This window comes from Dasypus novemcinctus, chromosome 25 (genome assembly GCF_030445035.2).
Source record: "Dasypus novemcinctus isolate mDasNov1 chromosome 25, mDasNov1.1.hap2, whole genome shotgun sequence".
Lineage (NCBI taxonomy): Eukaryota > Metazoa > Chordata > Mammalia > Cingulata > Dasypodidae > Dasypus > Dasypus novemcinctus.
Genome location: NC_080697.1, coordinates 42,944,469 through 44,014,908, shown reverse-complemented (window position 1 = coordinate 44,014,908; position 1,070,440 = coordinate 42,944,469). Strand labels below are relative to the sequence as shown.

The following is a 1,070,440-nucleotide window of genomic DNA, read 5'->3' as shown; positions in this document are numbered from 1 at the left end:
GCCAGGATCCCCCTGGGATACTAGGAGAGCTTCTGAAGAGCCCTCAGCACGGTGCAGGGCCAGGTGGGTGCTCAGGGGCCCCAGATCCCGCCTTGGTCGGGCGGGGTGGGGGATGGGAAACCCCTGGCCTACCCCAAGTTGGGTTTCTACAGAGGTAGTTAGGAGACGTGGAAGGGAGGGGGAAACCTGAAAGTGGCGCATCCTGATCGGCGTCTTCTAACACTTGACACACACTTTCTCCGTGAATTTTCCCCATGACCCTTTCTCTCGGTTTGTCCGTTCTTTCAATTTTAAGTAAAGAATTTGAGGCTAAGCAGTTGGCCTGAAGTCACACAGTTAATAAGTGATAGATTCAGAATTGGAGCCCAAAGTCAGTTTCAACCCCCAAACCTGTGGTGTTTGCGCTGTGCTATCACGCTGGGCCCTCCAGGACCTTGGCACGGAAAGCCAGAAGCTCCCTAACGCCTTCCAGGCTCGGCTTGGGGAGCGCAGCACCTGTGGCTCAAGCAGTTGAGCGCCTGCTTCTCACCTGGGAGATTCCCAGTTCGGGTGCCTCCTAAAGAAAATGGAAACAAGCTACTCAGGGGAGATGATGTGGCTCAGGGGTTGAGTGCCGGCTTCCCACATAGGAGGTGCCAGGTTAAATACCTGGCCCCGGGTACCTCGGGGGGGGGGGAAAAAAAAGTTGGCTTGGAGCGGCAAGAAGAAATATGCATATGAAGCATATGACAACATGGATGAACCTGGAGGACATTATGTTGAGTGAAGCAAGCCAGGCACAAAAGGACAAATACTGTATTATTGGGCTATCATGAAATAAATATATTGTGTAAACTCATGGAGTTAAGAATTAGAATACAGGTTGCCAGAAAATAGAAGGAATGTAGAGAATGGAAAGCTGAGGGTTAATCTGTGTAGAAAAAAAAAAGTTGTTGTAAATCTTTGGAAATGAATAGAAGTGGTGAAAGCATATCATGTTTGTAACCAGCAGAGCATTATATGAGTATGACAGTGGTTGAAAGGGAAAGTCTAAGGTCACCTATATTACTAGAAGAAAAGCTAAAAACTAACATGGGACAGTATAAGATAGTGAAGCCTCAAGTAAAACAAGAATATGGGTGATATTGCAGATATAAGACTTTTTACAAAATGTAAATACAAATTTACTAGAGAGAAGGCAGCTATGTGTGGCAGGAGAAACAGATTGAGAAGGATGAGTTTTGGTTTTTGGAGGGTATTATTATTTTTGGAATAATGAAAGTGATCTAAGAATGATTGAAATGATGAATGCACAAATATGTGACACTGAATACCATTGATTGTACACTTTGGGTGGATTTATGCCTTATTCCTATGTCAATAAAATTGATTTGTTAAAAAATGCTGACTTGGAAGTCATACACATCAGTTCCACTCACACTGGCAAAAACTGGCGCCATGACCCCCTTAGAGTGCAAGTGGGGATGGGAAATGTTGTCTCTGGCAAGGCAGCCACTCCCCAGAGAAAGTTGGTGCTGTGAAGCAGGGACCATGAGTTTCCATGGAAAGGGCTCAAGGTGCGTTTTGAAAATGGACAGTCTGACCCTGGATCCTATGCTCGTAACCTTTATATACCATGCCCCACCCTGAGGGCAAGCCACAACCCCCTCCACACCCCTGATTCCACAGGGGTGTGAAAAGCTTGCTAGGCTGGGTGGTCAGAAGGTTCCTTTTAATATTAAATTCTGAGATTCCTTGAATGAGCGGGGAGAACATGCTTTAAAAGTAATTAAAACTGCTTCCTCATCTGTAATATTCTGGGTGAGTTCCTGGTTCAGGGCTTGACATACCCAGGGACTCTTCCCATTTCCTTGCCAGGGAAACACAAGCTTCGCAAAGATGTTCACATTTATGCAAGCGCCGCTCTATGCCACATCTGCCACTGATGCTAAAATTCCTTCTGAGTCACCGAGAGACCCCAACAAGCCATGGAGGTGTCCTATACACCAGCAATTCACAAATCTCACAGGGCGCTCCTGGGTTCCCCACTCTTGTCCAGTTGTCCTCTGGACCGCTCACCTGGGTCCACAAGGTTGTTAACCGTATCGTGTCAAAAGCCCAAATCATTGTTCTACACACAAAAATATTCTTTTTTTCCTCATGAATCCCTGATTCGATCCTCCAAGCCACCTTCTCATAATAAGCAACCGGGAAAACTGAAAGAAGACTCACCCCACATTTACTTAGTTACAATGTCCTATTTGCTTGAGTCTGACGGACTGCTGAAAGCAGTATCCCAGAAATGGTTTGGCTTTCACAATGGGGATTTATAATCTTACAAGCTTGCAGTTTGCAGACTTAGAAAAATGTCCACCTCATTAAAAGATTTTACCTAACAGGTTTCCATCCACAGAACGGATCTGCTTTAAGAGCACGCGTTTCTCCAATAGATAGCTCCAAACCACTGCACTGTTAATTCCAGTTGCTCATCACCACTCAATCCATTTCCATCCTTCCTAGCCTCACTCCCCATTACCACTGCCTGGGTTCTGGCCTTACCATCTCCCCTGGACCAACACTGCAGACTCATTACTAGCCTTCCTGCCTCTGGGATCCGCCCCACCCCACCCTCCACCAGCTGACGAAGAAATATGTCACAGCTTTGACCCTGCCATGTCCCTGTTCAAACACCTCTACTGACCCTTCACTTTCAAGCGTGCAGGTCAGATTTGACCCTGGGTGCTGATTCAGCTATTCCTGCATACGAGATCACTAGTCAGAATCGCCTCAGGAAAGGTTTGTTTTTGTGACTTTGTTTTGTTTATTGCCGTGCTTGTTTATCTATTTTAGTAGATGCCGGGTCTTCATCCTAGGGATTCTGATGAAATCTGCCTGCAGAGTGACCTAGGTTGCTGGGTTTTCTTAGCCCCCTGCCTCGCATATGGCCAATTAGGACCTCAGGCCTCTGTCTGCAGCCTCTGGATCTGCTGTCCCTTCCACCTACCTCTCTCCTTCTACCTGGCACCATGTCCTCTCAACTCTTCTACCCGGCAAACTCCTACTCAGCCTCTCGCCCCAGCCTAGCATGGGTGTAACGTGAATCATTACAGAACCCATTTCCTACCTTTCTCCACAGCCTTCATTTCTTCCTAGTCCTATGTCACTCTCTCTCCATAATGCCCCAGGAGTATCTTCCTGTGCATGGGTCCTCTTCATGGGTGTGATCTCTGTAGGAGACACAGTGGGCGTTCATCATTTCATCGCCTTCCTGGCCAAAGAGTAAGTGTTTAAAAAATGTTTGTTGTGTTCAGAGTGGTCATCATCATCCCCAAATCCTCAAGATTGGGGAATGAACAATGAACTAAAGTAGACTTATTATTATTGTATTATTATTCTATTATAGACTTATTATTAATGTAGCAATGGAAGAACTTGTATCAATGATGTAAAGACAGGTGCCACCAGAGGGTCTGAGGGGAGAGAAAGGGAAGAATGGATATGACATGGGGACATTTTTGGAAGAGATTGTCCTGCAAGACACTGCAATGTCGAATACAGGCCATTTTGTCAAAACCAATAAAATTGTGGGGGGCAAAGTGTAAACTGTAATGTGAACTCTGGTCCCGTGGTTAGTAGTAGCAATGCTTCAATATGTGTCTATCAATTGTAACAAATGTACCACACTAATGAAAGATGTTGTTAATGTGGGAAAGTGTGGGTGGGGTGGGAGAAGGGGTGGGGTATATGGGAATCCCCTATATTTTTTATGTAACATTTATATAATCTAACACTTATTTTCTTAAATGTTTGTTGAATAAAAATACCTAGCCTGCCTTGTGTGCAATGCTGCCGCTTCCCCGGTGACCTAAGTGGCTTTGGGGCAGTCTTGTGCTTCCAAGTTGGGCCAGATGATGCCCAGGAATCAGCCCGACAATCCCTCCCCCTTGGCTGCTTTAGGTTTGTTTGGGTTTATGAATCATCATGCTTATCATAAAAATGGTCACCGTGCTTTACATCATTTCACCTTCCCAACAACGCTGTTAGGGAAGGCTTGAGCACGGGTGTCTCGTCTGAGATGGGGGAGACTGTAGACACTGTATAACTAGTTAAATGCCCCAGCACCCCCTGGAGAGAGGCACTGCTTAGAGGGAGGCCGAGGTCTTCCAAGCCTGCGTTACTGGTCACCTAGTCCAGCCTTGCTCAAAGACAAATCCTCCTGTGCATCCCACACCTCACTTCCCTAAACACCCCCAACTTTCTGCACCCTCAGGAGACAGGCGCATTTTAGATCAACACTAATTGTCAACTTTCCTTTCCTGGTCAATGGCTGTCTTCTAGACCAGCCACTTGCATGGCACTGGACTAGGAGGTATGGTGGGGAGTTGGAAGGCAAGTGGGATGATGAAGTGGACCAGAAAGAATTTATATTTTAGTAATGAAGCTTCTACTTATCTTGAGCTAAATGCGTTTCCTCCTAACTTTTGTTATCAGTTCCTGCTTCTGCCTTCTAGAGGTTCACAGAAGCCTAACGCATCCATGATCTTGACCTCCAAATAGACACTTTGAAAATTATCCCTGCTGCTAAGTTTTCTGTTCCCTGGCATCCAGGTAAAGTATTTCCATTTATCTGAATGACCACTTTCCAAATCATTTTACGTGACCCAAATATTGTTATTTGTCCAGCATTAAACTTACTTTTTAGGGGCCGATATGCATACAAAGAACCAAAAGTTAGTAAGCTAAAAGACACCATTTTAGCACCAATTGTCAATCTCAGGTTCAGTGCTACAATTGGGCACTACGGTAAATCAGGCCCTGTGTTAGGCACTGGTGATAAAATGAAAATAACAGCTACCACCATTTGAATACCTGCTCAGTGGCAGGAACTATGCTAGCTAGTAATGATCACTTTATGGTTTGATCCCCAAAACAACCTGTAAATAACCATTTTGCGATTTGATCCTCACAATAGCCTGTGAAACAGGTATTATTATCCCTTTTTTGCAGATGAGAACACTCTCATCTTAAGTAAGGATTTGTAGCTAGCAAATGGAAGAAAGAAGGAAAGAAGGAATAGAAAAGAAAAAGGAGGAAAAGGAAAAATAGCATCGACGCAGCATTTACAGTGCTTCTCCCATTAGATGAAGCACTCTTCAAGCAGCTGTAGGAAAAAGAATGTGGACTTCGAAAGGAGACAAAACTGGCAGGTAGGCTGGTGGCCCCTGCTTCCAATTGTGTGACTTTGGGCAGTTCTCTTATTTTCTCTGGGTCTCAGTTTCTTCAGAAAGGAGAGCAGCAGCTCCTATTCACAGAGTGGTGAAGGCGAATGAGATAAGGTGCTCAGGGCATCTGCGCATCCTAACATTCCCTAACCGTGGGCTGAGTGAGTCAGAGAATCGATGAACTCGCCTGTGAACCTACCGGTGTCTGAGTAAACCCTGGTATCTGGGAGGCATTTGAGCCCTTTCCAGACAATGAGTCAAGCTCCCTCTCAGAACTGCCTGAGAGGCCCGAAGGTCTCCATTCTGCGTTCATTCACCCACTTATTCAGAGACAGTTTTGCGTGCCTACTGTGTGCACCTATCTGCTCAGCCTCCTTCAGCCCTACTCCAGGGATTGTGGAGGCCAGGTCAGTAGGGCCCCCGGGACAGGATTCAGGCCTGAAAGCTAGGAAGGTAAGTGATAAGACTACGGGGTTAACAAAAGGGAGGCAAAATTCCAGGGGTGAGTATGAGCTATCAAACTGTGGCCTGATGTGAGATTCAAACCTCACAGAATATTAGGAGGCTCAACTGATTAAAGAGGCTGGAAGAATTCATGGTAACTTCTCTATTAGCTTGGGGTGGGAGAGGAGGGGTTGACTACAAGGATGAGCTGTTGAGCTTAATGTAGGGAGGTGATGAGAGGGAGATGCCTTTGGTGTGCAGAAAACTGCTTGTCATTGCAATCTAGTCACATAAACTCCTTGAAATTCTAGAGAAGTCTGTCCCCCCCTGAGATGGATCCCTCGCCTGGCAGCTTATTATTCCCACTCATTGTCTGCTCATTGTGTCAGCTCGTTGCAGCTGCTTGTTGCATCAACTCATTGTACCTGCTCGTCTTCTTTAGGAGGCACTGGGAACCAAACCCAGAAACTCCCTTGTGGGAAGCAGGTGCCCAACTGCTTGAACCACATCTGCTCCCCTAGAGAATTTTAAATGCTCTCAAGAGTCATGCATCTTTCCATCCTCCCTTCTAGCCAACCATCCACACATCCACACGTTGGTTCCTCCTACCCCGTACTGACCAATGGATTAGGCATTCAATGCATTCTTAATAGTGGTGAAGAAAAGAGAAATCCTAAAAGCCCTTCTCTGTTAAAGAGCCTTATCCGTATTGCTTTTCTACCTGCTAAACTTTGGGACATATATATAAATTCATCTGTAAACTTAGGTTCACTGAGATTTATTTTTTTCAGTGGTTTTCTCAGGTCAATACAAGAGCTTCTCTTGTACTAGGGTGACCAAGACAGGCCGTGTAAAGCAAGTGTCTGGGAGCAGATTCCAGGCGGGGCAATGCTGTTCCCAATAGTGGAACCCGGGGGCCAAGACTGTGCCGTTTCCCATTCCCACCCTGACAGAAATCTGTGCCAGGAGCAGGGCCTCACCTCAGACCTTAGTGGAGGCTTCAGGGAGAGACAGACCGTGTTAGAGTTTCTATGCATGACCATTTGTATCAGTCAGGGTACCAACAAGTACTGGATGGCACCCTCCAAGGGGTGACTTGTGCAGCGTTTCCTCAAGGGAGGCTTTGTGGAGGTGGGGTACAGTTAAGGGAGGCTAACAGGAATATCGAAGCACCAGAGAATTAGCTCCACCTCCACGTCTCCAGACCTCCGAGATCTTGGAAGGGTCACTGGAGGAACGGCGTAACCTGTTGACGGGAGCTGTGACTTGTAGAGGACTGTAGCTGCTGCACAAATCCTGGCCCAGTGAGGAGGGTGTGCAGGGAAGCCCCTCCTGCAGCCGCCTCCCATTGGCCTACCCAACAGGAAACTTCATCCCAACAGGATAAGGAGACCTTGGTGTTCATTAGAGATCAGACCCCTGGACTCCAAACCAGTCAGAAAGGGCAGAGATTGGATATGGAAGGGCCAACAAGAATAAGAGCATGCCATTCATTCAGCTTACTCAGAAGGGAATAACAAGCATGTGCTCCTGATTACAAAAACCTAGAATCCAGGTCCTAGCCCATGAGAGAGTCACAATTTGGTGGACACACAACCTTATAAGGAAGTCATTTGGATACAAAGTTATCATTTAAGCAGATGGCCCAACCAAGGTAACTTATGTAACCTGTGCTCCTGGCAGTAATAACAACAGTAGTGGTAATATCATGACTACCACTACTACTGCTATTACTACTGCTAGTATATAATGAGTGCTCACCATGTGTCAGGCACTATTCTAAGAACTTTGAAAAGCCTTATTTATATGTAGTGTAGGTCTGTAGCTCTTACCACTGGAGGAAGCTGGATGAAGGGTATGGAGGACTTTCTGCACTACTTTTACAACTTTTTGTAAGTTTCTAATTATCTCGATCTAAAAAAAATTCCCAAACTTTAAAAAATAAAAAGGAAATATATACAGGGAAGCAGATGTGACTCAAGCGATTGGGCTCCCATCTACCATATAGGAGGTCCAGGGTTCGATTCCCAGGGCTTCCTGGTGAAGGCAAGCTGGCCCACGTGGTGAGCTGGCCCAGGTGGCGAGCTGACCCACACCAAGTGTTGACCCACATGGAGAGTTGGTGCAGCAAGATGATGCAACAAAAAGAGACACGGAGGAGAGACAATAAGAGATGCAGCAGACCAGGGAGCTGAGGTGGTGCAAGAGATTGAGTGCCTCTCTCCCACTCCAGAAGGTCCCAGGATGATTCCTGGTGCTGCCTAAAGAGAAGGCAAGCAGACTTGGAAGAACACACAGTGAATGGACACAGAGAGCAGACAATGAGGGGTGGGGGAAGAAATCTTTTTTAAAAAAGATGTCATTCCATTTAAAAAAAAAAAAAAGGAAATAAATACACAGCATTATCTGAATTAATCTACTCAACAGCCCTATGGGATTTGAAGCTATATGTACCCCAGAAAAACATTTTCTTAAAGGTCATCCATTCCTGTGGGTGAGGACCCTTTGTAAGTAGGCTCTTTTGATGAGGATCCTTCAGTTGAGATGTGGTCCACCCAATCGGCTTGGGTCTTAATCCCATCACTGGTGTCCTTTACAGGAGAATGAAATTCAGACACAGATAAAAAGTACCACAGTTGGAGCAGCCAGAAGGTGAATATCAGTGGGATCCAGAGATGCCGCTATGTGACTTGCCATGTGACAAACTAAGGACCAAGGATCCTCAGCAGCCAGCCCCAGCTGCCCCAGAAGCCAGTCTCTGGGGAGAAAGCATTGCTTTGATGAAGCCTTGATTTGGACTTTCTCTTAGTTTCAAAGCTGTAAGCTAATAAATTCCCATCACCTAAGCGAACCCATTTCATGGTATTTAGCAGCCTAGGGGAGGTTCCCAGTGCCTCCTACAGGAGGACAAATAAGACCGTGAGCTGGAGACCTGGGCAGGCACAGCAAGCTGATGCAACAAGATGACGCAACAAGAGACACAAGAAGAAAAACACAATGGGAGATGCAGCAAAGCAGAGAACAGGGGTGGCTTGGGCGATTGGGTGCCTCCCTCCCATATCAGAGGTCCCGGGTTCAGTTTCCAGTGCCTCCTATAGAAACAAGGAAGGTGAACAGACACAGCAGGTGCTAACAAAGGGGTGGAGAGAAATAAATAAAATAAATCTTTTAAAAAATTGTAATTACTGGGAGTGGATGTGTCTCGAGCAGTTGAGCTCCTGCCTCCCACATGGGAGGTCCCAGGTTTGGTTCCCGGTGCCTCCTGAAACAGCAAAACAACAACAAAAAAGGTAGCTACTTTTATTATTTCTTCTTTGTTTATAGATAAGGAACATGAGGCATAAATACGTTAAGTGGTTCACCCAAGACCAGGAAGGTAGGATAAAATGGAACCATGCTTCAGACCCAGGCAGTCCCCTTAGCCACTCTGCTGAGACTAAGCTATGCATCTTCTCCTCAGGATGCTTAATTTCTCTGAGCGTCAATTCTTTTCATCTAGAAAATGAAATAGTATCCATTTTCTTTAGTCCCTAAAATAAAGTAGTATCTATTTTATGTGGTTACTCTAAGGATTGAGCAAGATGTTGTTTTGTTGTTAGTGATTTCTTATATTGTGGTGAAATATAAATATCAAAATCTGCCATTTTAACTTTTTATTTTCCAGGTACCAGGGATTGAACCGGGGACCTTGTATACGGGAAGCAGGTCCTCAAACCACTGATCTATGGAAGCAGACTTGGCCCAGTGGTTAGGGCGTCCGTCTACCACATGGGAGGTCCACAGTTCAAACCCCAGGCCTCCTTGACCCGTGTGCAGCTGGCCCACGCACAGTGCTGATGTGCACAAGGAGTGCCGTGCCACACAGGGGTGTCCCCCGTGTAGGGGAGCCCCACACGCAAGGAGTGCTCCCCGTAAGGAGAGCCGCCCAGAGTGAAAGAAAGTGCAGCCTGCCCAGGAATGGTGCCACACACACGGAGAGCTGACACAACAAGATGACGCAACAAAAAGAGACACAGATTCCTGTGCCGCTGACAACAGAAGGGGATAGAGAACACGCAGCAAATGGACACAGAGAACAGACAACTGGGGTGGGGTGGGGGGGAAGGAGAGAGAAATAAATAAAATAAATCTTTAAAAAAACAACAACAAAAACCACTGATCTACACCCACTCCCCAATTTTAACCATTTTAAAGTGCGCAATCCGTGACATAAATTACCTTTACAATGGTGTGTGGCCATCACCACTACCTAGTTCCAAGAAGTCTTTCGAAATTCTTTGCATAGTAGCTGCCTGGGATGCACATGCTCACTGACCGCTCCTCTGACTTTGGGACCCCTCCTCCCCTCAGGCCTCTGCACTCCTGGAAATGCTCCTCCCAGAGCACACTACTTGCTCTTCCCCCCAAACGCCCAGCTCTTCCGCTTTCCTGCTTCACTGCTCCTCCTCCTCCCCGACTCACCTCCAGCATCCCTTCCTTTGACAAACGCCTCTGGACCTGAGCCACCTGGAGGAACAGTTGGACTTTTTCTTCAGTGCCCCCAAAGCCTTTTTCTCTGTTCCACCATTACAGCCTCCAACATCTCAAATTGCCAGTTATTTTTATCCCTCCCTGGACTGTGAAGGGGTAGGTGCTAATGACTGCTAGTTAATGAGCAGGCAAGGGACTGATGATGGAGGAAATGGGAGGAGGCGCAAGGCGCCCCCCACCCCCCCCCACCCCCGTGGCCTCGGCTTCCTCTCCAGCCTAACCTCCCCGGGAGCAGGGGTTCTGTCTTATTCGCCATCGTAGCGGCCTGCCCAGCACATTGCTGGAACTGCAGCTCTGAGAAACTGTTCAGTAAATAAATGAGGCAATGAGCAGATCTGTGAAGCAGATACATTCAATTCAACATGTCCTTGAATTGAATCCATTCTTGTGGACGTGGACCCAATGGCAAATCGGACGTTTTGATTTAAGGTGTGACCCACCTCATGCCGGATGGGTCTTAATTTGACTACTAAAGGGAAGCAGGTTTGGCTCAACTGAGAGAGCACCCGCCTACCATATGGGAGGCCCTCCTGACCCATGTGGTAAGCTGGCCCACGTGCAGTGCTGATGTGCACAAGGAGTGCCGTGCCACGCAGGGGTGTCCCCCATGTGGGGGAGCCCCACATGCAAGAAGTGCACCCCATAAGGAGAGCCGCCCTGCATGAAAAAAGCGCAGCTTGCCAAGGAGTGGCGCCGCACACATGGAGAGTTGACACAGCAAGATGATGCAACAAAAAAAGAGACACAGATTCCCAGTGGCGTTGACAAGAATATAAGCTGACACAGAAGAACACACAGCAGCAAATGGACAGAGAGAGCAGACAACTGGGGGAGAAGGGGAGAGAAATAAATAAAAAATAAATCTTAAAAAATTTGATGACTAAAATCCTTTAAAAGAGAATGAAATTCAGGCAAAGAGAAAGAAAGCCAGGGAAGCAAGCAGCTGCCAGCTTCTTCAGGGAGGGCCCAGCAGACCGGGCTGTGGGCCTTGCCGAGGGGCGGAGGAGCCGAGACCCCCCGGCAGCCAGGGAAGAAGGCATCGCCTCGGTGATGCTCCTTTAGACATTTTCCCAGACTTTAATCATAAGCGAATAAATTCCCATTGTTGAAGCCAAACCATTTCATGGCATTTGCTGTGAGTCGCCTAGGACACTAAAACGCTGACCGAAGAGCTCAGTGGTTGAGCATCTGCTTCATATATACAAGGTCCCAGGTTCAATCCCCTGTACCTCTTAAAAAACAAAAAACATCCTTTGCAACATACTAGGATAAAAACAAGTTACTTAAAACGCTGACCGAGATGGGAATGCTTCGCCATCAGGTGTCCTGCCTTGGAAGTGAGGACACAGGAAGGGTTAAGAGAATAGACTCTGGAGCCAGCTCTGCCACTTACCAATGGCATGACCTTGGGCAAGTTATTTTCTTTTTCTGTGCTTTGGTTTCCCCACCTGGGAACTAGTACCTACCACCGAGGATATTGTGAGCATTAAACGAGTTCACATAGAGAGCGCATTTCAAATAGTGCCGGGGCACAAAGACCATGTTAGCTCTTTCTCCACCATACGTCAAATCCCATTATGGAAAAGATTCCTTTGCATGGGGGCATCCTTGCTAGTACTGCCACATCCCCAAGTCTCCCAGCTTCTGGGATCACCCCTCCCTATAGTATCCAAATCAAAGGGCACCCCCAATTCTACCGTGCACCCTCCCCAGTATTTCCAAGTGATCCTGGGATGGAGTCAGGCTGGGTTCTCCTGGTCTCCCCCACCCAGTCCTCTCTCTGCTCCCCTGCTGTCTTGCTTCCCATGACTGCCCTCCAGACTCAGCTCCACGTTCACCACGTGACCTCAGCCTCATTTCCCAGAGCACCTCTGACACAGGCTGCTGAATGTGACAGATCTTTACTAGGGTGCGGGGCTAACAGAAAGGCATTATGCCGAACATTCAGAATAACTAAAAATCACAGGTTAATTATTTCTGCCCATCCCCACCTCAAGGAACTTCTCTCCCCTCAGCCTTCATCCCCACGGCCCCCCCCCCCATCCTCTCTGGGGTCTGCTCCAACACTGCCATCCTGACCTACTGCTCCCAGTACTCTTCCATCCCCTGGGCCCTTACAAAACGTTTTGCCATCAGGCAAACAGAAATTTTATGTTTATTCGGCAGAGCTATTTAGCTCTGCTTTATCTCAACGACTGTCATAACAGTCTAGGTGCTTTGCATAAATAAAAAGGCTAGCCCCCCTGTATTATTAGTCAGGGTTCTCTAGGGAAACAGAATCAACAGGAGATATCTGTCAATAGCATGTGATTTTATAAGCGGCTCTCACATGACCGTGGGGCTGCACAAGTCCAGGTTCCGCAGGCAGGCTGCAACCAGGGGCTCTGATGAAAGTCCAGTGAAAGTCCTTGATGAGTTCCTGGGAGACATCGGCTGTCCAAAGACGAGCTGGTAAATTCTCTCTGAACGCTGAAATCACTTCCACTTTTAAGGCATTCAACTGATTGGAAAGAATATCACTCACTGCTGATGGTAATCTCTCTAGTTGACTGTAGATGTCATCTATGATGTAAACTCACTGATGACTAAAGTCCATAAATGCCCTCGTATTGCAATTAGCCCAGTGCTTATTTGACCAAACAACTGGGCACAATTACTTGGCCAAGTAGACACATTAGCCTAACCATCATACACACCCCTATTTTTTTTCCTTAAAGAAGACCCATCTACTCTCATTTCTTCCCAAAAGAGCAGAGGAGCAGCTCTGTTAACAGGTCCCAAACCACATATTTGGCCAGGGATCCCTGATTCTCTCTGCTCAAGTTGCTCCTGCTTTTCCTGCCCCTTCTTCTCTTGGTTCCTTTTTATTCCACTAAAAGGAATACAAATCAACAAATATCTTTGAAGGGCTATTTGGTACTCAGCCAAATACTAATGGGGAGATAAATGTATTCCTGGGTTGTGGATAACCAATAAGAGAAGTAAGACAAGTATGCATAGGTATCCTACTTTGAGTCTTTTATGGACCCTGACAATTATGTTCTCAAGCTAACCTGTTCCTGAGCATATAAGCCTATTGTGTGTGGGACCTTTTGCTTAGAGTCAGTTAAGGGCCTTTGATTAGATTGTAGGACCCAGGGTGGAGTCTTATATATAAAGGAAGGACTGAATGGAGAGCACAGAGAAAGAGAGCTGCCATTTTTACCCTGCCATGGGAGAGAGGACTTCGGGATCACCTATAGTCACAGAAGGACAGAGAAATGCCAAAAGGCTGAGAGAGAGGCTGGAGGCTGGAATCAGAGGAGCAGCCTGAGTTGGAAGAGATGAGGACTGGGACAGATAAGCCATATGCCTGACTACCCACAGCTGAGCTCCAGGAGAAAGCGAGCCTAAAAGAGAAGGCAGAGTCTAGCCGCCATTTTCCCTTGCCAAGTGGCAGGAGTCCAGGATCTGCCAGCAGCCAACTTTTGGTGAGACAGCATCTCTGATGATGCCTTGATTTAGACATTTTCAAAGCTTTGGAAATGTAAGCTTTTACCCCCAATGAATTCCCATTATAAAAGCCAATCCATTTCTGGTTTTTGCATTGGCAGCCATTAACAAACTAAAACAATGTGTATGCACCTATATATACAATTCAAAACAGAGTAGCATCTCAGCGAAAAGAAATTACCTTAAAATACTAGGCAAGGGAGAATAGGAGAGATTACATGCAGCTGGATAAATAAGAGATGATTTCTTGAGTTGGGACAAGAAATTGAGGTAGGATTTTTGCAATTAGAAAGGCTAAAAATGTGTGGCCCTGGGCTGGTCCCTCTTAGGCCTCTAAGAAATATTTCTTGAGTAAATGAATAACAAAGCAAACCTTCTCCCTGGAGAGAAAAGCTTACCGCTTTGGAATGTTTTAAGCAGATATTTTCGTTCTCAGTATTTTTGCTTTTTTTTAAAGATCTTAAAAGCACTTATTCAAATTCCATAGCATATAGTCAATAACCATTCCCCCAAATGTATTATATTTTCTACATAAAATGTCATGTCAGTTACCGGACATTGTATGTCCTCCCATGGCCCACTGGGTGGACTGTGGGAGAGTGTGGGGTATGATGTGGACCATTGACCATGAGGTGCAGCGGTGCTCAGAGATGTATTCACCAAATGCAATAATGTCTCATGATGATTGAGGAGGTTGTTGTTATGGGGGGAGGAGTGATGAGGGGGGTGGGGTATATGGGGACCTCATATTTTTTAATGTAACATTAAAAAAATAAATAAAGACAAAAAAATAAAAAATAAAATGTCATCTCTTCCAACATTCACTGACCTACTACTACCATACTTCTGCCACTGTGCTAAGGGGTGGGGTTGGTTGGAGAGATGAAACATGATTTCATTTGGTGAGGAAGACAGACCACTCAACAGAAGACCACACAAACCTGCGCTTGATAGACCAGCGCTTTTTCAAACATTAGCATGCATCAAAATCGTCTGCAGGACTTGTTAAATCATAGACTGAGGGGCCCTACCCCCAGGTTTTGATTCAGGAGATCTGGGTGAAGCGCAATAATTTGCGTTACTAACAAGTTCCCAGATGATGTGCCTATTTCTGGTCCCAGGAACATAGTTTGAGGACCACCGTTTGAGATGGCCTTAGAGGAAACACACTCCTGCAACCACACACATACGTTGTAAATCAGTAACTGAATCCCAGGGGAATCTTTAAAAGCTACTCTTGCCCACCCTTTCCACCAGGTGGCAGCAGTGAGCCACTGATTTGGATGGGTGGGTGAAATTGGAAAACAAGCTATCACCGGTAAACAGTTCATGTGTAACATTTTTAAAAAGGCAATGTGTAGCAATCGCTAACAACCACCAAGTGCTTACTACATGGTCAAGCAATTCTGAGTGTTTTATGTGCAATAGCTCATTTAATTCACATACGGTCCCACTTTATAGATGAGGAAGACAAGGAAGAGGTAGGTCAAGGGACTTGCCTGAAGGCACTCAGTAAAACTGCGGGGGGAGGGGAGCATGGTGGTGCAACTATTTGAACCCAGGTAGTCAGATTTGAAAGTTGTCCTTCTAAACTCCGGTACACTACAGGAATATGTATGGAATTTCAAAGCAAGAATGAGTTGCCTTTCTGTAAGAAACAAAGATTGTTTAGTTTTCACATAAAGGAAGAAAATATTGATTAATGTAACCTGGCAGCCTACTGTCTCCCACTCCCGGGTTAAACAGCAACAAAGGAAACCAGCTTAAATTGGATAGGTTTGAGGTCGAGTAGAGGAAACAGCGAAATCATGCCAATACCTGAGAGTTTTTCCAGTCCTTTCTCTTTAGCATAACATTCTTCACCTACTTGACTGCAGTGAAGCCCAACGCCCAAGTCAAACATGACAGCAAGGTCATGGTGGGAAAAAATGTCCTCCACATTAGGCTGACATTTCCCCAACATCACGACACACCGCAGCTCAAGGGAAAATCGAAGATCACCAAAGAAAGCATCACCTTCATGGACAAAGGGGCAAGGAAAGTGGAATGAGCTCATGAAAAAAGCAATGAATGCCCACATCTCCTCAAAAAAGGAATTATTGTCATAAAATACAGAACTTCCTCAGGCAGATGTCTCAAATGAACAGCTTCCAGTAGACTGCTACAGAGTGCTCTTATATGTGTCCAGGGTGGAAATGAATTAGAGCATTTAATAAGCGCCCAACTTCCACTTTGGCAAATGCACTTACTCTCCAGCCAAAAGTATACAGTATAACACTGAGCACACTTCTGGCTAACAGGACTGAAATCATTTAGGTCCTGCCTAAAATGCCCCTCTAATCCTTTGCAAGAAGTTGATCGCTTCAAGGACAGTAAATGTGGGTACATAGGCCAATTCCGACTGCAGCCAACGTCATCGCGGCTATGGTGAATGCAGTCACAGTCCTGCAGTCCCTTGATGAATGTTTTCTAATTTGTCAGGCACTTTTGCACGTAATCACTGTAAATATGTATCGCATTACCTAGCAGCCAAAGAATGTCCACCATAACACCACAGCCGCTGAACTTGAGCTGTGGATATGTTTTCCATCCCCGTCTATTGAACTAATGAGTTTGTTTTATGAGAAAATTCCAGAACCCTCCTTTATAACTCAGTACAACCTCAAAAGAGTCTCTCCATCCACATAGTACAAAGTTGTTCGTGTATTTGAGTCCTAGTTTCAGAGGCACAGCTCCAGCCTAGAGTCGAATCCCCCAGTTTCTCATCCCATAACTGCCAGGCACGGACCCAACGTGGTGGGAGAACTCCACGTTCTCCTTCATTTAGAGCCGAATACCTGTTCAGGATTTGTTCCCACATCACAGACCCAGGTGAGCTGGCAGGGTCTGAGCCCCTGCCCTTGCTTCCAGGCTTGTATCTGCTGTGTGAAATGATGTCCGACCCTACTGGCTTCCTGGATTTTAGTGTAGGCAGTACTGTTCCATAGGAAGAGGAGCATAAAATCCGGAACCAGACAAATGTGTTTTCAAATCCAGCTCCAATTGCCACCAAGCACCCAACTTTGGACAATGTAACCACTCAGAACCTCAGATCTTCATTTGTGAATGGAGAACATAACCCCTCTGAACTGATGTAAGGTCTAAAAATGACTATGCATGTCATTTTGTTGAAACTAAAGAAAGCAAAGGCCAGTATTACTAATGCTCCTCTCTACCAGTGTGGACTTTCATAGGAACTTACACTTTCCTTCTCAAATAAGGAGCAAGGACTACGCACTCTTCTTGAAAAAAGTGAGGCTTAGGTCTCATGTGTGCAAAGTGACTTCAGCTTCACATTTCTGAACTCTTGATCTATGAATCACTTTACCCAAATCATCTTGATCAACCAGTAATCACCCATTAGGATTTTGAATGACATTACCTTCTTTGGCAAAAAAATAGTTTTTATACATATGGAAACTCTACTTGATTTTGTACCCAAACCACACTCCATACCACAAGCCAATAAAACTACGTGTAGGAGAGGCATAAATACTATTACGGGCACTTAATTTCTTTCCAGTTGAAGGGATCACAGCTAATATAATGATACTGGTTAGGCCTCCTTCCCCAGTAGAACCCGTGGATCAACCTGGACTAGGATTCAAACAGATCATGGAAAACCCAGGGGCCCATGTTCGATTTCTCTCACATTTAGAAAACAAAATGACCAGATGCTTATCGAGGTTCTTCCAAGGCAATATGAGTATGAAGGTGTCCAGTGCATTAATTAAACTGTTTAGCCTTGTATGTTCTTCTTTTTGCTTTTGTCTTTGATGCTATCTGGATTGGAGACTAGATTTTGACATGCTTTATAGAAAAGAGTAGAAATAGAGACATGAATTTTTAAAAATTCTTTGCCAAGTGTCTCAGTTTGCAGGGGTGTCTATGACAAACAGCACCAAATGGGTGGATTAACAACAGGAATTTATTGTCTCAGGGTTTGGGAGGCTAGCAGCCCAACATCAAGGTATTGGCAAAACTGACTTTCTTCTCATGTCTGTGGCACTCCAGTAGTCCATCACATGGCAATGTCTCTCTCCTTCTGTCTGATCAGCTGGTTTCGCTGACTTCTGGCTTCTGCTTCCACGTCCATTTTCCTTGACTTATGAGAACTGCAGCTATATTGCATTAAGGCCATCCCTCACTTTAACTCACGGCATCATCAAAGATCCCATTTACAAATGGATTTACACCACAAGAACGTGGATCGAGATTTGAGCATGTCTTTTGTGGGGTTCATGATTGAATTCCTAACACCAAGACTGAGCATTCTTCAACCTATAAATTCCTGACTTTCATACCTACAGCACAAATAAAAAGTTCAAGGTAATTTTTTTGTTTGTTTTTATTTTTGCTTCAATTAGAGAGCCAAGATCTCAGAGTAATAGTTACTTCAGTTTAACTTCTCATATCAGTTATTGTGGTTATTAGCAATGGCTTATTTGAAACTATTTTTGCAGCCAGTGTTAATGATGTAAAATTATTGGTAATTAAACAAATGCTTGTAGATAAACCTAGAATTCCTCAATAATTTACAAAGTTTTCTAGGAAAGTGCTCTCATGGGATTAAAGAACCGTGAGTCCGTGAAGACAATGATTCTTCTCATGGGATTATTTAAGGTCTGGAAAAAAATTCCAAGCCCTTGTGACATGTTTCCCAGGAAGGAACTGTGCGTAGAGTATCTCCAAACAGGGTGAGAGTGGGATTCCAACTCATCAAGCCTCAGATCATTGACCGCATTTTTTACCAGAGGTCTCCACTCAAACACCACTTCTATCACATTTCATATATTTTTTAATATATTGTTTTTAGAGAAGTTGTGAGCTTACAAAGCAATCATGCATAATATGCAGAATTCCCATACAACTCCCCTCCATCAACACCTTACATTGTTGTGGAACATTTGTTACACTTATGAAAGACCATAATCAGACTATTACCACTAACTATGGTCCATAGTGTACTTTTGGTGTAATTTTTCCATGCGCCATATGATTAACACCACATTTTAGTACTAGATATTTGTCGTAATTCAGGGAAAACACTCTCACATTTGTACTGTTAACTACAGGCCATCTCCCACCACATGGGTCACTATGTTATACAGTCTCTTGCGTGCATAATCATCAAAAGTTTACACTCAGTGGCTCTCACTTTCATCAGAATTGTGCACTCAACATTTCCCATATCTTTATTTAATTTTTTAAGATTTATTTTATTTCTCTCCCCTTTCCCTGTCTGCTCTCTGTGTCCATTCACTGTGTGTTCTTCTGCCTCTGCCTGCATTGTCAGCGGCACTGGGAATCCGTGTCTCTTTGTTGTTGCGTCATCTTGCTGCATCGACTCTCTGACTCTCCGTGTGTGTGGCACCACTCCTGGGTGGGCTGTGCTTTTATCACACGGGGCAGCTCCCCTTGAGTGGCGCACTCCTTGTGCGGGGGGCTCCCCTATGCGGGGGGCGCCCCTGATTGGCAGGGCATTCCTTGCCTGCATCAGTACTGCACGTGGGCCAGCTCACCACACCGGCCAGGAGGCCCTGGAGACTGAACCCTGGACCCTCCAGGTGGATGACGGAGGCTCTATCAGTTGAGCTGCGTCCGCTTCCCTCCCCTATCTTTATTTTATGTTTTTTTCCTCCCCTATCTTTAGACACTCTTGGTTTCTTAGTTTTACTCCTTCTCCACCCCATTTTCCTCTTTTTGGTCCTTTTACCCACCCCATGAGCCAGGCTGCCCTACTTGGGGACAGTGGCTTGGTCAGTCCCCTCCCCCTGGTGACCTCGCTCTCGATTACCTTGTTCAGACCTGGTTACTGTGGGATGAAGTCCTGGCTTGGGGGCAGCCAGAGGCTCCTCGGGGGTCTCTCAGTTGTGAGTCTACTCTGCTAGCAACAGCCATTGGTCACGTGACCAGACTGAAGGGCCCGCTCAGGACACGCTCACGTGCCCGTGCCCAGCTGCGCTGGGGGAGTCGGGTCCCTCCTGCCTCTCCCCTGGCTGCCTTCCCACCTCGCTCACCCCCAGGCCCCACTCCCCTCTCTGAGACAGCAGTGCATTGTGGGAGGAAGGCTGGGGGACCCAGGCAGTCAGTGCTATAACTCAGGGGGGCTGTCTCCTCTGTTTTGTTCTTCTTTCCTGCCTCTCTGTCCCCAGACTTTCCACATTCCCCATTCTATCCCCAGAATCATCACTTGCTTCATGCTGTTGGAAGGGTCCCAGGGGGTTAAGTTACTGCGAGAAAGAGTTGGACTCCCTCACCTCCCTGCCAGCTCGGCTGCAACTGCTGACTTAGTGTGATGAATAACTAGTAACTACAACAACAGCATCGTTGTTCTGAGTCTGTGTATCAAGCACTGCGCTGTTTGCTTCACATGCATTTTTTTTTTCATTGCACCCGGTAGGACCAATGATTACACCCATTTTACAGTTGAGAAAACAGAGTCAGAGAAATCAGGTGATTGACTCAAGATCCCATAACAAATAGGTGTCAGAATCTGGGTTTAAGCCAGTGTCTATCTGACACAAAAGCCTGAGTGTAAATCCCTCATCATGGGGAAGGGGGAGGAGGGTCCCGGGCTGACTTACTTGATAGTGCTCCCCTGCCTTCCCCTAGCAGCTTCTCAGTCCACAGCCAGCTCTGAAGGAGGACAGCTGCGAAGGAGGAAACCACCCCAGAAATCACCAAAGTTGGCCGTGCCTCCTGCAGCCTCTCCCTGTTCTAGACGGCTCAGACATGTCGGCGTGCCTGGTTGTTTGAGAGCAAAAGCGATTCCTTATTCCTCTCCAAGGACTCTTCCAAAGATGCACAGTCAGGTGCCCAGGAATCATTCGTTACGGAAATGCCAATTCATAATCGTGCAGCCCCCACCGCTGGGGGAGGCATGCGCAGTCCTGGCCGGGGCAGAGATGGGCGTTGTGACATCAGGTGTGTGTTTCTGTGATGCTCTTACTGTTTTCATAGGAATATACTCCTTTAGATAGGGCAGATTTTGCTCGTTTGGCTTCCCTTTCCCTGCGCTTTCCGCCCGGCGCTGAGTTGTTTCGCCCTGGCCGCCACCCTCATCTCCAGCACACCCCTCTGCTGCATCTCAGAGGCCCCCACATGTGCAGACAGGCCCAGAACCCACGGCCCACTCCCACGCGAGCAGCTCTCCCGGGTGTGTGGGTCCTGACAGTGTAAGGAGGGGGTCAGGGGGAGTGTGCAAACTTCTCTCCAGACTGTGGGCCAGTAAACCTGATTTCCCTTCCTTGTGCCTAATTGGATAAGAACTGCCAATAAACCCGAAGCCCTGGCTGGGAGAGTAAAGGGACATAGGAAGTTATCCTTGCAAAAGGTCACCTGTGAAAAGGGGAAATTGGTCATCATGAACTTGGTGTTGCCTGAAAATTGTCCAGGTAGGATAAATCCTCATGGAAGGACCTGACTTTTGTCAACAGATCCACGAGGAGGACAGACTCTGAGGCCACCCTAGGGGCAGGCTGACTTCTAACACTCGTTGGCCTAGAGCAGGAGCACAAACACGACAGTGGCCTGTGGCCTTCTCCTTCCTCGCTGGCTTGGGACACCTGGTGATGTCCTCTGGGCACAAGGGTGTCCTCCTCAGCCCATCACCAAGGAACACCAAGAACTGTCCCCACCAGCTACCAGCTGTCCCTTGGGTCTAGGGGCACAGGCTCAGGCCCCAGAAGTGGGCTTAGGGTCTTTCAGGGAGGGAATCCCAGGGTTCTTAGCACATGGGGGTGAAAGTGGTTCCCAGCTGGGCACATCCCCTTGACCCTGTGGTCAACTCACCTCTTGAAGAATGATGCAGCCTGGGGTGAGCCAGGGTATTGGCCTATAAAGGGCAGGCGCCGAGCCCAGTTGCCCAGTGTGCGGCAGTGTCTGGAGAGAGGATGTGAGAGCACAGATCACCCAGGTCCTGACTGCCTTCCTTTACTGGGCATTACAAGTCAAAAGCCAAAGAGTGAGAGCCAACCCCTTACCAAATTACTCACATGTATCTATTCTATATGGATGGGCGTGCCTGGGTTAATTCAAAGACTAGTCCATTTTTTTTAAGGTCAAGTCCTTATTTATCCAGTAATAGATCCATTCATTTATTAGGTATACTTTCAAAATTGCAAGCCAGTTTCCTGCTTGATAAACTGTGGGATGCATAAATTGCAAGCTTTTTATGCCCCCTAGAGTACAGGTTGGTGAGTTACATTTTAGGAACAGCCATTCCTAAATCACGTGCTCTATATTGTTAGGAATATAAAAGCATACAAAGCTTATGTATGTTTTATATTGACTTTGGCTCTGTAACCAGAATTTGATTATGTGTATGCTATATGATGTTTATGATAGGAAGTAGTTCATGAAGATGCACACAAATTCATGTACTTGAGTTCTGTTTTTCATTTCTAGAAAAATAGAACAGGTATACATTCGAATTTCTTCCTCTTAAAACCTTGATGCTATTCCAGGATTATCTGAAACTGCCCCCACTCTAAAAAATAGAAATATAATTATAGGCAGATTGCTTAATTTCATTATCATGAACTAGAAGACAACAGATAAATTAATTAGTTCTTCTAAAGTCAAAGCCAGGAAGTGGATTTGGCTCAACTGATAGGGCATCCACCTACCACATGGGAGGTCCATGGTTCCAACCCCAGGCCTCCTTGACCCGTGTGAAGCTGGCCCACACGCAGTCCTGATGTGCTATGAGTGCCCTGCCATGCAGGGGTGTGCCCCGCGTAGAGGAGCCCCACGCGCAAGGAGTGCCCCCCATAAGGAGAGCTGCCCCACATGAAAAAAAAAAAGTGCAGCCCACCCAGGAGTGGTGCCGCACACAGAGAGCTGATGCAGCAAGATGATGCAACAAAAAGAAACACAGATTCCCGGTGCCACTGACAAGACCACAAGCAGACACAGAGGACACACAGTGAATGGACACAGAGAGTAGACAACTGGAGGGTGGAGGGGAAAGGGGAGAGAAATAAATTTTTTTAAAAATCTTAAAAAAAAAAATACGGATTCCTAATCCCCATACCCTGATTTGGCAGCCCAAGGAGGGGTGGCAGGAGGCTGGACATTTGCCTTTATACCGTGCTTCCTAGATGATGCTCTTGTAGGGAGTGTGGGGGTATCCATTAGAATCATAGATGAGGCCCACGACGGTTGGGGAGTTGCCCAAGGTCACGTGGTTTATGGCAGGTCTAGGATTGGAGCCCAGGTGCCTTCCCACTCCATCCAGTGTTCTCATCACTATTCATGTTGTCAGAGCCAAACATGAAGTACTAGAACATTTTTTTTAATTAATTTATTTATTCCCCCCCCCTCCCTTCTCTTCCTCCTGCCCTGCTGTTTTTGCTATCTGCCTTGTCTTCTCATTTTCCCTCCTCTAGGATTCACTGGGATTTGATCCTGCAGACTGCTGATGTGGAGAGAGGTTCCCTGTCAATTGCGCCACCTCAGCTCCTGGTTTCTCTTGTGCTTCACCTTGACTCTCCCCTTGTCTCTCTTTTGATGCGTCATCATCTTGCTGCATGACTCATTTGTGCAGGCACTGGCTCACCATGCAGGCACTCGCATGGGCACTGGCTGGCCGTGCAGGCATGGTTTCTCTTCTTCCTTTTCACCAGGAGGCCCAGGGATCAAACCCAGGTCTTCCTGTATGGTAGGCAGAGGCCTTATCATTTGAGCTACTTCCACTTCCCTAAAACATTACTTTTAACAATAGAATAGCGTATGTCACTAGAAGAAAAGCTAAAGGATGATACATGGGATTGTACAGTATAGACGATGAGTGTGGTTAATAGTGAAAATATAAGAATGTTCTTCCATGAGTCAGAACAGGTTTACATTACTATTACAAGATGTTAATACTCAGGTGGTATTTGAGCTAAAATGCACGGAAAGCAAACTATGGACTGTAGTGAATAGCAATATATGAATATTTTTTCATCAGTTGTAGAAATAAAGAGAGACTTATCCTAAGTGACAGAAACCAGACACAAAATACTACATACTCTTTGGCTCCATTTGTATAAATTGTAAATACAAATAAAGTTATAGAGATGGAATTAAATTCATGGGTACATATGGTAAGGGGAGGATAAAAAGATTGAGAGGAGACTGCTAAGGGTTGGAGGGGGTTCTTTTTTGGAGTAATGAAAATTCTCTAATATTGATTGTAGTGATGAATGCACAACTCTATTATTATATCAAAAGCCATTGAATGTACACTTTAGATGGATTGTATGGTATGTGAACATAGCTCAATAAAATTGCTTTAAAAAAAAGAATATTGGAAAGCAAGACAATTTGGGTTGTACAGTTCTACACTACCATACTAAGCACATGACTTTTTTTTATTAGAGAAGTTGTGGATTTACTCAAAGCTTATGCACAAAATACAGAGTTTCCATTTACCTGCCCCCATTTTTAACATTGTACATTAATGTGGTAACTTTGTTACAACTGATGAGAGAATATTATAATATGCTATTAGCTATAGTTCATAGTTTACATTCGGCTTCAGGGTACTGTGTTCAGTACATTAGGCTTCATAGTACTGTGTTCGGTACTATAATTTTTTATTAATTTTTTTTTTTTTGAGGTACCAGGGCCAGGGATTGAATCCAAGACCTCCTATGTGGGAAGCCAGGGCTCAACCACTGAACTACACCACCTCCCCTGACTGGTTTTTCATTTGTCATTTTGTTTTGTTTTTAGGAGGTACTAGGGCTTGAACTTGGGACCTCGTACATGGAAAGCAAGCACTCAACCACTTGATCTATATCCACTCCCCCTCAGCACCTTCTTAACTGCGTATCCTCCTATGCAATATTTTTCAAATATACCCAATGGTAAAAGTCTTTTACCATTAGTTAAAAATATGGTTTGTAAACTTTGGATGAACTGTATGCTTTATTAATATGTATCAATAAAATTGTTTTGTTTAAAAAATAAAACTAAATGCCCACCAATAAGGAGCAACTTACATAAATTATAGTGTACATTTGCAATTGAACTATGTCTGCAACATACTGCAATTGAACTATATCTATTACATATTGCTGAATAAAGAAATTTACCAAAAATAAAAATAAAAAAGTTTTCCAAGTGTCTCCACTGGAGCATTGGACTCAGTAGTGTTGGGATTGGGCCAGGTGATTCTTACCTACAGGGAAGTTGAAAAACACTTCTATAATGACAAACAGCCTCTTCGTTGACCTCTCTGCCTCTACTCCCTTCCCTGATCCACCTGGCACTCGGCATGCCAGCTTTTCCAAAACCTCAGCTCTAGTGGCATCATTAATACTTTCAATGGTTGCATGGTTTGCAGCGCCTACTCCCTACCTTGGTGTATTAGCTTCTTGGGGTTCCCATAACACGACCACAGACTCAACCTGGGTGGCTTAAAACAACAGGAATTGGTTCTCCCATGGTTCTGGAGGCCAGAAGCCTGGAACTAAGATGGCGGCAGGTTGGTTCCTTCCAGAGTCTCTGAGAGGAACTGGTTCCGCTTTCCAGTCAGTGCTGGCAATCCTTGCTGACTTGGCTTGTCGACTATACCACTCAGCCTCCACTGCCACCTCACCTGCTCTATGTATCTCTTTCTTCTCTTCTATCCTATAAGGAAATTGGTCCTTGGATGAGGGACCCACACACGCTATCCAGGATGATCTCATCTCAAGTGCCTTACCCAATTACATCTGGAAAGAAACTTGTTTTCCGCACTGAGGTCACGTTCACAGGTCCCGAATGTGAGGATTGGACATAACCCTATTGGGGCCACTACCGAATCCACCACACCTGGCATTCAGCACCTCCAGTTCCTCACACCAGCCTGCCTTCAAACCTCTTCTCCTAGGTTTCCCCTTCAGAACACTGTTTACAGCTCCCATGTATGAGCAGCTCTTCCATCTCAGGTCCTGAAGAACTGTGCCAAACTCCCTACACATTTATTTGCCCATCTTTTTTTTTCATTTTTTTCTTTATTTTTTTAAATATTATATTCAAAAAATATGAGGTCCCCATATAACCCCCACCCCACCCACCACCCCTCCCACATCAACAAACTCTTCCATCATTGTGGCACATCCACTGCACCCGGTGAATACGTTCTGGAGAACTGCTGCAGCACATCGACAGTGGTCCACCTTTGTAGTCCACACATTCTCCCAGTCCAGCCAGTGGTTATTTGCCCATCTTTGGGAAAATCCTTGTGTGTGTCTACTTACCCCTATTTGATCCATGAGGATGTGGCAATCCAGAGAAACTAAGTACCTTTCAAAGGTCACACAGCTGACAAATGGTGACATTTGGTTTTGAATCCAGTTTTTCCTGACCCCCAAATGTTCATGATTTTCCTCTCCCAGACAAGCCTAGGTGCTTGTGATCTTCCTGGCATCCCCTCCACTTTTCTGTCTCATACTATTCCCTCTGCTTTTTGACCCAACTCTACTCATCCTTCAAGATCCAAGCTATCTTCCCAATGAACCCTCACTTCCCACCCAGCTCCCAGAGAGCTAGCTCTCCTTTGGGCTCTCAAAGTGGATTTTCTCTGCTTCCCGTAACTGCCTTTTCCCCGAGCTCTTTTGGGGGTTTGGATGCATGTTATATTTCCCCTACTGGACTTTGAGGGCAAGGACTGGCCCATCTTTCTTTGACTTCCCCCGAGGACCCATCCTCTCTTCAGAACGTCAAGAGTTCTCCAAATGGAGTTGAAAATTGGTAGCAGTACATGGAATACTAAACTATGTTAAAGGTTTTTGATTTGGGGGGGCAGGAAAAAAATTTATACCTATATTAAATTACTTTGAGGCACAGCCCCTGCCTGCATGAATTCTCACTTGGTCTTGGCCTATGTTTCACAACGCAATTCTTAAATAACGTGGTTGGCTTTAGCTAACCTTGCAATTGAGATGCCCAATAAAATTTAATTTTTCCTCCGAAAATCCTGGTGGCAAACTTGTGGAACTCGTTCTGTTTCTCACTGGTGAGAAACTGAGCTACCAACACTGGCCTGGAAGCATGCAAAGCAGTCGCCTTTCCTTCCTGCCATGGCCTGTTGACACCCTCGCTTCGTTAAATGCTGCCCCCTGCTGGCTAGATTCTTACTCGTCGCCCATTGTGCTCAGTGGACATGATCCAACTCCCCCAGGTCAAGTATTTTACTTAAGGTTAGTTCGCAGGTGCTTCAGGTGAACCCACATAGAACCACATCAGTCAGGTATGCTTCCGTCTAGTGGCTGGGATTCGAAGCAATGGACGAGACTTTGTATTTGTGATTGAGAGAGAAGACACTCAGCCACTCAGCTTCTGACCTTAAACTAACATACCGGCCTATTAAAGATTAACCCACACTCTTAAAAACATCCTTGGCAATGGTTAAGAATAACAAGAAAAAATAATTCCAGATGAAATCCTAAAATACTGGAGTGCAAGGGCTTTTCCGGAACCTCTGCTACATTGGACGGCTTCGACCTCCTCCGCTAAGTGGCATGAGGCAGGCAAAGAGCAAAGCAGGACCGTGGATTGTAAATCCCTGTCCGTGAATGACCTCTTTTGATACATCCACCCTGTCATCTGTGATAAGGAAACAACGATCGAAGACAGAAATTGGCTTCCCTAAGTCTCACAGCAGGTGCTAGAAAATGCTGAGCAAAGAGAATCTTCTCACTATCCAGCCTTTCTTCTCATTTCTGCTGCCTAGTAACTGTCATTTTTAAAGGGTGTGATACAGGGGTGACAGTTCTTCCCATCCAGAAAGATCCAAAATTGACCAGGAAAGCTGCAGACCTCAGGAACTCTGTTCCTGAGACCTTATGGAAATCACTGCCAGCAGACATGCACCACGTAGGACAAGCTTGCCATCCTTCAAAATGAAGGTTTATGGATATTTTCTTAGAATAGGAATGTTAGGTTCAATGTAGAATTGGTAAATTCCAGCAAAATTTTTAAAAATTTACACAAGATAACCACCAGTGTTCTTTCGGTATTTTTCTAGATATGATACTATATACTTTTTTCTATTCAGTTTACTAGGGTTGCTGTAACAAAGTGCCACAAACTGGGTGGCTTTCAACAGAAACGTGTCTGACGTTCTAGAGGATAGACACTTGAAACCTCCCTGTCCACAGATCTTCTCCATTTGTCTCCTGGTGGCATCTTGCCAGCAATCCGTGGTATTCTCCCACCTGTGTCTAGTCTTATATTGGCACCAATCACTAGGTTCAAAGCCCACCCTGCTCCACTGTAACCTCATTCTTCCTCACCAAATTCCACCTCTAAAGATCCTTTAAGAAAGAGGGTCCCATTTTGAGCTGCTGGGGATTAGGACTTGATGTTTTTTCAGGGTGGGCTATCTTTAGTTCATCAGATATCCTTTAAGTACCAGACTAGTTGACTCAAGAATTTCTCATCCCACCAGTTTAAGTTCAAAATCAGGGTGCCAGCAGTCTATCACATTTCAGGGAAAGGTAAACCACCTGTCTTATCTCCTAATTTCTTCGGTTCTTAAAGGACCCAGTCATATGGGATTAAGGCCACTCAGGCCTAAGCTCACATCCACAGGACCACATCCGCCCAACACCCCTAATGAGTCCGGGAGGTATCAGTCCTGCCCTCAGCCTCCCCAAGAAGTGTTTGGAAACCACTGGAACTAAGTGATGGGGCCTTCCAGTTAGAAAGTAGGTAGAAAACGGGCATATCTTGGGGCCAGACAGAAGGTAAAAGCCTTCCACGTTGTTCATTCTACACTAAGCCAGGTTTTTAGGAAAAGGAACATCATCTCTTAGTACTAAAAGTGAGGCTACACTAGTAAGGGAGAATATTTGTTTGGAAGTTATGAAGATGTTAACTGGCCACTCTAAACTTTTTAAGATTTGTTTCTCCCCACCCCCACCCTGCAGTTTTTGCTACCTCCTGATGTGTATCCATCTTTTCTTCTCTTCTTAGGATTCAGAGATTTGATCCTGGGGATCTCTGATAGGGAGTGTCAGCTGCACCACTTCAGTTCCTGGTCTCTGCTGCGCTCACCTCCTTGTCTCCCCTTTTGTATCATTTGCTGCAACTCCTGCACGGTACTGCTTAGTGCACGGACACTGAAGCGCTTTCCCTTTTTCACCAGGAGGCACCCCATGGATGGAACCCGGGTCCTCCCGCCCTATCCCTTGAGCCACATCTGCTTCCCAATAACAACTCTTATGAACAGTTAAATAATATATTAAACTAGCTCATTTATCAGTGAATGAGTTAATAAGACTCAAATTCAGACTAAGAGGTAAACTTTCTACGTCTGGAAAAAGTGAGGGTGATTTCCCTCTTGTTCCACAGGAATAAAAATAACTCTAAAAACATGGCCAGATTCACCTTTCATCCTTTTCACCGGACATTATCCCAAAGCATTTGAAACTGTTTTTGAATTGCTGGATTTCTTCAAGTATTTTTTGCCAGTACAGCAAAATGGTATGTAATAATTCAGTGGGCAAAGCAAACAGAGCCTCAGAACTGAACCTCAAAACTTATTACTCAAGATTGGAAGAAACCAGTCATGAAGCAAGAAATCTGTTTTATTATATTATACTCCTTGTACTTAATAAGGAGTATTGTACTTGATAAGGAGGTTTGTAATTATCAGTGGTTAAAAATAAAAGGTAGAAACAAATAAGAGTGAGATGCTCTTGGGAGGATGTTAACAACTGGCACCAGCAGATGAAGCTCTTAGATGACAGCTAACTCGTAAAACGAAAATTGCCTTATTTTCTCTATTTTCTAGCTCCTTCTGTGGCCAATCTATGAGCAGCTTCATTGCCTTCGATGCCACTATGACCAGGAACATGATCCTGTTGGAAAAAAGGGAAAACAACAAAAACAACTTGTTTATTTATCCCAAGTCTTTTCCCATATTCCAAGCTCACAAAGAAAATTAATAAGAAATTCCATCACCTAAGCGATGTTACACGTAAGTTGTGTGTAGTCCAATCAAGTTGAATGGGAACACTGTTCATTACTGCAAAAGGTCTGTGGGTTTTGCAGTAAGTTTTGGTTTTCCAAGAACTCTGGATACTTTTCTCACACATACTTATATGTGAAATCACTATCAACTCTCAAGAGGCCATTATGTAACAGGAGGAAGTCCAATTTATTTTTTAACTTTTGGCATTAATACTTTAAGGGAAACTGGGGGAAAATGGAGGCACACCTCAGAATGCCCCAAGTTGCTTTAGGGCAACTTGCCAGGTTCCCCAAACCTTCATGTCTGCCAAATTTCTTAGGATGCCATTTGATCATTGCTCATTCTTCTCATGTAACACTTCCTCCTATTCCCTTGTTTTCAATTATTCTCAAAATGTTAAGATTCACTATGTACTAGAAATGAAAATTTCTAGTAAAGTAAATCTGTCATAGAGGGTAATATATAGAAAGACTGGTACACCAAAATTTTATTTTGAAATGACAATTTTCCTTAAACATCTTTTTAATTTGCTAAATTCATTTATTTTTACCATCTGAGCCAAATTTCCTTCCATAGAGAAGCTGAAAACCTAATGAGCAAATAATGAGTTGTCAAATCAAGTGCATCAATTTTAAAAGACATACTATCACCTTTATAAATTTTGATTTTCATATACCCATATTAAGGTAATGTAATAATTTTTTATAGCAACTGCAGTTTGAACTAGGTCTACTATGCCTAATATGAGCTAGAACTCTCATTGGTTTACTAAGGAAAACATTTTACTCCAACTTGCCATTTTAGGTATAAATTCTTAACTGCATTCTCCAATATCTGAATAGACCGATGTAACCCTAACCTACTTGGTTAACTTTAGTTATTAATAGGGACAAGCAGGGACCTCACCCATTGAATATCCATTCCTCGGGAAGCTTGATCAATTCTTTCAAAATGACTTCTATTGACAACATCTCTTCCAGAGGCTGTTTTCCATCCGTTTTCTTTCCAGGCAGGCATCCATTTTGTAACACCTATATGCAGTTAAAAACAGCACCTCTGAGAATAAAATGATTTCTAAAGACGCTCATCCTTAGTTTTCCAAAAATGTGTCTATTCACTCAAAAACTATTTAGCATCTCTTCTAAAGGGACAACCATGGTGGCTTTTAGAATTTTGCCAAGATACAGTCTCTATAGAAAAAGCACCAAGGTAGTAGATGAAATCAAAAGGGGGTAGAATCTCCTGCAAAGTGGGAAGGCAACTAATATTTGAGTTCTTTTGCTCTTGATTTTGCTTTCAACTTCTGTTGACATAATGCTTAAATTTTAAACCTGACCTCATAGAGTATCAGTCAAGTGATACTCTGAGGTCAAAACTCTGGAGTTTTAGCCATTTCTCTTCTCTTACTTTTTCTGGGGTGCTGAAGGGGAGGTGCATTGGGGAGATGGTGGTGGTAGTGGAGGGTTAGTGAATAATTCACGAAGGAAAAGGCATTAAAGGATGCATAGTGTGGGTTGTAGGAATGGAAAATTAACCTAAGAGTCGACAAAGTTAAAAATGTGGAGATGGAGGGACACCACAATCTACACTATCCCAAAGTAAGTGTATGTATGAATTACATAGAACTGAAAAGTCTCTAAAAGTCTAGAATGAGAATTACTTTCCTCCAACCTGGTGTATTTATCTGTGAAGTGTCATGTGTTAAGTTTTCTTATAATCCAAACCTCCTGAAGTTATTTTTTAATCCCTTTACACAAGAGGATCATAGGCGGAGAGATTTCCTATGGCTGAAAAGACATTTAAAAATATCAGCTAGAGTATAAAAATTGCTTAACACTTTCAGGAGAATAAGATGGAAATTTGCATCAACATGTATTGTTCTCTTGGCACAGGAAAACCACTTCTGGAATTTACCAAGATAGTAATTATACAAGAATACAAATAAATAGGCATATCTTACTGAATAATTATACTTCAATTATTCCCATTTTAAACAATGAAACATTGTATAAAAGGATTGGAAAACAGTTATTCAATGAAGAGAAAATGGTTCTGGTTCATCAACACAGTGGAAATACATTTCACCGAAGACTTATGCAAGTTAAGTCAGGAAACAATATGTCACTGGGGAAACAATCTCACTAACAGGAAGAGAATCCATATACTGTATACGAGTTACAAAAATAAATAATGTCTACGTTACTCTGGAAATATTACCAAAATTTCAGTGGTGAACAGGAGATACAGGATGAATAGCATCTTCATCTTATTTAGAATACAGATTCTTTACTTCCTTACTCATATGGGGTATGCCAAGGGCAGAGCCAAACTCTGGAATTAAGGATGTGGGTCCCTTCACACACACAAGCCACAAATCTTTGTCGTACTTATCTACTTATGCTAATTTGTGGCTTTCCTGAACAGTACATTCCTATCTAGCTGAATAAAACACCCCCTTATTTATAAACCGTAACTCGACTATTTTCAAGGAAACAGTTGTGAGAAACCAGAGCTATCCTCTGCCCTCCAGGACTCCTGTTAACCCCTCATTTCATCTTAGGAGCTCAAAGAATTAGATACAAGGCAAGACTAAAAAGCTCAAGAATCCTACGCTCTGGGTGTCTTCTCAGAGCTCCATCTGAGAGCTCTATCTGAGGCTGGAGTCTTTTTGGCTTAGGGATCAGACAATGGACTAAGTATGTAAGAACTTTTTTCAGCTTCCTTTCAAAGCAGCCCATGTGTCACCCATCCACACATTTCCTGAATGAAATCAGTCAACAAACCAAGTAGGTCTCAACCCCAGATCTTACCTGGCAACCTACAAACCAATCAGTCCCCTCAAGTGAAAAAGGTTACCTTCTTTGAGAAGCCTGCTGTCCGTTTTAATGATGAGTTTGTCCAGGTTTTGGCTCCTTGCTTGTTCAATTGCTCTACAGGCTGCCTATAAGAAAGGTTCCCCACATTCAAACAAAAAATTTCAATTTAATAAGATACACAGTGAGATCTGGATCTTCCCAGGCTACATACATGTAACTAACTCTGAAGATCTCATGTTTCCCATCTGTCTCCCAAATGTAGAAAGGGTGGGAAGCCTGTCAGATTTATCCCAGAATCCAGGATGTCCCTTTAAATACTGATGCCCTTAAGTGACCTCTTGTTTTCAGATCCTCAGGTGGTACGGGCTTCAGATTATGGCAAGACGTTGGGAGGCTGAGAGGAGAGATTCTGTGGTTTGGGAGGACAGGCCATGGGGTAAGATGAGAAGGCCTGTCAGCACGTAGGACTTCCTGAAGGAATTCTGTATCTTTGGAAAATATCTTCAGTCTCTCTGTGGGAGGATTATTTTACTGCTGCCCCTTTGTTATACTTTTATGGTGGAATGGATAGGTCAATCAACGATTCCTTTCATTCATTAACTTAAGAATAAGAGTGAGAACTTTTTTTTAAATATTTATTTATTATTATTATTTTTTAAAATTACATTAAAAAAAATATATGAGGTCCCATTCAACCCCACCGCCCCCGCCCCCCACTCCCCCCACAGCAACACTCTCTCCCATCATCGTGATACATCCATTGCACCTGGTAAGTTCATCTCTGAGCATCACTGCACCCCATAGTCAATGGTCCACATCATAGCCCAGACTCTCTCACGTTCCATCCAGTGGGCCCTGGGGGGATCTACAGTGTCCCGTAATTGTCCGTGAAGCACTATCCAGAACAACTCCACGTCCCGAAAACGCCTCCACATCTCATCTCTTCCTCCCGTTCCCCACACCCAGCAGCCCCCATGGCTACCGTTCCCACACCCATTCCACATTTTAAGAGTGAGAACTTCTAAAATGACAAAAATTGCTGACAGCCTATGTCGATAGCCTAAAGACAAGGTCTGGGACCTTAGGACATTATCCTGTTAATGTGGCTCAAATATAAAATCTAGAGGGAGCCCAAAGGCAAACAACATCTCAGGATGGGGATGGCAGTGTGTTGAAAGAAAATAGAAGGCTCTAGAGTGGACCAGGCTCCTGCTGCCCCTCTAAAGAAGTTCAATATTAGGAACTTAATGTAGTTTCTTAAAATGGTAGTCACAGTCTACGTCCCCTCTCAACTCTTTTGCAACCTTCCCCTAGAAACGCTAGGGCATTAATATAATCATTCTGATTTTTCCCTTTCCCAAGTACTCTGTAGGAAGAAAGTAAAATGTCAAGGGCTGTGTGTTATTAATAGGACAACTTACCTCCAGTTCAGCAGTTTGATTTGTCTGCCGTCCAGAAACTCTCTCACTGAGATTTCTGTTTGGACATTCAGCAAAAGTTGGTTAAAACTGAACTGTCTAAAAAAATTCCCATTTTGCTAATAATGTACTTCCTAAAATATCAGAACCATTTACATTTCCAGTTGTTAGCCAAATCTTTTATCATTAAATTGCCAAGAATATCATTTCCGGCATATGAAAATACAAATCGCCCTCACTATCTGCTGTTCCTCAACCCTCCAAATATATTTGGCTGGAATTTTACACCAGGGGCAATGAGATTTCCCAGGGATTATCTGAAGGAGTATGTTCTTAGATTGGGATGGCAAATTTTCAGGGAGGGGGCAGTTATTTGTAGACATTGAAATCGTTCCATCACTTTTCATGTAACTCATTTGGGAGGTAATGCCATCCATTTGTAAAGCCCACCACCAATAAGCTCTTTAGAACAGCAGAAAATTTCCTATCTATCTTTTTTCTCCATGAACTTTATTATGTATGCTCCACAGAATTCTATTAATATTTTACACTCAAAAATTTACTGACCTATCCTTATTAACTCATCAGAAATAAGTAGATAATTAACAATTTCCATAAAGCCCTTAAGTGGTATTTCTTAAGTTGAATTACCATAGATATTAGCATACAATATATTACAAATTTTGATAATTAAAAGTACAACTGTGTTGAAAAATGGTTGCCTTAATGTGCCAGAGGAAACATTTAAAAATTTTATCTGTTAAAGAGTAACATTCATTGCTGGCAAAAGAGAGGATTTAATATCAATTTTATGATCTGAATATTTTCTTTAAACTATCCATGCCCATGTTATTACGTTGGCAATCATGGATCTCCTTTAGTCTTTGGTGCCCTTCTATGATAAAAGTAGATAAAAAGGAAAAAAAAAAAATGGCAAGATCTAGCCAGTGGTGGTCACCTCAGGTGAGAGCAAACGGCAGTGGGATGGGGGAGGCATGCACAGATGACCTGGTCGAGGTTTTCTTATATGGTGGTGGGTCCATTATTAAAATAAATATATATCCGTGCGTGAATGAGGCCCTTGGATGACATGATAAGTGTGATGAATCAAGGATTTTCATCTATTAATCTACTTTAAAAACACCTATTTGTGCCTTTACTTACAGAGGATGGCCAGGTCCCCAGTGAACTCCAAGTCCTGCTCTTGCACCATCTCTTCCATTATTTCTGCAGCTGCCATCTATATAAACAGTTGGGGTGTGTTCTGCAAAACATCAATGCTTGAGAATTACATATGCTTTGGACAACAGGAGGTTGGGTTTATTGACTGGCGGGTGAAGTGGGCTGATCATGTCAGCCATTCTCATTAACACCTCCAGTGCCAGTTTAGACGGGTATTTGAGGTAGAACCCTGTTCAAGTGTGCTGTGAGATCTGAAGAGACCTTCAGAGCTGCCTGGCTCTTCCCCCAATAACGGCCACTGAGGACTGCCAGACAAGAGTTCCATGCACCCGGACAGTTCTCTTAGTACAGACGCCACTTTCTACCACCAGTCCTGTCTCCCAAACTCCTCTGGTCCCAGTTGGAGTCCGGCCTAATTTGTCTTTCCTACAGGCTGGCACAGGGGCTGTACTATGGAGAAATGGCTGGAGGTGAAAATATTTTCATGATGTAATTGAGGGTACAGGCCTTAGAACATTGGGTCCTGTCAAGACAGAACACTGCCCTGGACAACCTGTGACTGACTGGAGAACGAAACACTTCAACCTTGTGCGGCCTACATGGGGAAAATGTGGACAAGTTACTCTGGCAAAATGTTACCACTTTAAGAACAAAAAAAGTAACTCTACTCCCATCACATTCAATAAATACGATGTGGAAGCTGGCGTCGAGGCTCTCTCTGAATCCTTGAGACTGAGGCCCCTGTTCCCATCTTTTCCTACTAAAGTTCTGGGACGCCTTTTGTTCCAGCATTCCTTATGTAGAGCTGGTCTCAACACAGTACAGTGTTCTTTAGAATATACAATAAATTTAATGTCCGTGCTGTTTTACACACTCAACCCTCAAACCCTGGGGGGTATAATTATTGGCTCTTCACACACATATATTCCCCCTGGATAAAAGGTTGTTAAGGAATCCATTCTTCTGACCCCTTTTTATCAACACCGCCCCCCCCCCCCAAAGTGGTGGCTTTTGAATTTATTCTGTTGATGGGTGAGAAAAAAAAAGAGATAAAACAAAGTTACTATACTGAAGATACTAAAATGGCATTGAAAGGTCTTTCAAGCAGTTACCTTAATGCACCTCAGCCAGATAGGGGAAAGTGCCAGCAACAAGGTTCTTCTCAAAACTGAGTTTATCTGAGTGCCACACACCAACCACAAAAGATACAGCAATCAGTAAAATGTCTAACTTAAAGGACATTTAGGAAGACCCAAATACCCACCCATGCATGGTTCTTTACGAACAACTTATGTCATCTTTTAACGCTAGTTTCTAAGTCCCAAGATGGGACCCAGCTCTGGTTGCCGGCTGAATCTGTGCTTCCCAATCAAATGCTTTTGTTGCATTCTAGCTCAGTCTGTAATTTTTCGATCAGCAAAGGGTATTTGTTCACTTTAGTATTTACAGTGCAACCCCTGCATACAGGAGAGGTTGGCCTTCGATCTCTTGCATTAAGGATTGACCCACATACTTGTGTGCACAAAAGACTATTTTCCTACACTGCACTGTGTGGTTCAAAGCTTAACCTCTTCCGTGGTCCTCAATACAATTAACCCAAAAATATCTCCAATAAATTAATAGGAATGGGGACACTGCCTTTCCCTCCAAGCTGCTCTAGCCCCATCTCCAAACTTCTTTATCAGGTGGCACAAAGTCCCAGGATTTCAGACACCTCGCACCCGCAGCCACGGGAGCGTCAGCGGGGGAGGCCACCTTCTAATCCTCTTTCAGGCCAGGTTTCTAGGCTCTGTATACCAAGGGCGCCTTACGTGAAACCCTAAGGTACAGTAGTTGGATCCGTTTCGCAGTCCTGACACTCTCCTCCCCCTACTCCCATCTATAGGACTCGTAAGTCGCGACGAGACGACGGGCTCCACTGGGGGCACCTGAAGGGAAGAGGAGGGGCCCGGCAGGCTCCGGGCAGGAGCGCGCTAGTCCAGCGGGGCCACTTTACATCCCAAACCCGCCCCCTCGGCCCGCCATCCCCGCACCCGACCACGGCCAGCGGGGACGGGGTCGCGGAGGCGCGCGCCCAGGCCCGGGAAGGCGCGAGGAGCCGGGGCCCGGGGCGCAGCCCCGCTCGGTCCAGTTCCCGGACAGGTTCAGGTCCACGTGCTTCCTCCGCGGCGCCCCGAGCTCCCTGCACACCGCGTCGCTCGGCGCGTGCCGGCGGACTTGGCCCCACTACGCCACGCGCACTCCCACCCACTGCTCGGCGGTCAAATCGCTGGGGAAAACTTAACGCCCCTTGACTTCCTTTTCCTAACTGCTCGAGGTTGCGCGCGAGGCCACCTCGTGGGAGGATCTGTTGCCAGTTAAGTTTCTTTCCGGAAAACAGAAAAAGTGCGTGCAGGGGACCGTGGGCCCCTCCGGACCCGTCTGCGTAAACCCGGGGCTTCCGAGAAGCCTTACGAAAGTTCTGAGCCAGGACGTGGCGGCCCGGCTCCCCAGGCAGCGCCCGCACCCTCCGGGGGACTCGCCCCGACCCTACGAGGATGGCGCGCCCTCCCGCCCGGCCTGCGCGAGGACTTCCTGGGAGGTGGCTCTCGGCCCTCCGCGTCCCATCCAGAGCCAGGGTGTCCCCGGGCCGCCCCGCCGAGGCCGGCTCACCCCCGTGCCAGCCGGAAGCCTGTCCCCGCCATCCGGAGCTCATCCTGTCCTTCTCCAGGGATCGCTGGCGCAGTCCGAAGTTCGCGGTCGGAGTCGGAGCTTTTCCCAACGCACTGGGTCCAGCCACCCCCGCACGTCCCATTTAAGGGAGGCCCGGGCTCGGGGGAGGGGCTCGCTGGGACCGCCCAGCCCTCCCCATCCGCCGGAGGGGACTCAGGGCAGCCCCCCTTCCCCTCCTCTCCCCGTCTCCGGTTCCGGCTGGTTTCCCGCCGCCCTGCTCTCGATCTCCACACCCCACGCCCGGGGCCCCGGCTAGCGCCCCCCATCCCCACCCCGCTGGGGGCTGCTGAGATGCCCCGGAGCCGCCTCCTTCCGAGAGGAGGCAGGACTTGAGCCCTTCGATGCTGTATTCCCAGAATTGAAACGGGACTGACGCAGGCAGTCTTGACCAGGGGTCCGTGATCTCGAATTGAAATTCATGAAAACATCATTCTTGCGGGGCCGTGTTGCTGCAGGTGTGATATATTTATTAAATACTGTACAGTCTAGTGCGGACTGAGCAAGGGGTCCCTGATTTTCACCTGACTGGCACAGGCGTCTATGGAACCAAAAAAGTTAAGAGCCCTGCGCTAGGGCACTCACTAGAATCTCACAGAGTACGTGCGGAACGAATGAATACGTGAAAGCGCTAAGGCCGAGGCTTTAACCATGGATAAGGCAGAACGAGGGGCCCCGGGAAGGGGAGTTCCAGGGGCGGGTGGGGCCATGCCAGGGAGAAGAAAGATCCGGTCCACGCACCAGTATCGCAGGCCGGAGGTGCTCTCCGAGCCACACCACTCTTTGCAGGAGAGCAGTGGTGACGAGCGTTACCTGGTATGTGTGGAATAAGAACGTATTGAATCAACTCAGGAGGAAAAATCAGGTTCTTCATTGTAAGGTGTTTTCTGCATTTGAGAATATTCAATTCTGCTACAGGGAGCAAGGAAAGGGAGGAATGAAACTTAACGTGTATGTGAGATGGGAATGACAAACGAAACTGACCATCTCGAGTTGCCTTAACTTCCATTTTATCCAGGGAATTATAAAGAAGAAACAGAGGCTAACTGAAGCAGGCTGACATACCACTAATTCTTTGTGGTACGGATAAACAAAACAAAACCCTGCCTCGGCCTGCGAGGAAGAACTGCAGTGAAAAATTCAAGCTTAATAAAGCATACAATTCATCCAAAGTGAAAAAAAAAAGTCCCAGATTGTCAACTAATGGCCACAGTCTTACAACAAAGGCCGTAATCTAACATCCACATGCTGGTTGCTAATTAACTAACTGGACCATCCCGCCCAGACACCATACACCCGCTGCCGCTGCCGTAGTTCACCTAGCTCCAGTACCCCTTGTCCTCACCCCATTTCCTCCCACCGAGCCCTGTAAGCTGCTCCCCTGGCTCAGTCTTTTGAGCAGAAACCTCCTGGTGCTGTCCCTGCATTAATGCAACTTTAGCTCAATAAACTTCCTCTGCAGCCCTTTTTAAAGTCTTTTTTTTTCAGTACAACATGTTTAAGCCTAGACAGACAAGTTAGTAAACTGTGAAATTCCTTAGACAAAAGAGCGTGCATATGCTTCTCTCCTTCCTGTGTGGGAAAATAGCTTGAATTTGAATATGGGACCCTGGCTTGAAGTTAAAATGTTTCCGCAATGCAGATAAGAAGTGTAGGCTTAGGAACTCCGGGCCTTGACTAGACCCAACACTGTCTTGTTAGCATGCAAATTGTTGGCAAGAGGAAGTATTTGAACTTTGTATGGCCTGTTCCCTATTATTGCAAATGTTGCAGTTCTAATAAAAAAGCAGCCTTGAAAGTAAACCTAGATAGCTACTGTTTTGTAATTTCTAACAAATAAAGTGTGGAAAGTAGGATGGAGGCTCTCAGTTCCAGAAGCTGTGAGTCCCCTGGTCCCATCTTTATTTTCTCTCTTGTATCTTTCTGTCTCTTTATTTCTGATGCTCTGCATCGCCTTCCATTCAAGCCAACCTGTTGCTGAGCCGGTCTGGGCATACCTGCTCTTCAGTGTTTTCCAAAGCATCTTTATTACTAATCCAGACCAAGATTTATCTTACTCTTAACCTGCTGTGTAAGACAACCTTACACCTATTAGGAACATTTTATTTCTATAACTATCTGTTATATACATAATCTTGTATCATATTATCAGTGATGGAGTCATAAAAGGAGTTATCAATGTGCAACCTTTTGATTTCTAAATTTAATTTGATACCATTTGTCACTAGCCAATTTAGCAAGACTGTAGGATATAAAGGTGCGTCTCAGAACTGACAGGAGGAGATCCCATCCCTAGCTGGGACGGGAATAACAGGGAGATAATAGAAGTTGCAAGTTTATTATTAGCCTGCCCTATTGTTAAAGTGTAACCAGCCGTATACTCAGAAGGAGCCACGTCCCGGGACATAGAACAGCCCCCATGACACAGAACAGCCCCCCATCCTGAGCCTACGTGTCCAGATACAGCTCATTTCCTCACAAGAATAGACCAAGGGGCCACGTGATCCCACCAACTCCTCCCGCACCCCTAGAATTCACTGCCCCTAGCCCACTGCCCCCTCGCCATCCCTATAGGTCCTTGGGTCTTACCCAAGCCCCAACCCCCTCCCACTGACAGGGCATGGTCTACCTATAGATATACTGTACAAATTCATGACCGCCTCTGCCAGGGCGGGCTGAAGTTCAGACCCCCTTCCCTTTGGATTTTCTCAATAAATCCTTGCCTGCAGTTTCAGGGGTCCACGTCCCAATTGTCACACTCCGACATCTAATGAGAACTATATTATAAAATAAACTAAAAAACCAGAAGAGTAGACCAACCCATTGCATAACTGAGAACTTTAAATATGCTGGAAAAGTTTTAATTTATATTTTTGACAGTTGTCCTTTTCTTATGAACCTGCTGGGTCAGTTGAAACTTAGACTTACCGATTGATAGGAAAAAATGAGTATCTTACAAATCGCATTTACTTAATAAGCATGCATTAAGTGTGCCTGTTTTAACCAGTTTCAGTCTTAGGAAAGGAAAAGTAACTAGGTCTAAAACTCCTGGGTATAAAAAATAAAGTTAAATATATTATATGAGTTAATTTTGCCTGTATTTCCTTTTTCAATAAAATATTTTTTCACCTGAAAAAAGGAGCATGTGTGTAAATATAGAAAGAGATGGTAAGACCAAGTAAACATTAAATTTTCATGATATGCTAAATATACTTGAGATACGAGACTTTTGTGGATTATGCTAATTATCTGCTTATTTTTCTGTCTTCCCTTTGAGCTCCTTGAAGGCCAGAGAGCCTGTTTCAATCACTTTTGCATCCCCAGTGACTTTTTTCCCCCCTGATCATTTCTTTATTTTTGGCTGTCCCAGTGACTTTTAAGAGTGTCTCAAACAAAGAATTGATGAAAACTGGTGGAATAAACATACGAGTGAACTATTACATGGCACTTCTTGAGATGATAAACCAAATAAGGGAAGAGGGGAAAGGAGAAAAGTCCATTTTGGGGTGTGAGACCTGGCCTCTTGTTAAAAGTATTAGAATCACAGATTTTCCAAATCCTTGAGGGCACTTCTCAGAAAGTCTCCAGTCAGCTTTATTCAAATGGAAAGCACCTTTCCCGGTGACAGGCCTGGCTGGAGAAGCAACTCCAGCAGACTGAATTGCATTATGGTAGATAATTTCCGTGGTTGATAAATTGCAGTCTTTTATTTCAATGCAAATTTATTTAAACAAATGGAGCTATTTGTATATAAACACTAGTTCTTTAAATAATGGTCACCTATATAATAAGGTTAGTCACCTTCCAAATAAAAGTAGAAAACATTTGCAACTCTTCCTGTGGCCCCAGGCACAGAAGTGGGGCTTTGAGCCTTTTAGTGCTAGGTTTAAAATAGATGAGGGCAGTGGTTCTCAACAGAGGGTTATTTTGCTCCCTAGGGATTATTTGGCAAGGTCTGAAGACTTCCGTGGTCTCACAGACCTGAGTGTGGGGGTACAGGAGTCTGCTTCTGGCATCTAGGGAGTTCAGACGAAATATATGTCTACAATGCTTATCCCAATTTAAATGTCAATAGTGCCAAGGGTGAGAAACCCAGATTACACCTTTATTTTTTTTTTTAATGATTTATTTATTTATTTCCTGCCCCTCCCCTGCCTTGCTGTATTTGCTGTCTGCCTTGTCTTCTCATTTCCTCTTGTAAGAAATAAATCTTCTTCTAGAAGAAAATAAGGCTCACCCGATTGTGGGGAAGAAAAGAATTTATTCTCAATCTTGCAAGAAGGGGCGCACAACCAGAAAACATGGCTGGCCCCCCGAACAAAGAAAAATGACACAATTTACACCCCTAAGCCTAGCACGCAAGCCCTTCCTCTGTTTCTCCATAGATTGGAACTTCAGAGCTTACAGCCTATCCGAGAAGATCTAACTTTCCCGCGCAAAAGTTTGTGATTAACTGCTTTCCCCATCACATGCCAACCATTTTAGTTTTTACCTGCTCCCCTTTGCCAAATAAGGAATGGAATTTAGTGCTGAACTGGTATTAGCTCTTTCTTGGGCATCTTTTTAATTGCCTATACGACTGGCTTAATCTGGTTTCCTTTGTTCCTGACTAACCTGGGAGTGGGAGACTGAGGCAGTAGGCTGCCAGGTTACATTAATTAATATTTTCTTCTTTTATGTGAAAACTAAATTAATCTTTGTTTCTTACACTCTCCTCTAGGATTTACCAGGATTTGATCCCAGAAACCCCTGATGTGGAGAGAGGTTCCCTGTCAACTGCACTACCTCAGTTCCTGGTCTCTGCTGACCATCATGCCTCACCTTGACTCTCCCCTTGTCTCTCATTTGTTGCATCATCATCTTGCTGCGTGACTCACTTGTGCGGGCACTGACTCACCATACAGGCACACTTTCTCTTCTTTTTCACCAGGGGGCCCCAGGGATCCAAGCCAGGTCCTCCCGTTTGGTAGGCAGAAGCCCTATTACTTGAGCCACATCTGCTTCCCAACCTTTCTGAAATTTCTTTTAAACCTCTTGAAACTGAATATTGAGAATTAATAAATAACTAGGGTCAATGAAGTATTAACATGGAGGCTTTCTTACTTTTAGTAGAATGTAGGATGACTCATCGCTGTATTGTGTGTTATCTTGGAATTCAAGAACCTCTGGATCATGAACTACATCATGAGGTAGAGCCCATATTGAGGCGAGAGATCTAGCATTTTGGGCCCTAGGGCCAGTCATTGGCTATAGGCTAGAAGACATGGAGCTAAGCTCTCAGAGGCTTCGGTTTGCTCTGGAGAATGGGGTGGGGGTGGGAATAGGGGTGCCAGTTTTGAATTGCTAGCAGCCAACACTCAAAGCAACAGAATGAGGGATAAACCAGCCTGGTAAAGGGTCATATTTTTTGCCTTCCTCCATTCCACTCTGAGACCCTCGATGTGCACCCTTAATTCAAATATACCAACTGACAGGCCCAGATCAGCTACCTACTAAGCGGTTACCTCACCTCTCCCCAGGCCACAGATTTTTGTGGGTTTTTTTTTTCTTATATGATAGCATTAACATCACCTGCTGTATTTGTCACTGCATAACATATTATCCCCAACCTTTGCAACTTAAAACAAGAAACATGTATTCCATCATAGTATCTGTGCCTAAAGGTCTGGTTCAAGGTCTCTCATGAAGTCAAATCCTCTGGCAGGTTTTTGGTTCCATTTGAAGACTCCCCTGGCAGGCAGGATCTGCTTCCCAGCCTGTATACCTTGCCATGTCCCATGTCCCTCTCTCCAGAGAGCTGCCTCTCCATATGGCTGCTGATTTCTCCCAGGGCAAGCCATCTTTTCATAACCTATTTTCCTAATCTCGGAAGTGGCAAACCGTCACCACGGCAGACTTACTGTTGAGTATTTTACTCCTCAGTAAACCCATGCACATGGAAGGGAGAGGTTTCCAGAAGGATCTGAACACCCAGAGGGGAGCTTCTGGGGGCTGGGGCATCTCAGTGGCTACTCACCACACCTACCCCAGGGAGGTGTATGGTTTAAACCCAAGGACGTGACCACTAAACCTTCTGGAAAAGCTTCTTAGAAGGGATGTTTACAGGAGCCTTTCTTTAAGAGAAGCAAGCACTTGCCAGATAGTGTTGTAGAATTTGAGAGAGGTTCAATAATTTGCGTATAGAAAGGCCAGGACTGAGGAATGATTTTGAGAAGTTTATTGATGGCCAGCCAGACTCGGGAGCTTTCTGTTGCAAACCCGAACCCAGAACAAGATTTTTGAGTCCCTTTTATACAAAGAGAAAAGGCCAGATGGTCCTTTTGTTTCAGTTCTCAATAGGCTTGAATTAGCATATATCTTCCACATCCTAGGTAAGCTTTTAGCATGGACGTCATACATTCTAGATAAGCTTATAGCACATTTGGTTTGCATTTCCCCTGAATATTTAAAGTTTATAGAGTTTGCATTGTTAAACTGTTTCCTGGGACTGGAGTTATTGCCACAGTCACCAGGAGCAGGACTGCAGCCTCTTACATTCCACACCCACAAGTCACAGACAGCTTAGGTTATCTCTGAAGAGACAAAGAGCTTCCCACCCATAGCCCACATCAATAGGAGGAAGCAGAGAGACAAGCACATGCCAAAAGGGGCATGCAGGCTTACAGGACAAGCCACTTTGGAAAACAGAACGTCCAAACAGGGTACAGAATACAACCACCAGGGACACAGCAAGAGGCACAGACCTGGAGGGAAAACTGATCTCGAGTAATGAAGCTTTACGGTTTCTGTGCCTTTGTCCCAGGGCACACTTGTCCAGCCACCCGAGAACTTTGTTTGCAAGGTAGATGTTTCTATAGCTGGTACAGCAGTCCTACCAGTCACACTCCTTCAAGTGACAGACACACAGATGTATATATATAATATTTAGAGATAGAATTTTTAGATATATAAAATTTTTTAACGTCTAGACATATATGGGAGCAAATTAGTTTGTGTGACTCTGAGTATGCTTATGTCAAAAAGAGAGAGAGAGAGCTGTGATCTAACTGGATAAAGCTGTCTATTTTAGAGACTCCTGTACAAAGATACCTGTGCTGAGTTTTGCAGAGCTGCCCAAGACACATAAGATTCTGCTGTCTCTGCCCTCTAATGGCCAGTGTAGTGAACCAAGTGTAACAGTCAAGTTCAGGTCTTTCCCTAGCCCAGCACCCCTCTACTATACTGTCTTCCATTTTATGAGTCATATCATCCTAATAATCTAACAAACCCTCTCTTGCTTAACTTTGTTGGTCTGCATGGTTGTAACCAAAGAAATCCTAAATGATTTTAAAAAAGAGAAATTTACCCAAACTCTGCAACAAGTAGCAAAACTGGTATTCCATCTGTCTGCATTTCAATCAAAGATACAAGGAGATTGGTCTAGTCCTTGGCCTCATGCTTCCTGAGGGTTTCTTTCTTTTTTTTTTTTTTAAGATTTATTTTTTATTTATTTCTCTCCCCCCCCCACTTGTCTACTCTCTATGTCCATTAGCTGTGTGCTCTTCTGTGACCACTTCTGTGTTTCTTTTTGTTGTGTCATCTTGTTTTGTCAGCTCTCCATGTGTGCTGTGCCATTCCAGGGCAGGCTGCACTTTCTTTCACACTGGGTGGCTCTCCTTACGGGGTGCACTCCTTGCGTGTGGGACACCCTTGCGTGGCACGGTACTCCTTGCGCACATCAGCACTGTGCATGGGCCAGCTCCACACGGGTCACACGGGGTTTGAACCATGGACCTCCCATGTGGTAGGTGGATGCCCTAACCACTGGGCCAAGTCCGCTTTCCCTGAGGGTTCCTTTCCCTTCTGGCTTTGAGATGTGGAGGTGATCTGCCCCTGCTAGCTGTGTCATTATCTCTCCTTTCACATTATGGTTTTCCGTTATTCTTCCCATGTTAGCCTTACAGGTACCCAGTGATTAAAGAGTGTATTAGACTACTATGAGCTAGTGTGACAAATAGATGCCAATAAGTATAGCGCCTCAGACATAATAGAAGTTTATTTCTCTTTCATATGATGGTCCAAGATGAGCTCAGTTTTTCTCTGCATGTTAATTTAGTAATTCAGGTGGACAGAGACTGTGGTATTTTTGAACATGATTTCTGAGATAACTAACAATAAAATTGTGTAGAGAAAGTCCTGGGGACCCCTCAGAGTCAAAAAGCCCAAAGCCCCACTTCATCTCTGAATTCCCTCTGAATTTCCTCTTCATATCTTTTGAATTTTGAGTGAATCCCCACCAAGGCAGCCTACACTGAGGACCAGTCAAGGCTCTAGTTCATGACACTTGACCCAATACAAAATAAAGCCCTTCTGCCCCAAAGCTGTGCCTGTAAGATGGACAAACACTTGTCCAATCAGTGAGTCAAGCTAACTTCCTTTTTATGTCTTTAAAAATCACTTTCCCTCACTAGAACCCCAAAGCTACCTCCATTCTTGCAAGTTATCTGGCTTCCTTTGCTGCAAAAAAACCTTGGTGTCCTGAAGAAAGTGCTGTGGTCTGCAAACTTGATTCTAATTTGTCTTTTGACATACGGTTGTCTTCATTTTGTCATGGGGGAAAAACTTGGAGAAGCGCATCAGACATTAGATAAACCAGATTTGGAATTGATAATACAATCATGCCTACTCAGATTCCATTGCCTAGGAATCAGTTGTGGATTATACCTGCCTGGAAGAGAGACTGGAAATGTAATCTAACTCTAGAACTAGAAAGAAGGGCAGCACACAGGTTTTGGTGAACAGCTATGGTGGTTACAGATACCTGTAAAACTTTGCCAGGTGCACACACTGGGATCTCAGGCTCCATACCTGCTTCCCACACATGGAGAGGTGCATTTGGCTTTGTTTCTCCCCAGGAGGCTCTGCATGACTGCTTGACCCTGGTGCTGTGATGTCGAGATCCCTGGAGCCTTTGTTCCCACCCGCACCACTTTCTAGCTCCTCCTTCAACTCTAACATTCCCTCCTTCCCTCCCTTCCTCCCTTCTTTCTTCTTCCTTTTTTAGAAGTGTAATCTTTATTACTTCTCCTTCTATGAATCACCTGTAAGCTCTACTACCTCCCATCTTTTCTCGTGCTCATGAGAAGAAAAGTACATTGGAGGGAGTCTCAGACTGGGATACTGGGATCTGGTCCAGGCTGGGGAAAGGGGAGCTATGATGACACTGTAATGAGAAGGAGAGGTGGGCTCAGTCCAGGGCTTGAGCCTAGCTCTGCCACACATTAGACATATGACTGGGAACAAAGCCTTGAGCTTTTTAAGCCACAGTTTCCTCATCGGTACAATATGGACAATGATGTCTATCTTTACAGGGTTTTAGGAGAATAGATGACTTCTTTGATTTTGTCTGTCCAATATCCCTTCTTCTGGTAACAGAACACAAATTTTCCTTTTGGGGAACCACCCACTGTTGACTATTGGACATGCTCTCAAAAGGCTCAAACCGGAAGCTCAAAACAGATTAACTGCTTCTGGTCACTTTGAGACAGTCTGCCTTAAAATGAAACCTAGAGAAAATTAGATTAAAGTGAAAAGAGGGTGTCTGTTGACATTATGCAACATCTGGAGCTATCAAAACCTACATTAATTTCTACACTTGAACTTTTCCATTACATAAACCAATAAATTTTTCTTGGTTTTTTATCTATCTATCTATCTATCTATCTATCTATCTATCTATCTATCTATCCATCCATGCATCCATCTATTCATCCATCCATCCATCAATCAGAACCCTGACTGATATTACTAGGTTAAAACAGAATAAAAATAACAATAATAAAATGTTTTTATTTGTTTGGCTCCTCTTCAGTCTTCTGTTGAGAAATGTGACCTTCCTGTATCTTATACTAAACTACCCAAGCTTTGGAGCAGGAATAATGAGTTCTCACATAGTTGTCAAAAAAGCAGCTCCTGTGAATGTTCTCATTGTTTATTGTAGCCCTGTTTATTTTCCTTGGCTGCTCAAGCAAATGCCATGATTTGGGTTGACATAAATTATCAATATTATTTTTTTTTAAAGAAAAAAAAAACATTTTATTGACAAAACTAGATTGCTTTCCATAGACTGAAGTGGCCTCAAGGGCCATCAAGAAGACCAAATAAAGCAACCCCATATAAGTCTTCGTAGCAGGAGTGAATTGTTCCAGAAGGATCTGGGAGTCTCCAAATGGACAGGCAAGGTGAGAGCAGTGGTACCTGCGCCTCCTCCGGTGTCAGAAAGGACGGCGCACCGGGCGTCTCGCGATGCCGTCTGAATCAGCGGCATCTCCAGCCGGGCTTGGTGGTCCCACCTGCCGGGCTAACGCAACTGCGCGCGTCCTCGAGTGCCACGGTCACCAGGCATCCGTCCTTCTGACGTTTGTCCATCTCCAGAGAGATATCCTGAATGCCGTGTAGCCTCCTGGACACTCCCGTTGTAACGTAATAAATTGTCATTTGGAGGTTCTGAACACGGGGACCTGGGAAGCACAGCATCTGGGAGAACTGAACTCTGGAGCCTTTTCGAACCTTCTAGAAGCAGCACTGCCCAGGGAGACTTCTAAATGGATCCCGTGTACTTCCCGAGTTTGTCCAGGTGGCAGGAACTACAAGCAGGTGGTTGTGCAATCACTGTTGATGGAAACTGTCCCGAGTCCACTGTCCCTCACCAGCCTCCCCACAAGGCCTTTTCTGCTCCTTCAAACTCAACAACTGTTCCTTGTTCCTGGAGGTCCTTTTTCCTATTTACCCAAAGAGCAATGCCCCCAGGTCACTCTGTCACCCCTCCGCAGGACCCATTCCCGTCCCCCTCCTCAAGGCCCTCACACGCCCCGCAACATGGCTTGAGGGGAATGAACCCCACCCCCAGACCCAGCGTGGTCCCGCTGCCTGACGCCATCCGGACCACCCCGCCTGTAGATCCCCCACCCGCAAATACCAGCTCTGGGACCGGGGGCTGCCCCTGCAGGGAGCCAGCCTTCCTCTTTGGGCTGGACCGGAACCGGGGAGCCTTGGAAGGTGCTGGCAGTGACAGCCTGCCAAGAATGCGAAGCGGAGAGGGGCGGGCACCGGCCCCCCGCATCTGGGCTGCAGAGCCACGCCCTGAGCACGTCCTCCTCCAGGCTCTTTTTTTTTTTTTTAATTTTTTATTGATTTTGTAAAAATATTACATTAAAAAAAAATTATATGAGGTCCCATTCAACCCCACCACCCCCACCCCACCACTCCCCCCCAGCAACACTCACTCCCTTCATCATGACACATCCATTGCATTTGGTAAGTACATCTCTGGGCATCTCTGCACCTTATGGTCAATGGTCCACATCATGACCCATACTCTCCCACATTCCATCCAGTGGTCCCTGGGAGGATTTACAATGTCCGGTGATTGCCCTTGAAGCACCATCCAGGGCAACTCCAAGTCCCAAAGGCGCCTCCACATCTCATCTCTTCCTGCCATTCCCCATATCCATCAGCCACCATGTCCACTTTTCCCATTCCAATGCCACCTTTTCTCTGTGGGCCTTGAATTGGTTGTCTCTGTTGTACCTCTATGTCAGGAGGAGGCTCAGATTCCACATGGATACTGGATGCAATCCTCCTGCTTTCAGTTGTAGGCACTCTAGGCTCCATGGTGTGGTGGTTGTCCTTCTTCAACTCCATCTTAGCTGAGTGAGGTGAGTCCAATAAATCAGATTGTAGGAGCTGGAGTCTGTTGACGCTCAGGGCCTGGCTATCCTATTGTCAGTTCAGAGATTCAAATCCCTTAAATATATCTTGAACCCCAACACCAACTACAATTCCAGTAAAGTAGGATTGATATAGCCTGTACATTAAATCAAAATTATTTCCAAGAGTACCTAGTCTCCAAGATGGCCAAATAAGTAAGATAGGCCCTACAGTCTTTGAATGTTCAGAAGGGATGTGAGACTGTGTATTCAGGGCTGCCTCCAGACGATGTGGAAGATATGCTAATCCAAACTGGCTTGGATGTGGAGAATATGTAACTCACCTGGAGGAAATAACCTATCTAATACTAAGATCAAACACTGAAGAACCTAACCAAAGGTCTGTTTACCATCACTGTTAGTCTTCCTAATCCTATATCCTCTGTATAAAAGGGTCTGGAAAAGGCTGTTCGGGGCTCGGTTTTTATTAGGACAAGAGTCCGCCGAGCCCGGCCGGTCAAAATAAACCAACTTCCTTCTCGGTATTCTCGTGTCCTGGCCTTCGAAACCGCGCATATCCGAATTTCTCCACTACATTTCTGGTGAGCCAGCCAGGAGGCGCTGAGAAGGTCAGAGGCGGCAACAGTTGTTTGCCCCTACCGGACGTCTCCGGGGAGGCCGGGAGGGCCCGGGCGAAACCCAGCCCTGGGTGCCCCTGGACACCCCATTTGAGTCCAGAAAGAGGATGCGGTTTTCGCTGGAGCCCTTCCGGAGGAGCCGGGGACACCGGGAGGTTTGAGAGACCCTGAGAACGAAGCAAGGAGCTCCACACATCGGATTGGTAAGACCCCCGGGGGCATAGTGCAGGGAAGGCCTAATTCTGAAATTAGGAGGGAGTCTGATCAACTCTCAAAGAGGAGGCCCTAGTACTCCTGAGAATACAGGAGGAAGCCGTCTCCTCTCCAGGTCCGAGGAAAGGAAAGGGGGGTGGTTGTGTGCGTGTGCTTGTGGCGACTGAGTGAGAGGCGGAAAATTGCTTCTGCGGCGCGAGTGCGGAGTCCCCATCCGCGGTTCCGTGGTGACCTCATACGATCAAGGGCGGTCTGGGGGGTCCCTGCAAAGGGACCCTCTTCCATATTGGGGGCTTATACCGATCCGCTAAGGTTAAGAGGTGCCTGAAAGTTCCCGCGAGGGACGCGGCCGGAGACGGACGAAGCGAAAGGCTTGAGTGACTGTTGTACACCGCCGGCACAGGGTGGAAATGGGAAACACACACAGTAAAACCCCGTTAGGATGTATGCTGGAAAACTTCCCCCGTGCATTCCAGGGAGAGATGTACAGCATAAGGTTTCAGCCAGGAAAGCTTAGGATGCTTTGTGAGTTAGAATGGCCAACTTTCGGCGTGGGCTGGCCCCAGGAGGGCACTTTGGATCCCCGGATCATCCGTAAAGTCCACAACGCTGTGACTGGAAATCCAGGGCATCCAAACCAATTCCCCTACATTGATGCTTGGGAAAATGCTGTGAGCCAAAACCCGCCTTGGTTAAGGAAGTACATGGCTAAGGAAGCTAGAATTTGCTTAATACAGAAACCGAGGAGTGCCGTCCCAGGAACCAAACCAAACAATCACCATGCAAAGGGCACAGAGAAAGTGCGTCCCAAGTCCAGTGCTAATCCGCCCGTTTTGAAAGGGCCAGATGAATTTGAATTTCCACTGCCTTATGCGATGACTCCCGCCCCAGCGGTACTAAGGAATGAAAATGAGCTAGTCTCCCTAAACAGTGACCCACAGTCGTCATCTGCACAGGGAAGTGCGATATCCACACCATCCCCGCCGCTGCTTTTATCACCACCCCCGCCTCTGCTTTTGTCACCATCAGAGAGGGCACCTATACTATACCCGCAGTTGCCTTTATCGCCATCTGCACCTGAGAACCCTACGCCATCCCCACAGCAGCTTTTACCGTCTCCGCAGCGGTCTTTGGCATCTTCGGCAGGGAAAAATGCAGACCAGCTGCTTTTACAGCCGGTTGCCCCTGGCAACGCCGCTGCAGCGCTGTGGGTCAGTCAGGGAGGAGACGCTAAGAGATTACAGCTCAAACCACAGGGAGCCCCAGGGGCAGAGGGAGCAATGGAAAAGGCTGCTTTCCAGTTATCACTCTGTGAAACCCGGGCCCCAATCTTTTATGATGCAGATGGCCAGGTTCAGGGGGGAAGCCCGACATTTATCTATCAGCCCTTTACAACAACAGATCTCTTTAACTGGAAAAGCCACACCCCACCATTTTTGGAGAAGCCTCAGGCCATAACAGACCTTTTCCAGTCCATCATACAGACCCACAGACCCACCTGGGCTGATTGTAAACAACTTATAATGACTTTATTGAACTTTGAGGAGAGAATGCCGGTCACACAGGGAGCGCTAGCCTGGCTTAGAGAGCACCCACCTGAGGGAACTTTGGACAGTGATCAATATGCCCGCATGCAGTTCCCAGAAGAGGACCCCCTGTGGGATCCAAATAGCGCCGTAGGGCTCAACCGACTAGAGACATTCCATAGGGCATTAGTTGAAGGATTCAAGGCGGGGAGCTGCAAGGCAGTGAATATGGCAAAGACCAGTCACATTCTACAGGCTCTAGATGAGAGTCCTGCTCAATTCTATGAGAGACTGTGTGAGGCGTTCCGTGTATACACGCCCTTTAACCCAGATGCTCCTGAGAGCCAAGCAATGGTAAATGCAGCATTTGTTGCTCAGTCACAGGCTGACATTCGGAGAAAGCTGCAGAAATTAGATGGGTTTGCTGGAATGAATATCTCTCAGCTCATGGAAGTAGCTACTAAGGTTTATGTCAACCGTGATGAAGAAACAAAAAGGGAGGAAATTAGGAAGATGAGGAAAAAGGCAGATTTTCTGGCCACAGCCATAGTGGAAAAGTCCATTCCTGTAACAAGGAAGGTAACTTGGCAAGCCCCAGCCCCAAAGAGAGGGAAAGGCCCACGTCTAGGGCGAAATCAGTGTGCATACTGCAAGGAGGATGGACATTGGAAGCGAGAGTGTCTTAGCTGGCCACTTGACCCGGCCTCTGCAGCCAAAGCATTAGCCAGAAAGGCCAGTGGGGTATCACAACCCAAACGCTGGGACCGTAAAGGTTCAGAGAAGAAACCTGCAGATCAGATCATTGGGCTGGCAGGAATGGAGGACTCTGATAGAGATTATTAGGACAGACCGGGCTCCTATTCCCTTGGCCCCGAGGAGCCTATGGTCGGAGTTCAAATTGGGGGCCGCACCATACAGATGATGGTTGACCCTGGGGCTCGACATTCTGTAATGACCAAGCCAGTTGGGCCTCTATCAAAAAGGCAAGCCAATATCGTAGGGGCAACTGGCAAAAGTGCCCAACGGCCTTTCCTTCAAGCCAGGACCTGCAACATTGGGGGAAGGGAAGTCACTCACGAATTCCTCTATCTTCCGGAGTGCCCAGTCCCCCTCCTGGGCCGAGACCTGCTGTCAAAACTACAGGCTCAAATTACCTTTAGTGCCACAGGGCAATCCACACTGATCTTGAGGCCACAAGACCCTCCGAAGGTAGCGCTAACCCTTCCTCTGCAAGAGGAATGGAGACTATTTTGCCTCAGTGAAACTGGCCAATCCATGGCCACACAGCTCCCCTTTGAAGATGTGCCTAAAGTATGGGCAGAGGGGAACCCGATGGGGATGGCACATAACATTCCTCCAGTTATTATTGAAATAAAGCCTACAGCCAGTCCAGTAAGCATAAGGCAGTATCCAGTTCCATGCGAAGCGCAAGAAAGGGTCCAGCTACATATTCAGAGATTGCTGAGTGAGGGAATATTAAAGCCGTGCCAGTCTCCATGGAACACCCCTCTCTTCCCAGTTAAAAAGCCAGATGGAGATTACCGCCCAGTCCAGGACTTACAAGCAGTTAATTTGGCAGTAGTAGCCCTTCATTCTGCAGTTTCAAATCCTTATACTCTGCTCAGCTTAATACCAGCATCGGCAATCTATTTTTCATGCCTAGATCTTAAGGATGCTTTCTTCTGCATTAGGGTAGCACCAAGGAGTCAGCCGATTTTTGCCTTTACATGGGAAAATCCAAATTCAGGTGAAAGGCAGCAGCTGACATGGACGCGATTGCCTCAGGAATTTAAAAATGCACCCACTATTTTTGGACAGGCCCTGGCCAGTAATCTCAAATCCTTTAAGGCAGAAAGCCATAACTGTTTTCTTCTCCAGTATGTAGATGACCTCATTCTCGGAAGTTCCACCTATCAAGACTGTGCTGGTGGAACCCATGCTCTTTTAAAACATCTACAGCAGAAGGGCTATCGGGTGTCTAAGAAAAAGGCCCAGATCTGCCTACCTCAGGTCAAATACCTAGGTTACAAAATAACACAGGGGCGCCGTGAATTAGGACTTAAGAGAAAGGAAGCGATCTGTAGTCTGCCTGAGCCCAATTCTCGCCAGAAGCTGCAAGAGTTCCTTGGGGCAGCTGGATTCTGCCGCAATTGGATCCCCAATTTTGGGGTTCTCACGCACCCTTTATATGAAGCCACAAAGGGGGGAGATAGGGATCCCCTGCTCTGGGAAAGCCCACAAAAAAAATGCTTTCACTGCTCTCAAACAAGCTCTAATGGAAGCACCGAGTCTCGGACTTCCGGACCTCAGTAAGCCGTTCTACCTCTATGTTCACAACCGCCAAAGCATAGCAGTAGGAGTACTCACTCAATACCTCGGTTCCTGGCAAAGACCTGTAGCGTATTTATCTAAACAACTGGACACTGTAGCCCAGGGATGGCCTTCATGTTTGCAAGCTGTAGCGGCTGCAGCCGTGCTTACAGTAGAAGCTATAAAATTGACTCTTGGGCAGCCTATTATTGTCCGGGTTCCACATGCAGTAATCACAATCTTAGAAGCCAAAAGAACACATTGGCTTACTAACAGCCGCCTGGTTAAATATCAGACCCTATTATGTGAAAACCCATCCATCCAGCTGGAACTTGTAAAAACCCTAAATCCAGCCACCCTGCTACCCATAGAGCCAGGGGTTCCAGCCCATAACTGCCTGGAAACATTGCAAGAAGTATATTCCAGCAGGCCAAACCTTCAAAGCCAGCCATTGGCAAATCCTGACATGGAGTTTTTTACAAATGGGAGTAGCTTTATGCAGGGCAGCAATCGACGAGCAGGATATGCTGTAGTAACATCTAAGACCATAGTAGAGGCACAGCGCCTCCCAAATAACACATCAGCACAAAGAGCTGAACTCATTGCCCTCACCCGAGCCTTGCAACTTGCAGCCGGAGCCAAGGTTAACATCTACACAGACTCCAAATATGCCTTTCTTACCCTGCATGCGCATGGAGCCTTATATAAACAAAAGGGACTCATTAACTCAGGAGGCAAGAGCATTAAATATGGCACACAGATTCTGGAGCTACTAGATGCAGTTTGGGAGCCTGCCAAAGTAGCTGTAATGCACTGTAAGGGACACCAGACAAGCCACAGCCTCATTGCCCAGAGAAATCAGAGGGCAAACGCTAAAGCAAAAAGAGTGGGACGGGAGAGATCCCTATCTAAAAACCTGGCCGCTGCTCTCATTCCTCAACCCTTTAATTATCAGAACATCCAGTATACACTGCCTGTTCTTGCCCCGCAGCCTCTAAATCACCGAGAGCCACAATATACTCAAGCTAAGAAAAAATAAACACTCTCTAAAGGCAAAACACAAGGGGAAAATAGATGGTGAACATTGCCTAATCACAAAATAGTTGTGCCACAAATATTAGCAGCAACCATAGTTCAAGACTACCATGAAAACACACACTTAAAAAAAACTCATCTTAAGAAAGTGTTAGAAAGATTCTTTTACATCCCAAGACTAGTCACTATCACCCATGCTGTATGCCAACAATGTGTAACATGTGCAAAGAATAACCCTCGCCAGGGGCCCACAACAGCCCCAGGGGTCCAGAGAATTGGTAGTATGCCCCTCAAAGATCTAGTAGTTGATTTCACTGAAATGCCACGATCTGGAGGCTATAAATATCTCCTAGTCCTTGTTTGCACGTTTTCTGGCTGGGTGGAAGCCTTCCCCACTCAAACAGAAAAAGCTAAAGAAGTAGCCAAGGTTCTCCTTAGGGAAATTATTCCTCGCTATGGGCTACCGCTCTCAAATGGCTCTAACAATGGACCAGCCTTTGTCTCTAAAATCACTCAAAAGATTGCAAAGGCACTGCGCATCCAATGGAAACTGCACACCACTTACCATCCTCAGAGCTCAAGAAAGGTAGAGCAAATAAATGGTACAATAAAAACTTATATTGCCAAGGTTTGCCAAGAAACTGGGCTAACATGGGTGCAAGTACTTCCAAGTGCTCTCCTCCAAATTCGAGCCAGCCCAAACTGAAAACTAAGCCTAACTCCTTATGAAATCCTCTTTGGGAGGCCTCCTCCCTTAATCAGAAATATAGAGGGGGATCTTAGAAAAAGAGGGAACTTATCAATAGCTCAGCAGATAATAAGCTTAGGAAAAACCCTACATAACCTGCATCGCTGGGTCCAAGAAAGGGCCCCCATTAGCTTAAGCAGCTCTGTACACCCGTACAAGCCAAGAAATGCAGTCTGGGTCAAGGACTGGAAGTCAGCTCCACTAACTCTTCGATGGCGAGGGCCCTATCTTGTCATTTTATCCACCCCCACTGCAGTTAAGGTAGCTGAAATCATCCCGTGGATACACCATAGCCGAGTCAAGCGAGCTGCCTCAGAGTCCTGGACCTGTGTTCCAGATACCCACAGCCCAACCAAACTCATCCTGCGAAAAAGGGGAACGCCGAGCCCTGCTCCAGTCACACCCCGGAAGCTGACTGGTCTACGCACGGCCGAAGATTAAAAATCCAGTTTAATCTGTTGCAATGCCCCTTTGCCTATTTTTCCTACTTCTAGCCCTAAACCTCCCCTGGTCCCAGGTCGACACCACAGAATGTGAGCCATGTATTCAAAAGTTGCGTACAGGGGCCCATGTCAACACCACATTAATATATCATAGTCATTACACCTGCAAGGGCCAGGTAACCACCTGTCAGTTTCAGGGAACCTCCTATAGTGTCTGTAATGCATCTGGCCAAATAACCTGCTATGATCCTAGACCCCCAACAGTCTCCCATAAATGGGAAATAAGAGTGCTTAATCGAAATGGGGAGTTGCTTTCCTCCACCCCAGTCATGAGCCAGAACGAACAAGTGTCCCTCCTATTTGACGCATGTCAAGTTATAAACTCTGGGACACCATGGAACACAGATTGTGGAGGGCTCAGCTGGGAGCGAACGTATACTCACAGCAATAAGTACATGTGCGCTCCAGAGATGAGAAGCGCAGCCCAAGGGGGGAGCTTTTGGTGCAAATACATAGGTGCATACTACTGCCCTTACTGGTCTTGTGTCACCTGGGCCACCTGGAAAACAAACATAGCTAAACAGACAGCTATCCTCACCAAGGGTATGGCCCCAGCTAACTGTCCACGTGGTCAATGTAACCCTTTAAATCTCACCATCCTTAAACCTGAATCCTGGCAGACTCAGGGAGTCCAAATGGGCCTCCACATTAAAAGTAAAGGAATAGACCCAGGAGCCTACATCTGGGTTGGGTATCGGGAATACCCACTCACAAGTAAAGCCCATTCTGTGTTCCACTCCTTTTATGAAAAAATGGAAAAGCCCTTTTCCATCCCACAAGCAGCAACAAACCTCTTTATAAGCCTAGCTGAAGTGGTGGGCGCAGCCTTAAATGTCTCCTCATGTTATGTATGTGGTGGTACTAATATGGGAGACCAATGACCATGGGAGACCAGGGAATATAATTACAGCCAACCATATAATGCAACTGGCCTCCCGGCTGTCCCCCGAGATAGTATGTAGCCCTTACAAACTTCTGTCATAGGAAAATATTGTGCTTCAAGGGCCTGCCTAAGCTCCTCTATAGCTGTTAGAAATCTAACATGTACAGGGGGAAAATTCCAAAATTATCCCACAAATACAACAGAACCTTGGGGAACATGGAAAGAACCAAACCTCGTTCTCATAAATCGTACTTTCCCCAATTTAATCACAGTGTGGAACTCCACTGCAAAGGGCCCCTTTACTGCCCCAAATAGTTTGTACTGGATTTGTGGGAAAGTTGCATTCCAAGAACTGCCACAAAACTGGTGTGGAACTTGTATGCTTGGTACAATAAAACCCTCCTTCTTCCTCATTCCCCTAACAGAAGGAAAAGAGCTAAGCCAGCCAGTGTATCAAAACATAAAGGAAAAAAGGGCTGTCATTACCTGGGGAGGTAAAGAATGGCCCCCTGAGCGTATAATCCAATACTATGGGCCGGCAACTTGGGCAGAGGATGGCATGTGGGGTTACCGAACCCCTATCTATATGCTAAACCAAATCATCCGCCTACAAGCGGTGGTAGAAATAATAACTAATAAAACTGCCCATGCACTGAACTTACTAGCCCAAGAGCAAACTAAATTCAGGAATGCCATCTATCAAAACCGTCTTGCCCTAAACTATCTCTTGGCAGCTGAAGGGGGAGTTTGTGGAAAATTCAATTTCTCTAACTGCTGCCTTGAATTAGATAACACTGGAAAGGTTATTGATGAAATTACAAGCAATATAGTAAAAATTGCTCATGTCCCAGTGCAAACCTGGAATGGCTGGAATGTAAATAACCCCTTTGGAAGCTGGCAGTCAATAGTAAACAATTTCAAGCTTCTATTGGGAATAGTTGCCCTCTTCATAGGAGCATGCACCATCCTTCCATGCCTCCTTCCTTTCATCATAAGCAGAATGCGCACCCTAATAAACGGTGTAGTAAAAAGGCAAACAGCTGCCCATCTCATGGCTCTATATACATACCAGCCAGTCCAGAGGAACTCAGACAATAGTGATGCCGAAGCTTAATAACTTAAGCTTGGCCTCAAAGGGGGGAATATGATATAGCCTGTGCATTAAATCAAAATTATTTCCAAGAGTACCTAGTCTCCAAGATGGCCAAATAAGTAATATAGGCCCTACAGTCTTTGAATGTTCAGAAGGGATGTGAGACTGAGTGTGTATTCAGGGCTGCCTCCAGACGATGTGGAAGATATACTAATCCAAACTGGCTTGGATGTGGAGAATATGTAACTCACCTGGAGGAAATAACCTATCTGATACTAAGATCAAACACTGAAGAACCTAACCAAAGGTCTGTTTACCATCACTGTTAGTCTTCCTAATCCTATATCCTCTGTATAAAAGGGTCTGGAAAAGGCTGTTCGGGGCTCGGTTTTTATTAGGACAAGAGTCCGCCGAGCCCAGCCGGTCAAAATAAACCAACTTCTTTCTCGGTATTCTCGTGTCCTGGCCTCCGAAACCGCGCATATCCGAATTTCTCCACTACAGGATGAAAGTCTTATGAAAAGGGATCCCATCTGAGTCCAGTTCCATCACGCAGAAACACCAGCTCCAAAGAAGGGCCATCTGATATGGCAGTGAACCCTGTCTGCCATGACCATAGAACCCATGAGACTCTTTAGCCCTCAAAGGAACCAACACCTGGGGATTGCATCCACTCCATCTGTCTCCCAGACTCTGCTCAGCTGTGCACAGGGGCAATCTTTCTGACAGCCTCTGGACTCTTTTTTAGAGACTCGTAGCCATATAAACTCATTTCTGCTTTCCATTTCCCCCTTACATTAGGTCAAACAGCATTTTAAAGTCACGTTATTATATGTAGACAGGGATATTCTGCTGATCCGCATTGAACCTTTAATTCAAGGTCATTTTCTAGTTCCATCTTCAGCTGGTATTTGGTAGTGATCCCTCGGTGCCAGGGAGGCTCATCCCCGGGTGTCATGTCCCATGCTGGGGGGAATGCACTGCATCTACATGCTGAATTTGGCTTCGAGACTGGCCACATTTGAGTAACATGAAGGCTGTCAGGAGGAAATTCCCAGGCACAGTGCTGCTCTAGGCCTTGTTCTTATTTCAGGCATATAGGCTCACAAGCATAGTCATTAGTATCATGCTCTCCCTGTTGGACCCTCATTCCTTCCTGGTCCTTACCGTTGCACCTGGGGGATTGCCACTGTTCCCCTAGGGACCACGACAGAGCACCTCGGGCGAGGAACTCAGTACTCCCCCAGCTGTAGTTTTCAATTGTTGCCACTATGAGTATATCCAAACATTACCATGCACCCTGGACATATGCCCTGTACAGCTCCCTGTCAGCCATATATCACCTGTTGATAGTATCCTATACCAGTATTCCTCCACTGCCAATGTTGAACCACTCTGTGATCCAAAACTTCCTGAAAACTGAAGCCCAATATAATGTCAGGTTCCCTTACTAGTAAAATGGTGTATAGCGATGGGTTTAAAGGTTAGATATTGAGTACGTGTTGACTTGGAAAATTCTACATCCTATCTTTTTCTTTTTCTTTTTCCCTAATTATTGAACTACTCTTCACAAGAGCCCTAGTCCACAGTAATTCATATATACAATATACAGTACTCCCCCACATCTACCATTAAACCTTTTCCCTTCCACAGCGATATTCTTATAACTTATTCATATCATATTTACTTAAAGTGATGTACAGACTCTGAGACAATAGCTTTCAAACAAGGTGACATCCATGCTTACATTGTGTTCCATACTTTAGGATATACAGTTTTCTAAATTTTTAGTTATCCTATGTTTTACATTGTGGTTTACTTTATTAGTCTGTCGTCCCCTATATGTTTATGGTGTAATTTTACATGTTTTATATCCATCCTTGTGTACTCTCATGAAACTCCTCCCTTACCCCACATTTACTTTGGTTCCACACATTTAACATCCATTTTCCCATCCCCTTGGTGCCCACAGCGACAGCCAACCTCCATTTCCCGAGGAGCCCCGTCCAGAGATACTTGCAACAGTGTTCAGGGCCTAACTTGCTCAACTACCCCAATGCCCTGGGAACCACCCTTTCTCTCGAGAGATACAGTTCCCTCTATCTGATGGCATTAGTCCTCCCCAGGATGTGGGTCCACCCCCACTCTCATTACTTGGGTTTCTACCCAATGGTACCACCCACTCTGGCAAAATGAGCATTCAGACATTCCCCAGGAGCCCATCTCGCATCTGACCATCCCCTCCAAGCATCCTAAACAGGCAACCCTCTTAATTATATTTTGATATGATTTTCTCAGCATTTTCCTCTCAACCAACACCTGACACTCTCCTATGTTCGTATGCTACCCCTCTCTCCCCCCACTTTTGGGCAATATTACCCATCCGCTCATCCCCAGCCCCCCTCAAACCCGCAAAGCCCCACCCAAAAGCAACCCCTTACCCCCATTTTATCTCTTCTTTGTGTTCATACTTACTGCCAGCTCATCATAAATTCCACCCCTGCAGACGTCGGCTCACATCCTTCCTCCACCCCCCGATTTTCTGTAAGCCTATCGTTCAGTCTCTAGCTCTCTGAGGCAGTTTTCTTATTTCATATCATTGAGTTCATGTAGTATTTGTCCTTCAATGCCTGGGTTGCTTCACTCAACATAAGGGTCTCAAGATTCATCCATGTTAACACGTGTGTTTGTAGTGTATTTGTTCTTACAGCCGAGTAGTATTCCATTGTGTGTATATACCACATTTTATTGATCCACTCATCTGTTGATGGGCATTTGGGTTGATTCCAACTTTTGGCGATAGTGAACAATGCTGCTATGAACATTGGTGTACATATATCGGTTTGTGTCCTTGTTTTCAGTTCTGCTGGGTATATACCCAGCAGTGGTATTGCTGGGTCATATGGCAAATCTATGGTTAGTTTTTTGAGAGACCGCCAAACTGTCCTCCAGAATGGTTGGATCCTTCTGCATTCTCACCAGCAGTGGATGAGTGTTCTCCTTTCTTCACGTCCTCTTCAGCATTTGTATTCTTCTGTTTTTTTCATAGCTGCCGATCTTATGGGAGTAAGATGGTATCTCATTGTAGCTTTGATTTGCATTTCCCTGACAGCTAGAGATTTGGAGCATTTTTTCATGTGCTTTTTAGCCATTTGTATTTCTTCTTTGGAGAAGTGTGGGTTTAAATCTTTTTCCCATTTTTTAAATGGGTTGTTTATCATTTTATTTTCAAGATATAGGAGTTCTTTATATATGCAAGTTATAAGTTTCTTATCAGATATATGGTTGCCAAATATTTTCTGCCATTGTGTTGGCTCCCTTTTTACTTTCTTGACAAACTCCTTTGAGGTGCAGAAGGATTTAATTTTGAGGAAGTCCCGTTTATCTATTAGTTCTTTTGCTGCTTGTGCTTTTGGTGTGATATTCATGAATCCATTTCCTATTACAAGGTCCTGTAGATGTTTCCCTACACTGCTTTCCAAGGTTTTTATGGTCTTGGCTCTTATATTTAGGTCTTTGACCCATCTTGAGTTGATCTTTGTATAAGGTGTGAGATGGTAGTCCTCTTTCATTCTTCTACATATGGCTATCCAGTTCTCCAGGCACCATTTGTTGAATAGGCCACTCTCTCCCAGTTGAGAGGGTTTGATGGCTTTATCGAATACTATATGGCTAGATATGTGAGGTTCTATATCTGAGCTTTCAATTTGATTCCATTGGTCTGTGTGTCGGCATAAATTATGGGAATTTATTAGCTTATGGTTTTGAGGCTGAAACTAAGTCCCAATCAAGGTGTCATCAAGGTGATGCTTTCTCCTTGAAGACTGTGGCATTTTGGAGCTGGCTGCTGGCAATCCTAGGCTTCTGTGTCACAGGGCAAGGCACATGGTGACATCCCCTGGGTCTCTCCCTTCTTTTGTGGGCTCTGCTGCTGCTCCCTCGGGGGCTCCCTCACTCCGTCCCTCCCTCCCTTCCTTCCCCCTGTCTAAATTTCATTCTCTTATCAAGAACTCCAGTAATTGGAATAAGACTCATTGTGATTGAGGTGTGCTACACCTTAACTGAAGTATCCTCATCAAAAGGCTCTACTGAGGGAAGCAGATGAGGCTCAACTGATAGAGTGTCCACCTACCATATGGGAGGTCCAGGGTTCAAAGTCAGGGCCTCCTGGCCCATGTGCTGAGCTGGCCCACATGCAGCATTGCCACGTGCAAGGAGTACCCTGTCACACAGGAGTGTGCCCCGTGTAGGGGTGCCCCACACGCAAGGAATGTGCCCCGCATTGAGACACCCCATGCAAAAAAAGTCCAGTCTGCCCAGAAGTGGCACCACACACACAGAGAGCTAACACAGCAAGATGACACAGCCAAGAGACACAGATTCCCAGTGCTGCCGAGAATGCAAGCAGACATAGAAGAACACACAGCAAATGGACATAGAGAACAGACAACTGGGGTCGGGGGAAGGGGAGAGAAATAAATAAAAATAAATCTTTTAAAAAGTAAAGTCCTACTGAAAATGGGTTCACACCAACAGGAATGGATTAACTTTAAGAACAAGCTTTTCTGGGGTACATACAGATCCAAACTACCACAGGCTCCTTCTCCAAAGGATTCAGATTGAGACCCCAAGGTCTGGAACAAGGGTCAGCAAACAACAGTAAGTGGACCAAATCTACCCTGCAGCCTGTTTTTGTAATAAAATTGTATTGGAGAGCTGATATAGCTGAAGCAGTTCAGCACCTGCCTCCTACATGGGAAGTCCTGGGTTTGATTCCCAGTGCCTCCAGAAAAAAACAAAAACAAACTACAAACAAAACAAATGAAAAACCCAACTCAGGGAAGTTGATGTGGCTCAGTGGCTGAGTGCCAGCTTCCCACATATGAGGTCCTGGGGTCATTCCCTGGTCCCCAGTACCTAAAAAAAATATATATATATATGTAGTATTGAAACATAGCTATGCTCATGAGCTTCTTTTGCTCTACAATGGCAATGTTGAGAAGTAAGCTCTAAAGTGTTTATGATGTGGGCTATGGGTGGAAGGCTCTTTGTCTCTTCAGAGATAACCTAAACTGTCTGTCCTGACTTGTGGGTGTGGAAAGGTAAGAGGCTGCAGTCCTGCCCTTGGTGACTATGGCAACGACTCCAGTCCGGGAGAAACAGTTTAGCAATGCAAACTCTATAAACTTTAAATATTCAGGGGAAATGCAAACCAAATGTGCTAAAAGCTTATCTAGAACATATGAAGTCCATGCTAAAAGCTTACCTAGGATGTGGAAGATATATGCTAATTCAAGCCTATTGAAAACTGAAACAAAAGGACCATTTGACTCCCCACCCTGTATAAAAGGAACTTGAAAGTCTTGTTTGGGGCTCGGATTTGAAACAAAACTCCCCAGTCCGGCCGTCCATCAATAAACCATTTTTCCTTCTCAAAATCATTCCTGAGTTCTGGCCTTTCTATACACAAATAATTGAACCTCTCTCAAATTCTACATTTACCCGACCCAGCACGGAAAATGTTTGAGTAGAAATACTCAAGGTTCCTCTGGCATTGAAACTTGACCCACATTGAAGGGCTGTTGGGGATTGAATCCTGTGTCCACAAAAAGCATGTTCAGGTCCCAATCCCTGGTTCTCTGGGTATAAATCCATTTATAAATAATACCTTTGAGGATGTTATTAGTTAAGATATTCCCAAACTGGATGAGTGGTTCTTAAGTCAATTTGACTGAATCATTATAAGCAAGGAAATTGGACAAAGAAGGAGGAGAGGCCACAGGAGCAGCCAGAAACTGGACTTCAACTGAACCTGGAAGTTCTTAGAAAGAAGACACACTATATCCATTGCCATGTGACCGAAAAGTCAAGGAACACCAAAGATTGTCAGGCAGCCAGAAGATATTGATCCCAGGACTAAGCAAGCCTTCTTGCCTCTGAAATGGTGAGCCAATAAATTCCCATGATTTAAGCCAACCCACTGAATAGTATTTATTTTAGCAGCTCAGAAACTAAGACAGAAATGACCAGTTAGGACTCTCCTCCTCATGGATTCTGAAGAAAAAAGAAGACTCTGTAGTCAACGAAGATCATAAAGAATAGGGTTCTCTGGCAAAACTAGATGGCAAATGTAAGTGGGACATATAGCACTGTGAGGGCTTTGTACCCCTTCAATCTCATACCCATCTAGAACTTGACATCTCCCTGAAGGAGAGCCGAGTCTGCCAAATAGACTTCAAGCGTAATTACCCACTGTTGGGTAAATCATGAAAAACAAAATACCCTGCCAACCCAAAAAACTTCTCTACAAAGGTAAAAGAGAAAAAAAGTTTTGTTATTGAATGAGAATGCCATGTTTTCCTAGGCAATCTGCCAAAGAGATTGCAAAGACAAAAAGGAATTCAAATTGGTCAAAACCCACAGAAATGTGCAACACAGTGAATGAACCCTAAGGTAAACTGTGGACTTTAGTTCATAATAATGAATCAATATTGATTCATGGGACATAACAAAGGTAGCATACAATGCAAGCTGCTAATTAATATTAGGGTAAATAGTGTGTGGAGTGGGGGAGGTGAGAAAGGGAGTATTTGGGAACTCTGTGCTTTATGCATGATTTTTCTATAAACATAAAACTGCTCTAAAAAGTAAGACTATTTAAAAAGGAAATTCTACCCTTTTATATGGTTAGGCAGATATATCAATTCTGTACATGAATTGTCTTTAGCCAACGGAAAATTAAAACTTTTAGCATCTTTTTGACAAGAAGTAACATCTTGGTGTAGTGCCTAAGCTTGATCTAGGACAAAGGATTGCATCCTCTTTGATGTTTGCATTTCAAAGAAGTGGTTCTAAGACAGACATTCCTGGGGCTGGAAACCGGCAAAAAACTTCTTTAGCTTGAGGCTCCTTTACCTGGGATACAGGAACTAGAAAAAGCCCTGGGGAACCCACCCCCAGAGCAAAAATCCTGTGCCCTACTTCTTTGAATTCCCTCTGTTTTTTAAATTTATTTTTTATTATTATCTTTTTTTACAGATCACACAAAATGTTACAATAAAAAATATAAGAGGTTTCCATATACCCCACTCCCCACTCTCCTACTCCTCCCACATCAACAAACTCTTTCATCAGTGTGGCCCATTTATTTCATTTGATGAATACATTTTGGAGTACTGCTACACAGCATGGATTATATTTTACATTGTATGAATTCCCTCTTGCTTGATACTTTTGAAATTTGAAATTCCCACCAAGAAGGCCTAGGCTAATAGCAGTCCAACCTCTAGTTCATTACGTTTGACCCAATACAAAATAAAGCCTGTTTACCCTAAACCTGGCCCTAGGAGACATCCGAACAATAGGAAGTAGGGTAATTTCCTTTTTATGTCTAACAATTGCTTGTCATCCCTAGAAGCTAGAAGGTACTTTCATTTTTATGAGTGATCTAGCTACTTCTTAGATGCAACAAAACTCTTGGTGTCCTGAATAAAATGCTATATTTTGCAAACTCATATTGAAAGATTTAGATTTGTCTTTCAAAAGATTTTAAAAAGATTTATATATACCTCAGAGACAGAGAACGCATTTACAAATTTGGAGTTTCCTAAAGGAAAGGATGTGGTGTGGGAGGGGAGTTGTCTTTCCTTTTTCCCAGTAGGTGAATTTTTAATTTTATTTAGTTTTAAGTATTTGTGCTGCCAGATTTTCTCTAGGTTCTTGGCTAAGCTACAAAAAAATGAATTTTAAGTACAAGCCAGTTTCGTTAGGCCAGTCATTTATTAAGGAACTGAGAGAAGAGAAATGGGAGAAAATAACAGATTATGGGTACCAGGTAGAGAGGAAAGGGGCAGAAAGAGATAAAGATGAAGCAGGCTAGTAAGGTGGGGAATTAACAGACAGATCTGGAAACTGGCAGAGAGTCCACGTGGACATCAGTAGCCCCCAAGATGGCTGCTGGAAGACTCCCACCCCCAGGATTCTGCTATCTAGAACAAAGACTTCTGGATGCAAAGAAAAGCCCTAGATGTTCCCTAGGGACTTTGTCATTGGGTCCTCACTAGGGGATTGATGGGTGGGGTAATCAATCAAATCAGCAAACAGCTGGAACCCTTCCCCTGCCATTAGCAAAAGGATGGAATAATTAATAGTTTACAAAGCAGACCACGAGGCCTGAGCTGTCTCTTGCCCTGCTCACTTGCCTCTGGACCCGTTCCTGTCCTCTGTGGGCCACCCTTACCATTTTTCCTCTGCCATGTGACCATATGAGTAAACCTGGGGATTTATAATCTATAATGGGGAAACGTAGCTTGCAAATCAGCCCTCTTCATCCCTCTTCGCCCCCTTCCTCTCTACCTGGGACCCCAGCTCTGTTATTTTTTTCCCATTTCTCCTCCCTCCCTACCTGAATAACTCACCGGGTGTACTCTTGAATAGTGACCTAACTCACCCGGCATGCTCTTGAAATTCAATTCTGTGGCATAGCCAAGAACCTAGATAAAATCTGATAACAAAGAGGGTTGATTTACAGGCTACAGTTCCCCATTACAGATTAGAGACGCCCAGGCTTACTTGTGTGCTGACCCAGGCAGGGGGAGAAAAAGGCATGAACAGGGCTGATTTGGCTTTCGAGCTTGTGTTTTAAGCCATTAACTTTCTGCCCCTCTGCTAACATAGGGGGGAAAATCCCAGTTGTTTGCTGTTTTGATTGATTATCAACCCCTCAGTCTCCGGGAAGGACCCAATTATAAGGCTCCTGGAGAATATTCGGGCTTCTCCTTTATTCTCATTCTGAACTGGGGTTCTTGCAAAGGTTTTCCAGCAGCCATCTTGTGGGGTATCTGTGGCCACATGTTTAATGGCGGCTGTTTTCTTGCCAGGTCACAGATTGATCTTTTTATTTTCTAACTAGCAGGCTTATTTATATTTACCCTTAAAACAGGCCTTGCAGGGGAAGGCCATTCTGCAGTACTTCTAGACTGGGAAAGATACTCTAATAAAGCCTGTATGTGTATATGAGTGTATTCAAAACTTATCTAGCTCTGTATCCAAGCTTGCCTAGTTTCCAGAAAGCCAATTAAGTCATATAGACTCTGTAGGCTTTGTGGATTCAGGAAGGATGTAAACTGAATGTGTATTTGAACTTACATCCAGATGGAATGTGGGCAGTACGTTAATTCAAGCTTACCTGGTATCCAATCACACACCTAAGCCCTAATAAACTAACAAAGAAAGTTCTTTTTGCAACAAAAGTGCCACTTGACCCCCACTCCTAAATCCTCTGCATAAAAGGGCCTGGAAATCTTGCGCAGGGCTCAGTTTTTTGGACAGGAGTCCTCTGGGCCCAGCCAGTCAAAATAAATCTTCCTTCTCAGAGAATTCTCAAGTCCTGGCCTTCAATACTGCAATCACCAACTTCTCTCTGTTGCCACAACATTTCTGGGGGCTCATCTGGGTTTGCTGACAAGGCCAGAGAAAGCAACAGTTGGTTGCCCCTCTCGGACGCCTCTGAGGAAGCCGGGAGGGCCCAGGTGAGCCCAGCCCAGGGTGCCCCTGGACCCCTCTCGTCCAGAAAGAGGTTGTGGATTCCACTGGAGCCCTCTTGGAAGAAACCAGAGGGAGGCACTGAAGGGTTTAAAAGGAGACCCTGAGAACAAAATAGAAAAGCTCCACATGCCAGATGGGTAAGTCCCCTGGGGGCATAGTGTAGGAAAAATCTAACTGTAAATGTTAGAAGGGGAGCCTGACCAATTCCCAAGAGGACCCTAGTACTTCCAGGAAGTTCGGGGGTAAGCCATCTTCTCTAGGTCTGAAAAGGAAAGAAAAGTGGGTGGCTGTGTGCGTGTGACTATGGAGACCAAGTGAGATATATGATGCAGAGACATACTTCTGCAGGACAGGAGCCGAGTCCTAATCTGTGATTCTGTGGTGACTTCATCTGGTCAAGGGCAGTGAAGGCACCCTCTGGGTGCTTCATTCATGCCAGGGGTCCATACCGACCTGCTGTTTGGTTTTAGCTAGCTGCAAGTTAAAGGTTTGATGGTAGTGAGAGAGTTTTCATGGATTAAAGTCCCACTCCTTCATCGATATCCCAGCACTTCCCACTAGGATGCATCCTGAAAAATTGGTCTAAATTTGGAAGATCTTTTTTTTAAAAAAAAAGATTTATTTTATTTATTTCTCTCCCCTTTCCGCCCCATTGTCTGCTCTATGTGTCGATTCACTGTGTGTTCTTCTGCATCCACTTTGTATTATCAGGTAGCACTGGGAAACTGCATCTCTTTTTTGTTGCATCATCTTGCTGCATCAGCTCTGTGTGTGTACAGCACCACTCCTTGGCAGGCTGCGTTTTTTGCACACAGCTCTCTGTGCGGGGCGCACTTCTTGCACGTGGGGCTTTCCTATGCGGGGGTACCACTGCATGGCACTATACTCCTTGCACACAGTAGCACTGCACATGGGCCAACTAACCACAGAGGTCAGGAGGCTCTGGGAATAATCCTGGACCCTCAATATGGTAGGCAGATGCTCTATCAGTTGAGCCATGTCTGCTTCCCTGGAAGATCTTAGTTACAGAAAAATGGATTGGCTTTTGTGATAAAGCTTGGTCTGAATATGAATTGAGCAATGGAGAAGTTTGACCAGAAATAGGCCTTTACATTTTAATGCTGGATTGCAATTGAACTTGTTTTGTAGACAAGTATAGGCAAAGATTCCTGTTAGAGTTTGCTTTCACTAAGTTTGCAATAATTAATAGGCTGTAATTCAGTTCCCTCTGATATGCATTAAAGAAAAATAAACCCCTTCCCATAGCTTATGTGTCTCAAAACATGACACTTCCCCAAAGATTGCGAATTAATGCTCTATGAGTCCCCTTAGCTCCAGTCAAAATCTTAAAAGCAATAAAAATAAAAAATGTGAAATGATGGAAAGCTTGGAAACAACAATACCAAAGGAGTAAGAATTATGAGTCAACTTAATGAACTTTATGTTTCTGTGTGCCGTAACTCTTTTTGTGTCCGTTTATTCAGTGCCAGTATATATTTTCATACCTCTGAATGGTAATATTAAATTATGTAAAATGGTGAACTTTGGTCAGGCTGCGACTCTGGGATGTCAGGTCGGTTGACTAAAAATTTGCTTCTTCATTCTTCCTAAAATAATAAGCATGGCTTCTGCATACCAGCAAACTCCCCATGAGAGTCTCTTCTCAGGAATCAAGAAATTCTGCCTACTGCTGGTCCACATAGCCACAGAGAAGCCTCTGTATAAAACCCTAAATTCCAGTTAAATCAGCATAAAAAAAAGAGAACAGATAGATCTGATACCCAGAAACCTTATATCGTGTCTCCTTAAAGAAATAAGAAAATACTCCTCGAACTTCCATTAGTGTAAACTTGCTTGTGCCTATAAAAGGTGTAAATAGTGATCAAGATAAAAAGAGCTCATATGCCATCAATTAAGATCAAAGAGTTCCTATAAATGCTAAAGGTATAGAATCGTCTCTTCTGTTTCAATCTGTGCTTAGCTCTGTGTTCAGCTTTTAAATTTTCATTTAACTTTGTCAGTTTGCGTATGCCTAGAAAATCAGACTTGGAGTTCACTTGTTAAAAATTAAATAACAGTGAAAGATAACCTAAAAATAAATCTTTAACTGTCAATACTGTCTTACTAGTAAATTTAATGAATAAATCACAAGTGAAAATTATTTAATTGCTGAAAAAACAGAGAAACTTCACAAAATTGTTACTAGTAAAATTGTTTATTTTTTAAAGATTTGTTTATTTCTCTCACCCCCCCCCCCATTGTCTGCTCTCTGTGTCCATTCTCTGTGTGTTCTTCTGTGTCCACTTGTATTCTCATCAGGTGGCATGGGCAATCTGTGCCTTTTTTTGTTGTTGCATCATCTTGCTGCATCAGCTCTCCATGTGTGTGGCACCACTCCTGGGTGGGCTGTGGTTTCGCACAGGGGTCACTTCTTGTGTGGTGGTCACCCTTATGCGGTGCATCCCTGCATGGGCCAGCACTCCTTGCACACAGCGGTACTGTGCGTGGGCCAGTTCACCACACGAGCCAGGAGGCCCTGGGTTTTGAAACCTTGGACCTCCTATATGGTAGGCAGATGCTCTATCTGTTGAGCCATATCTGCTTCTCTACTAATAAAATTGTTTTAATTGCTTAGTTAATAAATGAAGGTGCCCAAATTGATTTTTAAGTGAAAACTTTCTAGAAAGTTAAGAGTTAAGATCATTGTATAAATGCCTTCATATATAAAATAGCAGAAAAATAATAACTGAAATTATTACAATGGAGTAAATGTAGCCTAGATTTCAGCTATTGCAATGGTAATCTTAAATTAATTTACCTTTGTTTATGCCTACTTCAAGTCTATCTTGTCCTATAATGGTAATTATAACTTAAACTTACCTTTAATTATGGTTATTTTATACCTAGCTTCACCTAGCCCTTACACTTCAGCTATTGTAATGGTAATCTTAAACTAATTTACCTTTGTTTATAGTTACTTCAAGTCTATCTTATATTTACAATAGTAATGGTAATTTAACATAAAGTTACCTTTAATTACAGTTATCTTTTTTTTAAAGATTTATTTTTATTTATTTCTCTCCCCTTCCCTCCGCCCACCCAGTTGTCTATTCTCTGTGTCCATTTGCTGTGTGTTCTTCTTTGCCCCTTCTATCCTTATCAGTGGCATGGGAATCTGTGTCTCTTTTTGTTGCTGCATCAGTTCTCCCTGTGTGTGGCGCCATTCCTGGGCAGGCTGCACTTTCTTTCGTTCTGGGCGGCTCTCCTTATGGGGTGCACTCCTTGTGTGTGGGGCTCCCCTACACCAGGGCCACCCTTGCGTGGCACGGCACTCCTTGTGCGCATCAGCACTGTGCATGGGCCAGCTCCACACAGATGAAGGAGGCCCGGGGTTTGAACCGCGGATCTCCCATGTGGTAGACGGATGCCCTATCCATTGGGCCAAGTCCACTTCCCAACAGTTATCTTATAACTAGCCTCAGCTAGCCCAAAAACTTCAGTTTTTGTGGTGGTAATTATAAACTGAGGTTGCCTCTGTTTATGGTTAATGTAAGTCTGGCCCCACCCCTTATCTCTGCTTATGGTTATTTTTTGACAACATCTGCTCCTAAGGCTCAGGAAAGCAAATTTGAGACATCCCTGTCTCCTGTTCTACTGTTATTAGTGATCCTGCTCACTTGTGGCTCCAAGTGTAGACTAAACTGCTGCATGGTGAAATTCTAAACCCTCCAGGTTGACGTCCACTCTTCCAGGCCAGTGGCCACCAGAGTCCTGTTATCTCCAAGGAATGGAAAGTAAAAGAAACCTCCTGCCTTGACTGTCAGAGTTCCTAGAAGTAGCAATTCATAAGAGAAACCAGTTCTTCTGAGGTTTTAGTAGCCTCAGTGAATATACATATAATTAGTCTTGCTCATCCAAAGTCTGCTAAAAGTCAAAGTAAAATATAAAGTTCTAAAGCAAAAGAAAATTGTATTAGAGCATTGGGGACATTTTGGTTATAAGGCATTAATGAAGAAATAAAATTCTTGTGTAAAACTGCATGGTCATAGTGCAAATTAGAAAAAGCCTTCTAGGAAATCTTTCAAATGTTATTTTACAGTTAAACTTCTTTTGTAAAAGAATGAAAGTTTTAAGTAACTAAGCTTTGTTTCCGTGTCAAAGTATTCATGTCTGCCTTTTTGCTCAGTGTATATCTTCATACATTGGGATGATAATATCAAATTAACAAATAATTCTTAAAAGAGCTGTATTAAAATAGTTAAAAATTAAATACATAGTTATATATGTGATGAATATTCCTAGACCCCAAATTAGGCTTAAAAAAAAAGACAAAAAGTCATATAGAAACCTAAATATATCAACTATTAAAAATGGAAAAAGGATTTTCCTGAGCTCTTTAACTTACCCAGCCCCCAGGCCTTCTCTTTGCAAGAGCTCTGAGGGAGGGTTTAGGTGTAACAGATTAAAACTCTTCTAAGCAGAAGGAATTAAGAACCAGTTTGTATTAAAAAGGGGTTTAGCCCCCTGAAAAGAAATGAAAAAAACATTCTTTGTATAAACTATAACAATTTCAATTTACTTAGCTTGGGTGTTATCTCTTTGGTTTATAAAATACCAAGTTAATAAATTAACATTATATGTATTAAATCTTTAAAATGATAAAAATTCTAAGTTCAGGGAAGCAGACTTGGCTCAATAGATTGAGCATCTGCCTACCACATGGGAGGTTCATGGTTCAAACCCAGGGCCTCTTTGACCCATATGGAGCTGGCCCATGTACAGTGCTGATATGTGCAAGGAGTGCCATGCCACGCAGGGGTGTCCCCCACATAGGGGTGTCCCATGTGCAAGAAGTGGGCCCCATAAGGAGAGCTGCCCAGTGCAAAAGAAAGTTTGGCCTGCCCAGGAGTGGTGCCACATGCACGGAGAGCTGATGCAGCAAGATGATGCAACAAAAAGAGACACAGTTTCCTGGTGCCACCAACAAGAATATAAGTGGACACAGAAGAACACACAGTGAATGGACACAGAGAATGGACAACTGTGGTGGGGAGGGGGAAGGGGAGAGAAATAACCAAAAATAAATCTTTTAAAAAATTCTAAGTTCATATCTAATGAGATTAAGTTTAAAAATGTAGATCTGCCCTCTCTTAAATGCATAAAGTAAAATTCAACTGGTTGCTAATTGTAATCTAAGGTAAATTAACCAGTCTATGTGGTGTGGTTAGTTATAGAGTTTGTAAAAACATCTTCTAAACTGAAGTATTTAAATGGTAGTTCTAAGAAGCCATTATTAACTAAAATCCTAAATTGATGTTAATGGCAAAAAGTAACGTCAAAGCAATGAAACCTGTCTGGAAGTCAGCTCAATGTGTATAGTCAAATGGTGGTAAGTAAAGTTACCTTAATTCCTTTGGGAATCTTCAGTTTTCATTTTTAATATGAAAAAGTATTTTTTCCTCTACTGCTAAACTAAGAATACCTACTAATTAATGTCTTTAAAGTAAAAGTGTAAAAGTAAGAAGTACAAAAAATTAAGTTCATTTAATATGTTAAACATTGTATTAGAAATATTTAAAAGGTGTATAAAAATGAAGAGATAGACTTCAGCATTCTCAAACTCTCTTGTGCATTAAAACCAGGCCTTCAATACACTGCAGGTTGCCTCTCCATATGAGTTATTGACTAGGTTGGTCACTGACCCCTAAAACAATAAAGATAACTACTACATCTCTGGTTGTGTTCCTGAAGTCAATGAAAACTACATTGCAGTTTCAAACTCTTCCACCAGCCAACAATGGCTTGGTACAGCCAAATGTACAATAGATATCACCTCCAAACTGGCACTGTTTCATCATGCCAAAGAGCACTATGCATCAGGCCAGTGGAATACTGGAAACTACTTTACTAGTCTCTCTCTAGGGACAATGGTACTGTGGCTTGCTCACTGTATAAAGGACATACCAAGTGGAGCAATGATCATCAGAGTGCTGTGAGAAGAACTTAACCATAGTTGGCATTATGGCCTGCTCCCATGTAGAGGTAACATGCAAATCTGAAATGTAAATCTATTAGTTACAGCTCAAAGAAAAACTTATACATTAAATAGTACATTAATTAGTATTAAGTACTGTAGTTATATCCTATTCTAGATATATGTCTGATAATTATGGTGAAATTTTATTAGATCATATGCAGAAGTACAGTGAACATGTTAACAGTCCTGGTAAACGTCATTTTCTGTGTAGTTAATGAGCATATCTGTAAAATAAAATAATAGCCACCTTACCTGAGAGCAGTGAAGACAACAGCCCTTTTAATTAAAAAAAAAGCCATCAAATTAACCTGGGGGCAACATCTCACAATCTTCACCCAACGCCAGGTAAAGGATGTGCTTGAGGCCAGGGCCATCAGTGGCTTACAGGTAGCCCGTTAATTAATACCAGGCTCAATTACTAAAAACCCCAGATGTGCAAATAAAGGTGTGTCAAACTTTCAACCAAGCCACCCTACAGCTAGTAAAGGGCTCAAAGTCAGATCCTGAAAGGCCCCTTCCCCATTCCTGCCTTAAAACTCTTAACCAAAAGCGTTTTCCAAAAAACAGAGCCTGATAAAAACAGTAAAAAAAATTAATAGGAATTAATTAATGTCAAAAATGTAAAAAACTTTACTCTGTAGTTCTGATCACTCCCACAGCCGTTGAAGTTAAAAAAATGTCCAGCTTGGTGCACTAAATCCTGAATGAAACCAGCTGCCCAAGGAAGTGCAATTCACCAGAAGCACCTGATGAAATGTTTGAATGTCAGTCACTGGACAGCCTGAAATACCTCTTAAAAAAAAAAAAGGGCTAAGCATTGCCTACATCAAAGTCAGTTGTTCCTTCTAGCCCAAATGCCTATTGCTAAAGGGAAAACAAACCAAACATCCTTTAAAAAAAACTTTATCTGTTTTCATCTGTAGCTTAACTGAAAGAAGAAACGCTTGACAAATTATACCTAACTCCATTGTCTGTTACAATTTCTAGAGTTAACCAACAACATAAAGTAACTCAGGGAAAAATACTGTTTCCCATCAACTTTGGAAAAATGCAGCCTTTGCAAGCACCTAGTCTTTTCTACTTCTGTGATCCAGTGTCCTCTTAATAAAACCATATATTCTCTCAAAATTTGAATTAAGTTTTATTTCTTCCAGAGTTGACATCTTGTTAGCCCTATAAAAACTGCATCCAGCTTCACCCAGGATGCCAGATCCATCTTCCTCCAACCAAGATAAAATAGCAAGAAAAGTTTTACACTTTGTCAGGCAGAGCCTACTGACCCTAACCAGTAGGAAGTAGCTAGAGAAAACAAAGATCATCTCCCTTCAACCCCCCTTCAAAATTAAAGGAAGGAAATAAAGCAGGCTGTAAGACAGAAAATTGGTACATGGATCTGAAACCTGGCAAGGAGCCCATGCAGACATCAATGGCCCGCAAGATTCTGCTGCTTGGAAGGAGACTTCCTCCTGAGGCCAGAAGGGGCCCCAAATATTCCCCATGAACTTTATCATTGAACCCTCCTGGAAAATTAATGGGAGAAATAAGCAGTCAAAGCAGTGAGCAGCTGAAACTCCTCCTGTGCCCTCATCATACCTCCCTGCTTCCTCCCCTTAGTAATAGCTAGGGTATGCACTTTAATAAACAATGCAGTAAAAACAGAGACAGCCACCCACCTCAGAACTCCAAAAATAGTGATTCTAAAGCTTAACAAACTTAACCAGGCATCAAAGGGGGGAATAATATAGCCTGTACTTTTATATGCATGTATTCAAACTTATCTAATTTGGTACTGAAGTTTGCCTAGTTTCTGGAATGCCAATTAAGTGATATAGACTCTGTAGGCTTTGTGTATTCTGGAAAGATGTAAACTGAATGTGTATTTGAGCTTACATCCAGACGAAATGTGGGCAGTATGTTAATTCAAGCTTACCTGGTATCCAATCAAGCCCCTAAACCCTAAGAAACTAACAAAGAAAGTCCTTTTCACACCAAAAGCGCCCCTTGACCCCTGCTCCTAAATCCTCTGCATAAAAAGGACCTGGAAATCTTGCTCAGGGTTCCCTGTCTTCGATAGGAGTCTACTGGGCCTGGCCAGTCAAAATAAATCTTCCTTTTCAGAGAATTCTCATGTCCTGGCCTTCAATACTGTGACCACTAACTTCTCTCTGCAGCTGCAACAACTCTGATTGTCTTTTAATGAGCCTGGCTAATCAGATAAACCATTCCTTCTAGGAAAGAAGTAGCTCTGTTTATGGGAGTTCTTGGTTTCTGTGAGCCTCTGTTAATGTTTTATTTTTACAATGCCATATAGATTATTCTGAAGTTACCTTAGCTTCTAAATTACATTTAAAAACCTAGCTCTTTCTTAAGCTCTTAAAAGTTCAACTCTACTGTTTATATATGACAAGTTTTAACAGCCACTTTTTAGGAACCCTGTGATTTGTATTTGGTTCTGTCTATAAATTTGGTGACTTGAACATCATTAAGCCTACCATACTGCTTTTTCATAAATTTAGTGTTCATTTTTCCCTAAAAATACTTCTGTTTTCTGGTAAACAGTCTTTTATATTGATTTTATAAGTATAATAAATTAAAGTTATAAATAAGTGAGTCTAATTTCTTTTAATATCCTGACTGTTTATATATGTAAAGGGAATCGCAAGTCAAATCAATAACTTAGGTCCACTTTTTAAATTGTAATCACTAGGCTGATGTATCAATCTAATTGGCCAATTTCACTTAAATGTTTCAATTTCTAAAAACACCAGTTGAGGCAAGTTAGTTTAGGGGGAGGGAAAACTAGTCTCAGCTGAGACCTGCCAGAAAACATGGCCATGAGACACATGGCTATGAAACCCCACCTGGAAATCCCTGAGCGAATGACTGTGGCCAAGGACCCTCTGAAAGGGCCCCACAAGATCCCAGCCATGAGAACCCCATTTGCAACAAGACTGGAATGAAATCCCATTTGGGGTCAAGGGAAAGCCCCCTATACCCTCAAGAGACCTCACCATTGGCCCCCTGAGAACTGACAGGTGCGACAACCAATCAGAACAGCAAACAGCTGGGCCCCTCCCCAACATTATGAAGGGGGAGGAGAAATGGTTCTTAAAAACCTAACTTGTGTCCATACCCCACCACATGCACATCTCACTCTGCAGCCCATTGGCAGTCCACGCCTTGGACCATGTACTTTTCTCATTTTCTTGTTTCTTAATAAACTATTCTTTTTCCTATCCTATTGTAGCCAGGTTCCACTAGGTTCTTGGCTACATTACATAAAAGAATTAAGAATTTTAGTTAAGCCAGTAGTTTATTAAGTCAATGGGAGAAGAGAATGGAAATGGAAGAAAATAACAGATTATGGATCCTCAGGTGTAGGTGTGAGCTGCTTCAGGATGAGAAAGAGAGATTTGGCTTGTGTGATTACTTTTTAAACCATTAATTATTCCTCCCCTTGCCAATCTTTGGGGGAGGGGTCCCAGCTGTTTGCTGTTCTGATTGATGACCCCATCCATCAGTTCCCCAGGGGGGCCCAATGAGAAGGCCCTTGAGGGTATCTGGGGCTTTTCCTTGACCCCAGATGAAATTTCATTCCAAATGGAGGATTCTCATGGGGTTCTTCCAGCCACCTTCTGGTGGGTCTTTCCCTTACAGGGTTTCCAAGTGGTGTTCCATGGCCACGTGTTTCATGGCCATGTTTGTCTGCCAGGTTTTAGACTCATCTCCCCGTTCCCTAAACTAACCTGCCTCAATCCCTCCCCCCCCCCCCGAGGGTTTACACCCTTATTCAGAAGGGGGTGCTGAAGGATGATGGTCATTCTTCTGTAATTACTTCCTGCTGGTTAGGGGCAATAGACCCTACCTGACAAGGTGTAAAACCCTCTTGCTACTCTATCACAGTTGGGGGAAGATGAATCTGGCACCATGGGTGGAGCTGGATGAAATGTCCACATGGCTAGCAAAGTATTGATTCTGGAAGAAATAAACTTAATTAGAATTTTGAAGATATAAGGATCCACTAAAAGGATTTTGGAGCATGAGTATAGGAAAGGCCAAGTGCCTCCAAAGGCTGCATCCTCCTGAAGTTGTTGGGCTTCATCTTGCAGGTTTTGAAGGCTGTGTAAGAGTATTTCAGAATGATTTGCATAGAGATGGCATTCCTCCATAAGTAACAGAAATGTTCCTCCCTGGGCTGCTGTTAGCTTGTTAAGTGCCCTGCGATTTTGCAGCGCCACAGTGGCAAGAAAATCTATTTGGTGTTTTAGAGCTTCTAAGCCATTGCTAGTTTCTTTTATGCTTTTAATTAGGTCTAGGAAGAGATAGTAGTAGACCAGTGAGGTTTGGTAACCCTAGTTCCCACAGTGCTCTTTATGCCTAAGACAGCTAAGAAGAGGATGAGAAGAGGCACTGTCCTCTTAGCTATTGTATAGGGAGAAAATACAGGAAATGGAAACAGACAAGATTTCTTAAGTGGTATCTGTCTTGCCCTCCCCCTAACAATAGGCATTTGGGCTAGAGTTAGAGAAAAGAGCTGGCTTTCGCACAGACACTACTTAGCTTTGTCTCTTGAAGATGTATTTTAGACCGTCCAATGGCTGGCACTCGTGCATCCTGTCAGGTGCTTCTGGTGAGCTAGCACTTCCTAGGGCAGTTGGCTTCACAGGGACCAACTGACAATTCCTTTAACTTTGACAGCTGTGGGAGTGATTGGACCCACAAATAAGGTCCCTTCATTTTGGCTCTAATGGAGACTGAGGCCAGTTCTCCTGCCAGGTTTTAATCAGTTTCTTGATGAGGAAAGGTTGCCCATAGACCATCTCGAAGGGGCCAAGCTGAAGTGGGTCCTTAGCCACCTCATTTGCTATTTCCTTTCTGGTGGGAAAACTCTTAGCCCTGGCAGCATAATATGTGGGTCTGCCAGTCCTCCCCAGGGTATGAGTGGGACAGGTTCTGGAAGAAGGGCTAGGAGGGAGACCTGGGTTTGCTAGAAGCTCATCCTTTAAATCTGACCTGCTTGAGTAGTTTTGTTTAAGTCTCAAAGCAGGAGTGGTAGAGAGGCCCTCAGGATCTGACCTTGGGCCCTTGCCAGTAGTAAGATGGCTGGGTTGAGGGTCTGACACACCCTTAGCTGGACCTCAGGGGTCTCTAGTAATTGAGTGTGGCATTTAATCAACCAGTTACCCGCAAGCCATTGGTGGTCCCTGGTCTCAAGCATGTCCTTCACCTGGTGTGGGGTGAAGACTGGGAGAGGTTGCCCCCAAGTTAATTTTGTGGCTTGCTCAATTAAAAGAGCTATTGGGGAAGTGGATGTGGCTCAAGTGATAGGGCTTCTGCCTACCGTATGGGAGGACCCAGGTTTGATTCCTGGGGCCTCCTGGTAAAAAAGAAAGGAAAAAAGAGAAAGTGTACCCATGCGGTGCACCAAATGCCTGCACGGTGAGCCAAGTGCCTGTGTAAGTCCCCACATGGGGAGCTGAGTGCCCACAGGAGTGCCCACATAGTGAGCTAGTGCCTGCACAAGTGAGTCACACAGAAAGATGATGACACAGCAAAAGAGAGATGAAGGGGAGAAAAAGTACAGAAAAAAACAGGAACAGAGGTGGCACAACTGATAGGGAACCTTTCTCCACATCAGATGCCCCCATGATCAAATCCTTGTGAATCCTAGAGGAGAAAGATGAGAAGAGCAAAATGAGAAATAGCTACAGAAGATCACACAGTGAATGGACACAGACAGCAAAAAACAGCAGGGTGGGGGAAGGGCTATTGACCCTACTGCTCTCAGGTAAGATGGTCATTCCTTCATTGTGTTATAGAGAGGTTGGGAGAAATAAGCTACTTGTTGAGAAATTTTACCCAGTTTCTGTACTAACACCCCTAGAGCCACTCCCTTCTTCTCAGTTGCATTTAGAAAGAAAGGCTTGTTTAGGTTAGGAATTCCTAAGGCTGAAGGGCTAAATAAAGCCTGTTTTGAAAGCATGGAAGTCAATTTCCTGGTTTGCTCCCATTCCAAGGGATAGTTATCAGCCCCCACAATAGCACTGTACAGTGGCCAGACTATTTTGCCAAATCTGTTGATCCACAGTCTACAGTAAGCAGCCATTTCTAGGAAAGCCTGCAGTTGTTTCTTTGTTTGAGGCTGGGGATTGCCGGTGATAGTTTGAACTATTTCTGTGTAGGGAAACCTTTCCCCCGGGGTGAGAAGAAGCCCTAAATAGGAGACTTTCTGCTAAGAGATTTGTGCCTTAGATGCCGATACTCTGTTTCCCCATCAGCTAGGAAATTAAAGACAAAAATGGTATTGGCATTGGAAACTTCCTTTGTTGGACTACAAAGCAACAGATCATCCACATATTGTAGGAGCAAGCTCTGAGGTAAGTGAAGATCAGCTAGGTCTTTAGCTAAGGCATTCCCAATAACATGAGGGCTGTCTCAGAACCCTTGCAGCAACATAGTCCACATAAGCTAGACTGGAGGTTTAAATCTGGACTCCTGCCATCCAAAGGCAAAAAGGAATTGGGGGAAGCAGATGTGGCTCAATTTGGTGCCCACCGACCACATGGGAGGTCCCATGTTCGATTCCCAGTGCCAAGGAAGATAAGCAAGATGCAAGCTGATGTGAGAGGCTGGCACAGAGAGGTGATGCAACAAGATGACACAATGAGGAGGCACAACAAAAGGCACAACAAACAGGGAGTGTATGTGGCTCAAGTGATTGGGCTCTTCCCTCCCACATGGGAGGTCCCATGTTCAGTTTCCAGTGCCTTCTAAAAAGAAGACAAGCAGACACAGAGAGCACACAACAAACAGACACAGAGAGCAGACAGCAAGTGCAAACAATGGGGTGGAGGGAGAAATAAATAAAAAAAATAAATCTTTAAAACAAAAAGGAATTGGGACTCCAGTTAATATAGCCTGTGCATAAATTCAAAATCATCTAATTCTGTATCCAAGTGTACCTAGTCTCTAGAAATCCAAATAAGTAATATAGGCTCTATAGGCTTTGAATGTTCTGAAAGGATGTAAGACTGAATGTGTATTCAAAGTTGCATCCAGACAGAATGTGGGGGATATGCTAATTCAAGCCCACCTGAAATGTGGGGGATATGCTAATTCAAGCTCACCTGAAATGTGGGGATTACATTAATTCAAAACCTATCTGGTTCTCAGACAAACACTTAACTAACAAGGAAAGTTGTTTTCTTTCATAAAAGCACCATTTAACTCCCCACCTTTATATCTTTTCTGTATAAAAGGGAACCCAAAATTCTATTTGGGGCTTGGCTTTTATTAGGATGGGAGTCTGCTGAGTTTGGCCGGTCAAAATAAATGAACTTCCTTCTGTACTAACACCCCTAGAGCCACTCCCTGTGGGATCCAAGTAGTGTTCTTGTGTCCTGGCCTTCGATACCATGTACACCTGACTTCTCTACTGCATTCCTGGGGGCTCGTCCGGGATTACACTGAGAAGGTCAGAGGCGGCAATGTTGCTTGCCCCTCCTGGACATCTCCAAGGAGGTCAGGAGGTGCGGCGGCTTGCTCAGTCGGTAGAGGTGGGGTCTGGCTGCGGACGAGGGGTCGGTCCAGCTCTGGACGAGGGGTCAGTCCCGCTTGGGACGAGGGGTCAGTCCCACTTGGGACGAGGGGTCGGTCCGGCAGCAGACGAGGGATCGGTCTCACAAGGGGTTGCGCGGTTTGGCTGACGGGGTCGCCCGGCGAAGCCGGCGACGAAGGGGTCGCCCGGCGAAGCCGGCGACGAAGGGGTCGCCCGGAGAAGCAGGCGATGAACTGGGGACAAGGGAGGCCAGGCCCTTGTCGGGGGCTCTCAGGACTGGAGGGCGCACAGCAGAAGAACTACCGCGGAGACAAGGTAAACACGCAAGTCCTCTTTACTGAGGGAGAGGCAACAGTTTTATAGGGGCTGGGGAAGGCTGATTGGTTGAAGCCACGCCCTGTTCTGATTGGTTGCCGGCGAAAGGTCAGTGGGCGGTACTGGACGGGGGAGGGGTGGTGGTTAGGGATTGGCTGTCGCTGTTGCTGGGGGAAGGGGCAGGGTTTAGGGATTGGTGGCTGCTGTTGCTGGGGTGGAGGGCAGACTTGAGTTTCCCGCCCACGCCTGGCTGTTGCTGCTGTCGGGGGAAGGGAAAAGGGCGGGCTGGATTTTTCCGCCCACACCTGGCTGTGGCTGCTGTCGGGGGAGGGGAAAAGGGCAGACTGGATTTTTCCGCCCACACCTGGCTGTTGCTGCTGTCGGGGGAGGGGAAAAGGGCAGACTGGAATTTTCCGCCCTGCGCCTGCGCAGGGAGAAAGAAGAAGAAGGGTGCCACCCCACAAGGCATGGGGTGGCGCCATCTGGGAGGAGGGGCGGCCGTGGAAGCATGGCTGCCGAGAAGGGGAGACCCGAGGGCACTCTGCGCCCATGCCGAGCTTCCTTCAGGGGTGGCGGTGAGTCCGACCAGCCACCCTATTATGGGGGCAGCGGAATTAGGCCTACCGCGGCCGCTCCCCTGCCAGGCCAGCAAACCACACTTCAGCCCGACTGGTGACCGCATTTCCCCCTTCTTTTCAAATAAGGACCAGGATGGCAGCAGCAACAAGTAGCTGAGGCCCAAGAGGCAGTAAGCAATGAGGGAAGCGGGGCTGAAGAGGGAGGTGAGTATGCCGGGGATAAATGTACAATTTGGGGGCAGTATCTTGCCGTTGCAAGCAAGGGTGGCCAATGTCCAATTCTCGTTGATCTCGGTGGCTATAAGGTCTATCTGTTGTTAAAAGTCCCAAATGACAGCGCGTTACAGGTAGTTGATCTCTTCTTGGCGGCGAAGAGCGGTAGAGGCAGACTGTGTGATGGTCTGGAGGATCGCAGCGGTGAGGACAAGTCGCGTCAGGGCACCAGCGACGGTGGTGGCGGCAGCATCGGGAGTGGTGGAGACGTAGGCGAGGACAATAAGAAGGCCAAAGTCTTCACGGGTGCGAGAGAGGCCGATGTTAATGGGGCGGGCCAACATGGGGCGGCCCAATCTGCAACGCAGTAGGGGTTCAAGCGAAAAAAGGAGGGGGGCGGGGGACGAGAAAGGACGCTTTAGATGGCTGAGAAGAGGAGTGAGGTCGAGACAGGAGGAAGCTCCGCAGAAGTATGGGGAGCTGTTAAAAGCAGAAACATTATTAGATGCTAGAAAGCAGGCCGCAGGCCGGGGAAAGCAGGTTGCGGGCCGTTTCGTGGGGCTGGAGCTGCTTGAGAGCGATGGCGGCATGGGGGGCCGTGGTTACAATCTTCTGGGGTGGTAGCGGCTAGACAGATGGCGGAAAATATTATCAAGAAAGCAAAGGTTATGAGGAAGAAATAGAGTATTAAAGGCTGTGGGGGAAGTGAGAAGATCATTTAGAGGATAGGGTTGAGAATGGTATGTTTAAGACAGAAGCTTTGTGGTTTGTAGGAGACTGCTTTATAAACGAAGGAGAATGAGGGCAGTAAATATAGTAACGATAGATAGGAAGATGACAGTGAGGAGGAGTCTTTGTTTAAGGTTTCAATCGTCCAGCGCAACAGTGGCTAGGCCGATAGCGAGGGGTGTTGCTAAGTAGACAATGGCTGCAAAGACAAAATCATCTTCTGTTTCCTCAAAAATAACTTTTCTTTAAATACTTAGTAGCATGCAATATTAGAAACCGTTTCCTAAAAGCAAGTTGGCAGGGGAGCTTGGTTGCTGTTAATCTTTCCTGTTATAAAATTACCTTTTATTATTATTATCATCAATTCAGTTTTATATATATATGTTTAAGAATGACCTTTTGGAATTAGCCATTTAATACCTTAATGTAAACTATTGAAGATAAATTTTTTCTTTACAGAACACATTCCCTTACCTAAAGTTATCACAATACCTTTTACACTTGCTGCATGCAAATTAAATTTCAAGAGTTTATGAAAAATTAGCCATCTTACTTTAGGACAAAATACGTCTTTTTGCAAAACTTATTACATTTCTGTTAGCATTTTTACAAACTTTTAACCTTTTTAATATTCATATAAGTTTTACATTCTTTATATTATCCTGTGAAGAAAAATAAGTTATTCATTTTAATCTAGGCAAGAACAACTTTTTATGAAGACGTACAGTTAATTTTGTTAATTAAGACTTACAATTTTTTTTTTAAATTGTAGATATCTTATTAGCATTTAAACTTATGTATTAATATAATAAACTTAAGTATTAATATAAGCGCTTATTTAATCTTTGGCCATTTGAATAGAGCTCTTTTAAAGATTTCTAGTAATTTATATTTACCATCCGGAGGTATCACAATATACGTTGACATTGAACGAACAGACAGACAAACACAGAACAATTACAACACATTAACAGAAATATATAATTTATTTACAGTTGACTCATAACTCTTACTTTCTTGGTATAGCTGCTTTTAAATCCTTTTTTATATAGCATATCATAGATTATACCCTTCAAGATTTCTTCTGGACTTCATGTTGCCTGTAATAAGCCAGGAGGGAATCTTTTACCTTCCTGCTCCACAGCAAAAGTGACCCTATCTATAAGGCGAGTGTAGGTATCCGGGTCCCAGAGCTAACACGTGGTAAGCCATGGATTAAAGGGGAGAAGAAGGTCCCAATATACTTGAAGCTGTTTGAAAGAGATCTTACACCGGTGAGTGTCTAGGAGACCGGCAAGAGCCCGAACTTGTGGGGCTTGCTTAGCAGATAGGATGTTACCCATTGCTAATGGCCTTTTGGAGCCGATAAGAAAAGGGGCCCTTACCTTGAGAGCGCGGCGATGGGAGCCGAGGTGTGCGGTGAGACGAGGGGTCGGAGCCGGTGGGGCTCCGACGGTGGTCGCGGGCCAAGAGAAGGCCCCGACGAGGGGAGGGCGGGACGACGAGCAGTGGAGCAAGGCAAAGGGGAGCAAGCGTGAAGGGGAGGAGGCAGAGGTGAAGGCAGGGGTGGAGGTGCTCAGGCACGTGCTCCTGAGAGTTTTATTGGCGCCTCTTAATCATAGCGGGTCGGTATAAGCCCCCGACATGGAAGGAGAAAGCCATCCAGCGATTCTCCCAGACCGCCGTGGATCATATGAGGTCGCCAAGGTTCAGGAGCAGCAATGCAGAGTGAAAAGATAGGGGTGAGAAGAGAGGAGAGCGTAGGGCTATGGTAGGGTTACTTCAGACATGCAAGCGCGTGCTCCCGAGAAATCCAAGGCTCCTCTTAATCATAGCGGGTCGGTATAAGCCCCCGACATGGAAGGAGAAAGCCATCCAGCGATTCTCCCAGACCGCCGTGGATCGTATGAGGTAGCCAAGGCTCAGGTAGCAGCAATGTTGCACGAGAGAAGTCCCAAGGTGAGAAGAGAGGAGGGGGTAGGGCTGTGGTAGGATTACTTCAGACGTGCAAGCGCACGCTCCCGAGAAATCCAAGGCTCCTCTTAATCATAGCGGGTCGGTATAAGCCCCCGACATGGAAGGAGAAAGCCATCCAGCGATTCTCCCAGACCGCCGTGGATCATATGAGGTAGCCAAGGCTCAGGTAGCAGCAATGTTGCACGAGAGAAGTCCCACGGTGAGAAGAGAGGAGGGGGGGCCGCCAGGTTATGGAGTGAGGCTGTGGTGGGGTTGCCTTGCCCCACGTTGTGCTGTGGTGGGGTTGCTTTGCCCCACGTTGGGCGCCAGCTGCGGCGGCTTGCTCAGTCGGTAGAGGTGGGGTCTGGCTGCGGACGAGGGGTCGGTCCAGCTCTGGACGAGGGGTCAGTCCCGCTTGGGACGAGGGGTCAGTCCCACTTGGGACGAGGGGTCGGTCCGGCAGCAGACGAGGGATCGGTCTCACAAGGGGTTGCGCGGTTTGGCTGACGGGGTCGCCCGGCGAAGCCGGCGACGAAGGGGTCGCCCGGCGAAGCCGGCGACGAAGGGGTCGCCCGGAGAAGCAGGCGACGAACTGGGGACAAGGGAGGCCAGGCCCTTGTCGGGGGCTCTCAGGACTGGAGGGCGCACGGCAGAAGAACTACCGCGGAGACAAGGTAAACACGCAAGTCCTCTTTACTGAGGGAGAGGCAACAGTTTTATAGGGGCTGGGGAAGGCTGATTGGTTGAAGCCACGCCCTGTTCTGATTGGTTGCCGGCGAAAGGTCAGTGGGCGGTACTGGACGGGGGAGGGGTGGTGGTTAGGGATTGGCTGTCGCTGTTGCTGGGGGAAGGGGCAGGGTTTAGGGATTGGTGGCTGCTGTTGCTGGGGTGGAGGGCAGACTTGAGTTTCCCGCCCACGCCTGGCTGTTGCTGCTGTCGGGGGAAGGGAAAAGGGCGGGCTGGATTTTTCCGCCCACACCTGGCTGTGGCTGCTGTCGGGGGAGGGGAAAAGGGCAGACTGGATTTTTCCGCCCACACCTGGCTGTTGCTGCTGTCGGGGGAGGGGAAAAGGGCAGACTGGAATTTTCCGCCCTGCGCCTGCGCAGGGAGAAAGAAGAAGAAGGGTGCCACCCCACAAGGCATGGGGTGGCGCCATCTGGGAGGAGGGGCGGCCGTGGAAGCATGGCTGCCGAGAAGGGGAGACCCGAGGGCACTCTGCGCCCATGCCGAGCTTCCTTCAGGGGTGGCGGTGAGTCCGACCAGCCACCCTATTATGGGGGCAGCGGAATTAGGCCTACCGCGGCCGCTCCCCTGCCAGGCCAGCAAACCACACTTCAGCCCGACTGGTGACCGCAAGGAGGGCCCAGGCAAAACCCAGCCCTGGGTGCCCCTGGACACCCCATTTGGGTCCAGAAAGAGGTAGTGGACTTTGCTGGAGCCCTCCCAGACAAACTGGAGGCACCGGAGGGTTTGAGAGACCCTGAAAACAAAGCAAGGAGCTCCGCACATCAGATAGGTAAAACCCCCAGGGGCATAGTGCAGGAAAAGCTGAATTCTAAAACTAGGAGGGAGCCTGATCCGCTCTCTAAAGGAGGAGGCTCCAGTACTCCTGAGAATACAGGAGGAAGCTACCTCCTCTCTAGGTCCCAGAAAAGGAAAAGGGGGTTGTTGTGTTCATGTGATTGTGGCAACTGAGATGCAGAAAATTACTTCTGTGGAGCGAGTGCGGAATCCTGATCTGCAATTCCATGGCAACCTCATATGATCAAGGGCGGTCTGGGGGGTCCCTGCAAAGGGACCCTCTTCTGAGTTCGGGGCTTATACCAACTTCCTAATGTTAAGAGGCACCAAAAGCTCCTGTAAGGGATTCAGCCGAAGATGAATGAAGTGTAAGACTTGAGCACCATCGGCACAGGGTGGAAACATGGGAAATAAACAAAGTCGGACCCCGTTAGGTTGTATGCTGAAAAACTTACCCTGTGCATTCCATGAAAATATATATGGCATAAGGTCCCAGGCAGGAAAGCTTAGGATGCTTTGTGAATTAGAATGGATAACTTTCAGTGTGGGCTGGCCCCAGGAGGGTACTTTAGATCCCTGGATCATCCGTAAAGTCCACGATGCAGAAACTGGAAACCAAGGACACCCAGACCAGTTCCCCTACATCAGTACTTGGGAAAACACCGAGTCAAAATCCACCCTGGTTAGGGAATTGTGCCACTAAGGAAACCAGGATTTGCCTAATACAAAAATTGAGGAGTGCTGTCCCAGCGACCAGACCAAACAATCACCATGCAAAGGGCCCAGAGAAAGTGCGCCCCAAATCCAGTGCCAATCCACCTATTTTAGAAGGGCCATACAAGCATGAATTTCTGCTGCCTTATGCAATTGATCCTACCCCAGCAGTACTAAGGAATAAAAATGAGCTAGTCTCCCTAAACAGTGCCCCATTGTCGTCATCTGCAAGGGGAAGTGTGACGTCCACACCATCCCTGCTACTGCCTTTATCACCATCAGAGAGGGCACCTATGCCATCCCGCAGCAGCTTTTATCATCTCCGCAACAGTCTTTGGCACCTTCCCAATGGAAAATGCAGACTGGCTGCTTTTACAGCTGGTTGCGCAGATGCAGCACTGCCGGATCAGTCAGGAGGGAACAACTCAAACCATGGGAAGCCCCGGGGCAGAGGGAGCAGAGAGAAAGGCTGCCTTCTTGCTACCTCGCTGTGAAGCCCAGGCCCCAATTTTTTTTCTTCTTTTTTTAAAGATTTATTTTTTATTTATTTCTCTCTCCTTCCTGGCCGACCCAGTTGTCTGCTCTCTGTGTCCATTCACTGTGTGTTCTGTGTCTGCTTGTATTCTTGTTAGTGGCACCCAGAATCTGCATCTCGTTTTGTTGTGTCATCTTGCTGTGTCAGTTCTCCTTGTGTGCTGCGTCACTCCTGGGCAGGCTGCACTTTTTTTTGCGCTGGGCGGCTCTCCTTATGGGGCACACTCCTTGCATGCGGGACTCCCCTACACGGGGGACACCCCTGCGTGGCAGGGCACTCCTTGCGCGCATCAGCACTGCGCATGGGCCAGCTCCACATGGGTCAAGGAGGCCCGGGGTTTGAACCCTGGACCTCCCATGTGGTAGGTGGATGCTCTATCCATTGGGCCAAACCCACTTCTCCCCAAATTTTTTATGATGCAGATGACCAGGTTCAGGGGGGAACTGGACATTCATCTATCAGCCCTTTATCACAACGAACCTCTTTAACTAGAAAAGCCACACCCCACCATTCTCGGAGAAGGTCCGAGACGGATCTTTTCCAGTCCATCATACAAACCCACTAACCCATCTGGGCTGATTGTAAACAATTTATAATAACTTTATTAAACTATAAAAGAAAAAATGCATGTCATGCAGGGAGCTCTAACCTGGCTTACAGGGCACCCACCTGAGGGAACTTTGGATAGTGATCAATACGCCCGCTTGCAGTTCCCAGAGGAGGACCCCCTGTGGGATCTGAATAGCTAGAAACGTTCCATAGGGCCTTAGTTGAAGGATTCAGGGCGGGGAGACAGAAGGCAATACATATGGCAAAAACTACTCAGATTCTACAGGCTCTGGATGAGACTCCGGCTCAATTCTATAAAAAACTGTGAAGTGTTTCATGTATACACGCCCTTTAACCCAGATGCTCCTGAGAGCCAAACAATGGTCAATGCAGCTTTTGTTGCCCAATCACAGGCTGACATCTGAAAAAAGCTGCAGAAGTCGGATGGGTTTGCTGGAATGAACATCTCTCAGCTCATGGAAGTAGCTACTAAAGTCTACGTCAACCGTAATATAGAAACAAGGAAGAAAAAATCAAAAAACGAAAAAGAAGGCAGATCTGACAGTGGCAATCATGAAAATATCCATTCCTGTGTCAAGAAGAGTAAACTGGAAAGCCCCTGCCCCAAGGAGAGGCAAGGGCCCACCCCTAGGGCGACATCAGCGTGCGTACTGCAAAGAGGACAGGCATTGGAAGCAAGAGTGTCCCAGCTGGCCACTTGACCCCGCTGCTGCATCCACATTAGCCAGAAAAACTAGTGGGGTATTACATACCAAACCCTGGGTTCATAAAAGGTCAGGAAAAACCCCTGCAAATCAGATCATTGAGCTGGCAGGAATAGAGGACTCTGATAGAGATTATTAGGACAGACCGGGCTCCTATTCTCTTGCCCTGCGGAGTCCATGGTTGGAGTCCACATTGAAGGCCACAACATACATATGATGGTTGACACTGGGGCTCAACATTCTGTAATGACCAAGCCAGTTGGGCCTCTATACTCTTTCCAGTTAAAAAAGCTGATGGGGATTTCTGCCCAGTCCAGGATTTACGAGCAGTTAATTTGGCAGTTATAACCCTTCATTCTGTGGTTTCTAATCCATATGCTCGTCTTAGCTTAATACCCTCAATGGTTTACTTTTCATGCCTAGATCTTAAGGATGCCTTCTTCTGCATTTGGGTAGCGCCCCGGAGCCAGCCAATTTTGGCCTTTATGTGGGACAATTTGAACTCAGGCGAAAAACAGCAGCTAACATGGATGCGATTACCTCAGGGATTTTAAAATGTCCCCACTATTTTTGGACAAGCCCTGGCCAGCGATCTCAAATCCTTTAAACCAGAAAGCCATGACTGTTTTCTCCTCCAATATGTAGATGACCTTATCCTAGGAAGTCCCACCTACCAGGACTGCACTGGTGGAACCCATGCCCTTTTAAAGCATCTACAGCAAAAAGGCTATTGGGTGTCTAAGAAAAAAGCCCAAATCTGCCTGCCTCAGGTCAAATATCTAGGTTATAAAATAATGCAGGGGCACCGTGTACTAGAACTTGAAAGAAAAAAGCAATCTCTAGTCTCCCTTAGCCCAATACCCACTGAAAGCTACGAGAGTTCCCCAGGGCAGCTGGATTCTGCCACAATTGAATGCCCAAATTTGGTGTCCTCACGTGCCTTTTATATGAAGCCACAAAGGGGGTAGATCATGATCCCCTGCTCTGGGAAAGCCCACAGAAAAACGCTTTCACTGCTCTCAAACAAGCTCTAATGGAAGCACCAAGCCTCGGACTTCCAGATGTCAGTAAGATGTTCTACCTCTATGTTCACAACCGCCAAAGTATCACAGTAGGGGCACTCACTCAATACCTTGGTTCCTGGCAAAGACCTGTAGCATATCTATCCAAACAACTGGGCACCGTAGCGCAGGGATGGCCCTCATGTCTGCAAGCTGTAGCAGCTGCAGTCTTGCTTATAGTAGAAGCTATAAAATGAACTCTTGGGCAGCCTATAATTGTCCGGGTTCCACATGCAGTAGTCATAATCTTAGAAGCCAAAGGAACACATTGGCTTACTAACAGCCGCCTGGTTAAATACCAAACCCTATTATGTGAAAATCCATCCATCCAACTAAAACTTATAAAAACCCTAAATCCTGCCACCCTGCTACCCCTGGAGCCAGGGGTTCCAGTCCATAACTGCCTGGAAACATTGCAGGAAGTATATTCCAGCAGGCCAAACCTCTAAGACAAGCCACTGGCAAATCCTGACATGCAGTTCTTCACAGATGGGAGTAGCTTTATGCAGGGCAGCAATTGGCGAGTGGGATACATTGTAGCAACATCTAAAACCACAGTAAAGGCTCAGCACCTCCCAGATAACACAGCAGCACAAAAAGCCATACTCATTGTCCTCACCTGAGCCCTGCAACTTGTGGCTGGAGCCAAAGTTAACATCTACACAGACTCCAAATATGCCTTCCTTACCCTGCACGCACATGGAGCCTTATACAAACAACAAGAACTCATTAACTCAGGAGGGAAGAGCACTGAAAATGGCACACAGATTCTGCAATTACTAATAGTTTGGGAGCCTGTCAAAGTGGCTGTAATGCACTGTAAGGGACACCAGACAAGCCACAGCCCCATCACTCAGGGAAATCAGCAGGCAGATGCTGAAGCAAAAAGAGCGGCATGGGAAGGATCCCCATCTGAAAACCTGGGTGCTGCTCTCGTTTCTCAACCTCTTAAAGATCAGAACCTGCAGTATACACTGCCTGCTCTTGTCCCGCAGCCTCTGAATCACCAAGAGCTGCAACATACTCCAGCTGAGAGAGAGTGGATACTCTCCGAGGGCCGGACACAAGGAGAAAATGAATGGTGGACATTGTCTGATCACAAAATAATTGTGCCACAAATATTAGCTGCAACTGTAGTTCAAAACTACCATGAAAACACACACTTGGGAAAAAACCATCTTAAAAAGGTGTTTAAAAGATTCTTCTGCATCCTAAAACTAGCTGCTATCACCCATGCTGTATGCCAGTGGTGCATAATGTGCAAAAAATAACCATCACCAGGGGCCCATGGGAAACCCAGGAGTCCAAAAAATTGGCAGTATGCCTCTTGAAGATAAGTAGTTGATTTCACTGAAATGCCATGATCTGGAAGCTATAAATATCTCCTAGTCCTTGTTTGCACCTATTCTGGCTGGGTGAAAGCCTTTCCCACTCGAACAAAAAAAGCTTAAAAAATAGCCAAAGTTCTCCTTGGGGAAATTATTCCTCGATGGGTTACCCCTCTCAATTGGCTCTAACAACAAACTGTTATAGACTAGTGATATCGACCAGACCCAGACTCTGAATAAAGTTCCAATTGTAAGCTTTATTAGCCGCATGGCGACTGCCTCATCCTACGCAGAGGAGAGAGCAGCCTCAAGTCGCGGGGGGCGGGGGAGATAGCTTCTATAGGCCGTTAGGTTCAGGGCAGGGGGCAATAGCTCAGCAAGCAAGCATGTACAGAAGCAGGTGTTTGTGGTTAATCAAGTGCTGGGAATTCTATCAGGGGAGACAAGCGGTTGGGGAGGTTTTGTTATTTACAAGGGTCTGGGTCAGGTTGGTTTTTGGCAGGGGCTGACAAGACTTTCTTCAGGAGGAGGCCTTGAGATAAGGTTTTACAGTTGAGCAAGCTTGTTACAGAAGCGAGATATAGGCGGTTAGGGGGCTGTGGAATTTTCCTCTCGGGTGGAGGTGGTCACAGGCTCCTAGTCCACAAAACCCGCCTTCATCTCCAAAATCACTCAAAAAATTGCAAAGGCACTTTGCATCCAATGAAAACTGAACACTGCTTACCATCCCCAAAGCTCAAGGAAAATAGAGTGAATGAACTGTAAAATAAAGACTTATATTGCAAAGATTGGCCAAGAAACTGGGCTAACATGGGTGCAAGGACTTCCAAGCGCCCTCCTCCAAGTTCGAGCCAGCCCAAGCTGAAAGCTAAGCCTAACCCCTTATGAAATCCTCTTTGGGAACCTCCCCCCTTAATCAAAAATATAAAAGGGGATCTCAAAAAAAGAGGAAACTTATCAGTAGCTCAGCAAATGATCAGCTTAAAAAAAAACCTTTCAAAACCTGCATCACTGGGTCCAAGAAAGGGCCCCCATTAGCTTAAGCAGCTCCATACACCCGTGCAAGCCGCGAGATGCAGTCTGGGTCAAAAACTGGAAATCAGCTCCATTAACCCCTCAACGGCGAGGACACTATCTTGTCATTTTATTCACCCCTGCTGCTGGTAAAGTAACTGAAATCACCCCGTGAATACATCATAGCCAGGTCAAGCGAGCTGCCTGAGTCCTGAACCTGTATTCCAAATACCCACAACTCAACCAAACTCATCTTGCAAAAAAACAAAACTCCAAGCCCTGCTCCAGTCACACCCCGGAAGCTGATTGGTCTACACATACCCATAGATGGGTTTTTCCCAAGTGTGTGTTTTCATGGTAGTTTTGAATAAAAATCCGGTTTAATCCCAGTTACAATGCCCCTTTGGCTATTTTGCCTACTCCTAGCCCTTACCCTCCCCTGGTCCCAGGTCGACACCACAGAATGTGAGCCATGTATTCAAAAGGTGCATGCAGGGGCCCATGTCAAAACCACATTAATATTTCATAGTCATTACACCTGCAAGGGCCAAATAACCACCTATCAGTTTCAGGGAATCTCCTATAGTATCTGTAACACATCTGGCCAAATAACCTGCTATAACTCTAAACGCCCAACAGTTTCCCGTAAATGAGAAATAAAAGTGCTAGATCAAAATGAGGAGCTGCTTTCCTCCACCCCAGTCACTAGCCAGAACCAATGAGAGTCCCTCCTATTTAAAGCATGTCAAGTTATAGACTCTGGGATACCATGGACACTGATTGTAAAGGGCTCAGCTGGGAGCAAACGTATACTCATGACAATAAGTATATGTGTGCTGCAGAAATGAAAAGTGCAGCCCAAAGGGGAGGGGTTCTGGTGCAAATACATAGGTGCATACTACTGCCCCTACTGGTCCTGTGTCACCTGGGCCACCTGGAACACAGACACAGCTAAACAAACAGCCATCCTCACCAAGGGTACCACCCCTGCTAACTGTCCACGTGGTCAATGTAACCCCTAAACCTCACCATCCTTAACCCTGAATCCTGGCAGACTCAGGGAGTCGAAATGGGCCTCCACATTGATAGTAAAGAATAGACCCAGGAGCCTACATCTGGGTTGGGTATCGGGAACACCCACTCACAAGTAAAGCCCACTCTGTGTTCCACTCCTTCTATGAAGAAATGGAAAAGCTCTTTTCCATCCCACAAGCAACAAAAAACCACTTTATAAGCCTAGCGAAAGTGATAGGGATAACCTTATATGTCTCCTTGTGCTACATATGTAAAGGTACTAACATAGAAAGCCAATGGCCCTGAGAAACTGAAAAATACAATTACGCCAACCATATAATAAAACTGACCTCCTAGCTCTCCCCTGAAATAGTATGTGGCCCTTGCAAACTTCTGTCATTAGAAAATATTGTGCTTCAAGGACCTGCCTAAGCTCCTCTAGATCTGTTGAAAATCTAACATGTACAGGGAAAAAATTCCAAAATTGTACCACCAATACAACAGAGCCTTGGAAAACATAAAATGAATCTAACCTCGTTCTCATAAATCGTACTTTCCCCAAATTAATCACAGTGTGAAACTCCACCACAAAGGGCACCTTTACTGCCCCAAATGGTCTGTACTGGATTTGTGGGAAAGGCACATTCTAAGAACTTCCCCAAAACTGGTGTGGTACTTATATGTTTGAAACAATAAAACCCTCCTTCTTCCTCATTCCCTTAACAAAAGGAAAAGAACTACCCAGCCAGTATATTAAAACATTAAAAAAAAAAAGGGCTGTCATTACCTGGGGAGGTGAAGAATGGCCCCTTGAGGGTATAATCCAATACTACGGGCCTGCAACTTGGGCAGAGGATGGCATGTGGGTTTATCGAAACCCTATCTATTCTAAACCAAATCATCTGCCTCCAAGCTGTGGTAGAGATAATAACTAATAAAACTGCTCATGCACTAAACTTACCAGTCCAACAGCAAACTAAATTCAGGAACGCTATCTATCAAAACCGTCTTACCCTAAACTATCTCCTGACAGCTGAAGGGGAAGTTTGTGAAAAATTCAATCTCTCTAACTGCTGCCTTGAGTTAAATAGCACTAAAAAGGTTATTAATAAAATTACAAGCAAAATGGTAAGAATTGCTCATGTCCCAGTGCAAACCTGGAATGGTTAAAATTTAAGTAATCCCTTTAAAAACTGGCAGCCAATAGTTAACAATTTCAAGCTTCTACTGGGAATAATTGTCTTCCTCATAGGAGGATGCACCATACTTCCTTGCCTCCTCCCTTTCATCATAAACAAAATGTGCACCCTAATAAATAGTATAGTAAAAACGCAAAAAGCTGTCCATCTCATAACTCTATATACATACCAGTAAGTCCAGAAAACTCTAACAATAGTGATGCTGATGCTTAATAACTTAAGCTTGGCCTCAAAGGGGGAAATATAATATAGCCTGTGCATAAATTCAAAATTATCTAATTCTGTATCCAAGTGTACCTAGTCTCTAGAAATCCAAATAATATATAGGATCTACAGGCTTTGAATGTTCAGAAAGGATGTAAGACTGAATGTGTATTCAAAGTTGCATCCAGACAGAATGTGGGGGAGATTTTAATTCAAGCTCACCTGAAATGTGGGGGGTACATTAATTCAAAACCTATCTGGTACTCAGACAAACACTTAACTAACAAGGAAAGTCATTTTTTTTCATAAAAGCACCATTTAACTCCCCACCGTTATATCTTTTCTGTTTGGGGCTTTTCTATTTGGGGCTCAGTTTTTATTAGGATGGGAGTCCACCGAGTCGGTCAAAACAAATCAACTTACTTCTCAGAGTTCTTGTGTCCTGGCCTTTGATATTAGGTGCACCCAGCTTCTCTACTACACAGTAAGAGTGGAATGCAGAAAAAGGCATCCTTTAAGTCAAGAACAATAAATCAAGATGCAGTTTCTGGGACCTGCCATGGGGGCAGGGACCGGGGTGCTCCCTATGGGGTTGTGGTGATCTAGGGCAGCCTTTCTTCCAGTGGCCAAGCTCTCCGTGGTTGAAGCAGGATCTCAATGCTTTGGAACCTGAGTCGGGGTGACCCCAAGATGACAGGCCACTGTCCATGGTGACTGCCATAAGGTGAGCCTTTTCCCTGTCTCTCCTTACCTTCAACTCCTCAATGGCCTTGTTGCAATTGTCAGAGATGGAAAAGGCTGCTTCTAAAAGAGAATTAATTGGAGGTTGGGTCCTGGAGCTAGCTGTTGGAGCTTCCTTCTAATATCTGGGGCTGATTGACTGATAACATAGGTTTTAACATAATCAGTCCTTCCAGTGAGTCTGGATTAAACTTTGTATACTTCGTTATAGCTTCCACTAACCTCCCTTGAAACAGAGCAGGATTTTCTTCTTTTTTTCTGGGTGATTTCTTGCAGCTTATTATAGTTATCAGGCTTGATGACATGCTTTCTCATTTCCTTGAATAAACATGCTATCATACGCTCCTTTTCCCTTAGGTCCCTTTGGTAGTCCCAGGTTGGGTTGGTATTTGGGACTGCCATGACCCTATAGCACACTGGTGGGGCTGTTGGGCCACCATCTTATTGGCATGTCCCTGGGCCTCCTCCCAAATGTGGTATTTTTCTTTAGGGGTGCAGCACATGGCTAGGAAAACATGCATATCTCCCCACGTTGACTCAAAACTTAGGGTCAACTGCTGGAAGACCTCAGTAAATTTAGCTGGGTTCTCTGAAAATTATCTCAACTTTTTTTTTTTTTTTTTTAAAGATTGATTTATTTATTTAATCCCCCCCCCCTCCCCCGTCCCCTGGTTGTCTGTTCTCTGTGTCTTTTTGCTGCGTCTTGTTTCTTTGTCCGCTTCTGTTGTCGTCAGCGGCACGGGAAGTGTGGGCGGCGCCATTCCTGGGCAGGCTGCTCTTTCTTTTCACGCTGGGCGGCTCTCCTCACGGGCGCACTCCTTGCGCGTGGGGCTCCCCTACGCGGGGGACACCCTTGCGTGGCACGGCACTCCTTGCGCGCATCAGCACTGCGCATGGCCAGCTCCACACGGGTCAAGGAGGCCCGGGGTTTGAACCGCGGACCTCCCATATGGTAGACGGATGCCCTAACCACTGGGCCAAAGTCCGTTTCCCTCAACTTTTTTTAAATTGAGCTAAATCTGCCAGGGAGAAAGGAACATGGACTCTTAATTGTTCCCATATCTTTATTTGCTACTTCCTTTATTGAGTAGATGCTGTTCTTGGGTCCCCTGGTAGGGTGAAAAGATGCCCCACTCCTGGTGACTCTTGCTGCACTAGCTATGGGCATATGGGTGGGGATGTGGAGGCTGGAGGTGAGTCCAAGGGAACCTTATTCTCGAGAACTGGGTTACAGCGTGGGAGAGAACTGAGGAGGGGGTCATCTAAGCTATTACCTTCCTTCTCAGGTTTTCTTTTTGCTGGAGGTGGTTTCACTTCCCGAGCATAACACAAACTGCAAGATCCATTTAAATTTGTATTCTGAAATAGCACCATTAAGAGTTGGATATATGGAATCTCTAACTGTTACCCTTCCCTTTTACATAGGAGGTTTAACTGAAAAAATAGGGTTATAATTTAGAGAGTCATTAGCAGGCCATTGCTGCCCATTTGCAAGGCTGTACTGTGGCCATGCGGTGTTCATACGGTTAGTTTCTTCTTCCTCCACTCTTTGGTAGGCATGGTTGTTCAGTTCTTGAGAATACACCCCAGTGGGGAGTCTGCTGGTGTGCTAGAGGCCATGTCCATTATTCTAGGAGAAAATAAGAGTTTGCCAGCTGTCCTGGCATCCCAGAGTCCAAGTCTGACCAAACTTTTACTCTACAAACTGAAGTATCCAAAGTAGGTTTTGGGGGAAGCAGACTTGGCCCAATGGTTAGGGCGTCCACCTACCACATAGGAGGTCCGTGGTTCAAACCCCGGGCCTCCTTGACCCGTGTGGAGCTGGCCCACGCGCAGTGCTGATGCGCACAAGGAGTGCCCTGCCACGCAGGGGTGTCCCCTCATAGGGGAGCTCCACGCACAAGGAGTGCGCCCCTTAAGGAGAGCCACCCAGCGCGAAAGCAAGTGCAGCCTGCCAGGAATGGTGCCACCCACATGGAGAGCTGACACAACAAGATGATGCAACAAAAAGAAACACAGATTCCCGAGCTGCTGACAACAACAGAAGTGGACAAAGAAGAACATGCAGCAGATAGACACAAAGTAGGTTTTGGGGGTACATTTGACTCTGATCTCAGGTCTCTGAGCTCCGGAGAGCTCAGAACCATACCAATGGCCGTCCTTATGGTAAAACTAGGTCTTTGCAGATGCCCAATCTCAGGCTTTGGACTAAAGATGCCAAGCTGGGTTTGTGGGAGATATTGAAAGTTATTATTCTCCAACTGAAGCTCCCAAAATTCATGATTCTTCCTAGGAAAAGGGGCTGGCATGCCTAATAAGTGGTCTCATTTTATGGCCCTACACAGTTAAACCAGACATTATAGGTTCATGAAGGGAAGTGGATGTGGCTCAAGTGATAGGGCGTCTGCCTACCATATGGGAGGACCTGGGTTCGATCCTGGTGAAAAAGAAGAGAAAGTGTGCCTGCATGTGGTGAGCTGAGTGCCAGTATTGGGATCAGTCACACTGTGCCCTGGTTTCGGTCTCATTATAAGGGACTCTTTTTGTTTTTTAAAGACTTATTTATTTATTCCCTTCACCCCCGTTGTTTTGCACTCGCTGTTTGCTCTCTGAGTCCATTCACTGTATGTTCTTCTGTCCAACAGCTTGTCCAACAGCTTGAGCCACATCTGCTGCCCCTAAGGGACGCTTAAGTGAAGGGCTGTCACATAGCTCAGGGCAGTGGGTTAGAGTGAGTGTAGTAGAGAAGTCGGGTGTACATGGTATCAAAGGCCAGGACATGAGAACTCTGAGAAGGAAGTTGATTTATTTTGACGGGCCAGACTCGGCAGACTCACGTCCTAATAAAAACCGAGCCCCAAATAGAATTTTGGGTTTCCTTTTATACAGAAAAGATATAAGGGTGGGGAATTAAATGGTGCTTTTATGAAAGAAAGTGACTTTCCTTGTTAGTTTATTGTTTGTCTGAGTACCAGATAGGTTTTGAATGAACGTACCCCCCACATTTCAGGTGGGCTTGAATTAGCATATCCCCCACATTCCGTCTGGATGCAATTTTGAATACACATTCAGTCTTACACCCTTTCTGAACATTCAAAGCCTACAGAGGGAAGCGGACTTGGCCCAATGGATAAGGCGTCTGCCTACCACATGGGAGGTCCGCAGTTCAAACCCCGGGCCTCCTTGACCCATGTGGAGCTGGCCCACGCACAGTGCTGATGCGCACAAGGAGTGCCCTGCCATACTGGGGTGTCCCCGTGCAGGGGAGCCCCATGCACAAGGAGTGTGCCCCATAAGGAGAGCTGCCCAGCGTGAAAGCAAGTGCAGCCTGCCCAGGAATGGTGCCACACACACAGAGAGCTGACACAACAAGATAACACAACAAAAAGAAACACAGATTCCTGGTGCCACTGATAAGGATAGAAGCGGTCACAAAAGAACACACAATGAATGGACACAGAGAACAGACAACTGGGTTGGGGTAAGGGGAAGGGGAGAGAAATAAATAAAATAAATCTTAAAAAAACAAAAAAAACCAAAATATCACAAAGCCTACAGGGCCTATATTACTTATTTGGATTTCTAGAGACTAGGTATACTTGGATACAGAATTAGATAATTTTGAATTTATGTACAGGCTATATAATAGGAACATTACCTAAAATTTTCAGTTTACTTAGGGAGGTGAGTTAACCCCATCCAGACTGCTCATCATTTGGTTAATCTAGTATCATGATTAATATTGAATTTACCTGTAACTTTCTTAACATGTTAGAGTAGACATAGAATTTCTGTAAAAGAGCACGTAGCCCTGTCCAAGTTCATATTAACCAGAACTTTACTCCTTCCTTGACAGAATGTACGAGGCATATATGCAATACTTCACCCACTTGTTTTACCCTTTCATCCTTGCCACCATGAGACTATAAGGTACTGGGAACAATATGTATTGGGATGTTAACCAGATCAGAACACCAGTAAAGCTTCTCAGACACCTCACCTTTCCCAGATATCAATTTTATGATTTGTCTAAACCTCGTATAAAAATTCAAGAACTATCCTCAACTGGGAGGCAGATTTGAGACAGAATAATACCTATAACGTCATCTGTCCTCCTCCAGCAATAACGTCCATTTTTCCTTCCTAGCCAAGTTTGTTGTATCTGTCTATTCTGCCGTGTAGAGAAATGTATCCAAGAGCGACTCACTAGAAAGTGACTTCAGTCCCTCTTCAATTTTTGCATTAAATTGGTTCTAAATCTTTGACAAGCTCTGAAATTCTGAAGACCTTTGAAGATGAAGAAATGTTGCATTATTTTCTTAATCTTTTTTTTTTTTTTTTTTTTAGGAGGTACAAGGGATTGAACCCAGGACCTCATACATGGGAAGTGGGTGCTCAACCACTTGAAGTACATCCGCTCCCCTTAATCTTCTTTTCTTGGTAGACCATGTCTTAAATAATTATTTATTCCAATTGGATTCTAATTTCATAACTCTGTGTCCTCAAAGATCACAAAATCTAAGGGGGTAATTCCCATGGCAGGAGGGAGAGGGCCCAGTTTTCACAGCAGTGCTGCTCCTTCTGGGCTGGGGGAGCAAAAATCCTCTCCTCTCCAGGAAAATATGGGGAGAGAAAAAACGATTCCCCCACCCCCCAATCCAGGAGGCTTTTCTACGTTTTCTCTAAGTAGGAAGAGATAATACCCAGGAAATTCTCCATCTTTTAAGGTCCTTCAGCTGTGCCTAGACACAAGTGATTTCTGCTGTGGATTCCACTTAGGCCTCATGCAGGAACAATTCTATGGAGATAACTATGTGATTGAAGACTGATGCATATTAGATGTCAAAGAATGTTACTTCTTTAACTCCCACTCCCAAAGATCTTTGACAAAGTTTTCCCCCCACACACATATTAAATGAAGAAAAATAGTTTCATATATGTGGAGGGGAAATGATTTAAACCTGAGAAAACTAAAAAATTATGATTGCCAGTGACTGCTGATGCCTATTAGATGTTAATCAACTTAACTTCTCCAATTCCCTCCCCTAATGGTCTTGGGCAAGTGCCCCCCTCCCCATATTAAATGAAAATAAGTTTAATTCCTATTCTTTCTACCTCACATGTGAGGGGAAAGCAAAATTGTTCTAAACCCGAGAAAAGGCAAAAACCGTGATTACTCAGTAGTTTTTATAAGGGGCTAAACATTCTTCGTTGGCTGTTCTGAGGCAGGCTGGTGAAGGGAATGAGAAGACAAGTCTGGGACCTGCAGAGAAACATAGCCGCTAAACACGTGGCCATTTCCACCTGGAAATCCCGAGAGACCTCACAAGAGACTGCTGGGAGAACCCAGCGAAAATCCTCCACTCAGAACCAGATTTTGCCTGGGATCAAGGAAAAGCCCCAGATATTCTCAAGGGGCTTTACCATTGCCACCCCCCCACCTGGAGGGAATTGGCTGGTGCCATAATCAATCAAAGCAGTGAACAGCTGGGACCCCTCCCCGGAACGTTAGCAAGGGGAGGAATAATCAACGGTTAAAAAAGCCAGCTCAGAGGCCAAACCGCTCCTTCCCTTCTCTGCCTGGACCACTCTGCAAGAACACCTGGGTGCCCCTTACCTATTATTTTCTCCCATCCTATTCTCTTTTCTCATTTCCCTCATAAACTACCGGCCTAACTAAACCCGACATGGTCTTAAATTCTTTTATGTAGCATGGCCAAGAACCTAGAGGAAATCCCACTGCGGTTTTGATGTCGGCTATGAGTGGGGGCTGTTCATCTCTTCGTAGATAACCTGAGCTGTGTGTGTCCTGAGCTGTGCGTGTGGGGCAGTGTGAATGGCAGCCCTGCCCTTGGTAACCATGACAACAACTCCAATCCTGGAAAAACCGTTTAGCAATGCAAACTCTAGAAAATTTAAATATTCAGGGAAAATGCAAACCAAATGTGTTAAAAGCTTACATGGAATGTATGAAGTCCATGCTAAAAGCTTACCTACGATGTGGAAATGTTAATTCAAGCCTATTGAACACTGAAACAAAGAATCATTTGGCCCTTCCTCTGTATAAAAAGATTTGAACATAAAGCTCCCGAGTCTGGCAGGCCATAAGTAAATTACTTTTTCTTTCCCCAAATTATTCCTGAGTCCTGGCCTTTCTATACAGAGATAATTGAACCTCTCTCAACTTCTACAACAGTTTGAGATAAAGAACCTTGTTGTTTGGGGTCACTGCTAACTGGCTCAGGCTGGCAGAGGAAGGGGGAAACATGCTGTCTGCTCAGGCAGGCTGCAGATCTCTCGCTCAGCTCATTATTTCAGAATAATGGTGTGTGGATGGTCAAGACCCCAGATCTTATCCTCGCCCTTGATGAAGACAGGATGTGTTTACAGTCACGGGACTGGAACCTTGGCGCTCGCTCTCTTTGGCCTCCTTCCAGGTTCCCTTGTTAATGAGTACAAGAAACCTCTGCTGTATGCTCCAAATCTTTTGTTTTAAGAAGTTAGCTTTCGCTGAATGAGTGTTTTGAAAAAAACAATCAAGGCACAAGGGACGGATCCAGTTACTTAACTCCTAACCTTTCAACATCTACTGTGCAATGCATTTGACAGCTGCAGGAAGGAGCTCCGCTTTTGTGACTTTTCACCACCTCACCGGTGAAGATCAGTAAATAAAGCAGCAACACTGCAGAAGACCTGGGGGAGGGGGGGGTGGTGGTGGCTGCGGTTGGACGAGGAGAGTCTAAGTCCAAGTTTAGGGCCCAGGGAAGGGCTTCTCACTGTGAATGAACAGGCTGAGGGAGAGGCAGGGTCAAGGAAGGGGAGATGGTGAGGAAGACTGACCAGCTTCGGTGGGGGGAAGGAAGCAGAACCTCCAGGAAAGAAAGGCTCTTTACCAGACAAAATCATATGCACACAATGGTATCTTAGACATTTGCTAATTATAATTAGCTATGCTTTACCTAATATCAGATGTAATTCTAAGATGTAATGCTTTCACAACTCCATTATCTGCCTCTTCCCTCTTCTTTCCTTTTCTGTTTTGGTTTCCTCCCTTACCATGCCTTTTGCACACACACACACACACACACACACACTCATGTTTGTACATACCCATCCTTGTTTATTTTCATATCTTTCCTTGATTAGAAATTAATTTGAGGCAACTGTAAGAGTGCATACAATACTCTAGGAAGAAAAACCATGTAAATTTAAAGAAGAAAGAAGAAAGAAAAGAAAACGTGGAGGTAAAGTCAGGATCAGAGACTAGGCATGATTCTAGTCTTGCCTAAACACAAGATTCCAGCATCACCTTCCACATTTGGCCTATCACAAGTTGGATTTTATTAGGACTTGCTTGCATGCTCATTATAATCTTTTGAATTAGATGCACAAGTGTACCCAAGAGCAGGGATATGCCGGTCTTATTTTATAACTACGTTAATTCTAGTTGTGTTTATTGTGATGGGATTTGATCTTTATGTTATTTTTTCACTTAGCCTGGATGTCTATAGGCTCTTGGGCTAAGTGAAAAATTTTTTTTGTTATAGGTGTTGAAAAATAAAGTCAAAATCTAAAGGTTTGATTTTTTTCTTGACATATATTTTAAATTGCTTTTTGGTTAAGATGTTATTCTTTTCTGCTTTATTCTGTGTTGAAATGCCCTGACATTAATCAATTTTTACATTGTCTGGATTTAAAAAGTAGAAGTCTTCCTGTTGACATAGAAGAGTAACTGCATAGGAAACTTCCTTGACCAGAAATGGCCTCAAAAGAACTGTCAGCAGGTTATTTGGGAGGGGAAGAGGGCATTTGGTGAGAAGTCAGAGAAGCAATACACAAACTGTGCTAAAGCTAGAAAGGACTTCTTTTACGTAATTGGAGAAACTGAGATCTATTTACTGACAAGGAGCATGTGGAGAGAGCATGTGGCTCTCCCTTCCAGTGACAAAGGAATGGAATCCAGAGAGGGGCAAGCTATTTGCATCCAGAGTTGAGTCATCTGATGTATTAATCAGTTATTACTCTGCCTGTGACTTTAATGGGAAGTTGGCCTACAACTACCTTCACCCCTTAATGTATATTCTCTCCACCTTTCCACTGTAGTTTGTCCCTGTTTTTTTTGTTGTTGTTGTTTTTGTTTTGAATATCCAAGAGATTAAGTAATAAGGCCTTGGAGTATTTTCAAAGAATTGGGAAGCTATTCTTCGGCTGCACTTCCCACCTTACAGCTCAGCTCTAGAGCTTTCTTACTCTACACCCTCCACAATGTTCTTTTCTTTCTTCCTTTCTTCCTTCATTTCTTAATTCTTTCATCCTTCCTTCCTCCCTCCCTCTCTCCCTTTCTTTTTCTCTTTCTCTCTTTCTCTCTGTCTCTCTTTCTCTCCTTCTCTTCCTTCCTTCTGAGGTAGGTTAGTTTAGGGAGTGAGAAGACTAAACACAGGGCCAGGGGACCCTCCTGGAAACACCCTCCCCTTGAGGGAGAGACAGCCACCAAAAGGCAGCGGGAAGAACCTCGGGAAAAGTCCCCATTTGGAACAGGATTGCACCCAGAATCAAGGAAAAGCTCTGGATATTTTCAAGGGGACTTATCATTGGGTCCTTCCCCGGAGGAATTGATGTGTGGGGTAACCAATCAAAACAGCAAACGGGGAAACGGACTTTGGCCCAGTGGTTAGGGCGTCCGTCTACCACATGGGAGGTCCGCGGTTCAAGCCCCGGGCCTCCTTGACCCGTGTGGAGCTGGCCCATGCGCAGTGGCGATGCGCGCAAGGAGTGCCGCGCCCCGCAGGGGTGTCCCCCGCGTAGGGGAGCCCCACGCGCAAGGAGTGCACCCATAAGGAGAGCCGCCCAGCGCGAAGGAGGGAGCAGCCTGCCGAGGAATGGCGCCGCCCACACTTCCCGTGCCGCTGACGACAACAGAAGCGGACAAAGAAACAAGACGCAGCAAAAAGACACAGAAAACAGACAACCGGGGGAGGGGAGGGGAATTAAATAAATAAATATAATAAATCTTTAAAAAAAAAACAAAACATTAACAAGGGGAGGAGCAATTAATGGCTTAAAAAGCTCCGAGGCCAAATCTCGCTCTTTCCCTCCTCTGCCCGGAGCAGCTCGCAAGTATACCTGGGGACGTTTTCCCATTTCTATTCTTTACTCTCAGTTCCTTACTAAACTACTGGCCTAACTGAGCCAGCATGTTCTTAAATTCTTGTATGTAACATAGCCAAGATCCTAGAGGAATCTGGAAACACTTCCTTTTTTCCTTTTTCTTAATAAACCTATTTCTTAGCTCACGGTAAGAAAACGTGACCAAGGCCTTCAACTTTGATACTTGTAAGGCAAAATATGTAGAGACAGAGGAGTATGACAAAACCAGGAAAATTCCAGTGCTTGTGTTTTTACTATTTTCCTTTGCCTCAATATTCTTTTTTCTTTTCAAACATAGGGATGTTTGTTTTTGGATTTGGGTTTCCCTGACTCTCTTCCTTTTATGGCAGTTGACTTGACTTCCTTGAGGCCAATAATCTAGTGGATGTATCACTGTCTCTTGATATCTTATTTTCTACCTAGGAAAGCATTAATAGAACCCTTCTTAGCACCATTCTTGGGACTGCTTCTTAAAATATTCATGAAAACTATGACTTCTGGATTGCTTCTACTTTTTTTTTTTTTTTTGGTGCTTTTGCAATTGTTTGGTGAACACCTATAGATTAATATCTTTATAACAGACTGCTGGAATTGAATTATTGTGTCAAAAATTTGAATTTTATAAGATTTTTGACATTATTACCAAACTGCTTTTCAAATTGTTTATACCAATTCTTAGTCATATTGCACATAAAGGCGAAAAAAATTGCTTTTAATAATTAAGTTGACCGACTTAAGTCACTGATGATAGTCTCATTGACATTTACAGCCACCATCTGCATTAACTTTATTTGGTCCTGAAGACAGAGATTCCATCCTATGGGTCTAGAGAAATTAAAAGGAATGGAATGGATCCTATGACTAGAATGCATAATAATCCCCTTACTTTTATGAGCTCTAGTGAATCTGGTAAAGGATCTGGGTAGGGCTGAAATGTAATCACCAAAGCTTCTGGAAAGCACTGCAGTTATATATAAAATGCAGGCCACATTAACTTGCAAGAGTTACTTAGATAACCTTGAATCGGAGCAGCAGAAGATTTTGGAATTTAACAAAGAATATGAGAATTTCTTCCTCAAATTTTATATTTTGAGGGATTGCATATATTGCAGAGGGAGTTTTGAGTTTCAAATTTTTACTTCTAACAAAGGTGACATGAAAGTGGATAATTCATTGTTGAGTCATATTCAAAAGATAATTTAAATTTTATTATTGATTTAGATACTCAGATTCTTACTGATAATCTGTTGCCCAAATCATCTCCTCACAAATGGCATAGTAACCATGAATTATTTTAAAGCACCTAAGTAACCCCAATGGGACAAAATTGAAAATGTCATCAACATCTCCTATTTAAACTGCATCTAATCATTAGGAAGGACCAGACAAATCCAACTTGAGGGACATTTTGCCAAACAGCCTTGGACTTTTAAGTTGTCCATGTCATGGGAGACACAGCATAGCCAAGGAACTCTTCTAGAATGATGCGATGAAAGGCATGGCACATGGCAAGCAGTGTGTGATCATTGGTTGGACACTGGATAGGAAAATAATGTGTAAAGGATATTATGGGTTCAACTGCGAAATTTTAGTATGAAGGTATGTTAAATAACAGCAGTATCATCTTAAGTGTGATTATTGTTTCATGGTAGTGTAGGAAAATGTCCCTGTTCTTAGCTGGTGCATTTTGAAGTATTTAGAGCTGACTGGTTATCATATCTGCAACTAACTGCCAAATGATTCAGCAGGGAGAGAGGGAGAGGGAGAGAGGAAGAGAGGGAGAGAGGGAAAGAGGGAGGGAGGGAGGGAGGGAGGGCGAGAGAGGTGGAGGGGCAGAGAGAGGGAGAGAGAAAGAAAGAGATGAAGGGGCAGAAAAGGAGGGAGAAATCACAAATGTGGCAAAAAAATTTTAAAAGTAAGACAGTAAGGATAATAAACTATATAGCTTTAAAATATAATTTAATCTTATATGCCTTGGAGCAGAAACCTAGACTTCCCCTGAAACTTTTTTTTTTTTTTTTTTTTTTTTTTTAGAGTGAGAACTAATTTTGGAATGAAACATTCAAAGTGAAACCTGCTGGTTCCAGACATTATTTTTCCACAGCAAGTGAAAATGCAGACCAATTAGAGAGCTACCGTGCTACAAATGTGGCAACACCTTTTTTTATTTAGAGTAAGATGTGTTAACATCCAGCATGACAAAATTTGTACAAAGTTCACAATTTTTAAAATGAAGTATCACAGCAACTTGTGATTCCACACATTTATAGCAAAATTAAAATGTCAACAAATCCATGCCGTGTAGTACAAAAATAAATCAAACTTCAGTTCCACAGAGAGCACAATAAATAGTTTATACAAAATTCTGTCTTAATAAATGATTACTTAAATTAACTTAGAAATGAATATGAACAATAAGTTATAATAAATAAACTCTGATGACTCACAATAATTCCATATGAAAGGTCAGCATTCTAATATGTGACACTTTTGTGATCCCTATATAATAGTCACAGGTAACTTTTGATTGGATATTATGTACCAACATTAGATGAGCAGCAGATTTGTGCTTAAAATCCCTTTCCATTGTACATAGGTGATAACAATAAGAATCCAAAACTGATACTATCTATTACTCTACTAAAAGCATTACTATATTGGCAAAGAAGCTGCAGACACAATGCAGTGGGGAAATGCATATGCCATTATGAACAATGGGGGGCCCTAAAAGGAGGCTAGGGCCCTAGACGATATATATGGCATCAGGTGAACAACAAGCACCTTGCTTCAGCTCTCAAAAAGGCAATTCTGAGCATGGCAGCTACAACTAATAGCACAACAGAAAGAGGGCGCTGTACAGAGAAGATACTGCAGAGCCCCAAAGTAATTACATAATCTTTTTTTCCCAGCTAGTTATTAAAGTCCTCGTGGAAAACTGTAAGCTTTTGTACAGTGAACAGTATAAAGTGCCGCTGGGATATACATATATTTATACATATATATATATACCGAGGTTGAGTATTGTATCAGAATATTTGTTGTGAGATCCCTGTAGTCTCCCTTAGCAATATTATTGGATCAGCCGTGAGGGCTTCCTCTATAATTTGTCCAGGTTCAGTGTCACAAGGCTAATGACACAAGGAATTGCACACCTCCGTACGGATATATAGGACAAGGTAAGTGCAAATAGTCAACTGGCACATTGTGGGGACAATGACCCTGTAAGTCCTGTTCTGCTAAAAATATTTTTATTTTTATTTTTACAAAACCCATCTTTTTTCATAACAAAATTTTAAAGTACTTTTGTACTTTCTGCATAACATCAAGACATGGAAGGAAAAGCGATGCTATTAAATGTAAATCAAGTCAACATCAGAAAACACAATACATCATCAAAGGTACGACTCAAAAGGGGAAAATGCAGCAATAAAAAGTGGTCTTATGCATACATATAGTGCAGTCATTTGGAAGAAAACAAACAAATCTTGAAGGTATAAACAAGTCTAAAATGATCTAGTGTAAAGCAAAAAAAGTGCTGAAGTATATTTAGTTACTTTTAAAATCTGATTGCATTCATTCTTAGATCACAATAAATCAAACGACAAGGCTATGTAAATGCTGTATGGTCAACTGATGGCCCACCCAGGGTAAAACATAAACTCATTTTAAGAGTACTCTGAATAGGATCAAATGCTTATTCAAAGCCAAAGTTAGGGTGAGAGGGTGGAGAGGGAGAAATTTTACTGAATTGTATTTCCTACCCAAACCAGCAGAAAATTCAGTCCAGTAACAAATCATTTGCATTTATCCCCCAAATACACAATAATAATAATTTTTAAAATAAAAAGGGAAAATAAATGCTCTTAAAGTATCTTTTTTAACTTCAATTGAAAACACACAAATTCTGTGAGATAAACTACATTGCAATAACAGACAGTTCAGAGGGGCACAAAACTTAGGAGAGATAAGAGAAGGTTGTTTCAAAGTTTATTGAAAAGGAAAAAGGAAATCTTCATGTTGTCCACCTCTGATAAGTTCCTGTCTTAACTGAAGTTTCCATATTCATACCATGTAATGCTTAGGAGTTAATTTAAAAGTGCTGTTTTAGCTGCTTTGAATCTTCTGTCAAGTTTCCATGGCTTGATGTTGTCTTACAATAAATTACTTATTTCATTTCTTACAGTTAATCCATGCCATTTCCTTGGAATTCAAAAAAACTCATTTATTGCCCCCACCATCCACCATCCTCCTAAAACAAACAAACAAAAAGATCACATAATATTTCCAAGCATTGTTCAAAAATAAAGCATTTTTTTTGCAACCAATTCTTGCTATGAAACAATATGCACACAAAATGTATTTCTTAAATTCCATAAAATCCTCCAACATGAGGCAAAATGATAGTGTTTAAAAAGTGGTTGCAGGACTGCAACATTGTCATTCAAAGCTGTTTTTTTTTTTGTCCATTTCAGTTCAAAATACTAAAACATTTAATCACTAAAGCATTAAAAAGAATTTACACTCTATTTATTTTGATCAGCTTACCTCTTCAGAAATATATATACCCCAAAAATGTGCATACATTAGCAGCTATAAACATTACATGGCATATCACACTATGTCAGCTTATATGAAAACGTACAAAATGTGAATGTATTCCAAAACTATTCTGCAGTTACTATCTTTAAAGCAAGACATAAAATCATTATGAAGTCTTGTAAGCATAACACTGTTTCAAACAGAAATAAATATATAACACTTTCTGGTAAAGTACAGCAGCAAAAAACAAGAGGCATCCTTTTTTTTTTTTTTTTTTTAAGCAAGATTTTCATCACTAGAGCAGCTGTTCAGACCTGAATTCCTCTCACAGCCTGCTTTATATTTTCCAGTAGGGCTTTATTTTCTGGACTCTGATAACGATCTTGATTTGTATACATGTCCGTCAAAGTAGTCACGTAAGCATCAAAATTTTGTTCATTGATTGGATCCTACGAGATATTAAATAGTAGTTCATATACAACTTTTATTTACTTAATAGTATATTCACATAAGCATCAAATAGTATAATAGCATAGTGCCACTGTGTTATGATATTTAAAATGCCTATTTAGAACGTACTTAATTTTATGGGATACATTGGATCAGCCCCGCCGAGGTTTTTAGCAGTTAATTTTGTGGTTTTGGGGGTGGTGACCACAAATATCCAATGGTTGAAGAACCATAGAAATAATAATAATAAAAAAAGACATCTACTTTATGATGTGAACTGTGGAAGATCGCCAAATTCCTTATCTTGCACTCTCAATCACTTACCATATGTGGCAGCTGGATATTAGCTAGACTATGAATTAAAGACTGGCTTAAATTGGCCAGTTCATGAAGAAGAGACTCATTTTGCTGTTCAATTACTTTGTTCTCCTCTTCTATCGTCTTCAGGTTGCTCTCCATTGTGGTAATCTAAAATGCACAAATTTGTGTAACATGTAATATAAGGCAAGCCGTTAGGAAGCATGCGCTCTTGCAGTGAGTGACAACAGTCCTATCAGATGCAAAGAAATAACCTTTTTTTCTTGAATAAAAAGGCTTCAGAGTTAAGAATTTGTCATTTTAGGAGTTTTGATTTGTATGCTTTTGATTCATTACGCGTGAAAATTTGGTAACTTGACTATAACGGCTTGTCTTTCTGAGGTGGGATTAATGTAAGGCAGGTGATTGGGCTGTATCAACTAGTACTCAATCTTTGAAACATTTTGTTTGTTGTTGCACGTGAATTATCGTATGGCTGCTGCTTCCATCCACTCTCGTCTTCTCTATGCTGGCCTGATGGGATTGCCTTACTTATTTGGATTATTATTTTACTGATTTCCTGCTAAAAGTTATTCATTCTTTAGCCTGAATCTAATTCTGCCACAGATAAATTCTCAAATTAGTGATTCATTTGTGAGGTCTCAGATAAATACCATGTAGGTACTGTTTTTATCTACATGTTATGGTATTAATGCATTTACATTTCAGATAAAGGCCTATCATAGCTGCCTATGCCACTCCTTTCTCTAATAAGCCAGAGAATTTAATTCTTGCCAACCTCAAGAGGCCTTCAGTGTGGGTTCCTCCTTGGCCTCCACCTATGAGCCAGACACTCTAGTACTTACACAACTAATTTCCCAGATATGGCCCAACAGCTGCCCATATCTACACAAAGGTCACTGCAATTTTGCATTACACCATGTAGGATATAATGGTCCCCAAAGCCTGTCTCTACATGTGCTAGAGGTTAATCTCTTTGGACAAACCTATCCATGATGTCCAGGGGCTCTCTGACCAGTCCACCTCCTACCTTCTACTTGCTCTGCTTGTTATTCTTGAATTTATCTAATGAGCATTTCTTTTCTTCTGTCCCCTCTATTTCACCTCTAATTATCTTTCTATTGTATTTGGTTAACTATGACTTTTAAATCTAATTGTCTCTCCCTTTATTTGAGTACCTCCTGCCTGACATTCAGGAGACTCAATCTCAGACCTTTTGTTAGAAACCAGTTGTATAAGTCAGTCAAAAGGGGTGCTGATACAAAGTGCCAGAAATCTGTTGGCTTTTATAAAGGGTGTTTGTTTGGGTTGGAAGCTTATAGATACAAGGCCCTAAAGAGTCCAGCTCAGAGTTACTTCCTCACCAGACTCTGTTGCCAACTGTTGAAGCAAGATGGTGGGCAATGTCTGTGAATATTCAGCCATCGACTTCCTCTTAAGGCTCCATGGGCCCAGCTTCTTCTGATTTCAGCTGTAGGCTGTTATAAGGCTTGTCTCTCTTTCCACAGTTTGTTTCTTTCCACACTCAGCTGCTCTGGTCTCTTTACAAGGTCAGCTGTAGACTATCAGTCTCATCTCTCTTCCCTGGGCCGCAGGACCAAAGTTCATTCCTCTTCTGTGTCTACGGAACTGCCGCTCTTCCTCTGTGTTCTTCTTTTCTGTGTGAAAGTCTGTTTTATCAGCCCACAAGGGGGCTGGGACTCAATGAAGTGGTTGAATCAGAGCCCTAATCTTAACATAATTTAATCAGACTTCTCAGCTGAATCTAATGCAATCAAAGGGTTGTCACACCCAGAGGAACAGATTAGTTTACAAACATAATCTATATCTCTTTTTGGAATTCATAAATAATATCAAACTGCCACACCAGTGGTCCCACCAGTGGCCTCACCTTTGGCAGACACCCTTCAGGGTGATGGGTTAAGTGTGGGGTGTCTCCCTTTGAAAGGAATCAGCTGTTCTCTCAGAGATTGGGCTCTGTGGAAGACCCATCAATGTCATAAGGGTCCATTCAGTACATTTAGAAAGTACTCCTTTCTCATTTGTTTTTCTAGTAATTATTAATCAAATCACTCATTTTATGGTACTAACAAAGTCTTGAGTTGATGTAGAGGCCAGTCCACCAGGCTCTGAACCTAGGTCCCTGGAGGGCATCTTTTCCCTTCATTTGAAATTTCATAGTTAATTTTGTGACTCTCTGCAGGGCATTCTGGGTTATATGCAACTCAGAGCTAATGACAGTTGGCCCATTGGGTAAGCTACTGGAAATGAGAATATCAATTTGAGCAGATGTGTGTTTTCTACATATGAAGTATAGTTTAGGGAGGTTGCATAATTGTTACATGGCACATGGGTTTTAAATGAGGAGAATGAAGAGGAAACAAACAGGGACAGGTGCCAGAAGGAATGGGCATAGTAATTATTTATATATTTAGTAAGCAGAGAGAGTGTGTTCCTCACCTTTCCAGCCAGGGCAGTTCTCTGCATAACAACCATAGTTTGGTGGTACCTCCAGGTCCTCAGCGCCTCTGATTTGTGCTCCCAGTATCCCCTCAGCCTGCCCACAGTTCTCTGACTCCAGGAATCTTGTCAGAACTACTCTACACCTATTTGCTTTTTTGCTGTCCCTTGATCCTTTATTGTTTCCTGAGTGTCTGTGTGGTATGATTTCCATGGGAAGAGAGAAAGCCACTTAAGGAACACCCAGGACAGGGAACATGCCTTAGGCTATGTCTCCAGCTTCTTAGTAACCTCAGCTAATGAGATCAGTTTAAACTTTGGCGCTTGTGGGACAGTCTTCCACCAGTATTGTGGGGAAAGATGCCATATTAGATCAACTTCTCCTTTATCCTGTTTTCTGTACTGAAAATCTAGACCCTTCTGAGAAAGTTCAAGTATTTTCCTATGCTCAGGAATTTCCATAAATCCAAAAGTTATGTCTTAACTTCCCACATTGCTTGAGTTGTTAGCTAAGGCTCTACTCTGGGCTTGGTAAGCCTGCAATTCTTATAACTTCTTTTGCCTTGTGTAGCTGTTTGATATACTATTTATGAATTCCATAAAAGATATTGATTATGTTTGCAAACTGGTTTGCTCTTTTGGGTGTGATACCCTTTGAATGGTTTAAATTCAAAAGCTTTACATTTACCTGATTAAGTCAACATTAGAACTTTGATTTGACCATGTCCTTAGGGCATACAGGGTTGAGTCCTTGCCCCCTTTGTGGGCTGTATAAACAGATACTCAATTAAGGAGACCCACAGAAGTAGATACATGGGAAGAGAGCGAACTCCATCAACACAGCAGAGGAGAGAACTTGGTCCTGGGGCCTGGAGAGAGATGAACCATTTGCCTGATAATTTGCAGCTGAAGAAACCAGAGCCCTGCGCAGCTAAGAAGGCAGGGAAAGAAACAAGCCCCCCAGCTACAGCTGAGATTGGAAGAAGCTGAGCCCATGGAGCCTTGAGACAGAGAGAGAGGAAGGCTGAACCTTCGCAGACATCTTGTTTCAACACGTGGCAACAGACTTTGGTGAGAAAAGTAACCTTGAGTTGGACTCTTTAGGACCTTGCAATTGTAAACTTTTCCCCAAATAAATACACTTTATAGGGAAGCAGATTTGGCTCAATGGATAGAGCGTCCGCTGACCGCATGGGAGTTCCAGGATTCAAACCCAGGGTCTCCTGACTGGTGTGATAAGCTGGCCCACATGCAGTGCTGATGGACACAAAGAGTGCTGTGCTACATAGAGGTGCCCCCTGTGTAAGGGAGCCCCACACATAAGGAGTGTGCCCCGTAAGGAGAGCCACCTAGTGTGAAAAAGTGCAGCCTGCCCAGGAATGACACCGCATACATGGAGAGCTGACACAGCGAGATGATGCAACAAAAACAGACACAGATTCCTAGTGCCACTGACAAGAATATAAGTGGACACAGAAGAACACGCAGCGAATGGATGTAGAAAGCAGACCAGCTGGGGGGAGGGGGCAGGGAAGGGGAGAGAAATAAAATAAAAATAAATCTTAAAAAAAATACCCTTTATAAAAGCCAACAGATTTCTGGTACTTTGCATCAGCACCCCTTTGGCTGACTACTACACCTTGTCAAGAGTAAAACAAATCTCATTTTGTTGGCTCCACTCAGCAGTGGAGCACATGTAGTTTGAATGAATGCATATTCTATGCCTTGAGGACAAAGGTGCTCCCTGAAGGCCATGAGTGCTATGTCATGCCCTTCATGACGTTGGAAAATTATAATCTCTTGTATCGGAACAGGAGCCCAAGCTCATGCTAATTTTCAGAGGGGATATCTGAAAACATAGACTTCACTATTTTTAAAAATAGAACTGAAAGATACGAGTCAATCCTCACAGACACAGCTTCTTCAAATTGTACCCCTCTAACCCTTGAATTATCCGAATATCCAATTTATAAACGCTAAGCTCCAGGCTTCTTTTATATGGTCATTCCTGCTCATATTTACTTACCTTCTCTAGGATGGTAACAAAACTGGGAGTCTAAATGGTGCTATCGGCTTCAGCTGTACTAGACTAGTCAGGCAAATCTTGTTTGTTTTTCCCTGGAAAATAGGAATAATGATACTTGCCCAGTGGACATCTCATATGGAGATGTGTGGAGTGCTTTTCAGGAAGAAGACATCTGATATTTCTAGGGCTTCTGAGCCAATCCAAGGGCTTCACACTAAAGTAAAATACCCTAGAAACTACTTGGAATTGGCTAATACAGCATAGCACTAATCAAAACTAGAGCACTGCTGAGAAAGGAACAGCTGTTTAGCCCTTCCTCTAAAGGGGTCATCATCTGAGAATGCAACTGATCCACGCAAGTGAGGGGGCGTTGGAGAACAGAACACAAAGCAGGCCTCTACGGACGCCTCACCTTTCAATCTAGGGGTACCAGATTCTAGATGCTGCTGGAGTATGTGTTGCCCATATTGCCCTAGAATGGGTTTATACAAGGACAAGGCCTGGCATAGTATATAGAGCACTGGACGTGGGTGTAGGTGGCCTGGGTTAGACTCCAGAGAGTGTCTCTCAATAGCAATGTGTTCCTAGCTATCCTCCAGCCTGTCTCAGTCTCAGGGAAAAGGAGGAAATTGTCCTCCCTCATTGACATTGCTTTCCCTGTGCCATTATGAGTCTAAAATTTTGAGAAACATCTAGTTCCCCATGGTTAAAGGAGGAACTATCTTAGGAAGGGGAGCCCTGTTCTTGATTCTTTATTTAGGAAATTAAGCAGTCTGTGCAGGTTGCTAGAAAAGAGATCTAGGGCATATTCTGATCACTTCAGAGGAAGCAGAACGAGCAGTCTGGTCAGGGGTCAGACTGCAGCTTTAAACAGACAAGTTTATACCTTCTCTTTTTCTGTGCTGATGCATTTCTTAAGAAGGGTAGTCTTTGTCTAGACCAGCAATTGTCAGTACAGTCTGCAGTCAAATCCACCCCTCTGCCTGTTTTTTGTGTGGCTCACAAGCTAAGAATGGGGTTTATGTTTTAAATGGTTGAAAATAATTAAAAGAAAAATAACATTTAATGTCACATAAAATTTACATTAAATTCAAAGTTCTGGGCCCATATAAAGTTTTGTTGGAAATACAGCCAAGCTAATTCATTCATGTATTGTCTGTGGCTACCTTAATGCTACAAGGGGCAGAGTTTAGTCATTGTAACGATGATCAAATGGTCTGAAAGCCTTCAATATTTACCATCTGGTCTAGACTGCCTGCCTAGGATGGTGTGGTATGTTTTAAAAAACACTTTCAGAATAAGCATAGTATGTGGGAGAATTCCAAGAAGTGAATAGTGGGATGGTGGAAGGAAATAACCTCAAGGAATATATCCTTGTTTAGGGAAAATGCCTTTTATGTTAACTTTATGTATATGGACACAAATTCTTTGAGGAATGGATATACTTTGGAGAAGGAATGGAAATTGGTGTTTAGGAATTATAAGGATACTGGATTACATAGACACCTAAAGGACAAAGGTAAAACAATCTATAATCTTATAAATGGTGCAGAAATACTGTGGCCCAAGACTCTAGCCACAGGGTTAACTGGCCTGCCAAATTAGAAGACACAAAGCTAAATACAGGAAAGCTTGCTCTGGTCCAGTTAGCACAACCAAAAGAATCTATTTAATTTCTCATCCAGGAAGCAATCTATTAATAATCTCAACATAATACCTCTCTTTTATGTTCTAATATTTACTCCCATCTACTCTACCTCCCTAACAAAACAACCATGTGAACCTGACCAGGTCATCACAGCAGACTGCCTCAAAACATGTCCCCAACTCCTCCTGCCATTCTTTTTTCCCTACAATTCCGAACAGCTGGAGTGTTTTCCCCCCTTCATCATGTTGGTCTGGTGAAATCCCACAGCTGTCTTCGGGCCCACTCTTAAAGGCTCCATAGTAGACTTTGACAGCCAGGTGTTGTCCTTCCCCTCTAAAGCCCCTTAGTTCTTGCCTGGTTCGCCTACAACCTTACTTACCTCACTCTGCCAGGTATTACAGTAGCTCCCCTGGTTATTCTGATCTCATACTTGTGGGGATTAGTTCCACCACTTCGGCAAGGGCATGGTTAAGTGACTTATTAAATCTCCTCTGTTCTTGCTTCAGAGCAAAAATAGCTCTGTCCTAGCTACCTCTGCCCAAGCTCTCTCTTTTTGCTTAAAGTTTGAAAACAGCTTCTTCTTGCACTTCTGCCTCTAGATAGGATGAGTCTAGAGACAGGGTTTCTTGTTCCAAGACAAAACATCCTTGAGAAATTTAACTTTAACCTCAATCCTTGGCCGAATCCAAAAATACATGATACATAAGCAAGAGAAATAAAGCAGACGGGGCCCTCCCTGCCTATGAAATTTGGTGTGTGAGTCTTTCATTCCCATGGCAATTGGTGCCCAAACATGGGGGCAGCTGATTTTCCCCCTAGCAGGGGAATTTTTCAAGAGGGTTGCCGGGAGTAGCCCAGTGTAGCTACAATCTGGACATTCGTCGCTGCCAGTGGTCCCAGCCACCCTCTTGAGGTAAGCTGCTCACTGGGTTCAGACATAGAAACGTGTCTGTGTAGTGAGATTGGTCCAGACTACGCATCCTGCACAGACAGGACATCACTGCCCTGAGAGAGGCAAGCTGACCACAGAGGCCCGTATAACATGGGAAATACATTATGAGAGCTACAGGAGATCTATCTCCGCACTTTACGACAATTATTGAAAGCAGCTAGTTGTAAAGTGAAAGAAGAACAAATTATTACATTGCTTCAAACAGTAGAGACTTTTTGTCCATACTTCCCCAAGGAGGGAACCTTAGATTTTGAGTTATGGGAACTCTAAACCTAGAATTATGGGTCAAATTGTAAACTTTATGTTTCTGTTAGTGTGTTATAGTTGTTTTTGTGTTTGTCTGTTTGTTTAATGTCAGTGTATATTTTAATACCTCTGGATGGTAATATAAACTAATAAATAAAAATTCCTAAAAGAGATCTATTCAAATGGCCTAAATATAAATAAGCCATGGCCCACTGGGTGGACCGGGGGAGAACAACGTAGACTAGTTGTACGTTGTAGGCCACTGTCCATGTGGTGCAGCAGTGCTCCAAAATGTATTCACTGGGTGCAGTGAATGTGCCATGATGATGGAAGAGGTTGCTGATGTGGGAGGAGTGGGGCGAGGGGGGTGGGGGTATATGGGCACCTCGTATTTTTTTAATGTAACATTTAAAAGAAAATAAAAAAGAAAAAAATAAGCACTTATATTAATACATAAGTATAAATGTTAATAAGATCTCTACAATGAAAAAATTGTACATCTTGATTAATGAAATTGCTACAAGTATCTTCATAAAAACTAGTTCTTGCCTAAATTAAAATGAATAGTTATTTTTCTTCACAGGATAAAATGAAGGATGTAAACCTTAAATGAATATTTAAAAAGGTAAAAAGTTTGTGGAAATGTTAACTGGAATTTTATGTTTGTTCAAAAAGGTGTATTTTGTCCTAAAATAAAATGGCAAGTTTTCATAAAATCAAAATGGAAATATGCAGGACAAAACTTGAATGTATCTGGCAAGTTGTAAAAAGTATTGTGGTAGCATTCAGTAAAAAAATGTGTTCTGTGAAGGCAAGATTTGTCTTAAGATAAAGTAATTATAGTCTATGTAGTTATAAATAATTATAAGAAGTTTATGAGAGCATTGTTTGAATTGAAGTGTTTAAATAGCTAATTCCAAAAAGTCATTACTAAACAAACTGAATTGATAATAACAAAAAGTAACTCATAACAGGAAAACTTATTAGTAGCCTGTCTCCCCCTGTCAACATGTTTCTAAAAAACTGTTTCTAGTATTGCACTCTAAGTATTTGAAATTAAAACAAAGTTATATTTGCATATAACTGGATTGAATCATTATTTTAGCAAGTTTGTTTAGTGTTGATGGTAATTGAATGTTGTAACTTGTTTGCTTGGAAACATTTTCCAAAATCATTTTGGTAATATATATGTAGGGTATATAGAATGTGTTTTTATTATTAAGGCAACTGAAAATAATTTTGTCCTGAGATAAAATGAGTAGTTATTAAAAAAGAGCAAAATTTGGGACAAAATCTGAATGAATAAAGAAATTGCAGAAGGTGTGCAGAAAAGAAATTTTTGTGGATAAAGTTAAGTTAGATTTAATGGGTCTATCTATTAAGTTTAAAAAGCTTTGGTATCAAGTAATACACTGATGCAAAGTTAAATTTTGTTCTTTCTCAAAGTTTCTTAAGTCATTAGTCTGCTTTAAAAAATTTTTATAAAGAGTTTTTCTCATGAATAATCAGAATATCAAGAAAGTCTTTTTTTTTTTTTTTTTTTAATCAAAATAGCTTCTTGTACTTTAACCATGTCATGTCCTTGGCTGTTTAAGAAAAACAAGTCTTATCGCTTTTTTTTAATTAATTTTTTTAATGTTACATTCAAAATATATGAGGTCCTCATATACCCCGCACCTCCCTCCGTATCACTTTTAAGAGAACATAATATTCAAACATGCTTTCTCAAAGTCAGATCCTGAAAAGTATCTTTTATTTCAGGCTGTTGCAAAGGATTTGTTTTTTTACCTTGAAAGAAATGAAATAATAGTTAAGTTCATTTAACATGTTATAAGTTAAATGAACAATATTTAAAAGTATTATAAAATTAAAAGGGATTCTTTAACCCTCGGTAAAAGGTTCATATGAATACTTAAAGAGTATATAGAATTCCTGAAAATTTAATAATGTTCCAACATAATAGTAAATAAAAAGATACTGTTGTTAATCGTAGTTTTAATTATTAAAAATAATATATATCATAAAAATAACCTCTCTACCTAAAAATCAAAAAGCAAGTGCTTTAGCTCATACTGGTCTGATTTACCCTGAAAGCTGCTACTGGGCAGATGCTTTAACTTATTCACATTAAAAGCTACCACAGGGTGATATGTAACAGTAAGCTATCATAAACACCACTGCTGTGTGCAACAATCCTAAATATTGTTAATTTATTTAAGAAATTAATGCCCAATTATGTCACTATCACTTTATTTTAAAACTTACTAAAGCTTTCTTTAGTATCTCCTTAAACAAGTCAAGTCAGCCTACATTCATCGGTGAATAAGCCAACAGTAAATTTTATAGTGCTTTCCCAAAGATGTGTGCATAACCCAGCCATCTATCCTAGCCTAATAACAAAAGTCTAATTGTATAAAAAACCTGTAGTTTTAACCCTATTTCATTATACTAGTAATATTATGTTAACAAATAATTTTTCTTTTACAGAATAATCTCATGCCACCTTAAAACAATGCTTACAAAACAGAAAAGGGGGAATAGGGTGTTAGATCTAACCAGTCCAAAGGATGTCATACAAATAGCCTTATATACTTTAAATGTTTAAAATTGCAATGAGGATAATTATATAACAGCAAAATGACATTTTCAAATACCAATTATAAAAATTTATCCTAAAGTGTTATACAAACCCCTAGACGAACAAGAAGCTAATGTTAATTGGCATGGTCCAGTAAATTTACTAACATGGGGAAAAGGGTATGCATGTGTTCTCTTTGGCTTCCAGCAAAGCACATAAAAACATACCATGGCCTGGTAGAATCTGCAGCGCAACCCAGTAGTGAACCTGAAAGCACCTGCAATCCACCAACATCCCCTGAGGATTACCCAAGGAGCTGAACTGGTTACATGGGGGACGTCTTAAAAAACTGGGCAACCAATACAAGCTCTTATGGCATGAGCTAGGTGCCCTAAGTTGCCTAAAAATACTTTTTCAGCTTATTTTATAGTAGTCACTACTGTTTCTCCTAAAGTGGGAACAGGGAAAATGTACATATTGCCCATCCTTACGTCTTTTAACCCCTGCATTGCTAATCACACCTATTGGGCCTATAAAACAGATTCACTCCTTTTCTATTTACCCTCAACTCCTGGTGGGATCCTGAGCCCCGGTTATCCTTAAATGTTTCAACATGGACAGGAGGATATGGATTCTTCCTGCAGGGCCACTAATAAATGACATTGACTGGAGGCATTCTAGCATTTGTGTCACTCCTTTAAAATGGAATGACACCCGACATAATTGGAACCAAATAAAAAACACCTTCAAAGTACTTTCTCCACTCATATATTGGAGGAAGTGGAAACTTTCCATCTCCAATTAGAGCTGCAATTATGGAACTTAAAAAATCAAACTCAACAAACCATACTAAAAACCTTAGCCGATGAGTTACAATGGCAAAACCCTTTAACATGGTTTTCCAATGTAAATTTTAAATGGTAGACAACAATGAGAGGATTAATTTGTCTCTGTCTTGTTATATATATAGGATGTAGATGCTTCTTCCAACTATGGCAACGTACCACACAGTGCTATGAGTACCTGGTCGCCATCTATACAGCTACTCAAATAAAACCATCTGCCCTTAGAAGAAAGGGCAGAGATGTGAGGATTAGTCCTACCACCTCGGCAAGGGCATGGTTCAGTGATTTATTAAAGCTCATCTGTTCTTGCTTCAGAGCAAAAATAGCTCTGTCCTTGCTATCTCTGCACAAGCTCTCTCTTTTCGCTTAAAGTTTGAAAATGGCTTCTTCTTGCATTCTGCCGCTAGATAGGATGTGAATCTAGAGATAAGTTTTCCTTGAGAAATTTAACTTTAACCACTTGGCTGAATCCAAAAATACTTGATATATAAGCAAGAGAAATAAAGCAGACGGGGCCCTCCCTGCCTATGAATTTTGGTGTGTGGGTCTTTCATTCCTGTGGTACTTACTCTCTGTTCCTTAGTGGGTACTTTTTCTGGATTCTGATAACAATTTCTATACGTTCCATGAGGGCAGAACGTAAGTTTCACTCATCTTTGTATCTTTTCGCTTGAATCCATGGTAATGGGTTGTCAATACATATTTGTTGGTCCCTGGCATGGCATAAACACTGCAAAGAGTGCGATGCACTATATTCAGTTCAATGGTGACTGGAAAAACGGCCAAGCTCAGAAGCAACTTTGGCAATTCTGCTAGTGTCTGAATGCTATAAAGTCAAGGCTTAACGCAGAGACTCTGTATTGGGGTGGGAAAACGGTATTTCTGATTGCCTTAGGTGTCAAGGTAAAAGACCTGGAGAGAGAGCCAGCCCTTCTCATCGAGCCGCTGACCAGAAGTTTATCTGGATTTTGCAGTTCCATGGTTGCCTTGGTTGCATGAACTTAACCCAAAAGACGTGACCCACAGTACTGTTCAAACACATTGCAGCTTGGTGAGATCACCCATTCAATTAAACAAAGCAGTGTTTGTCCTAGAGTTGAACTCTTCCAGTAGGTAATGAATAAAATACATTTGACATTTTAAGAAGAGCTGCTCTTGGGGCTAGAAATGGTAATACTAACACCTTTCCACCACGAAGGGCAGGGGAGAGCTTCGCACTCTGGACAGATATTTGAAATTCATAAATGCTTTGAGTTCTCTTTTTCTCTCTCTGATAAGACTCTCTGTTCTCTGATTTAAAGTATATATGCATACAAATCTCAATAGGTGGAGCTCAGATTAAAATAAGACTTAAAATAGAAATAAACTTAGCCAAGTATCAGTTCCACAATATTGAAAATAGAAATAATTCTCTGTACTTTTGTAAGCATTACAAATGGAGAACCAGTTAAACTCTGCTGCTTTCAACTTCCAGGGTTTTGGTTTCAGGTTTGCTGCTGACTTGACCTGTGACCCTGCGAAGTCCCCTTGCTTTCCCTGGGCCTCAGATGCCTCACTTGTGAAGTGCTAGGTTTGGGTTAGATGCGCAATTTCTGAAACAGATGAAAGTGAAGCATGGTGGGGAGGGCCTGTGCCTCTCCCCGAGAAGGGTCCGTCGTCACCTCTGTGAAGCCAAAATTCTCCCGAACTGGTTCTGAGATCCTCGCCTCAGGTTTCAAGGGAAAACATTGTAGAAATCGTCGTTTGCCTCCCCTCACTGGTTCGTTTGTGCCCTTTATTTGTTTGGAGTCTGTGATCAAGCACGCGTTTCCTTTGTCACAGTGTGGTTTAAATTTTGTTAGGTGGCCCCTGAGAAAATGTTGCCTTATCTCAGGTGAGATTTGACAAAAATATACACTGCCGTGGACTCTCTCCCCCTCTCTGTGACTGAAGGAATGCGAGTGTGAGAGGCACTTTTAGCAAAGCTTAGGGACCTTTTAATGTGTCCGCGGTTTTGGACAGAAGTCGGGAGATAGTGATCACCAATACAAAGTGAAGCCACGGGGAGCACAGCTCATTTATAAACCTGGGAGGCGGAGACCGAAACTGGCTGCACACATTTGACTTTTCAAATGGGCATTTGGATGAGGCATATAAAGAGAGGGAGCTCTTAAATATATCCACACAAATTACTTTCCATTAAGCTTTGCACGAGGTCTAACCTGTTTAAGAAATACTAAGATTTTGTGTTGGCTGGGCGGGCATCTTTGTATTCAGGTGCGATCTGCCTACCCCAACAGTACACTGGCCCAGGCCTGCAAACTGCAATGCTTAGAAACTACGAGGGCTCAGCGTGAACACTATTTATGGGTTCTAAGATCACTTTTTTTTTTTTTAGGAGGTACCGGGGATTGAACCCGGGATCTCGTACATATGAAGCAGGCGCTCAACCACCAAGCTACACCCACACCCCTCTAAGCTCACTTTTAAGACATTGTTTTGCCTTTTAGAATATAAAAACATGAACTCTTGGGCACAAGTGGGGAAGTCACGTCTTTAATTAGTTAAGTCTGTGAAACTAAGAGTTAACCCTTAAAATTCGTTTTTGACATCAGATATAAATTGATGCAGTTAAGGGCAGATATTCACCGCAGATATCAAAAGGGAAAAAAACTCGTGATGAAGAACAAAGAAAAGATGATTCCTGAGAGGGGAAACCAAGTATGTGAAAAGATTTTACTGTTTACATCTAGTCTAAACGCCTCTCCAACCCAAGAGGATTCGCTAGGATTGCAAGCTCTCTAAATCTAGTTCTTGAGGAGCACGTTTCCTGGCTTGGCCGGTGGTTGAACTGCCTCCAGCAGTTGAAGCTTATTCACAGCTGGAGGGTGAGAGCTGTTTGTGGGAGGGAAGAGGACTAGAGAAGTTTCCATAAATCAATGAACAAAGACTTTGCAAAACAAGAATCTTAACCGCAGAGGAAGACCTTTAGTTAAGAGGGAAAAAAACACTTCCTGGATGTTTGAAATGCACCCCAGTAAACTTAACACCAGTGCATAGGCAAGAAAATTTAGAATCATCAGGAATTGCTTAGAAATGTGCTATCCAGAGGAGGAAATAAGTTAAACTTTTTCTAATTTTATACCTCTACGAATAGAATAAAATGGAGGATGGGTTTTTTTTTTTTTTTCTGACCCAATCAAACAAAATCTTTGCAGGTTTGGTAGAGGTTTTCTTAACCAGAAAAAATTCATCGAATATTCTTGTGGCTGTTGAGTCCTCAGAGGAGACCATGAACTTGGCTGCCCCAGGGGCTGAGAAAACCACACAGCGGCTACTCCATTCTCAAAAACTAGTTTCCGTAAATCTTAAGGAAAACTTCAACCCGTGTCAGGTAAGCCTGTGACCAGGGCAAACGTGCGGAATTTGGTTTCGGCTTCAGCACAATCCTTGGGGCTGAGACTAGGGGCCTGGTAAAACCAGTGGACTGATGCCCGCTCTGCAAGTAGACTGGTATCAAAACCCCTTAGCCTCCACGGCGAGAGAGATTTTCTACCTTTCACCTCGTCCTGTGTACCCTGCAAAGGAGCCATGGAAATTCCATTTGGTTACTGTGCTCCCGTCCCTGGAGAAGCTGTGCCCACTGCGGGCAGAGTCTGTTGCCTACTGCATGAAGAGGATCAAGAGGCAGCACAGTGGGGCCACTGGGCCAGTAATGGTCTGTGCTTATAAAACCATTGCACAAGTTACTTAACCTCTCTCGGCCTCAGTTTCTTTGTCTGTAAAATAGGGGTAATTAGAAGGCCTACCTCATGTGGTTAAGAAGGCCGCATTAATTAATCCATGTAAAGCACTTAGAATCGGCCTGCCAGGGAGTAAATACTTAATAAATGAGAGCTGCCAGTATTACCTTAATCACTGGTCCTCTGGATTCATTCCCAGTCAACTGAACTGACATTACAGAGGCTGGGGAAGCGACTCTTGGGAGGTATGGGGAGTGGGGCGATCCCTGTATTTTCTGTGTAATATTTATGTAATCTAAAAATGAAAAAATAAATAAAAAAATAAAAGTGGATTGACATCCGGAAAAAAAAATCTCAATAACACCATCTACTGCTGGAAAAGTGCCCTTGCTGTGGATGGACTGGTTCAACTCCACAGCAACAGATGAGAGGAAGGAAGAGCTCTAATTTCTAATGGAATAAAACACCTCACCTGTGTTAAGAAAGTGCAGGGAATCACATTGCCGGCAATGCACGTCCTTGCCCAGACTCCCAGGGCCTATACTGGGTGAGCTGAACTCTAATGCAATTCCTAGGAAGGCAGCAAGGCACATAAGGCAGTGCACATGGTTTGGAAGTCAGAAAGGCGTGAGTGCAAATTCCAACTCTGCCATTGACTGACTATGTGACCTTGGATTAGGTGAGCAACTTCATCTCTGAATCTTAGGTTCTTCATGTATAAAATGAGGCTCAGCAAACTTACCTTTTAGGCTACTGCTGATCAAATGAGTTCCATGACTTAAGCCACTCTGTTATCTGGCACTTTAGAGATGCTCAGTAATGTTTCTTCCCTCCCCCCTTCCTCAGTGCAGAGCTCTTTCAGCTGCTTGTCTCTGGACATCTCTGCAGCCCCACATCTCTGTGCCTGAGAATTTGCATACACATAGAAGACTCCTTCACAAGTAACAGACTCTGAGGAGTTAAGTCTTAAGTAATAGACCGTCCCTATTGGTAATCCCAATAATGTTGGCTGCCCAGAGAACCTGAGTAAGTAACGTTAAGGGCCTTAAGTAACAAATAATCTGCTGCAGGTACAGGTGATCCTGCGGAGATGACTGTTCACAAATAGTGTTTCATTAAAAATATAAAACAAAGAGAAAGGACAATGGATGGCCATTCTATTAAAGCAAATATTGCCACTGAAATTATTTCAGCAGGTGACCAAAACATAAGGTAAAAAAATACGGAAGGAAGAAAGGAAGGAAGGATGGAAGAAAGGGAGGGAGGGAGGAGGGAGAGAAAGAGAGAAAGAAAAAGAAGAAAGAAAAGAAGGAAGGAAGAAAGGAGGGAAGGAGGGAGGGAGAGGAAACAAGGAGTAAAGAACAAATGAAATGACAGCTCTTCTACAGACTGATTGTCATGTTGCTCTGGTGTAATTGTACTTAGAGCTAAAATTTAGGGCTTCGAAAAACTGTTACCTGAGTTCTGAGTTTAATCATATCAGCTTCCATTTGGGAATTGGATTCATTTAGCTCCTTAATTTCTTCATCTAACTGTTTGATCTCTTCATCGTTTTCTATACCTGTAATGATAAACATTAGCATATTAAAATTCCTTTATGTGAAAATATTAGAGTTGGAAATTTGAGGTTTGTTTGTTCTTTTTTTTTCCTAATTGGAATTAAATTCACTGGGAAAATATATCCCCTGAATTAAAGGATAAAAAGAGAGACACAACTTGTGTGGCCTTTTATTCCCAATCCACAACTTTTTACAACTAAGATTCCTGAAAATCAAAACTAAACATTCACCTGTGAACACATGGGGGACCCAAAGGCTGAAAGGTTAAAGCTCCCTAGGAATAATCAGCCTCAGGATTTGAACCTCTGACCTGGATATTTTTACCAATTCTGTATTTATTGTCTCCATTTATTCACTGTGCATGCATTCATTCACTCACTCACTTTCTCACTCTTTCACTCTGTGAATGTGCCAAGCTCTGTGCCAGATCCTGCTGGTACATCTGCAATCAGGACTGATGTGGTCCCTGGCCTCTGGGAGCTTACATTCAGATTATGGAAAAGAGACAACAGATATCTAACCAATGGATTTCAGTGGCTTTTAAGTACTATCTTGTTTACTAAAATAAAACAGTTTAATTTGGTCACAAAAGGGCTCTGAATATTTTACCTGGCTAAAAACAAAACAAAACCTCTCATTTTGAGTGAAAAAAAAAAAAAGCCTGTTAGTATAGCTTTGTTAGTACAACCATATCCCTCAGGAGGCATCTGACTCTACATGTGACCTTGAGAGGGAGAGAACAGTGATGTGACATAGGGAGTGCCAATGCGTGAGCTCTTGAATGTGGGTGTAGAAATTAATCTGTCTGGGTACATGGGCCAAATTACTATATTTACAAAGAATATTTTAAATGCTAGCTCAGTTGGCTGCTTCTGTTTAGTTGTGGCCAATATTACACAATAAAGATCCAAAGGATCCAGATTCTTTTCCATTTTTGGTCATTTGCTTGCACACAATTGAGTGTACTAGCAGAAAAAGGAGCAGAAAACTGGCAAGTGTAACTACCCTTGAAAATCCAGGCTATGTGATTGTTGTTCTTATTGGTCACATGGGACAACAAGGAATCCTAACTCAAAACCAAAGGAACAGGGAAGCGGATGAAGCTCAAGTGATTGAGTTTCCACCCACCACAAGGGAGGTCCCGGGTTTGGTTCCCAGTGCCTCCTAGAGAAGTCAAGCAAGACAGCAAGCTGGAGAGATGGGCATGCACCGTGAGCTGATGCACCAAGATGATGCAACAAGGAGACACAAAGAGGAAAGACCGTGAGAGACATAATAAAGCAGGGAGCGGAGGTGACTCAAGCAATTGAGTGCCTCTCTCCCACATGGCAGATCCCAGGTTCTGACCCTGGTACCTCCTAAAGAGAAGACAAGCAGACACAGAGAGCACACAGCAAACAGACACAGAGAGCAGACTGTGAGCTCAAACAATGGGGGGTGGGAGCAAATAAATAAATAAAATTAATCTTAAAAAAAAAAAAAACCCAACAGTGGAACATGCTTTCAGCCAAGGCCCCTGATGGGAGCTCAGAGGGGGTCAACACCATTTTGAAGCTCTGCAGACACAAAGGGATATAATCTATTGAGACTTACAGACTGGGACAATCCAAGAAATACTGCATAGCCTAGTTGAATAGAGATACATATTTTTCTAAAAGACACAGAAAAGCATGTCTATTTGGCCACATCCTGAGATCTAGCTGACCTTTACAATGTCTCTATCCTCACAAATTCAGGCTATTCTTCTAAAATGGCTGTTAGTCATTCTAACCTTCTTCTCTTTGAGCACGTACTGAGAAGGGAAACACTTCTCTTCCAAGTCCCTTTTATAATGAGTCTTAATCTCTCTGTAATGTATGGATACATTGTGCAAAACAAATGTAGTCAATAAATAGAAGAAAAACACCAGTCCCCTTTTAAAAATTAAATTGAAATTCTAATTTTTAATTTACAAATGATAGCAAAAGAAATTAAAGAGTAGAAACATTATTATATTTCAATGAAGATTAATAGTATTCATCTGTAAACAAGAAGGCAGGTATGCAGTTTCTTACCAAACCACCAAAAGTAGATCTCCAAAGCTATTTAAATATCCAGAGAGATTTAATTTTGGATAATTCTCTATAGGAAGAGTAAGAAAAATTCTATGGACCTGCCTAACTGTTACATCAAAATTCCCTGTTTCCATGATTTCCTTTGAAAGTCTATGAATGAAATAATAAGTAAAGCTATCTGGTAGCAGACTTGGCCCAGTAGTTAGGGCGTCCGTCTACCACATGGGAGGTCTACGGTTCAAACCCCGGGCCTCCTTGACCCGTGTGGAGCTGATCCATGCGCAGTGCTGATGCGCGCGAGTGCCCTGCCACGCAGGGGTGTCTCCCATGTAGGGGAGCCCCACACGCAAGGAGTGCGCCCCATAAGGAGAGCTGCCCAGCGTGAAAGAAAGTGCAGCCTGTCCAGGAAGGGCGCTGCACACACGGAGGGCTGACACAACAAGATGACGCAACAAAGAGAAACACAGATTCCCGTGCTGCTGACAACAACAGAAGTGGACAAAGACGACGACGCAGCAGAACAAAGAAGACGACGCAGCAAATAGATGCACAGAACAGACAACTGGGGCTGGGAGGGAAAGGGGAGAGAAATAAATAAATAAATAAATAAATCTTTAAAAAAAAAGTTCTTTGCAAAGGCTCTTTGAAGAGAGACCACTGATAAGTTCAAGTTCCACTTGGCTGATCATAGATAGCAGAGTACTAATTAATTGTATGAGGTCATTCCATGGGATAAGGAAAATAATGAAAATCATATGGAGGAGGGAGATGAGTGTAGGCTTGTCTCAAAAAAATATATATTTAAAAAAATACTTAGATAAAAATGTACTTCAGAGCTGGAAGGGAGTTTCAAGGACATTTCCAATAATTCTCTTCTTTCTCATATAAATGGTGGAGAGTAAAGGAAAAATCCAAATCCTGAACTGACCCACCCAAGCCAGCTTTAGCAGCTTAAGAGTGGAGGTGACTTTGTGCGTCACTTGGGTCTCCTTGCGGCTTTTTAATACCACTGTCACTTTAACCCAGGGTGGGGTGGGCCGGGGGTGAGGTGGGGAGCTGGCTGTGATTCTTCACTCGTTGGTTACACAGGAAAGCCTAACAGTGAGGTTGAATCAGGTTTTGCATTCATGATAGCCAGTGAAAGAGAGAGAACGTCTTTTCCACATACTCTATTGGAAAATTTAAAAATGCATCTTTTGATTTTTTGGATGGGTATAACTGCAGTGGAAAATATTTGTAGAAGTACAGTTTCTGCTGCCTGTGGCCTTTAATTACCTATAAAGATACAGAGATGATGCTTAATTCTCTGTTTCCTGCATCACAGCATTCTCATGAAAAGAAATACACTGTAGGGTTTGGTAAGAGACACCCCTAATCTTTGTACAAATGGTGTCAGGACAGACTAGGGAAAATCAGACAAGAGACCTCCGGGCTTCCAGCAGCGACTTTGGCTTTAGAAAGAAGTGGGCTGGAATCGCCCTCTGCCCCTTCCTGTCCAAATGACTTGGGCTGCTCAGTTTCTGTCTTTTATACATGGGGGCAATAGGTCTGTGGCAGAAAGAGTTCTTCCTTTTTTTTTGCTCTGAATCTTAGAATAAGCAAACTGTATTCAGAAACTTGATTTAATCCGAGAAATCGGTTGATAGTAGCCTACAGGAGCTGCACACAGCTGAGTAACCTTGTGATTCATTTAGCACCTGGATGCTAGTTGGTTCCTTGTCAGGGAATGAAACCTTGTTACTGATTCCTCTAGTTACTAGTTATAGACAAATTGCTTATTTCTGCTTCTCAAACACAGTACTTGTTCTTTCTGATTAATATTTCATGTTTGGCAATTACAAAAAAAAGATTTTGAATTTCTGACACCCTAAATGTTAACTCATGCCAACGGAAAACAAAAATGCAGTTCAGTGGCTCTGACAGATCTGCGTCTCTGTGGAATTTTGCACTATCTTCCTCTAGTATATATAAAACTGTTCTCTCCTCCCTCCCTCTCTTTCTCCCTCCCTCCTTCTCTTCCTTCCTTCCTTATGTTTCTTTTTTGAACTTGCACACCATCTGACTGCTGTTTCCTACACTGATCAGTAATGAACTTTGACACATAGATCAATTTGTTTAAGAATTTTGGCTTTCCTAACAGGTGTTTTGAGGGTGAAATATTAATATGGAGTGTTTTCCAAAGTGCCTGGCACCGAGCTGGCGCTCAGAAATGTTTTCTTTCTAGCAATGAACACTGCACCTTAACAACTGAGAGTGAAGGAGACATTGGTTGTCCCGACGTTTCAAAATTCGGTTCCTTAAGCTGGATGGGTGGTTCTCCAGGGAGAGAATACACAGGCCAAGCTGAGAACTCCTTCCAGCCAGGGACTCCACGAACTCTCCCTTTCTACAGTAACTAAATGTACCTGAGTAAACGGGTGGTGAGAAAGAATGCTGTGCTCACAGGAATCGGGGCCTTAGAGATAAAGATCATGAATCCGATCATTGTTCTGGTAAATTGATGGGGCATAATGTTAAGGAATGTTTGAAATTTACCAGCGGTAGAGAATACACTTTTGCAGTCAGGTGCATGTTGACCTGGGACAACTGTTGCCCCTCATTCTAACCACGAGGTCTCCAGTAAATGATTAAATGACAGAATGCTCTCCTGACTGGAGCCCCGAGATGCCATGCGTCTTTAAAGTAGGCTGCTACTCAGCTTCTGTTTCCTGGTCAGTTGACTTTTGGGGGGAAGAGCCGACTCTGAACAAGGCTATCGTGTAGGAGGTCAAGAGGTCTATCTGAATGAAGAGCAGCTTTGCAGGATGGATATATTTTTGATAGGTTGAACAGCCTTCAGTGTAGGAATGCCCTGGGTTTTGTGGGGCCTGTATAGACTTTTGGGGTTCCTCTTAAGAACAGAAAAGTAGGTATGGGCCTTGAAAGTGAGGTCCCTGAAGCTTCTGCTTCATTAGTTTCATGGTAAATCCAGTTTTGCTCATTCTTTACTTCAATTCTCCGAGATAGGGAGAATTGGAGGTTGGACTTATACTCTAAAGTGTGACAGGTGTGCTGAATGGTTACATGTTAAAATGTTTCTAAGGGACGCAGGATCAGCATGTAATGAAAGGAAGTTGTTTGACTTTCCTCACACCTTCATGCTTCTCCTGCGACCTCTGAATTTTTTTTTTCCTGTAGAACTTTACACGCCTTGATGCAGGTAGGTAGCAACAGAGACACTTAAGAGGAAGTTGCATTTGCAGATAGATTCAAGATTTAAGCAGCCAGACAAGCTGAGAATGACAGGACAGAGGAAGGAAAGAGAGGGTACAACGTCCCTGTGCTTTTACTAGCTTTTTAATAGCCCAGTAGTCCTTTTATTCTGCCCCTCTAGGTAAGGCACAAAGAGGAGGACCTGAGACCCTGAAGAGGGAAAGGGCAAAGAAAGTAGGGGCTGTCATGAGATTCTGGGGAAGCAGATCGCTAATGCTGGAAGCTCTTGACTTTTGCTTCATAATTCTGGGAGTAGTAGCGGAATCTGGGAGAAGACTTTTGGAAAGATTGCTTTCCACTTGAGTTGATTAGCTTCATAGATATGGCCAGAATTCCCGTTATTGCTTTCTAAAAAAAAATCAGCTCTACCTGTCCTGTTTATCAGAGTCCTGGATAAATCAAAGCATATAAGAGCTGGGGTTATATTGTATAATTGTCCCCTTGTTCCCGATCAGCAGGTGAAATGAAAAATGTGAGGAGACTGTGGTTACCGTTACTGGCCCGCTGTTTGATGGTGAGCATCTGTTCTCCAGACAACTTTGCTTTCTTCATTGCTGATGTGGCTCTGGGGCATCCTGACAAGCTGGGGACAAGAAAGGAAATGGCCCATTAGTCACAAGTCTCAGGAGAACCCCAAAGTCGAGCAGAGAAAATGGTCATAAACCAGAATTCCCATACACCCCACCCTCTCCACCTCCTACACTTTCCCCCATTGACAACATCTTTGATTAATGTGGTACATTTGTTATAATTGATGAACACATATTGAAGTATTGCTACTAACCGTGGTCAATGGTTTATATTTTAGTTTACACTTTCAACTGCACATTTTTGTAGGTTTTTACAAAATGTGTAATGGCCTGTATCCATCATTACAATGTTATTCAGAACAATTCCAATATCCCCCAAATGTCCCATATTATATCTCTTCTTCCTCTCCCTCCCCTCAGAACCTCTGGTGACCACTGCCTTTATATCAATGTTACAAGTTCTTCCATTGCTAGAATAATAATGTCTACTTTAGTCCATAGTTACATTCCCCCTTATGTTTTCTCACTCAATACTGAGGATTTTGGGATGGTGATGCCCACTCTGTTTCTGATTGAGAGGAGGCTTAGATCCCATGAGGCAGATGGATGGAACTGTCTTGCTTGCAGTTGCAGATGCTCTTTGATTTTTGGGATGGGCGTTGTCCATCATCACCCTTTTGTTATTTGTCCTGGGCATGTCTGATGAACTAGAGAGTGGGTGTTGAACTCTGCTGAGATTCAGGGCTCAACTGGCATATGAACATATCTTCATACAAGTCTCTTGTACATATACTTAATGATTATGATGTCAATTATAGGTTCATATAAAAGGGGCAGAAGAGCCACATATAGGGAAATTATAAGTGAGTCTAACTCTGTTACATTGGGGAAAAGATATCCTATTTATATAGGTGCCTAATTCCTGAGATTGTCTGCCCTGACTGTAATGTCTAGATGTCTCTAGAGCCCACAGGAGGCCCCCTGTGTGAGGCAGTGTCCACTGTGGCATTAAATGAGAGCCTCCTGAGACATGCATAAGTGTAACCTCTGGATTGACATCCTGGCTCACTTTGAAATCTCTTAGCCACACAAACTCATCTGTATTTAATATTTCCCATTTTGGGAAGACCTTATGTTGAAAGAAGTAACCCAGCCACTGAAGGACAAATATTACATTACCTCACTGATATGACCTAAGCAAACTGAGCAGACTCACAGAGCTAGAGACTGGAAGATAGGTTAACAAGAGACGTAAAAGGAGTAGAGTGTAGTGACCTGATGCTCAATACGGGCAAAACCTATGATAAGGTGAAGAGGGTGGTTGGGCAGTGGATGGGGGTCCTGCTGCTGCAGGGATATAATGGGGGTCAATGGTGCTAGAATGTAAGGGGGAGTAGGGTGGAGGGGTTGAGTTGGACTATCCATGGAACTGGGTGGGGAGGAAGGCTGGAGGGAGAAATAAGGTGAACTCTGGGGATTTATAGGTCTCTGGTTAAAAATACAAAGGTGGCAAATAGGCAGGGGAGGGTTACTGTGAAGGACGTCAGGTGTGGGGGAATATGTGGGATAGGGCACACCTGGGGCATGTGTCTTTGGAACATGAGAATGTTTATCTTGTCAAAAGGTAGAGACCCACACAACGAGAAAGAAAATATTAAACTCTCATCCTGGGAAGTCCAGCTATATTCTCAGCTAGAGGGTCAAGAATATCTCAAGAACATAGGCAGTGCCTAAGAAAAGAAAACACCAGTATGTCAAGCCCTCAGTATTAGTGCATGGAACTATGAACCTTATTCTTCAGTTAAGACTTAGTGGTAGGGATTAGGGGGATCCCTTATATTTTCTATGTGACATTTCTATAACCTAAAGCTTCTTTGAAAATAAAGAAAAAAAATAAGGCACTGGGGGAACATACAGAAGAACTTGTCACTGAACTTAAAAGATAAACTATCTGGGGATGAACTACACACAAATTTTTAAAAAGGTTTAAAATTTTAAAAGTATTTTTTAAATTTTTATTATTTTAATTTTTGCATTTTTTATTATTATTTTACTCTTATTATTTTTATTCATTTAATTTTTTTGGTTTTGTTTTTGGGGAGGTTTTTGACTGCAGAAGGTTCACAACTGTGGCAGAGGAGGATCACTGGTGCAGGGGTGTAGATGATGGGGGGATGTATGGGGTGGTGTGTACCTGGGACATGCCTTTATAGAATATGAATATGTTCAAGTGGTCATGGGTGTTGTCTCTGTGGGTGTAGACCTACACAATAATAGAAGGAATGTTGAATTCTCATCCTGGGAAGTCCTGCTACATTCTCTGATAGAGAGGCAAGAATGCCTACAGTACATGGGCAGTTCCTAGAGAAGAAGGACCGATCAATACACCAGGCCCTTGACATTGGTCATTGTACTCATGAACCTTGTTCTTGTGAAATTGAAACTTAACTTAGTATTATATATTGCCTAAGAGTTCCCTCCTGAAAGCCTCCTTGTTGCTCAAATATGGATAAGCCAAACTCAGCTGGTGTGGATGGAACATGACTTCCAGGGTTGAGCCTCCCTGGCATAGAGGATTATTACCAAGTGCCGACTTACTTTTCATTGTTTGCCTTTCAGAGCTGTTTGGAATCTTTATAGTTCAAATATATAGTTTAAAAATTATTTTGGAAAATATAAAACTTATGCAAATGTTGGATTTTAAACTCAATTTCAAATTTATACGTAAGTAGAGAGAACAGAAAAATAAACTCATCACCCCAATTCAGTAATTATCTCTCATAGCAAGTCTTGCTCTACCTGTACCCATTCCAGTTCCCCCAAGAGGTTATTTTGAAGTAAACCCAGATCTTAAAACAGAGCCACATGCCACTATATTGTATACTCAAAAGTGGCTGAAATGGGAAATTTTATGTTGTATATATATCTTCACAATAAAAATTTTAAAATACCACAATGTCATTATGTCACTTAAATTTTCAAAAACTAAGATCAAATATACAGTCATTTTCAAATTTCCTCAATTGTCTCTTAACTTTTTTTTTTTTTTGAGGTGCCAGGGGCCAGGGATTGAACTTGGGACATCATGTGTGGGAAGCCGGAAGTCAACCACTGAGCCACCTTGGCTTCCCTGAATTGGTTTTATTGTCTGTTTTGCTTGTTGTTTGTTTTTGTTTTTTTTAGGAGGCACCAGGAACCTAACCTAGGACCTCCCAAGTGGGAGATGGGTGCTCAACTACTTGAGCTACATCTATTCCCTCTTAACTTTTTAAAATAGTTGGTTGTTCAATGCAAGATCCAAAGAAGATCTTGTGTATGTTGATCTAATAATTCCTTTCTGTTTTCTTTCTTGCTATGCATTTGTTGATGACAATGGGCCAATTATCTAATGCACCTCTTTTATGGAGCCAAGTGCATGGGCTTTGTGACCACTCTCTCAGTATTTTAGAGGCCCTCCTTCCCTTTCATTTTGGTTTGTGGCTCAGTTTGGAATGAATGTGCTTGTCAGCAGCCCAGAATCCAGCTAGGTCGACTACTACTAGTTTTCATGGACAGGGGATAGCACTTAATATGTGGATGAAATAAAAAACTATATGTGCATATGTATGTATGTGTGTGTATGTGTATTACAGTGTGTTATAGATTCTTCTCTATAGCCATCTAACACTCAATAGTAGTATATACTCTTTAACATTTCTTTCTTTTCTACATTAATTTAATGTAGGGCTTCTAATATCCCTTCAGACAAAATTTTCCAGCACATTTTTTAACATTTTTTGCAGATGTTTTGGGTAAAACATATTTTGTTTAACAGGCATTTTCACTGTCCTTCACAATTTACGGTGGAGGCCCAAGTTGTTTTCTTACTGATGTGATATTTCTATTTATTAGCTATATTAGAAAATGCACAATAAACTAAATAATCACCAGATTTGTTGCTTTTCCCAAAATCCTGTGGTAGTGAGTAGAGAGTATTTTCTAAGGATCTTTATAGAGTAGAAACTGTGCAAAAACGAAAGCACCTGTAAAATACTTTTTAGGGGAAAGTAGCAAAATGGATTGTGTCTGTATAAAATTCTCCCTAGCTACCAGTACAGGTCCAGTTCCAGGGTCATCTCCATTCCCCTAGGTCCAGCCCTAAGGACCTACATGGTCAGGACCACTGGGAAAGAGGCACGCCCAGGAGGCCCTGGTGGCATGCTGAGGGCGGTGAAGCGGGGCAGGCGCTGTGGCCACGTGTCCCCGGGAACAAAGGCATTTTCCCATGGTGCTTTCTTGTTCACGGTTCCCATCGCTAATTTCCTTTTGTGTCTTCATGAGGCTAAATTAAACGCATATTCTCTGCTTTTGATGGACTCTGTAACCAGTATGTTGTTCTTATGAAATATCTGTGCACCTCAAATTCTATCTCTTTTGGCCTGAGAACGAGTTTCTCCCTGGGCTCCTCTTTCAGGCCATGCTGACGGGGGAGGCGGACCTCAGGGCAAGTCAGCCTCAAGCGGGGCTGGGGGTCACAGGAGGCCTGGCCACAGAATGTCACTGTCCCCCTTCACTCCTCCTCATGCCCCACCCCCATCTCCAGGTCCTTTCTCCGTCTGGGACCCTGAACAGCTCCCTTGAAACCTCAGCGCTGGCAGGAGCAAGGGAGGGTCCCGGATGCTTGGACTTCTTTAGCCTCTTCATCTGCCTCTGATGTGGGGCTCAAGAGGTTCATTTGTAAAATCAAGAGTTATCAAAAGAGCTGCCAAGGCCCTTCTAACTCTAAAATAGGACTGTTGGTTTTAATGTCACTTTCCCTCTTCCTGAATTTGAAAGCAGACTGAACACATCAACACAGAATTCATTTATCAGGGTTTTACCTCTGTTCAGTCCTCTCTACATTTATAGAGCAATTCAAGATGTAGGTAACCAAATTCAACATGTAATGGCCATAGTTAAGTCCAGAACTTGAATGATATGCCCATAATCTGTATTGCAGGGAGTATCCAGAAGACACCAAGCTATGTAAAAATTTAAAAAACTTCTTGTACTCACTTATAAAATGGGAATAAAAGAAAATATCCATTTTGCAGTGTTTAGGAGGTTTATAAAGAATGTATAGACATGAGGTCAAGGTTTTTAAAAGTATATTTTTGTTCACTGCTGTATCCCCATACTAGAACAATATGTGAAATAGAAGAGGTTCTCAATATTTTTGAAAGACTGAATATATACAAATCTACTCAGTGATGCAGATAATTAGACTGTGGTAGAGATCTATTTCTATGGACTGAACAGACTCCTTAGAGCCAATGGCATAACTTAGTGAAAGGCCCAGCTGCAAGTGAAGATAATGAGGATGGCATAGCATCAGAGCTCTTGGATGTGCCCGAGGTCTCGGAAGATGAAGGGGGTGTCCTGGAAAAGTGTAGCGGAAATAATTTCACCAGGTTCTCAAGTTAAAAGAAGGCTCTGGAGTGCTGCCAGTGAGAGAACAACGCGGCTGCAGCCTCTTGGCAGCCGGAAGGGAGAAAGTTCAGAAAAGAGCAGCAAAGTTAGAGGCCGGGGATGGGTGCTTTGGTGTGCAGGCTGCTAGCAGCCTGCACGATAGTTGTGATGGCCAAGGGAGGACGTGCTGCTTTCTGACTCAGTCTCGTTCAGCTCTGCACAGAGGTGGTCCCCCAGGAAATAAGGAGCAACACCTCCCTGCCCATTTTCCCTTGCACCTGCTTTGGGTTATTTTTTTTGCTTTTTTAAAAAAAAGATTTACTTTTTAAATTTTTTTTCTCTCCCTTCCACCGCTCCCCCCCTCGCCCCCGTTGTCTGCTCTCTGTGTCCATTCACTGTGTGTTCCTCTGCGTCCACCTGCATTGTTGTCAGTGGCAGCAGGAATCTGTGTTTCTTTTTGTTATGTCATCTTGCTGTGTCAGCTCTCTGTGTGTGTGGCGCCACTCCTGGGCAGGCTGCGCTTTTTTCGTACAGGGCGGCTCTCTTTGAGGGGCACAGTCCTTGCGTGTGGGGCTCCCCTATGTGGGGGACACCCCTGCGTGGCAGGGCATTCCTTGCGTGCATCAGCACTGCACATGGGCCAGCTCATCACATGGGTCAAGGAGGCCCTGGATTTGAACCCTGGACCTCCTATGTGGTAGGTGGATACTCTACCAGTTGAGCCAAATCTGCTTCCCTGCACCTGCTTTGAATGACATAAACTGCAGGGAGAGGTGGGCAGGGTGCAAAGACAGGGCTAGCCTTATAAGCTGGTTAGACTGGAATCCCCCCAAAGACTGTGGTCTTTCATGACCACTGCTCACATCGTGGTGTGCACAGCCAAGTGGAGAGGAGGACCTCAGCAGAGGCTGCCTCAGTAGCCTACCGACCCGAGACACTGTTTTCTTGTTTTTGTTTTTATGTAAGATTTATTTATTTTCCCCCTTTTCCCTTCTCCTGCCCTGTTGTTTTTGTTGTCGGTGTTGTCTTCCCTTCTCATTTTTTCTCCTCTAGGATTCACCCGGATTTGATCCTGGAGACCTCTGATGGGAGAGAGGTTCCCTGTCAATTGTGTCACCTCAGCTCCTGGTTTCTACTGCGCTTCACCTTGACTCTCCCCTTGTTTCTCTTTTGATGCGTCATCTTGCTGCTTGACTCACTTGTGCAGGGCACTGGCTTACCACACGGACACCCGTGCAGGCACTCATGCCAGCACTGGTGTGGGAAAATAGCTTGAATTTGAATGTGGGACCCTGGCTTGAAGTTAAAATGTTTCCATAATGCAGTAAGAAGAGTAGGCTTAGGAACACCGGGCCTTGAGTAGACGGAACACTGTCTTATCAGCACGAAAACTGTTGGCATGAGGAGGCATTTGAACTTTGTGTGGCCTGTTCCCTCTTATTGTAGATGTTGCAGTTCTAATAACAAACAGCCTTGAAAGTAAACATAGATAGTTACCGCTTTGTAATTTCTAATAAATATGACGTGAAAACTAGGGTCGAGTCTCTCGGTTCCAGAAGCTGTGAGTCCCCTGGTCCCATCTTTATTTTCTCTCTTGTGTCTTTCTGTCTTTTTATTTCTTATGTTCTGCATCGCCTTCCACTTGAGCCAACCTATTGCTGAGCAGGTCTCGGCACACTGGCTTGCTGTGCGGGCACGCTTTCTCTTCTTTTCCACCAGGAGACCCCAGAGTTTGAACCCAGGTCCTCCCATATGGTGGGCAGAAGCTCTATCACTTGAGCCACATGCGCTTCCCTGGAGACACTGTTTTTAGCATTCGTGTTGTTAAACACAGCAGCAACCTCTGAAATCCATCCCCTTTCCACTCCCATTTCTGTCATCCTCAACAAGCCCTTACTATCGACGTCAGCTCCTGTAATTCCCAGTAGCGGGGTTCCCTGACCTCAGTCTCTTTCCCTTCCCATTCACCCCACCGTACTGCTGCGGAATCATCCTAAGAAGGCTCGGCTCTGATCATCACTCCTCACCCCCCACCCCCAAACACGGGCAATGGCTTCTCCCAGGGCAGTGTCTACATGCATGGATTATTCCCTGACAGCCTCCACAATGGCCCTCCTGATGCCCTCTGCCCTCGCCCGCTGCTCTCTGCGCTAGTTCTTTACTGCACCAGCCAAACGGTCTTTGCCTGCAGTTTGGCACATGTGCCCGCTGCTCCTTGTTTGTGCTGGGCTCCATGTTTCTGCTCCGTCCAGCTCACCCACCGCCTCCTCCACACCCGTCCATACCCATTGCAATGTCTTCCTCCCAAATCCCAGGCTTTCCTGGGTGTAGCTCCCATCCGGCACCTACCCCTGGCTATCTTTTTGCGTACCTGAGCAACTAGATTCTAATCTTAAATCTCCTCCCTGAGAAGTCCTAGCACATCGCCAGGTAGATACAGGCATTCTGGGAATACTGGTAGCTTGAATTTTTAAAATAAAAGAACATGTAAATAGAAGATGGAAAATACTGACGCTATGTAATCTAGAAATCCTAGTTAAACGAACTTAAGCTTTCCTCAAGATTCTGCTTTTACAGGAACATCTCCTGAATCCTCACCCTTTCTATACCCTTATCATTTTCTGGGTTCTCTCTCTCTTTTTAAAAGATTTATTTATTTATTTATTTATTCATTCATTCATTTAAAACCCCTGCCCCCCCATTGTTTGTGCTCACTGTCTGCTCTCTGTGTCTGTTTGTTGTGTGCTCTGTGTCTGCTTGTCTTCTTTTTAGGAGGCACTGGGAACCGAACGCAGGACCTCCCATGTGGGAGGGAGGTGCCCAATTGCATGAGCCACATCTGCTCCCTGCTTGTTGTATCTCCTTGCTGCATCACCTAATTGTGTGTCATCTTGCTGCTTCAGCTCGCTGTCTTGCTCATCTTCTTTAGGAGGCACCGGTAACCAAACCTGGGACCTCCCATGTGGTAGGCAGGCATCCAACTGCTTGAGCCACATCTGCTTCCCTCTCTCTCTTTTATAAGTCTTGCTATAGAATTTCTGAGGGATCCATTCATATATGTCCCTATACCAGATTCAAAATCCTTTAGGGCAGGCTCCCAAATCTTTTTTTTTCTCCCCACAGTAGAGTTTAAATGTTTGTCAAATTATCGAATAAGCATGACAGAAATTATTAATCCTATTGACACCTAAAGAACAGAATAGAACCTCATTTTTCTGACTCCTCGTTTGGTTTTCTGTCCTCTTAGTGATTCAGTTCTCTTTACATAGAACATAGTAACATGAGATGAAGTCATTCCATCTCTGGTTACATTCTAGTTTTACTCTTTACTTATTGTGTGACTCTCCCTAAGCCTCGGTGTTTTCATTTGTAAAATGGGGTAACGGGAGTGCCAAGGGGTGTTTTGAAGATTGGCCATAAAATGGGATATTAAACAACAACAGCGCGGCATGTATCAAGACAGTCATGCAAACAATGATTCTTTACTGAATGAAATACCGAAGCCAGGGTGCAACTCAGAGGAAACCGAGGCACAGGTCCCAGAGCCCCAGGGCAATTCTGTCAGTGGAAGACTCTTCAGGCTCAGCTGAGCCCCCTCTAAAGAGCAGGAGGTCATAAGAAGGGGGAAGAGAAATCTTTCCAAGCACCGACCACCCTGCCTTTGTCTCCTGTTCTAGAGCTAAGTTGTGAAGGTGACTGGGGAGGAGTTGTTCTCCCAGGAAGGAGGTGCTGTTTGAGGAGCCAAGAAATTTCCCCACAGATCGTTTCACCGTTTGAAAGCAGCTGTCCAGAACAGCACTTCAGAGAGATGCCTAGGAGAAGGCCTTTGAAACAAGGGCCTTCACCGAGCCACAAGTGCTCCGTTAGTTTGACTCCAGGGGACATCTGCTCACCTAACTTTTCTTCTTGTCACGGAGACTTCCTTTCAATCGGAGGGCAGAGCTGCTGACTGGCGGCATGGAGAAAAAGCTGGAGATCTCAGTTCCAGTTTCACAACACCCCCCAGTGTGAGCGCAGGCACATCCCTGCCTGACTGGGGGCCTTGGGTTCTTCTAGAGAATGATGGCTCTGGTGACCCCGTAAGGTCCTTCCACGGGGGGGATTTTTTTTTTAAATTTTAATTTTAAAAATCAATTTTATTGAAACATAATCATATACCATACAATCAATCTAAAGTGTTCAATGAATGGCAATTGGTATAATCAGAGTTGTAATTTCATCACTTCAATCAATGGTAGAGCATTTTCCTTACTCCACACACACAAAAAAAACAAGCAACAATAACAAACAAAATCCCTACCACAGTGTAGTCACCCCTCAATCATTCTATCCTTCTCCTGCATAACTGCTAATCTATTTCCATCTCTAAAAATTTATTTGTATTTACATTTTGTATAGATGGAGTAAAATAATATGTACTACTTTTTAATCTAATTTCTTTCACTTAGTATACTTTTTTTTTACCATTGATAGATTATTAATATTTAACTGTATTCCTATAGCTACTGTCCATATTTAGCTTTGGTTGTATTTTTGTCCAAATATCAACCTGATACTAACATCTTGTAACATTAACGTACTTTTGTTCCTGCAGGGGGATTTTCTACTAAGAACCTCACCATGCCAGCCGCTGAGTCAAGAAGGGTGATTTCCTAAGAGACAGGGCACCAGCCCTCAGCCTGTTGACGATTTAATGCTAAAGAGGGGAACACTGAATAAATATTTGTTGTAGGCATATGAAAGTGAGGCAGGCTAATAAATTAGGGAATCAATAGATGGATCTGGAACCTGGCAGGAAACCCAGATGGCCAGAAATACCGCACAAGATGGCGGCCGCAAGAACCTGCGAGAACCCCCGCTTGGGACGAGATTTCCACTGGAATAAAGGAAAAGCCCCAGATGTTCTCCAGGGGATTTATCACTGGGCCCTCTGGGGGACTGAGGGGTGGGGTAATCAATCAAAACAGCGAACAACTGGGATTCCACCTCAGACAATAGCCAAGGGGCAGAATGATGAGTGGTTTAAAACACAAGCCCAAAAGCCAAATCAACCCTGTTCTTGCCATTTTTCTCCCTGCCTGGGTCAGCACGCAGGTAAACCTGGGCATCTGTAATCTCTAACGGGGAACTGTGGTCTGTAAATCAGCCCTCGTTATCTCTTTTCAGTCCCTTTTCTCTCTACCTGGGACCTATAATCTGTTATTTTCTCCCATTTCTCTTCTCTACCTTCCTTAATACATGACTGGCCTAACGATAAACTGGCTTGCCCTTAAAATTCATTTTTTTGTAGCTTAGTCAAGAACCTAGAGAAAATCCGGCAACATAAGTACATTGCCATTTTATCTTTCATTGCACACTGTGGCCTTCAGCCGTGGAAATCCCCAAAGATCTTGTCAGAAAGTGGTTTCTGGGGAGCGGATGTGGCTGCAGTTTTGAGTGAGTGCCTGCTTTCCACAGGGGAAGTCCGGGTTTCAGGTGCCTCCTACAGGCAAATGAAAAAGCCATCTCAAGGGAGCCGATGTGGCTCAGAGGTCGAGCGTCAGTACCTCAGAAAGGAAAAAGTGGTTCCTGTTGTGAGGTGGGCCTGTGGCACAGTGTGCTGGCCTCGTCATCACTGAAAAAGGCATGCGTCTTTCTGACTAGATTTTTAAAATCTTTCCTTAGTGAGTATATTGAAATGGTCCTATGCATTAGGTATTTCCTCACCAAATAGAATTAACTTATGAATCATTGCATGGACAGAAAATGATGAAGAGGAATCTTTCAATAAAGCAAAATCTAGCAGAAGTAATCAAATATATATCAAGACCAGTGGTTCCCAAACGTGAATGTGCAGTGAAATGACCTGTGAGCTGTTTAAAATATCAATTCCTGGAGCCTATGCTGGAATTCAGTACCAGATCTGATGACAGTCTTAGGCTACTTCTTTTAGTGTTCAACTAATAAAATTGCCCTCTAGGAATGACAAATAATAGAATTATGAAGTGAGTATTCGACTTAAGATAGAGTTTAGGAAACTAAATTAGGAAACAAAAACCGACCCAAAGAATCATGCATTTTAACATGAATTTTAACTTAATAAATATTATTGTCTTTAATTTCCTTCATTCTGATCCTGTGAGGAAATCACCAGTTTGGGGTCGAATCTGGAAGTAAATTTCGTTAGCAGGACCCAGCGTGGCGTGGTGGTTTAGGGGGCCCAACGTTCCTGCCGTGGAGAGGGCGCACTGCCATCTAGTGGTGGCTCCGGAGAACTTTACCTTTGCCGCCAGCACAGGCAGCTGCTGGGGTGGCTGGCGGTGGTGGCGGCGAGGGTAGGACAGAGCTGGTTGAAGTTTTTCAGGAGAAAAGTCTCCACATCAACCTCTTTTCTAATGAAATCAACCCCTGTGATTGTTTCAGAGTAGTGAGAGGGTGACGTTCTGAAGTTAAGTTTCAGCAGGCCATTACAGATAATCTTCTCTAATTAAAAGGAGGTGCTTTCTCGTTCCAACATTGACTGAGGCGATGACAGCACAGCTATGAGGAAAACGAGAGCCACTGAGTGTACTCTTTGGATGGACTGCTCAAAGCATGGGACTGTAGAACACAGGGAATCCTGGGGTGGAAGATGGACTGTGGTGAACAGTGCAAATACGAGTGGTCTCTCATGAACTGTAACAAATATATAATATTAATACAGTGTGTTAATAAGTGGTGGGTGGGCAGTAAAATACACCAAATGTACGATATGGTCTGTAGTTAGTAGTAGTATTTTGACGATGCTCTGTGAGAGTTTGTAACAAATGTTTCACAACAATGCAAGGTGCTGGTGGGAAGATGTGTGGGAGCCCCGTATGATGTCATGCGTATTTGTTTTGTAAGCTCACAACTTACTAGACACTGTTTCTGTATGTTCATGTATGAATGGTATATTTCACTAAAATTTTCTAGAAATGAAAACAAGGAAAACTAGGTTGTTTTAAGATTAGAGTAGAAAGTCACAGGTTCTCAGTGCTAGGAGTTCTGGGCAGCAAGAGTTAACCTATCTCTTCACCAGCTCGCCTCAGGCTCCAGACTTCTTGGCACCAGGTGCCAGCAAGTTGATTTCCAAATTAAGGTTCCAGGCAAATCCTTTAGAAGGGTTTCAAAAGGAGTTTTGGGCAGGCTCCAATTTATTAATCTGGACGTAAGCCTACAACAGACTTTCTTCTAGAGCCTATGACAACTGCAAATATCAAAATAAGGAAACATTTCCAGGGGGAGAATGGTTAAAAAGGCACTTCGAGGATGAATTTACATTATTTTCAGTGGGAAGGAAAATGAGCAATTTGAGAGAAGGTAGGTTTATTGAGTCGTTCAGCAGTTTTCGTTCAACGGCCCAGAAAAGGGGCAGTGAGAGAACTTAGTTGAAACAAGAAACCTGGACAATGCGAATCCAGTGGAAGTACCGTTCCTGCACCCAACAGGGACCCAAGTAGGTCTCAGGTTCAGGCCCATTAGTTCTGATGTGCAGAAAAGAAAGATGCCGCTTTGTGAGGTTCAGAAATCTCATCATGGTGAGGACTTCCACAAGAGAGCTCTCCCTCTGTGAAACACAGTTCAGCCCGTCGTGATGCAAAAGTTTCCTTTACACGAATCTTTACTAATATGTTATTTATTTTCCTACTTACTTTTTGCCATTACTCCTAAAATACCACTGCCACGTACTATATAATTTAAATGATCTGTGATATATTATATATATAGTCTCTTTACTAGTAGTCTTAATTCTATTGCTATATATTGCAGTACTCCTTATCGGACTATTTATCATTAATTTATTCATATCATTGAGAGCATTTTATCGACAGGCAAATATTGATGCAAGTAACTGGAAACAACCTCTCCTAAATTTCACATCAAACCATAAGATATTTTCCTTACTGGGGCAGGTGTCTCAACCTTTGCTTTTAGGGACCCTAGGGTTTCGGTCGTGGCACTCCAGGATGTGTGTGTGGGGAAGGGAGCAGCAGAGGGTCTTTCTGCAGAGATTATTTATCATATTCATTCCTATCTCAGGGCATAGGGATGCATTTCTCATCCTTTCTAAATCTGAGATACAGAGTTTGTAGTTTTTCCCCACAAAAGTATGCCTGTGCCAGAGTGTGCTCTCAAGCTCTGGAGAGAGAACAGTGTTTCCAGGACTCCCTGTTTCCATGCCAGGCAGACATCACTGCCTGCCCAGAGTCCAGCCTGGTATTTCACACCAGCAGGCGTTGAACTAGCCTTTGTGGAATGAATGGGAGGTCAAGTGAGAGGGAAAGTAGTGAAGCCGGCTAGTAAGATAGAGAATTAATAGATGGATCTGGAACCTGGCAAGAAGTCCTCGTGGGCATCAGTAGCCCCAAGAAGGCTGCTGGAAGACCCCCATAAGATTCTGCCACTATAAAAAGACTTCCTCTGGAAGCCAGGAGAAGCCTCAGATATTCCCCAAGGAATCACTGGCCCTCATGGGGAATTGATGGGTGGGGTAACCAATCAAAACAGCAAACAGCTAGAACTCCTCCCCTGCCGTTAGCAAAGGGGTGGAATAATTAACAGTTCAAAAAGCAGGCACAAGGCCTGAATGCGCTCTCTTGCCTGTGACCGCTGTTCCTGCCCTCTGCGCACTGCTCTCGCCATTTTTCTTCTGCCGTGATGGCCATCCAAGTAAAACCTGGGCATTTGTAGTCTGTAATGGGGAATTGTCATCTGTAAATTAGCCTGCTTGACCACTTTTCAGCCCCTTCCTTTCTACCTGGGACCCCTGATCTGTTATTTTCTCCCATTTCTCGTCCCTCCCTGCCTGAATAAATTACTGGCCTGACTCATCCGACGTGCTTTTGAAATTCATTTCTACAGCATAGTCAAAAACCTAGATAAAATCTGGTCACAGTAGAGGGCTTGACAGTAGCTTTGTTTCTATAACTTATTTCCCTCTGGAATCTACAGCACTTTGGGCTTATTAGGCTTTTGTGAGTGCCTTAGCTCCCTAACCCTGTTGCATTGCATTATTTATTTGTGAAATTTGTCTCCTGTGCAAGAAAAGGAGAGCATTCAAGGGTTCTTTCACCTACACCTCTGTAAAGGTGGTGTTGTGCCCTAGTCCTGCCTTCTGGAAGAGGCAACCTGTACTCAGGGCTCCCCAACAAGGGCAAACTGAGTAGAACTTGAAAGACACAATCCCACCTGACCCTCAGGTGACATGAGAGAACAAGGATAAAGCGGAGGAGCTCGCTGCTTGGGGGAGGGAAGTGTCTGTGACAGGAGGCTCCTCCCTGGTGATGCTATAGTTGTGACTATCCAAGGAGAAGGTGACACACTGATGACTGGCAGCTTCAGACTGGAGAGGCTTACTTCTCCACAGCCCAATCCCAGAGCAGCAGCTGCTGGGAAGAGACAGCAGAACACAGCGGGCTTGTCCTCCAAACCGCCCAAGTACGGCGTCTAGGGGGTAGGAGAGGCTCTATATCAGATATGAGAATGAAATTTTCAAAAACGCAGGATTGAGTCTTTTTTTTTTCAAGATTTATATATTTCTCTCCCCTTCCCCCCCACCCCACACCCCAGTTGTCTGTTCTCTGTCTGTTTGCTGCATCTTTTCTTTCTGTTCTCTGTCTATTTGCTGCATCTTTTCTTTGTCTGCCTCTGTTGTTGTCAGTGGCACGGGAATCTATGTTTCTTTTTGTTGTGTCATCTTGTGTCAGCTCTCCGTGTGTGCAGCGCTATTCCTGGGCAGGCTGCACTTTCTTTCACCCTGGGTGGCTCTCCTTATGGGGTGCACTCCTTTCGCGTGGGCTCCCCTACACAGGGGACACTCCTGTGTGGCACTCCTTGCACTCCTTGCATACATTAGCACTGCGTGTGGGCCAGCTTCACATGGGTCAAGGAGGCCCGGGGTTTGAACCATGGACCTCCCATGTGGTAGACGGATGCCCTAACCACTGGGCCAAGTCCGCTTCCCTAGGTGGAGTCTCACAGGTGGAAATACAACTATCTTAGTAACCCAAAAGACTGAAAAGTTATGGACTCAAAATGTCATCAAAGGAGTCCATTCCATAGAGGGAAGACAGGGCTGAAGGAGCATGGTTGGTGGTTAAGTATTAGAAAAACAAGACTATTCCAGGAAGCAGATGTGGCTCAATGGATAGAGCGTCTGCCTACTATATGGGAGATCCAGGGTTCAAACCCAGGGCCTCCTGGCCCATGTGGTGAGCTGGCCCACGCAAAGTGCTGATGTGCTCAAGGAATGCCGTGCCACGCAGGGGTGTCCCCCACGTCAGGGAGCCCTACATGCATGGAGCGTGCCCCTGCAAGGAGAGCTGCCCTGCACGAACAATGCGCAGCCCGCCCAGGAGTGGCGCTGCACACACAGAGAGCTGACGCAGCAAGATGATGCAACTAAAAAGAGACATAGATTCCCGTGCCACTGACAAGAATGCAAGCAGACACAGAAGAACACACAGGGAGTGGACATAGAGAGCAGACAATGGGAGGGTGGGGTAGGGAGAAAAATAAACAAAATAAATCTTAAAAAAAAAACAACATTCCATGTTTATACTCAAGTGAACTGAGACTGCTCAGAGGTGAAGATTACTAGCATTATTTGCAACTTTTATAGCAATGACACTTCCTAGAGATAAAACAATGGGCTCCTCTCCCCCTGAGATCTACCTTCCCGGCCACAGCCTGTGTTGGGGTGCAGCCGAGTACAGTAATGGATCTGCTGTTTGATTACACAGACTCCCACACAGGATCCTGTGACCCTCCCTGCAAAAATCTGTCTGGTCTTCTGAGTGGGCAAGTATGCAAGTCTGCCTGCCTCATTTTCATAAACAAATGTCAATCTAAAAGCCAGAGGGGATGTTGGGTAAATGCAGATCTCTTCTATCCAGTCCTGAAAATCTGGCCCTGGCTCAAGAGATCAATTTTAGAACAACTGCTATTCAGCTTCTGTTAAAAATGCTCTTAAGAAAAGAAAGCCTGGGGTGGGCGGGGACGGGGGAAACATTTTGAAGAGTCATTCTTATAGGTTGTCTCACTTCATATCTGCATTCCTTCCCATAACATTCATTGAGTGCAATAATTGCTATGAAAGAAAACATGATAAAATTAATAATAATGGCCAACCTTTATATAGTACTTTGCTTATTATGCCCCAGGCATGCTCTTAGGACTTGACGTATTATACAGCACTTACAATGACAAATACCCTAATGAGGCAACTATTATTGCTATCCCCCTTTTACAGAGGAGTAAACTGAGGTACAGAGAGGTTAACTTGTCCAATGCCACATTCCCAAGCAGTCTCAGAGGATTTTAGCTCTTTACCTTTGTTCTATGGCTTTCTATATTCATCTGTGAGGGGAAAATGATTTGATCTAGTCTCTACCCTTGAATAATTCATTGTCCAAGAATAAATCCATATGAAAAACTATCTCCATCAAGGGATACATGAGATCTGATGGTAATAAGAGGGAGAATGCAGGCAAGACTCCACGAACATGGTAAAGGTCCAGTGGGTATTTAAAAATGGATATTTGTTTGCAAGGCGTAAAGAGCAAGAAAAGGACAGGAAGAAGCATGAGCAGTTACGTGAGGCCATATGGCATATTTAGGCATGCCAAGCAGTTTAGAATATCTGGAGTCTTGAATTTGAGCATGGGGGAGACCAAGGGACAGAGTGACAAATGGGGCTGGAGAAATCAGTAGGAGCTATGTAAGGGCAACCTTATTTGCCTTGATAAGGAGACTGGATTTCTAGGCAATAACAAAAGATTAGAAGAGTTTAAGAGGGGAAAGAATACAGTAACATTTGCATTTTAGGAAGCTTTCTTTGGCAGCAGCGTGGAAGAGGAATGAACTGAGGGAGACCAGTTAAGAAGCTATTGAAAGGGTTGGTGAGGGAAGACAGGCCTTGAGTCTTAAGACAGCTGCAATGAGGATGCAGCGGAGAGCCCCTGCTGGGTGTCTGACTGGATGGGCATTTGACCTAAGGTGGATCATTTTAGAAATTCCTTCACTTCAATGCTAAGCCCAGCCCTCCAGCAAATTCCTATGATGAATCTACACAACAAAAGGCTACAGCACCCAACATCACTATATCTCTTGAACTGTCATTCAAGGTTTTGTCAGTTGTGCTACTCAAAGTTTTCTCATTTTTATTTTTAAATTCTTTTAAGATCAAAGATTCTGAAAGTTAAACAGCAAAACAGGCTTCAAGTGAAAAATCTGTAAAATGCTCCTTCATCTCCCTGCAACCCAGAGTCACTCCCTAGAGGCAACTCTGGTCCACGAGGATGGTTTCTTCTTGCATTTATTTCAATGTTTTTACTATGTCTTGATTTTCAATTGTAGACCTTATATTGATTTATTATTGTAGGTGACCGACTATTAATATTCTTACATCATCTGCACCTCTTCTTTTCTTGCCACCATCCCAGTACAACTATTGTTCGTAGCTCAAGCTTGCTAATTCCTCTGGTTACATTTTCTTTATTATTTTGGATTATTGTAAAAAATGGCCATAAATTATCCCCCTACCTTTTTTGTTTTGGCTAATTATCACATGTTAAGCACACAGAGGCTTGAAAAGCACTCACAATTTGGGGCTTGCTTTCTTGTAGTTCTTACCACTACATGTACAGCCTAACCCTGTGAATAATGGGGGACATTTGACCCAGTGACCTCTGATATCTCAGCTGACAGCCTACATCAGCCAAGAGCCAGCATCCGAGCCAGACAGGTGATTGAAACCATTCTAGATCAACCAATCCTGAGCCCAGCCTATTGGCTGCATGCCCAACCCCCTGTTGAAATGTAGACTTGTTAACAATAATACAACAGTAGTTGTTTAACGCCACGCAGTTTGAGGATGGTTCGTTATACAATAAAAATTAATTGACACCCTTGTATACTTGTCTCTGTCCTTGAGTTAATAATTATCTCAAGTTTTAGCTGACATTGTTTTTCTGTGTGTGTATTATTAACTTATTCCCAAGCTATTTGATATAACTATAAAGTGCCTATTATCACAGTCAAACAGATCAGATGACGGCAATTCCATTTTTTCCCTGTGGCTCTTCATCCTCCTCTTTTGATCTTACAGAGGTCTCACTGCCATCCTCACTGACATCCTTTGCTGTCCTCCTGTGTTGAAGTCTCTGTTTCCTGGATCCTACATGTGATGGCATGAAGCTGTTTGCACCCCAGAAAAGTATGTTCCTAAAGTTAATTCATTCGGGTGGGGATGGACCCATTGTAAGTAGGATCTCTTGGTGAGTTGGATCTTAAGATGTGATGCACTTCATTCAGGGTGTGTCTTAAACCCCATACTGGAGTCCTTTATAGAAGAATGAAATTCAGATGAAGAAGAGAAAAAGCTACTGAAGCAAGAAACTGGAAGCAGCGAAACCTGGAAGAGAAAGGAGACATCTGCAGATACCGCCATGCGCCTTGTCATGTGACCAAGAGGTCCAGGACTGCTGGCCGTGGTTCTTCAGGAAAAAGGCATCATCTTGATAATGCCCAGATTTGGACATCTTCATGGCCTCAGAACTGTAAGGTTGTAAGTTAATAAATCCCCATTGTAAACGCCAATACATTTCTGGCATATTGCTTGCAGCAGCCTAGTGAACTAGAACACATATTTCTCTTTCTTAGTTTACTCTATTTTGGAGGAGCATATTCTAAGTAGGGTTCTCATGGCATCCGTGAAGTAAATTTTTTTGAAATCTTGCCTGTTAGAAATTATCTTTATTCTCCTTTTGCAATTGTTTTTTTTTTTCTTTAAGATTTATTTATTCCCCCACCCCCGTTGTTTTTATGTTCGCTGTCTGCTTTCTGTGTCCGTTTCACTGTGTGTGCTTCTGCTTCTGCTTGTCTTCACTTTAGGTAGCACCAGGAGTCGATCATGGGACCTTCCAGAGTGGGAGAGAGGTGCTCAATCTCTGGAGCCACCTCAGCTCCCTGGTCTGCTGTGTCTCTTATTGTCTCTCCTTTTTGTCTCTTTTTGTTGTGTCAGCTTGCTGTGCCAGCTTTCCAGTCAGGCCAGCTTGCTGTGCAGGCCAGCACTCCTGCATGGGCCAGCCCTCCACTCAGGGCAGCTTGCCATGCGGACCAGCTTGCCTTCACCAGGAGGCCCTTGGAATCGAACCCTGGACCTCCCATATGGTAGACAGGAGCCCAATCACTTGAGCCACATCTGCTTCCCTGCAATGGTATCTTGGTTGGGTATAGAATTCCAGGTGGGTAATCATTTTCCTAAGGATGTTGTAGGCATGGTTCTATTCATTTCTAGTTTCTAGAGTTCTGTGAGAAGTAGAGCATCTCTGGGATTCTCTCTTTCTCCTCTCTGTGGAAGACTTTAGGGTTTTCATTTTCTTTTTATCTCCAGGCTTCCAAAATATGATGATGATATACGTTTTTTTGTGGGTATCTGCTATAGACAGTTTTATGTGTCAGTTTGGCTAGGCTGTAGTATGTAGTTACTCATTCAAACACTAGTTGTTCTTCGTTAGGTATTTTGTAGATGTGTTTAACATTTATGAGTTGACTTTAAGGAGATGATCTTTGAAAATCTAGGTGGGTTTGTTGTAATTAACTGATATGTCTTAAGAGTAGAACTGAGGTTTTCCTGAGTAAGAAGAAATTCCACTGGCGGCCAGCAGTTTCAGCCCCTGTCTTGGATTTTCTAACCTCTCCTTCCCAAAGTCCTGTGCTGTAGTTTTTAGACTTGCCTAGCCAAATCCCACAATTGTGTTAGCCAATTCCTTGGAATAAGTCTTTTCTCTCTCTCTTCTATCTTTATCTATCTATACTTAATCTATCATCTAACTACATGTATTTATATCTATAATCTAGCTTTATCTATCTATATCCATCTCTATATAATGTACATATCATACTTTCTATTTCTTTTCTCCTCTCTGGTGGAAATCTGACTGATAAAACTTTTGGTACTGGAAGGAGGATGTGTCAATATATCTTTTCTAAAGTGAAGGATAAGTTGTTGCATCTTCCCTTCCTACCACCAAAGATGGCCTCTTTGGATTTTGGAGCCACTGTCTTCCTCATTTAGGTGTTTTACTTCAGCCTATTTATCTAGTGACAGGAAAAGGTGTAGTTTTGTGTGGGGCTCAGATAAGAGGAGGCTCTGCAATAGGTCCAGGCTATTGTGCAAGCTGCTCTGCCACAGACTCGTATTATCAAAAGTGTCTGAAGGTGCTTGAAGTCTCAGTGGCAGAGAGAGATGCTCTTTTGAAGACTCTGTTACAGTGCTCGATAGGGATGGAGCAATGTCCTCCAGAAGACTGTATACACTCTAACTTAACATCCGATAGATGGTGCTGTTTCTCCAATAGCAGGTAGTCCCAGATTTAGGAATCAATGGGGTGAAGATGGGAATAGCACCACTCACTATCACCCCTAGTGATTCAGCAGCAAATTTTCTTTTTCTTTTTTTTTTGGTAAAGGTTCTTATTTTATTTTGAGGGATTTGGTGAAAGTGATGCAGAAAGATCAAAGGGAGGATTGTTCCAGTAATATACGAAAGAAGAGACAATGTAGATAGCATATCAATGAGCAAATTTAAATTAATATATTGATTTCTTATTACAGACATTTGCAGTATAGTTGAGCCAAACAGGACAATTTTTCACATTGCATATATGTATGGTAATGATAGCTGATTTATTTTACATATCTTCAAGCGGACATACCATTTAACTTCTGGATTGGTCTCTCAGCTCCAAAGAGGTCAGTTTCCTCCCATTAATCTTGTCACAATCAGTGGGATCCAATCACCCATTTTCAAATTGGGAAAGTCTTTTGAATTGTCAGAGTAACTTTTTCTGAGAAAGGGGCCATAATTTCAGGCCTAAATATTAGATACGAGGGTATGTTGTAGATGGTCTTTCATTCCGTCCACTTACAACTTTCTTTTCACTTGTAAGTCCACATAACATAGTCATGTATATGGGCACTACTGTAACAATGAATGACAACTGGTAACCCAAGTCTTTCTCTTCCATTCAAAATAGAATGTTAGAATGCATGTGAGCAAATAGTAAAATTATTCTAAAGATAAATATGAATCTAGCCTAATTTGTTAAAAAAATAGATTATTTACCAAGTTTCATATCTTACCTACTGTTCAAAACAAATTAACTCACTAACAAAATTTTTTCTCCCTGTCCCTGCTGATCTAGAAGTCTTAGTTTCAAAGGGAGGAGTGCTTCCATCAGGAGACACAGAAATGACTCCACTGAAGGGGATGTTAAGACCGCCTTCTGGCCACTTTGACCTCCCCATGCCTCTGAACCACCAAAGAAGGGAGTCACTCTACTGGCTGGGGTGATTGATCTTGATTACCAAATGGAAACTGGACCACTATTACACAAGGGAGGTAAGAAAAAGATCGTAAATATAGGAGATCCCTTAGGGCATCTCTTAATACAACCATGCCCTAAGATTAATCAATGGAAAACTACAATGACCTAATTATGGTAGGGTTATTAATGGCCAAGACTCTCCAGGAATGAGGGGTTGAGTTACCCTACCAGGCAAAGAACCATGACCAACTGAGATGCTTGCTGAGGGCAAAGGGAATATGGAATGCGTAGTGGGAGAAGTTACTTATAAAAACCAGCTACGACCACTTGACCAGTTGTAAAAATGAGGACTGTAATTGTTATGAATATTTCTTCTTTATTTGTTATGAATGTTCACATACTTATATATTAAGCAAATATTTTTTTTCTTTCCTCTCTTTTCCCTTTATCATTTAACATAAAATGTATGATAATAGTTAACTTTTTTATTTTTTATTTTTATTTCTTTCCCCTTCTCCACCCCAGTTGTCTGCTCTGTGTCCATTCATTGTGTGTGCTTCTGTGACCACTTTTATCCTTATCAGTGCCACCGGGAATCTGTGTTTCTTTTTCTTGCATCATCTTTTTGCATCAGCTCTCCATGTGTGCGGTGCCATTCTTGGGCAGGCTGTACTTTCTTTTGCGCTGGGTGGCTCTCCTTACGGGGCACACTCCCTGCGTATGGGGCTCCCCTTTGTGGGGGACACTCCTGAGTGGCAGGGCCCTCCTTGTGCACATCAGCACTGCACATGGGTCACCTCCACACGGGTCAAGGAGGCCTGGGGTTTGAACCGTGGACCTCCCATGTGGTGGGCGACGCCTATCCTTTGGGCCAAGTCCGCTTCCCAATAGTTAACTTTGCATCACAGTACTTTAGCTACAGAAAATTGAGGAGAAGGGTGAATATCACCCAAGCACTTTGCATTTTGGGGAAAGGGCTAGTGCATCTTCAGATGTATGCAGGATCGTTGTACTATGTTCGGCAAAAATGTAACTGCTGAATACAGTGGTTTTACTTGTAATTGTAGCTTTTATTTAAATTATTCCTTGTTATTTCCCTCAATTGTAGATGTTATTTTGTATTAGTGGAATGATTTATAATTGTGCACCCAGGCCCCTCCTTTATAGCCAGTTAGCGCAGGGACTTCTCAGGACCATGCTTGCTCCCCACTGATAGTAACCGAACAATATATCCAACCAATATAAGCTAACTTCAGTCTTTAATTTGAATGTATACATAACCAATCACAATATGCCAAATTAGATTTCATCACTAGCCCCACCTCCCTTTGTTTAATTCCATAAAAACCCTAAGCATTTCCAACTTGAGCATATCTGAGGCAGCTACTGTCTTCTTTACTTGGCACCTTGTAATACATTTTTTCTTTTTACAAACCCTGTGCACCTGAATTGGTTTCTCGTGTACATCGGGCAGGGAGGCCACTTCTTCTGCAACAGAAGGATGGCTTTGTTATTTGAGATTAAGTATGCTTTAAGGAGACATATATGGGAGCCAAACTGTGTCTAGGTAACAAGTGATGGATTGTGGACTGTGATGATAAGTTTTATGTGTCAACTTGGATAGTCTATATTGATCAATTATCCACTCGAACACTGATCTTGGTGTTGATGTGAAAGAGTTTTGTAGGTGTGAGTAACATCCACAGTCAATGACCTTTCAGTGTCTAGCTGGGCCTGACCCAGTCATTCGAAAGGCGGTAAGAGCAGAATTTAGGCATCCCTGCGATAGAAGAAATTTTGCTCATGGCCTGCAGCTTCAGCTTCTGCCAGAGTTTTGTTGACCCTTCCTGAGACCCTGCCCTTTGGATTTTGGATTTGCCAGCCTCCATTAGATCTCTCTCTCTCTGTATATGTATACATGTATGTATGCATGCATGATATGTACAGAATATATTTATATATATATGTATATACACATATATATACATACCCATATAAACATACATACAATAGTATAATGAAAAACTTGACTGGTTTTTATCCTCAGGCCCTGAGGAAGCAAACTCTCACTCTCTCCAATTCCCTGTGACAAGAGTATCTTTTGTTTTTTCTGATGGTCCAGGACAAACCTGAGAGCTCATATGCTAATGAGATGACAAGGAGAGACAGAGCACAACTGCAGGTTGGGTTTTGAGTGTCCTCAGGTCAGTCCACCTCCCTGACCAGTGGGAGGGGAGGGAGGCAGATTGACCTCAGCCACATGGGCACTGATTCTGCCAGTCCTGCCCAGGATTGGACCCAGGATAAATGCCAGACACTCAAAGTCATTGAAAAATACATCTCTGTGCCGGGAGGGTGATGCTCTGATTCCACGCGGAGAGGACACAGAAGCTTACATTTGAGACCCTCCTAGGCCTGAGCCTAGGCATCTCTCCTTTTGGCTTCTTATGTGTATCTTTTTTTATTTTAAAGATTTATTTTATTTATCTTTCCCCACCCCCTCATTGTTTGCCCTTGCTATGTCTGTTTCTTTAGGAGGCACTGGGAATGGAACCTGGGACCTCCAATGTGGGAGGGAGGTGCCTAATCACTTAAGCCACCTCCTTTCCTTGCCTTATTGTGTATCTTGTTATATTTTTCCTCGTGTCCTTCATTGTGCCATCTTGTTGCGTTAGCTTGTTGCACCTGCCCCTTGTGCCAGCACGCCATCCTGCTCATCCTCTTTTGGAGGCAATGGGAACCTCTGCTCCCTGCTTTGTGGTTGTCTTTCATTATGTTTTTTTTCTTGTGTCTCTTGTTGTGTCATCTTGTTGTGTCAGCTCATGGCTCTCTTCTTTAGGTGGGACCGGGAACTGAACCATGGACCTCCCATGTGGTAGGCAGGAGCCCAATGGCTTGAGCCACATCCACTTCCTACTCTTATTCATCTTTTTTATGTAATAAAACTATAATCCTAAGTGTGGGGCTTTCAGTGAGCTCTGTGTGTCATTCTAGTGAGTTGTTCAACCAAAGGTGGGGGTGGCGGGAACGCTCAGATTTGTACCCAGTTGGTAAGAAAGATGGGAGGCCTGGGTCCCCAAACTTGTGAGTGGTTCCTGAAGGACAATCTTGTAGAGGATGGCCCTTAACCTTTGGAGTCTGGCCTAATTCTAGGTAGTTGGAGTCAGAGTTGAATTGTGTAGGCTAATTGCAGAATTTGCAGGTGCCAATTGAATGTCTTATAAACAGTAGTTTGTGTTAGAAGCTTTTATAGTAGTAAAGAAATTTTTGGTAACCTACACACATACAGATACACATATATACTTACATACATGCATGCATAAACATTCATTCACATGCATATATGTCCTGGTTCTCTTTCTCTGGTGGAATCCTAACTGATAGTGTCTTGTCTTTTCATTTATTGGACTGGTACTCAAGGAGGCCTTTCTATCTGAGAACTTAGTACCTTCGCCCTGGAAATTTTTCTTGTATTTTCTCTGATAATTTTCTTTCTTCAATTTTCTTTTTTCTCTCTACTTTTGCAGAGACTCCTACTCATTGGTTATTAAATCTCTCAAATTGTTTCTCTCTTTAATGGAGATTTTCTCAATGTTATATTCTCACTTTCGAATTGGACTTTTAATTTTGCTTTGTTTAAATAAAAAGATCTTTCTTATTCTCTGAATGTTCTTAGATTATGAATACAACAGATTTTAATGTTCTTTTTATTCTCTTATGTTTGATGACAAATTATAGTTTTGTTTTTTAGAAAATTTCTTCTCTTTCTAGCAATGTATCTTTTCTGACCCTCCCTCCCTTCCTCCCATCCTCCCTTCCTTCCTCTCTCTTTCCCTCTCTCTCCTTTTCTTTCTTTTCCTCTTTTTGTTTATTGGTGTTTGTTTTGGCTTTGGTCATGTTTAGTGCTTTCCCTGAATGGCTAGCATTCCTTGGCTGTCCATTCAAGCTAATGACTTTCCCAAATACTAGTAACTGTAGGTCCTTTCTCTTGGATCTGTTGACCAGCGGGAGAAGAATCCTCTACTCTCTTGTCCAGGATGGGAGTGGGGATGGTAGGGAATGTGGGGAATGCAGTGTAAACAGATTGCCAAGGCTAGATTCTGTGAGCCAAGAAGGGAAGAGGGCTGGGGTTTGGTCTTCACTATTTTATTTAGTATTCCTAATATCATTAAAATAGTTCATTCTTGTTTTTTAAACAGCTTTACTTAGTATCTCAGTCCTGAACTTCTCTGGTTTAGCTGCTACTTCTGCTGGTGTGAAGGAGGAGCATTTACCTGGAAATGTAGAGTAGGACACCCAGGAGTTGAACTGCCTCCCATAAAGATTTTAAAACTTAATCCTCTGTTTTCAGACCTACTCTGAAGTCCTGCCTTCAGAAGGATCTGTTGCCTATTATTCATGGATTTTATGGTGATGTACAGTACGCATTAGCCCTTTTCTCCTTTTCTTGATTTTCTTGCTCTACTTCCATCTCTCTGCCTCCAACCCTTTCCCTCACTATTCAGGTATTAGCAGAGTAGAGAAAGCTGACATCTGAGTCACTTGTCCATCAACTTTGTAACTCCTAATCCTTTATAGAATTGTCTATCATATGCTATTCTCTTCTCTTTCTTACTTTTCATCTTGTGGGCTTATATAATGAGAGTAAGTCATTCTGGTAGAGTTTTGAGATTTAGTGAAGATAAAAGTGTATTCAGGAGGCAGATGTGGCTCAGGTGATTGGGTTCCCATCTACCATATGAGAGGCCCTGGATTTGATTCCCGGGGCCTCCTGTTGAAGGCAAGCTGGTCCAATGGCCCATGCCTCCATGAAGAGCTGATGGCAGACAGCGAGTGTAAACAACAAGGGGGGGGCATTAAATAAAACAAAGTAAAATAAATAAATACATCTTAAAAAAAAAGTGTGTTCAGTCTATGCAGTTTCCTACTAAAATTTAGTACTAGAGAATATGTTCATTGATAAAATCCCCAAGTGAGAGCAAGGCATGTGGCTATCCACACATTGTGCTAGGTGTGCCCAGGTAACTAACTGCTGGCTTAGGGAATGTCAGCTAACGTACAGCCTACAGTTCAGGTAAATGTCTTTAAAGAGGGACCTCCTCTCTATTCATGTCCTCTTTCCTGATGATTTGACTTTCCTGTTGCTAAGGTAGCAAAACAGACCCTGAGGTAGAAGTTCAAAGTGTGAAATAGCAGAGCAACAAGATAAAAAGTGCCTGTGGTCCTGGTGATGATGGACTTACCATATCCACCCTAAACTGCTTGTGTTTACATGATGAAAAAGAATTAAATTTTCATCATATTAAGTCACAATTCAGGATTTCTGTTGCTGACAACTGAACCTAATCCTGACAAATACATGCAATAAGAAAAATGTTTCTCCATCTCTCAGGGAGCTCAGGGCTAAATTTAGTGTTAATCATATACATGAATGAATTTTGGGTTAATATGGGTACAAATATATTCCCATTTTCCTGCAGGAGTTCTATATTCTCTTCCTTATATTTGAATTATAACCATTCTGTGAATACTTGTTTCTTCTACAAGCAACCTCAAATGACATTTACATGTGTGAGGGTATAAATTACAAATAAAGAGACAAACATGGCAATGAAGATGAGATTCTCTCAGGAAAGGGGGGTAACATCAGTGACCAGCAATCTTCTTGGCCAGGCAATTGTTTGTCATCTGCTCTCGGCTTTACTCTCTGGTTTAATTCTGTAGTTCTGCACTTGGCCTCTTTCACCAGTTGAGTTGTTGGAGGAGGGGTCAGTTGAGAAGGTGTTGCTGGATGGATGGAAATGCTAACTGCTGAAGCAGCTGGACCAGCAGGCATGCCCTGGGATACTGTGCAGTCCTGCCAATGCTACACTGCATGGTGTTTCCAAAAGTAGTCAGGAAATTTATTGAGTAGTGGTAAGAAGCTGCAGCTGGACTTTCTTGGTCTAGATCTATACAGTTTGTTTATTTGTTTGTTTGTTTATATTATGCAAAGTTACAGTTTATTACAGTAAAAGGATGTATATTAAAATCAGCGAAGGGAAAAGGCACATGGGTGAAGTCTAGGTGTAAGCTTTCAGGTATCCCCTCCCAGTGGAGTTGCACGGAACATGCTTAACTGTCTCGGCAACCGTGTGTGAAACACGTGCTAAGTACTGTCAACCAGGCGAGCTCACCCAAGCATTGGTGTCCAGGGTTTTTTTGGGGTCGGTCATTCAGACAAGTAGCACCCACATGATGACCTTAGCTATGAGCAGTTGTCAGCTCCTCCCAAAGGTCACACCAATACAGTGTGACTCAGGGCTTCAGGCCTATGGAAACAAGCTCATTGGTTCTAGTCTGCTCATATGCTGCTGATGGCTCTTTTCTGAGTCACAACCCCAAGAAGATTGACTAGGATGAGAGGGTAAGAAAAAGATGAGGAAAGACCTGAGAAAAGGGTGCTGGAGAACAGTAAGACTTAGGGACAGGTAAGTAAAAGAAGTCCACAAAGGAGACAGAGAAATTGTAGCTAAAGAGCTAAAAAAGAAAAAATTGGTGTGTCAGAAGTCAGGGATTGGTGTTTGGGAAACTATCCCTGATTACCTACTATTACGGATTGAATCAATCCCCCACAATGACATATGCAAGTCTGAACCCCCAGTCCTGTGGGTGTAAATTCTTTGATCTTCTAAGAATTAATATTTTAAGGTGGGCTTCAATTCAATATGACTGGAGTCCTTACAAGGAAAGGAAATTTGGAGTGAGCAGGAGATAGAAGGAGACAATGGCGCTTGGGACTGACTTATGGATTGCCTGCAAGCCACCACTGGAACACTTCAGACCTCCAAGAAAGCAGGGCCTGCTGATGCCTTGACTTGGGACATGTAACCTCCAAAACTGTGAGACAATAAATTCCTGTTGTTTAAGCAACCAGCCTGAGGTACTTGTGCTAGCAGCCCTGGCAAACTAGGATGCCTCCTTTCCATTTAGATCTGATGTTCCCCATCTAACTCCTTCAGAGCCTTCCCCTTGTCTCTACAGTAACACTAATTAGGCTATTTGCTTATCATTTACCCCAACTTTCTCTAAGTTCCTTGAAGGTAAAGAGTGCCCTAATCTTTGCATCCTCAGCATCTGCTTTAGTGCCTGACACACGATAGGTGTTTCCATGTTTGTAAAGTGAGATGAGAGAGGTTGTACTGATTTAAACCAGAGGCTCAGAAAACAGCTACTGTGACTTTTCCTGCAAATTAAGCAGGTGAACCTAACTTAGGTAAAGCCTTTGGGATGGAGAAGGGAATGGGATTGAAAAGAAAGTGCACCATGTCCATTCTGCCATGCCTTTCCCTTCTACTGCTAACACTCACAAAGAGACCAGTCACCAGCATTGGCCCAGATACTGTGGTTGATACCAAGATGAAAAAACAAAAGTCTTTACCCTCAAGGAGTTCTTGGCATGTGGTGGGGTAGGGGAGATACCACTCTTCCTCTAATCCCCAGAGGCTGCCCGCTGCAAGGCGCTGTGCCCCCAACCAGAAACCTTTGCTCCTTCCTCCTTTTGATTTTGGTGGAACTCAAGTGTCTTTGCCCTGGACCCCTAGGGACCCTCTTTGAACAAGATAAAGTAATACATGAGAGAGAGGAAAGCAGTCCCTGGCATCCAGGGGTTGGCCTGGTGTTATCAGGCTTTGCTACAGCTAGCCAGGTACAGCTAGAGGTTGGTGTTCTCCTGTTGAGCATAATTTCACAGAACTTTCACATCAGACGAGGTCACCAGAATGGAACAAGGCAAAACAAGACCACTTTGTAGTCACGTCTGAACATAGACAGGAGTGTTGTCTAAGCCCCCAAATACCAAACATACCCCTATCCTGGCTAAACTAAGTGACAGTTCTTGGCCAATTACAGCTTTAGACTCTCTCTAGTCTGCTCTCCTTATAGATAAGATTTATTCAAATATCCAATCATAGAATCACCCCAACTTCCTGATAGCATTCCATCCAGAGCAAAGCCTTGCTGCCTTAAATCCTCTCCAAAATTACCTAACCCAAGCCCAAATCCTACAATATGACCTTTCAAGCACTTCCCAAGTTTCTCTACCATCCATGGTTTTGAAGTAAACTCAGCTTGTTTAACTAGAGAGGGGTTCTTAATGGTCTTTGGCTGGAAGGCATTGGCAGACAAAAGTGTGGGATTAATATCTTCAAAATGACATAAGCAAGAACCTGAAAGCAATGAAACTTGGAAGAGAAGGGAGAGACCAGCAGATGCCGCCATGTGCCTTGCCTTGTGGAAGAGGAGCCCAGGATCATGGGCGGCCGGTCTCAGGAATAAAGCACAGCCTTGTCAATGTTTTGATTTGGACATTGTCTCAAACTGTCAAAGTTTGGATCCTCAGTCCATTCTCTGGAGAACCCCAAATGCAGCCACCATGTATCGGTGAAGCTCTAGAGCAACGGAGCAATAGAGCGAAAGAAGGCTCCCTGTGTGGCCATTTGTCGTAACTCCAGGATGCTGGTCACGTTTGGAGAGGGAAAAATGCCCTGGATGTAATTGAAGACACCAACAGAAAGGCTCCCATCGAGAGCTACTGGGGTCAGCAGCTTGTTGCCTTCAGCAAGGACATTGCAGCCGAGACAGGAAATGCTGCAGTGACAGCCATTGCCCATGATACTGGTGATGATGGTGGTCTGCTGGGTTGGGAACTGGCTCCTGCCAGTGCCCTGGTGGGGGATTCTGCGTATAACACTAAGGATGAGGTATCTGTCCAGAGACCAGATGTCAGGGTTGGAAGAGTCCAGGTCAAATTCTTGAAGGACTGCCCTTTTCTCCCAGAGAATAAGCCTGGGATGTGACTCATATTCAGACCCAACAGGCACTGGGTGTGGCCCGGCTCTTGCAGAGATGGACCTTCTGAGGGAGTGGGCTCATGGCCATGCTGATGGACTCTGAGGAGCCCAGCTTCCCCAGCAGGACCAGGGTCAAGAGTTTATGATGCCTCTTCATGCCAGTGCTGGATAAACCAGAGACAGATCTGTCCAGTCACCTGGACTGGTATGTGGCCTTTGTCCACCAAACCCATGCCCAGGGTTGTGGTGCACTGGTGGGTGGCCAGGTCTGTGGGGAGAACAGCCCTGTCTCACTCCCAGCCTGTGCCACTGTCCAGCTCCTCCGAGCCTTCAGGGGAGGACAGATGCAGTCAGAGCATGAGAACCTCCTCCCACTCCGCTCCCGCATGAGGCATGGGGTGGAGAGAGAGTTTGGAGCAGGAGGCAGGCCCCTGCTGGCATGCAAGCTCTCATTCCTTCTTGTGTTGGATGGTTCATTCTGCAGGTACCATGTGGTTTTGGGGGGGAATACGCAGATCAATGACAGTGTCCCTGCATCTAAGGAGTTGCAGGTCTGTAGGGAAAGCCAGATACCCATCCAGATCATTGCAATGTGCACTAGAATGTGAGGATTGTACTAAGTGCACAGTTTAATATGATAGGCACTAGCCCCATGTGGCTATTTACATTGAAATGTAAGTTAATTGAAATCAATAGTGTTACAAATTCAGGCCCTTTTTCATAGTAACCAAATTTCAAGGGCTCTCTAGCCTCATGTGTCTAGTGCCTACCACACTGGACAGTGCAGGTCTGGAAAATTCCTTATGTGCCAGCATAAGCCACGTGATAATGCATGTGAAGAGATGAAGTTATATTACCCATAAAGTAAGGCTGTTGGGGAGGAGAACATGAGGGGGCATATTTAATGGTATTTCAGAGTAAGGGCCAGGCCTCCTTTTTCGGGGGTTGGGGAACTGTTTATAGTTTGGATATATATAGAGAGAATTACATGAGCACAGGTTAGAAAAAACATTTCATAATCCTGGAGCCTACTATTCATTTAGGAGTTGAAGATGATGTGCTTATCAGATATGATTTGGAGAAGTCAAAATGCCTGAATTATAGTTTGAGCTCCAGACACTAATTATGGGGATGTCAAGGCTGTTGTTCATTTGTTTGTTTATTTAGATTAATTCCCATACTGGGACTTAATGGCTTCTAAGAGTTCAGATTCCGCATTTGTTTATTGGAGATAAAAATGATCTTGTTCGTTTTGTTAAATTTTTTTGCTTATACATTAGTCTTTGCTATAAAACTATAACAGGCTAGGTTTCCAGGGGACAGAGACTGTATTAAAATTTTTATTTCTCCAAAGATGCTAGCACAGTGGCCTAAAATAATGTGCTGTGGCAGGTAGGATCCTACAGTACCAGATAGGATTCTACAGTGAACTTCAAGATTCCTGCACAAGCCTTGAGTGTAGGTGGAAGCTGTGAGTATGACGGAATCATTGTTTTCCTGGTCAGGTTGGTTATAGAAGATTCCTTATAGCAGGCTGAAGAGAGATTGTCCTGCTGGCCTTGAAGAAGCAAGCTGTCATGTTGTGAAAGTGCCATGTTGTGGAAGACCCAAAGGTGGCCTCTGGGACCAAGGAGCCAGCAAGAAAATGGGGACCTCAGTCATACAACCATAAGCAACTGAATTCTTCCAAGAACCTGAATGAGCTTGGAAGTGGACCCTGAACTTCAGATAAGGCTGCACCTTGTTTTCCTTCTGGTGAGACTTTGAGCAGAGAACCCATGTATGCCAGGCTGAACTTCTTCCCTACAGAAATTGTGAGATAATAAATGGGTGTTGTTTTAAGCCACTAACTTTGTGGTATCTCAGAAAATGAACTGGAAAGCTAATTTTTAAAACTAATAGAGCGCACATGCAATAAACGATAGTTCAGTTTAACAGGCTGCTCTTCAAGGTTATTTTTAAGCTTAGATTTATTCATTCAACAGTTGTTGAATGCTTACCAGACCCTGGGGATATAAAGATGAGATGGTTTATGTGAAAGTGCTTTAGGAGGAAAAATTCCTGTAAAAATAAAATATGGCAGTGTTCCACCCCCAGGAAACGCTGCACAGAAATATTTTGTTGTTTCAGGCACAGGACATCTAACAGAGGTAGTTTTAGCTTTTAATGCTTCTTGGTGCCCTCTGGGATTTGCAGTTCAACAGATGTTGGACCTGAGGCTTTTCCTCCCAAATACTTTCTGTCAAATTCTAGACTATGGACATTTCAAATGAAAGACTCTGAACCTGTTAGGTGCTCTCAGGAAGCCGTACCATGAAGGTGGCAGACTCTGCATTGGAGAGCCGCCTGAAGGGACACCTGCTCAGGGGGACGTCCCAGACAAAGTCATACGTCTGGCCCAGGAACTGAGCAGTAAGCCAGATCCTACAGGGCAGTCAATTTAATTTAGTCGAAAGTCTTCTACAAATAACCACTGGACCAATAAAGCAAAATATCCAGAAGAAACTGCTCTGAGGAGAACCAGTGAAGCCATTTAAACTCTTTCAAAGGGGAGGCAGTGAAAGAAGGCGGCAGTTAAGGGAATTGTGTTTCCTACCATCTGCAGTTCATCCCAGGGGCACTAGTTGAGTCCTAACCTCTTCTGGGCCAGGTGTGGGAGGAGAGGAGTCTTAAAAGTACAAACTACAGGAGGTAAATGGAACTGCTCAGGTCAGAGGGCGTGAGGGCCACAGCCCGCATCCTGGCCCCACCCCCAAAGGAGTATAACAGTGTCCTCAGCCAACTCTCAGTTTGAAATCTTTCCTTCTCTCCTTACGACACCCTCATGGAGAACATTCCTTCTGCATGGCTCACCTCTTTACTGAAACCTCCAGGGCTAACGGTGGCTCCCGCCGGCCCAGCCTCCTTTGGCAGCGAAACAAATTCTAGGATCAGTGTTGGGGATTGAATCGTGTCCCCCACAAAGACATATCAAGTCCTATTCCCTGGTCCTGTGGGTGTGGATTCATTTGTGAACAGGATCATCAAAGGGTTGATAGAGATGAGGCAAGCCTGAAGCAGGGTGGGCCTGACGGCATGCCTGCAGTTCTCACGTGCAGAGGAAACTTGGTTTAGTCATCAGTAGCAGCCAGAGGCCAGAGAAGGGGAGAGAGGGGTGGTCATGTGATGGGGCCAAGTTGAGCCACCACCAAAATGCTACAGGCTTCGGTGGAGAGCATGGCCTGCCAAGACCTTGAAGCTGGTCTTCTAGCCTCCCAAACTAAGACAATACTTTTCTGCTGGTTAAGCCAACAGTTTGTGGTATATGCCATAGTAGCCCTGGGAAACTAAGAAAATCAGAGAAGCAGTCTTGAACAAAGCACATGGCCATTTTCTTTCCTTCCACCCAAATGTGGCAACCTGGTTAGACAATGAAAAGGTTGATACTGAAGGGTTGCCAGAAGTGAAATCCAGAAACTAGCGGCATCCCAGGAGGTAGAATACAATAAAACTACCAGTCCTGTACATGGATTGGACCCGAATAGAAATGTTCATTTACTCCTTCTAGTCCTTCAATTTGGACCATGCTGCTTTTTTTTCCTTAAGATTTATTTTTTTCATTCCTACCCCATTCCCCGTTCCTCCTGTTGTCTGCTCTCTGTGTCTATTTGCTGTGTGTTCTTCTGTGTCTGCTTGTATCTCATTAGGCAGTTCCAGGAACTGATCCTGGAACTTCCGGAGGGGGAGAGAGGCGATTACTCTCTTGTGCCACCTCAGCTCCCCTGTTCTGCTATGGCTTCCTATTTTCTCTCCTCTGTGTCTCTTGTTGCATCGTCTTATTGTGCCAGCTCTCTGTGTCAGCCGGCACTGCTGTGCTGGGCGGCTTAAAAGTGCAGGATGGCTTTCCCACGCAGGGTGGCACTCCTATGCGGGGCTGCATTCCTGCGTGGGCTGGTACTCCATGTGGGTCAGCTTGCCCTCAGCAGGAGGCCCTGGGCATCGAACCCTGGACCTCTTATATGGTAGACGGGTGCCCAGTTGGTTGAGCCACATCTGTTTCCCATGGACCACACTGCTTTTGACTCTCTCTCCCTTTCCTCATCTCTTGTGGCCCACAGAGAAGCCCAAAAATTGCAAAATGAAGTATGATTTATTTCAATATGCTTGGGTAAAATAATAATCTACCACCTGGTGTGTAGGAGCCCCTGGTCATCTCTTCTTCATCCCTGCACTTACTCTTCTGATCAGCAGCAGATGCAGGTACTTGGGGAACACAGAGAAAGTGCGGAAAGGAGCAAAAGCGATTAGCTTTAGGCAAGGTGGCAAGGTCCAGAGAGGACCTTTAAAAGAGAAGCCATGAGGCGCATTCCTGAGGCAGGCCCTAGACTTTTATCTACTACATGGATTGCAGGTGCCAGACCTGTGATATTAACTCACTGACTGTGGAATTTGGATTTATCATCAGAGAAAGTGTTGAGTAAAGAACAGCTTAAACCTCCTTCAGTGTTATCTGTTTCTTTGTGCGGGCTTTGGTAATGATGGCCAAGGTCTTAACCATAATAGGGAAAAGGAAGATTTCCCCCCTCATCCCTCTAAGCACATCGCCAACAATGGAAACATCTGCAATATGGGCCAAAGGCAGGAGGCTGTTAGACCTAGAGAGGACAACTTCGGAAGGGAGAGAGCTGCCCTTATTTTATTTCCCCTTCTAGTTCCAGAGACTAGCTAATGATATTTCCTATGAGACTAAAAAAAGAAATCTGCGAGACACGTTGTGAGCTCTTCATTTAATAATTATTTATTGAAAATTCCTGCACTGTGAAGTCCTGTGCTATGTCCTACAGATATGCCATTATCCCTGTGGATGAATTAGATGCAGTTGGCCCCATGGACAAGGTGGAGGCTTGTGGCTGGACCATACCTAGTGAAACCCCAGCTTTTGTACTTACTGGTAGTGTGCTGGTCGGAAAGTCACCTCTATGCATTGATTTCTTCATCTCTAAAACGGGGACTGGAGGGACCTCAGCTGTGATGGTTGAAAGTTTTTGTATGTTTTGGTATAAACTAGGGCTAGTCAGGGTCACAAAGGGGAGGATAGCAGGGAGGTTTCCTTTTCTCCTTGGGCTCCCAGGTAGACTACTTGTCTTGGCTCCCCCTCACGGTTGGGTGATTCTGCTCTCTGTGACTGGGTTCTGCTTATGGAATGTGAGTAGAAGTGATGTTTGATGCTTCCAAACCTGGCCCCTAAAAATCTCCTGCATATGATCCTCCATGTTTTTTCCTTCTCTCTGGAATGGAATGGAGACAATGTTTGGAAGCCATGTGTGAAGATGACAAGAGTTCTATTCTTATTTTCACCTGCCCCATTCTACTATGTTAGCAAGAAATAAACTTCTACTCTCTTTGAGTCATTTTTGGGTCTACTTGTTATAAGAGTTAGCCTATCCTAACTAATTTTTACATTAAATGGGACAATGTCTGATTGAAAAAAACCCACAAAACTTCACAAAGTATCAGACATGTAGTAAATACTGACTGCATGTTAATTTGTTTTTACTACGATTCTATTAGGAAATATCAAACAAAATACACATTCTAAAAAAGACTATGTTCTCATTTATAATAGACTATAGAGAGACTGAAAATAAATAGATTAACTCACATGGTCCAGGGACAAAAATTTTAAGAGGGCCTAGGGTGTGATTTTCTTCTATTATTCATTTGGTTAAGGTCCTATGAAAGATGATATGATTTTCTTTTAATAATCAATGAGTTATTTACTTAATTTATATTTCAGAGTTAGAATTAATGAACTTTAATTTTGGATAATCTTCCTAAACTTAAATGGAGTGAGAATTGAGGTGATGGCAAAAAATGTATGCTTAATATGTAAGTGCATCTGAAGAAGTAGGTTCAACAGTTAAAGAAAATCTCCCCCTTTCTCTCCTCATTTCTTCCCTTCTTTCAGTCTGTATCTATTTCCTGAAACTTCCTGGGCATATGATGTTCATTGTATTTGAGCTCAGTTCTCAAGATTCCCATCTTGTACTTGTTGAAATGTCTTTCCACTAAGAATCAATATGGAGAAGCGGATGTAGCTCAGTGGTTGAGCACCTGCTTCCCACATACAGGGTCCTGGGTTCAATCCCCGGTACCTCCTTAAAAAAACAATACAACCAATATAGTCAATATCTTCCTGAGTCTGTTCAGATCTGGGGAGAGCATTTTTCTAGCTTTTTTTCTATCCACTCTTTCTGCCTAACTCTTTTTGCTCCATTAGACCCAGAACTGACATTTTTATTTTCTCTACCCTTTCCACACACTTGACAATTTGTGCTTGATATTAGATCTCATTTCTCCTTCCTTCCTTCCTTCCTTCCTTCCTTCCTTGCTTCCTTCCTTCCTTCCTTGCTTCCTTCCTTCCTTCCTTCCCTCCCTCCCTCCCTCCCTCCCTCCCTTTCCCCCCCACCTCCCGTTGTCTGTTCTCCGTGTCTATTTTGCTGCATCTTCTTCTTTGTCTGCTTCTGTTGTTGTCAGCGGCACAGGAATCTGTGTTTCTTTTTGTTGTGTCATCTTGTTGCGTCACCTCTCTGTGTGGGCGGTGCCACTCCTGGGCAGGCTGCACTTTCTTTTGCCCTGGGCGGCTCTCCTTACAGGGCGCACTTCTTGCACGTGGGGCTCCCTATGGGGGGACCCCCTGCATGGCATGGCACTACTTGCGCGCATCAGTACTGCGCATGGGCCAGCTCCACACGGGTCAAGGAGGCCCGGGGTTTGAACCGCGGACCTCCCGTGTGGTAGACGGATGCCCTAACCACTGGGCCAAGTCTGCTTCCAACATTTCATTTTTAAAAAAGATTTATTTATTTATTTATTTCCCCCCTCCCTCTCCTCCCACCCTGCTGTTTTAGCTGTCTGTGTTGTCTTCTCTTCTCATTTTCTCTCCTCTAGGATTCACCAGTATTCAATCCTGGAGACCTCTGATAGGGAGAGAGGTTCCCTGTCAATTGTACCACCTCAGTTCCTGGTCTCTGCTGTGCTTCACCTTGACTTTCCCCTTGTCTTTCTTTTGAAGCATCATCATCTTGCTGCGTGACTCACTTGCACAGGGCACTGGCTCACCATGCGGCACTTGTGCGGGCACTTGCATGAGCACTGGCGCACCATACGGGCACTGGCATGCCACGTGGGCATGCTTTCTCTTCTTTTTCACCAGGAGGCCCCAGAGATCGAACCCAGGTCCTCTCATATGGTAGGTAGAAGCTCTATTACTTGAGCCACATCTCATTTCTTTAAATGGCCCTAGATCTTATTTCTTTAAATCTGCATCTATTAAATATACAGCTGATTTCTAGTTTTAATCACAGCTTTGAGAAAGCTTTCAAAATTTACTGAGTCACTGATATTTTAAACATTTTTTATAGGCTGATATATGCCAAACACTGAGCTAGTGACCATGGATATACACAAAAACAAGAAATGGTCTCTGCTTTCAAAAACTTCACAGTCTAGTGGGGCATAGTCAATGCAAAAAGATAGTTACAGTACAGAACAGTAAATATAATGGTTATTGAATAGTGGGACTTCAAGGGAAGGGAACACTGTCCTTAGAAAGAGGAAGTCAGGTGAGGTTTCACCAAGTTGATAAAAAAAGTGCAAAGTCCAAATACGCAGGAAAGGATAGAGGAGAAAAGCAATGACCAAAAGAAGTCAAACACGGGGAGCAGATCTGGCTCAAGCAGTTGAGCACCTGCTTTCCCACATGGGAGGTCTTGGTTGCAGTCCCTGGTGCCTCCTGAAAACAAAAACAAACAACAGACAAAGGAAAAAGCCAGCTCAGGGGAGCCGATGTGGCTCAGTGGTTGAGCACTGGCTTATCCCTGGTCCTGATATATAAAAAAAAAAAGGTCTAACGGCCTCCGCTTGATCCCTGCCCTGTAACTGACAGACTTCATTACCTTGGGCCAGTTATTTAATTTCTTCTTTGTCTCAAATTCTTAATCTTTAAAATCAGAAGGATTATAGTACCCATTTCATTGGGTTGTTTGAAGTTTAAAAGGGTTAATATACTAAAGTGCTTAGACTCTACTTCACACATAATTAGCCCGAAATAGCATCAATTAACATTTTTTTGAAGGATGAGGAGGCATTAATCAGGCATATGGAGAGAGGAAAGAAAGGGTGTCCTAGGTCATGGAAATGTACAGAGGCATGAAATATCATGATGCTTATGGAAACCTGCCAGGCCCTCCCTTCAGTAGCTCAGAAGGGCTAGCTAAGAGGGTAGCGGGAGATGCTAAGGTGGAAGAAGCAAGGCCGGGTCAAGGAGAACTGTGTGTGCATGTGATGAGTTTGGATTTTATTTCTCAGTCAGTTGACCCATCTGTTAGGAATTGAACCATGTCCACTACAAAAGACATGTTTAAATCCTAACTCCCTGTCCCATGAGTGTAAATTGGATCTTTGAAGAAGCTAAGGCCAAACTGAATCAGAGTGTGCCTTAATCCCATTGACTGAAGTCCTTATAAGCAGAGGAAATTCAGAGATGAACAGTCAGCAGAAGCCAGAGGAGAAAGAGAGAGATGGCCTGTGAAGGAGGCAGAAAAGCATCTACAAGCCAAGGAATGCTCAAGATTTCTGGCAAGCTATCACCAGAATGCTACAGACTCTGGGAGAAAGCGTGGCCTGGCAATACCTTGACACTGGACTTGAGGCCTCCCAGACTGTGAGACAATAAACTCCTTTTGTTTAAGTCAACCACTTTGTGGTATTTGTCATAGCAGTCTGGCAAACTAAGACACTACCCTAGATTCTCTATCCCTGTCTACCCATACTTGACTCTACTCAGGTTCTTTTGAATCACCCTATAGCCAACATTCTCAAGTTCCTCATCCCTTACCCTTAACACATGCATGCTGAACGTCTTCAACTTTGATGGCCGAATGTTATGGGGGAAATACTAGCCCTCCCTGTGAGGCTGATAAAACCACTATTTATAAATGGTCTTGGTTTCACCTGGGTCCTGCTCAGCATCACGATTATGCATTTTACTCTTTCGCATCCTCTCTCTTTCACTTTGCTCTTACAGACTATTCCAAACATTCACCACTCCCCTAAGGACACTTGCCCAGGAGCCCACCACACTCTCTGGTAGCTGTTAGCTGGTGCCATTGTTTCCTAGGATGAAATTACTCTCTCTCCATATGATTTGCATTAACTTCCAGCTGGCCTTCACCTACCAGTGTGTTTATACCCACGCTTACTCTGCTTGGTCCATACCTCTGTCTTGTCCTTGACTCTGTGGTTTTCTGATGTCTACCGAGATCTTGTTCTATTAACTCTTTCTGACCCTTTCTGTGTTTTTAATTTCTTCCTTTCTCCTGGTCTCTTCTCTTCAGACAATAAATATACTCAAGTTTTTCTCTTCCTATAAAATCGTCAGGACAAATATGGCACCCTGTGGGCCCCGTGACCCTGCCCCTCATCTCCTGCTCCAAAACTCACTGCTGCTATTGCTTCAGGTGTGGCCATTGGTGACAAAGTGGTGATAATAACTTGACCTTCAAAATTATTGATGAGAAGAAGCCTCCTGATGGGAATAATCTTTCTGTCTCAAATAAGAAAGAGCAGGCATGAATTTATCATGAAGGGCACGTGTTTTTAAAATGTGCCATCTATAATTAGGAAAAAAGGAACTTCAGTATTTTTATACTCATATGAGTATCGGTAGCATGTCTCAATAGAAACAATTGTCCAATTTATATGAGAGCATTTGGCTTTGAATGACCTATTTTTTCATTTTAAACACTGCTTTTCTAGAAAGGCCCAGTCAATCCCAAAAGATGCACTAAAACATTTTCTATTTCTTTTTATATTAGGTCTATTTTTATTAAGATATCACTGAGCTCCAGGGGAAAGGAACTGGGAAAGAAGTATTCCTTCCCAATCCCTTAAATATATATAAAATATTGGAAGATTTCAATTGTTCCAGGAGTTACTATGTAATGAAATGGAAATGATTTCACAACAGATAGGACATGCAGCTGTGTAGAAGCATGTGTCAGTTGTACACCTCATTATTTGGGAAAGTGGAATCCTGAAATCCCATGCGGTGAGTGTATCCTCACTGAAAAGGAAATCTGAGCAAGCAGGCTTGATGCACAAGAAGATGATGAAGCTAAAGGGAATTTGCCTCCTTCTTCATTTACTGTTTATATCTTGGCACCCCTAAAGAAAGCAATTCTTCAATCATCTAATTAGGCTGTCACAAATTGGGAAAAAAGAAGATGAAATAAAAGAAATTCTATTTCAGTCTAGTAGTGCCCTCTGATTCTAAAAGTTGCTTTGATTTCATTGCACATAGGCTGTGCAAATGGCCTCATGTCTACAAGGATATAGACTGATCTTTTGGCAGGATTATCTTAACCAATGCCTTATCTTAACCAATTATCATAACCAAGGTTGGAGAAAGTTACCTGTCTGCTCCAGACATCCTAGGCAAGGCCTTGTTCCTTTCCAAGAGAAAGGAACATTTTAGATTCTCTTTTATGCTTGCTTTTATGCATTTAGCTATGTTTGTGCTCAATACTGCTATTACTGTTATTAATGCTTTGCCTTCTTAATAAAATAAGTGAGAATTTGTCTAACAGATGAAAACCATAGGTCAAGTGTGCCTACAGGACCTGATAATCACTTTACCCAAGCTTCCCTTGCTCTCTCTTTTCACACACAGACATATACCCTACAAAAAGGGGTATTTGTTACTTTCTATCAAGGTATTCAGAAACACAAGCTTATACTCAAACCATTTTCCTTAGACCAAACTGAGGCTCTACCTTTCTCTCCTCAGTCAACAAATGCTAGCAGGTTCAGAATGTTTTCGATTAAATCTTTATAGTAAAGTAAGGTATCAAATTCTCCTTGTAGCTCTGCCAACAAAAGATATAGCACCTAATGTGAATTAAATCTGATGTAGTCTATGGTTTTTATCCTTTTAAGCTTCATTTTACATGTAGAATAATAATGTTCAGTGCCCTTTCCAGCATAAGCTGATGATCTGCTAGGCTATGGCTTGTGGTCATTTCCACCAAGCCCTGTGCTTTGATGGCATCTGCCAAGGAGCCTGGATACTGCAAGATGGAATCTGTCTAGAACTGTGGCAAAGGCAGTGTGACTAATAAGAATAAAGCAGAAGCCCATAGAGCTCTAAGAATGCATTATTTGCAGACGAGAAAGGGAAAACAACAGGAAATTTCTAGATAGGGGAGTTCCTTGATGTAGCAAATCATCTGAGAAATATGAGCCTGTAGCTTGTGATTGTCTTCACACATTATGATCTGAGCCCTGATTCCATCAGCTTTGTGAAGATGCGTTCTGTACATTTGAACAAACTCTCCATCTCTCTTTGTCTGAGTCCCTGGTGAGATGCATTGCTTTGGAGAAGAGAGAGCAAGGAAGAGCCCTAAACCCAAGAAGGTAGCCAGCTCAATCTTTAAGAAATCTCATTTTTGGTATCTGAGCATCAAGCAAGCGAGTTAACAGAAGCGTATGTGGGTGAGAACCCAATGGTAGAGACCATTTCTTGGCATCTGGGGAAAGGGTGTTTGCAGGGGTATGGCAGGGGAGAGGGAGGGTGAGGTACCATGTGAGTCTTTCTGACCCTAAAGCCTCACCTTTGTGATACCTCTGCTCATAGAACTCCTCCATCTTAAATAGTGTTTCGGATATACAAGAAATGCCCCTTAACAAACTACACTAGAGAATTTAGATGTTAGCCCACTACGGGAAAATGAGAGATATCCTTGTGAATCAATAGTTATTTTCTTGACCCTAATATGACAGTTCAATCAGAGGTTTTGAAATAGGAGTAAATGCCATCTCTAGCAGCTTACATCTACTTTGTAAAATTAAATGCACAAAAATTTAAGCAAGATGAATACTTGTCTTAAATGACGAGGCCTCTGCAAAGTGTTCAGCTTCAGATAGATGCCGATCTTCTTGAATAGTGAGTTTCTGGAACCCAAGGCATGCATGTATTTAATCAAATAAACAGTATTTAATTGTGTCAGATTAACAAAACACGTATGTGGATTTTTAAAGAAGTTGTATTGGTGTTTACTAAAAGATTTGGGAAGTAGGAACTTTTTGAATGTCACCATCTATCAAAATATATGGACAAGTATAGAGAGATGTACATATATAAGGGAGTTTATTGGAGAATTATTTGTAATGTTTAAATCTAGAAAGGAGACGTAATGGTATGCATTGTCTGATAGGCTACCCATTAGCACGAGAAAGAAAGAAGCAGCTCCCAGAGTGGTAATATGGAAAGGTTTATCCATCTAAGAACAAATGCTTCCAATTTGCTGAACCCAGGGTCAGTAATGGTGAGCTCACAGACAAGGTCCATGTACTTATGCATTTATCTAAGATATATTATGATCTATTTGTATAAAAAGAAAAAAAAATAAGGCGCATGTATGTACATAAGCGTCTATATCGATGTGTGTGCTTTAGATTCAAAGCTATAAACAACTGACTATGTTTGGAACATGAATTGAGAGATTAGGTCAGGAAAAGAAAATTCAATATTTCTCTTTAAAGCCATTTATATTGTTTGAATTTTCCACATGGGCAGGAATTTCTTTTATATTTAAGACGTATTCTTGAGCATGTCATTATTCTTTTTGGTTTGCTTATCAACTTTGGCTTTATTCTGCTTTTGATTCAGGACGCATGCAGATAGATTCAGGACGCATGCAGGCAATTTGTCATGCAAATAGCATGACAGACAAGCAGAAAGGAAATACTGTAAAATCTCCCCCAAAGGGGTTGACATTTCCATTGTGTATATGATACATGAATTTTCTCCTATATATCCTCCAGCCTGGTTTTCATGAAGCTGGGGAATACTAAGCCTCATCTATTCAATCAGCCAGTATTAATTTGTCTACACTGTACAAAACTTCTACACTGAGAGTATGCAGATCCATTTGACGCTATGAAGCAGGGCTCTTCTTCTAAAGCAGTTGATTGCATATATTTCTTTTTAAGTGAAGCAAATAAAAATTAATAGAATTCATGGAATCTTTTGGAAATTTCCAGTGATATCTTTAGCTCAGGCATTAAACACGTGGCCACTGGGCCAAACACCACCCTCTTGCCCTGAGTGTGTCTTGACTGAGATTTTAAATAAAGATACATAACTAAATATACACGTGTATTTATCTGTCTCTGAATATGCATGTGGGTGTAAAATTAAAATCTAGTTTTCTTTTTACTATGGGTCATGATTAAAACCATTTGAAAACTACTGTCCTCATATGTGGTTGGAGGAGCTTGGGCCTTTAAAAAAAAATTTAAGGATTTTTTCCCCACATTTTTTCACAAGAAGCTACAAGCATTTACATTATAACCAGCCATGTTAGAAAACTTCCAACAGGTACTTTGAAAGGAAACAACCAACGGCCACTACTCACCTTCGATGTGTGAGGAAGCTACCACTGACGTGTCCCGATCCATCACATCCTGGCGTGGGACATGACATACCTTCCGTCTTCACTGACTTCCAGGAGAACTGGGAGCCATTGAGGTACCCATCCTTTTGCCTTTTGGCTGCTAGGGGGCACCCCGACGCACTGCGGTGGGAGGCATACTTTCCAGTTATATGACCCTGACCATCACAACCAGGAACTGGACATCTGGATAGCAGATAGATGAGATAAACTTTATTGTCTTGCCATCATATACCTGGTAGCCTCTATAACAAAGTCAAAATAACCTGACATGAAGAAAAAAAAGAACAATCATGCTCTACTGGCTAAGAAAAAGGAAAAGAAAGAAAGAAAGAAAAAAAAATACACTAGAAAATGCCACCTAGTGGAGCAATTAAATATTTCATCCTTGCACGAATATTCCACAGAACGCTTTTCTGGAACAAAGTTTCTATGCTTTGTGAGGAATGACTGACTCCAGCACATAAAAAAGAAAAATTTAGTTGTTACAGCAAGTGAAATACAGGTGTCTATTTAAAAGACACCAATTTGGACAAAGTAATAGCTTTTATGATAGAAAAGTGCAAAATTGAAGAGTTGTAGATTTTTAAAAAGCCAATTTCATAAACCTGTGTTTTTCTGAAGAGCCAGAAAACATTTATTTGGTTAGCTGGGCTCCACAAAGGCTGTAAAATCTCCTTCCAGTTAGAAAAGATTTTAAGCATCAGAAATAATATTTAATTAAAGCTCCTAGTAAAAATAGGTTAATCAGTGCTTTCCAAACTTTTCTGCTATAGGTTATGTCTGGGCGCAGAGGATATAAAATGAAAAGCATAAAGCATATATCTCAAAGACTGTAGCAATGGGACAAGGTGCCACTCAGATGTTCCAAAGTTTCTGGATTTTGCCTGTACTTTTTTTTAAATGGCGAAGTTTACATTCTATAGAATTTGTTTTACTTATTTTAATACATTTTAATTTTAATTAAATTTCATTTTATTTTAATTAAGAATTTTCTCCAAAGACACTGAGTAAAATTCGAACTTCAGGTCTGGAGGGCACCTTGTTTATCTTAGGGTTCTTGGAGGCTCAGGCACACCAAGTCCAGTCCAGGCAAACAAATGCCCCAATTTGAGCAGCAGGGGGCGTTCGCCTGTGGATGCTTAGTGTAAGCCATCTGTCTCAAGTCCTTTTTTTAGAACAAGGCAGCATATAATTAAATGAATTATATAAGCCAACAATCAGTAAAATATTCATTTCCAACATCATATTTAAATACCTTCATATGATTTCATGAATCTGCTTTTCCTTCTGAATTAAACTGCTTATACCACCAAGGAGTAGAGGGAAGTTTCTTGTGATCCTGGTTACTCAGAACATTAGCTGATCCTTCAACCTATCGATGTTTACTAGCCTATTATTGGCCATCACTTGTAATTTAGACAGTTCCTTTTGGCTAATTATCAGATATGCTTTGGCATCAAATTGGTGGTGACCTTTATTTGACCTTCCGGTTTATGTAAATTTCAAAGAATGCTCACAAAAACTCGTTTTTTTCTTTACTCATGCTCACCAGCTTCATTTCAACATTTAAAATTGCCCCACATTAGAAGCCATGTCGTCTGTGTTTCTCAGTCCCATTGGGCACTCATACCTAATTGGCTCTTGATCTTCTTTGTCTTCTTTGCTTTGTGCTATCCTGATGCCACTTTTCTTTGCTCTTGGGCAACCTGAAAGACTAAAGAAGAAAAGTATTTTCAGAAAGCGATCGTGCACTGTTAAGTCTGACAAGCTTTCTTTGACAACTGATGTTGCTTTGACTTGATTCTCTACAAAAGCCTTTGTTTCTTGGCATAAAAAATATATATCTGAGGAAAAGGTGCTGTTGGATGCTGTGCCCCTGTGCCCTCTTAAAGCCTTTAGACACTGTCAATCTCCTTTCAAGAAGAATTAAGAAACTGGGTGAGCTGGGATGCTTGAGACTGAGAGAACACTGATCACCTTGTAGAAATAGAAGGGTTCAGAAAAGAAGGCTGGAAAACGTTTTGTTGTGTTTAGAGACATAGAGGGAGAAAACAATGAGAGTCCGAAAGGATAGACGTATCCGCACAAAAAAGGGTTAAAAATTAGAAAAGAAAATGTAAACCACCCTGCTTCTCTTAGCACTTGATTTCCTACAGCCAGTTTCCCAAGAGCTTCCTTCTCATAAATTCATGTCTTGGACAGGAGGGCTATCTTCCAGTTTAATTGAAGTACAGACCTCTGGTTGTATCTGCAGAAGGCACAGTGGACGTTGAACATGCTTATTTAATTTTCATGTTTTGGGGTATAGAGGCTCATATTTATTTAAGGAAAGTTTTGAGCTGGTACAGGGTAATACTCTTACTCAAAGATCAGTATATCATAAGGAGGATATACAGACTAAGCAGGACTCTTTGCAAAGAATTAAAGAACTGGAAATGAGACCAGAACCAGAAATTAGAAAATTTTCTATGATCCTATAGAAATTGAAGCCCTCACACTGACGTTATAGCTATGGCCCAGGTAGGATATAGGCTGTTTCTTCATATTTCTGAGCTTGCAGTATGTTTTTTTCTTATCAGGTCTGACTTCCTTTTATTTTTTTGTTTTTTAAATGAAAGAAAAAAAATTTTTAGGAGGTACCAGAGTTTGAATCCAGGACCTTGTACATGGGAAACAAATGCTCAACCCCTGAGCTCCATCTGCTCCTCTGGCCTCTTTATAAACATGCTGATTCTCAGGTAGAAGAGGGACTTATTTTCTCTAAAGGGAGGCTTCTTCCCTCTTTAATCAGCCCTTGATGATCCTCTTTTCCGTAGAATTCCAGCTCTCGGCTGGAAAGCAGCCATCTCCCAGGCAGAAAGGGGCTGCAGGGGCTGTGCCAAGGCTTTCCTGGGCTCGGCGCCGCCATGTCCCTAGGGCCAGGCATGCGATGCTTTGGGCATCAGGATGAATGCCAGGGCATCAGGATGAATGCCAGGGCATCACAGCTGGGCTCCTGCTTGTGCCACAGCTGACAGCCACTGAACTCTCCCTCTCGTGGAAACACAGTCCAACAGCCCCAAACTCTGTCGACTTTGTATCTTCCTCCTGCGACTTTACCCATCTCCTCCTTTAAGAAAAATACGAGAAAAGACAGTGTGCCTGAGCTGGCTGCTTCCTGCTACCTTTATTTCTTGCCTCCCTTGTCCAGTAAAAAACAATTTGAAAGCAGTGCCTGCACTTGTTGCCTCTACTTTTTACCTCCCGTTTACTCCTCTGGCCCTTGCACCCATGGCTGCTTCTAAGACAGACTTCCGCAAAAACTGCCCTTACCAGGGTCGCTATGACACTGAAATCAACAGACAGATGTTTGGTTTACTTTTTAACCTTTGTACCACTTGCCCATATGTAGCACCTCAGAATGCACCTTCTAGCGTGAGTCTGTAGTCTGGCCCCCTGCTTTTCCTTTGCACCACCTCTTATCCTGCCTCTTTCGTCACCCTTCAATTGCTCTGGGCGGAAGTGCATCAGCTTCCATGTCTTAAGCTATTTGTTGATGACTTTCAGACCTATTTTTGTAATCCAGACTGAAATGCAATGTCTGCATCTTGTTGACTGCTGGATATGTCTACTTGGATATCCCAAAGCCTCCCTCAACTTATCATATGAAAAACTAAGCTCATCATCTACTTCACCAACCCAGACTACCTTCAATTCTCATCTGTTCCCTCTTAGTGAATGGCACGATCATCTAATCATTCACCCAAGCCAGAAAATTGGGTTCATCGCATGTGTATTCAATTACCACGCCCCGTTTATGTTGGTCTAAGCATTTCTGAATCCATGTCCATTGACATTATATTAGAACTGGCTAGCATTAACCCTGAACTGCACTAATGTATTCTAAGTTTAAAGTCTTTCAGTAGCAACTTACTTCCCTTAGGATACGACTACATTTTTTTGTATGGTTTATAAGGCTCCTTAATGTCTGGTCCTGTCAACGAATCCCCATTGTTCTCCCTCCACCACCTTCTTACACCTTCTGTAATCACACTTTATGCTTTTTCTCATCTCCAAATCTTTACATATGCAGTTACCATCACCTACTCTTAGATCTCTCGTCTGCTTACCCATTTCCATCTGTTTGAACTCAACTTAGATCCAACTCTTTCTGGAAGACTTCTTTGACCACCCCACACCATTTTGAGAACTACTTCTGTGAGTTCTCACAGCAGTCTCGAGTTAGTCATTTGAGAATTACTCACACTGTAATATAAGAGTCCATTTACTTATCCCCTTGCCCTCTAATTGTCTGTTACATGAGCATATAAAACACGTAATCTAATGCCTTGCACAGAATAAGTAAGAGTTAAATATTTGTTGGGTGAATGAATAACAGGATTGGGCTGATATGGGAATTATAGAATCATGCCTCAGAATCCCTGCCTTTTCCACCTTTTCCCCATAACTAAGAACCTAATTCTAGGATAGGGAGAGAAGCCAAATTCCTATGAATCTGACCACAAAAAACCTGGTCTCCTTTTTTTCACTGCTTTCACTTCATCATGAATTTAGGAGTAAGGTGTAACACTGGCTCTTCACTAAGATCAGAGCTGGGAATGATGATAAAAACAAACAGAAACAACAGAACAACAACCATCAACATAAGTTTAGACCTGGCTCCAACAATAATTGTTACCTTAAAGAGGCCTTGACTTAGCAGAACAGAGATTCTTTACAGAACTATTCTGCTAAGAGAAGGTTCTGGGCAGCCACCTCAATCAAGGCAGCTCTGAGTGTTAGAAAGAATATGAAATTTGGTATCAGATGGGCACACTGAAATTTCAGTTCTGTCACTTATCAGCTTTGTAGTCTTCAAATTATTTACCTTCTCTAACCCTCCATTTCCTCACTGGAATTTATGGTGCATGAAACATTAAAAGCTTCATATAAAAACTACACGTGGCAAGATATATTTGTGATTATATTATCTATATTTGTGATTTCTTTAAGATTCAAATTTGAACACAGTGGAAAGTACTCAGGCCCAGTTTTCTTCTTCCAATTCTGAGCAATGTAGAAATTTCATTCTGTAGAATTGTCCCTGGCAGTGTGTGCTCTGCGAGTGTGGGAGAGGAATCACATCGTTTGTGGGGGTGTGAGCTGTGGTTCCAAGCATCTGCTCAGGGCTAACACTGAGCTTTTAGTTTTTTTAGTGTTTGGGCCCAATTTCCATTTTTAAAAAGTGTTATTCTCTTTTCACTCCAATCCCTTGAGGTTGGGAACATCTTAATTATCATTGTTCTAGGGATGTACTATGTGTTCAGTACTGTATTTACTAGAGTTCTAGAATTCTGGACTGACATTTTGGGTTATGCTTTAAATAATTAAAAATTGCGTAAATAGGAATTGTATTTGGCACAATTTGCTATAATTGATTCAGGGGCTCATTATATATCTGTACCTATATTTGAAATTTTATAAGTTTTGAGAACACAGTATGCACACTTACAGAATTCTTGCCTTTGGGTAAAAGGGAAGGCCAGAGGGCTGGAGTGCATGTGTAGCTCACAGGCAGGAGGGCAAGTTCTAGATTAAGGATGAACAGCAGGTACAATGGAGGATTTAAGAGAAACCGGAGACTTTGGGTTCTCAGGAAAAGGCGTGGTCAAAATGCCTTATCGACTCCAGAAAGATAGGGTCCTGGGCAGATTGTTAAACCAGAAGCCCAAGTTTCAAGCAGAAGCTGACCACATCACTGAACCTCTGGCTAAAGAGATCTGCAGCCTGAGTGAGGGCTGATTCCATTGAGGTTAAATCAGTGTCAAGTTAAACAGGCTTCTGGTAGCTCCTTTGGGGAGGAGAGACATCTTCTAATTTTGTGACTAGGACCCAAGACTTCCCAAAGGGAGCCTTGCTCCTTTAGTTTTGCCCTTGAGTTTCATTTATCCTGGCTGTGTCTTTGGCTTTTTCAGTAAATATCGATTTTTCCACTTCACAGCAGACAAAGCTTTTGGGGTCCTTGCTTTGACTCCCCAAATCACATTGGAATGGAGTAGGTAGACATAGTCAGACCCTTCAATTGGCATCCCAGAGACTTATATACTGCATATTATTAAAAAAGAGTGAAATGAAAGTGTCCCAAGGAGGACAAAGAAGTTCAAAGCATAGATTAAAATCTCTGTAGCCCAGTTTCCTCATTGCAAGTAAGATAAGAATAATAATCTCATAGGCTAGTGAGACTATGTGCTGAATGCTCAGGACAGTTCTTGGTCCACAATAGGCACTTGATACATTTTTGTGTTTTATTATTATTGAATATCATTCTACCTTTGAGACCATTCTGCAACCCTCCGAGGTAGAGCTGCGCTCTGGGGCTGTTAGGGCATCCCAGTGGGAAGCCAACTCATAAGCATAAACGTTTGTGGAAAATGCAGACTTGACTTCTACACTGGGCAACAGCTTTAGGACCTTTAAGGCTCTTGCTATTTGTATGACCGGTAACAAGGCAATAGGAAGAATAAATCAGAGACGACAAGAAGGACAGCTAGGTAAACCTTCCTGCTAAGACCGTGCTGGGGGTGGGGATGGGGCACTGTGGGGACATGTCCTCATGTCCTTGAAGATTTTAGAAGAGTAGGAAGGTCTTGGTGAAGCGTCAGAGAAAAGAAGTAAAGATGACTTTTGAAGGGAAATACGACCTTTGAAGGGAGGCTTAAGGAATGGATTTGTTGTTGCTTTTGAAGACAAGGGAACAAGATAAAATCTAATAATGACTATAAAACATACAAATAGCTTTACACAAAAGCTGGTAGACAGAAGGTCTCTATCTTCACGGAAGACAGAAAGGGAAGGGAAAAGCATTTGACAAAGGATATTGAGAGAACAGCACATACAGTCTATTTTTCAATTTGTTAAATTGGATTTAGGAAAGTTTCAGATATTACAGAGAGACTGAAAAACACTACCACTGTTAAAAGCAAACACAAATCAAGTCCATTTATGATAGTTCGGGAAAGTCCCACTTTTCCAGGAGGAAGCAGGCTGTATATGATATTGAAGGACCATTCTGGCCATGTAATTCTATGATGAGAAATGATCTTGAGTCAGAAAACCTGGGCTTGCATTTCATCTCTCTTCCTTAACTGCGCTGATTCTCAGTTTCCTCAAGTGCAAAAAGAAATGAAATTATCTAACTTCAGTGTGGCTGTGAGGATCACGTTGGAAAGCACACTTTCTTAAGTTCCTAGAATTGTGTTTAGTAGCAAGCTGATGCTACGCTACACCTTCCTCTATGACTGTAAAATTCAGGAGTAGTGAACATCCTGGAATTGTAAATAGAATTTGAATTGTGTGCATTTGACCTGGGGGTGGGAGATAGAAAATACATAAATATTCACAGATTCTCAGAGTGGATATTTGGCCATTTAAAATGTTAAGGATCATTGTTCCATGACTTGGCTTCTCATTGTAGCCTAGAAAGGGAGATGAAGACACTTTGGACTCATGTAACTGACTAATTGTGGCACAGGTAAAAAAAAAAATAGGTTAATCAACTATTGTCTAAGTAAAGTTTTCTCTAGAGCTTGCATTGACATAAGTCCCTTAATATCCTCAATTTTCCTGGGAAATGGACAATAGGAGACTAATACCAAAAGTAGTATTTCTACTTGTATTTATGGCCATTGAGAATCAATATCCCTCGAAAAATTTCTTTATTTAACTGTTGGCTTTGGTCTTTCTGCAGGGGCCAATTTACGGAAGAACTTTGCTTATTTATTTAACTGTTGGCCATTGTCATTCTTTAGTGGCCAGCTTACATAATAAATGTTCACTGAATGTAGCACTTTTGCTTAATAAAGTGTTAAACCCCATTCGAACTTCTATCTGAGAGAAATAATATCGTAACATACTCATAATATGCTAAAACCCACATAGGACTGTATATGGTAAAAATTTGCCATAAAATCAAATGTACTTTCCAGTTTATGGATTAACTCTGGTAGTATTTACTCCAGACAAAAACCATGACTTAATTTTAAGCTTAAATTATATTTTAAGCACAAGTTTATTCTATCTCAATGCTTAACATTCTAAAATATAAGTGAAATGAATAAGAATGTTTAAACAAAATTATGACTGAATTTACGTGATACCAACTTCCCTCCTCCCCTCAAAAAAAAAAAAAAATCAGTAGAAAAAGAGACATTGTGGATGGGAAATGACCAGTAAATGTTTGCTTTTAATTGTGCAGACATGATATGATATTAGAAGTTCCGGCGATGTGAGGATTGAGACATTTCCAAGATAAATTAAAATGAAGAGTAGTATGGAATATGCTTGACTTTTTATAACTAACTGGAGTTCTATTTTTTCTAAATTTTATTTAATATAAATCAGTAAGCTTACTGTGGCAATCCTTTTTGGAAGTAGTTGCTTACTCTACATTCTTATTCTACATTCAAAATCTAGTGGCCAGCTTTGGATTGTCTGGTGAAACCAGGAAAACATGAAGCTAATAGGACTTCTCTTGACTGTATGGTCTATGGCAGTGGCTGTATATTGGGGGCTTTTCCACTGCCCACTTTCTAATCTGAAATCTCCAAGAGAGGAAAGGAACAGATGTTTTATAATGGTTTCTTTAGTTGAGTGAGTTTGTTATTGTTAGCGACTTTAATTTAAAATGGGTCCTAATTCAGGAATGTTCTTGTCCTTACCTTGGCATTGATTAGTTGCTCATAACTGAACTTACATAGTTTATTACGTAGATTCATGTATCTAACCAAAGGTTTAGATCCACTTTTGTATAGACAGTGTACCAAAAGAGTCTTTCAGTCTACTTCTAACTTAGGGCCTGGCAGAAAATAAGAGTTCATAAAAGATTCATTGCATATCAAACAGCATAACTTAAAAAATCTCATATGACGGAATAGCTATGCTAAATTTTAGACTCTACCTTCTTTTAGGGAATGAAGTGTTTAAAATTTGTAGGATCGAGCTGTATTTTTTCTGTGGAGTCCAGCTCTGTTGATCGCTGCTCACGATAATTGTACAGCTTTGAGGCGCAAATCTTGATATTGAGAAATCAACTCTCAGTGGTATTAGAGTGTTTGCCTCTCTCTGACTGTTCTCAGGAATCTTATAATACACTGAAAGTATTTCTTTTCCCATTCTTTCCATTTAGAAAGCATACTACTGGATTACTTTAGAAAGGTTTCTCACAGATGGAACAACTTGTACCAGTGGAACCAGAGGAGCCACTGGTATTGGTGTAGTGAGTTTGCTTCCCAAGTAAGGCTGTGATTAAGACAGTGTTGCTCTATGTCTCCAAGCATCTCAGATTCTTAATTTCACCAATGAAGTCTAACTTCAGGCATGCCCCAAAGTGAGAAAATATTCCTGTGCATGGATGGTGCTGTTGTTTAAATAAGAAAAGAATGGTTTGGAAAAGAGTAAGAATATCAACATACCTTCGATGAGAAGCATAATTGCCAGTAATATGTCCAGAGCCATCACAACCAGGCGTGGGACACCTACAATTAAAAATGTAAATTGGGTAATTTATTTGAAGAAATAAAATGCCCCAAACAGTTAACTTCTTCATTTATTCAAAAAGCAAACTCTCTTTATTCCTTAACCTCTCTACTTGAAAGAACCTAAATTGAGCTGGAATTTCCCTAGCTCAGCTGGGATAGTGTCCCTTAATTACAACTATCAGATACAAACCTTTGACTACCTTCTTCCTTCTAAAACCAATGACACTCTCCAGAATGATCATGAATTTCAGCGACTGCTAGGAATCCAACATTCTCTAGGGTGTATGGCATTCCCGGTCACTAGGTACTTATTTTTAAATCTCTTTTCCCTTCAAACACCCCACATTTGCCTTCCCTTATTATTGCTTCAAATTTAATCAAGCTCAGTTATAACAGGGCTGTTATGCCAATCCACATATGAAGCATGATTTATACATTTAAAAATAATACGCAGTGGTCAATGAAAATGGCCTTTGTGTGAACTTTCAACAGCAGAATTAAAAAGGAATTCCATTGTACTGACTCTTTAGAACCTTGGTTAACCTGGTTGGCACCAGGCTTCACAGTATGCAACAAACCCATATCCTAACTGCAGGAAGGAAAAATAAATAATCTTAAATTCTCGCAGGCTGTCACTGTGTGTTCAGACAGGTTTGAGTTTCCTTAAAATCTTTATTACTTCTAACTGCCTTGAGTAGAAGATAAGAGACTTCGCTCAATTAAACAGGTCATGGCAGTCAAAATACTCAGAAGAGTTTATGCGCATCTACACTGCATCTGTTTAAAGACTTGTCTATGGAATTCCATCCACTTTCTTAATTACTACCCTGCCATTGCTTTAATGGGAGAGATTTTTTTTAAAAGAACTTTTTACTTATTGTCTTTTAAAATATACCATCTCATGAACAAGCATAGCTACTACAAAGACATTTTCACTTCAAACTATTTCAGTTGCATTTACACCCACCATGAATTAAAAAGTTAATGATAAAAGTTAAGAAAAAAAATTCTTCTTTCAATTAAATTTGTAACTCTCAAAAAATAACATGACCAAGTGATTTAGTAGGTAACATGACTACCTGGTAGTTAAACTCTAATCATGCTCCACCCTCCTCATTCTGATTCAATGGACACCTGACTTCTCAGCAAGAACAAAAATCACAGATTTAAATATTTAGTAAATACATACTACTGCAGAGAGATTTCAATTTTCAATTTACTTTCCACTCAAAATATCATCCTTAATATTGAATATTGAGACCAGGCCAGTACAATTATTTGCTTACAGATTGGCTTTCTCAAGATAAGATGAGAGTATCAATGAGTGGAATGGAAAATAGAGTGAAATTGGATTAATTTCAAGTGTATGAATGTCATATTTTGACACTGGATGTATAAACAATTTTTGGGTACTGAGAAAGATTCTAAATTTCTTTTAGTCCTCAGGAAGGGTTCATGATTCTAGATCTCAGGGTATTGAAACTGGTATTTGCCATGTTGTATTGACGGTTTAAGATTTTATAGCCTGTACCATTGAGAATTTAAAAAAAATAATAACCGAATGAAAAAATAATAGAGAAATAGTTGGTGTGCTCTTATCCATGCCCTTTAACTTAAGTGGAATGAGGATTTTAAAAACAGGAGTCTGAGGCAGAATAAAAATTAGGTAATTTATTTATTTTTTCAATTAGGTATTTTAAACAGAGTTTATCATTGCCTTGGTTTTGTTAAAGTAACAGCTGTCTATATACACTTCTAAGAAAAGTTTGATCATAAGACTGTCTTCAGTCAAATGCTAAGTAATTATTTCCTAAATAATAATGTATATGACAGAATTTACCTACTTTTCCAAATGACATCTTCAGTGGATAATCCCCAATCTCAGAACACTTTCATGGGGAGGAAAGTTTTTGAAAGTAATAAAAATCATTCTGCCCTAAGAGAAGCTAAACTTCAGGCAAGTTTCTGTTTTGTGAATTTATTAAGAAACATAAATGTTTTCTACCAGCCAATAATATACTCTGGGCATTACTTTTTCCTTAAAAAAAAAAAAAAAAAGACTTAACATCTTAATTTAAGTACTTAGTGCAAACTCACTTAAAATTTATTCATTTTAATATGAGAAAAATTTTCTCTTCTTTCTTTTTGGCAGGGGGAGGTTGGCATATTCTAATCAAATTTAAAGTGTGTTGTTATAATACAAATGGAAATCAGATTTTACTACCTATTTAAGAGAAGGATTTCAAAGTAGTTGTAATGTGTTTAAATACCATGTCTCCGTCATCTGATAGGAAAAAGACATTTAAAATGCCTTTCAACACCGTAAAAAGTTCTTTAAAAAGTATATTTATTTGGGAGCTGGTGCAGCTCAGTGATTGAGCACCTGACTCCCATGTATGAGGTCCTGGGTTCGATTTCCAGTACCTCTCAAAAAAAAAAAGTATATTGATTTGGCTCATTTTCAGAGCTTTCCCTGTGTTGGAAAAGAAAAAATATTACCAGAAAGAGGGCTTTCTTTCTTCAAAAGGTCCGTTTTTATTTTCAGGGTTCCAAATTAGGCAGATGGGTTTGAATTTCAGATCTGCCACTTGTCAACTTTGTGGGTTTGGGGAAATTGTTTAACCTGGTGACGCTTTGCACTCCACATTTGGGGCTAGAACTCCCTGTCTCCTTGGGTTATGAGGATGAAAATGTTGTAAGAGATGTCAGGGGCTTGCTCTGCTTGTCCATGTAGGTGCTTCCTCCCTTCTCGCCCTTCATTTTGCTAATGCTATGGTTTGGAGCTTAAACAGAATAGCCCAGTGCTGCAGTGAGCAACCTTCATTCTCATCAGTAGGTTCAGAGTTCTGAGTACATGCTTAAATATCCTGCTGCACTTTATTGTTGCTTGCCTTTGAAATAACGGACCCCTGGTTTTTTTGAGAGTAGTAATTCAGCTTTTCCGGCTTTAGGTGGTGCTTCTGGACCACATAGATAGCCGAGAATTCTTCAACTATGCTTTCTTCTAACATCTCTAGGTGTTCATTGTTATGTTACTGTTGAAGATTTTAAGGCTTTTTCAAACTCCTAGATTTACATACAAATTTCCTAGCTTTAAGAAATCTCAACATACAAAAATACAATTTTCTGAAGTTGATGACTGAGGAAGTGATTTTTCATCTCACAAAAGGAGTCTTTGCTCCTCGAATAGTCAGCTCCGGGATCCTTGATAATGTGAGCGGTTTAAAATCGATTTATAAAAATTCGATTTGCATCTACCCATCTAAGAGCACATCTTTTCCATAAAGGGAGGCCCACGTGGGATAATCAAAATCCCCCGTGGATAAAATCAGACAGTGGCATGTGCTGCACAGCTTGGGTTTTGAAATGGGAGAAGAGACTGACTGAGTTTCCATGGAAACTGCCCCCTCAACTCCTTTTAAAGAAGGCACAGGCTCTTAGCACTGAAGCAATCAGGCCGCCGTAGGGGAAGAATGAGGTTTTAAAAGAACACTACTAACTTAATGGTCCTCCTTGCCTTTCTAGTACTTATCATGAACAATAGTACCACATCTATATTAAGTCCCTGTGGTTAAGGATGTAAAGCAGCATTAAATAAAACTCTTGCTATATATATTTTTTTTTTTTTTTCTTCCCTCCCCCTCTTTTTTCAACTCCAAAGGTACTATTGGTAAAAAACACTTGGAAACAGCAGATGATGATTAGATAATCTCAAAATCTATACTTGCCACATCAAGGATAGACTCAAGATAAACATTTCTGGTCTCTGATTCTCTTGCCTTATCTATAGTCTAGTGTGTTGTCTTGGAATTAAAGTGATATGAAGAGAAGAAAAATTTTGGTAGTATATATTACTATATGGCTGGAAAAATTGGCCCTGTATAAACAGTTAAGAATGGCCAAGGAAAAATCATAATAGCATTTTAAACAGCATTTATAGTATGGGTTACATGCAGAATTCAGGCTGAATCTAAAAAAAAAAAAGTCAAGATCACTCACAAACTTTTGGGATTCCGATTTCAGGAAGGTCGTCCTTCTCAAGTAGGAACAACCTATGTTTCTGTTGCGTTTTGCAGACCTAAGTCATCAGAGCTCTCGAAACCTGAACCTCATAGAAGTCTGTGCTCATTATTTTCTTTTTCTTGTTTGTCATCAAAAGAACCCTGCTATTTATAATGCGAATAATGCTCTTTCCAATCATGTAGATGCTGTGTTTTGAATGGCCCTACATATTGCCCCAAACTTACGCAGGAATTGTCATTGATTACCCCTACTTTGAGGTCATAAGGTTTATCTCCCAATCTAAGAACATGGTATCTATGTATTAAAACACATTATGATAAAATCACGTGACTTTGCATTTTCACACATCACAAAGATGTGACAGCTGACCAACTCATGTCTCAAGTTTGCCTGTGATGTGTCTGTCAGCAAGACATCTAAGCTATTGAAGTTTTGTTTTCTCTCTCCATTTACAAAACCACAACATCAAAACTGGGTAGGGGAAATGCAAAGTGTTCATTCGACTGCCTTAACTTGTATTATTGTTTACTATCAGGATGTCTTAAATTGCTTCCTCCATGCTCTTTAACCCCACACTTTCTTTTTCTAAAGGAAATATTATGAAAACTATATGAATACTTAAAAACTGTATTACGAAGGGAGCCAATGTAGCTCAAATGCTTGAGTGCATGCTTCCTATGTACGAGGTCCCAGGTGCGATCCCTGGTACCTCCTAAAAACAAAACAAACCAACAAAAAAACCAACTCCCTCACTTGGGGAGCAGCTGTAGCTCAGTAGTTGGATGCCTGCTTCCCATGTACAAGGCCCTGAGTTCAACCCCTGGTACCTCTTAAAAACAGAAGACATTAGAAATGACATTTTCTTCATGAGGTGAATATCCTTTAGTTAGATGTATTTACACATTAAAGTACATTTGACCCCACATTATGAATTGAAATAGACGAGCCCATTTTATATCAAGGAGTTAGTAAACTCCTTGAGAAAGCAGCCCAAGCAGATCTAATATTTATGAAATTTGTTCTCCATGATCAGAACAAGCTGCCATTGTACTGTTACTGGATACGATACAGATTAAACATTGAGGATCAGGTTAGGTTCATCTTTCATACCAATGTCTATCTAGAGAGTAAGCTCATACTGATGGCAGAGATGGAAAAATGCTCATCAGAGTATAGAGGCTTTAAAGGCACTGCCGTGGAGGGCTTAACTCAATGTCTGAACTGAGGCATGCCGGCTAGGTGAGACTGAGCTAGTTCAAAGTTCAGGGTATTTTTCCCAAAATCATTTTCTAGGAAAAATTATTTTAAGGAGACTCATGATCTCTCGTCTTGATAGACTCAATTACTTATTTTTTCATCTTATAAATAAAGGTCAAAAGTACTGCCAGCATGTTTAAACTCTACCTGTTCTTGTCTATACAGGTGTCTTACCCTAGTATATGAAAGGTGCCTTTTTTATCCATTCATTTGTTTTATGGCTACTCTGTTGAGGAAATTCAACAAGTAAAACATGAAATTTGAAAGAAAATAGTATTTTTCTTAATGCTCTGCAATTGTCTTCAAAAGGGGAAAGAAATCATGCCACTAATAAGCACTATGCATCACTTCTGCCCAATTTCCCAAATGTACTACCTGAAATTCAAGGAAAGAAAAACCTTAAAAAATCAACTTTCAATTGGTAGGACACTCAAGAATTCTCCCTTTTATTTTCGAAAATCAATCTTAGGCATGCATATTTTGAACTTTATCCCACTCTAGAAAAAAGTCACAGACCATCCAAAATTGGGATGTGTTGCTTTCCAAATCCCCCTCTCTACTGTCTTTTCACTCAGTGCAGCCTCCCCTGCCTTTTCCCTCACACAGAAACCTCCACCACTCACGGATATGTTCTCTTCTCACTCTGCCTTTTCCAAGGTGTCCTATCAGGAAATGACAGGGCAGACATGGGTACTTATCTAGAAATACCAGATAACTCGGGAATACTGAAAACAAGCTCAGAAGTCGTGGGAGTAAAGCACTGGTAATAGGATTTTCGGTTTTGCGAAGTGTGGGATTGGGGAGGGGGTAGGCGGGACTTGGACGGCCATCATCTCTCCTTCAGATCAGGCTGGCTTGGGATTCCCCTTCCCACTTAGTGCTCTCCCAGCTCTGAGGTCCCACTCCCCTCGTAAGACTGCCCAGACTGCTCCAATTCTGGTGTGAGGATTTCCCTCCTTCCTTTATCCACAAGACACTGTTCAGAGTTTCTCCTATTCTGCTTTGTTCCTTGGGAGTCAAGTGAGGGGACTTTGAAAAGGTATTTTTTAGGATACTCCAGTATTATGGAAACCTATGCATTTGAAAATGCAAAGTATACTCATTTGTAACAGCAGAATTTAGAAGAGAGACATTCTTTCTGACGTATGTAAAATGCAAGAACGAAACACCTTTTTCTTCTGGCTCCAAGTACTTTTCATTTAAATTATACTCAAAACTAAACAAAATATACAAATTTAAAAGCAAACAATATTTAAAAATTACCCTTAGCATAGTTTTTAAAAATTTCTTTTTGATGATACAGCTAACATTTTGGAAGAGGTCAGGCCTCAGGTTACTAATAAAGCAGAGTTGTCATCAGGCAGAGAAAACTTGAAAGTGTTGGTTATAGTGACTTGTGATTTATACATGCCAGAGGAACAGTGCTGTTCAGGAGCAATAGGTAAAATTAGGTAGCAATTTGGTGAGTGGAGAAGCTTTATTAGTTCCATGATGACCAGTAAGTGGACTAACCAGCACATACATTACTTTCTGGAAAGTTCATTTGAATGATCCACTTATACAACCCACTGATGTACAGGGATGTTTACAAATATGTTTAAATTTTAACTCAGGATAACATGCCTACAATCGGCCATGGGTTTACCCGCTAATGTACATTATGAAGTCCCACCCTTCCACCCTTCCCACTGATTTGGGTGACCCCCATAATTCCCTTAGTAGAGCTTTAGGACGTGGTATGCTGGGTTGGCTTTAGCTTTGCATAATATATTATCAGGACCCTGGGATAACTGGACCCTGGACAGAACCAAGGAAGAATCTGGTCCTCCTCCTGGGTTCATTTCATACAGGGTATTTCAGGTTGCCGGTTTGACTGGAGGAAATGCCAAAAGGGGGCTGCTATAGCAGCTTTATCACTCATGCTGCATGCAGGTTCTTAAAAATCTTTTTAAAATTTTTTATTTTTTAAAATCATGCAGCCTATACATCTTAACATAGAAGTCATCTGTCTTAATAAAGCTACCCTCATTGTCCGGGGGTGGGGGCGGAAGCCTAACTTGGACCCCCTCATTGCCAACACTGTGAACTGCTGCACCGCTGAATGGCATCCCAGATACATCCAGCAAATAGGCTCCTGTCCAGTGTGGCAGAACGTACCTAGCACATCCTGATGTCCCATTCATTTAACGGGATGTGTCCATAGGAAACTGCTGCCAGAGCACATGCACGTCCCAGCAGCAGTGAAGGCAGCTAAACAAGAAGCTGGGACAGCTGGAGTCAGTATTGGAATTGGACTCGAAGGACCCATGCAAAAAAAAAAAATACAAAAGGTGACTAGTGCAGCTGACTCAAGGCAACAGAAACCACCATTTCTACTCTCTTGTCCTTAATTTGACAAGTGAATTACATAAAGGGGCCTTTCCGCATTCAACGATAACTCTCATAATGCAAATGGGGCTTCAGATTTGACATGCAAAGAAATTTTTACAGGACTTGAACTTTGGCAAGGAACTGGGGGACAAGAAAGAAGTACTCACCTTTAGTTGATAAAATTAACTCTAAGGCAGTTAAGATCATTTAAATGTAGGACAGAACAACATTTTCAAGGAGTTTTATGCATGCTGTTGTAGGGAATTTCTTTCTGGTGCTGGGAACATGATTGAGATGTCTAAGAACGAGTGCTTCTAGTTTATCCTTAAGGCTGTCATTAGATGGTCCAGGAATGTTTTCACAAACATTCCTTGCCTCTAAGAATGAGAAAGCATTTGTGACGGTATCCAATTGGCCTCTCATGGTAAGTAGTCAAATATTGAGTGATGAGGCATTTAGCGTTGAAGCTTATTGATGCAGAAGGGGTCAGGACCAAAGGGAGGAGAGAGGATTCTTCACAGGGACTATGAGGTTAACAATGCCCATTTTCTCACCACCACGAACCAATTGGATTGCATTTGAGACAGAGACCAACCGATCTACCACGACCACGAGGACTAGTCTTACTTCTACCACTACTACTACACAGGCATGCACAGACAAATTCACACTTCACGTGCCGAAAGGCAAAAAGGGAAAAGTTAGGTGTGGCTCCACAAATCAGTACAGTTCATACATTGTTGTTGTTGTTTTCAAGTCTAAACACGCTAAGGCCCAGAGAAATTAAAAGACTTTTTCCAGTAGTTCAGAAACACAAATGGTAGTGTGAGCCTACAACATTAAGCCCTGTTGGCTGGGGATTTTAAGGCTGTAAAAGCCCAGAATGACACAATGATATTCAGTTCCATTTCCCTGTCCACAGATGGCTTAAAAGTACTTTAAAAGGGAGCAAGGTAGCCCAGTGGTTTGAGTACCTTCTTCCCACATATGAGGTCCCAGGTTCAATCTCTGATACCTCCTTAGAAAATAAAACAAACCAAAAAGCAAAAAACTTCTTTTAAATTAAATGAAGGCAAGTGGTTTATATAATTTAAAAGCAGTTCAGCATCCTAAAGTTTATACATGTCAGCTAGTGTTAGGACTATCAGATTTTCTAGGATAGAAGAAAGGAAGGGTTCTAGAACCTCCGAGTAAGGGCAGAGTTGCCACAGGCTTTCCTTTTTAGCTTAAATATTTTTTCTCTCTCTCTCTTTTTTTAATAGGAGGTACCGAGGATTGAACTGGGACCTTGTAAATGGGAAGCAGGTACTTAACTACTGAGCTACATCCACTTGCCTCTCACTTTTTTCCCAACCTTGTGAGCATTGTGGACCTTTTCTTTTTAAGTTTCTATTTTATCTCATGGGGAAAGCATTTTTTTTTTTTTAAATTGCAATCAGGAGAAATGGAAAGACTCCATGCTCCATTTTGCAATCTGTATAATGCTGGCGTTCTCTGTGATTTTATGCAGTTTCTTCCTTTCTACAAAATCCTCACACCTACTCCTATTGTCTCATTTATATCTACCTGGTATCTAAAACTTTTTTTTTTTTTAGTTTATTTTTCCTCTTTCAGTCCTGCATTTAAAAATAAAGCTCTATTGTGTTCTCCCTTTGACCTGATGATATCTGCCTTTTCCCCTTGTTTTGCATCTTGCGTTTTGTCAAATTTCCAAATAATTGCACAGACTCTTAGTTTTGGAAGAGGTTTTAGAAATGAATTAAACAAATATCCTTATTTTACAGGCAAGAAAACTGTTCTGAATATGTTAAGTATCTTGTTTAAGGGCACTCTGTGAGTAACAAAGCTGAGAGATTTTGGGAAAATCACTCATCTGTTCTGGTGCTTTTATATTCTAACAGACTCTTTAAAGATACCCCTTATTCTCAATAACTCTCATTCCACAAATCTATTGTACTATCTGCCTCTCATCTGTGGTACAGCTTCACTTATTTTAAAAGCACAGAAGTTTGTTTGTTTTTCTATGCTTAAACCTTTATTTGTTTATTCAAATGACTTTCCCTGTATCTTATGAAATGGTGGAGAGTGAAGGAAATCTTAAGAAGAGTGAAATAACACTTTTTTGACTTCTCTTTTCAAGGCTACAGCCATAAGAGCTCTCTAAACATCAAAGTGTCCTTTGGTTTTCATTATTTCCTTTTGATTATTGGGGAGGCAAGCAAGAGAAGAGAAACAGCAGAGTTATAACATCTAAAACAAATGCTGTTTGGGATGCGCTGACCCCCTATGCTGGTTTTAGAATCAATAAGACATGTTCTACTGAGGAAAAGACTAGACTCAATCAGAGACTATTCATGAAGAAGAAGAAAATTAAGAAGGAGAGAGGTGAGGAAAGAAGAAAAGAGAAAGGGAGAAGTTAGGCCGAGTTGCTAGAAGCTGGTACTTTTGCTTTACAATTAACCCCGTAATTTTGAAGATGCTTGTGTCTAGTATGATCCTCACAATGATGTGATTTCCAGGAGGTAGGGAGCATGAAGGATGCTGGGATGGACTCTCCTCCACCAATGAGCCCGATGTCCACATGTGTCCTGGTGGGTGGAGACCTACCAATGGTGGTGCTTGCTTTTGGGGCTCCAGTCCCACTACTGTAACTTCTTGGAGAGAAAAGTATTGATTATTTCCTTGAAGGGTTTACAAACTTCTCATTAGAAGCCTTAATTAATTTTGGGGAACTAAGTATGGAATACTTACTTTGGTCAGCTAGGTTTGATATGGGAACACTGGTGGCCATTTTCACTTTTTCCCCCCAGTGCCTGTTGAAATTATGAGCAAAGGATGCAAACTAGCCTGCTACATCACTTTGGATGTCTGCTGGAGAAGTATGGAGGCTCCCCCATCTGGAATTTGTTTAAGGAGCAATGTAAGGGAAATACATTGAATGAAAAAGAGAAAGAGGTTCTCAAAAGAAACACAAAATGCAAGCTGTGAAAAACTGAACGGAAAAGAAAGACTCAAGTCAGATTTGCCTTTCTCAAGATCCTGATATTCGTTTTGACAGACTTCCTTTGATAGGACTAGGGTACACAATTCCAGCAAGGCTAAAAATTCACTGCATCTTAAATGCCCTCAACTCTGTGCCCCCACATCTAAAAGGGATAGAAATAGTATATTCCAATTACATTCCAAGAGTGACCAGGAGGGAAGAAATTGAGCTGTGTCATTTGAGAGAGGGAGAAAAAAGGTTCAAACATTTGGAGGTATTTAGCTCAGAGAAGGCTCAAGGGAAACAAAATCATTGCTTTAAAATATCCGAAAGGCTTTCATGAGGAGAAGGTAAATCTTCATGAAGGGCACGGGAATTGCTTTCAGAAGATCTTCCTGACAGTACAGCTGACCAAACAAGGAACAAAAGTGCCTGGCTTGGCAGTGCTGAGTTCTCCATCACTGGAGGCATTCAAGAATTGGTTGGATGACCCCTAAGAAGCATGGAGAATACCAGAAAGGGAGAGTTAGATTAGTGCCTGCTAGATGTCTTAAAGACCCTCCCAGGACTGAGGTTCCCAGACTTTGTTCACAGCCTAGGATATCCCAGGTTAGCCCAGCCCAAGCCTACACGTTTCCTTAGGGAAAATCATGACCCTTCTAAGGAACTTCCGGGCAGCTTCTATATCTTTCCAGGTGTTGTAACATGCATGGGAGGGGGACCTTTATTGGGGTCTTCCCCAATAAAGAGGTCTTTTTCCAGTAAGTGGAGAGAGCAAAGCACTAGCAATTTGAAGTGTCTAAAGGGCTCTCTGGAAACGCTTGTCTCAGTGGCCGCACATCATCACTGTGACTCTTGCACACGATCATCATCATTTCCTAGTGCGACAAATCTCATTCATATGAGGAGTCTGAAAATTGTGTTGGTCTCCCCTCTACAACTCATGCTCTGGGGTCTGGCTTTCTCCTCTCCCTGTTCCTGAACTCTTCTGAACTTCTTGCATTCCTTCATTGTGCCTCGCTCTTGTGCCTTGTGCTTTTGCTGCCCTGCTCTCCTACTACTTAAAAGATGAACCTCCGCCATGTAAGATTTTCCAAGCATTCCCTTCCCTCTTTCGGTCTGTTCTCTTCTGTTCCAATGTCCACCTGAGCACATGGAACACAGTGTGCCTTCCATGTTAATGTAATTGTTTACCTGTCTAAAACATAGGCTTCTTGAGGACAGGGAGCTATGCTGTGATGGTACCAGCAGCTGGCACCGTTCCTCATGCTAAGCTCACACTCATTTTCTTGCAGAACAAATTAATGTAGCATGATTATCATTTCTTCCTTACAACCTGGACCTCAGCAGTCACCGTGAGGAGCAGTTTCTTCTGCTTTCTACTTTCAGTAGTTATAGATCAACAAACCAAGTAGCCAAGGAGTATATAACTAACTGGTCTAAAATAAGAAGTAAAAGTAGATGAAATGCACTTAAAAGTGAAAAAAACCCACCAAAACCAAAAAAGTAGATCGATGCTTCAGGGTACGGACATTGAGGCTGTGATTTGGGCTTCCTCAGAGGCCTCTTCTAAATTTCCTTCTTTGTCCTCAGTGGGATTTCAGGTAGCTAAGATGATTGTTGCTCTAGATAGGTGAGGTTTTACCCAATTTAAGCTTTAGCCTCCTTTCTTTTTTTTTTTTTTAAAGATTTATTTTATTTATTTCTCTCCACTCCCCCCCCCCCCCCCGCCCCAGTTGTCTGTTCTCTGTGTCCATTTGCTGCGTGCTCTTCTTTTTGTCCGCTTCTGTTGTTGTCAGTGGCACGGGAATCTGTGTTTCTTTTTGTTGCGTCATCTTGTTGTGTCAGCTCTCCGTGTGTGTGATGCCATTCTTGGGCAGGCTGCACTTTCTTTTGTGTTGGGCGGCTCTCCTTATGGGGCGCCCTCCTGGATGTGCATGGGGCTCCCCTACGCGGGGGACACCCCTGCGTGGCACGGCACTCCTTGAGCGCATCAGCACTGTGTGTGGGCCAGTTCCACACGGGTCAAGGAGGCCCGGGGTTTGAACTGCGGACCTCCCATGTGGTAGACGGACGCCCTATCCACTGGGCCAAGTCCACTTCCCTAGCCTCCTTTCCAGCATGGGTTTGGTGAGCTACATTTTCTTCTCATTGGATTTCTGCCATTAGCAACTGTAGCCCCAGAGACCACTGTTGTATGGGCCCCATGGGCTGTCCCCACCAGATCTCTCTGGTTCAAGAGGCAGGAATGGAGGACATTTAGCCAACTAGGCTTCTGCATTTGATGTGACTGGACAAGGCTCAGGGTGTGACCTCCGGAGTTAGGTTATGAGGATTCCTTCGGTGTCTTTCTGTAGTGGGCTGGGTTTGCAGCTAGAGGACTTGCTTTGAGGAAGGTGCAGGCAAGGGTGAATCTGCAAGGAAGTGGGATGTGAAAGGCAAGGTTGCAGACATTCCCCTCCAAGGATAGCACCCAGGCTCGCTTGCTGAACATGCTTGTCTCCCACACCTGCCAGGAGGTTTGAGTTCTGAGGGCAGCAAGTGAGTGCAGTGAGAGAACCTAAGCTTCCAGTCAGCCAGACCTGGATTTGCCCCAAGGCTCTGCCATTTACTAAGCATATGACACACAACAAGTAACTTAGCCTTCCTGAGCCTTCTTTGAAAAAATAACACCTACCAGCACTCCTAGCATCCTTATTAGGAGGAAAGAACTATAGTAAGTACAATTTCAGTTCTGAGAGAGAAAGCAAGCAGGTTACGAAGTGTCTAGGCTTCTTGGAGGCTTTTAGCTCATTGCACATCAGCATAGGGGATTGCATAGAGCCCAGTTGAATGCCACTGGGGTAGTACAAAGGATGCCTGGCAGCTGTGCTGTTGTATTTAATAATTACAGCTAATGCTTGTATGCTTATGATGTATTAACCAACATTCTGATTGCTTTATACATCTTACATCACCACTCACAATTCCATAAAGTAGGTTCTAGGAAGTACCATAAAACCTATTTTATAGATGAATCAAGACACAGAGATGTTAAGTAACTGCCTAAGGCAATGAGCAGCAAAACTGGGATTTGAATGCAAACTGTTGAGCTCTGTAGTCTCTGTGTTTAACCACTGCTCTAGTGTTTCTCGCAGGGATACATTTATGAGAAGATTTAAGCAGGTGCAGAGCAATAAGCATAAAAGGAAAGCTTATGGGATGTAAATAGCTTGGGGTAAACTTCCAGGAGAGGGCAGCCTCGGTCACCTCAGTGGGGAGAAGACTGAGGATAACTGGAAGGAAATGAAGCAAATGTAGGTGAAGGACACTTTTCAAACAGTCAACAAGATGGACAAACTTTTTTTATGTTTTAGGTAAGAAAGATTACTTAAAATAGGGATCAGGAGGAGGGGAGAGAAGGATAAGAGGCATTACAAAGGGACAAGGAATAAGAGGGCACCCCAGACGAATCCGACCCAGGCCACCATGCCACCTAGAGCTTCCCTCGCTGTGGATGACAATGGTGGGCAGAAAAGAGCGGAGGAAGAATGGATGGGTCAGGATAAGAGGGTGAAGGGGATGGTGGAGTTCTCTCTATGGATTTTGTATTATTTTTGCCAATATCCTGTAGTTTGAAATTATTTCAAAATAAAAAGTTTTAAAAACATTTTAAAAAAAGGAGTGGAGAAGAATGATCCTGTTCACAGTAGGTACAGAGAAAAAGCACTAAAAGAGTCCACGCCACACAAACAAGAGTGATTTGAACAAAGAAGAAAGAAAGGTGAAGGTGCAGGATGTAGTCTGCTCTTCTCAAAACCCTGGGTGAAGTTATCAACGGAGTGCTTACATTTTTAAGAAGTGACGTTCTACTGTGTTCCATGGAGAAGACACAAAAACACACAGTTGATTACCACCTTCCTGAGCATGGGCTCACGATAGTCTCAGGGCTTGAAATGCATATTACCTTGCTTTCTCCTCTCTACTGGAAGTCCCATCGTTGGAGATTTGAGTGAAATGTCTGTAGGATTTCCTTGAACCACTCATCACCAATTTGAAAGCAAAGGATATTGAAATCTGATTGGGGAGAGAAAACATGTACTCTCAAAAGGAAAACCAGTAGAAAGTAGAAGTCAGTGAATGATAGTTGTCAAAATAGTGGTTCTGAGAGCCACCGCCACGGGAACTCCAAGTAGGGAGGCATCCTTGGATTGTGTCACTGGTTATCTTTGAGAGCAAGGACTTAGGTTTCATGTTACTTTGCCCACAGTTCCTTCCTTCTTACTCCCAAGACACGGCACAGAGTCTATGCAATGAAAGTTTGTTGATTAAATATAGATATGCTCATTAATTCAGATATGTAAATTCAGTCATTGTCACCACAGTACCATCATCCTATTAGTTATTCTCCTTTAACACGCATACTGAAAAATGTTCCAAATAAAAGAACATGTTATGGAATCTGCTGATTGTTGAAAATGTAAATATTAACAATGTTTACCTTTATTTATTGTACCTGTGGTGGAGGCTAACTTTGGCTCTAATTTTTAAGAAAGTAGGTTTAACATATGCTTTCTCAGCGTGTATTTTAGTAGAAACTTCACTTGCCTAACACCAAAAACGCATTTCTTTAGAAAAAGAATCAAACCACATTTTAAAAAATGGTTTTTGTTATGTAATCTGTAAAGGAAGACTGAGAATGATTTTCTGGAAAAAGAAAGGAAGAAAGGAAGAAAACCTTCTTTAATGGGAAATATTTTAGAGGCCAAGAAGCTTGCAGTCATTTTTAATTTTCATATCTTATTAGGAATTGCTTGGAACTAGTCTCTCAGAGCCACATTCTTTTCTCCCAGAAGGCAGGGCAGGTGTTACCAGTCCTGGGAAGAAGGCTCTTTAAAGGTTTCTGCAAGGCGTGGAGAGAATATTCTGCCTCCTCACTTTCTAAATTCATTCACCCTGTGGCACTAGTGGGGCTGCCCTGGGACTAAGAAGGGATGGGGGAGGGGGAAGGGGGTTGCTATGGTGACAGGATTGAGATGCTTCCCCTCTTCCCTCAGCTATCCCAGTGGTGCAGGCTGATTTTATAATGCACAGAAAAAAAAGGAAAAGAAAGAAAGAAACCTGGATATTAGCTGCTGAGCAGCCAGGAGCTAAGCTGGGAGAGCTGCTGGGAGACTCTTGGAACAGGCCTAATTTAAGCTGAGTGGGATGAGTGGCGGGGGTACTAAGGTGAGGCACAGGGACAGGGAAAAGGCCTTTCAGCGTGGCTTGGGGATTCAATATAACCATCTCTTCCCCAGGAGCTAACAATGTTTAGGTCTCCACACAAATCTTCCCAGGGCTTCTATTAAATCTTGAGCCAAGGAGCTTTGCCTTCAAGCCTGGCCTTTCTGTTGGCATGGGGTGCACCAGGAGAGCTTTTAAGTTATATTTATTCACAGCTAAACTGGCATTTTTGTGTGTGTCCTAAAATATAGATTGAAATCATGTGCTTGCTATAATCCTCTTTTCTACATGTTAATTTACCTCTACAAAGAATTATAAACTCCTATTTTTTTATGGCATGAGCCCATTAGACAACTGTCCTATACATTTTACCTTAAAAAAACAGGGTCTAATGGAAGATGGCACAGCCTATTGGAAAGAGCACTGAGTTTGGAACCGGGGACCTGGCAGCTAGCTGTTTAATTTAGGCGCATTTCTGAACTCTTCTGTGCTAGGATGTGTGTGTGTGTGTGTGTGTCTGTGTGTGTTCATGTGTGTATTTATGTGTGTTGTCTATGCAACAGAGATAAAACTATGTGCTTTCCGTATTTCACAGGCTCAAAGGTGAGAACTCTGTTAGGGGAAAAGCATTCTTCTTTGCAGATGGAAGGAGTAATGATGTGGTAGCCAATACTGACCACCATCATTTCTTTCTCCCTCTCATCATGCCTACACAGTGGTCAACTACAGTGTGCCAGACACAGTAGTAAGCATGTAAACGCTAACTTTAAATTAGTTCATACCTTCAACTTTGGAAATGGCTATTAGGATTCCAGTTTTAGAGATAAAAGACTGAAGTTCAAAAAAAGTCAAGCAACCAGCCCTGTGCTACCCAGCTATAGTAAGTGGCCAAATGAGGGAGCCTGTATTTGCCCCATTATATATAATGATTTGCACTTATTCTCTCAGGCAAAGAGCTATTTACCTAATAAGCTCTTTAATCTAATGTACATTTAAAATAAACATACTGCATCCTTTGAGTCATAAAATTGCCCACTTGAAGTGTGGGCCAGCTATTGTCACACCTTTTTTTTTTTTCAGGGATAAGGAGTCAAACATGGATGGCATTATTATTTTCTATTTGTTGCATGATGCTAGTTCATACAGTGGGTCATGGAAATACTCATTCCCAATAGTAAGAATTTCTTTGTTGAGGTCAGTCATTCAGATTATTTCATGGTCCAGAGAAGACTGGCTATGCTGGTCAGAAACATCAGATGTACTAAAGGAGCAGTGCATGTTGGGATATCATCAACTCTCTTTGTCATTTCATATCCATAGGAAGAAAGAGTCTTGGCTCACTAGCTGCTTGCTACTTGAGAATGGTCTTCTTAATGGCATTCTCATAGCTCAACTCTGTCTCTACTTTAAGTGGGTTTAGAATGGTCATGAAAGATTCTGCATCACTCTAACATTCTCCCAGCAAGTAAAGCTGCACATGCTTCTCACACCAGTGACCTACAAGATAACATTCCTCTTCTGTCTCCCACTGTAGAGATGGTTGTAGAGGGTCTACTTATGCTACAACCTTGAGGAGGTAACCCCAAAACTGGCCTTAGGGATCTGCATGTCTCGCTTCAGTTTTTATCTTTGGACCAAACAAATCCCCTCTTTTAGAAGAAAACTAAGGAGGGCCCTCTTCCTTGTGCATCTGACTGCTTTGCACGCTAGACAGACCAGGTCAGGCGAGATCCACCCTGAAGGGGTACTTGATTAGACTCCTGCATTTGTTTATGTGACTTATCATGGCCTAATGCAAACTGGAAATGTTAATATCTTTTCCTCTTCTCATTATCGGTGATTGGGTTGGAATAATGTCTTTGTGAAAAGCAGTCTTGAAATTTTAAAGGAAGGCCAATATTAATTTTTAACACAAGATCCTCAGAGCACTGGTATCATTTTGAAATAGTTTCCTCTTGTGCAAATAGTTTCTTTCTCTCTTTTTGTTTTTTTCACAAATAGTTTCCAATATACAGAAACTCATGGGCCTTATTGCTTTTTTTCATTCATCTTTTCCTCTGCTGTAGCTTCTTGCTGGTGAAATGGATAGCTTAAATCTTTTGAATACATCACAAAGTCTTCACAAAAAGATAAGGGGAAGGAAATGAAGATTAGACAGCAGCAACAGATGAGAAGACTCTATTTATTAATGCCACAATCCTTCTTGGTTTCTAGAATCTGTTAACAATTTTCCCAAGGTCTAAACTTAAACCTCAGAAAAATGTCATTCTTTGATTAATTGAAATACCTATGATTTAAGTATCTAAATGGAAACCTTCACTGTTCCTAGGCACTTTCTGTAATCCAAAGGCCAACTATTTAAAATAATATAGAAATCAAAGTTTGCTAATACCATATGCCTTCATGAGTGCTAGTAGAAAGGAAACTGGGCTAGGGTGTCAGATTTGCTTCTAGACCTAGTTTTACTACAAGTTGCTTTGTGATTCTGGGAAAGTCACTCAACATCTCTGTTCTTTAATTGCCTTTCTTGGAGAACTGACCTGTTCTCCTTCACTGAGCTCTAATCACAGGGCATCCACAGCTCTTCTCTGCACCCGTGGCCTCTACTGAGTTCTAGACAATGCATGTTCTCATTTGAGTCCCACAAAATCCTGCAAACTTGAGGGGGCAGATATAATTGTTACTGTTTTCCAGACAAGAAACCCAAAATATAGAATGCTGAATTGACTTGCTCAAGATCAGGTAACCAGAAAGCGTAAAAAGTCTAAACTGAGGTTCTCCGATCCTGAATCTTCATGTCTCTTTCTTACCGCACTAAGAGAGCAAACCTCTGGTCTAGTTACGTTGCTAAATGAGGGAACCCTGAACACATGTTCCCTTCATGGTTATCTCTATCTTGAGAGCCTGGCACAAAGTGATTGCTTAAAGAAGTACTTATCCAAAGAATCGATGGTGGGAAGAAAATGACAAAAGAGAGTTTCAAAAGACCTGGTAAGCGGGCAAGTATTAGATGTTCTGTTAGAAGAGAGCTATAGATTTCAACCAGAATGGTTACCACTGATAGAGAGAACCAAAGGCTCCCTGAAGTTGAAATTAAGGTTGTCCTGTGACAGGAGACTAGGAAGAATCCCAATGGATTTTTCATGAGATACAGTATTTGTAGAAATATTACAGCCCCACCCATTCTTCATACATTGCCATTGATAAATAATCAAGGTGAACTTGATAAAGCTTCCTGAAGGTATAACTAGCGTGTAACTAAGAAAGTTGAAATCGAATCTGTTATAGAATAGACTATAAAGAGGGCAGGGCCTGGTCTGGCTTGGAAACTACAAGGAAGGGAAATAAAAATGAAGAAGTTCTCCATGTCTTTAGCACTGTCTAGGAGAGGGGATGTTCTGACCCACAATAAACTACAAGGAACAAAAAAAATGGTCCCTTTCTATTATGCTTTAATCTGAAAAAGAAACTCATCCAAAAAAGGCAAAAGAACTCAAGCAAGAAGTCAAGGTAGTTTGAAAAGTAAAGAAATGACAGCATAAGACGATCAAAATATGCCAATTGGGAAAATGTTTGAGGATTCAGAAAGTGGGGAGAAGAGAGTGAAATTGGTAAATGTGGATTCAATCTGCTGTGAATTTGATGGGCTGATGGACATTTTTAGTTGATGATTTTAAACCTGATTTGCAATTCTGATAGAGAGGATTTAAAAATTGTACCATATTAGACAAGAGAGAGAAAAAGACATATTAGGAAAATGGAACCCTTTTATCTTTGAAATATTTTGATCTTAGTTGTTGGAATATCAAATATAGAAACGTTTATTTCATTCATTGCTGGAATTGGATTAAATGTTCAGTGTTGAGTTATCGGTTATCTTTGTCCTTTTCTTTTTTCTGACTTCCCCTCTCTCCCCAATCTTATCTTATACTAACCCTCCAACACACACACACACACACATACACACACAGTTAAACTCCTTTTGCCTTGCCCAACAGATGATCATGGTCAGTCTCTTGCTTCTCTGACTCATCTCAAATCTCATTCTTCCATTTAACAAATGCATATATAGTTTAAGCTGGGGCGCTTTTAAGCGCTTTACAAATATGAACTCATTTAATCTTTACAATGACCTATCAGGCAGGTACTACCATTATCCCCATTTTATAGATGGGGAAACTAGATAGGATAAGCAACTTGCTTAAGATCACACAGCTTGTGAGGTGGCTGTACTGGATCGAATAACACCCTAAGCAATCCCAGAACCTGTGACTGTGACCTTATTTGAAGATAGGGTGCTTGCAGACATAATCAAGTTAAAATGAGACCATACTGGATTAGGGTGGGCCCTCATCCAATATGACTGATTTTCCAATAAGAAGAGAGAAATATGGACACATGATGGAGAAGGCCAGGTGAGCACAGAAACAGACTGGATGATGCATCCACAGCGCAAGCAAAGCACCAGGTTGCTGGGAGCCACCAGAAGCCGGAAGAGGTGAGACAGGACTTCCCTAGAGCCTTTGGGGGAAGCCTGGCCCTGTCCACACGTCCACAATGTAGTTTCGGACTTCTGACTTCCAGAACTGTGAGGGAATCCAGTTTTCTTGGTTAAGCCCATCAGACTTGTTATGGGAAATTCAGACCCTGGTCAAGGTGGGATTTGAAGATAGGAAGTCTGGCTTCTCATTGTGCTCTTAGCCACTACTCACTGCTGTCTGCCTCTTATCTTGACCTTAAGAATACTGGGACGTTAGAAATAATCTGATCTTATTGAGAGGTTGGAAGAGGTTTCCCTCTTGATGCATTCTGTCTTACATCACATTTCCAAAAGCCCCAGGGTTCTTAAATGTTTCTAAGCTTTTGAGGAGTCTCTATTTATACCATTTAAATGTTCTACTAGATTTTTAAAAGAACATTTATCAAGAAAACAAATAATAGGCAGATCCCAAATATTTGAAATGAAAGAATAAATAAATTAAATGATTTTTACTTAGTCTGAATGCTTCCTTCATTTGATATCCCTAGGGAACTAAAAAACTTGAGACAGGCATTTTCAGTAGCAAAAAATCCTGTCACGAGATGAACAAGATTTTTTATAAAAACAGAAATATCTCAGTGAGCTGTCAGATTCTACAACACTATCTATAGAGAGAAGGTGATCAAATCACTATAGGATTATTCTGACAGTTGGATCTGAGTGAATCCAAACTGTAAATCACATATAGTGGCATAATTGGTAAAGAGCTCATCATGAAGGTTAATCAAAATGACTGAAACTGAAAGTTCAATTAAATTCACTAATTATATATTTGGAGCTTAGTATGTGTCAGGCACTGTTCTGGATAATGGAATATAATGGTGAATAAACAGATCAAAATCCTGACTCATGGAGCTTGTATTTTTTGGGTCCGAGGAGAATTCTTTTTTTTAAAATTTTTATTTTTATTTTTTAAAGATTTATTTATTTATTTAATTCCCCCCCCTCCCCTGGTTGTCTGTTCTCTGTGTCTATTTGCTGTGTCTTGTTTCTTTGTCCGCTTCTGTTGTCGTCAGCCGCACTGGAAGTGTGGGCGGCGCCGTTCCTGGACAGGCTGCACTTTCTTTTGCGCTGGGCGGCTCTCCTTACGGGGCGCACTCCTTGGGCGTGGGGCTCCCCTACGCGGGGGACACCCCTGCGTGGCAGGGCACTCTTTGTGCGCATCAGCACTGCGCATGGGCCAGCTCCACACGGGTCAAGGAGGCCCGGGGTTTGAACCGCGGACCTCCCATGTGGTAGACGGACACCCTAACCACTGGGCCAAGTCCATTTTCCCCGAGGAGAATTCTGGCCCGACATGTGTGAACCTAGCTGAAGTCATGAGAGCTAGGCTGAAAACACTACATATTTAATTTTAAACAAACAAAAACATCAATTCTAACAAAGTGACATATTCTTCAATGCGAGGTGATAAGCTTTGGAGAATAGCACGTACTGAAAGCTATTAGGCCTGAAAATTTATTGACTGAAAACTTTAGATGCCAAACTATGCAATATTTTCAGTCTAATAGATATCACCAGTGCCAGAGAAGGATGAGGTGATATTAAAGGGTTGGAAATCTAGTGGATGGGCTGGCAGGAAGAGAAGAAAATAAGTTTAGGTCAGTGGGGAAGGATATAAAAGAGAGAGAGATAAGAGAGCTGGGTGGACATGGATGAAGGGTTTACAAAACAAGGATTTGAATAATGGCAACAATTTCTGAAAAGCCAAGTCTGCTAAGGGATGGGTTCATGTTCCAAATAACTGAATTTCATCTCATTTCCTTTCACAAACAACTCTAGTTCTGAAAACAGGTAAAAGTCAGTTTTTCTTTTTCTTTTTTCTTTTTCCTATGATGAGTTTTAAATGTGGGGAAGTGGATATGAGTTTAAATTGAAGGACCTAAGCAGAAGTTTTGACGTGTTGTCACAGAGGAGCCCAGATGCAATAGCAGTGTCCCTCCGGGAACTTTTATGAATTTCTCTTTTCTAAGACTTCTTAATGTCAGTGGTCTCATATACATCTTCAAGGGGCAGCTGTTTTCATTGGCTTGGCTTATTTACATGATTGCATAAAATTGAGTCTGGAATTTCCAGGGGCTTAGGTTGACTCATACCTGAGGCTGAGGTGGGCATTGGTAGGAGGTCAAGAAAGAGAGATAAAATTAACATCTTTGAGTGGACATTTGTTACTGGCAATAATCTGATTATCACACAGTATCTGCTTCAACTCATTTCTATGAGGACGTCCATGCACATTTAAATCTGGTTACTGCTTACCACCATATTCGAGGACAAGGAAAGAAGGGCAATTAAGGTGGAATGTAAATTAAGCAACCATGCATTTTTATGAGAGAAATACTTTGATTTTACCTTTAACAGGAAGGATGGTGCACACATATATTTGCAGTTTATTTCACCTTGAGGATTGAAGACAGCTTAAGAAATCCTAAAATGTATACCCTCTAATTTGTACAAAAACCATTTAAAAGTGTGCACATATTTAACGGTATAAGAATTGTATGATTCCAATCCTCCCTTGGTCCCATGGTGCGTGCAAGAGCATTCCCTTGAGATGAGTTCCTTCTTTGACCTCTGTTTCTCAAAGGCCAAACTCTCAGTTTTGGTCATGGGTGGTGGTGATGTGGCACAACATTGTGAATGTCATCAGCGCCACTGAATTGCTTAATTGTGGATAAACAGGAAGTTTTAGGTTGTATATATGTTACGAGAATAAAAATCAGAAAAGAATCCTGTAGAATTGTACAATTATGGACAACAGTTGATAGCATAATTATAATATTGTTTCTTCAATTGAAACAAAGGTATGACACTAATGCAAATCAAACAAGGGAAAATACTGTGTGTGGAGGAATATATGGGAACGCTGTACTATATGCATGATTTTACTGTAAACCGACAATTGCTCTAATTATATATAATATAAAATATACATATATTCTACCAAAGTAAAGACCAAAACAAAAATGTAATTTGTCCACCTAAGTCCAACTATCACCCTATTTCCACAATTAACCGAGTTTCCCTCAACTGAAAACAGTATTTCACACTTAAAAAGTCCTATAATTCTCTGGTTTATTCTTGCTACCTTGGTCATTTCTGCCTTGCTCTTGTGATCAGGTGAAACCTTACGTCATGTACTAGAATGTGGGTTCCTGAGGGTAGAACCCAGTCTTAATCGTTTCACTCTCCCCTCTACAAAACTCACCAGAGTGTTTTGCACATTGCTGGAAATATACAACTTTGAGTCAATGAGTTACTGAATAAATGAGAATACATTTATTTTATTTTTACAATACAACCTTGTAAGGAACAGTGGACCAGGCCAGAGACAAATCAGCAGCTTGACTTTGGGCAAGTGAGGTCACTTGTCTGAGCTCCAGTTTCCTCCTCTGTGAAGTGAGGGAATTGGGCAAGATTATCTGAAAGGTTCATAGGAGTTTGAAAATTCTATCGTTGTAGGTTAAAAAGAGGCAATGATAATAGCAGAGCTTTACAGTGTCAACTTTTGTACACGTAAGACAGAACGGTACTGGCTGTCGCAGCTGCAAGTAAATGAGATGCGGTTGGTTTTTAACCTGCCAAGCATGAAGTCTCTTTTCTGCACTCCACATGGAGGAGACAGAAATAATAGAATATGGAAAGTGATAGATATCCAATCCAGTTTTTGGTGTCCAGCTCATGTGATCGTCACCTGAACTAGGACTGTCTGATTCCTTAGCAAATAATGGGTGGAAAACATACATTCTTTGCTATTGGACTAAAAGTTAGAATGGAAGCAATGTCATGGTCCAGCAAGAAACACTAGCTGTCCTTCAGCAGTGCCTGTTATCCCCATTTCTAGATTCACAGTGGTCTTTACGGCCGTGGAGGAAGAATACTAGCTAAGGAGAACAGAGCAACAGGGTTTGGCCAATGCCAATAGAAGTCAGCAGAGTTTGAAAGTTTTAATCAGTATGAATACAGCTATCAAAGGATGAAAAAGAAGCACTTTTCCTTACATTACCTCATTTGGCCCTCACACAGGAGGTAATCTTATTAGTTCTACTTTGCAGATGAGGAAACTCAGACTTATGGAGTAAATGACTTGTTCAAGGAATCCGGCTAAGAATCTACCCTCTGCTCAGGTGACCTCTATAATAATGTCCTTGTATAAGTGGAGTTCTCGTATCCTAAATAAGAGTGTTATATCTCTTTATTAATGTGTTAAAGAAAAAAATTAGTATAAAAATTTAAAAATAATCTCCAAATGCTTAGAGTATCTTAACAAGTCAGGTACAATTTTGATTTTTGAGATACATTTTTATCTATATACACACGTAAGGTGAGGTTTGAGGACTGACTGCTACCAGGTTTCATCCCTGACACATTGAAAACCTTTTATGCTATCTCATACTTACGTGTGTTCTTTAAAAGTATGCATAAAACTACTACCCTCTATGGTCAGTGGCAACATTTTGGAGGGAAAGTATCTGTGGCAGATTCCAAAATTTTGGAATTATTTTCATTTCAAGAATAGCATCAGACTATCCTGGGACCTTCCCACTGCCTGTTAAAACAGACAGAAACCCAGAGGGCTGAAGATTTAGTGGTACTTTCAGGTGGAATAAGAAAGGTCTGTCCTTGGACTTTTAATTATCTGCACTCACTCCCTGGTGATCCTGTTTAGCTACAAAACTTTAATGACCCTCTACATGCTGACAACTTCCACTGTTATATTTCTAGCCCAGACTGTCCCCCTGGAGCTCCACACTTGCATAGACAACTCTCTTCTGAACTCCTACATGTACATATAACTACTTGACATCTCCACATGGCTATCTAACAGGTGTCTCAAACTTACACATCCAACTCCAAACTCTTGATTGTCTCGCCCGAATCTCCTCCTGCGGTCTCCTTATTTCAGGAAATGGTAGCTGCTTGGGTTCCTGGCCCCCACGCCTGCTCTTTCACATGTCACATCCACTCTTTCAGCAAATGCTCTTTGTTCTATTCTCAACCTACCTCTAGAATCAGACCACTTCTCATCACTCCTGCTGCTATTAACCTGGTATAAATCTCCATCACCTCTAACCTGGATCATTGCCATAGCCTCCTAACTGGTCTTCCATTTACTTTTGCCATTTTACGATCTCTTCTCTACCCAGGAACCAGAGTAATTTGTAAAAATATGTGAGATGATGTCATCGTTCTGCTGAAAATCCATCTCACTCAAAATAGAATGCAAAGCCCTACCATGGTCTGCAAACCTTACCTGACCTGGCCTCCTGCTAACTCTGCTTCATGCCCTATAATTTTTCCTCCACTGCCCCCTGCAGTGACCTCCTTGCTGACCCTCTAAGCATGCTCTCTCTTCAGGGGTTTGTGCATTTCCTATTTCCTCTACCTGAATCTGCCCAGATATCTGCCTGACTTGCTGCCTTATTTCCTTCAGACAGAACTGTAGGGCCAGTGACAGTGATTTGTTCATTACACTATTCCCAGAGACTAGAAAAGTGTTTCCATACTTGCAGGGGCATCTTAAAGCATGGTGGTAGAGTTTTAAAGCTGATCCCATTTACAAATTTAAGACCTTTGCCTAATATTATTTTTAAAGCTTAGATAAAAGAACTTCAGTTATTAGTTTTACAAAATAAATTATATATGTGTATACACCAATAAAATCACACTTTATAAAGTACTTTCACCTCTGTGGTCATAATGTTGTAAGGAGGCTGAAATTTTCCTAATTGTACAGATGCAGAGTGTTCACTCGTAGATTATATATGTTTCAAAATGCCTGGATTCCTGGGACTGGAGGAATTTTGTTATTGTTTTGTTTGCTATAATGGACACTGAAAAAAAATTTTTTCCCCAGAAATATTATGCACTATTAAAATATCATTTTACAATCTATATGTAAAGTGAAAAAGTCAGCTTCAAAATTATAGACACATTAAAATAAGTCAAAATGCTACTATCTCTATTACGGTGGTAGGGCTGTAATTTTTTTCCCTTTTGCCTACTTTCTCAGTATTCTGAAATGGGAATTTTTAGTTGTATTACCAAAAAATACTTTAAAAATTCCTTGCCTGATTGATGATATATGTGATTTTATGTAGTATATATATTTTACATATTACTTTTACATAAAATAGTTTCATATTGATCAAATGAAAGTACCTAATAAGATAATATCAGTAGTTGACCACAGAAATATAAAATAAAGAACCAGAGGTGGGGAAATGAGAAATAGCCATCACACATCTGTGATGGAGATACAGGGACAGGGAAGCTGTGAGTGTGTGTGAGGGGGATGCTGCAAAAGAATAGGTAAAATATCTGTAAGCATTAAAGCTAAAACTGAGGTGCTGCTTCTTGGTCCTCAGGTTTAAAATGAGCTAAAACAAGCCACCTATTTATAATCTAAATTATTTTAAAAACGCATCATCGCTGCATCTTCATATGGGAAAAGGGAAGTTTCACCTTTACCTCTGTAGCAAGTGCTTTCCTATAGGTCGGCTAATAAATGGCATAAGCAAACTTGAAAAAAAAAATTTAAAATACTTCTGGGAAATCAGGCTTGCAAGAACTTTTTAACCTCAATGATTAATCATTTATATGCTAATTATAAATCAGGCTTATTTAGTCAGTAAAGTAGATGGCCCAAGGACCTCTATGTGATACATCTTGTTAACCAAATTTTGCATTTCTATACATGCCTGAAAGGAGTAAACCTGAATATATTTTAAACACAACAGAATTTAGACTTTTCACTATTATATATATATATTTTTGAAATTTTATTTTTAAATCTTTTTTTTTGCAGTATTCTGAAGCAATTAAGTGAGCTGCTTTTTCATTATTTCATCATAGTTTCTATGTCTTGCCTTTCCTTGCTAAAAGGAAAATTGTTATTCTTTTGTTTTTTTTTTTTCCTAGAAATGTTGTAGGTTTACAGAAAACCTTATACCACCCAGTTATTAACACATTACATTCGTGTGGTACATTTGTTAAAATTCTACTAATTTATATTTAATATTGCCCTATTTGCATTCAAGGATTCTATTCTGAAAATAGTAATACTGTGAAATTTATTTCCCATCCAGTTTTAATCTGCTTTCAAACTGCATTAAATGAAAGAAAAAGAATGTACAAATATACAACATGTTCATATGAAAGGATTAACTTATTCGTCAATAGCTTAATAATATAACACAAATTCTGAGAACCCAGATGCTAAAAAATAATAGTAAACTTTTCAGGAGCAGAAATAAAATATTTCTGAATATTCATCAGAATTTATTAGAATATATACATATGTAACTATAAATGAAGTCTAAGGTTCTATGTGGCACTGCCCAATATGGAAGCCATATGATACATGTGGCTCTTTACATTTAAATTGGAATTAATTAAATGAAATACATTTGAAAATTGATTTCCTCAGCTGCAGCAGCCACATTCCGAGTGCTCAGAAGCTACAGGTGGCCATTGGCTCCCGTACTGGACAGTGCACCTACAGAACATTTTCATCATCATGGAAGTCCATCCGTTTGCCAACCCTGTAGGTATTAATTCAGAAAGTCGAATTACATTTTTACTTTTTATGACTAGAAAGTATTTGCACTTCATATTTTTTTTCTTCCAGAAAAATCAGATAAGTACAGTATATCTTCTGTCTTCCTTTATTCTATTACAACATTCCCTCTTTGAAGGTAAATGGGATCTCTTGAACTCTCTATCATAAAGAGAAAAAACTAGTAAGCACCTGTGGAACCTAGGGGATTTAAAAATACAGACAATTAAAGGGAATGGTACTAGCGCCAGGATTTATCTCTTTCTATAAAAATGCAACAAAGTAATATAATAAATGAGATGTGATTTTCCTCAAATTGTCATGCCTGAAGGATCCCATAGTGTGTTGAGGAGTAAATACATAGGTTAAAACTACAGATGCTGTTCATGAGCTTTTCTTCCCCCCAGCCCTCTGCCGTGCACCCAAGAGCCCTTTAATCCATTCAAAGATGTTCCAGCCTAGGAAAAGCCTGGCCGCGCTGAGACCCACCATTGCTCCCACCGTCCACAGGAGCCCGACAGCACTTGGATAGGAGGAATGGCCTTTCTCCCGATACTGCCAGGGGAAAAAAGATGCCCTCCAAAATTCTTGTCAATAATTTCCCAAAGGGAACATCTGCTTCATTTTCAATTTCATTCATTTTGCTCCAGGGAACTATAAATTAGCTAAGTGTTTACTTGATTAAAACCTCAGATTGACAATTAAAAGGCGATGTAACCTAATCCTTACTGGTCAGACATGTCTGTTACAGAGGACTTGGTTTTCATCCAGCTTTGTGGACCAGGGATTTGATACGAACGTGGAGTTCCCTTGAAGTCGACAGGAGGTCATTTCTCAGAGTCACCCCAGACGAGCCAGGAATGAGAGAATGAGATGAAAATGGGGCCAGAATTCCCAGTAATTAAGGAGAGCCACATTTAATTAGATGTGATTCATGAAGAGGACTCAAAGACAATTTAAGAGGCTTTTTGGAAGGAAATGGGTCCCACCTTGGAATCCTAGCCTAGCAAAATGTATCTTTAAAACTGAAGTTCTTAAAGTCATAAAGAAAAGAAACTTTTCATTTTCTTCATTGATGTCACATATGCTGTAAACATCTTAAAAGAAAAGTAACAAATCCAGAGTTTAAAAAAAAAATTGATTCAAAGAATACTTTTCAAATAGTTTAAGGAGAGTATATTATTTTACATTTGTTTTGGTGGCAAATGATTGTGTTATTTGTTTCAGAATAAGTATCAGGGTAGTGGATATGGCTCAAGTGATTGAGCTTCCGCCTACTACACGGGAGGTCCTGGGTTTGGTTCCCCCTGCCTCCTGGAGAGGATGAGCAAGACAGTGAGCTGGCACAATGGCTTAGTGCGGTAAGCTGATGCAACAAGATGACACAATGAGGAGACACTCAGAGGAAACACAATGAGAAGCATAATAAAGCAGGGAGCTCAAGTGGCTCAAGCTATTGAGCACCTCTCTCCCACACGAGAGGTCCCAGGTTCAGTTCCTGGTGCCTCCTAAAGAGAAAACAAGTAGAAACAGAGAACACACAGCAAATGGACACAGAGAGCAGACAACAACTGCAAACCATGATGGGCGGAGGGAATAAATAAAAAAAAATAAACCTTACAAAAAAAGAAAAAGTATTGGCAATATCCTTCAGTATTTTTATGTCTATGTTAAATATTTCATAATTTGAAACCATGGGAATGGAAAGATAGATACTATTTTATAAGAAATATCTGCCTCATTGTCTTATTTTGAACTTAAAATGGTCTCCAAGTTTATTACAATTTAAAACAAAGAAACAAATACAAAGTGACCTTTGATTAAGATTTAGAGAAGAACTTTAACTTCCATTCCCTAGGAAGGATTCAAAGCTCCTCAGTCCTTAAGTTCAAACACTGAAGTCATTGTAAACCCCTCTTTAAATAACTTAACACATGAGTTGTTAAAGTGGTAAAACTAACTTAGCCAGAAAGCCAGTCAAGACTGCAGTTTAAGGTAATATAAGATATGAAGGGCAATGGAACCCCAAGCACTCTTCAATTAAAAAACGCTATAGTTTTCCTAGAGTGGGAGTTGTTAAGGTAAAATTCCTTGACCATAGCAACTAATACAGAAGATATTGATCTAGAAAGCCTTTTAATAGTTAAAGCCTTTTAACTATTTTGTTATGTAGCTGATTGTGAATAGAGGAATCTTGTTTACATTTATGTGGTAGACTATATGGTCTGAGTAAAGAAATAATTTTGAAAAGTTCACATATGACAGGCCTTATATGTAAAATTTATTCTGATAAGCCATTATTTTTTTTAACATTGGTACCTCAAAGGAATCCATGACAATCATAACAATCCAATCTGGCCAACTTGCTACCCCTTCCTACAGTAACCTTCACCACCCACCCAGGGATCCAGGAAAGGAACTTGATGTTTCTCTAGACTCCAGGCCTTCCCTCACCTCCTATTATCGATCAGAAATCAAGTGTTGCCCCTTCTACTTTCCATCTTTCTAAAATCTTCCCTTCATCCCTATCCCTGCCACAGGACCCTATTTCACAGACTCCCACATATTTCCCCTGTAAAATACCCCATCTCTAGCCTCCCGAGTCAGCCTATCCTCCAGATTGTGCCAAAGGCATCTGTCTAAAATAACCTGGTGATCTGACAATTTCTGGCTCCTGCTAAAAGCTCTCCTGACCACTCCTAAGCCTCAGGATAAAATCCACATTCCTTACTAGCATGGCAGATGAGACGTGTCTCAAGTCCCTGCTGTAGCCATGCCATGTGCTTACCATGCCATATGTAAGAAACCAAGCTCTCTCAGCCCTATATATATCTATGTACATTCCCCTGTTCCACAATTTGAACTCTCTTTCACCCATTTATCTGGTGCTATGCCAATCATCCTTCTAGATTTAGCTCAAGGGCTACTTTATAGGAGATTCCCTGATCAGAAATCTTCCCTGCCCAAATCCCAATTACCCTATGTGTGACTCCTCTTTACTCACTTATCATGTTGGAGATATCTGTATGCCATTTATTTATTCTGGTCTGCCTTAAACAATTGATCAGGAATTCTCTGAGGGTGGAGAAAGACTGTGTTTTACCTCTGAATATGCATTGGATATTTTTGAAATAAATGAATGAATGAAACTTTACTCATATTACCATTTCTTTAAATATCCTCTCATGGTTTGTGATTCAATCTTGGAAGTCAATGACTTTAATGAATTTCCAAACTGTCCCTTTTTTCACAAAAGAACAATGGGGTTATGAATACAAGATGCAGACACCATGTAGATATGAAAATACCAGGTGGATTTTGAGCAGCTTTTGATTTGTATATTAAATGATATAAATATAGCAAACTGTGACAATTAAAGCAAACTATTTTACTTTAAAACTCACACACAAGGCATACACACACTCTACAAAGATGTCAGGAAAAATCAGTAGACTACTCAACTACAGGTTTTAGAAAGATTTCCCAGTCATTCTAAAATATGCTGGTATGACAATGTCTTTTCTCTTTCTTTTTTTTAATCAAAGGACTTGATGTAAACTCTTCCAAAAGATTTTTGAGTGAATGCAAATCCCCTTATTTCAGTGACAGCATATTCAGTAAATGTTAAATTGGCTTTTATATTTTCCTTCTCTGAGTTCAGTTAATACTTTCACAAGGCACCACAAGTTAATAAGATATGAAAATTTTGTGCCATAGCACTGTTAGTAACATATATTGCATGTTTACTATGTGCCAAGTATTGTGGTAACTGCTTTATACGGAATTATTTTCCTTAATTCTCACAACAATTCTATGAGGTAGAAACCATTACTATTCCCATTTCACAGATAAGGATGCTAAGGCTAAAAATATTAAATAATGGCCCAAGTTCACAGCCCTAGGAGTCGACTTGAAACCCAACCCTCTGACCAGAAAGAATCCTTTGTGACAGTGTGACTTGATCATATAACTTAAATCCTTTCCTCTCCTGCCTTCCTTTTATTACTTGACTCTGATTTTTAACTCTGTGATTTGTTTACTCTGTGATGCAGGTAAACCATACCTTGCATCAAAACTTTGAAGGTGGTGGGGCATAAACAATCAGACAGACAGACAAACTGAAACTGCAATTCATACGTCAATAGAGAACTCTATGAGTGTTTTGTAAAGCAAAACATCCCTTCATAAAGTGAATTACTAAAGATGTTTTATTTGTTTTCAGTTTGCTTGAGTGTGGCTATACTTAGATAAAAGTAATTCAAATATAACCCCAAGCCCAAGCAACTAGAACTTTCACTTAATAATCTGGGGCTACCATCCTCTCTTTGAAGGAGAAAGAAATAGGAAGAATGGCTCATAGCAGAGATCTAGTTAAAAAATAAATAGCCAAACACCACTTGTCAGATAGGAGCAGTGGTCAGCACGTGTTCTGCTGCATCTTCATTTTCTCACCATCTGTAGACTCTTTTATCAAGACTCACTTGGCCCAGTGGTTAGGGCATCTGTCTACCACATGGGAGGTCCGCGGTTCAAACCCCAGGCCTCCTTGACTTGTGTGGAGCTGGCCCATGCACAGCGCTGATACGCGCAAGGAGTGCCGTGCCACGCAGGGGTGTCCCTGCGCAGGGGAGCCCCACGAGCAAGGAGTGCACCCCATAAGGAGAGCCACCCAGCACGAAAGAAAGGGCAGCCTGCCCAGGAATGGCACCGCACACACGGAGAGCTGACACACAAGATGACGCAACAAAAAAACACACAGATTCCCGTGCCGCTGACAACAACAGAAGCAGACAAAGAAGACTCAGCAAATAGACACAGAGAACAGACAACCAGGGCAGGGGGGAAGGGGAGAGAAATAAATAAAATAAATCTTAAAAAAAAAAAAAGACTCAGTGAGGCTCGCGTGAATGTGCTCACTATGGCAATATTAGTACATTTCAGAAACTGAAGGAAATTCGAAGGTTTTTTCTGGTGAACCCTCCTTTAATAAGAAATGTAGTGATCAAAGACATTCCATTCCCTGAGTATTCTAGCTTTGCTTTTCTTTATTTGTCATTTGTTTATATGTTCATTCATGTACATACAGGTATATGTGTGTGCATATAATTAAGTCATCCGCATACATTCTTATTTTAGAAGTTTTACTGCATTATGCTTACCTATACTTCCTACACCAAACTCATTTTAAATCAGGCCTATGGTGGGGGGGGGGGCTCTGTCGTGGTCCCTAGGGGAGCAGTGGCAGTCCCCCAAGTGCAACGGTAAGGACCAGGAAGGAATGAGGGTCCAACAGTGAGCCCCTGATACTAATGACTACGTTTGTGAGCCTATACACCTGAAATAAGAACAAGGCCTAGAGTAGCACTGTGCCTAAGAGTTCCCTCCTGACAGCCTCCATGTTACTCAAATGTGGCCAGTCTCAAAGCCAAACTCAGGTAAATGCAATGCTTTCTCCCCAGCTTGGGACATGACACCCAGGGATGAGCCTCCCTGGCACCGAGGGATCACTACCAAGTACCAGCTGACGACGTAACTAGAAAATGACCTTAAATTAAAGGTTCAATATGGACCAGCAGAATATCCCTGTCTACCTATAATAACAGGAGTTAAAAATGCGGTTTGACCTAAAGTAAGGGGGAAATGGAAAAGACAAATGAGTTCATATGGCTATGAGTTTCTAAAAAAAAGAGTCTGGAGGCTGTCAGAAGGATTGCCCTTATGCACAATTGAGCAGAGTCTCAGAGACAGATAAAGTAGATACAACCCCAGATATTGGTCCTTTTGAGGGCTAAAGAGACCCACAGGTTCTATGGTCATGACAGATGGGGTTCACTGCCATGCCAGTTGGCCCTTCTTTGGTGCTGGTGTTTCTGCGTAATGGAGCTGGACTTAGATGGGATCTCTTTTCACAAGACTTTCATGCTACTTTACTGGAATTGTAGTTGGTGCTGGGGCTTAAGATATATCTAGGGGATTTGAATCTCTGGACTGACAATATGATAGCCAGGCCCTGAGCCTCAACAGACTTCAGCTCCTACACTCTGATTTATTGGACTTACCCCACTCAGCTAACATGGAGTTGAAGAATGTCAACCACCACACCATGGAGCCTAGAGTGCCTACAACTGAAAGCAGGAGGATTGCATCCAATGTCCATGTGGAATCTAAACCCCCTCTTGACATAGATGTGGAATGGACTCAACCAAGCCAAGGTCCACAGGAAGGAGGAATACAGTAAGGATCAGAGTGGACTTAATGATATTCTATTCATGAACTATTGTGGTTAATAATCGAGAAAATGTGGCATTGATGTGGAAAAAGTGGCCATGGTGGCTGCTGGGTGCAGAGAATGGGAGGAAGAGAAGACATGTGGAGGCATTCTCGGGACTTGGAGTTGTCCTGGGTGGTGCCCCAGGGACAATTGCCGGAAGTTGTATGTCCTCCCATGGCCCACTGGATGGAAGTGGGAAAGTGTGGGCTATGGTGTGGAACACGGACATGGGGTGCAGTGATGCCCGGAGATGTACTCACCAGACGCAATGGATGTGACATGATGATGGGGGAGAGTGTTACTGTGGGGGGAGTGGTGGGGTGGGGGTGGTGGGGGCGAATGGGGACCTCATATTTTTTTTTAATGTAACATCTTTGAAAAAAATGAATAAATTGAGTAGAATTTGGAAAAAAATATATAATCTAGCATGCCTTTAAAAATAAAGAAAAAATGTGTAAATAAATAAAATCCAATATAAAATAGAAAAAAAAATCAGGCCTAATTAGTAAAATGTAATAAAATATATCTGCAACAAGCTGTGTTTCTTGGGGCATTTTAAAAATATATACTTTCTAAACCTTTCATAGCTGTGGATCTCTAAATGGTACAAGTAGGGTCTTGCCAGAGCAAAGACAAAATGCATTTGGCTGACTGAGAAATTGATGCAAAAGCTTTTTCCACAAGTGATGTTGATATCACTGATTGTGATATAGCCTCTGGAGTTTTAATATTACTGGACCTGATCACCAATTTACCACTCCGCGTGGGTTATAAGAAAATACTTTCAAATGCTGAGCATAAGAAAAAATATTGGTGGGTGTTTTTATTTGGTTATAGCCATATTTAAGTATAAACCTTTATGGCAAAACAACACATATGTAAAGCGCTATTAGTTTTGAAGTGGAAGCGTGATGTGAAAAAGGTCATTGATTCACGTTTTGCCTCTGCCACTTATTGTCTGTGATTCTTGACTAAGTCACTTAACTACTCTGTGCCTCAGTTTCCACCTCTGTAACATAAGTCTAAACATACCTGCCCATCTATTCTCACAAACTGATACATCAAGTTAGACAGTTTATGCAGAAGAACTTTGCAAATTGCCAAGCACCTTACAGATGGGAAGTATTTAATTATTTGTTGCTGATGTGAATTTGGGGTAGGTTCACTAGAATTCAGTCATCTCAGTTATCTGGGCAGTCCTCACTGAGAGTCCAGTGGCTCATCTACGTAAGAAGGACAGCCCTCTTGAGCTGCTATAGGCCCACCCTCTTCCTCTCGTCCAGACACTTTACATACTCACACACATAAATGATCTTCAAACACACTCAGGCACTTTCAGGCAAGTGGCTTCAGTTGCAGAATGAAATTACTTTTCTATCAGAAACAAGGATGTTGGAGGTAGGACGCTTTGAAGTGAAAGAGCATGTCTGTTTGTCTGTACTCTCCCCCCAACCCCCGGCTTTTGGAGGCCAGAGCTGCACAGTAACTTTCTGTCACGGAGGAGCTAAATTGACACAGAGGTCAACTCCTTCTTCTGATAAGAAAATACAGCTGTCTATTAAAGAAAGTAGACCCGAATCCAGGGCAGTTGTAATGGGCTAAGCTTCCGTGGATTTAACATTGTAAACCGTAAAGGTAAAAGATTATAAAAATGAGGATTATTTCTAAGAACCTGATGTGCAATGGAAGCGGATGAACCTCTTGCACCCTAAACAATGGAAACTGGAGGATGAGTTAAAGCTCTGTTGGATCCGGGTAAATAATCTTCCCTGCCGTGTGTATCAAAAATAAGCCTTCGCATATTCTGGAAATAGCCTTCAGCTAAAAGTAGTATCTTTTAACTAGGTTCAAAAATTTACTGCTTTTATTTGATGTTCATTTAAAAATAAATGGTATCTGGATAAAAAAAAAAGTGTTTTGGTATATGAAGTTACAATTCCTGTAAGTCTGATCTAAAAATACCTAGGACAGACGCCTAAGGACTCGCAGAACAGAAAGAGGACGTTTTAAAGGGCAGGGACCCAAAAAGTTGCTGACCTGTCTGTACCATTGATAACTAAAGTTCAAACATGAAGAAAAAAGACTAAATACTGACCTTAAATTCCTTTTCCTGCAAGCAGTTACACTAATGACTGGAATCATGATGTTATAAGATAAAGATATGAACAATAATGGGGTATATCAACTTCACCAACCAAAATATAAATGGAAGCCAGTTTGGGGCACATTTTAAGAGCTAGTCACCTCTGACTAAAACCAGTTTTGATTTGGTTTAAATTGGTTACCGAGATGGTTAAGACACTTCGATGATACTTGTGTCTGCAATTGAACAAATATCTGTAAGGAGGAATAATAATTCCTGGAGATGACAACGTGGTTCCTCCAAAAAACAGACTGACAATGATATGATATGATTTGCGAGTTCTTTCAAGTTGCTACTTTCAGGTGAATCTTAGCAATGAAGTTTTAAGAGAAGAAATTTCCCTTTAGAATCAGAGTTCACTTTAGGAAGAGTTCTCACCAAAAAAAAAAAATTCACTTTAATTGATGCATTTTTATTCTTTTTTTTTTTTTGACCTGGGGTCTCAAAGTTACAAGCAGTAATCCTCACAACACCCCTGTGAGGTAGGTTGGTGGAAGGTATGTACAATGTAATTATTGACTCTACCTCAAAGCATCAACTTGAAAGGGTCTGCAAGTCACAGGAGCTTTTGAACTGCAGTTATCCTTGTCTGCTACCTTGAATTATCAGTTTTACTCTGTGGTACTTCCTACCTTACTTTTGAGCAACTGAATTATGTTTTCTACATCAAATGGACTAGGGACCAGAAAAAACAATAGTTCCAGAGTTTGAATAATATTAATGTACACATTAAAATTTTAATACATTTTCAGTTTACATATTGTACATAAATAGACACAATTACTGATTTTTTTTTTTTTTTTTGAATATCCCCCATTTGTTGCTCTGGATGAGAACCAAGCAAAGTGTTGTCTTAGTAAGTTTAAATGGCTTGAGGCTTAAGTTTATTTGGCATAACTCATTGCCTGTCATGATCAATAAGGTCCGTCCGGTTCATGGCTAACTATCAAAATTCAGCATTAGAAATATCAAAAGGAAAGTTTGTAGGAAATTCCATTCACTAATTGGTACGTAATGGAGACTTTTTTTTTTTTTTTGAGGTAATTGGGACCCACTTTCTGTCTTTATGAAGAATTAGAGAGTGCTACATTCTAGATGTGGTAAGATGCTGCTGCTGTAGGAATTGATCAAAGGTCTTAAAAACTACATAAAGAATAATATATTGAAAAGGACACATGCATGAATTATTCTAGAGAAATCTACCATCAATCTTAAAGGGATTATTCCATGCTTCTAGATTATGGGAAAGCCAGCCAACAGACCTTTCTGACTCAGATGAAAAGGTAATTGATGGAGTAGTGTCATCTATGAAAAGGTTTAAAGGGAAAAATATTACTCTCTATCGTTTCCTCAAGTTAGACAGACATGTTATTAAGTAAAAATTGGTCATTTAAATATTAGACTTCAGAGTAGTCATTAAATTAAGATCCATTAATAGAAATGGACCATTCCAGAATATTGGTCGAGTTTTGATTTCTTAGAAAGAGCCGATCAAAATTTTGAAAAGACAGTTTTAGAAATGGGTGTGGCTTTTACGTTAGCAAAATTAAGGAAAAGCCACCTGCCCACTGGAAGACAAGGTCTTGCTTCCAGGAAGAGGCAAGGTGAGAAGTGACCAATCCTACACTGCACTAGAGGATACGAAGGACAAACCACCTCCCTCTGAAGGTGCTGATGGTGAAGAGGACCATTACATCCAACTTCCAAGATGAAATAAGATTAAGAAGAAAGGGCTGAAACTGTAGAAATAGGATTGGTGAGTTGTCAGGTCTGCTTGGAATTTCAGATCAACATAAACTTCCAAGCCCAGTGTCAAGGGATGCAAACCAATGAAAACTAGACGAGTCAGAAAAAATATTCTTGACCCTGGGGGTTCTGAGACGCTAACCAGTTGGAAGCAATGCTAGATACAAGTCGTACAAAGGCTATTTTCTTGTTTACAGCTGGACTGATGGAACTGGAGATATGCCAAACGTTTGCAAAGTATTCCTCATCAAGAAATTCAAAGGAATGTTGCCATGCTCTGATGTGTTGGCCAAGTTCCCACTGCAGTTAATCACGTTTTGACCATGAGGGAAAATATGGCGTCATGCCATGAAAAAGATGCCTTAACAAAGAGGGTTGAATTGTTCTTGCTAATGCTGTCCATTTTTGAGATTTTAAAAGCTATTTTGTCCATTAGGCACTGCTTTGGATGATGCTACAGACTTTAAAGTTGTTAAGTAAGAGGATACCCTCCAGGTGTTTAAATTCCATGAAGATAACTCCAAGAGTCTTGTGACGAAATTGCTAGTTCAGGAAGTCACTGAACATGAGCAGGTGATCTATGGCACTAGCGCCTTGAACAGGGATCCTGTAAAAAATGACATGGGTGTGAAACAAAATCCTACACTTTGTGATAACCCTGGTCTATCGTAAAGGGATTGGGGTGTGGGAGTGGGGGTAGGATAGTAGGGAAAGGAATCAAATATAGGTTTGAAAACTGCATTTTCTTTACATTGGTAATAAGGCTTTTCCCAAACAAAATGAAAACCAAGCAAATTGACATCATGATATTTATAATATGTCACGTGTGGGAAAAATCATTAGAAACAATGATAATTGAGACTCTTGGTTTTCATCATGCTGTGAACTGTCTTAGGAGTTCTGCCCTTCTTTCTTTACATATACTTGAATGTCGACTCCAACTTGAACACCTAAGGTTTTAAGATACTTTCTACAACCTGCTGTGACTTCTTCCAAAACATGTCTGGGAACCGAATATCAATGACCACAATATTAATTGTGGTGGTTTATCACACAAAGGAGAAAACCCACTATCCCTTAGTTTGGGTATAAATGGAGGTGACTTCACCATTTTGTTGTATTTACACTTGAAATATAGACAGAATTATAGGAATAGAGGAGAAGGAGGTAAACTATTGGAATTAGAAGTATGTCTATGTGTGTTGTTGAATACCATGACTACATAGATTAGTGAATTGCAAGTTATCACTATCCTAAAGAGTACTAAGAACTACAACCACAGTGTATTTAAGGAATTTGCTATGATAGTGGTAGGTTTTTTTGTTATTAGGTGCTATTTAAATACCCATATTTTAAATAACCGTATTAATTACTGACTTCTAAAAAATCCAGTTTTGACTTTTTAAAAATTGCAATCATTTCCTAAAATTTTGAGTAACTGGAAAATTTCCCTTCCATGCATGTGAATATCTGAAGAGAAAATAGTTATGCTTTAGGAAATCTGAAATAGAAAGGATATGATATGAAAGAACTAGAGAAAAATGAAAGGGAAAAAGGCAGAATGGATTGCCCTGAAAAGTGGCTAAAAACATGAGGACACGATTCCTGTGTGCTGAATAAAGGCACTGAAGTGCTGAGGTGATTTTTAAAGATATATATTTTTTTAAGTCACACATTGTTTTTGTGAACTATTAAATGCATAGATTTTTAAAAGAGAAAATGATTTTCATTAAATCTTACTTGAGTTCTTGAGAACTGGTGGCCAGCATACTTCGAATGCTTTTGTCAGCCAATGGGCAGCCAGACAGACTGTAAGACAGGTCAGGATATTCAAGTAAGTCAACCCTCTAATTAGCTTAAGCCTCCCGAACAAACACAACATAAAAATTGAAATTAAAAAGTTTAATGCAGAAAAGCGATGGGGCAAGTGCTGTATATTGAATTTTTGTATAATTAACTCTGAATACGTTTAGATATAAATTCCAGAGAACATTTCTGATAATCAACAATTGATAAAAGATAAAATATTTGTGCTCTTTGGTTTAAATGTTTCAAAAAGTAGTTTGCAAATTTAGGTAATTTCTTTTAAAATGAAAGACATTATACAACACATAAATTAGCATGCTTTTAAAAGGTCAACATATAGCACTTAAAGGGTTGACACATAATTCAACATTTTTACTTTGACAGCATTGTTGAGGTAAGCTGAAAACAATAAATTGAAAAGACAGAATCCACCATGAAAAAAATGAAGTCACACCTTCTATGTGAGGCGTAATTACCAGTCACATGACCACTCCCATCACACCCTGGAGTTGGACATCTGCCACCAAACAAAAACAAAAACAGCCAAAATAGTAAGTATGTTAAAAAAAAAAAAACTTAAAAAAAAGTTTCATTGTTTCCAGTTTAGCTGCAATGTCTGCAAGGGGACTTAAGCACCCTAAAGAAAAGCTGCAAAATGCACAGGATTAAATGAAAATGGCGTCTCCATACAATAGAGCATCGTTAAGAACAAGCAAATACACAGTTAGCTGCTCGCTTTACTGAACTAGCAGTCTGAAACATTTATATGCTGCGAATGTCGCATGCTCAAACGGCAAGGCGTATACAAATCCAATTTCTTAAGATAAACCAGTGAAAGGGAAAGTTAAGAAGAGGAATAATTTCACCTCACATTATGCTTACGTTATTAAATCCTTTTTGCTCTCCTTGCACTGAGGATACTTGGGCTTGGGACTTGGGATGGTCACTTCCCCCGGGTACCTTCTTTCTTCTAGAGCTTCCTGGAATGGATCCAAGTCTTCTGGCTGCAGGCAAAATACAGCTTCAGAGCCACACAGTTGATCGTATATTATAGAGACCAAAGAAGGAGGAATTGCCTGTTCCACATTTTCCACTGATTCCTACATACTTTTAAAAATGGCCACACATCTCTGTCATGAAGAAGACCCTTCTGAAAACACATACTGGGCTTTGTTTATGGAGTGTCACGTTTTATGTGGTGGGCCTTAATTTCTCCCCAAATGTTCTAAACTTCGAAGATTCTAATATTTGCTATTACAGTGGCAGTAATCATGACAGTGGGCAGATAACCTGACAACCAGAGAGACCGTTTCAAATTTGGTCTTTCTCATCCACTGTTCACTTTGTTGGTGAATTGTTGTCACTGGTGACACTTTTATCCAACAGTCCCTTGCAGAGCTGAAACTCTACATTTAAAAAATATCTGAGGTGTGTTTTACTAATCATTGGTAAGTACAGTGCATACATGTGTTTTTAAGATCTAAGGCAACGGGAAATGAATTTAGAGGAATGTCGTAATTTTAAATTATCCTTAAGTAGCCACTCATTTTTTTTTAATAGAAAGTGTCTACTTTTGAGACTTGTGTCCATTTGCAGTAACAGAGAAATTCCTATAGATGGCAATGCTCAGCAAATGTACTTCATAAATCCATGTACCTTACCCAATAAACTCCGTTACAGTCTATGTGATAAAAATGTTTCTATCTATTTAGGAGGGCTTAATTTTCATTAAAATCAATTTGGAGATTCAGCTACCATGACTTATTTGGTAGGAGAGTTCATTCTCTTTTACAAGGCCTCAATATGTCAATCAATGTGAAGAATAAAGGTTAACAGGCTCTAGGATGTCTTATAAATAGGAGCCTTCCCAACCTATTTCTACATATAGCCAGTTACCTTTCCTCCACCTCCTTGTTTCTGTAAGACACTATTGCTTTGATGGTGGTTTCCTTATTGTATTTAAAAGGAATTTTCATTTTCAGTGACTAAAGATGTCATCATTTTCAGAATTGCACACTGGAGTAAAAGTCAGTACAGTAAAGAACAAATTCTTCTTCATTCCTTTTCTTAGCCTAAAGAACTACTTTAATAAACTAAAACTGAAAGTTGTAACTACTTGAAAAATATGCATTTGACATACATGTTTTGGTAATACTGTAGTCATTAAAGATTTAGGTGACTGACTGAGGTAGCTTACTTAAGTGGTTGAGTGCCTGTTTCCCATGTATGAGGTCCCAGGTTCGATTCCCGGTCCCTCCTAAGAAATAAAACAAATAAAAAAACTCTCATTGGGGAGCAGTTGTAGCTCAGTGGTTGAGCACCTGGGCTTCCCATGTACAAGGTACTGGGTTCAATCCCCAGTACCTCCTTAAAAAAAATTAGGTGATTGTATTGAAATAATATATTGAAGGCTAAACTATCATGAATATTTTAAGTTTCTTAGGTAACAGATACTGCCTCTAGGTTCAAAGAGCCAGCTAATTAAGAGCAAATAGACATTAAAGTGTTCAAGACTTGCATTATATTTCTCTACCTGAAAGAATACTCCTATGTTATGCTTACACATTTTTAAAAATAAATCATTTATAACAAAATTCACTGCTAGAAAACGAAATTCATTCTTCAAAATACACACAATAATTTGTTTCATTCAAATCAATGTTAGTTGTGAATCTCTTCTGAGTCCACAAAAAAGGTTTTTTGTTTTTTTTTTTTAAGTCCTAATCAGCTAACGGTCATATTAAAAGAAAATACAATTTCTCTCTGGTGTGTGTAACAGTTAGGGTTCAATGAAAAGGACATACAGTAATTTCTTTGGAATCATCCTCATCTATCCTTCTGGGTTTCATTTTGGTGTAGTCTACTGGCAAATCCCAGCAGTCCCCCTCGTTCAGTTGGAAACACCGATTGTTCATCACCGCCTGTTGTTGGGGAGACATGGGCTCCAGGGGAGTCAAAATGGGGCAACAGCCGTCTCGCGGCCTCTGCTTATTCATGCTGAGGTCCAGAGTCCCGTTTTCATCCACCTCCATATCCGGATTCTGTCAAAATAGAAGTACATGGTCATTTGCCTGTTGCCTGACTCTCTTGCAACAACCATGGTTTTATCCCCTTAGACTGCAATCCTGTCTTCAGTCAATATAGAACTCAAACATGAAATCCCTCATTTGCAATCTCATTAAAGGTTACATAAACCCCCAAGGAAAGCAGAAGTGATCTGGTGGTAAATTTCCGTATTTTCCATGCTTAGCTGTTGAAATTGGTTGGAAAATATTTTCGCCTGACATCTATTTATCTGTCTGTCTGTCTCTTCTTTTTTCTAATGTGTCTCTGTTTTTAGAAACTAGCCTGGCCAGAAGAAAATCAAACAAGTCCTTAAATTCAGCTCTCTTCTCTTAAGAGGTCAGAAACATATTTATTTTTATCAACAATCTACCTATCATCTTTCTTTCTTTTATCAGTTTAAAAATTCTTCTGTAGGTTCACTGATGCTAACAGTTAGGAGGAACACAAAAGAATTAGAGATTAGAGGGATAAAGGGGTAAGGAAAAAGAACTGGAATTTATTTTTAAATACAAAATCCTATGATGAAGAGGATTTTCCATTTTAAGAGAAGGAAAAATGCACTCATGGTTAAACATCTCTACTACAGAGATTATGGTCTGACCCACTCTAAGTTTCAGCAAACCTGCAATTTACTCAACTGGCTAAAAAACCAAGGAAGTAAGAGAGGGAGATTTTTTTTTTTTTTAACTTTGAAACTAATAAAAATGCTTTAGTGGTTGCCTTTCATGAGAAGGAGAGAAGGAAGGACACAGGAGGACAGAGAGTAAGAAAAATCAAAATACCCCCAATAAGCCTCCATTTTCCCCTCCAAGAGTTATGACACTGGAGCAAAAATTTGATTTCTAAGCTGACGTGAAAGCTGCTGCCTACTGAAATGTCTAGCCGCCTCTTTCTTTCCTCTCCTTGCACTAGCAGAAGGAAGATGCCTGGAATGAAAATCCCATCCTTTAGGCTGCTACCTTGATAAATTATACAGTATTGAACTCTTTTTTTTTTTTTTGGTCAAAGTGCATTCTTGATCGCAGCTTCGATACTAATTTTAGGCATTTTAGTATTGGATATATTCCCTCAGTCTTAGTTTAATTTTAATAAAGTGAAAACAACTGGAAGGGGTTACTTTTATTTCCCTTGCCACAGAATCCATTCCATGCTAGTCTCACATTTTAGCAGCCCTGATCACATTGAAAAACTGCATGCCCTGGACGAGTCTCCAATATATAGGAATAAAAATATTAATAGAAAAGAAAGCATGTGCAAAACATAAAATTACTGACCTTTCTCCAGTCATACAAATTACAATTATTTATAAAAAAAACAAACCATCAAAAAACTACTGTCAGTGTTGTGAGCTCATGGTGCATAGCCAAGAAGCTTTAGATAATAGAGAAAGAAAACCTTTGTTTTGCTGGAGAAGAGGTGAACATGTCCGCTTGCTCAGCCTCTGCTCTGAGAACACAATACAACTGGCTCCCTGGCACTGCCCGACTCTCGGCGGCCATCTAGTGGCCCCGGCGAGGTAGCGCTCCCTGAGCTCTTCTGTGCATCTAAATAACTCTTTCTCTTCTGTTCTCAGCATAAGCAACGAGTGGAGTGTTAAGAAAATTAAAAAAATATAAAACCTCTATAAATATTCCATAACTTTTTAGCATATTTATATATTTTAAACGAATGAGTGCTGGCTAAGATTGCATGAATGATTAGTGTGAAAAAATCGGATTCTAACTTTTTTTCTCTAGTACTGGATAATACAATGGGAATGAAGGGGCATTGGCTGGCATTTTATTTGACAATGCTATTAAACATTTAACGTTCACATCCTATTGCTTCTTTAGCTTTGTATACTCTGTGCAATCATTTTAAACAACATGAAAATCGTGTGCTCTATATTGGTTAAGGAAATGATTTTTGATCCTAAAGAATAGAGAAGGGGTTCCATTTAAACATAATCTAAACAAGCTAATAATTTCTCCTAATTTGAAAAATGAGCACTGCTAAAACACTGGGGCTCTCTTACAGCTCCTGTAAGCAGCGTTGCACTATTTTTTCAAAGTAAAAAAAAAAAAAACAAACAAAAAACGCTTTTATGTAAGCATCGAATCTCCAAAAGAAAGCAGAATTGAATCAGAGGCTCCTATTAGCCCCGTCTTTTTAAGGTCGTCTGTTTGACTCGGATCTCAGTGACTCAGCACCAGGATTTTTTTTTTTTTCTTTCTTTGACTGCATTAAAGAGCTTTAGCTTTGTTTTCTGTTTTTTAACCTGGGTGGGGGGAAGCTGCCTTTCGGCCCCGGCGCGGGGAAGCCCGCCCCCCTCCCCGCGGGGCCTGGGCCCGGGCCGGGCGGGGGCGGCGGCGGCGGGGCCGCCCGCGGCGCGTTTACCCGGGCCGCGCACAGGTCCTGGGGCTTGGTGGACAGGTTCTGGGGCAGCTCGCGGCAGCGCGTGGACAGGTTGAGGATGGCCGTGGCGGCCATGTGCGCCGCCTCCATGTCGTGCGTGTAGTCGAAGCTGCTCTTGCTGCAGGTGCTGCTGGCGCTGCTGCCGCCCCCGCAGCTCAGGTTGCTGCTGCTGCTGGGGGCGTAGCTGCTCGTCGTGCTGCTCGTGGGGCTCGAGTTCTTGCAGTAGCGCTTGGCTGCGGGGAGAGGGGAGAGGCGGGAAAGCCGCGGTGACTCAGGAGCCCCAGCACCCCACGCCGGCCAAGCCCGGCCGCCCCCCCCCACCAGCGCCCGCCGCCCCCCGGCGCCCGCCGCGGGCCCCGACGCCCCCTCCGATCTACAGCCGACTTCCTACCAGCCCTAATTTTTTTTTTTTTTCCCAACACGCATTAATAGCGGGAGGGGAGGGTTTCTAATGATGGCAATAGGCTTATTCCTAAAAAAAAAAATAACCTCCAGGCTTTTTTTTTTTTTTAACGTTGTGCATATTTAAATGAGGAGAGACCTGGGTGCTGGGGGAGGAAGAGACCGTGTGTGTGCATAACGCATCCCTTAAAAGAGGCTGCTTATGGAGCAGAGGCCACCCCTGCCCTGTTAGGTCCTGTGTTTTAAGGCAGGCACCTGGTCAGCCAGGATTCGGGCTGGTTTTGTGATAAGGAGAAGGCCAGGTGACCAGGCCTCCCCGGCTGGTGCCTTCTCTGCACCCTGACTGCTCCTTAGCTCCTTTGAGGACTGGAAAAGTCAGCGCTCGCCGGCGCAACCATTGGCTGGCCCGTGGAGCTGGGAGTGGGCACGGAGGCCAATCCCAGCCCAGTGGTGGAGAGCGCTGGCCAGCCAGACTGACAAGGGAGCTGGACACCACCTCGGAGACCTGCCGGGGCTGTGTATTCTGGGAAGGGGATTTCTAGCCAGGTGTGCAGACCAGGCGATGTGACCGAAACACCCCTTTCCTCAAGAAAAGATTTATTCCGTAATTCTAATAAAGAGCAATGTGAGTGAGATACTAACGGCTGAGAGGAGGAAAATACCTTATACCTGTGGACATAAATAAGCTAAAGATTAATTTTAAAACAAGGCAGAATGGCTGTTTTGCCATACTCAGACACAAACCGCATATGGGACAATTGCCTTTTATATTTAATAGCCTCTCTATCTTTCTGTGTGCTACTTCACTTATAGGATTCTGGTTGTTTAGTATTCCTTTCTGAAAAACCATGTCACTATCAGCCAAACAGGCACTTAAGAGCAAGTGTGATTTTTTTTCACGGCTGTTTAAAAATCTCCATTAGTACATGGGTGAGAAAATGATCAACGATTTATTGTGGAGGTGGGTTCTTTTTCACTGACATATTGTCCTTACCGAGATGATTTAAAGTCACAGGCTGTTCATTTGCCACAAGGCCACGTGTTCTACCCTGAATAAGGTGAAGTAATTACAGATAGGTGAGCCTGGAGAGTGTACAAAGAATCTCCACTAAAATATCTCCCTCTATAATGTTCCTAAAAACCTCCCTTAGAGACAGACTCCTTTTATTAAGCATGGCCTCTTTGAGTGGTTTTCTGTTAAAAAATTAAAGCATGCCTGGGAGGGGAGCATGCTCCCTCTCTGGCACCTTATTCCAAGCCAGGATCAGTGTGCTTCCTCCTGGAGGGTGCAGCCCAGGAGAATTTGATGATGGGGACATGCGGGATGGGGGTGTCACCAAAAGAAAAAGAGAAAAAGGAGCTACTGAATATAAAACTTGGACTGGTTTCCAGTTTTGCTTGGGCAAAGCCTCAGCAAGATAATTTTGATGGAAAGTCTGGTTATGTCCATTGGCTAAAGGAGGGACTCTAACAACACCCCCTGGTCTCTTTGTTGTTTTCAGTATGGATGTTAACCAGTTCTAGAATTGGAAGCCTCCTATCCTGTAAGAGAACTTCCTAACGTTTTCCCTTTGAAATGGGAAGAAAGAAGCAAAAACAAAACAAAAAAGCTTCTAACATAGCTAACAAGATCATTATGGGAAATACCAAGAAATTACCAAAGCATTTTATAGAACACAAATTTTAAGAAAGGGCTTAGCGTTGGAGCACTGATAACTTTCAAGTGCAGCTTGAAGAACATGGCTTAATGACATTGATAATGTCATGTCCGCCTCCCAGAATGGTGACTGATCCTTCTAAACCCTAGGCTGCCACCAAGAAAGTAGGTAGCATGATGGCCCCAGCACCTGGAGTCGCCAGCCCCCATTCACATCTTATCTCCCTGCCTAAAACTAGCAAGCAAACCAGCAAGAACAGGAGCTACTTTATACCACTCGGGGTCAATTTAACAAGAAAACCTACGAAGCACAATGACTAACTTGTAGACGATATTACTTATATAGTGTTAAATCTAAATTAGCACTGCAATAGCAAATAATTATCACACTTGTTGGGGGGTACAAGCACTACTGAGACAAGTGCCCCACAATATATGTCCCTTTTCATTTATTTGTGAATACATCTTATATAAATAGCAAAACCATACAGTTAGGGGGTGGCAGTGGTCCCTCTATCGGAACACAGTCTAAGCCACTGTCTCTGAAACAACAGCACAGCATTCCTGAGTGGGCAGAGATGAGAATCAGGCGAACCAGAGGGACACAAAATAAACCCTTGTGAGGTAACTCTCCACCATCATATGGATTCCATTTGCACTTTCTGGTATTCTAAGATGGACTAACATTTGTGGTTTCACATCATTTAAAATATAGTTACTTAGAGAAGCTACACCTGCAGGTGCACTGGCAGGATGGCTCAGTAGTTGAGCACCCCCTCCCTATGTATGAGGTCCTGGGTTCAAACTCTGGTCCCTCTTAAAAGTGTTAGTTACATAAATAGGAGTGGAAAAATTGTAACGGAAATGAAAAATTGCTTATGGGGGGACATTTTTTCCCCCTTTTCCTTTTTGGTGGAGGACTAGTCAATGGTTCAGGGGCAAAAAGGTGGTCCACATAAATAAGAAAAATAGAAAAATAAATTTCCCTTTGAAATGAATGAATTTCAACCAAAGGAAAAACGTGTCTATAAAACAAATGGTAACAAATACAGGTAGTTGTGTATTAGGGCTGTTAAGAAAGCATTCCCCTAATCAGCTCCTATAAGGGATGATTTTGCTAGATGTGCGGTGGGAACAAAGAGGGAGAGAGAGATTGTGCTACTTAATTGGAGGGAAATTAGGTCCTTCAAACTATGAAATTCTCCCATTGTCCTTTACATTGATATAGCCCTTTACAGTTTACAGAATACTTTAAAAGTATTTCATTTAGCCTTCTCCACATCCCAGTGGGTTGCTAATGCTCATTTCACAGATGCAGAAACTAAGATTTAACAAGGTCAAAATCAAGGACTAGTCAGAAAAGCAGAATTGGAATCAAGGGGACTAGGCTTTATGATCTAGCCTGACATTTTATCTGTTCAAAATGCTTTCTCTAGGAGAAACTGTGTTACTAAAATGCATCTTAAATGTTATTGTATTTCTTATATCATTGCTTTAAATTATCTTAGTTACAAATCTATTAAAGAAAACAGACATAATGGTACATCTACTTTAAAAATACTTAAATTACAGGATTCTACTTCTGGATTATATCAAATAGATAGGAGTCTTCCAGAATTTTAGCAAATGACTGAACCATCAATTTGTTGCTGCACCTATGGGCATATATCATTCAAACAATCAGGTTCAACACTAATTGCTTTCAAACATATCCCTTTACTAAAGGTAAACACTCTTAAAAATTATTATTCAAAATTAAAGTAAGAGTTTCTATACTTTAATTCTTCTGGGCAATGAAGCCCTTTAGTTCTAATAATTATAGCTTAGTCATAAACTGTTGAGAAAACTTTTAGTCTCAGTAATCATAATTATGGCCACCTCTTAGCCTTTATGCTGGTTCATGACATTTCTCCTCGCCTCCTTGTTTGGCACGATTTCTCTGTGACACCAGGGGGCGCTGCGGAGGAGCCCAGCCTCAGGCGGAGAGGATGCTTTCCCCGCAATATTGCTCTTCTCCTCCTTCCTCCACTAACACTGACTGAGCCCCTGCTTTGTCAGGTCAGAGTCATTTCACAGTAACAAAATGTACCCTCCTTTCTTTCGACAAATAAAGCTATTTTTAATCAAGCAGCTGAACAAGAATTTGTTCATTTTCTTCCAGGTGCCCAGCCTATCACCGGATATTATGAAAAATATAATTGCTTTGGAGGGCCCCAGTTGCATTTGTAATGTCAGGAGTCCATTGGATCTTAAACCACACTGAGAAATACCTCCTCAAGTATTTTATCCCCTCTACTGCAGGAAAAAGGAAAACTGTATGGGATTTGTAGTGATTAAGTATGGCTGTATACTTAAAAAAAACCTACCTTCCAACGAGAACAATTTTTATTACCCTACTCTGCATGTAAGAATCTTGGTAAATATGCAGGTCTCATTCTCGAGAAACACTCACTTCCCTCAAGTAGCATTGCCCTTTATATTAATGTTTTCTTTAAGGAATAGATAAACGTGTCCTTACAATCCTGAATTTCTCTGAAAACTAGACAAAAGTGGATACAATCAAGAGATATAGATGATGAAGCTTTTGTTTTTTGGCCCTGAATAACTTCTAGGCTCACCTAATTTAATCCAGACCTTTACACTTTACAATTTATACCATGGATTGTGATAGTTTTTACATAGGCTCATATTTGTACTTCACCATAAATAAATTGAAACATGGATGCAAAATCCTACATGCACAAGCAAAGTGCTTTCTTCTAAAATTACGCTGTTAGATATCATCTGCCATGCGAGTAGTTTACTTAAATGATCTGAATTTATTTCAAATCCAAGCCAACATTCTTTATCTCAGTATCTTGCTCAATCAGTAAGTATTCTTTACCTGGCCTGCATGAAATTCAAAAGAACCTTAAGACAAGGCCCTCTTGCCCACAAGGAGCTTACAATCTAGTGGGAAGACAAGATAATCTATGCATGAAATTACTAAAGGACAAGGCACAGTGCTACATGGTAGGATATCAACAATTACCATGTCAAGGCAGGCTATTCTACACAGAATATTTGTAAAGTAAGTTAATAAGACAGGAGCAGCTGAGTGCAAGTAGAATATTGTCAGAGAGGACTTAACAAAGGAGACATTTCCATCAGATGTAAGAGAGCTTATGGTTAGGTACAGAGGGGCACTGATAGTCTTCCAGCTATAGAAGAGCAGTCAATCCTAGAGGCTGGCATTGAGCAGGGCAGGTGTTTGAAGGTCAAGGAAAGTCCTGTTCCAGAAAGACTAACAAGTGGAAGGTGCTGGGAGGCGAGAATGACGAGGGAGGCAATTAGTGTGACCATGACCCAGGGCCATGGCAGTAAGATGGGAGGTTGATAGTCAAAACAACAGACATTGCCCTTGAGGAGTGAAAAATGAGGAAATTCAAGGATGGTCAACATTTTTTTCCAAGTCCTAGAAATTTGGAATAAAGGGAGTCCATTGGGTGGGTGGGGAAGCTGGGAATGTAATGTGTTTTAAATAAACAAAGTGTGATACATTTTTTGGCAATATAAGTAGAGATGTCAGACCAAGTAGGCAAACTCTTCCTGGAAATGACCAGATAGTAAATATTTTAGGCTTTGTGGGCCATAGGTCTCTGTCAGAGTTACTCAGCCTCTGCCCTTGGAGTGTAAAACAGCCAAGATAATTCATAAATGAATGAGGGTGGTTTTCCAATAAAACTTTATCTATGGACATGGAAATTGGAATTTCATATAATTTTCACGTCACAAAATATTCTCATGTTTTCTCCACCTATTTTAAAATGTAAAAGCCATTCTCAGCTCACCATACAAAATAAGTTGCGGGATTGAATTTGGTTTGTGGGCTGTGGCTTGAGACCCCTGTCTTAGGCCACGGGGAAATGTGGGTTCAATGCTTACATGAGCGGACAGGGCCAGAGGTACAAAATTAGAAACCATCAGTTCTTTCTCATCCTTCTCCTTCTTATTAATTTCCTATGCATGGATTTCCAAACCCTACAGGAGAGAGTCTCAAACTCAGTGTGGCAAAGGATGTGATGCAGCTGGCTCCACCAGTCTCCACGTTTCTTCCTTCTCAGTTCTCTTCATCCTAGCCTTGCCAGACCATTGGCAGTTCCCACAAAACCATGTGTTTCTCTGTCTTCACACAATTTCTACTCAGATCTCACCACCGACTTTAAAATTTTCCACTTCAATAAAGCTTATGGCAAAGCCTCTGGGCAGAAGTGGCATGGTGTCTGGAAAAATACTGGTGGTTAAATAAACGTTGGTTGAGCGCCTTGATTACAGTTGGTGTGGTTTAAGAGATGGTATCCAGAAAACGAGGGAGATGGGTTGTACATTTTTCCTATCCTGTTCAGCATTTGCAGGTCCCTGGCTCCTTCTTCCCCAAGTCTTATGCCTTCCACCCCCAACTACAGACTCAGTTCACTGACTTTAAGACTATTGACTCAATTCTTTGGGCACCTGAAGTAAGGCTTTGAGGCAGCAAGCTCTTGGATGGTAGCTCTAGACTGCAGCAAGTCTGTGGCAAGGTACAGCAGTGCTCCTTCTCAGCTCATATCCCATCGGAAGCTCTCACCCAGCTAATCTAATTCTTAGGTGACACTTTTCCTTGATGTGTTTAAATTTTGTCAGATGAATTTAGTGGAATAGAATCAGTTGCCTATTTTCTTCTCAATGATTTTTGGTAAAAGGCTCTATTTCTTTTTTCTTCCTCCAGACCTGAGGTCTTCTTTCTGTGGTCTCAATGATTCTTCTTTACTGGTATTTCGACTGCAGAGCATGGCTCTCCCTAAGTTTCTGACAAGAGGTGTTTGGCCAGAATGTGGAAGAATTAATAATTAACATACATTTGTTTAGCTCTTTATAGTTGACAAAATATCCATACACACTAATCAATTTTCACAACCACCTTATGACATGAGCATGGTAGAAATTATTACTCCCACTTTACTCTGGAGGATTCTAAAGCACAAAATGTTTAATTTGTCTAATATCGTATGGCTCATAAATAGTAGACCTGAGAGTAGAATTGCCTTTGAGCACACTGCACTGGATTGTGACCCTAAAACCATGATCACAACTTTACTCAGAAGTTTCCTTTTATTATAGGGTTAGAGTCCAACTGTAAAATTAAGTTTAAAGAAATTAGGCCATATAGAAAAAAAATAGGTGTGTAAAACTAATATCTAATGAAAGTTTCATCATATTATTTTATCAATGGATTGAAAGTCAAATAAGCAAAATCCTCAATTATGGGGATTTAATTTCTTTTCATCCTTCATTTGCAATTAAATAAATGAAATTACAACCAAACCTGGAATTAGCAAGTTATTATCACAAAATAAACAAAATAAAACAACCAAAAGATAATTCCTCTCCGTTACCTCCTACAGCCACTCCTTTACTTCATTTTCATCTACATTCCTATTTATTAAGTTTTGGTAACACACAAGGATAATCAATGTATGATATATCAAAGAAATACCACATGCTATACAATAATTAATTGTTATTAAGGCAAGAATGACAACATAGCTTAGAAAGATATACAGCAACTGGCATTGAATTGGAAAAAGCTTTCACAACTCCCTAAGCATTCAATTTAAATAATATTTTTTGCGCCCTGTGATTTTAATTAAATATCATTTTAAAAAGATTAGCTCAAAAATCTTTTTAAAAAACTTATCTTCTTCCCTCTGCTAGGGAATACCAAGATAAGACTTTTAAATCATCAAAACTTTTACACTCCAAGTCCCAATTCATGAAATTTGCCAACTAAAAGTCCATATATCCTGGAATCTAAAGCAGAAACGTGGTTAGATTAAAAAAGTAAAATCAAAGACAGTCTTACCCTCTAGTTTTAAACTATTTACCAAATTGGCTCTATAATAAAACAGTACCTGGTTTATACCATTGACAGTAGGCTCAAATAAGAATGAGGGCAAAAACAAAACAAAACAAAAGATCTTTTCCTGGTGAAGCCTAAAATATTTTATTGGTTTCATCAATTCTGTTTTAGGGGTATATACCATTGTGGTGCAGCAAGTAACAAAGTTGTGTCATGACTTAGCAGCCCCCTAAGGGAGTCCCTGTCATTTTGTGTATCCTCAGAAAACCAGCACAGGATCCTTGAGTTGCTCTGAAGAGGATAGGTAAATCAGTAGTGGTCAACCCTTGGCTGCACATTAGAATCATCGATAAGCTTTTAGAAGGTGCCACTGCCCAAGGAATATCCACTGAGATTCTGATTTAGTTGGTGGAGGGTGTAGCCTGAACACCAGATTTTGAAAATCTCCCCAGGGGAATCTTCTGTGCATCCAAGGTTGGAAACACCAAGGCAATGCAAAGCTTTCTAAAAAAGCCAAGAACTCAAGGGTGTTGATACCAGCAGTCCTTGAATGATCTCTCTGTGACCATTTCTATAAAAATAATTTATAACCCTAATGACACTGCCTTACCGATACCTTCAAAAACAATGAGTCGATGACTTCTATCTACACTGTGCAAGCAGCAAGAACGTGTTTCTTTGGAATTACCAGGGGGCAGAATATCTCCTACCCCCAGGACCCCCCGCAACTCAGGTTCTTATTCGCCTACACTTGTGTGAACCTGGGAGGCTTTACGCTTACGATGCCATACGGTGAACAAAGTAATTTTTGGTACCCATCAAGTGACCACAAATGCCCGCCTTATTTTGTAGGAAATGGATATACACAACAACAACATTATTAACGGCAAATGTGTCTCTCATGTATAAGAGTGTGCACCTCCTACCATCATATCCTTTGGGGGATATATCCCTGGTTTGCACCTTGGGAGCTATGGCTCGCTTGCCATAAGTATGGTTGTCGTAACTGTTGTACTCAAATGAAGTCTTGGAATATTTCTCAAGTTCCTTGGCCAAGTTGGAACGAGGAGTAGTTGTGGGGACATTGTTTCTGTAGCCATACTGAGGAATCTCTAGTTGCTTTACAAAGCACATTGGCCTGTAAGTAAAACAAAACAACAAACAGTTGGCTTTTATTGTGGCAGTGTATACGATAAGATTAGAATCAAAGTAAGAACATCTTCTTTCTAAATTGAACTAAGAAATCCAAAGCTTCCTCTAAAATCATAGTTTAATTTTCCTGGGAAAAGACAGAGTGTATTTTAATCATTTAGCCCTAAATAACTTATCTGCCTAAAAGCAACTTGAACAATTAAAGGACAGGATTATGATATTAAAATTTTTTCTTGCTTGCTTGTGCTTTTTTTCTTTCAAAGAGAGCTGGTATGTGTGATGAAGATGTGTAATATAAGACTGGTCAAAGAGTTTCACATCCATGCTTTCTCTTTTGAATTTTTAAAAATAGTGGTAGAAGTTACACTTAATGTGAAATTCCTCTTAAAAATGAGAGGAAATGAAAGAAACACTCATAGGAACATAGACTAAGACAAAACTAGAAAAAAAATTATCTAGCTGGACAATACAATGGAATATGCAGCAATATATTTTGACAAATATTAGCATATACTTTCAATATTTTTATCTAGTGGCAATTTATTTTTCTAGACTTGAATAAAATATTCAAATGGAGGAGGATTCAAATACTATTTTTCATTCATTTCTTCATTCTACCTTGTTTTGTGTATGCATGCAAGTATACTTCACAGGTGGAATTTTAAAACTTTTTTTGGAAATAATTTTATACTCATAGAAAAGTTGCAGAAGTAGCACAGAGTTCCCATATACTTTTCATCCAACTTCTCCTAATATTAACATATTGCATAACCACAGTATAATGATGAAAGCCAGGAAATTAATATTGGTATAACATTATTAACCAAACTATAGACTTTCTTTGGATTTCAACATTTTTTTTCCCAATAATGATGTATTTTTTTTTGGTCTTGTCCAGGATCCATTCTAAGATCCACATTGCATATAATTGTCAGGTCCCCTGATTCTCCTCCAGTCAATGACTTCATCAGTCTTTCCTTGTCTTTCATGACCTTGACACTATTGAATTGTACTAGCCAGTTACTTTGTAAACTAGATACAGATACATATACATATATGTAAACATAGAATTGTACAGTTCATTAAACAATTTCCCTGTACTTTTTCAAGGTAAAATATTTATTAAAAAATACATATATATTTCACATAAGCACCATCTTTGCATACTACAACTGAACAAAATACTGAATTTTAAGTCAAAAAGTTTTCTGATGGTTCTTTATCTTTTCTAAATTAGTCAAAATGTGTTAAAAATAAAGACCCAGGGGTTGGGGAGTGGGGTATATGGGAACCTCATGATTTTTAACATAACGTTTTGTGTGATCTATTTATCTTAAAAAAAAAAAGACAATAAAAAAAAGCACAAATATTTAAAAAATAAAAAATAAAAAAATAAAGACCCAACAAAGGCTAATGCTTTAGGTGGGAGAGCTAAAGGTGGTGAATTCATGTATCAGTGTTAGGGTTATAGCCGATTTGTGAAGTATAATCACTTTTTGAGCAAGATCCCATTTCTTGATTTCTAGTATCAGATCTGCAAATACTGCCTGCACTCAAATACAAGTGTGAAATGTTAGCAGACTAATGATTTTAGGATACCAGCAGGTACAAAAGTCTACTGAGTAGTTTGAAAATATTCTTCAATAATCGATATGTAAAGGACATCCTGCTTGGTTCTCCCCGTGGAATAGTAACCTGTGTGGTTTGAGCCTCTTCCTTTCCTAACTTATTTTCCACAAGTATTGTTGGAGTGTTGAATAAATATGCTTTCTCTTGGGTCCTCTCTTTTTCTAAAGGTTGTATATATATGTACACACAAAAGACCGATAGTCAGTGTAGGGAAAAATACTTGAAAAATAATGTCTTGGCTTTTATGATTGTGAAAGTACTACATAATTCATTGCAAAAATATTTAGAAGATCCAAAAAATATTTTAAAAATCATCTATAATTCTCTCAGATAAAAATCATTAAAGTTTTGGTGTAATTTTTCTTATTTATTTTATATTTATTTAAATAGTTGGAATCTTACACTTTTATTTATTCTGCAATTAATTTTACTTGATGCTTCATTTTCCTCTCTTGTTTAGGTGCTAAAAAATAGTTAATACCTGCATGACATTAAAATCAATTATGCCATAATTATTAAGTTATTTCCAACTTTTAGATTGCTTTTTTTTTTTTTGCTATTACATATTGTAGTCTGATAAGAATTTTTGAGTATAAGTATTTCTGTTCTCCAGTTATTTCCTAAATTTAAATTGGTTTGGGGGCAGTTACATAGTTTTAATAACTGGATTTTTATAAAAAGAAAGTAAGTCAGCTTTTATATGTTGCTTAATAGCATATCTGTGCTATTTTATAGTGACCTAGTAATAGATTAATGTTCAATTTATTTACTAAATCATCAGCCAATCAATATATTTTTATTTCATTAATTTAGTGTATTTAACTCTTGTCAGATTAACAGAATGATAAAACAACTAATTGAACATGTAGTATTTTTGAGGAATTTTCAGGCAATGTGGGGGAGGGAGCGATACATGAAGGAAACCCTAGGACCACCCTTTAGAGATCATGTGGAAAGTAATAACAATTCGGCAGTCACAAATTGCTACGGAATTTCTGGGGAAGAAGAGCTTACTTCAGACTAAAGGATTCAGTTAAATTTTAATGGTTTACAACTGCAGCAGGGGAGGATCATTGATATGGGGTGTCAGAGATAGGGGATGCATGGGAGGAGGTTCACCTGGGACATACCTATAAGGCATATGAATGTGTTCAAGTGTTCATGGGGCATTGTCATGGTGGGTGGAGATCCACACAATAATCAAAAGAATATAGAATTCCCATCCTGAAGAGCTCTGCTACATTCTCTAATGACACATCAAGAATACCCTGAGTACAGGGGCAGTGACTAGTGAAGGAGAATGGACCATTGATGGGCCCTTGATATTGATGACTGTACTCATGAACCTTTACTTTTGAAATTGAAACTTAGCATAGTATTATAGGGTGCATATCACAGTTGCCTCCTGAGTGCTTCCTTGTTGCTCAAATGTGGCCTCTCTCTAAGCCAAACTCAGCATATAAATGCATTACCTTCTCCCTGGTGTGGGAAATGACTCCTGGGGATGAGCCTCCCTGGCACCAAGGGATTATTATAAAGCACCAACTAGCAATGCAACTGGAAAAAGACTTTGACCAAAAGGGGATAAGGGTAAAGACAAATGAGTTTATGTAGCTAAGAGACTTCAAAGTGAGTTGGGAGTTCATTCCAGAGGTTATGCTTTTGCACATCTCAGCAGGATCTCATTGACTGTCAAAGTAAATATTTTCTCAAATAGTGGGGTTCCTGAGGGCTCTAGAGATATATAGATACTAGTCCAGACACTGTATACAGCTCAGGAGTTTAGAGTCCATGCTCCCCTGTTTGACAGAGTTGGACTCAGTCATGGTTTACCTACACATGGCTCTTCTGCCCCCTCTATTTGAACCTATAGTTAGTACAAGAGTTGATAGGTATATGTCCAAGAAACTTCAGTCTTTGGACTCTCCATGCACCAGTTGGGCCCTGAATCTCAACAGAGTTGGAACACCTACTCTTCTGTTCATTGGACTCACCCAGGACAACTAACAAGGAGATGATGATGGACAATGATCATCTTAAGGAAAAGAGAGAGAGTCTGCAACTGCAAGCAAGATAGTCCCATCTGTCTGCCCCATGGGATCTAAACCCCTTTCAATTAGAGGTGGAGTGGATATCACCATCCTAGAATGCTCAGGACTGGGGAATAAAAGATAGACTAGAGTAGACTTATCGTTATTCTACTATAGACTTATTGTGATTCTAGCAATGGAAGAACTTTTATCATTGATGTGGAGGCAGTGGCCATTGGAGGTTCTGAGGGGAGGAAGAGGGAAAAATAGGTATAATTTCAGGGCATTCTTGGGATTTGGGAATTGTCCTGAATGGCACTGCAATGGCAGATACATGCCATTATATACCTTGTCATAACTTACAATTAAGTGTGGGAGAGAATATAAACTACAATGTAAACTATAATCCATGCTTAGTGGCAGTGCTCCAAAATATGTTCATCAATTGTAACAAATGTACCACACTAAGAAAAGATGTTGTTATTGTGGGAAAACGTGGGAGGGCTAGAGAGCAGGGCATATGGGAATTCCCTATATTTTTAATGAAACATTTATGTAATCTAAGGATTTTTTTTTTAAAAAAGCATATTTATTTTTTTTAATGGAGAAGGCAGTATTTAAATTAGGTTTTTCAGACAGAGTAAAATTGTGAAAGTGAAGATTCAGGGTGGGAATGAGAAACCATTCCAGGAAAAGAGTCTACCAAGTTTAAAGGTGAGGTGAGAAAAGTAAGAGCATCTTTAGAGAGCAGCAAGGGATGTGATAGTTTGGAGTTGGATTGGTAACCTGTTCATTCCTCTAGTAAGAAGGTCAAAGGATTTAGAGTCTGCAAGAAACATAATCCTTCACCTTTAAAAAGTTACTACCAGATCAAAGAGAGGAAAGACCGGAGGTAAATCATGAGCTGGAAGGCAATATTTCCGGTGACAAAATGGAGGTTCACTGCACCTCTCTACACCCCCCACCCCTTCCCAGAAGAGACACTAAAGAAAATTGTTTGCAGATGCACAATTTTTGGTCAATGGCTTCTGATTTGCTGGCATTCCATGTAGCTTTTTTTCCCCAAAGATTCAAATAATAATTTTCTTTTACTTATTTTTCTTTTTTCATAGTCTTTTTTTAATTGTATTTTTTTTGAAGATACATAGATCGCAAATTTGTTACATTAAAAAATATAAGAGGTTCCCCTATACCCCACACCTCACTCCACCCCACTGCTCACACATCAACAACCACTTTCATCATTGTGGCACATCCATTGCGTTTGGTGAATACAATTTGGAGTAGTGCAGCACCGCATGGATAATAGTTTACTCTACAGTTTTAACTCTCCCTCAGTACATTCAGTGGGTTGTGGCAGGATATATAATGTCCAGCATCTGTCCCTGCAGTATCATTTAGGACAACTCCAAGTCCCCAAAATGCCCCCACATCACATCTCTTTTTCCCTCTCCCTGCATGGCCACTTTCTCCACACCAGTGCTACAGTTTCTTCCATTGCTAGTCACAATAGTTTCCATGTAGATTTACACTGCATCAACCCAAAGAAAGGGATCTTTAAGTTATAATGCCACAGAAACAATATCAAAGGCTGTTGCTTTAGGCTTCCCTTTCAAAATAGAGGCTTCAGTGTGAACAAGGTGATATTTGCCATTAAGTACATTTCTTGTGAGTCTCAAGGTGACATAAATGAGAGGTGGAGCTTCTCGCTGAAATGTCTGCTAAATACAGACCCTTGGAAAGAGAACTTCACTTCAATGTGCAATGCTGGGCACCCTGGTGAATAGGATTCTTTTGAGCTTTCTGGGGTTCTGGCCAAAGTAGGCAGAGGACAGTGAAGAACCCTCAGCCCCCAAATCCTCTCTTCCATTTTCTAAAGCTTCCTTTGGTTTATCACCATCCCTCCTCAAGTGTGCACACCCCCAAGGTCTCTGAAGTGGGGAGGGGGTGAATTCTCAGGCTGACCCTGCCAATATACCGCGGTGGGAGGGGAAGAGGAGGCGCTTAGGCCAGCCTTATTTATTTGTTATTCTGTCTCATCTAAAAATCGAGCAACAGTGATGGAAAAACTGCCATGAAACAGGTGCATGGGGAGTATTTTAAATTGCTATCACATACAGAAAAATCTAGAAAAACATGCACCAAAATTAAAATTGAGGGATTATCATTGAGAGAAAATCTTCCTTATTTTTCATATTTAGATATGTCACCTTTTTTTCCTATAAAATTTTAACCTTTCTATTGAGGGAGAAAAGGGGAGTTTAATTACTGTGGTAAATCCTTTATGAAAGCTGTGAAATAATGCACCACAAGAAGCAAAGAGATATTCACATCGTTTGCCAAGCAACGTTCCTCTAGTGTCTGAGAGAAATAATTTAACAGAAGCAAGATACTGTACACCCCAAAATGATTATTATTGCTCTCTCTTTAAGAGTAAAAGTTGCAAACAACCTAAATTCCTCAGAGCGAGAACCTAGCTTCCACCAGGTTGGTACATCCGTGGGTAGAATACATGCGGCTGTTAAAATGAAAATTGCACTTATTATAGAGAAACCTGGAAGCACGTTTTTGCTCTGACACTAAGTAAAAAGGCAGACTATACAGTGGTTGGCACAGTTTTCACAGGATCAAGGATTTGAAGGGAACATGCAAAAATGAAAGTAGGATATAAGGGCTAGGGTAGAATGGATTTCTTCCTCCACCTCGTGCCCCATGCATCTTTTGTAAAACAAAATAAAAATGAAATGAAAGCAATGGGTTGAACTCAATGATCTTTAATGTCCTTTCTTTCTTTAACATTCAAGCATTAAGTGGTTTTAGGTAAGTCATTTAACCCCTCTGCACTTGGGATTTTCTTGCTTGTCAAGGGGGGATCATGACGCCTACTTCCACCTGCCTCTCAGGGGGGTATGAGGATAAAGGAGATGACAGCTTTCAAGGCTTTCGATGCATGTAACGTGGTATTACTATCCCTACATTTTCAGAAACATTAGCACCATCCTGTAGATTGGCGTTATGCCCTTCCCTCCAAATTAAGATAAAATTACACTTTGGACAATTCAATCATTTTTTAAAGGTTATCTTTTTTTCCTAGTCATGAACTACGAGGGTCAGAAAGAAAATCAGAAGTAACCGTGTCCAATTCCCTCACTGGGAAAATGAGAATGAGTAAACGGAGACCCACGGCGGTGAAGTGACTTCCTCACCCGCACACAACCACTGAGTGGCTGAGGTCCGGGCGGGACCCAGGTCACTTGCCTCCCAGCAGCCACGGTTTACTCCTGTCACTGAGTAAGAGAATCAGCCTCATCTAGCATCCAAAGCGAGCTGACGTCATTTTTGCTTCTTTTTAGATGAACTCTCATGAACACGATACATTCTGTGTTTGGGAAATACCTTAGGACTCGGTCTGATGCCTGATTGGATTTTGACACATCACAGCTCTGGTGTTTTTCTTGGGCCTTTGCCAGTTTCTCTGCTGCAGCAATAGGGCATCCAGAGAGGCTGCAATTACAGAAAGGGAATTTAATTGTCTTGTCTCAAGTAGTTTCACAACACACTGATCCAATTACTACCTTCTACCTTCTCTCCCTTAGTCAGCATAAGGCTCCTCGAAAGGGGGTGGGATAGGGGAATTTCTCGAACCTGTTGTGGGCATTCCTAATAGAATGAATTTGGAGAGGAAAGTGGGTTTTTTCTCCCCACACAAAAACAATGCTTCTGGTGTGTATGCTTTCTTTTTGGTTTCCAGTAGCCAATGCTGATGCCAAGACCCGGTAGAAAGAATATTAAATCCTTTTGCATTGTAGCAAGCCAAATTCCTGGCCATTCAAGAGGGAAGGAGCTAGTTAATGTTTTACAGGCAGATTCTGTTCGGTGATAGTCATCGCTTCTGGAGATGAGGCTATTAACAGCCTGTGTAGGATGAGTTTTTTTTAAGTCTCAAGAATGGCAAGTAAATAATTGGGACCAGAAGATGGAGCTCTAAGCTGATTCTCTAAAAGTTATTGCCTGATGGAGCTTTTGCTTGTCTGTCTGACTTTAGCTCTTTTGTGTTCATCATAGGAAGAGAAACGGGTGTGGAGAAGAAATCAGATGAAATCATTAAAAAATAAGACGTTCATTTGTAACTAAATATTTTGAGCTTGGTGTACATGCAGGAGACTACAGACTGAGTCTTGTGTTTAAGCGTATTCGTCATGAAATCTTGGTGTCTGCTGTATGTGTACCCATCTATATAGCTAGCTAGCTACCAGCTATTTGCACGTGTGTACAGATACTTACTCCATGTAAATGCAAAGCTCCATAAATATATGAGTGTGCTGAGGTTTGATGAAAGAACTGATATTGTAAACTCTACATTGAATGGTCCTCAACACAAACCTTACCAACTATTTACCAGTTTTTCCTCCTGCAAATTAAGCACAGGAAAATTTCGCAGGGCCACAAAGTGGTGATTTGCTTCATTATAAATTTAACACAAGTAAGTAAATTTACCAGTCAGAAAAATAAAAATTGAGGCAAGGCGAAACTTATAACAATTTCTTCCATTGAGATATAATTTTCCTTGAAATGGTGACAGCAAAATATAAACTATAAGACAAAATTTTAGCAGAATCACTTTTTTGGCTATGCAAAAAGGATATCTGATGTGAACTGAATCTTACAGGCAACAATAATTCTTATAAAGTGTGACTGGGACAGAAAAAGGTCGAGGATTTGTGAAGACTGAAACAGGCTTATTTATAGCATAGTCAGGTAAGCGTCTATGTACCTGGCATGCGATCATCCCACATGCTCCCCTAACCAGCACTTTTGGACTTCTACTAGTATTGTGAAGATGGCCTGGAGTTTCAGCAGAGTTAGAAGGGACAGGCAAATTAAGTGATACGCTATACCATCTGCCAGTACCTCTAACTCACAGTCCTGTGTGACGCCTAGTACTACAGCCCTTTCTTCATCTGTGCTAGGTAACTGATCCTTTACTGCATTGTTCCTAGTGATTGTAAATGTTCTTGGCTTTCATTTTAGATCTTATACCAAGTACGGCCACCTCCTGGGGGACTGTTTTCCCATCATGACAAGGGGAGTGAGACAACTGAAAAAATACAAACTGAGAAAAAAAAAAAAGAAACCTAAGCGTTTGTCTTCCCCATGCAATGTGTGACAGCACTCTTCATTCTTTAAAGAATGCTGCACCGAGGACCATCTGTCTCCTTAGGCAAGTAAGAGATGTGCACATGGAAGTAGACTCCCTCAGAAGGGTTTGCCAGAGATGCCACTGTCGGGAACTGCTTTCCCTCCAGCGCAGAATCCAGTGGTGCTTTGCTTACCTTCTGTGAGAGTTCCTGTTGCTATTTACATGCCCTCGCCCTGTGCAGCCCGGAGTAGGACACTTGAGAACATTTTCATGCATGGCAAGAACTTGACAAGGAGAGGCAAAGAAAACAGCCCAGTATTAAAACAGAGAAATGGTCAGAATACGTAATCATTTTACAAAGCTGGGTTAGTTTACAACCGACAGTCCTGCAAACATTTGTAATGGGCATGGTCGGGAAAACACGGGGAGGAACAAAGAGATCTATTTGCCCTTGCTCTCACTGGCATGCAAAGCAGGGTGTGCTGGAAGAGGGGGAGTTATGCAGGTTAGAGAATGTCATAATTAAATTGTTTCTGATGGGATAGTGAAGCAAGGGGCTCCCGATGTATTTTCCATACACAAGCACTGACTATTGATTAGCTGTATAACAAACTGCACGTAGATTGGTCATTTTAACCCATGCCTATTCTTCGGAGATGTACAGTATTATGAAAGCAGTGTGGTCAGATAGAAAACCCCAAATCTTATCTTTTTTTTTTTTTTTAAAGATAATAAGAACTTGTCCTTTAGGAATTATGCACTTTATTATTCTTTCAATAGATTGCACAAATATCATAAATGCTATGCACTTTACCATGTGAAATTAAGCAAATGGGAAAGACAGTGTGGGCATCATTTCATTTATTATCCAAAATGCTTCCAGCCTGCTGGTAGCAGAGAACTGTTTAAATTTACCCAGTGGTGGGAATGGCCCTGTACTTATTTCCTTATCCTCCTTATTCGGGTACTTCATGAATGCTTGGCTACCTTGAACTGCACAAGACGGCCGGTGGGGGCTACGAGGGAAGAGAATCGACCATAACACTGACTCCTGCAAAAGAAGCTTTGCTCATCTGAACTGTTTACAAACTCTAGGAAAATGATGTAGCAGGAATACTTGTTGGAGTTAGGTTTACCTAATAGAACATGGCAGAAATATCAAAAAAGAGTCTGCTCCAAATTGCTATGTCATTGTGTTTTCTACATTTTCTTCTTGCTCAAGACTATTCTCTCCATCTTCCTTGAAATGTGGAGACCTCACTGAGCATTGCATCCTATTTCCACATGATTTTGTTATTATTTGAGTCCATGCCTTATTGCCTCACTACTGTATAAGTTCCTGAAAAACAGAGTCCATTCTGGATTTCTCTTTGTAACTCCTGCCTACTCTTTAGATATGGTGGATGCTCAGTAAGAAGTGATTAGAAAAGTAAAGAGTTGATTTTTGATTTACAGTGGGTTTGGGGACATGTCTGGAGTGTTGCCATAGGGGATCCCCTTTCTGCTGGAATCTAGGCACAGTTCCCTGTCGCCTTACTCTCCTGTCTCCTCCCTGTGTTCTTACCTATCCTCTTTCAGGACCTTCTCTTTCAGGACCTTCATTGACTAAATCATTAATTCTTTTTTTTTTTTTTTTTTTTTTACTATTTTCCCATACCTTGTTGCAAATATTTTCTGAAAACTGCTTCCCTCTTAAGTGAACAGAATTCTCTCATTTTTCTTTCATGCTAAACTTTTCAAATATAACCTTTTCTTGGTGATAGCAAACACCTTGCATGCTTGCATATGGCAGAGCATTCCAACTGGTCTCTTTCCTGCTAAGGGGAGACGGGGACTCCTTGCTGACACCATCAGCTGGAATTCTTACTTGAGTTGAAAGCTCTTTGCTCTCTTTAGTCTATATTCCTTGCCTCTATTTCCTCAGTCCCACAAGCATTCTTCAAACTTTCTGCACTCTGTTGAGATCCTGTCATTCGTTCTTTTTTTAATACCTGTCTCTTACATGTCAATAGTAGGCTTTTAAACAATAAATCCATGGACCTCTTTCTAATCTTTATCTTCTGGATTTCTTTGAAACCCCAGGAAATTGCTAGAATTTGTTAAGAAACACTGTTCTCTCTTGATTATGTCTGCTTCCTCCCTGACTTCTTCACTGGCTTCTCTTCCTCCACTTCCCCTTTCTCGATATTTATGTCCGAATATTTTGACTCCTCTTTTGGTTCCTCTTTTGTTCTCAACCTCTGGGCAATTTCATTCTCAGTTTCTGCTACCACTACTGAAAGGAGGACATATGGATAGGTACCTCTGTACCAGACTCTCTCCAGATTTCCAAATGAGTTTTCCTAAAAGCCTGCTGGGAATATCTTACTGCACTTTAAATTCAAATTGGAAAAGTCCAAAGATATTATTTTTCCTATTAAATGTGATTCTATCCTTCAGTTCCTGATAGCTCTTAATGACATTTCATTCATACCCGTTACCGAGGCCAGAAGTCTTGGAATCACTTAAATTTCCTACCCTTTCTCTAGCCTCTCACAAACAATGATCTTCAAGACCCGGCAGCCCTATTTCTAGAATATTTCTTGAACCTGCCCCTGAGTTTCTCTTCTCTCTGCCACTGCCTTTTTCATGCCCTTATCTCTTGGGCAAACTATAATTACAATCTTTATAAAATGCCTTGGATTCATTCTCTCTCATGTAGGACCAGCTAAAGCATTACCTCAGTGAAGTCCAATGGATACCTCCAGAAATCATCAGTCCCTGATTTCCCATTTAAGTTTCTGAAGGATGCTGTTAAATCTCTATTATGCAATTACAGTCTACCTGTGCTCATTCCTCTTTTCTCCACTAGGCTGTGATCTCGTGGAGGACCTGAACCATGTCCTCTGTGATGCTATCATACTGCATTGCAAATTGAAGGCATAGAGTCCTTCATTGAATTAAATTTAACAGGAGTAAAAACTTAGACAAACTGGCCTAGAGAAAACTAAAAAATAGAAGTGCCCCCTTTGGAGTCCTTTACATTTTTGTTTACATGTTTATGATATTATAAAGAACCATATATGAACAAATATTTAGAAATGATTCTCTGTAGAGACTCCGGAATAGGTTGGCAAGATTGGTGTTAGAGCTGAGTTCCTACTTATTTATGGGTGAATGTCACAAGCGGACATGTTCTGACCCCATGGTATATATGAATAGGCATAATATCCAACTTGCCAGAACATAGTCCATATTTCTACTACATATTTCTACATATTTATTTATTCCTTTTTCCGGGAACATCTGGCGTTGATAGACTCTCTCAGGCACATGAAAGAAAGTAATGTTCTACTTTGAAGGGGAAATTTTATGTCTTAAAGGAAATAATTTTCAAGAAGCTCTTTCTTCTTAAAACATAGAGCTTGCTCCCAATGCCTTATTTTGTAGCTGAGGAAAATGAAGCACAGAAAACTTGGAACATGCCCAATGTTACTTAGCTCATCGGGAGTGAAATTGGAATATCAAACTCAGGTCTCAGCGGAAATAGGGTTGAGCTCTGAACTCTGTTATTTACATAGGCAAGTTAGGACCTGCTTAGATTAGCCTAAAAATGATTGAGTAGCTTCAGTATTATGCCAGGATCTCTGGAAAAGAGAAGGATCATGGAATGTCTGATTCTCATTTTCCTCATCCGAAAAATAGGAATAATGTTGTCCTGCAGGGTTTCTGTGGGGCTTCAATGAGTTAGTGTATGTTGAGTGCAAGCTGAATGTACACATAGTGTACGCTGAGTAAACAGAAGCTATTGTTAAACCATGCTGTCTCCCTATTCATGTAACACACGGGATCATATCCATTTACTCCAATTCTTTCATTTTCGCAGTAACTCTCCAAGTTTGTGAACAAGTCAGTGACAAGAAATAAATGTTGAATTTTTTTAGTAGCCCTTTGAAAACCTGGAGCCACAATATTTTCTAAAATATTCCAGCTGAACATGGTTTCTAAACCTCAAATTCTATTATTTTTTTTTCTTTGATCTTACAGATTTACTTCTCAGCTATTCCAAAGTGATCAAGTCTAATGGGACAATCCTCAAAATTTCCTCTAAAAGAGCAACTGTTTATCTCTATGTTTTCATGCTGGAAACTGTGCCTCAGATAATGAGAAAAATGCTCAATATACACCTTAGACTCAAAATCAGGATCCTAAATTTGTAAAATCATTTCTGAAAAAGTGTCTTTTTCCTAAGCAATCAATTCTAACTGTATTCAAATAGTTGGTGTACTTAATGTGATGAGCGAGAAATAAATCAGAAAGGTATACATCACCTTTCAGTACTAAAAGTAATTTAAATTAATTTTTCTCATAAATGTATTCCATATTATCAGAACCTAACTAACTAGAATGTATAAAATTAAAACCCACATGATTTAAACCTTATTATTTCCAATCTTACAGTGTAGAAATGTTGGGACAACTATACCATGAGATGGACTTTCCAAGTAAAATGCAATAAAATCTCTTATATAATAACTATTGATTCAGATGATACTTAGTCCAGATGAATGAGCAAGAGATTTCTCAGGGATCCCTTTTCCTCAGGGATTCACAGCAGTTTAGGGATGGAAGGGGTGCCTTAGAGATTATCTAATTCAATTCTAGAATTTTTTTAGAAGAGAACCAGAGAAGTGACTTGCTTGAGGTCACAGAAGCAGGTAGGGACTGAAATTGAGAATGCTAGGCCTTTCTACAAGGGAGCCACATTATAGGAAAAACACTTGATGGTGAGCTATTATACTCGAGTTCTTCTAGCAGGCTAAGAAAAACACCACATGCTGGAGGAGGAGGTTAAGGTCCCTTTGGCCCATTGATAAGTCAACTAATCCTGGACGAGATGAGAAGGAGCCTATTTCAGCAAGGTTTCAATGAGGTTGCCCTGAGCCAGAAGATGGAAATGACAAAAGGTAAAAGGGATGATAGAAACAGGCTGATAGATGTTTATATTCCCAAGGGTAGCGGGGAAACATGGACTTACTTTCTGGAGGGACCCTATCTTTGTGCGGGCATCCGGATAAACTGCGATGATGAGGATAAAGCCCAGTTACGTGGCCAGTTCCATCACACCCAGGGGTTGGACACTTGCTCTCTTTCTTTTCTGTTCTTGAGGGATCTAAAAGCGACAACAGGTGTCAAGAGAATGAAATTTTACCAACCGAAGACAAATGTGATAATAAAACAATCTGAAGAAACCTTTACTAAATAAAGAAATAAAGCAGGTGTCAGGGACAGGCTGTGACATCAAACTTTTGCTTGCTCAGAAAGTTTTCTGATGTGGGGAGTTTTGTTTTATTTTTTACCTTATACAGTATAATTATGAACCATAAAATATTTTTGGTTTCTCTCCTAAAGAAGAAAAAAAAGGAATATTCCTAACCTTACGTCTTAATTATTTTCCCGTGTGTTACATGATAAGCTGTGTTGTTCAAAGAAATCAACGTAAACAGTGATGAGACAGTGGCCTTCTTAGAGAACAAAACTTCGTGCTATTATCATTCATCAATTTCTCTGTGAAATTCAACCAGAGGGTAAAATGCGATTCAAGACCTCTTGCGGAATTTCTTTCTTATTGAGTGCTCTGATCATATACAATGTAAGCTGCAAGTTTTTTTCCTGGTGTTGGAAGTTACTCTCTTGAGGTTGAGCAACACAGGCCCTTAACATACCAATTCAGCACTTTTCTGAAAATAAACCGAACTCTTAGAAGGCACTGTAAGCAAATGACCAAAATGGTGGAAATCCCACCTGAGAGAGATGATGGGCAATCAAAAATGTTTCAGAAGCCGCTGGAACAATCATTTGTTTTGATTTCTTCATCTGTACTTGGAAACCAGAGGAAGCCTTTTTATAATGCTGTGCATGCATACACAAAATTAAGAGGTAATGGTTTTTTTTATAGCCCTGCTGGCTTCTCTGCAATACCAGTCAATGGAAGGATTAGGGCAAACGTTTTGTCCAAAATTTAATGCCAGATGCCAGAAATGTGGTGATAGCACTAATAAAGTTATTTACACATCCAGAATTGATCACAAATCATAAATGTGCGGTATAATTCCAGAAAATATTTCTAAGATAAAAATAATACAAAATAGTAAATATAAGTGTGTGAAACACTGTATTTCAAGCCAGTTTTTGAAAACCAGTTGCTAAGGTCTCCAATAGATTGTCCTTAGTATGGCTATTAAGATTTGGTCCAGAGAATGCTCTAGTTCAGTTAAAATTTCTTTAGGAATTTTATTATGATTGCTAGAAAACACATATTTTACTTTTAGTTAAGTATTCATATCAAGAAAAAGTTGGGTTTAAAAATTTCTGGTTCTTGTATATACTTTCTTCTTAAGTCATCCACGCTAATTTGAAATGACAAAGAATTTAAAAATATATAAAAATGATCTCATTTTCATACCCTTCCCCCTCTTTTTTTCCCCAAAGCTGCCATTTTATTCTGTTTAATGTGCCTTTCAGGTGCTGGAACATCTTAAACTGGTTCTGGTGTTGAAGAAAATATCCTTGATACAACTGCCATCTATTTTCCTGCCATTATTTATAGATAATCTTTGAGAACAAATCCAAAATTGTTACTGTGATTTCAAATACAGAAAACTTATTGAAGCTTCTCTTATACATACAAATTTAAAGGCTACAATGTTATTGCCTTTTGAATAATTTCAAAACATTTCTAATATAATTTAATTAATGTAAATATAAAATAGTAAGGGCACAGTAACAGTTTCAAAGGACAATGTTGATGATTTAAATTTATAAACAATAAATAAGTTTATAACTTGATATGAGTGACTTTTAAGGGTAAGAAAATTAAATTATAACTCTCTTGAATAATTATATATATATATTTTTTTCATCAGGACGCTTACAGTTTCCTAAAAAATTAAATTATTTCAAAGATTTCAAGTTTTCTGTCTAGATTTGTATAATAGCAACGTAGCTCAAAATTATTCCATTGTTTGAAAGACAATAAGGGTATAATCTCCTCTCGATGCATGGAATCCTACTTGAGATAGGATATGCTGTTTGCCTTCACTGTTACTTTTCCTTGGTTTCTTATTTGTAATCTCAATTTGTTTTAAAAGCAAATACAAAATAACCAAGTAAGCAAACAGACTAAGTCAACCAAAAGCCCTCCAACAACACACAGAAAAAAATTGTGCGCTAGATTTAGCTTGCTCCCCTCTTCCTCTCTTTAGAGTGGACAATGGAATAGAATAAAGATAGAGGAATTTTGTTGTTTCAGCCCAGGATTTTGGAAAGTTATTCATTCATAATTTCAAATCTATTTGAGAAGACTGTGTGTGAATGAGAATCAGTATGTGTGTTCTCTCCATCTTCAATAAAATAAGAGTAGTTGGAAATAGAGACTTTTGATATGCTAACTATGTTGCTGTAGGAATTGTTTCTTAGCCGTGTTGGTAAAATCTTATTACCACATAGTTAATTTTAAAAAATCAAAAATTAGTATTGATCTCTTTGTCCCACTACAACTGTAAATGTAATATTGGATACTTTAGTGGCCTTATCTGGTTTTATTTGTTTGGTTCTGAATATAACAGTAGACATCCTGAAAAGAAACTTGGGGACAATGTAAAACCTTTTGACACATAACTGAAATGAACTTTGGTCAGAGAAGGAAGAGCTGGAAGAATTGAGGGGCGGCAGATAGTCCAAATCTACAACTTCCCCCCATTTCAAGGAAAAAACACATTTCAGTTTTTACTCTTCATTCCCAACCCTGACCTCATTTATTTAAAGGAAGCAAGCTGTCTGAATTCCATTTCTTGTGGGAAAAAAAATGAGTCAACATTTGCATGAAGCCGCTAAGTTTAAAGGGCAACAAAGAAAACACAGAAACCAAAGTAACCAGAAATGAGAGCAAATTAGAATATGCTTTGCCAGATCAAACCACATGTTCATGGAGTATATCACTGCATTTCTCAAAGCCAAAGGCCATCATAAAAGCCACTCTACAGAATTCTAAAACAGACTCCTAATGTGCATTTGTCCAATTGAGCAGTTACATTAGAAGAGAACACTATTCATTCCTAAAAATATTTAGGTCCTGGATGATTCTAAAAAATCCAGCTAAAATTTTTAATACATAATTTTAGCACATCTTTATTTTCAATGATTGAGCTATAGCTTCAAACATATGTTAGGTTTCATAGTCTTTAAAAATCCAAAACAAAGCCCTGATACCATACTAAGCTAAAGACTTTACTCCCTTTTAAAAGCCAAACACGTCCATTCTATACCACATCTTATACCGGTCTAGTCTTCAACTTTATAACTGAAGCAACTCTCAGTGCCTAAGCACTTGCCAAATTTAAGAACCCAATGAGCCTTTGGTTAATGTTTGTCTCCAATTTGGATTTGAGTTAAAGCACCGCCCAACTTGTCATAGAAGTTATGTGCACACATTGAGAGGAGAATACACACCTATGTCACAATAGAAAGATATACGAGTTTTCTAATTCTTTGAAATTTATCCAGCAACTGATTTTCAAACCAAATTCATCATTGTCATATCCCCAGTAAGGAAACTCAGAATTCATAATGAATAGAAAAAAAACATAACACCAATAAGGAATCTTTTGGAAGAAATACTGGAGGATTTAGGGAATTACCAATTGCATACGTTAAGTGGATTCTTACTTAGTTCTAAAAGAATCTTGTAACTGAGGTATCCAGAATGCCAAGGTTCTAGGGGAGGTTAAATTGTAACCTGCCTTATAGTTAGTGAAGGTGGACACCATCGTTATTGCGAACATGAAGTCAATCCTTCAGGTTGGAAATATATATACAGATACATGCTCGAAGACATATGTAAATAGGTGCCCACATACTTATTTTATCTGGGTGTTTTATAATAAATCATATTGGAGAAAAGCACCATAACTGTTTCCACAATGGAATGGAATCAGTGAGGTGGAATGAATATGCCAAAGAAATTGCTATTGATCTTAGCCCAGGCCATACCATGCCTTGCATAGCAAATGGTTTCCATTACCTTACTATCTTAAGATAACGAATGTGCAGTCACTGCCCTTATCTTATGTTATCGGTCATTTGTTACTGTTCAATTTCTATCAGGGGTGTTTTAAGGGGGAGCTTTCATCAATGACTGTCTGATGATAATTTTATAAATCATGATGCCACCTACTCGATCCAGTTTATGAAATGTGTGCTTCATCTCTGATTAACTAATTGTGACATAGACCCTGGACATTCAATGTAGATTTTTGGTTCTTTTATAACAGCACCAGGCTTACCCTAATATTTTCTATCACATGGAGTGTTTTTGCTTTAACTCTGACTTCCCAGAGAATGGAATTTCCCACTGAAATAATATATTCTTCATCTGCTCTAATAATATGACATTGGGCTGCTTTATGTATTTATCAGAAAAATATTTTATTTGCTCTTCACAAACATATTCACAAAATAGAATACCGGAATCAGCTCTAAGAAATATGCAGGTGAGATATAATTTAGTATAATCCCATACTTCAATTGTAGACTAGACTCGACACACTTTATTCTAGCTCATGGTTTCATGAGGCAACTTACGTTAGGTAGAAATATTACCTTTACCATAGTATGGCTTTTTGACATGGCTGTCACTGGATTTAGGCTTTCTCTCCTCCCCGGAAAGTTGTCTTGGAGACTGCTCCTCATATGATCTCATATTGTCCCTCCTTCCAGCTTCCATTGCCATTTTTTCCCTCATGGCCTTTGCTCTTTCCGTTTCCAAAGCAATGGCTTTCTCAAGAAGGGTTAGATTACCCTTGGTCATGTCAAACACTTCTTCAGACCTGTCCGAGTTCACAGAGGTGGTGTCATCGTCTCTTTCGTGACACCCATCCTCTTTAGCACAGCTAGAAAAGGTCCTAGATCTGGGACTCAGCTGCTCTTCCAGCCTCATCAAGTTCATCATGTCGGAGTAGTTCCTGTCCGGTGTCCTTCCCGGGAAGTCGTCCTCTTGCCGGACGTGCTGTCGCAGGGTGACACTCTGCTGCTGACTCCGCTCCTGGGGGTTGGTCTCACTGAGCTTCCTGGCCAGGTCGAAGCACTGATTCCGCAGGCACTCCAAGCTGCTCAGGCACACCTCCTCGTCGCTCTCCTCCACCATCTTGTCCATGAGTCCATTGTTCATGGGCTTCCCCAGCATGACGTAATTCATGTTTCTAGTGTCTTGCTGTGACATGCTGTCCGCATAATTTCTGTCATTGATGCTTTCGGAAAGCACAACACCGTGGCCTTGCGCTAATAGTTTAAGGGAGTCCACTGTTTCTCTAACGACGTCGCTGTCTAAGTCTAAACTTAACTCGCTCTTCCGACCCAGGTTCTCGTTTTTGTCGCTGTCGTCTTCCAGGCTATTGGAGGTATTGCTGTTCATTTCCGACTCAGTCCTGGCCCGGTATGCTGCGTCCTCGGCAATTTTGCCAAGATTTAACAACGACTTGGCCACCAGTTCATCGTAATTATCATACTCATCATTATTGTTATCATCCTTTTCTGTGTCTTGCATTATTCGAGTACTGTGACAATTCATTTGATGGTCTTCTGCAAAGAAAAAAAAAAAAAGACAAAAAAGAAAAGAAAAGAAAAAAATGGCTAGAACTTGAAGTTTAGTTGCAACAGCATGGATAGCAAGTCAAACACTGAATATCATATACTAGAATCCTAAGTCCCATTTGCAGCTGGGTTTAACGTGCTGGCATAAAGAAATTGAATTGGTCTAAAAAAAAAAAAACAAGAGGCCATTTAAAAATATTTAATTTCCTTAACTAATCTGAAAATATATGGGTAAATATGGTAAATATAATTTAAAAAGTAGTGTTTATTATTTCTAAATCTTAAGAGAGCTTATTTTCTTCGTTGGTTTTATTTATAACCAGATGCATAACAAAGTATATTCATCATATTACTAGGCTTTCTACAAGTTCATGGACTTTACACGTTGCCAATTCTTAAAAGATGTTCGCAGCCATATCTTTAAATTGTTTACTTTTCACGGTGGTGCTTTTACAACAGGGAAGAAAGCCTCGGTTCCTGAGAAATCATGCAGTGATTCCACATCTATAGGGAGGTCAGTACCAGAAGCACGTGTTTGGGATGTACTCAAAGTTACTCTGACACTGCCCCGCCTGTGGGTGATGCCAGGGTTAAGGGTTAAGCTGCAGCGCCAGAGCACATGCCTGCGCGTAACTGGGGCTACCGGCCCCACGGGCAGGCCTCTGACCACCAGGGACAAGGCTGCGGAAAAGAGAAAGCTACTTTGAGGGGAGCAGAGATGGCGCAAGTGGTTGAGCGCCTGCTTCCCACATGGGAGGTCCCGGTTCAGTCCCAGTGCCTCCTAAAACAAAAACAAAACAAAACCCCAAACAAATGAAAAAAAAACAGCTCAGGGGAGCGCATGTGGCTCAGTGGTTGAGCGCCTGCTTCCCACATACTAGATCCCAGGTTCACTCCCTGGCCTGGTACCTCAAAAGAGAAAAAAACGTTACTTTGAATGGTATCCTTGAGACTTAATTTATCATTATCGACAGTGAAGCAACAGGAATTCTAGAGTAAAAGGTTAGTAAGTAAATCAGATTAACTCTGATTCCCATATGTGAATCTCAGCTGTTTTGAGATAGAGTGAGGGGAAAAGAGAACAGTGACAAATTCCTATAAAAACAGGATTAAGATGAGTTGGTACGACTGTAACACTTTCAGTACAGTATTTAATTTGACACACAGTGTTGTTATGTTTATCCATCTCACGGCCTCAGAAAAATTTAGGTGAGCTGGTGGAAACTTGAGTAAGTGTCATACTTAATCTCAAAAAGGTATTTAGAAAAACTCTTAAAAAAATAGACCATGCTAAAATTTACATAAAACCCCAGTATTTCATTTGACATGTATTGTGTTTCATATGCAAATAACATTTGGGGCATTTACTTTTATTCACCATGCTACATAATTACTATCATGGATATTGCAAGATGTAAGTAACAAATGGATTTTCTCAATGTATCTGATACTGTACCCCACTTTAGACTGTATTTGGTTAACTGTATGCCATTTTTACATCTTTTCTTTGCTTCTATGTTTTAAAAAAACAGTAAAATTCTTTTTAAGTTTATTAATGATTTGAAGAAATGAGATTTATTGACTAGTAAAACATTTCATTTAACTAAGAATTGAGTATATGATGCCTCCAGTGCTTTTTTTAAAAAGTGGATCTTAGGCTGACTTCTCAAAAAAGGCTTTTGTTGATGAAAAAGATTTGGACTTCCATATATCAATAACAGAAAATAACATCATTCTTAACGCACATATGTATAACAATTTTTAACATCTGACACATCTTTCTAGACATCAGCAAATCAAATTAATCATCTGTTAGTCAGAAAGCATCACTAAATATGTTACACAATTATGGTCTCTCTTCTGGATAATTCCCTTAAGTTATAAGGATGAAAATATTCCCAAAGAGCAGCAAGAGGACAGAAAACTGTGAATGTGATTACAAACATCGTGAAAGCAGTGATGTAAAACATGCACCTTGTCACTGGCTTACAGTTCAAACTTTGAGAAATTGAAGCCAATCCTATTCTGATTTTTTAAAAATATAAAGATCATATTCTCCTCTCAATTTATGCACTTTAATTTTTATATTCATGGGCCGTGATTAGAGAATTATCCGTAGGAGAATTAGGCTGTGCGACTTCTGTACAGTAAGGCTCGTGCTATTGGATAGCCAGCCCTACTGTTCCTCTGAAGAACCAACCGTGAAACAAATTTATGTCATGTTCCAAAACAAGAGAACACAGGCAAATTCTTGAGACATTCTGAGAAGAAACCATGGTAAGGTAATACTTATTATATTCATAAAATTTCTCCTAAAGTTCTCTTATGAAATTCATCCTGCCATCTGAAGAATGTGGAAAAACAAAGTGTTGAACAATAAAAAGAAAAATCTATATCATCTTCTCCATTGTAGCTAAACCCTCCAAAAAGCCTTCCCTTGGAATATGGCAGATGACTACCTTTTGAAGTATCTCTTGAGTCCTATTTCAAGAATTTCTTCCCCTTTATACCAAACCTGTTACCATACATAATTATTTGGTAATTCTCCACATTCTAAATCTCAGGATAATCTTCAAGTTATTTGCCCCAAATAAGAAATATTTTCTTATGAAGTTAATTCTGCGTTTCCCAACAGACTTCATAGCCTCCCCTTGGCAAACTCTCATTCCTGGAGGCATTACAGAGTTAATGATCACATCTCACTTTTTTGATAATCAGATATTTATTCGTATCACCGATTCAACTCATGGGTTAGCTTCTCCCAAGGAGATTAAAACAAAAATGAACAAGCTTCTTCACCGAGCCTCACAAACATGCAGAGGAGGGAGGCTGATACAATAGAAGGGGGGCATTTAGCCATCGGAAAACACGCATTCTAGCTTAAAATTCTAATAATAAAATACAGTAAGGGCAAATTTTGCACGATGCTTTTGTAGTCATATCTGAATGAACATGAAAGTATACGTTATATTACCTTGTTCCTCTCACTACTTTGCTGCTTACTAGCTATACGATTCTTTCAGATCCATAATTAGAGTGTCCCTAAAGTGGGGACAATAAAAACTGCCTGGCCTTCTTAGAGATTTGCCCCAAGGATCAAGTGGCTAGGCCGTGCCTCGTGAAAGAACTGCATGTGTCCTAAGTGCTTTGCCCAGGTGGTGACAAGTCTTATGCTGGCATCAGTGCACAGAGCCGAGGCCTGGGGACAAACCAGGCCATTCATGGCAGAAATCAGGAAACAGGCAAGAGCAAATATATTAGCATCTGAATATGCCGCCTTTTGCACTGGTTTGCCTCTTTCTCAAAGTTACTAATGCTCGGTGCCGCCCCATGTCATGACCGACAGCAGTAAATGTGTGAATGGCTGATGAAAATGGCATGAGTGGCTGAAAATCCTGGCAGGTTAATAGAATTTCTCAGGCTAGGAAGCTCCCAGTATTTAACTATTTCACAACACATTTGAAATAAAGTCAACTGGTAATTAGCTGGATGAATGGAGGGGAACAGTCAGCCAATTCATCAATAAGCAGATTTTAAATATGTAAAATGCGTAGGCCTTGTCTTGAATTCAGGAGTCATTTACATTTAGTTTTTAGTATGCCATCTCTGGTTTTATATATTCAGGTCATTTATCCTTCTAGCTATGCCTTTGCTGAGGTTAGTAATGAAGTGAGTCACATGGAGACTATGGGAGATGCACCAGAACTTTCTTTTGGGGTTAACAATGGGGTACAGATTAGTCCACAGATAAAATAATCCAACCACAAAAAACTCAGGAGTCAATTTTCCTAGTTCTTTATGTGATCAATGTTTTACCAAATAGGGGAAATGTGTTTATAATGGAAAAATGCATTTTATCAGGAAATTATTTTAAAGTATTTGCTGGTGTTCTCAATAAAAGAGCAAACTTATTTAGATAGAGGTTTAAAGTGAAGATCATAGCATTTCAGTTTTTTTTTTTTATAGTTTTCTTTTTAAATTCTGTTCTCTAGAAGAGCTGCACAGTTCCGCACAAATACTAACTCCATCCCCACCCTCCTACCTTCCCCAGAGTAATAGATTATGTTCATAAAATCCAGGACACATGTTCGACATTGGGGTAGAATCGCAGGATTGTAACTCTAGGATGGAAGTGAGAGATGGTCTAGTTCAACCAGTCCAGTCAAGGGAGCTGAGCCTCAGAAAGGAAAGTGAATCAGGGGCTAAGCTCTTGTACCATTGCTATGTGTCCATCAGCCAATTACGAACCTTATTTTTATTGCCTTCTAGTACATGTGTTTTCAGTTTCTATATAAACTTTGTGAAATGCTACAGGTCTGAATATTAATCTGTTTTAAGTCCAATTGTTCAAAACAATTCATATGCCACATGCAATGAGAAAATGAAATGATTTTCAACAAAAAAATGCCGTCGTCATAGTGTGTTTCTCTTCCGTCCTTGTGACTGGATGACTGTATGGCTAGAACTTTGTGGATTATATCTATGTTATATTTCTTTATAAATACAAGCACTGGCTTCTTAGTAGTTTGTCTTAAAAAAATGTCTAAGACCCAAGTCTTGAAGGTTTTCAGATTTTTAAAATATGTAGTCCTGATTCAGTTACCACTTTTCTTTCTAACCATTCAAGTAGGCCACAGGCCAGCAAATAAATATCTGATTTAAAAAACATGGCCTTTGATGGCAAGAAGACACATGATTTCAAAGGAGAATTTAATATAAACTTTACTAAATCAAAGAAGACATGGCCTGCTGGTATACGTGCATTTCAAATAATGAAAGATCACCATTTTATATGATATAAGATAGCATTTAAAAAAATATAGATGTAAATGAGTATCAAAAATATATTTTACTTGTAAATACAGAAATTTGATAATGTATTCTCATGAAAAGATGATATTTTAACAGCCATTGCAATGGAAAGAAAGAACAAAAAGTGACAATCATTATATACACCAAATCACCTGAATAGTAAAGCACAGTATGTTCTTGTGTTGAGTAAAAGAAATTATTGAGTACAAAAAAGTCAGATTTGCCACAGTCTCAGGGCATGTGGCCATTTGTCTGCTCCCAAAATGACCCAACGAAATATGCATTAGAATGCCTATTATTCCCTTTTTATAGATGATAATACTGAGCCACGGAGAGTATAACGATCCCCCAAGTCACTCTATTATTATGTGGCAGAGTCAGAATGCCATCCCAGGAATGACGGGTGCAGAGCTTGCCTTCCTCACTGCGCAACACAGCCTCTATTTCGACATCAGCCAGACCTGCACGATTCCCACAGACCTGGGAATCCACTAGGCTAATTCTAGACTAGTTCTAGCTAGACTTTTAGCTCCCATTTAATAAATGCCAGCATGATCCCATTTTGCCGAACCACTGAGGATTTTGTTGTTGCTGTTTTTGCTGTTTTGCTTAGCACTCATCTTCTGATTTTTTTCTCCTTTCAATGCTACCCCTTGGTTTGAAATGATCTGAGTATTTAGTTCCACCACCAGTCACTGAAACTTCCCCTGGAATTGTCAGTAAGTTAACCAGTCATCTATCAGGGTCCTGTCCACTGGGGCATAAGACCATTCTGATATGGAAAGGAAATTTTAAAAGTTAGGAAAATCCTGGACTATGGGGAGATATTAAAGAGAACAGTGGGGTCATAATGTCACGTGTCTAGAAAGCATGAAGGACCTGAACAGGTAGAGAGGCAGGGAGGCAGGATGAGGCTATGCAGAGCTGGGAATGAAAAGGGCCCTGGGACAGCTGGCCCACATCAATATTCTATTTACAAGGACCCTGATGTTAAATGTAGCATGCGCAGTCTGCTTATTAAGACCACAGACAACGTGAGGTCAATTACTGCTCTCCTCTGTCCTTCTTCCAATAACCCCGATACGCTTGGAGTCCAATGTGCATCTTTCCCTTTATAAGTAAGAGGGAAGTAATCCTACCAGCCCAGATGCTATTTAATACAGTAGCTACTGCTGGAGAGAGGTGGCTGGTCCCCAGAGGGGTAAGGCGCTGGCCTCTCCTACTATCCAGTCCAAGGTGAAGGCTACAGTGGCGGTAAGATAGCCTGGGTTCTTGTAACAGCTTTTCTCCAAAGTACTAGCACTGGGATCCTAGCATTCTTCGGCAAGCCTCAGTTTCCTCACCTGAACAATGATGGGGATTCACTCAAAGAACTCTAAGAGCCCTTCAGCCTCAAAAGTTTTCTAATTGTTCTTGGATGTAAAGGGTGTCTTCAAGATGAAAGTGGAGGTGGAATGTGCATGTCATATAGCCAGAAGAGATCAGATTTGGCAACTATCTAGACTTGAGACATTTCTAGTTAAAAATATTGTTTGTCTTAATTTAAGTTTAATGGCCAACTCTCAGACTATGTCTTTCTATATTCACAACTTAAACAATGATTTCCATATTGTTTGAAGTTAAAATTATCCTAGTAGACATTTGCTCCCATTCATTTATAAGCCCAAGAATGTTGAAATATTGCCATTTCCCCCTTAGAGTCAGCCACTATCATTTTCTTAGATGCATAGAATATTACTGTTGGAAAGAATTACAGAGATAATTCAGTCAAAATTCTTACATTTGAAGAAACTTAGGCCCAGAGAGTTGAGGCAACATGTTCACCATAAATATATGGCTTAAGAAATGGTTCAGGCTCGGCTTGATGACTTGCCCCAGGACCCCCAAATAAACCCTGTGCTCAGGAGTAGGCACGTTGGTCTGGCACTGGATGTGTCCAGCACCTTGGACAAATGATAACTGTGAGGCGACTCCCTTCTTGAGAGTGGCTTGAGGTAAAACAGGTCCCCTATCAGACAGTGGCCCGCTGGCACATTCCTTCCCCCTTGGCCCTGAGAAAATGTAAGCATTCACTTGGAGACTGCTTGGCTAAGCATGCACACTTTATGGTGCTTGGCCCATCCCTGCTGCTCTAGCTGCTCCTGGCAGGGGAGGAGTGGGTCCTTCACCTATGAAACAAGAGGGATGTGCATAGAGCATCTTTCTGTGTCAGACCCACTGGTCATAGGAAACTGTGGCCAACTGTTGAAGCTGACCTTGCTCCATCTCTTTTCTATGCAAGTAGAGCATTGTTTCATCCAGTGGCTGTGTGAGTCAAGCTCTTCTTGGCCACCCCGACACCTGCCAACCATGGGTTCCTGTTCTCCATGTGGTAGGACTCCTCTCCTGACAATGATCACAAGTTGTCTCTTTCCCTGACAATATATCTTTCATAGTGGTGAGCCTCAAATTGTCTCTCTGGTCTGATACCAATTCAAGTACCTTTCCATCACGCCACACTTTCTTTATTTTCCAAAACTTACAAATATCCTGGGATTATCTCAAGAAAAATTATCCAATAAATTAAAAATGATCCAGATTAAGGAAGCGTTTATCTGCTTCAAGCAGCAAAGGTGACTCTTGGCCTCATATCCTTTTTTATACTTCCTAAGCTTAAGAAAGGAGAGGCCAGAGAAGGACACGTGCAGGCCAGGCTAGCTAGGAGGCACATGCTACCCCAAGGAAACATTCCCCACCTGCTCCCTGATTGAAATGAGTACCGGAGAGGAGCACAGAACTGTAGGTTGAGCACTTTTGCATGAAGTTCTAAAGGACAAATTTCAGATAGTTTCTAAGTAAATGTTACCTAATCTAAGAATCTGTACCTGGGTGTCCCTGATACTTTAGCTTGAGTTGTTAGACCTGAGGGTTGTCTGAGAGCATAGTGAGGAAGATGACCCTGAAAATTACCCAAAGTGATCGCTAAAAGGGCCCTCTCTTCTTTAAGAATCCATTCACTTTTCAGTTTGCTTGACATATGCAGACATGATTTAATTCTAACTTGATCTATTTTTTCTTACTTTTCTAAACCACAGGGTGTTTTTCTACCATAACCATTCCCCTATAATACCAAAGCTCCAAATGCAAGTTCTACATTTGAACAATCACATCAGTGACTGTACACATCTACTAAACAGGTACCACATGTAAGTGTGGCGAGAAGTGCTAGGGGCACAGAGAGATTCTTATCGACTCTACTGTTGAGGGACCATCACGTAGGTGAGGTGTCTGAATTTTGTTTTTAGATGCTAGTCAAATACTCAAAATATCTCTTTTAAAAGTTGCTTAAAATGCATAATTGATATCTAGCACATGATTTCCCAATTGTTTGTAAAAATTTATTTAGAATTAGCTGGAATTTTTTTTAAACAAAGGAAACTGGAAACACTGCCCTACAGCAGTAATCTCCCTGAACTATGTAAACTGATAGACTGATCCCCATGCCCATGTGAGAATTTGTAGTTGATATCTTCTATTTTGGGACAGTTATTTCCACTTTCTAGAGGCAGCATTTTAATAAGCACTATGTCTACATGTCCTCTCCATGAACGAGAAATGCACATCATGTCCCACATGTCTTATTTGTGGAGTTTCCTAACTGAGGGTGCTAATAATTCTTAGAGGAGAGGAAGGTAAAGGGCGACTCAGTGATGAAGGGTTGGGTTCGTGATCTTCCTCCCACATTCAGCCTTTGTCCTCCATTTCTTGACTGATATTGTGGCAATGGCAAGGAAAAGAGGAGCTCTTTTAGTTGGAAAAGCAAGATGGACACCTGGAGAGATGAATACTAATGGCAGGCTGTGTCACTCTGCTGTCACTCTGGATTTAGAATTACTTACAGAGGCTGTTAAGGAATTTCCTCCACCTCCGATAATGTCCAAGTATTATCGGACTTTTCAGTCCCTCTTTTCTTACTTCTGACTGTAGTTTCTTTGTTCTAACTGGTGCTAATTGTTGTGGAGATGATTTTGTGCATTATATGCAATTATGCAAAAATATATTAGCAGCCCTTTGCCTGAACTGTATGTTGCTTCTTCTCTGATTACTGTTGGGTTTCAGTCTCATTACTTGAAATGTCTGTACATTGAAGAGTTTGACCTACTTATCCGCCAATAGAACTCATTTACTGGATTTGACTTTGTTTGCTCTGTCCCGTTGTATTTGCCACTGTCTTATGCTTAAATCTGTCTACTCTGTGGAACAGTAGCAAATGTTTCCCTCAAGAGAGGTTGTGTATATCGTTTCACCGTCGTCTACCAATTCAGTTCAGTGCTGGGGAACTCAAGCAAGGCATGAGTATGCCAGGCACAGACTTCTCTTTATAAATACATGGTGGCTTCTCACTAAATAATGTATTTCTAAAATGTTTAGTGACCTTGCCTTCTGTTGTCTCCTTAATGCCTTCCTCACAATTGAAATGAAGCACGCAGGCCTCACGTTTCTCACACTCCCAAGAATACTGATTGCCTAAAGTAATCGTTACTTTAGGGATATAAGCATTGGTTCAGACTTTGGAAGATTTGCCACAGCTGATTAAACTGCAGTAACTTATCTATCACAACAATGATCTTACACAAGAAACTGAGGCATTGAGAAAAATTTCTCTTGAGATGTGAGACATATGAAATTCTATTAGCCATTTGTTAACTTTGGCTAAACATTGTCCTTTCCAGTTTTCTATGTAAAACTGCGAAGTGCAAAAAGTTTGCAGAGGGCAATATACTGCAATTCTACCATTTTGTTGATCAGATCATTCACGTTTTATAATATCACTGTTTTGCATAGGTCAGCAAGCACTGGACAAAGGGGAAGTACTAACAGAATAATATTTATCCAGTTACAAATAATTATTGCTTTAGAGCTGAACAAGTGAACCAAAGAGACAAAGTTGTCTTTGCAGTCATGGAATTAACATTGTAGTTGGCAAAAGAGATAAAAAAGCAAAAAGCAAATAAATATATAAAGTCAGATACTGATATATGCTATGAAAAAGAGTGTGCTATGAAGAATAAGAGAACAGAGAGGGATAGGCATCGGGGTACTAACTTAGGCAGAGTTATCAGGCAGGAAGTCGTTTGAGACCTAGCTTATGGTCGACCCTGGAGAATGTTCCACGCGCACTTGAGTGGAAGGTGTATTCTGTGGTGGTTGGGTAGAGTGTCCTCTATGTGTCTGTTGGGTCTTCTTGTGTTATAGTGTTGTTCAAGTCCTCTAGTTCATTACTGATCTTCTCTCTAGATGTTCTATCCATTATTGAAAGTGGGGTATTGAAGTTTCCGACTGTTATTATAGTACTATTTCTCCTTTTAATTTTGTCAATGTTTGCTTCATTTATTTTGGAGCTCTGCTGCTTTAGTATGTATATGTTCATAATTGTTATGTATTCCAGATGAAGTGACACTTTTATCAATACATAATATCCTTCTTTACCTCTTCAAACAGTTTTTGCTTAAAGTCTTTTTTGTCTGATATTTGTATAGCCGCTTCAGCTCTTAGCCAAGATCTCTTTGAGAAGGTGACACCTGAGGAGGGGCTTGAAAAGATGAGGAAGTGGTTCATACTGGGGGAAGAGTATTCCTGGCAGAGGAAACAGCACGTTCAAAGGCTTCAATTTGGAACTGCAGTTCGTATAATCAAAGGATAGCAAAGGCCAGCTTGGATGCAGAGAGTATTAGAAGATTTGTGGGAAATGAGATTGGACTCATAGGCCAGATCATATTAATGATCCATGGAGAAGCCAACTCTAGATGTCACCAGGAGAGGTAGGAAATTGGCAGAGATACAATCTGAATAATTCTGATGAAAAGAGTAGAATTACCAGTCTTTAAAAAATGTCTTTTACATCAAGCCCTACTGGAGGCCAGCACTTTCCTAATGGTCACTATGTCCTGCAGGTTATATATTTTTCTCTTCCCTTTAAAGATGGAGAAATAGAACTCAAGGAGGTTAAGTGTTTTGTCCAAGGTTGTCTGACTAGGAAACAAGGCTAAGACTCTGACTCACATTTGTCTGAATCTGCTGGACCTGACTGCTTCCACCATCCCATCTTAGGAGAGCTGGGCCCACAGTCCCATGGGGAGTGAAGCTGGCCAGGTCAGCAGGAACAAATCAGCATAGTAGAGTCTATTTCTCTTCTCCCCATGGCTTCAACCATTTTGGAGGCGACCAGATCCCCTCAGTGTCTCTGTTTCTATGCTGATAAAGTTCAGGTTGCACAGATTACCACACTAAACAAAAAATTCTATTCTGAAACTTTCAGGAGACTGAAAAATTTTGGATTCAAAGAAGAAGAACCCAGTAGCTTAATATATAAAGGGAAAAAATTTTTAAAAATTATTTTCCTCATCCAAAGCTTGGGAACAGAAAAGACAAGACGATGACTTGTGTGTGTATAGGTACTTATGTATTTAGGTAGGAAGAATATAAGACTGATTTTTTAGGGTGCTAGGAAAAACTACTAAATTGAGTACCAGCTGGATTTAAGGTGTGGCAAGAGGTGTCCAGAGCATGGCTTCTCAACAGAGCTTCAGTGAGGACAGAGAAGCTCTACACTCTACACTATCCAATAGGGTAGACACTATTCATGTGTGTCTGGTCTGACTGAGGAATTGGGTTTTAAGTATTGTCTAATTTTAATTAATTTAAATTAAAGTGAAATTTAATTTATTTAAACTTAAGTCGTCATGTGTGACTAGGTGTTACCATATTGGTCAGCAATTGGTCAGAAATTGGAAGTTCAGTGAAAACTGATCTCTAATTTCGATTTTTATAGCCTATATAATATATAGGTATGCATTTATATATATAATTTATACATACATTTGTATAATATAATTTTCATATGAACCATTTGCCAGTAGGTCATTATTAATGCCTAAAATAATTTTCTTCATTTCATAGTTTCCTATAGTAGCTTCTTTAAGACCGATGGGCATTGGTTTTGGAGCATGATACTCTGGTCTTGATGACCTGATTTGAGAAGAGATATACTGTTTACTCATTTCACTCCTTGGGCGCTATAGTTGAGCTATAGTTGAGCTATAGTTGAGCCTACTTATTTCATGAATATATCTCTAGTAGAGTGCCTGGCATGGAGAAGGAGCTCAGTAAACATTTGTTGCTTCAATGACTAAATCAAGGAAAGCAGGTGGGCCAATATATATTCCTAAATCACAATCACCAAGAAAAGACAACTCGCCCTGTGGATTGTGGCAGGAGAGGAGAGTAGCTCATCCTTCCATGGAGTCCTTTATGAACCTGTTGTAATGTCTCTCTTCTTGCTTCTTATCATAGAAGTCAGAAGTCATATGTCCCATTTCATGTTTATAGTTAGAGCCTCTTGTTGTACAGTAAAACCTCCCTTTGTACTGTAAACCAGGTAAGATGGAAGATGTAGGGAGAACTCTGTCTCAGTCAAAAGCACGCATTAAAAATTATTACAACGCACTTTGAGAAGATAGCTGGCTTTTCGTGAGGGATCTAACTTGTATAATGTTTTTTAGTATATAAAATGTAAGCAATGTTTCTTGAAGTTTTATTCACTAGGGATCTAAAATAATGGAAATTAGTTTTGAGGACCTTTCTACTTAATGACATTTAGGTAGGTGGTTTACTTAAGTTTGGGGGATTTAAAAAATAGGATACTCATATCAGAATTATGGCTAATATTCTTGCTGAGTTTCTCTATTGCAGTCATCATCATTGAGTTAAATAGCTAAGATTGAGAATTATAAGGATAATTACCAGATTTGGGTGACTTTTTTTTCAGATACATACAAATTAATGTTACAATTTAAAAAATTGTGGTGGCTGCTGCATAATATGGCCATTATAAAAAACATACATACAGAAAACAATAAGTGCTGGAGAGGATGTGGAGAACTAGGAACACTCCTTCACTGTTGGTGGGATTGTAAAGTGGGTAGAGTGTCTGAGGAAGACAGTTTGGCGGTTCCTCAGGAAGCTAAATATAGAACCACCATCTGATCCAGCAATTCCTCTACTAGGAATATATCCAGAAACTAAAAACAGTCACACAAACAGACGTCTGCACACCAATGTTCATAGTGACATTATTCACAATTGCCAAAAGATGGAAACAAGCCAAGTGTCCATCAACCAATGAATGAATGAACAAAATGTGCTTTATACATATGATGGCATACTATGCTTCAGTAAGAAGAAACGAAATTGGGACACACATAATAACATGGATGAATCTTGGGGACATTATGCTGGGTGAGGCAAGCCAGACACAGAAGGACAGATATTGTAATGGTCTCATTAATATGAACTAGATACTAAGAATGAATGCATGGAGATAAAACCTAGAGCATAGGATATTAGGAGAAAAGAGGAGGGCTGAAAAGGACAACTGATGCTTAATATATGTAGAAATTTTAATTAACTTGACTGTAAAAATGTGGACATGAATAGAGTTTATGGTAACACATTATAGTGAGTAGCAGCTGGTTTATAAATAGGATTGTGGCTGAAAAGGGTAGTCTAGGGATGTAAATGTCAATTGAAAGAAAGCTAGAGAATAATCTAGGAACTGAATAAAACAGTGAACACAGAGGTGGATAAGAATTGTGGTTGATGGTAAAGATGCAAAAGTGACCTTCTGTGAACTAGAAAGGATGTACGTCACTATTGGTCACTATTGCAGGGTTGTGGGAATGTGGAGAAGCATGGGAAAAATACAACTGGAGTTAGCTATGGACTGTAGTTAACAGTAATAATGTAATATTCATGCATCTATGGCAAAGATATACTGTATTGATAATGGGGGAGTATGGAAAAAATGTGCCAAATGTATGGTATGGACCATGGTTGGTGGTATTAATCTGATGATATTATCTCATAATCTGTAAATGTTCTACCATGGTGTGGTGTGTTGGTTAAGGAGTGTAGCATGGGAACTCTACACATTTGCATGGCTGTTTTGTAAGGTCACAACTTCTGTAATAAAAATATATTAAAAAAATAATAAGGTGGGTTTGGGGAAAAATACACCAAATATAAGATATGGACTATAGTTAGTAGTAAGCTTTTGGTGATATTCTTTCATAATTTGTAGCAAATGTGTCACAACAAGGCAAGGTGTTGGTGGTGGGTCAATGTGTGGAACCCCTGTACGATGTTATGAGTATTTCGTAAGTTCACAACTTTTACTATACACTCATTGTTTACGTATTTTCTTGTATGAATGATATACTTCAATAAAATTTTTAAAAAATTGTGGTGGCTACATACTGTGGACCTGTTGGCTGACTTTCAATTATTTTAGAAAATAAAAATTAAAACAATAATTTTCAAAGCTCAGTACCGAGACAATGACACCAAAGAGTGAGAATTAGGGTCCTTGCTATAGTCTTGGGTTTTGAGTGTCACTCTGATAGTTTCACCTTCACCTTATTGATTACTTCCCCTTAAATGGCTTTCAATTCCTTTGGAGTAGAGTCAATAATAATGTTTCAATAAAGGCAAATAATCTTCTTCAGGGACAAGTGAAACTAGCTTTTGTCAAAGGCAAAGTTTTCTTAGTTTGAAACTGAAACTGAAATTACACTTATCCTCAACACAGATGTGATACATTTACGTCTGCACTAAGAGTTTGATGATCCAGTACACATTCCTGCTACAGCACATCTAATTCATATGGTTTTCACCATATCATCTTTTGGCTTAAACATTTACAATGCTTTTCCAGTGCTGTGTGAGTCAAATTCAAACTCTGCTTCCTGGCAGTACTTGTGTTACAAGGGGGGCATCAGCTATTTTTATATAGCATTATCTCCTCATCGCTGTCACTCCCATGTCCTCTCTATTAATTACAAAAGCTGTGGTGTCCAGCCTCTGATAGGCTGGCTTTTCCACTTGGCCAGAACACTTTTGCCACTAGTGTTATCCACCCTGAATCTGTGTGTACTTTAAGGCTCAAGATGCCCCACGTCTTCCTTGATGGCCCCAGACAACAACAGCCTTTATGGCCTTTGAATCCATAGTTTATAATTTAGCCACATTTTGCTGAATTATCTTCTAGCTAATTTACTTTACATATTTAGTCTCTAACCAATATTATATGTTTCAACCAGAGTTCATATTTTCTCCACCTTTTCCTCCACACAATAGGTCAATTTTTTTTTCTGGAAATCGCTCTACCCTCTCCATGTACCCTCTATCCAGGGAACAAGTTATATAAACCAATAGCTCAGATTGAGATGGACTGAAAAATCCTACGCAATAGCAGCATACACAAACACACACACAAGCAAGCATTTACACAAGCATGCACAGGGAGTCCCCACCAGAACAAATAGGTCAAAATGTTACTAAAATACTTGGACTAACTTGAGCCTTCCTTGCTGGGCTGGGCCAGATTGCTTTTGTTACTGTTGATACTGCTAAATCAGGTAGTAGAAAAAGGTCTTTGTAAAGATGCTGCTTCTGTTTTCCAGAACGGGGTTGGAACAATTGCGGTTGCTCATCTAAGACTGATTGGGAGGGAGCATGAGGAGGCATCAGGGTCCCTTTTCTTCTTTTACTAGTCAACCACAATTAATCCCCATCAGATAGAAAAAAAGCTTACCTGTTTTTAAAGACACCTCAGAGGCAACTCTACACCTTTCCTTGGTAATCTGATTTAAAATTTAACAATCCTCAGTATCAGAAAACTTTCTTATTTTCAGCTCAGATACTTAAAGCGTTCATTTCACCTCATGATTTCTAATTTTGTCCTTATAAAGAACCATCATTTATATTTTTCAGGAATACGTGTGCTTCTTTTGGGAAAGGGTGTGGTGTGCGTTTAGGTTTTGTGTTTTTTCCCCTGTGGAACCCAATGTACTGCTGGGTACATAGCAAGTACATAAACGAGTTGTTGCCATGCTTTGAGTCCCTTACATTTTTGCGATCTTAAGTTATGTGATATAGTTCCTATGTGTAGCAATGGATTGGGGGATTGGAATTCTGGAAAAGTAAATAAATGCATGAAAGAGTAGTATCATGCCAAAATCATCCTGGGTCACAATTGCTACATTACAGTTCTGAACTGCTTTTCTACTTTTCAAGCATTTTTATAAACTGCAACTTTTTAAAACTTTAAAACAAAACAGGGAGGTGAATGATGGGCAAGTAATACTATCTTAATTTTGAAGTCAAAATCAAGTCCAGTGAGGTCAAGTGACTCGCTCAGGAAGGGGAAGTACAATCTGAGCAAGAAAGCACACCTTAGCCCTAGGCTGTAGTCTATATTTAAGTGATAAACTAGCATTTGAAACAAAAATTAAAACCAAATAATTCCTGAAAGTGACCTTAAAAGCAATGGAATAAACCTATTAAGTTCTTTAAGTGGGCCTTAAAACAAAACGGAATAAAAATATGCTTAACTTACTAATGGGCATCTTCTGTTTTTCACCATTTTGTAAAAAAGATTTCTTTGGGTACCTTATGTGTGTTATTTGCATCTTCATTGCACATGACAGTAAATTCTCACCAAATTTTTTGGTTTGTGTTGAAGAACCTGAATGTTCATGAAATATAATATATAATTATGTATATTTTGTAATTCTGCAAACTTAGTTTGCATAGAGAAAGTTTGTTTTTTAATCAGACTGAGAAATGTCTGTTTCTTCCATTACTCATTTCCAAGTGACAGTGCCATAACAAACTACATACTGAACTTCCTAAAATGATGCTTTCATGGACATAGGGAAAGATTAATTTTTAAGATAATGAAAAATCATCACATTCTTTCTCTCAACTCTGTCCACAGTCATTCCCCAGTTGAAACCTTGCATACTAACCATATCATCTTTGTTTCTGTGTTGGTCTCAGAACTCCCTGGTTTTCTGCTGACTGCAGTAGAAAACCTGTCAGCTAATTCTGATTTCCACAGTCTGCCTGCATTTCAACTAACGCTTCCCTCATCAGGGTCATTTCCCTGAGAAAGTTATAAGGAGGATAATTGGCTAATCAATATGGAGAACAGCATCTTAAAGGGAAATTGGGGATTTCTGAGGCCACAATAGACACTCCTCATCATACTCAATCTGTCATTATCTTCTGAAAATTCAAGTCTATCTATTACTAATTATTGGAATGCTTAAGTAACTTAAGGTAAAGTGCAACATCCTGGTAGAAAGAGAAAATGCCTTGTAAACTTTTCATTTTTGTGCATGTTTATTTCTGTGAGAAGGAATTCACACACGGTGTGTTTTGTCTTGAATTCACTTTAAAGAAAACCAAGTTACTAGGAGGGAGGAAGTGACCCTGTTCGACAAAAATTTCTCTATTCTCACTCAATAGGGCGCAGAATTAGAATGTAATAGGCACTTACTACTAGCACATCAATGATTATTTCAATAGAACTACTGAGCAAAGTTCCATCACACTAACCGAACAAAGGCAAGACTGTTTTTGACTGTACCACGCATTTTTGCTCTGTCTCTGGTCAGCTAAAGTTGCCTTGCTTAGAGTAATCACAAGTTATATTTGAAAAGGTTCTCCTTGGATAAACTCCTACTTGGATGTGAACTTTCAGGAATGCCAATGCCCATTGTTAACTAATTGATATGGAGAACAACATGCATAAGATACAAACAATCCATTTAAAAAATGGGCAAGAGATATTTCTTTTCCAAAGAAGAAATACAAATGGTCAAAAAACACATGAAAATATGCTCAACATCACTAGCTATTAGGGAAATGCAAATCAAAACTACTATGAGGTATCATCTTACACCCATTAGACTAGTGGCTATTAAAAAAACAGAAGACTACAAGTATTGGAGAGGATGTGGAGGAAAGAGAACACTTATTTACTGCTAGTGGGAATGTAGAACGTAGAATGGAACAGCCATTGTGGAAGACAATTTGGCACTTCCTCAGGAAGTTAACTATAGAATTGCCATTTGATCCAGCAAGCCCACTGCTGGGTATATACCCAGCGAACTGAAAGTAGGGACAGGAACAGATACATGCACACCAGGGTTCATAGCAGTGTTATTCACTATTGCCAAAAGTTAGAAGCAACCCAAGTATCCATGTTTATTGTGTATAAGCAAATGATAAGCAAATTGCGCATACAATGGAATATTATTCAGCTATAAGAGGGAAAGCAGTATTAACACACAGGTTGACATTGGTGAATCTTGAAGACCTTATGTTGAGTGAAGTAAGCCAGTCACTGAAGGACAGATATTACGAGACCTCACTGATATGACTTAAGCAGGCTAAGCAGACCCACAGAGCTAGGTCTGGAAGATAGGTGTACAGGAGACAAGAAGGGAGTAGAATGTGGTGGGCCGATGCTCAATATGGGCAAAACCTACAAAAAGGTGGAAGGGGGTGGTTAGGCCGTGGTGAGGGGGGTCGATGGTGCTAGAATGTGAGGGGGAGTGGAGTGGGTGGGTTGGGTTGGACCATCTATGAAACTGGGGGGAGGGCTGGAGGAAGGAGCAGGTAAACTCTGGGGATTTGTATTCTGTGGTTAAAACCACAATGGTGGGAATGTTCTTCTGGCATATATGATGGGAGATTTACTGGTGAAGGGCATTGGGGGTGGGCATATGTGGGATAGGGCACACCTGTGGCATGCTACTACGGAATATGAAAATGTTCATCTTGTCATAGTGTGTTATCTCAGTGGGTGGAGACTGACACAATAGACAAGAAATTATTAAACTCTCATCCTGGGGAGTCCTGCTACATTCTTAATTAGAGGGGCAAGAATCTCTCAAGAACTTAGGCAGTGTCTAATAAAAGAAAACAGGCCAGTATGTCAGGTCTTTAATATTAATGTATGTAACTATGAACCTATTCTTCCAAAATTGAAACATAGTGTTTACCATAGATTTCAAGGGGGTTGGGGAGGAAATAGAATAGATGGAACATAGGGCATTGAAATTGTTCTGAATGATCTTATAATGACAGATATAGGCCATTATAAATTTTGTCAAAATCTATAAAAGTATATGGTGCAAAATGTCAACCATAATGTAATCTATTGACCATAGTTAGTAGAAATGCTTCAATATTCATCAATATTGAATATTCAATATTCAATATTCATTGTAAAAATGTACATACTCATATAAGATGCTATTAATAGCGGAAAATACAAGAAGAGCATGTGGGGTACAGGGAGACTGCATATATTTTCTACGTGACTTTTCTGTAACCTTAAATTTCTTTGAAAATGAAGTAAAAAAAAAGATACTGTGGAACACACAGAAGAAATTGTCACTGTACATAAAAGATAACATGTCTTACAGTGATGAAAGACACAATGAAAAAAATTAATTATTTTGTTTCTTATTTTTTATTTTTATATTTATTTGTTTTATTATTATTTATTTTTATTATTTTATTTTATTGTTTTTGTTTTTGTTTTTGGGGAGGATTTGGATTGCAGAACCTTCTCCACTGTGATGGGAGGATCACTAGGGCAGGATGTCAGTGAAGGAGAATGTGTGGGGAGGGGTGCAGCTGGGGTATGATTTTATGGAATATGAATATGTTCAAGTGGTCATGGAGTATTGTCTCAGTGGGTGGTGACCCACACAATAACCAGAAGAATATTGAATTCCCATCCTGGGAAGTCCTACTACATTTTCTAATAGAGCAGTAAGAATCCCTAGAGTACATGGTCAGTGCCTAGTGCCTAGTGAAGGAGGATAGACCAATATGCCAGACCCTTGACATTGGTGGCTGTACCTAGGAACTTGGTCCTGTGAAACTGAAACTTAACTTAGTATGATATATTGCCCAAGAATTACCTCCTGAGTGCTCAAATGTGACCTCTCTCAGCATATAAATGCACTACCTTTCCCCCAGTGTGAGACATGACTCCTGGGGATAAGCCTCCCTGGCACTGAGTGGGTTAATATCAAGTGCCAACTAATAATGCATTTGGAGAAAAACCTAGACTAGATGGGGGAAATATTGAATGCAATAGAGTTGTTATGGCTCAGAGATTTCAAAGTGAGTCGGGAGGTATTCCAGAGGTTACACTTATGCATGTCTCAGGAGGATTTCATTGACTGCCACTGTAAACAGTGCCTCAACCAGGAGTACTCTTGAGAGCTCTAGAGACAGCTGGACACTATAGGCAGGGCAGGCAACCTCAGGAATTTGGCACTCTGTTCAGTTGGCCTTAACCTGGAATATATGTTCCCCAATGTAATCGAATTAGATTCATTTATAGTTGCCCTCATGGCTCTTCTGCCCCTTTTATTTGAACCTCTATGTAGCACTATACTCATTAAATATATGTGGCAGAGACTTAAATTTTCAGTCTGTTCAAATGCCAGTTGAGCCCTGAATTTCAGCAGAGTGCAACAGCTACTTACCAGTTCTTCGGACTCATCCAGGAAAAGTAACAAAATGATGATGATGGACAAAGCCTATCCCCAAAAAACAGAGTAACTACAGCTGCAAGTAAGACAGTTCCATCCATCTATCCCATGGGATCTAAGCCCCCTCTCAATCAGAAATAGAATGGGCATCACCATCCCCAAAGCCTCAAGATTGAGGAATGAATAAACATAAGGGGGGAATGCAACTATGGACTAGCACAGACATTATTATTCTAGCAATGGAAGAACATGTTGCACTGATATAAAGGCAGTGGTCACCAGAGGTTCTGAGGGGAGGGAGAGGGAAGAATAGGTACAACATGGGGCATTTTGGGGACATTGGAATTGTTCTGAATGACATTACAATGACAGATACAGGCCATTATACATATTGTCAAAACCTATAAAAGATGTACAGTGCAAAATGTAAATGATGATGTAAACTGTAGACCATGGTTGGTAGCAATACTTCAATATGTGTTCATCAGTTGTAGCAAATACTTCACACTGGTGAAAAATGTTGGTGAGGAAAAATGTGGGAAGGGGAGGGGTGGTGTATATGGGAATCCCCCTATATTTTGGATATATCATTTATGTTATCTAAAGCTTCTTTAAAAATAAAATAAATTTAAAAAGAAAAAAAAGGGGAAGCCAGAAAGGAAAGCAGCTATAGTTTATCTAATTTAACCTCATGATAAAGTGAATCATCCTTTGAAGTCCAATTATCCAAGACTGTTCTCAAATTCAATAATGAGTAGCAAAGAAAGAACTTTACGTATTTACCAATACATTTCTAAACAGAATATTTTAAGAAACAAGTGTGTGTTAAAGGTGACTGTACCTATGAAAGTTTTCTTTAACCTCAATAGCAAATTGCTATCTTCTATTTCCTTCTGGAATTTTCATCACTGTCTACAGGGAGATGCAATATGTGGGCAGAAGTATATATATGTATATATATTATACAAACATATGTGCACATATATTTTATTTAAAGATTTATTTTTTAAATTGGCTGGATTATGAAAATAAATAATAAACTTACTAAGCATGATATAAATATATCTATATTTCTCAAATCATAAGAATCTGGAATGATACTGATCATTACAAATGCAAAATCTGCCATTAGAATAATCTATGACCACTGAATAAGAATTTCTTAACTATAGGAATATTTTAAAGGTTCCTTTAACCAAGGGAATATTATTTTTTAAATAAATGCAAACTAGACTGAATAACATATTTTGAAAGTACAGGGTCTTGTAATAGGTGGTGGTTTCTTGAACCTTACACCCAAAGCATGTGCAACAAAAGAAAAAATAGATAAATGGGATCTCCTCAAAATTAAACACTCTTGCACCTCCCAGGACTTTGTCAAAAGGGTAAAAAGGCAGCCCACTCAATGGGAGAAAATATTTGGAATCACATGTCAGATAAGGTTTTAATACCCAGGACGTATAAAGAGATGTTACAACTCAACAATAGAGAGACAAACGACCCAATTAAAAAATGGGCAAAAGACTTAAATATATTTTGAAAGTAAAATTCCGCATGCAAAAGGCCTACCTATGACAGGACACCTGAATAATAAATATAATTTTGATTAATTAAACATGAATTAATATACTCTAAAATGAACCATTCAGAGATTTTTCCCTGTTGTGCAAATAAGCAGAAAATGACAGAAAGAACATGATCTTTTTATTTAAAAAAAATGACTAAAAATCTCTCATCAGATTTGATCATATACCTACCACTTTCTGAAAGTAATCTTTCTGAACTTCAATTTCTAGTGAGGACAATGAGAGTAAAATAGTTTCTATACTCCCTATCTTATACAATTACTGTGAAGGTCAAATGCAAAACTATCTGTGAATATACCCATTGGAAATGTACTTTGGTTCATGCGTAGATACAGTGCTGGAGGATCTTTGGAATTAAAATAAATGCTTAATTCCCAAGTTATAAATAAAGGTCATCCTATAACCGCTGGGCTCTAGTGCTAATCTGGTGACTTGTATCACTTTGTTTTCTCTAAAACCAAAACCTCGCAATAAACTCCACATTTTAATTTATAATAGAGGTAGAAAATGCTATACCTGGTGAGCCAATAGAGTCATCCTATTTGTGTCTGAAACTTTATATCGCCTTGTCAAGCTGATGTCAGCTTAATTCTTGTCCTCGTGGCTCCTTCATGATGCCTTGATTTCTTCATAGTATAGCTTCTGATCATCTGCTACACACAGTTTGTGCACGTGTGAGCCAGATGCTTGTGTGAGAATGTTCTGCTCTTACTGTTTTCTGACTGCATTGCTTTTCTTTTAACTTTAGATTGATGCTGCTGCTTTTACTTGCTAAGAAAGATGCATAATCACCTCAGAAAGAATCTGCTGATGGCCCAGAAACAACATGGTCACTACCAGTGTAAACCAAGGAGAATGAAAGGCCGATTTCACTGTGACTACCCAGGACCCCGGTGGTGAAACATAAAAAAGGTACACTCTCCAGTTTTCAGAACTGTACAGTGGTGCCCAACCCACTCAAGGGAGAAGTCAGAGAACATTTCTCTTTTGCACTACGTGCAATATCTTCTCCTCTTACTGTATTTCTCACATTAAAGATGTTGCTATCAGGACAGAAACTTTCATTTGTTGATAATGATTTTTGCACTGAATTTAGCAGTACAGTGAAATGTGATGTGTTTGTTAAGTGAGGATAGGAAAATAGGTGATTGACAGATATATGCATTTCAAAGCCTTATTTTAATAAATTAAACATAACTAGGAATTTGATCATGTAAAACGACCATTTACTCAACCAAGCGATACATCTCCTTTGTCCTAGGATCTCCCTGAGGATTCCTGCGTCTGAGGGGTTATCAAGTACCTGCAGTATAATCCTCCTGGAATATCTTCATGTGATATTGGCTATCTGGGGTCTTGGAACACCTGTTCCTGGAGCTTCTCCAATGGAGACTTCTCTCTATAACAGAAAAGCTTTGTGAAATAGTCTCCAGGCAGCAGGTCTCTGAAGTGACTTCTTCTTGGGAGGAATACTTTTCATTTGCTGTGAAATCAAACAAGCCCATTTGGTGCCTCCTTCCCGAGAACTCACAGCGATCGAAAGCACAGTGAAGAGTCCTCCAAAAGGGCCATTATTTTCTATCTGAAAATAACTCCTTGGGACTTAGGGTTCACATGAGAGGCCATCTGATAGTGAATAAATTATTACACTTCCCTGCCAAGGATATTTAGTAAATTGGATAGCCTAATAATCTCATAGCCTTTTCACTTTTTTTAAAAGGAGTTCCATATGATTCCTTTAAAGTTCATGGATTAAATGATTATAGAAGGTGTTTCGTCAGGGAGCCAGATGTTTAATATGAATTCTAAAAGCAGCATACAACAACTGATGCTCGAAATTGTTGTTTGCTTTCTGGAATATATTTTCTTAGACTGCTTCAGATTCATATTCTTATCTAAATATCTAAGTGCTAGTTGCTATGCTAGATATGGTTATATAGTTAGAAATATTGGGACATACATTAATATTATATGATAATATTTGGTGGTATTAGTCATACATCTATTTATTATGCCCACTTTGTTTTGATTTGCTATATGACTTTTTAAAACAATTTTGCTCTATGTGTTCAAGTCAGAATAAACAAACCCTTCACAAATACTATACAGTCACATTCTAAAGCTACTTCAATAAGGTGTCTAACCACCTTTTCAGAATATATTGCTTGTACTTTTAAAGACATTATTTAGAAGATGACTTTAAATCAACTAAAAATGGCTTAATACTAGCAAATGGAAAACAGAACCTAAAATTTAGTTAAGGTCCTTAGTTAAATAATACAAACCTAAAAATCTCTACTATCCCAATCTAGCTCACACACAAACTCCCACAAGTTCAGACATTAATCTACTGCTTTTCAAACATAGAAGAAAAATAATAAGAGCAGTATTTTATACTATCTTTATAACAAGCCATAATCAAATTGCAAAATCATTAGTCAGCCTCAACAATTAATGATGTTGCTCTAACTACACACATTGAATACAGTGTCCAGAAATATATTGCTAAATTGGAATCACTCCAGCTTCCCACATATTTTATTACATAGAGCTACTGTTCTTAATTCTCAGCATGTAACTCCCCACCATCTCATTGATGACACTGGGGCTTTATGACCAATGTAGAGTTAGGAGAATTAGTGGGGGCTTTATTTGTATCCGTTCTCATATATCTGATTAGATTGTCTCCATACCATGCTCTATAGTATCAAGTCAGGAAAAAAAATCTTGGGAGACCGAATTTTAATTTATTAAATTTATATATGTAGGCATATATGTGTATACATGCATATGTATATGTGTGTGTGTCTAAGTGGTGAATTATTTTAATCAGAACTTTAAATCGCTCTAACAATCCAAGATTATTTCACAAGACTCAGTTTTCATGGAACAAAGCTATTATGAATTTTAAAGGAGGAATGGTTAATTTATGCTTGCCACATGGGATTAGCAACAACCAGCTCACACCTACCTGATCTAAAAGAGCTCTCTCCACTGGCTCAAACAACAAGTTTTTTGTTCATTTGTTTGTTTTTTAACAGAGAAACTAGCTCTTCTGGAATTCAGATTATTGAAGAGCTTTTTGAGCCCAAGGGGAAAACATAAGAAAAAATATTCTCTTCACTTTTTAACCATGCTTTGATGTTTCTATGTGGAGAATTCTAAGACAATGAAAAAAAAACAACTATATCTAGGCTCTCTGTAAAACACTCACTTCTCTTGAGAAAGGAAATAACTTTTATGAAATGATTAGTTTTGAAGTTATATTTTAGTCTGACACTAAGGTAAAATGGAAAATAAAGCCCAAAGCATCTTGACCTTAATGCCTAAAACACCAGCTACCCCCCCCCGCCCCCGCCACCCTCCCCACTGTGCAGCATGTTTTCTACTTGTATCTCTTATTCTCAGTATTAGACACCTCAAGTCAGAAACATGAAAGCAAATGACGGGTTGATTAATTTTTCATTTCAATAGTACTCTATTCCATTCCGATTACATGACAGTCACTAAAGTGAAGCTTTGGCAATAGACAGACAAAACCTGTTTTCCCAATTGAGATACCAGTCATCACATAGAGCTTCCACATTCCCCTAAAGAAGCACGTGGGTTAAAACTATTCCAACAACACTATTTTAGCTAATGATAGTATCTCCTGGAAGGAGCATTCAAGAAAATATAAAATTAAACTCTAAATATGCTAAATTAAACTTATAAATTGATAAGCTAATCAAATACGTATACCATTAATCTCAGCAAATTATTGTGGCAACCAATTTAAATATCAATTTGATTGAAACAAAATCAAAAGTCTTACAGATAATTTGAAAGAACTCTTTAAAGAAGTAGTTAAAGACATATAAAGGATTATTTTTTTCAGTACTGACCAGGCAGACTTACTAAGATGATAATCATTAAGATATTGTGAGTATTAACACCTGGCAATTAATATTGAAAAACAGATCCAAACCAAACCACCATTTGATGCTTTGCTAATATTTTAAAGATTACCATTTTCTTCTTCTTCCTCTTCTTCTTCCTCCTCTTCTTCCTCTTCCTCTTCTTCATCTTCCACATCTTCTCCATCATCATCATCATCATCCTCCTCTTCTTCAATTTCTTCCTCTTCTTCTCGATCTACTTCATCATCCTCTTCATCTTCATCCCCTTGCTCCTCATTGTCCTCTGAGTACTCCTCCTCTTCATCTTCCTCCTTCTCATCCATATCTTCAGTTCCATCACTCTCATAACATTCATCTACCGAGGAGCTGTCTGCTTTAACTGCAAATGGTTTTCGTTTAGGAGCAGGTTCTTGGGGCTGTTTATCTTGGGTTTTTCTTTTTTTAGCCAAGGGGCAACCATATACACTGTTTAAAAGAAAACAAAAAGAAGACGTGTATTACTATCATTGACGGTGAATGATGATGGCTGCTGTTTAAAAATGATAATCAAATATTATTGCTCTTATGGTTATTGCCTGGCTATCTAGCTATCCAGCAAATAAGTTGCCCCTTAGATCTTTGGAAGCTTACTATTGTCCTTTTTGGCACTTGCACTTGAAACCACAGCTCTTCTATTGTTCTGCTCCACATGCCCTGCTCTCATTTGCATGTTGCCTTTTCTTAAGACATGATACCTGGTGTGGTTCCAATTTTATCAGAATCCTTTAGGGATGGTGGAACAGTTAGGAAAGAGGGAACAAGAAAAAAGGAATAGTAGACAAAATAGCTGAGTAAAGAGATTTAAAGTACATGATTGTGGGTCTGGAGAGCAGTAATTGGTGTAGAAGCAGAGAGTCAGCAGAGAGGAAATGAAAAGAAAATTAATGAGTTAATTTGTGTTTCTGCCAGTCACAATCTGCGGAATGATCATAATCAAAGAGGTTTTGGGTTTTTATTATGTTAAAATTTTCACAAAAAAATGGTATAGTCAGCCTGTTGATGCTGAGAGAATACTGAGTGCAGTGCCTTGGATTCTAGGGTTCACTTTGTTGACCCTAATTGTGCTATCTTAATCTCTGGTTGGTCCTCCGTCTACCTGACTGCATAGTGAAAGTATTGCCAGTTCCTTTCCTGCTCTAAAATTTTAAATCATTTACATTTCCAAAAGGATTTCCTTCTTGTTGGAACAGGCTTAAATATCTTCTGGTATATATATATATTTTACATGGATTGCTTTACCTTCCCATGCTGCAGTTTGTAAATCATTTGGGTTCAATTTGTCAGCTGTAGGAATTAGCTGACTCTAAACTTAGTGTCCTACCCATTCGCATGCTCAAGATTTTCTCTATATTGATGCAAAGTGTAAAGAACATTGGCATCCCCAACTACAAATTCCCTTTTGTCACTTCTCTATTAATCCATTCTCATTTAATGCCAGTTCCTAGTATCTGCTTTTCATGCAACAACAAAATTCCAGCCCATGAGAGAGATTTCACCCTATCTATGTTAAACAGTATCTGTTTGGTCTAGGAGACTCAATAAGTTTGGAATATTTCAAAGCAATTCATGAAAAATAATTTTGGAGCATGAGTTTGGGTGGTGTGGATTCTCCTAAGTCTACATTTTGTGAGCAACATGTCTGCTGATGAGGTGAGCAGCAAACCTGGGAAGAAAGAAGTGTGCACATCTGAACATGAGTGGGCTATTGCTCCCTTCCTCCTCTCCACCTGGCGAGGGTGGCAGAGCCAGCTGCTGGATGACTGCTCAGGCTGCCTCGGGGGTGCAGTCACAGCCAGATTCAGTGAGGCTCCTGACGATCAACACATAGGAGTCTTTCTAAAAAGGCAACAACCAAACCAGCATCCTGGAATGTCCCCAGGTTAACAGAAACCAAGAGGAATAAATAGTAGGATCTCAGGAACAAGTTGGCTGCTGGAAGCCTAGTGAGAACGCCAGTGAAATGAAATGGGCAGACCTATGACTGGCCCTTAACTAACATCTTCCATGTGCAGAGAGGTTCAAGTTCAATTTATCACTTCGACTCATGTCCCTGTCTCATTCCTTAATTTTGCTTTTCAAAATTATAGTTAGGCATCCACAAGCCACATATTTCATGACTAATGGTGCCATGATTATGATAGCTACTCAGAGAATGAGTATTTGTTGAATGGACAAACCATAGTTTTCTCCATTTATTAAGAATGAAAGCACTTACTGTACTCTGTTATGATTATGGATCAACATCCTGTCTTCCTACACTGAGAAAACATCCTGTGTATAATTGATTCTTTTGTATTAGAGGTGCAGAATCAATAAAGTAGCCACTAGCCTTATGTAGCTATTTAATTAAAATGATTTAAAATGAAATAAAATAAAAAATGTAGTCCCTCAGTTGCACTAGTCACATTTAGAGCATTCACTTGTGGCCAGCGGCTACCATACTGGGCAGAACAGATATAGATCATTTCCATCATCGCAGGAAGTTCTCTTGGACAGTTCTGTGAGAGCTTGGTAAGTACCTGGAACATATTAAGTGCTCAATAAATATGCGTGGAATGAAGAAATGATGGAGAAGGCACTAGATACTGCAGGGAAGAAGAGAGTGGGACAAGGGTGGAAAGACTTGAGCTTAGGAGGGCAGCTCAGGATTCCAGAACTGTGACTTCAGGAAAGGTTTCCTTCTCTTCTTGCCCACATTGAGACTGGCAACCTGAGGGAATCTATCGCACATGGCTATAGCAAAAGCAGGTTTATCCATCCCAGAAGCACAAAGGTAATGCTCAGGACAAAGGCTTGAGATGATCTCTATAGAGGACTTGAAGCAGAGGAATTTCCGGTATGCTTCAAAAAATTGTAGCTGCCTGCCTCTCTATACCTCTGAGGCTTAACGAGAATCCTTATTGTCAAATACATTTTCTGCAATGTATTTACAGGCATTTAACATTCACTTTCATGTATCCCTTCCTATAGTCACATAATTTTACATAATATATAATATTTGAAGAATAAATAAGAATATTCTATATGTAATATAGAATTGAACACATCAAAGCATTAGTAAATAAAAAACTTATTTTGTTATTAGTAAATAACAATTTGCTAAATTTTATTATTAGTAAATAAAAATAATTTACTAAAAAAATTTTACTAAATTTTACTAGTAGTAAATAAATTAAAAAAAAAACCCTCATAAGTCATGTTAGCCATCTAGTCCACTGTTGACAAAAATCTTATCTTGTAACTTTTCCAGACTGTATCCCTAAAATAATTTCCAATGCCAACACAAGGAATGAAATTTAGTAGCTACTTATGTGACAGAAAATTATGCTAAATATTCTCCTCAGGTTTCATAGAATTTTCTGATGCTAGTAATAGAAAAGAAAGTTCTTTCTGCAGAGTGTAAAGGGAAATAAATGGCTAGACTAGAAATTAGAAGAGAAGATCTGAGTTTAAAAAATTTTAAACTTAAGTTACTTATCCTTCTCAAATACCAGTTTCCTCATATAAATGGAAAAATAGCATTTCAGATTATCTCCAAAATCCTCAAAACTTTAAAGAACATTACTATGTTTATTTGGATAGATCAAAATGGTTTTTCGTTGTTGCAACTTTTAAATTCCTTTTGCCATTAACTGGGTTTAAATGATTTTTATTTTTTTGCATTAAGTTATTTTTCTAGAAAATTGGTTACTTGTCATGGAGTTCTTATAGTGAACTTATATATTTAAAATATTATGTATTAAATGTTTTCAAGGCTAGTTTTCATGTTTTTTTAAATCATTCTTTTTTTTTTACTAGAGAAGTTTCAAGACCAATCTTGTATAAAATATAGAATTCCCATACACCAACCCACTTCCAACACTTGCAATGGTGTAAAACTTTTGTTACAATTGATTATAGCAATGTTTTTGTAATTGTACTGTTTCTTTTAAACAGTAGGTGTCTTTGTTACAATTGATAAAAAATTATTAAAATAGTACTTTAACTATTGTCTGTAGTTATTTTTAATGATCTTTTCCTGATTTTTTCATTTATCCAATTTTAATATAAATTGAGGGCAGGATTTCAAGAAGAGGAAAACAAATTTGGTAGACTATGATTTATTCCTAAATCTTTTGTCTGTAAACAAGAAGCAAAAAAGGACTGGTTTAAAAGCTGCTTTGTCTCCTGGACTCATGTAAGGGTGATGTTCAAAAAGTAGAGAATGGCCAAAGTCAATTCAGAGGCCTGGAAACTCAGTAAGTGGGGTCAATATCACCGAGTAACTCTGGGTTCATTATGATTTCATCTTTTAGGAATGATATTTTTCTTGAATTGTTTGGGTAGCCTTAATTGTGTCAAGGTTAAAATAATTATTTTATAATAATAGAATTTTTGAACATTATTCTAGAGTCCTGAGCTCTAATCTCAGCTTGGTTATACCAAGACTACTTCACACTTACTATCTATATGCCTTATGCTTTCTAAAAGTTTTATATATATTAATTATTAAACCCTCATGGCAACACAATTATGTGATATTATCATAATTCCCATAGTGAAGGAACAAGATTTTAAGTAACTTGCTTAAAGTCACACAGCTGAGTAACATGGAACTGGCTATTTCACAGCTGCTCCCATTCTCCTACCTCTTGATTTTATGATTTTCAAAGAGGACAGTCGTCCTGTCCTACTGTCTTATTGTGCTATTGAAAGGAACCAATAAAACAATAACAAATTGGTTTCTTTTTTATTGTTGAGGTTCCAGGGTTGGGGACCAAATGCAGGACCTCACATGTGGGAAGCCAGCTCTAAACCACTGAGTCACATTGGCTTCCCTGAGTTGGTCTCCCTTTTCATCTGTTTTGCTTGTTGTTCATTTCTGCCCTTTCAAGAGGCACCAAGAACCAAACCAGGGACCACCAAGTGGGAAGTGGGAGCTCAACCGCTTGAGCCATATCTGGGGTGCTCAATAAATGATGGCTAACTGAATAGATGGGGTGATTCTTTTGTTTGTTTGTTCAGGAAACCACTTGCTGAGCAAGGCAGAGACAGTCCTTGACTTCACGGGGCACATAGGAGAGAGAGCTACCCTAATCTAGGGAATTGGAAAATTTTTGCATAGGACCAATACAGGGAGATGAGTTGGGGAGAGGAGTGAGAAGGGGGTGAGCGACAGGGAAACCAAGAGCGAGTGCCAGCTGGAGAGAGAAGGAGAGGTATGAGAGAGGGTGGGGAAGATGAGTATGACTGCAGCAGTGGGGAGTGATGAGACATGCAGTTGGAGATTAGCTGAGGTCATCCAGAGCTTAGTGTGCCAGGATAAGGCATTTATTTTTTACTGTAATGGGAAACTCATGAAGAATGTAAAGCATGGAATAATATCATGATTCGGTTAGCATTTGAAAACTCATTACTCAGGCTGTTGTTTGGAGAATGGACTGGAGGAGAGCAATATTAGATCATGGAGGGTCACTGGGAAAAGAGATCAGGTAATAGGTTGGCCTGGACTGGAATAATGGCAGTGGGAATGGGGGAAAATGGACAAATTATCTAGGTGTTTAGGAAGTGAACTGATGGAAAGGGAGGATGCAGTGAGGCTACCTAGGTTTCTATCAATAGTTAAATGGATTGATGGTGGTGCCACTCACTGATACAGAGAATGCAGGGAAGGTACAAGGGTTTTTGTTTGTCTGCTTTTGTTTTTGGTGGAGGGAGAAGCAGAAAGACGAGACTGACTTGGATGTACAAAATTTGAGGTACCTCAGTTGAGATGAATGGCTAGAGACATCTGGGATCAGGAAAGAAGTCTTGGCTGGACATATGGTTTGGGAGCAGCCAGGGTTGCACCATAATAGAAAGAGGAGGGATGGATATGGCTTCCTGGGGAAAGGCTGGAGCAAGGAGAGGGTTTAGGACAGAACCCCTGAGAACATCCTGATTTTAGGATTAGGGAGGAAGAAAGGGACCAAAAGAAGGATCGAGGTGAAGAGGCTAGAAGAAGACACGCTGCTGCGTGCTGCAAGGGATTCCAGAACGGGCAAGGCTCGGGGTTCGTTCCAGGGAACTTTCAGGGGAGATGGGGGAAAGGACGAGAATCTATAAAATGTAACACAGTTCATATAATGCCAAGGAGCACAGAGAAGTGAGAGAGAAGAGTAAACAGGTGAAGAGGGATATCTCATTGTGAGGTAGAGCTGACCTCGGCCTGGGGAGGATTCACATAGAAGTAATCACCAGACATGTGTGAGAAGGCTGTGAAAAGTATGAAGAATTCTAAATACATACATAAAGGAATTGTACTAAATAAGTTACAATTAAATATATATGCTTATATATATATTTCTATATATATACAAATGCATACATATATACAGGATATATATTTAAGTAACTTGCCCAAGGTTACATAGCTATTTAACTTTGGACAATTAATTTAATTCCCTTCAGTTTTAGCCTCTTCATTTGTAAAATAGGCATAGCAGTATCTATAATATAGATTTTTTAAAGGAGATGAAGAAAAGAAAATAGATGTAAAATACTTGGTGACAAGCTTCATAAATCTTAGTTCTGTTTTTTTTTCTAATTTTCTCCTCATGGAAATATAAACACTTTAGTACAATTGATATATATTAATAAAACCAATTTTCATTTTAACCAAAAATTGACATATTTACTTAATTTTGTTCTATTATCCTCTGTACAACTTTATAGGCTAAGAGCTAGCTGTTTTGAAAATTACATAATATATTTTTCAGTTTAAACTTGATATGAACATTCTAGATATTATAGAACAATCAATGAATAATTGTTGAAAATATATACTTGACCTTCCCACTTAGAGAATTTTAAAAAAACCTGTTTCTGAAAGGCAAGGACTTGCTTTTTGTATCTTTTTGTCACTTTGAATGATATAGCTTATCATTAGATACCTATTGCCTTGAATGGTAATTCAAAGAGTCAAAGAACATGTGAAATGACCACTAACTTTCATCAATTTCAGCTTAAGAAAAATAGTTCCCCAAATAAAAGTGAACTATTGGGTGGCTGCCCATGTAGAAGTACACTGATGTACACCTCTAAGGGAGGATATAGCATATATATATAATGCTTGTACCAATTTTTCCAAACCAGTTTTCCAGGAAGTTTGTTTAACTGACCACTGAAATTGTTACGTGTATTTTTTTTTTAATCTTTGAATCCGTACAATATCCTCTTTCAATTTTCACCTGAAATAACTGTAGTGTGTCTCCCTTTAAAGCTGAAAGAGTTTAAGGGAATTCATTTACAACCCTTTCAGCATTCCCTACATATTTTCCTTTATTGGATATTTACAAAAAGTGTTGAGCATGAATAGGGTTATAATTAAAAACATAATTATTGAAATATTTGGATAGTTTATATGTGCATGGCAGAATTCTGGGGGAGTTTTTGTTTTTCTTTTTTGTACATTCTATATTTTCTATATTTGAAAAATTGAGCACAGGTGACTTTTATTTTAATACAAGGCTCTAAGACCAGGAACATGATTATGCACATAACACAAGGTTCCCTTCTGCATAAAAAATAAGCACAGAAAGAAGCTAATAGAAACCATCTCACATGATAGAATCATGAATTCCCATCCTTTGACTTTTCTTTATTTTCTATTTTTTTCCCTAAAAGCACAAATTGAAAGAATTTTTACTATTTAGAACAAACAAAAAACCAAGAGGACCAGATAGGAAACTTTATAAGAAGAGGGTGTTGCCTCTCTTCTTCTAACTGCCTTCGTTTGACTTTCTTCCACCTAAAGCTCTCAGCTCCCTGATGTCAACTACACACGCACTTAGTGTGCGTTGAGTCACTTTCCTGCTCTCATACCTTCCTTCAGCAGAAGTGTTTCCCTTCTCCATAAGTCCTTCAACTGATGACGTCAACCTCTGATTTACTCAGTAGTAACTCCAGCATTACTGGTCTGCCCATAATGTGGCTGTGCATAGATGTGATTATAGACATGATTTGAAACCTATTTCTCTTTCACCTATAAGATCTCAGAAGATGAGAACCAACTCTTTTTCACAATTGGCCTACAATTTGCCTGATACTTTACGTATATTTTTCTCTAATCATTATAATCCCCCTAAATGGCAGAACGTATTATCCCCATTTTGTAGATGAAGAAAATGAGGCCCAGTTTATCCCAAATTACAAAGTTAATGCGTAATGCATAAGCGGTTAGAACTCAGATCAGCCTGCCTTTGCACCCTGAATGTTTTCTGGGCAACCATGTTGCCACCATAGAAGAACACAGCCATCACCCAACAGAGGGTGGAATTTCAGTGGGAGCAGAGGGTCATTAGTCACAGTGACCAACGGCAGTGGCGTTTTTACTGATTTACCTTTATCAGGTTTATTCGGGGTTAAAAATTCCCACTGGACTTTTCATTTTGTTTTAGATTCTTTCTCAGTCTAGGTCACAATTTAATTTTAAGTCATAAAATCAAAATAAACTATATAAAGAAGTTTAGTATTACAGAACTTTAGGGTCAGAAAGAATTTTGGCCTACTGTCCAGGATTCTCTGTGGAAAGGATTAATCCATTTTTCCTATCTTTTTTTCCCTCCTTTCTTCCCTCCCTCCCTTCCTCTCTCCCTCTCTCCTTTGCTTTCATTTGTACTTCTCCCTTTCAACTGCACCTTATAGAAAACACTAAGTGGGGGATATTCCGAACTTCCGCAATCATGCTGCCTTCCAGAAGTCTCCATCGCACTTGTAAAGTGGATTCTCAGTTACAGCCTTCCTTGAAAGGCAACAAATCCACCAGACCAACACACAAGCGCACGGGACGGTTACTTAGAATTGGTGTTTTGGAGGTCCAACGGATACCATGAATCTTCCTTCATATTTAGTTGGCCTGATTGATGTTTTCTCTCAGAAGAAAGCCACCAGTAATGTGTGGAGAAGGCAAGTGTGCGTCTCGGGATGTCTGTCAGCCAGGGCTCCAAGGACGCCGAGTAGACCAGGCGTGCCTTCCCTTTCCCATCCTCTCTTCTTCTCTGGTTCTCAAGCTCTCATAGCTGGATGTCCCCCTGGCTGACATTTCTAAATCTTGTCTCCCCCTATTGCTGTCATCTTCCTTGAGATCAAACATGTTATCCTGAATTACAACTTTAATCAATCTCTCCTCTATTCAAATTCCTTCAATAGCTATTTCATACTGAATCTTTTTTATCCTCCTCTGTTTGACTTTTATTTATTTATTTTGAAGATTTATTTTATTTATTTCTCTCCCCTTTCCACCCTCCTGCCCCAGTTGCTGCGTGTTCTTCTTTTTGTCTGCTTTCTGCTGTTGTCAGGGGCACGGGAATCCGTGTCTCTTTTTTGTTGGGTCATCTTGTTGTGACAGCTCTCCGTGTGTGCGGCGCCATTCCTGGGCAGGCTGCACTTTTTTGCGTTGGGTGGCTTTCCTTATGGGGTGAACTCCTTGTGCATAGGGCTCCTCTACGCGGGGGCACCCCTGCGTGGCAGGGCACTCCTTGTGCATATCAGTACTGAGCGCGGGCCAGCTCCACACCGGCCAAGGAGGCCCGGGCTTTGAACCACAGACCTCCCATGTGGTCCCCTAACCACTGGGCCAGGTCCACTTCCTTCCGTTTGACTTTTAAATTAATTTTCATTTGTGCATCCTTTAAAGGGCCAACCAGTTTGAAAACCAATGATTTTCCACCATCCAGAAGTAACTGGTTTCAAAAATTTAACCAATTCTTTTTTTTAAGGATAATTTTTTTTTAGATTTATTTATTTCTCCCCCCTCCTTCCACTGTCTGTTCTTTGTGTCCACTCGCTGCATGTTCTTCTGTGTCTGACTGCATTCTCATTAGGTGGCTCCAGGAACCAATCCTGGCACCTTCCAGAGTGGGAGAGAGGCAATCACCCTCTTGCACTATCCCAGCTCCCTGGTCTGCCGTGTCTCTTATTTTCTCTTCTCTGTGTCTCTTCCTGATTTGTCATCCTGCTATGCCAGCTCTCCACGTGGGCCAGCTCACCACACAGGCCAGCTTGCCTTCACCAGGAGGCCCTGGGTATTGAACCCTGGACCTCCTATATGGTAGAAAGGGGGCCCAATTGCTTGAGCCACACCAGCTTCCCTAACCAATTCTTCTGGTTATATCATTTCTTCTCTAAAATATGCTGATGTTACTACTTGTTGGTTTTCCAGTTTTAGTCATTACCTATTGACTTTTTAGTTCGGAAAATGAAGATCACATATCATATCCTCCCCTACTTCAACCTCCTCCCCCAGCAAACAAACCCATTTTCAGTATTTCCCCAGTATACCTGTATTGTAATTTGGGTTAGATCTCTATGCAAGTACTACAAAATAGCAGAGACAGGTGATACACTGTGAGTACTTTTACTCTCATATTATCTCATTGACACATATTTTTGTATCAATATATTTTTAATTTCTTGGGGAACGGACTTGGCCCAGTGGTTAGGGCATCCGTCTACCACATGGGAGGTCCGCGGTTCAAACCCCACGCACAAGGAGTGCGCCCTTAAGGAGAGCCGCCCAGCGTGAAAGAAAGAGCAGCCTGCCCAGGAATGGCACCGTCCACACTTCCCGTGTTGCTGACGACAACAGAAGCGGACAAAGAAACAAGACGCAGCAAATAGACACAGAGAACAGACAACTGGAGGGGGGGTGGGTGGGGGGAGTTAAATAAATAAATAAATAAATAAATCTTAAAATATATATATATATATATACATGTAATTTCTTAATTTTCATTGTACTCCCCAGGTGTATAGAACTGCTGTCATCAAGTTCAAATCCATTAGGCATTCTATCTGTTTCATTTCTTGAGCAAGTCTCCATTTTGGTTATCTCACCTGCTCTAGTCTGGTCTAATTTAGTTAGGCCTTTGCACAGAAGTCATCTTGGAATACCCCTTTTCAATCTTCATGGGAATGTACTTCACTCCTGTGGTAAGTTCCTATTTCCTGAATCCCAAGACTTTCTCTTTCTTCATCTCTGTTAGTTTGGTGAAACATATCCTCCAGGAGTTTATTAAGGAAAGGCGCGTGGAACATAAAACTTTTGAAACCTTGCATATCTGAAAATGTCTTTTTTCTATCCTCACACTTAGTTGATGTTTTGACTGGGTATATAATTCTAAGTTGCAAAGAATTTCCCCTTGGCATTTAAACAATTTTTTTTCCCATTGTGTTCTAGTCTCTAGTGATAGTGTTGAAAAGTTCAATATTACAATGATTTTTGATCCCTTATATGAAACTTGGTCTTTTTGTTTTCTCTCATTGGAAGTTTTAGAATATTTGTCCCAGTGCTCTGAAATTTCATGACAAATTCTCTAGTAGGTATATAGGTTAATCTATCGTTCTGGGCATTTGGTGGGCTGTGTCCATCTGGAAAGTCAGTTCAGGGAAATTTTTAAAAATTACTTCTTGCATTATTTTCTCCTCATCCTTTTCTCTCTTCTCTTATTCCAGAAATCCTATTACTTATAAGTTGCATTTCCTGAACCAGTTCTTTAATTTTCTTATCTTTTATCATCTATTTGTCTTTCATCATTTTATCTTTTTTTAACTGAGACATGGCTCCAACATTATATTTAATCCTTCTCTTCAGTTTTCATTTCCTGCTATCTTTAATTTTCCTAAATTTCTTAGAGCTCTTAATTACTTTGTAAATAAGCTATTTTCTCATTTATTTGATGAATTACAATCATGATTTTTGAAAAATTTTCCCACTACAAAATAACTGTTTCCTCCAAGTTGATTTCATGTTTTTTTCTTCATCTTTAGATTTCATATCAAAAACTTTTTCAAATGTCATGTCTCTGGCTGAATATGCACATTTAAGGGTAGGACTCTACATTGAGGGTGAGTTTCATGAACACTGAAATGGTGAAGCTGTTTTGTCAAGTAATCCATCAAGGAAGCATAATTCTTTCCTTCTTGGCTTGGTCAGATTCCCCAGATAGAGCTCTTTGAATCTCCTACCTGGAGGATGCTACTTGGCAAACATTATTCTAGGCATCTAATGGGGTATTAGAAGCTTACAATATTCTCAACATTCAGGACACAAATGCCCACTAAATCCTTCTTCTAGAAAGGGTTCTCTTCCTTAACTCTCTTGGTGACATCAATGATAAACTCTTGGTTTATTCTCTCCAGAGTATAACTTTATAGATATTAAATTTCTAAGATGAAAGTTGGTTAGTTTATCAGACTACATGGAGCAGAGAATAGACTGAGGTGTCTGTTACTGAAACAACCATAAAGTCAGTTTTCCTGTCTTTAGCTCCATCTTCACATCCACTTCTTAAAGTCCATGGTGCTACCAGTTCCTGAGTTTTCGAGAATTCCACAGTAAAATCAGGTTGCCTCCTCCTCTCATTTTATTCCATTACTGTAATTTCATTGATTTTCTGGAAGGCATCTTTAAGTTAGAAATTGTTTACTTATTTTTCTAAGACCTCTAACATTTTGGCTAACCCTTTCCTATATAATTGGAGATTCCTCTACATGCCCACATTTGATCTTCCTAGTCAGTCCATCTTTCATCATTCTCATCCTACAATTCTACGTTCTATGTTCATTCACGAGTCCTTTTGCCTGGAAAGTAGTCTTCTATTCCTTGAAGATTCAACCCAAATCCTATTGATCCTTTAAGAGCCATTTTGAATTCTTCTTTCTCCATAAAGTCATTCCTGTTTAGTCTTGAATTCAGGATCATCTATCTTTATAAATTCTGTACTGCTGGATATTTAACATCTATACGTAAACAACTTGGTGTTGTTCTTGACTTTCACATGCAAGTCTACCTTATCTTCTCAATTTAACTGTCTTCTCCTTTATTTTAGGGGCCAAGCCATATAATTAATTTTTCTAAACTTCACTGTCCCAAATGAAGCAGTTGGTACTCAATACATTTGTTTCTATTGATTGACTTTATTGACATGTGTGGTACTAGCCTAATAGTCATTAGGCTTAGTTTTTACCAGAATTTAGCTTTCAATGAAATGTATGTTGTCTCCTTTCCCTCTTCAAACAGTATTTACTATATTTGCCATTTACAAGAAGAGAATGTGGAGAAAGTTATGACAAAATTATTTCTGCTGCCAATATACTTCTTGACAGCAGGGTAGGCAAATTAAGTTGCTATATAAACACATTTAAACTACTGGGGTGCTTTTAAGTGATTTTATATTTTAGTTGAAAACCTCAGTTGGTTAATGAACCTTCCTAAAGTGGCCCGTTTATTAAGAGATATTGACATATATACAAGGAGACACTACTTAACCAATGTGATTCCCTCAGCCCAAAATAAATTTTGAGGGGAAGGAACCTTAGAAATCACGTAGAAAGACTGTGATATGAATAAGGTCGAAGATTCAGTTAACATCGCATAACAGTTCCTGCCATCTAAACAAGTGCCTCTTCCACTATGCCAAAATAAAAGTTGAGATAAACATTAGTTAGGGGGAAAAATCACAAAACATTTATCAGGGACATATGCTATCCCCTGTATTTCTAGTAATCACGGCCTGTTAAACATCAGAGTTACGCTTCTTAAACGGATACATTCAGGGAGAAAATAGCTGAAAAGGAGCACTGCGCATGCAGTGAGACTGTCAACTTACATATCAATCTCAGCTTTCTGAATATTTAAAAGTTGACACTAAGAATCTAGGTCAGAAATGTGCTCGGTCATATTTAACAGTAACACAACAGCATAGACTATCTAGTCTGTATTTAGTAAAAAGATGAAGCTCTTGTACCCAGTACTTTATTGCTTGTGGCAGCAACTGTGACAATTTCATTAGCAAATGATTGTTCCACTTGAATACTGTTAGTTAGTTGATACTGTATTCAATACTGTTAGGGCTCTCCTTTCAAAGTCCTCATGAAGTTACAGCAGTAACACTGTCTTGAGTTATGGTAATTAAGATTGATACGAAGAACTGAGAAACAGTCTAGAGAAGAACTGATGATCCTACCATTCACATCTTTGGCCTGGGGGGTGGAAATTTATACGTGTAAAAAACAGACACCTATAGGAATATAGGAAAGAAAGAAGGGAGTGAGAAAGGAAGGAAGGAGAATGCTAAGAAGAAAAAGATATTTACTCAGGCTGCTATACTTGTTCTAACATGCAAGTATGAGTCTAACGAAAGTAACAATAGAGAAATATAAGAAAATAGAGAAAAATGAAAAGCTAAAGATTTCCTACTCTCTCTCAAAAACACACTAGATTTCCCTCATTTAGATGCCCCAGGAGATAATACTTTGTTTTTATATTATTGATTAGAAGTTATTCAACTGTCAAATATTTGAAATTTTGGAAGTTGAAGGGTTGAAAGGTTCTGGTATTAGAAGGATTGAGGTATTTACATTTTAAGCTTGGGGGTGGAGGCGAGACATTTGAACATTCCAAAGTAGAGAAAGTGTGATCCATCGCCTGACCATATATAAATATAAAAATTACGCATATGGGGAAGCGGCTGTAGCTCAATCGGTTGGGCTCCCGTCTACCATATGGGAGGTCCTGGGTTGCCCGCATGCCGTGGAGAGCCGCTGGCCCGCAAGCACCTCGGAGAGCTAATTCAGCAAGGTGACACAACGAAAAGGGAGACAAGTAAAAACACAGAAGAGTGCACAGTGAATGGACACAGAGAGCAGACAACAAGCAAGCGGCAAATAAAATAAAATACAGACACACAGAAGAATGCACAGCAAATGGACACAGAGAGCAGACAGCAAGCAAGATGCAAGGGAGGAGGAATGAAAAAAATTATGCATACAAACACTCCAGGGAAAGTATGCTTCTCTATAGAAGTTGTAAAGCTTCTTAAATATGGGTTTTCTATTGAGTTATTGCAGGCAGATAGATTGCTGCAAAGCTATTCCATAGTTTGAAGAGCAGCAGTCTACAAATAATGTGCCTTAAAAGTCTGGTTATTATAAAGAGAATTAAAAAATGTTTTCTCCATGATATCTCCTTGAGTTTAATTTCTATGGCAATGGTTAGTTACAAGCTGTTGTGCCTTTGCATTTTTGTTGAAGCATAACCTTATAACCAAATCCCATCTGCCTTTATGGCTTCCCACCCAGTGTTCAGATAATATCTCGGCTGGACAGTGCTATTTTCACTCTATTTACTTCAAAAATAATCATTGCAAATATTTTTCCAAAGAAAGCACATAATTGATTTCTTTACTGTGCATGGTGTTCCACTCCAAAACAGACCATGTGGAAATTGAACTTGGGTTGTATATTTAATAGAGCTTAATGTTACTGCATTTGTATATTATGTGGTAGAATTAAGTCCTCATAGCTATGAACCTACGTTCTTCATAGTACAATTTTCTCTCTCTTCTAAACTCAGATGACAAAAGGGGTTAGATTTTCTTGTAACAGACAACACTAGTTTTGAACAGGCGAGGTTCCTTTTCCACACAGTTAGTGAGTAAAAAGCAATGAAAAATTTCCTGTTTCCAATGGAAGTGAAGCCAGACTCTTATGGAAAGGTACTTTGAGGACAAGCTCAAAATATTTACTGCACTTCTTTTCAAATTCTCCCTTGCATTATTTCAATACATTATCTTTGTCCCATTTGTCACCAGCCTGTTCATCTTTGCGAACAGGGAGGATGCCATTCTGGGCTCAAGAGGTTTGCCCAGGGCAGTTGTGAAAACCCAGAAGGGAGGGACTAGGGCCATACTAGTGACTCTCTAGAACTTCTAGATCAAAGAGCACCAAGGCAGCAGTGCTTGACATGAGGAGGGGGTGTTGCAGTTCACAGCACAGTGATTTTACATAGATAACATTCTGCTGGATGTAGTGACTGGGTGTGAGGTCATGGAAGATATTCATGATAAAAAAAAAAAGAGAGAGAGTATGGGACCAGGTTTGTTTAACTTTTTTCATAATAACATAGTGTATCTGTGCCTATAAGACAATTCCACTTCTCTGATAGGGACCATCTGCTAATTATTTTGAAGCAGTCCAGGCGATTGTGCAACGTGGCACATAGTAGGTCCTGAGCATGCTTCTTATTTATTTTGTTTTAATAAACATATTGCTCATTTAAACTGAGTACTTGTTTCAGTGAAAAGGCCTTAGCCCATTTCTAACACACCTTTCCCTGGGACCGTGGTTTCATAGGCACACAGGGCTTATTCAGAAGTGCCAATTTATCCAGTGCCGCTCTTGTGGAAAAAGGACACACTTCAGAAAAAGCATCTTTAAATGTAGTTTACACCTTGTTAGTTCATCATACTCATGGGTAATATTTGTGTTGTAGATTTTTTTTTTTTAAGTGCTGTATTGCTTCTTTCATGTCCATGTAGGAAATTGCTGATAGGGCCTGAGGAAAAGGAGAAAGCTACTGTATACATTGAATTATTTTCTGCTTAAAATAAAATAATTCGAATCCAACTAACTAATTGGGTGAATACAAATGATAATGCAACAGTCTAAAACCATTTTCTCAGTCTCCATCTTTAACAATACTAGCTAAACATGACTTTCTTTAGGATTTGCCTACCCCCTCCTCCTGTAAGTAGGAAGATATATCTTCATCCTACAAATTGAAATGTTCTCAGACTTCTTAGAAAAAGAACATTGGTCCAGGAGACAGAAGATCTGAATTTGAAACCTCTTCACTTATTGTGTGACCTTGAGTGAATCACGTTGTCACTGTGGTTCCCAGTTTCCTCATTTACAAAAGGAAAGCAGGAAACAGATCATCAAAGGTTTTCAACTGCTTTCTGGAATTGAAGAGATGCTGGTCTTAGGGGCCTCTGGAAAGCAAGGAAGTAGCTACGGAACTCCTGCTGCCTTGAGCTTGAGCAGCTTCGCTTTCACCTCTTGTGTATATGGGAGTTCCATGTCCCATATGAGATTTTTATTTGATGGGGAAAGAGTTCAACATACTCACATGACTGCTTAAGCCCCTTCATTCCAGAGTTCTATAAGGTCTATAAGACCTTCTTTTTAAGAAGATCTTGCTGCACTGTGGTTTTTCATGTCCTTTTTTGGAAATAGGTTATAAATGTATGAAAAAATACACCAGCACACACCTATGTGAGAATTGATGGCATGACAATCAGTAGAGGTCATATCATCTTGCTGGAAAAAATACAGAACACTGAAACAAGAAGGTCAGATCCCAAAACGAAGTGAATGTACCTGTAAATCATTCAAAGACATTCTTTAAAAATGGGGTACACTTGGGCTTCTTGGGGCCACATGCCTCCTGATATGGCCCAGAAACTGACTTCGGACCTGCTTCAGAGAAGACCAAATGCAGACAGCACTGATTCACCCCCTTCCTGACTCACTGCCGTCTGTGCATCGAGGGCTTCGGGCCCCTAATGGCTGGGTTTGCAGCTCTGGGTCTGGCCAGCAGTTTGGAACTCCTGTTAGCTTGGTCACAGGAGGAGAACCTTCACCAGCTGGGAACCAGGGCCAAGGCTTTCTTAAGTGGGGGTTCCCTCAGACCACAAGTCCTCTGGGGCCACCCCACCAGCAGGGAGTGTCACCTATTAAATGAGGAGCTACAGACCATAAATAATTTTGTTTGTCTTAAATTGTATCTCATATAGAAACAATTTCTCACTACTGGCCTAAGAAATATGTATCAGTTTCCTTATTATTTCTAATCCTACCGTGGTAATGTAATAACTCTCTGAAGCTGAAAACATAAGCCAAAAGCAGTTAAAACAGTAAGGTTGGGCCTAGGCAAACTGGCTGAAATTCCCTTGCTGGAATCTAACCTGGGTTTTGACTGGTTAAATGGGGGTAATGTTACCAAAGAATGATTAGTTTGCTTTGGCCAAGTGTTGAGAGCAATGGTACACTTAAAGTTGGTATAGAGTACGGCTGCTGAGGTCCTGTGTGGCTACAACCTGTGCCAATTGGAAACTTATCCACACAGATATGTTCTTCTCCTATTCTTTCACTGAAAAACGGCTGGTAATTATTATATTGTTAGAAATTAGAAAAATAAACACCAAAAGAGGATTTGACCTCAGTTATCTAGCAGTAGATTAGGATATGCTGGAAAATTGGGAAATTTAGCATGGTAGTTCTCCAAATAGGTGGCAGCCTCATGATGCTTTTCCACTATGCATCGGTAAGGTTTGCCTACCTCGATTTTCCAAGTGAGAGAGGTCTTATAGCCAGATAATTGCTCAGCTTCATTTCATTCAAGTTTACTCAGTTTACTGTCTTGGTTCTGCAACTGGGTTCCATATTCCAACTACTGAAATAAAGAGCTATAAAACAGTGTCATAAATGGCAAACTGGATACAGGGTCAAAAATATGGTCTCATTCACAGGTCATATTTGGGGCAGCAAGATTCTTTTGTACGATACTACAATGATGGACACATGACTTTACACATTTATCAAGACCTATGGGGCTTTTTAGCACAAAATATAAATTGTAATGTAAACTGTAGACTTCTATTAGCAGTGCTTCAATATTGGTTCGTCAAGTGTAATATATCTACGACACTAATCTGAAATGTCAATAATAGGGGAAACTAGGGAAGCTCAACTGATAGAGTGTCCATCCACCACATGGAGGGTCTAGAGTTCGTTCCCCAGGACCTTCTGACCCATGTGGTGAGCTGGCCCAAGCACAGTGCTGCCGTGCACAAGGAGTGCTGTGCCATGCAGGGGTGCCACCACATAGGGGTGCCTCACATGTAAGGTGTGTGCCCCGCAAGGAGAGTTGCCCCACATGTAAAAAGTGCAGCCTGCCCAGGAGTGGTGCTGCACACATGGAGAGCTGATGCAGCAAGATGACACAACAAAAAAGAGACACAAATTCCCAGTGCTGCCTGATAAGAACACACAGCGAATAGACACAGAGAGCAGACAATATGGGGGAAGGGGAGAGAAATAAATAAATCTTTAAAAAAGAATAGGGGAAATTGTGTGTGGGTATGCATGAGTGAGGGTATAGTTATATGAGAATTCTCTATACTTTCAGTGTAATTTTTCTGTAAGTGTAAATCTAAAACTTCTCTAAAAATAAAGTAAAAAACCCCAAAAAACTGCATAGGATGTGGTGTGAGAAGGCTGAGCTGTAGACCCAACTTTACTAATTAACTCTCTGCTGGACCCTGAGCAAGTCATTCAGCCTCATTAAGTTTCAGTTCTCTCCACATAAAATGAAGATAATATAAATTTCTCAGGTAAATAAAAGAGCATGTAAGTTGTGAATGTACTGAGAGTCCCCCTTGTTCCACAAAGGATTGGAAGTTGATGTGAAAATGCCATGCAAAATGTAAATTGCATGAAAAAAAATCACATCAACCATGCTATACTTTCTTTACTTCCTGTGCTTTATACTGAATTACCTATCTGAAAGGGCCATAATCTGAATCAAAACTGTATTCCTTTCCTCCCTTCACTTATGAACAATGGGTTTTTGAGTCCTACTGCATGTGTTTCCTATGCAGTACATAGGTACATAGAAAAGATCTCTTGTATCTTTTCTCGTTTCTCTATGCCCTCTGCCACTGCCTCACTTCAGATCAGTTCCTCTTCACTAGGGTTCACTGCAACAGCTGCTTCTTCATCTCATAGTCCTCTGATTGACTGACCACAGAGCTGACAGGTTGGCTTTCTAAATCATCATTCCCCAAGTCACCATTCTTCAATGGTGCCCTCCCCTCCCCTCCCCTCTCCTCCTCACTTGGCTTACAAGGTCTTTCATGATCTGGCCCTCCCTTTACTATCACTTCCAGGCACTGATATCCAAATGTTTAAGCTTCGACCACTCCTTATTCTGACATAGGAGGACCTTCCACGACTGGGGACTCATGTTAACAGCCTCATTTCCCACCACACTATTCTCTTACACTCTAAAGATGAGCCATGCTGGTCTCTTGCAATTCCCCATGCTTTCTTTACTGTTTGCACTCCACTCTCCCTCCACCAACCCCTGTCATCACCCTGCCCCCATTTCTACTTCACAACTCCCCTCCGATGGCACCGCCATGGTCATGGGTAAGGTGCTCTTCTTTTGATTTGTCTGTGCTCAAATAGGAGAGCACGTGAGCTCCTCCTGGAGAGCAGGAGGTGTAATCTCTTACTGTAAACTCTGTGCTCAGCTGAGGACCTATTATATTTAGGTGCTTAATAGATTTTGATTATATGACTTAATGGAAGAGGGATATAGGAAGCTTTCTCATGCTTCCAAGCCTGATCATACGTTTCCCACCTCTTCTTGAAATGCCCTTGCTGGCAGATTTTACTTCTTCAAAAGTCAGTTTGAGATTTCTTCTCTTGTGAAGACTTTCTGACAATCCGGTGAACATGTAGACACTTTTCCTTCTGTATTCCATTGCATCTCACACCTAACACTTTCATAACACTTAGCACATTGTATTATATTTGCCTTTCAGCAGAGAGGTTGCAATTCCTCTAGGGGAGAAATTCTTTCTTTTAAGTTATATATTCCTCTGTGCATAGTCCAATTTCTGATTTGCAAGCAGCAGGTATTGGGGTCATCACTGGATCAAGAGAACTTATTCTAAGGAAAAGACATATAATGCTTTATTATAATGTATAAAGTTATATAGAATTAAACCTAACCCAGTCTGTTTAAAAGTAGAAAAAAAAAATCTACTCTTTAAGGGAAAGTTGTAAGAGATTCTTGAGTAAAATGAAGTGTCACATGGTAATTTAATTAGTCCAGAATGATAGACTAAATCTCAAAGGAAGCCAGTGTTTATCTGTAATTTACACATATGAAAACACTGTGGACAGAGAGGTAAAGGTACTTGGCCTTGCTCCTGTAGCTAGTTCAAACCAAAGTGGGGCAAACTTACAAGTTTCTTACTTCTGCTTTCCAAAATGTCCAAATTTTGAGTTTTTGCCTCCTAGACTTTTCCTTAATTACAGCTCACACGCGTAGTACCCATTACATTTATAAGGGGTGATGAAAGAAATAAAAATGGCATTGCCAACAATCTGTTGGCTATTTAACATCTTGTCTTCCCCTTTAGCATTCCGGATCATAATGGCAGAGGTAAAGAGCAACAAACAAACCAACCTTGGCCTTGGGCTCAAGAAGCCTTTTCATTGTATGTTAATTTCTCTGCTAGTTCTCTAATGTTTTGTTTTGTTTTTTACCTCATCTTTCCAGACACTTCACCCTGGCCTCTAAATCCTTGTCATGCTAGATCCATGTGGACATATGTTCCTGTCATATGTCTCACATGTCATACATTCTTCCACAGCCGGTGAATATCTCCTTGCATCTAAACATTGCCTCTGATAGAGAGCTGTGCATGCAGTTGGCACTAAATAGCTGATTATAGCAGAATATCTTTTCAGTGATCCATAGTGTCATGTAGTCCTCTTCCTGGTCAGAAAAGAGGGGATCATTTTAAACTTACACATAGTTTCCTAATAAGTATTGCAAATTTGGAACTCAAGCAATTGGGTGAGTTTCCAAATTGGCCAAATGAGGTACTTGACTTGGGAAGTCCAGCCCCTCCCCCCCCATCTGCTTACTCTTTCTTACTCTCATTCTAACACTTCCAAGATCATATGGGCCACATTACGCCATAACTGTCCTCTTGTCTTTCGTTTCATGAACCTGTGTGCTTCTGGAAGTCAAGGGGCTGTATTTTATGACGTTTTCAATCAGACCTAGCAGTACCTGGGGAATGGTAGGTGCTTAAGAAATGTTTGCTGAATTTCTATCATCTGACCTGCTCTGTTGATGCTGTCAGGTTGAATTTCTGACAGCTGCAGCAATGCAGTTGAAACATATCCTAAACAAACTTGCAAAGTCACACGAATAGAATTATGTAGGGAAAAAGCAAAGAGACTCACAGGGTTGGTTTGTACATGCTCTCTATCATTTTCAAATAGAAAGGCACTTTTATATAAGGTTCGAACCTAGAACTTCAGCAAAAATTGTTCTAAGAAAATGCTTCTGAAGTACTATAAATTGTGGTGGTGGTTTTTTTTTTTCCCACTCAAGAAAAGTGAGGGTAAAAACTTCTAATTAAAAAATAGGAACTACCTCAATTCATTCTGTATTATACATTTTAAGTGTTACAAGAATTTTTTAAAAAAACAGACCACATCAAGAACTTAAAAATGATCGTTTTTAAGGCATGAGTTACAGGCATTGATTATTTGAGTCCTCTATCTACAGCCTGTGGAGCTCACACACCTTACACTCACCAGTCAATAAACTGGTGTCTATGCTGTGTGCAAAGCCTTGTGCTTGGCACTTTGGAGGTGCCTTAGACAAGGTCCCTTCTCTTAAGAAGCTTCGAGTCAAGTACAATTAGAGTGACAGCCTCACAGTGTGCTATAATAATCATTAGGTGGCATTCACTAGACAATACTTGCTGTGTTGGCAAATTCAGCTTATACATTTATTCAGTTACAAGGATGGACACAACTAAATTAACCAGAATATTCTAGTTGCTTGTACTGTGACTTATGCAAAGAGATAGCTGACTATTCCCAAACCCCAAGGGATTGGGCAGAAAAGAGGAATAACACCAGGCTCTATATTATATACATAAGATAAGCTCTTGAGGTTTTGAAAGATCAGACATGACCCAGAGTTTATCCAAATGCATATTAATAGGGTAGGTCTTTTCCAGGGTGAACTGAACATTTGAGGGTAGAGTGTCCTCTGTACCAAGCTTCAAGGTTTGGGGTGGTAGGAGCAACAGGTCTATGACTTCCCTGTTCCGTCTCTTCTCCAAACATTTGAAGCCAAGGAGATTTAGATGGCTTCCCCTTGCAATCTTAAAGCATTATAGGTGCTGATGGGAAAGAAGAAGGCTCTGAAGTTAAATTATAAACAAACACAATAAGCTGAGAGGAAAAACAAAGGCATCTGGGCACTATTTACCAATGCGAAATTAAAATCTAATGAGCAGGGAAGTGGATTTGGCTCAACTGATGGAGCGTCTGCCTACCACATGGGAGGTCCAGGGTTCAGGCCTCCTGGCCCTTGTGGTGAGCAGGACCACGTACAGTGCTGATGCGCGCAAGGAGTGCCGTGCCACGCAGGAGTGTCCCCCATGTAGGGGAGCCCCGCATGCAAGAAGTACACCCCTCAAGGAGAGCTGCCCTGCCCAGGAGTGGTGCTGCACACATGGAGAGCTGATGCAGCAAGATGACCCAACAAAAAGAGACACAGATTCCTGGAACTGCTGACAAGAATGCAAGCAGACGAAGAACACACAGCAAATGGACACAGAGAGCAGACAATGGGGTGGGGGGAGAGGGGGAGGGGAGGAGAGAAGTTTTAAAAAAATCTTTAAAAAAAATCTAACGAGCATTTATTGAGCACCTAGAATACACTAGGTCAGTGGGAATATAGAGATGACTAAGGCATACTTAGCACTTGTTTTCAATGAGCTCAAATCTAGGGGTGATGGACAAATGTACTCAACACTCAACAGAAAGGCACTGTTGAGGCATACAGAGGTCAGGCTGGCTGAGGAGTCCCCAGACTGCCAAGTCCCATAACTACATGACCTTTACTTGTGTGGATGCTACATGAAGGATATGGTGACTTTCTACTTTATGATTTGCTCTGTCCCTCTGCTGATATAATTTAACTTCATGGATTTTGTGTTCAGCCATGTCTCCTCTACTCTCCAGTGCTTGTAACAAGAGGCTGGGCAGATGGCAGGGAAGGAGGGGTCTGTGCCAGGGGACCATAGAGAGGCAACATGATCAAGAATGTTTCATTTTCTGCCAGGCATGAAACAGCACTCTCTCTGCCTAAAAGTTTGTTCTTCTTTTCAGCTATGGAAAAAAAAATCCAATGTCATTGTGGGAGGGCGGGAGTTGCTAGGCAAGCTCACTCACAAACACTAAGTCAATGAATTAACAGCTCTAACAGGAAAAAGGCATGGTTTAACTGGTTAACCATTCCTTCTTTCAGAATTTTCTGGTATTAGCATTGTAGAAAAAATATTAAATCTTTAAATATTGATCTTTTTAGAAATAAGAAATAGATTTTTAAATTAAGAAGCAAGTATTTTAAAAATAATCACGTTCTTTGCAGTATATGGGAACTTTGTATTTTGTGCATGACTTTTCCATAGACCTACAATTTCTCTAATAAAAAAAATTACATTTCATATTGGCTATAGTAGGATGATATGGGCATCCTGATATGCTGCTGGTGAAATGTAAAGAAGTCCAATCTTGCTGGAAAGAAAGTGACACTAAATGCCATAAAATAGTTCATGTTCACATATCCTTTCACCTGCTAATTTTCTTTTCAGTAATCTACCAAAGAGTGATAAAAAAATTTACCTGCTAAGATAATTATCACACATTATTTATAACACTGGAAGAATTAAGGAATCTAAATAATTTCCATCAAGAAGAGGAGAGTTAGGTAAATTATAGAAGCTAGCCATTAAATTGAAAATTAAGGTATTTAATGACATAGGAAAAGGCTCATGTGATAGTGTTAAATAAAAAAAAAGGAAATACAAAATTACATCTATGGTATGTGCCTAATTAAAACAAGAAAGGTGAATTGCATAAAAAATGAATGAAAACTATCTAGCACTGATCCTGGGCCAGATGTGCAGCACACTGAGCCAATGGCCCATTACCATAGACCCCAACACAAGGGTGTGGGCATAACATTGTTTTTCTTCTTTCATAATTTCATTGTTAGTTAGTCCTCATTTAAGAAAACATGCATTTTCCAACCTTTAAGCTTAACTCACATCTGAGTGCATGTAGTGTTTTTATTGGCTTTTCCTGCGAATAATATCCCCTAGGAGAACCAACTGAGAAGAAAACGTCAAAGCAAACTCCTTTTTAGCTTTTCAGATTCTAAAGAATTCCAGAAGTGAAAATTGCCATCGGATTTCCCCCCTTTTGAACAGGAGGACAGGAAGGACTTGTTCCGTGGGGGGCGCTTTGGAGGGTCCTGCTTTGAGCAGCTCTCACCAAACCCCAGGCTGTGGCGCCGGCCCTTCCAAGGCGCAGAGCAGGTATTCAATTACGCTGACTCACTTCTGGGGTGGGAGGGGAAGCCTGGTGCTAGCCCCCATTCAGAAGGCATCTCCTTTCCTTTAGGCCTCCACCTCCGCCCCCCCCCCCTCCTTTTTTCACTTATTAGAAATCAATTTGAGTTAATTTAAGAAGCTTCTCTGACACCAACTATACGCGCCTCGGGGAAAGTTGAATTCATTAGTCACTGGAAGCACCGAGCGACTCATTTTAATAATCTGATTAGCACTTTCTGAGATTGGTAGTAGGGAAGTGGGAGGCTTGATTGGACCTGGAAGGAAGGAAAAGTCACTGGATGCGGGAGGGCAACCCGCGTTGGAGAGGGAGACTGTCACTACGGGAAGTGGCTGGGAAGGAGGAGAGAGGACATGTTGGTGGCCCAGGGACCACTGCTTCGAAAATTGTAACATTCCTCACTAGTATGAATTATTATTGTTGTTATTATTGTTATTTCAAGGGATGCTTAGGTAGTTCAAGGGGTCTCAAAAAAAAAAAAAAAGAGGATTAGGGACCAGTGACACAATTTTCCCACGTGACAGTCTTGCCAAGACTCCCCGGTGGCAGCTGCCGCGAAAATCATTGTACGCCACAAGGCACACCTGCCGGCGGTGGCTGGTGCCTGGCGTCAGGGGACAAGATGGTCCTGTTGACCGCAAACCTGCGTCCTCTCGCGGTTAAGCCCAGTCTGCTTAGGGCAGTCGGCCTCCTCCAGGCCCGTTCCCATTTCCTCCCTCGCCCCACCCTTACTACATCCCAGCAGGAAGGGAGAAGGGGAAGCGGAAGAGGAAGCAGGGGTGTGGTCACAGGTGCCCCCCTCCCTGGCCCGCCCTTGGTGGAGTTCTTTATTTTCAGACCCAGCGCTGACTAGCTGCGAAATGATGAACTTGACCTGCGTCTGAACGAGACTGAGGGGCAAATCCTGCACCGCGCTGCAGGAAGCACGAGCCCCAGCGGAGACCCGCGGCTCCCGGACGTGCACACCAGCAGTCTCTGCCCCGAGCCTCGCTGCCTCTTGCCCCCTGCCCTCCTAGCCCTCAGTGCTCGTCCCTGGTGTGGGCGAGCCAGACCGCGCAGGGCTCCTGGGCCCTCCCGACCGATCGATGCGGCCATTATCATTCCACTCGCCTCCCTCCCTCTCCTGCCTGCCCACTTCCCCTGCCCCGGCTCTCCCGGGAGCCCAGACAGTTCATTCAGAAGCCTAACAAGCCACCTGATTGGCTGAGGGGCAGAACGGAGCATCACTGAATCCTAATGCATCATTTATGAACAGGATTTCTTCCAAGATGTTCACTCCCCCACCTCCACCCCCATTCTCTCCTCCCTAGAGTTTTGGGAAATGCATCCACTTGTATATGAAGCATAGCTCCGTTGGTGTCAAACAGAGCATTAGATGATAGTCACGGCCCTGCAGGGCGGCTACTAAATTACAATGAGTGGATCTTTTAAAATCTGTTGAATTATACAGGTAGAGCTCAGAGCTCTCCCTGAAAAGGGAAGAGAAGCCTCTGTTTATCTTAATGATCCATTCAGAGGTATGGAGAGTTCCTTCTGAATAAGGGAACATAAGGGCCTCAAGGGGTTTTACAGTCTCCAGGACACGTTCAGATTATCCTGCAGCCGAGCTGCTTTTGTTCTTTATGACTTCAGTGTTCCTGACAACTGCGCTGGGTTTCGAGTTGAGGCTGCAGGGCAGACAATGGTCAGGTGACCACAGTGCCTTGCTCTTCTCAGACTACCTCCAGGTTCTAGGGGAGACGAAGGAGACAGGAGGGTGTGTCTTGACCACTCCGAGCAACCCAGAACCTCCAGGCCACTATACTGGGGAACAGGGCCATTGGCTGGGCCCCTCTTGGCTCTGGATGAACTACAGATGCACGACAGGGCTGAGCCTAGAGAAGCGGCTTCTTCCATGTTCCCGACACTGCGCCCAACAGGACGGTCCTTTACTTCCCCTGATAGCTAACTGCACTCTTGTAAAATATTTCCAAGGAAGGAAACAGTCCTTGATGATCAGTTTCACAATTCTATGGTGCGACTAGAAGGGAAATGGAAGATCATTCATTCCCAGTAGTCAACATACACTTACTTGCTCTTGGTTTTCCTGCCAATTGAAGGCATCAGAAGCAACATGGAATGACAATACAGCTGGGGACATTGGCTGAGAGGATGCGGGGGCAAGGACAGGAGGGTGTCTGTCTCCCACATTTCTTGCGGCATTGTGTAACATTACATGCAGGGCTGGTACAGCACAGTGCGAGGAGCTTAAGTCTATGAGGTGAAATGCCTGAGTGTGCCAAATGAGCAAAACGCACTCTGGTGATTTATAATTTTCTGCAATTAAATCTTACCTGTGGAGTGGGGGGGGGGGAGGGGTTTAGGGTAGATTTGTAAGGTAACTTTTGGCACTAAAATTCTTTGAGGCAAAGTTTTGTTGTTGTGTGTTGGTTTGTTTTTGCCTGCCTGTTTTTGTTTTCAGAATCATATAGGCTGTTGGCTTAGTTTGCTAGTTGCTTACTGGGAATAAATTCTCCTTTTGCTCATGACTGTGAAAAACAAAAACAAAAACAACCAAACCATTTGATCAGGTGTCCATCCTTTGTCCACACAATTCTGGTTCCTTTGGCAGTGGTTCTCAAACTCAGGGTACATCACAATCACCTCGAAGACTTGCTAAAACACAGATTGCTGGGTCCTGCCCCAGGGCTTCTTCCTCAGCAGATCTGGCCTGAGCCCAAGCATGTGCAGAGCAGCAAGTTTCCAGGGACTGCAATGCTGCTAGACTGGGGAAGACGACCCAGCCTACCCGCTCCAGGCAAAGCGTGATAGTTATGAGGATGAGCATACTTGCTCGTCAGTGGCTGGTTCAAGAATGGCCGTGTGACCCAGTTTGAGCTCTGGAGATGGCAGGAATGTTTGTTGGTGGATTTCAGTGGTTGGCTCAAGAAGGGCCATGTGACTCAGGTTGAGCTCTGGAGTTGCAGGGAATGTTTGCTGGTGGCTTTTTGGAAAGTTCTTCCCTTTCTCTTTTGAGAGAGCTCCTGGAGATAACTCCCCCTAAACTTCCTTTGGATGCTAGGGGCTGCTGTCAAGCCAGGAACTGCCACCTTTTCCCATGATAAAGGAGGACCACAGAGGAATCAAGGGAATTGCAAGAGAGCTGCAGGACAATGGATCATAAGTCAATGTATTACATTAACCATGCCGTTCACCTCTAAGTTTTCAGTTTGGACAAGACCATTAATTCTGTCTTGTTTAAGCCAGTTCAAGTTGGGTTTTCAATATATTGCAAAAGAAAACATCCTAAATCATGCAAAAATGTTTCAGATGAAAACACTAAGATCTCATCAAGTTCAAACAATGTTGTTGCTAAGGCAACACTTCTTCCCTCTCAATCTCTTATTAATTTTGGCAGAATTAATAAGATGTTTGGAAAAATACATTGATGTTTGGGGTCTCAATAATATTTCAGGGTTTGATATTTTCCTTTCAGGAGAGAAGCCAGCCAGTGAGAAATGGTGGTCTCAAAGGGAATAGAAGAGAAACAACTGCTGACCCAGCGTCAGTAACCTTGGCTATTCCTCAGTATCCTTAAAGCTTGAATACTATTATTAATAACAATAATGATAATATGAATGTCTCAAGTATGGATTTAAGAAACTAGATCTCAATATTGCTCAGAATGCCGCTTTATCCAAAAATCATTTCTGATTGCAGCTTTCATGTAGTTAAAATTGATAATTGAAATAGCCGTCTGAACTAACTCAAATAGATGTGATAAGGGGATTTGCGCACGCTCAGTCCCTACTCTGTCCACTCTCTATCATCCTCACTTCTCTAGTAAGTGGAGAGTGCTCGCCTCTAAATAGATATACCTGGTAGATCTGTCCAACCTTAATCAAATGTAGTCAGCAGTGTCTCTTTCAGTGAGAGTAAGAATTCCATCTTCAGCATAGATTCCATAAAAGCAAGATGGAGAACTAGCTCTTTGTACCTCTCCGGAGTCCAAAGCCAATCATTTGCAGGTGTGTTTTGTTGTTGTTGTTTGTAATTGCACAGCTGGGTCAATTCCCTCTGACATCTTGCCTTTAAATTTTTCATTGCCACATCAGGATTCTATCTCTTGGCACATCAAGATCTGAAAGTTGCTGCCACATATTTGATATAATCCCAACCCAGATGGTGGTAGCGGGAGCTGCACTGTGGGGTTTTGGGTGAGTAAACCCTAGACAATACTTGCACTATGCACCGACTTATGGTATAAAATCTGTTGATGTTTCAGAGCCACATTTATATATTTTTCATCAGTAAGCAAAAGATCAAAGATTATAATTGCTATATCTACACTTGACCAACACAGATTGTATATGTTATAGATTCTTTATCAGATTACTTATTATTTTTAATACTCTTTCTGAAAATACATATGCTCTGTCTCTTTGACTGTGGAATTATTTAAATATGTTTAATTTGGTCAAACATCAAAAATATGCCCTGCAAGGCATTACATGTTTTGTTTCTCAGTTAAATACACTGCCCATCACACTGTATTGTAAGGTGTCTGACAAAAGAGACAAAGCACAGAGCTCTGTCTATTTGGGCAGACACAGTGCAAAAGAGAGGATTTATTGTGACAATAAAGATTAACTTCCAACACAGTCTAAAAAGACCATGCCTGAGTTGTGTGTATTTGCACAAGTGTAATTAATGTTAAAGCATCAGAGCGATGATGAGTGCGGGAAATCCAGTTGCTCTGAATTGCCACTTCACACAAATGAGTCCCTCGATCTCAAAAATTTTGCTCCGTGTGCAACTGTGTCATGCTATCAAATTAATGTTAAAATATGTATACCCTAACTTCTGATTTATAATATCAGTGACAAATAGTAAAAAGGACAGGCATGCCATAAAGTTTATGGATGGAGTGATGGCATGCACAATGATGTCTCATAAAGAGGAAAGGGTGTTGGGGGGGGGGAGTTATTTATTCTTGTGGATTCATGAAGTAAAAGACAGAGAGACTGGCTCGGTGGCTGCGTGCACGGAATTTTTCATAAACATCCCACAGTGCCCCCTGTTGTACCACAGCCATACATTAATTAGAGCATTCAGCAGACACTGCAATGTGTTACACGCACCCAAGTGAATCTTCATTTTTCACATGCAGGGCCTCACTAATTAAAATCAGCTTTGCAATTAAATGTGGAAAATTGTGTTAAACTTTCAAGCATGGTTACCAAAAATGTAATTATTTTGAGGATATTTTGTTTTAATGCAAATGAAATTTTCATCAAAGTGAAACCAGTCTAAGGGAGGTAGAGGGATTTCTATTTCTCTCCCTCTCTCTGTTCTTTTTCTTCCTCTTCTTCTTTTTTTTTTTTTTGATTATAGATGCTACTCTCAGTTGCAAGTTGCAATGCTTCACTATTTCCCTGCCAGTACCTGGCTCTGTTCCAAAGCTTTTAGTGAGTGCTCTCTGTCAAGGCATGAATAATACAACCCCTAGGCTGCTGGAAGAATCCAAATGAGGCATACATCAGGAAGCGAGCACTCGACTTTAGCTCCCGAACATGCTCCTGTGAAGACAGTCAATTATTCACCCGAGGCTGCCACCATGGCAATCACACTGGTGGGTGAAAAGGTATATGAAATGAAAAAAAAAAAAAAAAAAAAAATCTGAATCAGAAATATGGCACAACCAGCCAGAGAAAATTCAATAGCTTTCTAATAAAAAAGGACAGCTACCATTGGAAGCTTTTAATTTTAAAGTTTCAAGATCAAGTGATTTGACTTAGTGTTTGCTAAATGGGGAATGATTGAAATATAAAACCAAAACCCATCACCTAACTTTCGGATGTTTGTTTAGAGTGCAAGGACTGTAAAACCAAATAATGGGTCAAATAGTTCACCAGAACCCTAAGTTCAATCAAGGCATAATTCTTAAAAATTGCAGCAAAAAGGAAATGTAACTGAAATTAAATTTTAGAAGTAAATTTAGGGAGTTCACAAAAGAGAACAGAAACAGATATATAAAGAATGAATCCACTGCTTGTAACTTCTTGTGTGTGTGTGTGTGGGGGGGGGGTACACTGGGGTTCACACAAAAACCTATTTAGGAATAAGTCAAGGAATCCAATTAATTTAATATGTTCCAATAGTATGTAATGCTTTAACCTCAAACTTCTCAACATTGTTTACTACTAATTTGTAATAGACATGAATAATTTTTGACTATTACTATTTCTCATTTTTGCTGGGAAAATTAAAAAAAAAAACTTTTAAGATCAAGAAACTGACTCCGACTTTGGCTACAAAATTAGTTTCTACAAATAAGGCCATACTAAACATTGTTGCACCTTATTTTTAACACTAACACCACATTATATCAACATGGAGAGAAAAAGAAACATTCACTCTGCATATAAGCCAGTAGAATTTTCAATCTTAGTCAAATGTTCAAAAAAATATTTTTGCAGAAATGTCTTAGACTTTTCAGCTAATTCCCTAATATCTGTTTTAGTAATATTTGGGATTAAAACAATATCTCTTTCTGTGAGCCATATTAAAACGATTATAGTGGTAAGTGTGGCTTCTTTCTCAACACACACCCCTCCTATAAAGGTGTTAGTCTTGGGTTTGGGTGTTGCCAACAGGAAATGCTGAGACCCCTGAGAATGGCCATGGGTCCACCTGCTCTTTCCAGGTGCTGGGCATTTGGGAATGAGCTCAGCAGCAGAATCTCCAGCCCACCCACATTTGATGTAGTGCTCACACTTAGTCATATGCTTTGTTTGGGTTTAGGTCAACTAACTTGACTCCTCTCCTGGAGGCTTCCCTGCCAACAAGACCTTGGGAGAAGGAAGGTCAGGATGAGAAACAGGACTGCAACTTCCTAAATTTCAAGTTTGATGGCTTCCAAGAACTGCATTTCCCCCCACCATTTAGCCACCAAAATACACCTGCAGGCACATGGTAAACTGACTTTTCTTTCATCTCAAGGGCATTTTGAATGCTTACAAGTCACAAGCCTGTTCACGCAATGGCGAAGGAAGAAACTCAGGGTTGAGAGAGCAAGGAAGCCCAGGAAATTCTCTTCCATGGACTTGCGAATCAAATGACTAAATTTTGGGAAACTCAAAGTTGATTAGGATTTAGTTTCTACATCTGTAAAATGAAGCTCTTTGACTGGATCACATGTTTGAGATATCGATGTCTCTATCACTAAATATCATTTTAAAAAGTCACACGCAAGCAGAGTAGAATATATTGAGCCATGTGCACAGCAATATAATAATATGAGAAAAATAAAAGGTCAACTCTGCTATATAGAGAAAAGCCTATGTTAATGTTTTTGGCTCATAATACAGGAGTTACTTCCAGCACTAATTGTAATTTTTATGGTATTCTGGTAATTATATGCTAATACAAAGTTTCGTTTGGGAAAAACAAAAGGCAAATTCATGTATCATGGTATTAAGGATATATCTTAAGATAAATATTTGTTTATATTTGCTAGTTTAGTAACAGGCTTGGCCTTGAAGACTGTGTCATGGCACAAAGATGCTAACTGAGCATGGATTCCTACTGTGGAATATATGGGAATTCAAACATATTTAGCTTTAGTGCCAAGAGAGTTTGTTTCTCCTTAGGAATGGGTATAACCTTTTAATCAAATAATTGGAAATCTATGGTTCCTTTTTTTTTTCATTTTTATCCTGGCTGCCAAGAGATTAGAACTAAAGATGAAAACTGCTGATAATGTCTTGGATTTCCAGTAAAATTATGTTTCCATTTCCCTTATGTTGCTCCTAATTCATCTCCTCAATTTAATTTTAGCTGTTCAGTTGTACATACATTTATTATCAGCAACCTCAGATTGTTTTTGAACTATTGTGCATTATTAACACAAACAAAATAGCTATGGGTTGATAAACATTTATTCAAGGGTACAGTTTTTGAATTAAGGTAGACTAGTCAAAGAAATAAGTAATATAATGTTAATGCCTACCCACCAAAAATTTAAACAAGATCTTTGTGATTTAAAAAAAATTAATGTCTCCTTTTACAAGTATTGTCCAGTGATTGATTTTCCTCTATTATCCCCATTTTCTTACAAACCCACAACCCTACCTCTACCACAATGAAAAAGAAAAAAGAAAATTAAGTGATCAGTTCCAGCAACTATCATAGATGGCTGAATAATTATTGAAAAAACATGACTAACCAGTCAGGGTAGTGTCTGTCCTACAAAGCAATAAAATGGGATACTAAAATTTTGATACACACTTGATTTTCTTAGAAATATTTAATGTGCTAAAAATAAAGAACTATATGGTGTGTATCATTTATCCCTCGTGATACATTATTTAAAACAAATTCTGATTTTTTACACTGTTGATTCCCCACATATGCTTGAAATTGTCTTTTGTATGTACCAATAAACTGATATGTCAACATACTAAAGTAAGTTTTATATTTGATTATGAACTGAGTCATGTATAAGTGAAATGAAATTGTGGCCTTTCCAAGGATACATTCATTGGAAAAGTTACAGTTAAAAGATGAAAAAGGCCAGAAAATTTCATAAAAGCCAAATCCATGGTTGCCACTGTTTTGCCTGGCTTTCCAGGAAAAGTAAATCTCAGAGCTGTGTTTGTGGAGTGTGTGCATGTGTTTATGTACATGAGTAGATGTCAGGATGGAGAAACTTCTGAATTCAGTAATCCTTTAAAAACCAGAAAAAAACAAAGCCAAAATAATTGAAATATTACAAACTTAAAACAGCAAGTCACAAAATGTCAGTGCATAGATGAGTCTGAGCCATTACAGCAAAGAGCACTTCTTCAGCTGAAGAAATTCAAATATCTTTAGTTTAAAATTTTTGATAATATGTGGATATCAAAAATAAAACTTGATCAACCTCTCAAGGGAAAGTTTATACAGCAACAAAATTTTAGAATGGTAATTAGTTTTCCATAACAAAGCCTGCAATATTCTCATTTCGAAATCAACAAACTAAAGTCCATAAGGGTTGAGTAACTTATCCAAAGCCCCTCAGCCAATTACAATTGGTGGTACAGGGGAAACTAGATCTCTCGACTGGAAAATAGTTCTTTTTGGCTATACTACATTATATCTTTCAACTATTTCTATTAAAATAATAGGAATTTGTAAGGAATTAATGGAATTATTACAGTCAAAGACTATGAAAGGGAAGTAAAAAGATCAAGAGAGAAGGTCATTAGTGATAAACATCTAGAGTTGTTAGATTGAAGTGATTTCATTGATCAAATGAATGCCTCAAGGTCAATTAAAGAAAAGATGGGATTTTCAAGATATTAAAAGATTCTGAAAATTCTAGTCCTGAATGCTTGTTTTAAATAGGAGCTAAAGAATGGCTTTTAAAAGTTCTTGTTTACATCTAGTGATTTACCTATATTGGTTTTGAAATCCAGATTGACCACTTTATTTTTTTATTATTTTTGTCACTTTATATAATGTGACAAAATTATGCACCATTGCATAGTTAATAGATGGTACTTTTCTGAGCCTTATTAAGGACAAATAAATATTCATATTAAGTTTAGGTTCCCAGTTGATTTTTGAGACTCGTTAGTATTCTTGGGTACTTAACCACTGCCAGGTTTATACAGTCCTCCTGTGGAAGTTTAGTAAATGGTTTTCTCCTTTCTTTTAGCAGTACAACTCATGGGTTTTTGGTACTTCAATTATGGAGTAGGCTCTTGATGGGGGAGATTGCGATTATGCGTTATGTTATTTAAATAAGAAATTGTGTGGTTCTTTTAGTCTTTCTGTAAGATACTTTACCAAATAAATGTTCGTTAAAAGGTGAAAAAAATAATAGGAATGCTAATAATTTCATACAGTATGATTCATGGGAAAAATGATGACAAATTATTTTAAAAGTTATAAAAATGTTGAATAATTTTCCAGTTTGAATGTTTCTGTGAATCCTCCTTAAAATATCACCTAATTACTCCTCTAAGATTTGGGTTATTCTATGCCTACACATTAGCATCATGTCTCAAAAGGAACATGAAGAGTGGCCAGCTTCAAATCATACCCAATCTATCTTTAAGTAACCCTACTTTTCTTTTCTAAAGCCAAGAAAGACACTTCATAAACAGATACGTATATCTATCACTTAGGGGCACATCAATAGATATCTTAGTGAAGTATAACTTGGTTAAGAATGTGAGTGCTTGAAATAATTCTTTGGAAATGTTATGATTTCCCTGCAAAACTGTGATTAAGAAATTATATCTAATTTATGTCTAATTAACACTTTTAGCCAAATTTATTAATTTATTTGGTAACATTTTGAATGAGAACATTTAACTATTGACTAATCAAGAGATGATTGGGTGAAAATTATATTTCACTCATGGTTTACTAACTTTTCATTGAAATCATAAAGAATGCATGTTTTTAGTTTTTCAGATTAAAGTGAAATATATACCTTCATAAAATAACATTTAAATGAACTAAATTATGCAATTTCATAATTTGCCTTTTTATACAATTAAAGTAATATAATACATTAAATTTAATAATTCAAATTATATAATTCCCTGAAAAATATATGACCATCTCTCCCTTGGTATGTCTGATATCATCATGGGTGCTCATTAAAAATTCCTTGTCTCCTTCAGTGCTAGAATGGGGATTTTTGGAGTAATTTGTAATTTTTCCTTTGATTTTGCTGAAGGACAATAGAAATAATTGCTTGATTTCACCCATAAATTAATATTCAGCTGAAAAGGATATAAAATATAAGACAGTAAAAAAAAAAGGTCACCCTGAGGCGTTGCAGTCACACCTGATTTGGAATCTGAGTTTTGACTACATATATATGGTTTTTGGTGGTTTCTTAGATTGGAATACATTAGTCTTAGCACTCTAATTTGTGAAACATTAGTTCAAATTTTATTATGGGCTATGAACATTTCCAACACATTATAATTGGAACCTTCTTATTGAAAGGTAAATTGTGTTTATTTTATAGAGAAGAAAATGCTCACCAGAAAAAGAAAAGGAAAAAAAAAAGTCTAAAGATTGCTCTCTGCATGACTTTTAGCCATAGTTATGTGAGACATCATTTTGCTGGGATGCATTTTTAGCAATAATTACCTAACAATGTTATTTTCTAGATGTCCTCTACACCCATCACTGTTAAAGACCTGAAATCACTGTCCTTAAGGGGATAAAATAATCATTTGAGTCCCCAAATCTCATTAGCGTGATCTGTCCTCCACTCTCCCCTCCAGATGTAACCTCATCTCGCAGCTGCCGAGGTGCCAAGTTTAGGCTTTGTCTCCCATGATGAACTCTGCTAAATTATAGAAACCACACTAGTACAAAAAGGTCAGTAAGCCTGCATTTTAATTCACCATCCATGATCCATCCTGCAGCTACCAGAATGAGAAAATTGGGAAGTAGAAATAGGGCTTCTCAGTGAAACAGCGGGAGGTTCTGAGAGAGTTGTCAGTGTACTGAGTATCCTATATGCATATGGGGAAAAATGAATGCAAGGCTACTCTTAATTTGTGTCATCGTAGGTATTATCATAATTCTACCCCACGAGATAGTCAGAATGGCTTATGTTTTGAGATTCTGCACAAGAGTCAAAAGGCTGGGTTTACATGAGAGAAAAACAAGCAAAGTAGAGCATGCCTTGTTGTCTAGGAGCACCTAACCACCCAGTTTCATCCCTTGGGGTGGGTCCCTAAATTTGATCCCTTGAGACAACGCGGTCACCAAGTCCTTTCAGTTACACTGTGAAAAAAAGCAGGCATTACCTTCTGTGTCTTGCATATTTGCCACTAACATGACCACTGCCGTCACAGCCAGGGGTGGGACAGCTGCAACAGGAAAGAATTAATTACACAGGTGTCAGTGTGCTGCTGACAGATTATACCGAAAGCTTCAGTGGGTATTGGAGAGAGGGAGGGCAACAAAGAAAGAGAAATCAAATAACTGGAAGGAGGGGGAGAAATTAGGGGATGCTTTTTATTAGCAAGTCTCAGGGGAATTAATTTCATCAGTGCAGCAGGGCATGAGCAAACCACCAATGAACTTGAAAGTGCATTATACCCATTAAAAGGCATGAATTTTCTAAATTGCTAATGGGGATACATTTTACCCGCAGAGCACTAACCTGAACAGCTCTTGTATGGCTGGTTCCACGGGAACTGCAGAGAGATGGAAAATAGATAAAAATTTATCATCTATTGCAAGGACCCCTCTCCTACAGAAAATTACAAAAAGGTTGTGTGAAAGCAGGGGTCAGCACGACGCGTGCAAAGAGCTCCTGAAGGATGAAGGTCACCCTGAGCTGGGCCTCCGGTGATTTAGTGAAGCAGCGACGTACCTCGAACACCTTTCGAGCGTGTGCGATGGCGCTTCTCCTCGGTATCCACCTCCATCTGGGAATAGATTAGCAGGCAGTCAACGCTCTTATCCTCCACACACAGACTATCAATGCACGGGACGCTACACTCGCTCTGGCATTTTATTGACAGTCTTTTAATTCTGTTTTCACTCGCTAAAGGGAAGCCCTCTGCAAGGGCGGGGGTGGGGGAGCGGCGTGGCTGGGGAAGCTGAGGGTCAGGCAATCCAAATGCATTATTTTAAAAATAACGAACCACGCCTTTACCGTGTGGGGAGCCTATAATCAGGAGACCCCTGCGCGTAACGTGATAGATTTTAATGTCCCTTGAAGTGCAAAGTATTTATGCGCTTTCAAAGGATTTGATTATAACGCATCTGGGGTGACTCTGAGTTGGACTTTACACCAAAAATATAATAGAGAGCTCAGTTTGCAAGAAGATTAAAAATATAGACATGATGCCTAAATTCTCCTTGTAACTCAAAGGTTTGATATGATTAGCAGTTAGGAGGATATGTATCTCGCCGTGACCTACAGAATTGTGTGGGAGAGGGTGTAAACTACAATGGAAACCCATGCTTAGGGGCACTGCCCCAGAATGTGTTCAGCAACTGCTACAAATGCACCACACTAATGAGGGATGTTGTTAATGTGAGCAAATGGGGGTGGCGTGGGGAGCAGGGCATATGGGAATCCCCTGTATTTTTAATGTAACATTTAAGTAATCTAAATATCGTTCCTAAAAAATTAAAAAGAAAAAAAATAGTTAATAGGAGAGGAGTTAGGTGTAGCAGAAGGAAACAATTTTTAGCATTGGGTGCTAAGTGTCCTTGTCAAAGCCCTGGATGGAAATTGCCATCCATATTTTTCCAAATTGTTTAGTTTTTTTTTTTTTCTGTTTTTTTTTCTTAAGAAGAAAGGAAAGGGATTGAACCTGGGACCTCCAACGAAGCAGTAGCTCAACCACTGAGTTACACCGCTCCTCATTAGGTTGTTCTCAGGGACTTGGACTCTTTACTCATGGTGACTGAAACGGGTTTCACACTTGAGAGATTCCAGAGTGTTTCCATATAGTACCTTGTTTAATCTTCACAACAATTTTGTGAAGGAGGTATTTTTATTATCTTAATTTGATAGAGGAGAAAGCTGAAATTCAGACCATTGGAATTGCCCCAGATCATCCTGGTGAAAGGTTTTGGTGTATGGACCTGAAATCAAGCCACCTGTTTCGAAATGTCATCTTTAAATGATAAGAACACACTGCCACAAGGATGGCTATGTACTCGTATACTCATGCACCAAATAGTTCTGCAATGTATGAATAATTTATACATGGCAAAACTGCGTAGTAGGAGAATTCTCCTCATTATAACAGAGGGGCTGATAAGAGATAAGCAGTAAAAATGACAGCTCATCTTGACCTGATTACAGGAATATAACTCTTCAGCCTCCATCTGTGATTGCTCTACCCTGTCCAATACAGCCACAGCTGAATTCCCAGGCAGAAGACAGGACACCACAAAAGGTTATCTGTGCACAGTTTACTGCATCCAAGACATCAAAGCCATTTTCCCCACGGGTTGTGAAGAGAAAGGTCAGAAAGGAGGAAAGAGGACTCGAGTTAGAGACATGTGGCTCTATTAGATGCATATTAGATGTATACTGTAGGAGAACAGGCTGGATCTGCTATTGAAATAAGTTAGTACTCACACACAATTTTCAACAGATAAAATACCAAGGCATCATAAAACCACATTGGCCGCTCCCGATTTAATGTTTAAATCAATTGGCCACCAAATATTGATTAATTAATGCTGTGTACTGAACATGCATCAGGGTATACAAAAAATACCTATGATAAAAACAGGCTCATTCAGTGGCCTAACATCTTTTTATGAGAGACATATGTGCCAGATGTACTGAAATAAGACTCTCAGAGAAGGAGGAGCATTGTGAACTGGAGTATTCGGGGCATCCTTTTCAGAGAAAGGTGTAATACTTAAGAATGATTTATTTAGGTGTGGAAGAAGAAAGGAAAGGAGACTTGCATATAAATCCTTAAAACCTATTTTTTAAATCAATCAATCAGTCAATTTCTGGGAAAATAACATGATCAAGGTAGAAAATTAAAAAGACAGGCTTGGGAATGGGTGTAGCTCAGTGGTTGAGCACCTGCTTCCCAGGTACAGGGGTCCTGGGTTCAATACTCAGTACCTCCTAAAAAAAAAAAAAAGACTGGCTTGATGGGCAGAGAGGAGGAGGGCTTGTCCTAAAGGCCACGTGGAGAGCTAAGTAGCGGGAGGAGTTTACAATTGGTCCAGCTGTATAGACAGCTACCGTAGTTTCCTGAGTATGGGAGTGCTAAGTCAATAGCATATTTTAGAAAAAAAAATTAACTTAGCAGTGGTTTGAGAGAAGAGACATGGGGGAACATGAAGGGAATCAGAAGGGTAAGTTAAGAGGATGGGATATGACAGTGGCCTGGATTAAATTTGTGGTGTAGCCTCATTGTTGTCTAATTTCTGGAATGGAATTCTCCAGCAAAGAAAGGAAAGGGAAGAAAAGAATTTAAGAAACATTTGGATGGAAGGATCAACATGGTATTGTGGTTTATTGGACCTCTTTTGTGTATTCTGCCCATTTTCCATGAGTTAAATATATGCTCAGGTCATTAAACGCCTGAATATAGACACATTTTATGCATATATAGTATAAAGAAATAGCACACTGGGTAACACATCAGCGCTCTGAGCTTGCTACTCCCAGAGGAAAACATTTTAAGACACTGTGAAGTCTTAGCAAAGCTAGAAAGAATCAATATGACATGAGGCAAAGGGTGTGCTAACATTTGAGAAGCCTGTGATAATGGAGGAAATATCATTTAACATTCTATGGAAATAGGGCATTTCCTGAAATACTCTGCACTTGTCATAGGATTGGGGATACAGATAAAATGAGATCATTAAATACCACTTTAAAAAATTTTTTTTAAATTTATAATTATTTTATTTATAAATCATTTTAGCCACCTCTGCTCACTGTTTTGTTGTCTCCCTCATTGTGTTTCCTCTTTGTGTCTTCTTGTTGCATCAGCTCACCACACCAGCCTGTCATGCCCCCTCACTATCTTGCTCGTTTTCTCCAGGAGGCACTGGGAACAGAACCTTCCATGTGGTAGGTGGGAGCTCAACCGCTAAAGCCATATCTGCATCCTGTTTATATCTTTAAGGAATTCCAAATTGATCCAGAACTATTTTATTAGGGGACATATATTGAGAAATGTTCTCAACGCATTATAACGGGAGCACGGCCCAGGGCATTTGACCCATACTTGGGGAAGTGGAAAGAGAGGCTATTTGGAGGAACTGAAATTTGAACTGAGGTTCAAAGGTTAATTAAAGGCTTCATGTTAAAAAAAAAAGAAAGGAAGTGGGGAGCATGTTCTGTGCAAAGCGTGTTTAACAGAGTGTGCAGAAACACAGAGGTTTGAAGGTACTGTAGTATGTTCCTGGGGGAGGCAAGGGTTGAGGCTCCAGGTAAGGAGAGGACAGGCTAGGGTGTGTGCTATGAAGCCTCTTTCAGCAGACCATGGGCAAGTCTTAGTTTCCTAGCTCGGACACCAGGCAATCACACTCGCCAATCCCCTTTGCTCGTATGCTTATACAGCATCTCAGGAATAAATCTGCCCTTCTATTGTCACTTGGTGTAGATTAAGTAATAATTCTTGATCCAAAGTGTAGAGAAAGTAGCTTTCCTCTATGGGTATCACAAAACAAACAAACAAACAACAACAAAAAAACTTGGCCTTATTAGACAATTGCTCACATGAAATTCTTAATCTGTTCGGAATTTATTTTTGGATCTAGGGGATAGCTTTATTGTCTTGTAGATGGACAGCTGATTCTGCCACAAATCACTTAAAAATCGTACTTTTCACTTCACACTAAAATACCATTCTTGCTGCATATTCAATTTTCACTATAATTGAGTCAATTTTTAGACTTTCTCCTATTCCACCTATCTTTTTGCTTATTCCAGTGCTAAGAGTTTGTAAACAAATATCATTTAGATTGCAGTGACTTTATAATAGGTTTTACTCTCTGATAAACTTCCCTTGGTGCAAAGGTTATACGAGGTAATATATACAAAATGCGTATACCACAGTGCCCAACATATGCTAGATATTAAATAAATGCTGGCTCCTTTTTTTTCTCCTTCAGCTAATGAAACTAAAACCTGAAGATCTTGAAAGGGTTTTAAATTTCATTTTCACACAGACTTTTAAAATGTGCAAAGTACCAGTGAGGTTCAGGTTAAACAGAAGCATAAAAATACATGGTCTGAAATGCCAGGAAGTTTTTCATTTTCCTTTTATACCTAAAAGTGTGTGGGCAAAGTTTACTCAACCCCTACGGACTTATTCACACATTTTGCTTCTTCATGAATTCCTATCTCGTTGCTACCCTCCCCCATTCCTACCTGCCATTTTGAAATTTTTGAAGAGGAAAAGCAGGCTGGTTTTCATCTGCAGTTTTCCCACCAACTGACTGTGGTCATTAGCAGCATGGGGAACACTATTTTTGAGTTAATTTTTCCAGTGCTTCTGAGACTGAAATTGCAGGAGTTTCATTTAGTGATGCTGTGGGAGGTTTAGTAGCAGTTTTCTAATGTATTAATTCTGAACTTCCCTAGAACTTGAGAAAGTTGACCTCTCTTATCCCTGTTTGGGTGTTCTGATTACATGTTTAGTAATTTGCATTTATAAGAATCATCCTTAATGTACTACTTTAGCATTAGCAGTTTTATTTATTTATTTTTTAAAGATGTATTTATTTATTTTCCCTTTTCCTCCTCCCTCCCCCATCCTGCTGTTTTTGTTGTCTGTGTCCATTTGGTGTGTGATCTTCTGTGTCTATTTCTCTTTTCTTGTCTTCCCTTCTCATTTTTCTCCTCTAGGATTCAGAGGGATTCGATCCTGGGGACCTCTGACATGGAGAGAGTTTCCCTGTCAATTGTGCCACCTCAGTTCCTGGTCTCTGCTGCTCTTTACTTTGACTCTCACCTTCATCTCTCTTTTGTTGCATCATCATCTTGCTGCATGACTCAATTGCATGGGCACTGGCTCACTGTGTGGGCATTCGGCTCACTACGCGAGCACTTAGCTCGTCGCTAGCATGGGCACTTGGCTCACCATGTGGGCACTGTATCGCCACATGGACACTTTCTCCCTGTGTGGGCACTGGCACACTGTGCAGGTGTGCTTTCTCTTCTTCACCAGGAGGTCCCAGGGATCGAACCCGGGTCCTCCCATGTGGTAGTCGGAGGCCTTACCACTTGAGCCACATCCATTTCCCAACAGTTTTATTTTCAAGCCCAGTGTGTGTTTGGAAAATGCAGATAGGTTTTCTAAGTTTTTTGTGTGCAAAATATAGTTTTGAACCCACCAAAGAGGTCAGAATGACTTTTTGAAGAAAGAGCAAGTGGATCGTTTTATATCTAAACTTAACATATAGAACCAGGATTTATTTCATTATATTTCATTTTTCCTTCCTCCCGGCCCCCCCCCCCCCCCCAGGGAAAACATACACTTTCCTCAAGTTGAAATTTATTAAAGATAATATACCATCGTAAATATATCAAAACCTCTAAAATTCAGTAAAAGTCCTTCAAACCCTTGGAAGCTGCTTTCTGATGTGGCTACTACTTCAGATCACCACAGTAAACCTTGGCGGAGAAACTGTACTTTGGATCACATGACAGCAAAAGCCCACCAACGTTTTCAATGTTCTCCAAACCTGTCTGCCCATCCCTTGGAAACTCTTACTCTCCCCTCCACTGGCAGCCTTTTCCAATAGGAATGGGGACGAGCAGGATGTCTGGACCACTCTCTAGATTGTTGACCACTCTTATGTATATACACAAAAGCAGCTCCATTTCCCCCTCCCTTCCCATAGTCACTTTTCAATTATTCAAGAAGCAATTATCCATTTTGTCAATTATCCAGATCCTCTCTTTCACCTCCTGCTGCTCAGCTTTGGTCATTTCACTGCTCATTAGCCCCATCAGAAGAGTGGATTGGAGACAGGACAAGAGCTGAGCCTCAATTTACTAAGTATGTGACTGGTAAGAAAGTCTGCAGAAAGGGATAATGAGAAGAAGATAGAATCTGCTGGCAAAATGAAGTGTGTAGATTAAACGGTATGCAAATTTCATCCTATGCACTTTCACTTCCATGACTTACTTTCTCCTAGGTACCTGAGAATTGACCCCACATATATAACTTCACATGATAGAAAATGGTTACACACCTCAGGGCAGACTCAAGAAAGTTTTAGCCCATGAAAATTCAACTTTAAAATTCAACAGAATCAGAAATGATATATTCTAAGCATGGAATATATCAATATATATACATAATAGTATATACCAAGTAGTGTTTAAACTAAGCACTCCAAGAACTAAAAGATGTTTTCCAAAGTATGACAAACTTATTGGTTTTTTATTGATCCAACTTTATACAAATACATTAAAAATTAAAAATTTAGAATCTCCACTCAATAGTCATATTAAAAGGATTCAAAGGACAGGATTATTGACAAGAGGTGGCAAAAGAGTTAGAAGAGGTAATGGATTTAAAGTTCATTGTGTCAGGATTTATAATTTTTCAGTTTCAGTTCTCTAACCGAATGGGATGGAAATAAGGAAAAACCAGACAAAGAAAACATAAGGAATAAAAGTCTTGTATTGTCTGTCTATACTTTTTCCTCTGCCTCCACCTCCCTAGACCTTTATCAATTAGGATGATAATCAGTGAAACTATCTTCTTAAGGAAAGAGATTGGTGTTCCTTGACTCCTTTACCCAGAGATCTGTACGTGGGGAGGAAGTAGGTTCCAACAGGGATAAGAGAAATGGAGTTGACGAAAGAAAAAATTCTTTTAGCAAAAAAAGTAAAAAGCAAATGAAGACACGGCTATTGTCCACTCCTTATCTGTGACTCTGGTATATGGTTTGAAGTTCTCTATCATGAACTAGAGAATAAAATGGCTTCCTCCACACTCAAGAATAAAGAGGAGAAATGGTCATATATATACCCTCATCCACAGATGATGATTTTCTGGTTAGCATGTTTTAGAAAATATAGGACAGTGTAAGAATGAGTATACTAATGAAGAGACTGGAAGGCTAATCGTTTCATGAACTGCTCAATAAGTGGTAAGCTTCAAATATGTGGGTTACAAAGGATGTAAAAATTCATTATTTAAATATGATGTTATATAACATGACCTGAGCCTAAACAAGGAACAGAGGACGCCTCCACTACCCAACCCCTCTTTTCTGGTTATGGATTCCTTGTCAAGTACTAAAAAGATGTGTGTGCTAGTCAAGTTAAATTTTGACTTTAAAATGTCACACTCTTCTTCAACTCCAGTTACCAGTCAAGGATCTCTGCTAATTATTCTCTAAATAGAAGTTCTGAAGAGCAAGAGTCAGGAACTAATATTCAGCTATAAGACCAGAAAACCTAGGAAACTTAGAGTAAGTCTTTAAATCTATATTTGCCTTTTATATATATATATTTTTTTCTTTAAGATTTATTTATTTGTTTCTCTCCCCTTCCCCCCCGACGCCTGTTGTCTGTTCTCTGTATCTATTTGCTGCATTTTCTTTGTCCGCTTCTGTTCTTGTCAGCGGCACGGGAATCTGTTTCTTTTTGTTGTGTCATCTTATTGTATCAGCTCTCCATTTGTGCGGGGCCATTCCTGGGCAGGCTGCACTTTCTTTCACACTGGGTGGCTCTCCTTACAGGGAGCAATCCTTGCGCGGGGGGCTCCCCTACGCGGGGTCACCCCTGCATGGCATGGCACTCCTTGCGCGCATCAGCACTGTGCATGGGCCAGCTCCACACGGATCAAGGAGGCCGGGGGTTTGAACCACGGACCTCCCATGTGGTAGACAGATGCCCTAACCACTGGGCCAAGTCCACTGCCATGCCTTTTATATTTTTGCTTTGCTTTAGCAAAAATTCTGGAAGACTGATTTCCTTACTATAATGCATGTGATATGACCTTTGCACAGGTATATGAAGCATTTGAGCCTGTGAGGAGAGTGGTCATATTTTTTCAAACAAAAATTAGAGATACATGGCCTGACAAATAAATACTTGTGCCTTTTCTTAGGCCAAGAAACAGTCTGCGAGATACAGCTTTAAAGCCAAATTACTGGAACTTGTAGGATATCTGAAAAATATGCTGGTATCTAGAAATAAGATAGGTAAAATCAAAACAGTCTTGGGAAATTTAGCCTGCATACTTGTTCTATGGATTCAAGACTGTGAAACTAAAGTGATACAGTAATACAAATATTATCACGTACTAGTAGTGTGGGATTTAGCCCTTTAAAAATAATGTTACAAATCCTAAGAAAATGGTAACCAAAAAGGATGGCAAGGAAGTGGACTTGTCCCAATGGGTAGGGCGTCCGCCTACCACATGGGAGGTCCGCGGTTCAAACCCCGGGCCTCCTTGACCCATGTTGCTGGCCCATGCGCAGTGCTGATGCGGGCAAGGAGTGCCCTGCCACGCAGGGGTGTCCCCCGCATAGGGGAGCCCCACGTGCAAGGAGTGCGCCCCGAAAGGAGAGCCGCCCAGTGTGAAAGAAAGTGCGGTTTGCCCAGGAGTGGTGCTGCACACATGAACTGACACAATAAGATGGTGCAAGAAAAAGAAATACAGATTCCTGGTGCCGCTGATAAGGATAGAAGCGGTCACAGAAGAACACACATCGAAAGGACACAGAGAGCAGACAACTGGGGGGGGGGAGGGGGAGAAAATAAATAAATGAAAAGGATGGCAGTTTGCAAAAAAATAAAAAAGTCCTATAATAGACACCCTAGAGAGGAAATCCATCATCTTGATGCAGTCAACTTGTGAGAGCAAGATAACTGAGTTATGTTACTAATTAAAGACCATGTACAAGAGGACACCATGCTGAATTTGGAACTCAGCGGGTGTCCCTGGGCCTCTTCACCCAAGTCCTGTGTATGCTATATGTACGTATGTATGTCCATATGTATGTACGTATGTATGTGTGTATGTATGTGTATGTACATATAGGGCAGGGAAGCAGGAGGGTGGCAGTTCGTTCCCAGAGGCAAGAGATCAACCGTAATGAAATTGTATTTTCTCTCCTATCATATCATCTTATCACATGGTTTGTCTCTGTCTCCATCTTATATCATCTTAAGCAAATAAAATAACCATACTACAAAAGGGAGACAGAGACACTTTTCCTTTATTTAAATAATAAATCAAAGTTACAGTCTTCTTTTTTGACTCAGAATTTAATTTTTCATTTAGAGCTCTCAAGTATATACTAAAATACTGCAAATAACCACACCTGTCAAAGACATGTCCCTAAGAGCTAAAAAATAGGCAAACAGTGAAGGATGAAAGGCCTGTGGGATTTGGGGGTGGGGGTGGGTTTGGGGTGCCAGGCTTTCTTTTTACCAGGACTTCTCACGTGGATCGCTCTCCTATTCCGCTCCACTTCAGGGTATCCTAAACGATCCTTAAGGGCCCAGACCAGTTCTAAGAGCCAGCTCTGACAGTTCCAGGGCATAGCTGGTCATGTGCTTCTCTAAAATCCCAAAGCCACAGGGCTGTGCCCCTCACTTAGCACTTTGCAAATAGAACAGTGCAGTAGGTCTGATATTTCATGTGTGTTTTTCCAGGCTCCCATTTAGATGATAAGTTAGTATTTTCCTATAATTCTAATCATTTATTTATAAATTTTTATTGAATTTGTCATTTATACATGAACATGCATAAACAATAAGTGTCTAGTAAAAGCTGTGAACTTACAAAACAAACACGCCTATCATCACACAGGGCTCCCATATTGCACCGGACCACCAACCCCTTGCATTGTTGTGAAATATTTGTTACAAATTACGAAAGAGCATCATCAAAATATTACTACTAACTCTAGCCCATATCTTACATTTGGTGTAATTTCCCCCCAACCCACCTGATTATTAACACTCTATATGAGCATCAAATATTTGTTAAGAGTTCACGAGGGAATGTTCTCATATTTGTTCTGCTAACCACAGTCCACCGATCGCCCCTGGGTTCCCTGTGTTATACATTTCTGTGCTTCATACAATCCATGTAATTCTTTGTTGATTCAAATGGATTTTAAGACAAAGTGCCAGGCTCTGTACCAGGTTTTGTGGGAAAAGAACAGAAAGACCCAGCACTGCTCTCTTGGTTGGATGAATAATCTCATGCAGAGACACATAACCATGCCATGAGGCACACAGAGAGGAGGGCTTCAATCCAGGTGGAGAGCAGGGAGAGAGAAACCTGCTCTTTTGTGGGGGGGTCTTGCATGAGACGGCCCTCAGCCTTGCTCCCCTCCCCATTCTGGGCCTCAGGCTCAATTCTGCTGGGGCAGGTTGTGTGGAAACCCGGCCACCTTCAGCTGCGGGGCTCCTCAAGGAGGTCCCTCTCGCTGCTCCTCTGGCCTCCACCTGGTGCTATGGCTGATTCTGTGGAATTCTGCCTTGTTTGTTATGTTCTCTCTCTCTACCTGGTGCCCCGGATCTCATATTTGGGTGTCTGCCTGGGTCCCTCTTACCTAGGTGCCCACTCGGCCCATTGAACTAGGGTTCTCACGCCAACCTTTGCTCTGGGACTGCAGTGGCACTCTTAAGTAGGCCCATGGATCACCCAGGTGCTCAAGTATCCCTCTCTGCTTCCTGCCAGTCAGGAGAAACTGGGTGCTGTCCAGCAATGGCCTGAGATGCAAATACTGAGTGGGGAGTGTGTTGGAAGCCATTTCCTTGCTCTGTGGTTAAAGCTTCGACAGGAAGAGCGGTGGTGAAGGGCGTTCTCTGTGGAAAACATCTGCTAGAGCCGGAGCAGGGTCTAAATTTCCTAGTCCAGTCTTGACAGCTCCCCATGGCAGGGCTCTTGCTCTTTTGTTTAATGCTTTGTTAGAAGAGTGCTGGCACATGGTAAGCATTCCATAAATATTTGTTGAACTCATGAATAAGTACAGATAAATTTCTCCTTCTATTCCTTAAGTGACAAGGGTAATCCCATAAGAAATTGCAGAAGCATGCATGCATTTAAAGCCTTAATTTGCTCTTTAGTCATGTATACCGATTGCTTTAAAGCAAAAGAACAATAGTATGGAATGGCATACTATTAAATCAGGATTTTACGAATAAAACCTCAAGTTTATAGCTATTAAAATATAAGACATGAAAGTAGATAAAAACGTCAGGATGTTGGATGGAAAAAAAGGGACTCTCACATTTTAAAATCCTTTTCTTCTTTCTTGAATGCCCTCTTCCCTTTTCTCTGTTTGATTGAATTCTACCTATTCTTTAAGAACAAGTTCAACCCCGTATATTCCAGAAAAGTCTTCACTATATCATTTTCTAAAGACCTTCCCTTTCTCTGACCTATACTGTGTGTACTCAGCAACTAAAATTAAGCCATTAATTGTTCTCTATGTAATTGATGTATTTATTTTAACTGATCTATTTATTTCGTAAATTCTTCGAGGACTGCAGTCCAAAACACATCCTTAATATCTCACAGCACCCAGCACAATATTGGCTTTTTAAAATATTGATGGATTAAGACAAATAAATGATGGGAAAGAGAAATTTCTGCTCAAGTGGGGACAATATTTTCTGCCTTTAGCCATCATGGTAATATTCTCAAAACTTCAAACTTTACTTTTAAATTAGTTACACACATATGCGTATAAACAAATGCACACTACTCATAGATGAAAAAGCCATAATACGATTTTTTCAGTTGTCCTTTGGTTTTCTGTGTTCCTTACCTCCTTAGTGGTACATTTCTGTGGCCACTTGAGACAGATAAGTGTGAGACATGCCTGACTTCATTTTCAACCTCACCACCTGCACGCCCCCCTTATCTATGTTCATTCTACTAGCAAGACCTCCCTAATATGCCTCCTGAGCATGCAGTGACTGTCCTACAGCCACCACCACAGCAGCCCTCATCTGTCTAAATAAGTCCTCTTGCTGGAATGATTTGAAAACCCTTGGAACTGTCTTGCACCTACTGGTTTGCTAGATTGAAATTTGTCCTCCATGCCATCACCTGGATGAGGAATCTGAAGCCATCTGAAGAATAAGTTACATTCAGTCCTCAATTAAAAACCCTTTAGTGGTTCCCCATATTTTATGGAGTAAAACGCATCCTCTTTCACAGGGTAAAGAAGCTTTGCCAGCCCCAGGCCTCAATGCTGGGTTTACTCCCTGGCTCACCCAGGCCCAAACACCTTCTCATACAATTCTCGTTGTGTTCCTACCTCCTTCCCTTCTGCTCTCACTCCTTCCTCAAAGCCCCGGGTAGACATCGCTCCTGCAGGCAGCCTTCTGTCTGGCTTCAAGAGCGGGTGACTCATGTTGTGTCCAGGCCATTCCCCTGCCACTTGGAAATCCTCCTTCATTTCCGCTGGCTCTAGGGTTCTCCAGAGCGGGAACATGATCTCACTTGTATGACAAATGCTTGGTACATAGAAAGCACCCAAAATATAGACTAAAATACAGTAATCTTTGAAAGTATGCTCAGACATCAATTCTGTTTGGATGTTTTTAAATCGATTCTGATATTGGACAGGAATAATTTGGTCATTTACATATGGGTGCACTTTTCTTTCTTTTGATGTGTAATTGACTTATTTCCACATAAGGACAACTTACAAAATGATTTCAAATAAATTAACTCATTTAATCTTTTTTTAAATATACTTTTTAACTTTAAAAAATATATACTTAGATTACACAAATATTACATGAAAAATGTAGGGGATCTCCATATGCCCCATTCCCACATTTTCCCACATTAACAACATCCTTCATTTGTGTGGTACATTTGTTACAATGAACACATATTGATGCACTGCCATTAAGTGTGGATTATAGTTTATATTATAGTTAAATCTCTCTCTTGCACCATTTTGTAAGTTATGACAAGATATATAATGGCCTGTATCTCTCATTGCAACGTCATTTAGAACAGTTCCAATGTCCCAAAAATGCCCCCATATTATAACTATTTTTCCCTCTCGCTCCCCTCAGAACCTCTGGTGGCCACTGCCTCTACATCAATGATAAAAATTCTTCCATTGCTAGAATAGCAGTAAGTACATAGTAAAAAACAGTAAGTCTACTCTAGTTCATCATTCCTTCCCCAATCTTGTGGATTCTGAGAAACTCATTAATCGTTACAACAACAATCTAAGGTACATATTATCTCCATTATTTTTCAGTAGAAACTGTGGTTTATTCATTCAATTAAGAAATATTTAGTTAGCATCTACATAATAATAATGGTAGTAAACACATATAGGGCTTGTCCTTCTAAGTGCTTTATATATTAACCCATTTGGTTCCCCCAAAACCTCAGTAAAGGAAACTGAGGCACAGAAAGTTTAATAACTTGGCTAGGTAAGGTAACATGCAGCTAGTATGTAGCAGAGCCAGAACTTGAACCTATAGCTCCAAAGTCCATACTCTTAACCCCAACTCTTTGTTGCCTGCTGTTATGGATTGAGTGCTGGGCTAGAGGTGTGGTTTTCAGGGCTGGTGTGCTCACAGTTCACAAGTGGCAGAGTTGGCACTTAGTCCTTATTCTTTTGAAAGTAGGAAAATAATGTTAAAAAAGCATCTTCTCTTTTTAGACACATACACACTGTAATAGAAAGGTGTCCGGTCTGTAGGGCCCTGCAAACTTTGTTTAATTGAGTGAATGAATGGATGAATGAGTGAACGAAAGAATTACAATGATGTAATGCTTCTCTTGGTTAGCTGCATTGTTATTTTGTTTTATTTATGTATTTATTTATTTTTTATTTCTCTTCCCTTCCCTTCCCCCCCAGTTGCTGCTTTCTGTGTCCATTCACTGTGTGTTCTTCTGTGTCTGCTTGTATTCTTATTAGAGGTGCCAGGAATCTGTGTCTCTTTTTGTTGTGATATCTTGCTGCATCAGCTCTCCGTGTGGGTGGTGCCACTCCTGGGTAGGCTGCACCTTTCTTCGCATGGAGCGGCTCTCCTTTTGGGGCTCACTCCTTGCACGTGGGGCTCCCCTACACAGGGGACACCACTGTGCGGCATGGCTCTCCTTGTGTGCATCAGCACTGCGCATGGGCCAGCTCCACATGGGCCAGGAGGCCCTGGGTTTGAACCCTGGACCTCTCATGTGGTAGCTGGATGCTCTATCAGTTGAGCCAAATCCACTTCCCTGCATTGTAAATTACTATTTATTAATAACTTTATTATAGTTTTTAAAAACTCATAATTAAAAAGATGCAAGAGACTATTCTCTTTACATGCAACCAAAGAGATAAATTTCTTCTTACAAGCATGATGGGTATGTCACAGTTAGGTCAGTATCCATGGAAGGTAAAGTTGAATGCTGTCATGCTGCATGCAATCATTTGATTTTAGACCAGAAGGGGAACTTAAACATTATGAAGAGACTTCACAATTTCCAAAGAAACCACAGAAATTTTGTTTTAATGAAATCTTGGGTTTCCTTCATCTGAGTGATTCTTTACAACTAAATTTTAGCTTGAGAATCTAATGGGAAATTTGAAAGCACTTTAAAACTAAAACAAAGTTTAAAAAGCTTCAGAAATAACTACAGGGTAATCAAGGCAGTGGTCATATTTTAACGAAAAAAATGCTCCATGATTTTATTCCAATAAGAGATGATCTAACCATTTCATATTCATTAAAGATGAGTTTCTCAGTTTTTCTTCTCTATCATTAAAGTTGATAAACACCAAAATACCTGTGAAAAAGAATTTTGGGATAAGTTTTATAAAAAAAAGAAAAGAGAGACTTTAATTTACTTTGGAATCTGTTTTTGTAGTTTGTCCCAGTTGGGTCAAGTAGCTGCTAACCAAGAGATTGTCAGTGGTGATCCATGGACAACTTGGAGCTATTTTGAAGCTTTATTGGTTGACAGTAAGAGTTAACAACCAAACAAATTGAAAGTTTATTTCATATTTTACCACTGTGTTTATAATCACAGTGTGGTAATTACTTTTAACTGTAGAAGAATAGTTGAGCTGGGAAAGCACCCATTTCCAGAACTTTCGCTGAAACACCAAATCAGATACCATCCAAATTCTAAGTTTTTTTTTTTTTGGTAAAACGGCTGTTACACTTCTGGCCCCAATTGCAAATGTAAGAATATAAACTTGTATTTGCATTTAAAAATCATATTTTCTGAACATGAATGTGGTTTTCAGAGCTTTTCCGTTGCTTTACTCTGACAGCAAGTTCTGGCAGGAAACACATATAATCATACAATTTTAGGACTAGGGAATGACCTACACAATCTCATTGGCAGGGAGCTAGGATCCAGTCCATGGATTGTTCTGTTGGGTCACAATATTTGAAAAACTGAACCATCATTTAAAAATCTAGAGGCTTTAAAAATATGGATTTCAGATTTTGGTGAAAAAATATGACAATCTGCAAACACTGGCACTGAATTTCTCTTGGTCACAGTTGGCAAGAGTTAAGTATAACACGTCCTTTGGGAACGATATGTGTTCTCTTGTACTGCAGACCCCACTCTTCTCTAAGGTCTTTTCTTTTTTAAAGATTATTTATTTATTTAATTCCCCCCCTCCCCCGGTTGTCTGTGCTTTGTGTCTATTTGCTGCATCTTGTTTCTTTGTCCGCTTCTGTTGTATCGTCAGCGGCACGGGAAGTGTGGGCGGCGCCATTCCTGGGCAGGCTGCACTTTCTTTCGCGCTGGGCGGCTCTCCTTACGGGGCACACTCCTTGCGCGTGGGGCTCCCCTACGCGGGGGACACCCCTGCGTGGCAGGGCACTCCTTGCGCGCACCAGCACTGCGCATGGGCCAGCTGCACATGGGTCAAGGAGGCCCGGGGTTTGAACCTTGGACCTCCCATGTGGTAGACGGACGCCCTAACCACTGGGCCAAGTCCGTTTCCCTCTAAGGTCTTAAATCTACTCCATTTCCCTAGTTTATAACAACGGCCCACTTTCTCTGGGTATTTGACATTGTTGCTCTTGATCTGGTCCAAGCCAAGTCAGAAGACTGGGGCCAGCCATGATTTCTGACTTATTTCAAGGCTGCAGACAGGGGTGAGTGTAGAATGAGTCCTACTCCCTGGATCTTCCTGCTCCTTGTCCAGTGCTTTTTAGCCTTGAGTATAACTGAGTCTAAGGAAAACAAAGCAGAGCATCTAAATCCTAAGGCCTTTAAATCATGAAGAAGCCAGATGTAAAATATGTGAACTCTAGCCACATTTTATATAATTTTCAAGGGAATAGCATTCTATCCTGGGTCTCAAGACTTAAGATCCATTAATCAAGACTTCGGGTGGTAGCAGAGTCCCCAGGTGGGTGACTTCAGAGAACTGAACTATACTATTGCCAAAAATGCCAACAGTTCAGAATATGCCAATTTCTCCCAGAAATCATTTATGTGTCTCTCATATGAACTTTTGTTCAGCGGTTTGATAAAAAGACTTTATACATGCCTTCAATAAATCATTGTAATCTATCTAAAACAATTATTTATGTAAAGTCTCTATGGTAGAGATCATGTCAACTCCTGCTCGTATCTCTGGTACTTCCCCGAGTGCCATACACAGAGCGGGCACTCAACAAATGTCAAATAGCTGCCTATCTGAGGGGGATGTATGGAAACGGAGCACGCAGTCTCATGGTATAGTGAGGTTTCTAAATGTCTCGGTTTGCCTATCACAGTTTTATAGGTGTGTTGCCATATCCCTAGAATCCTCTGGCTTTCCAGATTAAAATGTCTTGATATTTTTAGACTCCTCCATGTCAGCAAGTATTCCCATCATCTGATCACGTTAGATGCACATTTCCATGTGCACTCTGGTAAAAAGGAGTGTATTTTCAGAGGCAGATGGCCTACAGTTTGAATATTGGCTCCACATTTACTAACTGTGCAATGCTAGACAAATTAACCAATATAAATCTCAGCTCTCTCATGTATAAAATTCCTACTTATCTCACTGGTTAATTGAAGGAATTGAATGATATGATTTTCTTGAAGAACCTAGCACTATTTCTTATAAATAAGAAATTCTTAAATAGTTGGTAAATTAAGGAAGAAGATGGACACTCAACAACAAATTGTTACATGAGACAAGGTGAAATAAATGCTGAAATATAAAAATTATTGTAGGATATTATAAAAGGCAGTATAGAACAGTGGTTAAATACTTGGGCTCTGGAGCTAAACTCCCTAGGCCAATCCTTTATTTGTCTCTTCTTGACTGTATAATCTGAGACAATTTATCTAATCTCGATATGCCTCAGTTTTCTCAACTATAAAAATGTGGATATTAGTACCATGCACATCCCAGGGATGTTGGCAGAATCAAATGAAATAGCTCTGAAAGTGTTTGAAAGAATGATTTTAAACTCTAAATTTGAGTGATAGTACCTATTGATAGGCCTGGTCCTTTTGGTCCAAATATGCTTTGGTACAGATCCAGAAGTTTAGAACTTTTGACATCCAGTGCTATAGCTCAGGCTATGATAGAAGCAAGCAAAGAGGCAGAACCAATACTTTCCTTCGCACACACTGCACCGAGCATGTGTTGGAAGAAAGGGCACAGCTCTGTACATGTACCCTGATGTGTAGCCACCTGGTCCTTGGATGACCCTTAGACTTCCTCTGCAAACACTTGCCTATTTTACAGTCTAGGCCACAACCTCTTTAAAGGCTAATGGAGACATGCTCTCCTGGAGATCTGCACCATCTCCACTATTCTCCTCTCTCAGTAAATGGCCCTGCTATTATCTTTACAAAAACAGAGTGGAGCCATCTAACTGAGTCACTCATGCTTATCTGATGCATGTGCCTAATTGGATATCCCCTTCCAGCCAGTGTTGGTCTTTGAGTAAGATGCCTCCCTCTGTAACTCTTCCTCTCATCGGTAATCTCATAACTATCTATTCCTGAGTTCTTCCAGTTCCTGCTTGTTGTGTCTGTCCTTACTACATATTATCTCTCTTATGTCTTACAAAAACCCTGTGTGGGTGGATCTATTATTGTTTCTACATTACAGACAAGGAAACAGGCTTTAAAATGTTGGGCAACTTTGCCCAAGATTTCACAGGCTAGTAAAAACACCAGAGCTAGAATTCACACCCAGATTCCAAAGCTCTATTTTTTTAAGGCACTGGGGCTGGGGATTGAACCTGGGAGTTCGTATGTGGGAGGCGGCTGTGCTCAACCACTGAGCCACATCAGCTCCCCCTTTTTTATTTATTTTGCTTATTGTTTGTTTTTGTTTTTAGGAGACACCAGAACCGAACGCAGGACCTCCCATGTGGGAAGCGGTTGCTCAAATGCTTGAGCCACATCTGCTTCCCTCTGTTCATGGCCATTACAATAGTCTACCTCCCCAGTCCATTGAGGATTTTACTAATTTCCAAAAAAGGTGACTTTTGAGGGCTTGTCTTCATATCTAAGTTTTCTTTCCAACATATTCAATCTGCTCTTTACCCTTTTGCTTTTGGTTAAGTTCAGATCCCCTCCATTGTAAAAAACTTTTGTTTCTGTTGACCTTTTAGCAAATGTCATATTTCTCTTTTTCGTTTGCTGCCAAACTCTGTCTATTATGGAGTTTGCATACTGACCTGATATGACTTCTAAAATAATTTTTTCAGCAATCACCAGTGACCTATTTCCCAAATGCTCAAAGCCTATTCAGTTCTCATCCCTCAAACTCCCTCCTTCCCCACAAATTAGCATCTTCCTGATTTCATACACTGGTTTTAACAGTCAGTGTTCTATTCTGAGTCCACTGCTACCATGTTTATACTCACCTTTCTCTCTCCATTATTACCTCTACCGTGATGAATCTCAACCAGCATCTTTTACCCTAAATTCTCCCTTAAACCTCTGATTCTACATTTCTAGCTGCTTAGAGTGCCTATCTCAGATTTAATTTATTTTAAAACCATATTCACATTTCTTTCCAATATAGGCCCCTTGCTGAACCATATAATTTCTTTCTATCACACCATTACTAATTGTTCTCACTTCTATTCTCCCATAGCATCTGAAAAATTCTTTATTAATCATTTATTTCTCTGTATTATGGTAAAATTTCATTGCCTCCATCAGTTTGTAAGCATCTACTGAAGAGTGATCTTATAAAATCTCAGCTTCACTCCAGTAAATTTCAATACTCATTGTGGGAGGAAGGGCGCCCGGCTTGCCACAGTAGCAAACAGTGCAGCAAGAGGTGATACCGCCTCTGCCCACTGAGCCTAGATAAGGTGACTACGCCTGACTAGGCCTTTGCTGCTAGCGGCTGGCCGGCACCGCCCTCCCCCTTTCTGTCTCCCGCCTAGCCCAACATCCGGCCAGCTCTCACTTCCCCTTTCCCCTCCCCTATCCCAAACCTCTCAGCCAGCCCTCTGCCTAGCAACCGCTTACATTCACCTATCAGGAAGCAGTACCCGCCCACACCTATCAAATCCCTCCACGCAGTCCCTAACCCTATAAAGCTGTGTCCCCTTCCGCAATAAACCAGACTTGCGCATAGACCTGGTCTCCGCGGCATTCTTCCTCCCCTTGCCGTGCGTCCTCCACACCTGAGAGCCCCTCTGAGGCTGTCTGCCGCAGCCTCAGACGCCGCTGCGGTCTAGCCTGACCCCTCCAGACCCCCCCGTCAGCGTTGGGGTTAAACAAACCCCAGCCGCAACTCATTTTTGGAAGAAATGAAGTAATCATTCTTTCACTCTTAAATGTTAAAATAATATTTGATTTTTTGCCTTTTCTTCATTCCTGTATGAAATTATTTATCAGATTCTAAGTTTTATTGTTTTTTGTTTCTTTGTTTTTGTTTTGACTGTTCCTTCCTCTTCCCTGGGTACCACATTAGTTCAAATCCTTACTCTAGTAAGGCTGAATTATTGCAGTAGTTGTCTGACTACTCTTCCCATCCCTAGACTGCCTCCTTGTCAATCGATTACTGTTTATAGCTCTAATACTATCATCTCATTTCCATCATGGCATATTCTAGTTTAAGAATCCAGAATGACTCCCTGCTGATAACCTCAAGTCTTAACAATGCTTGCTTTTCTTTTCTTTCCTTCTTTTACATTATCAGATTGAAAAAAATTGGAGAGGAATGCACACAGTAGTATATCAAACTATGCTAAGGGGAAAATGCTAAAGCAATAATTGCCCTCTCCTTTCAGCCAATTTCATCACCCAGAGGTAACCAAGTGTATTAGTCAGCCAAAAGGGGGCTGATGCAAAGTGCCAGAAATCTGTTGGCTTTTATAAAGGGTATTTATTTGGGGTGGAAGCTGACAGTTACAACTGAAGACTTCCAGTACAGATAACCATATTGGTAATTATAAATGCTAATACTATTGTATTGCAATTTTTTTGTATGTACCTCAATTTCTTATTTCCTACAGGTGCTAAAATGCAAAAGCATAAAAAGCTATGATGAAGCTATGATTTTGGACATACAATGTGCAAAGATATAATTTGTAACAAGTACAAAATAAGGTGAGTGGATGGAGGGGTATAGGAAGAGTGTATGCATATGCTACTGAAGTGAAGTTAGTATTAGATAAAATATGATTATTATATATTTAGGATGTTAAATTTCAACCCCACGGTAGCCACAAGGAAGATACATGAAAAATATATCCAGAAAGAAATGAGAAGAGACACAGTATCATACAATACAAAAAATCAAATACATATGAAAATAAGCATTAATGGAATAACTGAGGCACAAAAAAGGTATAAGACTTACAGTGACTATAGAGGAAAATGGTAGAATAAAGTCCTGTGTTATCAGTAATTACTTTAAATGTAAATGAATTAAACTCTTCAGTCAAAAGTCAGAGATTGGCAAAATGTATAGAAAAGCATGACCAGTTGTTTATAAGAGACTCATCTTAAACTCAAAGATCTAAGTAGTTTGAAAGGGAAAGGATGGAAAAAATAAACTATGCAAGTAGTACTAAAAGAGAGCTTGGTTAGCTATATTAATAACAGATAAAAGAGACTTTAAGTCAAATTGTTACAAGGGACAAAGATGGTCATTATATACTGATAAAAGAGTCAATTCAACAAAACACATAACAATTAAATATATATATAATTATTTATAACCCCAAAGTCCCAAAATATATGAAGCAAATACTATCAGAATTGAAAGGAGAAATGAACAGTTCTACATTAATAGTAGTAGACTTAAATACTCCACTTTTAATAATGGATAGAACATCTAGACAGAAGATCACTAAGGAAATACAAGACTTGAATGATACTCAAACTAGACATCACAGACATATATAGGACATGTCACCCAATAGCAACAGAAACACATTCTTTTCTAGTGCAAATGGATCATCTCCAGTATAAAATATATCTTAGGTCACAAAAAAAGACTCAGTAAATGAAAAAAAATTAAAATCATACAATGTATTATCTCCAACCACAATGGAATAAAGCTAGAATTCAACAACAGGAGAAATGGAAAATTAAAAAATTTGTGGAAATTAAACAATGTACTTCTGACCAAGGAAGAAATGCAAAGGGAAATTAGAAATTGTAAGGGAAATCTTGAGGTGAATAAAAATGAAAATACTACATATCAAAACTTATAGGATTCAGCAAAAGAAGTTCTGTGAGAGCCATTTATGGCTCTAAATGCTTTCATTAAAAAAGAAAGATCTCAAATCAGAGATCTTATCTCAAAATTAGAGGATCTAGGAAAAGGAGAACAAATTAAACCCAAAGCAAGCAGAAGAACAAAAGGAAATCAGATTAGAGTGGAAATAAAAGAGAGAGGGAAAAAACAGACAAATAGAGCCAATAAAACTAAAAGTTGGTTCTTTGAAAAGAGCAATAAAATTGACAAGCCTTTAGATATACTGACAATGAAAAAAAGGAAAGGACACAAATAACTTAAATCAGAAATGAAAAGGGAGACATTACTATGTACATCACAGAAAGAAAAAGGACTCTAAGAGGATGCTATGAACAACCAGTTTTATGCCAACAAATTGGATAATCTAGATGAAATGAACAAACTCCTAGAAACACACAAACTACCTACACTGACTCATGAAGCAATAGAAGATCTCAACAAACCATTGATGAGTAAAGAGATTGAATCAGTAATCAAAAGCACCACCCCAACCAAGAAAAGCCCTGCACTTAATAGCTTCACAGGAGAATTCTACCAAACATTCCAGGAAGAATTAACATACCCTGCTTAAAGTCTTCCAAAAAATTGAAGGGGATGGAGCACTCTCTAATTCACTCTATGAGGCAAATATTGCCTTCACACCAAAGCCAGATAAAGATAACATGAGAAGGGAAGCAGATGTGGCTCAAATGACTGGGCTCCCGCCTATCACATGGGAGGTCCTGGTTCAGTTCCTGGTGCCTCCTAAAGAAGACAGTGAATGGTATGACAGGCAGGCATGGTAAGCTGACACCACAAGATGATGCAACTAGAGATACAGGAAGGAAAACATAATGAGAGGCAGAATAAAGCAGTGAAGGGAGGTGGCTCAAGCAATTAGGCACTTCCCTCCCACATTAGATGTCCTGAGTACAGTTCCTGGTGTTTCTTAAAGAAACAAAGAAGACAAACAGACACAGCCAGTATAAACAAAGGGGTTAGGAGAAATAAGCAAATAAAATAAATCTTAAAAAAAACATATGAGGAAATAAAATTACAGACCAATATCTCTCATGAACAGAGAAGCAAAAATCCTCAACAAAATATTAGCAAACTGAATCCAATAACACCTTAAAAGAATTATACATCACAATTACATGGGATTTATCCCACGTATGCAAGGGTGGCTCAACATAAGAAAATCAATTAATGTAATGCACCACATTGAAAGAATGAAAGCAAAAATGCCACATGATCATTGCAATTGATGCAGAAAAGGCATTTGACAAAATTCAGCACATCTTCTTGTTAAAAACACTTAGAGTACCAGGAGTATGTAATGGAAAAAAATTTAGTGAGTGTTATTCAAACCTAAAAGTGAAACATAATGCAGGATACTTTGTTAATCAGTAAACCAATCTTTTACTGTTCAGACTCTTCATATTTCAGGAGGAATGATGAGAACTAGAACAGTGGGCACACTGGGGGATATTTTGTAACAAATAAGAACAGATAGGATACATTCCAGGGAGTATTGCACTCCTCTCTGGGAAAGCTGGCCACTTTCTTGGGTACTGATGCATAAACCTTGAAATGTACTGCCTGGAGGATGTTGTGTTCCTTCCTGAGGAGGCTGGCTAATTCCTCAGGAATGGAGACAGTGTCCACAAGTTGGCATCTATAGTAACAAGTTCATTGATGATGAGCTCAATGAAAAGGACAGTCCCTGGGCAGGCCAGTTGAAGTTCCACCCTGGTAGAGGGTGCTCTGCACAGGTGTTTTCAATCAAGACTCTGGTATTGGGTGGTGATTTGGGGTTTTCCAGTCATGAGCTACGTGTTGGTGAGTTTGTATGTAAGACTGTTCTAGTTTTCTGTCATTTTGTGATTCTGTTCAATATTGATTTAATCTTTTGACTGATTATGTTATTCTTGTTTCTCACTCTAATGGTCAGTATAGACTATTAAAGTGGTAGGGCACAAGATCAATACCCCAAAATCAGTAGTGTGTCTATAAACTAGCAATGAACAATAGGAAGAAGGAATCAAGAAAAAATTATGTTTACAATAACCAGTGAAATAATTAAACATCTAAGAATAAATTGAGTCCAATATGTAAAGAATATAAAACTACAAGGCATTGCTAAAATAAATCAAAGAAGAATTAAATAAATGGATGGGCTTTCCATGTTCTTAGTTTGGAAGCTTAACTATTGTTACGATGTCAATTCTGCCCCCCAAAATTTACAGATTCAAGTCAACCCCAATCAAAGTTCCAGCAGCCTTCTTTGCAGGAATGGAAAGGCCAATCATCTAATTTGTATGGAAGGGAAACAGTCTTAAATAGGTAAAGGTGTCTTGATAAAGAAGAATGAGGTTGGAGGACTCATAGTTACAAATCTTAAAACTTACTACAAAGTGACAGTAATCCAAACAGTATGGTACCGGTACAAGGACAGACTTATAGACTAAGGGAATTGAATTGAGAATTCAGAAATTAATCATTATATTTATGACCAACTGATTTTGACAAGGGGGTAAAGACCAGTCAATTGGGAAAAAATAGTCTCTTCAACAAATGTTTCTGGCAAAACTGTATCTCCATATGCAAAAGAATGAAATAGGATCCCTATCTTATACCCATATACAAAAATCAACTCAAAATGAATCATAGGAGGAGAGAGAGTAAGATGGTGGCAGAGTAAGGAGTGCCTAGAGTCAGCTCCTGCTACATGGCAGTTAGCAAACACCCAGAACTCTCTGGAGCTAGCTGAAGCACCTGTTTGGGGGCTCCAGGAGGCCAGATGAGCATCCTGCAACATCCTTGGGCGAGTGAAAGGAGGAGACTGCCCGTCTGCAGAGAAGACTCATAAGTAGAGGCTCCACGCCCCAGAGGATAGTGCCCATCCTCCACTGGAGACACAAGCTGCCTCTGGAGCTGTTCCATGGCTCGAATTGAAAGTACCACTTCCCAAAAATGGGAACTCTGTGCCTGGCATGAGGGGAAGCAGGGTGGACTGAGGATCCCAGTGCTGGTGGGGACCGGCTTCTTTCCATCTGGGTCAGATTGCAGTTCTAGCCTAGGCCTCAGCCCCACCTCTGGCAGGGAGTAGGCTGGGGGGACCTGCACCAGCCTATCAGGGAAATTACCAGCCAAACCTCAAAGGCCAATGATTATTCTACTTTGGCAAAGCAAGCCAACCCAGGAGCTGTTCTGTGGCTGGATTTGAAAACACCACTTTCCAAAAATGGGGAGGAAGAGACAGTTGGGCACCAACTTCAGCTACTGATGAGTAAAATTCAGCGGGCTAAAGTATAATCCTGAGAACAGCTAAAGTTTGAGCCTGTCCAAGTCAGAAAGAGGCCGGGAGCCCTGGGGCAATGAAGGCAGCTTGAGCCTCCACAGTTTATAGCACCAATTACATCCTTGGCTCCTACTTCACAACAAGCAAGGGAAAAAGGGCAGGAAGTCCTAAACTAAAGAGAAAAACTGCACCCAGAATAAATACTCTAGTAATCCAGATGCCAAAACACCAACTAGAAATTACAATCTCTACCAAGAAACAGGAAGCTATGGCCCAGTTAAAGGAAAAAGATAAGCCTCCAGATGACATAAAGGAGTTGAGACAACTAATCAAAGATGTTCAAACAAATCTCCTTAATAAATTCAACGAGATGGCTAAAGAGATTAAGGATATTAAGAAGACATGGATGAGCACAAAGAAGAATTTGAAAGCATGCATAGAAAAAAAGCAGATCTTATGGGAACGAAAGGTGCTATAAATGAAATTAAAAAAACATTGGAATCATGTAATAGCAGACTTGAGGAAGGAGAAGAAAGGATTGGTGAGCTTGAAAAAATGGCCTCTGAAAGTGAACATACAAAAGAAGAGATGAAGAAAAGCATGGAAAAAATTGAACAAGGTCTCAGGGAATTAAACAACAGTCAGAGATGTGCAAACGTACATGTTATGGGTGTCCCAGAAAGAGAAGAGAAGGAAAAAGGGCAGAACAAATATTTAAAGAAATAATGTTAGAAAATTTCCCAACCCTATTGAAGGACATAGGTATTTCTGTCCAAGAAGCATAACGTACTCCCATCTGAAAAAATCAGAAGAGACCAACTCCAAGACACATATGAATCAGAATGTCGCATGTCAAAGACAAAGAGAGAATTTTGAGAACAGCAAGAGAAAAGTAATGCATAACATATAAGGGATACCCAATAAGTTTAAGTGCTGATTTCTCAGCAGAAACCATGGAGGCCAGAAGACAGTGGTCTGATATATGTAAGATACTACAAGAGAAAAACTTCCAGCCAAGAATTTTATATCCAGCAAGACTGTCTTTCAAAAATGAGGGCAAGATTAGAATATTCACAGATAAACAGAAAGTGAGAGAATGTCTAAGCAAGAGACCAGATTTTCAGGAAATACTAAAGGGTGTGCTAGAGCCTGAAAAGAAAAGACAGGAGAGAGCGGCCTGGAAGAGAGTCTAGAAATTAAGATTATATCAATAAAAGTAATTAAAAGTGTAAAAAGAATGGTGAAAATAAAAATATGACAGATAAAACTCAAGTAGTCAGGAATAAACTTAACCAATGATGTAAAGCACTTGTATTCAGAAAACTACAACCCAATGTTAAAAGAAATCAAAAAAGTCCTCAATAGCTGGAAGAACATTCCTTGGTCATTGATTAGAAGACTAAATATCATGAAGGTGTCAATTCTACTCAAATTGATATACAGATTCACTGCAACCATGATAAAAATTCCACCAGCATTAAAAAAAAACTGAAACCACAATTAGCAAATTTATTTGGAAGGGTAAGGGGTACTGAATAGCCAGAGACATCATAAAAGGAAAAGTGAACCCTCATCTCTGCACCTTATATCATACTACCAAGCTATAGTGGTAAAACAGCATGGTACTGGCATAAAGACAGATACATAGACCAAACTGATGGCTCAGAAATAGACCCTCACATGTATGGTCAAGTGATTTTTGACTAGCCTGTCAAACCCACACAGCTCAGGCAGAACAGTCCATTCAGCAAAATGGTGCTGAAAGAACTGGATATATATAGCCAAAAGGAAGAAAGAGAACCTCTATCTCACATCTTATCCAAAAATTAATTCAAAATGGATTAAAACCTTAAAATAAAAGCAAGAACCATAAAACTTCTAGAAGAAATTGTAGGAAAATATCATCAAGACCTGGTTGTAGGTGGTGGATTCTTAATGGAGATAAGAGAAGGACTGAGATGTACTACTGTTGTTTAATGTATGTAGAAGTTTTAATTAGCTTTCCTGTAAAGTGTGGAAATGTATAGAATGGATGGTAAAAATAGTAATAGCTAGTTTATAAATAGAGATGTGATTGAAAATCATAGTCTAGGGATGGAAATGCCAATTGACAGAATGGTAGAAAATAATCTAGGAACTGAATAGTACAGTAAACCAAGAGGTGGATGAGAATTGTGGTTGATGGTATAGATGCAAGAGTGTCCTTTGTGAGCTAGAGCAAATGTACATCACTACTGCGGAGTGGTGGAAATGCATGGGAAAAATACAACTCGAATGACCTATGGATTGTGGTTAGCAGTAAAAATATAATTTTCTTGTGCTGAAAAATGGGGCAGTATGGAAAATGTGAGCCAGATGTATACTATGGACATGATAACAATCAGATATTATGTTATCTGTAACAAATGTTCTACCACAGTGTGGTGTGTTGATAGAGGGGTGTTACTTGGAATTCTGCATATGTGCATGATTGTTTTATAAGTTTACAACTTCTGTCATAAAAAATATGTTTAAAAAAATAATAAGGCATGTTGGGGGAAAAACACACCAATATAAGATAAGAACTATAATTAGTTGTAAGATTTTGACAATATTCTTTTGTAATTTATAACAAACATCTCACAACAATGCAAGGTGTTGGTGGAGAGTTGATGTATGGGACCCCTATATGATGTTATGCATGTTTGCTTTGTAAGTTCACAACTTTTATTACACACTTAATCGTTTATGTATGTTCATATATAAATGGCATAAAGATAATAAAAATAGGGAGGGTTGGGGGAAAATACTTTGGTTCATAGTAATGCTTTGACAATGTTCTTTAGTCATTAGTTAAAAAGGGTGTAACAACAATGTAAAGTGTTGGTGGTAGGGTGAGTTATGAGAGTCCTGTATGATGTTATATATGTTTGTTTTATAAGTTCACAACTATTACTATACACTTGTTGTTTATATATGTTTGTGTGGGTGATGTTTCAATAAATTAATTTAAAAAAAAAAAGGATCAAAGACCTAAATATAAGAGCCAGGACTATAAAACTCTTAGAAGAAAACATAGGAGGCATCTTCATGTCATGTTATTCAATTGTTTCTTAGACTTTACACCCAAATCATAAACAACAACAACAAATAAATAGATAAGTGGGACCTTGTCAAATTAAAACCTTTGCTTATCATGAAAGTAAAATGACAACCTATACAATGAGAGAAAATATTTGGAAATCCCATATCTGATAAGGATTTAATACTCAGAATATATAAAGAAATCCTTCAATTCAACAACCAAAAGACAAACAACCAATTAAAAAATGGGCAAAAGACATGAAAAGACATTTCTTCCATGAAGATATACAAATGGCCAAAAGCACATGAAAAGATATTCAATATCATTAGCTATTAGGGAAATGCAAATCAAAACCCAATGAAATATCATTTCATACCACCAGAATGGATACTGTCTAAAAAATGGAAAATTACAAGTGTTGCAGAAGGTGTGGAGAAAAATGAACACTCTTTCATTGTTGATGGGAATGTGAAATTGAGCAGCTGCTGTGGAAAACACTTAGGTAGTTCCTCAGAAAGTTATGTAAATAATTACCATACGACCCAATAATCCCACTTCTAGGTATAAATTCCAGAAAATCAAAAGCATGGACTTGAACAGATATTTGCTCACTGATGTTCATAGTGGCATTATTCACAATTGGCAAAAAATAGAAGCAACCCAAGTGTCCCTTAACTGATGAATGAATGAACAAAATGTGTAAATACACAAAATGGAATATTATGCAGTCTTAAAAGGAAATAAGTTCTGGTACATGAGACAATATGGAATAACCTTGAAGACATCATGTTGAGTGAAGTAAGCCAGACTCAATAGGACAAATATTGTATGATCTCACTGATACGAAATAATTCACATACACAAACTATAGAGCTAAAATCTAGAATACACATGACCAGTGGCAGGGGTAGGGGTAAAAACTAGGAAGCTAAGGCTTCAAATGTACAAAGTTTCTATTTAAGATGATGGAAAAGTGTTGGTAATGGATGTTGGTGATGGTAGTACAACATTGTGAATGTAATTAATAGCACTGAATTATATACTTGCTTGTGTTCAGAAGGTGAAATTTTAGGTTATATCTATGTTACTGGAATAAAAATTTTAAAAAAATCCATGCAACTGTACAACATGGTGAACCCTCAGTTAAACATGGGCTATAGTTGAGAGTACAATTATAAAAATGTGCTTTCATGAATTGTAACAAATGTACCACATCAATACAAGGTGTTAATAATAGGGTGGTATATGGAAACCCCATATTTTATGCATGATTTTTCTGTAAACCCACAACTTCTCTATTTTAAAAAAAAGAAGAAAGAAACCACAGCTCTTTTTTGATGGCTATGAAATCCACAAATGTGAGTAAAGAACTGATTCAATAAGTTGTAAAAATGCTTTATATTCATGAATAAATCTGAAACTATATTTTGTCTATCATATGACCCAAATAAATATTAACAAAACTGTCCATTTAAACAGGTATTTGTAATTTTCATCATGATTCATATGTTTTAAAATTTCAGTTTTTTTAAAAATTAATTTTTAGTGGATGAAAATACTGGAAGAATAGAGAACAGAAAAATTAGAGAAGCTCATGCCTACAAGTAGATGCAAAATTTGTTAACTTTGCTTATAATCAGGGAAGGCAACTTACCGTCTTACACAGAAAAATTTCAGAAATTGAAATGTTTTGAAAACTATTAAGTGAGTATCATATGTGGATTTTAGGTTGAAAGGGCTTGACTGGGAATTATGAAAAATAACTGTTCAGGTATTTTTTCCCCACTTATTATACCCCTTTACCTTTTTGAACCTCAGTTTCATTATGTATCAAATAAGAATACTGTTTTTCTTCACAGGCTTAATATGAAGATCAGGTGGGTGGGAAAGCTCATAATATGTGGAAGCACTTTGTAAATTGTAAAGTACTCTGCATATGTGGGAGTGATTTTGTTAGTACTGAGTTGTACAATGACTTGATATCACACTTTGTGGTAACTATTCTTTCATTGTATAGATAATTATTGGTCATCTGTTCATAGTCAGGCATGTCCTTCTCAAAGAGAGAAATACACTCCTAAACAAGACAAGCTCCTCACCTCAAGGAGCTTTCAGAGGTCAGGAGGTAAAAAACAAAACAAAACAAAAAACTCAGACTATTGACAGAAGTGTTATTCAAATGATAGGAAGAGACTCTAAAGAAACCAAGTACAACAGAAGGCGAGAGAGGAGGAAAGTTCTAAAGGAGCTCTTAGGGGAAAAGGAAAGAGGTTGTAAGTTGTGATTACAAAACCATGAAGGCTGAGGATTCCACAAACTCTGCTGGTTTTCATATTCTGACTACCTCTGGGAAGTGGTAGAGCATAGGTAAAGTTGTTTTGTTATGGTGTTGATTTACAGATGCTTTATATCAGATGCCTGGAGGTGGAACTACTTGATATTTAAAATCCCTTCCACCTCTGACAGTTGTGAATTTTTTACTCTGGAGATAGATAGTGGATAGGAAAAAAGATGTTTAGGAGAAAGTTAGGCACAGCATCCAAATTTCCAGGGCAGTGTAGTGAAGAGAAGATGAAAAAGGCAAGTAGGTTGAGAATTCTCTGCCGAAAATTGGCTTTGAAACTTTGAAAGGACGGAGATCTGTTAAGAGATAGAGAAGGAATGAAAGAAACTCCTCTTTCTTCTTTTTTAAATCTCAGGATCAAGTTAATCTGACCATCAGAGAGCAAGAGGTGATAGGTATACAGGAATAGTAAAAATAAAATGGAGTAAGGGCTTAGAAGAGGAACAGCAGGAATACTCTGAGATGGGGATTAGTTTGCTGAGAATGGTGGTCTGGAAGAGACATTTACTCCATGTTGGGAAATGTGAGTACTGCTATTTGGTGTTTTGTATATACTCACTGTATATAAGTGAGGGGCAAGTCCTGCTTCAGTGTAGACTGCATAGAACCAAAGGGGGAGAAGTCACCATTTACCTTGCAGGAAGTCTTCTCTCCTAAGAACGGAGGCAGCGTGACTCAGCGGGCTAGACTCAGGCTTAAGAGTCAGGAGTCCTTTCTAAGTTCTAATCCTGGTCTCCTCCAGCTTGTGACGGTTGTGAAGTCACTTAATTTCTCTGTGCCTCGATTTCTCCATCTGCAAAATATGAAAAACAACAGGAAGCACTTAGTGTCTAAAACTGACCCATTTATGAAGAAAAATAAATGGAGAGCGTCCCTTCTGCTAGAGATCGAATGTCTTCTTTAGAGCTATAGACATGACATTCCTCTTTGGAATTTACCCTCCTAGAGCTGAGTCCTCTTCTTTTGCCTCTGAGAAGTGGACTTTCCTAGGACTTGCTCAGGTGGTCCTCTCTGGGCCCAGTTCACCCAGAAAGTCTCATTCCCTAGGAGCTTAGTCAGTTCTGCGAGAGTCAGTTCTAAGTCAGTTCTAAGTCAGGCTGCCAGAGAGTCAGTAACTTGAAAAGGTTCCCTGACTTCTTGGCTCAAGTCGACCTTTGGGGCATTCTTAAGTGGACTCTCTTTCCTGGGTCTAAGATGGAATCAGTGCACACATCAATATCCCAGGGGAGTCCCAGACTGGCACTTGCATTGCGATCTTTATTTGTTCTGTGATTTCTCCAGGGGCTTCAGGAGCTAGGCTAGACTAGACTAGGCTAGTCTCCTTAAAGTTTATAGAGCCAGAAGAGTTGGCAAAACATTTTGTTATCCGTCATTTCACTCAGCCATCAGCTAAATTTTATGCTAATTTTATGAAGAGATTGACACTCAGAGAGTTGAAATATTTGATCAAAGCTGCTCAGCTAGTTGCAATACAGCCATAATTGGAAATAAAATTGCTTGTCTGCAAATCTAGCGCTTCTTCCATTGCAATAAGCCCTGTTCAAACAAATTGCCAGAAAGAATCCTAAAGGGGTGAATTACAGGGCAGGACATTTAAGTCCTAGTTTCTTGGGAGAGACTGGGTGATGGAGGTGGTTCTGGGGTATAAGGAAGACAAATTTGCCACTCATAGTTTCTGAATATAGCTACAGCAAAGTTTACAGTTTCAAAGTTTTTAAGTACCTTTTACTTTTCTGGTTTACTAGAACAAAAATCTCTGGGCTTTTTTAAACTTGAAGTAAGAGCCTGGAAATGCTTATAGATGATGCCTTCTAGAATTTACAATATTGCCATTTGCGTTAACCAGCCTAAAATAGTTAACCAGTGTAACATTTATAACATTAAAGTATTATATGAACTTTCTCTGTAATGCCTTGTTAGAGCAACAAACAGCTAAATAATTAAGAAATAAAGGGATTCATTATCGGGTAATTTTTAAATTTTCATTCTTCAGAACTCAGCAATTCTTTCCTTTGAATATGAAATTGACACTTCTGATACTCTGTTGACCATTAGGGACTAGCTGTGATTCCTTTCCTTATGTACCTCACTTTTCTAAGGAATAATTTGGTCCGCACAAACAATAAATACTTGAATATATATGTGTTGTCAAGAACGTAAAGATACAGATCATAGAAGATTCATGCTCATTATTGATTCTCCAAAACAGAAAGGAACTAGACCAGGTTTTTCTTTTCCTTTTTGAATTCCTTGAAATAAGAATTTCTCCCCACTCCTTCCTTTTGATATATTCATTTTCCTTAAATTCTGCTATGAGCTTTTCATCCGTCCCATCTTTGGACTGTGAATGACTTGGAAGCAGGTGCTGTTTCTTATTTGGCATTGACTTTGGAGGCTCCAATCTGTCCTCTTAGGTTCCTTTTGGCTTTGTTTCCCAGACTTTCCTTATTTTTGATGACCTTGACAGGTTTGAGGGATGCCTGTCAGTTATTTTGTAGAATGTCCCTCAACTGGGATTGGTCTGATGATTAGATTGGGTTATGAGTTTTGGAGAGGAAGATCACAGAGGTAAAGTGCCATTCTTCTATGTCCTATCAAGGACGCATGCTGTCAACTTGACTTTTCCCATTTGATGTCGGCCTTGATCACTTGGCTAGATAGTTTTTGTCAGGTTTCTCCACTTCATGAAAACTTTTATTTTTCCATAGCAGTCTTTTTTTTTCAATTTGTCTTTATTTATTTATATCCATAGCAGTCTTTTTATGTTCTTTAGAGACAATATACTGAAGATAGTATGTAGAATTTTTTTTATTTGTTTGTGATTTGTGCTTTTGCATTTTAAGTAGCATTTTCTATAGTAACATTATTAGATTCCTTTGGCAAGAATTTAGAAGTTTTATTTTTTATATAATACTCTCTGCTCTAGGAGGAGTATATTTTGATAAATGGAGTAAGGAAAGGATATCTATTTATTTATTTTCATGTGGCTGTGCCTGGTTGTTCCAAAACTAATTCTTGAATAATCTCTTTTTTCTCGGGTGATTTGTAATGCAAGTTCTGTGACCATATATGGGAGCACGGGAGTCCCCTTCTGGATACTTTTTCTTTCATTAACTTATTTTTCTATCCCCGGGTAAACAAGATACTGTTTTAATTAATATAGCATAATATTTTGATATCTAGCAAACCAGGTCCCTTCTTTCTCCTCTTTTCCCCACTCTTTCTTGTCCTTCAACATTGTCTTGGTTATCCTGACATCTTTACTCTTTATGAGTTTTATAATTCCTGAGATTTTCACTGACATTTCATCACATTTGTAGATTAATTTGGGGGGAAAATAGACATCTCTGAGACATTTCTTATTTTGAGAATTTCTGCCAGCTTGAGAGATTGGAGATGTGAAATTGTTTTATTTTCCAATCTAGAATGTTCTGGTTCCTCTATGTTTCCTCTAAATCCTGTCTAAAAATTGTAGGCTTTTCTCTTTAGCTCATCCCTCTCCTGTTCTTTACATTCACAGCTAAAATACCTCTCTGCCTGGAAATCTCCTTAGCTAGATCTACAGTTTTGTTTTGTTTTTAATTTAATTCTTTTTCTTTCTTTATTTTTTAAAATGTTACACTTAAAAAAATGAGGTCCCCATATACCCTCAACCCCCCTTACCCCACTCCTCCCACAACAACAACCTCCTCCATCATCATGAGACATTCACTTCACTTGGTGAATACATCTCTGAGCACTGCTGCACTACATTGTCAATGGTCCACGTTATAGTTTACACTCTCCCCCAGTCCACCCATTGGGCCATGGGAGGACATACAATGTCTAGTAACTGTCCCTGTAGTACCACCCAGGACAACTCTAAGTCCTGAAAATGCCCCCACATCACATCTCTTCTTCTCACTCCCCACTCTCAGGAACTATTATGGCCACTTTCTTCATCTCAATACTACATTTACTTCCATTACTAATCACAATAGTTCAGAATAGAATATCAGTAAGTCCACTCTAATCCATACTCTATTCCTCCATTCTGTGGACCCTGGAATGGTATGTCCACTCCACCTCTTTATCAAGAGGGTTCTTAGATTCCACTTGGATGATGGATGCAATTCTCCTGTTTGACTCTCTGGTGTGGTGGTTGGACTTCTTCACCTCCCTGTTAGCTGGCTGGGGTAAGTCCAATAAACCAGAGAATAGGAGTTGCAAGTCTGTTGAGGCTCAGGATCTGGCTATCACATGGACAGTCCAGAGATTCAGGTCCCCTAAGTATACACTAAACCCCAGTGCCAACCACAGGTTCAGTAAGAGTGACAGGAGAGGCTTGTGAACAAAGATCATATCTAACTCCATCACACTCAGGAACACAAACTCCTAAGTAGGGCCAACTGACATGGCACTGAAGTCCCTCTGCCATGACCATAGAAACTGTGGGTCTCTGTAGCCCTGAGAAGAACCAATACCTGGGGTTGTATCTACTTTAGCTGTCTCTGGGACTCTGCTGAAATGTGCATAAGGGTGACCCCTCTGATGACCTCCCAGCTCTTTTTTGGAGACTCATAGCCATATAAATTCATTTGTCCTTTCCATTTCCTCCTTTTATTCAAAGTCAAAAAGCATTTTTAACTCCTGATATTAAATGTAGGCTGAGATATTCTGCTGGTCTGAGTTGACCCTTTTATTCAAGGTCATTCTCCAGCCACATCATCAGCTGGTACTTGGCAGTAATCTCTCGGTGCCAGGGAGGCTCATCCCTGGGAGTTATGTCCCATGCTGGGGGAAAGGCAATGCATTTGCATGCTGAGTTTGGCTTTGAGACTGGCCACATTTGAGCAACATGGAGGCTCCTAGGAGGTAATTCTTAGGCACCCTGCAGCTCTAGGTCTAGTTCTTATTTCAGGCACACAGGTTCACATGCATTGTCATTAGCATCAAGGGCTCATTGTTGAACCATCCTTCCTTGTTGGTCTTAGCCATTGCATTTGGGGGATTGTTGCTGTTCCATTAGGGAATGTGACAGAGCTCACCCGGCCAGGAACTCAGCACTACCCCAGCTGTCATTCCCAACTGTAACCACTATGAAAATATCCAAACATTTTTATGCACCCTGCACATATGTCCTGGAGTACTCCCTCCCAACCATGCACCCCCCACCAATAACACCTCATGCCAGTATTCCTCCCCGCCACCATCAAACCCCTCTGTTGTTCAAAACCTCCCCCAAAATGAAGCCCAATATATTGCCAGGCGTATGTAGAATTTTATCTAGATCTCTCTTATTTTCTATTTCTGCTGTTTCCATAGGCTAATGATAGTTTATTCATTTTACTCATTCTCTAGTGTTACTGGCTTTCTGCAGATGATGAGCTGATTTTTGATCCTATGTTCATGTTATTAAGGACTAAGTTGGGTATTACATGTGTTTCCCAATATTTCCTCTTCAACTGCCCCTGCCCTGAATGGACTCTTCCTTCTACCCTTGATCTATAGCTATCGTTCTTCCTTCAGATCACTTTTGGGGGAATCCTTTCCTGATATCCATAACTGAGTCACGTTTCCTTTTACAGATTCTCATGGCTTTGTGGAAATCTCCTTTATGATATTCGTCATTGTTCCACATTTACACTTATTTTGGTAATTGCTTGCCTTTACAAGAGGTTAAGACCACATCTCTCCATTCTATGATAAGTATCTCACAAAACACAGGGTACCCTGGAATCATGTGGTCAAAAATAATAATAGTGCAAGTGCAAGGGTTCTTTGTGCAGTCTTTTAGTGAGTATTGCCACTTGGCTAACAGCGGTTCAGCCAAGAAAAATACATGGGACCTAGCTTGATACTCCTAATGTTCTTGGTGCACATTTTTCCTTCATTGAAGGGGATACTTTTACCTTCCATTTCCCTTGTTCAGGAGTCTGACTTTATCTTCTTTTTATATTGGAGTTGGCTAGTGACTTTCCTGTTTTTAAAAACTGTGATCTATAAGAACATATATATTTGACATTTTGATCCATTGTGTGTATACTATGACTATGATATAAAAACTGAAACTACAACTGAAGCAAACATTTCATACATCAAAACTTTTTCTTACTTTGCATGATACCCTCTGATATTTTCCTTGTTTTTTTAAATTTATTTTTTATTGTTCTCAACTCCCCAAATTGATTTCATAACTTACTCATGAAATGTGAACAACCGTTGAAAAAATACTGGTCTAGACCAATGAAGGTGTGTTTTTTTTCCAGATCATTTGGCTTCATTAGATTTTTTCTATTTCAGTGGCTATTGATCCTCTGCTGCTAACATAATGCTGAAGGTTGCCACCAAGATAATGGCCTCCCTTGATTACTTTTGGCCTAATTCTTCATCACCATTTATGATAATCAGAGGCTGACAAAATCTTTCTTGAGATACTAGTTGTAAAGTAAAGAACACTTTTGAATTTCAGAGTTTACAGGAGGATTAAATACCAATAAAACTTTCCATATGATATTACATGCTTCAGTTGGTCTGTGGTTTGATATCACTTTTAAGTTTGGGTTTACCTTTGAGTTTCATGTCACCTATAAGAATATCTAGATGTATTTTAAGGGCTCCCAGAAGCAATACTCCACAATTTTATACTAATTGGAAAGCAGTCCAATGAGTTGGCACTTCTTCTAGCCACACATTTTTTTCAGGAGAAATATCGGGCACAAGCACTTCAGCCTTGGGAATTACTAAGAACCAACTTATGCCTCTATGTCACCCCAAATCGAAGCTTAGATCTTCTTCAAAATATGACGTTATTATCATTGAGTGCTACATCCACTGTTTTCCAGTTAAGCTTGATTTATTTTCACAACTTTATCTAAGTGCTGTGAACTCTTGCATCTTTACCTCTAGTTCATCTCTCTCAATTCAGCTCACTTTTAGTTCCAAATACCATTTAGACTTCTCTACTTAGCTATTTCAGAAATGCAATGAAAAAACCCCCAAACAAACAGGTTGAAGGGCAATTTATTTTAAAAAACCCTAAAAACTTCTAGGTTCCCTATGTTTGTGAATAGTAAGATGTCATCCAGGTCAGAAATTCCCTCTTTCCCTTACCTCCCATATCCAACTGTTTCTCAGATTATTCAAGTCTACCCTGTAAATGTTACTCAAATCCATTTTCTCCTTTTTCTCTTTCTTTTTCTTTATTGCCACAGTCAGAACCAACCATAGTTCATGGTCTTATTGCTTCTTTCTCAATGTCTGCAAAACTTCTTTTTTTGGGGGGACAGGGGGCCTTTTTTATTATTATCTTTTTTTCAAAAAAGATACATAAATCACAAAAATGTTGCATTAAAAATATATGAGGTTCCCATATACTCCAATCTCCACACCTCCCATTCCTCCCACATTGACAACTTCTTTCATTAGTGTAGTACATTCATTGCATTTGATCAATACATTTTGGAGCTCTGCTACACAGCCTGGAGTATACTTTATGTTGTAGTTTATACTCTCTCCCAGTTCATTCAGTGGGTTATGGCAGGATATATTATGTCCTGCGTCTGTCCCTGCAATATCATTGATGACAACTCCAAGTCCCAAAAATGCCCCAGTATCACACCTCTTTTTCCCTCTCCCTGCCTTCAGCAACTCCCATGGCCACTGTTTCCACATTAATGATACGATTTCTTCCATTGCTAGAGTCACAATAATTCTATAGTAGAATACCAGTAAGTCCACTAGACTTCTTTTTCTAGCATTCTTGACCTGGCTCTGTCTCTTCTCTACATATTTGTAATGCAAACCTCTGTGGAATACAAATCTGATCACATATTCTTCCTGTATGCTGTTTTTTAGTGTTTCTCCATCATCTTCAAGATAAGTCAACATCCTAGAGTAGATATCACAGAGCTTCATGATTTGGCTCCTGTCCACCTGCCCAGCCCCATTTGAAGCACTGCCACTCATAACCCCATGCTGAACTAGGTCTCTGTCCTTCCTATCCACACACCTCTGGAGTCTTTGAAAGCATTGCTCTGTGTGGATCATCTTTCTCTCTCTCTCTGTCTCTTTGGTTGGACCAGTCAATTGTCATCTTCTGGAAGAAGTGCTTGCTTAAGTGTCACCCCCCTTCCCCTTGTGCTTTGTTTTTGTAATAAAACATATCACATTCATTCATTCATTCATTTTGCTTCATTCATATCTTCTTTTTTCATATATTTTCTTATTTCAGGCAGAAAACTACATGGTTCTGTAATGGCTCACCTATCTATTTTCTCCATTGTATTTTGAAATTTATTCTGAAGGGATGTAAAACCTCTCATTTCACCTTTTGGGCATTTATAGGATAAAAGGAGAGTATGCCAAGGTAGTACCCTTACTGGCAGAACTCCTGGGTAGATTATCCTATTTTCCTACTTTTATAGATGTTTATCTATATAGAAGGTGCCAGCAGGTGAGAAGTGCAGTCAGCGGGAAATCAAGAAACACCATTTCTGTATATAACTCTTCAGGTCTAAGGGAAAAAACCCACTTAGTTTCAGAAGAATGAAATGGGATGCTTAGGATGAGCCAAGAAATCATAAGGTAGGAAGTTTGGAGGTTGACTTTCTATTTTAAAGTTTTGCTCGGTTATGTAAAAGTTATGTAGTATGTGGAAGTTAAACCTTATCAGGTTGCTACTTGTAAAGGCAGCATTTTAGGATGAAAGGTATGAAGGTGTGTTCCTCTGCTAGTGTCCTGCTATTCTACCAATAAATTCAAATGGTTTCGGATAAGTCTTGGTATGTTCTGGAATCTTTTGGGAAGGACAATGTGGAGTTGGTGGTCTTTGAGGTAATAAATTCCTCATTTCTGGAGCTCTCCAATAACAGCTTAATCGCCATTTGCCAAGAATGTTACCTAGTAGAAAGAGCAAGGATGGAATTCTAGCTCTGCTATTTATTAGCTTTGTTGCCTTAAGATTCGTAAGATACCTCAGGGAACACTCAGGAGGGAATTAACCAGGACGTCCTGAGCCACTATGGACCAAACCCATGCCTGCCTCTGATGCCTGAGGTAAAAGCCCCTTGAAGGCCAGGCTTCACTTTCTCCCTGATTTTAGGTGTTAGACTTCCCCTGGAATGATTTTTGGGAATCTCCATTACTGACTCTCAGACCTTTGCCAAAAAGAGGGCTTCTCAGCAATTGCATCTGAGAGTACATACACGTGTCACTTGCCGAGGAATGGAGTCTACCTCCATCCAGCCCTGCGAGAGTAGGTAAGCAGACGTGACAGCCTTTGAGTCCCAGAGAAGTAAAAGTGCCCAAGATCACAACTTGTTCTATCAGAACTAAGTCTCTTAGCAGGTGTGGATGGGTGTGTGAGGGCATCTGGGCATCAGGTACCTTTGCCAGAATCCTACTCTGGATATACCTTTGGCTGTCGATCAGGACACATCAAGATGAGCTCAATTTCAGGTCACGTGAGTGTTCTGCAGGTCTGGTGACCCTTTGGAGTCAGGTTGCCCTCCTGTTCAGTAATGTCAGTCCTAGATTGATTGAAATACTCAGAAAAAAAAGAGAGAGATGCAACTCTTACAACAAAGGTGAGAACCCTGTTGGCCTGGGTGGGTGCCAAGGAGAGTAATTAAATTCTGTCAACATAAAATGCTCCTGCAGTTTCTGCAAAGTGCACTCTGGTCAGGTGTCCGTCAGCTGCTGATGAACTGCTACCCTCCCTGTGGATGCTCGCATGTTTCGGATCACAGGTGAAGTTATTCCTACATAAATGGTTTAATACATATGCATGTTTAAGAAGTACTTGCTAAAGACGCTACCTTATTTGATCTTGTGGCGATTCAATCCATTAACTAGAGTGTTGGACACCTATACTCTATCTATCTATCTATCTATCTATCTATCTATCTATCTATCTATCTGTCTGTCTGTCTGTCTGTGTCTGTCTATCTAATGAACTATTAAAGAAGGGCCAGATCAATAATTGATATTCTCACTGCATTTTTAAAATGAAAATAACCATATCTGAGAGCAAGTAATGCATAAAAGTACATCATAACTGTTAATGTTTCATTTTTTTTTGCCCAGTTACAGGGTGTGTAGCAATTTTGCTTTTTTCTCCTGAGCAGCTGGGGAGAGTTCAGTTGTCTTCTCTCTCATGGTAAAGTCAGGATTTAATGTTTTAATAATCAGCCCCTGTACTTTTAAGCCCTTTCATTTGAGATCTCCAAGTTCCTTACAAGCAGTGACTTCATTCATCCTCTCAGCAGCCTCGTGCATTGTGTAAACACTACAACTCACCCTTCATAGTTGTTGGAACTCCAGGAAGGCAAATAATCTTGGAAGGAAGTGCCAAAAAATCTTGGAAGGAAAATGGTACCCTGGAAAGCTTCATAAACTGTGGATGAGAGGTTACAGGGAGTGGTGGTGGAATGGTTGTCCCTGGTCTTGAGGAAGGAGATTTTACCCTCTCCTTCATCCAGCTATGCCTCTTCATCAGGGCGAACAGGCTTCGAAGTGCTGCCAGCATCACAGCAGTGACGAAATCTGAGTCTGCCATCAAGGACAGGCACCTATCTTGTTTGTAACCTGGTGGCTGAATGCACAGCCTAGAGCTTGACAAAGTTAAGGAAGGAACGTAGATTAGGTGCAGATGGATAAAAAGATAAACAGAAATGCAGGGCAATCGGGTGTAAATGTCAGAGAGAATTATAAGTAGGGAAGGGTGAGACGCTGTAGTCAGAAGTTTCAGCAAGGAAAAAAGGAGATGGACTCTGAAGGGAAGGAGGAAAATAGGCACAGAAGATTCACCTGGAATTCCATTGGGAGAGAAGGGGTGGCAAAAGCAAAAACCCAGGGTGGTAGTGCTCAGCCCGGATGGGAAGCAGTATGTAGAGAATAAAGTTGGAGAGGAAGACTTGGGGGAGTCAGAGCACAAGAGTTTTGAATGTTAATTAAGGAATTTGGACATTCCCCCCCTTTAATTAGAAAGAGCTATTGAATACTTTGGAGTAAGACCGTCATATAATCAAAGTTATGTTTTAGGATGATAGTCCTGGTCCTAATTTAAAACCCAAGTTATTTCTTTATATACTTCGGAATCAAGAAAGGAGTTAAGCTCCTGGTCAAAACAGATGGCAGACATGACCATGGTGATTTTACAAAGGGGGAGGCATCATCCTAAAAACACTTGCAATGTTTAAGAGGGGGATGTAAATGCAGGGCAAACACTCAGCCTTCCAGCCTCTGGAGATTTAATTTAGAGCTTGATAATAGCAATGAAAAACTAAAAGGTATGTGTGACTCATGATGTTTACCAATGGCTTCCACATTACTTGTCTCACTTTACCCTCACAAGAAGCCCATGAAGTTGGAGGGTTGCTATTATTATGAACGTGTTTTAAAGGTAAGGAAACCAAGGCTCAGCTGGGTAACTGGGCAAGATATTAATCTCTGTGCCTGAATCTTCTCAACTATAAAACGGGATCATAACAGCACCTTACTCGGAGAGTTATACTATCATGAAGAGCATTCATTAGAGCACCTGGTACATAGTGAGTGCTGAAAACATATTAATTACCTTGTACTTTGCAAACTTTAGAGCCTCATAGTTGCTCTCCTTTCAAAATTATTTTTAGAAAATGGGAAAACAGCATAGTGAAAGGAAGAAAGCCAAAGGTGTGAAGGAAAGGGAAAGGAGGCAGAGGGAATTCCTACTTTTTGTTAGTCATCTATTATGCTCTGGATTCTAGCTAGGTTCTTTTTTTATGTCTTAACTTGTTTATTTCTTTCAACAATCCCATGAAGTAGGCACCCTTTTATCTATTTTGCAAATGATAAAACTGAGACTTCCAGCTATGCAACCCCTACAAAATTAGATGCTAGCCAGGAGCCAAACTGGGATTGGAATGAAGAGTTAAGACTATGGCTCCCATTTCCATGCCAGCCACTGAGGGCAGAACAAAAGAAAGCATTACAAAAAGTTGATAAGGGACTGGCAGATAACATCAAGGCTAGGGATCATAACTATTTTCTTTAATGAATTGTCAACCTTAGAAGGAGTATTTACATTTATTTTGGTTCAGTTAAAGCTTAGTAAAGATTAAGTTTGGTCATTCACTTAACAAAGAGGTATTGAGAACTTTGCCTCTATCAGGCATTGTTTTGGGTACTGAGAATATAATGACAAAAATAAAGTTATTGCTCTCATGGGCTTACTGTCTAGTCAGGGAAGAAACAAACTAAACAAATGAATAGATAATTGATATGTCAAATGAGATAGGTATTAGGAAGAAAAATTAAGAAAGTAGCTTAGAGAGAGAAGGACAGGGAGTTGCTGTTTTAGGTTCTTTGACTAGAACATTCGTCTGATAACACGGACATATGAGCAGCAAAATTCTTCTTCCTGCCTTAAAACCCCCCTAAAGAAAAACCCTTTGGGAATTTATGAGGGAGACGTATCTTGCACTCTAACTGTATAAGTTTCACAGATGCCACAGCACTGTTAGCTTTCTTAAATGTTGCTAAACTGGGTCAATTCCTTGGAGACATAGATTTCCATAGATTTCAATGGAAATTCCAGTGACATTCTCCAGTCAGATCTCTGAAACAGGTAATATATGGGGCAGCTTTCATGGGGGTTAGGAATATATATAAATACACGAAAGCAGAATTTAAAAGACAATAAAAACAAAAATAATATTTAGAAACAAGCTGACCTGCTTTGCAAGAAAGGCAAAAAAGTAACGGAGAACTATATTTATGCATACATATCTATATATCTGTATTTATTTAAATCATATGAAAATATGAAACCACCTAGGACCAATCATTATGTGCCTCTGAAGTGTTTGGACTCCCCCTCTTTTCAAACTCAGCTATGTTATTTCGACAATAAACCAACCAGGTTACATCTAATTAAAGAAAAGCCTAGTATTAAATCTACTACACATATGGCAATTAAAAAGCATCTACCTGCTTAAATTACAATTTAAAGGAGGTGATATTAAAATCTTGCTAAATAATTGCGTCCAAAAGCCCACCAACAGATGTGCTGTCTTCCCTACAAAGACAGCCACGACAGAGGGACGCAGTGTCATCAGGGAGTTCACGTTGAGTCAGTGTCACTGGCAGTGGAGAATGGCTTGGGCTATTGTTTTATTCATAGACTCCCAGGATTCAGAACTGAAAGTCACCTTAGCGATTATTCACTTCAACCTTTTCATTTTATAGATGAGGGCGATCAGGCTCCTTGAGCTTAAGTGACTTAGACAAAGCTCTTTCTCTCCACCACTCTCCACCTCAGCTTTGCAAAAGTTATGCAGGAGAAAGAAAAACTGAAGACAATCTAAATATTCAATAATATGGGAAGGCTACATGATTTATGATAAATCCACTTCCCAGCATGAATGGGAAGACCCGTCCGTTTTGACCCACAGACTTAGACTTGAGATTTTGATTGATCAGTTACTAGAACATTCCTTGGTCTGGAGACCTAGTGCTCTGAACTGCTGTTTCCTCCTATATATGGTGGGACTTATAATACTGTCTTCTCAGGTTGTAGGGTGTGTTAAGTGAGGTAATACAGAAACTACGTAGCCTATACACAGTTACACAGTGCCCAATAATTGTCTCTCTTTCCCACAGTAAAACATGTAAGTATGAAGACTTTGTAGCATGTTTTAAGTAATAATGATGTAATTTTAAAAAATATTATATTGAAAAATTATAAGTATAATATTATAACCATAAAAAGCACAGAGGATATGGATAATATCGGCAGTGAGGAGGTTGGTATAGTCAAAGAGGGAAGGCGGCTGAGACCCGGCAGAGAAAATGGCCGTGAGATGCCTCCCGGAAACTTCCAGAAGGGAAGGCTGCTACTAAAGAACAAAGCCATAAAGATCCCACAAGAGCCTGGCCCAGAGGTCCCATTGGGAACCCCATCTGGGGTCAAAGAAAAGCCCTGGATAACTCTCAAACGACAGGCTCCCCATTGGCCCCCTAAGAACTGACAGGTGGGGCAACTAATCAGAACAGCAGGCAGCTGGGGCCCTGCCCCAACATCATGAAGGGATTGGAGTAAAAGTCTTAGAAAGGCCCGCCTGGACCCCCATGCGTGTCTCACTCTGCTGCACGACCACAATCTAAGACTATATATTCTTTTCTTGTTGCTTTTTTTTTTTTTTAAGATTTATTTCTCCCCTCTCCCCCCATTGTCTGTGTCCATTTGCTGTGTGTTCTTCTGTGTCTGCTTGTATTCTCATTAGGTGGCTCCAGGAACGGATCCTGGGAACTTCCAGAGTGGGAGAGAGGCGATTACTCTCTTGCGCCATCTCAGTTCCCTGGTCTGCTGCATCTCTTATTGTCTCTCCTCTGTGTCTCTTTTTGTTGTGTCATCTTGCTGCATCAGCTCTCCACATGGGGCAGCACTCCTGCATGGGGCAGCGCTCCTGTGTGGGGCAGCACTCCTGCATGGGGCAGCACTCTATGTGGGCCAGCTCATCACACAGGCCAGCTTGCTTTCAGTAGGAGGCCCTGGGTATCAAACCCTGGACCTCCTATATGGTAGATGGGAGCCCAATTGCTTGAGCCACATCTGCTTCCCTCTTGTTTCTTTTTTTTTTTTAATTTAATTTTATTTATTCATTTTTAAAAAATATTACATTAAAAAAAATGAGGTCCCCATTCACTCCCACTGCCCCCACCTCTTGTTTCTTAATAAACTCTTTACTCCCTTGCCTACCCCATGACGTGTCCTTAAATTCTCTTATGTGACATAGCCAAGAACCTAGAAATCCAGAACCCAGAGTGTTCCACTAACAGCAGGAAATAAGTGCAAATGTTGATAACACCTGTAACATAGTGGTGGGAATTTGAAATACATGCTTTTTGGCTTGCACACTTTCTCTACCAATGCTATGCTACATTCCTAATCCAATGAAGATAATGAGGGACTGAAGTTATTATTCTTGAAATGTCCCAGAAGCATTACTATACATATTTTGACCAATATTAAATTTTAAGTCCAAAACAAGAACTATTATTAAATAGGTTGCAAGTAAATAAACTGTAATTTAATAACAATATTGGAGATTTTTGTTTTGTTTTATTCAATTTCTCATTAATTAGAACTTAATCTTGACAGGAGACAAAATTAGACCATAACCATTGTATGGCTTTTTTTTTTTTTTAAAGTAAAGCATATTCTTATATATTATATAAATCATTCAAAAGGAACTAATGCAGGAGACTTATTGATTAAAATAAGGGTAGATATCATTAATTATCTCCTTAATTTCTTATTGTCTCATTTTCTTGATTACTAAGTATTTTTATCACTGATTTCATGTTATCATTGACATTCCTCTTTCAACATGACCACAATTTCCTCCTCCATTATTATAGGTTAACTAAGTTTATATGTCTCTGAATATTTTCCAAAGTTTAATGATCAGTACATGCTATGCTATACGAATCCTACTACCCCAATTTCATAAATGTGATGCAATCTATTTTCTGTATTCTTGGGTAAGTTTCTCCTCTTTGTTTAAGATGGATTTTCAGTACAAATTAGAAACCCTTGAGAATCTCTATATGCATTTTCCAAAATTACTCTGCAGTACACTAGTGCCACAGGATAGGCTCATGAAAATAGTTTTGTGGTTAAGTATATGTGAAAAAGACAGCTTATTATTTTCCTCTTAGAGACAAATAATTCACGATAGTGTTTTAAAGGCTCTGAGAAATCCTTCACTAATAAAAAACAATTATCTTTGCTTAACTGATATTCCAAATATAACCAACTACTGAAAATTGTCTTATATGGAATACCAATTTTAACATCCCTGGGAATGAAGTTTCTACAAAGACCTATTTTGGGATATATTGAGTTTTACGTAAATAAAAGTTACCCAATGTTTCTTTGAAAATTATAGAAAATTATGTTTTATTTAAAATAAAGAAAAAATGCCTCAATCAATAATAGTAAGCGATTATGCAAAGACTAGTTAGGCCTTGAATGCAGTTTGTATTTTCATCCTTATTTATGACTTTTGTATGGCAAAGTAGAACAATGAACATGGATTGAGCCCAGGATAAAGATAGAAAGGATGTAAGGAAACTTCACTCAATACCCCCAGTGTTCTCACAACAAAAATGAGTCTGACTTACTTCCTAATATCTTATTTGAAACCAGTACCATACCTTGTTTATATACTTCCCACCAGCCACAGCCTTTGGCAGTTTTTAGCCAGGAAGGCAGTAGAAAGATGAATGAAATGGACCCACTTCTAAATTGATATCCACAAGTTCTGCTTTGGCCCAGTCTGGAAATTATAGAAAGGAAAACCTCCTTTTCCCCCTGTAAGTGTAGCAAGCCTACTATTGTATAGTAGGTGCTGAATAAAATTTGGGCGATTTAATTGGAGGCTGAGGAGCTGCTGTGTGAGAATGAAGTGTGAAGCCCCTACACTTTCAGATAGACCCCACATGAGGGCTTTCTAATGCCTTCCTGAACATACATGTAAGATTCCCAAGGCAGGGACTATGTTTCTATTTCTTTTATAGTCTTCAAAGTTTTGGATGTCAAGGATTTAATTTGTTAATTTGTTATTTTTGTGTAGGAGTCCCTATCTCCTGAAAGTACTGAGCACTTGCTAATCTAATGAAACCAGATATTTCTGTTTGTACACAAGCACTTCATTTGCAATTCATACCTTTACCAGACACATATATGCATACTTGCAAGCCCACGTTCGTATAATTTATTTTCCACACAGACTTCCAAAGGTTAACTCCTGCAAAATAAGACAAAATGGACTCCAAGTATGGAAACTCCGTATTTAAGTTTCAAAATGACACTAAGAAGTTCAATTTTTGTCTCTTTTCCCCAATCACAAATATTCTAGGGCATGACATAATAAAAAGCACTTGGTGTTATTTTTTTTTTTATGTTTGCCCCCCCCGCCCCCACCTCTCAGGCACCAAATAAGGTCTTTGTAGAAATGCAATGAATCAATTCCTTGAATCACAAATAGATTCTGATGTGTCCTAGGATTCTCTCACTGCCCGTCCACATGGTCATTAATCGGGGACAAAGGGACAGAAGGATGGAAGGGACTAAATTTGTCACTAGCATCTGGGACAGGGTGACACTTGGATATGGAGAAAATCTCTGGGGCAGAAAGATCCTGATCAGGTTTTATGCTGCAGTTTTAATTTTATATTTTTTAAAAAACTAAGCTTTCATCATTTGGACCAGATTCTGGCCTAGCAAGTTGGTTTATTCAATCTACATTTTCATACTTTGACCCACATATAGCAATGTGCACACTGTAAAGTCGTGTGGCGTCAACGACAAGAGGAGACCATGTAGGGTAGGCTCTGCTATGAAACTGGCTATATTTGCTCTGTGGTATTAATCTAATGCTGGGCTGAGCAGTTAATTTGTTGGTTAGACAGATGGAGAGAATGGGTTTTAAACTGGGTTAGAATCATCTGACTTTAATAAAATATTCAATGCTGACTTTCCTGTGAGGAAAGTTTTATTATCTTTGTTTCTTACACGAAGAAATTAATTTGGGGAACCCAGAAAGTTTATGTAACATGTTCAAGTTCACTGTTCAGTGATAACAGATTTGGTACCCAAACTAAGGGGTTATGACTCCAAGACCATTGCTTTTAAGTGATATATGAATACATTCTTATAAAGAATTCAGATATCAGTAAATTCAAATTCCTTTTGCCCATACCTGCTGTCTCATTTCTTTCACTGAAGTAAATGCTTATATTAGTTTTGTTTCTATCTGCAATCACTTTCATGTGTATTAGACATCTGCACATACAAATCTACACACAATCTTTCATAAATACCCCACACCCATTAACACATCCATGTGTATAAATACATAGAATTACTTTATTTTTAAAATAAATGTTACACTCTACACATTCTTCTGCAAATTATTTTTCAGTTATAGTTAGTGTCATTTATGCATCTGTCTACTTCAGTTTTTGCAATTGGTGGATATTATTCCATAATATGGTAATACATAGTTTATAAAACTATCAAATGTCTTAATAAACATTTAGGTTGTTTCCTATTTTTCAGTAAACAATCCTTTAATAAATATTCCTGTATGTATCTCCCTGAACACATGTCCTTATATTTCTCAAGGATAGATACACATTTAAAGTTTTCCTTACTCCTTTGCTAATACTTGGTGTTATCAAACTTCATTGCTAATTTTGTTTTTCAGCTTACTTGAGTCTGGCCATATCATTTGTATTAGTCATTTCTATAGCCCAGCCCCTTCTATAATTTAGCTACTTGTATCTTTGCCTTTTTATTACATTGATTATATATCTTCTGATTATTTATTCTTTTCATGTTACATATGTATCAAGTACTTCTCAGTGTGTCACTGCTATCTGAGCTTTGTTTACACTCTGGTTCTACACAAGTTTTAAATTTTGATAGAATTACATTGATCAGTCTTTTCTGACTTCTACTTTTCGAGTGGCAGATAAGACTTTTCCTATTCTAAGGTGAAAAATATACTCTAAGATTTTCTTCTAATACTTACATAATATATGCTTTCCAAACATAGGTCTTTAATTTAGCTAATGTTCTAACTGATGTAAAGTAGGAACCTAACTTCCAATTATTCTAGTTCTGGGGACCGCACTTGCCTCAGAACAGCCTCCCTTCCACAGCTGCGATTCATTCACTTAACGAGCACTTTTGAGCACCTACTGAATGCCATCCACGCCTAGTCCTGTGAACAAGAAAAGGCTGAGTCCTCATGGCTTTTCCCCTAGGAAGTGAGGACAGAAAAACACAAGCAAACAAATGAGCACATATGAAGGGAATAACCAGAGCGATGTGATGGAGAGCAGACGGGACTGATCGAGTTATCAGAAGCAGAAAGATTGTCTCAGGATGTGCTATTTGGGATCTGACCTTCAAGAAGAAATGGAATCAGCAAAGCCACAGTGACAGCTTTACAATCTGAGGAAGCAGTGAGTGCACAGGCACTCCTGAGGAAGAAAGTAATTTTTAAGTAAAATGGACAAAAAACTGGAGACGGCTGTAATTAGAATTCGGTGAGCGGGGGAATGAGTGATAGGTTGTGAAATTAGAGGCATAGGAGGGCTCAGATCATCACAGGCTTCTGATGCTAAAGAATGGGTCTAGTGTTTCCTCTGAGGGTAAAGGGAAGTCACTAAAGATTTTTTTTATTTAACAATTTTTTATTGTGGTAGCATCTATGCAGTTCAAAATTCCCACTTTATCCACTGTCAACTGTACAAGTCAGCGTTGGTAATTACACTCACACTATTAAAGAATTTTAAATAGGGGTGTGGTGTGTTCAGATCTATTTGTAAACAGATCTCTCTTCCCTGTCTTAAATCTATCTGGAGAACTGTTGGGGGGGGAGGACAGGACACTTCTGTAAGAGACTAGTGACACTCAAACACTTGGAGAGGGAAAAGGCACATGACTTTTATTTGCATTCATTAAACATGCAAGTATACTGGAATCCTACTATGTCCAAGACATGATGTTTTGTCAGAAGAGAGTCACTAAAAAGAATAGTAGTTCCAAAAATGTTGAGTCTAAGCAGGCCACAAAATGTGTTAAAAATCTCTGGGTGGGTTAATGATTTGTAATAAGACATCTCAGGCAAATATCTTAACTTTAGTTAAGTACTTTGGCATAGTGCCTTAGTTGGAAATGGAGTAACCTTTGAATATTGGTTAAATATGGTCTTAATTTGCCATGATAATCATACAGACATATATCTACTGATAATATGTAGGATTCCTTCCAATTTGGGAGTGGGTATTTACCAGGATATAAATTGGGATTCTCTTACTTTCAAATCAGTTAAAAGCTCTAATAACTAACTCCAAATGGTCTCATAAACTATAATTTAAGCTCTGAATTGGTCAATGTCTTCTTTATTTTATGGGATACTAGTTTGTTCTTATCAGCTTAAGACTCCCATTAGCATTAATTTTTAAATAATTTTTAAATAAAATGAGACACAAATTCAACCAATTAAAATATGACAGAACTCACATTGAGAGATTTTTCAATCTTTCCTTTCCTTCCTGTTTATTCTTCTCTGGTGTCAGAAAGATGCACAATATGTAGATGCATAAGGTCAATCTTCCATCCTTATTTAGTCACCTAAAAACAGTCATTTCCAGTCTGCGTGTTGATATGGTCAAATTGGCCAAATGTGCTGGAAGGCGGACCTCTAACCAAGGGTGGCCGACATACTGACAGGAACGTGCCATTGTCAAGTGTTACCACTGCCCGAGAAGTGAAAACGAGAACTCAGACGTTAGCACTTCAAATGCCAGTCACATCAGGGTTTGCTGATTCAGACTGGGTGATTTTCTACACCATCTAGAAAAGGAAACATCTTCCGTGATGAGTTTTGGATTAGCCTCCTACACTACAAAAGGACTGTTAACATTTCTGTAAATGTCATGTTGCTCTAAATCTGACCTTGTTTCTCCACCTTCTGAAAGGCTCTTCCCTGATTTTGCTCTTGTGGCTGAAGTACATAAATTGGGACTCATGTGAAGAAGGTTCCTGCCAACATTTGTGAGTCTCTTTAATCTGTTTTTGGGATCTGTTTTCAAAGCCCGATATCAAGTAGTCGGTGACCACAATCCTCTTTCTGAAGTTTTTCATTTTGGGCCAACTTGCTCATCAACTAAAGTCAATAGCCACATGCTGGCCACATGGCCTGTGGCCCTGGTACAGCCTCCCAAGCTGAAGGGCACTCACAGGAGGACTCAACCTGACCACTCCACTTCAGATGGGACCCCAGGATGGTGCAGTTGCTTCTGTGGTAGAATTGGAAGTGACATATAAATAGGAGATATCTTGGGATATCATTGTGTATGTTTTTCTCTTCCAGTTTTAGCCCTCCCCCTGGCCTGAAGGAGAATTATGATGGCTATAGCTGTAATCCACAATTAAAATAAATCAGAAAATATTCAGGATTTCTGATCTCTCTAATAATTCATGGAGTATCAGAATAGAAGGACAGGAGCAAACAGGGCCTGGCCTTAAAGCCATGATAAGAAATTTGGCAGAGCATAGACTATTCTACAATATGCCCCAGGGGGAGACTAGCCGAAGGTTCCCTGCTCTAGAAGAGAAAAGAAAGGAGAGATAGTGGCCTGCTAGGAAATCACAGGGCTGGAAGGACCTGAGGGAGGAGGACTAAGGCACTGTCACGGCCAGTGCTGGGAGCTCCTGGAAGCCAGCAGTCACCCCTAGAGCACACGCTAGATGGCACAGCATGTTATCCAAGGAGAGCCCTTAGCTGTTCATCTCAGCTGTGCGGCAAAATATTTTGAGGATGCTCTTTCATAATTTGTAACAAATGCTTCACAACAATGCAAGGTGGTGGTAGTGGGAAGATGTATGGAAGTCCTGTATGATGTTATTTAGGCACGTTTGCTTTGGAAGTTCACAACTTTTACTATATACTTATTTATGGATGTTCATGTTTAAATGATATACTTCAATAAAAAAAATTTTTTAAGTGAAAAAAATATAAAAGAAGCTGGGGAGGAGGATTTCCCCAAAAGCTGCTTGAATATTGCCAAAGATTTGTCCACTAGCCTTGTGCTCTAAGGCTTGACCATATAGACAATCCTCCCCTCTTGTCACTGGGCCAGAATGCCTCCAGCAAAGGGGTGGGGCGCTTAATACCCTGGGGGTGGAGGATGGGAATTCCCAGCACCTGCAGGAGTGAAACCCAACCCTGGAGCTTGATGACTCTGAGGACACCCTCTTGTCCAGACAATACAATGTTGCAGTTTTTCAAAGGACACAGAGTACCAAGAAGGTGGATTGGAAGGAACTCCAAAAGTTTGCCTAGTTGGTCTTCCTTTTAGACTCATCTAGTTCTTCCTTCTCAGGAGAGGGCTCTGGGGCAGTTTAGTCCTTTAAGAGAGAAGGAATGTTCAGACTCACACTAATGCAACTACGAACCTTAAAATCAATATAAACTGTATTTTCAGAGGTGAGATCTTCCTTTGGAGAGAAATACAAAGCAATGGGAAGATTAAACACTATTCACTGTGTTAGGTACCTTTGAAACTGCTCAATTTAAAGTCCCTCAATAAAACAAAACCTCAGGGCAAAATTTTTCTTGCCAGCTTGCTTTCTCTATAGGTGGAAAACCTGGACTCTCTTTCAAGAAGATATTTTACATTGATTTTAAAATACTTCCCTCAAAACAAATGTTAATTTCAAGTAATTCTGAAAATTTCAACCTTAGGAATAACCTTAAAATTAACATATCATAATTGTATCTACCTTCAGCCACTACACTATAATAGTATGGTATAGAACTGTTCTCTAAAAAGGTCCCTAAACTCACCAAATTCAGGAGCATAGTCTCATTCTTCCTTGACCTTTTTGTAGCATTTGATATTCTTGGGCATTTCATTCTTCTAGAAACTCCTTCCTCTTATGGCTTTCTGTAATTTGCTTTCTAATTTTGAAGCTGCTCTTTCTGCCCCTGAATTTAAGATGTCTCTTGATTCTGCTCTTATGCTTCTTATGTTATATTTCATTCACTCCACAAATTTTAACTTTCACCTCTAATTAAACGACTTCATGATGCTTTATCTCCAACTGTTTTGTCCATCAAAACTCCTATTTTCAATTTCTGAGAGTCTGCCTAGTACCCCTACCCCAGATATCCCAGGGATACCTCATTCTAAGTTTCTTTCACTGCTATCCAGTTAATTCTGACTCCTCTATTTCTGTAATGCCATGATTATTCTTTGTTACCTTTTTCTGAAATCAATTTTTGACTCTTCTCTTTCTCCTTCACATTCGCAATCATTTGTAAGGTTTTGAAACCTTTTCAGTCCTAGGTCTGAAATGACTCTTAGGTCTTAGCAGTGGCTTCTTTTCTCCTTGTAACTACCTGAGTCTGAGCCTTACCATCTCAATGGCTCAGTCTAACCCACCCCGTGCATTAGGATTTCCCATTTGTTCTTCCTACCTTCCTTTATTTGTTTTTCACTGTGGAAAATTTTCGTTTAAAAAATTGTATACCGAAATCCAGTATATAATATGGATCGAAGTTCAGCTGCTCTGGCTGAAGTGAGAGTGAAGGGTTTTGCCTTTGCAGTAGGCCCTTGCACTTCCTGAAAACCCCAGAGATGACAGAGCACGGTTTGAACACCAGCCAACATACCACTGCCACGGTTCACTATTGTGCAAAACTCTGAAGCGCGTCCCGCAAAGAGACAGCGTTACACTTGGCATTCTCAGTCTGGGGATACAAATTCTTTCTATACTCTATTAACTTCCCCTTACCAGACTGCGAGGTCCTTGAAAGCGAGGCCTGTATTTTACTTACCTAGTACAGTGTCTCGTGTAAAAAAGTGGTCAGTGATATTTATTGAATCACAACTAACTTCCAAAACAGCACATGTAAGAAACAGAGAACTGAGTCCTACATAAAAACACTGATAAGTTAAGAGATAGTCAATGTGATTTTCCTCATCAGCTGGAGTAGTCTGGGAGAGTTAGTCTTCTGAGGAAAGCTATCTGATTGTTTACGATAGGGAAATAAGTATGCTTAAGCCTTCCCGAGCATGTGGCAGTAACACCGAGATCCCCAGTGGACTAGCGGGGAGACAACCTACGCACTCACCAAACACTCCCCCCGCTACATTAGCATAGTCATTTACATAAATTTACATTCAGCATTATTGTCACCCTCAGCTCCCAGACTGCATACTGGATGAATTTTTTAAAGGTAGCATGACCTATTGCAATTATATTCAAGTCCAATATTCAGCATGAGATACATGAAGCCAAACAAAAATCTAAACCAATCAATTATATGCCTGATTTGGATAAAGGCCAGCAGAGCTTCAGCAAGAAAGTGAAAACTAAGTAGTTAGTGCTAAAGTCTTCTCATAATCAGTGCTTTGATATATTAATAGCAGTGCCAACACTGACTCCCTTTTCCTTATTTATTGTTCCTCTGTTTTAACAGACATTTATTAAGCCATGCTGTATGTTAAGAGGTTTAACCTTTTAATTTGAATTTATCCATTAAAATAAAATGGTAGCACAGGTATTATTGTCCTTATTTTCAAAGACTTCTTAATTTCAGACAAACATTTATTGACACTCCCCTGTATGCAACACAGTTAGATAACGTCTGTCTCAATCTGTTTACTCAACTCTCCTGCCAAGGATAGGAAGAGGAATCTGGGGTGATAGTTTCTGTGGGAGACCTGCTAATAGTGGTTCTATATTTACCTGCATTAAGGGAGCAAGGGGAGAAGTGGGAGCTTTAGAGAAAGTGAGGCATAAGGTAGGAGTCCGTGACTCAGGATGGAGATCGGAAGGGCATGGGTTGACATCGCAGAGAAAAGCTTGGACCCTGACCCTGAAATAATACAGGGATTCTAAAATGAGTGGTGGTGGGGTAAAGGATACACAGATGTAGGAGAAAAGAGAAAAAAAATTAAATTAAATGCACAACCAACCACTACCATCAATCCTGTCATCCTACCAGCCACCAAAATCCTAACGCCTTAGTGAAAATACAACTTCTCAGACCTCACTGATTTCTATAAGCAAAAAGTCCTCCACACTGCTCAGAAAGGTTTATCCTGATCAGAATCTTCTCTGAAAGTGGTCAGGTGTCATGGTTGGAGCCACAGCTAATCAAACTAGAACAGCTTTTGCCTGAATTCAGCAAGGAGCCACATGGTGGGGGTGGGGGCAGGATTTCTCTGTCATCAGCTATGGCCTCTGGGGCTGTGGCTACTGCTCTTTGGAGGGCCCAGTGGTGCCTTTGCCTTGCCAACAACCACCCGTCGTTATGCTCTCTGACTATGTGGTTTTTTTGGAGATATCGGGGACTGAACCCAGGACCTCATACATGGGAAGCAGGTGCTCAACCACTGGGCTACATCTGCTCCCTTGTATGTTGTTGAAGGCCAAGCTGGACCCTGTTTCTAATCCTTCAAAGCCAGTAATGGTGGATTCCAAGAAAGCCCATTTCCTTGTTAATCTAAGAAGTGGAAAAATGATTAGCCTCTATGAGTTTACTCTTGGACTCTGAAATGGTTTGCACTGAGAGTGTATGGTGTAGTCATCACCAGCAGAGCAAACAGAACAAAGAAAACGAGCTATAGCGGCCACCTGAGGAACAGGAAATTTACTGATAAGATCACATCTATGTTATTACACATGTAAGCTTTCCCTCACAATCTCCAGAAAGGAATAGAAACTGGAAGGTGGGGTGGAAAGAGATTACATAGCTAATTGAAGCCCCTGTCTTGCCTGAGACTTACAGCTGATGCCTACTTATGTACCAAGCCCTCCCTGTCCATGGCACCATGGTTAGCATCAGAGAGGAACAGGCCACTGTCCATTTCTACCTGAACATTTAGAATCTGATGGAGGAAAAGTCAGGAGGTTGGACATGCAAAATTTTGCCAATGGTTTTGCTAGCCCCAGGGAGGGATAATCTCCTCTTGGCCACAGTTAACATTTCATGAGATCTCTCAGTTCAGCTCAGCAAAATCTGGATATAGATAAATCTATGTTCATCTTATAGCCATGAAAAGGTTTACTCTTTCCCCAAGTTCAGTTGTGGTGATTCTATACTATTGTGAATAGCTTTCCCAAAGGTCATTTAGAAGAAAATTGGGTTGGCGAAGGGTACAGAAGGTACATGAAGATAAGCAAAACATTTATATGGAAGATATACTCACTTGGTTTCTATGAAACTTAAAAAATAAGTTAAGATTATATATAAAAAATTAGCCACATTGGCGTTGTCTTGTATGACATTGCAAGGATAGATACAGACCGTTTAGTTTTGTCATAACCTACGAAATTGTGCTGGACAGAGTGTGAACTATAATGTAAACTATAGCCATGGCTAGTAGTAATGTTTCAATAAGTGTTCATCAATTTTAACAAATGTACCACACTAATGAAAGATGTTGTTAACATGGAAAAGTGTGGGAGTGAGTGGGGGTGGGGAATTTGGGAACTCTCTATATTTTTATATAACGTTTATGTAATCTAAAGCTTCTTTAAAAAGAAAAAAATTGGTTAAAAAAAGCAGTCATTCTAGTACCTCATGTTTAGATAAGGAAACTGAGGCTCAAACCGTTAAGTGTTTTCCTCAAATTAAGATTCCATTTAATTATCCTCTCCTCCAGGAAGCTACCCTTGACACAAAAACTCCCATTTTTCTTGTTTGATGCTAATTTTCTGTGCTTCTAGAAGACTGGCTAATTAACAGTTATCTTTTTGTTTCTCCCATTAGATGGAAAGCTTCTTGAAGATTTAAGAAGCTGTGCCCTTGAATCCCTAGTACCTGTCACACATGGTGATTTTCAGTAAGAGTTGGTGAATGAATCACTGAATGACAATTTCATATTATGGCTGGTATCATAATTCCAAAATATGCCATTGGAGGCATATGGGGTAATATAAAGAAGATTAGACTCTGTTGGAGACATGGCTACTAACCTTAAATGTTATTTTTAACAAAACTGTCATTCATTCTTTCATTCAACAAAGCTTTACTGAGAAACTAGGTGTAGCATGTTCTAGGGATTTATGGGCATAGCACTTCAGATCTTCAAGGAACTTACATAGTCTAATGGGAGAAGTAATAAGTAAGCCATTAATTAACAAGTGTTCAATAAGTACAGAAAAGGGTTATGAAAGCTAAAAAAAATGGGGGTGAATGTGTCAGGAAAGGCTTCTAGAGGAGGTGATAATTAAACAGAGTCTTACTTTTAAGCAAGACACTTAACTCTTTGCACCTTAGTTTCCTTTTCTATAAAATGAGGTACTAGAATGGATGCTTTTAAAAGTTTTTTCCAACTCTAATATTCTAGAATTTAAAAAATACTCATTTAGATTAGTGACTAGGTATTCAATAAATATTAATGTATTGTAAATGTACCAAACAGAAAAATGTAACTTTTGTATTGCGCTATAATTACATAAGACAACCACTTCTACTTTAGACTAAAATGACTGGTAAATGATGGCAATCACTGGTGTGATATAAGTAAATGCATGTACATGTACATATATATTTAAATAAAGTATATACATGTATATAAATGCATATACTTTTATATCTACATATATACACAAACATATGCATACATGTATATTATATCTGACTAAATTGGTTCTCCAGGAATTGAATGATTTAGGATTATAATTATATTTATGTGCATAAAATCACCCAGATTATATCTCATTAAAAAGAAATCTAACAAATAATTTTTTAAACTGCTTACAAAATAATTTTTAAATAATTTAGACAACTGACATTTGAATTGGATAATTGCATGAGAATAAATATAAATTGACCAAATACATATTTTTATGTCTGATCATACAAAACTAAATGCAAACATTCTCATCACAACAATTGATTGTGTGTAGTTTTAGTTAACCACATTTATTTACACATTTTATAATTTCTATACCTTATCCCCTCTTCTTGTAGGACATGAATTCTCAAAAGAAAGTTCTCTTCTGGTAGAGGACAATTTTAGCAATGGTTGACTGATACAAAATTTAGCATGTTTTATCACATACAGATTCATATTTTGTCTCTAAACTATTTGCTTACCTGTCATTCATTCATTCTTTCATGTATTTTTTTTCCCCATAATTACTAATTGAATGTCTAGTTTTGCCAACTCTTGCTCTGGGTGCTAAGAATTCATAAAAATGAGTAAGAGAAAGAGATTGACAACTTGAATTTAATGGATTTAAGTCAATTTAAGATATTTTGTGGTTACCTTTATTAGAAATTTATTTATATCATTGGAAATTATGCAGGAGTGACAAATGTAAATTTCTTCTAGATTGTCCTGAGATCAAATTTTGTTTATTGGAAAAAGCTCCCTGAAATTATAGCATTTGGTAATATAAATTGATAAGATATGACTCAGTCTGCTTGATATAATTTATACATCTTTTTAGGTATCAATTTAAGACATCTCAAAAATATTCTATCAGAATGACTGTACAGTTTGATGTTCATATATACTCAGTCTAATTGTTTTACATTTTTCCAAATAAATTTGATTAAAGTTCATATTAAATTCTCTTAAAAAACATTAATTTCAAGTGTCTCACTGTTGTCAGGATATTGTCATTGCTTATCTATTTTGTGGCGCATCGAGATCACCTTTTTGAAGTTATGTGCATTTCATCATCAGCTCCGAAAAACTGCATATCTGCTCTTATTTTCAACCACAACACATAAACAAAATTTTAGTTTTAGGAGTTAAAGTTTATTTTCCCATAAATTTTGGAGACTTGGCATATAAAAATCATGGAGCTGTAAGGCAATTTGGACCTTTTGGGATTATCCAATATCCAATATTTTATAACTTCACAGTAGCTATGACACTAAAATGAAGTAACATGCAAATGTACATAAACCAAAGGGTCTGGGAGAGACATCAAATTGAAGTCATTTCTGATTTAGTTAATTGCCTTTTCAAAAATCTGATAGAAGAAGTCAGGACTTGAGAGGCTAAGTGATACTTTTATGGTCGCACAGTGAAGCAGCAGGAGGAGATCGTAAAAGAGAGTTTTCTATAACTCTACCCACAAGAACCTCCTATCTCACGGAGATGATACAGGACTTAGAATTTGACTCTGGGTTCAAGTCGATCTATTTACAATGTTATTGACTGAAAAGCACTTTGACATCAATCAGACAATAACTTCATCCTTCCACAATTGGAGGTAATATCAAGAATCTGAATTTTTAAAAAAAATTCTGGGTTGGGTTTCACCTTATTAAAGAAATTCGATTATAAATCATCTGTTTCAATAAAGATGATATGTAGTGGGAGGAGAGGGGGATCTATTAACCTCTCCTGGGAAGATGACTCAAAATTCTAGGCTGTCTTTTTTCCCCTACCATTCAGAAACATTTTGAAGGACAACTGTGCTTCGACTCTTCCCAGAAGCCCACTGGGAACAGTCTGACATTATGCCCTGGACTCTCATTGTCAGGAGTTTCCACCATGGAAGCAATAATATCACATAATGTCCCATTTTCAATTCATATTAGTAGTCAATTCACAGTAGTAAGGAGGGGAAAATTACATAAAAATGACAGCTTAATCCTGACTGATGAACTTGCTCGCCTTTTTAGAACCGAAGCAGTGGAAAAAGCACCTGTGAAGAAGCCAGAGGCTTTGGGTTCTGGTCTGGACTCCAGCTTCAATAGCTTCAATTCTGTAGAGAGTCATTTCATTTCTCTCATTTTAAAAGTGAAATAGAAAGATTAAATGATTGTTAAATTACCTTCCTGTGATTTCTAAAAATCACATGAAAGTTCAGGGCAATTAGCTCAGAAAAGAATGCCATTATCAACCCAATTGATGCTTCAGATACACACTGAAAGCTGTACCCTGCCTACCTGGCATCTCCACGAACATGCAGAACTTAACAGGTCTAAATGGAACTCTTAATTCTCACCCCACCATCTCTGCCTGTCTCTCACTACTTTATCCTGGTACGTCAAATCCCATCCATACAGTTGCTCATGTCAGAAACCCAAGTGTGATCCTTATTTCCTCCTTATCTCAAAATCCCTCAAATCAGGGACTTTGCAATTTTATCTCCAAAATGCATCTTAAATCTTTCTGCACGATCAATACAATTTCCTAGTCCGGCCTGCATCATCTTTCGCCTGATTACTGAAGTTACCTCCTAACTGGTTTCTCCATTGCCATTCTAGTTTCTTATCAATCAAATGTCCACTCTGTTTAAGCAGTAAACTTATGATATAAACACGTTCCTGAAATTCTCTTCTTTAAAACTTATCAGTGGGTTTCCATTATACTTAAATAACCTTCAAACTTTCCATGGTAGTTGCAAGGTTTTACATGCTCTGGCTCCTCCTTTTCTCTCTTATTTCATTTTATACCATGCTGTCACGTCTTCACTAAGTTCCAGTGATGCTGTCTTCACTGATGTTCCCAGAACAAGCCAAGCTCAGTCCTACTTCAGGGTCTTTGCACATGCTATTGCTTCTACATGGAATATACTCTTATACCCTCTATTCTTACAGCCAACTCCTTTTCTTTAGCTCTCTCTTTTTCTTTATCCCAACTGCCATTTTCTTTGAAGAGGTCATTCTAGATCATTCTATTTAGAATAGATATGCCACTTTTCTATCAACCTATAATTTTCTCCCTGCCTAGTGTACTTAGTAAAACTTGCAATCATTTTATGTATCCATTTGTTTGTTCTTTGTCAGCCTTTCCAACTAGAACGTAAGTTTGATAATAACATGCTTATCTTGTTCAGCATTAAATCTCTATCATCTGGCATAGAGCATGCCATCCAGTAGGCCTTGATGATAGTCATTGATTGTCATGAGATTTGATAGTACTTCTCTCAAGGGTCACCAATGATTGCCCTCTTGACCAGAACAAGTAATAATTGGGTTCATGTGGTACAAAAAAAAGTCTCCGATTTGGTTGAATCCCCAAAACATTTTGTACCTTCCTCCCAACTTTAGCAGTTATTTTAAACAGCCTTGAATAAAAATTATTTTGTGCCTTGTCCCCCTTACTAGATTAAAAGTAATTTAATGAAGAATATATATAAGAACTATATTTGGTAGTAATATTTTGACGATGCTCTTGCATAGTTTGTAACAAATGTTTCACACCAACGCAAAGAGTGGGTGGAGGGGTGATATATGTGACCCTTGTGTGATGTTATACATGTTTATTTTGTAAATTCACCATCTTTACTATACATTTACGTTTTATGTGTGTTTGTGTATGAATGATATACTTCAATTTAAGAAAAAAAGTAATTTGAGGGTACGGCTTATGTATTAGTGAACTTTGCATTCCACATAGGTTTGCTATAATTATACAAACATTAAACATTTATTGAGCAACAGTGCTAGAACAACACACGTTTGCTGAATTAAATGGCATCAGTTCATGATGTGACCATCTCTTACGGTAATAAGAGAATGGCTTTTACTATTTAAGATCTAATTTATTAGAAGGCATGCTTCTTTCTTATAGTCTATCACTTTATGACAACTGAATTCCATTGGGAGTATTTTTAAAATATCCTTTAAAGTTAAGATTGAATAATATTAGTTTAAGTGTATATTTGATTGGGAAGAATCCTATAATGCTTGACAGCAAACTCATTAGTTTACCACTGTCCTTCCTAGTACCCAAACCAGGCCTCTGAATTCATCCCTGACTCCTCCTCTAGCTCCATTACCACCTTCCTTGATATTCTACAACATCCTAGCAATACTAATTCTCTAGGATCTTTTACTTCACTCTTTTCTATCTATCGTGCCTGACACCTTTTCTCAGGATGTCATATTTATGTCTGTATTTCTGTATGTATCCTGATTTTTTTTTTTTGTCTTTATTTTTTTAATATTACATTAAAAAATATGAGGTCCCCATATACTCCCCACCCCCCTCACCCCACTCCTCCCCCCATAACAACAATCTCCTCCATCATCATGAGACATTCATTGCATTTGATGAATACATCTCTGAGCACCTCTGCACCTCATGGTCAATGGTCCACATCATAGCCCACACTCTCCCAAATTCCACCCAGTGGGCCATGAGAGGACAAACAATGTCTGGTAACTGTTCCTGCAGCACCACCCAGGACAACTCCAAGTCCCGAAAATGCCCCCACATCTCATCTCTTCCTCCCACTCCTTACCCCCAGCAGCCACAATGGCCACTTTCTCCACACCAATGCCATGTTTTCTTTGATTACTAATCACAATAGTTCATGAATAGAATATCAGTAAGTCCACTCTAATCCATACTCTATTCTTCCATCCTGTGGACCTTAGAATGGTTGTATCCACTCCACATCTATATCAAGGGGGGGCTTAGATTCCAGAAGGATGCTGTATGCAATTCTCCTGCTTTCAGTTGCAGGCAGTCTTGGCTCCCTGGTGTGGTGGTTGACCTTCTTCACCTCCATGTTAGATGCGTGGGGTAAGTCCAGTAAACCAAAGTATAGGAATTGCAAGTCTGTTGAGGCTCAGGGCCTGGCTATCACATGGTCAGTCCAGAGATTCAGGTCCCCTGGATATACATTAAACCCCAGCACGAACTACAGTTCCAGAAAAAGTTACAGGAGAGACTTGTGGACAAAGATCACATCTGAGTCCAGCTCCATCACAGAGAAACACAAACTCCAAAGTAGGGCCTACTGAGATGGCACTGAACTCCATCTGCCATGACCATAGAACCTGTGGGTCTCTGTAGCCCTCAGGAGAACCAATACCTGGGGTTATATCTACTTTATCTGTCTCTGGCACTCTGCTCAGGTGTGCATAAGGGCAACCCCTCTGATAACCTCCTGGCTCTTTTTGGAGACTCATAGCCATATAAACTCATTTGTCCTTTCCATTTCCCCCTTTTCTCCAGGTCAAAAAGCATTTTTAACTCCTGGTATTATATGTAGATTGAGATATTCTGCTGGTCTGAGTTGACCCTTTTATTCAAGTTCATTTTCTAGTTACATCATCAGCTGGTACTTGGTAGTAATCCCTTGGTGCCAGGGAGGCTCATCCCCGGGAGTCATGTCCTACGATGGGGGGAAGGCAACACATTTACATGCTGAGTTTGGCTTCGAGACTGGCCACAGTTGAGCAACATGGAAGCTCCTAGGAGGTAACTCTTAGGCACCCTGCAGCTCTAGGCCTTGTTCTTATTTCAGGTGCACAGGCTTACAAGCATAGTCATTAGTATCAAGGGCTCATTGTTGGACCTTCCTTCTTTTTTGGTCTTTGCATTTGCACTTGGGGGATTGTTGCTCTTCCTTTAGGGACTGTAATAGAGCTCCCCTGGCTAGGAACTCAGCACTCCCTCCGTTGTTGTTTTTAATTGTAACCACTATGAAAATATCCAAACATTTTTATGTACCCTGGATATATGCCCTGTAGGACTCCCTGCCAACCACGTGTCCCCTGTCAATAACATCCCACACCAGTATTCCTCCCCTGCCATTGTTGAACCTCTCTGTGATCCAAAACTTCTTCAAAAGTGAAGCCCAATATATTGCCAGGTTCCATTAATAGTAAAATGGAATATAGTAATGAGTTTAAAGGTTAGATATAGAATACATATTAATTTATAAAAATTAAGGTAAAAATAAATTGGGGTATCAAAAAATTTAAAAGTGCAAAAGCTTTGTTTTTGATATTTTGCCCTTCATCACTGCCTGATTGTTGTTCTTGACACCACACGCATCTCCTTCCAACCAATTTTACTGCTTTAGTCATGAATCACAACCATGGTCATATTTGTCTGTTTAATTTTTTTTTCAGTGGTTTCCTGCAGTCTTCAGAAAAAAGACAAATCTCCTTGACACGCCCTTTAAGATCATTTGAGATGAGGTCCCTGCTTCAACTCTCCTGCCTTGTGCTTCCAAACCCTCTTCCCCACTAAACACCAGCCACACAGAAGTACCCACATGCGCTCTTAGTTGCGGTCTCTCTCTGGTATTATACTTGAAACTCTCTCTAATCCTTCTCCTAATGAACACCCTCTTATTCTCAAGATGATATTTAGTCATCACTCTTATGACACCTGACACCTGAGCCATCCTCGGTCTGTTAGTTGCACCTTTTATTATAGCACTGATCACACTGGATTATAATTGTTTAGTTATTTCCCACCATGACCCCTGCCAATATTACACTTTAATATGTAAGCACCTTGTGTATGAGCCTTATTTTTCATTATATTCCCAGCACTTGGAATGGCAGCTTGCATATAGAAGACTGTTGATCAGTAATTGCTGAATGAAAAAAATTTAAGCGAGTATTTTTTCCTAATGTAAATAAGCAATAATTATGGAGCGCTCTCACATACATTGTATCATTTGATACTCACAATATCACAGTAACAATTTGGATTTCTATTCTTTGAAAATTCTATATATAACCTTTACATGTCTATGTACGAACACTCAGGTAAATATATCAGTCAGTTAACCAGAATCGCTGTTTCCTAACTGTTAAGAAATGGAAAGCTTACTATTTTCAGTAATGCCCACATTTGTATTTATTAACATGGAATGATGTGAATTGCTAAGGATGAACAATTATCCTTATTTATCAATTATGGTAAATGATTAAGAATGGCTATAAAGAATATAATTTTGACTATTAGAAAACGTTATAGGTTCTCCAGCCATCGAAATATCAAAAGACAACTCTCAACAGGAAACCAATATACTTTGGTGAGAAATAAGAAGCACTGGGGCCCACAAGTCAAGGTTCTGTGGTATGCCTGGGTCCATCCACTTAGTCTCCATGAGTTTAGAATGTACTCATTTGATGATGACTAGTGTCATGAGACTTGAGGAGGAACCCAGTAAGGTTGTACTGGGTGGGATGTTTACAGACATAGGACCCTGAGAAGGACTAAACCAAGAAGCCATAATCTATCCCTGACTGAAGCAAAGACAAGTGGGGTATGAAGACATAAGACATGGGAAGCAGGGAACAATCTGAAAACCCTGGTGTGTGTGTGTGTATAAGTGAAACAAAGCTACAGGTGAGCTTTTATGCAGTGTCCCCTGCATTTAGGAACCTGCCTGTAGCACATGCTGACTTGCATCTAGTGACATGATTCTGTGCTATTATTCCAATATTGTTCCACTTATCCTGGGTTGGTTACCCTGATTAGGCTGTATGTTTAGGGATCAAGGATCAGGCAGTCAACCTGTGGTGCTCCTACGTATCCTTACCACCTAAGATGGTGCTGTATGCATTACGTACTCTAGATTCTTGATAAGTGAGTGAATTTCCACATGAACCCAATATATCCATGTACACAAAACTTGTAAATCCAATATAGTCTTATAAAGTGTTTCCCTAGAATGTTTTCCCTAGGTTACAGAAAAGAAATATTGAAACTAGGAAGGACTAGAAATCATGCTATATACATGATTCTTCACTTGTTGATTCTGAAAACAGTGTCTTTTTCCTGTGAAATCATTGAGACCATGTTTGATTCAGGTGATGATTTTGTCAAAACTCTGGGAATGCTCCTGCCCCACACCTGTCCTGAAAGATAGCAATGTGTATTTTCAATCCGAAATTACATATTTTTTGGTAGAAAAATGATAAATGATATGCTCTCCACATTTTCAGTTCTGTACAGAAATCAAAATAGGTTCTTATAAATAGTCACTTGACTTCTTTTCAGAAAGAATTAGAAATAAGTGATAGTTATTTGGGAAAATATTGATTTTATTTAAATTTTTGTCAGTCTCTGAAAAGGATTTCATTTGGGGGTTGGTCATTTTAGGAGTAGTTATTTGCAGATCTGATGTAAATGTATATCAGATATGGATAGCTCCTTTTATTTCGCCTATCATTATATTAACTTCAGGATAAAGAGAACTTTCAATTATTAACTGATTTCTATTGCAGTGGTGAAATTACTAATGCAGACACCAACTCCATAGTAACTAATGTGCTTTAAAGGAGAAAAAAAAATGGAACAAATAAGCCAAAAAGAGAAACAGGATAAGTAATGGTGAATAGTAACTTGCTTTTTACTGCCCTGCGTTCTCTGGAAAGATATGTGTGCTGGTAAAACTATGCTTTTCTAAAAATGAAAACCTGAGGTTTTAACCTACAAAATTTTCACATACTAGGTAAATACATGAAATATATTATTGCGGCATTAATAATTTTGTCTCTGGCTAATTGACCTTTCTAATTAAAGCAAAATTTAGAAGAAAGGTTAGAATTAAGTAAAATTATATGGTATAAATTTATTATTAGTGTCAGATAATAAAGACTCAGAAAATGCCATATTCTGGCTTTGTCTTGGTCTCCTGCAAATCCAGCATAAATGGACTTATTTGAAACATGACGCCTTCTTCCCTTCAGGAAGTACAGCTTCTAGATTTAAAACTATTAGGAGAGAACTGTTAGATTTGTCTTTAAATCCCTGCTCTGTTTTGTTCTGCTCAAGGTTGCCCCCTGAAGAGGTGCTCAATGCCTTTTAAGATGAATTGGAGGTAATAGTAAATTGGATCATGTTATAATCACTTTTAGCTTTACAAAGATATTTTTTGTCTTTTATCAAGTGTTTCGTCACTTGAAATCCAGAAAATTCCCTGACAAAAGCTCCTCACACTCACTGGGACATAGTCTATTTGGGAGAGTTTTCCTCAGGGCAACGCCAGCCAGTAGTGCCCCTTTCAGCGGCTCACGGCCTTTTCAGCCACTGCACCTGGCCCTCAGGTAGAACTTTGCGTCCGCCCCCTGTTTCATTCTTTATAGAATCTCTGGAAAGAAGGGAATGACTCCTAGTACCTGAATCTTGCAGCTTTTTAAGCAGATGGTTTTAAAAGTAAGACATCTGCAACTGTCTCTAGCCAAAAATTTTAGTAAAAGCCCATCTTTCTCTTTTAACATTATACATAGTACCTTTGAATGTGAAGATACTCTAGAAAAATTCTTCCCTTCTAGTGAGATTGTACAACAAATATATTTAAGTTTTCATAAGGAAATAGCCTTTTTTAAAAGATTAACTTTTATTTATTTCTCTCCTCTTCCCCCCCGCCCCCCAGTTGTCTGCTCTCTGTGTCCATTCGCTGTGTGTTCTTCTGTGACCGCTTCCATCCTTATCAGAGGCACCAGGAATCTGTGTTTCTTTCTGTTGCATCATCTTGTTATGTCAGCTCTCCGTGTGCGTGGCGCCATTCTTGGTCAGGCTGCACTTTCTTTCTCGCTGGGCCGCTCTCCTTACGGGGTGCACTCCTTGTGCGTGGGGCTCCCCTACACGGGGACACCACTGCGTGGCATGGCACTCCTTGCGCTCACCAGCACTGCGCATGGGCCAGCTCCACACGGGTCAAGGAGGCCTGGGGTTTGAACCGGGGACCTCCCATGTGGTAGGCGGGTGCCCTATCCATTGGGCCAAGTCTGTTTCCCAGGAAATAGTTTTATGAAGCTTCTCGTCATACCTCTGACCCCCTTATCAAATAAACTTTGAGATAATTTTATTTAAAAATTTTGTCTTCCAAATGATAGTACTATATCTCTGTGTCGATCTCTAAAGTGAACTTAAAAGGGCAAACAATTAAAAATAAAACGTGTGATACAGATTACTTTTTATTAATTCTAAGCAATTAAATTATTTTGTACTCAAAATCAAAACATTATATATATTAAATTTAGTCACACTAATCCATTTCCCCCCCAGAAACCTTGTTCTAATATATTACCTTCAATTAATGCTAAATTGTAGTGGGAATCCCATGAAAGTAACTATTATTTCCTTACTGAATACTGCTATTGGCAAAAATAAAATAAAGGCCTCTGAATCAGAGCTTGGAGGAAGTAGAACTCCTTTCCTGTACCCCAATCTCCCCACCTCACCACCACTCTCTGCCCTGAGGTAGGGGGATATTTTTATGATCTTTTCCTTATTAAACCTGCCCTGAGGTAGAGGAATCTATGACCTTTTCCCTCTTAAATCTGACACCATTAGAAGCCTCATACTCTCAAGTTATCCCTCACCTCTCAGGCCCTGCTTGCTTGGCATATATCCCTGAGTCTGAACCCATCTCTCACTCCTCATTCTTGAAATCACCTCCATTGGCCTGTGGCTCTCAAAGTCAATCAGCAGCAAAATCTTCTACATCCTTTATTTTCTCTGGTTTCCTTCACTTACGAGAAAACAGGTTCCTCCCCTAGGGCACTGCTTCTCCGGTAGCTCTCTGGCTGTAAAACAGAGCCCAAGATGGGGCAGATATTCTCCTTGCTCCTCACTGCCACTTTTTGACCATTCTTCCTCCATTTCTCCAAAACTCTCCAGGTTTGAATCTCATAACTCCCTGATGTAGTCCCTAAATCTCAGGACCTTCACCCTCATTCTTGAGGATTTTCATTCCTGGCTCACTAGTATTTTCTCCAACACTATTCCTGAAATATTCCTGAGAGTTCCATATCCATGTCACCGATTCTTCCAAAATACCGGTCTCTTGGTTCCTTGACCATTTATTTTCCAGCCTCAGCCACTTACTCCCATGGACACACTCTAAACCTTGCCATGACTCCATCCTCCCACTATCTCAGATTCAACACTCCACTCTCTCACTCCAGCCACTTATCTTTCCAGATTTCTCCCTCTAGTACTCTGGCTCCAAAAATTCATTGAGCAACTAAATAAAGGGCCTACATATAATTCATAGATCCTATCGTTGTTTTCATTGACTCTCACCATCTTTGTGTCATCACTTCTTTTCTTAGTCATTTAAATGAAATAGATCATGATTCTATTCATTGTTTTGCGTGCTTCATAAAAACCCCTTGATCACCTCTCATTCAAATTTTCTCTCCAGGAAAATAAATCCAATCCTCAGGCTAATATACATCTGCACTCTCAACTGAAGTGCCTGGGAGAAACCATACAACCACACTATCTGGTCTTACTTTAAAAGCATGATGCATGGTCATACTTTTAAAGTCATATCTGTATATATTTTTGAAGATTTATTTTTTATTTATTTCTCTCCCCTTCCCCCCCCAGTTGTCTGCTCTCTGTGTCCATTCGCTGTATGTTCTGTGACAGCTTCTATCCTTATCAGCGGCACCAGGAATCTGTGTTTTTTTTTGTTGCATCATCTTCTTGTGTCAGTTCTCTGTGTGGGTGGCACCATTCTTGGACAGGCTGCATTTCCTTTCCCGCTGGGCACCTCTCCTTTCGGGGCACACTCCTTGCGTGTGGGGCTCCTCTGCACGGGGGACACCCCTGCATGGCAGGGCACTCCTTGCGCGCATCAGTACTGCACATGGGCCAACTCCACATGGGTCAAGGAGGCCCGGGGTTTGAACCGTGGACCTCCCATGTGGTAGTTGGACTCCCTATCCATTGGGCCAGGTCCACTTCCCTAAAGTCATACTTTTAAAGCACATAGGGCTTTAGTGCCTTCTGGAGATTCTACATTTTTCTGACCCCCTCATTCCTTCTTCACTCTTTTCACACCTTTCTCATCTACACTACAGTTCCTCCTTTTCTCTCCTCATTCTTAGCTGATGGCCTTGCTTCCCATTTCATCAAGAAAATAGAGACATTTAGATGAAAACTTCTATAAGGTCCCATCACCACAACTCTACCTGTTTTTTGCAGCTTTCCCCCTTATAACTGTGAATGAATTGTCCTTGTTTCTGTTAAGGGCCAGCTCCTCTCTTGTCCAAAGGATTCCTTACCCTCTTCTCTACTCAAGGATCTCGCTCCAGCAATCTACTGGATCTGTCCACTGTCTACTGGATCATTCTAGAAAATCAGCATAGGGAAATAGTTATGAGCATTTCAGAGCACAGCCTTTGGAGCCAGAATGCCTGGGTTTAATCACAGTTTAGCCATCAAACCCTGTGTCCAAGAAGAAGCTATTTTGTCGCTCTTTGCTTCACGGTTTTAATTCTTAAAATGGGAATAATAATCTTCACCAGTTAATATGTTTGTTATGAGGATTAAATGAGGTAATGTGTTTGCTAAGTTAATTAAATTATTCAAAGCTTACAAGCAGAGTGCTATTTCTCCCAAGATAAAAAGTTCTATTAACCCTACATACACTCCAGCTACTTTTTCACCTCTCTACTCCCCATTCACTTCAGAACTCAAGAGAGTTGTATGATCAATGTCTTCATAAACTTTTACCACTACCTGCCATAGTATATACTTTATTTTCATATTTTTATTGCCTTTCTTCATCCCATGTTCCTGGAAGATAAACTCAGCTAGGGCAGGGATGGGATTTTTGTCTGTTTTGGTCTCTGTTGTATCACTGTATCTAGAACAATGTCCATCACATAGTCGGTGCACAATAAGTATTGAAGGAATGCATGTATGAATACGGACAGACAAAAATTTGCCAAATTATCAATACAGTGATTACAATGAATATTAATATGGAATCACCTCTATTCAAGCTAAGGCCAAATTCTGACTAAGGGAGAATTTGATTGACTAGAGAATAAGACACAATTTTTATCATTTTGGTTAACGGAGACTGATTTAATCCAAACAGATTTTTTTTTCCTAGGAAAAAAAGGTTAGTTAGAAAAGCTCAGAAAATTTGCATTTTTCTTTCACTGTTAATTTGACTAATTGAAGAATTGGTTTCCTAAAAGAAATTTTTAAAGTGATTCTTTATTATCTCTTTTTTCTATTAACATACATACATCTTCTTTTAACCTATCTTGTCATACTACGATAAGGGTCCTTTTAATGCACAGCCATGCTACTCAAATGCATATGGATATATGCAATGATAAGACAACATCTACTGTTATTATCTGTCCATAAATCATTACACAATTTAAGTTGCAATTAAAAAGCTTTATATCACAATACACCTTATTAATCACTCTCAATCAGAATTAGATGTACCTGAAATTATCAAGAAAAATTTTCATCAGCAGCCTCTTAATTCATGAGGTTGCAAATACAAAGGTAGTGTATTTATATAGCCACAAATGCCCCCACCAACCGCCTCCTGACTCCCAGCAACAAACATTCGAAACCTCTAATTGTAGTATGATATGATGGGCAAATGACATGCACTTAAAATAATAACCAAAAAATCTATTCAGCAGACTTTTGGGGTTTTCCATCTTAGGTTTAGGGTGAAATTAAGCCTATGTTTGACATTTTCAGATATCCTCTTATAGTCTACTTTAGCTCACCTCTAAATATCTGCATTGATATTCTAAATGGATCTCCACTTAATAGACTTTAGGGAGGGATGGTGATTGAGTGACAGGACAAGTCTAGCCTTCCTCGCCCTAAAACCAATCTTAGCTTCATAAGAAGGCTAGCACTTTAAAAGGACTGGTATCTGTAGTCAAGTTAAAAATAATTCAGTTCACAACAAGGACTCAATGTTCTTATCCCTCTACCCCCTACCTCTATTTTGGGATGCAAGCCCTGTTTTCACTGAACAGAATGACATTCACAGCAGGTACAACTGACACATGGAAATTTGTTGGATCAGTTGCACTAATTGGATATCTGAATTTGCAAGGATGATGGCACAAGTAGGAGGTGTTCAAACATGTAAGTTCAGAACCCCATTTATGGTCCATTTCCATGTAAATGAAGAGAGCCAGCAGCTTAAGTGCAAAGCACGTGATAATACAACCAAGCCAGCCGAAGACTGAAAGACTGAAGCCTTGAGCAAGAAATCCCATAAAAAAAATCAAAACTTGGATTTTTCTTACCTTCCCCTCATGTAAGATTTATGCAAGAAACTCCCATTAACGCTAATGAGAGTCATGCATGTAAATCTCCCATGAAACGATGGGAAGATTAGCCTCATCAATCACTGCTGCAGATATTACAATTTCAGGGGCAGGCTTCTAGCAGGCAGACTGCTTTGCAAGGATTGATTTTTGCCTGTCCTTGCATAAAGTGCTGAAACAGCAGGTCCTCTTGCAGAAGGCAGGGTGGAAGAAGCCCTGGGAGACCCCTCTCCCTCCCCAGAACAGAGCACTGGGACAGCAGGCTATCTCCAAGTAATTGGAATAACTCAGAGATCATCTGCAAAACCTACCCACCTGCTCCATGATTACATAGTATAAGAAAAAGAAAACGAGTGGCCGCATATTGTGTGGATGGAAGCCCCTCTCCCCATCTACCTCAGGCTTTCAAATTCTGTCTTAGGAAATCAGGCAAAATGTTTCAATCAAGTTCTCCCCTGGTCGCCTCTTACTGCCCCCTTGCTCATATAGTCGTACTCTGCAGGCACCAGCATTGGAAGAACTGGTTGTCGTTGGTTTTCCAAATAAGACTTAGGTTTTCTTCTCTCTACCTTTGCTCATGCTAGTGGAAAACATTCCTCTACTCTCTCTATCAAATTTATTTGAAATGTTTGTATCTCCAGGAAACCTTTCTTCTTCTCAAGGGTATCTCTCTGTGTCTGTCACTGGTGACGCTTCTCCATCCATTCATTTCCGTGAATCCTTCCCTCTTCTATTTTTATCAACCATTTTAGGGAACACATCTTAACTTGCCATAGGACTCTCAGCTCTTCCAGGGCCACAGTTGCCTTGTGTCTTTTTGGAATCCTTTGCAAACTTAACACAATGACTTGCACACAGTCTCTATATGAATAATTGGTAAATGTAGACATAAATCTAGTTTTAAGGAGGAATATGTGAACATGTGCACAACATTTTCAAGGTATCACTATGAAGGTTCACAGCAGTGGTAGGGGAGGATTACTGGTTCAGGGTGCCAGTGATGTGGGGCTGCATGGGAAGGGGTTCACCTGGGGCATGCCTCTAAGACATCTGAATATGTCCAAGTATTCATGGAACTTTGTCTCAGTGGGTGGAGATCCACACAATAACTGAAAGAATATCCAATTCCCTTCCTGAAGAGTTCTGTTACATACTCTAATAGGATGGTAAGAATCCCCCAAGTGCAAGGGCAATGACTAGTGTAGGAAGACAGACCATTATGCCAGGATCTTGACATTGGTGATTGTATTTATGAATCTTTTCTTGTGAAACTGAAACTTAACCTAGTATTATATACTGCCTCAGAGTTAACTCTTGAAAGTCCCTTTGTTGCTCAAATTTGGCCTCTCTCTAAGCCAAACTCAGCATATAAACAGAGTACCTTCCCTCCAACATGGGACATGACTCTCAGGGATGAGTTTACCTGGCACCGAGGGATTATTACCAAGCCCCAACTAGCAATGTATCTGGAAAAAGACTTGACTAAAAGGGAAAAATGATAAATACTAATGAGTTTTTATGGATAAGAGATTTCAAAGTGAGTCAGGAGTTCATTCCAGAATTACTCTTATGCATGTTTCAGTAGGAGCTCATTGACTGCCACAGGAAACAGTACCTCAAACAGCAGGGCTCTTAAGGGCTCTGGAGATATCCAGAAAATATAAGCAGGGCAGACTGCTCAGGAATTTGGTATCCTGTCAATGGGCCTTACTTTGGAATTTATGCTCCCCAGAGTTAGACTCATTTATAAGTTCTCTGCACATGGTTCTTCTCCCCCTCCTATTTGAACCCATAATTAGCACAATACTTGATAAATATATGTCCAAGAGACATTACTCTTTGGGATTTGAGCCCTGCATTTCAGCAGAGTTGTAACACCTACTCTCCAGTTCATTGGACTCACCCAGGACAACTTACAAGGAGATAATGATGGACAATTCCTATCCTAAAGAACAGAGAGTGTCTGCAACTGCAAGCAAAATAGTTCCATCCACTTGCCCCATGGAATCTAAGACCTCTTTTATTAGAAGCAGAGTGGGGCATCACCATCCCCAAATCCTCAAGATTTGGGAATGAACAGTGGACTAACGTAGACTCATCATTATTCTACTACAGACATTATTATTTTAGCAATGGAAGAACTCTTATCATTGATACAAAGGCAGTGGCCTCCAGAGTTCTGAGGAATGCGAGAGGGAAGAATAGGTGTAATATGGTGGCATTTTTGGGACATTGGATTTGTTCTCTATGACATTGCAGTAATGGATACAGGCCACTGTACATTTTATCATAATTTACAAAATTGTGCAGGACAAAGTGTAACTGTAATGTAAACTGTAATCCATGGTTCAGAGCAATGCTTCAATATGTGTTCATCAATTGTAACAAGTGTACACACTAATGAAGGCTGTTGTTAAATTGGGAAAGTATGGGAGGCAGAGGAAGTGGGGAAGTGGGGCATATGGGAATTCCTTATATTTTTTATGTAATATTTATGTAAGCTAAATCTTCTTTAAATAATGAATTATACATTTTAAAAAAAGGTATCACTGTGTATACCATGAAAAGAAATTCTTCCTCCTACCCCAACCCCATCTTATTCATCTAATTCATCTAATTACTTTTCTCTGAAGCAATCATCATTCCCAGTTTCTTGTGTATCCTTCCTTGACAAGCATATACGTATAAACACACTTTTTAATATATACAAATGATAATACTACACATGTAGTTTTGCACCCTGAAACTTTTCATTTAACAATTTACTTTGGGCTAGGTCCATATCAACTACCTCATCAAAAAATTGTGCTCCAGTCATGACCATAACCAGTCTCCTATTGATGAATATTTGTTTCTAAAGTCTTGCTCTTAAAAACAAGTTTACAATGGATATAATAAAAAACTGCCAATACTTCTAAATTGTTTACTATGAGATAAATGCCTTTTTGGTTCATTTAATCATTACCATGATGCTTTAAGTTAGGTATTAATAATGATTATTCCTGACACAAAGAAAAGGAAACTGAGACATATAGAGGTCAAATAATTTGTCCAAGTTCATGGAGCTAGTCAGGGGTAAACCCAGGATTTGCTTTTGCACCATGTGGCTTCAGAGGCCATGCTCATAACTGCTGTACTGTAGCTATGCAAATACAACTTTGCTTAAATGTGTGTGAATATTCATAGGCTAAATAACTAGAAGCGAACTTGCTAGTACAAAGGGTAAATTAATTTCATTGACATTGCAAAATTGCTCTCCATAGAGGTGGGAACAATTACAATTCCATTCTCACCAATACTGTTCCTATCAACCTTTGACTGTTGTCAGCTGATGGGTAAACAATGCTGTAACATTGTAGTTTTAATCTGAAATTATGATGTTAATGAGGTTCAGCATCTTTTCTAATGTAAAAGCCATTTATATCTCCTCTGAAATCTCTTTCCATAGTGTCTGCTCATTTTTATTTGTTAAATTAATATGCTAATACGACACTAGGTCCACTCATTTCTGCTATATTAAAAAGGGCTTATTTCTTGATTATTTGTTTAGTAGTGAAATCCAAAGCAATGCATGCTCTAACATTTTCATTTTTTTACATTCTCTTGAAAGCACTTTTGATTGGGGAAGATTTATTCATTTCACTTTTCTTTATCTACTTTTAAATTTAACATTCATTTCAGGTCCTAACTATGTTATAAATTATGCTTTGAAAAATGTCTGCCTATTTCCATCTAAAAAGTTTATGTTGGATTTAAACTATTGATGGAAGCTACCTATGAGTTAAGGGCTAATACTGGTTTTATCCTAGTCATATTAGAATATGTCCATAAGGCTAAGGAAAATGATATGCCCCTGAGGGTAATTGTTTTTCTCCCCCACCAGAAAAAATTTACATCCAATGCCCATTCTAGAACTTTCTATGGAGTGTGGTCACATGAAAATTTTCCTAGAGGTGTGGGGAGAAAATGTATACATCATTAAAAATTAGTATTCTTTTGACAGATATATTTTACAAAGCTTAACATATTGAATCATTTTATATAGTTTCATTATCTGGAAGGAAAATTAAAAGTTCAACACAGTATATTTTTATGATAACAAAAATTCATCTATCTATATAAAAAAGGGACTGTTGACATTAGCAAAGAGGTTTAATAAAAAAAAAGCTTATATGGAAGATGTTACTAGTTACTTAAGCCAAATGTGCTTCTCTAAACATAATAATAATGGTAGATCTTATAATAAGATGGTGCACAATCTTTATGTCAAACAAAAATTAAGACCCAAGGAAAGGATATAAACTATTATTAGGGAGGAAAAATGAAAATGGTAAACAAAGTCAGTATTCAGCTTAAATCATCAGAACAAAATCTCCTCCCAGCAGAGACTGCAGGATACAATTTTCTTACCAGTCACAGATTTTTAGCAGGTAAAACCTCTATGGGGAATTTGAAAAGGTCTCTTCAGTTCTATATGGAGCCATGCACAATGAAATTGTGTCAGCCCTTAGGTCACAGGCTACTGGAAGGCTGTGTCCACTGCACCAAGCCAAATATCTTGCCCACAGTACTTGTTTAGTAAATTCTTTGCTTTAATTATTATTATTTAGAAATTAATGATAGATAGTCTGATGTTCAAAAGAATCATACCAGTAAACTTGGAGATTACTTTAATATACCCCATTATCTTCCGGGTTTTCCCCCCTAAAATTTATGAAACAATGCTGGTGGGGACAGGGACTGACAAAGCTGTTCGGGATTTCTCTGAATTTGAAAGTCTAACTTCAGCTTTCTTCTCTCTTGGTTTCTCCAGATTGGGAAGTTTCCCCATTTCTACTGTCAGGGGAAGTGAGAGGAAAGGGCAATCAAATTCTGAAATTAATGTGCGGAAAATCCAAGTCACTCTGAAGCTGTCGTGGAACTGTGGGGCATTCTGACAACATCCGGGACCTCCCAAGGTCAAAGAGTTAACCACAAGGAGCTACAAGTCCATTACTGACCCTCAGCAAAACAGAGATGTTTGTTTCTGGTGATCCTCCTAACTTCCAGCTCCTCAGGTGGCTTCTTGCTATCTAAATACCTTTACAATATATGGCACCCACCTAGACCGATCATTCTCCCCAAATGACCCTTGGTTCTAAGTAATCCTTGGTTCCAAATGACCTCACTCTGCTTCTCTACTTTGTGGCAATCAAAAATCCACTGGCTTAGGGTGACATTTCTCAACTGGGAGGAAAGAAAATTCATGACTTGCAGTTTGTACTACACATCAAGGGAGAAGAACAGGAGCCAGAAATTTGTTATCCTACTTTCCAAAAGATTGGTGACCCATGTCTTTAACAATTCTAAGTCATGCAAAATGTAAATTCCTACCAATTCCTAAACTAAATTCAGGAAAATCAAAGTAACACTTGTATTTATTTTTATAATGTATAATATTTTATAGCATCATATTTTAATAATTATTAGTATAATGGCAAGTCACAAAAGTCATAAAAATTATTGAGTATTACAAATGAACCACAGAAAACAATTGAAAAATGTTTTTTCATGAGTTAGGAATGGTGTCGACAAAATATGACTCAAGAGTATTTAATGGTTTTCTGGATTAGGGAGTATGAGAGTGATGAACTACAAAGTTATAGTAATAACATTTGTACCATTAAGCAAAATGATTTAATTTAGCAGGCAAACTATCAGTTTTACAAATTCTCTGTGTGTGTTTATGTATATACATTCACATATGCAATACATATACATATACACACAGACAAAGAATATATCTTATAAATATATATGAAATAGACACAAGAATAATAATACATAATATCTGCATAGGGCTTTTTATAGAGTAGAGGCAATTTACAGCAGTTAACAACTGGCATGGGATTTAAATGCCTACGTAGGTTTAGATTCCATCTGTGTCATTTATTGTGTAATGTTAAACAAATTACTTAACTTCTCTTTATGTCAGTTTGTAATACGAATTATGGATAAGAATATGGATAAGAATAGTACCAACTTCATTGGGTGTTTTGAGGACTGAGATATGTTGAACACCACCTGAGAACTGGCATAATACATAGTGGATAGTCAATAAATGTTTAGCTATTAATATTGTAGTTTGTAGTTTACATTAGTTTCATGCAATCCATCTCATATGACCTTCGTTTAGCCCTTTTATCTCTTTTACAGAAAAAGAAACAGACCTTGAAGGGATTTTCCCAAAGGCATACAGTTCTTAGCAATGCCAGGATGAAAATCTAATAGCTCTTCTTAGGTGATTAAAGTAAATTCTTTTTGAAGGGTCCAAGAACTTAAATTTCTGTAACATTGGACCCATTTCAGCAGATTGATTTCTCCTTCTGGACACATGATGCACTTTTCTTCAAAATAGTCCCCATTCAGAATACAATTCCTAACGTTTTTTGGGAAACAGATATTGATTTTATTTTAAGTAAAGTCTTTAGCATGGAAATTGAATGCAGAGTGTGATTTTCTCTTTGGGCTCTAGTTCAGAGGAAATTGGATTTCCTAGAGTGCCAGCTGCAGAGACGCCACAGGTGTTCATGGCTCAGCAATTACAGTGGCTAATTGGGACACGCTAGGACAAAAAAAAAATTGCCCTAAATCTAAATCTTGTTCTATGGCATTTTTATTTCTCCCACAAGAGCAAGCCCAAAAGTCCTTCTTAACTGGGGATGTTAAAGGAATCTAGCTGCTATAGAAACCAGAAAATATGGTACTTGGGGGTTGGAAGAATCACTGGTAGGAAGAACTAAGAGTTGTTGAAGGCAGCAGGATTTAGGTTGCATGCAACAGCTGCTCCTTAGCGAGGGTGACTGGTACTAAGGGCCCTTTCATCTGAGAATTTCTGATTCTGAGTGGTTGTCCAATGGGTAGGATTAGCAGGAGACCAGTCCTGAACACGTACAGTTTGAAAAACTGTAAAACAGCAACTACAACAGAATCCAGACAGTTGAATACAATATTGTTGGGTGTAAGAGTAGAAAGGGTGGTTGGTAGATGATTGAGAGGAGTTAATAATCAATTTCTGGGGTCAAGAAAAGTAATAGAAACTGTTAGAGTGGACTCCTCTATTAGTTACACATTCCATTTGAAAGGTCAATGAAATAGAATTGTGTAACATTATGTCTTTTGTGGACCATAGGAATCATAGTAGACATATTCATTTTACAAACACAAAACCAAAGTCAAGTAAGATTAATTCCCTTATCCTAGTGTGGAGCTAAACATACCACATGTCTTATATTTCTCAGCTGTTCTTTGATCTGCCCCATTTTTGTGTTTTCTATTTTTCTCCTGCCTACAAAGTCATTCCCAAATGTATTCGCCTGATGAACTAATCATCCAACACCTAGTTCTATGGTCACTTCCTCTGCAAAGCCCTCTTTGACCACTCTAATCATAGTTAAGATCTCTTCTGTGCCCTTATCATCTTATGCAGATTGTGATTGATTCAGTCAGTAAGTGTTGAGCACTTAATATGGACCAGGAAATATGCTTAGCTCTGTGAATACAGAAAGGAATAAGGCACGGCTTTTTCACTGAAGGAAGGACCATACAACCTGGCCATTTTCAAAATCCTTGCCAAAACTTTATGTTTGTTCCATTTGTAAAGTCCTTAAGGGCAATGCGCATGTTTCATTCATTTATATACCTTAAGAACCTAGAAGAGCTCTGGGCAAAAAATAGGTTCTCAACAATGATGAAAGAATGAGAAACTGATGAATAAAATGATGGATACCCACATTTATTCCTTGGCTCCTATGGCAGTAAATGGTAGTGGTGAACAAAAGCCTTTTGTTTGATGTTTTTTTCCTCATGTCATATTCTAATTTACCTTCTGAATATTTTTATTAGGTTTGGAAATAGACTGGGATTAATCATTGAAATTTGAAGTCTACTTGGAATTAGTGATTTGTTTTGACTCTAGATCCCAAACAAGATTTCTTTTCATACTGGTACAGATCGGTCTTTCCATGCCATAGAGGGCTGGTTGAGATGCTGTTTGACTATTTATCAATTATGTTATTTTAGGCTAGTCACCTTGATGATCTGATTTTTGCTTCACTGTCCTCTAAGATGGGAATAATAATCACGCTGACTTGCAAAGCTGTAGGATGACTTAAGTGCCCGGTGAGGGCTGCAGCGGGGTAGGGTCAATCAGGATGGGTTTTAATATATCAAAATTCACACTAGAGGGTGACTAAATTACGTATTCAAGCACACCGTGCTCTCCAAAGAGTTAAAATATTGACTGTGATCTTGGATGCTGTACCACAATATTTAAATGTCTGTATTGTATCTTCCAGCTTTTCATGATGTATAATGAAATCTTGAATGCTAGAGAAGGTTACCTTTAATGGCAGATTATGTTGGATATTCCAAGCCATATTTTTCATTTTACCTGAGGAATTATTGCTAGAGAAAAATTTTTAAAAAGCTTTTTTTTTTTAAAATTAATTAATTTATTTAATTCCCCCCCGTCCCCCGGTTGTCTGTTCTCTGTGTCTATTTGCTGCGTCTTGTTTCTTTGTCCGCTTCTGTTGTCGTCAGCGGCACGGGAAGTGTGGGCAGCGCCATTCCTGGGCAGGCTGCTCTTTCTTTCGCGCTGGGCGGCTCTCCTTACGGGGCGCACTCCTTGCGTGTGGGGCTCCCCTATGCGGGGGACACCCCTGCGTGGCAGGGCACTCCTTGTGCGCATCAGCACTGCGCATGGGCCAGCTCCACATGGGTCAAGGAGGCCCGGGGTTTGAACCGCGGACCTCCCATGTAGTAGACAGATGCCCTAACCACTGGGCCAAGTCCGCTTCCCTAAAAAACTTTTAACATGCTCAGTTTTAAGAAGTAACAAAGAAACCCCATCTTCTCAGTGCAGATTTTGGAAATTTTTTACTTTAGGCATTCTTGTAGAAATGCTCATGGCTCACAAGCCAGGTTCAGAAAATCTAAGTAATAAAACCTGAACATTTTTTTGAAATTGAAAAAAAAAAATTATTTACGGTAATAGTATGTGTTCAAATTGGGTATGGATATTCATTGGTAAAATTATGCAAACTTTTCTTTCTATCTGATTAAGAAATTTAGCCATAACTTAAAGTTTTGGAAGGAGCACAGTTATGAAGATCCACAGTGACACCAAGGGAGGTTTATCAACAGTAATTGACAACAACCTATGGGAACCTTGGGCAACGTAAATGGAGCCCTAATTAAAGACCTGCTTAATTTCCTTAAAGATAAAATGTCCCTAAGTAGAATTAACAGTGAAACTAGAGATCTGATTTTAAAGGAGCTTTGTACAAAGGAATTATGTACAATTGCCCACAGATGAACAGGACCTAGTGATATGATTATAGATTATTTTGTATCTTATAATTTGATGATAGTCACTCGAGTCTGTTTTTAGCAACAGATGATAAATTCTGACTTTATATGGAATTTGTTTATTAAAATTACAGGATGCTGTTTTCTTTATTAAAAAAATCTCTATTAACAAACCTGTCTTCATGCTCTTCTTACTTTACAAAGTAAAATATTTTCAGGTACACATGCAAGACATCTGTCTGCATGTAAGTATGAAAATGGTATACAATCATTACCTTTATGTGGCTCCTTGGATATCCATATGTTGTGTGACCAGCTGGAACCTTTCTTGACAGAATTTTGTTGATAATTTGAGAGATACAAATACTTGGTTGGATTCAAAAACTACATTTTTTTTTTCCTCTTCCACCAGATGTGGTCACTCTAGAGAAGAATAAAAATGCAAAGTAATGAGGTTTATATTCATAATGAAGCAAAAATTCTACACGAGGGATGTGATTATCAGGAAAGATTTTCATTTGTTTGCTTGTTTTTAATGTACTTGCTGTGAGAAGGGTAATAAGAGACTGAGTACACAGATACGGGGAGATGGTTCTGGGAGGGACAATGGGATAACCACGTCACATGGCAACCAATTGGTTTTGATAAATGATTCCTTATTGAAAAACCTCTTTAGGAAATCACTAAAGTTACTAAGATTATTAAATTACCGCTTGCAAGGTAAAAATTACACGAAGTTGTAAACATATCCTATATAACTATATGACAGAATTATTTCGTGGTTGAGTCTAGAAAGTATTAAGAAAGTGTGCATGTTTAGGGACTATTTCAAATGAACAGTAATGGAAAATATATATTTATCTGTACGAGTATTATGTGGTTTCTATCATCACTCATCATGTGTTTTTATTTTTTTCCCTCTGTTAAAAAAACAGTAAATAAACTGAAGTCATTTCCATCAAAAATATCTTATGAGAGTATGCTATTTGCTAAATAAAGAAAACAAAATGTGGCATTTTATTTTAAGTAGTAGTTTTGAATTCCTTATATAGTATTACAATAAATATAGTGTTCACAATGAATTTCATGCATAATTTATTATTATTTATATATTGTGGTCACAGTTATTTTTAATACATTCTAAGGTTTGCACTAACAAAATTGGCTAAAAATCGTTCAGATGGTAATCAATGTGGTGGTATTATGAAAATATAGGAAAATTATTTCAGCACGTGAAGACCACCAAACACACAAATTTAAGTAAATCTTATAAATGAACCAGCATAAAGCAAAACAACTGATTGAGAATGCATCAATAGGACTGGATGCTAAATAATGATCCAGGCTGCCCCATCTGATACATTGCCAAGACTCTGTTAAAAACTCAAAGTTTAGAAAAATATTATTCAGTTAATTTACACAATGTCTTACTCTTCCGGTAATTCTAGAAATTCACCTCTCCCACTTTTTAAGCATTTTATAACATTTCACATGGTCGATTACATGGTTCATCTTCACAATGGGAACATTTTTTCCCACTCCTCACAGTTCAGGGCAAATAGATAGGAGAAAGACCTCTAGAGCATCAGGCCCGCCCCCTGTTGGAGATGGCCAGAGGCCCTTGACAGCAGAAAAGTCTGGAAATGGTCAGGAAAAGGACAGATTTTTCATTTAAGTGATAACATCTATAAAGCAGGATTTTGTTACAAAATGAAAGGCTGTATTTGGCAAGCTCCCTCTCTTCTCCACGCACATGCACAGATTCCCAAATCACAGAGTTGAAAAGTGCCGTTTTCATTTCCCCTGTGAAGCATTTCGCACTGCTCTCAGCTGTTGCGGCGACAGCGCTTCGGTGCTTCCAAACATCACAGGTCTCTGCTCACATCCTCAGGGGCCAGGATGACTCAGCTCAATTCCTGGTTCCCCTGCCTTCACCAGGGGCTGTCCGGCGTACACTCTCACAAACACAAGCCTTTCCACTTTTGGAACAGGACGATTAGAGTAACTTTTACATGCAGTACTTCTGCTCCAAGGAGCGTTTTCAGTCTGGGAGTTCTTAGTGTGATATAGATGAAGAAAATCACTGACAAATGGACTATAGGCTAAAATACCTGTAAAGGGTGTTTGATGTTTCTAACTAAATATTCTATCTATATTCTGATTTTAGACAATTGGCACATAAAATAGAAAGTTGGCTAATTTTTTTTTCTTATAATCAAACTAAAATATACAATGAAATGAACTGAGCTGATGATTCTTTTAGCAAAATGTTGTCCACTTTATAGATGGAATCACCAGAATCACGAGTTGATGAATAAATTCTTTCAGTGAAAGGATCTTACAAAACTTCACCTTTTCCCATATCCAGAATCAGGATGAAGGAACAGACACCAGTAGTTTGGGGTGCTTAGAATTTTGTATCATAAATATTGCTTATGATATTTTTTAGTGGACCTCCCAGGATGAGCTCTTAAATGGGGGTGCTTAGCGGGTAGCTTCATGGCAGAACACAAATAATAATAGTCTAGTTAGAGTTCCTTTTGATGTTCACCCACGTCTGCCCTTAGCTAAAGCTTCACTTGTACGTTCCCAATCACCTACCATTCTTCCAGCCTCTTTCCAGTTTCATAGATGGGATTTTCTTTACAGCATTTATCATAATCTGAAATTATGCTATGCATTTATTTTGCTTTGTTTTAAACTTTTTGTTTTGAGATAATTGTAGACTCATATGAAGTCTTAAGAAATAATACTGAGATCTCATGTAGTCTTTTTTTTTAAAGATTTATTTTTATTTATTTATTTTTCCCTCTTCCCCTCCTCCTGCCCTGCTGTTTTTGCTGTCTGTGTCCATTCGCTGTGTGATCTTCTGTACCTATTTCTCATTTTTTTTCTCCTAGGATTCACTGGGATTTGATCCTGGAGACCCCTGATGCAGAGAGAGGTTTCCTGTCAATTGTACCACCTCAGTTCCCCATCTCTGCTGCTCTTCACCTTGACTCTCCCCTGGTCTCTCTTTGGATGCGTCATGATCTTGCTGCATGACTCACTTGCATGGGCACTGGCTCAACATGTGGGCACTCAAGCAGGCACTGGCTCACCACATGGGCACGCTTTCTCTTCTTTTTTTCATCAGGAGGCCCCAGGGATCGAACCTAGGCTGTCCTATATGGTAGGTGGAAGCTCTATAACTTGAACCACATCCACTTCTCTCATGTAGTAGTCTTTACTCAGGCTTCTTAAATAATAACATTTTGCAAAATATAGTTTTTATTTATAAGTAAGTAGACTGATATTGACATTGACACATTCCATCAATCTGGTTCAGTTTTCCCCAGCTGAACGTGTACTCATTTGTGAGTGTGTATATTTAATTGTGCTCTTTTATCACATGTGCAGGTTCACGTATCTACTGCCACAGTTAAGATGCAGAGCTTTTACATCACCACAAGTATCTGTCCTGTTGCCCTTTTATAACCACACCTACTTCCCTTCCGCAATTCCCCATTCTTTATGGCAGAGACTTCGCTATCTAACCTATTTCTGGATCTTGAGAGTCTAGAATTTTAATTGGCACACAGTAGATGCTCAATAAATATAAATTAAATGAAAAAATGAATGAATGAAAACAAATTCATTAGGTAAAAATGATTTTCAATAAGATTTTTTCTATCACTGGGGAAATAATAATAATAGTAAAATAGCTTATTTATGTTTTGCAAAATGCTTTTAAATACATTAATATAATGTGATTATCATGATCCCTCTTGCGGGTAAGACAGATCACATTTTATTCCCTTTCTTTTAAGATAAGCTGCAGAGATTTATCCCAGACCAAATAGTCAGTAAGCTGGAGCTTGCTTTCACCCAGTAAGTTTCTGTCTTGTATCCCTTTAACATTTAAACGTGATTGGAGATGAATAGGAGGTACTAATTCAAATGGAAGGAAAAACTCTATAGAACATATTACCTTAAATCGGAATATGAATTAAAGCCATAAATAAGTTTAATCACAGTTGATATTAAACTCATGGACAATGGATCCACACCTGGCGTCAGGTTGAAGGAAGGCGGCTGACTTCAAGAATGCACCCAGCCTGCCCTCCCTCCAAAGCGTCATCAGATGTCACTGAGTCCTGAAATGAACTAAACGGGCTTTCCCTTCTGCTCTGAAAAGATTTCCTAGGCTGAGCGTGTTGGTGACTGCTGCATCCACACTCCCAGGTCTCTCTGTGAGAATACTATAAGGGGAGGCAACTGCCTTTTTGAGCATTTATTGGTGACGTTAGTACAGAGTGGTGGGAATTTCCTTTGACAGTAATAAAAATGAATTAGCTTCCTTATATGTTCTTCAAAGTGAAGTCAGAATGAGCAAATCGTGTTATCATTTTCAATGTTGAATTGAAATCTCAGTATAAGGAAACACCACATGCTAATAGAGACTCTCAACAAAATGGTGATTGTAGTGGCCAAGTGTGATGGCTGGTGATAAACCCAAATGTCTATGCTGTGACTGTTTCACATCAAGATAACAGAGGAAGTGGTTGTGACTAAGCAATCGAACTCCTGTTTACCATATGGAAGCCCCAGTTCGATCCCCAGGACCTCCTGGTGAAAAAAGAGAAAAGGCATCCCAGACCTGCGCGGTGAGGAACAGGCCCAGGCGATGCACCAAAAAAAAGATGATGACACAACCAGATAGGAAAAAAAAAAAAAAGATAACTCGAAGAAAATTTCAAATATTACGTAGGTGTTTAATGATTGCTTATTAAATTTTTTACTGTTTATATACATGTATAGATTCCTGTATATACTGTATACATGTCTCTGTATTCCTGTATCAAGCTGCAGAGCACTGCTTAAGTTTTCTATTATGTAAAATGGTCTGAAATTTTTTGAAAGATATAATTTTCTCATAAGATGATAGCTACTAGATTTGTTCAGAGTCTTTTAAAAAATCATTTCTGTGAACTTTTCAGTGTCAGGAATCTTCCAAGGGACAAGGAAGGAGAGTTCATCTTTAGCCTCAAAAGCTTTGTCTTTCTGCTTCTACTACCACGTAGAAAAAATGAGTGTGATCAGACTGAAAATCGAAGATTCTCTGTTTATTTCATATGATCATACATGTCTGGAAGAGATTATTTAATCTAGAGTTCTTAATGGTTTTAAGCAGTATCAAACCAAAATTAACCCAGATTAACTAATGCCTTCACACAGACGCTAGACAATGTACTGACTCTGCCATTGGGTCATGTGTTTGTTTATAGATAAAGAGGGGTTTTCTATCTGTACCTCTAGGTCAACTCTAAACCCTTCTCTACCTTGCTCTGTGTCCCTGCCCTACTTGGGCTCATGTGCCCTCTGGCTTCCCATGGATTTCCCCAAAAGAACACAGCAGCAGAAGATCAGAAAGTGGGGAGGAAAAGGGGTCAAGTTATTTATGTTACCCCAGTTCCTCTCTCCAGGCTAGAGTTGGCAATGTCTGCGTGCCCTGCATAAGGCCACCCTCCCTGCCTGGTAGCCCTTGCCTACAAGTGCCACTTCAGCCCTTCCTGGGTCTCAATAACCAATTCTTTGCCCCAACAGACCCAGGAGTTGCAATGGCTCCACTGGTACTAGCTCTAGGGGGTCTAATCCTCCTTTTTGTTTTCCTTTAACCCTGGCACCACCTTTATAAGCAGTCCTATATTAATTCCTCTATAACCACCCTTTGAGCATGCCATCTGTTTCATGCTGGGACCCTAATTGATAACACTTGGTCTGTATTTCTGATCTAAACGTCTTCACAGCAACTCTAGTCTACTTCTGCCTTCACTGGAATTGCACTTGACATTGTAAAATAGTCCCTAAGATAGTTTTTCAATTCTCGAGAGACTTATCCTAGCATAATACCTAACACAGAATACACAATTCAGGTAGCCACATGCTCCATGATCCTGCCTCCTTTGTGACTGACAGCACTCAGGTTAGATTCAGATTTGACATATGGGATGCTATGCTCTTTTTTTCCTATTTTCCATTTTATAAATGAATAATTATTTTATTATTCCTACTGGCCTTTTTAAGAAAGCACACTCTCTCTTCTCAAGCAACACAAAGCAACTGTGAATCATCTTACTCTCCATTATATAAATGGGTAGAGCCTTTTAGTCAAAAGCCAGTCAGGATGGAAATGTGTGCACTGCATATACGACACTCATTCTCAACCAAATACTTCACACCAAGAGAGAAAATAAACTTAGGTGTGCTACGCACCAGGAAGCATGATGGCATTTCTATTGAAAAGTCCCTTTTTCAAAATTCTTAGTCTCTTTGCCTTTCATAATCATTCAAGTTAAAAAGAAAAATAAGACAAAACAGACAAATAAACAGAAAATAGCAATGCTATTTAGGCTAATATTTATAAGGTGATGATTCTCATAGAGAGTATGGTGAATTTTCCAGAATTTCCTGTCATTTTCCAGAAAGGTTTGGAGGCTACAGCACACCTTTGGTTAGGGGCTTTTACTGAATTCTCTCATAGAACTTAACATTTTGTGCTGAAATTGTGGAGTTCCTTATTAGCATCTCTGACTCACTATGAGATCTTAAAGGAGAGGGACCAGTGTCTATTGGACACTATATCCCTAGAACTGGAACCATTGTAGACATGTAAACTCTGCTGAACAGAAGTTTGCTAAATTTAGTAAGTAAATAAAAGAAGTATTAAACTAACCAATTCCTATACATCATCTCATGGCTGTCAACCAGTTCCTAAGCACATTAAATAATATGGCAGTAGGGAAGGGCTATAGCTTTCAGGAATAACTCTTTTTAAAAAAAAAATTTTTTTTTAAAGATTCATTTTTTAAAATTTATTTCTCTCCCCTTCTCTTCCACCTCTGCAATTGTCCGCTCTCTGTGTCCATTTGCTGTGTGTTCTTCTGTGTCCGCTTGTATTCTTGTCAATGGCACCAGGAATCTGTGTCTCTTTTTGTTGTGTCATCTTGCTGTGTTAGCTCTCCATGTGTGCGGTGTCACTCCTGGGCAGGCTGAACTTCCTTTCGCACACAGTGGCTCTCCTTACAGGGTGCACTCCTTGCACGTGGGGCTCCCCTACCCGAGGGACCCCCCTGCATGGCAGGGCACTCCTTGCATGCATCAGCACTGTGCATGGGCCAGCTCCACATGGGTCAAGGAGGCCCGGGGTATGAACCCCGAACCTCTCATGTGGTCACTCTATCTGTTGAGCCAAGTCTGCTTCCTCAGGAATAACTCTTAACCTGTCTTTGGGACAATGGGTTCCCTTTCTCAGGAAATCAAATTATTTCTTTATTTTAACATAGTATATAGTAAAAAAAGTGATTTTAAGTAAAAACTTAATTTTAGATCAGTGCAATGTCAGTGGTTGTATTATAAAATTCATTTAGTTTAACTTAATCTTTATTAATATTCATAATTTATGAAAAGACAGATTTTTACTTTCCCCATTTAACAAGGAGTATGTGTTGTTTTACTTACTTTAAGCTAGTTATGTTGTGAATAAAAAGCATGTTTTGTCCAAATCTTTAAGAAGGATTGACTACATCACATTTGATAGAAATTTAATATTGTATTTTGTCATGAAAAATAGACATAAGTTGATCTTTTATTTGGAATTTTTTCATTTAGGCCTAAAGAAAACCATACATCTGTCTCTCTCTTATCTTCTCCTCTCTTCTTCTCCCCTCCTTTCACCTTCCCACCCATATCTATCTCTCACACACTTTCTGCCCCCAAACATAGTCATGTTGAAGTTTATTAGATTATCTAGTGTTTCCTTATCCTGAAAACACCACGGACAGATAAATTATGTTATACTAGAGTAACCTTTCCTTATCTGCACAATTTTTCCTCCTTGGAATTAACACTTATTTTTGTACACTTGCATAATTTTCTATGTCCTTATCATGAATTCATCTCCAAACTCCACCCCAATTAAATAATCTCCTCTCATTACGACCCAGCACATTAGGTATTGATTTTATGCTTCTGGTGAAGTCTCAAGTGAAGCCTCCTGTTTACTCCAATTTGGCCTGGAGCCAGTTCGTATTTGCGTCTGTTGAGTGGACTAGAATGATTTCCTTTCACTGTTACCCCAAGAATCTCTTTCCTTCTCTCTTGTAATATGCTTCCTGTTTATTGAATCTATGTCTCCTACTCTCCTGGTTTATGTCTTATTTTAGGCAGGAGACATCATGTTGTAGCTTCCTAAGAAAAATTTTTGTGGGATAATTTTTGGCTTCTCGTACATCTTGAAATGTCCATTTTGTCTTGACATCTAACAGATATTTGGATGAATTAAAATATACTGATTGGAAATAGTTCTCCTTTGGAATTTTGAAGGTATTATTCCATTGTTTTCTACCTGTTGAGGATTTTGTATGAATTCTTTTCCTTAGCTCCCCATATTCAGAGGTTATTAGGATTTTCTTTATTTCCATTGTTTTGAAATTTCACAGTAATATATGCATTTGTGGATGTACTTTAATTCATCATGTCAGGCACTTTGTGACTCTTTCAGGAACATATTCTCGTATTTCTTTGATGGTTCCTTCCTTTCCATTTACTCTGTTCTCTTCCTCAGGAATTTGTATATTCAGTTGATGTTCTTCCTGAACAAGTCCTCTAATTTTCTATTTTTTCACGTTTTTGTTCTGCTATCAGGTTTTCCTCCACTCATCTTCTTGCTCTTCTAGTGATTTTTAAAAATTTCAACACTTATATTTTTAATTTCCAATGATTTCTCGGTTATTTGAATTATCCTCTCCCTCTTCAGTTTTTAAAAGTATTCAGTGGTTTTGCTCTTACCTCTGTGAGGAATTAAAGACAGTTAATTTTTTTGGTTGTATAGATTCTATTTCCTGCAATTTCCCCCCATATTTTGTTTCAGCTTCTTTCATATAAGGAGATTTGTTAAAGTTGCTGGAGACCTTGAGCTGTCTGCTCAGATTTGATGCAGAAGTATTAGAAAGTTTATTGGAAGCCTCTTCAAGGGGGTGGGACTTAATGACCATGTTCTTATTAGTATATGCTGGGGTAGATTGGATTATGTATCCCAGAAAAAAACATGGTCTTAATCTTAATCCATTCTTGTGGGTGTGAATCCATTGTAAATTAGGACCTTTTAAGATGGTATTTTTAGATAAGTTGGCCAAATGAATGAGAATGGGTCTTAGTCCTTTCACTGGAGGCCTTATAGAGAAGGTCACAGGGAGAAAACACCAGGGAGGAGAAGCTGGAAGTCAATGGAACCCAAAGGAGAAAGGAGTAGATGGCTCTATGTTCATTGCCATGTGATGGAAAAGCCAAGGAATAAGCATCACTGGCAGCTAGGCTTAGAATGTCACAGATTTTGTGGAGAAAACATCACCTTCCTGACACCTCGATTTGGACTTCTCCAAGCTTCTAAACCACAAGCCAGTGAAGTCCAGTGGTTTAGGCCAACCCACTGGATGGTATCTGTTTTAGCATCCAGGACCCTAAGACAGGTGTTTTGACTGAGCATGTCCTTGGGTAGTGCCCATGTCAGTCAAGTGTAGTAGTTAAGAATTGGACACTGGAGCCAGAGAGCATACATTTGAATTTCAGGTCTCCTACTTATTACCTGAGTGTCCTTGGGAAGTTAACTTAATCTGACTTTGTATCAGTTTTCTCATTTATAAAGTGATGATAGGAATAGTACCTATCACAATGGAGTTTATAAAATTAAGAAAAAAAATGTAATGACCTTGAGATTGTGCCTGATAAACAGTACATGTTTTGGAAATGTTCCTTAAAATAAATCATTTGATAAACACCAAGAATGATACTGTTTTTATCTCTCATCTGAAGTGTGTCCACCTGGGAGACAGGTGGGGAAGAATATGGAAGTCTTGATACTCAATATCTGAGCTTCCCTTAATTCTCAGCTTTCAGCATAGCACCCAGCCCTCAACTATTTTTATTATCCCCCCCAAAAGGCTCACTGCTTTATTCTTCCAAAGATAGAAGCTCAAGTTTTCTACTGGAGTAGGGAGGGTAGCTGGGAACCTAACCCTCTTTTCAATCAGTTCTCCTGTTTTCAGCCCTAACTTCATTCTCACTTCCCAGGACAACTGGTTCTGTTAATTCTGGAGGCTTTGGAAGATTCTCCTACAAAATAAAGTCATTGAAGACTCCATCTTTATTTCAACTTGACTCTAAATATGACTTGGGAATGAATTCTAATATTTATGCCTGGAACCATAATGTAAAATGAATTTTCTAATCTATTTCTCAACAGTTTATGTCTTAGATCATTATTCCCTATTAATTTCCACTCCATTGCCACTTTTTCCATTATATTCAAACTTACTCCAATCCTTTTTTTCTTCCGGTCTAATATACTCTTTTCCCACATTTCAGGTTCAACTTTCCCAAGGTTTCTGAACATGATCCTGCATCTTTCCTATGAATTTTCCCTTGGATTTTCTTTAATCTAAAGAACATAATGGTAGTATGATTACATGTTCATACACTAGGTTTCCTCCAGGATAAGAACTGTCTTATTTATATTCGTATCCTTAGAACTTAATATAAAAAAAATCCTTCAGCAAAAAATAGTTGCAAAATGAATAGCTGGTAAATAAGTAAAAACATTTACCTTAGTCTTATAGTGCCTCATCTTTATCTTTTCTGCATTCTCTCTGTTTTTTTTCCTTAGAATTTAGTACTCAATAAAATTTGGGTCTCTATCTTATTACAAGTATAATTGGTTATCTGATTCCTGAGCTCAGACTCATAACTGCAATTCTATGTTCACCTATTTTCCTGTACTATTTAAAAAGTATTTAGGTTACTGCCTAATTATTTAGGTTACTGCCTAATAATAATTTTGGTAACTGCCATGTACCAAAGATGATGTTCAATATTGGGAATCTGAGCTAGTAAGAGACTTACCTTCAAAAACTTTACAGTCTTACTCTTGCTGTTTTCAGGTGTCTAAACTTTGGGTGTGTGTAAGTGTGTGTTTAAGAGTACAAGATTTTTAGGAGAAAAGGTGTCTTTGATAATTCCTAATTTATCTCCGTTTCTCCTTGCTCAAGACCAAGCACACCCCAGACTTACATTTTATTAGAAAAGTTGTAGGCTTACAGAAAAATCATGCATAAAATACAGAGTTTCCATATACTACTCTATTACTAACATCTTGTGTTAGTGTGGTATGTTTGTTACAGCTGATGAAAGAATATTTTTATAATTATACTATTAACTATAGTCCATGGTTTATGTTAGGGTTCCCTGTTTGTGTTGTACAGTTCTATTTTATTTATTTTTTGTTTTTAAAATTTTTTTATTCTAGTAACATATGCGTAACCTAAAATTTCCTCTTTTAATCGCAATTGAATATAAAATTCAATGCTGTTAATTACATTTACAATGTTATGCTACCCTCAACACCACCTATTACCAAAACTTTTCCATTGTCTCAAATAGAAACTCTGCACAATTTAAACATTAACTCTCTTTCCCTACCTCTACATCAGATCCTGGTAATTCTAGTTTCTGAATCTATAATCTTGCTTATTCTAATTATTTGTTATCAATTAGAATATGCAATATTTGTCCTTTCGTATCTGGCTTAAAATGATGTCTTCAAGGTCCATCCTGTTGTCCCATATATGGGAACTTCATTCCTTTTCAAGACTGCATAATATGCCACTGTATGTATATTTTAATGCTACATATTCTTGCCCTGAGTTGAATCCCTATAAAAGATCTCTAGAAAATCAGAACAAAGAATTTTCAACAAATTATCATTTAACACCTGTTCTTTAATACTAGACTTTTGGGGGAGCTACAAAGATAAATTGGATTTGGCTTCCTCAGGAGCTGACAGTGAAGCAGACATGACTAAGGGGAGAAGCACAGAGAAAGGTGTTAGGATAAATGAAAAGAGTCTGTCATTCTCAGGTTTTGATGGACACATTTTGAATTCATACATGTTGTTCAGACTTTATTTCCCTTCACTTACAACAGACTCCAAGGATAAAAACAAGATAATGCTTAGACTTGGTTAGAGCCCAGGTTAGCTCAAAAAGGCCCTAAGTCCCCTGTTGGCAAGACATTGCCCTGAGGACAGCTGGAGAGCTAAATCCATACCTTCAGGACCAGATTTGATGATTTGTAATTGTGAACATTGAAGAAGTTGTCCAGGAGACCAGGAGAAATATTAAACTTTGAGAAGAATGGAGGGAATCATCCAAAAAATTCTTGCTAGCAAGCATAAGGACTTTGTGGCTACCCTGTAGGTTTCAAAAGTGATAAAAATGTAATGTGAGGCTGCTGAGATAATTATTATCACATCCCTGGAAGTGATTAAAAGTGTGTGTGTTCAGAAAGGAGGCTTTAAAACATTGGGAGAGTTTTTAATTGGTAACTTTCATCTCTTTTTCAACACTGATCATATATAGAACTCTTAATAATAAATATAGCTTCAGTTCTTGAGACCTTTAAACTTTTGAGTGTATCAATTAAAAATGTTAAGGAACACATAAAATGTTTAATAAGATCTATGTAGGATAAAAGAAATAAAGATTTTCCTTTTTAGTAAAATAGATACATTCAAGTACAGCCAGTTAAAATATTTTTTTACTTGAATAAAATTTCCTATTGTCTTTCATTGTTGAATATGAAATTGTTCTAGTTTAAAATACTTTGGGTGTTGGATGTAATAAAATAAAAATTAAGATTCACTTCTAAAGACTCATTAAATTATAGTAATAGCTACAATAATATATGCTTAATGAAAAATCCCTAAATATTTACAAAATTCAGGGTTACATACAAAGTCATAAATAAAAAATGTATAGCAATATTAAAACCTTAACTCGCAATCACCTCTCTCACCTTGCTACATTTATTAATTCTTTCAAAGAGGCAGCCATGCTTAGAGCAACTGCCATTTGATTAAATTGATCACCTGTCACAAACTGACCAGACATTTAAAACTATATATCCAAGGTGGACATTTTAATCATCTTTCCCCCAGCTTGAATTTACCAGCCTGAATAACTTTGCATTTATTTCCTCTACTATTCCCTAATAGGAGATAAGAAGGTATAACCTTGGCTTGTCAGTGGGCAGAATCTCTCTATTGCCTTCTTTTTCCCAAAGTGATCAAGTATCATTTACATAATTGGAGCTGATGACAATGGTTTTTGATGAACCTGCAAAAATTCTTCTATTTTTAGACCTTAGTAGTTTGTTAGGGCTTATTAATTTCTCTCTCTGTCTCTTTCTCTCTTCCTCATCTCCCTATCCCTTCCAACACTCATATACACACACATGAAATTTAGACTCTAGTTGGAAGTTATTACAGAAAAAAAAAAATACTAGGCACAAAAGAACTGCAAGATAACTCAAATTCTTAAAATTCAGAGGAATGATTTTTCCCTTTGAGAAAGGTGTATGTCTTCCTGCTTCCTGATTTCATGCCTTTTTTCACTCCAGCCTTTCCCCCATACATCACCTGTCCTCCACTAATTTTACCTATTGAAACTCTACTCGTTTTAAAAATCCCAGCCAAATCGTCAATTTCTCCAAAATTACCTTTTTTTAAATTCCTCTAAAAGGAATCTATATTCTTTAAATATCCAAACACTTTTGAAACTGTAATATAGCACTAAAATTCTACCTTTTATTAGGGAGAGATATACATATTCTTTTTCCAACTGAAAGAAATATTTGTGGTCAAAATCAGAATAAAGTGAAAATAATGCCAATGATAATAAAATCTCATATAATACTTCCTATGTATCGGGTATGTCCTAAGTAGTTTACATATATTATTTCATATAGTTCCCACAACCCCATGAAGTAGATACTATGAAATCCCCATTTTATGGGGACAAACTGAATGATGACTCAGGCACGTATCAACTGTATAATCATAATGCTCTTCTGTAACCTCTCTAACTATAGTGTCCTTCATCTTTAAAATGGTTTGATCATAAAAAGTTCTCCTTATACCTATTGTAAATTTAAATAAGCTTTCTTTCTCATTCCTACCAAAATACTGAACTAACAAGATTACTACCTACCCTATAGCACTATCAGTTCCAGAGGAACAATGCAGGACAAACCCCAAATAGTGAAGAAAATTGGGGTGGGGTTTTGGAGGAGAAATTTAGATGTGGTATGTGTATGGGCTGGTGGTTTGGCCTCAGGCAGGAGTCAGACCCTAAAAACTATGGAAAGATAAAATGGGACAAGAACTGCTGGAGTGCTCTTTTTACTTCTCCCCCATCATTGTCCTCAAGAGAAATTACAAACAGATTATTAAAGCTAATATAAGTGCTTATTAATATGGCTAGATGTACAATGGTATGATTCACAGTGGCAGAATTTTAAAAAACACATTAGTATCAGAGAATGTAAAGCAACAATAATAAATTTAACAAAAGATGTGCAAAAGGGCTACAGGGAAAATTATAAAGCTTTATTGGAGGTGTTAAAGAAGACCCAAAGTACTGGCAAGATATATCACATAATCACAATTAGGAAGGTTTAATAATTTGATGATGTAAATATTTTCCAAATTAGTTGATATATTCAATGCAATGTCAACTGAAATAGCAAATGGGATTTTTTAAGGAACTTGATATTTACATAGAAGGCCAAAGGGTCAAAAATATCCAAGGTACTTGTTGTAGCAATATGATATTATTGAATTCCAAAAAGAAATATTGGATTATGTTTGTAAACTGATCTTTTCCTCTGGGCATATGAAATTATTTGGATTACTTGATTAATCAAGTAAACCTCTTGTGTCAGTAGGGCGTTGAGTCCCCACCCTTTGGTGGGTAGGGTCTCGCAGATAAAAGCATGGAGAAAGACAGAGCAGGAGGGGTTCTTAATGATGGAGTTTTACGTTGGCATTTGATGCTGAAGCTGGAGCCCTGGGAAGAGAGGAATCCTGAACCTGGAAAGAAGCAAGAGCCCTGGGAAGAGAGAACCCAGGAAGCCTGTACCTTGTCAGATGTTGGCAGCTACCTTGCTCCAACAAGTGGAAACAGATTTTGGTAAGGGAAGTAGCTTATGCTTTATGGCCTGGTATCTGTAAGCTCCTACCCCAAAGAAATACCCTTTAGAAGAACCAATCAATTTCTGGTATTTTGTATCAGCACCCTTTTGGCTGACTAACATACTCGTGAAGAAGAAAATCAGAGAGGGGAAAATTGCTCTACCAGACTTGAGGGTTTATTCTGAACCTGTAATATATAAGAGAATATGATGTTGTCTAGAGATAGAAAGTTGAGCTGTAAAATAAGATAGAGAGCCTGGAAACAACTTTATGCATGTTGAATGATGGAATTTTAGTTTGCAATAGATAAGGCATATCAAAGGGGAAAAAGAAGACATTCTTCAATAAATGATAAATGGAGCCAACAACATGCTTATCCAATAGCAAAAGATGAAATTGGATCACTACCTTATATCATATACCAAATAAAGTCAAGATGGTTTGAGGAGTTAAATACAAAAACCAAATCTTAAGACCCCTCCTTGAAAATATAGATGAATATATTTAGATCTTAGCATAAGACAAAATCTTAAAACACCATAAGCATTGACTATAAAAGAAAAGATGTATACATTTGACATTGTTAAAATTAGAATTTGGTCATCAGAAGACACCTGAAAGAAAGTAAGAAGTCAAGTTACAGAGAGGATATATTCTTGTTGCAGATCATTGTGAATCGAGAATATATAAAGAAGTAAAAATAGATGAGAACATCACATGCAAGTCAATAAAATATTGGGTAGAAAACATTAACAAGCATCTTGTTAAAAAGGAAACACATATACTGCAAATATATAAAGAGAATGTTATTAATTATTGATCCAGAAAATGCAAAGCGAGTCTGTGATGAAAAACTATTTTCCTCTCATTTGATTGCAATTATATTGTTTGACTCAAAAAATACCAATACAGAGTGATGGAGCAATAACAAATTGATAGCTTCCTAGATATTTAATTTTATATCCAGAGAATAGTACCAGAAAATACTAAAACATGAAAGGATATTAGAAATCTTCTGGTCCAATGAATTTAAAATGTGATCTCTGATATCCAAATGGTTTCGAGAAGATATTTTAGAAGCCATGACAGAGAGAAGGGAGGATTGAATTGGAGTTCTATTACAAGACGTATCTCCCCCTCCAGCCAGAACCCCATTTCTATCTATTTTATATAGAAAGCTTCCCATAATATAAAGGAGAGTTCCTGGCTAAAACATTTGAAAAATGTTTGAAAATGTGGCTAAAACATTTGAAAGCCACAACTGTAGAACAGTATCCTCATTTCAGAAATGAGTAAATCAAAAACCATAGAATTGTATCTAACTCTAGCAGTGTGGCAGTTTGATATTATTGATGAATTCCAAAAAGAAATATTGGATTATGTTTGTAAACTGGTCTTTCCTCTGGGTGTGATTCAGTTATGACTAGGGATCTGATTGGGCCACATCAGTAAGATACTGAGTCCCTACCCCCTTGATGGGCAGGAACTCACAGAGAAAAAAACATCACAGAAGAGTTAGTTGGAGTTTTGAGCTGGAGCCTAGGAAGTAAGCACACAGAGGAGCAGAGCAGCTGAGCTGGAGAGAATCGAGCCCAGGGAAAGAGATAGAGCCAGTCAACTGATAGTCTACAACTGGCCTTATAGAGATAGGCAAAGCCTACAGAGCCTCACAATCTACAACTGAACTTGTGGAGAGAACAAAGTCACTGAGCCCAGACAGAAATGAGCCTCAGGAAGAGAAAACCCAGGAAGCCTGAACCCTGGAAGATGTCGGCAGCCATCTTGTTCCAACACATGGCAATAGAATTTGGTGAGGGTAGTAACTTATGCCTTTTTGGCTTGGTAACTGTAAGCTTCTACCCCAAATAAATACTTTTTATAAAAACCAGCTAATTTCATCAGCACCCCTTTGACTGACTAATACACAGAGCAAGTCAGCCAAGGCAAAATCAGAATCTTGCTATTTATTCTCATGACACACAGATGTATACTTGCCACTTCACTATTGAGCTTCCTGGGAAGAATTCACTGAAAGTGAATGAATGACTTTTTGTGGATATTTTTATTTGGACAAAAATTCTGAAATATGAGCACTTAAATCTTTAATAGTTGCAGATTTAATGCATCAATCACTTATAAAAAACATGTTCCTGAACAATTTACGTTTACACAAATATCTAAAAGATACTGTTTTCCATCTCCTAAAATGCTGAAAACAGATATAAAATTAACCTCAGGATGACAATTATATTTTCATCTGAAAATTACTTGCTAAAAAGGAACAACAGTTTTTTGATAAAACATGAAGGCCAAGTAATACGATACTTCACTGATCACTAATACAGAGCAGACAACATTATTTCCATGTTTGACAGATTGCATACGATACAGGAATTCCTGAGTTTAATGCAGTAGACTTAGAAGTCAATTAGCACCCTCAATTACCACCTTTTATTGACATACTGGAACTAAAAACAGGCAGCCGTGTTATTTTTGGCTAACTTAGGACCCCCAGAACACTCGCCCCCCTGCACACACATTTGTTGGATTTGTGGAAGGAAGGTCTTCATCTGGGGGCAGTGAGAGAAGGGTATGGGAATTAGAGAACAATGAAAAATGTAGGAAAAATTAGACAAAGAAGTGCATTTATTTACAAAGGCAATGCAAAAAGAGGACATTTTCAATTCAAGACAAGTTTTGTTTTGTTTTTTAATAAATGTGTTTTGTTGTCTTGGCTTTATTGGTCTATTTTGGCTTGTGCCTGAGGAATGGGATACTTGGGATCACTGGGAAAAGATAGTTAAAAGGTTTTGATTAGCATTTCTTGGACTTTTAGGGAAAAGAAAGGCCACAGTAGCTCAGAAGCAGAAATTTTGGTAAATGTAAAGATATGGAATCTATCACTAATGTTAGAAAAAGTAATGTTTCCAGTAGCTATATCTAGGGAAATCCCCACTTGCTGTAACCCAAGATTTACCTTTAGAACAGTCTTTGGTTTAGTGCTGGCAGAGAAGTGTTTTCCTTCTCTCAAATTCAGTGCCCAGAATCCAAGATCTGAAGACATTCAGATCTAGCTTCTTGTTGAACAGATTCTTTGCAAATGCCCAGATCCCATTCTTTGTTTGACCTTATGTCCACCTCCCAATAATAATGGCCAGAAGTAAACAGAGAGGAACCCAGCATGCAAATGCCATAGCTGAATCTCTCAGCACACTCTTCCTGGTACTGCCTGATATGCCTGAGAAGCTTTACCTAGTCATTTCAAATCAGTTCTCTGACCCACAAACCCTCTAAAGGGATATGCCTAGAAAATTGCTGTATAAAGCTATAGCTCTAGGTAGTAGGTAGTTTGCCTCTAAAACCCAAAGCAGTTTGTAAGAAAAACTTCAGTAAAGATTTACAGTCTTTATTTTTAAAACGTCAGTTTTCTAGATGTGTAGAGTTACCTAGAAGTCTATGGAATTAACCAGCTTAAATGAACAATGAAACCAGCTCCAATTTATCCTCAGGCTGTTCCTGAGAATTCCCTTCATGACTCATGGTCCTGGCACAGGTTCAGTCTCAAATTTCTGAAAATTGAGCAGATGAACTTTAGGAAACAACTGTTGGCTTTTTCTTATTTGTTTGTTTGTTTTCCTTAATGTTATTTTCAAGGGGGCAAAAGAGAAATGTTACTCAAATGGTCAAATACATCACATCTCAGAAATTATTATTTGTCTTTTATATTCCAACACTAAAATTGTTTTTGAGTCAACTCCCTTGGCTCTTTCTACCTTTTTGGTGTGTGTGTGAGCATATGTGTGTGTGTAAAACAGTCACTTATTAATTACTACCTCTGGTGAGTAGTAGGAAAAGATTGGCTTGTATGGATTTGAAATACATTTTATATTTTGCTACTTCATTTCTACTATCTCTAAGAAAAGCAGGGAAAGCAGGAAAGGTTGTGATAATAATAAAATCATCATTCTTACCTACTCTTCCCAGAAGAGAAGTTCATACTCCTTTTCAAGGTAATCTGTCTATATTTTCTTTACGGCATCAGTCTGTCCATCCATCCATCCATCCATCCATCCATACATACATACATACATACATTTGTTCATTATCTTTCTCTCATTTTTGGTACCTCTTCGGTGTAAAGGCACCCAGAGTTGATTAAATCTAGTTCAGCTATTTAATTATCTCACAGTCTTAACTAGGAATTAAGTGCCTGAAGAGATGAAGGAACTTTGAAGAACTGCTGAGATATTTTTTTGGCTAGACATTAAGATATTTTACTTTTATTGCAATCTCTTTTTGAGGTTTGATGTTGACTCAGTTCAATTTATTCTGGAGAGTAAGATATGGAACCATGAACTGTATCTGTGCTGGACATACATCTATTGTATCAACTATGCCAGGCATTGAGCAAGTAGTAACATACCTGTCTCAAACCCAAAATTTTAAAACAAACATCAGTTATAATAATTCATTACCTTGAAAATAAATGAAACATTCAATGATATAAATATGTATTTCAAGAAAAAAGCAACAAGAATGGAATGAACCCTAGGTTTTAGGTCCTTTTACATTATTATTTATTTGGGTGCCCTTGGAAAAGTCATTTAACATCTATTTAAATATCTATGCGTGGTAAGCATCTATAATTATATTTTAACCACACTCCTCATGAATTACCTTGAAATAAGTAAAAAAATGATCAAAATATTTGAAAGTATGAAATGATACTAATACAATGTAGGAATGATTAACATCACTATTAGTGAAGTTAATAAAACAACTAGTCGGAAAAGAAAGTATAGGCTGAAGTTTAAAAACAGCAACACAGAGTGGTGTTTCAGAATGTAATGTACAGATAAATCCTTATTCCTCCCGCCTTCTGATTTATGCCATGGAAATGAAAATGTTAATATGTAGTAAAACCTTACAAATCCTGGTTAATGGGGAGAAAGCTAATCTGAATTTCTGAAAGGTTTTTAAAAAGGAATGAAGTTCCATTACTTTAAAATGCACATAGTAATATGAGCTACTGTTTAATAAAATTGTTGTGATGACCTCATTAGTAATTAGGTTAGGATAATATTTAATCATCAGTGATTCACTAATTCTGGCAAAAATCCACCTAGTATTTGAATATTCTATTACCTGTTGGGCACTGGGGATAAAAGCCTACCCAAAGCATCAGCTTGTCCTCAACAGGTTTGCTGTCTAGAGGGTGAATCTGTCAAATAAATGGACAATTACCCTACAATATCATAAATATCGTAAAATATAGGGAAGAACAGAATGCTATGGGATCACACTGGAAGGACCCTTTTCTCTCTTTTGGGTAGTGAGGGTAGACTTCCCACAAAAAGCAGTCCTTACATTGAGGCCTGAGGTGTAAGTAGGGATAAGCCAAAATAAAGGAGAAATGTTGTGTGAAATTTGTCTTGATGTGAAAACCAAAAAAGGTTTTAAAGCATGGAATCTTAGACTATAGAATTTATATTTTTGAAATTTTCTTTGGCTGCCATATGGAGAACTGATGGGGGAAGTAAGTCTTGAAGATGGAAGGCTAATTAGGAGGCTACTGCATGTATCCAGGCAAAGGTAATAGTGACATAAAAGCAGGGTACAAGAAGTGAGAATAGAGAAATACATGTGAATTTGAGAGATATTTTAGAAGAACAATTCACAGGACTGCTGGTAGGTGAGGTGTGAGGGATGGATCAGAGATGATATGGCAGTTTGTGACTTGGACAACTGAGGGAATATTGGTGCCATTCGCAGAGATGAGAAACACTGGAGAGTTGCAGGTTAGGAGGGTGTAGCAGTTTGATATTGTTTATGAATTCCAAAAACAGATATTGGATTATGTTTGTAAACTGGTCTGCCTGAGGTCTTACTTACATGATTAACTTATGATTAGGGCTTTGACTGGGCCACAACAGTAGGACCTTGAATCCCCACCCCTTGGTGGGTGGACATCAGCAAATAAAAGGCATGGCAAAGGACAGAGTTGGGAGTTTTGGATGCTGGAACCCTGGGAAGTAAACACATAGAAGAAGAACACAGATGGTTCTTAGACATGGCAGAGGTCTGGAAGAGAGATGAGCCATTTGCCTGATAGATCCCAGCTGACCTTGTGGAGGGACAAGAGGAGGTGAGCCCAGAGAGAGCTGAGCTCCCACTTCCCCCTCCCACTCCCCCCCCCCCCCCCACCCAGGAGGGAGGCAAAGCCTAGAGAGCCTCATAGTCTACAGTTGACTTTGTGGAGAAAACAGAGCAGTTGAGCCCAGAGAGAAATGAGCCCTAGATGAGAGACAAAACTTGTCCCAGTTTGTGATTGAGATTGGAAGAGATTGAGACCATAGAGCCTCAGGAGGAAGGCTGGACCCTGGCAGATGTTGGCAGCCATCTTGTACCAACACGTGGCAACAGACTTTGGTGAGGAAGTAACTTATGCTTTATGGCCTGGTAAATGTAAGCTTCTACCCCAAATAAATACCCTTTATAAAAGCCAAGAGATTTCTGGTATTTTGCATCAGCACCCCTTTGGCTAATACAGAGGAAAAGATGATTGAGTTTTGTTTCTTTTTTTATTTTAAGATAAATCTGGGACTTCTAGTAGCAATTTATATGTAAAGTTAGATATATAGCTTGGAAAACATAAATTTAAACATTTGGGTTCTATGTTACATCAATTGCTATGTTCTTCAAATAAATATTTGTGTGAAGCTTTTCTTGAATGATTAGCACAATTATCCAAAGGGTATATTTGTTAACTGCCCCAAGTACATGACATTCCTTGAAGTCTACACTGGTTTCCATGATAGCACTTAATCATGTCCCCTTTGAAGTATCTTTTGTGCCCTCTGCTTCTTCTACTTGCCCCTTAATTGTTGTCCTCTGGGATTTCATTGCCTTTGTTAAACATTTTTCTGATTCTCTCTTGTCATTCATATTATTTCTCAGTTTTGTCAGTAGACAAAACTTATGTGCTGATGATTCTCAAAAGTAATACTAAACATGTCAGTGAATTTCATACATGTGAATCCAAATGTTTTAAAAGTATGTACTGGAATTCAAATTCACCATGTTCAAATCTGAGTTAATCATTGCCCTACTGTCTTTCCCACTGAATGTCCTATTGCTGTCGTCAATTGTTCAAAGAAGAAATCCTTGAGACATTAGAGATGATTCTTTCTCCTTTCTCATTCATTTACTCTAATCAATATTTCTTTAAATTGTCTCATCTTCTCCACCACTACTACTTTATTCTAGCCTCTCATTTTCTGCTAGACTAACAAGACCACCTAAGTAGTCAGTCTGCCTTCTGTATTTCCTTTCTTAAGCTCTTCTCCACAAATCCATCAACATTCTGGTCAAGTCTATCCTCTTTTAAAATCTTTACTGGGTTTCCTTTAGCTACAGAAAAAAAACAACAACTAACCCCTTCAGTCCTCTAGCCATTTCCCTACACATGGCTGTCCCCCACTTCTCCACCCTTTCTTTCTTACAACTGCCTGTCTTGGACAATGTACACTAGTATTTCTAAATGGTTTGTAGTTCCCTGCACATTCTGTGTTTTTATATATCTTTGTTCATATTTTTCTGCTCCCTGGAATGCCCCTTTTTTCTCCCTTTATTTAATTCATCCTTCAACACTTAGCTTTAGTGTCATATCCAGGGAAACCTTCCTTTCTCCCTCTCCTCATTCCTAACTGGCTGAGGTAGAAACCTCTTGGCGAACTCTCATAATCACATGATTTATCATATTTGTGCCTTATGTTGGAATTACTCATCTCACCCATTAGATTCTTAGACCTTGAAAATATGATAGCATTCTATTCTTTGAGAAAGGCACAGGATCTACTAATGAGAAGTCATTCAATGGATGTTTATTAAACTGTGCTCTGTTAAAAAAAACTTAATAGAAATGCTATTTGAATAAACCAATTTTTAAAATCTGTTCAACAACTGGTCCTGTGGATGACTGAAAACTTTTCTGTGAGCCATTACAGAAATCATTTCTACCTTCCATTAATTGGATCAATTAAAGATCCTTGAAGCTAACTTATTTTTTCAAAAACATACAAATGATTTATCTTTAGTTTCACACAAAAGTTGGTGTTCTTTCCCTTAAATTGTGCCTACTCAGTCACAGTTGATACAATTATACACTCCTGCAATTTTCTAGCCAAGATGGATTAGTTACCTTAAAATTCAGAGCCACTGTTGAGTTCCAGTTTACTGTAACATAGAATTGATGTGAACACATTTTTACTTCTATAAAATTAGTCATTACATTTTATTTACATGTTAAATAATTACATTAAAAATGGCTGGTAAAGGTTATAAATGATAGATTAAATCAATGTATAGATTAAAATGTCACGTAAGATGGGAGAAACCAATAAAGGCGGTATATGGTGAAGAGTAAAAGAGAAACATGGTAGATAATCCAGTTGGAAGGCATAAGTTGAACAAAGGTAGAGAGGTGGTATGAGCTTAATGGACAATGTGGTAAACAGCCAAACGGGAGCCCAGGAGAATAATAGAAACTGGTTTAGTTAAGCAAGATATATTCCACTTAAAAATAACTTTAGGCATCATCTGAAAAAGTTTGACTTTATGTAGGGGGCTGTGGAGGGCATTTGCAGAGCTCTGAACAATGAGTGGTAAAATAGTAATAACAAACCCTAAGGGTTTCTTTTGTGACAGGTACTATTCTTATTTAATCATTGTATAACTCTCACCCTACCCCCTCTTCTCCTCCCCCACAACCACCGGCCAGCCAAGCCAGATAGGAGAGAGCCGCCTGGCAGGCTGAGGATCCTAGCTTCTGCTTCTGCATGATAACCGCAAACTTCTGCTTCTGTATGCACCTGCTTATATGAGCCTTATCAAGCCACACCAGCTAAGCCTACCTGCCCTATAAAAAACTCCCCACAGCCTGAAAAGCGCGCGCTCCTCTCGTTACCTGAGAGTACCGCCCGGCAGGTTTTCCTCCAATAAAGCCTGTTTCCGACGCTGGCCCAGAGAATTTTCTTACAATCATGACAACCTTTTAGAAGTGGCTATGATAACTATCCCAATTTTACAGTCATACACTAAGGCATGGGAAAGTTAGGAAACATTTCCATGTCCACACAGCTAGTTAGAGGTAGAGCTAAGTTTGAAACTTAAGGTAAGCCCCAGAGCACACACTGCCCTATGCCAGGGCTATTTTTTCAAAGTAAACTTACGGAAGTGTACAGGAAGGAATGGAGGAACTCGAGACCAGAGGTAGGGAAGCCATTTTTAAGATGATAAAGGCACTGGCTCCTCTGTGATGGAGGAAATATAAAGAAAGGGGAACATTATTTGTCAAGGTTGAAGTACTATCAGGACTTCAGGGAAAATGGCATCAAGGTAGATAGGCAGAGCCCAACTCTTTCAAAAAAAGGAGGGAAGAAAGGGCAAGGACCTGTCCAAGGGAGCTGCTTTGGATATATAGAGAATGGGAAAGTGTGCTGTGTCGTCCAGGAGGGGACCGAGCAGATAAAGAAGCCCAAGAAAAACTGGGAGCTGCTCGGGGGCTGGAAGTGGCACCTGTACCCCACCCTCAGGGCAAGTGGCCTCTGGGGAGACCCTGACTCACTGCTGCTAACCAAGTGGGAAGGAACATTCCCTGGGAGGAAGAGGGACCTGATGGGGAGCGGAAAGTGGTTTCTTTGCGGTGAGTATGGCCAGCTGAGCCCCCTTTGGATCTCAGGAGGGACCCCAACTTGACAGGGAGAGTGAGGGGGGATATGCTCAGGCAGGCTGTCATGTTCCGCTAACTAAGAAAAGGAAGGAACTAGATTAGAGACGAGCATAGCCAGGTGCCTAATCAGCAGGGCTCTGGCAAACTGCTAGAAATCCAGCCTGCCTGAGGCAAAGGGGGCAGATAGAGGCAGATCAGCTTTTTGAAGCCTAGTTGACCTGCGGAGCTGGTTTAGCTCAGTGGAAAAATTCCTTCCTTGCTTACGTGAGGTTGCTGGTTCCATTCCCAGGTCTCCTTGGAAAAGTGATTCAGGAAGTGACTCAGTGGCTTATCAAGCACTCAGCTGATACCTTAACATAGACAAAATAGAGGTGTTTTTATTTTATTCTGTTTTAGGCTTTCTTGGATCTGTTACTTTTTATTCACCTTATTTTACTTGCTAAAACCTAGTACAGCACCTGCGGAGGGCAGGCTGCAGGGTGACTAATTAATGAACACAGGCAGACTCAGAAGCTCCTTAGGGGCCTAAGAGGGAAGGCTGGTTGTTCCTTTGTTTGTTTTAGTTTTTGCTATATTGTGTCATGTTTGTTTTGTTTCCCCTTTCATTGTCTCCTTTTTTTCCTTTACCTGTTTTTTCTATCTACTTTCTTTCTTCTCTTTCCTCCATTTTTCTCTCTTCTTTTTTATGTTGTTTCTCTTTCATTTCACCTCTTTTTGTTTGGCCTTCAAATTTCTTATTTTTAATTTTCTCTCTTTTTTTCTTTCTTTTTCTCTTTCTTATCATTCTGCCTTTTAATTCATTCTATATATTTTTCTCTATTTTGTTTCTTGTTTCATTCTTTCCATTCCACTTTTTAAAAAAAATTCTCCTCTGTACTTCTTATGATTTTTTACTTATGTTAATTATTTATTTTCCTAGGTCTTACATGGTTCCTTTTCTACCTTTTTAATTATTATTACTATTATTCTTTTTCTCTTCATATCTCTTTACTTTTCTCTGGTCTTAATATTTATTTTTTGAGAGAACACCGACAATAGAAAGGAAACAGAAAAAGAGAAATCAAATGTCAAAGAGAAACATTGCCCCCCCCCACACACATACAAATGCAAAAAACAATAACAAAATAAAACCCTAGAGTAGAAAAGAAGCTAACCAACTGAACAAGCCCATCAAGATAAACAGACGTGAGTCAACAGCAACAAATTAAAAGACAAACAGGAAGACATGGGCTAGTCTAATGAACAAACTGAAAAACAGAAGGAAATGCAGAATGTGGAACAACTAATCGGAGATGTCCAAACAGATAGTAGAACATATAGATAAAAAGATAGAAAAATCCAGCAGAGACTTAGGGATTTGAACAACATCACAAAACATGCAAACATATGCATTATAGGCATCCCAGAGGAAGACAAGAAGGGAAAGGAGGCAGAGGAGAGTTGGAGGAAATAATGGCTGAAAACTTCCCAACTCTATTGAAGGATATGGATGTACATCCAGGAAGTATGGGACACCCCAAACAATATAAATCATAACAGGCCTACCCCAAGACATATATTTGTCAAATTGTCCGATGTTCAAGACAAAGAGAGAATACTGAAAGCAGCAAGAGAAAAGAGATCCATCACATACATCAATCCATCTTATTGAGCTCAATAAGATTAAGTTCCGATTTCTCATCTGAAACCCTGGAGGCAATAAGGCAGTGGTATGACAAAGTTAAAGTTCTAAAAGAAAAAAAAAAATGTCAGCCAAGAATTCTGTATCCAGTAAAGCTGTCATTCAAAGATGAAGGAGAATTCAAAATAATCACAGATAAACAGAAATTAAGACAGGTTATCAATATGAAACCTGCTCTTCAAGAAATACTAAAGGGAGTTCTGCAGGTTAAAAGGAAAAAACAGGGGAGAGAGGGTTGGAGGAGAGTATAGGAAAGAAAATTATTGGTAAGAATAAATAAAAAAGATAAAAAGAGAAATAAAAACAACTTATGGCATACATAAATATAAAGAAAATATGACCAATGTCAGTAATACCTTGACAGTAATAACACTGAACATTAATGGAATAAATTCTCCAATCAAGAGACACAGATGGCAGAATGGTTACGCTGTCTACCAAAAACTCACCTTAGACCCAGGAACACAGGAAGGATGAAAGTGAATGGTTGGAAAACAATTTTACATGCGAACAAAAACCAAAAATGGTTGGGAGCAGCTATATTAATATAGGTCGAAATAGACTTTAAATGTAAAACTATTGTAAGAGACAAAGAAGGATACTATATATTAATAAAAGGGGTAATCTTTCAAGAAGAAAGAGCAATCATAAACATTTACACACCTAACCAGGGTGCCTCAAAATACCTGAGGCAAACATTGGAAAAACAAAGTGGAGAAATAGATGCCTCTACAATTATAGTGGGAGAATTTAATATGCCAATATTATCACCATTAGACAGATCATCTTGATAGAGGATCAGTAAAGAAACAGAGACCTTGAATAATACATTAGTGGATATGGACCCAATAGACATATACAGAACATTACACCCAAATACAATGGGACATACATTCTTCTTGAGCACATATGGATCATTCTCTAGGAGAGACCATAAGTTAGGCAACAGAACAACTCTCAATGAAGTAAGAAAGATTGAAAGTATACAAAGTAATTTCTCTGACACAAGGGAAGGAATTCAGCAATCAGGAAGGGACAGAGAAGCAGATTAGGCATGCTCTTGAACAATCAGTGGATAAAGGAGATAACTGGAAAAGAAATCAGTAACTACCTTGAAATGAATGAAAATGACAACATAACATATCAAAACCTATGGGATGCAGCAAAAGCAGTGCTGAGAGGGAAATTCATAGCCATAAGTGCCTATATTAAAAAAGAAAAAAATCAAAAATCTAACTGCACACCTGGAGGAATTAGAAAAAGAACAACAAACTAACCTCAAAGCAAATAGAAAGATAGAAATAGCAAAGATCAGAGCACAGCTGAATGAAATTGAAAATAAGAAAGTACTAGAATAAATAAAACCAAAAGCTGGTTCTTTGAGATAAATAAAATTGACAAACTCTTATCTAGATTAACAAAGAAATTTCATTAAATGCAGATGACATGATCCTATACATAGAAAGCCTTAAGAAGTCTACCAGAAAGCTTCTAGAACTTATAAATGAGTTCATTAATATCACAGGTTATAAGATCAATGCACAAAAATCAGTAGCTTTTCTGAACTCAGAAGGAAATCGAGAAACAAATACCATTTAAAACAGTAAATAAAAAAATCAAATACCTAGGTATAAATTTAACTAAAGATGTAAAAGACCTATACACAGAAAACTACACAACACTGTTAAAAAAAGACCTAAATAAATGGAAGAATATTCCCTGTTCTTGGATAGGAAGACTAAGCATTATTAAGATGTCTATCCTACCCAAACTGATTTACAGATTTAATGTAATCATAATAAAAATTACCACAGCATTTTTCACCAAATTGGAAAAGCTAACAATGAAATTTATTTTGTAGGGCCAGGGACCCCAAATAGCTGAACACATTTGGAAAAAGAAAAATGAAATGGGAGGAATCACACTACCTGACTTTATTTTTTTAAATTTATTTTATTTATTTATTTCTTCCCCTCTTCCCCTGTTGTCTGCTCTCTGTGTCCAATTGCTGTGTGTTCTTCTGTGTTTGCTTGTATTCTCATTAGATGGTTCCAGGAATGGATCCTGGACCTTCTGGAATGGGAGAGAGGTGATTACTCTCTTGCACCACCTCAGCTCCCTGTTCTGCTACTTCTTCTTATTTTCTCTCCTCTTTGTCTCTAGTTGAATCATCTTGCTGGGCCAGTTCTCCACATTGGCTGGCACTCCTGTGCAGGGTGGTTTTTCTGTGTGGGGCTGCATTCCCCATACAGGGTGGCACTCCTGCATGGGGCCACATTCCCATGTGGGTTAGCATTCTGCATGGGCCAGCTTACCTTCACCAGGAGACCCTGGGGATCAAACCCTGGACCTCCTATATGGTAGATGGGTGCCCAATTGGTTGAGCCACATCCATTTCCCCCGACTTTAAATATACTACAAAGCTATAATGGTCATAACTGCATGGTATTGGCACAAGGATAGAAATGCTGACCAATGGAACCATATTGAGAGTTCTGATAAAGATCTTCACATATACAGTCAACTGATATTTGACAAGGCCACCAATCTCATGCAACTGGGAGAGAGTGGCCTCTTCAACAAATGGTGCTTGCAGAAGTGGATATCCATATCCAAAAAATTAAGAGAGGAACACCATCTCACACCTTGTACAAAAATTAATTCAAGATGGATCAAAGATCTAAATATAAGAGCCAAGACCATAAAGATCTTGGAAGAAAATGTAGGAAAGCATCTACGAGATCTTGTATTAGGAAATGGCTTCTTGAACTTCACATCCAAAGTTTGAGCAAAGAAAGAAAAAATAGATAATTGGGACCTCCTCAAAATTAAAAACTTTACACCTCAAAGGAGTTTGCCAAGAAAGTGAGAAGATAGCCTCCTCAATGGGAGAAAGTATTTGGTTACCATATACTTGATAGAGGCCTAAAATGCAGCATTCATAAAGAAATCCTATACCTCAAAAATAAAAAGACAAACAAAACCTGCTAAAAATGAACAAGTGACTTGAATAGACACTTCTCCAAAGAAGAAATTCAAATGGTTAAAAAGCACAAGAAAAGATGCTCAACATCACTAGCTATTAGGGAAATGCAAATCAAAACTACAATGAGATATCATTTTACACCCATTAGACTAATAGCTATTGAAAAAACAGAAGTTTTGAAGAGGATGTGGAGGAAAGGGAACTCCCATCCAGGACTGGTGGAATATAGAATGGTGCAGCCATCATAGAGGACAGATTGGAGGTTCCTAAGGATGCTAACTATAGAACTGCTATATGATCCAGAAATCCCACTGCTGGGTATATCCCCAGAAGAATGGAAAGTAGGGACAGAAACAGATATATGTACACCAGTATTTTTAGCAGCATTATTCACCATTGCCAAAAGTTGGAAGCAACCCAAATGTCCATCAACAGATGAATGGATAAGCATACTCTAGTATAGATATATAATGGAATATTACTTAACTGTAAGAATGAGTGGAGTATTAACACATGGGATAGCATGGATGAATCTTTAAGACCTTTTAGCAATTTGGCATTGTTAATGAATTCCAAAAATAGATACTGGATTATGTTTGTGAACTGGTCTGTTCCTCTGGGCATATTAGATTTGATTAGATTCAGAAGTTTCATTTTCACTGGATAAATAATGATTAAGACTTTGGTTGGGCCACCTTAGTAGGATGTTCAGTCCCCAACCCCTTGGTGGTTGGGACTGCACAGAGAAAATGACATGGCATAGGAGAAAGTTAGTTTTGATCCTGGGACCCAGGAAGTAAGCACACAGAAGGCTCCATTAGACATGGCAGAGGCCCTGGAAGAGAGACTGAGTCATTTGTCTGACAGTTTACAGTTGCCCTTGTGGAGAGAGCAAAACAGCTAAGCCCAGAGAGAAATGAGCCCTGGGCAAGAAACCAGATTTGTCCCAGCCTGTGGCTAAGATTGGAAGAAGCTGGGACCAAGGAGTCTTGGGAGGAAGAGGAAGACTGAACCCTTGTAGATATCACACACCATCTTGCATCAACATGTGGCAACAGACTCTGGGTGAGAAAGTACCTCTTATGGTACTATGGGATGGACTCTTTAGGGTCTTGTGACTGTAAGCTTTTATCCCAAATAAATACCTTTTATAAACACCAACCTATTCTGGTATTTTCTATCAGCCTCCCTTTGGCTGATTAATACAGACCTTATGCTGAGTAAAGCAAGCCAGGCAATGAAGAACCAATATTACATGACGTCATTGATATGAATTAAGCAAATTGAGAAGACTCACAGAGCTAGAGTCTGGAAGATAAGTTTATAGGAAACAGAAAGGGAGAAGAGGGTTGTGAGCCAATGCCCTTACGGGCAAACTCTATGAAAATGTGGAAGGGTATAGTTGTGCAGTGCATGGGCATGACAGTAGTACAGTGATGCTATTGGGCTAGGAAGTGCTGATCTGTGACCGGGATAGGTTGGGGTGGTTGGACTGTCCATGGAACTGGGGGGAGGGTTGAGGGAGGGAGCATGTGAACTCCGGGGATTTGCTGTTATGTGGTTGAAGCTACAATGTTGGGAATGTTCTTTTGGCAAATATTGCAGCAGAAGGTTATTGATTTAGGATGTTGGGTGTGGGGGGCATGACAGGGCACACCTGGGCAGGCTTCTAAAGAGTGTGTGAGTGTTCATCTTGTCATATTGTGTGGTATCAGTAGGTGGAGACTCACACAATGAGCAGGAAGGTGTTGGACTCCCATCTTGAGGAGTCCTGCTATGTTCTCAAATAGAGGGGCAGGAGTCTCTCAAGAGCATAGGCAGGACCTAAGAGGTGAGGACAGACTAGGATGCCAAGCCCTCAATGTTGTTGCAAGTAACTATGAATCTTGTTCTTCAAGCTTGGTGGTTGCCATGGGTCCTGAGGGGAATAAACCCATCTATTAGATGGGTCTAATAGATGGAACATGGGACATTTTGGGGCATTGGAATTATTCTATGTGATCTTGCAATGATGAATGCAGGCCATGTTAAATTTTGTCAGAATTTATAAAAGTGTGTAGTCCAAAATGTAAACCATAATATAAATCATTGACCATAGTTAGCAGCAATGATTTAATATTTGTACATCGATTGCAACAAATGGACCATTAGCATATAAAATGTTATTAATAGGGAAAAGGGGAAAAGGGGGAGGATTTTGGGTATATGGGAATCCCCTATATTCTGCATGTGACTTTTCTGTACATAAAGTTTCTTTGAAGATAAAATAAAAAATATAAGACAATGGGGGAATAAATGGAGGAAAATGTCACTGTACATACAACAGATCTTACAGTGATGGAAAATATCATATTAAATTTTTTTATTTTATATTTTTAATATTTAAAAATTTTTAAATTTTTTATATTTTGTTATTTTTAAAACTATCATAATTATTTCATTTTCTTATTAATTGTATTTGGTTATTTTATGGGTTTCATTTTTGAAGAAGTGTTGGATCACAGAAGGTTGCAAACTGTGGCAGGGGAGGGTCATCAGTGCAGGGCATCAGTGATGGAGGATACATGGGAGGAGGTTCACCTGGGGCAAACCCATAACGCATATAAATATGCTCAAGTGTTCACAGGGTATTGCCACAGTGAGTGGAGATCCACACAATAACCGAAAGAATATCCAATTCCCATCCTGGGGAGCTCTGCCACATTCTCTAACAGGATAGCAAGAATCTCCTGAGTACAGGGGCTGTGACTGGTGAAGGAGGATGGATCATTCATGGGCCCTTGATATTGATGACTGTACTTATGAACCTTTACTTTTGAAATTGAAACTTAGACTAGTATTATACTTTGCCTAAGAGTTACCTCCTGAGAGCCTCCTTGTTGCTCAAATATGGCCTCTCTCTAAGCCAACTCAGCATATACATGCATTACCTTCCCCTCACACCCACCCCCAGCATGGGACATGACTCCTGGGAATGAGATTCCTTGACACCGAGGGATTACTACCAAGTACCAACTAGCAATGCAACTGGAAAAATACCTTGACCAAAAGAGTAAAAGGTAAATACAAATGAGTTTATATGGCTAAGAGACTTCAAAGTGAGTTGGGAGATCATTCTAGAAGTTACACTTATGCATATCTTAGCAGGATCTCATTGACTGCCAATGTAAATATTGCCTAAAATGACAGGACTCCTGAGGCCTCTGGAGATATCCAGACACTATAGGCAGGGCAGACAGCTCAAGAGATTGATGACTTGCCAGTGGCTCTACTTGGGAAATTATGCTCCCCAGTTTGACAGAGTTGGGCGCAGTTGTGTTTTCCCTACACATGGCTCTGCTGCTCCTCTATTTGAACCTATAGTTAGTAATAGAGTTGCTAGGTATATGTCCAAGAGACTTAAATCTTTGGGCTGTCCATGTGCCAGTTAGGCCCTGAATCACAAAAGAGTTGCAACACCTACTCTCCAGTTCACTGGACTCACCCAGGACAACTAACAAGGAGATGATGATGGACAATGCCCATCCCAAGGAACAGTGAGAGTCTGCAACTGAAAGCAAGATAGTACCATCCATCTGCCCCAGGGGATTACAGCTGCCTCTTAATTAGAGGTGGAGTGGGCATCACCATCACAGAATCCTCAGGATTGGGGCATCAGTGATGGGCTAGAGTAGACTTACTGTTATTCTACTATAAACTAATAGTTATTCTAGCAATGGAAGAAGTTTTATCATTAATGTGGAGGGAATGGCCATTGGAGGTTTTGAGGAGAGGGAGAGGTAAAAATAGGTGTAATATGAGGGCATTATCAGAATTTTGCTATTGTCCTGATTCACATTTCAAAGACAGATACAGGACATTATATATCTTGCCATAAATTACAAAAGTGTGTGGAAGAGAGAATAAACTACAATGTAAAATATAACCCACACTGAGAGACAATGTTCCAATATGTGTTCATCAATTGTAACAAATGTACCATACTAAAATACTAAAATAAAATAAAATGTTTCTCCTTAAGTACTTTTCCCTCACAAGTACAAAGGGAGCCAAATAAAGTCTCTTATTTCAACTTCAAAAAAGAAAAAAAAAAGAAAAAAAGAAAAAGTACTATCAAAGGTATTTGCCTTTTTTTTAAGTACTGGGGGCTGGAAATTGAGCCCAGGACCTTGTTTGTGGAAAGCTGGTGCTCATTCATTGAGGCACATTATCTTCCCTGTGATAGTTTTTTTCATTTGTTTTGCTTGTTGTTGTTTCTGCTTTTTCAGGGGGCACTGGGAACCTAACCTGGGACCTCCCATGTGGGAGGCAAGAGCTCAACCACTTGAGCCAAATCTGCTCCCTCCAGATGTATTTGTCTTTATGTGGGTCAGCCATCTCTCTGAAAATTTAACGATGCTGTGGGTTGAAAATACATATACATATACAGACGCTATATGCTCAACATTGTGCATACAATTTTATGGAATTCAGTTACCTGGCAATTCACTATCATCCTACTTCAAGAATCCTCATCTTATCTGTAGAAATAAGAGAAAGTAATAAGATGGGAATGAGAGTCTTGAGTAACATTCAGTCTTCTAGGGAATTAAAGACTAAAGTTTCTCACAATGTGAGAGAAATATAAGGCCATATATAATCTCAAGTGCTAAATTGTGAATCTAGACGGTAAGAACTATAGAAAAAGGAATGCACAAAGCTTGGCTGAATGAGATTATTATGTTATTCAGCCACATATGATACAAAAAGCAGCTGGATATATATTATAAATGACACTGTTAAAAGTAATGAAAACCTGAGAATTAATAAAAACTTTGGGTTCATGAAACAACTAAAATAGCTATTTCAGAACACTTACAATTAACAAATGCCACCAAATGAACTAAAAATCATCTAACCAAGAGAAAATACTGACCTTTAGTAAGACAGCTGGCCTTTGTGACATTTTAACTTGGGGCTATTTCCATCCTTGCATCCTCCCCAGCTCAGTAGTGTGGTATCCAAAATCCAGAAAAATTGTAGACAAAGGAGAGATTTGATGAGTTTTGGAGCTCTGTTAAAACCACCACCCCAGAGCACAGTCAATATTTTGTGTAAACTTGTAGCTCCTTGGGAAATCTCTATTTTCAGAAATCAGTGCCTACTTGATTTGATCCTCAGCTCTGCTGTGAGGGGAGAGGTAATGGGCAGTAGGCCTACCTAAAGGGAATTACTGAAACACCACCAAACCCTGGCAACACCTCAGTTACCCAAGACTGTGATTCCATTGAGGACAAAGAGGGGCCTAGTTTCAAGGAAATCCTGGAGAACAAGGCAACTACAGAGAACTTGAAAATCTCAAACTTATTCCTAGGGCTTTTGCATGCCCCAGGCTGTGCATATGCACAGGAAAGACATGGAAAAGGAAAAACAGCAGTTACTCAATTCTAGTTGACCTTGAGATCCCGTGCAAGCAGAAATCGAAAGCTAAGATTGTATTGTAAATGGTCTGAGATTTGAAAGCAGGCCTTCTCACACAAAGCAGGCCTGTTGGAAAAGGGTAGAAGGCACTCAGGTGAATGTATGCAAGAACATTTACTGATGGATAATTGGCTAACCTCTAACTTATCCTGGCCCAGATGTGACCTCTGGGAAACCAGGCTTTAAAACAAACAAACAAAATTAAGAATTAAAAAAAGAAATTCTAGCAGAGAATGCACTGACCATGCAATACAGGGAATGCAGAATCTACAAAATTAGCTCAGAAGAATTGCTAAACAAATAAACAGCAACAAGAAAAAGATAGCAACAAAAACAAACAATAACAACAAACCTTAGAAGGGTGAATGAATCTGATTCTAGAAAGATCTTAAACTAGCCATTATAACTGTGTTCAAGGAAATAAGGGAAGCAATGACTAAATATTAAAGGGAAGTATGAAAATAATCTCACCAAAAAAAAAGAGAGAACATTAATAAATAATTAGAAACCAGGAAAAAAAAAAAAACCCGAATAGATATTCTAGAGATGAAAAGTGCAAGAACTGAAATGAAAAATTCACCAGGAAGCTCAAAAACAGATTTAAGTTAGCAGAATGAAGAATCAGGGGATTTGAAGCAGGCCAATAGAGATTATCAAGTCTGAAAAGCAGGAGGAGAAAAGGATGAAGAAAAATGAACAGAGCCTCAGAGATGCATGGGACACCAAAAAGCATACCAACCTGAACACATGGGCGTCTTATAAAGAAAAAGAAAAAGAAAGAACTAGAAAAAATATTTGAAGAATTAATAGCCAAAAATTATTAAATTTTGGAATAATATTAGCCTATACATTCAAAAAGTTTAATGAACTCCAAGTAGGATAAACTTAAAGAGAACAATTCATCAACACATAATGGTTAAATTTATGAAAGGCAAAGAGAAAATTTTGAAAGAAGCAAGAGAAAAAGGATATCTGCACATAAGCAGACTCAATTGGAAGCTTATGTCTCATCAGAAACCATGGAGTCCAGAAGAGAATGGGATTACATTTTCAAAGTATTGAAAGAAGAGTGTTAACCACAAAATTCTATATCGAGCTAAATTTTCTTTAACAAAGAGTAGACATCACTACTGACATTCTGAAATAAAAAGGATAATAAGGGGACAATAAGAATAATTAAGCCAACATTAGATAACTTAGATTCATAGATAGGTAACCTATTGAAATTGACGCAAGAAGAAATAGATCATCTGAATAGACCTAAAATAAGCAAAGAGATTAAGTTAGTAATCTAAAAAATGCCAATTATAAAAATCCCAGGACTAGGTTGCTTCACTGATGAATTCTATCACACGTATAAAGAAGAATAAACAACAATCCTTCAAATGTTTTTTCCAAATATTAGAAAAGAAGGGCACACTTCCCAAATCATCCTGAGGCCAGTATCACCCTGATATTCAAAACAAAGATACCACATGGAAAGAAAACTACAAACCAATAATCCTTACGAGTATAGCAGTGAACAATTTCAACAAAATACTAGCAAATCAAATCCAGCAACATATGAAAATGGTTATACAACATGACCAAAAGGGATCTACCCTAGGAATACAAGTTTAGTTTTTTTTTTTTTGAAGAAGTTTTTTTTTTTATTGACTTTGTAATAATATTACATTAAAAATATATATATATGAGGTCCCATTGAACCCTACCACCCCCACCCCACCTCTCCCCCCCCTAGCAACACTCCCTCCCATCATCATGACACATCCATTGCATTTGGTAAGTACATCTCTGGGCACCCCCGCACCCCATGGTCAACGGTCCACACCATGGCCCACACTCTCCCCCATTCCATCCAGTGGGCCCTGTGAGGATTTACAATGTCGGGTGATTGCCCCTGAAGCACCATCCAGGGCAGCTCCATGTCCCAAAGATGCCTCCACCTCTCATCTCTTCCTGCCTTTCCCCATACCCATCAGCCATCATGTCCACTTTTCTCAATCCAATGCCACCTTTTCTATGTGGACATTGGCTTGGTTGTGTCCATTGCACCTCTATGTCAAGAGGAGGCTCAGATTCCACCTGGATGCTGGATGCAATCCTCCCACTTTCAGTTGTAATCACTCTAGGCTCCATGGTGTGGTGGTTGTCCTTCTTCAACTCATCTTAGCTGAGTGTGGTGAGCCCAATAAGTCAGATTGTAGGTGCTGGAGTCTGTTGAGGCTCAGGACCTGGCTATCACATTGACAGTCCAGAGATTCAACTCCCCTAAATATATCTTAAACCCCGACACTAACTGCACCTCCAGCACATTAGCATGAAAGTCTTATGAAGAGAGATCCCATCTACAAGTTTAGTTTTTATTTAAAAATTAACTAATGTCTTACACCATATCAATAGAATAAAGGACAAAGAATCCAAATATTCTTCTCAACAGAAGCAGAAAAAGCATATGACAAACTCCAACATCCCTTCATGATAATCTGGGAACAGAGGGAAATTTCTCAACTTGATAAAGGACTTCTGTGAAATTCTAGTTGACATCTTTTTTTTTTTTTTTTTTTTGATTTCTCTTCCCTTTTCCACCCCCTCCCCAGTTGCCTGCTCTGTGTCCATTCACTGTGTGTTCTTCTGTGTCCACTTGTATTCTTGTCAGTGGCACTGGCAATCTGTGTCTCTTTTTATTGCATCATCTTGCTGTGTCAGCTCTCCATGTGTGCGGCGCCACAATGGGCAGGCTGGACTTTTTTTTTTCTTTCACACTGGGCGGCTCTCCTTATGGGGCGCACTCCTTGCATGTGGGGCTTCCCTACACTGGAGACACCCCTGCGTGGCAGGGCACTCCTTGTGCACATCAGCACTGCACATGGGCCAGCTCATTACACGGATCAGAAGGCCCTGGGTTTGAATCTTGGACTTCCCATGTGGTAGGTGGATCCATTGAGCCAAATCTGCTTCCCTAACATCATTCTTAATAGTGAAAGAATGAAAGATTTCTCTCTGAGTTAGGAAACAAGCAAGGATATCCACTCTCTCCTTTTCTATTCAACATTATACTGGAAGTCCTAAGGAGGGCAATTGGGCAGGAAAAGAAATAAGACTTCCATATTGGAAAGGAAGAAATAAAACTATGTCTTTTGAGATATGGAATGATCTTGTATACAGAAACTCCTAAGCATTTCCTAAAAAAACAAAATAATTAGAATGAATAAATGAGTTAAGCCTGTTTTCAGGGTATTAAGATCAATATATAAAAATTAATTATATTTAGAAAATCAGTGAATAAAATGACACATCTCACTTGCTCAGCACTCTGGAGGGAGGTAGGACTGCAGAAAGATTCCAAAAATGCTGAACTAAAGAAAAAGAAAAATAACAGGTAGGAAATTTCCATCCCTGGCCCACTTGGTCATGCACAGCTTGGGAACCATGCAGAAGCAGGCACCTGGGTCCCTCCCACTGTGGACACAGATTATAGAGCCACTTGCAACAATTTGTCATAACTTCACACAATCCAGGCACAGAGACTCAAGTCTACAGACACCCAGGGAAGAAGACAAGCCTCTATGTTTTGCTACATACAAAAAGGCAATCCCTGGGTAGGGGGTTGAAAAAGACAGACTGTCGCACAACTGTTAACAAGAGGAATGCTCACCCAATCCAGTTTCTTCCACCTAAACATAAAATGGACTTTTCAAAAGTGACCAACATTTCTGAATTAACCCCATCTGGCTCCTTGGGATGAGATAACCTAAGAAGGAAGAAACTAGAGGCAGAAAAGCCTTATAAAAATGGGGAGATAAACTGAACTGCTATCAGACAGAATGGGTCCCAGAACTGAGAACTGTAAGGAAAAAAGGGCACTAAGAGAGGGAGAAAATGTAAACAAACCATAGGACCTGGGGAGAAAATTCTGCACAAAAAACAGAAGAAGAGTCCCAGAAAAGGAAAATAGGAACAAAAACTATTTCCTGGAAGTAAACAATTGCACAAAAAGTGCAGTCTTAAAAATTGTACCACAAATCCAGGGAAAAATCAGGTGAAAAAGAGATGAGAAAATTGGAGCAGTTAAACATGGGCTATTATAAAGGTCTGGGAGGGAAGCAGATTTGGTTCAATGGATAGAGCGTCTGCCTACCACATGGAAGGTTCAGGTTTCAAACCCAGGGCCTCCTGACCCGTGTGGTGAAGCTGGCCCACACGCAGTGCTGATGCACGCAAGGAGTGTCATGCCACACAGCCACCCAGTGTGCCCCGTAAGGAAAGCCGCCCCATGTGAAAAAAGTGCAGCCAGCCCAGGAGTGGCGCTGTGCACATGGAGAGCTGATGCAGCAAGATGGCACAACAAAGAGACACAGATTCCTGGTGCCACTGACAAGAATACAAGTAGACATAGAATAACACACAGCAAATGGACACAAAGAGCAGACAACTGGGTGGGGGGGGGGGGGGAAGGGTAGTGAAATGAATAAAAAAAATAAATCTTAAAAAAAAAAAGATCTGGGATAAGTTGGACTATCACAGAAGAGCTTTAACATGAAATCAATCAACAACAAAACCCTAGAGAAGAGGGAGGAATGATCTTCAGAGTTAATTCATCAAGATAATCAGATACCTAGACATCAGATAAAAGTTACAAGCCATACTAAGAAATAGAAAGATATAACTCAGTCAACTGAGCCACAGAATTTGGAACAGCTAGTCAAAGATGATCAAACAAATTTTCTAAACCAATTCAAAGAGAAGGAAGAAAATATGGATATAGAGCTAAAGGATATTAGGAAGACAATATGTGAACATAAAGAAGAATGTGAAAGCTTAAAAAGAAAAATAACAGAAATTATAAGAATGAAATCACAGTAATGGAGATTAAAAATACACGAGGTATATAACAGCTTTTTTGAACAGGCAGAGTAAAGAATCAGTGAATTTGAAGACAGGAAAGTAAAAGTCATACAGTCAGGAGAACAGGTAGAGAAAGGAACAGAAAAAATTCAGCAGTGTCTCAGGGATTTGAGTAACAGCATGAAGTATACAAACATATGATCATGTGTTTCCCAGAAAGAGAAGAGTGGGAAAGTGGGCAGAAAGAATATTTGAGGAAATAAAGGCTGGGAATTTCCCAACTGTTATGAAACACATAAATATCCATATCCAAGAAATGCAACATACTCTAAACAGAATAAATCCTAATAGACCCACTCTGAGACAAATACTAATCAGAATGTCAAATGCCAATGACAAAGAGAATTCTGAAAGCAGCAAGAAAAAAGTGAGTTGGCACTTATCTGATATCTTCAATAAGACTAAGCGCCAACTTCTCATCAGAAATCATGGTGGTAAGATGTCAGTGTTATGGTATATTTAAGGTATTGAAAGAGAAAAACTGCCAGCCCTAAATTCTTTATCCAGCAAAATTATCTTTCAAAAATGGAGGGCAGTTTAAAATATTCACAAATATACAGAAACTGAGAATTTGTCAATAAAAGACCTGCCCTAAAAAACTTACGAAAGGAGTTCTGCAGGTTGAAAAGAAAAGACAGGAGAGGGTGACTTGAAGTAGTGTGAAGAAATGAAGATAATCAGTAATGATAACTAAAATGGTAAATGCAAAACCCAATAGTACTGTTTCTTTAAAACACAACTCTAAAAAAAAAAAAAGAAAAAAAATACAATTCTACTCTTTAATATATAGGAATCAGAATACAATTGAACAAGAAAAATGCATATATCCAGTTAACAGATGAGCAAAGTAAAAAGTGGTAAAGTGGGACAGAAAAAAAAAAAAGCAACATAAAGAGGGGAAACATAGGGATATGGGAACACAAGACATGTTTGCTATTGAAGCAAAGTTGATATCTTTTAAAATTAGTAGGTTATAGATGTAGGCTGTGCTATATAAACCCCAGAGTAACCACAAAGAAAGTATTTGAAAAATGTACAGAAACAGAAATGAGGATGGGATCAGTAGGATATACCACAAAAGATCTATACAGAAAAAGAGGCTGCAATAAAGGGAGAGACACACAAAAAGGTATGACATATAAAAACCAAAGGACCAAATGGCTGAAATAAGTACCACCTTTACAGTAATAACACTGAATATGAATGTATTAAACTTTTCAATCAAAAACCAAAAGAATGGTAGAATGGATTTAAAAAAAAAAATGACCCAACTATTTGATGTTTACAAGAGACTCACCTTTGACCCAAAGACGCAAATATGTTGAAAGTGAAAGGATGGAAACAGATACTTCATGCAAATAGCAAACATAAAAAGAGCTGGAGTCCAATACTAATATTGGACAAAATATACTTTAGCATCAAAAGTTGTTATAAGAAACAAAGAAGGACACTATATATATATATTTTTTGAAATTTTAATGTTATTTTATGCTGCAAAGCTTTATTTTATTCAGAAAATATTTTAGTTGTCCACTCACTATTTCAAGTGTGAAATGACATCAAATAGATTAGGTATACAGAAAAGCATAAAATGGAAAAAAACAGTTGTACAATATATACAGTGACATTAGTAGCCGTTATTTCTCAGTTTTCCTTTGGTGATAATCTATTGAGTTTTCCTGCTGATAACATTTCAGAGTGAAGTGGTCTTCAAGAGCATATTTCCAAGAAGAATCAACAGTCCAATATATTTTAGAGGTGTTAGTTGATTGAGTTCAGCTGAAAATCATTTTTTCCATTTTTTTTCAAAAAGCTTGGATGATGAAGAGGAATCATGATTTTCGCCAGTACTATACTGCTCATATAAAGTTCTAGCAGCTTTCAAAATAGAGTTAGGAGAATTCAGACCAACAAGTTGGCCCAGAACATATTTCATTTCTTCAGTGGTTCCCTTACCTATCTGGCTACCTGGATGAGTTTGAATTTGAACATATGGATGTGCCAGGAGTTCAGGAATGGATATCCTCTGCTTAGGGTTTCTTATTAGACAACAAAAGGACACTATATATTAATAAAAGGGGCAATCCACCAAAACAAATTACAATCATAAATATTTATGCACCTAGCCAGGTGCGCTAAAACATATGAGGCAAACACTGGCAAAACTGAATGGAGAAATAGACACCTCTACAATAATAGTTGGAGATTTCAATACACAGCTCTCATTAATAGATAGAACATCCAGATAGAAGATTAGTAAGGAAGTAGAGAATTTGACTAATGTGATGAATGAACTAGACTTAACAGACATCACACTCCAAAACAGCATGATATATGTTCTTCTCAAGTTTACATGGATCATTCTCCAGGATAGGTCACATGTTGGGTCACAAAACAAATTTCCATAAATATAAAGAGATTGAAATTACACAAAGAATCTTCTCTGACCATAATAGGAAGAAGCTGAAAATCAGTAACAGGTGGAGAACTGGAAAATCCACAAATATATAGTAGTTAAATAACACACTCTTAAACAATCAGTTGATAAAAGAAGAAATTGCAAGGAAATCAGTAAATATCTTGAGATGAATGAAAATGAGAACAGAACATATTAAAATTAATGGGGTGCAGTGAAGACATTGCTGAGAGGGAAATTTATAGTCCTAAATGCATTAATTGACAACTATTCATCTGTTGGAACCAGAAAAATAAAAATAAACTAATCTCAAAGCAACCAGGAGGAAAGAAATAACAAAGATTAGAGCAGAAATAAGTGAAATTGAGAATAAAAACAACAGAGAGAATTAACAAAATCAAAAGTTGGTTCTTTGAGGTCAATAAAATTGACAACCCTTAGCTGGACTGAAAAAGAAAAAAAGAAAGAAGATGCAAATATATAAAATAAAAAATGAGAGGGGAACATTATTAAAGACCATACAAAAATAATAAAGGATTATAAAATGATACTATGAATAATTGTATGACAAGAAATTGGACAATCTAGACGAAATGGACAGATTCCTAGAAATACATCAACAACCTACACTGACTGTAGAAGAAATAGAAGATATCATCAGAATGATTACACGTAAAAAGATTGAATCAGTCATCAGAAACCTCCTAACAACCAAAAAAACCCGGGTCTGGATGGTTTCACAAGTGAATTCTACCACACATTCCAAGAAGAATTAATACCAATCCTGCTCAAACTCTTCAAAAAATTTCAGCAGGGAAAATTACCTAACTCATTCTATGAAGCTATCACCCTTGTTACAAAGCCAGATAAAGATACTACAAGAAAAGAAAATTACAGATCAATTTCTCTTATGAATATCAATACAGAAATCCTCAACAAAATACTTGCAAATCAAATCCAAAAGCATGTAAAAGAATTGTACACCATAATCAAGTGAGTTTTATCCCTGCTATGCAAGGATGGTTAAACTCAAATCAATTAACGTAATACACCGCATTAACAAAAAGAAGGGGAAAAATCACATGATCATCTCATTTGATGCATAAAAGGCATTTGACAAAATTCAGTGTGCTTTCTTGATAAAAATCTTAGAAAAATAGGAATAGAAGGAAACTTCATCAACATGATAAGGGGCATAAATGAAAAACCCACAATTAACTTTGTATTCAATGGTAAAAGACTAAAAACTTTCTCTCTAATATCTGGAAAAAGTCAAGGATGCCCCTTATCAGGACTGTTTTTTAACATTTTACTGGAAGTTCTAAACAGAACAGTTAGGGGAGAAAAAGAAACAAAAGGCATTCAAATTGGAAAGGAAGGAGTTAAAATTATAGAGAGAAAGTCCTAAAAAATCTACCACAAAGCTACCAGAGCTAATAAATGAATTCTGCAATAGGGGGGGTACAAGATCAGCACTCAGACAACAGTGTTTCTATATACTAGTAATGAACAATCTGAGGAGGAAATAAAGAAAACATCCCATTTTCAATAACAAGTAAGATAATCAAACATCTAGGAGTAAATTTAACCAAGGATGCAAATTACTTGTACACAGAAAACTACAAAACATTGCTAAAAGAAACCAAAGAAGACCTAAATATATAGATTAGAAGACTATCATTGAGATGTCATTTCTACCCACATTGATTATACTTTGACCATTAGCCCAATCAAAATTCCAACGACCTACTTTGCAGAAATGGAAAAGCCAATTTTCAAATTTATTTTGAAGGGTAAGGGGACCCAAATATCCAATAACAATTTGAAAAAGAAGAACAAAGTTGGAGGACTCACACTTCCTGTTTTAAAGCTTATTTCAAAGCCACAGTGGTCAAAATAGCATGATACTGGCAGAAGAATTGATATATTGACCAATGGAATAAAATTGAGTGTTCAGAAATAGATCCTCATATCAATGGCCAATTGATTTTTGACAAGGTTGCCAAGTTCCCTCAATTGGGAAAGAATAGTTTCTTCAGCAAATGGTGCAGGGAGAAGTGGATATCCATATGCAAAAAAATGAAAGAGGACCCCTATTTCACACCATATATAAAAATTATCTCAAAATAGATCAAAGACCTAAATCTAAGAATCAGGACTATAAAAGTCCTAGAAGAAAATGCAGAGAAGCATTTTCAGGATGTTGTTTTAGGCAAAGTTTTCTTAGACTGTATACCCAAAGTGCAAGAAATGAAAGAAAAAAAAAATAGATAAATGGACTTTCTTAAAATGAAAAACTTTTGTGCATCAAAGGACTTTGTCACAAAAGTAAAAAGACAACCTACTCAATGGGAGAAAATATTTGGAAACCACATATCTGAAAATGGTTTACTATCTAGGATATATGAAAAATCCTACAACTCAACAATAAAAATATGAACCACCCAATTAAAAAATGGGCAAAATACTTGAATTGCTACTTCTCTAAAAAGAATATACAATTGGCTAAAATGCACACGAAAAGGTGCTCAACATCATTATCCATCAGGGAAATGTAAATCAAAACCACGATGGTATATAATTTCATACTACTAGAATAGCTATTTAAAAAACAAAAAAATTCAGGTATTGGAGAGGATGTGGAGAGGTAGGACCACTCTTTCTTTCTTGGTGGGAATGTAAAATGGTGCAGTTGCTGTAGAAGTCAGTTTGGCAGTTCCTCAGGAAGCTAAGTGTAGAATAAACATATGCTCCAGCAATCGTGCTACTAGGTATATACCCAGAAAAATTGAAAGCAGGGACTCAAACATTTATTTGCATTCCAATTTTCTTAGTGGCATTATTCACAATTACTAAAACATGGATCCAATTCAAGTATCCATGAAATGATAAATGGATAAACACAATGTGGTATATACATACAATGGGATATCATCAAGCTATGTACTGATGTATGTGACAACACAGATAAACCTTGAAGTTATGCTGAGTGAAATAAGCCAGTTACAAAAGGACAAATATTGTATGATCATACTGACATGAATTAATTATAATAATCCAAGTCATAAAGTTAAAATATGATTATAGGTTACAAGGAGATGGATTGGGGGTAGAGAATGGGGAGTTGATGGTTAATTTGTACAGAATTTCTATTAAGGTTGATTGAAAAGTTTTGGAAATGGCTGGTGGTAATCACATTATTGTCAATGTAAGTAATTGCACTGGATTATATATGTGAATGTAGTCAAATGGGGGAAATTTTAGGTCATATATGTTACTGGACTAAAAATTTAAAGGTAAAACAGAATATATAACAAGTGAATACTGTTGTGGATGAAGGACTATAGTTAATAGTACAAGTATAAGAATGTTCTTTCGTGAATTATAAAAATAAGTATAAGATTTTAATAATAGGGTGATATGTGGGAAAATACACTGAATGTAAACTATAGACCCTAGGTACAGTTTTAATATTCTTTCATTTGTAACAAAGGTAGCACACTAATGCAAAGAGTCAACAATAGAGGGCATATGGGAATACTGTATTTTTTACATGAGTTTTCTGTAAACCTACAACTTCTCTAACAAAAAAAATGATAGGACATATTTTCCAGACCTGTGTATTGGATGTTTAAAATGAGGTAATTCATGTAAGTTTCTTCACACAGTACCTAGAACATAGAGTCTCTCAATTAATGCTAGCTACTACTGTTTAAAAAAAAGTACAATTATGAAAAAGCTATTATCAATTGTAATAAATGTTCCACATTAATGCAAGGTGCTGGTAGTGGGGTGGTGTATGGGAATCCATTATTTTATACAGGATTGTTTCATGAATCCTCAACTTCTCTATTAAAATTTTAAAAAATAACTTGTATTTATATCTATTAGAAATAAGCAATTCAAAAACAAAATTTAGAAAATAATCTCATTTGTAACAGCGACACAAATAATAAAATATGTAGGAGCAAATTTAAGAAATAGAGACAAGACAAGTCTTCTGCATTGAAGACTACTTAACATTGTTTTAAGAAATTGAAGAGCTAAATAAATGGAAGGACATCCCATGTTCATGGTTCTATAGACTTAACATTGTTAAGATGGCAATACTCCCCAAATTGAACAATATATTCAACATAATCTATAAAAATCCCAGGTTTTCTTTGATGAAATTTTTAGGCTGATTCTAAAATTCACACAGAAAAATAAGGACCAGAATAGGCAAAAAATCTTGGTTAAAAAAAAAAAGTTGGAGGACTCACAATTTGTGATTTCAAAATGTAACACAAAACAAAATAAAATTACAGCAATAGAGAAGGATCCAGAAATAAACTATCACATTTATGGTCAAGTGATTTTCATCAAGAGTGTCAAGAATATTTAATGAGAAAGATCAGTCTTTTGCATAAATGGTGCTGTAATACTGGATATCTACACATAAAAGAATGAATTTGAACTCCAGTCACACACTGCACACAGTAATTAACTCATAATGAATTATATAATTAAATTTAAGATCTAAAGCTATAAAACTCCCAAAAGAAAACATACAATGAAACTTCATTACTTTTGCTTAGGCAATGGTTTCTTAGATACAACACCAAAAATGCAAGTGACAAAAGAAAAAAAAAAATCGATAAATTGGACTTCATCAAAATTATAAACTTTTGTGTGACAAAGGACACCATTAAAGACATGAAAAAATATATACAGATTTGGAGAAAATATTTGTAAACCATATGTCTGACAAGGGACTTACATCCAGATTACATAAAACATCTTTAAAACTCAATAATAAAATTGCAAATAACCAAATTTAAAAATGGGCAAAGGATTTAAATATATATTTTTCCAATGAAGGTATACAAATGGCCAAAAATGGCATGAATAGATATGGTCAACATCATTAATTATTAGAAAAATATAAATCAAAGCCACAATTAAATACCACCTAACACCTCTATGTTGGATATAATCAAACAAAAAGACATTAAAAATAATGGTGAGGATGTGGAAAAATTGGAACCCTCATACAATGTGGGAGGGAATGTAAAATATTTCAGCAACTTGGGGAAACTATTTGACAGTTCCTCAAAATACTAATATATGACCCAACAATTCCACTTCTAGATATATGCCCAGGAGAAATGAAAACATGTCCACATAAAAACTGGTTCATATATATTCATAGTAGTATTATTCCTGCTAGCCAAAATATGGAAAACCCATCATTCTTGTCAAAGGATGAATGGATAAACAAAATATGGAATAGTCATACAATAGAATATTATTTAGCTATAAAACGGAATGAAGTATTACTGATATATGTTACAACATGAATGGACCTTGAAAATATTATACTAAATGAAAGAAGCCGATCTCAAAAAAACTCATTTTGTATGATACCATTTATGTGAAATTTCCAGATTTAGGCAAATCCATAGAGACAGAAATTAAATGTGGCTGCCTGCAGCTTGGGAGATGGGAGAATGGAGAGTGACTAGTAATAGGTCAGGTTTCTGGGAAGCAGTTGTGGCTCAACGGATAGAGCATCTGCCTACCATATGGAGGTTCCAGGGTTCAATACCCAGGGCCACCTGACCCATGTGGTGAGCTGGCCCATGCATAGTGCTGCCGTGCGCAAGGAGTGCTGTGCCACACAGGGGTGTCCCCTGCATAGGGGTGCCCTACATGCAAGAAGTGTGCCCTGCAAGGAGAGCTGCCCCACATGAAAAAAGCGTATTCCACCCAGGAGTGGCACTGCACACACGGAGAGCTGATGCAGCAAGATGATGCAACAACAACAACAACAACAGCGACACAGTTTCCCAGTGCTGCAAGACAAGAATGCAAGTGGACACAGAAGAACACACAGCAAATGGGCACAGAGAGCAGACAATGGGGGGAGGAGGGGAATGGGGGAGAAATAAATAAAATAAATATTAAAAAATATAGTTCAGGTTTCTTTTTAGAGTGTTGAAAAAGTTCTAAAATTAGATAGTGGTGATAGTTGCACAGCCTTGAATATACTAAAAAAAATTGAAATATTGGTGAATTTTACAGTTGTAGAATATGTATCAATAAAAGTACTAACGTTGGGACTTGGAATTTCCTAAATAACATTGCAACGTCAGATACAGGCTACTATATATCCTTCCATGACCTACAGAATTGAGGTTATGTAATCCATGCTCAGTGGCAATGCTCCAAAATGTGTTCATCAATTGCAATTAATGTACTACACTAATGAAGGAAGTTGTTACTGTGGGGAAAAGTGGAAGGTGGGGGGAGTGGGACATATGGGAATCCCTTATATTTTTTTAATGTAACATTTTATGAAAACTAAGTATCTTGTAAAAAGTAAAAAATGTTTTAAAAAAAGTACTAACAAACTATGGGTATACACTGTAGAGGACAACGCTAAAGTTGGCTTTTCTTTTACTTGTGGTACATTTAATTTTAGTTTTTAAAATTTATCAGTGGCCATAAAATTGCTTTACGAGTGGACAATTGTTCTATATTCCTAGTTCTTGCACTGATTCTTTCTTTTTTAGAGATATCTCTGCATGATCCAAGGAGACCTGAACTAACTGTACTTTGAAGGTTCTGATTTGACTACAAATAAACTCAACATTGGCCCCTTAGGGCCTAATAGTTCTTATGATTTCAAATTAAATTGACATATACTGCAGCATTGCTTCCTGTTAGTCATTTGTTTGCTCACTTGTTCATTCATCCATTCATTTATTCATCCATACATTGGTTTATTTAATTACTATTTATTGAGCAAATATATTACTTCATTTGGAAATAATTCTGTAAAAGGATTCTGGATGCCAAAGTCTAGTCCTAGAGGCTTGTATGAGCTTCTACTCTTTTCACTTTAGTTTCCTCAAATGCAAAATTTGTGTTATGATTAAAATGTATGGACTTGAAGATGCCAGAGTGAGACACTTCAGGCCTCTGATCCCCACAAAGAAACTTTGAATAACCATCAAGAACTGGCAGAAATATCTATCTCAAAGTCCCAGAAAACATTCAAAAGATCCAGTAACAGGACAAGTGATGTATCAAGAAAAAGGCTATTTAAAATCTGTAGGATCTTCTGGCACCCAGACTGGTCCCTCTGTTATCGCTCACCAGTTCATTGTGTAGTCAACAAGTTCATCCAGTGTGTGGATACCTGGTCCTCATTCCAAAGAGAGCAGAGTTACCTGTGTGCACCTATTGGGAGCAAGTATGCCTCGCCCAATTCATCTGGAGGTGGCCTGAGGGACTTGTAATCACAGAACTTACCCTGCTTGTAGAAAGTGGCTCACTGAGCTCTCCTACTGAACACAGTAGGAGAGCAGTTAAGTAATGCTGCCTGGAGCAACCGATTACTGGCTGTAGGATGTACTGTGCAAAGCCTTGAACTGTGAGGAAACTATTTCTTAGGGGAAAGGGGACATTGAAAACTATGTAAATGCTGAAATTCCTAGCATATACATACCTAAGACTTGAGCAAGTACAGAAAGGATCAGGGAGGCCTGCCCCTGTACTTTGGCCCGGAGATATTCTTAAATTGATTTTATGGAAGCCCTTAGCAACAGCACTTGCATAGGTCGATTAACAAAGACTGGGAAAGGTATTTTCTTTTTTTCCTTTTTTTTGCTAGCTCCTGCCACTCAAGGCAAGTCTTGTGCTAACACTAGCTGCTATAAGCTTTAGATGCCTGAGAGTGTATATTCCAATGATAAATTATTAAAATACCAAAGTATTCAGATTTCCACAAAAGGTTACAAAACATACAAGGAAATAAGAAGTAATGGCTCAGGTCAATGAGATGATTAATGCAATAGCAATCATCAATGAGGAGGACCTGAGTTGGGACATACCTGAAAAAGACTTTTAAAAAATGGCCCTAAATATGCTCAAAGAGCTAAAGGAATATACAGATAAAGACCCAAAGGAAATGAAGAAAATGATAGATGAACACAAAGACAATATCAGTAGATGGATGGAAAATATGAAAAGGAACCAGTGCTGAAGACCACAACAAACAGAAATGAAAAGTTCCCTATATCTTTGAAGTGATGAATGCTCAACTATGTGAATATACCAAATACCATTGATTGCACACTTTGGATAAATTGTATGCTTTATTAATATGTGCCAATAAAATTGATTTGTAAAAAAAAAGTTCCTTAGAGGGGTTCAATTGCAAATTGGAGCAGGCCAAATAAAGAATCATCAAGTGAACTTGAAGATAGGACAATTGAAATCATCCAGTCTGAGGATCAATAGAAGAAAGAATGAAGAAAAGTGAACAAAGCCTGAGGAACCTGTGGGGCATCATCAAGAGTACCAATATATGCATTGTGGGAGTCTTAAAAGAAGAAAAAAGAGAAAAAGGAGTAGAAGGAACATTCGAAGGAATAATGGCTGAAGACTTCTCAAATTTAATGAAAACAATGAATATACACATCCAGGATACACAATGAACACCAAACAGGATAAACCCAAATAATCCACACTGCAGCATATTATAATCAAACTGTCAAATGCCATAGATAAAGAGAATTCTGACAGCCACAAGAAAGAATCATTGTGTCACATACAAGGGAGCCTCAATAAGGTTAAGTATCAGTTTCTCACTGGAAACCATGGAGGCAAGAAGGTAGTGGGATGACATATTTAAAGTGCTGCAGGCAAAAACATGCTATCCAAGAATTCTATAATTTGTAAAGCTGTCTTTAAAAAAATGAGAGGTTAAGACATTCCCAGGTAAACAAAAGCTGAGAAAGTTTGTCACCACTAGGCATGCCTTACAAGAGAAGCTAAAAAGAGTTCTGCAGTTGCAAGAGAAGGGCAATAGATGATACACCTAAGCCTCATGAAAAATTAGATTTCCAATGAGGGTAATGACATGGGTAATTATAAATACCAGTACTTTCGTGTTTTTTGTTTGTCACTTCAATTTTTTACTTCCTGTGGGATCTAAAAGGCAAATGGGAAAAATGTAATGATAAATCAGTGGTTTTGGGCTCATAATATATAAACACATAATTTGTGACAAGAGTTTCATAAAGATGGGGGGAAACTGAGGGTCATAGGAGCTGTGGCAGTTTGATATTATTTATGAATTCCAAAAAGAGATATTGATTATGTTGGTAAACTGATCTGTTCCTCTGGGCATGATACTCTTTGATTGTATTAAGTTGAAAGGTTTTACATTTACTTGACTATGTTAAAATTAGGGCTTTGATTGACTGTCATTAAGGCATGCAAGGTTGAGTCTCCTCCCCCTTGCTGGTCTCTATATATGGACACTGATTCAAGGAGAACACAGGACGAGATACACTGAGGAATAGAGAGAGCTCTATAGACATGGAAGAGGAGAGAACTTGATGCCTGGGGCCCTGGAGAGAGATGAGCTATTTGCCTGATAATTTGCAGTTGAAGAGAAAAGAGCAGCTAAGCCTATGTCAGCCTACAGCAGAGATTGGAAGAAACTGGACCCACAGAATCTTAAGAGAAAAGAGGAAGGCTGAACCCTCACAGATACTGTCCGCCATCTTGCTTCAACATGTGGCAACTGATTTTGGGTAAGGAAGTAAACTTAAGTTCTCTTTAGGGCCTTGTAATGTCAGTTTTTACCACAAATAAATACCCTTTATAAAATCCAACAGATTTCTGGTACTTTGTATCAGCACCCCTTTGACTGACTAATATGGAAGCATAGTTTGTGTATTCTAGTAAAGCTAAGTTTGTATTGAAGCAAATGAGATAGTTATCAATTTAGGGTGTTAAATTTTATTTTTATTGTTATCTTTTAAGGAGGTACTGGAGGTTGAACCCAGAACCTTATACATGCAAAGCAGGAGCTCAACAACTGAGCAACACCTGCTCCTCTAGGATGTTAAATGAAAACCCCATGGTAACTACAAAGAAAGTATAAAATATTGGAGAATATTGAAGCTCAAAGAGACAGAAATTAGAGTACAGGTTGGGAGGGGTAAAGGGAAGGGGGAAAGAGTTTTGGTGAAAGGTTTCTGTTTGAGACATGGGAAGTTTTGTAATGGAAGGTGGTGATATAATGTTGTGAATATAGTTGATCCCATTGGATGGTATGCTAAGGAATGGTCAGGATAGGAAAATTTATGTTGTATATCTGTTCCCACAGTTAAAAAGAGAGAGAAAGGCAACTAAGTAGACAACAATAATTAAATGCAATACATGATCCTTGATGGAATCTAGCAAGGGAGGAGAAAAGTCTCAGAGGGGTATTATTTAGGCATATGAAAATATTGAAACATAGACTGTACACTTTATATCAACATTAAATTTCTTGAATTTGTATGGAGTTAGTGTTATTTTTGTAATTTTCCTGTAAGTTGGAAAGTATTTCTAAATAAAAAGGTGAAAAAATGTATGGAAGCATCTATTAGTAGGGCTTTTGGGAGAAGTTAATATTATCAACACTATAAAAATATTAAGCAACCATTAGAGCTTGTTTTACAAATGAAAAACTGAGATCTATGAGCGTGAGTTTATTGCTCCAGTTTTCAAAGACTTTCAACGGAAATGTCCATGCTGGGGCTGAGCCAAGCATCCACTGACATTATGAAGAACTTTTAGTAACCTAAGAATTATGTCAATTCATTTCTTAATCTTTTGCAGAGCCATCATTTTCTTTAAGTTTTACATCAGCAACTAATGATACCATAGATAGCATGTCAGTCATCTTATTTCTTGTTTTGGCTAGACCATACATCAGAAATTCTGACAAGTAGTCTCTTCCTTTAACCTAGATTGTTTGTTCTTTTTAGAAATCATTCAGAAATTATTTTAGAGTTAATCACAGAAAAAATAATGTTTTCCAAGTGTAGTGTATAATATTCATAGTAATAGGACCATTGTGTGAAAATTCTTCATTGAAACTTAAAAAATAATAGTCACACTTCTGAGGGAATAGAGTTCCTGAAAGCAAACACTATAATTTCATTATATTGCTATTCACGTAGTACCAGTTCACATTGGGATCAGATCATTTTAACCTTTCAGAAAAAAAAGGTAAACTCTCAGAGTTTTCCCCAGTAGAAAAGGAGCCCCACTTGATGATTAGAAATAAAATCACTGGCTTTCAGATATGCTCTATAGCACAAAATCTGTATCCTATCTCCATAAATAGTCTTCTCATCATCCAACTAGGAGAGTATAAAGCAAAAGCCGTAGTTGGTGCCTTGTAAGCCAATCATCCCCCTCTTCTCTTCATTCATGTGCAGCTCAGGTACTCTGACATTGAGCGGTCTCAGTGACAATGTGATTCCTCAGCATGGTCCCTGAAGGATGAGTCATGATAAGAATTTGAAGTATGGACTGGTATCACATGAGTTGTGAGCTCACACCTCTAGAAAGACCCAAAATTGCTGTTAGAGAGAATGTAGATGATTTCTTCATTAGTTTTTCACACAATGAACTCTAAGCCAGTTGGAATACTTCTGCTTTGAAGAAATATGTGCCATACCTAACTGCTGCTACTTTTCTCAAACCTTTAAGGCTATGCACCTACAGGGATGCCAATCCCCACTTATCTCTTCCCCTGAGCAGTGCTCAGTTGATTGATGAATGCTGCCAACTGGTTAGATTTCCTGATATGCAATATGGTTGGCAATACAACAGCCTCTAAGTGTGAGAGAATTGAAATGATTGACAGTGATTGTGACAATCTGCCATTCCCATTATCATTATCTTTTTCTAGGGGTAGGGCAAACAAAGGCTGGACAGCAAAAGACCTCTCTCTTGACCCTAATTTTAAAACATTTATCACACAGTCTGAAGTCATTTAATGTAACTGTGTGAAACTGCATAAACTTCTACCAATCATCTATAACTACCAGCCAGCTCTCCTGATAAGTTTAGTCACTCTATAGGAAATTAGTTTAATCAGTATCTAGAATTTTGCAGAGTTCAACAAGAAAGGAATAGAAATTTTGATGAGGATGGTAGGAAATTGGACACTTTGGAGGATTGATAAGAGAATAAAAAACAACATTAGTACTAGGGATGTGGGGTAGGAAATTAGGGAAACAAATGATGGGAATGGGCTTAGAGGAGGTGGTGCCCAGGTACCAGATGAATCAACAAATAAGTTAATTTGTTGAACACCTGCTATACACAGAGCATTTTGTTAGGGATTCAAGGGTTATTGAATATTAAGCCAGTTCCTGCCCTCAAAGATTGTGGTGATCAGCTTCTTCGTAGCTCCAAATGAACCCCGTTTCCTGGTATTCATGCCTTGTATAATCCCCCTCCCTTGAGAGTTGATAGACTTGTTGACTTGCTTCTAAAATACAGAATATTGAAAAAAAGGATGTTCTCTGGTGAGCTTAAAAAAAACAACAACTGTGACTTCTATCTTGTTGGTATTCTCCCCCTGGTTCCTCTTGCACTGTTTGGTCTGATGGAGAGGGACATCTGGCAAGAAACTAGAGGTGGCCTTTGGCCAACAGCCAGCTGAGGCCCTCATTCCAACAACTCATGAGGAATCAAAGTCCCCTGCCAACCACCAGGAAGTGTATCCCACCCTAGTTGAACTTGGAGGTGACTGTACTCTGATCAAATCTTGATTGCAGCCTCATAAGAGACCATGAATGGGGGAGGGGGAGTCCAGCTAAGGTGTGCTGAGAGTTTCTAACTCACAGAAACTGTGACATAATAAATGAATCTTTAAAACCACTAATTATTGGGATAAATTGTTACACGATATAGTTAATGAGTACAAAGATATATTGGGAAAAAGTAAGTAAAATAATAGTCTAAATTATAAACTCTTAAAAATGCTAGCGGAGCCAACACAGGTATTGTCAAGCAAATAGCTCCCCTTCATGAACAATACATAAATATGCCCAACAAATTAAAGAGGTCCAATGCAGCACTCTTAAAAATACAGCTCCTCCTTATTCTCCAACTTCCTCAACAGTCCCACCATGCTCTTGTCATCAGGCTCAAGCCAGAAGTTTCTTTTTTAAAAATTTTATTGAAGTATATCATTCATACATGAACAAACATAAAAAATAAGTGTAGTAAAAGTTGTGAACTTACAAAACAAACATGCATAGCATCATACAGGGCTCCCATACATCACCTCACCATCAACACCTTGCATTGTTGTGAAACATTTGCTACAAACTATGGAAGAGCATCATCAAAATATTACTATTAGAGCTTCTCAAGCAAGATGGCGGGGAAGTAAGGAGCTCCTAGAGTCAGCTCCTGCTACAGGGCAGTTAGTAAACTCCCAGAGCTATCTGGAGCTAGCTGGACCACCTGTTTGGGGGGTCCATGAGACCCAAAGAGCACCCTGCAACATCCTTGAAAGAATGGAAGGAGGAGACTGCCCATCTGCAGAGCAGATTCGTAAGTAGAGTGTTCCTCACCATGGAGGCCGGTGCCCATCCTCCACTGGAGGCAAGAGCCGCCTTGGGAACTGTTCCCTGGCTGGAAATGAAAGCTCCACTTCCCAAAAAAAGAGGAGGAGGAAGAAACAGTTGGGCACCAACTTCAGCTACTGATGAGTAAATTCAGTGGGCTAAAGTATAATTCTGAGAACAGCTAAGGTTTGAGGCTGTCCAAATCAGAAAAAGGCCAGGAGCTCCCATCTTAACTCTGCGCCTGGCAAGAGGGGAAGTGGGGTGGATTGAAAATCCCAGTGCTGGTGGGGGACTGACTTCTTTCCATCGATGTCAGATTGCAGCTCTAGCCTAGGCCCCAGTGCCACCTCCAGCAGGGAGGAAGCTGCGGGACCTGAACCAGCCTCTCCGGGAAATTACCAGCCTAGCCACGGAGGCCAGTGATCATCCTAATTTGGCAGCACAAACTGTCCCAGGAGCTGTTCTGTGACTGGAATTTGAAACTCCATTTCCCAAAAACAGGGGAGGAGGAGACGGTTGGCCACCGATTTCAGCTACTGATTGGTGGATTCGGATGGCTAGAGTATAACACTAGGAACAGCTGAAGTATGAACTTGTCCAGGTCGGAAAGAGGTGGACAGACACCATTTTGATTCTGCCCCCAGCAGGAGGGGAAGCCAGGACCAAAAATCACAGTGACTATAGGAACTGGTTTCTATCATCCAGATCAGCCTGCAGCCCTAGCCTAGGCATCAGCCCCACCTCTGGCAGGGCGGAGGCTATCAGGCCCTGCACCAGCCTATCCGGGGTACATTTGGCTGGCACAGACTGAATAATCAGAATTTTATTGGGGCAACCGTGGTCATCTTGGACCTGCACTGCATAGATTGCTGCCCACACCTGCAGCTCCATCCCCACCCCAGGCAGGGGAGAAAAGGACATGAAGCTTTATCAGTCTCTCTGGGCAACTAGAATCTAGGCCTGAATGATTTCGATTATTCCACAGAGTTGTGACTCTATCCCTACTCCTGCAAACAAGAAAGTTGGGAGAAGCTTCATTGGACCATGGGGTAATTAGGGCAACTTGAGCCCCCACAGCTTACAGCACCAACTACATCCTTGTTTTCTACTGCACAATCAACAAGGCAGAAATGGCACGAAGCCCTAAACTAAAGAGAAAAACTGCACCTAGAATAAATACTCTAGTAAGCCAGGTGTCAAGACACCAACAAAAAATTACAATCCACACCAAGAAACAGGAAGATATGGCCTAGTTGAAGGAACAAGATAAGCCTCCAGATGACATAAAGGAGTTGAGACAACTAATCATAGATGTTCAAGCAAATCTCCTTAATAGATTCAATGAGATGGCTGAAGAGATTAAGGATATTAAGAAGACATGGATGAGCACAAAGAAGAACTTGAAAGTATACACAGAAAATAGCAGATCTTATGGGAATGAAAGGCACAAGAAATGAAATTTAAAAAAAAACATTTGAATCATATAATAGAAGATTTGAAGAGGCAGAAAAAAGTATTGATAAGCATGAAGAAACGGCCTCTGAAAGTGAACATACAAAAGAACAGAGGAAGAAAAGAATGGAAAAAATTGAACAAGGTCTCAGGGAAATAAATGACATCAAAAGACATGCAAACATATGTGTCATGGGTGTCCCAGAAGGAGAAGAGAAGGGAAAAGGGGCAGAAGGAATATTTAAAGAAATAATAGTAGAAAATGTCCCAACCCTATCGAATCACATTGATATCCATGTTCAAGAAGCACAACATACTCCCATCCTAAAAAATCCAAATAGACCAACTCTGAGACATATACTAATCAGAATGACAAACGACAAAGAGAGAATTCTAACAGCAAGAAAAAAGCAATGTATAACATATAAGGGATACGCAAGAAGATTAAGCACTGATTTCTCACCAGAAACCATGGAGGCAAGAAGATAGTGGTCTGCTATATTTAAGATACTACAAGAGAAAAACTTTCAGCCAAGAATCTTATATCCAGCAAGACTGTCTTTCAAAAATAAGGGTGAGTTTAGAATATTCACAGATAAACAGAAACTGAGAAAATTTTTAACCAAGAGACCAGATATTCAGGAAATTCTAAAGGGTGTGCCAAATCCTGAAAAGAAAAGAAGGGGAAGACAGGCTTGGAAGAGAGTCTAGAAATGAATATTATATCAATAAAAGTAACTAAAAGTGTCAAAAGAGTGGTGAAAAGAAAACATGACAGATAGAACTCAAGTAGTCAGGAATAAACTTAACCAACAATGAAAAGCACTTGTATTGAGAAAATTGCAACTCAATGTTAAAAGAAATTTAAAAAGGCCTAAATAACTGGAAGAACATTCCTTGCTCATGGATTGAAAGACTAAATATCATTAAGATGTCAATTTTATTCAGATTCAATGTAATCTTAATAAAGACTCCACCAGCATTTTAAAAATTGAAAACATGATTATCAAACTTATTTGGAAGTGTAAGTGGTCCTGAATAGCCAGAAACATCTTAAAAGGAAAAGTGAACACTCCTCTCTAGAATTTAAATCATATTACCTAGCTATAGTGGTAAAAATAGCATGGTACTGGCATAAAGACAGACACATAGACCAATGAAACCAAACTGATGGTTGAGAAACAGACCCTCACATGTATGCTCAAGTGATTTTTGACTAGCCTGTCAAACCCACACAGTGTGGGCAGAACAGTCCATTCAACAAATGGTGCTGAAAGAACTGGATATCCATAGCCAAAAGAAGGAAAGAGAACCCCTATGTCACACCTTATCCAAAAATTAACTAAAAATGGATCAAAAACCTAAAAATAAAAGCAATAATCATAAAACTTCTAGAAGAAGTTGTAGGAAAATAATTTCAAGACCTGATGGTAGGTTGTGGATTCTGAAAGGAGATAAGAGGAGGGCTGAAATGGACTACTGATGTTTAATGTATGTAGCAGTTTTAAGTAGCTTTATTGTAAAAATGTGGAAATGCATAGAGAGATGGTAACACATAGTAACAGCTAGTTTAAAAATGGGGTTGTGGCTGAAAATTGTAGTCTAGGTATGTGAATGCCAGTTAACAGAATGCTAGAGAATGTTATAGGAACAGAATAGCACAGTAAACCAAGAGGTGGATGAGAATGTGGTTGATGGTACTGATGCAAGAGTGTCCTTTGTGAGCTAGAGCAAATGTACATAACTATTGCAGGGTGATGGGAATGTGGAGAAGCATGGAAAAGATACAACTGGAGTGACCTATGGACTGGTTAGCAGTAATAATATAATATCCTTGCACCTATGCCAAAGATGTACTGTGTTGATAATGGGACAGTATGGAAAATGTGTGCCAAATGTACACTATTGACATGGTAACAATCAGATGATAATATATTATTTGTAACAAACGTTCCACTTCAGTGTGGTGTGTTGATAGATAGGTGTTGTTTGGGAATTCTGCACATGTGCATAATTGCTTTATAAGTTTACAGCTTCTGTCATAAAAATATGTTTAAAAAATAATTATAAGGCTGGTTGAGGGAAAATACACCAAATATAAGATAAGGACAATAATCAGTAGCAAAATTTTGACAATATTCTTTCATAATTAGTAACAAACATCTCAGGATAATGCAAGGTGCTGGTGGAGGGTTGGATGTATGGGACCCCTTTATGATGTTGAGCATGTTTTTTTGTAAGTTCACAGCTTTTACTATACACTTACTATCTATGTATGTTCATATATAAATTATGTAAAGATAAGAATAATAATAGGGGGGTTGGGGGAAAACACTTTGGTTAGTAGTAATTTTTTTTTTCTCTTCCCTTCCCCCCTAACCCCCTCTTGTCTGCTTTCTGTGTCCATTTGCCCTGTGTTTTTCTTTGTCCGCTTCTGTTGTTGTCAGCGGCAACGGGAATCTGTGTTTCTTTTTGTTGCATCATCTTGTGTGTCAGCTCTCCATGTGTGTGGTGCCATTCCTGGGCAGGCTGCAATTTCTTTCATGCTGGGCGGCTCTCCTTGCAGGGTGCATTCCTTGCATGTGGGAGTCCCCTACATGGGGACACCCCTATGTGGCAGGGCACTCCTTTGCGCGCATCAGCACTGCGCTTGGGCCAGCTCCACAAGGGTCAAGGAGGCCCGGAGTTTGAACCGTGGACCTCCCATGTGGTAGACAGACATCCTATCTACTGGGCCAAGTCTGCTTACCCCAGTAGTAATATTTTGACAATGCTCTTTAATCATTAGGTAAAAAGGTTTAACAACAATCTAAGGTATTAGTTGTAGGGTGAGGTGTGAGAGTCCTGCATGACGTCATATATGTTTTATAAGTTCACAACTATTATTGTACACTTATTGTTTATGTAGGTTTATGCATGAGTGATATATTTCAATAAATTAAAAAAAAATTACTATTAACTGTAGCCCATATGTAACATTGGTGTGTTTTTCCCCAACCCATCTCATTATTAATACTCTGTATTAGTATTATATATTTGTTATAGCTCATGAGAGAACATTTTCATGTTTGTTCTGTTAACCACAGTTCATCTTCCACCACAGGATTCACTGTGTTATATAGTCCCATGACTTGTATTAATACAATCCAAAGTGTTCACTCAGTGGCTCTCATTTTTAACACAGAGTTGAGCTGTCATCACCTCTAGCAATTTTAGAATGTTTTCATTACAAGGAGACCTCTTTGACTAAGCTTTCTTTTTGCACCTTTGCCTTACCAGGGGCCTAATTCAGCAATGTCTCTCATATCTACAGCTACTTTTCTATGTTCTTTCTCCACCTTCTCTCAGAACCCCATTTTCAGCTATTGCAACAGAACTGTCTCCTTGTCTCTATCCTTACTTTTTATTCTGTTCTGTATACTCTTATCTGATGGAGCCTCTTAGGACTCTGTTCTGATTATGTTAAAATCTCCTGCTCTAAAATCTTCAGTGATCCTCCACTGTCTCCCACTTGACATGCCCCCTTGCACATCCGTGTCTCTTAAAATTCTATTCTTTTTTTTTTTAAAGATGTATTTATTTATTTATTTCTCTCCCCCCGCCCCCCGCCTCGGTCTGTTCTCTGTGTATTTTGCTGCGTTTTGTTTCTTTGTCAGCTTCTGTTGTCAGTGGCACGGGAATCTGTGTTTCTTTTTGTTGTGTCATCTTGTTGTGTCAGCTCTCCGTGTGTGCAGCACCATTCTTAGGCAGGCTGCACTTTCTTTGGCGCTGGGCAGCTCTCCTTACGGGGTGCACTCCTTGCACGTGGGGCTCTCCTACGCGGGGGCACCCCTGCATGGCAGGGCACTCTTTGCGTGCATAAGCACTGCACATGGGCCAGCTCCACATGGGTCAAGGAGGCCCGGGGTTTGAACCGCGGACCTCCCATGTGGTAGACAGGTGCCCTAACCACTGGGCCAGGTCCGTTTCCCTGAAATTCTATTCTTTAAGACCCATTTCCAATGCAACCTTTTATGTAAAGTCTATGTTGATCTCCTAATTAGACTTATGCTTTCTCTTTCTTTGTTTCCTTACAACATTCTGTTTTATACTTCTCGTAGGCTACTTGTTACGTTGCACCATTTAATATGGTTATTTATGAACTTGTTCTTTAGCCCTATACATATCTCAAAGTCTCAAACAGAATAAATCGTATTCATAAGAGCATCCCTTATGCTTTACTTAATGCCTGGAATATAATGAGTGCTCAATGAATGCTAGTGGATTGGAATTAGATCCACCAAATCCTACTGTTAAACGACCTACCCTGAGCCCAAATAGTAAGACCTCAAAGCAGCTCAGTGACAACCGCAGGGATTTTGTATTAAACCCACGTATATCTCTGTCTCTCTTACTCCTTGAAGATTTTGGCCCATTTTCTCAGATTTTCCTTTCCTCCCACACTTAAGTTCATGATTTATAAGATCTCCCCTTCACTAGTACTGGAAGTGTTTGGGCCTTTCGCCCCTGCTCTAACATAAGTGGGCTCCTCTCAGAAAGAATGGAAAGGAATATAAACTTACATCTAGTGTTTCTTAGCATAAAATTGCATGAATATTGTTATTGTTACTTTTGGGGCCCTCATTTGGGTTTCTAAGAAAAATGATCTTATTTCTTAGGGTCCTGGCTGCCTATAAGACTTCTCTGTATTGCTAATGAAGCAAAGATTGAAATTAAGAGAAAAATACGTATGGGTGGAAGTCATTATTATATATTGTTTAGTGAGGCAAAATGTCGCAGTAATGACAGATGCACCCAAAGTGTATATATATAATATATTAAAGATTGTTTTTATCTTGTAACTCAAGCACTTAGCAAGTCATTGAGGTTTCATACCAATCTGTGAAATAAGATACAGATTCCATTTAGACTAGAAATTAAAATGTATAATTACATAATTTTAAGCATTATTTTCAATAACATAAATTTTATAATGTGTAAATATACTATAATTAAGGCAATGGGTGCAATCCTAAAGCAAAAGGGTAAAAAAACTATGTAAAGTAAAGCTACTAATAGAAAGAAGCTAAAAATCCTTAAGTCACTCTACTTATTTCACCTGGAAGTTGCATATCATACTCTGTCCTGTTTTCTTATCATTTTAATATGTATCAGGGTAGCATTTTACAATTAATAAAACATGAAATATCTCATACATAAAGTCATTCAGCAAACTTGATAATTTTCTGAACCAATTTCATACATTCCCACAGTCCAAGGGTAGGAAAGGAAACCAGGCTTTCTACACCCTGCTCATTTACTTCCTTAGTTACTCTCTGCTGACAGAATCTTAGAAAAAGGGCTTAAAAAATTTCTTAGATATTCCATTTATAAAGATTTCCTATTATTTGTTAGAGGCCTATGGTTTTTATTTTTGATCTTCTGATATTTCATATGGTAAAAATATATTACTATTGCATCTCCATTACTACTTCACAGATCTGGTTTTACATTGTTCTAAGATGCCCTTATTTACCTCATGCTGGTCACAAAATTCACAAAATAAAATTAATTTATTATATTTAAAAAGAAGTCAAGCAAGTCTTTTGAGGACAAACTGCCCTTGACTTTACAAGCCCCAGATGCCCTCCAGGCTGAGGGGTGACATAATTCACAGTCACTGAATTCATAACACCCTACACTGCCCTGTGCAGCTGGGGTTTCCTATGGCACCTTAGAGTCTGAGTCCCACAGCTTACTACTTGATTGGAGCTGCTTCTAATTTTCTGGTTGTTTCTTATGTATTACTGGCATTTCCTGTTTGCAGGAAGAAGCCAGATTTTAGAGGACTGGGCAAATTAGAATTCTTTTCATGCCAAATGATGTTGAACAGAACTAACACAATTTTAAATAAAGTTCCTACTGACATTCTTATTCTTCCCTTAAATTTTCTTTGGAAAATTTTCTCGTGCTGGATGAGGGTTAGGCTGGCACAAGCTCACAACAGATAAGCCAAAGTGCCGCAGTCTGGCACCTCTGGGGTCAGACTTCTGAAGTTATTACTGCAAGGGATATGCCAGGAAGAGATGGGGCCATCAGCACCTCTTGATTCTTCTGTGGCCTGAGGGTGTTACAACAGCGTTTAGCACACTTGTTGGTCTCCCTCATTAATAGCAAAATTCCATACAGCTTAGGCATGGCTGGGTTTCAAAGATATATTAAGAATTTGTAAAAGAAGTGCTTGACCCAAAATAAAATATGAGGCTCACTTATCAGTCTTCGTTTTGAAACTACTGCAATGTGCTATGTCAAAAAAACTGGATTTAGTACCTACTACATAAACATTACTCAGCTACACGGATCTAAAATGATGCTTCTCTCATAAGAACTGTTTCAAATAAAATAAGTCAAAAAAGGAGTGAAAGGAAAGACTATAAAGTTCAAAGTTAATCTGTAAGGGAGGCTTTTAAACATGCAAAGACTTTGGGAGAGATTGCTAATGTGGAAAACATAGCAGAAAGACAGACTTTCTTGCCCCCCCCCCATATATATACTTATACATATTTGCCTTGGCCACGTACAAGTTTTGTGATAGTGGTTGAATTTACCAACCTCTCTAAGCTTTAGTTTCTGCCTCTATAAAAGGCAGGTATGAATTTCTACCTTGCATGGTTGTTATAAAGAGTAAACAAGAGAGAATGTATCTAAAAACAGCTAGCAGGGAAGCAGACTTGGCCCAGTGGTTAGGGTGTCCATCTACCACTTGGGAGGTCCATGGTTCAAACCCTGGGCCTCCTTGACCCGTGTGGAGCTGGCCCACGTGCAGTGCTGATGCGAGCAAGGAGTGCCCTGCCACGCAGGGGTGTCCCCCACATAGGGGAGACCCACGCACAAGGAGTGCACCCCATAAGGAGAGCCGCCCAGCACAAAAGAAAGTTCAGCCTGTCTAAGAATGGCGCCGCCATTCTTGACGTCTTCTTAGCCGTCTAAGAAGACGTCTCATGGTGTCTTCTTAGACGGAGAGCTGACACAACAAGATGACGCAACAAAAAGAAACACAGATTCCCATGCCGCCGACAACAACAGAAGCGGACAAAGAAGATGCAGCAAATAGACACAGAGAACAGACAACCAGGGTGGGTGAGGGGAGGTGGGAATAAATAAATAAATTAATTAAATAAATCTTAAAAAAAAAATAAGAACAGCTAGCAGAGTGGCTGGTACACAGTAAGCATTAACTAAATATTACTTATTGTAATGCTATAGATAAATGCAATACACAGCACAATAATTGCAAAACCAGAGCGGGGAAATGCCCTGAGTGGAGAAACCTTGTTTATTTCAGCTTATGCACCAAAGAAGGTAACATGATGAATGGCTTCAATTTCTCTAGAAGGCAGAAAAGAAAACCAGGAAGGGGAGGCAATGAGAAAGGCTGTTGAAAAACTACAAAACTTTCTACTCTTCAGAAAGTTTTGGCGTACAAAGCCAGGAAAATGAGAAAACTATAATAAAGACTTATATATTTTAAAATACTCTATCACATCTGGTTTATAGTTTCAGTTATGTGAACTATTTTCATGATACCAAACTCAAAGAAGATGACTGACCTGGGAAACACTGGGGAAACAAGCTGACTCAACCCATTTAACTGTTACCTAATATAGAAAATCTTAGTTACTGGATCATGGATGAGATATACAGGGAGTCTGTTGGGAGAAATACTAGCCAGGTACAATCTGTATTAAATAGGAGGTCAGATTTGAAGTTGGTTAATTTCCTGGAACAAAATGACAATGGATTCTAAAAGTAATATTGCTAGTGTTATTATATATTTTTAGTCTATTCAGTATTGAATACTGATCATTGTACTCAAAGTTATATTGTGCTTCTGATCTGAATAATACTTTTTTTTGAACAATACTTTTGAAGAAAGATTGTTGTCAGCAATTTGAACATATAATTGCAAACAGTTCTATGGGGTTTGTATCTTACTACAAACAAAATTATAGAGCCTATTTCATTTCTCCATCAAACCACAAGGAAACAACCCTGTCAATCACCTTAAAACACAGACAGGATCTCACCTGGGAATGTTTGTCTAGGTTTTATTATTATTATTTTTAATTTAGGAAAAATATATTTAAAACATTTACCTAATAATGAGTATAATAAACAGTGAAGTATTAATGATGTCAAATACAAAACAGAAACTACAAAAACAGGTTTTTCAAAGAAGAAAGGAATCCTCTGGTGTGGGAGTTTGAGATTATTTATGAATCCCAAAAAGAGAAATTTATGTTTGTAAACTAACCTGTTCCTCTGGGTGTGATGCCCTCTGGTTGTATTAAATTCAGTTGAGGGGCCTTTGATTAGATTACCTGTAAAGATTGACTTAGGGCTTTTAATTTGACTATGTCAGTAGGCGTGACTCAGGTTGAGTCTGCCCCCTTGCTGGGTATGATATAAATGGACTCACATAGACAGAGAGACACAAGAAGAGAGAGCTCTGCCCCTTTTGATCCTGCCATGTGACTGAAAGGAGAAGCATCAAACAGCGGAGGCCCTGGGAGAGATGAGCTATTGAATTTGGAAAGAGAGTAGAACAGAGACTGATATAGGAAGCTGGGAAAGAAACAAGCCCTATGCCAGGAGACAGAGGAATACAGTATCACTTAAGTACAAAGCCTCATTAAGTTGGGCCCACCAAGCTCTAGAAGAAAGGGTGAGCCCAGAGGGGAAGGCAGAGTGCAGCCAGAGATTGGCAGCCATCTTGCTTCAACACGTGGCAACTGACTGGTGAGAAAGCACCTCATGGTGCCTTGAGTTGGACTTTTTATGGCTTTGGAACTGTAAACTTTTTGCCTCACATAACCCCCCTTTATAAAAGCCAACAGATTTCTGGTACTTTGCTTTGGTATTCCTTTGGCATATTAATACATCTGGCTTTATACATGCGGAAAAATGTGAAATGTACTGTTACTTGGAATTTATAATTAAAGGGTCAGGTTTAAACTATTATAACTCTGTATTATTCTTGGGAGCTATTTGCTCTGTTAAAATAACGCAAATCATTTAAAATACAACTGAGTTTAAATTAAGCATGCAAATGAACAATGCATGCCAATTCAACAAGAAATACTGAAGGAATACCTATAAAGTGTTTGGTATTATACCTAAAACCGCTCTAGTATTGAATATATGGGTGAGTGTTCTAGGGGAATACAGCCTTAGGATATCTATTATCTTCTTATTAGGCCTTTCCTAATAAGGCTAAGAAAGTTAACAATTTAGTTAATGAAATAATATAGAATGAATGTGAGAGAAATGAATCAAGATTGTGCTTCATAGGGTACTGGGAGATAACATCTGGAGAAGAAAGTGAAAAAAAAACGTTATTTACTCGGGGTACACAGTAAGTTTTTAAAAAACCAGATGGTTAGAAATGTCATAGCTGGGAGGATCTTCAGCAATCATTTGGTCCAATCTTTTCATTTTATGGAAGTTCAGAGATGGGTTAATAGTCAGTAGAGAGTGGTGAAAAAAAGAAATAAATATTAGAGGTACCTAGACCTGGTTCAAATTCTTCTTCTTCTCCCTGCCAACTTCATTTCTCCTTGTTCATTATTTATTCTTGGGCAAGTTATTTTACCTTTTCCTACATGAAAACATTTAATAGTACACATGCTAGAACTGCTTGGGAAAGTTAAATGGCATAATGAATGAAACATACCTGACACATTTTCTCTGTGTTCACTTCCTTCCCTTAAGAAATTAAAGGAGATAAGTGGCTGTGTGTGTTAAGAATTTAACCTTGCCCAAAAAGTTCTCTGGCTTTTCCTCTTGGCTTCCGGGAGGTGATCACTACACTCTTGGAATGTCATGCCTGTGTAAGAGTGATTTTGTTGGCCTGGGGGATTTGGGTCTAAAAAAAGTAATTTAGGGTGGAGTCTTTCAGACATACAGCGTCATCTCAGCCTCTGGAGGGGCTGGAAACTGAGATCAGTCAGGCGAGTTCTCAATCATGCCTATGTGATGAACTGCTAATAAAAACCCTCAACACCAAGGCTTGAAAGAACTTCCCTAATTGATGATAATTGATTATACTGCTGCATATTATCACACCTAACACTGTCCATGACTCTACAGGGAAAGGACAACTGGAAGCTCCGTGTTTGGAACTTCTGTGAACTCTGCTCCATGTGTCTCTTCCTTTAATTGATTTTAATCTGTATCCTTTAACTGTAATGAAGCAGAATCCTGAGATAGCTGCTTTCAGTGAGTTCTGTAGCCACTCAACTTGCAGTTGGGATCCAAGGTAAGGACGGTCTATCGACTGGCACTCTAACTTCATAATGGCAGAATCTGAGCCAGAACCAATATTTAGTGCAAACCCTTTTCTATTATATCACATTTCTATTATGTCTTATATGATAATGAAGAAAGAGTAAAAAAAACCCTTTTATTTTCACTGCCCCTTTAAAGGGCATTTTCATTATAGTGTCTTTTGTACTATCTATCAGTCCCAATCATTTAAAAAAAATGTAACTACAGATTCCAGAAAACCCACACTTCTAATATTTATCCATTTTGTTACCTGCTGCTTTTTGGGAAAAACCAGGTCACTGATGAACACAGTCTCTGGAGTGTTGGCTATGCATTTTTAAATTTGCTCTGAGAACTTTATCAGAACATAGCAGTACTTGATAGACAAACCACAAAATCTCATATCTTTTAGAAGTGACAAAAAAGGAAAAAGAAATAAAGAAAACCAGTGTGGAAAACAGGGAGCTAGACATAGTGAGGAAGGAAAGGCAAGTTTCAGAGTGATTCCAGCAAGGTGCTACAAAATATGAAGACTGTATTCAGTCTTCCAGTTATACCTGTGATAGATGGGCTTTCTGAGACCCAACAAAGCAGAAGACAGGGGAAGTGTTCAGGAACATCTGGGCTCTGCCTCTACCTACTCCCCTTTCTCCTTCTAGATGAGGATGGACCATGGTGAGGTTAATTTTAGCTTGAGAACAAGCAAGGAACTGATGTTAATAAAAAGTTTCCTATAAAGAGAATCATTATGTATATTCTTGGGGGAATGATTATAGACCCTGCAGTCCTTTAAGAAATTGAATTTATTTCATCTGGCAAGACTCTGCTTGGGTAGAAAGAGCTACTGGCAGAGGCTTCTCCTCCTCCCTCCACCAGGGAGAGCTCTCTGAGACCCTCCCCATAATGTTAGCTACATGGATGGAGCTGTGAATCTTTCTCTCTAGTAAGAAGAGCTTCATCTACCCCAACACCCCAGTGTGTATGTCGTCTCTGCCCACAGATCTATGGACCAGGTGAATCACTGCAAAGGGAAAGGACTTGACAGCAAACAAGGAGTTGGTTTTGGTTTCACTTTTTTATCAATAAATAGAGCAAAATTAGCTAATGATGGGCATCAGTGTCTTCTGAACAAAAGATTTCAACTGGATGGTTGGTTTGATTCTTCATGTTCTTCTTCCTCCATGTGACCAACTGGCTTGGCCAGACCCTGATGCGTGACCCACCACTTGATTGTATTCTGCCGTCGCATTTCCAGTTTAAAATTCTATGATTGGATAATGTCTTCTATCTCAGTTACACCCAAGAGGAAATTGCACAAAAAGGCAAGAGCGGAGTTTCCATTTATAAAGCTGCTTCAACTCCTATTGAGAAATATCTACTAGCGACCTTTAATAGTTAATGGCTCATGCTATAGTCACCAAACTTCAAAAATGAATGCATTTTCTCCTATCTGTGGATTTTAGATCATTTTAAGCATATTTAATAGTTGCATTTATAATTGAAATATGTTGATTAATAATTATCTTTAAACATTTACTTCTTAATCACAAAGGTGTGACAGTAGTAAATTTTTAAAAAGCCATTTTTTTGTTTGTGATGGCGGAAATAAAGGACAGCAAATCATGTTTATATCCCTCTCTCACCAATTTATATTTATTTAAACCATCCAAAGCAGATTGTCCAAGTTTCAGGTGTCACTGGAGCATCTAGCGTGGTTCGCACAGCTCTCACTCCGCGGTGTGAACTTCTGCGTGGAGTGGTGGCTGGTGTCACTCGGTGTTCACTCAGCTGGTGTAGAGGGAACGTTAGTGTCGTTGGCTGCTCTCCCTCTGCCTGCTCCCAGAAACAGGGCGGGTGAAGAACCTCCTCCCACTCTTATTTTTCATGTATTGCACATGTTCATCATTGATTCATTCTTTTAGAGTTATTTAAGCCCTGCGATACACTATTCAGAAACATCTCCTACATCCAGGCTGACAAAGCACAGATATTCTAAGTAACCGAAATGCCTCGCTTTTGTTCACTCTAACCCTAAATACTGCCCATCACTTAAAACACAAACACACGCCTGTGTGCGCACACAGTCAGCAAGTGCTTTTTTTTCTCGTTAGTTAGAACCCCATGATCATGATGAAATGGTCTTTAAAGCCGAAAGCACAAAGACAAGGAAAAAAATAAACCTGTCTTACAGACGTAGACAGTTTTGGAAGATTTAGGGAGCAGGACACCTGAAAGTGAGTGACCACTCTTCTCAACAGAGACCCTGGGATTTCTTTTGGAAAAAGTTCCCATAGTCAGCTCTCTTGGGGTACTCTCTCCTTTCACCAGGCTGCTGCGTGCTGCCTACTGCCCTGCCTAAGTCATGTCAGGTGATCACGATAAAAGTGTCTTTAAAGGGTAGATGTCAGAGGTGTAGATGGCGCTTGACTAACCACCCCCCCCAATACCCATTATAGACAGGGCTGCATTTTTGCTTTATCCTATGCATCGTGACCTCTCTTGCTGTGTGCACCCAACACACACTCTCGCTGCTCTTAGTCTCTTGTCCTATTGTCATACCTAATCTCTGCTGCAACTGCTGTGAGCACTGATCTTCCCACTGCTTCATTTCTGCCTTTTTTTCACTTCAGATTCTTCTCTTAGGTTTTCTGTGAGTGGCTCATGATTTGCTGCCAACCAACGAGGTCCTTTTCCCTCTTGTTGCTGAATTGACAAATCATAGTGAGGTTGGTGTAAACTGAGCTTTTTCTTTTTCAAAATCATTTGGTCATAGCTTCCTGAAATGGTATAACTTAATGACTAGTGTCTTTTCTTGTTGCCCTAGTTCAAATACTCCCATTTTGGTGCCATTCCAGATGCTTGTTAGTGTTGAAATTTTGTCTCCAGATAATAACTATACTCACACAATACTGTCCTTGCAGAATCAAGTGAAAATTCCATTAGTGAAGACCTTCCCAGCTTTTCACAGTTCCTGGTAAAGTCTGGACTGACAATGGATGAACCCAGCCCCTGGACAAGGGGTCTGGCCCCTCCAGCAGCTGAGAAAGTCAATATCTGTGACCATGGGTAATCCATTTTCCATGGCACATCAGGTAAGAAGTGCTCGATAAATATTTAGCATTTCCAGGTTGTTATCTCAAGTTCTTCAATCATAATTTCAAGCAAGGCATATTCTATTAGTCTTATTTCACACACAAAGACAATATTTTAAAAGCCAGATTGGTTTTTGTTTGGTTAACAGCTGGTTAGGAGGAGTCCTAGAAAACTCTGTGCCCGATGAAAAGGAAATGTCCACAGCTCTGGAGGATTACGTGGTTTAGCAACCGAGTGGCCACAGCTCCATGCCCAAGGTAAAAGTCTTAAGTATATTTCTGGGATGAAAATAGGGCAAGCTACAGAATTTCTATAGGTGCCCTGCCAAAATGACCTTTCTCAGTCTCTATTACAACTTCCTCCCCACATTCTGTATTCTTCAACAGCACAGTAGCTTACACACTGCTGGACAAGAGTGGTTGGAGGAACTCTTCTTTAAAAATATCTTCAGAGTCTCCTCATGTCTTATGGTTTCCAGAAAGACCTCTCTGGTCCCACCATTCCATTTCTGTCCTTTCTGCATTCTTCTGCTTATTGCCCATACAAATCATCTGAGACTTAATCATGTATTTACTAGGGTATTTCATATTTTCCCCTTGGGTTGTTTAACTCCTAGTATCTACTTTTCATGGAATGTTTCATCTTCTCAACTAGATGATAGTCACCTGAGGACAGATTCCACTTTTATGTTCCATTTTATCTTATTAGGACCATTCACATCTTTAATAAATCTTTAATAATATTCATAGAAATAGTTATATTTGTATAGAACATTATAGTTGGCACAACTATAAAAATATTCATAGGAATAAACAGTTATATTTGTGTAGAACATTATAGTTGACAGAAATTTTTACACATTTGGTATTATAGCCTCACAATGACCCAAGGAGATGGATCCTGCCTTGTGAACATTCACATTGGCATGCTCATGTGACTTTCCTAAGGTCCCAGCAGAGGGGCAGAGATTTGAAAGTTGGCTTCCTGGCTTCACAATTTAATCACTCAATATTTGTATTTATCATTGTAGCTCCAATGAATGATAGAAAGGCAGTTTTCAAGATGAAATCATGGCACTAGGTAATGCTCAGCTATGAGTTTGTAATGCTCTAAACTAGTAGGTGATTGTGCCTACCAGAAACATTTGGCAATGTTTGCAGATACTTTGGGTGTAACAATTGGGAGAGCAGGGTGGTGTGCTACTGACTGCTAAACATCCTACAATGAGCAAGACAGCCCCCACAGCAAAGAATTATCTAGCCCATCAATTTCCGTAATTGACATAGGATGGCCTTTGTAAAAATAAACAAACAAAAAATAAACAAGGAAAGTGGATGTGGCTCAAGCAATTGGGCTCCTATCTACCGCATGGGAGGTCCATGGTTTGGTTCCTTGTGCCCCTCAAGAAGACAGCAAGCTGGTATATGTGGCAAGCTGACACAATAAGATGAAGCAACAAGTGCTACAAAAAGAAAAACATGATGAGAGACACAATAAAGCAGGGAGAAAAGTTTCTCAATGCCTCCTCAAAGAGGACAAGCAGGATGACGAGCTGGCATGACGGGCAGGTGCGGTAAGCTGACGTGACAAGATAAACACAGCAAGAGCCACGAAGGAAAACATAATGAGGGACACAACAAAAAAGTAGGGATCAGAGGTGGCCTGAGCAATTAGGCGCTTCCCTCCCACATCGGAGGTCCCAGGTTCGGTTTCTGGTGCCTCCTGAAGAAACAAAGAACAGAAAGAGCAAGTGCAAACAAGGGGCTGGGGAGAGATAAATAAATAAAAATAAGTATTTAAAAACAAACAAACAAAAAACCCCAAAATTTAACAAAGTTTTGATTTGACAGTTTAGCTTGTTGCAGTTAAAAGTGTAGTCATGTCAGCAGGGCAAGCCAACAGGGAAAGTAGGATTTGCAAATTTTTTGTTTGTTCGCACCATCACTCCTGTGGCACCAGCAGCTTCCTTAAAGAGAGGTGACAGAGTCCACAGTTATGGTACTAAGAAATGGACTTCCTGCTGATAACTTCATCCCCAGTACCTCCTGAGAGATGCAGAAGTTGAGGCTAAAGTAGGTTCTGGACCTGCAGAAAATGAGTACAACCCAGCAGTGACCACAGAATTTCTCTCAAGCACTACCAGAAAGCAGATTAAAAGCATCAGTGATCGGAGAACAAAGAAAAAGTCATTGCAAAGTAGACCCATCTTTCTTTTTCCAAAGATCTAAAGCCTAGCTCCTTTCTTCATTTTGTTCCCCAACAACAAATTTCCTTTGGCTGAAATGATGACTCCCCATAATTTCAATTACTGTTATTACATGGCTGCAACATTTGTGCTCTTGTTTGATTTTCTCAGATTCTCAAGATTTTCTCAAGTGTGGTATAGATCCAGACTTGGCTATCAGGGAATCACCTCCACTTACACCAAAGCAAAACTGAATATTTAGCTTTTAGTCCTTCCAGAGGACTGCATGCAATAATTTTGGATGCATTTATTTTCTTCCTTTGGGAAATAGAGAGTAGGCATGATAGGAAATCATAGGCTAACACATAAGAGCTTCTGAAAAGTTCATGACAAACATCTCAAAATTGAATCTCTTTAGCAGAATTAGTGCAAAGAATAAGAGCTTTCTCATGTAAAATTTCCACCTCTTTATGTATTTTTCTCAGTGAAAGTTATTAGTGCATTTATTTACATCTAATCTTAAAAGTGAATTGTTATATAATATGGTGAGAAGATATATTTACTCACTAAAATCTACTTTTCTTCATTTTAAGCTCTGGTTAAAATTTCCTATCAAAGGGTGAAAATAGAAAAGCTGTTGTCGCTAATAATCCAAGGTTGCCAGAATTTCTGACAGTGTCAAGACAAACCTCAGATGCTGTCAAATGTTTACATAGTTGGGTTATATGTTATGAGCTTTGTCACCAGGACATGGCAATCTCAGTAAGGCTAAGCATCTTAGTTTATTTAGTTATTTGTTTAAGCGATAACATTTTATTTCCCCTCCCCTGAGGGGCAGGCTGGTCTATTAAGGATGGCTGATACTTACTGGAGTCTTAGGAAGCTTGAAAAACCTAAGATCATATAACGGATCAGTAAGAAACAGCAGTGTCAATTGAGTGGACATAGGAACCAAAACCACTCGCCATCTGAAACTGAGAGCCCCATTACCCAGGAAGCTAGTGATGACTGGTAAAAGAGCCTTCTCCATGCTTCTTGCCTAAGGGGAGTGATGGAATACCACAAGCCAAGGACAAAAATTCTTTTCTTGTCTTTTGAATTGAAACAGTTTAGGAAAATAGGGACACAGAGTTACTGCAAAGACAAATCTGGGAGAAATCATCCCGAGAACAAGTATTCTCCATGGAGCCTAGTCAGGTTGATAATATTAGACCATGTATGACTGTGGGTAATGGATGGCCCAATGGATACTTGGCTATTCTGAACAATGACCTCAAGGACTGGATGGGTTTCTCCTTCATACTCCCTTCTCTTATTCCTTAGTAATATATGAGTCCCTGAGGACTTAACCTGGAGGAAGAAAGGAAGAGTCCAGCAGGACAGGAGTTCAAAATCGAAATTGTTAAATTTTAGAAAAAAAAAAACTGCTATAATACTTGCATACACTCAAAAGAGACAAGAGAGTTCACAATTTGGGTTTAGTTGTCCAGTGCCAAGTAGCATTGTTCCTGGTTATCAGACCTTCACTGGCATCATTTTTATCCTTGAAATTCACCCTTGCTTCTTCTCATACCCATTAACTCTTTAATTCTGGTTCAAAATTTATACCAGAGATCTCTCTCCTGTCCAAACTCCTCATATCATGATGATGCTTTCAATAGGCATGCATTAAATATTACATCATATCTCCAAAATGGAACCCAAACCACATTAAATTTTGATCTAATTTAGCAATATATATGCCACAATTTTGATAATTAAGAAGAGGAAAATAAGTACAACAGCACATATACTTAATAGAAAACACTCTTCAGATTTCATGCCCACATGGAACATAGAGTCCATGCCCAAAAAATATTTCCAGATCAGATAAGGGAGAGGATTCCAGTCTTTCAACCTGACTGCTTGGTAGCATTTATCTATTTGCCTTTGATAGAGTATTGACCTAGAATCATTAGGGTCTTAATTACTGATTTAACTGTGTTGTTATTTTATACATTGTGTTCATGGCACTGATAAAAAGTGAGTATTCAAAGATTAAACAAAGCAAAACCCTTTAATGTGATCAATATACTCTTCAACTACTGGCCAGGGGACCAATGGCATGTCATTTCTAAGCAGTTAAGATTGGATGCTTCAGTGTAAAGGACCCAGTCCCTCTTATACCATGTGACCTTAGGATGACTGCTTAAATTCTCTGAATTCCATATTTAATACCTGTAAAATGAAACATTAATAATAAAATAACCATGAGTTCTCTTGGAAATTATGCCCATTCATTCATTCAGTCAGTCAGTCATTTTCAGGGATGTTGTAAGGATTGAAAGAGACATCTACCTAAAGTACTTTGTATAATGTTACTTGGAGCACACCAACTCAGTTAATTACAAAATGGCAGCCATTACTGTTTCATCACATGCAAAAGGATTCACCACTCAGAAGCTTTCTTGCAAAGCAGAATCTCTGATTAGGTCTCTCCATTCCAAGGCCTTCGGTGGTTCCAGATTGCCTAACAAATTAAGCACACATTCTTTTCCCCACTGGTATGCCCTTTTCTGGACCACGTTATCCAAGAAACCTCCTTTATCCAACATGGTGGAAGGATATCAGCTTTCTTCATCTGAATCCTATGAACCACATTTACACCACTGTGTGACTTTTTAATATTTTTAATATATTTCCCTTATAAGAAATCTTATCAGTTTTTACAAGATCCTGACAAATGGCATGTGTATAGTAGGTGTTCAAAAATGATTAAGTAATACCTCAAAACTGTTGCGAGAAATATAATTTATTAATTTGATTTATTAATATAAAATAAATATAATTTATTAATTTGAGCTCCAGAAATTAAACATACCTATATTTTCTTTTTAAATTAAATTTTTGTAGATAGGTTGTTGATGTGGTTTAAAACAGAAAGTATATAGAAGTCTATTATTAAAAATCTTCTTTCCTTTCTAATTCATCATCTGCCTAATTTCCAGCCCTCCTAAATATATAGCATTGTTCTTGTTTTTAGGTATCCTTCCAGAGAGTCTTTGCATATGGAAGCAAAAATGATCCCATTCCCTCCTTTTTTATTACATAAAAGGTTGTCTGCCACTGTTTGCTGTTTGCTTTTTTCACTTGACAATATATCTTTAGTATATATATATATTTCAAACTTTCCAATATATCTCATGTATGTATTTATTCTTATATATGTAAATAAAAAACAAAAACATTAGGGGTCTAAATAATTTAATCCCTAAAGTATCAAGACCTGGATCGCTAAGTCAATTGTCCAGGGTCACAAATGTCCTGATTTCTTGCTTCTCAGTAGAAGCTCTCATCTCTACTACCTATAATGACAGCTTATAACCAGTTATAATATTTAAAATAGTTTTCCAGATATAAGTATTAATCTATATTAAGGACCACCACATGAGAAATATAAGCAATTTTTAAAAATTTGAATTATATTATCATAAAACATCAAGAAATGGAAAAAAAAACGTTGCAATCCCTGTAAAAATGAATCCTCTGTGCAGAGAAATACAATACAGAGCATTGATATATTTAATGCTGAGAATTCCTTCACAGAAGAGCCTTCTGTTGCTATGGACACCATATTTTGGTTTAGAAAATTCCTCCACACGCCTGCATATGCCAGAGGAAGTCTGCATATTTTCCCTTTAATTCTCCAAATAATCTCTGCATGCAGTGATTTACACTTGAGGATTTAGGCGCATTTTGGGGGGGTGGAGAAGATTACCCACCACCACCACGATCCACCGACAAAACAAATATATTTACAACGTCTCTCCACGGACCCAAATTTGAAGAATTAATTCCTCCCAGTGAACCTAAAACATATTATCCCCTGCTTGGGCTCCTCTGCAGCGCTGCATCCTGATGCGTGTTGTGAAAGTTGTGCGGCAGGGCTGCTGTGAAACTCTAGATCAAAGGTCTGCCAACCGCCCCGGGCAACACCTCCTCCTCTTGCCCGAATGTGGAAGTTAGCCCAGAGTGCCAGGGAGTCGGTGGCAGGAGGCAGCGGGGCGGGCCAAGGACAGCGCCTGCCTCTGCGTGACAGCTGGCTTAGCAGCCTGCAAGCGTGCAACAGGGGCGTCGTTTTTGGTAAACTGCATCCTGCAATGTTAGAGTAAACGGACCAGTTTTAATAGGGAGCCTCCTGTTTTTAATATCCCACGGCTGCCCCTGCGGAGGTGAGCTGGATGCGTGCTCCAGTACCTTCTCCAACATTTATGTGAAAGAGACATGGCACACCCGGGCACACATGGCGTGTCTCTGGCCCCACCCACCCTTCTCTTTTTCCTTCATGCTCCTGAGTGAAAGCCTCCCGGAATCCTTACTTTCCTCCTTCAGGAAAAACAAAAACAAAAGCAGAATCTCAAACCGACTACTCAGTGTAGCCAGCTTCAGTCCTGATGCAGATGAGGTAAAGGAGGAACCCAAGGGACATGTTCCAGTGAAATTTCACCCAAGAATATGTCAACATAACGAACAGCTGTTCATATGAGGAAAATGGATTTTCTCCACAGCTCAGTCAAAGGCAAGTATCACTTGACTCTGCGCTGGAGCCTATCCATATAAAACTTCAGGTAACTAGCCTCACCTCTTATCAATCTTTTTCACTTGGGTGCTCTCGATTGCATTTGTAAGAATTGTTTTAAAAGAAATTCAGAATTGTTGATACATACCCCAGAAGTCACTAATCTGTACAGGACTTTTAATTAAATTATAAAAATGAAAACAAATTGTGCTCTTTTCTCACATTATATCCTCAAAACAGGTACTGTGCAGCTGGGACAAATAGTTGATAAGCTCAAAATGCATAAAATGACAAGAAAAAAAAAAGGTGCCCATTAATAAACAGACAAGCAAACAAAATCAACCCCATAACATTTTGACACATTTTGCAGAGGTAAGATTTTCAACTAATAATTACAAAATCATCTAAAGGCAGAAAGAACTCTATTCTGAGTAATATCAAGGTACTCAACCACTCTTCTAAGGATGAAATCAGAAAGTAAAAATTTCAAATAAGAGCTAAGCAATACTTTCAAGATTTAAAAAAAGCAAAAAAAATAGAAAGAAAGTGCACATCCTGGCATTTTGATAAGGAAATGAACACTGCATCCATTTTAAGTGAGCGTCCACACCCAGAAAGCCCTTTGGTAAGGTGACAGCTCCTGTCAACAGCGGCACTGGCACTGAAACTGGCAAGCGAACACTGGCTTCCACTAGGCTCTAGCATACATCCTGTCTTCTCATAGTTATTAATTTGACACCAGCTGCTTTCTAACAACTCACTCAGTTTTTAGGTTATCCTTCTAAAATTATAATAATAAAGCCTTTAAGGGTTAACTCAAGAAGCCATCTCCTAGAGCTCATTCTCTTTGGCATCTTTATCATTTAAGTACAGGAAGATCCTGGAAGGAGAACTATGGAGAGTCTCCCATGGGCATGGGGAGGGTTTGGGAAGAGTTGAAGGCTCCAGCTTCTTGTTTGGTAGAGTTCCTATTGACTTTGCTACAAGAAAGTGTCCTTATTACCATCTGTAGCAGTTTGACATAGTTATGAATTCCAAAAATAGATACTGGATTTTGTTTGTAATCTGGTCAAGATTAAGTTATGATTAGAGCTTTGGTTGGGCCATGTCATTAGGGTATCTGCCATGCCAGAAAAAAGGCATGGCTAAGGACAGAGTTGAAGCTTTTTGATGCTAGGGTTTTTTGATGTTGGAGTTTTGATGTTGGAGTTTGATGCTGAAGCCTTAAGCTGGAGTTCCAGGAAGTAAGCTCACAGGGGAAAGAAAAGCCAGCCCTAGGAAGAGGGACGCCCTGAACCCAGGAAGAAGCAAGTCCTAGGAAGAAAGGAAACTTGAACACAGAGAGAAGCAAGACCCTGGAAGGGAGGAACCCAGGACGCCTGAACCTTCACAGCTGCCAGCTGTGATGTTACTTATGCTTTATGGCCTGGTATCTGTAAGCTACTACCCCAAAAAATACCTTTTATTAAGGCCAGCAGATTTCTGGTATTTTGCATCAGCTCCCCTTTGGCTAACTAATACACCAACCTAAATTCTCAAGCCTTAAAATTGATTATCCTATGTGGAGCTGCTGTAGTTCAGTGGTTGAGTGCCTGTTTTGCATGTACACAGTCCTCGGCTCAATCCCCAATACCTCCTTTGAAAAAACATCATTATCCTCCTTTAAGAAGAAATCTTACCATTTATAAAATCATCATGGGAAAACATTATGATGATTGTTGAAAATAGTCGATTGGCTCACAGTTGGAACCTTTTTTATTATTTGAAAAATTAGCTATTTGTTTTCTCATATTCAGTAATGCACGTGGTTTTTATTAATTATTATGTTTTATATTTAAAACAAGAAGGATTCAATTAATCTTTAGGAATATAATTTATTTGCAATATTTTAAATTGCAAAAGCTTCTGCTTGACATCAGCTGAAGTATATATGTATTTTTACACAGAATACATAGCAGTGGTTAGTCTAGCTGCCTGTTCTCTGATCCACTCATGAGCAAACTACAGACTAGAAGAGTTAGAGACACGAGGAACAGAATTTATTTTCCACACCAGGAATTTCTGTCATTGGTATTATGGCATGAGAAGGATATAATCAATAAAATCTCAGATTGGCACCAGAATAGATGCTGTTTGTTCCTCCCTCTTTTGTTATTTGGAACTTTGAAGGAATAATAAACTTTGTTAATACTGAGTTTGCCTCCTCTTCATTTCTGTTCATGATGGAAGAACAATTGCTTCCTCTTCGGGTGCAATATGCTCCTATTTTGTAAGTCATTTCTCTTTCTTAGGACAAAATGCTATTTTTTACAAAGAGTGTATGTCACTGGGGGCTGGGACATTAGTGATTAGAGACAACACTTTTCCTTGTAGAGTTTTCAAATCTCTTTAAAGAGATGGCATGATATATTCACAATAATTTCTTATAAATCACTTTTGTACTTTTTCATATTTTCAAAATGAATAGATGCTGGAGTGAGGTAAATTATTCAGATACTCTGCCAGATCTGAGAGTCCCAACAAATCACTTATGAAATAACATGGAATAAAGATAGAATTTATGAGTATGCTTCCTGCGGTTCACTTTAGGAAAAAAAAACAACTTAATGAATTTCAATAAAAAGATTAGACTAAACATGTGAGATGCATTTCTTATATCAAATAAAGTATGATTCATTATGATAACTAGAAACTGTGCATTTCTTTAAAGCAATTCTCAGTTGAAAACCAAGGTTAAACATCTTTTGATTCAGAGCCAACTCTGATTTTTATCAAGTTGACCAGCTCAGAGGAACCCAATATCCCAGTTTGGAGTACCATGTGATCTGATTCATTGAGAGACTATAGAGTTTACGTTCTGAAAGCGATGGTATGAGGATGTTAGCAAGAAGAAATGTGCACCTGCTTTCTTTGGAAACCTTTCAACTTTTTTTTCTTATTAGAAAGAATATGTTAGAGGGAGTGAGATGAAGTGTTTATTGTAATGGGTTGCATTTTTTTTTTCTTTAAACTGTGCTGTACATTTAGTATAGCCTACTATAAATAGGATAGTAATTAAAATAAAATTCATCTCCATGAGTGAAACATGTCATGTTCACATCCTATGGGGAAACAGCTACCTTCCACTTTTCAGGACATGCCCTTGCAGTTTCTCTTTTTTTTTATTTTTATTTTTATTTTTATTTATTTAATTCCCCCCTCCCTTGGTTGTCTGCTCTTGGTGTCTATTTGCTGCGTCTTGTTTCTTTGTCCACTTCTGTTGTCATCAGCGGCATGGGAAGTGTGGGCGGCGCCATTCCTGGGCAGGCTGCTCTTTCTTTTCACGCTGGGCGGCTTTCCTCACGGGCGCACTCCTTGCGCCTGGGGCTCTCTGAGTGGCAGGGCACTCCTTGCGCGCATCAGCACTGCGCATGGCCAGCTCCACACGGGTCAAGGAGGCCCGGGGTTTGAACCACGGACCTCCCATATGGTAGACGGACGCCCTAACCACTGGGCCAAAGTCCGTTTCCTACCCTTGCAGTTTCTTAAAAAACACAAACCCAAACTATAAGCTTTGGATGCATTAGATATCCTAGAGGCATTTCAAATTCAATACATCTGAGGGTGGCCTTAGCGCATGCCACCAAACCTGTCCCCATAGCCTGTAGGCAGTGTCCCAGGGGTACAATGCATGGTGGCTGAGAGGGTAGACCTTGGGGCCAGATGGAGCTGGTGTGAATCTCAGCTCAGTCAGCCTTGATTAGGTTAGTTAACCTCCCAGAGCCCGAGTTACCGCATCTATAAAGCAGCCATCATGAAATCTGTCTCACAGAGTTGTTGTAAGTACTATGTTATACTAAACAACGTTTATAAAACACAAGCCCAGAATCAGACACATAGCTATTGAATGATCAGTGGTGACAAAAACAATAAACCAAATTGTAAACTAAACTTAAGAAGTCAAAGATGAAAATGCGGATTTTGGTGGGGACTACAATTACCACGAAGCCCTTCCAGTGATGTTCAATATAATCCACCTCATACTACAGTCAAGCAAGTGTCTGCAAACTACAGCTCATGAACCATTTCAGATTCATAGCCTACTTTTGGAAAGAAAAATTATTGGAACACAGTTATGCCCATTCACATATATATTGTTTATGGCTGCTTGTGTGCCACAAGAGCAGTGTGAGTTGTTGCCACAGAGACCACCTGAGTGGTCAAACCTAAAATATTTATTATCTGGCCCATTACAGAAAAAGTAATACATAATACTTTTTGCTGAGCCTTGGTAAAGAGCTAAGTCTCCAAACAAACAAAACAAAAATGATTTTCTGAAAGCACTCATCATGAAAGGAATGAACTAAAGAATAAGACTAAAGAATGTTTTTTTTTTTAGGAGGTACTAGGGATTAAATGCAGGACCTTGTACTTGCAAGCCAGGTGCTCAACCACTGAGCTGCACCAGCTCCACTGTGAAGATGTTTTTTTAATATATTGTACCCTCTCAGTAGTTCTTAATTTTTGCCTGTATTGTAATAGGCAACAGCTACAATCATTAAGTATTTTAAAACCAAAATGAGTTGGTGACCTAGTTTTCAGAGAGAATAAGCAATGTATTTTATTCTGCTGATAATTAGGAAGGAAGAGGGATTTCCAGAAGAGATCATGGTGGCAACTGGGAAGAGGAGGGTAAAAGAAGCTGTATCCTTAGTATGTGAAAGTATAGGACAATGAGTACCCGGGAAATCAGACTAACATTAAAATGTCACATTTTGCTTATATTCTGTTTGCCTGAAGGCTTTAGCTGCTACCTATACAGTGAGCCATTTGTTCTGAAGTCTAAAATGGAATTCCTTCTGAAAGTCAGATAAATCTAAAACTTCGAGCCTCTATAGAATAAACTGAGGAATGTGTTTGAATGCTAGCTTAATTACCTGATAGGCATGAGATTTACTTTAACCGATGTGGCTAGCATGCTGGTTTGTCATTCTGGTGGCTAAGTATGCGTATAAATGCTAAGCGTTTACAATTTATTTCAAGAAGAGACCTGACAGAAGTCTAGAGCTTCCTGATTTCGATTCCTGTGTTATGAACGACCTCAAACGTAAGTAGCCACTCTGCCTTAGTTTCCTAGTGCTGCTAGTAACTGGGTGGCTTAATACTAAAGAAATTTATTGTCCCATAGTTCTGGAGGCTGAAAATATAAAGCCAAGGTGTTAGCAAGGCTGTGCTCCTTCTGAAACCTCTGAAATGAAGCCTCCCTCACCTCCCCTAGCCCCTGGTATTGGCTGGCACTGCTCGGCCTTCCCTGGCTTGCCAAGGGCGGGCAGCACTCCAGCCTCTGGCTCAGCTGTCCCAGGGCCTCTGTCCCCTGTCTGCTGGGCGCCTTCTCCCGTACTTGAAAGAGTGTCTGTCATATTGGATAAAGGGCACATGCTTCTCCAGAATGACCTTATTTCAGACTTAATTCCATCTAAAAGGCACGTATTTTCAAATAAGGTCCCAATCTGAGGCACTAGGTGTTAGAATTTCAAGATAACCCTTTCTAGGTAAGACACAAGGCATAATACCTTCTACACTTACCTGTTCCTGAAATCCCTAAAATACCATTCCTTGGCGTTTTACCACTTCTACTAAAGTATTGTGTGTATAGAGGAAGAACAGTGGGAATTGAGACTAGACTGTGGTTTAGTTCAACTTTTTAATATATTGAAAAAGCTTTTTAGTAACTGACCATGAAACCATCTTCTTCCTCAGTCACTCATGCTTGTCCTCCATGTTTGGACATTTTTAACAAAGATGACTCTATTTTTATTATGCATTCTCTTTTTAAAGCTTTATCCTAATAACTTGTCTGTTGACCTGTTTACTTGGGTTCTCTTTTACTCATATTATCTTCCTTTCTACTGACTACTGGTTTTCCAGTGAGTCATTCAGGACACACTGATACCGTCAGATATTTCTGAATGCTATGGCTACACCAGACTAGCTAGAATCAGTAGACGCCATTTCTTTGACAATGGCATTAGAAAGAGGTATTGCTTAAAAAGTGGTTATTACTAAGCATCTAATGATCTAACTTACTTCAAAGAAGACTGCTATATAAATGTAACCTGTTTTCTTTTGACTACTCAGCCCTTATTCATATTAACATCATTACTTTTATTTTGCTTTATCCATAAAGATGTGCTGCCTGATTTTGTTATCTCTGCATTTTTTTTTCTTCCTTAGTTTTTGCGTACCTATTTTATTATTCAGATTTATGGCATGTATTCTTTACACCTACTGTATTCCCGGTGATATTGTACAATACATGACAAATTATTACAGACAGATATTTGATTATTAAATGAACTCATTTTTCCGATTGTGGCATCTTCCTTTTCTATCCTGCTAGAGTTTTGATTATTTCCTTGTCTATACACTAGAGTGATCACAAGAAGGACAAAAGAATTCAACTCAAATCAATCAATTCTTAATTGGTAAAAGTCTGTGAATTTCACTTAACTGATGTCAAAACTGTCCCTTGGAGATAATTCTCATAATTATGGGATAAGTGTGTGATTGTTTTGATTGCAAAAAGTCATAATTATAAAGATTGGTCCTCAACAGCCATGTTTGGTAGGTATAGTACTGTTAGCCTGTCCTATTGGATGTTTATACAGGGAAGGATGTCCCAGGACAGTAAACCATGCAAAGTAGTAACACACTTTGCTGGGAAGTTTTCTTCTCTGACAGCTGATCCAGCCCTTGCCTGGACCCTGCAGCAGCTCCAGTGGGCCCAGGGAAATCTGCCAAGAGCCCCGGTAAAAGAGGGGCCTGGGAAATAGGAAGACAATGGGCAGGTTGCAGTGTTAAGGTAAAACAAGGGAAAAATAAGTGGAATATCATAATTTAAGATGACTAAGCCAAGCCTTAAAATTTTGAAGGACAAAATGAATGAAGACTTTGAGTTAATCCTTTCTTTGTTAACTTTCCTGACAGTTTCTGGGAAAAAAACCCCAAGTCATTTTAAGTCATGTACCAGTCAGTGCAATTTCTTAGAGTTCTTTGGGATTTTGAGGATGGGGGCAGTAAGGGAAGAAATACAGAAAGTTGAAGGAAATATCTAGAACAGTTATTTGGATTTTATTTAAAGTTTTCAATTGAGAATTTAATAGACACAATGGGAAAAACATTTGAAACACAAATATCTGATAAAGATTTCAATATCCAGAATGTATAAAGAAATCCTTCAACTCAACAACAAAAAGACAAATATCCCAATCAAAAATAGAATAGACACTTCTCCAGGGAAAATATACAAATGGTCAAAAAGCACATGAAAAGATGCTCAACGTCTTTAGTCATTAGGGAAATGTCAATCAAAAACTCCAGTGAGGTTCCATTTAGCACTCCCTAGAATGCCTGCTATTAAAAAACTGGAAAATCACAAGTGTTAGAGAGGCTGTGGGGACTAGGAACTCAATCACTGCTGGTGGGAATGTAAATGGTGCAGTCTCTGTGGAAGACAGTTGGGAAGTCCCTCAGAAAGTTAAGTACAGAAATAGCATATAATCTGGAAATCCAACTTCTAGGCATATACTCCAAAGAGTTGAAAATAAGGACTCAAACAGCTATCTGCACACTCATGTTCATAGTGGCATTATTCACAATTGCCGAAAGATGTAAACAATCCAAGTGATCATTAACCAATGGATAAATAAAACAATGGAATATTTCTCAGGCCTAAAAGGAATGAAGTTCTGACACATGCAACAACATGGATGAACCTTGAAGACATCATGTTGAGTGAAATAAGCCAGACACAAAAGGACAAATATTGTTTGATTTCAACAATATAAATAATTAGTATAAGCAAATTCATAGAGTCAGAATCTAGAATATAACTTACCAGGGGATGGGGTGGGGATAGGGGGTAGGGAATTAAAGTTTACAATCTACAGAATTTCTATTTCTAAAACGTACAGATGGGGTGATGGAAACATTTTGGTACTGAATGGTGGTGATGGTAGCACCCATTGTGAATGTAATTAACAGCACTGAGTTATGTAGTTGGATATGGTTAAAAGGGAAAATTTTAGCTTGTATATATGTTATTAGAATAAATATTTTAAAAAATCCATAGAACTGCACAACAGATAGAGTGAACCAAAAATTAAACCATAAACTATAGTTAATAGTACAGTTATAAAAATGTCCTCTCATCAATTATAACAAAAAATTAATAATGGCAACCAGATGATGTAAATGAAGAACTTTTAAGATCACACCCACACCCACTTGCACAAAGGAAAAAAAATCTACCATGTGTTGAAATATAATTGCAAAGATAAAGAGTCACCAAAGAACTAACAGGTATAGATCTTTCAGAAAATATTTAGACCTACAAGATTCTAAATCAATGAATAGGTTGGCTATTCCATAGCCATGGAAATAAATGGTAAAGATATTTCATGTGCATTTGGGGTTAAACATGCCCCTGATGATGCCAAGTTCATGAATAAACCCATGAATCTATGAGTTTTCTTCCAAATCACAGGCAAACTGAGACCTTCCCTAGCTAGACCATCTCTAGTTATGTTGTGAATATGTATTAGTGGTAAGGGGAGAAGTAGATTTTAATATTATGTTTCTATTTACTGGAGTATTCTCTTCAACATATAAAATATTGACAATATATTGCCATCTCAAGAAAAAAGAACAGCAAAAACCTTCCCTTGACCTCTAGTTCCGTTTCTCTGCTCCCCTTCATAGGAAAATCTTGAAATATTTGTCTTTCACAGCTTAGCCCACATCCTCATTTCATATTTACCCTTCAACCCATTTTAGTTAGCCTTTCTCATTATCACTTCATTCAGTTTGCTTTCGTTAAAGCCACCAATGACCTACATGTTGCCCAAATCCAGTGGTTGCTTTTCTATTCTTACCTTATTGACTCTCTTCTCTTAGCTTGCTTAGTTAGCTCCTCCCTCCCACCCTCACCCCACTCCATTTAGTTCACCATCTAGTACTTCTCAATCTGTTTTGTGTGCTCCTATTTCCTTGCTCAGCTTTTGGCAGTAATGTTCCCTGGAGGTTTCTTCATTTTTCTAGTTCTTACGTTGAGTTGCCTGGAAATAGACTCTGAGAAGGAGAATTGCACGCAGCAGATGTACTGAATCATGCCCTTGGCAGATAATCCTATAAGGAAGTGTAGAAGGCAGGAGTGCGTAGAGAAAGAAGTTGAACTCAAAGGGGTTGAAAGTGAGGCCTCAGGCAATCTGGAGCTGAGATCGGCCGGTAGAGTTACCCCAAGCTGAGGATAGAAGCCTGGGCTTTCTACATTTGCATCATCTTGTCATTAGCCATGGTTGCCTCCCAGGAGGGGCACCCAATGTGATTCAAGTGCAATGCTCTGTGAGGGAAACAGCTGTGAGCAATGAGCTGCCTAGATCCCTAATGGCTGGAAATGGGTGTGTCAGCACTGCAGAGGGGATGTGGGTGGGCCACTGAAGTTTCTATACAGTCTATATCCTCTCCTTAGGTGATTGTGTCATGGCTTTCAGTACCATTTACTGGAAAAAGACTCTAAAATTCATAGCTGAAGTCCTGTTATTGCCTCTGAGCTACAGGCTTTCATGGACAACTGCTTCCTTGGCAGCTCCAGCTGAATATCTAATAAGCATCTCAAATTTAACAGAGTCCAAATAAGAATGTTCATTCCAACCTTCCCCACACTACCCACACAACATGTTTCTCTCCCAGTTTTCCCCTCTCAATATAAGACACTGCCACAAATGCAGTGGCTTATGATAAAAAATTAGGAATCACTTTTTAGTCCTCTTTTTCTCCAGTCCATTAGCAGGTCCTCTTTGGCTTTAGGACGTTATCTTCAAATAGATTCCTTGATCTATCTTCTTCTTCTTTTAAGCGTCTTCTGCCATCATGTTAGTCCAAGCCACCATCCGCTCTTACTTGGTCAACTCTCTTACTGCCTTTCTGATGTCTCTGATACTGATCTTGTCATGCTGTGGTATTTTTGCAATATAGGAGCAGAGTTATCTTTCTAAAACTTACATCTGATCATGAAATTCCTCCGATTAAAATCTTACTATGTCTTTCCTTTGTTCTTAGAATAAAGGGACACTCCCACCATAGTCCCTAAAGTACCAGTTGTCAACCTTTCCATTTCTCCCTTGAACATGCTGGAAAATCTTTCCTCCCTAGGGCCTCTATACTTGATGTTCCCTCTGCTTAGAACACTTGGCTCCTGAGTTTTCTCAGGGCTGTTCCAAGCCCTGCTACCTGTAGCTGCAATGCCCAGCTTCTCTGGGCATTGACTCACTTTCTGCGCACTGCAGATTTGTAGAATTATGGCAGTGCTCCTGCAGATGGCAGTATCTTGAGGAAGAGGAACTTTTTTCAGTTTCCTACCAAGTTATCCTATAGGATAACTGGGGACCTAACTGGCTGTGCTTGTCCATCAGGTCTCAATTCCAATGTTATCTCACCAAACTTTCCCAGCCTCCCAGTCTGTAGAATCTCCATCACATGTGCCTGCCTTATTATTATTTTTTCAAATGTTTTTATCACCTTCTGAAACTATAGTGTTCCAGTACTTGTTTACTTATATAATTTTTTGGTCTCCTCCTTTCTGGAAACTACGAGGACAGAACATTAGCTTTTTTTTTCCTCACTCTATTTCCAACAGAGAAGCCCGAGTGTGATACACAGTAGGCATCACATAGATACTTGTTGAGTCAAATAATTTTTTGCTACTATATTGCTACGGCTGAGAAAAATAACACAACATGTAGGCCAAACTAATTGTGGGTCAGTAGGACCAATTTTACGAAAAAGGAAATGACTTTAAATGAGCTAGTCCTCTAAATGTGCTTTTCATGAATAAGAGTGAATTATTAGATGTTAAAAAGATGACTCTGATCAAGAAAATGCTGTGCTCTGTTTACTCTGCTTAAGGAAGCAGGAAAGCATGTGTAACCTAAATATTAAAATAAATGTTCTAATTACATAAAAAATTCTTTCCGATCAAACCCCAAATTACCCAACAATAAAAAGCGGTGTGATCAGTGACTGGTCAGTGAACTGTTAGATTAGATCACATCCCCAGGTGACCCCGTTACAATGCAGATTCTAAATCAGCAGATCCTGGGGTGGGATCTGGTTTCTGCATTTTACTGGCTCTCAGCGGTGCCAGGGCTGACCCTCCCCCACCACTCTACAGATCAGCTCATGCTTATCATGAGATGAACTCTCATCTGGACAAGCTGCTGACTAGGAAGGATTTGGTCAGCTACTTGACCACCATATTCCTGTTAAAGCAGACCTGTCTCTCTATAATATATTTTTAAATTTTTATACTAATTTTATTTATAATTTGATGAACTAGTTCACAAATACAAACCCAATACTAGTAAAGAGTTTTTTACATAATTTATTTAGTAGTTTTTAAATACTCACGATTGTACCCCAGACAACCTTTTTTTCTTACTTTTTAAAAACTGAACTTTCTCATTCATATATGAACAGCCATAAACAGTAAGTTTATAGTAAAATTTGTGAACTTACAAAGCAAATACACATATCATCATACCAGGCTCCCATATATCACCCCTCCACCACCTTGCACTGTTGTGGAATATCTATTATAAGCTATGAAAGAGCCTTGTCCAAACATTACTCCTAACTATAGCCAATATCTTACATTTGGTGTATTTTTCCCCCAGCCCACCTGATTAAGATACTCTGTATTAGTATTATATACTTGTTGTATTTTATGAGATTATGTTCTCATATTTGTTCGGTCAACCATAGTCCCATCTTCCACCAAGGATTCAGTGTGTTACACAATCCCATGTGACTGAGGTGAAGACAGCACAGGTCTGTGATGAACATGAGAGCCACTCAGTGTACACTTGAATGAATTGTACAAAGCATAAAATCCTTCCTCATTTGTGAATGTTACCAGAGATTTGAGATTTCCTTATGAGCCTTAAGCCCCTGAGTTCAAATATTGTCTCTGAACTATGTGATCTTAAGCAAAGTACTGTAACCGTGCTTAGATTAAGTTTTGCCAGCTCAAAATACTTGCAATAATAATCTACAACTTAGGGCTGATGTAAGGAATAAATGAGATAATGAATGTAAAGTGCCTAATAAAGTGCCTGTAAGAGAGCAAGTGCTCAGTTAATGTTTGTTGTTGATATATATGATGATGGTCGTAATGAGGACGTTGATGATGATGATGAAGATGCCACAGCTGCTGTTGTAATTCCTGTCTCTTATTGGGGACTGAGGGAGCCAATAAATAACAGTCTTGTCTCCTCTTCCTGAGTTTGGAAATGAATGAAAAAAATGAGTTAAATAAATATTGTTATGTTTGATAATGCTGAATTGGAGAATGACTTGGGATTGCAATCAAGCAAGCTTTCTAATACTCCAAAAATTAAGATTCAGGCATCCAAACTGCGAGCCTCCTCTTGCGGGGGCAAAGCCTACTCTGGTGAGCCTCCTTCATGTCAAGTGTTGAGAAAGGGATCCTCCAAAACAGGGAGAGAGAAATGGTTGACACAACCTTCTCCTCCTAACTTTGCCAGCTAGAGGCATCTTCACCCAACGTCAGTGGGAAGAGAGGAAATAGTTTTATGGCAAACCCACTTCCTGTCTCTGGCAAAAATCTCCTCACATTAGCTTCCGTGATGGGAATATAGGTTTCCCCCAACATTGCTTACCAGTTGCTGGGTGCAACTGGGTTGTTTTAAATTGAAAATTTCCTTTAAATTTTATTTTGACTGCCAGCTGCTATGTCAGGTGATTTTACAGACAACGTTTCATTTAACCTTCACAAAAGTTATGTAAATATTATTGCCTTCATTATACAGATGAGGAAAATAAACTTAGAGATTTCACCTACTATATCCAAGTTTAAGAAGGGAAACTGGACCTCAGAGGAACTCTTACTAAGCCACTTATTGAAAGCATATTGAAAGTGGGGCGAATTAGAATTGGACTCAAAATCAGAGCACTGTTTCTAAGTGTAGATCAGAAACAGAAAATCCATGTTTGACTTGCAACAAAGATGTTCTTTCTTACAGAATTCCTCTCCCAACCAGCAAAAATAAGTCCCAATGTCAGTGTGAAGATTGCTGCCAATTTTTCCGAAAGTTAATCTTGTCTTAGCAAACATAAGACTTTGGAATGTCTTTCTCTTTCTCATCCTTCAAGTTTCAGATTAAAAGCAATTTCCTCAGAGAGTCCTTCACTGCACACCTAATTTAAAACAGTATCCCTGTAATTCCATCATGTCACACAATTTCTTTCCTCAATGGCATGTATTCCAATTTGTAATTAGATAGTAACTGATTTTTTTTAGTGTGTTCAATGTATGTTTCTCCCAGGCCATCCTAAGTGTTTTTAAAGCAGGAAATATGTTTTTTGTTTATGCTCATATACCCATTCTGGAATACAATAAGAGCTCTATAAATAGTTGTTGAATGAATGAATGAGTAAGGATTTTGTGAAGGAGCAAACGATAGATATATCCAGATTCAAGATTGCCATAAAAATAAAAGGAGTAGAAAAGACCATTGAAGGGAAGCTCAAAGTACTCCCTGCTGCTTAAAGTCTAGATTTTGCAGATTTTTATTACCACGTTCATAAAATATGATGATGTCTACTCCATGGCTTCTCATCCTCTTTGCCCTGCCTAGAAGACAACGCCCTTCTTCCTGTGTTTTTTATTTATTTTTTTGGTTTTGTTTCTTATTTTTAAAATCAGAATATCTACATTTTTTTCCAGACCCATCTCTGTAGATTCTCACAGACTCCTTTGAAGTTCTTTATACACACTAGAGGCTGCAAGGCCTCCATACTGGCTGTCCCTCTGCCTGGAACACACTTTGTCCAGATATCCACATGGCTTGTTTCCTCCCTTTCTTTAAGTCCTTCTTTAACTGGCACCACATCCTCCTATTTAATGTTCTAACTATTCTTCCTGTCAGCACCCTCGATCACTCTTACCCTGTTTTATTTTTCTTTTTAGCACTGAAACCTTTCTGAAATATAATACATTTATTTATAATGTTTATTATCTGAGCACCTTCAGCAAGGAGTAAATTCCGTAGGAGCATTGCTTTTGTCAGTCTTGTTCCCTATTATGTCCCCAGCTTTTAAAACAGTGCATACTAGACCCAAAATAGGTTTTTAAAATATATTTTTTATTTATTTTTAAAAGATACATAGGTCACACAATATTTGTTTGTTAATCAATGAATTTATGGAATCTCCACAACACAACTTTCAGCAAGGTAAGGGTAAAGACTGTCCGCTGGTGGTTTTATAAATCCATAAGAGAATGACAGGCATGAGAAGGGACTCATACGTCTATGGTGACTGTTTATAGGAATTGATTAAAAACCCAAGTGAGAGTGGACAGAATGTAACTCTTGTCAATTATTTAAACTTATATTTAAAGGTCAATTCAATGCCATTTCCTAAAAGTTTATTTAGAGCCCACCAAGTACCAAGGCCTGGGTGATAAACTGAATAAATGTCAAAGACAGTAATTAAGAGGCTACCCTTGCTTTATTTCAGTTTGCAGTTGTGTGTGGAATGCAGACGAGAAAACAAGCCATGCAGTGAGGCAGGTAATAATTAGTGAAGGAAAGGGGCCATGAGAACAATCATTTGCAGGTGAGGAAACTGCAACTTAGAGAAGGTGATGTATTCTGTCTAGTTAATGAAAACAGCAACAATCCCAAAGTTTCTTGACTCAGAATTAAAAACTGTTCAATCCTGTATTTTTTGCATGGCTTCTAATCTCATGAGGCCCTGTGCAGGGACTGAGAATAAAACTATGAGTATGATTGGGTTCATACCTAATGGAGGGTGTATTTCATCTCCTTTTTCTTTCTTAAAACTCATTTAACTTCTATATTAAAATCTCCTGATTTCCTCTTACTTTCTTGAAGAAAGTTTCTTTATTCTCTTCATTGCCACCTATATGCATTTCTCAAATGTAAATATTCTTTAAATCTATGTCCTTGGCCTTTTTCTCCTTGTTCTCTACACCTGAAGATCTCAGTTACATCAATGGCTAGAATTCCTACCTTTCCAAGCTGGCAATTCTTAGAGTCATATAATGTGATGTTTAATATCATATGTTAATTTGGTTAGGTTAGTGTGGTAGTTTGAGGCTTTTGTGGACCCCAGAAAATTATGTTCTTAGATTAAACCATTTCTGTGGGTGTGAACCTATTTTAGGTGGGACCTTTTGATTAGATTCAGTTTAGGGCCACTGGATTAGATTATTTCAGTAATCCAATCAAATTTTATTAGACCTAGGGTGGGCCTTAATCCTCTTACTGGAATCCTTCATGAATGGGATGAATAGAGAGAGAGGGAGCTGCAGAAACACAGGAGCTCAGAGAGAAAGCCACAGAAGGAGAAGCCAGAAGCTGAAAGCAACAGGAGACAGCAGAGGCCAGCAGAAGCCACAATGGGCCTGATCACCCACAGCTACAGATCAGGGAGAAAGCATTTCCAGATGATGCCTTGATCTGGAAACTTCCACAGCCTCAGAACTGTAAGCTTATAAATTAATAAATCTCCATTGTAAAAGCCAACCCCCATATTGCCTTGGCAACCTTTAGCAAACTAAATCAGGTTACAGTGTCCAGTTATTTGGTCAGACATTGGCCTAGATATTGTTATGGATATATTTCAGGTATGGGATTAACATCTAAAGTTAGTTGACTTTAGGTAAAGGATATTACCTTCCATAATGTGGGTGGCCTCCACCCAATCCTTGGAGATCTTAAATGCAAAGAACTGAGGGTTCAGGATGAAGAAGGAATTTTGGCTCAAGACTACACACTATACTCCCTGCTGAATTTCTACCCCTAAGAATAGGGACTCAAGTCTAGGACTTCAACACCTCTATTATCAGAATTTCTAGCCTCCAGTCTACCCAATGGAATTCAGACTTGTCAGCCCTCACAATTACGTGAGCCAATTCCTTATCATAAATCTCTTTGTAAAATTTCTTTATATAAATCTCTCTCTTTCTCTGTCTGGCTCTCAAATACATACATACATCTTACATCCTGTTGGTTTTGTTTCTCTGGAAAACCCCAAATGATATATATCTCTCTTTCTACCTGCCATACTCAACCTGTCCACAAATTATGTAACTAGTCTTGAAAGGTGAGTCTACAAGAAACCATGCCTCTTGGTATTCATGTGGTTGCATCGTCTCTTCTCTTTGAATCTTTGTCAATTCTGAATCTTTATTTTGATCAATAAAAGACAGAGGAATTGATACTGTGTGACTTCTAGGACTAGATTATAAGATGACTTGTTGCTTTCAAATAGATCTCTTGGAATATTTGTTCCATGGGAAGCCAAAGCCATGTTAGATGGCTGAGACTGCCATGATAGGAGACCAATATAACCATGTAGAGAGAACGTGTGGAGAGAGAGGAAGACATGGCCTTCCCTGAACTATTTCAGCCTACCAAGCCCAGATGGCAGACATGGGGTAAGGAACATCAAGCCCAGTCAAGTCTTCAGAAGATTCCAGACCCATCAACCAGTTGACAGCAACTACAAGAGAAGTGTTAACTGAGAACCACACAGCTGAGCACAGTAATCCACAGAACTATGAGGGGGTAATAACAAATAGTCATTTTAGGCTACTAACTTGTGGGCAGATTTGTATATATCAGCAGATACCTGGCAACAATCTCCCTCTATAGGGTCTCCCACACCTATTCATCCTTTCCATTCCCTCTGCTTCTAATTTTATTTAAGCCCTCAGAGTCTCTTGCCTGAACTAGGACAAAAATTTCCTAATTGCTCTTCCTTCACTAGTGTCTTCTATCTATAGAACAAAGTATAGCAGCTAGATTCATAAAGTGCTTCTATTACTTTAAGATAAAAACATTTGATAAAATGTGATTATGAGGAATCATAAAAAAAAAATATAAGAGATGAAAGTGGCTGAAGAGAAAAAGCAGAAGGCATCTTAAGCCCATGCCAAAGTTTGATCTTCAGTGACCCAAAAGGGCTTACAGCATCACCAGGAAGTTTTTGCACATGATGTTACTTGAATACTAGTGAGCTACAGATGGAACATTTTAGGAAGGTAGAACTAGCAATTGTTCTCAAGGAATCCAGGATCCCTGAAAGGCCTTGACAAGACATAGTTTGTGCTATAAATAAATAATGATTAGAAATGTGGTTATATGGTGTGCCATCGTTTGAAATAGTTTAAATCCCTTAAATTTTAGAGGATACAATGAAATAACATCAAATGATGGCAAGCACAGCTACTACGTACCTATCAGTCAATATAAAATAATTCCAGCCATTCTGCTTGGAGGTTGTTTTTTGTTTTTAATAAACCTTGTTTTGTTATGACTGAAGGAAACAAAAACCTAAACTTAGTGATCATTAATCAGATACCATTTCCTCTCTCGCTCTTCAATAATGAACTACCCTACAAAAATATCAGATACATGCTCTATAATAGTTTTATCAAGTTTAGAACACTGACACTTATATAATAAAATAAAAAGAAGTAAATATAATAATAAGTCATCTATGGGAGAATAACTAAATTAGGAGCTCTATGCATAAATGAGATATATATCAGAGTACTGAGTTGCCTCAAATTTTGTGTGCCATTCTATACATTAGGCTAAATATTCAACCATGTGGTTAAGATAACAATTTGAGAGCAAGCATAATCTATCTAACTGTTGATTGTTTTTGGAGTTCTATGGAAGCCTGATGCTAACCCAAAGTTACAGCATAATATTGACAGAAAATATCAAGTTTATTTTGCAATGACATAAAACTGGTTGACATAACCAAGCCTAAATCAGTACAAATAGTAAGGGGACAACTTGCAGAACAATTTGATAAGCACAAACTTATAATTATAACAATATAGTGCTTTCAATATTACAAAGTACTTTTTACCTACTTCAATAAGCACTCAGAAATTCATGCTTACCATGAGTAAATAGTAAACTGTGAAAGATATTGTGTAAGTTAAAAACCTATAAATATCTAATCTTATCCAGGAGTCATTAACTGCTCAGCAATTAAGGATAGCTGAAAATTCAGCTTTGTGTAATGAATATATTAAAAATTTATCTCAATGCAGGACACTGGATTGTGTCTTTGAATTCTAAAACATGTTTAAAGAATTAAATGATCATTTTACCTGCCATATGAAAACCTTCACATTAAATTCTGCAGTAGGAGCAGCATGGGAAAATGATTTAGGGCACGTGCTTTTGAGTCATGGTCTGCCTAGCTTTGAATCCCAGCTCCACCACTTATTTTTCTCTTACCAGTGACAGTGGTCAAACTGTTCAACTGTTTACAGATTCTTCACATCTGTAGAATGGGGGGTTATTGTGAGGATTAAATGAAATAATTCATTCAGAGTAATTAACACAAAACCTTAGATATTTTTAAGTTTTATTTCCCACCCCGTTTTCTCACAATTGCCTCAAAAATAACAATTCACATTTATGCAATATGTTACTATTTTAAAACATGCCATCACACATGTTGACTCATTTGATTCTCTCACAACAGGCTAGGGAGGCTGGTATTATCATTATTCCTATTTTACAGAGGAGACACCGAACCTGGGAGAGGTTAGGTGACTTACACCACCTGTTTAAGAGTTAAATGGTGAAGAAAGTTTGGGAACTCCAGTAACATCATTTGACATTCCGCCCCTCTCCCAGGTTGTTAAAACAAGTGTCCTATAACCTCTTTACTTGTCCTCATGATTTACTCCTCCTCATTGTTTAAGATTTAGTTCAAGTTGTCCCCTTTTTTTCCTGCAGGAAATCTTCCTTGATTTCCACATAAAATTATTACTAAGCAGCCTCTCCATTGCTGCAAATTGGTTTATACCACGTTAGTTACAGAAACCATCACACTGTATTGTAATTTTTTATTTATTTCATAGTTTTCCACATTAGCTGGCAGCGCTTAGACAGTAAAGTTTTGTCTTGCTCACAATTGTGTGCTTGGTGTCAGGCACAGGGCTGGATGGTCCAGAAGAGCTCCTTGTGTGGTTTTAATTGAATGAATAACAAACCGCGTATGTTGAGACTTGAGTTATCCTGATTTGTAGCTGAGTTCCCGTCTTCATGCTACAACTAGACACAGCATCTGACCACATCTGAGATCACAGTGACCCTTTCTAAATGTCGTTAAACACTAAAAACATAGCTTGCCTGAAAGATGGTTTCACTTCCCACCCCATATTCTGACAATTTGCTTCATCATGTAATTTCCATTGTCCAACACATATTGAAAAGGTCAAACCCTTGGACTTCAGCAGGTTGAATGCTACAAGCAAAGGAACAATTCCAAATTAAATGTCATATTCTCTGGAGGAAAGGGTTAGTAAGCAAGAAGGGAGTCCTTAGTGTTCTTGGTGGATTGCAGCATGCTTTGAAGTAAAGTTTGTTCATTAAAACCTTCGGAAACTCGTGGCTTGATTGGCAACAATGTTAGTGGCCAGTCGGGGCTTGCAGGGGATTTTAAATGCAGAAGTCAAAGCCTTTGCCCTTACAGATTTATTTTATTTTATTTATTTTTTCCTTCCTCATAATTTGATCTTACTCTGATTTAACTCCTAAGTCTTCTATCAGAGCACTCTGCATCTCCAGATATCTGTGACTCTCAGCCTTCTCTCTCAAGAGAGTCTCTATGTACCTTATAACCTTACTCTATTGCTAGCTCCGTCAAGGAGAGGCATGCATTTTATCGACCTTGTTGTCATTTCTAGGGAAATTTTTAAAATAATAGTTATGCAGTCAATGCTTAATAAATTTAGTAGGTGTCACTTGAAGGTCTTTTTCATTTTACCCTGAAAAGTAGTTTAGGTTGCAAGTTTATTATCCTTGGAAGGAAAAAAAAAATCTACTTTATTGTTTTTTTCTTTGAAATTTTGGTTCATGCCCTTCATGCGCCGCTTTTGTTTCTTTCCTTTTTAATTAGAGTTTTGTCCCATCAAAAGTTCTTCGTTGTTGTTGTAAGTGGTGGTGATGTGTGTCAGTGTGTGTGTTGATGTGTGAAGACAAAACTTATCTTTTGCTCATGGGACCTCCACAGATGACTGACTTTGTGCCTGTGTATGAGCGAAGGTGTTTCTTCCAAGACCACTGGGACAGTTTGAGGTTATTCTATGAATCCCCAAATGAGAAAGATTATGTTTGTGGACTAATTTATTCTTCTAGTGTGACACCTTTTTCATTGTATTGGATCAGTTGAAGGGCCCTTGGTTAAATTACCTGTTAAGATAAGGGCTTTGATTCTACCATGTCGGTAAGGTGTGACTCGGGGGGTAAGTACCCCCTGCCCCCATGGGGCCACGATATAAATGGACACACTCCCTCAAGGAGACAGATAGGAAGAGACAGAGCTCTGTCATTTTTGATCCTGGGGACCCAGGGAGAAATGAACCATTTGCCTGATAGTTTGCAGCTAATAAAGAAAGCCTAGAAAGACCAGAGCCCCATGCCAAGGAGAGAGGAAGTCCTGAGAGAGAAGCCCTAGTCCAGCCTACAGCTGAGATTGAGAAGAGGCTGGGCCCATGGAGATTTAAGAGGAAGAGGAAGTCCAGGAAGGAGAGATCAGGCAGAGATCAGTGGCCATCTTGCCTCAACCCATGGCAACTGACTTTGGTGAGAAAGCAACCTTGAGTTGGATGCTGTAGATCTTGTAACTGTAAGCTTTTACCCCAAATAAATACCGTTTATAAAAACCAACAGATTTCTGGTACTCTGCCTCAGCACCCCTTTGGAAGACTAATACAACCACACTTACAATGTCTTTCTTGCCACTTACTTCTACTAAACACAGCTTTTCTGGCTTATATTGTACATTTCATAAGAGAAGTTTTAATATATGCATTATTACTTAGGTAATAAGGCTGAAAGGTAGGCATGAAATTCAGGACAGAGACGACCAAATTTGCATTCTATCTACTTTCTCAGTCAGGCAGGCAATAATAGTGCCTAGAGACTTAGAGCGGTCTTTTCTCAAAATCTGAATTGTAAATCAATAACAAATAACTTTCAAGATCTAGTCATTAAATCATCTTGTACAATAATACTGATTTTTACTTGACATGAACAATTTTTGTATTGAACAGAGAATGTTTTTATGGTTTATTATCAATTTATGGTTTATTACCAATTAAAGATATCAACTCTGCTAATTATTTTAAACTTGTGTTTCAAGACCAGGAATATTAACACAGAGCACAGTCATACCAATTTTTGGAAATAATACTGGGTATGTAAATTTTTATATATGCATTTTCTTTCATATAATAGCAAATTATTACTTCAAATGCCCAAGCTAAATTCCATTCTCTTTCATACTACAAACTATAAATTGTAAATGTTGTTTTTTAAATCAAGTCTGTCTTAGATGCCTAACAAGGAGATTTAGTTTGATGAGGTACCTATAGACTCAGAGAAAACATTATTTATATGTGTAATTATTTATATGTATAAGTGATAGATGGATGATTAAAAATATCCAGTGTTTACAGATGGGGAAAATGACAGTAGCATTTAGGAGATTGCCCAACTCATTACAGGATCTGGGTGAGGATCAGTTCTTCACATTAAATGATCAGAGACTTTTAATCCAGTTTGTCTGTATGCCCCATTGGAATATGTGCTTATTATTAATCAAATTCAGTAGAATAGGTGTTTTTTTCTGTGACTAGCTTATGGTAAACACTGTGCTAGGTACTTTCTTCACCAGAACCCAGTTATTATGATCAGTGCAATTGTAAACTCAGTTTAGGGGAAGCAGATGTGGCTCAAGCAACTGGGCTCCTGTCTACCATGTAGGAGGTCCAGGATTTGATAAACGGGGCCTCCTGGTGAAGGCCAGCTGGCCCGCATGGCAAGCTGGCCTGAGCAGAGAGCTGGCTGGAGTGGAGTGCTGCCTCATGCAGGAGTACTGGCCTGCACAGGAGTGCTACCCGACGCAGGAATGCTGGCCCTCATGGAGTGCTGGCCCACGTGCAGAGCTGGCGCAGCAAGATGACAGTAACAAAAAGAGACATAGAGGAGAGACAATAAGAGATGCAGCAGACCAGGGAGCTGAGGTGGCACAAGAGAATGAGTGCCTCTCTTCCACTCTGAAAGGTCCCCAGGATCAGTTCCTGGAGCCACCTATTGAGAATATGAGAAGATACAGAAGAACACACGGCAAATGGACAGAGAGAGCAGACAATGGGGGGAGAGGGAGAAATAAATAAATCTTTAATAAATAAATAAATAAATAAATAAACTCAGTTTAGAAAGCTCATAAGTCAATCACTTATAAGTATGCCTGGAAATTTACTTCATTTTGTTTGAACTTTCGATTTCTCGTAATGTAACGTAGGATTACTCCAAGAATTAAATTACATGCTATTTGCAAGTTCTTTAATGGGGAGACTATAACTTAACTTGTTTCAAAACAAGTACCTCTCTACCTTTTGCCTCTTTCCACTACATTAAGCTTTCCATTACGAGCTTTATTTGTTATTTATTTTTTTAAAAAAATAATTGCAAAGTCAATACAGTGCCTGTTCTCCCTCTCATTCTCTTAGACCTAAATTATTATGCCCCAGAGGCAGGCTGTTTACATTTGTGAAAAAAAGGTGTGAAACTAACTTACGTAGGGTCCTTATAAAAATATAGAGCTTAAATTAAAGAAGAGGAAAAATAAAACTTAAATTATAGAAGTTGAAAAGGTAGAATTCAGATAACTTTTATACAATTACATATTTTAGATAAGTAGTTTTTAAATTATAAAGGATTATACAATGCTACATATCCCCCTTTGTGGATAAGAATGTACATCTTACACACACACACACACACACACACACACACTCACATATCCACAAATGTGAATGTGTTATGCTCTTCACTTAATAGAATAGTAGACTATCCAGGTCCTGACTAGAATTAGGTATTTATAATAATTATCCTTTATTGTGTCATTATTATATAATCAATTTTGTTCATATTGCTTGGAAATTCAACAGTTCGGAGAGATAATTTGAGTTTTAGATTCACTGCCACCAGGTGGCGATAACTGTCATGGCAAAGCCAAATGCCTAACTTGGCGACTGGTGTACAATTTTATTCTAATGAAAGTTGAAATTTTCCTCTCTTATTATCTATCACAGATACTGTCCTGGTCTACCCACTTAGACTACTTAAGACAATGAAAGAGAAGCTTTTAGTTTGCTATGTCAATGTTCTTTTTCATATTTGTGATTCTTTCCTCTACAAGAGAATAAATGGGAAAAGAAAGAGCTGCTTCGCATTATGCCGACCCTAAGAATATGAAAGACACTCCTATGTCTGTCTTTCCACTAATTAAAAGAAAATAAGATATTACTTTATCCTTTTTATTTTTCTCCTTTCAACAGTCTATGGCCATCTTTGTCTAGGACCAGTTATGGCTAGATTTGCATATAGCTCTTGTTATACTATCTTACAATCTGACGTTATTAGCAATGCTTAGTAATTAAATCACTGAATATTTACTGCAGACATTAAGAATGTGAACTCCAGTGCCATACTGTCTGGATTTGAATATTAGCTCTACCTCTTGCAATATAGGTCATCTTTTACAATTTAACCTTTCTGTGCCTCAGTTTCCTCATGCCAGACTTCCTGTTCAATTTATTGCTCTTTCCCACCTTCTGAACATTCTGTCTTTGTAAGATAGGTTCCTGGCTTTTTATGCAGAATTGTGAGAATGGGAAGGAGTGTATTAGGGTTTATATGTGTATGTGAAAGAGACACCAGTGAGTAGAAAAACCATTGAGCAGTGCTTTGTATGATTTTGGGGTGAGGAATAGAGAGTAGAAACAAAACAGGATGAAATCTTTGGGTAGCATTCGGCAGGGTAATGGAAAGCAAGATAAGTGGGTCAGAGGAGATCCTGATGAGCTTTTAGAGTACTATGAAATGCCTTCTGCCCTTTGTTTTCCTCCAGTAAATCAGGTAAAGTGTGATTGATATATTTCTTTGGCTCTAGTTTAATACTACACACATAGATGGTACCATGAACTTTCTGGCTTAACAATGGGTTATAATCTCTTTTTTTATTAGAGAAGGTGTAGGTTCACAGAAAAATAATGCAAAAAATAAAGAATTCCCATATACTCCCTTTGCAATGAAGTTTTCTCTATTATATATGTGGTACCTTTGCTAAAATTGATGAAGTCGATTATAACTTAACTATAGTCCATATTTTTGTTAGGATTCACTATTTGGTTGTACAATTCTATGTCTGTTTGTTGGTTAAAATTTGTTCCAGTAACAAACACACAACCTAAAATTTCATCTTTAAAACATATTCAAAAGTATAATTCAGTGGCATTAATTACATTCCCAATATTGTCCTTCCATTATCACTATCCATTACCAGATCATTTCCATAACCCCAAGCAGAAATTCTGTATCACTTAAGCATTAATCTCCGTTCCTATGCCCAATTAGCCTCTCATTTCTGACTCTATAGATTTGCTTTAACTAATTGTTTCATATCAGTGAGATCATACATTATTTGACCTTTGTGTTCAGCTTATTTCACTCAGCATTATGTCCTCCAGGTTCATCCCTGCTGCCACGTGTATCAGAACTTTATTCCTTTTTACAGCTAAATAATATTCTATTATATGTATACATCACATATTATTTACCCCTTCATGTGTTGATGGACACTTGGATTGCTTCCATCTTTGGGAAATTGTGAATTTGTGAATAATGCCACTCTTAACATTGGTGTGCAAATATCTGTTTGAGTCCTTGCTTTCAGTTCTTTAGGGTATATACTTAGAGGTAGGATTGAAGGATCAGATGGTAATTCTATATTTAACTTTCTCAGGATGTGCCAAACTGTTTTCCACAGTAGCTGCATCAATTTTGCATTCCCATCAACAATGAACAAGGGCTCCTACTTTGCCACATCCTCTCCAGCACTTGTTATTTAGTTTTTTAACAGTAGGCATTCTATAATGGCTATAAATTGATATCCCATTGTGGTTGTGATGTGTAGTTCCCTAAATGCCAAGGAAGTTGAGAAACATTTCATGTTTTTGAACATTTGTATATCTTCTTGGAAGAAATGTCTATTCAAGTTTTTTTGCCCTTTTTTTAAACTGGGTTGTTTGTCATTTTGTTGAGTTGAAGGACTTCTTTATGTATTGTAGATATTACATATGTGGTTTCCAAATATTTTCTCCCATTGTGTGGGTTGTCATTTTACTTCCATGGTTAAGTCCTTTGATACACATTTAAAAAAATTGATGAGGTCCTATTTATCTGTTTTTGTTGTTGTTGCTTGTGATTTGGGTATAAAGTCTAAGATTCATTGAATAAAATAATATATGATCCTGAAGATGCTTCCTCTTGTTTTTTCAGAATTTTATAGTCCTGGCTTTTATATTTAGGTCTCTGATATATTTTGAGTTAATTTTTGTATATCGTGTGAAATAGGGGTCCTCTTTCATTCTTTTGCTTATGGACATCCAATTCTCCCAGCACTATTTGTTAAAGACACTATTCTTTTCCAATTGAGTGCACATGACAACTTTGTCAATAAACAATTGGCCATAGATGTGAGGGTCTATCTTTCTAACCTCTCAAAATGACTGCTTGTTTGATATATCTTTCCTTGTGCCAGTACCATGCTATTTTGACCACTGTAGATGTGTAATAAGCTTTCAAGTCAGGAAGTATGAGTCCTTCAAATTTGTTCTTCTTTTGGCTATTAAATAGTCTCCTACTATTAATGTAGTAGTGTCTCTTTCCCCTTTCAAGTGTGTTAGTATTTCCATGATATATTTTGGAGCTCTGCCATTAGGTACAAAGATCTTTATAATTGTTTTATCTTATTATTAAATTGACCCCTTAAGGAATATGTAGTGATCTCCTTTGTTCCTCAAAACAGTTTTTGTCTTGAATTCTATTTTATCTGATGTTAGCATACCCACCTCAGCTCTCTTTTTATTACTATTTGTATGGTATATATATTTTTCCATCCTTTCACATTCAACCTACTTGTATGTTTGGGTGAGTCTCTTGTAAACAGCATATAGTTGGGTCATGCTTTATTATTCATTCTGCCTATCTCTGCATTTTGACTGGGGAATTTTAATCTACTATATCTAAAGTAACTAGTGATAATGTAGGACTTTCTTTTGCAATTTTACTACATTTTCTTTGTAAATCTTAAATATTTTTGTCCCATCATTCTTTCATTAATTTCTACTGTTATATTATTTTAGTTTTTGTGTTTTATACTTTTTACAGACTTAAACCCCTTCTCATTTACCTCTGTATTTATTTTTTCAGGTGTTTTCTTTGTGCTTACTATGGTGCTTAAATTTGATTTCCTACATCTACAACAATGACATTTGATTTGACACCAAGTTAACCTCAATATCATAAACATACACTGTCCCTTTATCTCTCCATCTTTTTACTTTTTCATTATACTTGTTACAAATTATATTTCTATACTTAGTATGTACAACACCATAGACTTTTGCATTTTCATTTTACAACCTGCAAGAAGTAAAAAGTGAAGTTATATATAAAAAATACAATGCAATACTACGGGTATTTACAATTACCCATATGGTTATCTTTACTGGAGGTCTTTATTTCTTTAGGCTGTTTAGAGCTAATGTCTATGCCCTTTCATTTTAGTTTGAATGACTCCCTTTAACATTGCTTGTAAGACAGGTCTAGTGGTGATGAACTTTTTGGTTTTTATTTATCTGGGAATGACATAATGTCTTCAAATTTTTGAAAGGCGTTTTTGCCAGATACAAAATTTTTGGATGGCATTGGCTTTCTTTCAGCACTTTAAATATTTCATTCCACAGCCTTTTGCTTCCATGGTTTCTGATGTAAAATCAGTATTTAATCTTATTGATACTCCTTGTTGCTTTTCTCTTTCAGCTTTCAGAACTCTTCTTGTCATTGGTATTTGACTGTTTGACTACTGTGTGTCTGGTTATCTTCAGGTTTATCTTTTGTGGGTTTGTTCGGATTCCTGAATGCGCATATTTGTGTCTTTTTTTAAATTTATGAAGTTTCCTAATGCTATTTCTTTGTAATTCCTTGTGCCCTTTTCTCTCTTTCTTCTCTTTCTGGGATGCCATGTATATATTCACACTCTTGGTGGTTTCCCACAGGTATCTTAGGTTTTCTTCATCTTTTTTTCATTTTGCTCCTCAGATTGAATCATTTTGAATGTCCTTATCTTTGAAGTCACTGATTCTTTCTTCCGCCAACACCAATATACTGTTGAAACTCTCTAGGAATTTTTTATTTCTCTTATTGTGGTCTTCAACTCTGTCTGTCTGTTCCATTTTTAAAGTTTCTATTTTTCCTTGATGATATTGAGAATATTTTTAAAAGTCTTTGTCTAGTATATATCTGAAGTCTGGACTTCTTTGTAGATGGTTTCTAGATGTTTATCTTGTTCCTTTGGCTAGGACATAATTTCCTGTTTCTTTGTACTCTTCTGTTGCACACTGCACATTTTTTTCTTTGCAATCTCTGCCTTTAAAAAAAATTTATTGAACATACATAAACAATAAGTGTACAGTAAAAGTTGTGAACTCACAAAACAAAATTCATAGGATCATACAGGGGTCCTATACGTCATCCCACTACCAACACCTTGCATTTTTGTGAAACATTTTTTACTAATTTTGAAAGAATGTTGTCAAATACTACTACTAACTATAGTCCATATCTTACATTTGGTGTATTCTGCCCCCCAACCCACCTTATTATTCATTTATTTTTTAATATTTTTACTACAGAGGCTGTGAACTTAAAAAGAAACAATCAGGAACATGTAAAAAATTTCCATACAACACCCACTCACCAAAACACTACACTGTGGTGGAACATTTGCTACAGATTTGTGAATTTACAAAACAATCATGCACATGTGTAAAATTCCCAAATAACATCCTTTCACCAACACACCACACTGTGGTGGAACATTTGTTACAGATTGTAAGATAATATCGTCAGACTATTACCACCATGGTCCATTGAATACATTTGGCATGATTTTTCCATACCTCCTTCCATTGCCAATACAGTATATCTTTGGCATTGATGCAAGAATATTACAGTATTGCTGTTAACTACAGTCCATATATCACAATAATTGTATTTTTCTCATGCTTCTCCACATTCCCACCACTCTGCAATAGTGATGTACATCTGCTCTAGCTCATAGGACACTCTTGCATTGTTACCATCAACCACAATTCTCATCCACCTCTGGGTTCACTGTGTTATTCAGTCCCCAGATTATTCTCTAGCTTTCTTTCAATTGACATTTACATCACTAGACTACCCTTTTCAGCCACAACCCACTAATAAACCAGTTGGTACTCACTATAATATGTTACCATCAACTCAATCCATTTCCACACTCTTACGGTCAAGCTAATTAAAACTTCTATATACATTAAGCATCAGTAGTACTTCTCAACCCTCCTCTTATCTCCTAATAACCTAAACTCTAGGTTTTAACTCCATGTGCTTATTCTTTGTATTTAGTTAATATTATGAGACCATGCAATATTTGTCCATTTGTGTATGGTTTACTTCACTTAGCATGTCTTCAAGATTCATCCATGTTATCATATGTATCTCAATTTCATTTCCTTTTACTGAAGAACAGTATTCCATCATTGGTATATACCACATTATATGTATCCATTCATTGGTTGATGGACACTTCGGTTGTTTCCATCTTTTGGCAATTGTGAATAATGTTCCTACAAATATTGGTATGCAGATATCTGTTCATGTCACAGTTTTCAGTTCTTCTGGGTATATTCCTAGTAGAGGAATTGTTGACCATATGGCGGTTCTATATTTAGCTAACTGAGGAATCACTAAATTGTCTTCCTCAGAGGATGCACCATTCTACAATCTCACCAACAGTGAATGAGTGTTCCTATTTCTCCATATGCTCTCCAGCACTTATTTTGTTGTTGTTGTTGTTGTTGTTTATAAATAATGGTCATTCTAGGCAGTGTGAGATGATATTGCATTTCCCTAATAGCTAGCAACATGGAACATTTTTCATTGTGCTTTTGGCCATTCGTATGTCCTCTTTGGAGAAATGTCTATTTAAATCTTTGGCTATTTTTTAATTGGATTACTTGCTCTTTAATTCTTGAGTTGTATGATCTCTTTATATAGAATGGAACTTATCAGATATGTGGTTTCAAACATCTTCTTCCATTGAGTGGGCTAACTTTTTTCCTTCTTGACTAAGTCCTTTGAAACACAAAAGTGTTTAAGTTTGAGGAGGTCTCATTTTTCTGTTTTCCTTTGTTGCCTATACTTTTGGTGTAAGGTTTAAGAATCCACCACCTACTACTAGGTCTTCAAGATGTCTTCCTACATTATCTTCTAGGAGCTTTATGGTTCTAGCATTTATTTTAGGTCTCTGATTTCCTGAGTTAATTTTTGTATAAGGTGAGAGATAGGAGTCCTCTTTTTTTTGAATATGGATATCCAGTTCTCCCAGCACCATTTGCTGTATAGACAGCTCTTACCCAGCTGCGTGTGGATTTGACAAGTTTCTCAAAAATCACTTGACCATAGATGTGAGTCTCTGTTTCTGAATCATCAGTCACATTGGTCTATGTGTCCATCTTTATGCCAGTACCATGCTGTTTTTACCACTCTAGCTAGGTTATATGATTTAAATCCATGAGTGAGAGTCCTCCAACTTTGCTTTTCCTTTCTAAGATGTTTCTGACTATTTGGGGCCACTTACCCTTCCAAATAAATTTGATAATTATGTTTTCTATTTGTTTAAAAAGTGCTAGTGGAATTTTTTGATTGGGATAGCACACATCTTTAAAATTTGGGTAGAATTGACATCTTAATGATATTTAGTCTTCCAATCCATAAGCATGGAAGGTTTTTGTAATTATTTAGGTCTCCTTTTATTTCTTTTAACAATGCATTGTTATTTTCTGAATATAAATGCTTTACATCCTTGGTTGAGTTTATTCCTAAATACTTGATTTTTTTTAGTCGCTATTGTAAATGAAATTTTTTTCCTGGATTCCTTCTCGGATTGCACATTGCTATTGTATAGAAACATCATTGATTTTTGAATTTTGACCTTGTATCCTGACATTCTACTGAAATTGTTTCTTCTCTAGCAGCTTTGTTGTAGATTTTTTGGGACTTTTTAGGTATAGGAGCATATCATCTACGAATGGCGAGTTTTACTTCTTCCTTTCTGCTTTGGATGCCTTTTATTATTTTTCTTGCCTGGTTGCTTTAGCTAGGACCTCTACCACTTTATTGAAAAACTGTGGTGACAGTGGACATCCTTGTCTTGTTCCCAATCTCAGTTGGGAAAGCTTACAGAGTACATGTTAGCTGTAGGTTTTTCACATATGGCCTTTATCATGTTGAGAAATGTTTCTTCAATTCCTATATTTTGTCGTATTTTTATCAAGAAAGGATCCTGTCTTTTGTCAAATGCCTTTTCTGCAAAAACATGGAATGCTTCATGAATTTGCATGTCATCCTTGCTCAGGGGCCATGCTAATCTTTCTGTATCATTCCAATTTTAGTATATGTGCTGCTGAAGCAAGCACTGCACACTTTACAGTTCAATATTTCCAAGTGTTAACTCTGAGATTTAGTCCCTGACCTGTATGTTCCTTAAGATTTAATCTAGCTAGTAATATGAGAAGATTTCCATGACTGCCAAGAGCTAAAAGAAAGAAACAAACCAACACACAGACACAAAATCACTTTTCACAGTCTTTGCAAATTGGCTCTGTGTTGTTTGCTGTTCTTCTCCAGAGTTTAATTGTCCTAACAAGAAGATCAGCCCAAGAATTTGAAATGAAGGGTCCTTTCTGTCTTTCTGAAACATATCTTGTCCTAGGCTTGCTTGTGGTCTTAGGAATTTCCTCATTTACAGGAATTCAGATACCTTCTCTATTCCCTATGATATAAATATTCTTTTCCTCCCATATGCTCTAATTGTATGACATAAAGCAGGTAATCTTTTGTTCTAGGCTGCTTTGATTTAATTGTTTTTTTATATATATATATATACTCTGCTTTAGCTACCTGCAAGCTGCTTCTGCATATAGGGCAAGTTTTGGAAAGGATGAGCCCAAGTTGAATTTCCTGGTTCAGTTTTTCAGATTGTCATCCGATAGTGTGACCCAGTATGCACATAGTTGTTACTCTGTTCCCTCTTGAACAGGGCCAGGGACCAACAATAGAAGCACAGGCCTCACACTGTACTGGGGAGGCAATGGGAGAAAGGATAGGAATGGGACCATGAGCTTCTCCTATTGTTTGGAAAGCTGTGTTTTCTTGATTCAGCACTCTTTTAGGTATTGTAACCCTTTGCCTGTTTTATGGAGTTTTGAGGAAGATGGCTCTGCCAGTTTTTGCTAGTTGCTCAAAAGTTCAAACATTCTACAGGGGAAGGACTCCCTGGAGCATTGCCTCTTGGCTAACCAGAAGCTACAGTTTATACTCTTTTTAATTTAGGCACAGAATGTAATTGATTTATTTGTTTGGGGTTGTTTCATGCATTTTGCTTCTTGTGATAGACAGAAAAAAGCACATACAACTCTGTCTTCCCCCTGCCTCCAAATTTCCATGTCCTTGGAACCTGCGAATGTGTTACCTAACATGGAGTGATCTTTGCAGGTATGATTAAATTAAGGATCATGAGACATGGAGATCATTCTGGATTATCTGGTTGGGCCCACTGTGATCACAAGGGTCCTTGTAAGGAAAGGAGGGAGGCAGGGAAGTCAAATTGGGAGGTAGGATGATAGAAGCAGACTTTGCAGTGATTCAGGGCCATGGGCCAAGGAATGCAGGTAGCCTCTAGAAGCTGAAAATGACAAGAAAATGGATTCTCTGTCCAAAAGGAACACAGGGTTACTGAACCATTTTAGACTTCTAATCTCTAGAATTGTAAAATAATAAATTTATGTTGTCTCTAAATTTGTGGCAATTGGGTACACAGCAAAAGAGAAACTAATAGAAATTTTTTTTAAGATTCTGTAAAAGTACCTTGTTGAGGATTATCATGTTACTAGTTTGCTATTTTCATTTGCTTCTTGAGATCATTTTACCCTAAATAGGTGCACTGATCTGAATTATGAGTGTAATGGCTGTCTTTGACAAAAATTGGAAATCCAAACACATAAGACAATTAGCAGGGTTAGAACGTTATATCAAAATAAACACTAATTCTTAAATTTGCATAATGTTTTAGAATGTTAAAAAACTTCTTTTCCTACCTGCTTTATTTCACTGATTCCTCTTCAATACTACATACAGTAGGAACATAGGATGTTTGCCTCATTTATAAATGCAGACATGTACTTAGAAAGTTTTACTTTTCCGGGGCTAATGTTTAAAACTCAACTTTGTTGCAACTGTCTAAAAGCTTCATGGTACAGCCATCCTTATACAATCCACTAAGTCTGATAAGTGGTGTCTACATCTTAAGTCTATGTACCTGCCTCCATATCCCTCATATGGGACCATGATAATGTCCCAAACCTTAGTGTTCAACTCTTGCAATAGTATCCTGTCTGTTCTTTCCATATCTGTTTGCAGGTTATCTTCTACTGCCAATATGATCTCTTTAAAATGTATTAGTGACCCTGCTTAAAACGTTCTACAATGTCTTATTGTTCTTAAGATTAAATAAATAAATCTTACCAGGTTTAGAAAGAATGGCATGACCTAACGACTGCCACCTCTCCAAGCTTACCATGTGCTGTTCTCTCTGTCATGCTGCACCCCAACTCTCCACCTAGTTAGTCTCCTTCTAGTTACTGAGTGGTACTTTGTGCCCTCTTGCATTTCTTGATTCCTTTGACTGGAGCACAACCCTCACATCCCACCCAAAGTTAACTTCTACTTATCTTTCAGATCTTAACTAGTACAGCAATGCATATTAAACTCCCATAGAATCTTTTACATTATAAAATCCCTTATGTTTATAGAATCCCTATAGAATACCTTAGAGGTATTTCCAATTATATACTGTGTGATAATTTTATTTATTATTGAAATGACTATGTTGTATGCAGAGCAATTATTTGGGTTCAATTGGTTGGACCTAGCACATAAAACAAACAGTAAATATATGTTGAATGAATGAATAAAAAGGCCTCGAAATACATACTACTTGGGTGTATGAAGATATATTATACAAAATTCCAAGCTTAATAAAAAGATGAATTAGGAAAGTATTAAAAATGTTATAAAATACTTCTGTTTTCAAAAGAAATTATGGGTGATATAAAATGTCAGTCTTTTCTAGTACACATTTTTTTAGTTGTAGATGCTTAAAGGACAATATTGGGAAGAAAGAATAGACTACTCAGGTGCCTAAAACCTTTATAATTAGAAATCTGCCTAAATAATCTCAAACTTTATAAAGCAAGTCCAAAAAAGAAACTGATTGGGTATCCATTGACTTTTCCAAGCATACAAAGAGATGTCACCATTCTAGTAACAACGTTACAAAAAGAATCAATAATAAGGATAAATCCCTCATGTACAGTTATAAAATATTTCATATGGAGTCCATTATTTAATTATTATAATACTCTAGGACATGAGAAAACAATATTTTCCCTTGTTGAAATGGCTAACCAACAGCTCAGGGGAATGTCATTTGGTAAGTGGAGGAGAAGGGTTTAAATTGTCTTTTCATTCAAAACTCCTCACTTATTCCACCAGCCTTGCTACACTCCATGTTTACTGAAGTGAACATTCCTTATTTTTCTTTCTAGTAAAGCTGTTCTAATGTCACAGTACCTACCTTAGTAGATTATTGTGGGATTTAGGGATAGCATGTTTGTATCAATAATAATAATGCTCATTACTATTTAAAATATATTTCAATGTTTTCAATAGATTTGTTCTGAATTAAAGGAATCCGAAAGTTCCAACTGTGAAGAATGATTCTACAATTCAGATTGCTCTTTGAAGTAGACATAAGGATTGACCCCACCCATCCCATACCCTACTGTTCAGCAGTCTTGGCAGAAGGAGTGAGCATTGATTAGATTGTGCTTATCAGGATAAATTTATCACTTTGCCCTTCAGTCGGTACAGGGATGAACAGGACTAAACCAGTCAGCTCAATGCACTTTTCTAATCCAAGAAACTGAATCAGTTGGGTTTGTAACCTAATCTGAGCCAATGAGAAACAATGAGAAGTTTACTGTGGACTCTCTCACTCTGATGAGCTTCCTTCCAGAAATGGCCTTCTCTTATACTGCATATTGTCATCTGAGGAGGCAACGGCTGGAAGTGCTGCTATAAGAGTATCCTAAAGGATACTTCTTAATTTATGACTTCTATAAATTTGGGTTTGTGCACTGAGTTTTCTCACTGCATAGACCGTCTAGATAAACATTTATTTATGACTACTGAACTTTTATTTTCATTGAATTTCAAAGAATTTACAGCCAACAGTCACTGGTATCTCTGTACCATACATAGCAAAAATGTTTTCATATATTTCAAACCAGCAATTTTTCATAAGTAAAACCTCCAGTGTCACACTATTGCACATAACTGTCTGGGTTTATGCATTTGTAAAGAACTGCATCACCATGTAACATTAACCAATGTAGTAAATTTTACTTAAAGTTCTACAGGTATTTTGTCATTGGACTTTGCTACACACACATAAACATACTCCCCCTCATGTGTGCATATGCACATACATATACATATCACATGAAAATCTCTTTTACAACTAGACGAAGAACCTCTTACCTGAAGGCAACATTTTTCATTTGAAAACAAAACCAAAGATTTTTTTTAAGCTTTTTTGTTTCTATATAACATCTATATAGTAAAATGCATAAAGTGAACTAATGTTAAGTTTACAACTCTAAAAATGTCTATGTATGTCTATACCCATATTATCATCAGCTCAACCAAGATATGGAATATTCCCATCTTTCCAGAAGCTTCCCTCAGACCCCTCCCTCCCTGTGAGCCCCCACCCTCCTAGAGACTAACCACTATTCTGAGTTCCTCATCAGCAAATAGTTTTTCCTGTTCTTGAATTTCATGTAAATGTAATCATGCATCATATGCTTTTCTGTGTTTGGTTTTTTTCATTCAACATAATCTTTGTGAGATTGATCTATGCTGTTCAAATATAAGATTGCTCTTTTGTATTTTGGGGTAGTATTCCATTACATGAATATGCCACTGAGCAAAGAATTAATGGAAGCCAGCCTATAAAAATATGCATACATTGTTGTCTTCCTACCAGAAAGTTAATAACATAGTTATATTTTTCTGCATCTACATGACAACCCATCCTAGTTTAGTAACATAAAGATTATAGACTTTTGAGTCTGACACCTGGGTTTAAGTTCAGTTTGTAGCATTTAACATTTGCATGAAATTAGGTAAATCATTGCTCCTCTTTGAGTCTCTCCAAAATAAATGTATTAATAATTCTGATTAACAAATTTGTTGTGAAATAATGTCTATGAAATTATTTTTAATAGGAAAGTACCATGAAAATGCTATTTAGAATACGTATCCTTTCCTGATGTAAGAACACAGTGAGGGGAAGCGGACTTGGCCCAATGGATAGGGTGTCCGCCAACCACATGGGAGGTCCACGGTTCAATCCCCGGGCCTCCTTGACCTGTGTGGAGCTGGCCCATGCACAGTGCTGATGCATACAAGGAATGCCCTGCCACGCAGGGGTGTCCCCCGTGTAGGGGAGCCCCACACGCAAGGAGTGCACCCTGTAAGGAGAGCCGCCTAGTGCGCAAGAAAGTGTAGCCTGCCCAGGAATGGTGCGCACACACGGAGAGCTGACACAGCAAGATGACACAACAAAAAGAAACACAGATTCTTGGTTCCGCTGATAAGGATAGCAGCGGTCACATAAGAACACAGAGTGAATGGACACAGACAGAAGACAACTGGGGATGGGGAGAGAAAAAAAAAAAAGAACACAGTGAGGCAAAAAAAGACAGGTTACTGGGTCTAGGATTTGGTACCAGTTTATTAGCGATGACATCCATAAAACCTTTATGCTTTTGAAACTTTAACTTCAAAATAGGAATAATATTATACATGATGCATAAATTTAAGGGTTGTTTCAAGAATGAAGATGGACATGATTCATAAAAACACTTGTTAAAGATGAAGTTGGTGGTGAAGGGAATTATTTGGTGTAAAAACAAAATCTAGGTCTCACATACCTTAATTGTATATGTCCATTTCTTTTTTTATTTATTTAAATAAAATTAGCAGCATTAGTCATTATATCAATAAATTAAATTATTAGTAAATTAAATAACAAATAAAAAAACTTCAGTAGATGATAGAAAAGCAATAGAGAAATTTCAGTAACAATTTTCATTAAAAACTATATGAAAGTTATATAGCATATGTCACATTAATTCATTTTAATAATAATTTAATTATTTAATTATTAATAACACTGCATTAAGATCATGGAAAAAAGGGATATATTATCACTACTTTTAGTCAATATTATTTAGGAGGTTCCAATTAACATAGTAAATCATTTGACAACATAATGCGTGTGTATATATTTATATACATATATATAAAATAAGATGATGTTCATCTTATTTATGTTTTCTTGGCATGAAATGATTTCCTACCAAGAAAACCAAAGAATCTCTTTTTAGGAATACTAAAAGTAGTAGAAAATTTAATAAAGTGACTGGATTCAATAATATAAATCAAAATTTTTATCTATTCATTTTATCTGTAGTCTCCACATTGAAACAGAGAGGAAAAAAGAAAACTTCCTGCACTACGAAGACAGATTTAAACCAGCAGACAGAAAATAAGCCTTGAATGAATGGAATGATGGATCATAACTCTGAAGTGGTTTAGTAGAATGATATCTAAATTGGTAAATAAAGTGCAATGTGTATCTGCAACCAGACTCCAAATAGTTTATTATGGGGGAAGTGGTGATAAAATTACTTTAAATTTCAATTAGACAAATAAGTGATAATTATCAAGCAATTGGAGAAAGATGATGTCCTATAGGTTATTTAAAACTCACTCTAAAGCTGATATTATCAAACCTGTATGCTATTGGCACAGGAATGGAAAAAACTGAACATTTGAAAAGAATGAGTTTAGAAAGAGTTCAAAATATGTATGGCAAATAATATGTATGAGGATAGCATTTCACTTCAATGAACAAAGATGATTTTACTCCTGAAGGATGACTGCCAAATTGGCAATCTATATGGAAGAAAATAGAGACAGACTAACATGTTACAACATATAAAAATACAAACTTCAAATTGATTAATGATCTCAATTCTTAAAAGAGCTGCAAATACGTTGGGAAAACTTTATAAGACTTATTTTAAAGTGGCGAAGAACTTCTTAACGTAAAATATAAACAGGCCATAAAATTGGCAGATCTGACTATGCAAAAATTTTCAAAAAGTTCTAGGTGTCAAAACATACCATAAATATGTGATCAGTCAAATGATAGACTAAGAGAAAATATTTGCAATTACATGGCAGAAAATGTATTGACATTCCCCATTTACAGATTCTGAAATTTGACAAGGAAAAGACAACCTAATAGAAAAAGGTCAAGATTAAGGATAGCAAGTCATAAAGTGGAAGCACAAAATAATCTAAAATATGTAAAAGATACTCAGGTATATTAGTAATGACAGAAATGCATGTTAAAATATAATAACATTTTTACCAATGAAATTGACAAAGATTCAAAAGATAGATGTTTGCGGCTGCCAGTGAAAGAATAGATTGCTACAACATTGCAGAAATCTGAAATAACCAATTAAAATTTTGAATGGTATTCCTATTGACTCAAAACTTCAGTATGTGGGGATCTCTCCTAAATGCAAAGTAGTCTGGGTATGTATGTACACAAATGGCTATGAAGTTTTTTTATTTTTATTTTTGAGTAGCAAAACACTGGAATCAACCTATATTTATCTATTGACAGAAGAGCGGTAGGACAAATTAAGGCTAAACTACACCATGGAATATTGTACTGCTGTTAGAGAAAAAAAGCAAAATATAGACCATTATATTTTTCCCTGAAAAGATGTCCACAATACATGATTAAGTTAAAAAAGGGAGTTGCAAAGAAAATTTATAGTATATTCACATTTTTCTTTTTTCCTGTTTTGAATTTTTATTCATTTTTATTTACAAACACTGAATAGCCACAAAGCAAAAACTTACTAAATTTTGAAATTTCAAGATTAAAATCCTAAAAGCTAACAGTCAATATTTAAAGTAAAATGCATTACCTCTAAATGTTTTTTCAAACCCAACCTAAAGTATTCTAATAGCATGAAATAAGCAGGGAGTAGATAGTCTTTAATACCAACAATTTATTACTGGGGCAAAACTATTCTGGAATTTCTTCATCCAAACTATAGAAAACTTTAGTAACCCCAAAGAAGCAAAACCTCTATGAATGAATAACAATGACTCATCATGGAGACAGCTAGGAGGAAAAAATGTGAAAAGGTCAATTTACCAATATTAGGATGCACACAATATTAGGATATTAGCACACAGGGAAGAAAATACTGCCTAATGCACAGATCCACATAAATCAACCAACCTATGATATAATAATTATGGTAAAATTATGTTTTCAGTAACTTGTTTACAAAAAGTCAACAAAAGCATCTCCATAATTTTAAGTGCAGATTTCACCTTATCTTTTAAAAGTGTTTTTATAAAGATGGCATTTTATTGGTGATCTACACTGAGTTTATTTACTTTCTGATTAGATTTATAAATGTGATGCCTGCTATTAGTCTTTGGGCATATGGATGCGGAAGTGGCAAAGAATATGACTAACTAAATGACAGGCTACCAGTTTGGCTAATAAACAACTTCAGCCTAATAATTTTGGAGTATGGTGGTGGAAACCGTAGAATATATTTATTGCAAGATAATCCAGTCTATAATGGGCCAATGGGAAGGATGGTCAAAAGCAGTGATTATCAAAGTCAACCATGAAACTATGGCACTTTTAAGAATCATGGGTATCCAGGGTTCTCCTCAACTTCTTGAAGGAGGACCCCCTGCAGAGTGGGCTGGGTGACCGTTCTGAGAACTGTTATTCTCGACACTGGCTCCTCTACAGAAAGCACAGAACCTCTAGCTCTGGAATGTGGCTCTAAGATAATGTGTCATCTGTTTTGCAGAGCCCAAGCACCTCATAGGAGTCACTCTAAGGGATATCAAAAGATTAAGTCCACTGAACTAGAAGAATTAAAAAGTTAAGCCCTTTGAAAACATATATTGTTTTTAGACAAGCTCAGAAGGGCTTGCTGGATAATTAATTGGATTCTTGCTGATCTAGACCTAAAAGTAGTCTGGTAGCTCTGTGCTTAAACCAATTACATAAACTAAGGCAGCATTTTGTTTTGAGGTTGAGTTCCTTCTTTTCTCAAACTATTTTCCTGAATCTCCATTATGCATATATATTTATGGGGACATTTAAATATCCTAATTGTGCAAACATAAAACAAATGCTTTAAGAATTAAAAAGGGATGTATAAGATTAATCATTTAAATTTTACATTACAATATTAATCTGCTTGCAGTAGAAAGAAAATTTCAATTTTCCTTAGCACTACTATTTGCTTCCCTCACTCAACTGCACCACTCTTAGTCCCTCATGCCAAATAGGTGAAAGCGTACTGTTATTTGCATAATGAGAAAACACAAATGCGACATATACAAAAATAAACTTACAATCTTTTCTCAAAAAGCAGTTTATCCTCTAGTGTTTCCCTACTTAACTAAATTATCACTATCCCTTTAAGGTACACATGCTTAAACCTGAGAATCATACTCCTCTCCACTGCTTCCACATCTAAATGTTTATTCTCTTAAATATCTGCAGCCTGATCACATCTCTATCCTCACTGCTACTGCTTTAGTCAAGACCACCTACATACCTTGTTTGTAATAAATGAAAATCTCTTAAAAGCCTTACTATCTCCCTTCTTGTTCCCCTCAAATCCACTTTCCCAGGCGGAAGTCTGACTGTTATTATTACAAAACAAATGTGAACATGTCAGTCCCTTGTTAAAAGCTTCCATATTTTCCCTTGCCCTTGGCTAAAAATCCAAAATCTTTAACGTGGATTACAAAGGCCTACCTCTCCCACCTAATTTCTCACTGTTTTCCCTCTTCCCACTCAGATGTCTGGCCAGAATGAGCTTCTTTTACTTCTTCAAAGGTGCCATCTTTTCCCTTGTTTTCAAGTCTTCACACACTCATTTCTTTCTTGTCCTTGCTCTTGGATAATTCTGTGCATCCTCTAATCCACTAGTCAGAGTTAGGTTCCTTCATAGTATCCTACACTCTCTCTGACCTCGCATCGGTGAGTTTATTCTAATTATTTATTCAATTCTAGCTCTGCAGCATCAGGTAACTTTCCTGTCTTGCTTACCAAACCCCCACAATATAATACAATTCTGAAACATATTTGTTGATAGAATACAGGAATGAATAAGTAAATTGATAAAAAGGAAAGGCTAGATGGATGGATAAACATAAGGAAGGGAAGATAAGGATGCTGGTTCTTTTACTCTGTGGTAAAAGGCTTAATTTTATTAAGGGCTGGTGATAGTATATGATACTCAATAAGTGACAAAGAGAATAGAGGGCAGGCATGATACAGTGGCCAGAAAGTGGAGTGAGCCCTCTTTCATTCTTCTACCCACTATTCGTGTGGACCTGGGGATACCATTTGCCTTGGTTATCCCCAGTTCTCTCTAAACTTCCTTGCTATCTCTAGCATTTTATGTTCCTCCAATCTATGACACTGTTGGGAAAAATGAGACTACTGAGCAAGGGGATAAAACCTTTGCAGAAAGGCAAGTTAACCTATTCCAGTCTCTTAGCAATCTTTTCAGAAATTGTATTTTCCAGTGTACAGAAACCTACATAGTTTGAAGAGTTAATGTGTTACCAAAGAGTGAGGAATTTAAAGTCTTCCGCTTCTCACCAACAAGATCAGGTCTGATATACAGCAAACTGTTAAATTCTTCAAACCAAGGCTGAGAATCTTCTTGACAGGCAAATGCATTTCTCAGCTCTAAGTAACAGTTGCTGAGAGATGTAGATATAAGAGATTATTTCTCCCCCTTTCCCTCTCCCTCAAGAAGACTGTGCAAGTCAATCATGAAAAAGTAACCAGTCTGATGGCAAAATTCCAAATCAATACATAGCTTTTTAAAAATTCATTTTCAGTCATGAAGCTTTTACCTTTAGTAAATCTATATAGTTTTTTACTATTAGAGGTTTTTCAGTATCCAAAAGAAATCCCTAATAAATTTCACATTGCTTAAGAAGCTTGTTAGATAAGAGGACCTCGAGGGACCTTGAGTTTTCTTTTTTGCAGTTTTCCCATCAGGGCAACAATGGCTATATGCCATTCTTATTGTGCAGGAAATCCATTCATTCAATTCTAACTGTCCGCCAGGAACTGTGCAATGAATAACGCATACAAAATATCACGTTCCTTCTCATCCAGGAGCTCAAGTTCTAGTGGAAGACAATTATAATAAAATATATTAGGTGCGCTGATCCTGATGCAGGCACTGTATTACGAGAGAGGAAAGAGATCAGCAACTACTCTAACCCGAGAGATTCTACAAATCTGGAGACTTCCTGGAGCAGAGTTTGTTAAAGTACACAACTTATCATCTGGGTTTCCTGACTATCAGAATTCCATGAATGGAGAAGGGAGTTGTTCATTCCAGAAACATAACTTTAGTTCTGAAATTTTTTCTTTATTATTTAAACTTTAGCCTACTTGATCTAAAAATATAGTTGAGTTACAAAAGAATATACAACTGCAAACAAGACAGTTCCATCCGTTTGCAAGGGAGATGAATGTGGTGAGATGATGCTCAGTATGGGGGCGGTTGGGGAGTGGATGGGGGTGACGTTGGTACAGAGATGTGAGGGGGTTGACGGTGCTGGAATGTGAGGGGGAGTGGGGTAGAGGGGTTGGGTTGGACTATCCATAGCTTGGGGGAAGGCTAGAGGAGGGAACAGGTGAACTTTGGGGATTTGTAGTTATGTGGTTAAAACTGCAATGGTGGGAAAGTTCTTCTGGCGTAGATGACAGGGGAGAGTAACTGGTGAAGGGCATGGGGGTGGGCACATGTGGGATAGGGCACACATGTGGCATGCTACTGTGGAATATGAAAATGTTCATCTTGTCATAGTGTGTTATCACAGTGGGTGGAGACCAACACAATAGACAAGAAATTGTTAAACTTCCATCCTGGGTAGTCCTGCTACCTTCTTAATTAGAGGGGCAAGAATCTCTCAAGAACATAGGCAGTGCCTAATAAAAGAAAACAGGCCAATATATCAGGCCTTCAATATTAATACATGTAACTATAAACCTTATTCTTCAAAAACTGAAATTTAGTCCTCAACATAGGTTCCGAGGGGAGGGGGAGGAAAGAATAGAATAGTTGGAACATAGGGCATTGGAATTGCTTTGAGTGATCTTACAATGATGGATACAGGCCATTATAAATTTTGTCAAAACCTATAAAAGTATACGGTGCAAAATGTCAATCATAATGTAAGCTATTGACCATAGTTAGTAGAAATACCTCAATATTTGTTCATCAATTGTAACAAATGTACCATACTCATGTAAGATATTATTAATAGCAGAAAATGTGAGAAGAGCAGGTAGGGTAGAGGAAGATTGCCTATATTTTCTATGTAACTTAAAGTTTCTTTGAAAATAATATGAAAAAAATAAGACATGGGGGAACACACAGAAGAAATTGTCACTGTACATAAAATATAACGTCTTACAGTGATGAGACACGATGAAAAATTTAAAAAATTTTAAAATGTTTTTTGTTCTTTATTTTTTATTTTTTAATTTTACTTGTTTTATTATTATTTTATTCATTTTGTTTTTGTTTTTGTTTTTGGGGAGGTTTTTGATTGCAGAACCTTTTCAACTGTGATGGGACGATCACTAGGGCAGGATGTCAGCGAAGGGGGGATGTATGGGGAGGGGTGCAGCTGGAGCATGCCTTTATGGAATATGAATATGTTCAAGTGGTCATGGGGTATTGTCTCAGTGGGTGAAGAACCACACAATAACCAAAAGAATATTGAATTCCCATCCTGGGAAGTCCTGCTACATTTTCTAATAGAGCAGCAAGAGTCCCTGGAGTACTTGGGCAGTGCCTAGTGAAGGAGGATAGATCAATATGCCAGACTCTTGACATTAATGGTTGTATCTATGAACCTTGTTCTTGTGAAGTTGAAACTTAGTCTATTATGATATATTGCCCAAGAATTACCTCCTGAGTGCTCAAATGTGGCCTCTCTTTAAGCCAAACTCAGCATATAAATGCACTACCTTCCCCCCTGGTATGGGACATGACTCCTGGGAATAAGCCTCCCTGGCACTGAGGGGGGTTAATATCAAGTGCCAACTGATAATGCATTTGAAGAAAGACCTAGACCAAACAGGGGAAATATTGAATGCAGTTGAGTTGTTATGGCTAGCTGATTTCAAAGTGAGTTGGGAGGTATTCCAGAGGTTACACTTCTGCATGTTGCAGGAGGATCTCATTGACTACCACTGTAAACAGTGCCTCAATCAGGGGTACTCTTGAGAGCTCTAGAGACAGCTGGACACTATAGGCAGGGCAGCCAACCTCAGGAATTTGGCACTCTGTTCAGTGGGACTTAACTTGGAATATATGTTCCCCAATGTAACAGACTTAGCTTCATTTATAATTGCCCTCATGGCTTTTCTGCCCCTTTTATTTGTTTATTTGTTTATTTTTTACTTTTTTAGTTTTATTTATTTATTTTAAAAATTTTTAAATTAACACATCACAAGGAATATTACATTAAAAAACATAAAAAAACAAAAATCATAAGAGGTTCCCATATAACCCACTTCCCACCACATCGTTTTTGTAAATTGTATTTTTTTGAAGATATATACATCACAAAACAATGTTACATTAAAAAATATAAGAGGGTCCTGTATATCCCCCACCCACCCACTCCATTCCTCCCACACCAACAACCTCCCTTATTGTGGCACCCTCATCGCACTCAGTGAACACATTTTGGGGCACTGCTGCACTACACAGATCATAGTTTACCTTGTAGTTCGCACACTCCCCCAGTACATTCAGTGGGTTATGGCAGGATATATAAAGTCCAGTATCTGAGCCTGCAATATCATTAAGGCAACTCAAAATCCCAAAAATGCCCGCACATCACATCTCTTCTACCCTCTCCCTGCCCTCAGCAACTACTGTGGCCACTTTCTCCACCTTGATGCTAAAATTTCTACTATTATTTATCACAATAGTTTTATAGTAGAATATCAGTAAGTCTACTCTAGTCCATATTTTATTCCTCCATTCTGTGGGCCATGGGATGGTGATGACCCCTCCACCTCTAGGTCAAGAGGGTCTGCCCCTTTTATTTGAACCTATATGTAGCACTATATTCATTAAATATATGTCTCAGAGACTTAAATTTTCAGTCTGTTCATATGCCAGTTGAACCCTGAATTTCAGCAGAGTTGCAACAGCTACTTACCAATTCATCAAACACACCCAGGACAAGGAACAAAATGATGATGATGGACAACACCCATCCCAAAAACCAGGAAGTATCTACAGCTGCAAGCAAGACAGTTCCATCCAGCTGGCCCATGGGATCTAAGACCCCTCCCAATCAGAAACAGAATGGGCATCACCATCCCCAAATCCTCAAGACTGAGGAATGAACAAACATAAGGGGGAATGCAACTATGGACTAAAATAGACATTATTAGTCTAGCAATGGAAGAACCTGTATCATTGATATAAAGGCAGTGGTCACCAGAGGTTCTGAGGGGAGGGAGAGGGAAGAATAGGTATAACATGGGGCATTTTTGGGATATTGGAACTGTCCTGCATGATATTACAATGATGGATACAGGACATTATACATTTTGTCAAAACCTATAAAATTGCACAGTGAAAATTATAAACCATAATGTAAACTATAGACAATGGTTAGTAGCAATGCTTCAATAGGTGTTCATCAATTTATAAAAAAGGTACCACACTAATGAAAGATGGTAATAGGGGAAAGTGTGGGAGGGAGGGTGGGATATATGTGAATCCCAATATTTTTGATTTAGCATTTATGTTATCTAAAGAGTCTTTAAAAAAATAAAATGTTAAAAAGATATATATCCTTAGAACTTTTGTTTTCTTTTATTATCTAAGAAAACTTTATAGTAATTCTAACGCTACTTGTTTTGACTCTAAAGCTAACCTACTGCATACTCTTGTAAAATATTCAGATCCTAGGAAGTGGAGGGAAGAGCATAAACATCAGTGAAAATTTCATCCCCATGTTATTAACTACTCTTCTTGTTTTAATAGCAACCTGCCAAAGTTCTCTTTAAATCTACCAACATGTAAAATGGTATGGGCATTCATGAAAAAACATATTTGTACGTAAATACGATCACAAGTACATGTTCTTTGTAACCTTTTTCATTCAGACACAGGTAGTGGGTACTCTCATGTCAATATATTTAAATTTATATGAGCATTTAATGGCTGCTTGGTAACCACTGTGGTTGTACAATGTTTCACAAGGATATTTAGGATGATTCTGCCCCTCCTCCTGCTTCAACCATTCAAGAATATCCTCTCCTTTTCCATATTTCCCTGTGTATTCTATTTTGTCTGAAGGATATATTTCAAGCACTTCTGTCATTTCTGCTGGAGTATTCTTTTTCTTAACACTGATAGCTATTGTCAAACTGCCCACCAGAAGTGGGAGAGAAAACTCTTAAAACCTTTTAAAAAATTCTCCAAGTTAATAATATTCTTTGGCATATCAATAATTTTCATTCTTTTAGTATCTACTTGAATTTTAAAAATAACTGTAAGTCACCAGGGACCATGACAGTCGGCAAAGTTGCGTGCTAAAACCAAGAAACACATGTTTCCTGGAAAGTCTACCGTGAACCAGAGAAAAAGCGCAGTGCAGAAACCTCAGTTCACTCTCTTATGGTCACAAAGAAACTTGAAAACATTTCAAAATTTCTAGACAGTAATTCTACTGACTTAACACTGAGTGGCTGACTTTGGGGGATTTAAATAAATGATAAAATTAAAATAACTTTCTCTTCACCTATTATTTTGACTTTACCTATTTTTTTCCCCACTGTCAAGTTAGTGTTCTCTTTCTAGTCAATATAAGGAAATTCCATCTTTCCTGAAAAAGAAAAAAAGGATTATTGTCTGCTTTTGCTTGAGCGATAACAATATCAAGTTTATGTTTCACTGCACATGACACAAGAATGATGTAATCCTTGTATCAATCTATTACCTATTTAAATTTTCTTTCAGATGACATCTGTTTCTTTTCCTGATTTAGCATTTTATATTAGGCTATTGCCTGTAATCATTTATTTTAAAGAACCAAATCATTGACCTTTTCAACATGTTCACTGACACGGTGACTGTGTGGAATAAGTTCCATGTATTATCCTGATATATATTCTCCTACCATCTTTAATATTCCCTCAGCGCCATAGTTTTTAATGTCAAAGTGTCGTAAGTCTTATGTACTGCACTAGTTTTGCCAATATTTTAATAGCACATTTTTGCTCATACAATAGTCATTATTTTTTCATCACTATGAAACAGCACCACAGTCTATATGTAACACTAACTTACCAAAAACGTAGTCCAGATTCCGCAGGACACATGAGAAAATCACCCCTATTGATATTTAGGACACAGCATATGTGTGAGAGGGAGCCCAAGTGCCCACGTAGGCGGAAATGCTCCCTACTAAACTTACTGTAAAACATTTACAAAATCCTACATGCATTAAACAGCTAGAGAGACTCTCTTCCTACTGCTTTGCAATCTGATGTAAGCAAATAAATACAACTCGTGGCTGTCAGAAAAACTGTGGATTCTGAAGCTTAATAGAAACATTCTAGAAAACCAGAAGCTGATGGGAATCTGTACCTGGAGAAGGATGCCCAGATAGGGAGCATCAACAAGGTAGGAAATCTGTTCAAAATGTTCTCATTTACTTAGCCTGCATTTTTCTCACTTTGGTATCATCCCTGCAATGTTATTAAGGATTCAGAAGGAAACCAGTTTCTCCCGAAGAATCTCAAGTTCTGTAAGAGGGTCAGGAGTCTTATTCACTCACATATCACTATGTCTATGGAATTGCTCTCTAACACCTGTCTGGAAGGAACAGGGAGAAATAATTTGGGAGCCTGAATTATTGAGGCAGGAAGGAGCTGGTGGGGGCTTAGGTTCACATTTGTACTGGGAGATGGGGGTAATGAGAGGAAGTTACTCAAAACAAACTTGGTCGAATTTAAAACTTTTGTTGGGTTGGGTCTGCAGCTGGCAAGACGTTAGTGTTGAGAGGTTGCAACATGATTCACACTGTGATAGGGATACTAGGGTTTTTTTGTTTTACTTTCTCCTTCCCTGCTCTCAGTGTTCCAGAATTTATATTAGTTGTATATATGAGAGGAGTGGCAGGTTCAGCTTTGTCTTTCTAAGCATCTACCCCTCTGACCACCACCTTTACTGAGTAACTGAAGGGAGGAGAAGTTGCTTATTTACTTTATTAGAGTCCAAGGCACTAATCAATATTTCACAGGATTATAGTTAATGTGTCTTAAAGTTCAGGCTCCAAATAGCCTCATCGTCTTTTCTACATGTAGAGGTAAATGTGCCAATCCATATGGCTGGATGGGCAAAGATAAATCGAGGAGGGATCAGAAGACCTAGCATCAGTTCCTTGGTCTGAATTGCATTCTCTAATTCAGCTACTAGGAATTGTTTTTCATTGAAGGATGTTGTGTACTTGTACAGCTACAAATAAATTGATTTATCATCAATTTATTATTCCCTATAAAATAAAATACATAGTCGATAACTGCTTAGAGTGAATAGTAAGATTTGGACATCAAAACTTCACCCAGAATCTCTTATACCGTGGCTCATGAACACTATGAGTAAATTGAAAAAAAACAAATTGTGTGGCTAACTTGAGAATCTGGAAACCCTGTATGTACTATCTCTAAAGGAAAACTCATAATTCATTCAAAAGTTCATAAAACACCCAACATTCAAATGAACTTTTATAGTACAACTTGCTTGAAAGTTGGAAATGTCCTATGTATATATATTTATATTTAATGGAATAATGTCTCAAGGGCCAAAGGAGCTAGAAAGTTACAATATATTTCAAAATTTTAATTTTTAATTGACTTTCACAAGTTAGCCAAAGTCTTGTTCTAACTAGAATATTCACAACTTCAAAGACATGCCACACTTCTCTTGCCCTGAAAGCTCCAAAACATATTGTCATGAATTATACCTTTAGTTATATAATTATTCCTACAAATCTTCTCTAGAGAAAATAAGAAAATGGAGTTGGATAAAAATTGATAATTATAACTGCAAAAATATCTATGATCACGAGGACTAGTTATCTTAGCATTATATGTTAACATATATAAATGTATACTATGCACAGATATATATGCACACATTTCATAATTTGACTAAAACAATTTCACACCCTTGGAAAGCTTCAAAAAACTAACTTTCTGCAATCTGCATAAGTTTGACTCTGAAAATAAGATCCCAGTGTAGTCACAGCCCAGTTTGTGACTTGAACAAATAGCCTTTGGGGAGATTATTATGTAAAAATAAAACTAAATACTCAAATGACCATATGGTGCCATGGATAGTGGTTTTGAATATGTGAAATGGAATCAGCAATACATTTTTCTCTGGCTGTTTCTGAACAGCCTTTTCCAACATTCCAGCCTTTTTGTGTATGAGACAGAGACCTTAGTGCTATCATAGATCAAAGATATTTTATAAAAATAGTTCCATCTTCATGGCTTCCTTTCTGTTGTTTCTGAACTTGCTACACTGTAATATCCTGGTGGGATAAAAAGGGTCTCCATAGGGCCAGATTTAAATCGAAAAAGTTAGGAAGGCTCTAACATATTTTTAAAATGAAAAGGATAGAAGATTATATAGAGAAGAAGGGAAGAAACCTTTGGTCTCCCAACAACAAAAAAACATATTACCAGAAAGGCTGACCTGAAATGACAGTTTTAGGCAAACTTAAAAAAAAATTAGGTAGACTTTATAATAAATACATGAAGTTAATATAAAGTTTTGATAAATATGTGCTAATTACATAAATTTGGCTTAAAACTGGAAACTATTTCAGAGAGTTCAAATAAAGCAGAGAGTGCCCATGCAAAGATTTTTATAAAATTTTTATATCAAAAAATGAATTATTTTCCAAATGACTTTTACCCTTTCTATTTGGAAAGTAAGGAAACCAAAATGCTATATCAAATACCACTACAAATGCTGACAATCTGGAATATTTATAAGCCTGTTTTCCTGTGTTACAAAAAAAATTATGGTACAATTGTGAGAGGATTTTGAAAGGCCAAAGATTGGTTCTAATGACCATTGCTCAAATCACGTAGAAACACATAAATCTGCATTACTAGACAAGCAAATTAGGATAGTGGTTTGTATTTTTTCAAAGAATTTTTACAAAACATTATGCAATTTGCCTCAGGGATTAATTAATCTTCTTCCATTAAAAACCAAGGAAATAGGTATGATGGATTTGTTGGCATCAGAATGAAATAACTGTCCTCCCACGCAGGCCATACAAACACCAGTAGAGTACTGCTGAGCAAAAAGATGTCCTGGGATAATATATGCAAATAGCAGCCATCATCTGTACTAAATGTGCGCTACACTAATGATGACAGAAGCATTTTGTAAACAAAATTATCTGATCTTCTATGCCCAGTCTTGCTACCTACTTTTCAATCCACCCGTTGAGACAAATATGAGCCTAACAACAAAAAAAAGACACACCTGTAAATATTGGTGGGATTATACCCCATGCCCAAAGAAGACTTAACTTTTTCAGGAATTATTTTTAGGGTTCAGGGGGAAAAAAATCCATAATGAACAAGTGTATTCAAATAGTGAATATTTTCCCATTGTTTCTATGCTTTCTGTTAATTTTACTGTTGGCTTTTCCCTAAATTAATCAGTGAACTAATGTGCCACTTAAACATGGACCACGTTGGAAACGGGATAATTTTATAAGGCATTTTCTTTAGTACTTCTGGAACAAAACTCTTCTGGACAGTGCCCAGTGTGCCCTTGAACTTACTCCAAAGTCACCGACACTAAATATACGGCTTTTAGTTCAGTTGTTACAAAGAACAGAAAGGAAAGAATCTTAGGAATTTGTTCCTTCTCATTTGAAATCATCTCCTAGCCCAGTAATGACTTCAAGACAGCATTTCTCAGCAATATGATTTGGTGACAACTGAGGTACTGCAGTTATTAGCATTCAAAAACTATCCAAAGCTGCAGCTGAACTCCAGCTGCCAGCAGGCTTGAAAATGTCCTCTGCCTCGCAAATCTCTCAGAGAGGAGCATTTTGGAGACTAGCATTCCATGACCAAATCATCTTCCAAATGTAAACTTTCCTTCTAATGATAATGAATAACACAATCAGGCAACCATTTCAGTCTGGATGCTTCAGAATTTGCATCAAAGTGTTGGTGTCAAAAAAACAACAACAATAAAAAACTGGAAGGACTTTTCATGCATTCATAGCTAAGCCCCTTTTCGGGACGGGATTTGTACGAAACACCCAGGAGGCTCCTTTTGTCTTCGACGATATGGGGCTCCAGGTCCCTGGGCTGATATGTTACCTCTGGAGGAGTTAAAAAGGCTGACTGGCAAAGGATTATAACTTCCATCAGAAGCTATTTCACCTGTATCCTAAGCAGGGTTTGACTTTGTGGAATTCGCCAGGTGAATGAATCACAGTAACCTAAACCTTACTTGCTGCACAGACAGAAGTCATTTCCAACCCGAGCAACATATCCTGACGTTGAAATTTCAGCCTGTGGCCTTAAAGTGAATCCGAAGGAGTTTGAGTCCTTTATATCCACGAGGACTAGAGAAGCTTGAGGTTCAGAGGTTGACAGCGTGCCGACATTCTGCCAACCTGCTTATGAGAGCTGAATTGGAAGCCAAACGCATGTTAAGGCAGAATGCCTGCACCCCAGACAAGGACAGCTGGGGCCCATAGCAAGTAGCTCCATCCACCTGGGAGTCCCTGCACCAGACAGCAGTTGACTGTCATTTAAAGACATAGGTCCATCTGGTTTCATGTCTCCTGGCTACAAGAAGGATTTCCAGTTTTGAATTTTAATGCACTTTGCCTTTCACTTTACCCCTCAAAAAAGAGCCACAGGCACTAGAGACTTGAAGCTCCAGCTGAATCTGTAGTTTTAAGAGCCAGATAGAGAATTCTCTTAAAGCAATTGGGGAAAAGATCACCTGATGAAGAGTAAACACCTCTAATTTAAGCAAGATACAGGGTCACACTTCTCTCATCCTCAAAGGGCTAACCAATTCAGATTTGCCTTGTACCTGAATAAATTATCTGGAATATCTTGGAGAGTGGTAGAAATGTCTGACAATGATTTCTTCACTAAAGGCATGAATAAATGGGTGAGAATATTAGGTGTTTCACTTAGTTCCCACATGGAACCATAGGGAAGAGTGGAGGAGTGGAAGGGAGAACTAAGATTAGAGAATATTCTTTTCTCTTCAGCACTGTTTCCTTCTCCCTATTCTGAAGAGAGCAGGATTTTAATAGAGACTGCATTCCATAGAATAATGCTAGAATCAAATAAGTTTTGAAAAGAGTCAGGTAAACAAAGTAGAGCAGGTTTTCTTACTCCATGGTTTCTTAAAATTTGTAATAAATTAATTCACAGTGTGAATCTCCAAAAGGTAACTACTCTGTGCTGTACCTAGATTATTTCACTATGAAATCCTTTTTGTGAAGCACATTGGTTGTTAGCAGAACAAAATAGAGAAGGGCTACCTCCTTGGACCAGTTCGATTTCTATCTGGCTGGTTCATTCTTCACTCCATTCCATGTTATGCTGGTGTTCAAGTGGCTGCTTTCCCCAGGTAGGGCTGAAATCCTACAGACTACCTCCTTTGATTTGTTCTAAGGATGTTTTCCTTCCTTCTCTCCTTCCTCCCTTCCTCTGTCACTTTAGCCCAAGTGGCTAAGAAATTATTTCAACTCTGATTTCACATTAATTACTCAGCAGAAATATATTTAAGTCCATTTATCAACTCCTTAATCCCTTATACTAAATTCTGTTAAATCTGAAAGAAAAGAATTGAAATAGTAGTCAAATTCAATAGACACACTATGTGTCAGGTACTCTTCTAGGTTCTTTACATAATTTAATTCATATGATCCATCCAATTGTTCTGTAGAAAAGTTATTATTACTCCCATTTATAGAAGAAACAGAGAGATCTGAGATTATATTATTTGGCCAAGACCACTGAGCTGTTCTGTAAAGGATCTGAGATTTGAAACCAATTGGACTGTGAACCTCACATCTCCATGTCTGAAGCTCAGTCTGAACTTTCCCATCTCTAAGACCACTGCTTTGGACTCTCATGTAGGCAATATAGATATTAACCAAATTTACATCTCAATATCTGCCTAGGACATGTTTTCTCTTGATTCTCTCAACTTGCTTTTCTCTTCTGACTCTGCAGTTCTCCACCTCCCTTTTTTATTAGGTAGAAAAGATTGTTAGGGAAACAAGTCTCAAAGAGACTTATCTTCTCTGCATGAAGGGGTAAGCAATGGTGCATATTACTAAGGCATCTTGAGGAAGACGGCTTTTCAAAACCAACTGATAGAAGGTTAATATTCTAAGGATTTTTTAGAGTTTACTTGCTCTAGGATGAAACTATTCTATACCTCCAAGAAGCAGAGAAAACATTCAAATAACACCTCTCCATATGTGCTGACAACTTCTGTTTCATCTTAACTTTTTGACATATTTCCAAAATAAGCAAAGACAGTCATCACTAATATTAGTAAGAAAATTCAATTCAGATTTTAGCAGCCCATCTACCACAGTAAAAAAGGTATTTTGAAGAGGAATTCAGTTGATATTTAGCTTGCAAAGAATACTTTGCAGACCAAAGTCACAGTTGTGTCTCTTTTTCTATCCTGATTATGTTGGTCTCCCTTTCCAACAGAGCCTAGTCCATAACATCAGTTTTGATAGAACTGAAATCTTTCTTAGAAATAACATCATAGACCCTGATGATGGAAATTTATTTTTAGCATTAACCTAATAGCTCCTTCTTATACTTTGAATTCCCTACATCATCATCCTAATGGCATGACTCTTTTGCTCTACTTTCGCTAAAGATGCAAAATATACAATTAGACTTCCAATGTATAAGAAGTGTCTTCAACAAAAGAAGACAGGGAGGAAGGAAGGAAAGGAAAAAAAAGAAGAAATCTGAAAATTTTCAAGGACTTGGGTTGGCAGGATCTAAGAAATAATGTCAACCAGGATAGTAAAAGTTTAGGAAGGAAGAAAAAAATCCTTATTAAGTACTCATTTACACTTAGAAAATAAGTAAATCGAAAGTCATAGCTTTTACTCCATACCAAGTCAACTCAATAGAAATCACTTGTAAGTTGGACAGTTTTAATACATCCCACTGAACTCAGTACCTAAAACACGTATAACAAAAAAAATTAAGATTTTTCTATAGAGCTATAAACCAAAGTGAGAATAGACCATTACTTTTATGAATATTGGACTCAAAACCATGTTCTCTCTTAAGTAGGGAAAAACAGGAGGGAAAAACAAAAATGTATAGCCAACTAGTATGCATTAACAGCTTATACATAAGTAAATACTTATTTGGTGCCTATTATGTGTCACGCATCATAGAGTTCAAAGGTAAAAAGTTGAAAATGGAGTTGTTCTTTGCCCCGAGGAAGCTTTCAGTCTAATATTGAAAAGAAGCAAGTAAAATATGTAAGAAATACAATTTAATATTTGGAATAAGTGTGGTGGAAGTTAATGATGAAAATCAGTTGTGGTGGAAAGGGAGGCAAATAGGGGAAGTGATTGATTAAATAAAATGAAGAAGATGAAATGAAATAAGGTCATTCCAGGCAGCAGATGAAAGGTGAATGCAGGGTCTGAGTAAGGAGCAACAGATGTCTTTGGAGGAACACAGCATCCCCTTACAGCTTAACCGTCAAGCACATGGTTTCAAAGTTGCAATCCAAAAGGTGGGAAGGGCCAGATACTTAGCTACCTCATATGCCATATTAAATCATTTAATTCCCTAGGTGATGAGAAGGCTTTTAAACATTTTCAACAGTGTGTGATATGGATAAATATAAATTTTATACAGGTTATTCTTAAAGTTGTGAGAAATATAGATTTTTAGGGACCCAAAACTAAAACATAGGAACTTCTGTTAGTAGGCTGTTGGAGTAGTCCAGGTGTGAGATGATTAAAGTCTGAATCAGGCTGTGACCAGAATGGAGAGGGGATGGGAGAGGAGAAGTATTCTGGAATTAAAATCAGAAGTGCATGGTGATCTATTGAATGAGGGAAGTAAACTAGGGGGAGGAGACTGTTCCATGATTCCAGCTTGTGTAACTGTCAAGAAGCTAACATCACTGAATCAAAAAGAATAAAGAAGAAGAGCCCTCTTCAGATGAGCAGTCAGAACTAGGGAACATAGATGTAAGCGTCCTCAGCAAATATGTGGTGATTTAACCACGATTGTGTATAAGAATAACAAGAGCATATAAAACGGGATGTAGTATTGAGATTGGGACAATCAATACATGAGAAGCATACAGAAGATAAAGACAAGAAGAGAAGAGAGTCATAGGAGTTTAATGGAAATTAAGGAAATGACACATCTCTAAAAGGAAGTGATCAAGGCAAGAGACAGTTTTGGAGATTTAACAAGATAACTGAAAAAAATGTCAACTGGAATTAGAAGTTAGAGACTCAATTAATGACATTACCGAGTTCAGCTTAAACAAGAGGTGAAGCGAGCTGCTTGAAGACATAAACTGAAGAAATGAAGACTACTTCGCGAATACTGGTGAATTCACAAAGAAGCTGACATTGGCAGTGGGCCTTGAAAGAAAATGGATCAGATGGAGAATTGATGGATAGATAGGTGAAAGAGAGAGAGAGAGAGATAGACAGAGACAGACAGACACACAGACAGATATAAAGATAGATGATAGATAGATAGATAGATAAAAGGAAAACAACATGAGAGAATACACAGAGAAATGAAAATAATAAATGCCGAGGTATTTGATGTGGCAGGATGGGGGTATGTGTATGCAAGATACCACTGGTAGGAGAAGAGGAGAAGGGAGAGGAGTGGAAGGGTGGAAGAGACAAGAAAAGGATCTGGGACCAGATTGTGAAGCTGGAATGCTGTACGAAGTGTGGATTTTGGAATGTTGTTTGACTATATATATACTTTAATTTTATAAGGGCTTAATGGATGCATCAGTGACTGATAAATATTCCTATCTGGAGATTTTATTCCAGCCCTCTAACTTATGTGTTTGCACTGGCAGAGGGGATACATAATTAGATTGTAGGGAAAGAAGAAACCCTTCCTAACTTCTAGATTTCTTAGCTCTGGTGTTCAAAGTACATTTGCCACTTTTGGGTGAGCTACATTGACCTAGGTACTTAGATTAATTGAGATTTATTTATTTATTCAGTAGCTAGGGAAATTAAAAATAACCTGTATTGCTACCTGAAATCATGTGGCATTTATTTTTTTTTATTTTTAATTTTTTTAAAGTTTATTTATTTATTTATTTCTCTCCCCTTCTCCCCCTCCCATCCTGGTTGTCTGTTCTCTGTGTCTATTTGCTTCGTCTTCTTCTTTGTCCGCTTCTGCTGTTATCAGCAGCTTCGGAATCTGTGTTTCTTTTTGTTGCGTCATCTTGTTGTGTCAGCTCTCTGTGTGGGCGGCACCATTCCTGGGCAGGTTGCACTTTATTTCACGCTGGGCAGCTCTCATTACAGGGCGCACTTCCTTGCTCATGGGGCTCCCCTACGTGGGGGACACCCCTGCGTGGCAGGGCACTCCTTGCGCGCATCAGCACTGTGCATGGGCCAGCTCCACGCAGGTCAAGGAGGCGCGGGGTTTGAACTGCAGACCTCCCATGTGGTAGACAGACTCCCTAACCACTGGGCCAAGTCCGTTGTCATGTGGCATTTATTGAATGCCTAAAGAATCAAGTAAATAATATAGCCTTATTCATAACTCTTACCTTGGGACAATTTTTCTCCAGAGATTATTGGGCTGAGTTTTTATAATTGTTAAATAATAATTTTTTAAAAATCTGCATTGTGATCACCAATTATGTATGCTAGCTAAATAAGATCACTTCTCTTCAGGAAATAGTTTAATGTCTATTACCAAAGGCTCCTGGATAGTATGAATGGAACACGATTGGCCACAAGGGTAAAACCTCTGCCATCAGAACACTGAGACATGAGTCACATGTACTTTTGAAGTGCTATTTTTTTTATAAACAGTGTAGATTAAAATAGTTTTCTATGTATATACACCTATCATTTACTGAGGGCCTATTATGTGTGACAGAAAATCAGAAATGCTTTACATGTTAACTCATTTATTCTTACAACAACCCTGACCTTAAACAGGGAGGAAACTTGCCCAAACTAATTTGTCCTGGAATCAGGATTTTTTTTAATTGACTTTGTAATAATATTACATTAAAAAAATATATATATGAGGACCCATTCAACCCCACCACCCCCACCCCACCTCTCCCCCCCCCAGCAACACTCATTCCCATCATCATGACACATCCATTGCATTTGGTAAGTACATCTTTGGGCACCTCTGCACCTCATGGTCAATGTTCCACATCATGACCCATACTCTCCCCCATTCCAACCAGTGGGCCCTGTGAGGATTTACAATGTCCGGTGATTGCCCCTGAAGCACCATCCAGGGCAGCTCCATGTCCCAAAGACGCCTCCACCTCTCATCTCTTCCTGCCTTTCCCCATACCCATCAGCCACCATGTCCACTTTTCCCAATCCAATGCCACCTTTTCTATGTGGACATTGGATTGGTTGTGTCCATTGCACCTCTATGTCAAGAGGAAGCTCAGATGGAATCAGGATTTGAACTCAGGTCTATCCGAATTCAAATCCCTTGCTCTTCCCAATGCAACATAGTGCCTTCGATTTCTAAACTTCATTATCCACTACATTGAATATATGGAATGCCTGGCAATGACTTGCAGGCATCTTTATGGTCGTTACATTTTTTAGTTAGGCCATAATGACCTCATGGATAAGTCTAGATTTCTCTGTATCTTTTCTTCATGACCCCAGATGCTATGCTTTTTGAATGCTATCAACATTTACAATTTTTTATTTTCATTTAGTCTTTTACCACAGAGCTGTGACTATTATTTCTCACTGCTGTCAGCGAGTGTTATTTTCAAGCATCTGGTAGTTCAAATCCTTGTTCTCCTACTTATTATCTATGCAACCTCAGCTATATGACTTAACCTCTCTAACTTTCACTTTCTTCATATATAAATAGGAATAATATCTAATTCTAGGACCATTATGGTGATCTAATGAGAAGATACATTTAATCACTTAGCATATTGTTTTGTCTAGAATTTAAGAAATACTATAATATTACCTAAAATGTGTTGCTTCATAATATTAAGTGGATTTGCAGAATGCATAAGAAGATCTTTTGAAGATAAAAAATAAAATTAAATTAAGAATAATCAGGGGAAACTGTCTTTGGCCCAGTGGTTAGGGCGTCCGTCTACCACATGGGAGGTCCGCGGTTCAAGCCCCGGGCCTCCTTGACCCGTGTGGAGCTGGCCCATGCGCAGTGCTGATGCGCGCAAGGAGTGCCGTGCTACACAGGGGTGTCCCCCGCGTAGGGGAGCCCCACGCGCAAGGAGTGCACCCATAAGGAGAGCCGCCCAGCGCGGAGGAGGGAGCAGCCTGCCCAGGAATGGTGCCGCCCACACTTCCCGTGCCGCTGACGACAACAGAAGCGGACAAAGAAACAAGACGCAGCAAAAAGACACAGAAAACAGACAACCGGGGGAGGGGAGGGGAATTAAATAAATAAAAATAAATCTTAAAAAAAAAAAAAAAAGAATAATCAGGCTTTTGAAGTTTTCCTATGAGGACATTTTAAAATTTTAGCTCATGGACTCAGCAACATCTATTTTGGTTGTCTGGACCCATTTATATTTTAGTGATCTCCTAAGTTTTCCACTGAAATCTGTAGGCAAGGCTAAGAGCAGTTATGCTCTCTCTCTTGAGAGTGTTGACTATACTAAATAATATAGGTCTCAGCACCTAACAATGGGAGTAGCAATATGTGGTCTTACAGTCAATATAGATGCCAGCTAGATCCTCAAGTGCCAAAACACAAAGCACGATTTACCAAATGGAAAGCTGGTTTTCTGAAAATACCATCTTCTGAGTCCTTGGTAACACAGTGGTCAAGGAAGGAATCTTTGCAAATCAGACCCCAAAAAGATGAATTTCCTTTCACAGATTTACATAAGTACCTTTAAATAAACTGAGAAGTATCTCATTTTATGTGAAATATTTTTCAGTGAACTTCAGCCTATTCAGTTCTCATGAGCAAGGGTGAAAAAAGTCTAATTGAAAAATTAAATCTAGATGAGAAGTTTATTTGTGCTCAATTCATTAGGGCCATTAAAATGTTTCCATCCTTATCAAAGAAGCATAATGCGGATTTTTTTTCTTCATTCCGTATCTGTCCTTAAATCTACAAAGGTGGGGAATTAGAATGAACTTGTATACTCTGCCCAGGCTTATACTATGCAAATATCAGAGGTGGTGGTTTCCAGGGCACTGGGAATGACTAACGTCACAAGAGGGAAATCTCCCAGTTTTAAACCAAAGCAGCCAATCCCGGCCATGGAACAATGAGACTGTTGGGAGAACACTGATGAGATAGCAAGATTATCAGTAAGATCTTGAGGGAAATTGAGACAAAACAAACATGTTTTAATTGGGCCTTGTCATGACTTATAATGAAAATAAAACTGTTTTCTTTGCCATTTGTTTCTATCAATTTGGAGAGAAATCCCCAGATTTCACTCAAGCCCATTTGGGCACAATAGAATTTTCCTCATCTTACATTTGTTTGGCAAAATATGATTTCTGTTTGAAACAGTCATGAGATATTGGTACAATTTGCATAACTATGGCTTATTACTCATTTAGAAGCAGGAATGGTCAAGACTTTTATAAAATAAAATAATTAAGCAGGTCTTTGAATCTACTGTCTAAAATCATAAGACTAATTAGTAGTTTTGTTTTGAGGTTGTATCTCAGCTTTTAAAAAATATAATGGAATTATGTACTATAATTGAAAGCAATTTAAAAAGGAAAAGTGATATATATAGATAAATACAAGCCATTATTATTATATCATTATTATTCATAACTTTACCTCATTAGTTAACAAATATATGTTAGGTGGTTCATAATTTTACCAAATAATTAAGCAAATTTAATATGTCCATGTACTAGACATTAATAATATCTAGTATTTTTAATAATGTTTAATTTAATATATCTTTAATATAGCATCTAATAATATTATCTTACCACTTTGAAGGTTTTTTTGGTCATTTTTGGGGAAACAGGAGAGTGGAAATTAATGCTGATTTAATGGTTACTGTTTCAATTTCAGTACAATTTCATGAAGAATGCTGAAATATCTTCTTTTTATTGACAGTTGGTCAGAGGTCAATAAGAAATTCAGACGATATATGTGTTGGGCATATGCAGAAAGACACAAGAAAAAAGTTGAGAAAACACACATTCATGAATATTCCAATAGAGGAAAAGTTCCATTATTTCCCTTCATAATGCACTTTTATTTCTTTCTTTCAAAATTGTTTTCATGGAGCCAAGAGTTCCTACAACTGCAAGCAAGAGAATTGCATCCATCATTCATGTGGAATCTAAGCCCCCTCTCGATATAGAGGTGGAGTGGACATAACTATCCCAGGGTCCACAGGATGGAGGAATAGAGCATGGAATAGAGTGGACTTACTGCTATTCTGCTATGGAACTATTATGATTAGTAATGGAAGAAATTGCAGCATTGATGTGGAGAAAGTGGCCATGGTAGCTGCTGAGGGTAGGGAGAGGGAAGAAGAGATATGATGTGGGGGCAGTTTTCAGGACTTGGAGTTGTCCTGGGTGGTACTGCAGGGACAGATGCTGGACATTTTATGTCCTGCCATGGCCCATTGGGTGGACTGGGGGAGAGCATAAACTACATTGTAAACCACTATCCATGTGGCGCAGCAGTGCTCCAAAAGGTATTCACCAAATGCAACGAATGTGCCATGATGATGAAAGAGGTTGTTGATGTGGGTGGAGTGGGGTGAGGAGGATGGGGGGTATATGGGGACCTCATATTTTTTGAATGTAACATTAAAAAAAATAAGAGAGAGAAAAAAGAAAATATCTGTTGCCATAGAAATATGTTCTTATGCTGAAATTATCACATTGGCTTTTTTAGGGGGTTTTGTATGTACTAGTCAGTGTCTCTCTTCGGAAAAGATCCAGTTCTATTTCCCTAAACTTTTAACTATGGCAGACAATGGAGCCAAACTTTCCAGATGCTTAACATCATAAAGATTTCCAATTTAAACAACACATTTAATTCTGAATGAAATTTCACACCTGGCTCCTTATTCTATTTTTGAGTCCCTAGCCTTTTCCACTCTCTTCTCTCCAACTGATCTCATCCTGGAGACTGAATTCAGAGTTCTGGGTGTAGTCCAACAGCTCTGATCATTCTGCAATGCTTTCAGGAAGTTCTGGTTCACTCAGCACACTTTTTCTACCATAACATCTGTCCTGTGAGCTAGAAACAGTAATCGAATACATATAACCAGATCATACTGTATCTATGAAAAATTTTTGCAGTGAGACAATATGAATCTTCCAGCCTCAAATATGCCTTGTCTCTTACTAAGCAGATAAAAAAAAAGCTTCTGGTTCCCTGCCTTTGTTTCCTGGGGGAAAAAAATCTGCAAGCAGGAGAATTGTATCCATCACCCAAGTGGAATCTAAGCCCCCTCTTGATATAGAGGTGTAGTGGACATACCCATCCCAGGGTCCACGGGATGGAGGAATAGAGCATGGATTAGAGTGGACTTACTGATATTCTATTCTGGAACTACTGTGATTAGTAATGGAAGAAAACATAACATTGATGTGGAGAAAGTGGCCACAGTAGCTGCTGAGGGTAGGGAGAGGGAAGAAGAGACGTGATGTGGGAGCACTTTCAGGACTTGGATTTGTCCTGGGTGGTACTGTAGGGACAGTTACTGGACACTGTATGTCCTGCCATGACCCCCTGGGTGGACTGGGGGAGAGTGTAAACTATACTGCGGACCATTGTCCATGTGGTGCAGCAGTACTCAGAGATGTATTCACCAAGTGCAATGAACGTCCCATGATGATGGTGGAGGTTGTTGGTATGGGAGGAGTCAGGTGAGGGGAGTGGGGGGTATATGGGGACCTCATATTTTTTTAATGTAACATTAAAAAAAATGAATAAAGACCAAAAAAATCTATGAGGAAAGTTTTGGCAAATTCATGGGAAGTTGTGAAACAGAATGTTTGGCACAAAGTCACCTCACCAGTAATTTGCACATTCCAGACTGTCATCTCTGGGCTGCTCCTGACAAAACCTGTAGAGGGATAGCAAAAATGTCTACCATGTGGTGTCTCAAAGCGGAACCCTTGTGCTGGGTTTGGTCACTGTCCTGAATCAAGCTGTAATTTACATCAGCACACACATGAGTTTCTTTATTCCATTAGCACTCTGCTTCCCTCTCCATTCCACTCTCAACACACACACACACATGCTAGAAACTAGATTTAAAGGCATTCGTAGCAGCATGGAGGGGTAGGGAGCTGGAAGCAATGGTTCAGGATTATAGTCATCTGTCAGTGACAAGCTGATGGAACAAGGCAAGCGTAGGGCCTTCTAAACCACTGAAGGGTGAAGTAGGCAAATTTTGAATGTCAGAGTTTTTGTTTTAAAGGACTCTTAGGGCACAATCAGCCATTTGCTCACTTATCTGTGGGACATTCTCTTGTCTACCTACAGTCTTGGGACTGGTGTCAGGGAAAATAAAACAAGAGCCTTTATAGAGAAAGAAATCTAACCTGACATCTAAAAAATGTTTTCTTATTTTACCGTAAAAACTTCACTTGCTCACATCTCAGATTAACACCTGACTGATCACTGACGCAAACTGCTAGAGCAGAGGTGATGGGAGAACTCCTGGAGGCATTCCCTGCCAAAGAGGATGGAGAGGTCAGGCGATGCTGGGATCTTCCTCCAGTGCAATGCTCAGTGAAGCAGCAGGCCCATCAGGCTGGGGATCGCGGACCCTTTTTGTAGGCTGAGCTAAATAACAAAAGGAGAAGCGTAGCTAGATTGTCAGTATTGAGTCCTCGTGGGAATTGCAGACTTTCAAATTAGTTTCAAGAGTCCAGTATTCATGATTTCTTCAGAAGTTCTAAACTCTTCCTTGCCAATGCTTAATGGATCCTCTTTTGCACTGCAAATGTGCAGTTTAATTGAGTGCTCAGGTGTGCATTATATAGTGGGAAAGGTGACCAATTGAAGGCTTTGGAAACACCACTTAATTATCCACATAAAAGGCGTGGTGTGGGATCTGAAGCCTGGCTTTTCTGACCAGCTCACTTATGATCTGGGGGCATCAAAGAAGATTCTACTGAACATAAGGGGCTGAATTTTGGCCAGCCACCCTCTTTATCCAGGTGCCTGTACTAAGACCTCCATCCAAGTATAAAGATTGTCTTAAAGGACTGAAAAGCAGTTAGCATCTTCTGGATATTAAAACCTTGTGGCAACCTTTAACCCAGTGACCAAGATTACCGTAAGCACTTATTCTATCACCTTTATTACCTACTCTCTTTGTAGTAAATTGTTGATAATATGCATTTCTTTCAGAGTGTTTTTCTGTATGCTACTTTTTCTTCTTTCCCTCCATACCATCACTGACTTGGAATCAGCTGTTAGTGAGTGCAGAACCCAATGTGCTCTTGTGTTGAACGTGATCTACAGAGTTGGGTCATCTGGGTAAACCCAGGCTTTGCTGCTTACCAGCTGTGTGACTATGGGTAAGAGACAAACCTCTTTGTGCTTGTTTTCTCATCTGTATGTGCAAATAGCAATAGTAGCAACCTCATGGATTGTCGGCAAGATTAAATGAGATGATACATGTTTAGCCCTTACCACATAAGACACAATAAACTTTAATACTCAAGGCATTTCGTTCTTATTTTTAACATCACTATCAGAAGTATGTAAGAAAGGCTTTGCAAGCTTTGCATGTAAAAACAAAACTTCAGGACCAACAGAAAAAAATTGTTCTGATAAATGCCTTTTTTCTTTTTTTAAAGGTTTATACTCTTTGAAAGAGAAGGGGGAGTCATTATTCTAAAAACTGGTAAAGGAAAAGAAGCATTTATCTTCTTTTCTTATGCAAAAAATCCCTGAAGAGGTGATGAGGGAATGTTTTCTTTATAGAGGTATTCCAGCTACTAAATGAAGAGGGGATGATAGAATTAGAATATCATTTTGTAACTTCTATGATTGTTGGATCTCGATAATGAACATCAACTGCTAAAACCACTGAATAACATAAATACCTATTGATCAATCTAACATTACAGAGAGACAACCAGAATATGTGCTTCCCTTTGTGATGCAATAGGAAGGTAACCCAAAAATCTGATCTCAATCAGATTAGGCCTCTATATCTAATCACCAATTTATATGAAATACAGGATTTTAGAGAAACATTAAGTGACTCCATAGGGATGATATAAATAAAGTTTAGATTATGGGATGCTCTACAGCAGGGGTTCTTAAGGCATCCGTGACCTTGAATTGAAATTCAAAAAACATAGTTCTTGTAGGGATGTGTTGGTGTGGGTGTGATAGATTTATAAAATAATACACAGTGTAGTGCAGATTTAGTATGGGGTCTGTGGTTTTCACCTGACTGGGAAAGGGGTCTGTGGAACAAAAAAGGTTAAGAACACCTGCTCTACAGGATAAATGACCCACTTTATTCAACAATAAGAAAAAAATTACAAGGGTGGGAGGCGAAGAAAAAGAAGGAAAATATATAGAGATTAAAATAGAGTGACCCAAGACATACATCAATCAAATGCAACTGTAAATTTTAATTGGAATGAACTGCCTATAAAAATAAATGTATGTGACAATCATGGAAATTTGTAAGCTGTTCATATCTAATACAATTAAGATTTTTTTAGCTTTCTTAATAGTATTGTGCTTATATTTCAATAAAATTAATCTTTATATTTAGAAATGCTGAATTGTTTCTGATTAAAAGCATACACCAACTTGCATTTGCTTCAAAATAATACATGTTTGGTGGATGAAGAATGATTGGGGGTATAGATAAAACAAGACCGGCCATTGAAGTTAGGAGATGGATACTTGGGAGTTCATCTCTACTTGTGAGTACATTTGAAAAAAGTCCTGTAACAAAAGTTAAAAAGGTCAAAAGAAGTAGAAAAGATACTTGTTAAAGAAAGAGAAGAATGAAAATCAAATTTTCCAGGCCTTAGCTGATGAAATAATAAAAAAAAGCACTAGGCTCATTGGGCCTGTAGTAATAAAGAAGAGCTTTCGGTGGGGAAGCCAGCTTCTACAGAGCCTCGCAGAGGTGGAACTTATTACTCTGGTACATTTACTGTGGTTTAGGGCAGTAGCTCATCATTAATGTGGCTGTGAATTCCTGAGGCACATATTGAAATTTCTCATAATCAGGCTCTATTCATAGAAATTCTGATTTAATAGGCCTTAAATGGAGATAAAAAATATAAATATAATATATGTAATAATTCTATATGTATATGGATAAACCTAACAGAACACACACTAGGTGATTCCAGTATAGGTGGTTCTAGAACCACCCTTTGAAAAACATTAGGTTAGGACCAGGTTCTCCTGGTTATCATTTCAGAAACGTGGATTATTTTCTTAGGATAGACTCATATTAAGAAGTTCACAGACTAATATTTAGTTAGCCAATTTGACGTATTCTTTCCTGGTAGGCAGACCAATGGTGAGAAGTTGGTTACAGTAGTGAAATTTACTTGGAAAGAATGGAATCAGAATAAGAGAAGTTGGTTAGATTAGAGTAATGTTTATGGCATCAAGTGGTCCTGATCAGCCATAGGTTGGCCCGCCTCCCTGTGGGAATGATGGCAGAGAAAATGCTCGGTCTGCACAGTTTCTTCTTCCTGAGCACTTGCAAAGTCTCTACTTCCCAGCTTCCCTTGCAGTTGGATTGGGATCTGCTAATGGAATGTGCTCTGGCTAATGGGATGTTAAATCCTGGTTCAAAACATTGCACATAATCCTTAAATCTCCTCTCCTGTCTTAAAGGCCACAAATTTAAGATGGCGGGGCCATAAAATGAAAGCAGCTGCCTGACCGGCCTCAGAATGTGATATGAGCAAGAAATAACCTTTTCTTGTGTTATGCCTCTGAGATTTCTGAGGTTATTTGTTAAATTGCCCAGTCTATCCTGACTAATTCAGATGATGATAAATTTCACAGACATTGGAGGTATTCCATCACTCTCAGGTGGTTTTGCATATTTCTAATTTGATATGTACTTGGGATGATTTGATTTGCTACATTTCTAACTTCTTGGGGTTGGCAAGACCTCATTAGCACCCTCACCTTTGCCGATTCATACTAAATGTTCATGTTAAGTTGATTCATATTGTATTTAAGAATAAATCATTAATTGAAAATTTGTGATTGACAAAGCATTTTATTGATATATAATGGAAATAGAATTTATACCATCTGCTTGTAGTAGTAAAACAACAACAGCAACAAAAAAACCAAAACAAACAAAACAACTTTGAGGTCCTTTGTTCTTCTGATTTCTGAATATACTCTTTTGCTCAAAATATCAAAGAAGCTCAGGAGGTATATAAAGAAGAGAAAGCAATTGCGTATAAATGTTATATATTTATAAGAAAAAACAAAACCTGTTGCTTATATTGTTCAAATGAAATAACTAAAATGTTTTCCCTTATGGATTCTGATATATAGCACAACATTTAGTGTAGTAAACACAACCTATATATGATCTCTACAATAGACATTTATTATGATTATATATATACATACATTTTATGTAAATATAATTTCCTCATGGGTACTGAAAAAATAGTAGTGAATATAGTTTAACCCTTTATGATGAATTTGGTTAATGAAGATAAGTACTTTTTTGACAATGATTCAGTAATAATGTTTGAGGTCATGCAGATAAGTACGCTTTTTGTTTGTTTCTTTATGCAATTAGGTACACATTATGTCTTTTATTATTCTCCGTCCTCTATCCATCCCTTCATTTCCTCCTTCCTTCCTATAGTTTTGTCAGTTTTTTTAGAATTTTAAAAATATATTTTCCTGCAGACTACCGTTACTTAGTGCCATTTGTGTTTCATCTTGTTTCTGAAGTAATGTCTTGTTTTATATATCCTGTCTGAGTGAAGGTGACTAGTAAAACTGTGGCATAAAATATCTAGGCATTATGATATCCCTTTGCTGCTAGCCCAGCTTGCCTGTGGGGGTCCACGCTGGCTGTTTCCCAGAATTCTGGATAACTGAGGGGGCCCATTTTGTTTCTTTCCTGTTCTGTTTACTTTCCTATAATGGAGACCTAGCTCAATGTCTCACAGAGAGTAGCTTCTTAAGAGGCGATCACTGAATTGAGTTTCGTTGACTCTTCCTCTTATTTTCTGTGTGAGAATAAATTAGAAGAAATGCGGTGATTATAACATTTTGACGTTTTACATAAGGGTTTTCAGAACATGTGAAAAAAAATGCTCTATCGATAGAGGATAGAGAACTTTTCAGAAGAGAATAGGTACTTTTTCTCAAAAAGAGGATTTCCTTTATCTCATGCCTTTAACATACAAATTATCACACCACGTGACATGTTATACTAAGGTTTATTTTAATTAATCTGCCACTGAACAAATAAATGCACTGTGATGTAGTGGAAAGATCCTTGTTCTCAGTGCTCATTTACAGCTCCCTTACAAATAAATGGTTTGGCCTTAGAAAAATTTCTTCATTTTTGTGGGGCTGCTTTTCCCTCATCTCTAAACAACTGAATAGTCAATGCTTGTCAACTTTTTTTCCATGGTTGAATCTCTGATGGAGAGGGGATCAGCTCTCCTGGGGTATTGGGAGCAAAGTTCAAGAATATTCTACCAACACAAGATATTTTATCTTAATTTAAATAGTGAAGGAGATTTTGCATTCTACTCTCAATCTGTAATATTTTAAATGAACATTTAAGAAATAAATTTTTATGAATGAAGGGTGTTCCTTTTCAAATCACCCTTCCACACCCTACCAAGCATCACCAGGGAACATGGAGCCCAGTGAGACAGAAGGGACCTGGTGCCAGATACTTAGGTGGCAATACAAGTGTAGGATATAGTTTGTATCCTGATACTTAGAAGTAAATTCATAAACTATTTTATGCCTTCTGTTGTAAAAGTTAACAGAGTTGGTATGTCCATTGCTCTGACCTCGTAATATCCAAATTATTACTATAATCCATTGTTTTATCTCCTAAAAATATCCCGTCTATCCACTCTTCTCCACTTCCAGCACCATCACCCCACGTCAAGAGATTCACATCTTGTCTGTACTCACACGCAAGTCTGTCCCACGGACGTCCCTGTATCTCCATCTGTCTTCCTCTAAAGTGCTTTCCATACACTAATCAGAATAGTCTAGTGGAAATTTTAATCTGGTCTCTGCTGAACTCTATGCTTAAAACTCATTAATGACTTCACAGTGGAAGATGATCCACATCCATATTATGGTCTGGCCTTTCTCTGTATTTCCACTCTCATCTTTTACCATTTTCTCCTTTGCTCTTTGGGCCCCATCCAAAGAGGAGCTGGATTTCTTTCAGGGCCTTACTTCCTCCCACCTCAGGGTCTTGGCCCACAGCGTTCCCTCTGCCTGTGTTGTCCTTTCCTACCTCCACCCCCATGACTAGTTTCACTTTCTTAATTCCCAAACTTCCTATAAATCTCAGCTCAGTTATAATTTGAATGAAGGAAAGAGATCACTCCAACGCCTCCTAGGAATACATCTCATGTTTAACTAAAGAACAATACATAAACTTCATATCTCATCTGCATTCAAAAGTTGACACTTTTTGCAAATTAGCTGCACAGAGGATTGGTGGCAGCAGCTAGGTTGCAAAAAAGTAGCATATAACCTCTAGAGAGTTCTAAATTTTCCCACATTGCTCAATCCACACCCCCACCCCTCAACTATTGTACTGAAATTATATTTTGATTTAGAGAAAATGTCCCAGAGAAGTCACCACTTTTCTTTCATCCTGTTTGCTTCTCTGCTGCCATTCTATTATGACTATTCCTGTTCTTATCGAGGCACTCATATGCTTTGAAAATTCTAAAACATAAATGACAATAGAAATTGGAAGACTGTCTCCAAAACCATGCTAGATTCTCATCGAAAAAGTAAAGCTTTTAGAAAATATGTGAGCACTTATTAATAATAAACAGGATGGGCATTTATTAAAATAAACAACATTTATTGAGAGCTTATTATGTGCCAGGCACCATTCTAAGCTCTGTTTTTATATTCACTTATGCAATCTTTACAATAACTCTCTGAGTTCTATTATGATCACCATGTTCTTCATCACACCATCCTTAGCACTTGTTTGATCAATCAGGCAACTGAAGGACTGACAGCTTCAGTAACGGACCCCAGACCTCATAACATAAGGATTGGAACGCTTGCACATGGATTTCAGAGCCACTGCTTATCTAGATGTGGATGTTTAGCAGTGATGCTTATTTTGTCAAAGTAGTCTCTGTCCCAAAGTTTTTCTTTTGAAAATCTTTGAATTACTGAAAAGTTCAAAGAATAATTCAACACTCATTTACTTTACCTAGATTTAGCAACTGTTAAATTTTGACGTATTTGCTTTATTTCTCTCCCTTCCCATACACAAATGTTTTTCTGAACCTCTTGATTTTACTCAGTTATCTTGTTGGCTTCATTTTTGGAGAGGTTCTGGATCACAGAAGGGTCATAGCAGTGGCAGTGTGGGGTGTCAGTGATGGGGGTATGTGTGGGAGGGGTTCACCTGGGGCATGACTCTAACACATATGAATATGTCCAAGTGTTCAAGGGTAGATGGGTAGAGATCCACACAATAACTGAAAGAGTATTGAATTCCCATCCTGGGGAGTTCTGCTGCATTCTCTAATAGGACAGCAAGAATCCTCCAAGTACAAAAGTGAGGGCTAGTGAAGGAAGACAGACCATTATGTCAGGCCCTTGATAGTGATACTTATAAACCTTTTCTTGTGAAACTGAAAGACTAGTATTATATGCTGTCTAAGAGTTACCTCCTGAAAGTCTCCTTGTTGCTCAAATGTGGCCTCTCTCTAAGCCAAACTCAGCATATAAACACACTATCTTCCCCACCCCCCCACCCCCCCCAGTGTGGGACATGACTCCCTGGGATGAGCTTCCCTGGCACCAAGGGACTATTACCAAGCACCAACTAGTAATGCATCTGGAAAAAGACCTTGACCAAAAAGGGGAAATGGTTAATACAAATGAGTTTTTATAGCTAAGAGATTTCAAAGTGAGTTGGGTGGTCATTCCAGAGATTATGCTTATGCAAATTTTGCAGAATCTCATTGACTGCCACAGTAAACAGTGCTTCAAATAGTGGGGCTCTTGAGGGCTCTAGAGCTATCCAGAAACTATAAGCAGGGCAGATAGCTCAGGAATTCAGTGCCCAGTCAGTGCACCTGACTTTGAATTTATGCTCCCCAGTGTAACTGAGTTAGATTCATTTATAGATTCTCTACACATGGCTTTCCTCCCCCTTATATTTGAACCCATAATTAGCACTATTCTTGATAAATATATGGCTTAGAGATTTAAATCTTTGGTTTGTTCATGTGCCAGTTGAGCCCAGGATTTTAGCAGAGTTGCAACACCTACTATCCAGTTCATTGGACTCGCCTAGGACAGCTAATAAGGAGATAATGATGGACAATGTCCATCCCAAGGAACAGAGAGTGTCTGCAAGATAATTCCATCCATCAGCCCCATGGGATGTAAGCCCCTCTCAATTAGAAGCAGAGTGGGCACCACCATCCCCAAATCCTCAAGACTGGGGAATGAACAATGGGCTAAAGTAGGCTTATTATTATTCTAATATAGATTTATTATTCTAGCAATGGAAGAATTCTTACCATTGATACAAAGGCAGTGGCCACCATAGGTTTGAGGAATGGGAGAGGGAAGAATAGATATAATATGGGGCATTTTTGGACATTGGATTTGTCCTGCATGACATTGCAGTGATAGATACAGGCAATTGTATATTTTGTGATAACTTACAAAATTGTGTAGAACAAAGTGTAAACTATAATGTAAACTGTAGTCCATCATTAGTAGCAATGCTTCAGTATGGGTTCATCAATTGTAACAAATGTACCACACTAATGAAGGATGTTATTAATGTGGGAAAGTGTGTGTGTGGGGGGGGAGGAAATGGGGCATATGGGAATCCCTTATATTTTTCATGTATCATTTATGTAATCTAAAACTTCTTTAAAAATAAAAAAATAAAAACTGCTTAATAAATAAATAAATCATGCAAGAATTGAAAGGAATAGCAGCTATGTACAACAGTGGAAACAGAGAGATTGAAAGGTGAAGAATTTTCTTATTTATTTATTTTTTTGCTGCTTATTATTATTATTGAAATAATGAAAATGCTCTAATAATGATTGAAATGATGAATGCACAACTATGTGATTATGCCAAATACCACTAATTGTATCCTTTGGATGAATTGTATGCTTTATTAACATGTATCAATAAAATTGATTTGTTAAAAAAAAAGTAGGTTGTATTCATCATGGCAACTTACACCTAAATACTTCACTATTTACCTCCTGAGAAAAGAGACATTCGCCTATATATCCTTAGTGTAATTTTTAACAAAAGGAAATTTAATATTGTTTCACTAATATCATACAATATACAGTCTACATTCACATTTCCCTAGTTGTCCAAAACATTGTCTTTGTCATTGTTTTAATGCAGTCCTTTATAGCTCAAATACATAAGATCACCTTTACTTTTGTTACTTTAAAGAATTTCTTCTATGGTTGCCAGCTACTTTGTGTCACCTCATAATGATTTCCTGATTGTTACATTACAAAACAGTTTCTTTTATTATTTGGAATGCTGGACTTTGAATTATAGCTCTATCATTGAATAATGAATAAGCAATGATATAATATCTTGTTTTATACTCTGTAAAACAAGTTTTACACTAGAAGATTTTAGAACAAAAGAGCATACATGAAGGATTATAAGAGCTATGGGGAAAACCAAAGTTATTAAGTCATTTTGTTTATTATGTATACATTGATAACTGGGGAATCTGATAGTATAATTTCTCTCCCTTTTCTTCATTTCTTCCTCTTTGTCTTTATTTCCTTCTTTTGTTTCTTCCTTCTCTTTTCTTCCTTCCTTCCTTCCTCCTTTCCCTTGCTCCTTTCCTCCCTTCCTTCTTTGTTCTCTTTCTCCCTTCCAGCCAGGTACACACATCTGTAGGTTGTGTTTTAACCATTTTTCTACTGCTGTCTTTCCCCTATTCTGATTTATTCTGAAATAATTTATAATCATGTAGAGTACTACAATAAAGATACATACATTCTAGCAAATCATTTCAGTGGAAAATGTCAAGAAATAAATATTCTACATTTTTATTAAATACTTATTTAGTGATTAATTCACATCCTAAATAAGCTAAAAAGTTTGTGGCATTTACAAAATAGGCCTTTTTTTTAATACCCTGTGGCATCATCAAATTTTTTCCTAAGATTTATTCCTTCATCTGATATACAATCTACTGCAATCTTAAATTACTCCCTTTTGTACTTGGTATTTTATTCCCTGTGTTTCCTATAATGTCCTTTAACAGAGCATTTGGGAAAACAGACCGAATGAATCATGTTTTATCAAATTGTGTTGCATTGCTATATTTCATACACCAGTACCTTAAATACTAAAATTAGTAACATTTATTATTCTAGCATTTATTCTTACTTTGGTATATGGGGTTTTATACATACTGCTTCCTGTGTATCCAGGTGTGATAATGACCCTTGGTATTGGTTTTAATTTTTTTTTTTTTTTTTATAGGTACTAGGGATTGAACCCAGAACCTTGTACATGGGAAGCAGGTACTTAACCACTGAGCTACTTCTGCTCCCCAATGAGAGTTGGTTTTTCCATTTGTTTGCTTTGTTTGTTTTTAGGAGGTACAGAGAATCAAACACAGGACCCGATACATAGGAAGCAGGTGCTCAACCACTTGAGCTACATCCACTTCCCTGAATTTAATTGTAATTGTATATTTAATTGTATATGAAAACCTCAGGATGTTTTAAGAATCATATATCTTGACTAGTAGGGTGACACAGTGCTGAAAATATTAGAAACTCTTCCTCCTCTTAAAATTTTAAAGGTTTCTTAGATTTTGCCCTGCCTTCCACGGACATGGCCTGACTTCTGTTTCACCTTCTTCCAGGCTTGTGGCAGCTTCTGTCTAATAGCAGTCCTGACCAGCTGCCTCATACACGGATAAGGGTTTGCTTGTTGTTTCAGCTTGCTAAAGCCTGCCAATGCAAAAATACCAGAAATGGGCTACCTTTTATAATGGGAATGCATTAGGGTAATGAAATCTTACAGTTGTGAGGCTGGGAAAATGTGCAAGTCAAGGTATCATTAGAGATGCTGTCTCACCAAAGGGTGGCCACTGGCAATCCTGGTCTCCTGCCCATGGCAAGGCAAAACGCTGGCCAGTCTCTTTCTCTTCTCTGGGTTCCCTTTCTCCCCAAACTCAGCTGTGGGTGATTAGGTATAGGTCTCATCTGCCCCTGGACTACATCTCTTCAGCTTCAGGCAGCTCCACTGATTCCAGCCTCCAGCCTCTTAGGGTTTCTGTCATTTTAAAGCTGTAGGTTATCTTGGAGTCCTCTCTCACGTGGTAAGGTAAAAATGGTAGCTCTCTTTCTCTGTGTGTCTTTACATGTTTGTCCCATTTATATAAGACTCCAGTAAAAGGATTAGGATACACCATGGGTCCCACAATCTAATCAAAGGACCTTAGCTGGAGTGATCGAATCAAAACTGATCTAATCAAAAGATCCCTTAACCAAATCTAACCAAAAGGTCCCACATATACAAACAGGAACGGGTTAGCTTGAGAACATAATTTTCTGGAGTTCACAAGAGACTCAACCCATGACATCTGTGGGGCAGCATATCCGTGAACAGTCATTTTAAACAGTATTCTGTGACTTTTCAAGTACTAAAATTTGAAAAGAGTGTAAGAATTATATTCCCTTTTCCAAAAATGTTGCTTAAAATTAATAACTCTAACTTCAGATCCAAGTTACAAGTTATCAACCTGGGGCCCTTGGTTGGCTTGCTGCCTATTATTATAAATAAAATTTCATTGGAATACAGTCATGCTCATTCATGTATTGTCTCTAGCTATTTTTGCATCATAATGGCAGAGATAAGTAGTTATTCTATAGAAACTGAATGGCCCACAAACCCTAAAATATTTACTATCTGATTCTATAAAGACTAAGTTTGCTTGACCTGATTTGTGTGATATCAGGATTTATAGGGAAGCAGACTTGGCCCAGTGGTTAGGGTGTCCATCTACCACATGGGAGGTCCGCGGTTCAAACCCTGGGCCTCCTTGACCCCGTGTGCAGCTGGCCCATGTGCAGTGCTTATGCACGCAAAGAATGCCCTGCCATGCAGGGGTGTCCCTGCGTAGGGGAGCCCCACGCGCAAGGAGTGTGCCCTATAAGGAGAGCCGCCCAGCATGAAAGAAAGTGCAGCCTGCCTAAGAATGGTGCCACCCACACGGAGAGACACAAGATGATGCAACAAAAAGAAACAGAGATTGACAACAACAGGAACGGACAAAGAAGAAGGCGCAGCAAATAGATACAGAGAACAGACAACTGGGGCGGGGGTAGGAGGGAGAAGGGGAGAGAAATAAATAAATAAGTAAATCTTAAAAAAAAAAGGGTTTATAAATTGTCGTTTTGTAGGCGATCATGTGAAGATTTATCTTTTGTTCCAGGAACCCATTATTTATGCCCATTTTGTAATGCTAATCTTTTTATTTCAATTTAGTGTTTTATTTATAAAATTTTATTTCTTCTTTCATGAATTAAAATATTTATAACACATACACAGGAAATAAATATTGACTATCCCTGAGGACCAAATCTTAATCTTAAAGGATAAAAGAATGACAAAAAATTTTTTTAAAAATCCAATAGAGATCATAAAAAATAAATATAAGCATTATTTACATTTGTGCAGCTATCTTATGTTGGTCCTTATGTGTATTATTACCCAAGCGCTAAAAGTAAAAGATGAATTGACATATAGTGGGGAATGAATGAAAGCATACATAAAACATACTTGGCAGACGAATTACTCAAGTGTTAGTTGTGATTGTTGTTGTTATTATCTAATTAAATTTGGAGGTCCTTGGAGATTGTTTGGTAAATAAGTTCATCTCTAAAACACAAAACAGTCTGCTAACTCCAGCATCCAAATGAAGTAAATATGATTGATACACAAAAAGAGGGCAGACAAGTGGGTGGTAAAGAATATAAAATAGGAAGATTTTAGGACCTTCTTGAACTTTGACATATCTTTTTCTTCTTTGAACAAGTCCAACTTTTTCTACTCATTTTGAAAATGTACAGCTCTCAAAAGCAAATGTTATGTTCCAACCAAGAGGTCTGTTCAAGGACGGTTTTGAGTGTAAACATGTATTTCTCTTTCGAAACTAGCTTATTGGTATTTTTAGTAATTTCATGGCGAGATTTGTATTTGAATACTTTATATTAGACTATATTTATAATTCTCTTTTAAATGAGAATGAACATGGCAATTCAATAAATCTTCACTGAAAAAAAAGATTAGACCCATATAAAATATTCCTTTAAACATTCTTATTACCAAAACTCAATGACATTAGACAAAACAAAATAGCCTCTATGTATGAAATACCTGCAGTTTAGAAGCTTTAACTGATTTTAATGCCAAGAATGAATTTAACCCTCAATATGAACAGCTTTTTGTTTGTTTGTTTGGTTTGGTTGTTTTTGCCCCTAGGGAAACATATCATTAAATATAAAGCTTTTCCAAGACTGAACCAATGAATGCAGCAGGTTTCTTCAGGGAAAGTGACTAGGGTATAGACTGAGAAATAATTAGAACAACTGTGACCTATTATGCCAGTTCATAAAGCTCCTTAAGCTTGCAGCACCCACCAGGTTGCAGCATATGGAAGACAATCCCAGCCTCTCGTTTCCATGGAGTAGTAAGTAGTTCTATTATCAGACAGTCAAATGGGATCATCGGCAGACAAATAAATGACTATTGCACAGTGAACCTTAAAAGGCATGCCAGAGCTTTTCTTATAGAATGTCCCGAGAAATTACTACATTACCAGAATCTTCTTCTCTTTCTCCAGCAAGTAGCATGTGTAAAATGTAGTTCCGAATGCGGGTACTGAGAAGATAATACCCTACCTTCTGATGTCAGTCTCATCCACACCTTCAGAAGCTGAGACGCTGCAGGGCCTGAGCATTTGGTCACATTATATTCAGGTCGACCCCTAGCCTACTGGATTCCCTACAAAAAATATATATGCCTCACATATACAAAGATTGTCAAGGCAGCAATCTTTTGATATATGTAGACCCTCAGGCCCGCTGCTCCAAACCGGAATCTGTAAACTTTACCAATCAGGTACGTCTGTGGCAAGTGTGGATTCTTCTTTCAATTATTTGAAATGAAACTTCCACTTGAGGGTCACTGGTATCACTTCCTTCCCCTCGGCAATCCTAAGGACTCCTCCGAGAATGCACATTTATTCCTGCCCTATATAGCTTTAGTTGCGAGAGCAATGTATGCATCATCTAATTTAACTGCAAATGGCTCTTTTTGGCATGAATTGTTTGTTTGGAGAGGCTGCACAACAGAACTTTTAACTGCCTCCCAGAAGCGACGCAGCACCAGACAGCTAAGATCAGACTAGTTAGTCAGAGCGGCAGTGGAAAACCACAAGAGGAAATGAACTGTCAAAAATCTCTCGAGAGTGCTGTGCTAGGGTAGATGTACCTGAACTCATTCTCCGGGGTAATTGCTCTTAGGACACGGCTTTGCTCTCACAGTCGGTCAAGATTCCAAGACGCCTGCTGGAGGTGATTTCACCAATTCTCCTTCATGTTCATTTCTAAAGGACAAAAACAACAACGACAATATAACTAACTGAAGAGAAGAAAGACCAAAAAGAATACCCTCTTTCGTGCTATTATATTTACAAAAAAAGAGTTAGATTTAAGGAAACGGCACCATTAGGAAACATAAATGATTTTACTCAGAAATACCATAATGAAAGTTCATAACGGATAAGAAGAAATTGCTTTTAAAACATCCAAGATATTTAACAGTTTGAAACACCCGTCTAAGTTTGAAGGTAAAACTAAGTGCACTTAATATTTAGACTGACCAATTACCACCGATTTTGTAAGGTTATTGCCTTCTTTATTACCTTGATGCAATTAAGAAATAATTTAATAATTATTTTCAATGCATAACTATTTATTGGACAAAATGGGCTTTCATTCATCACAAAATATAGTCTGTTGATGACAATGGTGTTTTCCTACTGTCAGCTCATTTTTATCTTAGTAGAAAAACAACACAAGAAGTTCTCTCAATGTACATTTAGAATTTATTCATTAGCTATGAAGGTTTTCTGCAATGCATTGGCTCAGTATTATGGACCATGGACTACTCTAATTTGAACAGAAAATACCAGATTATTCCATAGCATACTGTCAAAGACAGAATTTATTTTATTTTATTTTCAAAAAGATGTATTAGAAAGTGAAAAGTGAAGGGAGCTAGGTGCCTCAGTTGTTGAAGCTATTGTTTGCGGTGTAGACCTCAAAACTCAAAGATGCTCATTAAATTGAGTCTATGGCAATAACAGACAAAGTGTTAATGGGCAGTAGTGGAGTGTGTCAGGAAAATGAAGAGACCCTTAGGGGCTCTCCATGCTGTTTATGATCAGCTACATTCGGCAGCATTACCATAAATCCTCTAAAAGATACTGTACTAAACTTCTTGCATCTTACCTCGCAATAAAGAAAATAGTCAGGGTGCTTAGCAAGTGGGATTTGAAATAAGATGATGCAATTTCCTATGAAATACACAGGCAGCCCATAACATGCAGCCATAACAGATTTTTATTATTTTCCTTCATAAGAATTTACTGAAACAAAGACATAAAGAACAGAATAACTCAAAAATATGCACATCGAGCTAGAAAGATTTTAAAATTGCCCTGAAAAGTCAAGGCAAAACTAGAAAGAGCGTTAATATGCTTGTTTTGTGTCGAAGCCTAGAATTGTGAGTGTGGAGTTGTTTTGTGATATTTCTAAATGTATTCAGTTTTTAATATAAATTATGAGTTGGGATTTTATTTACAGCAACATACAGGCAACTCAACTAGAGTATCACTGAGGAGAATGTTGTGTTTTGTTTACCAATACCCAAAGCACACACAGATGGACACACCCTCACACACACATAATATACAAGCGAGAAATTCTTCTTAACACTGTGTTCTTTTATTTACAGTATGATTTGTATGCCTCACTTTTATGTGACAAAGTCAACGGCTCCCAAATCATTCTCATATCAGACATAACACCTAGAAATCACCTACATTCTAAAGTGAGGATCTATCTAGGTTGAACAACTATTTCCCCTGTATCTTCAATCTTGTACTCTAATCACTAAAGTTTAGAATTTAGAGTCTATGCCTTTGCAAGATGGAGAAGAGAGAAGAGGACATTCTTTATCTAGTCACTACTGATTTTTAATACGAGGGTTGATGCAGATTAATGTTTAGTGAAATCTGGCATCGTTTATTCTTACTTTCTGAACATTTTGATGGTCTACCTCTCACCTCAGGTTATAATAAGGCATATTAATCTTGACATTATTGGTTTTGATATCATATCATTGTTTAAAGAAGATATATTTATTCTTTTAATTAAGTATTAATGACATGGAGTGTCATATTTATGCATTATTGATGGGTTAGGAAAACCCACATCGGCCAATCTTGGTGTGGACACATGATGCGTCACTGAACCTCTCTGAACCTCAGGTCCTCTATCTGACAATGACATGTCTGTACTAAATATTCAAATATTTCTTTCAGCTACAACAACTTTTACCTAGAATACCTCAATGCCTTTCAGTAGCACTTGATATAAATTCCTAGCAGGCAAACCATTTGACATGACTAGCTCAGATCTCCTTCCTAAGTTTGTTTACAGAGCAAGTGTGCATCTTTAGGTTTGAAGGTTGGGTAGATAGCACTAAGAATTGCTATACAAATATCTGACTGCCCCAGAAGGGCATCTAAAGCTGAACACTCGCTGATAAGAGGGAGACTGAAGTCAGTCTTCCCTTTGTCTCCTCTTGCCCTTTAATGTACCCCACTCAACACCACTGATCCGAGAGCAGAGTGCAGGCAGCAAAATGACTTTGGCGGCCAGCTTCAGTGCACTAGCTGAGTACACTCACGTTCCTGCCTTAATTGCTTTCCTAAGATTTCTAATGGTCAAAAAGGTCTTTTGTTTAACTAAGGTTTTGCTTTCATATATGCCATTTTTGACAAGCTGAACCAGTGCTGTAGGATTAACAGTCAGTGAAAATACTGTTGGTATTTTTTAATCCCTAAAAGTTCTACGTGAGATCGATTAAAAAACAAGAGACATGTTTTGACAGTGCCTCATCCTCAGATTAATGTCATTTAAAAATAAGAGACAGGCAAATGCTTAACAAAAGTCTACCTCACCAATGCCTCAGTAAGGAAAAGAGAACATTTTTCTCAGGGAACTGACACAAAGTTTCAGAAATTAATCCAAAGGATCATTGAACCTTATTTTGTTTATTTTCCTAAGCACACCTTCAAAATAATTTAACAAACCCATCCCTTTGCTTATGTGGTTTGTTTTCGAATATTCTCCTGATAACATGATCTAGTTGGCTTTGAAATATAGAAAATGTCCATTTTCAGTTTTTCAGGGAAGAGAAAGATGATCATTTTCAGAGGATTGAGATGATGAGATAAGAGGAGGAAATGTAAGAAAAGAAGTAATTAAACAATGACATCTTGAGAAAAAATGAGAATCAAATAGATGTATGCAGATTTTTAAATCATCACTCTATTCATTTTTAAATACTTGTGTACCTCTTCTTAGTGTGTTTTCAAATCTAAATTAATTACACATTTGTATGAGGATTTCAATTATTTATAGTGTAATAATATACTTTTGAACAATTAAATAGATCCAAGTCTACTTCCTATACATGGATTTACCATTATAAATATTGCTATTAGACTCCCCATGCAATATTGGTAGTCAGAATAACATCTTTAACTACACTTTTAAATAATGTACCATTGATTCCAACAAGATAACTGACATCATAAAGAGATGTTATAAATAAATGTAATGTACAATTTTGAGGTACTTATAGATAATAAAGAGACCTTTATGTATAATTTAACCTCTAGCCAAGCCCTGATCATTCAATATATTCAAGCTTAGATGTGTATCTAAAGTTAACCATTTAACTGGTTCTAGAAACTAACACTGGAAAGGAAATTCACATTTCTCATGGTGGGTTTTAAGAAAGATTTAGTAGGGTTCTCAAAGTAGAGGAAAGGAAATTTGAGGAGATGATATGGGGAACAAGACTTTCATATAGATTGTGTAAATGCACATTGGAGCAACTTTGTTGTAGGGAATTTGGCAGGGTGGATGAAAATTTACTAAGTGCCTACCTTTAACCTAAATGTTCCTGTTCTAGACATCCAGCATAACAAATATATTTTATCATCCATGCATACAGATGATGTTAAATATTTCAAAGCAGTATTCTGTATAATAAAAAATTAAAAATTGCCAGACATGAAATAATTAGATTACTTATAGTAATAAATGATCAGAATATGGACTACTCTGCAGATCTTTAGAAGATTACAATGAGTCTATTGGTATTAAAAAGGAAGGATTATCAAAATTTTTGACAAAATAATTAAAAGAATAATGTAGAATTCCTGGGGAAGATGGCAGAGTAGGGAGCTCAAGAACTCAGTCCTTCTTCTAAAACAGCTATCAAACTTGGCAGGAACTGTCTGGAACAACTGTTCTACAGCTCTGGAGGCAAGAAGAACACTGTATAGCATTCAGGGAAGAGCAGGAGAAAGAGGCTGATAAACTGCAGTAAATAACAGTAAGTAGCTCTCTCTGTGTGGTGGCTGCTGGCACCACATGGCACTCCACCTTGGGGTCTAGTTCCTGACAGACTCACTGGTGACAGTAAGGGAAATAAAAACCCTCTTTCCCCAAAAGAAGAGTGGGCATGGCTGAGCAATGATCACAGCTTTTGATTAGTGAATTTGGATTGCTGGATTCCAGCTCTGACCTAATGTTTTAACCTTCCCTGGACAAAGGTAGAGGCAGCCATTGTTTCAAACTTGCCCCAGACAAGGGTGGAGATGATGGAGATTTAAAGACACAGTACTTCCTCAGGAATAGTTGCCTGAAGGACAGCCAAGAAATCACAGCTTCAGGGAGCTATCAGAGAGGGTTTTGGCATTCTTCTTGATCTTCTCTCCAGGGCACTATGAGCCAGCCTATCCCCCCTTGTTGCATCCTGGCACTTATTTGGTTGGAAAATACAGACTTGGACAATCTTCTGAGGGGTGACACTCTTCCCAGAATTTGCCCTCCAGACAAAAGTACTTAGAGACAAGAAAAGGGATGTGTGTGTATATATATATACACACAAACACAAACAAAACAAAACAGATAAACTTTCCTGGAGAAGGAACAGAGGAAAGGAAGCTTTCTTCTGGAGGTAAAATGATTGCACAAAAAGTTGAATCTTAAAAATTGTACTGCATATCCAGAGTAAGAATCGATGAAGATTCTGCTCAGCTAAGCACAAGCTATTCTCAAGGTGTAGAAGAATTTAAACTAAGCCTCAAAGGTTAGCCTAAACACAAAGTCAATCAACAATAAAACCCTAGACAAGAGAGAGAAACTGACCCTCAGAGTAAATTCATCAAGATAATAGGATGCCTAGAAATCAGCAAAAATTTACAAGTCATATTAAAAAACAGGAAGACACAGCCCAGTCAAGAAAACAAAGTAAAACTTCAGAGAACATACAGAATTTGGAACAACTAATCAAAGATGTTCAAACAAATCTAAGCAAATTCAAGGAGATGAAGGAAAATATGGCTAAAGAGATAAAGGACATTAAGAAGACACTGTGTAAGCATAAAAAAAAATTTGAACGCATAAAAAGAAACAAAACAAAAAATATGGGTATGAAAGCCACAATAGAAGAGATTAAAATACACTAGAGGAATGCAACAGCAGATTTAAAGAGATCAAAGAAAGAATCAGCAAACTGGAAGACAAGACATTCATAATTTTACAGACAGAAGAACAGATAGAGAAAAGAATGGAAAAATTAAGCAGAATATCAGGGATTTGATGACAGCATGAAGCACACAAACAAAATATGTCATGAGTGTCCCAGAATGAGAAGAGAAGGAAAAAGGGGGGAAATAATATTTGAGGAAATAATGACCCCAAATTTCCCAACTCTTAGGAAAGATATAGATATATATGTATCTAAAAAGCTCAGTGTCTCCCTGGCACCAAGGGGTTACTACCAAGCACTGACTAGCAGTGCAAGTGGAAAAAGACCTTGACTAAAAGGGGAAAGTGTAAAGACAAATGAGTTTATATGGCTAGGAGACTTCAAAGTGAGTTGGGAAGTCATTTCAAAGGTTACACTTATGCACATCTCAGCAGGAACACACAGACTGTCAAAGTAAATATTACCTCAAACAGCAGTGCTCCTGAGGGCTCTGGAGACATCCACACACTACAGGCAGGGCAGATAGCTTGAGTATGGTGCCCTACTAGTGGGCCCTACTTTGGAATTTATGCTCCCCAGTGTAATAGAGTTGGACTCAGTTGTGTTTTTCCTACGCATGGCTCTGCTTCCCTTATATTTGAACCTATACTTAATACTAGAGTTGATAGTTATATGTCCAAAACACTTAAATTTTTGGGCTGGTCATGTGCCAGTTGGGCCCTGAATCTCAAAAGTCTTGCAATACCTACTCTCCAATCAATTGGACTCATCCAGGACACCTAACAAGGAGAATATGACTGACAATGATCATCTCAAAGAAGAATGAGGGTCTACAACTGCAAGCCAGATAGTACCATCCATCTGCCCCATGGGACCTAAGCCCCCTCTCAATTAGTGGTGGAGTGGGCATCACCATCACAGAATCTTCAGGATTGGGGAATGGATAAAGGACTAGAGTAAACTTATGGTTGCGCTACTGTAAACTTGTTGTGATCCTAGCAATGGAAGAACTTTTATCACAGATGTGGAGGCAATGACCACTGGAGGTTCTGAGGGGAGGAAAAGGGAAAAATAGGCATAATTTGGGGGCATTTTGGGGACTTAGAATGATCCTGAATGACATTTCAATGACAGATACAGCCTACTGTAGTTCATGTAATAACTTGCAAAAACGTGTGGGAAAGAGTGTAAACTACAATGTAACTATAATCATTGCTAGTGGCAATGCCCCAAGATGTGTTCATCAATTATAATAAATGAACCACACTAATGAAGGATGTTGCCGATGTGGGAAAATGTGGGAGGGCTAGGGAGTGGGGCATACAGGAATTCCCTATATTTTCTGTGTAACATTTATGTAATCTAAGTTTCTTTAAAAAATAAAAAAAGTATATTAAAAATAATAAGTAAATAAAAAGCTCAAAGTACTCCAAACAGAATAAATTCTAATAAACATGCTCCAAGACACATTCTAAGCAGAATTGCAAATGCTAAAGATAAAAAGAATTCTGAAAGCAGTAAGAGAAAAGTGATTCACTACAGACCAGAGATCCTCAATAAGATTATTGCCAATTTCTCATGAGAAATCATGGGGGCAAAAAGACAGTGGTATGATAAACTTAAGGTACTGAAAGAAAAAAAAAAACAAACCCCACCAACTAAAAATTCTTTACCTAACAAAACATGGCTCAAAAAAGAGGGAAAGAGAGAGTTTTTCAATAAAAGAACTGCCCTAATAATTACAAAGGGAGTTATGCAGGTTGAAAGGAAAAGACAGAAGGGAGAAGGTTGGTGTAGTGTGAAGAAATTAAGATCATCAGTCAGGGTAGTTAAAAGGGTAACCAAAAAAAGAAAAAAAATACATGACATACAAAAATCAAAGGATAAGATATCTGAAGTAAGTAAATACTGCCTGTATAGTTCTATCATTGAATATTAATATTAATGGATGAAGTTCCCCAATCAAAAGACACATATTGGCCGAAGAGATTTAAAAGAAGTATGATCCAACATGCTCCTTACAAGAGACTCACTGTAGACCCAAAAACACAATAGACTGATAAAAGATGTTCCATGCAAACAGTAACCCCAAAAGCTGGGATGGCTACATTAGTATTGGACAAAACAGACTTTAAAAGCAAAACTGTTATAAGAGACAAAGTAAGGGTATTATATATTAATAAATGGGGCAATCCACCAAGAAAAATTAACAATCATAAATATGTATGCACCTAACCACAGTGCATCACAATACATGGGTCAAACAGTGGCAAAACTGAAGGGAGAAATAGATTCCTCTACAATAATTTCAATATACCAATTCACTGATAAATAAAACATCTAGACAGAAGATCAATAAGGAAACAAAGAACTTGAATAATATCATATATTATCTAGACCTGACAGACAGACATAGAGCACTGCACCTCAATACAGCAGGGTATACATTATTCTCAAGTGCACATGGATCACTTTCCAGGATAGAACACATATTGTGTCATAAAACAAGTCTCAATAAATTTTAAAAGATTGAAATTATATGAGGCACCTTCTATGACCACAACAGAATGAAGTGGAAAATATTTCAAGATGAATAAAACATGAAGACAACATATCTGATCTTATGGGATGCAGCAAGGGCAACGCTGAGAGGAAAATTTATAGCCATAAACATTTTAAAAGGAAGAAAGAGTTAAAAATCAAAGACCTAACTGTACACCTGGAAGAATTAGAAAAAGAAAAGCAAACTAATCTAAAAGCAAGCAGTAAAAAAAAGAAATAACAAACATTAGAGTAGCAAAAAATGCAATTGAGAATAAAACAATATGGAAAGGGAGCAGATGTAGCTCAAGTGGTTGAGCACCCTCTTCCCATGTACAAGGTCCTAGGTTCAATCCCTGGTACCTCCTAAAAACAAACAACAGACAAATGAAGAAACCAACCCTCACTGGTGAGTGGATATAGTTCAGTAGTTGAGCACCTGTTTCCCATGTAAAAGGTCCTGGGTTCAATCCCCAGTACCTCCTGCAAAAAATACAGAGAATTTAAAAAAAACAAAAGTTAATTCTTTGAGAAGATCAATAAAATTGACAAATCCTTAGCTGGAATGACAAAAGGAAAAAAAAGTGAGAGGATGCAAATAAGTAAAATCAGAAATGAGAGGAGGGCATTAATACTGACACCACAGAAATATAAAGGATAAGAGGATTTGATGAACAACTGTTGGCCAGCAAATTCGACAACTTAGATGAAATGGACAAATTCCTAGAATCACACAAGCTACCTACACTGACTCTAGAAGAAATGGAGGACCTCAACAGATCAATTACAAGGAGATTTAATCAGTAATCAAAAACTTCCCAAAAAAGAAAAACTGAGGACCAGATGAATTTCCAAATGAATTCTACCAATAATTCCAACCATTAATATCAATCCTGCTCAAATTCTTCTAAAAAATGAAGAGGTGGGAACAACACCTAACTCATTCTATGAGGCCAACATCATCCTTATGCCAAGGCAGGATAAAGATACTGCAAGAAAAGAAAACTACAGACCAATTTCTATTAAGAATATAGATGCAAAAATCCTCAACAAAATACTTGCAAATCAAAGCCAACAGAACATTAAAAGTATTATACAACACAATCAAGTGGGTTTTATCCTAGGTATTCAACACAAGAAAATCAATTAATGTAATACACCACATTAACAAAATGAAGGGGGAAAATCACATGATCATCTTGGATTGATGCAGAAAAGGAATTTGCCAAAATCTAGCATAGTTTCTTTTTTTTTTAAAGATTTATTTATTTATTTATTTCTCTCCCCTCCCCCTACCCACCCTCCCCGGTTGTCTGTTCTCTGTGTCTATTTGCTGTGTCTTCTTCTTTGTCCACTTCTGTTGTTGTCAGAGGCACAGGAATCTGTGTTTCTTTTTGTTGCGTCATCTTGTTGTGTCAGCTCTCTGTGTGGGCAGGGGCATTCTTAGGCTGGCTGAACTTTCTTTCATGCTGGGTGGCTCTCCTTATGGGGTGCACTCCTTGCGCGTGGGGCTCCCCTACACAGGAGACACCTCTGCATGGTAGGGTACTCCTTGTGTGCATCAGCACTGCACATGGGCCAGCTCTACATGGGTCAAGGAGGCCTGGGGCTTGAACCATGGGCCTCCCATGTGGTAGACGGATGCCCTAACCACTGGGCCAAATCCACTTCCCTAGCATGGTATCTTGATAAAAGCACTTAGAAAATAGTAATAGAGGGAATCTTCCTCAACATGATAAGGGGCATATATAAAAATCACACAGCTAACATCATACTCAATGATTAAACACTGAAAGCTTTCCCTGTAAGATCAGGAACAAGAAAAGATGCCCACTATCACAACTGTTATTTAACATTGTACTCGAAGTTCTAGACAGAGAAGTTGGGCAAGAAAAGGAAATAAAAGGCATTCAAATTGGATAGGGTAGCAGATTGATATTGTTTATGAATTCCAAAAATAGATATTGGATTATGTTTGTAAACTGGTGTGTCTGAAATTTCACTTTTACTTAAATAAATTATGATTAGGGCTTTGATTGAATCAGACACATCAGTAGGGCACTGAGTGGCTTGGAGACTTCAAAGTGAGTTGAGAAGTCATTTCAAATGTTACACTTTGGTGGGTGGGGACTCACAGATAAAAAATATGGCAAAAGACAGAGTTGGGAGTTTTGGGCTGGAGCCCAGGAAGTAAGCACACACAGGAGCAGAGCAGCTGAGCCAGGAGAGAATAGAACCCCAAGGAGAGGGATAGAACCCCAAGTTGACTGATAGTCTACAACTGGCCTTGTGGAGAGAGGGCAGCTGAGCCTGGAGAGAACCAAGCCCCAGGAAGAGAGGAATCCAGGAACCCTGAACACTTGGCAGATGTCAGCAACCATCTTACTCCAACACGTGGCAACAGACTTTGGTGAGGGAAGTAACTTACGCTTTATGGCCTGGTAACTGTAAGCTTCTGCCTCAAATAAATACCCTTTATAAAAACGAACAGATCTCTGGTATTTTGCATCAGCATCCCTTTGGGCTGACTAAAACAGATAGGAAGAAGTAAAACATTTACTATTTGCAGAGGATGTGATCCTATATATAGGAAGTCCTGAAAAATCTACAACAAAGCTACTAGAGATAATAAGTTCAGCAAAATGATGGGATACAAGTTTAGCACACAAGTCAGTATTATTTCTATACACTAGTAATGAGTAATCGGGGGGGGGGATAAAAGAAATGGTTTATAATAACCACTAAAAGTATAAAATATTTAGGAATAAATTTAACTAAGAATGTAAAGAAAACTAGAAAAAATTGCTAAAAGAAGTCAAAGACCCAAGCGAATGGAAAGACAGTCCATGTTCATGGATTGGAAGACTACATATTGTTAAGATGTCAATTCTACCCTAATTGATTTATGGATGCAACACAATCCCAATCAAAATTCAAACAGCCTATTTGCAGAAATGGAAAAGCCAATTATCACATTTATATGGAAGGGTAAGAGGCCCTAAATAGCTAAAAATATTTTGAAAAAGAAGAATGAATTTGGATGACTCATATGTCCTGACTCTAAAGCTTAAGGCGAAGGTACAGTGGTCAAAACAGCATGGTACTGGTACAAGGATAGATATACAGATCATAGGAATTGAATTGAGAGTTCAGACATAGACCTTACATCTATGGCGAACTGATTTTTGATAAGACTGCCAAGTCCACTCAACTGGGAAAGAATAGTCTCTTCAACAAATGGTGCTGAGATACCTATATGAAAAAGAGTGAAAGAGAACCCCTATCTCACACCACATACATAAATTAACTTAAAATGGATTAAAGACCTAAATATAAGAACCAGGACTCCTAGAAGAAAATGGATAGTGGGGATAGTAGCACACTTTTGTGAGTGTAACCAACAGAACCAAACTAAATAGGTGAATATAGTTAAAAGGGTAAATTTTAGGATGCATATATTACTGGTACTAATATTAAAAGATAGAACATAATACTGTACAACACAAGTGAATTCTATTATAGATGATAGACTTTAGTTAATAGTACAAATCTAAGAATATTCTTTCTTAGATTTAGAATTATGACAAATGTATGATACTAATACAAGGTGTTAATAATAGTGGGGTATATGGGGAAAATACCCTAAAGTAAATAATGGACAAGAAATAGAACTATGTTAATAATCTATCATCAATTGTAACAGGTAAATACTGTGAAAAAATGTAGTTATAAGAAAGTGCTATTATTGGTTGTAATAAATGGCCCGGTCCAATATAAGGTGGTGGTAGGATAGTGTATGGGAATCCTTTATTTATTTTATGCATGATTGTTTTATAAACTCACACCTTCTCTAACAATAAAAAAGAGTGAATGCCTGTGGCAGTGAAATTAGCTTGATGGAAATGTGTGTCATGATGTCTGTGTGTGTCTGTGTGTGCACACTCAGGAAAGTTTTTTTAACTCTTTGTTTATCTTCGATATACTGACTTCCAAGGATCAGATCCAAATTTCCAGGGAATCCTTGAGTAGAAAAGTAGAATTGTAGCAGCATGCCCCCTCTTAGAATTCATATAAATTACTGTTTTTCAAAGGTGATGATTGTATAGTTTGTCTTAACTATATAAACATTTTAACCGAAACCAAGGCTGCTAGAAAATTCTAACAGATTCTGTTGAGTGGATATTCTTTACCTTCCCATGATGAAATGCCAAGAATTAGGTAGTATGCTGTGGCTTTCTCTAAAACGTGCATCTGTTTCTCTTACAAGGAAATTGCATGAAAGGTGTTGGAGAAAGGAGATTCTTCCGTGTAAGTCTCCACCAACTAATCTCTTCACAAGTGTTAGGAAAATAACTTTTTTTGGTTATAATCCATATTCATGTTAATAATTTCATTTAATCTTTGAAACAATCCTAAGAATAGGGCCAATGGGATATTATTTACCTTATTTTCATAGAGAAAACCGGTAAAATTTACTGTATTCACAAATCTAGCCTTAATTTTATCTATAGAGGCTATGACCAAGGAGAAGGGGGATTAGAGAGACTTAATCAAAAGGTACATAAATACCTGACTTTATGATGTGATTTGGAGAGCTAGGGAAGGGCACTTAATAAGGTGGTGCAAAATTAAGGTGGTACAAAAATAATTGTGGTTTTGCATTGTTGAAATTTGCTGTTTGATATTGGCATACATACTTTAAAAATGTGGTCATGATATACATTATCTTAATGTGCATTTCTTGCATTAAGTTTTTTTGCTAATGACATTACTTCTATTTATTTTATATTTAGTCTATAGAAATGATGTTAGACAAAAAAAGCAAATTCGAGCAATTTTCTTGAGTTAAAAATGGGTTGTGAAGCAACTGAGACAATTTGCAACATCAACAATGCACTTGGTCCAGGAACTGCTAACGAATGTACACTGCTGTGGTGGTTCAAAAAGTTTTGCAAAGGAGACAAGAGCCTTGAAGATGAGAAGCATAGTGGCTGGGCATAGGAAGTTGACCAATGGCCAACCGAGAGCAGTCATCGAAGCTGATCCTCTTAAACTATATGAGAAGTTGCTAAAGAACTCAATGTCGACCATTCTATGGTCATTCAGCATTTGGAGCAAATTGGGAAGGTGAAAAAGTTCGATCAGTGGGTGCCTCATGAGTTGGCTGAAAATTAAAAATACAGTCGTTTTGAAGTGTCATCTTTTCTTATTCTATGCAACAACGAACCATTTCTTGATCAGACTGTGACGTGCAGCAAAAAGTGGATTTTATAAGACAACTGGGATGACCAGCTCAGTGGTTGGACTGAGAAGAAGCTCCAAAGCACTTCCCAAAGCCCAACTTGCACCAAAATAAGGTCATGGTCACCAGTGGTTTGCTGCTGGTCTGATCCACTACAGCTTTCTGAATCCCAGCAAAACCATTACAACTGATAAGTATGCTCAGCAAATTGATGAGCTGCACTGAAAACTGCAATGCCTGTAGCCAGCATTGGTCAACAGAAAGGGTCCAGTTCTCTATGACAACATGCAATGGCACAACCAATGCTTCAAAAGTTGAAGTAATTGGGCTACGAAGTTCTGCCTCATCTGCCATATTCAACTGACCTCTCACCAACTGACTGCAACGTCTTCAAGCATCTTGACAAATTTTTGCAGGGAAAATGCTTCCACAACTAACAGGATGCAGAAAATGCTTTCCAAGAGTTTGTCAAACCCCAAAGAATGGATTTTTACATTACAGGAAAAACAAACATTTCTTATTGGCAAAAACGTGTTGATTGTAATGGTTTCTATTTTGATTAATAAAGATGTGTTGATCCTAGTTACAATGACTTAAAATTCATGGTCTGAGACTTCAATTCCATTTGCATTAACCTAATATCTAAATCAGTATCCATGTCAAAGACTCAAACCCCCGTATTAGAAATTAATACCTTCGAGCTTAATTTTTTTTCAAGAATTGGTCTTCAGAAAATGCAAATAAGCCAGGATAGCTAAGACCAGAAGTCAATATTCATTCAGAGGATATTTATTTTCCAGGCAGTCAGGAAGCTGGTGGAGTTAGGCTTCTTCTTCTTCAGTGTGAGCCAGTCATCTTTTAGCTTCTCTCCTTCTCCCTCTTGCTGTATGTTCATACACATATAAGCATAAATACAAGCTCACTGCCATTTTCAATCTCTCTCTTTTCCGCAGGGGAGAATGCCAGAGGGTAGCAATCAGAAAGGTTGAATTTAGGATTTAGGATGAGATGGGAAGGTAGAAGCATGTTGTTGCTAAGATTTATCAAAGTACAATACCATGGCATATTCAATACCTTGCATCTAGTAATAGAAGCATGCTCTGCTTTCCATGTGACTATTCTTTGTTGTGTATATCTCCAGTGGAAACTTTGGGGAAAGAAGAGTGATGGAAATGGCAGGGTTTGAGAATCTCTATCTCTCTACCAAAATACCGTAGAGGAGCCCTACAATAGCAGGAACTGAGACGGGCAGTAGAGATAAAGAGATCAATATTCCATGCCTCTAGACAGAGCGTTTAGACTCCTTTAGAGGGTGAGACATTTTATATATATATATATATATATATATATATATATATATATATATATATAAAGCCATTGTTACATTCTAAGTCAGAAATGTCACAATAGAGGTATGCAGAGAGTACTTTGGGATGACTAAAGAAGTAAACAGTTCCACTATGGGAGTTGGGGAAGGTTCACAAAAGAGCAGTTTGTATCATCATGAGATCAGGCACAGAAGGAAATAACATGGAGAGAAACGAGTACACACAAAGAGCTCATAGCAATGAAAGAGAATGGCATGTTTGGATAATACCCCCCTGTGAGGAGTTTAAATCTTATCCTGCAGGATCTGGGAAAGCCTTAAAGATTTTCATACAGGAAAATGATGTGATCAGGGTTATGTTGTAGAAAAGCAGCCTTGGGAAGGAGGGAGAAGAAAATAAATGAAGTAATGTATTAAGAAGCTCCCGATCAGGAGAGAGAGATGCAGGGAGTGGACTAAAGAAGAAGCAGTGGAGAGATCAGCTAACACATTTATTGAGGAAGATGAAGGTCAGCTAAGAGTAAGGGCCTGTGAGAATGGAAACAAGATTGTGATTTGAGGAGAGAGGAGAGTTTGAGGCTATTAGAAAGAAGTAGAAAGGAAGAGGAGATGGGATGATGCCTAAGAAACAAATTGTCTATTTATAATCATGCCTGGAAGAGTTCATGTAGGGTAGTGTAGACACTACTACCTGCAGGAAAAAAGGCACATTGGAATTTCAGGCATCTTGTGTTTCCTACAGTTTATTTTGTTTTCTTGGCTATAGCATCAATTAAAAGTTTGCAAAACTTTAAAAGAATTTTTAAAATTAGTGTATGTTATGGACTGAATCATGCCCTCGAAAAAGACAGTTTCAAATCCTAACTCATGGTCCCGTGGGTGCGAACCCATTTGTAAATAGGATCTTTGAAGATTTTATTAATTAAGGTGAAGCCAAATTGAATCTGGTAGGCCGTAATCCTGTATTACTGGTGTCCTTAGGAGAGGAAATTTGGATACAATAGGAAGAGACAGGGTGGGAGAGAGATGGCCTTGTGACTGCTACAGGTATTGAGATATGGTTGACAAGCCACCAACAGAACACTGCAGACCTCAGAGAAAACAAGATATTACTGTTACTTTAATTGGATTTTTTACCTTCAAATTCTGAGGCAATAAATTCCTGTTTTTTAAGAATACTAGTCTGAGGTACTTTGTTATAGCAACCCTGGCAAAATAAGATATTATACTATACATTATGGCCCTGTCATGTAAAGGAAAAAAAAGGTTTTCAATGCAATAATGTATGTAAAGGAAATATTTGACATATTACAAAAGGGGGAGGGTAAAGGGACATAAAGGGAGATAAGATTCCTATACATCACTCAGACAGGTAAAATTGTCAATATCAGTATACTGTGATAAATTATATATAATGGAATATAATGTACTATATAGAGTGACCACTAAAGCTATACAAAGAGATATACACAAAAACATTATACACAAATCAGTATGCAATTCTAAAATATGTTCAAGTAAGTCACAGGAATACAAGGAAAAGAAAACAGTGAAAAAGCGGACAGGTGAAACAGGAGAAAAAAAAAGCATTTGTTCATTTACCATGTGTCAGAAACTATGAAGTGAATGAGATGGTCAAGATTCCTGCCCTGATGGCATTTATATGCTTGTGAGAACGATGAACCAAGTTTAGATTTCTAGTACATTACTGAAAATATTCATAATGCTTGGTCCCGGGTAGACACTGGGCAGATGCATGTAGAAAAAATGACTGAACAATCTTCCCCAACTTATCACCAAGCTTACCTCATATGGGATCTGCTCTAAGGGACATAAATTTGTTAGACAGGGGATATATATCCCTAATCCCTTTGCATTCTGAAACTCTCTGAAACAATCTAGAAAGTGTGACTCCTCCTTTTGCTACATACACCAAATGTATAACTTAATAGACTCTGCCAGTATGTAACCAAATCAGCTATGTAGAATTTTGGTGCAGATTTATCTTCAACCTTGTACTTTTACTTCTTTTATGGAACTTATCCATAAAAATAATCAAGAGATGTAGGCATAGATTAATGCAGAATGAAGCTTAACTTTTAAAATAGTGGACAATTAGAAATAATGGAAATTCCAACAGTAGGGGAATATTTATTAAATAAATTTTAGTAAAGCAACTCAATGACTTATTAGGTAGTCAATAAAGTTATCTTTCAAAGAATAATTAATACTGTGGAATAGCACACATGAATTTCATTCATATAACAAATATATGTTGAGTGAAACTAGTACGATCATGCAATTTGAGGAGTTTCTGTCTGGTGGGGTTACAGATGTTAATCAAATCACCATCCTCATGAAGTAAACTCAGCAGTGGTGAGTGCTTTGAAGATGAAAGTACAGTGGCACTGGGACTGTGTCTTAGAGGCAGATCTGATCCTGGCTGGCAGGGAGGGATCCCCTGAAGAAAGGGCATTTAATGAGAAATATGAAGGATGAGGAGAGGTTACCTAGGGGAATTTAAATGAAGAGCAAGTGGGAGAAGGAGCAACAAACTACAGACAAGTATTAACAGTGTGACCCCAAGGCTATAAAAATGAATTTATATATATATGCATTTAGAAAGGAATACCCAGAGATACATCAACGTGTTAAATGGTAGTTGTCTCTGAGTGAATGGAATCATGGCTTAATGTTCATTTCCCCGTCTTTAACTTCAAAATGATCTTCAAATAAATTGTAGGTTTCTAATGTTCATACATATCACCATACTGTATCTGATGGTCCTATAAGGTAATACCTAGGTAAGAACTTTCTCAGTATAAGGAAAACTTAAACATTTTCACAAATGTTCCTCATAGTTGTAGCTGTTTGTAAAGTTTATAACACACAGCAATTCAACTACCAGATTTAGTTTCTTGCAAAACATCTACTAGAAATATTGTTTGGAAACAGATAAAATCCATAGAAATGTGCAAATGTACGTTTCCTCTCTGATAAATTTTAATTTTAAAATCTGTGGAAGTTCTATCTTTGCCTCATAAGTTCACTTCTTGGAAAAGAAAGAAAGAAAAGAGGGAGAGAGAGGAAAGAGAAAGAAGAGAAGGAAGACAGGAAAGGAGAGAGGACTAAAAGGAGAGAGAGAGGAAGGAAGGGCATAACCTGAAAAAACTGATTCATGCTGAACCTATTTACAATTTTGAAAATATGGAAAACATTACTAATAGCTACCTATAGGGAAAACACTAATAAAGTATAATCCTTTGATATGACCAAATGTATAGTCACACATAATGATAAATATATGTTCAGTGTTAATGCATGGAAGTGTTCAAAAAATGATAAGTGAAAAGTAAATCAGAATACAAGGTAACATGTACACAGATTATAAAATGAAAAATGCCTCAGTGGTACCAGAAAAGGCCAAAAGTGCTAGAGGTTTCTCCCTTACAAGGTTTATAATGATTAACTGATGACAAGGTTTACAATGTTTAACAAACAGTGACTTGCATTCCTGTGACATAGAAGAGCCCCCATCCAGAGCCTACATGTTCAGATACAGTTTATTTCCTCACAAGAATAGACAAAGAAGCCACATGATACTATCAACCCCCCCGCTGCATCCCTAGAATTCACTACCCCTAGCCCACCAACCTCTAACAATCCCTTTGGCTCTTGGGTCTTACCCTAGTCCCCAACCCACGTCCACTAACTAAGCATGTTTCTCTCTATAGATATACTGGATAAATCCATGACCACCTCTGCCAGGGACAGGCTGAAGTCTTCCTTCACAGTCCTGCCGTGCCATCTGGGGGGCTGAAGTCTAATCTTCAGACCCCTTCTGTTGGGAGAACTTCCCAATAAACATCCTGCCTACAATCATCATCAGTCTTTGTGTCCCAGTGAGCACTGTTTTTCTCTAACATTTGGTGCCAAAACCCGGGATTGGGGTCATGTTGAGACTGATTGATTGGTAAGAAATCTCCCCCTGCTGCTGCTGAGAACCCATCCAACACCGGACACTGAATCATAGCTGGGTAAGTCAAGGATTTCTCCACCAGAGGATCCTGCTCTCTCTCTCTCCTTTTTCTGTTGTCCAGGACAACCCATCAAAAAAACCTAGGGCTAGGTCAGTGATCTTCACTGTCCCCGAGGGCCATGGTGGGCAGGAAGCTTCCATCCTCATGGGAAGAAACCCCGTGGCTCCAGAAACACTTGGTTCCAAGCATAGTTTCCTGTTTCCTTGGAACTTTCTGACTGATTCAGGGATACCTGTCTCTTTCCTTTCTAGAGATCCTTAGTCTTGCCCAAACCACCTAAAACAAGGAATTCAATTTTGTCCCTCCCAAAAAATCCATACCTTAGGCCATCTTCTTCACAATGTTAAAACTCTGTACCCAGAAGGAGACATCAGACCTAAAAAATTTATTGTCTATTCAACCTCTGTGGCGAAACAATGAAAGTAAATGGCTGGAACACGACACTTTGGATTTCCAAATTTTCTAAAACTTAGAAAACTGCATCCAGCACAGTGGCTAGTAGTCTGAGGTTCCTTATGTTCAGGCTGCCATTTTCCTTCGTTTCTGCCTGCAATCCAGGGAGTGAACTTCCCCTCCTTCTGCAAATCCTGTTCTTCCTACCAAATTCTTCTTTTATACCAGAAACCACCTCAAAAACTTCATCTCCCTCTCACCCACCTCCCAAATCTCCTGAAAATCTCAACTTCGATCCGGCAAGCCAAGCTCCTCCTGCACCCTCTCCCGATGTGCCTCCAACTTTGTCTCCATCCTCATCCTTGCTGCCACCTTCTGCCCCTCGGCCCTCTACCATGCTGTTTTCTGCCCTCCTCATACATGTTGGCGAGGACTACATCCTTCCCACTCCTCACTGTCCACCTCCACCTCCATAAACACAAAGTTAAGCCCTCTCCACCTCTTCATTCTGCACAAACATCAACACTCCTCCCACCTCTCAGAAAAATAGCAGAAGCTGAAAGAATAAAGTGCACATTCCCTTCTCACTCAGAGATTTAAGTCAGATAAAAAACCAGTTAGGCTCGTTCTCTGAAAATCCTGCCACAAACATCAAAGAATTCCAACACCTCACCCACTCTTATAATTGCACATATCAGAACACATACATTATCCTTACATCTTCAACTATACCTGAAGAAAAACCACAGATTCTATGCATACTCAAGACCCCAATGAACACCCTGCAAGCCCCACCACAGCTCCCACCATTAACCCACCCAGGAACTATCAGTCAGAGTCCGCTGACCTTCCTCACATGGTCCTCTTTTTAACCTGTATAACAGAAGGTATGAAAAAAGGCTGCCCTTAAGGGGCAGGTAACTATGATAAAATTAAATAGATTTCACAAACGTTTGACAAAAATCCAGCCACTTTTATAAATAGATTAACCAAGTCCCTCCTTAAATGTACCCATTTAAATCTTGAGTCAGTCTCTGGTCAGCTATACTTACACACCTGCTTTATCACACAATTTTATGCAGACATAAGAAAAAGTTACAGAGATTAGAAGATCTCTCTTAAAGCCCTCGTAAAGGCCCAAATGTTACATTAAAAAATATAAGAGGTTCTCATATACCCATTCCCCTCGTTCCTTCCACATCAACAACCTCTTTCTTCATTGTGGCATATTCATTGCATTTGATGAATACATTTTGGAGCACTGCTACACCGCATGGATTATAGTTTACTTTGTAGTTTACACTCTCTCCCAGTCCATTCTGTGGGTTATAGCAGGATAAATAATGGCCTACATCTGTCCCTGCAATATCATTCAGGACAGCTCCAAGTCCCCAAAATGCCCCCATATCTTACCTCTTCTTCCCTCTCCCTGCCTTCAGCAACTTCCATGGCCAATATCTCCACATCAATGATACAATTTCTCCCTAGAGTCACAATAGTTCTATAGGAGAATACCAGAAAGTCCACTCTAATCCATATTTTATTCCTCCATCCTGAGGATCCTGAGATGGCAATGTCCTCTCCACCTCCAGATCGATAGGGGGCTTAGATCCCACATGGTTGATGGTTGTGATTCTCCTGCTTGCAGTGATAGACTCTCTCAGTTCCATGGTGTGGTGGTTGACCATCCTCACCTCCCTGTTAGCTGACCTGGGTAAGTCCCACCAACCAGAGAGTAGATGTTGCAACTCTACTGAGGCTCAGAGCCCAGCTGGCACATGGCCAGTCCAGAGATTCAAGTCTCCTGAGCATACACCAACCCCAGCACCAACCCAGGTTCAGTAAAAGTGACAGAAGAGGCATGTATAGAGAGGTCACATCTGAATCCAACTCCATCACACTTATTACCACAAATTCCAAAAGTAGGGCCCACTGGCAAGGCACTGGACTCCAGAGCCATCTGTCATGACCACGCCTGGGTGTCTCCATAGCTAAAGCAGCCTTTAAGGTCTTTAACAATAAAGAAGAGGAAGCCAAATTAGAAAAACACAAACGAGATCATGCTGAAGCCTCCCTCCTAGCTACTGCCCTCAGATCCAATCCTCAGAAACCTAATCCCCATTATTCTCTTTGGTCACTTCCAGGACCCTGTTTTAAGTGTGGAAAGGAAGGGGACTGGGCATGCTCCTGCCCCAATTCCAGGCCTCCACTGGGGCCTGGCAAGGTATGTCATTGTAAATGTCATTGGAAGCCAGACTACCCTGAAAATGCAGTTTCCAGGATAGTTCCTCTAGCACACCCTACCAGCCTGGAGCTGGGATCCTCCTTTCCAGACATTCTTGAATTAACAACAAATGACTGACAGTTCCCTGGTTCAAGACAGCCCTACATCTCCATCAGTAAGTTTAAATCGAGGGTTAGCATCAAGGTTGAAAGTAAACCAATCTCCTTTTTAATTAGCATGAGAGCCATAGATTCAGTCCTCCTAGAATATTCAGAAACTTTATCCATTTCCTCAGTCTCTATTGCGGGGGTTGGCAGCATCCCCTCTTTTTAATCACCAAATCACTTATATGCTCATTAGAGAATTTCTCATTTTTTTCACCAGTTCCTTCTAATCCCTGTTTGCCCTTAATCAAGTTTATTGCCTATTTCTTCAAGCAGTTAAATCCTGTCGCTCTTGGCTATCCTACTTGCCTTAACGTCTTCACTGCTGTCACAAGAAGCACCTGAGCAATCATAAATGAAACCTGTTGCTTCTATATTAACAGAACAGAACAAATAGAGAAAAATCTCAAAATTTTAAAAGAAAACATAAAAATCATCCAGAAGGCCTGTAATAACAACCATGAACATTAATCATGGCTATCCTCATTTCTTTCTTATTTCTCCACACCCTTCAAATCAATCCTTTTACCCCTCTTAACACCACTACTGATATTATTACTGCTTCTTCTCTTTAGTCCTTGTCTCTCACAGCTCCTCATCAGATTCATATGCTGAACTCTACAATCAACAACTCAAGAATGTGTAAATGGCCTCTTTCTGCTGCGTTAACAACAATGCCAGCCCCTCCAGAACCAGAAATCAGAACCCACGAGGCAATACGGAAGGGAATCCTTCACTGCCCCTTGACAGCAGGAAGTAGCTAGACAGTCAGTGACCCAAACTCCCTCATCCTTCTGTCCAGCCCAGAACCTTATACTCCTACTTAGGCCCCTTACCATATATATATAACCAAAGAGTTATGAATGTTAGAGGTTTTTCCCTTACAAGGTTTATCATGATTAACTGATCACAAGGTTTACAATGGTTAACAGTGACTTGCATTCCCATGACATAGAACAGCCCCCATCCAGAGCCTATGTGTTCAAATACAGTTCAGTTCCTCACAAGAATAGACAAAGGAGCCACATGATACTGCCAACTCCTCCCGTATCCCTGGAACTCACTACCCTTGGTCGACCACTCCCTAGCCATTCCTACTGGCACTTGGGTCTTACCCAAGGCCCAACCCATTACCACTGACTAAGCATTTTCCTGCCTGTAGAAGCACTGTATAAATTCATGACCTTGGACTGTAGTCTCTCTTCAGACTCTGCCATGCTGGCAGGGGTCTGAAGTCTAATGTTCAGATCCCCTCTGCGGAGAGCTTCCCAATAAATTCCTGTCTGCAATCATCGTCAGTCTCCATGCTGCAGTGAGTGCCATTTTTCTCTAACAAGAAGGGAATATGGAAAGAAGTCCCTTAGGGTTTCTACCCTATACAAGTTTATTTTTATGCAAAGGAAAAATTTAAACATACGTAATTTTAAATGTTGGGTTTCTGTGGTAAAATAGTATTTTTTTCAATTTTTAAAAATGTGATTGTTTCATAGAATTATTTTACCAATAAAATAACACCCCTGTCAAAATTTTCCCACCTTCCCAACTGCCCAATTTACTGTAATCCAGGCACAGGCACAACGCTTTTCTAAACAAGACATCCAGATTCTTCTGATTGCCTCAACCCTTCCTGGGTACTACCCACCACTGTAGATGTTATTCTGCCGAGAAGAAGAATTCACTGGCTTTAGCTGTGGGAAGCCAGCCTTAGAAGTGGTCATGCAGGTTTTTTACACAACTAAAGTTCTGATTCTCTTCATATGCTAATACTCTCTCCTCCTTTCTAGCTTTAATTACAGAAAAGAAAACTCAAGGATTAAATCAGCAGTTGCTGCACACTCTGCATCATGCAATCCACAATATTTAAGGATGATAGCCATTAAAGATGAGACCTTGCCAAGATGCTAGAGCTTAGTGCTGTAGCATAAAGCTCTGGAAACACCCTTGGTCAAAGCCCTGCTCTATTACTATGGGATATTGAGTAAGCTCTCTGAGTTTCAGTTTTGTCATATGTAGAATGGGACTGATGTTAGTAATTGTATATACCATAGAAGGGATGTTGGAAAAATTGATAGCACAGCCAGAGAATTTAGAAATCACCTGCTATATTTTAAAATTACTAATAACTAGCCAATAAATATGTCATGAGTATCCAATAGCCATTTTAAAAATTTTGTGCCTAATAAATATTTTGCTCTTACAGTCTACTATATTCTTCCTTAAGAAAGGACAAAAAGTCCAACTTTTAAGAAATAATGATAGCAAATGGATTGAAAGTAAATGGGGATTAGGACATTTTTACATACAATTTACATAATACCTATTTGGTGTTGAATTAAAATACTATTGGCTGCTCCCCATTTCATAATTTTTAATTCCCTTGTATTTTAATAGCTCTATATAAAACAATGACTTACAAAATTGTATTCTATGCAAACACATTTATTCATTCTATTGGAGCCCACATTTGAGAGTGATCAACCATAATCCTTAGTGAATCTCTCATTCTTAACTGATTAGATGCATTTCTGTTTTATTATGTTTGTCATCATATTGTGAAGTCATGGTATTGTGCACAACATCAAAGAAACCTAGATCTTGATGGAAAATAATGTGGCAAATCCCAAGGACCAATCTTGGAATTAAGTTCATAGCTTATTTCCCATCACTCTCATTACATGCATGCAATAAAAAGCACCTCTATGCAATAACAATTTGATAAGTCCAGACGTATGAGCATGAAATTTACACTAGGCGGACCCATCATCCTCTACTGCTTCCTACGATTAATTTTAGCAAGTGAATATTCTTTGGATCTTTCCTGATTTCTAAAATTAACATTTCATACAATTTTTATATAAACATCGCACAATGAAAAATCTATAATAAACCAATCCTTTTTTTTTTTTTTTTTAGAGAAATAGAAAAGTCAGTTACCAAATTTATTTGGAAGTAAAAGGAATCCTGAATAGCCAAAAACATCCCAGAAAAGAAGAGCAAAGTTGGATGATTCACAATTCCTAATCTTGCAGTGTATTATAAAGCTAAGGTGATCAAACAGGATGGTATTGGCATAAAGACAGACACATTGATTAATGGAATTGAATTGAGAGTTCAGAAATAGACCCTCACTTCTATGGTCAGCTGATTTTTTTCCTTTTTTTGTGGTACATTTGTTACAATTGATGAACACATATTGGAGTACTGACACTAAGTGTGGATTATAGCTTACATTATAGTTTAAACTCTCTCCCACACATTTTTGTAAATTATGACAAGATATATAATGGCCTGTATCCATCACTGCAACATCATTCAGGACAATTTCTATGTCCCAAAAATGCCACCGTATTACACCTATTTTTTTTAAGATACTTGGTTCACATAAACATTACAAAAAATGTATAGGGGATTCCCATATGCCCTGTTCCTCACACCACCCACATTTTCCCACATTAACAACATCCTTCATTAGTGTGGTACATTCATTGCAATTGATGAACACATTTTGGAACACTGCCACTAAACATGGATTAAAATAAACCAATCTTTATAATATTCTACCCATGAACAATTAAACACATGCAAATTTTGAAAATCAATGTAAAATCAATGTTATAAATTAGTATCAAAGTTTATAGTTTAAACTGATCTTCATCTTGCTCTTTGTAGCACTGATCAAAATAACTCAAATGAAGCAAAGTCAACCAAAATAATTTAGCGCAAATGGCCATTCTACTGGTGGACATTCTACTGAACGTTTAGACTTTTGACTTAAAACAATTAGTAACTATTCTGAGGGAAATAAAAGAACAGGCCCTTGGGTAAATTTTTTTTTTTTTTTGCTTTATTCTCCTATCAATTCATAGGTAAACCATCTATAATTATGCAAAAGTAGCCAACTCCAATAACTCCCATACACAACAACAACAAAAAAGAAATATTAATAGGGGTAATTTTATCAGATAAACAGATAAACCTGTAAAGCATAACTAAGCCTAAGAGACCACAATTCTTTAAAGAAGATAAAGTAATGTAACCCCCACACATGTTAGTATTATATAAATGAACTGCCAACTGCCAATTCAAGTGTACAGAGCTGGCCACTGTGCCAAATGCTTATGCTATCCTTTAGCTTCAGAGGACAGAGATGAGGCAAAGGAATCTGCTTTGAGGAACTGTCTCATGGTTGTATTTGAAGAGCATTCTAGTTCTTCTGAGATTAAGTTTCTCTGAATAGAGGTTTAGATGGATCTCCCTCACAACTTAAACTGGGATCTAGACAGATCTGGTGCATACCCTTTCTTCTATATACTAAGATGGGCTCAATCAACTCATTCTCCATGTTATTGCTGTCTAAATAAGGATGCATATATATGGATCCCCAAGTATAATATCAGAATATGTTTGGATATGTTTATCTTTTACTTATAAACAAATAAGTTGGTGAAAAATTCCATCCTATACTTCCATATAATTATTTTTAAAGTCTCTTTGTAAAATAAAACCCAACCTAAAAGGTGGACATCTTGAGTCAATTTGTATGAAAACAAAAAAATTAAAGAAATTTCCAACATTTTGAACTATCACATATTTAAATTTTCTTTCCATGGTAGGAAAAAAAGGAAAGCCAGAGCATTTAAGCAACTTATCCAAAGTCACACAGTTAGGTCTGACTCAGAAGTCAGCACTTCTGTTTCTTTCTGTTATTTAATTCTATGCCTCTTGGTGCAAACAACAAAAAGTAACCACCAGAAAATTATTTTTTGTTCTATGCATGATAATAGTGGTGGCAATGGGTTATAAACTGTATTTGAGAAAATGTGACACATTTTCATAAAATAAAATGAAAATGGAAAATCGACATGAAAGTCGGGGACTGTGGTAGATTGAATGATGTACACCAATTTAGACATGTTCTTAATTTTAATCTGCATCCCTGTGGGTTTAAATCCATTGTAAATAAGATCTTTTGGAAATGTTAGTTGTAGTTAAAGTATAGCCAAGTTAAATGAGAATGGATTTTAATCTGGATTCCTGGAATGCTTTATAAGTGGAAGAAACGCAGACAAAGTAAGACAAAGTCACCGAGAGGAGACAAAAGAAGTAAAAAAACCCAGAAGAGAAAGGAGAGAACATCTCCATGTGATGTGAGTCAGGGATCCAAGCCAAAGAAACTCAAGGGTGGCCAGCAACCAGCCCAAGAATATTACAGACTTTGGGGAGAAAGCATCACCTTGCCGATGCCTTGATTTTGGACTTTAGTCTCAAAACTGTGAGCCAATAAATTCCCATCATTTAAGCCCTCCCATTGTATGGTATTTGTCATAGGTGCTTCATTAACTAAGACTGGGACCATTATTTATATCACACGAGGATCCAGGATAACACTGCGGAAGGAGCATACTGAAGCACTTCAAAGACAGGGCTTCTGTTCTGGCTCTGTTCCTTATGAGTTTTGTGATATTGGACCAATGTTCCACATCTGTGAACATCTCTTTCCATTCGTAAATAACAAGTTAAATTAGGTGATCTCTATGGCCCTTACCAGTTCTAAATTACAGAAGTCTCTGATTAGAGCATTCCTTTAAATAGTGAGTTCTACTACTTTAAAATAATGGAATTTGATTAAGACATTCAATTTATATTCAATTTTTAAGCAGTGCATTTTATAGACAACATATATTGTACTACATCATCCCTTGGAAAAAGTCCCTTTCATTTTATTTATTTCTTTCTGATACCCCACTTTTGAGAAACAGAGAATAAAGAAAAAAGTATAAAAGATATTACCCAAACGTGGCCTCAAATAGCAATTCATAATCACAAAATCCAGTCTTTTTTTGGATCACAGGCATAAGGTAAAACAGGTTGCAGGCAATAGTCCTTTATGTAAAAGCAAATGTCAAAAGAAATGCTCTGATATTTGGCTGTGGGCTCCCACTCTTCACATAGGCATTTCCTAAATCCATGTTTGATGAGCTTCCCCAGCTATAAATTCTGTCAATTCCCACTGGAGCAGTACAGAGTGTGCTTCATGAAAATGTCATCTGCCAGGACTGCAATTACTCACACTCTGGCAATCATGTGTACAATGCAGAATGGGTCGAATTCAGGTGAGAATGGGAACCAGCAATCAAGCCTCTGGAATTGAGAACAAAGCCATTTTCTTTCATTTGCCATCAACACAACCATCAGGCCTTAATTACAAGGCAAGTGTCAAGGCTGGCTGCTGAAAAGCTGATTATTATACAGCTCAGCTTCAAATCAGTTTTGTATTGATGAACTGCAAAAAGAGGAAACCAGCTTAGCCCCAAAAGAAAAGAAATGGGGAATGAATGATTAGATGAGTGGCACAAGGGGAAAAGCATACCAGGGAATTGAAAATATTTTTGGAAGGAAAGGGAGAGAGCAAATACCTAAAAGTGAGCTAAAAATAAGTTTCCAAAAGTACTTATATTTTAAATATGTTCATCACTGATTTAAGAAAAACATATTTACTTCAACCAGAACTGTTTTGTTCTCTGACACTTGTTTACTTCACTGTTTAAATTCCTGAAACCATTCTTCTTTTCTAACATTCCCAAGGAGTTTCCCCAAAATCTTAACATACTGAAAGCCTTCTTTACCTTTATTCCTAGGTTTTTTAAAGAAGCAATTAAAGAGCATTGATCATGAGGTGCAGCGGTGCTCAGAGATGTATTCACCAAATGCAATGAATGTCTCATGATGATGGAGGAGGTTGTTGTTATGGGGGAAGGAGTGGGATGAGGGGGGTGGGAGGTATATGGGGACCTCATATTTTTTGAATATAACATTAAAAAAATAAAGACAAAAAAAATAAAAAAAATAAAGAGCATTATAAAATAAGCCCTCAAAATATCCGTTTCTCTATATATTATATTTTTATTTTAATATCTAATTAAATACATATAAGCCTATATATTTACATCTACATTGAAATACCAAAAGTTCACTCAAAACATCCTCTGGAGAATAACATATTCATACTTAATTGCAAGACTTCACCATATTTGAATAAAACTTAAGCCTTAAAAAATAAATGTATTAATACTATCTACTATTAAGAATTACATACACACGTTTCCTTCCTATATTAAAAAAAAAACAACCTTATTTATATATGAACAAAACACAAAACTGCATTTTTCCCATCTTGCTGAAATTTCATTATATTATTGACAGCCCCATGACAGAATATGAGCTCAGAACTGCTTTGCTTAAAGTTCTAAATAAAATGATTCTGGTACTTGGTAGTACAGTCCACTCAGAGAAGGGATTAAGGGATATATGTTCCATCAAACTGGGAGGATCCATGCTGCCAATCTTGCCAGCCTGACCTTTTGATGTATGTATGAACTCAGTTGCCAGCAGACAGAAATTCATGCAAGTAGGAGTTATGTTTGAGCATTTACAGTACTCAAGGCGAAATTATGTCATTTATTAGACATTTACATTTCCAAATCTATTTAAAATGGCCTAGAAAAGAAGCACTAGCCCATGTGCCTGGAGTAGGTCTATTAAGAATTAGACAGGGTAATGAAAATCAAGGCGCAGACCTGGCAGGGAAGTCAATGTTCTTTGTATCCATTCCCTAACCCTTTCTGTCCAGGTTTTTCATTATCCTATGGATCTGTTGCAGGAAAATGCTCATGTTTTCTTAGCTTATTGCTTATGGGAAAAGGTAGGAGTTTAAGAAAACTAGAGAGAAGTTTTTTTCAATGCTGATAAGCTGGTCAAATGCAGGTGGGTAAAATAAACTCTCAATGGATGCAATTTTTGAAATGCAACTCAAGGCAAAATTAAAATAAAAAAGCTTTGCCCAGACACATATAGATATTTAATTCCCTTAACATTCCTTGTTTCTGAAGACCAAGGGAATTCAAGTTCCTCTCTGATTCTTTTATACCTGCCTAAAAGTGAGTATTTTTACTATCTGAAATGACAATGAGAAGAAATAATTTCAACTGGCCTCCACTATCCCTCTGGCACAGTCAAGTACAACAGCCTCCTAAGTAATTTCTCTAAAACCATCCCTTTCCCCTCGGATCCATTCTCTACCCTTAAGCAAGAATGATCTTACAAAATTAAATTAGATCATTCCACTTACTTTCCCACTTCACATCCTTCAGTGGCTTCCTATTGCATTAGCAGGCACCCCAAACCTAAGCCCCTTATCATGCCTACAGAGTGTGATAAGAACTGACCTTTTCTTACTATCCTTGACTCCTCTTGAGACACTCACCCCTTGCTCATCATGCTCTACTACAGTAGTTCTCAAAGTAGGGTTCAAGAACCCTGGGGATTCCAGAAGGTCCTTAAAAGGGGTTTGCAAGTTCTTCCTTCACCTAACCACATAATCTATGAGGTTAGGCTGTCTTTATATGCTTAAACCAAAACAACTTACTGCAATACGGTGATTGCAGAAGCAGATGAGGATCCAGCTATGTTCTATTAAGCCTGGCATTAAAGAGATTTTCTAAATGTAAGACAATGCTTCCCTTTTGCTAATTTTCTTTGTTATGGAAAATGTGGTTTTCATAAAAATATATTTTTCAATCATCAGGCAAGGAATTTATTGTGATCATTTTAAATAATTAAATAAGTTATAAAATCCCTCACAGCTGTAATTTTAATATGGAAGTAGTAATCCTCATGAATACAAATTCTGTGAGGTCCAGAATATGATGGATATAAATGAGTCTTGAGACCTAAAACTTTGAGCACCAATACTCTATTTCACTGATTTTTCAGTTCCTTGCACATTCTAAATTTTTGTTTTTTTGACTAAGGGTCATTTTTCTTTTTAAAGATTTTTTTTAAAATTTCTCTCCCCTTCCCCTCCCCCCAGTTGTCTGCTCTCTGTTTCCATTCACTATGTGTTCTTCTGTGATTGCTTCTATCCTTATCAGCAGCACCGGGAATTTGTGTTTCTTTTTGTTGCGTCATCTTGTTGTGTCACCTCTCCATGTGTGTGGCGCCATTCTTGGGCAGGCTGCACTTTTTTTTGCACTGGGCAGCTCTCCTTACGGGGCATACTCCTTGCGTGTGGGGCTCCCCTATGCGGGGGACACCCCTGCATGGCATGGCACTCCTTGTACGCATCAGCACTGCACGTGGGCCAGCTCCACACGGGTCAAGGAGGCCCTGGGTTTGAACCGCGGCCCTCCCATGTGGTAGGCGGATGCCCTATCCATTGGGCCAAGTCTGCTTCTGGCTAAGTGTCTTTGCACATGCTGTTTCTGCTATCAGACCCACCCCATTCCACCCTGCTCACAGACTTTCCATAAGTTTGGGTCCTTCTACCATTTAGCTCTCAGCCTAAATGTTACCTTGTCAGACCAGCTTTCCTTGACTTCTTTCTATTCCTCATTCTCTGTATCAGTCCTATGATTTTTCTTTATCCATGACTCTGAATTTTTAATTATTTTTACCTTTCCTTATAAAAACAAAGTTCAAGGACTTGTCTACTTTGTTTCTCAGGCTATTTCCAGAGAGCTAGGCACATGAGCAGTATTCAGCAAATATTTCATAATTGAGTGAACAGATGAAGGAATAAAATAAAGGGTTGTCTTATCTCAGAGCATATTATTAAAATAAAGTTTTGAAACTTCTTTGGACAGTTCAAGATTATAGCAGATTCTTAGTTGCTTTATGTGAGGTCTTGAACTCTAGAGGATGAACATGATTATATGTCATGTACTGGGATACTTTTAAGAAAACATGGGATGCGAAGCAGATGTGGCTCAAGCAATTGGGCTTCCACCTACCACATGGGAGGTCCTGGGTTTGGTTCCCAGTGCCTCCTGGAGAAGGTGAGCTGGTGTGGTGGCCGGACATGGTGAACTGACACAACAAGATGATACAACAAAAGAGAAACAAAGAGGAAAGACAATAAGAGATACAATAAATCTGGGAGCTGAGGTGGCTCAGGTGATTGAGCGCCTCAGTTCTACATGAGAGGCCCCGGGTTTGGTTCCTGGTGCCTCCTAAAAAGAAGATGAGCAGATAGCGACCACAAACAAGGGAGTGGAAATATAAAATGAAAATAAATAAATCTTAAAAACAAAAAAAAAAGAAAAATTAGGAGCAAATGGAGTGGTTCAATTCAGTTCTATGGATGGAGAGGAGATAAAAATGAGAGAGCCTAAGAGTCATGTAAATTTTAGGTGACAGATTGTAAAGAACTAGGTCACTGGAATGCATTAATATAATACTAACATGTCATAACTAAGCTCATCAAGTGAATATAATCTACAATTAGTTTGGATTAAAGACCCTGGGAAAGTGGCAAAACGATATCCCTTATAAAATGAAGAATATGTTAAATTATTCTGTGATATATCTCTATTTATCTATCTGGCTACAGGTAAAGATATAGATCTCTAATTAAGGAAATGGAGTGTGAACCAAAATTGCCCAAATTTTTGTTATATAATAAGGATTCTCAACATTTTGCAGAAGGTAGAAAACGTTTTAGACTTTGTTCAGTGGGACAAAGTTGGGTCAGCAACTGTACGGTGTTGTCCCCCATCCTATATGTGATAGAGCATGAGTAAACATGTATTAAATAAGGAATATAAAAATAAAAACAAGAAAATCAAGACTATCTGACTATGAAGACAAAAAAGGAATCAGTCATTCTGATTTTGCAATGATACATGATCTTGTTTCAGAACAATCCTTCAGCTGAAAACAATTAGAAAGTTTGAACATGTTAATGTAATTTATTTTAAGGCATTAGAAAGTTACCAAGCTAAAGATGATTTGCATACCAGATCCCAGACAGTAGAGAATCCAAGAGACAAAAACCCTATATTTAAGACCACTTCTCTCCTTTTCAGGCATTTATTGATACCGAAGGAAACCATGATAGTCTCAGAAGCTGAACAGAGAATTTGACAGAATTGCATGGCTAGGGGCACAAGATAAGATTTCTAGGACCATTGAGAAGGAAGTTCTTTAACACATACCACAGACTTTCAATTGGGACCCCATTGAGCTGTGCCTTAGGAATAAGGATAAACAGAAAATACACCAGTTTTCAAAATTACTAAAGCCCAACTTTGTTTCAATTGCTGATTGGATTGAAATGATCTGCTGCTAATGTAGATGGCTGAAAGAAGCAGAAGTATATTATTTCTGGAAGAAAATAACGTATAGATCCTCTAATTGTAGGTACAATTTTCAATGTAAATGCCTGTCACTGAATTAAAATAATATAAGGCATACAAAAACAGATTGGACTAAAACCCAGGAAAAATAAATGCAGATATACTGGAATTATTGAATTGGAAATTAAATAAATTATGATTACAGTACTTAAGAAATTTAATGAGATCTTGAATTTCAGCAAATAAATGAAAGTTATAAAAAAAGAATCAGATGGAAATTTTAGAATAGAAAACACTAATAATTAAACTTAGGAACACAGTGGTTGATACTAAAAATAGAATATACTTCAATAAAGAGATAATTAGTGAACTGGAGCATAGGTCAAAAGAAAACATTAGGAAGTACATAGAAGATCATAAAAGATATATCAGGAACAATGAAATATACCATTTACACAATAATAATCCTAGAAAGAGAGGAAAGAAAGAACAAAGCAAAGCAATGTTTAAAACAGATCAAGGCTGAGAAATTTTCAAAAGTGATGAAAGACATAAATCCACTAACCCAAGAATCTTAGGAATCCCAAGTGGATAAATACAAATAAACACACAATAGGGCACATCATATTAAAACTGCTAGTAACCAAATTGCAAGGAGAAAACTTTAAAATCAAACAGTAATTTCCAACAGCTAACTTCGCAACAGAAACAATGGAACGCAGCAGACAATGGAATTTTCTCTTTCGAATGCTGAAAAAAATTGCTAATGTAGTGAAAAAATCCTACTAAATAACTGTAAAAGGACATTTTTGGACAAATAGAAAATGTGAAAATATGTCTTCAATAGATCCACATCAAGGAAAATACTAAAAAATTTATTTAGATCTGGGAAAATCTCATTTTGCAGCTTGGAGATGCATGAAGAAATTAAGAGCAACTGAAAAGGTAAAATGTGTAGGTAATTCTAAATGATTATTGACTGTATAAAATAACTAAAATATTTTGCAATATTTAATGTATTGTCATAGTTATTTATACTTAACATAGTTGTATTTACTATGTTCCGTGCAATAACACAGAATGTGAAAGTGAGTAAATTTATTTAAAGCATCCTTAAGGTCCTTGAATTTTGGGGAAGTGGTAAAAGTACAACTTGATATTAAGCTTTAATAAGCCAATAATGAATACTAAGGAACCAGTAAAATATCTTCCACAGAAGTTGCACCATTTAATAACTACCCTGTCAGCAATGAATGAATGTTCCTAGCATTCTACATCCTCTCCTACATGTGTAATTTTGTAAGGCTACAGCTGCCCTAGATAGTGATTTCTCTGATGGATCCAGGCAAAGTAAATCGAAAATCTTCCGGAAGGGATTCACGATTCTAAATGCCATTAAGAACATTCGTGATTTATGGGAGGAGGTAAAAATATCAACATTAGTGGATATTTGGACAAAGTTGATTCCAATGCTCACAGATGATTTTGAGGTTCAACACTTCAGTGGGGGAAAAAAAGACTTCAGTGGAAGAAGTAACTGAAGATATGGTGGAAATAGCAAGACAACTAGAGTTAGAAGTGAAGCCTGAAGTTGTTACTGCATTGATGCAATCTCATAGCAATCTTGAATGAATGCGGTGCTGCTTCTTACGGATGAATAAAAAAGTGTTTTACTTGATATGGAATATACTCCTGGTGAAGATGCTGTGAACATTGTTGAAATGACAAGAAATGATCTAGAATATATATAAACTTAGCTGATAAATCAATAGCAGGTTTTGAGAGGACTGATTCCAATTTTGGAAGAAGTTCTACTGTGAGTAAAATGCTACAGAGAATTCTTTCATGCAATGTAAAGTCAATTAATATGGCAAACTTCACTGTTGTTTGATTTCAAGAAATTGTCTCAGTCACCCCTACCTTCAAAAACCACCACCCTGATCAATGAGCAGCCATATTTCTCTGCTCTTCCCCCCCCCCCCCACCCTGGTTGTCTGTTCTCTGTGTCTATTTGCTGCATCTTCTTTGTCTGCTTCTGTTGTTGTCAGCAGCACAGGAATCTATGTTTCTTTTTGTTGTGTCATCTTGTTGTGTCAGCTCTTCGTGTGTGTGGTGCCATTCCTGGGCAGGCTGCACTTTCTTTCGCACTGGGCAGCTCTCCTTATGGGGTGCACTCCTTGCATGTGGGGCTCCCCTATGCAGAGCACAGCATTCCTTGCGTGCATCAGCACTGCGCATGGGCCAGCTCCACATGGGTCAAGGAGGCCTGGGATTTGAACTGCGGACCTCCCATGTGGTAGGCAGGGGCCCTATCCACTGGGCCAAGTCCGCCTCAGCCATTGCATATTTAAGAGACTATAGTATAGTGTAGGCATAACTTTTATATGCACAGGGAAACCAAAAAACTAGCTTTATTGCGATATTCACTTTATTGTGGTGGTCTGGAACTGAACCTGCAAGATCAACTCCTATACATATATTTGCATCTTCTCTCTTTTTTGTCAGTCTAGCTAAAGATTTACTGATTTCATTGATCTTTTTATAGAACCAACTTTTGGTTTGTTGATTACCTCTACTGATTTTTTTTCCCATTTATCTCCACTCTAATCTTTATTTCCTTCCTTCTCCTCACTTTGTATTTAGTTTGCTCTTCCTTTTCTAGGTCCTCCAATTGTGGGGTTAGGTTTCTGATCTGGGATCTTACATCTTTTTTTATGTAAGTATTTAGAGCAATGTTTCCCTCTCAGAGCTGTATCTGCTGTATTATATAATTTTTGGTATTTTGTGTTTTCATTTTCATTTTTCTCCATATATTTCCTGATTTGATTTTCCTTGTGATTTCTTCTTTGGTCAATTGGTTAAGATTATATTGTTTAATTTCCACATATTTGTGAACTTTCAAGTTCTCCTGTTATTGATTTCTAGCTTCATTGCATTCTGGCTGAAGAGGATACATTGTATGATTCCAATATTTTTAAATATATTGAGATTTGTTTTTTGAACCAACATATGTAGTGACCCATATTCCCTACAGAAGAATATGTATTTTGAGCTTTTGAGTGAATTGTACTATGAATGCTCTTCAGTCTTTCTAACTTACAGTGTTGCTCAACTCTTCTTTTTCCTTTTTGATCTTCTGTCTAGATGTTCTATCCATTATTGAAAGTGATGTATTAAAGTATTCTACTATTAATGTAGAATGGTTTATTTCTGCATTTATATCTGTCAATATTTGCTTCATGTATTTTAGAGCTCTGCTATTAGGTGCACATAAATTATACTTGTTGTGTCTTCTTGTTCAATTGACCCCTTATCAGTGTGTAGTGACTTCGTATGGTCCTTGTAACAGCTTTTTACTCAAAGTTTATTTTGTCTGATATTAGCATAGTCACCCCAGCTTTTGGTTACTATTTTCATTATATACATATATATGTACATACATACATATATATATATATCCATACTTTCACTTTCAATGCATGCATGTCTTTAAAACAGTATGTAGTTCTATCATGCCTTTTCATACATTCTCTCAGTCTCTACTGTTTGAGTGGAAAATCTAATCCATTTTCATTTAATATAAACACTGATAATTCAGGACTTTCTTCTGCCATTCTATTTGAACTTTGTTTTATACCTCTCTTATCCTCCAATTCTTCCATTAATACCTACTTTCATATTTTTTGTATTTTTTGTATTGAACTATTTTGAGTCCTTTTTCATGTCATTCTATATATACAGTTCATGTATTTTCTTTGTACCTGTCATAAGCTTAAATGTAACATCCTAAAATCTATACAAGTACATTTGATTTGATGTTCACTTAACTTCAATAACATACACAAAAACTGTTCTTATATCTCTCTATTCCCTTACCTTTTTGTTGTAGTTTTACAAATTATATCTTTATACAATGTATTTCCAAAACCATAGATTGATTCTTACTTTTTATGCTTTTGCAATTTAAAAACGTTGTAAGTAAAAAGTGAAGTTACATACAAAAATACAATACAACAATATGGCATTTACATTTACCTATATGGTTATTCTTTGTTACGGTGTTTCTTTGTTACTTCAGTTGACTTTCTAATGTCCTTTCCTTTCAGTTTGAGGAACTCCCTTTAGCATTGCTTGCAGGGCAGGTCTAATTGTGATGAATTCCCTTAGCTTTTATTTATCTGGAGATTAATAAAATCCTTCATTTTTGAAAGATAGTCTTGCTCGACATTAAATTCTTTGTTGGCTTTTTTTTCCTTTCCACATTTTAAATGTTTTGTCCCACTGCCTTCTGGCCTCCATGATTTCTGATGAGAAATTGGAACTGAATCTTATTGAGTTTCCCTTGTACGTAGCAAGTTGTTTTCCTTTGTAGTTCTCAGAGCTCTCTTCTTGTCCTTGTCATTGAACAGTTTGATTATCATATTTCTGGATATGATTCTCTTTGTGTTTATTCTGTTTGAAGTTCTTTGGGATTCTTGAATGTGCATTTGATATCTTTTGTAAATTTCAAGAAGTTTTCTGCCATTTTTTGTTGAATAGTCCTTCTGCCTTTCCTCTTTTTTCTCTTATGGGATTCCCATATTGTATATGTTGGTATATTTGTTGGTGTCACACAAGTATCTTAGGTTCTGTTCATCTTTATTTTTTTCATTTTTTTTCTTTCTGCTTCTCTGCATTAATCATTTCAGTTGTCTTTTCTTCAAGTCCATGGATTCTTTATTCTTCCAGCTCTAATCTGTAGTTGAACCCTCTGGGAAATCTTTCATGTCAGTTATTGTGGCCTTCTTCCCCAGTTTTCCTGTTGGTTCCTTTTCCTGTCATGATTTTTAAATTGTTGATTAGAGCACAGGAGCCTGCATTATTACAGTTTTTATTGGTGATTTTCTGATGAACAATTCTGGTCAAGGAACAGTGACTTATTCAGAATTATTTATTTTAATCATGATGACATTGAGCCTAGAAGAAAGTGACTTACTATAATCATTTCAGTCATTGTTTATTCTGTATTTAAGAGACTTCTACCATGAGTTAAGTGATGAAAAATATCTGGTAGCTTACCTTATAATTTGTAAAGGGTATGTGTGTATGTATATGTGTATATATATATGTGTGTGTGTATGTGTATATATACACATGTATATAAACACACACCAAAACATGACAGAAAAGGTAATGGCCTTACAAAAGGGATATATAAAACATCACAATTTAGAAGATGAAAAGAACTACAATGGAAAAGAGAGATATATGTTCAACCTTCACAGAGTCAGAGGCTTTTTAGCTAGACTATCTCCACTCACTCCTTGGTCTCATTTATTTAGCTCTATTCTTCAACCCACTTGCCTTTTTCTCTTTAAAATTCTATTCTACCATTTCTTCTGGGAACCTTCCAGATAGGTTATATGCATGTCTAGTCCTTACTCAGCTGTATGAAGAGTGGGTAAGGCACATACATGCAAATTAGCCATCAGATAGAAGTAGCACACATGCCATTATAAGAAAATTTCTAAAAATAAAATGAAACTTAGAGAGTTTCAAATTTTTTCATCCACAATTTCAGAATATAGCACTTTGATTTAACAAACTAAATACATCAGATGTTTAGCCCTCCTCCAGTGGATGCCTTAATTTAGGCAATGTACTTTGGACTTTACTGTTCATAAAATTCATTGATATAAAATATGTTGCTTGATTCCCACAATGGTTCCATGAAAAAATATAGGCAGGTACCATCACTATTTTAAGATATGGAGGAAGCTCTATGATAGACTATCAGTGACATACTTATTGTGTTGGTTTCCTATTGCTGCTATAGGAAATTTCCACAATCTTATTGTCTGAAAGTAAAGCAAATTTATTGTCTTGCAATTCTGGAGGTTAGGAATCCTAAAATCAAGATGTTGGCCCAACTGCATTCTTTTTGGAAGTTCTAGCTTAGAATCTGTTTTCTTGCAATTACCAGCTGCTAAAGGCTGCCTACTTTCCTTGTCTCGTGGCCCCTTCCTCCATATTCAGAATACACCTTTCCAAACTCTGCTCCCATTGTCACATCACCTTCTCTGACTCTATCCCTTCTTATAAGGAAACTTGTGATTGCATTGGGCCCACACAGATAAACCATTATTAAATCTCCATCTTAAGGCCATTAAATTAATCATATCAGCAAAATTCTATTTTTGCCATTAAAGATAAGATGTTGCAAGTTCTGAGGTTAGGTGGTGGACCTCTTTTGGGGGGGGGGGGCTACTATTCAGTCTACCACACCTTGTGTAGTAAGTGGAATAAAATTTGAGTTTTCTTATGCTGAAACTTTCCACTCTATAATAGATGTCTCTTTAGAAAAGGAAATTCCTCAAATGACAGTAATGATTGAGAAAAGTGAGATAATCATTTAGACACAATGGGCCAGCTGTGGTGTAGTAGTAAACCAAATTTTATTGCTTCTGATATATGAAAAGCCATTTAGCACAATAAATAAAGGTGCCAATTCTTAATATAACATTTGAGGCTTCTGAGTCTGCCAAGTGGATTAGCTAGATTGACTAAAAGTATATAATCTACTCAAAAATTGAGTTTTTGGAGAAGTGAACAGAGGACATTATTTGATCAGTAAGATATAACAGGTGTGTTCAATGCATGAATACCCTGCTTCTTTATGTGTGACCTAACTGTAAGGGTTTTATCGAATACCTAATTCATTGTCATATCAATTTGTCTAAGTGGAAAAAAATAAATAAAAATTCCAAAACACCTAACTTTGAAGCACACAAAAATGGTGAGGGTGAGTGAATTGAATGGTTATGGTTGTTGATCCATGTTGACAACAGTGCATGCAGACGTAATTACTGGAGACTCTTCCTTCCAGTGTCAGGTGTCTTGGCTCAGTAAACCGCTCTAATAAATAGGCTTGGATTAAATTTGTTCTCCTAAATGTTCAGCTCATAGAGCTAACTTGAATATCAGCTAACCTATTGTTTTAGTAATTTCCTGTTTTTATCAGTAATGGTTAGTTTTAACTTTTAAACATTTTAAAGTTTACCCTTTTTGTGGTATTTATAGATAAATTCACTCTGTAGTTTACCACTAATGCCAAATTAACTTTTAGGTTTGAAAAAAAATTAACTCTCCTAAGAAATCCCTCTAAGCCCTATGTTAATAGCATTTAGTCATGATTACAGCAGCAAGAAATGCAGTTTTGTTTTTTTGTTGGAAGCTAACAGCTAAAAGTGAAAATTCTTAGAAATGAAGCACAGAAAACAGTTCTCACATACCAAAATTATTTTTTCTTGTTTTTAAATTGTAGTTTATTAATTTCTTAATATAAGAAAAGTAAACAATTCTTAAACCAAACTTCCCTCCCCACCTCAACCCCCAACTAAATGCCCCATTTGAGTCAGGTAAGATAGAGGTTAGTAACATTCTTTTTAGGGTAAAAATAAGTCTTTTTATTATTTTTAAAAAGAAAGAAAGGACTGTGAAAGATGTATGTAGCAATGCATGTTATATTTTCAAGGGAGAAACCAAACCCAATGAGACTCATTCCTAGATTCCAAGATTATTTACTTTAGCCATTGTCTATTTATAAAATCTCTCCTCCTTCTCTTTATCTCTGCTAAAGTTCGTTAGGTCAAGTCTTCATCATGGCTCATGAACAATAGCAAGAGAATTTTTTCCAGGCTCTAAGTCTCTGTGACTATTTGCATCCAGGAAACCCATTCTTCCCAATGCTATGTGAGTTATTTTATTAGAGCACATTTCTTCCCACTCCCCACCCCCCGAACCCCATCATTTTTGTAAATTGTATTTTTTGAAGATATATACATCTCAAAAATGTTACATTAAAAAGCATAAGAGACTCCCATGTACCCCCCACCTCCCCACCCCACTCCTCCCACACCAACAACCTACCCCATCATTGTGGCACACTCATCGCACTAGTGAACACATTTTGGAGCACTACTGCACCAAATGGATAATAGTTTACCCTATAGTTCACACTCTTCCGCAGTACATTCAGTGGGTTATAGCAGGATATATAAAGTTCAGCATCTGACCCTGCAATACCATTTAGGACAACTCAAAGTCCCAAAAATGCCCCCACATCTCATCTCTTCTTCCCTCTCCCTGCCCTCAACAACTACTGTGGCCACTTTCTCCAACTCAATCTACACTATCTTCTATTACTAGTCACAATAATTTTATAGTAGAATATCAGTAAGTCCACTTTAATCCATATTTTATTCCTCCATTCTGTGGACCCTGGGATGGTGATGTCCACTCCACCTCTACATCAAGAGGGACTTAGATTCCACATGGATGATGGATGTAATTCTTCTGCTTGCAGTTATAGGCACTCTTGATTCCCTGGTGTGGTGGTTGACCATTCTCACCTCCCTGTTAGCTGATCTTGGTAAGTCCAATGAACCGGAGAGTAGGAGTTGCAACTCTATTGAGGCTCAGGGCCCAACTGGCATATGAGCAGTCCAGAGATTCAAGTCCCCTGAGTATACACCATTCCTAGCACCAACCATAGGTTCAGTAAAAGTGACAGAAGAGGCAAGTGTAGTCACATCTGAGTCCAGCTCCATCACACTCAGGAGCACAAATTCCAAAGCAGAGCCCTCTGACATGGCACAGAACTCCAAATCCATCTGCCATCCATATACCCTGTAGGTCTCCATAGCCTTCAGGAGAACCAGTATGTAGGGTTGTATCTACTTTGGTTTTTTCTGGGGTCCTGCTGAGGCATGCATAAGCACGATCCCTCTGATGACCTCCTGACTTTTTTTGAAGACTCTTAGCCATATAAACTCATTTGTCTTTGCCATTTCCCCCTTTTATTCAAGGTCAAAAAGCAGTTTTTGACACGTGATCCTACATGTAGGCTGAGATATTCTATTGCTCTGAGTTGACCCTTTTATTTAAGGTTTCTTTCTAGTTGCATCACCAGCTAGTGATTGGTAGTAATCCCTCAGTGCCAGGGAGGCTCATCCCTGGGAGCCATGTCCCATGCTCGGGGAAGGCAATGCATCTACATGCTGAGTTTGGCTCAGAGAGTGGCCACATTTAGCAACATATAGGCTCTCAGGTGGTAACTCTTAGGCAACCTGCAGCACTAGGCTTAGTTTCATATTTCAGGTCCTCAGGCTCATAAGCGTAGTCATCAGTATCAAGGGCTCATTATTGGACCATCCTTCCTTGTTGATCTTTGCTGTTGCACTTGGGGGATTATTGCTGTTCCATGGGGAATGTGACAGAGCTCCCCTGGGTAAGAACTCAGCACTCCCTCAGTTGAAATTTGTAACTGTAATTACTATGAAAACACCCAACATATATCAGAACATTTTTATGTCCCCTATATACATGCCTGGGAGAACTCCCTCCCACCCATGTGCCCCCCATCAGTAACATCCCACATCAGTGTTCCTCCCCTGCCATAGTTGAACCTCTCTGTGGTCCAAAACTTCTTCAACAATGAAGCCTAATATATTGTCAAATTCAATTAATAGGAAATTGAAATATAGTGGGTTTAAAGTTTAGAAATAGAATACATAGTAATTTAGAAATTACTAAAATAAAGTAAAAATAAATTGCTGTATTAAAACAATGAAAAATATTATAAAGCTTTATTTTTAACATTTTGCCTTTTATCACTGTAATAGGTGTTTTCGTGTATGCACAGTGGCAAGGCACTTTCTTTCATTTCTTCCTCAGTGTCTACATCCTTTTTTTTCCCCCTAATTTTTAATTTTATCTTCAAAAAAGTTTTAGATGACAGTAATTCACATATACGATATAGGGGACTCCCATATATCCAACATCAAACCCTTTTCCCCTTTCCCCAGCAATGATCTTTTTACATGCTCATGTTATATTTGCTGCAGCTGATGTACAGATTTTGAAACATAGCTATTGGATAAGATTCCATTTTGGTTTACATTATGGTTTATATTTTAGACTGTACACATTTTTAAAATTTTAGTTTCCTTATGTTTTACATTATGGTTTACATTTTAGCTTATAGACTTTTATACACTTTTTGTGTAAGTTAACATGTCCTACATCCATCATTGAATGCTCTTGTGAAGCATTTCCATTGACCCAGTTGCCCTGCTTCCTTCTATTCTATACCTCTCCCTCTACCCTCAAGCCCCATAGTGACAATCACTCTTCATTACTTGAGGGACCAGATTTACAGATACTTGCAACAATGCTGAGGGCTTGACATAATAGACTGTCTTAACTGATTGGGAGCCCCCGATTCTCTCAAGAGACACAATTCTCACTGTTTGAGAACATCAGGTCTTCTCCCTAGGATGTGGGTACTGCTTCACACTCATTGTATGGGTCTCCACCCAATGATAAAACACACTATGACAAAATGAGCACTCACATACTCCCTAGCAGCCTGCCCTTGTACCAGATGCCCCCCCACTTAAGCACCTTAAACACGTGATCCTTCCTTATTATATTTTCTAAAGAGTTTTGTCAAGAGTATAGTTTCAACCATACACCTGACATTCTCGCATATTCAACTGTTCCCCCCAACCCTCCCCCCAATTCCTTAAGTCACCTGACTCATACTACTCCCAACCCTAGCCCCCTCAAGCTCACAAAACCCCACCCAAAGGTATCTCTATGCCCCCATCTTATCCCTTCCTTGTACAGCTACTCACCTCCAGCTTATCATAGACTTCACCCATGTAGGCCTCAGCTTGTAACCTTCCTCTCCCCCCCAAATTCCTTTAAGCCTATCTTCCAGTCTCTAGCTCTCTGAAACAGCTTGGTTTGCTTGTTTCATATCAGGGAGATCATGTAGTATTTGTCCTTCAATGCCTGGCTTGCTTTACTCAGCATAATAAAGCCCATTTCTAATGATGTTTCTTCATGCCCCTTTCTCTCACCTAGAGTTTAAATTCCAAAATCCTTAGATCCTCAGACCCAAAGCCTATTTGATCTGTATTTTTCCTGATGCGTCCATCTTCAATTTCCTCCACTGCCCACTATTTCCTAAATACATGAAACTGTTTCATGTATTTGTGTCTTTAAATATCTATTTCTACTATCTATCTTGTTCTTTCTTGCCATTTTCTTAATGAAATCTTATTCATCCTTCAAAATCCAGCCCTTCTGGAAACTCTTTTGATAAGACTTCACAATAACAGAAAAATCTTTGGTGTTACTTTGTCTACACTTCGGTTGACTATTTCACATTATTTTCACACTTCTGTCTCCCTACCTTGTCAATCAGCTTGTGGTCAGAATCTGTGTCTTATCCCTCTTTCTGTTCCTAGTACCAAATACAATGTCTGGGATATAAGAGGTTCTCAAAAATCTTATTAATTTTATGGCAACGCAGAAAAAAAGCAGAAAATTCTTTACTTTATCCTTCAATGCAGATATAAATTACGTATAATTTATATGCATTATTGCCAATCTGAAATCCATTCTCTATTAAACCATTATTGAATTAAAAAACCCTATTTTCTTGCTTCAAACCCAACCCTTTTATTGAAAGTAGTCTTTCTACTTCACTTTTGCCATATTTTTCCTTTGTGAAGGAAAACGAAAATTCTTGAAATGCTATAACAGATTAGAAGCCTGAACCTAGGTTATCTAGTATACTATAGCACAATGTTGAGTACAGTGTCTGGATTTTTATTTTAAATACATCATCCTCTTAACAGCTACATTTACTAAATGCCATTCTTCTGAGAGAGAATAGAGCAAGGGATTATTCGTTTTATTCACCACTAAGCCTAGGCCAGTAAAAAAAAATAACTCAATAAAAATTGTTCAGTGAACTCTAGAGACTCTACATAATTAAGAATATATCTTGTTATGCTTTCTTTTGGGATGTGATATTCAATTTACTTCAAGTCTTGGTCTCTCCAAGACCTATCTCCTACTACAATTCCCTCATGTTTTATATTTCACATTGTCCACTCAGACTTGAAGCCTGGACTGAATCTTCCTCCCTGCTTGCCACTACTCCATTCGATTAGCAAAGATTCCTCTGTCATTAGAATAGACCATTTTCACTGTTCATATACCCTAAACTGATTCTAAGTGCTAAAATTGAGGGGAACGGGGGGCAGAAAATCACCAATCTAGCCTATTTGCCTTTTTTTGGAGCAGAAATTACACATTCATTCAAGGGGGACTTTATGAGTGGTGGCAAGGGCATAAGGCTTGCATCCAAATGAACTTTTGGTTTGATGGAATTAAGGCTTGCATCCAAATGAACCTTTGGTTTGATGGAATTCAAGTTATATACTTCCTACAAATGTGGTATCAGGCATGTGGCATAACATTAAGAATTAATATTCACAATAAAATGTAGTGGTATTGAGGCTTGCTTGGCTGACCTGTTGGGGGGTTTAAATGAGATAATGTCTGCAAAGCGCCTCTTAGCCTTTCACATTCATCAGTGGCCCCACCTTGACATACATTTGGAAGCTAGAGCAGGACTTCTAAACTTTGATCAGGCAACCCTTTAGTAAAAATAAAAAACAAAGAGTGAATGATCCTCTGTTATATGTATATTTATATTTTATAGGTATGTGTTATGTACTGACATACTAGAATTGTGGTGCATGCACAATAATAAAAATAAAAATTAAATATTGATTGTATTTATTAGCAGTACAAACTTTGTTCTTCTGAAATATATTGTTTGTGAAAAAATCTTTAAATATGACATCGTTTTTAAAAATTTTCCCTGACACTGCTTATGATAGAGCATTTCAAACTCTATTTCTAAATTTAATTTACATTGATACTTGCTTTTTAGGTGTGTCATAATTATTCTGCATTATATTGCAATGACAGACACAGGCCATTATACATTTTGTCAAAACCTGTGAAATTATATAGTGCAAAGTGTAAATCATAATGTAAATTATAGGCCATGGTTAGTAACAATGCTTCAATATTTGTTCCTCAATTGTAACAAATGTACCACATCCATGTAAGATGTTATTAATAGGGGAAAATGTGAGGGGTGAGGAGGTGGGGTATATGGGAATTCCCTATATTTTTTATGTAACTGTTCCATAATCTAAAACTTCTTTAAAAATAAAGTTAAAAAATAGTTATCAAAATATTCTTAAAAATAAATGTGTCATTGTCAAAAAGATACCTCAAGAAGACATAATCATCTAACATAGAAGAAAATGTCTTTGGCTAAATAGCTAAATCATGATACTCATTTTTAAATTCTATCTACTGGCTATTCCAAGGATTTTATTGAAATTCAACTAATCCATTTCCATCATTCCCAATGCCATTCAGTTGCTCTTGCAAATTAATCACAAGATGTCAAATACATATAGCCTCCAAAACCACTGAAATGATTCAAGATGATAATTTGCTAATTTTTCTTTTCAAATTTTTCAAGTATGTAAATCTTAGAATTTTTATGTGTCACACATAGGATTTATTGCCAAAAACACCACATAAATGACAATGTTCCTAAATTTTTTCAAAATACTTTTTCCATAGTATAAGTTTCTCTTTTTAAAGCTATTCTTTCTCACTATTTGTTAGAACCTCATTGTAGCTTTGATGTAATTGATGAATTCCAAAAAGAAATACTGGATTATGCTTGTAATCTGATCTGTACCTGGGCATGATTGTGTTATGATTAGTGTTTTTGATTGGGCCACATCATTAGGACGTTGACCCCACCTACCAAGGGGTGGGGACTCACAGATAAAAGGCATGACAAAGGGCAGAGTTGGAGCTTTTGATGCAAGGGCTTTAAATGTTGGAGTTTTGATTTTGGAGTTTGATGCTGAAGACTTAAACTGGAGCCCTGGGAAGTCAGCACACAGAGGAAAGAGAAGCCAGCCCCAGGAAGGAAGGAACCTTGAAGCCAGAGTAAACAAGCCCCAGGAATGTAGGAACCCAGGAAGCCTGAACCCTCACAGACATCGGCAGCCATCTTGTTCCAAATAAACTTTGAGGAGGGAAGTTACTTATGCTTTATGCCCTGGTATCTGTAAGCTCTTACCTCAAATAAATACCCTTTATAAAAACCAACCAATTTCTGGTATTTTTTATCAGCACCCCTTTAGCTGAATAATACACGCATCTTTACTTTGAAGCAAGATACTTTTTTCTAAAAGTATTTGTTAGTATCATACTATTCAGTCACTGTCATCCCATAAAATGCAAATCTGGAACTTGTATTCTTTTATAAAAGTAAATTTAACTCATCTTTAAGATTGACAGATCTTTTAAAACCTTGTTATAAGATAACAGGCCAATTGAGTTGTGGAACAAATGATTTTCACAGTAGTATTCTATTTCACTACAAAGTATTCTATAATGTTATAACATAATTTATAATCTATTTACTGAGGCCTTCATAAACTAAAATACATAGAAAGATGCCAAAAAACAATCAAAGAGTAACGATTTAAATGTCAAGTCTTTGCAAAGTGGGTTGCTCCTTCTCTATTGGATACCATAGATGACACATTACTAACATCTGGAAAATATGAGGTTTTCTATATTCACCTATAAGTTTCACATTGGGAAGGCTTATTATTTTTAATACAAACAATTTCACATTTTTTCTTGTATTCCAATATCTTGGGAATGTCCTGAAATAAGCATATTACATTTGGATACCAATCTCTACAGTCCCATGCCAATGTTCAAATTCCCCCAAGATGAGTTACTCCATAAAAAAGTTCAGTTGATAAGTTAGAAAGGTTAGTTGGTATCTAGCTGAGACCCAAACATGAAATAGGACCTTTAATAATATTTTTAAATTGTGAATTAAAAAGCATGATAAATAACTAAATTAACAAATTTTATCTAACTATATCATGTATCTGTTTATCTATATGATTGATTGCTCAATCTATAGCTATATATCTATTACACACACATACTTTAACACACATAATTTCCCTGCTGCATGATAAGTATAATTGCTATTTAAATTGGGTGAATGGAATTAGTATCAATTAGTAAGACTTTTTTATGGCTAAATCAGATGCTACCTTTCCCTTCTCATTTAAAAATCTTTTCCTTCATCTATAGTTAGCCTTAATAGTTACAATTTCTCTACTATCATGTATTATAATATATTCTCATAGTTGTAGCCATTATCACATGGAGATGAACAAATTTTAAAAGACAAAAATCTTGACTTAAATGACCAAATAGTTAATATTCCCTTTCTATCTCCAATTCTCTCTATTCTACCCATCATTCTTGACTAGATCTTGATTACACCAGTGTTGACATTGCTTACATTATTCTATGCTCTGTGCCCAAGACTTAGGTGCTGGTTGGTCTGAGAATATACAGATCTTTGGGCAGGTATCCATTATTAATCTTTTCTGATGTTGATAGTAGGTTGACTATCTAGTAGGGGATAAAGTGAAATAGATACAATAGTGAAGGGAAGGGAAGGAAAATAGTATAAATAAGAGTGGGTTTCATAGTTTTATCAAATGGAGAACTTGGAACAAAGGAAGAAAAAGAGGGATTAAGAAAATATGGAGTTTCTGCTTTCAACCAAGATAAAATAACAACAACAACAATAACAAAAACAACAAAATTAAACAGACAAAATAAATGAAATAATGGTTTTCAAGACACTATCCATCAGACAATGAAGGAGTATTTGCTCCAGCTTACTACCTTGAGAAAGTTTCCAGGATGTATTGCAGGGAGTCAGAACCTAGGCAGAGGCTGGTAAACTCCTAAAGTTGATGTACACAGCTAAGGGTCCAGAGAAACCATGACAGCAAAGTTTCTCAGGACAGAGTCCTGGAGAGAGAAGAGAGTTTTCCAGAGAGAGACCCCCAGTGATTTATAGAGGGTTCCTTTAGAATATTCAGCAATGCACTGTTCAGCACAAGTGTGTGAGGAAGCCACCTGAGGCCGGGGAATGAACCACCTGAAAGTATTATCAGGAACAGTACATAGCACCCACACAAGGCAAATAATAGTGCCTCTTCCCAACATCCAAGCTGTTAGACCTCATAAAGTTCATGAAGCATCATGTAGATTACCCAAAAGGGTCTTGACTCAGTAGCAGAGAATATTTACTGACAGAACATTGCTCAGATGCTGCCTAACAAACTTGAAAAGCTAGACCATAAAGGGTCAACTTCTTTGTAACTAAACTCCACCCAACAAATAAGCTCAAAAATATTTCCAGGAAAACAAACACATCAATACCCAAAAGGTAAAAGTCATAATGTTTGGCATTCCATAAAAAATTACCAGACATGGAAAGGGGAGGAAAATAAAGTCCATAACGATGGGAAAAATCAGTCAAGTCAAATCATTCCAGCACTTATACAAACATTAGGATTACTAAACAAGTGCAATAAAACATGATTATAATTTTATTTCACAATTCAAAAAATTAAATGGAGACAGATGATATGGAAAACACCCTCTATAAATGAAAACTATAATGTCTGAGATGAAAGTATACTGGATAGTATTCATGGTAGATTAGACATTGCAGAAGGAAATATTAATTTAAAGACATAATAATATACCTTATTCAAAATGAAACAGAAATAAAAAAAATAAAAAATGTGAACAGAATACCAATGAGTGATGGAATAACTTCTAGTGGCCTAATATACAAATAATTTTTTTTAAAATTTTATTTTATTTTTTTTGACTTTGTAATAATATTACATTAAAAATATATGTGTGAGGTCCCATTCAACCCCACCCCCCCACCCCACCTCTCCCCCCCCAGCAACACTCGTTCCCATCATCATGACACATCCATTGGATTTGGTAAGTACATCTTTGGGCACCTCTGCACCTCATAGTCAATGGTCCACATCATGGCCCATACTCTCCTCCATTCCATCCAGTGGGCCCTGTGAGGATTTACAATGTCCGGTGATTGCCTCTGAAGCACCATCCAGGGCAGCTCCATGTCCCAAAGATGCCTCCACCTCTCATCTCTTCCTGCCTCTCCCCATACCCATCAGCCACCATGTCCACTTTTCCCAATCCAATGCCACCTCTTCTATGTGGACATTGGATTGGTTGTGTCCATTGCACCTCTATGTCAAGAGGAGGCTCAGATTCCACATGGATGCTGGATGCAATCCTCCCACTTTCAGTTGTAATCACTCTAGGCTCCATGGTGTGGTGGTTGTCCTTCTTCAACTCCATCTTAGCTGAGTGTGGTAAGTCCAATAAATCAGATTGTAGGTGCTGGAGTCTGTTGAGGCTCAGGACCTGGCTATCACATTGTCACATTGAATCCAGAGATTCAAATCCCCTAAATATATCTTAAACCCCAACATTAACTGCACCTCCAGCACATTAGCATGAAAGTCTTATGAAGGAAGATCCCATCTGAGTCCAGATTCATCACACATAAACACCATTTCCAAAGAGGGGCCATCTGACCTGGTAGTTAACCCCATCGGCCATGACCATAACTCCCATGGGTCTCTTTAGCCCTCAAAGGAACCAATATCTGGGGGTTGTATCTGCTTTATCTGTCTCTCTGACTCTGCTCAGTTGTGCATGAGGGCAATCCTTCTGCCAGCCTCCAGACTCTTTTTTAGAAACTCGTAGCCATATAAACTCATTTCTCCTTTCCATTTCCCCCTTACTTTAGGTCAAACAGCATTTTAAAGTCATGTTATTTTATGTAGACAGGGATATTCTGCTGATCCGCATTGAACCTTCCGTATAAGGTCATTTTCCAGTTGCATCATCAGTTGGTAGTTGATAGTGGTCCCTCGGTGCCAGGGAGGCTCATCCCCGGGTGTCGTGTCCCATGCTGGGGGGAAGGCATTGCATTTACATGCTGAGTTTGGCTTCGAGACTGGCCACATTTGAGTAACATGAAGGCTGACATGGGAAATTCCCAGGCACAATGTTGCTCTAGGCCTTGTTCTTATTTTAGGCTTATCAGCTCACAAGCATAGTCATTAGCATCAGGGGCTCACTGTTGAACCCTCACTCCCTCCCGGTCCCCGCCGCTGTACCTGGGAGACTGTCGCTGCTCCCCTAGGGACCACGACAGAGCACCACTGGCCAGGAACCCAGTACCCCCCCTGCTGTGGTTTTTAATTGTTGCCACTATGAGTATATCCAAACATTACCATGCACCCTGGACATATGTTCTGTACAGCTCCCTGTCAGCCATATATCACCTGTCATTGGTATCCCATACCAGTATCCCTCCATTGCCATTGTTGAAACACTCTGTGATCCAGAACTCCCCGAACAAATAATTTAAGTACTCAAAGGAAACCAGAAATGGGAGAGGGAGAGAAAAACATTTAAAGTAAATGGCTGAAAATTTTCCAAATTCAATGAAAAATAAAAACTCACAAATCCAGTAAATTCAATGGAACTCTAGCACAAGAAAATTGAAGAAAAATTCATAGAGAATGAGATAATGAAATTGCTCAGAACCAGTGATAAGCTGAAAATATTTAAAGCAGAGAAAAAAATCTATACTATGTATGAAGGAAGAAAAATATGTAAGATAGCATTTATCTTCAGAAACAATGCAAGAAAGACAACAGTAGATTGCCATCTTTAAAGCACTTAAAGGAACAAAAAAACATGTTAACTTGGAATTCTTTACCCAGTAAAAATATTTTTTCAAAAATGAAGGTGAAATAAGACTTACAGGCATACAAAAGCTGAAATAAATCACCAACAGCAGGCTGGCCCTACAGGAAATATTAAAGAAATCTTTTACACAGAAAGAATATAATACCAGATATTGATATATACACAGTTACAAAGAGCATTGAAAATGGTAACTGCACTGGTAAATATATTTTTCTCATTATATAAATCCTTACAAGATAATTGACAATTTAAATAAAAATAATTCCAATGTGTAGTGTCATTTATCATATATGTAAAACTAGAATTTATGATAATAGCACAAGAGGGAACATTATATTTGATATTATGTTAATGGCCAAAAGAGAAGAAATGGAAGTTTATTACTGCAAGGTTCTTATGCTATATGTGAAGTGATATAATGTCATTTGAAGGTGTACTGTGAAAAATTAAAGACATATTCTATGAATGCAAAGCAGCAACTAAAATAAAACAACAACAAAGTAATAGTTAATAAGCCAACAATGGAAATAAAATACCATAACAAATAAAGACTGAATCCAAAAGAGGGCAAAAAATAAGAAAAGGGGAATAAAGAACAGATCGGATAAATAGAAAATATACAGCAAGATGGTAGACTTAAACCTAAATGTATTAATAATTGCAATAAATGTAAGTGGCCTCAAGAACACAACTAAATGGCAGGGTTTGTCAGATTAGATTTTAAAAAGCAAGAATGAATCATATGTTGCCTACAGAAACACACTCTCTCTATATAGGCACCAATAAAGAATAAAAGATAAAACTATGCCATGCTAATATTAGTAAAAAGAAAGCTGGAGTGGCTATATTAATATATATTAATATCAAAATAGATTTCATAGCAAAGTTTATTACCAGAGATAAAGGTCATTTCATTAATGGTAAATTCATTAAGTAGTAAAAACAATCATAAACATTTATACACCTAATATTGGAGCAGCAAAATTCATGAAAAAAAAACTGACAGAAAGGCAAGGAAAAGCAGACAAATCTGCAATTACAATTACAGATTTCATCACCCCTCTCTTAATAATTGAGAGATAAAAAATCAATAAGGACATAGATGTGGACAACATTATCAACCAACTAGGCTTAACTGACATTTATAGAACACTCCACCCAACACCAGCAGAATATATATTCTTTTCATGTGTACACAGAAAAGTCACCAGTGTAGACCATCTTCTGGATCACAAAACAAATATCAAATTTAAAGGATTCAAGTCACTCATGTATATTCTCTGACCAGAGTAGAATGAAATTAGAAGCCATAACAGAAAAAACTTTGGGAAATCCCCCAATAGTTGAAATTAATTACTCACTTCTAAGTAATCCATGAGTTAAAGAAGAAATCAAAAGAGGCATATGAAAGTCTTTCAAACTAGATGAATATGAATAAACAAAGTAAAAAACGACCAACTAAAAACATATTGGAATTTGTGGGATGCTACTAAAGTGGTACTTAGGGAGAAATGTATAGCTCTAAATGCATAATGCATATATTATAAAAGAATAAAGGTCTCAATAACTTCAGCATCACCCTAAGCAACTAGAAAAAGAAGAATAAATTAAACCAGAAGTAAGCATAAGATAGGATATCATAAAGATCAGAATAGAAGTCAATGACAGAGAAAACAGACAATAGAGAAAAAATAATGAAACCAAAAACTTGTTCTTTGAGAAGATCAATAAAATTGATAAGCAGGTAGCCATGCTGGTTAAAAAAAAGAGAAAAGATCCAATGACCAATAATAGGAATTAGACAGGGAACAATACAGAGTCTATGCATATTAAAAGGATAATAAAGGGGCCTTATGAATAATTTCATACAATAAATTCAACAACTTAGATGAAATGGATAAATTTTCTTGAAAGACACAAACTACCATGCTCATTTAGTACTATAAATGGATATATTGCATAGTCCTATATCTACTAAACAAACACAAATTGTAGCTAAAAACCATCCCGTAGAGAAAACGTCAGGTCCAACATCTTCACTGGGTGAGCTGTACCAAACATTTAAGAAAGAAATATCATCAATTACACACAAAAATCCTCCTGAAAACTTAAGAAGAATACATCTCAACAAATTCTAAGATGCTAGCATTACTCAGATAACAAAATCAGACAAAGATACTACAAATTAAAAACAAACTGCAGAACAATATCATAAAGAACATATTATTAATTTGGACTTCATAAAAATAGATAAAATCATCTCTTCTTCAATAAGCACATTTAAAAGAATGAAAAGATTAGCTACAATCTTGGACGAAAATATTTGAAAATCATATAACAGACTTGGATCTAAAATCCATGAAGGACTCTCAAAACTCAATAATATATATTTTTAAATGCCCCAATTTAAAGTTGGACAAATGATCTAAACAGATCCTTCACCAAAGAAGCTGTATGGATGGCAAACAAGTACATGAAAAGATGGTCAAGATCATTAAAAATTATGGAAATACAAATAGATATAATACCTATTTGAAGTACTGTTTTAGTTTGCCAAAGGGATGCTGATGCAAAGTACCAGAAATGTGTTGGCTTTTATCAAGTATTTATCTGTAATAAAAACTCACACTCACAAGGCCATGAAAAGTCTGACTCAAAGTACCATAAGAAGTGCTTTACTAGGAAGTGGACTTGGCCCAATGGATAGGGCATCTGCCTACCACATGGGAGGACCACGGTTCAAACCCTGGGCCTCCTTGACCCATGTGGAGCTGGCTCACATGCAGTGTTGATGTGCACAAGGAGTGCCCTGCCACACAGGGGTGTCCCCCGCATAGGGTAGCCCCATGTGCAAGGAGTGTGCCCTGTAAGGAGAGCCACCCAACGCAAAAGAAAGTGCAGCCTGCCCAAAAATGGTGCCGCACGCACGGAGAGCTGACACAACAAGATGACGCAACACAGATTCCCAGTGCCCCTGATAAGGATAGAAGCGGTCACAGGAGAACACACAGCGAATGGATACAGAGAGCATACAACTAGGGGTGGGGAGAAGGGAAGAGAAATAAATAAAATAAATCTTAAAAAAAAAAAAAAGAAGTGCTTTCTCACCAGTCAGAAGTATTGCCACATAGTAAGCAAGGTGACTGCCAATCTCTGCAGAGGTCTCTGCCTTTTCCCTTCCAGAATCTACCATCTCTTGGAGATCAGCTTTGATCAACCAGACATGGGGCTTGTCTCTTTCCTGGCATCCTGTATCCGTCTCAGCTGTTCCACTCTTTTCCTAAATTCAGCTATAAGCTATCAGGCACCTCGCAGGGCTGGGTTTCTCTTGAGCTGCTCTTGGGCCCAGCCTCTTGGAGTCTTCATGCTTAAGCAACCCTCTCACGATGCACAACCAAATACACCAGCTCCCTTTTACTTCTGTCCATTTGAATCCATTTATAATAAACCCAGCAAAGAGGATGGGGATACAATCTGAATCATACCTCACCAATATAGTTGAATCAAAAGGCCTAAAGTAATCTTATCAAATAATCTAATCAAAGACTCCTTAACTCAATTTAATACAATCGAAGTATGTCAAACCCAGAGGAATAGATTAGTTTACAAATATAATATTTCTTTTTCTGGGATTCATAAAATAATTTCAAAAACTACCACAGGTACTACTAATAAAAAGAATGGCCATAAAAGTGTTGACAAAAATGTGGTGGAACTAGAACATTCATACACTGCTGGTGGGAATATAAAGTTAAAGACTTTGGAAAATATTTTTACAGCCCCTTATAACCTACCATATGACCCAGTCATATCATTTCCAGGTATTTATCCAAGGGAAATGAAAGTTTAAGTCCATACATAGACTTCTACATGAATGTTCTACAGCAGCTTTATTTGAAAGAGCCCCAAAACTGAAAATGACCCAAATATCCATGAACAGGTGAATAGATAAACAAACTGGTCAATATACATGCAATGGAATATTGGTCAACAATATAAATCAATGAATGAAAGAATCTCAGAATATTTATGCGGAGTGAAAGAACATACAAAAAAGTACATGCTGTATAACAGGGAAGAACTAGAGAGAAACACGAGGAAGAAGTATGAGGAATCCTAAAGGTTTCGATTATGGATATGTTCATGATCTTAATTGTGGTATTGTTAGGTGTGCACATATGTCAAAGTTAATAAAATTATACCCTTTAAATATGTGATATTAATTGTATGTCAATTATACTTCAATAAAGCTGTTAAAACAGCAGCAATAAGTGGAGTTCATGAAAAAAGAAGTCAACCCCAAACACAGTTTTTTTTTTTTTTTCAGATTCTATCCTGCCTCCTTTCCTTTCAAAAACCTAAAAGAAACCGAGAGGCTTAATATAAGGGTTAAAACTGAATATAATGTGATGGATTCCCAGAATTCCTATCATCACCAATATTTCTGGCATATAAAATATCAAGTGAATTTCCAGACAAAGAAACAGGGTCTTTTATTCCATAATTTAAAATAAAAAGCATGAAAACTTTTAATGGAAGGAAGGAATTTTGAGTTAAGAAGATGCTGTCATATTGGGAAAAAGGGCTAGTGAGAAGGAGAGGATGAAAGCAGTGAAAATCAATTCTATAGTTTTTATAGGTCATATTTCTTTGCATCCTTTTGTTCCCAGAAAAGTGTTGGGCAGAGTTCCTTCAGTTAGTCAACAACTTATCCCACAGGCAACTAATTGTAGGTACTAGGACACAGGTACCAGGTGAAAGACCTACAATTGGAAACTGGGAGGTATTTAGAATTTACTTTTTTCATAATTTCTTGACTGATACCATGCCTCCAGCTTTCTTTACCTTACAGAGCTTTGAGCTAATTTTTCCACTTAGGGTCAGCCCTAACAAGAAGGGACATAGCAAAGGGAAAGTAAATTTCAATGTTTGTGAGTGTGTGTGTCTGTGTGTCTATGTGTGTGTGTGGGGTGGTAGATCATAGAACAGCAGAAATCAAATTGCACGGCATTTCTAGTACACAGAATAAAACAATTTTACTGGTGATGACGATCTCAACAATGATGATGATAATTTGAAAGAGAGAGGGAGGAGGAATAAGTGGAAGTAAGGAAGAAAATAATAATAACTACAAGATCTGACTGAATAAAACACCTATCAGGAGAGTTGAATAATGGCAACATTGTACACCTTGGAAAATCTGTTTTTGGTAAATATCTTCCTCCATACCCTCTTTTCCTCTGCTACATTGTTCCATTCCAGAGATTCTTTCATGGAGGCTCTGAAAGGTTTTGATCATAAGAATTTCCTGAGGTATTTGGGTGCCAAGCCATATTACTTCCTAAGGTGGATGGACTGGGGAATGATGTCATTATTTGGTATGTGGATCTCTTGAACTTTCTTAATGGTGAATTATTAGTTCGAGCCTGCTGACTTTTTCCACCTAACTAAATTCAGGTTCAAGATTGTCATCAAGAAATGGCCCCAGAAATCTATTTGGGTGAAGTTGTGATGGGCAAAGAAAGCATCTAAGGTTTCCATTTGGGGACTGGACTGTCTCACAGCCAACCTTGTGCTGCCACTCTTTCATCCCAGTTTGAAAAAAACAAAGGAAATGGGGAAGGAAACAAAATAAGATTACAAATAGCATGAATAACATGAAAGAGGGCAAGATACAGAGAAACTGAAAGAGTAAGAAGCAGGCAATAACTGATTCTTCACACAGCTGTAGATGCCAAGCTTATTCATCTTCATTTAGCCTTGTGACAGCAACTGGACTTCTAGAAGGTCTAAGTACTTGGCTTATAACCCATATTTCTTCTCTTTTGTTCACTAAACTTTGATAAACTCTATCTCTTCTGTCACATTTACTGAACCTGTGGTTGGCGCTGGGTTTGGTGTATACCCAGAAGACTTGAATCTCTGGACTGGTGGCAATATGCCAGGCGAGCCCTAAGCCTCAGCAGAGATGCAATTCCTACTCTCCTGTTCATTGGACTTACCTAGGTCAGCTAACAGGGAGGTGAAGATGGTCAGCTGCCACAACAGGGAAACAAGAGTGCCTACAACTCCAAGCAGGAGAATTGCATCCATCAATCATGTGGGATCGAAGCCCCCTCTCAATACAGAGGTGGAGTAGACATCACCATCCTGGAGTCCACAGGATGGAGGAGTAAAATGTGGGTTAGAGTGGACTTACTGGTATTCTACTATAGAAGTACTGTGACTAGTAATGAAAGAAATTGTAGCATTGACATGGAAAAAAGTGGCCATGGCAGTTGCTGAGGGCAGGGAGAGGGAAGAAGAGATGTGATGTGGGGGCATTTTCGGGACTTGGAGTTGTCCTAAATGATATTGCAGGGTCAGATGCTGGACTTTATATATCCTGCCATAACCCACTGAATGTACTGGGGAGAGTGTAAACTACAATGGGAACTATAAACCATGAGGTACAGCAGTGCTCCAAGATGTATTCCCCGAGCGCAATGGATGTGACTCAATGATGAAGGAGGTCGTTGATGTGGGAGGAGTGGGGGTGTGGGGTGTGGGGTATGTGGGAACCTTTTATATTTTTTAATGTAACATTTTTTTGTGATCTATGTATCTTCAAAAAAATACAATAAAAATGCTCATTAAAAAAATAAAAGCATTATGGAAGCATGAAAATCTAAAAAAGGAAAAATAACAAATGAATGAACACTAAATTATGAACAATCTTAAGGTTATTTACATTTTAGAAGGTAAATTTAAAAGGGGGGAAGTCCTTCAATTTCCAGAGGAGTGGAGATGTAAAGAAAAATTGAATGGGTCCAAAGCATTAGAAACCTCCTGTAAAATATTTCACCCTTCCTACTGAGGTGCACTTAATCTGCCAAGGCATCACCATGGACTAAATAAAGGCAAACCCTTGATGGGATAAGTTATGGACAAACTTTGCATATTTCCTAATCTTGCCTAAAACTCGACCAATTAAACAATAGACTGTGATTTCTCTAACTTTAAATTAATCAATTTTTTTACTATACTTTCATATGTAGAACCAATTTTTTTCTTAAGATACTTCAAGGGCTATTGGACATTAGGGCTAGGCAATATATAGGAATATGAATTATATCTATATATACATATATACTTATATATACATATCTTTTAGGGTATCATTAAAGCCAGTGATATTTTTCCTATCTTCTGAATGCTGATAAAAAATATACTTAGTAATAAACATTTATTTAGTGCTCTTCTAAGTTCTACATACTATGTATGATAGTATGACCCTTCCATGATATTAATAGATTATCTGTGTTGTTTTGATTTGGTTAGTAGGTGAGATATGTTTGTTGCATGGTGTTAAGAGAAAGGATTAAAAACCAGGCTACTTAAACAGGTTATTTGACAAAACTATGATGGATTGAGACAAGTTATTTGAGGAGAACCTGCTAGTTTGAGTATATAGACCAAATTCCAATGAATCTTCCATCAATTTGGACTTAAACTGGGTCTTCCATCATAATTATAGGGAAAAATTCACAGTCCATTATTCAGGGATATATGGGAACTCTGTACTAACTGCATGGTTGTTGCTGTTTTTAATAAACCTACAACTTCCCTAATAAAAAAAAATGAGGGAAAAAAACCTATTGTGCTCCCTTATTTAAAAATAGAAGTACATAATAGCAACAGAGTGCAGCCTAGAAAAGGAGCCCAGGTGAGTTTTTATAACACCCAGCAAAAGGAGAAAGTTGATGGGCTCAAGGTCTCTATGTGAAACTAATATCTCTGAAAAGATAGGAGAGAATGAGGTAACTACAATGCTGCTCTTTTCTATTTTTTAGTTTTTCAGGTGAGAAGGAAAAGAATGAGAGCAGAGCTTCAGTTTCATCCTATTATATGCCATGTTTATTTTCTCATTCAGAAAATAAATATGGATGTGTTTGAAATCCTTGAAACAGATCTTGGGCCAAGGCTGGCTTTTGTGTATGTGTGATCTGTAGTAGTTAAACATGACCCTGAACCTAAAGCCTCCCCATACTTGGTCTACTGCTCTACTGTTGCCATCTTGAATTCCTTAATAATGCTTGAAGAAGAGGCACTACATTTTCATTTTTCATTTTGCACTTTGCTCTGCAAACTATGTAGCGGTCCAATTTTAGACATCCATCTTTATATATGATACCACTTGTGATATGGTTTATTTTTTTTCTCCATCTCCTGGCCTCAAAACCAGAATTATAATGTCTTGTGTATCCACTCAGTTCCAGCCTGGGAATCTCTTCTTGCCTTTACCATTACCTCACTCTCCTTGACCAATCAATAAACATGTCTTTTCTAGGTCACCTATAATATTAGTGATTCTCAACCAGCGAAGTGGATCATAATTACTCTAACCATCACTGTAAGTATAAGAATCATAGGTATAGATGACAGAATTTCTTTTTTCACATTTTAAAAGCTCCAGATATAATACCAATGGGCACTCCCTGACTGAGAATCACCATTCAATTTCTCTCTTCAAACTCTTTTCTCTAACTCTATTGACTCTTCTCTAGTTCAAGACAACTGGCCTTGATTGTTCTAAGAACCTTGAAATGGCTCTGTTTTTGGGGAGGTTTTGGATCCCATTTCTTTTTGTGCTAGGAAAAAGACAGTTCCTTTTGTGGGATAGGATTTCAAATATATCCTCTATAACTTTTTTATCAAATTAGTTGCTAAATAATATCAAAATATGATGTCATCCATGAAGTTAAAATTGCTGCATCATAAATGGTTTTAAAGGTAGATTATCAAATATCACTTTAGTTTAATATTTATACTATTAAAGAAAAAATAATTGGAAAGGGAATTGACATTTTTGGACTAATATCATTTGTCCATAGTGTGCACTCTGATTAAGATATTAGTTCATTTAATCCTTCAAATACTCTGAAAAGCATATTTAATTAATGCCATTATATATTTGGGGAAATTGATGCTCAGAGATGTTAATGAAATTGTCCAAGGTCACACAGCTACTCACCACTGGCAAATATACAGGATTGAACTCAAATTCGTTGATGCTCGTGCCTGGTATAGTCTCATACAAGAATTAGAGACACTATACATGCAATATATGCAAAAAGTAGGGCAAAGATTATAGTTTCATAACATATATTCTGTATCAAACTTTGACACTGAATGAAGTATTTTAGTCTCATAATTAGCTTCAAAGCAAAAGTCCATAATAAGTCTGCCAAATCATCCAGGTGATAGCTTTAAAAATTGTGCAATGAACTTATAATGACTTAATTAGGAACCTGGTTCAATCACCACTGAGTTAAATTTTAAATACTCGAGAAATAGAAAAGAAACTCTTTCATCCACTGGGTATCTTGTCTAAATGGTACCAAACATGATTGAATATCATAGCTTCATTGAATTAAGATTTCTTATAGAAATCACAGATAAATAGAATTATAGATTTTCAGGGGATCTTAGAGATTTTTGTTTTGTTGCTAAACTGTCTTATTTTATGGTTGAGTTTTTTTTTATATAAATACTTCCTGAATTGAAAAATAAAATTGATAAAAAACTTCTACACTAACAATATAAACTATAGTCAAGAAACATAATTTCTCTATAAAGCATTAAATAACCCCAATTATAGAATTTTCTTTAACAAATCATATCTTAATATTACAGACATGAGTTTTGATATGTCATATCATCTCCCCCAAATATCTTAAACTCACAAAAAATAAATGCATCATTTTAGTTGTTTTTTCAAATTAACTAATAAGTATTGAATGCTTACCCAACTAATACATAAAAGTTGTGCTGGATTTTGTATATATAAACTATATATTTTTTAAATTATAGGTAAAGTATAAGGTAATTATAAATTTGAGTAACAGAGAACATTCTCATTCTCCTGTAGTAAACAGCTGGTTGAGTACTCAGCTAGATATATTATATTCCTTTACAGATGTATCTATGAATATATATAAATGCACATATAGCTATATGTCTATATTTATATTAGACCTATTTAATATACAATAAGAATATGCATACATATTTAACTTGACTGTCTTTTCTTTTTATACAGGTGGGATCATATTACTTAATGTGTTTCAATGAGTTTTCCACCTAGATATATATCTATATGACATCTTTCTTTATCAGCATTTCTAGCTCTGCTTCATTCTTTTTTTTAAAGGCTCATGGTATCCCATTATACATATGGGTTAATATTTGTTCTTCTTTTACCCTGTGTTTGAATATGAAGTTTCCATGGTTTATTATTACAAACATAGTGTAATGAACATTCATAAACATATATCCTTGCACACTTATGGATATGTTTCTGTATATTAAATTGATGTCATTGGCATTACTGGATAAAAGGGTATACACAATTAACTTCTGGTAGACTTGCAAACTTGATCAAAGGAAAGATTGTAAACACACTCAGAAGCAAGAACAATTGACTTTGTGATATCTAAGTCATTTGTGGTCTATAAGTGATGAATAATAGAAGGAGCTTCTATTTAATGTGTACTTACTGTAGGCAAAAAATTGTGTTAAAAACTTTATATAATTAAGGTATCTATCTATCTGTCAATCAATCTATCTATCTATTTATCTATCCATCTCACTTCTAAACTTTATTATAACCCAACCAGGCAGGTATAACTAATCTTATTTTATAGTCAAGGAAACAAGCTCACATGGGGTAGCTAAGTTGTCTAAAGTTGCCCAGCTAATAAAAGGTAGAATCAGAACCCGAACTTGCCTCTGTCTTCCTCCAAAACCTTTGTCCTTTCTACAACAACGTGGTACCTGACTGAAGTTAAAACAGAGCAACCAGGCTTACAAGTACATGATTTGTAAATTCCTTTGCTGAAAAAAAATTGTTTTAAAGTGCTTGTCATTATTAAGCAAATTGTACCTGACATCCTCTTTATTTTCATTTTTAACTGTTTATTTGCCTAACATAGCTTTGACTTCAAAACAATTCCTTTCTTTCCCTCATTGAAATTCTACCTCAAATTCTGTGGTGACTTGTCAGTAGATGGAGCTTTGTGACTCACTTGACAACTCTTTTATTTGGTTAATGGTGATTTCTCAATATGAATAATCAGCCAATAGACTTTGTTTTATAACTGAACAGTATATTTATAGTAATGATAAGGAAAACCCGGCAGATGTTTTAGTAAAACCTGTGATATGGGGAAAAAAGCAACCTATAAATTGCTAAATGAACTCAACTTACAGGCAGCATGATATTTCTGTCTCCATAGCACTTAGAAGATTCAGTTTTATTTTGACTGGCAGGAATTTAACTGCAAGCTCTGATTTCTGAAAGTTATTCATTATAGAGTATGCTAAATAATATGTCTTGCCTTTTCCTCATACATTTATTGACAATCTGAATTCACAACTATGAATTCCAATGTATCTGAAACATAAGAGGCACAGTTAAATGACTATTTATGGGTCTTGCTGAGTTGTGATGGTAACACTGGAAAATCCCCTGTGCCTCTGTCCATCTCCAATAGCAAACTGAATGCCTGCAAGGTGACATGTGACAGAGGAAGCCAGCTCATTACTCAGATGCCAAGCTGTGGAAAATCCCCTTCCAGCAGCAGCATCTGGCTCCTTGGCGGGCTCCACAGGCAGCAAAGCTGACAGCTCTGAAGTTGCCTGTGGGTCTGTCATGTAGTGAGGTTGCTCGCTGGGCTGAAGGATTCCTCTTGAAGCCATTTTGCTCTGACTTACCTTTGATCCTTAGTTATTTGCATATTGTTATGAACTCAGGGGGAGAAAAAAGTACCTGAGTAAATACCTCTTGAAATCTCTCTGTGCATTCTCATGGTAGAAAAAATTGATATACTCAGTGCAGATGGGCGTCACGTTTCATGTAGTGTTATTATGTGATAACCTTTTCACACGCAAACCACAGTCCAAAAGTCATGCTCACCAACACGGTCTATCCAGGAAATTACCAAGATCTCACCAGAGTGGGAAAATAGCAGAGATGATCCTCAAATATGTCATAATTTGAAGTGAGGTTAGTCAAGTTATTATCATTTCCATTCCTTCTCAACTGAAAGCACAGCTTTCATTTTCCTGCTTTTTATTTCAGTGGTTCCCAGACTAATGAATTGGATTGGGAAAAAGATAATAACCTCTGAAATCCCCCTGCTGCACAGAAAAAGAGTGGAAAGGAGATATTCTCTTTCATCTATGTAGTCGCTCATCAATTTCTCATCCATCTATTTTCATCTGTCTACCAATTACCAATTCAGTAAACACTTATTGGTTGCCCGAGTCACTACCCATGGTATTCACTTTTCATTAGGGAAAACTAACAATAACAAAAATAAAGCAGTGAAAACTCAAGTGAAGATCCAGTCACTTGGGCTTCTATTTACCTTCTCAATCACTCCCTTAGTTTATTTAGCCGTGTCTTTTGCTGTATGTTTTGTCTGGTTTTGATTTTGTGGTTCTAGTTTGGCTTGTTCTTTAAGGTAATTAGAACAAGAAACTAGTTATTGTGATGATTTTCAGAGCTACAAGGATGGTCGGTCTGAATCAGAAATACATGAAAATTGATCTCTTAAATATACTTAACAAAAATAGGTTACTTTGATTACACAATTATAGCAAAGGTTTATTGTCCAAATACCCCTAAGAAAGAAAACACAGTGACAAACACACAATAAGAGATAAATTGATGATTTTTTAACCCTTTCATGAAAGGGTGCAGAATTGATGTATTCCATAGTGGAAGAAAATGCCGGGCCCATAAAAGGTGCTTTTGGTGAGGATATGGAACATGCAGTGTCAAAAGGAAGAAAAGAAGACAGCTACAAGGACAATTGGGGCATGGATGACAGACTGTAGCTGCAAGGGCTTAGATTTGCCCTCAACACAGGGATACATCATTTCCCTCCTAGAATTACTGTGACAAACACAAGAATTTGAGTATGCAAGTGTTTGCTCATACAAGGCCTTCCTGAGATGTCCTCTAGGAATATGCTTTACCTTTTAAGTTAATGCTTCAGAGTGAAAAAAATCACTGGACTTGGAATCAGTGCCATCATCTACTTGACTAATTTTTTTTGGTGCAATAGGTTCATCTGTAAAGCAGGTATAATACCTGTTTCCTTGGGTTATTATGAGGTTTTCTGCATGCAAGTAGAAGACATTATTAATGTGTTGAGATTAAGGGAAACTCTGGTTTCTTCAGTTGATTCATTTGACAATATGACTTGTAAGATACAACAGTCTTAGGGAGTGTTTAGCTCCTACATTTAATTTTAAGGGTGATAAAATATGCTTAAAAGAGGAGTGTAGTGTAGTATAATGAGTAAGACATTAGACCCAGAGGCAGGCAGATGTGGACTCTTTGGGATGCCTCTGTGAAGCAGGAAATAACAATAGAATTTATTTTATAGGATCAGTGTGCTGTTTGAATAGGATAATATTTATAAATGTTTTAACTTAGTGCCTGACACATTAAGCACTCACTAAATATTAGTTATATGTTCCCTGAATGTAGTGGGTTCTTAAATATTTATTGAATGAATGAATGACAAATTTTAAAAATATCACATTGCATAGATTCTTAGAAATCTAGGAAAAACCTTTATTTTACAAAGCTCAGCTTTCACAAAGCCAAATAGCCAGCTAGTAGCAGGGAAAGGACTAGACGTTAATTCTCTTGGCTCACTGTTCTTTCACTGGGAAAGCTCATCTTTATGCTTGTTTAATTGACTTGAAACTAATGTTTAAACAAATTACAAAGCCAATCATACCTTAACAAGAGGACTGAAATATTTTTCTTTTTGTGGGTCACTTAAGAATAGAAACTTGCCTGAGTGGACTTCATGTTGAACCTGAGAGCAGGCCACCACCCAATTCACCACCCAGTCATTACAAGGCAAAAGTGGGGCAGGAGACCTAAGGAAGAGGCAAAATATAATGACCCTGGACAGTGATGACTGAAATGCCAGAAAAAAAATGGCCTAGAATGCATGTTTTATTCATGGAGATTGCCCAGACTGCATAGGGCAATTTGTTTACTTTATGATGTCAATTTAGTTGTTACTTAATTAATTATTATTAGCATTATAATGCTAACGTGGGAGTTTTCTCTATCTTAGAGATTTTTTTATTCTAATTCCTGAAGGTGTTCCCATATTTACTAAAGAATTGGGTTGGCTTAGATGACCTTTGATACTTGGAATTGTTATTGAATCTAGACAATGTGAGAAGGGAGAAAAACCATGGCCTTTGGCACCCACAATAGAACAAACAACACCGTAGAATCACAGCTCCAATTTGCCTCACAAAGGCAGTGATTTTGAGAGGGAGCAGAACCCAACAGCATCAGAGACATAATTAGAAAGAAAATGAACCCAATACAAGAGGCAGTTGCCTTGGATAGGTAGGAAGCAATTTTAGTAACTACATTATTGAACAAAAAAATCATAGTAGACTATAAAAAGTTGCCCAGATTCTCATACTTTAAAGAGTTTCAATGTTTTGGAATTTTGATGCATCAAATTACACTCAGGAAAACAGGAGCAACAGGCATGGTTCAGGAGGGTTTTTCTTTTCTCTCTCTTTTTTTGTTATGGAAAGATTTTTCTTTTCTTTTTTGCCTGACACTATGACAAGATTGGGTATGCATATAACACCAATCTTAAAATCAGGCTTATAAATCTTATAAGGTAAGTCCATGTGTGTTTGATGTAAAAAAATATGAAATCAATTTACTAATAAATACTATTCTATAAATTTGAATGGTAACTAGCTTACAATTATAGTTCAAGAACTTTGACTTGTGAAATGCAAGGGCATATTTGTCTCATTAATATGTGCATATGATGCACATATTACACACTGGAATTAAACAGATAGCAAGTGTGATGGTTAAGTTCATGTGTCAACTGGGTTAGGTTATGGTGTCCAGTTGTTTGGGCGAGCAAGAACTGGCCTGATTGTTACTATGAAGGATTTAAATCATCAGTCAGTTGACTGCATCTATGGCTAATTTAACCTGTAATCAATAAAGAAGATTGCCTTCAGCGATGACAGAAGTCTCACCCAATCTGTCAAAGTCCTTATAGAGAGAATGATGATTTCAGCATAAGAAACAATTTCTATCTGTACTTTGGCCAGCTAGCTTCTCCTGAAGAAATTCATGCAAACTTTCATCAGAGTTAGCAACTTGTGGCATGCCCTGTAGTATCTGGACTTGTCAATCCCCACTGAGGCATTTCCTATAATAAATCACATTATATATATATATTATATGTATATAATATATAATATATATAATTCCCTCCCCTCTGCCAGAAATTTGGGTACTAAGAATGTTTCTTGACAAACAGAACCTTAAGGATGACATTTCTGAGTTGGTTCTGGGGTTTGGGGATTGGTCTCTAATCTGGTTTAGATTAAAAACTATTAATGACTGTATTTCCAATAATCAAGATTGTTGACTACAACATAAATTGGCAGTAGTAATGCACAAAACATCACCATTATATACTGCTACTCATAAGAGGCAAACTCTGGTGACGCTGTGTTTGATAACAGAGTTTTGTGGAGTCAAAAGTTTAATGATTTTTACTGATTGTTCTTAAGTATGCTAAATGCAGTTGATAAAAATAAGGGCAGATGTGCTTGAGGCTTCTAGATGCTAACTCCAATGTTGCATGAATGGTATAAAGATTTCTATGTGTGCCCTGAAAGAAGCTCATTTCTTGTAGCTACAGACTTGAGATCTGAAGCCAGTCCCAGAGTCTCATTGTCTGAGTGGCTGAATTACAATGTAAATTGAATTACCAACCTTTCAGTATGACTGTTTTTAAAACGAGTGCATTGATTGGGAGGGGAAAGGATCCTGAATTGGAATGGAGACATGGACTGAAAATAATGGTGATGGGGACATTGAAACCATAGATTCAGCTTATTTTTCTTTGCCTGAGTAACCTGCAATAGTCTGCCCCTAAGGAATTAGCTTTCTGATCCACCATTTGCCCTAATAATTCAGTCATCCCACTTCCACATGAAGAGATTATGTAACTCATAAGCTTGAAACTGCCTCCCCTGAGAAAGCAGCCCTCAGACCTCTTTCTGAAGAAATTAACCCTTTTTCACCTGAGGTAGTTGGCTTGTAATGGAATGCCCTGAGGTAGTTGCCTTGCAAAACACTGCTAATTCCTCTTATGACCTACCTGCATCAAGAATTTTCTTGTAAGCCTCTATTTAGACTGAAGCCCCAAAGGCCCCCAAAAGTAAGGTCCAAAGTATACCTCATGGAGTTATACTACACTCTAAAGAACTTTTTGATTTTTCCAACTTACGTAAAAAGAAATCAAAGGAATATGTGTGGGAATGGACATTAAGGATATGGAATAGTGGTCCACTTGGGAAAGGATCCTGCTACACTGCCAAATATTTATTATGCCAATCTTCCTCCTAGTCTTCTTCAAAGGGACCTATGACCTTTTACCATTGTTCATTGCAGAAAAGGAAATGATCAGATATTTTGGGGATTATTAGACATTGGCTCAGAAGTGACATTAATTTCAGGAGACCCAAAATGCTACTGTGGTCCATCAGTCAGAGTAGGGATTTATGGAGGTCAGATGGTCAATACAATTTAGTTCAGGCCCATCTCACAGTGGGTCCCATACCAATTCTGTGGTTATTTTCCCAGTTCTATAATGCATAACTGGAATAGACATACTCGGCAACTGACAGAATCCTCACATTAATTCCTGACCTGTGGAATGAGGGCTGTTATGGCAGGAAGGGCCAAGTGACAGCCACTAGAACTCCCTCTGCCTAGAAAAATAATAAATCAAAGGCAATATCACATTCTGGGATGAATTGCAGAGATTAATGCCACCATCAAAAAAACTGGATGTAACAGTGGTGATTCCCATTAAAACCACATTCTACTCTCTTATTTAGCCAATGCAGGAAACAAATGGATCCTGGAGGATGACAGTGGATTATTGTAAATGTAACCAGGCAGTGACTCCAATTGCAGCTGCTGTTCCAGATATGGTATCATTCAATGAGCACACAATACATCCCCTGATACCTGGTAAGCAGCTATTGTTTTCACAAATGCTTTTTTATCAATACCTGTTAGAAAGACCACCAGAATCAGTTTGCCTTAAACTGGCAAGGCCAGCAATACATCTTTACTGTCATGTTTCAGGGGTATGTCCACTCTCTCAGCCTAAATCACAATTTATGACAGGGGAATTCGATTGTCTTTCACTGCCACAAGACATCATACAGGTCCATTATATTTTTGACATTATACTAATTTGACCTACTGAGAAAGAATTAACAACTACTCTAGACTTATTAGAAAGGCATTTAGAGGTCAGAGGGTGATAGATAAATCCAACAAAAATTCATGGGTCTTCTAATTGAGTGAAATTTCTAGCCACCAAGGGGTGTGAGATACATTGGAAAATCCTTTCTGACTCCTCCAACATAAAAAAGGCACAATGCCTAGTTGGGCCCTTCGGATTTTGGAGGAAATCCATTCCTCATTTAGTTATCATTTTACCTGAAAGGAGAAATGCTCATAGGTGCATTTGTATACTGATTAATGAACTACGGCCAATGGTTTGGCTGGAAGTTCAGGGATTTGGAAAGAACGACTTGGAAAATTGGTGACAAAGAGATCTGGGGGAGGGACATGTTGACAGACATGAAAGGACAAAAAAGCATGAAGGTATTTGCATCCCAATGTGAATGTTCACAAGAGGGTCACTTCAGCAGAGAAGGATTTTAATAATCAAGGGAGGAGATGACCTGTTCTGGGGTTATCAGTAAGCCTATTTTGCCAGCCATTCCTCTCATTACCCAGTGGTTTATTTTCTTTGGTTACTAAAGTAACTACCATGCAATGCATTGGCCTAAACAATGGGAATTTATTAGTTCATGGTTTTACTCTCTTTCTGAAGACAGGCATTCTGGGGATAACTGCTGGTGATCTTAGATCTTGGGTTCCTCTGTTATATAGAATGATCACAGCAGCCTTTCCTCACCTCTCCTTTCTTTTTTTTCTTTTTTTCTTTTTTTAATTTTATTTTCTCTCCCCTTCCCTGTCCCCTACCCCCCCTCCCCTCCCTGCCTAGTTGTTTCACCTCTCCTTTCTATTCTGGGTTCCATTGGTTTTGACTTCTTACTTCCCGTGGCTTTCTCTGTCTCTGTCTGAATTTCATTCTTCTTACAAAGGAATACTAGTAATAGGATTAAGACCCATTCTGATTGTGGTGGTCACACCTTAACTGAAGTAGGCTCATTAAAGGTCCACTTAGAATGGGTTTACACCCACAGGGATTGATTAAATTTAAGAACATTTTTTCCGAGGTATACACAGTTTCAAATCACCACAACATCTAACAATTTCAATGAAACTTTGTACTTAGCATTGTTTCTGAAACAAGGCTTTCAGGATATTGTGGTTGGAAAAAAATGTATTTTGCATATAGAAAGAATATGTCTTTTTGGGATCTAGAATATGGAGGAACAGACACAGAATAGACATTCTCTTTCCAGAAGGGAAAAATTGGAAAGAAAAGATGGGTCATGGCTGCCAAACATTTCTGAGCAACGCCCATTAGATTTCAAGGTCTGAGAGTCATCTATGGATTGATGTTCTGTTTCCTGGTCCTGATGAAGCAGCAAACCCACCCCTTCCAAGTGCTTGCACAGTGCCAATGCTCTCTTCAAACATGGGTGAAGGCTCCACCCTCTCCAAGTATCAGGATGTTAGTCAGTCACTTAATGAATGCTAGGCCACAGGTCCAACCCTCTCTGAGCTTTAGGGTGGCACAGGCTCTCTGCAAACCCTAGGACAATGGCCTAATGCTCCCTGAGCATTGAGGCAGCAGTCCTCTCTCTGAATAATGGGTATGAGGTCCACTCTTTCTAATCACAAGGGCAGACCCACCCTTACCATACTCATGTGTGGGCCCAGTCTCTTGGACAGAGAAGGTATCTTCACTCCAGTTCTTGACCTCTATGGTTTTCTCCTTGAAGTAATTTTTCTTTTAACTTGTCCCCTCTCTGTCCCTTTCAGTCCAAGCTGTCAGTGGTTCCACTCATACAAATTTCACAAAAAAACTTGTAGGCTCTGCATGTATTTCAGAGAAGTCCAAACCATCAGACAAAATGACTTTCCACAGATCCTTCCTAGAGATAACTGCATTTCCATTCCTGACTTCCACTAAAATAGCTGACTGGATCCATGCTTTGTTAATCCTTAACATGGAGACCTGTGTTCCAAGGACTTGCTTTGTGGGAGTTCAGAGAGACCCGTTGTAGAGCTGTCTTTGTCCCTAGTTGCACACTATCTGGATAGGCTTAGTATTGCCCAGATCATCAACTTATAAGTTGATGCCTAAGAGTTGAGTTTTCAGCTTATTCCTTTCCTCTCACATTTTGCTATAAGCTTCAAGGGACACCCAGATTGTCCTTTCCACACTTATCTTAGAAATCTCCTCAGCTAAATAGCCAAGTTCATTGCTTTCAAGTTCTGCCTTCCATCTAACATCAGAACTCAACTGCACCATGTTCTTTGCCATTTTCAAATAAGGATCACCTTTATTCACATTTCCAATAACACATTCATCATTTCCTTCTAACACCTCATTGGAAGCATCCACATTTCTACCAGCAGTACTTGAAGGCAACGTAAGCTTTTTCTATCAACAGCTCACAGTTCTTCTAGCCTCTACCTATTATCCTTTACCAAAGCCAATTTCCACATTTTTTGGCATTTGCAAAAGCAACACTTCACTCTCCATGTATAAAAAAAATATATAGGGACAACTAACAAGATGGTGGTGGAGTAAGGAGCTGAGCTCCCAAAGTCAGCTCCTGCTACAGGGCAGTTAGTAAACACCCAGAGCTCTCTGGAGCTAGATGAAGCAGCTGTTTGGGGGTTTGAGGAGACCAAAAGAGCATCCTGCAATGTCTTTGAAGGATTGGAAGAAGGAGACTGTCCATCTGCAGAGAAGACTCATAAGCAGAGCATTCCACACCCCCGAGGCTGGTGCCCATCCTCCACTGGAGGCACGAGCCACCTCGGGAGCTCTTCTGCAACTGGAATTGAAAACTCCACTTCAAAAAATGGGGGAGGAAGAAACAGTTGGGTACCAACTTCAGCTACTGATGAGTAAATTCAGTGGGTTAAAGTATAATCCTGAGAACAGCTAAAATTTGAACCTAAGTCAGAGCTGCCATCTTAACTCTGCGCCTGGCATGAGGGGAAGTGGTACTGACTGAGGATCCCCGTGCTGGTGGGGACCAGCTTTTTTCCATCCAGGTCAGATGGCAGCTCTAGCCTAGGCCCCAGTGCTACCGCCAGCAGGGAGGAAGCTGTGGGGACCTGCACCAGCCTCTCTGTGAAATGACCAGCCAAATTACGGAAGCCAGTGATCATCCTACTTTGACAGTGCAAGCCACCCCAGGATCTACTCTGTGGCTGGAATTGGAAGCCCCATTTCCCAAAAAGAGAGGAAGAGGAGATGGTTGGCCAACAATATTGACTACTGATTAGTGGACTCAGCTGGCTAAGGTATAACCCTAGGAATAGCTGGGGTGTGAATATGTCCATGTTGGAAAGAGGTCAATGGCCTGAGGGAAAGCCAGGAGTGGAAATCACAGTGAAGGTAGGAACTACTTCCTTTCACCCAGATTGACCCACAGCCCTAGCCTAGCTTCAGTCCCACCTTTGAGAGGGAGGAAGCTGGCGGGCCCTGCCCCAGCTTATCAAGGTAACCTCTGGCTAGCACACACTGAATAACCGGAAGTCTACCAAGGCAACTGTGGTCATCTAGGACCCACACTGCATAGATTGCTGCCCACACCTGCAACTCCGTTCCTGCCCCAGGCAGGGGAGAAAGAAGTGTGAAACTTACCAGTCTCTCTGGGCAACTACAGCCTAAACCTGCACGACTTGGATTATTCCACACAGTTGTGAATCTGTCCCTATCCCTGGCAAAGGAGAAAGTTGGGAGAAGCTTCATTGGTTCCTCGGGCAATGAAGGCAGCTTGAGTCTCCACAGCTTATAGCACCAACTACATCCTTGTCTCCTACTGCACAACCAGCAAGGGAGAAAGGGCAGGAATCCCTAAACTAAAGAAAAACTGCACCCAGAATACATACTCTAGTAAGCTAGATGCTAAGACACCAAAAAAAAAAAAAAAATAGAGTCCACACCAAGAAACAGCAAGATATGGCCCAGTTAAAGCAATAAAATAAGCCTCTAAATGGCATAAAGGAGTTGAGGCAACTAACCATAGATGTTGAAAGAAATCTCCTTAATAAATTCAGTGAGATGGCTAAGGAGATTAAGGACATTAAGAAGTCACTGGGTGAGCACAAAGAAGAATTTGAAAGCATACATAGAAAAACAGCAGATCTTATGGTAATGAAAGGTGAAATAAATGAAATTTTAAAAAACATTGGAATCATATAATAGCAGATTTGAGGAGGTAGAAAAGAGAATTGGTGAGCTTGAAGAAATGGCCTCTGAAAGCGAACATACAAAAGAAGAGATGAAGAAAAGAATGGAAAAAAATGAACAAAGTCTCGGAACTAAATGACAGCAAAAGGCATGCAGACAGACATGTCACGGGTGTCCCAGAAGAACAAGTGAAGGGAAAAGGGGCACAAGGAATATTTGAAGAAATAATGGTAGAAAACGTCCTAATCCTATTGAATCACATAGATATTCATGTCCATGAAGCACAACATACTCCCATCCTAAAAAATCCGAATAGACCAACTCCAAGACACACACTAATCTGAATGTTAAGTGCTGAAGACAAAGAGAATTCTGAGAACAGCAAGAGAAAAGCAATGAATAACATATAGGGGATACCAAGTAAGATTAAGTGATGATTTCTCACCAGAAACCATGGAGGCAAGAAAACAGTGGTATGATATATTTAAGATACTACAAGAGAAAAACTTCCAGCCAAGAATCTTATATCTGGCAAGACTGTCTTTCAAAAATGAGGGAGAGATTAGAATATTCACAGATAAACAGAAAGTGAGAATTTCTCAGCAAGAGACCAGATTTTCAGGAAATACTAAAGGGTATGCTAGAGCCTAAAGAGAAAAGACAGGAGAGAAAGGTCTGGAAGAGGTCTAGAAATGAAGATTATATCAATAAAAGTAACTAAAAGTGTCAAAAGAGTGGTGAAAATAAAATATGACAGATAAAACTCAAAAAGGCCTAAATAACTGGAAGAACATTCCATGTTTATGGATTGGACAACTAAATATCATTAAGATGCCAATTCTACTCAAATTGATATACAGATTCATTGCAATCCTGATAAAAATTCCAAATGCATTTTTTAAAAATTTGAAAACATGATTATCAAATTTATTTTGAAGAGTAAGTGGTCCTGAATAGCCAGAAACATCTTAAAAGGAAAAGTGAAGTCTCGTCTCCAGACTTTAAATTATATTACCTAACTATAGTTGTAAAAACAGCACAGTACTGGCTTAAAGACAGAAACATAGACCAAAAGAACCAAACTAATGGTTCGGAAACATCTCATAACTCATATGTATGGCCAAGTGATTTTTGACTAGCCTGTCAAACCCACACAGCTCAGACAGAATTGTTCATTCAACAAATGGTGCTGAAAGAACTGGATATCCATAGCTAAAAGAAGAGGACCCTTATCTCAAACCTTATGCAAAAGCTAACACAAAATGGATCAAAAACCTAAAAATAAAAGCAAGAAGCATAAAACTTCTAGAAGAAATTGTAGGAAAGTATCTTCAAGCCCTGGTGGTAGGTGATGGATTCTTAAAGGAGATAAGAGGAGGACTGAGATGGACTACTGACGTTTAATGTATGTAGAAGTTTTAATTAGCTTTATTGTAAAAGTGTGGAAATGTATAGAGTGGATACAGTGAATAACAGCTATTTTATAAATGGGGATGTGGCTGAATGTAGTCTAGGTATGTAAATGCCAATTGATAGAATGCTAGATAATAATCTATGAACTAAATAGCACAGTAAACCAAGAGGTAGACGAGAATTGTGGTTGATGGTTCAGATGCAAGAGTGTCCTTTCTTATCTAGAGCAAATGTTCATCACTACTGCAGAGTGGTGGGAATGTGGAGAAACATGGGATAAATACAACTGGAGTGACCTATGGACTGTGGTTAGCAGTAAGAATATAATATTCTTGAAGCCAAAGATGTACTATGTTGATAATGGGGCAGTATGGAACATGTGAGCCAAATGTACACTATGGATGTGGTAACAATCAGATGATACGTTTCTTACCTGTAACAGATGTTCCACCACAGTGTAGTGTGCTGATAGAGGGGTACTGTTTGGGAATTTTGCACTTGTGCATGATTGTTTTATAAGTTTACAACTTCTGTCATAAAAAAATATATTTAAAAAATAATAATAGGGTGGGTTGGGGGGAAAACATACCAAATGTAAGATAAGGACTATAATTAGTAGTAAGATTTTTACAATAGTCTTTCATAATTTGTAACAAATATCTCATGACAATGCAAGGTGTTGGTGGAGGGTTGATGTATGGAATCCCTGTGTGATGTTATGCATGTTGGCTTTGTAAGTTCATATTTTTTACTGTACAGTTATTGTTTATGTACATTCATATATAAATGATATAAAATAATAATAGGATGGGTTGGCGGAAAATTCTTTGGTTAGTGGTAATATTTTGACTATCTCTTCAATCATTAGTTAAAAAGATTTAATAACAATGTAAAATATTGGTGATCGGGTGAGTTATGAGAGTCTTATATGATGTTATATATGTTTGTTTTGTAAGTTCACAACTGTTACCATACACTTATTGTTTATGTATGAGTGATACACTTCAATAAATTAAATATATATATATATATATATATATATACACACACACACATACACTTTAGTTTTCCTGGGCTGCTGCTCAAGCAAGTACCATGCACTGGGTTGGATTAAACAATGGGAATTTATTAGCTCACAGTTTTGAGGCTAAGACAAATCCAAATCAAGGCTATACTTTCTTTCTGAGAGTGACATTCTGGACCTGGCTGCAGTGATTCTTGATTCTTGACTATCCTGTCACATGGCCATGAGCATGGCAGCCTCTCCTGGACTCTCCCTTCTCTTCTGGGTTCCACTAACCTTCAGCTTCTTGCTTCCTGCAGCTTTTTTTTTTTCCCTGCATGAATGTCATTCTATTTATAAAGGACTCCAGTAATAGAAATAAGACCCATTCTGATTGGGTCTTAACACTTTCACTGAAATAACCTCATCCAAACTTCCTAGTTACATACCCACAGTAATGGATTAATTTTAAAAGCATGTTTCCCTACGGTACATACAGCTCTAAACAACCATACCCAATGAACTCATGAATGAAGTGGCCATGGTGGTAGGGATGGAGGGTTATACATGGGTTCAGCAACATGGATTTTCACTCACCAGTGCCAACCTGGCTACTACTACTGCTGAATACCCAATCTGTCAACAGCAGAGACCCACACACAGTCCCTGATACGGCACCTTTTCGCGAGGTGAACTGCCTGCTATCAGCTATCAGGTTGATATCATTGGACCCACTTTCATCATGGAATTGGCAGCATTTGTTCTTATTGAAATAGACTCATACTTTTGATAAGGATTTGCTTTCCCTGCATGCAATGCTTGTGCTGAAACTACCATCCATAGACTTACAAAATGCTTTTTCCACTATCATGATAGTCTGTACTATGTTGTTTCTGATTAAGGAGCTCACTGCAAAGCAAATGGAATTCATTGGTCTTACCATGTTTCCCATCATCCTGAAGCAGTTGGATTGATTGAATGGTTAAATGGCCTTTTAATGACTCAGTTAAGCCACCAAAGGGGTGACAATATCTTGTAGGGTTGGGCAATGTTCTCCAGGAGGCTGTGTACACTCTAAAAAATCAGTGTACAGTCTGTGTTGTGATTTCTCCTATAATCAGGGGTGGAAATGGTAGTTGACCACTCACTATTACCTATACTGGTCCACTGCAAAAATTGTTTTTTCCTGTCCCTTCAACCTTAATCTCTGCAGATCTACGAGTCTTAGTTCCATAAGGAGGAGTGCTTCCTCCAGGAGACACAATTATTTCATTGAACTGGAAGTTAAGACTGCTATCTGGCCATTTTGGGCTCCTCATGCCTCTGAATCAATGGGCAAAGAGGGAAATTACTGTACTGGTTGGGGTGATTGATCCTGACAATGAAGGAGAAATAGGACTACAACTATACAATGGAGGTAAAGAACAGTTTGCCTGGAATACAGAATATCCCTTAGGACATCTCTCTGCCCTGTGACTAAAGTCAATGGAAAGTACAACAACCCAATCAAGGCAGGACTACCAATGGCTCAAACCCATCAGGAATAAACATTTGGTTCACTCTACCAGGCAAAGTACCAAGACCAACTATGGAGTTTGCTAAGGGTAAAGGGAATATGGATTCGACCTATGACCATGTGAACAGTTGCAACAATGAGAATAGTGTTTATGAGTATTTCTTCCTTGTTTTGTTATGGATGTATTTGTATATATTCATAAAGCCAATATCTTTGTTTTCTTCCCTTTCTTATCCTCTTGTTATATAATGTAAACTGTACTAACTTTATGCCATAGTATTTAAGACACAGGATATTAAGTTTAAAAGTAAATATTTCCCAAAGACTTACATCTTCTTCTGGGGAAAGGGATAATGCATTTCTAGTTGTACACAGGACAATTGAATTATGTTAGGTAAAGCACAACTGTTATTGTTTTTATTTAGAGATTAAGTATGCTTTAAGGCGATGTGCATGGATGCCAAGTTGAAAAGGGGTCGACTGTGATAGTTAAAACCATGAGTCAATTTGACTAGGTTATGGTGTCCAGTTGTTTGGTCAAACAAGCACTGGAGTGATTGATGCTGTGAGGGATTTAAATAATTAGGCAATTGATTGCATCTATGGTGATTTCAACTACAATCAACAAAGGAGAATGCTTTAGCAATGAGAGAAGTCTCATCCAACCAGCTGAAGGCCTTAAAGGAGAAGTGATGATTTCAGCAGTCAGAAAGAGGAATTTCTATCTCTATTTTAGCAACTCAGCATCTCCTAGATATTTTATAAAACTTTCATCAAAGCTCCCAATGTGTGGACTGCCCTACAGAATTTGGACTTGCCAATCCCCTTGGTTGTATGAGTCAATTCCTGTAATAAATGTCCTATTGTTCTGTTTCTCTGGAGACCCATGGTAATACAGTAATACAGTAGGAAATGAGAATATAATCCATACATGCGGCTGTCTTCACGATAATTTCTATAAAAAATAATAGCATTGGATATGCTTATAATTTTGTACTTGTCCTGGCTTTCATGTTTTGAAAAATATAAAACAAGAAGTACTTTATATGCTTTAGAGACAAAGGACACTGAGGACTGAAGAACACGTAAGGTGTTGAATGCAGAGATTTCTGCTATTGTGCAAGAAGCAATACAGGATATACACTTACAATGGGACAAATGATGAAAATTGTTAAAAATTACTTTTGGATACATAATTATATGGATTCGTTTTTATTAATGCTTGAGATGGAATGATTACACTTATGGGGAAAGTCTGCTTTGCATGGAGTACATAATGCTCAAACTCGCAATGCTACATTGCCTTGTCTACAAAGTCAATAGCATCTCATTTCCCTAAGGGTTTATTTTACAAACCATTCTAGTACTTTCAGGATTGGTGATTTCTATGGAATGAATATATAAGGGTTAAAGAATGTCCTCCCTTGAATTGTGGATTTTTTTCCCCTATGGTTGAAATCTTAGTAAATCAATATGAAGTAATACTCACTTAGATAAGGTAGGAACTTCAAGGACTCAAGTGAAATAATTTCAAATATCCTTTTAAAAACAGACTTCGTTTGTTTGTTTATGGGAAAAAAATGAATGTGCTGGCTTCTTTTCATTCCATCTGATACTCATGTCTGTATTTATCTTTCTGATCCTAAGCTTTGGTTATCTTTACCTATAGAGTTTGTCCCTTGCTGTTTGACCTTTCACTCCTCTAGACCTTCTCTTGCTTTCTCCTTCTCTCTCTACATGTTTCATTTTATATTGTCCGCCCACCAAAGCAAGCTTTTGTCAGAATCCATCAATTTCTCTTTTCTTTCAAGCTGGTTTTATTGCTGCAACTGTAGCTTCTTCTTACAGGTATATTTCACTCTTGTTCCTAGGTTTGTCAAATTCCAATCTTGTCTTTACCTATCCTAACTCTTGACCAATGTTTCCTCTGAAGATATGTTTCTTTGTACCTCTGACCCTTTGTTGTGCCTCTGCTTTATTCTTCTACTTTCTGGTCGGCTAGGGGAAGCAGACTGTCTCTCATAGTTCAGTCCCTTTCCCAATCCCTATAAACTCCACACTGAAATCAATCACAGCTTTGGCAATATAATAAAACCTTAGGTAATTGGTTTATTTCCACGGTGAAATTGTGAATTCACATTGTTTTACTTCCCAGTGTTTTACAGTGAGCAGTCTTCCTTCCCCCACCCATTTACTCTTCATCCCTAATAAAAACAAGATATTTGTGCTACATTAGGAAAGCTTTGTTGCGGATGGGTTTTTACTGCAAGCTGGTCAAGGGACCAAGAACCTATTCTTTAGAAAAAAGATCAGTGGCTCTAACTGCATTACTTTTGAATTTGGACAAAACTTTCTTTCTTTCTTTTTGAAATTTTTAAATTTAAAGTTAATAGATCACAAGGAATGTTACATTAAAAAAGTAAAAAAACAAGAAACATAAGAGGTTCCCATATAACCCACTCCCTACCCCCACCACATCATTTTTGTAAATTGTATTTTTTTTTGAAAATATATACATCACAAAAAAAGTTACACTAAAAAATATAAGAGGTTCCTGTATGCCCCCCACCCCCCTCACCCCACTCCTCCCATACCAACAATCTCCCCCATCATTGTGGCACACTCATTGCACTCGGTGAACACATTTTAGGGCACTGCTGCACTACACAGATAATAGTTCACCCTGTAGTTCACACTCTCCCCCAGTACATTCAGTGGGTTATGGCAGGATATAAAAGGTCCAGCATCTGACCCTGCAGTATCATTTAGGACAGCTCTAGAGTGGATTTACTGATATCCTACTAAAAAATTATTGTGACGAGTAATAGAAGAACATTTAGCATCAAGGTGGAGAAAGTGGCCATGGTAGTTGCTGAGGGCAGGGAGAGGGTAGAAGAGATGTGATGTGGTGGCATTTTTGAGACAAAACTTTCTAAAAAGGAACTCCATGACCACAGAGACCAGATCTGTCTCTTCATTTTGATAAATTCATGCTTAGAACATTGAGCAAGAAAGAGTACAGACCCAGTAAATATTTATCAAATGGATGAATAAGCAAAACTATCATGTTACATGGTCTGATATTATTAATATAAAGATATAAAAAATATATATATATATATACACACAGAACTAAGTAACAATGCTATTTCAGGAGCAGCCCCACCCCCACCCCCACCCCCCGGCCCCTGAAGTCCATTCTAGAGATTAACTACAAATTTTCAGTACAGACCATGAAAAAAACTTGATGCTTTGGCTAAAAGAAAATTTTCTATCCTCTCTTAAGTCCTTTTCTCCATCATCTCTTCCTTTACTTAGGTCATATTTCAGGACGGCGTTGCTCTCCCCATTGTCTATAATAGTGACTGGCACATCCCAGGACTTAGTAAATGAATATTGTAGAGATATATGAATATCTGTATTCAGTCGTTGATCTTAACAGTTATTGTGCCCTAGCCATGCTGGTGAGCACTGTGGGGATCCCGAAAAGGAAGCGGAGAGGAGCCTTGCTCCCAAGGGGTCACATGCACACCCTACGTTGTGATAACAGAATACCAACGCAGAGGATTAAGGAATGGGGAAGTCAGGGGGAATGGAAGAGAAAGGCTTGTGTCAAGAAGCCCAAGGTCTCAAATAGTTTTTGATCTAAAGGATGGGGCATGCATTTAAATCACAAAAATACTAAAGTTAAATATCGTTAGAGAGGATTCATGGCAGCAGATTCTGAGGCACTAAAGAAATGTGGGGGTAGGCTTTATGTGCCAAAGGTTTAGCAGTGATAGGACAGAACTGAGAATGGCCAGTTCTTAGGGAAGACACAGTGAAGGCCGGGAAGGTGTTTTTAGCTTTGGGGCCTCGATACTGGTCAAGGAAAAATATCAAAAGGAAGAGGGAAAAAATAAAGGAGGAGCTGTAGGTAGGGAGAGATGGAAGATCAAGGGCATAATGAAGAAGGAAACTGTCTCTAAGTTGGAAAATAAAAGGAAGAAATGTGAAAGTTGAATTAAAATTGAGTTAAAAAAAACAAACACTTTATTACAGTTTCCTGAAAAAGTGTGTTAAAATCAATCTTTGCCAGGCTAATCCTATTTCGAAAGACCTAAGAAAGTTTGATATTGAAAGATATTCTTGGTGAGTTATTTTGAAATACAACAATTCTTTTGTAAAATGAATAATCCTCTAAATAAACATCTCTTCTTAAGGTTTGCTTTAATCAGAATAAAGCCTTGCATGACATATTCCTTAATCTGGACAGCTAACTTTAGGTCCACCACCTCCAAAAGGTGCCAATTAATAGACTTCATTAAAAAAAAACAACAACTAGATTTGGATAAACTTATAAATTTTCTTGAAAAGGAGTTACATATAATATAGCAGGAAAAAATTCAAATTTTAATTGGCATGTCTAATTTGAAATAAACACCAGGGTTACTATAGGAAAGTGGCTAGAATACCATACATTCCATTTTAGTTAAAAATATTTTTGTTCAAAGAAACTCATGTGACTTGTGAGGTAGAATACACAGAAATGCAACAATGTACCTTTCTGGTCTAAATTAATAGTCCTTCAGTCTTTGTAGTGGGACTAAATGGGATTAAATTGTTTAATAGGAGCTGTAAGAAACAGTCAATTTTGTCATTCTGAACATTTTACCACACATTTCAATATATGAAATAGCAATGACTCTCAAGTTAGTTTCTAGTGAAAAAAAAAAAAGGTCACCTCATGGAAATAAAAATTTCACCCTAATTGGCAAACTTGTTAGCAGCTGTTTCAGCAGAAAGGCTACATGCAAGATCGACAATATACTGACAGATTTGATTTTTTGAACAACTAAATTTCAGATACACCCAAAGGCAATTAAATACAGACTCTATAATAAAATACAGAATCTTGGAAATTATAATTTCAAATATGTTTCTATTTATGATCATGCACATTCAGTTCATAGAAAAATATTCAGGTTTATTGAAAATTTTCATATATTGAACTACATACACGTGCAATAGTCACAGTTTGGAAAAATGCTGTTGCGGTTTGTCTGCCATCTTTCATCTGTGTATGGGAGGCAGTGGGCGCTCTGTCAGGAAGGTGGACACCCCAACAACCAATCAATATTCTTCAGGTTTTGTTTGTTTGCTTTTGCAAAATTAAGTGGTAAACTTTTACAAGATCCTTGGTTGGTGGACATCTACGAAGAGTAATAGTCTTACAAAGATATCGGCTTTCTAATCTCTGTGAGCTATGAATGTGTTACCTTACATAGCAAATGGGACTGCAGATTTGATTGGCTTAAGGATCATGAGATGGGAAGATGAACCCGGGTTATTCTAGTGGGCTCAATGTATTCCCAAGGATTCTTATAAATAAAAGAGGGAGGTTAGGGAATCAAAGTCAGAGGGAATCAGAAGATGCTTCACTTCTGAGTTTGAAGATGGAGGAAGAGGCCACAAGACAAATGAATGCAGCCTCCAGCTGCTGGATAAGGCAAGCAAACAGATTCTCCCCAAGAGCTTTGATAATGAAGGCAGTCCTGCTAATCTTGATTTTAGCCCAGTGAGAACCATTTCAGACTTGTGACGTATAGAACTGCAAGATCTAAAATTTCTGTTGTTTTAACACCATCAACGTTGTTATAATTTGTTACAACAGCAACAAGAAACTAATAGAGGACTTATGGTTTTTCCTTTACCGAGTCCAGCCTCATCCACCTGAGTTTTTATGTTTGCATGCATTGAGTATGTGAAGAAGATCCAGGAAAACAGGTAACAATGATAATTAATGATAATTCACTAGGTCCCATGCAATACACTGTGATCACACAGGAGTTGAAAATTCAAGTGCCAGGAAGGATTTGACTGTTTCTGGGTCTGCAGTGTTTTCCACCTGGAGAAGCATTTGAGAGGAATTTTGAATATTTATCCTTCGGAGTTTCTCTATTAACCAGAGATGGATGCAAGAGGGCACCTGGTGCCTAGGTGTGGTGGAGGAAGCATGGTTGAAATGAGTTGTGCAGGCAGCCTTTGAATGCATCCAGAGAATGGATGGGCCAGGTTCTTTCTATAAATCATGCAGTGAAAGGAGAGAGGAAGCTTTCCATCCGTGGGAAACAAGTTTCATAGTATGTGTGAGGTCTTTTTTTTGTTTTTAATACTTCCTTCAGGTAGCTTTGGTATTAATTAAATTAAAACAACAGCTATTACTGAGTGCCTACTTCTATGCAAGCTAATGTGCTGGGCATTTTTACCTTTTTACTTGTCTCAATTATTATTCGTATTATTTATTTACATGATATAATTCACAAATGCCTAAGTAGGCCTCAGTCAGAAGAAGGCATGCGATTTTATGTAATGCAGAGGTTACAGGGAATTTTTAAAAATTATAACTCTCAGTTCATTTATGAACTTGAATTATACTTAATTATATTCATTGACTTAGTCATTAGGAGCCAAAGTACCTAAACTTTTGCCAATTAAGCTACACCTCAAGTGTGTGAATGCCACTCATTGCTTTTTAAGATGAATCCCAGAATGTGGTTGACAGATTTTGTCTGGCTGAGAGTTTTCAAATCATTGGTGAATATCTGTTTAACTTAGGCAGGTTCAAAGACTTCTTAATGGGAATATGAATTGTTGGTACAACCTTTTCAGATACTGGTCTGAGAAATTTATCCCTAACATTTACCCCAAATACACCTTTAAAAAAAAAACCCCACAAAAATCACAGTACAAAAATTTGAACAAAAGCATTAATCATAACATAACATAATTTAAAAAACTGGGAAAAACCTTTAGTTAAACAAGTTATGATGTCTACTAATATTTTACAAATTCTTAAGATGATGTTTACACAGGAATTTAATGATATGAAAGATATTCATGCTACGGGGTGAAGCACAGAAAAGAATCCTATTAAATCTTAATATAGGGAAGCAGACTTGGCCCAGTGGATAGGGCGTCCGTCTACCACATGAGAGGTCTGCTGTTCTAACCCCGGGCCTCCTTGACTTGTGTGCAGCTGGCCCATGCGCAGTGCTGATGCATGCAAGGAGTACCATGCCACACAGGAGTGTCCCTGAGTAGGGGAACCCCATGCACAAAGAGTACGCCCCATAAGGAGAGCCACCAGCATGAAAGAAAGTTCAGCCTGCCCTGGAATGGAGCCATACACACAGAGCGCTGACACACAAGATGATGCAACAAAAAAGAAACACAGATTCCTGTGTCGCTGACAACAACAGAAACAGACAAAGAAGAACACGCAGCAAATGAACACAGAGAGCAGACAATAGGGGGGTTGGGGGGAAGGGGAGAGAAATAAAGAATAATAATAAAAATCTTAATATATGCATTCAAAGCTCTTATCTCTAATAGTGAAATTAGAGGTGATTTAAATTTTGTTCTCATAATTTTATTTTCTGCAAAAGCCAATACTGCTTTTGTCAACAAAGAAATAACAATGTATATTATTTTTAAGTCCACTAGAAGTAGAGGTGATGCATTTAATGCTTTACTGTCCTCACATAGGTTTCTACTTGCCATTGCATTTTTTAATCCCTCTGGAAGCTCTCTTAATGTCTCCTCCCATAAATGTCTATTACTGATGTCACACTGCCCAAGATATGGCCTCCCCACATCAGAAAAAGCCTGACATTGTGCCATGTTACCCCAACCCTTCAGCCCCACCCATTTGACAAGCATCCTCACATTCTGTTTTCATTAAATCCAGTTACTGCAGGTAATGTCTATAGGAGAAACTTAGATACTTTAGGAGGTATATATGTCAGCCAACTAAAATGCATTGCATTTTCACTATTGACAGATAAATGCATATACTGCTAGTTTATCCTGAGCTACTAGTAAACAATTCATACAATAATAAAATATAAATTACTAGGGTCTGAAAGCAGCAATATACCCATTTACAAGAATCCCTTATTCTCACAATTCATCCAATGACTAATTCCAGAGAATCTGTTTAGCACTAATAAGGGCCAGATTAGGCATGGGAAATGAAAAAAGTCAACCCATGGTGTAGATAGTATGTATTCAAACAATACAAACTGTAAGACGATACTTACCTAAACGGAGGCAGCTGTGGCTCAATCAGTTGGGCTCCCGTCTACCATATGGGAGGCCCTGGGTTCGTGGCCTGGGGCCTCCTTGTGAAGGCACGCTCGCCCCCACACCTCGGAGAGCCATAGGCCCACAAGGGCTGTGGAGAGCCGACTCAGCAAGGTGACACAACAGAAAAAAGGAGACAAGTAAAAACACAAAAGAATGTGCAGCAAACTGACACAGAGAGCAGCAAACAAGCAAACCACAAAGGGGGGAAGGAGAGGGGATTAAAAAAAAAAAAGATGCTTATCTAAAATCATCCCAGTTTTCACCAGGGGCAAAATTCAAACTAAAAGTTAACATTCCTTATTATCAAATATTTTGTTCTTTGTATAAAATACTCAAATGACTGGGAAGAAGATTGAGATCACCCCAGTCCTATCTGGTCTCAATTTACTTTTCTGGCTTTCACATAAATTGTGCCAAATTTGTCTAACAGAGGTGCTTCTATCCTCTCCCACGTCTGCTACCTCATTCTCTTTTTCTAGACAACCTGTTTCCCTCCAACTTCTATCTGTGCTTCATCTAGATTCGGATTTTAGATTCCCTTCTCATGGCCTCTTTCTGAACCCAAATAATTCTCAGTGTTTAACCTCACAGTTCTCGTTTGTGTCTATTAATTAGTCCTGCCCTGCTCTGTAGTAGCTGATATTTTTATTTAACTTCTCTGACGTACGTTGTGTCTCCTCAACGGAGTTGTCCTCAATTCTACAGTCCAGAGGCGATCACAGAAATATCTCCACAGAGGAGTCAGTGTGGAAATCTCTCGTGCCTACAGCTGGGATTTTTGTTTTAATTTTAAAACTAAATTTGCAAATCTTAAAATCTCCTTTTATTGGGAAGCAGACACAGGGCACATCACAGAGTGGAAACAGCTTGATGCCTCCTGGCCAGACCTGGGATCAGGGCTACCACCCCAGCCAGGCCTAAAGCCACAGCCATGGAGGTGTGAACCGAAGACGCCCATCCCCGTGTGCCTGCCCTGGACCTGCCAGGAAGAGCAGAGGCCTCAGGTGATGTCTACTTCTTCCTTCACGTGCCTGGGCGTGCCAGTGAGCAAATGGAGAGACGAAAGGATTCAGAAAGGGAGTAGGGGTGGGAGCTGACCATGGCCTGGGTGGTGAAGCACACCACACACCAAAGCTAGCACTGTGTGGGCCAAAGGAAAAGGTCAGCTCTTTTTAGCTAGCGTCATGCCCCCACGTCCCAACCACATCCCAACCATGGCAAGTGGCTTTCTGGATGTGCTCTGTGGGGTGCACCAACTCCTTTCAAAATCCCTCCTCTTTCTCTCCTTCCTGTCTCTGAATCTTTCTACAAATCTGGGGACTATTAAAATGCATCCCAGATCATTCTCTCTTTCAATTTAAAGACACATATTCTAAGTCCTCATTTACAGGTACAGTTAAGAAGATATCTTAAAAGGTTTTAAAATAACAATTTTTAAAATGTATTTATACCAAATTCTCATCTCTTAACTTAAAATCTTCATTTTCAGCGAAGTTCTTATCTGACCCTTTTGCAAAATTTTGGAGTCACTCAAAAGAGGATATATAACAATAATGTTGCTTGTGCTGAAAAAAAAAAAGCAGCATAAATAAATAACATATTTTAAAAAGGGAAGAAAAGAAAGAGAAAGAAAGAAAGAAAGAGGAAGGAAGGAAGGAAGGAAGGAAGGAAGGAAGGAAGGAAGGAAGGAAGGAAGGAAGGAAGGAAGGAAGGAAGGAAGGAAGGAAGGAAGGAAGGAAGGAAGGAAGGAAGGAAGGAAGGAAGGAAGGAAGGAAGGAAGGAAGGAAGGAAGGAAGGAAGGAAGGAAGGAAGGAAGGAAGGAAGGAAGGAAGGAAGGAAGGAAGGAAGGAAGGAAGGAAGGAAGGAAGGAAGGAAGGAAGCTGCTACCAGCTAAGACACTGATAATTTTGAAACAGCTTCGCTAAGACTGCGTTCTGGCTCTCAGCTGGTGCTTTGGGCCCCATTCCTCTCATTGGACCTTCCCTGCTAACAGGCACCATAGTGACATATTAGCTGACAAGGAAGGGCTTGCTAGCATTACGCATATCAACTTTTCTCTGAAGGTGCTGAGGAGGGTGTTAAAGTACTTTCTTAATTCTTAGACTTTTGACTTAGTCAGCATTTGAAATTTCTGGATAATTGTCAAAACTGAGAATAACGCGGTGGGGAGTCTTTTGGTAACGGTGTAACCCAGCGTCACCAGCTGATGATGCTGTCACATCTCGTGCTCCGTGGAGGAAAGGGGCATGCAATTATAAGGGAAGGATTGGGAACTCAATGGTAAAAGATAGTACCAGGAAATGCTTATGAAGAAACACACAGGCTGGAAGAAGGCAAGGCAATCAAAAAGACCAAGAGGAGAAAGCAATCGACATTCATGCCAAGGAAACTGGAACGTTGTAGCAAGTCAGAATTTTATGAAAATAATTATTTTACCCATTACCCTTCTTCTAACATTTAACTTCATATAGACTGGAAATGAACTTTCACCTGACTCTTATTTAAAATATTTTTTTCACATAAAAGGACTACACAATCTAAGAGATATGTTCTAAACTACACACATACTAAGCAATACTGTGCATGAAAAGATTCCACATAAGCATCTAAGGAGTAGTGGAGGCCGTGCCTTGTGCTCATTTTCCATAACTGCATATTGTTTGTATTCCAAGTCATACCTAGTAACCTTTGCTAATTTTTAGACCCACTCCTATAATTTTGAATATATTTTTCCATAATGTGCTTCTGTATTAGATTCAATTAATGATATTCATGGAAAAATCCTCTGTAACTACTGAAGCATAAGGCTAGATGAGGAGCTTTAGAGGCAAACTCCATCAATTAATTGGTAAGGAAGCGAGGGCTCTGGGAGATTAACTGATTTGGTAACCACGGAATCTCTGGTGCACACTGGGGCTCAGTGGCATCATCATGAAAGTGAGTGATATTAATGAGGGATGTTTTGGGCAGCACTATAATATAGTGCTTAAGATTACTGATCCTGGAGCTATTTGCCTGAGTTTCCCTGTAAAATGGTCTAAAATCTCTTCCAGGGTTGTGAAGATATAAATTCTTAGAATAGTGACTGACACTTAGACCAATAACTCTTAGTTCTTATCATTGTTTGCTTATTTTTTGAGGTACTGGGGGCCAGAGATTGAACTTGGGATCTTGCATGTGGGAAGCTGGTGCCCAACCACTGAGTCATACTGGCCTCCCTGGTCCCTGCACCTGTTTTGCCGGTTGTTTGCTTTTTCTTGTTTTTACAGGAGGCACCAGGAATCGAACCCAGGACCTTCCATGTAGGAGGTGGGAGCCCAACTTCTTGAGCCACATCTGCTCCCCTTATTTTGTCTTAAGCTCCCACAAAAGTGATATGGATACAGAATTATAAAGTTATTCAGTAGGATAGGAAATATTTTCAGTTTTATTTTTCTTTTTCTGTAAAGAAAATGCTTATGGATATTTCCAGTTTCAAGTTTTACTAAAGTTTAATCATAGTTTCAAAAATAACAGCCTTTTCTTTCTTACTAAGGAAATTGCTATTCCAGTTCTTTTGCAGTCCAGCCCCCAGTTCTTCCCAGATTGCCCCCTTTTATTTCTTCCCTTTCCCAATTTTCTGCTATGAGAAAACAATCTTCACATTGTTTTCCTTTTCCAGTTCTGTAATCTACCCATGACACATCCTTTCCCACTACTATATATCCAAACTTAGTGATTTAATTTCTTGATTTCAAAATTATTTTAATCCATCTGCTTCCAGAAAAGATTTGTGTCTAGGGAGAGAGACGATTTTACAGGAAAAAAAAAGGTGGGGCTAGGCTATAGGATTTAAACACTCTGTTCTCCTAACCTAGGATGATTTCCTCCTTCTCTACTGACCTTCATTTGTGGTCTAAACTATATCTCCTCTTCCTTGAAACTTTCCTGCACAATCATATCACACAGTGATTTCTTACCTCCATTATATTACCAGCATACATAATATATGTGGCATATATCCATCTGTCATTTAGCCCATATAATGCAATGTCTCAAGAGAGTGAATTTTAGAGTCTCAATTATTTTTTAAGCACAGTTCCATCTTTCTGTTCAGCCAGAGACTCCTCATACACATTTTTATTTTTTGCTCCAGAAAAGGACAGCTGTTGGCCACGGAGCAGCAGAGGAGTTATAAACCAGTCTGCAATGGAGAAAAGAAAGGACAGAGGATTCTGCTTTTTCCACTAGAAATTCAAATTACTTTGGAAACGATAATTAAATCATCCCCATTTGCAACTGGGCTTTCCAAGGATTTTAATTAAGAATTCTATTTTACAAAATATACATCTGTTGGGTATAAAAGATTTGTAGAACTAAGCTTGGATCAGTTTCCCAGTATTTAACTATATTGTAATGCATACATGCATAGATGCCTATAATCACACGTATAAAAAGCAGTTTCATCTTAATAACATTCATTCTTATACCACAGTGACCACTGTCACTTAAATGAAGCCAAGAAAGGTCATTCCTGGTACCATTGATTTTTTTTTTTTTGTTCCATTACAGAAATTGTTGTTCATTTGGACAATGAGTGACAACTTAAATGTACAAAAGTAGGCCAGTTAAAGAGTTAGTGGTTGTGCACACCATTTCTTTTACTCAGAGTGCATTAGTTATTGGCACCAGTAGGGCTTTGATCCCCCAAACTTTCTGCAGCTGTGAAAATTTATGAACTAGGGAAATATATGAGAGTCAAAGACCACCGCCTGCATTTTGAAGAGAAAGTCTTCTTGATATCACTGACCCTGGAGATAAGCGTTAATCACCTCTTAAACTCCTTTCCAACCACCCCAAGCCGAAAACAAACAGGAGTAGAAAAGTACATAGAATAGATTCGAGTGGAATTTTCTCGGTGCTGCTTGGGCATTCCCAAAGGTGATCTAGGAGTTCAAGGAGATGGGGGTCCAAGTGATCTCTTAGGTCACACCTGGACCCAGTGGGAAGATTGTGATTTCCAAGGAAAGTGAGTGGTGGTGTTAGATCAGGGGTTGGCAAACCACAAGCATAGTTGAAATCCATGCCACCTATATTGTTAAGTAACATTTTATCGGAAACATATCCACATCCATTCATTCACACAGTGTCTATGGCTGCTTCGTGCTACAACAGCCCACAAAGTAGAAAACATTTACTATCTGGCCCTTTACTGAAAAAACTTTGTCCACCCTTGTTTTAGATTGTTTTACAAGAAACAGAAGTCCAAAGAAAGGACTTTCAATCACTGCATAAAATGAGTGCAAAGAAACTGAGCCAAGGACACTAAATGGCATTAGCGAATTGTACCACAGTGCAAAGTATGTTTTAAAAAAATGAGAGAGCAATCATTGAGAGAGCCAAAGCTGTAGAAAGAAGCATGGGTAAAGCAAGCTTTATGGCAGTAATGACAAATGGCCTAAGGATTGCAAGCAGAGGCAGTGCCGAGGGAATCAACAAATGTCTGCTATTAGTGTGAGTGTGCATGTGTGTGCAAATTTCACTCATATATCTACTCATACAAACACATATATATGTCAATATACATGAAGTCATACATACTTACATGATTACATATGTATATCTGTTGCTACCTCCTCAATGCTACTCAAGAACATTGATTTTAAAACTTTAGTATGCATCAAATACCCTGGATGGCTTGTTAGAAACAGATTGCCAGGCCCACTCCCAGAGTTTCTGACTCGGCATACTGGCTGGCCCTAGAATTTGCTATTGTAATAAGTTCCAATTGCTGCTGATCTGGGGACCATACTGAGAACTACAGCTTAAGAGAAGCATTGACGGTCACTAAATAAACAAATCCATCCTGATACTCATCCTATAGATTCTGACATTGTAGGAATTAATTCAGATGAAAATCGGCCCCTGAAATTTGCCTCCCTGCCTTTGGGTTTGTGATCCAGATTTAGAGCGACTGTTGGCGTCCTCTCTCCACAGTATCTTTTATTTTTTATTTATTTTAATTTATTATTTTATTACATTCAGAAAATATGAGGTCCCCATATACCCCCCACCCCCCTCACACCACTCCTCACCCCATAGCAACAATCTCCTCCATCATCATGAGACATTCATTGCATTTGGTGAATACATCTCTGAGCACCGCTGCACCTCATGGTCAATGGTCCACATCATAACCCATGCTCTCCCACAACCCACCCAGTGGGCCATTCTCCACAGTATCTTAACTCCCTTGCCTCGTCTCTCCTAATGCAAGTCACGGGGCTTCTTGAGCTACTACACTTCCAGTTGCTTTGGAGGATGGCTGTCACTGAGGCGTCCCCCAGAATGACCAAGAGGGCAAAAACGACATCTGTACAACACATAGCCTATATTTTAAGTCAGATCATTCCAAACACATGCTCCAGCTATGCGATGGTCATTCTGGCTTTTCTTGTGCTGTGATATCCAAGACAATATATATATTAATACTTGAAACAACAAATAAAGTTTACATGCAGAAATAAAACATAAGACCGGGTGGCTAGACTAACCCTCTATTGAAGGTCATTAGCAGCTCTCTCTTGAAATGTTGGTGTTGATATTATTTATTGATATCAAAGCTAATGTATAGCTAAGAAAACATGTTATTAATTAAAATGTTAAGAGGACTGTTTAGGAAAATTAAATATAAGATGGTTCTTTTTGAGCACATTCTTTATTTCTAAAATATTAATAAAATAAATCTTTTAAAAAATATTTTTAAAATCTTGAATATTCCTTATAATAAAAATATGTGAATCTGCTCTATTCTACCCACCTTTAGGAAATTATACTGGTTTTTAGTCAAGAATGATCAATATATGGAGATCTAGCAGAATGAGCCACATCCAAGGACAACACCTTGATGAATTAGTCTGGCTTTTGAGTTACACAGCTGGTAATTATGCAGAGACCTTTCCTGACAGGATTTCTCTGCATTTCTGCTTGCAAATGAGGAATGTTACAAGGTGGAGCTTTATAACTGGGCAGACTTAAGTCAGACACATATACTCTCTGGATCTCAATCCCCTCTGCATCTGTAAAGACCGGCAGGTTAGTCTTATTCTATGTACATGTACATATCGGATTCTGTCTTTTGATTTTCACAGGTGCTCTGGGTTTATGACATGGCCATATTGTGAAAGATTCTGTATGTTATACTTACCGGAAATTCACAGGATCTAAAAAATATGCTTTGCATCCAACATCAGGGTATGTGATGATAGAACCAGGATTTCTATCAAATGTGTAAAGCAAACATAACTCTATGAACTAGGATTTCTTTTTACCTTTTACATATAATTTCTTTATAGCACTGTTAAATAACTTTATTTCTTAAGAAAATCAACATATTTGCTTGGAAGTATTTGCAAACTATATTTCACAGTGATCAAAAAGTTTGGGAATTGGTTTAAATGAAAGTGTTAATGATTAACCACACAAGGAAAGTTACAAATGTTTAGACACTGTTCCTATTGAGAAAAACAACAGAAGTAACCAAACCAACCACCCTATCTTCAATTGTTTATTTTTTCTACTCCACAATAATGCCAGAGTACCATCAGATCTCAAGACAGGACCTGTTTGTTGATTGAATGACCCTTTGCAGACAACTGAGATAGTTTTTAAAAAAAGTTGCAAAATCAAATGATTAAAGTCAGCAAAAAATTGCAAATATTTCCAAAAGATTAAATCAAGAGGACTTTGCAATAATCGCAACAATTTATGGTTATAGGAAACATATCCAACCTTTTTTTCAGACTTAAATGTCCAGTGAAAAATTTCCAAAAGTTTTCCTAAGAGTCTTACTTCTTCATAAACACGGGACCCTTTTTTCAAAAGTGGAAACCAACTTATCACACATAATAGATCTTTTAAACAGAAAAAAAACCAATCTATTAAAAGAAATACTATTTTCCTGCACAGAGTAAACTTTCTTCTTTCTATTCATTTTGCACTAAAATTTGCAGAGTGCCATTTCCTGAGCCTCCAAATATTGTCTCTTGGCTCTGGAATACCAAGCAACTGCTATCCGTTCTATGAGTAAATTCTCAAGTAGAATGGAAAATGAAAATTCTAGTCAAAAAGAAGAATTAGGGTCTGGAGAGAAATATCAAAGAGACACCAAATGTAAATTAATCCTTAGGGCTAAGAATTCAGAAAATATGTAATTTTTAAATTTAATGGTTCATTCTAAGCTGTTGTGTTCAAAATAGTAAGAATCCAGGCATATATCCACAAAGTGAACATTCTGGCTTTTAAAAATCTCTAAATCTTTAGAACCAGTAGGAAAAAATTTCCATGTTCTGCCTGACCACTAACCTTTTAGAAATTATGGTTAGCACGGATCCATTTCAATGAAGGCTTTACCATTCTCAAATCTTTAAGTATGGGCATCCTTAAAGTCAGGATGGATTCTGGAGCGGGGAAACCTGTGTCTGAATCCTACACGTGTACCTTCCTCACTACAATGGCGAGGCCAGGTTCTTCCACCTTTCTGAGCTCTAGTTTCCTTTACTTGGAGAAACAAGGGCAATAACACCAACTTGGGCTGTTATGAGGATAAAAGAAACTAATCTTTCTAGAAAGCGTTTTGGAAACAGTAAAGTGGCAAATGTAACTTCTCCTCCAGCTCATGGTAATCTTGAGGCCCTCATCAGATATTAACACTGACGACACAAGCAGGGGAGGATAATCTTCCTGACTTAAGGCTGTATTTCCTACACATTATGAAATTAGCATTGCCTTGCTTGTGCGAAATAAGATTACCTTATCCACTTCTTCCCTTAATATTTTCAAATCTACTTAACTAGTAGAGAAGAGCATATTACTAAAAAGAACAGGATTTATAATTACAGGAATTGAGTTTCACACCTGGTTCTGCCTTAATGATCATGTGATCCTGGCAAATAATTACCCAGTTCTATCTGTATCTCATTAACCTCATCAATAAAATGGACATTAGGAAAATACTTCATACAATTTTCATGAAGATTAAATGAGACAAAGTTTGTGAATGGAATTTTGTAAATTTTATAAAGACATATAGAGGTTTTAGTGTGTGCTATTACATAACAGCATTAAAGATAACTGTCACAAATGAAAATGATAGGTTTTATAAAATAGTCACAACTTCTCCCTGGAAATTAAATGCAATGGTCATTATACTTTATCTCCCAGCTTCTAAAATCTCTTATGCTTCTAATATCTACTGATTAACAGAATTATCACATAGTATGTAAGTCTTTTGTTTCCAGGTTGAAGGAATTTGGAATTTTCTATAGAAAAACATATGTCTTCCTATCTTACAGAACTTTAGTTGCTATAGAATCATTTTTTACTACATTACACCCTGGCACCAATTTGTTTAAATTTCCTAAAAGAAATGCCCGTAGGTTTCCCTTTTTTTTTTCTTTCGGTGTCTTATATTTAAAATGGAAATACATTTTCCAATGTATATGTCATAGCCACCTACAGAGTATTTTCAGAATCATACACTGAAAATAGTTACCAGATCATTTACTTCATCCAGTGGGGAAGAAAAATTAGTCATTTTGGTATTTTTTATGTCATTTTAGTATTTTCTGGGTCAGCAATCATACTTCGGAAATTTACCAAATTCTAAAATGCATTGCTCTCAGTAACCTTACCTTAATATTTTGTCACAATGGTCTTTCCTGAAATTTCAGTCTCTTATTCTAAAAACTAATCTTGTTTCTTAGTTCCTTGTACTTAGGTTTTTCAGAAAAAATAAGTACTACCAAATTAGATCTCAGTAATTTCTTTTAGCCAATATTTGCAGCATTCACTTGAACCATAATCATCTTGTGGCCCTTTAGTCCCAGCTGTTTCCTTGTTTGTTTGTTTGTTTGTTTGCTTGTTTGTATCTTTCCTGTGTTTCCAATAGGATATTCAATTTAGGGGATGGGGGGAATACAGTTCTTAGCAATTTCTTCGCATTTTTGTTTTCTTGGAAACCACATCAAAACAAAACTTTCTAATGTACTTATATGCATATATCTTTTGATACTTTTGCTCATTTGCTTTATAAATTTGATTATAGTTCTTCAGACAAATCGGAAATGACTCCATCATGCCCTGATATTAAATAGAAAGAAAATAATTTGTATAGATCTAAGAAAACAATTAACAAGCCCTCCTACAGCATTAGTTCTCTTCCCTGGTTAGGTATGAAGTAGAATTATCTTCCAATACCAGTCCTTAAAACTTTTCTTAATACGGATTTGGTTGATGAGGGTCTTCAGACGTGTTCAATTTGGGAGACAGGAGAATTCAAAATAAGGTGTATTTATATTAGAAGTGCACTAAAAATAAATTAAAAAAACAGTTGTGCTGATATGAGCACAATTCTAAAACTACTAACAATGCTAGAGCTGTAGAGGTCTTCACAACTGTTAAAGTTACGGAACAGTGTAATTTTGGTGTACTTCTTATAGGATAAGCCCAAAAGAGGAAAGCCAGCTTTAGGACATTTGAAGCTAGGCATTATCATGATCTTTTCTGGAGTCATCCTGAAAGGAGAACCAGCATTCAGGACAGACTTCATTACTTAAAAAATTAAAAAATAGATTTTGAAAACCCACATGGAAACAAAGTGATGGAATGAGATAAAATTCAAGTAGGCTGACTCATAGACTATGAAATTTCCTAGCCAATACTTAATGTTTCCAGAAAGGATGGTTTTAACTAACAAGATTACATGTTAATTAGAGACCCACTCAAAGTACGGTAGTGTAAATTCTATGATCCATCAGCCTGGTTAAGTCATCCTTTGAATATAACTCCACGAGGCTGTGGTTTCTATGATTTTTGTTTTGTTTTCCTTTGTTGAATACCAATAGCTAAAACAGTGTCTCTCATGTAGCAGATAACTCAAAATTTTTTTCTTGAATGAATAAATAAATGAATAGAAGAATGAGCTTTGGGACAAAATAATGAATGAATGAATCTTTCCTGTGCTTCACATATTTCCCAAATCCTCTAACTTTCTGACATTCCAGTAAACTTTCTAATCTAGGGGAAATATCTTGTCAAGCAAGACATTTTCATAAGTTATACAGCAGCAAGCTGAAAATTTTGATATCTCTGCTATTGAACTGTTTTAGCCAACCAAATGACCAAATAATTTAGTTGGACACAGGTCCAACTAAAGACACTTAAGAAAAATAAGTAGCAGTTTTTTTTACTCCATAGATTATATTTATGGGCAGAGATCTTTTTATTTTCAAAGAATCTGAGATATTTTTGATACCATTACCCAGGGTATTGAGGCACAAATACATACATCATGGATAGTAAAAATACAATTTAGCATATCAACTGAGAAACGAAAAATAGCACAAACAACATGATTCCCACAAAAACAGGACAAAAACACAAGTAAAATTTTAAATATAAAGCATATTGAAACTAGTAACTTTCTTTTTTGAGGTACAGGAGGCCAGAGATTAAACCTGGGACCTTGTATATAGGAAGCTGGCACTCCATGACTGAGCCACATGGCTCTTCTGAATTGGTTTTTTCATTTGTATTGCTCGTTGTTTCTGTTTTTTCCTAGGTGCACCAGGAACCAAACCTGGGACCTCCCATTTGGGAAGCAGGCCCTCAACTGCTTGAACTACATCTGCACAACTAGTAACTTTTAAATTAGAATTGTCATTGCCCTTGGTGAAGGTAATAGGTTGAATTTCATTCTTCCCCGAAGAGCCAAACGTAAGTCCCTTTGTTTGTTAATGAACTGTTTACTGTTCCAATGAACAGTCACTCGTTCAGCCTTAAGAAAATAATGAGATTATATACACCTTGAAAATGGAAGGGAAGCAAAATTTGATTTGCTTTGAGTCTCCTGACAGCAGGCAGGGAGCTTGGAGTGGCCATCAGCTCCCAGCTTCAGGTCTCCTTCCCTTCATCACTGCCTGCGCGTCCCCAGAACAAAGGATGATAGGCACATAGAAAACACAACCACAGAAGGTGATGATGGAAATTGTCTCAATGTAAAAATAAACTGTGTTGTGCACATTACCTTTTGTATGTGGGGGAGAACAATATTTTCAAAAGGAGCTTTGTGCTCAGATGTAATGCAACTTGCTGAATTCGTATAACATAACCAGTACCAGAATCTGCAGCGGAATTCATTGGTACTTTCTTTCTCTGCCACTCCAACAATTATGAACAGTTAACGGAAAGTAATCCCAGTTTACACCCCAGAATCTTTTCATCCTTTTGACTAATTTGATACCAGTCACTAATTTAACCTTTAGATCTTGAATAGATTTATTTTCAAAATTCCTGAATGTGTCTGACTTCTAGGAAACTACATGTTGGAAGGACCAATATATGTAGGTGTTTGCTATATGTCAAATACTATTGCTGTGCATTGCATAGGCCCTATATAATTTAATCCTTGCAACAATACTATGAAGTAGGTCTTATATCCATGTTTCTCACTTGAAAAAACTTGGGCTCAAGAAAGTTATGTTGCCTGGCCAGGGACCGATGACTAGTAGGTGGTAGGACCAGAATTTGAGCACAGGCCAACTGACACTGAAACCAAAGTACCTTCCAATATCTGGGGTGTTTTTTTGTTTGTTTGTTTGCTTGTTTGGTTTTTGAGGTACAAAAGGCCAGGGATTGAACCTAGGACCTCAGATGTGGGAAGCTGATGCTCAAACACTGAGCCACATTGGCTTCCATGAGTTGGTATTTCTGTTTGTTTTGCTAGTTGTTTGTTTTTTGTTTTTTTTTTTTTACAGGAGGCACTGGGAATTGAAACTGGGATCTGACATTTGGGAAGCATGCACTCAACCATTTGAGCCACACCCGCTCCCACACCTGCCTTTAATCCCCAGAATTTCAGCACTGTGTGCTTACACTGTGTTTCTGGATCCCTGGGTTCATGACTGTATGATTGCCAATAATTCTGTCCTCCACACTGATAATTTGATTTTAAAACATTGTCCATCCTACTTACTAATCCTCACTACTGTCAGGAACCTTAGAATGCCCCAGGATCTGATACCTTTTTCTTTATTCAAAGCTATATAATACCCTATGAAATCAATAGAAATAGGCTCTGATCTCTCACCCCCAAACCCAAAAAATACAATGGTACTCGAAATAACCAGCTAGATGGTGGCAGAGTAAGGAGCTCTTAGAGTCAGCTTGTGCTATAGGACAGTCAGTAATCACCCAGAGCTATCTAAAGTACCAGTTTGGGGCCTCAGGAGACCAGAGGAGCATCCTGCAACATCCTTGAAGGAATGGAAGGAGAAGACTGCCCATTTGCAGAGAAGATTTGTAAGTAGAGCACTCCAGCCACAGAGACCAGTGTCCATCCTCCAAGATGGCACAAGCTGCCTCGGGAGCTTTTCTGTGGCTGGAATTGGAAGCCCCACTTCCCAAGAAAGGAGGAGGAAGAGACAGTTGGGCACCAACTTCAGTTACTGGTTAGTAAATTCAGGGGGCTAAAGTATAATCCTGAGAACAGCTGAAGTTTGCAACTGTCCAACTCAGAAAGAGGGTGGTAGCCACCATTTTAACTCTGCCTCTGGCATGAGGGGAAGCCAGGCAGACTGAAAATCACAGTGCTGGTAGGGACCAGCTTTTTTCCATCCAGATCAGACTGCAGCTCTCAGCCTAAGCCCCAGCCCCATCTCTGGCAAGAAGGAAGCTGGGGAGACCTACGCCAGCCTCTCCAGGATACAGGCTATGTGGCAGAGGCTAGTGATCATCCTACTTTGGCAGTGCAAGCTGCCTCAAGAGCTACTCTGTGGCTGGAATTTCCCAAAAATAGGGGAGGGAGAGATGGTTGGCCATTGACTAAAGCAGCTGATTAGTAAATTCAGCTGGCTAAAGTATAACCCTGAGAACATTAAAGCTTGAACTTGTCTAAGTCAGAAAGAGGCCTGTAGACACCACTTTTTTTTTTTCTTTGTAGATAGCATTTTGACTCTGGCCTTGTCATGAGGGGAATCCAGGCTGATGGAAAATCACAGTGATGGTAGAGACCCATTTCTTCCACCCAGATCAGCCTGCAGCCCTAACCTAGGCATCAGCCCACCTCTAGCAGGGAGGAGGCTGGCAGGCCCTGCATCAGCCTCTCTGGGTAACTGCAGGTACATTCAGCTAGCACAGACTGAATAGTTGGAAGTCTACCAGGGCAACTGTGGTAATTTTGGACATGCGCAGCATAGGATGCTATCCATATCTGCAGCTCCATCACCACCCCAGACAAGGGAGAAAGGGACATGAAGCTTCATCAGGCTCTCTGCACAACTAAAGTCTAGTTCATTGGTTCCTGGGCAATGCAGGCAGCTGGCAGCTGGAACCTCTATACCTTACAGCACAAAATACATCCTTGGTTCCTTCTACACAACCAGCAAGGGAGAAAGGACAAGAAAGCCCTAAACTAAAGAGAGAAACTGCCCCCAGAATAAACACTATAGTAAGCCAAATGCCAAGACAAAAAATTACAACCCACATCAAGAAACAGGAAGTATGGCCCAGTTAAATGAACAAGATAAGCCTCCAGATGACATAAAGATATGAGAAAACTAATCACAGATGTTCAAACAAATCTTAATAAATTCAACAAGATGGCTAAAGAGGTTAGGGATATTAAGAAGACATTGGATGAGCATACATAGAAAAATAGCAGATTTTATAGGAATGAAAGGCACAATAAATGAAACTAAAAATATAATGGAATTGTATAGTAGATTTGAGGAGGCAGAAGAAAGCGTTGGTGAGCTTGAAGAAATGGCCTCTGAAAGCAAACATACAAAGAACAGAAGAAGAAAAGAATGGAAAAATTGAACAAATTCTCAGGGAACTAAATGACAGCAAATGGCATGCAAACAGACATGTCACGGGTGTCCCAGAAGAAGAAGAGAAGGGAAAAGGGGCAGAAGGAATATTTGAAGAAATTATGTTAGAAAATTTCCCAACCCTATTGACAGACATAGATATCCATGTCCAAGAAGCACAACATACTCCCACCCAAAAAAATCGGAATAGACCAACACTGAGACACATACTAATCAGAATGCCAAATACCAAAGACAAAGCAAGAACTCTGAGAGTAGCAATGCATAACATATGAGGGATACCCAATAAGATTAAGTGTCAAATTCTCATCAGAGACTATGGAAGCAAGAAGACAATGAAATGATATTTTTAAGAAACTGTAAGAGAAAAACGTCCATTCAAAAATCTTATAGCTGGCAAGTTTGTCTTTCAAAAATGAGGATGAGTTTATAATATTCACAGATAAACAGAAACTGAGCATTTTGTAACCAAGAGACTGGCTTGGCAGGGAATACTAAGGGGTGTGCTACAGTCTAAAAAGAAAAGACAGGAGAGAGATGTTTGGAAGAGAGTCTATAAATGAAGATTTTAAAAGTAACTAAAAGTCCCAAAAAAGTGGTGAAAATAAAATACGACAGATAAAATCCAAAGGACAAAATCGGTGAAATAAGAACTGCCTATACAGTAATAACATTGAATGTTAATGGACTAAACTCCCCATTCAAAAGAAAGAGACTGGCAGAATGGATAAGAAAATATGAGGCACCTATATGCTGTCTGCAAGAGACTCACCTTGGGCCCAAAGATAGATTGAAAATGAAACGTTGGAAACAGATATTCCACACATGCAGTAACAACAACAAAAAAATCTGGAGAAACTATACATATATTACATGCAATAGACTTTAAAAGACACTAGTAATGGGCCTTTTGAAAAGGAAGTCAAGAAAAAAATTCCATTTACAATAGCAACTAAAAGAATCAGAGAGTTAGGAATAAACTTAACCAACAATGTACAGTACTTATATTCAGAAAACTACAATGCATTTTTAAAAGAAATAAGAAAAAGACCTAAATAATTGGAAGAACATTCCATGCTCACAGATTGGAAGATTAAGTATCATTAAAATGTCAATTCTATCCAAACTGACATACAGACTCAATATACCCCAATAAAAATTCTACCAGCATTTTTTAAATAAATGGAAAACACGATTATTAAATTTATTTGGAAGGGTAAGGGGTGCTGAATAGCCAGAAACATCTTAAAAGGAAAAGTGAATTAGGAGGACTCTCACTTCCAGACTCTATATCATATTACATAGCTACAGTGGTAAAAACAGCATGGTACTAGCATAAAGACACATACATAGAGCAGTGGAACTGAATTGATGGTTCAGATACATACCTTTACATCTATGGTCAAGTGATTTCTGACAATTCTGTCAAACCCACCTAGCTGGGGCAGAATAGTCCATTCAACAAATGGCGCTGAGAGAACTGGATATCCATAGCCAAAAGAAGGAAAGAGGTCCCTTTTCTCACACCTTAAACAAAGAGCAACTCAAAATGGATCAAAATATAAATATAAAAGTAAGAACCATAAAGCTTCTAAAAGAAAATGTAGAAAAATATCTTCAAGACCTGGTGGTAGGTGGATTATTAAAGGAGATAAGAGGACTGAGATATACTACTGATATTTAATGTATGTAGAAGTTTAACTAACTTTATTATAAAAGTGGAAATGTATAGAGTCGATGGTAACACATTATAGTGAGTCATAAATAAGAATGTGGCCAAAAAGGGTAGTCTGGGGGTGTAAATGCAAATTGAAAGAGAGCTAGAGAGTAATCTAGGTACTGAATAACACAGTAAACTCAAAGGTGGATGAGAATTGTGGTTGATGGTACAGATGCAAGAGTGTCCTTTGTGAAATAGAGCAGATGTACATCACTATTGGAGGGTGGTGTGAATGTGGAGAAGCATGGGAAAAATACAACTGGAGTGACCTACAGACTGTGATTAACATCATAATCTAATCTTCATGCATCTATGTTGAAGATGTAATATGTTGATAGTGGGGGAGTATGGAAAAAGTGTGCAAAAAGTCGTCTATGGACATGGTAATAGTCTGATGATATTATCTCATAATCTGTAACAAATGTTCCACCACAGTGTGGTGTGTTGATAGAGGGGTGTTTTATGGGAATTCTGCACACCTGCATGATTGTTTTATAGGTTTACAACTTCTGTCATAAAAATATATTTAAAAATTAATAATAGGGTGGGTTTGGGAGTAAATACACCAAATATAAGATAAGGACTAGATTTAGTAGTAAGATTTTGATGATATTCTTTCATCATTTGTAACAAATATCTCACAACAATGGAAGGTGTTGGTGGAGGGTCAAATAATGGGACCCCTGAATGATGTTGTGCATGTTTCCTTTGTAAGTTCACAACTTTTATTTTACACTTATTGTTTCTGTATGTTCATATAAAAATGATATAAAAAGAATCTTAATAATAATAATAATAGGGTGAATTGGGGGGGAAATACACCAAATGTAAAATACTTTAGTTGGAGTAATTTTTGAGAATGCTTTCTAATCATTAGTTAAAAACATTTCACAACAATGCAAGGTATTGGGAGAGTGAGATATGAGAGTTATGTATGTTTGTATGATGTTATGTATGTTTTTGTAAGTTCACAGCTATTACTATATACTTATTGTTTATACATGTTTTTATATGAGTGATATACTTCAATAAATTTTTTAAAAAGGAAAAAAAAGCCACAATGTTTCTCAAATTAACAAGAATCATTTTTTGTGAGTTACTTTATATAGGGATAAAAGCAGAACAATATCAGGTCACAGCCCAACACTCAACCTAATAATATTAATCAGTCTTGGAGAAAAATAATGTATTAATTCTGCTATGGATGTCTCAAATTGACTTTATTCTCAGATTCTTTACAACACAGATATAAGATCATAAATGCAAAGGTGACCATTTTCTTATATAGATTGCTTATTTTCAGGCTGATTACTGCACCTCCAGTAAATCGGCAGGAGTGGAGTGCATGAATGATGTAGTGAAATCAGGTCTTTAATGGTGGCCCTTTAATGGCACTGAAAGGTCAGTGCTGAAATTGAATTCAGGTGGTAGTGAATCACAAAAATTCCAGAGAAACTTAGCATTTTTTTTTTATGAGGGCATGATGAAATTATACAACAGTGAAACCCAGTGAACCCAAATCAATTTGGACAACTTTTTTATTTAACACTTCTGATGTACAAGATACCAGACCAAATACCACAAGGAACTTAGAGAGAAGGAAAGGAGTTCCTCAGTAAAAGCATGAAATTTGGAGGCAATTACACTTGGGTTCAAATTTTTCTCCTATCATAACTGGCTATAAAATATCAGGCAACTAAAATGCAGTTTCTTTGAAAATGGGACTAATAACATCTGCCTAATGAGAGTATGTAAGTGAAATGCTTAATACATTGCGTGGCACAGAGAAATATTCAATAAGTGGCAACTTATTTTAGTAACTTAGAGTCCTTGGACTTGAGAAGAAGTATCTAATAACATTCAAAGCTGAACACAATAAGAGCAATATAATAGATGCTCAGAGTACGTTCTACTGCAACTCAGAGGAGGTTACCATTATCGACTGGGAGCGTGACATGTTTTTTAGAGAGTACAATTTCAGCTTCTGAAGAAATTCAGCTTTTAAGACCATGGACGCTGCAGCCAGACTACCTTATTAGCTGTATGACAATGGGTAAATTTTTAGAAATATTAATGGTTTTCTTATCTGTAAAACAGGGGTTCTTAACCAAGGGTCCATGAGCTTGAATTGAAAAAAATCAACTGATTATCTTTATTTTCTCTGACCTCTAACTGAAATTTAGCCTTTCCTTCACTTATGAATGTATGCAATAAATAAATTACAGTAGTATTCATTTTGCCTAACTGGCAAAGAGTCCATGGAACAAACACTGTTGAGAACCCCTGCTGTAAAATATTGATGCTGAGAGTACCTACTTCATAGGATTGTAGTAAGGATTAGATGGACTAACACTAAAACACTAAATGCAGTACATGGTACATAAATAATAATCAATGCTTTAGCTTTTACCTTGATAATGATGAAAACAAGGGGAAGGCCACTGAATGAGGTAGACCCTGAGACCTTAATGGGGCATTGGGGGAGAAAATGGAAAAGCAAGGGATGTGAGATACGGAGCTGAGGAGTGGTATATTAAGGCATCCTAAGTGAAATGAGTTGATGGGTCTGGCTCACCTGGGATTTAGAATCATAGAAGATAGCCCCAGGTGTAGGTATAGACCTGCTCGAATTCATGAGAGCTTTGTATACTGAGTGATCGACAGCCCTCATCAACCAAATTATGTTTCAGGTATCATTCTAAATGACAAGGAGTGTGCCACTTAATATTCACAATAGCTTTGTGAGTTAGATATTAGTATTATCTCCATTTTATAGCTTACTAAGCAATTCCTACGACGTTACTGATCTTAACAAACTTCCACAATTAATACATGGCAGGAAGAGGCTTTAAATTAAGATCTATCCTACTCAAAGTCTGTGCTTTTCAAAATATGTCAATGTTCCCTTGGGATTAATTCATCCCACATACAATAGAAATTCAATGGAATGTCCACTGGGAGCTCTGAATGATTTTACATGGTAAAACCTCAATAATCGCACAAACTATGCCTTAAGGGTGATAGAGCCTAAATCCCCAAAGAACTTCTACATGGGTTATGTCTGGAAGCTCTTCCAGTCTAGTAGTAAAAGCACTGTTACAGTGGAGTGCTGCTGAACGGTCAGATCATTTAACTGAGGCTGGTACATGCTACCATTTCCATGGATGAGACGAATTAGGATTTTTAGAATGATGGGGGAGGGGAATAAGAGAGCAGTGCAGGGTTAGAGGAAGGAAGATTGTGATCACAAGCAGTATATGCAGAATGCCTTAAGAATAAACAGGTAAGACTGGCCTACAATCATGATGAGGGAGAGCAGTTTAGTTTGGGGAAACAGCACAAATGAAGCAAGGTGCAGAATAGTAAGTGTGCAGATAATGTTGGGGAACAGTGATGGCACAGCTGATGCCTGGGGAAGTAGTTTTGTGAAAAACAAAGTTGGAACCTCAAATTTTTTGAATGTAAAATTTAAAAGAAAATAAAGAAGGAAAAAATAAAAATGAAAAAAATGAAAAAAAAATTACTTTGGCCCCCTCCCCCCCCAAAAAAAAGACTGAAGTTAAATCACAGAGATACTTGAGTGACTGTCCAAGGAATGTAATTTCAAATAGGTATATACAAATGAGAGTGACTAACAGTGTTTGAAGAGGGACAGGGCAATTAGAATACTACTTATATTGTTGTAGAGAAGTCGGGTGTATGCGGTATGGAAGGCCAGGACACGAGAACTCTGAGAAGGAAGTTGCTTTATTTTGACCGGTCGGACTTGGTGAATTCCCGTCCTAATAAAAACCGAGCCCTAAATAGAATCTTGGGTTCCCTTTTATACAGAAAAGATATAAGGGTGGGGAGTTAAATGGTGCTTTTATGAAAGAAAACAACTTTCCTTGTTAGTTGTTTGTCTGAGAACCAGATAGGTTTTGAATTAACGTACCCCCCACATTTCAGGTGAGCTTAAATTAGCATATCCTCCACATTTCAGGTGAGCTTGAATTAGCATATCCTCCACATTTCAGGTGAGCTTGAATTAAAATCTCCCCCACATTCTGTCTGGATGCAACTTTGAATACACATTCAGTCTTACATCCTTTCTGAACATTCAAAGACTGTAGGGCCTATATTAGTTATTTGGATTTCTAGAGACTAGGTACACTTGGATACAATTTTGAATTTATGCACAGGCTATATTAATATTAGTGTTAATTCATGTGGTGCTTAATGATACACTTGCTGGGAGATTTTACCTTGCAACATAGTTATCTTTACAGGAAGGCTGCAAAGTATTTTGTATTTCCCTCATTTTAGGTAGGGAGACAGAGAGATTAAGGGAATTCCAAAAGCTTCAAAACTAATCCTGAACAGAGCTGGATTTGGAACACATATCAGAATGACTCAAAAGTTCATGCTTTATATATAGTTTTAGAAAGAAAACTGAAAGCCATATAAGAAGCTGGATGTGGTGCAAAACCATACTGTAAGAATCAAGGGAAATGGAGTCTACTTAAGGGGACCAAGGAATCATCCCAGATAGAATAAAAAGAATTTTACAAGTAACTGTGCTTTTAGGGAAAGGGCAAAAGAGGAGAAAAAGGCAGCTTTGTGGTTCTGCAACTGTCAGGGTTGGGGAAGAAGACAGAGTTGCAACAAGTACGGAACTCAACAAAAAAGAAGAGATACAGTAGGAAAGAGGTTGAATGTGGATTGGGGTATGTTGAGTTTGAGGTGCCCATGGGACCTCTAAACAGAAGTGTCAAATGCAAATGGCTGGAATTCAACAAAGCTACAGACTGTGGTTTGCTAATTAGCTATAATGATGTAATGATGAGAGTAAAAACCCTGGGACCTGATGACCATCCCAAAAGCAGAGTATGTTAAATAGAAGAGAAGGACCAAGGCCAGAGCCCCCAGAAGAGCACTTCAATTGAATGGAGTTCAACTCCCACATCACTCAAATCCCTTGAAATGGAGGAATCTAATACTTGCTCTGAATGCTTGACTTGAAAATTCATTCAAGATTTAGGCTTTTACATAATGATAAACAAGGGTAAGATTTGGGGGACAGAAGATGGAAATCCTAAAATGCTATAGATAGGCTAATAAAATACAATGTAGAGTTAAAATGAGGTCTTTTTTCAATTTCTTAAAATCCCATAGAAATTTCATTTCTGTATATAACTATTTTGGATGGAAGTGTTTTACTTTCTTGACTCCAAATAATCAATGTATTTCTCTGTCATTGTGAACTAAAAAAAGAAGGGTATTGAAAACAGTATAGAAATAATAAAAATGATCCAATTCCACAATGCAGAAATTTAATTTGCATACACTTTTAGCATAAAGAATTGATAAGGTGAATGGAATAATTATTCTGTGAACTTACACTCGAAGGTGATTATATGGGGAAGGTAGCAGAGAAGATAAAGGAATAGGTTAAAAAAATAGGGTGACAAATCTTTTTAGTTGAAATACAAAAAGTATTATTTTAAGGTCCAATTTACTACATTCAGACCAAGTCATAGCCTATGAAAATTATCCATGAATTTCTTATCAGAATAAAATAGCAGATACAGCAAAATTCACCTTTTAACACTATCATCTTAAAATTAGGGGAATAAAAAGTTTCAAAACCATTATGGTGAATAATATACTGACAAATGGTAAACAATGGTAAAGTAAATTCAGTAGGGAAAGCTATACCAGAAAATCCTTAAGAGGAATTCTATTTTTCATTACTTTCCATTATACAATAATCTATTATAACTGATGCGTGTTTTCAACCTTGGAGATAACCTATGGCCATTGTTAATCCTGAGCTGGGTTCCCTTTAAAATACTTTAAGAATACCCTTGCCCCCAAATCCAGTGTTATATGTTTAGGGATTTAAACTCATTTAATTACTAGTCTAAGTAAAATATAATTATGAAGATAAATCTGCAGGGAAGAGGGAATAAAACAAATACATTCAAAGGCAAATAGAAATGACACTTTGATTAACTCCTGGTTTAGTACATCCTTAACAGGGTTCCCTTCATTGACATAATTATATGGCTGTACACAAATATTAGGAAAGATGCATAAAAATTAATTGTTATCTCTTATGTAAGCCCAAACACCTAAGTATAGAGTCTTAGGTTGAGTTATCAGTCCTGACTGCTGCTACCAGCAAAATGACCTTGTCTAAATAATATAATCCAGTGCTTCTCAAGGTGAAGGACTAGGTTTTTAAAAAATCCCAATCCAATTATTTTGAAAAACACAATAAGGAGGAATTACTAGAGAAATGATCAAGCCCTTGTATGTTGTATCAATGCCATTGCCATAGAAGTTTCTAAATGTTTATTTCTAAACATTTTCTGTTTGTCTTGATATGGGTGGGGAACCAAGTTTGAGGACCTGCACCAGCTGCAGATCACACAGTAGCTCTGCTACAACTTCTCTCATATGCTTCCCTTAGAAAATGAGAATCAAATTTCCCATCTCTTAAGAGGATTAAATGAGATAATGCATGTGAAGGTTTTATATTTAGCCAAAACTTTGGTCATTGCTATTACCAGTTTGTTTTCATTTCTGTTTTTTCCTTCTTTCCTTCCATCTTATTTCTGGATTATCTCTAGCTGCTCTTGCCTCCAAGCTACAGGAGAGATCTCTGACAAGTTTACTCTTTCAAAAACAAGCTCTAATCATATCATACTTCTGCTCAATAATCTCCAGTAACCTCAGGATGCCACATTCCATAATAGGTTCTTAAAACTTAGCCTGGCATTCACAGCTCTTTAAAATTTTGACATTATATCTGTGTCATCCCACCCTTCTACTTTCCTTCTCCATGCCTATATTCCAGCCAACTGAGTAACACTTGTGGTTTCTGGCATACCCCTGTCCTTTCATGCTGGTGGTACGTTCTGCCTGAAAGTGCTTCTCCCCACTTCTAGGAGGCAGCATCTCAAAAGAGTCCATTTGATTCTCTCAGCTAGAATTATCTGCTGCTAACCTCAACCCATAAAACCCTTGATCCATGCCTCCTAAGGCACTTATGACTTTCAATCTTATATTAAAAATCTTTTACACACATAGTCACTAGACTCACTTTAGAAATCTTCGTGTGTGTGTGTGTGAACTGCAACATAATGAAAGCTTCTTGTATTTGTATTTGCATTTGCTTCGTTATATTCCTTTGATTATTAGCATGGTGACATATATTCACATACTATTATTGATTCACTTCTTAAATATATTTATAAACCCCCGCAATGCACCAAACTGAGGAATGGAATAAAGAGGAAAGGAAAGACCTGTCACTTAATTCATTGATCCATCACATTGAGGTTTTGCCAAAAACATGACAAAAAAAAAAGAACAAAATTACAAATAGTCTTCATAATTGTTACCCAATTTATGCAGGAATTCTTTAGAGATAGCTACAAAAGGACATTAAGGACATTAGGCAATCAAGTAAAAACAGCGAATAAGAAAATACAGGAATGCAGATGTGGCTCACCTACCACATGGAAGGTCCTGGGTTTGGGTCCCAGAGCCACCTGAAAGAAAATGCGCTTAGATGCCACCTCCCACCACATCGAGCCAGACTCTGCCCCCACTGCAATAGGCAGATGCCGGAAACCAGCAGCCACTGCAGCCCATGGGGAGTGGATGTGGCTCAGGCTGTTGGGCACTCACTTCTCATGTGGGAGGTCCCTGGTTCGATTCCCGGTGCCTCCTGGAGAAGGCGAGCAAACAAGAGAACCATGGCGGGGGTGGGGATCATAAATAAAGTAAATAAAATAAATCTTCAAATAAAACAACAACAAAGGATCAGCATGTAATACATTCACTTTAAAAAATACAGCAAGACTTATGGAAGCTGCAGGTGCTTCATGCCTGTGCTCTGTCAGGGTGCCATGTTCCTACTGAGTCCATTCAAAGGTTGTGGTAACATCACTGAATGTGGAGTGGACAGTACCATGTAAGCATTCAAAGTCAACAATGTCCTTCTCTTCTTAAAATTAACTGGCGTTTACCCCCATTTTATTTTCCCCCTGCTGTTCATATAGTTGACTTGATTATGTCAGAATATACAAATTGCATACCAATGCCAAGAATTCAGAGGTTATTTTCACTCCTTCCTGCTTCATGTAAGAATGAAGCAGAGCCATGAAGCCAGGTGTGGTTGGATCTGGTGGGAAAGTCTTCATATTACTTAGAAATGCCAAATCTGTGTGTGTATGTTTAAGAATTTCTCACCATCTATACGTTATGTCTCAAATGAAGTGTTCTGATACATAGCAAGGGCTTAGCAAAATTATTTTTGTTGTTATTGCCTCAGCTGTCTAGTGGGATTACAAATGAACACAGTACCTAAAATAGAATGTGGATTTTAAAAAATTAGACCTTTGAGAAAGCCTCCAAAGTGCAAAAACTGTGTTACTAACACAGACCAAGAAAAATCACATGGAGACACCCCTATAGAGCTCCTTTGATTTGTTCATTCCAGTTAATAAAAGGCTGCTTCCTGTAGTCACAAAACAAGGTTTGCACACATTAGCAGTGATACTACATGAGAAACCAGTGAGTTTAAAATGTCCTCATCAAGTCATAGGAAGGAAACCATAGATTTAGAGATGGAATTTTCCTAACTTGTCCTAGGTACAAACAAGCAGAGCCCTGCCAGACCACACTACTTTTTTTTTTTTAAGATTTATTTATTTATTTATCTTTCCCCCTCTTCCCCAGTTGTCTGCTCTCTGTGTATATTCACTGTGTGTTCTTCTGTGACCACTTCTATCCTTATCAACAGCACGGGGAATCTGTGTTCCTTTTTGTTGCGTCATCTTGTTGTGTCACCTCTCCATGTGTGCGGTGCCATTCTTGGGCAGGTTGCACTTTCCTTTGCGCTGGGCGGCTCTCCTTATGGGGTGCACTCCTTGTGCGTGGGGCTCCCCTACACAGGGGACACCCCTGCATGGCAGGGCACTCTTCGGCGCGTGTCAGCACTGCTCATGGGCCAGCTCCACATGGGTCAAGGAGGCCCAAGGTTTGACTCGTGGACCTCCCATGTGGTAGGCAGATGCCCTAACCACTGGGCCAAGTCCACTTCCCTCCATACTACTTTTCTGAGCTAAGGCATCAAGGTTGTTTGGTAACATTTTTAGTAACTGTGTAGGTACACAGTAGCTGTACAAAGGCTGATAAATTTCCAAGAAACTCAGGGAGTGAAAAAAATGTCTCTTCACAGTATTAACTGTCTGTACTGAATTATTCACGATCCTGGCATGGCCCCATGTAGTACTCAAAGTGAAGGAATGTCAGATCATTCCCCAGTGCCCAAGACTCTCTCCCCAACACTTTCTCCAGTCTGATTCCATCTTCCACCACTCCCCACATCCACCTATTCTCCCATTGCCCTCTGGAATGCATGGACTATTAGTAGGAAAATCTCCCATATTCATACTCTCTACTCTTGACCATTTCATACTCTTTCTTGCCCTAACTGAAGCTTGATTGCTTTCTGAGGACACTGCTTGCCTTACCGCTCTCTGAAGTTATGGTTTCTTTACAAGGCTTGAAGGAGGGGTAGGTATTCTCACATTTCAACTATTATTTCCAGACCATTGCCTCTTCATCTTTAAAAAATAAAACCTACTTCCTCTGTAACTCAAACCATCAGGCAACACCACCTATTAGCCTTCTTTGTTGCAGGCATCTATAGACCTCAATTTTCTTTTCTTATGAAGGTTCCCTCTTTCTCTGTCTCTCTGTCTCTCTCTCTCCCCCTTACCCTCCCTCCCTATCTCTCTCTCCCCCTCCCTCTCACACTTCTCTCATAATTCTTTAAGTTCTTTATTTCAATATCTATGTCCACAATTATTCCCACAACCTGGAGATCCAGCTCTCTCTTCTAATGTGCTTGTTCTTCATACTTCCTCAGCCATATACTTCCATGGTCATATTTTAAACCTTGTTAATGCCAATAACTTTAACCTTTCCCTAGTCTCGTTTAGGCACCCCATTCCCCAAATACCACCTTTCGTTTTTCCTCTTGTTGCCCAAATCTAACAGCTCCCTTCTCCCCTGGGATTGCAATTTTATTTTGCATCTTTTCACTGTCTCACCTTGATCCCTCTTTGCTAGATTACTGTTTTCATGTCTTCTCTCTTCTCAATCTTCTCTCATCTCTTCCATTCTCTTATTCTCAGTGGATGACCTGGCTTCTTATTTCAGTGAGAAGTAAGTACCCTGTGCCTGCCTTTCTTCTTGATACAGTGAATGAGCAGCCCCTGCTCTTATCTAAGGCCACCACTTTTGTGAGTGCACTGGATCATCACTTTTAGCCCACTCCAGGAAATGACTCATCCATAGACTCCTCACTCCCCTGCGTCACTAAGTGCCCTGTCTCTCCAGCCTCCTTCCTATCCTCATGTCATGGGCTGTTTAACTTCCCTTCTTAACAAAATTACACCTCCCCCGAACCTCTATCTTCCTCCAGCTACACTCGCAATCACCTTTTCCCCTTTAAAACAGAACTCATGAGAAAAGCTGTGTATACTCACCATTTCTAATTCCTCTTTACTCCTCTTCAGTTCAACTCACAACATAGTGGCTTTCATCCCTACCACTCCCTCCTGTGGTCAAGGCTAGAGACACATTTGGTTATGCATTACCCAATCCCCAGGGAAATTTCCATTCCTCGTTTCCATCTGCAGCATTGAACACAATTGTCCCTGTCTCATCGTTAAAATACTTTCCTTATTTGACTTCCAGGATATAGACTCCTCTTGGTTCAGCTCCTGCCTCCCTGTTGCTCCTTTTTAGTTCCCTTTGCTGGCACCTCTTCCTTCTCCTTCCTTGGAGTATCTCACAGCTCAGTCTCTGGACCTCTTATCTTCACTATGTAAACTCACTTCTTGGGTTTGTAATACCTTCTGTTCTTTGAAAATTCCAGAATTTTAATCTCTAGCACAGGTACCCCTCCTGAATTCCTGAATTGCACATCCAAATATACTTGATTTTTCCATTTGATACCTCTATTTTTTTTCACACTCCCTCTCTATTCATTAGTAATACGGTTGACTTTTCTTTCCAAAAACTCCCAACCACATTTCCCCATTTCTACCACCTCCACCTTAGTCCTACTCCAAACTAGTATCCTCTCTTGCCTCTACTATTGCTAGAGCCTCCTAACTCATCCCCTTTCCACATCTGATGCCCTTTTCCACCTTGTAATCACCATTATCTTTAAATGTAAATTTCAGTTATATCACCTGTCTGCCCAAAACTTTCTAATCGAGTCCCATCTCACTCACTGTAGGAGATAAAGCCCTTACTCTTATCTACACGCAGCTACTTCTCTGCCTCCATTCCCAGCTCTTTTTGTTATTATTTGAGAAGTGGTCACGAGTTCCCAGCTATCTTTTAAACTTCTTTCCTTTCTTTTCTTACCTTCTTTATTCTACTTAGGCTCCAGTGACTTACTGTGTTCTTGAACATGCCAACCATTGTCAGCCTCAGACCCTTTGCACATCTCTGTTCTCCTTACCTTGGAATCCTCTCCCCCTGCCCTGCCCCCAGGTAACTACAAAGCTAAAACCCATATACAAAATAACTCTCCCCTAACCCATCGCTCTACAGTTCCTTTGCTCCACTTCATTTTTCTTCCCAGTCTTATTATTATCTAACCCAATATATATTTGTTTGTTTATTGTCTGCCTTTTGTAAACACAGGCACTAAAATGTAATCTACTTAAAGGCAAGGCTTTTGTTTTATTTTCTATAATAGTCTTGGAACTTAATATGTACTCACCAAATTTTGTGAATAAAGGAATGAATGATCTAAAATTGGTAATTTTCCAATGTTGAGAAAAAAACTAAATACTCAATGAAAAGGGAAAAAACACTAATAAGAAGGGGGATTTAAAATTAAGGATTAAAAACAGGTGAAGCTGATTACTGATAAAGAAAATGATAGGAAGCACCAGAGAACACTGTGGGAACTGAGGTGCCACAGAGAACACTTCAATCCTCTTATATTCTTACAGGACCTGGAGCTACCCATTTTTTTTTTTTTTTTACAGCTTCTTAAATGTAGCTTGCCAGAAAGACTAACATTTTAATCTGGAATGGTTTCCACCTGCCCAGAAATAATCCTTCTAGACATCAGTCCTTTGCCTGACACACTAGACCCAGAACCAGTTGCTGGAGCAAGGGGAGGCCACCCACTGCGCAGTCAGGGGTTCTCTGCAAATATGCTGATCTACGTGGTCAGACAGCAGTTTAGGTGACGCTCTGCCCAAGTGCAGGGCAGAGGCCCACTTAGGCCAAGCTGCATCATGAGCAGTTGCATTAGTAAGCAGGACCAAGCCATGAAGTCTAGTTGGCGGCAAGTTAGAAAAATTACTAAGGAGCAAAATTTGGGTTATAGGAAGGAAAAACACCAGGAAAAAAAATTGCTGTTATTGTTCTGTGAATGTCAAGAGGCAAGGGAGTTATGTAAAAGTGTTGTTTTCCATCTGTCCCCTTAAAATATTACTTGTGGATGAAAATCAGAATGCATGTTCTTTTTCATATATTAAATCTTTTGCCTCGCTCATTAAAATAAAATCAAGCACTAACCAGATAATCGTGACATGAGTATAGAAAACTAATACTTAACAATATCCATTTTCTATGTTTGTAGAAAGATAAAAGGGAAGAAGAAAGTGAGGAAAGCAGGGAGGATGACAAATACATTCGAAGTGCTCCAGTTTCATTAGGATTTACTTATAACTTACAATGAGTTTTCTTCCAAAATTATTTGGGAGACTAGAGGAAAAGAGCATTCCTAATCACTCTTACTATGTGAAAACACTTTGCTTTTTATTTTCAGTAATCCCAGATTGTGTGAATTTATGCTCAAGTAGACTTGGGCTTGATTATTTTCTAAAGCACTTTCTGAGGCTAATGGGTGTAGCCTGTTGAAGAATATCTAATGTTAAAAAATCTCCTTACATTCATAATTTCACAAAATTCCTAAACCACACTTTGGTAAGGTATAGAAAGAAAAGATAGATGACTGGCACATGCCCCACAGATGAAGTGTGTAGGCAGAGCAGCATTCAGGGCTGGATTCAGGAATTCTCCTCTCTCCCTGCCTTGTAGGCGCCTGCTCATCCCCCAGATACCGGCAAGGCTCACTTTCTGTTGCTTTCTAAACATTCGCATACCTTATTATAGAGACCACCCCCCCAACTCCCATATATAAGACAGTGCCTCTGTTCAGAGGTCATTCTGTTAGACCTCTCAGAGCCTCTATTTTGAGAGCTGTTCAGCCCAGCAAACATTTATTGACCTTACTATGTGCTATGAAAGGGGCAGGAACAAAGAAGTTGATCAGAATGCAATGGGAGAAGTACAATATTGAATTAGGAATATGAAAAAAATGCTATGAAAGAACAGAGGAGAAGTAAGAGCTCTGACATAGGGGTGGGAGATATGATGGCGTTTGGAGGCGAGGTGTGATCATGGGGTGACATTTGGACATCTGAGCTCAGCCTTGTAAGTTTACTAGGAGTCCATCAGGTAGAGAATTTAGGAAAGGGTATTTCAAGTCACAATTATAGGTGGCGGACTTGGCCCAGTGGTTTGGGTGTCGGTCTACCACATGGGAGGTCCACGGTTCAAACCCCGGGCCTCCTTGACCCATGTGGAGCTGGCCCATGCGCAGTGCTGATGCACGCAAGGAGTGCCCTGCCACGTAGGGGAGCCCCACGCGCAGGGAGTGCGCCCCATAGGGAAAGCTGCCCAGTGCGAAAGAAAGTTCAGCCTGCCCAGGAATGGTGCTGCACACACAGAGGGCTGGCGCAGCAAGATAACGCAACAAAAGGAAACACAGATTCCCGTGCCGCTGACAACAACAGAAGCAGACAAAGAAGAACACACAGCAAATAGACACAGAGAACAGCCAACCGGGATGGGGGGAAAGGGGAGAGAAATTAAAAAAAAAAAAACAAGCCACAATTATAATAAAGGTGTGAATGAATATGTGTGTGTGTATGAGAGTGCATGTATATATATATTATAGTAGAGATATGAAAATATTATAGTGATATAGAGAGAGATATAAAATATTGTGAGATATTCTGTGTCTGAAAATATCAAAGAGATGATTGGGGTCATATGGCACAGGAATGCCATCTAAAATTTGGCTTGAATCTAAACAGAGTAAAATCACTTTCTTTAACTCCATTCAGTATTCTGTGCCTTCAACACTGTGAGCTTGTCCTGGTCATGGAGTACTGACTTCCTACCTGTAGGTTGTTCCAAGCATTAGTATCTTCCACTGGGAAAACCTGATCCTGCTCTTTGGATGAGGCTGACAAAATGGTGTCCTTGAGATCACATAGCCAGTAAGTGATTGCTCAACCCCTGAGCTAGTGTACTTAATCTTCCACTAAGGTGGCATCTTTAAAACAAAAAATTCCCTCCTCTGGGAAGTCTTCTCCACCTCGTCAGAATGATTTGGATACTTTTCCTGTTTTAATTCAACTGCATCAAGTATACTCTTTGCTTAAGCACTTAAGCCTATAAGATTAAATTCTAAAAATTTTAGCCTGAGATAATAACCTTCAAAACCTAGCTCAGCTTACCTTTCTACATTGATCTCATACATATACACCCACTCTTCCTACACAATCAACATATTCTTTCACACCATCATGCTTGGTTTTTGTTGATCTCTTTACCTTAAAAATTCTTGCCTCCCTCCATTGCCCAGAAAAATCCCTACTCATTCTTCAAGATCATTCTTATTTCTACTGTTTTTCCCACTTACATATTTTCTCTACCTGGCAAATTACAATGCCATGGTGCTTTCTATTCTCATAGGTTGTATTTTAGCTATTTGTTTGCATTTGTCCATGGAATGGGAGCTTCAGAAGGACCTGTGCTGGCATTTTAGGGCATAGCAGTCACCAGTACATAGCAGGAAGTCAGTATCTACATGTGGAAGTGAAATTAAAATGCTTCAGGCTTCCTTTCAAAAAGAATGATACATTTCTGTTCATTAAGATTTGTCTACAATTGTTGTCAGGAAAATATGACTGTTATGTCAGTAACCCACACAGAATATGTTCTTAAAACAATGCATGCAGTGTGCCAAAGGGACCCAGCTGCTCCAGTTGGGGTCAGAGCACAGATCCCCCTAGGCGCCGCTAGACTATGTTTCACCTGCTAACCACACCCATTAGAGACAGATATACCTGGGAAGTAACTACTCCTAATCCAGAACCACTATAGCTTAGTGGGGATGTTGTTTGTTTGGGTCTAATTGTGATTGCTCCATTCATCCTATCAGAATTATTTAACTTAATTTAGGATACTGATCAGGCAGTTTTCTGAATTTTCCAAATATGTTAGTTAAGTCACAAAGTCCTTTTGCAACTACATAAGAAGATAATTTCACAAATCTGAGGAAGGGAGATTGGAGGATGAAAGGGAATCAAGGAGATGATACCAATGATTTTTTTGTTGCTTGTTTAGTTCCACTTTCCTTTAGTCCTCTTGGCATCTTCCTAGTTGACATACTCTAGTGCTGGAGTCTTCTTATGCAATGAGAGTGTTAGCTTTGGAACCATAGAAAAGAAGTTTGGGGCAGCAAAATTTAACACTGTCATTAATCCATTTAGACTGACAGTCCATTGATTTCATTCTTCCTTATAGAAATATATAAGGAATGTCACATCCATTTCATATTTTGTCTTTTTTTTCTGCTTCCTTTCATGACTATTTCTTTCCTTCATATCAAATCCAAAACCTGCTTAAACCGTACCTTCTCAAGAAGCCCTCCCAGCTCTTGAACTTTCATAGCATTTGTTTATGGCACCACAATTCACTTTTTGTGTTTGCCTTTATCTCATCTGCTAAACTGTGAGTAACTTTGAAGAATGCTGAATCTGTTCTCAATTTTTTTTCCCCTCCATACCTGGCATAATGATTAGTACAGAATAATTTTACAAAGATAAGTCTTCTGGAAACAACTTGCATTGTCTTTCAACAAGTGAAATAATAACTGGATCCCTGCTGATTGCATAGGTAATCTCAGTGGAGGGAAAGAGAAAAAAAAAAGACTTCATACAGAAAAAAAGATGGGAAGAATGGAAAAAGTATTGAATATCCACTGTTATGTGTACTAATAGTTTCATGTTTCCAAAAACTTGATTTATCAGTGAAAAAGAATTTTTTAGAAAATACAATTGTCCCATAAAAGGAACACTGGTTCCTTTCTTAGAACTGTTATGAGTTAGGTTTTAAGTAATGTGAAATGGAAGGCATTGTGAGATTAAGCAACTGTAAAGTAACTACCATCCAAGTGCTATGTAAAAGCAAGAGGTGCCATATGTATTTATAGAAAAAACTGCAGTTATATGCCCTTTGTGACAGAAAAAAACAACAAAAAAAGTACCTATCCAAGATACAGTTTATTTTGTGTCTAAGCTGACAAATCTATTAAGCTTTCCTGTTTTGAAGAGAAAAATATCCTAATATAAACATAGCCAATTTTAAAAACTCAGTTTTATAAGATCCTTTCTTTAAATACCTTGAGAAAATCATCCCATGATAAAGTCACAGAAAAGTCATTTATTATTAAACCAATTCTACTTTATTTTTAACTTTATTTTTGAACAGAGCCATGATATTATTAACACACCTAAAGAAACGAACAACAGTTCCTTAGTATCATATCGTAGAATTTTAAATAGATGCCTTCAATTCTAGGCATAAGTATCATGGATAAGCTATAAATCCTTGGCCAAATGAAACATGTTTTTTTTTCCCCTTGCTATATTTTAACACATTGTATGTCATGTAAAGGGAGAAAATTAAGTGTTAAAGTGGTATGTTCAGCCAGAGAGCCAGGGCACATCAGAAAGAAGAAGGTATATAAGAATCTTAGTAATGCCAAAAAAAAGGAATCTTTTCTTCTTATTTTAATCTTCTTACTTACAGTTCTCCTTGGCTTACTTTTATTCATCATGATTCCTTTGTACCCAGCATTGGCAAAGGCCAAGATTTTTCCTGTTATTCATCCAGCATACGGTTTCCCGTCAGGTCTGTCTGTTGTGTAGGCTCTCTCCCCAGAGTTCTGTGTCACTGCTGACGTATGTGTCGATCGGAGGAGGGTGCTCTAGGATCACTTCAGCTGTTCTCCTAAAATCATTCTTAAAATCAAAGACTATGTCCCCCTGACTGGCTCTTTGTTACCAGGCCTCTCTAACTATTTAACATTTCTATCATCTGAATGTTGGTGAGAGTATAGGGCCACTATGTTCTGGGCATAGATAACAGGCTTGTGGGTTTTAGAGTTTTAAATTTTGTAAATTCATATAATTATGACCTCTCTCATAGTTCAGGGTTACACCTGAATGTGAATGAAGGGTAAAGTGTGGAAGAAAACAATGCCTCTCTCTCTCACTTTCACTCTCTCTCTCCACGCACACACACACAAAGTCCATTCAACATAAAAGAAGCAAGAGAAAGAAGGCGGAGGGCAGGAAGGAAACTACTCCTCAAACTTCCATCAATTCCTTGTTTCATTTCTAGGTTATGTTATCTTTAAGTTCAATTTTACCTGCAAGTGTTTTTGCTTATTGGTTTGTTAGTTTCGGGCTGAGTAAAAGTTTTCCTTGTGTTTTTTTTTTTTGCTATTCTGTGCTTTTGAGGGGATTTTATTTACATCCTCAAATAGGCAAACACTGAACACTGATATTTTCTTATACTTATTTATTTTATCCTGATAATGTAAACTTTGAAGAATAAGTAGAGAGTTACTGGTAATAGGTTGAACTTTAATTGACTTATTTAAGGCACGAGTAAAGATAGGCATATAGCATGAAGTCAAGGATGGGGATAAGAGGGAAATGAAATGAACGTTCTTATGTGGGAAAATGCTAAGGAATTTGAAATGGATGAGATTTAAAAAGCAGTAAAAATATATATCAGAAAGTTAAAAATGAAGAAATAAGCAACAAAGATAGTCATGAAACATAAAAGTAAAAGTTAAGACAATATACATAAACAATTTAAGCATATTGGTGGGTTGAAAGAAATTATTAGGGCTTTACAGAAGGTTCTGTTCATATCAGAAGGAGTTCAAGTATATAATGACTTCATATTTGATTGTTTTCGTGAAACAGCCATAAAAGGACACTGCATAAACATTATTTCCATACTGGGTCTTGGAGTTCATGAGGATTGATGCTTTGATTTTGTTTCTGTTTTTGCACGTCAAAGTTATCTGTTAGCAGCCATGTATCATTGACAACCAAGTGATCAAGAAACGATTTGGAGTTTAAAATTTGTAGTAGTAGAGTCATTTAAAATCACTCAGTATAGCACAGATATTAGGAGCTTGGACTCTGGGGTTAGTTTTTAACTCAAGCTCTGTTTCTTCTATTCGACTTGGTGCAAGTTTCATAACCTCTCTGTGCCTCAGTTTTCTCCTCTTTAATACGAGGGTAATAACATTTCTGTTGTCTGGAAGATTAAATCAGTTAATACATGTAAGTCACAAAGGACTTAGTCCCACCACATAAGTGCCAGCGACGATGACTCAGTGTGGGATGGGGAGGGAAAGCGGGGGCCGCCAGGAGGTCCTGGTGCCTGAAGGATGGGGCGGTGAATGGAGGATTCCAGCAAACACCCCCAGCCTCTTAGATACCAGGCTCAACAATCCAAAGTCCAGAGCCACTAAGCACGGGATTTGGTACCAAAATGTTAGAACTCAGAGTCCCTTCAGAGGCTGTAAACTTCATTTAATACATGAACTAACGGAGGCCTAAACATGTTGAGGGACTTGCCTGAAAAGGCAGATGTAAGACAAACACCCAGGCTTCCCAAGTTTCAGCTCAGGTTTTCTTTTTTCTTTTCTTTCCCCCAGGTTTTTCTACTATAACAAATTTATTCAACCATGGCAAGGCTCTTGGCAGGTCACAGTTACCAATACTTTGGAGCAGATGACATTGTTGTCCCTTTTCACAAAATCTTTGGTACTCTGCACAAAAATGGGATGGTGCAAGGGAGAGGCAGAAAACTCTGCCTTTCCGTCAATTGTGGAAGTTCTTCCAACTAGCGCATGCATGGGGTCAAGAATTGAGACCAAAATTCACAGTTTTATAGATAATTCCTTACAAGTCTATGCATACATTTAGCAGGTTTAGCATAGTTAATCACCTTGAATGGGGCGAGTTATTTCAGGTTTATGTTTAGGAAAACATAACTACCATCAAATACTTGAAATACCTGTGAAAGAAGATTAGGTCACTGTACCCAGAACAGTTCTTGAACATAGCAAACCCTTAAAATATATTACTGAAATTGAATTAGATTTATCCTGCATATTTCCACAGGCTAAAATTAGGAGCAAAAATGTACATATTATAGAATGAAAATTTCATCTCAAGTAGGGAATACTATTTCAGCCATTATCACTAACAATATAATGAACCATGTTGTAGGATAGTAGGCTATCCATTTCTGGAATAATTCAAGAGGAGATTAAAAAGCTACTTTTCAGGAGTAGGTGGGGATGGGGACAGGAGAAGTGATTTTATAATACAGTATTCTAAGCAATATAGTGTAATGATCATAATGCAAATACAATCTTTCTTTAAAGTTGTGTATCTTGAAATTCTTGTGGTTAGACATTAATAATAATATTAGAGTAATATTCTGTTGATGCTGAGATTATATTTTTTAATGCAACTGTTATTATGCACTTCACAGTATACACCAAGAACTCAATAAAATGTCAGTTCTATTACTAAAGGGTAAACGCCTCAAAAGCATGGGCCAATCTTACTAATTTCTATATCAAAAAAGTGCTTAACATGTTGTCTTTCACATAGTAGGCACTTAATATGTTGTATTAATGTATGAGTGAGAAAACAAAAGTATGAGCTTGCACTGAGTTTTGGGGAATTGCAGAACATATATTGACATAAATTTTTAGCTATTAAAAAACTAAATACATGCTATGAGACTATTTTCTTAAAGTCAAATTCAAAAAAGTTCTATGTGGAATGGTGGATCATTCACATACTGGATGACTAGCTCTGTTTAGAAGAAGAGCAGTCATGTTATAAAATGATAAATCACAAGAACATAAATAAAATTTTAAACATTATCCTTCTCAAATGCCTTAAAATATATATACTGTTTGACTCTGCTATTCTGCTAGTAATTTACCTTAAAGAACTAAGTAAGAATGTGAAAAGTTTTACATAAAATAAGGGTCATTAAAGCTTTGTTTATATAAAGCAAATATTTTAAAAATCTTACACAGTTATTACACAATAGGAGATTGGTTAAATATATTTAGTATATCCCAAAGTGGAATACTATACACAATGAAAAATGATATAAAAGAAGTATATTTATTGATATAGACAGATAGGTATGATACAAGAAATTAAAAAGAAGAACAAAATGTACAATATGATCATCTCAATTTTATATTATATATATGAAAAATTTTAAACCATCGTATTATTACGTATTATTTAAATTTGGTATTTTCATTGCTTTTACTTTTATTACATATATATAGTTTAACAACTATTTTTTCAATGTGCATATATTAATTATATAAAGAAAACAAAAATTAATATGTATCTCTCTTGCAGTCAGAGGATAAGTTGCTGATGATGTGACCAAAGTCAGAAAGAAATAATGCCTTGCAAGTGTACATTTTTTGAACAATTACAAATTAATTGTGAAATACATAGAGAACATGAGTTCCAACAGATTGGTCCATTTTCTCACAACCCTGATGGGAATTAAATTTGTCTTATTTATAAGAATAAAGTTTCTCAATGCCAACCACTCATAGAAGAAAAAACAGAGGTTCAAATGTGTGACGTATTATTTGTCTAAGGGTCAGGGAAAGGCAGGAACCAAGTTCTCCAGACTTGTGGCCTCTGCTTTTTTCGTGGTGATGCTACTCTTCAATAGAATTGACAATTTGTGCAATCATATTTCAAGATAGATTTAAAAAGTGACAGAAATGACTGCCAAGGTTGTTCCACCTTGGGAAGAGGAAACTACAGTCTCACATCTGAGCTTTCATTCTAGGTAAAATCTTAAAAATCTGTGTGACCTCAACCTAGTTCCCTAACCTCCCTCAGCCTTAGTTTCCTCATTCTAAAAGTGGGAGAGTGATCTCTCTTCTATTGGGATACTGTGAGGATGAGATAGGTAATGAATAGAAAGTATAAGGAATGCTGTCCAATACAAAGCAAACATTGAATACAGGCTAGATAGTATCATTGCTAATTATTTGCCTCTCTATGTATAAGTCAACAGTGAGGAAGCAATTTCAAACAGATTTCAAAAGATGCACCATTTTGCTATTTTATGTTCAGAGTCTGTCAAAAATTCTATTCTGGTAGATAAAGAGAATGTATGGTTTTCATCAGTCACTTATATGCAGAAATTAATTTAGTACTTTCCACCAATTATATTTCAGGGTTAATTTAGAGGGTCAGGCTGAAGAATCTGAGTGGATTTTGAAGTCTATGAGGCACCATATAAATATAAGGAATGAAAAAGTGAATATAATAAAAAATATGATATAACTATATAAATATGTCTTTTAGAGAATGTTCTCTGTTTGATTTGGTTTGTTTCTAAAATATTTACATTGCATATCTAAAATAGGTAAAGCTTGCATTAGTGAAAATTGTAAGAAAATTCATAGTTTGTCCCTCAATTTAATATATGCATATTTAACCAGCTAAATAATAAAATAAAATTGAAATATTAAATTTCAAAAACAATTAGAAACAATTGGTGGAAAAGAACCCAGCTTTTCTATTGACTTTTACGTGATATGACTTCTTTCTCAATAGGCTTGATTTTACATCAGTCCTTATTGCATTCTAAGTTTGGCTTGTTTTCAAGTAACATTCTTTACATTCCTAATAAAATTATTATATCCTATTTTTATTAACATACCACACTCTATGGTCTTCAAATGTCAAAGTAGATTGGACAGATGTCCAGGAAATATCGGCATGTACCTTGTCCTCTACAACAGCTTCTGTGTGTTCTTTCCTGCACATAAGAGAGGACAGAAGGAAGTATTAGAAAAATTGGTAGTCTTTACTTTTGACTTAATTCGCATTGATTAGTTTCCCTAAGTTTTGAGTTATTCTCATTAACTTCGCAGAAGTTTCACACACACACACACACACACACACATACACACACACACATCCCTCCACATTCACTTCAGTTTTGTTGAAGACCACTACTGGAGTGAGACACTCAAAATGCTTCCCCTCCAAGCTGAAGTGCTTTGTAAAAAAAGAGTCCATTCTTTAATAGAAATTAAAGAACAAGGTCAGTTGTGTAACACTTGTGTCAGTCCCTAAGTCTCTGTCCTCTCTGCAAGGACCATTAACACAAGGAGATGAGTGGAAGACTTGCTCAAATGCCAAGGATACAGCCTGCTCACGGGGAACTGACCATGAGAGTCAATCCCAGGTTCTGAATGCAGGGGAATGCATCCTGGATTAAAACACAGCAGTCCCAGCAGTACATGGTGCTTCAGATAAGGATCTCAAAATCAGATGCTTATCTCAGGTCATGCCATGACTCACTCTCCAATGTAAATAATAGAAAATATTTTACAGAGTAAAGGAGAAGGGAAAGAGGAAGGAAGTTAGTGTCTGATGTTTCCTATTTTCTACATTTGCACGAAAAGACTGCAGTGATTGAAGAAAAGGAAAATAACTTCTTTGGAACATTAATTCGACTTTTTCTAACCACCAACCATATTCATTCCAATTTTAGCAGTTCTGTGGGAGGAGAAATGAAACAGAAATTTCTTCTGAGCTTTCAATTTTGCATATATTCTTTTACCTCTACCTGGAATGCTCTTTGCACTCTCCTGCCTGGGATCATCACAATTCTATCCAGGAGGCACAGTTTCTGTCGTGGGTGATGTGACCAATGATATTGAGAAGAGTCCTAATCTTCACAACAGCAGCATAATACGGACAGCTACCAGTACTGACTGTTTACCCAGGAGAAGCCAGATTCTATACTACACACTATCAGTTCATTATCTCATTTAATTCTCAGAGGTGGGTATTATTATCCTCTTTGTAACGCCCTTAGACACACAGGTAGAAAATGGTTAGCTATGATTCAAGACCAAGTCTTTACATTCCAGAGATCTTTCTACTTCTCCAGGCTGCCCTCCAATTTTTCACACCCTCCAAAATAGCAATCCTGTATTCTTCACAGTCTCTTTTTTTTAAACGTAATTTTTATTTTTTCCCCCCTCCCCCTCTCTCCCACCCTTCTGTTTTTGCTGTCTGTGTCCATTCGCTGTGTGATCTTTTGTATCTATTTCTCTTTCTTTCTTTCTTTTTTTTTTTTTTTTTGTCTTCTCGCCTTTCTCCTCTAGGGTTCACCAGGATTTGATCCTGGGGACCTCCGATATGGAGAGAGGTTCCCTGTCAATTGCACCACCTCAGTTCCTGGTCTCTGCTCTGCTTCAGCTTTACTCTCCCCTTCGTCTCTCTTTTGCTGTATCATCACCTTGCTGTGTGACTCACTTGTGCGGACACTGGATCACCACGTGGGCACTAGGCTTGCTGCACGGGCACTCGGCTCGCCACGTGGGCATTGGCCCACTGTGTGGGCACTGGCTTACCACATGGGCACTCAGCTCGCCACATGGGCACTATGCAGGCACTTGGCTTGCCACACGGGCACTGGCTCACCACATGGGCACTCATGTGGGCACTCAGCTCACCATGCAGGCACTTGGCTGACCATGTGGGCACTCGCATGGGCACTCAGTTCACCACGTGGACACTCGGTTTGCCATGTGGACACCCTTATGGGCACTCAGCTCACCACGCGGGCACTCTGCTTACTGTGTGGGCACTTGGCTCGCCACACGAGCACTGCCTTGCCATGCAGACACACTTTCTCTTCTTTTTCACCAGGAGGCCCCAGGGATCAAACCCAGGTCTTTCCATACGGTAGGCAGAGGCCTTATCACTTGAGTCACGTCTAGTTCCCTCTTCAATCTTTTAAAAGAAAATATTTCTGAGCATGTTACATTTCACATATAGGACGATTCTCCTTTTTTTGCATCATTTGTTAAGACTTATTTCTGAATGCTTTATGACTGTAAAAGATAGGTCTTTAAAAGTTGCATTTTCTAACAATTGGTCTCTAGTGGTAGAAATGCTATTGATTTAAGCATATTGACCTTATATACAGCCACCTTTCCAAACTCTTATTAATTGAAATAATTTTTCCATGGATTTTTCTTGTTTTCAATGTAGCCAATCAAACTAGAATTGTTCTCTTTTGCAGATAGACATGATGACTGTTCCAGGTCAATATCACCCTTATTAAAATGGGGAGTCCATTTTAGATCATCAAAATCAAATGTGCAATTTAAACAGGAGGCTATTGGTAATGCAGATATCAAGTTTCTCATGATTTCTAATAAATGGAATAAAAACAAAGGCCCCATTAGAAGATATTTATGAGAATTTCAGGCATTGGGATTTTACTTTGAAAATTGAACATGACAGTAAATATAGTTTCCACTTGGGTTCCAGTATGTTTGCCTTTTCTGAATCAGGAATAAACTTTTTAATAGTTTTAAGTGGCCTCAAATGCAGTTCACTGCATTTGGGCACTGCGGAAGAGGTCAGCTGTGGCAAACAATGCCCATGAACTTAAATATGTAGGAGTTCTCTTCAGAGAGTTATGCCAATATGCGTATATGCCATATTTTTCTCTCTCATTTGAATGGTTTCCTGCAGAAAGGAAGTGCACACAAGTCTTGAGAGGAGGGAGGAACCAGACAAATCAGAGGATAAGAGATGCTGCTAGGGGTGTCCCCCGCGTGGGGGAGCCCCACGCGCAAGGAGTACGCCCGTGAGGAGGGCCGCCCAGCGTGAAAGGAAAGTGCAGCCTGCCCAGGAATGGCGCCGCCCACACTTCCCGTGCCACTGACGACAACAGAAGCGGACAAAGAAACAAGACGCAGCAGATAGACACCAAGAGCAGACAACAAGGGGAGGGGGGGGGGAATTAAATAAATAAATAAATCTTTAAAAAAAAAAAAAAAAGAAAAAGAGATGCTGCTAAAAGCAACCTTGTTAAGTTCTATTTTCCATACCTCTTAGGAAAGAAAAAGCTAATGGCAAACAAAATTAATGCTCACATTGTTTTCACATGAGAAATCTAAAGCTCTATCTATACATATGCATACATACATACACACATGTATTTTTTCATCTAAATTGTTTTTGCTTTGATTTGTTTTAGTCACACTATTTAATTAAGAATTTTCATGTAAGTCTGAAGAAGTTTACAAGACTTTGAGATTTATTAAAACAGAGCACTGAATTTTAAAATGTTAAGAAAAGTTGACTAGACTGTAAGTTACTTGATGTCAGGTCCATTAAAACTAACACTTTTTGTTAAGCTATACATCACTGGTCTGGCTAAATACAAAATAATGGATTTAAGAACTGTACAGATGTTCAGAAGTAAGTGATTTCTTTTCTCTAAGAACTATTATTGAATATGGATCAGTCAAAATCTCATTTTTTGGTCTTCCTAAAATCATAAATAATCTAATTATTGAAGATGCAATAATGATCATTTTTCAAAAGTACTTTTTTATTTGTAAAATAAGGGTAATGGATCATAAATTTACAACCCATTCTGACCTCTATAAATAAGTTTAGGGGACTTAGTCTTTAAATTCATGTAAAAATTTTAGATGATCAATAGTTACTTTACATTGCCTTTTAAACAAATAAAATAGTAGTAATTTGTACCTTGATAATACCACTTTTTAAACAGAAGGGAAGTATAACTTTTCCATGGAAAGAATAACAACAAGGTAACTAAATTTTAATAAGCCAGTCTAATTCTAGAATTTTCTTTCAACTTTGGAATTTAACATATTAAAGATATGTTAGAGCAGAACTAGAGGTTTGACTTGAAATCTCTCTAGAAAGGTACATGGCTCATACTAGAATATTTACTTATCCCCTTCTAAAGTCGTCTCAAAATAGACAGCAGATATATGATTAGATATATCATTTGGCCTCATTTTCTGACCTGCTAGAATTCATTTCTGGACAAAAGAAAAGATATAATTACAATGACCTAAAGATAGCAGCTATGGGCTAACTGCTATTCATAATTGTCTTTTTAAATCCTCACAACAAGGTAGGTGCACTACCAAACCAATTTTACAGATGACAAAAATGAGGCAAGGAGAAGCCAAGTAACTGGTCTAAGATTATATGGCTTGTAAACTACTGTTTACTGGATTTGAACCCTAACCATCTAATTCCTCAAAAAGAACAAAACACCACATGAAAACGTCAATGCAATTAAAGTTAACTTAATAAAAAATAAGATAAAATCACCACATAGCTAAACAAAGGAAAATCTTGGGAAGAATTAAATAAAGGGTTTCCCATTTGATTATCTACAACTGTGCTGTGGTGCTAATGAACTCTTGAAATGTGACTAGTTTAAGGCTTAAGGTGAGATGTACTGTAAATGTAAAATACTCAGTGGATTTTGATTGCAGTAGGAAAAAAACCCCAGAAAATATCTCTTTAATCATTTTATATTGAATACCTGTTGAAATGATAATATTTTGGGTTAAATATATTACTTAAAATTAATTCCATGGTTTTACAAAATTTTGTTTAATGTGTCCCCTGGAAAATTTAAAATTGCATATGCAAATTTGTGATTCGTGTTATATTTCTATTGGACAGCATTGATCTAGAGAATCACCTAACAGATTAATGTTATGATGAGCTAGATTTGGGATTTTTATCTTAACAAAGCCACATACAAATGCTTAGATTGAACACATTGCTAGAGGACAATGTATAATACGTTTAAGGTAGTCTTCAGAATGTTGGGCTTTTATTCTTCTTAAAATGTATAGGTTTTTAGCTCAAAGTTAATAATACAAGTTATTTTCTCTAAGATGATTACACTTTTAAGAACTTTCTATCCCTTTAATCTGTTGTAGGCTTATTCTTTGCTTTCCTGCAGGCTTCTGTGGCTCAGGATCACAGAAGCAGTGCAAGCTTCTATCTCCCCTGAGGGAGTCCATGGTGACACAGATACTTGCCTGGCAGACGCACTCCTCCACTGCCATCAGTGTGAAACTGAAGATGGAAAAGGGTGACTGTCAGTCCCTTACCCCAGAGAAAATTCTGGTAGGTGCTGTTGTTAGGTTAATGCTGGCACATGCTATCTCACGCTTATATATAAGCTGGGTCTTTTTCACATATTAGCCTCAAAGCTTGCTTCTTTATGTATGTTTGTTTAATTTATTTTTGTTCTTTTTGAGGTCAATACAATTATTCTCACACCTCAAGGAGGGCAGTAGTATAGAGGGTCAAACTTTTAATTTTCAAAAATCCTCTATTTGCTATTATTAGTTCTTCAGGCCAGTGTAGTTTCATTTAATGAGCTAATTTTCATATCTATCTTATGGAGAAGTTGGGTCTTGATAAGTGAATACAAAAATATTTTCTAAGATATAAACAGCAGCAATAATAAAAACTGTAATAATCAGCTAATCACCGGATTAATTAGGACAGCTCTCCTATCCAATCTTTTTATAAGACTGAAATAAGAAGATTCCAAGGGCCAGTCCTTGATGTTCTCCAAACAAATCTAACCTCATTGCCATTACTGCTGGAATAGAAGCAGGCTAAAAGGAATAAGACCGAAAATCCTCTCTAAATGGAGTGAGCACCTGACTGATACTTTATATCACTTGATATATGCGAAATTATGTTTTTCCAAATATTATCATAAGAGACCAAAAAAAAAAGGCGGGGGAGAGAGAAAGATTTAGATTTAGATATAGATCCAATTAATGGTTTACAAAATCAGCAATCCCTGAACTCCAAGCTCACCTGCGTCACAGCATAAACAGAGCTTCACTCTATCCCCAGCACCAGGGGGTCCTCGGAGACCCATCCCCGGAGGTGGAGGAGAGAAGACATCAGAGCATGTGCTGAGAGGAAATTTACTCTCTGGGGAAGCTTGCTCTGAGTCAGGTTTAGTGTTCCCAGTGGAAGCCAGGGTATTTATGTTCTGACCTCAGGCCTTGACAACTCACCACCACAACACCATCGAATGTGTATCATGATATCAGGAGCATAAATTTCCATAAATTGCCCCCTTTCCAAAAAAAAAAAAAAAGCAGTAGGGAGAAAGCCAGAATCTCTAGGTTTAAATATCTGCTCTTCTGCTTATTCTTGAGTTCTTTAGTCTCATTTTCCTCAGCAATAAAATAAGAACTTTCCACAGTCATACTTATTTTCAACCTATGTGCTTTACCTCTGAATGCCCCCTTAGCCTATTCAACCATTGATTCAACAAACATTCACATGTCTCAAGAAAGCATGTAAGCTCACGGGTCCCAGCAGGGAGAGCCCTGGCCCAGGCTTCGACTTCGACCTGAGTAGCTTTACTTTCACATTCGCTTTTTCTTGAGGCGTCTTTGCAAGTTTTCATTTTATAAAAGGGTTCTTCAATTAACAAATGTTTGAAAGTCATTGGACTAGATGATCTTCAAAGTCCTTTCATACTCAAAGACCAGGATGCTCTGTGCTTTACTATTCCTGGTATATTTGTAAGGGATAAAACAAGTTATAATGATACAGTCTGGGTGACCTAAGGACTTAGAAATACAACACCTATATGGGCATCAAGATAACATTGAGGAAAGGGAATCATTCTAGCTTAATTACTCACAATGGAAACAGGTCAACTGGGAGGATATTTAAGGAAAGATGAGATAAATGTCAAAATTCTATCAGTTTTCTGTATACCCCAGCCACACAAACAGATCATATTTCTCCCATGCTCATTTCCCATCAGGTAGGTAGGAATACAGCGTAAAGATGTGATTCTCAAATCTGGATACATATTCGAATCACATGGAGAACTTTTAAACCCTACTGATGCCCACCTGCAGAGATTCTGGTTTAATGGGTTTGAGGTGAAGCCCAGGTATGAGTACTTTTGTAAAAGCTCTCTGGGTGATCCTAAAGTGTAACATTGGTTCCTGAGAAATGCTCAAAACCTAGCAAAATAATTCCTGGGTTTGAATCAGTATTTTGCCACTTTCCAGCTGTATGAATTTCACTCTTCAACCAGTTCCTCTCTTAGTGAAATAGGACAAAAAGATCAAAGAGAATAACAAACCTGCCCCACTAGCTGTATAGGACTATTAGGAATATCAATTTAGATAATATAAGGAAAAGGCTTGGTAAATAATACAACACTACATAAATTCTGAGAAGCACAACTCAAGAGCCAGGGGAGAGGAAGGCACAGGAGCAGAAGGAAGAAATGAGAATGAGTAAAAACTCAGAGAAAAGGGGACTATTTTTGCCTTTAGCTACAAAGGCACGACATAATTTTTCTCTCCTCATTATGAAGCCAGCGATTTGTGATTTGAGCTTAAATCCCTTTATGATATAAGTTGCCAGTGCCCTGGTTGCAGAACCACGAGATCTATAAGGCCCATGATTTTACAAGTTGGAGCTGAGACCGGAAGTCCCCCAGGCTCAGGATTTTAGGACATTTTATCCAGCAGGCATTTTTCTATCTTCAAAGAGCTGAAATAGGTGACAGGAGGGGTTGAGTCTCAAGAGGCAGAACCAAGGACGATGACCAGGCCTTGGTCTTAAAGAAGCTCATCACACACACTGGAGAGCAAATAAAGTGTCAACAATTTGTTAAGGGAACAAAGAAAAGGCAGCCATCATATTCTGACTGAAATCAGATGTAATAAGAATATGTGCATGACTGGGAGGAAAGACGGGCTTCCAGAGAGAATCCAGCGCCCTAGGAGAGCGGCCAGGCTGGGCTGTAGTTCCTGATCTGCCAGCTTTGTGGCTTCCGCTCCCTCACTTGTATAATGGCGCCGGGGTGGGGAGGCAGATTAGATGACCCTAAGCCCTCAGGTTGGGAAGGCACCTAAAAAAACCTTTGAGCCCTACAGTAGATTTTCTATGCTGTTGCTGGGCTATCTCCCCAAACTTAAAAAAGTTTGATTCTTAGACCGCGAGAGAAAGACAGCAGCACTCCCGTAAGGTTAAATTGTGCAAGGTGGCACCGCCCCTTGCGCCCAAGCGCCTGTGCCAAGGAGATGAAGCACTTCCGGAGCAGGGAAGTCAGTTCCGGGGGATTCGAAGTGGGGGGTGTGGTTCCTGTCGCCTGACCCTGGGTAGTGGCTTGCATTGTTCTCTGCCTCCCCCTGTTGATGTGGAGTGGGAAGAAAGAGTCTGTAGTTCAAAGTGGGCAAAGAACAGCATCCCAGGGGAGGTGAAGTTACCACTGTAATTAGGCACACAGAATATAGGGCAGAGAGAATGAGCCGGGTAATGAGGGGCGGGGAAGCACCCACTGCTCTGGGGGCGATGGCCTGGGGCCTCAAGGAAACCTTCTGTCCTGGCAAAAAAGCAAACCAATCTTGGTCTTTAGTGAAGCTGATGTTTCCCCCTCATTCATTCTGTGTGTGACTTTTCTCAGGTGGGGGCTGCCCCCTCCATGGTACGGGATAACAAAGCAATTATATTCCCAATTGGCTGATGTAAAGCGTAATCTGAAATTAGAAAAAAAAAATCCTTACAGAATGCACAAAAGCCTTTTGTCTGGCTATGTAAGAAAGTTAGAGGGGAAATTCCACAGTTAGATTTTCTTTGCTATTTTTAATTTACTTTTACATTTCCGGATAAGCATTAGGGCTGGCGCACATAATGCCTTCAGAGCTGTGACGAGGGAGCCGAGAGCACGTTGGCCCGACTAAGAGGATCAGGTCGGCAGGGGTGGAAAGGCAGGCTGCTGCGAGGTTCTTGAGGGCCTGTGAGTCCCGAGGGCCCAGCCGACAGACGCGCACAAACAGACTGTCAGCGAACAGCCCCTGACCAGGCAAATGCACATACACTGCTTGGCAAGGCCACTTGGCCTTGCTCGCCAGGGTGCCACAGAGTGCTCCCCATGTGAAGGGCAAGTTTATATTTGCAATTTCAAAAATTTACAAAGTGGCTTAATGTTCCACTATTCAAAGAACGCTTGCTTTCAGTAAGTCAAATGTGTAGATAAATAGTATCTGATAAACTACCCTCCCCAAGTAACGCTTCTTATTTTCACCCCAAATTTGCATGCAAAGCAATGAAGAATAGATTTGGGGAAAGGAGAGCAAGGGTAGAAGATGAACAAAAGGGGTGAAAATCAGGATGAGAGAAGGAACAAAGGTGTTTTGTGTGTGGGTTTTTTAAATTAAAACATGTATTTTTAAAAATTCCCCTCTATCTTGCATATTACTCTTTCATTTGCACATCCTGCACACGGAAGAAAATCTCAAGTCACAAGAGGCAGGATCAAGAAAGCACAGGCAATAGATTTGAAGTAGAGATGGTTGTCTCCGAGGCAATAGGGAGAGAGCAGAGAATTCTAGCTTTAGCGGCTTTGGGAGGTTGAGCCCCCTAAATCATTGGTGAGATTAGATGCCATGGGTATTGTATTGCATTTACCCAGGATAGCTGTATTCGTCCTCTCTGTAATCCAAAGGGCTGAGAGGAAAAATAAGGACAAGGACGGCACCAAGGAGGGGAAGAAAAATGGCAATATATTTTAGGGGCTGCTTGCCAAATACTCTACGGAAGAAAAAGGAAATATTTCAGAGCATTATCCCTAGAGCCAAGGTCTTATAGAAATAAGAAGATTTCATTTCCCCCACACCGAATATGTTCAGTGAAGAGACATCACAATCAGTCAGAAATACAAGTATGCAGAGGGCATAAAAAGGTGAACGGAAACAATGCTAATTTATAAAATGTTAAAAAAAAAACAGTGCACATGGGGAAAATGCCACTTATATTTTCTATTGGAGCTACCAATATGGTGCTTGAAAAAAAAAACAAAGGCCTCCAAGTGAGTGCAGTCTGGTGGGGAATAAAGCACACCCATGATTAAATAGTAAAAATCTTTCAAGAGAGTATGTTCACCAAGTAGAGCAGAGTCAAAAATGCAGCTCTGTGAAGCTTCTTTGGCCATTCTGGGCAGTAGCTTGAAGCAACTGCCATATCAGCCTGCTGAGACAGAAGGTAGGATCACCAGCTCAAATGCACAAGACTCAAGTGGAGATACCTCATCCTGGGCTCCTCTTGAGTCAGACAATTTTAAGAAATGCACATACCAAAAGGAAAGATGTGGGATGAGAGCCTTGGAAGGAACTCGGGCTTCTTTATGTTTAGCTCCAAGAATTTCAACCTGCTCTTTTCTTGGCAAGTGTGCTTAGGGCACACTTCTGTTTGATAGCAGTGCTAAGAAGAAAGCAATCAGCATTGGGGAAATGCTGGAAATTGTCCCAATACTTCCGGTGGAAACGAGATGGGCTGGTTTAAAAAAAAATTGTGATATAAAAAAAGGCAAAGAGGAAGACAGGGAAAAAAGCAAAGCTGTATCCAATTAGCTGTCCTCATTTTTCAGTGTAAAATATTAAATTAGGATACTACCTCAGGCTATGAGGGGATTACAACTAAGATGAGGCCAGGGAGACAAGTGTGGTTGGTAACAGATGATGGTGACCAACTGACAGGTTGTTTTTCAGTCATGAGAAAGCCAATTTGTCATGAAAGTGCAACCCTCTAATGATGAGTCCCATAATATGCTCTCTAACTTATATCAAACACCAACACAAGAAAAGGCCAGTTGTCTTTGTTGTATACTTTAGAATAGTTTAATTTTAAAAGGAGGGGTTGAGGGTTGGCAAAGACTGAGAAAATCTGAATTTTGCCTCGAGCTCAGCAAACCATCATCCAAAAGTCAAATTTGTCACCCATACTTTATACAGTGTAAATGAGGCCAATCAGCTTTAGCAAACTTGAATTTAAAAGCATTGAACAAACGATGGAGACTGGATTTCCGTTCAGTATATAATTGGAAAACAGGAAAGAACAGGGAAACAGCCTTAAAAGTAGGAATTATCTCTATTTTACAGATAAGGGGATCAACAAGGTTTTAAATAGGTTTTGTATCTGTTCTCTTTATTGGAGAGCACGAGGGTTTCTAAGTCACAGGTAAATAAGAATAATTATTCAAACCAATATTACTCAAGGATAAACAACAATCATTGTGCCATTTATTATATAAAAAATCAATTATTAAGTAATTATTGAAAATCTCAGCATATGCACTGTATTCTGCTGGGTATTTCAGGAGACAGATAAATTAAAGAGAGAGAGAGAATCCCTGTCCTCAGTAGGCTGACGTTCTAGGTAGAGAAGCAGGAGAAGTAATCAGTGTATATGAAATAGACAAATTAAACAGTTAAAACTGATAAACTTCTTTCTTAGGCAGACACTGCATAAGATACATACCAGGGAAGTTTTGGGGAGAATTCCTGAATTAGGATGGTCACTGGTTTATGTGAAACCTATGATCCATCTTTTCGCTATCAGCGAGGTTATGATATACTTGCTGAGGTCTATGGAGTAGATGTAATAAGAGCTCAGAGAAGAGATAGCATCGACTGGCAGGAGTCAGGAGCAGAGCTCTGAAGCATGTGATTGGTGTGGACAGGATGCAAAGAGGAAGGACATTCCAGATGGAAGGGATTGGAGTCATCCTGCTTTGGAGGTCTGGAGGGGGAGGCAATCCACCCCAAACACAAGGTATATTGAAAACACTATTATCTGCTGTGTAGCATCCACAGGACAAAATATATGAAGCAAGACCACAAACATCAGATAACTTCTTCTGAAGCTGCCATCCAGACATTGCCAACGCTCACCTAGACCACCCACCAGTGCTTTATCTTATGGGGGGAAAGAAATCAAATAAAGGTGACTATTGCCATAAAGAAGAGAGGGAGAGAGCCCCTGGCCTCAAAGTCATTTTATTTCAAAAGGGTGTCAGTCCAAACACATAGAATCAATAAATTCAAGAGCACAGTCACATTTTAAACAACAACAACAGAAGGGTAAATAAAGATAATATAGAAACAATTAATCTGTTTTGCCAGGAGGTGGTTACAAACAAGCTAGGGTCAGTCAAAACCCTTGTGTGGCTAAGAAGCTTCACTGTAAAAGTCACCTGATGCAGAAAACTTCCTACTATGGTTCCTCAAACAGAGACTATTTGAGAGGTAAGAGGAAGCATCCCCTTTTAAAATAAATGGAAGAAAAGGAGTTATTCCTGACAAGAGCTCAATTTTCAATTCAAGAACATCTGTCCCGTTTAGTAAACTATTACTATTCCCATTTAGATGAATATTTTTTTGAATTTTATTTTAAGGGAAGGACAGTGACTCATGGAGACAAATATTTCCATTTTGAGAGGTTTTCCCTTTGTTTCGGAAATTAAAAAATATAAAAAGAGCTTTGTGATAAATATTGGGACACGTTTTTGCATAGGATGGTACATTATTTTTATCGTTGGTATTGCAGAGGTGATACAGACGCCCCCCCACCCCAGCCTTAGAAATGTTGTCTTGCTAATGTCATTACCTCCAGGAGAAGAGAAGGGAACGTGGAAGCAAAAAAAAGGCTTGTAGGAGGCAGTTGATGTCAAAGCAAGGAAATCAGCAGGAGACAAAAGTGAGGAGACAGATGCCTGTGCCATCCCTTCTGCTGGGAATTGACGGGCTGTCTCCCCAGTGCCAATGTGGTGCCTTTTCGTGTTTCTCCATGGCCTGCCTTCAGTCTGAAGAAACCACTTGCACACAGTTCTGTTGTCTCAACCACCATCCTTAACTTTGTACGGGAAGCTCATTAATGGGTTAGAGCCTAATCATGCTTACAACGTCGTGTGCAGAGCTGGTGAACAAGCTCTGTGGCATCTCAGACCTTAACAATCAACTCTTGATGAAAACAAAAACAAACTATCCTGCTTTAGTCCAAGGGCAATGCTTAAGTGCGGATGAGGCAATGTCTCCCTTCCCAGATTGGCTCTGCAAGAACCTGGAGCACTCTTTAGGGCCATTTGAAACAAACACAGTGTCTACACCCTTAGAAGGGAGGCTGGCAAACTGGTAATACTGCAAATACCCACAGCCTTAGCTAAGCAAAATATCCACAACCCTTTTCCAAGGCAAATTAGTTCTACGGATTTTCTCTGCTTCTCAAAGTCATTGCGGTGACATAGGGAAAGCCTGAATGCCCTAGAAAAGACTTCTGAGTCATTTTTTCCCCCTACTTAGCTCAAGAGAGAAGTATCTTGTATCTGAATGGACCTAATAATATGATGAAAAACCAGGTTACCTTGTTTGGAAACTGGATGGGGTGCCTGGCATAAACCAAGACCACCCCAGAGAAATGGAGAAGTTGGGTCACTCTAGGGCTGCATTCCAGAAATTGGCAAAATCTACCTGTCCATTATCTCTAAACAAGGTTCTTACCAAATATAATATACATTTCTGCATATGGGTCATGGCTATCATATTAATTTTCCTAACAGACATGTTTATTATAATTCATAACATTCAGATACTTTCACATCTCTTTCCACTCTTCTCTTCCCACTATCCCAAAAGCTTTGTGCATTATCCGGTATGCACAAATATATTAACTGAAGAGACAGTTTCATTACTTTCTCAAAGAACAACATATGTTACCATATGAGAATTTTTCCAGTGAAGGAAGAAGGCAAGAAGAATAAAGTAAATGTCTTTAGAAGCCATCTAAGCTAAGGAAAAATGTTCCTAAAATTTTGGTAAAACAAAGCTAATCTCTTCTATGAAAGAATAGACATTAAACATTTCAAAGCTATTTGTTTTTTTCTCACGTTTGTTTTGTTTCAATGTTCATGCTACCTTAAAGATCTGGGTTGAGGGTCTGTGAAGAAAGCATGCTTGGGATATATTGGGGTAACCCTGTAGAAAGAAACTAAGGTACCCAAATATTCATGAAATATCTTTAACATGTTTAGTCCCCCAAGTGTCCCAAGAATTAAATCCATGAGCTCTGAGAGCTAGTTTTATCTTGATTAAGCCTAGCTTTTAATTCTAGGCTAAACTAAAAATGGAAACATTTCATTTTCAAACCAACTGGCACATTCTCACGTCTTTTGGTAACCAAATGCAATGGAAGAAGCCAGGGGAATATGGATCTTATATTGAAATATCCTGTGCTTATTTGAGGAGACAAGATAGAAGCACAAAAAAAAAAAAAAAAAAAGAAAGAAAGAAAGAAAACCTATGTAATAAACAATGAGGTGTGAAATTATTAAATGCCGTATAAGTATAAACATTTATTTGGGGATGAGATGGGAAAGCTTCATAAAGGAAGTACATTTGAATTTAGAGTGCTTCTGCAATTATAACTTGCTACTTGCAATTAAGAAACACACCTTAATAGTTTTAAGTTTTGTAAACTCTAATTCATAGTAAGTGATTTTTTCTAAAGGAAGATATGAAATATTAAATAATTATTTAATGTTATAAAAATGCTTCTGTGTTTTGAAAAATAAACACCTTAGATTTAGCTCTCAGTACTAAAATAGCTTAGTTCTGGTACGGGTAAAATAAGGTAAGCCACATTCAGGAAAACACAAATATTTATGCTGATAAGCGTCAACAGCAGGATTCTAAAATCTCAAAATTAAGATTTACAAGGTGCTACAAGATTTACAAGGTACACCCACTGCTAAAATGAGCAAGTATCATCCGTATGTATATGTGCTATTGGGTAAATTTCTCCCTCTGTTCATGATAAGTCCATGTTTATTAAAAACTGGTAGGATTTGTTCAAGAAACCAAAAAACATTAGGTTCTTCTCCAAGGACTTGACACAGCAGATCTTACTGAAGCAGAAGTGTTCGCTGAGTTGGGAAATAGTGGCTCTTCCAGGCAACAGATTTTTGTCATCATTTCCCCAAGACTCACCAAAAGAGGCTGCCTCTAAGAAGCAAGAGGAACGCCCAGGCTTTGCCTTTGTGCTTGGTAGCCAGGATCTCACTCAGAGTTGTTTGTACCAAGGATGGTTTTGCTTATGACTCGAAGTTGAAGTGCCCAGCAATCAGTTCAAGATTTCAGACATTGTATGTGTGAGTGGGAGGGGGGTTCAGTGCACAGGGGTGCAAATTTGAAAAAGGAGGTTTCCCATTTCATTCCGGACACACAGCTATTGGAAAACTGCTGTACCAACTGCATTTCTCAGACCTTATCAAGTAAGCAATCTTGCTTTCTTTCTTTCAAATCAAATCATAATTACTAATGAAATTAGAAACTTCAAACGTCTGAACTGTTCATCATCTGTTTTTCTTTAGCTCTATTTCAGCTGACTCACCTATCCCTTACATTATAGTGAGAGGCTCACACGTTGACTATAGGAGATTTTCATTCAAGATGATTTTTTAAAAAACATCAAATCCCATTTCCGTGCCATCACAATCTTTCACTTGTCAGATTCCTAAATCATATGTTGGCACTAGACAATTTTCCACCAGTCTTGCTGACATATTGTGTCCTTTTAATTAACTTTAAAGCAAAGAAAAGAAATCAATACAATTTTGGTATGTCAATGACTTTGGAGTGATTCCCAAGCCATTTAACCTGGCTTGAAGTCAGATTATTATTAAGAAACATTAGAATTTGACATTGTGGTTTCATACCAGTGAAAAGCATAAATGAAGGTTAGATTCAGAAATCCAAATAGTTTCATAAATATTTCTTCTTAGTGTATAAAAATTATTTACAAGTTACTGGGAGTAAAATTAACATGATGTATTTTAACCCAAAGACATTCAAATAAATATACAGTTATGCAAATGCACACAATGTTTTGTATATGTATACATTTAACTTTTGATTGCTTCTGGAATTCCTATTACTTGTTATAGAAAGTATAGGTAATTATTACCTACCTAACCTAGATACCCCTAATCTCTCTGTTCCATAGAGTTACTGAAACAAAACAGTATATTATTTGTAATAATATCCCTCACTCTTGTATAATCAGTTTTAGGTAATACAGAATTGTCCAGAAATCTATTCCTTCAAATCTCATCAAAATATGCACATTACAAGAGTCTTTCTCTTCACATATTATTAGTGAGAATTATATATTTCTCCTAGTTATTTACATGTTCACATTCTGCAGTCTGAACAATACACCATAAATCAAGCATATTTTCCCAAATAACAATAAAGGATTATTTTTCAGAAAGGTGAAGAATTAGGAAAATTTTGTCAAATATATATTCTGAGTTGTCAAGCCTCCGGTGATAGGGAAGGTGAGTTAGGAATTCTTAGAAGATTCATTAAATGTTAACTTTCAGTGAACTTTGTTTTACTTAAACTCTTACAAAACAGCTTAGAACAGTTGCACATCTCTTCAGATCTTAATGATATTTAGAGATAAGACCAATAAATCTAGTTCTATTTCTACTGCATATGGACTGACCAATGAGGAATTCTTATTTCCCATAATGTCTACTCTTCTCACACTCTCCTGGAAGCTTAATGGCCATAGAGGCAAGACTTTTTTTACACGCCAGATTTTCCATTCCATATGAAAACAAAATGAAAACCTACATCTACATTAATCTATACCAGCATTTTGTAAAACTTAAACAGACCCCTTTTCTCTCTGCGTCCATTTTCCACTTTTCTTTTCTACCTTTTGTTCAGCTCTGTATTTAAATCTCACTTACTTTTTCTCTTTCCTTTCTGGTTCCCAACCCTGTTCTCCCAGGTCTCTGGCTTTTTTCTTTCTCTATCTCTCATTTTCTCTCTATGTATGGAAACTTCATTTGAAAGAGACTTGTTGAAAATTCCTTTTGAGTGTTCCCTTATACAAATATAGGTGGACAAAAATTAGCAAATATTCAACTCATATATCCAAGCTCTATGATGCATCAGGCACTGCTCTAACCATTCAATTACAGCAGATAATAAAATAATAATGAAACGTTTCTTTAGAATTGAGTTTAACCTTGGAAAAATCATGTAGATCTGCTACAGTGCCCCAAATATTAAACTTGATGTGAATTTAACCAAACATTTAAAATATATATATATGTGCCAGGCAATGAGCTAGAGCATTTTGACAGAATAACCAAAAAAAAACCAACAACATGATTTTACATGCTGTGAAGAAGGATCAGGCTCACCAATGGTTCTCTGTCTCCTCCCAAATTTATCTCCATAACAGGCAAATTCTACTCTCAACAATTATCTTTGAAGTAAATTAGTGAAAAAATAAAAATAAAAAATAAAGGAATTTAATATAGGCATATTTTACAACAACCTCAGAAAAAGTGCATACAAATATATGGAAAAATAAACTGATATACCCTTACTTTCACAAATATAAAACATGGCAGAACATTTAAAAAGAAACTGATTCTATAACCAGGTATCCAGGCAGACGTTAGATTGAAATTTTAATAGGTTAAATAAATGAGTAATTCATTAATTTATTAATCAGTAAGTGTTGTCTAAATATTCAGAATGCTTGAGGACAATTTATTTTAAAAATGCTCAGAAATGGTCTTGGTTTGTTCCTTCTTGAGATTGTTCATCTGTATAAGGTAAGCTTTGGAAACGTGGTACCACTTTTTCTTTGAAAGGGTAAGGAGGAGGGGTTGCTGTAGTTCTATTTTTGCCCGACTTCAAGACAAACTTGACTGAGATGTCAAATCGCAATGACTATGCCTGCCACTAAATATGCTGATATATGCATATTCCTGTAGCTGATGTCTGCTTACAATGAACAATGAGTTCTTTCCATGTCCCTAGAAAGATAGACAGCTTTGTGTGCTCAAATGGCTGGCACTGAAATAAAAGTAGAAACCTGATCAAATACTTGTAACTCCTTAAGAATCAAAATGAGCTCTTTTGTCTCATCTAAAACTTTGTTAAAACTGAAATTATTAATTAGATTATAGACATGGTAATTTGCAATGGTCATTTGATATATGAATAAAGTCCTTGAGAGAGAGGCCAGCTGACTTCTTTGAAGGATACAGATTTTTTATTTTAATATAAAAGCAAAGATATTTCTGCCTTTTGGGACTATCCATAATGTCCTTCAATCATCAGGAGCATTTAGTCCCTTTGAGGGTAGGTACATGCATGTATTTTTATTTATTTAGTAAATTATTCAACTTTCATTCACTCAGCATTTACTATTTGCCTGGCACTTGGTAAAAAGGCTCCATCCTTGATTTTGGTTAAAAATCATTTTTAAAAAAAGCAGCAATACAATAATAGTCATCAGCACAGTAATGGAGTTTGCCAAACCTCTTTCATATTTTACAAAGATTATCTTATTTTATGCCCCCCCAAGTAACCTTGATAAACATAATATCTTTTAGATTATACTCATTGTAATAGGTGGAGCTATAACATCAGATAGATGATTTTTCAAAGAAGTGGACAATCTAAATCTAGAGCGTCCATATTCTGATTACTTGTTCAACATTCTTTTGGCTAAACCCCAGAATTCCTTTTTCTTCTTTGCTTCTTCTTGTTGTCACGTCTTACTCTTTTTCACAGGTCCAAAGCCCCTATCACCATTCTTAATACAGAATAGAAGCAAAGTCCAGTCCTACCTATGGGCTTTTGTTTACGAAAAAATGTACAAAGACCAATGTAGTCATAACTTGAAATTAAATGCTATTGTTTCTTAAGGAATATTACTGCTCTCTAAGGTAGACTTCAGTAGGGATGAGAGACCCAGGCACCTGAGCTCTGTGCCACCAGGTGCCCTGGATTTATTAAAGCCAGTAAACCACAAGTGGGTTGTGTACAAACTGTGGGTGGACAGCTCTCAAGTCATATTTGCAAGGCACATGGATCCTGCAAGAGTCAGTGCTTAGAACAAGTTGCTTATCCATAGAGGCTGAGAGATGACTTTAAAAACAAAACAAAACAAAAATTCAGCTTGTCTGAAAATGACCACAGTTCATGGCTGTGTAAGTAATGAAAACCATTGCCATGGAAATATTTTCCACTTTACTTCTCAGATGAAGAATGTATGAAACAAGATATTCCCCTCAAGAAAGAATCTTTCCAGACTACTGTTGTCCTGAAGAGAGAACATCACACAACAGAACTTCACCAAATGTCCTAAGTTATATACATTAACTACAGCATTTGGCAGTTATTGATAACCCCTGTCTACTTTTTAAATATTTCTCATTTGTAGTGTCACCTGAAGACTCTTATGCAAGAACAAAAACTTTAGTTGGGACCATGTATAAGCAGGAAACAAACACGCAAAAACACCAACAGGTAAATTAAGGTACAATAGCTGTACTGAATTAAATAAAATATTAACAATATATAATATTCAAATTCTAAATCAAACAAATATATATACTCTGCACATTCTATGGGTAAGTCATTGAGAAAATCCATGTGGTGGAAATTAATACACTTATATCACAATATTTATTTTCAAGGTGATACAATCTAGTGGCAGGTAGGAAATGAATACATTTATTAACCAGAAGCCTGAAAAGTTAGGTGATTAGAAATATGGTAAGTGAGCTGTATAAACAATGTAAACTATTGGAGTAAGAGGAGAGACGGATCTCTATGGAAGGGATAAGATTTAACAGAGAAAGAGTAATACTTAGCAGAGCTTTGAAGAGAGGTTATCTAGGTAAACCTCAGTATTCCAATTTGAAATAGTCTATACTTAAATCTCTGCTTTTTGTATTCATGATCCTCCTCACTCTTGTCTTGTCACTTTTATTTAATAAATAACATTATCTATTTTCTCCTTTCTCCTTTCTCTTCTCCTTCTCCTTCTTCTTCCTCCTCCTCTTCTTCTTTATTCTTATTCTTTTTAATTTTCAGCTTGCTTCTTAGTAATGAGATTTCAGGGATTACTTATGTGCACCTGTATCCATAGTAGTCTAAGTGACTTGGAAAAATTTATTCTAGTGACACTGGGAATTTAAGCTTTTATTGGAGAGCAGGTAAAATTGATTATGAAGGCTGCATGTCTACGTCACAAATCCCTGCTTTATCTATAAAACCCATCATATCAAAGAAGAGCCCAGAGAGTAAATAGAAAGGATATTGCAAATACCAATTATAAATTACAGGCAGAGTATGTAAAGAATATTTCACAATGCACACTTCATTTTACTAGCTCAAGATTTTATTCACTCCTTCATTTGACAGTTAAAATGTATCTCTTGAGCCAACTTTTGGTTTAAAATAAACTGAAGTGAAGTTCAATATCTAAGTACATTTCCCTACGTAAGTTTAATCCAACATAGACACACTATTTAAATTACTGAAAAAAATAGTTTTAAAAATTATCATAAAACACAAAGGAATCTTTATTGCCTTAGGAGTAGGCGCTTGCTGAAACTGCTCTTAAGATCACTGTTGTAGAAAGAGCAAGTAAGGATGTCAAATGTTTGCATGTTTCTCAAGACTAAGATTTCTTTAGGGATCGGTGTTCATCTGTCCCACTTAAACAACTTCAATTATCACCTTCCTTTAGAATCAGTCCTAGTGGCATTTCTGAGTCAGAAATAAGAGGTCAAAGGCTTCTCTGTAAAAAACCTGAGAGTGAATATCTCCTTAAATTTTGTACCCTAGGCCCCTCTTCTGCCTCATTCTAGCTCCTGCCTAGGTCACAGGAAGAACTGGGGAAAAGGGAAAACATTCCCTTTCCAGCATTCCAACTCAACTTCCTTTACCATCATTAACATCAACTGCAGTGACTAAGCACCAGGAGTTTGAGTTTTCAAGGGCCCTTCTCAGTTTTTGAACTCAAGTGGCAGGTACACAACTATTTATTTTTTAAGTGGTATCAAATGGTTCGAATGAGATAGGACACACTCATCACACAAGTAGATAAAGTGATAAAGTGTGAAGAAGGCTAATATTTTCAAATAGGAGCCTGGACATTTTACTTATAGAATTTCCCTTTAGTCAGCTTAGAGGCAACATTATGTTTGCAGTAAGCCTCCTAGTAAAGAAGGGAAATATAGCTAGTGTACACCCTTTTCAGCATTTTAAGCATCTTATGAAGTGTATTCCATGTAATGACCAAACGAACTTATTTTCCAAATATCAAAGTACACAGAATAAAACAGGCCAATATAAGATGATCTTGACTGTTGAAAGAAATAACTTTACATTAAATCAGAACAACCCTAGAAAATATGGGAACAGTTGTTGCAATAATCTTAAACAGGTTTCTGCATTCAATCTCTCCTCACCAATGTAACTTGTTATCAATTAAAATAACACAATGATAAGTTATTCATTAATTTTTGCATTCATTCATTCAACAAATATTTCTGAGCACCTACTATATCCACACTTTGTGATAAGAGTATGAGTCTCATAAAGGAGGTGATAAAGTTACATAAAAACTATAAATAATAAGGCCAAAAAATACACATTGTAGAAGGTGAGTAGAAGAGGGCTAGATTTCATTTGGAAAAAAATGATGGTTTTATGGAAAAACATCATTTGCATTAGCTTTGGAAGAATGGTAAGGTAAAGACATTCCTGTTGGCAGAGATAGCTTGAACAATCCCAGAGAAGATAGTAAATGTGGGATGGTCAAGTTCCTCATTTCACTGACTCTCTGAAATTGATTAGCATGATACAAGGTTGAAAGATAGACTTCAGAATAAATGGTGAATTACCTAGAATGGTAGATTTAAGAGTTGGGGTTTCAAATTGTGTGAAATAGGAAGACTCTGATATTGTTTGAGGAGGAAAATGCCAAAGCAGTACTTTGGGATAATTAATCTGAAAACTGAATGTAGAAGGCATTTGTAAGTTGGAGAGGGTGAGGGGAGGTGGTATTTAAGGATACTATAATAGTCCAGGGGAAAGATAATGACAGTCTACTCTAAAGTAGTGGTAGAAGAAATGGAGAGCATGAAACATTTGGAAGAGCTATTTTAGAGACAGATTTGGCAGCATGTAGTCACTGATTGGCTGCCAGAATAATTATCCCAAAGAATAGTTCTAGCCTTGTCACTTAACTACACAAAAACCTTCAGTAATTTCCCATTATCTAGAAAATAAGGTGATAATCACATCAAATAGAAACTCTATTAAGTATGAAGTTCATGACTCTCCTTGACCCATCTCTTACCTGTTTTCAGCTTTATTTTCCACCACAGCTCTGAAATGTCCTTTCCTCTCACCAAAAATTGTCTCTGAATAATTCCCTTTAAAAACCATACGTTTCTTACTATCACATTATTTTGCTGCCTAATTGTTTCCTTTCCTCTATCATTATCTGTTGAAATTGTAATTTACCTTCAAGGATTGTTTTAAATACAAGTTTTTTTTTCATATTCCCTACTGACCTAATCTCTCCCTCTTTTGAAAAATCAAAACATTTAATTTATAGTTCCTTACTACTTTTTGTTAAATTCCAAATCTTTTATAAACTTGTCTATAAAATTGCTAAGAACACAAGCTAGTTCTGATTTATTTTCTTAAAATCCACACCATCTAACATGATAAAGAGTTGGTTGAAAGAATAATTCTGTGAATAATCATATGAATAACTTTCAGATGAACGGAAGCTGACAGCAAATTTCTTCCACCTAACTAATTTACAAACAAAACTAAATGAACACTGAGCAAAAATAAAGAAATTTTTAAAAAAGAGAGAAATTCCCTCCTCCATCCTATCTTAGACACATTATACTAACTGGGTTAAATACTGAAATGCTAACTTCTGATTTCAAAGCCCTTACTAATGACGTAAGCCTCGCAGTCATTGTTTTCAGTCACTCCAGACACCTGCCCTGAACATGACCAATGGGGAACGATTTCGATACTACATATTTCAAGTGCGGAACTTAATCTTTTGATGACCAAGATCACCTGGGAATCAGGAAAGGAGGCTGAGGCCAAATCCAAGCTGATGATGCATAATAATGAAGATATTTACCATATATGTTGCTTTCTCCAGACCACATTACCCAAATGCTTGTGGCCAACCTGTGTATTACATGCGGATGTATCTAGACAAGGAAACGGCTGAGTAACCTGGCTCAGGTTACCGTCATGCCTTATCTAATAGACATTCTCTAGTTCTCTCTCAGGAACGTGGAAATGGAGCCTGCAACTTGAGATGTACAGTATAGTTTATGGCAAATGGATATAAGCCTTCCTTTCATGAAACAAAGTACTAGATGATATTATCTAAATAAGGAGGGTAAGGCCACTGTGCCAAGGAGCTCTGTAGGACCCCACTCGAGTTTTCGTTGATGGGAATGGAGGCCTCTGAGTCTGCGCATGCTCAGAGGAACGGCAAGGTCTCCAGCGCCTTCTCCGCTTTCCTTGGACAGGCTCTTGAATAGAGGCGTGTTGCTCTAAGACCGGGAGCGTGAATAAATGGGGAAGCAAAGTAAGTCCTCTATTTATACCAATAAAACGCTTATTTCAAGTAAACATGCACTGTGTGCCTGCTTTGCTTCAGGATTTGAGATACCTTTAAGATACCATGCTGTAAAAGATTAAAAAGCAGACAAATTATAGAAACAAAGCTTGGATCTTTGTTCTAGGAAGGGCTAACCAAGTGAGTGCAACAAAAAATCTCTCCGGGACACCCATAAGGTAGTGTGCTGCAGGTTCAATTTACTAATAGGATAGGCCCAAACAGTATGGGATTTAAAATGCAGTTTCTTATGAGTTGGGTCCCCTGGTTGGATCACGTCATATCCGGTAACATACATGAGTCATAATGCCCAAGTACAGGCACCGCATGAACTAATTGGGTACGTAGCAAAGCTGCCGTGGTGAAAACAAGTGTAGATTTATGGATGACAGTGGAGGAGACTGCAATTTTAGACCGCTAGTAAAGCAGTACCTCTAGGTACTGGGATTTGGAAAGGGAGTTCGTAGGAAGAATGGAATAGAGAGGAGAATAAAGGGTATGAGGCAAGCGCTAAGATTCCATACCTGTAAAATCACCTGGACGTATTATATGTGTCCCTAGTCATCTCCTTTTCCAACCTGTTATGCCACTTATGTTCGGTGCCAGACTGCTCATCTCTTTCCCCACCGCTTCTACCTTTGGGCTCTACACTGCTGTGTCCTTTCCTTGACACTAAGAAACTAAACTCCAAAAATGTATTCTCTCCCTCTCTCCCTCTCCTTGTGCCTCTCCCTCTCCCTCTTCCTCTCTTGCATATGTGTGCAAAAATAAAACAGTTTTCAGGTTTACTAAAGGTTTAAATATAGGTGGTTCTTTCAGTCGTTTCAGCCTATGTTTTCTATCCCATTATCCAATAAAATTTTTTTTTCTTAGATCCTGTAGAGCTAGGGGCAATACCTGTATTAAACAAGCCAAAGATAGAAGGAAACACATTGATCTCACTAAGGGCATTTCATCCAGAATTGTGGGAGGGACCTCTAAGAAGGTAGGGCATTTGAAATTAATTTCTGATGGAAATAAGGGGGGGTTGGGAGGGTCTAGTCAGAGGCAAGCTAAGAGAAAAGAGGAAGAAGATTGGAGGAAATAGCAGGCTATGGTAGAGAGAGAAGAAAATTTCTTCGGCTATTTGGTGAATTAGTGAACGGCTGGGTGGCCTTTGTTTGAAAAGAATGAATGAAGCAGAGTTGATAAATTGCAGGTGGTTTGGGCATTGAAGAGAAAAGAAAGGACTAGAAATAGCAATGAACTTAGAACCTTGAGAAATTGTTAATACTGCCGTTTTTGAATTGCTTTCAGAACATACATGTAAGAGGAGTCCTATTCCACATTCACACGAGTCAATATGGTAAATCAATGAAGAAAGAGTGAAGGAAGTCGTTTTTTTTTATAAGTATCCTTGACATAGTAACAACAATTTTTTGGAAAATCCAGCTGATAAAATTCAGTACACTGCTTTTTGAAAACCTCAATTGATAGAAAACGAAACTTTGAAAACCAATTGTAATCAATGCTTCATAGGCTCCTTAGACTTGTGCTGGCAAATGCTAGCTGGCTTAACTGCTTTGGAGCTGGTGTAAGGCAATGCTTTTAAGGAAGAGCTCTCCAGTGGTTGCCTGAAGTTCAGTAAGATAGCACCTTATTAATTTAAATTATCTGAAAGCAGACAATACATCTGACATTGTAAGATTTTATTTAAGTACGTTTTAGAGTTTTCCCTGAAGTGTTAAGAATTGTGTAAAAGGGAGGAAGTGTGGTCATTTTTTTCTTGGAGTTGTTATAGGAAAAGGTCCTGAATTATATCATTCTAAAAAGTGATATATCATTTTAATCTAAATTATATATTATAGTTTATATTAAATTTATATTAAATATAATATAAATACCATATAATATATCATTTTAATATAATATGAATGTGATCATTAAAAGCCTTGGAAATGGGGTAGGATTTATGGACTACTGTAATAACAGTGCCCAAAGGGTGTGGTTTCACAATACTATTTTGATATTTCCCTGAAAAAAGTTGATAGGTTATTTATGTTTTTTATTTTAGACAGACTACCCATCCTATGGTTCCTGTTTAAATTTGATATTATCATAAAAGAGTGAGCTATTACTAATTTGAAAGCCATATTGAAACCTGACTGAATCATTTATTTATAGCATATATAATTTTATGAACATTGGCTTTTGCGTCCCAGTCTTTATTGTAGAGGACATTTTAAATTTATCCCTATAACATACTTCTATTTGTGACAAAAAAAATCTATATTCATACACAGAGATTCCCAGAACAAGAAATAACTATTTCCATTTTTCTTAAATGTTTTTGCTTAACCATTTTATGAAAAATTTTATGAAGTTATTTTGTGAATAACACAAGATCTAATAAGTCTTTAATCCTTGGTATTAATCATTCATTAAAAACAAATAAACCTCTGGAGTATCATATATTTAAATCACAGTCTTAAATGGCATGTATTTTGTGTCACTTCTTAAAAAGCAAACTGTTCATAACTTTCCAAATAGACATACTACATACACACCCACACACACGTGGGCGGTTGTATATGTGTGTATAACCCCCCCAAATACAGGTACTAATCATTTCCAAACCGTGGATACTGTAACAGAATGAACAATCAAACACTATCAAATATCACTCAGTAATGACAATTCAGAACACATCTATTTACTACATTTACTATGTTTACATTAACATAGAATGCTTTTTTCCCCCTGCATATTCAAATTACACTTATTTTCAAGATATCACCTCAATGTGCTTTCAGTAGTTACTTGTCTTAAAAATAACAGCTCACTTTTCTGTATTCTTATCGTAGGGTAGGTACTCTGTAGAGCCATCCAACCTAGAACCACCAGAGTACACATGGCATTTCTTCTGGTGCTTTGATTGGCCATAAGAAATGTTTTCTGTGTTGCTTTTTAACCTGATCTATATTTGAGCCTTGTGTTCCCAACTAGACCATCAAGTTCTTAAGGATGAAGGTTAAGCCTTCTACTTAGTTGAATGCTTGCCCCACAGACATTCAGGAATTAAGTGTTTGGTCTATTTGCAAACATTTTTACCAGCCAATTTAAGTACTAAGTTGTAGACACAGAGGGTTGACAAGTGTATTCACATTGTATAAAAAAAGCACTTCTATGTTTTTGGGGTTTTATTTCCTGTCTTACATAGTTTATACCTTTAAGATATGAACTCTTTAATGGGTATGATAGTTTTACCTTTTGATGATTAGAAAGATAAAAAAATAGTACCTGTAACAATTCTATAGACCTCTTGTGGGCTTTAAGTGATAGAACATTCAGTGCAGTACATTTTACTAAGTATTTACTGTCATTATTATTGCCATAATGGTGTTTTCCTAGTAGTCTATTTTCATTAGTTTCTCAACATAACATATAGTTCAGATATGTATAGTAGAGAGGGTGGAGTGTGAATCTTTGTCACTTAACATTCCTGAATGCTTGATCTTCTGAAAATATGATTTTATTAGCTGGCCCCTCTTTACAACCTACCCTTTCACTCTCCCACTTTAAATTAGAAGTAGAAACACTTATGCTGCATATCTTAAGTATATCTATATTGTCTGTGAATTTTTTCTTCCTTTTACCTTCTTTTTCTGTACACTTTTTGTACTTTCATTTCTCTATCTCCTTCACCACCATCCCCATACCTACTCTGACTTTTTTTGCACCTCTCCATTGCTGCTTGTGTTAGAGAAAAGCTCCACATGGATCATTGAAAGAGTGGATTATTTTATTAAATAAAGCATAGCTTCATTTAACTTTTCAAAATGAACCTCCTTGGTAGCAGCTACCTGGAAAAGCTTCTGTGACTCAGGAGAGAAGGCTAAGTTTCAGGCCGGGCAGAGAGCTGTCTAATCCTGTACATATTGCTTGATTTCTCTGTCTTGTTTCTCTTTCCCAAAAGGGGGACACTGTTTTTCTCTACTTCACTGTGATGTTTGGAAGACAATATTCAATGCACTTTTTTTGAGTTGGTGAAGAACATTCTATGATGTGCCAGTTCAGATTTAGTATTTATTTGTACCCATTAGTTCTTGTTTGTCTTTTTATGGGTGCCTAGTGCTCTAGGCTACAAGAAGTAGGACATAGATTGTGTAACAGATTTTAGCTACTAAAATGTGTTCTTACTTAACCCATACATAATCTGTTACCACTATCCATACACTGCTTCTTGAAAATAAAGGTAAGACATAAAGAAGCCAATGGGATATTTCCCTAAGTATGAAGCCAAGTAATATTAATTACCTACACTTGATTCGCCTACATCATGATAGGTTAACAACACCCTTGGCAGTCAGAGTGCAGCAAGAGAAGCAAAGCAGTAATAATACAGCCAGATAGAGTTTTGTGATTTCTGTCTGGGAAACTCACTGCATATAGTTGCCACTATGAAATAATTGTCTAAAGTAAAATAAAACCAAAGTCATAAAATAAATAAAATTAGAGGGAAAATAACTTAGAAATTTGGTTTCAGCTATCAGTTTCAGTTTTCCGGGTTTCATACATAGTCAAGTGATTTTTCTAGATGATCAAGAAGTCCCTGGTTAGATGAATTGCATGTCATCTGCTGACCTTAGTAATCATGAATCAGGTCCCATCAATCAAACAATGGCACCAACTCTGAGTACTCCAGTTTTTTGGGTGTTATTTCTTACTTTCTGCTCTTCCCTGCCAAATGACAACTAAAAAGGAGAAGTAGGACAAACCCTAAAATTCAGTGATCCTACACCACCTGTATACAGTAAAACTTTTCATATCAAGTCCTTACATGAAGATGCCAAATACACAGAATCATGTGATGTTAGAACTGGAAGGATTTCTAAAAAAACTTGTGAAGTCCAAATCCCTCCTTATAGAAGAAGATACTGATATGTGGAGGGTTGAAATGACTTGTTCAAAGTCATTCCCAGATTGCGAGAAGAGCTGAACTAAGGTAAGACTAAGGTCTTCCAAACCTGTACTATTTCACATGACCTCTGTATCATTGTCCAGGTTTGCTATTGATGGAATATCTCATGTCAAAAGTAAAAATGACAAAAAAGGAAAAAGTGACCAAAATGCTTACTATTAGGTGAAAAAACCCTCTAGAAGTTAATGGAAAAGAGAAGTATCATAGAGTAATTGATCATTTTGAATATATGGAGAATTACTCACAAACTATAGCTCATGTGCAATCCAGCTGACATAAACCCAACTAGGCACAGTGTTTCTGATCCTTGAAGAGGCAAAAAAAACCCATAAATATAATTTGTTAATTGTCTTTATGACCCAGTCCTTAGTTAAATAAAAATCCGGGAGCAGGAGCTAATAGGGATGTAAATGCCTACCGAAAGAGTTAGAGCCAGTGGTGCCATCTGCATCCAAGCAACATGTTCCACAGTGACAGAGAATCTGAACAGGAAGATGGGGACAAGTTAGAGAAGGGGTCATACTGGAGGTAGGAAGAGAAGTGTGGAAACTTTGAATTTTCTTTTCAAATAGAGGCCCATTTTTCTGAGTGCCCAATCATCAACTCCCAACTTGCAGCAATTCTTTTGAGTTGTTTTAGCTGCATATGTTGGATTTTAAAAACGTAAAGCCCCCAAGTGTAAAATATCATTGTCTATGATATTCCTTGCACACATTCAACATCTAACCCCTGGAGAGTTGATATTTGTAATTTGGGATATTGATCACAGGCTGATCGTATTTTCTAACTTATTAGACATTAAATAGACACATATGGAAATGCCATGTCTTTAAAATGAGGAGCTACCTTTTATCTCATGTATTTTATCGTCTTCCCAGTCATACCAACTCCATTGATCAGATACTGTTTTGATCGTTAACTTTAAAACTAGATGAACAGGTGGCTCAGCCCATTTGTAAACAGGTGTATTAACTTGTCCCTAGAGAACAGACCACAATATTTCTTGGCTTGCACTATGGATGTGGGTCCCTCAGGGAAAAGGATTGTTTTTGAGCTAACAAAATCCCAGTAACAGCATATCAGCTAAAAAAAAAACAAAAAATATTTGGGCAGTGAAACTACCGCCATTCTTGTTCCCCGGACTATGAAAAAGAACTGCAAAAAGGTATTGGAAGCTTCAGAATACAAATTCAGTGGAAAATTCCAAATGTTAATTCAGTACCAAATGTGCCACATTAACCAAAAGGTAAATAATAAATTGGTCTGAAATTTATCTCAGCAAATTATCAAAGATTTTCTTTCTGTTGGATGCAAATAGCTAGCATTGATCAACATTTTCCACTTTAAGTAACTCAGGCTTCTGTTTTAAGCAAAAAAACACAAAAAACAACACATGGCTTTTTGATGTTTGAGCCACTTAAATTCTAACCTAACTTTATTTTTACATGATTTAATTTCAAAAATCGTAATTCCGAATAAGTAGATACATTCAGTCAAGTCTGACCCAACAGAAATGTCGCATATAATCATCTGAATGGTCTGAAATGCATGACCAATTTCTAATTTGAATTTTCCTCTCCTTTCTCCTTTTGCTGCCGCTTCAACCAATGGCAAGCAGGTGAATGACCAAGTCTGCTATCCTGCTTAGCTGTTTGCCTCGTGGCAGTACTGCCTGCCACAGACCCAAGTCAGAGATACCGGAGCTTGAACCAGGGGAATCTTCCTGTTTGTTTGGAAGGTGAATCAGTGGACTTTTAACCATGCTGCATCCAAATATTCTGTTGTTGATCTCTGGGATCAACAGCTTTGAAATTGCAGCTCAGAAATTGCAAAACAGACACCTGACATTTACCAACCCTTTTTCCTTCAACTAGCATTTTATTTACTGTTTGATTCATTCTCGGGCAAGCAAAGGCTAGTTTAAATTCTCACCCTGCATAGAACAGGGAATGGCTAAATTACACCCAGAAAGCACAACAAATGAGGACCTAACTTTCTAGAACCATCAAAACGCTGTATATTTTATAAGAAGGCAATAAACTCAAATCCTGTATTTAATTAAATATAGAAATAGGAATATGTAATGGTGTGCCACTGAAAACTAATTTTCAGAATGATCCTCTGGATCCCTGAAGTATTAATCAACCACAAAAGGGTCATCTGTGTTTACTCTATTCCTCTTAGTAAGTCAGAAAAAGTGGTTTAGTCCATTTAAAAACACATTCAAGAAAAAGTAAATCTAGAAACCTTTGTGACTAGCCTTTATCAGAAATTTGGAGAGAGAAAGACACATTGATGTGTGGGACAGGATTTTATCTTAACTGGTTCTGTTCTGCCCCTTCTGTTTCTGCACATAGTAGGTACTCAGGAAAGGTTCATTCCATGCATTACCTAGTGTTGCTAAGAATGCATGGAGCATCTGGTTTTTAAAAGTCACCCCTTTACTCCTCAGCTTTAACTTTGATGTTTTTCCACCCAAGAGAAAATGGTGAGGGGCACTGGCCGCTGCCCCACTGCTGTTGCTGACTCCAGCTACTCTGTGACTAAACTCTTGAAAAAGGCAGAATTTAAAAATAATTAATACATTTGCAAGTAGGGTCAGTGGGAAGGAAAACAAAAGAGAGAAACTCTCTCTTGGCAGCTGAAAAGCCCCACGGGGGTGAAAAGATAATTCCCTGACCTTTAACCTTGAACCTTCTCCCTAGAGGTAAACGTAAAAGCCCCAGAGCGTCTGCCCTCTGCAGTCCCAGTGTCGGCAGTTTGTCAACGCTCATGGCTGGGTGTTTCACATTGCTTCCTTTTGTAAAATTGGTCTTAGGAAAGTGCTTATACAATGAGAGGGACACACAGGGTTAAATTCATAACATGGTACTTATTCACACCACATTAGCCACAGGAACACTACAATTAGGCATAAAATTTTATGCCTCTGATAATATACTCCAAGCCCTAAAAAGAGCCAGGGAAGAAAGGAATTTCCCTTAGACAGAAAAAAGTAAAAACCACACCAGTCATTTCTTGAAGATAAACAGAATAGCTCCATTCCTTTATTTTCCCCCATTCACTCCAATACTACAGGTTATGAGGTCAAAACTAGGCTTGAATCCAGAAACACAAATAATCCTGGCCTCTCAGATTGTCTATGGAAAAACCAGAACCACGTAAAATCTGTTTCACACATCCAGTTGCTCTGTGTTTCCAAGTTATTTGCAAAGTGCAAGTGATCACTGTTGCACGAAGGAAGCCAGCAAGTCTGTCTGCAGAAAAGGCTTACACAGATGAAACTCCAACCAACTGCCATTAGCACAGACACCAAGACAATTTCTTTTTTTGCCATCCCTCAGTCTTCTAATGATTTCTCCCTCTTCCCTGCAACTGGTGATGAGCAACACTTTCCATGACCCAGACAAACAAACAGCTGGATGTGTGCCAAAGGACCATACATCCGTGGTATACCGTGCCCTTTTTAATCAACTTCCTAATTAAAAAATACCATGCTGGCATGAGGTATGAAGGGAGGAAGCTTGAAATATATGGCAAAATAGCATCCCCTCATTCTGAGGTTGTTGAAAATCTGTGTTCTTACAGATGTTTATGGGCTTTCCTGATGCAGAGATAGAATCAATTTGCTTGTGCCTGGCCCTCAAGACATATTAAATTTATCCTGAAGGAAACTGGTCGCTGAAAAGCTCTTGCCCAGATGCATTAGGCAGGTGGGAGTTTCAGTGAACCAGAGGGTCCACTAGCAGATGCAACATTGATTTCTGAATGTTCACAATCTACCAGACAGTTCCAGAGCAGACTTGATTTGATGACTCTCTATGGGGTGCCCTCCAGCCTTGATTATTTCCACAACCAGTCTGGCTAGCATTGTTTCATGGCGACAATGCTCTGCTTTCAGCTTCTGTTCAGATGGCACAGACTAGTGGAATACATGTACGAGGGAGAGAAGATTGGACCAAATTTAAAGTCAGCTTTTAAGAATTGTTCATTGTTTCAGGGTCCAGTGATGTAGACCCTAGAATTGAGAGGGAATGTTGACTTAAAAAATATATTCCATTGAGTTTCATAAAAATACACTACTCAGATCTTGGTTGAATAAATGGCATGAAATACTTTTCTAAAGACTGGTTAGACTAGAATTCCTATAATGAAAATCTGTGTCGATGTCCTAAAAGGAGTCTCTCCACCATTGATTATTAATTTGTGACTTGTTTGATTTGGAGACCTATGCCTGATATTTCACATCTGAAATTTTTTCAAGCAAAAACCCACCATTCTAGAGGTAATTTTCTTTAAAACAGTACTAGTGTACTATCTAGGCATTCAGATTTTAATAAAAAGCATATATATAATATTGAGTCAAAGTTCCTTTCAACTCTATTAATGATAGCATAAATATCTCTAAAACAGATTTACATAGTACACATACTAACCCAATAACTCAGATATTGTCAGCTTATGCAATATACTCTCATATTGACATTTTAAAAACATACATAAATTCATGTACCCACAAAACCATTGAAAAGATAATTGTAGTAGTCCTAAGAATGCAAAAGTATATCATAGTACAGAATTCTAAAGAAAAGGTCAAATAAAATTTTGAAAGAAAACATATTTACGTATATTTCACTAATAATCACTGGGAACACTACTAAAGCAATGGACTAAGCAGCATTCATGACACAGAGCAGCCCTCTGGAGATAGCATATACCCCATATACCCACAATCATTCCCCACAAAGAAAATTAATTCAGAGTACCCTGATATTTAGAATCTCATTGATTGCCTAGAAAATTTGCTATGAAAAGGCTGTTTTTCTTTCTAAAGTTGTTATCCAGTCTGAGGGTCAAACTAAAAAAAAATAAAAAGTCTCTTAGAAATCACATTTTCTGTTAGCCCTGTCAGGTACACCTCACCGTGTTTCTAGCTCTGAGACTTTTCATTGTCTTTGAATACAAACCCATCTCAACTCAACAGTGCCTGAAGCCTAATGTGACAAAAAGTGACATAAAGTAACTCTGCCGACTGGAAACTAATATGACATAATTTTGGTCCCTTTAAAAAAAAAAAGCTGTACTATACCTCTGAAAGGCAGCCAAGCACAAAGCAAGAATTGTGAATAGGTAACACTGAAGTATTTCCCTCTGTTTTTTCAATGGACACATCGAGGGTAAAAACTGAATCACTGATATGTTGCCCTCAAGAAAGTTATGCACCAGCATAAAACTAAACAGAGTCATTTTAATCATATAAAACTTGGTTCAACTCTAAAATGAAATACAGCAATGGAAAATAATATAAGCATTATTCTTCTCTAGGAAAGAGTTCATGAGTCTGAGATCAGTTAGGTATTTGATATTGTTTGGATTAAAATTTTTTAAAAACTCAGTTGTTCTCTCTTTCTAGTTTACCAGCAAGTTTGAAAAGGAAATAGGAAAACATTTTATTCATTATGTATGTACTGGTTAAAAAATAGGGAATTTACTTGTTATGCAAAGAAGCTCAATTCGAGTGCTCAGAAACTTGAAGTATGAGGGGAGAAATGATCAAAACAAAGTGTCAGCAGCGCCATATGAAGGGTTAATATGTTTTCCAATATGTTGTGTTGGAGGTTTTGGTTCATTGAAGGTAGTTTTCTTTCTTTTTGGAATTGTGTAGCTTTTTAAATGTAAAAAAGAGAAAAAGAAAAAGTTGTATTTGCTATGAAATATTCACTGTCATTGTCTACAGTAAATAGCTCAAGTGAAGCAACTCTTTAAAAAAGCCTCAAAATCAAAGCAAAATAAAATCATTAGGTGATGTTAAATATTCAGAAAACCATAAAAGGACATTTAAAGGATAATAATTTTTATTTAAGTTCTACCTTAAAAGCAGATGAAATAAATAGGTCAGTCAAAATGAAAACCTTGCCTCTTAAAGGGAGTAGGAATTATTAAGACAGAACTATTTACCAGTGAATTCCCTGAGAGGGAGGTATATTTAACCAAACATTAAAAACACCCATATTGCAGTTCTACAGTCACAGAATTATATAAGAAAAATGTGTCACAATAGAAAAGAAAAAGTCCAGCAGGCTGTTTTGCTACTCTCAAACACAATCTTCAGAAAACTGATTTGTAAAAATAATCTCTATTTTTCTGAAAATACCTGAGAGTATCAGAGTTTGTGCTAATTTTTATATTTTTAATCTGTAGATTCTACAGATCAATAGAAACTTCCATCTCTAGTCAGTTGCTGGTAAAATTAGCTAACATCTTCTTCCAGCTAGGAAAAATATATACCAGTCAAAACTAATTATGTCTGGGCTTTCATGGAAACAACATTTGCTAATTTTCCTGGTCTGGATACACTGTTTCCAGAAAATATTAATTAAACACATTTAATAATGGCTGCTGTAAATTTCTGAAAACAATAATCACTAAACAGTTAATTTTAGCTTCAGACCTATGCACTGGAAGATGAATGAAGCAGCTTCCCCACACTAGCAGCAAAGGACTATTCTTTTGTTACTGACCAGAAGGAGTTGAACTTTGCTCCACTTTGGGAGCAAACGCTCAGGAAACAGCAGGGAGAACAGGACATATTTACCTTGAGGGAATATCAAAGAAGAACCTGAAGAATTGCAAAACAAAGTAGTCCAAATGAATTATCTCCTCCTGCAGTCCAATTTGGCACCTTCAGATAGGCCAGAGGCTGGCAAGCAATCATTCCAACGGCAGCCACCACTGCCTTCCATCTTAGAGATTCACCCAGAAAATTTACAAACCTGCTTCACGACTACAAAACTCTTCTAATGCTTTTGAACGCCCACCATTTGTTCTCCATTCATCCAATCAACTTTTCACTGCACATCTTCTCTTTCTATCGGCGCTCAGACACGGGGCCACTTCTCATCTGTATGCTAATTATTTTTGCCACACGGACAAAAGTAATAATGCTTTTAGACAGGAAACTAACAGGGCTGAAGTCGGAGACGGAAATTAATAAGTTGACACCACTAAACGACAGAAAAGATGGGCATGCGTGCAGCACTCTGCCTGCTGGATCAAGTGTAGCCTCCATTTAAAAGCAGCAGACAGGCGATGGGCTACAAAAAACCTGACTGAGTTGTATGCATCAAGCACAAGTTCCCTTAGAGACCACATTACTGCAGCAGAATAAAATCAGTAGCATATTGCTGACTTACCCTGTCTCAGTCTGCATCCTTTAAGCAATACAAAACATATCCATTTCCCCAAATCCTAGTATGTGAGAGAACTTCTTCACTGAGCTGGGTATTTTTCAAGCTATAGCTGTGGATTAAACCAATAATTTCTAACCTTCCTGTTTATTAAGCTTGCAACACAGTTAGACAAGATTGGGGATGTATGCTGTATGCTTCTTACATTGTACCCACAGGCCCCTAAATCTCTAGAGCAGAATGTGTATCATGTGCAGTGCTGTATTTAATGTAATAGATGAGAACTGTAAATACCAGAGTCAGGCTAACAGCTACCGGCTAGGAAATATATCTACAAATATCTCCTCTATCATTGATGTTATGGTAAATTCATGCGGTGGCCAAAGAGACCCCACAAAAGTCAGCTGAACCTACAATATTTTAAATAGTCCTGCTGCTAAACATCAAAACAAAACAAAAAGCAGTTCCAAAACCTCCTCTACTGTTTATTAAAATGAAAGAACAGTGACCGAAGAGTTAACTCCAACTGATTCTTAAAATCTCTTTCGGGTTGCCAACAAGACTTTATTCTGTTCCATTATGAGTTTTGTTCATCACTTTATTTTAAAACAAAAGACAAGTAACTACTTATTTCAGAAAGTTAAACCTTATCAACCTTTTAGTGTCATTTGAAGAAAAAATAAAAAATAAAAAACTTTCACCTGGAAAGACAAGACCCAATAAAATAAAATTTTAAAAAATGGCAAAAGAGAATGTAGACATATGTCTTTCATTAGCATTTTGACAGTAAAAAAAAAGTGCTGATTTTATAAATGGCTTCTTGAGACAAGCAATAAATGTTTTACTTTGGTGGAAACTATACCATTTCGACTCTTTGCAAATCTCTCTCTTTTATAACACTCAGCAATATGAAAGGCTACATTAAATCATAAAGGCAACTTTAACACCTCCCCACCCCTCCTCCATGGAAACTAGCCTTTCATACACAGACTCATGTTTAACAACAACTCTTGGCAGCATGCAGGCATATCTGGTACCCCACAATGGTATTGTGCTAAAGGAGTAGCTGTTTTCAGGAAGGTTCCATTGTTGGCTCGTTTGTATACTAAACCATGAGATTTTAAAAGAAGTGCTCTGATTTGTAAACAAAAACTGAAGATAGTTAGGCATGCAGGGAAACAATATTTGTGGAAGGACTCAAAGTACAACTGAAAGAATTCTGAAGAGCTAGGAGTTGCAACAACCAGACAAATTAAAGATCATATTGAACCTTTAAAATGAAAGGAAACAGGTACCTTTTAGTAGAAGAGTTGGAGACCATCAAACAAAATCCTGTTTAGCAGTCTATTTCTCCAGACACACAGGGCTGTTTCTGCCATGAAGAAACCATCACACGTGTTGATTGCATTTCCCTGGGCATTTCCATTCTCCTAACCCCTATCCTCCAGCGCCTTCCTTCTCTTAGCTCACTGTCTACAGTGATAGTCTAAGGCAAAATCACTACTCGTGATAAACCACTGCAGGTTTTCGACATAAGACAGTGCTGACTGTGGGTTCCGTGGGGAGGACTGACACAGAAGTAGCAAGTTACCAAGAACACCTTCTTCTGGCTCTCAAAGGTAATCCCTCTTGCCTGACGTGTTGAGTCCAGACACACTGGTTACTACAGAGGTTACAATTCCCTTCCCATCTAGCCCTGCCAGAAATCACTGCAGTCTGAAATCAAGGAAAGCTGAAAGAGAATATCCTCTAACACTCGGAGTCTTCTCACAGCAATACCCTTTACACTTTAAAATATTTTCCTCCCCCTCCCAACTTCTCAGATAATCACCACGTGGGGAGTAGGGATTTTTTTTTTTTTTAAAGAGATACATTTTGGGAAAATTTTACTAAGAGAACAGCCCAATGTACCAATGTTCATCAGTATTTCTCCATCAAATAAATAAGCATTTACGCACTCTTTCTTGTTTTATAACACCTGGCTTACATTTTCTCTGCCATCTCTGATTACTTCTACGGATACCCAGAGGACTCATTATGATGTCAAAGCTTAAAACAGTTTCATTGTGGAAGCATGCATAGAAAAATCATTGTGTATGCTTGAACAATGCATGTGTGAAACGTACAGAGAAAAGACAGGGAGGAAACAGAGACAAATATGCCAGAGTTAAAAGAGAGAGGATGAAAGACAGACAGACAGACAGAGACACAGAGAGAGATGGGGGGGGGAGACAGAGAGAGAGAGAGAAAGAGAGAGAGAGAGAGAGAGAGAGAGAGAGAGAGAGAGAGAGAGAGAGAGAGAGAGAGAGAGAGAGAGAGAGAGAGAGAGAGAGAGAGAGAGAGAGAGAGAGAAACAGTGTAGAAAGACAGGACAAAAAGCATATTCCAAACTGAAACCACGTTGCATTGAAATAGCCTGCTGATGAAAAGAATAATCTGGTACCAAAAAAAATCATACTGTAAAGTACTATAAAAGTAGACTATCTAGTATTATTTCTTGAAACAAGTAAGGGTCATTATAGGAAATATTCTATGTGTAGGATATGTCAATTTAGAATATTTTGAGATATGTTATTTAGATATGATTTTTGTACCCACCCCCCACAATAAAACCCTATACATATTTTCTTCTTAATTTTTGTGGTAGCTTTATTTTTTAAGTTCAGGTTGCTGTAACTGTTGGTAAATATCAGGCATATATGAAACTTAACTTGGTGAAAAATATCTTTATTAAGGTTAATCATTTCCAAGTCTTTGCTAAAGTTAATTTTCTATTTCTCCTTTCTGCAGAATAATACACAAATTTCTCAAAAAAAGAGGAGATGTTTATGAGAAGGGCTCTTTTAAGAACATGAAATGAAGAGAATCCATAATTCTATTGCAATTAAATTTGAAATGGAGTAATTGAACTATGAGAATTTAACAAAACTGAAAATCTCTCTTTTAAAATCTATCATTCACTTCCCTTTTGGACAGAATTCTGGTGAGTCTGCATCAAAGTAGACTTTATGGCAAAGTACTAGATGCATTTGATTGGAAATTATGATCCCTAGACTAAAGGGGACACCCAGCTGAGCCAACTTCAACTGCAGTGCATAGTGGTCATTACAAAACAACATCTTATTAGTCCCTCTTACTCCACTTAGTGGATTTTTTACATAAAATATTTAAAGGTAAATAAAACTTTAAGTTGTTTGAAGTTAAAAATGAATTCTACTAAAATGTTTAGTTAGGTAAACAATGTTTTTTAGATGATAGTTTGTTTATTTAAAACAATTGCTTCTCCCTCAAATTATGTAGGCTTAAAGGTAAAGTTGGAGATCTAGTTCATACATGTGACTTTGAAAAGATTATTTATTTGACAAAATTAACTTTCACTGGAAAGTCATTGAATTTTGTTTTTTTTAATCATACATCTGTGGTATTTTTAAAAGCAGATGAACAAATAATCAGATTATGAACTTTAAATTTTGAGTGTTGAATGTAATTTTAATGAACATAAAATTTTCAAAAGCTTTGAGGTTGAAAATTAACTTTTCTTTTCCTTAACCTATGGAAAGTTTGCATAAAAACATGAGATGGTGCAGTAACTGAGTACATTCAAAAGTAAGTTATGAAATATAAGCATTCTAAGAGAGTAAAAAATAAATTGGGTGAAAAATGTGACAGAAAAGAACAATTTAAACGGTAGTTTTAATAAAGCTCATTCTCTAAAAATATACACATAATTCTAAAATCATATTTATAGTATTTTTATAATCCAAAAGAATGCTATGCACTCATATTTCTTTAGGACTATTTGTCCAATACTCATGCATAGTCACAATTCTTAGGCCTTAAATCTAGATCTCACTTCCGAAACATATTTATGAAATTAGCATAAGTTCTGCTGGAGGATGCAAGTTTAACTTATGAGAAGTTGAAATTTATGTGTCTCCTCTACTTTCTGCTTTACTGTAAGATCAGATAATCCTGGCTCATCTATTAACAAATGAAGTATATATCTACTTATATTTAGATAGAAATTTCCACTTAAAAACATGTAAAAAGAGGTTTTCAACTCAGAATTATGTATATACCAGTAATTTTTAATGAGTTCATTGGTTTCATAATTTTAAAAAACAGGATAAAATTTTAATGTAATGGCAGCTTGAAGGTCTTCATAAAACAAAAATTTCAAGCCTAAAGATTAGATATTTTTGTTGTCATCACTTTCAAAGCATCAAATGTGACCCCAAAACCTTCTCCTACTTCTACCTCAAGGAGCACAATCATTAAGGTGATGAAAGTGAGCCATTTTCACGTTGCCAGTAAACTAGTAGGAAGTCAGTCTCTGCTGAATGTAATTGCTATCAGCAGCGGACAGCTCCCGGTGCTGAAAGAGAAAGGCAGAGAAACCTCTCTCACAATAGCTCACTCAACCAGCCTTTGAAAAATCACAGCAAAACTGAATGAGGTGGCAAGAGCTCAGGCTGAAAAGCACTGTCTACAGAACAATGGCAGCCAACTCCAAATCCTACTATAATCATATTAATGAGATTAATCAGTGAATTAACAGCAGTCAAATGTCAGGGAGGCAAGGAAGAATCCAACCAAGATTGGTAATTAACTTTTTTTTGAGGGGGTGAGTGGGTTGGCAGGAAGGATCAACCATGATATCTCCTAGGTTTTTCAGAAGTTGACAATTTCACTTCAAAAACCTTAAGAGTACATGTACTAAACAAAAGGCAACGGTATAGACCTTTACATTGCAATAGGGGTCCAGGTATCGTATTACTGATGCGTAAAGAATGGTCCAGTGAGAAAACTAATGCCACTTTAAATAATCTTCATAAACTCTCAGGATTTTATTGTTTTGAACTTTTAAGTGTGAAATTAATATTGAAAATGAATCTAATGCTATAAAACTCAAGCCATTTAAAAATGGCAAATTATAAAAGAAAAAATATATAACTATTATGCTTATAATAAGTCTGATAATGGGGCAAGAGTTTTAAAAAGTGTCAAGTAAGATACTGTCATTCAGATATATAAAGGAAGGTCTATTGTCTTAAATGAAGAAAATTTATTATTATAGTAGAACTTTAAGGAAGATTTTAATCAATTGACTTATTACACTTTCAGTGATAAAATCATATACTTCCCTTTAAGTCAGTTAGAAAAAGCAAACTTTCTTTTTGCCGGAATGTACCCCTTACTATCATTTATAATATACAATCAACACTTTGGAATCAAAGTTCTTGAATGGTGAAAACTTATAGAAATGTAATATATTATTTTTCAAAAGGAATATTGTGCAGAACTTTTTTTATATTTAAAATATTATTTACTGTATTAAAGTTATGCCTCTATTTATGATTTAAAAGCTACATGACTTTTATGAAGTTGCACAATTAAAAAGATCCCCTTATGCCTCTAATGGTGATAGTGGTGGTAGAGCTTTTTGTCTGTGAAATTAATCTTGTTCAGTAAAAATATAAGCATTTGAACACAAAAAGCTCTTATCTTGCAAAGTAGTTTTGCTCTAAGAAAGTAACTTACATAAACATTCTGTAGATTATGTAGTTTCAGTGGTATAATAAATTCTCATGTTTAAATGAATGCTAAATTCAAAATCTGTTTTCTATAATTTGTATATCTCTCTATTAAATGAATATTTGCATATATATATTGACTTTATCTATCTTGAAGCTAAGGAATACAGTTTGAAGTTTAAGTTTATTAATTTAAATAGCATCAAAAAGCATGTTTCTGTTACAAATGAAATACTGTTTCATTACTATAGCTTCAAACATTTAGGTTATGGAAAAAATATTTATTTGAGTTTCTCAGTTTAAATAATATGTGAATTTTCTTATCAATATGCAAATATTACATTATATCAAGAATATCTAATATTTTTAACAGCTTTTGTTTAAAACTATCTTCTTTATTTGTAATATGAAGTAATCCAGTAAAGTCTTTGGGAAGTTTTTCTTCCAGTATCCTCAGAACATCCAAGTACTGTACATTTAGCAAGTTTTTTATAAACAACATCACGGATAAAGCATGCAACCTAATACCCACTTTGCTTTAAAGACAGACTTCCGTGGATTATAAACCATGTCTAGCTCAGGAACATTTCAACTACCAGCCATGCTTTAAAAATAACTTTAAAAAAGAGCAAACAATAGTCATTGCAGCATAAGCCTTTGAGCTATGGTAAAACCGACCCTGTCCACTAAAGTCCAAAGAATTAACCTAATGAATATCACATACCTCACAACATCACCAAACCGCTCACAAGTTAAAGACAAGTTCAATTTTTGTAACTGCACTGGTTCAGAATGCACAGAAAGAAAAGAACACTCTGTTCCACAACAAGTTTGAAAGGATGACAAGGAAAGAGCATACCACCGAGATGCAGAAAAGGTTGCTTTTTTGTCTTCAGTGAATATTGATATTATACCCCATATTCCAGGGAATAATAAAAAAAAAATTAAGAGACACCCACCAACACCGAGTAAAAATCAGGGGACTTCAAGAAGACTGCAGGGAAAAGCTCTCTCACTGTGTTTAGTGTGCAGAAGCTTAGGGGGGAAAAAAAATGTCGCCCGAGCAGGAATGACAAATGCAGTGCGATAGGCTCACAGGCCTAAGGGATCTGTTTTACTTCCACATACATCCCCTAATGCACGCACTCCCACTCATCCTCTCGATATGCTTTTTTTTTTCCACATTTTTTTCACGAGCTCCAAATCCCCGGCATATGACCTTCTGTTAAATAGATAAAAAAAAAAATTGCTTATCAGTCATGCAAATGAGGCTGAATTCATTTTCCACAACAGATGGCCTCATAGATAATGATGATGGAAGAGAGAAAATTGAATGTCTCTCACAAGGTGGCCATGGCAACCGAGAGCAGAATAATATCAATAATAAGCTCACTGCATAATAAGGTTGTCAATCCTACAAATCAAAGTCTCCAGCTAAATCAGGTATACCACCCCAGCTAGTTATCAGGTAAATAAAGGATATACATTGTGTTTTACAGTGCCCATGAAGAACACTAGAATTTCTAACCTCTGGGTGGAATGGGGTGTGGGGTGGGAAGTGAGGGGAGAGGTGGATAATTATAAGACAATGTAACATTTTTTCTTTTCTTTTCCTTTCATTATATTTTCTATAATGGTCTTGGGTTCATGAAGGAGCTTTTAAATAGACATATTGAAATCTGAAATGTGGTGGACTAGCTGTGGTCTTCTCCTTTTCTTTCCCCTCTTTCTCCCTCATTCTCTCTCTCTCTGATGTGGTGTGCTGCATTGATGCAATAGCAGCTCGCCTCAGGCTTCCACCTTGGTTCCCAGGGGGACATCCTGCAAAATGAATCAGCAGCCATCCTGAGCAGACTGATTAAAATGAAAATGGCAAGGCACATGTCTGGGCGGAACTGGAGCTGAGCTTTGCAGTCTGTCTGGCAAGCATGCTCAATATAGCTCTTGCTAATAATGGCTTACTGCCTTTCGTTTTTTAAAAAGGTATCACCCTCCTTCCCCTTAACCTACTGGGGTTGGAGTATGTATGTGTGGTCATGTATGTGTGTATGTGAGATGGGGGAGATGGGAAAGAATTATCTGATTCTTCTAATTTTCTGCTGCTCATATACAGAATGCCTACCTGACAACACCATTATGGTAAAACTGAACTTACTTCATCATTTTTTTTTTGGAGGGGGCTGGGATAGGTGGTCATTAATTAGGCTTGGAGTAGAGGGTCAGTTATTCAAACTGCCTAAAAGACCAAGGCGACATTTTTACACTCCAGATACCATGATTTCTAACCAAATCCTAGGCAACAGACCTCAAGAGAACTCTCTCTGCTTCACATACTCACAGTTGGACACGCTGAAATGCAGCCTATGAAAAAAACTATTTTTGTTTCAAGCATTTGCAACCAGCCTGCTACTGTATCCCAGATATTATGCAACACCAGGCATTAAAAATAGAAAAATAAAAGCTAACTAACTGATGGAATGATCTAACAGCATTTATTAAAAATAAATCTTCAAAGTGCTTTTCAAATAATCAGGCATAGCTTAAGAGTACCCTCAAATAAACTGTAATTTTTAATATCTATGTGAAAATTTTCAGGGCTCTTTTTTGAAGGCATTCTGGAAATTAGACCATTCCTAACTCTCATGAAAAATTGCTTAGATATTAGAAACAAGAGTATTTCTGTCGATTTTACTGTCTAAATCCGCCCCCCCCCTTTGGTTCCTTTTGGTAACAGATGCATGATTTTTATTTTTGTGAGAAACACTTTTATTTTTATGATATATATATACACACACGCACACACACACATCATATTCAGGACGCAAAAGTACCTGCTATTTATTTTCTTTGAATAGAAACGATATATGCAATGCAATGCTTATTTCTAAGCTGCACTTTCCCCCCTGCACGCAAGCCCTATTGCTGCAGTGTGAATCAGAAATCAATAGAGCTGCCCTAATGGAGACTCCACTCGGCACGCGGCAAAGCAGCTGCAGTCTTTCTCTCTCTCTCTCTCACACACACACACACAAACTAATGACGTCTGTGCAGCTTTTTCAGCTGATTGGGCACCACATCGGATGTTCTGTGGAGCAAAGAATAGGGAATCATTTACAGTCTGTGGGAAAAAAAAATGGGAGCATGTATTTTCCTGTCTCTAAGAGACTGATCCTGGGCTTCCCAGACAATCAGCCACTCTGGGTAAGGACAGTTCTTCAGGTTGTGTGGTCACCTTGAAGGGAAGGATGACTCTGAAAAGACAATAGAATTGTAACTGTACTACCATGGGATTTTTTTTTTTCCATTTTATAAAGGACAAAGCATTCCTCTGAAAAAGTAAGCAAAATAAAATTTGCATGAAAATTTAAGTACTTAGGGCAAATAATGAGCTCCTGTCTCACTATTTAAGGATATAAATATATAATATATCAATATTATTATTTCAAAGCACATCCAAATATCCTATAACTTACAAATGAAAATATGTATGCATATACACATATAGTAATTATTCTTTATGAATTTCTCTGCCTTGCCTTAGTTGTGTTATCAGTAAATTTTGTGTTTTTTTTTTTTAGTAAAAATTTACCTCCAAAGACCTTGCCTTACAGTAAAAAAGAAGTTCCTAAATGGTACTAAGCCACAATATTTTATATCACAGATTTATTTATATATGTTCTTACACATATGTGCATGTCTATGAAAATACACTGTATATTAGATATTTATATACATATGCACACACATACACACAGACACACAGGCATTATGTTGCTTCAGCTGCAGATGGTTACCTGAAGCTGTAGTGTACCTCACTGAAATGACAGGCCACTGTGTTGATGAGCATAGAATCTAATGCTTTACTCTTAAGGTAAGGTATTCCTGGGCTCTGCAGCAATGAAGAATGCGTCTTCTCTCACCACACTGTCAATGCATTTCATTCAACCTCATCTTATTGACAGAAACTGCCCCAGTCTGAGTCTGGCTCCAGTGAAGCATCTGTATTCTTTCCATCCATCCTCTGCATGAATTTTAGAGCTTGAGATGCCAGCACTCAAATGGCTTAAGAGAAGGGGAAGGATTTAATGAATCATGAAACCACAGTGCACAACAACAGAGCAACATTTCAGTCTGCATTTTGCAGTTACATTTTAGGTGCACTTAATAAATTATAATTTCTTAAAAAAAGAAATCAAGTCTCTGAAATATGGTATAGTACAACCCTTCAGGACATTTAAGGACTTGGGGAAAACTTGAAAGGCCATTTAGATTAACAATCTCTTTGGAGTTTGCAATTTAACCATACAACAAAATGTTTTGCTTCCATATATCTATCAAATTCTTCCTTAAACTATTTTTAATGTACTTTATGCTGCTCTTGGAAGTTTGTTCTATATATTAAAGACTTTCTGTATATACATATGTAAGTATGTATGTATGTATTTGTAAGAGAAAAAAAGTTGGAATATGCAGCCATTTCTAGTGGGTACATCCTCTGAGTTAATACAAGAAAATAAATCTCAGGTAGAATTATAAACTACGTAGGTTATTAAACTGACTTATATTTCCAACTATGGGATACATGTTCTGATCATTCTATCTAACAATGGATCAGTCTCTTATATTAAAAGGGGAAGTCCCTTTTCCTTTCAAATTTCTGTGTTTCTGTACTCTGATGTCACCACAATGTGCATCAATAGAAGCCTCTATATTTCTTCAGGTGCCATGAGATTCTACACCATGTTTCATACCATGATGAGGGGACTAGGAACGGGGCCTCATTATAAAGAGTGGTGGTTACTTATCTGAGCTATAGTGCAGGCACTATGACCTGTCCTAAAATATTTTTCACTTTTCTTCAGATGTATACATGCATCAATGATGGAGTGATGTGATACGAGAGGGAGTCCTAAATTAACTGAGGACAGGAACAAATAGCATAAAATGACTCTTTAATGCATGTAAATGGTTAAAACCTTATTATCCCTGACACCTAGATTCCAGATACTACTGTATCAGAGTGTACACTTTGCAAACTTAGGTACTAATCTAGTCCTCCCTCCACTACATCAAAACTAACTTTCTTAGTTAGACATACATGACATAAGGGCTATTTTAGTAATTTGTATGAATGATATATTAATATAGCAAACAATGATAGATATGTGAAGCCCATTTTCATTATAGTTTTTTAGCATCAATTATTCTGTAGAATACATCTATAGAATGCTGTAACAGCCAATGTTTAAAAGGAATAATGTGTAGGTGCTAACTTGAACAGTAAATAATGAGAATGAAAACAGGGGAACATAGCATGTGGAAGAGCTGATATAGTAAGTATAGTTATGACACATAATAGATTTTGTTGCATAATTTCTGTGAACTGGCTGGACCATAGAGTTCATGGATGTAGTTTTTGCATCCATCTTGGTCTTACTATTCTGTTGTACATTAACTGATACTAGGGGAGTCTTAGAAGGATAGGAGTCTAAAGCATCCATATGCACAGTCCTTGATCAGACTTGACAGATTTGGTCATTTTTTTATATATATCATGTAAGTATATAAACTGCATCAACTATAACTCAGAGACACAAAAGAACATTGAACACTTAAGGGTTAGATGATTAAAACCATAAATTCATAATACGAAAATTTAGACCATCTCCAAAAGATATTTACCCCATCCCATAATCTAAAAGTTTAGCTCTAATTTAAAAGTTTAAAAGACAAAAAATTTTCACTTCACCTTCAGTAGACCAGTAAGTTCATAAATACTTCAGTCTTCCAACAAGTCTTTCCAAATTACTTTTCGACCTCTAATCCCCAGTTCCTGAATTACATTGCATACAGGTTATCTATCACATTTTCTTATCTCTGCCATCTGTTTCATACCTCTGCAACTATTTTAAGTTACTTAAAAAAAATGGACTTTTGCTTCTTAACTTTGGAGTTCAAAGGGATGGTGCTGATGCAAATCAGGTGCTTATTAAGAGATTTTTAATTTATTCCCAGTTAGCTAAGGGTCTCATCATTAAAGCAAAAAAATAAATACATTTTAGAACACTTATCTTATTTAGAATTGCATTTTTCTTTATCATACAAAAAACAATATTATAGTATACAATACTGAAAATCATTAGAAAAGGAGTATTGAGAAAAACCATGGAAGCAGAAAAGTCAATAGATATAAGCCCAAGAAGAAGGATACCACACCTTTTCATTCACAATGAAGTGAATTTTGCATTCTTTATGAGTCTCTAGCATCTGAACTTCTTTTATTCAGACCTCTCCATCTCTTGAGTCTAATTAGTAGGTAGAAACACTTCTTCTTATATATGCTAAAATTACTAAATATTCATTTTCCAACTTCTCTGTCAGCTAAAACATAAGTACATTACATGTTCATGTTCTAAATTATGGACTTGGGGAATGGACTGTAACCAAATGGCATTCTATGACTATGCTAAAAATCTCTTCTATCTCCTTCAGTTCCAGGGAAGAGGTTGCCAAAATTCAGGCTCAAAGTTTAATTCTGAAGGTTGCCAAATTACAAGTTACATTGGACCTCCTATCTGAAATTTACGATATTGACCGAGAATAATGAGAAACTGAGAAGTGTTAGTGGGAGTGTATGTATAATAAAGGAAGGCTGAGAAGACTCAAAGTCTTGCAATTGTAAACTTCCTTTATCAATTGAAGAAAACTCTTCTCCCTCAGTTGATCAGGTTATTTCTGCCTTGCTTGAAGTTCCTATAATGACCTTTCTTGAAGGAATTATCAGAGAAACCCAATTCTCATATCCTACCCTCACTACTTACTTTATGCTTAGACCTTTAAGGAGATCCTTGCATGCCTTAGGGGATTAATTACTATGCCAAAATTGGGAAGAAAAGGTTTAAAAAGAAAAAATAATCATAAGATTTGGTTCATTCATATCAACTACTACATGGTAAATATGTATTTAATTTGGATTCTGAGGATGCTAGACCAAGGAAAGAGACATCTAATTTTAGTCTATCTTGACTAATCTGGGTACATTTACAATAGATCTTAGGTTAAAAATGCTAACTTGAGCTTATGAGTAGTATTTACTTGGTTGATTTACAGAAATCTGGGCTTATTGATGGGCCTTATTAAAGGAAGCTGAAAAGCTATAAATTCCATGTAGTAGTAATAATCCAAGCATAGGGAGATAAAATATTAGAGTAAGTTTATCATGTGGGACTGTCCCACCCATCCACTAAATTGGCTTTGCAGCAGGTCCAGAAGTTACTTACTTCATAAGGGATTTAAAATACATTGTTTAAGGAAATACCAACATCTTTGGAAAAAGCGAGAGAGGCTAAAGACTAAGAATACTGCTGGAAGATGCACTGCACTTAAAATGGGTATCCTGTTTTTATTGGAAATAAGCATATTGGGAATGGTTATTTGGTGGTAACTAGATAGTAATCAGAATAGTTACAACATTTGGTGGCCATTAGTGAATGAATTATGGTGTTGCTAGACTGACAAAATGGATGCTTCAAAAAGGTCCTACTTGAATTATAGAGCTAAAGAACTGAAGAAACTTTCTATATGTTAAAGAGGGTCTGGATTTAGCTCCAACATAAAGATTCACCGAGTTTCAGAAATGAATATGTTTCCAGGACCAAGGCACCTAGAATAAAGGGTGTCCTTGAAGAAGGTCTTTGCAATAACATCATGAAAATAATGATCCTTTCCCACAAAGGTCTGCAACCACTTGTCAGAGTAATTATGTATTAGGAAAGAGAAATACCTAAACCTTATGGGAATTACTGTATACTGGCTTCCCCTAATTCCTGAGAACCCAGGACCTCACTGTTGTAAAGTGGGGACTTCACGGAGATAGGTACTGATGACAAGTAAACTCAGTAGAGTCTTAAATTCTTCCTCTGTTTTTCCCCAATTTCCTAAGGGTAGAAATGAAAATGATATATCCAGCAACTGGTAGAATATCCACATTGGAACTCTAATAAATGGACTACCAAAATAATAAATCAAAAGTATTGTGGCATTACCGGAGAAGTTGTAGATATTAGTGTCCCAATAAAGTCTTGAAAGATGTAGACCTGGTGATACTTACCTTATTCCCTTTCATTCATTGGTTTGGCCACTGATATAGAAAGAGCCCTTCTGTGCCCACTTTTGACCACTGGTCAGGATGGATGGACATAAAGCCCAATCTTCCAGCTAAGCTTACTATGTGAAATTGATTTACAAAAGGACCACAACTCAAGGGTGTTCCATTTCTGTGCTGTGACTTCCTAATAAATTATGCTAGAGAATGACTGTTTAGTTGGTGATGGAGTAAAATTGCATTCAATTCCTTATGGAAAGGAATGTGTAGGGTATTGCTTAAAATCTTATTCCACCCATACATCTGTCTCTTTAAAATGACCTGGTATGAAAAAAATAGAAGAGGGGTCTTGAAGTATGACAGTGACCTGTTGTAAGCTTAAGTGAGGGTTGTCTTCTGATTATAGTTATGCTCAAGCAAGTAAATAAAGCTCCAAGCACAAGAAAATGGATTTTATCCCAGTAAGAGGAAACCATGAAGAGTGGGGTTTCTTTCTTATATTCAGAGTAATAGTATATCCTCACCACATTGTTCCAGGTAAAATTAATTCTCCATCTTTGCATAAAACTTGATCATCTCACCATCCCATAGGATATGAGGTTGTCCCACTATATCAAGAACATAATATCCAAATGACTTGAAGAGTAGGGCTTAGAATTCACTCTAGAATTCTTGGCAAGATATAGGTGTACCAAAGACTAGGAGGTGAATTCCAAGAAATTACAGGGACTTGCCACCTTGTGAAATTATTGGGGTCTAATTTTCTGGAGAATGTCTAGGTTTTGTCTACAAAGAGATGGACAAGATGCTCTACTTGTCCTACCTACTCTCTCACTTTAGGTCCTCACTGTACTGGAAGAACAGACAGAACAAGTTTTATAACATTGGTTGAAGTGATTGTTCCTGATTATTAAAGGAGTACAGGATGGCTGCTACCTAGTAATGAAGGAAAGGAAGAATGTAAAAGGAACAAGGAAATTGTTTGGGACATCTTTTAATAATACCATGTTCAGTGGCAAAAGCTAAAGGAACACTAGAGCAGCCCTATGCAGTTTTTACACTCAGGACACATCCCTCTCAGTAATGACATTGTGGGTCATCTTGTAATGTGAATAATTCTGACTAGCTGGGATGCTGGCTGAAGGCAAAGATAACAGGGGCTTACTAAACTAGTAGTATTGCCATAAATACTGACTATGACAACTAGAGAAACAGGAAATTTAACATACTTTTTCTTCCTTGCTTGGTCATATGCATGTTTAGGGAATTTAGTTAATTTCCTATTTTCCTCTATTTTTCTCCCAGTATCTCATTGTATTGGAAGTCTATAGTTTAAAGCATATTGACTGGAATGATGATAGAACTGGAGGAGGAGTGGACAGAACCTAGAGTTCCTGCACTTGGAGCTGGACACAATGAGCTGGATCATTACTTTTTGCGGAAGATGAAGGACAATTTTGTCCAAGAGATAAACATCCTGGAATACACAGGAGTAGTTTTTAGGGATTTATGATGATGTGGGAGAGCCAAATAATGGAAAGTAATGGGCATTTATTCTGTTTGATCCTTTGTTGAAGAATTTCTCACATGACACATTTCGGTGGGCAGCAGGGCAGAATTCCCTGGTGGCAGCAGTTGTTGCAGCAAGACTGAGATCCTGGGATGACAGTGGTGGGCTGTGGTACATGGAGGAGGCAATGATAATGTTCTGACTGAACCTGTTCAGGAGTGTGATATTGGACATTGATAATATCCGTCAAGTCCTTTGCCTTGTTTCCCACTTCTGGGGATTCTGTGATCTCCCCCCATTTAAAAAAAAATTGCCTTTCCTCCCTAAGTGACCCAATTTGATTCCTTTGCTTGCACCAAAGAATGCTGATAGATACAAACATGCAAACACAAAACACAAAGACACATATACTTGTAAACAAGCAGTAATTAAATGCTTGTTTCTTCAATATTTGGGCCATGTTAATGTTGCGAAAGTATTTTGCTGGCCTGTCTCTCTCCGTGGCTTTGTTGGCATCATTTTGTTCAGCATCTTTTGTCTATTTACTCCCTTATGCAGTAAGAGTATCACTCATTAAGATACCCTCTAAGCCTTTTATCTGGAGGTAGTCCTTCTCCATATAAAATCCTACATCATTTTAGGTATCAAAGTTTTTCCTCTCCTGCCTGCACCATGCAAACTTTCCTAGGCTCAAGATGTGAAATAAATTGGTCCAGAATCCAAATCATATCACTAATGAAACAACTAGGCTAATAAAAATGAACCCTTCCTGGTCCTGTTAGTTACCTACCCTTTTATGATATTGAGCTAGAAGACACTTTGCAAAGAGTAGTATCTTAACAAGGTATTTTCAAGTGTGGCCTTATTAATTTGTAATAATGGACAAGTCCTGCTTTATCTTTCAATACACTACACAGCAGGAGTTCTGTTTCCCAATTAAGGACTGGAAATGCCAGTGTCTTCTATCTCATTTTATTTTATTTTATTTTTAAGATTTATTTATTTATTTATTTATCTCCTCTTCCCTCCCCCACCCCGGTTATCTGTTCTCTGTGTCTGCTTTGCTGCATCTTCTTTGTCCACCTCTGTTGTTGTCAGTGGCAGGGGAATCTGTGTTTTTTTTTGTTGCGTCATCTTGTTGTGTCAGCTCTCTGTGTGGGCAGCACCATTCCTGGGCAGGCTGCACTTTCTTTCGAGCTGGGCGGCTCTCCTTACGGGGAGCACTCCTTGCGTATGGGGCTCCCCTACGCAGGGGACACCCCTGCATGGCACAGCACTCCTTGCGCACATCAGCACTGCGCATGGGCCAGCTCCACAAAGGTCAAGGAGGCCCAGGGTTTGAACTACAGACCTCTCATGTAGTAGACGGATGCCCTAACCACTGGGCCAAGTCCGCTGCCTCATTTTATTCTTGAGATACCATGTGGGAACCATCCAAGTAAGATCAGGGCCAGCAACACTGGCATCATGTGAGAGCCTGTTAGAAATGCAGAGTCTCAGGCCCCAACCCAGGTACTGAATCAGATTTGCATTTTAACATAATTCCTGGGTGATTTGTGTGCATAATAAAATTTGAGAAAAATTTGTCTGGATTAGAGCTTTTCAATAGAAACATAATGTAAGCTTCATATGTACTTTAAATTTTTCTAGTAGCTACTTATAAAAAGAAAACTGAAGCAGGTGAACTTAATTTTAAAAATATATTCTATTACCATCATCCATTATGGTAGCACACCATTGTAAAAGTAATTAACAGCACTGAACTATACATATGAGTGTGGTTAAGAGGGAAAGTTTGCAGTTGTATATATGTTACTAAAATAAAAATAATTTTAAAAACATAAGACTGTAGAACACAGTGAACCTTAATGTAAACCATGAACAATAATAATGAAAACTGTAATAATATCCTTTCATCAATTATATCAATTATAACAAATGTGCCACACTAATGTCTGGTATTAATAATAGAGGGCTTTATGGAAACTTTCTCTTTTCTGCATAATTTTTCTGTAAATATACAAACTCTCTACTAATACATGTACTTCATTAAGTCATCTATATAGAAAATATTATTTCAATATGTAATGAACATAAAGGTTTATTAGGGAGTTACTTTTAAACAGCCCCTGACAATCTGAGCCAGCTGCAATTCCATTTCAACCTCTCAAGCTGAACATGTGGCTAATACTGCTATATTAGATCCTCAGATAGAAGCCACCAATTTTCTCTTCTATTTGCATACTGGAATAAGTCTTCTGGATTGCCTCCTGGTTCAATGAAACCATTGTAATATCCAGATAGAAAAATGGAAAATAATGTAGGAAACCAAAAGCCCGGCACATTTTTCACAGATAAACATAGATATCAATATGTATTTTGGACTGACCGACTGAATGAATGAAGAGTGTTCCTCAACATGGATTCAAACTCTCCCTCTCCACTGCCCTGGATCTTGAGAATCTCTGTGGACTGCCCTTTCCTTTTGTGTGCTCCAGTATCCGTGTATACTTTCACTATACAATCTTGTTAACTTCTGTCATACTTGGATGCCTGCAGTGATATGTAACAGGAAGGCAGAGGATAGTCATTAGATTGGGAAATTCTTAGTAGATGCTATTGGTTCTGTTCTGCTCTTCCTTTCGTTTCCTCTCCGATTCCCCCTGCTAGGGATCCGTGGCTTTTCTGGGCTGCTTCTCCCTTTACTAGGCTTTAGGTCTTGGGTTTCTGTTGGACTTATCTGCTCTCAACTCCCAGTCCTTCGACAGGTCCAGTGTGGACAACAATATATATTATGTTGGCTTCTATATGGTTTACCAAAGTATATTTCAGAGACCTCTCCTTATAACGTTCTTGTGATTGATGGCAAGTTTTACACTAGGGTGGCTCAGATGTGCTTCTTCAGCACCGCTTCTGAATGTGTGCATTCATGAGCAGTGTCATTTGTGCCTTAAACCTACTTCCAGCTTTACGAGTAAATAATTTCAAAGGCTGGCGCTGAATACACTCTGTTTTATGGAGGCCATGAGAAGTGGGGATTGGACGCTTACTGTCTGAATCTATTTTAGATAATTGCCTATCTTAGACAACCTACTTTAATTTGTAGAATTGATATCTCATTGCTCAAATACAATTATGTTCCAAATAGAAGCAAAAGCCGACAACTAAGGTCAGAATTATAGGAAATTAGAAATGAAAAGTCTACCTTAAACATTATCAGTCTTATAGTGAGGAAACTGAAACCTAGAGAGATGAAGTGATTGGTCAAAAATCTAGTATCAAAACATGACAGAGGAAGGGAGGGGGCCAGAGAGCATGTGCCATAACTCACAAAAGGAAACTAATTTGAGCTTTTACATGACACACTCACTGAAGATGGAGTACTAGCTACATGACCTTAATGGTTTCTCCACTAATATCATACTATCTTTGAAAACCCAAGATTGTTATTTAGAAAGAAATTAGCAATTTATTTATTGGTCTATAGAGCTCAAATTGGGACATTAAATCAAACAAATAAATCTAGCTGCACCAAGGATTTCCAGTTACGTTTGAAAAATCTCCTTGAATTAGTTTTGTCCGTTTAATTGGGGACCCAAATACTTGGTAAGAGTGGAGATTAATAAAGCAAGGGCTACATATAATACTTTCTATACATTATTTTATTTAATTCAAGTCATAGAATTTAATTATGAAGCAATATGACTGATTGAACAAATATCAAAACAACACATACAAAGAAATCTGTTCCCTTTTAACAGAGTCACATTTATCCTAGAGTTTTATATGAACTAAAACAAGGTAGAATTTGTTCAAGATATGTTTGGAATGCCTTCAGATTTTCTGGCATAGCTTATATAATTTCTTCAGTGCATAAATTCACCATCCTTTTGAGGACATATTTCTAAAACAAACCGATATCATTCTAAATCAATCCTAGTATATTTTGTTACATTGGTTAATACCTCTTTTATATGTGGTTAAAAGGTAGCAAGTCTAATTTTTAAATTATGCCTGAAAGGTAGAGCTCAAGGAAAAGTTAACACCTGTTGATCAATGCTACTTAATCACATGCACAGCCTGCCCACATCACCATAGCAAACCTTCGAAGTTCATCCGAATCAGCACATTGAGGTTTCTCTGGCTTACTCTGGCCCATCTGGTTGCAGAAGAGGACCAGAAGTGGCTTGAGCAAATTTGATAAAGGCAAAGTGAGGCAAAGAAAGGCAAAATTTCTGAGAAGTTTACATGTAAGGAAAGAGAAAATGACAATTGTTGCAACAAATGTCCAGGCCTTAGTTATGGATTGTAAGTGAGACTCAGCCAGCAAAGAGGGGAAGCCACAGGAAGCACTAAGTTCAATTTTTTGATACAACCCAAATGACTTAAATTCAGTTGGGGAAACTTACTAGGTCCTCAACAGGAACTTACCTCCACATTACCATTCTTACTGTGGCACTGGCCAAGTCAGTAGGTCATTGAATCCCTACCCCCCTGGTGGGTGGGGACTCAGAAAATGACAGGGCTGAAGAGTTAGTTGGAGTTTAATACTGGATCCCTGGGAAGTAAATACACAGAGAAGCAGATGCATAAAGAAAGAGAGAAAGCTCCGTTAGGTACGGCAGAGGCTCCAGGAAGAGAGACAAGTTGTTCTCCTGACAGTTTACAGCCGGCATTGCGCAGAGCTCAGAACAGCTGAGCCTGGAGAGAAATGAGCCCCTGGAGAGAGACGAGACTTGTTCCAGCCTATAGCTAATATTGGAAGAAGTTGGGACCACGGGTCTTTAAGTGGAAGAGGAAGCCTGAACCCTTGCAGAGGTTGGCAGCCATCTTGCTCCAACATGTAGCCAAAGACTTTGAGTGAAAAAGTACCTCTTTTGGAAACTTGAGTTGGACTCTTTAGGACCTGGTAACTGTAAGCTTCGAACTTCAAGTAAAGACCCTTTACAAAAGCTGACAGATTTCTGGTATTTTGAATCAGCACCCCTTTAGCTGACTAATACACTTACTATGGAGCAATTTTGTGAGATTACAAATTCCCACAGACGAGTTAAAGGCTCAGCTGGGATGGGAGAAAAAGGCAGTGAAAAGGGAATAGAAAGGAGCTGAAGAAAAGGAGGACCTAGAGGGTCAATGAGCTGTAGGTTTTGGTGGAAGTTAAGGAACAGAAGTTGGGCTGAATTCATGAATGAGAGATAAAAGCGTACATATTTAGGAAAATAATATGATGCATATATTTAAAGCACCTTATATTTTTGCTATGCATTTTCAAATTATACATGTTTATTTTCCTCAACTAATAAACATGGATAGATGATAAGAATAAAGAAAAATCATGTAAAATACCACCAAACAGGAATAACTGCAATTATTATGCTGCATATGCCCAGAAACTTTTCGAACACTGTTTTCTATTAGTCACACTAATCATAAAATAATAAAAGTCATTCATCTAGCTTTAATTCAGCAACTTCTTTAAGAAAGTAAGGCATGTATCTTTATATTTTATGAATTCCTATGACATCCTCTAATTTTTAGTCCTTAGGACCAAAAATAATGAGAGCAGAATCATCACTTATTTATTCAACAATACTTGCAACATTAGAAATAAAATATCATAGAACTTTTAAAAGAGAAATTTAGGAATATTCTAGACACATTTCTCTTTAGAGCTGAGGAAACAAAGACCTAAGAAATTAAGTGTTACATTTACTAAGATCTTGGCATGAGTGCTGCCTGGAAGACACTATGCTAGAAGATTTAATTATTTACATATAGTCCAAAAATAATAAGGGAGACAATACAGTGTGTGCCTTATGCTGGGATTTTACTATTCAACTTTATTGCAGAGGTCCTAATTTATGTGCTATGACAGAAAGGAGGAATAATATATATAAAGATTTAAAAGAAGATGTTCATTTATAGTTTTATGCAGACAATATAATAGTATATATAGAAAAAGCAAAAAGAATCTACCAATTTTAGAACTACAACAAAGTTAAGCATAATTTCTGAATACAAGAGTATCATTCTCCCTCCCTCCCTCCACTTAGCCCACCTGGCTTCCTTGCTGTTCACCTTGTCACTTTGCCTGGTTCTGAACACTGGCTACACGGTTTCTTAGCTGGAAAGGTACTTAACCTCTCTGTGTCTCTGTTTTCTCACCTGTGAAATGAGGGTAATAGTAGTATTTGCTTTATGGAGTTGTTCTGGAGATTTAAATAATTCATATGAAGTGCAGAAAACGTATTGTCACATAGTACATATTAAATAAATGCTGGAGGATAGTATTATCACTATTAGGGTTGTTACTGTAAATAGTGATAGTGGTTTCTTTTGGGGATGAATGGTGGAAGAAAAGTAGTTGGAATTTGGAGAGAAACAAAGGGAACCAAATTTATAGGCAATGTTATATTTATGTTAAAAATTGCAATAAAATGGCACAATCCTAACATTATATAATTTCATTGATATATACTTGGTGTCTATGACATAATTCCTTTATTTTTTCTACTTGTCTAAAATTGCTCACATTTTAAAATATACGTAACCTTTGTCAGTATAGCCTCATACCATTTTCTCTCAACCTTAGACCCCTCCAAACATAATGTAAATACATAGATCACTTTTGTTTTTAACCTTTTTTTAATATAAAATAAAACACAGATAAAGAAAAATGACATGAAAACGCTTAATGAATTATTACAAGGCAAACCACCCTATTAACGTCCACATAGGTCAAGAAATAGGACTTTTCTAGTCCCTTTAGAAACCCCACATGTGCTCATCTTAATCCCAATCCCAAACACCTTCCTCCTGCCTAGAATTAACCACCATTTTGTAGTTTCCCACATTTTTCCTAACCGCACACATGATTCAACTCAATGAGTTCTGCTGTCCTCTGCAGCTCCTGCAAATTGCCTACTATCTTGAGAAGCAACACCAGAGTCAGGTTCCAGACCTCCTGGATGCCTTTGGTGGAGTCGTGTGCTTTCACCGGCAAGCACATCAGGCCTGGCTGTATTTTTTTGTGATGCTCTCAGTCACGGATGCCTCATATGGGTTCAGCGGAGGTTGCAGATGCTGGTGTTCTAATTCTATAATGTATTTTTTCATTTGTTAGCAGGAAAAGGTTTATAAGGAGAAGCTTCTCCTCACCCACAGTCTGGTTTATTGTATATCCTGCCCTCACATAAGAAAGATAGGATAAATGTTTTATTCTTTCCTTTTATTGACTATTGTCAGGGAAATCAGTTTGTTTCCTATCATCCTCCAAAGGTGACCAATTAGATTCTTTAACAAATGAATCTAAACATATTTAATAAGTTATGTATTATAGTTATCCTTAGTGAAGTTCAAAGAGTTCAATCTTTGGTCATTGGGAGACTCTTCAATTTGACTTGAGTCATTTCGATGTGATTCCAAAAGTCTTTGGATCTCTTTCTCTCTATCTGTTTTGTCAAGAGATTTCAGGCTCATTTTGTAACTTTCCTGCTCTATTTTTCTGAGGGGGTCTGGCTTCTTTTACTGGGAAATTATATTTCTAGGCCACCATCTGTGTGCGATGGATGTTCATTTCTGCTGGGTTTGTGTTTTAGTGGACATAACTAAGAGATAAAGCAACTTAAACGTTCAAACCAATACTTCTAATCCAAATTCAGGACTATAGGATTTTTATTTAACCTTTTCTATATCGCATCTATATCTTCTTTCTTCCATACTAAAAGTCCATTAAAGATTGAGCAGATCATTGAATTAAAATATCTCATATTTTCTTTTTTTCTTATCATACAAAACATATTAGTCTCGAAATAATGATACTGAATATATAACTACCAAATATTCACAATGTTAAAAAATTTTATGTGCGTTAGCTTGTATCACTCTCCCTCCATTTTTTATATTTGAACAAAACACTGACAAAAGACGTAGTCCTTAAATACCATAGCCTTTCCCCTTAGCCCTGTTTTACTGTTATTTCTATAAGTAACTGTTTAGTCAATGTTCATCACAGCCTTTCTGTTGAAATCTCTCTATTCGTGTTGGTTTACTGAAGCTCATTCTGTAGGACACTCCCAAGGAAAGGCTCAGGGAAACACATTCCCTAACTTCTTGAGGGACATTTTCACTATCTATAAATAGCCTTGGTTTGCATTTTCTTTAACTTGAATATCTTAAAAATGTTACTTCATCGTCCCGTAAAAATTCCCACAGAGTAACCTCCCCAGATGTTTTTCTCATCTGTTACACTCCTGTACTTCCACACCCAAGGATCCACACTTCTAACCTCCCTTCCAAATCCAGTGAGACAAAGCAAGCTCCGGGATTCCTCATGTCTTCTTTGCACCTCCCCATCAATCCTTGTCTTCCCTAAAACTTGACCCTCCCATGGAGACATTCATCCCCCTGCTGCTCTTTCAGGTAGACAGTTTTTTCAGCCATAGTCCACGGGGTGAAGACCATCCCGATTATATTTCTGGCAGTAACACTAGTACCTAACACCATGCTTTGTCAATAAGTGAGTGCCTAATCAGTATGTGCTGATTGAATACGTGAGTGAGTGAATGTGTACCTTTGACAAGTGAAATCTGAGCAAATAAACTAAATCAGGTTAAAGTGGGAAAGAAAAAATAATAATTTTCAGAGCAAGAACAACTCTTGACATTCATCCTTAGGACTCACCTTACAAGTGGTCGGTCCATGTTGTGCAATATAGGGATAGGATTTTATACTCAAAAGAAAAGGAATCTGAGGAATGACTGGGTCTTTTTAAATAGTAGGTTTTAGAATTCTAACTTGAATTCCAGTTCACATCAATCAATCCCCTCTGTACACCTCTGGGTTCTTAGTCTTCAAAGAAAATGAGGAGGACAGTGAACTCTATCAACAGAGGACCTCCCCTCTTTCTAGGTCTTGCACAAATTTCATGTGCGTTTTCCCTACCCCTTGCCCTCCCTTGTTACCATATGGATTTGGGACAAACGTCTGGTTAACCTTCACCATATATGACTACCCTGGAATGATTTGGCAGGTGACTGAATTATCCCAAAAGGCAGGGATTATTTATCTTTGTACCCTAAAGTCAAGAATAGTATATTCCATATATTAATAGTAAGTCCTCAAAGAAGTATTGAATTGAAAAACATTCTCGTCCTAATATTGTTCATGGTGTCATCGAAACGTGAAACTTCTTGGAAGACTAAGAGATGTGTATAGCCTGACTGTATGAATATATACTAATATTTTTTAAAAAGTGTTTAAGAAAACATAGACACCTGTTTAAACACTCAACATCTCAGAAACAGAAGGGATATTTCTAAAGATTAAGTGATTTGATAGGAGATTTCAGAAAAATACTTTACTTTTTTTGTCATTTCCCCCCACCCCCACCCCCGGCCCCAATGAGGATGGCTCCTTCATCTGTTTGCTCACAGAACCTGGAACCTCCCATGTGGGAGGCTGGTGCTCAACTGCTTGAGCTATATCTTCTCACTACACTACTTTTTAAAACACAGAAATGATATTATCAATCCTCTGTTCTTTACTTGGACATATTTAAATACAGCCATAACTTGGAGAGTTTGAAGGATCAGTTTCAGACTACCACTTAAAGTGAATATTGCAATAAAGCAATTTACATGAATTTTTTTAGTTTCCCAGTATATATAAAATTTTGTTTATACTGTAGTGTATTAAGTGTGTAATAGTATTATGTCTAAAAAGACAATGCAATGCATACACCTTAACTTAAAAATTCTTTATTGCTAAAAATGCTAATCATCCTCTGAGCCTTCAGCAAGTCATGGTCTTTTTGCTGTGGATGACTTTGTCTCGATTTCTTTTAGGAGGTACCAGAGATTGAATCTGGGACCTCATACATGCAAGGCAGGCACTCAGCCACTGAGCTACATCTGCTCTGCTTGCCTCGATTTTTTTTTTAAGATTTATTTTTCATTTATTTCTCTCCCCTTCTCCCCACCCCAAGTTGTCTGCTCTCTGTTGTCCATTCACTGTGTTCTTCTGTGACCGCTTCTATCCTTATCAGCGGACCAGGAATCTGTGTTTCTTTTTGTTGTGTCATCTTGTTGTGTCAGCTCTCCGTGTGTGCAGCACCATTTCTGGGCAGGCTGCACTTTCCTTCGCCCTGGGTGGCTCTCCTTACAGGGCGCACTCCTTGCACTTGGGGCTCCCCTACGCAGGGGACACCCCTGCGTGGCAGGGCACTCCTTGCGCGCATCAGCACTGCGCATGGGCCAGCTCCACACGGGTCAGGGAGGCCTGGGGTTTGAACCGTGGACCTCCCATGTGGTAGGCGGACTCCCTATCCATTGGGCCAAGTCTGCTTTCCTTGCCTCGATTTTGAAGGCTGCTGACTGATCAGTGTGGTGGTTGCTGAAGCCTGGGGTGGCTGTAACAATTTCTTAAAATAAGACAGTAACGATGTTTGCCACATTGATTGACTTCTCCTTCCATGAAAGATTTCTCTGTGGCATACAATACTGTGTGAGAGCATTTTATGACAGTAGAACTTCTTTCAAGATTGGAATCAGTCCCTTTCAGTGCTGCCACTAGTTTAGCAACGAAGTTTATGTATGTTTTAAATCCTTTGTTGTTATTTCAACAATGTTGGGGATGGTGGGATTTTCTGTCCAGACCACTAAAATTTTCTTCTTACCACCAATAAGTCTGCTTTACTTTCTTATCATTCATGTGTTGACCGGAGTAACACATTTAATTTCCTTCAAGAACTTACCTTTGCTTTCATAACCTGGCTAACTGGTTGGTACAGGAGGCCTAGCTTTTGGCCTTTCTCGCTTTTGGTAGGCTTTTTTCACTAAGCTTAATAATTTCTAGCTTTTGATTTCAAATGAGAGACATGCAACTATTCCTTTCTCTTAAAGACTTCGAGGCTGTTAAAGGGTTGTTATTGGCTTAACTGCAACATTGTTGAATCTCAGGATTTAGGGAGACCTGAGGAGAGGGAGAGAGATGGAGGAACGGTGGTACCTGGAGCAGTCAGAGTTCACAAAACATTTACCAATTACGTTCACTGCCAAGTATGTGCAGTTCGTGGCACCCAGAACAATTTCAATAGTAACTTCAAAGATCACTTACCAAAGATAACGATAGCAGATATAGTACTAATGAAAAAGTCTGAAATATTGCAAATATGACAAAATGTGACAGAGGGACCTGAAATAAGCGCATGGTTTTGGAAAAATGGTGCCAATATGCTTGCTTGAAGCAGGGTTGTCATGAACTTTCAATTTGTAAGAAATGTGATATTTGTGAAGCACAATAAAGCAGAGCACAGTCAGATGTGGTATGCTTGTAATTATCTCCAGAGAATTCACTTGTTTGAAAAGGAGACCCATACATTTTATAAAAATTAAGTTATAACATTTTTAGAGTGCCAAAGAAGAGGTATAAAGAAAATAAAGGGAAGACATTCCTTATCTAACCAGCCTATTATCAATCTTGTATATTTGACTAATTTGGGGGATAGAAGAACCAATAAATATATGCATAATAATATGTCAAGAATAAATTTTTAAAAAGATTTATGAATTAACTTTCATGAATCCATGCCTAGCATTACCTTTCAAATATTTTATGTTCCACTCCAAAAAGAAAACATTATTTTTATAAATACAAAGAGTATCATTTTTGAAGTTTAATTTTTCTTCTATATTCTGTGTGTCATAATACACATAATATGTTTTATTTTCCATATTTCTCCTCAATTTAAAAAATTTCTATGAAGGAATATGGGAACAAGAACTGAATTCACAAATATCCATAAGGTATTTTTTTCAAATTAATTTGTTTCGTTTTTTCAATATCTATTAAGATTTAGGTCTTTTGTGGTAGTTAAGTTATCATTTGACTTTGTTCCAAATGTATTTACACTTTTACTTATTTTTCTCTAATTCTTAAACTTTATGATATACAGCAATGAGAATAAATTTGGCTTTCTAAGTTTTTGAAAGATAATTCCCAGTACCTTTCCTTATATCTGGTAAATTTGAAATATATTGATAGGTTTTTACAGTGTATCACTTTTTCCATAAGTTTTAGAATTACTAAATTTGAAAAATAAAAAATCTGTTTCTATGTTATGTCCACAGCTGTTAAACTGAAGTCTTTGCAATAAAATTAAATGTTAGTTCATATTGATGTCATCATGTGTTTGATATGGAGAGACTCCCCTAAATATTTCATGCCTAATGATTTTATAATATAATCATATGCTCATCACTTCCCTATTTCTCGGAATTTAGGGCTGAAGTTCGCCTGACATTAGTATTAGCATAGCATTTTTGATTTCTAAATATAATTTGTTCTCCTGGTGGCTGTGTCTCTTTTCCATTTGGTGCGCCTCATCTATTTCTTAACTAGACCAAAACTGACTTTGCTCATTGTTCATAAATTATCTTCTGTGCCTTCCAAAGTCCTTTTAGCTTCCTCCTAGTGCTCTGAGGCCTTTCTTGACACCTGGGTACAAACTGTGATTTCTCCTGATCTTCCTTTTATTCTCATTTGGAACCTTAGCTTTTCCTGACATGCATTTCATTTCATTAGGTTATTTCTCTACCAGGTAGTTTACACATCTTTTTATTTTTTTCTTTTCTGTTTCAACTAACGGGGACCTTTGTACTTGCTTTTTTCTTCAAAGAAAGCTGAAAGCCTAGGCGTCCATCACTTTCTTTAAAGAATATCAGGAAACACCATATGGCACACGTGTGCTCTCGCCTTCTTAAATATAATTTGATCTCTACTACTTAATAAATGTCTGAGTTTCATATGTATGCCCTGGCCCTCTGTTGTACAAAGGTGATACTGTGGCAAAATGAGAGCAGTCTCTCCCCCCAAGGGCTCTACAATATGGTACAGATCAAATATTCCTAAAGGTTGATCCGGAAGCCTGTAATTTGGGAAAGTTGGAATGGTAGGCTTGTCCACTGAGCTAGGTGCTTTGGAGACACTCACAGGGAGAGACATAGAGTTGTCCTATGAGTTACTCTCCTTCAGTGGCGGATCACAATCGTAATGCTTTTGTGTCAGATATCCTAGGCAAAAGTGTTCAGTTTTGCTGTCCCTAAGCAACTTAGAAAGCCAGTTCTGCAACCCATTTCTTTATTTTAACAACCTCTAATCCCATTGCCAAGACTTTTTTTCCCACAGGCTATGGGCCATTAAATCCGTGTTTGTGTGTTTCAATATAAAAATAATAATAAAAAGATTACACATTCAAGATGGTCTCTCATCACTCTTTGTTTTTCCTTGGCTCATTTGAATATCTGCAAGAGTGTTGGGTTGATGTCATTTGTCATCCTACAAAGGGAGGAGTTCTAATATTGGAAATGAGAATTCCACCCAGTAATAGCTACCATGAAAGATGACCAAAAACAGAATACAGGCCAAGCCAAAGAGAATGAAGTACTTTATAATTTGTACAATTTTCTAGGTGAATAGAAAAATAGTTTTTTTCTAAAATAGCCTGGTCCCAGCCAGGTGCTTCTGTTTAACTTGCTTGATAATATCTATTATCGAGGACCTCCAATATACTAGGTATTTGGATCAGGTCTACAAAATCCCTTTATAGAATAGTTTTAAATGCTGTGTTTTGTGGTAGGCACTTCACATACATACTTTAGCTCATTTCCTTCTCATAAAAAGCCTATAATTTGTGTACCATTGTCAGTCATGTTACAGTAGAGAAAATGGAAACACTGAGAAATTAAAAATGTAAACAAGTTTACTTATTGAAATCACTTAGTCTAAAACAACTCCATATAAATTATAATTATTGATAATATTTTTCTAAGTCAAGATTGATCAAATAATCTTTTTCTATGATCTTTTGTGTATTTCACTGAATATACACTTATCCGATTAAAAATCAGAGCATCTTCAATTGATTCCTCCCACAATCTGACCTATAATTTAGTAATTTCTTAAAGAATTAAATATTTTTAAGTATTTCATTATAATGTGTGGCCCAAAAAGAAAGTAGTGCCATGTTGAGATTTTTTTGTATGCAATATCAGCATTGTCACAAAACATTTGTAGTTCACTTATTTTGCTCATGTGTGTGTATTGTGTGTATGTGCCACTGCCAATTCCAAATATATTTTTGTCCCTATGGAAAAATTTGTAATTTATTACAAATACTGTTTCTGCACAAGGTTGGACTCCATCAAAATCTGTGCCTTTAATATCATTGCAGAAACAATTTTTTTCTTCGATGTTTTACTTTTAAACCAAATTTACTAGCGTCTACACAATAATGTCAGGTCTTTCCATTTCTGACACAAAAAGTCTTATTTTGTTTCTAAAAATTGACTGATTTCTCTATTTGAAGTATCTGATGACACAAATGGATTTTGCCTTATTTACCTGTTTGGGTAGTTTTCCTTCAGCTAATAGAAAATAGAGCCAGCACAATAGCAACTATTGTTTTTACTTCTTGTAAATGCACAAGAAAGCTTTTGATCATGAGTGAGAGAATTAATTGATTAGAACAGTTTTGTGGCCAAAAAGAAATGTTCTGATTCACAGTGGCATAAAGACACACTCTGCAACTGCACAATGTAAATTATTGTCTTCAGCAGGCACACTCTTCATTTTCATCAAGATCATGAAAGGCAAGGAAAGAATGAGGAATTGAGGGGACTTAGGATACACAAAAACCAAGTACAAAGTGAATTTGGTACTAGACAGAAAAAAGACTATCGGGGAAAACTTGCAAAATTCAAATAAGATCTGTAGTTAATTAATCGCAATATTAATTTCCTGGTTTTGATCATTGTTCGATGGCTATACAAGTTGTTCACATTTGGAGCATTTGAGGAAACTGTGTAAAGTGTATATGAGAATTCTCTGTACAAATTTTACTACTTTTTGTAAGTTTAAAATCATTTCAAAGCAAAACATTACTTTAAAAAACTACTAGCATGTTGATATTTCTTCAGCAGATTTGTGTCATGGATTTCATGTTTATTGACATAATTAGGGCCTCCTTAATAAGTGGAAGTGTTTGCAACACTATGTGCACGTTCCATATTAACCATTTTCTTGAGAAATGGGAAATTATTTTTTTCTTTAAGTATACTTTTTCTTTTTTCCTTCTTTTCTTCCTCCCTTCCTCCCTCCCTCCCTCCCTTCCTTCTTCCTAAATAAGACCTTCCAAAGGGTTTATTGCAAAATTTAAAAATCATTATTAAATAATAAAATAAACAATTAAAGATTTATATTTTAAAATGGATGCCAAAATCTTTGTCATCAGAGCATCCAGACCACTCTCTAAATTTTCTACAGAGGTCTGCTCATCTACTTATTACTTGTACAAATTCTTGTGTATATTTCATATAGATACCAGGCTCCCTGCAGCCTGTAGGCCACAGCAGTGGCTGGGACAAGTTACACCTCGTGGCCAGCAGGAGGCCAGAAGTGTTGGAGAACACGTCTCCAACCACTCTCTCAACCAAAAGGGTGAGCTTTTCCTAACTGCTCTTGTCTGAAAGCACTTTATTCTATCCACGGGCATGCTGACCCTGGAAGGGAGCTGCCATTTACTTTGTATTGAGAAAGTGTTGAAAGTAGAAATGGATTATAACTGGTCATCTTTCATATTTAACCACATGTCAAAGTGAGAACTCTGTTCATGGCACATGTGTCTTAGCCACTATTTGATGAAGTCACAGCAGGCAGCTAGAGGGGAAAAGCAGGTGTGTTTCAAATCCATCCCGTTTATTTAGATTCAGATATGAATAGTAGCACTTCATGAAAACATAAGGATTCCAGAACAAATATCGGGAAAACAGACATATACCAAGACTACCCCAGGCAAACTGGGAACTTAGTGATCACAAACCTTTAAGGCACATTAAGCTCTTTAAACATTTGATAGTACATATTGCGATAGCTCACACGTTTACCTCTTTTTGAGGTATCTACCATCTTTAGACAAATGGCAAGGAAGGATGGAGAGAATGAAAAGGAAAACCAGGAAGTAGAGGAATAATTAAAGGAGAAATTAATGAACCACCAAAGGGTTTGCTAACTGCTTTTTCAGGATCAGTGTTTTTTTGTGTTTTTAGTATTAGAAATTCAGTTTTACTTTTCAGTCAGTTTTTGGTCAGGTATCTAGGAACCGTTCTTCATATTCTCAGAATAAAGGATTAGTTTGTTGAGATTTGGAGGCTTGCATGACTACTGAATGAGCTGGAGAAGCAGAGGTCAGGGAAACTGCAGCTGAAGGTTGGGCGGCTGCCATGGGAGGTCAGAGAAGTTGACACTGAAGTTATCCACCTGTGGCACTGAGCTAAGTATCTGGAAACTGCTGAAATTCTCAAAAATTCATCAGCTCTGTAGCAGTTTGATATAGTCATGAATTCCTAAAATAGATACTGGATTATGTTTGTAATCTGGTCTATTACTGGGCATGACTGAGTTATGATTAAGGCTTTGATTGGGCCACGTCATCAGGGCATTGACTCCCCACCCCTTGGTGGGTAGGGACTCTCAGATAAAAGGTGTGCCAAAGGGCAGAGTTGGAGCTCTCAATGCGAGGGTTTTTGATGTTGGAGTTTGATGCCGAAGCCTTAAGCTGGAGCCAGGAGATGAATACAGAGGAATAGAGATGACTCCTTAGACATGGCAGAAACCCCAGGGAGAGAGACAGCGCCATCTGCCTGACAGTCTACAGCTGACCTTGTGGAGAAAAGAGAGGACCTGAGCCCAGAGAGAAACAAGACCCTAGAAGGGAGGATCCTAGGAAGCCAGAACCCTTGCAGATATTGGCAGTCATCTTGCTCCAGCATGTGAAAATAGACTTTGGTGAGGGAAGTAATTTATGCTTTATGGCCTGGTAATTGTAAGCTCCTACTCAGATAAATACCATTTATAAAAACCAAACAATTTCTGGTATTTCGCACCAGCACCCCTTTGGCTGACTAATACAAGCTCTCTCTGACTGTCCACATCTACTGAGGTGAAGAAGGCTCTCAAACAACTGGGCAGCTCTCAAGAGCTTGGATAGAGCTCTTTGCTGCTACCTTGAGAGCAGCATGTTCTGCTTCACTTTCACTGCCTAGATTGCATGTGAGTTCTCTTGGCCAACACTGAACCTGGATCATAACTGGTAGGGGATTTAGCAAAACTCATTCCCAACTTTAGATAGAGGAGTGGTAATGTTGAGTTAAGATATAACAAGAGGAAGCAGACATGGCTCAACTGATAGAGCATCTGTCTACCATATAGAGGGTACAGTGTTCAATTCCCAGGACCTCCTGACCCATGTAGTAAGCTGGCCCATGTGCAGTGCTGCTGCACAAGTAGTGTTATGCCACACAGGGGCACCCCTGTGTAGAGGTGCCCCACGTGCAAGGAATGTGCCCTGCAAGGAGAGCTGCACCACGTGAAAAAAGCACAACGTGCCCAGGAGTGGCACTGCACACATGGAGAGCTGACACAGCAAGATGATGCAACAAAAAGGAAAGAGACACAGTTTCCCAGTGCTGCCGGATGATCCAAGCGGATGCAGAAGAACACACAGCAAATGTACACAGAGCAGACAACAAGGGGGGAAGGGGAGAGAAATAAATAAAATAAGTCTTTAAAAAAAACAGAGAGAGAGATCACAAGAATGCATATGGAGTCACAGGTAGCCATGCTAGGTGCATTCAGTAAATTTAAGAGATGCCTATCCTATTGATATTTATATTTTTATCCATGAAAAGATCATCCAGTCTATTGAATAGTTAGGATCAGAATATCAAAGATATTGGATATCAGAGAAATATGAGAATAGGAGGCATCTTACTACCTCTGACACTAATATTTCCTCTAATTAGAAAGTTGTCAACCAGAAGCAGAGTGGACATCACCATCCCAAATTTTTAAGATTGAGGAATGAACAAATGCAAGGGACATGCAGCTATGGACTAAAGTAGACATTATTATTCTAGTAATGGAAGAACTTGTAACTTTGATAAAAGGATAGTGATTCTGAGGGCAAGGTGGGGAGGAAAGAATAGATGTAATTTAATGGGGCATTTTTTTGACATTGGAATTGTCCTGCATGACATTTCAGTGATAGATACTGGTCATATATTTTGTCAAAACCTACAAAATTGTGCAGTGCAAAGTATAGTAAACTATAGACCATGGTTAGTAGCAATGCTTCAATATGTGTTCATCAGTTGTAACAAATGTACCACACTAATGAAAGATGCTGTTAATGTGGGAAAAGTGTGGGAGGGAGAGTGTGAGGTATATGGGAATCCCTATATTTTTGATTTAACATTTATGTGATCTAAACATTCTTTAAAAATAATAATAATAAAGAAAAAACAGGGAAAAAGAATACTTTTATCTAATATACTTGTAGATATAAAGAAAAAATTGCAGATACTAAAAAATTCCTGGGTACCCATTGCCTGTTACTAGCATCTTACATACTATTGTATATATGTCACGTATAAGGAACCAACATTGGTACATTATTATTAACTAAATGCCATAGTTTGCTCTGATGTCAATAGTTTTACCTTAATGTCCTTTTTCTGTTCCAGAATTCCATCTAGGTTCCCACATTATAATAAACATCATGTCTCGTTAGGTTCATCTTGACTGAGACAGTTTCTCAGACTTCCATTGTTTTAGATGTCCTTGACAGTTTTGAGGAATGCTAGTCATATATTTCATAGAATGTCATCAATGTTGGTTAGCTTGTTGTTTTTCTTGATTAGATAGGGGTACTGTGTATATTAGAAGACCGATGAGGCAAAGTACCATTCTCATCCTATCATTTCCAGGGTATACAGCATCATCATGACTTGTCACTGTGGCTGTTGATTTGAACAATTGACTACGTTGTATTTGGCAGATTTCTTCACTACAAAGTTACTTTTTATGCTCCTTGATCCTGTACTCTTTGGAAACAAGTCACTATGTGCAGCCTGAATTTTCCTGGATTTTTTTTTTCTACCAAGTTTTTTTTATTGTCTTTTTTTTTTCTTTAAAATATACAGATCACACAAAATATTACATTAAAAAATATGAGGTTCCTACCCACCCCTACTCCTCCCACATCAACAACCTCTTTCATCATTGTGGCACATTCATTGCATTTGGTGAATATGTTTTTGAGCACTGCTACACCACATGGATTATAGTTTACACTGTAGTTTACACTCTTTCTCAGCCTATTCAGTGGGTTATGGCAGGATATATATGTCCTGCATCTGTCAGGACAATCCCAAGTCCCCAAAATGCCCCCATATCACACCTCTTCTTCCTTCTCCCTGCCCTTAGCAATGCCCATGGCCACTGTCTCCACATCAATGATACAATTTCTTCCATTGCTAGAGTCATAATAGTTCTATAGTAGAATACCAGTAAGTTCACTCTAATCCGTATTTTATTCCTCCATCCTAAGGATCCTGAGATGGCGATGTCCACTCCACCTCTAAATCAAGAGGGGGATTAGATCCCAAAAGGCTGATGGTTGGGATTCTCCTGCTTGCTGTTGTAGACTCTCTCAGCTCCCTGGTGTTGTGGTTGACCATCTTCACCTTCCTAACAGCTGGCCTGGGTAAGTCCAACGAACCAGAGAGTAGGTGTTGCAACTCTGCTGAGACTCAGGACCCAGCTGGCACATGAAGAGTCCAGAGATTCAAGTCTCCAAAGCATATACCAACCCCAGCACCAACCACAGGTTCAGTAAAAGTGACAGAGAGGCATGTGTAGAGAGGTCACATCTGAGTCCAACTCCATCACACTCAGGAGCACAAATTCTAAAATAGGGCCCACTGGCAAGGCACTGAACTCCAGAGCCATCTGCCATGACCATAGAATCTGGGTGTCTCCATAGCCCTCAGGAGGACCAATCTGGGGTTGTATCTACTTTGGCTTTCTCTGAGATCCTGCTGAGATGTGTGTAAGCATGACCCCTCTGATGATCTCCTGACTCTTTTTGGAAGACTCTTAGCCATATCAGCTCATTTGTCTTTACCATTTCCTCCTTTTATTCTAGGTGTTTTTCTAGTTGCATCACCAGCTGGTGCTTGGTAGTAATCCCTCCATGCCAGGGATGCTCATCCCCTGGAGTCATGTCCCATGCTGGGGGAAAGTAGTGCATTTACATGCTGAGTTTGGCAGAGAATGGCCAAATTTGAGCAACATGGAGGCTCTCAGGAGGTAACTCTTAGGCAACCTGCACCTGTAGGCCTAGTTGAAATTTCAAGCACACAGGCTCATAATCATAGTCATCAGTATCAAGGACCCATCATTAGAACACCTTGCACTTGGGGGATTGTTGTTCCTTTGGGGAATGTGACAAATCTCCCCAGGCTTGGAACTCAGCACTCCCTCAGTTCTCCCATGTAACTCTATCCACTATGTGAATACTCAACAAATATCCGAATATATCTATATACCTTATATGTATGCCCTGGAGAACTCCCTCCCACCCATGCATCCCCCATCAATGACACCCCACACCAGTGCTCGTCCCCTGCCATAGTTGAACACCTCTGTGATCCAAAACTTCTTAAAATATGAAGCCTAATATATTGCCAAATTCAATTAGTAGGAAAATGAAATAGTAATGATAGGTTTAAAGTTTAGAAATAGAATACATAATAATTTAGAAAAAGTAAAATAAAGTAAAAAATAAATTGGGATATTAAAAAATGAAAAATACAAATTTTTAAAGACTTTTTGCCATTCATCACTGTAATAAGTGTAATAAATGTTGCCCTGTATGTACAGTGGCAAGGCAATCTCTTTCATTTCTTCCTCAGTGTCTAAATACTTTTTTTTTTTAACATCTTCAAGTAAGTTTTAGGTCCCAGTAATGTCACATATAGAATATAGGGGACTCCCATATGCCCAAAATCATACCCTTTTCTCCCTTCCCCAACAATGATCTTCTTACATGTGGATGTTACATTTGCTACAACTGATGTACAGATATTGAAACATACCAACCATGGTTCCATTATGTTTTACATTATGGTTTACATTTTAGACTAAACACTTTATAAACTTTGGTGATATTTAACATGGCCTGTATCCATCATTGTATGATCTTGCAGAGCACTTCCATTGCCCCCCAGTTCTGCCAAGATTTTATTACATAAAGAAGGGGACTCAGTCTTTCTTTGTGGCTGCTTTCCCTATGGTCCCAGGACTTCACTCAGCTCCTCTCTTTTCCTCTTGGCACTTATGTGTCCCCATCCTTGTCTTGATGAACTTGAGGGCCTGCCTGACCTTAGAGATCTTGAACAGTTCCATGGCATGCCACTCATATGGAGCGAAGCTGAACCCTCTCAGCTTCATGTCCCATGCGAGCTTGGTGTGTTTGGTGGGAGTTATGCTTCATCTACTTGAGAGGAAGTGAATATCTACAAAAAGACTTTGAAATTCTCTTGCAGGGGAGATTTGGCTCTTCTACCCTATTGATTTATTTTTTCAATTATCACCTATTTATTTTTTCAATAATCTATATACTCATGGAAAATTATTTTATAACTTGGCTCATAATTTAATATTAGGTTATAGATAGATAGATAGATAGATAGATAGATAGATAGATAGATAGATAGAATTTCTGTTCAGACTTTTCCAGTTTTGGCTATTGGGAACTCTTTTAGGTTGGTTCTTATGTCTCTTTGACTTGTCCCCATCAATTTTTTAGTGCCTCCATATTTTCTGCTGCTATAACTTTTTCTAGGTTCAACTTATGTATTTCCTCACCCGATCCTGTAATCAGTCATTTCTCCTAAGATCTCTGGTTCCTTTTATTTGAGAATGATATTAGAAACCAAGATCTTGACTATGGCTGTGCTCACTGCTACTTATGTGGAACTGCTGCTAAGCTCTTTTAGCAGACAGAGCTAGGAAACATATATATGCATACTAACCCACAAATGCACACATATCTATAATCATTTCTGTGTCTATCCATCTGTTTCTATTTTAAGCTAAACAGGAGATCAAACCGATGTCTTCAAATCTAACTGTAGCACATAGTTCATTCTAGTTGTCTCTGCTTCATTTTAGGATATATTTCTGTTTTCTTTCTTGTTAGTTATCCCTTTTTCTCTTTTTAGAAAACTTACAGAAGCTCCCTTTTTCTCTTCCCATATACTATAGCATTAGAAGGAGATATTTTTTCTTGAAATTTGCATAAAATAAGTAGCTTTATTCTAAGTTACAGTTTTAAAATCCCTCCCATGATTAAGAAATTTAAGATGAGAATTTCACATATAGTCATTTAGCAAACTTTAATGTTTGCATTTATCTTCTCACTTTTTGTTCCAAATAACCAAGTTTGGTAGGTAGGCTAACTGCAACAAGACAATCTAATCTTGCTATTACTCAAACTTTGGTTTAAACAAAAATTAGTTTTTTATTACTAGATATTCTTTTGTGTTTCCTAGATTTTCTATTTAAATATGAGTTTATCATTCATCAGTACTACTTTAGAAAAATTCTTCAGAAATTATAGACATGAATAAAAATTCATCAGCCTTTTACAAATCTTATATGCTGTTTATGTTATGGCAAACATTAAGACTGGAGAGTACTTTACAGAAGGGTCTTTGCCTAGATCTGCAAATGGTCTTCATTATTCAGGTGTGGTCTGCTAAACTAACTCAAAAGTATCTGAATTGTTTGTAGGTCACTGTTATGGTAAAAAAATATCACATGAAATCAGAGCAAGAGCTAAGATGTGAAGCTAAGAAAATCTAAAACCATAAGAAGTAGGCCCAGGATATACCCTAAGGTGGAGAGTAGTGGCTTTTTCAAAGCAGGGACATATACAGCTGTAGCAAATTTTACATAGTCTAGGGGCTGACGGTAACATAGAGTCCCAATGACTTAAACATCCTAGAAGAGGACACATTTTCTTAATCTCTAGGAAAAAATGGCATCAGTCAAAATATTAAGGACTATGAACTTCTCAGGTCATTCATATTTTCACTATTCAACCTTATTTCCCTATAGTTGTTGGGTAAGGTATCCTGATTTGGGATTCATGCCATATGGACACCATAAGCTAATCCCATATATAAGATTCCTGCAATTATTTTAGACTTGAAAGAAATATCTCTTTTTACTTCTTACTTCAGCAAATGCTGAAGATTTGATCTTTTACCTGTAGAGTAAGCAGGAAGAGTGAAAAGGAAGGGGAAGGGAAAAATGAGATTAAGTGTATTTTAAAATTGGTAAGTAACATTGGCTTCCCATTAAACATGGTGGATTTTCCTGGTTACTTTAAAAAACCCACCAACATGATAATAATGGTATTAAATAAAAGCATACACCTTAGAAAATGGGACCAATAAAAGAGAAAAAAAGATGACAGCATTAACATTTTAGAAGCAGAAAAGCGGACAGATGAATGGCAACTGTCTCTACAACCTAAAATCTATGCCCACTTTGGAGGGAGTATAGAAGCCAGCACATGTATTCCACAGAATTCAAGAAAGCCTGAGGAGCTGAAGGGATCACAGGACCGTGAAAAGTGGGATGGAGATGGGTTGAAACTGAGAGCATTTCTTAAAAGTCTGTAAAAGAAACATTAGGTTGTTTGTAACTTCTTTTTCTCACCTTGCCTGTAAGATGAACAATATTGGGTGATGGACCCCTTCGCACACACAAAAAGTCAGAACATTGGAGATTTATTTTTAGGAGAACTTGAAGCAAAGACTCAGGACTCAAGGATTCAGGCACAGTGCTTAGCTGGGATTGCAGACCTGAAGGAGTGTGGGAGATCTTTAAAAGATGATGAATTAAAGACTAGTGTCAAAGTCCTTTTCCTCATGCTACTCTTAGAAACTTGGCAGAAAGACATAAACCCCACAAGTAGTATTGTGGGGGATTCTTTCCTCAGACTGAGAAGTCCAAGAGAAAGATAAACTGATACCGAATATGGGGTAATATACCTCAGCCATATCACCCTACAATAAAGTCCACATGTTGACAAGTCTGTATAATTATGACTGAGCTTCAAATCAGCTTTTGGGGGCCAACAATATTCAGACATCTGAAATAGCATCTAATAAGAGAAACAGAAATAAAATGAAACTAAAATATATAAAATCTCAGAAACCTGGAGAAATCAAAAATTATAGAAGAAGACTTCAAGAGATGATATTTTCAAGACAATAAGAGAAGATAATACAGACCTAAAATAAGAGCAGGAGTTTATATGAATAGGAGGCACATTCAAAGAGCCATAAAGAATGATTACATATTAATAATTGTGTACATGTGTACAAGGTTCAATAGAAGGATTAGAAAATAATGTTCAAAAAATTTCTAGAAAGTAAAACAAAGCAAAAGAGAGATAATAGGAGAAAAAATAAAAGACTGTGAGGGTATCCATACAAAAGGGGACATATCCTAATAAAAAGAGAACAGAAAGAGAGAGTAGAGTCAAGAGAATTAGAAAATTATTAATGAACTAAATTTAAAAATACATCCATAACTGAAGAACATTAATAGTCAAACCAAAGCACATATTCCTGAAATTTCAAAACACAGCAGAATACGTGGTGGGGAGAGATCACATAAAAAGCCTAAAGAATCAGAAAACCATTAGGTTATTTTGGTAGCAAAAACAAAACTAAACAAAAAATCAGCCAAATGCAGTCCCGATAAATATTTTCAATAATCTACCTGCTGTGCATTCTCTTATGAAGATATTAAATGATGCTTTCCACCTACATTTAAGAAGTAAATCAAGATAGAAAAGGTGCAATGGCATTCACCCTGGAAACAAGGTAAGGGGTTCTCCAACACAGTAATGAATGGAGACCCCAGGATAAAAGTAATGCAGCAAGCCTGGAGAGAAACCAGTCCACAATAGATCAGGAGAACAAAGGGCTCTAGAGGCGACGGCTCCAAAAGAAGGCTGGAATTCTGACGTTACCTGATGGAAAGGTTGTTCTTTTTTTTCTTTTTAAAAAATATATTTTTAATTTATTTTTAAAAGATACTTAGACCACACAAAATGTTACATTAAAAAATACAGGAGGTTCCCATATACCCCACTCTCCACATCCCCCATTTTTCCCAGAAAGGTTGTTCTTTTGGTAGAAATGTTGAACCTGACTTTGAGAAAAAAAGAACAAAGAAAACTATGTAAATAAGCAAATGAACCAGAAAATTATTACCTCCAGGGAAACAAACAAACAAAAAATGTGCAAGAAGGGGATGTAATCTTTGTACCCATTCAGTCTCAATTGTGAGCAATATTTATATAAAAATGATAAACACTGGATTACTAGTTTTGGAGGTTGGGTGTAGGGGAAGTGTTGATGTATTTGGAGTGGGGTTAAGAAATCTAAATTCTCATCCTCCAAAATTGATAGTCAAATGATAATATCTCAACAAGAAACAACATGTAGTGAAATAGGCATATTATATAGAAACATGGAGGTAAATATCGGAATAAGAGTGAAATGTCAGAGTAAATATATAGTGTTGACAGTGACTACTTCTGAGATTGGAGCAAATGACTAATGACTACAATCTTCCTCAAAAGCTTAGAGAGAACCTATTTGATTTTTTAAAAATCTAAGTAAATGAATAATTTCAAAAAGACAAAAATAATTTCTCAAAAGGAAAATAAGAAGTGGACTTGGCCCAGTGGTTAGGGCGTCCATCTACCACATGGGAGGTCCGCGGTTCAAACCCCAGGCCTTCTTGACCCATGTGGAGCTGGCCCATGTGCAGGGCTGATGCGTGCAAGAAGTGCTGTGCCACGCAGGGGTGTCCCCTGAGTAGGGAGCCCCACGTGCAAGGAGTGTGCCCTGTAGGGAGAGCCACCCAGTGCGGAAGAAAGTGCAGCCTGCCCAGGAATGGCGCCACACACACGTAGAGCTGATGCAACAAGATGATGCAACAAAAAGAAACACAGATTCCCATGCCGCTGACAACAGAAGCGGACAAAGAACACACAGCAAATGTACACTGAGAACAGACAACGGGGGGGGGGGGGGGGGGAGGGAGGTTAGGGGAAAGAGGAGAGAAATAAATAAAAAATAAATCTTAAAAAAAAAGGAAAATATTTGGGAAATGCTAAATTTAGGTTTACATTAATATTAATACATCCAGTAAATTTTTCTATAATAAGAAATATTTGTTTCCCTTTTTGTCATCTGGATTGATAACTAATTGTCCAACTGTTTCATTTTAGCATATTTCTGGTCTAATGATAAACATTAAATATGAAATAAAAAAGACAAAGTTAATATCAGATTTCATTATAATGACTTTTTTAGCTAAATATTTGCAATTTTTGAAGCATAATAAATATGCATAATTAACACTTTTATGTAAAATGACTACAGGACAGTTTGCCTATTTACAAGAAATAGTCCCATTTAATTGCACCAATCATGGAAATCCTGAGCATGGTTCTTAAAACAAAATACTTCAGAGAGGATCTCCATAATTTTTTCCAAATCTCTCCTTTTATAAAATTGTTTTCTTAATTCCCTGGGTTTCATAACACCAAAGTCAAGGTGTTGGCAAGGCTGTGTTCATTTCTGGAGAGTCTGGGGATGGATCCACTTTCAAGCTCATTCAGGTTGTTGGCTGAATTCCCTTTGTTGCCGTTTTAAGTCTGAGGTCTCTGCTGCTTTTCTGGTGGTTTCTCTTGGCTCTTAAAGGCTGCTTACATTTCTTCTCATGTTTTCCATGTGACTCCCCTCCAGCAGGGTCAAATCTCCATCATTCTTCCAACCTCTCCATCTCCCACTTCTGCTTTATCTCTATTCCTTTCAGCCAGAGAAAGTTCCCTGCTTTTAATTGTTCATGTGATTTGAATGGTCCTACCTTAAACTTCTTAACCTAATAACAATCTGCAATGGACCGTGTGCCAGGTAATGTAGGATACTCACATTCCTGGGATTAGGGCATAAACATTTTGGGTGGGGTTGTGGACGTTATTCTGCCTATTGGAAAATGGGATTCAATTTTTCTGGTCTCTCTGACTCCACATTCCATCCTTTTACTTTTTGCTACACTACAATTGGTTTTAAAGTGGCTCAATATATTCTCACTTTTTAAAAAGAGCAGATGCCTTAGAATCAGGGATTGCTGGCAAGAGGAGTAGCCAGTAAGTGTTGAGAGAATTTTCCATTCATTAACTTATTTGAATGAATGATTCTATTGCTTTATTTGAACCAGACTTGCACTGAAAGCAATGAATGGTTAGGTTGCTTACATTATTTAAAATATTTTTCTGCTTCTCTCTCTCTCAAATAGAATAATGCATACTGCAATTTAAACATGCAAGTAAAAGATGCATATAATATTAATACACTAACTTTTTAAAAATTCAAAATATCAAACTCTCTCATAACTGCATGCAGGTCATCACTAATGCAAAGTGCAATTAAGTGTTTTCTGTTTTCCAATTATTTGAAATTCTACTCACAAATAATCAAAAAAATAAAAGGGAATGCCTTTAATATTTGTAAGTGAGTTTAAGGATATAATTCTCAAACATATTAATCCAAAGTTCTTTATTGCATATATATACTTTTTGCCCTTTTATTGTCCAAAGTCATTCTCATCTCAAGAATTTGAGATGGAACTCCAGTTTGTCAGTGAACTCTGGCATTGGGTTGGACAACAGCTCTTACTATACAGATGGCAAACTGTTAGCATGTGAAAGACAAATGAAAATGAATATTAAAAGTGACAGAAATCAAATATTCACCTGGGCGACTATTATACACCTACTCTTTCTCTAATTATGTAACTTAGGAGTAGCACAAAGGCAGGCAGGTTTTCTGTGAAAGGTGGATTTTTAGAATAGCGTTTTAACCTTGGGAGATAAATTATGTCTTCTCTTCTGTATCCTGGAGGATTTTGAGGCCAAATTCTCTGTGCTGTAAGCCACTTTTCTTCACCCATTTAATTTTTTAAAGCATTCAAAGAAAACTAAATAGTCTTCCATATATATATATATATATAAAATATATATATATGTAATAATAAACTATTTTTTGAAAAGTTTTGGATTTACAGAAAAATTACTGTAAAAAATAGGGAATTCCCATATAGATTTTTAAAAGGTGTGCTGTGCAAACAAAACAAAACAAAAATGAATCAGTCAAGTCTATTTCCAGAACACAGAGAAGTAATGTGGTGAATAAGTGGAAGAGGTGGTAGCTAACACAATAACTTGAAGGGTCATCATTTGATTGGTTCTTCCCTAAAATATCTACCCTAATGCCTGCTCTTCTATCATTATGGATTCATGACTTGTGGACTTTATTTTTAAATCTCCTACAATAACCTTTTACAGTATAAGGGACCCTAGAATAGAATTTCCCTCTATGCTGGCATTATTTATAAGGCACACCTGAGTAGGGATCAGTTGACTACCAAATGAGAAATAGTCAATTACTGTGGAAGCAAGATAGGGATACAGGGAGTTTGCTGAGAGAACAGTTGGGAGGGGAGCAAAGTAAAAAATTGTGCTTTATTATTTTATTTACAATTTCACAAAGAGCTAGTTACTTTTCTCTCATCCTGAAACAATAATCAGATAAAACTAATCATTTGTCACAACTTTTTCTCTTTTATTTCTCCTTTGTTTTCCACACTCTGAACACCCAGCGGTTTCTGGGATGATGATTTTACCTAAGTGCTCAAAAGAAATCCGGGTCACTCTTGGAGCTACCATTGTCTAATTTGAAAGAACAAATTAGCAAAGACAAAATGCTAATTCTTGAGGAAATATTATTTGGTAAGCATTTTTTTTAATTTTAGAATTTCTGCATCCCTAGAATTATTTAGGCTTGCCTGAAATGTTAAAAACAAAAAGTCAGAATTTCATCATAACTGAAAAATAGTTTTGACCTTGACTAATTTTTACAATGTATTGTTCATAGGAAAACTAGTGAATCAAACATTAAAACAGCCAAAAAAGTGTAAATGCAATTTTACTTCAAAACACAGCCTTATAATCCCTTATCCAAAACTGTTTGGATCAGATCTGTTTCAAATTCAGATTTCTACTACAGATCTTAAAAAGAGATTTAGGTACATGTACTAGGGATTACATGACTGCCAGGAAGGTCTGGAACAGCCCCTGAGAAAACAAAATAAAACGAAACAAATAAAACAAACAATCTCGATTTTAACAAATGTCACTCATCAATGCAAGGCGTTAATATTGTGGTTATGGCAATCCTGTATTTTATGCATGGTTATTCTGTAAACCTACAACTTTCTAATAAAAGAAAAAGCAACTACACCTTGCTATTACTGCAGAAAAATTGTGGAAAGCTACAATAGGAAAGTTAAATAAAAACTATGAGGCCTCTCCCATCTGGTAAGATCAGGTGCACTGATCATGTCAGGTTTACCTCCAAATGATTAATTAAACTAAAAATCAGAAAACAGATTCCTAGTGTGATTTGGACCTCAAAATTGCAGAAAATGGATTGTAGACCCATATTTTATTGCTCCTATGTAACTGGAAGGTGTGTAAAAATGAAAATAAAGCACACTAAACTAATATGTGAAATAATAATCTTCACAAAATAATTCTGGGGAGGGGAAGAAGCAAGTCAAGGAAATCATTAATAACGATTTGAAAAGGTTATTTTTTGAAGAACGATAATTACAGCAATCTTAAGAAAGCCATGTGACTTCTTTGATTTAGAATGATCATAAAATGTAAATTTCAACTACATAAATTTGACTTTTGTTGTACCGATTTATATAAGATGTAAACACAGGGAAATTAAATGACCACGCTCTGTGAAGAATAAAGTGTATTTAAGAAGAATATGTATGATTATTCTCCAAAGTTAACTGATTTATAACAAGAGAAATAGTTTAATGATCAATCCACCAAAAGGGAGGCATCAAATAGAGCATAATTTTATAGATAATTAGATGCTAGACTTTTTTCTATGTTAGACAACCTATTGACACCAGATCAAATCAGTAAAGACGCAAACCATACAATACAAAACAAACCAGAGTTTGGGGACCAGATAGTGTGTTTTCTATTTCTAATGTAGATTAATTCCTGTGTGAAAAGCAGCAAAAAATACTAATTTTGTGTGAATAAAATTAGCAAATTCTATATAAAAATAATTGTTAAACAACTGACTTGGTAATCCCAGATGACCAAATTACATCCAATAGAGGAAAATTTTAAAAAGTATTTTTAAATAATTTCCAGCAATAAGTTATAGACAGAGTATCTGCTGAGGTTGATTGACCTTTCAAATTCTAGACTCAAAAGTGGAAGAAGCTTACCAGGCTTACACACCAACATATCTGTTGTGTTCATTAACAGAAGAGTTCAGTTTTCAGAGTTGTCATTTCACAGAGGCACGAATCATGTAAAAACAGAAAAATGAAAATTTAAAGCAATCATTGAGCTCCCGTGAGTTTTGAGGCTTGAATTAACATTGGCTTTGACCCAATACCGTGACTTCCACTCAGCTTTTAAACTATTTTTAACTCTGTTATAAAATACAGTGCACTGAGAAGCAATGCTGCAAGCAAGGGTCCGCTTAAAATACTAAAAGAAGTGCTAGACATACCATCTGGAAAATCCAAGGGGCAAAATGAAAATGAAAAACTGTAGACAAGTGGAAAGCATATATCTAGACCTGTAGGTATTAGGGATACAACAGGTATCCGGGGTACAATGATATAATTAATGCCTTTGTTTATTTATCTTCTAATAAAGAAAGACATGGTGTTAATCATAAATGCAAAGGAAAGCCAGACAAAAAAGTAGAGGAATAACACATGCACACCCAGACAACACTGTGTGTTGCTTGACTTTCCAAAGGATACTAATTGGCAAAGATATTTTCATTACTGCCCTGACTAAATTTTCATGCCTTTAGAATCTCCATGATCTGGAATGGTTTGAAAATTATGTAGATAACGTTTACCTGTAATTTTCAGGTGCTTTTACTCATAGAAAGGAAAAGCAAAATAGTGTCATTTGATAAAATTTACAGCTCAGTGTCACTTGACATATTTGTAATCACCTTGAATGCACAGTTCTTGATAGGCTATGAGAAGCAACCCTCCAAAAGGGCACCCTATTGTTTCTCTATTTCACTTTACCTTTTGGGTTAGGTAAATGTCTAAGCAAATAACAAGGCTTTGCACCATGACCGGAAGGTTAAAAGCTCCAGGTCTGAATCAAGAGTAGTCTTTTGACTCCTGGGTAAACAACTATCACAGTGTCTTAAATTTCAACATGTGGTAAAAATCTAGATGGCTAGCCCGACCTTTTCCAAGCCTTTCCAATTTTTATAAATATTCTACTGTGTTAGGACTTGGGTCATGTGAAGGCATTGTTGTCATTTTAGAAATCAAATGTGAATGACTAGAAAGATTCCTGTGTTATAATAAATAATTCAGATGTACCGTAAACCAGACAAAATATGAAATACTAAAAGGTGAAAATCAGTGCTGATAAGACCACTACAGCCAAAGTCATGATTTTATGCAATTTTTCATGTTTAGGCCTAAAACTATATATAAGTATATATACATTATATACAATATGTACACACATATATATTTCACCCCCAAAATTATAAATATTAAGGCAAAATATTAGATTTTTAGAACACTTTCACTTTTGGATTTTAGGGCCATTAAAAGTGGGTGGACATAACCATCCCAAATCTTCAAGTTTGGGGAATGAACAATGGAATAAGCAGACTTATTATTCTACTACAGACTTATTACTATTCTAGCTATGGAAGACTCTTAGCATTGATATAAAGGCAGTAGCTGCCAGAGGTTCTGAGGGATGGGAGACAGAAGAAAAGGTATAATATGTGGGCATTTCAGGGTATTAGAGTGGTCCCACCTGACATTGCAGTGACAGATACAGGTCATTTATATTCTGTCATAACCTACAAAATTGTGTAGGACAGAGTATAAACTATAATGCAAACTGTAATCCATAGTTAGTAGCAATGCTTCAATATGTGTTCATCAATTGCAACATATATACCACACTAATGAAGGATGTTGTTAATGTGGGAAAGTGGGAGGGGCAAGGACGGGACATATGGGAATCCCTTATATTTTTTTAATGTAATGTTTATGTAATCTAAAGCATCTTTAAAAATAAAAAAATTAATTAAAAAAGGGGGTGAGGTTGATAATACATGGCTTGTTTCCCTATGTTGCTTTCCAATCAAGGACAACTCTAAATAAATATTGTGTTCAAGAGCTGAAAGAGGACATTTTGTTCTTTAAAACCCAAGATAGAGGTTATAAAGAAGAAATGAGAACAAGAGTTAAGTGCATTAAAAGACATGATGTTCAGGTCAATTAGATTAATATTTGTTGAACAAGCACCTAAAAAGGGTAAAGCCTGTAGCAGCTGCTCTCGGGATAAACTGCCCTTAAGGGGTTTATAACTTAGAAGATGAAAATAATTCAGAGATATACAATAGAAATTAGCTGGTACTTAATCGTATTCTCCCATTTGGGAGAGAAGATACATGAGGAGTGACTTATAATTGTATTGGGCTTTCACATACATCTGCCCACCCCCAACAATACTATTAGAAATTTGACCTTCATGAAAGTTATGTAATTATCACAATATTACCCTGAGAGTAAGTCAAAAACTTGGATTTGAACTTAGGATTTCTGAACCCCCAAAGCGTACATTTTCTACTACATTACGATGCCTCTCCTAAAAAGGGAAAGAGAGAGTGTTGGGAAGCTCCAAATAATTTCAGAGTAAAATCAAGGGGAAAGAATTTTAATTAAAATTTGCTTTACATGACTAGAATTGAGCTTAAGCTCTTTCTCCTAAAATCTGGGCTTCTTCAATACTGCTCCTCAACGTGTGGTCAGCAACACAGCTATTCAGTATCACCTGGAAGTTTGTTAGAAATGTAAATTCTTGGTTTACCTACTAAACCAAAATTTGAGTATGGAGTGGTAGGGATAGATTCTGTTTTAAGAAGCACTCCAGGTGATTCTTATGCCCTGCCCTACATTTTCTTTAACTCAGTGGCGGTCATCATCATCATCATCCAATTATGTAAAGTAGAAAACCAAGAGTCTTTCTGGAGTCTTCTCTTTTCCTTACTCCCTGTAACTCTTCAATCATCAGTTGATGCCTATTTTCTAACAAAATATTTCTCAAATCTTTCCCTTCTCCTTCATCTCCCTTTCCTCACTTTAGGCAAAGTCTTTCATCCAGTTGAGGTCTTCCAACATCTGCACTCCTCTTCCTCTCACCTCGCTTCCTCTAAGCCATTCTCCACACAGTAAGTGGAATGATATCTTAACACAAGCACCATGAAACCCATCCCGAAAGTCTTTGCTTCCTTCTTGTTACTCTTAGGATGAAGATGAAATATTTTGACATGGTCCACAGGGCACTCATGATCTGGTTGCTTTCCATGTCCTTCCTCCACATCTCAGTTGCCTCTCAGTCATAATAGAACGGCTGATTCTGCAACCAAATAAGTCATTGTCAAAAACATAATCTTAACAGTGAAGCTGGATGTCTGCTGCTATAACCAAAAACAAATAGAAACTACAAATGTCAAATCTTGATATGATAAAGGTGATATGCTATATACAAAAGGAAACATGATCAGAATCTATGAAAATCATATTTACCATTTAGTAGCTGTGTGGGCTTGAAAAAAATTACTTCATGTCTCTGAGCCTTGATTTTCTCATTTATAGACTATCGTAATTCTCATTGTCCTGATTGCCATGCAGTTTTCTAAAGATAAGGTAAGATTTCAGAAAGTACATTAAAAACTGTAAAATGCTTTGTAAACTGAGCTTCAATTTCCTCCCTTGTAAAGAGTAAAGAATATCTTCTCACTTTGTTGTGAAAAGTACATGTAATATATGCAAAACACCTTGCATATTTTTAGCACTTGATGAAATCACTATTGTTATTGTTGCTTTTGCTGTTGCTTTGTTATGGATGAGTAGCATGGCTTCTTTGTTGGATGAAAACTAAGATTCATAAACCTCTGGAATTAACACACTAACTACTGTGTTGTTTTTTTGTGTTTTTTGGCCAAGTTCCCATCTATGTGCCTCCACTGATTTACATGGGACATAAGAGTTAATCTTATGGAAAGAATGAAAACCTGTCCACTTTGGGGTTTTTATTATGTGCCGTTATATCTACCTGGGGTCTTGGGTGAGGACTGGGTAGCCACAGTAGCAGATGTTTAGGGCTCATTGGCAACTTATAATTGAAGAGAGTTGATGACAGAGTCTGAAAGCCAGAGGTTTGTAATCATTCTGGAGACAATGAAGTGTCTGCTTCTTGAAAAGCTCTGGGCCAAACATTTCGGCTTCATTTTTCCAATAAAATAAATGAATGTTATGTTCCATAATATTTGGGTTTCCGGGTTTTCCCTAGAAGAGGCTAATACAGAGAAGAGACAACCATTGCCCTTTACATATGAAAGCAGATGCCAGGTAGCATCAATCCTCTCAAATAGCAAAGGAGACAGCAACAAAACTCCCGGCAATTTCTCAGCAATGAAGCAGGCTTGCAATCCTGATTGACTTGATTCTTTCACTGAGATCAACTAAATACACTGGGAAATGTTTTAAAAAAATATCTCTTATAGTTTATTACTAAAGTGCCAAGTAAGAAATATCCAGAAACTAAGAACAAAATAAAAGTGGGAAACCATATTTCTAAGTCCTTCTTTTGATTCTTTGAATCTAGTGACATTTGAGATTGAGTTTTTATGGCTTCCTGGAGGACAGAGAACAGGAAACAAAGCCCAAAGGTTGCCCAAATTTGAAATATCAGGAAGTATTAATTGAGAAAGTTATAATCGCAAATGCTTGAACTGGAAAAGAAAAAAAGGTTGGAAATCTGTGAGCTACACTTCTAAATAATATTTTAAAATACTATAAAAATGGAAATATAAAACTGTAAAAGAAAACAGCTAAAAATAAGAGAAATATTAATGAAATTAAAGAAATCTTAAGTAGAGATGATCAAGAGTTCAAACTGTTATTTCAAAATCTAAAAAAATGAAAAAAATTAAGAAACTTCTTGTATTATTGATTATGAAAAAGAGATGACACAGATAAAAAATACTAGAAGTGGACACATGTAAAAAAGATCTAAAGAGATTGAAAAATAAATTATTTTGAATAATTCTATGCCAATAAATTTGAAAATTTAGATGAAATGGTCAAACTTCCAAAAAAATACAAATTCCCCAAATTGACTTAAGTCGAAACAGAAAACTGGAATAGTCCTATAATAATTTAAAAAGTTGAATAATCAAATGCCCTCCCACAAAGAAACTCCAGACTTAAACATTTTAAAAGGTTAATTCCACTCAATTTGCAAGTAGTAAATAATTCCAATCTTATCGCAAATACTGCAGAGTTTATACAAAGAGGGAATTCTCTTGTCATTTTATAAAGTTAGCATATGCTTGATTAAAACAAAAACAAAAACAAAAAAACATGCAAACAAATGAAGTATGGCAAGATCCAATCTTGCTAAAGCAAATGGGTAGTAATTTGAAATTATCATAAAAAATCTAGCAATATACATGTGTGTGTACGTAATGTATCAAGTTGGCCTTTTCCTAGGAATGCAACCTTGTTTAAGCATTTAAAAAATAACTATTTAAAGTGTAAAACCATGTTAACAATTTAAAGTATACAAATCATATGATCATCTGAATTAATGGAGAAAATTCTTTTGATAAAACTCAATGTCTAATCATCCTTTTAAAAAAGCAAAACCAATCCCAGCAACAAAAACCTCTTTGCAGGAGCCACCAAAATGGCAGCACCGGTGCCTGAGGCCGGAGTTGACTTGAGGGATGCAGGCTTGGTGCAGGATATCAAGATGGCAACATATATGCTTGGTCAGCCCAGTCCTTCTCCTGAAGATGCAAAACTCAGAGGAGGAACAGTCATTGAAATGATAGAAAAAAAAAAATTGAGTATCTTAATAAAGAATAGTAACGAAAAATAAGAGACACACACGGACTGAAAGACCTTAAATATATATGGATGAGTGTTCCTTGGGACAAGAGCTGGTTTCTCTGGAATATTGGCAAACTTCATTTTCCAACACTGCTTCAAGGTTAACCATAATGCTTTGAAGACAAACGCATCATTGACTATACTTCCATTTTTGTCTACTATAGTTAGTTAAAAGCTCTTTGTAATTGATGCTTTGTTTTCAGATAAGATAAGCCAAGAGAACTGAGTTCTGAGAAGTTCACTGATTAGCCTAGTATGTGGGGTTTTGTATCCCAGTGCTTTGGCTCTTTTTAAAAATGGACTTCTAGCCATCAAGTATCCTACTCTTCCACAGCCACCAAAAGGGAGGGTTTTACTCTCTTGGCTGTTGCTCGGTCAAACAGAGTTGAAAGCAATGGTGATTCCTCTAGTCTTTCAGATGTTTGCTGGAATAGTTAATGGTCTGCCTCATTATGCGGTATTTGAAAGTACATTTGAGAAAACCATACATGAAGGTTAACCAAAGAATGAATGAATACTAACGCAGGTGAATGGATTCTTTTATGGTGAGGAGTTGGATATTGCTGAAAGAGTTACAAGTAACTGGAAAGACAACTTGTTTTTGTCCCTTCTGCTTCCTGGCAAATAGCAGGTACACAATAAATATTTGGTAACTCAATAAAATAAATAAATAAAAACCTATTGGCAGAGTGTTTTAGTTTGCTAAGCTGCTCAAAGCAGATAATGTAAAATGGGTTGGCTTTTAACAATGGGAATATATTAGGTTACAAGCTTACAGTTTTGAGGCTGAGAAAAATGTCCAAACCAAGTCACCATAAAGGTGGTGTTTTATTCTCAAGACTGGTTGCTGGCAATCCTGGGTTCTTCTGCCAAATGGCAAGGTACGTGGTAGCATCTACTCTCCCTTCTTTTCCAGGTTTCATTTCTTTCAGCTTCCTATTTCCATAGTTTTCTCTCTCTCATGCATGTGCGCTCTCTCTCTCTCTTTCTCTCTCTCTCTACCCCCCCATCCCATTTACAAAGGACTCCAGTAAGAGGGTTAAGACCCATCCCAGGCCACACCTTAACTGAAGCAACCTAATCAAAAGGCCCTACTTACAATAGGTACATACCACATTAAGAACATGATTTCTGGAGTATGTGTAGTATGAAACTACCACACAGAATAAACAAGGACAATCAATTGCATGCATTTTTTATGTTTTGTTTTTCCTGAAACTTCACTAAAATAAACAGAAAGGAATGTTTTAAAAAAGCATAAACATAAAACACCAGGGAGAATAGGAGTAGAGACAACAGTTACATGAAAATTTGTCCCAATTTGCCTGGGACTGTTCAAGTTTATGTGTGTAATTCTAGCATAAGAACTAATAGCCTCCCATTTCCCAGTCAACAGAACCCTAGTTTAGATAATACATTATAAGATCCTACCACAGCAAAGCCAAGCTGTGTTAGCTGGAAGGTATATATAAAGTAAATAAATGAAGAAATTTATCCGGGTAAACGAAAGTCCAAGTAGTAAGTAGAAATGAAAGAGGAAAACCAATCTAATATATACTGCCTAGTCTCCATATGTCTCAGGAAATGATGATACCAGTTATTTTTAGAAGTGGATTGTTCACAGTAAGTCATTAAAATCCTTATAATGACCTATAAGCCCTAAATGATTTACCTCCCTCCCCAGGATATTCATGTACTTTTACCTCCATCACCCTCATTAATTTCACTCCAACTACCCTGATCTCCTTACTGTTCTCTGACATGCCAGCCATGCTCCTGCCTTACAGTCTTTGCACAAGTTGTTCTCTTCTCAGAATGCTCTTTCCCAGATACCTACATACTAAATGAACTCTTTCACCTCCTTCAAGTGTTTACTCAATTGTCACGTTCCTGAAGAGACCCATTCTGACCACCCAATTATCCAACCTGTACACCCCTAATCCCCATTATCTTGTTGTCCTTTGTTTCCATAAAACTTATACTCTTCTATCCTATTATCTAATTTATTTTTTTAAATATGTATATAATTTGTAATTTGTCTCCTATTTTTTAATAACATGAGTTCTAAGAGAGTTGGGGCCTTTGTTTTAATCACGGCTGAATTCCATGTTCATGGAATGATGTCTAATATTTAGTATATTAGTCAGCTAAAAGGGGTGCTGATACACAGTGCCAGAACTCTGTTGACTTTTATAAATGGTATTTATTTGGGGTAGAAGCTTACATTCACAAGGCCCTAAAGAGTCCAACTCAAGGTACTATAAGTCATCCAAAGTCATTGGCCATGTGTTGAAGCAAAATGGTAGGTGATGTCTGCAAGGTTTCAGCCTTCCTTCTCCCTCTTAAGGCTCCATGGGCCAGCTTCTTCCAATCTCAGCTGTAGGCTGGCATAAGGCTCATCTCTCTCCCCAGGGCTTATTTCTTTCTAGGCTCAGCTGCTCTGGTCTCTTCCCAAGGTCAGCTATAGACTATCAGGCTCATGTCTCTTTCTGGGACCTCTGCCATATCTATTGAACTGTCTTTCTTTCTCTGTGTTCTTCTCTGTATCTACTTCTGTTTAAGAGTCTATTTTAATCATCCCACCAAAGGGGCCCAGGACTCAGTGCTGAGTCATACTCTAATGATGTGGTTGAATTAAAACCTTAATCTTAACATAGTTTAATCAGAAGTCTCAGGTGACTCTAATACAATCAAAGGGTTAACATGCCTGGAGGAACAGACCAATTTACAAACATAATCTATATCTCTCTTTAGAATTAATAAATAATATCAAACCGCCACACTTAGAAACTGATCAATAAATATATTTGAATACATGTTTTTAATGAGTGAAATCTGGATAAGAAACAGGGTGAAAGTCTCTATCCTCCCCACACCCCCATATCTCTCCCTAACATTGCCCCTCTTCAAACACTGATAAAGACTGGGAATTAATTGTCTGAAGAAAGTCAAACAGAGTCTATTTCATGTATCAGGTCTCTATGGCTACATTACAACATGTCACAAATTTAGCAGCTTAAAACAACATAAATTTGTTGCCTCACAATTTCTTGTAGGACAGATGTCTGGGCATTGATTAGTTGGGTCACAGCTCACATCTGAGGCTGGGAATCCTCTTGTAAGCTTATTCAGATTGTTAGTGTAATTCAGATTCCACGTCCTTGCTGCCTGTCAGCCGGGGTTCACTCTCCCAGAGGCCACCTTCAGGCCCTACCAAGGCTCTCTCACAACATGGCAGCTTGCTTTTCAAGGCCAGAAAAATCTCTCTCCAATCTGTTGTCCCATTGTAATCACAAGTCTCACCCACACTCAAGAAGGGGAAATTTTACAGGATAAGTACACCAGAGGGTCAGGAATCAAGAGAGCCATCTTAGAATTCTGCCTACTACCCTTACATTATGAGGCCCTTTTTATAAAGTTCAAAAGCATACAAACCCTAATAAATATATATTAAGGATACTAGTGTATGTGACAAAAGCATGAAGAAAACCAAGGAAATAATAAAAACTAAGTTCACAATACCATGCTGTGTGTTAGCAATTCATTTTTGAGGGGAAGAGAAGGAGGGCAGAATGGGAAAGTGTTCCTGGAGGATCTAAAAAGTAATTGTAATGTTCCTAAACTAGTGGTTTAAGGATGCTATTGAAGCCATTTTTTTATACTTTGCATGCTTTACAAATATCATTTTGACTCTATGTAGTGTATAATTGGAATATTTGTAAAATTTAGGGGTTCTGTCGCCAGAGCAGTGGGGGACAAGAAAAAAGCTATATTTCCCTGGGATGAAACTCATCCTGTTTTGTATTATACATCATATAAGGGATTCAAAAAACACCTGATAATAGAGATGTAGAAGAGCACCTTTTTTTTTTTTTTTTTTAAAGATTTATTTATTTATTTAATTTCCCCCCCTCCCCTGGTTGTCTGTTCTTGGTGTCTATTTGCTGCGTCTTGTTTCTTTGTCGCTTCTGTTGTCGTCAGCGGCACGGGAAGTGTGGGCGGCGCCATTCCTGGGCAGGCTGCTCTTTCTTTTCACGCTGGGCGGCTTTCCTCACGGGTGCACCTTTTTAGGGGGAGAAGGCTATTGGCTGGTAAAACCTGAGTTTTAATGATTCATGTAAATGTGGCCAGTTTTATACTCACAGACTGGTGGAATCAAGGGACAACTGGGTGATGTACATTAATTTAATCACCTGCCCTTCCTATTTCAGCCCATTGGTGAGGGAGGGATTCCCATGCAAGGGTTACGGGCATGGTCAAACACATAACACCTGGTACTGGACAAATGAAAGGGGCAGCGGTTTACTAATCCATACACTCACAACCTGGGAGAGGAGGACCCCACACCACACAGGGACAAGTGGCGATTGCACTTGGGAACAGTGCAAACAAACAGGGTCTATGGGAGGCAGGGTTTGTAGTATCAGGGGTATAGTGTGCCCTGTTTCCCATAGGAGAATACAATTAGCTTCATTGAATGATTCCTTGGGCTGGCAGGGAAATGAAACCCTTATTTAGCAATAAGCAGGAACTGTGCCTGGTCCTTCAGATAAGAAGGGTTATTTAGCTAGATGACCTTATCCACTGGAACAGAGTTGGGAAGGGAACTTGCTATTTGGTTAGTTGAGGGCTTCCTGATTTCACCAGATGCTAAGGCAGCATATAATATTGGGCCATAATTCTAGGCCTACACCATGGACATGATAAAGAATTATTGCTACCTATGAATATGACTTCTGAGAAAGGAACCATCTTGAAATCCACAATTTTCTAAGCTTACTTTAACCAATGGCTTAAACTTCCTGATTCACTTAATCACTCATTCAATAAATATAAATAGTGGGTGCTTAGTCTGTACAATATACTGATTGGTGTCAAAGGTGCCTGCTAAATATCTAGCTTTCACAATCGTGAGGATGGTGGTAGTATTTATTGAGAATGTAATGCTGCAGGAAGAGAGCTTGTTCAAGAGGAAAGATGATGAGTTCAGGCTATGAAGCAACTCTGAGACACCCAAAAGGAGATGTTGAATAGGTAGGTAGAAAATGAATGACAGAGTTTGAATATGCCAACATTTAAAGATCTGATAGAGGAGGATGAACAGACAAAAGCCATTAATAAAGAGAGTCTATCTAATACTTAATAGTTTATGTGTGTTTCACCTATTCTTCTTCTGGTAAAGACCAAGTAGAAAAAGTGAGTAAGAAATGGACAGAATGTGACCAAGAAATAGAGAGAAGATGGATTCCATCTAGTAGAGATACTAAATAAAAAACTTAGAGATAGACTAAGAAAAGAAAGATGAAAAGCAAAAAGGCTCAAATAAGCCACAACAGGATAGTGAGCTCTTAAATCACCAGTCTGGCATACCCAGTTTCTAGCAAGACACTTAAATTCTCCTTATGTTCTAATTTGTTAAATGGGGCTAGTAATGCTGACCTGCCTCAAGGAGATGTACTGCAAATTAATTTAGCATTTGAAATCATTGGGCTAGCACAAGTGATAACTTACCATTTTTATTATTGTTAGTAATATCCAAAGGCTCATGCCAAGAGAATCTGAAACATCCAGGAAAGGAAAGAAAAAAAGAGTAATTTTAGATATTATACCTGGTGTTTAGGATTGTGAGGAAAAGAATGATCACTCATGGCCCTTAAAGTAGCAGGTGAAAATAACAGATAATTCCTTAGTGTAGGTGACATTAAGCCTCTTACTTCTCTTCTGTGAACAGGTAGCCTCTAGTTTACATAAAGTAGAATTTTGTGTTATGTTTACATTAAATATTTTTGAAGTGCAGAACCCTGGCCCTGTGGGAAAAACCTTATAACTCCAATTAATAATCCCTTGGGATTTCTAGCTTCACAGAAAACTTACATCCAGTGATACCAATAAAGACAATGTTCCTAGAATCACCACCAGTGACCTCCCAAATGCCAAGACTAATATAGGCCTTTCAGTTCTTATCTTACTTGAATTCTTGACAACATTTACAACTTCTGACATCTTCCTTCTTTCTGAAACTCTTCTTTCAAATTCTGTGATAACACAATCTTCTTATTCTCTGGTAACCTCTCTGACCAATTCTTTCAGTCTCTTGTGGGAAACCGGTTCTCTTCCCACACATAAAACTTAAATCTACCTGAAGGTTTAGTTCTTGACTTTTTTTCTCACTACAAATTGTTGCCCTGGATGGCTAGCAGGAGAAACTCTAGCAGGAAAAAGATATGACAATAAACAGAAAAAAAGAACAGAGAGAAAAGTTAATTGAAGTTTTAAAAAGACATAGTAGTGTACCACCTTTTGAATGAAGATCCCTCAACATACCAAGAGACTCTGAAGATCTACAATATGTTATATGGCAATCAATGTTGATAATGATCATCTTGAATCATCATGAAAAAGTTAGAACATCCTCAGCATACTCTTCTTAGAAAGATTAGAATACATGTACTAGGTTTTCAAAGGATGGTCATATTTCTTATCCAACTTTTCCAATGGTCTATTTGACATCTCCATTTGGGTATCTAAAAGACATTATGTAAATAACTTATACAGAAATATATTCTTCATATTATCCCACAGATTTGCTATTTTCATGGTCCTCCCCAACTCCATTAATGGCAACTTCATTTTTCTTATTGTGGAGACCAAAACTCCTGTCTTTCTCCTACTCTATCTGTCATTCAGGGAGGTCTGAGTCAAGCCAGGGGTTCTTTAAGTCATTCATTGATGGGTGATCATTAACCATTATTAGCCAGGTCTTGAAATCTAAGGTAAAGTGGCTGTCAATAGTTCTGGCTTTCTTGTAACTAACATTCCCATTTCCTTCAAATGGATAGATTATCTGATTCTTTTCCTGGGTCCCTAGCTCTCCAAACCCAGATATATTGCTAGACAGCTAATAGTTTCAATAAGACAGGATGAAAAGGAGGAAACACTTAACTCGTATTGAATACTTACTAAATACCAAATGATCTTCACCCATGGCACACAGCAAGTTATACCTGATTTGTAGTACTGTTGATCTTACTTAGTTTTTATAGTAATGGTCCTTTGTAGAAAAGAAAACTGATTGATTTTCTTTAGAGAGTTTGAACAATTTTTTTTTAAGACTGAGTATATACCTTGTCAGAGAAGAACAGTTACATTTTAGATGTCCAGGAACCAAAATCTAATGTCCATGGAATGCCTTCTTTGTTTCTAGAAAAAGAAAATTGTTTTGGTATCTCCTGACCTTCTTACAGCGAGAGGAGCCTTTATATCAACTTTCAATGATTTTGTAACTAGAAAATTATCCTCAGCTACTAAGAAGAGTACAGCCAAACTCTAGTTAATGTACTTTATAAACTTACTATGGAAGGAGGAGGAGTGATCAGTAAAGGGTATTAGCCATAGATACAAATATTTATCATTAACAAATAATGATTCTTAAGAATTCTGGACATATTGGCTCATTAATTCAACAAACATTTTTTACTTCTTCCATGGGTCACACTGGTTAGATTATGAAGAGCTAGTTGTGAGCAAAATCAAGGTGATAGCCCTCATGGAATTTAAAGTCTAGGATGGAGGAAGACATTAATCAATAACAGCACAAATAATATTTAGCAGAATATTCTCTCTTCCCAACAATTTCCCAGGATGCAGTACCTACCTTTTCTCACTCACTTCTTCCTCCTTATCACCTTCTGGCCTGTAGGCTCATATTATGTAGGATGCAAGAAGGTGAAGATATAAGTAAGAAGACTCTTGCATAATAATATATCAGCAATGAGCTACCTTGGGTAGACCAGTAAATCTTGTTACTCTCAGAGGTATTTTAACTTGGGTAGATTGAAAAGATATACTTTCCTCACCCTGTCCGTTGAATAAGAGCTAACTTGAGCTTGTGAACTTCAAAGATATTCTGACTATTGCTGGCACAAATAATTATGTAGTTATTATAGCCAAACTATCTCAACTGCTCAATTCATTTACAGACTTCTTAGACAGAGATCCCTACATATATTCCTATGACAGTAGCCTTTTTTCTATATTCTGTATAAGTTGTGTAAACTGTGTTCTATATAAGCTGCTTCATTGAAGCAGTGGGAATATAGAAAAGGGAATTAACAGATATTATCAATTGGAATATAAACTGAAGATAATTTATTGCTCGTTAATAAAGCATTTGAATTCTTGGACATGTAATTTTAACCAAAACTAAGATAGTTTTTGTGGAGTGGAGTGTGATCTGTGAGTGATGTGACATCTTTGATGAAAGGACCCAAGTCAGACTTAGATACAACATTGTTGCAATATGAGAAAAATCTTTGAGGGACACTTTCTTATGCTGAAAGTTTGGGGACTTGGCTGAGTTCATGGAAGTTGGGGGGGAGGAAGACTTTAAAACATGGATTAAGGAGTTTTGTTTAATGAGCAGCTTAGCTAGATTAAGAAAGGTTCAAGAGAACCCATCCTAGAAATGAAGAGGATGAAAGTCACAGGAGAGTTTGCATCTGTGCTTGACTGACAGCCGGGTTTAGAGAAAATCTGCAGAAGAAGCAATGATATGTTCTCAAATACCAAACAGTGGTTGACTATGAGACTATAAAATGACTTTCTACTCAGAGATGAGATTATGAAAAAAATCAAAACAAAAACAACCAAAACCCAAGTAGGTAAACTGTAGAGAGCAGGTAAAGTAGAGAGTCAGGGGAGCCAATTTTATGGCCAGGCTGTGCTTGCCAATCCCAGGCTTCTCAGGGGTCTGAAGTGTTTTGGGATCTTCCATCCTATTAATATCAACTTGAGTAACAAAGGTGGAGAGCCCTGGCTATAGAAAATTGAGCGCACTCATGAACAAAAACAAAATAGAGTAGCTATTCTGGGATAGCATCTAAGAAAAAAATTCCCATCCTCTTAGATTAGTGGAGGGGGAGGATGTATGGAGGAAGCCTCTGTTTAAGCTTATAACGTTCTTTTCAGCAGTGGCTTCCTCAACTTTATTACTATTGCATGTAGGTTGTACATATACTGACATAATGCATCCAGCTAGGAAAAGAGCCCCTAGTACACAAAAGATGAGGAAGTCTGGATATGCTATGGGAATGCAGTTGAGGCTCCAAGTTGAGTCTGATTGCCTCAAAGCTGCTATGTACACCTCCTATAAGAAATGATGCATGAAAATGTCAGGTCATCTTTTCCAAATCAGACTAGAGGTTCAGGCAAAACAAATGCCATAGAAAGAAAGGAAGGTTCTTGGTAAGTGGTGCCAGACATTGTGTTCTCAATCCCTAATAGCTTTTAATCATTTTATGAATATCTCCTGGTTCATGGTCTCCAATAAAATCTAATGAACTAAAGTTAGTGCAAACTAAGTACAGAACATGACCCAGAAGAGGGGTTTGTTTTGAAGTATCTGAATTGCTGTTATAGTCTGTTTATATTCTTGACATAGTGTGCCTGGCCCCTGTGGGATTCACAGTACTATTTGAGATCATCTCCAACATTTTTCAGATCTTAGTCAACTATTATCAGTCACAGGCTGAGGCAAGTCTTGACTTATGCTTTATAAAGTTCAGCCTCAAACTTGCCTGAGCCTCCAAGCCCCCAAAGAAAAGATGTACATATAGTATTAATATTGGTGCTTTCTTGGTGCCAGAAAGAAGATAACAAAGGAAGCCATCAGGTAAGATTAAGGAGCTATACCTCCATAAATGAAAATTGAGTTACTTAAAAAGGAAAACAGCACCGTATAAAGTAACAAAATTTGAAATTTGGGGGAGGGAGAGGGTTCTGGAAAGATTATTCTCTTGGATTAACAATTAAAGGGACCTTATTTAGAAGTAATGGCAGCTTTTTAAAAATTTATTTATTTTAAATTTCAGGGCCTTAAGGATCCCTGATTTTGTGGTTAGCTAAGAAATCTATTAATATTAAGATGCCTGTGAAATTGCAGGACATTGAATAAATAGACTAAGATGATCAATAAATCATACCTCACATTAATTCTACTGTGGTAAGTATCTGTGCTCTGTATGGTTGTAATCTTATAAAATATGGTGGGATTTGCTTAATAATAGCTCAACAAATCATATTTTGGCAAATGTTCCGTAAGCACTTAAAAATGTTTATTCTATAGTTGTACCTAATTTCCTATATTACTACTTTATAAAAGTCTGTTTAAGTAGAACTGAAGGAGAGAGACAGACAGGAGGGAGTATTTAAATATTAAATATTTAAATATTCTACTCAGTGTTTTGCCTATTTTCTTTTCTGTTTTTTTTTTTTTTTTTTTGTAATTATCTTGTCTGGTCTTCTCTTAGCTTCTTAAACCTGTGGTGGGTGCCTGTGTTAGAAAATCCTCAACCATTTTTTAAAAAGATTTATTTATTTCTCTCCTCCCTTCATTGTCTGTTCTTTGTGTTCATTTGCTGTGTGTTCTTCTGTGACTTCTTGTATTCTCATTAGGCAGCTCTGGGAACTGATCCTGGGGTCTCCTGGGGTGGGAGAGAGGTGATCATTCTCTTGCACCACCTCAGTTCCTGGTCTGCTGCATTTCTTACTGTCTCTCCTCTGTATCTCTTTTTGTTGTGTCATCTTGCTGTGTCAGCTCTCCATGTGAGCCAGCACTCCTGCATGGGGCAGCACTCCTGTGTGGGGCAGCACTCCACACAGGTCAGCACTCCATGTGGGCCAGCTTGCCATACAGGGCAGCTTGCCTTCACCAGGAGGCCCTGGGTATCAAACCTTAGACCTACTATATGGTAGAAGGGGTCCCAATTGCTTGAGCCACATCTGCTTCCCAACCATTATTTCTTAAAATACTTATTTTGCCCTTTTTTCATTCCCTTTTCCTTCTTGCAGCTCAACTACATGTTTAGACCTTTTGATATTGTCTTACAGCTTTTGGATGCTATGTTTTGTTTTCATCACTCCTTTTACTTTCTGGGTATTTACCTATTTACCTATATTTAAGTTCACTGATTCTTTCCTCAGCTAGGACAAGTTTACTGGTTAGTCAGGTGAAGACATTCTTCATCTTGGTTAGTGAATTTTTCTATTAAAAATTTTCACTTGATTCTTTCTTATTGTTTCCATCTCTGCTAAAATTTACCCACCTGGTCTTGCATACTGTTCAGCCTCTAGACTAGAACCTTTGACATATCTAACATAGCTATTTCATATCCTTTATCTGATAATTCCAACTTCTACCTAATATCTGTGTATGACTTTGCTGCTTGTTTTGTCTGTAGTTTGTAGGTTTAATCCCTTGTCTCTTCACAATTTTTGTTTGTTTGTTCATTGAAAGCTAAATATCTTGTGAAGAAGAGCAAAGCTTGAGTAGATAAATAATTTTTATGTGAGGAAATGGGCATGCTTTTCCTTCTGCTATGCTGTTAGTGTGTGTATGTGTGTTGGGGTAGGGGAAGGTGTTACTCAGAAAAATAAACTGAAATTAAATTGAAAAAAGTATATATTTTAATAAAATGGCAAACACAACATTAACTATGTTCCTCAGAATAAATCTAACTAAAGATGTACAAGAATTATATAGCTAAAATTATAAAATTTATGAGAAACATTAAAAAAGATCCCAAAACATGAAGCTATGACTTTTTTATGGATTAGAAGCTTCAGTGTAGCTAAGATACTATTATTCCTCACCTTTATATAGATACTTAAGATTATCTCAATTGAAATGCCAAAAGTTGTGTGTGTGTGCCTTCAAATGTTTAATGCAGCATTTACAGGGTTGGAAAAGGTCAAGTATAAGCAATACACTCTTTTTTTTTTTTTTTAGGAGGTACCACTGATTGAATCTAGGACCTAGGACCTCATATATGGGAAGAAGGTACTCAACCACTTGAGCTACATCTGATCTGAAGCAATACACTCTTGAAGAAGAATAAGGAGAGAATTGACTTACTTATATACAGGTTTATTTTAAAACTATAATAGTTTAAAAATTTGAAACTGGCACAAATATAAACAAATATAGTAATGGAAGAGAATAGAGCAATCAGAAATAAATATATGCAAATATGGACATGAATTTGATGGAGATTACACTTCAATGCAGTAGAGAAAAAATATTCTTTCTAAAAGATCTATAGGGCAACTTGAAAATATATAAAAATTGACTTTCATATTTTACCATACATACCCGCACATACACACAAACACAATTAATTCAAGGTAAATGAAAAACCTACATATGAAAGGAAATATAAACTGCTATATGGGAAAATGCAATAATTACTTCTGGGTAAGCAAAGATTTCTTAAATAAGTGAGTAAAGTCACCATCTCTAACATATGTCATTGATAAATTCAACTATATTAAAATTAAGAAACTTCTGTTAATCAAAAGATACCATTCACAGTGTGAAAAGATAAACTACAGAATTAGAGAAGACATTTTAGTACATATAACTAACAAAGTGTTAGTATCTAAGAAACATAAAAAGTCATCCCAAAAATTAAATAAGAAGATAGACAATCCAGTAGAAAGAAATGGACTAAATATTTGTATAAGTATGTCATAAAATAAAGATATCTAACTAATTAATAGGTATATAAAATAGAGTTTAACCAACATAGAAATTTAAATTAAAACGAAAATGAGATATCTTTATACACCCAACAAATTTATGAATCTAATAATTCCAAATGTTAGCAAGGAGATAAAGAAACAGGCACTCTCATAAAGTGCTAGTGTGAGCATGATTTCATTCAATCACATTGTAATCCACTCTTGAATTCTCTGGAAAGTTGAATCTCTCTCTCTCTCTCTCTCTCTCTCTCTCTCTCTCTCTCTTTCTTTCTCTTTCTCTCTCTCTCCCTCTCTCCCTCTCCCTCCCTCCCTATGATTTAGCATTGTAAGCCCCAGTTACAAACCCCAGAGAAAATCATCCCCTTGTATACCAGAACACAGGTACATGTACAAAATATTCATAGTAGTGTTCTCCAAACTACTCAAACCCTGGAACCTACTCAAATATCCATTAAGAGGAAAATGAAAAATAAGTGACACCTAGATGTAAAAACATGGACAAAGATCATAAGAGAGAGAAAAGTTTTAGAAAAAAACCTATACAGATTTACTGATTGAAGGTAGCTTATAGTTTAATTGTGAAGGTAATTTGGTTAATATATGATACCCATGAGAGTGCCTAGAAATTTTAAATTAGTGTTCGGTGTTACTATTATTTGCTTAGGGTTGCAAAAATAAGAGAAAACTTAAAAGAAAGGTGAAGAAACAATTACCACAGAAATTGGAATAATGTTTCCCACTAACAGGGGAAAGAAACAGTAACCACAGAGAGAAGGGACACATGAGTTTTGGGGTGTTTGCTTTTACTTATTCTTCAAAATACTTATTTGTGTTTTGCTCCATTTTCTACATTTGTATTATACTAATAAGACATTGTAGCAGTTGATGTTATTTATGAATCCCAAATGAGGTATTGATTATGGTTGTGCACTGCCCTGTTCCCAGGTTGTGATACCCCTTTGTATTAAATTCAAAAGTTTTGCTTTTACTTTATTAAATCAAGATTAGGGCTTTGATTGGACCATGTCCTTAGGGCATGAAAAGTTGACTCCCTGTCTCCTTCGTGGGCTATATAAATGGATGCTCAATCAAGAACATGAAAGTAAACACAGAGAAGAAGAACACAAAGGAAAAGAAACAGCTCCATAGACAAGGCAGAGGCCCCAGGAAGAGAGATAAGCTGAATAGTTTGCAGCTCCAGAGAGCAGAGCAGCTGAGAAGCCCTGAGAGATGAACCTTATGCCAGCCTGCAGCTGAGAGCTGACGAATCTGGGCCTACTAAGTCTTAAGAGGAAGAGGAATGCTGAACCCTCCCAGATACTGCCTGCCATCTTGCTTCAATACATGGCAACAGACTTTGGATGAGGAAGTACCTCTTACGATACCTTGAGTTGGACTCTTTTGGGCCTTACGACTGTAAACTTCTACCCCAAATAAATACCCTTTTTAAAAGCTAAAAGAGTTCTGGTGCTTTGCATCAGCACTCCTTTGGCTGACTAATACAGACATGTTTAAAATAGAATAAATAGGAGGAAAAAATTATTAAGCTGGAGAATTAAAGAACTCTACTCAAAGGCTGCTGGAAAGTGTTAAATGAAAAGCAATATAAAAGTTTAAGTTAAGAGACTTAAAAGACAGAAATAGAAGTATGTATATTTGAATAAGAAAATCTCAGGAAGTGAGAGAACAAGAAAATATTTGAAAAACGCAAAGAAAAACATTTTCTAAAGTGAAAAAGAAAACAGAAAAGATGAATTATCTCAGATTAAAAGACTCTGAGGCCTAGCAAACCGAGTAGATAAAGAAAAGGAAAACACACACTCACAAACATCCCTAGACATAATTTAATGAGGTCAAAGACCGTTCATTTAAAAATAAGAAAATTAGAAAAGGCTTCTAGATAAGACAGAGCAGATCAAATTCAAAGCAACAAGAATCATGCTGATCTCACACTTCTCAATAGCATAGTCATTAGCAACTCGGTAGAAAACTATAATAAATCTAATGGTGCAATTCTGAAAAATCTGGTATACTAATAGTACTAATGCTTTATTATGCAGGACTTGTGTTTTATTCCACACACACAAAGATGCGCACACACAAACACACATATAGAACCTTCAATCCTGTTTCAGTCCCTTCAACTTCACCAGCCCCTGACATTTCAAAAGCAAATGACTGAGTGTTTTCTTATCCTCAATTCCCTCCCCTCTCTACTTAGGGAGAGTTTTTCTTTATTCTTTTTTCTTGCTTTCTCCCTTGCCACTGTCACTCTTTCAGTCCCCCAACTTGCTTTTGGCCCCTTTCCCTACATCAGGCCTGGTGGTAAAAAGGCAGCTTGAAACCAGCCTAGACCAAATTCACATGGTCATGTTTGGGATATTCAATGGTTTTAGATTTGGAGCAGGGGCAGCAGCAGGCCCAATTGCAGGAGCACTGTAAGCATTTCGGGAAATTCCTCAATATTTTGGAAAATAGAGTTCTTAGGTAATGACCTATTTGGTGAATTGGTCATTTGTTGAGTTGACATCCAGTAGATTGGATTTTGGCAAATTTGTTACTCAGCAACAGTAAAACTGATTTTCAGGAAACTGCTCTAGACTAGAGCCATCCAACTCCCTTCTGGAAATAAGTTGTATCTCCCCACACTTCTAAACTTTCAGGGAACAGCTAAATAGTTTCAGGTGCTGTTATCAACTCTGTAAGGGTAGAGAAGGAAAAGCCAGAACTAGGAGACCATCCAAGAGGAAGGTCCACGCACCCTGAGAAGCAAAGGAAGATCCGTTGAGGAAGTTCCAATTGTGTGGAGAGCCGAAAGACTAGCGGGTGTCAATCTGGTGAATAAAGACCATTCTTTATTCCAAATGTTCCAAAAAACATTCTTGGCAAAGGTATCAGCAAGTGTCAATGAATGGGAGCAACTTAAGGAGGTTTAGACTGGCTGAGCAGAGTGAGAGCAGTAAGTTGAATGGACATGGAAGGCAGCAAGGAACAGAGTTTGCAGATGCAGCCTCGTCATGTCAGCCTTTGCCCTAGAGCCATGAGAAGCCGCTCAATGGATTTAAAGTTTTTATTTTTCACAAACCACTCTGGATGTAGAGTGCAGAATGATTATCTGGGCATGGCAAGAGGAGACCAATTTAGAAAGCAATTGAAGTTGTTCAAATGAGAAGTAATGGTTACTTGGGCTGGGGGGGTAGGGAGTGGAGATGGTAAAAGGGGGGAGATTTGAGAAATATTTGAGGAAAAGTGGACGGGTCTTAGAAATGAAATGGATATTGAGGGGGAGGGATATGAGAAGGATTTATAATCTCAATAGGAATCATCATTATAACACTAGAAATCATAACAATGATGATGATACTGCTTAACATTTACTGGACAGTTCCTATGTGTCAGACACTGTGCCAAATGGTTTAATTACTTGCATTTTCCCATTTCCTCTTGAATGTAGTCCTATAAGGTGGGCACTGTTGCTAACTCTATTTTAGAGATAGGGACAATAAGGTAGCCGTTAGAAATATAATGTGAACCACATACGTAATTTAAAAATTTCTAGTAGTCATATTAACAAAAGTAGAAAGAAATGAATGAAAATGATTATGGTAATATATTTTACTTAGATCTAAAATATCTTTTCAATATATAATCCACAAAATATTATTAATGTGATATTTATATTTTTCCCATACTAGGTCACCAAAACCCAATGTGTATTTTACACTTACAGCACATTACAATTTGGATGCCGATTTTTAATCAGAAATAGTTGATCTGTAATTAGGTTTCATAAAATTCACATTGAAAAAGGTAGATTGACATATGCAAGTTGTTGCAAACACACTTCAAAGTTTTCCAAAAATTGAATTAAGTATCTGTCTATAAATTTAAAATAATTGAAATAAAATACAACTAAAATCCAATTCCTCAGTGGCATGAGTTGCATTTAAAATGCTCAGTAGTCACATTTGGCTAGTGGTTAATATGGTGGACAGCACAGATTATGAGGATTTACACATTTTCCCAAGAGTTTTTCCAATCCTAAATTGTAGTGCTGGAATGCAAGTCCAAGAAAACTTACCCAAGAGCTCACATTCTACTGCCTCTCTAGACTCATCCTCTTCTCACCCTTCCAACTGTAGCCATTTCCCTCCTTTCTATGAGATTCCAGAATTTGGAAGTTTTTTTTCCCCTCTCCCTCAATGTATTCACACAAGATATTGCCTTTGCCTGGGCTATTCACCCTTTGAATGGATTTCTCGTTCTTCTTTCCACTTCATTTTCAAGGTCCCCTGCTCGTAGAGGCCTTTCCTGACAACTCCACTAAAGCTCCCTGTTACCACTTACACAGTACCGAATTCCTCCCTTCTGGCACTTACCTAATCATTTCATTATAAATTTACATTTTGTTTAATGTTGCCCTTTTCACAAACGTGGAAGCTACATGACAGCAAGATTTAGTACTTAGATCAGTAAGTTGGCACATTATGAGCATTATGCAAAAAAAAATTTTATTTTTGAGATACCGGGGGTTAGGGGTTGAACCCAGGACCTCATATGTGGGAAGCTGGCTCTTAACCACTGAGCCACATTGGCTTCCCTGAGTTGGTTTTCTCATTTGTTTTGCGTGTTTCTGTTTCTTCAGGAGGCATCAGGAACTGACCCCAGAACCTCCTATGGTGGGAGGTGGGTGCTCAACATCTCGAGTCACATCTGCTCCCCCATTTGCAAATATTTTAAAATAAGAGTGAGGCATCTTTTAGACATTGAAGTGAGATGCAAAATAGAATTGATGATTGGCTCTATGGGAATGGAGTTGAGAGGGGAGAGCTGGGTTGGACTGACGCATTTCAACATTACTGACGTGGGTGGAGGGTAACTGAAGCCATAGGTGTAAATAATGTTACCCAAAGAGGGAGTTGTTCAGAATGCAGTTCTTTTAATGGTTGTTTTGCAGATCTTACAAAAAGCAGGAAGAAAATACAGGTTGAACTGGGTGTAAAAGAGGATGTATCATACTTCATTAACTTAAAGGAAACAACCCACAAGCTTGAAAATATCAATTGTGAGGATGAAATTGAAACCCAAGTAAGGGAGATATAGAGGCTTCGCTCATCTTAATTCCATCTCTTGGATTCACTTGACCCAGGAGCAGTGACATAGAAAGCTCTGACTCTGTCGACTCCTGCTCAGGATTTTCCTAGTCTGACAGCAGTGCTTCCTTTAGGTGGGCCAGCAAAGGCGATGCCACAGTTTCAAGTACCCAACTAATGTCTAAAGAACAGGCATCTTCTTATTGGCATTGTAATGGTCCACTTGGTCTAGTACCCCTTTTAATTCTCCTTGAGGAAGGATGCTTTTAACTTCATTTGTACTTTGCTTTATTCTCCATTACTAGGGCAAATTTTCTTCCTAGGTGAAATGCATAAAAGTTCTACATAAAGAACATATTGTGTGACCATCAAGTTCACCTTATTTAGATTGTTTCCTTGGTCCCAGAAAGTTGAACTTTGTCTCTTCAGGTAGGTTCACCCTTCTGCTTTCTTGTATCACACTTGCAGGAGCTGGAGCTTAACATTCTCCTACAGACCAGTGTATTAAGGTATTGTCCTAAGTCTCATTCTCTGTGGCTAGATTCCTTCTACTTCCTGTTGTCTTCCCCTAATGGCAAATGAAGATCAGTATACATGGGTAATTTCTTGGCCAAATTCCAAAGTCTAAGAAGAATAATCTACCCTAAAACCTGCATGTTTCCTCTAAGCGCATGGAAAAAATTATTTCAATCAACTTCAACATATTTTCATACTTCAGAAAAGTCTAGGCAAGAATATATAAGGCTAGTATTTTTATTTACTTTGTTCACAGATGCATCTTTGGTATCAATAACAGTGTTTAACAAATAGTCAAATAGTAAGGTGGTCTCTCAGCAAATATTTGTGAAAAATGAGTACAAATATGTATCGCCAAAGAGTAAGTGGCTATTGGGCTTTAGAAACTGAATAAGAAATTCAGATTCATAATCACTATTTACAGTGCCCATATGTCCCAGATTGTCTGGGACAGACCTGATATCAAACATTCCATCCCATTTTCAGACCATGTGTCAGACCATATGTCCAAATTTAAGTTTAAGAAAATATGGCATTCATTTCTTTAACAAGAAAGTAGACCCAAATCACTGGGGAACCACTCTTGAATCTAAATTCTAACCCTCTCCCTCCACTCTAAAGATCAAATACAAATGCTTATTCTCCTCCCAGGGGCCAACTTCGACAGCATCTACATGAACTGGAACTAGAGTCACCAGCTGTTAAGTTCAGGTACAGGAGCCATTGTGGGATTAATGCACAATGACAGTGCACTAACCACTCTGGGAGCCAAACCAAGTATAATCACTGCCTCCATTTCCCAGATCTTTTTACATGGTCCAGGTAACCAACACTAAGTTTTGGTTAATTTGTATCAAGTTAGACAGATACTTTTTTTAAAAGCAGAATTATCTGAATATCTCCTGCAAATTGGTAAATTTCTTCTGTATTTTTCTCTTTTGGGATGGTTTATGCATATGTGTACACATTATTGTAGATTAACATAAAATAATGGATAAGGTATTATAAATAACTAATTAACTGGTTCTCATCCCAATTTATTATCTATCTTCTTTCATGCCATTTTCCATAAGGAGTTCTTTCCTTACACCAAGGAACTATACTTTAAAATGACTATCAATGACATAGCATAGTGTTATATAGTACCATGTCATAAATATTATTCTGAATTCTGAAGGTCAAAATTTGATACCATGAGATAGTTATGTCACTTAACATAGGTCTCAAAATACCACCGGGGCACATTGATCACCAGAAAATATGTATTAATGAAAAACAAAAGTATGATGCCACCATTAGATTATTGTTCAATGATTTCAAAATAAGATTTATAACTAGTTCAAATATTACATTATCTTTTGACAAATTTATAGCTGCATTTATTGAACATTTTCTTATTAAAAGGAAGCTGAAATCTGCTAGAGATAATCTAATTATACTAATTAAAAATGAAGTAAATCACTAAAACCAGCTTAATGAGTTTTAAATACTAATTAATATTCAGACAGGAAGCTGGGATGTTGTCACTCCAGTCATGTAGGAAAAATATAAGAGCACCTAAGCATGCACGATGTTTTGTCATTTTGAATTTGAAATTCCTCACACCTTCTGCATTGTTCAGATGAGTACTGCATTTTTTGAAGCTTTTGTTAATCATGGTCTAGATCCATCACTAAAAAGCTATTAACGCCACTCACCATGTGGAAATTCTTAAAGAGAGACAATTTTGTTAAAATTACTTGTTTGGGGGGAGCTAAAGATGATTTTAATCAGTAATGTAAAAAAAGCACAACTTTTTTTTTTAATCAGGAATGAGTAGAAATAAGGGGTCTCCTGAGAGCCAAGTGATCTGGTAACAGATAAATAAACTCGATTAATAAGCATAGTATGTTCATTCTTTCTGTTTTTGAAATTAAGAGGAAGCTGGGTATACTGCTCAAGATCGTGGACTTGGGAATGAACCATCCAGGTTTGAATTCTGGCTCCACCACTTAAGGCAAGTTGTTTAACCTCTCCTTGCCCTACTATCCTCTTGTGTAAAATATGGATGATGGGGTTTTGTGAGGATTAGTGAGTTAATATTTGTAAATCACTTAGAATCATGCCTGGCACCTTCTATGTGCTTGTCAAATATTTTGCTTTCCGTTATTTCTTCTAACTCACGAAGGTGTGGACCATCCTCTATTTACAGCTATAGCTGATGGCATTAATCTCAGTTACTCGCAGTATCACATGTACTATAAGTTCAAATTTTAGAAAATCAGACACTCTGTTTAACAACGGTTGCGTATGTTATTGGAAACGGCAGTGAGAAAAGTTACAATGACCTGTTTTTATATAAATAAATAATGGAACTTGAAAGGAAAGCGTCTGAGGGAACTTACATACTTAATGAAAAAGGAAAGTTGAACTCAGTGTTGGCACTATGTTTCTTTAGGCAACCGATACTAATACTGTCAAAGACCTCATTATTGTGACATTGATCCATAAGAGAAGAGTTGGTGAATATTCCACCAGCTTGTCAAGAACTTTAGAAAAGTAGCTTCTTTTTAAACGTATCTAAAACTGGATTTAGGTCATGCCTGGCAGCAACCACCAAAACCAACTCGTTTCGCATCATTTCTGTTTTACTTGGCAGTCTTAAACAGCTCATGACCAAACAACAGATTGGATGGAAAGTGTCGGTATATCTTTTCCACCTGGTTCAAGTGTTGATATCACAACTTTGTGGATAATCCAAAAGAAATTTTAGGATCTTAAGTAAAAGGTCTAGTCCCAGGATAAGGCTTTCACATAATATATGATTACTCTAACATTGATATGGTTTGTTTATAAAGTATAATTTAGAGAAGCAAATAAGTAAGGAATTCCAATGAGCTACATTTTATACTGAAAACCCCAACCTCAATAAGAGGTAAGCAGGTAGCTGACGTGAAGCTGAACCTGACTAAATGTATGACTTTAGGCAGGTCACTTTAGACTGCTGGAATTCAATTTTTTCTGCAAAAGATGAGACAAAATGGGCCAAAAATGTATTATGCTCTTCTTGCTCGTTTCCTTTATTAAAAACATCAAAGTCTCTTAAATTTAAAACAAAGTGAGGGCGCTCGTGGCAATGTGGTCTATTTTCCACCATTTCATTGAAATTACCCTCATCAAGGTCACAAAAGATCTACAGGCTGTTGCCCTCCCTTCCTTCCTATAAGTTTTTTCTTTGATGATGTCTTGAGTTCTCTCTTTCTTGTTTTTTTTTTCCTTTCCTTTCTAGATCCTCATTCTTATGTAAGGACTCCTTTTTCCTTCTCTCCCATACTCCCCACTCACCAATTAATTAGTGGTACTTCTTGAGATTTCATTCTGTGTTCTTATATTTCTCACAGTTTATATACAGCTTAGGTAATTTTATTCACACCTAGAGCTTCAACCACCACCCATGTGTTACGAATTCCAAGTATTTATTGTTATTTCAGATTTTTCTTTTAAAATTTTAGACCCAGCCTTTTAGCTGCCTACAAGAAAACATCACCTGACTATATATTAGATAAGCAAATGTTGGTCATTATTTCCTTGTCTCTGATCTCCTATATGTAAATAAGAAATACCACTATCAAATAGTCACTAAAATCAGAAACCCAGGCTTTCTCCTTCTTTCTACCCTACACTATTTTCTGGTCCTTTGGTCATCCAGTACTATCAAGTATATTGGTTAAGCTTTTATGAAACATTTTCCTTCCTCAAAGCTCTGTTAGGAATTTTGCTTGCAAGTTATCATTTCTTCCCTTGACTTTATTAATATCTTACAAAATGTCTCCAGTCTGTCTCTTTTTCAATGTATCCTTCAAAATGCTTCAAAGTGACCTGTGAAAATGAATGTTTGATCATGTAACTTCATATCCCTCAACCTTTCCCAAATACCTTTAAGATGATGCACAAGCTCCTCATGGAAGGAACTCTATGACCTGGGGTGTGTCTTCCTGCTGCACATCCTGTGCCACCCTGCCAGGACACTTAGCCTCCACTCTAGAAGGCTTAGTTTCTTGTCCTCTCTAGAACAAGAAATGTTATTCAAACATGCTTCTTCTTCCTTCTGCATGTATTCTGCTTACATCTTAAGCATTTTGTCCCATTGAATACTTCCCTGAGAAGTATTCTAATATCCTGTGTACTTGTATCATGATGCTTTGTGCACTCTACTGCAATCGCTGCTTTTCTTGTTTATCTCTTTCCCACTTGATTGTAATTTCGTTGGCAGTAATGATTGGCAACATATATTAACGCACCCTAGCACAGTGCCTAATTCTTAGCACATAGTAGATGCTCAATAATTGCTTATTGAATAAGAGAACAAAAATCAAGAGTGAAAATGTATTTTAAAAAAGGTTTGTTGAACAATTTTTATATCAGATTTTGTATCTGATACAGATACTCAATGTATCAGTGATCAAAACAGGCAAAGACTTGTCTTCATGAATCTTCTCCACATTCCAGTGTGGAGAAAAGATGGAAAACAAATAGAGATAAAAGTACATTTGAAGGTGTTAAGTGTTATGGAAGTGAAAGTTAAGCAGGTTAGAAGGAGATTGAGAGTTCCAAGAGGAGAGGTTGTGACTTTAATCTGCATTGTCGGGCAGGTTTTAGAAAGATATTTGGGTGAAGACTGAAGAAAGCGAGAGAGGGAGTGGATGTAGGTATATGGAATAAGAGCGTAACAAAGAGAGGGAGCAACCCCTGAAAAGGCCAAAGGCTCAAAATTGACCATCAGTTCTAGGAATAGCAGCAGTTTGACAAAAGTCACAGGCCTATTATAAAACTACAAAATTAAATAAGAACGTTTCTGACAGAGAATGTTCAGGTCAAGTATTTGCAAAGATTACAGAACTTGCAAGAATAACAACAAAAAATTTTCAATAAATATGTAAAGGAAAAAAGGTGTGTTCACAAGCCATCCAAAAATTAAAAATTAAAAAGAATTGGTTTTGAAGTAGAAATTGAAACTTAAATTTACATGATGACCCGTGTTGGCAAAGTGTTTAAAGAAAGAAATCATGGCATATCTTAAAGATAAAACACCCCAAAGCAAATATAAAGCATTTTGTAAAAGAATACTTAATTCTAAAAAAAGTGTTTACAGTATAATGTCAAATGACTAAAGAAGACTACACAATAATACACAGAATAAGCTTCCAATTTTATGTTTAAAGTATGCATAAGTGCATTATAATGTTTACCAAAATAAACACAGTGGTGTGGGAATAGGGTAATTTTTATTTGCTTTCTTGGATTTTTCATATTCTGTAAATTTTCTAAAATTACTAGGTATAATTTATATCGAGTAAGAAAAAATGCTATTATAAAGAAATAGAGAAAGTGCTGAAACAGAATCTAATATATATTAAGCAAAATTTTAAGGGAAGATTTATATATTAGAGGGAAAGGAAAGCATTCAATAAATACTGCTGGTAAAATTGCATAGCTATTTGAAATTTAACTAATTAATTAGTTGCTGTAAACTTAGATCCTTCCCTCACAACATGCACCCAAAACATATTCCAGTATTATTCAATTGGCAGAAAAAAAATAAAACTTTAAATAAAGTTAAAAAACCTATGTATGAGTCTTCTGATTAGTGATAGCAGGTTGGCCACATGTACATACCTAATCTTCTTAATCCCATTAAAATAGTGAGAAATTTAAAAACCAAACAACTAAATCCATAGCAACTAAATGTATGATTGGAAAATGGCAAAATACGGATATAGAAGTCAGATGTTATTGAGCAAGAAGGATGAAGCTACAAATAAAATACCTCAATTCTGTGATATTAAAGAGAAGCTAGTTTAGCTTCTCAGCAGAACATCTGAGAATCTCTGGAATTGTTGGAATCAGTTACATTGAAGAAAGGGTATGCAGTAAAAGCTGAAAATAGGTGTATTGGTTGAAATTTTATGTATGAAAAAGTCATATCCCTAGTTTATTCCCCAACCTTATATATTTAGAAAAAATACTAATATGCTTTCCCCTTAATCCCATCCACACCTCTAGAGAAAGTTTATTTTGTAGTAGAAGAAAGTAAAATGAGGGGCCGAGAATAGGGTGGTCTTTTTAAAATTATATTACATCAAAAAAAATTATATTACATCCAGTCCCTATGAAAATTAGCTATTATACTCCTTGAACACATATTGCAGGCATATATATGCATGCAAGATGTTAGGAAATTATTCTCTGGAGAAACTAAATAGCCCCAATTCTACCCCAATGCATTCAAGATCACATAATGAAATGGCTACCTCTCTGTCTGATAGAACTGTATAATGATACTAAACAGTCAACAATTCTTACCAACATTCTGCAATTCCAATCAGGTTATTATGACATTATTCTCAAATATAAAATCAGATAACTCTTAATACTTACATATGATTTCAACATAAACGTATTATTATTTCAATATATGGTCTCCTCTCAACATGAAAGGAAAAAAAATGAAACCCAAATGAATAGAACATATGACTCTGGAGGAAAGAAAGATTTTGTGTGAAGAAAAAATTTAAATTCTAAAGCTAAGAGTAAAACATATCTATAAACAAGAACAGGTTGCTGAGAAAAGGGAAGAATCAGAAGAAACAAGAAATAAACATTAACAATCAAAATATGAGAAGTGATGGTTTGACGCTGTGTGTATTGCAGAAAATGTATTCTTAAATTGAATCCATTCTTGTGGGTGTAAGTCCATTGTAAGAAAGACCCTTTGAAGAGGTTGCTTCAGTTAAGGCGTGTCCCACCTCAGTCAGGATGGGTCTTAATCCTCTTACTGAAGTCCTTTATAAGAGAATGAACTACAGACAGGGAGAGAAACCCACAGGGGGCAAGAAGCTGAAACAGAAGAGAAGCGAGAGACCAGGAGATACTGCCATGAGCCGTGGCATGTAATGGAGGAACCAAGTATAGCTGGCAGCAAGCCTCAGAATGCCCCAGTTTTCAGGGAGAAGGCACTGCCACGGTGATACATTGATTTGGACATTTTCCAAACCTCACAACTATGCGTGAATAAGTCCCCATTGTTTAACCTGACCCATTTCATGATATTTGCTTAAGCAACCCAGGAAAATAAAACAGAGAGTCAAAATTAAATGTGTAGACTATATCTATGTCTATGGCTGAAAATTAAATATATATTCTATCTCTATGTCTATCAGGAGAAAAAGTATAAAACAATTTACTAAAGACTTCCAGAGAAATGTTTTAAAAGTTTAGATCCATACAAGAGAACAAGAATTTGAAAAATCTTAGCTATTTTAAGAAAAAACATTTTAAGTGATTTGGTGATAGAGCTTAAATTTCAAATTTTGAAGAAAAATATATTTACGTCTAGGATTTTATACCTAGCCAAGAAAAATCCAAGAATTCAGGATTTTGGCCATTATATGTTCTTCCTTATGAAGATAATGGAGGAAAAAAATATATATACTATATAAATTTTTAAATACATTTTTATTTATTTTTAAAAGATACTTAGGTAACATAAAATATTACGTAAAAAATTATAAGGGATTCACATATGCCCCATTTCCCACACTTTCCATTTTTCCTCACATAAACAACTTCTTTCATTAGTGTGGTACATTCATTGCGATTGATGAACACATTTTGGAGTATTGCCATTAATCATGGATTTTATAGTTTACATTGTAGTTTACACTCTCTCCCTCTCAATTCTCTAGGTTATAGCAGTATATATAAAGGCCTGTCTCTGTCATTGTAATGTCATTCAGGACAATTCCAAGTTCTGAAAATGCCCCTATATTACACCTCTCTTTCCCTCTCCCTGACTTCTTCCCTCCAGTGGCCACTGTCTCCACATCAATGATATAATTTCTTCCATTGCTAGAATCACAAGAAGCCTATAGCAGAATACCAGTAAATCCACTCTAGTCCCTATCTTATTCTCCAAACCTGAGGATTCGGGGATGGTGATGCCCACTCTCCTCTACTAATTGAGAGGGAGCTTTGATCCCATATGGCTGATAAATGGGACTTCTTGCTTATAGTTGTAATGAAAGGTGTGAGTAAGGCAAGAAAAAGAAAGATATGGAATCCAGAAAACACTAGCTCTAACACAGGAGAGTTGTTAAGCTAAGTCTCTGTATGGTGACTATGTACCAGGTCTGACAAAAATCAGTTCAAATTGCAAAAGGAGAAATTGCTCTATGAGAGAAAGATTTAGGTAAGTGAAGGGACTGTTGGAGTAAAATGATTACTAGTGTGGCACAACTGATGGCTAACTTGAGGGGGTAATCAAAGAAAATATACAGAAGTAATAATATAGGCCTAGATTTCTATTAGTATTGCCATGAATATTTATAATAATGTAATCAATAATAATTAATTTAAATAAAATTATAACCTGTTGGAAGAGATATTTTAAGACAGTAATGTGCAAGAATGCTACATCTTTATTAATTATAAAATAATTTTATAATGTTAAAATTGATAAATTAAGAAATAGCTATTTAATCATAATAAAAAAGCATTTACTGACTATCTGTTATATAATATTGACTATATTTATATGGAGATAAGTACTGGAACACTGAAAGCAAATTTAATTTAATATTTCATGTATTTTAATACATATATAATGAGAGACTATACAAATAAAATAGAACGATAGTCATACTAGTATAGTTTGGAAACCCTTTGGAAAATTAACAGAATCTACACTAAACTATATATATATTCATGCTTAACAATTCCAAACAGAATTGGGTTCATATGATCATCAAAAAAAATTCACAAAAATGTTCATAAGAGAACTACATGTATTAATCCAAAACTGAATTCTACCAAAGTGCCTTTTAAAATAAGAATGGTATATTCACACAACGGAATACTATATAGTAGAAGTACACATCAACATGGGTGAATCTCACAAAGAAATTTTGAGCAAATGAAGCTAGTCACAAAAGAATAGATTCTGCATGATTCCTTCTGTATAAATTTTAAAAAAACTTATCTATGATCTTAGAATTCAAATTAGTGATTAACTTCTAGGCGTCAAGGAGGCATAGAAAAAAAGACAGGACTTTGGGGGGGGACGCCGCGGACTTGGCCCAGTGGTTAGGGCATCCACCTACCACATGGGAGGTCCACGGTTCAAACCCCGGGCCTCCTTGACCCCTGTGGAGCTGGCCCATGCTCAGTGCTGATGCGCACAAGGAATGCCCTGCCACGCAGGGGTGCCCCCCGTGTTGGGAAGCCCCACCGCGCAATGAGTGTGCCCCGTAAGGAGACCGCCCAGCGTGAAAGAAAGTGCAGCCTGCCTAAGAACGGTGCCGCCCACACAGAGAGGTGACACAACAGGATGATGTAACAAAAAGAGACACAGATCCCCGTGCCACTGACAACAACAGAAGTGGACAAAGAAACAAGACACAGCAAATAGACAGAGAACAGACAACCGGAGTGGGGCGGGAAGGGAGAGAAATAAATAAATAAATAAATAAATAAATAAATAAATCTTTAAAAAAAAAGGATTTTGTGGGGGGATTTTATTGTACCAATAGCATTCAACTCCTTGGCCTTGGCAGTAATGAGTTTAATCATTGGATATTATTTACTGAACCATGTACTTATGATTTGTGCAATTTTTTACATGTGTGTTAAACTGCGAATAAATGCCATATGGCTAATAGACACATCTTCTCTGTCACCTGAAGAAATTGTGTCTTATGCATTACTGAAATAAAGATAAAGATATATTTGTAAACAGCAAACCTCTTGGAATGTATAGAGTTATAGAGTTCAACCTTTGAAGACCAAAGGACCAAGATTTGAGTTCTGGCTCTGCCAGGTTATATTTGCATCATTTAGTTCAAATAATTAATCTCACCACTGTTCTCATCTTTATATGGGGATGATAATATCTCATAGGGTTTGTGTGAATATTAAATGAGATAACAAACATAACATGCTCAGCAAGGGCCTAACAAAAAATGGGCTCTCAAGGAGGTGGGGCAAGATGGTGGCTGAGTGAGCTTACCTGATAATATCTCCTGCAAAGAAGCGGCTGGACAGCGTTGGAGGCTCTTTGGGACCAGGCTGTTTCAGAATTGTTGCAGGTCAGGAGGTATCTGGACATTGATTTGGTGGGAAGGTAACAGAGAAAACACGTCTATAAATTATACACGGAGGTCCCGGCTGCACGCGGAAAGCTCCCTCCTTGGGTGGGCAGAGCCGCGGCACCAGGCGCTGCCGTGGCACCAGGCGCTGCTGTGGCAGTTTTTTTTTTTTTTTTTTTGGAGGCTCTGCAGTATAGGGGAATTCATAAGCCCTGAGCGGCACATTGGGGGGTTAATAGGACAGGAAGCGCTTGCAGACCGATTTGGGGAGACAAACGGGAGTTTTATGGCAAGGCGGGGGGGAATTTTTGATTGCGGACACAAACAATAGCACTTCCGCCTAGAGCCACGCCCCCCCCAAACCTGGCTGCCGATCTACAGTGGACTTAAAGTGATAGCAATAAAGAGACGCCACCAGGGTCTGGCAGGGTGGGAGACATTTGGAAGTTGATTAGGGGAATATTTTGCGAAGCGTGGGAATTTCGGGTTTGGACTCTGCTATTAGCGTTTCCGGCTGGAGCCCCACCCCCGGACCTGGCTATTGATCTGCGTCATTAAATTGGCTGCAGCCTAGAGGCGCCCCCAGGTGGCCATTCCAGGGGATCACAAGGTGGGAGGGGTCCTGAAGTCAATTGGTGATATATCCACAGAATAGACCCCAGTGAGTGAGTGAATTGTGGGGTACAGAACACAGGATAGAGTTTGTGGATGTGACCTCACCCATAGGGCTGGCACCCAGCTGCGGGGATCCCTGAAGGCTGTGATGCACTGTGGTGCTCCCGGGCTTCCTGTTAACCAGACTTGAGGTTGCCAGGTCTGAGTCCCCTAAACCCTGGTGGCCCACACCCCAGAGACTCACACCTCTTGAGTCTTCAATATCTCAGACTTTCCATCCCTGAATCCATCACGCCCTGAGGTCCATCTGAGGTCCTTGAATGTCCTAGCCCTCAATGTTTGCATTTTTTCTTTTTTGTTTTGTTTTGTTTTAATTTTTATTCTATTTTTATTTTTTATTTTATTTTTTTAATGCTCTGATTGCTAACATTGCATTATCCCCTAGTCGTTTCTCCCAGCATATCCCCCAAAGTCTTTTTTTTTAGTTATTTAGGTTTTTTTTTTTAATTGGTATTGTGGCTGTGGTGGGTGGTGTATATCTTTTTTCTCTTTTCCCTATCTGTTCCCTGCCCTTTACCCACCCCCTTTTTCTTTCTTCCTTTCTTCTCTTTTTTTTTTTTCCTCTCTCTCTTGTCCCCCATCTTCTTCTTATTCTATTTTATCTTAACTATACAATAGGTGCTGCAGGGAACACCTCACATTTGCTGGGTTTCCTCATCCTCCACTGCCTCATTTCTGAGTGAATAGATTTTAGCTATCTACACTATCCCCTTTCCCCTACATCTTGATATCCTCCATCATCTACTGTCTTTCCTATATTCCACCTCCCTTTCTTTGATCCACAAAGTGTCTAACTCTTAATTTCTAATACCTTTGTTTTGTTTTCTGTCAGTTATCCACTCTTGAAATTATTACCTTTCATTTCTCTTTCCCTCTCTCACAAAAACAATAGCTTTTTAGTTCATACCATATTCCTCCCATATTCAGTTGTCTACCTCATTATAGGTACTCTACCTACTGCTATAACTCTACACAATTTACATGAATCTAACCTCCATCTTCCCAGATCTCATATTGTTGCTTTGTTAACATATATCACCAATACTACTTTACACTTTTTCCTTTCTTACACAATTGCCTTTCCCCGGCACTAATACTTTTCTTTAAAGTGAACTCAACTAGCAATAAGAAATTAGAATAAGAAGAAAGAACAAAGTGACAAAGAGAAGATATAACACTTACGCAAAAACAACAGCTAATTAATCTCCAAGACTAGTAAAAGAAGCTAAGGAACTGATTAAACCTGTCAAGATAAAATGATGACCAGACAGCAACAAAAATCTACAAACCAAACCAGTAATCAGGAACACATGGCTGGATCCAATCAACAAACTAAAAATCAGGAAGGGGAGCAGAACTTTGCACAAGCAATGAAAGATCTCAGAACATTTATCACTGACAAATTTGATGAAGTAAAGGAAGAGGTTAACAACATGAAGACAACACTTGGAGGGGAAATTGCAGACATATGCAAAAAGATAACAGATATGATGGAAATGAACACCACAGTTCAAGAAATCAAAAACATACTTGCTGCAAATATCAGCAGACTAGAAGAGGCAGAGCAGAGAATTAGTGATGTGGAAGACAGTACATCGGAAATCAAACAGATAGTAGAACCGGTCGATAAAAAGGTAGAAAAAATCCAGTGAGGACTTAGGGAACTGAATGATAATGCAAAATGCTCAAACATACGTATTATAGGCATTCCAGAAGGAGAAGAGAAGGGAAAGGGGTCAGAAGGAGTGTTGCAGGAAATAATGGCTGAAAACCTCCCAAATCTACTGAAAGAGACAGATGTACATATCCAAGAAGCACAGCACACTCCACTGGTCATAAACCCCAACAGGCCCACCCCAAGACATATACTTGTCAAATTATCCAATGCTAAGACAAAGAGAAAATTCTAAAAGCAGCAAGAGAAAAGAAAAACGTCACATACAAGGGAAGCTCCATAAGATTAAGTGCTGATTTCTCATCTGAAACCATGGAGGCAAGAAGGCAGTGGTATGATATAGTCAAGGTATTAAAGGAAAAAAATTTCCAACCAAGAATACTCTATCCAGCTAAACTAGCATTCAAAAATGATGGAGAGTTCAAAATATTCTCAGATAAACAGAAACTGAAAGAGTATACCAACAAGAAACCTCCCCTTCAAGAAATTATAAAGGGAGTTCTGCAGGAAGAAAGGAAAAAACAGGACAGGCAGAGTTGGAGGAGAGTGTAAGAGCAACAAAAAAGACAAAAATAGAAGGAAAAAAATGCAAACAAAATATGACAAACACAAATCCAATCAAAATATGGCTAACACAAATAATTCCTTGAAAGTAATAACACTGAATGTCAACGGATTAAACTCACCTATCAAAAGATTCAGACTGGGACATTGGATAAGGAAATGTGACCCATCTATATGCTGTCTACAAGAGACACATCTTAGACCCAGAGACTCACGGAAGTTGGAAGTGAATAGCTGGAAAACAATCATACAAACAAACAATAACCAAAAAAAGGCAGGAGTAGCTATATTAATATCAGACAAAACAGACTTTAAATGCGAAACAATTGTGAGAGACAAAGAAGGATACTATATTTTAGTGAAAGGGACAATCTATCAAGAAGATCGAAAAATCATAAATATTTATGCTCCTAACAAGGGCGCCTCTAAATACATGAGGCAAACACTGGAAAAACTAAGTGAAAAAAATAGATGCATCTACAATTATAGTGGGGGATTTTAATACACCACTATCAACTCTGGACAGAACATCTCAAAAGAGAATCACTAAAGAAACAAAATATTTGAACAGTATATTAGAGGAGCTGAATCTAATAGACATATATAGAACATTACACCCAAACACACCAGGATATACATTTTTCTCAAGCGCACATGGATCATTCTCCAAGATAGACCATATGCTAGGCCACAAAGAAAGGCTTAATGAATTCAGAAAGATCAAAATCATACAAAACAATATCTCTGACCACAGTGGAGTGAAGCTGGAAATTTGCAAGGGATGGAGGCCCAGATTTCACACCACAATTTGGAAATTCAACAGCACACTCTTAGAAAAACAGTGGGTCAAAGAGGAAATCTCAAAAGAAATCAATGACTACCTTGAAACAAATGATAATGATAACACAACATACCAAAATTTATGGGATGCAGCAAAGGCAGTACTGAGAGGGAAATTTATAGCCATAAATTCATATACCAAAAAAGAAGAAAGAGCAAAAATTGAAGAACTAACTGCACATTTCAAGGAATTAGAAAAACAACAACAAAGTAACCCAACAGGAAGAAGAAGGAAGAAAATAACAAAGATAAGAGCAGAACTAAATGAAATAGAAAATAAGAAAACACTTGAAAAGATAAACAAGACCAAGAGCTGATTTTTTGAGATCAACAAAATTGACAAACCTTTAGCGAGACTAACAAAGAAAAAAAGAGAAGATGCAAATACACAAAATAAGAAATGAGAAAGACGATATCACCACTGAACCCACAGAAATAAAGACTATCATAAGAGGATACTTTAAAAAACTATATTCCAACAAAAATGACAATTTAGAGGAAATGGACAAATTCCTAGAAACACATAAGCAGCCCATACTGACGAAAGAAGAAATTGATGATCTTAACAAACGAATCACAAGCAAAGAGATAGAATCAGTCATTAAAAATCTCCCAATTAAGAAGAGCCCAGCGCCAGACAGCTTCACAAGTGAATTCTACAAAACATTCCAGAAAGAACTAACACCAATCCTGCTGAAACTATTCCAAAAATTCGAAACAGAAGGAACATTGCTGAACTCCTTCTATGATGCCAACATTACCCTAGTACCAAAGCCAAACAAAGACACCACAAGAAAGGAAAATTACAGACCAATTTCTCTAATGAACCTAGACACAAAAATACTTAACAAAATCCTTGCTAATCGTATTCAACAACACATTAAACGAATTATACACCACGACCAAGTGGGATTTATTCCAGGTATGCAAGGATGGTTCAACATAAGAAAATCAATCAATGTAATACACCATATAAACAGATTGAAGGAAAAAAATCACATGATTATATCTATAGATGCAGAAAAAGCATTTGACAAAATACAGCACTCTTTCTTGATAAAAACACTCCAAAAGATCGGAATACAAGGAAATTTTTTGAACATGATAAAGAGTATATATGAAAAACCTAAAGTCAACATTGTTTACAATGGAGAAATCCTAAAATCCTTCCCTCTAAACTCAGGAACAAGACAAGGATGCCCATTGTCTCCGCTCCTATTTAACATAGTCTTAGAAGTACTTGCTCGAGCACTGAGACAAGAACCAGATATAAAAGGCATTCAAATTGGAAAGGAAGAAGTCAAAATTTCATTTGCAGATGACATGATCCTATACATAGAAAACCCTGAGAGATCTACAACAAAGCTTCTAGAACTCATAAATGAGTTTAGTAAAGTTGCAGGTTATAAGATCAATGTCAAAAATCAGTAGCATTTCTGTACACGAATAATGAGCAAGATCAGGAGGAAATCAAGAAACAAATACCATTCACAATAGTAAATTAAAAAATCAAATACTTAGGAATAAATTTAACTAAAGAGGTAAAAAACTTATACACCGAAAACTGTACAAGACTGTTCAAGGAAATCAAAGAAGACCTAAATAAATGGAAGAATATTCCTTGTTCATGGATAGGAAGACTGAATATTATTAAGATGTCTTTCCTACCAAAACTGATCTACACATTCAATGCAATCCCAATAAAAATCAACACAACCTTCTTTAAGGAACTAGAAAAACTAACTATGAAATTTTTTTGGAAAGGAAAGAGGCCCCGAATAACCAAAGACATCTTGAAAAAGAAAAACAAAATTGGAGGAATCACACTTCCTGACTTCAAAACATACTACAAAGCTACAGTAGTGAAAACAGCATGGTATTGGCACAAGGAGAGACACACAGACCAATGGAATTGAATTGAAAGTTCTGATATAGAACCTCATATATATATAGCCATATAATATTCGATAAAGCCACCAAACCCTCTCTACTGGGAGAGAATGGCCTATTCAACAAATGGTGCCTGGAGAACTGGATAGCCATATGTAGAAAAATGAAAGAGGATTACTATCTCACACCTTATACAAAGATCAACTCAAGATGGATCAAAGACCTAAATATAAGAGCCAAGACCATAAAGATCTTGGAAAGCAGTGTAGGGAAACATCTACAGGACCTTGTAACAGGAAATGGCTTCATGAATATCACACCAAAAGCACGAGCAGCAAAAGATCAAATAGATAAATGGGACTTCCTCAAAATTAAAGCCTTCTGCACCTCAAAGGAGTTTGTCAAGAAAGTAAAAAGGGAACCCACACAATGGAAGAAAATATTTGGCAACCATATATCTGATAAGAGACTTATAACTTGCATATATAAAGAACTCCTATATCTTGAAAATAAAAAGATAAACAACCCATTTAAAAAATGGGAAAAAGATTTAAACAGACACTTCTTCAAAGAAGAAATACAAATGGCTAAAAAGCACATGAAAAAAATGCTCCAAATCTCTAGATATCAGGCAAATGCAAATCAAAACTACAATGAGATACCATCTTACTCCCGTAAGATTGGCATCTATGAAAAAAACAGAAGAATACAAATGCTGGAGAGGATGTGAAGAAAGGGGAACACTCATCCACTGCTGGTGGGAATGCAGAAGGATCCAACCATTCTGGAGGACAGTTTGGCAGTTTCTCAAAAAACTAACCATATATTTGCCATATGACCCAGCAATACCACTGCTGGGTATATACCCAGCAGAACTGAAAACAAGGACACAAACTGATATATGTACACCAATGTTCATAGCAACATTGTTCACTATCGCCAAAAGTTGGAATCAACCCAAATGCCCATCAACAGATGAGTGGATCAATAAAATGTGGTATATACACACAATGGAATACTACTCGACTGTAAGAACAAATACACTACAAACACACGTGATAACATAGATGAATCTTGAGAACCTTATGTTGAGGGAAGCAACCCAGGCATTGAAGGACAAATACTACATGACCTCAATGATATGAAATAAGCAAGCTGCCTCAGAGAGCAAGAGACTGAACGATAGGCTTACAGGAAATCGGGGGGTGGAGGAAGGATGTGAGCCAACGTCTGCAGGGGTGGAATCTATGATGAGCTGGCAGTAAGTATGAGCACAAAGAAGAGATAAAATGGGGGCAAGGGGTTGCCTTTGGGTGGGGCTTTGTGGGTTTGAGGGGGGCTGGGGATGGGCGGATGGTTAATATTGCCCACAAAATTGGGGGGAGGGAGGGGCAACATACGAACATAGGAGAGTGTCAGGTGTTGGTTGAGAGTAAAATGCTGAGAAAATCGTATCAAAATATAATTAGGAGGGTTACTTGTTTAGGATGCTTGGAGGGGATGGTCTGATGTGGGACGGACTCCTGGGGAATGTCTGAATGCTCATTTTGCCAGGGTGGGTTGTACCATTAGGTAGAGACCCAAGAAGTGAGAGTTGGAGTGGACCCACATCCTGGGGAGGACTAATGCCATCAAATAGAGAGAACTGTATCTCTCGAGAGAAAGGGTGGCTCCCAGGGCATTAGGGCAGTTGAGCAAGTCAGGCCCTGAACACTGTTGCAAGTATCTCTGGACGTGGCTCCTCGGGAAATGGAGATTGGCTGTCACTGTGGGCCCCAAGGGGAGGGGAAAATGAATGTTAAATGGATGGAACCAAGGTAAATGTGGGGACAAGAGAGGAGTTTCACGAGGGTATATGAGGATGAATATAAAACATGTAATATTACACCAAAAACATATAGGGGACAACAGACTAATAATGTAAACCATAATGTAAAACATAGAATAACTAAAAAATTTAGAAAACTGTATATCCTAAAGTATGGACCACATTGTAAGCACAGATGTCACCTTGTTTGAAAGCTATTGTTTCGGAGTCTGTACATCAGTTTCAGTAAATATGATATGAATAAGTTAAAAGATTATCGCTGTGGAAGGGAAAAGGTTTTATGCTGGATGAGTGGGAGTACTGTATATTGTATATATGAATTACTGTGATCTAAGACTCTTGTGAAGAGAAGCTCAATAATTAGGAAAAAAGAAAAGAAAAAGATAGGATGTAGAAATTTTTCCAAATCAATATGTACTCTAGATCCTACCTTTAAACTCATCGTTATATTCCATTTTACTAGTAAGGGAACCTGACATTATAATGGGCTTCACTTTTCAGGAAGTTTTGGATCACAGAGTGGTTCAACAAGGGTGGTGGAGGAATACTTGTATGGGATGTTATTGACAGGCTATATATGGTTGACAGGGAGTTATACAGGACATATGTCCAGGGTGCATGGTAATGTTTGGATATACTCATAGTGGAAACAATTAAAAATAACAGCTGGGGGAGTACTGGGTTCCTGGCCAGGGGTGCTCTGTCGTCGTCCCTAGGGGAGCAGCAGCAGTCCCCTGGGTGCAATAGTAAGAACCAGGAAGGAATGAGGGTCCAACAGCGGGCTCCTGATACTAATGACTATGCTTGTGAGCCTATACACCTACAATAAGAACAAGGCCTAGAGCAGCATTGTGCCTGGGAGTTTCCTCTTGACAGCCCTCATGTTACTCAAATGTGGCCAGTCTCAAAGCCAAACTCAGCATGTAGATGCAGTGCATTCCCCCGAGCATGGGACATGACACCCGGGGATGAGCCTCCCTGGCACTGAGGGATCACTACCAAATACCAGATGAAGATGCAACTAGAAAATGACCTTGAATTAAAGGTTCAATGCGGATCAGCAGAATATCCCTGTCTACATATAATAACGACTTTAAAATGCTGTTTGACCTAATGTAAGGGGGAAATGGAAAGGAGAAATGAGTTTATATGGCTATGAGTCTCTAAAAAAGAGTCTGGAGGTTGTCAGAAGGATTGCCCTTATGCACACCTGAGCAGAGTCTCAGAGACAGATAAAGTAGATACAACCCCAGGTGTTGGTTCCTTTGAGGGCTAAAGAGACCCATGGGTTCTATGGTCATGGCAGATGGGGTTCACTACCATGTCAGATGGCCCTTCTTTGGAGCTGGTGTTTCTATATGATGAAACTGGACTCAGATGGGATCTCTTTTCAGAAGACTTTCATGCTACTTTATTGGAATTGTAGTTGGTGTTGGGGTTTAAGATATATTTAGGGGATTTGAATCTCTGGACTGACAATATGATAGCCAGGCCCTGAGCCTCAACAGACTTCAGCTCCTACACTCTGATTTATTGGACTTACCCCACTCGGCTAACATGGAGTTGAAGATCAACTACCACACCATGGAGCCTAGAGTGCCTACAACAGAAAGCAGGAGGATTGCATCCAGTATCCATGTGGAATCTAAGCCCCCTCTTGACATAGATGTGCAATGGACACAACCAATCCAAGGTCCACAGAGAAAATGTGGCATTGGTGTGGGAAGGATAGCCATGGTGGCTGCTGGGTGTGGGGAATGGGAGGAAGAGATGAGATGGGGAGGCATTTTCGGGACTTGGAGTTGTCCTGGGTGGTACTTCACAAACAACTACGGGACATTGTAGATCCTCCCAGGGCCCACTGGATGGAAGGTGGGAGAGTGTGGGCTATGATGTGGACCATTGACTATGGGGTGCAGCGATGCCCAGAGATGTACTTACCAGATGCAATGGATGTGTCATGATGATGGGAGAGAGTGTTGCTGTGGGGGGAGTGGGGGGTGGGGGTGGTGGGGTTGAATGGGACTTCATATTTTTTTAATGTAATATTTAAAAAAAAAAAAAAGGGCTCTCAAGCTGTCCTCGCTTCTCTAAGCAAACTATATGTCAATCCAGGTGGCGATGGCCATTTGCCCCTTCAAAAAGATGTCCCTTTTTCCTAGCAATTGCTATAAATTGTTTATTGTCTTCTGATATAAATTCTGTTTTGTTTTGTTTCTTTTCTTAAACTCTTCATTTGGCTTTTCCAAGTGACTAAAGAAGTTGACCCTTGAGGCTAGAAATTTTTCTACTCCTATAAGTTTCTATTTTTCTAAAATATTAATAATAGCACTTATTTTTTGAAATTTTTAATATATTTTGTATTACAGAAGTTGTGGACTTACAAAACAATCATGCACATATGTGGAATTCCCATTCAATCACCCTTCACCAACATACCACACCATTGTGGAATATTTATTACAGATTATGAGATAATATCATCAGGCTATTTCTACTAACTATGTTTCATAGTACACATTTGGCATATTTTTTCCATACCCCCTAATTAATAGCACTTTTTAACTATAAAGAATCCCAAGAGTATGAAGAATTATTAGTATAAAATTTCTATATTATTGACAACACATACTGAGTGCCTTTAATTGAGGAATCTAGTGCATTTTAGTTGATTTGACTTTCAGTTCAGCTTGTCTATTCCTTCCAGTGCGTTTTAGTTGACTTGACTTTTAGTTCAGCTTGTCCATTCCTTCCGTGCTTTTCCCATAGCTGTACTCTATTAATTTTTCTTTTTTTGCCCACTCTCTTTTGTGTTCCACCAGGTCTTCTCCAAACTGACTAACTAGCACTCATTGTTTATGATTAGCATTCAAATAGATTTTGCAACTGCCACAATTAATGTTTTTTGCAATCCTAGACCTGAATCTTTTTGACTAATTCCATCCTGATTTGCACTTCCACTTTTCCCAATTTCTTGGACTCCTCCCTTATTGCTTTATAACATATATCCTTACTTTCTGCCCTAGTTTCGATATCCAAGATGTAACATGCCCATAATAACAATATTGGGTTCTTTCCTTCTCTTCATGTGCTATTGGTTTTATGTGAAAAGGATGAATATATCCCCCATGGCTTTCTAAAGAAGATAGATTCTGAGAAAAAGTTTGGATTTTGCTTAGAGGTTGTGGGAGATGGAAATAAAAGTAGGATAAGATAAGGAAAGGGGTAGATCCAGGAACCTAAGAGAAAGTAGAAATTATCTAAAACCCTGGTTTTCAATCAGGGTCACTTTTGTCCCTCAGGCAATATTGACAATGATATTTGTGGATGTCTTATCTAGGACAGTGCTACTGGCTTCTTGTAGGGAGAGGCTACTAATAGCAGGATAACCTCTGACAATTAAGAATTATCCAGCTCAGAAAGTCAAAAGTGCTGAGTTTCAGAAACTGTCCTAGAGAACTGGGTGAGAGGAGAGGAGATTTTGAGGCTTTAGAAAAGAGCAGGTGGCTGAACCAATTTTAATAGGTATTGTCAGAAGAATGAGATTGGAGTCGCCTCCAAGTAGAAATAAGATAAAGTTTTCTGAAGAGGTTCTTGAAGTTTTGCATGTTATTCCATGTTATTTCCTCTGCCAACTCTCTCTCTCTATATATATATCATATCTCTCTATATCTACCTATCCATCTATCTATCTATATAGAGAGAGCGCATCTCTAAGAGAATACCAGGGAGCTCTGATATACGAGGACCCCCAAACACTATTACCACATTTTTTTTCACTCTGTATAACCCTTGAGTAAGCCATAAGAACCAATATCAGCCCCAGTGATTTGGCCACTCTTACTGACTGGTGGCTTCCTGTCACTGGTTAGGAAAATCTAGCATTTCTTATGCATTTTTGGTTGAGTCTGACAATGACAATCTCTAGTAATTCTACCTCTTTTAGTGGTCTCCAGATTTTAACTGGTTTCTGTCCTGTGCACTTGAACTCATTTACCCATTTCATGAGCCTGTTTATATTAATTCTAATAGCTGCAGCTAAGCTGTTTGCAATCTTGTCAGAAGAAGGAAGGTTCAGTTCTGGCAGCTGAAACTTCATGTTTAATGCAGGCATAATATGAAAAGCAACTGCTGCAATCAGAAAAGGCCCCAGGGGGAGACATGTGAAAGAGTAGTTTGGATCGCAGTCACACATGTTAACTGAGACTCTAACTTGTAGATGAAATTACTCTTATTACAGAGCTCCAGTTTTTTTAATGGTGCTTGCATTATTTTCCCCAAAAACTTATATTTCCCCTATTCTTAGGGGTCAGAAAAATAATAAATCAACATTAAACTTCCAGGTGGAAAGGAAATGCATTTGAGATATCACATCAATATTTATTTTTTTGGGGAAAAGAGATATGTACCTTACCCTGTAAGACTGAGTACATTTAAAGAATATGGTAGCAGTTACTGTTGATGGTCTACCCACATCCTTTTCTTACTTCTTCCTTACTGGTAATGACCTGATTCTGCTTAGGTATTTGTTTACCTCCTTGTTAACTCAATCATAAATTTCTCAATCCTCTTGCCAGGGGTGAGTTTAGGCATGAGCATCTGACAATTCTGGCCAATCAGATGTAACAGAAGTCTACAGGATGTATCTGAAAATAAATTTGGCCTTACTTTCATTAAGGGACACAAGGAAGAGGTGGCCCTTTTTTCTTCCTAGAAGGCTCTCATGTCTGGATTTAATGTCTAGGGTGACAGCAGTCTTGTAAGCATGGAGACAGTTAACCCAGGCAGTAAGTTCACAGTCTGATATAGAAATTCCTTCCTTAATAATATGGTTTTGGGACTGAACTAACTAACTGTGAAGACATCGTGCTTGTGCAAATGTTTAAGTTGCATTGAGTTGGATTTTCCATTTTCTTGCTTTGAAAAATTCTAACTGATGAAACAATCATATTTGCCACAAAAAGCTCAACATCTTTTCTAAATGAAATAAATACAAGATTTAGCAAGTGTTAGTGAGTCAGGAAAATTAGTGAGCCAGCATTGTTTGGATACTAAAAGGATTATTTCATTTAGATGACGGTCACCTGATTTTAGCTTTGGTCTTTACCACTTACAATCTAGGTATCTGTGAGCAAGTTGAGCTTTAGTTTTATATCATAGAGTCTGTGAAATTTGATAGCATTACCCCATACATCTAACTGGATGATTATTATTATTTGTTCATGTTAAACCTCATTTCAAAGTTGTCTTGAACAGCATCCATATAGTGTCAGTTTTCATCTTCAGAACATGTACATAAAATTTCTCCATATCACTAATAGTCTTCCTTGTCTCTAGTATTGTATATGAGTTTAATATGCATATAACCTTTTATTTTCAGGTTGTCTCCTTTTAACTTCATCCCCATGATCATCAATTAAATTTTATGAATCCAACTGTAGATTCTAATATGTGTACAAATATGATTTCTAGAAGATAAGAGTTGTCAAGCTCAAAAATTATTATAAACAAGTCATTAAATTCAATACATATTTACTGAGTGCCTACTACTATTTTCATCATTAATAACACCTCATATTTGTACAGCACTTTGGAAATCATAGAGTAATTTTACATGTGTTTCTCATATTAATCAGATTAATATAGACACAGCACTGTACCAGATGCTTAGGGAATTCAAGAAAAATACAAAACCAGCTTGGCTAAATGAAATAATGCCATGCAAAAGTTTTATTTAAAAGTTGTATCTAACACCAAATATCACCAATGCTGGAACATATTCCAGCCACCTTCCACATTGCTAGGTTGACACTAATATTGACAAAGGTAAAGAAATAATTTATTTCTATATGTGCACTATCCTTAAGACCAAATTAATTAAGACCAAATTAATAGATATATGGGAAATCATAAGTGAAACAAGCTGTATTTGTTATGCAGACCCACCTATTTTATTTATGTGATGTAAAATCTTGCTTAAACAGCTCCATTCCTATGGAATTTATACATCTTAAAAGTTTTATTAACTTTCCACTTGTAATCTGAAATTCAATCTATAAAATTCCCAAACTATTTCTCTTTAGTGCTAAATAGTGTATTAGCTTTATCTAAGTATAGGAAATTATTTCATTTTTCCTAGTATAGCTTTTGTAATTTTTACCTATGGAGGGTCAGTCAGAAAACTTGACTGGCATTCTGGATTATCAGATTTTTTTTCCTAAACAATATGATGTATTTTTCTAAAAAGAAAGCACTTGAGAAAATGATCCATTTTAGAGGTAAACCAAATCTTCATGGGATGATAAAGAATGTGCTTATTTGGATCCAGAACTTGCATTTCTGACAATTATATATGTAACTTAAACTCAAAGTCCTAGATGGAAGAATAATGACTAAAACATGGGCTTTAGGATGAGGTAGAATTCTATGTTTAAAACAGCTCTTCCATTTTCCTACTTTGTGACCTTGAGCAAGGTGCTGAAATTCTAAAAGTTTTCTTTTTTCTCAAAGAATGAAAACAAATACTGTCAACTTCATGTGATTGTTGGAAATATTAAATAAGATAAAGCATGAGAAACAGTTCAAAATAAATAATTTCTCAATCATCTAAAATTATTTGTTGAATGTCTACCTTGTGTTAAGTACTATTGTTGGCAAAGGGATAAGGATATATAAAATGTGCCTGGTTCCTTCCCTGCAAAACTTAAAATCCTATGAGTCAATAAATATAAATTGAAAACATATTATAAAAATAAACTAGTTATTAATAAAACAAACATGATGTTGAGTCATGTGAAGAAGCACATTTAGGACAGTGTGATGAGGGCAGATCATTTAAAAAGGCAAAGTTTAGGCTAAGCTAGGAAGGAGCTAGTGACAGAAAGAAAAAAGGGAGACTACTGTAGTCAGAGGAAATAGCATATGTAAGGACCCTGTCTGGGAGGAAAATTAGACAAAGTGAAAGGACTTGGGGAAAGAGAAAATTTTCTGTAATGAGGTTAGAGAAGTAGGTAGGGAATAGATTCTGGCAGAACAATGGAGACCATAATTAAGAATTTGAGTTATATTATAAATACAGTAGGGCACCATTGAAAGGTGGTAAGCAGGTGCTCAAAGAGAGGAAAAGGTTTATAGATGATCTTACTTTATTGTTAGGAGAATGGACTGAAGGAGGCAAGAGTAGTAGCATGAACTTCTACTTCCAGTTATATGACAGGCTAAGTATGCTGAGGATGCTTTCTACTTAAAAACAACTTGATCCTTCATCAAGAGATTTAAAATGCATTGCATATCTTCTAGGAGGTGGAGAAATGTCTATCAGTAAAAATGAAAGAGAGAGAGAGAGAGAGAAATCCCTTTTACTTGAGATTAGTGTTGGCTGCATGCTCAAATGTGGGATTGTTCTAGGGACAAATGATAATTTCAATGTTGTGATATGGTGAACACATCTCAGGCAAGTGACAAGGTGGAGGTGTTGAACCTGATATTCCTGGATTAAGCTGGGAATCCTTGAAGAGGATAAAAGGATGCTATCAAAAAGAATTAAAGCAAATTCAAATCTTCTCTTGAGGAAAATATTGTCTATGTAGTCATCTATGTTTTCCAAAGATTAAGAGAAATTGAAGAAAACTCATAATCACAGGTTACCAAAACACACAAAAGAAATTGCACGAATGAGTTCCAGCAAAAACAACAAAAATAAGTCTCAACTGCCATTAGATGGATAATATGAAATAATGCTGTATATGATATTTAAAGAAATTAAAGATAGAATCACAAAAATAAACAAGCAGCAAGATACTATAGAAAATCTTATGACAGATTTTTAAAAAATGAGTAAAATGTATAAAAATAGCATTGCAAAAATAATAAAGGAAATACTTTAAATGGGAGATGAGACAGCAGAAGAGTATCTTAGTTAATCAGAAGATAGAATTGAATAAGTAAGACAGTATGCAGCCCTGAATAAGTACATAAAAATATTAAAGAGACATTAAAGCTTAAGCAGGATGAAATGAGTTTTATGTAACTTAAAAGACCCAGAATGAAAGATTAGAAAAAATTGAATAGTGTTAATATTTGAAAGAATATGGCTGAAAGATTCCAAATGAATAAAAGTCATTAATCTGTAGATACAGGAAGCCCCGTGTATAGCTAGCAGGGTAAATAAAAAGACATATATCCCTAAACAAATTATATGAAAATTTCAGCAGAAAAATGAAAAATACAACAGATTATGATTTTATAATCAGAAAAGAGGTAACCTACAGATCAATAACAGATTTTTCAAGAGCAGCAATGAATATGAGAATACAGCAGAATAATATCCTAATGTTGGAGTTGGGTACATTTGTATACTAAAAAACTATCTTTTAAGAATGTGTAAAAAAAGAAAAGAATTAGTGTAGAACTCTCAGGAAGATGGCATTAAAATAGATAGGCAGAGTGCAACTCTCACAAAAAATAGGAAAGGCAAAAAGTTACCTGAGGGAGCTGCTTTGGGGATCTGTAGAACAAGAGAGTGCTGCACATTATCCAGAAGGGAGAGGGACAGAGAGACAAAGAGGTCAAAGGAAAACCAGAACACAGACAACTACAAGGATATAGAATAAGAGAAACCAAGTGTCAAAAATGAAACTTTAAAAAAGAGCAAAATAAGACCCTAGAGTGGAAAGAGAAGCTAACCAACTGAATTAGCCCATTGAAATAAACAGTGCCTAGACATCAACAAAAAATTACAAGCCATAATAAGAAACAGAAAGACGTGGCCAAGTCTAATGAACAAACTAAAAAAACAGAGGGAGATGCAGAATGTGGAGCAACTAATCAAGGATGGCCAAACAAATATCATGAAACACCTTAATGGAGTGAAGGAAGAAATAAAGGATATTAAGAAGACACCGAGGAAACATACTGAAGAATCATAAACATACATAAAAATATAATGGATCTGAAGGTGATGAATGGAAAAATATAAGAAATAAAAAATATGCTGGAAGCACATAACAGCAGATTTGAACAGATAGAGGAAAGAATCAGTGATATTGAAGACAGTAAATCTGAAATCAGACAGATAGATGAAATGATAGATATAGTCCAGTAGGGGCTCAGGGATTTGAATGACAACACAAAATGCACAAACATATGCATTATAAGCATCCCAGAGGGAGAAGAGAAGAGAAAGGGAGCAGGAGGAGTGTTAGAGGGAATACTGGCTGATTTTTCCAACTCTTCTGAGGGACATGGACACCACAAGCAGTCTAAATTCTAACATATACTTTTCAAATTGTCCTATGCTCAGGACAAAGAGAGAATACTGAAAGTAGCAAGAGAAAAGAGATTTATCACATAAAAGGGTAACTTGATAAGATTAAGCATGATTTCTTACCTGAAACCATGGGGGCAAGAAGGCAGTGGTATGACATAGTTAAGGTGCTAAAAGAGAAAAACACTCTGCCAAGAATTCAGTATCCAGCAAAGCTGGCATTCAAACATGAGGAAGAGTTCAAAATATTCACAGATAAAAAGAAATTAAGAGTGTTAGTCAATAAGAAACATGACTTTCAAGAAATACTCAAGGGAGTTCTGCAGGTTGAAAGAAAAAAGCAGAAGAGGGTTGGAGGAGAGTGTAGGAAGGAATATTATTGGTAAGAATGTCTAAAAAATAAAAACAGAAATGAAAACAACATATGACTATATAAACCTAAAAAAAATATGTCTAATGTAAGTAATACTTTGACAGTAATAACATTGAATGTTAAGGGATTAAAAGCTCCAATCAAGAGACACAGAATGGCAGAATGGATAATAAAAATATGACCCATCTTTATGCTGTCTACAAGAAACTCACCATAAACCCCAGGATGCAAGGAGGTTGCAAGTGAATGGTTGGAAAATAATTTTACATTCAAACAATAACCAAAAATGTGTGGGAGTAGCTATACTAATTTAGGATAAAGTAGACTTTAAATCCAAAACTATTGTGAGAGACAAAGAAGGACACTATATATTAATAAAATGGGTGATCTTTTATCTTAAACATTTATGCATCTAACCAGGACACCTCAAAAACTATGCGGCAAACATTGGAAAACCTAAGTAGAGAAAAAGATGCCTCTACAATTATAATTGGGGACTTTAATATGCCATTATCACAATTAGAACATCTTGACAGATATTCAATAAACAGAGACATTGAATGATATGTTAGAGGATCTAGACCTAATAGACATATATAGAACATTACACCAAAATACTGTGGGATATACACTCTTCTAGAGTGCTCATGGATCATTTTCTAGGATAGACCACATGCTAGGCCACAGAAAAAATCTAACAAATTCAGAAAGATTGAAATTATAAAAAGTAATTTTTCTGACCACCATGAAATGAAGCTGGAAATCAATAAGGGGCAGAGAAGCAGAATAGGCACAAAGATATCGAAGTTAAACAACATGCTCTTAGACAATGAGTGGATCAAGGAGGAAATTGAAAAAGAAATCAGTAACAACCTTGAAATGAATGAAAATGAGAACACAATGTATCAAAACCTGTGGCACACAGCAAAAGCAGTGCTGAGAGGGAAATTTATAGCCATAAATGCCAATATTAAAAACAGAAGCTGCTAAAATCAAAGACCTAATTGAACAACTGCAGAAATTAGAAAAATAACTACAAACTATTCCAAAAACAAGTAGAAAGAAAGAAATAACAAAGGTAGAACAGAGGTAAAAGAAATTGAAAATAAGAAATTAGAAAAAATTAACAAGACAAAAAGCTGGTGCATTGAAAAGATTAATAAAGTTAACAACCCCTTAGCTAGACTAGCAAAGAAAAAGAGAGAAGATGCAAATACATAAATAAAAACTGAGAAAGGCAATATCACCACTGCTCCCATAGAAATAAAGAGTATTATAAGAGGATACAATAAAAAATTATACGCCAACAAGATGGATAACTTATATGAAATGGACAAATTTCTAAAAACACGCAAACAGCTTGCACTAATAAAGGAAGAAATTGATGAACTCAACAGACATGTTACATGTCTGTCACATGTAACAGATTGAATTAGTCATCAAAAACCTTCCAACCAGAAAGAGTCAGGAACAGATGTCTTCACAGGTGAATTCTACAATCACTCTAGAAATAATTAACACCATCCTGCTTAAACTCTTCCAAAAATATAGATGCGGAGGGAACATTGCCTAACTCATTCATTGATGCCAATATCACACTAATACGAAAGCCACATAAAGACACCACAAGTAAGGAAAACTACAGACCAATCTCTTTAATGAACCTAGATGCTAAAATCCTCAACAAAATACTTGACAATTGTAATTAATAACACATCAAATGATATACACCATGACCAAGTGGGTTTCATCCCTGGTATACAAGGATGGATCAACATAAGAAAATCAAGGTAATATACCACATTAACAGACAGAAAGGAAAAAATTGTATGATCATTTCTATTGATGATGAAAAAGCATTTGACAAAATACAGCAACGTTTCTTGATAAAAACACTTCAAAAGTTATGAATAGAAGGAAACTTCCTCAATATGATAAAGGGTGTATATGAAAACCCCATAGCTAACATCATACTCAGTGTTGAAATGCTAATGACTTTCTTATAAGATCTGAAACAAGACAAGTTTGCCCACTGTCATGGCTCTTATTCAACATTGTGTTAGAAGTACTTGCTCAATCACTTAAGCAAGAAAAAGATGCAGAGGCATCCAAATTGAAAAGGAAGAAGTAAAAGTTTCACTATTTGCAGATGATGATCCTATCCATAGAAACCCCTGAGAAATCTGCAACAAAGCTTCTAGAGCTGATTAACGAGTTCAGTAAATTGGCAGGATATAAGATCAATACATAAAAGTTAGTAGCATTTCTGTACACCAATATTGAGGAATCTGAGGAATAAATCAAGAAAAAAAATTTCATTTACAATAGCAACTAAAAGAATCAAATACCTAGGAATAAACTTAACTAAATTTGTAAAGGACAAGATAGTGTAGTGTAGTAGGAAATGGTTTCATAGCCCTGAGAAATGCATAGCCCTCAATATTATTGCAAGTAACTATGAATCTTATTCTTCAAAAATTGAAATTAGTGGTTACCATAGGTTCTGAGGAGAGGGGGAGGGAAGAATAGGATAGATGAAACATAGGGAATTATAAGGATGTTAGAATTGTTCTGCATGATCTTCCAATAATGGATACAGGGCCTTTCAAATTTTGTCAAAACCTGAAAGTGTGCAGTATAAAATGTATACCATTGGGAAGTGGACTTGGCCCAGTGGTTAGGGCATCCATCTACCACATGGGAGGTCCGCGGTTCAAACCCTGGTCCTCCTTGACCCGTGCGGAGCTGGCCCACACGCAGTGGTGATGTGTGCAAGGAGTGCCGTGCCCCTCAGGAGTGTCCCTGCATAGGGGAGCCCCACGCGCAAGGAGTGCGCCCTATAAGGAGAGCCGCCCAGCGCGAAAGAAAGTGCAGCCTGCCCAGGAATGGCGCCTCAGACACGGAGAGCTGACGCAGCAAGATGACGCAACTAAAAGAGACACAGATTCGTGTGCCAATGACAACAACAGAAGCGGACAAAGAACACGCAGCAAATGGACACAGAGAACAGACAAGTTGGGGCGGAGGGGGGAAGGGGAGAGAAATAAATAAAATAAATATTAAAAATAAAATAAAATAAAATGTATACCATAATGTAAACCATTGACCATGCTTAGTATTAATAACAATGCTTCAATATTTGTACATCAGTTGTAACAAAGGTACCATCCACATGTAAAATGTTATTAATAGGGGAAAGTGGAAGAAGGGGAGGGCATTGGGTATATGGAAATGACTAAATTTTCTGTCACTTTTCTGTAACCTAAAGCTTCTTTGAAAATAAAATGAAAAAATAATAAGACACTGGGGGAACATACAGAAGAAATTGTCACTGAGCATACAAGATAACAAATCTTATAGTGATCAAATGTAAGACACAATGCATTAAAAATATATTTTATTTCAACTTTTTATTTTTGTATTTTATTTTAAAATTATTAGTAGTATTTTATTAATTTTTTTGTTTTTTTTTTCTTTGTTTCCAGAGAGGTTTTTAATCACAGAAGTATGATAACTGTGGCAGGGGAGAATCACTGATGTGGGTGTCAGTGATGGGGTATGTGTGAGAGGGGTGCACCTGGGGAGTGCCTGTAAGACATGAATGTTCAAATGTTCAAGGGCTGTTTATTGTCTCAGTGGTTATCCACTGAGACATTATCTTTTGGTTATCCACACAATAACCAAAAGATAATTGAATTCCCATCCTGGAGAGCCCTGCTACATTCTCTAATAGAATAGCAAGACTCCTCCAAGTATAAGGGCAGTGCCTAGTGAAGACAGAAAGACCACTATGCCAGACCCTCCATATTGATAATTGTACTTACCCTTTTCTTGTGAAATTGAAACACCTGAATACGTATTGCTTAAGCGTTACCTCCTGAAAGTTTCCTTGTTTCTCAAATGGGGCCTCTAAGCCAAACTCGGCATATAAATGCACTACCGTTCTGTCAGCATGGGATATGACTCTAGGGGTGGGCATCCTCGGCACTGAGTGATTACTACCAAGCACCAAGTAGCAATGCATCTGAAAAAGACCTTGACCAAAAGGGAGGAATATTAAATACAAATACGTTTTATGGATAAGAGATTTCAAAGTGAGTCAGGAAGTCATTCCAGAGGTTACACTTATGCAAATCTCAGAAGGATCTCATTGACTGCCACAGTAAGCAGTGCCTCAAACAACGGGACTCCTGATAGCACTAGAGACATCTAGAAACCATAAGCAAATAGGTTCAGGAATTCAACACCCTGGCAATGGAATTTACTTTGGAATTTATGCTCCTCAGTATAATACTGAGGCTACACATGGCCCCTTTTATTTGAACCTATAATTAGCATTATTACTTTTTAAATATATGTCACAGAGACCCAAATCTTTGTTCTGTTCATGTGCCAGTTGGGCTGTGAATCTCAGCAGAGTTGCAACACCTATTCTCCAGTTCATTGGTCTCACCCATGACAACAAGGAGACAATGATGGACACCCCCCATTCAAAGGAACACAGAGTGTCTCCAACTGCAAACAAGACACTTCCATCCATCTGCCCCATAGGATCTAAGTCCCCTCTCAATTAGAAACACAGTGGGCATCACCATCCCAAATCCTCAAGACTGGAATGAACAGTGGACTAAAGTAGACTTATTATTCTGTTATAGGTTTATTAAAATTCTACGAATGGAAGAATTTGTACCACTGATGTAAAGGCAGTGGCTACCAGAGGCTCTGAGGTGAGAGAGAGTGAAGAATAATTGTAACAAGGGGATGTTTTGGGGACATTGGAATTGTCCCACATGACATTGCAATGATGAATACAGGCCATTATACATTTTGTCAACAACTATAAAATTGTGCAGGGCAGAGTGTAAACTATAATGTAAACTATATTCCATGGTTAGCAGCAATGCCTCAGTATGTGTTCATCAATTGTAACAAATGTACCACACTAATGAAAGATAATGTTAATGTGGGAAAGTGTGGATGGGAGAGGGTGTGGGGCATATGGGAATCACCTATATTTTTATGTAATGTATGTAATCTAAAGCTTCTTTAAAAATAAAAAAGTTAAAAAATAATTAGTGTAAAAAAACAATTACCGAGAGAGTTAACCACCAATATGCCTACATGTAAATGAATTGAAAAAGAATATTATGAACAACTGTATACCAACAAATTAGATAATACAGATGAAAAAATTCCTAGAAAGCCTCAAATGAACAAACTGACTCAAGAAAAATAGAAAAGCTTAATAGGCCTGTGAAAAGCAAAGTGACTGCAATAGCAAATTAAAAACTTCCTATGAAGAAAACCATGTCTCAGATGGCTTCGTTGGTGAATTCTACTAAGCATGTAAAGAAAAATTAATATTATATATTTAGAAACTCCCAAAATAGGTAAGGAAACACTTCCCAACTCTTTCTATGAAGGCAATACTACAATGATAATAAAACTAGACAAAGACAAGAAAGAAAACTGCAAAATAGTATCTTTTATGATTATGGTTGCAAAATTCTTCAGCAAAATAGTAGCAAACAAAACCCAACAACATATGAAAAGGCATTGTCAATGTGATGATAAGGCATATACAATGTGAAGAAGTGGGATTTATCCCCGGAATAAAAGTCAGTTTAATATTAAAAAAATCAATTAATGTAATATATCATATAAATACTATATCAATAGAATAAAGTATGAAAACATGTAATCATCTCAGTAGACACAGAAAAAACATTTGACAAAATTCAACTTCCCTTCATGATAAAAACAGTCAAGAAACTAGGAAAGAGGGAAGTTAATATGGCTAGGCAATTGGGTTCCTCTCTATATGTGGAAGGTCCAGGGTTTGATTCCCAGGGCCTCTTGATGCAGGCAAGCTGGCACAAGTGGTGAGATGGCTCAAGTGGAGTGCTGACCCACACAAGAGAGCTGGCCTGTGCCAGAGTGCTGGTGCATGTGGCAAGTTGGCCCTAGCAGAGAGCTGGCACAGTAAGATGATCCAATAAAAAGAGACACAGAGGAGAGATAATAAGAGATGAAGCAGACCAAGGAACTGAGGTGATGTAAGGAATTGAGCACCTCTCTGCCCCTCTGGAAGGTCCCAGGATCAGTTCCCAGTGCTGCCTAAAGAGAAGACAAGGAGACAAAGAAGAACACACAGCAAATGGACACAGAGAGGAGACATTGAGGCATGTATGGAGAAATAAATAAATCTTTTAAAAAATAGAAAGAAAAGAAACTAGGAAAGAAAGCAAACTTCCTCAATCTGATAAAGCACATCTGTGGAAAACACAGAGTTAACATTATCCTTAACCATGAAAGACAAAATACTTTCATCCTTAGATCAGGAACAAGACAAGAATGTCCCTGCCACCACTTCTATTCGACATTCTGGTATAGATTCTAGCCAAGGAAATTAGGCAAGAAAAGAAATTAAGAAGCATTGGAATTGGAAAAGAAGATATAAAACTATCTTATTTGTAGATGATATAATTTTACATATATAAAGTATAAAAAGAATCCATTAAAAATATTGGACCAGAAAAACAATTTCAACAAGACTGCAAGATAAAGAAAAGTCATTTGTATGCCTGTACACTAGCAATGAAAATTTTACAAATGAAATTAAACAAGTTACATTAGCAATAGCATTAAGAAGAATAAAACAATGAATAAATTTAACAAAATAACTGCAAAACCTATACTCTAGGGAGTAGATGTAGTGCAAGTGGTTGAGCACATGCTTCCCATGTACAAGGTCCTGGACTCAATCCCCAGTACCTCCTTAAAAAAAAAGTACAAATATGGTTAAAAGAGAATTTTCTTCCATTTATTCCCCTAGTGTCTTACTTTTTTTCATTTGGTCCTCAAAGAAGTTTTAGGTTATAAAAAAGTCACATACGGAATATAGGGAATATAGGGACTCCCACATACCCAACATCCTCCCCCTTTTCCCACTTCCCCTATTAATAATATTTTATATGTGGATGGCACATTCATCGCGTCTGATGGACAAATATTTAAACATAGCTACCAACTAAGGTCAATGGTTTACATTATGGTTTACATTTTGGACCATACACCTTTATAAACTTTGATGCAATTCAGCATGGCCTGTATCCATCATAACACAACAGATCTTACAGTGATGAAAGACAAAATGTCAAAAAAATTTTTAAATATTTTTTCATTATTTTTTATTAGCCCAAATTTTTATTTTTAAAATTTGTTTTTATTTTTATTTAAAATTTTTTTTGTGTATTTTATGTCTTATTTTTAAACTAATTAGTATTATTTCATTTTCTAATTAATTGTATTTGGCTATTTTATTGGCTTCATTTTTGAAGAAGTTTTGTATCACCAAAGGGTTATAATAATGGCAGGAGATCATTGATGCAGAGTGTCAGTGAAGGGGGATACATGGGTGAAAGCTCATCTGGGCATACAGATAAGGCATATAAATGTGTTCAGATTACTATGGGGCATTGTCACGTGGGTGGAGATTCACACAATAACCAAAGGAACATCAAATTCCCATACCGGGGCACTCTGCCACATCTCTAATGTATCAGCAAGAATACCCTGAGCACAGGGGCAATGACTAGTGAAGGAGGAAGGCCCATTGATATTGATGACTACGCATATGAACCTTTACTCTTGAAACTGAAATTTAGCCTAGCATTATAGGGTGCCTAAGAGTTGCCTCCTTCGAGCTCAAATGTGGCCTCTCTCTAAGCCAATCTCAGCATGTAATACATTACCTTCCCCCCAGCCTGGGACATGACTTCAGGGGATGAGCTTCCCAGACATTGAGGGAGTACTACCAAGCACCAACTAGCAATGCAAATGGAAAAAGTACTTCAGTACTGCAATTGCACTCATAATGTTGTGCTACCATCACCACTATCCATTTCCAAAACTTACAGTCAAACAAATAAAATTCTGTACAATTTAAGCATAACTCCCCATTCCCTATCCCCAACCCAAACCCTGGTAACCTATATTCTAGATTCCAATTCTATAACTTGTTTATTATAATTATTTCACATCAATAAGTATATATTTGTCATTTTGTGCCTGGCTTATTTCACTCAACATAATATCTTCAAGGTTCATCTACATTGCTGCATCAGTCAGAAATTCATACATTTTTAATGCTGAATCGTATCCTATTGTATGTCAATAGCACATTTTGTTTATCCATTCCTCTGTTGAGGGACACTTAGTTTGCTTCCATCTTTTGGCAATTGTAAATAATGCCACTATGAATATTGATATGTAAATATCTGTTTGAGTCTCTGCTTTCAATTATTTTGGGGTATATACCTAAAAGTAGGATTGCTAGATTATATGGTAATTCTATACCTAACTTTCTGAAGAACCACCAAACTCTTCCACAGCAGCAGAATCATTTCACATTCCTACCAGCAAAAAATAACTGTACTTATTTCTCCACATCTTCCCTAACACTTTAAATTTTTGGTTTTTTAAATAGTAGCCATTCTAAGTGGTATGAAATAGTATCTCATTGTGGTTTTTATTTGCATTTCCCTAATAGCTAGTGATGTTGATCATCTTTTCATGTACTTTTTAGCCAGATTTTTGGCTCATTTTTTAAGTTGGTTGATTTGCCTTTTTATTCTTGAGTTTAGGATTTCTTTATATATCTGAATACTAAACCCTTATCAGATAACTATTTTTCAAACATTTTTAGCTATTGAGTGGGTGTGGTTTCATTTTCATGATAAAGCCCTTTGTTGCACAAAAGTTTTTAATTTCAATGAAGTCCCATTTATTTATTTATTTTATTTTGTTGCTTGTGTTTAGGGTGTAAAGTCTAAGAAACTATTGCCTAACATAAGATCATGAAGATGCTTCCCTACATTTTCTTTTAAGAGTTCGGAGTTTTCTGGTCCTGGTTCTTATATTTAGGCTTTGTGAATTGGCCCTTTTATTAATATATATTGTCTTTCTTTGTCTCTTGCAAGAGCTTTGACTTGAAGTCCATTTTCTTCAACATTAATATAGATACCCAGTTCTTTTCGTTTACTTTTGCATGGATTATCTTTTTATTTCCTTTTACTTTCAACTTATTTGTGTCTTTGGGTCTAAGGTGAATCTGTAAACAACATATAGTTGGATCATGCTTTTTTATCCATTCTGCCAATCTGTGTTTTTTGATTTGGGAGTTTAATTCATTAACATTCAGTATTATTATTGTAAAGGCAGTACTTACTTCAACCATTTTATGCTTTGGTATTTATATGTCATATCTTTTTTATCTCTCTGTTCCTTTATTGTAACCTCTTTTTCTGTGTAATTGATCTTTTGTGATGTGTCTGGCTGTCCCCTTTCTTATTTCTGTTTCTGTCCATTTTTAAATACTTTGTGGTTATCTTGGGGTTTATATCATACAACCAATATCTATAACCTACTAATTTGAAAAGTTACCAACTTAACTTCACTAGTATACATGTTCTCTACTACCTTATCACTCTATTTCCCTTCTTTATACATATATATATAATATTTTATTAGAGAAGTTATGAGCTTACAAAACAATCATATATGATGTGCAGAATTCCCATACATCACACTTCCATCAATACTTTGCGTTGTTGTAGAACATTTGTTGTAGATTATGAAGAAACATCAAAGTATTACTAGTAGCTATGGTCTATAGCTTATAACCTTATAGCTTATTTTTTCCATATACCTCCCTATTATTAAGACCATTTATTAGTATTGTACACTTGTTATAGTTCATAAGAGAACACTCTCATAATTATACTGTTAACCACAGACCACCATCCACCACATGGTTCACTATGTTATACATTCCCATGCCTTGTACAGTCCATTCAAAATGTATACTCAGTGGCTCCCGCTTTCATCCCAGAGTTGTGCTGTCCTTGTCTCAGTAATTTTTCAATGTTTTTTCTAAGTCCAAAAGAAAAAATTGCATACCCCCTATTATTGACCCTTAGTATTGATATAGTACCTTCTTTGACATTGATGCAAGAATATGAAAATAACGCTGTTAACTATAGTCAGAAGTTACATTAATTGCATTTTTCCCACGCATCACCTATTCTTCCACCTTGTAATATAGTGATGTATATTTGCTCTAGTTCATGGAATAACATTCTTGTATTTGTCCTACTAACTATAATCCTCATCTACCACTGGGCTCACTATGTTATTCAATTCCTAGATTATTCTCTGGATTCTTTCAATTGACATTTATATATCCCAATTTTTCCCTTCTTTGTGAACAATTATTGCAAATGTACTATGTGAAAGATTAGTGTTGGAATTAATAGAATTTATTCAATTTTTTTTGTAATAAATTATATGTTTTTTTCTGCCTGCCATATTCAATATAACTTGAAAAATCCTTTGAACAAAAAAGATTTTGTGAAAATAATTTATCTCTATAGACATCAAATACTCTACCATACACAATACCTTTATACTATCAGAAATAGATTTTGATGTTTTATTCATTTAAATATATTTGCCAGCTATTGCCTAAGTTCCATCAATGGGTCACCCAATTCTGACTGTGTCTTTGAAATTTGATTACATTTTTCCCATTTCTGAAACTATCAAAGTATGTAGAGTTCAGTCAGAGATTTTCTTGTTTGAGCTACCTATGGCTACAATATTAATAAAGATCAAAATAGAGGAAGAGTCAAAAAATTCTTAGAACAGGATTTGTTCTATGACAATTTACAAGCACCACCATATTACCATTTCATTTTTTTGGGAAAAATGGAGAAAAGTCCCTTTTCAAGATTCTCTGTTGAAAATGAGGGAACAATATGTTATAAATTGCTAGCTGGAAGGCAAAATTGTATGAACTTTGCATGTCTTTCAATGTTCATGTTCTTTCTGTATATACTTTGTGAAGTCAATGTGAAATTTTTCCATGAAAATGTCTGTTCCTCTTTCAAGAACAAATCAAATGTTATCTAACATTTGAAGCCCACATTAAATCCCCCAATCAGAGTTCCCTAATTCTTTCTTGTGTTTTTACAGTTTTCTAAAATGCATTTATGTTACTACACTTCCACTTATGGTATATGTGTTTTATTTGTGCTGTGAGTTTATTTCAAAAGTTACAAAACTCAGGTCTGTCAATAAAAAAGTATAATCTTATTACCCTGTAATTTAACTTAGTCCCATGATACAAACTTAATGAATTACTTTAGGTAAATTTATCTTTAATCATCTGCTCAATTTTCTTTTTGAATCTTTCCAATTCTATAAAGAAATCCTGAAGAACTTAGACTAGTATATAGAAATGCTAAGGAGATTTATGCTTCGAAGCTGTCATTTATCTCTTGCTGAAATGTGCTAGGATATAACATCTCTTTGTCTTTGGAATCTTCTGGGATGCTAGAGTTAATGACCAGGTCCACACATGTCCCCTTGGATAATCTTCATTTTGTTTACTATGCCCCTGCAATTCTGGCAGTCCAAGGTCAATCACTTCTAAGCCCTTCTCTTATCTACAAGAAAATTTCAGCGGCTATCTTTTATGGTTTTGGTGCCAAGTGAGTCTCCTCTCAGGCCCTCTGAAGTATAATACCAACTGTGGTTATATCAAATAGATGGGCACCATACCTCTTATAGTAAGGGAAAGGGATAGATGGTTCACATAAATTTAAGAATATCTACATTTTCTTTCTCTCTTTGGAGTCTACTTATTTTCTGGGGTTTTCATACTTTATCTAAACTAGAGGGGAAGTGATCAAACTCAACCTATTCTCTCTCCATCCATTGTTGATGACATAAAATCGGACTCTTGCTTTTAAATTCTCAAAAACTTTGCTTTGCCAAGATTTTGAGTTTCAGGTCTATTTGAAAACTCAAAATCTGAGCAAAAAAAAAAATCTTATTTTTATTTCTTTGCTTTTGTTCTAACAAACTTGGTCTGAAATACTGAAAAGACAATACAAGGAATAAACTCAAACATATACACACATGTACACACATGCATATATGTTTGTACTTATATGTGTATATGCATGTGTGTGTGTATATATATATCAGCTGTACTAGGACTTATTTCAACAGCTTAAAAATGTAATTATATTACAAATCTCATTTTTTAACCAAAAGGATTAGAGAGCAAAAATTATTAGATGGTCTAACATGCAAAGAGGTGAGAAAATTTCTCAGGTAAACTAAAAGTATATTCCTCAGTTTGCTAAAGTGAATCTATGAAAGACATACGAATATTACTATACAGAATGTGATCTTTCCTATTACTGGAAAGAAGGCAAGAATGTCCATTCATACTCTTCTATTCAACAGTGCCCTAGAGAGGATAGTGAGGCAAAGAAAAGAAATAAAATGTATGAAATATTAGAAAAGAAACAGGTAATCTGTTTTTACTCACATAAAACATACTGGAATACAAAGAAAATTCTGAGAAATCTACAAAAGTGATGATAGTTAAAAAAATAAAATTCAGCAATGTCACAGAATACAAGGTCAACATGTAAAAATCAATTTTATTTCCAAATACTATGAAAAAATGGAAAAATAAATAGAAAAAAATCACTTACAATTTATTAAAAATATAACAGAACATGCACAAAAATGAAACATCTATAGTGAAAAACACAAAATATTTCTGAGAGAAATTAAAGGAGATTTCAGTAAATGGAGAGGTATACCATGTTCATGAATTGGAGTCTCAATTTGTTAAAATGACCAAATCGGACTACAGATGCAATATAATCTTAATCAAAATGCCAGAAAACTCTTAACATGAAATATAATTAAGCTGATTCTGAAATTTACAGGAATCTAGAATAGCCAAAACAACTTTTTAAAAGAACAAAGTTATGTGATTCACAAGTACTATTTTCAGACTTCAGAAAATACAGTGATCAAGACAGTGTGTAAAGACAAGACATAAAAGAAATGATAGCTCATATCTATATGGTCAATTGATTTTAAACAAAGTTTTCTAGAAAACTGAGAAAATGAAAGTGTCTTCATAAAATACTACTGGAACAACTGATTATCATATGGAAAAATATATATCTTTACTCATTGCTACCTTATACCATATACACAAATCAATTTGAAATAAATCATATACTAAATCTTAAAGCCACAACTATGAAGTTTAGAATAAAACATAGAAGCATATTTTTCAGACCTCAGGGTAGGAAATAATCTGAAGTAGAACATAGAAGGAAACATATATAAAAGTTCAAATAGACTTCATTTCTAACATCAAAGATCATGTTAAATAAAATGAATAGGTAAGATGCATTACAGAAGATTTTACCTAGATTATATACAGCTCAGTAATAAAAGGTGAGTAAACTCAATTTAAGAACTGTACAAAGTGTATACTTCACACAGGAAGAGATTTTTTTTTAAATGCCAAAAAATACACATAAGTGTGATTAGCAAAATTAGTGATAAAAAAATGCTAATTAAAACTGCAATGATTTATCACTACACACTCACTGCAGTGGCTAGTATTAAAAAGATTGACACCAAATGGTGGTGAAGATGTGGAACAACAAGAACACTTATATGTTTCTGGGAGGAATTTGAAAAAATATGAAGACTTTGGAAAAGAGTTAGTGAATTGTTTGTAACATTAAACATACACTCACCCTATGCCCTATATATTTCACTTACAAGTCTTTACACTGTGGAAAAGAATGCATTTGTCTACAAAAAGGTTTGTGCAAGAATGCTCATTATGGTTTTAATAATTCCCCAAACTGGAAACAATGCAAATGTCTATAAATAGAAAATGGTTTAAAAAAGCATAATTATTTCTATAATGGATACTACTCAATAATAAGGAAGAACAAACTACTGAAACAAGCAACATCTCAAAACATTACGTTGAGTGAAAGAAAGAAAGCAGACTCCAAAGTGTACACCTGTTTGATTCCATTTATATGAAGTTCTAAAATAGGTACAACTACTCTAAATGAAAGAAATGGAGACAATGGTTGCCATGGGACAGGAAAGCATAGGTACTGCATGGACAGAGGCCTAACGGACTGTCTGGGGTAATGGATTTGTTTTATATTTTTTATATGTGTGTGTTGTCATGGGTTTATTTGTCGTCAAAACTTATTGAAATCTTACATTTACAATCTGTGCATTTCATTGTGTGCACATATCACAATAAGAAATTTATAACAATAAATAAAAAAATAATGTCTGGAAGTATCTACCAAGGAAAAGGAAAAGGAAAAAAGTAGAGTTACACTGAGTCTTACTACAACTGCAGCACAGCTTGACCCAGGTGAATTTCTGGTTAAATTTAGAGAAAAACCCCTTACTATCTGCTCCAAAGAGGAAGGGTGGTACCCTCTCTGACTGAGGCTAACATCATCCAGAACCTCTAAATGTGTTTTCCATTCAACACACAATAAGAAAAAAGTCATATATAAAGGTGCAAGAAATTATGATAGACAATGAAGAGAAAATGTGAAAAATAAATGGATATCAACAAATTATAGTGATATTGGACTTAACAGGTAAGGATTTAAAAATAGCTAAGATTAATAAAAAGAAAATAGAGAAAAACTGAACACAATAGATGAAAATATATATTTAACCAGAGTTTAAAGTGCACAGGAGCCTTTCCGAAGTGAGGAAATGGAAATCAGAGTTCAGGGATGTTGGGATAGTTGAAATATACAAGGCAGATATCAAGAATTGAAGAGGTTACTCATAAAAAGTGTACAGAAATCTGCTTAGATTTTCCCCTGAGAATTTATTGAGGGACAGGCTTTGCATATATAAAGAAAATCTCCCAGGCCAGGCAAAGAGCAACGAGAAAGTTGTAAGCAAAACAATTAGCAGAGGTCATATGGTGGTAGAGAGACAAGCAAGGTGCAACCAAACAGAGTTCTGTGTGATCAACCAGGGTATTCAGTGGAGACTCCAGGAGGTCACATTTTACTAGTAGGACTGCACCATCCCTAGGGTAAAGACTGCTGTAGATCTGCTGTAGCAAAACTTAAAAACAGACCTTAAATGGATATGATTCACTAGAACTTAACTACCAAAAGTATCAGATGTTCCTTACAGGAATAAATGAAAAGTCAGATTCTCAACAATTTAACCTTCATAATGTTAACAAATATCCAAGGGGGTCCAAAGAACATAGCAGTAACATAGACATGGTAAAATATTAGTTTGTATCAGAGTGTTGACCCTTTATTTTGAAATCTCCAGAAGAACCATTAAAGGAAGAAAACAATAATACATAACTGAAAATTGATAGAAGCAAAAAGATACATGTAATTAAAATAATTCAGCAAAGAAGAAAAAAGAAACACAAAACAGGTGATCCAATAGGGGATAAGCAATGGATAGTGCTTATAAGGTAACTAATTCAAGTACATTGGTATCAAATTGACTAAATGCTCAAAGTAAAAGACTAAGATTGTCATGCTCCATTTAAAAATTTTTATGCTTCTTACACTTTATAAATAAGGGCTTAGGTTGAAAATGAAAGAATGGAATGTGTGTATACATGAGCACACTAACCAAACAAGAAGCGGTTTATCTATACTAGTATCAGGCAAAGCAATCTTTAAGGCAATAAGCGTTAATCAGGATAAAGTGGATACTTTTATCATAACAAATAGGTCAATCTAGTAGTAAAATACAAAAATCTTTCATCTGTATGTGCCAATTTAGAGAGCTTTAAACATAATTAAAGAAAAAAAATTGATGAACTAAAGGACAAATCCTAACTAGAGTGTGAGTTTCTGCCATACTTTTTTCATTTGCTGATAGAACAGACAAAAGTCTATTATGAACAGTGCTATTAATAAACTTGACCTTTATCGACCTATAGAACATAGCTCCGAAACAGGATCGTACTTTTCAAGGACATATGGAATAGTTACCAAAAATGATGATATCAGGAACCATAAAGAAAGCCTTAAGAAATTTTAAACATTTGAAATAATTTAGATTATGTTCTTTGACAACAGTGGTATTAAATGAGAAGTAGATGACAAAATAATAATTAGAAAAAAATCATGACTATCTTGAGGTGACATATTAAAACTAGTGAGAAGCAGAATTAGTGAGATTCAGTGCTTATAAGGATATTTTTATTATTAAATCCACATATTAGAAAATAACTAAAGCTGGAATTAATTTTCTCTTTTTAAGAAACAAAAGAATAGCAAACCCAACCTATGGAAAGCTCAAAGGAAATAAAGGGCTCAAGTAAAAGAAGAAATCAATGAAATATAATGCAAAAGAACAATGGGGAATATTGGAAAACAAAATGCTGATCTTTGAAAAGATAAATAAATAAAAAATTACAGTGATTCAGAAACTAAGAGAATGCATTATATCAATATCTGGAATAAATAAGGGCATCATTATAAATCCTAAGTATTTAAAAACACAGTAAGATTATATCATAAGCAACATTGAACAAAATTTTAAAAATTCTCAAAAATAGTATTTACCAAACTAACTAAAGAATAAATGCAGTATCTGAATAATTTTACACTCATTAAAAATTTTTGAATAAGTTGTCTTAAAAAACTTTTCCCAAAGAAATTGCCAAAACCAGATGGCTTCACAGGTGAATTCTTCAAAATATTTAGTGTAGAAATATCACCAATCTTGGTCAAAATACTTCAGAAAACAAAGAAAAAGGGAGCAGTTTTTTAAAAAAGAAGCTTACATAAACCTTATATTAAAAAAACAAAACTTGACAAAGATATTAGGAAAAAGGAAAATTACAGAGCAAACTTTCTCTTAAACATAGATGCAAAAATTCTGAACGTCACAAATATAAATGCAAAAATTCTAAATAAATTATTTAAAAATTGAACTCAGTGATTCATTAAAAAGCATAATACATCAACACCAAATTCACCTGAAATGTGCAGTTGGTTTATATAAAATCAGCTTATTTTAAAATCCCAGTGTAATTTACCATATTAACAGAAAAAAGAGAACCAATTTTCTACTATTGAACAGGAAGTGATTTCTTAAAATTTGAACTCCTTTTAATACTTCAAAGTAATTGTTACTTGATCACAATGTAATATTAATATACTTCAGTACTCTATTTGCAAACATATTGTATCATATTTTTTCACCAGTGTCAGTAGGTATGAATGCCCAATAGCTGATTTTGTGCTATCATTGTCTAATTTTGGTGTTAAAGTTTTTAATTCCATGGGTGATTATAATTCACTATTTCATTTTTCCCTTGTGATTAATGATTTATTCTTATGTTTTGCTTACTCTTTGGTCAATTTTAACAATGCATTTTTTTCTTATAAGATCATCCTTCTCATCTAAATTTTCTAATTAATTAGTTAAGTTATGCATAATATTTTTTAATAAATATTTTTAAACTACATAGTTATAGTTTTAACCTCTGAAGGTATTATTAATATCATTGCTATTATTTTTTCTCCCTTTTTGTCATATTTAAAATATATTTGCTTTTTATTTTCTTTATAAAACATAGGTTTGCTTTTATGATCAAAGTTACTGGCTTTTAACAAATTTTTTTTCATTTTTTTAAATTTATGTTATTCTAAGTTTATTGAGCATTCTGTATTTTTCCTAGTTCATTGAATTGACTGGATACTTCATTTTCAGTCCACAATATTCTAATAAATGCATTTCAGAATAAAATCTTTCATTTTAGTGCTGCTTTAGCAGCCATATTTAGATTTTGATTTGTAGTGTTTTCATTATCACTCATTTCTAAAGTTTGTGACTTTTATTTTGACTTAACTCTTTAGCACAGATGTCATTTAGAGAGATTTTTAGCAATTTACAAGTTATTAGTTTTTGCTTCATTTTTTGTGGTTAATTTTTCTTTAATATCATGATCAACAAAACCTAAAAATATATTTTCTGCCTTTTGGTATTTATTGAGGTTAATTTAACCCCTTGTGGCCTAAGGTATGATCAGATTTTGGAAATGTGCTTTTCATATTCATTATTTTCTTATAATTTTGTTGCCCAGCTGTATTTAAATTCCTCTACAAATTTTCCTATTTTGGCAATCATATTTCTACTTTTTTAAAAGCTCATTTTTTTTTATTGTACCCTATTCTTGTTTGATGTCCACAATGCCTTGTCCTATCCCCACAAGGATATTTAACCCTGTCACTTCTTATTTGTTGATTTCATTTATTTTGCTTCTTTCTTTTCTGTTACTAATTTCTATCAAATGCAAAGTAATTCTTGTTTGTTTGTTTAGGCTGTGTTTTTAATCCACTGTTCCTCTGTCTCTGGAGGCTATTTGTCTTTATATCACCATGTTCAGTGATCGAAAAGGTAGGGCAGAACATGCTGTAGTGGGAAATGGAGAGCGTTTTTAGTGTCTGGTCTCATGGGAGTGGATGCTCCTACATTAAATACTGAATTCCCTTAAATATTTCTGGGGATTTGGAGTAAGAAGGGAATCGGGTACATTTGTTCAGCTTTCCTTCTTAATCCAATTTCTCACCTTTATAGTTTTTGCATTTTTAGAAAAGAGTTATTTATTTGCCCCCTCGCCACCCCTCCCCCTTGTTTGGGCCCATGTATGCTCCTGATGTGCTCTCTGTGCCTGCTCGTCTTCTTTTTAGGAGGCACCAGGAAACTGAAGCCAGGACCTCCCATGTGGAGGGAGGTACCCAGTCACTCGAGCCACATCTGCTTCCTGCTTTTTGTGTCTCTCGTTGTATCTTCTCATTGTGTTGGCTCACTGTCTTGCTTATCTTCTTTAGGAGGCACCCAGGAAATGAACCTGGGACCTCTCATGTGGGAGGAGGGTACCCAACTGCTTGAGCCACAGCTGCTCCTCCTATACTTTTGCTATTTGAATAGATTATAAGAACATAGAGTAATTTAAGCAAAGCTCCTTGGGTTTATGTTTATCAGAAAAAAAATTCTTAAATTCCCTGATTGGCACCCAAAACATGGCAAAAAAACCAGCATCCAATTGTAAAAATGTTATTTATTTAACTCATAACCTCCAAAGTTAAAGCCAGCCCAAGCACAATAAAATCAGTATTTTAATATTTCATAACAAAAGGACTATGCAAATATGATATTGATCCTACTATATCTCTTGTATTAACAAACAAAACTACCTATAGTTTAAAATTTTATTTCAAGTTTAAATACCTCCAGACTGGAACACAAAACACTCCTAGATTTTTTCATGAAATTAAAATTACTACTTTTAACTTACTTCAATCACTTGCTGGTTCTTAAAAGCTAACAATAAAATATTGTAAAAGGAGTCATAAAATCCCCATCTTTAGGCTCACAAAGTGAATGTTATCCAATCCTGATCACCAAACGAAGGAAATATGGATTAAAAACACAGTAGTGTTTTTGGCCTTTGTGCTAATAGGTAAGTAGAAGGCTTATATATTCATCTATGCTAGATAGACACATAGGACAAAGCTAGAAGATTCATTCTACACTAGTGTCACCCCAATGAATCAGCCTAGAATCGAATCTAGAATTTGAAGGTTAATCTTCCAAATAAATATACATGTGTAAAAGTCTTCTCTATTTGATCTTTTACGCTTTGTTTGCATTTCTGCAATGACCAGAGCCCCTGAGGTCAAATGTCAGGCCATCCCTTCTTTAAAAAGTTCTACTTATTTACAAAGGCCAAATCTTACATAAATTCCAAAACCTAAATTGTGGTTAGCATTATCAAGTTTGTAAGTAATCATTTAAATACTTTGACTCAAATCCTGCCACTTAATATGACCCTGCCTGGATAATCCTTTTCTCAATGCTACCTGTACAGGTATAGCCTGATACAATACAATTAAATATTAATACTAATCCACTTAGCGTTAGATATTATACTTGTTAGGATCCCATTTTAGCATGCAAATGCTCTTACAATAGTAATATGTGCTACCACCATTGGTTCTTAACAGGTTTATGTGATTTAATTCATCAAAATTATCTAGCTAACTGAAAAAAGTTGTTTAAAATATCAAAATTGATGTTTAAAATGTCAAATAATTAGCTACTGTTATTGCTAGAAGATTTAAAGAAAACAATTGTTTAAAAAGTCCTATTTTTCGGATAGATGCAAAGGAGTTTGAAAAAATGATGGAGGAGAGTAAAAGAATTAAATTAAAATGTTGGGATACTATTTGGAGAAAGTAGGTCTTTATGCAGTGTAGGAAATAGAGACAAAAGATGCTGGGTACTAATGAGTAACAGTGAAAGGAGTTCATAAGGGAAGGTGTGAAGAAGCAAAGTAGCACCACGTCAATGGTTAAGCAAGGTGCCTTAAGTTTTCCTCAGGACCAGCTCTGGCCAGGAGATTTCATAAATTTGTGCCATAGAATATCAACTTGGTGCTAAGGCCAGAGCCCGTTACTCTCTTAAGTCACTGATTTCTCTTAAAAAATAAACTAAAAGAACAGTTTTACATGACTCCTGAGACTTCTTCTAACTCTAAAATGTCATTTTTCAATAATAAACTTCACATATGCCAAATTAAATTCAAGAAATGCTTATTGACAGTCTACAATATGTGTAATTCTTTATAGAACAGGATAGTTTCTGTTCAGTTGGTTTATCTATTGAACAGAGCAGTCACATCCCTAGTCTTACACAAAAGGTATAAAGGGGGCAGAAAAAATAACTGTTAGCACATAAAAATGAAAATATTGAGAACACTGCAGTTTTTAGAAGTAGTTTGACCATAAGAAAATTGATTATATGAAACACATAGAAATAGCATTTTTTAGATTTCAGTAAATATTTGCTATTATTGCTTGAATAAACTAGGGGATTTCTTTGGTTGAGGAAATAAAAATAGTAGTGATGGCTCAGAAATATAAGAAACTTCCAAAGAAAACAGTAGTACCAACTATTTTAAGGAAAGGAAAAGAGTGTGAAATAAGAATCTCAACAAAGCCCATTGAAAATCCAGAAAATCCAGCAATGAGATCATTCTTTACTAAAAGGGATAAATTTTAAAGTTTCTCCAGGTACTGAGTTAAATATGAACATTGAAGTGTAAAGATTTTAAATCACCATGCTATTATTTTATAGCAAATTGAAAGGAAATAATTATCAGAAAGTGCTATTGTGTAACAAAAAGAATGCTCTAAAAACATCAAGATAGTGCCCAATTTGCCATTTCTATTACCTTTGCCCTCCCCCACAAAAAGTCTAAAAGGATGACAGTAACTAATTACTGTCGTTATCTTCTAGCTATTTATCTCCATCCTTCAAGTTGGAAAGCGACACTGTCTATGGGTATGTCTGCAAAGATGTGTGCCTAGCAATTCTTTGCCATACTCGTGAGACTGTTTCTTTCTTGTAGTTATAGCCGCTACTTACAGCCAGGTGCTCCCATCAACTATTCTTTTGTCTCAATTTCTTCCCGTCAAGGGAAATTACTGGATCTGCAAAAACAGTCTACCAGACTGTACTGTCATCTGTCACTATGGATTCTTAGCTTTACAGACATTTTCAGAGTGCCATATGACTCAGTATATTTTTAAAGTCTCTCTCCTGGTCACCTTCTTAGGGCTTCCCTTCTTCAGCCAATGTAAAAGAGGTAGTTAAGTGGAGGAAAAAATAAATGTTATTCTGAAGCATGTTAATGAGTTTTTCAAACACTTTATAGTATGCTTAAGTCGGTCTTGAATTAAACCAAAATGGCTCATTTTGCCTTTTATAATTACTATGCTTCACAGAAGTATGTAATAGATGAAAGAAAAGTGTACTTGCAAGCAGAATTAATGCCACCTTGGTTACCTGTCCCCCACTCCTGTCCCCCTCCACCTTCTCCACACTTCTGACTTTTGGAGATTAGTGTTAGCACCAAAGTGCACTTTAGTTGCTTTGGGCTTCTCCTCTGTTCCAGAGTCTGAGGGTCAAGGAGGACCACACAACAACAATCACTTGTATCAGATATACCCTTTTACAGATTTTTTCTAGGTTCAGCATTGCCCATAAAATTAAGAACCCTGAAGCTATCCTTTCCAACCATCTGCCTGTCGACCACCACTCACTATGTACTTACTTGCTACAATCAGGCTACTCAATTTCTTTAGAGCCTCCTCTGATGCACTGCAAAAATCTAGATCCAGTAACTGCTTTCAAATTAATTTATTTAATCAACAAGCATTAACTGAATGCCTAGTATATGTGCCAGGCACTGTGCTAGGTGTTGGAACACATCAATGAAAAAGGCACAGGGCTTGTAGCAAGGCACAGTTTAGTGAGGAAAAATTGGTATAAGCAGTTTGTGACAGTGAAGCATTATACTGGGAACTTCTGGAGTCCATAAAGTCACTTAGGAAGGGCTCCTAACCCTCTCTGGAGAGGTCAGGGAATAGTTTCCAGAGGAAGGAAATAAAAGTCTAGAGGAAACCTAAAAGTTGATTTTAACAACAGGCAAGGGTAGTAAGAAAAGAGAGCATTTTGGTAGAGGAAACAATAGGAGGGTGAAGGGGTGAGCCTTTTGAGGGTTTCAGGAAGGGTGGTAATGGGAAAGAAGGTGCTGGAGGGATGGGGTAGGAGGAGTTGAGTAGGAAGGGAGGTTTTCTACAGGGAAAGAAAACAAGAGTTAAATGACTTCTACGTGTGGGTGTTTTGATATTCAGGACTGTGGCTGGGAGATGTTTTAGAAGATGTTGGAACAGTGCAAAGGACAGAGCTAGGTCTGGTGGACACCCCGCAATTGGAAAAGCAGTATTTTCATTGTTCAGTTTTAGATATTTTCTCATTTTCATTGTAATTTTTTTCTTTGATGCATGCCTATTTTGAAATGTGTTTTAAAATGTACAGATGTACAGAAGAAATATTTTTTTTACAATTGTGTCTGTGTGTGTGTGTAGTTGGTTCCTAATTTTATTAAATTGTGGTCCAAGTTTATAGTATGAATAATATTAAGCTTTTCCAGGGGTAGGGGGATATTTGCTGAAAATTCCTTTGTGGCTAAGTATAGTCTTTCTTCTTATGAATAGTCAGTGTATAATCAAAGAGATGCTGTGCACTTTAATTGTGGAACATATATATATATCCATTATATCAGGCATGTTAATTTTGCTCAAACTATGTTTTCCCATTTATTTGCTAGATTTATCCATTTCTGAGAATAGTGTGATAAAAATACCTAACTAGGGTTTTGGATTTTTCTGTTTGTTCACATAATTTCACCAATTTTTCTTTCAAATTTTGCAATTATATTGTTAACAGCATAAAATTTTAAGATTTTATATTTTCCTGATGATTTTTTTCAGTAATTAATAACTATCTTCATACATTATAAAGCTCTTGGCCTTTGTTTGTTTTACTCAATTTTCTCTGATCTTAATATTACTATTCCTGATCTCTATGTTTGTATTTGTTTGGTATAGCTTTTTCCATCTCTTTACTTTGAATCTTTGTTGTGTTTTATGTGTGTTATTTATAAAGTGCCTATAGTAAATATCATTTTAATATACGTGGGAACTTCTGAATGATAAATTAAAAAAACATTTATATTTGTAGTGATTATTGATATTTTGACTTATTTTTACCAACTGTTTTTATTTTCTATTTACCATGATTTTCCCTTCTTTTTTTCTCCTTGTCCTCTGTGACATGAATAGAGATTTCATTATTCATCTTTCCTAGTATTTTTAAATGTTTAACTGGCTTGGTAATATTTCATTCCTATATTTTTTAGTTACTGCCATTAATATATATTTCACATTGTCAAAATTTAGTCAATAAGTCTTTCTTCCTGTAAAGAAACAAAAGTACTTTTCATCTTTTAAACTTTGATCCTGTTTCCTTATGTTCTCCATATAGTTGATTTTTAGTACTTTCATAGAACATTTTCAGCTCTTCAAATATTTGTCTTCTATTTAAGAATCACTCATTCTTTAAGGTTTATTTGCATAATTTTGCTACTTTCACACCAGTACTTCCTAACGGGTTCAAAGCTTTCCTCTTATCTAAGTATATGCTTGAGAAGTTCTTTCTGTCAGGGTTAGTATTTGCCTAAAAAAATCTTTAATTTGTCTTCACTTTTTTTGTGTGTTAGCACATACATAACACAAAATTTCCCATTTTAACCATTTTAGGTGTGTAATTCAATGGCAGTAATTACGATCACAATGTTGTTCTACTGTAACCACCATCCATTACAAAGACTTTTCTCATGACCCGAAATAGAAACTCTGTGCCTATTAAGCACATCCCTCCTCCTGATACCTGATAACCTCTAATCCACTGTCTTTATGAATTTGCTTATTCTAGGTATTTCATATGAGCAGAATCATAAAATAGTGTCCTTTTGTGTCTGGCTTATTTATCTCAACATAATGCTTTTGAGGTTCACCCATGTTGTAGTATGTATCAGCATTTCTCACCTAAACTTTTTAAAGAAAAAAATTTAAGTAGACAGCAGTTACTTTTCTGAGTATTTTGAAGATATACTTCCACATTACTCAAAAATCTATATTTCATTGATGAGGTTTAAAAAATTGTATAACTTCAATGTTCACAAAAGAAAAATATTAACACTACATGGAAAAATCCTCAAGAAGATAAAATAGTTCAATCTCAAATACAGTGTGTTGGACACAGAGATATAGCATTTATACCCCCCTTTAAGGATGGACTTGTTGCCGCAGCTTCTGTGACTTTTGTCACACAGCAGCATTCCACTACCAAGTTCTTTCCAGAATTGCCTCTCCTCCCAAATTTTGGCAAGGTGCCCAAAATACATGAGGCAAACACTGGCAAAACTGAGATGAGGAATAGATACCTCTACCATAATAGTTGGAGACGTCCTTATACCACTCTCACCAATAAATAGAACATCTACACAAAAGATCAATAAGGAAAAACAGAGAACTTGAATAATATGATAAATGAGCTAGACCCAAAAGACATACACAGAGCACTGTACCCACAAAACAGCAAGATATACACTCTTCTTAAGTGCACATGGATCATTCTCCAGGATAGATCACGTGCTGAATCACAAAACAAGTCTCAACACATTTTTAAAGACTGAAATTATACAAAGCAGTTTATCTAACCATAATGGAATGAAGCTGAAAATCAGAAACAGGCAGAGAAGTAGAAAACCCAAAAATACATGGAAGTTAGATAGCAAACTCTTAAACAATCAGTAGGACAAAAAATAAATTGCAAGAGAAATGAGTAAATATCTTGAAACAAATGAAAATGTAAGCAATTAGTGCTGGGATTTACAGCACTAATTGTTTAGATTAAAGAAAGAAGAGCTAAAATAGAAGACTTAATGTCATAGGGGGAGAACTAGAAAAAGGAGATCAAATTAAACTGAAAGCAAGGAGAAGGAAAGACAAAAAAATTTTAGAACAGAAATAAATAATATTGAGAACAAATAAGAGAGAGAGCATTACCTAAACCAAAAGTTGGTTCTTTGAAATTATTAATAAAATTAACAGAGCCTTAGCTAGACTGACAAGGAAAATAGAGAAGAAATAAATAAAGTCGGGAAATAAAGGGAGGACATTACCACTGATTCCACAGAAATAAAAAAGATCATAAGAGGATACTATGAACAACTGTATGCCAACAAAATAGGTATCCAAAATGAAAAAAGACCATTCCTAGAAACAAATGAACAACCTACACTGACTCTAGAAGATCAAAACATACCAATTACAAGTAAAGAGATCGAATCAGTCATCAAAAAATGCCCTACAAAGAAAAACTCAGGACCAGATGAGGACAGGTGAATTTTATCAACATTCCAAGAAGAATTAATGCCAAGCCTGTTTAAACTCTTCCAGAAAATTGAGCGGGAGGGAACACTAACTAACTCACTCTTTGAGGCCAACATCACCCAATTCTAAAGTCAGATAAAAGTATTACAAAAAAATTATAGACCAATTTCTCTTATGAAAAATCCTCAAAAAAATGTGCAAATTGAATCCAACAGCACATTAAAAGAATTATACACTGTCATCAAGTAGCTTTTTATCCTAGGTTGCAAGTGCGGTTCAACATAAGAAGCCATTTAATGTAATACAGGACATTAACAAAGTGGAGGCACATTGACTATATTGGGCCTCATCTACCCTAGAAGGAATACTATAAATTTTTAGAGAAATGTACACGTATTCTCTACATAAGTTTTTCTTTTTCATCTGCAGGGCCTTAGCCAGTATGACTACCCAAGGACTTATGGAATGTTTGTTCCACAAACATGGCATCACACTTAACATTGCATCAGACCAGAGTACCCTCTTCACAAAAAGGAAGTCTAGGAGTGGGCTTGTGACCATGAAATAGTTTTATTTTATCACATGTCATACCACCTGGAAGCTGCTGCTGGTCTGACAGAGCATTAGAAAGACCCGCTAAAGGCAAAGATTAAATTCCAGATTGGAGAGAATACTTCTCAAGGTTGTGACATTGATGCAGTACCTACCTTGTATAAATGATATAAAAAATTAATAATAAAGGGTGGGTTGGAGGAAAAAAGACACCAAATGTAAGATACTAGGTTAGCAGTAATATTTTAAGGATGTTCTTTAATCATTAGTTACAAATGTTTCACAACAATGCAAGATATTGATGGTAGGGTGAGGTATGAGAGCCCTGTATGATATGTATGCTTGTTTTGTAAGTTCACAACCATTACTATACACTTATTGTTTATGTATGTTTATATATGAGTGTTATACTTCAATAAATGAAAAAAAAAAAGGAAAAACACACACACAATACCTTTATGTAATAAATGGGATTGTGGCTGAAAAAGGTAGTCTAGGGGTGTAAATGTCAACTGAAAGAAAGCTAGAGAATAATCTAGGGAATAAATAACATACTGAACCCAGAGGTAGATGAGAATTATGGTTAATGATACAAATACAAGAATGTCCTTTTATGAATTAAAACAAATATATATCACTATTGCAAGGTGGTAAGAATGTGGAGAAGTATGGGAAAAATACAATTAATGTAATCTATGAACTATAATCAACAGCAATACTGAAATATCCTTGCATCAATGCCAAATATGTACCATGTTAAAAATCAGGAGGTATGGAAAAAACATACCAAATATATGCTATAAACCATAGTTAGTAGTAATATTCTGATGATATTATCTCATAATTTGCAACAAATATTCCACAACAATGTAGTGTATTGGTGGAGGGGTGTTGTATGGGAATTCCACACATGTGCATGATTGCTTTGTAACTTCACAAATTTAATAAATATATATATTTAAAAGCAAACTCTTTATGTAATGCCATGTTTCCTTTAGGAATTGTGCTGGTTTGAGTTTTTGGTGGACCCCAGAATATTACATTCTTAAGCTAACCTTTTCCTGTGCAAACAACCTATTTTACATGAGAGCTCCTGGTTAGATTCAGTTAATGTACCATTTGATTAGATCATTTTGATTAGATCACTGTAGGACCTGTAATTGGACTACTTCAGTGAGGTATAACCCAGGATAGGTCTCAGCCCTTTACTGGAGTCTTACATAAATGGTAAACTGAATGCAAAAACACACAGAAAGAGATGCCATTTTTACCTGCCATGTGAGAGAGGCCTTCAGGATTGCCTATGACCACAGAAGACAGAGGAACCTCGACAGGATTAGAGAGAGGCTGGAATCAGTGGAGAGGACCAAAGCTGAAGAGGAAGAAACCAGGGAAAGACAAGTCACATGTCTGATCTTTTCACATGGCAGGGTAAAACAAAGCTACTACAGCTATTAAGTGAATTTAGTAAAGTGATGGGGTACATGATCAACATGAAAAATCAGTCGTGTTCTACATTTCAGTAAAGGATAATCTGAAGAGGAAATAAAGAAAAAAAATTCCATTTACAATAGCAACTAAAAGAATCAAATATTTAGGAATAAGTTTAACCCAGGATGAAAAGGATTTGTACACAGAAAACTATAAAACATTGCTAAAAGAAATCAAAGAGGACCTATATAAATGGAAGGGCATTCTGCATTCATGGATTGGGTGACAAAAATATCATTAAGGTGTCAATTCTACCCAAAATGACTTAGAGATCTCTCCTGGGTTGAGTCTTTGTGGACCCCAGAAAATTGTGTTCTTTAGATAACCCAGTCCTGTATATATGAACTTATTATATGTGGAACCCTTTGATTAGATTCAGTCAAGTGAACTTTTAAAAAAATGTATTGAAGTATATCACACAAACATAAACATACATAAACAATAAGTGTAGAGTAATAGTTATGAACTCACAAAACAAACAAACATCACATCATACAGGGACATCATACCTCACATTACCAACAGTACATTGGAATGTTGTGAAACATTTTTAACTAATGTTTAAAGAGCATCCTCAAAATATTACTACCAACCAAAGTATTTTATATTTGGTCTACTTTCCCCCAAACTCACCCTATTATTATTATTTTTTAAAATATCATTTACATATGAGCATATATAAACAATAAGTGTACATTAAAAGTTATGAACTTACAAAGCAAACATGCATGACATCATACAAGGAGCCCATATATCAACCTACTACCAACACCTTGCATTATTGTGAAACATTCATTACAAACAATGAAAGGATATCATCAAAATCTTACTACTAACCATAGTCCTTATCTTACATTTGGTGTATTATTCCTCCAACCAACCCTATTATTATTTTTTAAATATATTTTTATGACAGAAATTGTAAACTTACCAAACAATCATGCACATGTGCAGGATTCCTATACAACACTTCTCTATCAACATACCACACTGTGGTGGACATTTGTTACAGGTCATGAAATAATATCATCAGAATATTACCACATCTATAGTGTATATTTGGCACACTTTTTCCATTCTCCCCCATTATCAACACAGTATGTCTTTGGCTTAGATACATGAATATTATATTATTACTGTTGATTCTAGTCCACAGGTCACTACAGTTGTATTTTTTCCCATGCTTCTCCACATTCCCACCACCCTGTGATAGTGGTGTATATCTGCTCTAGCTCATAGAATGCACTCTTGCATCTGTACCATCAACTACAATTCTCATCCACCTCTGGGTTTGCTGTGTTATTTAGTCCCTAGATTATTCTCTAGCTTTCTGGCAGTTGCCATTTATATTCCTAGACTACCCTTTTCAGTCACATTCTGATTTATAAACCAGCTGTGACTCACTATAATATATAATGTTTTTTACATCAACTCTACATTTCCACACTTTTCAATAAAATTAATTAAAACTTCTACATATATTAAGCATCAGTAGTCCATCTCAGTCTTCCTCTTATCTCCTTTAAGAATCCACCACCTGCCACCAGAGTTTGAAGATATTTTCCTACATTTTCTTCTAGAAGCTTTATGATTCCTGCTATTATATTTAGGTTTTGATTCATTTTGAGTTAATTTTTGTATTACGTGTGAGATTGGGGTCCTCTTTCCTTTTTTCGGCTAAGGATATCCAGTTCCCTCAACATCATTTGTTGAAAGGGCTGTTCTGTCCAAGCTGGGTGGGTTTGACAGGCTAGTCAAAAAATCACTTGACCATAGATGTGAGGGTCTGGTTTGAACCATCAGTTGTGGGGCAGCATTCCCAAGCCTCATGTTCCCCAAATGTGTAAACCCCAAGCACATGTTTCCTGAAACCCTGCAACCCACATTTCACACACCTATGTACCCTGAGTCCACATTCTCCTGGGCCTCTGTTTCCTGAACTCAGCACTCTTGGAAATCCAGTCTTGCCCTAGCCCTCTGGTCCTGGACTAATTCCGAGAGTGGGAGGGTTTATGTGGGAGGTGCAGAGGGGCCCAAGGAGTGCAGATTCAATTTTCTGGTCCCTCCCTTTTACTGAGTTTGGAGGAACATACCAGCTGACTTGGGGAGAGCCTAGGAAGAGAGGAGAGAATCTGCTGAGCAAGCCCAATTTACCTAAATGCCCTCGTACAGGAAACTTGGTCTGGGAGAGGGAGGAGTCAGAAAATTAACTAGCCCCCCTGTAACACATCTAAGGGAGAGGGACAGTAGAACGTGCTCTGCATATTTAGAGTTCCTGGCAAAGGGTGGGTGCTCTCTCTCAAGAAATTAAGAGATATTATTTTCTGAGGTGAGTTGGTTCACAACGGACCCATTTGAATTTCCTATGGGAACCCTCCCCCAGTCTTCATACTCTTGGGAGAGAGTGACGTTAGGAAGGGAGAGAGGGGGAAGGTCATACTCCTAAGCAGTTTATTCAGTTGCAAAGAGGATTCCTTGCCTGAGGCCTTGTCTGGTCTTTTTAGTTGGTTTGTTTTCTTGTTTTTCCTTCCTCTTTATCCCCCCTTGACCCTTTTTTTTTCTTTTTTTTCTTTCTCTTTTTCTTGCTTGCTTTTTTTCCCTTTCTATTTCCCTTTTTTCTTTTTTTATATTAGGTGCTGCAGGCAACATTCTTATTTGCTGTGCTCCCTCATCCTTAATTTCCTCTTTTCTGTGTGTACTGATTTTGGCTATCAATGCTATCCCCTTTCCTTTACATTTTTCTGTCTTCCATCATTTATTGTTTTTCTTATATTCCACCTCTCTTTGTTTAGCCCCCGATATTTCTGACTTTTTATCGATAATACCTCTATTCTGTTTTCTATCTTTATTCACTCTTTATATTATTGTCCTTTCTTTTCTCTTTCCCTCTCTCCTAACCATACTGGCTTTTTAACTCATACTATATTCCTCCCCATTTTCAGTTTACTATCTCATTATAGGTACTCCACTTTTTGCTGTTATAACTCTACACAGCTTACATGAGTTCAAAATCCATTCTCCTAAATATCACATGGTTCTTCTGCTAACATTCACTATCAATACTACTATTATATTTTTCTTTTCTTACCCCTTTTGCTTTCTCTGGACCTAATATTTTCCTTCAAGGGAACTTAGCCAACAACAAGGAGATAGAATAAGAAGAACAAAGTACAAAAAGAAGACTTAACATGCACACAAAAGCAACAACTAATTGAACCCCAAGATGAAGAAGCTAATCAACTGAATAAACCCAACAAGATAAAATGATGATGAGACAGCAACAAAAAACTATAGACCATATGAATAATAAAGAAAACATGGCCTAATCCAATGAACAAACTAAAAACCAAGAAGAGGAGTGGAACATCTAATTAAAGCTCTCAAAACATGTATCATGACCAATTTAATGAAGTGAAGGAAGAGAGCAAGCATATTAAGAAAGCACTTGGAGAGCACACAGAAGAAATTGTAATCATACAAAAAAAGATAATGGATGTGATGGGGATCAACAGCACAATCCAAGAAATCAAAAATACACTCTAAGCAATTAACAGAAGATTTGAAGAGGCAGAGGAAAGAATTAGTGATGTGGAAGACAGAATATCTGAAATCAAACAGATAGTAGAATTGATAGATAAAAAGATAGAAAAAATCTAGCAGGGACTTAGGCACCTGAATGACAATGCAAAACATGCAAATATATGCATTATAGGCATCCTAGAAGGAGAAGGAGAAGAGAAGGGAAAGAGGACAGAAGGGGTGTTGGAGGAAATAATGGCTGAAAATTTCCCAAACCTATTGGGGAGATGCATGTACATGTCTAGGAAGCACAAAACACCACAAAAAGCATAAATCCCAATAGGCCTACTCAAGACATATACTTGTCAAATTATCCAGTGTGCAAGAGAAAATACTAAAAGAAGCAAGAAAAAAGAGAACCAACACATAGAAGGGAGGCGCCATAAGATTAAGTGATGATTTCTCATCTGAAACCACGGAGTTAAGAAGGCAGTGATATGACATAGTCAAGGTAATAAAAGAAAAGAATTACCAACCAAGAATACTCTATCCAGCAAAGCCAGCATTCAAAAATGATGGAGAGTTCAAAATATTCACAGATAAACAGAAACTAAACATATGCCAACAAGAAACCTGCCCTTCAAGAAATACTAAAGGGAGTTCTGCAGGAGGAAAGAAAAAAAAAATAGGAAAGAGTGTTAGAGGAGAGTGTAAGAACAACTAAAATGATAAAAAGAGGGAATAAAATCAAGCAGTATATGACAAACACAAATCCAAAGAAAATATGACTAACATAAGTAATTCCTTGAAAGTAATAACACTGAATGTCAATGGATTAAACTCAGTTAGAGATTGGAAGACTGGATAAGGAAATATGACCCGTCTATATGCTGTCTACAAGAAACACATCTTAGACCCAGGGATTCAAGAGAATTGAAAGTGAATGCCTGAAAACAATCTTACAGGCAAACAATAACCAAAAAAGGGCAGGAATAGCTATATTAATATCGGACAAAATAGACTTTAAATTTAAAACAATTGTGAGAGACAAAGATGGACACTACATATTAGTGAAAGGGATAAGTTTTAAAAAGAAAGAACAGTCATAAACATTTATGCCCCTAACAAGGGCACCTCCAAATACATGAGGCAAACACTGGAGAAACTAAAGCAAGGAATATATGCCTTACAGTTATAGTGGGGGACTTTAACATACCACTATAAACTTTGGACAAAACATCTCAAAAGAGAATCAATAAAGAAACAAAGAGTTTGAACAATATATTAGAGGATCTGGACCTAACAGACATATACAGAACATTACACCCAAATACAGAGGATATATATTCTTCTCAAGTGCACATGGATCATTCTCCAAGACAGACCACATGCTAGGCCACAAAGAAAGTCTCAATGAATTCAGAAAGATAGAAATCATACAAAATAATTTCTCTGACCACAGTGGAATGAAGCTGGAAATCTGCAAGTGCCAGAGACCCAGATTTGGCAACAAGATATTGTTGATAAGTTAAACAATACACACTTAGAAAAACAGTGGGTCAAGAAGGAAATCTCAGCAGAAATCAGTAAGTACCTTGAAACGAATGAAAATGAGAACACAACATTTCAAAACTTATGGGACACTGCAAAAGATGTACTGAGATTCCATAAATTCATACATCAATTCATAACCATAAATTCATACATCAAAGAAGAAAAGAAACTAAAATTGAAGAACTAACTGCACAATTGGAGGAATTAGTAAAAAAACAGCAAACTATCCCCAAAGAAAGAAGAAAGAAAGAACAAAGATCAGACAGGAATAAATGAAATAAAGAATAAGAAAGCACTCAAAAAAGTAAACAAAACAAAGACCTGGTTCCTTGAGAAGATCAATAAAATTGACAAACCCTTCCCTACACTAACAAAGAAAAAATAGAGAAGATGCAAATAAACAAAATAAGAAATGAGAAAGGGGATATCACCACTGACCCCACTGATATAAAGACTATTATAAAAGGTTACTTTGAAAAGCTATATTCCAACAAGAAAGACAATTTGGTGGAAATGGACAAATTCCTAGAAACATACAAGCAGACTACATTGATGAAAGAAGAAACTGATGATCTCAACAAACTAATCACAAGTAAAGAGATAGAATCAGTCATTAAAAACCTCCCAACTAAGAAGAACCCTGGGCCAGATGGCTTCATGGGTGAATTCTACCAAACATTCCAGAAAGAACTAACACCAATCTTGCTTAAATTCTTCCAAAAAATTGAAATAGAAGGAACATTGCCTAACTCATTTTATGATGCCAACATTACCCTAATACAAAAGCCAAACAAAGACACCACAAGAAAGAAAATTACAGACCAATCTCTCTAATGAACCTAGATGTGAAAATCCTCAACAAATTACTTGCTAATCATTCATCAATACATTAAATGAATTATACACCACAACCAAGTGGGTTTCATTCCTGGTATGCAAGGATGGTTAACATAAGAAAATCAATTAATATAATACACCACATAAACAGATTGAAGGGGGGAAAATCACATCATTATATCTATAGATGCAGAAAAAACATTTGACAAAATACAGCACTCTTTTTGATAAAAACACTGCAAAAGATAGGAATAGAAGGAAACTTTCTGAATATGATAAAGGGTACATATGAAAAACCCACAGCTAACATCATTTACAATGGTGAAATCCTAAAATCTTTCCCTCTAAGATCAGGAAGAAGACAAGGATGCCCACTATCACCCCTTCTATTTAACATTGTGTTAGAAGTAATTGCTTGAGCACTGAGGCAAGAACCAGATATAAAAAGGATCCAAATAGGAAAGGAAGAAGTCAAAATTTCACTATTTTCAGATGACATGATCTTATACATAGAAAGCCCTGAGAGGTCTACAACAAAGCTTCTAGAAGTTACAAATGAGTTCAGTAAAGTTGTAGGTTATACGATCAATGCACAAAAATCAGTAGCATTTCTGTACACTGATGATGAGCAATCTGAGGAGGAAATCAAGAAACAAATACCATTTACAATAGTAAATAAAAAAGTAAAAATACTTAGGAATAAATTTAACTGAAGATGTAAAAGACTTAGTAAACTACACAACATTGTTCAAGGAAAGCAAAGAACATCTAATTAAATGAAGGAATATTCCCTATTCATGAACAGGAAGAGTAAATATCATTAAGATGTCTATCCTACCAAAACTGATCTACACATTCAATGCAATCCCAATAAAAAACAACATAACTTTTTTTAATGATTTAGAAAAACTAACTATGAAATTTATTTGGAAAGGAAAGAGACCCTGAATTGCCAAGGACATATTGAAAAAGAAAAATGAAATTGAAGGAATCATACTACCTGACTTCAAAACATACTACAAAGCTACAGTAGTGAAAACAGCATGGTATTGCCACAAGGAGAAACACACTGACCAATGGAACCCAATTGAGAGTTCTGATATAGAACTTCATATATACACTCATCTGATATTCGACAAGGTCACCAAACCCACTCAACTGAGATAGAATGACCTCTTCAACAAATGGTGCCTAGAGAATTGGATATCCATATGCAAAAGAAGGAAAGAGATTACCATCTCACACTTGTACAAAAATCAACTCAAGATGGATCAAAGACCTAAATGTAAAAGCCAAGACCATAAAGACCTTGGAAAACAATGTAGGGAAGCATTTACAGGAACTTGTAATAGGAAATGGCTTCATGAACTTCACATCCAAAGCACAAGCAACAAAAGAACAACACCAATAAATGGGAATTGCTCAAAATTAAATCCTTTTGCACCTCAAAGGAGTTTGTCAAGAAAGTGAAAAGAGAGCCTACTCAATGGGAGAAAATATTTGGTAACCACATATCTGATAGGAGACTTATATCCTGCATATATGAAGAACTCCTATATCATGAAAATAAAAAGACAAACAACCCATTTTAAAAATGGAAAAAGATTTGAACAGATGCTTCTCCAAAGAACTACAAATGGCTAAAAAGCACATGAAAAAATGCTCAAAATCACTAGCTATTAGAGAAATGCAAATCAAAATTACAATGAGATACCAACTTACTCCCATAAGACTGGCAGCTATCAAAAAAACCAGAATACTACAAGTGCTGGAGAGGATGTGGAGGAATGGGAATATTCATCCACTGCTGGTGGGAATGCAGAAGGATCCAGTCATTCTGAAAGACAGTTTGGTGGTTTCTCAAAAAGTTACCTATAGATTTGCCATATGACCCAGCAATTCCACTGCTGGGTATATATCCAGAAGAACTGAAAATAAGGATACAAATCGATATATGCACACAAATGTTCATAGCAGCATTATTTACTATTGCCAAAAGTTGGAATCAACCCACAGATGAATGGACAAGTAAAATGTGGTATATACATACAATGGAATACCACTCAGCTATAAGAGGGAATACAGTACAAACACACATGATAATATGGATGAATCTTGAGGACCTTATATTGAGTGAAGCAAGCCAGGCATTGAAGGAAAAATATTGCATGACCTCTCTGATATGAAACATACAAACCAAACTGTCTCAGAGAACTAGAGACTGGAAGATAGGCTTAAAGGAATTTGGTGGGGGAGAGGGAGGTTGAGAGCTGAAGTGACGTCTATGATAAGCTGGAGGTAAGTATTTGTACAGGGAAGGGATAAGATGGGGACATAGGGATAACTTTGGGTGGGGCTTTGCAGGCTTGAGGGAGATTACGGTTGGGAGGATGGGTCAGATGGCCCAAGGAATTGGGGGGAAGGATGGGGGAAATGGTTGAATATGGGAGACAGTCAGGTATACGGTTGAAACTATAATGTTGAGAAAACTCTTTAGAAAATATAAAACAAAAGGATTATGTGTTTAAGGTGCTTAAGGGGGGCATCTGGTATAGGGACAGTCTTCTAGGGAGTGTGTGAATGCTCATTTTGTCATAGGGTGTTATATCATTGGGTGGAGACCCATAAAATGAGTGTGAAGGAGTACCCACATCCTGGGGAGAAGACCTGATGTTCTCAAACAGTGAGAATTGTGTCTCTCAAGAGAATCGGGGGCTCCCAGTCAGCTAAGGCAGTCTATTACATCAAGCCCTCAGCATTGTAGCAAGTATCTGTAAATCTGGTCCCTCAAGTAGTGAAGATTGATTGTCACTGTGGGGCCTGAGGGTAGAGGGAGAGGTATAGAATAGATGGAAGCAGGGCAACTGGGTCAATGGAAGTGCTCCACAAGATCATTCAATGTTGGATACAGGACATGTTAACTTACACAAAAAGTGTATAAATGTCTATAAGCTAAAATGTAAACCATAGTGTAAAACATAAGGAAACTAAAAATTTTAAAATGTGTACAGTCTAAAATACAAACCATAATGTAAACCAAAATGGAACCATATTTGATAGCTATGTTTCAAAATCTGTGCATAAGCTGCAGCAAATTTAACATGAACATGTAAAAAGATCATTGCTGGGGAAAGAGAATAGGGTTTGATGTTGGATATATGGGAGTCCCCTGTATTGCATATGTGAATTAGTGTGATCTAAAACTTTTTTGAAGACAAAACTAAAAATTAGGGGACAAAAAAGAGAAAGGATGTAGACACTGAGGAAGAAATGAAAGAAAGTGCCTTGCCACTGTACATACAGGGCAACACCTCTTACAGTGATGAAAATCAAAATGTTAAAACAAAGCTTTGTAATATTTTTAATATTTTTAATACACCAATTAATTTTTACTTTATTTTAGTATTTGTAAATTAGTATGTATTCTATTTCTAAACTTTAAACCCATCACTATATTTCAATTTCCTATTAATTGAATTTGGCAATATATTAGGCTTCATTGTTGAAGTTTTGGACCACAAGAGGTTCAGCTATGGCAGGGGAGGAACACTGGTGTGGGGTGTTGTTGATGGGGTGCACATGGGTGGGAGGGAGTTACCCAGGGCATGTATACAGGGTGCATAAAAATGTTCTGATATATGATGGGTATTTTCATAGTAGTTATTTACAAACATCAACTGAGGGAGTACTGAGTTCCTATCCAGGGGAGCTCTGTCAAATTCCCCACGGGAACAACAATAATCCCCCAAGTGCAATGGCAAAGACCAACAAGGAAGGATGGTCCAATAATGAGCCCTTGATACTGATGACTATGCTTATGAGCATGAGTACCTGAAATATGCAACTAAGCCTAGTGCTTACCCCCAACATGGGACATGACTCCTGGGGATGAGCCTCCCGGCACCGAGGGATTACTACCGATGCAACTAGAAAGAGACCTTGAACAAAAGGGTCAACTCAGACCAGCAGAATATCTCAGCCTACATGTAGGATCACCTGTTAAAAACAGCTTTTTGACCTTGAATAAAAGGGGGAAATGGCAAAGACAAATGAGTTTATATGGCTAAGAGTTTTCAAAAAAAGTCAGGAGGTCATCAGAGGGGTCGCACTTACACATGCTTCAGCAGGACCCCAGAAAAAGCAAACTAGAAACAACCCCAGGTACTGGTTCTCCTGAAGGCTATGGAGACCCACAGAGTATATGGTCATGGCAGATGGATTTGGAGTTCTGTGCCATGTCAGAGGACCCTACTTTGGAATTTTTGCTCCTAAGCGTGATGGAACTGAACTCAGATGTGACCTTTCTACATATGCCTCTTCTCTCACTTTTATTGAACCTGTGGTTGGTGCTAGGAATGCTGTACACTCAGGGGACTTGAATCTCTGGAATGCCCATGTGCCAACTGGGCCCTGAGCCTCCAAAGAATTGCAACAACTACTCTCTGGTTCCTTGGACTTACCCAGGTCAGCTAACAGGGAGGTGAAGATGGTCAACCACCACACCAGGGAATCAAGAGTGCCTACAACTGCAAGCAGAAAAATTGCATCCATCATCCATGTGGACTCTAAGCCCCATCTTGATCTAGAGGTGGAGAGGACATCACTATCCCAGGGTCCACAGAATGGAGGAATAAAATATGGATTAGAATGGACTTACTAATATTCTACTATAAAACTATTGTGACTAGTAATAGAAGAAATTGTAGCATTTAGGTGGAGAAAGTGGCCACGTTAGTTACTGAGGGCAGGGAGAGGGAAGATGAGATGTGATGTGGGGGCATTTTCGGGACTTTGAGTTGTCCTAAATGATATTGCAGGGTCAGATGCTGGACTTTATATATCCTGCCATAACCCACTGAATATACTGGGGGAGAGTGTGAACTACAGGTTAAACTATTATCTGTGTGGTGCAGCAGTGCTCCAAAATGTGTTCACTGAGTGCGATGAATGTGTCACAATGATGGGGGAGGTTTTTGGTGTGGGATGAGTGAGGTAGGGAGGTGTAGGGTATATGGGAGCCTCTTATGTTTTTTACTGTAACATATTTTGAGATGTATATATCTTCAAAAAAATACAATTTACAAAAATGATGGGGGTGGGGGTGGGGATTAAGTTATATGGGAACCTCTTATGTTTTTTAATGTAACATTCTTTGTGATATATTAACTTTAATAAAATTTTAAAAAGTCCCTATAAACCAGCCCCCTTTGTGTACCTCCCAATTACTGCCAAAGGAAATTTCAATCCTGACTCCTATTATCATAGATCAATTACATCTATATTTAAACTTAATATAATGGAATATTTGTGTCCTTTTTGTTTTTTTGCTTAACATTGTTTGTGAGATTTTCTCATGTTAAGTGGAGGTGTAGTCTGCCCATTCTCACTGCAATATTAACATATCATATATATCATACCATGTTATATATATGAATTACAGCAGTGCATATATCCATCCAAGGGTTGATGATGATGGGTACTCTGATGGTTTCCAGTTAGGGGTTATAAATAATGGCACAATAAACTTTTCTGTATATGTCCTTTTAGCGCAGTTCTGTTGGGTATATAACCAGGAGTGAATTGTAGGTATGGTATATGCATATTAACAATGTCTATGCATAAGTCTAAATAATTTTTCAATGTGGTTGTACATTAGTTGTTCCAAATATTTTCCCTAAATTGGTATCATGACTAATAATTGTTATATGCTTAATCTTTAAGAAAAAGTAAATCATAATCTCTTCTTAATATCTCATGATTTACAAAGGCATTTATAACAGCTAAAATTAGCATGTAATTTCATATAGATATAATTAGACACCCAATGACCAGAGGTTTTCACTAATTAGGAATATGTTGTAATATGTTTTTCTCTTCTTGAAGAAATAAGTGTCCAACAGATTCAACACCCCCAAAATTTCCTTTGCTATTTTATTTTCTGAGGCATCAAGACATGCGGGGCCGGTTGGTGTAGCCAAGCTCATCACTCTCAGGAAAAACACTTTTTAATTCTGGCCTTCCAGATTGGGGTCAGTATGTACATTCCCTCACAATTTAAGTTTTTATCTTTCATATCTCTAGTTAAACCCTTTATTAGAGAATAGTAAAACATCAACCGTTAAATAAATGTCTGGCTGGTTTCTGATTTCCTAAACCCATCCATAGGCTTTTATGGAAATAGATTTTGCCCTTACTTTTGCTTGGATTTTCTCAATCTCTTTCTTTCTAAAATGGTAATTTTCAGACAAGAGAAAACTGATCCTGAGCTATAGGGGTGAGCTGCACACATCAGAATTCTGGGTCACTGACTCTGCCATCAGCCCCTGATTAATGTGTAACCATTTTCTATGGGGATGTTGATTTGAGGTTAGGACTTCTGCCAGGTAGTTGGTTAAACCTATGGTTATAATTAAAATTTATCTCACAGTTTCTTAGTATCGACCCTGGAAGAGGTTGAAGGCAACTTACCATAGTCAGCTTTGAAGCCCTCACTGCATCTGTCGTGCATCGTTGTTTTCCATATATATGTTGAAGTGATTGAAAAAGGGAGAAAGAAAGAACATTTTGGCAAGTTTCTTAGAATTCCACAGTTTTTTCTTTTATGGACTTATCTGTTCTTAATGAAACTGAGGCATAGTGTCACAGCTAAATTTTCAGCTCCATTCCTGTAAGATTCTTATATATATAACATGATAATTTCCGCAGATTATTTTGGTCTGGGAAAATTTCCTGTGATATTTTTAAAAATGTTACACATACATACCTACCCCCATACACACATACCACATAATACACACATTATCACAGAAAGGAGTACTACCATAAAGAGAAGCACATTATAAGCTCCCGTACTGAGTCAAATTTGTACCCATTTGAAACAAGGAGAGGGGGCATTCTCTTGACTTTTGATATCTCTGGCTGATTAAAAGGATATAACAGGGAAGTGGACTTGGTTAAGGCGTCCGTCTACCACATGGGAGGTCCACGGTTCAAACCCCGGGCCTCCTTGACCCGTGTGGAGCTGGCCCATGTGCAGTGCTGATGTGCGCAAGGAGTGCCCTGCCACGCAGGGGTGTCCCCCGCGTAGGGGAGACCCACGCACAAGGAGTGCGCCCCGTAAGGAGAGCCGCCCAGTGCGAAAGAAAGTGCAGCCTGTCCAGGAATGGTGCCGCACACATGGAGAGATGACACAGCAAGATGACGCAACAAAAAGAAACACAGATTCCCATGCCGCTGACAACAAAAGAAGACTATGCAGCAAATAGACACAGAGAACAGATAACCAGGGCGAGGGCGGGGGCGAGGGCGGGGGCAGGGGGGGAGGGAAGGGAGAGAAATAAATAAATAAATAGATTAATTAATTAATTAATTAAATCCTTTTTAAAAAAGTATATAACATTCGAGCAGTCTGATAAATGTGTTTAGAGCTAACAGATTCAAAGTAGTTGTTGGAAAGTTAGTTGTTTTAATGCCTTTCAATTTAAATAGATAAACTGCATTAGGAGTTATTAATCTAATTTTAAAAACCCGCTTAGTTGAATCTCTTTAAACCAGGCAACCATCTTTCAGGTTCATTAAAATTAACCCAAATTTTCTGAAATGAACATATTCAAAACTAATCACCTCAAAATAAATTTTACTGACTCTGTGGTTTGTGGGATGATGGATGAAAAAATTGAAGACCAAAACTGCTTATATTATGAGACATATTTATACTGTTAAAATGTGTTAGATAGTAATGTGTTACTTTGTGCTGTCAGTAAGTTTTCTTATTGTCTGTCAGCTAACATTGGTGACATAGGACTTAGTCATTTAGCAGTGCCTATAATCAGTTTTTGTATATTCACTCTATGCTTTGTCCAATTAAAGTAGATATTTGCATATTTTAAATCCCTGTGTGATAGCTGTGATTTAACTGCAACAGGACCTAATAACTTAGTGCTCAGGCTAACACTCAGCAATTATTTCCTGAGCCCCCGCCATGCTCAGGGCTCCTTCCTAGGTGCTGAGGATAAAGCAGTGAACAAAACAAGACATAACTGAACAAAAGTATGTAAGATGTTAAAACATGCTACGAATACAATAAAATAGGGTAATGGGTCAGAACGTGCCTTGGGAGGGAGGGTCTGTTTAAGATTGAGTGATCAGAGAAGGCCTCTCTGAAGGGGTGATATTTTTACATGGCAGTTAATGTGAGGAAGGACATTTTATACAGTCAGTCTGCAGGTTTTCCAGAAGAGCTTCCCAGTACATACTGTATCTAATTAAGATCCCCTCCAATTCTCATTTTGATGGGGGAAATAACAAGGAAAATTAATAATTTACATTATGTCCTATGCTGATTTTTTGCTTTTGTTTAATGTGCTAAGGAAGAAGTTTCTTTGCAGTTAGTTTAATTTTTTATACACTTTTTAATTCTTTTAAAAAGATACTTAGATTACATATATGTCACATTAAAAATATTGGGGGTTCCCATATGTCCCACTCCCTCCCCCTCCCACATTTTCCCAAGTTAACAACATCCTTCATTAGTGTGGTACATTTGTTGCAATTGATGAACCCATTCTGGAGCATTGCCACTAAGCGTGGATTATAGTTTACATCGTCATTTACACTCTCTCCTGCACAATTTTGTAAGTTATGACAAGATATAAAATGGCCTGTATCCCTCATTGCAATGTCACTCAGGACAATTTCCAAGTCCTGAAAATGCCCACATATTGCACCAGTATGTTTTAACCAGACATTTTATAACAAATGCTTGCAACTACCTCAAATAACAAAGGAATCCTATCAATACCTTTACTGCAATCAACCTGGATTGACGTTGGCTTTTTCCATTTCCATTCTGAAAAAATAACAACAAAAAATGCCAAATGAAGCAATTTCCAAATTATAATCTTTGAAATACTAGATCCAAGGAATGATAACAATTTTTTTAGAGCAAAATATAATTCAAATAAATTAGTAAAAGGCTGACGAATAAAGTTGACCTGTTTTCCCCCACTGCAGGACATTTCAGAAACTTCAATATATCAGTTTCTTTGGACATTTACATATGAGAAACATGATACCAAGCCAAGCATTTTCAAGCTGCCAAGGTGGTCATAGAAACAGCCATTCCTGCTCCAGGCATCTAAAAAGGCTGGTATTCTGCAGAATACACTTTGGAAAACAATGGTGTAGATTTTCTTTGATTCATGCTTTTCTTCTTTTTCCACGATCACATTAGCTCAAATTACTGCAAATCTAGAAGACGACTTTGGGCTCTAGATTGAGGACTAATTCTAACCAGCTCCATGATTTCTGCCAATCTCTTATGCCTCCAGAGCCACATTTTCTTTTTCTATAAAATGGACAATGAGCCTTTGAACTTGCCTGCCCTACAAGGTTGATAGTAGAATCAAATAGAAAACAGACAAAATATTTTGCCACGATCTTTTCACACAATAGTAACCTGTGCCACCAATATTCTTGATAAATCAGTAAAAGGAATTTGACAAAGTTGTTTACAAATAGCTAACTGACTTATCAAGCACCAGCCAGGCAGCTGTCTCAGGTAGACAAAATCCCTGCCCTCATTTGAATATATGTTATTAGAAGAGGCAGGCAATAAACAAGCATACAGATAAATAATGTATCCGTACAAGTCACGAAGGAAAAATCAGGGAAAGTGATGGAGAAGGGAGGCATTATATGAATGATTTTTAGGGAATGATTCTTAGCAGAAATAATCTCTTATAATATCTTAGTAGAGACCTGAATAATAAGAGGTGGTGAATCCCACAACCCCCTACTGGAAGAGCTAAGGAAACCTTTAGGTGAAAGGTCCTGAAATTGTGATTGCCTTGTAACAGGGCAGGGCAATAAGCAATAAACTCAAAAATAATGCCTAATACATACTGGTTCTACACCCAAGCCCAGGATAGCAACATAATCCATGTTTAAACTGGGAATGTAAAAATATGAATTTTCCTATCATCTTCCTGATCATTTATTATTACTAAACAACTCTATGACCAAGGAGCAAGTGACATTTTGTAAAAATAGACTGCGGAAGAAAACTGATACAAATAAAAAATTTCAATTCACTATTTCCCTTTAGCTCACAAGGATTTTAGACATTGGATAAGGCAAAAGGAATGAGTTACTCTTATCTCTGATAAAAGACTTATTCAATATTAACAACAACAATATGTTAATATATATATTAAAACAACATTGATAAAAAGGGATATATATTCATAGCTAGTGCCGACTTTACCACTAAAAATTATTTGTCCATTTCCAATTTTGTCAAAATTAATGTAAATTCTGATAACAACACTGGATAAAACTTTTTCAAACTAAATAACTTAAAACATTAAAAATTATAATCATGATCTCAAAAAGATCCTATTAATTTGTTTTAATTCCCACAAAGCTTCAAATTATTATGGCTTCTTAATCCTGTGATAGTACTTCTCAAAACCCAAAAAGAAACAAATATAAAATCTTTGGTCTGGGACAGGTTACCCTAATGATTTTTATCACATTTCTACTATTTGTATAATATGATTTGTATATATTTCACAGTTTATTCTCATTTGATGATTTTGGTGATATTATTAATTTTGTCATGAGTCAACAAACTACAGCTCCTAAATAAAAAGCATGCCATCTTTTGTAGTCTGAGATTTGCAGCCTCTCATTTATTCTGAAAAGAAATTTTTGGGATTCATATCTTTTAGAAACTTGTTGACATGCCCCACCTTCCAGTCATACATGATCACTCCCTAAAACCTTAACCTTTCCTTACCAGATCCCTTATCACATTTTTATTCCTGTTACTTTTTGCTTCCTTTACCCAGTCCCAACCTGCCATTACTCTCTTTACTCATTTTCCCACCACAGTATTGCGTTCCCATTCCCTGTGAAGAAACTTTGTACCACCTCACACTCTCATTTGAATGTTAAGCTCCACTTCCTTTCTTTAGCTGAAATCCGGCTCTCCGTCTTTCCACCATCACCTGACCCATCACCTCTCCTGGCTGCATAGCCAGCTCTCTTGTCTCCAGGCATCTACCCTTGTCCTCTTCAGCTTTCCATTTTGCTGTGTGAGTCATAATAATCTTCAGTGCAAAGCAATACACACTCCTACTTAAAATTCTTCAGTGACCTCCAATCAGTCGTAAGGTAAATAAAAAAACTTTCACTTGCCTGATTGTCCTGTGTGACCTGGTGTTAAGTCCCTCAATAGTCCCATTAACTTGATTGTTCACCCACCTCACCTGCCTTGTTTGTGCTCAAACACAACTTCATCAAGGATCCCTTCTGTGATCTCGGTAAAGAGTGACTTTCCCCTTTTGTAGATATCCTAAGCATGGTATTCCTCTCCTTTGCAGCTCTTTTTAAATATGTAATTTTACAATAATTTATATAATTATTTTATTCATCTTGACAGTAAAAGTCATAAAAGGATATTTCCCTCTCCCCTTATCATGCTACCCCAAGCACTTAGAATAGTGCTTAGTAATAAATAATGATAAATATTTACTGAAGCCATCCATTTGTCTTCATCCCACTGACACAGCTTTGATTCATGGCCCCTTGAACTCTCATACAGATGACCAAAGTAACCTACTAACCATTCTCCAGGCCTTCGTATTGACACTGTCCAAATCTATTCCTTACACTGTGGCCAGAAATATTTTTGAAGCACAAATCTGGTAATGCAATTTCCTATTTTTAAATTCTTAGCAATTTTCCACTCTCGAGATAGATATTAATATTAAGCTTTATACCGTAGCCTACAATGCTCTTCATGTTTTATACTTTGCTTATCTGTGCAGCTACACATAGATATAGATATAAATAGATTATTTTATATATTTCCCATATGAACAACAAACTCCAGACTTACATGTAAGTTTTCTGAATAGACAAAGCCAGATAATGGTTTAAAAAACACACACATGGAAACAGAAATTTGACCATGTAGACAATTCTAGCTTCTAGTGGCCTGGGACATGTTAGGATATCCTTGGAAAGATGAAGACCTATTGTTGCACCTTGTACCCCTACCACACACACAAAAAAAGACAAACTTTTTAGGGCCTCTTTGGATCTTGGAAACAACATATACACTTTGTGTGTGTTGCCTGATCCATTTGCCGAGTAACCCATAAGGCTGTCGTTTTTGTGTTGACCCAGATTGAAATGTAGCAGGTTGAAACTACATAATGCATACTGCCACATTATTTGGGCCTTATATGGTTTATGAGATACAGTAGAGCACCTACTATCTGTACAGATAAAGATACTTTATTGAATATCTGACAAACTCCCATAGGAAAATCGTATCATGGACACCGAAGGCTTTGAGGAAAACCATGCACTCTTCTGCAGATAACTGTTGTCTTAGTGAAAAAAAAACAGCTCCTGTCTTCCTACTGGGCCATGATAGAAAGAGAACACCTGCCCATGGGTCCCCAAGTAACAAGCAATCTGAAAAGAAAATATGTACATATCCATGTGTGTGTATGTGTGTGTGCGTGGGCATATTTGGGCTCAAGCAATTCCTAGAAAGCACAAGTAACTTTCACTAGTATGTGGCTTGTATGTTTACAAAATCTACTTATGCTTTATGCTGTTACCTCTCCTTTACCCCAAACCTAAGGCTACATGAGGAGTTCCCTATAAAAAGTTGATTCAGTGAGAAAAATGTAGAAGTAGACTTCCAAATACATATAGATTTGCCTAGGAGTATCCTTGAAAGATAAAGAGGGGAAAAAACCTTATGGGAGGGCAGAAATGAAAATATTTCATCTGCTTATCTACTTTTCCAGAAAGGAGAAATGATAAGACTTATGGATACACATTGATTTATGTGAAATGGTTAACCATTGGCCTGGTGGTTAGAGCTTGGAGGGTCGGAGGGTTGGTTGCAAAACCTGTAGAAAATATTGCTAGATGAGTCATTCAGAATGGGCAAAGTGCATGAGGATATTTGTATCCCATGTGAATCAACAAAGCACTCCTCTGCAGAGGTGACTCTCAATTAACAAGAGGACAAGATGACCTGTTATTTGGAACTCAGTACTTCTCCTTCTCCAAGTCAACTAGCAATTTTTTAGTGGGCACACCTACAAAGTGACCACAGCAGCAGAGATGCAGGCTATGCAGGGGCTTCTTTTTTTCTCATCAAGTGGTTACTACACATGCAGAGTATCCACATGGAGGAAGAGACCATTGTTGAATCCCTGATATAACACTGTTTCTGAGTGGGAAAGAGATCCAAGTAGCCATCTGTTGGCAGATTGATTACATGGAAACATTTCCATCATGGATCAAGAAGCAATTTGTCACTTACCCTGAATTTGAATTCACCTTCTCTCCCAGTCTAAAATCCTCTCTGCCAATGCACCGTTCATGGACTTTCAGAGTACTTTAAACACTATCAAGTCATCCCACTCAAGGAACCAAATTTCAGCAAAATAAGTGCAACAATGGGCAGATGTCTTTTCATTGATGATATCACATACATCATCATCCAGAATTTCTCAAGGAATTCATGTAGTCTCCTATTCCAGATTCAATTACAGTTATGAGAAAACTGTATATGAGATGAGGGTGCTTTTTTATGAACTGTGATACACACTTAGAACCAGCAAGCTTTATATGGTACTGTCTCTCCCAGAGTCAGAATATGCAGATCTCAGAGTCAAGGAATAGAAGCCAGGAGTGACTCCTCTCTCTATTACTCCTAATAACCCACTAGAAAAATTATGTCTGTGTCCTATATCTTTTTCATCCCTTGATGTAGATTCTTAGGCCTTTAAAATGAAAATACTTCTACTGTTGGAAACATCAGTAATATTGACACCACTACCTTGTTATTTTGGGCTCCTTATGCCAGTGAATCATCTGGCAAAGAAGGAATGTTATGATATTTTCTGGGCTGATTTATCCCAATTAATGAAGGAAAATAGAGGTATTTCTATACAGTGGGGACAGAGAAGAATATGTCTAGATCTCATGAATTCTCTAGAGTATCTCAACCATGTCTATTAGTAAAAGTTAATAAATAAGTATATCATTTCAACAAAAGCAATATCAGGGACTCAGACTACTCAAGATTAAGGTTTGGGCTACCCCTATGCACCCACTCTCCAACTGAGAACTGCACTAAGTTAAATGCTGTCTTTATCAGGGTTCTCCAGAGATACAGAACTAGCAGAATACGTATATTAAGATATTTCTTATAAGGAATTGACTCACGTGATCTTTGGGGCTGGTAAGTCTGAACTCTAGTGCAAGGCACAAGCTAAAAACTGCAATAAAGGTTTTAATGAAGTCCTTAGTTGAAATTCCCCAGGGGAAGCTGGCTGGCTGGGGAAACCGGCTGGCTGGAAATCCTGGCAAGAGCCAATGCTGAAGTTGAGTCAGAAATTCTTCTTTTGACCTCTGAAATTCTCAGTTCTGACTTTTAAGTGCTCCTTCTGATTTGTATGAGGAAACTCCCCACATTGCAGAGGAAACTGTCCTTTGTTAATTGTAGTCACAATCAACCAATTGTAGATGAAAACCCCATCTCAAAGTGCCCTCACAGGAGCAGGTAGGAGTGCCTGGCCAAAATAACTGGACACCATGGAGTAGCCAACTTGACACATGAAATTAATCATCATCTCATCTGAGGACAGTGGAGTAATGGAATGAGCAAGAAAAAGAATGAAGTTGCAAATATCACAATCACAACCTCAAGACCAGTTACAGAAATGTTGACTGCCACAGCTAAACATCCAGACACTATAGACAGGGCAGACAACTCAGGAGTTTGGCACCCTGCCAGGGGCCCTACTTTGGCATTTATGCTCCTCAGTGTGACAGAATTGACTCGGTTGTGGTTTCCTTACACATGACTCTTCTGCCCCTTCTATTTGAACCTATAGTGAGCACTAGAGTTGATAAGCATAATGTCTAAGAGACTTAAATCTTTAGACTGTCCATGTGTCAGCTGCATCCTGAATCTCAACAGAGTTGCAACACCTACTCTTCAGTTCATTGGACTCACTCAGGACAATGAACAAGGAGATGATGGTGGAAATGACCACCTCAAGGAAGCAAGATACTCCCATCCATCTGCCCCATGGGATCTAAGCTAAGCCCCTTTTCAATTAGAGGTGGAGTGGACATCACCATCCCAGAATTGTCAGGATTGGGGAATGAACAATGGACTAGAAGAGACTTGCAGATACTCTACTTCAGATTCATTGTGATTCTAACAAAGGAAGAACTTATAACATTGATGTGGAGGTAGTGGCCACTGAAGGTTTTGAAGGGTAGGAGAGGGAAAAATGGGTATAATATGGGGACATTTTGGGGACTTGGAAATTGTCCTGAATGACATTGCAATGACAGATACAGGTCATAAATCTTGCCATAACCTACAAAATTGTGTGGGAATGTAAGCTACAATGTAAATGATAATTCATGCTAAGTGGCAATGCTCCAAATGTATTCAACAATTGCAACCAATGTACCACACTAATGAAGGATGTTGTTAATGTGGGAAAATATGAGAGGGGTAGGGAGCAGGACATATGGGAATCTCCTATATTTTTTATGTAACATTTATGTAATCTAAGTATCTTTTTAAAAAAATTAAAAAGTGTATTAAAAAATAAACAGCTATGCATATATTCTTCTTTGATATATACATGTGTGTATGTATATGTGAATATATGTATGTATACATACATATCTATGTATATATATGTGTGTTTATATTAACAAATTACTTCTTTTTCCCTTTATTCTTTCCCCAATAATTTTATCTAAGGGATGTTGGGTTTGGCTAAATTTGTAATATAAAGTATAGAATACAGTACATGCCAGTGGGATTTTGACTGGTTTTCATGTCACCCAGAGGTGGAGATGGTGACAGAAAGGAATTTGTGGAGTACATGAAAACACTTTTTTAGGAGAAACAGGTGCATCATGGTATACAGTGATGGGGAGTTTCCTCCTTGATGGTGCATGACAGTATATTATATGTTATGGGTAGAATATTGTTTATGAATGTTGACAAGCCTAGACAGTGTACTGAGCTGGCTACTTTTCTGTTGACTCTCAGCTCCATTCCCACTCTCCTGTGCTCTGTATGGCAGAGGAAGAGGAATATACAGCCCACATTTCCCACACTCTCTTGCCAAGTGGCTTCTGGTTAGGACCAGAGGGCAAGATATTGGATGAAGATTTGGAAGATAAAGGATAGAGTAATTATTTTTTTTCTTTCTGCTTGATGCAAACTATTCAGCAGACATAGAAGCAAATGATTGGGCTTCAACAGCATCTGCAGAAAATTGCAGGCTCCAGCAGCATCGATGACTTTTTTTCAGCAACATCAGTGAGAATGTGGGCTCCCAAGTTCCCACTCAGTACAAGTGGTGTAGTTTCAGCATTACTGCAGTAGTGCTTTCAAAGATTAATGATGAGTTCAAGCTTTAGGGTTTTAACTCAGGGATTGCAGTAGCTATTTGATGGGCAACAGTATTTGTCCCCTTTACTCTTCCAACGTTACATTTTTTTCTCCGTTTTGCTCGTTCAGTTCTTTCAGCAATGTTTCGTTTCTGTTTTCTTGACTGATCAGAGACTGATAAACTTATCTTAATTAATCAATGTATTTTTTCTACCAACCCTTTTCTACCAACTCTTTTAGTTTAATTAACGGTCTCTTCTTTCACCTGCACAATTAAGTTAGGATGGCCCCAAGGTTTTCCTTTAGAACTCTACTAGATTATGAGCTCTTTGAGGACAGGGATAACGCTTATTCATATTTGAATCTGATCATTTTATACCACCGACTACAGTATATTGCTTGGGTGCATAACATTTAGAGTTGTTCAATAAATGTTCAATGAGCAACCTATTTATTATCATGACATAACTCCTATCTGTGGGGCAATGAGTCTTTTATACAATTCTACATTTCCAACTTCTCTCCTGAACTATAACCTATTTGCTTGACAGCTTAATCTGACTGTCTCAAAGATGTCTGAATTATTGTAATCCAAATCAAGCTGTTTCCAAACCAATTGCAAATTTCAGCATTCATTTGTTTCACAGCATCACCACTTACCAGCATCTCAAATTGGAACCCTTAGCATCATTTTCAAACTTGGCGCATCTCATCTTATGAAGAATGATCCCAAAGCTTACACACAGAACCCAGTTCCAAGTCTCAGGCCCATCCCAATTACTCTAAGCACACTGATCTCTCTCTGATTCCTGGCTCTAGGACCTCATTCTCAATCTGTGCCTCTGGCCCCTTTAATTGTGATTTCCTAGTTACATTTCCTTTGGCTTACCAAACTTCTACTACTGCTTTCAGTCAATATGTCCTTCTAATTTTGGCATTCTCTAGAACTTAGCTAAGCATCTTTCTCTCAGTCCAATTCCTCTGATCAGGTTAACCCTTCCTATCATTTCTTCTGGGGAATAGGTTTCAGAAGAGTCATTTTTCCCTGTCTTTCTCTGGGGAGTGGGAAAGTAGTCATCAAAGTCAGTCAGTTCTCATGGAATGACCCTCACATTTCTTCTCTACATCTCCACTGATTGTATTACAGTTCTGGCATTTTGCCTTTCATCTGGATTTCTGAAAATGACAATTATTTGCTTTTTCTGCCTTGAATATTGTCCATTTTAAATGCATTTCCCATGCTACAATCAGAATTATTCTTTACTATTTGTGAAAAAATAAATCTGATTATAAAAACAAACATACATAACATCATACAGGGCTCTCATACCTCACCCTATCAACAATACCTTGCATTGTTGTGAAACATTTTTAACTAATGATTAAAGAGCATCCTCAAAATATTACTACCATATATGAAAGAGCAGGATTTTGTATCAGATTACAAAGGTTAGCATCCTGCCTTTGTCTTCTATGGAACTTCTATATGTTTTATACATAATAGAAAATCCAACTTAAATTTTCTTAAACAATGAAGGGGTTGTATTGTCCCACATATGTGGAATTTTTAAAAAGATCAGAGGGATTTTAGAGGTTGCTTGATTGGCCTTAATAATGTTTTCAATAATCCAGATTTCTTGTGCTCTGTCTTCTCTAGTGTCAGCTTTTTCAGAAGGCTAGTAATCCTCATAATAGCAGATTGAGTGATATTAGTGGTCAGGTGTCCTTACTTCCTTGTTCATGTTCAGTGGAGAGAGAGTAAGTTTCTAGTACAGTTTTCCAAGCAAGAATTTGAAATTTCTTTGTTTGAGTTGCCTAAAACACTCCCACTCCTGACTGAGACATGGAAAATAGAAGTGAAAATAGAAGTGAGATCGGGTTAGGCTAAACAGGGCTCATTACTTATGTAGGACCGGAATTGACCTGGACATTTTTATTTTAAATTAGGTTTTCTTTCAGCTGTGTATGAAAAGAACTTAATCACAGAAGCAAAACTAAATAAAGTACTCTTTTTGCCTTAAATGACAAGAGGGCTACAGATTGGAGCTCATGGAAACATCTTAAAGCAACCAAGCCACACCATATTCTCCTCCACCATTCCAAGCATGTGGCTTTCATTCTTGGTCATAAGATGTCTGACACACCTCAAACATCACCTTCATATTCCAGGAAGGGAGAAGAAAGTGACAAAGAATGACACTGAAGCTCCAACCACCCTCCCTTCCACATACATTATGCTCATACAATTCCCAGAAGACTACAGTTTAGTTCTCATTGGCCATTACTATGCCACAGGAACATCCTAGCTAAAGAGGAGGGCAAGCTTTTTTTTTTTTTTTTTAACCCCAATATCCCTTGAATACTATCACCCAAATGTGATAAGCTGTAATTCTTTCTCCCTGTAGGGAAACTGTTCTCATGTCTGAAAAGTTTGCTTATGGCAATTTCAAAATAAAACCTGAGTATTTTCCCATAGAAAACTAATCGAAGGGTAATACCTATTACTATCTTATTTTCATTTTGAAAAGGCAAAAGCAGAAATCCTTGATATAAACTATAACAAGAAAATAAATTAAAACATTTCAATTCAATTAAACATATTTGTATGCAAAGCATTGTGCATGTTATAGGGAGTGAGATAAATGTGAATAAGATCTGATCTCTGCCCTCTAGGATTTCAAAGTCTAGTGGGGAGAGAGTTGTCTGCAGAGATACCCTAACCCTTAAGATTTACACACAATTGTCTCAGAGTTCAAATCCATTTCTTCAAGGAAATTACAATGCCTCCCTCAGTATTTCTGAAAATGTCTGTAATAGGAGAGGTGATGAAAAATTCACATGGTCACCTCTAATTCTCTGCTTCAGATCAACACTTGAACAGTATCTGGTATGAACAAACACGTGAAACACATTTGTCTTCTTGAACTTCATGCACATACACACACACTCATACACTCACACAAAACAGCTCATTTTAACAAAGATTAAGGAGATGAATTCTACTTACATTTTAAAAAGCAGACAGATTGATATCTTTTATAAGCCCATTGACTATTTTATCTAAATCCTGGTTGAGCTTTCTACAATATTCTGTTGCTTTATCTTTATTGTTCCACAGCTCCACCTGGTCTTGGCACCTGCAAAAAAATCTCCCCATTTTATTATGAAAGCTATTCTGGTTTCCCTAACCCCTACACAAAACTTAATTTCAGCTCTTTCTATGAATACACATACATTTGTTTATTTACTTTTTTTTTTTAGGTACTGGGCCAGGGATTGAACCTGGAACCTCATATGTGGGAGGCCAGGGCTCCAACACTAAACCACATCAGCTCCCCTGAATTGCTGCTTTTTTTTTTTTAAAGATTTATTTTATTTCTTTCTCTCTCCTTCCTCCCCCCCCCCCCCCCCAGTTGTCTGTTCTCTGTGTCCATTTACTGCGTGTTCTTATTTGATTTGTCCGCTTCTGTTGGTGGTGGTGGCATGGGAATCTGTGTTTCTTTTTGTTGTGTCATCTTGCTGTGTCAGCTCTCCGTGGGTGCAGCGCCATTCCTGGGCAGGCTGCACTTTGTTTAGCGCTGGGTGGCTCACCTTACAGGGCACACTCCTTGCCCGTGGGGCTCCCCTACACGGGGGACACCCCTGCGTGGGACAGCACTCTTCGCGCACATCAGCATTGGGTGTGGGCCAGCTCCACACGGGTCAAGGAGGACTGGGGTTTGAACCGCGGACTTCCCATGTGGTAGACAGACACCCTAACCCCTGGGCCAAGTCCACTTCCCCTGAATTGCTTTTATCATTAGCTTTTTTGTTCTTAGGAGGCACCGGCAACTGAACCCAGGACCTCCCATGTGGGAAGTGGGCCCTCAACTGCTTGAGCCATATCCGCTCCTGTTTATTCTTTTGCCCATTCAATTAGTGAAAATTTATTGAGTACTTCCTGAGGGCCAGACACTATACTAAACACATGTAAATATCAAATAAACCTATGAAACAATGCTTAACAACATTGATAATCAGACAAATGCAAATTACAATCATAATGAAATGCCATTATGTATCTACTACAATGACTAAAGTTTGAAAATCCAATAATGCCAAGCATTGACAAGTATGTGGAACAACTAGAACTTTATCAATTAATTGTGAAAATGTAAAATTTGGAAAACGGTTTGGAAGTTATACATAAGGGTAGTCGTGCACTTACCCAGTCATGTCACACTTTTGTAAATATAAGCATTTACCTAAGAAGAATGAAAACAACAATAAATAGTTATATCACCTGAATTGCTCAGTCCTATAGCCCTTCTCCTGCCCATGAAGCAAGGATCACTAAGAGATTCACTGCCTTCTTTAATCATTCTAGTTTAAAATTTGGTTAGGAAAATATGCATCACATTAAAGTGGGAGAATATCCTAACTAATTTGATAAAGCCAGGATTACCTCGATACCAAAAACAGGTAAGAAAGGATTTACGAGTCACTCTCATTCATGAATATATAGGCAAAATCTTAAAATATTAGCACACCACATACAGGAATATTTATTTAAACCAGCAAAAAACAGGTAGAAAATGAAATTTTGAAATAACAGTTAAAAATAAAATAAAACATAAAATACTTAGAAATAAATCTAGCAAATGCAGTACAAGATCTCTACATGGAAAACCACAGAGAATTATAGCGAGAAGTTAAAGAAGACCTAATTGTACAAGGATTATAAAACTCAATATTATACTACCATTTCTTCCACACAAAAATTTCTGTATTCAATTCTGTTCTAACCCAAATCTTGGCAGGTAGTTTTTTGTTTTATTTGGAATTTAATTGGATTTTAATTTTCTTTTCCATTTTAAAAAAAAGTTATTGAAGTATATCACTCATACATAAACATACATAAGCAATAAGTATATAGTGATGGTTGTGAACTTACTAATCAAACATACATAGCATCATACAGGACTCTCATAACTCACCCTACCATAAATACCTTGCATTGTTGTTAAATATTTTAAACTAATGATTAAAGAGCATTGTCAAAACATTACTACTAACCAAAATATTTTCCCCCAACCCACCTTTTATTATTATTATCTTTATATCATTTATGTATGAACATATATAAATAATAAGTGTATAGTAAAAGTTGTAGACTTACAAAGCAAACATGTATAACATTATACAGGGGTCCCATACATCAACCCTCCACCAACATCTTGTATTAGCATGAGACATTTGTTACAGATTATGGAAGAATATTGTCAAAATCTTACTACTAATTATAGTCCTTGTCTTACATTTGGTGTATTTTTCACCCAACCCAACCTATTATTATGTTTTAAAAATATTTTTTTATGAAAGAAGTTGTAAACTTATAAAACAATCATGCACATGTGCAGAATTCCCAAACAACATCCATCTATCAACACACACCCTGTGGTGGAACATTTGTTACAGATAAAATAATATCTGACTGTTACCACATCCATAGTGTGCATTTGGCACACATTCTCCAACTGCTCCATTATCAACACAGTACATCTTTGGCATAGATGCAAGCATATTACATTATTACTGCTAACCACAGTCCATAGGTCACTCCAGTTGTATTTTTCCTACACTTCTCCACATTCTCACCACCCTGCACCCTGCAGTAGTAATGTACATTTGCTCTAGCTCACAAAGGATACTCTTGCATCTGTACCATCAACCAAAATTTTAATCCACCTCTTAGTTTACTGTGCTATTCAGTTCCTAGGTTATTCTCTAGCATTCTGTCAATTGGAATTTATATCCCTACGCTACCATTTTCACCCACATCCCCATTTATAAACTATATGTTGCTCACTATTTGTGACCATCTACTCGATACAGTTCCAAACTTTTACACTAAAGCTAATTAAAACTTCTACATACATTAAACATCAGTAGTCTATCTCAGTCCTCCTCTTATCTCCTTTAAGAACCTACCACTACCATGATGTCTTGAAACTATTTTCCTAAAATTTCTTCTAGAAGCTGATTGGTTCTTACTTTTATTTTTAGGTTTTTGATCTCTTTTGAGTTAATTATTGTATCAGGTGTGAGATAGGAGTTCTCTTTTCTTCTTTTGGGTATGGATATCCAGTTCTCTCAGCACCATTTGTTAATGATCTGTTCTGTCCGAGGTACGCAGGTTTGACAGGCTAGTCAAAAATCACTTGACCATATATTTGAGGGTCTGTTTCTGAACCACAAATTTGGTTCCATTGATCTATGTGTCTGTCTTTATGCCAATACCATGTTGTTTTTACCATTATAGCTAGGTAATATAATTTAAAGTCTGGAAATGAGAGTTCACTTTTCCTTTTTAAGATGTTTCTGACTAATCAGGACCCCTTACCCTTTCAAAAAATTTGATAGTCGTGCTTTCAAGTTAAAAAAAAAATGCTGGTGGAATTTTTATTTGGATTGCATTGAATCTGTATATCAATTTGAGTAGAATTGATGTCTTAATGATATTTAGTCTTCCAATCCATGAGCATGTAATATTCTTCAAGTTATTTAGGCCTTTTAAAATTTCTTTTAACATCGAGTTGCATACAAATGCTTTATTCCATTAGTTAAGTTTATTCCTATTTGAGTTTTATCCTACATATTTTATTTTCCCCACTCTTTTGACACTTTTGGTTAGTTTCTTCATTTCTAGACTCTGTTCCAGGGCTTTCTCTCCTGTCTTTTCTTTCCAGGTTCTAGCACAGCCTTTAGCATTTCCTGATAATCTGTTCTTTTGGTTAGAAATTCCGTTTCTGTTTATCTGTGAATATTCTAATTTCATCCTCATTTCTGAAAGACTATCTTGCTGGATATAAAATTCTTGGCTGGAAGTTTCTCTTATAGTATCTTAAGTATATCATACCACTGTTTTCTTGCCTCCATGGTTTCTAGTGAGAAATTAGCACTTAATCTTAATGGGTATCCCTTATATGTTATGCACTGCTTTTCTCTTACTGTTCTCAGAGTTCTCTCTTTGTCTTTGGCATGATATTCTGATTAGTGTGTGTCCTGGATTTTTTTGGATGGGTGTATGTTGTGCTTCTTGGACATGGATATCTATGCCCTTTAACAGGGTTGGGAAATTTTCTACCATTATTTCTTCAAACATTTCTTCTTCCCCTTTTCCCCTTTCTTCCTTCTGGGATACCCATGACATGCATGTTTGCACATCTTTTACTGCCATTTAGTTCCCTGAGATTGTGTTCAATTTTTTTTCCATTCTTTTCTTCATCTGTTCTTTTGTATATTCACTTCAGAGGCCATTTCTTCAAGCTTACCAATCCTTTCTTCCACATCTATTATATGATTCCAATTTTTAAAAAATTCTATTTCTTTTGCCTTTTATTCCCATAAGATCTGCTATTTTTCTATGTATGCTTTTAAATTCTTCTTTGTGCTCATCCAATGTCTTATTAATATCCTTAATCTCTTTAACCATCTCATTGAATTTATTAAGGAGATTTGCTTGAACATCTATGAGTAGTTGTCTCAACTCCTTTATGTCACCTGCAGGCTTATCTTGTTCCTTTACCTAGGCCACATCTTCCTGTTTCTTGGTGTGGATTGTGATTTTTTGTTGGTGTCTTGGTATCTGGCTTACTAGAGTATTTATTCTGGGTGCAGTTTTTCTCTTTACTTTAGGGCCTTTCTCCCTTGCTGGTTATGCAGTAGGAACCAAGGATGAAATTGGTCCTATACGCTGTGGAAGCCCAAGCTGCCCTCATTGTCCCAGGGACTGATGAAGCTTCTTCCAACTTTCTCTTTTGCTATGGGCAGGAGAGAGTCATAGCTGTGTGGAATAATCCAAGCTATGCAGACCTAGTCTATAGTTGTCCAGAGAGACTAATGAGGCTTCATACCCTTTTCTCCCTTGCCAGGGATGAAGTTGCAGGTTTGGACAGCAATCTATGCAGTGTGGGGCCAAGATGACCATATTTGCCCAGTAGACTTCCAGTTATTCAGTCTGTGCCAGCCAAAGATATCTGTAGTTACCTGGATAGGCTGGTGCAGTGCCCACCAGCCTCCTCCCTGCCAGAGGTGGGGCTGAAGCCTAGTCTAGGGCTGCAGGCCAATCTGGCTGAAAGAAACTGGTTCTTATCATTACTGTGATTTTCAGTCCTGGCTTCCCCTCAGGCTGAGGGCATATTCAAAATAGTAGCCACTGGTATCCCCTGGACTTGGACAGATGCACACCCTAGCTGTTCCTGGAGTTATACCTTAGCCAGCGAATTCTACTGATCAGTAGTCAAAATCAGTGGCCAACCGTCTCCTCCTCCCCTGTTTAAGGAAATGGAGTTTCTAATTCCAGCCATAGAATAGCTCCTGGGGCGACTTGTACCACCAGATTAGGGTGATCACCAGCCTCCACAACTTGGCTGCCAATTTCCTGGAGAGGCTGGAGCAGGTCCCCCCCCCAGCTTCTTCCCTCCCAGAGGTGGTTCTGGGGCTTAAGCTAGACCTGCAATCTGATCTGGATGGAAAGAAGCTGATCTGTACCAGCACTGTGATTTTCAATCCACCCTGCTTCCCCTTGTGCCAGGTGCAGCATTAAGATGGTGGTTACTAGTCTCTTCCTGTCTTGGACAGGCTGAAACTTTAGCTGTTCTCAGGATTATAATTTAGCCTGCTGAATTACTCATCAGTAGCTGAAGTTGGTGTGCAACCATCTCTTCCTCCCCCATTTTTGGCAAGTGGAGCTTTCAATCCCAGCCGTGGAGTAGCTCCTGAGGCAGCTTGTGCCTCCAGTGAAGGATGGGTACTGGCCTGTGGGGTGTGGAGCCTTATGCTTATGAGTCTTCTCTGCAGATGGGGAGTCTCCTTCTTCCATTACTTCAAGAATGTGGCAGGATGTTCTTCTGGTCTCCTGGAGACCCTAAACAGGCGCTTCAGCTAGCTCCAAATAGCTTGGGGTTTTTACTAACTGCTCTGTAGTAAGAGCTGACTCTAAGAACTCCTTATTTCACTGCTATCTTTCTGGCAACTAGTTTTTAATGAAAAGATTTTTATTTTTTATTTCAATATTTTATATTAGAGAAATTGTATGTTTACAAAAAAATCATGCTGAATGTATAGAATTCCCATATACCACTAACCCCGCATTTTTTCCTATCAACAATTACTTTAATGTGATATCTTATTGTAATTGATGAAATAATGTTACTACAATTACACTACTAAGGGCCATAGTTTACATTAGAGTTCACTGTTTGTGTTCAGTTCTATTTTTTAAATTTCCATTCTGGTAATATATATACAAGTAACATTTTCTCTTTAATCACATTAAAATATACAATTCAGTACTGTATATTATATTAACAATGTTGTACTACCATTCATTATCAAACTTTTTCAGCACTTCAACAGAAACTCCTTACCAATTAAACATTAAAGGAATTTTTGGGGGGGAGAAGAAGGTTGTGAGTTGATGCCTACAGGGGTGAAGTCTGTGATAAGCTGGAGGTAAGTATTTGTATTGGGAGGGGATATGATGGGGGCATAGGGATGCACTTGGGTGGGGCTTTGTGATCTTGAGGGGCTAGGGTTGGGAGGATGGGTCAGATTGCCCAAGGAATTGGCAGGAGGGATGGAGGGAACAGTTGAATATGGAAGACTGTCAGGTACATGGTTGAAACTATAATGTTGAGAAAACTTTTTAGAAAATATAATAAGGAAGGATTACATGTTTAAGGTGCTTAAGGGGAGCATCTGGTACAGGGGCAGGCTTCTAGGGAGTGTGTGAGTGCTCATTTTGCCATAATATGTTATATCATTGGGTGGAGACCTGATGTTCTCAAACAGTGGGAATTGTATCTCTCGAGAGAATTGGGGCTCCCAATCGGTTAGGGCAGTCTAGTATGCCAAGCCCTCAGCATTGTTGCAAATATCTGTAAATCTGGTCCCTCAAGTAGTAAAGATCAATTGTCACTGGGCCCTGAAGGGAGGGGGAGAGAGGTATAGAATAGATGGAAGCAGGGCAATGGAAGTGCTCCACAAGATCATGTAATGATGGACATAGGACATGTTAACTTACACCGAAATTGTATAAAAGTCTATAAGCTAAAATGTAAACCATAATGTAAAACATAAGGAAACTAAAAATTTTTAAATGTGTACAGTCTAAAATATAAACCATAGTGTAAACCAAAATGGAACCATGTTTGATAGCTATGTTTCAAAATCTGTACATCAGCTGCAGCAAATATAACATGAACATGTAAAAAGATCATTGCTGGGGAAAGGGGAGAAGGATTTGATGTTGGATATATGGGAGTCCCCTATAATGTATGTGTGAGTTAATATGATCTAAAACTTTTTTGAAGACAAAGTGAACAATTAGAAAACAAAAAGAGAAAGGATGTAGACACTGAGGTAGAAATGAAAGAAAGTGCTTTCCCACTGTACATAAAGGGCAACACCTATTACAGTGATGAAAGGCAAAATGTTAAAAACAAAGCTTTATAATATTTTTCATGTTTTTAATACACTAACTTATTTTTACTTTATTTTAGTATTTCTAAATTAATATGTATTCTTTTTCTAAACTTTGAACCCATCACTATATTTCAATTTCCTATTAATCGATTTTGCCATTATATTAGACTTCATTGTTGAAGAAGTTTTGGACCACAGAGAGGTTCAACTATGGCAGGGGAGGAATACTGATGTGGGGTGTTATTGATGTGGGGCACATGGTTGGGAGGGAGTTCTCCAGGGTATGTATATAGGGGACATAAAAATGTTCTGATATATGTTGGGTATTTTCATAGTAGTTACAGTTACAAATGTCAAGTGAGGGAGTGCTGAGTTCCTACCCAGGGGAGCTCTGTCACATTCCCCAAGGGAGCAGAAATAATCCCCCAAGTGCAATGGCAAAGACCAACAAGGAAGGATGGTCCAATGATGAGCCCTTGATATTGATGACTATGCTTATGAACCTGTGTTCCTGAATTATGAACTAGGACTAGAGCTGCAGTGTGCCTAAGAGTTACCTCCTGAGAGCCTCCATGTTGATTGAATGTGGCCACTCTCTAAGCCAAACTCAGCATGAAAATGCATTACCTTACCCCAAACATGGGACATGACTCCTGGGGATGAGTCTCCCTGGTGCTGAGGAATTACTACCAATCACTAGCTGGTGATGCAACTAGAAAGAGACCTTGAACAAAAGGGTCAACTCAGACCAGCAGAATATCTCAGCCTACATGTAGGATCACCTGTTAAAAACAGCTTTTTGACCTTGAATAAAAAGGGGAAATGGCAAAGACAAATGAGTTTATATGGCTAAGAGTCTTCAAAAATGAGTCGGGAGGTCATCAGAGGAATCATGCTTATGCACACCTCAGCAGGACCCCAGAAAAAGCCAAAGTAGATACAATCCTAGGTACTTGTTCCCCTGAAGGCTATGGAGACCCACAGGGTATATGGTCATGGCAGATGGATTTGGAGTTCTGTGCCATGTCAGAGGGTCCTGCTTTGGAATTTGTGCTCCTGAGTGTGATGAAGCTGGACTCAGATGCGACCTTTCTACACATGACTCTTCTGCACTTTTACTGAACCTGTGGTTGGTGCTAGGAATGGTGTATACTCAGGGAACTTGAATCTCTAGACTGCCCATGTGCTGCGCAGCCTTGATCCTCAGCAGAGTTGCAGCTCCTGCTCTCTGTTTCATTAGACTTACCCAGGTCAGCTAACAGTGAGGTGAAGATGGTCAACTGCCACAAGAGGGAATCCAGAGTGCCTATAAATGCAGGCAGAAAAATTGCATCAATCATCCATGTGGAATCTAAGCCTCCTCTTGATCTAGAGGTGGAGCAGACATCACCATCCCAGGGTCCACAGAATGGAGAAATAAAATATGGATTAGAATGGACTTACTGATATTCTACTATATAACTATTGTGACTAGTAACAGAAGAAATTGTAGCCTTTAGATGGAGAAAGTGGCCACAGTAGTTGCTGAAGGCAGGGAGAAGGAAGAAGAGATGTGATGTGGGGAGCATTTTTGGGACTTTGAGCTGTCCTAAATTATATTTGCAGGGTCAGATGCTGGACCTTTTATATCCTGCCATAATCTACTGAATACACTGGGGGAGAGTGTGAACTACAGGTTAAACTATTATCTGTGTGGTGCAGCAGTGCTCCAAAATGTGTTCACCGAGTGTGATGAGTGTGCCACAATGATGGGAGAGGTTTTTGGTGTAGAAAGAGTGGGTTGGGGTGGTGGAGGGTATCCCCAACCTCTTATGTTTTTTAATGTAACATATTTTGAGATGTATATATCTTAAAAAAAGTACAATTTAGAAAAATGATGGGATGGAGTCAGGGGTGGGGAGTGGGTTATATGGGAACCTCTTATGTTTTTAAATGTAACATTCTTTGTGCTCTATTAACTTTAATAAAAAAAAGTTAATAAATAAATAAATAAAAGAAATATAAAAAAGTAAAGTCCCATTCTGATAATATATATACAACTAACATTTCCTCTTTAATCACATTAAAATGTACAATTCAGTACTGTAAATTATATTAACAATGTTGTGCTACCATCACCACCATTCATTACCAAATTTTTCCAGCACTTCAAACAGAAACTCCTTAGCAATTAAACATTAATTTCCCATTTCCTACACTCATCATTGTCCATCATTATCTGTGTAATGGTTAGGCTAATATACCAATTTGGCCAGGTGATTGTGCCCAGTTGTTTGGTCAAGCAACACTGGGCCAATTGTAATACAAGGATATTTATGGGCTTTAGTCATCACTGAGTTTACTGCATAGATAGCTGATTAATCTACGATCAAGCAGGGAGATTGCCATCAGCAATGAGTGAAGTTTTATCCAATCAGTTGAATGCCTTAAAAGGGGAAGTGATTTCAGTATTCAGAGTGAATTTCCCAACTCGTCTTTGGGCAGTCAATGTCTTCCAGAAACTGGAAACGCATCAAGGACCTTCATTGGACTTTCATCAGAGCCCCTGGTTTGCAGCCTGCCTGAGGAACCTGGGCTTATGCATCCCCACAATCACGTGAGAGACTTGTCAAATCTCATACTATTTATAGATATCTCCTGTTGATTCTGTTTCCCTAGAGAATCTTGACTAATACAACCTGTATTCTAGTTTCTGACTCTATGAGTTTGCTTTTTTAAAATATTTCATATCAGTGAAAGGATATATTATTTGTCCTTTATGGCCTGGTTTTTATCACTCAACATGATGTCTTCAAGCTTCGTCCATGTTGTTGCTTCAGAATTTCATTCCTTTGAACAACTGGATAATATTCTGTTGTATGTATATACCACATTTTGTTTATCCATTCATCTGTTGATGGACAGTTGGGCTATTACCTTATTTTGGAGTAACACTGTCATGAGTATCAGTGTGCAAATATCTGTTCAGATCCCTGCTTTCAACCTCTTTGAATCGAATATATCTAGAAGTGGAATTGCCAAGTTATATGAAATTTTATACTTAATTTTCTTAGAAAATGCCAAATTGTTTTCCACAGTGGGTTCACCATTTTACATATCCACCAACAATGTACGCAAGTTCCTGTTTTTCCACATCCTCTCCAATACTTATTTTCCATAAAAAAAAAAAGTAGCCCATCTAGTGGGTGAGAAATGGTATCTTATTGTACTTTTGATTTGCATTTCCCTAAAGTCTAATGTTGTTGTGCATATTTTTATGTGATCTTTGGCTATTTGCACATCTTCTGTGGAGAAATGTCTATTCTTTTGCCCATTTTTAAATTAGGTTGTTCCTCTCTCTGTTGTTAAGTTGTAGTATTCGTTGTACATTCCAGATATTAAATCCTTATGATAAACATTGTTCCCAAATATTTTCTTCCATCTGTGTAGGTTTTCAAAACACTTGCATAAATATTATCACTTTTAATTCAAGAAATAGTTGAGTATGAATATAACTTTATACCTTTTTTTTTTTTTTACAGATAAGAGACAAGAGATATTAGCAACTTGCCAGGGATTACCCAGTAAAAAGAGGCAAAGAGTAAATGCAGGGTCTTCTGCCCTTAGCACTAGTGGCCATTCCACTATCCCACCTACATCTCTGTAACAATTCAGGCTAGGTGGAAGTTCAATAAACTCATGTAAAATTATGTCCTCGGTTTGATTGAGCTGTCTATAAATCCTGAGCCCAACAATATCTGAACTAAAGGAAAATTCCTCATTTCTTTGAATGACTAAAAGAGATAATAAAGAATTTTTGAAAGCACTGAAAACCTCTTTCGAAAATGTGAACTTCATGGTTCTTGGGGAAAAGAGTAGGGAGGAAGACAAATACTGTAGCATATAAAAAATATCATGGGGCAAATTTTCCCTGCACTTTCCAATCCAGTGCCAAAGGGCACTAATGCTGGCCAATGACAAACTCCCTTAACCTTAGCCCACTGGGACCACAATGCTTTCATGTTATCTAATGATAGTAGCATCCTTTCTCCAGTCACAGTACCTGAGTGTATTCAGCATATTCAATTGGTCTCTCTCTTTTGTCAATGATAGTATCTATTGATGCACATACAGCATTTGGGGGTAGGAGGTGCTGAAGCTGCAGTTTGAAGACCATTTCCATAACTTTTGAGAGAACTGGCAGGTCGGAAATGAGTCGATAGTTCAGATAGATTGTCAGGTAATAAGGAAAGTCGTTAGAACAGGGGAATAACTGCAGCTGCTTTAAATTGAGCAGGAATTCTGCCAGATGTCAAGGTGGAAGCTACATGGTGAGCTTGTAATAGAAACCCTGTCTTCTATACATTCCTAAAAGAGCCACGTGGGCCATGAGTTCAAACAATAGGTTGACAGCTGCAGCTTCCAAATTGCCTTCATCTCATGTGCAAAGGTAACCACAATGAAGTCAAGAAAGACAGATTAATCTGTGTTCAAAGAGTTATAGCACTGAAAAAAATACTGGTGGCTGGTGCTCAATAGTCTCAATTACTTGTAGGAAATGAACTGGAAAATTTTGGCAAGTCAAGACATTAAGGAACACAAAAGCTAGTTCAACATTCGCTCTGCTTTCAAGAGATCACAGTGAATACACTTATTCTTGTCAGTATACAACACAGTTGAATAACACAATGCTTAGCTTTCAGGTTCCTCCATTTGGGGACAACAAAAGTTCTCAAGTGTTCAGAGAATGTGAAAGAACAAGAGTCTTCCACTGCTAATCGAGGTTTCAATCATCTTCCAACGTTCAAACATGCTGTATACTTGCCTACACAAAGAAAACTTCAGATGATAGGCTTTAGGAGTGACATATGATTCGCACATACAGGTATCTCTAGAAATGTTGGAATGATGTGCTTAGCAGGTTGCAGGAATCATAGGACACTTTTGCTGTTTAAGTATAAAAAATGAGCACTGAACACCTACACATACTTACATCCACATATCACATAGGTTTGCATATTGAAAGATAATTTTGGCTCCTGAAAAATCATCCAGAGACATTTTTAATACGAATGACAAAGGCAAACATAACATGTAATTTCATATTTCTATACTCTGCTCATGTGTTTCTATCTCCCTGGAATGCTCTACCATCACTTGTATTCATCCTTTAAGGCTCAGATCAAATGGCACTTCCATGGAAAGATTTTCCTTCCATCATTTACACTTCTACAGCAACTTATCAATTTATAACTATATTAGTGTACTCATTACATATTTTTATAATAGTTAACAGACTATGTGGCCTTCCTGATAATAAATTATGAGCAGGGGCCATGACTTATTTATTTTGTAGCCACCAGTGCCTTGCAGTGTGCTTGGCACAGTCAGAGGTCATTAAATATTTGGTGACTAATAGTGTCTGCATTCCAAGGACATCAAAGATGCTTAAAGAATGAAATATCAATTGATGTTGCAGCCATGAACTGGAAATCATGGAAACTTATATCTAGGGCAGGGCATCACTTATTTGCCAGTGGAGAATGAAAACAATAAATAAATGAGGGACTGCTAGAGTTAGGATCCAGAGTTGCTATTGATGCCCATACTGCAATATCTAAACTTTGAGCAAGAAGGATGAATTCCAAGAATTAGAGTCAAGCACAAATTTCTTTTATTCAAAAGCTATGTACAGATAGCAAGATACTTGAAGAAAGCATCTTTTTTAAAAATGAGTTTTCCGCTTCTCCTCCCTATGCCTCATGAGATACTTAACTCATTTATTTTCATATACAGCAGTCATTCTTGGGTTTTCAATATAGTTGCTCACTCTAAAAGTTAATTTGCTTTTATTGAAAGTTCTAAACACTCATATCTCATTCCTGCTACTAATTTCCAGTTGTATATTCACTATAAACCTAAGTCTCAGCATAACAGCTCCAAGCTCTTCTCTTCCCCAATAAATCCACCTATTTATTAAGCTCCTCTTATCTATTCTTTTACTTGCCTCAGTGGTTTTCTTATTTACCTAGATTTGAATCCTTTAACAGTGCCTCCATTCTTTTTTCGATTATATTGCATTTCCTAATTCAGTCTGAAACCAAGAACTATTGATTGTTTAATATGAAAAAAAAAGAACTCATTTATGGCCAATTGATTTTTTTTTTTTTTTTGAGGTACTGGAGCCAAGGATTAAACCCTGGACCTCATACATGGAAAGCTCAACCACTGAGCTATATCAGGACCCCAAGTTGGTTTTTTCATTTGTTTGCTTGTTGTTTTTTTGTTTTTAGGAGGCACTGGGAACCGAACCCAGGAACTCCTATGTGAGAAGCAGGTGCTCAACATCTTTAGCCACATCATTCCTCAAGGCCAACTAATTGTTTCTTTTTTAAATTACTTTTTGTCTTTTTTTTAAAAAAGATACACAGCTTGCAAAAAAACATTACATTAAAAAAATATAAGAGGTTCCCATATACCCCAAACCCCACTTCCCCTACTCCTCCCACATCAACAACCTCTTTCATCATTATGGCACCTCATTGCATTTGGTGAATATGTTTTGGAGCATCACTGAACTGCATAGTTATAGTTTACATTGTAGTTTACACTCTCACCCAGTCCATTCAGTGGGTTATGGCAAGATATATAATGTCCAGCATCTGTCCCTGCAATATCATTTAGGAAAATCCAAGCCCCGAAAATGCCCCCACATAATACTGCTTCTTCCCTCTCCTTGCCCTCAGCAACTACCATGGCCACCATCTCCACATCAATGATACAATTTCTTCCATTGCTAGAGTCACAATAGCTCTATAGTAGAACACCTGTAAATCTACTCTAATCCTTATTTTATACCTCCATCCTGAGGACCCTGTGATGGTGGTGTCCACTCCACCTCTAAATCGAGAGGAGGCTTAGATCCCACATGGCTGATGGATGTGATTCTCTTGCTTACAGTTGTAGGCACTCTCGGTTTCCTGGTGTGGGGGTTGACCATCTTCACCTCCCTGTTAGCTGACCTGGGCAAGTACACCGAACCAGAGAGTAGATGTTGCACCTCTGCTAGGCTCAGGGCCCAGCTGGCACATGGCCAGGGCAGAGATTCAAGTCTCCTGAGTATATACCAACCCCAATGCCTACCACAGTTTTCAGTAAAAGTGACAGAAGAGGCATGTGTAGGAAGGTCACATCTGAGTCTAACTTTATCACACCAATTCCAAAGTAGGGTGCACTGGAAAGTCATTGAAATCCAGAGCCATCTGCCATGACCATAGAACCTGTGTGTCTCCATAGCCCTCAGGAACACCAGTACCTGGGGTTGTATCTACTCTGGCTATCTCTGGGCTCCTGCTGAGACGTGTGTAAGTGTGACCCCTCTGATGACCTCCTAACTCTTTTTGAAGTCTTTTAGCCATATAAACTCATTTGTCTTTACCATTTTCCTCTTTTAGTTAAGGTCTTTTTCTAGTTGCATCACCAGCTGGTGCTTGGTAGTAATCCCTCAGCACCAAGGAGGCTCATCCTTGGGAGTCATGTCCCATGCTGGGGGGAAAACAATGCATAACATGCTGAGTTTGACTTAGAGGTCAACTGGTTCTTGACTTGGGTGCCAGGTCCATGCAAAAAAGGAAAGAGTAATCTCTTCAGTAAACTATACTGGGAAATTTGTATATCCATAAGCAAAAGAATGCAGGTTCACCCCTACCTCACACAATATAAAATTTAATTCAAGATGGATCAAAGATCTAAATATAAGAACCAAAACCATAAAAGTCCTTGAAAAAAAAAACATGGAAATATCCTCTGGAGCTTGTGCTAAGCAATGGTTTCTTAGACATTACAACAACAACAAAAAAAGAGCAACAAGAGAAAAAAAAAATAGATAAATGAGATTTTATCAAAATTAAAAATCTTTGTGCATCAAAGAACTTTATGTTGAAAGCAAAAATGACAACCTACAGAAGGGGAGAAAATATTTGGAAGTCATACTTCTGATAAAGGTTTAATATCCAGAATGTATAATGAAATCTTACAACTCAACAACAAAAAAGACAATACAATTTTTTAATGGGAAAATATTTATAGACATTTCTCAAGAAGATATGCCGAGAAGGGCAAGATGGCAGCAGAGTAAGGAGCTCCTAGATTCAGCTCGTCCTACAGGAGATTTAGTTTTTATCCAGGGCTATCTAAAACACAAGTTTGGGGACCCCAGGAGACCAGAAGAGAATCCTGAAACATCCTTGAAAGTATGAAAGGAGGAGACTGCCCATCTACAGAGAATATCTGTGAGTAGAGCACTCCAAGCCATGGAGGCCAGTGTTCACGGTGCAAGCCACCTTAGGAGCTATTCTGTGGCTGGCGTTGGAAACTCCATTTCCCATAAATGGGGGAGGAAGAGATGGTTGGCCACTGTCTTCAGCTACTGATTAGTAAATTCAGTTCACTAAAGTATAATCCTGAGAACAGCTAAAGTTTGAAATTCTCAAGTCAGAAAGAGGCCAGTAGCCACCCTTTTAACTTCACCCCAGGCATGAGAGGAAGTGGGGCTGACTGAAAATCACAGTGAAGTTAGGGACTGACTTCTTTCCACCAAGATCAGATTGCAGCCTTAGCCTAGGCTCCATCCTCACCTCCTACAGGGAGGAAGCTGGGAGGACCTGCTGGGTAACTGCAGGTGCTTTCAGCAAGCACAGACTGAATAGTCAGATACTGGAGACTCCATCCCTGCACCCCAATAGGATAGGAGCAGAGCTGTGTTCCTTAGCCTCTCCAAGCAACTGCAGGCATTTTCAGACCACATGAAATGGTTTGTTGCATGTCTCCTACTGCATTTCCACCCATCCACATAGGATACGTGAGGACTGGTGTTCCCTCTGCCTGTCAGGACAACTGCAGGTGCTTTGGGTTGCACAAACTCAACTGTTGAGAACCTGTGGCTCCACCCCCACCCCCAATAGCACAAGAGAGGGACTGTGTTTCCATAGCCTCTCTGGTTAACTGTAGATGCTTTTGTCCCACAAAGACTGAATAGTCAGACTCCTGTAGCTTCATCCTTGCCCAAAAGTAGGACAGGAGTGGACCTGGGTCTCCTCAGTCTTTCTAGGCAATGGCAGGCACTTTTGACCTGCACAGCCTGGACTGTGGGTACCTGTGGAACCACCTCCATCCCCGAATAGGAAAGGAGAGGCTAGTGTTTCCTCAACCTTTCCAGGCAACAGCAGGCACTTTTGGCCTACACAGGCTGAACTGTTGGGAGCCTGTGGATCCACCCCCACTACCAACTAGAATAGGAGGGAGTTTGTGTTTCCTTAGCTTCTCTGATCAACAGTAGACACTTTTGGCCTGCACAGATTCAACCGTTGCATACCTGTGGATCTACCCCCACCACCCAATAGGATAGGAAGTTATTAGTGTTTCCTTAGTCTCTCTGGGCTACATCAGGCACTTTTGGGCTAGACCAACTGAACTCTTGGGTTTCAGTGGTTCAGTTCCTACCCCCTAAAGGGCAAAAGAGACAGCACTCCCTCAGCCTCTCAGGGCAACTGCAAGCACATTCAGTCCACATAGAATAGACTGTAGGGTACCTTCAAGAGAGGCCATCCCAAACTCCAGCAGAGAGGAAGGGTCAGTGTTACATGTCCTCTACATGGGCAACTGTAGTTATTTTAGACCCACATGGCATAGATGGCTGCCCACACATGCAGATCACTGTCCCAGGCAGGGGAGGAAGGGGTGTGAAACTTCATCAGTCTCTCTGGACAACTACAGTCTTGTCTTGCATAACTTGGATTATTACACATGGCCCTGGCTCTGTCCTACCCCTGGCAGAGGAGAAAGGTGGGAGAAGCTTCATGATTTCCTGGGGCAATGGGGGCAGCTTCAGCTTCTACAGCTTACAGCACCAACTAAATCTTCAGCTCCTACTACAGAACCAGAAAGGGAAAAAAGGCAAGAAAGTCCTAAACTAAAGAAACTGAACCCAGAATAAATACATCTGTTAAGCCAGATGCCAAGACACCAACAAAAAAATCCATACCAAGAAACAGGAAGTTGTGGCCCAGTTACAGGAATAAGATAAGCCTCCAGGTGGCATAAAGGAGTTGAAACAACTAATCATAGATGTTCAAACAAATCTTAATAAATTCAATGAAATGGCTAAAGAGATTAAGGCTATTAAGAAGACACTAGGTGAGCACAAGGAAGAATTTGAAAGCATACGTAGAAATATATGGGAAAGAAAGGCACAATATGAAATAAAAAAGTACACTGGAGGCATATAACAGTAGATTTGAGGAGACAGAGGAAAGGATTGGTGAGCTTGAAGTAATGGCCCCCATGTGATCATACAAAAGAATAAATGAAGAAAGTGATGGAAAAAATTGAACAAGGTCTCAGGGAAATAAATGACAGCAAGTGATGTGCAAACATGCGTGTCATGGGTGTTCCAGAAGAAGAGAAGGGAAAAGAAACAAAAAGGATATTCAAAGAAATAATGGTAGAAAATTTTTCAACTGTATAGAAGGACATAGATATCTGTGTATAAGAAACACAATATACTCCCATACTAATAAGTCCAAATAGACAACTTGGAGACACATACTAATCAGAATGTAAAATGCCAAAGACAAAGAGAAAATCCTGAGTGCAGCAAGAGAAAATCAATGCATAACATATAAGGGATATCCAATATGATTAAGTGCCAATTTCTTATCAGAAACCATGGTGGCAAGGAGGCAGTTGTGTGGTATATTTATGATACTGCAAGAGAAAAGCTATCAACCAAGAATCTTATATTCAGCAAGATTGTCTTTCAAAAATGAGGGCAAATTTAGAATATTCACAGATAAACAAACAGAGAAAGTTTATAAGAGACCAGCTTTGCAGCAGAAAATACTAAAGGGAGTGTTGCAATCTGAAAAGAAAAGACAGAAAAGAGAGGCTTGAAAGAGAGTCTAAATGAAATGGGTGAAATAAGAACTGCCTTTACAGTAATAACATTGAATGTTAAAAAAAAAAAGATGGAGACTTTTTTAGACTTAAAAGAACAATTATTATTAGAGGCAAGGAAGGACATTATATATTAATAAAAGGGGCAATGCACCAGGAAGAAGTAACAATCATAAATGTATGACCCAAAGTGCATAAAGCAAACATCAACAGAACTGAAGGGAGAATTAGATATCTCTACAATGATAGATGGAGACTTCAATACCCACTCTCAGCATTGGATAGAACACCTGAGAAGAGGATCAATGAAGAAACAAAGAGCTCAAGCATTTGAGCACCCACAACCCACATGGGAAGTCCCAGGTTCGTGTCCCAGTGCCCTCTAAAGAAAACAAACAATGAGCAGACAACAAGCAGACAACTAGCAAAAGCAAATAAGCAGGCAATGAACAAACAAACAAACAACAACAACAAAAACTAATCAAACAACAAGCAAACAACAAAGGAACCAACTCAGGGGAGCCAATGTGACCCAGTGGTTGTAAACTGGCCTCCCACATATGAGGTCCTGGGTTCAATCCCTGGTCACAATACTTAAAAAAAATAATAACTAGTGGTGTTTTTCTATACAATCATAATGCACAATCTGAGGCAGAAGCCAGGAAAAAAATTCCATTTATAATAGCAACTAAAAGAATCAAATATTTATGAATAAACTTAACCAAAGATGTAAAACACTTGTATTCAGAAAACTGCAATGCATTGTTAAAAGAAACCTAAAACGACCTAAATAATTGGATGTATATTCCACACTAATGGACATTTAAGATGTCAATTCTATCCAAATTGATATACAGATTCAGTGCAATCCCAATAAAAATTCCACCAACAATTTTTAAACAAATAGAAAACATAATTATCAAATTTTATCTGGAAGGGTAAGTATTAGATTGTAACTTACTGACCCTGAGCTCAAGCCATGTGTCTAAACACTGGATGCTGTGATCCAGGCCCTATTCTCACACCCCCACTGAACCACAGAACATTCTCTCCCCCAATAACAAGGCAGTCCTCAAAGTCACACCCTACCCTGAGAACAGCAAGCATGGTAATTTTCCACCCCATATCTTCATGCCCCTCTCCATCCCTGCCCAATTCCACCAGTTCAAATAGTACTCATTAGCTCAGTCAGACAGGATAAAGTCTCTTTTCAGACCCCCATCATGCTGGTGGGTGGGCCAAAGTCCTCCAAAGTTGGAGAACTCTCAATTCCAGACTTTAAATCATATTACCTAGCTACAGCAGTAAAAACAGCATAATATTGGCATAAAGATAGACACATAGAACAAAGGAACCGAAATGATGGTTCAAAATCAAACTGTCACATCTATGATCAAGTGATTTTCGACAAGCCTGGAAAATCCACCCAGCTGGGGCAGAGCAGTCCATTCAACAAATAGTACTGGGAGAACTGGATATCCATAGTCAAAAGAAAGAAAGAGGATCCTGATCTCACACCTTCTACAAAAATGAACTCAAAATGGATCAAAGACCTAAATATAAAAGCAAGAACCATAAAGCTCCTATAGAATATGTAGGAAAACATCTTCAAAACATGGTGGTAGGTGATACATTCTTAAATCTTACACTGAAAACACAAGCAAAAGAAAACATGGGTCAATGGGATTTCCTCAAACTTAAACACTTTTGTGATTCAAAGAACTTCATCAAGAAGGTGAAAAGGCAGCCCACACAATGGAAGAAAATATTTAGAAACCACATTACCAATAAGAGTTTGGTTTCCATTCTATATAAAGACATCATGCAACTCCACAATAAAAGAGCAATAATCCAATTTAAAAATGGGCAAAAGATTTAAATAGACATTTCTCCAGAGGAAATACAGTTGGCTAAAAAGCAAACAAAATAATGTTCCACATGACTAGCTATTAGGGAAATGCAAATCAAAAGACAATGAGATATCATCTCACATTGCATAGAATGGTCATAATTTAAAAAAGAAAACAATGATTGCTTTAGAGGATGTGGAGAAATAGGAACACTCATTCACTGTTGGTGGGATTTTAAAATGGTGCAGTCTCTATGGAAGACAGCTTGGCAATTCCTCAGGAAGCTAAATACAGAACTTCTCTATGATCCAGCAATTCCTCTACTAGGAATATATCCAGAAGAAGTAAAACCTGTGGCATGAACAGACATCTGCACACTGATGTTCATAGTGGCATTAGTCACAATTGCCAAAAGATGGAAACAACCCAACTGTCTATCAACCCAATGAATGGATATGCAAAATATGGTATATACATATGATGGAGTACTATGCTGCAGTAAGAGGATGAAAGTTGGACACATATGATAACATGGATGGATCTTGACATCCTAAGTGAATTAAGCAAGACAAAAAGGGACAAATAGTGCATGATCTCAAAATATTAACTATATACAAAGAATAAGCATATGGAGTTAAAACCAAGAGTTTGGGTTATTAGGAGATAAGAGGAGGGTTGAGAAGGACTACTGATGCTTAATATATGAAGACATTTTAATTAACTTCAATCTAAAAGTATGGAAATGGATAGAGTTGAGGGTAATACATTATAATGGATAGTGACTGATTTATAAATGGCATTGTGGCTGAAAAGAGAGTAGTCTAGGAATATAAATGTCAATCAAAAGAAAGCTAGAGAATAATCTAGGGACTGAATATCATGGAGAACCCAAAGGTAGATGAGAGTTGTGGTTGATGGTAGAGAAGCAAGGGTGCCCTTCTGTTAGCTAGAGTGGATGTACGTCACTATTGCAGGGTGGTGGGAATGTGGAGAAGCATGAGAAAAATACAATTTGTGTGACTTAAGGACTGTGGTTAACAGCAATGCTTTAATATTCTTGCATTAATGCCAAAGATGTACTGTGTTGAAAAGGGGGGGGGGGGGCGGATATGGAAAAAGTGTACCAAATGTACACTATAACCATGGTTAGTGGTAACGGTCTGACGATATTATCTTATAATCTGTAACAAATATTCCACCACAGTGTGGTGTGTTGGTAAAGAGGTGTTGTTTGGGAATTCTACACATGTGCATGACTGTTTTGTAAGTTTACAACCTCTGTAATAAAAATACATTTAAGAAATAATAGGGTGGTGTATTAGTTAGGGTTCTCTAGGGAAACAGAATCAACAAGACGTATCTGTCAATAATATGAGATTTTATAAAAGTCTCTCACATGACCATGGAGATGCACAAGTCCAGGTTCCGCAGGCAAACCAGGGGTTCCGATGAAAGTCCACTGAAGGTCCTTGATGAGTTTCTGGGAGATGTTGGCTCTCCAAAGCCGAGTTAGGAAATTCTCTCTGAATGCTGAAATCACTTGCTTGCTTAACCAAACACCTGGGCACAATTACCTGACTGAGTTGACACATTAGCTTAACTATCACATGTGGATTGGGGGAAAATACATGAAATGTAAGATATGGACTATAGTTATTAGTGATACTTTGATAATGCTATTATGGAGTTTGTAACAATGCTTCACAACAATGCAAGGTGTTGGTGGAGGGCTGATGTATGGGACCTCTGTATGTTTTTATTCATGTTTATTTTGTAAGTTCACAAATTTTACTATACACTAATTCTTGATGTAAGTTCATGTATGAATGATATACTTCAATAAGAAATATTTTAACAAAGAAGATATACAAATGGCCAAAAAGCACATGAAAGGATTCTCCACATCATTAGCCATTAGGGAAATGCAAATTAAAACCACAATGAGATATTTCATACCCACTAGAATGGTCACTGTTTTTTTTTAAAAAAAGGAAAATAAGTGTGGGAGAAGAAGTGAAGAAATAGGAACATTCATTCATTATTGGTAGGAACGTAAAATAGTTCATCCATTGTGGGAAACAGTTTTGTCATTTCTCAGAAAGCTAAGTATAGAATTACCATTTACCTCAGATATCTATCTTTTGGTTATACACCACAAATAATTGAAAGCAAGGAATCAAACAGATATTTTCACACTGATGTTCATATGGAGTTACATAAATTACCAAGAGGTGGAAGCAATCAAAATGTCCATCAACAACAGATGAATGGATAAACAAAATGAGGTATATACATACTATGGAAAATTATTCAGATGTAAAAAGGAATGAAGTTCTAATGCATGAGGCAACATAGTTAAACCTTTATGACATCATGTTGAATGAAATAAGCCAGACACAGAAGGACAAATATTGTATGAATGAATTCATTTGTATAAAATAGTTAGAATATGCAAACTCATAGAGTCAGGAACCAAAATACAGTTTACCAGGGGCCAGATGTCAGGTGTTGAATTTGGAATTAATACTTGATATAGACTTTCTGTTTGGGGTGATAGAAAATTTTGGTAATGGGTTGTGGTGAAGGTTGCACAACATTGTGAATGTAATTAATACCACTTAATCATATATTTTAAAATGGAGAGCATGAGAAATTTTAGATTTGTTTACCTGTTACCAGAATAAAAATTAAAATAAAGAAAAAACTCATAGAGTTGTAGAACAAAGAGTGAACCATAGTGTAAACTAGAGATCATAGTTAAAAAAACAAAGAAAAAATAATATCTAAATTTATTTTATCTAATTCTATTTTCCCACTTTTCCTCTGTTCCATCAGGATTAAAGTCTGCCTCATTTCCCTACTTATATATCTCCCTGTGATTCTTTATCTTCAAAGTTTTCAGAATCATCTTCCTAAACCATTGTTTACATCATCTAACTTTTCTCAGTTCATTCAGGGCAAAGTCTCAAGTTTTATCCTCTTATTCGATGCTATCCATAGTCTGGCTGCATGTTTTCCTTCTCTCTCCCTGCTTTCCTAGAAATCCCTTGCAAACACCACCCCCACCTCCACACTCAAATTCAATCAAACTCCTTCACTCATCATCCCCAGCCTGGGGCATCTGTACCTCTGAACTGTGACTCAAGTTATAACTCAAACTGGAAAGTTTTGCCCATCCTCTTTGGGTACATTTTATGTATCATTTAAGTCTCAGCTGAGGTCCTGCTTTCTCCAGGAAAATTTATCTGACCAGTCAAATAAGAACACAATTTATAAAGTGCTCAGTTTATAGAGTGGACACTTGTGCTGCTTAATTGTGCATTATCACATATGGATCTTCTCCTGGTAGATTCTTGAAGAAAAGATCTGAAAGTCATCATGACTGTAACCACCACACCTAGGTTAGAACAAATGCTATGGAAAATATTCAGCACAAGTTTGTTGAATGAGTGCATGCATGTGTGCATGACTTGTACCTCTGAATTTAGTCATTAGTGGAACAATTCGTGACCCCAGGCTACACTTCTGAAGAAAACAACATAGAATTACCTGAACCTCTTGCTAGAAGCTAGCAGAAAAAGGATGGGGAGAAGCTTAGAAGACCCAAGGGATTTATCCTCATTCCTGAGAGGGAAAAAACTTTAGTCATCTAAGAACCTGGAGGTATGATTGTGGGACTTTTCTTCCACAGTTCTCTTTCTCCCTTGGGGAGTTCTTGGGATTGCTGTTCTGTTAAAGAATGATCCATTCCACCTCACTAAAGCACTATAACTGTTGTGCCTTCTCCAACAGCTTGTAGATTAGTTAACTGTGAAGATGAGAAAGATTTATAAGTGGAAATTTAACATGGGATATTTATCAAAATCATTAGATTCTTTGGAGCAGATTTTGAGGACCCAAAGTCTTCAGAGCTGGAACTTTATCCTAGGAGAAGACTCCCTCAAAAACACAGCACCACTTACAGAACTATAAAGATGGAGAAGTAGTAGACTATTGAAGGATTCCCTTAATAATATCATAAACATCCACTTAGTTTAAATTATGCCTTCTCTCAATTTATATATTTAAAGGAATTTGTCCACTTCATCTAAATTGCCAAATCTGCTGACATACAGTTTTTCATAAAATATACTATCTTTTTAATATCTGCAGGACCTGTCTGTTGTCAGATAGGGTTTCATGTGATTTTCCATTTTTATCCTGCCTTACAATCTTTGTATTTTATTTACCAAAGGATCAGCAAACATTTTGTATAAATGGCTAGATATATTTTGTCTCTTTTTCTTCCTCCTTTCTTTTCTCCTTCCTCCTCCTCCTCCTCTAACTTCTCTTCCTTCTTTTTCTTCTTCTCCTCCTCTTCCTTCTTTTCCTTCCCCTTCTCCTTCTTGTTTTCCTCTCCCTCTTCCTTCTTCTTCTCAAACTTTTAAATATGTTAAAATCACATTAACCTCACAGATCATATAAAGATGGGCTGTAGACCATATTTTCTACACAGACCCTAGTTTGCTGATCCCTAGTTCAGTCTAATCACATGAAATAGAATTATTAAATGGTTGGATATGGGTCTTGCATTTTGCTCTTTGTTTTGTATTTTATCATCTCTGTTTTGGTGTCTCTCTTTTTCTATTACCGTTTTTCTTTTGTGATAAAGTATATTCTGTATGCTGTTTAAATTTCACTACTGAATTTTTCACTATTAATTTTACATATACATACACAGTATACATTGATAATATTATACATTATAAACCCCAAAATAAAGTTTTATAAATTGGCTATAACTAGTCTTACGTTTTTTAAAAAATCAAGAACCCAAGAGCAAAAAAAAAATATTTTTTAATGAAAAAAGAAATATAAACTGTTGTATTTGCTAACATATTTACCATTTCCTATTTTCTAACATGGATCTGAAGTTTTATCCACTGTATTTTACCTTTAGTCTCAAAGACTTCCTTTATTTTTTCTTATTGGGAAGTCTGCTAGCAATGAAAATTTTGTGTTCACCAAAAATGCCTTTGTAGCACCTTTATTTATTAAGGACCATTTCATTAGCTATAGAAATAAAATACCATAAAATGCTTGTTTTTGTTTATTTCAGTATCTTTCCAATTGGTATAGACTCTGTTGTTTTGGATGAGAAGTCAAATATTAATTATATCACTGTTTTCTGTATTTGAATTGTCATTTTTCTCTCATGACTTTCAAGATTTTTGCTTTGTCTATGGGTTTTTAGCAGTTTCACTATGATGTGTCTGGACACAGTTCTCTTTCTGTATACCTGTGATATTTAATTTCATGTGTCAACTCAGTTAGGTGATGGTGTTCAGTTTGTTTGGTCATGCAAGCTATGACCTTCTATAATGGTGAGGTATTAGTGGATGGATTTGTATCTACAGCAAATTGATTGCATCTACAGCTCTCCTGTAGGTTTTGTTTCTCCGGAGAACTCTAATTAATATACCATCTGACTTGGGGTTGCTGAGTTTCTTTGATTTGTGAATAAATGATTTCACTTAATCCGGGGATTTTTCAGTCAATATTATGTTAAACAGTTTTTTTTATGTATCGTACTCTCCTTCTGGTACTCCAATTGCACAGATATTGGAAAGTTTGATACTGTTCTACAGACCTCTGAGTCTATGTTCATTTTCATTCAAATATTTTTTGCTCTGCTCTTCACACTGGATACTTATTGATTGATCTTCAAGTGGATTATTATTCTTTCATTGAAAAGCTGCTGATGAACTCACCTAAGCAATTTTGTTTCAGATATGGCAATTTTAATCTCTAAAATTTCCATTTATTTTTTTATAGTTTCGATTTTTCCACTGATATTTCCTACCTGTTCACTCATTAATAGCATATTTTTCTTACATTATTTGACCACATACAACTTCAATTATTTGAACATATTTATAACAGTTGTTTTTAAGTCATCAATTACTAAATCTAATATCATAGCCCATTCCAAGTCAAATTTTCCTGCATATGTATTACACACTCATTCATTATTATTTATTTGCATGTTCAATAATTTTTAGTAGATACCTATGATTTTAGATCAGGCATTCTTAACCTTTTTTTTTCCCCACAGGCCCCTTTGCTAGTCAGGTGAAAATGATGGACCCATCACTGAGTCCACTCTATACTCTATTATTTAATAAATATATAACACCCACACGTCTCCACAAGAATAATGTTATTTTTAATTTCAATTCAAACTCAAGGCCCCTTGTTAAGAACTCCTGTTTCAGATAAACCATTGTAGCAACTCTGGGTTTTTTTGCTTTTTATAGGGTTGCTAGGTTTTCGTTTGTTTGTTTTACTAGACATTTTGCCTATACACAAATGCAAAATAGCATTACTGATGCTTCTATTTAGCTTTTTTTAAAAAAAAAATCTGTCTATCTAGACATCTCCTTTGCACATGTATAGTTTAATGCTCAGCCAAAGATTTTGTTACAGGTTATGTTCAGACATGTCAAACAATTAAGGCTTCCATTCTCTGCTCTAGTCATGTCTGTGTTGAGCAATGCATTAAAAATCATCAAGATTGCCCTTGGGCTTTCAGGAGATTTCCATACACCTGTGAAATTTAGCCATAAACCAGGCATGCATGAAGAGGCTGTATCTAGTCCTTCCCCAATTCTCTTCAGTCCTAAATTTCATCATTAAATTTCCAGCTACTTTTCCACCCAAACCTACTATACCACATCTTGCTGATGATATTGTCAATCTTTTTTGAACAAGCTGAGGGGATGAGAGTTACTCTGAGCAAGAGAGCCACGAACTTGTCATTCTTACCTTAAACAACAATAAAAATTTGCCAATGGTAACACATGAAGCCTGTGTGATCTCAAACTTTTGAAAAACCTCTATATGGCACCAAAATTTGTATGTTATACTTTACATAGGTGCATGTATTTCCAATCACACACATTCCATTGCTAGGCCTACCTTTATCCTTTGTCTATTCAAATATGGATTGTGTAGACACAAATAATATTACTTTCTGTTATGATTTTGGTATTCTTTTTTTATATAAATTACCATTTTAAATAAAGTAATTAATATAAGATGGAAATGTATTCAATAATTATATCCAGATATATTTATAAATGATTATAAATATAATTATTCTCAATTTGTGTTATACTGAATTTCTATAAGGCAAGTTAAAAAATTCAGACAAGGTAAAATTACGTTTTTGTGTAACATTTCTTTCCCCTTTCTATCTGTTCTTAAATTTTTTATTTAATAATTCAAATATCTTACTTCAGAATCACAATGAAGTGATGATTAAATATCATCCCTATGTCCTATCTCAGTTGTGTTGTATCAGTATATATCTATATATACTACTTATCTATAGTATCTATTTATCTATCTTTATTTCTGTTATAATATATACCTATTGGCATATATCTACATATAAAATCTGGGGAATTTGTATTTTTTGTAGAGATTCTCAGGTAATTCTTCTTATATTAAAATTGATAAGCAAAATTTGAAATATTAAGATATCTAATAATTATATTATCAGTGTTAACTGTTCTTATTCTTTAACTTAGTAAATTGCTTATACATTTATTCAAGGAAATAATTAATACAAATCAAAATGCCACAATGCTTAAAGATGCATGATAAAGCTTGAGAAACAGCTAAAATATCCATCAATAAAATAATGGATAAAAATCTATGGTAAAGGGATGTGGACTTGGCCCAATGGATAGGGCGTCCGCCTACCACATGGGAGGTCTGTGGTTCAAACCCCAGGCCTCCCTGACCCGTGTGGAACTGGCTCATGCGCAGTGCTGATGGGTGCAAGGAGTGCCGTGCCACGCAGGGGTGTCCCTGTGTAGGGGAGCCCCACGCGCAAGGAGTGCACCCTGTAAGGAGAGCCGCCCAGCACAAAAAAAGTGCAGCCTGCCCAGGAATGGTGCCACACACACAGAGAGCTGACACAGCAAGATGACGCTACAAAAAGAAACACAGATTCCTGGTCCATTGATAAGGATAGAAGCGGTCACAGAAGAATACACAGTGAATGGACACAGAGAGCTGACAACTTGGGTGGCGGGGGGCAGGGGGGGAGGGAAGGGGAGAGAAATAAATAAAAAATAAAGCTGAAAAAAAATCTATGGTAAAGAAACTTTATGCTATAGAATAGCCATTAAAATTATACTCATTAAAAACATGGGAGGGGAAAGTTATCTAACAATGTAAACCAGAAAATTGTATATGTACCATTATTAAATCTATGTAACAGCACATGTAAATATAATTACACTAGAAATAAACAGAAATAAAATCAATTATGTTGGGTGTAGTGATGAAACTACAGATTATTCACAACATTTTAATATTTCAATTTTAATATTGTTGTAACAGTAGTAAAAAGAGAAACGTAGGAAAACCTATTGTCTAATAATCTTATTAGATAATAATGTTTTTGACATGAATTCAGTTCAAATTTTTTTCTATAAAGCCTATAAATAATCACCATTTCTTTGAACTGATATTGAATTTACTAAATGTAACAGTCATTCAGGACTTGCAGAATGAAAATGTCTAGGAATACTTTCTGGGTAGAGAGGGAGTGTTTGCAGAGCAGGAGTATAGAAAGGGCTGGTATGTCTGAGGCATAGACTATCTAAAGACCGTTTTTTGTTTTATTTTTCTTAGAGGCAACAAAGTAAAGTTGTTTTCTTGTGTGGGAAAATATTTGAGTTTGTTTTAAACAGAGGGGGAGGGGCAATTAAGAGGCAGAGGCTGACATAAGATAAGGAGGGTAATTGATGAAGTATTGATTTTTGCTTGACAACAAAGTTATGTATTTCAATATGCATATACAATCATCCTTTATTCAGACTATTCCTGAAGAAAATTCAGAAATCTGTTTCCAAATAGTCACTTGAACCTAGAAAGTTGCTTATCTCTGTGCTAATCTTGACTTACCTTCAGATTACAACTTTCTTGAGAAATAGTATGTTTGGAAGTAAGACTTCAGTTATAAAAAGGGTTAAGGGACCAAAATGGGAAAATGGCATCAAAGTAGGTCAAAGAGGGTCAGAGGTCTGACCCTTTGACAAAAACAGTGGAGAGAAGGCAGGGACCTGTTTAAAGGAGATGCTTTGGATATATACAGAACAGGAGTCTTCTAGGAGGGTACTGGGAAGAAAGAAACCAAAGGAAAACTGTAACTTGCTCCTCCCTGTGGCTGGCAACTGCACATATACCCCATCCTCAGGGCAAGTAGCCTTGGTGCGCCTGGCTCGCTGCTGCCAACAGACTGGGAAGGGGCGTTTCCTGAGAGGAAGAGAGATCTGGCGGTGGGTGGAGAGTGATTTCTCAGTGAGTTTGGCCCGCTGAGCGAGCCCTTCTGAATCTCGGAGAGAGCAGGTCTGACTGAGAATACGTGAGGGGAGCTGCTCAAGCAGCGGCCACGCCCAGCCGCCCTGGGAGAGGAGCCAGATTAGAGGCCGGGTGGGGACAGGCGCCTATTCAGCACGACTCCAGCAAGCTGTAGTCTGAAATGCAAAGGGACAGCTAGCTCTCTGAAGCCTAATTAACCTAAGGAGACAAATTCAGTTCACAGGAGGAATTCCTGCCTTGCATATACGATGCCGCTGATCAAGAATGACCCACCAGGCTATCAGGCATCCAGTTGATAGCTTATGACAGGGAATATATAGACATTCCTTTTGTTTTAGGTTTTCTTGGATTGTGTGTGTGTGTGTGTGCGTGTGTGTTTTAAGTTCCTTTTTTTTTCTTCTTATTTTACTCATTAAAACTCAATACATCATCTGCAGAGGGCAGGCTGCAGGTGATTGATTGATGACAGTGGCAGCCTGAGAAGCTCCTTAGGGGCCTAAGAGGGATGGCTGTTTTTCCTTGGTGGTTGTTGGGGTTTTTGTTTTTTGCTGTTGTTGTTTTTTGTTTGTTTGTTTGTTTTTGGTTGCTGCTGTTTTGTTTCTTGTTTTTTTTTTTTGCTAACCCTTCCTTGGGTTCCCTTTTCTTTTCTTTTACTGATATTTTCTAGCTATTATTTCTTTTCTTTCCGTCATTTTTCTATCTTCCATTTTCTGTTGTTTTTCATTCTTTCCACCTCTTTTGGTTTGGTTTTCAATTTTTTGTGTGTGTTTTTATTTCTCTCTCTCTCTTCTTTTTCTGTTTTATTTCTTTTTTTACTTTTCTTTTTTGTTTCTTTTATTTTCCTTTCTTATCATCATTTTGACCTTTTTCATATTTTTCTCTGTTTTGTTTCTTGTTTCATTTTCTTTTAATACACTACTTTAATCTTATTCCTCTCTATGTCTTATGATTTTTTACTCGTGTTAATTATTTATTTTCCAAAGTCTTCTGCTTCTCTTCTAACTTTTAAAAATGAAATAGAATAAAAGGAATGAAGTGTCAAATTGAAACCTTACCACACACACAAAAACAACAAGATAAACAGTGTCTAGACACCAATAAAAAAAATTACAAGCCATACTGAGAAAGAGGAAGACATGGCCCAGTTTAATGAACAAACTAAAAAACAAGAGGAATGCAGAACATGGAACAACTAATCAGAGAAGTCCAAACAAATATTATGAATCAACTTATTGGAGTGAAGGAAGAGATTAGGGATATTAAGAAGACACTGGGAGAACATACTGAAGAAATTATAAACATACATAAAAAGATAATGGATATGATGGTGGACAGCACAATGTAAGAAATAAAAAATACACCTGAAGTACATAACAGAAGATTTGAACAGAGTGTGGAAAGAAGCAGCAATCTGGAAGACTGTACATCTGAAATCAGGCAGATAGTAGACAGATAGATAAAAAGATAGAAAAAATCCAGCAGCGATTTAAGGATTTGAATGACAATATGAAAGACAAAAACATATGCATTACAGGCATCCTGGAGGGAGAGGAAAAGGGAAAGGGGACAGAAGATGTATTGGAGAAAATAATGGCTGAAAAATTGCAAACTCTTTTGAGGGACATGGATATACATGTCCAAGAAATGCAGTGCACAACAAACATTATAAGTCGTAATAGCCCTACCCCTAGACATATACTTGTCAAACTGTCCAATGCTCAAGGCAAAGAGAGAATACTGAAAGCAGCAAGAGAAAAGAGATCCATCACATACTAAGGAAAGCTCAATAAAATTAAGTGCTGATTTCTTATTGAAACCCTGGAGCCAAGAAGGCAGTGGTATGACATAATTAAGGCACAAAAAGAAAAAAACATTTCCAGCCAAGAATTCTCTAGAGTTCAAAATATTACCAGATACACAGAAATTAAGAGAGTTTGTCAATAAAAATCCTGCCCTTCAAGAAATAGTAGAGAGATCTTCAGGTTAAAAGGAAAAAAACAGGAGAGAGTGTAAGAATAACTAAAAAGAGAAATAAAAGCAACACATGACATACATAAGCCGAAAGAAAACATGGCTAATGTAAGTAATTCTCTGACAGTTATAACATTGAATGTTAATGGCTTAAATTCTCCAATCAAGAGACACAGATTGGCAGAATGGATAAGGAAACATGACCCATCTATATGCTGTCTACAAGAAACTCACCTTAGACCCACGGATACAAAGAGGCTGAAAGCAAATGGTTGGAAAACAATTTTCCATGCAAGCAATAATCAAAAAAGGGCAGGAGTGGATATACTAGTATTGGACAAAATAGAGTTTAAATGCAAAATTATTGTAAGAGACAAAGGACACTATATATTAATAAATGGGGTAATCTATCAAGAAGAAAGAACAATCATAAACCTAACCAAAATGTTTCAAAATACATGAGGCAAACATTGGAAAAACAAAGTGGAGAAATAGATGCCTCTAAAATTATAGTGGGGGAATTTAATAAATCATTATCACCATTAGACAGAACATCTTAACAGAGGATCAATAAAGAAAGAGAGACCTTAAATAATACCTTAGAAGATCTAAACTTAATAGACATATAAAGACCATTACACCCAAACACAGGAGACTATATTCTTCTCAAATGCACATGGATCATTCTCCAGGATAGACCACATGTTAGGCCACAGAACAACTCTCAACAAATTCAGAAATATTAAAATTACACAAAGTAATTTCTATGACCACAAGGGAATGAAGCTGGAAATCAGTAAGGGGCAGAGAAGTAGAATAGGTACAACTCTTAGACAATCAGTGGATCAAGGAGGAAATTTCAAAAGAAAAGAATAACTACCTTGAAATGAATGAAAATGACAGCACAGTGTACCAAAAACCTATGGGATGCAACAAAAGCTGTACTGAAAGGGACATTGATAGCCAAAATTCCTATATTAAAAAAAGAAGAAAGAGCAAAAACACCTCGAGGAGTTACAAAAAGAACAACAAACTAACCCCAAAGGAAGTAGAAAGAAGGAAATAACAAAGATTAGAGAAGAGCTAAATGATATTGAAAATAAGAAAGCACTAGAAAAAAATAAACAAAACCAAAGGCTGGTTCTTTACAAACCTTAGCCAGACTAACAAAGATAAAAAGAGAGGAAGTGGACTTGGCTCAATGGATAGGGTGTCTGCCTACCACATGAAAGGTCCATGGTTCAAACCCCAGGCCTCCTTGACCTTTGTGGAGCTGGCTCATGCACAGCGCTGATGTGTGCAAGGAGTGTCCTGCCATGCAGGGGTGTGCCCTGCATAGGGGAGCCCCATGTACAAGGAGTGCACCCCGTAAGGAGAGCTGCCCAGTGTGAAAGAAAGTGCAGCCTGCCCAAGAATGGCACTGCACACACGGAGAGCTGACACAACAAAACAATGCAACAAAAAGAAACACAGATTCCCAGTGCTGCTGATAAGGATAGAAGCAGTCACAGAAGAACACACAGCGAATGGATACAGAGAGCAGACAACTGGGGTTGGGGGTGAGGGGAGGGGAGAGAAATTTTTTTTTAAAAAAGAAAGTAAAAAGAGAAAAGTTGCAAATACCTAAAATAAGAAATGAAGTAGGTATCACCTCTGATGCCACTGAACTAAAGAGTATCATAAGAGGATACTTTGAAATAACATATGCCAACAAGATGGATAACTTAAAAGAAATGGACAAATTCCTAGAAACACACAAGCATCCTACATTGACGAAAGAAGAAACTGAGAAACTCAACAAACCAATCACAAGTAATGAAATAGAATTAGTTATCAAAAACCTCTCAACTGAGAAGAACCGAGGATGAGATGGCTTCACTGGTGAGTCTGACCAAACACTCCAAAAAGAACTAACACCAATTGTGCTTAAACTCTTCCAGAAAATGGAAGTGGAGGGAACATTGCCTAAGTCATTCTGTGATGCCAACATCACCTAAACACCAAAGCTAAACAAAGATACCATGAGAAAGGAAAACTATAAACCAATCTCTCTAATGAACCTAGATGCTAAAAACCTCAACAAAAGACTTGCTAATCATATTCAACAGCACATCAAAAGAATTTTACACCATGACCAAGTGGATTTCACCCTGGCATACAGGATGGTTCAACACAAGAAAATCAATCAGTGTAATACACCACATAAACAGACTGAAAGAAAAAAAAATCCCATGATCATCTCTACAGATGCAGAAAAAGCATTTGACAAAATACAGCATCCTTTCCTGATAGAAACACCTCAAAAGATAGGAAGAGGAGGAACCTCCTCAACCTGGTAAAGGGTATATAGGTAAAATCCACAGCTAACATCATATTCAACCGTGAAATCCTCAAAGCTTTCCCTTTAAGATCTAGAGCAAGACAAGGATGCCGACAGTCACTGTTCTTTTTTTAAAAGATTTATTTATTTTTATTTATTTCTCTCCCCTCCCCCTGCTTCCCTCTTTCTCCTCTCTCTCTTCATTCACTGTGTGTTCTTCTGTGTCCACTTGCATTTTTGTCAGGTGACACCTGAAATCTGGATCTCTTTTTTTTGCATTATCTTGCTGCATCAGCTCTCTGTGTGTGTGGCACCACTCCTGGGCAGGCTCCGTTTTTCACACAGAGTGGCTCTCCTTGCAGAGTGCACTCCTTGGACATGGGGCACCCCGGCATGGCACAGCACTCCTTGCATATGGCAGCACTGCGTATGGGCCAGCTCACCAGGAGGCCCTGCGTATTGACCCATGGGCCATACTGTAAGCAGATGCTTTATCAATTAAGCCACATTCGTGTCCGCATTGTTCTTTTTTAACTTTGTGTTTGAAATACTTGCTCAAAGACTTAGGCAAGTTAAAGATACGAAAGGTACCCACATTGGAAAGGAAGACGTAAAAAGTTCACTATTTGCAGATGACATGATCCTATACAGAGAAAGCTCTGTGAAATCTACAATGCTTCTAGAGCTTATAAATGAGTTCTGTAAAGTGGCAGATTATAAGATTAATGTGCAAAAATCAGTAGCATTTCTGTAAACCATAATGAGCAACCTGAGGAGAAAATCAAGGGAAAAAAAATACCATTTCCAAGAGCAACTAAAAGAATCAAATACTTAGGAATAAATTTAACTAAAGATGTAAAGAATTTGCATGTAGAAAACTACACAACGCTGTTAAAGGAAATCACAGAAGACCTAAATAAATGGAAGAATATTCCCTGTTCATGGACAGGAAGACTAAATAAACATCATTAAGATATCTATCTTACCCAAACAGATTTGCAGATTTAATGTAATCCCAATAAAAATTACCACACCATTTTTTGCTGATTTGGGAAAGCGAACTCTGAAATTTTTTGGAAGGTCAAGGGGTCCCAAATAGCCAAAGACATATTGAAAAAGAAAAATGAAATTGGAAGAATCACACTACCTGACTTTAAAACATAATACAAATGTACAGTGGTCAAAAGGGAACCGAGAGTGCCTACATCTCCAAGCAGGAGAAGCACATCCATCCAACATGGATCTAAGTCCCCTCTCAATATAGAGGTGGGGCAGACATCACCAAGGGTCCACAGGATGGAGGAATAAAATATGGATTAGAGTGAACTTACTGGTATTCTACTATAGAACTATTGTGACTAGTAATGGAAGAAACCGTAGTTGATCTGGAGAAGGTGGCCACAGTAGTTGCTGAGGGCAAGAAGAGGGAAGTAGAGATGAGATGCAGGGGTATTTTTGGGACTTGGAGTTGTCCTAAATGATATTGCAGGGACAGATGCTGGACATTATATATCCTGCCATAACCCATTGAATGGACTGGGGGAGAGTGTAAACTACAATGTAAACTATAATCCATGCAGTGCAGCAGAGCTCCAAAATGTATTCATCAAATGCAATGAATGTGCCACAATGATGAGAGATGTTTTTGATGTGGGAGGAGGGGGGAGGTGGAATGTGGGGTATGTGGGAACCTCTTATATTTTTTACTGTAACATTTTTTTGTGATTTATGTATCTTACAATAAAAAGACAATTTAATAAAAAAAGAAAAACAAAGAAAAAACAGCAGCATGGATAGGCACAAGGTTAGAAATATTGACCAACGGAACCAAACTGAGAGCTCTGATATAGATACTCACATATACAGGCAACTAATATTTGATAAGACCACCAAGCCCACTCAATTGGGAGACAACAGCCTCTTCAACAAATGGTGTTTGAAGAACTGGATATTCATATCCAACATAATGAGAGAGGAACACTAGGTCACATCTTATACAAAAAGTAACTTAAGATAGATCAAAGATCTAAATGTCAGAGCTAAAACCATAAAGATCTTGGAAGATAGTGTAAGGAAGCTTCTACAAAATCTTGCATTGGGAAATGGTATCATGACCTTTACATCCAAAGCAATAACAATGAAAGAAAAAATAGATAAATGGGACTTCCTCAAAATTAAAACTTTTGCACCTCAAAGGAGGTTGCCAAGAAAGTGAAAAGTCAGCTGACTCAATGGGAGAAAATATTTGACAACCTTGTATCTGATAGAGATCTATTATCCAGCATATATAAAGAAATCTTATACCTTGCAAATAAAAAGAGAAACAACCCTTTTTAAAAAAGGGCAAGTGATTTGAATAGACACTTCTCCAAGAAGAAATACCAATGTCTAAAAAGCACATGAGATGCTCAACATCACTAGCAATTAGGGAAGTGCCAATCAAAACTACAATGAGATATCTTCTTACACCAGTTAGAGTGGCTATTCAAAAAACAGAAAACTACAAGTGTTGGAGAGGATGTGGAGGAGTGGGAACACTTACCCACAGCTGGTGGGAATGCAGAATGGTGCAACCATTGAGGAAGATCGTCTGGCAGTTCCTCAGGATGCTAACTATAGAACTGCCGTATGATCCAGTAATCCCACTACTGGGTATATACCCAGAAGTATTGAAAGCAGGAACACAAGCAGATTATGCACAGCAATGTTCGTAGCCAGTATTCACTATTGCCAAAAGTTGGAAGCAACCCAAATGCTCAACAGATGAATGGTTAAGCAAACTCTGGTATATACATACAATGGAATATTACTCAGCTGTAAGAGGAATGCAGTAATAACACATGAGTTACCATGGATGAACCTTAAATTTTATATGACCTCACTGATATAAATTTAAAAAATTGAGCAGACTCACAGAGCTAGAGTCTGGAAGACAGTTTACTAGGAGACAGAAAGGGAGTAGACGGTTGTGAACCAATGCCCATATGGGCAAAATCTATGATAAGGTGTAAGGGTGTAGTTGTGTAATGGATGAGCATGACTGTGGTGCAGTGATGCTATTGGGTTAGTGGTACTGGCTTGTGAGGGGTGTAGAGAATGGGGGTGTTGCACTGTCCAAGGAATTGAGGAGGTGTCAGGGGTGGGAGTAGATGAACTCTGGAGATTTGTGTGTATGTAGTTGATACGACAACATTGGAAATGTTTTTGTTTGTTTGTTTTTGGCAAATACAGCAGGGGGGTTATTGGTCTAGGGTGTTGGATGTGGGGGGCATGTGGGACAGGGCACACCTGGGGAAGCCTAGAAAGGAAGTGTGTGAGTGTTCATCTTGTCATATTATCTGGTATAAGTACATGAAGACCCACACAATGAGCAGGAAGGTGTTGGACTCCCATCCTGGGGAGTCCTGCTATGTTCTTGAATAGAGGAGCAGGAGTCTCTCAGGAGCATAGGCAGTGCCTAATAGGGGAGGACAGGCCAGTATGCCAAGCCCTCGATGTTGTTGCAAGTAAATATGAATCTTGTTCTTCAAGCAGTGAAGTTTGGTGGTTGACCTGGGTCCTGATGGGAAGGCTAGGGAGGAATGGAATAGATGGAACATGGGACATTTCGGGGCATTGGGATTGTTCTACATGATCTTGCAATGATAGATACAGGCCATGCTAAATTTCATCCAAATGAATAAAAATGTATAGTCCAAAATGTAAACCAAAATGTAAATCATTGACCATGGTTAGTAGCAATGATTCAATATTTGTACATCAATTGCAACAAATGTACCATTAAAATGTAAAATGTTATTAATAGGGAAAGGGGGAAGAGAGGGAGGATGTTGAGTATATGGGAATCCCCTATTCTGTACATAAGTTTTCTGTAACCTAAAACTTCATTGAAGATAAAATGAAAAAAAATAAGACACTGGGGGAATAAATGGAAGAAAATGTCACTCTACATACAAGACAACAAATCTTACAGTGATGTCAGATACAATGCCAAAATTTATTTATTTTTTCATTATTTTTATTACTTCAAATTCTTTTGAATCTTCTGTATTTTCTTTGTCATTTAAAAAACTATCATTATTTCATTTTCTTATTGATTTTATTTGGTTATTATGTTGGCTTCATTTTTGAAGAAGTTTTGGATCACAGAAGGATTACAACCATGGCAGGGAAGGATCACTGATGCAGGGTGTCAGTGATGGGGGATGCATGGGAGGAGGTTCACAGGGGCAAACCTATAAGGCATATGAAGAGTTCAATTGTTCATGGGGCATTGTCATGGTGGATGAAAATCCACACAATAACTGAAAGAACATCCAATTCCCATCATGGGAAGTTCTGTCACATTCTCTAATGGTATAGCAAGAATTGCCCAAGTACAGGGCAATGATTAATTAAGGAGGATGGATCATTGACAGGCCCTTGAGATTGATGACTGTACTTAAGAACCTTTCCTTTTGAAATTGAAACTTATCCTAGTATTATAGGTTGCCTAAGAGTTACCTCCTGGGAGACTCCTTGCTGCTCAAATGTGGCCTCTCTCTAAGCCAAGCAGTATATAAATGCATTATCTTACCCCCTCCCCCAGTGTGGGACATGACTCCCAGGGATGACCCTCCCTGGGTACTGAGTATTTACTGCCAAGGACCAACTAGCAATGCAACTGAAAAAATACCTTGATCAAAAGGGGGAAAGGGTAGACAGATGAGTTTATATGGCTAAGAGACTTCAAAGTGAGTCAGGTGGTCATTCCAGAGTTTATGCTTATGCATGTCTCAGCAGGATCTCATTGACTCCCACAAAACATTGCCTCAAATAGTGGGGCTCCTGAAGGCTCTAGAGAAATCTGGACCCTATAGGCAGGGCAGACAACTCAGGAGTTTGGCACCCTGCCAGTGGGCCCTACTTTGGAATTTATGCTACCCGGTGTGACAGAATTGGACTTAGTTGTGGTTTCCCCATACATGGCTCTTCTGTACCCTCTATTTGAACCTATACTTAGTACTAGAGTGTATAGGCATATGTCTAAGAGACTTAAATCTTTGGGCTGTTCATGTGCCAGTTAGACCCTTGAATCTCAACAGCATTGCAACACCTACTCTCCAGTTCATTAGACTCACCAGGGCAACTAACAAGGAGATAATAATGGACAATGACTGTCCCAAGGAACAGAGAGAATCTGCAACTGCAAGCAAGATAGTCCCATCCATCTGCCCCAGGGATTGAAGCCCCCTCTCAATTAGCAGCAGAGTGGGCATAATCATCCCAGAATCCTCAGGACTGGGTAGTGAACGAAGGACTAGAGTAGACTTGCTATTATTCTTCTATAAACTTATTGTTATTCTAACAATGGAAGAACTTTTATCATTGATGTGGAGGCAGGGGCCACCAGAGGTTCTGAGGGTAGGGAGAGGGGATAAATAGGTGTAATATGGGGGCACTATTGGGACATTGGAATTGTCCTGAATAATGTTGCAATGAAAGATATGGACCATTATATATCTTGCCATAACTTTCAAAATTGTGTGGGAGAGAGTTTAAACTATAATTTAAACGAATCCACACTTTATGGCAATGCTTTAATATTTTTCCTCAGTTGTACCAAGTATACCACACTAATGAAGGATGTTGTTAATGCGGGAAATCGTGGGGATGGTAGGGAGTGGGGCGTATGGGAATCCCCTTCATATTTTATGTAACATTTATGTAATCTAAGTATCTTGAAAGGATAAAAGAAAGGAAGGAAGGGAGGGAGGGAAGGTGGGAGGGAGGAATAAGGAAGCCCTGCTCCTAGCTTTTAATCCTAAAGAGGTACTATTTATCATTACAATTTAAAAGGATTGACAATTTCCAGAATTTCCAGAATTTCCAGAAATTGAACATGCAGTTGTCCTGCATTTATGGGTATAGTTTCCAAGTGTTATCCTGAACTAGATCCTTTATATTTAACCCAATTTGCCCTGCCTTAAGAGTGCTTAGATTATCCATAACAGTGCAAGCTTTAGGGGATGGGCTAAATAATGCTAAAAACAAAACCAAAGAACACCAAGGACATCTAAATCTAAAATACATCTCCATTCCCCTTTGTGCTCAAAGAGGAGGATCCTTGAACCCTAACCTCAGGCAATCTAATAAAGGTGCATTGAACATTTACTGTGTGCAGAGAACTGTGCTAGTTACTATGGAATAGACAAAGAAGGCACTGTGGTACTAGGAGTCACACAGACCAAAATATTTAAAAAAGCAAATCCAAATGACAATCGAATTGCTAATTAATTCTATAAAATCATATAAATAATTGATGGGAAAATCACACAAGTCTTATATAGGTAACATCCATATGAGTGGCTTAGTTTAAAAAAAAAGAATAGATTACACTTCTTAGATGGGTCTTGGCAGTTTCCAGAAGAACTGAACCTCACTGATTATATCTGTGGAGCAAATTCGTGTGCTATAGCGTTTTCATTTCTGTCTGAATTTTCTTCCTTTCATTGCCTTGTTTTCTTCTTTTAGAGCCAGAATTGTGCTTACTCTTGTATGCACTGCCTTAGTCAGACCAGTTCATTGGTCATTTTTCTCTCTTAATAGAGCCTAAGCCCCTCCTTAATTCATTTCATTTAGAATGCCCTACCCCCTGCCCACTCCATGCAAGTCTGAAAACTGTGTCACTTAAGTGTTTAAAATTTAAGTCCCCTCCTGGGGGCTGGAATCGTGTTCTTTGTTCAGCACAATTTAATCTACTGTTCTGCACAATGTGCATTTACTAACCAACATAAAACATAAATAATAATAGTCAATATCCTCAGTAATGCACAAGAAAGCAGCTTGCTCCCAATAGGCTGTCATCAGCAGGGGCTTTGGCAGTGGCTTGTCACCTGAACATTGAGGGTAATATTTAACCCACCTACGTTTTCCATTATGTGAAGTCATTTAAGGAGGTTTATTTCTTTTTAATAGCAAATTGAGACAACGGAATATTTATCTTTTAAGCATCTTTAAAAAATCAAAATTACTCTTTAATCCCAATTATGGCTATTAACCAATTAGTTCCTCCACGTCTTGCTTAAATAATTTATTGCAGAATACACTCAAGGACAATTTTCTAACCCAAGTACTGCTTCAAGTTCACATAATTACTACAGCGCTGAAACAACATACATTCCAAGCACGAGAGGCTATCAGTGGCTTTGCCTCAATGCTACATGGCTTTTTAGATTTCCTTTTTTTTTGCCAAGGTAGTGGTGTGCGTAGTTAAGCTTGGAGTAGAAAGGCAATTCAGCAATTCACGTATGGGCAACATAACAGCAAACTAGACTATGAGAAATGCCAGGTGTAAGCCTCAGAAAAACTCAAGGATAGAAACATTTATAAAAGGATTTGAGGTAGGAGTTGAGGGTGTGTTGTGAGGGTGCATACTGTTGGGGTAGAGGATAGTTGGGAGAGTAGGTACAGAGGTCAAGACACTGATGAAAAAGAAAGAAAAGTAAAGGGAGCTTGGGAGACTTAGTTATTTACTGTTTAAACCATAGCAATAATATAATGGAATGGAAAATAATTATATCTATATGTACATCACAATTTTTGGTGCATGATCAGAATAAGATATTCATAGATAATAAAGACATTCTCGGCTAGGACCATATAATACTTCACAAATTTTGTGTGTGGAATCATATTTTTTAAAAGTCTTGGAATCACTGGTTTAACAATAAGAACGGAAAGAGAAGAGATTCAAGAAGGAAGATTTTGGAGAGTGGCAGTAAGATCGAGCTATCCCTCACCATACCTTTTGGCAATAAGAAAATCCACCTCTCCTTTGGAACAGATGCAGCCCCACACCAGGAAACAAGGCTCTGCAAGCAGCGGGCAGGCTGGATTTCAAGCCCCATTTGCCTTGTTGGCCATTTGCCCTTGTTCAGGGCACAACTCCTCCAACCACAGAAGGGTGGGAGGATGTGTGACTTCCTCCAGCTGCACCCTCTTTGTGATACTGGAGAAAGGGATGTGTGGAAACAAGTTTAGCATTTTGTCATGTAATCAAAAGTAGATTTGCACCTACTGCAAATTTTCAGGGAAAGTTTTCTATTCAGAAAAATTCCATATTTCCTCAGATTTTCATAAACTCGACTTTTCCAAAATGGTATTGATGAATTTCCTCTTTAATTGCTATTAAGACAGATGGTCTACAAAGACCAAAATACAACCAAATTTACATAAGTATAGTCTACCCAACACAGTTCACTTTGGGAGATGATCTTCATCAGAGCTTTCACATGAAAACATTTCTTATCATAGAATAAGCTATGCCAAAACTTATAGAGACCCTGAAAGTAGAGTATTTATATATGTTTGTAAATTTTTTATTTTTTTGTTGAAGACTTTCTAGGAACCAAAATTAAGAGTGAGATATAACCTGGCTAATGTGAACAAGGTTATTGCACAAAATCAAGAATTTTGAGTTTCAGCAAGCATCATACACACAAAAAACAGATTTCAAAATTAAATATTCTGAGGAATCATCAATGCTCATCAAGTTACTTTTTTTCACTGAAAGGGACATAATATGGTGGACTTTTAAATAAAGTATAACACATGTAAATAAAAGTTTAAAAAGTCATAGGTAAATAACATTTAGCACAATGGATTGTCACAAACTTAACACACCTGCATTTACCAGAACACTTAATAAAGAACAAAATATAACCAGTCGCCCAGGTGTCCCTGCCTCCAAGGGTCATAACACCATAAAATAATTTTGCTTGTTTTTGAAATTTATATAATTGGATTATGTAGTATTATTGTCTTTGATGTCTGGTTTCTTTCCACCAATATTTTGCATATAAGACTGATCTATGTTTTTGTATGCAGTGGTAATTCAATCATTCTCATGACTAGAATTCCAATTTGTGATGGGCATTTAGGTAAGTACCAGTTTTGAACTATTATATTATGAACAGCATGGCTAAGAATATTTCTGTACAACTGCCCAGTTATTTTCCAAAGTTGTACCAATTACTCCCACTGGAAATGCATGAAAGCTCTGGTTGGTTCACATTCTTGAAATCACTTCATATTGCAAGTCTTTTTTCCTGATTTTAGCCATTCTGATGGTTATATAGTAGCATCATATTGTAAATTTAATTTGCTTGTTCCTAATGACTAATGAAGTGTAGCACCTTTTAGTATATTCATTGATTCATTTTTATTTACCTCTGTGAAGGGCCTGTTTAAGTTCTTTACCTATTTTTCTTTGCTTTTTCACTGTGTTTTCTTATTGATTTGTTCAAGTTCTTTACATATGCTAGGTGCGAGTCTTTTGTTGGATGGATATTTTGAAAATATCTTCTCCCTCTATTTATGACTAGTCTTTTCACTCTCTGAATATTATTTGGTGATACTTAAACAGAAGTATTTAATCTCAGCGTAGTCTGATTTGTCAAGATTTTGTTCAAAGTTTTGCATCCTATTGAAAAAATCTTCACCTCCTCTAAGTCATAAAGATGACCTTTCATTTTTCTTTAAGAGAATTTTTCACATTTAGATCTGCAGGATAACTAGAATTTATTTTTGTGATTGAATATACTGGGAGTTGAGACTAATTTTCTTTTTTTCATTTGGATATCCAATTGACACAGCATAAAGACCACTATTTATGCACTACATTGCAGTACTACATTTTCCATAAATCAGGTGACTTTTATGTGTAGGTCTGATTCTATTGACCTATTTATCTATCCTACCATTCCATTTTAAAAACTATAGCTCCAAAATGGATCTTGATATCTTATAGTGCAAGTCCTCCACTGTATTCTTGTTCTTCAAGATTACCTTGACCATTGGCATTTCCATGTGAATTTTAGGAACAACTTTCCAATTTTTCTCTGAAATCTGGTAAGGTTTTAATTAGAATTTCATTAAATCTACATATCAACATATAAAAAATTGAAATAATTATAATATTGAATTGTCCAAGCCAAGATATGATTTATCTCTTTATATATTTAATTATTTAATTTTTCTCAACAATATTGGGTAGTTTTCAGTGTAGAAATCTTGCAAACATTTGTTAGATTTATGTTCATGTGTTTACATATTTTGATGCTATGAACTTAGTTTTCTATTTTTATTTTGATATATTGAAATGATTGATTTTTGCACATGTGATTTTATATTTATTACATATTTATATATAATATATATATTTATTATATGTATTATATATTATATATTTAGTAACCTTCCTAACTTGAATTTTTAAATCTAATAGTATGCTTGCAGAAACTTTGGAATTTCTATATAAACAGTCATGTCATCTGCAGAGTAATGTAGTTTTTTTTAAAATAATTTTCTTCTCTCCCCATTCCCCCCCACAGTTGTCTGCTCTCTGTGTCCATTCTCTGTGTGTTCTTCTGTGACTGACTCTATCCTTATCAGTGGCACCGGGAATCTGTGTTTCTTTTTGTTGCGTCATCTTGCTGTGTTAGCTCTCCTTGTGTGCGGTGCCATTCTTGGGCAGGCCGCACTTTCTTTCACACTGGGCGGTTCTCCTTACAGGGCACACTCCTTGCGTGTGGGGCTCCCCTATGCAGGAGACACCCCTGCATGGCACGGCACTCCTTGCGCACATCAGCACTGCATGTGGGCCAGCTCCACACAAGTCAAGGAGGCCCAGGGTTTGAACCACGGACCTCCCATATGGTATCCATTGGGCCAAGTCCACTTCCCATTAAAGTAGTTTTAATGCAATAAATGTATCAGCTTGATCTGGGAGACTGTTTTTCAAAAATACAAGATATAATTAGTTAATTCTTATATTTGGAGACTAGGAATATGTTATAGGACCATAGCCATTGTAGATGCAATTTAAATAAAGATTCTATTTCTAAGTTACTATTAAACCTCAGGTTTCTGTCATGAAATGAGAATATTCAAATAGATTAACACCCAAGTAACCTCTGGAGTTATTTTGGTTAATAATATATATTAAAACCTTTCTGTTGCTTAGTGTCTAATAAAATATTACTTCCAAAGAACATTAATAGAGGGAACCAGTTTCCACTTACTCCTTGGTCAGGATTATGGGCTTTGAGAAGAAAATGACTTGGAAGGGGCACCTCTGTCCATGGTCCTGCCATGCCTTTTTCAAGGGGAGTGTAATAGGTAGGTAGAAGAGAACTAAGAATGAAAAATGAAAAAAAAGGTAAGGTATGTAGGAGGCAAAAAACAGGGATAAGAGAAAGTCAGGGGTTACATCTTCTCAGAATTAGGTGGACGAAGCTATGGCTGCTTTGAAAGAATGATGGACATTTCTTTTTTTTTCCTACTCTTACCCAAACTCATGCTCAAATATATCTGATACCACAACCAGCTATAAAGAGACAATTGGAAGAAAATGTAGGACATCAAAAACAAAGAAAACTATAAACTTGGTCAAATATAGACAGAGGAATTTAGAAACAGGCAAAAGTTGTGATAGCAGTGAGGCACAAACAGACATACCCTACCTGGCTTTTAAATAGTCTTTTTTGTCATTTTCCAGCACATGCCCCTGTGGGTTGTCCCAGAAGGCTGTGAATCTTAAATAATAAAGTCTATTATAGGCAAATAGAGATGTTGTATTTTTGTTTGTAAAAATAACTGGACATATAAATAAAGGGGAAAAGCCCTGGATTAAAGATAGCATATTTTTTAAAAAGATTATTTTTTTTCTTGGCTATGAGCCTGCACTGTGATATGAGTACAAAATAAGTTCTTTAATTTTAAGACACCCTTTTAATTAAAGTGTAGCTATAGGAAAAGAGGAAGTGACATCCCCCTCTATCTAGTATGGTCTGTTCAGTCTCAATTTTGAGACCATTTCCAAGTTAAATATTCATCTGGTTACAGATTAAGGGAAGAAAACCAGAAAACATGGCACTTGAAGATCAGAAAAAGAAATTTAACACACAAGTCTTGAGCAGGGTAGATGCAGAGGATAGTATGGTGGCAATCACAAGGAAAGTGGATTAGATATAAACTTCTAAACTCAGAGTAGAGAACCAAGAAAAATGTTTGTACCATAGCAGTGTGCACCTCAAGAAAAGGAAAATCTAAAAATCAAAGACATCCAAAGTTGGAATGAGCAAACCTTAAGAAAAAATGAGCATGGGTCCTTGTGGCTTGGCCTGGCACCAGTGCAGTGGCCTGGCACCCATGTTGGGGGCCATGGGGGCCTGGGGTGTGGGGAGGTCAGGAAGGAGGAAGATGAACTCGACATCTGGTAGAATGTGGGCTCAAGATCAATGAAGGAAAGAAACATGTTCAAGAAGCCAAGAGACTAAATAGGATTCTCTCTAATGAAGCAATTAAATGTAAGACTCCTTCTTTTGCCATCTTGGCCTGCACGATTTGATGAAGTAAGTTGTCATGTTGGAGAGACCCACATAACAAGGAACTGAAGGTGGTCTCCAGCTAATAGCCAGCTAGGAATTGAATCCTTCAGTCAAGAAGAATTAAGAAAATGAATTCTGAAAATAACCATGTGAGCTTGGATCTTTCTCCAGTTGTACCTTCAAATAAGACCCCAGCCCTGGCCAACACTTTGAGAGCAGTCTTGTGCTGGAAGGAGAGGACCCAGAAAATTGAACAGAAGGGAATGTTGACAGACTTATTCTATGAAACCAATATCACCTTAGTACCAATAAGGACAGAGATGCAATGAAAAAGGATGACAGTGCTCCAATGTCTCTAATGAATATAGATGTGGAGATCATCAACAAAATACTTGCTAATTAAATCCAGAAATACATTTAAAGAGCTATACACCACAATAAAATGGATTTTATCCAAGGTGCAGGGGCAATTCAACACAGGAAGAACAATTAGTATAATACACCACATTAATACATTAAAGAAGAATCACATGATCATTTCAATTGATGCAGAATAGGCAGGTGACAAAATACAAAATCCTTTCCTGATGAAAACACTCTGAGTGATGGGAATAGAAGGAGATTTTCTTAACATGGTAAAGTCCATATATGAAAACTCACAGCTAACATTGTCCTCAGTGGTAGAGGATTGGAAGATTTCCTGCTGAGACAGGGAGTGAGACAAGCATGCCACTGTCACCACTGCTTATTCAATATTGTGATGGAAGTTCTAGCTAGAGCAATTAGGCAAGAAAAATAAATATGGTAGGGGTGGAGCTACACACACAATTAATACATAGTTTTAGGGCATCAGAGAAAAATATAGTTGTACAAATAGATATGCCTAATCAAGTGTGATGATAGAAAAGTATAAGGATGGAATGAGAACACAAAGCTGTATTGGGGGATGAGGGGTAGGAGGATCAGTGAAAAGTGTCTTCAGGTATTTGCCCCATGATCCTTTGGGAGGAGAGACATCATTCCTAGCAGAGCAAATAGCATAATGAAAGGTTAAACATGTAATGTGCTCTCCTTGGAAACGTCTTACAGTGCTAAAAGAACTTTTAGAGTAACCATAGCAAAGTGTCTCTCTGTTGGGTGAAGTTGAAAAACTTGATTTTGTGCATCCTTTGAAATATAAGAATAAAGGTCAGATAAGTAGATACAACTTCTATTCTACATTTTCAGGTGAATAATTTCTAGGTGCTTGGAACAATGGAATATTTTTATCTTCTGAAATATTAATTTCCCATAGGAAGCATCATTTAAAGTCACATAATTTATGAGTGACTTGAATTCTTCAGATTGTCTTGCTATGACATAACCATCCTCACCTACATTAATATGACTCTCAGTTATGGATTAGGTACAGTTACTTGCAATTTTGATCCATATGAATAGAAGGTTTGGAAAATACTAATCGAAGTATTTTTCCACTGGACATAGTATGCACTGAATTCTTGGTGACCTAAAAAAGATGCAGTCTTATCCTCAGAAAAATGTTGCCAAGAATGATTGTGACCAGTAGACACTGTTAGGCACGACTGGAAAGCACAGACATGGTTATGGAACTTCTTGACTCTTAAGATTAGAACAAGAGCTTCTTTACCTGTTGGACAAATTCTATTGTATAAGTACTTATCCTTGACTATTAAACTCTCTGTTTCTCAGTGTAAATCAACATTTTTAAGCTAAGCATGGTCCTAAAACCATGGATAGACTTATTAGTATGAAATTCTGGCTGATCTTTAAAATGAATTAATCATGACAAAGAAATCCATAAGGCAACACTCTGTATTGTGTCCTTTAGCTGCTGGTGACTCAACTTTATGAAATACGCCCTTCAAGAAATAAAATTGTCAGTTGAACAGCACCAGAAGAGATTTCAAAAGTGAACTTCTGAAACCCATAGAAATTCTAGAATTGTTGCTTTAAAATCCTCTCTGTATGTGTCTTACATTTTGTCCCATTCCAACTACATCATGGACTTTCTAAGATTTGGTGTCATCTATTCCCCTTTATGTTCTTTCCATTGCTGAATACTGCTCTAGGGTCTCAGAGGACACCCAATAAGTATTTCCTAAATCACTTAATAAGTGAATTATTCATGTATCCACTTCAAATTATTTTTACATAATGTGCTCTATAAGGAAAATGAATGATGTCATAGACTGTGACAAATAATTGAAGTGTAATCACCCTCACAAAAAGCAAATCTACTTAAATGGGGAAAAGAAGTATCAGTGGAAGTTATCCAATTATGGTATCTATGACTAGAAGATAATGCTTTAGCAATAATGTAGCTAAGTGGCCTAGGAAAGTGACACTGGTGATTCGAATTTCACATTCTTCTCTTTTCTTTCAGATACCCAATGAATAGAAAAACTATAGAATTTCCCCACTTTTGTTATGAGAAAATCGTTGGTATGGTGGAGCATCATCAAAATATGTATCATACCTATGTTCTACAGCAAGTAGTATATTTATGGAATGTTGGAATATTGGAGAGGCAACATAAAGTTGACCTGAAACTCTCAGTTTCATTAATATCAAATGTTTCAGTGTTCACAAATTTGAACAAAATAAAAGTTTGTGAGACTATTTTCAATAAGTAAAAGTTTAGTAGTCTTCGACGCTGGTTATAGGTGTTAGGCCAGTTCACAGGGTATGTTTGTGGGTGGATGTATTTTATATCTTATCTGAATGGTGGTGACATGAGTGTACACATACATAAAAATCTGTTAATCAGTACATTTAAGATTTAGTAATTTACTGTATGTCAATTACATATCAACAATGCTTTAAGAATGATTCTGGGCCAAGTCTAGTACAAATTTTCTGTCACATGTATATGACAGAATTTCATAAGTGCCCTCATTTGGCATTGAATCACATCATTTTCTGACTTGCATAATACCTTGTGTTAACATATAGCAATTATTTCTCTGGGTTAATTATATGCGTTCACACTAGTTAATGGTTTACCAGTAATGTTCTTGTTTCCATCTATTATTTATACAGTAATTTTACTAACTTCATTTATTCATTCTTTTATTCATTTCAAGAGTGCATTCTGTGCCCCAGATAGTGTAGTAATTGCTGTAGATGAAAAAATAACTAAGACCTGATCCCTGCCTTTAAAACTCTTTCTCATTAAGAAGTCAGATACGTAAATAGACAATGACAATAAACTGCAGTAAATGCTGCATCTGAGGGACCAGCAGAGCACCAACGAGGCCAAGAGGAGGGTGTCATTATCAGGCAGAACTTAGGGAATTGGCAGCAGAGAGACTGATGTTTAAGTGAGCGATGGAGGAATAGTAATTTAAGACAGAAGCCGAGACAGTAGCTGAAAAATACAAAGGAATAAGAGTGTACACAGAAATATGTATATAAACATACCTTTACATATGCACATACACATATACACTCACAATGCACAATACACATACACAGAATAAGTACGCACCACACACATACACATATATACATATATACACATATATACTTAAGCATATACATGCTGATAATGCATATACACATCCATATATACATTTGTGGTGGTCTCCCTTGACCTCCAGGCTTCTAAGGAGGGAAGATCACTTGCTTCTTTGTTGTGCCAAGTGGATAAGGAATGGGAGAGGAGAATGGCAGAAGATGAGAGCAGACCAAACTGTTTTATAAGCAAATTCCTGCTAGAGGCAAGTGGGGATAAAGAGCAAGCATTGTTTTCTGAGTGGCAGGAGTTTGATGAGATGAATAGCTGCTGTGAGGAGTGGGACTTCAGGGGAGAGAATGGGGTAAAATGCAGGCTTCGGATTCTTTATGTGTGTTGTACTCTGACCTGCTTCTCTTCATTTCTCCCTCAAGAAAACAGGCAGTAAAGGTTTGCATTGCTTTATTACTTTTTAGGGTTTGCAGGGTTGTGCTTTGCTCCTTTTAGATTCTACCTTGATGAGTCAGGTCCTGTGGCTGGAGCAAGAAACTCAGTTTTATCCAGGTTTCAATAATAGGTGCTATTTATTTAGTGTTTTTCAGGAACTGGCTCCTCTACAGACGCTAACTCTAATTTTCAAAATAAGCTTATGAGGCCAATTTCATTTAATTAAGTTTTACAGAGGAGGAAATGGAGACACAGAGAAACGAACATGCTTAAAGTGCCACAGATATGCCTGATGCCCCAAACCCTACTTTTGCTATCATATGTTACTCCTCCAACCTCAAAGTTTGTTGCTTTCAGGATTCTTACATATGTAGTCATATCAAGAAGTCTATGTATTTCTGTTTAAGTTATCCATTGTTTGAGACACATGAATTCTAGTGAAATTATTAAAAAATACATGAAATCTTTGAACCCTATCATCCCACTAAGTTGTAAATTTCAGGTAAGCAAGGACCATGTTTACTCTTTTCACCATCATGTCCCTGGTCCTTCATTCATTGCTAGACGCACAGAGAACGATGGATATCTGTTCTCAAACCTCTTGACAGTGTTTGAGACACTAAGATATAGTACAGTTTCTGCTAGATGCTTTCACAGACACTATCTCAATAAATCCTCATAACAACACTGTCAGATAGGAAATAGTATCCCCAGTTTACTAATGAGGAATAAGAGATTCAGAGCAATTAAGCTATTTATTCAATTCTACATAGGAAGCTATGAACGGAGCCAATATTTGAACACACCTCTTTTCACTCAACATGAAATGCTCTTTTCCATACACCACACCCTCAACTTCATACACTCACCTCCAATTTATTGGGAATCTGTACAGCTGGAAATCTTTCTTCAAAGGATTATGAAAGAACTTACATTCACACTAATTTCCAGGTCTTTAAAATGCCGTAATGCCTTCTGGGTTCTTCTTAGAACAGTAAGACCGTCTCTGTATTTAACATTCAGCACAGATCAGGACTTGTACTGAGGACTTCACTTACATCACCTCATTCAATATTCAAAACAACACAGTGATAAAAGTCATGTTATCCCCTTTTGCAGATGAGAAAGCGAAGGCTCATAAGGATTGTGTAATTTGCCAATGGTTATTCAGCTTAAGCAGCAATTCTAGAATACAACAGGTAATTTTGAATTCATAGATAATGCTCTTTTGCTCTATTATGTTTCTTTTCAAAGAAGAGAAAAATTATGTCCCATTTAGTCTTATTTTTAACCAATAGTCTATGGATTGTTTTCTTTTTAATCCATTCATACTTTTCTATATTAGAGAAGTTGTGGGCTTAAAGAACAATCATGCATAAAATACAGGATTCCTACACACCATCCCACCACCAACACTTCCATTGGTGTGGAACATTTGTTACAATGGATGACAGCACGTTTTTATAATTATACTAATAACTAAATTCCGTGGTTTAATTTAAGATTCACTATTGGCGTAGTATGGTTCCATGGGTTTTTTATTCTAACATTTCCCCTTTGAATCATATTCAGATATATATTTCTGTGCTATTAATTGCATTCACAATGTAGTACTAACATTACCACATCCATTGCCATAAATTTCCATCCTTCCAAATAGGAACCCTGAACATTTTAAGCCTTAGCTTCCCATTCCCTTTTCCCACCCCATCCCCAGGTAACTTATATTCTATATTCTGATTCTTTGCTTTTGCTTATTCTAATTGTTTCAAATCAGTGAGATCTTAAAACAATTGTCCTATTGTCTACCTCATTTCATTCAACATATCTTCAAGTATCGTCCATGTTGTCACATGTATCAGAACATCATTACATTTTTCACAGCTGAATATAATTTTATTATATGTATATACCATATTTTATTTACCCGTTCATTGGATAATGGAGGCTAGGTTTACTTCCATATTTTGGTAATTGTGAATAAAGTTGCTGTGATCATTGGAATGCAGATATCTGTTCAAGTCCCTACTTTCAATTCTTTATGGTATATACCAAGTAGTGGAATTACCACATCATATAGTACTTCTATACTCAGCTTTCTGATGAACTGACAAATTGTCTTCCACGGAGGATGCGTGATTCTACATTGCCACTAGTAATGAATGAATGTTCCTATTTCACTACATCCTTTCAAACACTTATTATTTTCCATTTTTAAAATCTGACAACCATTTAATGGGTGTGAAATGGTATCTCACTGTGGTTTTGATTTGCATTTTCCTGATGACTACTGATGTTGAACATCTTTCATATGCTTTCTGGCCATGTGTATATCTTCTTTGGAAAGATGTCTATTCAAGTCTTTTGCTCATTTTTAATTAGGTTTTTTCCTTCCATTTGTTAAGGATTCCTTTATATTCTGGATATTAAGTTTTTATCATATATATGGTTTCCAAATACTTTCTTCCATTTTATAGGTTGACATTCTACTTTCAGGATAAAGGCCATTGAGGAACAAATTTTTAAAATTTTGATGAGGTCCAGTTTATGTATTTTTTTCTGTTGTTCTTATGTTTTGGTGTAAATTCTAAGTCTAAGAAATCATTGGCTATCACAAAGTCCTAAGGATGCTTCCCTACATTTTATTCTAGGAGTGTGATAATCCTAGATCTTTTATATAGGTCCTTTGTCCACTTTGAGTTGATTTTTATGTATAGTGGGAGGTGCAGGTCCTCTTTTTTTTTTTTAATACCAAATGTAAAACCAGTTTCCCCAGCACCATTTGGTGAAAAGATTTTTCTTTCCCAATTGAATGGTCTTTGCCCACTTGTCAAGAATTAGTTGGCAATGAATGTGACTCTATTGCTCTATGTATCTGTTCTTGTGCCAGCACAATGCTGCCTTGATTGCTGTGGTTTTGTAATAAGTTTAAGTTTGGGAAGCCTGAGTCCTGCAACTTCATTCTTCTTTTTCAGGATGACTTTAGCTATTTGGGGCCCCAATCTTTCCATACTAATTTGATGATTGACTTTTCTATGTCTGCAAAGAAGGTTGTTGGAATTTTGAGTGTGGTTTCATTGAATCTCTACATTGCTTTGGGGAGGATTGTCATTTTAATACTATTTAGTCTTTCAATCCTTGAGCATGGAATATCTTTCCATTTAGTTAGTTCTTATTTAATTTATTTTAACAACATTTCCTGCTTACATGTCCTTCACATCCTTGGTTAGATTTATTCCTAGATATTTGATTCTTTTTAGTTGCTATTATGAATGGATTTTTTTCCCTTGGTTTCTTCTTCTGATTGGTGATTGCTTGGGTATAGAAACAGACAGGCTTATGGGTTTTGATCTTGTACCCCATCACTTTGCCGAATTCATTCATTAGCTCTAGTAGCTTCGTTGCAGATTTTTCAGGATTTCCAGAGTATAGGATCATATCAACTGGCAATAGGGAAATTTTTATTTCTTTCTTTCCAATTTGGAAGACTTTTATTTATTTATCTTGCCTAATTGCTCTGGCTGGAACGTCCAGTAAAATGTTGAATACAGTGGTGGCATTGCACATTTTTATCTTGTTCCTGATCTTAGAGGAAAAGATTTCTGTCTTTCCACATTAACAGGTTGTTACCTGTGGGCTTTTCATATATGCCCTTTATCATGGTTTGGAAGTTTCCTTTTATTCCCACTGCCCTATGTCTTCTTGGAATATTTGGTAGAATTCTCCTGGGAAGTCATCTAGTCATGAACTTTTCTTTGTTGGGAAGTTTTTTAGTACAGATTCAATTTCTTTACTTGTAATTGGTTTCTTGAGTCAATGTAGGTATTGTGTATATTTCTAAGAATTTTCCCATTAAATCCAGGTTATCTATTGATTGGCATGCTATGGATCATAATATTCTATTAGAGTCCTTTTTATTTCAGCAGGTTTGGTAGTAATGTCCCTGATTTCACTTGAGTTTTCGTTATTTGTATCCTCTTTTTTTCTTTGTCAGATTAGCTTAATGTTTGTCAGTTTTATTATGTTACTAAATAAACAACTTTGGTTTTTTATTCTATTGTTTTTTTTTCTATTTCATTTATCTTTGCTCTTTTCCTTGTTATTTCCTTACTTCTTCTTGCTTTGTATTCTCTTCTTTTTCTAGTTTACCATTCTGATAAAAACTGCCAGCTTCGAATTCTGTATCCAGCCTAATTGGCATTCAAAAATGAGGGAGAGTTCAAAATACAAATTTTGTGAATTAAGAGAGTTTGTCAACAAGAAACCTTCTGTTCAAGAAAGACTAAAGGTAGTTCTGCAGGCTGAAATGGAGAAAAACAGGAGAGAGAGGGTTGAAGGAGTGTAGGAAGAAAGAATAACTAAAAGGATCAAAAGAGAAATTTAAAAAAATATGATATATATGAACCTAAAGAAAAAATGGCTAATATTAAGTATTGCCTTGACAGTAATAACATTGAATGCTAATGAATTAAACACTCCAATCAAAAGATACAGTTTGGCAGAATGGATAAGTAAATACAACCCATCTATATACAGTTTACAAGGAACTCACCTTAGACCCAGAGACACCAGAAGGTTGCAAGTGAATTGTTGGAAAACATTTTAAATGCAAACAATAACTAAAACCAGGCAGGAGTAGCTATACTAGTATCAGACAAAATATACTTTAAATGCAAAACTATTGTAGGCGACAAAAAAAAGAACTATATATGAAGAAAAGGTTTAATCTATCAAGAAGAAAGAACAATCATAAACATTTATGCACCTAACCAGCATGCCCCAAAATATGTGAGGTAAATATTGGAAAAATTAAACAGAGAAATAGATACCTCTACAATCAGAGTGGGAAACTTTAAATAACCATTAACACCATTAGACAGAACAGTTGACAGTGGGTCAGTGAAAAACAAACCTCGAATAATTTGTCAAAGGATTTAGATATAATAGACATGTACAGAGCATTATACCCTAATATGAAGGGTATACATTCTTCTCAAATACACATGGATCATTCTTCAGGGTAGACCACATGATAGGTCGCAGAACAAGTTTCAACAAATTCAGAAAGACTGAAATTATACAAAGAATTTCTCTGACAACAATGGAATGAAGCTGGAAATTATTAAGGGGCAGAGAAGCAAATTAGGTACAAAGATATGGAAGTTAAACAACACACTCTTAGACAATCTGTGGGTCAAGGAGGAAACTGTAAAAGAAATCAGTAACTACCTGGAAATGAATGAAAATAGGAACACAGCATATCAAAACCTATATGATGATATTCCATTGTGTGTATATTCTCGAGTATGCTTATCCATTCATCTGCTGATGGACATTTGGGTTGTTTCCAACTTTGGGCAGTAGTGAATAATACTGTTATGAACTTTGGTGTGCATATATATGTCCATGTCTCTGTTTTCAGTTCTTCTGGATATATATCCAGTAGTGGGATTGGTGAATCATATAGCAGTTCTATAGTTAGCTTCCTGGGGAACCACTAGACTGTCCTTCAAAATGGTTACACCATTCTACATTCCCACCAGCAGTGGATAAGGGTTCCTATTCTTCCACATCCTCTCTAACACTTGTAGTCCTCTATAATGGTGCAGTGATGCTATTGGGTTGAGCAGTGCTGGCCTGTGGGGAAGGTGGGGAGTGCTGCACTGTCCATGGAACTGGGGGGAGGGTCAGGGAGGGGAGCATATGAACTCAGGATTTGTTGGTATGTGGTTGAGACCACAATGTTGGGAATGTTTTTTTGTTGCAAATATGGCAGGAGAGTGTTACTGATTTAGGGTGTTGGATGTGGGGGGCATGAAAGAAAGGGCACATCTGGGGCAGGTTTCCAGGGAGTACATTGAGTATTTCTCATATCATAGTGCATTGCATCAGTGGGTGGAGACCCAAATAATGAATGCAAAGGTGTCGGGCCCCAATCCTGGGGAGACCTGCTATGTTCTCAAATATAGGGGCAGGAGTCTCTCGAGAGCACAGGCAGTGCCTAATAAGGGAGGACAGGCTAGTATGCCAAACCTTCAGTGTTGTTGCAAGTACTTATGAATCTTGTTCTTCAAGGAGTGAAGCCTGGTGGTTGTCATGGGTCCTGAGGGGGTGGGGGAAGGAGGAATAGAACAGAGAGAACATGGAGCATTTTGGGGCATTGGAATTGTTCTATATGATCTTGTAATGATGGATACAAGCCATGTTAATTTCATCAAAATTTATAAAAGTGTATGGCCCAAAATGTAAACTATAATGTAAATCATTGAACATGGTTAGTAGCAATGCATCAATATCTGTACATTAATTTTAACAAAGGCACCACCCACATAAAAATGTTATTAATAAGGGAAAGGTGGAAAGGGGGAGAATGTTGGGTATATGGGAATCCCCTATATTCTGTACATAACTTTTATGTAACCTAAAGCTTCTTTGAATATAAAATAAAAAACATAAAACAATTGGAATAAAATGTCACTGTACATACAAGACAACAGATACTACAGTGATGACAGACATAATGCCAAAACTTATATTTTTAATTTTATTTTTTAAATTTTTTTCATTATTTCAAATTCTTTTTAATTTTTTTGTATTTTATTTGTCATTTTAAAAGCTATCATTATTATTTCATTTTCTTTTTAAATTTATTTGTTATTATGTTGGCTTCATTTCTGAAGAGGGTTTGGATCACAGAAGGATTACAGCTGGGTCAGGAGATGATCATTGGTGTGAGGTATCAGTGATGGGGGATGCATTGGAGGAAGTTCATCTGGGATATACTAATATGGCATATGAGAGAGTTCAAGATTTATGGAGTATTGTCAAGGTGGGTGGGGATCCACACAATAACTGAAAGAATATTCAATTCCATTCTGGGGAATTCTGCCACATTCTTTAGTGAGACAGCAAGAATTCCCTGAGTACAGGGACAGTGACTAGTGAAGGAGGATGGACTATTGATGGGCCCTTGATATTGACGACTGTATTTATGAACCTTTTCTTTTGAAATTGAAATTTAGCCTAGTATTATAGGCTACCTAAGAGTTACCTCCTCAGAACCTCCTTGTTGCTCAAACGTGACCTCTCTAAGCCAATCTCACCATATAAATGCATTACCCCTCCCCCACCTGCCAGCGTGGGATATAACTCCCAGGAATGAGCATCCCTGGCACTGAGGGATTACTTCCAAGCACCACCTAGCAATGCAACTGGAAAAGGTCCTGGAACAAAAGGGGGAAAGGGTATAGACAAATGAGTTTATATGGCTAAGAGACTTCAAAGAAAGTTGGGAGGTCATTCCAGAGGTTATGTTTATGCATGTCTCAGCAGGACTTCATTGACTCCCACAGTAAATATTGCCTCAAATAGTGGGGCTCAGAGGGCTGCAGAGACATCCAGACACTACAAGCTAAGACAGCTAAGGAATTTGGCATCCTGCCAGTAGGCCATACTTTGGAATTTATGCACCCCAGTGTGACAGAGTTGAACTCAGTTGTGGTTTCCCTACACATGGCTCTTCTGTACCTTTTATTTGATCCTATAGTTAGTACTAGAGTTGATAGGTATATATCCAAGAGATTTAAATCTTTGGGCTTTCCATGTGCCAGTTGGGGCCCGAATCTCTACAGAGTTGCAACACCTACTCTCCAGTTCACTGGACTCATCCAGGACAACTAACAAGGAGACAGTGACGGGCAATGCCCACCCCAAAGAACAGTGAGAGTCTGCAACTGCAAGCAAGAAAGTACCATCTATATGCCTCATGGGATCTACACCTCCTCACAATTAGAGGCAGAGAGGGCATCATCATCCCAGAATCTGCAGGATTGGGGAGTGAACAATGGACTAGAGTAGACTTACTGTTATTCTACTATAGACTTATTGTTATTCTAGCAATGGAAGAACTTTTATCATTGCTGTGGAGGCAGTGGCCACTGAAGGTTCTGAGGGGACAGAGGGGGAAAATAGGTGCAATATGAGGACATTTTCAGACATTAGAAATATCCTGAATGACATTGCAATGACAGATACAGGCCATTTTACATCTTGTCATAACTTACAAAATTGTGTGGAGAGTGTTTAAACTATACAGTAAACTATAACCCACAGTTAGTGGCAATGCTCCAACACATGTTCATCAATTTTAACATATGTACTACACTAAAGAAGGAAGTTGTTAATGTGGGAAAGTATGGGAGGGGTAGGAGGTGGGGCATATGGAAATCCCCTACATTTTAAATTTATCATTTATGTAACCTAAGTATCTGTAAAAAACAAAAGAAAAACCTATAAGATGCAGCAAAAGCAGTGCTGAGAGGGAAATTTATAACCATAAGTGCCAATAGTAAACAAGAAGAAAGCACTAAAATCAAAGTCCTAACTGCACATTTTGAGAAACTAGAAAAAGGACAACAAATAATGCCAAAGCAAGCATAAAGAGGGAAATAACAAAGATTAGAGCAGAATTAAATGAAATTGAGAATTAAAAAAACACTAGAAAAAAAGCACAGAACCAAAAGCTGGGTCTTTGAGAATTTCATAAAATTGACAAACCTTTAGCTAGACTAACAAAAAAGAGAGAAGATGCACATACATAAAATAAAAACAGTACAGCAGATATCACTACTGATTCTACAAAAATAAAGAGAATCATAAGAGGATACTTTGAAAAATTGTATGCTAACAAGACAATAAACTTACATGAAATGGGCAAATTTCTAGAAACAGACAAGCAGCCTACATTGACAAAAGAAGAAATTGATAAACTCAACAGACAAATCACAAATAATGAGATTGAATTAGTCATCATAAACCTCCAAACTAAGGAGATCTCAGGACCAGATAGCTTTACATGTGAATTCTACCAAACATTTGGAAAAAACTAACAATAATCATGCTTAAACTTTTCCAAAAAATAGAGTGGAGGGAAATTTGCCTACCTAATTCTGTGATGCCAACATCACCCTAATACCAAAGCTACATAAAGATGACACAAGAAAAGAAAACTACAGACCAATTCCTCTAATGAATCTGGATGCTAAAATCTTCAACAAAATACTTGCTAATCATACTCAACAACACATGAATTATACACCATAATTAATTAAGGATGGTTCAACATGAGAAAATTAATCAATGTAATACACTGCATTAATAGACAAAAAGAAACAAATCATATGATCATCTCTATTGATGCAGAAAAAGCATTTGACAAAATACAATATCCTTTCTTGATAAAAACATTTCAAAAGATAGGAATAGAAAGAAACTTCCTCAATATGATAAATATGAAAAACTCACAACTAATATCATATTCAATAGTGAAATGCTAAAGGCTTTCCCTCAAAGATCTGGAACAAGACAAGAATCCCCACTGTCACTGCTCTTATTTAACATTGTGTTAGAAGCACTTGCTTAAGCATTAGGCAAGAAAAAGAAATAAAAGGTATCCAAATTAGAAAGGAAGAAGTAAAAATCTCACTATTTGTAGACAATATGATCCTATATGTAGAAAGCTCTCAAAAATCTACAACAAAGCTTCTAGAACTGATAAACAAGTTCAGTAAAGTGGTAGGATATAGCATCAAAATGCAAAAATCGGTTGCATTTCTATGCATGAATAAATGAGCAATATTAGGAGAAAATCAAGAAAAAAATTCTTTTCACAATAGCAACTAAAATAATCAAACATCTAGGAATAAACTTAACTAAATATGTAAAGGACTTGTACACAGAAAACTACAGAATATTGTTAAAGAAAATCACAGAAGACCTAAATAAATAGAAGAAAATTCCGTGTTAATGGATTGGAAGACTAAACATCATTAAGATGACTGTCCTACCCAAATTGATTTACAAATTTAACACAGTCCCAATAAAAATACATCATTTTTTACTGAATTGGAAAAGCTAATTATGAAATTTATTTGGAAGGGCAAGGGGATTGAATAGCCAAAAACACATTGAAAAAGAAAAGTGAAATAGGAGGAATCATACTATCTGACTTTAAAGGTTACTACAAAGCTATATTAATCAAAACTGCAATGTAGTGCTTGCTTCAGCAACACATATACTAAAATTGGAATAATACAGAGAAGATTAGCATGTCCCTGTGCAAGGATGATACAAAAATTTGTGAAGCATTCCATATAAAAAACAAGCAAACAAACAAAATCTGCATGGTATTGGCCCAAGGGTAGACATACTGACCAATGGAACTGAATTGAGAGTTCTGATATAGTCCTGCACATATACAGCCAAATGATATTCAACAAGGCCACCATGCCCATTCATCTGGGACAGAATAGTCTCTTCAACAAATAGTCTTCAACAAATGGTGCAGGGAGAACTGGATATCCATATCCAAAAGAATGAGAGAGGTTCACTATCTCATGCCCTACACAGAAATTAACTCAAGATAGATCAAAGATCTAAATATAAGAGCCAAGACTATAAAGCTCCTAGAAGAAAATACAGGAAAGCATCTGTGAGATCTTTTAATAGGAAATGGTTTCATAACTTTTACACCCAAAGTATGAGAAATGAGTGAAAAAAAACCATAAATGGGACCTCCTCAAAATTAAAAACTTTTGCACCTCAGAGTATTTTGTCAAGAAAGTGAAAATGCAGCCTACTCAATGGGAGAAAATACTTGGTAACCATTTATCTGATAAAGGCCTAATATCCAGGGTATATTTTTAAAATCCTACATCTCAAAAAAAAAAAAAGACAAACAAATCATTTTAAAAATGGACAGGAGACATGAATGGAGACTTTTGCAAAGAAGAAATACAAATGGCTAAAAAGCACATGAAAAGATGTTCAGCACAATGAGCTATCATCACACACCCATTAAACTGATGGCTATTTAAAAAACAGAGAGCTACAAGTGTTGGAAAGGAAACGCTCATCTACTGCTGGTGGGAATGTAAAATGGTGCAGCTATTGTGGAGGACAGTTTGACAGTTCCTCAGGAAGCTAACTATAAAGCTGCCATATGATCCAACAATCCCAGTGCTCAATATATACCCAGAAGAATTGAAAGCAGGAATACAAACAAATATATGCATACCAATGTTCATAGCTATTATTTAGTATTGCCAAAAGTTGGAAGCAACCCAAGTGTTCATCAACAGATGAATGGATAAGCAAATTGTGGTATATACATACAATGGAATAGTACTCAGAAAGAATGAAATATTGACACATGGGGCAACATGGATGAATCTTGAAGACCTTATGTTGAGTGAAACAAGGTACTACATGAAGGACAAATATTACATGGCCTCACTGATATGACCTAGGCAAATTGAGCAGAGCTATAGTCTGGAAAACAGGTTATCAGCGGAAAGAAAGGGAGTATAGTGAGCTTATCCTCAATATAAGCAAAACCTATGATAAGGTGGAAGGGGGTGGTTTGACAGCGGATGGAGGTGATAGTGGTGCAGCGATGTGAGTGGGATTGGCAATGCTGGAAAGTGAGGGGGAGTAAGGCGGGGGCTTTGGGTTGGACTATCCATGGAACTAGGGGGAGATGACGAAGGTTCAGGAGAACTCTGGGGATTTGTAGGACTGTGGTTAAACCTACAATGGTGAGAATGTTCTTTTGGCAAATACGGCCGGGGAGGGTTTCTGGTACAGGGTGTCAGGAGTGGGGGATATGTGCGATAGGCCGCACCTGGGGCATGCTTCTATGGAATATGAAATTGCTCCTCTTGTCATAGGATGTTTTCTCAGTGGGTGGAGACCCATATAAAAAACAAGAAAATATTAAACTCCCATCCTGGGGAACCTGGCTATGTTCTCAGTTAGAGGGGCAAGAATCTCTTGAGAACATAGGCAGTGCCTAATAGAAGAAAACAGACCAATACATTCAGCCTTCCATATTAATGCATCTAACTATGAACTTTATTCTTCAAAAATTGAAACTCAGTGGCTGCCATAGGTTCCAGGGGGAGAGGGAGGGGAGAATAGATGGAACATAGGACATTTTTAGAGCATTGTTTAATCTGCCTGATCATGCAGTGATGGTTAAATACTGTTATCTATTTTGTCAAAACCTGTAAGTGTATAATGCAGCAGGGAAGCGGATGTGACTCAAGTGTTGGGCACCTGCCCACCACATGGGAAATCTCAGGTTTGGTTTCCTGGTGCCTCCTAAAGAAGATGAGCAAGATGAGGGGAATCAATAGTGAGTTGAGTCTGAGCTAAACCATAACAAATCAGGAAGTAATCATAGCTACCACAGAATATGTATTCTAGGTTTAATAGGCCAGAGAATTAGAGTACCAGGTCCTGAGTCAGTTCTCAGCAAATGCTTCTCACCTCCCTGAATTCTGCTACGATGTCAACTGCCACTTCCAGGCCCAATCTGAAAGCTGTGGCACTTAACGTCACTCAGTAGAGTGAAACCAGAGCCCGGTGCGGGCCTTTCTCTGATCATGGCCTACACTCGCCCTCGTTATCCTCCTCGGGTCCTGCCCCTGCCTCTGCCCAGAGCCTCACATTCACTCCTTGAGCCTGATGCCAGACTTGCTTCTCTGATTTTGACTTTCTTCCCTTATTCAGCTACAATTCAGCTATCCCTTGGAAAATGTCTACCTTTAGTGTTCTGGGAAACAGCCTGACAGGCTCATACACAACTCCAGGACCTTCCTTAGCCCCAGCACTCGTGGCCAGTAGTTCAAAAGAAATCCAGATAAAGTCCAAGAAAGGAAAATGACTGCTTTGCTAGAGCTGAGGAGAAGAAACAGAATATGCCCTTTCAGCTCCCAAACTATCTTAGCATGAGCATGGTGAGTTGAATATGGGAGAAAGACAAAATAGAAAAACTCTAATAATAATAATAATAATAATAATAATACTTTATTGAATGCCTGTGATGTGCCAGTTTGGGCACACATAATCCTTATGCCAAAACTGTTTTACAAAAGAGGTGAAAGAATTTTATTAGGTTTACATGGTTAGCAAGCATCAGAAGTGCGGCGTGAACCACACGTCGTCTGATACTAAGGAGCCCTCCGTGAAAGTCAGTTTTCAGGAAGGGTTTGAGAATCTTATGCGGTGTTCCAGCATTTGCTTGCTTTTTGTCCTTTTGAAATTAGATTTTCCTGTTTCTTCTCTTTTGCCTTTGCAATGAATACTTATTTATTTTTTATTGCTATTATTCACTGCTGAGAAATTCCTTCAAGAGCCTCACAATCATTCTGGGAAAAGAGGGTCTCTCGATATCGACTCAGGTAAGATGCGCTACAAAAGGCGCGTGGCAATGTGTCCTGGCATGGATGTCACAGCGTAGGCACCTCCCCAGAAACCGTCTTTTAAAAAGAGCAGAGAGGTTGTGGTGTTTGGCACCGTGATTCCACACTGTGGAAGCCTTGGGCACAGGTGGCCAGGTGCAGTCATAAAAAACGGAATGGGAAGGAAAGAAGGAGAACAAATGCCAAGCAAAAGCCCCTCTGGAACAGCTTCGGCTCAGGACTGTACTCACATCACATTCTGCTGTGTGGGGAGGGAAAACTGAACAGAGAAAAGGTTTCAGGGAGAAAAGTAGGTAGGGACCCTAAGACGATCCGGGGAGACAGGGATTTAAATCCTCCTCACATTTCCCATTCATACGAGAGCCTCTAAGGAGGATGGCTGTTTACAACGGTCATAATCCCTCCACAGTTAGCTCCACGGCACGAGTGATTATTCCCATTTTACAGGTGGAAGGCAGGAGACGATTTGCTCTGAGATCACATGCCAAGTCACGAATGACATACAGGACTCCAGGCACCCAATTTGCCGCTTCCCCTGCTGCTACAGAGTTCCCTCTCTTCCCTTGCGGTCCCCTGTTGGGAGGGGAGGTTTGTATTCCATTCTTCATTCCCTTTGATATCCTATTCTCTCCCCTTCCTGGTGTGAAGAGATAAAATGAATTACACACAGAGGCAAAGAAAAGGAGGTCTTTCCCCAAACCAAGAGACTGCCTAGCCAGGCATTTGCCACAATTGATGTCTGACAGTGAGGGGGAGATTAAAACCACCGTGGAAGCCTTGCTGCGCTCTCCTGCGAGAGGCTGAACGCAGCCGCACGGCTGTTCCAGGAACCTGCTACGAGGAAAGAGCTAAAAGCTTCTGCACCATCCCTGAGTTCATTAAATGGCTTCTGCTGTATTAATCTTTTTGTTTCTACTTAATGGAGGTTACAGCGAATGGGAGGAGGTGAAAGCCACGGGCTGTGGGGCTCGGTGTGAAATCACCATGGAAACAGCAGCTTGATCACCAATTGGTGATTAACTACCCGGTGCCCACCCCCAGAATGCCATCTCTAAAGAGGGGCACGGTCCAGGTATCACCGGGCTCAGAAGAGCACAGGGCACGGTGATGTGTGGCGAATAGCTCCACAGGTCATCCAGCCGGCCAGCGCCTCCTCCCTTACAGCCTGTCCACTTGCCCGCCCTCCTCTTCCCTCGGGCCGCTGCTGCAATCGGTGAGAAACCGCCAAGTCAGGAGATTTCTGCGTGGGCAGAGAGCAGGACTGCCAGTTCCGCTTTCAAAGCAGACATTGTCAGAGGATGGGAAGAGGGAATCAAAACGGCAAGGCAGTGGAGAGTGCCTTCCAGTGACCTGGGTAGCCCCAAGGCTCAGTGCTACTCATTGAATAATCTGGAACCTTCTGGGACCCGCAGAATCAGCATCACCTCGAAGCCTGTTAGGAATACAAGTTATTAATACCAGGCCCACCACCAACCCACTAAGTGAGAAACTCCTGAGATAAGGCTCAGCACTGTCGGTTTAAAAGCCCCTCAGGTGATCTGGATGCTGGACGCTCGAGTGTCAGATTTTCGGTCACTCCCATCAGCCCTCCCAAAGGAGTTAAGGAAGCAGAATCAACAGCAGGCAGGAGTCCAAATGGCATAGAATGTCTCCTGATAGCTCTGTACTGAAAGACCAGCTGCTCCAGCTACCATGACACAACTTTGTATCTGCGAATCTGTCAATTTTACATAAACAAGATTCATAGAATCATAGGGTCTCAGAATGGAAGCAAAAGAAATTTTATCTGTGACCTCAATATGTGTTAGAACAGATGGAAATGGCACAGGAAAGTGAGGAAGAAAAATCCAGAGGCTCCTTGCATAACCTGTGTGGTATTTTCATGGAAGGAACCCTTGAATTCTAAGGTGTATATAATTTTAAAACCAAGTTACTGTAATCCCACTTTTATTCCTTAAATTATTCTTTATAACATACTTAACAAGTTATTTTAAGTATTTAGAAGTTAAAATGACCCATCTTCCCTTAAAAAATATATATTTATCTCCTTCTTTTGAAAGTCATTTATTTTTGATCTACACAGTAAGCACACATTATAGGCATAAACGTCATCAGAACTGGGGAACTCACCCTGTCAAAGAATTTCTGTCAGTACTTAGATTGGGTTCTGACTATGTGATCTTAAGGAGTTAATTCACCTTCCTCAATATTAATTATTTAAAACTGTAAAATAAAAATGATAACAATACAGACCTCATTGGGTTACTGAGATAATTGCATGAGACAATCAATTTACAGTCCTTAGTATATTATCTGGCACATGATGAATATTCAGTAAAAGCTATTACTATTATTTTAGGAAGCAATTATTATTATTGAAGTGATCTTATTGAATTGAAATCTGCATTGCTGAATTTCTGCCAGTCCATTTTAGTTGTATTCTTGGGAGTCACCCAGAATGAACAAGTGAATTCCTTTGAACACCACAGAGAAAATAGAGGCCTTCATTTGAGACCTCTTTCACTTTCTGGTCTCCAAATTTGAAAACATACAGATCTCTTTCCTCCTTTTGTCTGTACCCTCTTTTATCTCACCTGTCTTTCCACCTGTGTTTGATGCTGGGCAGTCCCTGCCTTCTCAGGAACCTTCCTCTCACTATCTCACACTCCTACATTTTCAGCCTCCTCTTTCTCCAGGCATCCACTGGCACTCATACCTCCTCATGTCTCACCCAACATAAAAAGCAATAAAAATGTTTTCAACTCATTAATTTATAACCACTCTCCTATGTCGTTCCTTTCCTTCATCACAAAACTTCTCAGGAAATGTGGCCTTTCATGGTATTTTCATTTCCTCACTTCCCACTAATTCTTCATAAGAAGTCAACTGAAAATTCTCTCAATGAGCCCACCAATTATCTTCTTATGGCTAATCAATGAAAATTTTCCAGTTCTCATTTTATTTACTCTTTTGGCAACACAAAAATACTGATTACTCTGTATTTTATGAACAATCTCTTCCCAGGATAGCTTGACATCAAATGCCATGACAAATCTGTTCCCCACCTTGATGTTCCTTGGGGTCTAGTTTGGGGCTCTCTTTTTTGCTCCCTCTATGTAGCTCTTGGTAGTTTTCATCCCTTCCATGAATTTCATGACCATATTCAAGTGCATGGTGGACATAGCTATTGGATATCAGCTTAAACTCAAACTCAACATTTTAAACACTAAAGTTAACTAAGATCTTTCCCCCAAATCTGTATCTGTTCTTTATTCTATGTTCCACATCTCAGGGAATTTATTATTATATTCATTCATCTACCCATTACCACCATCCAAAAGATATATATGGAGCAATGTATCTTAACTGGCCTTGCTCTCATAGAGTTCACAGTAAAATGAGCATGTCTGATTTTAATTCAATTATCTCAATGAACAAATGGAAATTGCATCTATAATAAGCACTTGGGAGGAGAGATAGACAGACATATGAAAGCACATACCAGAGAGGTTTTAGTAATTCACAATGAAAAGGGAAGTTTTCCATGAAGAAGGGACCATTTGGATTACACTACTGAAGAGGAGCTAAATGGACACAGAAGGGAGAGAACAATGTTCTACCAGAGGAAAGGGCATGTGAAAGAGTGTGGGGGGAGGGTAGTGAATGAAGAGCATATGGGCTATACAAGTAGGTGGAGGCTGCAACAGGTAGGGTATGATAGGAAATGTTGAGGATTTTTCTTTTCTTTTTTTTGAAGACTCTCAGGATTCCACTGAAGGGCTTTCAGTAGTGGGGTGAAATGATAAGATTTTCATTCTGAATAACAAATCATTCTATCTTGTGGTGAATGCACTAGAGAAGACAAACAAAAGAGATTCAGGTAAACCATTATTCTATTGCAATAGTCCTATTAAACAGTGATGGTGGCCTGAAATAAAGCAGTGGTGGTAAAAATGAAGAGAAGGATATAATTTTGAGGAAAGGTGGGAAAATAAAACTACAAAACTTAGTGATAGGCTGCACAAGAAAGAGCCATAGATGCCGGGACTGGGACCATGATAGCCACTGCCACCATGAATGATCAGTGGCTGGACTGTACCTTGGACTTAATGAGGCATCTGCCTCCACAGCAAATGGAGAAAAATGGCAGCAACACATTCGGCCTGGTCCCCAGTCTATGTGAAGATCTCCTGTCTTCTGTTGACAGCCACTGAAAATCATGAGACAAGGTAGTGGGAAAGGATTACCTTTTGTGTGACTACAACAGAGACAGGGACTCCTATAGGTCACCATGAAGTAACAAGTATGACCCTCCATTGGAAGATGGGGCCATGCCATCTGCTCGGCAGCGAAAGCTGGAGGTGGAAGCCAATAATGCCTTTGACCAGTATCGAGACCTGTATTTTAAAGGTGGCATCTCCTCTGCCTACCTCTGGGATCTGGATCATGGCTTTGCTGGCATGATCCTCATAAAGGAGGCTGGAGATGGATCAAAGAATATCAAAGGCTTCTGGGATTCCATCCATGTGGTGGAAGTGAAGGAGAAATCCAGTAGTCACACCATCCATTGTAAGGTGACCTCCACAGTGATGCTGTGACCGCAAACAGACAAATCTGGCTCTGGCACCATGAACCTCAGAAGCAGCCTTACCAGACAGATGGAGAAAGATGGAACTGTGAGTGACTCCTCCCCATATAGCCAACACTGGGTGCCTGGTGGAGGACATGGACAATACAATCAGAATTACGCTGAGTGAGATCTACTTTGGAAAAGCAAAGGACGTTATTAATTGTCTGAGGTCTGGGGAGTTGTTTGTAGACAAATCAAAACAAGAAGCTCTTAAGAACAACCTGGTGTAGGCTTTGAAGAAAAAGCAAGTTAAACTTCTGCTTCATGCTAACCAGCCGTGTCACGCTCCTCTTCCCTTTCCCCTCCTCTTCCCTACCAACAGGTCACCTGACTGCACAGTGCCATCACTCCCTGAGAATAAAACCTGGTAAACACCAAAACAAGAAAACAAACAAAGAAACAAAAAACCCACATACAACAAAACAACAAAAATAAAAAACCAACTTAATGATAGATTGAATTTGAGGAAGAAAGAGGAAGGTATCAAAACATTCCTGGATTTCCGGCTTGTGATGCCACCGGTGAGAAAAGAAACTCTGGAAGAGTTTGGTGAAAGAGTCTGTCTTGTAGCCAAGAGGTTTTGGAGGGAATGATTGGGAAGTTTAACATACAGATCAGGGCCTAGGAACAAGGTCTGGGTTGGAGACCTAACCGCTAAGGAAATGCCACATGATATTTTTAGTTGTGTATGTAAAAGATTACCTGGGGAAAGAATACAGAGTGAGAAGAGGAGAGGATGCAGACCTGTGCTCCAAGGAGCTTCAGTGTTTAATAGTTCACAGAGGAGGATGAAGCATCAAAGGAGATTGTGAAGGCACATCCTGTTATAATGGTAAAACAGGAGTTTGGTGTCATAGAAGATTACAGGAATGTGGTCAACTCTGTGTGCTGAGGATTGAAAACTCTCCCTTTATTTAGTGATATGGAGATCATTGTTTATTTTAATAAGAGCAGGTACTGAGTCATGATGTAGGGAGAGCCAGGTTGGAATATTCTGAGGAGTGAATTGGAGGCAAAGAAGCAAAAATAGCATGTATTGAGACCTTTATCAAGAAGCATGCTTTGACGAAGAAGAGAGGTATAGAATGAAAGCTGGATCTGGGTGTGGGATCAGAGGAGAATAGTTCTGCCTATTTTATTTACTTGTTTTTTAAGAATGGTGCTATAACATGTAATAGATGTTGTGGAACCACCCGGACCCTCTCCCCTACCATATGAGAGTTAAATACCCATTACCCCTCCTGGAGGCAATATTGGTGGTTGACAGGGTTCTCATCTGAATCCCTGTCCAGGCATTGCCCCTGCCTGAACGGAGCTGTTTCTTCAATGCAAAAAATTCTAAAGGGCCATCCTGCCCCCAGAGCATCTCCAGGGATCAGATGAAGCCTCTGTTGCAAATTCATTGCAGCCCAATTTCTTCCTTTGTTCTATCCTGCTTCCTTAAGTTCCCACAAGTGTTGATCCTGAGATGACTCCATCTCAATCTGTTTTCCAAGTAACCTAACCTGAGATACTAGATTCAGCTATTTCCTCTATTTCCTTTAGGTCCCTACATACCTCTCATTGCCCCAAGGAAGCTGGCACAGAGGAAGGTGGATTCTTTGCTCCTCCAAAATTCTCTCTCAGCTCCTATACTTCCCCTATCATGGCAATTTCCCCTCACTGCATTCACATAGCTTCATTTATGACCACCCTGCAGCACTGACTCATTAAAATACAAATTGTTGCTGAAATATGTGCCATTCCAGTATGTATGCACATTTTCTCTATACTCTCAATGATATCATAAATTGAGTGTGTCCTGCAACCATGCTGTGTCCTCTGTTTCTGCCACTTGTTTTGTGTTAGAAAAAGCCATTCTGATCTGGGATGGCTGAAAAAAAAGTTGCACAAATGATTTTTTTGAACGTGCCGAAAGGAAATGAAGGAAGATTATCAATCTGCCTGGTAAAATGAAAGCTATACAGCTTGAGATGCCTTCAAGCAAATGATCTAAGAGTGAAAGACAGAGCAATCAGTAAGCAATTAGGAATTGGTAAAAGTTCTTTAATAATATGAAAAGCATCATAAACATCTCTCAGTCTGGGAGTATTGACTAACAATTATATAAATTAATGATAAGTGGATAAAGCTAGGGCCTTGGAAATCTTTATATCACTGGGAATTTAAAGGAAAGTAAGATATTGTCAATGTTTTGTTGGATTATTGGAACTACTTTTTCCAGGAAAGTCTCTCCCTTGCTAAACAGAGACTATGTGTATTGCTGTTGTCTTTTAAAAAAATATTTTATTTATTTTGGAAGAAGCTTTAGATTACACAAAGGTTACACTAAAAATATAGTGGATACTGGAGGCTCTGAGGGGAGGGAGAGGGAAAAACAGGTATCATATGGGGACATTTCCAGGACTTGGGAATTGTCCTAAATGACGTTGCAATGACAAATATAGGCCATAACTTACAAAACTGTGCAGGAGTGAGTGTAAACTATTATGCAAACTATAATCCACACTTAATGGCAATGTTCCAAAATGTGTTCACCGATTGTAACAAATGTACTGCTCTAATGAAGGATATTGGTAATGTGGGGAAATGTGGGAGGCACTGGAAGTAGGGCATATGGGAATCCCCTGTATTTTTTATGTAACATTTATGTAATCTAAGTATCCTAAAAAAATAAAAAGCTGTATATATATATATATATAGGGGATTCCTATATACTCCATCCTTCCCCCTCACACACTTTTCCTCATTAACAACATCTTTCGTTAGTATGGTACATGGGTTACAATTGATGAACACATCTTGAAGCAGTGTTACTATTGTCTATAGTGTACATTATAGTTTACACTTGGCATTGCACAATTTTATAGGTTTTGACAAAATTATAATGTCATCCATCATTGCAATGTCATGGAGGATAAGCCCAAAGTCCCCAAAATGCCCCCTTGTTATACCTATTCTTCCCTCTCCCTCCCCTCAGATCCTCTGGTGGTGACCACTGTCTTTATAGCAATGTTACAAGCTCTTCCATTGCTGGAATAATAATAAGCTACTTTTGTTCATAGTTGCTTTCTCCCTTATGTTTGTTCATTTTGCAGTCTTGAGGACTGTCTGTTTCTCACTGAGAGGGCTTAGATCCCATGGTGCAGATGGATAAAACTGTCTTGATTGCAGTTGTAGATACTCTGTTTTTTGGGGGATGAGCATTGTCTGTCTTTTGATATTATCTGCCAACTCAATTACCAAGTAACTTTGGGGGGTCAGGATCATGGCTACCTTGCTCATGTTGTATCCCCAAAACCTAGTGTTTAGCTCAATATATGTAAGTGCCCTATAAACTTTGAATGGATGGATGGATGGATGGATAGAAGAACACATGTATGCATATATATTATATATATATATATATATATATATATATATATATATATATATATATATATGTGCCATGAATTTTGAAAAGTGACTATTGAGACAAGTTGCTAATACCCGAGATACATTCAAAATCATTACAAAGACCCACAGGTTCTATGGTCATGGCAGATGGAATTCAGTGCCATGTCATTTGGCCCTACTTTGGAGTTTGGGTTCCTGAGTATGATGGAGTTGGACTCAGATGTGATCTTTGTTCACAAGCCTCTCCTGTTACTTTTACTGGACTTGTGGTTGGCACTGGGGTTTGGTATATGCTCAGGGGATCTGAATCTCTGGGCTGTCCATGTGATAGCCAGGCCCTGAGCCTCAACAGACCTGCAACTCCTACCCTCTGGTTTAATGAACTTACTCCTGCCAGCTAACAGGGAGGTGAAGAAGATCAACCACCACACCAGGGAGCCAAGAGTGCCTACAACTGCAAGCAGGAGAATTGCATCCATCATTCACGTGGAATCTAAGCCCCCTCTTGATATAGAGGTGAAGTGGACATAGCCATCCCAGGGACCACAGGATGGAGGAATCGAGTATGGATTAGAGTGGACTTACTGATATTCTATTCTGGAACTATCGTGATTAGTAATGGAAGAGAATGTAGCACTAATGCGGAGAAAATGGCCATGGTAGTTGCTGAGAGTAGGCAGAGGGAAGAAGAGATATGATGTGGGGCATTCTCAGGACTTGAAGTTGTCCTGGGTGGTACTGCAGGGACAGTTGCTGGACATTGTAGGTCCTGCCATGGCCCACTGGGTGGACTGGGGGAGAGTGTAAACTATAATGTAAACCACTATCCATGAGGTGCAGCAGTGCTCCAAAATGTATTCATCAAATGCAATGAATGTGCCATGATGATGAAGAGGTTGTTGATGTGGGAGGAGAGGGGTGAGGGGGTTGGGGGCTATATGGGGACCTCATATTTTTTTAATGTAACATTTAAAAAAATCATTATGCATATTCAAGGGATATTTTGGCCCTAAAATTTTATGAAGAGAGGAAATATATAATCACTATTATGTGCCAATACCTTAGCTAATGTGAGAGCCTCAAGTTGGATAGTCTGTCATCCAAACTGTGCTCAATGATCTTGCTAGCTTATCCTACTCCAAGTTGCTAGAATCATTGATTTATTATTCATCCACTCATTCATTAAAAAAACGATTGTTATATGCTCGCAATGTTAGGCAGTGAGATAAATAAGACCTGATCTCTGCTATCATGGTACTTTGACCACTACTAAAAGATTATCTTCTCTAACAGTTCTACAACTTGATTGCTTCTTTTTCTCACTTCTTTGATTTCTGTTTACTTTCATTACAGTTACTTTCCTTCAGATCATGATTGTGTCATCTGTTGATATTATTTTTCTTTCCATGTCCAATATTGTAAAGGCCATTATTACCATGACTAAAAGTATTATTTTATCTACTTTTTACTCAGTACTTATTTTGTGCTAAACGTTTTGCTAGATCAATTATATACATGAAGAAGTCATCATAATTAAGGAGGATATTATTTTGTGTTAGATATAGGTAGGAAATAACAGAACAAGAATTTGCAGACAAATCCATTTGACACCAAGGCTTGGGTCTTTATAGAATTCCTTTTGTTTACTATTGGATAGCTGAAATAGACATTAATTCATTGGGAAGTTGGTGAATAATTATTGTTGTTATAGCATAAATATAGGAGCTATAGGAGATATAAAACTTAGATTTGACCCCTGCCTTACAGGGAGTAGAAGGAGAAGACAAGGCCTAACCATGAGAAAATGTTATCAATATAAGAATCTTTCAATGAATGGACCATTTCCTGAGGGTCACTGTTTTTGAGGCTTGGTTAAGTCAAGCTTTCAGAGCATGTAGGTATGAATGACATGGAGAAGGTATGCAGGACATCAACAGTAATTCTGTTCACATATCCAGAAGAGTGGTAATGAATGCCTAGCATAAAACAGTGTTTGTGTCTAGTACATGTTCTTACCTAAGGACCCATAATTTTCCTTAAGTTTTCTTTGCTCTTTGGAATGCACTTGCCTATATTAGTATACCTTCTTGTTGGCTAGAACCCTATAGGTGAAAATGGCTTCATGATGGAGGAATAATCATTTCTTTGACTTGGCCAAACTTCACTTGTCTTGCTGCCATCACTTCCTTGATGTTGCACTCTGGCCTTTTATTGGTAATTGAGGTGGAAGACAGTACATTGGAGTTGTAATCGTGAGCAAATATTAATGCAGTTCAGTCCGTTGCCAGCAAGTGTAGTTTGGGGAAATTGCTTAACCTCTTATCATGTCAATTTCCTCATTTATTAAAGGATGAGACTCATATCCACCTGGAAAGATTGTTGTGACAATGACATAAAATGATATAATAGAAATTGCTTTACAAATCCTATAAATCCAAAAATAAAAGGTTGTTAATATTACCTTTCCTTTGCAGCACCTTCTAAATTATAATTTCTTCAGCCAGTCATTGAGAGCACAAAATATACTTGGTGCAGATGGGGAGTTGCACAGACATACGTACAACTGAGGTTTCCAGTTTAGCCCAGAATTCTGCAGTTTAACAAGTCGAATGTCTTGTTCCAACCAATTCAAACTAAAATTTCATAGCCCTAGACAGCTACATCCTTCCTGTTGAAATGCCAAACACTCTCTCTTTGCTCTTTAGAACTGCTTTCCTGTTCCTCTCCAATCCAAGTTAGACTCTCTGCTTGGGTATACAGCCCAGATCCTGCAATCAAACCCTTTTTCTAAGGTCTTCTCCAAACTAGATGCTCCCAAATTAGGTCAAATTCCACCATCAGCCTGGAGCTCTCAGTCCTGCTGGCCTGATTCCAGTGCATTCCTCCTATACCTCCTTTCTCTTAACAGCATCCTTCCTTCTCCATAATCAAAATAGATCCTGTCTTGTGTTGGTTTAAATCTCCTTTCCTGAAGCCCTCTCTCTCTTGTCTCAAGGTATCATCTTCCTTATTCTGCTTATGGGCACCAACCCTTGGTCCTTAAAAAAATTAATGTTATCCAGACACATGAGCATCTCACATTTAAAATAACTTTATCTAAGCTGAATGGGGATACAAATAGAGTATCTACATAATTGGAGGTGATTATCATCAAAGTCCCCTTCAGCTGACCACGCAGAGAGATGTGATTCAGTAGCATGGAAAGACGAAACTTCAGTTCTGGCTCCTGACCATGCACACAAATATTTCCTCACCTCTGTTTTAAAGTAGTTTACCTCTCTATTATCAATGCCTTCTGAGCTACATTCACTTTGTCTTCCCTGGATTTTTATTCTGAATATAGTGCCTACAGCCATTTGTTTGTTCAACAATGGTTATTGCTATTAACGACAGTATCTCTTTGTCTACAATGATGGACCATCCAGGAAGGTGACAGGAAGACAGTCCATGCTGTGTAGGAGAGTATGGTGTTTCACTGAATTTGCTGTCACCAGCACAGCAGCGTGGAGAGAGCCCTAGTGAGGGGAGCGATCTGAGACAGAATCAAAGATATCACTCTGAGCTGCATGACCCTGGACAAGCCATTTTCTCCCTTTGGGTCTCTGTTTCCCCACCTGTAAAATGAATATATAATTCTGGATTATTCCTAATGGACTTTAACTTTCTGAAAGCACAAGATTGCTGCCAGCCTCCCTAACAAAGTTCCTACGTTGAGTAGTCTTTAGAGGCCTTAAAGACTACATTCCAGGCTCAGATATGCATGCAATGTTAATCTAAGAAAAGCACATCTCTTCTAGAATAACACTTTTTACTTCACAGAATTTTACATTGATCTATTATTCTTTCACTCTGTTTATCTCATTTAATCCGAATAATTATAAGAAATAGAAAAAGATTTCAACATCCCCATTCTACAGAGTAGAAAACAGAAATAGAGATATCTGGTCATTTTTCTAAGGTCTCTGTGTGGAGCCAGAGTAAAATCCAGGCTCAGTGGCCATATGTCCTTCCAGCAATTTGTTTTTCTGAGGATTTTTATACACTTGTACATGTTCCATTCTTTCCTTGACTTGGAGAAGATCAGACGATCTCAGTAAACCGAAAGTGCAGAGAAAACAGCTCTGATTCTGAGAGAACAGAGAAAGAAGGAGTAGGCCAGCCAAGATAGAGAAACATAGGAAAAAGGCAACAGAAGAGGGTCAGGGTGGGAATGGCGTCCAAGGGCTTAAGTCTGCCCTGGCCAATTCAAAGTAACTACCCCTCCTGCTGCTTCTCTGTCCCTCTGCTGTGCAAGATGCAGCCTAGTACCATCAGTAGCTGTCAGCAATCCGAGGGGAGAAACAACTGATTGTCTTTGATTGTTCTGAGACCTTAATTAAAACCCATTCACTTTGCCTTGGTTATTGCTCAAGAGGCATCTGGGATAGTGGCTATTTCACCAACTCTTTAAAGTGGCACTGTCCCTCTTGATCCATACCTGTATAATGCAAAGAAGGATCCATCCTTGGCACTTGTTGGCCTCTCTTCTTGTGGCTGCTTGTCAACCCAGGGAACCAAGAAAGTTGAGATGCTTGTATCTGAAGAAGAATGTTCTGATCTCTTTAGGTACAGAGTAGAGCTTTGTTTTTGTAAGTAGTGTCCTAGACTCTCTTCTGGAACAGTGCTTAGAAATATGACCCATCAGGAAACAGTTTAGCCATTAGTTAACAGGGACTTAACCACAGTATCTTAAATGCACACATATATTTATTTGTATGTTACTTTGTTTACTTTAGTGCAATGAGACAACATCAGCTGGGTGATGACTGACCTTGGTCCAGATACTCAGGGAGATTAGGGTCAGAATCTATGCAATGAGTCTCTTGGGCTTTCCCTGGTGGTAGCAAGATGGATCTGGAGCTCCAGCCATCACGTCTATGTCCATACAGGAAGAAGAAGTGGGAGGATGAAAAAAGCTTAGCTGGGTCCTTAACTCATGACCTTTCTTTGCATCCCATTGGCAATTCTTATCTGTAAGAGAGGCTGTGAAATATCAATTTTCAGCTGAGTACATGACCACTTCTAGAAATATAGGATTCTGTTAATAGGGAAGTGATAGTAGAGACACTCTTACAGCTCTTATTCAGAGAAACAGATTTCTGTGACTGGGTCTGTCACTATGTAGCAGCTAAATTATATTTTAATCACATATTAACTAATTGCATTAATTTTCCTACCTAGAAGTGGAAAATAATACCTTCTTTTTTGTCTAGATAGGCAAAAATTAAACCATGTACATCAATATGACTTTTAAAGATCCTCTTAACATGAAGATTTTGAAGTGCTTTCACATGCATTAGGGGATATTTAATTTCTGATTTGAGTTAGCATAATTTATAGTTACAAACATTTGTTGAATACCTAGTGTGCAAAGATTTTACACTGAAGCACTCACTGGGAGAATAAGACCCATCAGCCTGCAGCAAGGACGTGTAAAAGCAAGTTACTCAAGCTCCCCTAGCTTTTTATTTGCCTCTGCTAGCTCAATACAGACCCCAACCCCACCATATATCATGTCTAAATCCAGATGCAATGAATGAATTCACACCACAGTATTAGAGACTTCATAGTTTATCCCTCTAAGGACAATGTGCATTTTGAATAAACACATAGACCAAGGGATATTTAAACTGTAAAAATGAATTCAGGGATATTTAGGGGTCAGCAGAGTTTCTCTCCTTATCGAAACTCCTTCAAAGCAAATGCAAGATTTGAATTCAAAAAACCTGAAATCAAATACCTCTTTGCTACTAGCTGTCACTGTGAGATCCTTAGTCTGTTAGATGGGAATGAAAATCACAGGTGGTTATGAGAATCATACAAGGCAATACATGTGAGAGCATCCTGTAGATACCTGAATGAGATGGGAAGCGTTGTACAGTGGAAAGTGAATGGATAGCTAACTCAAGTGCCAGCTCAACCACTTATTAAAAATTTGCTCTTGGTCAAGTCATCGAAACTGTTTAAATTCATAGAATTCTTACAGAAAATAGAAATTATAGCCATGACTGTTGCTGTAAAGTTCTTGTGAGGGGATACGGCGATAAAGCATATAATAGCCCTTGACAAGCAACAGAGCAGCAGGTTATCGTAAAGCGACGCCACCCGCGGATCCACTGGCCACATTCATTGGCCAGTGGAGGCTCTCTCACCATGTTCACAGATTAGAACATCGGACCTTGGTTTTCAAACTCTGGCTCCATACCCACAGGGCTCCAGCTCAGGCAGCCTCACGGAAGGAATGGCACTCAAGAAATCAGAAGACTCCAAACTTTCTGATTTTCATGCTTTTGAAGATGTAGCATTTAGCTAGGAACTACTCTTTTCTAGCTTCCCTTTCAGGATCCCAGAACAGAAAAATTTCAAGGAGGAAATAAAATGCGGCAGAACAGTTTCTTCAGTGATGAAATCTAGTGCCTGTGGGATTTTCTGGGGCGTGTGCATAGTCACTCACGGTGGCGGCTGTTAGCAAGCAGGCTTGTGATAGAATCTCCCTGAAAACTGTTGGAAAAATAATTTGAAATCCCTTGTCCAGGTTGGTCCTTCAGGGTCCTTCAGCGTCCTCATCCATGTGAGGTCACAGACTGGTGAGGCCCTGGGGGTGGATGACAGAAGGGCCCACCCCCACCTCCCAGCCGTCACCACCCAGAGGCCCTAATTAAGCTCTGGATAGATTCAGACTCTCTTGGATGAGGCAGAACTGTTCATTCTGAACGGTTTGCTTAGGAAACGAGCTGCGTCCAAGGAGTTCTCTTCGACAGAGGTCAAATTCCCTCTGACAATCCCTGCCAAGTGTTCAGTGAGTAGGAACATTCCCTGCTGCAGCCAGCCTGGGAGGCCCTTCTCCTAGGAGGTGGTGAGAGACGGCGCAGAGTGTTTGGCAAATGTGAGGCCCAGATGCTGCAGGCACTGCCTGAGGAGGGGCCTCTTTCTGGAAGGAATGTGTGGGCTCATTCTGTCACCCACCAGCTCCCAGGTCTGTGTCTGCTCACCAGGGACGCTTCTCTGGGCAGACAGCCATTCACCTTGACCACAGAGAAGTGTCCTCACTGGACTTGCCAGAAAGAACAGCTGGAGATGTCAGGACAGCTGTGAGAAGAATTGGCCCAAAGGAAAGGAGCTTCCTTGTTCCAAAAGGTATGGTTCACAGCCGAGCAACAGAGAATCACTTGGAATCTTGACAGAAATGCAGAATCTCCGGCCCCACCCCAGAACCACTGAACGAGAATCTGCAGTTTAACCAGATCCTCAGGTGATTTGTGTGCACATCAAAGTTTGAGAAGCGCTGACCTGGAAGATTTGCCATTGCCCTCTCTCCGGAAAGGGCTGGGTTGATTGGGGATTTGATTAGCCTTTTCGTTTCTCCACAGTTCTCTGTCCAGCCTTTAAAAAAAAAATTAGCGCCGTTTTTCTATTTTAAACCAATGTCACCTTGATGGAAAGTTCACCCTGCACTGCATTAGATACTGAGGGCGGTGTGGGAGGAGATGAAGGCATGTACGGTTTTTCCCCTCCTCTTAGATATTACAAGCGCCTCAGGTGTCTGAAATATCCGAACTCCCCCCTGTGCAAATTGCCAGGTACTGAGCCGCATAATCGGGCGCTGGGCTGGCATTTCCCTCCGGCAGCCGCTCGGCCCGGGAGCGGAGGGAGGCAGGGCGGGAAGCCCGAGGCGGAGGCAGGAGGCGGCTGCTCCTTTGTCCTGCGAGGAGGAGGCTGGGTCCGGCTGCTGCCCCCTGTCAGGCGGCGGCGCGGTCCTGCACGCGCCGCCTGCCCGTTCCAGCCGCCTGGCCACGGCCAGGGCCCTCGCAGGATGACGACCGAGCGGCCGGTGGGGGCGCTGGGGCTGAGCGGGACGAGTCCAGCACCGCGGACAGCGACCATCTTTCTCCGCCGAAGGGCTGGAGGGACCTTTGCGGCCCACTCGAGCGGTTTCCCCTTGGCAGACCCCACACGCAGTGACCGACTCCACCTCGAATCTTGCAACCCGGAAGGCACCCCTGCCTCCACCACGGCCCCTCATCCCTTGAAAGTCGCCCGCACTGGGTGGCGTATGTCCTGGGAGGGAGCGGAGGGCTTTGCCTTGGTGCGTGTCTGGATCCAAGGCAGCCCTTCCAGGTTGCCTTTGCAGACTCAGCGCCTTGAGTTTGAATCCTGGCTGGGAAACTTACTAGCTGTGTGCTCTCGTGCAAGCTGTTCAACCGCTGTGACTTTTGTTTTGCCCCTGTTACTTTATTTGCTTTAAAAAAAAAAAAATCCCAAAATAGTACCTTAAAGTTAGTGGTGGTGAGGGGATTAACTGACACAGCGAATAGAATATGGGTTGCACGGTGTCCTTCTTTTGTGTGAAAGAGCTCTTATTCCGTGTCTTTCCTTTCCGGTTCCTTCTCCAACTCCTCAGGCTTTTTTTTGTCCTGGCCCCTCTCTGAGTGCCCTGCTACTCGTAAATAACTCTCAAGACCTCAAATTTCCCTTCCCCATAAGGACTGGTGTAAAAATATTGCCTGGATTTCCTCCTTGGAAGTCATGTGCCAAATTACAGCATAGAATAAGGGTGTCAAATATTTTTGAGCTGTAATAAATAAAAGTCAAAATATCCATCACTCCATCCAACCACCCTTCCGTCTATCCATTTGTTCATTCTTTCCACTGTCTTGAACTAAGGAACACCCAAAACCACAGCCCTATGCCAGTCATTGCGAAGGATTCAAAGGTGAACAGGACAAAACATGAAACCTCTCTGTCCCCTTGCTTTCTGTAGATGAGGAAAGCTTTCACTGGTGAGCTCTAATGCCACTTGGAGCTTGAAGAGTCTACGGTGCCTTAATAATCGTCATCTAAAAGCATCTGTAAAAAGACTAGCGAGACAGGTAGCCACGCTCTGCCAGGTACAGTACTCTAATCTACCTCCTCGCTGCCTTCAGGAAGCTTAAACTATGAGACAAATAGCTCCACAGGCAGAAAAATTTAGAAGAGTACATTAATCATGGAATTAAAAAAAATAAGACTAGAGGGAGTCCTTATGTTCATTTGCTAGCAATACTGAGCACTGCTTCTGTAGTACTATTCTAATATATGTCATTCATCATTTCACCTAACCCTCACAAAAACCCCAAGAGAAAGGCAATTTTACTCGCCCCAATTTACAGGTCAGAAAACTGAGAGACAGAGGTGCCAAACAACTTGCTCCAGGTGCCGCCCCAGGCCCTGGAGGTCTGGCATCCAGCCCCAGGCTGTCTAGTAAGTCCTCTCCTTGCCCTCCCAGCCCCTGGCTCTGTTGCCCTTCCTGACTCCCTCCCTCTGCAGGCAAGGTCTGCAGAGTAAAGCCGATATATTTTTTGCTCAGCAAAGGCAAGTCCAAAAGTAGGAAATAAGAAGACTAGCCGCGCAAACATCTCCTTTAAGGCAGGGTGCTGCCCCCGCCCCGTGAAATTCATTCTGATGAAGGTAACACTCTCGCCCTTGTCTCACAGATAATGAGAAAAGTAAAATCCTGTTCTTTTATTAGGTTGCTTGAATCTAGAAGGAATGAATGAATTCAGTAAGAATTCATCACAGACATTGATGTGGTACAAACAGGAAATTCTCCGTAGAATTCCAAGCCTCATGAGCTTAAAGACATGCTCAGTCTGCATGGAAAAGGTCCTCTGTGTGAAGATAAAGGTACTTGATGCTATGCTGACTTTTCTGGGTCCCCCAACTTCATATAATCTCCCCTCTTATAGATGTTTGTTTTAAACATTTTTGAGGCAGTTATTTCATTTGATCTGTATTGTGGTCACTTTATACACTTCCTGCCCCTAACTCCTACCCCCATCTCCTCCTCAACTTCATTGGATTGCAAACTCCTTGAGTACCAAGTTTCCAAGCCAATTATTCTTTCTTAAAATGCTGTGCCACCCCTCCCCCAGCACACACACATAGCACCAAACATAAAAATTGACCTAACAGGTGTTAATAAATTTTTGTGTAATGAATGATAGATTTCTACCTGCAAGAAGGCAAGTTGTCATCTGAAAAATTACTATTTATAGTAGGAACAGATGAGAAGGGAGCCTGCTGGATCAGATCCATGAATTAAGAGTGTGGAAGGGAATGAGGGAGATGGAGAAGGAGAGGGAGGAGAGGGAGATGGGGGGAAGAGAGGGGGGGATAAGAGAGAGAGAAAAAAGGAGAGTGAGAGAGTGAGACTGAGATTTCCTAGGGATTGTGGACATGCATCACCATGTTATGGAAACCTGAAATATGGCAAAATGCAATTTTAACAGATAAACGTACAGGTTGGATTCAGGAAGGGAGAGATGCTGTGTTAGGTTACATAAGAGGGAGGAACACTTTCATTCCCCATCAGATCAGTCTGTGCCAACCTTGGCTTTCCTTCCCCAACCTCCCCAGAGTCCGTCTGTCTGTCTCTCTCATGGATGCACACACACACACACACACACACACTCCCTACTCCCTCCTCACGCGCACCATCAGCTCTTTGCTTTGTGCTCCCTTCCAGCCCTCTCTCTGCAGTCCTGTGCAGGATGAAGATTTATAGTAACTGCATGCACTGCTACTGCCTCCCAGACACAGAATCATCCCACACGAAGCTTCTTTATATGGGGTTGTTAGCTCTGCTCCGCTGACTTGGGAGGGTACATATTTTTAATCTTTATTATTTTTAATGCTATACTTCATCCCTGAGCTTCTGGCTCCAACCACATACTGACCTCAGAATACCAACATCAGTAAAGCCACTGCCATTTGTCACCCCCACGCTGATAGCCTGGGGTTCTTAAATTAAAAAGCGTGGGAGGGAATAGAGCTTGAAGCTCTCCAGCTCTCAGCCCTCTGAACAGTCTATAAATGCAGGGGAAACGTTGGTACTCTCTGCTCGTCTGCCTGAAAACTGCACACTGCAGACCATATTCATGGGTTTTAACAAAATAAAATGTACCTGTACTTGGGCTGTGCGCAGCACACATGAGTAAGATAGAATATGCTGAAAAATACTTCTCGTCTATAAGGGAAGCTAGATATCTGGAGGGAAAATGTGCCTGAGTGATGAAACAAAAGAAACACCGAACACCAATCCGAAGCTCCAAGGGCACTTCAGAACCGCGTATGAAATATGCCATGTGGCTCGACGTTGTTGCAACAATCCGCCAGGGTTGGGTGGTCGATAGCATCTTCTAGGGCAACCAAAGGTCCCATCGCTTTATCCAGGGCTCACAGTGAGTCCCTGGGACCTTGGCAAATCACTTCTCTGTTTCCTGCCGGGTCTCATTTTCCCCTCACCTCTAACTCATCTGTAACTCGAAGGGTGAGGAGGCCTAATGAAATGATATTTTTAAAAAGCTTCCTAAAGGAGGGCGCTTTCTCAGTGACTGTGCAATGCTAATAAGGCTGTGCTCTTGCAGACTGCTTTGTGTACTGCCAAAGCACTTTCACGCAGGTTGGCTCTTCTGAGTCTCACCACAACTCTGTGAAATAGATTTCTAACGACCTGTTTTGTCCCATTTTGCAGATGAGGGAAAGTTCGGACACAGAGAAGTTAAATGATTTGCCAATCATTACGGAGAAAATTAAAGGAATCGCTGCTAAGATACACCAAACCTTTACCTCGGTGCTCTCTTGCTCCATGCCACAGTGCTATGCTGGTCGTGATGTGGGGGACCTTAAAAGGGAAATGACTAGAACACAGAACTCCTCACACAGCCACATTTCTCCAGGTGATTATATTTCTCTTCTTCAATAGCATATTCAAGGATGAAGGAGTATTTATAGTTTGACACTGAGGCAAATGCAAATCTAAAATATGTGTTCCCCATGCCAAATTATACAGTCATTAATCAGAAAAGAAGGCAATGCCCATTACTGATCTGGGTATATGAGACAGAGGCTAATTCTAGGGGAAACAGGAAGCAGCCCTTAGTACTAATTTCACAAATTCAGGCAGGATTCCATTCTTTTGCTCAAAATCTTTCCCACCATCTCTACGAATTGAAATTAGTTTTAATTCATTTATTAGGATTAAGGTTTTAAAACGTTGAGACTCCTGGGAAAGGGGGAAACCCAGTAAACTACAACCTTATCCTCTGTGGTGATATTGAGTTTATCTTTCCTGACAGCGGGTTTTAATAAGGCAGATATAGGACATCTGAAAGGTGTCCAGAGATCCAGTACAATTTCCTACCTCACAATTGTACTTAGAGCAATTTCTTGTATTGTAACCCAAATTGAAAACCATAATTGCTAAATACTGCTCTGACTATTTTGCTTCTATTGTTTCTGACTTCTGTTAATTACTAAAGATGATTCTTATATTTAATGACTTTTGTATGCTAGCCTACTTGTTCCACTCTGACAACGTCCGTTAGATATTTCCAAAGTAGGTTTTCCAGGAGGCAACGGGATGTCCACAATTTCAGCATTGTGCCTTACCTACTAAGTAACTGTTAAATCCTGTTTGATAACAATGTACAACAGGTGGATTGCACAAACTATTGTCGAAACCACTGCAAAACTTTTCAGATTGCATGAAATCTTCAGGTATTTGAAATCTGACTGGATGTTTTCATATTGTTCCCAGGGTTTATTAGTTTTAATTTATGTCTTTAATTTTGTTAGGCAGCAAAACACATGCATAAGGTAAACATGAACTAACGAATTAAAAAATAACCACTCTCCTAGTTGCCTAATATTTAATCCATGAATGAGCTTTTCTCTGAATGTGTCTTAGGATCAGATATGGGGGCAGAGGACACTCTGTGTCTCTCACATGCTCTCCTCTATAATCTGGCTCTGGTTCCATAACTGCACTGCTGATGCCCTCTAGAAGTCCACCGACTTCTTATTGCTACCTGAGAAAGCCCAGCTTTCCGTCCTTACTCTCCTTGGCATCTTTTCCGGGTCACTTTCTACCGTGCTTCCTCCTGGAAAACCTCTTTTTCCACTTCCAGGATATTATATCACCTTACTTTTCCTCTTATGTTTTTAATGGTTAATTGATCTCTTCTGTGGGACCCCCTCCTCCCCTTTTTCTCTCTGTTCGTGAAGTTTGGGCATTGACCAACAGCCAGTTTCAGGCTTTGTGTTTTTTTATAGGGCTTGCCACAGTGGCTCCTTCTTTTTCATCCCTGCAGATTGGGAAATGATGGAATTTTCAGCCTTGTCAGATATTCATCTGACCTCACACTTTCTCTGTGGTGTCTCTTTCACGCTCCTCCACCCTCCTATCTTCTGACATGAGCACGTCTTAAACCAAACATACATCTCCTTTCAAAGTAGGTCCTCCCGGATTTTCTGTGTTCCTCAACCTAAATATGTGCTGGTTATCTAGTAATTAAACAATAAATAGTCATGCCATTTCATTATATGAAGAAAGGTCCATCAAAAACACTGTAAGGAGTCCTCAAAACTGTCAAGATCATAAAAAACAGAGAAAGTCTAAGAAGCCCTCACAGCCAGAAAAAGCCCAAGGAGAAATGACACAAATGTGAAGTGGTATCCTGGAACTGAAAAGGGACATTAGAGAAAAACTAAGGAAATCTGAATCAACTTTGTTCTTTGGGTAATAATAACGTACCCATATTTGTTCATTAATTGTAACAAATGTTCCATATTACTGAAGGATGTCAATAATAGAAGAGAATGGGCGCAAGGTAAACAAGAACTATCTGTACTCAATTTTTCTGTAAGTCCAAAATTGTTCTAAAAAATAAACTCTATTCTTTAAAAGTAAAAACAAACAAAAAAAACAACACTGTAAGTTACATAATGTTTTCACATATATTACCTCATTTGAGTCTTATGGAAACTCTGTAAGAAGAACAGGGCTAATACTGTTTCTCTTTTAGAAAGAGCACTAATGCCCAGAGTAAGTTAAGAATTTTGGCCCAGGACACATAATTAAGAAGCAGTAAATCAGAGATTCAATTATAGCTCCCCCTTCAATTTTGATGTCACTTCCAATACTCTACAATATTAGTAGAAGAGTTCTATTCTAGATTCCCTCTGACTAAATGAGCCCTCTTCCTCAACTTAGAGTCTAAATAAATTATTTCTAGAATAACTAACATAAAATACAAAGATAATGGACTGTGCTACATTGTCCACCACATCATGACTGAAGTGTGAGATTGGACATAATATATGCATTTCATATAATGTACATTCTAAAGAAATGGTACACATTATTATTATTGTCATTATCATCATCATTATTATTATCCTATAAGGTAGAGATTACAGAATTTTGAGCTGCTGAGCTGCTATGATTCAGGAGCTGATTAATATTTGATACTTATTTGAAATTTCAGGAACAATATCCTAAATGAGCTAAAAAAAAAAAAAGGAACATGACTGCTTCCCCATGATATGAATAAGGAGTAACTAATATCTGCACTGCCCCTTAACATTTCTAAGTGGTTTCCCATAATTTATAACACTTGATCTTCACAATTTCCTGTGGAAAGATATTGATATGATGATCCTTCTATAGGAGGTTGAGGGTCCGAAAATTTCACTTGCCCAAGGTCATGTAACTTTTCTAAGTCACACAGCAATGCATCAATGAAGACTCTTTAGTTCAAATTAAAGCAGCTGACTTTAACTAACCTAACCAAAAAAGATAAAAGAAAGAAATGAATGACTGGACAAATGAATTAATAAATGAAGATTTGTTAGAAGAGTTTTGGGCTAACTCTCAGAACTGAAGGAAAGTATATTACTGGTCTTTGGGGAGGTTGGGAACTGGGCACTACTAGGACCCCCAGTGCAGGGCACTATCGCAGTAAGATTTTCTTATCACTTGTCATGTCCATGTGCAAATGCTCTGGCTTTGAATTCCCAGGAGAGACATTTTAACTGAGTCAATCATTTGTGTCCAAGACTCAGCCCAGCTGACACAGATGGGGCCAATGGGAGAATGGCAACCACTTTGATTTGTGTCCACTATGGCGAGAAAGAGGCGAAGTTGGAAATTTCTCTCAGCATCCTGGGGATTTCAAATTGCTTCCCTCTTTTAGATTTGTTCTTTTTGCTCTCTTCTTCCCCCTCTAACCGCGCCCCCCCCCCCGTTGTCTGCTCTCTGTGTCCATTTGCTGTGTGTTCCTTGTCCGCTTCTGTTGTTGTTAGCGGCACAGGAATCTGTGTTCCTGTTTGTTGCGTCATCTTGTGTGTTAGCTCTCCATGTGTGCGGCGCCATTATGGGCAGGCTGAACTTTCTTTAGCGCTGGGCGGCTCTCCCTATGGGGTGAACTCCTTGCGCGTGGGGCTCCACGCAGGTACACCCCTGCATGGCACGGCACTCCTCATGCACTGCGCGTGGGCCAGCTCCACACAGGTCAAGGAGGCCCAGGGTTTGAACCGCAGACCTCCCATCTGGTAGACGGATGCCCTATACCCTGGGCCAAGTCCACTTCCCTAGATTTGTTCTTTTGTAACCAGAAGAGGAAGTTTTCTAACCATAACATCGTCATAAATCGGAAGTGTTCAGAGCTAGCTCTCTGTGCATTAGTCCGTGGGAGGATCATTCATGTATCCGTATCCTTCAATTCATGGATGTGAGTGGGAAAATACTATGCTTAGGCATCAGGGTCAGGAGCTAATATTTAACTAGCATCCTGGTATTCAGGAATGGGGCAGAGCAGATATAGGTCACCCTACATAGAACAACTGCCAACCGTTGACTCATTTTCGCCTGCCATATTGTCTGAAATTCCACCTTGAATATTTACTCACTTAGGAAAAGGACCCATCTTTTACTAATGAATGCCAAATCCTTATGAAGGATGTTGCACTGGTCATTATAATTATTAAGCTTTTTGATGAAATAGTACATCAGCTCCTCTTACACCTACAGCTAGCAGCGGTGAGGTTTGGCTGGTGAAAGAAGACAGACCGGGTCCTGAACAATCCCTGGATGCCATGATCCATGCTAAAGTTTCCATTGCTCTAAGGTAAGAAAAATGTGGACAACATAGTGAGAATTTCATAAAGTGAAACATATCTAGTTTAAATGATTGTTTTTATTTTGATGGGATGTACCCCTACATTTTGGTGTGCATGTTATCTTCTTTTAATGAAATAATGACAATGAGAATTTTTAAAAAGCTATCAACTGATGTTCAGTCATATTCTACCCTATTGTACTTCTTTGAAATTTTATTAGTTCATTGGGTGCTAAAGTTTAGGAACTACTGAGTTAGGACACAGCCAAGGATGGGCAGGATATAATTGGCTGGGGTGTTCAGTCTGCTAGCAGGTAGAGATAAGAAATGGGACGCTTCATGGGAGAAGGAGTAGGACAATAGAGAAGAGGCATTTTCTCCTAGTTAGTAGTTTGATTTGGGATTAATTTCAGCTAGGAAAATAAGGCCCATGCTCATTTTCTCGTCTCTACCAGTGCCTCACGTGAATTGTTCTTGCAGGGTGTTTCTTTTTTTTTTCTACCAAGCATCTTGACAACTACATTTCCCCCCTACCATGCTGTCACTAAAGATGGACCCTGGGAGAAATTGTGCAATATGATGCCAGCGTTTGCCCCAGGATGCTAATGATACCAGCTGCAGAGTTTCTTGAAATCTTCTCCAAAAGCAGAAATGCTCATCCCATTGTCTGGCTGCCTTCGGATAGGGTCAAACTGGCTTGTATTTCAACCTTCCCAGGCCAGAAAGAGGAAAGAGTTGGCTGTCTTGTAAGCAATAGGCCTTGTTGTTTACACAGAATGTCAAGGTGGTAGATATGAGAAAAGCATCTTATTCAGTCCTCCTGTTGCCTAAGCAAGCAGAATAATGCCTCCTCCCACTGACACCTGGTCATAGAATCACCCTCTCTCTCTAGGGTATGTGCAGCTGTGTACACTTTGAGCCACTGAAAGCCTGGAATATAGCATGCATACACATGTGAATATGCACTTGTAAAGGCATGTGTGTTGGGTGCTTCCGTGCATGCATGCACATGTCTGCTGGTGTCATATAAGAGAAACTTGGTGCAAAAGGACAATCTAAGGTCACTCTCTGTGAGACTATGTCCTTCGAATCACATTTCGCCAGGGCCCATTTTGCAGCCTCCTCCAGCCTGGCACTGACACAGATAGCCACATGGAGGCCACAGCTGGTAGAAAACAGAGCTGCCGGCCTACTAGTGGGAGCTGGCTGCCCACTCCTTGACTCAGGAATGCTTGGCTATCTCCTCTGGCTGTCGATTCAACCTGGGAGGGACCCGAATGTCTTAGGAGCTGACTAACCACCTAATTCATTTTGCATATGCTCTTTTTGGCTGGCACTGCCACCAACTGGTCCCAGGTTTGACCTGGTTAGAAGTGGAGGTAGGATACTCCAAGGTTGCCCAACACATAAACCAGGTTTTTCGCTTGGACTAATTTGGAAAGCAATTCAGATTTTTTAAAAAGTTAAATTGGTTGAAATCTATAAACACACATTTTTTTCCCAGCACTACCAGTTAGGGAGATCTTTAGATTGACCCTTATTCTTTTGGCTTCTTTTTTGTTAAACTGATTTAACTTGCCATATGTTAAAAGTAGGTGTTTCGTACAACCTAAAATAATAGGTAGAGTGGCCCCCAGAAAATCTTAAATTTCATGGAGGTAATTTTCCCCTTTAATTAGAGAATTGGAAAGATGGGACTAATTTCCTCAGAGTTAGTTTATCAATAAAACAACTACAACAAACAGCTTTTTAAAAAATGATAAAAGGATATTAGATATCAGGCAATGGATAGAAATCCAACTTATATTGGCTGAAACAGAAAGAAAATATATTAGCTCAACTAACTGAAAAAATGGGCTGGGTTTGCTGCAGGCCTGGTAGGATTCAGGAGTTCAAGCAACATCAACAAAGCTGTCTCTATTTCTGAGCTCTGCTTGTCTTTGATTGTCTTTGTGACTTGGACTTGTGTCCTACTACAACATAATCAATCCATGTGGTAGAAGTAAAGTTAAACAAAGGCCAAATTTCTTACAACTATGATCATAACATAAGAGAAAGTGACCCCTTGAATTACAAGTTGGAAAATTCTGAGGACAGACTGGCCTTGTTTGGGTCATGTGACCTTTTGGAGTCAATCGGTATACCCGGGTAAGAGGGGGAGGGCCTAGCCTGATTCACCTGCTGATTCCCATGGACTAAAGATGTCAGGACACAAAGAGTCACAACTCCACTAGGATTACCTTAAGGGGCAGATAGGTGCCTCCCCAAAGAATGGAATGCTGAAAATGGAAACAACATGTGTGTATGCTGTTAAGTAAATGAACATTAGAACAATGGCTTAATACATTTTGATGTATCAGATTGGCAGATATTAATTAACACATTTGATAGTATCCAATATTGATCAGGATGTGTAAGATCAGGTGTTGGGGTAAATGTACATTGGAGCAAAATTTTTGGAGAAAAAATATCTATCAATTATTTAAATGAATATGAACTTTGATTCAGAAATTCCACTTGTTCAAATTTAATCTACAGATGGATGCATTCTCACAAATGTGGAAAAATATATACATCTGGATGTTTATTGCTGCATTATTAGAAGTTTTCAAAATTGGGAACGATTGAAATGGCCATCAATTGTTGAGAAGTTAAATTAATTACATAGTATATTCATACAATAGGGTGATAAAAAGAACAAGTTAATTGTTATGCTACTGATAGGGAAATATACACAAGATATATTATAGGTGGGCAAACTGCACAATAACCTGCATGTAATAATTCAATTTCTTATTTTTATTTCCAAAAATCTATGGGTGTGTGCATGTGTTTTGAGGAAGACAGAGAAAACAGAGAGAGAGAGAATATAAAATGCACATGCTTTGTTTAACTAACTCTTAACTGTTGAACTTTAGGTTGTTTTCTGTTTTTCACTATTTTAAATAGCATTTTGGACTCTTGGAAATATATACATGTGTATACCTTTATTATGCCTGGAGGATAAATTCTAGTAGCTGTATAGTAGATCAGAGGTTATAAACATTTGTACAGATTTGGATACATATTGCCAAATTGCCCTTCAGAAAATTTAGACCATTTAACACTTCTTTTAAGAGTATATGAGAATGCCCTTGTGCTTTTCTCCCTACAAACATTGTCTATTATAACTAAAAACTAAAAATTGTTACATATATGGATAGCATCTTTTTAATTGACTTGAACCACATATTATTATTAGTTGTTTATGACTGTAGAAACCCATTTTTAAAATGCTTAATCCCGTTTATTAAGGTATAATTAACATGCAATATAAATCACACATATTTAAAGTACACAATTTGATGAATTTTGACATGCTTATATACTTGTGAAACCATTATCACAGTCAAGGTATGCCCGAAACAGGCGGGGGTGAGTCCAGGGGCCTGTGGGAAGAAGCAGGGGTAGGGGCAGGAGTCGAGAGAAGAATGGAGGCAAGACAGGGTTCTGATCAAGCCTCGTTTATTGGGGGTAGAACAAGGGGATTTATACTGAGGGGAGGGAACGTGTCCACAGGTGGTAGGCTGGTCTTGCGGGTGGCAGACGTCCAAGGAGGGGATTGGCTGAAAGTTCGTGCCGGGTCTGCAGAGTTTCATGCCTTGCACATGTGTGCTTGCTGTGGTCACCAGAGTTGTGGCGGGAAGGGGAGAACAAAGAAACAAGGAGGAAGAAGGAGGAAATGGAGGGGCAGGGCTGAGGTAGTTGTGAAATCCGCCCATGTTGTTGGAGGCTGTAAATAGATTTCACAGCGGGTGGCTCCCCACAAAGGTAGTGAACATAACTGTCACACCCAGAAGTGTCCTTGTGTCCCTCTACAATATTCCCCTCCTGTCCCTCCCCACCTTCCTCATCTCTAATCAACCATTAATCTGTTCTCTGTCACTGTAGATGAGTTGGTAATTTTAAAAAAATTGTATATAAATTAAACCATATAGTAGGTATCACTTTTTTTGGTCCAGTTTCTTCCATTCAGGATAATTATTTTGAGACACAATTATATTTTTGCATGTCTCAATAGTTTATTTATTTTTATTGCTGAGTGGTGTCCCATTGTATGGATATACTAACATTTGACTCTCCATTCATCTATTGATTAGTATTTGGGTTGTCTCCAGTTTGGGTTATTACAAATAAAGTTGTTATGAACATTCATAACCTTTATTTAGACATATATCTCCTTATCTCTTGGAAAAATCTCTTGGAACAATGCCTATCAATGGAATGGCTAAAACTCCTTTTTAATTGACAGCCATAGTTATGTGAGTACAGATTGTAAGTGAAGCCATCCAAAAACTTACTATATTTTATTTTATCATACCTGTTGGGAAAAGCTATAAAATGTTTAGGTCTACCGCCTGGACCTATGTGTGTTGACTCTTTTGTAAATAGGTTTTTTGAAGATGCTGTTAAGATGTGGCCAAATTAAATCTGAGCAGGCCTTAATCCAATATGGCTGGAGTTCTTATACAGAATGGAAAGATAAACAGAGTTACATTTGACTGAACAGGATGAAAAGAAGTCAGAGGAGAAGACAGAAGGAGACAGACCACCACTGTGATAGAAGCAGAGATGAGCCACCACCAGAGTGCTACAGACTTCAGAGAAGGCATGGCGTGCTGATGCCTTCATTTAGGTCCTTTAGCCCCCATCAATGTGAGATAATATATTGCTGTTGTTGAGGTCAATCATTCTATGGTATTTTGTTATAGCAGCTCTGGCAAACTAAGATAAAATTCTAGATTAAAGATATCTGGGAATACAGACACATAAATTTCTGCTATACCTATAATGCTAAGCATGCAATCTCTCTCTCTTAACACTCGGACACACACCCGTAGTTTAATATGAAGACAGTGCTCTCAGGGGCGAAAGAGCAGGTCTTTCCAAGATGATGGGTAGGAACGTGCAGAGACAGTGGAGCAGGCAGCGTGATGCTCAGGAAGGTGAGGTAACTCGCTGAAAGTCTCACACCTGGAGATTTTAATCCAATTATGTTTGATTGCAAAGTCTGGGATTTACCCCAGTAGATTTTTAGGGCCTAAATAGGGATTCTGGGAACTAGATCTATGTAGACCACCCAACAGTAACTGTAGAATAAGAATTACATTGTGCTGAATCTTCAGAAAAAGGATGATTGCTTTGTTTCAGTGCTCAAACAACCTGGCTCCAGACCCAAATGATTAATCTAATTTTGGGACAGGATCAGAAGAGGAGAGACCACGTTTCTTTTCTCTTCCCTTTTGTTAGAGTAGAGCAATGATTTCTTGTTACATCTTTCCTTTTCCTTGAAACGCATCTTCCATTTAACAAGATGGTGAAAGGAGATCTTGAGAATTACAAAGTATAAAGAGAGTAGTGACTTGATGCCAAAAAGGCTAGTTTTATGGAGAGAAGCCATTTCTCTGGGATAACAAAGAATCTGAGATTAACAGGAATAAAGAGTACAGAGAATAGTGAGTTGCATGCCAAATGCAATCTCACGTTATACTCGGTACCTACCTTCCCCACCTCCAACTTCCCCAAGAGAGGAAGCCCCACCACGTGGCCAAGGTCCAGGTGGACTAGCTTCTAAAGCTTCTCAAGTGAAAGCTCCCTGGAACTATGGCACCCCCAGAGGTTTTGCTTTTGTGGCCTGAGAACAACTGCTGAGCTGAGATTCACATGATGAGGCACTCATAAGGGATTTGATGTCTGTGATAAGGATTCAAACAGAGCGTTTCCAGGAAATGGTTTTGAAACTGATTTGTATGAACTTAACCTACAAGCATATATAGTTTGCCAAAATAAACCCTTTGCCTAATGTATTTCCTTTATACCTAAGTGTGCTTGCCATTAAAGCCTCAGGACTCCTAACTAGCAAGGTTACACCTGCTGTACACAAGGCCACTAATAGCTCTCAAATTAGTTCACTCGTCCGCCTGCTTTCTGCTGCCAGGTAACAAGTTAAGCCAGCTACTGAACACCTCTGGGCCTCAGGAGCTTCACCTATAGGCTAAGAGTTGTGAGGACAAAAATGAGACAACACATACGAAGTGTTTAGCACCAGGTCTCACTCATAGTAGGTGCTCAATGGATGGCAGAGTGGAAAAAAATTACTATCACATTTTGAAAAACTGGCTACATGTTGAGAATACTTCATCTTCACTAATCACTTAAATATATTTTATTTAATATCAATTATTAAATTATTATCTGTATTAATAAAAACAATAAGTACAGCAAATCTTTTTGTTTGCTAAAAGCTGCTGGGAGCAATACAACAGAAATGGGATGACTTTTACAATGGGTATTTATTAGGTTAAAAACTTATGGTACTGAGGCCATGAAAGTGTCCAAATCAGGGCATCATCAGATGAGCCCTAAGGACATGATTTTCTTGGGTCCACAAAAGTTTCAAACTGTTGCATTATATTAATTAGGTTGACTACTAAATGGACCTGTTAGAGATTTTCATATAATCAAATGTGTCCATAAAAGAAAAGCCAGCCAAAAATAGGTTGATATGGAGGTAGTTGTGATCTATAGAAGTAAATTTCACAAGAGTATCTGTGTGAAAGGAATTCACCTGTTTTGTGAATTAGAACTTGAACTTAGATATAGTAAAGAACAAAGACCGATTCCATCTCTAAGTCAGAAAGGCAAAATCCTAGGTTTTTCTTTATACAGGTTCTGGTTTCTGTGACTCCTTTTGTGGCATTTCAGAAATTATTGCCAGCAATTCTGAAAATTAAGAGATTATTTTAATCACCCTGGGATACATAAAATCTGTACATTCCCAGTGTCTCCTAAATCTTTACAAATGACAGTTTTTCTCCATATCATGCTCTTGTGATTGTTTTTTTCTTTTTAAAGATTTATTTTTTAAAAAATTTTATTTCTCTCCCTTTACTCCCCCACCTTGTCTGCTCTCTGTGTCCATGAGCTATATGTTCTTTGTCTGCTTGTATTCTTGTCAGCAGCACCAGGAATCTGTGTCTCTTTCTTTTGTGTCATTTTGCTGCGTCAGTTCTCTGTGTGTGCGGCACCAATCCTGGGCAGGCTGTGCTCTTTTCACATGGGGAGGCTCTCCTTGAGGGGCATGCTCCTTGTATGTGGGGCTCCCCTACATGGGGGACAGCCCTGCACGGCATGGCACTCCTTGCATGCATCAGCACTATGTGTGGGCCAAATCACCACATGGGTCAGGAGGCCCTGGATTTAAACCCTGGACCTCCCATATGGTAGGTGGACTCTCTATCAGTTGAGCCAAATCCGCTTCCCATCTTGTAATTGTTTGAATGGCACAGAGCACTGTACCCAGAGTTGGTCAGGGCCTCAAAACAAGCTTGTGCCTTGGGAAGTCTCATATTTGGGCTAGCTGATGTGTGGACATCTATGTTTTGAATGCAAAAAATACTTACCTGTGCATGATGCTTTTTGACTTTGGCATTTTGGCACCCATGCTTGCCTTTGAACTTGCCTTCTTCCTGCATACAGGGCAGGAAGCATCATGGAACCTCTGGGCTTAGGAGGGCCTTGAGGGACACAGCAACATCACCCTATTTTGGCTGCCATTTTTACCAAAATGCTTGCCTGAACTCTGGGTTCAAGGTCCAGTTCTAATTTTGGAGTTTGGTGTTTCCCCCCACCAAACTTTTCCTCTCCCACATGATAACTGTCTTCACATATTTTAAAAGCAATTCGTTGCCCCATCACCATCCCACGGGGCAGACCAAACAAACTTTAGGTCTGGCCAAAGGTGTCCAGTTCCTCCAATTGCTCCTCACGTGATAAGGTGTGGAGTCCTCCCTCTGAGCTGTCTGCTGTGCCAGCCTAGTCTAGGTTCATCTTCCCGAGTGTGTTGACCAGAACAGAGAAAGAGAATTCAGGTGCAGCCTTGTCCAAGCAGGGGACAGAAGAGCCTCCTGCATTCTGAAGCTGACCCTTCGCAGAGCAGGCTGCACTGTCTGCCGCCCTGTACGCAGGTTCGTGTTTTGGTAGGTTGGGGAGTGTGAACGACAGGAGTGGAGGTGAAGACTTTATCTTCCTCTTAGATTCAAGGCGACCGAAAATCCTCTGGTCAGCAAGTGACAGTGCCTGAAGACAAGGGGACTCTATTTCTCTTCGGCGCTTTTCCACTAGACTAGTTTTCCGCCCCAGCCATTTCAGCCCGCCCCAATTAATTCCACTGTGCCATACTTCATTACTCTCCTTCCCTCCTTCTGCCTTACTTCCTAACATAAAAATTATTGCATTGCTTCTCGCCCGCCAGGTAATTCCTAAGCATATAAGAAGTCCTAGAAGCACAGATGTTTTAGACCCATTCTTTCTATCTCCTATCTTAGCTGACTTTTTTCTTGCTTTCATCTGAAGCACATTTTTTCTTTGGTGTATTTGCCAAAGTGCCCTTTGATTTTTTTTTTTTTTTGTCCCATTTTCTTTGAAGGAATGTGCTCTGCCGTGTTCCATTAGCAAATGCATGGCGAAGTGTTTGGTCTGTGCAAGGGAGGGGTATTCACCTGCAGAGCCAGCAGGAGGCAGAAATCTCTGCTTATGTCAACTGACCAGGAGCTGGTCATGGATTAAGGGCAAAATCCTCCAAGTTTTGCCATTTTAAACAATAACAGCAACAAAGACAACAATAAGGATCTATATTTGTATTTGCATTAAATGTGCACTTTTGAGAGGAAGGATAGAAGCCTGGTTTTATTTGATTCTGACATTAACCTTAAGATATTTGGATTGTGCTGATCATTTCATGGGTGAAGACACTGAGGCTCACAGACCTTAATTTATGCTTTTAAAGTTTACTCAGCCTGTAAATGATGGATCCAGGGTTCAAATGCAGTGTGATTCTGGCTAGTGCTTTCTCTACCAAAACACCCTACCTTAAATTGAATCCCCAAGATGTCTGCAAAGCTTAAAGGAGGGACAGTCTAACTGTAGAAGTTAATTTATCCAGAAAACATCATTTAGCACTTAAAAGTCAGGCACTCTGCTATGAAATGGGGCTATGAGGTTGTTTTCCAAGTATGGGCCTTGGGCCACTTGCATCAAAATAGTCTAATGTGTTTACTAAAGAACGCAGATTCCTTAAACCCCCCAGTCTCCTGAATCAAAATCTCTGCTGTTGGAACCCAGTAATCTGTTTTTTAATAACAAGCATTCCAAATGGCTTTAACACATACTAAAATGTAAAAAAGCCCCTAACTCGGAGGATAGTAGGAAGAAGTGGTGAGATTTAACAATTATGGAACTGATAGACCCAAACCTTGGGTAGCCCCCATTTCACTTGGACCAAAAGACGTTAAGTAAGCACTTCCTAGCAGTAAGAAAAGGTGACCGCTATGATGGAATGGTGATCAAAGTTTGAAAGAGGGAGGAAATACTTTTGACTGAATTAGAAAAGAGTTCATTGAACAGGGAGGGGCTTTGGGACTAGGAATTAATGAATGCGGCTGGACAATAATGGGGGAATTCTCTTGTCCATGACCCACCAGTGTGGTAGAAATTATAAGCTATGTCCTTTCATCGCAGTCCCGTCATAGAGGGGGCTACTTTCCTTGAAGGAATGTGCTTTTCAAGTAGTACAACCTGCTGGTTGTAAGGCACCTCCGTGAAAATGGAACGACCATATGATTCACTGTTAGAACTAGGATAGGCTGGGAGTAAGATGGAGACATTATTAATAATTACGCCGGGGCCTCCAGCATTATTTGGGACTATTCCTAGCACACTAGGGCATACCGTCTGTTCTAATATAACCCTTGTTTTGAAAATGTGAATTGGTTCCAACATGATTGATTAATTAGGAAACAATTTGAGCTAATGTGGAATTTGCCTTTGCTTATGCATGAGTTCATCTGCAAGAAATATGTGCATGCAGAACCCACACCCGCCACACTGAGCTGCATAGGAATACACAAAACCTGCACACACCTCAAGCATCCACAGCCTCCTAGGTTCACTGCGTGTTACCAGCCACGCCCATCCCATTCTGTGTGACAGATAGGTCCCATCTGGTTTCAGGTAGCCTCCTTCCACTACTTCACAATAATCCAGAAGTAGCAATCCTTTTGACAACTATGATCATAAGCTCACTTTAGGTCTTTTTTCCAGGAAAAATGTCATGTTTATTGTAGGAGTTTGTATTTCTTAACCATTTAACTTGTGTAAAAAGTATGCTGCTTTTATTAGGTTCCTATCACTTTTTATATGTCTCCAATGAGGGTTTTTAGTGTTGAATCTCTAATCCCATTAGCCTTCCAGTTTTCATTACAAGAGCTTACATATTGTGATAATTTTCAGGAATGCATACGCCACGTTATAGCGAAACTCTCCCTGAGCAGAATTTCTAGCCTAACTTGTACCACCGTTTTCTCCTTTCTCAAGACTCCATGAATATATTCAGTATTTTTAAAAAGCTGAATATTAGCAGGTCACTGTGTTTGTTAAACCTTCACAAGAACGCTGTGTTTCCTCAGGGTCCAAATGACCCTGCAAAAGAGTGGACAGACAAAGATTTATATGCCTCTGCATTCCAGAGGAAGTTCATGGTGTGAATAATATAGGCCATGTTGAAGGGAGGGTAGGAGGAGACAGTGGACCTGGATGATCGGCCATTTCTAATTTTATAGAAAGACTGGCAGTGCCCTACCCAGCTTCCCTTCAAACGTTGTGCTCAGTCTGCCCACGCCTTACCCCAGCAAGGGAGGCCCCAGGGACCATGCCTGTTTTGCTTATTGTCATATTTCCAGTGCATACGTACATGGGAAGAGTAATCCACAAGTGGGCAAATTCAGGAGACCATTATGAATGGGCAGGCTTTCCCACTGTGAGGAAAATAACAGGGCTTTGGATATGGGGGTGTGGGAGTAAAGGAAGATGATCAGAGGGGCTAACAGAAGGGAGAGGGTTATAAGAAATCCTCAAAAACTGTATTGCCTTTAGATCATGTAATAGCTGTCAGGCCCAAAGAGAAAGAAGAAACAGGCAGCCGAGAACAATTAGCAATCCTTTCAAACTGTCATTGCATTATCACATATCAGGAGCCCTGTGAGCAAGGATTTTTGCTTTGGGTGGGAGCTAGAATTAGATGAACTCAACATTCTCTTCCAACTCCATGGGTCTGCAAAGCCCATGATTCAGGTCTATTCAGTCTATCTACAAAAGTTAATTATTCGAGACACCATCCTGGATTCCCATTGTTATAAGCAGAACAAAATGACTATTTGTGGGCCTCCCTAAAGCAAAGTACTATTTGCTGGCATGTGAGTTAGCATTGGTTTCACTTGTCTTTGATAGAAAGTTCAACTTTATAATGGCTAAACAATAATGAGGTTTCTCTCTCACCTAAAAGCATTCAAGAAGCAGGCTGCCCAGGGCAGATACGACAGTCCACAGGGGTAGGCCTGCAAGCTCTTCCTATCAGACTGCTTGGCCATCCTTGCTGCAGGCGTGAGAATCCAAGATGGCAGCTTAGAATTGGTCCAGAAGGCAGGAAGGAGGAATAAAGAAAAAAAAAGGGCTTGTTCTCTCTCTCTGAGGGCAATTCCCAGATGTCACACACAACCACCCCTGCTTATATGTCATTAGCTAAAACCTAGTCACTTGGAGATAACTAGCTGCAAAGATGTTTCAGAAGGTCTTTCAGCTGTGTAGTGAAATGTTAAGCTGAAAACTTGAGGTTCATTTTACTAAGGAAAATGTGGCAATTGCTCTGGAGAAGCAACCAACGTTATTTGCAACAAAGGATGCTTTATCTGAGGGTAAAGACCAGGAACCGGATCACAAATCAACAAATTATTATGGAATATAATAATACCTTGTATAGATACACACAATTTCTAGATCTTATGTTCAGGTTCCATCTTTAGGTAAAAAAAAACTATACCCTTTACACTATGGAAAAATAAAGAAGAGCCGATTGTCCTGAAGAGTAATGCTATTTGATTTTGTGACTACTTCTGCACCAGGACACATTATTGTATTCATTAGGAAGAAGGGTTTGATACCTGAGAAATGTGTATTTGAATGCTGGTTCTGCTTCTTAGTAGTCCAATGGTCTTAGGAAAGTCATTATCTGCTTAGAGATAAACGTCAGTACTCTTGGCTGTAAAATAGGTATAATGATCGCCATAACTGTTCTTATGAGGATTCAATTGAGATAATTTAGGTCAATCACTTAATATAGAGTCCATTACATGGTAAGTATTTAGTTGCCCACTTACTAAGAATCATAACTCTTGTATAGTTACTCTAATTTATTATTCATTAGACAAATTCAGCAAATAGTAGTTGAGTTCCTGCTATGCAGCATACAATGTACTAAGTATAAGCTGCCCAATATTAGGTAATGCATGTATGGTCCATGGCCTGTGCGTGTAACGACTTAGAATGAGGGGTAGGTAGTGGTCCACTTTGTGATGGGTCTCTTTTCAGCTGAGCTCTCAGTAGTCCATTACTTACTTTCCACTCCTTTTGCTTTGATCCTGTTGAGGCCCACCATCACCTCACAGGAACACCATTACAGAACCCTCCGAACAGATTTCCCTGCTCCTCCTGCCCTCACTTCCCACACATCCAGTCCAGCTGCTTACCTAGACGCTGTCACCTGTATCACCGCTCCAAAACTTCCATCATTATCACATTCTCTCTGATGCCTTGAGGTTATCGCCAGGAAAGCGCTCTGTTGCAGCCAGGTATAGCATGTTGTATCTCACACAGACCTGCCTTCACGCACACTCTGCCCATCTAAACCCTCCCTTCTCCAAGGCTCCACTCAAGTCTTTTCTCCTTCACACAGGCTTTCCTTAGCACCCTCCATGGGGATCTCCCCCTCTGAATTCACAGTAGCTGTACCCTATCCTCAGGGCCACTTGGCAAAAAGCACCCCCTGTCCCCAGTGGCCCCACGTGACCTCACACTCTCTTTCCTCAGTAAAAAAAAACCATAAGCTCTTCGGGGCCAGAGATAGGGTCTGATCCATTTGTGTAATTTTCCCCTCCAGCACAAATTCCAGCTCGGGACTCAGCTTATAACTGTAAGTTCGATAAATGTCTTCATTGATTGATCTCCAGCAGATGACCCTCTGATCAGAAGGGAGCTGCTCTTTGACTTTGTAGCCATATTTCAACTTCAGTTATTTTTTAACTCCTGACTCTGCTGTTTTCTAAGAAGCAAATAAGAAACTCACCAAATTCTTCCAGCAAATCTTGCTTTTCTAGAGCTGGGCCCCTTCCTTGATCCCATCTCTGCAGCTTCCAGCAGCATAGCTAGTGATAGGACAGAAGACTGTTTCTAATCCTTTACTAACCCACTCCACGGAGAATAGTTTTCCTCATAGGCTGCTTTTGCTAAGTCCAAGATGGTGCTTGGTACCACCTTTACATGCTTATCGTCTGCAGCTTCTGTATCTCCTCCTCAAGCATCCTCATCTCTCACACTCCATAAGCCATAATGGCTGTGTCCAGCCTTTCCCCTGCATCCTAGAAAGAGCCTGGGCTTGGTGGCCTGGAGCAGGAGGCTCAGCTGGACAAATCACTCAGTCTTTCCCCAGTATGTTCCCATTTGTCTCAGAGGCCTGGAGACCTCTTGTCTACAAGTCAATGGTACCAGTAGATCCAACCTACCACCCACCTCAAAATTTCTGGCATATGTCCTAGAAATTAAAGTATCCAGGAGTATTTCTCAAGTATGGCAAGCAGCATTTCACATGGGGCTCCAGCTACTCAAAAGAGGTTGGTCCCTACCTGCAGTAGTTGCTCCTCCAAAGCAGGAGGCTCCGTGGGGCTTGCAGACAGGGATTGCTCTATGTCAAGGTCAGATGTTGGCCCTAGACATTCTTGCCCTTGTCCATTGACCTTGGCTTCTCTTACACTATCAAAAACCCCATGAACTGGAAGGATTCAGGTCTCAGGTCATCTATGAGACAGTGTCCTGGCACTTTTCTTCCTTTATTCCTTCCTCTTATTTTTCAGCTTTTGTTATAACATCTTTGAATACCAGAACATTTTTTAAACATGCATCCACTCCTAGCTCGAAGACAAGAGTAACTCCTAAATTTGATGGGACCCAGGTGCAAATAGTCTATTTAAAGGTGGTTTGGGTGATCTGACAGTTGGAAACATCTGCTTTTTATAGGATGAATACAAGACTTACAACTACCTCTCATCAGAAGAGATATTTGCATATCTCAAAGATGGCTCAACTCCCTTCTGCTGAGGTAAGGAAACATCCACAAGTTAAATTTCATAAGCTCCTTACAAATGGGCTCTTCGACTGGGGGAGCCACTGAATCCCTGAGAAAATCTCCCAGCCACCAGAAAAGAGAAAGGTACAGAGGACATATGTCCAAAAATGTAAGGCCTAAGCTTGATGCAAACGTACAACAGATAAAATTTTCTTTTCTTTTCCCACATGTAAGATGTTAAGTTAAAAATCAAGTAAAAACCTCTACTTATCATGAAGTGGATTAGCAGAATGACTGAGAATGTGAACTCTGAAACCAGATTCCTGGCATTTGGCTACATCACTTACTACTCATGCCACCTTTATCAGCTTCAGTAACCACTATGCCTCAGTTTCCTCATCTATGCAAAGGAGATAATAAAAGTACCTCTCTTAGAGCAGAGGTAGAAGGATTAAATGAGTTAATATCTATGAATGCCTTAGAATTCTACCAAACATGGAAGGAAAGTGTTAGAAATTCTTAATGCCCATAGTCAAGCTTCCACTACGGAGGCTGCCATGTCTCCGTTACTTTTGTGGTATCGTTGCCACAAAACATTGTGGGGCTGGGTGAGAGCACCTGCACTTGGTCATTCAGCCAGCACACTGCACAGCTCCAGATATAGGAACAAAATTGTACTGAGTGCTCAGCCCAAGGCCTGATCCAAATGTACCCGTGAGCCCTCAGGACCAGAAACAAATAAGCAGGGCCTGAAGTGAGGAATCTCAGGAACAAAGGACTCACCTGCCCCTAACCTGCTGGGAAACGGAGAAGTCCAGACTCACCAACGGAGGCGACCGGGAAGAGCCCTCTGGAGAAGTGGGGTGTGTGGGTTGGACATTGCAGCCCACAGATAATGTCTAGATTTTTGATGTTGGAGGGGAGATCACAGGAGGGTAACTGTGCCAGTAAGCAAGGGTGGGAGGAAAGGGGGCTGTAGATCAGAGTGTGGGATCTGAAGTCCCATGGGGAGGCAGAGCGCCCACTCTGTAGGCATTGCCATTTTGCTCTAGGCTGGCCTCCTTTCAGAACACAGCAAGAACTAATCCTCAAAGGGCAATGTCGGGATTCCTTTTCTGGGCCTCTCCTAGGAGCTCCAGACTGCTCCCAGCAGCTGCGAGAACGCTGTTACCCCAGGTGATGGATGACTCTAGGCAGGGCCCCTGACTGGCCCTTCCGAGGTGAAACGCGGTGTTCACCAGGATCGGGGTGGGGGTGGGGGGAGGAGAGCTGCAGCCAGGCATCATCTCCCCTTGTGCAGGGAGACGGCATCCTAGACTCTGCTCTGAGCAGATCCTACCCCTCCCTCGTCACTAGATGCCTCTGCAACCAATCACAGCTGCTGTCCTTCACCAGACAGCGGGTTTTGTTGTTTTTCTCTCTAGAAAAAGAACAACGGTGCCACCCATAGCAAATTAAAATTAAATGCAAAGCTATTTCCAGGTCAGTTAAGCACAGTGGGTCACTAGCTTTTCATTGCTCTTGAAGCACAGAGAAAAATTTCTTGGTTTATATATTGTTCAGTACTATTAATTTTGACTGAAGATGAAATACATGGATATGTGTGTTTGTGTTTGCAAAGTACTTTATTATGGAGTTCAGGGCACAGGTTGCAGCAATGATGATGCTAAAGATCTGAATAAAATCAACTTATTAATGGCAAATATGAAAATTCGGCCTTTTGGTAGAACAACACACATGCCACAGCCTCTACTAGGAGACATGGATTAGTTAGCTGCCTGCTTTGTGAACTTTAATATGCATTTGAATCTCCTGGGAATTTCGTTAAAATGCAAATTATGATAAGGTCTGGGAGTCTGCATTTCTAACCCCCTCCTTGATCAGGAGTCCACAAACTACTGCTGCCCAAGGGCCAAACCCAGTCCTCAATCTAGTTTTTTTACTGTGTGTCCATTGACTTTGGCTTGTCCATGTTTAAAGGGCTGTAAAAGTAAACAGAGAATGTGCAAAAAGGTCCTTAGGTAGCCCATACAGCCGAAACTATTTACAGAAAATGTTTCCTTACCCCTATGCCAGATCATGCCGAATTCTCTGTCCATAGACCACCTTTGGACCACATTCAGGATCAATTCTAATAGCATTTTCTTCTTCATTCCCCAAACCAAGGAAACATCAAATTGGAAAGAAAAGGAGATTAAGCCTTTGGAGTAGTTGGGCAGGCACAAATACTACACACATGCACACAGTGATTAGATAGATAGATAGATAGATAGATAGATAGATAGATAGATAGATAGATAGATAGATAGATAGACAGACAGCAGAAATATAGGGATATGAATATAGGTATTGGCAAAGACAAAAACTGGTTTTATTCAACCTATTGCAATAGAACACACCAGATCCAAAGATCAGTGTCTTGGCCGAATCATTTTGTCTTATATTTATAGGGAAGAGTAGATAAGTTATACGTGGGATGATTACTGTTGAGATTGTTTTGTAATCAGAAGATGTCTCAATTTTCTAATCAGGAAATGTTTATCTCTGTCTAGCTAGTTTCAGAGGGAAAAACTTCTCAGCCCAGTTCATCATTCATGAGACAAAGAATCAGAAGGTAGAGGTCTGTTTCAGCAGGTCCAGGCAGAAGGGGCAAGGTCCGTTTGGCTTTGTCAAAGGCAAATATGAGGGTCATCTGTGAGTCTTAGGGGAGCCATGAGAAAGCATGGACAGAGTCTTATCTAAATCATACAGAGAAGAATGGCTCTTTGTGGTAAGCCCCTTCCGAGAACACAAGAGAGAGGGTAGATTGATAACCGTCTGTGTTTTCAGGGCTCCATTGAAGGACAAAGCTAAGCATGCCTGCAGACGTACATACGTTTGTATATATACTTATGTTTGTGTGTGTGTGTCTGCAGTTTACACAAGTGCTTTTACACAGATCATCTGTTTTAATCCTAACAATTCTGTGAGGTGTCAAAGTCCTTATTTTGCAGGTATGGAAATTGAGACTCCAAGAAATTAAGTTCTCTGGCCAAAGTTCCAGAGCTTGGAACGGAACTCTGGACTATAGCATTGTTCTTTTCACTACCTTCACTTTCCACAGAGGAAAATTATCCTAATGGAAAGAGGGTAGAGAAGGGCAGGGTTTCTATTGTTATTTAACTTCTCTAATTTAACTTGAGAAGTTTGTGTTTCTAAAGAGGTATTTTTCCTGAAACCTTCCTTAAATAATTTCAGCTTGCTACATTTTTTCTCTTTCTTGATAGAATAGTTTAAAGCGGGATATGGGGGGGGGGGTATTTACCATATTCACTTCAGTTACCTCAGATCTTAGTGAATTGGGTTAAAAAGGTAAACTCCCAGAAGGAAGAAATGAAACAATATAAATGAATTTATTACTCTAAAACTGAACTGCATGAATTCCACAAGCCCCAGTGTCAGCTCAGTGGCAGAAAACTCTTAAACTTACCAAGACCAGGCAACTCAGCCATTTCTTATTTGAAACTAACCTTCCTGGGAGGTAAATACATGACTCAGTGACTCTTTGAACACTCTCCTTCTCTTCTCCCAGGTTGATCGATGTCCTAGAATTGTCATGGACTTGGCATGTGGAACCAGGGCAATGAGCTGCTTCTGTATTTATTGTACTCACTACAGGGAAGTGTGACTGGCCTAGATACTTACCTTTGTGCCCTGGCAGCTGCTGCTGATGTCCACCGGCCTGTCGTGGCCTCCATGGTCCAGCCATTAGCCTCTGGTTCTCATCTGGTCATGTTCCTCTTGGCACTTGGCTGCTCTACACTTTGGATGGAAGCTGCGGGATGGGCCTTGACCATTTTCCACTTTCTTCTTCTACTTTGGGCCATGTGGTAGTTTGAGAGGCTTCCTGCAAATCCATCCTCCCAAAACATTTTCCTTAGCCTTTACTATCCTCCTTTTCACATGCCATGTTGCCTGAGGGTCATTTCCTTGAGATTTGCAGTTTGCTAGGTTATTTCTTGGGGAATGAGACAAAAGTCTACCATTATCAGACCCGACTCTGCCTTCAAACGGCCTGTGACTTCTATAAGTGTTTGTGCCATCTAGCAATCCTTGGCTTATGCCAAAAGAGAGGTCTTGGGGAGCAGGGCTCCTGGGTCCTTTCTCATGGGCCCAAGTAATGTCTATAACTACAGCTATGTCCCCCTGAATTCCCCTTTTCCTGCTTGCTGCTAAAGATCATGTGTTCCTTTACATAGGAATTTGGCTATTAGGTCATTAGCTATCTCTCCCTACATTACAGCACATGATATATAAGTCAATGCTCAGTTCTCCAAGATCTAGCAGGTTACAATTCATAAACCCTTTATAGTCTTCAGTATAAAGCCTGACTCTTAAACAGAAAGCATTATTTTCAAGACAAATGTTTGTCAGATAGATTTCCAGGTATCAGTCCAGCACATCCATTGACTTCTTTCTTGTACGTGCTGTGTTCCCTTTTCTACATGGAGCTCCCTTTGAGATGAAACATATGGGATCTCACTGTTGCTGGATGGCAGGAAGGCTGTGGGTAAAGAGCCTTGCTTAACATCTAAACTTCATCTGGCTTCACACATATTTAAGTTTGTCCTTAACTCTAAATCAATGATTTTCAAACTTAGGTGCATGAGAATCACTGGGGAGCTTGTTTGAAAATGCAGATTTCCCGAGCCTTTCCCCAAAGGTTCTGATTCAGCAGGCATGTTTTTAATAAGGGAAGCATGTTCAGTTGATTTTATATGTGTGCAGTCTGAACACTGACTCTCAGAAAAGCTACTCTTGGGTATAAGGTGTCAAAGAAAAGATTTTACTGCATTGGTACAGTTTGTAACACCTAGATAAAGGGAACTTGACCCAATCTCCTACTGAGCATCCATTTTGCCCTGCTCTGGAGGCTCTAGTACAAACCTACCTGACCTTACCTGACTGAAACTCAAGACCCATAGGTGAGACAGATACATCAATAAGTAACTCAAGAAAATTTAAAAAAAAAACAAAAACCCTTTACTATGATGTCAAAGAGAGGAAAACATGTGGGCTACATATAATAACTGCTTGGTTACCTTTAATGTAAACAGAGAACTTGCCTCCAAGGGGATTGTCTGCCACGGTGGCAAAAATGGATGTCAGCGCTCAGTATAAATACGCCATCCTGTCCATCTGCTCCTCCACCCCGCCGCTCTTTCCTGTTCCCCTTCAGTCCTTCCTTGGCACTGGGCCCATGAACCTGTGGCATGCCCACCCACAGAGCCTTGTCTTCCACATAGGGTTCTTTCTTTTCCTATCTTCTACTCAGCCAAGAGAACATAGCCACTCAGGTTTGTTGCAGGACTCAGAACTAAGATGAAAGAGGTGTCAGGGATCTGTCAACTCTAAAAACATTAACCAAGAGTCCCTTCTTTTGTTCCTCCTCCACGTAGGTGAATTAGCAAGTTAAAGAACAGGTAAATCTAGGCCACTCCACTGATGTGCACCTTGGAATTATTCTCCATTAACTAAAGGATCAAGTCCAAATTGTGGGAAAAATATTCTAAAAGGCCACTATGACTTGACCTCAGTGTTCACTCCTGCCCTTCTTGTTCCACACCAACCACACTCTGCCTCTGGTGTACTGAACGGAGAGCAGTGCCTGCAGGTGCCGGGCAGCACCCAGGCTCCATTCTTCTCTGCCTGCGCTGTTGGTTTGCAGGCCCTGCCCCTGCCAGGTGATCTCCTGCTCCTCCACACCACCTTGCGTCTGCAGCCTTACCTGTCCACGTAGCAAACAGAGGCATTTCTCCACATTTCCTTCCACTGCAGTTTCCATACTTTGGCGGGTGAATAACCTTCACCTGTTCTGCAATTGTTTAGCTCCATGTCCCTTTTTCCTGCTCGACAGAAACTCTTTGAAGGAAGGGAAGAGCTCATTCCCTCCAAGTGTTTGGCACGTGGTAAGTACTCCATGAACTCTGCTAAATGAATACCAAAGAGAGGCAAGCATTCAAAGCAGCTACTACAATATAATATGCATTCATATTTGCTATAAAATATATATAAAATATTTAAATATATTTATTTTGTATGTGTATGCTTATACATGTATATAAAACATGTATTTATAATATAGGAAATATTCTAATATGTACATGTGTATAAATATGGTATTATATATTATCTATACATATAAATACATTTGTTTAAAGTAGCTCTCTGCCTCAGTTTCCCACACTCCCAATACCTAATCAAACCTTACTCACCCTTTATGTTCCCATTCAAGACACCTCTGCTTTATCAGTCGGAGCTATGATGCTGTTTCTCGCTTGGGAAGTCTTAGTCTTAGCCCTGATCATTAATATGGCCCTTTTCACACCTATTTAAACATGATCATTCTCTGACACCTCATGAAGAGCGATTTAGCTCTCCCTCTACTTAAGCCTTGTCTCCTCAATTAGACTAAGTGCCTTGAGGGCACAGTCCATGTATTTAACTTGTTTCCTCCTAGCTCCTGACATGGGTCTAAGCATACGAAAGTTCCCTAATTGATATGGACAGATGAATGAGTGGATGAATGAATGAATGGAGTATTTTGTAGTAAAAGGCAAGAGATTTAAGGTCAGGTTGCTAAGGATTCAAATCTTAGCTATTTGTAACCTTGGGCAAGTTATTTAAAACTCCTTGAGCTTTAGATTTTTTTCATCCATAAAATGGGGAAACTAACTTGTAGAGTCGCTGTAAGGAAAACAAGATAATGTGTGTGGAACATCTGTAAACTAGGTGGCTCTCAATAAATAGTAGTCCTCTAATAGTGTTAATGGGTAGGCCAGTAGTTTGATTGTATTCTGAGATTCTTTGATCATTTGTCACTTTTGACCAGAAGTAGATACTATGGTAGAATACAATGCAGAAAAGAGTGTGGAAAATATGATCTAAACTAAGAAGCAAAGCTAAAGCTACCTAAATTAGCTTTAAAACCTCACTGGCAAGAGCTTGAGTTATAGAGGGGAGAGGCAAAAGACTTTCAGGGTGAACAAAGCAGAAAAAAGTAAAGCTGGCTCAGGCACTAACCAGGGCTCAGGCAGACAGTAGGCAGACGAGCAGAAAGGAGCAGAGGTCCACTCTGAGAATAGGCTCAGGCAGCAAGCAAGGGGTCTGGCTTGATCTGGGAAGAGCAGTGTTTGGGGAGTGTGAGCTGACAGTTTGTAATTCTTAGCCTCAGGGGATTGGTAAGCCTTGCTGATCAGAGAGCTCAGAGAAAGCTATGTGGCAAACAATAGGTGCTCACTAAGTAGTCCTTGCTTGAGATGGTTGGTGACAGAGAATGAAAGGACTTGAATACCAGAATAAGAAATGTGAACCTTTATTTATAGCCAGTGAGATGCAATGAGGGTTTATCTTCAGGAAAATAGTTTTTCAGAATTGTATTTTTGTTCCAGATGATTAGGAAAGGATGGTCACTGGTCAATAATGATACACTGAACTGATGAATGAATGAATGAGTGAATGAATCAATAAGTGAATCAACGATTTTCAGCATGCATGGAAGATGTTCTCCTTTCTTTTCTGGGCCCGTAGGAAAACTTCCTATACCTCCCTGATGAATGGGTTCTGGCCAAAGGGGTATGATTGAAGTGGAGCCACTTCCAGTCTGAAGTGCTTAAGAGCAGGTGTAAGTCTTTCATATATTTTCTTCCCTTAATGACTCTGGAAGCCCCACGTTTTAGAAGACAGGTACGAAAATTGAAATCCCCGTAGATCCTTGAGTTGCCAGTTAGAAGTGAGCTTCCCTGGAGGCCTCAAGAATTGCAGTTGATTTACTGCAACAAATTATACTGAAATTAGGTAACATGCTAGGTAAAATACAAGCTTTTATTTTGATTCATCACTGAGATTTCAGAGCTTACTTGTTACTACAAAAAATATAACCAAATCTGACTGATCTCGCATGGGATGGTGGATAAACCCCTGCGCAGGGCAGAAGATGTGCATATTCTAATCTTCTTCTTCTTTGTGAACTCAGGGCTCAATTTTCTCATTATAAAATTAGCATATTGGTGCATGAGGGACCTGCAAATTTACCTTTTCACTCTAACTCCCAAAAAAAGGTGATCATTTCCCTGATATTTTTTTTATCATCCTTCCTCACCACCAGTCATCAATATAAAACAATCCTAAAAATAAAATATAAGAACAATAATTATGATGCTGATGATGACAATGACCATTGGTATTTGCTAAGCATGTACTGTGGTTTGGGCACTCTGTATGCATTTTACATGTCTTATAGTATGTTAATTTAGAGGCCTCGGCAGAGAATCTGTGCCACAGAGATCAGATGTCAAAGTAGATTTGGACGTGAGGCCACTCTATAATAATTTCAAAATAAAGAAATGCTAACTATTTACAGGACTTCAGCTGGGGGAGGTAAGAAGATTTATCTTTAAATCAAGTTTGGAGTTTTGATTTTTATAGTAAAATATGGTCTATTACTGTGCACTTTTAATTACTCAATTTACAATGTGTTTATGAGTTAAAGTGATTGTAAGAGTTTGAATTATCTGAATAACCATGAAAGATGTGAAACTGCCCTAGTTTTTATGCAGAACATGAGAAAACTTGCTTTATTTAATACTTTTCAAAGGACATGGGAGACAAAAAATAAAGTTGACTCGTGATTTCATTCCTCAGGTCATCTTGGTTTATTCAAAATCTTCATTGTGTGTGCCCTGCCTCACTTACTCTTACTCTACACCAGAGTTCCTGTGAAAGAGACACAGCATCATTTTGTAGAAAAGGAGATTAAGGGACAGAGAAGTCAACTAATTAGCCCAAGACCACACAGCTATAAGAACACTGGAATTTGAACCCAAGCAGTCTGATTCCTGACCCTGTACTTTAATCATTCCACTCTATGGCCTCCAATATGATCAGCATGCCAATAATCCAATGGAAAAAGTGCATTTTAGATGAAGTGTTTCAGAGTCCATGCCTTCCTGCAAAGAACAGGCTAGTAGAGTTGTAGGTAGTAGAACTAGATAGTGATGGTGGTAAGGTAAAGTCACACTATTCAAGTGTAACCAGCCCATAGTAATCTGTGCATTTGTTTGCCTACAATAACTGTTATAAAATAAAGTACTTAGCAATATAGCAAAAAAAGTAATATATATCCAGCATTAGGAGAAATATGCAGGGTGAAAAAAAACAATTAGGGTGGCAGACTTGGCCCAGTGGTTAGGGCATCCGTCTACCACATGGGAGGTCTGCGGTTCAAACCCCGGGCCTCCTTGACCCGTGTGGAACTGGCCCATGCACAGTGCTGATGCGTGCAAGGAGTGCCCTGCGAAGCAGGGGTGTCCCCCACATAGGGGAGCCCCATGCACAAGGAGGGCACCCCGTAAGGAGAGCCGCCCAGGTGCAGCCTGCCCAGGAATGGTGCCACCCACACAGAGAGCTGACACAACAAGATGACGCAACAAAAAGAAACACAGATTCCTGTGCCGCTGACAACGACAGAAGCGGACAAAGAAGATTCAGCAAATAGACACAGAGAACAGACAACCGGTGTGGGGGGAGGGGGAAGGGGAGAGAAATAAATAAATAAATAAATCTAAAATAAAAAAGATAACTATAATAAATTAAAAAAAAAAGAACAATTAATTCATTGGCAGTCCAGTGTTTTCTCTCGCTCCTCCTTTTTGCAAAAACAGAACTCTTAGCAATAAGTTTTTTCTGCCTGTCTTCCACAAAATGAGTTAATTCAAAAGGGAGATAAATATTTAATTACAAAGCATGCCCTCTGCTGGGGAGGGTCAATACAACCCTCCTTGTGCCTCTTTCTGACTTACTTCCCTGCTTTTTCACTACAGTAGCCTGTCGGGACATCAAAAAGGTGGCAAGGAGCACAGACATCAACAGCGACACCCACTTCTCAGCCATGCATTCACGTGCCTACCTGTTCATGTGTGGGACCCTAATGGAGCACCTGCTCTGTGCCCACCGTATGCCAGCTGCCGCTGTCTGCTTTCGCCCAGAGCTCTGCCTGCTCAAGGCCCTCTGTTAGGTCCTGAACCTATCCTCTGCAATCACATGGGGTGGTATAAATTTACTTCATTTGGTGCAGAGAACCTTTGCTCTGTTCGAAATCTGCACACTTGGCTGGCTTTGCATCTCTCTGGGTCTCAGGATTTTAAACCGTGTAATGAATGAGGAGGCGCATGTGAATGCTCAGAAGCTTTCTAGCTGTATACTTTTATGAAGCTTGCTATGAAACACCAACATTTAATTGCAACTCTCTAACTAGACTACAAGTATCTTGAAGGCAAGAACCAGTGGTATTTTTTTTTCTAGTCCGATTCCATCTGTCACAGAGCTGGGAACTGAACTCTCTAATGGGTCAATCTTTCACATGTTTGTCCGAGAGCAGGTGGCACTGGAGTTCTTGAATAGCAAGTTCTTAAGAGTAGGGAGCATGATCTGCATTGGTATATCTGGGTACTTAACACACTGGCTGGCACAGAATAGATACCTGATAAATATCAGTAGTGTGAATAAAAGCAGCTCTATGCCTTGGTCAATAGTACATTTAAAAATAGCAGCACCATTGCAAAGTTTCGTACAGTTGCGTTGGTTAGGCTCCCAGCTGAGAACTGGACCCTTGGTAGAGCGTGAATATAACATTGGAGGTGAGATGGGTAAGTTGTGATAGTGCTTAAGGTTTCTTTTTCCCTATATAGAAAAATGTCAATTTTAGAGTGGCAGAACAAAGGGATGTGCCATGTTCCTTAGTTGATGCAGTTGATTACATGCACTTTTAGCAGTTCTATCACACTACTGCCAGCTAGAAGGTTTCCCGTCTGGAATTTGGCACCCATGTACCTTTCCTCCTTCTTACCCTCACCATGGCCCTGGTCTCTATTCCCAGATGCTATACTTTTGCAGATAACTTTCTTGACTATTGAGATCAGCCTTTTGACACCTCTGAGGGGCTGAACTTCCCCAGGCACCTCTGCAGGGGGCTCTGCAGTGGATTGCAGATGCTCATTGAAGCCATCTGGGCCTGGCAGATAATCTGGAGCAGGCGTCCATCCATCTGTTAAGTGACTAGCAGTCCACATGGACAGATGACCGCTGGCACAGTCCTCCAGGGAAGTTGTGCACTTGAAGTTTAAGTGTTTAAGCGTGGGTCTCAGCTGTGGACAAGGCCCTCGAACCACCTGCTACTTGGAGCCTAGGCCAGCCTCTTTAATACACGGCCTGATGAGAAAAGTCCACTGCATAAAGAACAAGCATTTTTCATGGCACTGCGGAGGAACTCGGGCTCCTCTTGACTCTGTGAGGCTGGGGCTGCATGAGCAGTCTAGGCAGCCCTGCACTGAAGACAGTCAGTAAGCAGAAAATGTGGCCACATGTAAGGAGTGAGAGGGAATTTCCCCTTCTCCCAGGTTATTTTGCACTGATTATTTCTGGGAGCTCTCATTTATCAAGTTGTTTGTTATGCACTCAATTACAGGGCAGGCTTAATCCCATTCCAGTGGCAAAATGTGGTAGAGTGAATGAATGAAAGACAACTTTAGTCTTTTAAATCAGTGGTCTTGGAGTTTAATCCTTGAAACAACCATACTAGATAGCTATTTCCATCTTTATATAACAGATGGGGAAGGGAAGATGCAGTGATGTTCAGCAATTGCCCACACTCACATGTTTGTTAAGTGGCAGAGCAAAGATTCAATCCCACTTACATTTGTCTCCAGTGTCATTACTCTTAACATGTATGCCACGCCACAAACTTGGTTGAGAGTGCCTTGTTTTGAGTGCACCAATTTGACTCCTTAAATATAGAGAAACCTACGTAAAGGCAAGGGACAAACAATTCTTAAATTTCTATGTCTATGAAATATAAATAACTACTCATATAGTGTTCATGAGCTTTAATGGGAAATACATGTAAAGCTCTTAGTGTCGGGCCTAGTATATAGTAAACATTCCATGCATGCTGATTTTTATTTTATTTTGTTTTATTATCTATCATACATTAGGCATAGGGCTAGCTCCTTTGATGCATCATCCTATTACATCTTTCATGCATGTCAACCAGCCTGTGAGAGAGATCCTGTATTAGTCGGTCGAAGGGGTGCTGATGCAAAGTACCTGAAATCTGCTGGCTTTTATAAAGGGTATTTATTTAGGGTAAAAGCTAACAGTTACAAGGCCCTAAAGAGTCCAAACAAGGATACCATAAAAGATACTTCCTCACCTGTCTGTTGCCATGTGTTGAAGCAAGATGGCGGGCAATGTCTGTGAAGGTTCAGCCTTCCGCTCTTAAGGTTTTGTGGGCCCAGCTTCTTTCCATCTCAGCTGTAGGCTGGAGGACTTATTTCTTTCCAGCTCAACTGCTCTGGTCTCCTTACAAGGTCAGCTGTAAACTATCAGGCAAATGGCTAAGTCCTCTTTCCTGTCTATGGAGCGCTCTCTCTTTTCTCGTGTATCTGCTTCTGTGTTCTCCTTGAGTGAGTGTTTATATAGCCCACCAAGAGAGCAGGAACCCAACCCTGCATACCCTAATGACATGGTTGAATCAAAGCCCTCATCTTGATTTGATCAAGTAAATGTAAAGCCAGTGGATTTAAATCAAGCAAAGGGTTTCATGCCCATAGGAACAGACCAGATTACAAACATAATCAACATCTCTTTTTGGAATCCATAAATAATCTCAAACTGCCACAGATACTATTCTCTTTTTATAGTTTCAGGAATGTTGTATAACTTGCCCAGAGTCACAGAGACAGTGGAGTTTGCAGAGAATTCCATGGCAGTGTCTTCCAACGCCAGAGCCCAAGTGCTCTCCATCAGGTGACACTGACCACCTTTTTCACTCCCTTTCAGCATCCAGCACATTTTTAAGAAAATGGCAAAAACTAATTAAGTGTGTATTGTTTGATATTTTCATGATTGGAATGAGAGTGAGGAAAAAAATAATCTTTCTATTCCTCAAGGCCTAGGTCAATGAAACTCGTTCATTAAGGAATTGCTGAGGATTAAAAAATGTTTTCCCATTTCAGTTCAAATTCAGCAGATAATTAAACTAGGGCTGTGTCTATGATCTTTGAGGATGATATTCAGTCAAACTACTCAGCCGTGGTGAGATCTGTATCAGCATGGTCAGTAGTGATCTGGACTTCTATTTATTTGATTTCTGAGACAATAGAAAGAACTTTAAACCAGAAGGCAAAAGACACAGGTTCCTGGCCCAATTATGAATTGCTCTGAAATATGGTATTTGGAGTTTAAAGGTTTGGGTTCTGCTATGGACTCAGTTATTTAGTACCAGTAAGACCATAAGCAAATGAACTAACCTTTCATATTTCACTTCTAGAATGGGATGATAATCACACCTGCCTTGCTGAGCTCTCAGGGAGTCTCTGAAGACCCTTGGGTAAACTCCTGGGAAGAGGTTGTATGCGCTGAGTGCCACTACCCAAAAGGAAGTTGTGGCAATCATTAAGGTCCCTTAGCCCCAGAACAAGCCCTATATTTCTCTATGTGCTGTCTTCCTTATCTCACTGCAGCCATATTCATTCTACAGAACTTGGGGCTACCAAGTTGGGCCTTTTAGATAGCTTGTACATATGAGCAGCCAAGCTGTATTTGGGCAAATAATTCTCCTTCTACCCTAGTCCACCCTTGAAGACTTAGTTTCCTTCTGTCACTTCAGGCAATTTTGGAGGCTCAAAACCCAGCTCAGGCAGCATCCCTTTGTTTTGGCACTGAAGGGGTTGAAATGTAGGCTTGACTTTCCAGAAGATCTTCCACTGGTATAGTTCTCTATCTCTATGAAGGGAGTAACAATGCAGTCCTTGGATGAGGGTAAGGTTTACCTATCAGAGAGATAAGTAAGTATCAACTTGAACCTAGGCAGTCGAGCTACTTGAAAGAGAGAAGTGATCCATGGGACTGAGAGGAGAAGGAAAGGACTGCTGGGCAGAAGCTGAGATTTAGCCTTTCCACTATTTTTCAAAATGGCCCCAGGTGGTCAAGATTACTATTTTGGGGTCATTTTGGGGGGATTTCCAGAGATTGAATCCAGGACCCCATACATTTGAAGCAGATCAACAACTGAGCTATACCTGCTCCCAGTTTGGGGGTCTTTTTAAGTGGGTTGGAATGAGTCAAAAGGCCTGTGTTAACTCTGGGCAGCTTGTGTCCCCAAAACATAATTGAAACCATGGCTACTACTCACTAGCAAGGATCCCCAACTGGTAATAAACACACATTGCTTATCCAAAGGCAGAAACTCAGTCACCAAAGCAAGTATTCTGTACTGCTGAGCATCATTTGAGTCTTTCCTCTGCCACTTCCTAGTGGTGTGATCTTTGGCCAGGAAAGAAAATAGCTAAGCCTCATTCCCACATACATATTAATAAAATGGGAATAAGAGCAATAACTAATTTTCAGGCTTACTGTAAAGATTAAATTAAATAATGCATAGAATGTAAGTATCATAATGCTTGTGGCAGAGAAGGAGTTCAAGAAAAGGTAGCTCTGTGATGATGATGATGATGGTGGTGGTGGTGGTGGTGGTGGTGGTGGTGATTTAGGAGAAAAGCAATATCATGTCATTTCCCACCCATTATCTCTTTTAATCTTCATGAGAACCTAAGGAGTTTTATGAGCTGCTCTCTTAATATCTCCATGTCAGAGCTGGAGACAATGAGTTCAAAGAGGTTAAGTGACTCTTCAAGTTCACACAAAACTCTTGCTCCAAAAAGGTCAATTATGAGAACAAGAACCATAGGCAGGTAGATGCTAATAGAAGAAGTCAAAACACCCTCTTATTTAAAAACAAAGAAGTCATTATCTTCACCTGCATTTATTATAACTTTTGTATATTTACTTCTTTCTCCCTCTTGTTCCCTTTGCTACATTATTTACCATATCAGAAATTATTTCATCTATAAAATACACACAGATTGTATAGACTAATATAGTGCTTATTTGTTCACATATACTGCCATCTCTCATTCACTGGAATAAGGGGAGGGAAGAAAAAGAAGACACAAATAATTCTACCCTACACTTAACAACAAAGCTATAGTCAATTCTCCATTTTTAGAGAGTTGATTAACCACAGTTGAGCTGTTAAGCTACAACAGGCACCTGGAATTTAATCACATCCCAAGTGGGGCAAGGTAATTAGGGCAGCTCTAAGTAGTGATTGGTGCTAATTGCTGCCCCTTCCTCACCTTCCTTCTGTTTATCTACTCCTTCCCCTACCATACTCCCCCAGCAAAGGTGCAAATATCCAGAGTACTTATTATATATCTAATATGATACATTCCCTGCCTTGAAAAGATTCCCCTTCTAGTAGGGCATATTAAGCATACATGCATAGACACACATATCCATAGACACACAAACACACAGGTGCACACACACAAGCACATACATGCATACAAGCACATATACATAGGCACACACAAACACAGATGTGTACACATACACACACATGCCTACACATGGAGATGCTCTGCTATCATGAGTTGAGAGGTTCAGATGTTATCCTGTGGATGCTGAGGCAGGAGTCACTCTTGTTAAAGATTTGTAGGTTTTTCAGAGGTGACGAGTGAGCTGGCTCTTCTTCGAGAGGTGGGATGTTTGTCTGGTAGAGAAACCCAAATCTTTGCACCGTGAAGGGTAGTATTTGAAAAGGTTGAGAGATACTTAAATTGGGCCATCTCTGAGAGTGGCCTCAGGGTGGGAGATTGCCTGAGTTTGGGGAGTAAGGGCTAAGGGGTGATGCTGGAGAGGTCAGGCAGGCCCACGTGACCTTGCCTGCCTATAAGGAGACAGTTTGCGTCTAATCCTACAGAAATGGAGCAATCACTAATGTCTCTTCAGAGGACGTATGGCATTTTACAGGGTCACTCTGGTCCCTTTGTAGAGGATGATCTAGGCTTTTTAGAGAATTGGGCTGGAGGGGGCAGGAGACCATGTAGATGATGTTGCATAATGTGAGTTAGGGTGATGGGGATCTCCTATAATATATAATTTGTGAGTGTCCCGATGTGTTCCTGTACCCAAAGCCGACTCCCTTAAGAAAGAAGTAAGCTTCCTTCATGGACTTAAAAGAGAATTTAAAAATACTTACAAGTTAGAAAATAAAATCCTTTCTCATGAAAATAAAATAATGAAGCCATCTCAGCTTTTAAACCAACTATATTCTTTATTCAAATCAATTGGTTTGTTTGAAGTTACTATTTCCATATTAAGGTTATTTTTAAAAATATTTTAAAAAATATTTTTAAATTTTGAATTCAGTGCTATCATATCAAAGAAAGATTGGGTAATGGGATGTTTTGTTTATGTCCAAATATAAGTTTCCAATATGTATTAGGCATGCCTTTCCTGTCACTTTGTAGCCTATAAATAAATTGGCTTGATTGGTCTTTGTGTACATTGCAGTCTTTTTCTGATAATATGTTATATTTAATTCATAATATTTCAGGAAAGATGATTATAGTAGACTGGCAGTGTGGTGAAATAGAAGGAGTATGGGGTGGAGAGTGAAAAGAATTAAGATTCATGTGAGCCACCTTGGTGACTTTAGACAAGTCACTTCCCACTGGTGATCGTTAGTCTTCTTGGCTAGAAAATAGGGGAGTTGGGTCCAAGACCCACTGGGAGCCTGTGGGAATTGGTTGGAACACCCCACCCCACCCCACACCTACTGATTCAGAACAAGATACCCAGATACTTTGTAACCACATTAAAGTTATGGCTAAGAAATCTCAAAGTGAGTTGGGAGGTTATTCCAGAGATTACACTTAATGCACATCTCAGCAGAAGCTCATTGACTGCAACAGTAAATAGTGACATCTACACAATGTAGGCAGGGCAGACAATCCCAGGAACTCAGCACCCTGTCACTGAGCCTTACATTGGAGTATATGCTCCCCAATGTATCAGAGGTAGGCTCACTTATAATTTCCCCACACATGGCTCTTCTGCCCATTTTATTTGAACCTATAATTAGCACAGTATTTGTTAACTATATGTCCCAGAGACTTAAATCTTTAGTCTGTTCATATGCCGGTTGAACCCTGAATCTCAGCAAAGTTGCAACACCTACTCTCCAATTCTTTGAACTTACCCAGGACAACTAACAAAAGGAGGATGACAGACAATACCCATCCCAGGAAATGGAGAGTGTCTGCAACTTCAGGCAATATAGTTCCACCCATCTGCTTTGTGGGATCTAAGCCCCCTGTCAGTCAGAGGTAGGGTGATCCCCAAATCCTCAAGGCTGAGGAATGGACAAATATAAAAGAAAAGAGCAACTATGGACTAAAGTGGACTTATTATTATTCTAGCAATGGAATTTGTAACATTGATATAAAGGTAGTGACCACCAGAGGTTCTGAGGGGAAGGAAGGGAAGAATAAGTTCAACATGGGGCATTTTTGGGACATTGGAATTGTCCTGCACGACATCACAATGACAGATACAGGCCATTATACATTTTGTCAAAGCCTATAAAATTATGCAGGGCAAAGTGTGCACTATAATGCAAACTATAGTCCTTGGTTAGTACAATGCTTCAATATGTGTTCATCAATTATAACAAATGTACCACACTAAAAATTATTTTTAGAAAAATAAAATAAAGAAGCATGTCTAGCCCAAAACATTCATTGGCACAGTGGCTCCAGTGACTAGACATTAAGTGGCCATTTTCAAATGAAAATGATACTCTCAATAACTATAGATTATCATTATAGACACTTAACACTAAAACTTTGCAAAACATAATTTTAATATGCTTTTAATGAGCTGCACAGTCTTTGCCATGTTTCAAAGACATTTATTATGGGCATAAACTTAGATTGCCCAAGCCTGTTTTCTCAAGGATAGGGAGATGCTAGAGTTGTGCTACTAGAAAATAATTAGGCTGTAAAATCAGAAGGTAAATGTACGCTCACCCCTCCATTGGTTGAATTGGTGACAATGGGAAATTGACATAACCCTAGATCTTTAATTTCTCTAAATAGCTAAAAACCCTGATCTTTAATATTAGTGTTTCTATTGTTTTCTGCAAGATAATTATTTTTGACTCCTGTGAATCTCATGGTAGCATTGATTTAATAAATATTCATTGAATAAATTTTGTATGTCCACTATTATTTTTATTTTTTTATTTTTTTAAATTGATTTTGTAAAAATATTACATTAAAAAAAATATATGAGGACCCATTCAACCCCACCACCCCCACCCCACCACTCCCCCCCCAGCAACACTCATTCCCATCATCATGACACATCCATTGCATTTGGTAAGTACATCTCTGGGCACCTCTGCACCTCATGGTCAATGGTCCACATCATGGCCCATACTCTCCCCCATTCCATCCAGTGGGCCCTGTGAGGATTTACAGTGTCCGGTGATTGCCCCTGAAGCACCATCCAGGGCAGCTCCAAGTCCCAAAGATGCCTCCACATCTCGTCTCTTCCTGCCATTCCCCATACCCATTAGCCACCATGTCCACTTTTCCCACTCCAATGCCACCTTTTCTCTGTGGACATTGGATTGGTTGTGTCCATTGCACCTCTATGTCAAGAAGAGGCTCAGATTCCACATGGATACTGGATGCAATCCTCCCGCTTTCAGTTGTAGGCACTCTAGGCTCCATGGTGTGGTGGTTGTCCTTCTTCAACTCCATCTTAGCTGAGTGAGGTGAGTCCAATAAATCAGATTGTAGGTGCTGGAGTCTGTTGAGGCTCAGGGCCTGGCTATCACATTGTCAGTCCAGAGATTCAGATCCCCTAAATATATCTTAGACCCCAACACCAACTACAACTCCAGCACAGTAGCATGAAAGTCTTAAGAAGAGAGATCCCATCTGAGTCCAGATTCATCACGCATAAACACCAGCTCCAAAGAAGGGCCATCTGACATGGCAGTTAACCCCATCTGCCATGACCATTCCACTATTATTTTTAAAGCTTGGGCTTATTCCAAATGACTACCTTGCATATATCAAATGAATAGCATTTACTTTGGGACAACATACCATATTACATGCAAAATGTGATATGTAAGTCCACCCATTCTTTCAATGGAAATTATTTTAATGTCTACAATGTACAAGATGATAACTTAAAACTTTTAAGTTGGACTCTCTCTAAGTGAGCTCTTAATATCTATGAATATCAATTTGATTTTTAAATTCCACTGAGATAGGGTCATGCCTCTCTGCCTTTTGTAACTCTCAGTCTCTATCCTGTTGAACAACTTTGAAATAATTGAATCGATTATGAGGATCTTGTCCTCAAGCAAATGAGTTTATGGTAAAGGAACTGTACACAGGGTGAGTAAGATTAGTGATTCTGATAAAGAAAAAGCAGGCTTTGGGAGTTGCAATCAAATACTGAATATTAAAACATGGGAAACAGCCTTAAACTTTAAGAGAGGCTTTAAGAGTGGAGTAGAAATTTTATTGGAGTTGGGATTCTGTATTTCCATCAGAAGAGCAATAAATACCCCCTTGTCCTATGAAGTGAATAGCAATCCTGCAGCTCCCAAGTCATCTGGGTGGTGCTTTCTCCTTAGCTGCCTGGTTGGTGATCTCTGTCTCATTACCCCCTATCCTTTCTGTTCATTCATTCTTTCTGAACAAATGAGGACTCTGTATGGAAATGGAGTTGTCTCCTGCAAAATTAGAATGTAAGCATCTTGCCCACTCCTCAATTCATTAACTTTTCCTGTAACAATATATGAGTGTGTACTATGCATCTGGCAGTATTCTAGGTCCTAGTGATTCAGTTACAAATTAGACAAGTTCCCAAAAAACTCACTTTCTAATGGGAGCAACACTAGAATGAAGCAAAAAATAAATTTAAAAAACAATATCTATTTCTAATAAATTCTATAATGAAAATAAAACAGATTGATATGATAAAGTCAATAGTTTAAATGAGGAGGCAAAGAAGTTCTCTCTAAGAAGGTGGGCATTTAATCTGATACAAGACTGTCTAGAAGAAGATCTGGTGAAAGAGTTATCTGGATGAGGAGAACTGTTGGGGTAAAGGCTTCATGATAGAAATGACCCTGGTCATTTCAAAGTAGAGGTCAGTGTGACTGGAGCTAAGTGACCAGAAGATGGTGACAGGTACGTGAGCAGGTAGGCAGGGGTGAAAGAAAGTAAGGCCTACCAGTCACCAGGTGAAGGACTGTGAAGGCTAAGCTTAGGGTAGTGGCTGTAAGAAATGATTAGGTTTAAGATGCATTTTGACAATACAGTCAAGAGAACTCCCTAAAGATGGATTATTATTTCCATCTTCCTTTTATCCCCAGTTTCCAGGGCTCTCTAGTGCTAAACCTGGGATTCTTTGACCATCAGAGGAAAAAAATCTGCTCATTTTCTTCACATCTGAATGGGCTCATTTATCTCTGTGGAATTTAAATTTTCTTGAAGTAAAATAGGAAGAGGTCTGCATTGAACCTTAAGAAATTTACCTCTAAAGGGTGTGTTTCAGTTACCTATATGTCAGTGTAAAAGAAATTTAAGAATATATTGCAAATCTCATTGTGTGGTTGACTTCCTGTTAGATACCACATAATGATGGATTTACTGAAAAGTGGAAAGTTTGGTTCTTATCACTGCCTACTGTAAAAGCATACCTTTGAAGTATCAATTTTAAACCATCTCCAGGTGAGTCTATGTATGTAACTAGAGCTCTAATGATATATATATTTAAAAAGCTATTGTACTGATATTATGATATGGATAGAAAGGGTCTGATCTATTTCCCAGGATTCCATTTATGACAATCACATGTTGTAAATGAAGAATATTTGCTATGTAAACTTATAACACATGAGTGGAGCTCTGGCAGGGTGTTGATATAAATGATATGGTTCCACCCTGTGACACTTGCACATTCTCAGTTGGTGCTAAGATATGAGTGAATGTTTTCAGAGGTTTAATAGAAATCTGTGTAAGGCAGAATTAAGGTAGCACATGGGGTATGAAGGACTAGGAGGAAAAAGGTTGAGGAATTTGTATGAAACAGAACTTATATCTAACCCAGGAAGTAGCTGTTGGCCACAGCCTTGGTCAGGTTAATCCAGATCTTTGGATCATGATTGACACCAGGTGGATTGCATAGCAAATACTCTCCCTAGACCTGAACCAGGTCTTTAGACCTTTCACTCTGACTGGCAAACTATAGGATGGTGGTGCTTTAGTTTAGAAACTGAAGTATTACAAGCTGTGATAGTCAACAAATGTGACAGTATGAAGCTGGGTGGCCCCCAGAAAATCTTGTTCATAAAGCGAATCCATTCCTGTGGATATGAACCTATTGTACATGGGAACTTTTGATTAGATTACTTGTGTAGGGTATAACCCAGGGTGGGTCCTAATCCTCTTACTGGAGTTCTTTATAAAGGGGATTAATACAGAAAGAAAAGACACAGGAGCTCAGAACAGGAACCTCCAGACACAGGAACCCACAGAAGTTGCTGAGAGAGAAAGCCACAGGTGGAGCAGCCAGAAGCTAAAAGCCACAGAGTTCAGAGCAGAAGGCAGACAGCAAACTGTGACAGAGGAGTCCAGGATTGCCTGCAGCTGGTCTTCAAGGAGAGCGCACTGCCTGATGATGCTTTGATTGTGGACACTCTTCTCAGGTTCAGACCTGTAAGTTTGTAAGCCAATAACACCCCACTGTAGAAGCCAACCCATATCTGATATATTGCTTTCAGCACCTTTTAGCAACTAAAACAACAGCTATCACCTCAAGATCAGAGGAAAACTTTGTAACCTTCTGATATCATCCTTGCAGCCTCCTGGGCCATCCCAAGGTTCGAGATGGAAAATTTCAGCCTGAAAGTCATGCATTATGTAAGTTTACTAGAATGAGGAATTAAGAAAGCTCTCTAGGAAAGTAGCAGTTGGAAGTTAAGTCAGGCCTCAACAGACACACAAGTACTAAAGAAACTGGATCTTTTCCTGGAAGGAGAAAGACTGACTGTAGCAGATAAGCCTGGGCTTGACTCAGAGCCCTACCTTTTTGCTGTTGGAGACAAAATCCCCCGGAGTGAGCCTGCTGTTCTGGGCTGGCTCTCTCAAGAGGGCATAGGAGCAACCAGTCCATTTCAAGCATCCACAGACTGGAGAACAGTGAATAAAGAAGAGGAGTTTGAATTGTTGTCATTACATACAGCCAAAAAATTATAGGAACCAATAGAGGAAGTGAAACAACAGCAAATAATAGGAATTTTACAGGAATCAACACTAGGAATTGAATGTGCTCTCAAAACCCCAAATGTCTTTGCCTCTGTGTTAGGACATCCAACAGCACTCAAGTGGGTTTTGGACGATGTGGATAGATGCTGGAATTCTTAAGCCAAGTTTCTAACCACATATGAAGAGGAAGAAGAAAAGGCCTCTACATATGTAGTAAATACAAAGAGACCTTGGAATAGAGCCACTAACAAAGGTCCATGTATGCAGTTTAGGAAAAGAGACTTGGCCAAGGCAAGTTACCCCTGGAACCATCCCTGGTGAAGTAATACTTGAGAACCCCAACTCCCCAATTTCGAGTTATGGTAATATTAATTCAGAGTTAGAATTTCTTAGGAAACCAGAAATGAGCAAATGAGTTGGGGCAGGAAACACAGGGGCATATTGGGGGAACTAGATATGAGGCAGATGTGTCCAAGCCCCCTGAGGCAGATATCCCACAAATAAGATTTTGGAGAGACAGGGAGTGGGCAGGAATGGGCAGCTTCTCTGTACCTGACCAGATGGCTCCTCTAAGAAAGCTGAGATCCCAAGTCAGAGGCCTCTCCCTTATTCTCAGCATGGAGACTTTGTTCATAGTCAAGATTTTGATGATCACTTGGGCATATTTCCCCAACAACCCACTCCTCCAAACCAGTATCCAGCCGGCAAGGAACAGACTCAGGAAACAGAGGACTGTCCAAGACTCCATGAGGAGGAAATTCCCATATATTAGATTCATTTGCAGTTAAAATGGACATCAGTGGGGAACCTGCTGCCATGAAGACTCTATCCCAGTTGGAATACTGTTTAAAAGCGTGGGATCCAGACTAGTGAGCTTGAATCCTAGATGAGAAAACACATATTAGTTTTTCAAACAATACCTGGTGCACTCAATAAATGGTATCTATAATTCTCAAGATGTTCAGTTTGGGAAAGGAGAAATGGACCAGGTTTCATGTCAAACATTCAAACCACCCTCTGTGTACAGCAGGCAAGAGACCCCAAAGAGAGCAAGTAAACTTGCCTGATCATGCTCATTCTCATTCTGTGAGCGCTCGTTGTGAGGGAGGAGCAAATGGCCCGAGAATTCAGTCACAGTGGCTACTCCTGATTCCTAAGGTAACCATGTTTGATCCAATAATGGGGACACACTTTTCTAATCATTTCTGTTGCTGCAGGGAGAACCTAGCCTGACTGAGGATAAACCTGATGTGATGAACGTTTTTCTTCCTCTCAAGTGTTGTTGGACTCTGTTCCCAAAAAGGGATCTTAGAGGCCAACCTTGACCAAAGGCTTTGGGAAAACAAAGAAATGAAGGCTGATTCCTAAATAATATAATACATTTGATTCTCTCTTCACTTACCCCTTGAAGGTAAAATTTGTATAGCAAAATTTGCAAGAGGTGGAAATATTTTGGAACAGGGAACTATAATAAAAACATTGATTCTCCAGGTTTCCAGAGAATGTTGGGGAAGGCAGCAGATCTGGCTAGGCAGGATCCCATAAAGAACTGGGGTACCAGTGACTACTTCCCAAAGGACTGCCACTGACACACATAGTTAGATGTCTATTAGATAGATAGACAGATATCCACCATTGGAGGGCTGCTGCGTGTAGGTTAGAGTGAGCAAGATTTCAGAAAGTAAGCAGTGAGCATTGTGGGACCTGTCCTGTGGCACTATATTAAAAAGGGTCTTTAGTAAGCTAAATTGTTCCTCTGCGGAAATCAGCATGGGGAAGCATTGACTTAGTAAGTGCAGTTTGAGGTAGAGGCATCAAGCTTTGGTAAAGCCAGGCCAATGCAAACAAAACGGTAAGAGTTTTTGACTCACCCATGTGTGAAGGTGCGACTTGGATCAAGTTGGACTACATCTCTCAGGAGTGTTGCCTGTTCTTCCCTTCTCCACCATGCCCAGTCTATTAGCATGTCCTGCCAGCTCTGCCATCAGTACACACACATTTCATATCTATTCTCTTCTCTTCCTCTCTGTGGCCTCCACCATTGTTCAAGACTTCCTCATCTTTTGCTTGGACTACTGCACTATTTTTCTAACTGGCCTTGATGATTTTACTCTCACACTCTTCAACTGATTCTCAACAAAGGGGAAAGAATGCCGGTCTACCCCTTCCCAGCTTAAAACAAGGAGAGACCTTCTCACAGCTGAGCTAACTTTGGATAATGGAATGAGCTGCCTCAGGCGCTAAGCATTTCCAGTCCCTGAAGAGGTCCAAGGAATTCTTCTCAGACCACCTATAAGAGATGCTGTGGGGGTATTCATAGTCCAGGAGAGTGAGGGGTGAGGCTCCATGATGATAGTGGTCCTTTCAGCCATGAAAAACTAGGATTCTTTGGTTATGATATTTTAAAGACGGCTTTGGCATTTCTGTGCTGAATCTTCAGATCAGGAACCAGAGCCTGGCAAATGGTAGAGAGCAATGCCTGGAGGTTATGGTCACATAATTGAAAAGGAGTTTGCCCAAAGGTTGTGGTTTGAGGGTAATGTCTGGATGCCACTATGCCACAAATATTTTCTGTACTGCGATCTCTATTCTTTGTTGCAGAAAAATACTATAAGGCAAATATTACTCCTTTTCCTTTCTTTTTCCTTTCCTTCTCTGCATATTATTGCTTTCTAGTCTCCTTTTTACTCCCTTGTCCTTTGGGTGTATGCTATCTGAAGCTCTGATATCAGAATACTGACATGCCTTATCTGCTACAAAACCTACCACTGGCTTCACCATTTGCAGGCAGCACTGGGATGTATAGAGCTTTTTACTTCCTGACATATTCACTTTGTTTTGTGTTAATGGATAGCAGGTGTCAATTGTTGGAATGAGCAAATTCTATAAGGTTCCTACTCCTGCTCCCCCCATTTTTACTCTTATGAATATTAAACAAATATCAAAATAGAATGCCTTGTTCACATGTTTTGGTTGCCCAAAAAACAGAGATCCTGTTGGCAGGAGTTCTGTTCAACCTGGAGTACCTTCTCTTCCTCAAAGTTCTCATTCTGCCACAAGGCAGAGAAGGACAGGAAGTTCACAGATATTAGTGACCTGCAAAGTGTTGACAGAAAATTAGATTAATACCACCTTCATTTTATAATAAGAGTCTGTGGTTTTCTTTATGATTTTTCCTGGTCTTCCCTCTGAAATGACAGAAAGATCCAGTAATGGCTTCAAAAGCAATTAAATAGCACATTTGTATGAGAAAGAGAGAGAGAGAGGAAAGCTGATTTGAAAATGCTTCTATATAATTTGATTGCCAGGATTTTCCCATCAATGGAAAATAGAACACACACACACATACAGCAGTGTACAAAGCTCCTCTTTTGAAAAGAAAATTCCAAACAGTGACTATTTCTAACAAAATCCTAGGCACTGAAACATGTGCTTTCTCTATGAGTCATATAGATAGATATCCTTAGAACAATTAGAAGGGTAATTTTAAAAGTACTCTTAACTCGATCCTGTTGAGGTCTGTGACTTAGGTATGCTGTGGTGATTTCATGCAGAGAAGGTTTCATAGAAGGTGAGGGCGTCCCAGATTCTCAGCAGACATGCCATGACCGTGCTGAGTCCAAATGAAGATGCCTAAGTTAAAGAGAAATTCGCGCTATGGCCTCCTGATTGTCATGACCTAGTACATTGGCAGGATTCACTCAGTTACCTGCTATCAGGGCTACACAGAGCAGAAGAAGTTGGAGTTGAAACTTGATCTACTTCCTGAAGCAAACCCTAGGGGCAGTCCAGGTACAAGCCTGAATTGTCCAAGCACACAGATAAAAGAATAGGCAGAGTCCTGACTCCAAACTAGGAGAGGTTACCTGGGAGAGCCCTCCTGGAACAACAGGGCAACACTAACAGGTGAGAATGGTTTCATGATGCAGAGTTCAAGCTCAGATCCTGTTTCCAAACCTCTGACTAAAGATCTGAGACAGAAAGCTCTTGGGGTCTCAGCTAGCACAATTAGGCTCAGAAGAAACTTGGATGGTAAACTTTGTGTGACTTTGAAAAGGATCTGGGCACTGAACATGTTACCAATGACATGGGATAGGAAAAGGACTGTGGCAGTTTGGAGCTATATACCCCCAGAAAAACATGTTCTTAAACTTAATCCATTCCTGTGGGTGTGAATCCATTTTAAGTAGGGTCTTTTGATGAGGTTGCTTCAGGTAAGGTGTGGCCCAACTCAGTTAGAGTGGATTTAAACCTATTTACTGGAGTCTTTTATAAGCAGGATGAAATTTATACAGATTAAGAGGAAGCCATCATAAGCCAGAAGCTGAAATTCAGTGGAACCCAGAAGAGAAGAGAGAGGCTAGGAGAGGCTGCCACATGTATTGCCATGTGACAGGGGATCCAAGGACCAAAAATCACTGGCAGCAAGACCCAGAATGCCATGGTTTTCTGGGAGAAAGGATTGCCTTGGTGATGCTTTAATTTTGGATTTCTCCTAGCCCCAAAACTGTGAGCTAATAAATTCACATTGCTTAAGCCGAACCATTGCATGGTGTTTGCTTGAGCAGCCAAGGAAACTAAAACAATAGCCCACATAAATGACTAGGGATAGAGCTGGACCTCAGAACCTTCCAGCAGGATTGAAGTCCTCTTATGCTCTACATTGATATATATATATTTTTTGGTCTTTATTTATTTTTTTAATGTTACATTAAAAAAATATGAGGTCCCCATATACCTCCCATCCCTTTCACCCCACTCCTCCCCCCATAACAACAACCTCCTCCATCAACATGAGACATTCATTGCTCTTGGCGAATACATCTCTCAGCACCGCTGCAACTCATGGTATATTGATATATTGATCTAACTCTATTAAAGTGTTAAGAGATAATGAAGGTCCTCTCCTCAAAATCCTTAACCTGACTTCTGGTTCCTGGTCCAATATATAAAGAGGTTGGAAATCATCACTCCCATCCTCACAACATGAAAAAAGCTGAATGAAATGAAAATTAACTACTCTTTTAGGTCCTCCAGAAAATCAAGTTTACAGGACAAATAATCATATCAAAAATTGAAGTGACAGAGAATCACATCATACTCGGAACATAAGCTGATGCTAGAACCACCAACTTGTAGGAACATTGAAAATGTAATTGACCAATTGCAAGAGTCTGAGCCATGGGCAAGATTGAGAAATAAAATTCCTGGGGACCCATCCTGAGAGGGTTTGTTCGTTTTACCACCACGAAACCCATCCAGTTCTCAAGGTAAAGATTAGAGAAAAATCTCCTTGTGATTCTGGAGAGGGGAGGCGAAAAATAACCATTTTGAAATATACCCAGATCATTCTGTTCTCTTTAACAAAGGCCATTCTCAAGGAAATCCATTTTATCATACCTTAACCAACTATGATTTTACCAGAGCCTCTCTGTCTTGGTGGAAGGGAAATATACAACTTCAGCTGCTTTAAGGCATCTGCTGTCTTATAAAGGGAGAAAAAAAAGCTAAGAAATACTTATAAAGGTCATGGCCCTATTAAAATACTGAGACCTAATCATGGGGTTTTAAAACACTTCACCTGAAGTGGGCTTGGCCCAATGGGTATGGCATCTGCCTACCACATGGGAGGTCCATTGTTCAAACCTTGGGCCTCCTTGACCGGTGTGGAGTTGGCCCATGCACGGTGCTGATGCGCACAAGGAGTGCCCTGCCACGCAGGGGTGTCCCCTGCATAGAGGAGCCCCACACACAAGGAGTGCGCCCCGTAAGGAGAGCTGCCTAGCACAAAAGAAAGTGCAGCCTGCCCAAGAATGGCGCTGCACACATGGAGAGCTGATGCAGGAAGATGACACAACAAAAAGAAAACACAGATTCCCGGTGCCGCTGATAAGGATAGAAGTGGTCACAGAAGAACACACAGCAAATGGACACAGAGAGCAGACAACTGGGGAAAGGGGAGAGAAATAAAAAACAAAGCAAAACTTCACCTACCCCCCCACACCTTACCATCCCATCAATAAGGCTTCTTTATAACAAGAGAGAATTACAACTGAAGAACTCCAATACTCATACCTTATTTAAGAGGGAGTCTTTAGGAAAACACAAAGACAAGAAGGAAAACAAAAACAAGGACACTAGAGGAAATTTTAGTCCCTACGTAAAGCAACAGCAAATAGTAAACACAGCCTAAGTCCTAGCCAGATAAACATAAAATCTCCCATTAAAGACCTGTTTATATCAGTTTCTTAACCTGATACAGCACATATAGCTTTCAACAAAAATTTACAAGGCACAACAAAAGGCAAAAACACAGTCTGAAGACAAAAAGCAAGCATCGGTACCATCTAACATATGGCAACAGCTTTGGAATTATCAAACCAGAAATTTTTTAGAACTATGATTAATACATTAGGACTTTAATGGAAAAAGTGGACAGAACTTTTTGGACAGATGGTTCAATAGAGAGATGAAAATTCTACCAAAAGGAAATTCTAGAAACCAAAAACACTACAATAGAGATGAAGATTGACTTTGATGGGATCATCAGTAGTCTGAATATGAAGAGTTAGTGAGTTTGAAGATATGTCAATAGAAACTTCCTAAATTGAAAAGTGAAGAGAAAAAAAGAGTGAAAACAAACAAACAAACACAACACAGAACAGAATAACTAAGGACATTAGAACAATTACAAAGGTGTAACATACATATAATGAGATTATCAGTAAGAGACAAAAGAGAGAGGAAAAAAAAGAAATATTTGAAGTAATAATGGCTGAGAATTTTCCAAAATTAAAGACAGAGACTGAAGCACAGATTCAGGAATCTCACAGAACACCAAGCAGGATAAATACCAAAAATCTACACCTCGGCATATCATATTCAAACTAAAGAATATCAAAGATGAGAAAGTCTTGAAGAAAGAAAAAAAAAAAAAAACACCCTACCTTTGGAGGAGCAAGGATAAGAATTACATCAGGGGAGCAGATATAGCTCAGTAGTTAGTTGCCTGCTTCATATGTATGAGGTCATGTGTTCAATCCCTGGTACCTCCTAAAAAAAATTATATCATGTTTCTATGCAAGCAAGAATAGAGTAGAATGAAATATTTAAAGTTCTGAAAGGAGAAAAACCTTGCAGAATTCTGCATCCAGCAAAATTATCCTTCAAAAATGAAGGGCAAGTTCTAGGAAGATGGCATTGGAGTAGGCAGGAGGGCTCACAAAAACAACAGAGACAGGACCAAAAGCTATCTGAGGGGGTCAGATATGCTTTGGGGGGTCACCAGACCAGGAGAGTGATTTATACAGCTCCCAGGAGGGCAAGGGATAGAGAGATGAAGATAACAACAAACTTGAGTTACCAAGCCCCTGCATTGGCAGGAAAGGGCCCCTATCTGTGACTCCCAAGATATGAAGTCAGTATAAAACCCCTGGCACAATGCAGCCATCTAAAAGGAGAAAAAGCATCTTCCTCCCTGTCAGCAGTTACAAGGGGGAGTAGAGGAGCGTCTCTTAAGTAAATTTGGCCTGCAGAGCCTGCTTTGAATCTCAGCTCTGGCCAGACTAAAACACAGGAAAGCAGAAACTGAAAAAAACACCTCTGTGGAAAGGTGCACCCAAGAGTGCCACCTGCTGGCCCATCTAGAAATTGCATGCAGAAAAATTGCTTTTATTCTCTCTTAACCTGAACTCCTGGGGAAAAAACCTGTGCCACATTAGTGAGTTCCTGGCATGATTTTGATAATTTAAGCTGGACAATTTTAAAGACTTAGGATAAGTTAAACCAAATATCAAAAAAGTCCTGTGAAGGAAAAAACGCAAAAGTCAAGAGAGAGAAATTGGCCATCAGAGTAAATTCACCAATATATTCAGATGCCTAGAAATCAATAAAAAAAAATTACAAGCTGTACTAGGAAACAGGAAGAGATGGCCCAGGCAAAAGAACAAACCAAATATCCTGAAGAGAAACAGGATTTAAGACAATTAATCAATGATAATCACACAACTCTCCTAAATCAATTAATGAATTGAAAGAAAATATGATGAAAGAGATACAAGATAATAAGAAGACACTGGGTAAGCATAAAGAACAATTTGAAAGTCTGCAAAGAAAAGTAAGATATCTTATGGGAATGAAAGACATGATGGACAAGATTAAAAATACATTAGAGGGAAGCAGATGTGACTCAGGTGACTGGGCTCCTGTCTACCACAAGGGGGTCACTGATTCAGATCCTGGTGCCTTCTAAAGAAGTCAGTAAGCTGGTGTGACAGGCAGGTGTGGCAAGATGACACAACAAGAGACACAAGAAGAAAAGTACATAATAGGAGACACAACAAAGCAGGGACCAGGGGTTCCCAGTGACTCCTGAAGAAGACAGTGAGCTGATGTGACAAGCAGGTGCAGTGAACTTATGCAACAAGATGTTGCAACAAGAGATGTGAGGAGGAAAAACATAATGAGAGGCACAATAAAGCAGGGAGTGAAGGTAGCTCAAGCAATTAGACACCACCCTCCCATATCAGAAGTCCTGGGTTTGGTTTCTGGTGCCTCCTAAAGAAACAAAGAAGATGAGTAGACTCAGCAAGTTGAAAACAACAAGGGGGTGGGGAGAAATAAATAAAATAAACCTTAAAAAATGTTAGAGGCACATAAGAGCATATTTGAATTGCTTGAAGACAGAATTAGTGATTTCAAAGGCAGAATGTCTAAACTAGGAAAGACAGGAGAACAGAAAGAGAAGGGAGTGGAAAAAGTGGAACAGGGTCTCAGGGAATTTAATGACAATGTGAAATGCAAAAACATATACAGAAGGAGAAGAAAATGGAAAAGGGGCAGAAAGAATATTCAAGAAAACAGTCACTGAAAACTTCCCTACCCTTATGAAAGACATAAATATCAATATCCAGGAAGGAGAACACACCCAAAACAGGATAAATTTGAATAGAGCTACCCTGAGACACCTACTATTCAGAATGACAAATATCAGAGCATCCCAGGGCCCTCAGGATGGAGGAATAAAATATGAATTAGAGTCGCATTACTGGTGTTCTACTATAGAATTATTGTGACTCTAGCAATAGGAAAAATTATATCATTGATGTGGAGACAATGGTCACAGTAGTTGTTGAAGACAGTGAGAGGGAAAAAGAAGTTTGATATGGGGGCATTTTTGGGACTTGGAGTTGTTCTGAATGATATTGCAGGGACAGTTGCAGGACATTATATCCCGTCATAATTCACTGAATGGACTGAGAGAGAGTATAAACTACAACATAAACTATAATCCATACAGTGTAAAAGTGCTCCAAAATGTATTCATCAAATATAATGAATTTACCACACTTATGAAAGCAGTTGTTGATATGGGAGGAATGGGGGTTGTAGGGAGTGGGGTATATGGGAACCTCTTTTATTTTTTAATGTAACACTTTGTGTGACTTATTTTTTTTAAAAGATAATAATAAATAAATAAATAAATAAATAAATAAATAAAAATTTTAAAAAAAGATTATGGGAGCAGCAGGAGAAAAACAAAACCTCTCATACAAGGAAACTCAATAAGATTAAGTAGTGACTTCTCTTCAGAAGCTATGGAGGAGAGAAGACTGCCAGCTAAGAACTCTGTACCCAGCAAAATGTTCCTTCAAAAATGAAGGTGAATTCAAAGTCTGCATAGACAAACAAAAACTGTTAGAATATATTATCCAAAGAGCAGAATTACAAGAGAAATAAAGGGAGTGCTACAGCCTGAAAGGAAAAAACAAGGGTTAGAGACTTGGAGAAGAGTGTAGAAATGAAGATTATTAGAAAGGGTAAATTAAAGGGTAAAAAGCCAGACAATAGCAAGATATGACAATAGAAAACCAAAGGACAAAATGGATGAAGTAATGCTTTACAGAAATAACATTGAATGTTAATGGCTTGAACTCCCCAATCAAATGACATAGACTGATAGAATGGATTTTAAAAATGGATTAAAAAAACATGAGCCATCTATTTGCTGTCTATAAGAGACTTACATCAGATGTAAGGTTATACCTAGGTTAAATGTGAAAGACTGGTAAAAGATATTTCATGCAAATAGTAACAAAAAAATAAAAGAGTTGGAGTAGTGATACTAATATTGGACAAAATATTTTAAATGCAAAACTGTTATAAGGGATGAAGAAGGTCATTATATATTAACAAAAGGGGCAATTCACCAAGAAGAAATATCTATACTAAATGTTTATGCACCTAACCTGAATGCCCCAAAATACATGAGGCACACACTGGCAAAACTGAAGCGGGAAATAGATGTTACTACAATAATAGTTGGAGACTTCAATACACCACTCTCAGTGATGGATAGAAAGTCTGGACAGAGGATAAAAAAGAAACAGAGAGCTTGAATAATATGATAAATGAACTAGATCTAACAGACATCTATGGAGCATTGCCCCTAAAACGCAGGATATACATTCCTTTCAAGCACTCATGGATCCTTGCCCAAGATAGACCATATGTTGGGTCCGAAGACAAGACTCAATAAATTTTAAAAGATTGAAATTATACAAAACACATTCTCTAGTCTTAATGGAATGAAGCTGGAAATCACTTAGGGATGGAAAAAGAGAAAATTCATAAATATAAGATTAAATAACATACTCTTAAGAAATCAGTGGGCCAAAGAAGAAATTGGAAGAGAATAACACAAACATCTTGAGACAAATGAAAATGAGAACACAACATATCAAAACTTATGGAACAGTGCAAAGACAGTGCTGTGTGGAAAATTTATAGCCCTCAATGCTTTATTTAAAAAAGAAGAAAGATCCAAAATTGAAGATCTAACTGCACACCTGGAGGAACTAAAAAAAAGAACATCAAACTAATCCCAAACCAAGCTGAAGGAAAGAAATAATAATTATCAGAGCAGAAATAAATGAACTTGAGAACAGAAACACAATAGAGAGAATCAACAAAACCAAAAGTTGTTCCTTTGAGAAGATCAACAAAATCGACAAACCCTGAGACTGGCAAAGAAAAAGAGAGAAGATGCAAATAAATTAAATAAAAAATTAGAGGGGAAACATTATTACTGACCTCACAGAAATAAGAGGAGTCATAAGAGGATACTATGAACAACAGTATGCCAAAAAACTAGACAATGTACATGAGATGGACGAATTCCTAGAAACACACAATCCACATACACTGATCTTAGAAGAAATAGAAGACCTCAACAAACTAATCACAAGTGAAGAGATTGAAACAATCATTGAAAACTTCCCACAGATGAAAAATCCAGGATCAAATGGCTTCACAGTTGAAGCTTACCAAACATTCAAAAAAGATCTAATACCAATCTTCCTCAAGTTCTTCCAAAACTTTAAACAATAAAAGATGCTACTGAACTCATTCCATGAAACCAACACCACTCTAATACCAAAACCAGATAAAGATACTATGAAGAAGGAAAATTACAGACCAATATCCCTAATTAACACAGATGCAAAAATCCTCAATAAAATACTTGCAAATGAAACCAAAATCATGTTAAAAGAATTACACACCTAAGAACAAGTGAATTTTATATTAGGTAAGCAACGGTGTTTCAAGACAAGAAAATCAAACGGTGTAATAAACCACTTTGATAAACTGACAAAGAAAAATCACATGATCCTCTTGATTGATGCAGAAAAGGCATTTGACAAAATACAACTCCCTTTCTTAATAAAAACACTCCAAGAGATAGGAATAGAGAGCAGCTTTCTCAATATTTGTAAAGTGCATATATGAAAAACCTACAGCTAGTATTGTATTCAAAGGTGAAAGACTGAAATTTCCCACTGATTTTAGGAAGAAGACAAGGATGCCCACTGTTACCACTGTTTGCAATACTATTCTAGCTAGAGCAATTAGGTTAGATAAAGGAATAAAAGGCACTCAAATAGGAAAGGAAGAGGTAAAACTTACACTCTTCACTGATTATATGATCCTATATCTAGAAAACCCTGAAAAATCCTCAAAAAAGCTACTAGAACTAATAGATGAGTTGAGAAAAGTGGCAGGATACAAGATTAATATGCAAAAATAAATAGTGTTTCTATACACTACTGATGTGCAATCTGAGGAGGAAATCAGAAAAAAAATCCATTTATAATATCAACCAGAAGAAACAAATATTTAGAAATAAATTTAACAAAGTACATAAAGGACCTGTATTCAGAAAACTAGGAAACATTGCTTAAAAAAACAAAAGACTTAAATAAATGGAAGGACATTCTGTGTTCATGGACTAGACTAAGTATCATTAAGATGTCAATTGTACCCAAACTGATTTACTCATTCAATGCAATCCCAATAAAAATCCCTACAGCTTTTTTTTTTTTTTTACAGAAATGGGAAAGCCCAATTATCAAATTTATTTAGAAGGTTAAGGGGCCCCAAATAGTCAAAAATGTCTTTAAAAAGAGGAATGAAGTTGGAGGACTCTCACCTACTGAGCTTAAAGCATATTACATAGCTACAGTGGGGAAAAAAACCAAACAGCATGGTATTGGTATAAAGAGAAACAGACTGACCAATGGAATGGAAATGAGAACCCAGAAATAGACCCTAATGTCTACAGTCAAGTGATTTTTGAAAACACTGTCAAGCCCTTCCAACTAGGCCTGAACAGTCTATTCAACAAATGGTGCTTGGAGAACTGGATAGCCATATCCAAATAGAAAAAGAAAAAGGACCCCTATCTCACATTTTATTGAAAAATTAACTCAGAATGGATCAAGGATCTAAATATAAAAAGCAACAACCATAAATTTCTAGAAGAAATTATAGAAAAACATCTTCAAGATCTGTGGTAAGCAGTAGTTTCTTAAACTTTACACCCAAAACATGAATAACAAAAGAAAAAAAAAAAACAGATAAATGGGACCTCCTCAAAATTAAACACTTTTGTACCTCGAAAGACTTTGTCAAAGGATTAAAAATTAATTTACTCAATGGAAGAAAATATTTGGCAATCACATATTCAATAAGGGTTTAATGTCAATTATATTTATAAAGATTATACAACTCAACAAGACAAAGACAAACTACCATATTAAAAAATGGGCCAAGGACTGAAAAGACGACTGTACAAAGAAGAAATACAAATGGTGAAGAAACATGTGAAAAATGTTCAACATCACTAGCAATTAGGGAAATGCAAATCGAAACTACAATGAGATACCATTTCAAATCTAATAGACTGGCCATTATTAAAATTTGGAAAACTAAATTTTGGAGAGAATGCTGAGAGATAGGTGTGCTTATTCTCTGTTGGTGGGAATTTAGAAAGGTATGGCCACTGTGGAAGACTGGCAGCTCCAAAAGAAGTTGAATATAGACTGGCCATGTGACCCGGCAATACCATTGCTAGGTATATATCCAGAAGAACTGAGAGCAGTGACACGAACAGACATCTGTACACCAATGTTCATAGCAGCATTATTCATGATTGCCAAAAGTTGGAAATAAACCAGATGTCCATCAACTGATGAATAGATTAACATTTGTGGTATATACACATGATGGAATAGTATGCAGTGGTAAGAAGAAATGAGGTCATGAAGCATGGATGAACCTGAAGGACATTATGTTGCGTGAAGCAAGTCAGGCACAAAAGGACAAGTACTATATGATTACATTATTATGAACTAAATATATTGTGAAAACTCATGGTGTTAATAATTAGAATATAGGTCACCAGAAAATAGAATAAAGCTGAGGGTTAATCTGTGCAGAATTGGTAAAAAGGTTGTTTGTAAGTCTTTGGAAAGCTATTATATGGGTATGACAGTGATTGAAAGGGTAAGCTGGAGGTCATATTTATTGCTAGAAGGAGAGCCAAAAAATGTAACATGGGGCTGTATAACATAGTGAAACCGCATGTAAATTATAAACATGGGTGTTAGTGCATATATAAGACTGCTTTTACAAAATACAAATACATATAAACTGGAAAGGCAGAAACAGAAAAAAAAAGTGAAGGACACATAAATACTTCAAAGACAAACAAAAATTGAGGGAATTTTTTTAATAGTAAACACAGCCTTGCAAGAAAGATTAAAAGAAGTTCTTTAGAAAGAAGGAAAATGATATAGATCAGAAACTCAGATATACATTTAAAAAAAGAAGAATATGAGTAATAAAGAAGGAATAAATCAAGGTAAAATAATCTTTTATTTTTCTTATTCTTAAATGATGTAACAGATAACAGTCGCTTCAAAATAAATACAGCAACAATTTATCGGGTAGTTATAGATAATTTGTAAGTTTATAAATGACAGTATTGTTATAAAGGATGGGAAGGAGGAGTTGGGAATTCTCCACTACAAGCTACCTTCACTACCTTTGAAAGTGAACTTAGACTACTTGCATATGTATATTGCAAACTCTCAGGCAACCACTAAAATTTTTTTAAAAGAAGTATAATTGATATGCTAAGAGAGGAGAGAAAATGGAGTCATAAAATGCTCAATTAAAACCCAACAAGGCAGAAAAGAGTGGAGGAAAAAAAAGAAACGATAAAGGTAACAAATATGAAGCAGATACAAATATGGTAGATAATAATCCAACTATACCAATAACCACTTTAAGTATGAATATTCAGCCAAAGAGAACTTGGTCAGAGCAAAGAAAATTATCAGGGATAAAAGGGGGCATTTAATAATAAAGTGGTCAATTCTCCAAGAAAACATAAGGATCCCTAATGTGTATTTATCTAACAACAGTGTTGAAATATGAGAGGCAAGAACTGATATTTCTGCAAGAAGAAATAGATAAATCCACTATTATAATTGGAGATGAGTTCAAAACCTGTCTATTAGTAATTGACAGTCCTAGCAGGCAGAAAATCAGTAAAACTATAGTTTAACTGAATAGCATCATTGAGCAAGTGGATCTCATTAATGTTTATAGATGACTTCATCCAACAGCTGAATACTCAATCTTGTCAATTTCACATGGAATATTCATCAAGATAGACCACATAGTGAGCCAAAAAATACACCTTAACAAATTTAAAAGAATAGAAATCATTCAAAGTATGCTGTAATAATACAATGAAATTAAACTTAAACACAGATAACAGAAAAATAGCTGTAAATCTCTAAAATATTTGGAGATTAAACAATACAATTTTAAATAATACAGGTGCGGAAAAGAAATTTTTAAATATTTTGAATGAAATATCAAAATTTATGTGATGCAGTGTGTGATGGTTAGGCTATGGGTTAACTCAGCCAGGTATTTGAGCCCAGTTGTTTGGTCAAGCAAGCACTGGGCTAATTGTAACACAAAGACATTTATGGACTTTAATCATTGTAGCAGTTTGATATGTTTATGAATTACAAAAATAGATAATGGGTTATGTTTATAATCTGCTCTGTACCTGGGCATGATTGAGTTATGATTAGGGCACTGATTCCTCACCCTTTGTTGGGTGGGGACTCACAGCTAAAAAGGAAAAGGCATGGCAAAGAACAGAGTTGATGGTTTCCTGATGTTGGAGTTTTGATATTGGAGTTTGATGCCGAAGACTTAAGCTGGAGCCCCGGGAAGTCAGCATGCAGAGGAAAGAGAAGCCAGCCCCAGGAAGAAAGGAACCTTGAACCCAGAGAAAAGCAAGCCCCAGGAACGTAGGAACCCAGGAGACCTGAACTCTTGCAGGTGTAGGCAGCCATCTTGCTCCAAATCTTGCTCCAAATGGTGATGGATAGTAACTTAAGCTCCTACCTCAAATAAATACCCTTTATAAAAACCAACCAATTTCTGGTATTTTGCATCAGCACCCCTTTGCCTGACTAATACAGTCATCAATGAATAGATGCCTAGATGACTGATTACATCTATGAACAACCAGGGAGATTGCCATCAGCAATATGTATCATTCTATTCAATCAGTTGAATACCTTAAAAGGCGAAGTGATTTGAGCATACAGAGAGAATTTCTCAGCTCTGCTTTGGACAGCCAGCTTCTTCTGGAGACTCAGTCATCAAGGACCTTCGTTGGACTTTCATTGGAGCCTCTGGTTTGCAGCCTGCCTGCAGAATCTGGACTTGTGCATCCCCACAGTCATATGAGAGAATTTTATAAAATCCCATACTATTTACAGATATCTTCTGTTATTTCTGTTCCCCTAAAGAATCTTGACTAATATAGCTTGGTACTGGAGGTGGTTCTTGAGGAATAGAATCTTAAACCTGGGATGTCTGAAATGGTTCTGGGACTTTTGCAATTGATTCTCTACTCTAACTGGATTCAAAGGTACTAATGACTCCCTTTCTAATAATGAAGAGGCTGCTAACAGTCCATGGCGTGACTGGCAAAAGAGATACACAAAATATCATCACTGGATTCCCTGCTTCCCCACTTATAATAGGCAAGGGTCAGAGTGAGAGTGTATTCAACAGTTTAACAGAATTTTGTGGAGTTGAAAGGTATAATGATGTTGGCTGGCTCCTCCTAGATATTATGGATACAGTTACAAAAGAAAGAGATGAAATAAAGCCTTCAAATTTGCCTTTTAAATGCTGCATGAATGATGTGAAAGTTTCTATGTGTGCTCTGAAAGAAAATCTTGTTTCCTGCAGCCACAGACTTGAGATATTTGCATCCACAGACTTGAGGTACCTGAAAACCAGACTCAGACTCACATTGTATGAGTAGCAGAGTTGCAAAGGAAACCAAAAGCTCAACCTTAGAAGGTATCTGTAATTAAAGCAAAGGCATTGTTTAGAAAGGAGTAGAACCCCAAGTTTTGGGATGGAGGCATCTGGAATAATGATAATATCAGCTGGGATACTGGGAACCCTAATTTCTGCTGAGACTTTATCAGATAAACCTGTGATGGCATTCCCTTTGGCACACCTTGTCAACTTTATATCACCCAGCCTCCAGCTTGCCTCAGGGAATCCAGGCCTCTTTCCAGCCCTGAGGTGGGTACCAGACAAACTAAAGCCTGCACTGCCCAGCGTCTGGCTGCTCCAAGGAGTCTGGGCTTCCTCCCAGCCCTTAAGAAGGTACCAGCCAAACTCCAGCATGCACTGCCCAAACTCCTCCCTGCCCTGAGGAATCTGCCTTCCAACCCCGGCCTGAAAAGGTTAACTCTGTTTTACCAGATGAAATACAAAGGAATGCCCTGAAGTCAGTAGCTTCCAAGACATTTCTAATCCTTCTCTTTGCCCACCTCCACTATGCCTCTTCTCTTTGAGATGTAGTACTACACTAAAATCACAACAAGCCCCCAAAGGGGAAAAACAAAGTGTGACCCATGAGGAAAAACACTATACTCTGAAAGAACTGCATGAATTTTCCAATATAGAAAAGAAATCAGGGGATTTGTATCGACAGAAATCAGGGAAATATGTGTGGGAATGGATACTAAGGGTATGGGATAATGGTGGAAGAAATATAAAGTTGGATCAGACTGAATTTATTGATATATGTCCATTAAGCAGGAATTCTGGATTCATTGAGGGGTTAGAAAGGGCTCTAACAGTTTTTTGGGGTTGCTTACTGAAACATGGACCAAAAGATGGCCTGGCATGTCTGAGGTTGAGATGCCTGATTTGCCCTGGTATACAGTAAAAGGCATTGGTATTTAAAAGAGATTTGAATGCTAGAATGGATTTGCCATTTAATATCTGCCCACCCACACCAGAATGTCCAGAGGACACACCTTTAACCAGGACCGTGAGAAATAAAATTGTAAGGCTGACTCCATCTTCCCTGAAAAGCTCTGCTTTTCTCTGTGGTCCAGATATTACTGCAAGGAGGGCTGTAATGGAATTAGAATCCTTAAACATTATGGGGATGATCAGCTCTTGGGCCAGTGAAAGACAAATATCTGCAGTTAATCACCAAAGACAATGTGGGAGTGGCTACCTCAATGAAAGGTCAAATCAAAGCAGCATCCAAAATAGTCTGAGTTGCATAGAGTTACGGCATTAACTAATAGATCATGGGGTACCTAGAAGAGAAATAGATTGGCAGTCCACTAAATTTCTTCTGGATCTCTATAAGCAGAAGAGTTCTAAGTCAGGTGAACAAAACCCTAACTCAAATTATAGATGCAGACAATCATGCCTCCTTAATCAATTTCAAGACTTGAGACAGTTTACATACCCAGAGCCCCTTGAATGAGGAGAAGGCCAGGTCCCCATGGGGACCTGCCAAAATTTATACTGCCAAAAATTTATACTGTTAATTTTCCTCCCACCTTTCCTCAAGGAGATTTCTAGCCTTTTACCAGAGTAATTGTGTATTGGGGAAATGGAAATGATCAGATATTTCAGGGATTGTTAGGCACTGGCTCAGAAGTGACATTAACTCCAAAACATCACTATGGTCCATCAGTTAGAGTGGGGGCTTATGGAGGTCTGGGATTAAAGGAGTTTTAGCTCAGGTCCATCTAACAGCTGGTCCACTGAGTCCCTGAACCCATTTGTGGTTATCTCCCCAGTTCCAGACTGCATAATTGGAATAGACATACTCAGTAGCGGGCAGAATCCTCACATTGGATCCCTTACTTGTGGAGTGTATTAGTCAGCCAAAAGGGTACTGATGCAAAATACCAGAAATCTGTTGGCTTTTATAAAGGGTATTTATTTGGGGTAAAAGCTTACAGTTACCAGGCCATAAAGTGTAAGGTATTTCCACCACCAAAGCCTGTTGCCACATTTTGGAGCAAGATGGCTGCCAACAACTGCAAGGATTCAGGCTTTCTTTTTCACTTAAGAATTTGTGCTCCCAACTTCTTCCAATATCAGCCATAGGCTACGATAAGTCTCATCTCTCTCCTGGGGCTCATTTCTCTTTGGGCTCAGCTACTCTGTTCTCCCCACAGGGCCATCTTTAAACTATCAGGTGAACGGCTCATCTCTCTTCCCAGGGCCTCTGCTATGTCTAATGGAGCCCTCTTTCTTTCCTCATGTATCTTCTTCTCTGTGTATTTACTTCGTGGGGTTCTAGCATCCAAAATTCCTACTTTCGCTTCTGCCATGTCATTTTCTCTGTGAGTACCTACCCACCAACAGGTGGGTACTCAACATCCTATTGATGTGGCCCAATCAAAGCCTTTATCACTATTTAATTAAGTAAAAGTGAAACCTCTGAATCCAATCCAATCTAATATGCCCAGAGGAACAGAACAGTTTACAAACATAATCCAGTATATATTTTTGAAATTCATAAACAATGCCAAACTGCTACATAGAGTAGGTGTTATTATGGTAGGAAAGGCCAAGTGAAAGCCACTGGAACTGCCTCTGGCTAGGAAAATAGTAAATAAAAAACAGTAACAGATTCCTGGAGGGATTGCAGACATCAGTGCCACCATCAAGAATCTGAAGGATGCAGGGGTGGTGATACCCATGACATCTCCATTCAACTTATTTAACCTGTTCAGAAAATAGATGGATCTTGGAGGATGACAGTAGATTATCATAAATTTAACCAGGTGATGACTCCAAATGCAGCTGTTCTTCCAGATATGGTATCATTGCTTAAGCAAATCAACATATCCCCTGGTACCTGGTATGCAACCTTTGATCAGGCAAATGCTTTCTTCTCAATTGTCTTTAGTAAAGACCACCAGAAACAGTTGGCTTTCAGCTGACAAGGCCAGCAATACACTTTTACTGTCCTGCCTCAGGGGTATATCAACTCTCCAGCCCTATGTCATAATATTGTCGGCAAGAACTTGATTGTCTCTCCCTCTCACAAGACATCACACTGGTCCATTATAGTGATGATGTAATGTTGAAAGGACCTAGTGAACAAGGAGTAGCAAAGACTCTAGACTTATTGGTAAGGCATTTGCATGAGAGAGGATGGAAAATAAATCCAACAAAAATGCAGGGGCTTTCCACCTCAGTAAAATTTCTAGGTGTCCAGTGGTGTGGGGCATGTTGAGATATCCCTTCTAAAGTGAAGGATAAGCTGTTGTATCTCACCCCTCCTACCACCAAAAAAGAGGCACAATGCATAGTTAGTCTCTTCAGATTTGGGAGATAACACATTCCTCATTTGGGTGTGCTACTCCAGCCCATTTACTGAGTCGCCAGAAAAAAACAGCTCATTTTGAGTGGGAACCAGAACAAGAGGAGGCTCTGCGACAGGTCCAGGTTGCTGTGCAAGCTACACTACCAGTTGGGCCATATGATCCAGCAGATCCAATGGTGCTGGAAGTTTCAGTGGCAAATAGAGATGCTGTCTGGAGCCTATGGCAGGTGTTGGGAATCACATTGCAGACCCTTAGGATTTTGGAGCAAAGCCCTGCTGTCCTCTGCAGATAAATATTCTCCTTTGGAAAACAACTTTTGGTCTGCTATTGGGCCTTACTAGAGACTGAACCCTTAACCATACATCATCAAGTTACCATGAGACCTGAGTTGCCTATCATGAGCTGGGTGTTGTCTGACCTACCAAACCATAAAGTTGGGCATGCCCCGCAGCACTCTATAATAAAATGGAAGTGGTATATATGAGATCGGGCTCAAGTGGGTCCCAAAGGCACAAGTAACTTACATGAGGAAGTAGCCCAAATGCCCATGGTCACCACCCCTGCCATGTTACTTTCTCTTTCCCAGCCCACAGCTTTGGGCTCTTGGGGAGTCCCTTTCAATCATTTGACTGAAGAAGAGAGAATTCAGGCCTGGTTTACAGATGGTTCTGCATGATTGCAGGTACCACCTGAAAGTGGACAGCTGCAGCACTGCAACATTTTCTGGGGTTGCAACCTGAAGGACAGTGGTGAGGGCAAATCCTCCCAAGGGCAGAACTTTGAGCAATGCACCTGGTTGTTCATTTTGCTTGGAAGAAGAAATGGCCAGAGGTGCATTTGTACACTGATTCATGGGCTGTTGCCAATGGTTTGACTGGATAGGAACATAATTGGAAAATTGGTGACAAAGAGGTCTGGGGAAGATATATATGGATAGAGATTTCTAAGTGAGCAAAAAACATGAAAATATTTATGTTCCACATGTATGCACACCAGAGGGAGACTTCAGCAGAGGAAGATTTTAATAATTAAGTGAATAAGATGACCTGCTCTGTGGCTAATGCTCAGCCTCTACCCCCAGCCACTCCTGTCATTGCCCAATGGGCTTATGAACAAAGTGACCTAGGAGGTAGAGATGGAGGTTATGCATGGCCTCAGCAACATGGGCTTCCCTTTTCCAAGGCTGACTTGGCTATAGCCACTGCTGAGTGCCCAATCTGCCAGCAGCAGAAACCCAGAGACTCAGTCCCTGATATGGCACCATTTCCTGAGGTGATCAGTCTGCTATCTGATGGTAGGTTGATTACTTTGGACCACTTCCACCATGAAAAGGGCAGTAATTTGTTTTGGCTGGAATAGACACATACTCTGGATTTGAGTTTGCATTTCCTGCATACAATGCTTCTTCCAAAACTACCCTCCATGGACTTACCAAACGTCTTACCTACTGCCATGGCACACATTATTGCTTCTGATCAATGAATCCATTTCACAGCAAATGATGTGCAGAAATGGGAATATGCCCATGGAATTCAATGGCTTTATCATGATGCCCATTATCCTGAAGCAGCTGAATAGAACAGTGGAAAGGCCTTTTGAAGACTCAAGTATGGTGACAACACCTAGAAGGGTTGTATATGCTCTAAATCAGCATCCGCTCTATGGTGCTGTTTCTCCCATAGCCAGGATTCATGGGTCCAGGAATCAAGGGGTGGAAATTGGAGTGGTACCACTCACTATTACCCTTCGTGATCCACTAGGAAAATTTTTGCTTCCTTTCCCTGCAATTTAAGCTCTGGTCTTAAGCTACAGGTTTTAGTTCCAAAAAGAGGGATGCTGCCACCAGGGAATACAAAAATGCCACCTGGTCACTTTGGTTTCTCTTACCTCTGAATCAACAGGCAAAGAAAGGAATTACTATACTGGCTGGAGTGATTGATCCTGACTATCAAGGGGAAATAGGACTGTATTTACATAATGGAGAAAGAAGAGTTTGCCTGGAATACAAGAGATCCTCTAGGGTTTCACTTAGTACTGCCATTACTTATGATTAAAGCCAATGGAAAATTGCAACAATCTAATCCAAGCAGGTCTAACAATAGCCCAGAATCTTCAGGAATTAAAGTTCGGGTCACTCCACCAGGCAAAGAACCACAGCTAGCTGAAGTGCTTGCTGAGGGTGACAGGAACTTGGAATGGGTAGTAGAAGAAGGTAGTGATAAATATGCACTTCGACCATGTGACCAGTTATAGAAACAAGGATTGTAATAGTCATGAATCTTCCTTCCTTGTGTTGTTATGAGCATGATTGTACATGTACATAAAACAAACATCTTTGTTTTGTTCCCTAACCTTTTCCCTTATCATATGACAAGTTGTATTAGTTTCATGTCATAATATTTAAGGATGTCAGGTTTAAGAGTGAATTTACCCAAGGACTTGTACTCTATTCTGTTGGGAATTAATGCACTTCCAGCTGTACACAGGAGAGTTGAACATGGTTAGGCAGATATATATATATATATATATATATATGTATATGTATGTATGTATATATGTATGTATGTTATTATTTTTATTTGGAGGCTAAGTATAGTTTAAGGTAATGTATATGGTTACCAAGTTAACAAGGGGTAGACTGTGATGGTTAGGTTAATGTGTCAACTCGGCCACATAATTGTGCCCAGTTGTTTGATCAAGCAAACACTGGGCTAATTGTAATACATGGACATTTATGGACTTTAGTTATCAATGATTTTACTGCATAGATGGCTGATTACATCCATGATCAACCAGAGTGATTGCCATCAGCAATGAATGATGTCTTATCCGATCAGTTGAATACCTTAAAGGGGGAAGTGGTTTCAGCATTCAGAGAGAATTTCCCAGCTCTGCTTTGGACAGCCAGCTTCTCCCGGAGACTCATTCACCAAGAACCTTCACTGGACTTTCATTGAAGCCCCTGGGTTTCAGCCTGCCTGCAGAATCTGGACTTGTGCATCCCATGGTCATGTGAGAGAATTTTATAAAATCTCATATTATTTATAGACATGTCCTGTTGATTCTGTTTCCCTAGAGAACCCTGACTAGCACACAGTGAAAGTCATGCTTAGAGGGAAATTTATTCTATTGGGTACATATGGTAGGAAAAAGGAGATCAAAATATCCACCTTATAAAACTAGGAAAATAAGAGCAAATTAAGTCCAAAGCAAGCAAAAGGAAAGAAATAATAAAATTAGAGCAGAAATCAATGAAACTGAAAACAGGAAAACAATGGAGAAAATTCAATGAAATCAAAGCTGATTCTTTGAAAATATTTTAAAAACTGATATACCTCTACTGAGGTTAACTAAGAAAAAATGAAAGAAGACAAAAGCTACTAATATCCTAAACAAAAGACAGACCATCATTTCTGATCCTATGAACATTTAAAGGACAATAAAGGAATATTATGAATGCTTAAAGCTCACAAATTTGATAATTGAGGTGAAATATACCAATTTCTAGAAAGACAAAACCTACCAAAGATTACTCAGGAGAAAGAGATAATCTGAATCAGCCTATATCTGTTACATACATTAAATCAATAATTAATACCCTTCCAAAACAAAAAGCAGCAGGCCCACATGGTTTCACTGGTGAATTCTACCAAACATTTAAGGAAGAAATTATACCAATTCTGTACAACATTTTCCAGAAAATATGAGCAGAAAGTCTACTTCCTAGTCATTCAAGGAGGTTAATATTATCCTAAAATCCAAGCCAGATAAGACATTACAAGAAAGAGAAAAGGAAGGTATTATCTGATGATACCCCCTCCAAACTCATAATCCCTCAGATACCCTTTGCCATCTATAGAACAATGTCTACACTTTCTCATTTTGCATTTGTAGGTCTCTGTAATTTGGATTATTCCTCTTTCAAGTCTTCATGACTACTTATCTTCTTGGCTTTCTTTGGGTTGTTCTTTGCTCCTGTATACTTTCCACACCCTGCTAATTCTTTAAGGTCCAGATCAAATTCCACACCTGGGAGTGCTCTTCCACTCCGCCCTCTAACTGTGATGAGTTGCTGGCTTTGTTAGCCATTATTCTGTGTGTACAGTGAGCCTCTTGAAAAAAAAATGCATCCTTTTTCATCTCTAGTTCCCCATAGTTTCTGACCCAGGGCTTAGCATAAACTGATAGTTCAATAATTACCCGTTGGCTAATACTGAGTAGTTGTCCTCCAGTGATATGTATTTCCGAAAAGGAAACTCAGAAAGGAGGAAATTATTTTAAAGTCAATGAAACTGATCTGATTCTATAAATAATTGTGAACACCTGTGGTATTTAGTACAGAGAATTAGGCATTTTGGGGGTTCAAAGATGAATAAGACCTGAGTTCTATTACTAAGATTCTTTCAGTCTAGCACAAGAGACCAATTGTACAAATAATTAGTAACAAGTAAGAATATATTTACCATTTATTCAAGATTAAGCTTTCCTGGAAGATACCCCTATATCCATTGCACTGATGATTTATCATCTTGTTATACTTGACTAAGGGGTGAATGACCAGTGGTGTTCTGGAGTTTGTACTGGTTCATGAGAGCCAACTTAAGTTTTGAAGAATTTTTCTAGCCAACTGACATCACATTGGTAGGTTGAAATCAGTGGGAGCATTTATACCACAGAAAGTAGCAAATGCTATAAATCAGGGTATTAGTGATGGGGAAAGCCAGTTGTTAAGCATTCAAGAGCACACTGATGAACCCAATCTTTAATTACCTTTTTTAACCTAAAAGTAAACTATGTGCCTGAAAATGAACCTGAGCACCTGGGATATAGAAGTTTTCGGTACAATGATTGATGACAGACATCATGCCTTCCATGAACTCCACAACTGCTCCCACCTACCCCCTAAGCACCAACTTAAGATATGTCTCTCCTTACATTCTGAGAATACTTTAGTCTGAGGACTTATACTGTATTATAACTGCCTGTTTATTTCTCATCTTCAAATATCAATCAAGGAACTGGTATCATAAGTAGTTAAAAGAATGGAATAGCCGTGCTGATATTTGCCTAGAACTATGTTCCAGAACCCTTTGGCTTCGGTGAAGTGCCCAGTGACAGATGAGGTCACATGCAGCCTCAGAAAATAATGATGTGAGTACACCTCTTTGAGGATGTGGTGACTATACTTGCTCAAGATTCTCATTTGGCTTACTCTTCCAAACCAAGAGTTCCTCCTCTCTGAAGAGTTCTTTTCTACTTGAAGAATAGCAGGAACAGTGCTTAACCGGCTATTTCACTTGACTGATGGTTTGCATACTTATCTGCTTTCCAACAGCTCTGTAAACACCACAAAGGTTTATTGTGTGTGTGAGTGTGTATGTTTTATCTTTGACTCCCTCGTCCCTAGGACAGTGCTGAAAACAATATAGGATTAAAAAATTATGGGTGAATAAATTTAAGAGTAAAATAAAATTCTAGATATGATAGATACCACTGATCTGAATTTATAAAACAGTGAGCTATTGTACAGAAAATACTCATTAGGTATGTCCTTTTACTTAAAGATGGAGAAAGGATAAGAAAAGAGGAGAGGAGAGGGGAAGGGAGGGAGGGGAGGGAAGGAAAGGACAGGAGAGGAAATTTGTGCTTTGCTACAACTGGGGAGATTTAGGACAAAACTTAGAAAGATTTTTTTTCTAAAATTTAGGATAAAACTTAATTTTTTCCCCAAGGCCAAGGAGAGTAAAATACTGAACTATATGCTGAAGAGGTTATTTCACACATACACAAACACACACAGGCCTGACTCCCCATCTCTTGTTTATTAAATCCATGGTTAATCCAAATACTTACATCCAGCAAATGCATTCAGATTACCCCCAGCTGGAGAGAAATAAAACAAAAAATTAGTCTACACTTCTCAAAATAGAGGATCGATACAGCCAAGAATGGCACCCACTTATCCCAAGCCAACAAAACCAAAAGATAAAAATAATAGGAATTAGAACCAGACATCGTTTGTATTAGAATGTAGTAGGAAAAAAAGGATCCTTGAGGTTATAAAGAGACAAGAGAAGGCTGTGTTTGTTTATTTGCATGATAGGCCATTTTACCTCTCTCCATAAGCTAGAAAAGAGAAGAAAATAATACAGGAAAACATATGCATGCTTGGACTAAACTTATCCAGAAACAGTAATTAAAACATCCTTAGCCTAGAATAATGAATATTAACATTAAATGTAAGTTCATTAAAGTATAAAAGATAAGTATTTTATTTAAAATTGTGCATTATAGAATATATTGTACTATTTTAAAAAATCAGCATCCACATGGCATATTTTTTTTCTTCTTTTAAATGTTACATTCAAAAAATATGAGGTCCCCATATACCCCCCACCTCCCTCACCCCAATCCTCCCACACCATCAACCTCTTCCATCACCATGGTACATCCACTGCACTCAGTGAATACATTTCAGAGCACCGCTGCACCACATGGACGTGGTCCACACTATAGCCTACACTCTCCCCCTGTCCACCCAGTGGGCCATGACAGACACATATGGTCCAGCATCTTTCTCTTTAGTACCACCCAGGACAACTCCAAATCCTGAAAATTCCCCCTCATCATATCTCTTCCTCCCTCCCCCCACCATCAGCAGCCACCGTGGCCACCCTCTCCACATCAATGCACAACCCCTTCCACTACCAATCACAACAGTTCCACAGCAGAACACCAGCAAGTCCACTCTAATCCACACTCCACTCCTCCAGGCTATGGACCCTGGGATGGCCATGTCCATTTCCCCTCTATGTAAAGAGGGGGCCCAGACTCCACACATGGATGATGGATGCAACTCTCCTACTTGCAGTTGTAGGCACTTTTGGCTCCCTGGTGTGGTGATTGACCTTCTTCACCTTCCTGTTAGCTGGCCAGGGTAAGTCCAATAAACCAGAGGGTAGGAGTTGTAAGTCTACTGAGGCTGAGGGCCTGACTGTCACATGGACAGTCCAGAGATTCAGGTCTCCTGAATATACACCAACCCCAATGCCAACACAGGTCCAGTAAAAGTAACAGAAGAGGCATGTGTAGAAAGGTCATATCTGAGTCCAACTCCATCACACTCAGGAACCCAAACTCCAAAACAGGGCCAACTGACATGGCCCTGAACTCCAGAGCCATCTGCCATAACCATAGAACCTGTGGGTCTCTGTAGTCCTTAGGAGAACCAGTACCTGGGTTTCTATCTGCTATGGCTGTCTCTGGTACCCTGCTGAGGTGTGCCTAAGCCTTACACCTCTGATGACCTCTTTCTCATGCACTAAATCATATGCATTTCAAAGCATTGCAACATTACTATTGTTTGCAAAATGCAGCATAACCTCAGTGAATATACACTTGTAGGCCTTTAAATCAATGTCTGCAAACAGATACCCCGCAAAACCTATTGGTGTGCAGGGTGGCCATGCAATTCATTGTCCAAAATGTACATTTTAAAGTGGAGTTTTTAATCTGTTTTTGTTTCAGCATCAAAGGACTTTATCATGAAAGTAAAAGAACAACCAACACAATGGGAGAAAATATTTGACATCGCATATTTAATAATGGTTTAATATCTAGAATATATAAAGAAATCCTTTCACTTAACAACAAAAAACACACAAATAACCCAAATAATAAAATGGGCAGAAGACTTGAATAGACTCTGAAGAAGATATACAAATGACCTGAAATCACATGAAAAAAATGTTCAACATCATTAGCCATCAGGGAAATGTAAATTAAAACCACAATGAGATATCATTTTATACCCACTAGAGTGGCTACTATTAAAGAAAAAATGGAAAATTATAAGTGCCAAAATGGATACAGAGAAAAGGAACACATTGATTGCTGGTGGCAACGTAAAACAGTGCAGCCGCTGTGGAAGACAAGTTTGGTGGTTCTTCAAAAAGTTAAATATAGAATTACCATAAAACCTGGCAATTCCACTATGAGGTTTACTGAAAAGCATTGAAAGAGGGACTGGAATGGATATTTGCATGCCTATGCTAATAGTGTTATTATTCACAATTGCCAAAAGATGGAAGCAACCCAAAGGTCTGTGAACAGATGAATGATTAAACAAAATGTGGTGGTATATACATACAATGGAATATTTTTAAGCTCTAAGAAGGAATGATGTTCTCATCCATGTGACAACATGGATGAAACTTGAATATATCACATTGGGTATAGTAAGCCATACACAAAAGCACAAATATTGTAAATGGCACCGATTTAAAATAATTAAAATAAGCAAATTCATACAGTCATAATCTAGAATATGTTACCAGGAAATGGGATGTGGATAGGAATGGAAAGTTAAGGCTTAAAATACACATGGTTTCTATTTGAACAATATAAATATTTTGGTAATAGATGTGGTTAGGTAGCACAACAATATGAATACAATTAATAATGATGAAATATATATCTGAATGTGGTTAAAAGGAGAAATCTTATGTTGTATATATGGTAATGGAATAAAAAAATTTTTAAAAATCCATGGAACTACACTATACAAAAATGAACCGTGATTTAAACCATGGGCTACAGCTAATAGAACAATTATAAAAATGTGCTTTCATTAATTATAACTAATGTTTCAGACCAATGCAAGGTGTTAATAATAGGGTGAATATATATGGGAATATTTTATTTTATTCATGATTGTTCTGTAAACCCACAACTTCTCTAATGAAGAAAAAAATTGCTTGCAAGAAGATATACACTGCATGATTGTATTTTTATATTGTTCTCAAAATGACAAAATTATGGTGATGAAGAATAGGTCAATGGTTTACAGGGGTTGAGCATGTGACTAAGAAGAGTAGCATGAGGGATCATCTTGGGAGTGAAGGAACAGGTCTGAATCCTGGTTATGAAAGCTGTTTCATGAATGTATACATGTAATACAAAGTCAGAACAATCTACACCGATTTGAAAAAGAGAATGCATATAAAAACTGGTGAAATCTGAACAAGGCCTACAGTTTACTTAATAGTATTATACTGTACCAAATTCAATTTCCTGATTTTGGCAGTTGTTCTATGATTATCTAAGATGTTATTGGGGAATCCTGGGTGAAGAGTACATGGGAAATCTCTACTACTTTTATAACCTCTATGTCACCCTAAAATTATTTTGAAATACATAATTTTAAAAATTATTTATTTTTAGACAGGTTATTAGATCACCAGTTTGACTAAAATCCTTTAAGAACTTCACATTATTCTCAACCTAAGGGCCAAATTGCCTTAACAGGGCAGACAGAATATCCTTCAAAATCCAATTATCTGTCTCTTTCTTCCACTTACCTCCCACCATCAGAAATCACTTAGACCTCTACAATTTTATATGTGCTAGTTGCTCTCTATTACTCTGTCTCGATAACTCTTACAGACTTTTTCATACCTCTTCTCTGAAGACTTCACTGACTACCCCACAGCCCAGGTTGGTTTTTTTTTTTTTTTTTTTAATCTTTTTATTTTGCGTCTTCCATTCCTTTTTTTTAAATTGTCTTTTTAAAAGATTAATAGATTGCACAAAATGTTACATTAAAAAACATAAGAGATTCCCATATGCCCCACTCCGTCACCCCTCCCATCCCCTTTCATGAGTAAGGCACATCCATTGCATTTGGTGAATACACCCTGGAGCACTGCCACACCCCATGGACCATAGTTTACACTGTAGTTCACACTCTCCCCCAGTCGATCCAGTGGGTTATGGCAGGATATACAATGCCCTGCATCTGTCCCAGCAATATCACTCAGGACAACTCCAAGTCCCCAAAATGCCACATATCACATCTTTTTTTCCCTCTCCCTGCCCTCAGCAACTCCCATGGCCACTGTCTCCACATCAGTGATTCGATTTCTTCCATTGCTAGAGTCACAACAGTTCTATAGTAGAATACCAGCATGACCACTCCACTCCATATTATATTCCTCCATCCTATGGACCCTGAGATAGCGATGTCCACTCCACCTAGAAATCGAGAAGGGACTTAGATCCCACATGGCTGATGGATGTGATTCTCCTGCTTGCAGTTGTAGACTCTCTCGGTTCCCTGGTGTGGTGGTTGACCATTTTCACCTCCCCATCAGCTGTCCTGGGTAAGTACAATGAACCAGAGAGTAGGTGTTTCAACTCTGCTGAGGCTTGGGCCCAGCTAGCATATAGATAGTCCAGAGATTCAAATCTCCTGAGTATACACAAACCACAGTGCCAATCACAGTTTCTGAAAAAGTGACAGAAGAGGCATGTGTAGAGAGGTCACATCTGAGTCCAACTCCATCACAATCAGGAGCACAAATTCCATATTAGGGCCCACTGGCAAGGCGATGAACTCCAAAGATATCTGTCATAACCATAAAACCTGTGTGTATCTGTAGCTCTCTGGAGCATTGGTACCTGGGGTTGTATCTACTTTGACTGTCTCTGGGACCCTGCTGAGATGTGCATGAGACCCCTCTGATGATCTCCTGACTTATTTTGAAGTCTCTTAGCCATATAAATTTATTTCTCTTTACCATTTCCCCTTTTTATTCAAGGTTTTTTTCTAGTTGCATCACCACCTAGTGATAGTAGTAATCCCTCAGCTCCAGGGAGGTTCATGCCCAACAGCCCAGGTTGTTAAATGACCTTTCTCTGCACTTATATACCTCCCTGGGCCTATATACATTGTTACATTAATCATATTACATGGTAAAGGCTGATTTACTTCTCTGAAACTTAGTCTGTATTTGCACATCCATGGAAAGGGACCATGATTTTCATCTTTGTAATTGTGTGATTCAAGTAGATTTTCAATAAATGTGAAATGAATGCATATACATCAAAAACACACTGCAAATATTTATTGAATGAATAAAACAGCAATGCAAAACACTAAGGCAATACAGATGCATAGACAAGTGAGGCTAATATAGTCAGTATTCCTAAGAGTCAGAGGCATTGGTTAATGGCTAATCCCTAAAGAGAGGTAACTGACGTGGTCATATTTAATCTTAACAAGGATAATTAGGAGAGTCTGTCTTCCTTCTCCTTCCTTCCTTCTTTCTCTTTTCAGCCTTCCCAAAAACAAAAACAAAACAAAGCAAAACAAAACAAAACAAAAACAACCTTTATGAGGGCCTACTTCCTTCCAAGCTCCATTTAAAGCACTAAACTACTTGCTTGAATTAAGACACGGAACCTATTTAAGAGTCTCCCAGTCTAATAAGCAGATACTTAGGGAGATCTTTACCATACAGAATAATAATGAACTCTACCAGTGACAAATAAACTTAAGCACAGGGTACTAAAGATACCAGACTAGCAGGAAAAGCACAGACTGCCTGGGACAATTGGAAAGGAGATGGGAAAGTTGGTATCAGTGTTGCACTGTTTCAAACTATTGTAGTGGTGTCACATGTTTTAATATCTGACTGAACAAACCTCATATCTCTCTTCTTTTTTCAATTTTTTATTGGAACTCCTCACTTGATTTGAGAATCACTAAAAACTATAAATATTTTGATTAAAATTTTATTTTACTATAAAATTATTTTGGGAAAGCTAATGTAGTTATAATATTAAATGTGATTATAATAAGATATTTGGAAAACCTTCCACCTTTCAAAGTTCATTATCAACCTAAATAACTAAGGTATGCAAAAGGTAAAAGAAAACAGTCATCAATGAGAACATTTGTCAGCTGAGGCATTGCCTAGTATAAAAGAATAATACATGGATTTACTGATGTGCCAGGTATTATATATTTACCTGCAGTATGTCCTTTAATCCTTCCAGCAAATCTATGGTCCCCAAACCTTAAAATTCATCATACTCAAAAAATTTATTGAATTGAAAATTTTTTTTAAAAAATCCTGGGGATGTTTATAAAGTCCTGATGGCCGGATCCCACATTGTGATATAATTGGAATGGCATGCTATCTGGACTTGAGATTTTTAACAGCCCCCCTGCTGAATGTAATCTTCAGAATGTTTGGGAATTACTGAAATTAAGGAGCATTATTTTTATTATGCCTATATCATAAATGAGAAAACTGAAGTTCATTAACATGTACAGAAGTCCTCATGCGTAAAAAAGGCAGTTAGTAGGTCATAGAAATGGATTCAAACCACGTTTTCTAATTTCAAAGCACATGCCCTTAATCACATGCTGCATTATCTCTCCGAAGGCAGAGACTCCAATCCTCATCTTAAGTGGAGAATCACACTGTGTATTGGTCAATGAGAATTGGATGGGGGTGGAAAATAGTTGAGACTCATTGTCATACAGTGGATAAACTGAGCAGAAATGTTGATATTTAATTACCATTAACTTTGGCTGTGTTTACAATATCTAAACTATTTTACTGTTGGCATTATTTTGTTCTTTATCATTTAAGCCACCAGCTATTCAAATCGATCAAATGAAGGGCATTTTGCCTTAATTTTTAATGCTCTATTGGATATTTTGGAATCATTTACAACTAAAATTGTTTTTGCTAGAAAGAGGGAAAGAAGAAAAAGGAAAGAGACATTGACAAAGTTTGAAAGAAATGTCAGGTTTGAGAAGCACCCCAGGCAGCCACAGAAGTTCATTCAAATCATAAAATGGCAACATGGGTCAAAGCTGGGCTGATATTATCATCAGCCTTTGAGGGAATCTCACAAAAAGCAATGGACACAAGTTCTAGAGGCAAAGAAGAAATTGGCAGTCATTTAGATTCTCCACACAGGGCTATCTTATCTGAGGAAAGGTGATTGCAGAAGATTGGTGTGAAGAGACAAGATTACAACTTTCTGGAGAATGTCAGATATTCTCATGGTCTCAGGCAGCTCCCAGCCCAGGGAGGTCTGCACCTCATCATTTATATATCGAAGAGTCTGCAGGGCCACTGCTCCTTCTGACTCTTCATTCAGCTCTTACTCAGGGAGTGACCTTGTGAACCTCCTGGTTAAAGGTGAGGGTGCTTTGAAAGAGTACAGACTCCCTAGGAAGCAGTGAGTGAAGAAAGTGAAAATCACAATTAGAAGTTCTTAAAGTAAAATTACTTACAAATGGGATAAAAATTGCTACCTGCAATGAATAGTGTTGTTTAAATGCAAGAAACACAAATTGCAATTCTGTGACTTTTTTTCACAAAACGTTTATCATCTGTACCAAGAACTCATTTGGTTATGGTGAGATATTGCTCAAATCTACTAGGAGCTAACAGTTCAGTAGAAGAGATGTGTTCAGAAATATTAACAATACAAAATATCATATAATAACTATGTAAGAAGGATAAGTATTACTGTAGCTGGGAAGCTAATGATCTTGGTCTATATATTTAGTAAACTTTATGTATGTAACATTTCTTAACTATTTAGATTAGTTATTATATTGGCTATTTGCATAATAATTTTTCTTAGTTATTTTGAGTCCTTATATTTTTTTACTATAGTTTCAACTAAATAAAATCAGATATACTGTATTTGAACTTATCTGGTGATAAGTAACATCTGGCATTGCTGTACATACATATATACATATACATACATACACTTATATATTTACATATATGGTTATACCTGTGTCTACATATATGTATAATATTATTTCCAGTTGGCATCTGGTAACAAATTGACATCTGGTATGTACTTTAGGCTTCATGCAATTGTTCTATGCATACAATTATTAATTGTGCATAATAAAGAAAGAGATGTACTTTTCTGTTTTTTAAAACATCAGTTGCAGTATATTTAATCACCATATTAGTAACCATAATCAATATTTATCTTTCTAAAATAATTTCAACATTTATTTGTAAGCAATCTCTAACTCTCAGCCCCCATAATCTGGAATTGTATTCTCATAGAAAAATATCTAGTTTTAAGCCTATAATGCCAATTCAGAAAAGGAAGGTATTTCTTGCTGGAAGACACAAGGGATCTCAGGTAGGCAGTAACATTTGCAATGAGACTTTCAAACCTTCTATTTCCATGGGAAAGGTTGGGGAAAGGTATTTGGGAAGGGTGAATAGAATAAAAGTGCTATGTATGGGAGTCAAGAAAAATAGAAGTTTTCAGGGTCATAAAACATATTTATTTGGCTCAAATGAAAGGTTATTTAAAAGGATAAATATATTGAATTGAAACCTGCCAGTCTGAATTATTGAGTGAACTGGCTGATCAAAAAATTCAAAATGGCTACTTGTAGCATGGCCCAAAATAAGATTGGGCTAGTGCACGTATATTCTATTGAAGTCCAGTTAGTATCGAATCAAATAAAATTTTTATATATTTAGGATATTTAACTCCATGATCACCACAAGAAAAATATATGAAAAACATCCAGAGAGAAATGAGAAATAATAGTACAACCATATTTTTATACTCAATGGTACAACACAAGAAATCAAATAAGTATGAAATAAGGTATTAAGAGAAGAATAAAGAGACAGAAAAGGTACAAGACTTACAAAGACTAAATAACAAAAAGGCAGAAGAAAGTCTTAAAGTCTCCAGTCAAAAGGCAGAGATTAGCAGAATGAATTTAAAAAAACATGACCCAACTATATGCTGTATGCAAGAGACTAACCTTAAATTTCAAATAAATAAGTAGCTTAAAAGTGAAAACATGGAAAATACATATACCATGCAAATAGTAACCCAAAGAGAGCTTAGGTTGCTATATTAAATTAGATGAAACAGGCTTTAAGTCAAAAACGATTTTGAGTGACAAAGATGGTTATTATTTACTGATAAAGGTATCAATTAAACAAGGAGATGTAACAATTATAAATATATATGTACCTAAAAACAGAACCCCAAAATATATGAAGCAAACATTGATAGAATGCAGAAAGAAATTGACAGTTTTACATAAATAGTTGGAGATTATATTACATGGTGCTTTAAATAATGGATAGAACTTCTAGACAGATCAATAACAAAGTACAAGATGTGAATGATATTCTAAACCAACTAAAGCTAGCAAACTTATATAGAACACTCCACCCAACAACAACAGAATACACATTCTTCTCGAGTGCCTATAGATCATTCTCCAGGATAGACCACATCTTAGGTCACAAAACAAGTCATAGTAAATCTTAAAATATCAAAATCATTTCATGTATTTTTTCTCACCAAAATGAAAAGAAGCTAGAAATTAATAACAGAGTGAGAAATAGAAAATTCACAAATGTACATAAATTAAACAACATAATCTTAAACAACCAATGGATTAAAGAGGAAATCACAAGAAAATATAGAAAATATCTTGAGGTGAATGAAAATGAAAATACAATATACCAAAGCTTATGGGATGTAGCAAATGCAGTGCTGAGATGGAATTGCATAGCTTTAAATATTTACATCAAAAAAGAAGAAAGATTTCATATGAGAGACCTAACATGAAAACTGGAGGAACTAGAAGAAGAGCAAACTAAAAGCAAAGCAAGCCAAAGGAAAGAAATAACAAAGATTAGAGCAGATAGAAATAAAGAAGAAAAAACCATAGAGAGAAATCAGTAAACTAAAAGTTGGATCTTTCAAAAGATCAATGAAATTGACAAGCCTTTAGCTAGACTGATGAAAAAAAAGGAGAACAGAAACAACTAAAATGAAAAGGGGGACAATGCTATGGACTCCACTGAAATAAAAAGGATGAAAGAAGATACTATGAACGACTATTCGTCAACAAATTGGGTAACTTAGGAGAAATGGACAAATTCCTATATATACACAAACTAGCTATGTTTACTAAAGGAGGAATAGAAGATTTCAACAAACCAATAACTAGTCAAATGGTTGAATCAGTAACTAAAAACCTCCCCACAAAGTAAAACCCAGGACCAGATGGCTTCACAGGGGAATTTTACAGAGTCCAGGAATAATTAACACCAATCCTACTCAAACTCTTCCAAAATATTGAAGAGAAGAGAACACTCCCTAACTTATTCTAGAAGGCCAACATCACTTTTCTACTAATGCCAGATAAAGATACTACAAGAAAAGAAAACTCCAGACCAATATCTCTTACGAAAATAAATGCAAAAATATGCAACAAAGTACTAACAAACCAAACCCAACAACAGCACATTAAAAGAATTATACACGGGAAACAGACTTGGCCCAGTGGTTAGGGCACCTGTCTACCACATGGGAGGTCCATGGTTCAAACCCTGGGTCTCCTTGACCTGTGTGGAGCTGGCCCATGCACAGTGCTGCTGCGAGCAAGGAGTGCCATGCCACGCAGGGGTGACCGCCGCGTAGGGGAGCCCACGTGCAAGGGGTGCACCCCGTAAAGGAGAGCCACCCAGCGCGAAAGGAAGTGCAGCCTGCCCAGGAATGGTGCTGCACACATGGAGAGCTGACACAGCAAGATGACGCAACAAAAAAGAAACACAGATTCCCATGCCTCTGACAACAACAGAAGTGGACAAAGAAACAAGATGCAGCAAATAGACATCCAGAACAGACAACCGGAGTGGGGGGGGAGGGGAGGGGAGAGAAATAAGTAAATAAATCTTAAAAAAAAAGAATTATACACTATGATCAAACTTTTTTGCAGAAATGGAAAAGCTAATCACCAAATTTATATGGAAGGGTAAGGAGTTTCGAATAGCCAGTCATCTGCAAAAAAAAGAACAAAGAGGATTCACACTTCACCATCTTATAACTTATATCTGAGACTTTATTCTTAAAAATGTTGATGCAGGTCCCACCTCTAAGAGTTTCTGGTTTAATAAGTGTGTAATATATCCTTGGTCTTTACATTTTTTAGAAAGTTCTCTCAGGTAATGCTAAAGTGCCGCAAAATCTGAGAACCACTGTCTTCACCTTTACAGATAGCATGTGCACAGTCATGTGCCTCTTTGCTAGTCCTGTCAAGAATTTTTCAGTTCATTTTTAACTGGGGTCATATCATTAGACCGATTAGAAATTTTCCAGAAGGTAATGTGTTCCTATCTTTGTTTAATAATTACAGCAGCAGCCAAATTCCTTTAAGCATTTATTCAGTTTCAGGTATTATTTTAAGCACTTTAAATACATTATCAAATGTACTCTTCAAAGACACCTATGATTTGCTATGAGGATTACATTTTCCCCATTTAACGGATGAAGACACTGACGTTTAAAGGGTTTCATCAACTTGCCCAAGGTCACATAACTAGTAAGTGACAAAATGACACATCTACACGATACCATGATACTTTCGTTTAAATGGGTCCCAGCTTGGCACACACATGCCTTTTCTTTCTTCTCCTCTACCTTCTCTGCCCTCCATTGCCCTCATCCTCTCCTCTCCTTTCCTCCTGGACCTGTACACAGTGAAGCAGCAATGCTTACTTGTAAGCAGAAGTCATTCATATAGAAGACTTACTCAATCTATTTGCCTCTTAAATGTTTATCCTCATTTTCTTAAGGACTTAAGCATTGCTATTTATGCTGTATTATTTTCTCTCTGCATCTCCTAATAGTTAGCAATATTAGCCATTGATACTAAGTTTTGGATTAGTCTGCATCTAAATGTTTGTTTGTTTCATAGCTAAATCTATCAATAAACTTGGCGACTCACCTAAGCAAATAAAACAAAAACCTTTCATCCCTTTTTTCCTTTGTAGTTCTCAAAATATTTTCACACACATGATTTAAGTTAGATTTTGATTCAGAAAATCAACTTTCAAGGGAATAGCAAAAGAATAATGCCTGCATCCAGTCTCATTTTATAAAAGAGAACACTATAGCTTGTTTGTGACACAGTGAGTGAGAATTTGATACAAGTTCTTTTCATAGCTGCATTTTTTTTCAAAACCATTAAAGAAGTTCATCACATCACAAAGGAAGACAATGGCCAAGAAAGAAGAGCAAAAAGTATTTGAAAGGTAAATTCACCTCTTCCATTTACTAACTTTGTTACACTTGTTGAGTCATTGAATCTCTCTGACTCAGTTTCTTAAATGGAAAATTAGGGTATTAATGCCTAGTATGCAGACTTTTGTAAGGACTAGTAATAAGGTATGGAATATGTCTGGTACATTCTGAATACTTAATGTATTTAGTTGACTATTATCTTTTAGTATTAACTCTCTTCTCATCTCTGACAGAAGATGCCCCTAATTTATGCAGACTATTTAAATCATAATAATCTCATTTTATTCAGTGTATTTTCAGAAGGTGAGAGAAGAGACACTTATAATGCAGACTCAACTCAATGCTATTCTCTTAACTCAAAGCCACTCAGGAAATCCCTACTTAATATTTGGATCATATATAATGATTCTTAAAGGGAAATAATCATAATACAATGCAGGGGAGAAAAAGATTTACAGTTGAGAAGGTATAAAGAAATGGTAGGTATTTTTTAAAAGGTTGCATTATCCTCTATTGCATATTTGTTTGGTGGGAGAGTATGTAGATGTATATGCTTGAATATGATTGCACAAGGCAGCAAGGGCTTCCGTTCCAGACAACCTGAATTCAAACACTGATTCCACCACTTATTAACTGTGAGAAATACAGCAAATAACTCACTAGTCTCTGCTCCAGCTGCTGTGAGGATTAATTAAGATAATGAATAAGAGAACATCCATCATAAATAATGTCAACATATATGCAACATATATAACATACATATCTAATTTTATCTTCCTTCATTAAAAAGTTCATTATATAAGGTCTCTTCATTGTCTGAACATCTTCTTTCTTCCACAGAGGTTAGTTTTTCAAAGGTAACAGGACATGATCTGTCAAAGCAACCCAACAGATATTGCTAGTAGGAATCTGCCCTCCACCCCCCCAGTTCAGTCAGGAGTACACTTGCCTACAGCTTTCAATAAGCAGTGAAGCCATCCTAATTGTCCTCAGGTCAGGAAGAGGCTCTTGGGCCTCAGAATTCATCCAAGTGAAGTCCATTAACTATTAGCGGTCACCAGGCTGCAATTGCCTTTCCAAGAAGATGCCAGAATATTCCCCTCATGGAGACTTTATCCCAACTCACCACAGAGAAAGGTCTTCCAATGACCTTTCCAACTAGGTTCCAGCTCTTCTTATATCCCTTGAAAACTGAACTTTAAAGCAGGAAATCAAGATTTGGGCCAGCCTTATCACTTCATATCTATAAAACTAGGGGTAAGACATTCAGGTCCTTCCAGATGCATGGTCCCAAGCTTCTGTAAGGAAAACCTGTTAATAGTTGAGTGACTTACCCAGGGTAACCAAAATGTTAGTTGTAATTATGGGGATAAAATGTAAGTCTTTGGGTGTTCTTTTTTATTCTGTTTGTTCTTTTTTATTCTGTTTTGAAAGCTATAAGTCACTACATTTCTTGCATCTAACTGGAGCTTTTACATTACTTTGCAATTCATCGATGGTACTAAAACATATTTTATTAGATGTCCACCTTGTTTTATCTTTCAATGTGAATGAGACGGGCCAAGGTAAGTTTGCCTCAGCATGTATAGTTTTGACTTTCCTAAATTTTCCACAAATAAATTTTATTCCCTAATAGAGATATGTGCATTTCATTGTTTTAATAATTTAGTTCTGAGATGATTTATGGTTAGCATGTTAATTATGAATACATACATTACCATTTTTATAGCCTATTTGGATATGGATCAGCAAAGAATTAACCGTTACCCTATTGTTTCCATTTATCATTTGCCTTCAGTCCTGTATCCTGCATTTTTGTAAAACAGAAGGCTGTGTTCCAAACAACAAGGATTAACCCAACCATTTCTCAAAGTCCCTTTGATTTATCAAGTGTACAGAATGTTTAGTGTCCATCTAAAAACTGCATCTAACATCCCTTGACATAAACTTTCCCAATTTCTCTTCTAAACTACTACGAAAATACTGGAAAGAGTAAAGACTCACATATTATACTACAAATGAAGACTTATAACAGTCCAACTTTCAGGGACTGAGAAGAATTCCAACAATTAAAATGACAGTAGAAATTTAGTGGAAGAAAAATATCAATAAAATATTTCAAATATTAATAACAGCTAACTCTGGGTAGGGAGATGATGGGAAGTCTTAATTTATTTTTAAAACATTGTCTGCATTTTTCAAATTTTCTACAATATGATTTTATTATCACCAGGGATATAATTTTAAGCAAACTGTCTTCTTTCGTGCCTTTCTATTTTTCTTTCTTTAAATTACACTGAGTGGCATCAACTAGTGCAAGGAGCTAAGCTGATGCTCTTCCTACTGCCCAGAGGCCAAGGTACAACCAGAAATGGAAGAATTGACTTTGTCATGGCCTAAACAGGCATAATAAACTTGGCCTCCACTTATGATGTGCTTCCTTTTATTATGTAACCTAGGTAGGTTTCCTGAGACCCTAGCCATTTGAAATATCTGAGATCTGCATACGATTCTAATCCCATGACCTGTGGAGTTTGAAAATCCACCATTACGTTTCTGCTCATTTCCAGAACTTTTCACACTCACCTCAAGCTTCAAGCTTTCGCACCAGCTAACGTTTTGTTCTTCCTTTTGCTTCCTTTTCTGCTCTTATCCCAAATATGAAGCAGAGCCTCTTTTCTAGGATTTCCTCTTTTCTAATCATTAGAAGTGTTTGTACCAAGCTATCGTGCTCCTAAAGTTGTTTTGACCAAATCAAAAAGGTTTTCTCATTGATGGCATGAAACAACCTTAACCACCTCATGAACTCTTTTTTCTGTCCTCCTTGCCCTCAGTGTCTGCCTTTTCTCTATTCTCTTTGAGAGAAACGTAAATGCCTTGAAGTTCTTCATGCCCAGTGACTTGGCCATTAATTTTGTGACCTTGGTTTCTGCCCTGCACACCCTCAAGATAGCTTTCTCTTTTTATAAGAGCTCAACTTTTATTGAGATTATGTCACTTCATTAATTGGTAAAGATTAGACTTACATTATTTTTCTAAGAAATAGGAAAGTCCTTGGAGAACACCAAGATGAATCCTCTCATTTTCAGAAAACTAAATTGAGAGCAGAGGAGACTAATGGTTTTCCCAAAGTTGTAGCATGTTCTAGCTAGTCAACACTGAGTTTTCAATATGTAAGAAATTTTCTAGGGAAGCAGTCTTTGGCCCAGTGGTTAGGGCGTCCGTCTACCACATGGGAGGTCCGCGGTTCAAGCCCCAGGCCTCCTTGACCTGTGTGGAGCTGGCCCAAGTGCAGTGCTGATGCGCGCAAGGAGTGCTGTGCCACCCAGGGGTGTCCCCCGCGTAGGGGAGCCCCACGCGCAAGGAGTGCACCCATAAGGAGAGCCGCCCAGCATGAAGGAGGGAGCAGCCTGCCCAGGAATGGCGCTGCCCACACTTCCCGTGCCACTGACGACAACAGAAGCGGACAAAGAAACAAGACGCAGCAAAAAGACACAGAAAACAGACAACCGGGGGAGGGGAGGGGAATTAAATAAATAAAAATAAATCTTTAAAAGAAAAAAAAAAAAGAAATTTTCTAGATCTGTGCTTTCCAATATGGTAGTCATTGGCCACATGTAGTTATTGAGCATATGAAATATGATCAGTCTGAATTGGTATGTTCTGTAAATGTAAAATTCACTCTGGATTTTAAAGTCAGAATGAAAAAATGTAAAATTTCTCATTAATGATTTTTATGTTGTTACAAGTTGAAATGATAATACTTTGGCTATATTGGGTTAATAATACATGTTATTAAAATTAGTTTATCTGGAGGTGGGGCAAGATGGTGTCTGAGTAAGTACACCATCATCATCTCTCTTACAAAAGACCGACTGTGTGGTGACAGAGTCCTACTGGAGCAGGCTATTTCGGGAACCTGCAGGGTGGGAGGTGTCTGGACATCGATCTGGAGAGACTGCAGCGGAATTGGTGTTTGCTCAAAGTAGAACTGCTACTGAACGCGGAAGCCGTGGGAAGGCAAATCCCTAACCCCCTTGGGCTAAGAGCCGTGGCATTCACTGAAAACTGCCAGTCGTGGGGTGGAATTTCCAAGCCCCATGTTCCCCAAATGTGTGAACCCCAAGCCTGTGTCCCCTGAACCCCCATGGCCCACACATTCTCGCCGAGTCCACATTCTCCCGGGCCTCTGTTTACCGAGCTCAGCACTCCTGGAAATCCAGCATTTCCCCACCCCTCGGGACGTGCACTAACTCCGGAAGTGGGAGAGTTTAGGTGGGAGGTGCAGAGGGACCAAGGAGTGCAGGTTCAATTTTCTGGTCCCCCCCTTTCTATTGAGTTTGGAGGAGATATTAGCTGACTTGGGGAGAGCCTAGGAATAGAGAAGAGGCAAATCTGGTGAGAGAGCACAATTTACTGAAATGCCCTGGGATAGGAAACTTGGTCTGGGAGAGATGGAGTCAGAAAATTAACCAGTCCCCTTGTAGCACACCTAAGAGAGAGGGACATTAACACACGCTTTACAGGCTTCCAATAGCATATTTAGAGTTCCTGGCAAGGAGTGGGTACTCTCTCAAGAAATTAAGAGTCATTATTTTCTCAGGTGAGTTGGTTCACCACAGACCCATTTGAATTTCCTACAGGAGCCCTCATGAGGCCTTCCTGCTGCCTTGGGAGAGAAGGAAGTGAGGGAAGGAGAAAGAGGGAAGATCAGACTCCTAAGCAGTTTATTCAATTGCAAAGGCGATTCTTTGCAGAGAGGTCTTGTCTGGTCTTTTTTGTTGGTCTGTTTTCTTGTTTTTTCATCCTCTTTATACCCCACCACCACCCTTTTTTTTTCTTTTTCTTTTTTCTTCCTTCTCTCTGCTTGTTTTATTCTTCTCTCTTTCTTTCTTCTTTTTTTCCCTTTTTTCTTTTTTTATATTAGGGCTGCAGGCAACATTTCTTATTTGTTGTGCTTTCTCATCCTCAATTTTCTCTTTTCTGTGTGTACTGATTTTGGCAACCAACACTATCCCCTTTCCTTTATATCATTCTCTCCTCCATCATTTATTGTTTCTCTTACATTCCACCTCTCTCTGTTTAGTCCCCAATATTTCTGACTTTTTATCTCTAATACCTCTAATCTGCTTTCTATCATTTATTCACTTTATATATTATTGTCCTCTCTTTTTCCCTCTCTCCTGATCACACTGACCTTTTAATTCATAGTATATTCCTCCCCATATTCAGTTTAATATCTCATTATAGGTACTCCACTTTTTTACAGTTATAACTATACACAGCTTCCATGAGTTCTATATCCATTCTCCTAGATTTCACATAGTTCTTCTGTTAACAATTACTATCAATACTACTATTATATTTTTCTTTTCTTACTCCTTCTGCTTTCTCTGGACCTAATATTTTCCTTTGAGGGAACTTAGCCAACAACAAGGAAATAGAATAAGAAGGAAAAAGTGACAGAGAGAAGACTTAACACACACACACAAAAAAACTAGTTAAACCCCAAGGCTAGAATAAGAAGATAATCAACAGAATAAACACAACAAGATAAAATGATGACCAGACAGCAATAATAAAACTACAGACCGTATCAACAATCAGGAAAACATGGCCCAATACAATGAAAAAACTAAAAACCAGGAAGAGAAGTGGAACACCGAACAAGTAAATAAAGCTCTCAAATCATGGACCAAGTCAATGAAGTGAAGGAAGAGAGTAAGCATATTAAGAAAACACTTGGAGAGCATACAGAAGAAATTGTGATCACACAAAAAGATCACAGAGATGATGGGGATCAATAGCACAATCCAAGAAACAAAAATACACTCTCAGCAAATAACAGCAGATTTGAAGAGGCAGAGGAAGGAATTAGTGATGTGGAAGACAGTACATCTGAAGTCAAACAGATAGTAGAATTAATTGATAAAAAGATAGAAAAAATCCAGTAGGGACTTAGGGACCTGAATGACAATACAAAATGCACAAACATATGCATTATAGGCATCCCAGAAGGAGAAGAGAAGGGAAAGGGGACACGGGTGGGGGTTGGAGGAAATAATGTCTGAAAACTTCCCAAACCTATTGAGGGAGATGGATGTACATGTCCAGGAAGCACAATGCACCCTGAACAAAATAAATCCCAACAGGCCTACCCCAAGACAAATAGTTATAAAATTATCCAATGCACAAGACAGAGAGAAAATGCTAAAAGTAGCAAGAGAAAAGAGAACCATCACATACAAGGGAGGATCCATAAGATTAAGTGCTGATATCTCATCTGAAATCACAGAGGCAAGAAGGCAGTGGTATGACATAGTCAAAGTACTAAAAGAAAAGAATTTCCAACCAAGAATACTCTATTCAGCAAAGCTAGCATTCAAAAATGATGGACAGTTCAAAATATCCACAGATAAACAGAAACTAAGAGAGTATGCCAACAAGAAACCTGCCCTTCAAGAAATACTAAAGGGAGTTCTGCAGAAGGAAAGAAGCAAACAGGAAAGACAAAGTTGGAGGAGAGTGTAAGAACAATTAAACTACAAAAAAAAGAAAAAAATCAAACAGCATAAGACAAACACAAATCCAAATAAAATATGGCTAATATAAATAATTCCTTGAAAGTAATAACACTAAATGTCAATGGATTAAACTCACCTGTTAAGAGACACAGATTGGAAGATTGGATAAGGAAATATGACCCATCTATATGTTGTCTACAAGAAACTCATCTTACACCCATGGATTCAAGGAGGTTGAAAGTGAATGGCTGGAAAACAATCTTACAAGCAAACAATAACCAAAAAAGGGCAGGAGTCACTATATTAATATCAGACAAAATTGACTTTAAACGCAAAACAATTGTGAGAGACAAAGATGGACACTACATATTAGTGAAAGAGATAATCTTTCAAGAAGAATGAACAATCATAAACATTTATGCTTCTAACAAGGGCAACTCCAAATACATGAGGCAAACACTGGAAAAACTAAGTGAAAGAATAGATGCCCTTACAATTACAGTGGGGGACTTTAATACACCACTATCAACTTTGGACAGAAACCTCAAAAAGGAATCAATAAAGAAACAAAAACTTTCAACAAAATGTTAGAGGAGCTGGACCTAATAGACATATACAGAACATTACACCCAAATACAGCAGGATATACATTTTTCTCAAGTACACATGGATCATTCTCCAAGATAGACCATATGCTAGGCCACAAAGAAAGTATCAATGAATACAGAAAGATCAAAATCATACAAAATAATTTCTCTGACCACAGAGGAAAGAAGCCGGAAATCTGCAAGGGCCAGAGGCCCAGATTTCACACCAAGATATGGAAATTAAACAGCACAGTCTTAGAGAAACAGTGGGTCAAGGAGGGACTCTCAAAAGAAATTAATAACTACCTTGAAACTGATGAAAATGATAACACAACATAACAAAACTTATGGGATGCAACAAAAGCAATACTGAGAGGGAAATTTATAGCCATAAATTCATACATCAAAAAAGAAGAAAGGGCAAAAATTGAAGAACTAACTGCACACTTGGAAGTATTAGTTAAAAAACAACAAAGTAATCCCAAAGGAAGAAGAAAGAAAGAAATAACAAAGATAAGAGCAGAACCAAATGAAATAGAAAATAAGAAAGCCCTGGAAAAGATAAATAAAACCAGGAGCTGGTTCTTTGAGAAGATCAATAAAATTGGTGAACCCTTAGCTAGGCTAACAAAGAAAAAAAGAGAGAAGATGCAAATACACAAAATAAGAACTGAGAAAGGAGATATCACCACTGATTCTACAGAAATAAAGACTATCATAAAAGAATACTTTGAAAAACTATATTCCAACAAAAACAACAATTTAGAGGAAATGGCAAATTCCTAGAAACACATAAACAGCCTCTATTGACGAAAGAAGAAATTGATGATCTCAACAAACACAATCACAAGTAACGAGATAAAATCAGTCATTCAAAACCTCCCAACTAAGAAGAAGCCTGGGCCAGATGACTTCATAGGTGAATTCTACAAAACTTTCCAGAAAGAACTAATGCCAATCTTGCTGAAACTCCTCCAAAAAATTGAAACAGAAGGAACATTGCCTAACTCATTCTATGATGCCAACATTACCCTAGTACCAAAGTCAAACAAAGACACCACAAGAAAGGAAAATTACAGACCAATTTTTCTAATGAACTTAGATGCAAAAATCCTCAAAAAATACTTGCTAATTGTATTCAACAAGACATTAAATGAATTATACACCATGACCAAGTGGATTCATTCCAGGTATGCAAGGGTGGTTCAACATAAGAAAATCAATCAATGTAATACACCATACAAACAGATTGAAGGGAAAAAATCACATGATCATATCTATAGATGCAGAAAAAGCATTTGACAAAATATGGTACCCATTCTTGATAAAAACACTGCAAAAGATCAGAATACAAGGAAATTTTCTGAACACAATAAAGGGTATATACAAAAAACCCACAGCCAACATCATTTATAATGGCAAAATCCTAAAATCTTTCCTTCTAAGATCAGGAAAAAGACAAGGATGCCCACTATCACCCCTTCTATTTAACATTGTTAGAAGTACTTGCTCAAGTACTGAGGCAAGAACCAGATATAAAATTCATCCTAGTTGGAAAGGAAGAAGTCAAAAATTCATTATTTGTGGATGACATGATCCTATACATAGAAAACCCTGAGAAGTCTACAAGAAAGCTTCTGGAACTCATAAATGAGTTCAGCACAGTTGCAGGTTATAAGATCAATGCGCAAAAATCAGTAGCATTTCTGTACACCAATAATGAGCAATCTCAGGAGGAAATCAAGAAACAAATACCATTTATAATAGTAAATAAAAAATCAACTATTTAGGAATAAATTTAACTAAAGATGTAAAAAATATATACACAGAAAACTACACAACATTGTTCAAGGAAATCAAAGAAAACTTAAATAAATGGAAGAATATTCCCTGTTCATGGATAGGAAGACTAAATATTATTAAGATGTCTATCCTAGCAAAACTGATCTACATACTCAATGCAATCCCAATAAAAATCAACACAGCATTCTTCAATGAACTAGAAAAACTCACTATGAAATTTATTTGGAAAGGAAAGAGGCCCCGAATAACTAAAGACATACTGAAAAAGAAATGAAATAGGAGGAATCACACTACCTGACTTCAAAACATACTACAAAGCTACAATAGTGAAAACAGCATGGTATTGGCACAAGGATAGACACACTGACCAATGGAAATGAAGTGAGAATTCTGATATAGATCCTCATATATATGGTCATATAATATTCGATAAGGCCACCAAATCCTCTCAACTGGGAAAGAATAGCCTCTTTAACAAATGGTGCCTTGGGAACTGGATATCCATACATGAAAGAATGAAAGAGGATTGCCAACTCACACCTTATACAAAAATCAACTCAAGATGGATCAAAAACCTAAATATAAGAGCTAAGACCATAAAGACTTTGGAAAGCAATGTTGGGAACCATCTACAGGACCTTGCAATAGGAAATAGCTTTATGAACTTCACAAGCAAAGCACGAGCAGCAAAAGAACAAATAGATAAATGGGACTTCCTCAAAATTAAAGCCTTCTGCACCTCAAAGGAGTTTGTCACGAAATTGAAAAGAGAAACTACACAATGGGAGAAAATATTTGGTAATATTTGGTATATCTGATAGGAGACTTATATCCTGCATATATAAAGAACTCCTATATCTTGAAAATAGAAAGACAACCCATTTTAAAAAATGGGAAAAAGATTTAAAGAGACACTGCTCCAAAGAAGAAATACAAATGGCTAAAAAACACATGAAAAAACACTCCAAATCTCTAGCTATTAGGGAAATGCACATCAAAACTACAATGAGATACCATCTTACTCCCATAAGACCAGCAGCTATGAAAAAAACAGAAGACTAGAATGGAGAGAATGTGGAGGAATGGGAACACTCATCCACTGCTGGTAGGAATGCAGAAGGATCCAGTCATTCTGGAGGACAGTTTGGCAGTTTCTCAAAAAACTAGCTATAGATTTGCCATATGACCCAGCAATTCCACTGCTGGGTATATACCCAGTAGGACTGAAGACAAGGACACAAACCAATATAGGCACATCAATGCTCATAGCAGCATTGTTCACTATTGCCAAAAGTTGGAATCAACCCAAATGCCCATCAACAGATGAATGGATAAAGAAGATGTGGTATAAACATACAATGGAAAACTACTCAGCTTTAAGAATGAATACACTACAAATACATGTGATAACATGAATAAATCTTGAGAACCTTATGTTGAGTGAAGGAACCCAGGCATTGAAGGACAAATATTACATGACCTCAATCATATGAAATAAGTAAACCAAGCTGCTTCAGAGAGCTAGAGACCAGATGATAGGCTTAAAGGAATTTGGAGAGAAGAGGAAGGTTGTGAGCTGACGCCTACCTGCGTGAAATCTATGATAAGCTGGAGGTAAGTATTTGTACTGGGTAGGGATAAAATGGTGGCATAGGGATACCTTTGGGTGGGGCTTTTTGGACTTGGGGGGGCGGCTAGGGATGGGAGTATGGGTAATGTGGCCCAAGAAATTGGGGAGAGGGTGGGGGAACATATGAATATAGGAGATTGTCAGGTATGTTGTTGAGAGTATAATGTTGAGAAAACTTTTTCAAAAATATAATAAGGAAGGTTACCTGTTCAAGATATTTAAAGGGGAGAACTGACACAGGACAGACTTCTAAGGAGTGTGTGAGTGCTCATTTTGTCATAGTGGGTTATGTCATTGAATGGAGACCTATACAGTGAGAGTGAAGGTATACCCACATCCTGGGGAGGACTGATGTTCTCAAATAGAGGGAATTGTATCTCTCAAGAGAAATGGTGGCTCCCAGTGCATTAGGGCAGTCGAGCACGTCAAGCCTTCAATATTGTTGCAAGTATCTCTGAACATGGCCCTTCAAGAAATGAGTGCTTGTCACTGTGGGCCCTGAGGGAAGGGGGAAAGAGGTATTGAATAGGTGGAATCAGTGTAACTGTGGGGCAATGGAAGTGTTCCACAAGATTATGCAAAGATGGATATAGGACATATTAAATTACACCAAAAATGTTTAGGGGCCTATAGGCTAAAATGTAAATCATAATGTAAAATGTAAGATAACTACAAATTTCAAAAATTGTATAGCCTAAAATATAAACCACAATGTAAACCCAAGTGTAACCTTGTTTGAAAGCTATTGTCTCAATATCTGTACATCAGTTGCAGTAAATATAGTATGGACATGTAAAAAGATTATTGCTGGGGAAGTGTCTGACATTGAATATGTGGGAGTACCATATATTGTATATATGAATTACTGTGGTCTAAAACTTTTATGAAGACAAGCTTAATAATTAGAAGAAAAAAAAAAAAGAAAGGACATAGACACTGAGGAAGAGATGGAAGAATTGCCTTGCCAATGTGCATGCAGGGCAACACTTATTGCAGTGATGGAAGGCAAAATATCAAAAACACAGCTTTTTCATTTTTTAAATTTTTTGGTACCCCAATTTATTTTTACTTTAATTTTTCTAAATTAGTATATATTCTATATCTAACCTCTAAACTCATCACTATATTCCATTTTACTATTAATGGAACCTGGCAATATATTGGGCTTCTTTTTCAGGGAGGTTTTGGACCACAGAGGTGTTCGACAGTGGCAGGGGAGGAATACTGATGTGGGGTGTTATTGGTGGCGAGTTATCCAGGGCATATGTGCAGGGTGCATAAAAATGTTTGGATATTTTCATAGTGGTTACAGTTGGGAATGACGGATGGGGGAGTGCTGAGTTCCTGGCCAGGGGAGCTCTGTTGCATTCCCTAATGGAACAGCAACAATCCCCCGAGGGCAATGGCTAAGACCAATAAGGAAGGATGGTTCAACAATGAGCCCTTGATGCTAATGACTATGCTCATGAGCCTGTGTGCCTGAAATAAGAACTAGGCCTAGAGCTGCAGGGTGCCTAAGAGTTACCTCCTGAGAGCCTCCATGTTGCTCAAATGTGGCCACTCTCTAAGCCAAACTCAGCTTGTAAATGCATTGCCTTCCCCCCAGTGTGGGGCATGACTCCTGGGGATGAGCCTCCCTGGCACTGAGGGATTACTACCAAGTACCAGCTGATGATGTGGCTGAAGAACGACCATGAATAAAAGGGTCAACTCAGGCCAGCAGAATATCTCAGCCTACATGTAATATCAGGAGTTAAAAATGATTTTTGACCTTGAATGAAAGGGGGAAATGGAAAGGACAAATGAGTTTATATGGCTGAGTCTCCAAAAAAGAGCTGGGATGTCATCAGAGGGGTTGCCCTTATGCACACCTCAGCAGAATTCCAGAGACAGCTAAAGTAGATACAACCCCAGGTACTGGTTCTTCTGAGAGCTACAGAGACCCACAGGTTCTATGGTGATGGCAGATGGACTTCAGTGCCAAGTCAGTTGGCCCTCCTTTGGAGTTTGTGTTCCTGAGTGTGATGGAGTTGGACTCAGATGTGATCTTTGTTCACAAGCCTCTCCTGTCACTTTTACCAGACCTGCGGTTGGCTCTGGGGTTTAGTGTACACTCAGGGGACCTGAATCTGTGGACTGTCCATGTGATAACCAGACCCTGAGCCTCAACAGACTTGCAACTCCTACCCTCTGGTTTATTGGACTTACCCCATCCAGCAAACAGGGAGGTGAAGAAGGTCAACCACCACACCAGGGAGCCAAGAGTGCCTACAACTGCAAGCAGGAGAATTGCATCCATCATTCATGTAGAATCTAAGCCCCCTGTCCATATAGAGGTAGAGTGGACATAACCTTCCCAGGTCCACAGAATGAAGGAATAGAGTATGGATTAGAGTGGACTTATTGATATTCTATTCTGGAACTATTGTGCTTGGTAATGGAAGTAAATGTAACATTGAGATGGAGAAAGTGGCCATGGTAGCTGCTGAGGGTGGGGAGTGGGAAGAAGTGATGTGATGTGGGGGCATTTTCAGGACTTGGAGTTGTCCTGGGTGGTGCTGCAGGGACAGTTACTGGATATTGTATGTCCTCCTATGGCCCACTGGGTGGACTGGGGGAGAGTGTAAACTATAATGTCGACCACCGACCATGTGGTGCAGCAATGCTCAGATGTATTCACCAAGTGCAATGAATGTCCCATGATGATGGAGGAGGTTGTTGTTATGGGAGGAGTGGGGTGAGCGGAGTGGGGAGGTATGTGGGGACCTCATATTTTTTTAATGTACCATTAAAAAATAAAGAAATAAAGACAGAAATTAAAAGAAGAAAAAGATTAAAAAAGAAAATAAAATTAGTTTATCTGTTTTTCATTTTTTTAACGTGGCTACTGGAAAATATTAAATTACTGATTGGGCAGCACTGCTCTCTAGGTACTAAGTTATTGCTATCTCATTTCTAGCCCCTATCTTTGCACCCACCCTACCCTTTGCTCAATTCCCCAGAACCTTTATATGTATAGTATTCCTATAACTCCCTCAAAGGGATACTCAAATGACACCTCTTTCAAGGAGTCATTGTGAATCTCCCACCACTGGCAGTGACCTTTCCTTCCTCTGAGCTCCTATGTCTACACCACTCATCACCTTAAGCACTTTCTACCAAGTGTGATGGAGATTTACATACAGACATGACTGTCTTCCCTCCCAGTGTGGTATAGTGAAATTGCCTTGAAGGCAGGCAAACTTGGGTTTTAAATCCAGGGTATACTGCTTACTAGATGGTGTTGAACAAGTGACTTTAACCTCACTTTTATCATTTGTATGGTAGGAAAAATGACAATTCACTTGGAGGATTATTGTAAAAATTAGAGAACTATTGTAAGTATGAGCACAGTGTCTAGCAAATTGTAGGTACTCATTAAATATTTGTTGAAAGAATTTTTGTTGAAAACCTCTCTCTCTCATCGTATTTTCAAAATATTTTTCCATTGGGGCAATCTACTTTGTTGTGCAAGACATGGTTAAATATTTCATTTCCCCCAGTCTGATCTCCAGTCCTTTCTGTGAGATATCATGCTATAATTTGGCTCTTAGCCACAGCACCCCACTCCAACTTGATGCAAGTTTTATACCTGAAGAATGAAAAGCTGGAAAAGACCTGGAACTTGGCATAGAGAAACTCACAGAGATCAGTAAACAACCAAGCATGATCAACAGTAGAAGGAATGAGGTGCTGAACACAGTCCAGGTGGGGGTACTAAGGGGTTCTGAAGTCATTTTTGGAATATGTTGAGCCAGTTAATTTTGCAGGGAGTTTTGTTCTTCTAGAAAAAAATGAAGGAATTTAATTCTGATGATTAGCACCCTGTATGATCAATTATTTTCTATTTGAATTACCTGCCATCCTTTGTTTCAGGGCATTTTTTAGGCTGTCCATGAATGGATGTGCTAATCATGGGATTCCATCTATTTTGGGTTTCTTAGTAGAGCCAGACCATATACTTTCTTTAAAGGTAAACAGGAATTTGGTTAAGCCATAGATTTCGGTTCCAATATATCCAACAGGCTGGAATTTAGAAGACAAAATGAAATAACATCAGCGAGGGAAAAAAATTGTAGACTTTTAACCTAATCCTAGGTGTCTGAGGCAGCTGGCCTACCTGTCCCTACACTTACTCTGCCAGGAGGCCAGAATCTAATAGGAAAAAAGACAATCAAAAAACCTTCCAGTCTTCCTCGCCTTGTTCTCAGTTTGAGTCCTCAAATATTTTACCTCCACTTGCCATGACCTCTGTTCTCTGGCCTATTCCTGACCTTCTCCACTCTGGATTCTTTATCTTGTTTCCTGGCCACAGCTTCATGTGCCCGTTAGATATGACACTTGACACCATCCTGCTGCTGCTGACTTCTAACTTCCCTATTCTGCTATGATAATTCTCACCCTGCCTCTTCCCTCTTCCAGACCATGTCATAAGATCCAAAGTCACATCAGCTTTTCCCAGAGCCCACTCCCTAGATCATTTGCTCAAGTTATTTTCCTATAAAACAATCATAACTAAAATAGACTAAATGCATTGTATTGAGGTTTAAATGATGAAGACACTGTTTCTTTGGAAAGCCAGCAGTGTCCAGCTGGAAGCTGTGTATATCAGCTTAGAACAGGCAAGAGAGAACTGACCATCCACATTTTCTCCCAATCACTCCTTGAAAATTTCAAGAAATACATACATTACTTTTGTTAAGCCTTTGAAGTACTACTACCTCAAAAACACAAATACTTCAGAAACTAATGGAAAAATAAGGCATATACACACAACGTCACCACAGTAATCTTTCTGTTTAGTCAAACCTATTGCAAAATTAAGACAGCATGTTAATATTATAGGCATGATAACTGCCAAATTAAAAGAATCATTTTCCAGTTGTTCTTCATTACCTGTTTTTTTCAACAATAAATATTAAATCAGTCTGAAAAAGGCCAATTTGGTGATGGCATAGATGCAGTAATTGTGCATTTTCAGTGCATATACTTGAAAGATCTTTTTCCTCCAGGTTGTGCTGTTTTTGTGCTTGACAGTTCCCCAGACAACTCCTCCAAGTATCTCCCATCCTATTGTTCACACTGTTGTATAGTGTCTTCTCACACGGTACCAGGGTTGATCTTTCTGACCAGTGCATATGGTAGAGGTGGCAGATGTCACTTTTGAGAGAGATTATGTTATAAAAGACAGAGGCTCCCTCTTGAGTGCTTGTGAACTCTCTCTCTCAGTCTCTTCCTTCCTCCCTCCCCCTTCACCCTCCTTCTCTCTTCCCCTCTCTCCCTCTCCTTTCTCTTTCTCTCTCTCTCCTTCTTGTCATATACCCTGGGCAAAGCTAGCTGCCATATTGTGAGAACATTCAACCAACTTATGGAGAGACCTAGAAAGTGAGAAACACAAACCTCCAGACAGCAGACAGGAAGCAACTGGGGCCTGCCCATGACCACGTGAGGGAGCTTGGAGAAGGATTCTCTAGCCCCATTCAAGCCTTGAAAAGAATACAGTCCTGCTATCAGTGTGACTACAACCTTGTGAAAGACCCTGAGCCAGAACCACCCTAAGCCATTCCTAAATTTCTAACCCTTAGAAACTGTGAGATAAGAAATGGTTGTTGTTTTAAGCTGCTAAATTTTGGAGTAAATTGTTACATGGAATTAGCTAGCTAACAGTTATTTATAAGGGAAAGAGTCTTATGCTTCTGCCATTGATTCGCTTTAGGACCCTGAACAAGTTACTTATTCCCTGTGTGCCTCAGTTACATCATATGTAAAATGAAAAGGTACTACTGACTTCTGAAGGACTTAGGACTAAGTTACAGCATCTACAGAGTGCCTGGCACATAGTAGGGAATCCATTAAAAGTCAATAAATCAATAGATATTTCTCTATTCATCCTCATACAGTTATTGATGGTGTTTTTAAAAATATTAAAATGGAATAATGCATCTGAAAAGCCCTTGGCACTCTACAAGTTTGAGTGATGGTGATGATTATTACTGAGTCATTAATTCATGGGATTAGTAGTTCCTTTGATGAACATGATGGTTCCATATGTCTAGAGTGCAACTTGGCCCACGGGGCTGCATCAGCTGCCTTAACGGTCAATACTAATTGGCCCCCATCATAGTTATATCTAGAGAAAGTTGCCAAATGAATGGTTTGTTTTTGCTGTGGTCCAGTTTTATTGTTATGGCAATTATGCTCCCCAGAAGGAAGTAGAAATGTATAAATTGACAAAAATCAATTTCTCAGTTTTCTATTCCACTTCAATCAAAGTAACAGAACAATTTTCAAATCTGTACTTTGTGCTTTGGATGGGACACCAACACTGGACAGAAGGCAGGTCCCAGTGTTTGTTCCCACTGAGACTAACAAAGCGTACGATTTTAGACATGTCAATATTTTCCAAACAAACAAAAAAAGGCAATTGGGTTTCTTGAAGCATTGCATTCAATTCTGAATGAGACACTTTAAGAAGGATATATGCAAATTAGAATGTATTTAGACCAGAGTGAAAAGGATACAGGAACTAAGAAATAATTCAAATGAGAGAAATGTTGAAGGATCTAAACAGAGGAAGGGCTTATTAGCCTTTTCCAGATTTCTGAAGGGCTGCCAGAAAGAGGAGATTTATTTTGTTTGGCCTCAAAGAGGGGATCTAAGATATGTAACAAATTACAATTTTGCAATAGCCTAAGTAAAAATGCTTTAGTTATTGTCTTAGTTTGCTAGGGCAGTTGTAACAAAGCACCACAGGCTAATTGGCTAACAACTTACTTAATAACCACAGACATATTTGACTTAAACAACAGGGATTTATGGTCTCACATTTTAGGAGGCTAGAAGCACCATATCCAGGTATCAGCAAAACCATGTTTTCTCTTAATTCCGGAGCGCTCTGGTTGTGGCTTGCCTGCAATTCATAACTCAGTTTCTGCCTCTGCCACATGGCCGTGTCTCTCCCCATCTGTTTCTTACTAACTGTGCGCAAATTTTCTTTGCTTATAAGGACTCCAGTCATACTGGATTCAGGCCCACTCTGGTTCAGTCTGGCTTCATCTTAATTAACATCATCAGCCATCGTATTTACAAATGGGTTCACGTCCACAGGACTGGGGATTAGGATTTGAACACCAAGGTGGGAGACATCATTTAATCCATAACAGTGATCGTATCCATTTAAAAGGTGGACTCCAGTAGTAATCTAAGGTGGTCTCCAATAGGTCTCCATTACAGGAAGCAGTCAAACCTATTGCATAACGTTTTGGAGAGGGTCCCATTTTCAGGGACACCATCTAGAGTCTACAGGTTGCACAAGAGAACTAGAGGGGATGCTATCACATGGTTGGTGTCCCCTGAAGTGGTGCCACATCCCTGACCATTTTGCTCTCTCTTAGTCTTGAAAATATCTAATTTAATTTTTCTATCATTTGAAGATCTTTAAGCCACCCTATAGCCCTCTCATCCTGTAAATCTATGAAAAAAATTGTTACTGCCATAACCTGTGTTGGTTCATGTTAGTAATCATTAAAATATTGCATTTCAATATATCTGTCTTTATGTTTAAACCTATAAAATCTGACTTAATAAAATATTACTGATTCTAAAGGCAGCCAGAATGTTACTTTTCCTAATGAAAGCAAAGAGCTGCCATTTATTGGTGGCTTTATAGTTTGGCATGCCTGTCTGTATATGAGTTTGTGCCTATGTGTATTGAATGAGCATTGTGCATGATAAAATCAACTCAATTTTCTTTTCTGATCTATCTTTGCCTATGTAAAAGTTTTCAGTTACAATGGTCTTACTTTTTGCTACAGGAAAATTCTAGAGGGACCGAGGCTTTTTTTTTTCCTTCACTTTGGTTAACAGACAATGGTATGGCCACAAATCTCAAAGAGTCTAAATTCAGATATTAGAATGCAGAGACCAGATATTAATCACCCCTATAAATTTAGCATCACAGTCTCCTTTGTTCCTATGCTTGTCTTGTGATGGAGAAAGGTGTTGTATTTGACTTCTCTAGTCTGTCTGATAATTCCTATGGCCCTCATATACAGCTTTCAGTCACCTTCTGCCCCATCCACTGTGGGGGCAGGGAGAAGCAAGAATGAAAAGGGACAGAAATCATTTTTATTGAGTTTATAATGTCATCACCTGGTTGCCTACTCTCTGATTGGCAGATGTTTGAAACAGATTCTTTCTCTCATGGACATTTTTGAGCATTTGCTGGAAATAAGCTTTGCTTGTGACTTCTCACCTGCTGTTCCTTTCACCTGAGTAAATTAATCTCTATTCTTACAGGTGCCTGTGGCTCCTCCCATGGTCCCTCGGAAGCTGGCATCCACCTCCAGCTTCTGGTGCTGGGATGACTCTGCCCTCTCTGCAGAACTTTTCAACAGATGCGTGGACAACCTACCGTCTCTTTTCCACACAGCAGGGGAAACTCTTGCCCAATTCTTATTCTGATAAACTTTGGGAATGTGCAAGTGGATCTCAATGCAACCACCTCTATTCTGTGGCAAAAGGCTGATGTAACACTTATGAGCCCGAGGCACGCATCAGTGCACTAGGTTTTCAACTGCAGGGGGGCATGTATTGATCTTCCTTTGCATTACCCTCTCACTTGGATTGGAGACACACAATAAAACTAAAATATTTTGGCACAATTCTTCCTTCTATCCAGCCCCAGCAAATTTATATTCTACCCTGGCAACGAAGTTCTGGGGTAGAGGAACTGTTTTTAGATTATTTCCTTTGTTAAGTCCCCTTATTAGGTTTTGTGTTACCCTCATCTTTGGTGTCTGATAGCTATCATATTGATATTTGAGTTGAAACTGTGGCAAGAAGATTTCTATTAACATCCTACTTCATAAATAATGCACAATGTCCTACATAATGTATTTAACATACAACATATTTAATAACAACTTGCCAAGATAATTTATATAAATCAATTCAGACTCAGAGAAGTTAGGTAACTTGCTCAAGTTTACACTGGTAATACCTGGCAGAATTCAGACTTAATTCTAAGAATACCTAACTCCGTAAGCTCTCCTATGCACTAAACTCATGATTTCCAATCTTAAACGTGCATCAGAATCACCCAGAAGTCTTGGTAAAACTTCAGGACCTCACTCTCACAGTTTTTGATTCAGTAGGTCTGGGGTAGGGCCTGAGAAGTTTCATTTCTAACCAGCTTCCAGGTAATGCTACTGCCATTATGAGGATCATACTTTGAGAATCACTGCATTATGCTAATTTACCTGCCCTAGATGAAAGTGTTCCTCTTCTTTACCCTTCCAAGGACCTACAGATTAGTTGTTTTCAACCTGTGTCTTCCTAGGGAGTAATATTTTCACATCTAAGTACATGCATGCGTTGGACCTGCCTGGTCATGTGGCTAGGCAAATCTGCACTGAAGCATAAGATCTGTGTGGGTCCCAGAAGAGCTTGGCAGCACAGCTGGCTCAAGACAGTTAATTGCTGTTAAGATGAGAAAGTTGTTAAGGTTTTCTCTAAGGTGGGGAGGAGAAGATACCTGTGGTTAATAAGGGGGTAGAAATAAGGTACAGTCATTCCAACCCTGTTTCATCTAAACAAGGGTTTACCTGAAGAAGACTTACCCTATGCCAAAATATTTTACCAGGTGTGCAAGTTGATAATGTAATGCAATTTCATTAAATAGTGCTGTGTATTAACAGACCTTTATATATATATATACATACACACAAGTAAGCCCTATTTCTTGCTCTTGCCTACTATCTGATATGTTTAAGTATCCTCATAAATAGGTTTGAGAAGAAAATAACAAAAAAATTAAAAAACAAGGTAATTTAATTTTGAAAATTGCGAGTATTCATTTGGAATAAACCAATTTATAATTGGATGGAAATGACAAGCTAAAATTAAATATACTTCCCTTTTATTACTGTTTTTCTACATTCTCATCAGCCAATTACACTTTCAAGTCATTTAGTAGAAGGATCATCTTTATCATCTTGTAAAGTAGATAAATTCTCCTTAAAACTCTATTTTAATGTCTGATTGGCAGGTTAATTTACATTTTTATTTATCATCATTCCTAAGTTTTCTCTATAACAAAATATTTGTTCAGAATCTGTGCATGTAGATATGAAGTCCAATGTCCTGAAATAAAGATACTGGGATATCATGAAAAAAAAATTGAGAAATACTCTACTATTTCTAAAACCTATACTCAGAGCTTAGGTCTCCACATTCAATAATATGACAAATATCATAAGCAATCCATGTATTCTGTCTTTGGGGGCATCTATAAGCAATATGGTTGAAGGTCAAATCAAATGTCAAAGCTGGCTGAATCTTTTGGCCTAGTACCTGACCACTTATGCAAGGTTCATATTATATAGTGGTTCAGACAGCTATTGTGCCCTATTTATATCAAGGCTACCTGATTTAACGTTAAATGTAAAATTTTATTTGGATGAAATATACCTTATACATCTCTTCTGTTATTTTATTCATTCTGGAATCCCTCTCAAAGACAGTAAACCAGCAGCATCATTTGTGCTCCATAAATCCATTCACTTTAGGCTGCAGAGTCCCATCACATACTAGACATTGTTTCTAATCCTGGGTTGGTGCTCAAGCTGATTGGCTGAACACGTTTCTTACTACTTTTTTATTTTTCTAAGTCCCTGACTTAATTTTTGAGAGCCTCCATAATGGTGAAGAGCAGTAGAAGAGTAGCTCCCAGCAGCTATCCAAGAAGTTCCAGATCCTGTGGAGTCCTCCAAGGTCAGAGCTCAGCAGATATACCCTTGGATCACAGATGAGAGAAAGCCCAGCAACCTCCAACTGGTCTGGGCCCAGCAAGGAGCAAGGGGAGCTCCTTCTGAGAATGGAAATTTAGGAGCTACTTGTTTTAACTTGCCTTCTAGCCAAGCCTGTCCTTGGGTCTCTCTTGATGCCCTTTCTCAAGATCACTCACCACGCTCTTACTGTCTTGGGCTCTGACACTGTCATTAACTTGCAGGGTAACCACAGTTCATTTATTTAATCCATCAGGGTCTCTGTTTTCTCATCTCTAAACTGGGAATGGGAATCATATGTAATTATTAGGAATAATGAAAATCATACCAAGGAAGGGTCAATAAATCAAGTAGTAGTAACTTATTATCTTTACTCTTCTTATTGACCCTATCTTTCCACCCCTTGCTCTCCATCAACCAAAACAAGCCCTACCCATCCATTGTGCTAGCACGTAAGTACCTACTTTTTTATTTCCAAAGTAACTGCCAATTTTCTAATTTATGTTGATAATGGATCAACGGGGTGTCTCTCCAAAGTGTATTTTGGTTTTAACAGAAGTCTTCTGGAGATTTTGTGCCCTAATTAAAAGAATGACCCCTAATTGTGGGTTTCTTAGTCATGTGGTCCACTAGTTGAAGAGATAGTTTGAAGAGTTCTACTTCCATTCCAGGTGATCAGTCTAGTTTCATGGAAAATGTAATATTTTAAAAATTAAATCAGTCCGAAGAGTTAAATAATCCATAACATATAAAACAATGTTGGCATATAGGTTTCATCTTGTAGGTCAAACCTGATGGATTGGCCACATTTGTCTGCCCATGCTGTATTGAGGAAGTATGAGAGCCTGCCCTGCTTTCGTGGTAAGCGTACCTAATTAGGTACTATTGACCAAGGCCTCGGGAAGACACTGGGAATTCATTCAGGTAAGGTAGCTGTCATCATAGTTATGGATGACCAGCCAAGAAAATGTGGTGCAAGGAATCATGTGTGTATCTCAGATGAGGGGTGATTATTGGAGTACAGACTGAGTTTGAGGTACTTGGACTAGTAGTTGCAGGATGTGTAGAACAGTGACAGAGAGAGAAGAGGGGGGAGAGAAGGAAATCTTGCCGCTGTGGGAAATCACAAAGGCAAACAATGGAGGCAGAAAAAAATTGCAAACTTTATTTGGGATCAGAGAGGAGATTCATGTGGCTGGAGTAGAAATTTTCAATAGGCATGCTGTACAGTGTGCACAGAAAAAGAAACCCCTGTAAATGAACCCAATGATCGAATGCTTCTGGAACTTCTCCTATGCATACTCTGATCTTGCATTAAGTGCCATCTTATGACCATAGCATCTCTAAAGTGACTAGGATCTATAAAAGCAAGGAACACAGAGAACCCTTAAGCTCTTATTTGAAACTAGGATCTTAGCTTAGAATGATGCATCCCAAGATTCACAGTGACTCCGTGGGGAAACAGGATCAGATTCAACCCCCTGGAGACTTAGGCAGGGAGCTTTGTGAGGAAAGCAACAGTGAAAAACACCCAGAAATAGAAATATATCCCTGTGCTCGCTTAGAAATGAAATAAATCATCTATGAGGTCCTAGGTGAGGAGACTTCATGTTTTATTAAGTCAGTAGAACTGCTTCAAGCACCCAAATACTAGTCGTATGTCCCACTTGACTCTATGCCTGGCAAAGCATGGACTCACATCTAAGCTACTCCAAAATCACGGGACCTAGTACTGCTCTCCATCCTGTCTCTCCACTCTCCTGGTCAAACTTTCTAACCTCTCCTCAAGCCCCATCAATATGATGCGCATTTCCATCCTTTCAACTTACTATTATGTTTCTTCCTAGCTTTACCTCTTCCATGACTCTGCCTCTGTGTTTTCAGGAAACACCCAGTCCCATGAGAGAGGAAACTCTCTCTCTCTTGCTTATTTTGTCTCCTCAGAGCTCTCACACACAAAAGCTACCACCAGAAAATTCTCCTATTCATAGTCCTGTCCAGCACAGAATGCAGGCATTTGGGATAGCGCTCATGTTTATAGTTCGAAGCTGCTATTTCCTTAGCCAGCTCTGCATTCGATGCTGCTTTTGAAAAGATGATATCTCTGCCTCCACTTGAATAAAACAAAAGGCTACCGAGTGCTCTTCAGAGTGTATCAGGAGGCTTTACAGTAAGGAGTTCATTAATTTTCCCACTGCTCCTCAGAGGGGTGTGTTGAGTGGCATGCCTCAGCACCCGAAACCTTAAATAGACTCCTAGAATGCTAAGAAAACCAGGGCCATTCTTGCAGGACGTGAGTGGAAAATGGTGCAAATAAGCATTTGCGGCATAACTAGGAAAATGGCTGTGACAAGTGATCAAAAGCGTCTTCTGTGGGAATGGAACCCAGTCACTACATTTTCCTTGGATGAGATGCATTCTGCTCAGTTTCCACGAAGGGTTCTAAGCTGTAAGTCATCACATCACCACAGACACTGCTTTCATTTCTGAAATCATACTGTGTGTCAGACACCTACTAGGCACTTGGCATGTACTATTATAACACTCATAGCAACTCTATAAGGTAGGAGACACAAATATCCACTCATTTTATGCATAAGAATGGCTTAGAGATGCTAAGTATTTATCCAAGAGCTCATTGTATGTGGACGATTCAGTATGGGAACACAGACTTGTCTGATTCCAGAGTCAGTCTATGTTCTCAGAGTAGGCAGTCATACATCAAGAATCAATGAATAGAGGAAGCGGACTTGGCCCAGTGGTTAGGGCGTCCGTCTACCACATGGGAGGTCCGCGTTCAAACCCTGGGCCTCCTTGACCAGTGTGGAGCTGGCCCATGCCCAGTGCTGATGTGCGCAAGGAGTGCCGTGCCACACAGGGGAGCCCCACACGCAAGGAGTGCGCCCCGTAACGAGAGCCACCCAGTGCGAAAGAAAGTGCTGCCTACCCAGAAATGGCGCCGCACACACTGATGACGCAACAAAAAGAAACAGATTCCCGTGCCGCCGACAACATCAGAAGCTGACAAAAAGAACACACAGCAAATGGACACAGAGAACAGACAACTGGGATGGGGGGGAGGGGAGAGAAATAAATAAAATAAATCTTAAAAAAAAAAAAAGAATCAATAAATGAATCAATTTCCAAAAGAGGAATGAACACATTGCACAGATTCCGAGGTCTTTGAGAAGAATGAATGAATTGTTGGTGTTCAACTTAAACAATAAAAATGATAGTGACAGTGTGAATGAAACTATTTCTATTTCATTAAAGTTCAGGTTGGAATTTCTCCCAGAAGTTCATCAAGGGAAGGCCTTCTTGGAATTTCAGATCTCAAATGAGCAATAATTAGTCAGATTTGTTGAGCACCCATTATACTGCAGAGGTAATTATTGGAGAAGCAAGATTGGTATCTGCCACTAAACTAGTTTGAGAGCCCTTGATGTTCTCTCCTATCACTAGCAAATCCCCCACCCCACAGCCAAAAGCCTAGGTAAACCACTGCATGCTCTCATTTGTTCTAGACTTTTCCTCATAATTCTTCTCCTATTATAGAGATGGCTTTGGTTAGATTCCTTGAAAATAGAGACAGATTTCTTTTGCATCTTTTACAGAAAGTGGTATACTTCTGGGTTTAATAAAGAGTGCTGACCCTTCTCAGTGTCCCTCCTTCCCCTGGGATACCTTCTCTGACAGTCCCCCACTCCTCATAGTCAACCCCTCTCTCCTCTGGACCCCCACAGCATTTCCACTGCAGTGCTCCTCACATTCTGTGGTCGCTGTATCCCACAGAGAGCAGAGACATTTTTGTGGCCTCAATGGCATTAGACAGAATCAGATGAGAAATAAATTGGGGGTTGAAGGAGACTTCACATTCCAACTAGACCTTCACAAGGAGCAGAATTATAACAGAGAAAGGAAAGGTGCATTTCAAGCACTGAGCCCATTTTGAAGAGAGGATAATTGCAGAGGAGAAGGACATGAAGCTAACATTGGGCATTTCCATTCAAATCCTTCATAAACTTACAGTCTTTCAAAAGTGTATTCCTTTAAAAAGAAATGCATAACTTATAAAAAACCTCTTCACAAAGAAAAAATTAAATGTCATCCACAGCCTCATACCAAAAAGATAACCATATTAATATTTTGGTGTATTTCCCTCCAGGACATTTGCCAAGGAAAACAGATACTTTTTCAAGAAGTTAATTGGACTCCTAAAAATGGTGATAAATTCTATTTCCTGGAAAGTCTTTTCTAGAAGAATTTTTAATATCCACTCAAAAGACATTATTTTCAATTTTTTAATGAAATTGTTTATTTTATTCATCATCCAGATGTCAGTTTTTTCTCATCATTTGTGATACAAATTTTAATCTTGCTATTTCAATTTTAATTTTGTTGTAACCTTTTCTTGTACTAACCAGGTCCTTTCTCATCTTGGCTTATTGATTTTCATCACATCCAGTGAAATGCTAAGAAGCTCTGGCCTGGATTCAAATAAGTGCTTCATTAGCTGTAAAACCTTGAGAAAATCACTTACCTTCTTTGTTCTTTATTTCCCTCATTTAAAAATAATATTACCTGCCTAACAAGGTTGTTACTGAGATTTAAATGAGTAAATACATACTATCCAGTAAGCACTCAATGCATGCTAGACATTATTATTACGACTAATATTCATAGAATCAGAATGAAATTCTTTCCCTGTTTCATAGGGGCCATTTTTATTGATGATGATAAACAGATTTCTAATTTTCTTTATTTCAGCTTCAAAATAAAAAATATTCAGAGATCTGCTTTTCTTCTGGATCTTCAGACTGATGTGCTCCTTTCTTTGTTCAGCAATCTCTTTTCTTAGGTCCCATGCTGTTTCTTTTTATTCTCCTTTTCTTTCCTTGGTTAACTTTTCCTCACAGAGAACTCAGTTGCCTAGGCCTGGTACTTGCCACTCTCTGTTGACTCCACCCTCTGTTTTCTCACGGGCTGGCCCAATTCCCTTCCCAGATCTGTATTTAGAAAACAGGGTGGTATACAAAACTTCCGTCTTGATGTCTCTAATTGCTCTAGCTTAACAGACATTCCTCCAGTTTATTGAAAGATGGTGTACATGAGAAACTACAATCCCCATCATGCATTATACCATACCTACTCCAGCGGCAGCTCCTGCCTAGAGATAGACATTGTGGTACTACATTTCCCAGAATGCAATGAGTCGCCTCCAGCTCGCGCATATTTTTCCTGTTTGTATTCTATTTATAGAAAGAGAGCTGTTGATGGTGGAATCGGAAGACTAGGAGGAAAATAGACTGCATTCTGGCGACCAAGAAAGCAAAAGAGCAGTATCTCTGCAACAGAGAAGATGTCTGTTTTTCTTATTGGTAGATTTTGAAGCAGGGAGCAGGAGGATAAGCAGCAATAGGAATGAAATGTCTTCTGGCAGTTTTAAAGAGAGCATAGCATACATTTTAAAATATGGTTGTGTTAGCCTTATAGCAAGTGGAAATTCATAATATGATGTGACAATACACGAACAGTAGGACCTTGTTTTAGGAGAAACCATGGATGGTGTCCATTTTCTACGAAGAACAACTAGCCAGATATCATTTCAAACTAGACTCCTTTAACTGGGGATATGGGATATATTTCTCTACGCCTGCACATCTAATATTCAAGTGTGTGAGTATGAGCGCTCAAGAGCGTCTGTGTGTACTTGTCTGAATTTCACTCCTTCTGGAGAGGAATCCTTTCTGGGGCTGCTGATATTTTTTTCCAAGAGAAAAGTCAGGCTTGTAGGTGGCAGAGACCTGAATGTTATGATTGACTGAAACCACTGAGCCAGTATTTTCTGGCTGAGCTCACATCTGCTGAGGATTTCCTCTCCCCAGGCCGACAGCAGCTCCAGCAGAGGCTCAGTGTTACCTTCCTTAGCTCCCTGCAAACCATTCAGAGAACTCGAGGCCAACCCAGCTCAAGGAGACTATCCTAGTCAGGAAGGCATGAACCTTAGGGATGTAATATAACCCAAACAAAGACAGCCTCCAGCTGCTTCTCCAAGACCAGCTGAGGCATTGCACAGCCAGGATTTAGTTGGAGGTCATCCAGCATCTCACATGGTTGAATAAGACCGGCGCAGAGAAGAGGGACAAGGTCATCTTGGTCTTTCTCAATCTCACCAGGATTCAGCAGGGACATACACACAGTGCTTACTAAGGCTGTGAGCTCTTCCCTGAGGGATGATATGCAGCATTACCTTAATGCAAGGGACAATGTTTTTATCGTCTACTCTAGTTTGTGTGAAAGGACAGAAGACTGAGAACAGCTTAACTAAGAAACCATAAAGACTTCATGAACTCTAGGTTAAGCATTATTACAATGAGAAACAGACAGCAAGCAATGAAAAGTTCTGTTCAATAACAGAGAGCAGTTCTAATTTTAGTGTGATGAGCCCAGAGCCCTGCACAAAGAAAAGCTTCACACTTATTTTAATTTTTGGTTGTCACCACCTTGAAATTCTTAATCATTTTTGAGCAAGGGACCATGCATTTTCATTGGCACTGAGCCCTGAAAATTATGTATCTGGTTCTGATAGACAAATACCTCTGAGGACCTCAGTTTTATCCTCTGTAAGATGGGAAGTTTGAACTAAAATTTTTCAAATGTGTTTTAGCTGCAAAACCCTTTTGTCAAAAGAAATTAAATGTAGAAGCATGTGATGGGTTATTTTTTTTCTAATCCTTTTGTTTTTCTTTTGTATCTTCTACTTTCTTTTTTTTAACTTTTTTTTTCCCCCTTTCTCTGCAGAGTGTGTCTATGGTTCTCTGGAAGTGGTGGTGGAGCTTGTTTGGGTAATCTCAAATCATCTGTAGGCAGAACTTTGATGAAAAGCATTATACACCCACATATACAAGAAGCTACTGAACCACCAAACAGGTTAAACACAAAGAAAGCCACACCAAAGAACATCATAATCAAATTTCTGGAAACCAATAATAAATAAATAATTTTAAAAGCAGTCAGAAAAAAAACCACTAAATTACAGAATAACAATAAGACTTCTCAGAGGAAATAAGCAAGCCAGAAACAATAGAACGCCATCTGTAAAGTACTTAAAAAAAAAAAAACCAACCTAAAATACTGTATCAAGTGAAAGTATCCTTTCAAAAATGAACTTGAAAAAAAGACCTTTCCAAATTAAGAAGTCAAAGAATTCATTGCTAGGAGACCATACTAAAAGAAATAAAGGAAGTGTTTCAGGTAAAAGGAAACGTTATCAGATGGAAAACTGGATTGACAAATATAAAATACACAGAAATGAAATTCACATGATTACAAGAAAACCACTAAAGAAAATAAATGAACACTTGACTAAAAGGCAAGATACTTCATGTAGTATAATGGGAATACACAGTACTATAAAATACTATTTTTCTCAAATTAATTCATAAATTAAAACCTCTAGTGAAAAATACCAATTTAAAAAAATCAAGATATTTCTGAAGTTCATTAGAAAATAAATAATTTAGATGAAAACATAATAGGAAAAATGTGCCCTAACAGTTATAAAACTTTATAAAGATACTGTAATTAAGATAGTGTGTTATTAGAACTGGAACAGATGGTTTGAAAAGGGAAAAGAATTGAAAGTACAATAACAGATCCAATTTATGTAACAAGTTAGCCTATGATAAGAATGGCCCTCACCTTAATAGTTAGTAGGGAAAGATGACTTAACCTGTTGAAATTAATGGAAGACCACATTTGAAAGCAAATATCTCAAAAAACCTTCAGAGGCCAGTTATGCAATAGATATCAAAAGTTTTAAAAGAGTACGTGCCTTAGCCATAAACTCCACTTCTAGAAATTTACCTTTCTAGAAACAATATCAAATGTAAGATTCAATAGGTGGATATAAGAAAGTTATACAATTTAAGTTTATAATTGTCAAATATTAGGAACAACTCATATGTCCTGCAGTGGGGAATTGGTTGAATATACTGTGGTACATAAATACAATGGAATATTAAGCCTATGGTTTTTGTACTTAAGAAAATAATGAATATAATTTCATATAATCGATTATACATTCATAATAACTTTTTTCATTTTTATTTATTTATTTTTAAGTTCTTAAAGAAGCTTTAGATCACATAAATCTTACATCAGAAATATAGGGGATTCCATCATACCTCACCCTGTCCCCTTCCCACACTTTCCCCCATTAACAACACCATCACTAGTGTGGTACATTTCTAGCAATTGATGAACACATATTGAAGCATTATTACTAACCATAATCTATAGTTTACATTACAGTTTACTCTTTGCACAACACAATTTTACAGGTTTTGACAAAATGTTTAATGATCTGTGTCCATCACTGCCATGTCATGCAGGACAGTTCCAATGTCCAAAAAATACCCCATATTGCACCTATTCTTCTCTGTCCCTCTCCTCAGAACCTCTGTTGACCACTGCCTTTCTCAATGATACACGTTCTTCCATTGCTAGAATAATAATGTCTACTTTAGTCCATGTACGTTCATTCTTCAGTTTTGAGGATTGCGGGATGGTGATGCTCACTCTGTTCCTGACTGAGAAGGGACTTAGGTCCCATTGGGCAGATGGATGGAACTGTCTTGCTTGCAGTTGTAAATGCTCTCTCTTTTTTGGGATGGATGTTGTCCATCATCTTTCTTTTGTTAGTTGTCCTGGGTGAGTCTGGTAAACTATAGAGTAAGTGTTACAACTCTGCTGAGATTCAGGGCATATGGATGGACCAAAGATTTAAGTCTCTGGGAAATATGTTTAATGAGCATAGTGCTAATTATAGGTTCAAATAAAAGGGGGAGAAGAGCCATGTGTAGGGAAATTATAATTGAGTCTGTCTTTGTTACCTTGGGAGGCTTATATTCCAAAGCCAGGCTCACTGACAGGATAAGATTGTCTGCCCTGCCTATAATGTCTAGATGTCTCTTGAGCCCTCAGGAGTCCCCCTGTTTGAGGCACTGTTTACCGTGGCAATCAATGTGGTCCCGCAGAGATGTGCATAAGCATAACCTCTGGAATGACTTCCTGATGCACTTTGAAACCTCTTAGCCATAGAATTCATTTGTATTTAATATTTCCGCCTTTCAGCAAAGGTCTTTTTTCCAAGTGCAAACTAGTTGGTACTTGGTAATGATCACTTAGTGCCATGGAGACTCATCCCTGGGAGTCATGCCCCATGCCAGGCGGGACAGTACTGTGTTTATATGCTGTTTGGCTTAGAGAACGTCCACATTTGAGCAGCAAGGAGGCTTTCAGGAGGTGAATCTTAGGCACTATATAATACTAGGCTAAGTTTCAGTTTCAGAAGAAATGGTTCATAAGTACAGTCATCAATATCAAGGTCTTGAATAATGGTCTGGCCTCCTTTGTTAGGCACTACCCATGTACTAGGGGTATTCTTGCTGTTCTATTAGAGAAGGTGGAAGACTTCCCAGGATGGGAATTCAATATTCTTTTGATTATTGAGTGTGTGTTCACCTACCAAGATAACACCCCATGGCCATTTGAACATATTCATGCCATAGAGGCATGTCCCTGTTCTGTTTAATTTTCAGTTGGTTGAGGAAGTACTCTGTGCCAAGAAAGGAGCTAGAAGGCAGAAGTAAAGATGAATAAGGAGAAGTATTTATCATTGAGAATCTTAGACTAGTAGAAAGGCAGACATGGTGAGACAAATAAAGTACATTATGTTAAGTGCTATCCTGTGAATAAAAATGATAACTAGCTTCTTTGATTATCACTGATAATGAAAAAACAACTTTTGTTTACTGAATGTCAGGTACTTTAAAAACATTACCTTTGTTAAGCTGTGCAAGTTCACAACTATACAGTAAACAAATAAACTAGGATAACCTAGTTTAATTAATGTATCCAATGTCAAATTAGTAAAGGCAAAGTAGGAAGAAAACAAGGTTTTCTTAACTTTGAAGCCTGTTGGTTTTTTTCTAATATAACATGTGCCCCCAAGACACTTGGGAGCTACTGTTTGGGAAGCATGTAGGACTTACTTGCTTGGAGCTCAGCATACTGCCTGGAAATTTTTAAGACCCCTTTTGGTTTTTTTTTTTTTTTGGTTTTTTTTTTTCTTTTTTGTTCAGCTGTTCCTTTTCAAGAGAAGTGCAAGACACTACAGCCTAAGCAATTGAGGTTTCATTGCACATCATTTCTGCTATAGTGGCGTGTGTCAAGCAGCCCTTTTTCTAAATAGACTGCATAGCTATCATCAAGGAAAAGAGAACAAACTGACATTCTGGAATTGCCTTGAGTCACTATGACCATAGGCTCTGTGACTCCTGTAGTGCTCACCAGGTTAATTTCCATTGAATGCAAGCACAGAGGGCAGAGTGGGTGCCCAGTTGGGAGCAGAAAAATCACACTTCTACGGTTCTACTCCTAGGGACAAGCTACTTTCTGGCAACTGTTTAACTGTTTGAACACTTCTTTTGGTCCCTCTCTATGGTTTTTAAAATGGAAATAATAGATTCAGTCACAACTGTGCTGGCTAGTAAAGGCATATAAAATATGCAACTTTTGTTTGCTCATCTGCTCATTGTTGAGTGTATATGTGTGGTGTGTTTTTCTTGTTGCCAAGGAAATTATGCATTGAAGTAGAAATGCTTGGAAGTCATTATGTTCAAGAATTTAAATATACTTTAATCAGGAAGTTCAAAATGATGTTTCACTTTATGAGCCACTGTAACTTACATCACAGCTCCAAACAGATAAATAGTATGCTTCCTTTAATAACTGTTTAAATACAGCATGTCTGGATAATAACAGAGTTGTGAAATACTGCAGGACAATATAGAGAGTCCTTGACTTTCTTTTTTTTTTTTTTTTTTGACTTTCTTGTATACCTTTAAAATAATGTTAAAAGGAAGTAGGAAGGGATAGGACTTTTCACAAATCTTTTAAAGCTATGAGCCCTAGATCATCTATGACATGGGGCTACATAAGCATAACTCACAAGGTTATAATGAGGGATACATGAAGTATCATGGTCAAAATATGCAGTCCATATTGTGTTTGAGCTGATTTCTATCAGCATTGAGAACTGATTACTAAATTTTCAGCAATTTTTGAACCACTTATTACGCACAATAATTATTTAAAATTATATTATATAGAGAAGTGGCTGTGGCTCGATCAGTTGGGCTCACATCTACCATATGGGAGGCCCTGGGTTCACATCCCAGGGCCTCCTTGTGAAGGCAAAGCTGGCCTATGCACTGCGGCTCCTGTGCACCGCAGAGAGCTAACAGCCCGTGCCCTGCAGAGAGCTGGCACAGCAAGATGAACAAGCTGCACAGCAAAGAAAAAAACAAGCTGCAAGTGGGGTGGGGTGGAATAAATAAATAAGTAAGCCTTTTAAAAATTATAATACTTACAACAAAATAAATTATATTTAAAACAAAATTAATAAATACTCAAAATATCACTTCTTAAATATTTTACTATATATTACTGTTACCTATTGTCTTGGGGTTATTTACATTTGTTGTATCTGTATGATGGAGATACTATACAATTGTGTACTACTGTGAATCTCTTTCCAACTTTGTATTCATTGACATAATGTTGACAACTTGAAACTGTCCATGGTGGGAATATTTTCCTCATAAAAATTAGGGATTATTTGTAGACTTTATGAAAGAGAAAAAATATTAATAATGCAGATTAATCTGAAAGTGTGTCATATTTGTAGCCATTACATTGTGAATAGTCCCCAAAATTGAAGAAATATTCTTCAAGTATTCAAGAATATTATCTGATTCAACAGAGACATTGTTTTAGATTACTAGCCTGCTGAAATGTAATGTACCAGAAATGGGTTGGCTTTTATAATAGGAATGCATTAATTTACAAGCTTACAGTTCTAAGGTATGAATAGGTCCAAATCAAGGCATCATTAGACAAAGCTTTCTCCTTGAGACCAGGTGCCAGCGATCCCTTCTCTTCTGGGTTTCATTGCTTTCATCCTTGGGATTCTGTGGCTTTCTCTCTTGTCTGAATTTCATTGTCTTATAAAGGACTCCAGTAAGAGGATTAAGACCAACCCTGGGCCATTGACTGAAGTCGCCTAACCAAAAGGTCCTACATAAAATCAGTTTACACCCACAGAAATGATTAGCTTTAAGAACCTGATTTTCTGGGATCCATACAGGCTCAAACCTTATTCACATTCATTGATAAAGTTTTGACATATAATTTCATTGTTTCACTTTCACCTCACTTAATTTGTATCAAAGAAACAAAAATATCAACCAACATTTACAGTGCAGTTACACTCATTTGTAAAGTGCAACCATGAATTGGCTGCAGTTCAAGAGTTTGGAAAAAATTAACAAAAGCATATTGAGAATCAATTCTTTCTATATGAATTTTATAATAAAAATATTGTATATTTTATTATTATTTATAATATTGTATAGCACATTCTTTATATCATTAAATTGATAATGAATTTAATTACATATATATACACCTGCATTTATTTCATGTGGAAAGTAGTTGTTAGACAATTGTCAGCACACCTTTGTATCCAATGGTACCTAGAAGGGTGAAAGAGCAAGAGTAGAGCATACCATGAGTCAGCAATTCATTCTGGCAGTGATGACAAAGGAGTCAATACAGTAGTTAATCTTGTGGTAAAGTTGAGGCAAATAGAAATCTTTATAGACCTATGGGAATATTTTCAATCATCCTCTGAGCCCTGGCATCACATGTTTGTGCTGTTTTCTAGTTTTTTTGTTGTTGGTTGGTTGGTTTTGGCAAAGCTGTAGCATATGGCCAAATTTTTCTCCAGAGATAGAAAGGCAAACATTCTCCCCAAAGAAATGAACATGTCTTGCTCTTGGATGTCTCTCTGTCCAAAATGTTCCTTCACTTAACCTTTTTCCTGAATAACACATTCTTAAGACTCAGCCCAATCAACAGATTCTTTGGGAACTCATCACTAGTTAGACAACTCTACTTTTTGCTCTCATAGCACCTTATAGTAATATGTGTCATTGTGTATTTCATTTACCAGTGTCTAAAATTGACTCAAATATCATCAGAAGAGGAAAGGATCTTACACATCCCTGTTAGTGGTTAACAACAATTACTTGTTGAAATTGATAATGTCAGTGATATCATACAATATGTTGATTTGAGGCTGATGTCATGGCCATCACTTAATGAAAGAATCACGTAGGGAAAACAGTCTGAATGCCATGCTACACAAATGGGAACTTAGGAAGTCATATTTAAATTAGGGTTCTTAGGTTAATAATGAACGTGCAATTGGGTTGAATTGGAATCAAGGTATATGTGAAAGTCAGTGTTCACAAATGTTGAAGGAACTGAGAATCAAAAGCTCTCTAGGGTTGGCCAAGATGAGAACATAAGATGTGCAGGGTGCTGTCTCCCCATAAAGTCTTAAAAAACCTAGTAAAAACTTTCAGAGTCAGCTTTATCAAAAGTCCAGGAAAGAGTAACTTGACAAGTGCTGAATCAAGAAAATACAGCTTTGAAGCGGTGGGAATATTATGAAATGTTCATATGATCAAGCATTTTTTTTCATCTTCTTTATTAGCAAGAAGACCTTGGTCATGTTATTTAACCAATTTGTGTTCATTTATTCATCTTTTGGAACACTGGAGAGACAACTGAGTTTGTTTTTAGTAATAAATAAGAAAAATGTGTCTGGACAGGATTATTGCTATTATTATTATTATTTGTTAAGCTGCCTTTTGTCTGCTATTTTATTTTTCGAAGTTGAAGAGTTTTTTGAAAAATGGTAGGAGAGGAGAGATATCAGGAAAATGGTGGGAGTAGGGAGCTCCAGGACTCAGTCCTTCCACCATAACAATGATTAAACAGGCAGGAGCTGTATGAAACAATTTTGAGAATGCAGAGGCCAGAAGAAAACTGTAAAGCATTGAGGTAAAAAGGGGGAGGAAGAGGCTGGTTAATTCTGGTAAAGAACAGTAAATTGCTTTCTGTGTAGCGACTACTGGTGCTCATCCACCACTCGAATAGCAGGTTACCATGGGATCCAGCCTCTGGCTAACTCACAGGCGACAGAAGGGGATATAAAAATCCTCTTTACGTCTACCACACATGTGGTCCGCGGTTCAAACCCGGGGCCCCCTTGACCCATGTGGAGCTGGCCCATGCTCAGTGCTGATGCGCGCAAGGAGTGCTGTGCCACGCAGGGGTGTCCCCCGCGTAGGGGAGCCCCACGCGCAAGGAGTGCACCCCATAAGGAAGCCACCCAGTGCGAAAGAAAGAGTAGCCTGCCCAGGAATGGCGCCGCACACACGGAGAGCTGACACAACAAGAAGAAACACAGATTCCCAGTGCGGCTGACAAGGATAGAAGCAGTCACAGAAGAACACAGCAAATGGGCACAGAGAGCAGACACCTGCAGGGGGAGGTTAGGGGAAAGAAATAAATAAATCTTTTAAAAAAAATTCTATTTACTAAGACCATTGGTGGACATGGCCAATTACTGATCATTGTGTTTGATTAGTGTTTGGCTCACCAGAGGTCCTGCTCTTAGGGCAGCCATTGTTTCTACCTACACCTGACGAAAGTATTGGTGGCCATTATTTCAACTCATCTTGGATGAAAGCTGCTGTAGAGGAGACTTAAAGATGCTAGGGTGAAGCGGACTTGGCCCAGCAGTTAGGGAATCCATCTACCACATGGGAGGTCCGCAGTTCAAACCCCGGCCTCCTTGACCCGTGTGCAGCTGGCCCATGCACAGTGCTGATGCGTGCAAGGAGTGCCGTGCCACGCAGGGGTGTCACCTGCATAGAGGAGCCCCACGCTCAAGGAGTGCGCCCTGTAAGGAGAGCTGCCCAGCATGAAAGAAAGTGTAGCCTGCCCAGGAATGGCCATGCACACATGGAGAGCTGACACAACAAAATGATGCAACGAAAAGAAACACAGATTTCCATGCCTTTGACAACAACAGAAGCGGACAAAGAAGACTAAGCAAATAGACACAGAGAACAGACAACCGGGAGTGGGGGGGGGGGGGGGAGATATAAATAAATAAAAAAAAAAGTAAGAAAGAAAAAGCATTGTTTAAAATAAAATAAAATAAAATAAAAATACTAGGCTTCCTCAGGGTTGCAGGGAACAGTTAGTTGAAGGGCTGTATTTTCTGTGCAGGCCAAGAAATCTCATTTTTCCAGAGAGACTGAACAACAAAATACTGACAAATTAGATAACATAGATGAAATAGAGAAACTCCTAGAAATACTCAAACGACCACATTGACTCAAGTAGAAATGAAAGATCTCAACAGACAAATAACAAGTAAAGAGATTGAATCAGTAATCATAAACCTCCCAAAAAAGAAAAATCCAAGGCCAGGTGGTGTCACAGAGGAATTTTACCAAGTATTCCAAGAAGAATTAACCCCAATCCTGCTCAAATTTTTCCAAAACTTTAAAATGGAGGAAACACTCACTAATTCTATGAGGCCAATAAAACCTTCCTACCAAAGCCAGATAAAGATACCACAAGAAAAGAAAATAATATACCAATAACTTTTATAAATACCAATGCAAAAATCCCCAACAAAATACTAGCAAAGCAAATCTAACTCATATTTTAAAAATTATATGGGGGATTGTGGGAACACGGTCATTGCATTAGGCAGATAAGTCTCAGCTATGGCTAAAACAACAGAGACAGAGCCAAAAGCTGCCTTGAGGACCTACTCTGAGGTACAGCAGACCAAGACACTGCTTCACAACACCCAGGAGAGTGAGGGATAGAGAGACAAAGAAAACAAAATAGCAAATAGTGAGTTATGAAACCTCCCAGCCACAGGGAAGGTTTCCCCACCACCTAGATATTAAGTGAGGGTAAAACTCCTCACGAGTTGCATCCAACTTTAAGGAGAGCAGACATCTTCCTCCCCGCCAGCTGCTTTGGATACATCTAGAATGGGAAGGTGCTCTGAGTCATCCAGGAGGGTACTGGAAAGATAAAGACACCAAAGGAAAACTATGAGGTGCTCACCCCTGTAGCTAGAAGTGGCACATACACCCCGCCCTCAGGGCAAATAAGTTAGGTGGTGCCACTGACTCCCTGCTCCGAGGGGTGTGAGGGCTGATTCCCTGGGAGGACGCAGGGTCTGGGAAGGTGGAGAGGGGTTTCTTCATGGTGAGTTTGGCCAGCTGAGCCCCCTTTGAATATTGGAAGGGATCCCAACTCGACAGGGAGAGGGGAATGATAGTTCCTCGGGCAAACTGTCATGCCCAGCCACCCAGGCAAAGAGAGGAATTTGATTAGAGAGGAGGCAGGGACAAGTGCCTAAGCAGCAGGACTCAGGCAAACTGTGAATCTAACGTGTCCAAGGGAAAGGAAGCAGATAGTCTTCCGAAAGGCTAACCGACCTAAGAAGACAGGTTAGCTCAATGGTGAATTCCTACCTTATGTATACATGAGGTCCCGTCTGAGCCTTTCTTAAAAAAAGATATCCCCTGGGTTATCAGGCATCTAGCTGAAACTTTTTGACAGGGAACATACAGACATTCTCATTATATTAGCTTTTCTTGGATCTCTTTTTTTTTTAATAAAAAAAAAGTTTTCTTTTTAAAATTTTCCTTGTTTTACTCACTAAAACCTGGTTCAAAGCATGCAGAGGGCAGACTGCAGGGTGATTGACTGATGAACACCAGCAGCCTGAGAAAATCCTTAGCAGTCTAAGAGGGAAGGCTATTTTTCCGTGGTATTTTGGTTTTTGTTCTTTTTTTTTTCATTCTTTTCCTTTTTTTAAAAATTGCTGTTCTGTTAATCCTTGTTTGTTGTGTTTCTCCTTCCTTTATTTCCTTGTTTGTTCATTTTCTTCATTTACAGATTTTTTTCTGCCTATGCTATTTCTTTTCTCTCCATCTATCTTCTGTTTTCTGTTGTTCTTTCATTCTACCTCTTTTTGTTTGGTCTTCAATTTTTCTTGTTTTTACTTCTCTCTCCTTTTTTCTGTTTTCTTTCTAATTTTACTTTTTTTCTTTCTATTCTTTATTACTTTCCGCTCTTACCCTCATTCTGACCTTTTAATTAATTCTAAATATATTTCTCTATTCTGTTTCTCATTTCATTGTTTCTATTCCACTTTTTCAAACTTATTTCACTATCCTTCTTACTCATATTAATTATTCATTTTCCTAGGTCTTATATGATTCCTTTACTACCTTTTACTATTATTATGATGATTATTCTTTTCCTCTTCCCATCTCTTTCCTTTACTCTGGCCCTAATTTCTTTTCAAGGAAACATAGAAAACAGCAGGGAAATAGAATAAGAGGTGAAACCTTACCACATACACAAAAACATCAACAAAATAAAACCCTAGTGTAGAGAGAAGCTAATTAACTGAACAAACCCATCAAGATAAACAGATGCTTAGACACCAAATATGATTACAAGCAATACTAAGAAACAGACATGGGCCAGTCCAACAAATGAACTAAAAAATAGGAGGAGATGCAGAACATAGAAAAACTAATCAGAGATGTCCAAACAAATACCATTATGAACAGCATAATGAAGTGAAGGAAGAGATTAAGGATATTAAGAAGATACTGGGGGAAGCATATTTGGCTCAACTGATAAAGTATCTGCCTACCATATGGGAGGTCCAGGGTTCAAACCCTGGGCCTCCTGACCCATGTGGTGAGCTGTCCCATATACAGGGCTGATGTGCACAAGGAGTTCCATGCCTCTTGGGGGTGTCCCCAGTGTAGAGGAGCCTCACACACAAGGAGTGTGCCCCACACACAAAAAGCACAGCCTTTCCAGGAGTGGAGCCACACACACACAGAGCTATGCAGCAAGATGATGCAATGAAAAGGAGATACAGATTGCCACTAACAAGAATGCAAGCTGACACAGCAAGTGGACACAGAGAGCCTACGACAGGGGGTGGGGGAAATAAAAAGAAGATACTGGGACAATATACCAAAGGAATTGTAAACATACATGAGAAGATAATGGATATGATGATGATGATTGGCACAATGCAAGAAATCAAAAAATACTCTGGTAGCACATAACAGCAGATTTGAAAAGGAAGAGGAAAGAATCAGCCATCTGGAAGAAAATACATCTGAAATCAGACAGATAATAGAACACATAGATAAAAAGATAGAAAAAATCCAGCAGGGACTTAAGGATTTAAATAACAACACAAAATACACCAACATACACATTATAGGCATTCCAGAGGGAAAAGAGAAGGGAAAGGGGACAAAAGGTGTGTTGAAGGAAATAATGGCTGAAAATTTGGGAACCCTACTGAGGGTAGTGGACATACATGTCCAGGAAGTACAGTGCACCCCAAACAGTATAAATCCTAAGAGGCCTACTCCAGGACATATACTGGTCAAATTGTCCAAAGCTCAAAACAAACTGAGAATACTGAAAACAGAAAGAGAAAAAACTTCTACCACATACAAGGGAAGCTTGATAAGATTAAGGGCCAATTTCTCATCTGAAACTATGGAGGCCAGAAGGCAGTGGTATGACATGGTTAAGGTACTAAAAGAAAAAAACTTCCAGCCAAGTATTCTCTATCCAGCAAAGCCAGCTTTCAGAAATGAGAGAGATTTCAAAATACTCACAGATAAAGAGAAATTTAGGAAGTATGTCAATAAGAAACCTGCCCTTGACAAGAAATACTACAGGGTGTTCTGCAGGCTGAAAAGAAATAACAGGAAAAAGAGAGTTGGAGGGGAGTGTAAGAACAACTAAGAAGATGAAAAGAGAAAGAAAAACAACATATGATATACATAAACCTAAAGCAAATATGGTTAATGTAAGTAATTCCTTGACAATAATAACACTGAATGTTAATGGATCAAACTCTCCAATCAAGAGGAACAGATTGGCAGAATGAATAAGGAAATATGACCCATCTATATGCTGTCTACAAGAAACTCATGTTAAACCCAGGGATGCAAGGAGGTTGCGAATGTATGGTTGGAAAACAATGTTATATGCAAACAATAACCAAAAAAGAGAGGGAGTAGCTATACTAGTATGAGAAAAAAATAGACTTTAAATACAAAACTATTGTAAGAGACAAAAAAGGATAATCTATCAAGAAGAAAGAACAATCATAAACATTTATGCATCTAACCAGGCACCTCAAAATACATGAAGCAAACACTAGAAAAACTAAGTGGAGAAAGAGATGTCTCTACAATTATAGTGGGGGACTTTAATACAACATTATCAACATTAGACAGAACATCTAGACAGAGAATCAATAAAGAAACAAAGACTTTTAATAATACATTAGAAAATCTAGACCTAATACATATGGAACATTACACCCAAGTACAGGGGGATATACATTCTTCTTGAGAGCACATGGATTATTCTTCAGGATAGACCACATGCTAAGACACATAACAATTCTCAATGAATTCAGAAAGACTGAAATTATGCAAGGTAATTTCTTTAACCACAATGGAAAGAAGCTGGAAATCAGTAAGAACTGTAGAACCACATTAGGCACAATGACATGGAAGTTAAAAAACATATTCTTAGACAAACAATGTGTCAAAGAGGAAACTGCAAAAGAAAATAGAAATTATCTTTAAATGAATGAAAATGACAACACAAAATTTGAAAACCTAGGTGATGTAGTAAAAGCTGTACTAGAGGAAAATTCATAGTCATAAATGCCTATATTAAAAAAGAAGAAAGTGCTAAAATTGAAGACCTAACTGCACACCTAAAGGAATTAGAAAAAGAACAAAAACTAACCCCAACACAAGTAAAGAGAAGGAAATAACAAAGATCAGAGCAGAGCTAAATGAAATTGAAAATAAGAAAGAACTAGAAAAAATAAACAAATCCAAAAACTGGTTCTTCAAGAAGATTAATAAAATTGACAAACCCTTGGCTAGATAACAAAGACAAAAAGAGAGAAGATGTAAATACATAAAATAAGGAATGGGGAAAGCTCTATTACCACTGACCCCACAAAAATAAAGAGTAACACTAAAGGATACTTTGAAAAATTGTATGCCAACAAGATAGAAAACATAAAGGAAAAGGGGAAATTCCTAGAAACACACAAACAGCTTACACTGATGAAAGAAGAAATTGATGAACTCAACAGACCCATCACAAGTAATGAGATTGTATTAGTCATCAAAAACTTCCCAACTAAGAAGAGCCCAGGACCAGATGGTTTCTACCAGTTGAATTCTACCAAACATTCTGGAAAGAACTAACACTTATCCTGCCTAAACTCTTCCAAAAAATGCAAGTGGAGGGAACATTACCATACTCATTCTATGTTGCCAACATGATCCTAATACCAAAGCTAAACAAAAACCCCACAAAAAAGGAAAACTATGGACAAATCTCTCAAATGAAACTAGATGCTAAAATTCTCAACAAAATACTTGCTAATCATATTTAATAATGCATCAAGTGAATTATTCACCATGCCCAAGGTGTCTTCATCCCTGATATGCATGGATCATTCAACATAAGAAAATCAATCAATATAATACATCAGATAAACAGATCGAAAGAAAAAAAATCACATGGTCATCTCTATATGTGCAGAAAAAGCATTGGAGAAAATAGAGCAAACTGAAAAGATAGAAAATAGAAGGAAACTTCCTTAACAAGATAAGAGTATATATGAAAAACACACAGCTAACATCATATTCAATGGTGAAGTCCTAAAAGCTTTCCCTCTAGATTTGGGAAAAAGACAAGGATGCCCACTTTCACTGATCTTATTTAACATTGTGTTAGAAGTACTTG

General features: G+C 38.8%; 1 protein-coding gene, 1 long non-coding RNA gene, 2 other non-coding genes and 2 pseudogenes across 53 annotated transcripts; 3 read left to right on the top strand and 3 right to left on the bottom strand.

The window, feature by feature from the left end:
* Nucleotides 1-29,258: 29,258 nt before the first annotated feature.
* LOC101445181 (uncharacterized) lies at nucleotides 29,259-37,862 on the bottom strand. Its single transcript, XR_011647483.1, has 6 exons — nucleotides 37,727-37,862; nucleotides 35,057-35,156; nucleotides 33,896-33,950; nucleotides 32,515-32,599; nucleotides 30,565-30,689; nucleotides 29,259-29,545 (listed from the first exon to the last, which is right to left on the bottom strand). It is a non-coding gene; the product is annotated as an uncharacterized lncRNA (long non-coding RNA).
* A 69,388-nt stretch (nucleotides 37,863-107,250) lies between these two features.
* On the bottom strand, nucleotides 107,251-723,445 carry MYT1L (myelin transcription factor 1 like). Of its 50 annotated transcripts, none has more exons than XM_012519322.2 (28): nucleotides 717,959-718,458; nucleotides 681,049-681,147; nucleotides 557,907-558,021; nucleotides 404,336-404,483; nucleotides 354,007-354,166; nucleotides 322,907-322,961; nucleotides 322,694-322,727; nucleotides 322,335-322,397; nucleotides 285,566-285,921; nucleotides 282,861-282,956; nucleotides 258,772-259,749; nucleotides 254,150-254,284; nucleotides 249,326-249,416; nucleotides 247,389-247,496; nucleotides 240,108-240,319; nucleotides 231,227-231,477; nucleotides 228,589-228,825; nucleotides 226,667-226,788; nucleotides 226,239-226,301; nucleotides 225,719-225,787; nucleotides 185,817-185,879; nucleotides 177,998-178,081; nucleotides 176,329-176,550; nucleotides 132,244-132,335; nucleotides 126,339-126,448; nucleotides 110,417-110,560; nucleotides 109,957-110,091; nucleotides 107,251-109,352 (listed from the first exon to the last, which is right to left on the bottom strand). In XM_012519322.2, exons 6-28 carry the CDS (start codon nucleotides 322,959-322,961, stop codon nucleotides 109,326-109,328), a joined length of 3,747 nt encoding a protein of 1,248 aa, XP_012374776.1. In that variant the 5' UTR covers nucleotides 354,007-354,166; nucleotides 404,336-404,483; nucleotides 557,907-558,021; nucleotides 681,049-681,147; nucleotides 717,959-718,458; the 3' UTR covers nucleotides 107,251-109,325. The 50 variants fall into 50 exon arrangements, with proteins under 50 accessions (XP_012374776.1, XP_012374781.1, XP_012374782.1 ...); XM_012519327.2 differs by having other exon boundaries at nucleotides 126,345-126,448; XM_012519328.2 differs by having other exon boundaries at nucleotides 258,778-259,749.
* Nucleotides 511,917-512,022, bottom strand: LOC111760312 (U6 spliceosomal RNA). The gene has a single exon (XR_002794047.1). It is a non-coding gene; the product is annotated as a U6 spliceosomal RNA (small nuclear RNA).
* Nucleotides 723,446-767,704: 44,259 nt separating the features above from the next.
* Nucleotides 767,705-768,355, top strand: LOC101412490 (complex I assembly factor TMEM126B, mitochondrial pseudogene; annotated as a pseudogene).
* A 158,279-nt stretch (nucleotides 768,356-926,634) lies between these two features.
* On the top strand, nucleotides 926,635-926,740 carry LOC111760306 (U6 spliceosomal RNA). The gene has a single exon (XR_002794043.1). It is a non-coding gene; the product is annotated as a U6 spliceosomal RNA (small nuclear RNA).
* A 7,178-nt stretch (nucleotides 926,741-933,918) lies between these two features.
* On the top strand, nucleotides 933,919-934,846 carry LOC101412920 (F-actin-capping protein subunit beta-like; annotated as a pseudogene).
* The last annotated feature ends 135,594 nt before the right edge of the window (nucleotides 934,847-1,070,440 follow it).

Excerpts from the sequence above, each read along its gene's own strand:
- MYT1L (XM_012519322.2), bottom strand. The coding sequence starts at position 322,961 with ATGGAGGTGGATACCGAGGAGAAGCGCCATCGCACACGCTCGAAAGGT. Across the intron at positions 226,789-228,588 it reads ATGATTCCAAAGAAATTACT|CCAGAAGACTTGGATCCATT; the intron begins GTATGTCCTTTT and ends TTTTGCCTGCAG. Across the intron at positions 126,449-132,243 it reads CAAACAGCGGGCCAGTAACG|GTATAGAAAACGATGAAGAG; the intron begins GTAACCACAGTC and ends TTATCATTACAG.